At 43.5% G+C, this 1,153,433-nt stretch overlaps 2 protein-coding genes, 2 non-coding genes and 2 pseudogenes across 5 annotated transcripts; 3 read left to right on the forward strand and 3 right to left on the reverse strand.

Moving 5' to 3' along the window:
* Positions 1–59,719: 59,719 nt before the first annotated feature.
* On the forward strand, positions 59,720–796,773 carry LOC126199424 (uncharacterized; the record flags this gene model as incomplete). Its single annotated transcript, XM_049936342.1, has 27 exons — positions 59,720–59,855; positions 133,950–134,160; positions 200,245–200,410; positions 218,166–218,474; positions 230,669–231,130; positions 247,567–247,977; positions 260,823–264,604; positions 264,773–264,990; positions 348,168–348,233; positions 432,116–432,181; positions 440,845–440,916; positions 674,760–674,896; positions 695,066–695,209; positions 698,010–698,102; positions 716,338–716,517; positions 721,767–721,847; positions 722,070–722,222; positions 724,589–724,826; positions 730,684–730,860; positions 732,434–732,628; positions 736,338–736,540; positions 738,960–739,226; positions 749,254–749,472; positions 754,101–754,283; positions 754,460–754,565; positions 761,551–761,676; positions 793,441–796,773. Coding segments are annotated over 27 exons (8,514 nt in total), but the record flags the coding sequence as incomplete, so codon positions are not given.
* On the reverse strand, positions 285,160–285,276 carry LOC126199836 (5S ribosomal RNA; annotated as a pseudogene).
* LOC126199856 (5S ribosomal RNA) lies at positions 677,834–677,951 on the reverse strand (annotated as a pseudogene).
* A 92,776-nt stretch (positions 796,774–889,549) lies between the features above and the next one.
* Positions 889,550–926,341, reverse strand: LOC126198909 (nuclear transcription factor Y subunit alpha). 2 transcript variants are annotated; one of them, XM_049935537.1, is made up of 8 exons: positions 926,203–926,341; positions 925,584–925,698; positions 925,338–925,496; positions 924,344–924,476; positions 919,771–919,955; positions 907,786–907,962; positions 902,463–902,554; positions 889,550–892,216 (listed from the first exon to the last, which is right to left on the reverse strand). In XM_049935537.1, the coding sequence occupies exons 2-8, from the start codon at positions 925,659–925,661 to the stop codon at positions 892,036–892,038; spliced, it is 1,005 nt and encodes a 334-aa protein (XP_049791494.1). In that variant the 5' UTR covers positions 925,662–925,698; positions 926,203–926,341; the 3' UTR covers positions 889,550–892,035. The 2 variants fall into 2 exon arrangements, with proteins under 2 accessions (XP_049791494.1, XP_049791495.1); XM_049935538.1 differs by lacking the exon at positions 926,203–926,341 and adding an exon at positions 925,820–926,154.
* A 210,334-nt stretch (positions 926,342–1,136,675) lies between these two features.
* Positions 1,136,676–1,136,750, forward strand: Trnat-ugu (transfer RNA threonine (anticodon UGU)). Its single transcript has one exon. It is a non-coding gene; the product is annotated as a tRNA-Thr (tRNA).
* Positions 1,136,751–1,137,975: 1,225 nt separating this feature from the next.
* On the forward strand, positions 1,137,976–1,138,050 carry Trnat-ugu (transfer RNA threonine (anticodon UGU)). Its single transcript has one exon. It is a non-coding gene; the product is annotated as a tRNA-Thr (tRNA).
* The last annotated feature ends 15,383 nt before the right edge of the window (positions 1,138,051–1,153,433 follow it).

Genomic DNA, 1,153,433 nt, shown 5'->3' on the forward strand with positions numbered 1-1,153,433 from the left:
CCCCAGTGGAGGAAAAGGGAAGGGGACCCTACCTCCCCGGAGCCGGCTTAATCATTGTGTATGCTTCCACAGTCAAAGGCACAGTTTAACATTACACTGTGTGGCCAAATTACTATAAATTAATTGCATCATTGCATATTCTGCAAAATGGCGAAATATACACTGCTGGCCATTAAAATTGCTACACCACGTAGATGACGTGCTACAGACGCCAAATTTAACCGACAGGAAGAAGATGCTGTGATATACAAACGATTAGCTATTCAGAGCATTCAGACAAGGTTGGCGCCGGTGGCGACACCTACAACGTGCTGACTGCAGGGAAGTTTGCAACCGATTTCTCATACACAAACAGTAGTTGACCGGCGTTTCCTGGTGAAACGCTGTTGTGATGCCTCGTGTAAGGAGGAGAAATGCGTACCATCACGTTTCCGCCTTCGATAAAGGTCGGATTGTTGCCTACCGCGATTGCGGTTTATCGTATCGCGACATTGCTGCTCGCGTTGGTCGAGATCCAATGACTGTTAGCAGAATATGGAATCGGTGGGTTCAGGAGGGTAATACGGAACGCCGTGCTGGATCCCAGAGGCCTCGTATCACTAGCAGTCGAGATGACAGGCTTCTTATCCGCGTGGCTGTAACGGATCGTGCAGCCACGTCTCGATCCCTGAGTCAACAGATGGGGACGTTTGCAAGATCACAACCATCTGCATGGACAGTTCGACGAAGTTTGCAGTAGCATGGACTATCAGCTTGGAGATCATGGCTGCGGTTACCCTTGACACTGCATCACAGACAGGAGCGCCTGCGATGGTGTACTCAACGACGAACCTGGGTGCACGAATGGCAAAACGTCATTTTTTCAGATGAATCCAGACTCTGTTTACAGCATCATGATGGTGTTTGGTGACATCGCGGTGAATGCACATTGGAAGCGTGTATTCGTCATCGTCATACTGGCGTGTCACTCGGCTTGATGGTATGGGGTGCCATTGGTTACACGTCTCGGTCACCTCTTGTTCGCACTGACGGCAATTTGAGCAGTGGACGTTACATTTCAGATGTGTTACGCCCCTTGGCTGTACCCTTCATTTGATCCCTGCGAAACCCTACATTTCAGCAGGATAATGCACGATCGCATGTTGCAGTTCCTGTACGGGCCTTTCTGGATACGGAGAATGTTCGACTGCTGCCCTGGCCAGCACGTCCTCCCGATCTGTCACCAATTGAAAACATATGGTCAATGGTGGCCGAGCAACTGGCTCGTCATAATACGCCAGTCACTACTCCTAATGAACTGTGGTATCGTGTTGAAGCTGCGTGGGCAGCTGTACCTGTACACGCCATCCAAGCTCTGTTTTACTCAATGCCCAGGCGTGTCAGGGCCGTTATTACGGCCAGAGGTAGTTGTTCTGTGTACTGATTTCTCAGCATCTACGCACCCAGATTGCGTGAAAATGTAATCACATGTCAGTTCTAGTATAATATATTTGTCCAATGAATATTCGTTAATCATCTGCATTTCTTCTTGGTATAGCTATTTTTATGGCCAGTAGTGTATTAGTCCATACACTCCTCCAGGCGAAATGTGTGACAGGGTGCTATCCTACTTAAAAATGATAGCCGATATTACCGTAATTAATGGTCCAAAATGATTCCTGGAGTTTCATATATAACTAACACATGCAAAGTATTCGTCATTTCCTGTAAGCGTTTCATCTTCCATTGCTATTTACAGTTTTAGCCGATTTTTCCGCAAATACCCACCCTAAGTACGAGACTGTGGAATCACCAAAGTGCAGCAAATAAGATAGTGCTACGAGCAACTTTGCACTGCATTATTGATATGTGATGTCACTGTGTGTTCGAAAATAAAGGCATTACCACTCCTCCTCTCATGGCTCTTTACATGTTTTGATTGATTTTCCGCCAAATACCCACGTTTCCATTCTAAGATACACGTAAATAGACGATTTTATACGTTTAATAATTATCGGAGCGCGTTATCTTAATTACATCTATTTCCTGTGTTGAAGAAGTTTCTACAATGCGTTGTGTAACAATAGATACAGACCTGCGTGTATCTTCTGCAAGCACACAGACGTATTACCACATCCGCTATTGTAATTTGCAATTCTTTACAATTTTGTCAGTTTTCTCTCAGTATTCCAAAGACTTACTTAAGTAATAGACGGAACAGTCAGCACACAAACTACTGCTGTGTACCGAGTATGCGATTAATTGGAATCGCGCGCGCTGGCTCCTGCAGCTGCTATTGTCTAGCGTATGGTATATGATTAACAACGTCCGCACCTGCGGCCGCACCGTTTCTGACAGGATCTGAGTCACCTTGACCAATAGCAACAGCCACAACGGTCCATGCACTGATAATATTACTGGATAGAGAGAGAAGGAAGAGAGAGAGCGCGAGAGAGGGAAATACACTCCGCATAGTGGTCGGTACTCCTCAACTCGCGGAATAGAAAACGCGCCTTGACCATCAGATGGAGGGACCGAATTCGGCCCCCTCTCCCTCCCCCCCTCCCCCCCGCCGGGCCCACCGAAAGCCTGTGTGTGTGTGTGTGTGTGTGCTATAATGAATGATGAGGCAACTCCCAGTGAACAGCAAACGCCACACTCACTCACGAAAGCTTACGTTCCACAGTGGCGGTAGACACTTGTCACAAACAGTGCTTTCTCTGCACTGTCCCTCCCCCTAGCGGCATTTGCTTCAGCCACACCACGCATCCCCATTTAAAGTTCACCTAGTTAAAATGTGTGCGCTATAGTTATTGGTCCGGCCGTTGTGGCCGAGCGGTTCTAGGTGCTTCAGTCCGGAACAACGCTGCTGCTGCTACGGTCGCAGGTTCGAATCCTGCCTCGGGCATGGATGTGTGTGATGTCCTTGGGTTAAGTTAGGTTTAAGTAGTTCTAAGTCTAGGGGACTGATGTCCTCTGATGTTGTCCCATAGTGCTTAGAGCCATTTGAACCATTTTTTTATAGTTATTGTTTATAAATGACTTGACTGCTGGACTTCTTACTTCTAAAGTGGCAGACACTGCAAGACTTCAGACTGTTAACGTTTTGTGTCTGACCACTTTAATAACATCAATAATAATAATAATTCTGTGTACAGCGCTAAAGTGTTGTGTTGCCAATTAGTTCACATACCTGTTTCAAAATAAGTAACGAAGCAATTTCTGGCCTATTGCAGGAACTATCTGCAACTTCCAGAAGACATTTTCATGAGATATTTAGCTTTTGTAACGTATGTCTTACATTTACTTTCATAGGTGTGCCATTCAAAGTACAAAGTACACTCCTGGAAATTGAAATAAGAACACCGTGAATTCATTGTCCCAGGAAGGGGAAACTTTATTGACACATTCCTGGGGTCAGATATATCACATGATCACACTGACAGAACCACAGGCACATAGACACAGGCAACAGAGCATGCACAATGTCGGCACTAGTACAGTGTATATCCACCTCTCGCAGCAATGCAGGCTGCTATTCTCCCATGGAGACGATCGTAGAGATGCTGGATGTAGTCCTGTGGAACGGCTTGCCATGCCATTTCCACCTGGCACCTCAGTTGGACCAGCGTTCGTGCTGGACGTGCAGACCGCGTGAGACGACGCTTCATCCAGTCCCAAACATGCTCAATGGGGGACAGATCCGGAGATCTTGCTGGCCAGGGTAGTTGACTTACACCTTCTAGAGCACGTTGGGTGGCACGGGATACATGCGGACGTGCATTGTCCTGTTGGAACAGCAAGTTCCCTTGCCGGTCTAGGAATGGTAGAACGATGGGTTCGATGACGGTTTGGATGTACCGTGCACTATTCAGTGTCCCCTCGACGATCACCAGTGGTGTACGGCCAGTGTAGGAGATCGCTCCCCACACCATGATGCCGGGTGTTGGCCCTGTGTGCCTCGGTCGTATGCAGTCCTGATTGTGGCGCTCACCTGCACGGCGCCAAACACGCATACGACCATCATTGGCACCAAGGCAGAAGCGACTCTCATCGCTGAAGACGACACGTCTCCATTCTTCCCTCCATTTACGCCTGTCGCGACACCACTGGAGGCGGGCTGCACGATGTTGGGGCGTGAGCGGAAGACGGCCTAACGGTGTGCGGGACCGTAGCCCAGCTTCATGGAGACGGTTGCGAATGGTCCTCGCCGATACCCCAGGAGCAACAGTGTCCCTAATTTGCTGGGAAGTGGCGGTGCGGTCCCCTACGGCACTGCGTAGGATCCTACGGTCTTGGCGTGCATCCGTGCGTCGCTGCGGTCCGGTCCCAGGTCGACGGGCACGTGCACCTTCCGCCGACCACTGGCGACAACATCGATGTACTGTGGAGACCTCACGCCCCACGTGTTGAGCAATTCGGCGGTACGTCCACCCGGCCTCCCGCATGCCCACTATACGCCCTCGCTCAAAGTCCGTCAACTGCACATACGGTTCACGTCCACGCTGTCGCGGCATGCTACCAGTGTTAAAGACTGCGATGGAGCTCCGTATACCACGGCAAACTGGCTGACACTGACGGCGGCGGTGCACAAATGCTGCGCAGCTAGCGCCATTCGACGGCCAACACCGCGGTTCCTGGTGTGTCCGCTGTGCCGTGCGTGTGATCATTGCTTGTACAGCCCTCTCGCAGTGTCCGGAGCAAGTATGGTGGGTCTGACACACCGGTGTCAATGTGTTCTTTTTTACATTTCCAGGAGTGTATGTGTGTAATCGATGGTCTATGCGAGTTGCCTGTGACCTCCACCGAATGATGTCATGCGTTAAAGCTACTAAATAGTAATTATCGATAACTTATATAATTAGTATTAAAATCTCACAAAATTGTGATAATAGTAACGATGTTTTAAAAGTAAATTAGTTTCATAACTGAAACACAATCACACCGTTTTGGTTTTTCACCCCTTAGAAAATCTCATTTTATCCCTCAAGGGGTAATTACCAACAGGTTGGGAACCACTGTACTAGACGGACCTGCAGAGGGTAAAAACGGAGGGAAAGACAGAGGGTGGCACCACATCTCAAATGTTTATATTTTCCCACACTCCTTGTTTCTCTGCCAAACGTAGATTCTCAGAAATTTCTTCCTCATATTGACACCTATGTTTGATACTAGTAGAATTCTCTGGCCCAGGAATCTTTTTTTGCTAGTACTGGTCTGCTTTTTACGTCCCTCTTGCTCCGTCCATCATGGGTTATCTTGCTACCTAGGTAGCAGAATTTCTTAACTCCGCCTAGTTCGTGATCACCAATCCTGATATTAAGTTTCTCGTTTCTCATTTCCGCTACTTCTCGTTACTTTAGCCTTTCTTCGATTTCTCTCAATCCATATCCTGTACTCATTAGACTGTTCATTCCATTCATCTTATCCGGTAATTCCTCTTGCTTTCACTAAGGATAACAGTGTCATCAACGTATCTTAATAGCAATATCTTTTCACTTTGAATTTTAATCCCGCTCTAGAAACTCTCTTTATTGCTTCTTTGTAGTGTAGATTTAACAGCAGGGGTGAAAGACCGCTGTCCTATACCTTTTATAATTCGTGCACTTCGTTCTTGGTGTTCCACTTCGAATCCGCCCAGCGGATTAACGACGTGGGCCGATGTGCCGGCCAGCGTGGATGTGGTTTTTAGGCGGTTTTCCACATCCCCACAGGTGAATACCGGGCTGGTCCCCATGTTCCGCTTCAGTTACACGGCTCGCAGGCGTCTGAACACATTCGCACTATTCCATGGATTACACTAGACACAGACAGTTGGGGTACACTAATTCCGTCCCGGGGGGGGGGGGGGGTACGGGGTGGCGGCAGGAAGGGCATCCGGCCGCCCCTTAAACATTAGCATGCCAAATCAGATCAACGATGGCTGACCGTGCGTAACTGCGGGACAAGGCTCAAGCGATAGATAGACAGATAGTTCTTGGTATTCCACTCTTATTGTTCCCTTTTGGTTCTAGTACCCGTCTTTCCCTATAGCTTATCCTTGCTTTTCATAGAATTTCGAACATCTGGCACCATTTGACATTGTCGAACTCTTTTTCACAAGTCCTATGAATGTGTCTTGATTTTTCTTTAGTATTGCTTCGATTATCAACCAGAATGTTAGAACAGCCTCTCTGCCGCCTTTACCTTCCCGAAAGCCAAACTGACAGTCATGTAACAGACGGTAAATTTTTATTTTCCATTCTTCTGTATATTATTCTCGTGAGCAACTTGTATTCATTAATCTTTAAGTTGATTATGCCATAATTTTGGCACTTGTCGGCTCTTGCAATCTTCGGAATCGTGTAGATCATGTTCTTCCGAACATATGGCGGTATATCGCCAGTCTTATAATTCACCAACGGGGATAATCGTTTTACTGCTACTTCCCCCAATGATTCCGAGGGAAAGTTATCCATCCGTTCTGTCTTCACTGATTTTAATTCTTCCACAGCTCTTCTAATTTCAGTTCCTAATACTAGATCCCCTGTGTCTTCCCTACCGACTCCTGTATCTTCATGTCATCAGATAGACTATGTGATCAAAAGTATCCGGACACCCCCAAAAACAATTTTTCAAAAAATGGTTCAAATGGCTCTGAGCACTATGGGACTTAACATCTATGGTCATCAGTCCCCTAGAACTTAGAACTACTTAAACCTAACTAACCTAAGGACATCACACAACACCCAGTCAAACAATTTTTCATATTAGTTGCATTGTGCTACCACCTACTGCTAGGTACTGCATATCAGCGACCTCAGTACTCATTATACATTTTGAGAGAGCAGAATGGGGCGCTCCGCGGAACCCACGGACTTCGAACGTGGTCAGGTGATTGGGTGTCACTTGTGTCATACGTCTCTACGCGAGATGTCCACACTCCTAAACATTCCTAGGTCCACTGTTTCCGATGTGATAGTGAAGTGGAAACTTGAAGGGACACGTACAGCACAAAAGCGTACAGGCCGACCTCGTCTGTTGACAGACAGAGATCGCCGACATTTGAAGAGGGTCGTAATGTCTAATAAGCAGACATCTATCCAAACCATCACACAGGAATTCCGAACTGCAGCAGGATCCACTGCAAGTACTGTGACAGTTAGGCGGGAGGTGAGACAACTTGAATTTCATGGTCGAGCGGCTGCTCATAAGCCGCACATCACGCCGGTAAATGCCAAACGACGCCTCGCTTGGTGTAAGGAGCGTAAACATTAGACGATTGAACAGTGGAAAAACGTTGTGTGGAGTGACGAATCACGATATACAATATGGCGATCCTGTGGCAGGATGTGGATATGGCGAATACCCGGTAAACGTCATCTGTCAGCGTGTGTAGTGCCAACAGTGAAACTCGGAGGCGGGTGGTATTATGGCGTGGTCGTGTTTATCATGGAGGGGGCTTGCACCGACTGTTGTTTTGTGTGGCACCATCACAAAACAGGCTTACATTGATGTTTTAAGCACCTCCTTGCTTCCCACTGTTGAAAAGCGATTCGGCGATGGCGACTGCATCTTTCAACACGACCGAGCACCTGTTCATATTGTACAGCCACTGGCCGAGTGGTTAGACGGCAATAACATCTCTGTAATGGACTGGCCTGTACAGAGTTCTGACCTGAGTCCTACAGAACACCTTTGGGATGTTTTGGAACGCCGACGTCGTGCCAGGCCTCGCCGACCGACATCGATACCTCTCCTCGGTGCAGTGCTCCGTGAAGAATAGGCTGCCATTCCCCAAGAGACCTTCCAGCACCTGACTGAACGTATGCCTGCGAGAGTGGAAGCTGTCATGAAAGCAAGGGTGGGCCAACACCATATTGAATTCTAGCATTACCGATGAAGGGCGCCACGAACTTGTAAGTCATTTTCAGCCAGGTGTCCGGATACTTTTGATCACATAGTGTAAATGCTGCCCCACATAGAAGCCCTCACTGTACTCATTCCACCTATTCACTCCCTCCTCCGCATTTAACAGTGCAATTCCCATTGCACTCTTAATGTTGCAGTCGTTGTTTGTAATTTCATCGAAGGTTGCTTTTAGTTGTCTATATAGTTTGTCAGTCCTTCCAACAATCATTTCTCCTTCGATTTCTTCACATTTTTCCTGCAGCCATTCCGACTTAGTTTCCCTGAACTTCCTATTTATTTCATTTCTTAGTGGCCTTATTTTTGTATTCCTAAATTTCTATGAACGTTTCTGTACCTCCTTTTTTTTTATCAACTGAAGTATTTCTTCTGTTATCCATGGTTTCTTCGTAGTTATCTTCCTTGTACCTACGTTTTCTCCAATTGACCCCCCCCCAACCCATTTTTTTATCTCCATTCCTCTTCTACTAAAGTTTCTACTGAGCTAATAATTATCGCACTACCTATGGCCTCAGAGATCTTCAAGCGGAATCTTTTAATTCTTTAGTATTTTCGTATCCCAGTTGTTTGCGCATCGTCATCATTAGTAAATTGTGATTTGATTCCTCGAATCACTCCATTACACTCTGGGCCTCGTGATATGGCGCATTATCTTGCTGAAAAATACCACTACCGTCGGGAAACATGATGGTCATGAAGGAGTGTACGTGGTCTGCACCTGTGTACGACACTCCTCGGACGTCATGACGCCATGCACGAACTCCTCTAGACCCTTAGATGCACACGTGAATGTTCCCAGGAACATAATGGAGACACGGCCAGCTTATCTCTGTCCCGGAGTACAAGTATCGAGGAGCTGTACCCCTGGAAGACGAAGGATTCGCGTCCTCCCATCGGCCTGATGAAGAAGGTATCGGAATTCATCAGACCATGCAACGCTTTGCCACTGCACCAGCGTCCTGTGTCGATGGTCACGTACTCATTTCTGTCGTAGTTGCCGATGCCGTGGTGTTAACATTGGCACACGCGTGGGTCGTCGGCTGCAGAGGGCCATCATTAAGAGTGAAACTTCCTGGCAGATTAAAACTGTGCGCCCGACCGAGACTCAAACTCGGGACCTTTGCCTTTCGCGGGCAAGTGCTCTACCATCTTAGCTACCGAAGCACGACTCACGCCCGGTACTCACAGCCTTACTTCTGCCAGTATCTCGTCTCCTACCTTCCAAACTTTACAGAAGCTCTCCTGCGAAACTTGCAGAACTAGCACTCCTGAAAGAATGGATACTGCGGAGACACGGCTAAGCCACAGCCTGGGGGATGATTCCAGAATGAGATTTTCACTCTGCAGCGGAGTGTGCGATGATATGAAACTTCCTGGCAGATTAAAACTGTGTGCCCGACCGAGACTCGAACTCGGGACCTTTGCCTTTCGCGGGCAAGTGCTCTACCAACTGAGCTACCGAAGCACGACTCACGCCCGGTACTCACAGCTTTACTTCTGCCAGTACCTCGTCTCCTACCTTCCAAACTGTGGTTAAGCCGTGTCTCCGCAGTATCCATTCTTTCAGTAGTTCTGCAAGTTTCGCAGGAGAGCTTCTGTAAAGTTTGGAAGGTAGGAGACGAGATACTGGCAGAAGTAAGGCTGTGAGTACCGGGCGTGAGTCGTGCTTCGGTAGCTCAGATGGTAGAGCACTTTCCCGCGAAAGGCAAAGGTCCCGAGTTCGAATCTCGGTCGGGCGCACAGTTTTAATCTGCCAGGAAGTCTCATATCAGCGCACACTCCGCTGCAGAGTGAAAATCTCATTCTGGGATCATTAAGAGTGTTCGGTGCACTGTGTGTTCAGACACACTTGTACTCTGCCCAGCATTTAAGTCTGATGTTAGTTCGCCACAATTCTCCGCCTCCTCTGTTTTACAAGTGCCTAGCCTACGATGTCCGACATCTGTAATGAGGGATGGCCGCCAACCCCACGAGGGCTGGACGTGCTTTCAGCTCGGTTTCGCCACGTTTTGAAGACACTCACCACAGCACTCCTCGAACACCCCACAAGTAGTGCTGTTTCCGAAATGCTCGTGTCGAGCCTCTAGGTCATCACAATCTGCCCCCTCGGTCAAACTCACACAGGTCGCGCGCCTACCCTATTCTACACACAGACTGCACGCTCACTGATACTACATGCACCGTGCGTGTGTCTGACTAGCAGTCATTCCTCGCCAAGTGGTGCTGCTATAGCATGGACACGTTTATAACAATAGTAGGTCGGTGGTCATAATGTTCTAGCTGATCAATGTGTGCTTTCTCTATCTCTTCATCTAGCGCTTGGGACGGCGGCATGTATATCTGAACTATTGTTGCCGGTGTTGGTTAGCTGTCGATTCTGATGAGAACAACCTTGTCACTGAACTGTTCTCACTATCTCACTCTCTGCCTTACCTTCTTATTCATAACCAACCCTACTCCCGTTATACCATTTTCTGCTGCTGCTGATATTACCTTGCCGGCCGGAGTGGCCGAGCGGTTCTAGGCGCTTCAGTCTGGAACCGCGTGACCGCTTCGGTCGCCGGTTCGAATCCTGCCTCGGGCATATATGTTGTGATGTCCCTAGGTTAGTTAGGTTTAAGTAGTTCTGAGTTCTAGGGGACTGTGAACCGTGAATTTACTTTCGATTTTTTTTAAGAATTTACTTTATTTACTAGCTATTCATCAAGAACATTAACACATTAAATCACACTAGGTGAGCGTGGAAGTAGTTGCCAGGAAGTAACTGATGGAAAATGAAATTACTATTAACAAATGTGAATTTTATTCCTAAAAGCTTTTTCAAAAAACAGATTTAAAATTATAAGCAGAAAAGCACCCTCGAAATATCAAGTTACAATTTTATTTAGAGGCAAAAAGAACAATATTAACAGTAGGAGCCTTCAGGCTGAGAAGCTTGCTTGCCTGCTCCCTTTCAACACGGCCGTAGTCATGACCGCTCACAACAACCTCTGAAACGGGTGCAAATCTGCAACATACCAGATTACTTTAAACTAAAAAATTTTTAACAACTCACACAAAGACGTGAACTATGCAGCTCGTAAGAGGGATGGAAATGGTACAACACTCAAATTATTTGCCGACGAAAGTGGAATTAGTTTTTTTTAAAAGGACTCTTACGGTGGAAGGGTGGCAACCTTATACTCTAAAATGACTATATGAATAATACCCATAAAATGCAGACTTACATAAAATGTACAACATGATCTACATTACACATATACCGCCTCGCAAGATGATAGGCAAGATAAAAACATATATCAAGAATGCGGCCTTTAAGCAATAAATTCGTTAACACCGAATCCGACAAACATGACAGAGGCAACTATTAACGTATGGCAGATTGACAGGGGGGGGGGGGGGCGGTTACTAAACAACCCGAACGCAGATTTCTCTAAGCCTCCCCAATTCCACAAGGGAAAAACGGACCACCCAATTCACAAATAACCACCTTCCCGCGGGTGGGCAAACGGAGAAGAATCGTGGGACGATCCCAAAACAAAGCGGCTGGTGACCTCACCAAGAAAACAAGTACAATTTAACAAGTAAATGAAACAACATATCTTCAATCACTTCTAATAAACTGTGATTTCTGGCGAAGACCTGGAGCAGCTCCCCCAACGCTCTCCCGAACCGTCTGCTGCCAGCCGCTTCAACGGACGCAGGAAGGCGCGCCGATCTCGCGTCTCACGGCGTCGCAGCTCGCCAGCCCCATGTCGTGGTTTCACTCCTGTTGCTCCAGTGTCAACCGCGAAGCCACTACCCCCTTCTATACGGCCCACTGGACTCACGTGGGGACCTCACATGCGCCGACGCTCAAGGCGGACAAGTCATCTCGTGTCTCAGTGCGCGACCGACCAACCGACCGATCCAACCGCCAATGACCGTTGCCCGATCAACTCGAGCAGACTGGCGGCCTAACGCGCAGACTCAGATGCAGGAACTCAGCCCTGACCGGGTGACCACTAACTGAGTTCTGTTACTGGTGGAGTGGCAAGACTCTCATTTTCTGGCCTTATAGTTTGATCCAAACGACAGACATACTAGCACTCCGACGACAGACAGACACTAACTGCCGCACAAATGCAAACGAGAGACAGACCAGCAAATGGTGACGCGAGATTGACCTAGCCTGACTCCGACTGACCCCCTGCCGAGCTAATAGCGCCCCTTAAATGCACGTGAACAGGCAACCTTTCCGCTTTCCCACCAGAGGAAAACACCAAAGCTGCGATTGCCACAGCGGCGCCACCGCCAGAAACGGAGGGCGACTGCTACACCCCACGCGCTGCGGCGCGCTCTTCAAAACAGCAATTTTTTACCACGGCTCAGACTGATGACCTCAGATGTTCCCATAGTGCTTAGAGCCGTTTGAACCATTTTTTTAATACTATCTTGTACTCTTCTGACCAGAAATGCTTGTCTCCTTTCCGTTTCACTTGACTGAAGGCCACTATCTACCATGTTAAAACTCCTGCCATTCCACGACAGACTCCTAGAACGATATCCTTTCGTTGGTTATTCAATATTTTTCTCATGGTCACCTCCCCCTTGGCAGTCCCTTCCTGGAAATTCTAATAGGAGACCATTATGGAATCTTAGTCAATACAGAGATCATCATGACACTTTTTCAGTTACAAGACACATGTTATGTGTATTTATTGCAGTGGTTTTCATTGCCTTCTTCATCTTCATGCAGTTGATCATTGCCGATTCTTGCGCCTTTTAGGGGAAGAGACTGCCCTGGACCTCTGTCCTTCCCTCTACTCTCCTTGAAAAGGCTGTTGGCAGAAACAGAATGGCTTCTTATGCCGGAATTCTTCGGCCGCAATTGCTAATGATTTTTATTCCAAATATATCCAACAAATAATTGTGGATACAGGGTGCAAGTGCTATTCTGGGCTAAAGAGAATCACATCTACATCTACATATATACTCCGCTAGCCACCAAACGGTGTGTGGCGGAGGGCACAATTCGCGCCAAAGTCATATTCCCCCCCCCCCCCCTCCCTCTGTTCCACTCCCGGGTCGCGCGAGGGAGAAACGACTGTCTGAACGCCTCAGTACGAGCTCTTATTTCCCTTATCTTTGAAAGTTGGTGGTAATAATACATGCTCTACATCCTCGGTGAATATTGGATTTCGGAAATTAGTGAGCAGCCCCTTCTGTTTAGCGCGTCGTTTATCTGCAAGTGTGTCCCACTTCAAACTTTCTATGAGATCTGTAACGCTCTCGCGATGGCTAAATGTACCAGTCACGAATCTTGCCGCTCTTCTTTGGACCTTCTCAATCTCTTGAATCAGACCCAACTGGTAAGGGTCCCATACAGACGAACAATACTCCAAGACTGGACGAACTAACGTATTGTAAGCTACTTCCTTTGTTGAAGGACTGCATCGCTTCAGGATTCTACCAATAAACCGCAATCTAGAGTTCGCCTTACCCGTTACTTGTGTAATCTGATCATTCCATTTGCGATCATTTCGAACAGTCACACCCAGATACTTGACTGATGTTACCGCTTCCAAAGACTGATCATTTATTTTGTACTCATAAATGGGGATTTTCGCCTTGTTATACGCAGTAGGTTACACTTACTAATATTGAGAGATAACTGCCAGTCATTACACCACGCATTTATTTTCTGCAAATCCTCATTGATTTGTTCACAACTTTCGTGTGATACTACTTTCCTGTAGACTACAGCATCACTGGCAAACAGTCTAAGGCCGCCGTCAATACCATCAACCAGATCGTTTATGTAAATCGTAAAAAGCAGAGAACCTATTACGCTGCCCTGGAGCACACCTGAAGTTACTCTTGTTTTTGTGAAGTCACCCCGTTCAGGACGACTTACTGCTCCCTGTCTGTTAGAAAACTTTCTATCCAATCTCATATGTCATTGGATAGACCGTAAGCGCGCACTTTTTGCAGCAAGCGACGGTGCGGAACTGAGTCGAACGCCTTTCTAAAATCGAGAAATATGGCATCAACCTGGGAGCCGGTATCTAGTGCCTGTTGTATGTCATGCACAAAGAGGGCCAGCTGTGTCTCGCATGACCGCTGTTTCCTAAAACCGTGCTTGTTTCTGCAGATGAGCTTCTCAGAGTCTAGAAAGGTCATTATGTCTGAACACAAAATATGTTCCATGATTCTACAACAAATCGACGTCACTGAAATTGGCCGGTAATCATGTGCTTCCAATTTTCTTCCCTTTTTATAGATTGCTATGAGCTGGGCCTTCTTACAGTCCCATGGAACTTTCCGCCGTTCCAATGATCTCTGATAGATGACGGATAAGAATGGTGCTATATTTGTAGCATAGTCAACATAAAATCTTACGGGGATACCGTCTGGGCCAGATGCCTTTCTGGCGTCTAAGGATCTTAACTGTTTTACAATCCCAGATGCACTAAACACTATGTCAGCCATCCTTTCCTTTGTTGGATAATTGAAAGGGGGAATGGTGCTGCAGTCCTCTATTGTTAACGAGTTTTTGAAAGCTAGGTTTAGAAATTCGGCCTTCTGTTTATCATCATCAGTTACATTACCCGTACTGTAAGCAAGAAAAGGTATTTAATTATTTGTAGCGTTCATAGATTTTACGTATGATCAGAATTTTTGGGGGTTATTTTTAGAATGTGCAGATAATATATTGCTTCCAAATTCGTTAAAAGAGTCTCTCATTGGCCTTCTGACAACTGGTTTCATTTCGCATAATTTCTGTTTGTCAGTGGGGCAGTGACTACGTTTAAAACGACTGTGCAAAATTCTCTGCTTTCTCAGCAACTTCCTGATACGGTTGCTGTACTGAGGTGGATCCTTTCCCTCGCCTATACTTTTGCTAGGCTCATACTTCTCTAACACATGGTGGTCAATACCTTTAAATTCCGACCAAAGATGCTCAATATCTTGCTGTCCCGCGGTGAATTCTTGGAGCTGACTATGAAGATATTCATTAATGCACTTTTATTTGCTTTCCTAAACAAGAAAACACTATACTTTTTTTGGTTTGTTTGTTTGCAACTTCCACTGACATAGAAGCCACAACGACATTATGGTCGCTAATACCTTCTTCTAAGTTAACTTTCTCAAAAAGATCAGGTCTGTTTGTCGCCAAGATATCTAATATGTTCCCATCTCGAGTTGGTTTTCTAACCAATTGCTCAAGGTTGTATGTTGAGAGCGCTCCTAGGATAACTTCACACGAATCTTTGCTTCTGCCCCTTGTGATAAACGTGTAATTTTCCCAGTCAATGGATGCTAGATTAAAGTCTCCACATATAACTAATGGATAATTTGGGTATTTACTTCCTATGTGCTCAAGACTTTCCCTGAAACGTTCTGAGACGTTTGTTGCGGATGCTGGTGGTCTATAAAAACATCCTAATACAATCGCACAGGGGAGGACGGCATGGCAGATCGATTCTAACCAGTGACAAGACTGATGATTAATAAAAGTTCTCTCTTCCAATTCTGTTTAACTTTTTAGTACTAGTGTTACTCGAAAGAAAAGAGAAAACATATCAGTCCAGTCAGGAGTAAGACTTTTGAAGGATAGGTAACATCTAAACTGAGATGGTTGCCCATCCTGCTCTTTGGCTTAAAGTGCGTGGAATTGGAATCTGCTTCAAATCCGACTGTAGCATCACGTTCGCACTGTAGCTGTCATCATTTACTCAGTAAAGCGCGTCACGTACAACGCTTATGTAGGCCTGTGTGCGTTCATCGAATTAATCACTCTCACTAATTAATGCTGGAGCGCGTTACAGGTCGCTGCCGTCAACCATAAATATTTGGCTGAGCTGAAACTATGCCGCGCGCCTGCCGCCTTGCTGCTCGTTGCGACTCACTTTGCTGTTTCTGGATCACGCATTAATAATTCCACGGAATTATGCAATGAAGCCGCGCCATATGAGGTTGATGTTGTTTTAATATTTCAGCGCGAACTAATGCCGCGCCACAGTTTCAATTTGCGCCACGTGGGTTAAACATGAAGCGTAGGCCTGCTACGTCGTGATGGACTGCGTATGAATAGGCTGCAGCTATTCAGATATTCACTGTCCATTCCAGAGTAACGTCGAAGCGTTACACCTCTCCCTGAGACACTTACCTATGCTGAACTCTAGTTCAGATCCGATTTTAAATTGTCGTTGGAAATTTACATCTTATAATGCAGGTGTCGATATAATTTTCGACGCATCTAGCACCATACCAGTCTTCTAACACCATCCACCATTCAGGAGAGAATCGAACTCCCTCGATTGAGCATAGTGTGAATAATCTGTGCTCCGCTTCAAGGAAAGCTAATTTTTCACGCATCCCGATGTTTTTGACGCCATGTCCCTTGAACTATGAGTCGTAGACATAATTTTGCAGCTACATTTGGCGGTATAAGTTGGTACTGCACGTAAAATGTGTTGCGAATAGGATTAGTTAGTCGTACATTACTAATGAAACAAAACGTCATGTCTGATGCTCAAATTTTACTGCATGATCAGTGGAAATACAATAAGCGGTAAATTTTTCCCTTTAATTATTTTGCGCGATGCAAGCGCGAAAAAGTTTCGGAAAGATCGTGTGTTGGTGTTTCTTTACGTACTTGCGAATTAAATTTGAGTTTCAAAAGTTCGCCTTCTGCAAAAACAATCTATTTCTTTCATCGCAATGTATCGAATGATCTTTAGACATATATGTGTCATCTTTTGTGGTTTTCGATTTGTGTCGATTGCATCAGGGGACGTCTATTAATTAAGCGATTTCAAAATGTGATTGTGTGGGGAGTTTATAAACTTCCAGCATGCTGGAGTAACTTGGGTCAGCAACTTCTATTAATCAGTAGAACGAAAAACCAGTCCAAATTGTAAATATTTTATTTTTCATTGGATGACTAGTTTCAGACCGAGACCCATTTTCAAATCAACACAAAAAAAAATCGCAAATAGCATTTCAGAAGATGTCAAAAAGTGTGTAATGTACATTTACAGTGCACACAGAGAGTTAGTTATATGCACGATAAATGTACAGTCGTGGACAAAACGAGCGAGACCACTCGCCTTTTCGTTATGCTGATCCGCACAGCTTTAAAGTCTGCTACACAGCATAACAGGCAAGGCGACGAAGTGCTACCAACATACTATGCAAGTTCGCTCAGCTGATGTGCTGAGATAGCTAGCACTGGAGAAACTCGCGCTTAGAAGACGCCACAGCACCGTCTGCCACCACTTCGTGGAAACGAAATACCTCAAGTATAAGCCAATGTGTTGTATTTAGATATCTGTGACTATGACTTGGATCTAAAGTGTGGTTATGGATAGTGTATATGCTCAGATTGCGAATCTAACATCATGGATAAAGACAAGGGGAAATGAATTAGGCGTCCATCCTCTTCCGTAACATCAAATATATTTTAGTTATTCTTTCTTAAATGAGCTGCGCATAAAATCATTCACCAGAAGTGAATAACTTTTTAGTAAGACCAGATGATATTAACAGCCTACCGGCGCGGGTTAGCCGTTTGGTCAACGGCGTCATATCGCGGACCGCGCGCCTCCTTGCGCCATCAGTTCAAATCCTTCCCCGGGCATGGATGTGTGTTAGGTTAGATAGGTTGAAGTAGTTCTAGATCTAGGGGACAAATGACCTAAGCAGTTTGGTGGCATAGTTGTTAGAGCCATTTTTTGACCTTTCGCATAAATTTTCTTTATATAAACGGCCGTGTCTTTAGATTGCGTTGACATAGTTCACTTTTTTACACCACCAAGTGACCGTATACCACAGGAAGCGCGATACATTTCCGCTTATTATGTCCACCCGTACTCGAGGTAAACAAGTTTTAAGGGTTGGGTAGACAGACGGTCAAGAAAGTGAGACTAGTAGGGTTCCATTTTTACCGATTTAGGTGACGAAATCGTAACAACGAAAATAGCTACCACAGTTACGGAAGATGAGGGCCGCATAATAATTTCCCCTACTCTTTATTCGAAATGTTCCAGATGCAGTGGATACATCAGCATATTAATCGTAACTACGCTTTCGATCCAAATCACGTTTACAGGAATGCAAATAAAATCCATTTGCCTATACACGTGGTAAGTCAGATCCCACTATTAATGCCACCGCGTTTTAGATGTGCGAGCTTTCGCATTGCTAGCTACCTTAAGGAACACTTTGGCTAATGAACGTTTTCTGGCTGGGGCACGACTATTGGAGACTTCGAAACATTGTGGAATACGTTTGCAGCTACGTCGCCGTTATTTCTTGGGGTGGTGCAGAATTATCCTACTAAATTTACTCGCTAATAACAGTTTTTTGTTATTTCGATAAACATCCCGAATCATTGCCACATAATCGGTGACATAAAGGTAAACAATTCATGTTTTTGAGTCCGGAAAGCTCTATGCAACAGAAACTGCGGATTATTTTGCCATTTTCATTGCGAAATTGCCGGCTTATTCATGTCTGGGGTAATAATATAGGGCTGTTTGCCTGGGTTGTCTGCTAGCGTAGTGAAAGGTGTTTGCTACTGCAAGGGAGGTCTGGTTTGTTTTCGGTTCTAATCTCAATGGATGCAGATAGACTATCATTAAAGGAATTTTAAGAAATTCTCGCGCCCCCAGTACGTTTTATTGGTACCTTTATTCTTTACCTGCGCCCTGTGGATGTCGATATGAAACAATTGTTGAATTTCATACTTGTTACTAACTATTTTTTCCGCTTCTGTCAATAACTGAGTTGACTTAAGTGTGGCACTGAATGATTTTTAACTGAATTTCGTTATGAATCTTCACGCATTGCTAAATTCTCACACTTTCATGGTCGGTAAGCAATGGAAATCCAGTATGACTGGTCTGAACGTTGACACAGACCATTTCGCGGCCGACTGCGCATAATATTTTGCTAATTCGTAACGATCTGGGTACTTTGTCTTACTAAAACAGTTATGTTATCTCGATAAGCCGAAATTCATTTTTATTGGTACAGCTCATACTAATTAGCGTTTCTTCTTTCATTTATACCTTATATTTAGGTGTGGTTAACACACTAATCAGCATTAATATAGTCTTACACGTGATTGAAAACAGTCTGACAAATTTCGGATAGTTTTTCAATTTCACGCATGTGCATTGTATGTTGGTAGCACTTGGTCGCCTTGCCTGTTATGCTGTATAGCAGACTTTAAAGCTGTGCGGATCAGCATCACGAAAAGGCGAGGGGTCTCGCTCGTTTTGTCCACGACTGTACATTACACATCTTCCGTAATGCCATTTGCGATTTTGTTATGTTGATTTTAAAATGGTGTCGTCTTCTCACATAGGTGGGAGAGGGAGAAAAGGGGTTACTGGTCAGTCTGCGCTTCCGAGCGGTACAGAGCAGAAGGCAGAAGGACAATTCACAGAAGGCATGTGACTGTTTTCTTCTATCTGAACCAATACTGGTACAGGCATTTATTAGAATTGCAGGTGGTGAGACTTGTTAGGGAACTCGTTGTGGAGACTCTTGGACAAACAGGGTTTTGAAATAGTTGTTTATTCCAGACAGAACTTACTAATACACTGGAGGCTAGCTCTAGTGTTAGAAAAAACATAAACAATACTGTCACAACAGAAGCCAGTGCAGAAATCCCAGGAGTGGATGGTAACCACAGTAGCAAACACTAGCACCATCTTAAGGCAACAACTTAGTTACAAAACAAAACATACTGACTGTGACGCTGTTCACTGAGGCACTCCAAGTGAGAGAGAGAGCAGACTTACGCGGAGCTGGACCGAGGCTGGAGTCGACGGACGCGGATTCGGCGCCCAGATCGTCTGACTGAGAACTCCGCCAAAATGCGGAATCTAGGGGTTTTAAAGAGTCGCGTGGGGGCACTGTTTTTCCCACTTAAAGCCACCCAGCCAATCCCGCAGGTCGCTTGCAGGCGCCTGCCAATCACGGTTTAGTTAGGCTCCTAAGGTGGGGATGTTAATGCAGTTGCACTAAGTCCGTATTTGATATCAACATTGTTCAGCTGAAAGCTTAATGTAACTACTCTGCCAAATAAGGCTTGCAACATTATTGTTATACGTCATTTAGCCACGCCCCTCGGGCTCCCCGGAGTAGGGACTGCTAGGTCAACAGTTTTTGGCGTTTTCGCTCTCTTTCTGACCCTTGTGAGCCTACTGACGTTGCTGTTCTCAGGGCTGGTTTATACGCTAGTACGTGCCTGTTGGTTACAAAGTTGTTCGGTGGCAACATACCACAGACGACATATGAAGTTACATGTTAATTTCTTGAAGAGTAACTAACGCCCTGGGACCGCTTCTGGGGGCGTCTGCATTTTCGCAAGGCTCTCCCCTTACGGTTTACTTCTCCCCTAGTTTCGTCTGCCCTCAGCATCATCTTCGCTTCCGCGTCTTCGAGCTCCTGTCCTCCTTTCTCACAGCTTCAAGATAACACTACAGCATCAAGGAATAATCAATATATTACAATGGGTCTCTGCTCAAAACTAGTTATCGAATGAAAAATAAAATATTTGAAACTTGGACTGGTTTCTTGTGCTATTAAATCTCATTTAAACGGAGAGGGACAACGAAAGTTTCATGTCAACTTCTTAATTCAGAGCCGGCCGCGGTGGCCGTGCGGTTCTGGCGCTGCAGTCCGGAACCGCGGGACTGCTACGGTCGCAGGTTCGAATCCTGCCTCGGGCATGGGTGTGTGTGATGTCCTTAGGTTGGTTAGGTTTAAGTAGTTCTAAGTTCTAGGGGACTTATGACCTAAGATGTTGTCCCATAGCGCTCAGAGCCATTTGAACCAATCTTAATTCAGAGAATATACACACATCAAAAAAAGTTTTGCATCACTCCAGTTCACAGAACTCCTGAAGATAGACGTTGACTGTGGATATTGTATCACAGAACCAGTCCCTTTGACTGATCAGAGATGCCACTAAACCCGCCCAATGATGTAAACAGCCGTGGATGAGCAGCGCCTATTACACGGAGGGGGTCCGACAGCCGATCAGTTCCATTAATTCCACCAGGACGGAGGTACACGGCTCGTGTTGTCTGTAGTTCAGCAATGCCTAGACGGTCAGTACCGCGGTTCGATCACGTCCGCATTCTTACTTTGTGCCAGGAAGGGTTCTTAAAAAGGGAAGTGTCCAGGCGTCTCGGAGTGAACCAAAGCGATGTTAGGACATGTAGGAGATACAGAGAGACAGGAACTGTCGATGGGCATGCCTCGCTCAGGCCGCCTAAGGGCTACTGCTGCAGTGGATGACCGCCACCTACGGATTATGGCTCGGAGGAACCCTGACAACAGCGCCACCGTGTTGAATAATGCTTTTCGTGCAGCCACAGGACGTCATGTTACGACTCAAACTGTGCGCAATAGACTGCATGATACGCAACTTCACTTCCGACGTCCATGGCGAGGTCCATCTTTGCGACCACGACACCATGCAACGCGGTATCGATGGGCCCAACAACATGCGGAATGGACCGCTCAGGATTGTCATCACGTTCTCTTCACCGATGAGTGTCGCATATGCCTTCAACCAGACAATCGTCGGAGACGTGTTTTGAGGCAACCCGGTCAGGATGAACGCCTTAGACACACTGTCCAGCGAGTGGAGCATGGTGGATGTTAGGTTCCCTGCTGTTTTGGGGTGACATTATATGGGGCCGGCGTACGCCGCTGTTGGTCATGGAAGGCGCCTGAACGGCTGTACGATACGTGAATGCCATCCTTCGACGGATAGTGCGACCATATCGGCAGCATATTGGCGGGTCATTCGTCTTCGTGAACGACAATTCGCACCCCGATCGTGCACATCTTGTGAATGACTTCCTTCAGGATAGCGACATCGCTCGACTAGAGTGGCCAGCATGTTCTCCAGCCATGAACCCTATCGAACATGCCTGGGATAGATTGAAAAGGGCTGTTTATGACGACTTGACCGACCAACCACTCTGAGGAATCTACGCCGAATCGCCGTTGGTACAATATTATTCCACGACGAGTACAGGCATGCATCAATGCAAGAGGACGTGCTACTGGATATTAGAGGTACCGGTGTGTACAGCAATCTGGACCGCCACCAGTGAAGATCTCGCTGTATGGTGGTACAACATTCAATGTGTGGTTTTCATGAGCAATAAAAAGGGTGGAAATGGTGTCTATGTTGATCTCTATTCCAATTTTCTGTACAGGTTCTGGAAGTCTCGAAGCCGAGGTGACGTAAAACTTTTTTTGATGTCTGTACATTATTATAACGGATAAAATTTAATTTCATAAAATTACTCCCTAGCACAGGCAATATTACAGTACCAATCAGTCTTCATGGTCTCCCTAAACTGAATGCTTTCACGCCAGCAAGAAGTTAATTATTTGTGGAAGGAAGCTAAGCTGAAGTTCACCGAGAAGAATGCTCTTAGTGATCATGTCAGTAAAGAGATTAGAAAGCTACGCAGTCATATGGATTAAGGGAATTACAGACCGATTTTGTCTTCCATCTGCAAAGTAAGGTAAAATTTAATGACATTTAACTTATACAGAGTGTTCCAGAAATGTTGCGACATACTTCGAGACGTTGTAGAGCATATGTTGAGGAACAAATCGAGGGTAGAAACAGGTGTCCGGAAACCTCATCCAATGATGCTATAGAACGTCGAAGCTGCCTGCCACTTTCATAGGTAGATGGTTCGCACCTCCACAGCGATTCTCTCCAGAGTGTAAATTTGTAGCAAGTTTTGGTAGAAATCGGTCCAGTGGTTTAGGAGGACACGTGGAACAAACGTACATAATACATATACAGGATGAACATTAATAAATCGAACAAACTACAAGGAAGGATTCCTGACCGGAAGTGGACGAAAAAAAGTGCTATGAACATGTGTCTGGAAATGGATGGTGTGCGTGAAATCACAACAAACCTTCCCGGAAAACACCACACAGCTGCATAGCATTCACGTCACAATAGACGTTCAGACTGGCCCCTATGTGATGCAGTGCACGCGTTCACACGTCGCATCGTGGATTGCTGCACTCCCTCTCGGACGTTCAGGCCTCTCTCCGATTAGCGTCACAGGCGTCGTGAAATCGCTGTTGAAGAGCTTGCACATCAAGAACTGGTTCAGCATACACAACACTTTTCAGATGCCTCCAGAGGTAAAAATCCAGGGGGCTTAAGTGTAGTGTTGGCTGAAGGGCCAACACCGTGTTACTATAGAAGGCCGCAATGCACGCGTTTTAGCTCACGCAGGCTGGCGTGAGGAGGGAAGGACTATACCGACGTGAGGTCTGGAACGTGACAAGGAATTAGAATTCAGAAAGCGGACGTAATTAGTTCCATACTTAACTTTAATCCATTATGATGAACGTCGCTCTTGACGGTACATGATTCACAATAATATCTGTTCAGAAGACATAGTAACTGAATATGGCGCCTTGCTTGGTCGTAGAAAATGACGTAGCTGAAGGCTATGCTAAACTGTCGTCTCTGCAAATGAGAGCGGATGTAAACAGTGAACCATCGCTATCAAAGTCGGCTGTCCAACTGGGGCGAGTGCTAGGGAATCTCTCTAGACTAGACCTGCCGTGTGGCGGCGCTCGGTCTGCAATCACTGATAGTGGCGACATGCGGGTCCGACGTATACTAACGGACCGCGGGCGATTTAAAGGCTACCACCCAGCAAGTGTGGTGTCTGGCGGTGACACCACATTAAGTCCGGTGATCTAGCAGGCCTCGCTACAAGACCTCCGCATCCTATGTAATGTCCAGGGAAGATGCTGGTGAGGTGTCGGCGAACTGTAATGCGCAAGTGGGTTGGTGCTCCGTCTTGCAGAAACCACATAACCTGCATGTTTTCAAACAGCCCAGGTGGAGTTTTCCACAGGAAGTTCAGATACCTTCCTCCATCGAGGCGCAGTGGAATAATAAACGGTCCAAGTACGTGGTCGCCAAGAATACCTTGCCTCACATTGATGCTGAACCGATGCTGATTAGACGTCTCAACCATTTGCTGAGGATTGTCTATAGCCCACAAATGACGATTGAGATCATTGATGATGCCAGTCTGGTAAGGGTTGCTTCGTCGGTAAAGACGGTTGATGACGGAAATCCCATAATCGTGACGGTCTTGTACAACTACCATCGACAAAATCCTTCCTGTAGACGGAAATTCGCTGCTACAGGTGATAGGGGTAGTAGCGATTATCATGCAGGATACACATAATCGTGCTTTGGCTTCCACCACGTTGGCGGGCCACTTGTGCGGAGCTTGTAGTAGGGTTCGTCTCAGTATCCTGTAGGACCCGGTCCACTAAATCTGGTATAAGCAGAGTCCACCGCGTCCCTGTACGTTCGTCTGCCTGAAAGGACCCATGTTGACACAAACGCTCAAAACGGTCTTGAAATATTGTATGATGTGGTTGGTGTCTGTGAGAGTACTGCCTCTCAACCGTTTCCATCCGCTTGGCCGAACACTAACCCCCATCTCGGCTTGTCCCTGACATGGATAGCGGACCATTTCGCTGCTTACAACACGGTGCGTCAATCACACAGTCTCCAACACCCAAGGAACACACGGCATGTGGTGTTGGGAACTTTTATTCGTTAGCGCCATATACCGTGGCAACGATCCATTTCCGGACACAGGTTCATAGGACCATTTTCCTCAATTTCCATCCCTGCAGTTTGTCGATTTTATTAATTTTCGCCCTGTATACAGACACACATCCGTACATACATACGTACATCCATTTGTATAATATGTATGCAAAACCGTATACAGTATATTCTTCCTTTTGTAAACACTATGAATTCATTATCCTGAAGCGTTAAGATATCTAGATTAAACGGTTCTCTTCTGTGTTAAAGATCTGTGTGAATGAAGAGACTTTCATTCGCCTTTCATGCAGTTGTGCAATATTACTGACAGTCTGAGTCTCCGCAGACGAGAAATTCACGCTAAAGAAAAGCCGTCTGCGTAGGTAGAAAATGTCAGGGCTGTCGGGGACCGCATTCATGGCATAAACGGCAACGTATATAAAAGTTTCTTAACCTCTGAAGACGACTGGAAGTGATTTATAAGAAACGGGAGTATGGGGTAGCACATAAATTACGTAAGTTTGAAACGGAGAAAAGTAAATCTGAATTTTCCTCGCCTGGTGCTCACACAGTGTGAATTGGAAATTCTTTCCTCATATATTAGACTACCTGCGTGTCCCTTGAAAAGAGCAGACCTTCCTTTAATAAGAATCCTCTCTCTCTCTCTCTCTCTCTCTCTCTCTCTCTCTCTCTCTCTCTCACACACACACACACACACACACACACACTCACACACATTTTGGAAATGCTACGAACGAAAAAGGCCATTTCTCGCATGACGTCTCCTGACGAGGGGGCAATATACAGGAGAAGGCTCTGGAATGTGCTGCAAAACATTCGTCGTTTGTCTTTGTGCTCCCTGTGACACAAAGCTTAAGTGCTGAATACACGAAAAATTCGTTAAAATGGTACGATATCTGATAAAGCAATACGAAAAGCCAAAGATGCACACATTTCGCTTCTGAATCAAAGACAGCGCCTCCTGAAAACAGAAGGTATCATAATAAAAAAATGGTTCAAATGGCTCTGAGCACTATGGGACTTAACATCCATGGTCATCAGTCCCCTAGAACTTAGAACTACTTAAACCTAACTAACCTAAGGACATAACACAACACCCAGCCATCACGAGGCGGAGAAAATCCCTGACCCCGCCGGGAATCGAACCCGGGAACCCGGGCGTGGGAAGCGAGAACGCTACCGCACGACCACGGGATGCGGGCTATCATAATAAGACGCATGGTACGTTTCACATAGCCATTCTACTGACTGCACAGATTCACCGACAGAAGAAATGAGTAAATCATTTGATGAAAATTCGAAATCTGCTTTTTTGGACTACTGATGAGATGATTAACAGCAACCTGTCATATGTGTGTTTCGTAACGCATTTTATTTCCTTTAACCACTTTCGACTACTTTCAAATTAATTAATCTGCGAGAAGTATTCATTCATTTTCTATGAGGCTGTAGAAAGTAAATAAGAGCTCATGGTGTTTGTTGCAGCAAACTCCTTCATTCGTTTGATTGATTTGGCCATAAAATTCATCACAGAGTACGTACTGTACGCAGGTTTATACACGTATTAACTTCAGCAGTGCTACCAACAAGCAGAAACATAATGTATACGAAAGTTAGAAACCTCACTTGTGTTGCAGATAAGTCGATTACTTATTTGCAACTACGTCTATACTTTTCAAACGACTTTGCCTTTCGTGACGGACGACGCTTTGAGCAGCACTACAATTTCCAGTTCCACTCCCGCAGGATGCTCGGGATGAAATATGGTCGGCAAGCGTACGTTGTTGTTGTTGTTAGTGTCTTCAGTCAGGACACTGACTATCAACTCAGGCTAGTCAAAACTCTTCAGCTGTGTGTAACTAAGGCGGCCTACATCCCGTTTGAACCTGCTTACCGTAGCGAAGCCTTGGTCTCCCTATACAGCTTTAACCGCCCACACTTTCCTCCACTACCAAACCGACGACACTTTGATGCATCCACACGTGTCCTGCCAACTTTCTCACTGCTTTAGTCAAGATGTGTCATCAGTTAATTCCCCCCCCCCCCCTCCACTTCGGTTCAGTACCTCTACATTGCCGGCCGCGGTGGTCTCGCGGTTCTAGGCGCGCAGTCAGGAACCGTGCGACTGCTACGGTCGCAGGTTCGAATCCTGCCTCGGGCATGGATGTGTGTGATGTCCTTAGGTTAGTTAGGTTTAAGTAGTTCTAAGTTCTAGGGGACTGATGACCACAGCAGTTGAGTCCCATAGTGCTCAGAGCCATTTGAACCATTTTTGAACCTCTACATTGGTTATCTGATCTAATAATCTAATCTTCACCGTTATCCTGGTGTGTCCACATTTCAAAAGCTAGTGTTCTTTTCTACTGGGAACTTTTTAACTTTCACTTGTCACTTCCGTACAAAGCTGCGCACCAGATAAATATGTTATGAAAAGCCTTCATGACAAATACCGGGTGTAATGGGTATAAGTGGAGATATTTTTGTGTGTGGTACCTTAATACACTCCTGGAAATGGAAAAAAGAACACATTGACACCGGTGTGTCAGACCCACCGTACTTGCTCCGGACACTGCGAGAGGGCTGTACAAGCAATGATCACACGCACGGCACAGCCGACACACCAGGAACCGCGGTGTTGGCCGTCGAATGGCGCTAGCTGCGCAGCATTTGTGCACCGCCGCCGTCAGTGTCAGCCAGTTTGCCGTGGCATACGGAGCTCCATCGCAGTCTTTAACACTGGTAGCATGCCGCGACAGCGTGGACGTGAACCGTATGTGCAGTTGACGGACTTTGAGCGAGGGCGTATAGTGGGCATGCGGGAGGCCGGGTGGACGTACCGCCGAATTGCTCAACACGTGGGGCGTGAGGTCTCCACAGTACATCGATGTTGTCGCCAGTGGTCGGCGGAAGGTGCACGTGCCCGTCGACCTGGGACCGGACCGCAGCGACGCACGGATGCACGCCAAGACCGTAGGATCCTACGCAGTGCCGTAGGGGACCGCACCGCCACTTCCCAGCAAATTAGGGACACTGTTGCTCCTGGGGTATCGGCGAGGACCATTCGCAACCGTCTCCATGAAGCTGGGCTACGGTCCCGCACACCGTTAGGCCGTCTTCCGCTCACGCCCCAACATCGTGCAGCCCGCCTCCAGTGGTGTCGCGACAGGCGTGAATGGAGGGACGAATGGAGACGTGTCGTCTTCAGCGATGAGAGTCGCTTCTGGCTTGGTGCCAATGATGGTCGTATGCGTGTTTGGCGCCGTGCAGGTGAGCGCCACAATCAGGACTGCATACGACCGAGGCACACAGGGCCAACACCCGGCATCATGGTGTGGGGAGCGATCTCCTACACTGGCCGTACACCACTGGTGATCGTCGAGGGGACACTGAATAGTGCACGGTACATCCAAACCGTCATCGAACCCATCGTTCTACCATTCCTAGACCGGCAAGGGAACTTGCTGTTCCAACAGGACAATGCACGTCCGCATGTATCCCGTGCCACCCAACGTGCTCTAGAAGGTGTAAGTCAACTACCCTGGCCAGCAGGATCTCCGGATCTGTCCCCCATTGAGCATGTTTGGGACTGGATGAAGCGTCGTCTCACGCGGTCTGCACGTCCAGCACGAACGTTGGTCCAACTGAGGCGCCAGGTGGAAATGGCATGGCAAGCCGTTCCACAGGACTACATCCAGCATCTCTACGATCGTCTCCATGGGAGAATAGCAGCCTGCATTGCTGCGAAAGGTGGATATACACTGTACTAGTGCCGACATTGTGCATGCTCTGTTGCCTGTGTCTATGTGCCTGTGGTTCTGTCAGTGTGATAATGTGATGTATCTGACCCCAGGAATGTGTCAATAAAGTTTCCCCTTCCTGGGACAATGAATTCACGGTGTTCTTATTTCAATTTCCAGGAGTGTATGTACGCATGTCGGTGTGCTCGGTGCTCTTTCTGTGTGTCGAACAGTCTTCACGCACACGCGTCACAAAATTTACGAGCTGATATTTCTGCACAGTTGTATTGCACTTCTAAGTGGCCTATGCCTGTCAGTGTAGACTAACAGTTTTGTGTTTGCGTCTCCACACTTCAGCACTTGACCTGTTGTACAGGGGAAAATAAGCGTTAATAAGGTAATAACCAACTTGAAAATATACGTCTTGTAATGGCTATAATTATTAGCCTGCAAATGATGTAAATACTGATGTAACGTTGTCGAGCACACCGCCCTCAGTTATCAGTAGAAATATCTACACTTACGCCCTTGCCGGCCGCGGTGGCCGTGCGGTTCTGGCGCTGCAGTCCGGAACCGCGGGACTGCTACGGTCGCAGGTTCGAATCCTGCCTCGGGCATGGGTGTATGTGATGTCCTTAGGTTAGTTAGGTTTAAGTAGTTCTAAGTTCTAGGGGACTTATGACCTAAGATGTTGAGTCCCATAGTGCTCAGAGCCACTTACGCCCTTTACACCCTGTAGGATATTGGATGTTAGCGAACATATATTTTCAGTAAAACTTTTCTTGCTATTGCCATTTCTACGTCGACAATCTTCATTTATTTTTCTGCTCTAATAGGTCATTACATTGCTTTTAGTGTCTCATTTTCTGATCTAATTCCGTGAGCTTTACCTGATTTAATTCGACTGTATTCACTTATTACAGTTCTTTGATTGATATTCATCTCCTAGTCTCTTTTCAATAGACTGTCTATTCCGTTCAAGTGCTCTTCCAAGTCATTTACCACCTCTGACAGAACTACGAAGTCTTCGGAAACTTCAGCGTTTTTATTTCGTCTCCCTGCACATCAAATGCCTTTCCAAATTTCTAAATTTTTTTCTCTTACTGCTTTTTCAGTACACAGATTGAACAGCATCGGGAATTGCCTCAACCTCTTCTGACTCACTTCTCGACTAGTGCTTATAGTACATGTTCTTCAGCTCTTATACTTGCAGTCTGGTTTCTGTAAAGCAGCTGATAACCTTGCCATCGTATTTTCTCCCTGCCTCTTGATCTGTGACAAAATCAGTACGAATGCAGAGCAGATGCTGTAAACATGATTTGTCTTTCTTCAGTCAAATTTTCTAAGATACACTGACCACTTGACCACTTGCTTCATGGCGTGTGGGGTCGCCTTAGGAACGCTTGGCATCAGCGATTCTGCGTGGCATGGATTTTACAAGTCTGAGCTAGGTTCCCGTAGGTATGCGTCACCAGATGTCAATAGGTCACGTGACTTCCGTACATAATGGGCTCGTGGCTTGTGAGCGTAGAGCTGACACGCAATAGCGTCCCAAATATGTTCCGTTGACTTGAGAATAGCTGAATTTGTTGGCCAAGATATCAACGTGATTTCCAAATCACGCTCCTGAAACCACCGTAGTACGAGTTTGGCCTTGTGACTCCCACAGTCATCCTGCTGGAAGACATGGAGCATGAAGTAGCTGTGAGATGTGAACACCGGGATGGAGATCAACAGCAAACAAGAAAAGCATCGTATCGCTTTTAGGAGTGAGTCCACCTACCCAGATATACAGAAGACAAAATGGATATACACAGTATACAGCACACATACATCGAATTTTTCACTGCACATTTATGAAATTTTGCTACTTATTTTATAAAATGACTTTTATTGTTTTTCCTAAGTCATTGCAGTGGCATTGTTGTGAGCGTGCTTATATAACTTTACGTACAAAGATCTCAACGCTGACTGTTATCAGTATGTAGAGGGTATAACGGTATAAGTGCAGATATGCCAGTTGCTGACTGAAAACTGTGCCGAACAATGTTACATCAGTATTTACGTCATCTGCAGACTAACAATTGTAGTTACTACCAGTCATATGGTTTTAGGTTGGGTAGTACCTCTAAATACATGTCGCAAGAGCACGCCATTAATACTCATTTTCCCCTGGGAAGCAGGTACGGTGTTGAAGTGTGGACACATGGACGCTAAACAGTTAGTTTATTCTGACAGGCGTAGTCCACTTAGTGGTGCAGTTACGACCGTGCAGAAAATAGCAGGCAGCAAATTGTGACGTCTTTGTGGGCAGGCTGTTCGATGCAGAGAAAAAACAACCAACAAGATCACGTGTGTACATACGAGGGTTGCCCAGAAAGTAAGGCACCGCATTTTTTCCTTCTACAAATCATTAAGAACATAATTAGAATTACACACATGAAAGAATGGTGTTTCATCTACACACCCTATTTTGTTTTTCGTGATGTACTTTATTATTTTCACTCGCATGTATAGGTACCGCGTCAGCAGCGGCGGTGTGTGTTTCCGCGCCCTCGGGTTGAGCAGAGTTGGTGCCCTAGACGGGCGTCAGGCGTGAGGCCCGTATTGCGCCCTCAGGCAGTAGGGTTTATATGAGCGGCGCGGATCGCGTTCCAGCCCTCGGCGACGTATTGCGTATAGCGAGACGCCAGGCGCCAGCGGCACACGAGGGCCCTCCTCCCCCCCTCCCCCCCGCCCCTTCTCCCTCCCCCTGGCACGTCCAACCCTTGCCTGCACCACGAGTCACACGAAGCGACCGCCCTGCTCTCGCGCCACCTGCGATCGGACCCACGTTCTGGGCGAACGGGCGAATCGCGTTCGTCAACACGACACCTCGCTGCCTGTAATTGCAATCGGAGTAGACTCCTATCCTACAAGTGGTCCTCAAATAGTGGGCCTAATACCGACAAACTTTCCATTTACGTAGCACTATCCTTGTGTTTCTCTTATTCCAAATTGCATCGCTATTAACCTTTGATTCCTTCCTGTACGAGCTTTTCTGTGGCTTTTTGGATATTGTAGGACGCGTCTGTTCGTCGCTGAACACATTTTGTGTTTTGCGATGGACATTGAAGCGCCAGAGAAACTGGTGTACGCATGCGTATTCAGATACAGGGATACGTAAACAGGCAGAATAAGGCGCTGCGGTCGGAAGCGTCAATGTGAGACAATAAGTGACTGGCGCAGTTGTTAGATCGATTACTGCTGCTACAATGGCAGGTTATCAAGATTTAAGTGAGTTAGAACGTGGTGGTGTAGTCGGACCACGAGCGATGGGACACAGCATCTCCGTGGTAGCGATGAAGCGGGGATATTCCCGTACGATGAGAGTGATGGCTAGGTCATGATGAAAGAAGAGGGGGGGGGAGGAGATAGAGAGGGGGAAGCACGAGAAGACTCAGTTAGGCGGAGTAGGAAATCGACAGAGAAAGGGAAGAGGTTAATGTGAATGGTGAGAGGAGGGGGCAGGAGATGTAGAGAGAGAGGGTGAGGAGGAGATTGATTTAACAGTAGTGAGAAGGTGAACTTAGAGAAGGGAAGAGGAGATGGGCTTAGAGGCGGGATGGAGGTGATGAACAAATAGGTGGAGATCAGATGGAGAGGGAGCAGCAGCAAATGAACAGAGAGAGGAGGGAACAGCAGATAGAAGGGAGAAGGACCGGAAGAGATGGACATAAGGGGAAGGAAAAAGTTTACTAACAGAAGATTGGAATAACTACGTACGCGGGGAATGCCGGATACTCAGATAAAAAAAAGTGTCTGATAATTATTTCCTGCCCTGATCCACTCGCGAATGGAGCGCTCGGAAAACGACTGTCAACGTGCCCCTACATGCTACCGTACGAGCCCTGGTTTCTCTTATCTTGTCTTGGCGGTCCTTGCCCGACATGTACGTCGGTGGCAGTGTTCTCCTTCTGCAGTCTGTCGCAAATGGCAGTTTTTTGAACTTTCTCAAGATTGTTTCCGGAAAAGAACGTCACGATATCGCTGCGGCCGGAAAAAGATCCTGCAATAACGGGACCAACGACAAATGAAGAGGTGTGCCGTTTAACGTGACAGAAGTGCAACCCTTCCGCAAATTGCTCCAGATTTCAATTCTGGGCCGTCAACAAGTGTCAGCGTGCGAAACATTCAGCGAAACATCATCGATATTGGGTTTCGGAGGCGAAGGCCCACTTGTGTACCCTTGATTACTGCACGACACAAAGCTTTAGGCATTCCTTTGGACCGTCAGTACTGACATTCGACTGTTGATGACTGGAAACATGTTGCCTGCTCAGGCAAGCCTTGTTTCAAATTGTATCGGGCGGGTATGGAGACAACCTCATGAAGCCATGCACCCTACATGCCAGCAGGGGACTGTTGAAGCTGGTGGAGGTTCTGTAATGGTGTGGGGCATGTGCAGTTGGAGTGATATGGGACCCCTGGTACGTCTAGATAGGACTCTGACAGGGGACACGTAAGTAAGCATACTGTCTGGTCACCTGCATACATTCATGTCCACTGTGCATTCCGACAGACTTGGTTAATTCCAACAGGACAATGCGACACCCCACACGTCCAGAATTGCTACAGAGTGGCTCCAGGAACACTCATGTGAGTTTAAACATTTCCGCTGACCACCAAACTGCCCAGACATGAACATTATTGAGCATATCTCGGATGCTTTGCAACATGCAGTTCAGTTCCTCGTACCCTTACGGATTTATGGACATCTCTGCACTGCAAGACTCATGGTGTCACTTCCCTGCAGCACTACTTCAGACATTAGTCGAGTGCATGCCACGTTTTGTTGCGTCAGTTCTGCGAGCTCGCGGGATCCCTACATGGCATTAGGCAGGTTCACCAGTTTCTTTAGCTCTCCACTGTCCTAAGCAGAAGAACCAAGCCCATGTCCCAGCCGTGGGACAAATTTAATTCTTTGTTTCAGCTTCCTCCCTTATCGAAGATAGTGTTCAAATCCGTATGTCTTCAGAAAAATGTAATTCCATCAGGTCGATGATGGTTTGTATCGCCATGACAAAGCAGCCTGTCGCAAACGAGTGTGTGTAAGGCAATAATGATATGTGGTCAGTAATAGTTCTGAAATGGCCTGAACTGATCAGAGTTCCTATCTCAACCCAGTGGACCCCTCTGGTCTGAGGTAAAACATTGACTTCCCTCCAGACCCCAACACCCAACATCAGTACGTTCTCCGGTTTCGGCTCTTGAGGAAGAATGGGCTGCCATTCCTCCACATGCATTCAGACTCCTCATTGAAAGGGTCCCCAGCAGAGCTGGTGCCGTCATAAAGGCGAAGGATGGACACCCAATATGAATGTCCAATAACATGTGTCCGGATACTTGGGATCAGTGTATGTTCACAGGTGACGAGCGTGCGAGGTTTGGTCTGAGCCCGAAGGCGTTCGCCCGTAAGGAAGGCGGAGCTGCCGGTTGCTCGCGACGCCGGAGGCGGCCATGTGGTGGGTTGGCCGGCCGCCGGCGGAATCGATAGGCGAGGAGGCCCGAGGCGCGGCTCCAGCTCCAGCCCCCTGCTCTCACCGAGACTTTTTGCTCGCGGCGCTGAGCGGCGAGGCCACGCACGGAGACGGGACCCTTCGCGAAACCGCTGGCATGGCCGTAGCTTCCGGAGCTCCTATATAGAAGGCTGAATCGTCCGCCACGTTTTCCGCATATACGAGGATTCGGCAGTGTTTAGCTTGCTGGTGGCTAAGCTATTCCCTAAGGTCCATAAAGAGGCTGTCCCGTTGAGGCCTATTGTTTCTAATATTGGTACTCCGACATATCGTGTAGCTAAACATCTTGCTAGTTTGTTGAGCCCACTAGTAGGTAGGTGTGAACACCACATCGAGAACTCTGCAGATTTCTTACGTCGATTGCAGGGATTGCGTTTGAATGGCTCTGATATTTTAGCCCGTTTTGATGTGGTTTCTCTTTTCACTCGCGTTCCTCTCTCTTATTCGTTTCAGCTAATTGAGGTTAGGTTTGGTGTCGAGTTGACAAATTTGTTTCGACATGTGCTGACTTCCACTTACTTTTTATTCAATGGTCAGTACTACGAACAGACTGATGGTGTTGCAATGGGAAGCCCGTTGGCACCTGTTGGGGCCAATTTGTTTATGGAGGACTGAGAGGAACGTGCATTAGAGTCAGCGACCTTGAAACCTGCGTGTTTTTTCAGATATGTAGACGATACTTTTGTTGTGTGGCCTCATGGTAGTGAGAATTTAAACCAGTTTTTGGAACACCTGAATTCAATCCACCCGAATATTCAGTTCACTATGGAGGTGGAAAAGAATGGATGCCTTCCCTTCCTTGATGTGTTGGTCAGAAGGAAGACTGATGGTACGCTGGGACATTCTGTTAATGGGAAGCCTACTCACACTGACTTGTATCTGCGAGCTGATAGTTGTCACCATCGCCGGCCGGGGTGGCCCAGCTTTTCTAGGCGCTACAGTCTGGAGCTGCGCGATTGCTACGGTCGCAGGTTCGAATCCTGCCTCGGGCATGGATGTGTGTGATGTCCTTAGGTTACTTAGGTTTAAGTAGTTCTACGTTCTAGAGGACTGATGACCTCAGAAGTTAAGTCCGATAGTGCTCAGAGCCATTTGAACCAACTGAAGTTGTCACCATCCAGCTCAGCGTGAAGGAGTACTTCGTACCTTGGTTCACAGGGCCCAAGTTATCTCAGACCCTGAAAGTTTGGCAGCTGAGCTATCACATCTCGAAGTCACCTTTCGTCAGAATGGTTGTAGTGAGAGGCAGATCAAACGCGCGTTCCGCTATCAGCCTTCTGTGCAACGGGTGAGTGGCGATAGCAACGAAGTGGCACCTAAGTCTACGGCCTTTTTGCCTTACGAAGGAAGCATTTCCGACAGGATTGGCCGTATTTTGCGGAAATATGATGTGAAATGTGTTTCTCGACCACCTTCTAAGATTAAGGCCCTGTTAGCGTCCGTAAAAGATGACCTTGCTTTGTGTAAGGCTGGTGTCTGTCGTATTCCTTGCAGTTGTGGCATGCCATATATTGGTCAGACAATCAGGACTGTGGAAGACGGGTGTATTGAACATAAGCGTCACACACGCTTACAACAGCCGAGCAAATCTGCTATTGTAGAACATTGCCTTGACACCGGTCATCTTATGGAATATAACAACACGGAGATTCTGGCTTGCACGTCCAGCTATTGGGGTTGTGTTATTAAGGAAGCTGTTGAAATCAAACTATCAAGCAACCTTATAAACAGAGATGGTGGATTTTGTTTAAATGCTGCTTGGAATCCGGCTCTGCCTCTCATCAATAAACAGAGGGACAGAATTAGTGCTACTTCACCTGTTGATTAATAGCCACTATCGATATGTCTGATGTTGGTTTTCTTTGGTCGTGTGTTGACTCTGCCGTTACTTGTTCTGTGTGTGGTATGTTCCTTGTTTCTCCTCTGTGAACCGAGGTATTAAATTCCCTTGCACATTGCTTCCTCCTTGCATTTGTGCTTTGGCAGGGTGTGCTCCTGTCGAAATATCGGCAGTGGTCGACGACGTCACCCGGCAGCAAACCTGTAAGTTATTTGAACATTCAGTTCGCCGGGAAAGTGTAATCTGTCTTATTCGCGCAACATCTTACTACTTACAATATATTTGATACTGCATGTATGAAGTCATGGAACAGTAGCTACCGTTTATAGTGATATATGCACTGAAGCACCAAAGAAACGTACACTCCTGGAAATGGAAAAAAGAACACATTGACACCGGTGTGTCAGACCCACCATACTTGCTCCGGACACTGCGAGAGGGCTGTACAAGCAATGATCACACGCACGGCACAGCGGACACACCAGGAACCGCGGTGTTGGCCGTCGAATGGCGCTAGCTGCGCAGCATTTGTGCACCGCCGCCGTCAGTGTCAGCCAGTTTGCCGTGGCATACGGAGCTCCATCGCAGTCTTTAACACTGGTAGCATGCCGCGACAGCGTGGACGTGAACCGTATGTGCAGTTGACGGACTTTGAGCGAGGGCGTATAGTGGGCATGCGGGAGGCCGGGTGGACGTACCGCCGAATTGCTCAACACGTGGGGCGTGAGGTCTCCACAGTACATCGATGTTGTCGCCAGTGGTCGGCGGAAGGTGCACGTGCCCGTCGACCTGGGACCGGACCGCAGCGACACACGGATGCACGCCAAGACCGTAGGATCCTACGCAGTGCCGTAGGGGACCGCACCGCTACTTCCCAGCAAATTAGGGACACTGTTGCTCCTGGGGTATCGGCGAGGACCATTCGCAACCGTCTCCATGAAGCTGGGCTACGGTCCCGCACACCGTTAGGCCGTCTTCCGCTCACGCCCCAACATCGTGCAGCCCGCCTCCAGTGGTGTCGCGACAGGCGTGAATGGAGGGACGAATGGAGACGTGTCGTCTTCAGCGATGAGAGTCGCTTCTGCCTTGGTGCCAATGATGGTCGTAAGCGTGTTTGGCGCCGTGCAGGTGAGCGCCACAATCAGGACTGCATACGACCGAGGCACACAGGGCCAACACCCGGCATCATGGTGTGGGGAGCGATCTCCTACACTGGCCGTACACCACTGGTGATCGTCGAGGGGACACTGAATAGTGCACGGTACATCCAAACCGTCATCGAACCCATCGTTCTACCATTCCTAGACCGGCAAGGGAACTTGCTGTTCCAACAGGACAATGCACGTCCGCATGTATCCCGTGCCACCCAACGTGCTCTAGAAGGTGTAAGTCAACTACCCTGGCCAGCAAGATCTCCGGATCTGTCCCCCATTGAGCATGTTTGGGACTGGATGAAGCGTCGTCTCACGCGGTCTGCCCGTCCAGCACGAACGCTGGTCCAACTGAGGTGCCAGGTGGAAATGGCATGGCAAGCCGTTCCACAGGACTACATCCAGCATCTCTACGATCGTCTCCATGGGAGAATAGCAGCCTGCATTGCTGCGAAAGGTGGATATACACTGTACTAGTGCCGACATTGTGCATGCTCTGTTGCCTGTGTCTATGTGCCTGTGGTTCTGTCAGTGTGATCATGTGATGTATCTGACCCCAGGAATGTGTCAATAAAGTTTCCCCTTCCTGGGACAATGAATTCACGTTCTTATTTCAATTTCCAGGAGTGTATATAGGCGTGCGTATTCGAATACAGAGATATGTAAACAGACAGAATACGGCGCTACAGTCTGCAACGCCCATATAAGACAAGTATCTAGCGCACTTGTTAGATCGGTTACTACAGCTACAGAGGCAGGTTATCAAGATTTAATCGAGTTTGAACGTGGTGTTATAATTGGCGGAGGAGCGATGGGACACAGCATCTCCGAGTTAGCGCTGAAGTGGGGATTTTCCCGTATGACTGTTTCACGAGTGGACTGTCAACATCAGGAATCCTGTAAAACATCAAGTCTCCCACATCGCTGCGGCCGTAAGAAGATCCTGCAAGAACGAGACCAACGACGACTGAAGAGAATCGTTCAACGTAACAGAAGTGCACCCCTTTCGAAAATTGTTGCAGATTTCAGTGCAGGGCCATCAACAAGTGTCTGCGTGCGAACCATTCAACGAAACATCGTCGATACGGGCTTTTGGAGCCGAAGGCCCACTCCTCTACCCTTGGTGACTGCACGAAACGAAGCTTTACGCCTCGCCCTGGGCCTGATCCGACTAGTCTCGCTTCAGATTGTAACGAGCCGATGGTCGTGTTCGGGTACAACCTCGTGGATCCATGGACCCTGCATGTCAGCAGGGGACTGTTCAAGCTGGTGGAGTCTCTGTAATGGCGTGGGGCGTGTGCCGTTGATGGAATATGGGATTCCTGATACCTCCAGAGAGGTGACACGTACGTAAGCATCTTGTCTGATCACCTGCATTCACTCATGTCCGTTGTGCATTACGAAAGAGTAGGGTAATTTCGGCAGGAGAATGCGTTATCGCACACGTTCAGAATTACTATAGAGTCGTTCCAGGAACACACTTCTGAGTTTAAACACTTTCGCTGGCTACCAAACTCCCCAGACATCAATATTATTCAGCATATCTGGGACGACTTACAACGTACTGCTCAGAAGAGATCCCCACCACCTCGTACTCTTAGAGATTTATAGACAGCCTTACCAGACTGATAGTGTCACTCCCCTCCAGCACTACATCAGACTTTAGTCGTGTCCCTGGCACGTCGTTATCGGCACTTCTGCGTGCTCACTGGGGCCCTACAAGATATTAGACGGGTCTACTAGTTTCTTTGGCTCTTCAGTGTAAAACGACCTTTCCAAAATGTAACAGAAAAACTGAAAGATGATAGGAGGGCTGTTCGGAAAGTAAGTTTCCATCGCACGCAAAATGGAAACCACTGTGAAAATCAAAAGTGTTTTTTTTAAAACAGTTAGCTTCACTTTCCAGCTACTTCTCTACGTAGTCGCCGCTGCGACTTAGACGTTTTTCATAGCGTTGTACCAACTTTACCATACCGTCGCCATAGAAGGCAGTCACCTGTGCTTTCCACCAATTCTTTATGCTGATGTAAAGCTCGTCGGCTGTACCAAAATGTTGTCTTCATAGCCAGCGGTTAATGTGAATAGACATGAAACTCAGGGGCGTTTACGACCTGTACTGTGGGTGATTACACAGTTCCCATCCAAAACGCTGCAGGGGCATCTTTATTGCCTCTGCAGAGTGCGGCCGAGAATTATTATGAAGAAGGAACCGTATGACAGTTACGTCATGTGGGCTGCATGACATTAGGTGAAATATCTCAACAGGCCCTCTTACTTGGCGGGACACGCTATTTTGAACGCCTCTTTTCCTGCTCACTGTACACTCAGAACTGAAAATAGCGACGTGATGCGATCGACAGCTGTACTGGAGACACTGCTCAACACATCTGTGCAAAGCTTCATCGCATTCTTACAGTCGTTTCTATTTCGTGACCGATCGAAGAAGTCGGAACCAGTGTCTTCAAATATGGGTGTTATGCAGTAAAAAAATGGTTCAAATGGTTCTGAGCACTATGCGACTTAACTTCTGAGGTCATCAGTCGCCTAGAACTTAGAACTAATTAAACGTAACTAACCTAAGGACATCACACACATCCATGCCCGAGGCAAGATTCGAACCTGCGACCGTGGCGGTCACGCGGTTCCAGACTGAAGCGTCTAAACCGCACGGCCACGCCGGCCGGCCAGTAAAAACCTGAGCCTATTCATTAATTTTTGCCTGTTTATACGCACTTGTAAAAGCGGTGTTTATTTTTTAACCACAAGTGGGTACTTTAAGAAATGCGGCATTTTATTGAACTGATGGGGGTAAAGTACAATTTCATGTTAGCCTGACAACAAATTTTCATTACTCGTTGCGTCTATCATTTAACGAGTACTCATTTTGTTGCTTGTTGGGTTGAAAGTTAAATTGCTAGTGCAGGTTCCATCAGAATCACAGATCCACTATAAAAATACCTTACTTATCACCCGGCCTACTGTACCCATGTAAGAAATGGGGTTAAGTATTATTCAGTTTGTGTATATACGCTTACGATAACGGCGTATAAATACTTGACTAATGTTCCTCTGCACTTTATGAATTGTGAAAATATCTCGGTAATTGATAAATTTTGAGACGAACTGCTTCAGTACAGTTTTCCACGGGGGAAAGAAACGCAATTGCATACAATTTGTTTCATGTTTGTAACTGGCATTATTAACGTGTATTTTACTATGCATAATTGGGCGCCAGGTCCTGGCTCACAATTGCCTCTCCGGAAGTTTAAGGCCCATCTTTGTCTTCATTCGGTGTGGCTTGGGAATCTAAACACGCGAAAACCATTTTTGCAATTGTTAGTGCATTTCACAGCTGAGTGGCCAACCACATTTACAACGAATTCTTCAATACACTTAATTAGAAATCTTCACTCACATCGTGACTTGTGTACACAAGTAGAACATCCTACACTTTGGGGGAAACGTGAAGGACTGTTCAGCTCGGATTACAGAGGTCTTAGTAGCTTCTATGACGTCACAAGCCGGTGTCTCAGCATGCTGACAAAAGTAAGGCACTACTCGGCTTCCTCGAAGCAAAATCTTTGAATGTTCGATGAAATATGCTGTCTGAATGCAAAAGGAAACAATGTTGTACTCTTTTTATTTTCTGCAATAAGTATATATTTCACGAATTTGTGCTTATTTAACCCGTATGTGTTGGATTCACCAAATGCACTTGTCAAACACATAAATGTGTCAGGAAGAGAACACCATACCACCGAAGTAGTTGTCGTCATGGAGTGCCTCGCTTGCGTGCAGCAGCTATACAGATTCGTCACCAGGTGGAACAGACATACGCTGACGGAAAAAAAAAATCGCAACACCAAGGAGGAGTTGTGCAACATCAGCGAAAGTTGGTAGACGTGTTTCTACATCTTAAAGATGCTTCTTCAAATTTCGTAAAAGCAGCGTACGAGTTGCGCTAGTAGATCCACTACGACAATGCAAATCAGGTTTGTTTTAAAAAATACACGCTGTACCGGTCGTGACCGTCAGTTTCTTGAGATTGGACGTGGTGAGCTGTTGTTAGTCTAGGATGCCTTTAACGCGACAAAGGCGCCATTATCTACAGCTCACTGAGTTTGAACGAGGTCGTGAAAAAGGGTGCGAGAAGCTGAATGTTCCTTTTGTGACACTGCAGTACGACTTGGCAGGAATTTAGCCACTGTACATGATTGCTGACAGGGGTGGTCACAAGGATGAACGGTCGCAAAAAAACACCGGTCTCCGGGCGACTACGTGCCACTACAGAGACAGAAGACCATTGTGTTCGGCGTATGGCTCTGGCGGATCGTACTGGATTTGCAGCAGCAATATGAACAGCAGTTGCCTCCACAGTGACATAATGAACTGTTACAAATAGGTAACTTGAAGGACAGCACCGAGTCAGACGCCCTCTAGCGCGCATTCCACTGGCTCCGAACCACCGCCTTTTATGACTACAGAGGTGGAGATAAGTTGTGTTTTTTTGGTGAAAGTTAGTTCTACGTCGGTGCCGTGATGGCCGTGTGTTGGTCAGACGGAGGCCAGCTGAGGACCTGCTAGAGCACACTGAACCTACACCTGGCGTTTTTTCTGAGAGTGCGACTTAGTGTGACGGCAGGAGCAGTCTCGTCGTTATCCCACGCACCCTCACTGCAAATTTGTTCGTCAGTCTCGAGATTCGATCTCTTGTGCTGCCACCGAGCGAGGTGGCGCAGTGGTTAGACACTGGACTCGCATTCGGAAGGACGACGGTTCAATCCCGCGTCCGGCCATCCAGATTTAGGTTTTCCGTGATTTCCCTAAATCACTCCAGGTAAATGCCGGGATGGTTCCTCTGCAAGGGCACGGCCGACTTCCTTCCCCATCCTTCCCTAATCCGATGAGACCGATGACCACGCTGTCTGGCCTCCTTCCCCAAACCAACCAACCAATCTTGTGCTGCCATTCATGAAGAGCATTTCCAACAGGATAACGCTCGCCCATATACCGCTGCTGTAACCCAACATGCTCTACAGAATGTCGACATGTTGGCTTGGCTTGCTCGATTACGAGATGCAACTCCAGGCATGGAACTCCATCCCACAAACTGACATCCGGTACGTATACGACACAATGCTAGCAAATTTGTATGCTTGCATTCGACACTCTGGCGGTTACACCAGTTATTAAAAGTACCAGAATTTCACATATTCAATGGCTATCTCGTGCTTACATTAACGTGTGATCTTGCAGTGTTAATCACTTACATACGCCATGTGATCAAAAGTATCCGGACACCTGGATGAAAATGACTTACAAGTTCTTGGCGCCCTCAATCGGTAATGATGGAATTCAGTATTGTGTTGGCCCACCCTTAGCTTTTAAGACAGCTTCCACTCTCGCAGGTATACGTTCAAACAGGTGCTGGAAGGTTTCTTGGCGTATGGCAGCCCATTCTTCACGGAGTGCTGCACTGAGGAGAGGTATCGATGTCGATCGGTGAGGCCTGGCACGATGTCAGCGTTCCAAAACATCCCAAAGGTGTTCTATAGGATTCAGGCGAGGTCAGTCCATCACAGGGATGTTATTGTCGTGTAACAACACCGCCACAGGCCGTGCATTATGAACAGGTGCTCCATCGTGTTTAAAGATGCAATCGCCATCCCCGAATTGCTCTTCAACAGTGGGAAGCAAGAAGGTGCTTAAAACATCAGTGTAGGCCTGTGCTGTGATAGTGCCACACGGCACAACAAGGGGTGCAAGCCCCCTCCATGATAAACACGACCACACCATAACAACACCGCCTCTGAATTTTACTGTTGGCACTACACCCGCTAGCAGATGACGTTCACCGGGCATTCGCCATACCCACACCCTGCCATCGGATCGCCATATTGTGTGCCGTGGTTCGTCACACAACGTTTTTCCACTGTTAAATTGTCCAATGTTTACGCTTCTTACACCAGGCCAGGCGTCGTTTGGCATTTACCGGTGTGATGTGTAGCTTATGAGCAGCCGCTCGACCATGAAATCCAACTTTCCTCACCTCCCGCCTAACTGTCATAATACTTGAAGTGGATCCTGATGCAGTTTGGAATTCCTGTTTGATGGTCTGGATAGATGTCTGCCTATTACACATTACGACCCTCTTCAACTGTCGGCGGTCTCTTGTCAGTCAACAGACGAGGTCGGCCTGTACGCTTTTGTGCTGTACGTGTCCCTTCACATTCCCACTATCACATCGGAAACAGTGGACCTGGGGATGTTTAGGAGTGTGGAAGTCTCGCGTACAGACGTATCACACAAGTGACACCCAATCACCTGATCACGTTCGAAGTTCGTGACTTCCGCGGAGCGCCCCATCCTGCTGTCTCACGATGTCTAATGACTACTGATTTCGCTGATATGGAGTACATGGCAGTAGGTGGCACCACGATGCACCTAATATGAAAAACGTATTTCTTGGGGGTGTCCGGATACTTTTGATCGCAAATTGTATGTTACCTAGACAAATGTATTCCCGAAATTTCATTACGCTACATTATGTATTTGTTTATATATCTTTGTGTTGCGATTTTTGTTTCGTCAGTGTATATCTCAGCACGGATTAACAAAAGTTTACAAGGATTCTGTATTCCGATATAATTGTCGTAAAGGAGTATGATTATAATATAGTTGTTTACTTGACATCGCACTTGTGAAGCCACAGTCGCAGTACATAAAATTTTTCTTTAAAAAAAAAATGGGCTTACATTACCGGCTTCAACTACGTCGTCATTTTCAAATGTAAAACATCAGTTGGAAAATATGTAATGGGAATTGTGAGCATACATCTGACAATTACGAAAAATAATAAGACCAGGCAACCGACACAATAATGGCAGAACCAAGTCACTACAAGTGATGCTCATGCTTGCCCAACCGTTCATTCCATCTCCTAATGTAGACTATATAAGAACTACACCAGGGCAACAGTTGCCAAAGATTCTTGCAGTATGTCCTACTCTGACACAACGATCGTATGGCTGATATAAATTCACAATTTCCAAAGAGCTTATAAAGCAAAAGAGTTTACAAACTTTCCCGACAGGAGAAGAATCTTTACCAAATTGTATCATTATGTCATAAATAAATCCAGAAACAAATTTAATAATTAGCGTTAGATTGGGCAATTAATAATATGCATTTTAAGTATGCCAGAAATTTTGTAATTTCAATTATTTTTAAAAGAAGAGTAATTTTAACTGTTAGTACATATCGATTGTAACACATTAATTTCTTTTTTATATATTAGAGCCTGAAATATAATACATCGTATACAAAAACATGTGAATTCTTTTAGTGAAACAGCTGAGATAATTTTAAGCTATGCAAGAATTGATAATATGCGTGGTATCGGTTATTTATATAAGAAAAGTAATGTTAGACGAGGATGATTCATTGTAAATTGCATGTTAAAAAAAGCGCGAGTATGTTCGCACGCCAAAAGTTTTGGAAATTTTTTGAAGGTGCTGAGGAACGTAGAAGGAGGCAGGTGGTACCCCACTATTTAGTCAGATTCTTTTAATAATAGGAACATAAATGATAATGGCCAACCTTTAGCAAAAGGAGGAATTTCAACCAATGACGATGGGCCACCAATAGTACCCAAAAGAGTTTAGCCAGTAACGACCATTCTTTTGCATCAGCGCGGGAATCTTAGCCTATGACGATGGCCCACCAGTGGTAGCCACAATAATTTTAGCCGATACTCCCACTTCTCCACCACAAACGCGGTAAAAGTTCCCTTTATAAGAGAAAGCTTGCAGACGTACATAAACATGAACATATTTTTGTGCCCCCATAGCAGCATTTTTCCGCTGGTTTACATATGTTCCGGGAAGAGACAGCGAGTTCGGGCACGAACGATTGGACACAACTGGAGTCCTTTCGGTAATTGCAATTCAGTTAAGTGCCCAGACCCCCTCGAGGTACTTTATCCGACCATTTATAGGCTGTATTTTGGGATCAAAACTTCGCGGGTCTGATCGGTTCCCGTTCCTGCACAACGATGTCTGCCAACCTACTCAGTGACCTAATACCATGCAGATCTGTGCATAAAAAACAAGATTGTGCTCTTTCATAACGTAAATTGTTGTATGAAACCATGGGGCTTTCCTGTGACGCCACACGTTGTGTGCATCTTAGTAAAATCATCCATCCTCATTGTGGGTTGCCTCAATGTCGCAGCTGTTGTGTTATACTAAGTTTGACCATATCCAAATTCTAAAATGGCGCCACACTTTTGACGAACATTTAACTCTTTCTAACTGCCATTGTGAAACAAGGCAGCAAAGTCACAGTACTAGCTCCTCATAAGCCACATGATTCTCCAGCCGCTCCTGAGTAACGCTTGAGGTGGGGTAAAGAGCGACTCAGCTGGGCAGTGGATGGCTGGAAACAAATGGTTTGGAGTAATGAACAGTGCTGTGCCGTTTGGCAATACCATGGAAGTGGATTGGTTTGAGGAATGCCGGAGAACGTTAATTGCCATCAAGCGTAGTGGTAACAATGAAATACAGAGGAGGTAATTGATGTGTCGGCAGCGGGGCCAACACCTTGTAGATCGAAGTGGCTGAAAGTGCACGCTAAACTAACGCAGACGAGCGTGAAGTACTGGAACATGAGACTTATTAATGAATAAGAAGAAAAGTACGTAGCTGGAATAATATACTTAACTTTATTCTCTTGTTGGAATACATCTCTTGAATAGTAGTAAGCTATAAGCACTGATACAAATGGCGCCTTGCTAGGTAGTAGCTATGGAATAAGCTGAAGGCTATTCTATCAGTCTCTCGGCAAATGAGAGGAAGACTTGGTAGGTCTGGTCGCAAGCTATGTCGTCCGTACAACTGGGGCGAGGTCTAGTCCGTGTCTTCTGACCTGCCATGTGGTGGCGCTAGGTTTGCGATTACACAGTGGCGACACGCGGGTCCGACATGTACTACAGGACCGCGGCCGATTTAAGTTACCACCTAGCAAGTGTGGTGTCTAGCGGTGACACCACAGTAATATTACGATTTGGGGATGTTTTTGTGGTTAGAGCGTGGTTGTCTTAGTTTACTTAAGAAAACTGTAAATGCGGAATAATATTGAACACATTTTACGGTATTCTGCACTGCGTACAGTAGAGCAATAGTTCGGAGACGATGACTGGACCAGCATGACAATGCACATTATCATAAACAGCAACTGTGATGCAATGTTTCGAATACAGTAACATTCCTGAAATCAACTGGCCCGAAAGAATGCTTTGGAGGTTATATGAAACGTCCCCTTTTGAACAATTATACAAGACTGTCCTTATACTGACACACAATATTTTTTAGCGCAACGCAATCTGACTTTCACTAATCTCTACAAGAGAATGGCCCTGACTAACATTAACCTGTACTTTTCACAAATCACTTACCTCACAAAAATCTTGGTTACTCCCACTACTGCAATACAGCGAGCGCCACTACTGCCAGCTAAATAAAAGATTCAAACTATGGAAGGCACTAACTACTGATAGGGATAGTTAGCAAATGAAAGATATTAATAGAGAACAAACAATGTATTTACCTTGATATCATCATATATATGTATATATAGAGCAGTTCATGACAAATTTCAAAACTCCGCCATCTCTCTCCCCACATCCACCACTGCTGGCGGCTCACCTCCAACTGCGCAACGCTACGCGCTGTTCACAGCCAGCTGCCTAACACTACAATGGTTGAGTATTACAACAATGCAAAGCAGCCACAGACTGCACACAGCACAGCCAGTGATTTTCATACAGAGGTGGCGTTACCAAAAAAAACCTAAACAGCCTACTTACAGTAACATTCCTGAAATCAACTGGCCCGCTCAATGTCCCGACCTGAACGCAATCGAACATCTTCAGACTGAGTTAGAACGTTGACTTCCCTCCAGACCCCCAGTATACAATGTCACTAACTTCTCTGGTTTCGTCTATGGAGGAGATTCCTTCACAGACACTTCAGACACCTCAGTGAAAGTGTACAAAGAAGAGTTGAAACCGCGATATAGGTGAAGGGTGGACACAGCACATTTTCTACTAATAGAAGTCCCTACAATTTTGATCAGATAGAATATATGGTGACACTGATTTTTGTGGCGTTAAATGAACGCAGCCTAACCGAGCTCCCTCCTGTCAGTACTTGGGATTTACGTGTAGGAACAACAGTTGGATGTACAAGGAAGAGGTGGCGGGAACAAGTTAAAGAAGACCTTCAAAAGAAAGGAGAAACCTGAGGTCTACATCTACATCTACAAGATTACTCTGCAATTCACATTTAAGTGCTTGGCAGAGGGTTCATCGAACCACAATCATACTATCTCCCTACCATTCCACTCCCGAACAGCACGCGGGAAAAACGAACACCTAAACCTTTCTGTTGGAACTCTGATTTCTCTTATTTTATTTTGATGATCATACCTACCTATGTAGGTTGGGCTCAACAAAATATTTTCGCATTCGGAAGAGAAAGTTGGTGACTGAAATTTCGTAAATAGATCTCGCCGCGACGAAAAACGTCTTTGCTTCAATGACTTCCATCCCAACTCGCGTATCATATGTGCCACACTCTCTCCCCTATTACGTGATAATACAAAACGAGCTGCCCTTTTTGCACCCTTTCGATGTCCCCCGTCAATCCCACCTGGTAAGGGTCCCACACCGCGCAGCAATATTCTAACAGAGGACGAACGAGTGTAGTGTAAGCTGTCTCTTTAGTGGACTTGTTGCATCTTCTAAGTGTCCTGACAATGAAACGCAACCTTTGGCTCGCCTTCCCCACAATATTATCTATGTGGTCTTTCCAACTGAAGTTGTTCGTAATTTTTACACCCAGGTACTTAGTTGAATTGACAGCCTTGAGAATTGTACTATTTATCGAGCAATCGAATTCCAACGGATTTCTTTTGGAACTCATGTGGATCACCTCACACTTTTCGTTATTTAGCGTCAACTGCCACCTGCCACACCATACAGCAATCTTTTCTAAATCGCTTTGCAAGTGATACTGGTCTTCGGATGACCTTACTAGACGGTAAATTACAGCATCATCTGCGAACAACCTAAGATAACTGCTCAGATTGTCACCCAGGTCATTTACATAGATCAGGAACAGCAGAGGTCCCAGGACGCTTCCCTGGGGAACACTTGATATCACTTCAGTTTTACTCGATGATTTGCCGTCTATTACTACAAACTGCGACCTTCCTGGCAGGAAATCACGAATCCAGTCGCGCAGCTGAGACGATACCCCATAGACCCGCAGCTTGATTAGAAGTCGCTTGTGAGGAACGGTGTCAAAAGCTTTCCGGAAATCTAGAAATACGGAATCAACTTGAGATCCCCTGTCGATAGCGGCCATTACTTCGTGCGAATAAAGAGCTAGCTGCGTTGCACAAGAACGATGTTTTCTGAAACCGTGCTGATTACGTATCAATAGATCGTTCCCTTCGAGGTGATTCATAATGTTTGAATACAGTATATGCTCCAAAACCCTACTGCAAACCGACGTCAGAAAAGAAAACTACATAGGCATAAGCAGATGGGGGCAAGTCGTTCGTAAACTTCATGTCCGGCTTACCGGAAAGACTTCCTCTTCAGTGTGATTTTGCGACTGTAATTGGAGCTGCTGAGCGCCTGCGCCTTGTAGACGGAGCTTTGGATGTTATAGTTGCAACAGCTGGGATTGGAGTCCGGTGGTGCTGTAAATACACCCGGCATGCCAGACTTGCGGGCACGCGCCTCGTTCCACTGCCGTTGGCGTCCTTGACGCTCGGTCAGTCGTTGTGGTGGCAGGGGCAGGGGGTGGGGGATCGCTGCATCGATTGCACCCCCTATCACCCCTCCCGCCGTCGCGGAAGCCGAATGCCGGCGGAAGCAGCGCACACAGACTTACGACGTCCGGTGTGGCCCCTACCCTCTACCCCAATCCCGTTCCCACACCACCACCACGCGTATTCCTCCCACTTGAAACCGCAGGCAGAGTGGCGCCTGAAGACGACCGCTACGCTGCCTGCCGAAACTTTGGACCGCAGTCTCTCTTTGCTGCTCGGAGGCATGAAGTGGACACGGACGAATCTCATCACTAGTCCGGTAATCTGTTTGCGTCTCACCACGAACGTAGGCCACCAGTACCGTCCAGGGAAGACGTCAGGTTAATTATTGAAGTTCCACCGACGTCCAAACGTTTAACTATAGCCCATTACCTGAGCTGGAACATACTGACAGAGAGATAGACTGTGCGGTCTCCGTGTAGGAACGACCCTTTCACCCCGTAACGTCCCTTTCGTCTCTCCTCGAGGCATCCGGGACGACGTGCAAAGTCTTATAGCATCAGGCAGAATCAGAATTGAGAGGTAGTTAGGCGTCAGACAGGGGCAGCCGATTCGGCTGATGTCTGGCAGGTCGCTTGTGTGGTATCACGTATCGATACCACCCCACGCATGTCACAGTTGCCAAAGGAATTGCAAGTTTCCGTCAGACGCCGATAGCCGTCATGCGGGATCCGTCGGGTACAACGGAGCATGCCCGCTGAGACACGCCTCCAGTGGCTCCGGACTAGAGCTGTTGATAAAATGTCGATATAGCGATATATTGTCCGCAGCTTGTGGTCTTGCGGTAGCGTTCTCGCTTCCCGCGCAGGGGGTTCCGGTTCGATTCCTGGCGGGGTAAGGGATTTTTTCTATCTCGAGATGACTGGGTGATCTTGTGTCGTCTTCATCATCATCATTCATCCCCATTACGGTCGGAGGAAGGCAATGGCAAACCACATCCACTAGGACCTTGCGTAGTACAGCGGTGTGGGTCTCCCGCATCGTCCCCTACACTCCTCGAAGTATGGGACCTCCTCCTCAGCGGTATATTTTCCAAAAAATATCGATATACCCCGGTGACAACATATTTTCTCTGGTATATCGATATGGAAACGGCTATATAGAGATAAGGCCCCTCTACGCCCGCACCAACATGGTGACCAGACCAAAAGTTCTACTGTCACCTCCATCAACATGTTAGTGGGAGATCGGCCATAGATCATCTCACTGTGTGGGAGGTGTGTGGAGCTTATCTGCATGAAGTGTACGGTACGGCTTCCCTGCGTGGTGCCAGTTATTTGGCAAGTGTGTTCCAGCTGGATAACCAGTAATGGCGTCTGATGAATAGTGGCTCACCTGTACCGTTGTGTTTGCGTGTACTTGGCCACAGATGTTAGGTCCTTACATATAGAGTACCGATACTTTCATTTTCTATTCTTTTTTCGAAATTTTCGGTTAATATTTGAAAGTGCTCTATTGAAATTGAAGTAGAACGTAATTGTACTTTCACTGTGTGGAAGAGTCTTACTGCTTTTTGAGCTTTCATCACGTCTAGTCTTTCTTTTTGAGTGTGTGAAGTAAGTCTATGTGGCACGAAGAAGTCCGATCGCACTTGGGGGGTGGGGGGTGGGGGTGGCGGAGTGAGTGGAATAACAAGATTTCCGATGTGAAGAAATAGCACACCAGTTGCGTTAAAAAAACAGTTTTTAACGCAACTAGTGTGCTATTTCTTCACATCAGCGTTTTTCGAAAACAGTTGCTGAAAATGATGAATAAACATCTAAACGACAAGTTTGGTCTTTGCCGTGGGCGGAGACGGTTGGGTGGTTGGTTGATATGGAGGAGGGCTCCGAACAGCGATGTCACCGGTCCCATCGGATAAGGGAAGGACGTGGAAGGAAGTCGGCCGCATCCTTTCAAAGGAATTATCACGGCATTTAAGGAACTCACGCTAAACCTAAACTGGACGGTCGGACGTGGGTTTGAACCGTCGCCCTTCCGAATGCGAATCCAGTGTGCGAACCACTGCGCCACCTCGTTCGGCGGGAGCAGATATGTGAGCGGAAATGCTGACGTAATCAGCGCATGGCGCTACCAGCAGAAACAGCAACGCTTAACTTCACCGCGCTATTTTGACACTACAACTGCTAGGTCGCTGGTGTTTGAAGAAATGAAAAAAGCAGCGAAGTCGACATGAAGTCTCCCGGACAAATCCGGTATGGACGAAACCGCACGACGGACCCATCGGATACCTTTTATTGTGCTATTTACATGTAGTTACCATTGTTAGCAAAGTGGTTATCGGCAAGCCGCCAAGGATGAACGTGCATCGTTTTCATTTCAATTCTTGCTCTAGGGGGATAAGCAGGTTGCTAGCTTCTTGATGTACAGAATATTTAGTAATGAAAGAATACTTAAATATACATTTGTAAAATTGGCAGTATATTTACGATGTGCAGCCGATATTTTTATACGCCGTTATAACGATATTTCTCTCGTCGATATATCGACACTATTTCTTGATATGTATGAAGGGCTGGTAATAATATTGTTTCAAATATCTATATATCGTATTCCCGATATTTTTAAAATATCAGCATTCCTACCTACTCTGGACTACAAGCACCCTCTGCCACCGCAGTATAGGAGTACCGACGAGAGCCAGCTGGCCTACTTAGAGCGTATTCACTACGATGCCATCGTTCTTGCTCGATACAGCCGGCCTCATCCTTCTTGACATTGTGATAGCTGGGCTCGGTTTCTTGCTGCATTATTTCTAATGAGGCTTCGTATGCTTTAAAAAATACAAGTTAAGTAAATCTTCTGTTTACTGTGTAACTTGTTCACTAGTCATTTCCGCTGCTATCCAGCTTTCCTACGACAACAGTTGTAGCACCACTCTGTTGCCCAGTTTTCATTACCACTGTGTACGAAGTCGTACATAACAGCTTGTGTACCACCTCATATGAAAGGATCAGAGTTATTTGGCGTCACTACCCCCCCCCCCCCCCCGCCTACCTTTCCCTGTTTTCCAGGAAGCCACCACAGATTTCATGATGCAGAGGGTTCATCTAACCACCTTCACAATTCTCTGTTATTCCAATCACGTATAGCGCGCGGAAAGAATGAACACCCATGTCTTCCCGTACGAGCTCTGATTTCCCTTATTTTATCGTGGTGACCCTTTCTCCCTATGTAGTTCGGTGTCAACAAAATATTTTCGCATTCAGAGGAGAAAGTTGGTGATTGGAATTTTGTGAGAAGATTCTGTCGCAACGAAAAACGCCTTTCTTTTAATGATGTCCAGCCCAAATCCTATATCATTACTGTGACACTCTCTCTCATATTTTGCGATAATAGAAAACGTGCTGCCCTTCTTTGAACTTTTTTTATGTACTCCGTCAGACCTATCTGGTAAGGATCCCACACAGCGCAGTCTCCTCAGTAGATCTGTTACATTTTCTAACTGTGCTGCCAATAAAACGCAGTCTTTGGTTAGCCTTCCCCACAACATTTTCTGTGTGTTCCTTCCAATTTAAGTTAATCGTAATTGTAATACCTAAGTATTTAGCTAAATTTACGGCTTTTAGATTAGACTCATTTATCGTGTAACCGAAGTTTAAAAACGACAGCGTTATTTGCAAACAACCGAAGACGGCTGCTCAGATTATCTCCCAACTCGTTTATATAGATAAGGAACAGCAGAGGGCCTGTAACACTACCTTGGGGAACGCCTGAAACCACTCCTGTTTTACTGGATGACTTTCCGTCAATTACTACGAACTGACCTCTCTGACAGGAAATCACAAATCCAGTCACATAACTGAGACGATATTTCGTAAGTCCGTAATTTCATTACGAGTCACTTCTGTGGTACAGTGTCAAAAGCCTCCCAGAAATCCAGAAATACGGAATCGATCTGAAATCCCTTGTCAATAGCACTCAAAACTTCGTGTGAATAATGAGCTAGTTGTGTTTCACTGCAACGATGTTTTCTAAAGCCATGTTGACTGTGTGTCAATACACCGTTTTCTTCGAGGTAAATCATAATGTTCGAACACAAGATATGTACCAAAATCCTGCTGCATATCGACGTTAACGATATGGGCCTGTAATGTAGTGGATTATTCCTACTACCTTTCTTGAATATTGGTGTGACCTGTACAACTTTCCAGTCTTTGGGTACGGATCTTTCGACGAGCGAACGGTTGTATATGATTGTTAAGTATGGAGCTAATGCATCAGCATACTCCGAAAGGAACCTAATTGGTATACTCTGGACCAGAAGACTTGCTTTCATTAAGTGTTTTGTATCTCGCCTGGATAGGCGGCGCGTGGATCTGCTCCTGAAACTTGACGGGTAGGCCGAATGTAGGAAGCTAGGAGGAGCAGGTAGGGTAAAACACGTGATACTGCAATTGAAAGTGGTTTTACTATGTACTTAAATTTGTTTGAGATGAGCACGTAGGCGCGAAGCTGTACATCAAGTTACAAAGTCACAAGTAGTGGCTCGCCAACTATGAAATAGAAACAATGTTGCTTGGTCGTCTGCTCGGCATCAAATGGACTCAATCTGGAGCGGAGCTCGCAGAGCTACAATGCGCCGGCTAGAGGGCGCTGTCGTCGGTGTCGTAATGCCAACCTAAGAACTTTTACCTACGCCGCGGCATCGTAGCTATCGATACCACAAAGTGATTTAAGTTTCTTCACTACCCCGATTGAAAATGAGCATTTTTCATCGCTGTACACGGGGTCCGAAAACGTATATTCTTCAGAGAAGAGACACCGTTACGACTCCCCCCTATGTACCCACAAGTCTAGCACCGTTGAATGAAAGGGGTACTTATCGACCGATCAGCGCATCTGGCTAACAAGGGAACCTCCCCATCGCACCCCCCTCAGATTTAGTTATAAGTTGGCACAGTGGATAGGCCTTGAAAAACTGAACACATATCAATCGAGAAAACAGGAAGAAGTTGTGTGAAACTATGAAAAAATAAGCAAAATATACAAACTGAGTAGTCCATGTGCAAGATAGGCAACAGCAAGGATAATGTGAACGTAAGTGTGCTATGGTCTCGTGGTTAGCGTGAGCAGCTGCGGAACGAGAGATCCTTGGTTCAAGTCCTCCCTCGAGTGAGAAATTTTACTTTCTTTATTTTCACATAGTTATGATCTGTCCGTTCGTTCATTGACGTCTCTGTTCACTGTAATAAGTTCAGTGTCTGTGTTTTGCGACCGCACGGCAAAACCGTGCGATTAGTAGACGAAAGGACGTGCCTCTCCAATGGGAACCGAAAACATTTGATCGCAAGGTCATAGGTCAACCGATTCTTCCACAGGAAAACACGTTTGATATATTCTATACGACACTGGTGACGGCATGTGCGTCACAAGACGGGAATATGTTGTCGACCCACCAAACTTGTACACTTGGCGAATGGGTAAAAAGATTCTTCTACCTTGCCCGATTTAGGTTTTCTTGTAGATGTGATAATCACTCCCAAAAAAAGTGATACAACATGAGTTTGTCACCTAAACTGAAAACAAAAAAATTAAACTTTTTACTCGAGGGAAGACTTGAACCTAGGACCTCTCATTCCGCAGCTGCTCACGCTAACCACGGGACCACGGCGCTCCTAACTTCTTATTATCTTTGATGTTGACTATCTTGCACATGGACTACTCAGTTTGTATATTTTGCTTATTTTTTCATAGTTCCACACAACATCCTCCTGTTTTCTCGACTGATCTGTGTTCAGTTTTTCAAGGCCTATCCACTGTGCCAACTTATAACTAAATCTGAGGGGGGGTGCGATGGGGAGGTTCCCTTGTAAGTAGCTGAGGGCCTGTTTTCGATTATTGCAGGCTTTCTATATTTTTTGTTTAATGTGTATTTTTCTCCGTATCGAAATTGACGGGAACAGAATAGTTAACAAGATCGACTTCTTTTGCAACAACGACACAAATATCTTCGAATGTATCAGAGCTGGTGCCAGGCTGCGCACTCTTCATTGCTGAAATTGTGCGACAGAAAAATTACAGTAAACAATCTAATATTACCGCAGAAACAAAAATGCGATTTACTACAAATTACGTACTGCAGAAGTAATATATTGCTTACGAGAGATCACTATATTGTTTCACAAAACGTATTTCATTCTGCGGATATACGATAAAAATTCACTGCAACTGCGCTGCAAATTCACAAAGGACTAACGGGAGAGAAAGCGGAGGAGGAGATTTGTGTCCAACGCCCCATCGACATCGAGGTTATTCGAGATGAAGCACAAGCCCGGATTAGGGAAGCATGAGGAAGAACATCGCCCGTGCGCATTCGAAGCAACGATTCCGGCATTTGCCTTAAGCGATTTAGGGAAATCACGGAAAACCTCGATAAGGATGGATGGACGTGGGTTTGAGCCGTTGTCTTTCCGAATGCGAGTTCAGTGTATTAACCACTACGCCATCCAGTCCGGTGATGATGCAAGAAACCTTTTTCCGATTATCATGTATACCGTTACTGCTGTAAATTGGCAATCTGGGTACAGTGACGAACGTGCAACATAAGCTCGTGTGCTTTGGAATAAACAAAGCGAGGCGCCATCATCTATCCGTGGTTTCCTTGTGACGAATTCCTTTCAGTTCGAGTCGGAGTTGTTTTCATACAAAGTGGATTGAAATTTTAAGTCTTCACTACTTTCAATTGTTTGAAAAATTTATTTGCGTAAGCTTTTGTTTTCGCTTATTGATTTATTTTCTTTTAACCTGTTATACCCACCAATTTCGATACGAAGAAAGATACATATGAAAATACTGCATGTAGGAATGGAAAACAGGTCCTTCGCTTCATAGGTAGATGAGTTAGTCCGTCGATCAGGGCCAGCGTCATTTTCGTTGAAACTCGATAATCTTATGATAATTAAAAATACTCAGTTTTTAATTATTGAGTCAGTGCGTGACGTGCACTTTAGTGGTTGTTTTCTCAAAAGCAAAAATACAGGGTGTCCAAAAAAAACGACAATATTTAGGGACAGGTTCCTTATAGAGAAAGATGTAAAAAAATACAGTAAACATAGGCTCTAAAATGCGTACCTTAAGATGTATGAGCACTTGTTCATCTTCGGTACTATGAGACAGATCTCTTCTACTGTAAGGACTTTGCTTTCCATATTTCGGGAGGAGGAAGTATTGACCGAAACAAGAAAAAATGTCTAGTAAACCTGTGTCTAAAATACATACTTTAATAGCTGTGAGTGTGAAACAAATCTCTTCTACTGAACAAGGGACCATAGCTCTTGAAGTATGCAATTTAGAGCCCATGTTTTATAGACGTTTTTTCCTCGTTCTGGTCCGCACTGTCTCCTCCAAAAATATGAAAAGGAAAGAGCTTCCAGTAGAACAGATGCGTTTCATAGTATCGAAGATGAACAGACAAATTGTTTATGATATGTAGTAATACACTGAAAAGTCATGTGTCGTGTCGGACCGCCTTTTACCCGGCGTAACGCAGTAGTTCGAAGTGTCATCGACTTAACACGTCGTTGGAAGCCCTCTGCAGAAATTCTGAGCCATACTGCCTCTGTAACCGTCCGTAATTGCAAAAGCGTTGCCGGTGCAGGACTTTGTGCACGAACCGACCTCTCGACTACGCCCCATAATTGTTCGATGGCATTCATGTCGCGCAATCCTGGTGGCCAAATCATTCACTGGAACTGTCCAGAATGTTCCTCCAACCAATCGCGAACAACTGTGGCCCGGTGACATGGCGCCTTGTCATCCACAAAAATTCAGTGGTTGTTTGCGAACATGAAATCCATGGAAATGGAAATGAGCATTTTGGCGTCATTGGCCGGGAGGCCCCTTGCGGGGCAGGTCCGGCCGCCTTGATGCAGGTCTTATTACATTCGACGCCACATTGGGCGATCTGCGTGCCGGATGGGGATGAAATGATGATGAAGACAACACAATATCCAGTCCCTGAGCGGATAAAATCTCCGACCCATCCGGGCATCGAACCCGGGCAAGTAGAACGGCAATCCGTCACGCTGACCACTTTTTTTTTTAATTTTCACTCGAGAAGACTTGAACCAAGGACCTCTTTTTTTTTTTTTTTTTTTTTTTAGGAGGTGGGGGAGGGCGGGGAAGGCAGAGCGATCAGGGGTCGTAACCCGAGGCCTGGTCGCAGTGTCCCCCTCGTCCATCAAGGAATCAGGGATGGGAAGGGGAAATCTTTTGTGGGAATTATTATTTATTTATTTATTTTTATTTACTGTTTTAATACATTCTTAATGTGGTTTTACTTTATACCACAACAAAAATAAATGTATCTAGCACCGCATCGTGCTCTGAGAAAAAGAAAACAATATCTCGGCACGTTCCTACACCGAGGTAATGTATATGGGGAAAACGAAAAAAAAAGTGCTTCATACAGGATGCAGAAGGGTGTGTCGCTACTCTCCTTACGCTTCATCATCCAGGTACGTCTTCACGTATATCATGTTGTTCCACCGAGAATCGAACTTAGTCATGTCAGCTCACTCAATGGGTATCTTCTCCTACCTGTTGATGATCCAGCTGCGTGGAGGGTCGCGTAGGGCACTCCCTCAGTAATTAGAAAAATACTGTCTGTATTTTGGGTTCCGTACGATCTTGCAATGACGTTCTTGTAGGTAGTTCCAAAAGTCTAATACATATTTAGGTCCATCGTGAAATAAGTAGTGTACCGCATGCGCACGGATCCACGTGACAGCGTTGGTCTTGGCACGCGGGAAATACTGTTGATCCGGAAATAGTAGAAACCGAGGTGTAATCTGTTCCGGAGTCACTCGTAGAAAATACGACAAAATTTGTCACACCAAGCGCCATACGTCTTCTGCCGCGCCACATGTGGGACGGTGTTCGTCCGTGTCTGGTATCCCGCAGTCTACGCAGAGAGGCGATTCCGCCATGTTTATCTTGTGGAGGCGTGATCGGGTGATCTGTTTACCATTGACTGTGATGTACCATGTGGATCGGACGGCTGTGTCCAGTGGAATCGCGTGAATCGTCTTCCACACCACCTACCAATTAACCTGAGGGCTTTGGGTCTCCACGATGGCCACTCAGCTGTCGGTGCGGACATAAAATCCATGAATAGCCGCAAGTGGCCTTCAAGTAGCCGAAGATAACCATTTCCAGTCAGTGACACAGTCCATTCCATGTAAACACACTCGTTTGACGAGGGACGGTTACCCAGTCGTCTACAATCCAACCGATGTGATCACGAGCCCAGGAAGGGCGCTGCAGGCGATGTCAAGGTGTTAGCAAAGGTAGTCGCGTTGGTCGTCTGCTACTACAGCTCATTAACGCCATATTTTGCGCACTGTCCTAACGGATACATTCGTCGTACGTCCGATATCGATTTCTGCGGCTATTTCACACAGTGTTGCATGTCTGTTAGCACTGACAACTCTACGCACACCACTGCTCTCGGTCGTTAAGTGAAGGCCGTCAGCTACTGCGTTGTCTGTTGTGAAGGGTAACGCCTGAATATGGTATTTTCGGCACACTCTGGACGTTGTGGATCTCGGAATATTAAATTTCCTAACGATTTCCAAAATGGAATGTCCCATACGGTCAGCTCCAACTACCATTCCGCGTTCGAAGACTGTCAGTTCCCCCTGTGCGGCCATAGTCGCATTGGAACCTGTCAACACGCATCACCCAAGTACAAATGAGAGCTCTGCCGATGTACTGCCCTTTTATACCTTGTGTGGACGATGCAACCGCCATCTGTTGGTAGTCTGCACAACCACTCATGCACCGCGGTGGATGAGGAAGACACTCAAAATGCAGGTCTGTGATTGTTGCAACTGTTGTATGGGCAGTGTGGGGCCTTGCATTGACATGTTGCAAAAGGAAAGCTGCTGACAGCAGTCCACGTCGCTTTGATTTGATTGCAGACCGCAGATCATTTTTTTACGAGATCTGTGTATGATGCACTGGTGACAGTGGTCCTCTAGGCATGTAACGCTCCAAAATGACGCCTTTTTCGTCCCAAAACCTTCCCTGCTGATGGTTCTGTTCGAAACTTCTTTGGTTTCGGTGATGAGGAACGGCGTTTCCGGTTGGTGGAACTGAACCCAGGTTTCGTCCCCAGTAACGATTCTTGCAAGGAAGCCATCACCTTCCCGTTCAAAGCGCCGAAGAAGTTCTTCACAAGCATCAACGCGTCGTTCTCTCATTTCAGGAGTCAGCTGCCACACCCATCTTGCAGACACTTTGTGAAACTGGAGCACGTCATGCACAATGTGGTGTACTGACCCATGACTAATCTGTAAACATGATGCAGTGTCATTCAGTGTCACTCGGCGGTTTTCCTTCACTATGGCTTCAACTGCTGCAATGGTCTGTGGAGTCACAACTCGTTGTGCCTGACCTGGACGAGGAGCATCTTCCACTGAAGTCACACCATTTGCGAAATCCCTACTCCACTCGTAGACTTGCTGCTATGACAAACATGCATCACCGTACTGAATCTTCATTCGTCGATGTATTTCAATAGGTTTCACACCTTCAATACGCAAAAACCGAATAACAGAATGCTGTTCTTCCCTGGTGCAAGTCGCAAGGAGGGGGGGGGGGCATGTTTATACTGATACTGCGACGGTATGTTCTGCACTATGCTGCCACCTACAGACCACTCTGCACGCTGTTTGTAGCACGCTTACCAACTTACAGGATAACGGCGCGAAATTTCGGTTTGTTATTACAAATTTAGGGTTTTCATTTGACTCACCCTCGTAGTTCCTTAGAGTAGCCTTCGCGCATAGGCTGAAAAACCCAACATTAATCCATGGTGTGTGCCGGTGAGGCGCGGAAGGCAGCTGCTGAGCGACCAGCAGGCGTCGTGACGCTGAGGTGAGGTGAGGTGTCGTCTGTTGCAGGCCGGCGGCGGGGGCGGGCCGGCGCGGCGCGCGGGCGGCGGCAGCGGGGGCGGCGGGGGCGGCGGCGGGGGCGGCGGCCAGCAGCTGCGCTCGCCCGCCGTCAAGCGGCCCGCGTCGGCGCCGGTGGCCCTGCAGGGCTGGCTGCACAAGCAGGGCTCGGAGGGCCTGATGCTGTGGCGGCGGCGCTGGTTCGTGCTCGCCGAGTACTGCCTCTTCTACTACAAGGGTGAGTAGCGCTCCACTCTGCTCCACTGTGTCACCACGTCCTTAGCCTCCCCGTATCACGCGGTCCATCGTTACCTCCCTAAAGCTGATGCATGTGCTGCCGTCTAGCACATCGTCCATTACCTGCGAGGCTCGTTCAATAAATAATGCCCCACATTTTTTTTCTCAGAACATATTTATTGTTAAGAGTCAGAATTTGGTGACAATATACATCAACATGTTGTTGTTGTTGTTGTGGTCTTCAGTCCTGAGACTGGTTTGATGCAGCTCTCCATGCTACTCTGTCCTGTGCAAGCTGCTTCATCTCCCAGTACCTACTGAAACCTACATCCTTCTGAATCTGCTTAGTGTATTCATCTCTTGGTCTCCCTCTACGATTTTTACCCTCCACGCTGCCCTCCAATGCTAAATTTGTGATCCCTTGATGTCTCAGAACATGTCCTACCAACCGATCCCTTCTGCTAGTCAAGTTGTGCCACAAACTTCTCTTCTCCCCAATTCTATTCAATACCTCCTCATTAGTTACGTGATCTACCTACCTAATCTTCAACATTCTTCTGTAGCACCACATTTCGAAAGCTTCTATTCTCTTCTTGTCCAAACTAGTTATCGTCCATGTTTCACTTCCATACATGGCTACACTCCATACAAATACTTTCAGAAACGACTTCCTGACACTTAAATCTATACCCGATGTTAACAAATTTCTCTTCTTCAGTAACGCTTTCCTTGCCATTGCCAGTCTACATTTTATATCCTCTCTACTTCGACCATCATCAGTTACTTTGCTCCCCAAATAGCAAAACTCCTTTACTACTTTAAGTGTCTCATTTCCTAATCTAATTCCCTCAGCCTCACTTGACTTAATTCGACTATATTCCATTACCCTCGTTTTGCTTTTGTTGATGTTCACCTTATATCCTCCTTTCAAGACACTGTCCATTCCGTTCAACTGCTCTTCCATTTCCTGTTTTTCTACGTAGTCTCCATCACGTTCTATCGCCGTACGCCAACGTGGAAAAGCATCTATTCTCTGCTGGTAAAAGCTCTTGTCCTGTACGAATAGCGACTCTGCGGCTGCTCCCGGCGGAGGTTCGAGTCCTCCCTGGAGCATGGGTGTGTGTGTTTGTGTTTAGCATAATTTAGGTTAAGTAGTATGTAGGCGTAGGGGCTGATGACCTTAGCAGTTAAGTCCCTTAAGATTTCACACACATTTGACCATTATTTTGTAGGAATAGCCATGTTTTCACTGCATGACTGACACTGTCGTCGTCTTCAAAGTGTGTTCCCCGTAGAGAAGCTTTAAACGCCCCAAAGGGATGGAAGTCTGAGAAAGCCAGGTCTTTGAATCTTGTGGTCCACTGTGAGCATTAGTGGAACCCATCGTGAGCACCTCTTTGAACACCCGAGAGTCTCGATCATTGCAGACACACTTGCAATGCTGACCGACAACTGCAGAGCCAGTTGTCGAGTTGTGATGCGCCGGTCGGCTCGAATAATGGCAACCGCACGATTCAGCACGTCCGGAGCGGTGGCTGTGACAGGACGTCCCGAGCGTGGCTGATCATGGAGCTCTGTTTCTGCATTTCCTGAGGCTGTAACTTTCTTTTCCCGCTACCCACCTGTAATCCTATCAACTGCAGCGTCGCCATACACTGCACACAAACGTTTATGGATGGTCACCACTGTTTCTTTTTTTGCACACAAGAAATCAATAACAGCCACGCTGCTTGTAAAGTGAGTCGTATGTAGACGCCGTTTTGACCCTGTACTACGGCGCTGCCGTCTGCTGGAACGGTTCGAAACTTCACCGGCGCACAGAACGAAAGTCAAATGTGAAGCAGCACGTATGTCTATGCATATTGATGCATATTTTTAAAAAAATTGGGGCATTACTTATTGAACGACCCTCGTAAAACCTCCTTCTGTCTCGGCTACTCTTCCATTCCACATACTCATAAGATTATTTTTATAAGCTCCTCCTTCTTTCTTAATTTGCGGGGATGCTCGTAAGAATAAGTGCCAGTGAAATCAAAACGAGACAGACGGAATAAAGTAAGTAAAATGTTTATTATCTCAAACGTAATCGCCATAACTGGTAATATATTTATGGCACTGTCAGACGAGACGGTCAGAGCCTTCATAGAAAAATGTTTCCGCTTGCCTAGGCAACCACGACTGTATGCAGGGGTGCACCTGTTCGTCCGAAGCAAATCGGCGACCACGAATCTCTTTCGTCAGGGCTCCGAAGGTATGGAAATCGCATGGAGAAATATTGGAACTGTGTGGAGGATGTGTAAGGGCTTCCCAGCGAAACTTCTGCAGGGTAGTCCAAAGAACTTTGGCAACTTGTGGATCCTTTCACGCTGCAGAAGTGTCGCTGGGAAACCTCTGAACATTCTCCATAGTCCTCCATACAGTCCAGATCTCTCCTCGTGCCATTTCCATATTTTTGGAGCCCTAAAGAAAGACGTTCGTGACAGTCGATTTGCTTCAACGAAGAAGTGCTCGCCGGGAAGGCACTGACCCTCTTGTCTCACAGTGGCACAAATGTGTTAACAGTTATGGCGATTAATTTTGAAATAATAACACTTTATTTATATTTTTTTCATCTGTATCATTTTTCATTTGACTGCCCCATATAATACCAAGGTTTCAGAAGACGACTATCTCGAAACTCCAGAACTGGTATATCCGTGCACAGAACGTCTCTCCATCTTTCGATTCATAATGCATTCTGTGGCGTAATTGTAGAGCCCATCATTAGGGTATAGCCGTGTCTGAGCATGTACACAAATCATCGCTCCATATATTGACACATTGAGTTAGTTGCTACCTGCAGATAGACAACCCAATGAGCAGATTTCCAAACCGTCCTACTGTCGCTGCGCATCACCGGACGGACGGCCGCTGTGGCCGAGTGGCTCTAGTCGCTTCAGTCCGCAACCGCGCTGCTGCTAAGGTCGCTGGTTCGAAACCTGCTTCGGGCATGGATGTGTGTAATGTCCTTAGGTTAGTTAGGTTTAAGTCGTTCTAAGTCTAGGGGACTGATGACCTCAGGTGTTAAGTTCCATAGTGCTTGGAGCCATTTGAACCATCCCCAGACGACTTCCGCACATCATCAGTGAAATGCATACACTTTCTGATGTTTGTCGCATCACAAACGAAGCTCATATTGAGCGCCTGTAATGTGAGGTAAGAACTTGGGAAGATGCTCTATCTACTGACACGTTTGTATCTTTTGTGTGCCTCATAGCTTTCGTGCAGTCATCTTCTGGAACCCCGGAGGTACTGAAGAGTAATGCTGTTGTATGTGCTATTCATCCCTTCTCTCTATTACACTCAGTAGATGTGTCTACTCTCCCACGCTCCTCAGTACCACCTCACTTCTCACCTTATCCATTAGCAATACATTGTACAGGATGATTTTTCCACCGTGTACAAACTCTAGGGACTGATCGACGAGAGGATACGGATCAGAAAAGGTCTAATGATCTTATGTCCTGAAATGCATGATTTACGTGCTAGAGACCATTTATTTAATCATACTTCGTAATAGAGACTGCGGTCTAATACGGACTGTACCATGCAGCCTGGTTTTCTCCTGGAGGGTGGTAGTACTCATCATACGTCATGCCTTAGCGCCCTCGCCTGCGATGGTAATTGGTAATCCTGTGTCCGATTCACTTCTCTTGCGGTCTCACCTTGTAGTGGGTGTGATACAGCGTTGTACACAGCGGTTTCGTATTCGAATGGAGAGCCTACCGACATGGTCTTAACTTACGGAAAGGCAAATGGCAACGGGTGATGGATAGCAAGGTTGTGCCAGGAGACATATTCCCGCCGACAACAACCACAACACTCAATGTTTGCAACAGTGTTTCGCCGTTTGTCTGAGACAGGGTCGTTTCAGTAAACAATAAATCATGAAGCGCGCACCCGAAATGATCGACACCAGACTTGGAGGAAAATGCGATTAACACTGTGGAAGGCGACCGCCGTGCCATTACCAGGCAGTTGGCCCGCCAGTAACAGGGTAAGCCAGAGTACCGTGTGGAACATTCTCCATAACAATTGTTGCTACCCTCATCACTTACAGCGTGTGCAGGCCTAGCGACAGACTCCCCACATCGGGAGCAGTTTTGTCACTGGTTTCTTCATCAGGCAACCACGATTCCGGGATTTGTGTCGTCCATCCTATTCACAGATGAGGCCATCTTTAGTAGTGGTATCTTCTACTTTCATAACAGTTATCTGGGGGAAGGTACGTTGAACCCCCATCATATGGTGACAGCGAATCATCACGATTGGTGCAGCCGGAATGTGTGGGCCCGGATAATTGGCGACCGTATTTTGGACCAGTCTTCCTTCCACGTCGCCTAACAGGCCGGAACTGGCGGTGTTTCATGCGGGTGATCTTCCCTGCTGGAAGAAGTGCCATTGATGATTCGAAGGGTTACGTGGCTGCTACATGACGGTGCTCCAGACCACGTCGCCGTTATCGTTCGGACGCATCTCAATCGTGTCTTCGTGGACGAGAGGGTACAGTTGCATTCCTTCTCCTCCCAAGCGACGTTACGTTGTTACTGGAGTCTTAGTATGTGGTGTCGGTGTGTGTTTGTTTTACGATTGTCACTGCCTGTTGTGTTGTTTGTGACTGTGTTGTGGCATACAGTGTCATGCGTTGTTGATTTGTGTCCGGTACGTGATAATCCCTTCTGCGTCATGTTCACTTAGTGTGCTGGTTCCTTCCTCGGTTTCGGAATCTGTGGTCATGCTTGTGTCCTCCCATGTGGTTTGTTGTGTTGCTTGTGATTGTCTACGCCTCCTTCCATATGGGTTTTGGCGCTTGTATTCTTCATGCTGTGTGTTCGATACAATATCGGCTACGCTATTTATTTCGTTCCAGTCATCGGGATTACGTATTATTCTGGCGATGTCATTGTCGTTCTGTATAGGTCTCACTTGTGCTAGCGTGTTGCACAGCAGTGTGACAAAAAAATGGCTCTGAGCACTATGGGACTGCTGAGGTCATTAGTCCCCTAGAACTTAGAACTAGTTAAACTTAACTAACCTAAGGACATCACAAACAACCATGCCCGAGGCAGGATTCGAACCTGCGACCGTAGCGGTCTTGCGGTTCCAGACTGCAGCGCCTTTAACCGCACGGCCACTTCGGTCGGCGGCAGTCTGACACGTTCTGGTGTCCCAGTTTCTCCGCATACGCATACTTCATCGTTAGTCAGTCCCATACGGTTTAAATGTACCGGATACGGCCCGTGGCCTGTCAGGAAATGGACCATCCCCCATGCTTGGGTCGACATGTTTCAGTTTTAATCTTTCGCGTACGTCAGGAAAGAATGAGTGTACTCGACGACACTTGTCGGACGCATCCCACTCTCTCTGCCATGTTTGACTCCGCCATTGTGTCATTTGCGTTTTGTTCATAATGCTGGTTCCTCTAATTTCTGTGACTTTATCGACCCTGTCCCCCTTAAGCCAGTTGTGCAGCTCTATATCGTATTGTTATGTCTACAGGGCAGGTCCCCATCATAACGCAAAATGCCTCTAGTGATGTGGTATTGAAAGCTCCGCTCATTCTCAGGAATACACTACGTTGACCTCGTCTTGCAATTGTCTTATTAGTCTGTATGTTCAGTCTGTGAGCCCACGTACTTACGGCGAAGCATGCGATGGATTCAAATATCGCAATGTGGTAGGTCCTTATCGTCTTAATAGGTAATTTGTACTGAGTTGTGTTAAGTCTCGCTAGTTTGTGCATAATTTTGGAGGCTTTGTCAGTTGTCAATTTGATATGATACTTTAAAGTCTGTTTTTCGTCAAGATACAGTCCTAGATAACCTGTGGCTTGCTTACTCCGTATGCTTGTATTGTCTAACTTTAGGACTGGATTCCTCTGTAGTGTCCCTCTGAGCAGTAAATATGCAGTTTTGTTGGGAACGATTTTTAATTTATTTTCTTTACACCAATTGTTAATTTTCTGAAGCAGTTGCGTGCCTTATGTCTCTAGTGCTGCTCTCGAGTTGGCTGACAGCACAACGAGCAGGTCATCTGCGTACGCCACCACACCTCTTACCCTGTCGTCAGTGTCCAGGGTGTTCAGCAAGGGCTTGATTGCGATATTCCAGAATATTGGTCCTCGGATCGAGCCCTGTGGGCATCCCTTTATTATTCTCTTTACAACGTTCCGTGTACCAGCCCTCCATTCCGCCACTCTGCCTCTGCAGTAGCCGGAAAGGCTGTTGTAGAGGGAAGCTGATAGCCTTGTTTCCCTTAACCTGGCGAAGAGGGACGGCCACCACAGATTGTCAAAAGCCCCGGCTATGTCGTTTAGTATGGCGGCCACGTATTTCCCGCTGATGCTATTTGTAACTGTCAGTGCTTGGTTGACGGCGTCTTCTATTGGTCCACCTTCCCTGAAGCCGAATTGACGGGGCGTTAGCCCGAGGAGGCTTCTGTGCGATTGTAAGCGGTCAGATAAGAGCCTTTCCTGTGTCTTGGCGTGAGTGAAAGAGGCAGATCGGTCGGTATGTTTTGGGGTCTGTTGGCTCTTTATCTTGTGATTTCCTGACTATTACTACATTAGCAGTTCTCCAGACGTTTGGAATTCTGCCTGTTAGTAGTGCCTCGTTGAACATATTAGTAAGAAAAGGTATGATTTGTATTACTGTGTGTTTTAATGTTTTTGAAAGTATTTTGTCTGGGCCGGGTGCTTTTCGGTTTTTAAGCCTGGTGATTGCCGTTGCGACTTCGTCTTGTGAGAATGGTATGGTTACACCGGGACTGTTGAATGGTTGCCTCATGCTCTCTCTTAGGCCAGCGTGGTGTCGCTCGCCTTGTGTGGGGTCATTATCTGGGAGGAGCCTGTTCAGCAGATATTCTGCTGTGCTTCTCCATCCTCTGGTCACTGTGCCGTCAGCTTGTTATAGTGGTGACAGAACTGTCGGTGTCTTCACTCGTTTTGTTTCTATTTTGAAAGGTTGTCTCCAGATGTCGTTCTGTAGCTGGGTTTTGACGAAATTGCCATGTTGTCTTTAGTTGTTTTTGGTATTTCTGTTTAGCGTCACGATACAGGTCAGCCGGCCGCTGTGGTCGAGCAGTTCTAGGCGCTTCAGTCTGGAACCGCCCCAGAGTCTAGTTCTTATAATCGGACAATCTCTCAGACGCGCCATTCTGTTATCTTGAGGCTACTTCGGCTGCAACCAAGAAACTAGAGATTTAGAGACGTCTAATGAAATTAACTTATCGAAATACAAGGAAATTGAGTGTTATTTGTGTACAATTGTGGCACTGAACCATCGCCAATTACAGGAATTCCTCACATGTTTGGATACGGAGTATGGTGATTCGTACATTTTACAGACGTAAGTTGGCTCAGTCGAGGCCAGTTGTTAAAAAGATTTCGTACCATAACTAATGAAATAAAATGTCCACGATATCAAAAGCAGAATCTGTGCCAGAATTTGACAATGCCAACTGAACGCTAGATTTAGCATTTTTGATAGGTTCCACTGCTCATGTAGGTGACTTAAACAGACGTCTTCAAGGTAGAAACGTATTTATCAGTGCAATATTTCAAACAATAAACGCGTAACAAACGAAACTGAAAAAAAGGCAAGCACAAGTAAATGCAAACATTTTGTTTTCATTTCATCACATTGGCCAAAAATAATGCTATAGATGGGACGAAACATGCAGACATAGTTATCGATGTGACGGAAGAATTTGAAAGCTAATTTCATGATTTTCGAAAAAATAATCAAAATTTATGTATTTATGCGGCACCTTTTACAAATAACGTATAAACGTTGCCGAAAGATTTTCGCATGGAATGCTTTGAGTTGCGGTCCGACATACATCTAAAAGAAAAATTTGCTGATGTACTTTTGTTAGGCTGTAACGCATCGTACCCACTCAGGGACAAACACCTCTTGCTGCACAGTCGTGCGTTACATATGTCATCTTTGTTTGGAAGTACGTACGTTTGTGGACAGTGTCAAGAGTGAAGCACACAAAGGGTAAAAATAGAACTAAAATCAACACCTTGAAAACATCCTGAGAATTGGAACCACGTTGATCGAACCTGATGTGATTAGTTTCCCCAAATTCAAAGTAAAATATCACGTAAATTCTACGATTTGTGATTACTTATAGAATGACGCACTTACACGTGTTAACTATATATCTTCCTCACAGCTGTTATTGTTAGTGTTGAGAATATTATGTGCGGCCCAGAAATACTCTTCTCCTTCTAGTGTGGTCCAGGTAAGCTAAAAGGATGGATACTCCTGGTCTACATGTTTTGACATGGCTGTCGCCCAATGGTGCGCTTTGGAGCTACGCCACAGAGCGGATGACGATCGGAAGCTTGCAGAGACACTCTGTCGACTGATATCTGTCTGTTTTCAGTATGTCTCGCAGTTTTCCCACGGTCATCTACTGAAACCTGGCGGTACTTATAGATAACTCTGTACTGTTCTACAAAAGTTGTTCAAGAATCTCATTAAGTGGACAAGATGCGTAAGAAACACGCCTAGATTACGTAAATTTTGGGGAAAAATGTGCAGAGTGATCCTTTGTGTAATATTATCGCATTCCAGTAATATGGAGGCTTGAAATGGCTGTAAAATGTCCTGAAGAATATAGATAAAGTCCTCACCGTGTGCACAAAATTAGCTGATGTTTTGCCGACAGCCATAATTGTCTACGAGAGACGTTAACAATAAAAATAAGAGTGGATATAGCAATCGACGAATTACCCAGCAGGACACAGGGTTTTCGATTTTGTTAATTCACTAAATATGTCAGCATTTACGTATCTCTTTCCTACTCACAACGATAAAACGTGCTTCTCTTCACTGAAAGTAAAGTACCCTCCGTTAAAGTCCATCAGTTCTAATTCCCCGACATTACACGAAAGTAAAAACGCCCACATGGAGTAACATTTTAAAAAGCGAGTAGCAGCCTGACAACTCAGTCATCTCTCAAATGCAACACAACGTTTACGGGGAACGGAAAACGATTGTGGGAGCTGAAATCCAGCGGACAAATCGCTATTTACGAAAAAACTGTATTGGAGCGTTTACATGATCAGCCAGAACGGATTCGCGTAATCGGATTATGGGAAACCAGAGCCAGAAGTACATGTTAACGGAAAGAATAGTACGTGTCACGTCGCAAATAACGATATGTAACAAACTGTGACATGACAAAAAAAGTCCTGCCACAAAGTAAATGTTATCAGTTGCCACCAATAGCTCACATTCTTGTGCCATCCGAAACCTGTTCGCGTCAGTGAACTGAGCATCTATCTAATCTATCTGTATAAGGTGCAAAACAAATTGCCAGTCGCCACGATATTATACATGAAGCTCAATATTCAAAGAATGTTATATGATGCTGTGTCTACGTCTACATACACACTCTGCAAGCCACCATATGGTGGATGGCGGAGAATACCTTCTACCAGTACTAGTCATTTCCTCTCCTGTAGCCTTCCCTCCAGCGATTCCCATTTCAGTTCTCATAATATTCGCGTTCTAATCGAAACAACCGGTAACAAACAAACCTACCGGCTCGCCTCTGAATTGCCTCGAGGACTTCCTTTAATCCGGTCTGGATGGGATCCCAAACACTGTAATAGCGCTCAAGAATGGGTCTCACTAATCTATACGCCGTCTTCTTTATAGATGAGCTACACAATTCTCCCAATACACCGAAGTCGCCCTTATGTGTTTGTTCCTTTTCCAATCGCTCTGCATCGTTACACCTGGAAATGTAATCGACGTACTTGTGTCAAACAGCACAATATCAATGCTGTTCTCGGACGTTACAAGATTGTTTTTCCTAGCTATATGAATTAACTTAGATGTATCTACATTTACAGCAAGCTGCCATTCATAACACCAACTAGAAATTTGTCTAAATCTTCTTTTATCCTCCTACAGTAACTCTACTTCGAAACTTCCTCGTACATCACAGCTTCGTCAGCAAACAATCGCAGATAGGTGCTCACCCTGGGCAGCAGATCGTTTATGGACAAAGAGAATAGCAGCCACCCCAGCACACTTCTCGGGGGCACTCTTGGTGACGTCATCGGCTCTGGTGAACACTCGCCGTCGAGAACAGCATACTGGGTTCTATCATATAAGAAGTCTTCCAGCCACGCACAGATCTACGAACCGTATCCGTATGCTCGTACCTTCGCTAATAGTCTGCTGTGGGTTACCGTGTCAGGCCTACCGCTGTGGCCGAGCGGTTCTAGGCGCTTCAGTCCGGAACCGCGCTGCTGCTACGGTCGCTGGTTCCAACCCTGCCTCGGCCATAGATGTGTGTGATGTCCTTAGTTAGGTTTAAGTAGTTCTAAGTCTAGGGGACTGATGACCTCAGATGTTAAGTCCCATAGTGCTTAGAGCCATTTGAACCATTTGATTACCGTGTCAAACGCTGTCCGGAAATCTAGGAATATGGAATCTGTCTGTTGCGTTTCATCTATGGTTCGCACGATGTAGTGTGAGAAAAGGACAAGCTGAGCTTCGCACGTGCAATGCTTTCTAAATCCGTTGTGATTTTCGGAGTTCGAAGTGGAATTACACCCTCGCCAATGTGATTCCAGGCCGAAGACGTGTCTGGAGACGCCCCAGACAGGGGTCGGATATCAACGTCACTGTCACTTGATATGAGGGAACAAAAAAATGGTTCAAATGGCTCTGAGCACTATGGGACTTAACATCGGAGGACATGAGTCCCCTAGAACTTAGAACTACTTAAACCCAACCAATCTAAGGACATGACACACATCCATGCCCGAGGCAGGATTCGAACCTGCGACCGTAGCGGTCGCGCGGTTCCAAACTAAAGCGCCTAGAACCGCTCGGCGGTCGCGCGGTCGGCTGTGAGGGAACAAAGAACATTAAACTGCACATACGTCCTCAGACATAACGCATATTGTGTTACGGGTCCTATGTTTTCTGGATCAGTTCAGAATTGTTAAGATCTTGCCACAACTAGGGCTACGAAATTAATGATCGTAAAATGCATGAAAAAATGAAATTTTGCCCGGTTCCTTTTAACAGATACTACTAACATTTACAGTCTGTATAATGCCAGCTCAGTTTCATTAAAATATGTCTCTCCACCATATTTCATACATCATGGAACGTCACTAAAAATCATCAGCTCATTACATAGCCTCTGCTACTCTCAGCTTCATTAATTTATACTATCGGAAAAGGTAGTAGCAATACAAATTACGAGAAAAAGCTCGGTATATGTTATTACTTAAAAATAGCCAGATTCTCTGAAAATTAATTAATACCTTGTTAATGAGATACAAAGCAAAATTCGTTACATCTACAGAGCAACATCAATTGTGAATGAGCAGTGGAGGGGGAGGTCATATTTTTTGCGGCATTATATAGAAAAATCGCAGATTAAGTTTAATTGAAATGGCCTTCTCGTGTTTTACAATTATAACTTCATTTTTAACATGAAACGCAGGTTCCTGTCTGTACAGATGATGCACAAAAATCTGTCTGTCGCGGATCGGGCGCATGGCACGCATCACCTCTGTCTGTGACTTCAAGATGTGATTCAAGTTCATACCAGTCAGATGCGTATCGCATATTTCATGAAGTAAAATAACAGGCAGCTGTCAGTTATCATCATCATCTCGGACAGTTTCCAGTCTCTGGCCGGGTCTGTATGTATGGAACATTGGCCTCTCCATCGTGTTCTGCCCTGCCACCATCTCTCCGTTTTCACCTTGGTCCAGTCTTCTCGTTTCTTCTGGACGCATTCCTCTACTCCTTTCCCCACCTATCTCTCGGTCTTCCTCTTGGTCTCTTTCCTTCCAGTTTCATCTCGTGTATCCTTCTGGGTACCCTCTTATCCTCCTTTGTCTTAACGTGTCCGTAACATCTCAGCCTTGATTTCTCTGTCTCCTCCTGTAATGGTTCCATCTTCATTAACTCTCTGATCCTCTCATTTCTTAACCCGTCTATCTCAGTCACTCCAATACTGTGTCTCAAGAATTTCATCTCACTACCTTGTACTTTGCTTTCTTCCTTTCATAACCCAGGTTTCTGATGCATATGTCAGGATTGGGACATAGTATGACCGGTATATAACCTCTTTACTGATTTGGGGTACCTCCTTGCTCCATATCAGGCTTCTGACACTCTTCCGAAATGCTTCTGCTTTTCTCCCCCGCTCGTTTATTTCTCTGTCGTTTTTTCCATCTTCCTGTATTAGGCTTCCTGTATCAGACAGCTGTCAGTAAGACAGCCGGCCGGAGTGGCCGTGCGGTTCTAGGCGCTACAGTCTGGAACCGAGCGACCGCTACGGTCGCAGGTTCGAATCCTGCCTCGGGCATGGATGTGTGTGAAGTCCTTAGGTTAGTTAGGTTTAATTAGTTCTAAGTTCTAGGCGAGTGATGACCTCAGAAGTTAAGTCGCATAGTGCTCAGAGCCATTTGAACCATTTGTCAGTAAGACAAACTAATATTTCAAAATTGTTTAGGCTTTCGTGGCCACTTGTTGACAAACTGCCTATTGGCTTCTGTCTCGGGTTCTCTTATGATTTTACTGCCGTTTCGCCAGCACTAGTCGCTGGCATTGTCAAAGCTTCACCTTCCATTGCCGGTGGTGAGCTGGAGGGTGAAGTTTTGACAATGCCAGCCACTCGTGCTGGCGAAACGTCAGTAAAATCATCAGATTAACGTCGGCCGAAGAACTCGAGACAGACGCCGACAGACAGTTTGTCACACCACTATTTGTATAAAACATTCTCAGACTTTAGGCTAAACCCCCGAGCTTTCGGCGATTACCTCCGTCGTCTTTGTCAGGACCAACTGACTATGAAAACTGCGGCTGTGGTGGTCCTATATAACGCACAGACGTCTTGTGATTGGTCGGTAATTAGGTAATGTTGTCGCAGATGGTGTCAACGTCTGTACTGGTGGGGTCACTGCTCTCGTAGTCTCGTAAACATTGCGACGAATATCTCTGGCCCTTCTCTGCATCGAAAGCTCGCATCCTGGCACCGCTAAGATTATATTCGCTGTCGCGGTTGAGATTATTCTCACAAATTCTTATTTATTTAATCTCTTTAATTACAGAATCATTCTTATCTATGTAATCTCTTTAATTACAGAATCCAATATGTAGAAGCCTGGGATAAAACTTTTGTTTCGTCAGTCAATATTTTGTGTTCGTTTGCAAGGCTGTGCTAGGTAACTGCTGTTTCTCCAGTTCTCAATTTTTAATATGCCACTGATGTTGTGCACAGCGCTTGGAAACGGTGCGGATGGACTGACCAATATAGTTGATTCCGCTCTCACAAGGAATAAGCCGGCCGCTGTGGCCGAGCGGTTCTAGGCGCTACAGTCTGGAACCGCGCGACTGCTACGGTCGCAGGTTCGAATCCTGCCTCGAGTATGGATGTGTGTGATGTACTTAGGTTAGTTAGGTTTAAGTAGTTCTAAGTTCTAGGGGAGTGGTGACCTCAGATGTGAAGTCCCATAGTGCTCAGAGCCATCTGAATCATTTGAATGTTATAAATTCCAGGGGTCCTGAGGCGGAGACTGTCCTTAACAGGTATTGGCATCTCGTTTATCTTCTTAGGAGGTCAGAAAACAGGTCTTATACATCGTCTTCCCGGGACTGCCTGTTTTGTGGATGTAGCGACGCAGAACGGAAAGAATACAATCATCACGTGAATCTTCTACATTTTCACGTTTCCTGTTTTGGAGAACGCAGAATTCATATCATGCGAACCATTGCTGTTTTTCTGGAACACTTACGTCAGATGATTGATTTCCGCTTCCAAATGATCGTCGTCATAAATAGTTTTTACTCTCAGCAGTAATGTACATTACTGGCCATTAAAATTGCTACACCACGAAGATGTGCTACAGACGCAAAATTTAACCATCAGGAAGAAGATGCTCTGATATGCAAATGATTAGCTTTTCAGAGCATTCACACAAGGTTGGCGACGGTTGCGATACCTACAACATGCAGACATGGGGAAAGTTTCCAACCGATTTCTCATACACAAACAGCAGTTGACCGGCGTTGCCTGGTCAAACGTTGTTGTGATGCCTCGTGTAAGGAGGAGAAATGCGTACCATCACGTTTCCGACTTTGATAAAGGTCGGATTGTAGCCTATCGCGATTTCGGTTTATCGTATCGCGACATTGCTGCTCGCGTTGGTCGTGATCCAATGACTGTTAGCAGAATATGGAATCGGCGGGTTCAGGAGGGTAATACGGAACGCCGTGCTGGATCCCAACGGCCTCGTATCACTAGCAGTCGAGATGACAGGCATCTTATCCGCATGGCTGTCATGGATCGTGCAGCCACGTATCGATCCCTGAGTCAACAGATGGGGACGTTTGCAAGACAACAACCATTTGCACGAACAGTTTGACGACGTTTGCAGCAGCATGGACTATCAGCTCGGAGACCGTGGCTGCGGTTACACTTGACGCTGCATCACAGGCAGGAGCGTCTGCGATGGTGTAGTCAACGACGAACCTGGGTGCACGAATGGCAAAACGTCATTTTTTCAGATGAATCATGATGGTCGCATCTGTGTCTGGCGACATCGCGGTTAACGCACATTGGAAGCGTGTATTCGTCATCGCCATACTGGCGTATCACCCGGCGTGATTGTATGGCCTGCCGCCATTTGTTACACATCTCGGTCACCTCTTGTTCGCATTGACGGCAATTTGAACAGTGGACGTTACATTTCAGATGTGTTACGGCCCGTGGCTCTATCCTTCATTCGATCCCTGCGAAACCGTACATTTCAGCAGGATAATGCACGACTGCATGTTGCAGCTCCTGTACGGGCCTTTCTGGATTCAGAAAATGTTGGACTGCTGCCCTGGCCAGCACATTCTCCAGATCTCTCGCCAACTGAAAACGTCTGGTCAATGGTGGCCGAGCAACTGGCTCGTCACAATTACGCCAGTCACTACTCTTGATGAACTGTGGTATCTTGTTGAAGCTGCATCGGCAGCTGTACCTGTACACGCCATCCAAGCTCTGTTTGACTCAATGCCCAGGCATATCAAGGCCGTTATTACGGCCAGAGGTGGTTCTTCTGGGTACTGATTCCTCAGGATCTATGGACCCAAATTGCGTGAAAATGTAATCACATGTCAGTTCTAGTATAATATATGTGTCCAATGAATACCCGTTTATTATCTGCATTTCTTCTTGGTGTAGCAATTTTAATGGCCAGTAGTGTATTTAAAACTGCTCTCTTGTGGACTGGAGACGAAAACACTGAGCGCTAAGGTGTAAATTAATCTGCACTGGTTCGCGATATAATAAGTGGCCGAGACGAGACGTACAGTCAACTTTCGTTACACCGAAACATCTGAAAATGGCACCTCCTCTCTTTCTCTGTGTCGGCAGTGAACCGCATGTTTGGGTTCAAATGGCTCTGACCGCTACGGGACTTAACATCTGAGGTCATTAGTCCCCTAGAACTTAGAACTACTTCACCCTAACTAACCTAAGGACATCACACACATCCATGCCCAAGCAGGATTCGAACCTGCGACCGTAGCGGTCGCGCCGTTCCAGACTGAAGCGCCTAGAACCTCTCGGCCACACCGGCCGGTGGATGTTTGGGTGTACGGTGTTCATACGTTCAGGGAAGTTATTCAAGTCTGCAGTTGCTGAGCACACCCTTACAAAAAAACAGAAACTACTGTTTGACGAAATAAAAGTTTTGTTCCAGGCTTCTAAATAATGGGGATCTGTGGCTGGCTGGCTGGTTCAAATGGCTCTGAGCACTATGGGACTCAACTGCTGAGGTCATTAGTCCCATAGAACTTAGAACTAGTTAAACCTAACTAACCTAAGGACATCACAAACATCCATGCCCGAGGCAGGATTCGAACCTGCAACCGTAGCGGTCTTGCGGTTCCAGACTGCAGCGCCTTTAACCGCACGGCCATTTCGGCCGGCGGGATCTGTGTTTAAGAGGCTGTAGAAATAAGAATGTATTAGAAGAACTTCTACAGTGATAGCAGATATACACTGACGTGACAAAACTATTGATATAGCGATATGCACGTATGCAGATGGCCGTAGTATCGCGTATACAAGGTGTGACAGGGCAGTGCATTGGCGGAGCTGTCATTTGTACTCAGCTGTTAAATTAAATAAACAACAAGTTTACTGTTACCAGTCACCGTTTTCTTTATGTCCACGACGCGTTTCGAAGGTTTAAACCTCCGTCATCGGGTGGATTTACATTACTTAGTATTGCATTTGTGTGTGTGCTGTGTTACGATTTTTGGAGGAATTTGTGGCACTGCCTAGTGGAGAAACAAGACATAATTTCAGAATATGGTTTAGGATTAATTTTTACAAAAAAATAAACTGATATCTAATGGTAAACCTAAAATAAGTAAACTGGAGTACCTCCAGTGGTCTCAGGTTCCTTTTGCTGTCGTAACACATCACATGTATACTGCCACATTTGTAAACAAATATGGCGTCTGGAATCAGCTGGGTGCAAGGTTCGTATAGCAGAAGAGCAGACATAATCGCAAAGTGCAAAGAATATACATCGTAACAACATTATTACGGAATAATTGTTTAAAGCATTTGGAGGTGTTTGTTTTTGAGGTGTCGAATATATGTGTGTGTACTTCAGGTGGTATATAAATCCAATTTTGACAAGTTAAAACAGCTAAACATTCGTCGTCGTTTACACAATCAGGTGTAATCCAATTTTGACAAGTTAAAACAGCTAAACATTCGTCGTCGTTTACACACTCAGGTGTGTGGCTTAAACTTCATACTTGTTAATAACAGTTAAGTGAAATGTTACAGACTTGAATTACAATGATCATATTGGCTACAGCACAACTTCGTCATACAGGTGTGTACAAAAATTAATGTTTGGACTGTGACTGCTTCTATTCAAGTTGCGCCATCAATTTCTCTTCTCCCCAGTTCTATTCAGTACCTCTTAATTAGTTACGTGATCTACCTATCTAGTCTTCAGCATTCTTCTGTAGCACCACATTTCGAAAGCTTCTATTCTCTTCTTGTCTAAACTATTTATCATCCATGTTTAATTTCCATACGTGGCTACACTCCACACAAATACTTTCAGAAAAAGACTTCCTGACACTTAAACCTATACTCGATGTTAACAAATTTCTCTTCTTCCTTGTCATTGCCAGCCTACATTTTATATCCTCTCTACTTCGACCATCATCAGTTATTTTGCTCCCCAAATAGCAAAACTCCTTTACTACTTCCAGTGTCTCATTTCCTAATCTAATTCCCTCAGCATCACCCGACTTAATTCCACTACATTCCATTACCCTCGTTTTGCTTTTGTTGATGTTCATCTTATACCCTCCTTTCAAGACACTGTCCATTCCGTTCGACTGCTCTTCGAAGTCCTTTGCTGTCTCTGATAGAATTACAATGTCATCGACGAACCTCAAAGTTTTTATTTCTTCTCCATGGATTTTAATACCTACTCCGAATTTTTCTTTTGTTTCCTTTACTGCTTGCTCAATATACAGATTAAATAACATCGGGGAGAGGCTACAACCCTGTCTCACTCCCTTCCCGACCACTGCTTCCCTTTCATACCCCTCGACTCTTATAACTGCCATCTGCTTTCTGTACAAATTGTAAATAGCCTTTCGCTCCCTGTATTTTACCCCTGCCACCTTCAGAATTTGAAAGAGAGTATTCCAATCAACATTGTCAAAAGCTTTCTCTAAGTCTACAAATTCTAGAAACGTAGGTTTGCCTTTCCTTAATCTTTCTTCTAAGATAAGTCGTAAGGTCAGTATTGCCTCACGTGTTCCAACATTTCTACGGAATTCAAACTGATCTTCCCCTAGGTCGGCTTCTACCAGTTTTTCCATTCGTCTGTAAGGAATTCGCGTTAGTATTTTGCAGTCGTGACTTTTTATACTGATAGTTCGGTAATTTTCACATCTGTCAACACCTGCTTTTTTGGGATTGCAATTATTATATTGTTCTTGAAGTCTGAGGGTATTTCGTCTGTCTCATCATCTTGCTCACCAATGGTAGAGCCGGCCGGAGTGGCCGAGCGGTTCTAGGCGCTATAGTCTGGAACCGCGCGACCGCTACGGTCGCAGGTTCGAATCCTGCCTCGGGCATGGATGTGTGTGATGTCCTTAGGTTAGTTAGGTTTAAGTAGTTCTCAGCTCTCGGGGACTGATGACCTCAGATGTTAAGTCGCATAGTGCTCAGAGCCATTTTTTGAACCAATGGTAGAGTTTTGTCAGGGCTGGCTCTCCCAAGGCTCCTGGGGCCTTGTTTCGACTTCGGTCTTTCAGAGCTCTGTCGAACTCTTCACGCAGTATCATATCTCCCATTTCATCATCATCTACATCCTCTTCCATTTCCATAATATTGTCCTCAAGTACATCGCCCTTGTATAGACCTTCTGTATACTCCTTCCACCTTTCTGCTTTGATTTCTTTGCTTTGAACTGGGTTTCCATCTGAGCTCTTGATATTCATGCTAGTGGTTCTCTTTCCTCCAAAGGTCTCTTTAATTTTCCTGTAGGTAGTATCTATCTTACCCCTAGTGAGATACGCCTCTACATCCATACATTTGTCTTTTAGCCATCCCTGCTTAGCCATTTTGCACTTCCTGTCGATCTCATTTTTGAGACGTTTGTAATCCTTTTCGCCTGTTTCGTTTCCTGCATTTTTATATTTTCTTCTTTCATCAATTAAATTCAATGTCTCTTCTGTTACCCAAGGATTTCTACTAGCCCTCGTCTTCTTACACACTTGATCCTCTGCTGCTTTCACTATTTCATCTCTGGAAGCTACCTATTCTTCTTCTACTGTATTTCTTTTACTCGTTCTTGTCAATCGTTCCCTAATGCTCTCCCTGAAACTCTCTACAACTTCTTGTTCTTTCAGTTTAATTCCCACCAAAGTATGTCCGACACGGTATTAAGAGGTATCCCATGACTTTTATCACCTTAGTGCAATTTTAGCGGTGCTTGGAAGCGAGCTTGGATGCGTGGCAAAGGAAGAGATATTCGTCGAAAGGTTTACGCGACTACGGAATTGGTGGCGTCAGCAGCGCAGTCGTTGACACCGTTTGCGGCATCATTACGTAATTACCGACCAATCAGAAGTCGTCTAATGGCTATATCAGATCGCCGCAGCAGTAGTTTAGACAGTCAGTTACTTCTGACGAAGATGATGGCGGAATCGTCGAATACTGGAGGTAATGACGCGGCGAGAAGTCCGAGAACGTTGTACAGTCAGTTCCACATGAAAGTGTACGCCGTATTTTTAAATGTAACGTCCACAGCGACATCTCTGGTAGTGGTCTAGAATCTGTACTCAATGCGCTTTTGCACATTGTGTAGATTAACAGTGTGAGAGTTGACTGTTTTCCGTACGCATTCAGTGAAGCAACTGGCTCAAGACGACTCGCGGGCAGTCAGCTGCGACTGGTCCATCAGGGCATGAACAATGGGTTATTATACCATTCAAAGAGAAAAATAATTAGAGTACTGTCTCCAATAACACAGGGTCTGTAAAAATTAAAAACGACGTCTCACAACTGGACATAAAGTGATTCTTGTACATCTAAAAGCAGCCACCTCACGGAATATGATGGACGTAGGTCTGCTATCCCACACCGCCACGCCGTCTCTGCTCCATCTGCGAATGGTGCGTGGGCAGAACTACTGTCCGTGGGGCTCTGCATGAGCTCGAATGTCTTATTTTCTCGTCAGAGGTCATTTAGCGAGATGTTTGCGAGAGAAGTTTTGAAATTTGTTTAAGTTCTATGGGACCAAATTTCTGAGGTCATCGGTCCCTAGACTTACACACTACTAAATGTAACTTAAACTAACTTACGCTAAGGACAACACAGAAGCCCATGCCCAAGGGAGGAACCTCCGAAGAGGGAAGCCGCCGAACCGTGGAAAGTTTGCGGGAGAAAGTAGTAACTGAAGTTAAAATGTTCTGGGTTATTAGGCCGCCTCATATTTCTACTAAAATGATCGACGTTTCGACCCCTCTGTTGGGATCTTCCTCAGGATCTTCTGGTGTCCATTACTGCTAGAACATTCTAGCAGTAGTGGACACCAGAAAATCCTGAGGAAGATCCCAGCAGAGGGGTCGAAACGTAGATCATTTTAGTAGAAATATGACGAGACAATTATCGCAGTTAGCTGCCATTGCCAACTTCGGAATTTTGTGAATGATATTTTTCCACAAATCTGATGGCATGTCTCCGGTCTCACTGATTCTCTACACCAACTTGAAAAGTCGTTGGTTGCTATTTCTCGCAACGATTTTAAAACTTTCGACGGACTATTTTTTATGCCTTCTGCCATATCTTATCGCTAAATTTTCACAGCTCTCTCAAGCTCTGACTGTAAACCTGGATCACCTACATCTTCTTAATAGACTTCTATTTCTTGTTCTACCAGAACATCAACAGCTCTCCAAAAGTGTCAACATTTTGTCTTCTGAGTTTACCCCGCTTTCCCGCCAATGCGGTGAACATCAAGTGAGAGCGGCGGACCTTCAGGGAACCATCTGCGCCGTCTTGTGATCAAATTAACTATTTCTCTCTCCCCGTCGTTTCACTCGCTACAGAAACGGTCATATAGCAATACGGTACATGTGAGTCGGTTCAGATGAATATCCTTCGGCTTCTAAGCCACAATAGTGTAAAGATTAACATTAGCACGTGTTAATAGTGCACTGTCTGCATCTGTAGGAGTGGTTAGCTCGGCTGAATGCCACACGGAGGACGCGGGTTCGATTCTTGGTACTACCAGCGATTTTTCTTTAGCGGCAGGCCTTGAACGGGCTGCACTCAGCCTCGCGATTCCAACCGACACGGAGAGGTCCCCATCACTGCGATCGAGTTCTTGAAAGTGTATATACGATGACGTAGGTTAAGATCCCGTGTATAACACCCTGGTCGGTCCTCGTTTGCGAGTAATCGACGGGGAATAAACATCGGTATTTTGTGTGATACTTAATAGCGCTGAAAAAGTTGCATCACGTAGTGTGGTTGTCTGGTGTAGTGGATAGGCTAATTGCTCCGTATGCAAGAGGTTGTGGGTTCGAATGCCATCAGCGCTGGCACGATAGCTCAGCGTATTCGATCAGAAGGTTAGCTGGCCTTTGTAATAAAAAACTGAGTGAACGGATGAACGATGAAATTGAACGGGTCTCTGAAGACGTTCTCCCGGAACAAATGCAACGTACACTAACGAACAAAATTATATCAACAAAAAAATCGGGTGATCAACATGTTTTTTAATTATCTCTTATAATATTAAGTTATATGAAAATTCCGATCTATCATTTAAAAAAACAAAATAAGAAATAATCTATTTATATTTATGCGATGGTGAGATAAATGTATTTTTGTTACCAGATGTGCATTTTTCTCTTTTGCACGGTAATCTTCGTACAAGTATGCAAGACATAACGTAAATACCTACTGCACAGCATAACGCAGATGAAAATTTAAGTGAAAGACTGGTTTATAAGTAAAACGAAATTCAAGCAAAATGAGAAATAGAAATAATGAATACAATAACGTGGACGACAAAGCAGCGTGATAAAGCAAATGAAATTAGATCGAAATTGATACATAAAATTAATTAAAAACGCGTTAACAAAAATTTCAAGTGGAGAAGAAATGGAGTAAAGAAAAATGAGAGCAAATGAAGAATTTGATATTATAGTTAAAATTATGTGACAAAGGAATATAATTAAAAATTACATTTAAATCACTTAACTGAATAAAAATGATGATCAAACTCATTTCAATAAAAATTTAAAAATTAAATATTATGTTCGTGCATCTGCGAGATTCGAACCTGCACTACCCTGTGTACGAAGCTGCTAGCCTAGCCTAGCCTAGCCATTACTCCACGCAACACGGACAAGGTATTGCAACTTAGTTAATGCTGTTGAGTGTCACGCAAAATTGCGAATTTTTTTCGTCAGCTACTCGTAAACGAGAGCCCACGAGGGTGAATGGCTGCAGGGTGTGTTACCTGGAATCTTACCCTACATCACCGTGTAGACAGTTTCCAAAGCTCGATCGCACCGCTGGGGACCTCTCCTTGTGAGGAGCTGTTTATTAGCAGTAGCGGCTACAGGTCACGAAAACTGACTGCGACTGGGAGAGCTGTGTCCTGACTCCACGCCCGCCACACCGTATCCAATTACGCCCTTGGAAGAGGATGATACGGCGGTCGGTCGATACCATAGGCCCTCCAGGGCTTGTGGACGGAGTTAACATCTTTTTTCCGTTTTTTAAATAGAGGACTACACAAGGCATTTCAGGGAATTGGCGAGCAATCGCTGAAAACAGTAGCTATCATGAAATACCGTGGAGTAATCATCCGGAGCGACAAAAGTTTAACAACAACAGAAAAGAAGTAGTAGGAAAAGCAGATGGCAGACAGATTCATTGGGAGATTATGAAGAAAATGTAATTCATCTACAAATGGGATTGTTTACAAAACTTTTATGTGGTGTCTGTTCTTTCGGACACCACACATACAATTAAGCCAACGACGATCATTCATCACTTTAGTACCAATGCACACAATGCTCCAACTCTTACAGGAATCAGCAATCTGCCGCTAGTGTGAGGATAAAGGGTGAAGGTGCACACAACATCAGTAACATCTCGACAAGTTGAGAATTTCGTTCTAATGGATGGCGTGCTAGAGTAGTCCCTCCAGTTACAGTAACCATTCTGTACGCATGGCAAAGCGGACAGCGTACCTGCCTAGTAAGCAGGAGAAACAGGTTCGAATCCCGGTCCAGCACAAATTTTCAAGTTTCCCTATTGATGTAAACGAATACTTACTATGCAGACGGTACCTAACGGGAGGTGTACGGCGTCACGCTGTGCTTATCGTTGAAATTCGTGACACTACGATTCAAGAAGCATCAGCTAACGTAGTAATTGTTTCTACAGATCTCTTGCAAAATTATCAAGACGAGAAAATCAGAAAAATTAGATGTCACAACGACGATCGTTCTTCCAAAGCAGCCTTCGTGACAGGAACATTGATTTATATATCGTATGGCGTACATTAAGAGCTTTTGAACCACAAAAATAGCTATACATGTACAAAGCTTACTAACCCACTACGGGCTAACACATCACTACAGCCGGCCGCGGTGGCCGTGCGGTTCTAGGCACTCCAGTCCGGAGCTGCGCTGCTGCTACGGTCGCAGGTTCGAATCCTGCCTCGGGCATGGGTGTGTGTGATGTCCTTAGGTTAGTTAGGTTTAACTAGTTCTAAGTTCTAGGGGACTGATGACCACAGCAGTTGAGTCCCATAGTGCTCAGAGCTATTTGAACCATTTGAACATCACTACAGCTGTGCAGCGTAATACACTGTAAGACCCAAAGAAACTGGTACACCAGCGTAATATCGTGTAGGGCCCCCGCGAGCACCCAGAAGTGTCGCAATACGACTTGGCATGGACTCGACTAATGTCTGAAGTAGTGCTGAAAGGAACTGACACTACCAATCCTCGAAGGCTGTCCATAAATCCATAAGAGTACGACATGGAGATCTCCTCTGAACAGCACGTTGCAAGGCATCCCAGATATGCTCGGTAATGCTCATGTGTGGGGAGTATGGTGGCGAGCAGCAGTGTTTAACTCAGAACAGTGTTCCTTGGGCCACTCTGTGGCATTTCTGGACGTGTGGGGTGTCACATTCTCCTGCTGGAATTTCCCAAGTCCGTCGGGATGCACAATGGACATGAATGGATGCAGGTGATCAGAAAGGATGCTTATGTACGTGTCACTTGTCAGAGTCTTATCTAGGCGTATCAGGGGTCCCATATGACTCACGCTGCACACTACCCACACGATTACAGAGCCTCGACCAGCTTCAACAAAAAATGGTTCAAATGGCTCTGAGCACTATGGGACTCAACTGCTGAGGTCATTAGTCCCCTAGAACTTAGAACTAGTTAAACCTAACTAACCTAAGGACATCACAAACATCCATGCCCGAGAAAGGATTCGAACCTGCGACCGTAGCGGTCTTGCGGTTCCAGACTGCAGCGCCTTTAACCGCACGGCCACTTCGGCCGGCCCAGCTTCAACAGTCCCCTACTGACATGCAGAGTGCATGGATTTATGAGGCTGTCTCCATACCCGTTCACGTCCATTCACTCGATACAGTTTGAAACGAGACTCGTCCGACCAGGTAACATGAGAGTCGCTTCTGCCTTGGTGCCAATGATGGTCGTATGCGTGTTTGGCGCCGCACGGTGAGCGCCACAATCAGGACTGCATACGACCGAGGCACACAGGGCCAACACCCGGCATCATGGTGTGGGGAGCGATCTCCTACACTGGCCGTACACCACTGGTGATCGTCGAGGGGACACTGAATAGTGCACGGTACATCCAAACCGTCATCGAACCCATCGTTCTACCATTCCTAGACCGGCAAGGGAACTTGCTGTTCCAACAGGACAATGCACGTCCGCATGTATCCCGTGCCACCCAACGTGCTCTAGAAGGTGTAAGTCAACTACCCTGGCCAGCAAGGTCTCCGGATCTGTCCCCCATTGAGCATGTTTGGGACTGGATGAAGCGTCGTCTCACGCGTCTGCACGTCCAGCACGAACGCTGGTCCAACTGAGGCGCCAGGTGGAAATGGCATGGCAAGCCGTTCCACAGGACAACATCCAGCATCTCTACAATCGTCTCCATGGGAGAATAGCAGCCTGCATTGCTGCGAAAGGTGGATATACACTGTACTAGTGCCGACATTGTGCATGCTCTGTTGCCTGTGTCTATGTGCCTGTGGTTCTGTCGGTGTGATCATGTGATGTATCTGACCCCAGGAATGTGTCAATAAGGTTTCCCCTTCCTGGGACAATGAATTCACGGTGTTCTTATTTCAATTTCCAGGAGTGTATTTCCAGTCGTCAACAGTCCACTGTCGGTTTTGACGGGTCCAGTCGAGGCGCATAGCTTTGTGTCGTGCAGTCATCAACTGTACACGAGTGAGTCTTCGGCTCCGAAAGCCCATGTAGAAGATGATTCGTTGAATGGTTCGCAGGCTGACACCTGTTGATGGCCCAGCAATGAAGTCTGCAGCAATGTGCTGAATGGTAGCTCTTCTGTCATGTTGAACGATCCTCTTCACTCGTTGTCGGTCCCGTTCTTGCAGGATCTTTCTCCGGCCGCAGTGATGTCGGAGATTCGATGTTTCACCGGATTCCTGATATTCTCGGTACATTCGTGAAATGGTCGAAAATCCCCATTTCTTTGCTACCTCGGAGATGCTGTGTCAAATCGCTCGTGCGCCGACTATAACACCACGTTCAAACTCACTTAAATCTTGATAATCTAACAACTGCGTCAGACACTTGTTGTCTTATATAGGCGTTAGCGACCGCAGCGTCGTATTCTGGCTGTTTACATATTTCTATATTTGAATACGCATGCCTATACCAGCTGCTTTGGCGCTTCAGTGTATGATAGAAATGACAATAGTTGAAGGAATATACCAAGGCCGTTTAAATAGTTTGTCACTCGACCCGCCACTGTCGGGGTATCCTCGAAAGGACTCTTCTAGGCACGACATTGTTTCTCGTTCTGCATTATAGTCACAAGATGGCGAAGACGATTTCGCCCACTTCTAGAGTGCGTCTCCACATCTTCGATGGCCCTCTTCGGATGCGATCCATAGTAGTCGAAATCGATCGTAGTTGGGTAAAGCCTGAAATATTCTGCTGGACGCAAAGCAGTTTCGTTCCCAGCAGCGTTTTCATTCGTGGATGGCTTGTATTTATCTTCTGCAAGAATTATAGCGGTGATAAGAATGGGATATCTTGATCTCAATTTTTGTTTTGTTTTGTTTTGCTTCACGTGGAATACATCATCGAATATTGGAAAATCAGGGTTATCAACAGTCTTTGGAAATTCACGTAGTAGCGCACTCTTCCATATCACATCAAGAGGTGGAATGTAACCAGTACATGGGCGTAGATCGAACTGACCCTCTAACGATGCGTACGGATTCGTTAAGCAGTACGTTTATGGTTTTCACATCTGGAATATTAAGTTCGACAGGCGGTAGTATGCCGCTGTTGGGCTGAACAATTCGAGTGCCGATATTCGAAGAGTATCCTCTGACAGTTACCAGTTAGTGCCATAGAGTTTGTGAAGGCCGTTATTTTTGCTTTTGAACTCAGCAGATATTCGTGTCAAGCGGTCCTTAAAGGAAAGTGTCTTGTTGCGATTCCAAGGAATCCTGGATGCACGTTAAGACGATTTTTGTTTCCCTCCAACATCAAATTCCAGTATGAAAAGAGCAGGAAGCTTGGGTGCGGGGGGGGGGGGGGGAGAGGGGGGGGAAGTGAGTAGTACCACAACTAGCCTCCTTCGCACACCGTAAGGTGACTTGCGGAGAATAGATATACAAGGTCCAGTGTCATTTAAAGTGGCCACTGCGTATGTTCGACGTCACCGTGCAATAACAACCCAAAGAACTTGCAGTGCAGGTTATATAAAGGATGCAGAAAAGCAGTGCAGCCGTTGCGGATATGAAGCGATTTACATGACGTCCAAAAGGGCACGATCGTTGACTTTCGGCCCAAGGGTGGAAGTATTTCCGAAATGGCTACGTTTGTCAACCGTTGGCGTGCCGCTGTGGTTAAAGCGTTCCGTGCATGGCAAAAAGGCGCTATCCGAAACCAGCTCCTGGGCAACTATGCTGCAGCGTTGATCACAGGCGACATGGATGAACGACAGCTGTGCAGACGTGTTCGGGCGAACAGGTGTGCAGCTGTTGAGCACCTGATGGCGCAAGTGATGCAAGGGGCTACCGACAGTGCCGCCGCTACGGCCGTTCGGCGAACGACGCTGCGTATGGGCCTCTGTAGCAGGTGCCTGCTTCGTGCGTCCATGCTGGCTACTGTTCATCGGCGACGAAGGCTGGAATTTGCACGCCATTACCGCAGCTGAACATCCACTGAGTGATGACCAGTGACCTTTTTAGATGACTCACGTTTTATGCTCCATTTGCGTGAAACGTCTGGCCGTATGCAAAATTGCTAAGCGGGTCTAAGGCTTCCATTCAGTCCCTTGTTGACCAGTGTCGTGTGGCAGTTGAAGATAGCAAAACGATAGCCGAAGTTTTAAATATGTGAACAAACACCATATCCATATAAGTAAATCGTTCTGGCAATACCGGCCATGACCTTCCTCTTCTGTGCGGATGCACACATATTCCCCGAACTCTTACGGGACTTGGTACGAATGTCTTCCACGAGTAATGTGTGTGTTGGATAGGGACACTACGAATGTAGTGTGTGGACATACAAGGTGAGAATGTGGGTCTCGCGGGAGGCGTGCGCGAGATAGTCCCTGCAGGCGCGCTATTCTCTGTGCCCTCGGTGGCTCAGATGCATAGGGCGTCTGCCATGTAAGCAGGAGAGCCCTGGTTCGGGTCCCGGTCGGGGCACGCATTTTCACCTGTCCCCGTTGATATATATCAACGCCCGTCTACAGCTGAAGGTACTAATATAATTCTAATTTCCAAGTTTTAAATGTCGCGTTCAAGAAATCGTTCACGCAGAACAACCGTATAAACAAACCGTCATTTGACCATCGGACAGACTCCCCTATGGGCGGCATAGAAATAAGCATACCTTGCTTAGAGAAGTAACTTCAAGATTTGAAAACAAATAAATCACCAGGTTGGGATGGAATCCCAGTTACATTTTACCAAGTATACTCAATGTCATTGGCCCATTACCTAGCTTGCATTAATCGTGAATCTCTCGCCCAGCACAAAGTCCCAAGCGGCTGGAGGAAAGCGAAAGTGACTCCAGTATACGAGAAAGATAAAAGAACGGACCCGCTAAATTACACACCAATATCCCTGACTTCTGTTTGCTGCAGAATTCTTGAACACATTCTAAGTTCGAATATAATAAACTTTCTTGAGGCTGAGTAGCTTATGTTCATGAATCAACGTGGTTTTAGAAAGGATCGCTCGTGCGAATCTCAGATTGCCCTTTTCTCATATGATATACTGAGAAGTAAGGGCGAAGGGAACGGGCAGATTCCTTATTTCTAGATTTCCGGAAAGCATTTGGCACGGTGACCCATTGCCGACTGTTAACGAAGGAACGAGCAAATGGAATGAGTCGCTCGAATCCAGTATGTTATCCTCGACGGCGAGTGTTCATCAGAGACAAGGATATCGTCAGGAGTGCCCCAGGGATGTGTGATAGGACCTTTGTTGTTCCCTGTATACATAAATGATTAGGCAGCTAGGGTGGACAGCAATTTGCTGTTGTTTTTTTATGTTGCTGTGGTGTACGGTAAGGTCTCGAAATTGAGTGTCTGTAGGAGGAGACAGGATGACTTAGACAACGTTTGTGGTTGGTGTGACGAATGGCAGCTAGCTCTAGATGAGGAAAAACGTAAGTTAAAGGTGATGAGTAGGAAAAATAAATCCGCAGTGCTCGGAAACAGCATTAGTAGTGGCCTGCTTGACATCGTCAAGTCGTTTAAATATCTGGGCGTAATGTTGGACAGCGATATGAACGTGAGGACTGTGGTAGGGGAGGCGAATGGTCAACTTCGATTTATTGGGAGAATTTAAGAAAAGATTGGTTCACCTGTAAAGGAGACCGCATATAGGACGTTGGTGCGACCTGTTCTTGAGTACTGCTTGAATGTTTGGGAGCCGTACCATGTCGGACTGACGGAAGACATCAAAGCAATTCACAGGACGGCTACTAGATTTGTTCCCGGTAGGTCCGAACAAAACTTAAGTGTCACGGAGATGCTTCGGGAACTCAAATGAGAATGCCTGGGGAGAAGGCAGCGTGCCTTTCGGGAAACACTACAGAGAAAATTTAGAGAGCCTGCATTTGAAACTGACTGTCGAACGATTCTGCGGCCGCCAACATATATCGCGCGTAAGAAGATAAGATGCGACAAATTAGGGCTCATACGGAAGCGTATAGACGTTCGTTTTTCCCTCGCTCTATTTGCGAGTGGAACAGGAGACGAAATGACATGTACTGGTGTGGGGTACTCTCCACCGCGCACCTTACGGTGGCTTGCGGATTATCTATGTAGACATAGGTGTAGAAACGTCCTCCAACAATAGTGGAAATGGTCAGGCCGGATAAGGGAGAGGTATGGTTGGGGAAAGTTTCCGTGGCAATCCCTAAGTGGTTTCGTCATAGTAGAAGGCACACTCGAGCAACACGACGACGAAGCTATGGTTGTTTTGGTTGCGTATGAAGTATGCCCTTCTGACTTCAGAATGCGCTAGGGGTTTATGTGAAGTTGAGGGACTGGGGTTGTGTGCGTGTTTTCTGTGTGTAAGCTTGTGTTTGGTGTTTCGTGTATATGTTATTGGTCCATAAAGACGCGTGTAAGGGTTAATTTCGGGCGTTTGTGAGAAGTTTCTGGTGGTTCGTCTCCTAAATTTTGAATGATAAAGTGTGGCGAAGTTCGTGTTGTTTCGTAAAATTTTGTGGATTTGCCTTGAATAAGTGTGTAAATGGTGGGTTGGTCCAGGAAGCCTCTTACGTGTGTGTTCGGGACGCATCTGCCAGTGCCTGAGATGACACGGAAAACTTTGTTATGGAGACGCTGCAGTCGGGACAGTGCTGTGTCTGACGCCATAGACCATTCCTCCGAGCCACAAGGGGTGACTAGAACTAAGAGCTGGCGCCAGAGGAGGAGTTTGCACTGAATGGTTGAAATGGCTCTGAGCACTATGGGACTTAACATCTGAGGTCATCAGTCCCCTAGAACTTAGAACTACTTAAACCTAACTATAGCCTAAGGACATCACACACATCCGTGCCCGAGGCAGCAGCAGCGCGGTTCCGGACTGAAGCGCCTAGAACCGCTCAGCCACGGCGGCCGTCACTGAATGGTTATCCCGTCGCCTTTCAGCAGGGAATATAACATACAGAAGAGGGCGCAGCCTCTTATTTGCTGCGGTGGTGAGGTGCCTGTTCCATGTTGGGCTTCGATCTATTTCGAGCCCCAGGTAAATAACTGAATTTCTCGAAGTTAACTCACTGCCGTCAGAGGTGAGTTGACGATGAGGGATCTTGATTTTAGGCGTGAAATAGATCGCCTGGCACTTGGCAGGATTGATCATTATTTTCCAGCGGTTGCACCACTGCGTTATCTTATCGAGATGTTGCTGGAGGACGCCGGCCGTTGTGGTCGAGCGGTTCTAGGCGCTTCCGTCCGGAACCGCGTGACCGCTACGGTCGCAGGTTCGAATCCTGCCTCGGGCGTGGATGTGTGAGATGCCCTTAAGGCTTAAGTAGTTCTAAGTTCTAGGGGAGTGATGACCTCAGATGTCAAGTCCCATAGTGCTCAGAGCCATTTCTGACGCATCTGTTGCTGGAGGTGGCAGTGTACAAGGAGAAGGCTGCAACTGCTTCTGTGTATGGCGGTGTCATCCGCATAGAGAGCAATCTCTCCGCCAGTCTGCTTAGGGATGTCATTCGTATGTATGGTATAAAGGGCAGGACCTGAAACCGAACCTTGTGGGACTGGGCACGACCTGAAACCAAACCTTGCGGGACTCCAGCCGCAATCTGTCGTATCTAACTGGACTCTTCTCCGTTCATTACGAATAACTGAAGTCCTGTGAGGAAGGAGTGAATGAGCCAGATTTTATGAAATGGGCACCCTGTCTGATGTAGTTTGTAGATTAGGCCATCGTGCCAGATGAGGCCAAATGCTTTTTCTATGTTCTGGAACACCGCTCCTGTTTCTTCTCTCCTTGCCCTGGCCAGACAAATGTTTTCTACCAAGGGAAGGGATTGTTGGATAGTGAAATACTCAGCGCGGAATCCAAACTGTTCAGGCCTAAGGATATTGTTTTCAGTAAGTAACTGACGGAGGGTGGAAAGTATTATTAATTCTAGGATTTTACTCAGGCCAGTTAGGAGAGAATTGGGCCTGTAGCTTTCGGGGCAGGTTTTTTATTGGGTTTGGATCGGGTAGTGACCTTTGCAGTTTTCCACGCTGAGGGAAAGTTTGAAGCAGGCATTATAAACGCTTGCTAGGTAGGATATGGCGGGAGGGGGAAGGTGTTTTAGGAGTGCGAAGGTGTTTAGGGTGCGAAAGCGGTCGGGGCCAGGAGCTTTGTGGTTATCCTGCCGCTTGATGAGTGCGCTTATTGTCGTCTCGCAAGTATGATTCTATCCTTGGGACCATGTCCATCCTTACGTGCAGTTTGTTTTTCCTCGGCACGATGGCATCTACCCGCGACTTGTCACGCAGTGTACGTGCGTGGTTCGAAAAGCACCAGCATGAGTTTATCGTACTTCTCTGGCCACCGCACTTCGCAGATTTAATCCCAATCAAGACTCTGTGGGGCTCCTGGATCGGTCTGTTCGCGGCACCGATCCTCAACCGCGAAACCTAGCCCGGCTGGCAACGGCACGTGGGTCGGCATAGCTCCACGTCACCTTCCAGAACGTCACCGACTCTCTTCCTGCACGTCTGGTAACAGGTCCGCGCTGCAGAATGTGGTTATTCAGGCTTTTACAGGTGGTGACATTAATGAGACTGGGCAGATGTAGAGCCAGGGAAAGACGCGTTATTGGGCTACTGAGAGGACCGCGCGGGTGTTCGTCCCGGTTGTTGTCATTTGTCCAGAGTTAACCAGGCTCTCGTAACGCAGAACTGCAGCCTTTTGACGGAAACCCTCCTTCGAGCTAAGAGATTATTCGAGCGAGAGTCGAGCGTCTCCCGGCAGCGCCCGCTAAAAGCCGTTGTCGCGCCGGCGGCCTCGCCTAATTGCCGAGAGCTCTTTGAGGCGCCTCTCCGGACGCAACGCAAAGCCGGCGTCGCAAGCAGCAACAGCAACTCCACTCGCTTGCCTCGCCTCGCCGTCTCCTTTGCTCTGACGCTGCAGACGTCTGGAGTGTCGAAGCGCTGCCGCCGCCGCTACCGCCCTCACCTTTTCATTATACATTGCCCGTCACAAACTGAGGCGCTGTGTTCTGCTGTGTCTCACTTTTCTCCTAATTGACTTGTGATCTCTTGCCTGCGTTCCTTAGCCTCTACCTTGGCTTCTCGTCAGCGCATAACTGATTTTCCTTTCTCTCTCTCTTTTCTATGTCTTTCGACTTTCTCTTTGTTTCATCCCATTATGTCCGACGTCGCACAGCGAAGTACCTCCGTTAGCATTTTACAGACCAATGCCATGTCTAGTGTTGTCAGTCATGATAGTCCTACTATGCACACTTAAAAATTCCTTGTCCAATTAACTACTCGTTTCCATTTAAACAACTGCCGTGAACCTCACGATGGTTTGCAGAGTATAGACGTAGATGTAGATAGCTACAGTACTCAACACAATTAGAGGGACACGTTTCTTGAAACCCCGTCATTTTCTCTCATCTCGACGCAGAAGTTCGAAGTTCCTCCGGAATTGTGCAAATGCGTGGAGGCCACCGACATCACCCTCGGGTTGGGAGACGGTTCAAACAGCAAAGTGTCACACATGCAAAAAAAGGTCAGAGCTCAGGAGCACGATTGCTGATATTTTTAAAAATATCGGAAATTCGATACATCGATATTCAAAAGGATATCATTATCGGTCTTCGATACATCGAAGAAAACTTTCCTTATATCGACACGAAAATACAGGGTGGTCCATTCATCGTGACCGGGCCAAATATATCACGAAATAAGCGTCAAACGCCGGCCTCTGTGGCCGAGCGGTTCTAGGCACTTCAGTCCGGAACCGCGCGACTGCTACGGTCGCAGGTTCGAGACCTGCCTCGGGCATGGATGTGTGTGATGTCCTTAGGTTAGTTAGGTTTAAGTAGTTCTAAGTTCTAGGGGACTGATGACCTCAGATGTTAAGTCCCATAGCGCTCAGAGCCCATAAGCGTCAAACGAAAAAACTACAAAGAACGAAACTTGTCTAGCTTGAAGGGGGAAATCAGATGGCGCTATGGTTGGCCCGCTAGATGGCGCTGCCATAGGTCAAACGGATATCAAATGCGTTTTTAAAAATAGTAACCCCCATTTTTTATTACATATTCGTGTAGCACGTTAATAAATATAAATGTTTTAGTTGGGCCATTTTTTTCTCTTTGTGATAGATGGCGCTGTAATAGTCACTAACGTATAAGTACGTGGTATCACGTAACATTCCGCCAGTGTTAAAATGGACCGTTTACCAATTGCGGGAAAGGTCGGTATCGTGTTGATGTATGGCTATTGTGATCAAAATGCCCAACGGGCGTGTGCTACGCTACGGAGACTACTTAGAAAAAGAGTACACGGACAAAACATGTTGATGTACATTGTCACTAAATTCTGACTCTTAACAACAAATATGTTCTGAGGAAAAAAAAGTGGATCATTACTTACTGAACGATCCTCGCATATAAACATGTTTTGAAGTTCCCACACTGTTAAGCAGGTGGCACAGAGAATTGTACCAAACTTGTGTGTGTGGGGGGGTGGGGGGGGGGGTGAGAGGAACCCTTTGCTACTTTATTCTCGTATGTGTCAATGTCAACTTTCCATGTGGTGCGCACGATGTCCACACAGAAGGGCTGGATCGTCCGAGTAGGTGTGAACAGTGTCAGAGGTTCTCAACTAAGTTGTCCAGAACATAGAACTGCAAACCGTTGCTTTCGAGCGCAAAATGTGTGAAAACGAAAGCCGCAAGGGAAGGAATGTTTTCATTAACGCCCTCAGTCTTTTTCATGTTGATTCTGAGCAGCGGGGTATCAGAACTGTTCTTGTCCTCCATCCACAAAAAAAAAAAAAAAAAACCGCTTGATTTCAACGCTTGGTGTTGCGGTTCTGACATCCGTCGCAGGTGTGGCAAGAGAAGGAGTGAGATGTGGGTAAGGGGAGACATAACAACCTTCCAATGGTGTAACACGACTACGGTAGCGTTGGGCATATGTGGTGCCACCGTGAAACATTGAACCTCACCCGAACTTCTGGCTATGACTTCTTTTTTCCAGTTGTCGGCAGCTTAGTGACTGCACCAATGCCGGGCCCGAGGGTGAGGTTTCAGGGCGGCCCTGTTTTGCACAATTTCAGATGAAGGTTGTAGGCACCTGCCAGCCAAATTTCGACCTTCTAACTTCTGTAGCGCAATGGGAGAAAATCACGAAGTTTCAAAGAAGTGACCCTTTAATTTTGTTGCCCAGTGTAGTTCTACGGTATTTCGAAAGCAGACATCATCATTCGTAAGACAATACGTGAACGCTGTTGTGTTTTTATACGCTCACAGATTATCCTGCATGTGATGTCAAAGTGTTTTGTAATTCTAATAATGTGATCGCACGGTGTATTTTTATGTCAGCTTATTTTCAAAATATTTTCGAGTATAACACTCAGTGCTTAGTCTGCATACAGTGGCAGTTGTTCAGTGAAATGACCACAACAGTCCTCCACTGTAAGATGTCATTTACTGCATATACACTGAAGAGCCAAAAAACTGGTACACCTGCCTAATATCGTGTAGGGCCCCCGCCAGCACAAAAAGTGCCGCAACACGACGTGGCATGGAGTCGGCTAATGTCTGAAGTAGTGCTGGAGGGATTTCAAATTGGTTCAAATGGCTCTGAGCACTATGGGACTTAACATCTGAGGTCATCAGTCCCGTAGAACTACTTAAACCTAACTAACCTAAGAACATCACACACATCCATGCCCGAGGCAGGATTCGAATCTGCGACCGTAGCGGTCGCGCGGTTCCAAACTGAAGCGCCTGGAACCGCTCGGCTACTGCGGCCGGCACGCTGGAGGGAATTGACACTATGAACCCTGCAGGGCTGTCCATGAATGCGTTAGAGTACGTGGGGGTCGAGATTTCTTCTGAGCAGTACGTTCAAAGGCATCCCAGATATGCTCAATAATGTTCATGTCTGGGGAGTTTGGTAGCCAACGGAAGTATTTAGACTCAGAAGAGTGTTCATGGGGCCACTCTGTAGCAATTCTGGACATGTGGGGTGTCGCATTGTCCTGCTGGAATTGCCCAAGTACGTCGGAGTGCACAGTGGACATGAATGTATGCAGGTGTCACCTATCACAGTCGTACCAAGACATACCCCTCCAGCTGCACACGACCCACACCATTACAGAGCCTCCACCAGCTTGCACAGCCCGCTGCTGACAAGCAGGGATAGGGTATTCATGAGGTTGTCTCCACAGCCGTACACGTCCATCTGCTCGATTCAATTTGAAACGAGACTCGTCCGACCAGGCAGCATGTTTCCAGTCGTCAACAGTCCAATGTCGGTGTTAACGGACCCACGCGAGGCGTAAATCTTTGTGTTGTGCAGTTATCAAGGGTACACGAGTGGGCCTTCGGTTCCCATCTCGATGATGTCCCGTTGAATGGTTCGCACGCCCACACTTGTTGATGGCCCAGCACTGAAATCTGCAACAATTTGCGGAAGTGTTGCACTTCTGTCACGTTGAGCGCTTCTCTTCAGTAGTCGTTCGTTCCGTTCTTGCAGGATCCTTTTCCGGCCGCAGCGATGCCTGGGATTTGATTCCTGATATTCACGGTACGATCGTGAAATGGTCGTACGGAAAAATTCCCACTTCATCGCTACCTCGGATATGCTGTGTCCCCTCGCTCGTGTGTCGACTATAACACCACGTTCAAACTCACTTAAATCCTGATAACGTGCTGTTGTAGCAGCAGTAACAGATTTAACAACTGTTATGTAGACGTTGCCGACCGCAGCGCCTTATTCTGCCGGTTTACATATCCCTGTACTTGAATACGCATGCCTATACCAGTTTCTTTGGCACTTCGGTGTATGAAACTTACCTTTGATGTCTACCAAGTAATTAGGAATGCTGTGATTTACACATATTGCTGAAGGAATATTGGTTTACCACGATGGTGAAATGTTACTCTGTTGGAAGCGTTATGCAGGTAACCAAAACGTCAGCGACATAGTAAAATTTATTTGGTTCTTACCTCTTATTATTTTTCATGAATTAAACAAAAAACCAACTCTTTGACCGAATTTGGGTCTTTAGGACACGTAAGTTGGAATAACTGCAATCTATGCATCAAAAGAACATCGTTTTTTTACCACTGAAAAATGGAAATGAAATAATTGCTGATAATGAAATTTTCTCAGGTTATCGGCAAAGTTTCGGCACCGCGTTGCCGCAACATTTCGGGGTGTTTGCTACTCCGCATCTTCAGGCGAAGCACCTGAAGATGACGAGTAGGAAACTCGTCGAAACGTTGCGCCACGACTCAGCGGATATCCCGAGAAGATTTTATCAATAGAATTCTCCAGAAATCCTACATTCCCAATAAGTTGATTGTCTAAGTAGAGTGAGCGAGAGACACAGCAAGTAAATGAGAGCTAGAACGCTTCTAAAACCATTGTTCTGTTCACCCTTACCTCTATGTGCTACAGTTAGTGACTGCCAATAGCTATAGTAATATATTACTGTAAAATTTTATATACACGGAATGCGTGCCTATTAGCATTCAGAAATGCTAATTTGTAATTGATATGTGCAGATACTCAGGGATAAAAGGATTTTGGCGTTTCAGAGAATAGCTTCGGAAGACTACCTTTTTATTCGGGGCTACTCTAACTCTTAAATAATTCTGTGCAAATGAGATTTTCACATCACATCACACCACAAACAGAAAGTTCCCGCATGCTAAAAGCAACACACAGTGCACTGTTCGGATGAAATCAAAATGGAAGACCAGAGATATCAACGTCACAGAACACAAAGCGCTGATACTTTTCTCATTTAACCGGGTTTGACAGCTGAACCTTTTGACATTGCGGGGTGTTCGGCAATATCTGTACTTCAAAGCGACGTATACAAAGCAACTACTGTCGCATTTTTACCAACATGGCTTCATGTATTCGAGAAATGTGTTGTAATATTACGAGTATTGCCCATAAAGTAATGCACCGCACTTTTTTTTCTCAGCCGAAAACAATGCTACGAATGGGAAAAGTAACGTACGTATTATTTGAAGTCTCCAGAGTGAGCGCGCCAAGTTTCCGTCACTTCCGACAGACAGCGTAGCTGCAGGACAGTTTCAAAATGACGCCCGTGGGTGATGTACGTTACAAGCAACGTGCCGCCATTGAATTTCTCACTGCAGAGGAAGAAACAGTGGGGAATATTGACAAACGTTTGTGCAAAGTCTATAGAGCATATGCTGTCGACAGAAGTACAGCTAGTCGCTGGGCACGGAGGTCATTAGAGGGCGGTTCGGCGGAGCTCCACGATTTGCAGCGGTCGGGGAGACCATCCACGGCTGTCACACCTGACACGTTGTAGCGAGCTGATGTTGTGGTTCGCGAAGACAGACACATTACGACTAGACAGTTGGCGCTGCATGTGTCAATCAGCAAAGGAAGTGTGGATGCAATTATCCGCACTCTTGGATATTCAAAAGTGTGTGCAAGATGGGTCCCGTGGTGTCTAAAGGTGGATTACAAATCGCAAAGAAAAAAAAAAATTGTCTTGATTTGTTTCAACGTTTTGAAGTTGCGTAGGAGGCCTTTTTGTCCCGGATTGGGAAAGGTGATAAAACCTGTGTTCACTATTTGAGCCTGAAACAAAACGACAGTCGATGGAATGGCACTATTGCCATTCCCCACAGAAGAAAAAATCCAAAGCAACTGCTTCCGCCGGTAAGGTCATGATCACCGTGTTCTGGGACTGTGAAGTGTGATTCTCATTGATGTGATGCTAAGAGGAGACACCAATAATTCAGAAGCATATGTCAACAGACTAACAAAGCTCAAGACGCACATCCGGCGACTTCGGCGCCACTGCAACGCAGGAGATGTTTTGCTGCCACGCTCGGCCCCACGCAAGTCTGTGGACTGCTGAACACAACGCAAAACAGAGTTCAACAGTGTTACCCCATCCACCCAACAGGCCATGAAAGGATGCCACTCATGGAAGACATTTTGAAGACGATTCACACTGGTTCCGCCACCAGGACAAGGGTTGGTACCGACTGGGCATACACGACCTTGTTTCGCGCTGGAGGGAGGCTATAGAATGGGATGGATGTACGTGGGAAAATAGGGTGTGTAGATGAAACACCATTCTTCCGTGTGTGTAATTCTCATTGCGCTCAATAAAGAAATGATGAAGAAAAAAATGCGGTGTATTACTTTCTGGGCAACCCTCGTACTTAGAGTTGCCTGCGTAATCCAGTGGGGATTTACAGTCGTCTCTCTTTCCTAGACTATTTCACGAAGATCATCGCAGCAGTTCCGCCTCTGCCGGCCGTTGTGGCCGAGCGGTTCTAGGCGCTTCAGTCTGCAACCGCGCGACCGCTACGGTCACGGGCTCGAATCCTGCCTCGGGCATGGATGTGTGTGATGTCCTTAGGTTAGTTAGGTTTAAGTAGTTCTAAGTTCTAAGGGACTGATGACCTCACCAGGAAAGTACTTGGGCTCGAACAAACACAAATACACCAAAATCGTGTGAGAAATAATGTAAAGGTCTCACTAGTGATACTCCCGCATCTGCAAAACTCTGCACTTGTCCGTAAGAGGCCTCTTTGTATGCCATGCCGCATTGCACACTGACCTGCCAGTAGGGACCAGTAGGGACGGTGCAGTGTGCCTCTGAAGTTGCGTTTTGTGACATTATTTGTGTATTAAAGCGTCAGATGGCTCGGCGATTGGTAATCAATCCTGCTAATGTATTGCGATTGGTTGAGATGAAGTTACGAAGAACCCTTCTTTGTGAAGATGGTATTGGTGTAGAAGACGAATCATTCGCATGTTTTCTGGTATCTATTATAGTGCAGAAATATGAGCATAAGTTAGAAACAGATACTGTTGTAACACAAACACATAATGATGATGATAGGGATGATAATGACGAACAACTCATTGCAAACGGTAGTGCTACGGAAAGTGCGAGAAGAGGCGATGGAAGCAGAGACAGTGAATACCAACCGTCTGCCAAGAAGAAGGTTAAAGTTGCAAGTATCGTCACGGTGTTTGATGACAACACACTGAAGAACATGTACGATGATTATTACGTAAGAGGTTTCGACACATACGACAAGCTTCTGAAAAGATACCCTAAACTGAAGTCTAAAAGCAATATTAAAAACATACTGGATTACGTGGCAAAGAAATGAGAAGGAAATACGGTTTTCAAAGGAAATCGTACACTGCTGTTCAAGACCATCAAGGAGCGTGTAATGGCGAAATTCGATGAAGCGCGAGAATGCGGTTCCGCCGTTCATTATTGGCATTTACAACATTGGGCATTGGACGTAGCCAGAAATCTCGGGTGTACAAACTTTACAGCTTCACTAGGATTTATTACTAATTTGAAAAAGGAGTTTAGGATAACATCACGCCGTATCACTATGCTCCAAGCACGAAAAGATAAGGATGACGAAGAAGAGCTGATTGAAAGAGCTCAAACGTTTATTGCTGACGTCAATGAGCATATCACGAGAGAAAACATCGATATTAGTTCTACATGGAACTGTGATCAGAGTCAGTTCAGCTATGAACTTTCTTGCGACAGAACACTATCCATGAAAGGAGAGAGAAACACTGTCGCGATGTTGCAATCAGTTAACTGTGCAACACATAGTTACACGATCGATGTTGCTATATCAATGGACGGACGATTGGCAGACAAACTCTATATTTGCTTCCAAGAATCCAATGGAAAGTTTGGACCCCGCGTGTCAAGGGAAATAGAAAGGCGGTGCCCTCCAAGTGTCGTCGTCGATGCAAGTGTGAGTGGGAAGATGACGAAACAACATCTGAAGACGTTTCCTCTGTCAGTTTTGAATCCACATTTGTCGGGAAAGTCATTAGTACTTTGTGACTCCTGGTCTGGACATAAGGATGAAAGAGTACTACTGGAAGCATCCGGTGGAAAACATGTAGATTTAAAAATCATTCCGCCTAAAACTACAAAATATGCACAACCTCTGGATGTGTATTTCTTCAGACTTAATTAAACTACGTTCCAGTAATATGCAGCCGAAATTGCACGACAGATTCCTTATCATGAATATGCATTCTGTCATTTACAATCAGTTATCTGCGGGAGTATACAGACCCATGCTTCGTTACGCGTGGCAGAACGCTGGCTACGATATTGGTGAACCAGTGAACAACTTCAAAAGTGTCATTGACGTGGCGTTCAACACAGATATTACAGAATGTGCAAATACGCCATGCGATCAACTTGCATTTCTTCGCTGTGCGTTTTGCAGTCATCCGTATTGCTAGGAGCATTTTATTGACATTCCGCATTTATATTTATAGTTAAGATTGCTGCATTGCGTATGGCGTCTACAATTACATCTACAGTGATATCTAGAGCATGACTGCAGAGTTTTGCAGAAAAACGACACCCACCAGCACATTCAGAGGTACTTAATGGTCCTGTAACCGAACGTTCATACAGATCTGTTTGTTCGAGCCCAAGTACTTTCCTGGTCAGATGTTAAGTCCCATAGTGCTCAGAGCCATTTGAGCCAAGTTCCGCCGCTGTGGAAGCAGAAGCTGCAGCAGGTCGTCCACCCCCGCGCACACTCAAGAGTAAGCTCGTTCCGCGATGTGGCCGAGTCGCAGTAGGGCACGGCGCGACGTTTGCATTAAGGCTTAAGTGGCTGACAGTGCTGAGTTCACGTCTGGCTTAGCTCGCACACAGCTCTCCCGGCCGTTAGCAACTGCTTTCGGAAGAGACGCCACTACTGCAGAACGGTCAAAATGAAGCTGTCCCAAAAAACATTTCATAATCGAGGTATGGGTAACCCATCTTACATCATCCGTCCCTGTCCTTTGGGGGTTACGTTGCCGAGCTTGTACTCCAGCAAGAAAAACTCCCTGGCAGTCCTGAAGCGTCAGCCCACGTCCTTACCAGACTGTTTCACACGCTGACCTTCCGGTCTTTTTTTTCTTTTTTTTGAGCCATCAGTCCTCTGACTGGTTTGATGTCACCCGTCACGAGTTCCTCTCCTGTGCCAATCTCTTCATCTCAGAGTAGCACTTGCAACCTACATCCTCAATTATCTGCCGGATGTATTTCAGTCTCCGTTTTCCTCAACAGTTTTTGCCCTCTACGGCTCCCTCTAGTACCATGGAAGTCATTCCCTCATGTCTTAACAGATGTCGTATCACCCTGTCCCTTCTCCTTATCAGTGTTTTCCACATATTCCTTTCCTCTCCGATTCTGCGCAGAATCTCCTCATTCCTCACCTTATTAGTCCACCTAATTTTCAACATCCGTCTGTAGCACCACATCTCAAATGATTCGATTCTCTTCTGTTGCTGTTTTCCCACAGTTCCTGTTTCACTACCATGCAATGCTGTGCTCCAAACGTATATTCTCAGAAATTTCTTCCTCAGATTAAGCCCTATGTTTGATACTAGTAGACTTCAATTGGCCAGGAATGCCTTGTTTGCCAGTGCTAGTCTGCTTTTGATGTCCTTCTTCCTCCGTCCGTCATGGGTTATTTTGCTACGTAGGTAGCAGAATTCCTTAACTTCATCTACATCGTGACGATCAGTCCGGATGTTAAGTTTCTGGCTTTCCTCTTTTCTGCTACTTCTCTTTACTTTCATCGATTTACTCTCAACCCACATTCCGTACTCAGTAGACTATTCATTCCATTCAGCAGATCATGTAGTTCTTGCTCACTTTCACTCGGGATAGCAATGTCATCAGCGAATCGTATCATCGATACCCTTGCACCTTGAATTTAAATTTAAATCCTGAACCTTTCTTTTATTTTCAACTTTGCTTTCTCGATGTACAGATTGAACAGAAAGGGTGAAAGATTACATCCCTGTCTCACATCTTTTTTAATCCGAACACTTCGTCCACTCTTATTATTCCCTCTTGGTTCTTGTACATATTGTATATTACCCGTCTCTCCCTATAGCTTACCCCTGTTTTTCTAGGTCGACAAATCCTTTGAATGTGTCTTGATTTTTCTTTAGTCTTGCTTCCATTATCAGCCGCAAAATCAGAATTGCCTCTCTGGTGTCTTTTCCTTTTCTAAAGCCAAACTGATCGTCATCTAGCACATCCTCAGTTTTCTTTTCCATTCTCCTCTATATTATTCTTGTCAGCAACTTGGATGCATGAGCTGTTAAGCTGATTGTGCGATAATTCTGCTCTTCCAGTCTTCGGAATTGTGTGGATGATATTTTTCCGAAAGTCAGACGGTATACTGCCAGACTCATATATTATAAATACCAATGTGAATACTCGTTTTGTTGCCACGTCCCGAAATGATTTTAGAAATTCTGATACAGTCTTATGTATCGCTTCTATCTTATTTAATCTTAATTCCTCCAACGCTCTTTTGTATTTCTATTCTAATGCCTTGTCCCCTATCTCCTCTAAGTCTGTACCTGCCTCTTCTTCTATAACGTGAGATAAAACTTCCCCCTCATAGAGGCCTTCAGTGTACTGTTTCCATTTATCTGCTCTCTCATCTTCATTTAACAGTGTAATTCCCTTTGTACTCTTAATGTTACCACCCTTGCTTTTAACTTCACCAAAGGTTGTTTTGGCTTTCCAATATGCTGAGTCAGTCCTTCCGACAAACGTTTTTTTTCCCGACTTGTATTTCTGTGTTCCTGTGTTTCACTGAATATTTTTGTATTCCTTCTTTCATCGATCAGCTCAAGTATTTCTTTTGTTACCCGTGGTTTCTTTACAGTTACGTACTTTGTTCCTATGTTTTTGTTTCCAGCATCTGTGATTGTTCTTTTTAGAGATGTCGACTCTTCATCAACTGTACTGCCTACTGCAGTATTCTTTATTGTTGTATCTACAGCCTTAGAGAACTTCAAGCGTATCTCGTCATTCCTTTGTACTTCCATATCCCACTTCTTTGCGTATTGATTCTTCCTGACTGATCTCTTAAACTTCAACCTACTCTTCATCACTCTTACATTGTGATATTAGCCTATATCTGCTCCTGGGTACGACTTACACTGCAGTATCTGATTTCGGAATCTCTGTCTGACCGTGATCAAATCTAATTGAAATCTTCCCGTATCACGCGGCTTTTTCTAAATATACCTCCTCCACATGTGGTTGTTGAACAGAGTATTCTCTATTAGTAGTTGAAATTTATTACAGAACTCAAATAGTATTTCTCCTCTCTCATTCCCTTTCCCTAGCCCATTTTTCGCACTTTTGATACAAAACTTTTATACGCCGATTTTCTTATTGACTGGATATACTACAGTCCTTTTTGCCTTTCAGCGTGTTCATGGATATTGACCTTTTTCATTTATGTATGCTACAGACAAAACAACATGACTAGCATGTGGACCATGCTGCGTGCGTTTTAACAGAATTAACGTTAGAATTTTACGCCCGTCCATTTCCTACACAGGATGACTTACGAGCTAGATACAGCCGACAACTGCCGCTGGAACACGATGCGATCGCGTATACCACGTTGGGGCACACGTACCGTCTGTACAAGTCACATCGTTTCTGAGCGCCTTGAACACGCACGCTCAACGTTGACCTTCAAAAGTACGCTCTGTGTGCCGACAGGTTTAGGTGGAAAAACTCGACGCGCTGTCGGGCGTGGCTGCACCAGGAGGGGGCGGGATGGGGGAGGCGTTAATTATTGGAGCGTGCCCGCGGGACGCTACAGCTACAAGGCCCCTCAATTAGGCCGGCGACTGCCAACCTCTTGCTCCTGTGTGCACGGCGGCCGCGTGTGGGGGCGGACGGGTGATGTGCGCTGTCCGACCGGTGGGCTGCCAGCGTACCGAGAATGCAGAGTCGCAAAAGGCCACGACGTGCGTCACGTTTTCTCTCCTCCGGACGCGGCATATTGCCTTTTGCAATTAAAGTGCACGCACACGAAGCTACATGCGTACGAGGAACAAGTACAAAGACTGTATGGCGGTCGATTACTGCATAGTGCCTCACGTTTTTTACAGGTCTTAATACGTGGAAGAAAACAATCCTTTTAGGTAATCCTTCAGGCTTTGCTGGCGATCTGTTGACATGTAGGATAATCGTGATCTCTGCCGGATGTTCGCGTCGTTCTCCCACGGTATTTCGACGCCGAAACTCGCTGTTTTTTTTTTCTTTTTTTCCAGGTGCTCCTCGAGAATATTTCTTGGTGCGTGCATGTTTGCATGGTTGGGTTTAAGCCCATATTTACTGAAGGTCCGGTGGACTTTTCCTAATGCCTTCTTTGTAAGTTAGGGGGTGCGAAGTGAGATGTTTACCTATATGTGTGTGTGTTTTTGTTAGTGTGTAATTGTGCTGTGTTGAATGTGTTATATGTTGTAACGGCGACCGGAACGGTCGCGGAGTAGTAGTGACGGAACACAACGGGAGAGGACGGACACGAACAATGAAGGACCTTACGACACAACAAGAACAGACAACCACGTCCACTGGAATAGACTGAGACTATACGTCCTGAGTCGCAACGCGATGTCAGACTGCTGGCAGAGCTTTTTTTTTTTTTTTTCCTTTATTGAATTTCAATTTCCCCCCCCCCCCCCCCCCCCCCCGACGGTGGTGGGCTGGCAGCAGCTTATTACGCTGCTCTGCAGCCTACAGACTTTTTAAAACGTAAGAGGAAGTTAAGAAAAGCAGGCGATAAAACGGTGACTTAAATTGTAAAGCGGCGGAAAATTGGGGAAAGTTAAAACATAAAGCAAAGGGTTGGCAAAGCTAATAAAATACACAGGAAGCAGACAGGTAACACAGTAGACAGACAATTAAAAAACATGGCGACAGTCTGGTTTCTGTTCGCAAGAGATATAAAATCACACCCAGCGACAGTATGATGTCCATTCGCAACACTTCGGAAAAGACACACAAAACTGAACACTCACTGTAAACACTGCACTAAAATGTCGGCACAAAGAGGACACACCATAGCCTAGGGCAGATGCGGGGGTGGACCTGGACAGATGAGGGGGAAAAAGAGGAGGGAGGAGAGGAAAAACGAAAGGGGGGGGGGACCAAAGGAGGGAGAGGACTCATAAAGGGGGGGAGGGGCAGGGCAGACAGGAGAGGGAATGGGGAAAGGCAGAGGAGGGAAATGCAAAAGGACTCGGGCGAGAGGAGGGGGGCAGGGAGAGGGTAGGTGAGGAAAAAAGAGGATGGGGGAGAGGGAGCCCAGGAAAAGGACGGAGGAAAGGAGGGGGGGTGAGGATCAGAGTTGATAGGAGGGATAAATGGAGGGAAAGAGGGCATCATCCAGGAGGGGGAGTTGATGGAAGCCACCTTGGGAGAGGAGATGAAGGGTGTAGAGATGGAGGGTAGGGGGGACACAACAGTGAAGGCGTGGCAGGGGGCGGGGATGGGAGAGGAGAGGAGCAACCAGGGGGTGAGGGGGATCAAGGCGGTGGGAGGTGTAGAGTATGTGGATACAGTCGAGGAATGGGAGCAAATGGGGGAAAGGCATGAGGTCATAGAGGATCTGCGTGGGGGGTGGGAGGCGGATACGAAAGGCGAGGCGGAGGGCATGACGCTCAAGGATCTGGAGGGACTTATAGAATTTGGGGGGGGGGGGGCTGGCTGAGCGTGAGGCAGGCGCTTAAGTGTGCTAACGGGAGCTTCGCTATTGGCCGCTGGGACCAAAGCGGGCCAGGAGGCGCGCGCCGCCACAGCTTACAGCGCGATGGTGCAGAGACCTCTGTGAGTCTTCGACGTCCATGACGTCTGGGGCGGATTCAAATTCCGCAGCACGCGGTACCAGAGTATATGGTGTGTTTAATGTGATATATGGTGCTCTGAAATGGCAAGTAGTTATGTTCTTTGGGTGTTTGTAATTTACAAGAAGGGGATCTGTACCTAGTGATGAGGTGGAATGATGAGTTTTCTGTTTTGGTGTAAAGTGATTGCGTTCTGTTCTGAATGATGATGGTGATGGTTGGCATGTTTGTGTCGTTGTGTATATGTGTGTTGGGGACAGACCGAGGTCCGTCAGTAATAATCATTAAAGCTCTATTTTGTAGAACTCGTACTTTGTGAAGGTGAGTGTCTGCGGCCGTGCCTGAGATCTCACATCCATAAAGTATAGCCGGAAGTACCACCATCTTCCAGGTTAATAGCTTTGCATTGGTGGTTGGGCTATTGCCGTTGAACAAAGCATACAACTGATAAATTGTAGCTGAATCCCAGTAATGTGCTGTTTCCAAAGTAACTTGTGATGAAATTTCAGCCTGAGTAGCTTACCGTGTCACACCAGGGGAAGTCCCGCCCTTCTGTGAGAGTTGGCGATTGGGAGGTCTGCTTCTCGTAGTGAACACAATTCCATTGCATTTACCGGAGTTAATTTATATCTTCTAAATGTTGCACCATTGAGTAATTTTCCCACGGTGCCGATGGAATCGCACGACGATTTAATTGGAGTTTTGGTGGCGAGTGTAGACAGCAGTGTCATCTGCGAAGAGAGCAAGATGAGCGTTGTCACGCTTTGTTAAGTCGTTAGTGTAAATACTGTAGAGTATGGGGCCCAGTACTGATCCTTGCGGGATCCCTGCCTCTGTTTGCTCAATGCTACTGTCACATTTGTCTAGCCTAACAAAGGAGTTCCTATTAACTAAAAATAAAGCTATCATCTTAATGATGTGGAGGGGGCACCCATACTGCTGGAGATTGAATAGAATGCCGCCGTGCCGCACACGGTCAAAGGCCTCTTCGATGTCCAAAAAATACTGCGCCGGTGCTGTGCCCCTCTGTCCTGCAGATCTGCTCAACCACCCGGGTGGCCTGGGTGCGACGTCCAGCACGAAAGCCGAATTTATTGAGGAAGGGGTGCAGTGAGGTAAGGATTAAGCGTTCCAGGATTTTACCTACGAAGCTTAGGAGAGATATAGGTTTGTGGTTTTGAGGGAATAAGGGAGTTTTGTTGGGTGGATCCAGTATTTGTGCCTGGATGGTGCTGGGCGCTCGCTACGCTACGCTACGCAAATGCACGGAGCTTCGTACTCCGGTGTGTTGTAGGGTGAGCGGATCACGCCTTTCCTACTTCTGCCTGGGGGAGTTAGTCCTCTAGGCGGAATCTTCCTCACGTTGCGTTTGTCCTTTTGTTCATCTTTCTCATGTTGCGGCGTGCCTTCACTCCACCAGCAGGTCTGGCCACCTGGTGGTCGGGCGCCAGTGCACTTGGTGTCCCAAGTTGCGAATAAGCTCGTTCTCCGACATCCGGACGGCCGCGTAAAAACGATGTGCCGCCTGCCGGAATCGGTGCTTGAGCAGCGGGACTCCTGCTACTCTGTGGAGTTCTCCGGTGCTGAAATCTCGTGGCAGGTGAAGCGCTAACCTAAGCGCCTCGTTCTGGACCGTCTGCAGCTTGGCGATGGACGAGTCGGCAGCGTTGCCCCACACCACAGCAGCGTACTCTAACACACGCCTGATGAGTGTTAGGTACAGGGTTATGCCACAGTGTGGGGGCAGGGTCGTCTCTGGGTTGAGTACGGAGTACAACAAGCGCAATCTGCCAAGCGCTTTACCCCTTACTTCCCTGATGTGCGACTTCCACGTCAGGCGCCGGTCCATAGTGACGCCTAGGTAGCGTCCGGTGTTCGACCGTGGGATGGGGCCTCCCATGATGCTGAGTGGCTGGATGTCGGCACGAATCTTCTTTCTGGCGAAGATCACCGCCTTACTTTTGGCTGCGTTGAACTTGAGCCGCCATTTGGTGGCCCAAGCCCCAAGGTCGTCGCAAGCCGATTGCAGGCGGTGACGCATCAGCCTGGCGTTGATGCTTCTGCCGTAGAGCGCCGTATCGTCCGCGTAGAGCGCGACGTGCACGGCCTGCCTCCTATGCTGGGCGCTCCGTAATCGGTCCGCACCGCGTCGAGTGTTCCGTCAGCGGTTCGCGCCCGCCACGCGCCATTCAAATCGTCCTCGCGAAATGAAAACACCGTCACACAGTCAGTCGCAGAAATCAGAAACACACCACCCACAACTCCAGCAGAACTAACCTCCCCCACCGGAATTAAAAACATCATTAGGAAAAGAAAAGGAAACTCGGCATCCGGACTAGACAAGATCCACTCACACCCATCTAAAGCAACTGCCCAGAAAACCACTAGTGCTTATCACACGCTTCATAAACAGTTGCACGATGCACTGCCATTTCCCGGACATGTGGAAAGAGACGAAAATCATCACAATACCCAAAGCAGGAAAATACCAAAAAATACCGACAATCCATCGACCCATAAGCAAGCTCAAAACGATGGGCAATATCTACGAGCGAATCTTACTACAAAGAACTGAAAGACCGCTTCATGAAGACCGAACCATTAGAGCAGAGCAATTCGGTTTCCAAAAAAGAGGGTCTGCGGAGCTTCAAGTACTGAGACTGACAGAGCACATTGCAAAAAACATGAATTTTTCAAACTCGATGGCTACGGGGTCCCTCGACTGGGAGAAGGCGTACGACAAGGTGTGGCACGGAAATCTGGTCCACAAGCTAAAAGAGAAAACCAAAATACCCGACAGGTACGTCAAGATAGCTGACAATTTCCTAACGAAGCGTACTGTCGTAGTAGTAGTGGATGGGAAAAAGTCTTCCAAGAGGATAATGCAAGCGGGCATACCCCAAGGGTCTGTCATCTCCCCAACAGTATTAAATATTTATGCAAATGACATACCACTTGCACCACAGGTGGACATCGCCCAGTTCGCCGACGATACCGCTTTCTTCGGCAGCGGGAGGCGGCATGAAACAAACATTCGGCGTGTACAGTGGCAACTGGACTTAGTCGAAACGTGGTGCAAGGATAACAAAATGACGCTGAACGCCACAAAAACCTCGGCACTGTATTTTACGAGGAAACGCCCGGTCCTAGAAGAACGAGTAACGCTAAATGCACAAGAGCTGCCATGGAGACAGGAAGTCAAATTTTTAGGAGTGCACCTGGACAGCTGATTACTTTTCGGCCTTCACATCAACGAAAAAAGAAACAAAGGACTTGCAATAGCCAAAGCTTTAATACCTTTTTCCATAAGTAGAGACCTATCCATAGAAACGAAAAGAACATTATATAAAACTACGGTGCTACCAGTGACGACCTACGGTTGCACATCGTGGGGAACCGCATGTATAAGTCACATAAAGAAATTACGAGTAATACAAAATAAAGTCCTGAAATGGATATTAGATGCACCGCCATGGACGCGAATAGCAGAGCTACATGAAGCCCTACAGATGGACACCATTCATGAAACTATTAAGAAGTTCCCCACCACTACCTACACAAAACTCCACCTCGTCAGAGAAAATATCAGACACCTGGCAAACGTAGGAACGACACACCCACAAACCTGGCAGAAACGTAAGGTGCCAAGATTGCTAATAGAAGATAGCCGGTAGGCTAAAGAGCAACGACCAAACAAACGAGAACCAACCACCAAAGAACAGACAACATAACAGCTTAGAAGAGTAAAAGACCCAGGGAAACTTAGGCGATGACGCCCTTCAAAGTGAATAAAGAGATCAAAAACAGAAAAACCATACACACACATGACAAAAATACACGTCAAACTGGCAGATAAGCTAGTGGCACTGTCAACAACAATGATATACAAAAAAAAAAAAAAAGTCCGGTCGTCGGTGTTCCGCCTGCCGTCCACGCCAGGCACGACCGTCCTCTGGGGTCGTGGATCGTTATCTGAGATGTGTCAAAGCCGATGTGTAATGTCTCGTGCTCTGTCACGTGGCTGTTTGCTCGGCCTCCACACAAGTAGTGCCTTAGCGAACCATCAAAACGGCGTCTCCGCAAGAAATTCATTACAAGAACGCGCTTTAATTGAATTCTTGGTTTCAAAGAAAACCGAGATGCACATCCATAAACGCTTGTGTCAAGTGTATGGTAATGTGGCAGTTGACAGGAGTACTATTGCGCGAAGGTTAAAGAGAGTTAAAGCGTCGGGAAGTGCGGAAACTGAGCTCTACGATCGGCCACACTCGGGACGTCCTATCACAGCCACTGCTCCCGGATGTCATTATTCGTGCAGAGACACGCATCACAACTCAGTAATTGGCACTGCAGCTATCGCTGACCACTGGAAGTGCGAGTTCAAAGAGTCTCGGACATTCACAGATGTGCTTATATAGGTTCCACGAATGCTCACAACAGACCACAAGGTTTAAATAAAAGCCATTCCATCGGAAATGTCGGAGCAGTTTCAGGTGGGTGGAGAGCCCTTTCTGTAGCGCATCGCTACAGACAACGACACATGGGTGCAGCCGAGGCAAAAAGACAGTCAGTGCGGTGTCACCGCCCACAGGCACCGAAAATGAATAAATTTGTGGCAGCTCCCTCTGCTGGCAAATTCATTACGACACTCTTCTGGGATAGTGATAATGTCACTCTCGTGGATGTGTTTCTGAAACGGTGAACTATCAGTGAAGAGGCAAACTCAAGAACCGTCTTCGACGTGCCCTCGCTCCGACTGGAATCCAAAAGAAAACTCTCTCCAGCACGACAATGCGCACCCACACACGAGTCTTAGAATGCGGAAACACAACGCCAAACTGGGTTCTAGGTCACTGTGCCAGTCAACCTGCAGCCCAGACCTGGCACCGTTGGACTTCAATCTGTGCGCTTAAGGATATTCCAAGCGAGACACACTTTGTAAGACGATGAGAGTGTTCTTGCAGTGAAAATATGGCTACGAGCACAGGTCAAGAGGTTTTACCAACATAGACGACATGCTCTTACACAACTCAGGTGTAAAGACATGATGGAATGTGGGAAAATAATAGATGTAAAAGACTGATATTGCCACCCAATTCTAACTCGTAATAATAAGTGTGTTCTGAGGTAAAAATTGTGGGGCCTCATCTACTGACAGACTCTCGTATGTGTAAAGCTTTCCAGGTGGTTTCGTCGCATTCACTGGAAGCAATGTCGTCTGAGAGGGACATTGTTGCATACGTTGAGTATTAAATATGTAATTTCCTTCTTGTGGTTTTAAATAGAGAGGAAGGCTAGTGGTGTATCTAGGATCATTGACGCATAGGGAAAACTTCGTGTTTTCACTTCTTTTCTCCTTCTGGATTAGCGGTTTGAAATCCTGTGTCTGTACATAAACCGCACGCTCTTTCACAAAGATAATATACAAACAACATCTACGTTAATTGTTCTACGGAAGCAACAGAAATTAACCTGTTATAAACCATTCACAGGGAACGGAGTTAAATCTGTTGTCATACAAGCAAGACATCGATAAAAAAACAAAGGCGCTTTTCGTTGCTGCAGAGTCTTGTCACGAAATTTCAATCACCAGTTTTCTCCTCCGAATGCGAAAATGATTTGTTGACGCCGCCCTGCGTAGGGAGAAACTATCATCATAATAAAATAAGGGAAATCAGAGCTCACACGGAAAGATATAGATGTTCGTTTTTTCCGCGCGCTGAACGAGATTGGAATAACAGAGAATTATAGTGAAGATGGTTCGATGAACCCTCTGCTAGTCACCTAAATGTGATTTGTAGAGTATCGTATCCATGTAGATGTAGATGAAGACTAGAAATATTGTTCTACAGTATTTCCAGAGAAATAATACTCAACAAACATATCATCATCATCGTCCTCGGCAGATAAAGGCTTCCTGAAGACTTTTTTACACATTGCTGTCTTTTTCTGTATGGAACTGTTTTGCTTTGCATCTTTTATGAGAATGTCATCGACCCGCTTTCAGTAGGCCATCGTCATGCCATATACCGGGTGATCAAAAAGGCGGTATAAATTTGAAAACTGAATAAATCACGGAATAGTGTAGCTAGAGAGCTACAAATTGACACACATGCTTGGAATGACATGGGGTTTTATTAGAACCAAAAAACTACAAACGTTCAAAAAATGTCCGACAGATGGCGCTTCATCTGATCAGAACAGCAATAATTAGTGTAACAAAATAAGGCAAAGCAAAGATGATGTTCTTTACAGGGAATGCTCAATATGTCCACCATCATTCCTCAACAATAGCTTTAGTCGAGGAATAATGTTGTGAACAGCACTGTAAAGCATGTCCGGAGTTATGGTGAGGCATTGGCGTCGGATGTTGTCTTTCAGCATCCCTAGAGATGTCGGTCGATCACGATACACTTGCGACTTCAGGTAACCCCAAAGCCAATTAATCGCACGGACTGAGGTCTGGGGACCTGGGAGCCCAAGCATGACGAAAGTGGCGGCTGAGCACACGATCATCACCAAACGACGCGCGCAAGCGATCTTTCACGCGTCTAGCAATACTTTTTTTTTGGTTCTAATAAAACCCCATGTCATCCCAAGCATGTGTGTCAATTTTTACCTCTCTGTTTACATTATTCCGTGGTTTATTTTCAAATTTACACTGACTTTTTGATCACCCAGTATATATATATATATATATATATATATATATATATATATATATATATATATATATATATATATATGAAGATGGTATCTGTTCTTTCGGACATGTCCTGACCATGCAGCTCGCTAGAATGGATACAGGCGTTGATGTAAGTCAACAGGGACAGTTGAAAATGTGTGCCCCGACCGGGACTCGAACCCGGGATCTCCTGTTTATGTGGCAGACACACTATCCGTCTGAGCCACCGAGGACACAGAGGATAGTGCGACTGCAGGAACTTATTCATGGCACGCCTCCCGTGAGACCCACATTCCCAACTATATTCGATGCACCAAGCTTTCTAGGCCCACCTATCATCCATTAATCTGGCTACATGTCCTAATCATCTGCATTTAATATTTATAACAGTCACAAGTATGTCCTGCACTGCAGTTAGTCTTTTGATGCACATAATGAAAAATCATATTGACCTTTGCTCATCACAAACGGTGTTCATATTAAGCATCTGTGACGTCAATTAAAAACTTGGAGAGATGCCCTATCCAGTCACGTCACTTTTTTGTGTGTACTTTGTACGAGGGTCATTTTTAAAGTAAGAACCGATCGCGCATCGTGTCCGCGCATCCTATCATGTGACGTCCGTTCACGGTCGCCACTTTTGGCCAGTCTCTCACAACGCAACCATTACGCTTCATGTATCTGCCGGTGATGGTCGTACGGCTATACTGCTTCGTTCGTCGCCGTATCAGTCAGTAATTATAAACTCAGGCCCGCGGCACAGGCAGAAGAGGGCGCGGCGAGGTTCAGCTGCGTTAACGGAGCTCCAGCAGCTGGGTCGCCTGCAGTTGGGCCGCCTCGCCTTACCCAGCGCTACCGCAGTACAGGAGCACGGAGTACTGCGCTACGCTACGACGCGGTACTCTGGCAGCAGAGAGACATAAAGCGCGCGGAGACCCGGAGCGTTGCAGCGTGAATATGAATAATTCAGAGCGGCGGTGGTCGCGCGTCGCCGTGGCGCAGCGGCTCGTCTGCTGATTCAGTTTCGCGGTTTCCTCTACGCGCCGCTCTCTCCTGGAACGCACAGACGGCGGCGTCGCGCGTATTTGCGCAGGCCGCGAAACGGCAGTTCAACTGGTGCAGCATAACAGGAAAACCCGAACAGATTCAGCTCATCCCCTACTGGAGAGAACGTGATGCCGTTGAAGCATCTACACGGACGGGAAAAAATGTCAACATCAAAAAGTAATCAAAGTAGAGTAATGATATTTTGGTGATACGTTTGCCTAAGTAACATACTTAGGCGTTAAACAGTCTAGCATTGCAAGGTGATGTAATATCGAGATAAGTCATTGCAAGTGTGACACGTTGGTACATTAATAACCGGTGTAAGCCCTAGAATGTTGAATACAAGTATGCAACCGTGCATGCATAGTGTCGTACAGGTGCAGGATGTCAATTTATAGGATGGAATTTCATGCGCACTTGATCGGCCAATACAGGCATGGTTAATGCCCGTTGTGGATCACTCGAGAGCTGTCGTCCAATGATGTCTCATATGTGCTCCATTGGAGGCAGATCTAGTGATTGAACAGGCTAAGGCAACATGCCGACACACATTGGTATAGAACAGTGATATGTGGAGAGCATTATCCTGTTGGAAATCATCCCCTCGGCGTTATCTTGCTGGAAAGCGCCCCCCGGTATGCAACTCATGAACTGGTCGAATCACAACACTGATGTACAAATTCTCAGTTAGGGGGCGTGGGATAACCAAGACCTTTTGCTGTCATACGAAATCGCACCCCAGACCTTAACTCCAGGTGTAGGTTCAGTGTGTCTAGCTGCAGACAGGTTGGTTGCAGGCCCTCATTTGGTCTCCTTCCAACCATCACATGACCATAAAGGGCACCGAGACGGAACCGATTTTCACTAGAAAACGCAACAGACCTCCACTTTGCCTTGCAATGAACTCTCGCTTGACACGACTGAAGTTGCAAACGGCGGTGATTTGGGGTCAGTGGAATGCACGCTACAGGTCATCTGGCTCGGAGCTGCCCTCGGAGTAACTGGTTTGTAGCAGTTCGTTGTGTCACTGTGGTGCCAACCGCTGCTCAGATTGCTGTTGCAGGTGCAGTACCATGAGTCAGAGCAATAGGCCGAACACGATCGTCGATCCTTCCGTAGTGGTACGTGGCCGTCCAGAGCCCGGCCTTCTTGCGACCGTACACTCTCGTGACCACTTGTGCCAGCAATCATGTACAGTGGCTATGTTTCTGCAAGTCTTTCTGGTACAACCCCGAAGGACATTCAGCTTCTTGTACCCCTGTTACCCGACCCCGTTCAAACTTAGGGAGGAGTGATAATGGCTTCTTTGTCGCCTTCAAGGTATTCTTGACTAACATCATCTTATCTCGCCCCGTCTCAGAGGTAACTAACCCTCACGACTGTTACAGCATGTATTTAAAGCAAACCTGATTTGCATCGTCGTAGTGGCACTCCTAGCGCCACTCGTATACGACTGTCACGAAATTTGTACAGACATCATCTTTCAGAAGTAGAAACGCACCCACCAATTTTCGCTTATATCGCACAACTTCATCTCGGTGTTGCGATTTATTTCCCGTCAATCTACATTACTAAATGGCTGTAGTCACCCAATGCCACTTGCAGGTTGGCTGTCTAACACCTCCTAGGGCGCGACAAAATTTTTAATATTTAGCTTTTCATATAATCATTGACCGAATTTAAAAATGTAAACTGCTGTCGTGATTTACTCAAAATAGGTTCAATCTTACATTAAGGCATTAATACGTGGGGGAGTTGGAAAATAAGTTTCCCCTGTCGACTGTGGTCAGAATGGTGTGTGAAAGGAAAAAAAAAAGAGAATGAGACATTGAAGATAAGACATATCTTTATTTTTCTACATAATTTCCAAGTACATTGAGACATTAGTCATACCGCTTTATAAGCTTCAAAAAGCCTTCCAGGAAAAAATCAGGGCGTTACATACGGAAGAAGCGTTGAACGGCTTGTTTGACGTCAGCATTGCTGCCAAAGCGCCTTCCGCCGAGAGTCTTCTTCAAAGCAGGAAACAGATGGAAGTCACTCGGTGCGAGATCCAGACAGTAAGGCGGATGGTGTAGGCGCTCCCAACCAAGAGTTGCAACATGGTTTTGCGTTGCCGTCGCCGTGCGTGGTCTCGCACTGTCATCCAACAGCAGAACGCCAGATCTGAGAAGGCCAGGCCGCTTTTTCCGAATCTCCTCTTTCAATTTCGACAGAGTGGCACAGTACCGCTCAGCACTGATTGTTGCACCCTCCAGAAAGTCCAGCAGCAAAACTCCTTTGGCGTCCCAGGTGATAATGCATGTTTCCACTCCATGAATGCGACCTTCGATTCGGGCGTGTAATGGTGGATCCACGTTTTATCCCCCGTCACAATCCGAAACAGAAGGTCATTACCAGATTTATGGTAACGCACGAACTTTTCCAGTCTGAACGCCATGCGTTGTTCCATGTGTGTAGGGGTCAATTGGCGGGACACCCATCGTGCTGACACCTTCCTGTATCGAAGAACGTCGTGGATGATCTTGTGAGCTCGTTCATGTCCGATTCCAAGGTATGCCGCTCCTCCACCGATGGTGATGCGCCGGTTCGCTTTAATCATGTCATCCACCTTCCTGACATTTGCATCTGTAGTGGCCGTGCGCGTCCGTCCAGGTCTCGGTATGTCGTGCACTTGTTGACGTCCATCACAGAATCGCTGACACCATCTCCGCACCATTTGCATCGACATCACACCTGACCCATACACCTCAGCAAGGCGGTTATGAATTTCTGCGCCTGACACTCCACGTGCCCATTCATAGCGGATAACAGCTCTCACTTCCGCCTTTGACCATGACTCCAAAACGCACCTTCTCTCCACAGCTCCGGGAAAAGACTGAGCGGCTGGCCTCCGCTTTGCGCAGGCACTGCGTCAGAGCCATCTGCTTGATCGCGGTCGACCTCTACCCAATGGCGTATCGGTGTCTTGCACGTGCGCGTTCACCTGCCGTGTCGTCTTTCGCCCATATCACACAACTCTGCCCACAGTCGACAGGGGAAACTTATTTTCCAACTCCCCCTCGTACAATAAGTCAGGTATTTAAATTAGAAACTTGTACATGTCTTGAGACAGCGTAAATGCATCGGGCGTGACGTGTTAATTTATAGCTTCTTTACTACTGACTGTATTCGTAGCACATTTTGCAGATGGCATCCACAGATACCACCGAATGCTCCTGCAAAATAATGTCCTTCTACGACAGAAAGTTCAGGAGATACGAGGTCATAAACATTCAGATGCAGATGCATTCTGAAAATACGGGAGTTTGATTCTTTAAGCAGTTCTGGTATTGAAGAACAGACATTTGAACGTATGTATAAAGTTGGAAGACGAAAGCTTTTATATTATCACAATCATCGTCAGACACTGAAGGGAACGTCTTGTTGATATAATCAACCTTCTCTGCCCGTCGCTGTCTTTATCATTTTGTTGCAGTTCCTGCAGTTCATTCCCCTGACAACACTTCCTACCGTCGATGTTACCGACCTGCTTCTTTATTTATTTATGTATTTTCTTACCAGGATTTTTCCTTCTAAGATGTTTTCTATGGGGCTGTTACTGAGCCGTGCGTGGCTCGTGTTCGCGCCATCATGTATTTTACACCTTGTTTTTAACGTGCTTCTCCCTCACTACGTTAATTTAAATTACTACTGTCACTGAGTTGCTGCTTTGCCTGACCGTGAGCGGCGTTAGCAGCGCGTATCGATATATTCCCTCTTGTAGTATCTTTGCTCGACTGCTATTACTTCCCGGTCGTTGTCTGTCGTAAGCCAGTTCGGGCTGCCAGTCAATTGGAACGCCTCTGGAGCGCAGTCAGGACCTGCCAGTCGGGGAGTTGCAATGTTTCACCAGTGCAGTCGGGTTGGAGCAGCACTGAGGTATGCTTTGACACAGCTCGCCCGACCATTGCCCCCACGCATCACTTGAGCCGGGCCACGGTCTTGGTGGATCGTCGGTCGGTCGTCCTATAGGACGACGCGTTTTGGCTCGCCGATCGTTCATGAGTCGGCTGTGTGTGTGTGTGCATCGACTCCCGATTTGTCTTCGTGCATGCTTAGTTATTGTTGAGTATCTTTCAGTTCTTCGTGCAAGTGTTGTCAAGTTGTGTGTGTAGTTGGTGTTATTTCCTTTGACAAGTTATTTTAAATGTTGTCGGCGTACTGCCTCTGAGAGGTCGGTCGTCTCATCGGGCGACGTGTAACTCGTTCTCCGAGCGCTTCTGGGCCCCTTCTGTTACCATCTTGTGGAACTTAGGTCGGTCCTTTCCTGGTGCAGGGATGTCGTTTAGTCAGTGGGCGTGTTTCCTCTGCATGGTCGGGTCCGAGCCAGTATTTCCACCGTCGTGTGTCTGGAAGTGAGTGGGAGACGTACCAGCAGAGCAGTCGCGACGCAGCAGCAGTCGCGGACAGACCAGCAGGCAGACGGTCGGTTGCTGCGGACCAGTGAAGATATCTCCGCGCGGTGCAGTCGGTAGGGTCCGCTGGTGGTCCCTGCGCAGTGTCGGAGCATGTGTGGAGCTGTCCGATCGCTACGAGCTTCGTGGTTCACCGACCCAGGACGTCAAAGTGGAGTAGTGGTTTCAAGTACCCAAGAAACCTCCATTCAAAAAAATGGTTCAAATGGCTCTGAGCACTATGGGACTTAACATCTGAGGTCATCAGTCCCCTAGAACTTAGAACTACTTAAACCTACCTAACCTAAGGACATCACACACCTCCATGCTCAAGGCAGGAGTCGAACCTGCGACTGTAGCGGTAGCGCGGTTCCAGACTGAAGCGCCCAGAACTGCTCAGCCACACCGGCCAGCCTACGTCCATTCACGTTGTGGTTCGTTTCGGTGGTTCGCTGGCTGTTGGGGAGGTTTTCCTGTGAGAAACGCTGAGTGTTTGTATTGCTGAAATTTAGCTGCCATGCGGTGAAATTAACTGTATTGGTTGACTACTCTGCCTTGTGGCCGTTAGTGTTCCGGTTACCTGCCCTGGCCGCTAACGTAATTTCAGGCAGTGTTCTTTCCTCACCCGTTGTCGCTGTCCAACGCGGTGTGTAGTTTTGACAGCTTAATACATATACATATTTGACTGTGGATAATCGCGCCCGTAACATTTTGTGTTTGAATTCTCATGTACGATTGGTGCCAAGCAAGTCGTTTGTCGGTCGGTCCGTGGCTGTCCCTTGATTGGGTTCCGACGGATCAAGTGTAGTTGGGCTCACCACCTGTCTCACCCAAGTGAACCAGGGCAGACCGACCCACAGGAGGCTTCTAAGTGCTGTTGTCTTTACTGTCTTTCTCACCGGTGTTTAATTGTCTGTTTATAATCTGTCATAGCCAGTGATAAAAGAAAAATTCTTGGTTTTACTGCGTTTTATGTAAGTAAATTTGAATTCCAGCAAGTGGATATTTGCTGAAAGGTCATTGCCGTTGTGTTGTCTTTTCTTTTAGTGCAGTTTCAGCTACTTAAAACTTAAGGCTTATGGTTGTATATATTTTTTTTTAATTTTGGATAATTAATTGTGGGCCTTCAGCCTTGGAACCTTATTCTTAAAATTACCTTTCAAGCTTAAACATTGCGGCCTTCTGCCTTTGAAAGGTTATGGTAATTTATTTTAAAATATTGAAAATTTTATTGTGGGCCTTCAGCCGTTTGTATTGTACCTTTTTTTTATGTTTGTCTATCCACCCTTGCCTTCAGGCTTTCAGCCTAGCTGATATACACATATTTTAATTATTATATTTGCAATTTTAAATGAATTTTATCTTGTTGCTTTTAAGATTTGCCCGCATCTCGTGGTCGTGCGGTAGCGTTCTCGCTTCCCACGCCCGGGTTCCCGGGTTCGATTCCCGGCGGGGTCAGAGATTTTCTCTGCCTCGTGATGGCTGGGTGTTGTGTGCTGTCCTTAGGTTAGTTAGATTTAAGTAGTTCTAAGTTCTAGGGGACTGATGACCATAGATGTTAAGTCCCATAGTGCTCAGAGCTATTTGAACCATTTTTTTTTTTAAGATTTCTTGTTTGGAGGCCTTCAGCCGTAAAAGAATTGCATTTCGAAACTCGTAGTTGTAAAAATTCGGCTATGTGCCGGTTTGGTTGTAAATGTATTATTAAATTGCAATTTTAAGGTGAAACTGCCCCAACCTTATTTGGCCCTTTCCACAGCCCTAATCACCTGTTCTGCCCAGCGGGTTTAGCTGACGTATCGGTTACGTCGAATGAGATGTTAAATTAATTTAGTTTGTCTTGTGTCTGTCATGTTAGTCTCATTTTCGCTCGTGGTCTACTGGCTAGCGTTGCTGCTTCTGGGTCATGATGTCCCGGGTTCGATTCCTGGCCGGGTTGGAGATTTTCTCTGACCAGGGAGTGGGTGTTTGTGTTGTCCTCATCATTTCACCATCATCATCGTCATTCGTGACAGTGGTTAGATTGGACTGTGTAAAAATTGGGCTTTTGTACGAGCACTGATGACCACGTTGTTGAGCGCCCTACAAACCAAACACCATCATCAATATCATTTTATCTTGAAACGCTTTTAGTTTTTGTTCGTTAGACTTTCATTCAGTTTTTGTGGCTCTTCTCGATATACACATTTGTACTTATTTTACTTTTTTAACTGTAGAGAGGTCATACCTTCTAACAGGATGTCTAGAACCTGTATACGTGCTCTACCCCCCAGGCCAGGAATGTTGAGGTAGCTGCTGCACACGCGTCTTTCTGGGGCGACGCGCATGCGCCCTCGGTGCCTGGCGAGCAGAATGTCAGCTAACCGTGCTGGACTGGAAAAAGCGAACGACCTTTTGCAAATACGTGCAAAATCTTCCACACCGGCAGGCCGGCGAAATTGCACAACGGGCCGTACTTTTTACGCTCGCTGGCGACTGGCCTCAAACGTGCATAGCACAGTGCTGCGTAGAAACACCAGCATCGACTATTAACAGCGGTTTAAAATTTGTTCTAGTTAGTAACAATGTTTTTTAGTTCTGGTATTACGCTAGATATGCGTATTTATAATTACACCAGTAACCCCGTCGCCGTGAATCTGTAAAGCTAATGTGTAAAACAGCTTAGTTTTAATAAGTCACTTTTCAGGCACTCTCAATGTTCATAACGCCATAAGTCGTCAAACGGGAATCGTGCAATGGCATAATGTTGCAGATATATTCATTGGTATAAATCGATACTGTCTATAAACTGTGTTAGAAGTAAGAAAGTAAAATTCGTAAATTAAAACATTATGCTTGGATGCTAGCTGTATAGAATGAACAGCGAAAATTTAGTGAAAGCTTTTTTGCTTTCATTATTTTGTAAGGAGCGCCAGCGAGAAGTATCGAAAAAGTTCCACGAGGTTGTGTGTTAAGTTTTTTGGAAGTCGCTAAGTACTGTCATTCCCAAATGCGGCGTGAATATAGTTTGGATAATTTGCGCCGTGAGTTAGGCGGCCTCTAGGCATAGACACAGTTACTAATTTTAAGACTTGTGTTAAACATAATTACGTACTTCTTAATGAGTAGATTATGACATTTTAAATTTCTAAATTGGGCCAATAATTATACGACATTTTTATTCCCCTAGAAGCCGTTACATAGGCAAAACGTAGCGAGATGTCGCAGTCGTTAGCACACTGAAGTTGCATTCGGGAGGTTCAAAGCCGCGTCCGGCCATCCTGATTTAGGTTTTGCGGGATTTCCCTAAACCGCTTCAGGCAAATGCTGGGATGGTTCTTTTGAAAGGTCACAGCCGACTTCCTTCCCAAATCCTATGCGACCGATGACCTCGCTGTTTGGTCCCCTCTCCCCAGCCAACCAATAGGCAACATACACCTGTGACCGAGTGATCTATTCAGCTGTTCAGTAATATAGATGGGTCTCTTTTTGATTATTTTTTTTAAGTAAGTTCACTGGGACGAGATGACATACAGTAATGTCAGTGAGTGTACTCGCAGAAATAATGAACACCCATTTAACGGTTATGGCATGACAAATGACAATTTCTATCGCGAGTATTCCCCTTAACCAACAGGCTATGTGGACACACTTCCACGCCTGACCCAAACTGTCCACTGATGGTGCATGCATGTAATTCAGAGCAAACAAACGGAGTTTCTCCTTTCCGGAATAGGAGACGTCAGGGGAACGAATATTATGTGGCTCCGTCTTTTACCCTGCCGCAATATACCACGTGATGCTCCATTTATCTTGACCTCGGCAAATAACATTTAGTTCAGATACAAAACAATAAAACTGGAAAACGGCAAGATTTGCCACCAAGAGCTGCTGATAAAAATTCTACTACATAACCCGTTTCGGTCAACAGACTACCATCATCAATAAAATTCTTCAGGGTATCAGACCGCATCGTCATAATTTAAAATGCGCCAACGTTTCGGCCAGCGTTGCAGCTAGCCTTCATTATGACGATGCGGTCTGATACCCTGAAGAATTTTATTGAAGAAGACAACGGCCGCGGAAGCCTACGCTTACAGACTACCATCAGGTATCCTGTGTAGCAATGGAAACAACTTAGGACAAGTATTACAGGGTGAAATATCAATATACCGACAACTAGTGTACATGCTTACAAAAAAACTCGCATAATAGGACTTCACATACACTCATAAAATACACCCATGCTCATAAATTAGGAATAATTTCAGAATGTGGCGCCACAGCTAATAGCATAGCATGATGAGCTCGGATTAAATAGGATGTAGACAGGAATGCAGCCATTCTTCCCTACTGTTCAATCTGTACATCGAAGAAGCAATAGCAAAAATAAAAGATAGGTTCATGAATGAATTAAAATTTAGGATGGAAGAATATCAGTGATAAGATTCACTGACGACATTGCTATCCTCAGTTAAAGTGATGACAAATTACAAGGTGTACTGAACGAAATGAATTCAGCACACTGAGACTGGACTGAGAGTAAGGGAAACTAATGACGAGTAGCAGAAACGAGAATAGTGATAAACTTAAGATCAAAAGTGATTTAGAAAGCAATGTATGACGGACGAAGGAAAGAGGACATATAAACCAGAAAAAAATGGCTCTGAGCACTAAGAACTACTTAAACCTAACTAACCTAAGGACATCACACACATCCATGCCCGAGGCAGGGTTCGAACCTGCGATCGTAGCGGTCTTGCGGTTCCAGACTGTAGCGCCTAGAACCGCTCGGCCACTCCGGCCGGCTAAACCATACAGCCTAAGAGGAAATTCCTGGGCAAAGGTGGTCTACTAGTACTAAACATTAACCTTAATTTGAGGAACAAATTTCTGAGAAGGTACGTCTGGAGCACACTATTCTATGGAGTGAACCATGGACTATGGGGGAACCGGAACAGAAGGTAATCGAAGAGTATCATATTTTGTGCTATAGAACGCTGATATAAATTGGGTGGACTGATAAGGTAAGAAATGAAATGGTTTTCCGCAGAATCGACGAGAATAGAAATATGTAGAGAACATTGACAACAAAGAGGGACAGGACGATAGTACATGGGCTAAAACACTAGGGAAAAAGTTCAATGGTACCAGATGGAACTGTAGAGGGTAGAAACTGTACAGGTAGACAGATATTAGGATGTATACTCAAAAAAGAGGATGCTACTCTTTGATAAAGATGTTGACACAGGAGAGTAAATAATGGCGGTCACATAAAACCAGCTAACTGATGAGATCCCTTCTTCTCAAAAAAATGACTGTAAGCACACATTTTGTATCCGGCTGTCTGCAACTAATCGGTAATGTAATGAAGCATTCCGCTTCACGAAACTTGTTTGCGTGCGATCTCTGGTGATCTTGATTGTGCGTAGTGCTAACATTTTGATGAATTAGAGTCGACGTTTGCTCGCGTGAACAGAATTGCAGTAATGACACCATCGTTTTGAAACACGTGAGCTTCTCGCCCGTGTTCAGAGGCGAGTGTCGGAACGCTGCTGGTCACGCGAGGAAATTGTTCCAGTACGAAGCACTCTCAGTTCTTATCGCACGAGGTTGAGCGTAATTAGGATAGCACAGTACTTGCTGGCGATTTTCGCGCCATTTCTTATTAGGTCTGTAGCTGAAGTACGCGGGAGAGATGTTTTCATATTACCCACCCTTACTTCCTGTTTTGTATCGGCTGAAAGTCAACGGTGCCGCGCGGGAGTAGCAGAGCGGTCTGGGGCGCTGCAGTCTTGGATTGTGTGGCTGATGCCGGCGGAGGTTAGAGTCCTCCCTCGGGCATGGCTGTGTGTGTTTGTTCTTAGGATAATTTAGGTTAAGTAGTGTGCAAGCTTAGGGACTGACGACCTTAGCAGTTAAGTCCCATAAGATTTCACACACAAAGTCAACGGTTTACGATTTACATAAGAATCAGATCACATTTCGTACGGACAAAAACAAAAATGAACTAAAAGTGGTCATGTCAAATTATCTGTTCACTCGTTTGAATGCTCTAGTGTTAAATGAGACCGGCCGGAGTGGCCGAGCGGTTCTAGGCGTTACAGTCTGGAACCGCGCGACCGCTACGGTCGCAGGTTCGAATCCTGCCTCCGGCATGGATGTGTGTGATGTCCTTAGGTTAGTTAGGTTTAAGTAGTTCTAAGTTCTAGGGGACTGATGACCTCAGAAATTAAGTCCCATAGTGCTCAGAGCCTTTTTTGTTAAATGAAATTTGACAATGTCCCACCTGCAGAAGTGGGAGGCTGAAAAGGGATTCACGGCTGCGCAACAAAATACGAAGATGTCACGACGAACGCTCGGAATTAGTGATATGAATGATTAAAACTGAAATATACAGAGTGGCTAGGGGGGGAGGGGGGGGGGAGGAGGGTTCCGCACCGGGTGCCGGCAGCAGTGAGGCACCGAAGGCTGAGCGCTCCATCCATCACCAAGCTGATCACAGATTTGTCCTCAAAGCTTCTATGTTCCTAATTTAATTTTACATATAAACATGGACAACACACTCAGGTAATGTAGGCGATACGCATGGTCGTCCGCAGAACTTTATCCAAGAAGATGTTCAGATGTATGTGAAATCTTATGGGACTTAACTGCTAAGGTCATCAGTCCCTAAGCTTACACACTACTTAACCTAAATTAGCCTAAGGACAAACAAACACACCCATGCCCGAGGGAGGTCTCGAACCTCCGCCGGGACCAGCCGCACAGTGCATGACTGCAGCACCTCAGACCGCTCGGCTAACCCCGCGCGGCGATATCCAAGAGGGGGCAAGATACTAAAGTTGCTATTTATTACGTAACTCATTTGGTGAGTCTGAGAACGAATAGAACCCTGGAAAATAAATCTGACAATGATGATACTAAACTTATTTTATTTGGTGACTATACACTCTCCGTTTATAGATATGTTATTAAGACACCAAAGCAGGGACGAGTTGTAAAACGCGTGTCTGGAAACCGAGACATTGGGGATCGAATCCCAACCGGAACGCAGAAATTTGTATTCAACGCTTTATCCCTTAACAATTTCAGTCTAGCATGAGATCATCATCTGGTCCACTGTACCAAAGAAGAACAAAAACACAAATAAAAATGCGTGTAATTCTCAAAATGTAACACGTCTGTAACATACCGGGTGATCAAACAGTCAGTATAAATTTGAAAACTTAATAAACCACGGAATAATGTAGATAGAGAGTGAAAAATTGACACACATGATTGGAATGACATGGGGTTTTATTAGAACCAAAAACAAACAAAGTTCACGAAATGTCCGAGAGATGGCGCAGGACAGCAAAACGTCAGTGACTAACTGCCACCGTGACGGGTGAGAGGTACGCCGATATGTTACAGAATCGCATCATCCCCAGCCTGGCTGATAAACACCTGCTGGAACGTACGATGTTTATGCAGAATGGCGCTCCACCCCATATTGCTGGACGCGTGAAGATCTCTTGCTCGCGTCGTTTGGTGATGATCGTGTGCTCAGCCGCCACTTTCGTCATGCTTGGGCTCCCAGGTCCCCAGACCTCAGTCAGTGCGATTATTGGCTTTGGGGTTACCTGAAGTCGCAAGTGTATCGTGATCGACCGACATCCGACGCCAATGCCTCACCATAACTCCGGACATGCTTTACAGTGCTGTTCACAACATTATTCCTCGACTAAAGCTATTGTTGAGGAGTGATGGTGGACATATCGAGCATTTCCTAAAAATAACATAATCTTTGCTTAGTCTTACTTTGTTATGCTAATTATTGCTGTTCTGATCAGTTGAAGTGCCATCTGTCGGACATTTTTTGAACTTTTGTATTTTTTTGGTTCTAATAAAACCCCCTGTCACTCCAAACATGTGTGTCAATTTGTACCTCTCTATCTACATTATTCCGTGATTTATTCAGTTTTCAAATTTATACTGACTTTTTGATCACCCGGTATATGTCAAAAATGGTTCAAATGGCTCCGAGCACCATGAGACTTAACTTCTGCGGTCATCAGTCCCCTAGAACGTAGAACTACTTAAACCTAACTAACCTAAGGACATCACACACATCCATGCCCGAGGCAGGATTCGAACCTGCGACCGTAGCGGTATATGTCCATTTAACCTCATAGACAAACGTCTACTATTAGTGATGGAACGATGTCTATCTAATAACTGTTATTTCAGTTACGCAAATGTGTAGCAGAGACTTTTCTGTAAATACTTTTTTACAGTGACATAAGATGTAAAGAATTTAATGTCATTTCACGTAACAGCTGCGTACATTAATGTTACGCACCTTGTTATATATGTCTTTTGTTCTTATTCGGTACAGTGCTTCAGACGATTGTCTGATCCTAGACAGCAATAGATCGTCTGTAATAAATAGACTGATACAGTTGTGTATTGCATATATTGTTGTTAACAGTCATTAAAGATGTAAAAGACCACCTTCATGAAATACTTTTATGTTTCATATGTTGCAGTGTTGTATGTGTGATAATAAAGGAATATTCCACAAAATGCGACTTTGTCTAAATTCTAAAACAAAACTACAGTATCCCAGTAGATTGTGTTTTCACATTGTTGCCACCTTTGGCGATTTAATTCCAGCGACCCTTTGAGTTTCAATACCAAGTACACTCATTTCGCGGCAAAGTCGATATCCTAGAAGTTAGTTTTTCACTTCCAGCCATGAATTATCAGAAGTGAAATATTTGTACTGCTCTTCGTACCAACAATCAGAAAATATGTGAAGTTAAAGTATTCACTAAATTTGCGTAACTTATATTACCGTTAGTCACAACTATTGAACATTGATTTTCGTTAACAAGAACGGTGTTTACGTTCTCAACACAGTGCTTTTTTACTTATAGTTTCCCTTTCTCTTCTGTGGTTGGTATTTTCTTCAGCCAATACATCTAACTCGTGATTGTAAAAGAATAGTAAAGTTAATTATTCTTTAATCAACACATGAGCCACTTCGCAAATGGAGGTACTAATTCCGTTTACGCCCTCCAACGAAAATAAACACTGGTGTGGCTAGTGTCGCTCTAATGTAGCTGCGGAATGTGGTCGTGGGAAGAGAGATGTTTGCACACACTCAACAAATTTCTGGATTGTTGGTTGTAATAACACTGGTACAGGGTGTAATCGATATACGTGCAGACGTTTCTGTACGCTGAAGAGCCAAAGAAACTGCTACACCTGCCTAATATCACTTAGGGCACCCGCGAGCACGCACAAGTGCCGTAACACGATGTGACATGGATTCGATTAATATCTGAAATAGTGCTGGAGGGAACGAATCCTGCAGGGCTGTCCATAAATCCGTAAGAGTACGAAGGGGTGGAGACCTCTTCAGAATAGCACATTGCAAGGTATCTTAGATATGCTCCGTAATGTTCATGTCTGAGGAGTTTGGCGGCCAGCGGAAGTGTTAAAACTCCGAAGAGGCACTCTGTAGCAATTCTGGGCTTGTCGGGTGTCGCAACGTCCTGCTGGAATTGTGCAAATCCACCGGAATCCATAATGGGCATGAATGTATGCAGGTGACCAGACAGGATGCTTACATATGTGTCACCTGTCAGAGCCGTATATAGACGTATCAGTGGTCCCATAGCATTCCAACTGCACACGCTCCACCAGATTGAACAGTCCTCTGCTGACATGCAGGATCAATGGATTCATGAGGTTGTCTCCATACCCGTACACGTCCATACGCTCGATACAGCTTGAAAGGAGACTCGTCCGACTAGACAACATGTTTTCAGTCATCAACAGTCCAATGTCGGTGTTGACGGGCCAAGGCGAGGCGTAGAGCTTTGCGTCGTGCAGTCATCAAGGGTACACGAGAGGGAATTCAGCTTCGAAAGCCCATATCGATAATATTTTGCTGAGTGGTTCGGACGCTGACACTTGTTGATGGCCCAGCACTGAAATCTGCAGCAATTTACGGAAGGGTTGCACATGTGTCATGTTGAAAGATTCTCTTCAGTCGTCGTTGCTCCCGGTCTTGCAAGATCTTTTTATGGCAGTAGCTATGTCGGAGATTTGATGTTTTATGAGGTTCCTGATATTCATGGTACAATCGTGAAATGGTCGTACGGGAAAATCCCCACTTGATCGCTACCTCGGAGATGCTGTGTTCCATCGCTCGTGCACCGACTATAACACCACGTTCAAACTCACTTCAGCCTTGATAACTTGCCATTGTAGCAGCAGTAACCGATCTAACATGTGCGCCAAACACTTGTTGTCTCATATGGGCGTTGCCGACCGCAGTGCCGTATTTTGCCTGTTTACGTATCTCTGTATTTGAATACGCATGTCTGTACCATTTTCTTTGGCGCTTCAGTGTATGTGATGCATGTATACATCAGTGTGTTTGTTGCTTTTTCTCTGCGTCTAACAGTCTTCCCGAAAGCTCGTCACATATTTTACTATCAGATACTTTCTGCATGGTCGTAACTGCACCACTAAGTGGGCAACCCCTGTCAGTGTAGACTACCCGTTTAACGTCCATGCGTCCACCCCTCAAAACCTAACCTACCGCCCAGGGGAAAGTAAGCATTAATTGCTCGTTTCTGCTATGTATACTTGGAGGTACTGATCAACATAAATACGTACTACTCCCAAGCACAACAATTATTGGTCTGCAAATGAAGCAGATGCTGATGTAATGTTGTTAAGTACACCATCCTCAGACACGAATAGAAATATCTGCACTTACACACTGTACAGACATGGCTCGGGATAAATATTTATGTGAACGTCTTTCTCACTGGTCTGCACCCGATAAAGCACTTTTGCCTTGGGAAAGGGATGACCAGGGTGGGGCCATCCACTTCAGCTGTGCAGAAAGAGAGAGCAGTTGCGGTGCGTGTTGTGGTAAATAAATAAATGTCGTGTGACTAGGGCCTCCTGTCTGGTAGACTGTTCACCGGGTGCAAGTTTTTCGATTTAACACCACTACTTGCGCGTCGATAGGGATGAAATGATGATGATTAGGACGACACAACAACCAGTCCCTGAGGAGAGAAAAATCTCCGACCCAGCCGGGAATCGAACCCGGGCCCGTGGTATTGACATTCTATCGCGCTGACCACTTGTTTTTTCTTTATTAAACAATCATAGAAGCACATAAGCACAAAGACAAAATAATGAAGTACTGTAACTGTGTCAAAACGAATTCTATCCTACAGTAGACTGAAGAACACATTTCATTAGGAAGTTAAGTCCTGTAGTGCTCAGATCCATTTGAACCATTTCAATATACTTAGTGCCATTTTTAAGCTTACAAAACATAACAAAAATTTTAAACTGACAATAGCATCTTCAGTCAAGATAGAAACATAGAACCAAAACACAAACATGTTGTTGTTGTAGTCTTCAGTCCTGAGACTGGTTTGATGCAGCTCTCCATGCTACTCTATCCTGTGCAAGCTTCTTCATCTCCCAGTACCTACTGCAACCTACATCCTTCTGAATCTGCTTAGTGTATTGATCCCTTGGTCTCCCTCTACGATTTTTACCCTCCACGCTGCCCTCCAATGCTAAATTTGTGATCCCTTGATGCCTCAAAACATGTCCTACCAACCGATCCCTTCTTCTAGTCAAGTTGTGCCACAAACTTCTCTTCTCCCCAATCCTATTCAATACCTCCTCATTAGTTACGTGATCTACCCACGTTATCTTCAGCATTCTTCTGTAGCACCACATTTCGAAAGCTTCTATTCTCTTCTTGTCCAAACTGGTTATCGTCCATGTTTCACTTCCATACATGGCTACACTCCATACAAATACTTTCAGAAACGACTTCCTGACACTTAAATCTATACTCGATATTAACAAATTTCTCTTCTTCAGAAACGATTTCCTTGCCATTGCCAGTCTACATTTTATATCCTCTCTACTTCGACCATCATCAGTTATTTTACTCCCCAAATAGCAAAACTCCTTTACTACTTTAAGTGTCTCACTTCCTAATCTAATCCCCTCAGCGTCACCCGATTTAATTAGACTGCATTCCATTATCCTCGTTTTGCTTTTGTTGATGTTCATCTTATATCCTCCTTTCAAGACACTGTCCATTCCGTTCAACTGCTCTTCCAAGTCCTTTGCTGTCTCTGACAGAATTACAATGTCATCGGCGAACCTCAAAGTTTTTACTTCTTCTCCATGAATTTTAATACCTACTCCGAGTTTTTCTTTTGTTTCCTTTACTGCTTGCTCAATATACAGATTGAATAACATCGGGGAGAGGCTACAACCCTGTCTCACTCCTTTCCCAACCACTGCTTCCCTTTCATGCCCCTCGACTCTTATAACTGCCATCTGGTTTCTGTACAAGTTGTAAATAGCCTTTCGCTCCCTGTATTTTACCCCTGCCACCTTCAGAATTTGAAAGAGAGTATTCCAGTTAACGTTGTCAAAAGCTTTCTCTAAGTCTACAAATGCTAGAAACGTAGGTTTGCCTTTTCTTAATCTTTCTTCTAAGATAAGTCGTAAGGTTAGTATTGCCTCACGTGTTCCAACATTTCTACGGAATCCAAACTGATCTTCCCCGAGGTCCGCTTCTACCAGTTTTTCCATTCGTCTGTAAAGAATTCGCGTTAGTATTTTGCAGCTGTGACTTATTAAACTGATAGTTCGGTAGTTTTCACATCTGTCAACACCTGCTTTCTTTGGTATTGGAATTATTATATTCTTCTTGAAGTCTGTGGGTATTTCGCCTGTCTCATACATCTTGCTCACCAGATGGTAGAGTTTTGTCATGACTGGCTCTCCCAAGGCCATCAGTAGTTCTAATGGAATGTTGTCTACTCCCGGGGCCTTGTTTCGACTCAGGTCTTTCAGTGCTCTGTCAAACTCTTCACGCAGTATCTTATCTCCCATTTCATCTTCATCTACATCCTCTTCCATTTCCATAATATTGTCCTCAAGTACTTCGCCCTTGTATAAACCCTCTATATACTCCTTCCACCTTGTTTGGGCGGTTGTGAATCAATTGAAGTGCAATTCTAGTTAAGACAGTCAATTATAATTCTCTTTAACACAAACATATTAAAGAGAATTATAATTGACTGTCTTAACTAGAATTGCACTTCAATTGATTCACAACCGCCCAAACTCTTCACAGAAAGTAATTTGGAGAATACAGACGAATAACAAAGACATGCACAGGCAACATAAACTAAGGAAAACATCAAATGAAGTTAATAACACGGTTCAAAAGTCGGGAGCAGTCTGGGGAACAGGTGTAACCCCTTATTCGTTGTATATTTTGTCCACTACATCGTCGTGCATGTGATTTGTGTCCTTACCGACGTCGAGAATTACCCTACGCCTTGTTTTTCAAAAATTATCTCCAACATGTTACCAAACATCGTCCTGAAAATTGGGTAACGTTTCATCTTCCAAGGTGCCGTTCTCATATAAGCCTCGAAACTAATGAGATTATCTTCACTATTGTGGATGATGGTATATGTCACACTCTGTCCTAACAGCCACATCACGGTGTTGTTCTTGGTAGCGGGAAATGTTTCGTGTCCGGCCAGAGCATGATGTCGGTGCAGTGGCTGGCTGGTGTGTTGCGGGTAATCAGGCCCAGCCTCTGCTGCACCCATTTCCAGTTAATGAGATGACCGCCACAAGTGAAGCAATGGCGTAAGGTGTCGACCAGACCACAACGGACGCATTTATCACTGTCACATAAGCCGATTTTATGCAACCTTTCCACTCAGCTACCGGGGGTGGATCGTGGTGTGGTAAGGTGCAGATTAGATTAGATTAGATTAGATCAGATCAGATTAGATTAGTTCTTGTTCCATAGATCATCAATACGACACTTCGTAATGATGAACGTGTCAGGTTAATAAAAGGTGTTTATACAAGATATTAAATCAAACAAAATGTTACATGACACTTAATATTTTTAATTTTTGTTTTTGTGGGGGTTGGGGAAATTACCCACTTACTACATCCAAAAATTCATCTAATGAAGTAGCAGGAGTTGCCATTAAGAAATTCTTCTAATTTCCTTTTAAATGCTATATGGCTATCTCATCAAACCAGTCTCAGGACTGAAGACCACAACAACAACATGGCTATCTGTCCGACTTTTGATGCTATTAGGTAAGTGACCAAAGACTTTTGTGGCAGCATAATTTACCCCCTTCTGAGCCAAAGTTAGATTTAACCTTGACTAGTGAAGATCATCCTTTCTCCTAGTGTTGTAGCCATGTACACTGCTATTACTTTTGAATTCGTTCGGATTGTTAATAACAAATTTCATAAGTGAATATATATATTGTGAGGCTACAGTGAAGATTTCTAGCTCTTTAAATAAATGTCTGCAGGAGGATGTTGGATGAGCTCCAGCAATTATTCTGATTGCACGCTTTTGTGCAATGAACACTCTTTTACTCAATGATGAGTTACCGCAGATTATGACGCCATACGAAAGCAGAGAATGAAAATAGACGTCGTAAGCTAATTTACTCAGATGTATATCGCCAAAATTTGCAATGACCCTAATAGCATAAGTAGCTGAACTCAAACGTTTCAGCAGATCCTCAGTGTGTTTTTTTCCAGTTCAACCCCTCATCAATGCATACACCTAGAAATTTTGAATATTCTACCTTAGCTACCGATTGAAGGCTATATTTATCAATGGATTCATTCCATTTACTGTGTGGAACTGTATATACTGTGTTTTGTCAAAGTTTAATGAGAGCCCATTTGCAGAGAACCAATGATTTTCTGAAAAACATCGTTTACAATTTCACCATTTAATTCCTGTCTGTTGGGTGTGATAGCTATACTTGTATCATCGGCAAAAAGTACCAGCTTTGCATCTTCGTGAATATAGAATGGCAAGTCATTAATATATATTAAGAACAGCATAGGACCCAAGACCGAACCTTGCGGCACCCCATCCTTGATTGCTTCCCAGTTTGAGAAATCACCAGTTTTTTTGCATATTATGTGAACTGCTTACTTCAACTTTCTGCACTCTTCCAGTTAGGTATGATTTAAACCATTTGAGCACTGTCCCATTCATACCACAGTACTTCAGCTTATCTAGAAGTATTCCGCGATTTACACAATCAAAAGTCTTGATAGATCACAAAAATCCCAACGATTGACTTCCGGTTACTCAGAGCATTTAATATTTCATTAGTGAAAGTATATGTGGTGTCACCGCCAGACACCACGCTTGCTAGGTGCTGGCCTTTAAATCGGCCGCGGTCCGTTAGTATACGTTGGACCCGCGTGTCGCCACTATCAGTGATTGCAGACCGAGCGCCGCCACACGGCAGGTCTAGAGAGACTACCTAGCACTCGCCCCAGTTGTACAGCCGACTTTGCTAGCGATGGTTCACTGACTACATACGCTCTCAGTTGCAGAGACGATAGTTTAGCATAGCCTTCAGCTACGTTATTTGCTACGACCTAGCAAGGCGCCATATTCAGTTACTATGTCTTCTGAACAGATAATATTATGACTCATGTACCGTCAAGAACGACGTTCATCATTAATGGATTAAAGTTAAGTGTCAAACTAATTACGTCCGCTTTCTGAATCCTAATTCCTTGTCATGTTGCAGACCTCAAGTCAGTATAGTCCTTGCCTCCTCACGCCAGTCTGCGTGAGCTAAAACGCGTGCATTTCGGCCTCCTCTAGTAACACGGTGTTGGCTCTTCTGCCAACACAACAGTATATATAGCATTTTCCGTTGAGAAACCCTCCCGGAAACCAAACTGACATTTTGTTAAAACTTTATTTTTACAAAGGTGTGAAGCTACTCTACAATGCATTACTTTTTCAAGAATTTTGGATAAGGCAGTCAGAAGAGAGATTGGGCGGTAGTTGTTGACCTCAGACGTATCCCCTTTTTTATTCAGTGCTTTAACAATGGCATACTTCAGTCTATCTGGGAAAATACCCTGCTTCAGAGAGCTATTACATATGTGGCTAAGAATCCCACTTATTTCTTGGGAACAAGCTTTTATTATCCTGCTGGAAATGAAATTTGTAAAGTGAGAAATGCTTGTGTGTGTGTTACGGCCTCCGCAGTGTGTGCAGCATTGTGACAGAAGTGGGGTGTGGCGTGTTGCAGGCCCCCAGGAGGACAAGCTGCTGGGTTCGATCCTGCTGCCGTCGTACAAGGTGTCTCCGTGCTCGGCGGACGACAAGGTGTACCGGAAGTTCTCGTTCAAGGCGGAGCACGCCAACATGCGGACGTACTACTTCGCAGCCGACTCGCGGGAGCTGATGGTGCAGTGGATGAACGCGCTCAGCCTCGCCTCGATCCTGCAGGACACCTCCAGGTATGCCGACGCAGCGTGGCGGCGGCACGTGGCTAGATTAAAACACCACTGTGACTGACGTTCCGTAACACATCGCTCCACGAAGCAACTGTCCGAATGGGGCGGGAGTCATTAGATGTGATGCACATGTACAGACAACAAGTGATTACAATTTCAGAAAAATTAGATGATTTATTCGAGAGAAAGAACTTCACAAATTGAGCCCCTCTGGCCGTTATGAAAGCAGTGATTCGATTTCGAATTAATTAACAGAGTTGTTGGATGTGCTCCTGAGGGTTATAGTGTCTTAGATCGCCAGAATCCCGAGCTGGTTTGAGGGCCCTACCGTGGTCGCCAGGGGGAAGGGATTTTTGTTCTGTCCCAAGATGAAGCGCCAGGTTCTCACTAACCCTCGTAAATGGGTAGTGGATATACTGCCGATATGAGACCCAAGCGACGAAAGCGGCCGCATGGAGAGCCGAGCGCAGAATTTGCATACAGGGATATCATATAAGTCTTCTAGGTACGGTGCCGCATCATCTGTTAAAATAACTACCACGGGATCTTAATCGCACTTAAGCTAGCCATCTTCTGTGTCTACTGGCGTTGCTGTTGTTGTTCTTGTGGTCTTCAGTCCTGAGACTGGTTTGATGCAGCTCTCCATGCTACTCTATCCTGTGCAAGCTTCTTCATCTCCCAGTACCTACTGCAGCCTACATGCTTCTGAATCTGCTTAGTGTATTCATCTCTTGGCTTCCCTCTACGATTTTTACCCTCCACGCTGCCCTCCAATACTAAATTGGTGATCCCTTGATGCCTCAGAACATGTCCTACCAACCGATCCCTTCTTCTAGTCAAGTTGTGCCACAAACTCCACTTCTCCCCAATTCTATTCAATACATCCTCATTAGTTATGTGATCTACCCATCCAATCTTCAGCATTCTTCTATAGCACCACATTTCGAAAGCTTCTATTCTCTTCTTGTCCAAACTATTTATCGCCCATGTTTCACTTCCATACATGGTTACACTCCATACAAATACTTTCAGAAACGATTTCCTGACACTTAAATCAATACTCGATGTAAATTTCTCTTCTTCAGAAACGCTTCCCTCGCCATTGCCAGTCTACATTTTATATCCTCTCTACTTCGACCATCATCAGTTATTTTGCTCCCCAGATACAAAACTCCTTTACTACTTTAAGTGTCTCATTTCCTAATCTCATTCGCTCAGCTTCATCCGACTTGATTCGACTACATTCCATTATCCTCGTTTTGCTTTTGTTGATGTTCATTTTATACCCTCCTTTCAAGACACTGTCCATTCCGTTCAACTGCTCTTCTCAGTCCTTTGCTGTCTCTGACAGAATTACAATGTCATCGGTGAACCTCAAAGTTTTTATTTCTTCTCCATGGATTTTAATACCTACTGCGAATTTTTCTTTTGTTTCCTTTACTGCCTGCTCAATATACAGATTGAATAGCATCGGGGAGAGGCTACAACCCTGTCTCACTCCCTTCCCAACCACTGCTTCCCTTTCATGTCCCTCGACTCTTATAACTGCCATCTGGTTTCTGTACAAATTGTAAATAGCCTTTCGCTCCCTTTATTTTACCCCTGCCACTTTCAGAATTTGAAAGAGTATTCCAGACAACATTGTCAAAAGCTTTCTCTAAGTCTACAAATGCTAGAAACGCAGGTTTGCATTTCCTTAATCTGTCTTCTAAGATTAGTCGTAGGGTCAGTATTGCTTCACGTGTTCCAACATTTCCACGGAATCCAAACTGATCTTCCCCGATGTCGGCTTCTACCAGTTTTTCCATTCGTCTGTAAAGAATTCGCGTTAGTATTTTGCAGCCGTGACTTATTAAACTGATAGTTCGGTAATTTTCACATCTGTCAACACCTGCTTTCTTTGGGATTGGAATTGTTATATTCTTCTTGAAGTCTGATTGAATTTCGCCGGTTTCATACATCTTGCTCACCAGATGGTAGAGTTTTGTCAGTATTCTTTTTATTTATTTATATTTTTTTATAAAGGGTCTTCTATACAGGATGAAAAAAAATTCACGCACTCGGACTTTGCAGCGCAGTACGTCATACACTAGCAATACAAAAATGTCTGTCGTAAAATTTCGTCCTGTGCATATTTCCGGCAGTAAATGGACGTTAAAGATTGGCTATATGGCAACACTGTAATCACAAGTACGGTAATACCTCTGTCAGCATGTACAGGAGATGCTGTGCAGTTGATAAAGTGGATAGTGTTTTGGGTTAGCATGCAGGAGGTTGAGGGTTCGATTCTGGGTCGAGGCGTATGTGTTTTTTATCTGCCAGTTTCATTCTGCTATATTATATTGTAGTACAACCGTTTCTTACGCCTCATGTTTCTGACATTTAGATGTTTAGAAATTATTTGCAAAAGTACGTCGTTGGCCTTTCTGGTGCCGTAAGGTCATAACGAATGTAAAGCATCCGAACGCAGCAAGAATAGTAGTTGGTACTAATCGATGGGTCCACTGGAATCTAGCAGATGCAGTGGTGTGAAACAATTTCCGTCCGCCACGTGCAAAGGTCCGTTTAAAAGCGTGTCAGTGAAAACGATTGTACTTCCATTTCCATGTTCGTAGTATGTAAGCGCAAATGTTTTATAGAAGAGCCGCTGTAATCGTTGTTCGACGACAGCAGATGCCGTACCACGCGGACTACATTTAGCAAATAAAAATACATTCGCCTCGACTCAGAATCGAACCCACGACCTCCTGCATGCTAACTCAAAACACCATCCACTGCACCAACAGCACAGCACTGCTCATATGTGCTCTGCATTCCTGTTCTGTACATGACATTACGCTTCAATTGGAAAGCGTAACACCTCTTGAATCTTGAGGTCTCTGTGGAGGATGGGCTGTGTGAGGCTCCACGAAGAACAAGATACACGCTCGTAATTACACACCCCCTCAAACAGCTCGTTGGGAGATAGATGATCTTTGAGAGTGTAAGTTTCAGTGATGGAAAGCAGACGTGAGATCTCGTTAGGCAAGGGGTAATGTTGTATCTGTACTAGTGTTTTAGCTGCACACAGAAGAGGGCAGTGAGAACCATCATACAGTAGCCATGTTACCCTTCGTACCACCAAACGCACGGCTTCCAGTAGCAGAGGATCATCACCAGCAGGAAATGAAGGGAGGCTTTGTGGAAGGATGTCTTGTCCCATGAGGCGGTCGCCAGTGATCCCCGCTCACACATTGAGGCTGAACCGATGCTGATAATTCTGTTTCCCATACTCCACAGGTGGGTACTGTGAAGGTTGATAACACCGCCTCTTACAAAGATAGTCTCATCTGTGAATAGGATGTCTGACAGAAACCCCAGCACCGTGGTGGCCGGTTTTACGAATCAGGGCCAGAAATGTCGCCACAGAAGCAAGTATCAAGGCCAGCACTCCTTTTAAGTGATACGGGTAGTGGCAGTTGTGGAGAATGTTTTACATCAATGGTCGTCAAACTTCGTTGCTCAAGAGGAAATACTGACACTGTGGAAGTGATGATGTTTGGTTTGTCGTGCGCTCAACTGCGCTGTCATCAGCACCCGTACAAAGTTCGAATTTTTTACATCAGTTTTTTTACACAGTCCAATCTAGCCACTGTCACGAATGATGATGAAATAATAAGGACAACACAAACACCCAATCCCAGGGCAGAGAAAATCCCCAACCCGGCCGGGAATCGAACCCAGGACCCCGTGATCCAGAGGCAGGAACGCTAGCCACTAGACCAGGAGCTGCGTACACATTGTGGAGAGGCACCTTTGGCCACATATGTACTGGACTCTATTATTAACAGATAAACTACATAAATTAGTATGTCATGAACCCCTAACAGACTAGCTAAGGTAATGGCGTGGTAAGTTGACCGGCAGCCTCGAAATAGATATCGTTGCATATTGGCTCAATTCGGAACACTTTGCGACGACTATGATCTGTTTCAGATCGCTCCCAACCTCTGCAGCCTAACAGATGTAACATTGTAGTTGCGTATTTTATCTAAATTCAGCAACTGTAGCTTTTTACCACTAAATAATCAGCAACCAGTAGCATGAAAAACATTTAAATTCGTAACCGGCTTAAGGCACTTAGTGTCCTTCTTCAGACAGTTATAACGATCGCATTATATGCGTCAACAATAAGGTGCATGCAGCGTATTGCTATGGCGTGTGGTTCATAGTGCCTCTACGTAAATGGTATAAAGAAGCCAGTCAACAAGAAAGATATCGTGCCAGAACTGGCATGATGTCTGCGCTTGTTGTTTGGCAACTTTATACCATTTTTGTACACGCACTATGAACCACACGACCACAGCAATATGCTAGAGGAGGAGGAGGAGGAGATTAGAGTTTAACGTCCCGTCGACGACGAGGTCGTTAGATCGGAGCACGAGCTGAGATTAGGGGAGGATGCAGAAGGAAATCAGCCGTGCCCTTTCAAAGAAACGACCCAGCATTTGCATGAACCTATTTAGGGATATCACAGAAAATCAAAATCAGGATGATCAGACGCCGGTTTGAACCGTCGTTCTTCCGAATGGAAGTCCAGTGTGCTAAGGACCGCGCCACCTCGCTTGGTAGCACTATGCTGCATGCATCTTGTTGATGACACTCGGAAATAATGCGATAGCTATGACCTTCTGAAGAAGGGGCCTGAAACCGGTTAAGAAAATTAAAGTTGTTTAAATGTAACTGATTCCCGAATATTTCGAGACACACACTGTAGCTGCGTGGTGGAGAGTTCTTGATTTCAGTACGTGTGCGAATGACTGATTAATTTTACTGTTTGTACTTCTTGTTAAATGCGCTATTGAATATGTGATGCTATCACAAACGTGTGCTCAATTATTTAAATTACAATTTTCTTCTATACACAGCATTGTATTGCTATTCCTTGCTATACACAAATATCACATTTGAAGATGTTGTTTGTAATGCTCATTCACGAATCCACGTTACTCCTATGTCACAATTTATGCTATAGCAGCTGATCGGTACGAGCTGCGAAGGCCCCTAAGTTGTCAGTACTGGAAGATTATCAAGAAAACATTGCCACTGTACACCTTCTGCTCATGGTCAAATTCACCAACGCCAGTTGAAATTAAGAACATCTTAAAATAGTACTCTGTGAGCATTTTTGTCAGTTACTGAGTAGGAAAGCTACACCCCTAAGAAGCGGTTAACGTTAGTTAACGTTTTTTGGTTCAGCTGTTACTTCCTAGATGCATATTATTATGAAACACGGCTGAGAACCGCAGGCCGCACGAATACTTTATTCGCGCCGCAGTTTGACGATCGCTGTTGTTCACGGTCTTCTGCCCTACCACATGCTGACGGACTGCCTGCCTGGAGCTGGAGCTCGTACTGGCACCACTGTCGCAACTTTTATCTCCACCTTCGAGTCATTGCAACACCCTTGGAACGCATTTATGGCCATATGTCCGGATCATCTTTGCTGCTCCTAGCTCCTCATCGTTTCCTGCAGTTTGTGACCATTTAGCGAGATCATAATGTATACAATAACATAACTTTTATTACAACCTTAATCGTTAAATAATAATAATAATAATAATAATATTATCAACAATATGGGAATTGTGAGTCCGCCTTGATGCAAAACACTTTTGTCATTTATTTATTCCCCTAACTATTTTCAGTGACAAATATCGCTTACGTATGTCAATTGTATAACGCTGACGTACGTAATTTCACATTTTTATATTTATTTACTAACAGCCGCTCACACAGTTGCAGATGACATGATGTATGCCGAGAAAAGCGGCAACAGAAAAACACAGAAAATATGCCGCAGACTGCGACAACAATTTAAAACCATATTGTAACGTATAATAAATACGGTATTATGAAAGTATTCACAGAAAACAATATTTAAAAAACAAACAGTACACATATAATAATGTTTTACAATGTTTTATAACTATGCTATTTTCTGCATGTCTTATAATTAATGAAACCACTCATGATAGCGATATTTGTCACTGAAACTAGTTTGAGGAATAAATAAATAACTAAGAAAAGTGTTTTGCTTCAAGGCGGACCCACGCTGTATGCAAACACGGACCAATGGAAGAGTTCCAAGATAATAATACCTTGTGGCTCATACCTTGTTATAATTACACTCCTGGAAATGGAAAAAAGAACACATTGACACCGGTGTGTCAGATCCACCATACTTGCTCCGGACACTGCGAGAGGGCTGTACAAGCAATGATCACACGCACGGCACAGCGGACACACCAGGAACCGCGGTGTTGGCCGTCGAATGGCGCTAGCTGCGCAGCATTTGTGCACCGCCGCCGTCAGTGTCAGCCAGTTTGCCGTGGCATACGAAGCTCCATCGCAGTCTCTAACACTGGTAGCATGCCGCGACAGCGTGGACGTGAACCGTATGTGCAGTTGACGGACTTTGAGCGAGGGCGTATAGTGGGCATGCGGGAGGCCGGGTGGACGTACCGCCGAATTGCTCAACACGTGGGGCGTGAGGTCTCCACAGTACATCGATGTTGTCGCCAGTGGTCGGCGGAAGGTGCACGTGCCCGTCGACCTGGGACCGGACCGCAGCGACGCACGGATGCACGCCAAGACCGTAGGATCCTACGCAGTGCCGTAGGGGACCGCACCGCCACTTCCCAGCAAATTAGGGACACTGTTGCTCCTGGGGTATCGGCGAGGACCATTCGCAACCGTCTCCATGAAGCTGGGCTACGGTCCCGCACACCGTTAGGCCGTCTTCCGCTCACGCCCCAACATCGTGCAGCCCGCCTCCAGTGGTGTCGCGACAGGCGTGAATGGAGGGACGAATGGAGACGTGTCGTCTTCAGCGATGAGAGTCGCTTCTGCCTTGGTGCCAATGATGGTCGTATGCGTGTTTGGCGCCGTGCAGGTGAGCGCCACAATCAGGACTGCATACGACCGAGGCACACAGGGCCAACACCCGGCATCATGGTGTGGGGAGCGATCTCCTACACTGGCCGTACACCACTGGTGATCGTCGAGGGGACACTGAATAGTGCACGGTACATCCAAACCGTCATCGAACCCATCGTTCTACCATTCCTAGACCGGCAAGGGAACTTGCTGTTCCAACAGGACAATGCACGTCCGCATGTATCCCGTGCCACCCAACGTGCTCTAGAAGGTGTACGTCAACTACCCTGGCCAGCAAGATCTCCGGATCTGTCCCCCATTGAGCATGTTTGGGACTGGATGAAGCGTCGTCTCACGCGGTCTGCACGTCCAGCACGAACGCTGGTCCAACTGAGGCGCCAGGTGGAAATGGCATGGCAAGCCGTTCCACAGGACTACATCCAGCATCTCTACGATCGTCTCCATGGGAGAATAGCAGCCTGCATTGCTGCGAAAGGTGGATATACACTGTACTAGTGCCGACATTGTGCATGCTCTGTTGCCTGTGTCTATGTGCCTGTGGTTCTGTCAGTGTGATCATGTGATGTATCTGACCCCAGGAATGTGTCAATAAAGTTTCCCCTTCCTGGGACAATGAATTCACGGTGTTCCTATTTCAATTTCCAGGAGTGTATTTTCACCTGACGCCCTTTCGGTAACAGGTGTGTCAGTTTAAATCATTGCGTCACCGGTAATGGAACCCAGTTCCATCGCGTACAAAGCGTGAACACTACCGTTTTGCTACTGAATGGAATAATTATATATCTGACGCTAGTAAAATGAGAAGAAGCCGAAGGAAGGCAGCTGGTGTCTATGGTAGAATAGGGAGGGGTAAGGAGGGTGACAAATGATGTGTCGGTTGTGTGGAAAAAATGTTCTGGAAGCAGTGCTGGCTGGAGCAGAGCTGAGAGGCTGTCAGGATGGCAGCTCTCTCCTCAGCACATTCTGGAAACGAACGTTATAGGAGTCCAGGCAGGGACCAGTAATTTGGAGCGCTCATTGGCGCGAGCGAGAAATAACTAACGGAACTGCCTGCGTGCGGCTATTAAGTCTGGCTAAAAGGCAGGCATGTTGAAACAGATGCGGGGAGAGCAGTGGACCTCACGAAGTGGAGGAGTCAGCTGGCAGCTCTCGCGGTTTTGGAACGGGAGTAATGAGGCCCCTGGGACCCAAATGTGGTTGTGGAGGTGCGGCGTATATGAAGTCGGGAGTGGGTGATATTCAGTGATCAATAAATTTGGTGGAGGAAGCCAGAAAGGACCCATACTTAGCATTGCATCTGGAAAAATATAGTCGATGAGAAGTAAAACACAAACTTCTGCATTCACAATTATAGCTCGCTGGAAACCTATAATCAACTATACCAACAACTAATGCACAGCTCGATTTTCAAGGAAGGAAGGAGAGAAGAAGGTGTTAATTTTAGAGGAGGAATAAGCAGTTTTAAGAGTTAAGATGTATCACGTAAACTGCATAACGACATTCGCTGCTTATACACACTAACATGGTGACCAAAGACAGTAACAGTGTGTCTGACATTCCAAAGACAATGTGAGTTTCGACGTCTCGAAAACAAATGAAACGATTTATAAATTATTGCAACCCAATTTCATATTGATGCATATAAGTTGTCTCTATTGCTTATTACAAAGTACGCAGCTAGCCTATTCGCACTGCTGATAAGAATGTTTAGGTTGAGCAGCAGTCGATTATGACATAGCTCCGGTATGCATAATATACTTGCCAGCTCTATGGACCTTTCAGATTAATATTTTTCCGCTTCTAAAGTGTCCGCATGACTCATTAAAATACACACAGCTTGCAGACTTATCATAATCGCAAGATTTGTACGAAAACTCGAGCAAAATGAAATTGTATTGTATGTAAGATTTCGCACACTCTGCAAGCGCAATAAACCTTTAAATTAAATAGTTCAACAACTAAATTTTCTGTGTTACTTATTAAAATACATGCAGCTACTGATAAAATGTTTTAGGTATATATCACACTTTGAATTTACAATGAAAAAGAACACGCAAAATCCTCACTAAATTCAGTTTCTAGTTCTGTGTCAACGCATTAGTTTTCGAAACAAAAGCACTACATACTCGTACAGACATTATGTCTTGTGGTTTGACGATCTCTTGCGTACACTAGATCCATGAAAGTGTTTTTTTAGGGAAATATGGGCTGCAGATACACAGATCTGAGTCGCTGAGTCTTGATATCTCGCTAAAGAACAGTAGCGTCCAGAGAGAGTTTTACTGAATTTTTGGAGTTAAATGAGATCTCACAATTTTATGCTCCACCATGCAGTGTAGAGGGGAATTGCTCCATGTGTCAGCACAAGCATATAATACGACATGTTACATTTGATTTCTCTCGTTTTTGAGTTAAGTTGAGGCGCAATTTCTCGTATCTTCATCTTCATCTTTTTCGCTCCCCTCCCATACTGGAGATAAAAAAATGTTAGGTGATGACTGTACACATAATCATACTGAATACACTTTGCGTGTTTGGATACTGTTGCAATCTAATATTTCATTTTATTTAATTGCTGATACTTTTAGAATATTGTGGCATTCGACAAGCATTATACATGAGGTAAAGTAATTAATTTTAGCCTTACAATGGCTTTCATTTCATTTGCAATAATTATTCCTATCGACTACATTTTTCTAGTGATACATTATTTTCACTCCCACCGCCCCCCCCCCCCTCTTGCTGGCACATACTATAGATTTCAGTCAGACTTTTCTTTTTTTGTTTCCTTTATTGTATTTAGATTCCCCCAAAACGGTGCCTTTTTAGAACTGTAACATGGAGAAAAGTTGTGAAAGTGAGAATATAAAAACAAAGGGTTGGTGATGCTGAGTAAAACACATAGTAATTAGGCAAGCACAATTAATAAACACTACGACAGTCTGGTTTCTGTTCGCAAGAGATAAAAAACACACCTAGCGACAGTTTGGTGTCTGTTCGCAACACTTAAAAAAGGGTACGCAGAACACTGTACAGATTTATAGAGGGATATATATGGAATATAACCGGCTGCAAACACTGTGATAAGCGCACTTTTTGCATTACTGTTGCAGTGTGCAGACATTTTAGAGTATTATGACTTTTGACAAACACCACAGATGTGGTAAATAAATAATTTAAGGGCCTATTGTGTCTTAAAATAAGTCTCGTCTATAGATCGAACTTTAAATGTTTTTACCCCTGCAGATACCTGTTCATGAAGCGATACAGAGTTCGAACATTTGACAATTTTAACAGAGCCGCTATCTATTGTTGACAGTCAGCGACTGGGATATACAACAGCAGATGATTTTATTTCGCGTTTTCGGGAGTTACAGAATGATATTTATAATAAAATTGCTGTAAGACAGCTACATGTTACCAATTCGTTATTTATATTTTAGAAGCAAATGTTAATTTTTCATTATTAATACATAGTTTATTTACTCGTTCTTATATTGGTTAGCAAATGGTATATAGCTTCGAATGAAATTCACTGATGTGAGAACGAATGCGGATCCTATAGGTCTCTCGCAAACTGGATCCCCCCCATCCTTTGGTTTCCCCCATCCTCTCCCGCCCTAGCCCACTGCCCTGCCTGTACCACAGTGTCCTGCCTGGTCTCCATCTCCACACGCTCCATACCCACGCCCAAGGTGGCTTCCGCCAACTCCCCCTCCCAGATGATGCTCTAGTGCCTTCCGTCTACCCCTCCTACCAGATCTAATCCCTCCTTCTCCCCCCCCCCCTCCTTAGGGCTCCCTCACCCCTTTCCCTTCCTCCCTTTTCCCCTGCTGAACACCTTCTTTACCCTTTTCACCCCATCCCCCCTGGGCTTCCAGCACCTTTCCTTCTCCCCTAAACTTCCCCCCTCCTACCCCCCCTCCTGGTTTCCCCCTACCATCACTCCCCCCTTTTTCTTCCCCCCTCCTCCCGTCACCTAATGATAGGTCCCCTTCGGTGCAGTGATTTTTAATATGTTTACGTTGTGGTGTCTGTGTTACTCCAGTGCTGTATGCAGTGCGACGTTCCACCAGCACCAGCAGTGTCCCAGCGTCATTCATTTGTGTTCCCACTGTGGTGTTTCTTTGTTTTCATGTAGACTCACAGTGTTCATTCTCTGCATGTGTGTACGGCTCTCGCCTATGTTATTTTTAAATCTACCGTTTCTACTCATGTTTTTGTTCTTGTTAATACATCACTTTATACCATTCTATGTTACGCGTTATTTTCTCATTTGCCTATGTTTTCTTTGTAACTCTCTTGGCTGAAGAGTGGCATACTGTGCTGCTGCCAACCCGCCCCTCTTTGGGGAGTGAAATAACAATGAAGAAAAAGAAATCACTGATGTCACTGTACAGATTTGTTGGAAGTCATCGTATGTAATTCAGGTACATTAACATATTTTTGTAAACATTTCAGATACCTTTCAACGCAGCGTAGGTGGTACTTACTCCAGTTGGCTTTTATATTGAACAGAGACCATTTGGGGCTACCCTGTAATTGGCTCTTACTTTTTAATACTACTCAAAAAGAAGGAACAGATTTCAAACATTTATTGCTTCCAAACTACAAAAGACAGAAAAGTACGACATTTCTGAACAGAGAAAAGTTCAAATTTTTATGTATACAATGTGAGCAGCATGTGTTACGCGACAAATATCAAATCGGTGGCTCGTTTCCTGCCACACACGAAGCAGCTGGTCTCTCGTTATCGAATTCACAGCTTCAAGAATGCGATGTCGCAGACTTTCAAGAGCGCCAGGCATAGAGGGAATAAAAACGCGGTCTTTTGCGTAACCCTACAGGGAGGACGAGCCTGCGAGAGCGAAACAACACGACTAGTACAGCACTCCCATTGACAGGCAAATAAAATATTTATGACGAAAAGAGGCTTTTGAAGCATGTAATTTGAGTTATGAATGTAACAAGTGTGATATTTGCTGTTCAAAACAGAGCAGATTTGAAGACCGAACTGCAGACAAGAGATGACCTGGAATTTCCCAGGATGGAGACGGGGAGGGGAAATTAAGCTCTTGGAAAGTACGCGTAAAATGTGTGATGGTATTCATGGAGGTGAATAAGTGAGGCAGAACGGAAATACTGCAGCGCCTGCAGAACAGAATGCAGCGCCAGGATTTACGAGGGACTGACGTGCACGAACGTTGCGAGCCGGATGATTGATGACGGTGGCAATAAATGACGGCCTTCCACGACTGTTTCAGTACTCGCCATCTTCTGCACTAGAATTAATCCTCCGTATTCATTAGGCCGCCCAGTTCCTTGCTCGTGTCTACCTCTCGCTCCAACTCAGTGATTTCTTTCTGTATTGCATGTTGCAGATGCTAATCGTGTGGTTTACTTTGGAAAGTACCCTTCCTATCGAGAGAATCCTACATTCATCCAAGTTTTTGTTCATATACATAGTTTTATCTCTCTTTTTATGTAGTTGCTTACGTCTTCATATTCCGTGAGAGGTGTTTTATCATGCACAGCTAATCTTTCTGTTCGTTGACTCCAAGATACTATCACAGGCAATTAAGAAATCGGATGTTGCATGCTACTGCACTCTTCACAGAATTGAACTAGACTGATCCAGAAGAGTTGTATTCATCTGGTGTAAAAGCGACTGAGAGGTGAACGTGGGATGGGTATTTGTGAATTCTAACCTTGTCATGGTGACTGACAGCTGAAGTTCACAATCGTCGTGCCGCAGCGAAATAAGTGAGATGGTGTTTTGATGAGCTTCTGCCGTAAAATTCAAACAGCAAACTCCTGAGCTAGAAAGTTATACTGAAAAAAAATTACAAAAGATGAATAATTCTGAAGCTATTTAGCTACAAGAAACGTAAGTGAAATAAGTAAGGGAACATATTCTATAAAAAATATCAGACTCCAAGAAATGGAAACCATGTTGCTGTGTACAGAAAGATTGAATCATGGAAGCCCGATGATCTAACAGTCATTTTCTTTAATAAAACGATACGAATCCAGGTATTCTGCGTTACAGACGTTAGTAATATCAAGAAAAGTCCAGGAAACACCAGTAGAACCAAATCATTGTAAGAATCCAAGATGTAGGATTGAACGTACATGGTTTTACGACGACGTTTATTAGTTCTTGTAACATCAAACACAATTTGTCTATTACGAATATTTGTTACGTTCGTGTCCTTAACCCACGCAGTACCAGTGCAATTACCATAACGCGCATTACCGTGGGGGGGGGGGGGGGGTCGGGAGGTGCTTTACGTCCACCCTAAAAAAAGGTTTAAAAATTCATTAACTGTTGTTGACTTACATCAACAATATACCTTTCAAAGAGTTAGGGTCCAGAACCTGAAAATATCTTTGAGCACACTTTTAGTAATGTCAACACACTTTTAGTAACGTGTACTACCAAGCTGGAGGTACTTTATGACTATCACAAACAAACTTAAAAAATGCAAATTTCTTTAATTTTTATTCACAATATAAGTTTCGAAGAGATACTGATGTGTAAGTAAGGTCCTGAACCTGAAATTATTGAATATGACATTCATTTTGTAAAGTGCTATCTACTACAAAGATTTAAATTTTTGGGTTAAGCTTAACTAAAAAATTTGAAACATTTATGAAATGTAGTAGAAGAATTCATTAAAAACAATAAATATTTTTTTCAACAATATATTGAGAAAACGAGCACAAAGTACCCCTCCCTTGTTATTGTGAGGGTTAATGTACTGAAGGGGCTGCAGTGGCATTATGGCTCAATTGTTCAACGGTGTTAGAAGTGAATATCTCAGGACAAAATAATAGCCACCCCCTTAAAATAGCACAGCGATCACTTTGGACTGCTGTGGGAAGTGTATGTGGTATGGGTTCAGGGCGCTCAAGTGGCTGTCCACGGCTGACGTAAATCGTGGTAGTGAACTTGCCTGTATGTGCCAGTAGGCATGGTGATTGCCCCTGAAACAACCTGTTTTCGATTATACCCACTGTGTTGATCTCCAGTTTAACCTTACTGTGAAAATCGCTAAAAACAACCGGTTTCTGAAATGGCAGATTTTCAGTTCTTTGTTGCTATTATTTCCGGTAGTAAACGTAGGGGTCGAAAAAAAATTCTAAGAATATATCAGACTTTCGCCAGAACCTTATGTCCACCTATTTTGTAGCCAGTATATCCACCTCTGGCACGGATTACAGCGGCGACTCGTAGTGACATGGAAGCAATGAGGCCTTGATAGGTCGCTGATGGAAGCTGGCGCCACATCTGCACACACAAGCCACTCAATTCCCGTAAATTCACGGGTAAGGGCGACGTGCTCTGACGCGCCGTTCAATGACATCCCAAATGTGTTGGCTTGGGTTCAGATCGGGCGAGGTAGGAGGGCCAGCACATCAGCTGGAACACGCCATTATCTTCCTCGAACCACTCCATCACACTCATGGCCTTCTGACATGGTGCGTAATCTTGCTGGAAAATGCCGCTGCAATCAGGAGACATGATCGTCATGAAGGAGTGTACGTGATCTATAACCAGTGGACGATCCTCCTTGACCCTCATGATGCCTTGCACGAGCTTCACTGGAGCTATGGATGCCCACCTGAATATTCCACAAATGCAGCCGCCGTCAGCTTGTTTCCGTCCCGCAATACAGGTGTCAAGGAGATGTTCCCCTGGGAGACGACGGACTCTCGTCCTCCCATCGGCATGATGAAGTAGGTATCGGGATTCATCAGACCGTGCAACGCTCAGCCACTGCGCCAATGCCCAGTACCGATGGTCACGTGCCAATTTCAGTCGTAGTTGCCGATGTTGTTAACATTGGCACTTGCATGGGTCGTCGGCTGCGAAGGCCTGTCGTTAGGAGTATTCAGTGCACTGTGACTTCAGACACACTTGTACTCTGCCCAGCATTAAAGTCTGATGTTAGTTCCGCCTGTCCTGTTTTACCAGTGCCCAGCCTACGACGTCCGACATCTGTAATGTGAGTGACCACCCAACACCACGATCTCTGGACGTGACTTCACCATGGTTTTGCCACTTATTGAAGACACTCAACACAGCACTTCTCGAACACCCGACAAGCCATGCTGTTTCCGAAATGCTCGTGCCGAGCCTCAAGGTCATCATAATTTGCCGTCGGTCAAACTCAAATTGAGGGCGCGCCTTCGCCATTGTACACACGGATAGTATGCTCAGTGATACCACACGCACCGTGCGTGTGTCTGACTAGCAGTCATTCCTCGCCAGGTGACGCTGCTATCGTCCGGACTGGTTTGTGTCGACAGCAGGTCGGTGGTCATAATATCTGGCTGATCAGTGTACTTTTCAAGACACCCAGAGTCAAAAAATCAAATAAAATTCATAAATAGAAGAAACTTCGTCCCTCTACTGTTCCCTGCTTTTCACAAAAAGTAACGAGGAGCTGAGTACTACAAAAAATCACCAGTATGCTCCTACTGACTCCGATATTTGGAATGTTTGCTCAATAAACATGTCGTAGTCGAGAACCATACCACTATTTCGGCATTACGAATACTCGGTGAAAAAGGCTGAAAACTGAGGTTGGAGAAATCTGCTTTTCGTATTAAGTTGTCCGATTCCAAGGGCTGCAAGCAGATAAAAGCGTATTATGTAGACACAGGCAACAGATCAGCTACATCCTGTTTTTATTGTAAAATGTGAAATTATTGTTAAGTTTCTAATTTATTATTGTTGCCTTAATTTTCTTTCTCTTTTTCATTTCACAGACATGACAGTCAAATGATAAGATCTGTCTAAGAAAATTTAGCGTTCTTTTTCTTTAATTATTTTGAATGAAAAACCCGTTTCGTAATCAAATATATTTATTTGGTTTTAACAGCAGTATTAATGTAATTGATTTTTTGCTGACAAAACTGAAAAGGCTCTCAAAAAATTCAGCACCAGAATTGAGGTAATAAACAAAGTAGAACATTTACCAGGAACAATTACACGATAATAGTTAAAATTTCGGTAAGGGATTAATTCAATGGCCAATATGTGTTGTCCAGTCTGTTGTTAAATACTCGTCCTATAACGTGTTGATCTATAAAATGACTGCTTTCACCAGAAACAATATCACTCAAAGTTAATAATAGTCTTGTCGACGTTGTTATTGAAACAGGACTGATCGCTTTTTGCATTTTGTGTAACAACCCATATTTTATGAATTAGCAGTACTCGTTTAAAAAAGTTGTATTTAAAAATAAAAAATTTAGTATCGCTGCTGTTTTAAGCTGATATACCTGCTTTTTTACTCGTGCATGAGTAAAAAATAAAAAAATATTGTTATAAGCGAGACCAAACAAACACTGAAAAATACCGGTTGTTCGGAACTAAAATACTGGTATCGGTCGACGGAGAGACGTGACAAATGGCAGAGGAGCTGTGGTATCTGGACGCGCCCACGACCACACCAGGGATGAAGTTGCCCCACTTGTCGATGTATCAGGGAGTGGTGTAGCAGCTGCAGCCAAGCAGTAGGACGTGTCAACAGTGGTAGTTAAGAGGTCCTAACCGACAAGGACTGGAGAGCAGTGCCACGCATTGTCGCTGGCAAGGAGAAGATACAGGTCGTAGGTTTCCTAATCGGCGCGCACACACACCGCTGCTGTGTGAAAATTCTTGTTAGACTAGCAGTTGGTTCACATCTGACTGTGACTGCAAGCTGTCTGATTTTTCCAGCCAATACTACGAAGGGAACGCCGTCGATGAACACCTGACGGTGGCTCCCTCGCAGCCAGCCATTGCTCACAGCGGCAGATAAACCTACATGTTTTCGAATGACCAAACAGCACAATAGAACATTGGTTCCCAACCTTTCTTAGACCTAACTAACCTGTAGAATGAAACACCTTTACTTTTTAAATGATGAAAGACAAATGATATTTAGTTTTTGTGTGTTTGTGTGAGTGTGTATATGTTTGTGCGTGTTATGATGAATGACGGAGGAATTCGTGGCGTATCGCAAGTGCTATCCAAAACTCCTTCTCAGATAAGAAACCTAATTAAACCACAGTAATCGTAGACACTGGTTACAAAACGTACTTCTCCTGCATTACTCTTCTCCACTGTGACACTTGCTTGACTTGCACACTGCAACCCCATTTAAAATCAATCAGATTCACAAATGTTCACTAAACTTACTGTTTGTAAATCACTTGATTGCTTTATTCCTTACTTCTGAACTGGCAGAAACTGGATGACTTCAGGCTTGTAATGCTTTGTGCCTAACCACTCTACTAATAATAACAACAACACTGTGTGTAGCAGCCCTTATGGAGTTACTGCTGTGCCGTGCTCTCAATTAATTCGTTTATCTGTCTTGAAGCGAGTAATGAAGCAATTTATGGACTACTGCAGTTACTCTCAGCAACTGGGACAAGACATTTCCTTGAGATATTTAGCACGTTTTACCTATATGCCTCTCTGTTATAATCAGCGATGTACGAGACAAAGCACAACGTATATGTGTAGTGGGTGGACTATGTGAGGAACTTGTAATCTCCATATTGATGTTGATAACTGGAAAAAAGTAATTATTGATAACGTATATCATCAATATTTCAGTCTTACAAAATTGTGACAATAATAATGATCTTTTGAATGATTTAGTTTCGTTACTGGAACAGAATCGAATTGTTTACTTTTTACCCCTCAAAAAACTTCATTTTACTCCTCAGGAGGACTTACCCTCAGGTTGGAAACAACTGAACTATATTGCAGCGAATAGCGTGGTATGAAACGTCGCGATTTCATCAAGGGACACAAGGTATCGAGTGCACCGAGGATCCAGTGAGACAGTGTGTGGAGAGGGTAATTCTGCCCGATGTGATGCTTTGCGTGCGTCCTTCGTGCGATGTCACGGTTCCAGTCATACAGATTACCGTAACATGAACCACGATGTTTGTTTGTTTCTGATGGCCTCAGCTGGTCATGAATACTTCAGTAAGTGTTGCTGGGTGTTAGCGTTATGTCTCCTGCGGTGAATTAATTTTTATTCGGTTTGCTTACTTGTCAAGGCATTTGAAACTGATGAAGAGAAATAGTGTGAAGTGGACCTCAGCAATATGGGAGATACCTAAAACCATTCACATAAATAACATAGAGCACAGTTTCTTCCAAATCGGCGTAAACGCAAGCTGTATGTCGATTCTGTTTTTCAAGACAGCCACATTTTCATTTGCTAATTAGCATTTTGCAACGAACTGAGGTAGAGCATTACAGATGCTTCATCTTCATGCTATGTTCTAGAATCTCATGAAGAGAAAAGTCACAAGAGACATGCAGTAACCTCGAATTTGAAAATGTTGACCCAGGAATCTACCACAGATTCGTTGAAGTGTATCCGTCTTGTATTCCCGCCAGACAACGATACTGATATGGGCTCTGTGGTTGTGTATACTCCGTGCCTGTATCGCGCCATCTAGGTAGTATCCGTCCCACCCACCAGTACCATAACAGACGCGTGAACTGCGACGAGCCAGTGCAGTTAAAAACCCGGCCGTCGTGGCGGTCTGGTCAGATCGCTTAATAATTAGCACGACAACTGTCTACCAGTAACTACACTGCTTGTGTACTTGAGTTTCGCATTGTATGTTATTCACCTTTTTATCTTAGCTCAAGAAAACCTCGGCATTCTCACACTTTCTTTGAAAGTACGAGATCTGCACAGGGATACACTATCGCTGCGCAAAACCTGCAAAGTTCGCTACGGACAGTGTTTGCTGTTCCTGCTGAGAAACAAAGCTCTCCTCAAATCCGCTTAGAGTGCCGTACAGGCACCACACAGCCGACCGGCTGGGATGGGATTCTCACGTAAATAGTTGACTTATCTCCTCGTAGCATCGTCCATGTGCAGAGTCTGTAAACAAGTTGTGTATGTCGGCAGTTCACAACATCGTGCACGTAAATTTGCCATGAAATGATTTGTCGCTGGAGTAAAGTAACCGACTCGTGTTCAGATAATCGCTCTGTCGTTCATACTTTGGATTTCTGCGAACCTTCTCAGACGGGTGCTTGCATGGCTCCAGCTCGGGCCCCTGCGCTTCAGGCAACCTGCGGTACTTACGCGTACCGCGGCGTCGGAGCCCTCCAGGCGCCTCTTACGTAGTAACCCGACGGCAGTGAGCAGCTGCCGAAACACAGGCACTCTGCTAACGATAACGTCTCGTTTTTTTTTTTTTTTTTTTTTCAGGAATGTTGTGGCTTCTGGGTTATTTGTCAATAAAGAAGGCGATCTTGGCATACATGCAAGCGGACCCGAAGCATTAAGAAATATTGCAAATTTTACATACAAAAGTAGTTTCTTAAGTCACTATGATACCATGGCAATAATAAGCTTAGCCAGAGTTATGGGATATAAGCGAGCAACGACTAGGTTAGAAGCTATGTTAGCAGCAGTGGACACCAGGTGCTCTCAAACCACAAAAAAGAACAGAGTAATGCTGATATTATACAACACAGGGTGAACTGTAGCTCCACTGATAAGTTTTCAGATGCTGTTCAATGACATTTTACAAGTTGTTTGGTGTAAGGAACCCGTGGCTTCGAGTGAATCGCTACGAAGTAATAATCTAATTTTTATTTATGCATTCCGTTAATCCAGTTATTTTTGTTTCTGTGAAAACACTTTCGCAATTGAGAAAAAACTAGAAATATTGTACCATGAAAGCATACAGCACAAAAGACAGTGTGTGGAATAACAACCGCGGCCATTCATAATAGAAAGTAATTTAATGCACGACCGGTCTCGGGCTTGTGCCCATCTTCAGGTCGTTTACATTCATATAAATGCTTTCATGTCCATTGTGCTCCGGTGTTGGAAATTGACATACGGCCCGGAGAGCTGTGTGCTGACCACGTGCCCCTCCAATTCGTATCCAGTGAGGCCTATGAGCTGAGGATGACACGGCGGCCGTTCAGTACCGTTGGGCCTTCATGACCTGTTCGGGAGGAGTTTAGTTTTTTTATATTCATTGTGGGAGATCACTATTTAAATAAAAAAACAACTGATAAAACTGGAACTTTTTAAGCGGTATGTGTTATAAAATATTATAGTACAGTTCTTACATATAGCTTGAGTATCCATGTCGTTTTCACATTACGTTTATCACAGTTTTTACAAAAATATCTCTATGTGTACACGTTAACTGTATATTATTCACATGGTAAGACTGGTCTTCCACATTACACCTCTTTTACACTAGATGTTAGGAACTTGACAAGTACCTGCACTCACAACATCCAACTTGTTTACATACCAAAACACAGGTTATAGTCAAAGAGCTAGGATTTAACAAGTGCATCAGTGTTACACACACACACACAAATACATACATTAACACAACAGGTATTACAGATTGTAAAGTCTCGCGGTTCTAGGCGCTCAGTCCGGAACCGCGCTACTGCTACGGTCGCAGGTTCGAATCCTGCCTCGGGCATGGATGTGTGTGATGTCCTTAGGTTAGTTAGGTTTAAGTAGTTCTAAGTTCTAGGGGACTGATGACCACAGATGTTAAGTCCCATAGTGCTCAGAGCCATTTGAACCATTTGAACACATTGTAAAAATGAAATCTTTACACCATTACGGAACCCCACACTGCCATTTGTCATTTGTAATACGTAGAATGGTTATGTTGAAATTTATAGTTAATTATCATTCCCATTCTTTTTTAGGTAGTAAGCTGCAGTTTCTGTTTTTTTTTAACTTCATTAGAGATGTATAAAAGTGACTTGCTTATCATGTCTTCTAGTTCATTGAACTGTGCTGCTGTAATCAGTGGCTTTTCTAGGGTACCTGACTACAATTATCCATTGCTCATCGCAGTGTTCTCTCGGAAAATGGTACAGATTGGCTTGAATCCACCGACAGCAGCAATTCCTGCCCGGTTTCAAACCGAAATGACGAGGCATGACACTCTTCGCTTAGGATATTTTTCTGATCACTGTTCTTACGCCGTGTTCCATGGCTGCCAGTGGCACACCATTCCTTATAGACACAACTATTGTAGATGTCCGTAACTGTTGCGTGTTTATCACCTCAATTACGGAGTTATGGGGTGTTACTAAAAATTACGTAAGTAACAATTTTATAATTTGGTGTTTTTCAAAAATCGAGAAAGTACTGTTTACTTTCAGCTGATCATATGCTACTAAAATGTTTTATAGACTGTAATGATTTTCTTACTGAGTACGCAGTAAACCTATCTACGAATGTATTCGTCACCATGCTTGCTAAAAGCGCGTTTACACCGAATTCGAAACGTGGTGTGAAACATTGTTCGGGTCTAGTACGGGACTACCGATGTTCGCAACAATTTTTCATTATCTTGGCAACACAAAACCAGCGTTCAAGGGTTGTGTCGGTACAGACCGAAGAAACAACGCGCATGATCTGCAGATTCTCATGTCTCATTCATTGGAAGTGCAGTGACAGTGATCTGAAGAATTGTTTTTTACTGAAAGTGATAATTTTGACTAATTTTAATTTGCAAATAAAAATAAATATTTCGGCAATTAAACGTATTTTTTAGGATCCGAAAAGTCTGAAATATTGTATTTAAAGACCTAACCCAAGATTCTTATTTTTAAAATTTTTTCTTTTTGGGAAGATAGGACGGAGGATCACCTCTCCATATTTGCCGTGTGATTACTAATAGCCTCTTCTTAATGTTAGAAGGGACAAATGGAGCAACTTCATCCAGTGGCGCGTCCAATCACGACAGCTCCTTTTCGCTATTTTGTCACGTCTTGGCGTCAAGAAATCGTACTGTAGTGATTTCACACAACCGGCTGACGCATACACAAGACTTCACTGCGACGGCTTACGTCTGAGCTGGAGGGTCAAACAGTCGTCCCATAACAGTTCTACACCGTCCACAGCGTTCCAAAGCGAAAAGTGTGCTTTTATAAAGATGGGCACCAAAAGTTTGCTCGGTTAGCTTACAGCCTGAGAAGCTTAAGGATTCTTGTACGTTTGCGTTATAGTGGAATAGCACTGAAAGATAACGTGCGAATTCTGACAGCCGTTGCCGGAACATCTGTCTAGCGGAAATAACGTCCGACAATGTACTGCGTAGCTTCAGGTTTTTGAACTGAATACGACAGACCAAGAAAAGCCAAGAGACAGGGAGTTCCACGACGGAAAACATAATAACTGTTTATATAGGTGAGCTTATTTTCTGTATCTACATCTACATCGATACTCTGCAAATCACATTTAAGTGCCTGGCAGAGGGTTCATCTAACCACCTTCACAATTCTCTGTTATTCCAATCACGTATAGCGCGAGGAAAGAATGAACACCTACATCTTTCCTTACAAGATCAGATTTCCCTTATTTTATCGTGGTGATCGTTCCTCCCTATGTAGATCGGTGTCAACAAAATATTTTCGCATTCGGAGGAGAAAGTTGTTGATTGGAATTTCGTGAGAAGATTCCGTCGCAACGAAAAACAACTTTCTTGATTTCCAGCCCAAATCCTGTATCATTATGTGACACTCACTCCCATATTTCGAGATAATACAAAACGTGCTTCCTTTCTTTGAACTTCTTCGATGTACTCCGTCAGTCCTATCTGGTAAGGATTCCACACCACGCAGCAGTATTCTAAAAGAGGACGGACAAGCGTAGTGTAGGCATTCTCCTTAGTAAGTCTGTTACATTTTCTAAGTGTCCTGCCAATAAAACGCAGTCTTTAGTTAGTCGCCGGCCGAAGTGGCCGTGCGGTTCTAGGTGCTGCAGTCTGGAACCGCGAGGCCGCTACGGTCGCAGGTTCGAATCCTGCCTCGGGCATGGTTGTGTTTGATGCCCTTAGGTTTAACTAGTTCTAAGTTCTAGGGGGACTATTGACCTCAGAAGTTGAGTCCCGTAGTGCTCAGAGCCATTTTCTTTGGTTAGTCTTCTCCACAACATTTTCTATGTGTTCCTTCCAATTTAAGTTGTTCGTAATTGTAATACCTAGGTATTTAGTTGAATTTACGACTTTTACATTAGACTGATTTATCGTGTAACCGAAGTTTAACGAGTTCCTTTTAGCACTCATGTGGATGACCTCATAGTTTTCGTCATTTAGGGTCAACTGCCAATTTTCGCACTATTTAGGTCTCTTTTCTAAATCGTTTTGCAGTTTGCTTTGATCTTCTGATGACTTTATTAGTCGATAAACGACAGCGTCATCTGCAAACAACCGAAGACGGCTGCCCAGATTGTCTCCCAAATCGTTTATGTAGATAAGGAACAACAAAGGGTCTATAACACTACCTTGGGGAACGCCAGAAATCACTTCTGTTTTTCTCGATGACTTTCCGTCAGTTACTACTAACTATGACCTCTCTGACAGGAAATCACAAATCCAGTCACATAACTGAGACGATATTCTATAAGCAAGCAATTTCACTACAAGCCGCTTGTATGGTGCAGTGTCAAAAGCCTTCCGGAAATCCAGAAATACGGAATCGATCTGCATTCTGTAGTGAAAAATCATGGAAATATCACATAATTTAACCAGGAATAATTGCAAATATAGGTTTGCGCACAGTACTGCAACATTTGAATCTTGCATGCTGCTACGAGGCTACGAACTTAAAGCCCCCATCCTACAGTGGCAGTGTGATTTCTGTTGAGCGTCTGGTTTAGTCCGCACGAAGCACCGAGCGTAATAGAGCAGGCCTGATGACCAGCTAATTTTTTTAAAGCGTTTTCCTTTTTTTTAACATACGTCCTGAAGATATTTTTGTGAATGCCCATAGGCGACCACTTCCCAATTGTAAACTTGCTTCGAGATACAGTGTGTGATGGTACTGTGGATAGTTTTCGCCTTAGAAGTGAGGCTTTGCGCTCCCTACTTCAGTTGAAAGCGATCTTGACTGTAAAAGACACCTGCCGGTGGAGGCACAGTGGCGTCGAGTGTGGCGATTTTCTAACATTCATGACGTCATAAGAAAGGCGACTTGGTCGTTTAGTACGAACCGATACATCTCTCTGCAGTGTTTGCAGTTTACAGATTTAAATGTTTCCCTTCGCAGTGGTGATATTCAAAACAGATTTCGTGGGGAAATGTTCAGTGAGTTTACTATATTTTCCAAGAGTGTCCCTTACTAAATGGATCCAAGGAACTTATGCTTGCTACTAGAGAATCAATTCTTGAAAAAGTTTCAGTGATGCAGGTGATGTGTAGTGCCATGATTCTTCAATGCACAAGAAACAGAACGCCTGTGAAAGAATCGCTACTCATAGTTTGTGGATGCCAATTAACAAGGAAAGCTTTCCGTAACAGAACCAGTAACACGGGATTGCTATGCAGACAAAGGTTTTGAGATTAGACATTGCACCCTTCAAAAACATGGAAGACCCCAGATTGAAAAAGAAAGTAATTAAAGATCTGTAAAACAGCATACTCCAAGAACAATTAAAGAAGACACATGTACGAGGATTGCCCAGATAGTAATGCATCACATTTTTTTCTTGATCAGTCCCTCATTGAACATAATGAGAAGTTCACACACGAAATAATAATGTTTTATCTGCACTTATTATTTTTCCATATAATCTTCATTCCGTTCTATGGCATTCCTCCAGCGCGAAACAAGAGCGTGTATGCCGTGACCTGGTGGCGGAGCCAGTGCTTCGCTGTGTGAATCACCTCCTCATCGTCCTCAAAATGACTTGCACGACTGGCGTCCTTTAATGGCCCAAACAAGTTTAAGTTCGAGAGGACTAGGTCAGGGGTGTCAGGTGTGACAACCGTGGATGGTCTCCCCGACCGCTGCAAATTGTGGAGCTCCGCCGAACCGCCTTCTGATGACCGCACCCTCCATGCCCAGCGACTAACTGTACTTCTGTCGACAGCAGAAGCTCCATAGACTTCGCACAAGCCTTTGTGAATATTCCCCACAGTTTCCTTCTCTGCAGTGGGAAATTCAATAACGGCACGTTGACTGTAACATACATCACATACAGCAACTGTCCTGCAGCTACGCTATCTGTCGGAAGTGACGGAAACTTGGCGTGCTCACTCAGGAGACTTCAGATAATACATATATAACGTTTCGCATTCGTAGCGTTGTTTCCGGCTGAGAAGAAAACCACGGGCAACCCAGGTATCTCTGTATATTTATCAAGCACATGGTAACCGTACGAAACAGGACTATCACCGGCTACAAACCTAACATCAGAATTATCTTATCCAGTTTAGTGCGGACTCCGTGCCCTGCTGCAGATTGGCATTTTCCCCGTAATGAATGGTTGCCAGCGGTGAAAGAACCGACATATCCGCATACTCTACACCTCCCACCGCCTTGATCCCCCTTACGCCCTAGTTGCTAAGTTGCTCCTCTTCTCTGATGTCCCGACCCTCTGCCACGCCTTCACTGTTGTGTCCCCCCTACCCTCCATCTCTACACCCTTCATCTCCTTTCCCAAGGTGGCTCCCATCAACTCCCCCTCCCGGATGATGCCCTCTCTCCCTCCATTTATCCCTCCTATCAACTCTGATCCTCACCCCCCCCCCCCTCGTTTCCTCTTCCTGGGCTCCCTCTGCCCCCTCCCCTTCCATCCTATTTTCTTCCCACCTAACCTCTCCCTACCTCCCTTCTTCCCCCCCCCCCCACCAAGTCCTTTTGTATTCCCCTCCTCTGCCTTTCCCCACTCCCTGTCAGGTCTGCCCAGCACCCCCCCCCCCCGCCTCTTATGGGTCCTCATCCTCCATCACCTCCTTTCCCCCCTTCCCCCCCTTCGTTTTTCCTCTCCTTCCCCCCTTTTTATTTCCCATCATCTGTCCAGATAGCCCCCACCTGCCCTCAGCTGTGGTATGTCATATTTGCCACCATTTTAGTGCAGTGTTCACTGTTGTTCGTCTTTCCAAGGTGTTGCGAACAGAAATCATGCTGTCGCTGGGTGTGAATTTTATGTCTCTTGCGAACAGAAACCAGACTGTCGCCGTGTTTTTTAATTGTCTGTCTATTATTTTACCTGTCTGCTTCATATGTATTGTATTAGCATCATCATCCCTTTGTTGTCTGTTTTACGTTCCACGATTTTTCCGCCATGTTACCATTTAAGTCTCCAATTTATTATTTATTTGAAAAAAGAGACAGCATTGGTCGTATATTTTTTTATACTATTGCAAAATCGATTTTCTGAGTGACCATCTTCAGTGCTATATTGTATAACTTAAATTGGGATGCACTGTTGTCACTATGCTTACGGCGATCACATAGACTCTATGTGATCGCCGTAAGCATAGTGACAACAGTGCATCCCAATTTAAGTTATACAATATAGCACTGAAGATGGTCACTCAGTGACAGAAAATCGATTTTGCAATAGTATAAAAAAATATACGACCAATGCTGTCTCTTTTTTCAAGTATACCTGTTAACTGGTCGTGGTGCACAAGACAACATGGAGTCGCCAATCAATTATTATTTATTATTTATTACCTCCATTTTTTAAAACAAGTTCTGTAGGCTGAAGAGCGACATACTAAGCTGTTGCCAGCCCGCCCACTTCGGGGGGAATCGAAACTCAATAAGGAAAAAAAACGATAAAAAATAATAGTGGCAATGTGGGACTGATCCTAAAACCTTCCTGTAAATCGTGGGAATGAAATCGACGGGTTCTCAGCTACAAAGTAACAGAATTGCAATTAAAGTTTTATTCGAAGATCTATAGAGCTGTTGCGCCACTTGGTCTGTTAGAATCACTTCCGCTTTGTAGGATCGCGATACCGTGAAGGTAGAGACATCTGTCGTTCATGCTTAACAATCGAGCTGCCTCACGTGTGGCATTGCGAATGTTAGCCAATCAGCACACCCGATGCTGGTCTGTCCCGAAACGCATCTGCGGGAGAGAGTGGACGCAGGAGAGGGCAAGCGCTCCACCGCGTCACGCCTCGCAGGCTACTGTGTATACCTCTCCTTTGGCGCTGACGCGGGTTACCGCCAAAGTTGAACTCGCCAATCTTTGTTGCGCTGCAAAGTTTCTCCGCTGTATGATGCATTTCATAAGTTTTGCCATCACGGGATTCGGTTGAAAACTCTTAGAAGGAACCTCCAACTTGGGGAAAAAATCCTTTCTTTGTAATATGGCGACAGCATATTGTTAAGGCGAAGGCCACAATACAAAAACTAAAACTCATTCATTGAAATTGGATGTGGAGTGTACTCAATAAAGTTGGAATGTTGCTTTCTAATAGGCACACACTCAATATGGATTTAGAAACCATCGTTCTTGTGAAACACAACTAGCTCTTTATTTACATGAAGTGTTGAGTGCTATTGACAAGGGATTTCAGATTGACTCAGTATTTCTGGATTTGCGGGAGGCTTTTGACAGTGTACCACGCAAGCGGCTTGTAGTGAAAGTGCGTGCGTATGGAACGTGGTCACGGTTGTGTTACTGGATTCGTGATTTCCTGTCAGAGAGGCCACAGTTCGTAGTAATTGACGGAAAGTCAGCGAGTAAAACAGAAGTGATTTCTGGCGTTCCCCAAGGTAGTGTTATAGGCCCCTTGCTGTTGCTCATCTATATAAACAATTTGGGAGATAATCTGAGCAGCCGTCTTAGGTTGTTTGCAGATGACGCTGTCGTTTATCGACTAATAAAGTCATCAGAAGGTCAAAACAAATTGTAAAACGATTTAGAAATCTGTATGGTGCGAAAATTGGCAATTGGCCCTAACTAATGAAAAGTGTGAGGTCATCCACATGAGTGCTAAAAGGAATCCGTTAAGCTTCGGTTACACGATAAATCAGTCAAATCTGAAAGCCGTAAATTCAACTACATACCTAGGAATTACAATTACGAACATCTTAAATTGGAAGGAAAACATAGAAAATGTTGTGGGGAAGGCCAACCAAAGACCGTTTTATTGACAGGACACTTTGAGACTGCCTACACTATACTTATCCGTGCTCTTTTAGAATACTGCTGCGCGGTGTGGGATCCTTACTAGATAGGACTGACGGAGTACATCGAAAAAGTTCAAAGAAGGGCAGCACATTTTGTATTATCGCGAAATAGGGGAGAGAGTGTCACAGAAATAATACAGCATTTAGAGTGGACATCATTAAAACAAAGGCGTTTTTCGTTGCGACGAAATCTTTTCACGAAATTGCAAACTTTCTTCTCCGAATGCGAAAATGTTTTGTTGACACCGACCTACACAGGGAGAAACGATCACCATGATAAAATAAGGGAAATCAGAGCTCGTACGGAAAGCTACAGGTGTTCGCTCTTTTCGCGCGCTATACGAGACTGGAATAATAGAGAACTGTGAAGATGGTTCGATGAACCCTCTGCCAGGCACTTAAATGTGATTTGCAGAGTATCCATGTAGACGCGGATTGCGTGGCTCCTGGGCACCTGATTCGTTGGTAAAGCTCTCAGAAGAGGTGCTACAAAACTTCTCCACCTAAGGAGAACCGCTTCACTTGGCTCGGAGCATCCAGCAGAACTCACCCTATCCATCCTCTCTCACTGTTATCGACGACACAAACAGGGCACGTTACCGTACTCTACACATTCTCACACGTGCGCTCTGCACACATTCTCAGACAGCCACGCGAAGTAATTAAGCTTCAGGTATAACAATTGTAATTCATAATTGGCGGGAGGTACAAATTAAAAAGGATCTTATCAGCTTTGGAAGTCGATATCGAGTGGGACATCCCAGATGATTATACATTATCCTCATACATCGCAGCATAAAAAAGAGATGTATTCAAATTTTGGGAAAACATTTTTGAAATGTTTATATAGAAAAAATTTATTTTTTATACTTTGGCAACAACACCGTCTATGGATCACAAAAAGAAATCGAGAACAAGCTTGATGCTGTTAATTAATGTAGCATAACTGCACAACGAGCTCTGGGTGAAATGTTCACAAAAAATCCCTATTGTATTTTCTTTCTCAATCATATGGGAACAGTCTGTTTGGTCATGGACGGCAGCGAGGAATAAAAACTGCAGAGCGAGATCGAGGCTTCACTACAGTAAGCAGGTTCAAATTGATGAAGGTTCAATAGCTGCGCAAAGACGGAGAGGCTTGCTGCGGTTAGACTGACTTCAGTAGCTGCATGAAAATAGTCGTCTGACTGGAGAGTTCAACAACAACAATAAAATAATACCAGACGTGTCGGAAAAACCATTTAAATCGAACTGAGATACCAGAATAAGTAAAAGCAGAAGTCCACAGGTATCAAATGAAAACGATCATTCAGAAAACAGGTTATGAGATCAATAGTAAATAGGCACGTTAGGCTAAATTCAGAAGTAGATCGTGATGTTTTTCCAACACATTCCAACATCGAACACACATATGCTAGAGCACAGCGTGATTTGTGATGTAAATTGCTCTTCAAAATAACTGTTTTATTCATATGAGTTATTTAGTCTCTGACACATTACACCTATACAGTTTCTGGGAACTTGTGCAATCCATAAGTTCGAAAAGTGTACCTTTCATCTGCTAGTGCGAAGTAAAAATTGTACTGGCGCAAACTTTCATTATTTAAAACGAAGGCAACATGTCCGTTTATGTCTGTTCTTATCGGAGTTTTTGATGTTTGGTATTTTATGGCCATCCTGGCTTCGTTCTAAGGAATGAAAATTTGTGGCAATACAGCTCAAACTCCTTCCGCCTCGCAGTAATATTAGAAAATACCTTACTGGAGAAACAAACAGGGTTCAGCAAGGGTAGGCCCTTTTCAGACAATACATTTATCAACAGACAAATAAGTGAAAAGCATCTAGAATTTCATCTGCTGTTTATTGACTACGTGAAAGCTTTTGACAACGTAGACAGAACGTTCTGAGAAATACTAGACATGACAGGCAAACCACACTACTCAGTAAGAGTAATCCACAAAATGTACTGTGCCTGTTTAATGTATGAGACCGGAGAACGAAGAACAGTGCCTCCAACGCATTTACCATGTGTCGGACGTACGGGCGTGACCCTGCCTTGTATCCGCTGGTCTGTGCTACACAGGCTTGCAAGTTTACTAGGTGTTACGATTTTAACATATGACGTGAGCACATAGTTGCTTCGATTTGTTTTACCACATATGCCGAGAGCAGTCAATTTTGCCGAAGCCCTAATCATAGCACCGAAAAACCAATTACCACTATCGTACGGGTCATTACACGAACAGCGCGTCATGAATAAATAAAGCAATAAAATCAACTCTGTAACCAAGATTGCTGTTTTCACCACGTCTGTATACTGGTTCTTGTACCAACAGGCCCCGATATGGGCATCCTCTTACGGTAAGTATTAGCATTTAACTTAGCTTGTAGACTTATCGTTTGTTTAAAAATAAAAAATGAAAAAAGAAAGACGAATGAAATTATAGCAAAGGTACTTAAATGATATTCTCAGAAGAAAAAATGGTGGACATATGTTGTAGGTCACCTATGCTTTATTGCAACGAAAGCTTGAACAATAACAGCTGGAAATGAACGAAGAATACAGGCTGTGAAAATGGGGTTCTTAAGTTGAGCAACTGGCTATGGCCTATTTGACGTGGTAGCGAGTACAACTGTCAGAGAAGAACTAAGTCCTAAGAGTTCTTGAACGGATCAAGGAGTGTACAAATAAATGGTGGGATCATGTCACAATAATGAATAAAAATAGACTGTCTAAAATGCTCATGAATTATCGACCAGTAGGGGAAAGCTCAGTGGGTAGAACAGAGAAAGGTGGAGAGATGAAATAGTAAGTAACTAACTGCTGTGTTGGCAGAAGAGCCAACACCGTGTTGCTAGAGGAGGCCGAAATGCACGCGTTTAATTACACGTAGACTGGCGTGAGGTCTGGAACATTACAAGGAAATGAGAACTTAGAAAAACGGACGCAGTTACTGTAATACTTAACTTTAATCCATAATTGTAGAACATCGCTCTTGATGATACATGCTTCACAATATAGATATCAATTGAATACGGCGCCTTGCTAGGTCGTAGCAAATGACGTAGCTGAAGGCTATGCTAACTATCGTCTCGGCAAATGAGAGCGTAATTTGTCAGTGAAGCATGGCTAGCAACGTCGGCTGTACAACGGGGGCGAGTGCTAGTAAGTCTCTCTAGACCTGCCGTGTGGCGGCGCTCGGTCTGCGATCACTGACAGTGGCGACACGCGGGTCCGACGTATACTAATGGACCGCGGCCGATTTAAAGGCTACCACCTAGCAAGTGTGGTGTCTGGCGGTGACACCACACTAACCACGAACAATAGAGGCACTGGAGAATGGGAAGTGACAGGCATAACACTCGAAGAAATAAAAATAATAATAGCGAAAAAGAATAAAAAAAAGAAGAAATTCCTTCGACTAAAACAGACGCCCTCTTTGGCGTGATTGCCTCGCCGCATGTCATATCGATATTGAGGAGTATTTAAGGGCCAGAGCTGGAGGCAAAGCTGCCTGTAAAATGATTGACCTGGTTTCTCAGAGCATTACGCTGTCTTGCCACTAGTTTGACGTAATGTGAACCTAGTCAGTATGGAATATGACTCGTGGCTGCCACCGAGAGGTAATAGTCCACCTGAGGACACAACACAGCACTTCCAGCGATTGCCGCATTTGTGCTGGCGTACCAGAGAAGTCAGTTCTGGAGCCTATCCTGTACAACCTGTCCTCTGCCGACTCACAGAGGACGGTCCACGTACAGATAGCGCTGCAAGAAAATAATACAGCGCTGGTCGCACTGGACAAGAGTCTAACGTGGTGTCAGGACATCGCCGACATCAGCAGAAAGTCTACTAGAAGACTGATCACATTTTACCTGGTGATGAATTCAGACTGTACACCTCGGTGTGGTGCTGCTCTGCCTTGCGCTTGAGTATACTACGGCATTATGCGATAACGCTGCTAAAAAGCATCTCGAGCGGCTACGAACTGTGCAGAATGGAGCTCCAAGAACAGCGCTACACGATCCCCCGACAGAGACTGCACACCAAACTGCTGGCGATCAACGGCTCCGTGAAAGTTTCCGCGAGACTGTGTGATCTTTTACAGAAAAGTGAAGATGCAGGGATCAACGCAATGGCCGGATCTGCTACTTGGCCAAGTCAGTTAACACCGCATTGCGTTTCCTACCCCTTCTTCACTAATTAATTACTTACGGTGACGTAAGGTACATTCTTACCGCGACACATTACTGCATCGGATATGCTAACAGCACAAGTTGTTCCTCGCGAGTTGTTGCACGTGGAGGGCTAAGGTGACCAACTCTTAGCGAGAAGCTCTAACACACCTGCAATTACCTAATTCGCTATCTAGATGTTTGCTTACCTCGTGATATGTAATGTTGTCTCGATGTACCGATTGGTCTTCTTCTCTACCGGTCGTGGCTTCACAAGAACGTACACTCGACAGTGAATGGAATGGCGAATGAAACATCTCAACACTACTTTAATGCTTGTTCTTTGATAGACAAATTAAGGAAAAACAGCCTTTAGAGCCAGTCCAACAATAATAGTTCAATGTAAGTTCGCCGATTCTAAACTTCATTTATTGAGCACCATTTAAAGTTCGTAAAGTTATTTCCATAGTATTTACGTGACAATTCGAGAACAGTCACATAAAAGAACTTTTAAAGCACACATACTGTTTGCATGAAAGCTGGTTTCCAACTGCTTAGTAAACATTTCCCGAGGCAGACTAATACTTTATCTTAATTTGAACAATATAAAGCCGGCCACTGTGGCCGAGCGGTTCTAGACACTTCAGTCCGGAACCGCGCTGCTGCTACGGTCGCAGGTTCGAATCCTGCATCGGGCATGGATTTGTGTTGTCCTTAGGTTAGTCAGGTTTAAGCAGTTCATGGTGTGGGTTCCTGTTGTCATGTCCTAGTTCATGAACCACGGGCAACGTATGAGTGGCCAAGTAAGTGGTCCTGACAGTCAGGATACCAGTTACTTTGGAATAAGGCTGGGCATCTCGGACATATTCTGAGTCGTGGTCACCTTTGTGCTCAGACGGCAAAGACTACCAAATCCACCGGTTAGTCCCTCAACCGTTAGGGGTAAAACCCAATGGGACCCGGGGCAAGTAAGGCTAGCAACCTGCTTCCCTGGTACTCTAAATATGATGCTGGCAACAATCAGAGCAAAATGCCTCGGACCTTTGGAGGTGACGGAGTCCCACCTCTAACTGACAAACCAGGGACTCTTAAGATACGACTTGGCAAACAAATGGTAATGAGATGGGGAGCTATTAATATCAATGGGGGCTACTCTGGGAAGAAGGTAGAGCTAGCAGAGGCTGCAAGTAAGATAGGGCTGGACGTTTTAGCTGTTAGTGACATTCGGGTAAGGGGTGAGAAAGAAGAGGAAGTGGGAGAATACAAGGTTTACCTATCAGGAGTCAAAGCAGGAATAGCACAATGGGGTGTATGGCTTTGCATCAGGAAAGAAATGGAATCCAGCGTAGTTGTAGTAAGATACGTAAACGAACGACTGATGTGGATAGATTTGACAGTGTCTAACAAGAAAATTAGGATTGTGTCAGTATATTCGCATTGTGAAGGGACAGATCAAGATAAGATGGATAGTTTTTATGACGCACTCAGTGACATAGTTGTTAGAATAAAGGACAAGGACAGTGTTCTGCTCATGGGTGATTTTAATGCCAGGATTGGAAATCGAACAGAAGGGTATGAAAAGGTTATGGGTAAATTTGGAGAGGATATGGAGGCCAACAGGAACGGGAAACAACTCTTGGATTTCTGTGCCAGTATGGGCTTAGTACTCACAAACTCCTTTTTTAAACATAAGAACATTCACCGGTATACTTGGGAAGGCAGGGGAACCAGATCTGTCATTGACTATATAATAACAGATCAGGAATTCAGGAAGGCTGTGAGGGACACACGGGTATTCAGGGGAATCTTTGATGACACTGATCACTATTTAATCTGCAGTAAAATTGGTATTGTGAGGCCGAAAGTGCAGCAGGTCAGGTCCATATGTAGGAGGATAAGAGTGAAGAAACTTCAGGATAAGAAATCAGGCACAAGTACATAACAGTGATCTCAGAAAGGTACCAGTTAGTTGAATGTAGACAATTACAGTCATTGCAAAAGGAATGGATAAGGTACAGGGAGACAGTACTAGAAGTGGCTAAAGAATGTCTTGGAACAGTAGTTTGTAAAGGTAGGATGAAGCAAACAGCTTAGTGGAATGACACAGTCAAGGCAGCCTGTAAAAGGAAAAAGATGGCGTATCAAAAATGGCTACATACTAGAACTCAGGTACATAGAGAAAGGTATGTTGAAGAAAGAAACAAAGCCAAACAGATAATTGCAGCATCCAAGAAGAAATCTTGGGAAGACTTTGGAAACAGGTTGGAGACTTTGGGTCAAGCTGCTGGAAAACCATTCTGAAGTGTAATTAGCAGTCTTCGAAAGGGAGGTAAGAAGGAAATGACAAGTATTATGGACAGGTCAGGAAAACTGCTGGTGAACCCTGTTGATGCCTTGGACAGATGGAGGGAATATTTTGAAGAATTGCTCAATGTAGGTGAAAATGCGATGAGTAATGTTTCAGATTTCGATGTACAATGGGATAGGAATGATGATGGAAATAGAATCACATTTGAGGAAGTGGAGAAAATGGTCAATATATTGCAGTGCAATAAAGCGGCTGGGGTGGATGAAATTAAGTCGGAACTCATCAAATACAGTGGAATGTCAGGTCTTAAATGGCTACACAGGATAATTGAAATGGCGTGGGAGTCGGGACAGGTTCCATCAGACTGGACGAAAGCAGTAATCACACCAGTCTTTAAACATGGAAACAGAAAAGATTGTAACAACTAAGAGGTATCTCTTTAATCAGCGTTGTGGGTAAAATCTTCTCAGGTATTGTTGAAAGGAAAGTGCGAGTACTAGTTGAGGACAAATTGGATGAAAATCAGTGTGGGTTTAGGCCTCTTAGAGGTTGTCAGGACCAGATCTTTAGCTTACGGCAAATAATGAAGTGTTACGAGTGGAACAGGGAATTGTATCTATGCTTTATAGATCTAGAAAAGGCATATGACCGGGTTCCTAGAAGGAAGTTATTGTCTGTTCTACGAGATTATGGAATAGGAGGCAAACTTTTGCAAGCAATTAAAGCTCTTTACATAGATAGTCAGGCAGCAGTTAGAGTTGACGGTAAATTGAGTTCATGGTTCAGAGTAGTTTCAGGGGTAAGACAAGGCTGCAATCTGTCTCCACTGTTGTTCATATTATTTATGGATCATATGTTGAAAACAATAAACTGGCTGGGTGAGATTAAGATATGTGAACACAAAATAAGCAGTCTCGCATATGCAGATGACTTAGTTGTGATGGCAGATTCGATTGAAAGTTTGCAAAGTAATATTTCAGAGCTAGATCAGAAATGTAAGGACTATGGTATGAAGATTAACATCTCCAAAACGAAAGTAATGGCAGTGGGAAAGAGATATAAAAGGACTGAGTGCCAAATAGGAGGAACAAAGTTAGATCATGTGGACGGTTTCTAGTACTTAGGATGCATATTCTCACAGGATGGCAACATAGTGAAAGAACTGGAAGCGAGGTGTAGCAAAGCTAATGCAGTGAGCGCTCAGCTACGATCTACTCTCTTCTGCAAGAAGGAAGTCAGTACCAAGACTAAGTTATCTGTGCACCGTTCAATCTTTCGACCAACTTTGTTGTATGGGAGCAAAAGCTGGGTGGATTCAGGTTACCTTATCAATAAGGTTGAGGTTACGGATATGAAAGTAGCTAGGATGATTGCAGGTACTAGTAGATGGGAACAATGGCAGGTGGGTGTCCATAATGAGGAAATCAAAGAAAAACTGGGAATGAACTCTATAGATGTAGCAGTCAGGACGAACAGGCTTAGATGGTGGGGTCATCCTACACGCATGGGAGAAGCAAGGTTACCCAAGAGACTCATGGGTTCAGCAGTAGAGGGTAGGAGGAGTCGGGGTAGACCAAGGAGAAGATACCTGGATTCGGTTAAGAATGATTTTGAAGTAATAGGCTTAACATCAGAAGAGGCATCAATGTTAGCACTGAATGGGGATCATGGAGGAATTTTATAAGGCGGACTATGCTCCAGACTGAACGCTAAAAGGCATAATCAGTCTTAAATGATGATGATGATGATGATGAAGCAGTTCTAAGTCTAGGGGACTGATGACCCCCAGATGTTAAGTCCTATAGTGCTTAGAGCCATTTGAACAATATAAAATATTCACTCGCAGTGATTACATATTATGAGCGTGAGTCCTAATTGGAAACTTCCTTGTTTCGCACCTGCCTGCACAGGGCACGTTTCTGGTTGGTTGGTTAATCGGCCAATGACTGATAATCATAAATAAAATTCTAATTAAGAGGCGAGTTTCAAATTGCTGCAATCATGGTTGAGAAGCGGTCAGCTAGTTAGAGTCGTATATAAACTTTTATAAACAATTGGTCCTAATAAACAAGGCTATTCGTTTGCCTCCCCGCTTCGCAAAGTGAATCACCCGCATTACCTAAACGTTCCTGTTAGCAGCTTCTTTCTCAGCTCCTTGATGGCGTATAGCAGTGTGAGGCTTTATACACGGTATAACGAAAGCTAGTAAAATATGGGTCGATATGAGCCATAAATGCCAGAACCAAAAAAACTGGATCAGCAAGAAGACAAATTAAAAGTGAATAATAACTCGAGAAAATGTAACAAGAATTGGAGGTTTAAACTGCATAAAACGAAAGGAAAGAAAAAAATCCCAATAAAGATCCGTCGTCATTGAGAGGCATGCAAGAGTCGATACTCGGGTTAAAATTCTGAACCCGCACGCGACCGTGTCATAACCTGCTGTATCACAGCAACCGATAGCTCGCTTCAGCTAACAACGATAATTAGACCGCCAGGCTGAAAGAAACCTCGCTGTAAACGTTCTACGCTGACTGAACACCCTCAAAAAAGGGGATACATATTTGCTTTGATGTCGGCAGAGGAATGTGCGTGGATGGATGGAAGCCAGAAACGAGATGGGAAGACGAGAGAGAGAGAGAGAGAGAGAGAGAGAGAGAGAGAGAGAGAGATCGGACATTCGACATTGATAGCAGTCCACAATAAGGGGCGCCGTCTGTTGGCAAACAGTGCACCACAGCTGTTGACACTTTTGACCGACGGACGCTAAAAAATTCGCAGGTATAAAACGCAGCAGTTGCATCTCTGCAAGTCATAAACATTGCTCATGTAATAAGATTGCATAAATTTCTATTTCACTGTTAAAAATGATAGTGAATACCATACACGATGTCAACTTCTGACGGTGCTGTTTCATACAGTTACTTGACTGACTTTAAAAAAGTTGCAATAGATAATCGACCTTTCTGTTTCAGAAAATGTAATTTCAATTCACGACTTCCAAGCTATTGTGCCTATAGTAACTTTAGTCTATGTGTAGCCATATCTTTCTTTCTTGTATTGTTACGAGCAATACACAAACATTATAAAACTCTTTGAGGTACATGGTGTTTCAAAAAGAATATACATATTTCGAACACATGTATTTGTTAAACCATAAGTCATAGAGCTATGAAACTTGGAACATACATTTAAGAACCTCTCTAGTTCAGATTGCAGATGTTCAATATATTCTCCACCAGCGACACGAGTAATATCACATCGGTACTGAAATTCCTCTCATACTAGGGTAAGCGTGTCGATCGTCAGTGATGTTACGGCAGCACGGATCCGGTTCTTCGACTCTTCTAGGTTCTGTGGTAGTGTTGGTGCATAAACGTTGTACTTAATGAAAACCCACAGGGCATCAAACCTGGTGATCGTAGAGGCCAGCTGAGAAATGCCGCCGGCATCTGGTGGCCAAGTGGTTCTAGGCGCTTCAGTCTGCAACCGCGCGACCGCTACGGTCACGGGCTCGAATCCTGCCTCGGGCATGGATGTGTGTGATGTCCTTAGGTTGGTTAGGTTTAAGTAGTTCTAAGTTCTAGGGGACTGATGACCTGAGATGTTAAGTCCCATAGTGCTCAGAGCCATTTGAACCATTTGAGAAATGTCACGTCGGCCGCTGTTTGGCAACCAGCTGCTCGGTAGACTTTCATTCAGATACACACACACTTGGCGACTGCGTCCCGTCTTGCTGCAAAAACCAAGTTGTCCCCGGAAACACTCAGTTTCGTAACATATCCAGATACTGCTGACGGTTAACCGTGTTTCCATCAGAGAAGGATAGGTCGTAAACAGGTGAGGGGAGGAAACACACTGACTTTGTGTGAAACACAATTTTACGGTAAGCGTGTTTACCTTAATTGATCCCCGTCACACTTTTAAAAGTGTTAGACTGTCCTCAACTCTACATGTCTCCATGCCGAAAGACACTTCCGGAAGACCGTTAATGGCTCTCGAACACCAAAGCAGTCACTAGCGGAAAACATTTCCGTCGCCAGTGTTCACACGAAGGAGAACTAGCAGTGGCAACGACTAGTTCCGCTTGATCAGTGTGTGTCCCATTTCCCTCTTTTCACGCTTGGAAAAGTCTCCGTTACGTCTTATATAGAGAGAGAGACAGACAGATAGACAGAAAATGCATTACACGTAGGGATGATTAGCGATTGAGAGGTGAAGTGCAATTTTCTGATGCATAAAATCAAAAGTCATGAAGGTAAATTATTTTTCATGTATTACTAGTATTATCACTATCTCATAAGACTGTAATGCTGATTGTAAAAGTTAGCAATAATTGCATGCTTTCCCACACTACAATTGACGTGTGAAACATGTGCTGAGGGTTACAGTTTGCGTGACCTATATATGGCCGGCCGGGGTGGCCAAGTGGCTCTAGGCGCTACAGTCCGGAAACGCGCGACCGCTACGGTCACAGGTTCGAATCCTGCCTCGGGCATGGGTGTGTGTGATGTCCTTAGGTTAGTTAGGTTTAATTAGTTCTAAGTTCTAGGGGACTGATGACCTCAGAAGTTAAGTCCCATTGTGCTCAGAGCCATTTGAACCATTTTGAACCTATATTTGAACAACAGCTTCCTCACATAGTACCTCCTCTAAGCAGATACTGTGCTTTGCACTTTTGCCATGTGTCTATAGTAAAACTGAGACATGCAGATATTGCTTTATTATTCGTTTCACGTCAATAAACGAACTAATTGCACAACTCAACAGGAATTCTGTAGGGCGTACACAGTATTTTTATTATTATTGTTATTCCTTACTTTCTCAGAGGTTAAGTCTGGTTAAAAATGAAAAGTGACGCGGACCTTGATCAGGCGTCACTTCCTTTTAACTGTATGGTATGTGTTATATTGCATTTAGGAACTTTCGGGTAATTGAACATGTATCAATAATTACTGATTTCTGTAGTTGTATATATACGTTTGGATGTAGCTCTATTGCATTGATGTACTGGTGGATATTGTGTGGTATGACTCCTGTAGTTGATAGTATAATTGGTATGATGTCAACTTTATCCTGATGCCACATGTCTTTGACTTCCTCAGCCAGTTGGATGTATTTTTCAATTTTTTCTCCTGTTTTCTTTTGTATATTTGTTGTATTGGGTATGGATATTTCGATTAGTTGTGTTAATTTCTTCTTTTTATTGGTGAGTATGATGTCAGGTTTGTTATGTGGCGTTGTTTTATCTGTTATAATGGTTCTGTTCCAGTATAATTTGTATTCATCATTCTCCAGTACATTTTGTGGTGCATACTTGTATCTAGGAACTTGTTGTTTTAAAAGTTTATGTTGTAAGGCAAGCTGTTGATGTATTATTTTTGCGACATTGTCATGTCTTCTGGGGTATTCTGTATTTGCTAGTATTGTACATCCGCTTGTGATGTGATCTACTGTTTCTATTTGTTGTTTACAAAGTCTGCATTTATCTGTTGTGGTATTGGGATCTTTAATAATATGCTTGCTGTAATACCTGGTGTTTATTGTTTGATCCTGTATTGCAATCATGAATCCTTCTGTCTCACTGTATATATTGCCTTTTCTTAGCCATGTGTTGGATGCGTCTTGATCGATGTGTGGCTGTGTTAGATGATACGGGTGCTTGCCATGAAGTGTTTTCTTTTTCCAATTTACTTTCTTCGTATCTGTTGATGTTATGTGGTCTAAAGGGTTGTAGAGGTGGTTATGAAATTGTAGTGGTGTAGCCGATGTATTTATATGAGTGATTGCTTTGTGTATTTTGCTAGTTTCTGCTCGTTCTATAAAGAATTTTCTTAAATTGTCTACCTGTCCATAATGTAGGTTTTTTATATCGATAAATCCCCTTCCTCCTTCCTTTCTGCTTAATGTGAATCTTTCTGTTGCTGAATGTATGTGATGTATTCTATATTTATGGCATTGTGATCGTGTAAGTGTATTGAGTGCTTCTAGGTCTGTGTTACTCCATTTCACTACTCCAAATGAGTAGGTCAATATTGGTATGGCATAAGTATTTATAGCTTTGGTCTTGTTTCTTGCTGTCAATTCTGTTTTCAGTATTTTTGTTAGTCTTTGTCTATATTTTTCTTTTAGTTCTTCTTTAATATTTGTATTATCTATTCCTATTTTTTGTCTGTATCCTAGATATTTATAGGCATCCGTTTTTTCCATCGCTTCTATGCAGTCGCTGTGGTTATCCAATATGTAGTCTTCTTGTTTAGTGTGTTTTCCCTTGACTATGCTATTTTTCTTACATTTGTCTGTTCCAAAAGCCATACTTATATCATTGCTGAATACTTCTGTTATCTTTAGTAATTGGTTGAGTTGTTGATTTGTTGCTGCCAGTAGTTTTAGATCATCCATGTATAGCAAATGTGTGATTTTGTGTGGGTATGTTCCAGTAATATTGTATCCATAATTTGTATTATTTAGCATGTTGGATAGTGGGTTCAGAGCAAGGCAGAACCAGAAAGGACTTAATGAGCCTCCTTGGTATATTCCACGCTTAATCTGTATTGGCTGTGATGTGATATTATTTGAATTTGTTTGGATATTAAGTGTGGTTTTCCAATTTTTCATTACTATGTTTAGGAACTGTATCAATTTAGGATCTACTTTGTATATTTCCAATATTTGTAGTAACCATGAGTGGGGTACACTATCAAAAGCTTTTTGGTAATCAATGTATGCGTAGTGTAGCGACCTTTGTTTAGTTTTAGCTTGCTATGTCACCTCTGCATCTATTATCAGTTGCTCTTTACATCCTCGTGCTCCTTTGCAACAGCCTTTTTGTTCTTCATTTATAATTTTGTTCTGTGTTGTATGTGTCATTAATTTCTGTTTAATGATTGAAGTTAATATTTTGTATATTGTTGGTAGGCATGTTATGGGGCGATATTTAGCTGGGTTCGCTGTGTCTGCTTGATCTTTAGGTTTCAGATAAGTTATTCCATGTGTAAGTGTATCAGGGAATGTGTATGGGTCTGCAATGTAACTGTTAAATAATTTAGTTAGATGTGAATGTGTTGAGGTGAACTTCTTTAACCAGAAATTTGCTATTTTATCATTTCCAGCGGCTATCCAATTGTGAGTAGAATTAATTGCTTGGGTGACTTCATGTTGCAAAATTATCACTTCAGGCATTTGTGGTATCATCTTGTATGTGTCTGTTTCTGCTTGTATCCACCGTGCATGCCTGTTATGTTGTACCGGGTTAGACCATATGTTGCTCCAGAAGTGTTCCATGTCTGTTATGTTTGGTGGATTGTTTATTTTAATGTGTGTGTTATCTATTGTCTGGTAAAATTTCTTTTGGTTTGTGTTGAATGTTTGGTTTTGTTTCCTTCTATTTTCACTTTTTTTGTATCTTCTGAGTCGTTTGGCTAATGCTTGTAATTTCTGCTTCTTTTCGTCTAATTGCTCTGTCGCTTCTTGTTGTGAGATTTTACCTAACCTTTTTCGTTTTTTTCCCGAGATTTCATTTCTTATAAATTGTGTTAGCTGTCCGATGTCTTTTCTCAGTTTTTCTATTCTGATCTGTAGCCTGTGTTGCCATGCTGGTTTTGTGGGTTTCTTCTGTGTGTTATTATTATTATTATTATTATTATTATTAGTAGTAGTAGTAGTAGTAGTAGTGGTAGTAGTACCAGTAGTTAGATACAAAGCAGTGGCAGCGAATAGGGTTCAAATTTCTGACAGTTCAGACATAAGGCGTCCAGCGATCAAGCGATTTACAGACAGTAGGTTTAATTATCGTGCACACACTTTAGTTTAGTTGATCTTAAAGAGCGTGCAGGGTGTGGATCAAACGGATATACACAGGGCGAGAAGTGGTGTTTTGTTAAAACTGCCTGTTCTACGTGTGGATAAATTTCTTTTTCTACAAGGAGTAGTAGGTAACACTCGTGATGCACTGAGAATGGCGCCATCATTCCGAAAAGAATAGGTTGTCAGAAATAAACAGTACCAATTATCTCAGTGAGTCATCAATTCGTGGTATCATCAGTCGTGTGACTAGGGCCTTCTGTGTGGTAGACCGTTCGCCGGGTGCAAGTCTTTCGATTTGACGCCACTTCAACGACTTGCGCGTCGATGGGGATGAAATGACCACTCAGCTGCCGGGGGTGGACAGTTCGTGGTTTAGTAACACATGTACGAAAACTAAATATCATTTATCAATAGTTATCTTAGAAATGAAAGTCTTTAAAGAAAATTATTTTTCATTATAAATATTAATTGTGATTGTGGGGGCCGGAGTACCGGGGGAGAGGTGGTGCAATCCGTTTTTCATTCAAGGGTAGTAGCCTCAGAAAAGTTGAGAACCACTGTTCTGGACTCTTCCTTCACGGTTTCGCGAATCCTTCAGGAACACTGTTGTTAAGTAACACAGAAATACTTATCCGTTAGTGACTTCGAAATCTAGGTTTAGTACTGGATGAACAAACTGGACTCAAAATACTGCATCTGTGAAATGACAAGTATACGGGGTGAACTAGAGGTCCTCCTAAAAACTCCGAGAGGTTCTTGAGCGATACCTCCTGAGTATTTTCGTTACAGACTCGCCTTCATGGTAAAGTTTTGCAGCTTCCTACGGAACCACGATAGTACCCTGGCGTGCACCCCTTTGTCCGAAGCAAATTGACGGAGCAAATGCACTATAGGACTTAACATCTGAGGTCATCAGTCCCCTAAACTTAGAAATATTTAAACCTAACTAACCTAAGGACATCACACACATCCATGCCCGAGGCAGGATTCGAACCTGCGACCGTAGCAGCCGCGTAGTTCCGGACTGAAGCGCCTGGAACCGCTGGGCAGCAACTGACGACCAGTAATGTCTTTCTTCAGGGCTTCAAAAATATAGAAATCACAGGGGGAGAGATCAAGACTGTATCGAGAATGTGTAATATCTTCCCAGCGAATCTTTCGGGTCGTAGTCGCAACAACCTTGGCAACATGCTACTACTGGTAAGATTCGAACCAGCGACTTAAAATTACCAAACCATTATGCTAGCCACACAGCTACCAACAATAAAGTTCTTTTATTGGAAATCTAATCTTCAAAGGCGATTTTTTCGAATCTTCTTCAGAATAGCGTCGTATTGCTTTATGAAACCGACCTTCAAACCGTGGGCTAGTGTGAAAGATGCCCTTGAGAGAAACCGTGAGAGAGTTGTGCCGGAACACAACGCTGTTAGGCGGTCGTGACCCCGTAGTATGCCAACCAGTGTCAGCGGACCACTTGGCACGGGGGCAACTCGAACTCACTATTGAGATGCGGCCAGCGCACCGCCCTCGCCGCAGCCACATTCGAGGTTACTGGGCCGCCGCCTATGAAGCATTTTCCGATGGCATCCAGCTACCTCAGAAATCATGATGGAGAAGACACGTCCACTCACTGAACAACGGAGCACACGATGTCCAGAGATATCAGCAACATTTCGTGTTAAGAAACAGCTCATTTGGCATTACTGGTCCATATCAGTTACAACAAAACACGTATCATTCCATACGTTACTCATCATATTTCTACAAATAATAAAAAACGACAGAAAAGTGGAGCACCTAAAAGACATGAAACTTCCTGGCAGATTAAAATTGTGTATCAGACCGAGACTCGAGCTCGGGACCTTTACCAGCTGAGCTACCCAAGCACGACTTACGCCCTGTCGTCACAGCTTTACTTCTGCCAGTATCTCGTCTCCTACCAAACTTCACAGAAGCTCTCCTGTGAATCTTGCAGAACCAGCACTCCTGGAAGAAAGGATACTGCGGAGACATGGCTTAGCCCCAAGCTAGGGGATGTTTCCAGAACGAAATTTTCACTCTGCAGCGCAGTGTGCGCTTATATGAAACTGTCCAGCACACAGTTTTAATCTGCCAGAAAGTTTCATATCAGCGCACACTCCGCTGCAGAGTGAAAATCTCATTCTGGAAACATCCCCTAGGCTGTGGCTAAGCCATGTCTCTGCAGTATCCTTTCTTCCAGGAGTGCTAGTTCTACGAGGTTCGCTGGAGAGCTTCTGTGAAGTTTGCAAGGAAGGAGACGAGATACTGGCAGAAGTAAAGCTGCGACGAAGGGGCGTGAATCGTGCTTGGGTAGCTCAGATGGTAGAGCACTTGCCCGCGAAGGCAAAGATCCCGAGTTCGAGTCTCGGTCCGGCACACAGTTTTAATCTGCCAGGAAGTTTTATACCAGCGCACACTCCGCTGCAGAGTGAAAATCTCATTCTGGACCTAGAAGACATGGTCGGACGTCATTGTAACTTAGTACACGTGTACAACATCGGCGGGCGCGTGAATGATTAAGAGTTGAACCTCTCTGTGACGGGTAGAACGGCCACTAGAGTACGTTAGTTTGCTCATGTGTAGTGTTGTTACCAGGCCTGGAGGTCCACAGAAGATGCGTGAACAGAGTCAGATGCTGAGTGATCGCTGTGAAGGATTCGGATGCGCCGCGTACTCGTGTGGAATAGCGTTATCACCACCTGACAGCTTGAAAGGAGACTCGTTGTGGGTCTCCAGTTGACGTCTGGTCCAATCGTGCAGTATCCAGATCTGAGGAGCATTCAGATGTGACTGCAGTCCGATGCTGGACTGCGTGTTCGAGGCACACTTGTCGTCGAGGTTCCGGTTGACCACGAATGGTCACCACAACAGACAACCGCCGTATTGCGCACCAGCCACACATCGTAAACCATCCGGAGATGCTATGCCATCAGAGAACAAGCAGTGGACTACTTATAAAATTATGACCCACACTCCATCACTGATTGGAGGCCATCAGCAGCAGTCCAGTGCAGCTGATCCCACTGCAGCTACAATTAATGGTTGCATTAGGGACAATACGGAGACTTGGGAGCGTGAACTGCTGATGAATGACGTCGCTTTGTGTTCAGCAGTGACCTGCGGATCTGCAGTATCCCAGTTGACCACCGTCAGCGAGTACGGTGGCGACATGGGGAAAGATCTGACTCGTCCATTGTTTCGAAGTGGCATACTAGTGTCGCTCCTGGAGTCATGGTGTGGCCATCCTTCAGGTATGACTTCAGTCACGGCTGGTGGTGACTGAGAGAACTACGATGGCACCAATGGTGCGTCACGAACGTCCTGCGTCTCGTGGACCGTGGTGCCGTTTCTCAACGGGACAGTGCTCTTCCTGAGGTGGCCTGCGACTCTATGAACTGTCTGCGTGATGCTGAAGTAGTCCTGTGTTGTGCACGATCCCCAGGTCTCCCGCCGACAGAACGTGGGTGGGACCAGCCTCAGCGTCTACTTCGTGTCAGTGCTAGTGTCAGGGACCAGTTACAACTGCAGCGGGCCATCTACGGCCGTCTTGCCACAGGAGAGTTTACGAAGGGTTTATAAAACTCCTCCCAACCGAGTCAGTCCAAAGATCCGGGACAGACGGTGTGCAACGTCATACTGATAAATGGGCTCGTACTAAAAGGTTCTTCGTGAATTTGACTTAATTTTGTAATTACTGAACTAACCCGTGTAGTTTCCTTTAGGATCCTCCTTCACTTATAGGTGCTTCTCTCTTTTATGAGGCAGTGAACTGAAGAGCCTTACACTACTGGCCATTAAAACTGCTACACCACGAAGATGACGTGCTACAAACGCGAAATTTAACCGACAGAAAGAATATGCTCTGATATGCAAATGACTAGTTTTTCAGAGCATACAGACAAGGTTGGTGCCGGTGGCGACACCTACAACGCGCTGACATGAGGAAAGTTTCCAACCGATTTCTCATACACAAACAGCAGTTGACCGGCGTTGCCTTGTGAAACGTTGTTGTGATGCCTCGTGTAAGGAGGAGAAATGCGTACCATCACGTTTCCGACTTTGATAAAGGTCGGATTGTAGCCTATCCCAATTGCGGTTTATCGTATCGCGACACTGCTGCTCGCGTTGGTCGAGATCCAATGACTGTTTAGCAGAATATAGAATCGGTGGGTTCAAGAGGGTAATACGGAACGCCGTGCTCCATCCCAACGGCCTCGTATCACTAGCAGTCGAGATGACAGGCATCTTATCCGCATGGCTGTAATGGATCGTGCAGCCACGACTCGATCCTCGAGTCAACAGATGGGGACGTTTGCAAGACAACAACCATCTGCACGAACAGTTCGACGACATTTGCAGCAGCATGGACTATCAGCTCGGAGACCGTGGCTGCGGTTACCCTTGACGCTGCATCGCACACAGGAGCGCCTGCGATGGTGTACTCAGCGACGAACCTGGGAGCACGAATGGCAAAACGTCATTTTTTTGGATGAATCTAGGTTCTGTTTACAGCATCATGATGGTCCCATCCGTGTTTGGCGACCTCGCGGTGAACGCACATTGCAAGCGTGTATTCGTCAACGCCATACTGGCGTATCACCCGGCGTGATGGTATGGGGTGCCATTGGTTACACGTCTCGGTCACCTCTTGTTCACATTGACGGCACTTTGAACAGTGGACGTTACATTTCAGATGTGTTACGACCCGTCGCTCTACCCTTCATTCGATCGCTGCGAAACCCTACATTTCAGCAGGATAATGCACGACCACGTGTTGCAGGTCCTGTACTGGCCTTTCTGGATACAGAAAATGTTCGACTGCGGCCCTAGCCAGTACATTCTCCAGATCTCTCACCAATTGAAAACGTCTGGTCAATGGTGGCCGAACAACTGGCTCGTCACAATTACGCCAGTCACTACTCTTGATGAACTGTGGTATCATGTTGAAGCTGCATGGACAGCTGTACCTGTACATGCCATCCAAGCTCTGTTTGACTGAATGCCCAGGCGTATAAATGCCGTTATTACGGCCAGAGGCGGTCGTTCTGGGTACTAATTTCTCAGGATCTATGCACCCAAATTGCGTGAAAATGTAATCACGTGTCAGTTCTAGTATAATATGTTTGTCCAACGAATACCCGTTCATCATCTGCATTTCTTCTTGGTTTAGCAATTTTAATGGCCAGTTGTGTAGTTACCTATCCTGTGGTGATTAAGGTTCGATTGTATAAAGGTCGATGACTAGAGAGTAGTTTTGATCTTAGTTCAGAAAATGAGCCCTGTTCACGAACTCGCTGAGTTGTACTAAACTCAAATGAACTGAACGAGGTTCAGGATTGATCTACGTTAGCACTAGACACTCTTGGCAACACCTCTAAACCATCTATCGACACAGTTATCGCGCTTGCATACACACCTCCGAATGGCAGACACTCAGATCGGTACCAACGTTGTATGTCGAGAGAGTATCAACCAAAACTACGATTTAGTTCGTTCTATGTGCTGTCGTTCAGCAGAGCGGTAGTAAACGTTAGTTAAAAGTAACACCAGAACTACGACAGCAGGAAAAGTGTATCTGTGTAATAGAAATATGAAAGACTTCTAGGTGAGTCTCTACCAAAATACCCGGGTTCAAATCCCATTCATTACAATTATTTTTTACCTCTTTATGCGTCAAATTGTTATATGGGGTACCATTTTCCTGACACGTAAAAGGACTTTCCTGTCTTTGTAGAAATGTTCTTTGGCAGTCTGCTTCCGCTTTGTTTCTTTAAAAGTAGCAAACCTATATACTACATTTGTATAGATTGGTGCGATGTATTGTCGGACACGTGCGACACAACATACACTACTCACATGCAACCATTATTGTCAGACCTTTGTTGCTGAATTAATGACACTATGTGTGTGTGTGTGTGGGGGGGGGGGCGACGGGTGGGAGGCGTGTTTGCATTAATTTTATCATCAGTACTATTAGCTTTATTATTGTTACTTACGCACATGTGATGCAATTGCTTCTTTATTTTTATGTTCTGATTCTATGTTCTGTGAAACTACTGCTTAGGCAGAGCTGTCATCAATCCGAACAATGGTGACCACAACAGTGCCTTACTGGGCGTGGCCCTTTTTCAGATAATACAACCTTGCCTCCCTGACATCTCTGAGCAGACTGACCGACACAGTGAAATGGCTCGAATCACTATGGGACTTAAGGAAGTGATATCCCCGATGTTATTCAATCCGTTTATTGAGCAAGCAGTAAAGGAAACAAAAGAAAAATTTGGAGTAGGAATTAAGTCCACCGAGAAGAAATAAAAACTCTGATATTTGCCGATGACATTGTAATTCTGCCAGAGACAGCAAATGACTTATAAGAGCAGTGAACGGAATGGACAGTGTCTTGAAAGGAGGATATAAGATGGACATCAACAAAAGCAAAATGAGGACAATAGAATTCAATCGAATTAAATCAGGTGATGCCGCGGGAATTAGATTAGGAAATGAGACACTTAACGTAGTAGATGAGTTTTGCTGTTCGGAAAGCAAAATAAATGATGATGGTCGAAGTAGGGAGGATATAAAAATGTAGGCTGGCAATGGCAAGAAAAGCGTTTCTGAATAAGAGAAATTTGTTAACAGCGAGTACAGATTTAGGTGTCAGAAAGTCCTTTCTGAAAGTATTTGTATGGAGTGTAGCCTTGTTTAGAAGTGGACGATAAACAGTGTAGGCAAGAAGAGAATAGAGGCTTTGGAAATGTGGTGTTACAGAAGAATACCGAAGATTAGATGAGCAGTTTATGTAACTAATGAGGAGGTACTGAACGGAATTGCGGAGAAGAGAAATTTATGGCGCAGCCTGACTAGAAGAAGGGATCGTTTGGTAGGACACATTCTGAGGCATCAAGGGGTCACCAATTTGGTAGTGGAGGGGAGCGTGGGGAGTAAAAATCGTGGAGGGAGACCAAGAGATGAATACATTAAGCAGATTCAGATGTTACTCTGAGGTGAAGAGGCTTGACAAGATAGGGTAGCATGGAGAGCTGCATCAAACAAATCTTTAGACTGAAGACCACGACAGCAACAAGTAGCGCCACTATAAGAATGCAAATCAGGTCTACTTTAAATACACGTTGTAACGGTCGCGTGCGTTAGTTACCTCTGAGATTGGACGTAGTGCGTTGGTGGTAGCCAAGGATGGCTTAAGGCCAATGTCTGCACCTCACTGAGTTTGAACGAGGTCGTCTAATAGGTCCACGAGAAGATGCATGTTCCTTCTGTGATACTGCAGAGAGATTTCGCAAGAATGTAGTCATTGTACACTACTGGCCATTAAAATTGCTACACCAAGAAGAAATGCAGGTGATAAACGGGTATTCATTGGAGCCAGTTCCTCGGCCGCGATTGACCAGACGTTTTCAGTTGGTGAGATATCTGGAATATGTGCTGGCCAGGGCAGCAGGCGAACATTTTCTGTATCCAGAAAGGCCCATACAGGCCCTGCAACATGCGGTCGTGCATTATCCTGCTGAAATGTAGGGTTTCGCAGAGATCGAATGAAGGGTAGAGCGACGGGTCGTAGCACATCTGAAATGTAACGTCCACTGTTCAAAGTGCCGTCAATACGAACAAGAGGTGTCCGTAACGTGTAACCAATGGCACCCCATACCATCACGCCGGTAATACGCCAGTATGGCGATGACGAGTACACACTTCCAATGTGCGTTCACCGCGATGTCGCCAAACACGGATGCGACCATCATGATGCTGTAAACAGAAGCTGGATTCATCCAAAAAAAATGACGTTTTGCCATTCGTGCACCCAGGTTCGTCGTTGAGTACACCATCGCAGGCGCTGCTGTCTGTGATGTAGCGTCAAGGGTAACCGCAGCCACGGTCTCCGAGCTGATAGTCCATGCTGCTGCAAACGCCGTCGAACTCTTCGTGCAGATGGTTGTTGTCTTGCAAACGTCCCCATCTGTTGACTCAAGGATCGAGACGTGGCTGCACGATCCGTTACAGCCATACGGATAAGATGCCTGTCACCTCGACTACTAGTGATTCGAGGCCGTTGGGGTCCAGCACGGCGTTCCGTATTACCCTCCTGAACCCACCGATTCCATATTCTGCTAACAGCCATTGGAACTCGACCAACGCGAGCAGCAATGTCGCGATACGATAAACCGCAGTCGCGATAGGGTACAATCCGAAGTTTATCAAAGTCGGAAACGTGATGGTACGCATTTCTCCTCCTTACACGAGGCATCAAAACAACGTTTCACCAGGCAACGCCGGTCAACTGCTGTTTGTGTATGAGAAATCGGTTGGAAAGTTTCCTCGTGTCAGCACGTTGTAGGTGTCGCCACCGCCGCCAAACTTGTGAGAATGCTCTGAAAAGCTAATCATCCATATTGCAGCATCTTCTTCCTGTCGGTTAAATTTCGCGTCTGTAGCACGTCATCTTCGTGGTGCAGCAATTTTAATGGCCAGTAGTGTATGTGATCGCCGTCAGCGTTCCTCACGGGAATATACGGTCGCAAGAAGACCCTGTTACGGATGGCCATATGGAGTACCAAGAGCAAAGACGATCGATCGTGTTCGGCGTATGGCTCTGCCACATCTTACTGCATCTGCAACAGCAATTTGAGCAGTAGTTGGCACCAAAGCGACACAACGAACTGTTACAAATCGTTTACTTCAAAAAAATGAAATGAAATGTCGTGTGACAAGGGCCTCCTGTCGGGTAGACCGTTCGCCGGGTGCAAGTCTTTCGATTTGACGCCACTTCGGCGACTTGCGCGTCGATGGGGATGAAATGATGATGATTAGGACAACACAACACCAAGTCCCTGAGCGGAGAAAATCTCCGACCCAGCCGGAAATCGAACCCGGGCCCTTTGGATTGACAGTCTGTCGCGCTGACCATTCAGCTACCGGGGGCGGACGTTTACTTCAAAGACAGCATCGATCAAGGCGCCCTGTAGCGTGCATTCCACTGACCGCAAAACACCGCCATTTGCAACTTCAGTGGTGTCAAGCGAGAGCACACTGGAGGGCAGGGTTGAGGTCTGTTGTGTTTTCTGGTGAAAGTTAGTTCTGTCTACGTGCTAGTGATGGTCGTCTGTTTGTTAGAAGGAGCCAGCAACCAGCCTGTCTGCATGTTATACATACTGGACCTACACCTAGAGTTATCGTCTGGGGTGTGTTGTCTTATGACAGCGGAGCACTCTCGTGGTTATCCCACGCACTCTGACTGCAGGTCTATACGTCAGTCTAGAGATACGACTTGTTGTGCTGCCATTCATGAGCCGCACTGCAGAGGATGTTTCCCAGCAGTACAGGGTGTTACAAAAAGGTACGGCCAAACTTTCAGGAAACATTCCTCACACTCAAAGAAAGAAAATATGTTATGCGGACATGTGTCCGGAAACGCTTACTTTCCATGTTAGAGCTCATTTTATTACTTATCTTCGGGCCGACCATGGTGGTCTCGCGGTTCTAGGCGCGCAGTCCGGAACCGTGCGACTGCTACGGTCGCAGGTTCGAATCCTGCCTCGGGCATGGCTGTGTGTGTTGTCCTTAGGTTAGGTTTAAGTAGTTCTAAGTTCCAGGGGACTGATGACCACAGCAGTTGAGTCCCATAGTGCTCAGAGCCATTTCAACCATTTTTTGAACTTCTCTTCGAATCACATTAATCATGGAATGGAAACACACAGCAACAGAACGTACCAGCGTGACTTCAAATACTTTGTTACAGGAAATGTTCAAAATGTCCTCCGTTAGCGAGGATACATGCATCCACTCTCCGTCGCATGGAATCCCTGATGCGCTGATGCAGGCCCGGAGAATGGCTTATTGTATCACAGCCGTCTACAATACGAGCACGAAGAGTCTCTACATTTGGTACCGGGGTTGCACAGACAAGAGCTTTCAAATGCCCCCATAAATGAAAGTCAAGAGGGTTAAGGTCAGGAGAGCGTGGAGGCCATGGAATTGGTCCGCCTCTACCAATCCATCGGTCACAGAATCTGTTGTTGAGAAGCGTGCGAACGCTTCGACTGAAATGTGCAGGAGCTCCATCGCGCATGAACCACATGTTGTGTCGTACTTGCAAAAGCACATGTTCCAGCAGCACAGGTAGAGTATCCCGTATGAAATCATGATAACTTGTTCCATTGAGCGTAGGTGGACGAAACTAAGATGAGCTCTAACATGGAAATTAAGCGTTTCCGGACACATGTCCACATAACATCTTTTCTTTATTTGTGTGTGAGGAATGTTTCCGGAAAGTTTGGCCGTACCTTTTTGTAACACCCTGTAAATCGGTCACCCACATACAACTGTTGTAACCCAACATGCTTTGTGGAGTGTCGACATGTTACCTTGGCCTGCTCAACCACCAGATCTGTCTCCAGTCGATAACATATGTGACACCATCGGACGACAACTCTTGCGTCATCCACTAACAGAAGTTACCGTCCGTGTATTAACGATCCAAGTGAGACAGGCGTTGAATTCCATCCCACAAACTGACATCCGGCACTTGCATAACGCAATGTGTACACTTTTGCGTGGTTACACCGGTTATTAATGCACTAGCATTTCACAGCTTCAATAGTCTATCTCACGCTTGCATTAATCTATGATCTTGCAATATTAAATCACTTAAATACGTCACCTAGACAAATGTATATCCTAAATTTAATTACTTTACAATAATAATTTTCGATTTTTTTTCGTCAGTGTATATTTATCTTGTGCGTGCCTTGAAGTTTTCGCACAGCCATCTTCTGAATCCGCGGAGGTACTTAGAATCGTAAGTGATGCAAAATATGAAGAATGCCTAGCTGGATGTAAGAGGGGTCCTGATGGCCCTGATTTTGCCAGGTTAAATAAATAAAAAATTATGTAAACGAACATGTCCTTTCATATGCTAAGATGGTATCTGTTCTTTCGGACATGTCCGAAAGAACAGATACCATCGGTGACCAAGCACCTCGTTAGAATGAAATTACAATGAAACGAACACCCTTAGCCTGTAAGCAGCCAAGGGTGTTCGTTTCATTGTAATGTCTTTTTATGTTGGTCGTACGTAAAATCTATGAACGCTACAAATAATTCAATGTCTTCTCTTGCTGACAGTACGGGTGATGTAACTGATGATGATAAACAGAAGGCCGAAATTCTAAACCTAGCTTTCAAAAACACGTTCACGGTAGAGAACTGCAGCACCATTCCCACTTTCAGTTATCGAACAAACGAAAGGATGGCTGACATAATGTTTAGTGTATCTGGGATTGTAAAACAGTTAAGATCCTTAGATGCCAGGAAGGCATCTGGCCCAGACGGTATCCCCGTAAGATTTTATGTTGACTATGCTACAAATATAGCACCATTCTTATCCATAATCTATCAGAGATCATTGGAACGACGGAAAGTTCCACGGGACTGGAAGAAGGCCCACGTCATAGCAATCTATAAAAAGGGTAGAAAATCAAATGCACACAATTACCGGCCAATTTCACTGACATCGATTTGTATTAGACATGACCTTTCTAGACTTTGGAAAGCTCATGTGCAGAAACCAGCTCGGTTTTAGGAAACAGCGGTAATGCGAGACACAGCTGGCCCTCTTTGTGCATGATATACAACAGGCTCTAGATACCGGCTCCCAGGTTGATGCCATATTTCTCGACTCTTTCGAAAGTCGTTCGACTCAGTTCCGCACTGTCGCTTGCTACGTAAAGTGCGCGCTTACGGTCTATCCGATGACGTATGCGGTTGGATAGAAAGTTTTCTAACAGACAGGGAGCAGTATGTCGTCCTGAACGGGGTGACTTCAACAGAAACAAGCGTAACTTCGGGTGTGCCCCAGGACAGCGTTGTAGGTCCTCTGCTTTTTACGATTTACATAAACGATATGGTTGATGGTATTGACAGCGGCCTTAGACTGTTTGCCGGTGATGGTGTAGTCTACAGGAAAATAGTATCACACGAAAGATGTGAACAAATCAATGAGGATTTGCAGAAAATAAATGCGTGGTGTAATGACTGGCAGTTATCTCTCCATATTAGTAAGTGTAACCTACTGCGTATAACAAGGCGAAAATCCCCATTAATGTACGAGTACAGAATAAATGCCAGTATTTGGAAGCGGTAACATCCGTCAAGTATCTGGGTGTGACTATTCGAAATGATCTCAAATGGGACGATCAGATTACACAAGTAACGGGTAAGGCGAACTCTAGATCGGGGTTTATTGGTAGAATCCTGAAGCGATGCAGTCCTTCAACAAAGGAAGTAGCTTACAATACGTTAGTTCGTCCAGTCTTGGAGTATTGTTCGTCTGTATGGGAGCCTTACCAGTTGGGTCTGATTCAAGAGATCGAGAAGGTCCAAAGAAGAGCGGCAAGATTCGTGACTGGTACATTTAGCCATTGCGAGAGCGTTACAAATGTCATAGAAAGTTTGAAGTGGGACACACTTGCAGATAGACGGCGTGCTAAACAGAAGGGGCTGCTCACTAAGTTACGAAATCCCATCTTCACCGAGGATGTAGAGCATATATTATTACCACCAACTTTCAAATCGCGCGCAATGATCACCATTCAAAGATAAGAGAAATAAGAGCTCATACTGAGGCGTTCAGACAGTTGTTTTTACCTCGCGCGATCCGCGAGTGGAACACAAGGGGGGAAATATGACTTTGGCGCGAATTGTGCCCTCCGCCACACACCGCTTGCTGGCTAGCGGAGTGTAGGTACTACTACCATTAGCGGTAAGAAATCTCGTACGGGTTACTGATCACTTAACGACAACACATTGCACGTGTCTAGGTACTCTAGATTGCGGTGTGGGCCTCCGTGTGGAGTGAACACTGTGCGCGGACCATAGAGACCTAGGCGGGGTGTGGCGGGATGTGACCTTTTTATCCGGCCGCCGGCGCGTGTATCGAGTTCCCGTCACGTCGTCACTCGGCGAGCGGATAAGCGCGCTCCTCCACGCCTCGCCGTACGCCTCCCCCCCCTCCCCCCCATTCCCCCCACACACACTCGTACTCTTGCTCCCTCCCACCCTGCCACCCCACAGCCGCGCCGGAACGTTGGACTGCGCCGCTGAGTGCAACTCGTAACTCGCGGGCGAAAGTAGGCCCCGAGTGTCAACTGTCACACGCACCTGCCGCCCTGCCTTGTTTCCAGATACCGGCGCGCGCGCTCCGCCGGGGAATGCAATACCGCTAGAATTTGCCTCTCGGCTAAAAACTCGCTACAATGGACGTTCGGCTCCGCACGCCGGGGAAACGAGGAGCCTTGTACCCGCTCTGCGCGTTTCCGAATGTTTTCCTCTGTTTCCAACACTTAAAGGCCTGAACTTAGTGCAATCGGCAAAATGCTCCGTATGTTTCCAGTCTGGACTGTGTGTCGATACTGAGTAAAGAGTCATCTCGCATTCTACACTTCTTGCTCTTGCTTACATAAAACTTAATTGCCTCTCAGATATCACAACAAATTATCCTGAATAATTGGCAACCACCAGCAAACAGCCCCGGTATAGGGAACAAATAAATGTTTATTAAATACAGTTTATACAAAACTATTCTCCACAATGACACAAAAGAAAGAACGGTTTTTCAATCTGTGAAACGAAATGGATTCTAGCCATTCAGTAAATGAAACAAAATGAATGATACGATAAGATGATTGTTCCTACCTGCAACTGTCGAATACATTTCTTGTAAAATAAATGATGGTTCGTAAATAACGGAGCCGTTTACACTTCCAGAACCACAAACTAAATAAATAAGTTCCGTGGTAATTGAAAGAGTTACCCACACTTCAGTGAACACAATCTTAAAGTCAGAAGAGCTTTACGTTAAAAACAGTGAATTAAATTTCTATAGTCACGCGCTCTCTTAACGAGCAGAGTCTTGAAATCGTAATACCTTTAGGTTAAAACGGAAATGTAAGTTCTCACTTCAGTTTTAAAACCAAAGCCCCAATCAAAGCTGCAGTCAAAACAGATAAACACTTAACAATTCTTACAGCATACTTCACAGAAAAAATGTTGACAGCCAACAGTAATGAAATATCCAAGTCTAAAAAGGATAGAAACTTCCAGTCTGACACTGTCTTGTTGGGTACAAGAACAACAGTGCAATTATACAACGTGTCATTGACCACTTAAGATTCGCAGCTGAGGAGGTGGCTTGCTGTCCAGAGGTCGATGGCCAAGTCCTTGACGCAGCGTAACGGAGACTTTCAGGTTGCTGGCTGACGGAACCTCTCCAGAGGGTCGTGCAATGGCCTAAATAGCCGCCTCATGGACACATAAGTGCGGGGCAATTTTTGCCAGATGACATCGCAGATTTGTGAAGAGGTGGTTTTGCTTAGGACCTCTACTATCGCCACGTACACCACATGGTGACCTGGTCGAAGTGCTTTGACGCCTTCTACTGGCCGAGGAGTTCCGGGGTTGCAAAGTTCCATGTGGTGTCTGCATTCTAGGGGCTGAGATCACTGCAACCTGCACAACAAATAAATTGTGCGCGGTGCCGTCGACGGCTGATCTCAGGGGCACAATGGCGCTACATTTACACACTGTCACCATCAGTATAGTCACCGCTCTTAAACAAGTGCTCTCCGAGTTGCTCCCACTGCTGAAAGGTGTCCTCGAAGTCTGTCACGCTCCTTCTGCTATTCACGCTGGATCTCCGTAATGGTTGCAATATGGCGACCTCTGAGCTGTATCTTCAGTTACTGGAAGGTGATAAAGTCCGCAGGAGGCAAATATCGCGAAAAGTGTGGGACCAGAAGTACAATAATCTTTCTTCCGGTGAGAAACTGGCGTGTGAAGAGAGCGTGGTCACAGGGAACATAGTCTTCGCAGAGCAGACAGGTTTTGTGCGCCATCAGAAGTATGAAATAAGTCTGCTATTAATTAGGTGGACCTGAAACATAAGTAACATTTAACCACAACACCTTTGTCATAGGGAACGATACTGTGAAATTATCATGTAAAATTGAACCTCGTTATGCAGTAAGAATCTACATCACTGCATTTGATTGCTGTGAAGCCTTTATCTATACAGAACGTTAAAATCTTAACGTCTTATGTGGTGTCACCGCCAGACACCACACTTGCTAGGTGGTAGCTTAAATCGGCCGCGGTCCATTAGTACATGTCGGACCCGCGTGTCGCCACTGTCAGGATCGCAGACCGAGCGCCACCACAAGGCAGGTCTCGAGAGACGGACTAGCACTCGCCCCAGTTGTACGACGACGTTGCTAGCGACTACACTGACGAAGCCTTTCTCTCATTTGCCGAGAGACAGTTAGAATAGCCTTCAGCTAAGTTAATGGCTACGACCTAGCAAGGCGCCATTAACCATTTGTAACGTTGCATGTACCTCAAGATAGTCTCACTTGTATCATCCAGAATGCTGTATACCAAAGGACAATATAAAAGTTAAGTGTTCTAGTAGCTACGTTCTTTTCTTTATCACATTCATTACGAATCCTGTTCCAGACTTAACGCCAGACGGCGTGAGTTGACGCGTGCCCTTTCGGCTACTTCACTGTGGACTGGCTGCCTTAACAGTCCACTACATCTTATATGTTGGATTAGGGTTGGCGTTGACTAACTACCTGCATAACGAACTTGACAAGTGAAAATCTTGTCTTATTAATCTTAGTTATTCTGCTGTTATTCTGAAACATACATTGCTCAAGTATGAGGTGCAACCAGTAAGTGATGAATGCATCAGAACGCACCTTGATGACGTTAACGAAATAATAACATCTATGCATGAATACTGTACATTATTATCTGTATATATAGCCTCCAAACTAATTATCAACTCTGAGACAAAAATCTCCACAACTCAACGTCTTAAAGGTGAAAATACTTAGCTTTCAATCTTGTACACAGCACTTGGTAGCACTGTGTCCGAGAAACAACTGTTTGCTTAGACGACAAATATACACGACACGTATACACCAGGTATGTTACTTGTATTTGAGGCTCTACTAATTAACAGCAGACTTATTTCATGCTAGTTATATTTGATAATGGTGACTGAGCTTCACCGAAACTAGTCATGGAAATTTTCCGTAATTTACTATGACTATAGCGTGACTACTGTACTGAAGTCAAATAAATTTGAAAAAAAACTTACATTTAGTCGCACTCCTTAAGGCAGTCATGTCCAATTACTAAATTACGTGACTGTTTCCATCATTGTTACAAGGATTCGCAAAATGTACCACATTATCCATATTTCATTAACTAATGCATCAGGACAGTTTCATCAGAAATGGTGCTTGACGTAACTTCCACATTGATTCCTCGTTAAACTGCAGGTTGACCTGCTACTAGATGGGTGAGCTCACTATCAGACCGAAGTAAGACAAGCGTACACCACCTAAAATTGAAGCATTCTTGTGATGCTGATGTGGATACATCAGATTTCCTGTCTTCCTCCCTCCAGGGCAGTCGATAGAGCTGGTGGCGACCGGTGAGAAGAAGGAGGTGCCACAGCGGCCGTTGCTTACACTTCTCTGTCTGCCAACGCCACGTTCCACGTCGCTACGTTACCTTTATTGTTACGGAACTGCCTCCATTTTTAGTATGACGGCGATATTTTAATCCGTTTAATTTAAACAGTTGAGGACGTCTTTCTGCAACAGAGTATCAACGGGGAGTGGTGGTGGGGAGTGGAGACAGTGTACGAGGAAAAGGGGAAGGGGGGGGGGGCTAGGAGGGGCCACTCGTCCACCAGTTCAAAGTCTAGAGGGGAGGGGTGGCCAGATATGGTTTACGTACCCCCTCTTTAATTGTTAGAGATCTACATGATCTGCAGGCAGAGCTAATTCCTAAGTGATTTTAGAGGAAATCAGAATGTCCTCCCAGGTACATGAAGTCTTTCAAAATTACAATATTATGAAAAGGATAGATTGCTAGTCGCAGATAGACATAACAAAAAGACTCCTAAACAACTAATATTTAGGTGAAAAGGCCTTCTTTTGAACTAGACAACATACACACACACATTCACGCAAACGCAGCTCACACGCATATGACCACTGTCGAAAATTAAAAGAACGGAATAGAAAAATCATAGAACGAAATTAATACAAATAATAGAAATAGGAATTAATAGGACGAAATTAATAGAATGAAACTGTTTCCAAGAAGAGGGACCTTTAAATTTAGGACCGTATTTATTACTCTGAATACGAATCAGTTCTATCTCTTTGTACAGCTAAATAGCACTGTCTGCCTAACCCACCTTCCCACACTATAGGCATACGTGCCTGCTTAACAGTTTTGTTGAAAGACGTACGCATGATTTACACGAGACCACATCAATGAATAGGTTTGCTTGCGTGGAATGGATTATGATTAAGATGTCCTCAGCTGTTGTGGAGCCGTTCAGACTGAACAAGGAACAACTGAAATGCAGTACCACAAAACTTTCATAGAACGAAATTAATACAAATAATAGAAATAGGAATTAATAGAACGAAATTAATAGAATGAAACTGTTTCCAAGAAGAGGGACCTATAAATTTAGGACCGTATTTATTACTCTGAATACAAATCAGTTCTATCTCTTTGTACAGCTACATAGAACTGTCTGCCTAACCCACCTTCCCACACTATAGTCATACGTGCCTGCTTAACAGTTTTGTTGAAAGACGTACGCATAATTTACACGAGACCACATCAATGAATAGGTTTGCTTGCGTGGAATGGATTATGATTAAGATGTACCCGGTCCTCAGCTGTTCTGGAGCCGTTCGGACTGAACAAGGAACAACTGAAATGCAGTACCACAAAACTTTTTGGCAATCTACTCGCGGAAATAAAGTACCTTACAGGCACCGCTACTTACTTCAAGTCCATGTTAAACTGTTGTACTTTAAGAACCTGTTATCAACAGTAGCTAATTTAATTCTACTTCATCATATAGATAGGAAAAACTTCCGTATTTTGCTACTGGATATTTAATGTTATTTGTGTCTTAACACCCATGATTGACCTGTTCACGCTAGACGTCAGCAGCGACCTATAACACAAAGAAAATTAGTTATTGCTGGTAAACCTTTCGGGGTATAAGATAGTGGTCCACAAAGCTCTTCTTTCGTAACGTTTCGTCCAGAACTGTGCTGTACATCTTCAGACGCGATGCTCCTCCGTTGAGTCTTCCTGCCTTGCAATGTCATCCGGTCATGAAAGCCTTCGTTCTGGCATCAGAAAATTATTTAATTATACATTTTAATAAGAGATTTTTAGCCCCTCCACTCCCTTTACCACAATAAAAAACACCAAGTTTAAAAATATTGTTAATTTATCCAACTCTTACACAGTTATTGCGTGAGTATTGTAGATCATAAGTCTTCAGCTATTAAAAGCATGAATTGTCAAGAATGCTAACTTCTATCTGTTAATCTCACAACAGGAACTACTTTTCTAAAAACTACATGACAGTTGCCTCCTGCCAAAACGTTACACACATTCCGAGCGAACAAGAACAGGGATATATACGTGTCTGTACAAAGATATGTTTACCTGATCGATATGTTCGATATTATTGACCAAATAATTACAGTTTGATTAATATTTATGAAAACAAAAAGAAATACAGTGTTCTGTTGATTATAATACTAAATCTAAACATGCTCTACTTCACAAATGAATAAAACTGTGCATTACATTATAAATACAAAAATAATTCTGTATCTCATGAAGTAGTTAATCTTGTATCAGCTTTGTGCTTCATCAATACACATTCACGTCAAAATTATAGAAAACATAATTTGCAATTTCGACCCCATTGGATTATGTTATGAACTGTAATGTGGCCTCAGATTCTCTAACTAAAGACGGAAAAATAATGTACTGTACAGTTCCATTACCATTTCTAATGATTCTTGGCAGCTCGTTTGAATTATCTATTTACAAATCCATGCACCTTTTTTTTTCATTTTTATTCATTCTTATGTCTCTTCCATGTTCCATGATTCTTCTGTATGAACTAGATGCATGCAGTTTGTAGGTCACATTTCAATACTTAATTGGAGATAACCTGTTGCACATTGCACGTGGTATTGCTGACGGGCTGTAGCGCTGTCTGGGGGATTATTGGAGCTTTAGAGGATGGAGGGAGCATGTGTGTGTGTGTGTGTGTGTGTGTGTGTGTGTGTGTGTGTGTGTGTTTGTTTCTCTTATCGTAATTTATGAATTAGCGAGAATGTTGTCCTTCTGCCGTTGCTTTTTTTTTTCATACAGCATATTTTCATTCTTTTATTTATATCGTTCTGTATGAAATATTCTTCCCGCAAAGTGAGCATTCCCTCCTTTTTTGTTATGACAAGACTGCAATGTCAGTTTTCACCACAATGTGGCGGTGGTTTTCTTTTAGTAGATAAGCTGCATATGTAGAGTGGGTAAATTCACTCTTCGTAGACCTTATACATTCTTCGTAATTGAGATTATAATTTCTTGTAAGCATTCCAATATATTTAGAGTTGCAGCCATTATATGGCAGTCCATATGTTCCTGAACTGTTGTATTTATTTTTCTCTCCTGTCACACGTTTTATTACTTTTGTATTTGTTATTTATCTTGATGGGTATATTAATTTTATGTTTTTTGAAGATGTTACTAATCTAATGTGTGGGCTGGTTCTGGTGTGCCATTTTGTCTTTGTAATAAGGGACGAATTTGTGGTATGAGTGTTGATTCTACTGTTAAGTGTTCCTATATCTGGACTGTGTTTAATTTTCCTGTATTCTGTATGTATTTCATTTTAATAGTGTTGCGTAGCTTGTGTCCTGTCCTGCTGTTGTATTAATTGTTTTGTGCTCTGTTGAGGATCATGTTTAGTTCTTCTTCCTTCTTCTTTCTGCTTAGAGACGTTTTTCACAGTCTGTATATCACGTATGTGATGGCTGCCAATTTCTGTGAATGTGGGCGGTTGGCTTTCTTGTGTGTTATGGTGTCTGTTGTTGTTTCCTTTCTGCAAAATCAGAATCTCTTACTGTTGTTATATTCTGATTCTATTTACACAGTGAATTAAATGTTGTGCTGTATGTTATTTATCTGCTTGTGTAAACTGTTTATATGTTCTTGTGGTTCGTCTATGAGGCATATGATATCGTAACACATGGATCCATCGAAAGAACATAAAAATTAAGTGTAAAAAAAGCAGGACCGTTTACTTGTAAACAGATAATTGAAACGAGGTGCCAAGAATCACTAAAGATCTCCTATCAAAACATGCATAATTAAATGATTTTCATTGTATCACAGACCACTGATGGTGGGTAACAAGAATAGGCGAAACATGTGTTAAGACACAAGTAAAGTGAGATATTCAGTTATAAAAGACACAGTTTTTCTTATTTGTATGATGAAGCATAAATGAGGTAGCAAGTGAGAAAAAAATGGTTGCAGGTGTTAGCACTTTTACAATAACCTATTTCTTGGATAGAAGTAACGAGTCAATTACGTACGTGTAAATGACTGAGCTGTATCCAAATAACACAGTTTTTAATGAGTATGTGTAGAGTTGTTGACATAACACATTCCACATGTATCACGTAAGTGATGGACCTAGCTGATTACGTTAAAGCCCCTGATTACGTTAAAGCCTGTTTTACTCTCAGGTAAACATTCAGCACACTTCAGGAATACGTCTATCAGACCGCCTTTCAAAACAGAACCAGCTTTAACACACAAAGCTTTCCGCATCACAGTTTAATTAGGTTGTTAAATAACAACATTAATGAAACTTCCTGGCAGATTAAAACTGTGTGCCCGACCGAGACTCGAACTCGGTACCTTTGCCTTTCGCGGGCAAGTGCTCTACCATTTGAGCTACCGAAGCACGACTCACGCCCGGTCCTCACAGCTTTACTTCTGGCAGTAGAGCACTTGCCCGCGAAAGGCAAAGGTCCCGAGTTCGAGTCTCGGTCGGGCACACAGTTTTAATCTGCCAGGAAGTTTCATATCAGCGCACACTCCGCTGCAGAGTGAAAATCTCATTCTGGAAACAACATTAATAGTCATACTGATAATAAAATCCAAGAGATGATAATATATCTAAGGCAGAGACGAGTTTAGTACGTCGTTTATTATCAGTGCAATAACTAACAGTAATTAGTTCTAATCATACAATGTCATACTCATTTTATAATAATCACTTTGTGGTGATTTAAAATCTAAAAATAGTTTAGTCATTTTAGGTGACATGTGCAACTGTGACAGCAAATTGATTTTTATCGCGAATTAATACTGTTTTGAATAGGAGTAGCAAATAAAATGTCTTAATAATCACAATACATGTGTATACTGTGTTACTTCTGAAACTCGTTGGTGGAAACTAGTAGGTGGAAGTTATTCGTGACAAAACCTGGTATGTAAGTCTGAGTAAGAGGAGATTCTGACTTCCAATACATGTTATTGAACCTGAAGATTTTTTTAGAAGACAAGCCAAGAACGAAAACTTGAATCTCACGAAGAAAACTGATAAAATAAGAAGAAATAAAAATATCGAGGTGGAAAGGGACGGGTAACTTCAAGCCAGTTTCGTGTAGTGACCGAAAATGTCTTTTATGTTACATCAGAACCAGCTTCTATTACGTGGAATTTTTGGGATATGGTTTACAAAGCAGTTTTCGTCTGAAACTGTCGCTTTGGGATAGATCGACTGCTCGCAATCGATCTCGTTTTCATCAAAATCGCAGATTGCTGAATAGAATTAGACCAGCAATCCTCCCAATTACTGATTCTTTAAAGATTCAGACTCAGGCGCTTTGAAATTATGTGTAAAGGTTGTTGTAAGTCTCTATGTGCTCCCATTACCACACATTGCATGGGTATAGTCTGCGTTATTTGAACTCCGTTTAAAGAAAAGCTATATTTTTGCGCGTCTCAATGTTTGTGAGGTCATATCTCGTGACACATTTATCGTGTAGTGATGTAATCCTGCAGGTACATTCAGTGATGTATGTCGATACTACCTGCAAAATATGTTGCTAACAGATTTAGTAGTACAGAAAAACTGAAAGAACATGCTTGATGCTGAAGTTTTACAGCATACACAGCGAAAATGTACAGAGCGTTACATTTGCAGTTACGTGTAAAGTTTATTGGAAGTCGCTAAGTGATCTAATTCTCAGATTCTGGGTGAGTAAAATGTGGGTAATCCGGGCGCCGTGAGTTTCATTGCTTTGAGACATGTACACAGTGTCTAACTTCAGTGCTGGACGTATAGTGTTAAACTTTTAACGTAAGAATATATCTGCCGATGAGTAGATAACGACAGCATTTAAATTTTAAGGTCGGTCGATAATTGTACGAAACATTGAAAGTCAAAATTTTGTTGGCCCTGGAAGCCATTACGAGGAGCGTTTGAAAAGTCCGTGCAAAGTCCGAGAGATGGCACCACCAACGCGTATCGAGGTCATGTTTAGATAGTAGTATCTTTGGAAAGAAGACACACCAAGTTTCAGCCATATTTGTCTATTTATTTGTGTTTGGAATTCGTGTGAATCAAGTAAGTCGAGTGATTGCCAAGAAATATACGAAAAAGAATTTCGTGTAGTGATAAATATTAATTTATGAAATGCAAAACGCCTCAGGAGACTAAACAGAAGCTTGATCAACATTACGGTGACTCTGCACCTTCGATTAGAACAGTTGATAAGTGGTTTCAAAATTTTTGGAGTGGCCATATGGACACAAGTGATGCTGAACATTCTGGACGCCCTGTGGAGGTTATGACTCCAGAAATCATTGATAAAATCAATGATATGGTGATGGATGACAGAAGACTTAAGGTGCGTGAGATTGCTAGTCCTGTGGGCATCTCGAATGAATGGGTACATAATATTTTGCATAAACATTTGGAAATGAGAAAGCTATCCGCAAGATGGGTTCCGCAATTGCTCACGCTTGACCAAAAACGCAATTGTATGAAGTGTTGCAAGCATGGCTTGCAGCTGTTCAGGAAGAATCCGCAGGACTTCAAGCATCGTTTCGTCACTGTTGATGAAAAACGGATACATTTACTCCTGAGACCAAGTAACAATCTAAACAATGGGTTACCAAGGCAGAAACTGCACCAGAAACGGCGAAGACCATTCCGTCGGCCAGAAAGGTTATGGCGACTGTCTTTTGGGATTCGTAAGGGAGAAGCCTCATCGACTATCTGGAAAAGAGTAAAAGTATTACTTGTGAATATTATTCATCGTTATTGGACCGTTTGAAAAACGAGCTGCAAGAAAAACGCCGGCGATTAGACCGCAAAAAAAAAGGTCCTTTTCCATCACGACAATGCACCAGCACAAACCTCAGCAGTTGTGGTCCAAAATTAATGGAAATTGGATTCCAATTTTTTCACATCCTCCCTATTCTCCAGTCTTGGCTCCCTCGGACTACCACTTGTTCCCCAATTTGAGGAAATGGCTGACAGGACAAAGATTTTATTCAAACGAGGAGGTGAATGCAGCAACTAATAGCTATTTTGCAGACTTGGACAATACCTGTTATTCGGAAGGGATCATCAAATTAGAACAGTGTTGGACGAAGTGTATAAGTCTAAAAGGAGACTATGTCGAAAACTAAAAAAGGTTTACCCCAAACACGTAAGTAGTTTTTATTTTTGCACAGACTTTTCAAACGCTCCTCGTAGATAGGCAACCCGCGGTGGAAACTTGGTGACCGTTCTAGACGTTCAGCTATTTCACAGCGTCTAGCGTGATAAAGGGCGCTGATGTGTCGCTACTCTTAACAAATAATCTGCAGCAGCGTCACCAGCGGCGTGTGACGTGTGAGTGTGGCGCGCTCTCTGCAGGAACTTCCGTCTGTCCCGCAGGCCCAGCGTCTCGTCGGCCTCGTCGCAGGTGAACGCCAGCGCCAGCGCCGACGACAGTGACAGCGGCTTCCACGGCTACCGCGTGGGGGTGGCGCCGGGGGCAGGTGTGCGCTCCAAGTCGCCCTCCGCCGCGGCCGCCGCCGCCCGCTCCAAGTCCCCCGCCGCCCCCGTGACGTCACGCATCCCGTCTCCGCTGCCGGCGCTCACCGCCGCCAACGCCGCAGCCGCCGCCGCCGCAGCCGCCGCCGCCGCAGCCGCCTCCGCATCCGCCGCCGCGCCCGCCCCCTCGGCGGCGGCCGGTCCGCAGGCGGCCGTCCTGACAGTGCCGCCACCCCCGCTGTACGCCAACGCCCCGCCCAAACCACGCCGCGTCTCCCCGGAGCCTGCCAGCCTGCATCACCACCACCATCACCATCACCACCACCAACACCAGCAGCACACGCCGCACCACCACCAGCACCATCCCCACCAGCAGTCTCCGCATAAGCCGGAAGAGGTAAGCTCTTCCCATTTTTGTATTGTTCTGCTGTCTATTCCTTTCAAAAACTGGATAGGTGAAATAAAACTAGCCTGGAAACTTTTCGTGCACCTTGAGGTAGGTAATTCAACTTACATCATCCATATCCATGGAAAACAATGTATGCTGGGTTGCCCGTCTTTAGGCTCATGAAGTATTTTCCTGGGCAGTTTTATTTTTCCATTCTGTAGTCGAGAACTTATACCGTTCAACGAAATTAAAGGATCACTTTTTCGAAATCCCGTAATGTTTCTCATTCCGACACAGTTTCAGATATGGCCCAAAGGTGCATACAACTTTCCTTTGTAATGATATAAAAGTGTGGCGCCTTGCGACGTCTTTCTCTGGCTCGACAATGCTTCGATCACAAAGGTGCCGACACTTGCAAGAAAGGGGCAACTCTCAAAAACTCGTATGAGCTGTAAGGTGGGTTAATGATGTCACACAGACATCAAATTTCACCACAATTCTTCCCAACGCCACCGTGATGGGAAGGTCGCCACACCCCTTCTTCCCCACATTTACCTATTTTCTGGACGGCTCTGCGATGGAGGTCAGAACCCCAACACCCAGCGTTGAAATCACGCCGTTTTCTTCCCGATAACACTTTTCAGTCACGCCGCTACTCGGAATAGACACGAAAAGGCCTCAAGGAATTAGATTAGGAAATGAGACACTTAAAGTAGTAATGGAGTTTTGCTATTTGAGGAGCAAAATAGCTGATGATGGTCGAAGTAGAGAGGATATAAAATGTAGACTGACAATGGCAAGGAAAGCGTTTCTGAAGAAGAGAAATTTGTTAACATCGAGTATAGATTTAAGCGTCAGGAAGTCGTTTCTCAAAGTATTTGTATGAAGTGTAGCCATGTATGGAGTGGAACGATAAATAGTTTGGACAAGAAGAGAATAGAAGCTTTCGAAATTTGGTGCTATAGAAGAATGCTGAAGATTAGATGGGTAGATCACATAACTAATGAGGAATATATTGAATAGAATTGGGGAGAAGAGGAGTTTGTGGCACAACTTGACAAGAAGAAGGGACCGGTTCGTAGGACATGTTCTGAGGCATCAAGGGATTACAAATTTAGCATTGGAGGGCAGCGTGGACGGTAAACATCATAGAGGGAGACCAAGAGATGAATACACTAAGCAGATTCAGAAGGATGTAGGTTGCAGTAAGTACTGGGAGATGAAGAAGCTTGCACAGGATAGAGTAGCATGGAGAGAGGCACCAAACCAGTCTCAGGACTGAAGACCACAACAACAACAACAACAACAAGGCCTCAGGGTGTGACATAAAGAGCGTCAATGAAACCACTCCTTCCTTTGAGGCTTTCGTTTACACACATTTCGCGGTCTAGAGCTACAGTGTGAAGTGTCCTCTGTGCGATGTGCAACGGAGCGATGTTCTTGATTGCCTCTGATATCGCTAACACCCCTCGATCGATTCAACACTTCTCTAGCAATACAGTGGAGCTGCAACCCCACAGAATGTCATCTGACCCCTTTGGAGTGTATCTCGACCGCAATTTGTGCTACGGTATACAGGATGGAACAGTTAGCGACCGTTCGAGACCATTCGACGAAGCGGTTCTAGGCGCTACAGTCTGGAACCGCGTGACCGCTACGGTCGCAGGTTCGAATCCTGCCTCGGGCATGGATGTGTGTGATGTCCCTAGGTTAGTTAGGTTTAAGTAGTTCTAAGTTCTAGGGGACTGATGACCTTAGAAGTTAAGTCCCATAGTGGTCAGAGCCATTTGAATCATTCAACGAAGTCTGAACGGGAAAGCAGACAAACCCCATATAGCGTGTGTCGAAGGGGTTGCCTAACTCTGAGCGCTAGAGCAGCCGTGAGGCTAAATTTGTGCCGAAGTTTGTGACCGGTACATTTGTAACGTGCTCAACAACGGTTCCCCCCGAGAGGTGGGGGGTGGGGGGAGGGGTCTTAGAGTGACCCTTTGCCACTTTATTCATGCACATGTTCTCATTTTTACACCCCCCCCCCCCCCCCAAAGCAACTGCGTTCGCACCACAGGAGGACGCGAAACAGATGAGTGGTGGAAAAGCAGAAATGCGCGTTGCTGCTTCGAACCGCGTTTAGATTTCGTCGAATGGTCCTGAACGGCCCCCAGTGGTTCCACTCTACATGCCAGAGCAAAAATTACGGTCACAGTACACACCAAAGGGACCAGACCACGTATAATGTGGTTTGAGCCGCACGATGTCCTTGGAAGTAGTGCTGAAACAACGAGGCCCATGGGGTGTCAGCAGAGTCTAAGTCGTACAGTACGTCTTCCTGCTGCTCATTGCACTGCGAACTGTCGTGTTCTACCGCGAAATATTTGGGAATTAACGCCCCAAGGGAAGAGGCGGTTTCATTGACGCTCTTTATGTCATCCCAAGAGGCTTTTTCGTGTAGGTTCTAACTGGTGTTGTGTCTAATTTGTCATTCTCGGCCACCCATAAGAAAGCCACCGGATATCAACGCTCGGTGTTGCGTTTCTGACCTCCATCGCAGAGGCGCTAAAAGGGTCTATGAAACGTAGGTAAGAGTAGGTTTGACGACTTTCCCGTCGTGGGACATGTCCACGTTGGCGGCAGATTTGTGGTAAGGTTCAGTGCCAATGAGACATCATTAATCCACCTTAGAGCTTACATGAACTTGTTTCTTATGTGTCTTTACCTTGGTGTTTGAAGCATCACCGAGCCAGATGGTTACGTCCCAGGGCTCGCGCTTTTGCACCACTACAGAGGAAAGTTGTAGGGACCTTCGAGCCAGATTTCAAAGTTATGTTTGAGATGGGAGACAGTTACGAAGTTTCTAAAAGTGATTCATTAATTTTGCTGCACAGTGTAATTTCAGCAGTACATTAAATTTTCTTTAGGATCATGAGTCTTCTGACAGCCTTTATGTGGCCTGTCGTGACTTTCCCTCTTGTAGCAATCTCTTCAATTCCGAGAACCAATAATCAATTATTTGTTGGATATATTGCACTATTTGTTTTCACTTTCAGTTTTTACTCTCTATAGCTGTCTGCTGTACCGTGTAGAGGATTCGCTGATGTCTTAACACGTGTCCTATCATCCTGTCCCTTCTTCTTGTCTATGTTTTCCACATATTTCCTTCCGCACCTATTGTGCGGAGAACCTCCTAATTCCTTACCTTATCAGTCCACTTAGTTTTCAACATTCTTCTACGGCACCACATCTCAAACGCTTCGAATTTCATCTTTTCGTATTTCCCCACTTCCAAACAATTCTGTGCAACTGACGTACATTTTCAGAAATTTCCTCCTCAAATTAAGGTCTATGTTTGATACTAGAAGACTTTTCTTCGAAAGGAATACCCTTTTTGACTGTGCCAGTCTACTTGTTACGTTCACCTGCTTCGTCCGTCATACGAGGCCTGTCTAAATAGTATCCGACCTTTGGCCACAAAAAATATTTCCAATACCTGGCGGGGTTGGGACCCTAATCTCCACCAAAGTAGGCCCCTTGTGCTTGCACACACTTAGCCCACCGATCCTTCCACTGCTGGACTTCTTTTGGAATGGTGTTCAGCTCCGTCATCGTGTTCCGCATTATCTCTTGTCTACTCTCAAAACGGGATCCTTTCAGTGGCGTCTTCAATTTTGTAGACTACCAGAAGTCGCAAGGAGCCATGTCTGGAGAGTAGGGAATTTGGCGAACGGATGTAATTCCACGTTTGGCCAAGAAATTTAGGATCAAGTGGGATGAATGTGCGAGGACGTTGTCGTGATGCAGTTCCCAGTTTTTTGCCGTCCACATGTCTGGTCTTTTGCGCCGAACTGCGTCACGGAGTCGCCGGAGAACATCTTGATAGTATTCCTTTGTCACTGTTTGTCCTTCCGGTGCGTATTGGTGATGCACAATTCCACGGATATCAAAGAAGAGAGTCAGCATCACCTTGATTTTGCTTCGTACCTGCCGCACTTTGTTCGGCCTTGGAGATTCGGGATGCTTCAATTGCGACGACTGTCTTTTTGTTTCTGGGTGTACCCGTACACTCATGACTGATCTCCAGTTATCACAGTGTTCAGGAAACCAGGATCAGTGATGGTGGTGTCCAGAAGGTCCTGTGCAACGTCGAAACGAAGGTATTTTTGTTCCGGAGACAACAACTTGGGCACGAATTTAGCAGCCACTGGGTGCATGTTCAAATCGTCTTGCGAAATTGCACGTGCAGACTCTTTACTCGCTCGAACCTCTCGGGCAATCTCCCGCACGGTCAAACGACCATCTGCCATCGCCAAATTTTGCACCCTCTCAACAACAGCTGCACTCCGAGCAGTTTGGGGCCTGCCAGAACGCCGGTCAGTCTCCGCTAATGTGCGGACATTTTTGAATGGGTTGAACCACTCCTTAATTTGTGTTACACCCATCGCATCTTCTCCAAACACCTGCTGAATCTTACGAATTGTTTCGCTGTGAGAATCACAAAAGCTTTTGACAAAATTTGATGCAGTATCTTTGCTCAGCATGTTCAGTCAGCTTGAGAGAATCGATAATCCGACGAACACGTTGAGTAGCACCTCACTCAGCGACCGACAGGCAGCGACTGACGCGCTGGAAGGTTGGGACAAAATTCACGCATGAGCATAAAGGTCTCTTCCTTTACTGTGTGCAGTGGCACCGCACTATCTTCTATTTTTCGCGGGAAAATCAAAGGTCGGATACTTTTTAGACAGACCTTTTACCTTATTTTCTTCCAAAGTAGCAGAATTCCTTCACTTGGTCTACTTCATGGTTCACAATTTTAATGGTAAATTTCTCGCTTATCTCATTTCTACTACGCCTTATCACTTTCGCCTTTCTTTGGTTTACTCAGGATCCGTATGTAATTATACGGGATGTATCAAAAAGAATCATCCAATTAAAAAAAATCATTACTATTATGTTGTTTGAGATATGTGCGTTAACAACAAAAGAATCATCTAATTTAAAAAAATCATAACTATTATGTTATTTGAGATATGTGCGTGAACAACATACTGGTGGAAAGAACAAACTCTCTAGTTTTACATGGTTCCTGCTAGGTAGCAGCAATGTCGAGGCCAACGAGAAATTTCTCGTTGGCCTCGCACCAATGTGCACCTACGTCAGTTCTCGTAAAAATGGTGTCGAGACAATAGAAAGCGTTTTGTGTTCTATGTTTTGCGCAGTGCGGGTCACTAATAACTGTTTAGCGTGACTTTCGTACTAGGTTTGATGTGGATCCTCCTATAGCACAGAGCATTAGACGATGGCATGAACAATTCTGAAAAACAGGTCGTTTGTGTAAAGGTAAATCGCCGGGCCGTCCCCGAGTGTGTGACACAGACGTCGAACTTGTCCGCCATAGTTTCACAAAGAGTCCGCAGAAATCCGTTCGCTGTGCGGCTGGAGACTAATTCGAACGACTTCTTTTGCCAACAGCATCGAGCACAGCCACACTGGCATCTGCAAGTGCGGGAATCTTTAAATCAAAGTATTGAACACTGATAAAAAGGTGTGGAAAGAAACGTTTTGAATTTCTCGTCCATCAAAAAATAAAATTCATTGTTTATGTTTATTAGTTTCAGAAACATGTGGAAAAAACTTTTTGAATTTCCCGTTCATCAAAAAACAAAATTCATTGTTTATCATTAATTAAAACTTCCGCGCTGAATTGCCGTGGTCCATATATAAAACTTCTTCCTGACGTTTCGTTGCCTACTGCGGCCAACATCTTCCGAGGTGAGTCGGCGACTGGCTGCTGGGCGCCGGAGGTCCCGCTTATATAGAGCGCTTAGATGGCGCCACCACTCATCACGTGCTTTCGACTTTAAAACTATCTCTGGCTAGTGCCATATCTCTCGATTACAGGTAATCGATTGTCACTTCGTTGGTGCAAAGTCGACCGCCATATCTTGTCTAGTTTTAATCATTCTTCCTTTTTTATTAAAATTATTTTCTTGCTTGTAGATCTCTATAGCTTCTCTATACATGCGGGTATCATAATGTGAGGTCCTAGCTATCACGTTTGTCTCACAAATTTTTGTTTCATGATCACCGTCTTTGAAAACGTGTTCCGCTACATCTGATTTGCCAATACGTCCCAATCCATAGTTCCTTTTGTGTTCCGTTAGGCAGGTATTAACACTCTTTTTAGTTGTTCCAATATAGACCATGCCACAGCTACACGGAATTTTATACACACCTGGGGTAGCTAAGGGGTGCCACACTAGCCAGAGATAGTTTTAAAGTCGAAAGCACGTGATGAGTGGTGGCGCCATCTAAGCGCTCTATATAAGCGGGACCTCCAGCGCCTAGCAGCCAGTCGCCGACTCACCTCGGAAGATGTTGCCCGCAGTAGGCAACGAAACGTCAGGAAGGACAAGAAGTTTTATAGTTTTATATATGGACCACGGCAATTCAGCCTGGAAGTTTTAATTAATGAAGACGCTGGCCGTGAAAGCTTACATGTTATGATTCATTGTTGTGCCAGGTCGGTTGATTCTTTTTTATACACCCTGTATATTAGGTATTACGACGGTAAACAGAAAAGCAATACACACATTTTCATAAATAATTTTAATTCAGGATGAATGTTTCTCACTGGAGCGGAGAAACGTGTCTTTCCAATTGAACTATCGAGGCTTCACCCACGATCCGTCGCCTAATTTCCAAATTTCACAAGAGCGATGCTCCACACCTTCTTGTATACTGAATGTTCCATGTAATCGTTTTTTTTTTTTTTTCCTGTACCTTACAAAGTGATAACTGAAAGAAAAATTGACTTAGACAGGTTAACTTAAGGAACATTACTCTTTCTGTGCAGTTATGTAATTAGTTCGTTTAGTTATTTGTCTAGAGAGTTACAGCAATGAGTCACAATTTTTTAAATAAAACATTTTTTTCTGTCTGGCAGCTGATGTGTTGAAACCAACTGCGAAAATATCAATTTATATCGCATTTCTGTCCATTTTAGTGAAGGAGCAGGAAACGTTCAGAGTTTTAGTGGTGGATGCAACATGTTGTACGTTATTATTTGTGTTCAGACGGGAACGGAATATGCACTAAAGTGAGGCATTCATACGAGTGCCCATTCTTCTAAGTGCACAACTCAGTGAGCGTTCTTAACAACCTGCGGGCGAGATGTAAAATTGCTGGTGTCGTGGAGTAGCAAGCTTCCTTGATGCGGTGTTTGCAGTGATATCTCCACGCAAAGAAATCTACTGTCGTTAAGTCGGACAACAGCGCGGGTCATTTCTGAGGACCACGGAGGCCTAACCATTTTCCAGGAAAGTTGTTCTTCATTTCTTGCCCAACTTCAGACTCAGAATGAGCTTAGTGACCAACGAGTTACATCACATACGCCTTTAATGTCTAGACTACACATTCAAGGAGAACATGTAAATTATAGACTTCTAATCAAACTGAGTGCCTGTGGAGTATCGCCTCAATTGTGCAATTGTGAGTTCCTGTTCGTAGTAAGTGGCTGAAAGACGTCGAGCAAAACAGAAGTGGGCGTTCCCTAAGGACGTGTTATAGGACCTAGTCTGTTTTCCATCTATATAAACAACGTAAGAGATAACCTGAGCAGCCTTCTTAGATTTTTTGCAGGTAATGCTGTCATTTACCGTCTTATAAAGTCATCGGATGATCAAAGCCAATTGCTAAATGATTTACACAAGATATCTGTATGGTGCGAAAATTCGCAGTTGACTCTAATTAATGAGCAGTGTGAAGTCGTCCACATGAGTGTCAAAAGGTGATCACTAAATTTCGATTACACGATAAATCATACAAATCTAAAGACTGTAAACTGTACTAAATACTTAGGGACTGCAATCACGAATAACTTAAATTGAAACGATCACATAGACAATGTTGTGGGCAAAGCAAACCAAAGCCGGCGCTTATTGGCAGAATACTTATAAAGTGCAACAGGCCTACTAAAGAGACTGCTTACATCACGTTGGTCCTCCCTCTTCTGCATTATTGCTGTGCGTTGTGGAATCCGAATCACATGGGACAGGCGGAGGATATCGAGAAAGTTCAAAAAGGGCAGGTCATTTTATATTAATGTGAAACAGAGCAGATAGTGCCACGGACATGGTACGTGAATTGTGGTGGCAGTCATTAAAACAAAGGCGTTCTTCATTGCGACAGGATCTTGTCGTGAACTGTCTGTCACCAACTTTCTACTCCGATTGCGATAATATGTTGCTGGCGCCCACCTTCATAAAGAGAAATGATCATCATAATAAAATAAAAGAAATCAGAGCTCGCACAGAAAGGTTTTCCGAGCTCGCCGTTCGAGAGCGGAACGGTAGAAAGATAGCTTGAAGATCGTTCGGTTAACTCTCTTCCAGGCATTTAATTCTGAATTGCAAAGTAAACATGTACAAGTAGATGTAGATAAAAGATAAATACATCTCACTTGTTAGAGTACCTGTGAAGTAGTGTCGACATGATTTCGTCTCTAATGACTTCACACCACGCATTATTGGACCACCTCGTTCGACTACTGACATGACGCTCTCACCTAAGATTTTCCATCGCCCAGTAATACAGATTATGGCGGTCCACTGCAACATTGTTTCCGAATGTGCAACTTTATATGTCGCCGCCATGTCGTTCAGTAGACATATTGAGTTGGGCATTCAGGAAATGGACATTATTTGAATACCTCTGTTAGATGAACATTCCGCCACTAGAACATACATTGAACGCAGGCGATTATGTACAGCGCATTGAACTGACCCAAAAGCTTTCCATGTTTCTAGCTCCCTAACAGAAATTGGCATAAATTTGTTTTAAATTGATTTGTACACAATTGGTTTAAATGCAGTGGCTGTTCAAACATAAACATTCCATTGGCTGTTAAAAATAAACAAACGACGCTTGTGTAGTTAGGAAAGGACACTGTGAACGTGACGTTGCGTCAGCCAGCTGTCAGTTGCTTTCGTTAGTGTGTATAAAGCGAGTGACTAAAATGGTCCACGTTATTGCGCCTCGTGCCAGATGCGGTGCGTGTTGTGCCATTCGCTTCCTTCACGTGGAAGGCGTCAATGCCGCAGACATTCGTATGGCGATGGGGTTGCGAGTGACGGTGCTGTGAGGGAGCGGTGCAGAAAAGTCAAGGCTAGCATCACAGGCGTGCATGCTGAAGGTGTTCGAGGAAGACATTAATGTGTGATGAATGGACTTCCACAGTATCGTGACGAAACTGAGCGTAAGAGACGTCGGATCTCAGTTTCTGTACTTTCTGAAGATGTACCTCCTTAACAATATCTGTTTTGTGCACGTTGGGTACCAAAACGTCTAACCGATATTCGCTCGTGACATTCCTTCACCGCCACCGAGAAAAGAGGAAAGAATTTCTGAACAGAATCGTGACCAGGGACAAGCTGCGGGCCCAGGAAGTGAGCTCTGAAACTAAGAAACAGCACTCATGCTCCCAATACACACCCCAAAAACTTGAAGCACACGCTGTGAATCCGCAAAAGGGTGGTTACAGTTTTTTGAGGTCACAAAGGAATTTTGACAACAGATTTCATGATAGTAGCGCGTGAGAACACTGTGCAGTGACAGATTTATTGTGAGGCTCTAACAAAGCTCCGAAGGTCAGTCCAAAGTAAATGACGCGAGACAACTACCGAGGGCATCATTCTCCTTCACGACAATGCGCGACCCCATACCACGAATGGACCTACGTAAAAACTCAGACTTTTTGGCTGGGAGATATTTCAGCATTCTCCATATAGTCCAGACTTGGCACGAAGAAGAGTCTGTCATTTCTGTCCCAAGATGAAGGTCTGGCTCGCGAGTCAGACTTCATGACCGACGAATAGCTGAAGGGCGCTGTCAGTAACTGGCTGAAGTCAAAACTTCATCTCTGATGAAAGGATAAATAAGCAGATGTCACGATACGACAAATATTTGAATTTGGGTGGCGACTATGTAGAGACGCAGTGTCAGCATGTAAGTACACGTAGTTTATAAGCCGGCCGCTGAGGCCGAATGGTTCTAGGCGCTTCAGACTGGAACCGCACGACTACTACGGTCGCAGGTTCGAATCCTGCGTCGGGCATGGATGTGTGTGATGTCCTTAGGTTAGTTAGGTTTAAGTACTTCTAAGTTCTAGGGGACTGATGACCTCATAAGTTAAGTCCCATAGTGCTCAGAGCCATTTGAACCATTTTTTTGTAGTTTATAAAAAAGTTTTCTATTTTTTTACAGTAGCCAGTCGGAGATTAATTTATGAATAGTCGTCGTACATTGATACGTACGTGATACCTGATAAAAACACTGTTCCATAATAAACTTATGACTCGTTGCTGTAACTCTCTGCCAGATAGCAACCATAAATACACTCCTGGAAATGGAAAAAAGAACACATTGACACCGGTGTGTCAGACCCACCATACTTGCTCCGGACACTGCGAGAGGGCTGTACAAGCAATGATCACACGCACGGCACAGCGGACACACCAGGAACCGCGGTGTTGGCCGTCGAATGGCGCTAGCTGCGCAGCATTTGTGCACCGCCGCCGTCAGTGTCAGCCAGTTTGCCGTGGCATACGGAGCTCCATCGCAGTCTTTAACACTGGTAGCATGCCGCGACAGCGTGGACGTGAACCGTATGTGCAGTTGACGGACTTTGAGCGAGGGCGTATAGTGGGCATGCGGGAGGCCGGGTGGACGTACCGCCGAATTGCTCAACACGTGGGGCGTGAGGTCTCCACAGTACATCGATGTTGTCGCCAGTGGTCGGCGGAAGGTGCACGTGCCCGTCGACCTGGGACCGGACCGCAGCGACGCACGGATGCACGCCAAGACCGTAGGATCCTACGCAGTGCCGTAGGGGACCGCACCGCCACTTCCCAGCAAATTAGGGACACTGTTGCTCCTGGGGTATCGGCGAGGACCATTCGCAACCATCTCCATGAAGCTGGGCTACGGTCCCGCACACCGTTAGGCCGTCTTCCGCTCACGCCCCAACATCGTGCAGCCCGCCTCCAGTGGTGTCGCGACAGGCGTGAATGGAGGGACGAATGGAGACGTGTCGTCTTCAGCGATGAGGGTAGCTTCTGCCTTGGTGCCAATGATGGTCGTATGCGTGTTTGGCGCCGTGCAGGTGAGCGCCACAATCAGGACTGCATACGACCGAGGCACACAGGGCCAACACTCGGCATCATGGTGTGGGGAGCGATCTCCTACACTGGCCGTACACCACTGGTGATCGTCGAGGGGACACTGAATAGTGCACGGTACATCCAAACCGTCATCGAACCCATCGTTCTACCATTCCTAGACCGGCAAGGGAACTTGCTGTTCCAACAGGACAATGCACATCCGCATGTATCCTGTGCCACCCAACGTGCTCTAGAAGGTGTAAGTCAACTACCCTGGCCAGCAAGATCTCCGGATCTGTCCCCCATTGAGCATGTTTGGGACTGGATGAAGCGTCGTCTCACGCGGTCTGCACGTCCAGCACGAACGCTGGTCCAACTGAGGCGCCAGGTGGAAATGGCATGGCAAGCCGTTCCACAGGACTACATCCAGCATCTCTACGATCGTCTCCATGGGAGAATAGCAGCCTGCATTGCTGCGAAAGTTGGATATACACTGTACTAGTGCCGACATTGTGCATGCTCTGTTGCCTGTGTCTATGTGCCTGTGGTTCTGTCAGTGTGATCATGTGATGTATCTGACCCCAGGAATGTGTCAATAAAGTTTCCCCCTCCTGGGACAATGAATTCACGGTGTTCTTATTTCAATTTCCAGGAGTGTATGTTCATAAGTCTGCAAAAAGAGTTACGTTTCATCCGTTAACTTATCCCAGTAAATGTTGCTTCCCCTTATAACTTCGTAATTTACAGAAGAAAAAACGTTATCTTAAAATTTCTTTATAACTGGATTGACTTGGTGTGGTTCATTTTTCTCTCCACTCTCTTTTCCAATGGGCTCTGCCAACGAGTGACAATTTCTTAACTAATTCGCTCTGCTAACGTTATAATTAAGCCTAATACGACGAGAAAGAATGTGAGTTCTTGAACGAACAACTAATATACATTCCGCCAGCCTCTTTTCAATTTGCACTTGTCTTCCATGGTACGTTTCCTCAGAGAGAAAACATTTACGACGATATGGCGGCGTACTCCAAACTAGGCATCCCTACTTTTTGCAGAATCCTGAATCAGACTAGATGAATCTGTTTTTTTGCCAGGCAACTGTTGCTATCTTAGTTCTTTGTCTGTTTCAGTGCCTTCAGCTGGCAATATTTAAAGCAATGATATGTGATACTAAAAAGAAGCGGGAAGTCTTGATATCTGCTCTGAACTCATAATGTAGTTAAATGAAGTTGCACGAAACCAAAGGGCAACAGAATATTTTCCCACGTATGTCAGCGGGTGTAAAATACGAAGACACATTTAATCCATTACAATCCATACTCAATGTGAAAGCTCATTGCACTTGAAAAAGATTACAGCCATGTACCTGCCCTGAACAGGGTGGAAGGTGCACATCGGAATCACCTGTACAAGAAGTTAAATACACGCCAGTGGTTGTTCTAAATGCAGCAAACCAAACGAACTGTGTAACTCGAAAATTTATATAATTTGCGGCCATCCTTCATGAACTTCTAATTTGTTCTTATTTTTCTTAGATTAACAATAGTCCAGAGCTGCTTTGCACATTTCATACACTTAATTGTAATTATTATTATTCTGTTATTTGCGTATGGCCCTGGTGTCTCACACGGTGCTTTTAGACTCGTTTTCCTGGTGTCCATATGGGTCTCATTCTCTCTTTTGTCTTTCTTCAGCTCTCCCGATCCTGCTTTTCTTTTTGTGACTTCATTTTCCAGTTCCAGTCTGATCCATTTAATCCAACAAACCATTTTACAGTTCGACAACCCAAGAGCTTATCTTCTGACTGGACACATTCCTGTCTACCATTTCCACTGCTTCTATCTGGGCTTTCTTATCATAGTTCTTATATTTCCGGTGTGTGAGGTAATCTTTTGTGTCAGCCTCACTGTTTGTAGTCATTGAAAATGGCGTATAATAATAGTAATTATTATTATTATTATTATTATTATTATTATTATTATTACTATATACGTCTCGGCATCTTACACCAATGAAAATCTTTTGAAGTTTGCATATCATGATCCCTTTCTTCGCCATCCTTTCTTCTTGTTCATCGGCAAATTAATCTGTTAAGAGCCCTGTAGTTTTAAAGTTCCGAACACCCAATAGCTTCATGGCGTCGTTTAACTTGTCACTTTACTTCATGCAAATTTATCCATTCATTCAAGATATTTTGTACATTTCACAGTTAAACACCGTTTACTTTCACTCATTTTGGGTTATACTATTGCACTGAAGATAGTAGTCGAGCAGCATGGAGTATGTAGACTCATACCAGTAGCGTCGTCATTGGAACACGACCATTGATACGGAATTGCTACGTGCTTGCGCAGAGCCAGCTATGACACCGCAAACAGGATACCAGTGCAAGCCCGTTATATAATCAGCTTCATTTGTACAGTGTTCTGTTCACCGCATATCTGGTGTTTAATGATGTAAAACAAAAGAATTTCCTGGTTAACTAGCACAAGATACCACAATGTGACCTGCCATGAACTGAATTTTGAAATTATTCTGTTCATTTTTAATAAGCTTTTCTTCCGTTTTTGGCTTTCACGTATTATCTCCTGTTTACTGTGCTAATTTAGGAAAGGTTTATGTTGCCTTTTAATAAAATTTTAATAATTAATGAGAGCCGTTGGAGCATTCAACTTAACAGTGCCGACGAAGCTTCCATTCTTACTTAGAGTTATTGTCATCATCGTAGCTACGCTTCGAACGTGTTAACGGTTTGTTACATAGTGTGTTAGCTAAATACTGAAATGAATTTTCACAAAGCTTCATCAGAACGAATTTTCTTAAAGCTGCATCAGGATCTCTGCTGGCCGAGTAAGAGGGCCTGTTCTTAGAGCCACTCTTATAGACAGAGTTCGACTAAAATGAACAGCACGGTAAAAATATGGGTTGAAGTTCTATTATTTAGAGACAACGTCCCTCGACCATTAACTCAATGGCACTTGTTTGAATCATATCAGCAGTTGTCCCTAGAAACAAACGTTCTGCTTGCAGTTGACAGGGCTGAAAGAAGTCTGATGAACGTTACCGTGCCACCCACATGTGAACAAAAATTCTTGTTGAAGACTCCTCACAGCTGCGGCGTTGGTATTCACACCAGACCGTGCGTAACTCATTCAGTTGTTACCATTATCATGTTGGCGTGGGGAAGTATCGTCCGAAATAGCGCTACGCGTACCAAGGATTCAGCATTTCCGTTCGGAAGTTATCGACCGACCACTCATTCTGCCGTATCGAACAGTTATCCAGCGACAGCTACCTGTTCTTACGCTGGAGACAATGGCTTGGTGTAAAACAGTTGAAGACAATGGGAACTCAAGACCATCGTTGTAAAATGGTTCCATTCCCGGAATGGAAAATGTGCTGTGCGTACTGTAAGACCTTCAGTACACACACCATCAGATTATTTGACTTGTCGCTCTAACGAAGTAGGCGAGTGTCAGCAATATGTCTCGTGGTCTCATCGTGGTGTGTTTACTTAGGTCAGACGATAGAAATGCCACTTGCACACTTAGAGTAGCAGATTGACGGTGACCAACTTTAAACAGAACTTGATTAATTTTCACACACATTTATTAAAGTAATAACAAGCATTAAAATTACTTAACTTGGTTCTGGATGCTATTTACAATTGACAATCTGAAGTTCCTGTGGTATTGGTACGTTAATCTTATTCTCAAATATATCTCTGATACTTGACGAAAGTGTCTATACATTTATCTTCATGGCTATGTACAGGAATATGGTAATCTTATTAGGCGCAGACTGAAACTTGACTATAGACTGGTACAGACAAATGTAGAACTCTTACAGACTGGTACAGGCTAATGCAGACTGGTACAGACTGGTACAGATAAATGCAGACTGACTAATCGGAGGTCTGTACACACGTTATAATACCTCGCGCGTTCATGTATCACTGCGCGAGTGTGATCCGCGAGGAGAAAAGGTTCTACGTTAGCAGCAATCTCATTGGCTGCATTAAATATTAATACGCGGTTCGGCGGAAGCAGAATTTGGTCCGTCTCTATGGCAGCGCCATCTCGTAGTGCGGAGACGAACGAGCGCTGCGCCTGCGCTGTTGTCCTTAGCGGGGCGCGCTCTAGTGGGAAAGTTGTGTACGCTCTGATTGCGCGGAACTATGTACACAACAGAAAAATTCTATGCAGAGAGTTTGAAGACATAATTCAGCGGAGTTTGAAGAAGATAATGCAGCGTGACGAAAAATACTAAAAAGTAAACGCTGATAAAGTGGAAAACTGAAGTAGGTTTGTGCGGAACTATAAACGCCATTAAAACCTTTACGAACGAATACAATGTGTAGTTCTTAGTATTAGAACGACGCAATTCTCTCATGGTATGTCACACTTAAAGTTTAAACTGGGAGCGTACTCGGGAAAAAACTAGGCAAATACGGTCTTCTGTGAACAATGCAGCTATTATCTTGAGGCACTGTTCAAGTATGCACCAAATGATTACATTCTTTGCCTATCCCTCTTGGCGTGGCACCTCGTACTGTATTGACAAGAAGTTCGTCTTGATTATAGTTACTGTGTTCACTTACGAGTGTTTCTTGAGTATTTTCGTCAGTCTGGTAGCCTTAGCCAGTTTGATGAAAGGAAGACATTAATAAAAATCAAGAGCTACGCGAGTCATTGCAAGCTTCAGCGCGAGAACACGAGAGAAACGATCATCGGAATGAAGTACGAGAAATGAGTTGTGCATCAGTAAATGGGTTGTAAGATTACTCAAGAACTATATCACCCTTCCTGGCACTTACCTCGCGCAATGAATTAAAACTTGAGATAAAAACGAATCAGTGCCGCAACTGTTTGTCACACACCATTTGTGAATGCATAGCACGCGAGCAAACTGTCAGTACTTTATGGTGTGTCGGCAGTGATCTACTGGATGCGTGCTCAAACGCCAATGGAAAGCTCTGCGCTAAAACACATAATGTGTACCCGCAGGAAACGGGATGAACTATTTTCTGAGCGCCGGCTGGAGTGGCCGAGCGGTTCTAGGCGCTACAGTCTGGAACTGCACGACCGCTACGGTCGCAGGTTCGAATCCTGCTTCGGGCATGGATGTGTGTGTGATGTCCTTAGGTTAATTAGGTTTAAGTAGTTCTAAGTTCTAGGGGACTGATGACCAAAGAAGTTAAGTCCCATAGTGCTCAGAGTCATTTTTTTTTATTTTCTGAGCACAGAGCATGGACTGACAGTACGACAAAGAAAGACGAAAGTAACGAGGGCTAGCACAAATGATCCTAGCGATAAATTTAACATCAACAATGTGGACAATGTAGCAGACGCAGTGAAGGAAATCCGCTACTTTGGAAGGAAGATAATGCACGAAGGACGATGCGAGGGAGACATCGGAAACAGAACGTTTCAGGCAGACTGAGCACTCCTCACCAAGAGCAGCTTACTGGTGTCAAACGTAGGCGTCAATGTAAGAAATCAATATATGAGACTGGGCGTTTGGAACACAGCACAACACGGGACGCTGTGGAAAAACCGAAAAGGAAGAGAACTGAAGCCTTTGAGATGTGGTGTTTCACACGGAAGCTGAAAATTAATGAAATGAGAAGTTCCTCCGCATAATCGGCGAGGAAAGAAACATACGGAAAACACAAACCAAAGGAAGTGACAGGATGATAGGGCGTATGTTAAGGGTCCTTTCTCCTCAGTCAGCCTATAATACAAGTGATTTTCTCATTTTTGTGTAAAAACCAATGAAGCAATCAACGTAAATCTTTTCGCGCATTATTTATGGATTGTTGCATAACATTTTCTGATTTTTAAAGAACTCCAGTCTTCATCAAGGCCTCCATCCGAGGAGTTAAAGTTGCTCTGTCCAAAATGAGGTGTGTCCATAACTGAAGTCTGTGGTCTGCTAATCGTATCTGAAATCGAAATTCAAATAATTTCCTCAATCTATAGGGTATTGCACACGAAGCAGTGGTAGCTGTAGTTCCTCGAAATCTGACAAAATTATAAAATGGGGGCAGCAATCGCCGACATAGTGTAACTGAGGCGAAATAAGGGGAACCAGCTCGCATTTGCCGAGGTAGATAGAAAACCGCCTTAAAGACCACCCACAGGCTGGCCGACACACTGGACCCGGGCGGATTCGTGGTGGGGATCGGCACGCCTTCCCGCTCGGGAAGTAGCGTGTTAGACAGCGTGTCTAGCCGGGCGGGCCGAGCTTAAGTGTGTGAGTGAGGCCCGCGCCTGGTGCAGAGTGGGCAGAGACGCCTCGCCTCTGAGAGTGACCGTCTGCCGCGTGGCGGGTGTCAGCAGGCAGCGTACGAGTCGCGTGTGGCGCGGCCGCAGGAGCCGTACCGGCCGCCGCCGCCGCCCATCGGCGCGCGCGCCAGCCACGTGGTGACGGAGCAGCAGCGGCGCACGCCCGACGCCTACAGCCGCTCGCAGCCGCCGCCGCCGCCGCCGCCGCAGCCCGCGCGGGCCCCCGCGACAGCGGCGCACCGCGACTACGAGGACGTGTACGACCCGCGATACCGGCCCGCCGCGCACCCTGCCTACCTCAAGGTAAACACGCCGCACCTCCCCTCTCTCGACCCCCCCCCCCTCTATCTCTCTCTCTGATACACACACACACACACACACACACGCACACAAAGAGGACACCCATTTAAAGTACAGCATATGTCAAAAGTATTCCGCTTACTAAATGAAGGTCATAAAACTGATACGTCGCCGGCCGCGGTGGTCTCGCGGTTCTAGGCGCGCAGTCCGGAACCGTGCGACTGCTACGGTCGCAGGTTCAAATCCTGCCTCGGGCATGGGTGTGTGTGATGTCCTTAGGTTAGTTAGGTTTAAGTAGTTCTAAGTTCTAGGGGACTGATGACCACAGCAGTTGAGTCCCATAGTGCTCAGAGCCATTTGAACCATTTTTGAACTGATACGTCGGAAGAACTGGAGGTATATTCACGAGACAAAGTATTAAAAGAGAAACTGGAAAGTGAATCACTGAATTTCATCTGATGGTTCGACCAGTATAGATAAATAGTGATACATGGAAATAAATAGCTTTGTAAATACACAGGGTGAACATTAATAAAGGAGACAAACTTCAGGACGGATTCGTGACTAGAAATAGAGGGAAAAAAATCCTATGAACATGTGTTCGGAAATGCATCGTTGCCACGGCAGATGGCGCTGACGAATGAAAGTTCCTCTGACCATGTGCTGTGTGTTGCCCCCGGAGCGTACTGTAAGCAACAGAAAGGTTCGTCGGTAAAGTGGGCTCAGAGCATACATTTCAAAATATTGATGGTTTGGTGGAAAAACCATCAACAAAATCATTCCCATAATGGGAAATCCGCTTCTGATAATCCTCGCACTCGTTTCAGGTGGCAGGGCTAATATCGGTTGCTCTGCACGATACACATAATCGTATTTGGGTTTACACCATATTAGCGGGCCACTTGCCTGGAGCTTCTACTAGGGTTCGGCTCAAAATCCTGTAGAATCCGGTCCTCCAAATCTGGTGTACGCACACTCCGCCGCTACTCAGCACGTTCCTCGTGGTCACACAAGTGCACAAAAAGGAGTTGAAATCTTGTGTGATGTGGCTGGTGTCTGTGAGGGTACTTGTTTTGCCTCACCCGTGCTGCCTCTCGACCGTTTCCACCTGGTTGGCCATGCACAAACACCATCTCGGCTTGTTCCCGACATGAATACCAGACCATTCAGCTGCTTACAGTGCGCTGCGTCAATCACACGGCCTGCAACATACAAGGAACTCACTGCACGTTGTCACAGGAACTTTCGTTCGTCAGTGCCATCTACCGTGCCAACGATACATTTCCGGTTCCATGTTCATAAGACCTTTCTTCCTCCATTTCTAGTCAGGAATCCGTCCTGCAGTTTGTCAATTTTATTACTGTTCACACTGTTTGTAAGCAAATAATGATACAGAACATTAAGAAATATATCTTCTGTACGGAAGAATAGTACGAAAAAGAGTAGCACGAATGAATAGTCAGGAGACATGTCGACAATATGTAATATATCTTAGTAGCTTTTGCTTGTATGTTTGCTGTTTTCATTCTGTGCTGTGCACAAAAATTTTGTGTGGTATTTAGCATGTGTGAAGCCAAAAGCGTAAGTGGAAATTCCCTACATTAAGATCGATGATCAATTAGAAATTACATTTGTTTTTATATATTAGAGTAAGGACAATAGAACAATGCGTTATCCCACAATCGAAAACTTCAGCAAACATGGCATAGCACACAAAACACTGACTTGAAGATGGGAATAATTTTCCGAAACGTGTCGTGTGAAACGTAAATGTAATCAATATCGTGACAGGTACTACAGAAGATCTTTTCATAAACGAACCCAGTGTCAGGGATACAGGACTGTGGGTGTTGTTGTTCCGGTGACAGGCGGAAGCGCCTCCCCCGGCGCCCCCCGCCGCCGCCACCGCCCCCGCGGGCGGGCTGCCGCGCGACGTGCTGCCGCCGCCGGCCATGTACCGCACGGCGCCGCCCAGCCGCCAGCAGCCGCCGCCCCCGCGGCCGCACAGCGCCGACCTGCTCCACCTGGACCCGCGCCGCACCTACCCGCCCCCGCCCGCCCACGCGCCTGTGAGTATCGCAGCCCGGCGCGCCGTCGGCACCTTCTCCACACCACACTCGCAAAAGTTCCGCTTGATCGGCAGCGCCGAAAAATCCTAATTAATTGCTCGAAATCAGTTTCCCACCACGTGCTCACTTGCGAAAATTTTCGTGTTCAGATTTAAGGCAGCAGGGAATGAAAGAAACTATTTAAAACTAAAAGTTAAAGAAAAAGATATCTTCATCGAAAAATACACTGACGGAAATGGAAACTGTTTCACAGTGAAACACCAGCGCACTATTTATCGAACTTGGCGAAGTTATTCGTGACATACACAGGTCGTTTAGGCTTCCTTTCCGTTCTGAACTGATGTCCATCATCCACAAGAGATCTACCTATATATATAGAGTGAAGCGAAATTCGTGCATTCGGGCTTCGCAGCGCGACTTCTCACATGCCAGCGATAAAAAAATGTCTGTCGCAAAATTTCATCCGGAGAGTGCATCCGGCAGAAAAAGGACGTTAAAGAGTGGCAATCTGGCAACACTGTAACCACATGTACGGTAACTACCTTTGTCAGGACGTGTTAGTTGTGCGGCATAGTTGGTGCAGAGCATACAATTTTGGGTTCGCATGCAGGAGGTCGTGGGTACGATCCTAGGTTGGGGCGCAATTTTTATTTGCTAATTTCATTCTGACATTTCATACTGTAATACACGCCGTTTCTTACGTCACATGTGTCCTAAATTTACAACATTTTCTAATTCTGAACGTAACAAGTACGTGGTTAAGACAAATAAGAAATAGAAACTGAAGTTGAAGCAAATGACGTGTCATAGGACAGAATTACTGTTCCATGTAATGCGCATTACCTCTCTGACAGATATTGTTGTGCACGATTCATACCGACGTTGCTAATTGTGAAATGTTCTCTTTCCAATTACACTGTGTGTCCCTAACGGTAACAGACGTTATGTTTCCACAATCCCACCGATAGAATAATAATAATAATAATAATAATAAGGCGTTGAAATACGTACTAAACAGTATGCGGTTACCAGGCTCAGTGTTCAAAGGCATGGCACCATGGTGATAACACATACAAATAGTAACCGGGTTTGAATATTATTCGCAGAGTACATTGGTAGTCCTATTGGTAACGTAAGGCCATAACGAAATGTACGGACCTGAACGAGGCAAGAATAATAGTTGCTACTAATCTCTGGGAACCAGTGGAGGAGGATACAAAGAAAACAGGTTTCGCATCAACTGGATGAGGTACTTGTGAAATTCCATGACATGAAAAGGGCTTTTTTCGAAGCTGACCAATCTTCCATTTTTTACGATTGTAGTATGTAAGTGCACGTGTTTTCTAGAGGACCCGCTGCAGTCACTGTTGACGATTAAGATGCCAGATACCATACCACCTGCACTATATTTACCAAATAAAAAACATAGGCCTCAATCCAGGATCGAACCATCCACCTGCTGCATGATAACCCAAAACGCTATTCACTGCACCAACTGTACAGCACAAAGACTGGGTGCTGACAGAGGCAGCTACCGTACATGTGGTTACAGTGTTGCCAGATTGTCACTCTGTAACGTCCTTTTTCTGCCGGCTTCTTTTGACACCTCTGCAATGTAGGTCAAAACCGCGATATCCAGCGTTGAAATCACGCGGCTTTCTTAGCAATCTTGTCGTGCTCTCCTGATGTCATCCAAAATATGACGAGAGTTTCTACGATGACATACTACAAGTTTTAACTCATCCCGAATATGCTCGGCAGACTTCATGACTGTAGGGTCAACAGGGTATTTCATTCTGTTCATTCCTGCCTCCTAAAAACAACTTTTGTCGAGGTAGGCGCGTTGTCCTCGTGCATTATTGTCTTGAAAACCGAACCCATCGCCGAAATATGAATTGTAGGGCTGGACTATACACTGCCCGTTGAGAAGTAAATGAATATCCACTGCTGGAAGTTAATATAAGCTGTGCCCACCCTTCGCCTTCTTGACGGCTTAACCTCTCCAGGGGACACCTTTAGTCTGTGGAGGATTAGCACCAGATTCTTTCTCAAGAGGCGAAAACGGAGAATGTAATAATGTAAGACGCTACGTTCTGGAGGGAATTCGAGGTTCTAGCCCATCTCAAAGATGTACGATTGCTTTCAGATAGGGACTCTCGGCCAATCCTTTTCAGGAACGTTATTGTTATTTGTGACAGGGTGCATTCCCATGCTGGTACAAACAGTCATCGTGTCTGAACTGTTCCTCAGTTTTACGCAGTACACAACTGGTGTTAAATATACCCTATCCTTAAGCACAATATGGGGACTACACACTAACCATGAAAAACACCACCTCCTGCGTATTTCACTGCCGGCATTGCACAGGATGGCAGCTAACGTCCTCCAGGTATTCGCCAAAGCTACAACCTTACGTCGGATTTCAACAGGGTATGACGTCATTCGTCACTCTAAATCACTCGTTTCCAGTCGTCCACCGCCCAGTGCCGTCGCTCTTTGCACTCCGTCAATCGTCCCTTAGCACTGACTACAGAAATGCCTGGCTAATGAGGAGCATCGCAACCATCCTAGCACGTTGTTTCTAACTCCCTACGCACAGTCATTGTTCCATCTGGACTGCTGGTGGCACTATGGAACTCGCGAATGATTCCTTCCGCCGATTTCATGTGGTTCTTTATAACCATCCTCCGCAGAGCTCCACAGCCCATTTCCGTCAGTTAATGAGGTCTGGCTGGTCTTAGTGTAGCTATGGTTGGTCACATAACTAACATTCGACTTGGGCAGCTTTAGAACGACTAAAATGTCCCTGATCGATCTTGTAGTCAGATAACGTACAGTGACTAGTCCACGTTCCACAATTAGTAGTCCACTTCCGAAGTTACGGAGAGTAGTCCACTTCCCAAGTTATGGAGCCCTCTGGTGTTACTCCTGTACTGACAACACAATAATCCCTACCGCCTTTTATGCTGGTGAGATAGGCTCTCGTGACATCTGCTGGTCAGTTCCGCATTACATAGGAGTGTCGGAACGCTTTTTATCAGGTACTGTAGGTTGGAGGATTTTGCAATGTTTGTAGAGTCCTTCCAATGGCGCAATTCCTACAGGTCCCAGAGGAGAACATCTAGTAGGGCGTTCAGATGTCACAGGTAGGAACGTCAGCGAGCATGAACGTTAGGGCTGGACGTGTGCTCTCCTAGCGAAACTGTTAAGATGACTACTCTCAATAATGCTGACATAAATTTTTTAATAGCTGCACCTGTTTCGACCGATTAGCCGTAGATATTCATTGGTTGCTTCGAAGCGTGCTGGACGTTAACGTTCACATGTGGCCGCTACTAGTGGACTCAATGCTCTAATAGTACCGTCATGGAAATACCGACTCCTAGCATGTTGTGACACATTCATCATACTATCAATATTTAATGACGAATCAGTTGAAACTGGAATACGCACTAAACGTTTCATGTCAGCATTGACTGCAACAAACTTTATACCGTATGGGCAAAATGAAACTGATTCAGTAAATATTTCACGCATCTTAAGGTAGGCAACGCAACTTACATTTTCTGCCCCAACTGCATATGATGTACTCGAATTTTGGAATGACTATCGAAAGGTGTGTGAAACATTTTCCAGGCCAGTTTACGACCCTGCATATAAAATAATGTGCAGAATGGTGCTCTTTGCCAATAACATTGGAAATATGAACAGTGCCATTACGTACACATTGTACTATAGGTTCAGCATTTCTGAACGGGTTGCACTGACATTTCTCTGTATCTTCTTTGATTTGTCCCCCATCGATATATTCCTCCCGTTACAGTCTATTTAATTCATTTCATACTAAATTACCGGGTCGTGGTGGACGACCTAGAAAATATTTCCTCTTATGGTTAAGTGGGTCTCTCCTACACTTTCGAGTAATTCTTCATTACGAACGACATCTCAATACGCCCATGGCGAGCGAAGTGAAGTAAAAGTAACACCCCGGATTCGTTCTCGGGACGACGGTGTTTCAGATTCCCATCTGACCATCCGCATCAAAATTTGAAATGGTTTCTCTAAACCGATTAAGGTCAACGCGATGTTAGTACATCTGAAACGGGACATGGCCGATCTCCTTCTGTAGTCCCAGCTTGTCTTGCGTCTCTAATGATCCCGTCACCGACGGGACGCTGAAGCCCTATCCTCCTTTCTTCCTTCTGTGCTTGTATGTTTCATTTGCTTTTCACAACTTATGATCACAGTCACTATTAAATTATGAATGTATATTTCATATATTTATGTTTATATTTTATTTATAAAAATGCCTGCCAGTAGCAAAGTATTTATTTCCTTGTTATTATTTATTTATATTTTAGTTTATTTATAAGTAAGTCTAACAGTAGCAGAGTTACTGTCCTCGACGGAAAAAATATTTTGCTTGCATTCCGTATTAAATTATGAAGAATCAAAGACATGTACCTTTTGAGTGACAACACTGTTACACGCTTAATCAAATAATCTGATATATAAAAATGCCGCTGTTCCATTTCCTCCTGTGCCTGTCGCTATTTAAAGCTTGCTAGTTTCGATAAATCGACGACAATAACTACACAGTTACTTTCGCTGAAACTCTCCCGATGCGCGGAACAAATAAAACTTTAAAAGTAAAAGATGAAAACAGGGTTCTAAAGAATAAAGAAATGTTCGAAATTAAGAAAGTAAGCTGCGTCAGTTTGATAGAGCGTAAGGCAATGTAATATATAGTCAATTACCTTGAGAAGAGTAGTTGCACCGACTTTATATCTTAACTGATGGCACCCTTGAGTGTGACACTTAAGGTACTGTGAAGAGAATGGAGCAGCACTCTCCCTACACAGAACATTCCGCATCTACTATGGGAGCGACGTCGTTTACTGCTGAAGACATGCTACTACAAGACAAGTCTTGTGGTGTCGAGTGTAATCGGACAGGGTGGTGGAAGGGGGTGGGGTGGGGGAGCGGGAAGGGGTGGGGAGCGGCGGGGGGAGGGAGGGTGATGACGACATAATTGCCTATTCCACTAGCATAGCAACACCTTCTCTACTGTTTGTCACGAGGAAACGGCGTGTGGGATTGTGCGTCCAGTTGAAGGTAGTGGCCGTATAGGCAAGCGCATCATCGTGATAAAAACTGGTTCCGGCTGCACATAAAAAAAATCGATAAATAAATGTACGTCCGTTGTCACTTCGTCAGCTAAACCAAAAGTCGTCTGTGGAGCAGGACGTCTTCCACCCCTCAGCCACCCCCCCTCCATCCCCTTCCTCACACATGTGTTGGTTCAGATATGCTTTTGTGTCTACTGCTGTGAAGAGGGGTCAGTGGTGCATTCATTCCAGCTTTTCATACATAACACCTTCACAATGAGTACCGAAGACAAATCAAATGCCGGTCGGAGTGGTCGAGCGGTTCTAGGCGCTACAGTCTGGAACCGCGCGACCGCTACGGTCGCAGGTTCGAATCCTGCCTCGGGCATGGATGTGCGTGATGTCCTTAGTTTAGTTAGATTTAAGTAGTTCTAAGTTCTAGGGGACTGATGACCTCAGATGTTAAGTCCCATAGTGCTCAGAGCCATTTGAACTATTTTTTAACAAATCAAAGTTTAATGTTACGGCGGAGACTGCACGTAGCAAGAAGCATGATTGGTATGGGGTGGTGAAGCTTACTGGACATTGTTGAAGTTTCGAGAACATACCTTCACCGAGGAGTCAAGCAATATATTGGTCTCTCCTACGTATTTCTCGCGAAGAGACCATGAGGATAAAATCAGAGAGATTAGAGCCCACACAGAGGCACATCGACAATCCTTCTTTCCACGAACAATACGAGACTGGAATAGAAGGGAGAACCGATAGAGGTACTCAGGGTACCCTACGCCACACACCGTCAGGTGGCTTGCGGATTATAGATGTAGATGTAGATGTAGACATGCCTTTTGATGTCTTTTGTAGCGTTCTCTTTTACTTTGCATCAACCACTACACAATCTGATACCGCAAAGCACTCTTGCACATTCGATGGTGACACTCTACGACTGGGAACAGCAGTAGCCACAAAACGTACCTGGGGCTGGTGGCGGTTCTATGCGTTCGAGCATTTAACGACGAATATTGGATATCGATGGCCACGGTATCTTCTGGTCGTACTTTGGCCGAGCGTCACAGATGCCGAATAACTGATGCTAAATAATCGCCAACTTCTTTTCTTTTGAGATTAGGAATAAATCTGGCTCCGACTGCAAAAAAAAAATGTTCAGTTTCTCAATCCTATAGCATCACTCAGGAGCCTCTTCAGTGGCCAGCAGCATATCACGATTGAGGTTATCTTCCATCGACCACTAAGGGAGCAGGTCCAAATATGTCGAAGTGTATAATCGAATCACATATAAAGTTAGGTTCATGGCTAGTCATACATAGTTGTATCAATTCAGCATCAATTTAAGTAAGGCGGATCACATAATGGATACTGATAGACAGCAAGTTTAGTCAGGACCATTTGTCGTTAATTCTCAATACTATTTCGCCGTTCAGCGCGAAACCAATGTGACTCGTTTCCCCAACAACTTCCCTTTCCCAGCTAAGATTCTGGATACACTACTGTCGTTAGGTACTATACTTCTCATTTTGACTCTTTTAAAACACGTAGATCATTACACAATTAGATAAAAATGGAATGTTGAATGAGTGAAAAGGAACGAGTCCCAACAATGTCCGGTTACGAGGATGGGCTTTAGTACCCGAAAGTGATTCGTATTCCCAACCCAGCCCAAGTATAGATACGGGAGAGAGGTGAGGCCCACACTCCGTCCACAGGGGCGCTGTCACCGCCGCGGGTGTGACGCGCGGATCCGAGACTGTGTAGACACAGTGGCCCGTACTTGCCGGTCAGTCACTCTCTAGTCTATGAAGCCTTCAGTGTGCGCCATTGACCTTGCCTATTTTATGTTTTTGATTCGCGTTGCTCTCGGTATACGCTTAAGACTACTTCGTTACACTCTGAATTTGTTTTCGGTTAACCATTCTCTTCACCGACCTTTTCTTTATTTTTGGCTTCGGGCAGCAAATACCATACATCCGACGGTAGTTACAAAAGTGCCATGTTAACGTAATTAGCATTTCTACAGCAGAACAATAAAAAGAGTTCAATGTATCGACGTAAGTTCTGAAAGTAAAATAAAAATACTAAAAGACGAACACCAAACACCTAGTAGCAGCTACAACAATCATCAGATTGTGAAATACAAAGATAAACTAGTCATAAAAATTAAAAAACACAAAATTACGGACAAGGTTCGACCCGGGCCTGTTCCAGAAGAGAATGACATCCACAGCAACTTATAATCGAAAACTCGATAACGGTATCGTCTAAAGAGATCAGTTCTTAATACAAAGTAAAACCAAAAACTGACGTTCCGGTTTTCGACCCGGGCTATTTCCATGAGGAGACAAGATTATACAACTTGTAGGTCAAAGCTAAATAATACCTATAGAATACCTCTATATATACCTATATAATACCTATATACAGGGTAACAATAATTGAACTATATGAAAAGAAACGTAAATTAGTTACAAACTACGGCATACACACACTTTATTCAACATGTAAACATCTCTGCAGATATTGGGATTTAGGTTATGAGATGTTCGATATGCCTGCCATCATTCACGGTCATGTGGCGCATATGAATAGCGAAATTGTGGCTGACCCGCTGACGTGTCGAAACATCGATGCTGTCGATGACCTTCTGAATGGGCATTTCCAGTTCAGCAATGGTTTTGAGGTTATTGCTTTATACCTTGTCCTTAATGTAGACCCACAAAAAGACGTCGCATGTGTTGAGATCCGGATAATATGGCGGCCAATCGAGGCCCATGCCAGTGGCCTCAAGGTGTCCCAAAGCCAGAATGCGGCCCCAAAAGTGCTCCTTCAGGACATCAAACACTCTCCTGGTCCAATGGGGTTGACATCCGTCTTGCATGAACCTTATCTTGTCGAAATGAGGGTCACTCTGGATAATGGGGATGAAATCATCTTCCGAAACCTTCACGTACCGTTCGGTAGTCATCGTGCCATCAAGAAATATCGCACCGATTATTCCGTGACTGAACATTGCGCACCACGCAGTCACCCGTTGAGGGTGAAGAGACTTCTCGATTCAAATGGTTCTAAGCACTATGGGACTTAACATATGACGTCATCAGTTCCCTAGACTTAGAGCTACTTAAACCTAACTAACCTAAGGACATCACAAACATCCATGCCCGTAGCAGGATTCGAACCTGTGACCGTAGCAGCAGCGCGGTTCGAGACTGAAGCGCCTAGACTTCTCGATCGCGAAATGCGGATTCTCAGTCCCCCAAAAGCACCAATTTTGCTTACTGACGAACCCATTCAAACGAAAGTGGAATTCGTCGCTAAATCAAACCATGCAAGTGCATACTAATTCCCATCATTCCCCGCGGCTAACAGTCCATTTTGAACTTCCTAACGCACAAACCTTTCAGAAGTAACGATGATTTTATTTCATGCAGTTCAATAATTGTCACTCTGTACTTCGAAACCCTAATGTAAAGCAGGTGCACTTCAAGAGAGAGAGTAGCACATCGCAGCCGATATTTTGTACGAAACCACCCGTGCAGCCGAGCTATACGCCAATATGACGTGTGACGGAGCCGCCACCACCGTTGTATCTTGATCACAGTGTCCAGAAGCGATAAATTTCATCCAGTATAGGTGGTCGTGACAACAACCGTGTCCCAGCTTCATGCAGGTGAGAGAGGTCACATGACATCTACTAAGCTTCACAGAGGTGAACCATGCCCGCAAACAGACGTTCGGTTGTGTGGCCCCCATGTGCTTGCCCTTATGGTACTAGGATACTTACCGGTCACAATTCCAGTCGCATTAAGCAGCTTTCTTGAGCGTCGAGTTGTGATTCGTATAAGGGACAGGGGGTTTTGAGCGGAACTTTCCTTCCGCAATATCACTCGCAGCGAGTGATATTGCCTCGACGCCATTCTACCCAAAGTAAGCGGATGCCAAAGTCCAATGTCCGCGCATCTATGATGGCCTCGATTACATCCAAGATATATCCGTTGGTCTTTTTATCAAACGTCGAATGTTGCCGTTTCTGCAACACACTATGCGAATCCAAGAGGATCAACACGAACCGGAAAGTCTGTGTCCAATAATAAATAGACTTCCTGATGTCCAGTAACTCCACCGTATAGGCAGACGTTTCCGGCGGCAGTGCAAACATTTGGTATGTGTCGCTAAAGGGGCACATCCCCCTCACTTTTAAAGCCATCCGCATTGACGTAACCAAGGCCAACGTCGGGTAAGGAAGTGCTCGAGGTCGTGATTAATGTTCTCTGCGGTCTGAAATCGGATGGCAAGTACGACACCGGGGCTGGGGTGAACGGAGTACCAAACGGGGACCAAAAGCAAAGGAGTTTCGAGTCTTATACGACTAGCGGTAAAAGATATCGCCATTCCTCATAGCTGCGAATTAGTAAGGGAGTTCGGTTCGCCCTTCACCTGTAAGGTTCCTTCGTAAGCCCCCAGAATTGAACCACCGCACTGAGAGAGGCACAGTCACATGTGACGAATTCCGCTGTTATCGACCTCACGAACCGCCTGTTTCTTTGCGTTACTGCCAGTGTCAGCGATCGTAAGCTGTGTTCTACCTGCGCAGAAGTCCTTCCCCGGTAGCTGAGTGGTCAGCGTGACAGAGTGTCAATCCTAAGGGCCCGGGTTCGATTCCCGGCTGGGTCGGAGATTTTCTCCGCTCAGGGACCGGGTGTTGTGTTGTCATAATCATCATCATTTCGTCGAAAGACTTGCACCCGGCGAACGGTCTACCCGACGGGAGGCCCTCGTCATACGACCTGCGTAGAGCAGGATAGAAAATGGTCAAAATAAAACTGGCCAATATAGTGCATCTTAAGACTGGCCCAACTTGCATCATCGGCCTTACGTGTGGATGATGCAAGTTGGGTTGCGGGTGACGTTCATTGGAGTGCTTGTGCTAAGATGCATTGTCCGGGCGAGTTTTATTTTTGCCGTCGTGTAGTTCCCAGAGATGACCGGATTTGCCCGCCTCTAGTTCGCTGACGGCGCGCAGCAGCAGCAGCAGCAGCCGGTAGCGGCCCCGGAGGGCTCAGAGGGTGCGGGCACGCTGCCGCAGGTGGCGCTGTACCTGCCGCACTCGCTGCCGCACGCCCACGCCCACGCGCACGCCCACGCGGGCGGCCGCCACCACCTGCCGCGGCCCAAGTCCAGCATGGACGTGGCGCCCGCCGCCGCGCCCGCCCCCGACTACTGGTCGGAGGAGGCGTATGCCGACAAGATGCGGCGCCAGCTGGCGGCGCAGCAGCGCTTCCTGCGCTCGGCCAGCGCGCGCCTGCCCGCCCGCGGCTCGGGGGCCGCCACCCAGCAGGAGGCGCTGGCGGCGGGGGCGGCGCCGCCCCCGGAGCACCGCCACACGCTACCCGCGGTCGCCAAGCCCGCCGCCGCCGCCTCCGTCGCGGCACAGCATCACCCGACGACGCCCCATCGTTCGCAGCAGGTTTGTAGCCACTCGTTTTGCAATCCAAACGTAAAAAATGGCGAACCACTTACAAAATTACATGTGGCAATTGCCCGAAATTTTACATCGGCCAAACAGGAAGAGCCTTACTAACAAGACACAAGGAACATATCCCTACTAAAGTTGGAGATGGCACGCGTGGTTCGACATTCGCTAAACACTTAGTGCAAACGGCTCACGCACCCAATCCTCCTTATACTACTCAGCTCTTGCATTGCGAAGTGAAGGGTGCGAAGTTGGATATTTTGGAACCAATGCAAAATTTTTAAACACTTACTATATGACAAGAATTACCTTCTTAACGACCAGCCGCAGCTGCGAAACAAAAACTTTTTTGAGGGTTTTCAACCGTTGTTCCGTGCCATGGGGTTTTTTTAGGCTAGGCAGTAGGTGTCCTGATGAACACTCACCAGTCGACGTGCAGGCAGGGAAATCAGGACGCGCTCAGTGTAAAGACACTTCAGCTATCAAGATATTAGCAGTAAATTTTCAGAGTATTCGGAATAAAGTTCCTGAATTTACTGCCCTCCAGGAAGCGCGTGGCGCGCAAATTATTCTCGGAACTGAGACATGGCTCAACCCTGAGATAGGAAGTTCTGAAATATTTAGTGAAGGTTGGAACGTGTATCGGAAAGACAGATTAGACACCGTAGGAGGTGGTGGCTTCATTGTAGTTGACAAAAATATTGTGTCTACTGAGGTCGAAGTAGAGTGTGATTGTGACGTTATCTGGACACGTTTAACACGGCTAGGGGAAATAAAGTTAATTATGGGGTGTTATTACCGGCCACCAGGTTCCACCGTGGCAGTTCTAGAATCATTCAAAGGGAGTCTACATTCTGTATCGCAGAAGTACCCGGATCATGTTATATTAGTCGAAGGCGACTTCAACCTACCTAGATGTCTATGGGCTCATTACAGGTGGTACAGACAAGCCGTCGTGTGAATTACTTTTGAACACATTATCTGAAAACTGTCTTGAGCAGCTAAATCGATAGCCAACGCGTAATGAGAATATTTTAGATCTGGTAGCCACGAACAGACCAGACCTCATCGACGGTGTCGGTGCTGGGATAGGGATTCGTCATCATGACGTCATTACGACTATGGTTACGAAAATTAAAAAGTCGGTCAAGAAGGCTTGGAGAGTATTCTTACTAGAAAGAGCAGATAAACAGTCGTTAGCAACCTCCTTAGTAAATGAATCGACTTCATTTACTTCCGGTACGATGGACGTGGAAGAATTATGGGCAAATTTTAAACACATTGTAAATCACGCATTGGACAAGCATGTGCCGAAAAAGTGGGTTACGGACGGAAAAGAAGGCTAGTAGAGTATTCTTACTAGAAAGAGCAGATAAGCAGTTGTTAGCAACCCCCTTAGTAAATGAATCGACTTCATTTACTTCCCGTACGATGGACGTGGAAGAATTATGGGCAAATTTTAAACACATTGCAAATCACGCTTTGCAGAAGTATGTGCCGAAAAAGTGGGTTACGGACGGAAAAGACCCACCGTGGTTTAACAGCGCAATTCGGAGAATGCTCAGGAAGCAAAGGCAGTTGCACTCGCGCTGCAAGAAAGATCGGGAGAATGAGGACAGGCAAAAGTTAGTAGAGATTCGTGCTGCTGTAAAAAGAGCGATGCGCGAAACATTCAACCACTACCACCGTCATACCTTAGCAAAAGATCTTGCTGAAAACCCAAGGAAATTCTGGTCTTACGTAAAATCGGTAAGCGGGTCGAAGGCTCCCATCCAGTCACTCACTGATCAATCTGACCTGGCAACGGAAGACAGCAAAACGAAAACTGAAATTTTAAATTTAGCATTTGAGAAGTATTTCACGCAGGAGGATCGTACAAACATACCGCCGTTTGAGTCTCGTACAGATTCCCGTATGGAGGACACAGTGATAGCCATCGCTGGGGTTGTGAAGCAGCTGAATGGGTTGAAAATAAATAAATCGCCAGGTCCTGACGGGATTCCAATTCGGTTTTACAGAGAGTACTCTACTGCATTGGCTCCAACGTAAAGTCCCGAGCGACTGGAAAAAAACGCAGGTGACGCCTGTATATAAGAAGGGTAGAAGGACGGATCCTCAAAATTACAGACCAATATCCTTAACATCGGTTTGTTGCAGGATTCTCGAATATATTCTCAGTTCGAATATAATGAATTTATGATGACTGGGTGTTGTGTGATGTCCTTAGGTTAGTTAGGTTTAAGTAGTTCTAAGTTGTAGGGGACTGATGACCATAGATGTCCCATAGTGCTCAGAGCCATTTGAACCATTTTTTTATAATGAATTTCCTTGAGACAGAGAAGTTGTCCATGCATCAGCACGGCTTTAGAAAGCATCGCTCCTGCGAAACACAACTCGCCTTTTTTTCACATGATATCTTGCGTACCGTGGATGAAGGGTATCAGACGGATGCCATATCCCTTGACTTCCGGAAAGCGTTTGACTCGGTGCCCCACTGAAAACTCCTAACTAAGGTACGAGCATATGGGATTGTTTCCCAAGTATGTGAGTGGCTCGTAGACTTCTTAAGTAATAGAACCCAGTACGTTGTCCTCGATGGTGAGTGTTCATCGGAGGTGAGGGAATCATCTGGAGTGCCCCAGGGAAGTGTAGTAGGTCCGCTGTTGTTTTCTATCTACATAAATGATCTTCTGGATAGGGTGGATAGCAATGTGCGGCTGTTTGCTGATGATGCTGTGGTGTACGGGAAGATGTCGTCGTTGAGTGACTGTAGGAGGTTACAAGATGACTTTGACAGGATTTGTGATTGGTGTAAAGAATGGCAGCTAACTCTAAATATAGATAAATGTAAATTAATTCAGATGAATAGGAAAAAGAATCCTGTAATGTTTGAATACTCCATTAGTAGTGTAGTGCTTGACACAGTCACGTCGATCAAATATTTGGGCGTAACATTGCAGAGCGATATGAAGTGGGACAAGCATATAATGGCAGTTGTGGGGAAGGCGAATAGTCGTCTTCGGTTCATTGGTAGAATTTTGGGAAGATGTGGTTCATCTGTAAAGGAGACCGCTTATAAAACACTAACACGACCTATTCTTTAGTACTGATCGAGAGTTTGGTATCCCTATCAGGTCGGATTGAGGGAAGACATAGAAGCAATTCAATGGCGTTCTTTTCGTGAATCGCTACTGAGGAAATTTAGAGGCCCAGCATTTGAGGCTGACCGCAGTACAATTACACTGCCGCCAATTTACATTTCGCGGAAAGACTACAAAGATAAGATAAGAGAGATTCGGGCTCGTACAGAGGCATATAGGCAGTCATTTTTCCCTCGTTCTGTTCGGAGTGGAACAGGGAGAGAAGATGCTAGTTGTGGCACGAGGTACCCTCCGCCACGCACCGTATGGTGGACTGCGGAGTATGTATGTAGATGTAGATGTAGGTAGTAATCATTATACCCTTGCCAACGTGTTTTCAGCACTCCCGTTTGCTGAATAGCTGGGATTATCTTAACCTGTATTTCAAACCCGTAGTTATCCTCATGAAGTTCGATGATTAGCCCGAATATGCTAGGTCGGCTTAAAATAGTAAACGCATTGCTCCCATCACTTTTGATATCCAACAAGACAGTCGATATATCTTTGTTCCTTACAGGATAACGCATACGTCAATTTCTTTAGCCGCACCTGGTTATTCATAAAATTTTAAGTTTAGGAGTACATGTTGGTACCAGCGTTAACAAGTACGAATGCACACTATCGCGAATGCACTCTCGAGGCTATAGCCAGTACGACATCCGTTGCTGCCGTACAGGGGTCGCGAAGTAGGGCCGAGGCTGTTTACTAGATAAGTTATTGCAATATGACGATGTATTACTATATCACAGTTTTTAGTTCTTGACGTTGTCCATTATGGACAAATCGTAGTTCCTTTTATTCTGAAGCAGGTTGGGTTATCCCACCGGAAACGTAGGTAAATCTAGGTAGACATTGCATTCAGGCTGTTGTTAATTTAAAATTAACTGTCCTCTTTGTGTGCTATCATTTTCCAAAATCTCGTTTCGATATCTCGTACGGTTTACGAGGTATGGGGGACGTTGTGAATATTTCATTCGAACGCGTGTGTGGTCGAGAGTGAACGCGCTACATCAAATCCTTTTTCTGGAGACTGGTTCAAATGGTTCAAACGGCTCTGAGCACTATGGGACTCAACTGCTGTGGTTATCAGTCCCCTAGAACTTAGAACTACTTAAACCTAACTAACCTAAGGACATCACACACATCCATGCCCGAGGCAGGATTCGAACCTGCGACCGTAGCAGTCCCACGGTTCCGGACTGCGCGCCTAGAACCGCGAGACCACCGCGGCCGGCTCTGGAGACTGGAGGCAGATACTGATGCCCTCCTAAGCTTAAATAAGAATTCAAAATTTTAGCTACATTTCATACAGTGCAATACGTAGTCTAATATGCACCAAACGCAAATTGATAACGACTCCCATTTTTCATTGCAATGTTTTCGGATTTTGTGCTTTAATGTGAAATATCACAATAACTACGACCATTAACGATATGACGGTTCTTCACCATAAAACTGACAAATAAAGCTACAAGTAAAATAGAAAGCTTTTTTTATCGAATAGATCTGTGAAATCGTTTGAGAAATAATGTAGGGCGTGCGCCTCGATCCTGTCAGTGCAGCACTTCGTCAGCTCTGGCTTTTCTCTGTACTTGGTGGTGACCGAACATCTCTCCAAGTTTCGATTCGTAAAATGCGCCTTGGCGTGGATGCAGATGGCAGCATTAGGGGCCAGGCGTGTCAGAGCAAGGTGTTAATGGAGCGGTGCGTCTGTTTTGTAACCTCGAATTCGCTAAATGTGAGTTGATGTTCAGCGATGATTCGGGTACAAAAGCCAGACAAAACAATCCACGGGTGGCACGATATATTCCGTGAGTCCGGCTGCTCATGTGGTGGGAAGGAACCAGGACTACTCGGTGGGAGAGAAGGTGGAGCGTTTGAGGGAAAAATTCGTTTAGAGCGCTAAGAAATCGACTGCGCGTGCGAGCCGAGAACTGCACACACCGCAGTCAACTATCCGGTGCATTCTGCGCAGACACCTCTGTGTAAAACCGTACCGCCTGCATTTGCTACACGCGCTGATTCCTCGGTATAACAGGCTTCGTGCTGACTCCTGTAGTAACTTGCAGATGCTACTGGAGGATGGCGGTTTTTCACAGACGTTAGTTTTCAGTGACGAAGTCACGTTTCATGCAGCTGGAAAGTTAAAATGTCACAACGTTTCGTGTGTGGGCACAGAAAACCACACGAGATTGTGCAACTCCTTCGCACGTCTTCAAAGGTTTATGGACCATTTTTCTTTACGGCGAAAACTGTGACTTGTTTCGTGTATCTGGACTCTTCTTCTTCTTCTTCGGTTATCAACCCACAGGTTGGTTGGCAGCAGCACGCCATTCCGTTCTTTTGTCAACTTTCTTCTTCATATCTGCATAGGTCTGGCACCCGATGTCATTTATTACTTGTTGAATGTAGCTTAATCTAGGTCGTCCTCGGCGAGTTCTTCCTTCAATGATTCCTTCTAATATTCTCTTAATGAAATTGTTATGCCGTAAAATGTGACCTATGAAGGTTATTCTTCTTTTCTGTATATTTCGCCAAAGAGATCTGTTTTCTTTCACTCTTCTGAGGACATCTTCGTTTGTAGCCTTGTCTCGCCAGCTGATTTTTTCCATTCTCCGGTAGCACCACATTTCGAATGCCTCTAATCTTCTCTTTTCTTCTTTTCCACTAGTCCAAGTTTCACATCCGTAAAGGGCTGTACTCCACACATAGGTTTTCATGACTCTCTTTCTTACGTCTAAACTAACATTTCTACTCGTCAGTAAGTTTCTTTTTCCATTGAATGCTATTTTGGCAAGTTGTATTCTGTTTTTAATGTCACTTTTGCTCCTTCCATCTGCTGTTATTTTGCTACCTAAGTAGTTAAATTCTGTAACCTGCCCTAGTTTCTCTCCCTTTATTGTTATTCGTATGGGTTCATTGTAGTTCAGGGCGCCACTCACCATCACTTTAGTCTTTTTCTTATTTATTTTCATTCCATACTGTTCTTTTAAGGTGTTTTCCATTTCATTGAGTGCGGCTTCTAAATCTTCTTTCCTTTCTGTAATTATGGCGATATCATCTGCATATCGCAACATATCTATTTTCATTCCGTTAAGTTTTATTCCTACTTCAATATTCTCTCTTATTTTATCTATTGCTTCTTGGATATATGCGTTGAAAATTACTGGAGATAGTGGGCATCCCTGTCTCACTCCTTTCCTTATTCTTGCTGTTTCTTCTTTGTTTTCCTTCTTAACTAAGGCTGTTTCATTTTGGTATATTTTAAAGATTATCCTTCTGTCATTATATTTCAGACCAGCCTTCTTCAGAATTCTAAACATTTCTGGCCATACAACATTGTCAAATGCCTTTTCGAGGTCTACGAAGGCTATAAATACTTGTTTGTTTTTGGAAATTTGTTTCTCAATTATTAGTCTTAAAGATAAGATTGCTTCCCTCGTCCCTACACCGCTTCTAAAACCGAATTGGTCTTCACTTAGAGTGCTATTCAATTGGTTTTCAACTCTTTTCAAAATTATTCTTATTAGAATTTTTGATGCGTGTGAAAGAAGACTGAGTGTTCGATGGTTTTCACAGTCCATAGTAGATGCTTTCTTAGGTATGGGGAATATGATGCATTTCTGATAGTCTTCAGGAACTTCGCCTGTTTTGTATATTTTCTGTATGAGTTGCAGTAATGTAGCTTTCATTTTGTCTCCTGATTTCTTAATTAGTTCAGAAGGTATATCATCAACACCTGCCGCTTTCTTATCTGGTAGTTCTTTTAGTGCTTTTTCAAATTCATCTTTCAGAATTGTGTCCCCTAGTTCTTCTTTCTCTACTTCTTCGCTTAATTCTATCATATTATCTGTTAGAGGGTCTCCTTGATATAGCTCTTCAATGTATTCTTGCCATCTCTTCAGCGTGTCATATCCAAATAGTACCTTGCCCTCTTTGTTCTTTATAGTTCCTGAAGATTTTACTTTCCGTTTAGCAAAGTTTTGTTTTATTGTTCTGTAGGCCAAGTCAGTTTTTCCTTTAACCATGTTTTCCTCCACCTCTTTACAAATGCTGTTGAGGTAATTTTCTTTTGCTTTCCTAGATTCTCTGTTTATTTGGTTTCTAAGCTTTCTATATTTGTTTTCGCTTTGCTCGTCAGAGGCATTTTTGTATAGTCTTCTTTCTTCCATTAGACAAATTATTTCAGGTGTTATCCACTCTTTCCTGTTTACAGGTTTGGCTTTCCCAATAAATTCTTCTGCTGCTTTATGTATGCCTTCTTTGATTTGTTTCCACTCCTCGTTAGTACTCCCGGGAATAATGTTTGATGCCATCTCATCAGTTTTCCGTGCATAAGGGATCACTAGTTCTTCAGACTTTAGGTTATCTCTGTTCCATACTTTGTTCGTTTTTCTCTCTAATCGCTTGAGTTTGAGTAAGCATTTCATCATTACAAGGTTGTGATCACTATTAATATCCGCAGACGGGTAGCTTCTGCAATCCTTGATTTGGTTTTTAAAACGCGATTTTACTAATATATAGTCGATTTGGTGTCTTCTAGTATCTCCTGGGGCTTTCCACGTGTACCTTCTTCTTTTATGGTGGTTGAAAAGGGAGTTCGCTATGACCAACTTGTTTTTGGCACAAAATTCAATTAGCCGGCTTCCTCTTTCGTTCCTATCTCCTAGACCATATTTCCCTACAATTCCGTCAACTTTCTCTTCTCCAACACTAGCATTCCAATCTCCCATTATAATTAAGTTCTCTTCACCTTTAACATAATTTATAACTTTGTTGATGTCTTCATACACTGTTTCTATTACATCGTCTTCTTCTGCCGATGTCGGCATATAGACTTGTACTATTACCGTGTTCTTTGGTTTGGTTCCAATTTTGACTAGTATTATCCTAGAGTTAAATTGCACATATCCTGTGACTAGATTCCCGAGTTTTCCTTTTAGAATTATTCCAACTCCACCGATTCCAGTTGTTCCTTGGTTAGTACCTGTATGAATGATACGGTAATTTCCTGATCTGAAGTCTCCTGGTTCAGGCCATCGCATCTCAGATATTCCTATTATGTCTGTTCCCATTCTGTCCATCTCTAGTTTGAGGTTCTCTAATTTCCCGCATTGGAGGAGTGTTCTTACATTCCATGTTGCTATTTTTAGTGTATTCTTCAACTTTGCCTGACCTTCCATTGTCCCCACCCGGAGATCCGATTGGGGGACTATTACTCCGGATTTATGTTTAACAGAAGATTCTGGCATGGTGCGCTACTGATTCTTGGGATATCTTGAGTGATCTTTAATGGAGTGGTATCTGGACGTACTGTAGGAAAAGCTTTTGTCGCAATTACAGCAGTACAGTTTAAGGTGTGTTTCTTTGTATCTGTGTATCTGTCTGTGGCATCCTAGTTCCCAAACGAAACGTCTGATTTTAATGCAGTTTTTTTTTATTTGAAAACTGGTTTAATCGGCATTGTTCGTAGCTCTATTCCATGAAAGTCTGTTCAGCCGTTTAAAATATCATCAGCTAAACTGCGTAAGAATGTTTTTTGCCAGCGCATTCTCTTGGTATACGCTACGTAATACATAAGAGCTACGTCAAGTTACGTAGTACCAGATTGTACAGGTCAAAAGTATCTAAATAAAAGCCTGTGAGAACATATGTTTATCTTTTACGGTTGACCAACAATGATGATTTTTGTCTTTTGTAGTAGCCAGTTTCAGCACCTGCAAAGCGGAAAAACTGTAAAAGGTACAAAAATAATATGTATTTGCCGTCTTCAGTTTAATATAAGTACTAGTACTGTGACTCAAGCGTTGTCGCGTCGGGAGACCGCTAAGTAAATAAAATAAAAACAAAATACATAATAGAAATGATGAAATATGAAATTTAAATCCAAGCAAGCTACCTGAGCAACGTAGGTTAATATCAAACTAACAATATCAGATCGTTGAGTCTAAGTCTTAATTAATTTACTCCGAAAAATTCGCAGTGTGGACACAACCTCACGCTTCTGCCCGTTCGGGTCGCCGCACTCGGTCAAGCCGCGCTCGCCGTTTAATGAAGCGTGCCTCGTTACGCTACAATCAAACCACAGATGGGTATAGGCCTCGTAAGACAAATTGATGCATGAAACTAGGTTCCTACGTAATTATGTAAAAATATGATATAAAATAAACAGGTAACTCTGTTCTTTAACAACTTTAGCCCAATTAAATATCGATTGGTTTTCATGTTGTACGTAATAAATAATTATAACTTCATTACCTATTTTGTGGTGGGACGTGGGACGCGCAGGTCTGGATGAGATGGTGCCAAACAGAAGAGCCTTATACCTAGCATAATGAAAGCATACTGTTCTAGAAAGGAAAGCTGCTGATCAGATTTTTTTTTATTTATTTAGCAGCCCCCGACACAAAGACGCTTGGACCAAAATATTACTACTTATATCAAAGGGAAAATGCATATTATTTTTTTAAACTGAAAGGGGAAATATGTATTATTTTTTTTTTACTTTCTAGAGTTTTCTATGTTAAGATTTTTAAAATTTTTTATTTACATTGCAATAGATGTACTCCAACAAGCGTTCTTTCAGATGTTCTTGATTACCTCAATCTCGAACTACCTCAGCGTTGCGTTGGACGGGCTTCCCATCTCGACTCTCCACTTTCTTCGTGGCCGCCACGGTCACCTGACTGAACTCTTAAGTTTTTTTTTTTCTTCTGATATGACGTCAAACATCGTGTGTTCCTGCCTAGACAACTGCTTAAATTGGAAGTGTTGCTAGGAAGGGTAGTTAATGCGGTCACTGATATCGACGATGACGTGTTGAAACGTATGTAGCAAGAGCCTGAACGTCTTATTCACGTTTTCTGCGTCACAAAAAATGGTTCAGATGGCTCTGAGCACTATGGGACTTAACATCTGAGCTCATCAGTCCGCTACACTTAGAACTACTTAAACCGAACTAACCGAAGGACATCACACACATCCATGCCCGAGGCGGGATTCGAACCTGCGACCGTAGCAGCAGCGTGGTTCCGGACTGAAACGTCTAGAACCGCTCCGTCACAGCGGTCGGCTGCTGCGTCACAAGCGGTCCCATATTGAACACCTGTAATGTGAGGTAAAACTTCAAGAGATGTCCCATCCACTCGTATATGTTTTGTTCTGGTCCTGTAGTATTCGCGCAGTTGTCTTCTGAAAAACACGAAGGTACTTACGAATAATCCTATACTAATCGTATGCCCGAGGTGCGACCCTAATAACATGTAACATCGCCTGTAGAAAGAGAGTGCCCAAGTTTTTGCAGGGACGCCATACGTAGCCGAACCAGTCATTGATGAACAGATCCATACAGCTACCAAATTATGAGATGATTACTGGTACGTTTGACCTACTGTTCCAAATAGTTTGTACAAGAACGAGTGATATAAAGGGTCAGTCGCTGTGTGTTAAAATGTTTCAGAATTCGTCAAATCAGAGAAGTATGCGTGGCTCTCAGACAACACAGCTGGTGTTGCCTTGGAAGACCAAAGACTCCACAGCTTGCTCACTACAAATATGTACAAGAAAGGCTAAATCATGGTTACCGAGAACGTTAAAAGAGTCATCCTGGTTTATGTACATGACAGCCTGAAGCAACTAGTCCAAATTATAGTGCGACAGACATCCTCAAAACATCACAGAACCATCTCCGTCCACACAGTGCGGATCAAGCGCCCTATTCGGCTATCGATGCTCTCGTCAGCTTGCATCATTTGAAAAGAGGCGCGGTGGCGATTTTCAGACGACACTAGATGTCTTCACTCAGCTACTATTTTGTTTGGCCTATAGAAGACGTACAGCTTAAGGTGCCACTGTAAGCACCACGCTTTTGCGAGGTTCTCGACTCCAAATATCCGTCGCATGCCGTTAGCAATGCAAGGTTCTCTCGGGAATCTGGTTGAAATGGACATGAGTTAGTCGACAGCGGAAATTCTTGTCAAGTTTAAAACCGATTCCCATCGATTAGAGCCTGACGATCGTCTCCGAAAAAGTTCAAATGGCTCTGAGCACTATGGGACTTAACTTCTGACGTCATCAGTCCCTAAGAAGTTAGAACTACTTAAACCTAACTAACCTAAGGACATCACACACATCCATGACCGAGGCAGAATTTGAACCTGCGACCGTAGCGGTTCCAGACTGTAGCGGCTCTACGCGCTACAGTCTGGAACCGCGCGACCGCTACAGTCGCGGGTTCGAATCCTGCCTCGGTCATGGATGTGTGTGATGTCCTTAGGTTAGTTAGGTTTAAGCAGTTCTAAGTTCTAGGGGACTGACGCACTCAGAAATTAAGTCCCATAGTGCTCAGGGCCATTTGAACCATTTGAACCAGACTGTAGCGCCTAGAACCGCTCGGCCACAGGGGCCGGCGATCATCTCCGATTCCTGTCGGTTAGCAAATTTTACGAGCACTGCTCTTACGCCGTGTTATATGCCAGCGTGTGTTACACCATTCCGCGTAGACATTTTGGACAGTCCGCACTGATATACAAACGAATCGGACAACTTGACTCATTGAATTACCACGTTCTGTCACGGCCGGCCGTGGTGGCATAGCGGGTCTAGGCGCTTTAGTCTGGAACTGCGTGACCGCTACGGTCGCATGTTCGAATCCTGCCTCGGACATGGATGTGTGTGATGTCCTTAGTTTAGTGAGGCTTAAGTAGTTCTAAGTTCTAGGGGACTGATGACCTCAGATTATAAGTCCCATAGCGCTAAGAGCCATTTCTGTCATGTCTCATGTCGACTATTATTACTGGGCGGATTGCGTACAACAGACTGGCGCATACCGCTTCACTGCCATTAGCTGCGGAATTGACGGACCACCTGGTATCATCTACAGCGCTCTAAAGCGACCAATGGGCCCTTTTAAGGAAGTTACTAATATTTCATTTAGCATTTATATAGGTTGTTGGTACACCAATACCGCTGGATGTAAACGTGCGTCCCAAGTTAAAAGAGGATAAATTTTTGTTATGAAACATATGTATCTTAACCCATTGTTTATGAGTTATACGCCGGCCGTTGTGGCCGAGAGGTTCTAGGCGCTTCAGCCCGGAACCGCACTGCTGCTACGGTCGCAGGTCCGAATCCTGCTTTGGGCATGGATGTGTGTGATGTCCTTAGGTTAGTTAAGTTGTTCTAAGTTCTAACGGACTGATGACCTCAGATGTTAAGTCCCATAGTGCTTAGAGCCATTTGAGCCAATATGAGTTATACGGCTTGAGATGTAGTGCTAATGGTACATAGCACACCAGACCAAGCCATACCTATTATTATGCATCTAAGCCTTCACTGTGTGCACCCAGTTATGTCATTCTTTAATTTATGTGAGTACGAGGCCGCAATTCCTTGGAGTCACACACAACACAAATAAATTCCTGTCGCAATGTGCCGTGCGTATACCAGCAGCGTAATCATGTTCCAAGGTGTCTCCCAATATATGAAGTCCTGCGGACAGCAAGATAGCGCCGCGTCTTGTAGACTACTGTGATGTGCCGTCTTGCTCTGTGGAAAGCAAATACTGTTACGCGATAACTTGTGCCGGCTAGCCAGCGACACTTTGGTACTCCGCAGCGGATGCACGGTAAGGAATTCACTTCATTCAACGGTGGTTCAAAAATGGCTCTGAGCACTATGGGACTTAACTTCTTAGGTCATCAGTCCCCTAGAACTCAGAACTACTTAAACCTAACTAATCTAAGGACATCACACACATCCATGCCCGAGGCAGGATTCGAACCTGCGACCGTAGCGGTCGCGCGGTTCCAGACTGTAGCGCCTAGAACCGCTCGGCCACCACCGCCGGCCTCAACGGTGGTGCAATGAGTTCCTGAGCGACACAGAGTTAGCTCAACTTCGGAAACAAATATACCCAATCAGGAGTGAACTTGCCCTTACAGACCTTACGGTCCGAACGAGAAAGGTTGCGCAATGGTAAGATATAACTGAGGGGATCACAGATCAAATCCGTCCTGCCATCCACATTTAACTTTCTCGCGATTTCCCTAAATTTCTTACATTTGTGTCCTTAAAGGACCACTTTTTCATGTACCTCTCTCCTATTTTCCTGACATCCCAGAAGCTCTCTCCCGTAACTTTCCTAACTAGTACTCGAGGAAGAAGGAAAATTATAGAGAAATGGAATAACTGTAGCCTAGGAGGTTGTTCCCAGAATGAATCTTTCGGTCTGCACGTGAAATGTGCTCTGTCTTCAAAGTTCTTGGCAGATTAAAACTTTATATAGTCCGGGACTTTTCTCGGTTGGCTATATATTTTTTTCTCAAGTTTAGACAATACCAGCAGTTGATGGTTGAAGTGATCACTGTAGCAAATATCTACTAATACTAGTATTGCTGGCCCATGTTTTGAACACAACCGAGGTAGATTCTTCCTGTACGTCGGTCAGGGGCCTGAAGATGGTGAAGTAAAACGCTGAAACTGGTTACCAAATAAAATAAGGTTGAAAATGACGGCTGAAAGGTATTTAATTTGACATCCTCTGTCTACCTTAAGGGCCATTAAATATGTTCCGAGCCAGTTTTGTTTTACCTGTCCTCCACAAATGTTCAGTTTTCGACAAAATTTGGTTACTTTCAGTTTCCTTTTACATAACACAATTATAGAACAGTTAATATATACTGAAGAGCCAAATAAACTGGTACATGTGCCTCATATCGTGTAGTGCCCCAGAGAGCATGCAGAAGTGCCGCAACACGACGTGGTATGTCTCGACTGATATCTGAAGTAATGCTGGAGGGAACTGACACCATGAATCCTCCAGGGCTGTCCATAAATCCGTAAGAGTACGAAGGGGTGGAGATCTCTTCTGAACAGCAAGTCGCAAGGTATCCCAGATATGCTCAACAATGTTCATGTCTGGGGAGTTTGGTGGCCAGTAGAAGTTTTTGAATTCAGAAGAGTGATCCTGGAGCCACTCTGTAGCAATTTTGGACATGTGGTGTGTCGCATTGTTCTGCTGGAAATGATAAAGTCCATCGAAATGCACAATGGTCATGAATGGATACAGCCGATCAGACAGGATGCTTACGTACGTGTCACACATCAGAGTCGTATATAGACGTATCGGGGATCCCATATCACTGCTACTGCACAGGCCACACACCATTACAGAGCCCCCACCAGGTTGAACAGTCCCCTGCTGACATGCAGGGTCCATGGATTCATGAGGTTGTTTCCATACCCGTACACGTCCATCCGCTCCATACAATTTGTATCGAAAAATGGCTCAAATGGCTCGGAGCACTATGGGACTTAACATCTGAGGTCATTAGTCCCCTAGGCATACAACTACTTCAACCTAACTAAGGACATCACACACATCTATGCGCGAAGCAGGATTCGAACCTGCGACCTAGCGGTCGCGCGGTTCCGGACTGAAGCGCCGCTCGTCCGATCAGGCAACGTGTTTCCAGTCATCAACAGTCCAAGTCGGTGTTGACGGGCCCAGACGTATAGCTTCGTGTCTGCAATCATTAAGGTATACGAGTGGGGCTTCGGCTCCGAAAGCCCATATCGATCATGTTTCGTTGAATGATTCGCACGCTGACGCTTGTTGATGGCCCACCTCTAAAGTCTGCAGCAATTTGCGGAGGGGCTGCGCTTCTGCCTTGTTGAACGATTCTCTTCAGTCGTCGTTGCTCCTGATCTTGCAGGATATTTTTCCGGTCGGAGCGATGTCGGAGATTTGATGTTCTACCGGATTCCTGACATTCACGGTACACTCGTAAAATGGTCGTACGGGAAAATCCCCACTTCATCGCTACCTCGGAATGCTTTGTCTTATCGCTAGTGCGCCGACTATAACACCATGTTCAGTCTTACATAAATCTTGATAACCTGCCATTGTAGCAGCAGTAACCGATCTAACAATTGCGCCAGATACACGTTGTCTTATATAGGCGTTGCCGACCGCGGCGCTGTATTCTGCCTATTTACGTATCTCCGAATACGCATCCCTATACCAGTTTCTTTGGCGCTTCAGTGTAAATGCTGCCGCATTCGCACAGGACACCATTCACTTTTGGCACTTAAAGACATATATCGTCTTTAACGGGGTGCAACATATCTCGTATTTTAGACGCAGGCTGGAACACCGATCTCAGTTCACAACCCTGCAGCACGCGTTCTACCTGGCTGGTCGTTGCGTCACCGTAGATGTTGTATTCTGAGGAGGAAGATGGTGAACGTGTGGATCCTCGGATCCTCTATGACCTCATTCCTTTCCCCCATCTACTCCTATTCCTCGACCATATCCGCATACTCTGCACCTCCCGCCACCTTGATCGCCTCACCCCCTGGTTGCTCCACTCTTCTCCCGTCCCCACCCTCTGCCTGGCCTTCCCTGTAGTGTCCCCCCTACCCTCCATCTCTACACCCTTCATCTCCTTTCCCAAGGTGGCTTCCATCAGCTCCCCCTCCTGGATGATGCCCTCTCTCCCTCCATTTATCCCTCCTATCAACTCTGATCCTCACCCCCCCCCCTCCTTTCCTCCAACCTTTCCCTGGGCTCCCTCTCCCCCCCTTCCATCCTGTTTTCTTCCCACCTAACCTCTCCCTACCTCCATTCTCCACCCCCGTCCCCGAGTCCTTTTGTATTCCCCTCGGCTGCCTTCCCCACTCCCTGTCGCATCTGCCCAGCATCCCCCACCCCTCTTATGGGTCCTCATCCTCCATTGGCTCCTTTCCCCCCTCGCCCTTCGCTTTTCCTTTTCCTTCCCCCCTTTTTTATTTTCCCATCATCTGTCCAGTTTCCCCCCAACTGCTCTCGGCTGTGGTATGTCATCTTTGCCAACTTTTTAGTGCAGTGTTCCAGTGAATGTTCAGTGTTGTTCGTCTTTCCACAGTGTTGTGAACAGAAATCATGCTGTCGCTGGGTGTGAATTTTATGTCTTTTGCAAACAGAAACCAGACTGTCGCTGTGATTTTTAATTGTATGTCTATTATTTTACCTGTCTGCTTCATATGTATTTTATTAGCATCATCATCCCTTTGTTCTATGTTTAAAGTTCCACGATTTTTTTCGACATGTTACCATTTAAGTCTGATTTTATCGCCTGTTTTTATTATTTATTATCCATCTTTTTAAAACAATGTCTGTAGGCTGAAGAGCGGCATACTAAGCTGCTGCCAGCCCGCCCCCTTCGGGAGGAATCGAAATTGAATGAAAAAAAAAGTGAACGTAGAGTGAGAGCCCACTAGCTGCGCTGACCGGCGGCGCCCCTGTTGCAGCGCGAGGAGTCGATGAAGCGGCTGCTGGAGTGGAAGCAGCGCATGCTGCAGTCGCCGCTGACGCGCAAGCCGGGCCCGGCCCCCGGCTCGCTGCCCACCTCCGCGTCGTCGTGCCGCGGCCTGGCCCGCGCCGGGGGCAGCGCCGCCGCCGCCGCCGCGGGCGCCCGCCGCGCCTCACACCTCGACGAGAGCGCCGCCGCGCGCATGCGCAGCCGCTCGCACGACGGGAGGCGGCCCTCCGCGCCAGCTGCCGCCTCCCTGCCGCGCTACAACAGCTTCTCCTCCGACGACGAGGGTGAGTACCACCGGCTTTTGGCGGGATGGCAAGCGGGCCCGCACCGCTGCCCACTTCCCGTCGAGCTGGCGGGCCCGACATCACACGTCGCAACTTGCGACGTCTCTCGATCACTCGTAATTATTCCCATCAGCCCCTTCCTATTTGCGAGGTGCTTTCAACACGTAATGCAACACATTTTTCTCTCGACCAGTCTTGGTAAAAAAAAAAATCATTTCGTTCGTGACACCATCGTCATCCCATATGTCTACTCCAGTTAAATGTCAGTACTACGAGGGTCGCTCCAAAAGAAATGCACACTATTTTTGTAAAAATACAGTTTTCTTTCTGCATGTGTGAAAGTTTTACAGTGTGTAGATACATCCTTCCCGCTTGTTTTCAAACTTAGTTCAACCTGTTCCCGTGAGTGGCGCCGTCACAGCATGTCCTCAAGATAGCTACTACACTTGACGTTAGTCAGAAGCAACGTGCTGTCATAGAATTCCTGTGCTGTGAAATCGAGACAGTGGGAAACATCTGCAAGAGGTTGAGAAAGGTGTACGGAGATGCTGCTGTCGATCGCAGTACAGTTAGTCGGTGGGCAAGCAGGTTACGTGATGAAAGCGGGCACGGCAATATTGAGGATTGTCCTCGCAGTGGCAGGCCTCATACTGCACACACTCCAGACAATGTGCAGAGAGTTAACGAATTGGTGACTGCTGACAGACGCATCACGGTGAACGAATTGTCACGCTACGTTGGGATGGGGGAAGGAAGGGTTTGCAGAATACTGAAAGTGTTGGCGTTAAAAAAGGTTTGTGCCAGGTGGGTTCCCAGGATGTTGACAGTGGCTCAAAAAGAAACAGGAAACACTGTATGCAGCGAACTTTTGGAATAGTACGAGAATGGTGGAGATTAATTTCTTGGAAAAATTGTGACAGGTGAAGAAACATGGCTCCATCATTTTCCGCCAGAGACGAAGAGGCAATCAATGGAGTGGCATCGTGCAAATTCACCCACGAAAAAAAAAAAAAATAATGAAAACCACACCTCCTGCTCGAAAAATTAAGGCTACGGTGTTTTTCGATTCCGAAGGACTCTTGCTTGTGGACATCATGCCAAGTGGAACCACCATAAATTCTGATGCATACGTGACGACCCTGAAGAAACTTCAAGGTCGACTGAGTCGTGTTCGACCACATCGGCAAAAGCAGGATGTTTTGCTGTTTGCACGAAAATGCACGGCCACATGTCAGTCAAAAAACCGTGGAAGCGATCACAAAACTCGGATGGACAACGCTGAAACACCCGCCTTACAGTGCTGACCTGGCTCCATGTGACTATCATCTCTTTGGGAAACTGAAAAACTCTCTTCGTGGCACAAGGTTTGAAGATGACGATTCTCTTGTGCACGCTGCCAAACAGTGGCTCCAACAAGTTGGTCCGGAATTTTACCGTGCGGGTATACAGGCGCTGGTTCCAAGATGGCGTAAGGCAGTTGAGAGGGATGGAAATTATGTGGAGAAATGAAAATATTGCTCCTAAAGGATGTACTTACACACTGTAAAAGTTTCAAACATGTAGATTAGATGATGGATTAAAAAAAAAACTGTGCATTTCTTTTGAGGTGACCCTCGTATAACCAGTCTTCAGAATGGCGTCTGCAACTGAAGAGCGTTCCAAACAAAAGGCAGTTTGTGATTTTTTATTCTGAAAAGAAGACCATCACAAATATTAACAAGCATGTACAATAGGTCTACCGGCAGTGGATAAACGCACGGTAAGTCCTTGGGCGAACGTCTTTCGTCAGCAGTACAAGGAGAACTAAATCTGACTGATCTCCCATATGTAGACCTGCCGTACACGGCTGTGACGCCTGCAGTGCTACAGCGTGCGAGGTAACCGGCAAATAACAATCGAGCAACTCACTGCTCCACTTCACACCTCTCTTGGTAGTGCTCACATACTTGTTCACCAGGCAGGGTATTCAAAATTTTGTGCCCGCTGGTTTTCTCCCAGCCTGACTAAAGAGCATAAAGTGGAAAGAAGAAACGTCTGCACCGAACTTCTTGCTCGTTATTACGCTGATGGTGACAATTTATTGTTATACATTATCACAGTCGATGAAACACGGATTCACTGTTTTGAACCTGAAATGAAACGGCAATCCATAGAGTGGCATCACACAACGTCTCCTTCGAAGTCCAAAACAGTACTCTCAGCCGCTAAAGAGAGTGAAAGGGTTATTCTGGTTCGGTGGCTCAAATGGCTCTGAGCACTATGGGACTTAACATCTATGGTCATCAGTCCCCTAGAACTTAGAACTACTTAAACCTAACTAACCTAAGGACATCACACAACACCCAGTCATCACGAGGCAGAGAAAATCCCTGACCCCGCCGGGAATCGAACCCAGGAACCCGGGCGTGGGAAGCGAGAACGCTGCCGCACGACCACGAGCTGCGGACTTCTGGTTCGGTGTACTCCCTCATCGTCAAATGATCAACTCCGAAGGGTATTGCGAGACTCTTTGGAAACTGAAGAAACGATTACAGTGTGTTCTTAGCCACATAAATGCGAACGCACTTCTACGTCTCCACAGTAACACAAGGCCACATACAAATCTGCACCCCCGAGAGAAGATCACAGATCTGAGATGTAATGTTCTTACTCTTCTGCCCTCCAGCCTGGATCTCACACACTCTGACTTCCATCCGCCGGCCGTATGGCCGTGCGGTTCTAGGCGCTGCAGTCTGGAACCGCGAGACCGCTACGGTCGCAGGTTCGAATCCTGCCTCGGGCATGGATGTGAGTGATGTCCTTAGGTTAGTTAGGTTTAACTAGTTCTAAGTTCTAGGGGACTAATGACCTCAGAAGTTGAGTCCCATAGTGCTCAGAGCCATTTTGACTTCCATCTCTTTGGCCCATTGAAGGATGAAGTCGGCGGGAAACACTACAGCAATGACGGGGAAATCATTCATGCAGCAGGAAGCTGGAAGAGAGGCATACCAGTGGAGTGGCGTACAGGTTCTCACATTACGGTGCTATAAGGCCATAGAACACAAGGATAGTACATTGAAGAATGCGATTTTATAGCCAATGAACTGGGAGACAACATGGTGAATTTAGAACATGTATAAACCATTCTGCTTTGAGAAAAAAAAGTTGTATTACTTATTGAAAGACCCTCGTACAATCACAGATGGGCTCGATACGGGATACAGCATCGTTCAAGTCGGCCTCTTGGAGATGGACAATGTTACCACCAACTCATCGCGAATCACCAGTACATCCAGTCCACTATATGAAAAACTGGTCTCATGTGCTCGATTTTGAGTCTCACAACTATAATTCTCAGAAAATGTATGATGGTAGTAAATATTCTCTCATAGACAACTGAAGAAGACACTCCTACCAACTAGTGTGTAGCAACATAATTTGTTCAGAAGACGATGGCGGCGGGTCGTGACAGGCGTCTATCAAATACTGAAAGCGGTGACGGAGTCGTCCTGACTCGCGATCGATCAGCCACTACTCAAAACACCCGGGGATTGTTTATAACTGGATCTAACGATCGCACACCTCATTCCGTGGCAATCCAGACAGGCTTGATAAGATTGGTGACAGCTGACCAGGTTCCACACAAGGTTCCTCCAACCGTCATGAGTGAATCCAGAAGGGGATATCTTCTTGGAATTCAGGAAGCCAGCGGAGTGCTGCACACGAACCAACAGATGATGTTCCTACCCCATCATCCAGTGAGGTACGATGTTACAAGAATCAGAATCCAGTCCGCCTATATCAACATCCCTCACATGACCATACTTCCCACACCTGGATCAATAGTTGTTGTTAAGTGGTGTGCTTCGTCTTATGTTGTTTTCGCTGCGTTTTTACCCTGCTCATCACACGACCAGCTCAAATATAATATTTTGATGGCAGCAAAACAGCCACTGAACTCTCAAACCCTTGGCAAAGTTCGCCTCCATGATGAGCCGCGTTACACCCCAATGGTTGGGTGTTAGTACATCCGTATCCATATGATCTGATTCATCTTGCTTGCCAACTGGGCAAAATTCGGGTAACCTGTGTTGGGTATTATCGTGTGGGTGCTGTATACATGCGATAAAATTGGGAACCTGCTACAGTTGGTCTGCTGCAGTTTCTCAAGATCCTATACCCCAAGCTTGGGCGCCTGTTCGTCCGTCTATGCCATCCCACAGTCGACCTGTACCTCGAGAAAAACGGTGGCCCACTCAACATATGCTAATTCTGTCAAAATAGTATGTGACGGTGCGACACATCAAAATGATTCTAATGGCTCTGAGCACTATGGGACTTAACATCTGAGGTAATCAGGCCCCTAGAACTTAGAACATCGAACACATCCATGCCCGAGGCAGAATTCGAACCTATGACCGTAGCGGTCGCGCGGTTCCAGACTGAAGCATCTAGAACCGCTCGGCCACACCGGCCGGCAAGGTATTCGGCAGGTTTCCCGTGATTCTCAGGCTTATGCCAGAACGGTATGCCTCTCCCATTTATTCCTAATTGGGCTATCCCCGATTTGCCCCACTGTCAGATTGTCTGATATTTGGCTGAACAGAACTGCGACTCTCCAGTGAGCCGCATCTCAAACAAGCCGCCCCTCTCCTAGGAGTGGCGAATGAGAACAGTACAAAAAATTACTAAATAACCAATAAATAGCAACTAAAAGCTCTAGTTAGCATGTGCCAAGATGTAAATACGCTTATACAGAAAGACTGTATTTTCATTACTTGTACATGTCAAATAAGTTTATCTTCACACTTAAGGGTCTTTGGAATGTAAACATGTCAATGTTAAACTTTTAACTGATGATGTTGTGGTTATTACTGTCCTCTGTGCGAGACAAATAAATTTCCAGCAAAAATGAAAGTACACACATCAATGAAATGATTTAAACGTACACCTATATCTATTTCTGCCACTTGATGTAGGCACTGAAACAAAGGAATCATTCGTTACATGATTATATTTCAGTCTATAACCTCAGCGGAAATCCCAGCAAATAATCCGCAACAGACTTGAGATTAATGTGACGTGCATGTAACTGTAACGCACCTTATGACTGCAGTATTCTGCCGAAACGCGTCAAGCAGACTTCGTCTAATACGTAAGGAGGCCACTACAGACATATTCAGGAGGAGCCCAAGGGATACGCGCCAACATTGTGGACGACGACCAGAGATCTCGTCTATCTACAGTCGTGGACAAAACGAGCGAGACCCCTCGCCTTTTCGTTATGCTGATCCGCACAGCTTTAAAGTCTGCTATACAGCATAACAGGCAAGGCGATGAAGTGCTACCAACTTACAATGCAAGTTCGCTCAGCTGATGTGCTGCGATAACTACGAAAACGCCACAGCATCGTCTGCCACCACTTCGAGGCAAACGAAATACCTCAAGTATAAGCCAATGTGTTGTATTTAGATATCTGTGACTATGACTTGGATCTAAAGTGTGGTTATGGATAGTACGTATGCTCAGATTGCGAATCTAGCATCATGAATAAAGACAAAGGAAATGAATTAGGCGTCCTTCCTCCTCCGTAACATCAAATATATTTTAGTTATTCTTTCTTAAATGAACTGCGCAGAAAATCATTCACCAGAAGTCAATAACTTTTTAGTAACACCAGATGATATTAACAGCTTGCCGGCGCGGGTTAGCCGTGCGCTCAATAGCCTCATATAGCGGACCGCGCGGCTCCTTGCGCCGTCAGTTCGAACCCTTCCCCGGGCATGGATGTGTGTTAGGTTAGATAGGTTGAAGTACTTCTAGATCTAGGGGACAAATGACCTAAGCAGTTTGGTGGCATAGTTGTTAGAGCCATTTTTTGACCTTTCGCATAAATTTTCTTTATATAAACGGCCGTGTCTTTAGATTGCGTTGATGTAACTCACTTTTTTACACCACAAAGGGACCGTATACTGCAGGAAGTTCGATACATTTCCGCTTATTATGTCCACCCGTTCTCGAGGTAAACGGGTTTTAAGGGTTGGGTAGACAGATAGGTCGTCAAGAAAGTGAGACTAGTAGGGTTCCATTTTTACCGATTTACGTGACGAAATCCTAACAACGAAAATAGCTACCACAGTTACTGAAGATGATGACCGCATAATAATTTCCCCTACTCTTTATTCGAAATGTTCCAGTTGCAGTCGATACATCAGCATATTAATCGTAACTACGCTTTCCATCCAAATCACGTTTACAGGAATGCAAATAAAATCCATTTGCCTATACACGTGGTAAGTCAGATCCCACTATTAATGCCACCACGTTTTAGATATGCGAGCATTCCCATTACTAGCTACCTTAAGGAACACTTCGGCTAATGAACGTTTTCTCGCTGGGGTACGTCTAATGGAGAATTCGAAACATTATAGAATACGTTTGGCAGCTACGTCGCCGTTTATTTCCTGGGGTGGTACAGAATAATCCTACTAAATTTACTCGCTAATAACAGTTTTTTGTTATTTTGATAAACATCCCGAATGATTGTCATATAAGCGGTGACATAAACGTAGACAATTCATGTTTTTGAGTCCAGAAAGCTCTATGCAACAGAAACTGCAGATCATTTTGCCATTTTCATTGCGAAATTTCCGGCTTATTGATGTCTGTGGTAATAATAGAGGGCTGTTTGCCTGGGTTGTCTGCTAACGTAGTGAAAGGTGTTTGCTACTGCAAGGGAGGTCTGGTTTGTTTTCGGTTCTAATCTCGATGGAGGCTGATAGACTATCAGTAAAGCTATTTTAAGAAATTCTCGAACCTCTAATACGTTTTATTGCTACCTTTATTCTGTACCGGCGCCCTGTGGATGTCGATATGAAACTTTTGTAGAATTTCATACTTGTTACTGCCTACTTTTACCGCTTCTGTCAATAATTGAATTGACTTAAGTGTGGCACTGAATGCGTTTTAACTGAATTTCGTTATGAATCCTAACGCATCGCTAAATTTGCACACTTTCATGGTAGGTCAGCAACGGTAAGCCGGTATGACTGGTCTGAAAGTTGACACAGACCATGTCGCGGCCGAGTGCGTATAATATTTTGCTAATTCGTAACGATCTGGGGTACTTTGTCTTGTTAAAACAGTTATGTTATCTCAATAAGCTGAAATTCATTTTTATTAGTACAGTTCATACTAATTGGCGTTTCTTCTTTCATTTATATCTTATATTTAGGTGATGTGGTTAACACACTAATCAGCATTAATATAGTCTTACACATGATTGAAAACAGTCTGACAAATTTCGGATAGTTTTTCATTTTCACGCCTGTGCATAGCATGTTGGTAGCACTTGGTCGCCTTGCCTGTTATGCTTTGTAGCAGACTTTAAAGCTGTGCGAATAAGCATAACGAAAAGGCGAGGGGTCTCGCTCGTTTTGTAAGCGGCTCGTCGGCGGCAGCGTCAATTACTTCAACTTCCACACCGTGAAAAAATGATGGCCTCCTTGCAAGCACACTTAATGTCAATGCAGCGGCGCTGACTCCCAGAACGGAGGACTCATATTCGAATCTCTCAAGCATAGCTATTTGTTGAGGAACGTTATTGTTCTTTATCCCCAACTGATTCCGCCCTCGCACCTTACGCTTGAGCTGGATTTTCGATGTCTCTACCCACTGCCACACTTGCGGTTATACTCTGCTCGTGCTTCAAAGCTTTAAACCTAATTGTTGTATCCAGTGCCTCGTGCAGAACTATTCTTCTTTTACTTCCCCGTTTGGTGGTTTCTGCGACTGTGGTGTAAACACAGACCATAGATCCGTAAATGCACCGAGCCGCGAATTATTGCTTGTCGTTCAAGGCATTTCGAGGAACGTTATTTCGAAAATTTCGAGCAGATTTGGCCAGTCTATGAAATATTATTATAAAATGGTGTGAAATTGTATGCTTCCAGCTGGCCGTTCTGTCCGAGCGGTTCTAGGCACTTCAGTCTGGAACCGCGCGACTGCTACGGTCGCAGGCTCGTATCCTGCCTCGGGCATGGATGTGTGTGATGTCCTTAGGTTAGTTAGGTTTAAGTAGTTCTAAGTTCTAGGGGACGTATGACCTAAGATATTAAGTCCCATAGTGCTTAGAGCCATTTGAACCATTTGTACGCCTCCATCGAAAGTGCATTATGATTTATTGAGGATCATGATACCTGACGTGCGAAATGCAGTTGGTTTACTCAAACTGTAAAATCACCTGTACCATTAGTGTGCGAATGAATTAAGGATAGGACCTGCTCTAAGCCTACAAATGTAGCGTTTCGTTCACTGATAGGCAATGACTTCTGTTAGTAGTTTTTGATTGCAGAACAGCTAAGACATTGCAACAATTGCTCGAGTTTACACACAGTACCACGTATCTCGCCCCTAAATAGACGTCTAAAGTGTTTGTTGTGTGCCTTTACGTAACTGATTCCTTAGTTATAATTATTTCCTAGGTATTAATGCAAATCACTCATTGTGATCAGCCGTAAGACCTCGATTTAATCAGTGTATCATTGTCTCATGTCTTGATTCGTGGCTACGGTGACGACTAAGAACTGCCAAATAACCAGAGTTATGTTACTGGTTCTCGTTTTGTATCGTCTTACTGAGGTTAGGACCTCCTGTTGCCTGTTTTAAAATTTCATTTTAGAAAAGCTCAACTTTCTGCAAAACACCATGATTAAAAAGAAAAACAGTAATTTGCAGAACAGGAAGTTATTCTAAAAAGCAAATATTTGATCGTTCAACGCAGTTTTACTCCCTAATCCACAAAATGCGATTAATGACCAACGATTTATTTTCTCGATACTGTTGTTGCACAAACAAACACAGAAGTTTGTCACTTGTTGAGTCTGCAGAGCATCTAGTTACGTTTTTAAAAAATGGACATTGTCGCTTACAAGAACCTCAGACGTAAGATTATGCGTATAACTGGAACTAAACTTTCCCGCAAACTTTGACATCTTTCCTGTGGGAAATTTGTGTGTTCAGTCGTAAGTGCCAATGAGTGTTGTAAGTTACTCCGTAGAGTGTATTTGCATGAAAAGGAGCGAGAGTGAAGTTAGGAGCCGGTACGTAAACCCATCCATTCCCCTGAAAAAGCAGCACGGAGACCACGAAGAACTATCCACCATAAACAGTGCCGCTTGCCTCCATTCTACAGTGAACAGCTGGGAGGTCAGAATTGTTAAGCTGGGGCATTGCTGCAAGGTTTCAAGAAAAGAAACTCCAGGCTCCTCCCTCCAACTGTGGGTTAAGATTTCTTCCATCATAGGCTGGAATTCAGTACCGTGCACGGACGTTGGCGTAACCCCGCGACGTTGAAATTTTATCCCATCGCGTGTGTTTGTATCCGCTATCTTTCGGTCGAGTCCCTACCCCCACACTTGCGTGCATCGTCGACTTCCCAAACTTTTTATTGTTCTACACATGTCTCAGAAAGAGGTCGAGTCCCTACCCCCACACTTGCGTGCATCGTCGACTTCCCAAACTTTTTATTGTTCTACACATGTCTCAGAAAGAGCCTGTTTATTGTTAACCCATGTGCCCGACGAAAATAAAATCCCGCCAGTAAATGTACCTTGTAGAATGTCTTTATCTGATTTTACAGTATAATTACTTCTTAATATTTAAGTTTAATCTTATTATTATGACTAACTTTTTTGAGTTTATTTATTGTTGTACTTCATTTGAAAGTTAAGACAGTTTATGTTATTACATGTTATTTAAACGGTGATGGGACTAATTGAAGGTGTGGTTTTTTTTAACAATACTTGTGGCTAACCAGACGCATGCTTTCGACCTTGTAAATTAGTTTGGCTATAATACTATTATTTTGTTTGAAATTAATACACCTTTTTTACTAACAGAGGGCTTCGATAACTAATCGTAATGGTCGTGCTATGTCGTCTCTGAAATGTCATCGAGGATGACGGAACTGTTTTGTTCTTTCGTTACTAAAGTCAAAGTCTAGCGTTCGTATGTATATTTCATCGAATGGAGAAGTCAGTACAACGAAAACGAGTTGCAAATTTTACTTTTTTTTATTCACTTGATGACTAGTTTCGGGCCGAGATCCATTTTCAAATCATCGTAACATAGTCCAGCATGCCGGCAGTTAGTGAATGAAGAAGTCGTTAAGTCAGTGTCCCATTAGCCGGAAAAAAACCGAGAAGTCCGTGGCGATTAAACACCGGGTCTGATATTTCCTTAGAAAATAACTCAGGATTCGCTACCCTTTTCACATGAAGTATGCTGCTAGGGTTGAGGTGAGTGGCGCATGGATTAAGACGCTGGACTCTTATTCAGGACGGGTAACAGTCAAATCCCCGTGAGACTGCCCGTATTTCGACTCTGTCCGTCTTATTAGACTACTGTAAGTGTATGCTGGGATGATTCTTCCAATATTGCGACGTGCAACTGCCTTGCTCATTCTCACCCAATCAGCTAAGTACCTCGATGTTACGTCTAAACTTTCTTTTTACATCAGGATCCTTTTTCCGCTGAATCAGTCTACACAAAAGCCGTGATAATGAGCTCCAATAATCGAACAAGATTTCCTAGATTTTAACCTTCTTTAAGCTCAATATCCACGTAGTCGCAGCTTAAATGCCTGTAGGAGTTTTTGCAATTTGTTCTGAGAACTTTGCGTTCCTGAGAATACCCCTGATCAGTGAAAACCGAGCGAGTTGTCGCAGTGGTCAGCACACTGCCCTCGCATTCGTGAGGACTACTGTTCGAATCCGCGTCCGGCCATCCACAGATTTTCTGTGATTTTCCTATATCCCTCCAAGCACATGCTGGGATAATTCCTCTGAAAGGGCACGACCGATTTCCTTTTCCATCCTTGACGCAAATCCGACTCTGATGCCATCATTGTCGCCGGGACGTTAAACCCAATCTTCCTACTTTCCTTCCTTCTCATGAGTCAAAATTCAGTGACCTACGAGCAAAGACTCTAAAACATACTGGTTCATAAATACAGTATTTAGTTTCTGATTGTTGAGTTTAATTTTATCCATGGCCACACGGAAGAGAGACAATTTAGCAGTTTGAGAAAAAAAGTCGGCTGAACCACACGTAATATTAATCACCTCAAAATCCTATTACTTTAAAAACATCTACGTTTCGCATATTTGCTCAATCTGATCGCAGAGTGTTTTAGGTGCTTCGGTCGTGTTACGTACAATCACGGACCAGCCTTCAGAAATCGTGTGTAGAAGTTAAAATCTAGACGCCTGCTTGGGTTTGCACTTTGTTGAAATTTATGCTAGCAGATTAATGGTTTGGAATGGATCTGTACTCATTGACGAGCTCTTCTTTTTCCGCAAGCTGAAGTATAGGTTTGTTCACTAGTATCTATACGGATTCAGGGGAAGACTGCGCGAAATACACAGAAAATAAAACCCACTTCGTTAGATAGAGTCTCAAAGTTTTGAACTCACATTAGAGGTGCTCAGTAAGAACGCGGCATATGTCAAAGCGGGAGTATGAGCACGTGTGTGCAATTCATTGGAGTCACTGATGCTGCTATCACAACAGCCTGCGTGGGATGTTGATCCGTTGATGCGCAAATCTGCAGGTGCCTACTAGTGAGTTCGGCAACACCATTGCGCTTATTACGAATCTAAACGTGGACAACGCTCTATCCACCGGTATGTGTCATTTATATGTACGTCTTGCAGTTTTCGTGCAGTTGGCTTCGGAAATCCTGAAGGTACTCATCAATAACTTTGCTGTGAAATTTAAAACTTCACCGGCGTACACATTGTTCCATAAAATTTCACCACAACTGCCGGATGTCTGCAACTTCCTGCCACGATATTTCGGCGCAGAGTTTTCTGTGAGCTCTGAGCTCAGAAAGTTTCCGACAGTATTCACTTTAAGATGGCCAGAAGACTCTGCGCCGAAATATCGTGGCCGGAACTTGTAGACATCCGGCAGTTCTGGCGAAATTCTCTAGAACTATGAATAACCACGTTGAAGAAATTTATATGGGTTATTTTTCTGTCTTAGTTGCACTCGATCATCTCCAGATATACGTTGTTGTGTAAGAATCTGTTCGTCAATGTACAGGAACTATGTATCACAGGGCAGTATTCTGATGTGTAGTTCCCGTATAGATATGACGCGTTGATTACGTAATTACATAGATATGAAGATGCTCGAGTGCGATCTAAACAACGTAAAAATGTGCAACTGAGACGGAAAAATAAAAGAGACAACTTAAACAAAAATAAATCCAGTTGCTGAAATCTCGCGCGAGGAATATGTCGTATGTAGTGACTAACTCCGTTTTGTTGCCGGCGTCGAGGAATGCCCAATAGTGCAGTCGGTAATAACACAGCATACAAATGGGCCAGATTAGAGTCCCAGTGCATCACACAGTTATCATTTGAAAAGGTGTTCTTCCTTCTGAGTACTGCAGAAGAAGGTACGTACTAGAACGTCTGTGATGGAGATCTTCTGCAGTGAAGGTAAGTGCGCTTATTTTTTTCTTGCATGGCTGTAGTGGTACTCGGGTCCTGTTGGTACCTTCCTGCCTGCCTGACAGAACTAATCACTAATAACGTCTGAGCGGGAGCTCGTGGCCGACTGCTGTGCATGTGGCGGGGCGTGGGCCGCACGCCGCGCAGTACCGTACTAACCCCGGTCGCTCCTAACACCGGCGCCAGGCCGGATGCGGTGGTCGGCGGGTTAGCTGGGTCGGGTCGCGTCGGGTCCGAACGCTGGCCGCGACGGGTGGAGGGTCTGTTTTGAAACCGCGGGTGCCAAGTTGTCCTCTGCCCACGCAGAGCCGGGGGACGTCCGCAGGGCGAGAAAGCGCGTGCGCCGGCCCTCGCAGGCAGGAAGGTCCCGCTCGGCCAGGGCGCGCCACGGCACAGCCGCCGCCGCCCCCGCACCCGCACCCGCCTCCGCCCCCGCCTGCGCCTCCGGCTCGGGGGTCTACGAGGACGCGAGCGGCGCCGCGAGTAGGAGCGGAGACCGGCGCGGCATCCCGCCGGACGCGTCCTACGACGACGAAGAGTACCGCGGTCGCGGGCACCGGTACTGTGGCGACGCGGCTGCCGAGCGCGCCCGCTCCCCGGACAGCTACCACAGCCACCAGCACCGGCGCTACCAGAGCAGCAGCAGCGGCGAGGCGCGCGCCAGGAACAGCGAGACAGTCGCCGTCGAGGTCCACGCCACTCCCGGTGCACGCGGCCGGCAGACCTCTGCCGCGGCTCCGGAAGCGAAGCCGTCTCGCGACGAGCGGTACTCGTGCGAGAAACACTCGGACAGTGGTTACGACACGATGCACCGAGCCGGCAAAGTGGCGGAGCTGGAGGCGACGGAGTCCCTGCAGGGCGGCGCAGCCGGGCCGAGCGAGTACGGACGACACCGCCTGGCCTACACCGTGCGCACCTCTCGCAGCCACCTGTCGGAGGCCGAGGAGTCGGCAGAGATGCCGGACAAGCTCTGGGACGACGAAGCCGGCGGTCGGCGGCCGTCCGCCAGCGTGGGAATCCCCAAGAGGAAGAACTCGGTGCAGAACCGACTCCGAGCGTCGGAGTGGATGCCGGGGAAGGAGGAGGACGCGGTGCAGATGCGAGAACCTCTCGAACCGTCGCCGCCAGTGTACCAGCCGACGGAGGCACACGTGTCCAGTCTGAGGAACGAAGAGAGCGGCAACAGCAGCGCCGATAACCCCGTCGGATTCGCTTCCTCGTCCGTTTCGTCCAGCCTGAGACGTCGGATCGAAGATCTGCGGGCGTTCGCACTGGGCGACACTGACGGCAGACGCGGGGCGAATACCGATTCCGAGAACGTGAGAGAACTGCTCGACGGGTACGAGAAGAATAAGGGCAAGAAAACGGAGACGGGGCGCCAGCGGCACGCGGAGGACGGCGGCGAACGACTGCGTGGCAACCGACGACGCGTCTTCAGCGATACGGAGACTCTGCTCTACGACACGGGCAGTGACCTCGACGTGGAGGTTCGCGCCACGCTGAAGCCGTCGGCGCCGTCAGTCGAGCCGAAGCAGTGCGCGTCCCCCGATCCGCCGCAGCCTGTCGCCACGGTGAGTGACAGAGAGGAGGCCGCGCCGCTACCGGCCGCTACTCCGGCCAGCGAGGACGAGGAGGTGGCGGCGGCGCTGGGGAAACGGGACAAGTTCGTGAGCTCGTGTCGCGACCTGGGCAGTCGCAGACCGGGCGCGGGCCGCACGCGGGGGCGCAAGTCGCTCTCCGTGTCGACGGCCGCGACCGACAGTGGCACGTCGGCTGCGGAGGCGGGCAGTGGCACCGAGGACCTCGAGGTCATCGTCACCCCGGGCTACCTCAGGCTCAGCATGGCCGAGTCGATGGTGGCGCACGAAGACTCCGACTCGCCCACCTGCACGCCAGTCGCGACGCCCGCCCTCGGCGGCAGTTCCACCGGCACCGTCACCAATGCCGACGGCGATTCCAATGCCAGCTTTCTGGCGCACATCGAGGAGCACTACATGCCGATGACGCCGTCGAGAAAGGCCGTGTTGGCACCACCGTCCATTGCCGACTCCTTCTGCATCGGCGGGTCTGCGGCACACAGTGCACTCGTGGAGAACATACTGGCCGGTGACCTGGAGGAGAGCTCGTACGTCGAGATGACAGAGAACGGTTTCGTGCGCTCCTTGCTCGCACCGACTACGGACAATGTCTCTGCTGCTGCGTCTAAGCTGGAACTGAAGAGGCTCAACTCTGGCGACTCCACTGCTACTTATGCCATTCCTGACAGTCCACGCTACTGCGAAGTCGGTTCCGTTTTCAAGAAGGCGGTAGACGGCGTCGGTAGTGGTGTCGGTGTGACAACTTCTCATTATGAACTACTGTACAATCCTTCTTCCCATTATGAGCCAGTATACATGGAAGTCAGTCCACTAACGCTGAAATCTCGCGAGAAGGTCGTCAGCAAAGACGATCCCACCAAGACGAACCCGGACAAGCGCAGTGTGATGTCACTGCCAGGGAAAAACAACCCTACTTTGCACAGAACTACACGCACGAGTCTCCCGGATATACTGAGCTCTTCGACAGGGTCGCAGCCGGCTCGAGAGCAGGGCAAGGCCGACCGGGACAGTTCCGATGCCGACGACGAAGCGTCCAAGGATCTGGAGTCGGTGGACACACCGCGGCACCCGCGCTTCAGTCTGTCCGATACGTTCCGGCCGGCCTCCTACTACCTGGGTGCCACGAGCAGTGGGCTCACCGTCGCCACCGCTGACAATCACGACTCCTCTGACAGTGACCTAGTACCACCGCCACCTATTCCGACCAGTCCACCACCACTCGACGACTTCGACAATTCTCTGGAGACGCAGGACTCGTCGTCACTAGAAGCCAGGCTGCGCAACGATGCCATTACTAATGCCGAAGCAGATTCGGATGCTTCTAGGCTGTGGGAATCGGCAGGTAGTGAACGCTCCAAGAGGCGACCTCTGTCAGGAGCGCGGCTCATCCCTGGGCTGGATGTGGGGAGTGACCTGGACTCTATAGGTAGCAGGAGTGGCCTGGCGCTGCATCTCGATGACGGCGGTAGCGTCGACTTCGATCGCTACTTGGAGGACTTCCACAGTAGTGAACCATTCCACTTGTCTGCCTACGCCAAAGACACGTACTACTCGCCTTTCTCGAAAGATACCGGCTACAGCTACAACGAAAACTGCCAGTCACCACCCGATAAGCTATCGGAGAAGGCAGATCCCTCTACAAAACGGGTTAAGAAGAATTTGTCAACTACTCTGGAGGCTTTGGCGAAACGAGAAACGGCAGGCGGTAGCCACGACGACGTCCATTACGAGAATGTGCAGCCACTGAAGGGAGGCGAGTGTCCGATAGGCACAGACGCGACAGGTGCGCCATATTATTACTCCGACCTGCTGAGGACGGACGACGACGGGAGCTTCGCCAGTTCGGCGTCCGAGAAGAGCCTGTCCAGTCTACGCGGCCGGGTGCCGCCACTCAACAACCAGCGGGCGGACGCGTCCGACTCCGCGGCAGCGTTGCTGAAGAGGAACGACATCGGCCGCAAAGTGAACCCGATACACCAGCACCGGACGTTCCACTCGCCCCACCACGCCGTGCAGTGCCCGCCTCCACTGCCCTCGACTCTTCCACCCGCGATGCCCACTAGCGAGGAACAGAAGCGCCGTCTGGCGGCCGAACTCGCGAAGGGTGCGAACGTGGACGCCAGAAATCTGTTCGAAGCGGACACCTTGAGGCGGAGGCCTGCGAAACAGTCTCCGGTGCCCGCGGCGGGGAGCGTCGTCAACCTGTACCCGCACGGTCTGCGCGATAAGTCGCGCTCTCTGGAAGGACTGGTAGACGACGCCGGCAGCAGATCGCCGACGGAGAGGCAGCCGGAACCGCACCGGCAGCAGGAGCAGCACCGCCGAGAGCAGCAGCCGGTCGACCACTGGGAGGAAGACGCCCTGTGGCGAGAGAGCTTGCGCCGCGTCAGCCTGAGGCACACCCGGTCCCTGGAGAACCTCGACGGCGGAGGTGCCCGCAGGCGGGCCCAGCTCTCTCGCGGAGCCACGTACGTGAACGACAGCGTGGCCGCGCGCCTCGAACCGCGCCGCCGGAGCCAGCACCAGCTGCGCTACGCCGACGCCGCCGCCGAGAACGGCGCGGAGAGCACGGCCCCTCGTCTCCGCGGAGGGCCGGACGGCTACTTGTGGGAGGCGGAGGGCGCCACCCCGCGCCTCCCACCCGGCTCGCCGGCGCCGGCCCCGTCTCCGCTGCCCGGCGCCCCCGCTGCCGCGGCCGCCGGCGCCGGAAACTCCCTCCCGAGCACGGCGTCGACTTTTTTAGACGACGCCCGCCTCCTGTCGCCTCCTCCGCCGCCTCCGCCCCCGCCAGCCACGACGCAGTCTTCCGCCTCCAGCACGCCGTTCGAGCTGGACCGCGAGAAGCTGCGCCAGTGGGACCTCATGTCGAGCGCGCCGCTGCCGCCCGCGTCCGACGACCAGCAGCAGGCGGGGGCGGCGGCGGCGGCCCAGGGGCGACCGGAGGCGGCATCTGGCGCTGCGCCCCCGCCCCCGCCTCCACCCCCGACTGCCGACTCGCCGGCCCCGGACAGAGTCGCGTCTCCTTGCTCCCCAGGTGAGTAACGTCCGTGCTAGCTCCTCTTTTACAGCAGTCCTGTGCGCGGAATGCTACTTCACCAGGTAAGAATTGCCATATTCGGACGCCACTTCCTCAACATTCGTTATAACCTTTGAACTCTAAAGTTTGCGAAAGGCATTTGTCACTGTACCACTCTGACAGCTGATAGAAAAAGTGCGAGTAAGCACACTTCAGCAAGTACGTAAATATTCACATAATTTTTTACTTATAATATCCTTTACGACATCGTAGATAGCGAATGCTCATCAGCCAGGAAAGTAACATTGGGTAGCGTACGCAAACGTGATAAAACCGTTATAGATTCTCATTGTACAGGGTTATTCACAAGTACCTTCAGAGTTTCAGAAGGCGTGTTAATAATTTACGAGCATGAGTTGTTGAAGTGCTGGATTGGGAATAGTCTAACCTGTTGAATCCTGCATAGTTGTCAAAGGGGGTGTCTAGGAAACTTGCTTCTCGAATCGCTAGACGACAATTAAGGCAAATCGTATTGATCTAGTATTTGCACTACGTGCTGAAATGATGGATCGGACTGTTTCAAAATCTGTTCTCTAAGTCTGACATCAGTTACACTTTACACGATAGAATCACGCAACAAAACATCTGAATATAAAGCACCCCAAGCACATTTGAATTTGCATTTCGTCGTCATACACTGGAAATCTGTCATCCCATCCTCGTCGCCAATGTTGAATCCTGCCTAATACATAACAATACTTAACTTTGTTTTAAACAGACGTGTCGCAAGCAAAATGTTACAGACAAAACGAACAATGTTCTTCACTATATACAATTCCTAAGTCGCTGGTCCTGAATTGCCTAATCTGGATGCTGCTGTAGAAGTGGGCCGCGACCAGTCGGCACGGCGCTTGTGTCCTCTTCACATAGAGGCCGCTACCGTCGGGTTGTCGCTCTGGAGAGAGGTCGATCAGCGTGCCATTGGCTGACGCCTTCTTCGCAGCCCTCTCTGCTCTCTCCTTTCCGGCTGGCGTGCCGGCTCTTCACTTTACGCCGCAACATAACCTATCAGCGCCTGCCATTGTGGCTGTTACTGATATAAGTATATTCTTTTTAATTTCTGAGGGCACTTCGCCTGTATTATATTAGGGTATGCAGATGATCTAAACATCATTAGCGATAGGAAAGAATCTGTAACACCAAATGCGAATGCGTTAATCAAGGCTAGTGAACATGTAGGTCTAAGGATAAGTGAAGACAAAACTAAATACCTGGTTACTACTAGAATGCCAGCAGCAGTAGATCAGGAAATGTTAAGAGTTGGAGACTTGCAGTTTGAAAAAGTGAACACATTTAAGTGGACATCACTTCGAGAAATGAGATTGAATCCGAACTGAAGAAGAGATTACGGGCGGGAAATGCATGCTACTTCTCACTGAATAGATTACTTTCATCACGGATATTGTCTAGGAATTTAAAGGTTAGAATATACAAAACTATTATTCTACCAGTTATGCTGTATGGATGTTAGGCTTGGTCTCTCACTGTGCAAAATGAAAAGCCGTTTCGAGTATTTGAAAACAAAATTTTGAGGAAAATTTTCGGAGCAAAAAGGGATGACATTAGCAGAGTGTGGCGAAAACTGCATAACGAAGATGTTCACGAACTCTATTCAAGCCCTGACATAATCAGTATTATTAAATCACGTAGGCTGCGATGGACGGGTCATGTAGCTCGAATGGATGAGGGCAGGGCAGCGCGCAGAGTACTGGTAGGGCACCTAGAAGGAAAACGTCCTGTGGGGAGACCGAGGCGTAGATGGGAGGACAATGCGAAGGCTGATTTGAGGAGCCTAGGTATTGAAGGTCAATGGAAGGAAATAGCCCAAGGCAGGGACAGATGGCGAAAATACGTTGCTGCGGTAATGGACTCTCGAGTCTGGTATGACCAGTGTGTAAGTACTTCGCGTGTCGCACATACTACATGGAATACTCTTGTCTTGGTTGGCTCTGCCAAGGATCGTAATAGTTCTGACAGACTGTTGCCCACTCCAGGCACCTTACTTCGACACACGGCTTTCAGTGATCTATCACCTCCCTCTCGCACGATCGTATCTCCCCAACTCATCTTCATCTACTCATCTTCATCTACTCTCTCTTCAATTCATAATAATGTCTTCAAGTAACTTTCCTTTATATACCATTAATAAGTTCACTGGACGAAATATTTATCACGACACTGAACAGTTGTGGTCTCTTTGGAGCATTGTAGATGGTGTAGGACTCGTATCACCTCCTCATACCTTCCTTCAGTGCTGATGTATGCGAATACAGTCAAGTGATGTTGGCTGTACGTAATCAGCGCAGTAAGATGGATGGCTGTGGAGACGTAAGAGAATGGACGAAATGAGCTCTCGTGTTTAGACGCATCCGCGACCACATCGTAAATGAAGTTACCCGCCTTCTTGGTTTATCACTGATGACTCTCCAACGTGTTCACAACAATAGTGTACCACTGAAGGCCTGAAAGGCGTCATAATAACACTGGTGGTAAAAGATTGTAACTGGCAGGCACCGGATACGAGTGTCACGCCTGGTCGGTGCCAGCCGGTTTTAAACCAGACAGGTATCGCTCCTGTCACTAAACGCTAGCTGATCTCAAGCAGTTTCCTAGCGAAAATTGCGATGGGTATCTAGTAAAAGTGCGTAGCTCTCAGGGGCATTTATGCTGCACGTCTTCAACGGGCCAAACAATGCTGAAACAAGACAATAGCCGACTGGAGGAGAATAGTATGATCTGACGAAATTTTTCCTCTTCCCAAGACGTCGAGCATACTGACGGTCCAATGAGCCGCTTACTGCGCAGTGTGTGTGTGTGCGTGTGAATGTGGGAGAGACGTTGGCGTGGGTGACGGGTTATGGATAGGGGGCAAGAAGGTTGGTAAGATTTATGTTTAACGTCCCGTCGATTACTAGGTCATTAGAGACGTTGTGCATGTGACTTCTTGGGTGCGTCTTTCGGCCATGACTTGCACCCATACACCGTTACCGTAAGCATGAATCAGTGTGTTTATTTCAACATTCTCGGGGGCCACGCGTCTCCTTTTTTTTTACATCTTCATGAAGAGCATGCTGTGGGCACTTTCATCTTCCAAGACGACAACAGCCATCTTCACACAACTGCACGCGTACGTTACTAACTTGAGGAATTCTCGAGTATCCTACCGCACCTCGAGTGGGTCACTGAGTTAGCCGATCCCGTAGGAAACGTCTAGGCTCTTTAGATCAGTTTGTTAATCGTACCAATCAATATCTCCGCAGTTTGGTGCCTTTACGTGATCCAATCATGAGCTGCACTTGGCATACCTGAAGAAACCAGTGAACGTCGTTCTTCGTCGAATTGACGCCATAATCAGGACTACAGGCGATGTTGCGCCATATGAGGGTAGTATCCCCTGCGGATAAATAATTTTGTGTCCAGTCTGCTCATGTATTCGTTCCACCTTTAAGCCATCAACTCTCTGCCCAGCTCTGACTTGTCATCTGAGCTTCTGATATTCACAGAGTTGCTCCTCTCTTCTCCCAAAAGTTCTTTAATTTTCCTAAATGGACCTTTCTTGACTTCATATGTATTTCCACAACTTTTCTCCCCTAGTCTTTGCTGTTATGCCATTTTATACTTTCTTTCAGTCTCATTTTTTAGACATCTGTGTTCTCTTTTGCAGCCTTCATTTTGTGTTTTTTTTTCTTTCATGAATCAAATTTAATATTTCGTGTGTTATTCGAGGTTTCCCAGTGAGTCTTATCTTTTTGCATAGCTGTTCGTCTGGTACCTTCGTTTGCTTACATTCCGAAACTCCCCAGTCCTCTAATGCTCTCCTTCAAGCTCTCAACACCCTCTAATTGTTTCATCTTATCCAGATCCTATCTCCTTAGTTTTCAAACTTTTTGCTAATTCATCACTTCATAACCAATAAAATATGGTCAGAGTACATATCTGCTCCTGAAATTATTTCAAATTTAAATTCCGGTTCCGTAAACCGCTGTCTTATAATTATACAGCCTAAGTTTCGATACCTCTAGGTCTTTTTCGTGTTTTCAGTCTTATGATGTAAAAACCAAGTATTGGCAAATATTAAATTTGAATCTGCGCAGATTTCTACCAGGCGGCTTCCTGTTTCAATTCTCTTCCTCCAGGCAGTCTACCCCAAGTATTTTTCGTTCTATCGGCTTTTGTTTCCCCCCCTCTGATTCCAGACCTACATCAAAATTAAAACTTTGTCTTGTTTAATGCATTGATCAATTTCTTATACTTAATCACGCTTTTTTCAAGTCGTTACATCATCTACGGAGAAAGTAGAGGTGGATGTTTGTGTTATTCCAGTGGGTTTTGGATTTTTATTTGTCTTAGGTATCATAATCGGTCACTATCATATTCCCTGGTTGACGGTACTGTTCCCTTGCTTTCAGCCGAGCCACAGGATCAACACAGCGTGGCATGTTTGCTAACGTTACAAGGTCTGAGCAGTCACCCATCCAGAGAGTTCACCTTGCAGCCAGCAAAGATGCTGCTGCCCCTCTTTAGGAACCATACACAACATTGTCTGATACTCGGGAAATCGGCACAGGAAAGCAGGTGCAAGACTCCCGTATCGCCATTCTGGGCAAGGACCTACTGAAGGTGGTTTGCCTTTGTCTTCCTCCGAACGGTTATGAAGCTTGAGGTGTGCGTCTGTGTAGTGCGGATTACTGTGACAAGCGCGAGCTGGGTTTGTGTGGATATGGGTGAAGGTAAGGGAGGGGGTGAAACACGGTAACGGCACATTGCCTGCTCCTCCCAAATAGCACCAAAGCGGCCGCCGAGCTTAACTTCCCCTTCCGATGGAAGGATCGCCACGAACAGTGTCACACGCCCTTACTTCATGAGACACTCCGGAGCGATTTCAAATTCAATCCACGACATTGGCGCAAAGACTGGTTAACTGGAACCGTACGCCACCAGCTATCCTGCACTCCTTGCTGGGCAGATACTGGCCGTGAAAATTCCGTCCACCACCAGGATTCGAAGCAGCTTATCTCCGAGTCGAGAGCACCACAGAGGTATGTTTTTAGCAACCTCGGCCACAGAAGCAGTTCCAGAAGCTGTACCTCAGTCTGAACTCTCCATAGATACCGCTTCGTTGCGGTTGCACTTACAGTATGGCTATCTGTATCGTCGACACGCGTAGAACATCCTATTGCTGTCCGGTTCACGTTTCTTGGGAAGGTAGTAGCAGTAATTTCAAAGAATTTACAAACAGGAAATGAACCGAACATAGTCGTGCTCTAGCGAGTCCATGTGTCGCCCGTTTACGTATCGTCAGCTTCTGCAGTTTGCTCTGTGACACTTCTCAGACTGAAATACGGAGCAGTATACGAACTAAATGTGCGCTGTAAACCGACCAAGAGGCAGACGGACTTTCCTGCCCACTAGTGCACTGCGTCCTTTGCTGACGCTCGCCCACTTGCTGCTTCCGGTGTCCTCCCGCACCGCGCCGGAGTACGGTTTCAGATCCTGTTTTGGCCTGGCACGTGCGTGGGAGAGCGCTGTAGCCGCTGCTTAATGCTTGCTCTGGCCCGGCCACGTATCCTCGCAGAGTGGCCGCTGAACTTGCTCACCACAGTTAATATTCGCAATAAACTCCGATAGGAGCGCATGCGCCGGATTGGGCGCCAGTAATAATTTGTTATAGCAGAGAGCTGCCACGGAGAGTTCGTACCATTCCACATCTGCCGCCTGTTCCGGGAGTGCCATATACATCACTGTATCCAGATCAGGGGCGGTTCGAGAAAATTTCTTCACACAAACAAATTAGCACTTGCCCAGTCTCCTCTCTCCCACCCTCCTATCCTCATCGTCTGCCTCAGACATTAGATAACTTTCCTTGGGTTCTCGGTAAGAAATTTAATACGAGGCCCCACATTTTTTTTAAAAAAAAAGCCATTAATATACATAGACGAACGTCGTTGCTGGTGCTTCACATTTGATGTTTGTTCTGTGCGCCGGTGAAGTTTCGAACCGCTCTGGCAGATCGCAGAGCCGTAGTACAGAGTCAAAATGGCGTCTACATATGACTCACATTACAAGCAGCGTGCTGTTACTGAATTCTTGTGTGCAGAAAAAGAAACCGTGGAGAACATCGGTAAACGTGTGTGTCCAGTGTATGGCGATGCTGCAGTTAATAGTACAGTTGGGCGATGGGTAAAGGGAGTTACAGCCTCAGGAAATGCAGAATCGGAGCTCCATGATCAGCCACTGCACCAGACACGCTAAATCGTGCGGACGCCATTATTCGTGCCGACCGGCGCATCACAACTCGACGATTGGCTCTACAGTTATCGGTCAGCATTGGAAGTGTGTCTGCAATGATGAAGATTCTCGGATATTCAAAGAGGTGCTCACGATGGGTTCCACGAATGCTCACAGCGGACCACAAGATTCAAAGAAAGGCCATTTTATTTGAATTGTTGCAGCGTTTTGAGACCGACGGAGAGGCCTTTCTGTCACGGATCGTTACGGGGGACGAAAGCTGGGTGCACCATTTTGCGCCGGAAACATAAAGGCATTCCCTGGAGTAGCATCATCCTCATTCACCACAAAAGAAGAAATTCAAGACAACCCACTCTGCCGGCAAAGTCATGGCAACAGTCTTCTGGGATTGTGATGGCGTCACTCTCGTCGATGTGATGCCAAGACGGTCAACCATCAATTCAGAGGCATACGTGAAGACTCTGAATAAACTCAAGAACCGTTTCCGGCGTGTTCGATCGGACAAGAATCCAGCAGAAATCTTGCTCCAACACGAAGATGCAAGCCCACACACAAGTCTCAGAACCCGCGAACATATGACCAAATTGATTTGGACAACATTGCTTCATCCACCCTACAGTCCGGTCCTGGCACCCTCGGACTTCCATCTCTTTCGGCCGCTTCAAGATTCTCTACGGGGAACACACTTTGAAGATGACGAGGGTGTCAGTCATGCAGTCAAAACATGGCTACGCCTACAGGACAAGAGCTTTTACCAGCAGGGAATACATGCTCTTCCATAACATTGGCGTACGGTCATAGTACGTGATGGAGACTACGTCGAAACATAGGACATGGACAAGACATGTTGATGTATATTGTCACCAAATTATGGCCCTTAACATTAAGTATGTTCTGAGAGAAAAATGTGGGGCATTACTTATTGAACGATCCTCCTAAATCCATATCTAATGATCATGGAAATGGATCGCTGTATCTTTAAAGGTACTGAGGTTGGACAAAAATACGGAAATATTGCGGGAATTGCATGCTGGAACGCAAATGCAGATGCCAGCCAATCCTGCAAGTTGCGCTGTTGTATTTGACAACGAGCACCGCCTGTGCAATGTCGTGGCCAGCCCAGTGTTGCGAGAGCATTATGTCGGAGCCAGTTTTTGTTGCTTGTATGTCAGGTTCTTCCGTGAGTGAGACAGCCCAAGTGTTTGGTGTTCAGACAGCCACCGTATTTAAAATTTATACGGCACACAGGGAAATGGGAAAAACATGATGTGCTAAGTCATAACGCAGAGGAAGGTGTGTCTTGAGTGATCGTGATGGACGGTCATGGAAGAGATTTGTGTCGAAAAATCGGATGACGACAAGTAGAGTCCGCAGCTCGTGGTCTCGCGGTCTCGCTTCCCGAGCACGTGGTCCCGGGTTCGATTCCTGGCGGGATCAGGGATTTTCACCTGCCTCGAGATGACTGGGTGTTTGTGTTGTCCTCATCATTTCATCATCATTCATGAAAGTGGCGAGGTTGGACTGAGCAAAGGTTGGGAATTAGTACGGGCGCTGATACCCGCACAGTTGAGCGCCCTACAAACCAAACATCATCCTCATCACGACAAGTAAAAAAGTCACTGCAGAACTAAACGTCGCTTCGAGAATCCCGTCAGCACCAAAAACAACACGAAGCGAGCTGCAGAAGGAAGGAGTTATGAAAGAGCGAACTGGAATTCCAAGACCACTCATCGGTAATGCAAGTACCTGTAACCAGAAAATGTTGTGCCGATACCGTACAGTCTAAACTATGGAGCAATGGTAGAACGGAATTTGGTCATTTGAGTCTTGTTTCACACTGTTTACAGCTTATGGCCGAGTTTACGTCACCGAGTTTACACGGCGGTGATGGTTTGGGCAGCAGAGTAACCATGGGTACCATTCCATGGTACAATGTTTGCTCCCCAGTGATGATACTTGTTCCATGATGACAGTGCCCCTGTTCACACATCTCTCATCGTCCAGGACTGCTTTTGTGAATACAAGGACGAATTTTCGAATCTCTCTTGAACACCACAGTCACCAGATCTCAATATTATTGGGTGTTTGTGGAATACTGTGGAGAGATAGGTGCGTGATTGCTATCCATCTCCAGCATAGTTAGGTAACTTGGTATAAGATTCCTTTGAAAACCTTACAGGACCTGTATTTGACCATTCCTAGCTGACAGGAACTATTTTGAACGCCAAAAGGTTTCTTTCACCGTACTAGGCATTGTAATGTGTTACGTTTTTGGTGTTTCCATGGTACTGTCCAAGCCTTGTGTATACTATACAAGCATTCCTCTATTTGCAATGTAAAGGTCTGAAATGTACACTTAATACCTATTTGAATTGGGCACAAATTTCGCCATGACCTCTCGTGCTTGTCGCAACGTTGGACAACATGCTACATGCACAGTGGAGCGCCAGCATATTTTTTGCTGCTAATATGATACGTCTAATGCGCCAACCATCATTATCAGGATTTCCTTCCAGCGAGCCGGGTAGGAACTTTGTGAACGGTAAGCCTCCATTGGTTCCTGTCTTGATATACACTCCTGGAAATTGAAATAAGAACACCGTGAATTCATTGTCCCAGGAAGGGGAAACTTTATTGACACATTCCTGGGGTCAGATACATCACATGATCACACTGACAGAACCACAGGCACATAGACACAGGCAACAGAGCATGCACAATGTCGGCACTAGTACAGTGTATATCCACCTTTCGCAGCAATGCAGGCTGCTATTCTCCCATGGAGACGATCGTAGAGATGCTGGATGTAGTCCTGTGGAACGGCTTGCCATGCCATTTCCACCTGGCGCCTCAGTTGGACCAGCGTTCGTGCTGGACGTGCAGACCGCGTGAGACGACGCTTCATCCAGTCCCAAACATGCTCAATGGGGGACAGATCCGGAGATCTTGCTGGCCAGGGTAGTTGACTTACACCTTCTAGAGCACGTTGGGTGCCACGGGATACATGCGGACGTGCATTGTGCTGTTGGAACAGCAAGTTCCCTTGCCGGTCTAGGAATGGTAGAACGATGGGTTCGATGACGGTTTGGATGTACCGTGCACTATTCAGTGTCCCCTCGACGATCACCAGTGGTGTACGGCCAGTGTAGGAGATCGCTCCCCACACCATGATGCCGGGTGTTGGCCCTGTGTGCCTCGGTCGTATGCAGTCCTGATTGTGGCGCTCACCTGCACGGCGCCAAACACGCATACGACCATCATTGGCACCAAGGCAGAAGCGACTCTCATCGCTGAAGACGACACGTCTCCATTCGTCCCTCCATTCACGCCTGTCGCGACACCACTGGAGGCGGGCTGCACGATGTTGGGGCGTGAGCGGAAGCCGGCCTAACGGTGTGCGGGACCGTAGCCCAGCTTCATGGAGACGGTTGCGAATGGTCCTCGCCGATACCCCAGGAGCAACAGTGTCCCTAATTTGCTGGGAAGTGGCGGTGCGGTCCCCTACGGCACTGCGTACGATCCTACGGTCTTGGCGTGCATCCGTGCGTCGCTGCGGTCCGGTCCCAGGTCGACGGGCACGTGCACCTTCCGCCGACCACTGGCGACAACATCGATGTACTGTGGAGACCTCACGCCCCACGTGTTGAGCAATTCGGCGGTACGTCCACCCGGCCTCCCGCATGCCCACTATACGCCCTCGCTCAAAGTCCGTCAACTGCACATACGGTTCACATCCACGCTGTCGCGGCATGCTACCAGTGTTAAAGACTGCGATGGAGCTCCGTATGCCACGGCAAACTGGCTGACACTGACGGCGGCGGTGCACAAATGCTGCGCAGCTAGCGCCATTCGACGGCCAACACCGCGGTTCCTGGTGTGTCCGCTGTGCCGTGCGTGTGATCATTGCTTGTACAGCCCTCTCGCAGTGTCCGGAGCAAGTATGGTGGGTCTGACACACCGGTGTCAATGTGTTCTTTTTTCCATTTCCAGGAGTGATCTTTTCGCTCTCCACTACATCCCATGTTACTCCTCTCCTCTTGAGACCTTCCTTAACCTGATCTTTCCATCTCTTTCTAGGTCGCCCAATTGGTCTTCTTCCTGGTACCTCCATCTCCAAATACTGGCGTGGAGTTTTGAGTCGGGAGCATTCGCTTCACATCTAACCCCTTCAATTTCAAAGCACTCATCCTCTCCTCTGTAGTCAATGTCATCTGCGGGTCTCTCCTTACATAATCATTCCTGACTCTGTCTCTCCTAGTTTTTTGTATAGCTGACCTAAGGAACTTCATTTCACTTGCTTGTATTTGACCTCTACTCTCTTATTTATGACACAGGCCTCTACACTATACATCATGATTGGCAGGAGATAAGTTTTGTACACGGTCTGTTTATCTCTTTGAGGGACTTCCTTGTCCCAGATTAGATTTCGTACTTGGTGGAAGAAGCTAGATCCTTTTGTTATTCTGTTTAAGACTTCTAGTTTGGAACTTCCATCGCGTGATATGATGCTACCCAGATAATTGAAGCTTTTCACACATTCTGCCTTCTCCCCCTCCAGTATGAGGTGACAAGGTGTGGGTGTCCTGCTCATCTTCATTGCCACTGTCTTGTTCCTACTCACAGATAACTCGATTTTTTATAATTTTGTGTTCCAATAATCTAGTCTCCTCTGAACCTCCATTTCCGTCTCTCTCCAAATGGCGATGTCATCAGCAAAAACAAAAACGTTGAGATCTTCATTTTCTTTTTCCTTGATTTCTTTCGTAATTCTGTCCATAAGCGTAATGAAGAGTAAAGGGAAGAGAGAACTGCCTTGCTGAACACCTCTCTTTGTCTTAAACCATTTTGATCTTCCACCTCCTACTTGTACACTGCTCTCACAACCATCGTACAGCATCTGGACTTTTTTAATTAAAGAATCAGGAACATTATGTTTTTCTCAAGCATTCCCATATTTTATCCCTTGGTACACTGTCATATGCTTTTTCCAAATCCACGAATGCTACTATCAAGTCCTTTCCTTTTTCCCAATATTTCTCCATTAACTGACGGAGGGAGAAAATGAGATCTATTGTTCCCCTATTACTTCTGAACCCATACTGTTGTTCCTGTAATTGGTGTTCTAGAATTTTCTGCAGTCTTTTTTCTATGACCTTCTCCATTATCTTAAGGCAGTGTGATTCCTCGGTAGTTGGTGCATTTCTTTCTACTACCTTTCTTGAACAATGGTATTATAATTCCTTCTTTCCATTCATCCGGCACTTTTTTTTCTTTCCATATCATCCCCAGCACCCGGTGTAACCACTGTATTCCATGGATTCCCGCGGTTTTAATTGTATCCCCTGTCAGCTCATCTACTCCAGCCGCCTTCCCACTTTTCATCTGTTTCAGGGAACTCTCAGTTTCTAACCCAGAGATTGGATCCTGCTCTTTCTCTAATTCAATGACTTCGGAGTCAGTTTCTTGTGCACCTTCCCCATTCAGTACGATTTCAAAATAATTCTTCATCTCTTCTCTGATACCTTCCATGTCCCTGATAATATCCCCATCCTCTGTTTCAATCGCTATTATGTCTTGTCTATCAGATCTTTTACTTTTCATTAACCCATATAGCAGCTTTTGGTTTCCTTTGCTATCCTGCTGTAGTTTCTAGGTGAATATTTCCCAACTCTTCTACTTTTCTTCTTTCACAGTTCTCTTTGCTTGGAGTTGCTTTTGTCGGTATTCCTCTCCAATGTTGTCACCTTGTGTTCATCTTTTGGTACCAGCCCCTGCTACTGATTTCTTTTGTCAAACTCCATGTCTTTCTTTGCCATATTTAGTTGCACCTTATACTCTATCGTTCCACTAACTGGTTTCTTTGTCTTTCACTTTACCCTTTGTTTTGCCGCTTATCTACACAGCACTGTTAACTATTGACGTTTTAAATAGGTTCCACACTTCCCCTACACTACCCCTTTCCGTTTTTGGCAATTTTTGTGCTACTAGATTTTGGAAACTTTTCTTATATTCGTCTTCTTTCAACTTCCACTCCTTAATTTTTGGCATTCTTTGTACAGCATTCAAACTTTCCATCTTAAAATTTAGATCAGCTACTAGTAACCTGTGGTCGCTATCCAAGTGCTCACTTGGTATGACTTTAGTGTCCCTTACTTTTCCTTCAGTTAATTTGTCCTTTAATATATATATATAACTGTCTTAGATTTGCCATCCCAGCAATATCTACTAATCGTATGACTATTTTCTTTATTGAAGAATGTGTTCTTCACTGCCAACATGGTCCACAATGGACAGTCGAGCACAGCCCCCGCATTGACCTCCAAGCTCTCTAGACCTCAGTCCTCTAGATTCCTCTGTCTGAGGTCGTAAATATTCCCATTGATACGGTTGAAGAAGTGGGGCAGCGAATTGTACAGTCTTGTAGAGATTCACGAGATGATAAGGGGCTATTTGAAAGAATTCGTAACTGACTGCAGGAAAGAGTGCAGTACTGCCTCCAAATGTGAGGCCTAGCGTGGAACACGTCCTTTAACAGGTACGGATGTAGAGTAATTTGTAACGTGTAACGTTCTGGAGTGGTATCGCGTTTCTTGTTGACGTAAGCCCTGGATGGAATTCGAAGGCAGAGGGGCCGTAATCGGAAAGATTTTCTTTTTAGACACATTTGTACCAGCTGCTAATCACACAGCTATTATACATGACGTAGACGGCTGTTTTGCGGGTCGATGTTTACCATAACATACTTGGCTCTGTGATAGTGTACTTTTTTACCCGCGCCTGATTTCGCTACTAATTATGATGCATCCAGTATACAAATTTCGCACTCTCAGCTTGGTGCCCAAAGCGGCCGGTGCGAGACCGGGTTCATCGACCTATCCGGTGTCTGACTGGGTGTCCCATGACTGTTGTTGGCGCAGTAAGAGATTCAGCTTATATCTGAGAGGACAGCTGTTCAGTGTCCGTCTAGCATTCGAAATCGAGATTAGTGACTTCCATAAATCACTTAGAGCAAATATTGTGACGATTCCCTTGAAAGCCAAACGTCCGATTTCCTTTCCGATCCTTCCACAATCATAGCTTGTGCCCCGTCTCCAATGACTACGCCATCGATGGAGCGTTATATACTTCCTCCCTTTTCAAAACTGTTACATGTCCTTGTGGTGGAAGACAGCCTTTTCCAAAAATAAATCCTCGTCCTCTACACTCCGCAGTGAACTGTGGCGTTAACCACTGTTTCAGCACGTCGAGATAAAGATGTCCTCTGTCACTTCTTTGAGGCTAAACACATATCGTCACGAAAAAAAACAATAATCGTGTACTTTTGGGTTAAAACGTTCAGTCTTAATCACAGCGCCGCCATCTCCGACGCCCCCATCGGTACTTTATTCCTACCGACTTATCCGGATAAAAATGATGTGAGAAGAGTGGCCCATTCGGCATGTTGCTGGGCCCATCTGTACCGTGCTGCATGGTGTCGCACTTGAAGATGGACCTCGCCATGGACGTCAGGAATGAAGTTGCGCATCATGCAGCCTATTGCGCACAGTTTGAGTCGTAATACGACGTCCTGTGGCTGCACGGAAAGCATTATTCAACATGGTGGCGGCGTTGTTGTCAGGGTTCCACCGAGCCATAATCCGCAGGTAGCGGTCATTCACGGCAGTAGTAGCCCTTGGGCGGCCTGAGCGAGGCATGTCATCAACAGTTACTGTCTCTCTGTATTTCCTCCATGTCCGAACAACATCGCTTTGGTTCACTCCGAAACACCTGGACACTTTCCGTGGAGCCCTTCCTGGCACAAAGTAACAATGCGGACGCGATCGAACCGCGGTATTGGCGATCTAGGCATGGTTGAACTATAGACAACACGAGCCGTGTACCTCCTTCCTGGTGAAATGACTGGAGCAAATCGGCTGTCGAAGCCCCTCTGTCTAATAGGCGCTGCCCATGCATGGTTGTTTACATCTTTGAGCGGGTTTAGTGACATCTCTGAATAGTCAAAGAGACTGTGTCTGTGATACAATATCCACAGTCAACGTCTATTTCAGAAGTTCTAGGAACCGTGGTGACGCAAAACTTTTTTTTTTATGTATGTATAACAATGAAATTGCGGGAAGACATTTGACTAAGTAATATATTTAAGTGGTTAACATTGTAGGACCAAAGGTCAATGTAAGCGCGAGATAAGCCATTGCAACTGTGAAATTCTGGTAGATTAATAACCGGTGTAATCACGAGAATGCTACCACACGCATGAAAACGTACATGCATTGTGTTCTACAGGTGCCGGATGCCAGCTTCTGGGATGGAGTTCCATGCCTGTTGCACTTCGTCGGTCAGTATAGGGACGGTAAATGCTGTTTGTCGTCCGATGATGTCCCGTATCTGCTCGGTTGGCGAAAGAACTGGTGATCGAGCAGGCAAATGGAACGTGTCGACACTCTGTAGAGCATGTTTGGTTACAACAGCGGTATATGGGTGAGCTTTACTGTTGGAAAGCGCACCCAGGAATGTTCTTCATGAATGACTCCACAAAAGGTCGAATCACCCGATTAAAGTACAAATTTGCACTCAGGGTGCTTGGAAGAACCACGAGAGTGCTCCTGCTGTCACATCAAATCGCACCCCAGGTGTAAATCCAGAGTGTCAAATACGCAGACAGGTTCCCAGAATGAGATTTTCACTCTGCAGCGGAGTGTGCACTGATATGAAACTTCCTGCCAGATTAAAACTGTGTACCGGACCGAGACTCGAACTCGGGACCTTTGCCTTTCGCGAGCAAGTGCTCTACCATCTGAGCTACCCAAGCACGACTCACGCCCCGTCCTCACAGGTTTACTTCTGCCAGTACCTCGTCTCCTACTTTCCAAACTTTACAGAAGCTCTCCTGCGAACCTGCAGAACTAGCACTCCCGACAGAAAGGACATTGCGGAGACATAGCTTAGCCACAGCCTGGGGGATGTTTCCAGAATCAGATTTCCACTCTGCAGCGGAGTGTGCGCTGATATGAAACTTCCTGACGGATTAAAACTGTGTGCTCGACCGAGACTCGAACTCGGGACCTTTGCCTTTCGCAGGCAAGTGCTCTACCATCTGAGCTACCGAAGCACGACTCACGCCCGGTCCTCACAGCTTTACTTCTGCCAGTATATCATATCAGCGCACACTCCGCTGCAGAGTGAAAATCTCATTCTGGAAACATCCCCCAGGCTGTGGCTAAGCCATGTCTCCGCAGTATCCTTTCTTTCAGTATTGCTAGTTCTGTAAGTTTCGCAGGAGAGCTTCTGTAAAGTTTGGAAGGTAGGAGACGAGATACTGGAAGAAGTAAAGCTGTGAGGACGGGGCGTGAGTCGTGCTTGGGTAGCTCAGTTGGTAGAGCACTTGCCCGCGAAAGGCAAAGGTTTCGAGTTCGAGTCTCGGTCCGGCACGCAGTTTTAATCTACCAAGAAGTTTTTGATGCACATTCTTTGCTCCATTTTTTATAATAATCTGTCAAAAACAAACGAAATATGCTGTGCAGTTGAAACTGTAAACATATGTTAGGGAGATGTGTAACAACACAACAAAAAATCGATAATCGAATGTACGTTTCGCGAGCAATTTTAAAAGTCATCTTACTTTTTGAACAGCCCTCGAACAAAAAAAAGAAGAAGAAGAAGGAGAAGGAGGTTACTTCTCGACGAGAGAGTAAATGGTGCAGGAGCGTCGGCGACAGTAGCGGTGGTGGCGAGTCGGAGCGCCACACAGCGCCGGCCACCTGGCCCTAATGGCCCCGGATACTGCCGCCCCCGCAGCCCGCGTTCCTCGTAAAACTGGCGCCGTAACGGCGTGGCGCGTCCCGCATACTGCACGCCGCGGCGGGCCGGCCTTGGGCGGTGCGCGGCTCCCGCAGGCGGCGCATAGCCTGTCCCGGCTCTTCGTCTGGGACTGCGCTCGGTGCACGCCACAGCCGGCGCCGTGTACGCCGCGCTGCGTTCGAAACTACTTCGCAACAATAAAATAATGCAAACTGACGGGCAAAAAAATCGCAACAGCAAAAAGGCGTTGTGCTACATACACAACTGGCCATTAAAATTGCTGCACCACGAAGATGATGTGCTACAGACGCGAAATTCAACCGACAGTAAGATGATGCTGTGATATGCAAATGATTAGCTTTTCAGAGCATTCGCACAAGGTTGGCGCCGGTGGCGAGACCTACAACGTGCTGAAATGAGGAAAGTTTTCAACCGATTACTCATACACAAACAGCAGTTGACCGGCGTTGCCTGGTGAAACGTTGTTGTGATGCCTCGTGTAAGGAGGATAAATGCGTACCATCATGTTTTCGACTTTGATAAAGGTCGCATTGTAGCCTATCGCGATTGCGGTTTATCGTATTGCGACATTGCTGCTCGCGTTGGTCGAGATCCAATGACTGTTAACAGAATATGGAATCGGTGGGTTCAGGAGGGTAATAAGGAACGTCGTGCTGGATCCCAACGGCCTCGTATCACTAGCAGTCGAGATGACAGGCATCTTATCCGGATGGCTGTAACGGATCGTGCAGCCACGAGTCGATCCCTAACAGATGGGGACGTTGGCAAGACAACAACCATCTGCACGAACAGTTCGACGACGTTTGCAGCAGCATGGACTATCAGCTCGGAGACCGCTGTATCACAGAGAGGAGCGCCTGCGATGGTGTACTCAACGACGAACCTGGGTGCACGAATGGCAAAACGCCATTTTTTCGGATGAATCCAGGTTGTGTTTACAGCAACATGATGGTCGCATTCGTGTTTGGCGACATCGCGGTGAACGCACGTTGGAAGCGTGTATTCGCCATCCCCATACTGGCGTATCATCCGGCGTGATGGTACGGGGTGCCATTGCTTACACGTCTCGGTCACCTCTTGTTCGCATTGATGGCACTTTGAACAGTGGACGTTACATTTCAGTTGTGTTACGACCCGTGGCTCTACCCTTCATTCGATTCCTGCGAAACCCTACACTTCAGCAGGATAATGCACGACCGCATCTAGCAGGTCCAGTACGGGCCTTTCTGTATACAGAAAATGTTCGACTGCAGCCCTGGCCAGCACATTCTCCAGATCTCTCACCAGTTGCAAACAGCTGGTCAATGGTAGCCGAGCAACTGGCTCGTCACAATTCGCCAGTCACTACTCTTGATGAACCGTGGTATCGTGTTGAAGGTGCATTGGGCAGCTGTACCTGTACACGCCATCCAAGCTCTGTTTGACTCAATGCCCAGGCGTATCAAGACCGTTATTACGCCCAGAGGTGGTGGTTCTCGGTACTGATTTCTCAGGATCTGTCCACTCAAATTGCGTGAAAATGTAATCCCATGTCAGTTCTGGTATAATATGTTTGTCCAATGAATACCCGTTCATCATCTGCATTTCTTCTTGGTGTAGTAATTTTAGTGGCCAGTAGGCGTGTTTCTACGTCTGAAAGACGATGTCTGTTCAAACTGCCCGCCAGTCTCATAAGAGTGACAAAGAAGCCATTGTCAACACCTACTGAGGTCCTGTAACACGGCTCCGAGAAACTGGATCCTCCTTCTGCAATACTGCACAAGGGCTTGGCAGGAATGTAGCCAGTGTACATGGCTGCTTGCAGCGGTGGTCACGAGAATGTATGGTCGCAAGAAGACTGGGCCCCGGACGGCCACGTGGCTCTACCGAGATGGACGACTATCGTGTTCGGCATATGGAACTCCCGTATCGTACAGCATCAGCAGCTGCAATCTGAGGAGCACAACGAATGTTAGAAATCGATTACACCAAGGACGGCTCCGAGCCATATCCTTTGTAACGTACATTTCACAGACCACAAACCACCGCCATTTGCGACTTCAGTGGTTTCAACAGAAAACTCATTGGATGGCAGGGTGGAAGTCCGTTGTGTTTTCTGATGAAAGATGATTCTGCCTCGGTGCCAGTGATGGCCGTGCGTGAAACAAGTGCTCTACCAACTGTGCTACCCAAGCACGACTCAAGCCCGGTCCTCACAGCTTTAACCCGCCAGTACCTCATCTCCTACCTTCCAAACTTCACACAAGCTCTCCTGCGAACCTTACAGAACTAGCACTTCTGGAAGAAAGGATATTGCGGAGACATGGCTTAGCCACAGCCTGGGGGGATGTTTCTAGAATGAAATTTCCACTCTACAGCGGAGCGTGCGCTGATATGAAACTTCCTGGCAGATTAAAACTGTGTGCCGGACCGAGACTCGAACTCGGGACCTTTGCCTTTCGCGGGCAAGTGCTCTACCAACTGTGCTTCCCAAGCGCACACTCCGCTGTAGAGTGAATTTCATTCGAGAAATTTGCATCAAATTTTGTGTCAAAAAAAAAAAAAAAAAAAGATTCAAGTGCTCTAAACCACTTGAAATGTTGACAGTGGCATACGGTGAGTCTGCTCTAAGTAAAACGAAAAATGTTCTTCCAAGATGGCCGAGAAGGTGCAAATGACGAACCTCGCTCTGGACGCCCCAGCACATCAATTTCGAAGCTGTGAAGAAAATTGCTTTGAAAACTCGTCGAATTACCGTAAGAGTAGTTGCTTACCATGTTGGCATATCGGTCGGCTCGTGTCATGTAATTTTTTCGGCTGTTTTGAGCATGAGGCGTCTGTCAGCGAAGTTTGTTCCAGAACTTCCCAACTTTGATCAGAAGAACCGTTGCATGAGCTCTTGAATGACGTCAAAGACGATCCTGATTTGCTTGAAAGGGTCATAAGTGGCGACGAAACATGGGTTTACGGTTATGACGTCGAAACGAAAGCCCAGTCGTCCCAATGGAAGCATCCCGGAGAGCCAAGACCGAAAAAAAGCAGGACAAGTTAGATCAAATGTCAAAGTTTTGCTCACTATTCGCTTCAGTTACCGTGGCGTGTTGCATCATGAATGTTTGGCTTAAGGTCGTACGGTCAGTTAGGAGTATTACCTCGACGTTATGCGCCGTTTGCGAGAAGCAATGCGCAAAAAACGTCCGGAATGGTGGAAAAACAATTCATGGCTTTTGCATCATGACAGTGCACCTGTTCATTCATCGTTGCTTGTGAAAGATTTTTTGGCCAAAAACAACACCGCCATCATGTCTCAGCCACCACATTCACTGGATTTGGCCCCCTGCGACCTTTTCCTGTTCTCAAAACTGAAAAGACATATGAAAAGACGAAGATTTTCAACGGCTGAGGAAATAATAACTGCATCGCTGGAATGACTCAAGGCTCTAGCAAAAAGTACTTCTGAGAAGTGCATCGAAGATTGGAAGAAGCGTTGGCTTAAGTGCATTGTATCTGAGGGGGATTACTTTGACGGGGACGAGATGAACATTGATGAATAAATAAATATTTTTTCATAAAAATATAAAGTCATCTTACTTTTTGAACATACCTCGTTGGTGGCCGAGCGCTTCTAGGCGCCACAGTCTGGAATCGCGCGAACGTTACGGTCGCAGGTTCGAATCCTGCCTCGGCCATGGATGTGTGTGTGTGATGTCCTTAGTCAGGTTTAGGTAGTTGTAAGTTCTAGCGGACTGATGACCTCAGATGTTAAGTTCCATAGTGCTCAGAGCCATTTTTGAACCATTTGAATATATACCGGGTGATCAAAAAGTCAGTGTAAATTTGAAAACTGAATAAATCACCGAATAATGTAGATAAAAAAAGCACTCCGTCTTCCGGCCACAAGTGGCCCATCGGCACTATCCGATCGCCGTGTCATGCTCCGTTGAGGATGTGGATAGGAGGGGCATGTGGTCAGCACACCGCTCTCCCGGTCGTTATGATGGTTTTCTTTGACCGGAGCCGCTACTATTCGGTCGAGTAGTTCCTCAATTGCCATCACGAGGCTGAGTACACCCCGAAAAATGGCAACAGCGCATGGTGGCTGTATGGTCACCCATCCAAGTGCCAGCCACGCCCGACAGCGCTTAACTTCGGTGATCTCACGGGAACCGGTGTATCCACTGCGGCAAGGCCGTTGCCTAATAATGTAGATAGAGAGGTACAAATTGACACACATGCTTGGAATGACATGGGATTTTATTGGAACCAAAAAACAAAAACAAAAAAAAATACAAACGTTCAAAAAAAAATGTACGACAGATGGCGCTTCATCTGATCAGAATAGCAATAATTAGCATAACAAAGTAAGACAAAGCATGTTCTTTACAGCAAATGCTCAATATGTCCACCATCATTCCTCAACAATAGCTGTAGTTTAGGAATAATGTTGTGAACAGCACTGTAAAGCATGTCCGGAGTTATGGAGAGGCACTGACGTCGGTTGTTGTCTTTCAGCATCCCTAGAGATGTCGGTCGATCACGGTACACTTGCGACTTCAGGTAACCCCAAAGCCAATGATCGCACGGACTGAGGTCTGGGGACCTGCGAGGCCAAGCATGACAAAAGTGGCGGCTGAGCACACGATCATCATCAAACGACGCGCGCAAGAGATCTTTCACGCGTCTAGCAATACTTTGTTTTTTGGTTCTAATAAAACCCCATGTCATTCGAAGCATATGTGTCAATTTGTACCTCCCTATCAACAGTATTCCGTGGTTTATTAAGTTTTCAAATTTATACTGACATTTTGATCACCCGGTATATACACTCCTGGAAATGGAAAAAAGAACACATTGACACCGGTGTGTCAGACCCACCATACTTGCTCCGGACACTGCGAGAGGGCTGTACAAGCAATCATCACACGCACGGCACAGCGGACACACCAGGAACCGCGGTGTTGGCCGTCGAATGGCGCTAGCTGCGCAGCATTTGTGCACCGCCGCCGTCAGTGTCAGCCAGTTTGCCGTGGCATACGGAGCTCCATCGCAGTCTTTAACACTGGTAGCATGCCGCGACAGCGTGGACGTGAACCGTATGTGCAGTTGACGGACTTTGAGCGAGGGCGTATAGTGGGCATGCGGGAGGCCGGGTGGACGTACCGCCGAATTGCTCAACACGTGGGGCGTGAGGTCTCCACAGTACATCGATGTTGTCGCCAGTGGTCGGCGGAAGGTGCACGTGCCCGTCAACCTGGGACCGGACCGCAGCGACGCACGGATGCACGCCAAGACCGTAGGATCGTACGCAGTGCCGTAGGGGACCGCACCGCCACTTCCCAGCAAATTAGGGACACTGTTGCTCCTGGGGTATCGGCGAGGACCATTCGCAACCGTCTCCATGAAGCTGGGCTACGGTCCCGCACACCGTTAGGCCGGCTTCCGCTCACGCCCCAACATCGTGCAGCCCGCCTCCAGTGGTGTCGCGACAGGCGTGAATGGAGGGACGAATGGAGACGTGTCGTCTTCAGCGATGAGAGTCGCTTCTGCCTTGGTGCCAATGATGGTCGTATGCGTGTTTGGCGCCGTGCAGGTGAGCGCCACAATCAGGACTGCATACGACCGAGGCACACAGGGCCAACACCCGGCATCATGGTGTGGGGAGCGATCTCCTACACTGGCCGTACACCACTGGTGATCGTCGAGGGGACACTGAATAGTGCACGGTACATCCAAACCGTCATCGAACCCATCGTTCTACCATTCCTCGACCGGCAAGGGAACTTGCTGTTCCAACAGGACAATGCACGTCCGCATGTATCCCGTGGCACCCAACGTGCTCTAGAAGGTGTAAGTCAACTACCCTGGCCAGCAAGATCTCCGGATCTGTCCCCCATTGAGCATGTTTGGGACTGGATGAAGCGTCGTCTCACGCGGTCTGCACGTCCAGCACGAACGCTGGTCCAACTGAGGCGCCAGGTGGAAATGGCATGGCAAGCCGTTCCACAGGACTACATCCAGAATCTCTACGATCGTCTCCATGGGAGAATAGCAGCCTGCATTGCTGCGAAATGTGGATATACACTGTACTAGTGCCGACAATGTGCATGCTCTGTTGCCTGTGTCTATGTGCCTGTGGTTCTGTCAGTGTCATCATGTGATGTATCTGACCCCAGGAATGTGTCAATAAAGTTTCCCCTTCCTGGGACAATGAATTCACGGTGTTCTTATTTCAATTTCCAGGAGTATATATATATATATATATATATATATATATATATATATATGTGTGTGTGTGTGTGTGTGTGTGTGTGTGTGTGTGTGTGTGTGTGTGTGTGGCAGAGAGAGAGAGAGAGAGAGAGAGAGAGAGAGAGAGAGAGAGAGAGAGAGTCGTGTGCACCACAAGAAAGAGTTGTGCGATATAAACGACAGCTGGTAGGCGTATTTCTACGTCTGAAAGATCGCTTCTATTCAAATAAGTGGCGCTCGTTGCGCCATTATAAGGGTTCAAATCAGGTTTGCTTTAAATACACATTATAACGGTCGCTTGCGTTAGTTACCTCTAAGAGTGAATGTGTTGAGTTGATATTAATAATCCGTTTAAAGCGACAAGGACGTCATGATTAACCACCTCACTGATTTTGAACGAGGTCGTGTAATAGCGCCACGAGAAACTGGATGTTTCTCCTGCGATACTGCAGAAAGACTTAGCAGGATGTACAGGTAGCCACTGTACATGATTGCTGATAGCGGTGATCATGAGCACTACCGAGGGGAAGACCTCCGTGTCGGCGTATGGCTCTGGCGCATCGTAGTGCATCTACAGCATCAATATGAGTAGCAGCTGGCACTACAGTGATACAAGACATGTTACAAATCGGTTACTTCAATGCCAGCTCCGAGCCAGACGCCCAGTTACGTTCATTCCACAGACCTCAAACAACAACCTTTTGCGACTTCAGTGGTATCAAGCGAGTGCTCATTGGAGGGCACGGTGGAGATCTGATGTGTTTTCTGATGAAAAATGTTTACAAGGATGCCAACTGAGGGTCTGCAACCAACCTGTCTGAGGGCTAGACACACTGAATCTGCACCTGTAGTTATGGTCTGGGGTGCGATTTCGTATGACACCAGAAGCACTCTTTGTGATTATCGTACGCATCCTGATTGCAATCTGTTGATTCGACCTGTTATGCTGCCATTCGTGAACAGAATTCCAGGAGGTGTTTTCCAACAGGGTAACGCTTGGCAACTACCGCTGCTGTAATCCAGCAAGCTCTACAGAGTGTCAACGTGCCTTTGCCTGCTCGATCACCAGATCTTCTCTAATCGAGCACATGTGGGAAATCATCGGACGACAACTCCAGCGTCATCGACAAACAGCATTAACCGTCCCTGTATAGATCGACCAAGTGCAACAGGCATGGAATTCCATGCCAGAAACTGCCATCCGATACCTGTACAACACAATGCGTGCACGTTTGCAAGCTTCCATCCAACCTTCTGGCGGGTATACCGGTGGCTAATGTACCTGCGTTTCACATTTGCAACGGATTTTGTCGTGCTTGCATTAACCTCTGATCTTGCAATGTTAAACAGTTAAAAACTTTATCTAGAAAAATATATTCCAGAAATTTCATTACTCTACATGTTGCGATTTTTCTGTCAGTGTGTATGCCTCTACAATTTTTAGCCTCAACATTTCCCTGTAGTGCCGTAGGAACTATTCCCCGATGTCTTAATAGATGACCTATCACCCTGTCCCTTCTTATTGAGTGTTTTACATACTTTCGTTTCTTCGCCGATTCTGCGGAGAACTTCCTGCTTGCTTATCTTATCAGTCCACCTGCTTTTAAACATCCTTCCACAGCACCGCATCGCCAACGCTTTTTACCCTTCTTTTTCATTTTTACCACCGTCCATGATTCAGTGCAATAGAAAACTGTGCTCCAAATTTCCATTTTCAGAAATTTCTTCCTCAAGTTAACGCCAATGTTTGATTCAACAGATTTGTTTGGGGGAATGCCTCATTTGCCTCTGCTAATCTGTTTTTTTATTCTTCCTAGCTTCGTCCGTCATGTGTTATTTTGCTTCCAAAGTAGCAGAATTCCTTCACTTCGTCCAGTTCGTGACAATCAATTTGAATCTTAAGTTTATCAGCCCGCATCTCGTGGTCGTGCGGTAGCGTTCTCGCTTCCCACGCCCAGGTTCCCGGGTTCGATTCCCGGCGGGGTTAGGGATTTTCTCTGCCTCGTGATGGCTGGGTGTTGTGTGCTGTCCTTAGGTTAGTTAGGTTTAAGTAGTTCTAAGTTCTAGGGGACTGATGACCATAGATGTTAAGTCCCATAGTGCTCAGAGCCATTTCTTTAAGTTTATCACTTATCTCATTTCTGCTATTCCTTATTTTTACGGTTTACTCTCAATCTGTAGTGTGCAGCTCTTTCATTCCACTCAGCATGTTCTGTAAATTGTGCTCGGAAAATGTTTGGAAATTTGTGGTAAGTTCCTATGGGACCAAACTGCTGAGGTCATCGGTTCCTAGGCTTACACACTACTTAATCTAATCTAACTAACCTACGTTAAAGACAACGCACATACCCATGTCCGAGGGAGGACTCAACTTCCGACGGCAGCAAGCCACGCGAACCGTGGCAAGGCGCCCTAGGCCGCGCGGCTCGTAGTCGCTTTTCCTGGTGGTAGCAATGTCATCAGCGAATCTTATCGCCGATAGTCTTTCGCCCTGTATTTCAATCATAATCCTGAACGTTCTTCTTATTTCCATCATTCCTTCTTGTTCGTATAGATTGAACAGTATGGGGCCAATATTGCATCCCTTTGTTTACTTCCTTGTCAACCCGGATAATTTATTCTTGATCATCTGTTCCTATTGGACCCCCCGCTTCTTGTGCGTTTATATATTAGCTCTCTTTCCCTAAGCCTTATTTTTCTCAGAATTCCTAACAATTTGCAGCATTGTGTAATGCCGAACAATTTTTCCAGATCTATAAATCCTAGAATGTGTCTTGATTTTTCTAAAGTCTCGCTTACATTATCGGCCGCAACGTCAGAGCAACCTAAACTCATCGATAAAATATTAGTCAATCCTTCAGCGAGCATACTGGTATGTTGTAGCGCTATACATGGCATTGAATGGGTTCCCGTGACACTCAAAGTGTGATGTACATCATGACAGTAAGGTGGTTCAAATGGTTCAAATGGCTCTGAGCACTATGGGACTCAACATCTTAGGTCATCAGTCCCCTAGAACTTAGAACTACTTAAACCTAACTAACCTAAGGACATCACACACATCCATGCCCGAGGCAGGATTCGAACCTGCGACCGTAGCAGCCGAGCGGTTCCGGACTGCAGCGCCTAGAACCGCATGACCACCGCGGCCGGCCAGTAAGGTGGTGCATATCTGATGTCGACTGTGTGGAATCAACGTAGTAAGATGGGGCGCCGTGGAGACGTGATAGAAAACAGGGAGCGGATCCTGTGTTCGGTTCTGGCATGCAGTGAGGTGGGCGGAGGGGGTGGGGGTTACAATTTGTTGACGTCTCCGTCTCTCTAGGCGAGGGAAAGTTATGTTTAAACTTTCACTCACTTGCAAACCACTTGCAATTTTAACTTGTCGCAGATGCACGCGATTGTAATTCATTGTCCACACATCATGCGTATAGAGTATGTAAACGAGGGCTGTGTTGCTGCCGGCCGCGGTGGTCTAGCGGTTCTGGCGCTGCAGTCCGGAACCGCGGGACTGCTACGGTCGCAGGTTCGAATCCTGCCTCGGGCATGGGTGTGTGTGATGTCCTTAGGTTAGTTAGGTTTAAGTAGTTCTAAGTTCTAGGGGACTTATGACCTAAGATGTTGAGTCCCATAGTGCTCAGAGCCATTTGAACCATTTGAGCTGTGTTGCTTTTTACGTAGTATCTGCCTGTTACTAATTTTTCTCAGTGGAGGGTCTTTCCCCTTCTATCTTGTTTTACTAAATAATGTTTTGCCGTTTTTGCTATGGAATCGGGGACGGGACCGTGTTGGGTTTGTTCTTAACAGCAGACAGATCAGGCTGTGAACGTGCACCTTGAACTGGCTGAAATATTACCAGTAAGGCTGCAAGCCCACTCATGTGCGCAATATCTTGTGTGAAAGGTTCTTATACGTTCTACAAATCCTAGCCGTTTTCGAGATTTTTAGTTTCATGCTACTTTATTCTCTGAAAGTTAGCTATGAAATTTGGAAACAGTATTAGAAACGCATCTCCTAGTTTTCTTTAAGATGGGGTGGAGAGGGAGGATGGAGACTTATGATTCCCCCCTTGTAACCACACCTGACAGAATAACGGAACGGATCTATCTGGTTTGGACGCGCCCGAGACCACAACGTGAATGAAATTGTGTGATCTGCTACTAAATCAACGCGGCGTAAGAAGAACGACCCTAACCGACGGTAACCGGAGACAAGTATTACGCCTGGTCAATGAAAGTCGGCTTCAAAGCCGACAAGAGTTGTTAATTTCTTTGAATGCGGGTCCTTCTCAATCAGTTTCCGAGCGAATATTGCGAAGGAAACGGTATGCAGTAAACGTTTAGAGCTGGGTGTCATGCAAATGGCCATTCATCAGAGCGGCATATAAAGCTGCACACGGGTAAAACAATGCAGAAAGTTGACTAGCGAACTGGAGGCGTGATCCGGTGAATCGCGCGTTTGCCTCTTTCAAACGGTGCACGGCGTCGAAAGCGTGTAGCCGGCCGGAGTGTCCGTGCGGTTCTGGTCGCTACAGTCTGGAGCCGAGCGACCGCTACGGCCGCAGGTTCGAATCCTGCCTCGGGCATGGATGTGTGTGATGTCCTTAAGTTAGTTAGGTTTAATTAGTTCTAAGTTCTAGGCGACTGATTACCTCAGAAGTTAAGTCGCATAGTGCTCAGAGCCATTTGAACCATTTGAAAGCGTGTACGGCTCAGTGTGTTTATCGTACTATGACTACGGGCCAGAAATTCAGGTTACCGTGGCGTGATCCAGGATGTTTAACTCAACATTCTCGGTGCCGTTTCTTCTACGTCTCCATGATGAGTATGCTGTGGACACTCCCGTCTTCCAAGATGACAACAGCCGTGATGATGGAGCGGACGCTTATACTTCTGGTTGACGATCACTCAGGCACCTTATCGCATCTCCACGTCCGGCGAAATGGAGCATTCAACATTCATTCGGACTGGTATAGAATAATACCTTGACGTACCAGTCCTTGCTGTGGGGCACTATTATGCTAAGAAACAAATTTTCACTGCAAATTCAGTGTGAAAATCGCCATAGTAATTGTGGAGAAGAAGGCGTGGTAAAACGGCCAGGGCGGGAAAAGAAGCCATTGCATATTTTTTTATCCTCAGTAGTTCTGCTGCCTGCCAACAAGTGGTCAAACTAGTTCCAGAGTACATCATCACGCTTCTCATTGAGTTTGAAAAAGGAAACCTGTTTCGTTACCGTTTAGTAAAAACTTTTCTGATTTTCAGTCGTCTGATGTGAAGTAAGTCATTAATATTTTTCTTGTTGACTCAGTTATACTTAGAGGAATAACAATGATGAAGCAACATCTTTTGGCCGAAAAATGTAGTTCTTTAAGTAGTTTCATCTGTGGTTCAAATGGCTCTGAGCACTGAGGTCATCAGTCCCCTAGAACTTAGAACTACTTAAACCTAACTAACCTAAGGACATCACACAGATCCATGCCCGAGGCAGGATTCGAACCTGCGACCGTAGCGGTCGCGCGGTTCCAGGCTGTAGCGCTTAGAACCGCTCGGCCACTCAGCCGGCAGTTTCATCTGTGAAGCGCTAATGCCACCATGGCGTCCGATCGGGAGAAGTGGCCACTCTACTCGTCGGTAAAACTGGCCATGATGTTTACCCCAATAAGAGTGAAGTTACGTCTGTATATCATTCATAATACTACAGATCAGACTGACTTCTAAACCGGGTCACATATAAAGCTGTCATCCGACATCCTGTCTCTTTGCGGCGATTTTGAATTAATTAATTTACATCATTCAAAGCTGTCTCTGTTCTGTTATAATTGGCCTAATACAAAAAGGAGATTGAAAGTGGTCTGCTCTAACTACCTGGTATTGTTCCAGATACTAGGGCATCAAGATGCCTAGAAAATATGTCCGGAAACCAGAACAGCAAACATGAGACGCTGTTGCGATGTCACTGGCCACATTACCTCCCTAGATGGGGAAAAGTAGCCACCATGTATGAGTTCGGAAAATGGTTCCTATATATTATTTTCTTTTTACACTTAAAAATGTTTGGAGTGGAATTTTCAGACATGTGAACTGAAAACGTGTAGGTGGCAGACTTATACCAATAGCAAAGGTTTGGTAAAAATTCGGTTTCCCTTAGAATAATCCCACTTTACTCCACCTTCCACTACTGCTGTCTCAAAAAGAATCTGTCAGTTCGGTACCGGTAATGGCTGTCATTTCGATAAATAAACAGCTGGTTGCTGTTACTACAGTTTTACAAAACATGTCAGTCACTTCATCTCTAATCATACCTGAAGTCCACTTCATGATATCTGGTATGAACGAGATATATTTACTACCCAACAGCACAGTATTGGACGCTTAAATAGCGTAACTACTATTTGTAGAATAGGATCCAAAGAACAGGGCAAGCAACTTCACAGCCTCAGCAGACACTTCAGTCATCTGCGTAACGAAAAGACTCAACATATCAGTTTCCTGGCAGTCATGTACTAATAATAGGTCGAAATCATTTCTATCATAATTTGGAGCATATCGCGTAATGTTTGTTCTATTCTGATGGATTTTCGTTTTGCCTGTTATCGTTCAGTATCCAACACATCAGCTCCTGTTCGCTATCGTAGTCGCCACGGCCATTTTCCGGCTGCAGGCGGAAGTGGATTTTTATTCACTCAGAAGATGTAATCGTTGATGGGCAGGTGTTTCCCTAATCCTCCTAAATGGGTGGTAGTCGGAGTCGAATAGGATGATTTTAAGGGTAATTTCTCCACCATGGCCTGTCTTTTCCGAAAACAGGTGCAGAAAAAGTACTAACGTTGCTGCCAGAAAAAAGCATCTTACAGGTGACCTTCTACTGGGAGCAGCAAATGGCCGATGAAAATGAGTACATTCTGCTCATCAGTGCGGTGCTGTTAGCAAATTGGAATAACAGAAGAGATGGGCAAGACACAATGAACAGCGGTGCACTTCGCTTCAGGATCGTTGAGAGCTTTACGAAGGTGGTCAACTAACTTCATTGACAGATGCTACAAGAGAGGCGGTGTGCATCACGAACAGGTTTACTGTTTACATTTCGAGTGGGTACGTTCCGACAAGAGACGAGCAACATATTAAGTCCTCCCGCGTACGTCTAACGAAATGCTCACTACGAGAAAAATCAAAGAAATTTGAGCTTAACGAAGGTCTATCGACAACCATTCTTCCGACGCGGCCTTCGCGAATGGAACAGGGAACGGGGGAACAGGTATCGTTACCAGTGGTACCTCCGCCACATGCCTTAACGTAACTTATGGAATATAGATGTAGATTCTGATTGCCTGGCAATCCTAAATATTATATGATTTCGTGGAGCGTTTTGGGAGTCGCCAGTAGCTTTCGTGGGGTTAGAAGTGGTGTGCGCTGTAGGATGAAGCTAGTGTTTTCTACGTGTATTTCAGAGATCGGGAGAAGGCGATCCATCGTAATGAATGGAGTTATTTCTTACAGCGAGAGTTTCCAGGAGTTTTCGCGGGTGTGGGCTTCGTGTTGAAGCAGAAATTGGAAACTTGTTGAAGATAATATGGGTCCAAACTTCTGAGGTCATCGGTCACTAAGCTTACAAACTACTTAGTCTAATTTACACTAACTCACGCTAAGGACAACACACACACCTATGCCGGAGGGAAGACTCGAACCTCCGACGGGGGGAACCGCGTCAGTAGACAGAGACCTCATATTACTCTAAGGGCCAAATTGCTCACTGGACCGTGGTGTTTGGTGAACGAGACGGCGAGTTTTCACTGGCACCAATAAGTTATATTCGTTTCCGTGGAAATGTGAGTGTCGTAGTTTTCTACAACCCTTTCCCTGGTAACTTTGAACCATATTCCTGTTCTCGTTATGAAAATTAACAGCAGAAGATTCTATGAATCAATTGGAGACAGTCCAGTACACGGGCCGTTTCTCGGTATCGAAAAGCTGTGGGATTGCAAGAGGACTTTGATTATTGACTTTGGAGTAGCGTGAAATTTAAGTCCCTGTGTCGTGGGTCAGAGCAAGGCTGAGGACCCAGCAGCTGAGCAGAGAATTAACCCAGGACCGACAAGAAACGTTTCCTATTGAACGTGTGGAGCAGTAGGTCGCGTCCTTTGTCTCGGACGCCGCGAGTTCTGGCCGGCGCCGCGATGCAACGTGAGATACGAGGCACAGTTCGTCCGAGCGTTTGAAGCGATGTGTGGCTTCCGGAGCAGTGAAAAGAAAACCTGCCGCGCGGTGATGGTCGGAGCTTATCGTTACTCTCCCGAATCGAACGAGATGTGTGAGAGGCGGCGGCATCAGAAGGGTGAGGGATGGCTGCGACATCGGGGGCAGACAGCAAGCAGTTAGCTGGCGGGCAGGTCGATGCGCGGGGTGACTCAGCAGCCGCCCCTGCGTCTGGAGAGCGGCGTCGCCCCCGCGGCTCCGCCCCCACATCAGCGCCGCTGCCGCCACTTTGCGCGCTCAGCCAAGTGCCTGGCGTCGTCCCCACCCAAACAAGCCTCGTACGTGTCTCTCCGCGTCTGATTACTTCCGCACGCGCATCCGGCCCACGTCTTTAACTACAAATGACCGTATGAACGTGTAGACAAATGAGAGCGGCAGTTTCTTTTCCGGGGCACTTGGTGGGAAAACATTAGTTTTGCATTGCTGGCGTTTCACAGAGAAATGTTGCGCAGTAATTAAGCTGTATTTGAAAGGACGGCTGTACATAAATCCAAACGAAATACCCTGATGAACCGAAATATTATCAGCACATTCCACAGCGACATGCTACCTCGTGGCACTGTGGGAACATAACACTGTAAGGAGTACGCGGTGACCCGAAAGTCCGTTAACATTTGAGAATTCAATACTTCACGGAATAATGTAAATAGAGATGTAAAAATTGACGAATATGCTTGAAATGACATGGTTTTATGGAAACCAAAAAAGGTGCACTAAAGACCAACAGAATGCGCTTTCTATGTAACGTCCCCTTAGAAAAATTTATGAATGATTGAGCTGGTAAACCCCTCACGTTATTTGATTTTCAAACAGCTGAGCAAAACTGAACGTACTCAAACATTTCTCTCTTTACTTATTCTGATCATCACTAAGCTGACACACAATATTTTTAGCGCAACGCAATCTGACTTTTAATAATCCCTACAAAAGAATGGCCCTGACTAACAATAACCTATACCTTTCATGAATCACTTACCTCACAAAAATCTTCGTTACTCGAACTACTCCAATACAGCGAGCGCCAATACTGCCAGATAAATAAAAGATTCTAACTACTGAAGTCACTAACTACTGATAGGCATAGTTAGCAAATGAAAGATTTTGACAGAGAACAAAGAATGTATTTACCTTAATAGTGTTCAAAAGTCATTATATCAGTTCATGACATCCAGTCTTACAAATTTACTCTCTCTGATGGACACACATCCAGATCATCCGCTCTCAAAACTCCGCCATTTCACTCCCCACATCCACCACTGCTGGCGGCTCACCTCCAACTGCGCAACGCTACGCGCTGTTAACAGCCAACTGCCCAACACTACAATAGCAAATTCCAACAATGCAAACCAGCCACAGACTGCACACAGCACAGTCAGTGATTTTCATACAGAGCGCTACGTGGCGTTACCAATATAAAAATCTAAACAGCCTACTTACATCTACGATACAAAAGCGATGATTAGCGTAACAATTTACAACAAATGCTCAGCATGTCGGCCGTCGTTCGTCAACAATGCCTGTAGTCGAGGGGCAATGTTGTGAACAGCACTGTACAGCACATCAGTATTTATGATGAAAAACTGACGTCAGATATGGTCTTTTAGCATTCCTAATGAGGTCAGACGATCGACTTGCGACTTCATGTAACCTCACAACCTATCATCACGTTCATTGAGGTCTGGGAAACCGGGAGGCCAAGAATGACGGGCGTGGTGGCTCAGCACCCGAGCCTCACCAAATGATGTGCGCCAGAGGTCTGTCATACGTGCGGCAATATCGGGTGGTGCGCCATCCTGCATAAAAGTCTTTCAGTCCCGCTCGCAGTTTGAAAAGCAGCGCCTCGCATTTCCTCGAACAAGAAGGGTTCGATCACGATGGGTGTGGTAGATCCACACCACACTGTGGCTCTATCGACATGCAGTGGGGTTTCCACGATAGTTCTTGCATTATCGCTAGCCTAGATTCTGCAGTTGTGAGAGCTCACAGACCGTCGAAGTGTGACATGGGGTCGTCCTTTCACAACATGTAATACAACCTGTCGTCATCTTTCCCAGTTTTCCGATGCTCTCTGCTTCACAGAATCTTGGCTAACAGTGCACGATGATGCTGGATTTTGTGCGTATAGCGTTGGAGAGTACGCCTTAGTTTTCTCGTAATAGTAGTGAGTGGAATGCCGGTGCGACGTACGACTTCACGAACGCTGACTTCGCCATGCAGAGATGGACCAGCTGAAGTCTCCATTTCTTTCTGAACTGTCCGAGCAGCATAGGACTTGGGCTGGTCGCCCACCGCAGGGCCCATCGTCTAAACAACCCGTGGCTCCGAACTTCGCGATCATTTTCTTCGCAGCGACACTTGTCACAGGACGTATGCCTGTTCTAATACCCTTCTTATGGCGATAGGATCGCAAAGCTGAAGTAGTGGATTCTCCATTCTGTTAGTAAAACTTCACTAACAGTACTTTTTCTGATAAAGTTAACATGCCGTATAATTGGCTCTGAGCACTATGGGACTCAACTGCTGAGGTCATTAGTCCCCTAGAACTTAGAACTAGTTAAACCTAACTAACCTAAGGACATCACAAACATCCATGGCCGAGGCAGAATTCGAACCTGCGACCGTAGCGGTCTTGCGGTTCCAGACTGCAGCGCCTTTAACCGCACGGCCACTTCGGCCGGCTGCCGTATAATTGCTGGTGCATTTGACTCCCTCTGTCACAATAGCCCATTGTACACACTATTCTCACACTGTGTCACTGACGTGTTGCTGTTGAGCGCCTTCTGTTGACGAGTAGTTGCAGTCTGTTCTGATTTCAATAAAAACCCCATGTCATTTCAGGAAGCGTGTTAAGTTTTACCTCTCTACATACAGGGTATTTCCGTAAGAAAAAAAAAATGTAACAGGACATAGGGAATGCTCCACTGAATTATTGGAGATAGCGAATCTGGGGTCGGAGAAGCCAGCTTGAAGTAAACTTGTCTACCGGTTTGTCTAGTTTATTTACAACTAACAGGCGCACAAGTTTACACGTTCTGTGCTGTTTATTTAAATGTACCGGTACATTCTTTATTTCCTGCAAGCAAACGAGCAGGACGAGCCTGATTATTAGGAAGTCAAGACGCATGTTTGTTACTTGTCCATAAGGTGGCTCTGTTTTGTCGTATTTACATTGTCCCATGACAGAACGTGCTATGAACCAACGACAGACTCAGTGCTATCAGAGACATACAGTACTAAACGACGGAGGAGTACCGGTACAGTTTCGCAGAACTCACTGACTTGTACCTTGTGTATGGGAAGGCTCTACAGGGAACGATTTCCTAACAGGCGTCATCCGTCATGACGAGTGTTTATTTCTGTCGATCGATGAATGCGAGGATGTTGCAGCGTATGCCACTAAAGGTACTCGTCGTTTTGCACATACTAGAGTGTGGCAAGTACTCCACATTACACGAATATCACCCACAACGAGTCCATGCAGTGCTTCTGACTGATTATGCACCAAGGGTTGCATTGTGTCAGTGGTTACACCAACTGTGGATTTATTGACCAGATTTCCTCCAAATCCTGCTGTTTAGTGACGACGTGTCATTTAATCGTGATGGTAATTTCGAACAGCAGGAATAGCCATGTGCTGGATGAGGAAAACCCTCAAGCTGTAGTAGAGTCACACCATCAAATACGTTTTGCTGTGAATATCTGGGCCGGCATTGTAAGTGACAATCTCTAGGACCATAGGACCATATCTTCTACCTGGCCGTCTGAAAGACCACCTGTACTAGATGCATGTGCGAAAGAGTTCTACCTGAGTTGTTGGAGGACGTGGCGTTGGCTGTTCGTGAGAGGATGTGGATACAACATGGCGGTGCATCGCCTCACTTCAGTGTGGATGTCTGCAACCATCTCACTGCTGTTTTCCCTTGTCGCTGGATTGGAAGGGGAGGTACTCTTCCGTGGCCTGAGAGGTCATCTGAGTGAATCCCCTTGATTATTTCCTATGGGTATATCTAAAGTCACTTGTGTATGAGACCCCAGTGGATACGGAGATGGAATTAGTTGCCAGAATTGTAGCTGCCCGTGATGTGATTCGAAACACACCAGAGATATTTCCCAGGGTTCATTAGAATATTGTTCGCCAATGTCACAGTATTGTGATTTTGCTCTTATTATCTCCTTAAGTTGGCTTCTCCGACCCCAGATTCCCGACCTTAAATTGTCCAATTGGGCTTCCTCTATGCCCTGTTAAATTTTTGCACGATGTTACAGAAACACCCTGTATATGATTCCTTGAATTCGTGCATTTCAAATATTAACAGACTTCAGAATGAGATTTTCACTCTGCAGCGGAGTGTGCGCTAATATGAAACTTCCTGGCAGATTAAATCTGTGCCGGACCGGGACTCGAACTCGAGACCTTTGCCTTTCACGGGCAAGTGCTTCATATCAGCGCACACTCCGCTGCAGAGTGAAAATCTCATTCTAGAAACATCCTCCAGGCTGTGGCTAAGCCATGTCCCCGTAATATCCTTTCTTTCAAGATTGATAGTTCTGCAAGTGTTCGCAGAGGAGCTTGTATAAAGTTTGGAAGGTAGGGGACGAGGTACTGGCAGAAGTAAAACTGTGAGGACGGGGCGTGAGTCATGCTTGGGTAGCTCAGTGGTAGAGCACTTGCCCGCGAAAGGCAAAGGTCCCGAGTTCGAGTCTCGGTCCGACACACAGTTTTAATTTGCCAAGAAGTTTCATGGAATGGAGAAACATTCCAGCGACGATAAGGGACGATAATGGGAAAAATCCACTAACAGAAGCGATTTCGCTACGGGTCGGAGCCAGGGAACGAGCACTTCGGAAACAGCGAATCTGGTTGGTTATTTGCTTGCTGTTGACGTGAGCATTTCTGAAAAATAGTTTATGGGCGGTGAATCACGAATAGGTGACAAGGTGTTGGACGTGGGCGCCTCACCACAAAAGGTGGGGGTCGGAGGCTTGGCTACTCTCTACAGTAGGGCAGGCGGCGATCTGTGACAGGTCTGACGACACAAAGCGATGCAGGAGCAGGCACAAGCGGACATTTTTCAATACGGGGTTGCACAGGAGACGAGGGCCGGCCGCTGTGGCCGAGCGTTTCTAGGCGCTTCAGTCTGGAACCGCGCTGCTGCTACGGTCGCAGGTTCGAATCCTGCCTCGGGCATGGATGTGTGTGATGTCCTTAGGTTAGTTAGGTTTAAGTAGTTCTGAGTTCTAGGGAACTGATGACCTCAGATGTTAAGTGCCATAGTGCTCAGAGCCATTTGAACAGGAGACGACCCCTATGCATCGTCAGTAACCACTGCAGTAGGTATGGGATAACTGAGACCGGACCAGGGCTCAGTGGTAAAATGTCGCCCGAACTGATAAATGACGTATCCTGTTACACCAGGTTGACGGTCGTGTCGGGAGACGCCATCATCCTGACCAACGGCCGCTCAGATCGTGGACTGAGCCACGAACGCAGACCAATGAAAGCGGTATTGTGCTGCCGGAGACATTCACCTGGGCTCCCGTGGGACCTGTGGTGGTAATGTAAGGCAACTTAACAGCTGTGGACTACGTGATAATTATTGAGAACCACCTGCATACCGACAGCGATAGCATCTTCCAGCTCTATAATTCTCCGAGTCACTAAGCCACTTGCTAAGCCAGAGGGGATAGCGTAGTCCAGCAGGATAATTTTACTTCCGCTAGGCAGGAATATTTTGAAGAACGTCGTAGTGAACCCTCGTTGACGTCTAGTCTGCCGTATTCGCCTAATCGAAACGTGACGGATCAGTTCTGGAACGCTATCGTGAGAAAGTTCTGCGTCCAAAAACTACCGGCCCGTAGTTCAAGGGAACCGCATGACCTGTCCTGAGACATCTGGCGCCACATACCTGCACGCAGAGTGGCTAGGGTATTACTTTGCGAAGCTGCACCATCAAGCTACTAAGCAGGTGGTGATAATGTTTTGGCTGCCAGTGTATGGACGCAAAGGGACTACAGTGTATTTTTCACTCTTTGGCTCAAATGGCTCTGAGCACTATGGGACTTAACATCTCAGGTCATCAGTCCCCTCGAACTTAGAACTACGTAAACCTAACTAACCAAAGGACATCACACACATCCATGCCCGAGGCAGGATTCGAACCTGCGACCGTAGCAATCGCGCGGTTCCAGACTGAAGCGCCTAGAACCGCTCGGTCACCAGCGGCCGGCTTTCACTCTTTAGTGGTGCACTAAAAGAGATTTTAGTACAATTGTGTGGCCAGAATTGAAGGACACTTGAATACATTAAAGTGTGTTATGTAGTTTAATGAATAAGGTACAACTTAATAAGTAACAAAATTCCCGTAACGATTTTCTATGTGCCCACCGAGACGGAAGAGAAACGGAAATTATAAGGGGAGTTCAAGAAGTCCCTCCGCAGTACCGTATGATTGTTAGCCGCGCGTGCCGTATGCCACAGTGAATATGCCGAAATGAAACTCAGTGAAATACAAGTTATTAATTTATTGAATATTCATTTTTACTTACATATTTCCACATTAAATGTTGAAAGTGTCCCCTCTGTTGTTGAATACACAATTCAATTCGTCTAATCATGTTTCCGAACACAAGCTGTAACATTTCTTCTTATAACAGAAGCAGTGATACTGGATATTGCAGTTTTCAATTCATCGATGGACTTTGGACCGTTTTTATAGACAGTTGCTTTCGCTGCACCCCAGAAGGAAAAGTCAGGTGTTGTTAGGTCAGGCGATCGTGGAGGCTAAAGTCTCTGTGAAATAATGCGATCACCAAAAACATCAGCAAGCAGTGACATTGAAACGCGAGCTGTATGCGCGGTTGCACCATCTTCTTCAAAATAACCGTTCAGTATTTTACTTAACACAAGTTCTCCTATGAATTGGTACAGAATATCACTGCAGTATCGTTGTGCGTTTATTGTTTCGTTGACAAACCCAGACAGACGAACAATCATACGGCACTGCGGAGAGACTTTTTGAACATCCCGTATAATATCATTAGTTAGGTGTGGAATATATTTGTATGATTTTGATTTTAATGTAACTCCTCTCAGTTTGTAATTACTAATTTCCATCAAGACAGCAGTCACCGTTTGGTAATTTTCGTTGTATGGAGAAGAACACAATAATCACAAGCAGCTGCTGAGAGATAGCTGCCTAGTAGGACCAACCCTTAGGGCTAGCTTATAAATGTTATACCATGCGAGGTGGCAAAATGGTAAGATATTCGACTTGTCTTCGGGAGGATGTCTAATAAACTCCGTTCTGCTATCTACATTTAGCTTTCGCGTGATTTCCCTAAATTTCCTTTGAAATGAAATCGGTCGATTTCCTTCCCCCTTCATCCCTCGTCCTAGCTCTAACGACCTCGTTGCCAAGGTGACGCTAAACTCTAACCTTACTTCTTCTTTTGTAGAAGTAACTTAGTCTTGTTTAGGAACGTCAGTGTGAAATAGGAAATAGCGTCAAGCTCAAGAGTACGTTCGAAATTTTCAGGCAAACAGATCTAAGCTATAGGGAAAAACGGGCAACGCGCATCTTGTACAAGAACCGATAGGGGAAAAATAACAACGGACTACCAAGAACGAAGTGCTTGGATTAGAAAAGGCATAAGACAGGGATGTAGTCTTTCGCTCCTACTTTTCAATACGTACATCGAAGAAGTACTGACAAAAATACAAGAAAGGTTCAAGAATAGGATTAAAATTCATCAGTGATATCAATCATAAGATTCACTGATAACATTGGTATCCTCAGTGAAGCTGAGGAAGAACTGCAGGACCTGCTGAGTGGAATGAACAGTCTAATGAGCACAAGATACAGATTGAAAGTAAACCGAAGTAAGACAAAAGCACTGAGCGGTAGCAGAAATGAGATTAGCGACAAACTTATCAAAATTGGGGGCCACGACGCAGACGGGGTGAAGGAATTCTGCCACTTTGAAATAAAAATAACGCATCCGCAGGGAAAAAATTTTTACTAGTATTAAGCATTCACCTTAACATGAGTAAGAAATTTCTCAGAATATATGTTTGGAGCCCGGCTTTGTATGGTAGTGAATAATGGACTGTGTGAAAAGCGGAAGAAACTAGAACCGTTTGAGATTTTGTGCTATAGAAGAATGTTGAAAGTTAGGCAGACTGACTGATAAGATAAGGGATTAGGAGGTTCTTCGCAGAATTGGAGAAGGAAGGAACATTTGGAAGGAAACTGAAAAGAGGAAGGGACGCCATTAAAGTATATTTGTTAAGGCACCAGAGAATTATTTCCATGGCGCTCGAGGGAGCTGTAGAGGGTAAAAACTTAAGGAGAGGGCAGGGATTCGTGCGCTGTCATCTACGCTATGGGAGCAACTGACACTAATTTTATCTGGCGCGCGGCTTGAATTTACACGCGCTAGCGTAAGTGCTAAATTACTCGGAAATGGTGCAACGTGTCAAAATTTTTACTTAACAATTATTTGTCGACTCAACTTACCTTGCAAAACCTTTGCAAGCTTTTCAGACTGTTTCTGACCATCCTATATATATCTCGTCTTGTATGATCCCTACTGTGAGGAATGAGAAAAGGCAGAGAAGACTGCGTCATCTACGATTAGCTGGTCTGTTTCTCGTATAGTAATAATATCTATGGACTCAGTATAGCATACTGTGAAGGTTGCCGACATCAAACCGAAACAGTCACGTGATGTTGGCAAGAAGCTGTTGTTTACATTTTGCACGAAGACCGAAACCTTATTATTACTTACATTAAATGTATTCGCATTTGTGAATATGAACAATCCTCAGTTGTGTAATAGCATGACAACAATTAAAATCTGTGTCCGACCGAGACTCGAACCCGCCGAGATTTCTCGCTTATCGCGAGCTGTCGCCTTACCTCTTTTTTTTCGTTGTATTGGGTCGTAGCGGACGTCACATGATATCCGTTTAAGTTCGTTGTTGATCCTTTCACTCAGTTTTTTGATTACAGAGACCAGCCAGCTCTCTGACCGAACACGCTGAGCTACCGTGGCTGCCCATTAGGCTATCCGAGCACGATTCATGGCCACTTCCATATGTCGTCGACCATGTGTCTACATGCATACGTGTCCGAAGGAACATTGCATCGTACTCGTATTTCTGAATGACACAGACTGTGCAATATTGTATCAGTATTACGTGTTTTGTCCTACTTTCACACATTTATCTACTAGTAACAAACGGTGCTAAATTGCTATTGCTGAGGATCCAAATCCAAAACCAGTCAAGAAAATAAAAGTTACTTTCCTTTGCCACGTACTACAAATGTGAAATTAAATTATAATTATCATACTGGTAATAGACAGTTTACGTGTCGATAGATATTGGGACACAGTCTAATGTAGGCAAATAATTGTAGGGCTACTTTAGTGTAACTATATGATTCTATATTTATGAAACCATTGCTAGATAAATTCGGTAGCGTGGGAAGGTGGAACCAACCAGTCAGTTGAATTTATACGCACTTCGAACAATTTTCACCTGCGAATAAAACATCTTTATGTGTGTAAGTCTGAATCATTTCCCTCGTGTTATTCAGTTCTCCTATCAGCTGTGCTTATTTTGCAGTAGTCATAAAGTTCCTATGATATGGTATCATGATTATGTGCTTCTTTATTTTAGTTGCACTAAGATGAACGTACACAAAATGCATTATACCAGAAAATTAAAGAATGGAGAATTTCGTCCATAAACTATTTCAGAGTGTGAGAAATCGATAATTTCCTGCTTGCCATAGCTGCAAATTCGACGTTTTTCGGGACAGTTTCATTTTGGCACCTTAGGAAGCCACATCGCAGCATAATGTTTTCAAACAGAGACTCAGCGATACAATCAACTGCCGTATAAAACCTAAAAATAGCGTTGGGTATCCATTCTTTTCCTGTAACAAAGAAGCAGTGGTAACTGAACCTTGGCACTTTCGTTTCTCTGTTCATTGCAGGTATCGAATGCAACTTGTTGAGATGCGTATGAAATGCGTGCACAAAATCTACGGTACTTTTGTACGAGATAGGTATGTATTGACGATGTTATGACATTTAAAATTTGTAGAACGCTTACGGAAAACCGTTAACTCTCATCGTAGCCTCGTGCCTTTTGTATTCAATTTATTTTGGCGAAAAACTTCCTGTTCTGCACATTTGCTCACTCCATCTACGTTCCTGTTCTATGCGATTTCTAGATGGTCCTATAAACTGCGGCCAGAAAATGTAATGTCAGAGAGAACAGAACGTCTTTGTAAGCTCTTTGTCTTTTTGTTTTGAATAAAGTTTGTTTTGAACTAACAGTGTTGCCACAATCTAGACAACGTCTCTGTCTCTCTCGCAAATAGATGTAATTTTATAGTTTATACAAGCGGGTTAAAGCGCTGTGTGTGTGGTGCAGAAGTGTATGATTCCCACTTCTTGATTATGCCCTTGTGGCTAAACCTTTGGCTTTTACAATAGCCTGCTGTGCAGTTAATTGCATACTTTTCACGCATTGGTGAGTCGTAATCAGTTTCATCGTCAGCGACACCTTTAACTGAATCATGTATAAATAGAGATAAATGTGGACAGACTTCCTGCGTCAATATGAGCCCACAAACGTCCAAAGTAAGCAATGACACAAACTGTCGTAAAATTAACACTAAAGGCACTACTCTCAAGTATTTCCTATTTTCTTGTCATCGAGCGAATAACCAGCGTCACATTATATTAAGAAGATGAGCCTGAAATGGCTCGAAAACCAATTTATGGAATTTAGCACGTGTTGCGTATGTGAGTGGTCACAATTGTCTGTATTTATATTCATTTAATTTAAGCTTTATTTTGAACTGAATCGTTAACGTGCTTACTTCTTGCGGTGTTTACCGCAGTCGGTTTATTTCCACGATCCGCGTGATAGGATCTAACGTATGCATCTGAGTTAATAAATCTTGTTATATTTGCACGGAATGCGGTCCGTTTACGTTTTAACAATGAAAGAATTGCTGCCGTCTCAGCCATAGTACCTAATTCTTACAATTGTCGCTCTTAGATTATTTGTTATCTACTAACTACGTGAAGGAACTATTATTGCCAACAATGAGCGCTGCAGTCACACACTTATATGTCTACATGTATTTATATATGCAGGCTAATAAGTAACCAGTCTCTGTGCAAAAGAGGTACAGCGAAAGTTGAGACTTACCCGTTTTCTGGAAATGCCCAGCTGAGCCGAGAGCAGTGAGACGTAATTGTAGTTTTCGACATTGAAGTCTCTCGAAAATCTCCGTGGATTTAAATTCTCTTCCCGTTCCTCTTTTGTAACCGGGCTTCGACACCAAATTTAAGATTCACGGACTACTACAATCAACATTAGCATTACTCATAGAGTAAATATCTCTGGAGTGAGCATTGCGTTCTGCGGAAGTTGTCAACAATAAACCAGGATTGTCACGTGTTTTCGGGACTTCGCTGTGCGTGTGCGCTTTCTGCAGCGTTTGAAGTTTATAATATCAAGAGTTTTTGTTGTGTTTCACCGTTTGTTGATAGTGTAATAGCGATGGTGAATTACTGTTGTTGCTACCCTTAAATCGCAAGTCGAAAGAAATAACCGTAGTCTACAGCGTTCAAACTGAAAATTGGGTTGCGATACTGAATTCGGCAAAGCGGATCGCAAACAGGGCGTCGTTGTGCAAAATCTGAATCTATACAATCAGTAAATGGGAGACTAAACTAAGTAAAGATGCTTTGGCTATGTACACTTAGTCGTGTTGTAGGTTTAATTTCAGGAACTTCTGATAAAGCAAAAAAAATCTGTTCGAGTAGCAACAGTCGTGATTTAGACGGCCCGCAACTTGAAGGTTCCGGATTTGCCCTTGTAGCACGCAGGATTTTTCGACTTTTTTAAATAAAACAAAAGCTAACATGTGACAGACAAGTGAATATTGTTCCGGAATTATTCTCTCTTAACTCTGTGTTCTTTGCCAAAAATTGTGGCCTATATGGACCTTTTATAAAATTCAGTACCTTTTTGTATTGGACGTAAGACGGCCGTTTGTTTCAGCTTCCGATAGGCCATAAATAAAAGAAAAGTATATTTAAAAAATTAGTGCATTACTAAAAGTCACATATATTAAAGGTTTACTTTTAAGTATAACAAGCGTACCGATTGAGGTATTTGTCGTACCTGTAAACAAGCTTCTCCGTACCCTCTTCATAAAGTGTTGTCGCCATCGAACTGTGACCGCAATCGAGATCTGTTATTCGTTTCCCTCAAGCAGAAGGGAACACGAATGAGCATGGTTTTAGAAACCATCGCTCGTTTCAAACTCAGCTTGCCTTTTTGTCACATGATATACTGATAACTAAGTGTTGTGTCTAGGAATCCTGCATACTGGGTTCGCTAGACACACAATCAAACAACTCATATTAATGAGTTTTATTACAAAAGACTACAATTACCTAACTTTGGTATGAGTCCCAAGCAAAGGGCGACATACAAAATAATCAGTCTCCTTCAGAACACGCAAACCCAAGTCTGTGCTACATAGAGAGTACTAATGAACAGCTACTACGATGCTTCTGCTAACCAAGTGGCTAACGTTGAAGTTGCTATCGAAGTGGGCTCCCGCCATTCGGGCGCGGCGCTTATTTCGCCTTCAGCTAGGTCCCGCTGCTGTCGCGTTGTCGTCCTGGAGTGAGGTCCGGTAAGATGCGATTGGCTGACTTCTTCTCTTAGCCTTCTTTTCCCTGTTGTTCCCGACTGGAGTGCCGGCGCTGACTTTACCCCGTAACACTATGGATGAAGGGCAACAGGCAGATTTCTTGTTTCTAGATTTGCAGAAAGCATATGATACGTCTGTCCTATTGCAGACAGTTAATGAGGGCTGTTAATGAGTCTTGGTGACCTGAGCATTCTTACTTGCAAATGCTAAAAATGCGACAGTAGTTACGCAAATGTTTTCACAAGTTATTAACAGGTACCACAAACACCACATTTTAGCAGAAGTCACTGAAAATTTCGGTGGCCACCATCAAATGCGAGAGTAGGAAAAACGGATGGTAATAAGAATTAGGTAGAATACGAGCAATAGACTTACATTTAAATCGAGCAGTTCACACGGAGATTCGTAAGCAGTAACAAATACGCATGAGTCCACAGAGTACCGTGCAACGAAACCATTTTATATTTCATATGAAACAAAAACAAATACAGAACCATTTACGTCACCCTATATTAAGGATGAGACGAAAAATTAAGCAAAATGCGAGCAAAGTACTTACGTTGTAATTCAAAAAGACATACGCACAAGAAAGCCATAATCAGAAACATAACTTCCACTTCATAACAGCCACACGGTCGAAATTGCACATAGGATTTCACAGATAAATACATTTTACCATCAGACTGCCAGACCCACCCATAAAGTAAAATAAAAAATATTGTCATCCAGCACTCGTATTTTGGAAAGCAATAATATGGATTTCCAAGGCATATTTCTCGTATTCGAAGTTCACTGCCACGCCACGTGGAACTCTGATGTCGTTCTCCGTTTCCGTGTCATAATAAGGTCCCCAGCAAACGATCAAACGTTTTGTCAATCTTACCTATACTGACCGAATATTTGATCGTGCAAGGTGCTGTTTGATGTGTTTATCAAGCATAGATCGTGTCTGATGTGTTTGGGAGAAATCTTGATTGTCAGAAAGTTTGACTAGATGACGCACGTTGTTTGCATCGATGTTTCGCCTCATATGAATAATGAATGAAAAATCGTTTTATTATACTGTATCTCACTGTGTGGCGAGTTTCTACAACTATGAAAACTACGATCAAGGATAAAATCGAAATAGGGCTGACAATTACGAAAGTGGTAGAGGTATCACGTCTTTCCCAGCCATATATTACGCAGGAAAAGGTTATGAACAAAATGAATATTTTACGCAAGACATACAAGAGGGAGTGCAGTGAAATAAAAGAAATGGAAGTTCCTCGGTTCTCCTATGGATGATGAGGGCTATATTTTCCCACATTGGGATATTTTAATGAGCTGTCATTAGAGGACCAACAAGAGGAGAATAAATTATCGCATACGTCTTCGTTTTCACTGAGGGGAAAGTAACTCTAAACAAGTTATCAAACGTTTCGTTGTCCATTCGCAGAAAAGTTGGTGTAATCACCAAGTTTGAGTCTAACATTTCCATTAAAAGATTTTCATGTGTATATTTTCCTTTTATTTTAAAGAATCACCTGTCCAAGTGTCATGTTTTCTTCTTCTTGTTGTTCTTCTTCAAACACTGTGCCTGAGCCAATGCTACAAATGCTTTATCTACATTTGTAGCTATTTCCACTAGTGCCAAAATACGTCATAGACGAAACGCGTCTGCTTCAAAAGTAAGGTTAAACTGACAAACTTTCTTGCTACGTATACGGCTTGTTTGACCCAGCCTAGCGAGTTTGAGAGATAAGTTTTCTCTTGTACCAGGTCCTTAAAAAGTTTCATTGTCCATTCGAAGAGAGTTAATGTAATCATCGGGTTATGATAGTAGTATTTATCTTACCAGATTTTCATGGGTAAATCTCTCACTTAAACCATTGCCTTCACCAAGGCCTTGTTTACTTCTAACCCCTTCCTGGGTTAAGTTACCAGTGAGACGCCAGCTGAACCTGCTGGGCAGAATAGGTAATAGGATTGTGGAAAGGGCCAAGGGTTGAGGTCAGTTTCTTCTTCCAATTGTCATTTATTGAAATTTAATAACCTTTACAACCAAAGCGGCACATAGCCGAATCTTTACCGAATGCAAATCTTTCACGGCTGAAGACCTCCAACAAGAATTCTTAACAAGATAAAAATCCATCTAAGATAGCAATAAAATAATTCAAAAACAACATACGCAAGGTGCAATACAAGTGGCTGCGGGCCACAATTAAATTTAAAAACTTCAGAATATATTACCATAGACCTTTAAAGGCAGAAAGATGGCCAGCATGTTAAACAACAAGAAATCTTAAAAATCAACAAGATAAAAATCCAATTAAGATAGCAATAAATTTAAAGAAGTAACATATGCAAGGTGCAATACCAATGGCTGAGGGCCACAAGTAAACTTCAAAATTTTAAAATACATTACCATAATCTTTAAAGGCAGAAGGCCAGAGTGTTTAAGCATGAGAGATAAATTTAAAAATTAATTTTGCAAAATTTTAAGAAAACCAACAAATAACCATAAGCCTAAAATTTAAAATAGCTGACAACAGATAATAAAACACGGGTGGTACTCAGAAAGCCTCCAGGGAGGTCGGTGTGCCCTCTTTCACTTAGGCGAGACAGGTGGTGAGCCCAACTACACTTGATCCATCGGAAGCCAACCAGGGGGCAGCCACGGACGACTGACACAACGACTTGCTTCCCGTCAATCAGTACATGAGATCTCAAACCGGCAATGTTACAAACGTGATAACCCACAATGGAGTACGTATTAGCTGTCAAAATTACACACCATGTTGGACAGCGACAACAGGTGAGGAAAGGACGCCGCCTGAAATTACGTTAGTGGCCAGGGCAGGTAACCGGAACACTAACGGCCACTAGACAGAAAATTCCGCTGGTACACTTGAATTTGAAATACGGTAATAGTTAACTTCTCTCAAAAGAACAATGCCTGAATTTACGTCAGCGCCCAGGGCAGGTAACCAGAACACTAACGGTCGCAAGACAGAAAAGTCCACTGGTGCACTCAAATCGTAGTCGACCAAAATAGCTAACTGCACCGCATGGCGACTAAATCTCAGCAGTAGAACCACTCGGTGTTGCCCACCGGAAAACCTCCCCAACAGCAAACCACCGAAGCGAACCGCCACAACATGAATGGACGTGGCTTGGGTAGTTGAAACCACTACTCAACTTTGACGTCCTGGGTCGGTGAACCACAAAGCTCGTAGCGATCGGGCAGCTCCACACGCGCTCCGACACTGCACAGGGGCTGCCAGCGGACGCAGCCGACTTCACCCAACACCGACTCAAAGGAAGACCTCGGCGCTTGTTCGTGACGTCACGTCAGCTAGGCACGGCGAACGCCAGGTCTGTTGCAGGCATACTCATAATGGTGGTGTCTCCATCTCTGACACAGGAAAATGTGAAACAATTGGCGGTAGTTGACCGACACACATTGAGAGATTTCTGCAATCAATTAATTGTGCAATTCATTACACTTCTTAACAAATAGTGTACTCCTGAATTTAAATTTCCACCTGTTTTAAGGATTGACATAAAAAAACAACTTCATGGTCCAGCAGCAACAGAATTCGTGCTTCTTTATGTTATTTGTAAATCTGAGGAGTTAGGTTTGTACTGGGTTGCTTTTACAAAAACTGAACATATTGGTGCTCTTCTTTGGGTATCTTGGTTGACTATGGGGTAAGGAGCACTGAATATTAATGAAATATCTTGCGATTGTACACGCTGGGGGAGGGGGTGGGGGACAGAAGAAGAGGCAAAAGAGAGATACTTGTTTTATCAAATAAAAATTTTTTATCTTACCAAGTTTCTCCTTTAAGTTGCAAGAGGGGAATATTTATCTTTTCTAATGTGCATGTTTAAAAAACTTTAAGCTCAGCAGTATTTTCGATGTATGGAGCTATTTTGTTTCCTGTTTAGAATTCCTTTCGTTGAAAACGACTGTTATCTAATGACTGGCAACAGTTGGACATTTACACATGTAAATTAATTCACATTTCCAGTGACGATGTCAAACGAAAGTAAATAAATACATAAAAGAAACGAGTTAATTGTAAGGGGGTTGGGGTAAGTTTCGATAACAAAATGGATCAAGTAAATATAGTTACTTGAACGTAAAATTTCCCAAGCGTGCAATGGGGCAAAGCATCTTCCATATTGATCTACGTTTGTTTCGACAGGATTCAGTAATTGAGAACTATGATCTTCATTTGTAGCTATACGATAGTAAGAAAATCTTTCCTCTAAATAAAACTGCAGAATGCAAAACAATACCAAACATTTTGTCCAAAAATAAGAGATTTATAGAGATAAGCACGCCCAGGCGTTTCTGCCTGCAACAGACCTGGCGTTCTCCGTGCGTAGCTGACGTGACGTCACCAATAAGCGCCGAGGCCTTCCTTTGAGTCGGTGTTGCTTCACCACGCGAAGATAACTTCTCTCGTCCGCAACAACCGACCGACTCCCTCCAGACCCCCTTGTCGGAAACTATATGCACCAAACCAAAAGTGGTACACGGCGTGAATATCGAGACACATCACTACTGCCGCACGTAGAAGGAAGAAGAACCACGACGTAACCGCGACAAGGGCGGGAAACCAAACACAGATGGACAGCGAAGTTCACGAAAACGCGTAGGTGGGAGAAAACGCGGCTCACCTTCGTCTACTTTAAACACAGTGCTAGAGTCAATGCCGGGACTGCTTTGTCTGCATTTGTGGCCATTCTCAGTACTGTCAAAATACCAAGAAATACGAATAGCGTACTGGATTCCGTAGAAATGTTGGAACACGTGACGCAATACTGACCCTACGACTTATCTTAGAAGCTAGATTAAGGAAAGGCAAACCTACGTTTCTAGCATTTGTAGACTTAGAGAAAGCTTTTGACAATGTTCACTGGAATACTCTCTTTCAAATTCTGAAGATGGCAGGGGTAAAATATAGGGAGCGAAAGGCTATTTACAATTTGTACAGAAACCAGATGGCAATTATAAGAGTCGGTGGTGGTGGTGGTTAGTGTTTAACGTCCCGTCGACAACGAGGTCATTAGAGACGGAGCGCAAGCTCGGGTTAGGGAAGGATTGGGAAGGAAATCGGCCGTGCCCTTTCAAAGGAACCATCCCGGCATTTGCCTGAAACGATTTAGGGAAATCACGGAAAACCTAAATCAGGATGGCCGGAGACGGGATTGAACCGTCGTCCTCCCGAATGCGAGTCCAGTGTGCTAACCACTGCGCCACCTCGCTCGGTTTATAAGAGTCGAGGGGCATGAAAGGGAAGCAGTGGTTGGGAAGGGAGTGAGACAGGGTTGCAGCCTTTCCCCGACGTTATTCAATCTGTATATTGAGCAAGCAGTTAAGTAGACACAAAAAAAAAAAATTCGGAGTAGGTATTAAAATCCATGGAGAAGAAATAAAAACTTTGAGGTTTGCCCATGACATTGTAATTCTGTCAGAGACAGCAGAGGACTTGGAAGAGCAGTTGAACGGAATGGATAGTGTCTTGAAAGGAGGATATAAGATGAACATCAACAAAAACAAAACGAGGCTAATGGAATATAGTCGAATTAAGTCGGGTGATGCTGAGGGAATTAGATTAGGACTTAAAGTAGTAAAGGAGATTTGCTATTTGGGGAGCAAAATAACTGATGATGGTCGAAGTAGAGAGGATATAAAATGTAGACCGGCAATGGCAAAGAAAGCGTTTCTGAAGAAGATAAATTTGTTAACATCGAGTATAGATTTAAGTGTCAGGAAGTCGTTTCTGAAAGTATTTGTATGGAATTTAGCCATGTATGGAAGTAAACATAGTAAAAATAATTTGTACAAGAAGAGAATAGAAGCTTTCGAAATGTGGTGCTACAGAAGAATGCTGAAGATTAGATGGGTAGATCACATAACTAATGAGGAGGTATTGAATAGGATTGGGGAGAAAAGAAGTTTGTGACACAACTTGACTAGAAGAAGGGATCGGTTGGTAGGACAAGTTCTGAGGCATCAAGGGATCACCAATTTAGTATTGGAGGGCAGCGTGGAGGGTAAAAATCGTAGGGGGAGACCAAGAGATGAATACAATAAGCAGATTCAAAAGGACGTAGGTTGCAGTAGGTACTGGGAGATGAAGAAGCTTGCACAGGATAGAGTAGCATGGAGAGCTGCATCAAACCAGTCTCAGGACTGAAGACCACAACAACAACAACACGAAAAGCGTCTGCCTCAAAGCAAGGTTTGTACGTGTACGGACTCGTTTGACAATTTCGCAGCTAGACAACGTTTGACAAACATGTTTGCTCGTTTACAGGAGCCCTGCTACGGGCTTTGCGCTTCTGGTATTTTGGTGTTTCGTGACGCAAACTGCTGGAGCGTTGCAGTCGTGCTCGAGCACAGCCCCAGCCTGCATCAACAGGCCTCTAGCGGGACCGTTCCTGACCGAGTCACGTCAGTAATAGGTCTGAGCCGTGCCGCCCGCCAGGTGGCCGCTTTCGCCGTCTCGCCGGCAGGTGGCAGCGCGCTCGTCAATTTCGCAGTTTGTGTTCCGCCAGGCCGGGCGCTTTCGTTTTGTTTTTGCGCTGCCGCTCACCTCTCTGCCCCCTCCCCCGCGGCCAACTCGCCGCGTGCTATCCGTGCCGAGCCGCGCGCATGCGCAATGAGCGGCGAGTCCGCCAAGCCGGTCGGCCGCTATACTTAGCGGCGCGCCTGCCCGGCGGCTCGCGAGTGCAGCCCAGCCGCCGCCGCAGCCGCCCCGCGCCGCCAGTTTGCGAGTTCGCGCAGTGCGTGGTGCGTGCGCCGGTGCGTGTGTGTGCGTGTGCGCGAGTGCGTCGGAGGCGTCGCGCGGTGCCCCGGGCAGACGGACGGCCAGAGACATGGGGGGCCGGGCCGCCTCGCTCCTCTGCTGCTGGTCCCGTGAGTACACTCCTGCTCCAACCGACCGCTAACCAGACCTAACCGAAACTGCATTCAAACGGAACGTTGGAGACTTAACACCGCGTTTCACACCCACGTGTGTAGCGGATCAACTCTGCGCCATACGTTTCAGCCGACTCGACTGGCAAATTAAAGACCCGAAACGCTGCGCAGAACTTAGCGCGCGTAATTTCTGTGACCGGTGATTGCGTCTGCGTGCTCCCACGCACTGTGCAGTCTCTTAATTTATGATGTCGAAGATCCCGGTGCAAATTGTACCCTCTCCACTCGGTTACGCAAGGTTTTTGCCACGAAGGCCTCCAACAGATATCAACAGTGGTTGTCTTTATTGTTCTGCTTGTAATAATACATTGTGTATCACGATATTTGCCACAGAGGGAGCAGTGGCGCAGTGGTTGGACTACAGCATCGTAATATAGGCTGCCTCTGTGGCCCCTACCGTAGGATGCCATGGTGTTTTTAAAACATTTCAACTCAGTATTGTAAGAGTTCTTCTACTTAGGTCACTGCCGATTCCTTCCTGGATCGTAGTCCAATCGATTCCAACTCTGATGATATCGACTTAAAATCCGTAAATTTTATTCTTTTCCCAATAACGACTCTGAAATCGGGACTATTGGTATTAATCAATTGCCCTTCTGTATTCGTGAAAATCAGATCTTATACACAGACAAAAAGTGTTTTTTGCGTTGTGTATAAGTCGTATACTTGCTTTTACATCCCTTGCGGCAGGTTTCACAAATTCTCGAGTAGAAGAGAGGTATTTCGAGAGCTTAAAAAAGACAGGAGGAAAATGAACATTTACAATTTCACTGAAATCGAGGTTTTTGAAGACTTCTGCCAGCTGGTGTGGCCGAGCAGTTCTAGGCGCTTCAGTCTGGAACCGCACGACTGCTACGGTCGCAGTTTCGAATCCTGCCTCGGGCATGGATGTGTGTGATGTCCTTAGGTTAGTTACGTTTAAGTAGTTCTAAGTTCTAGGGGGACTGATGACCTCAGATGTTAAGTCCCATAGTGCTCAGAGCCATTTCAACCATTTGAAGACTATTTGTGCTAGCTCAGTTGCAAAAGGGTGGTTTTGTATGTTGAAAGGAAGCAGCCTAGCATTCGGAAGTAAATAAGTAATCCGAGGATTTATCGTCATTAGAGATGGAGCACGAGTTCGGATATCGGAGGTATACCGTCAGTGCTCTTTCCGAGGAACCGCCATGGTCTACCTTATGCGCTTTAGACAATTTATTTATTTATTTATTGCTTTCTGAAATCCTCTAGTGCGTCTAAACCAGAGAAACTACGGAGAGACTAAATGGAAATGGTCACGTCACTATGCGTTTAAACAAGAGCGTCACCTCTCTCGGTAGCGTTCAACTAAGGTGACTGACAGACATCACGGAAAACGTAAAAATGGAGGGGTGGGGGTGGGTGGGGGATGGAGTGAATTTGAAATTCTCTAAACACGACTTTTGCTCCTTAAACACGTTCACAGGCAAGCCATCACTTTGAAAAGACTGCGAAAATTTCGATACATATGGGCGTTTTGGGTAAAGAACGACGCGCGCCATAGATTACTGAGAGGCCATCATTCACTTCCACGGAATCCTTTCGCTGCCCGCCATAACCGCCTCCGCTCTGCCCGTAAAGCAGTGTTCTCGCGCTCTGTAAATACCCACTTTACTCGTGAACACAGCCGCCAGCTCGTATTCGTACGCACAACGCAGCGGGCGGAGAAGGCGTAACAGCCTCGCGCCGCTGTGCGTGCGGTGGTAGCACCCGGGACTCATCAACAGGTGTTTCGCGGGCTGCACGCACCTCACCTCAGAGGTAAACAAACAGCAGGCGCCTGTCGCCAGGGCGCACCGCACCGCGGCGCTGGCGTCGGGCGCGGCTGATAAGGGGAATCGCAGGCACTGGCTGACTGGAGAAACGCCACGAGTGTGTGGTGGGCTGTCTGTGAACGAGACAGCGCAGTGATACGGAACACGTTGGCCTCTCTGGTAGGATTCCATTGCGACATGCTCTGCTATCACTGTGGACTCCTTTGCTCTTAAGAGGTTATCGTCGGTATTAACACCTAGTGTGGTGTCACCGCCAGACACCACACTTGCTAGGTCGTAGCCTTTAAATCGGCCGCGGTCCGTTAGTATACGTCGGACCCGCGTGTCGCCACTGTCAGTGATCGCAGACCGAGCGCCGCCACACGGCAGGTCTAGAGAGACTTACTAGCACTCGCCCAGTTGTACAGCCGACTTTGCTAGCGATGCTACACTGACAAATACGCTCTCATTTGCCGAGACGATAGTTAGCATAGCCTTCAGCTGCGTCATTTTGATGTGGTGGCAGAAGTGCCAACACCGTGTTGCTAGAGGAGGCCGAAATGCACGCGTTTAATTACACGCAGACTGGCGTGAGGTCTGGAACAGGACAATGTCTTGAGAATTGCAAATAAAGTACGTAGATGATGTAATACTTGACTTTAATCCATAATTGGTGTACATCGCTCTTGACGGTACAGGTTTTATAATAAGCTCAATATAACTGGTAATGGCGCCTTGCTAGGTCGTAGCAAATGGCGTAGCTGAAGGCTATGCTAACTATCGTCTCGGCAAATGAGAGCGTAATTTGTCAGTGAACTACTGCTATGAACGTCGGCTGTACAACTGGGGCGAGTGCTAGTAAGTCTCTCTAGACCTGCCGTGTGGTGGCGCTCGGTCTGCGATCACTGACAGTGGCGACACGCGGGTCCGACGTATACTAATGGACCGCGGCCGATTTAAAGGCTACCACCTAGCAAGTGTGGTGTCTGGCGGTGACACCACACATTTGCTACGACCTAGCAAGGCGCCATTACCAATTTATATTGAGCTTCTTATTACTGTACCGTCAGACCGATGTTCTACAGTTATGGATTAAAGTTAAGTATTCCAAGAACTACGTTCTTTTCTTATTAGACTCAACTCCTTTAATTGTTCCAGACCTCACGCCAGTCTGCGTGTAATTAAACGCGTGCATTTCGGCCTCCTCTAGCAATACGGTGTTGGCTCTTCTGCCAACACAGCACCTAGTCCATTGGCCAAATAGCGCAATAGAAACGCTGCTTTACCAGCAGTACAGATGTGAAAAGTAATGACCATGTCCTCGTTCCAGCTCCTTTCATGTTATTTATTTATTTATTTATTTTTCAATCGTCAGTGTTATAACTGGTTTCGCGCAGTCCATTATCAGTTTCTCTCTTGTGGCAACCTCTTCATCTCAGAGTACAGGTTACACCCTATTTTCTCAACTATTTGTTGTGTCCATATCAATCTCAGTCTTCCTCTACAGTTTGTACCTTCTTTCTAGTACCATGGAAGTTATTCTCTGATATCTCAATATTAGGTCTACAACTTTGCTTCGCCGTTTCGCAATAAGTGGCAATAGAAGCAACTCGTGGTGGAGGTGGTAGGTATTAGCGTCATACGATAAGTTTAGATATTTGTAAACATAATACCATGTATATATTGGTCGATTTGGGATTGCATTCTTGGCTGAATACGTCAACTTATGAGTTCAAATTCAAGTCATTTCGCTTTCCTGCTTTAGCACGATCTGCGCCTGAGGCTAATAAAATGCTGCGTATAACCTCTGGTGAGGTGCCTGTTAGTGTAAGAACGTGCAGAAAATTGTTTCAGCGCTTTTAGAACGGCGAATTTGAAGTCAAAGACCGTCGTGGCGGTGGGAGAAAGAAGGTTCTTTAAGCTACTGAAATTGATGGAAACGTCACAGGAGATCGTTATTGAAAGCGGGTGATGCGTTTGAGCTGAGCACTGAAAGACTAACGGCCACAGTTCAGTGGTAGACATGAAAAGGTGGTTCTGGGCCGCGACGATGACGCGAAACCCGTCGAAACATACTTGGAAACGTTGAAATGGGAAGTCCTACCCTACCAACCGTATTCTCTACACATTTCTTGCCCTACCATCTTTTTCGATCAATGGAACACGGGCTGGCTGACCAGCACTTCCCGTCATATGAACAAGAGCAAAATTTTATCGATCCATGGATCTGCTCAGAAGACGCCCAGTTATTCTGCCCCAGGATTCGTTTGAATATCCGGGCATAACGTTCCGAAGCGATATGAAATGAAATGGAATGAGCGTGTAAGAACTGTGGTGGGAAAGGCGAGTGGTCGACTTCGGTGTATTGGGGAAATTTCAGGAAAGTGTGGTTCATCTGTGAAGGAGACCGCATACAGGGCGCTAGTGCGACCTATTCTTGAGTGCTGCTCGAGTGCTTGGGATCCGCACCAGGTCGGACAAAGAAGACATCGAAGCAATTCAGAGGCGAGCTGCTAGATTTGAAAGCGGCAGGTTCGATCAGCATGCAGCTGTTACGGATGTGCTTCGGGAGCTGAAGTGTAAGTTCCTGGAGGGAAGAAGACATTCGTTTCGAAGAACACTACTGAGAAAGTTTAGAGAACCGGCATTTAAAGCTAACTGTAGAACGATCCACATGCCGCCAACATACATTTCGAGTAGCGGCCACGAAGATAAGATATGAGAAATTAGGGCTCATACGGAGGCATGTAGATAGTCGTTTTCCCTTCGCTCTACCTGCAACTTAAACGCGAAAGGAAATGACTATTTGTGATATAGGGTATCCTCCGGTACACACCGTACCGTGGCTTGCAGGGTTTGTATGTATATATAGATGTATGCCTCCCGAAAGATGAGAGAAAGTAGTGGGCCAGCACTCACTAATACTTTGAATCTTAATTTTTTTTTTGTAAGTTTTTGACAAGGAAAGCTCCAACTTCTAGAAGAATCGGCGGAGGCTAAGTTGTAGACATAATACATGCCGTACCAATTTGTCCAGTCTCCTTGTCGGTGTTTTCGATATGTTATTTTCTTCGTCGCTTCTGTGGGGAACCTCTTCATTTCCTATCTCACCAGTCCCCCCAATTTTCAACACAACATCCTTCAATAGCACTAGATGTCAAAGGCTTCGATTCTCGACTTCTCCGATTTTCTCACAGTGATTCAATACCATGCAATACTGTGCTCCGAGTATACTTTCTCAGAACTTTATTCCTCAAATTAAGGTCGCCGTTTTGTGCTAGCAGACTTCTTTTGGCAACGAATACAGTCTTTGCCTATGCTGGTCTGCTTTTTATTTCGTCGTTGTTCTGTTCGTCGCGTGTTACTTTGCTACCAAAGTTGCAAAATTCCATAACATCTTCTGCTTCGTGGTCCTCAGTTTTAATGTGAAGGTTATCGGTAATGTCATTTCTGCTGCTTCTGATTATCGTGTGTAAGTGCTTTCATAATTCCTAACTGACAAAAGTGGTGTTTGTAATTTAACATCTAATCAGACATCAAGCGTTGCTGTATGCATTCCCTGTAGTAACAGAAGTGCAGAAAGTGAGCCTGGCGACACAGATTACAACTCAGGTAAGATTCCTGATCGACTGGATAAAAGGGGAAAAAATTCTAACAGAAATGAAGATGGTAAATATCATGTCGCTAGACGGAATGGTGTAATTGGGAGCCGGCCGGAGTGTTCCATTGCAGCTGGTCGCACTTCCATAGAGCAAGGTTGCCTCTTACCCTATCAAGGCGTAAAGCCCCGTTTCCCCGAGCAATGAAAATGTCGCACGCGTCTCTCCAGTGCTGGCTTGAGGGGGGGATACCTTCCTGGTTCATTGTCATTCATCTCGCCTGACAGCCAGAAAAAATTAAAAGACGTTTGGCTTATTGGCCTCATAGACCTCCCCCCCCCCCTCGTCACCACCACATCCCCCCTCCCACTACCAGCAACGTCCTAGAGCTTCAGCAACTGCCACCAGGTGGCTCTGCTTTCATTCTGCTTTCGATCGTTCGGCAAGACATATCTTCAACTGCTCTCTCGTGAACGTGTATAGTTAATGTCTTGGGAGCAATATGAGCTTTCAGAATGAGATTTTCACTCTGCAGCGGAGTGTGCCCTGATATGAAACTTCCTGGCAGATTCAAACTGAGTGCCCGACCGAGACTCGAACTCGGGACCTATGCCTTTCGCGGGCAAGTGCTCTACCAACTGAGCTACTGAAGCACGACTCACGCCCGGTCCTCACAGCTTTACTTCTGCCAGTATCTCGTCTCCTACCTTCCAAACTTTAGAGAAGCTCTCCTGCGAAACTTGCAGAACTAGCACTCCTGAAAGAAAGGTCCCGAGTTCGAGTCTCGGTCGGGCACATAGTTTTAACCTGCCAGTAAGTTTCATATCAGCGCACACTCCGCTGCAGAGTGAAAACCTCATTCTGGAAACATCCCCCAGGCTGTGGCTAAGCCATGTCTCCGCAGTATCCTCTCTTTCAGGAGTGCTAGTTCTGCAAGGCTCGCAGGAGAGCTTCTGTAAAGTTTGGAAGGTAGGAGACGAGATACTGGCAGAAGTAAAGCTGTGAGGACCGGGCGTCAGTCGTGCTTCGGTAGCTCAGCTGGTAGAGCACTTGCCCGCGAAAGGCAAAGGTCCCGAGTTCGAGTCTCGGTCGGGCACACAGTTTTAATCTGCCAGGAAGTTTAATATGAGCTTTATCTTCAACCAGATAAATAAAAACTATGTATAGTGCCAAAATGTTCTTAAATTTTGTGACAGTAATCTTATTCGAGCCTCCAGGAGTTCCTTATAATATAGGCCGTTGAAGATCCGCAATTCACAGCATCATGATACGAGGGCCACTCCAAAAGAAATGCACACTATTTTTGTTAAATTCCATCTTTTGTTCTACATGTTTGAAAGTTTTACAGTGTGTAGATACATCCTTTGGGAACAACATTTTCATTTCTCCACATAATGTCAATCCCTCTCAACTCTCTTACGCCATCTTGGAACCAGCGCCTGAATACCCGCACGGTAAAATTCTGGACCAACCTGTTGGAGCCACTGTTTGGCAGCGAGTACAAGGGAGTCATCATCTTCAAACCTTGTTCCACGAAGAGAGTCTTTCAGTTTCCCAAAGAGATGATAGTCACATGAAGCCAGGTCAGGACTTTAAGGCGGGTGTTTCAGTGTTGTCCATCCGAGTTTTGTGATGGCTTCCATGGTTTTTTGACTGGCATGTGGCCGTGCATTGTCGTGCAACAGCAAAACATCCTGCTTTTGCCGATGTGGTCGAACACGACTCAGTCGAGCTTGAAGTTTCTTCAGTGTCGTCACATACGCATCAGAATTTATGGTGGTTCCACTTGGCATGATGTCCACAAGCAAGAGTCCCTTCGAATCGAAAAACACCGTAGCCATAACTTTTCCAGCAGAAGATGACCCTCGTATTTACAGATGACGCGGATATCGGAAGAGTTGATACAGTCATTGTTGTGTCTGTTCGCTAGACAACCAGTCAAAAATCTCGTATTAATGACTTTTATTACAACAAGACAAGTACAAATACTTAACTTTGATCCGAGAATTCTTGTAGTCCTTTATACGTGATCTTCCACAAGCGCAATTACACAGATGTGTCGCAAGCAAAGAGCTATATACCAAATAATCAGACTTCTTCAGAATAGGTTAGGTTAGTGTTGTTTTAACGTCTCGTCGACAACGAGGTCATTAGAGACGGAGCGCAAGCTCGGGTTAGGGAAGGATGGGGAAGGAAATCGGCCGTGCCCTTTCAAAGGAACCATCCCGGCATTTGCCTGAAACGATTTAGGGAAATCACGGAAAACCTAAATCAGGATGGCCGGAGACGGGATTGAACCGTCGTCCTCCCGAATGCGAGTCCAGTGTGCTAACCACTGCGCCACCTCGCTCGGTCTTCAGAATAGACAAACACAAGTAACACTTCTGCTTCTAGCGACCACTGCTAACAAAAGTCTGTCAGCTGAACTGCAGTGAATGCTGATAGCAAACTGAGCTACGTAGAGATTGCTAATGAAGAGGCTACGATGCGTCGGCTAACGAAGTGGCTAACGTTGAAGCTGCTATCGAAGTGGGCTGCCACCAGTCGGTCGCGGCGCTTATGTCGTCGTCACCTAGGGGCTGCTGTTGTCGCGTTGTCGTCCTGGAAGGAGGTCGGTCAGCATGCGAATGGCTGACCTCTTGTCACAGCCCTCTCTTCTGTCGTTCCCGACTCGCGTGCGGCACCGACTTTACGCCGTGACAGTCACTACCTGCAATACGCACTGTGATCAGCTAACGCCCAAGCAATCATGGAGGCAAGGCGTCAGAATCACATGAGTGTCAGTGGGCAGGAATTGCTGGCGACAGACTCTGAGAGCCATACACTTTACCAAATAGATTAGCACGTGCTGTGCGTCACGAATTTCTAGGCGATAAATCACCAGCGCTACCAGAGAACGGTAACCTCGCAAAAAACACAGCGACTGCTGTTTGTGCACGACGGGGCACCTCACCATTTCCTACGGATAGTGCGACGCTACGTGTCTGCAACGTTTCAGGGCGACGGTCTGGTCGAGGAGGTTCGGTGGCTTGGCCGCCTCGTTCATTGGGCCTGGATTTCTGGCTACGGGGACGTTTAAAGTCACCGGTGTACACTCAACCCCATCTGCAAAGTGTAGACGTTCCAAGAGCGTGGACCAATGTACGTGACTCAATGCGAATGTACCGGGTGATCAAAAAGTCAGTATCAATTTGAAAACTTAATAAAGCACGGAATAATGTAGATAGAGTGGTAAAAACTGACACACATGCTTGGAATGACATGGGGTTTTATTAGAACAAAAAAAAAAAGTATTGCTAGACGCGTGAAAGATCTCTTGCGCGCGTCGTTTGGTGATGATCGTGTGCTCAGCCGCCACTTTGGTTATGCTTGGCCTCTCAGGTCCCCAGACCTCAGTCCGAGCGATTATTGGCTTTGAGGTTACCTGAAGTCGCAAGTGTATCGTGATCGACCGACATCTCTAGGGATGCTGAAAGACAACATTCGACGCCAATGCCTCACCATAACTGCGGACATGCTTTACAGTGCTGTTCACAACATTATTCCTCGACTACAGCTATTGTTGAGGAATGATGGTGGACATATTGAGCATTTCCTGTAAAGAACACCATCTTTGCTTTGTCTTACTTTGTTATGCTAATTATTGCTATTCTGATCAGATGAAGCGCCATCGGTCTGACATTTTGTGAACTTTTGTATTTTTTGGTTGTAATAAAACCCCATGTCATTACAAGCATGTGTGTGTCAATTTGTACCTCTCAATCTATATTATTCCGTGATTTATTCAGTTTTCAAATTTATACTGACTTTTTGGTCACCCGGTATTTGAAAGAGTGTGTGGGTCACTGCGAAGGTCTTCTGCATGATGTGTCAGGGGGTGTGGCGTGGTGACCACATGCACCGCATCCTGCCCTACACTGTCTCCACCGAGCGAGGTGGCGCAGTGGTTAGCACACTGGACTCGCATTCGGGAGGACGACGGTTCAATCCCGTCTCCGGCCATCCTGATTTAGGTTTTCCGTGATTTCCCTAAATCGTTTCAGGCAAATGCCGGGATGGTTCCTTTGAAAGGGCACGGCCGATTTCCTTCCCAATCCTTCCCTAACCCGAGCTTGCGCTCCGTCTCTGGTTGGCTCTGAGCACTATGGGACTCAACTGCTGAGGTCATTAGTCCCCTAGAACTTAGAACTACTTAAACCTAACTAACCTAAGGACATCACAAACATCCATGCCCGAGGCAGGATTCGAACCTGCGACCGTAGCGGTCTTGCGGTTCCAGACTGCAGCGCCTTTAACCGCACGGCCACTTCGGCCGGCGCTCCGTCTCTAATGACCTCGTTGTCGACGGGACGTTAAACACTAACCACCACCACCACCCACCACTGTCTCCTTCTACGAAACAGAACGATGGGAATGAGAGGACGAATTGATTCACATCTCAATAGATACTGGTTTCCAGGCACATCATTACAGTAACTTCCTTTCTAGTTTTGATTATTATTACCTCCCATTTTTTAAACATCCTGTATTTGCGACAGTGTGCTCTTATCGTTCACGTTTCTTTCAAGTCTCGAGTTACTTATTCCAGTTGACGCCATCTCGGATACAGTGCCAGTAGAACGTCAGGTCGCGCGTGTCGAAACACTTAACTGCTGTCCAGGGCGATGGTGAGGCAATGCATGGGTAAGTTTTCGTTGCCTGTGGAAAGCAGTTTGAGATACCGCTAACTGATAGGCGAAGCGTTTGTGCGGTGACCGTGTACCTTTCACTGTACCGATCGAAGGAGGGATAAAACCGTTTATCGCCCAGTCGACGGCCTAGTAAAAGCTCGAAGTGGAAAATAATTTGGGAGTTGTCGTCATTTTGTGGTAAGTACCACCGGCACTCGCCGTCATTGCTTCAGGAAACTCACAGAGAACGTAAACTTGTACGGTCGGACTGCGACGTGAAGATCGCACTTGCAGATGCGAGTCCATAGTCTTACCGACTGTGCAGCCCCTTCATTTGGTTTCGATCGGAGCGTTCGATTTTGGCGAGTGTCGGGTGACCGGCACGTGTTCGCAGCCTTGTGAAGCCAGTGGATGACTGCCAGCAGGATCCGCTCCCCGTGAAAAGGCCCGGGCACCTGCTTCCCTGCTTACCACTCTCGCAGCTCTGCCTCACCAGCACGTCCTCACACTTGTCGGGTGTTTACCAACTCGGAATAGTAGCTCCAGACCTTTTCTTGTCTTCCTAAACATTTGCATTCATAGGCGTTCCAAAAAAGCTCTACATTGCAACGATCAGAATGTTTCTTTAGTAGCGACACATTGTTTCACAGACGATAAGACTTTATATGGGTTACCAAATACTTACGATGATCTCTAACAACTGCCTTAGCGTTGCTAAGTGCCTAGAAACCATACTTATATGCACCACCATTCAGCACAACAGTTCGCAAGTCAACATCGTATTTCTCATAATGAACGATAAAGTGATGTTTTAACAATGCTAGTCGCGTAACATGTTAGTCTTCAGCATTATTACAAGAAAATACACTACTGGCCATTAAAATTGCTACACCACGAAGATGACGTGCTACAGACGCGAAATTTAACCGACAGGAAGAAGATGCTGTGATGTGCAAATGATTAGCTTTTCAGAGCATTCACAAAAGGTTGGCGCCGGTGGCGACACCTACAACGTGCTGACATGAGGAAAGTTTCCAACCGATTTCTCATACACAAACAGCAGTTGACCGGCGTTGCCTGGTGAAACATTGTTGTGATGCCTCGTGTAAGGAGCAGAAATGCGTACCATCACGTTTCCGACTTTGATAAAGGTCGGATTGTAGCCTATCGCGATTGCGGTTTGTCGTATTGCGACATTGCTGCTCGCGTTAGCAGAATATGGAATCGATGGGTTCAGGAGGGTAATACGGAACGCCGTGCTTGATCCCAACGGCCTCGTATCACTAGCAGTCGAGATGACAGGCATCTTATCCGCATGGCTGTAACTGATCGTGCAGTCACGTCTCGATCACTGAGTCAACAGATGGGGACGGTTGCAAAACAACAACCATCTGCACGAACAGTTCGACGACGTTTGCAGCAGCATGGACTATCAACTCGGAGACCATGGCTGCGGTTACCCTTGACGCTGCATCACAGACAGGAGCGCCTGCGATGGTGTACTCAACGACGAACCTGGGAGCACGAATGGCAAAACGTCATTTTTTCGGATGAGTCCAGCTTCTGTTTACAGCATCATGATGGTCGCATCCGTGTTTGGCGACAACGCGGTGAACACACAATGGAAGCGTGTATTCGTCATCGTCATACTGGCGTATCACCCGACGTGATGGGATGGTATGGTTACACGTCTCGGTCACCCCTTGTTCGCATAAACGGCACTTTGAACAGTGGACGTTACATTTCAGATGTGTTACGACCCGTGGCTCTACCCTTCATTCGATCCCTATGAAACCCTACATTTCGGCAGGATAATGCACGACAGCATGTTGCAGGTCCAGTACGGACCTTTCTGAATACAGAAAATGTTCGACTGCTGACATGGCCAGCATATTCTCCAGATCTTTCACCAATTGAAAACGTCTGGTCAATGGTGGCCGAGCAAGTTGCTCGTCACAATACGCCAGTCACTACTCTTGATGAACTGTGGTATCGTGTTGAAGGTGCGTGGGCAGCTGTACCTGTACACGCCATCCAAGCTTTGTTTGACTCGATGCCCAGGCGTATCAAGGCCGTTATTACGGCCAGAGGTGGTTGTTCTAGGTACTGATTTCTCAGGATCTATGTACCCAAATTTCGTGAAAATGTAATCACATGTCAGTTCTAGTATAATATATTTGTTCAATGAATACCCGTTTATCATCTGCATTTCTTCTTGGTGTAGCACTTTTAATAGCCAGTAGTTTAATGGGTAATTTTTGTTTTGTTGGCTCTAGACCCGTGGTCCAAGGCATATTTCCAATCCTGACGTTCTGTCTTCCGATGCCGGAAACATCATCAGAGGCAATAAACATGCAGGTATCACTTTCAAACTTTAACGAGTTCAGGAAGCCCAATTCTTCATACGTATCCATGCACGGGTCGGTTCGTGAATTCACCACACCACTGCCAAGCAAAGAGCTTCCCGTGGAAGAGATTTATTGCAGAGGATCGAAGATGAGGAACTGCTCATAGCTCTTAACGTTTGCTTTGTAGTGCCCATATTTACTAGACTCTTTTGCTTCGAGTGATTCCTGTCATACGCGTGAATGTTGACCATTCCTCCTGGGACGTCCTGTATCTCTATCTCTCCAACCCCTCTAAACTCTTTCGACACATTACAGTCTTCGGAAATATGCATTGGTGTTGGTCCCGTATGTTTCTAACGTCATGGAATGTAGTCGAATTAACTCAGGTGACGCTGTGGGAATTAGATTAAGATATGAGACATTTAAAGTAGTATATGAGTTTTGCTAATTGGGGAGCAAAATAAATGATGATGGTCGAAGTAGAGAGGATATAAAATGTGGACTAGAAATGGCAAGGATAGCGTTTCTGAAGAAGAGAAATTTGTGAACATCAAATATAGAGTCTTTTCTGAAAGTATTTGTTTTGAGTGTAGCCCTGTACGGAAGCGAAACATGGACGATAAATAGTTTAGACAAGAAGAGAATAGAAGCTTTCGAAATGTGGTACTACAGAAGAATGCTGAAGATTAGATGGGTAGATTACGTAACTAATGAGGAGGTACTGAACAGAATTGGGGAGAACAGGAATTTGTGGTACAACTTGACTAGATGAAGGGATCGGTTGACACGACACGTTCTGAGGCATCAAGGGGTCACCAATTTAGTACTGGAGGGAAGCATGGGGGTTAAAAATCGTAGCGGGAGACCAAGAGATGAATACACTAAGCAGATTCAGAAGGATGTAGGTTGCAGTAGTTACTCGGAGATGAAGAAGCTTGCACAGGATAGAGTAGCATGGAGAGCTGCATCAAACCAGTCTCCGGACTGAAGACCACAACAACAACATACACATATTTCATCAGGCTGTCGTGTCGTTCTGTTGTTATTTGTTTGAAACTAGAAAAAGGCTTCATTGATCCAACTGTTACCGATTCGCCTAGCAACACACGTACTCCTCACGCCTGTGATTCATAAGGTGTAGTTCGTCAATTTTTATATGAAGAACAGAAAGTAAGTAGAAATCATAAAGTTATACCTTTAGAAGTATGGTAGTAGCAGCCTTAAAAAAGAATTGTATGTGACGAAAACATCATAAAAACTTTCCCATCCACTCAGCACAATTCTACATGCACCTGTATATCAAATTATGAGGAAGTCCTGATCCTACATAATACTTGAAAGTTTCCAGTAACTCGCATCTACATGCTCCAAAACAAAGAGGGATCGACAGCAAAATACAGAAATGAAACTTGTATAATTGTACAGCGCTAAGAGTTAAACTGAAACTGAAGTGGCGAAAGCTTCGCAAATTTGTGGGTCCTCTCTCATGTCACAGTGTTCTATCCTCAACTTCATTAAACCGACTCCTGGCGTTCTGAGCCAATAGCAAGATATCTCCCAATTTCTTTTGCTGATAAAGAGCTCCGTCGTCCTGCATACCTTTGAGGAGATGATTTCAAATAAAAAAAGTAACGGTTATGAACTGGACTTCTCTGGCTCGCTAGTTCAACCGGAGCGACACGTTTTGCAACGCTAGATTCGCGCCTGACCACAAAGATTCGCATCAGCGGCTGCTCTCCTTGCCGCTCTCCGCGAAGAATTGGTTCCCGTTACCGAGAAATCACCAGGTCCGGATGGAATCCCAGTTCCGTTTTACAAAGAGTGCTCTACGCCATTGTCCCCTTGCTTAATTTGCGTTTATCGTGAATCTCTCGCCCAGCGCAAAATTCCAAGCGACTAGAAAAGAGTGCAGGTGACTCCAATAGAAGAACGAACCCGCAAAATTACAGACTACTCCCTAACTTCCGTTTCCTGCAGAATCCTTCAACACATTCTCAGTTCGAATATAATAAACTTTCTTGAGATAGAGAAGCTTACGTCCACGAATCACCATGGTTTTAGAAAACATTGCTCGTGCGAAAGTCAGCTTGCCGTTTTCTCACATGATATACTGCGTACTAGGGATGAAGGGCAACATGCAAATTCCGCATTCCTAGGTTTCCGGAAAGCGTTTGATACGGTGCCCCATTGCAGGCTGTTAATGAAGGTACGATCATACGGAATAAGTTCATAGATGTGTGAGTGGCTCGAAGTCTTCTTAAATAACAGAACCCAGTACGTTGTCCTCGACTCGAATGTTCGTCAGGCAGAAGGGTATCGTCAGCACTGCCCCAGTGAAGTGTGACAGGACCACTGGTGATTTCTGTATACGGGATGTTCAAAAAGTCTCTATGATTGTTAGCCGCTCGTGCCGTATGCCACAGTGAATATAGCGAAATGAAACTCACTGAAATACAAGTTATTAACTTATTGAATATTCATTTTTACTTACAGATTTTCACATTAAATGTTGAAAGTGTCCCTCTTGCTGTTGAATACACAGTTCAATTCGTCTAATCATGTTTCCAAACACAAGCTGTAACATTTCTTCTGTAACAGAAGCAGTGAAAGTGGATATTGCAGTTTTCAATTCATCAGTGAAAAACGTTTCAATAAGAATATCCCTTCCATTTCGTTGAACGAAATTTTTGAACCATTGACAATAATGCAGTCTCTTGCCGTGATCAGTATTTTTCAGTTCATGGACATTTTATCGGAAATATCGAGTAGATTATCCTCAGACAAAACGCTAGGACGACCACTTCTCGGTGCATCTGTCACTGAACCCGTACTTCGCAATTTGTTAATCAAATCTCGCACACTATCGCGATGTGGGAGTGTTGTCTCCCGGAAAACTGAATTAAATGTTTGACGAACTAAAACTGTGTATTTACCGCCAGCTTTGAACACCGACACCGGCCAGAGTGGCCGAGCGGTTCTAGGCGCTTCAGTCTGGAAGCGCGCGACCGCTACGGTCACAGATTCGAATCCTGCCTCGGGCATGGATGTGTGTGATGTCCTTAGGTTAGTTAGATTTAAGTAGTTCTAAGAGACTGATGACCTCAGAAGTTAAGTCCCATAGTGCTCAGAGTCAATTGAACCATTTTTGAACTTGTTCGACTAAAAACACACGTCCTTCAATGGCTAGCATTTTGACAGTGACAAAAACGAAACAAACGAACAAAGGAAATAAACGTAAACGTTCACGCCAACACGTAACGACACACACCAACAATACTACTGACGCTGGCTGAGATAAATGAAACAGTGGAATGTTGGGAGAGTCCACTTGAAGGGAATTAACCCAGGCAGGCGAACAATCATACGGCACGCGCGGCTAACAGTCATACGGCACTGCGGAGAGACTTTTTGAACACCCCGTACATGAATGTTTTGGCATTCAGGGTGGGTAGTAATCTGCGGTTGTCTGCTGATGATGCCGTGGTGCACGATAAGATTGTCGAAGTTGAGTGGCAGTAGGAACATACAAGACGACTTAGACCAAATTTACAGTTGGTGTGATGTATGGCAGCTAGCCATAAATGTCGAAAAAATGTAAGTTAATGGGGATGAGTAGGGAGATCAAACCTGTAATGCTCGGATATAATATTACTAGTGTCCTGCTTGAGACAGTGAAGTCGTTTAAGTATCGGAGCATAACGTTGCAGAGCGATGTGGAGTGGAACAAGCATGTCTGAACTGTGGTAGGGAGAGCGAATGCTCGACTTCGCTTAGTTGGGAGAATTTTAGGAAAGAGTGGTTCACCTGTAAAGCACACCGCATGTACTACGCTGGTGAGGCCTATTCTTCTCGAGTGTTTGGTATCCGGTCCATGTCGGATTGAAGGAAGACGTCGAAGCAATCCATTGACGGACTGCTAGATTTGTCACCGGTAGGTTGAGATGCTTCGGGAACTCAAACGGTGAACCACGGAGAGAAGGCGAGGTTCTTTCCGAAAAACACTATCCAGAAAATTTAGAGAATCGACATTTGAAGCTGACTGCCGAACTATTCTACTGCCACCAACATACATCGCGTGTAAGGACCACGAAGATAAGATACGAGAAATTAGAGCTCATAGCGTAGCGTACGGACAGTCGTTTTTCCATCACTATTTGCGAGTGGAACAAGAAAGGAAATGAGTAGTAGTGGGACAGGCTACCCTCCGTTACGTACCGCACGATCGCTTGTGGAGAGATCTATGTAGACGTAGAAAACCGTTGGTGCCTCGTCCACCAGAGGTCGCTGCGCAGGTGAAGGACGAATCACCCTGGTGCTGCTCAACGCTGCATGACCTGGTCCTCTGGACACACGTGGACGGCAGTTTTAGGCTTTCATCTTCACCCCATAGGAATCGCAGATTTCTTGGACTATCCCAAAGCCTATTTTTCAGCGGCTCCGAGCACGTGTTGTTATAATCATCTCAATGAGGGTCATTCACGCCGATTACAGGTTCAAATGTGTGTGAAATCTTATGAGACAACTGCGAAGGTCATCAGTCCCTAAGTTTACACACTACTTAACCTAAAGTATCCTAAGGACACACACACACACACACACACACACCCATGCCCGAGGGAGGACTCGAACCTCCGCCGGGAGCAGCCGCACAGTCCAAGACTGCAGCGCCTGGACCGCTCGGCTAATCCCGCGCGGCCCGATTACAAGTACCCCGTGTGAGCGTCATGTATTGGACACTCATCCTTGCTTGATTTCCACCAGTCGCTCACCGGCAGGGACGGCGAGATACCGTCGAATGCCGGAGCAGCGTCGCTAGTCTGTACGAACTCTTGCCATTGATGAAAGCAACAGTACGAATTCACTCACTAGGAGATCTGGTGAGCGGTGTGACTTGGGTGCGGGAGACTCTGCCGGTAAGAGTTCTGAAAGCGACGGAGAAAAAAATACTCCCATAATACGTCGTTCAGAACGGCAACACGTTTTTTTATCCACGATGGTTTGAGAACATCTCTATTGTTTTCGTAAATATCACTCAAGAATAAACTGCCACCACCTACACTTTTCGATGAACGATTTAGTTATTTTGCCGTAAGAAGTTTCGAGTCTGCGCCAGTCGTCAGATATCACCGAGGATTTCTTGCACAAATTTCCCATTATGATTGTCGAATAATGTAAGAGGATATTCACGATTTTCTCGTTTGTAAAGTCTTATCCATTCCATACAAGGAATGAAATTAAGTATAAAGCAATTCTTAATTTAAATTTTAAAACTGAACAGTTCAGCAAAGCTGGTATTTATAAACTGAATTGGTCTGTGCGCTTTAAATTTTATTTTGGTGAAAGTGATAGGAATTTCAACAAGATACAAAGAATTCATAGATGCAGTCAAAGCTAAAAATCTTAGATAAAAACTTTTGCTGCTCACATGGCCCGACATGACAACACAGAGAATAGCATTCAAGAAAACTCAAACAGGCTCCCTTTTTATGAAAAAGGAGTATAGATGAATTTTTTGGAAGATATAGAAATACACAGCTACGTTCACAACAAACCGGATTGTAACCTGAATGAACAACTACAGCCAAGAAACCAACTGCACCTAAAAATTTTTCCAACTTCTGTAATGCAGTACAAATGGACGTAATAAGTATACTACCATAGTTAGCTAGTTAGTAAAAGAAAAAAGTCAGTTTACATTGCCACTAGTTTTAAGAACTTGAATGTATAACATGCATCACGATGTGCATTAAGAAAAAAACATGCTTGCAGTAATGTACATAATAGCTGTAGAAGCAAGCTGCAGCTGCATCAACTTGTTCTTTGGTAGTACCAATCGAGTCACTGGAGGACGTGGAAGCAGATGTAAGCACGCGTGTCCGCCATCTTATCCTTATTAAAGCTCGTGCCGAGCATGTTCTACCTCAATGATGCAGACCTCTATGGTGTAATACATAAGGAGAAACCTGTCCTTAAGTAAGTAAAATGTAAAGAGCGTTCAATAAATAATCCAACACATTTTTTTCCTGAAATCAAGTTGGTTTTACTCAGATTTCCGATACCCCATATTATTCCCCATTCTTTTGACTACAAACTTCTATTTTTCAACGTAATCTTCGTTCAGTGAGACGGCCTTACGCCCGTTTACTGGGAGTACCAGTATGCCTGCATGCTACCACTCTACTGGCCGACGTCTGAGTCAACGTCATGCAGCTTAAAAACTTACCCATCATACACGTACTGCTTCCCTTGGAGTGCATCTTTCATTGGGCCAAACAGACGGAAGTCGGAAGGCACGAGATCTGGGCTGTAAGGTGGATGAAAAACAACAGACCAGCCGGCCGTTGTGGACGAGCGGTTCTAGCGCTTCAGTCTGGAACCGCGCGACCGCTACGGTTTTTCTTCTGTTGTTGTTCATCTTATAACGTGTTTGCAAGACACTACCCATTTGGAGCAACTACACTCAAGCGCCAAAGAAACTCTTATAGGCATGCGTATTCAAATACAGACACATGTAAACAGGCAGAATACGGCACTGCGGTCAGCAAAGCCTATATAAGACAACTGCCTGACGCAGATGTTAGATCGGTTACTGCTGCTAAAATGGCAGGTTCTCAAGATTTAAGTGAGTCTGAACTTAGTGTTATAGTCGGCGCACGAGCGGTGGGACACTACATGTCCGTACGACCGTTTCACGAGTGTGCCATGAATATCAGACATCCGGAAAACATCAAATTTCCGACATCGCTGCGGCCGGGAAAATATGCTGCAAAAACTTGACTAACAACGACTGAAGAGAATCGTTCAACCTGACAGAAGTGCAACCCTTCCACAAAGTGCTACACATTTCAATGCTGAGCCATCAATAAGTGTCAGCGTGCGAACCATTCAACGAAACATCGTCGATATGGACTTTCGGAGACGATGGACCACTCGTGTACCCTTGATGACTGTACGACACGAAGCTTTACGCCTCACCTGGGCCCGTCAGCACTGACACTGGACTGTTGATGACTGGAAACATGTTGCCTGGTCCGAAGAGTCTCGTTTCAAATTGTATCCAGCGGATGGACGTGTATGGTTATAGAGACAACCTCATGAATCCCTGAACCCTGCATGTCAGCAGAGGACTGTTCAAGCTGGTGGGGGCTCTGTAATGATGTGGGGCGTGTGCAATTGGAGTGATATGGGACTCTTGATAACGGTTTGATACGACTCTGACAGGAAACACGTTCGTAAGCATCCTGTCTGATCACCTGCATCCATGTACGCCCATAGTGCATTCCGAAGGGCTTGGGCAATTCCAGCAGGACAATGCGACACCCCCACACGTCCAGAATTGCTACAGAGTAGCTTGAGGAACACTCTTCTGAGTTTAAGCACTTCCGCTGGCCACCAGACTTCCCAGACATGAACTTTGTTGAGAATATCTGGGATGCCTTGCAACGTGCTGTTCAGAAGAGATCTAGCCCCCCCCCCCTCGTACTCTTACGGGTACATGTAGAGCCCTACAGGTTTGGTAGTGTCACTTCCCTCCAACACCACTTCAGACATTAGTCGAGTCCATGGCACGTCGTGTTGTCACACTTCTGCGTGGGCCCTATACGGTATTAGGCAGGTGTACCAGTTTCTTTGGCTCTTCTACACGTCAACTTGAGTATTCGTTTCGTTTGCAATTGCTCCAATTATTTTAAAATTTGCGGAGCAATTTTCTCTGTCCCTTCCGTCTCATTTGATCACAAGTCTACTAAAACTCTGTTATGGATCTCCATATCGTCTCCCATTTCTTCTATCGCATCATCCGACAAGTCTTAATCATTGCAGGGATCTTGAATGTACTCTTTCCACCTATCTGCATTAGATAATAGACTTCCCATTGTACTCTTAATTTTGACGCCCTAGCTTTTAATTTCACGGACTTGAAATCAGTCATTTCGACAGTGAATTGTTTTTCGATGTTTTCATTTTTTTCCTGTAGCCAATACGATTCCATGCACATCCTATTTATTTCATTCGTAAACGAATTAGGAAGTCTCTTAGGAGCTAAGAAAGCAAGTACTGAACGCTGAGATCGCGTCAACTGTTTTCATCTTGGCTATTTTCCCATCAGATTGTGGGGCGGCGGAGGAGTAGTGAGAAAATAAGTTCGTTTATACTGGAAATTATTGTTTGTTTGCATAAAAGCCTGCTTGCTGTTTGTTGTTAATGCTGTCTTTCGCCGTTCTCAACACTGGCTCTCTATTTACTTTGTAGACCCCCAGAAAGCGATTTGACAAAACCTGAAGCCTGTAAATAGAGTTCCTAGTGCCCACTTCCTTGAGATTACAATTATAGCTGCAGCTTGTAGCTCTGTAGAGTCAGGAAGTTGTTCGGGATTTCTAATCAAAGACGACTTTCCAAAATAGTTGAGTATATTCTCAAAATCACAAATATACACACAAATATCCCTCCAACCTAACTAACAGAACAGTTCAGAGTCTATTGCGCCAATGCAACCATAAATGTCCGAAATAATTGTTGAAATGAATGCTCGCCATAATTTGATGAAATATCTCATCAAACGCCACGCTATATTAGTAGTAGAATATCTGTCCCGCGACGGCACGTGAAAATACGACAATACGCACACTGAGGCTAGATAATGAAAATCATTCCCGAATTAACACTTTACTTGAAACGCTTTACTGGTTACGCGCATCTCGAGTAACAGAATACGGCACCCGAGGCTGTTAGTAGCACTGATACTGGCGCGGCGCGATTCCCGACACAGATGGCGTGTCATTCAGCGTCTGGAGAGAACTGGGGCCTTTTTTCCTCGCACAGCGCTCTTATATATATATCCGCGGTGCGGACCGCTGAGGAAATGCTCGATCAAATCGGCTGGCTCGACTAGCCGCTAGGCTAGTAACGCACCACTTCAAGTTACATAATAAATTTTAGCTTCTCTTGCTGAAGGCCGATGAAGCTCCTAATTTAACTGTGCATTCAGCACGCAGGGAAGTATTGATAATAAATTTTTGACGTGGCTAACTTTAATAACTTAGGCGAGAGAATTAATTTAATTGCACTGCACGCAGCAGATGGGCTCTGAACTGTCCCTTCTGAGATCCGCTATTGCTACAATTTAATAGATATTTGAAAGAAACTTTTTACAGCTTCATCATCATAGCGGACCTCCAACCTATTAAAATCTAAACATCCTATTATGATTTATAAGCTCACTTAATCTATCTTGCTTCCTCTAGTTTTGAGATGAAAACCACAAAATCATGAATTTACACTAACATCTTAATTTGTGAAATCCAAAGTACTATTTTTATTAAATCATTATGAAAGCTGAATCTAAATACAAATTTTGCAGTCTCTAGCTCTTTTCTGTGCCGCCAATTATTTTTATAGAAAAACGTCCAAATAAAGGAAACGGCTGAAGTTATCAAGTTGATATTTAACACACATTAGTTTATCATTATTCCAGACATACTAGGAAAGTTTTATGTCATTTGCTTGATTTTTAAGGTATTGCGCAACATCTATGACGTCAGAGCTAGCAGACTGACTAACACACAATGGAAACTGATGTGAATTTGCTGCAGCGTGAGTAGGCTGCTTCCCTACAAGATGACATGTGAAGGTACCGTAGTTCAACCTTAAGCTATGTCTAGAAAGAGCTACTGATCTCAAAACTGGTATATTTAAATGATTTCTGGATCCTTACCAACGCCGGTTTCTAACAATACTTCATTTTCTTATGAGGACTACATTAATGAAAGAAATGAATGATCAAATGTTGCATGTTGTCAGTCAAATTACCATTTTCCCCAACATTTTACGTTTCCAACTAGCACGAACTAAGATGCGGGTTCGATTGTCACTGCAACGGCTGCTTTCTGTCATTTGCTTACGTTCAGACACGTAGCGACGTTGTGAGAACATGCTGCCTAATTTCAGTACGCAAATAGTTCTCCAGTCCGCATTTGGTGATTTATTCTCCGTGATTGTGCTACTAAAAGCAGATGATACATAGAAAACTGTTCAAGTGTCATAGTTGGTAGTACGAGCAAACGTGAAATTTTCAAGGAAAACACTGCAAGTTTTCGCTGTCAGCAAACCAACCTTCCCTGTCCGCAGCGGACGGTTGAACTCCCACAATACATAAACACTCTCTGCACTTCATGTGCTGTCATCTGCTAGCATAGTCTTCAACCAAAATTGAAATATTCATTTTTACAGTATCTTCATCGTTATTATGCCTCATAGTGGTATTATTTGTAAAATCTTTCTCACATCTCTCTCTTAGATGAAGGCTACGTATTTTTTTCTATAATTCTACAAATTTCACAAGTTTCGCAATATTGAACACATCGCTTTTTGAGTTAACATTGCTTTCTGAATTTTTTTTTCGATTAGTGGAAAGCAGTTACAAAATTTTTATTTATTGACTGCATGAGTAAATATTTACTTTCGTTCTGATCGGGGAAATTACAGCCATGAAAATAACGGCTTTGGGAGCAAACGTAATTTTCTCAATGCTTTTATACCGCAGCTCTTTTTTCCTGCAAGTGCGGACATTCGTTTATTGGCTGCTGTGAAAAATGTGCTGTGATTGAGAGAGGTGTGTAATTTCCCTGCGGTCTGTGATCCTCGTGGCTGACCCTAGTCAGAGGAAATTGCGGTGCACTTAATTAGATGCTCTGAGCACGGCCCCACTTTATGGAAGAGGACTTACTACTTCTGTGCCATCCCTGGGGAAGTGATTAATTTCTCTCCCGCTAATAAGGTTGAGCACATTCGTTGAAATCCAAGGTAGCAACTTTTACCCTGTTGAGAAATCGTTTTAATGTGAGCTCTTTGGTTTCCTGTGGAATGGAGGCCATCGACCTACACGACATTCACGCAAAAAGTTTAAAAAATGGTGCCTTTACTGTTTGGATTTCGACACAAATGCCCTTGCATTTCTGATAGTATGTGTAGATTTTCACACTAGAATTGCCATGTTGTTGTTTTGTTGATAAACGTTACCACTTTGGTAACATAGTTCAAAGGACGGATGAAGACAACGGCATGCCACCCCGAACAGGACTGTATCTGGTAAATCACTGTGGCGTTCCAACAAACATTCGGGTTGGTGAGAGCTTCACTTTACAGTTTAGTGTAGAATCAGAACAACGACGAGATTTGTGTTCTATCGGATACACTCTGCGATCAACAGTATCTAGACACCGCTATGCACGCGGGATTGACCAATAGACGTTAGGCGGACTCGCCAGTATAAAAGGAAGCGTGGAGTACTGTGTTGTCCCCTATTTCCAAAAGAGGAAAAAACCCAACGTTGCCAGACAGCTGTCGCTCGATTAGTCTGTTGCCCACACTCGGCAAAATATTGGAACGTTGCTATATCGTCTCAAAAACTATCTGGAAGAAAATAAGATCATCCGCCACGAATAGTTTGGCTTCCAGCCACGGTTATCGGCGGAGCTTCAGCTGCTTCAGGTCACAGAGTCCATACAGCTCAACCTGAATAGACGGAACTCCACAGTTGGAGTTTTCCTAGATATCGACAAGGCATATGATCGGGTGTGGCCGGCAGCTGTGGCTGAGCTATTCTAGGCTCTTCATTCCGGAACCGCGTGACCGCTACGCTCGCAGGTTCGAATCCTGCCTCGGGCATGGATGTGTGTGATGTCCTTAGGTTAGGTTTAAGTAGTTCTAAGTCTAGGGGACTGATGACCTCAGATGTTAAGTCCCATCGTCGTCAGAGCCATTTGAACCCTTTGATCGGGTGTGTCGTGAGAAGCTTATAGTCAAACTAGACGATCAAACCCGTCTCCCCTACTTTACATCAAGCTGATTGATAGCTTTCTGCAGGACAGGCGCCTGTTTGTACAAATAGATGGGAAGAAATCATCACTGAAAACTGTCTCAGCTGGCATCCCACAGGGAGCGGTGATAGCGCTATGCCTGTTTAATTTGTATATTAACAACATTCCCACCATTCAGCTCGTCACCGGCAGTCTGTACGCCGATGACACGGCCTTCCTAGCCTCTGCAAGGAACATCGAACAACTTGTCAACAGGATGCAGCGACAACTTGTCGAAGGTGGGCCAGGACTAGAGAAATACACGAGCTGACTGCAGAAAAATACGTCGCTGGGAAGATAAAAGACCAGGCAACTCGTCTTTTTCACAAATTAGACGAGTATCGGGGAAATGTCCGCCAACTTGCGAATGTATGCCAGGCCCTACTACAACGTTGGCACAAATACAAGGTGCCTCGAGCCATTAATTGCAGCCCCACAGGACCGTCAAAGATGATGCAGTCTTCAGTTATTCGATATTTTACATGTAAATAGTTACTGTCACCCACTCGTACAACTACCAAACCAACACCTTCAAAGGACTCAAGAACACATGAGATGTTTCTGAAACGTCTTGGCAGATCAAAGTTGTGTGCTGGACCGAGACTCGAATCACGGATGTTTGACAGTCGCGAGGAGTGCTCTTAACGACTGAGCGACCCAGACAATGCTCACGACCCGCCTTCAGTTCTTTACTTCCGCCCATATGTCATCTGCTACCTTCGAAACTTCACAGAATTTCTCCTGCATACCTCGCGGGACTAGCTCACTCTTCAGTGGAGTTCGTGTGTGTGTGTGTGTTCAAATGGTTCAAATGGCTCTGACTACTATGGGACTCAACTGCTGAGGTCATTAGTCCCCTAGAACTTAGAACTAGTTAAACCTAACTAACCTAAGGACATCACAAACATCCATGCCCGAGGCAGGAGTGTGTGTGTGTGTGTGTGTGTGTGTGTGTGTGTGTGTGATTCTTCAGTGGAGTTCGTGTGTGCGTGCGTGCGTGTGTGTGTGTGTGTGTGTGTGTGTGTGTGTGTGTGTCTGTGTTGGTGGGTGGGTGGGTGTGTGTGTGTGATTTAAAAAAAAAAAAGAAAAGAAAATAAGTAACCTGATGGGGGATTAAAATTGTATGCCAGACTTACACTCAAACACGGAACGTTTACTCTCGCAGGGACGAGAGAAAATAGTTTTGAAGAAGTGAAAAAATGTCGTCCTGGTACGCTTCATGTCTTATTTCTAAAAATTCTCTTTTCACTGGAAAATAAGTCGTATCAGACAAAGCTACAGCTGAGTGGGTCGTCACTGTTACGAGTAAATTAAGTTGAAGAAGCTCTGAAGACGCATCAATTTGCTGTAAACAACATCATTGAGCTCAAAATGAGTTTAAAAAGCACGTGAGTGGAATGTTCATTGTGACATCAATGGTCTTAAAATAATAAAGCCGGACGCGAAACGGCGCCTGGGATGCGGGCAAGCCGACGAACCGTTGGAATGTGCTGTGCTGTGCAAGGTAGTGATATGACGCCTGTAAATCTCATAATTCGACACTTTCAACTGTCGTAAATCTCGCAATTCGCCAATTTCAGCTGTCGTAAGTCTCATAAATCGATAATGTCATACATCAAGTATTAATAAAAAACGACAATCTGCTTTTAATTGTAAATAAAATGATGGCCCTTTCACTTAATGCCGTTGATAAAGGTAACGACTAACATTACTGGTAGCTGACGATGTCTGCGTATATTCTGCAAAGAAAAATACAATCACAGTGTCTATTAGCGCCGGCCGCTGTGGCAGAGCGGTTCTAGGCGCTTCCGACCAGAACCGCGCTGCTGCTACGGTCGCAGGTTCGAATCCTGCCTCGGGCATGGATGTGTGTGATGTCCTTAGGTTAGTTAGGTTTAAGTAGTTCTAAGTCTAGGGGACTGATGACCTTAAATATTAAATCCCATAGTGCTTAGAGCCATTTTTCTCTCGTAGCAAACTCTCGCTAACTGTCTTTTAACGGAAATCTATTAATATTAACTGGAATACACAGTGCTTGGTGCAAAAGTGTAAGACGTCAGTTGTGAGCGACATCAGAGCATAGACTGACACACATTTTTTAACACTCTTTTCTTTTTGTTCCACGGTAGTGGGTTGTAGTCCCCGGGTTGGTGCCAATTATTTAGCGCCTCCAACTCCTTCGCAGTCGTCATCCGTGTACTTCTTTCCGTGAACATCAAAGCTGGGAGGCCTCTCGGAAGCTCATCATTGACGAGAATATGAAACAGATTTTCGCAAAACCATTAACACACTACTGGCCGATAAATTGCTACACCACGAAGATGACGTGCTACACACGCGAAATTTGACCGACAGGAAGAAGATGCCGTGATATGCAAATGATTAGCTTTTCAGAGCATTCACACAAGGTTGGCGCCGGTGGCGACACCTACAACGTGCTGACATGAGGAAAGTTTCCAACCGATTTCTCATACACAAATAGCAGTTGACCGGCGTTGCCTGGTGAAACGTTGTTGTGATGCCTCGTGTAAGGAGCAGAAATGCGTACCATCACGTTTCCGACTTTGATAAAGGTCGGATTGTAGCCTATCGCGATTGCAGTTTATCTTATCCCGACGTTGCTGCTCGCGTTGGTCGAGATCCAATGACTGTTAGCAGAATATGGAATCGGTGGGTTTAGGAGGAAAATACGGAACACCGTGCTGAATCCCAACGTCTCGATCCCTGTGTCAGCAGATGGGGACGTTTACAAGACAACAACCATCTGCACGAACAGTTCAACGACGTTTGCAGCAGCATGGACTATCAGCTCGGAGACCATGGCTGCGGCTATCCTTGACGCTGCATCACACACTGGAGCGCCTACGATGGTGTACTCAACGACGAACCTGCGTGCACTAATGGCAAAACGTCGTTTTTTCGGGTGAATCCAGGTTCTGTTTAAAGCATCATGATGGTCGCATCCGTGTTTGACGACATCGCGGTGAACGCACATTGGAAGCGTGTATTCGTCATCGCCACGTAATTGGTACGGGGTGCCATTGGTTACACGTTTCGGTCACTTCTTCTTCACAATGATGGCACTCTGAACAGTGGACGTTACATTTCAGATGTGTTAAGACCCGTGGCTCTACTCTTCATTCCATCCCTGCGAAACCCTACATTTCAGCAGGATAATGCACGACCGCATGTTGCAGGTCCTGTACGGGCCTTTCTGGATACAGAAAATGTTCGACTGCTGCCCTGGCCAGCACATTCTCCAGATCTCTCACCAACTGAAAACGTCTGGTCAATGGTGGCCGAGCAACTGGCTCGTCACAATACGCCAGTCACTACTCTCGATGAACTGTGGTATCGTGTTGAAGCTGCATGGGCAGCTGTACCTGTACACGCCATCCAAGCTCTGTTTGACTCAATGCCCAGGCGTATCAAGGCCGTTATTACGACCAGAGCTGGTTGTTCTGGGTACTGATTTCTCAGGATGTATGCACCCAAATTGTGTGAAAATGTAATCACATGTCAGTTCTAGCATTATATATTTGTCCAGTGAATACCCGTTTATCATCTGCATTTCTTCTTGGTGTAGCAATTTTAATGGCCAGTAGTGTAGAAAGTTTTCCTCCCCAACTGCCGCCCTTCTCCTATGACTTGGCAAATGTTAGTAATTCATTATCCTACCTTACGTTTGGGAATAATGTTTCATGGGCGAATAAAAAACTGATGTTGATTTTTCTCTCTTTTCTCTTTATATCTTGCTGTTCAGAGGAGCAACACTGTGGCACGACCTTGCACTGTGAAACACTTTCGGAAAATGGAATACAGTATCTACGTGCATTCGAACGTCTAGTCTCGCTAACTTGAACAAGTGGTGACCTGATAGGAGTGTCCAAGCTGCAGGGGATAGCTTTTATGTCCTCTGACTGCGAACGAGGTTGCCGCATAGTGTTCCCGACACTCGCTCTTCCCATCCCACACAGCTGAAACCAGAAATACATGGGTGTTTATTGGCCAGCTTTTCTCGCTAGTCGCTCGCTTACTCGCTGCTGCGTCCTAGAAAACCGGCTGCCACCGTTTTGCAACGACCACTGTTACCGCAAACGAGGTGTATTTTATACGAACTATGCTAGAGTTAATACATAAGCTGAAAATAACGAAAAAATATACGAGTGTATGGATTTATACCATGTCCCCACTTTACATACGAGTCTGAACCTATGCAAGAGGATCACTGACGAAACTGCCAATATTAATATGGCTAACTTCAAAATTAAGGATTTCTCTATTATTGGTTACATTTTAAATTTATAATGTGATCGTAATATAAGCTCACCACGGAAAGTATTTGCCACCCCCCCCCCCCAAAAAAAATAGCTTAACGCTGCCTACAACTTTGATAATGACCTCAGTCCTACGAGGAAGAAAATGGTTCAAATAGCTTTGAGCACTATGGGACTCAACATCTGAGGTCATCAGTCCCCTAGAACTTAGAGCTACTTAAACCTAGTTAACCTAAGGACATCCCACACATCCATGCCCGAGGCAGTATTCGAACCTGCGACGGTAGCGGTCGCGCGGTTCCAGACTGAAGCGCCTAGAACCGCACGGCCACACCGGCCGGGTAGGAGGAAGACAGTCCACAAGTTGCATCAGGTATGCCAAGTCCACCTGAAGCCGCTCGTAGACCTCCCAAATTGCGGACTTCTTAGGCTGTTATGTTTCACAGTTACTTTCATTTATCCCAAGACGCGATTAAAACCGGGTGTTCGTGGGAGACATTGCATCCGTCAGACGAGTGACGTGTAGAGCAACTTTCTGAACAAGCCTCTCCTCATCGTAGAATACAGAAGTGTGCACACAACACTCATCTTGAAGATGTAGAAGAAAGGACACCACTCTGTCACCGTGAATGTTGAAATAAACATCCTGGGTCATGTTCACGGCTACCAGAGTAAGCACGCCCGAGTCTTTTCCTCCTCCTCCTCCTCCTCCTCTTCTTCTTCTTCTTTTTCTTTTTCTTGTTCTTCGGACGACTAGGGTTGCCACTGTTTGTCTGCCTCATTCCGTGGATGTATTGGACCAACTGCCATCCCATCTCTTGGGTAGTCCTCTGGCTAGCCGTTTCCTTTGCTGTCGTCCATGTTTACAAATTTTAGCTACTTTTGTGGGGGTCCATGCTTTCCTCATGATCCGTCAAATGTGTTTTTGTCTTCATGCATTTACTGATATCTTGTATTCTACACTGTTCCCTTGTTCTTTTTTCCCATATGGTTGCTCCTTAGATCTGTCTTAATACCTTCATTTTCACAGCCATTAACTTTTGTATGATCTTTTTCGTTTCTGATCTATTTTGTGCTGAAAATGTCAAAACAGTACGCACCACTGTTTTATATCTTTTATTTTCCAAACAGTTGTCATAAATTTGTTTCTCCTTGTAGTATTTTGCAGGCATTCAGCTATCCTTGCTGGATTTGTCACTTGATTTTTCACTTCCGTGGTTAAGTTTTTATACCTGGCCATAACAGTGTCTAGATGTTCATCACATGTTCAGCTGACAAACTATCTACTTCTAATTTACGTCGTATAGGTGCTTTTTATATTACCATACTCTTAGTTTTCTTAGATGAGATTTCCGTGTTATATTGCGTAGCTTTTTTATTAAATTGGTGAAGTAACATTTGTAAGCTGCGTGGGATTAGCCGAGCGGTCTAAGGCGCTGCAGTCATGGACTGCGGCTGGTCCCGGCGGAGGTTCGAGTCCTCCCTAGGGCATGGGTGTGTGTGTTTGTCCTTAGGATAATTTAGGTTAAGTGGTGTGTAAGCTTAGGGACTGATGACCTTACCAGTTAAGTCCCATAAGATTTCACACACATTTGAACATTTTAACCTTTGTAAATTATCCTCATTCTTTTGTACCAGTACAACACCATCAGCGTAACATATATTATTGACCACTTTATTTCCCATTTCATAGTCTGGTTTCTTTATGCGTCTTCAGCGATGCGGTCCAGCATGAGTTTGAACAGGAGTGTACTTAAAGAGTCTATCTATCTATCGCTTGAACCTTGTCCCGCAGGGTCAGCCATCGTTAGTTGTATTTGGCATGTTAATGTTCAGTGGGTAGCCGGATGCTCTTCCTGCCGCCACCCCGTACGCCCCCGGGACGGAATTAGTCTACCCCAACTGTTTGCGTCGAGTGTAATCCATGGAATAGTGCGAAAGTGTTCAGATGTCTGCGAGCCGTGTAGCTGAGGCGGAACATGGGGACCAGCCCGGTATTCACCTAGCGGGATGTGGAAAACCACCTAAAAACCACATCCAGGCTGGCCGGCACATCGGCCCTCGTCGTTAATGCGCCTGGCGGATTCGATCCGGGGCCGGCGCGCCTACCTGAGTCCAGGAAGCAGCGCGTTAGCGCTCTCGGCTACCCTGGCGGGTAGTGTGCTCAAAGAGTCTCCTTGCGTAATTCGTTTAACTACTATAATTTCAACTGTCAATCCTTCGTGTGCTTCAATTCTCATTTTATTACCTGTATATACAGTATGAAAATTAATAAAACAAATTCCAGGCACTGACTCCTGACTGGAAATCGAGGAAAACAAGTAGTATGAATATGTGTCTGGCAATGAATCGTTACCACGGTAGATGGCGCTGACAAATAAGCTCCTCTGACCACGTGTCGTGTATTCCTTGGGTATTGCAGGCTGTATGATTGACGCAGCGTACTATAAGCAGCAGTATGGTCCGATATTTATGTCGGCAACAAGCCGACATGGTGTTTGTGTACGGGCAAGCAGATGGAAACGGTCGAGAGGCTGCACGGCTACACCAAAAGAAGTACTGTCACAGACACCAGCCATATCGCACAATATTTCAAGCCCGTTTTGAGCGTTTGTGTCATCGTGGGTCCTTTCAGGCAGACGAACGTGCAGGGAAGCGGCGGACTGTGCGTACACCAGATCTGCAGGACCGGATTCTACAGGATATTGAGACGAACCCTAGTACAAGCACCAGACAAGTGGTCCCCCAACAGGGTGTAAGCCAAAGTACGATTATGTGTACCCTGCATGAGACTCGCTACTATCCCAACCATATGCAATCCCATGGAGGCCACACTGAACATCTGTTGTTACTTGGATGCGATGCAGCTCTGTACTGTATTCCAGGATGATTTGTTGTCATTGCACGCACACCGTCCATTTCCGGACACATGTTCGTAGGACCATGTTCCCTACATTTACAGTCGGGAATTCGTCCATGCAGTTTGTCAGTTTTATTCACCCTGTACACTCAAGTCAGGCAAAATTCATGGTACGAGAAACAAAGCCAAAACACCCTCCCCACTATACCCTCTCATTGGCCGTAGTAGCAGTCGACGCCTTGCATCATTTGAAAAGGCGCAGAAGCACTCGTCGGATCACGCTACACGTCTCCAGTGAGCCAATGGCAACTCCCTTTGTTTGCCCCACTGAAGAACTACAGTTCAATGTGTTGCGGTGAGCAATTGCCTTTTCCGAGGTATCCGACTGCAATTCTCTATTGCATGTGGAAATCATTCTAATGCTTGCTCGGTAATTGGTCGAGATGGACCTGTATTCACTGACAGCGGCAATCGCTGTCAGATTTGAAACTCACTGTGACTGTCAAGGCGCCAACACGTCTCAGATTACTGTCGGTTGGGGTAGATCACATAACTAATGACGAGGTATTGAACAGAATTGGGGAGGAGAGAATTTGTGGCACAACTTGACAAGAAGAAGGGATCGGTTGGTAGGAAATGTTCTGAGGCATCAAGGGATCAGCAATTTGGTACTGGAGGGCAGCGTAGAGGGTAAAAATCGTAGAGGGAGACCAAGAGATGAATACACTAAGCAGCTTCAGAAGGATGTAGATTGCAGTAAGTACTGGGACATGAAGAAGCTTGCACAGGATGGAGTAGCATAGAGAGCTGCATCAACCCAGTCTCTGGACTGAAGACCGCAACAACAACTGGGTATTCTTACGACCACTCTTCATACACCATGTTGCCCGGCTGCCTTGATATGGCAACAAATCAGACAGCTTCATTCACGGTGCTATCATGGGTGGATCCAAACACCATAGCTCGTTTCTGCCATTCTCTCACATCTTCATGGGAACCAATGTTACTGAAAGGATTGCTTATGACGCAGTGTCGCACACACACACACACACACACACACACACACACACACACACACACACACACACACACACACCACCTCACGTAAGTCATCGGGTGGGGGTCACTGAACGCTTGGTATCAGTTCAACACCAAATTCAGCGCTCGAAAGCGACCAGAGCGTCTGGTGACGTTTTAACTGCCAAAGAATTTTTGTTTCGTGAGGCGAACTTTGTAGCGTCGCTTATCCATGCGAATAACGCATCTGGAAGTTCCAAGTCAAATAATTCTCTATTGCTCGCTCGTTAATGTATGAAAACTTTGTGGAGGCTGCGAGTGACTCGACAGTATCGGGATTCCAGAGGTGTCAGTGTAGGAAATACTACTGTACGTCCCTGTTTAATGTTGCGACGCCGCTGTGCTTCATATTCCTGAAAGCAACGTTATTCTACTCTAACAGGACTACTTTCTGTTTTCAGGACAACGAGAGGAAAGGAAGACACTCCCAGAAGAGAATGGATTCCTTACCGCAGACAATAATCAGAGTAGGTGTTGAATGATCCTATTTCAAAGTAACACGACTAACAAAAAGTATGTGTTGTGTCTGGAAACTAACCCTAACCTTTACATTGCCTCATACATAAACGCAAGCGTCATTGTATTCCATACTAAGAGTTATGGATTTGTATTTTGTTCATGTCTTCGGAGATACATTTAATCAAAATCATTTTACATCTTGTCGATAACCTATTGGTAGCAGCTGTGCTAGAGATTTTTCTGTCAGTAATTTACTGACTTCACAATCATTGCAGAGTCTTAACTCATCAAATCTATTTTCACTGGAATTTATGTTGTTTCGTGGGAAATGATTACATAACCTCTGATAAGCAATGATGATGGACGACAATAAGTTACTCTGAAATGGGGATACTAATTTGCGCGAAGATATAACTTTTTGGTAGCAAGTGACAGAAGACGAAAGATGACCGCCCTAAATAACACGAGCATTCCGTCGCATAACGGGAAACTCCGGGCCAGAATTGTGTGAAACGTCAAGTCCACCTGCGTAGTACTTATAAACACCTCAATTCGTCGGCGGTGCGCAGCATACCAGAGGTGAAAGCAAAAGATTACATCCGATTTCCACCTCAAATGTAGTACATTTTTCGATAGCTTTTGCGAAAGACTTAATTGCACATCTCAGAAAGCACTGACTATTTCGAGAGCTCCAAGTGCTTTGTAAAGGTACGGCGTTCATTTAAAAAGAAATGTAGCTCCTGATTACTCCATTGATAGAAATTCACGACTATTAACATTAGAAGGAGGTGCTCGTTCTTTTGCATCCGATCCCTTATTCAAAAACTTGACTATCTTGAAGATTTAGTACAATACAAAGTGCATTTCAGTGAAAGCTCTAGTGAAAAAAGAAAGAGGGGAGACATGCAGACCGTTTATCCGTCTTGACCGATGTCTTCATTGTGCAAAAAAGACTTTTTACGAGATTTGGAACGAAGGGAGAATGTCAGGGAAGATTTTCTTTTACCGATAGGTCCATTCATGTAAAAAGTGTTTGGCTTCTGTGTTAACAGCTGTGCACTGAGACCCAGAGAACTGCTTACAATACAGCTCATAGCACTCGTAGGCTGCCAAGTGCCGTTTTTAAATGCGCGCAACTTACTAAACAAGATACAAGGTGCCCGACAAAAAAGGACTGGGACTGCTGGATTTTAAAACTATGACATCAAAGCAAAGATGCAACAAACGGTACGTTCATTGAGAAAGCAGTTTCGAAGTAGTAGTTACAAAAACTGCTATCAGATGGAGCTGTAATTGCAATATCTATTGCCTATCGCCCGGAGCGATTGTTCCACCATGAAACGTGCAAGGAGGTTAGCGTACCAAAGTCGCCAGTTCATACCCGTACTCGCTGTGCGCGTAGGGATGACTTTGCGAACCAGATTGTCGCAGCTACTCATAAGGAAGGATTTGATGTTGGCTGTAATTGGTACACAGACGAATCACACTTCCCTGAATGTACTCCACAGAACAACGCGTTTTTTTTTTCTTTTCTTTTTGAATATCAAGGGTTAGAAGACACTATTACGGCAACAAGTCGACGCTTTCAACATGATTTAGTGTTACGAAACGACCCAGTGGAGAAACCATTCGCCAGATTTTCGCCGAGTTCGGGCGGGCTGTCAGTGGCTGATGCTGTAGTGGGGATTATTCGCCCCAGGCCAAGCGTAGCTACCACTGAGAATGTCGCCGCAATTTTCTGGCCTTATACACCAACATCCGATGAAATACGTCTGCAGAGACTGGTTTGGAGCGTTCTAGCCCGCATGCAACACTGAGAAACAGTTTACACACGCTTCCATTCAAAACACAATGTCGCCAATTGATACTTGTAGCCGCTGTGCGCGAGGGGATGACTTTGGGAACCAGATTCTCACAGCTACTGATTAGGAAGGTTTTGATGTTGTCTGTAACTGGTACACATATGATACACTCTTCTACCTGAATGTGATCTTGAATAAACAAAACTCGCGTTTTTGCGGTTCGAAACGTCAACATTTGTATCAATAGAAACTACTGCATTCTGCCGAAGTTACTGTTTGGGCTGCGGTACGCGGGGGAGACATTATCGGACGTCTTTTTCATGCGAGAATTGAGAACAAGTGAATGTTGCGTTGCAGTTATGCAACAATCTGTGACCACATAGCCGGCGGTACAGGATCGACTTCGCGCTGAGTGGTTCATGCTACATGCGACCCGAATACATCGTAGCGAACAAGCGTTTCGCTTTTCTCGGTGAATTTTTAGGAAGTAGACTCATTTCGTGGCATTGTATGAAATTTAGTAGCGCAAGCATGGATTTGTCTCGATATTCACCCGATCTGGCTCACTGGGGGATACATCGAAATACACTGTCTGCCAGAAATATCCCGCTGCTCTGCACAAACGTGAATCGTTCTTTCGTTGAGACACCACAGGACGTGACAGCAAATTTCTTTATTTGTTTCCACCACCTCTCTTGCGAGGAGTGGTCATTTTGAAGAGATTGTTTTGCGAAGACTGCTCCCAGAAGGTGAGATTGTTTATGCATGCTGGTACGAACTGCCATCTGCTAGCAGATTTTGCAATTACTATTTCGAACTTATGTATATAATTCTTGCTAAACTAAAACTAAACTCCTCCCGAACAGGCCATGAAGGCCGAACGGAACCGACCGGCCGCCGTGTCATCCTCACCCCACAGGCGTCACTGGATGCGGATATGGAGGGGCATGTGCTCAACACACCGTTCTCCCGGCCGTATGTCAGTTTCCGAGACTGAAGCCGCCACTTCTCAATCAAGTAGCTCCTCAGTTTGCCTCACAAGGGCTGAGTGCACCTCGCTTGCCAACAGCGCTCGGCAGACCGGATGGTCACCCATCCAAGTGCTAGCCCAGGCCGACAGCGCTTAACTTCGGTGATCTGTGTGACCACTGCGGCAAGGCCGTTGGCATATAATTCTTGCTGCTGTCACACAATAAACGTACCGTTTGTTGCAGTCTTCTATGGATGTTTGTTTCTGTTGTGTTCTCCAACAGTTTATTGAACGTAACTTCTCCTACAATGTAATAGCTGGCTGTACAATAGATGTAGACGTCCGTCGATCTAGCCGGAGATGTGGTTCCTCTCGGTCGGCTGGTACTTCGATCGGCGGTGGAGCACAGCGGCTTCGGTAATATCTTCTCGGAGACTCTGCTATAGCGGTTTCCATTAGCAGCGGACGAAGACTGGTCTGCCTTCGACCGGCCGGGCCTATATAGTGAGCTGGAGCCAATAGAAACCCGGCGTAGGAATCCGTGGCCGGATACGTCGCGGCGACCCGTGCAAGGAAAGGTTCCTATTAATCGACTGGAATCTTCGGCGTGTTTACCTGATGTCTTCGCCTGTTCGGCTGTTGGTTTGTTTCCCTCATAGCTTGGCTGTTATGCGGTGCTGCGTGCCATTTAGGGGAACCAGATGGCAGACAATACAGTTTCCATGTTTTTTTTTTTTTTTTGTTTTAAAATGAAGAGTCCCTGTGATGGACATCCAGTTAATGGATCGTCCTTGCACAAGTAAATGTGTCTACACTGGTGAAGCCAAGTCTGTGGCCGTAGCGGGTCCGCCGGTGGTTAGCGCAGTACGAGAGCCAGTAAGCGATGCAGCAGGAGGCCCTAAAACGCCCAACACGTTGCTAAGCAACGCCGCCCGTACTGTTAAGCCTTTTCTGCACCGAGCGAACACCAGCGAAGAGCTTTCTCTGCTGTAAACGGCAGCCACTTCCAGCGAACAGCACCCGGTCGTGTCTGCAGGTTCTCACTCGTGCCATCAAAGGAAGGTCGCATCCTCACCGCTTCGGCGCTCAGCTCTGTCTTAAGAGCACAGAAACCAATTGTTTCTGCAGTCTATAGTTTCGTACCCATCTACTACGTCGCTGGAAAGATAAAACTGCCCAGGAAAATATTTCATGCACCATAAGATAGGGCCGGCTGGAGTGGCCCAGCGGTTCTACGCGCTACAGTCTGGAACCGCGCGACCGCTACGGTCGCAGGTTCGAATCCTGCCTCGGGCATGGACTTGTGTGCTGTCCTTAGGTTAGGTAGGTTTAAGTAGTTCTGTTCTAGAGGACCTTAGAAGTTAAGTCCCATAGTGCTCAGAGCCATTTGAACCATAAGATAGGCAGCCCCATTTACATCACCCGCACCTAGAGCAGATGATGTAAGTTTGGTTGCCTATGTTAAGGTGGATTCAATACACTCCAAGACAGAAAGAAAAGAGGCATCGGGAAGGAATTAGCCGAAGGAGACGCAAATCAGCACATCCGATGTAAATATACAGACAAACAAATGTTTACAATTTCAGAAAAATTGGATTATTTATTCAGGAGAAAGAACTCTACAAATTGAGAAAGTCAGAAACGCGTTGGTCCACCTCTGGCCCTTATGCAAGCAGTTCTTCGGCTTGGCATTGATTGATGGAATTGTTGGATGTCCTCCTAAGTGGTATCGTACCAAACACTGTCCAACTGACGCTTTGGATCATTAAAATCCGTTGCTGGGTGGACGGTTCTGCCCATAACGGAGCTTACGAGCGCTCAAGGCCGGGGTTATCAACGTGCGCATAATGCTTCGAACTTTGTCAATTGGGGAGAGGTCCATCGATCTTTCTGGCCGAGGTGCTAATGGCATTAGCACAGAAAAGGTGCAACAGTTTTACTGTTTTGCAAGCCTTGCAGCAGAGAAAATGATAGAAACAATATAGAAGAAATAGCTCTTTCATTTACAGCAAGGAAAGCATGTATCATTCTGCTGGGTACAGTGGCACGTGGGAATCCGGGGAAATGAGCAAGCATACAAAGCAGCCAAGAGGCTTGCAGGGAACCTGACGTTACACAATGTGGCGTTCCCCTGTAGTCTGTCATTTCGCTGTTGATTCGGAGAGCCACACAACTCTGGAAGGAGGAGTGGCTGGTGGCGAGCGACAGAAAGCTGCGGCCAGTGAAGTAAACCTCCGGTCGAGGTATTATTGCTGCCGCCACACCAGCGGGTTGAAGCAGTGACCCCCACCTCCTATTACAACACTGGCCGCTAACACATCGCCCCTTAGTCTGGTAGGCGGACACCCCACTCTGTGGCTCCTGTGGTCTGTAAATCGTGGTACGCCACATTTAATCAGTCAGTTTTATACTGGGTGGTTATAATTAAAACTGCAGCTATTCACAGACATCCAGTGTAGCTATCGTATGGCAGCAAAACTTGGAAGATATTCTAATTGGATCATGCAGAACCGATATACACTGGAAAAGAATTAGTTCCAATTTTGCCTACCAGTTGCAAATCTGGCGCTGAGAATGCAAGAAAGGTGTATAGAAATATTTCCATAAGTAATGGCACACGAACGGGATGTGGGCAGTGAGAAAGTCATGATGTTGATTTTATTACTAACTGCCACTTGCACAGTTTGTTAAATGTGAGCACTGGAGACGTCGACCTAATGCTGCAACCCTAAAATATCAATAGTTGTTCGCAGCAGTAATTACTGCCGTTCACATAAAACAGTTTTACTAACACCTCATGCTCTCTCTTCTCGACATCCGTACCGTTCACTTACGTTATTATTTGTCAAATGACAGTGTGGTTGTCATTCAAACAGTGTACAGCGCCAGATTTGCATCTGGTGGCCAAAATTGGAACTATGTTTTTCCAGTGTAAATCGGTTCCACATTAACCGATTAGCATATGTAGCAAGTTCTGCTGTCATTACACTCCACGCCGAAACTCCGTTAGTAACTGTACTTTAATCATAACCATTCAGTATACTGATTGAAGGACGTATTCAAATGTAAGTGGCGACCAGCGCTTTATTTTAGTTGACGACAAAGCGAGGGCGCCAAAACTACTAAAATTTTGTCTAGTGTCTGCCCATTAGTCTAGGCTTCTGGGTAGTAGTTTTAGTGTGTTGCAGAGTGACAGATCCACATTTATATGTTGTACTGTCTTAGACCTTTCAGTTGAGCATCCGTCTTTTTTATCGTAGATTTTACTATTTTTATCTTAGAATGAAGTGTGAAGAAAGGCAGACTTACATTTGTAGCTTTAGAGAAAGCTGTTGACAATGTCGACTGGAACATAATGTCTTTGGAATTCCGAAGATTGCAGAAGTAAAATACAGGGAGCTAAAGGTTATCCACGATGGGACTTCAAAAAGTAAGTTACACATTGTTATGGCACGCCAAGTAACTTTATTGAATACCGCATTCAACTTAAAAATTATAGAGAGATAAGACACCATTTTTGAACATAGTCACCAAGTCTCTTTAAACAACTATCGGAACGTTCTAGCAATCTTCCTCGACTATAGCACCCACTCCTTCGTCTCGGAGCCATTCGAGAACAGCTGTGTGGACGTCCCTATCGTTAGAAAATCTGTGACTCAGTTCCACAATTTATAGACATAATCGTTTGTGATTTCGATGTCGATGGCTTCCTTTGGCATCGTCCAAAGCTTCGCTGCTAGCGCTGCACCGCCACTGCACGAAGGAGAATACACAGCGAGCAAAGGATGGCTCCGCCCAGGCAGACAACATCGACGCAGTATCTCGTAAAATGTACTGTCATTATGGACCTTGTGAATGTTGTACATCAAAAGAAGAGTTTCGTAAATGGGGGCATCGCATGATGCTTTAACACTCAAGGACGGTTGTAAATATTGGGCACACTCCTGTCGCTAAGGATTTTATAAAGTTATGTAAACCTTTATGTTGTTCTCGTAATGAAGTGAATTAATATTTCGTATGAAATTACAATGAAATCCGGACCATTAGCTGTTTAGAGGCGTTGATATATATCAACGGGGACAGTTGAAAACGTGTGCCTCGACCGGGACTCGAACCCGGGAGCTCCTGCTTACATGGCACACGCTCTATCCGACTGAGCCGTCGAGGACTCAGTGCGACTGCAGGGACATCTCTGGCACGCTCCCCGTGAGATCCACACTCTCAACTAACTGTCCACACACTACATTTGTACTGCCCCTGCTCACTATACTCCTTGCTCGCGGCAGTCAATCTACCGATTCCCGTAAGAGTTTGAGCAATGTGAGTACATCTGCACTGAAGAAGGTCATTGGCCGGTAAGCCGACGGTATCTGTTCTTCGGACATGTCGGAAAGAACAGATACCATCTTCATATATTCATATAATATTTCGTACGTCGTAGTTCTCATCAACAGTCATGACAAGACGATTGCAGTTTCGTCAGGTCATAACATTTTCCTTCCCGGTGAGCATCCCCACGTAAAATTGTTGACGCCGTTTCAGTACCGCTGGACGCAACATTGCATTTGGTCCATATACCGCCAGAATTGCTCGGTGAATATGGGTGCAATTCAGTCCTTTTTCCCCACAAGAATCGTACTGTGCACGTACTTCAGCTTTGGTGTACTTTTTCAGTTACAGCGCCATTTAACTCCCAAAGTGTGGTGCATCTCTTACCCGTACTGCAGCATAACTGTCACTGAAGAAAACCCAGAACATTTACTCTCCTTTGACAATGCGCCAGTCTCGTCGCTTATGGTCTCAGGGTGGGACGACATGTGTAACTTACTTTCTAAAGCCCCCTACTACAACTTGTACAGAAACCAGTCTGGAGCTAGAAGATGCGAAGGACACGAAAGGCAAGCAGTAGTTGTGGAGGGAGTGAGACGATATAGATTGTCGCCGATATTATGCGGACTGTACACTTGAGTCAGCTTCGAAGCTGTGGTGATGACACATTTTTCCTTCTTACACGAGGCTTGAACTACACAAGCAAACTACGAGGGTGAGTCAATAAGTCATAAACTGGTATAGAGACATAGGAGCTGCATTACCAGCCTGAAATTTATTGTCCTTGCCGACATGCTCCCCCTTGTAACACTTACCCCTTCGTTCGACAAGGCGTCAAAAACCTGCAGCATAGAATTCTTGTGGCAGTTTTCGCATCTAACGAGTGACCTCCCGGGGTATAACAAGGTTATATGTATGTTGTGATTGTTCCTTCGAACTTGTCCGAAAGAACAGACACTATTTTCATCCTGCAGCCAATATGAATCAAGACACGAAGGAATTAACGACATATTTATATCAATGGAGCAGCATTTAAAATTTGTCCCAGACTGGCATTCGAATCCTATTATCCTATTTACCAGGCATTTGTGCTGACCACTACGCCATCCGAACGCAGTGGTCACCACAACCGCACCCACTACCCTAGCACACCTCCTGTCAGGCCCAAAGTCCCAACTCAGGTCGCACACTACCGATGTCGTGGCCCTGGTCATTACTCTCATTACTCGCGGCATCTCGCCGATTTCTGTAACATATCAAGCATAGTGTGCATCTGCACTGAACGTGTCGTTGCCCGTCATCGAGTTAGTTATATACATGTGGTGTCTGTTCTTTCGGACATGCCCGAAAGAACATTGACGGCATAGTGATCAATGAAACTGCTTAGTAAGAAGGGGACTTTGGTTCGAATCCCGGTCTGGCACAAATTTTCAACTCACCCCATTGATATATATCAATGCCCATTGGCACCTGATGTCTTTAATTCCGCTGTGTGATAACAAGTTTATTTGTTCCCTTAAATTGCTACAGCCCACAAGACACTTGTGTGCTGGGGGCAGCAAAATACTCCTATACGGAGAAACAATGTAAACATAAGTTAAATTAATATTTTAGGTATGTAATTTATGTATTTATTTCTGTATCTATCTATCTTATAAATTCGACTAAACCAGTCAATGTAGCGTATCTCTCGCATGATTAATCATCAAGATGTAATGGTGTAGGCGATGGGCGGAGTTTACAGTATATACCTCGTCCGAAGCTGCCTGATTCAGCAGTGACTATCCTACTTCTACGGACTTCGCTCCGGCTGCTGCCACCGGCAGCCATAATAGGTGTAAAACATCGTACTTTGTAGCCTATATTTTAGACGTTGTTTAGCCATATTTTCATCTCTCTCTGCTGAATTCGTACTATTTTTGCATTGCAGCGGTGAAAAGCCTGAAGATGGTCTGAGGAAAAAGCCGAAACCTGTTGACAACAAATAAAAAAATCTGAAAACGCGATCGAGAATTTTTATTTGATGTTTATGACAAACAATGTGCCATCACTGGATAGCAAGAGCAGTCAGGACACCCCTTGCTTGTGATTTTTTTTTGTTTTGTCCTCTGCTGAATTCCTGTATCTAATTCAACACAAATTTCCGTCCGCCCCCGGTAGCTGAGTGGTCAGCGCGGCAGAATGTCAATCCTAAGGGCCTGGATTCGATTCCCGGCAGGGTCGGAGATTTTCTCCGCTCAGGGACTGGGTGTTGTGTTGTACTCATCATCACCATTTCATCCCCATCGACGCGCAAGTAGCCGAAGTGGCGTCAGATCGAAAGACTTGCACCCGGCGAACGGTCTACCTGACGGGAGACCCTAGTCACACGACATTTACATTTTTATTTAACACAAATTTCCGTAGAAAACAGTTCTAACCACATACTGGACGAATTACGCTATGAACATGTTCTGCAGACAGTTCCACGGCTCACAAAAGTCGCGTTGTTCTAATCAGGCACACATCATAGTACACCTGCCTGCCGTCTTGGTCTGACAGCAGATCATTCACCAATGGCTGCGGAAAACTACGTATCGCCTACCTACCACGCGAAGTGTGCTGCCACCGTGTATGTGCATACAGGCGCGAAATTTAAAACGGTGTGCGGTATTCTGGCGTTTGCGACGTATTTACTGACTCACCCTCGTACATTCAAATGTGATCTGTGAATCGGAAGGCTGCTGTGCAGTATTTCCTTATAAGCAAAATGCAGATGGCTATTATTATTCTTTGTGCGGTAGCGCCGAAACGATCATTATTTGCATGCCGCCGGATGTAGTAGTCCTCGTGGTAATTTGACGTTACTATCATGCCTTCTCCTTCAAGAAGTTGCAACTTTAATGGCCAGCACTGTACTTGACGTCGTTTGCCTTGATAAATCACCACTGTTACTCTTGAAGACTGCGTATGCCACTAATAATTGAAATTAACTGCGAGTGGAAGGTGTAAGTAGTACAGTAGTACTTAAAGAGAAACTCTAAAGCAAAGTATTTTCCCCCGTACTTGGCACATGAAGTGGTTCATTTTGCTTACGCAAAAGGAGGAACTGTTATGGTTATGGAGCAAGGGGTGATGGTGAGGCAGAGTGGTATCAGGAACCCTGGACTGATCTTCGTGATGCTTTACCATTCATATTACTATTTCAGCCAATGATTTAACTTTATAGGGCGAAATAAGTAAAGCATAACACTACATAGCACTTAATCTTCTGATGTGAAAAAGTTTGAATGTGTAATCTGTTGTTCCTCTCATGTTACGGGAGAAACGTACGGGTTGATACAAATGATTTGGGAGAGAACATTGTAAGACTTATAGCAAGACACCGTGGAAACATTCTCTCAAAGTACTTGGAAGTTTTTCACTTGCACCGATACTCTAAATTCGCATTCCGCAGCGTAACCAATATACTTGATAATCGCGTTTTGATGTACGTGTTCCAAAATAGCATTATTTATTAATGTTTGACTGCCCTTTATTTGCAGTGTAGTGGAGTGCACTTTCTATTTACCTGTTTCAATATCTTTCGGTGTAGGTTTTCTGTGCCATGCTACAAAACTCAATATCTCCCTTTCGCTGCTTCCTTATTCAGCAACATGGAGTATGTACCAACTTCGGTCGCTGGCTGGTGGAAAGTAAACACTACTCTGATCGAAGCGGCAATTTCATGCCCCATTTATGTGCTACCTCTCAGGTAAGGTAAACGGAAGGCGACCTGAACTTCCACTCAAAGTCAAACAAAGGAAGCTCTTTTTTATTCTTCTATGCGTATTTTCCTCCGTTCTCGTTAGATAAATAGGAGAGTGAACACGATGTTTCGTACCGAGTAGGAACACTAAAGTTCTCATAGGCTAATAAATGTTGGTAAATGACGAATAAGACGAGAATGCCGCGAAATGACTAATAAGGCTCTCTCGTGATACCAACAGTGAATTCGGTAGCAGTCTTTCATGTATCTGCTTGCGCCTCTCGCGTTTCCTTGAAAGCTCGTCAGCAGCATTCGATAAATCGAACGTAATGTGTCCTCTTCTTCTCGTCTCCGACTTCTTAGAAGCGAGTGACTGAGTTGCGTGAGTCGTATCTGGGAGGAACCGGACAGAAGCTGTCGGCCAGACGCACGGGTTTAGAATTTCCGCAGCGCCCTTAAATCTTCTCCGGCCAATCAGTCCAGTCAGTCGTCGCCCATGTAAATTAGTGATACAACTCTAATGTCAACGGGATATTACATTCAAACATTCCTTCTCTCTGAACAGCACGGTAACTGCACATTAACGAAACAAACATCTCGCAGGCGCTTCTCCGAATGGACTCGTGCTGTGAATATCGACTAAATTAATAACCGGAAGTTTAGCGTTAATAACGACTAACCTTTCTCTTTTGTGTGTGCCTGTCGACACTTCTGCTATTCGGTAAGCCGTCTCCAGCCCTCCTGATTACACTGAAGAGCCAGAGAAACTGGTACACCTGCTTAATATCGTGTACGGCCCCCGCGAGCACGCAGAAGTGGCTCAGCACGTCGCGGCATGGACTCGACTAATGTCTGAAAGTAGTGCTGAATCCTGCAGGGCTGTCCATAAATTCGTAAGGGTACGAGGTGGTGGAGATCCCTTCTGAACAGCACGTTGAAAGGCATCCCAGATATGCCCTGGGGACTCTGGTGGCCAGCGGAAGTGTTTAAACAAAGAAGAGCGTTCCTGGATCCACTCTGTAGCAATTCTGGACGAGCAGGGTGCCGCATTGTCCTGCTGGAATTGCCCACTTCCGTCTGAGTGCACAATGGACATGAATGGATGCAGGTGATCAGACAGGATTCTTACGTACGTGTCACCTGTCAGAGTCGCATCTAGACGTCTCAGGGGCCTATATCACTCCAGCTGCGCACGCCCCACACCATTACAGCGCCTCCACCACCCTGCTGACATGCACTTTCCATAGATTCTTGAGGTTGTCTCCATATCCGTACACGTGCATCCGCTCGATGCAGTTTGAAACGAGACTCGTCCGACCGAGCAACATACACTCCTGGAAATGGAAAAAAGAACACATTGACACCGGTGTGTCAGACCCACCATACTTGCTCCGGACACTGCGAGAGGGCTGTACAAGCAATGATCACACGCACGGCACTGCGGACACACCAGGAACCGCGGTGTTGGCCGTCGAATGGCGCTAGCTGCGCAGCATTTGTGCACCGCCGCCGTCAGTGTCAGCCAGTTTGCCGTGGCATACGGAGCTCCATCGCAGTCTTTAACACTGGTAGCATGCCGCGACAGCGTGGACGTGAACCGTATGTGCAGTTGACGGACTTTGAGCGAGGGCGTATAGTGGGCATGCGGGAGGCCGGGTGGACGTACCGCCGAATTGCTCAACACGTGGGGCGTGAGGTACATCGATGTTGTCGCCAGTGGTCGGCGGAAGGTGCACGTGCCCGTCGACCTGGGACCGGACCGCAGCGACGCACGGATGCACGCCAAGACCGTTGGATCCTACGCAGTGCCGTAGGGGACCGCACCGCCACTTCCCAGCAAATTAGGGACACTGTTGCTCCTGGGGTATCGGCGAGGACCATTCGCAACCGTCTCCATGAAGCTGGGCTACGGTCCCGCACATCGTTAGGCCGTATTCCGCTCACGCCCCAACATCGTGCAGCCCGCCTCCAGTGGTGTCGCGACAGGCGTGAATGGAGGGACGAATGGAGACGTGTCGTCTTCAGCGATGAGAGTCGCTTCTGCCTTGGTGCCAATGATGGTCGTATGCGTGTTTGGCGCCGTGCAGGTGAGCGCCACAATCAGGACTGCATACGACCGAGGCACACAGGGCCAACACCCGGCATCATGGTGTGGGGAGCGATGTCCTACACTGGCCGTACACCACTGGTGATCGTCGAGGGGACACTGAATAGTGCACGGTACATCCAAACCGTCATCGAACCCATCGTCCTACCATTCCTTGACCGGCAAGGGAACTTGCTGTTCCAACAGGACAATGCACGTCCGCATGTATCCCGTGCCACCCAACGTGCTCTAGAAGGTGTAAGTCAACTACCCTGGCCAGCAAGATCTCCGGATCTGTCCCCCATAGAGCATGTTTGGGACTGGATGAAGCGTCGTCTCACGCGGTCTGCACGTCCAGCACGAACGCTGGTCCAACTGAGGCGCCAGGTGGAAATGGCATGGCAAGCCGTTCCACAGGACTACATCGAGCATCTCTACGATCGTCTCCATGGGAGAATAGCAGCCTGCATTGCTGCGAAAGGTGGATATACACTGTACTAGTGCCGACATTGTGCATGCTCTGTTGCCTGTGTCTATGTGCCTGTGGTTCTGTCAGTGTGATCATGTGATGTATCTGACCCCAGGAATGTGTCAATAAAGTTTCCCCTTCCTGGGACAATGAATTCACGGTGTTCTTATTTCAATTTCCAGGAGTGTATTTCCACTCTCCAACAGTCCAGTGTCGGTGTTGACGGAACCAGGCGAGGCGTAAAGCTGTGTGTCGTGCAGTCATAGAGTGTACACGAGTGGGCATTCGACTCCGAAAGCCCATATCGTTTCGTTGAATGGCGCGCCCGCTGACCCTTGTCGATGGCCCAGCACTGAAATCTGCAGCAATTTGCGGAAGGGTTTCATTTCTGTCGGTTTGAACGATTCTCTCCAGTCGTCGTTGGTCCCGTTCTTACAGGATCTTTTTGCGGCCGCAGCGATGTTGGAGACTTCATGTTTTACCGGATTCCTGACATTCACGGAACACTAGTGAAATGATCGTGCGGGAAAATCCCCTCTTCAGAATTACCTCGGAGATGCTGTGTCCCAACGCTCGTGCGCCGACTATAACACTAAGTTCAAACTCAGTTAACCTGCCATTGTAGGAGCAGTAATTGATGTAAGAACTGCGCCTGACTCTTATCTTATATAGGTGTTGCCGACCACAGCGCCGTATTGTGCCTGTTTACATATCTCTGTATTTGAATACGCGTGCCTAGACAAGTTTCTTTGGCGCTCAGTGTAGTTAATTTGACTAGCACGGAGAGCTACGTAAAAGCAGGCTTCGGACCGAAGACTACTACAGTCACAGTAGCAAACACGTACGGCGAGAGGTTGTTACGAGCCTCTGGAAGAGTCCGTCTAAAAGGGAGACAGCAAAGACATCGTCGCTGGCAGAACGTCGCCCCCTTCCTCAAGAGAGCATAAGGATGTGTGGCGCAGACAGTTCGTTAGTGCTCGCACTGTGCACAAGCGAGCGCGGCGCGGCGGTGTAACGAACAGCTGGTAACGCCTCGCCCGGGCTCCGGGCTACGGGTCTGCACTTGTCGTTGCGGTACCTGCTGGCGTCCCTGATCTTTAGCCGCCGCTCTCCTTTCTCCCTGCCACGCGGCATCCTGCGGGGACAATAGCCTGCGTCGCGGGCCATTCTGCCGGCCAGGCCGCCTCCAGGAACATGTGAGGCTCTTCTAATGAACAACGCGCTTGTTCGCTTATTGTTGCAACGGTATAAAGGCGGCGGTTTTAAGTCCCGTCGACTTCGAGATAGTTAGAGATGGAGTGTGTTGTGATGCCACTAGGAGGTGAAGCCGAAAGGCACGCGTTTAAGCTCACGCAGGCTGGCGTGAGGTCTGGAACAGTTAAAGGATTTGAGTCTAGCAAATAAAGTACGTAGCTGTTGGAATACTTAACTTTAATCCATAATTGGTGAACATCGGTCTGACGGTACATGCATCACAAGATAAATAGCAATTGATAATGGCGCCTTGCTAGGTCGTAGCAAATGACGTAGCTGAAGGCTATGCTAACTATCGTCTCGGCAAATGAGAGCGTAATTTGTCAGTGAACCATCGCTAGCAAAGTCGGCTGTACAACTGGGGCGAGTGCTAGAACGTCTCTCTAGACCTGCCGTGTGGCGGCGCTCGGTCTGCAATCACTGACAGTGGCGACACGCGGGTCCGACGTATACTAACGGACCGCGGCCGATTTAAAGGCTACCACCTAGCAAGTGTGGTGTCTGGCGGTGACACCACAGAGTGCTCAGTCTGATGGTCCCAGAGCGGGAGGGAGGGGGGGGGGGATGCGACCGTGGCTTCATCGATGGAATCACTCTAGCATTCATTTGTAGTTACTAAGAAAAAAATGTAAAACATGCTAGAATTTAGGTTCTGCGTCTCTCCCATGAGCCTATTCTCGAAACCTGCGATTGCTCGCATCCAATTGCCACGCGATGACTCCCGCGATAAATTTTTTTCTAATAAAGATAACTCTTAGGTCTCTTAGCTTTACGTTCCATACACAAATACATATATCAAATAAATTACTTCTTTCCTCTTAGCAATACTTTATAAATACTCGTAAATATAAAACGACACATTGTATTTGTATGTTAACCGGGGACCTAGAAACGACGAAGAGCCTCCGTCCCCGCCGCAGCCGCAGTGGTCCACAACTCCACGGCGACTACCGCAGTCCTCTTCAGCCCTCCGCCGTCCCACGCCGAACCCAGGGTTATTGTGCGGTTCGGCCCCCGGTGGACCCCCCAGGGAACGTCTCACACCAGACGAGTGTAGTCCCTATGTTTGCGTGGTAGAGTAATGGTGGTGTACGCGTACGTGGAGAACTTGTTTGCGCAGCAATCGCCGACATAGTGTAACTGAGTCGGAATAAAGGGAACCAGCCCGCATTCGCCGAGGCAGATGGAAAACCGCCTAAAAACCATCCACAGACTGGCCGGTTCACCGGAACTCGACACAAGTCCGCCGGGCTGATTCGTGCCGGGGACCAGGCGCTCCTTCTCACGCCCGAACCGACACATGCACTGATCAGTCAAAACGTTATGACTACTGCCCACCGCGAAGTTCACTGCCGCCTGGCGGCTTGGGGAGCACGTGACGCATAGCAAAAGTGTGTAAGCGGAGCAAACCCGAACGGGGGATCACCCCAGGGAAGATATGGGCTGCAAATGAGGAAACCCATTGAAATAAGCGCCTTCGACAGATTTTAATTACGCAGAGCCTGTGATCGAGTATCCCGAAAACGGCGAAGCTGGGAAAATGTTCACATCCTACTGTCTTGAGCATCTACGGAAAGAGTTACCAGGACAGTGAACCTACCACTAGCCGCTAGGTGGTTCGACGTAGACACTTCACAGAACGTGGGGTTCGGAGGCTTGTCACCTCTGTAAAGCAGCGTAGATGATCTGTGGCATCTGTGCCTAAAGAGGACAATGGTGGTGATCGCACAAGTGTTGCGGAGCACATCGTACATTGTTGAACATGGAGCTCCGCAGCAGACCACCACTATGCGTCACATGTTGATCCGATGACATCGTCAGTTGCGGCGCCAGTGGGCATAGGACCATCGGGATTCGACTATCGATCAATGGAAATGTGTCAGCTCTTCGAGTGAATCACATTTTCGCTACACTAGGTCGATGGTCGTATCCGCAAACACCGTCATCGAGGTGAAGGCGGCTCGAAGCGTGCAGCACGCAACGGCCGTAGGCTGGTCGAAGCAATATTGTGCTATGCCAGACATCACCCTGCGCTTGCTTGGGACCTGTGTAGACACGCTGACAGCTGCGAACCACCTGCATCCCATTTGTGCTTGACATCTTTACCAACGGTGACGTCATCTTCCAGCAATATAACTGCCGTGTCACGGAGCCACAACCGTGCTAGTGGTTGGAGGACCATTATAGTGAACAACAGTAGATGTCTCGGCGATCAAGTTCCTCTGAGGTAAATCCTACGGAAACCGTCAGTTCCGCTATCGGGTACCATCGTCGCGCACGCGAATCAGTCGCCCATTACTTATGCGAATTAAAAGACCTGTGCGTAGACATCTAATGCGACATACCTCCACAAACCTACCAACAAACTGTCAGGTCCCTGATACGGAGAATCAGTGGTGTGTTTCGTTCCAGAGACGGACAAACAAGCTGTTAAGCAGGCGGTAATAATGTTATGGCTCATCAGTGCATTCAGGGTTTAATGGATATAAGTGCTCTTGGTGACTGAGGACGGTGTACAGAATAATTGTACACCAGTATTTCCTACATTTGCATACTGATAATGATATCCATTAAGAGTAGTATGTTTTTAGGTTCATTAGTACCTCCAAGTGTGCATGCAGAAACGAGGCATTAATGCCTATTTTTCCCTGGGTGGCCGGTCAGTCGTTGAAGCAAGGACACGTGGACGCAGAGCAGTTACTGAATACTGGCAGGCACTGTCCTACTTACAAGGGAACCTCCCCATCGCACCCCCCTCACATTTAGTTATAAGTTGGCACAGTGGATAGGCCTTGAAAAACTGAACACAGATCGATCGAGAAAACAGGAAGATGTTGTGTGGAACTATGAAAAAATAAGCACAATATACAAACTGAGTAGTCCATGCGCAAGATAGGCAATATCAAGGAGAGTGTGAGCTCAGGAGCGCCGTGGTCCTGTGGTTAGCGTGACCAGCTGCGGTACGAGAAGTCCTTGGTTCAAGTCTTCCCTCGAATGAAAAGTTTATCTTCTTATTTTCAGTTTATGTGACAAACTCTTATGTTTTCATCACTTTTTTGGGAGGGATTATCACATCCACAAGAAAACCTAAATCGGGCAAGGTAGAAGAATCTTTTTACCCATTCGCCGAGTGTGTGCTAGTTGTGTCGACAACATATTCCTGTCATGTGACGCACATAGTGTCACCAGTGTCGTATAGAATATATCAGACGTGTTTTCCTGTGGAGGAATCGGTTGACCTATGCCCTTGCGATCAAATGTTTTCGGTTCCCATTGGAGAGGCACGTCCTTTCGTCAACTAATCGCACGGTTTTGCGGTGCGGTCGCAAAACACAGACACTAAACTTACTACAGTAAACAGAGACGTCAATGAACGAACGGACAGATCATAACTTCGTGAAAATAAAATTTTCAGTCGAGGGAAGATTTGAACTAAAGACCTCTTGTTCCGCAGCTGCTCACGCTAACCACGGGACCACGGCTCTCCTGAGCTCAGTTTCCTTAATATTGCCTATCTTTCGCATGGACTACTCAGTTTGTATATTTTGTTCATTTTTTCATAGTTCCACACAACTTCTTCCTGTTTTCTCGATTGATCTGTGTTCAGTTTTTCAAGGCCTATCCACTGTGCCAACTTATAACTAAATCTGAGGGGGGTGCGATGGGGATGTTCCCTTGTTAGTGGTGCAGTTACAGCCATGCAGGAAAAATCAGGTTGCAAAATTTGTGATGCGTTTGTGGGAAGATTGTTCGATGCAGAACAAAAACAGGTAACACACTGATGCGTACACATATTAAAGTGCCATATATAAAAATATCTGCGCTCATACCCGTCACACCTCCGCAAGTTTCTTAACTTAAAAATATTTTAATATGCCACGGCTACACACAATTTATTATTATATTCGCATCTCTCCTCACAGCATTTCGCAATAGTCATAATAAATGAATAACTAAGGTTAACTTCACTTCCGGTTTGGTAATCTAACAAGTGAGTCAAATCCAGCTTCGTGTGACGTACACACAAGGCAAGTAACAACACTCGTTGTTGTTTGCTCTTTACAAGCACAAGTGGAACAGAGATAGCAACAATGCTGCGTGTATCTGTTTTTCCTTTAGGACAGTAATGACATCTAAGATTTTCTCTTGATTCATTTATCTTTCTGCTATACGTAGGTTGTGGATATCTACTACACCTTTAATTTTCTCCTTAAAGGGGTGCCATATTGTAGGAATTGACGTGTGTTTGTAAGCACCATTCTCAGTTCTGCAAGGGATCTTCTCCTTGGCATTGTAATTTGTATTCATCTTGTATATTGATTGACCATGCACTGCTCCGATATTCGGCAGGATGAAAAACTGCGTAATAAACAAGTGGTCGGTTATTCTTGCATCAGAATATTCCTATTTCAGACATCTATACGAGACTGTAGAATGAAGTCTCTTCAGGTTTATCCGCTTTGCCACTGTCAGCGTCTACACTGTCGTCATAATCCGTGTTGGATACCATTCATAGATTCTTTCATACAAGAATTGACATCGTCAAGTATGTGGAGAACGCGATATTTATTTTCAATGTGAAATTTATTTTTCTAGATCGCATATTTATAAAATGATACGGCTGGTTTTGATTGATCAAGTAATCATCTTCAGATCGTTAAACTATCGTTTTAGTGACAAACACGTCATATGTGGTACGATCATGTTCCGAGTTATTAAATTCATTCATTCAATGTAGCGACATATTAATGATCTGAAGGTGATTACTTGATCAATCGAGATCGGTCGTATGATTTCATAAATCTGCAATCCAGACAAATAAATTATTCTTTTTCGCCGGCCGGTTTGGCCGAGCAGTTCTAGGCGCTTCAGTCTGGAACCGCGCGACCTCTACGGTCGCAGGTTCGAATCCTGCCTCGGGCATGGTTGTGTGTGATGTCCTTAGGTTAGTTAGGTTTAAGTAGTTCTAAGTTCTAGGGGACTGATGACCGCAGGTGGTAAGTCCCCTAGTGCTCAGAGACATTTGAACCATTTGAATTCATTTTTTGTTTCCTGTTTGGAACTTATGACGAAAGAAGGCAATTGTTACCTGGCTGCCGGCCGCGGTGGTCTAGCGGTTCTAGGCGCTCAGTCCGTAGCCGCGCGACTGCTACGGTCGCAGGTTCGAATCCTGCCTCGGGCATGGATGTGTGTGATGTCCTTAGGTTAGTTAGGTTTAAGTAGTTCTAAGTTCTAGGGGACTGATGACCATAGATGTTGTCCCATAGTGCTCAGAGCCATTTGAACTAGTTTTGTTACCTGGCTTCTCTACAAATGCAAAATTGCTGGCCTACCATTTTAAGCACTGCGCCACATCGCACGGCTTTCTGTTGGTCACTGCACAGTGTATTCATCTAACAACGCCAAGCGCCGAGTGCATATCGTCTTGGTTGAAATGTCGACTCTCCGGATTTACTAGGGCGTGTTAGCTTTGCGCAAAAACGCACAGTGGCAAACCTCTCTTACATTATGTTTTGGTGTTCCCTGACGAACGTTGTGTGTTCGAAACTTCTACGTCGCAATGGGCAACAGTTAGGGTGTTTTGAAGAAGTGGGAAGCCCTTTAATTCTGTTGAAGTGAGTACGCGTCTACTACTTTTGTTTTCCACAAAGAGAAATGCTAGCGACATGCAGAGAAATCAGGCTTTTTCTTCCTTTTGAAGTAAGTGTACTACTTCCGAGACTTTAACTAGGGAAGTGGTGCGCGATACATACCTTTTCCAGAATACTAAAGGACGATTTCGTATATGTCGTGAAAACAACTCGTCCAATAACTCTTAAGACCAATATCAATATGAGAGTCTGTTTCCCAGACTGGCGACCACCCTTCAGTTCTTCGCTACTGGTGATTCGTACAGGAGCTTGATGTAGGTCCTGCTCCTTCACAGTGCACTTTTCACCAGTATGTCTCTTAGTACCTGACGCTTGCGACGATTTGGTGAATTCATAAAGACAGTGTAAAGTAACAATGAAAATTTTATGCTGCTATCTCACCGTGCACTGAAAGAATTATGAAATTCATAAATTTCATTTACATACGACGAGAGTTATGGAACGTGAACAGTAATTTAGGAATGCAAAGACGGTAATTAAAAAAGAGGACAGTTGACGTATTGCTCCCCACGAACACGGAAAAACAGATGATGAAACTTAAAGAAAGCTGAGAATTCTTAAGAATTTTTAGAATACGCTTATGGGTCAACGTGAACAAATACAATGTATTGTAAATGCATAGACAGGATGACCTTCATTATATGATTAAACTATTGCAGGGGCAATTACCTCCATGAAATATGTAGGAGTAGGCGCTCGGACGGATCTGAAGTGGAACGAGTACACAAAATTAATGGCGGGCAAAGCAGATGTCTGACTGAGATTCATTGGAAGAATCGTCAGAAAATGTAGTCCGTCGACAAAGGAAGTATCTTACAAAACACTCGTTCGAGCAGTATTTGAATATTGCTCGTCAGTATGAAATCCGTACCGTACACGACTGATAGAGGAAACGGAGAAGATCCAAAGAAATACAGTGCGTTTTGTTTACAAGTTCATTTAGTAATCGCGAAAGCGTCATGAAGATGCTCATTAAACTCCAGTGTCAAAACCGCAAGAGAGGCAGTCTGCATCACAGTTTGCTCTACTGTTAAAGTTCCGAGAGCGTAGGTTCCTAGAAGAGTCAACCAATGTATTGGTTCCTACTACCACTGTTGTTGTTGTTGTGGTCTTCAGTCCTGAGACTGGTTTGATGCAACTCTCCATGCTACTCTATCCTGTGCAAGCTTCTTCATCTCCCAGTAACTACTGCAACCTACATCTTTCTGAATCTGCTTAGTGTATTCATCTCTTGGTCTCCATCTACGATTTTTACCCTCCACGCTGCCCTCCAATACTAAATTGCTGATCCCTTGATGCCTCAGAACATGTCCTACCAACCGATCCCTTCTTCTAAAGTTGTGCCACAAACTTCTCTTCTCCCCAGTCGTATTCAGGACCTCCTCATTAGTTATGTGATCTACCACTCGCGAAAAAGACCGTCAAAATAAAATTAGAGAGAGACAAGACCATGCGGAGTCTTCCCAGCAACCGTTCTTACAGAGAACCATATGCGACTGGAACATGAAAAGCGAACAGTGACACTGGTATACAAATTGCCGTCCACCACACACCGTTAGACGGCATGCGGACTGTAGATGTACCAGGGCGCTAGCAGGGGTTTCTTGTTTTCATGTAGCTCTCTTTGAGTGCAGTACATTACTTTCTGTGTCCCATAGTTCTGCCCGTTGGTGGGCGTATCAAATGGTTCAAATGGCTCTGAGCACTATGGGACTTAACATCTGAGGTCATCAGTCCCCTAGAACTTAGAACTACTTAAACTTAACTAACCTAAGAACGTCACACACATCAATGCCCGAGGCAGGATTCGAACCTGCGACCGTAGCGGTCGCGCGGTTCCATACTGAAGCGCCTAGAACCGCTCGGCCACTTCGGCCGGCGGTGGGCGTATCATAAGAAGTTAATAATGCTCTCATTTAACCGTTTGCACATTTTTGTAGATTACAAAGAAACTGAGTGCCTCTGCGACCACACTTCGTCTTTCAAACTGAAGCGAGGGAATGTTGTTTCACTGCTCAGATTACGTGACTTGCCACTGCACAGCTGCGAGCGTGAGAAACAGGAATCAAGGCTGGGAGTAAGACGGAAGTACACTACTGGCCATTAAAATTGCTACACCAAGAAGAAATGCGGATGATAAACGGGTATTCGTTGGACAAATGTATTATACTAGAACTGACATGTGATTACATTTTCATAAAATTTGGGTGCATAGATCCTGAGAAATCAGTACCCAGAACAATCACCTCTGGCCGTAATAACGGCCTTGATACGCCTGGGTATTGAGTCAAACAGAGCTTGGATGGCGTGTAAAGGTGCAGCTGCCCATGCAGCTTCAACACGATACCACAGTTCATCGAGAGTAGTGACTGGCGTATTGTGACGAGCCAGTTGCTCGGCCACCATTGACCAGACGTTTTCAGTTGGTGAGAGATCTGGAGAATGTTCTGGCCAGGGCAGCAGTCGAACATTTTCTGTATCCAGAAAGGCCCGTACAGGACATGCAACATGCGGTCGTGCATTATCCTGCTGAAATGTAGGGTTTCGCAGGGATCGAATGAAGGGTAAAGCCACGGGTCGTAACACATCTGAAATGTAACGTCCAATTTTCAAAGTGCCGTTAATGCGAACAAGAGGTGACCGAGAGGTGTAACCAGTGGCACCCCATACCATCACGCCGAGTGATATGCCAGTATGGCGATGACGAATACACGCTTCCAATTTGCGTTCACCGCGATGTCGCCAAACACGGATGCGATCATCATGATGCTGTAAACAGAACCTGGATTCATCCGAAAAAATGACGTTTTGCCATTCGTGCACACCCAGGTTCCTCGTTGAGTACACCATCGCAGGCGCTCCTGTCTGTGATGCAGCGTCAAGGGTAACCGCAGCCGTGGTTTCCGAGCTGATAGTCCATGCTGCTGGAAACGTCGTCGACCTGTTCGTGCAGATGGTTGTCGTCTTGCAAACGTCCCCATCTGTTGAACCAGGAATCGAGACGTGGCTGCACGATCCGTTACAGCCATGCGGATAAGTTGCCTCTCATCTCGACTGCTAGTGATACGGGGCCGTTGGGATCGAGCACGGCGTTCCGTATTACCCTCCTGAACCCACCGATTCCATATTCTGCTATCAGTCATTGGATCGCGACCAACGCGAGCAGCAATGTCGCGGTACGATAAACCGCAATCGCGATAGGCTACAATCCGACCTTTATCAAAGTCGGAAACGTGATGGTACGCATTTGTCAGACTTCCACGAGGCATGACAACAACGTTTCACCAGGCCACGCCGGTCAACTGCTGTTTGTGTATGATAAATCGGCTGTAAAGTTTCCTCGTGTCAGCACATTGTAGGTGTCGCCACCGGCGCTAAACTTGTATGAATGCTCTGAAAAGATAATCATTTGCATATCACAGCATCTTCTTCCTGTCGGTTATATTTCGCGTCTGTAGCACGTCATCTTCGTGGTGTAGCAATTTTAATGGCCAGTAGTGTATTTAGAGAATATGCGAAATATGTACGAGCCTCGCTGCAACCTACGGTCGCAGGTTCGAATCCTGCCTCGGGCATGGATGTGTGTCCTTAGGTTAGTTAGGTTTAAGTAGTTCTAAGTTCTAGGGGACTGATGACCACAGATGTTAAGTCCCATAGTGCTCAGAACCATTTGAACCTTGCTGCAGCTCAACAGCAACACTTTTGCCATTCCTCGGCAACTAGCTGCTTTAGCTTGCTGCAGCGACAACATCGTCCGGCCATATTGCAACATAGCCGCATATCGCAGCCTTATTGAAGGCAACGCTATTGCTGCCACACATTGACGTAAAATATGCGGCGCGTGAACGCAGTTTAGAACCAGCTGGTTGCCCAGAAGGCCGCTATAAAGGCTCGTGTTGAGTCAGGTCGGGCCGGCCACCTGGGAACTCCACGGAAGTGACGCAACCCTGGCATTCCAGGCGCGCCCAGCAATAACCAGCTCAGCCGGACACGCGCTGCTGCCGCGGCCACCTCGTTAGGGCTTTGGTGGCGGAGGAGGGTGTGGGGGAGGCAAGTGACTCACACAGGTGTTCCAGTCACATACCGCGGTGAATTCACTTGCTACTAGGCCAGACAAACATTCAGCCTCTAGAGAGTTTAGGGCTGTTATCAACAATAGTCTGCAGTCCAAGAACATGTAAAAAGTGAGTAGGAGGGTCACATGGTGAGTCTCCAGGTGCGTCCCATTTTAAATCAAATGAAATAGATACATTCTAAGGCAAAAAAAGATGAACCACGAAGAAATTATCAGAATAGGTCGGACATCAGTAGATGTTATGTACGTTTACAAACAAACATATATTTACAATTTCAGGAAAATTAGATGATTTATTCAAGAGAAAATAGATTCACAAACTGAGCTAGTGTGTAACGCGTTGATCCATATCTGGCCATTATACAAGCAGTTATTCCCCTCGGAATTGAATAACAGGGTTGTTGGATGTCTTCCTGACGGATGTTATTGTTGTGGTCTTCAGTCCTGAGACTGGTTTGATGCAGCTCTCAATGCTACTCTATCCTGTGCAAGCTTCTTCATCTCCCAGTACCTACTGCAACCTACATGTTTCTGAATCTGCTTACTGTATTCGTCTCTTCGTCTCCCTCTACGATTTTTACCCTCCACGCTGCCCTCCAATACTAAACAGGTGTTCCCTTCATGCCTCAGAACATGTCCTAGAAACCGATCCCTTCTTCTAGTCAAGTTGTGCCACAAACTCCTCTTCTCCCCGATTCTATTCAATACCTCCTCATTAGTTATGTGATGTACCCACCTAATCTTCAGCATTCTTCCGTAGCACCACATTTCGAAAGCTTCTATTCTCTACTTGTCCAAACTACACTCCTGGAAATTGAAATAAGAACACCGTGAATTCATTGTCCCAGGAAGGGGAAACTTTATTGACACATTCCTGGGGTCAGATACATCACATGATCACACTGACAGAACCACAGGCACATAGACACAGGCAACAGAGCATGCACAATGTCGGCACTAGTACAGTGTATATCCACCTTTCGCAGCAATGCAGGCTGCTATTCTCCCATGGAGACGATCGTAGAGATGCTGGATGTAGTCCTGTGGAACGGCTTGCCATGCCATTTCCACCTGGCGCTTCAGTTGGACCAGCGTTCGTGCTGGACGTGCAGACCGCGTGAAACGACGCTTCATCCAGTCCCAAACATGCTCAATGGGGGACAGATCCGGAGATCGTGCTGGCCAGGGTAGTTGACTTACACCTTCTAGAGCACGTTGGGTGGCACGGGATACATGCGGACGTGCATTGTCCTGTTGGAACAGCAAGTTCCCTTGCCGGTCTAGGAATGGTAGAACGATGGGTTCGATGACGGTTTGGATGTACCGTGCACTATTCAGTGTCCCCTCACCAGTGGTGTACGGCCAGTGTAGGAGATCGCTCCCCACACCATGATGCCGGGTGTTGGCCCTGTGTGCCTCGGTCGTATGCAGTCCTGATTGTGGCGCTCACCTGCACGGCGCCAAACACGCATACGACCATCATTGGCACCAAGGCAGAAGCGACTCTCATCGCTGAAGACGACACGTCTCCATTCGTCCCTCCATTCACGCCTGTCGCGACACCACTGGAGGCGGGCTGCACGATGTTGGGGCGTGAGCGGAAGACGGCCTAACGGTGTGCGGGACCGTAGCCCAGCTTCATGGAGACGGTTGCGAATGGTCCTCGCCGATACCCCAGGAGCAACAGTGTCCCTAATTTGCTGGGAAGTGGCGGTGCGGTCCCCTACGGCACTGCGTAGGATCCTACGGTCTTGGCGTGCATCCGTGCGTCGCTGCGGTCCGGTCCCAGGTCGACGGGCACGTGCACCTTCCGCCGACCACTGGCGACAACATCGATGTACTGTGGAGACCTCACGCCCCACGTGTTGAGCAATTCGGCGGTACGTCCACCCGGCCTCCCGCATGCCCACTATACGCCCTCGCTCAAAGTCCGTCAACTGCACATACGGTTCACGTCCACGCTGTCGCGGCCTGCTACCAGTGTTAAAGACTGCGATGGAGCTCCGTATGCCACGGCAAACTGGCTGACACTGACGGCGGCGGTGCACAAATGCTGCGCAGCTAGCGCCATTCGACGGCCAACACCGCGGTTGCTGGTGTGTCCGCTGTGCCGTGCGTGTGATCATTGCTTGTACAGCCCTCTCGCAGTGTCCGGAGCAAGTATGGTGGGTCTGACACACCGGTGTCAATGTGTTCTTCTTTCCATTTCCAGGAGTGTAATTATCATCCACGTTTCACTTCCATACATGGCTACACTCCATACAAACACTTTCAGAAACGACTTCCTGACACTTAAATCTATACTCGATGTTAACAAATTTCTCTTCTTCAGAAACGCTTTCCTTGCCATTGCCAGTCTACATTTTTTATCATCTCTGCTTCGACCATCATCCGTTATTTTGCTCCCCAAATAGCAAAACTCATTTACTACTTTAAGTGTCTCATTTCCTAATCTAATACCCTCAGCAACACCCGATTTAATTCGACTACATTCCACTATCCTCGTTTGCTTTTGTTGATGTTCATCTTACATCCTCCTTTCAAGACACTGTCCATTCCGTTCAACTGCTCTTCCAAGTCCTTTGCTGTCTCTGACAGAATTACAATGTCATCGGCGAACCTCAAAGTTTTTATTTCTTCTCCATGGATTTTAATACCTACTCCGAATTTTTCTTTTGTTTCCTTTACTACTTGCTCAATATACAGATTGAATAACATCGGGGAGAGGCTACAACCCTGTCTCACTCCCTTCCCAACCATTGCTTCCCTTTCATGTCCCTCGACTCTTATAATTGCCATCTGGTTTCTGTACAAATTGTAAATAGCCTTTCGCTCCCTGTATTTTACCCCCGCCACCTTCAGAATTTGATAGAGAGTATTCCAGTCAACATTGTCAAAAGCTTTCTCTAAGTCTACAAATGCTAGAAACGTAGGTTTGGCTTTCCTTACTCTATCTTCTAAGAGAAGTCGTAGCGTCAGTATTACCTCACGTGTTCCAGTATCTCTACGGAATCCAAACTGATCTTACTCAAGGTCGGCTTCTACCAGTTTTTCCATTGGTCTGTAAAGAATTCGTGTAAGTATTTTGCAGTTGTGACTTGTTAAGCTGATAGTTCGGTAATTTTCACATCTGCTTTCTTTGGGATTGGAATTATTGTTCTCTTCTTGAAGTCTGAGGGTATTTCACCTGTCTCATACATCTTGGTCATGAGATGGTAGAGTTTTGTCAGGGCTGGCTCTCCCAAGGCTTTCAGTGGTTCTAATGGAATGTTGTCTACTCCCAGGGCGTAGTTTCGACTTGCTGAGGGATATGGTGCCAAATTCTGTCCAATAGGTGCGTTAGATCAACGTTATCCCCAGCTGGTTGAAGGACCCTGCCCATAATGCTCCAAACTTCCTGAACTGGGGAGAGATCCGCCGACCTTGCCGGCCAAGGTAGTGTTGGCAAGCGCGAAGACAATCAGGAGAAACTCTCGCCGTGTACACAAAGGGCATTTCCTTGCTGAAACGTAAACCCAGGATGACTTGCCACGAAGTGCAAAAAAACGAGACGTAGAATATCGTCGGCTTAGCACTCTGCTGGAAGGATGTCATGGATGACAACCAAAGGGGTTCTACTATGAAATGAAATGAATGGTTATCGAGCCCCATGACGGGCGAAAGTCAGGTAGGCATCCTGCTGCTGTTTGGGGCGCCTCCAGACATGTCTTCGGCCTGGAATCTCATCGACTACAGTAGAAGTGTCTTCACTGATGAGTCGCGCTTCGAACTGAGACCCGACGACCAGCAAAGACGGGTCTGGAGACGCCCTGAACAGTGGTGGGATACCAACTGGAGTATCGCCCGCCGTACAGTCCGATAACCAAGAGTGATGGTCTGGAGTGCCATTTCGTTTCATAGCAGGATCCCTTTGGTTGTCATCCGCGACATTTTTATACCACAGCGGTACGTCGACAGCATTCTCAAGATAAATCCCACTCGCTCACGGAGAGAGTTTCCACTTCTTGTCTTTGTGCTTGCCATACTCAGTCTTGAGCGGTAAAGTCGCCGGGTATCTCCCCAATTGATACTGGTTGGAACATTAAGGGCAGGGTCCTCCAACCAGCTCGGGAATCTGACGATCTAATGCACCAACTGCACAAAATTTATCACCCTTAGGAGGACATGCAACAACTCTGACAAACAATGCCGCCGGCCGAAGTGGCCGTGCGGTTAAAGGCGCTGCAGTCTGGAACCGCAAGACCGCTACGGTCGCAGGTTCGAATCCTGCCTCGGGCATGGATGTTTGTGATGTCCTTAGGTTAGTTAGGTTTAACTAGTTCTAAGTTCTAGGGGACTAATGACCTCAGCAGTTGAGTCCCATAGTGCTCAGAGCCATTTGAACCATTTGAACAAACAATGCCGAGCCGAAAAACTGATTGCATAAGGGCCAGAGGTGGACCAACGCGTTATTGACTTGCTCAATTTGTGATGCTCTCTTTCTCTCGCATAATTCATTCAATTTTTCTCAAAGCGTAATCAGTTTTTTCTCTATATATGTACAGCACATTCGGATAATTCCTTCGCAGTGCGTCTTTTTCTTTCTTTTTTCGAGTATACAGGGTGTTTCAAAAAGAATGTACGTATTTCTAATGCATATAATTATTAAACTTTAAGACATACGAATATGAAACATTACACACATACAAAATTGTTGAGGCTTTCGTGGCCACTTGTTGACAAACTGCCTATTGGCTTCTGTCTCGGGTTCTTCGGCCGATGTTCATCTAATGATTTTTCTGACGTTTCGCCAGCACGAGTGGCTGGCATTGTCAAAGCTTCACCCTCCATTGCCGGTGGTGAACTGGAGCCGATCTCGCGGGCACGGACTATATGTACCTGGCGCGCCACCGTCCGAGGGCTTCTCCGCGGTCATTTCCGGTGCGGTTCTCCTCTTGCTACCTGCGACGGTCGTTCGCTGCAGTACGGGAAGCCAGGATCCGTTTACCTTAAGGCTTTCCTCTTTCTTGTTCAAACTGTTCGCGTGTTTTTGTATTTCTACAGCTTCTCTGAACAAGCGCGTGTGATAGTGCTTCTCTACAGCCAGAACTTCCGTGTCGGTGAATTTTATTACGTGGTCGGTCACAAGGGACGGCGAAAACCTGGGACACAGCGTGTATCGAAAACCGACACACACGGACCGATACCTGCACAAACTGTCAAACCACCATCCGAGCCAGAAAAGAGGCATGATTAGTACGCTCGTAACGAGAGCAGGACGAATATGTGAGCCGCAACACCTCAAACAAGAAATGCAACACCTGGAAACTGTCCTGAGGAGCAATGGGTACTCCACAAATTATATTAGAAGTGTAACAGAGCAAACACTCAGCGAAGTAAGGAACCAGAAAAAGAAATGTCGGGTACGGCCTTTCTGCCATACATTCCCAGAGTGACGGACAGAATCGGCCGTATATTGCGCAAACATGGCGTAAAGACGATTTTCAAACCGACAAGGAAGATCAAAGAGTGTCTTAGATCGGCGAAGGAGAAAAGAGACCCACTTGCAATGTCGGGAATATACCGTATACCTTGCACATGCGGAAAAGTTTATGTCGGAATGAGTGGACGATCCATTAACACCAGGATCAAAGAGCATAAGCGACATTGCAGGTTGGGGCAGGTGGAGAAATCGGCCGTGGCAGAACACGCACTGAATGAGACCAACCACGTAATAAAATTCGCCGACGCGGAAGTTCTGGCTGTAGAGAAGCACTATCACACGCGCTTGTTCAGAGAAGCTGTAGAAATACAAAAACACGCGAACAGTTTGAACAAGAAAGAGGAAAGCCTTAAGGTCAACGGATCCTGGCTTCCCGTACTGCAGCGAACGACCGTCGCAGGTAGCAAGAGGAGAACCGCACCGGAAATGACCGCGGAGAAGCCCTCGGACGTTGGCGCACCAGGTACATATAGTCTGCGCCCGCGAGCTCGGCTCCAGTTCACCACCGGCAATGGAGGGTGAAGCTTTGACAATGCCAGCCACTCGTGCTGGCGAAACGTCAGAAAAATCATTAGATGAACGTCGGCCGAAGATCCCGAGACAGAAGCCAATAGGCAGTTTGTCATTACACACATATTTACGAACCTCTCAAGTTCAGATTACAGATATTCAATATGTCCTCCATCAGCGACACGAACAATATCACATCGATAGTCAAATTCTACACCTGCATCTACATCCATACTCCGCAAGCCACCTGACGGTGCGTGGTGGAGGGTACCTTGAGTACCTCTATCGGTTCTCCCTTCTATTCCAGTCTCGTATTGTTCGTGGAAAGAAAGATTGTCGGTATGCTTCTGTGTGGGCTCTAATCTCTCTGATTTTATCCTCATGGTCTCTTCGCGAGATATACGTAGGAGGGATCAATATACTGCTTGACTCCTCGGTGAAGGTATGTTCTCGAAACTTCCACAAAAGCCCGCACCGACCTACTGAGCGTCTCTCTTGCAGAGTCTTCCACTGGAGTTTATCTATCATCTCCATAAAACTTTCGCGATTACTAAATGATCCTGTAACGAAGCGCGCTGTTCTCCGTAGGATCTTCTCTATCTCTTCTGTCAACCCTATCTGGTACGGATCCCACACCGGTGAGCAGTATTCAAGCAGTGGGCGAACAAGCGTACTGTAACCTACTTCCTTTGTTTTCAGACTCCATTTCCTTGGGATTTTTCCAATGAATCTCACTCTGGCATCTGCTTTACCGTCGATTAATTTTATAAGGTCATTCCATTTCAAATCACTCCTAATGCCTACTTCCAGATAATTTGTGGAATTAACTGCTGCAAATTGCTGACCTGCTATATAGTAGCTACACGCTAAAGGATCTTTCTTCCTATGTATTGGCAACACATTACACTTGTCTACATTGAGATTCAATTGCCATTGCCTGCACCACACACAATTGTTCTGATAGTCCACATGCTCTTACTTTGTTCATTAAACGACTGTGGTGAACTGTATCAAACGCCTTGCGGAAGTCAAGAAACACGGCATCTACCTGGAAACCCGTGTCTGTGGCCCTCTCATTCTCGTGGACGAATAGCGGGAGCTGGGTTGCACACACGATCCTATTTTTCGAAACCCATGCTGAATCCTTCAGAGTAGATTTCTGGTCTCCAGAAAAGTCATTATACTCAAACATAATACGTGTTCTGAAATTCTACAACATACTTGGGCAAGCATGTCCTTCGTCATTGACGCTATGGAATTACGGATCCGGTTCTTCAACTCTTCCAGGTTCCGTGGGAGTGGTGATACATAAACTCGTCTTTAACCAAACCCTACAGGAAGAAGTCAGAGGGTGTCAAACCCGGTGACCTTGGAGCCCAGCTGAGGCATGCTAAGTCGCCAGCTCCTTGACGACCAATCCAACGGTTCGGTAGAGTTTCATACAGATACTCACGCACTTGGCGACTCCCGTGAGGGGGTGCCCCGTCTTGTTAAAAAATGAAGTTGTCTTCGTGCATCCTCTGAAACAACCAGTTTTGTAACATAACAAGATACTGCTGACCTTTACCCGTGTTTCGATCAAAGAAGAATGGGCCGTAAACAGATGATCGGGATATCGCACAAAACACATTGACTTTGGGCGAATCTCCTACATGTTCAATGGCTGCATGTGGGTTCTGTAAGCTCCAGATTCGAACATTGTGTTTGTTTACCTGACCACTAACATGGAAAATCGCTTCATCACTGAACACGATGCGTTTTGTGAAAGTGTTGTCATTGTAAATAGCATTAAGAATGCCACACGTTTGCGTTTGTCGTCAGGACGCAGAGTTTGTAACAGCATATACCTTGTACGGCTTCATAACCAACCGACGTCTCAAAACATGCCAAATTGTTGTTCTGGGCAGTTGTAACTCCCGACTGGCACAACTTGTTGATTTTGAAGGACTTCATTGGAAAGCAGTTTGAATTCGCTCAACATTTCCTTCAGGAACACGAGGGCGGTCAGGACTCTTTCCTTTACATACAGATCCTGTATCTAGAAACTGTCGATACCATCTGCGAACGGTCCACGCATTCGGAGGATCAATTTCGTACCCCAGCCTGAAACGTCTTTGCACTGTAATCACGGAATTGCACTTCCCAAACTCGAGAACACAAAATGATTTCTGCTGCGGAGTAGCCATTTTAAACGTATGACGGTTACCAAGCAAAACAGAAGACAACTGACATCTAGCGGCTATTAATATAAACTAGACTATGTATTCATTTCTCCAATAGCCGAGCCGAGGCGCAGCGATCGATTCTTTGGACAAAATAATACTTTGTAATACGCATATTCTTTTTGAAACGCCCTGTGTATTTCTTTGGAGACAGACTTCCTGCCCCAGTGGTTAGCGTCGCTCGGCTGCTGATGCGAGGGTACTGGCTTGGGCGACTTGTTGCAGTGAGTCGACTTCTGTTATAAACGAGTCAGCCCCTAACGACGTTGCGGAAATTGCGGGAAAACTGTGCCGAGTTTGGCTTCACAAAACTCTCGATAAATTACTTCCGCTACCCCGTATTCATATCGGCCTGCGGTGAGCCTAATCGCTGCACGCGTGTCATAATTAGGTAACTTCTGCAGCGCAAGGATACGCATTTAATTAACCCCGCCGTAATCTAGGACTAATATAATCAACGAGGCAATCAGATTCTATAGCTGACGAGATTAACTATGCAAATATCGAGGCAAGGCAGAACATAATCGTCGTCGACAAATTCAAATAACCCTTCCTAAATACTTACGCAGTAGTTTGACTGCGCTTTTAACCACAAGGCTGAAAATAGCAATGCAGTTTGCTAGAAATGACACTCAGCAAAGTAAACAAAGAAATCAATCACTTCTCGTGGTAGGAATTAAATCCCACCCACACGCGCAACCGTGGCAGTCGTTTCTTCATTTATACACACACTCTCTCACAGATATTATCATAAACATGTCAACAGCCAAACAACATATCTATTCCATAGGTGCATGTGTGGATAAGTTATAACGTAAACTTTCAATTGCTTTAATGAATACAAGCGATTGTAAATCGTGTTGCATATTATAGCAAACGATTGTAATGTTCAGTTATTTTTAATTTAGTAACAATTAGCACAGAGGAACAGAAATGTGAATCGGAAATTAAATGTCAGAGTGACATGGCTTTTAATTTTCATTCCATTAAATTAGTCTTTGCAGTGATACCGAGTGGTTCAGATTTGTAGCAGTCACTTAAACCGTAACTTGGCTTACTGGACATAGTCGCAGCATTATCAGATTCGTAGTGTTCAGTCATATGCGGTTCCTTTCTCCGACCTAGCAGCTGCAAAATTCATCGTCCTCCTTACTTCTATTAAGGCCTCCTTGCGTGTCGCCCTAACGAATGTCTTCAGAAGATAGCTAGCCCGTCTGAATTTCCTTAGCCGACATTTCATCACAGCGCAAAGACCTTGTCGCACGTCGGTAGCGTTTATGTTCTGGAGAGTGATGCCTTTTTCGACAAGCAGCGCCTTTCGAGCTCCTCGGGCAACTGGACTAATGGCATTCCATTCCGTCAGTGCTTGACCGCTGTATTCAAGACATACATGTCTGAACCCTCAGAGTTTTCCCTTTGAATCACATATTGCCTTGTGACAGCCAGAGCGAGAGCACCAGCAGCAGCGAGTACTGTTTGTATAAAGCGTTTATTTTGCATTTTGTTTACGACCTTCCACTAAGGAAGGGATTCTATTTGTGTTTATCTGCTCTGCATAGAAACTAACAGTTCTTGATCGTTAGGAGAGAAATTTATTTTGTACTTATTTGCTGCGCTTAGCATTTAAATAGTTTTTCTGGGAAAACCTAGCGTAGTTTTCGCGTCTCGTATTTCAGTGAGTGTTTCTTGATTATCAGAGTAGCTCATCAGAAGATTATCTTGGGAATTTGTCACCGTATAGAGTAGGGTAAACATAGTCATGTGTAGGGACTGTGGTTGTTGTGAGCGGACGCAAGGAGAATTGGCCACTCTTCGGGGGCAGGTGGAGGCTTTGTCTGTTAGGCTCATCGAGCTCGAGGCGCAGGCGTCGGCTCGTAGTGGCGTTGGGGCAACTGTGGTGAGACCTATGCCTACTTCGGTGGCCTTGGAATCACATGGAACCCCTGATGTCGCTGCGTCTTCCGGCAGTGAGCATCTTACCGGTCAGCCATCACTCCAGGGTGAATGGCGGACAGTGGTGGGCTCGCGCGTGCCTGGCCGAAAGGCGAAGGTGGGATCTGGCCGCGTGGCAGCTGCCTTACCCCTTTCCAACAGGTACGGGGTGCTTCCTAGTGGTGATGACATCGTTTCCGAGCCACCACAGGATGCCTCGCCTGTTGGGCCAGTGGCCGATTCTCCGGCAAGGTCCCGACAGTCACAGAGGGCGGGCCTATTAGTTATAGGGAGCTCCAACGTTAGGCGGGTTATGGAGCCCCTCAGGAAAATAGCGGATAGGTCGGGGAAGAATGCCAGTGTGCACTCGGTGTGCTTGCCGGGGGGTCTCGTCCGTAATGTGGAGGAGGCCCTTCCGGCAGCTATTGAACGCACTGGGTGTGACCGGCTGCAGATAGTAGCACATGTCGGAACGAATAACGCCTGCCGCTTGGGTTCTGAGGCCATCCTTGGTTCCTTCCGGCGGCTGGCTGATTTGGTGAAGACAACCAGCATCGCACGCGGAGTGCAAGCTGAGCTTAATATCTGCAGCATAGTGCCCAGAGTCGATCGCGGTCCTCTGGTTTGGAGCCGTGTGGAGGGTCTAAACCAGAGGCTCAGACGACTCTGCGACTATAATGGTTGCAAATTCATCGACCTCCGTTATTGGGTGGAGAACTGTAGGGCCCCCCTAGACAGGTCAGGCGTGCACTACACACCGGAAGCAGCTACTAGGGTAGCAGAGTACGTGTGGCGTGCACACGGGGGTTTTTTAGGTTAGAGGGACCCCCCCTTGGGCGAAACGATAAAATACCTGACGGCTTACCAGAGAGAACATCAGCATCGTTGATAAAGAACGTCCGTCCTCAGAGACCAAAAACAGGAAAAGTTAACCTAATATTGGTAAACTGCAGGAGTATCCAGGGCAAGGTTCCTGAATTAGTATCGCTTATTGAAGGAAATAGTGCGCATATAGTATTAGGAACGGAAAGTTGGTTAAAACCGGAAGTGAACAGTAACGAAATCCTAGACACAGAATGGAATATATACCGCAAGGATAGGATAAACGCCAATGGTGGAGGAGTATTTATAGCAGTAAAGAATTCAATAATATCCAGTGAAGTTATTAGCGAATGCGAATGTGAAATAATCTGGGTTAAGTATCAAAGGTGGGTCAGATATGATAGTCGGATGCTTCTATAGACCACCTGCATCAGCAACCGTAGTAGTTGAGCGCCTCAGAGAGAACCTGCAGAACGTCGTGAAGAAGTTTCGTGATCATACTATTGTAATAGGGGGAGACTTCAATCTACCAGGTATAGAATGGGATAGTCACACAATCAGAACTGGAGCCAGGGACAGAGACTCTTGTGACATTATCCTGACTGCCTTGTCCGAGAATTACTTCGAGCAGATAGTTAGAGAACCAACTCGTGAAGCTAACGTTTTAGACCTCATAGCAACAAATAGACCGGAACTTTTCGACTCCGTGAATGTAGAAGAGGGTATCAGTGATCATAAGTCAGTGGTTGCATCAATGACTACAAGTGTAATAAGAAATGCCAAGAAAGGAAGGAAAATATATTTGCTTAACAAGAGTGATAGGGCACAAATCGCAGAATATCTGAGTGACCACCATCAAACGTTCATTTCTGAGGAAGAGGATGTGGAACAAAAATGGAAAAAATTCAGAAACATCGTCCAGTACGCCTTAGATAAGTTCGTACCGACTAAGGTCCAAAGCGAGGGGAAAGATCCACCGTGGTATAACAATCATGTACGAAAGGTACTACGGAAACAAAGAAAGCTTCATCATAGGTTTAAGAGTAGTCGAATCATAGCTGATAAGGAAAAGCTGAACGAAGCGAAAAAGAGCGTAAAGAGAGCAATGAGAGAAGCATTCAACGAATTCGAACATAAAACATTGGCAAACAATCTAAACAAGAACCCTAAAAAGTTTTGGTCATGTGTAAAATCGGTAAGCGGATCTAAATCCCCTATTCAGTCACTCGTTGACCACGATGGCACCGAAACAGAGGACGACCGAAGAAAGGCAGAAATACTGAATTCAGTGTTCCGAAACTGTTTCACTGCGGAAAATCGTAACACGGTCCCTGACTTCAGCCGTCGCACGGACGCCAAAATGGAAAATATTGAAATAAACGATATCGGAATTGAAAAACAACTGCTATCACTTAGTAGCGGAAAAGCATCCGGACCAGACGAGATACCCGTAAGATTCTACAGTGATTATACTAAAGAACTTGCCCCCTTTCTATCAGCAATTTATCGTAGATCTCTGGAAGAACGTAAAGTACCTAGCGACTGGAAGAAAGCGCAGGTCGTTCCCATTTTCAAGAAGGGTCATAAATCAGATGCGAATAATTATAGGCTTATTTCGCTTACGTCAATCTGTTGTAGAATAATGGAACATGTTTTATGTTCTCGTATTATGACGTTCTTAGATAATACAAATCTCCTTCATCATAACCAACATGGATTCCGCAAACAGAGATCATGTGAAACTCAGCTCGCCCTATTTGTCCAAGAAATTCACAGTGCCGTAGACACTGGCGAGCAGATTGATGCCGTATTCCTGGACTTCAGGAAGGCATTTGATACGGTTCCGCACTTACGTTTAGTGAAAAAAAATACGAGCTTACGGAATATCGGACCAGGTTTGTGATTGGATTCAGGATTTCCTAGAAGAAAGAACACAACATGTCATTCTTAACGGTTCAAAATCTGCAGATGTAGAGGTAATTTCGGGAGTACCGCAAGGAAGCGTGATAGGACCTTTATTGTTTACAATATACATAAATGACTTAGTTGACAACATCGGTAGCTCCGTGAGGCTATTTGCAGATGACACGGTTGTCTACAAGAAAGTAGCAACATCAGAAGACTCGTACGTACTCCAGGAAGACCTGCAGAGGATTAATGAATGGTGCGACAGCTGGCAGCTTTCCCTAAACGTAGATAAATGTAATATAATGCGCATACATAGGGGCAGAAATCCATTCCAGTACGATTATGCCATAGGTGGTAAATCATTGGAAGCGGTAACGACCGTAAAATACTTAGGAGTTACTATCCGGAGCGATCTGAAGTGGAATGATCACATAAAACAAATAGTGGGAAAAGCAGGCGCCAGGTTGAGATTCATAGAAAGAATTCTAAGAAAATGTGACTCATCGACGAAAGAAGTAGCTTACAAAACGCTTGTTCGTTCGATTCTTGAGTATTGCTCATCAGTATGGGACCCTTACCAGGTTGGATTAATAGAAGAGATAGACATGATCCAGCGAAAAGCAGCGCGATTCGTCATGGGGACATTTAGTCAGCGCGAGAGCGTTACGGAGATGCTGAACAAGCTCCAGTGGCGGACACTTCAAGAAAGGCGTTACGCAATACGGAGAGGTTTATTATCGAAATTACGAGAGAGCACATTCCGGGAAGAGATGGGCAACATATTACTACCGCCCACATATATCTCGCGTAATGATCACAACGAAAAGATCCGAGAAATTGGAGCAAATACGGAGACTTACAAGCAGTCGTTCTTCCCACGCACAATTCGTGAATGGAACAGGGAAGGGGGGATCAGATAGTGGTACAATAAGTACCCTCCGCCACACACCGTAAGGTGGCTCGCGGAGTATAGATGTAGATGTAGATGTAGATTGACAATGGCTAACAATTTCGACACTCCAATTTTTGTATTAAAAATATACTAGCATTAAACCTGATTTCTTAGGAACAGAGACTGCAAAACTACTATCTTCTGATTAATTGTTATCAGGGATTTTATATATAACTAATCCCAAAAAAACACAAAATGTCGGTGATTGTTCAGAGATATTTTATGAGTACAATTATATGTGTGGTGTCTGTTGTTTCGAACATATCCGAGAAGAGACACTAACGATTGTTGTATGTTCTTTCGGACATATCCGAAACAATAGGCACCAACGATCGACTTAAATCAGAATTTCCGTGACGTTCACAGATATTTTATGAGTATTGAAGCGCCAAACAAAGTGGTATAGGCATGTGTATTCCAATGCAGGGATATGTAAACTGGCAGAATACAAGCGTCTGGCGCAGTTGTTAGATCGGTTACTGCCGCTACAATGGCAGGTTATCAAGATTTAAGTGAGTTTGAACGTGGCGTTATAGTCGGCGCACGAGCGATGGGACACAGAATCTCCGGGGTAGCGATGAAATGGGGATTTTTCCGTACGACCATTTCACGAGTGTAAAGTGAATATCAGGAATCCGGTAAAACATCAAATCTCCGACATCGCTGTGGCCGCAAAAAGATACTGCAAGTACGGGACCAACGACGACTGAAGAGAATCGACCGGCCGGGGTGGCCGAGTGGTTCTAGGTGCTACTGTCTGGAACCGCGCGACCGCTACGTTCGCAGGTTCGAATCCTGCCTCGGGCATGGATGTGTGTGATGTCCTTAGGTTAGTTAGGTTTAAGTAGTTCTAAGTTCTACGGGACTGATGACCTCAGAAGTTAAGTCCCATAGTGCTCAGAGCCATTTGAACCATTTTTGAAGGGAATCGTTCAACGTGACAAAAGTGTAACCCTTACGCAAATTGCTGCAGATAACAATGCTGGGCCATCAACAAGTGTCAGTGTGCGAACCATTCAACGAAACATCATCGATATGGGCTTACGGAGCCGAAGGCATACTCCTGTACCCTTTCTGACTGCACGACACAAAGCTTTACGCCTCGCTTAGGCCTGTCAACACCGACACTGGACTGCTGATGACTGGAAACATGTTGCTTGCTCGGACGAGTCTCGTTTCAAATTTCATCGAGGAGATGGACGTGTATGGGTATGGAGACAAGCTCATGTATCCATGGACCCTGCATGTCAGCAGGGGACTGTTCAAGCTGGTGGAGACGCTGTAATGGTGTGGGGCTTGTGCAGTTGGAGTGATATGGGACCCCTGATACGTCTAGATACGACTCTGACATGTGAACCGTACGTAAGCACCTTGTCTGATCACCTGCATCCATTCATGTCCATTGCCCATTCCGACGGACGTGGCCAATTCCAGGAGGACAATGCGACACCCCACACGTCCAGAATTGCTAGAGAGTGGTTCCAGGAACAATCTTCTGGCGCTGTCCGCAGAGATGGACGTTATTGAGCGTATCTGGGATGCCTTGCAACGTGCTGTTCAGAAGAGATATGCACCCCCTCGTAATTACGCACAGCCCTGCAGGATTCATGGTGTCAGTTCCCTCCAGCACTACTTCAGACATTAGTCGAGTCCCTGCCGCGTCGTGTTGCGGCACTTCTGCATGGTCGTTGGGGCCGTACACGATATTAGACAGGTGTTTCTTTGGCTCTCATTGTATATATGTGATGTCTGTTCTTTCTAATGTACCGGAATGAACAGACACCAACGACCTATTTAAGAAGTTGTTGTATTCGTAACTTAAAGGAAATTTGACTTATGTGCTTTGCGCGTTCAAATAGTTCGATAACAAATGATCTGGGTCACGTCAGCGGTGAGCAGCTCCTCGGAATTTGAGTCGGACGAGAAACGTGTCTGGATGGCCGAAGCGGTCAAGGAAACCGTTTGCGAGATGTGGATATCCAGGCTCGATTCCCAGGTCGGTCATGAATTCTCAAGTGCAGCTGTTGAATTATCTCCACGCCCAAGGCACCTAATACATACAAATTCTCTTTTAGTTATTTTGTGACTGTTTTGCTGTAAGGGACACGTGGTCTTCGGTGTATCGTTGGAGAATAATACCACTTCGTTTGAGCTCTCGGACGCATTATGTTTGCATCCGTAACACATTGAAAGCACCTACACGGCAGTGCAAATGTCAATGATGCACGCTGCATCTCTGTTTCGAAACAAACGTATTCCGTTCACTGGCTATTCTTGCTGATGACAACAGTAAAACCTGCTTTAACCTTCGGCCTTTACACATATTTTCAAAAGGTGGGTCTATGAGGGATCAGACGAAATTTGAGACTAGGTTGAGGATTTCTTGCTAAGAAGGAGGCAACGCGTTATTTTGGATGGAGAGTCCTTGATAGATGTAGAAGCGCCCCATGGAAGTGTCCAGGATCCTTATGGTTCATGCTGTATGTTACTGACCTTGTAGACAGCATTAATAGTAACCTCAGACTTTTCGCAGATGTTGCAGTTATTTGCAATGAAGTATTGTTTAAAAGAAGCGATACCAATATTCAGTCACATCTTGAAAAGATTGTAATGGCTTTGAGAGATTGGCAACGTGCTTTAAATGTCCAGAAATTGTGCAGTTCATAAAAAGAAAAAGCACTATGATATCAGTGAGCCAGAACTGAAATCGGCCAGTTAAGTACAAGTATTTGTTGTTAACAATTTGTACGGATATGAAATGGAACGATGACATAGACTCAGTCGTGTATAAAGCAGGTGACAGAATGCAAAGAGGAGACAAAATGTCATGGGACAGCGAAACGCACATATACAAACGGCGGTATTATCGCGTGAACAAAGTAAAAAAGGGCAGCGCATTTATGGAGCTGTCATAGTGAGGTTATTCATGTGATTATGGCAGCATGACGTTAATTAACAAACTTTGAATGCGGTATGGCAGTTGGAGCTATACACATAGAAGATACCATTTCGGATCGTTAGGGAATACAGTATTCCGAGACCCACAGTGTCGAAAGTGTGCCGTGAATACCACATTTCAGGCATTACTTGTCAGCACAGACAATGCAGTGGCCGACGGCCTTCACTTAATTACCGAGAGCAGCGGCGTATGCGAAGAGTTGTCAGTGCTAGCAGATGAGCAACACTGCGTGAAATAGCCGCAGAAGTCAATGTGGGACGTACGACGAACATATTCGTTAACGACAGTGCGGTGAAATTCGGCGTTGATGAAACTGACCAAAAAATTTCAATTTTCGAGTTATTTTTTATTTGTTGGTACAACTCATGGACAATAAGTTCCCAGAGTTTCAATGTTGAAATCTCATCCGAAGTGTCTGAAAATTAATTAAAAGTGTGATACGGCCTCCCTGCCACACCCAAGTTTTGAAGCAGCACTTCAGTACCAGATCAGAGAACAACGATTCTATGTATTACTTCCAACCAAACGTGTGCGGGGTACGTGTAGAAGGCCGTGATACATACTCTTTGGTTTCATAGATCATCTTTCACTCTGTTCCGTTTCTTATAAAAAAATAACAAACTAGCTGCATCGTTTATGACGAAGCAATTCTTTTTTTGCCTTGTGATACTGACGGAGATTTATACAAATGTTCGATTCTTTCTTCGTTCATTTATGCCACGATCACAAAGAGTGCATAAAAAACTGGATAAACTGCGTTTGAATAAGTTAGTGAATGGAAGACGTGAGAAAAAACAACAAACCAGCAATGAGGCAACGTCCGAAGTAAGAACATCTACTTAAAATGTGAACTCGTCTCCTAGCAGCTTCAAGCGAAAAATTGGTGAGGTGAATGCTGCAGACTACAGTGATGAATCTCAGTACACTGAATTTAGATTAATTGACTTTGTATTATTGACTGCAGCAGTGAAATTTTCTTGTGTTTGTAAGACGTGTGGTAGTGATAACATTCAGATTATAGATGATGTTAAGGGAGTAGGCTTGGCAGGCAATCTGCATATTGTGTGGAAAAAGTGCGATGCTGATAGTTCATTCAAAATGATGAAGGTATTAGAAAGAATGGGCATCAAGATAGGAAATTTTTCTCAAGACATCCTGAGAAAAATAGATTTACAGCGCGTCGCTGCAGATGAGAAGTCAGTTGAAGACCTGGTAAAGGAAAGAAGACAGACAACAAGAAACCAGAAGAGAAGCCTTGAAGGGAAAGACGACCCAGAGTACAAATGTGGTGCCTTCTGAAGAAGTGACATAAGGTAAAAAGTGAGGTTGAACTTTAAATTGCGTTTCCTGAAAAGTTTGTTTTTTAAAGGTTATGTACCTTTTCCTCAGATTCTATGAATGCTAGAAGTATGAAATTTTGTACACCTATTTCTGTAATCCTAATAAACGTTGTCTCAAGATCAAATTTCGAAATTCTCATTGCAAAAATGGTTCAAATGGCTCTGAGCACTATGGGACTCAACTGCTGAGGTCATTAGTCCCCTAGAACTTAGAACTAATTAAACCTAACTAACCTAAGGACATCACAAACATCCATGCCCGAGGCAGGATTCGAACCGGCGACCGTAGCGGTCTTGCGGTTCCAGACTGCAGCGCCTTTAACCGCACGGCCACTTCGGCCGGCCTTCTCATTGCAATGTGAGATATGGGGCAAAGTGCTTGGAATTTTGCAGGAATTTAAAATTGTACTTGTGGAATTATAATTAAAAAATTATGAAAATTCTCCTATTTGACCTTATTGAGATTACTCCTATTTGACCTTATTGAGATTACTTAGAAATCACTCGTGGGCTCACCCTGGAATGTTTTGCATTTTGCATATTTGGACAAACTGGGGACATTGAACGGATACAAAGAAGAGCATACAAATGGTCACAGGTTTTATTCGATCAAATTTTGGGCATGCATCCGGGATATTATTAATTCGTGTTCCGTTATTTCGGTTTACAATCTCATAGCCATTCTGAAAGTAAGGCGCTTGCTAGAATTTCAGCTCGCTTTACAGAATACTATGTGTCAAAAATTAGGTTATAGAACGAGAATGATTAGGTCTTTCGTATACTTTTACTTCTAACCAGCATAATGGATACATATTCCTTTGTACTTCTTTCCCTTCGGCATTTGTGCTATGAATCTCTTAGATCACGAAGCGCGACTATCTATATTCCTTTATCAGCAACAATACTTTCTCTTCAGACCACTCCATCGCCCGCGCAACAACAACAAACGTAGACGAGCTAGTAGAGAAAGATTTCTGTGTTGCTAGTACCGAAATGGAGCGCTTACTTTGTTGGTTCGCTGAAAGAGCGACAGCCACCGGAACACGAGCGAACAGGCGCGAATGCGAACGGAAGATGTAAACAGTAATGAAATCCTAAACTCAGATTGGAATGTATACCGCAGAGACAGGCTGGACAGTGAAGGGGGAGGCGTGTTTATAGCGATAAGAAGTGCAATAGTATCGAAGGAAATTGAAGGAGATGGGAAATGTGAAATAATTTGGGTGAAGGTCACGGTTAAAGCACGCTCAGACATGGTAATTGGATGTCTCTATAGGCCACCTGGCTCTGCAACTGTTGTGGCTGAGCACCTGAAGGATAATTTGGAAAATATTTCCAGTAGATGTTATAGTTCTGGGTGGAGATTTTAATTTGCCGGATATAGATTGGGAGACTCTAACGTTCATAACGGGTGGCAGCGACAAAGAATCCAGTGAAATTTTTTTAAGTGCTTTATCTGAAAACTGGCTTGAGCAGTTAAACAGAGAACCGACTCGTGGCGATAACACATTAGGCCTTCTGGTAACAAACAGACCCGAACTATTTGAAACAGTTAACGCAAAACAGAGAATCAGCGATCATAAAGCGGTTACTGCATCGATGATTTCAGCCGTAAATAGAAATATTAAAAAAGGCAGGAAGATTTTTCTGTTTAGCAAAAGTGACAAAAAGCAGATTTCAGAGTACTTGATGGCTCAACACAAAAGTTTGTCTCAAGTACAGGTAGCGTTGAGGATCAGTGGACAAAGTTCAAACCATCGTACAATATGCGTTAGATGAGTATGTGACAAGCAAGATCGTAAGAGATGGAAAAGAGCCACCGTGGTACAACAACCGAGTTAGAAAACTGCTGCGGAAGCAAAGGGAACTTCACAGCAAACATAAACATAGCCAAAGCCATAGAGACAAACAAAAATTACGCGAAGCGAAATGTAGTGTGAGGAGGGCTATGCGAGAGGCGTTCAACGAATTCGAAAAAAGTTCTATGTACTGACTTGGCAGAAAATCCTAAGAAATTTTGGTCTTATGTCAAAGCGGTAGGTGGATCAAAACAAAATGTCCAGACACTCTGTGACCAAAATGGTACTGAAACAGAGGATGACAGACTAAAGGCCGAAATACTAAATGTCTTTTTCCAAAGCTGTTTCACAGGGAAGACTGCACTGTAGTGCCTTCTCTAGATTGTCGCACAGATGACAAGGGGTAGATATCGAAATAGACGACAGAGGGATAGAGAAACAATTAAAATCGCTCAAAATAGGAAAGGCCGCTGGACCTGATGGGATACCAGTTCGATTTTACACAGAGTACGCGAAGGAACTTGCCCCCCTTCTTGCAGCGGTGTACCGTAGGTCTCTAGAAGAGCGTAGCGTTCCAAAGGATTTGAAAAGGGCACAGGTCATCCCCGTTTTCAAGAAGGGACGTCGAACAGATGTGCAGAACTATAGTGTTGTGGATTGGCAGGAGAGCCAATCCACGAATTTTAGAGGAAGCCGAAAGGCACACGTTTAAGCTCACGCAGGCTGGCGTGAGGTCTGGAACAGGACAAGGAATTTAGACTTCAGAAAAAAAGGAGGTAACAGGTGGAATACTTAACTTTAATGAATTAATGTTGAACGTAGCTCTTGTCTGTACATTATTTACAATATCAATAGTAACTGATAATGGCGCCTTGCTAGGTCGTAGCAAATGACGTAGCTAAAGGCTATGCTAACTATCGTCTCGGCAAATGAGAGCGTATTTTGTCAGTGAACCATCGCTAGCAAAGTCGGTTGTACAACTGGGGCGAGTGCTAGGAAGTCTCTCTAGACCTGCCGTGTGGCGGCGCTCGGTCTGCAATCTCTGATAGTGGCGACACGCGGATCCGACGTATACTAACGGACCGCCGATTTAAAGGCTATCACCTAGCAAGTGTGGTGTCTGGCGGTGACACCACATATAGACATATATCTCTAACGTCGATCAGTTGTAGAATTTTGGAACACGTATTATGTTCGAGTATAATGACTTTTCTGGAGACTAGAAATCTACTCTGTAGGAATCCGCATGGGTTTCGAAAGAGACGATCGTGTGAAACCCAGCTCGCGCTATTAGTCAACGAGACTCAGAGGGCCATAGACACGGGTTCCCAGGTAGATGCCGTGTTTCTTGACTTCCGCAAGACGTTCGATACAGTTCCCCACAGTCGTTATATGAACAAAGCAAGAGCCTATGGACTATCAGACCAATTGTGTGAGTGGATTGAAGAGTTCCTAGATAACAGAACGCAGGATGTCATTCTCAATGGAGAGAAGTCTTCCGAAGTAAGAGTGTTTTCAGGTGTGCCGCAGGGGAGTGTCGTAGGACCGTTGCTATTCACAATATACATAAATGACCTTGTGGATGACATCGGAAGTTCACTGAGGCTTTTTGCGAATGATGCTGTGGTATATCGAGAGGTTGTAACAAAGGAAAATTGTACTGAAATGCAGGAGGATCTGCAGCGAATTGACGCATGGTGCAGGGAATGGCAACTCAATCTCAATGTAGACAAGTGTAATGCGCTGCGAATACATAGAAAGAAAGATCCCATATCATTTAGCTACAACATAGGAGGTCAGCAACTGGAAGCAGTTAATTCCATACAGTACACTTGTTCGCCCACTGCTTGAATACTGCTCAGCAGTGTGGGATCCGTACCAGATAGGGTTGATAGAAGAGATCGAGAAGATCCAACGGAGAGCAGCGCGCTTCGTTACAGGATCATTTAGTAATCGCGAAAGCGTTACGGAGATGATAGATAAACTCCAATGGAAGACTCTGCAGGAGAGACGCTCAGTAGCTCGGTACGGGCTTTTGTTGAATTTTCGAGAACATACCTTCACCGAGGAGTCAAGCAGTATATTGCTTCCTCGCGAAGAGACCATGAGGAAAAAATCAGAGAGATTAGAGCCCACACAGAAGGATACCGACAAACCTTCTTTCCAGGAACAATACGAGACTGGAATAGAAGGGAGAACCGATAGAGGTACTCAAGGTACCCTCCGCCACACACCGTCAGGTGGCTTGCGGAGTATGGATGTAGATGTAGACGTAGAACACGACCGAGTGCCGTTTGCTGACGGGCGCCCGGCCTTTGCACCACACACAGTGCTCGTGCTCGTTCGCTTGTGTTCGCTGCGATGTAAACAGGGTCTGGCGGCCGGCGGTAAACGCGTCGGCTCACTGGAAGCGCGGAGGGACGCCAGAGAGCGTCGGAGGCTGCGAGGGCTTCGGCGCTGGCGCCGCCAATCTGGCAGCGTGGATTTGCATAGGGCTGTGTGGTGATTGCGCCATCAGCCGGCCCTCATTTCCCCCGGGCGGATGATTGCCGAGCCGTCCACCTCTCGCCGCCATCACCTGCTGCCTCCCAGGTAGCCTCCCTCGCTTTCTTCCGCCGAGGAAGCCACCCGACGCAATCTGCGAAAGAGGTAATTAAACCTCTGACCAATGTTACCGTCCAGATGTAACGGTTCACTCCCATATAGAAATGGATAAAACAGAAACAAAAAAAATCAGCGATTGTATTAAGGGGATAGACAAGCGTGACGCTTTATTTTGGAACTCATATTCACGATTTTTTTAAAATAAAATAAATAAATTACAAAACTGACTTTAAACCATTATCTTACACCCTTAAGATCATAGCATTCTTTTTTTTTTAGTAAAAAACTTGCACTCGAGATCGACGAACTCCCTTCGCAGAGTGCGAGGGCGGTCAGTGGGAGCTCTGAATGCCACTGTCTTCAGCCTAGAACAAAATTTTAAAAACGGCTTTGAAGCTGATGCCGTTGTCTAACTTAGAACGTAGGGATATTTTTAAAAAATGTTTTTTTTAAATGGCGCCACTTTGAAATAAAATAATGTTGTTATAAAAGCATGCAACAAATATCAAAGTTAAAATATAACGCAAAACTCCTGCGGGCTCCAGTAGAAAAAATGCCGACTCACCTGCGGGCTCCAGTAGAAAAAATGCCGACTCACAAGCTACAAAATGGTATTATGTAATTGCATGTCTATTTTATGAGTTATGTAGAGCTGCCGCCAACTATAAAAGTGTTGTTTCGATAAAACAAGCGTTTATAGGCTCAACTTGTGTTTTTTAATATTGAAGTTGAACAAACCTTGAATTGACAACATCAGAAGCGTCAATTTGGCTTTTTCTCGCCGATGTCGATGATGATGATGATGATGATGATGATGATGATGATGATGCTGATCGTTTATGGGGAGCTCAACATCGTGGTTATCAACACGCGAACAACTTCGAAATCTTTTCATTTCCAGTCTCGGCACTTCCCGAATGAAGATGATGAGATGCAGAGGACAACACAGACACCCAGTCCCCGGGCGGAGAAAATCCCCTACCAGGCGGGAATCGAACCCGGTTCCCCGCGATCCAGAGGCAGCAACGCTAGCCGCTGGACCACGAGCTGCGGATACCGATTTCGAGCCGCTCTCATTTTGACGAAATGATATCGATTAACTGGCTTCCGATTACCAATCGAGGCGTTTTTTGCACCATTGGGATTTCTTATCAAACCTTTTCTACTTTTACCATTTTCAAGCACTCACGTTTTACTCCGTACGAAAAGCAAGCAGAATGACAAGATAAGCAGACGCGAGACAACAACGTGCTTTCAGACTGTTTACCGTAACTGAATCACGTTACGAAGAGGAATATTGTTGAAAATAGTATATCAGATGATACTATTACCCTCTGTGATACTACCCGAAATTAACAGGGCCCATACTCCGTCTGCAACTATTATTGTATTACATCTGTCGCATTCGAGCACTCGGGTGCGCCAAATCCCCATGCAGAAAATCAGGGTTTTAACATATTTTAACATTTTTGGCGCATTTTATATGAGTGAATCTTAATACTAGACTGTCTAAGGAACATTTTAAGTCAAAAAAATTAGACTAAAATAATTTCTAGCCTGGTGTGATCCCTTAATAAGGTTTTCTGCCTCCTCAAAGCCTTCACGTAGCGAAAAAATCTCACCCAAAGCTTCAAAGTTCTACCTGAGAAGAAAGTTGTACCTCGCATTTACTAGGGTGGTTCCATAAATAATGCCCCATGTTTTAATATATACAGGAAAATCTCCTTTCAGATGCTGCAAATTTGATGTTTCTTCTGCATGTGTGCAAAATTTCAAAAAATGGTTCAAATGGCTCTGAGTACTATGGGACTCAACTGCTGAGGTCATTAGTCCCCTAGAACTTAGAACTAGTTAAACCTAACTAACCTAAGGACATCACAAACATCCATGCCCAAGGCAGGATTCGAACCTGCGACCGTAGCGGTCTTGCGGTTCCAGACTGCAGCGCCTTTAACCGCACGGCCACTTCGGCCGGCTGCAAAATTTCAATCAAGTTCTACAGATGGCAGAGATATACTATACCATCTAAATGCTGTGTACGGAAGGCACTGGTTATAAGCAACGTGTTGCAATTTAATTCTTGATTACCGAAAAACAAGCCGTATTGAATACCGGTAAATGATTATGTGGCAGTGCTTGGTAATGATGCAGCTGATAGCTGTACCATAGGACGATGGGAAAAATACACTCCTAGAAATGGAAAAAAGAACACATTGACACCGGTGTGTCAGACCCACCATACTTGCTCCGGACACTGCGAGAGGGCTGTACAAGCAATGATCACACGCACGGCACAGCGGACACACCAGGAAGCGCGGTGTTGGCCGTCGAATGGCGCTAGCTGCGCAGCATTTGTGCACCGCCGCCGTCAGTGTCAGCCGGTTTGCCGTGGCATACGGAGCTCCATCGCAGTCTTTAACACTGGTAGCATGCCGCGACAGCGTGGACGTGAACCGTATGTGCAGTTGACGGACTTTGAGCGAGGGCGTATAGTGGGCATGCGGGAGGCCGGGTGGACGTACCGCCGAATTGCTCAACACGTGGGGCGTGAGGTCTCCACAGTACATCGATGTTGTCGCCAGTGGTCGGCGGAAGGTGCACGTGCCCGTCGACCTGGGACCGGACCGCAGCGACGCACGGATGCACGCCAAGACCGTAGGATCCTACGCAGTGCCGTAGGGGACCGCACCGCCACTTCCCAGCAAATTAGGGACACTGTTGCTCCTGGGGTATCGGCGAGGACCATTCGCAACCGTCTCCATGAAGCTGGGCTACGGTCCCGCACACCGTTAGGCCGTCTTCCGCTCACGCCCCAACATCGTGCAGCCCGCCTCCAGTGGTGTCGCGACAGGCGTGAATGGAGGGACGAATGGAGACGTGTCGTCTTCAGCGATGAGAGTCGCTTCTGCCTTGGTGCCAATGATGGTCGTATGCGTGTTTGGCGCCGTGCAGGTGAGCGCCACAATCAGGACTGCATACGACCGAGGCACACAGGGCCAACACCCGGCATCATGGTGTGGGGAGCGATCTCCTACACTGGCCGTACACCACTGGTGATCGTCGAGGGGACACTGAATAGTGCACGGTACATCCAAACCGTCATCGAACCCATCGTTCTACCATGCCTAGACCGGCAAGGGAACTTGCTGTTCCAACAGGACAATGCACGTCCGCATGTATCCCGTGCCACCCAACGTGCTCTAGAAGGTGTAAGTCAACTACCCTGGCCAGCAAGATCTCCGGATCTGTCCCCCATTGAGCATGTTTGGGACTGGATGAAGCGTCGTCTCACGCGATCTGCACGTCCAGCACGAACGCTGGTCCAACTGAGGCGCCAGGTGGAAATGGCATGGCAAGCCGTTCCACAGGACTGCATCCAGCATCTCTACGATCGTCTCCATGGGAGAATAGCAGCCTGCATTGCTGCGAAAGGTGGATATACACTGTACTAGTGCCGACATTGTGCATGCTCTGTTGCCTGTGTCTACGTGCCTGTGGTTCTGTCAGTGTGATCATGTGATGTATCTGACCCCAGGAATGTGTCAATAAAGTTTCCCCTTCCTGGGACAATGAATTCACGGTGTTCTTATTTCAATTTCCAGGAGTGTATTAAAGCGCCACGGAGCACAGGAAATGAGCTATATGATCGGCCACTTTTGGAAATTCTTGTCGCAACCACTACTCCCCGCATGACCAGTCGCATGACTTCCATTAATTCTGCAGAACGGCGCACCACAACTCGACCATTGGGTATTTGTTTTCTGGAAATTGTCTTAAATGATTAATTATATCATTTTATGCTCCTAACATGCCGTTTTTCCACTTGAATTTCACTATTCTTCTATAAAAACGGAAATGAAATCCAAATAATTTGAAAGTTCTCTAAAACACTCCATTCGAGTCACGTGATGCCTGTGACGTCACTTGCTAGCTCGCTGCTCCTACTGTCGTAATGCTAATCCACAGTGATGTTTTGGTAGTTACGTTTCGGAAAATGGGTTACAAATGGTGTGTAGTAGCATACTGTACAATGACGTCTATAAAAACCCCTGAAAAGTTGTTTTTCAGTGTTCCAGGGAATGAGAAGGTGCGTAAAATGTGGTTGCACTGTACCTGCGAATTGACACCACGTCGACGCACAAGTTCACTAACAACATTAAAAATGTCTTGAACTGTGAAGTTAACATTAGTTTACCGCCGAGGTGTGGTCTCCCACTGTTACAACAAAGCATAGCGTCCGTCAAGGAAATTAAACTGCTAGTGAAAATTATCGTTTTACCCATCAACACGTAGCTCAGTTGTTAGAGTGGCAGCAAGGCTTCCACTATCAGCGTTAAAAAAATTCCTTCTACTGTTACTTGAATTTTGTAATTGCGTTTTTCGTCACGAAATAGGTATACTGTTTGCAGAAAAAGTACGCAAAAACCTCGTAACATCGGCTACCGCTCCTATAACACACATATAGCTTCGTCCTACTCCTAGTCTGTGACGTCAACAGAGCATCAATAAGTAAAAGAACTTTCTCGATAATGTGACCAGATCTTGATATTTAATGATTTTTAATTAAATTTAATTACATTAATTACATTTAATTACATAAAAATAACAGATATTTTATGAGAATATTGATCGTAAATGCTGTTTAAATGTTGTAATCAGTCAGAATAACAACAATCCGAACAATATCTTTAAGATAGTAAAATAGCCCTTTGGTTCTGCAGCTGTCAGTAAGCATTGGCAGACTCTTGAATATTCAAAGGTTTGCTCAAGATGGTTTCCACGAATTCCCTTTTTCAAAGAAAATCCATTCCATCTGAGCTGTTGGAGCAGTTTGGGGTCTACAGAGAGGTCTTAGGTCTTTCTGACACAGATCCTTGTAGGTGACGAAACCTGTGTACATCACTGGAGTAGCAGTACACGCAGTTGGCATAAGATGAGACAAAAATGGTTCAAATGGCTCTGAGCACTATGGGACTTAACATCTATGGTCATCAGTCCCCTAGAACTTAGAACTACTTAAACCTAACTAACCTAAGGACAGCACACAACACCCAGCCATCACGAGGCAGAGAAAATCCCTGACCCCGCCGGGAATCGAACCCGGGAACCCGGGCGTGGGAAGCTAGAACGCTACCGCACGACCACGAGATGCGGGCAAGATGAGACATTTAAAGCAGCCCCTCTGCTAGCAAAATCATAATGTCAGTCGTTTTGGGACTTTGATGGTGTTGGTCACGTGGATATGTTGCCAAGAGAGTCAACCGTTGATTCAGGGGCACATGTGAAGGTTCTGAACGAACTCAGTAACCGTTCCCACGTGATCGATTTGACGAGAATTAAAAAGAAATATTGCTCGAAGACGACAATGAACGCCCACTCAAAGGTCTCAGAAACCGGGAACATATCGCCAAATCGGGTTGGTCGTCACTGCCTCATCCATCTTATAACCTAGACCTGCCGCCTTCTGACCTCCACGTATTTGGGACATTTCATGATTCTGTGCTTGGGAAATACTTTGAAGATAACAAGAGCGTAATTCACATAGTGGAAACATGGCTGCGAGCACATGACAAGAGCTATTACCAAAGAGGAATACGTCCTCTTACACAACGCTGGCTTAAGGCCATTGAACGTGATGGAAACTGTACGGGACAATTGTACATCTGACAGAAATATCGACTAATATTGTCATCAAATTCTGAGAGAGAACTTTTGAGCCATAATTTATTGAACGATCCTCGTACATATATTACTGTCCTTTGCCCATACCAATATTTCTACCAATATTTCTCTTTTTGTCAGAAAGCAGTAATAGACATGAAAGTAACTGTAGGGCCGAAAATAAAGACTTCATGGGGTTAGCAGTCAGATACATGGACAGTCACGAAGTCAGCAATCCACCAGTGCATATTAAACGTCTTGTAGGTAATGCCGTGGAACTGAAGACTAAATTGAAGATGTATCAATTGTCGCAACATCTGGTGCTGTAGCAGGTCTTGTAATGGACTTACGAATTTAAAGAAACAAAACTTCCTGGCAGATTAAAACTGTGTGCCCGACCGAGACTGGAACTCGGGACCTTTGCCTTTCGCGGGCAAGTGCTCTACCAACTGAGCTACCGAAGCACGACTCACTCCCGGTACTCACAGCTTTACTTCTGCCAGTACCTCGTCTCCTACCTTCCAAACTTTACAGAAGCTCTCCTGCGAACCTTGCAGAACTAGCACTCCCGAAAGAAAGGATATTGTGGAGACATGGCTTAGCCACAGCCTGGGAGATGTTTCCAGAATGAGATTTTCACTCTGCAGCGGAGTGTGCGCTGATATGAAACTTCCTGGCAGATTAAAACTGTGTGCCCGCGAAAGGCGAAGGTCCCGAGTTCGAGTCTCGGCCGGGCACACAGTTTTAATCTGCCAGGAAGTTTCATATCAGCGCACACTCCGCTGTAGAGTGAAAATCTCATTCTGTTAAAGTAACAATTTTGATAAAAAATACACAAGTGATAAGAAAAATAAAAATATAAAAATAATTTTAAACTAAAATCTGACACAAATATAATTGAACCACGAATTTAAATTATAAAAGCATCCCATGGCAAAAGAGAATGCCTCAGCCCCCCTCCCCCCCACCCCTGTCACTGGAGGCAGCAGACGAATCATGGCACATAGTGCAGCAGTCCACCCCGTATTGTAGTGGCGGCCAATGGACTGTCCTTTCCAGTCTGTCACGTTAGGTGACAGTGGGGCGACTAAGAAAATCTTTCGAAAACTAAACGTGCCAGAGTATTCTTCTCACAAGGAGAACTCCTGCCGAGAGTGAAAAACAACCTCATAAAGAAACGAATATTTCATGAAAACGATACATAATACAAAATATATGTAAGGATCTACGAATAGCAGCTCCGCTGCATCTTCAGACTCCAGAGTGTGGGTGCTAATGTGTGCTGCCGGTTCGCCTACTTCCTTCATCGCCTGCTGAAACGTCGTCTCCTGCTTGCCTATTGGTCTATTTTGTACTATGCCGGCCATCACAGCAGCAAAACCATGCGGACGGCATGCCCAAACGTCAAAATGATACCCTTGGATGTGCAAATGGTTAGCTGTCCGCTGTAACTGCGTAAACTGGATAGGAGTAACGCCATTTACATTCCATGTAGAGGATGAATCAGCTGCCCCTACCGATGTAGTTTTATGGAACCCTCACTACGCCTTTATCAGTATTGGTTTCCAGACAGGCGACAGGGACATAATGTAAGTTCCCTCTCATAGCTTTGGACAACTGTTAGCAAACGGAATCATAAGTGAGGGTTAGCCATGCGTTACACAGTGTTTTTGGACCAAGATGTACCTCACTTCTGCCATACTTATTCTGGCGTCTTTAGTCTTTATTTGTGCAATTACCGGTGAAGTCATACAGGTTTTGCATGTGTCTGTACGTTTATGCCTTTTATAGTACTTTTTCTTCCGCAAATGGTTCAGAAACGTTGCCTTATATAGTGTGTTTCGTCGTTGGAAACTTGGAGTGGCAGTTATGGCTGAAACAACCGGTGTTCGGTTATATCTTTTTTTTTTCACGTCAGTTTAACCTGACTTTTAAAACCAATCAAAACATCTTGTTCGTGAAGTAACAAATTTTCAGTTTTTTTTACGCCTGTTATTTCTTGTAATAAACGTAGAAATCGAACAAAGACCGAAAAATTTTGGCTCCCTCGGTTTAACACGCAAATTTTACTAATAAAAATTACTCGTGCTTTAAGAAAAAGTTAATTTAAGAACGCAAAAATTAGCACTGCTGGTATGGCTAATTGATATTCCGGGTTTTTCCCGGTTATTAGTAAAAAATAAAAAACAGCTGTTATAACCGAGACCAAATAAAAAACGCAAAACACGGATTACTCAGAACTAAAATACCGGTGTCAGTTTTAACCGGTCGGTACTTTCCAACCCTATCAGAAACAAAAGTAAATTTATTCCATTTATAGTACTCAGCCTTTCGTAAACGGTTCGGAAACGTTGCCTTATACAGTATTTTTCACGGTCGGAAACAACGAAATTAACACGAGATATCAAGATGGGAAGTGTGGAAGTAACAGCCTTCCGGTATGTAACCCAGTGAATAGATTAATACATAACTTGCTGCATTAATGTGCGAAAGTGGTTTCATAAACAAAACCTGTTCAATAGGTCTCTGATATATACTTTACCAGTTATTCTCCGACATTCTGACAATGTGCTTCACATCTCCAAAACAATAAGGCCAAGAACACTGTTCTGTTAAATAGGATTGCGTAAAACGGCGTCGGTTGAGAAATTAACTTACAGTGACATCCCAAACCTGGGTGACTACACCGCTAACTACACGAAGAAAAACTGAAGACATTTGGGTAAGTATGGTAGGAGTAAGCTATATCTAGGTCCTAAAATACCGTTTCCTAACAGTCGGCCAAACCTCAGTTCTTGGTTCGAGCCCACAGACGGGTCCAAAGACCAGCGTGGCCGTTATACGCCCTGCATGCGCTAAGATCTGAGACACGCTATCCAGTCGAATCGTCCCTAGGCGCAAACATGAGGTTTGCACCACTGACACCAGGTCACACAACCTGTTAATTTCCTGTATTGAATATTTGCACCGACAACGATACTGCACCTCTAAAAGTGACGTCTTCCTCCTCGATGTGTCATCTAACACGCAACTTCTTCAATGGAAGGCACAGATGAACCCAACCCGGTGCCAACTCAGGGTAGAAGGTAGCTTCGGATATCTTCCACATTCCAGCGACTTGATAAGCTGTCTTTTAAAATTCTGCCCAATCAAACTGCAACACAGAGGGTGATGAAACAAATAATGAAGATTTACTTACGATGGAAGTAACATGGAATGGAGAGCAAGAAAAAGAACGAAGAATTAAGAGACCAAACACATCATCTTAGAAGTGCTAAAGAAGAGAAGGATAAATTGATTACGTCATATGGCGAGAATGATGAAGTGCCTAGAATGTCATTCTGCAGAGCAATAGAAGGAACAATAGGGAAAGGAAGACGCAGAATTAGGAGGTGAGATAACATCAGAGGGGCCAGAGCTAGACAAACACGGTAGAAATAAATGGAAGAGGCTTGTAGAACAGGAGGATTTTCAATAAGGCCCTTTCCACACGTTAAGTAAAACCAAACTAAACAACAAAATACTGTCACAAACAGGCCGTGAAGTGAGTACTTATTGTAGTTTCATCCAAAGGTCGCGTTGCCATACTAAATTCAGTTGCACATATCGATAGACGTAAGCGAGGTCTCGTGGCAATCCAGAAGACCACGCCTCAATCTCCGCATAGCGGCTCCATCACGCTGAGGACAATACAATGTCGAGAATACAAGAGCGCAGCCCAGTTCGTGAATTCATCTGAAGGAGTCAACATCATAGAGTAGGACCAACGAGTTGTAAAAGTTTGTGATGCAATATACTATTGTTAATGTTGAATTCTGGACTGCAGGAGAATAGTTTGTTAATAAGTGCACAGAGTGATGCTTTGCTGATTGTAAATTATCCATTAACGCTGTGGAAAATAACTGTGTTAAAGCTGCGTAAATCTTTTATTCATTTATGTATCAAAGTGAACTAATATTTCATTGTTCTAGTTTGATGAGTCTTCTCCCAGAGCAATCAAAGAACCCACAGTTATGGCTGGACGAAACTAGTTTCGTATGGTTGCAACACTTGCTACGTGTTTAGAGTATAGTAGGACGAATATATGAATCAGTTTGTGACTTGGGGTACACAGGGTAAGAAATGTAGTACACAGAACTGCTGGCTCTGGAACGAACTAAGGAGGATGAGCATCAAGTCGAACTCAGCTTTAATAGCACACACAAGTACTTCATCGCATGCTGCTTCAACTGTATGCCAGGGTTTATCAGTCGTAGCGCCAGTCTCTCGGCATCCTACGCAGCCCACGACAAAATGTTTTCACTGGGCAAAAACTATGGATAACTTACTTGACAGGGCAACTATCGAACATCTTCTGTAGCGAGGTCGGTCAGTATAGCTCGGTAACATGTGGTGATACGTTATGTCGTTGAAAGATTACATCAGGGAGACCTCGGAGATACGACATAGCCATCGATCTCGTCAGAAATGTAGCGTCCATTGTGATGCTGTATGCGGGACTGGGACTCGTCTGGGGCCACTCTTCTGTCAAGTGTTGTGGGCGAGTCACTCGACACTCCTCTCTCGGCTGTCTCGTCGGGGAAACCGAACAACAGTAATCCTGCTGGCAGTCCGTGGAGCTGCACACGTCAACGCACTGTCCGTATGCTATGGCTGATTCGACCAACTCGGGTAGAAATACCATGTAACGATAAACCGCTGTGTCAATAGGACATGGTTGTGCACTTGTCGAGTTCCATTACGGGCGACATGGAGGCGTTCCTCTTTCTTACACGAGGCACAACACTATGTTCTGGAAAACAACCACCAAACAAAGCAATTTCCGAATGATAAACCACTGCGTGATCTTACGTTGTTGTTGTTGTGGTCTTCAGTCCTGAGACTGGTTTGATGCAGCTCTCCATGCTACCCTATCCTGTGCAAGTTTCTTCATCTCCTAGTACCTACTGCAACCTACATCCTTCTGAATCTGCTTAGTGTATTCATCTCTTGGTCTCCCTCTACGATTTTTACCCTCCACGCTGCCCTCAAATGCTAAATTTGTGATCCCCTGATGCCTCAGAACATGTCCTACCAACCGCTTCCTTCTTCTTGTCAAGTTGTGCCACAAACTCCTCTTCTCCCCAATTCTGTTCAATACCTCCTCATTAGTTATGTGATATACCCATCTAATCTTCAGCATTCTTCTGTAGCACCACATTTCGAAAGCTTCTATTCTCTTTCTGTCCAAACTATTTATCGTCCATGTTTCACTTCCATACATGGTTACACTCCATACAAATATTTTCAGAAACGACTTCCTGACACTTAAATCTATACTCGATGTTAACAAATTTCTCTTCTTCAGAAACGCTTTCCTTGCCATTGCCAGTATACATTTTATATCTTCTCTACTTCGACCATCATCAATTATTTTGCTCCCCAAATAGCAAAACTCCTTTACTATTTTAACTGTCTCATTTCCTAATCTAATTCCCTCGGCATCACCCAACTTAATTCGACTACATTCCATTATCCTGGTTTTGCTTTTGTTGGTGTTCATCTTATATCCTCCTTTCAAGGCACTGTCCCTTCAACTGCTCTTCCAAGTGCTTTGCTGTCTCTGACAGAATTACAATGTCATCGGAGAACCTCAAAGTTTTTATTTCTTCTCCATGGATTTTAATACCTACTCCGATTTTTCTTTTGTTTCCTTTACTACTTCCTCAATATACAGATTGAATAACATCGGGGAGAGGCTACAACCCTGTCTCACTCGATTCCCAACCATTGCTTCCCTTTCATGTCCCTCGACTCTTATAATTGCCATCTGGTTTCTGTACAAATTGTAAATAGCCTTTCGCTCCCTGTATTTTACCCCCGCCACCTTTAGAATTTGAAAGAGAGTATTCCAGTCAACATTGTCAAAAGCTTTCTCTAAGTCTACAAATGCTAGAAACGTAGGTTTGCCTTTCCTTAATCTTTCTTCTAAGATAAGTCGTAAGGTCAGTATTGCCTCACGTGTTCCAATATTTCTACGGAATCCAAACTGATCTTCCCCGATGTTGGCTTCTACCAGTTTTTCCATTCGTCTGTAAAGAAGTCGTGTTAGTATGTTGCAGCTGTGACTTATTAAACTGATAGTTCGGTAATTTTCACATCTGTCAATACCTGCTTTCTTTGGGATTGAAATTATTATATTCTTCTTGAAGTCTGAGGGTATTTCGCCTGTCTCATACATCTTTCTCACCAGACCAGTTTTGTTAGGACTAGCTCTTCCAAGGCCGTCAGTAGTTCTAATGGAATGTTGTCTACTCCCGGGGCCTTCTTTCGGCTCAGGTCTTTCAAACTCTTCACGCAGTATCGTATCTCCCATTTCATCTTCATCTACATTCTCTTCGATTTCTATAATATTGTCCTCAAGTACATCGCCCTTGTATAGACCTTCTATGTACTCCTTCCATCTTTCTGCATTCCCTTCTTTGGTTATAACTGGGTTTCCATCTGAGCTCTTGATATTCATACAAGTGGTTCTCTTTTCTCCAAAGGTCTCTTTAATTTTCCTGTAAGCAGTATCTATCTTACCCCTAGTGAGATAAGCCTCTACATCCATACATTTGGCCTCTAGCCATCCCTGCTTAGCCATTTTGCACTTCCTGTCGATCTCATTTCTGAGACGTTTGTATTCCTTTTTGCCTGCTTCATTTACTGCATTTTTATATTTTCTCCTTTCATCGATTAAATTCAATATTTCTTCTGTTACCCAAGGATTTCTACTAGCCCTTGTCTTTTTACCTACTTGATCCTCTGCTGCCTTCGCTACTTCATCCCTCAGAGCTACCCATTCTTCTGATCTTACGTTATGCAGCGTAATTCAGTTGCTCCTACCGATGTAATTTTGTGCAGGCGGCAGTACTCAGACAGGCTACAGCAACATAGTCGAGGTTTGGCCGACTGTTAGGAAATGGTATTTTAGGACCTAGACATAGCTTACTTCTACCATACTTACCCAAATGTCTTAGTTTTTCTATGTGTGATTAGCGGTGTAATCACACAGGTTTGGGATGTCACTGTAAGTTAATTCCGTTTATAGTCAGGACACACTCCCAGCGTGATCTGCGGACGGAACAGGTGCGTGCTGGGCGCAACAAGCAGCTGGGATAGTCTACATGGACAAAAGCCCCATGCCCGCCCATTGGCAGTCAGTTCACTATCCTAACTGATGGTGTCAATGTGGCTGATAGTCGAAACTTTGGATACTGAGATCCGACCGTACACACTTGAACTATTTTCTCATCATCTACGCCCGGAGAAACTGAAGAGTTACTTTAGCCATTTCTGTATAGAAACTGGTCCCACGATTCGAGGGCTTCCTCGATGGCGGAAACTGGAGAAATACGGTAGAGCGTGTGTGTGTGTGTGTGTGTGTGTGTGTGTGTGTTTGTGTGTGTGTGTATGTGAGAGAGAGAGAGAGAGAGAGAGAGAGAGAGACAGACAGACAGAGAGGGAGTGTGTACAGTACAGTGAAATTAGAATTACTTCTGCAAAGCGTCAACTCAAAAAAAAAACATACACACACCGTTACGGTATTTACTTCCCGGATACATGTCGCAGTGTGTCACGTCTAGATGGTATTGAGGGACGCAGAGGAATGTGCATGTACTGTGCAGAGCTGAATAGCTCGTGTGACGGAGCGACTATGCAGATGATGCGCTTGGCTGCTTTTATGGCTGCAGGGGGAATGTAGGGGGAGGGTCATAGACGGCGAGAGACGGGTTAAGCTGGGGGGGGGGGGGAGGGGGGGAGGGGGGGAGTACGGCGGCAGACACTAGGAGCCACAGCTCGGGGCAGGGCAGCCGGCTGCAATATGGACGACCCGGGGGGATGCGCCAGGGCTGCCTCTGCTTGTAGAGTCTCCGCCATCCATAATAGACGGCGGTCGGTCCCTGCCCTACTAGCCCGTGACACGTGCCAGCTTAGCGTGCAGACCACGAACTAAGGCAGACCTCTCCAGCGGCACAGCTCCACTGCTCACCGGCAGATTCTTCTAATGGATTTAGGGACATCGTACTGCATCGCACGCTGATGGGTGCTACCTTCGTACTGTATAAGAAAAAATAACTTTCACCCCAACTTCACTTCAAGCTTTAGGCATCTTTTTTTCTCTGTTATGCTACCTATCGCTTCCTCAGTCTTCCTTGGCTCCTTCTCCCAGCTCCATTACGTCTTCTTATCTGGAGAGGCAGTCCTCCTCCGTTCATACTTTCGAGGTGTTAGCTCCAGTTTCTCCTGATTTCTTGCATTTTATTGACTGTATTAAATATATTCAGTTCTTTACTATCTTCCGAATTCCGAAATCTGTCAGGGCTCATGCATCCCCATACTGCTCTTAGAAACCTCCCTCTTTTGTATGTATGCTACTTCCCTGGTGTTTATTTTAAAACCACCGATTCACTTCCATGAACAAGCACTGGGATTCCCAGTGTCCTATAACACTTCAGCCTCATGCCTCTCCTCGTTTTATTTTTTAGACATCTTTTCATTGGTTCACATATATACCCAAACTTTGATAAATACATCTTCGTCATATTCAGATGTGATGTCGCAACCTACATAGTTAAATATTAGACCTGTTCTGTTCTTGTGTTATTAATCACTGTGCTTGTCCATAGAGGGTGTTTTCCTAAAAGCTGCTGATTTCGTCTTCTTTTCTGAAATCGTCAAATATTGCTCTTCACAAACCTTAGCCGGTGAATACGTTCCTGTTTGTAGGTAATCTTCATTCTCGGCCAGCAATGTGGCGCCTCCTGCATATGAAAGCAATTCAAGCAAAAATTAGTGTTAATCTTATTTCCCCCTAAAAATGTCCTTTCATTCTCAGATTGCATCATCGAAATCAAAGTTAAGAAGCGTTGGTGAAAACCTGTACGTCTTCATCATTTGTTTTTAGTTATAGGCAGTGGCATAGTATCATTCATATTCAAAAGTAGCCTCTTACGATTGGCTTTGCCTATGTATGTATCCAGCACATATATTGCACACATCTCCTCCTTCCATCTCTCCCTCTCCCTCTCCCTCTCCAATTTTCCTTTTCCATCTGTACACTACCCCTCACTATTTTTCAACTAAATCTTACCCCTCCTCATCCTCCCCCTTCTCTCTGACATCTCCTCCTTCCCTCTCTTTGTCTATACCCTCCTTCACCCTGTCTCTATCCATCTTCTTCTCCTTCCTCTCTGTTTGTTCATCAACTCCTCCCCTTCTCTCTTTGTTCATCTCATCCTTCCACCTTTACCTGTCCATCTTCCCCACTCTCTGCTCAGCCATGCCCATTTGCACATATAGCCCCTTGAATGCATTCTGATACATCCCGCACAACATGCCTGTCATGCAGAGAAGCCTAGATGTGAAGTGCTACCCAACATTTTCACCTCAAATCCACCCCTATTGGAGCTATGTGGTTCTAACACTGACAGTATTTCTTTTAAGACTATAAGTAGTAAGTTTACCAAATTTGGCTGAAACCAACCCAGTAATTTAAAAGGGAATGTAGATCAGACACACATATCCACTTTTAGATGTGGTTGTGTACACACTCTTAAAAGTGTTTATTATATGTTGTGAATCCCCTCTTTTTCTCATAATTCTCCACTGTTTCTATATCTATATTTACAGCTACATAGATACTCCGCAAACCACCATTCAGTATGTGGTGGAGGGTACCCTGTACCATTACTGGTCATTTCCTTTCCTGTTCCAGTCGAAAAAAGAGCAAGGGAAAGACGACTTTATATGCCTCCATATGAGCCCTAATTCCTCATATCTTATCTTTTGTGGTCGTTACATCCAATGTATGCTGGCAGCAGTAGAATCATGTGTAATTCAGCTTCAAATGCCAGTTCTCTAAATTATCTCAGTAATTTTTCTAGAAAAGAGAGCTGCCTTCCCTGCACCCTGCAGTGATTCCCATTCGAGTTTCCAAAGCATCTGTGTAATACGTGTTGTTTGAACCTACCAGTAACAAATCTAGCAGCCCACTTTTGAATTGCTTTAATGTCTTCCTTCAACCCGACCTGGTATGGATCCCAAACACTTGAGCAGTACCCAAGAATAGGTCGCAGCAGCGTCCTATATGTGGTCTCCTTTAGAGGTGAACCACTCTTTCCTAAAATTCTCCCAATAAACCAAAGTCGACCATTCGCCTTCCCTACCACATACTCATTCGTATCACTTTGCAAGATTACGCCCTAATATTTAAACGACTTGACTGTGTCAAGCAGGACACTAGTAATACTGTACGTGAACGTTACTGGTTTGTTGCTCCTACTCATCCGCATTAACTTACATTTTTTCACATTGAGATAGCTGCCATTCACCTCGCCATCAATAAATTTTGCCTAAGATACCTTGTACCTTCCCACAGACACTCAACTTCGGCACCACAGCATCATCAGCAAACAACCACATTTTGCTGCCCACCCTGTCTGCCAAATCATTTATGTATACGGGGAACAACAGCGGTTCTATCACATTTCCGTGGGGCATCCCTGATGATAAACTTGTCTCTGATGAACACTCGCTGTCGAGGACAACATACTGGATTGTATTACTTGTGAAGTCTTCGAGCCACTCACGATCTGTGTGCTTATTCCATATGCTCGTACCTTCGTTAACATACAATGGGGCAGCGTGTCAAATGCTCTCCGGAAATCTAGAAATATGAAATCTGCCTTTTGCTCTTCATCCATAGTTCGCAGTGTATCATGTCAGAAAAGGGGAAGCTGAGTTACGCACGAGCGATGCTTTCTAAAACCGTTCAAAAATGTTCAAAATGTGTGTGAAATCTTATGGGACTTAACTGCTAAGGTCATCAGTCCCTAAGCTTATACACTACTTAACCTAAATTATCCTAAGAACAAACACAGACACCCATGCCCCAGGGAGGACTCGAACCTCCGCCGGGACCAGCCGCACAGTCCATGACTGCAGCGCCCTAGACCGCTCGGCCAATCCCGCGCGGCTTTCTCAAACCGTTCTGTTTCCCTTTATCAACATTATCGTATTTCGTAATGAAATCAATAAATGCTAAATGTGTTTCCGTATTACACTCTCTCTGTTTTTCGATTATTTGTTTGATTAAAAAATTTCATCTCTTGTCCCATTTGTTCTCCACTCGGCTATAACCTTTAATCTCTTTCCGTATTATTCTTCCTTGTATGTACTTTACGTAATGGAAATCGACAAGTGAAACTGTGGCTCAATGCAACTCTTCATTTACGCTACTGACTCACTCTGTTATGATTACAGTTAGTGTAAAGCACTGTCAACGCAAACCGCGTTGCAGACGACAGTTTTAGATAACTGGGGACTGCTCATAGGTTGCAACATAACGTTGAAGAGTGACGCGACGATCCCTTTGGCTTCGCGTGCTCCACTATTTCGCAAAAAGAATAATTTGGGCAACAGGCATTAAATTTCTTACGTGTTAGGTCCGGTAGCTGTGCCTTACCTTCAATGCAAGACCGTATGTTGCCCGTGCTGTCTTGACCTATCACGGTACAGTTGCCGTGTCCAGAATGCTTTCCAGATCTCTCATCGACTTAAAATACGTGGTTTGCCAAGAGGTTGGCACGCCGCCATAGGCCATCTGCTGCGAGTGATAAGTCTGGCGTAGAATTGAGGCAGCATGGAATGACGAACCCGTATCTGTCACCCAAGATCAGTTCGACACGATATCCAGCCTGGCCAAAACCATAGCTCCTGGCAAATGCGCCACCTATGTGTACTACTCAAAAATTTAGCACTCACTATGTTGTATACGCACAACAGGTAAACTTTCGTTGTTTTCTGTCCTTTCTGGAGTTGGAATTTTGGTAGTTTGCTAAGGGCAATTGAGATTCTAGCTGAATGTGAAATAGCGCCACGGTTTCGGAAGTCGACATTAATGAGCAGGAGGAAGATGCCAGCCTCACATTACACCCGTATCACCATAGAATGACAGCTTAGGAGAAGAATAAATTAGTGGCTTCGTGTGGTCCACCGGCCCTATCACAAAGTTGTTAGCAAATCAAATGTTTTTTATTCCAGTGTTTGATCACAATATCAGTTCTTTTGACGATGACCGGTTTCAGTGAGTAATGACCACCCTCAGATCGTTTCTACACCATGTCCTAAAGTAATAAGACTGTAATGGTGTAGAAAAGATCTGAGGGTGGTCATTACTGACTGAAACCGGTCATCGTCAAAAGAACTGTGATCAAAGACTGGAATAAAAAACATTTGACAGTATTGGATCACTGTTTGTATACGCGACTACGTCGCACCTGGTTGTTAGCAAATGTTCCTCGTTCTTTATTTCGATTCTTGTGCTTATAGTTCCAAAAAACGAAAAGATAAAGGACGGATAAACACAATGTAGTAAGTATCTACGCCTTGTGTACAGTGGCAATGACTCACACTGGACAGAAGCAAATCGAGAATAATTAATGAAACACTGCTTGAAGGGAGAAATCGTACAACATTTTGGTGTCAAAACAGAAGAAAGAACTCAATTAAAAGCCTTGTTGAAACGAGTTTGGGCTTAACAAGTAAGGCGTTTCGTATGAAGGCGATCTGCAAATCCCATGTGCTTCTTTTGTAAGTTAAATATTGAATTTAGGGGTAAATGCACGGTGGAGACCATTTCAAACGTCCGCATCGTTTGCGAATTGGCACACTCGTGCAAATGAGCACGTGGACTCTTCGTGCGTCTAACTGTTCGTTCCTGACCGAAAACTCTACTGACGCACGCTGAACGCGTTCGTAATAGCTTGCTGCGTCTCGCCTACAGGTTACATACAGTTCCATCAACGAGTGCAGAGCCACGCCTCGCTTTCAACAGCGAGCGAGACTTGCAGTCCACGCGTTCATCGTCACAGCTTGTTGAGTGCGGAGTACTCGACGAACAGATGAATAAATGCGCCGTCACATATCGACACTGCGCATTGTACCTCACGTGTGAAGTGACCAATAACAGCGTAGGCGCACACGAATCGGCGTGTTATTGGAACTTTTACGTTCCGACTATGGTTGACAATAACGAGCTCTGACCGCACGGTCATTCGTTTCTCGTCCCCTGTTACCGGCGTGACACTGACGACGTATGCTGGAAACGAAGACGATTATGGCGGAACGCCTCGCCGACGACTGTGTTATCAGAGGCGGAGCACAAGCGCGATCGGGGAAAGATGGGCAAGGAAATCGACTGTGACATTTCAAAGTAATCAAACCTCCATTCGCCTCAAGCCCACAGGAACTAGGACACTACGAGAAACCTAAAACCGGACGTCCAGGCGGGGACTTGAACCACTGTGTACTCGGATACGATCCCATCGTCTTACCACTGCGCACCGTTACTCGGAGACTTGAACAGGTCTGCAGTACGAAGTGAACCAGACAGCCGTCCACGCCTGAGTGAACAAAGGGACCGAATGACTAGCTGCAACGAAATACACTGCTGGCCGTTGAAATTAGAACAACAGGCGGAACAGCAAATAAAGACATTTTACCTCTTGTGTGTATACAGAATAGTAGCAAACTGTTTAATGAACAATATATTCAGATAACTCATTCAGCTGCTGATGAGTGGCAACCTAACGATGCCGACAGATTAAATAGCCTGTCAGCGCAAGTGCAAATGAGGTGTGTGTGGTTTGAGGTTTTCGGGCGCTAAACAGCGTGGTCATTAGCGCCCAAAGTGCAAATGAGGCAACAAGATGACTGAAGCACAGCCACCACCCACGCAGATAGATGTGGAGATGGGGTCTGAACGCGACAAGCACAGTCGGCGGTACCGTGTGTCTACCTCATCCTGCTTGCTGCACTCTACTGGCACTCGGCCGACCAGTGTTAAGGTCCGACTACGTCACAGAAGCAGGACGCGATCAGATGTTTCTCTGACCATGCCGACAAGTGTGCTCGCTCTTCAGTGTGGCATCCATTCTTAATCATGCTGCTTGTGAGTGTAATTTTTACAAGTATTTTTCTTTACACAGTACGTGAAATCTGTAGACAGGAGATGGAGAAAAGTGTGGAACCATCAAAAACATAAAACTCTACCGTGCCTAATTGTTGTTGTTGTTGTTGTTGTTGTTGCTGTTGTGGTCTTCAGTCCTGAGACTGGTTTGATGGAGCTCTCCATGCTACTCTATCCTGTGCAAGCTTCTTCATCTCCCAGTACCTACTGCTACCTACATCCTTCTGAATCTGCCTAGTGTATTGATCTCTTGGTCTCCCTCTACGATTTTTACCCTCCACGCTGCCCTCCAGTACTAAATTGGTGATCCCTTGATGCCTCAGAACATGTCCTACCAACCGATCCCTTCTTCTAGTCAAGTTGTGCCACAAACTCCTCTTCTCCCCATTTCTATTCGATACCTCCTCATTAGTTATGTGATCCATCCATCTAATCTTCAGCATTCTTCTCTAGCACCACATTTCGAAAGCTTCTATTCTCTTCTTGTCTAATTATTTATCGTCCACGTTTCACTTCCATACATGGCTACACTCCATACAAATACTTTCAGAAACGACTTCCTAACACTTAAATCAACACTCGATGTTAACAAATTTCTCTTCTTCAGAAACGCTTTCCTTGCCATTGCCAGTCTACATTTTCTATCCTCTCTACTTCGACCATCATCAGTTATTTTGCTCCCCAAATAGCAAAACTCCTAATACGGTGTAGGAAAATCGTTGGCATTCACTTTACGCACAATCTCAAACCATTTCTAAATTTTTTTCTCCCTGACACTACCCCCGACAACAATTAACGAAAAAGAGAGTATCGCTTACTGCATTTCCGCTGTTCGTGCAGTAAAACTTACTTCTTAACTACTAACTCTATAGACAACACATTTTGCGCACAATATCCACATACATCGCCGAATGTAGCTCCGAATTTACACAGTCGGAGAAGGATGCGACACTGTCTAGAACTGTGTTCAGTGGCACGTTGGTATAATGTATGTATACTGAGGGGCTGTAGTGTTAGTGACTCACTTATCACTACCATGGGCCGTCAGATGGCGCTCAGGAGGTTCGTTTACGCAGTCTCTGTTTTTTCTTTGCGGACCGCACCTGTGCAGAGTTTAGAGGTAAACAGTGATTGCAACATTCGTTCGACGTACTTCTCTCCAACAGCTTGAGTCATTTGAATAGGTTCCCGTTGTGAGCGTGCGGGAAGGTGTATGGACGAATCGATGCACTGCTGCACATTTTGCGCGCAGTGTGATGTGTCATTGCTTTCAGCAGTGGTCTGTGTAACATCCTCATACTTGTAGACCAGATCCCAGATGACTGCGTATTACAGACGCACGTCAAGATCGAAGCACTGTTCACGTGGTTATAGCCGACCCATCGTCAGTTAGAGAAGAAATTCGGGCACATCTTGTACCTGCTGTTTCACCGAGGACCATGGGGAACCGCCTGCTTGCAGCAGAACGAAGATCACGTATGCATCTGGCCAGGCAGTCACCGACACCACGACATCGACGAGCACGGCTACTCTGATGGTGTGAAAGAGTTGACTACAGAATGGAATGGTGCCCTGCCGTGTGTAGTGAAGTGAGCAGGTTCTGCCTGTATGCAATTGATGAACGTACACGTGTACTGCGTATGCCTGCTGAGCGCCCTATTCGTGAGCGCACTCGCCCAAGACACACCAGATAGCACTCCGAGCTTCACATCGCAAAGGATGTTACCCGCGTCATAGTGTCGTCTCTTCGATAGGAAGGAGGTGTGCTTTTCCAGCAGAACAATGCACGTCCATATATGCTAGGCAACGTACTCTTCGTAGTGTACAACGACTGCACGGGCTAGCAAGAACACCAGATCCCTCGTCAACTGAACAAGTATGGGACACGATGAAGCAGGAAGTCATCCCTTCTCCATAACCTGTGAGTATTGCCGAATTGCAACAAAAGGTGCAAGCTGCTTGGGGTAATCTAACTCAGGATGCCGTTCCGCAGCGTTCATCATCGTTTGCATGCCAGAACACACGCCTGTGTTGCCGCCAGTACGCTGTGTATTGCTCCGACTGTTTCGCCATACTTTACTGCGACGCGTGTGTTTCATTTGGTCTGAATTTGTTGTGGTGTACGCGTACAGTGATGAACTACCTTTCATATCACTTGTGCATAAAATGACGTTTAACTTGTGGATGTTGCATTTTTTCCGGCAGAGTATAATTTATCATTGTACGGCAGTTAGTTCAAGAGATATAATGTCATAAATACTCAGATGAGTGAGAAATGAGGTGCGTGAAAAACTAGCTCTTCTTGAAGTGGTGCCCAAACTACTGCGAGCATATTTATCCTGTGTCTGAAAATGAATTTAGTCATCAAACGTTTGTAGCTGCTTAAATTAAATTTTCCCTGAGACATTTAAGTCTCTATTTTATCCAGCATAACGTTGGAACCTGAAGAAGTGAATTAAAATTTGTGCTGCGGTGGGGACTCGAAGCCCAGTCTTCTTGCTTAGTTGGCAAATACGCTGACCATTATACCACCATAGCATTATGGTCAACATAGTTGCACGAACGGCACGAGTCAAGTACCCTCCCCTTATATTGTCATATATCCGACATTGGAATAGCACCCCAGCATTGGACGTAATGGGGAAGTGCTGTACTACATGTGACAGTATTGATCTTAAATTAAATTACATTCAGTGCTGGGGTGCTATTCCAATGTCGGAGGGCCCTGGTAATAGTGATAGTATAAGGGAAGATGTGAATTGGAGTTTGTCTTGGGGAGGGTATTTGACTTGGGTAGTTCGTGCAGCTATGTTGACCGTAACATTGCGGTGGTGTAATGGTCAGCATATCTGACTAGGAAGTAAGAAGACCCGGGTTCGAGTCTCGACCCCAGCTCAAATTTTAATTCGCTTCTTCAGCTTCCAACGTTATAGTTTATAGCTGCGTTGTACGTGAAATTTCGCTTATTTAAAGAACAGGGGATGGATCGTTACTAGTTTTTACTAACCACCACGATATTTGGTACTGACGTCAGTGGCAGGTCGCAACCACACGATAGCAGTTACCACACCGCTGGTTGGACACATGTCTGCTGCAATGGTTAAGCTTGTATTGCCGTATACTTTCGCCTGTGTCAAGTTCTGCTGATATTTATCATACAGCCGGTGTATTATGAACAGTCATCAAACTAACCTTGAGGTAGGTCGGATACTATCTTCACTGCTGACGACGAACACTTATTTTGCTAGTCTATTATCATTTACTTGTAAGTAGTGCTGAACTACAACCTCGCGATTTAAATTACATGAATTTCTGTTTCACTGCAGGGGAAAATAGCACTAAAAATGCGAAGCCAGTCTGCGGTGAATAAAGTCGAAAGTCGAACAACGCATCCATGTACCACTAGTCGGTTGATTTGGTTATTGTCTTTGACGTTCTATTACGCCATCAGCAACAGGTTGTCTATTGATGGGCACCGACTGTGACGTTCCAAACGTCAATACGCGCGTACAGTTAATTCAAGTTGCTGTTGCTGTTGCGCAGGTAAGTGCAACGGCAGTGGCCCGCTGCGTAAATCTCCTCACCCACTCGCCAATCTGCAGCCGCAAACTCACTCGCTGTGACGACACGCGGCGGATGATTTGTCTGCATGTCGTGACGAGCCGGTCCCCTAGTTGTACGCTCTGCAACTACGCCACGGCGCGATTCACGTATCGAAACTCGCTGAGACGCTCTGACCAGTGATGTGCGTCATTTTTACGAAGTTGTCTTCTCAATACCTGGAGGTACTAATGAAGTATAAACGTCTATTTCTTTACACAATTAGATAAATTAAGAGTAAAGAACAGTTGTCCGGCTCAAACACAACAGAGTACAAAGAACGCATATCTTGATATACAGGGCGCAAAAGAATTAAATGATTATTTATTGGAAACTCCGTAATTCCCACCGGTTGTGACGCTTAATTTTTAAATTTTGCCCCAAGTTGTGTACAACCTACCTCTGTTATGATGCAAAAGTTTCGACACATCAGAAAAGAAAAGCCACAGGTCACCAGTTCGTGTAACGTGTAAGGAGGGTTAATGACGCCACACGGGTACCAAACGTCATCACAATTCTGCCAAACACCGCCGTGGACCTGTCAAATGATGGGAGGCCGTCACGGCCCCACTTTCCCACATTTCACTCCCTATTTTGATGCGCCGCCCGATGTGGCCGTGCGGTTCTAGGAGCTTCAGTCTGGAACCGCGTGACCGCTGCGGTCGCAGGTTCGAATCCTGCCTCGGGCATGGATGTGTGTGATGTACTAGGGGACTGATGACCACAGGTGTTAAGTCCCATAGTGCTCAGAGCCATTTGAACCATTTTGAACCTATTTTGATGCCTCTACGATGGAGTTTAGAATCGCAACTTTCAGCGCTGAATTCACGTAGTTCTCCTATGAGTGGACTAGGAAAACATTCCGGACTCACCACCGCTCAAAGTCGCGGGAAGGGGGGGGGGGCATTAAAGGATGTCAATGAAACCACCCTGTTCCCTGGGGCACTGGTTCCCACACATTTCGCGGTCGAAAACGATCATGTTGGATGATGAAGCAGCCTCACAGCGTCCCTAGAGAAAGTCTGAAACGCCAAAGGCTGTCAGCAGAGTCAAAGATCGTGAAGAGTGTCTTACTGTTGGTCATCGCACCGCGGAGTGTCGTCCTCGCCTGCAAAATGTGTGGAAATCAACGGCCCAGGGAAAGGGGTGGTTCCATTCAGGTCGTTTATGCCACCCCCTGAGGTCTTTTCGTGTCTATTCTGAGCGGCGGTGTCTGTAATGTTTTCTTCTGCGACTCATAAGAAAACCACGTGATTTCAATGCTGGCGTGGCGGTTCTAACCTCCACCGGAGAAGCGTCAAAAGTGGGGTGAAATGTGGGTAAGAAGGGCTGTGACGACCTTCCCACCGTGTGACATATCGACGGTGGCGTTTCACAGGACTGCGGTGCCAGTGTGACACCATTAACCCACCTTACACGTCACGTGGACTTGTGAACTGTGACTTTGTCTTCGCACGTCTTGACACCTTGCTTTTAGAAGTGCCGTCGAGCACGAGGGGTCGTCGCAGGGCGCCACACATTGTTACCGTTACAGAGAACGGTTGTACGCACCTTTGAGCCAAGTTTCAAACTTAAAATGGGTGAGAATTACGGTTTTTCGAAAATGCGATCCTTTAATTCTGTTCCGCAGTGTAGTTATTGGGCGAGATGGAGTAACAGAATACTCTCGGTGTCCAAGTAGGGTGAGCGCATCGGCATTTTCGACAGATCCATTTCTCTTGAACTTGATTCCTTTTGCTACTAATATCATTTCTGGTCTACATCCCTCAGTACTGTGACTTGGATTAGATTATGAAAGTGAATGTCTTGGTCACATAGTATTTTACTGAAATTTTACTACTGGTTTCGTCTTTGTAGCATGAATCCATGTGGAGCACGTCTTGGTCTCACCGCGGACTTCCAGTACTCAGCCACACACAATTGATATCATCAAAGTGTACGGGCCTGAAGATGGCGTTGACGCAACGTCGAAACTAGTAGCCAAATAAATATGAAATCTTAAGTACAGCTGGAGGAGTTTCATTTTTAATAAAGATATTAAGGAGTCGTCCGATGGGGTCAGACGTCGTTTATTGCGCCATTTCGGAGACCGTTGCTTACGCGTGTGCGTTTCCGTATCCGAATGTGGGCGAATGTGGTCTGTCACCACTGTAGTTGGACGCGAAGGCAGCCGTTGGCACTATTCGACTGTCGATGACCATTCGCTCACCCGACCTCTGTATTGGTGGTATCGGTCGGTGCTGAACGGTGGTGGAAGACGCTGCCGTCACCATGCTCGTGTCGTCATCCGCCGTCGTCGGCTTTTCGACTGGCCTGACCAGCTGTTGGGCGCTGTCAGTGTTCAGTGGGGCGTCCTTCCGGAACACATTTGCATGTGTGAGAGGGAGAGGCGCCGCCACAGGTGTTGCTACAGATTCACTTGTCGGTACTTGTACAATTGGAGACACACTGAGCGAACGTGGCCTTCTTGACCACAACCTGAGCAAGTTTTCGGCTGACCGTCATAAATGACTATCGCTCTGCACTTTCCAGTTGTGACATAATACGACACATGTTTTGACAGCTCGATCTGTATTTGTCGCACAGCATTAAGTACCGGGTACGTGGTAAAGGTTGTTCATTTTTCTGCTATGTGACTAAGTACCCGACCATAGGGTTGTAGCGCGTTAACCACGATTTCAGCCGAAACCTCCAATGGTAGCTCAAATACTCTCACAGGTCTCAATCCAAGTCATCTGTGATCAGTAGCTACCGTTCCGACATGTCCGTCTGAATGTTTAAATTTAAGTCCGTCTTTATGGTCGCGTACGATCTTGTTACACACCGTGTCGTGTTGCCTGGAACCACGCGACCGCTACTATCGCATGTTCGAATCCTGCCTCGGGCATGGATGTGTGTGATGTCCTGAGGTTGGTTATATTTAAGTAGTTCTAAGTTCTAGGGGACTGATGACCTCAGATGGTAAGTCCCATAGTACTATTTGAACACTGTGTCGTTGATCAGTTTGACGTAGACCACACTGCATGTGATAGAGAAGTGGATGCCAACCATATATTGTGGTTCAGTTTTAATTTCTTCACATATAAATCGTTTTACTTCAAATGCCTTCGGTCGAGCAAATTCATTATTAAAGCTGATCTTGATAGTAGATTGTCGGTACGAAAGTGCAAACACTAGCGAAGGCTAACACGAAGTAAACAACCGCTTACGCCGAAGCTCCGTGGCAGCGCGGCAGGGACGTAAACAGACGTCCGAGCCGCACGACTGCCTAAAGCAAACTACACTTACCGGCGAGAAGGACTAACAGAAAACTCGGTGTCCAAGTAGGGTGAGCCCATCGGCATTTTCTCCAGATCCACTCGTCTTGAACTTGATTCCTTTTACTACTAATCTCATTTCTGGACTACATCCCGAATAACTGCCGGCCGCGGTGGTCTCGCGGTTCTAGGCGCGCAGTCCGGAACCGTGCGACTGCAACGGTCGCAGGTTCGAATCCTGCCTCGGGCATTGATGTGTGTGATGTCCTTAGGTTAGCTAGGTTTAAGTTCTAGGGGACTGATAACCACAGCAGTTGAGTCCCATAGTGCTCAGAGCCATTTGAACCGAATAACTATGATTTGGATTAGATTACGAAAGTGAATGTCTTGCTCACATAGTACTTTACTAAAATTTTACTATCTGTTTCGTCTTTGCAACCATCATCGTAGTGAAATTGCGTGCTTATGGAATATCGTTCAGTTATGTGACTGGATTTGCGATTTCCTGTCAGAGAGGTCACAGTTCGTAGTAATTGACGGAAAGTCATGGAGTAAAACAGAAGTGATTTCAGGCAGTGTTGTAGGCCCTTTGCTGTTCCTTATCTATATAAACGATTTGGGAGACAATCTGAGCAGCATCTTAGGTTCTTTGCAGATGACGGTGTCGTTTATCGATTAATAAAGTCATCAGATCAAAACAAACTGCAAAACGATTTAGAAAAAATATCTGAATGGTGCGAAAAGTGGCAGTTTACCCTAAATAACGAAAAGTGTGAGGTCATCCACATTAGTGCTAAAAGGAATCCGTTAAACTTCGGTTACGCGATAAATCAGTCTAATCTAAAAGCCGTAAATTCAACTAAATACCTAGGTATTACAACTTAAACTGGAAAGAACACATAGAAAATGTTGTGGGGAAGGCTAACCAAAGACTGCGTTTTATTGGCAGGACACTTAGAAAATGTAACAGATCTACTAAGGAGAATGCCTACACTACGCTTGTCCGTCCTCTTTTAGAATACTGCTGCGCGGTGTGGGATCCTTACCGGATAGGACTGACGGAGTACATCGAAAAAGTTCAAAGAAAGACATCACATTTTGTATTATCGCGAAATACGGGAGACAGTGTCACAGAAACGATACAGGATTTGGGCTGGAAATCATTAAAAGAAAGGCGTTTTTCATTGCGACGGAATCTTGTCACGAAATTCCAATCACCAACTTTCTCCTCCGAATGCGAAAATATTTTGTTGACACCGACCTACTTAGGGAGGAACGATCACCACGATAAAATAAGGGAAATCAGAGCTCGTACGCAAAGATATAGGTGTTCATTCTTTCCGCGCACTATACGAGATTAGAATAATAAAGAATTGCGAAGATGGTTCAATGAACCCTCTGCCAGGCACTTAAATGTGATTTGCAGAGTATCCATGTACATGTAGATGTAGATAAGATCTAACGATTGCAGTATGAAATATATTCGCAATTGCGAATATGGACAACCATCAGCTGTATAATGGAATGAAGACAACGAAAATTTGTGCCGGGTGACGGACCGGGACTCGAAACTCGCATTTTTTTTTTTTCGATTTTGTTCGTTGCATTTGTTCGGTGCGTATGTCCCATGATACCCGTTCAAGTTCAGTGCTGAGCCGTTGACTCAGTTTTTTATTACAGAGGGTAGCTAAGCAGCTGGCGGCTGTGGCCGAGCGGTTCTAGGCGCTTCAGTCCGAAACCGCGCTGCTGCTACAGTCGCAGGTTCGAATCCCGCCTAGGCATGGATGTGTGTGATGTCCTTAGGTTAGTTAGGTTTAAGTAGTTCTAAGTTCTAGGGGACTGATGACTTCAGATGTTAAGTCCCATAGTGCTTAGAGCCAATTGATTTTTTTGGTAGCTAACTCTCTGACCGAACACGCTGATCTACCGTGCCGGCGAACTATTAGGCTAACCGAGCACGACTCGCGGCCACACCTAAACTTCCATATGTCTTCAACCACGTGTCTAAAGCACCCTGTACGGGAATATACACAATGGATACACAAGAATTTGTAGACACAGGGATGACGACATATGGAACTTTCGAGTCTGGCCGGGGGTCATGCACGGATGGCCTAACGTTAAGGCGACCGCTCGCGGAAGGCGGGGGTTAGACTGCCGGTCCAGCACAAATCTTTTCAGTGTCGTCATTTCATTATACATTTAATGTACCTCATAACAGCTTTAGTCGCCGCACTGGCTGTTACTTTGAATATCCGCATTGCATCGTAATTCGGAATAACAATATCGTATCGTAATGATTACAGCAGTAATAGGCAGGCACACAGTCAATGTACTGATGAAAAGTGATTCCCGTCTTCTTCTTTGCAGACATGATCATATCTAGTGAATACAGCAATGACACGGAGGTGTGTAGACAGTGTATTGACTACACAACTGCATGTCGCTGCTGTAAAGCTATATCTGTTAATAAATTTTAGTGAAGTAGCCCGTGACCAAGACACTGAAATTTATAATATAATCCGATAGAAAGGTGACAGGTCTCGACAGTACATCCAAGCAGTCTCATTTCGCGTACAGTGACTCTATCGAGATAGTCAGAATGCGTTTTCTGTCTTCCACGCGCTCTTGAAAGTCTAAATATAGTTGCCCAAGTCTACTCCGAGACGAGCGAAAGTTTATCGAGACTTTAGATTCTCTCGAAGTTTAATCGTTTCGTTAATAATAAATTACCCTGTTGCTTGTTCCCAGACATCTGCTTTCTCGAGAAGGCTGTGTAGCCTTCGCAGGTAAGTTAGTTGAGCGAGGCGCGAAACAAGAGTTCGCCGGGATGGTTGTTACGTCATTGGTAGAGTTCACGAACACAGGAATAGCTGGCAGCCGTCGTCTGTTTTCAAGATACATTGTGGCTACTGTGATGCAACTTTCATAGTGACGGTGGGTTCGACCGCAGCTGAATTCTTCTCTTCGTATTTGTAAGACTGATTGGTTCTTTGCCAGCTGATTCACTTAGACGAAATGAATGGCGACGAAGATGCAATGGCATGAAATGATAGACCGTATTTTACGGACTATAAAATGCAATTTTTTTTGTCGTCATCGTTGTCCTCTTCATATATAGTCTTCGCTGCCATCGAGGTCGTTACTTCTTGAGAGATTTAACAATAATGTCTTCTCTCACTCTAGACCACGACGCTTTTATCCACTGGCATACGTGTTTGATTGTAGGTCATTTTAAAACTCCCTAAGGCGTGAACTCATGTTTGGTTTCATCGATCATCCATTTGTTCCTTTACTCTGCAATATACACTTTAAATGGTGCATTTATCGAGACATCAAGAGGTTCCAATTGTGAAGTAAGTCCTGCCGGAATAACAGCAAGCTGTGTATTTCCTCTCACAAAATTTTCAAATGACAACTAAGCTGATCTAGCACAAGAAGAGTTCTTCAACAAAGCACCTTTTCTCTTCTCCCACACCCTGTTAATCCATAATTCCATACCAGCCTCGTCCATCAACTCCTTGTCATATACGTGAACGAAAACACCTGGTGGTATTTCAGAAGGTTTGGCATTGTTTTGCACTTGAAAATGATCATTAGATTAAGTTTAGTACCGTTAGCACAATGCATTTTTTCATGTCCATTTGTTTTTATAGTTACAATTTTAGCACCTTTTGTGGCAACAATTCTGTTACTCGGCACACCAAATGTCAGAGAACTTTCGTCCATATTCGCTATCTGCCTTAGTTGCACACTAGTTTTCTTTCGGTGTTGAATAATAAGGCAGTGGGAAACGTTTTCTGTGCATACTCTTGTTCCATTTTCTGCGACAGTTTGGTTTTGGTTCGCATGCTAAATCCATGACGCTTCATAAACCTGTAGCATCAACCAACTCCACCCTTGAAACCAGATAAGTTTCCACTGTAGCGCTAGCTTAAGCGTCGTAAGAGTGGAACTGCCAAACTGCTGTCACGTCATAACCAACACTTAATTTCAACATCTTGACACCATTTACTGTCTCCTTAAAGCAGTGACAGTTACAAAACAGTCCACTAACGACGCAGTATGGACGTCACATCAATCTAGACGTACTTGAAACTGCCGATTAAGGGGCTCCGGAAAGGCTCAAAATCATGAAAAGTTCAATTTTTACTTTTTTGCGTTTTCTGAATCTGCAGACTATTACCTTTTAATAGATATATAATTTATTCAGTTCCGAAGACTACAACTATTATTAAATTTTTTTTGAAATGTGTTCTACATGGGCGTGACCCACTGTGGCGCTGTTAAACTGCTGTCAAATGGTGTTATTATTAACGTCCGTGTTCATCAGGTACATTTTAGTGATGTGAGATAAAGTATGTGCTGTGGCTAACCTGTGATGGTTCAATATATATCGCTGGTGTGATTGTCGATTGTTTCATGTTTATTTACTCTGTCGTTATCTCGAAAATATTCGTAATTAATTCTGTTTCTTGAGTCTCTGTTTTGTTGAAGTATAATAATGAGTAAAAGTAAAGTTATTAGAAATCCTCTGAAGGCTTTTAAGAAAAGGAGAAATGTTGGAAAGCCAAAGGTATGTGTTATTACTGTAAACAATAAAGACGATAACCAAGTGAGTGAACCTAACCTCTCAAGTACACCTGCCCATAGCAGTCAAAGTGGGAAAGAAAATACTTCACAGAAGAAGCTTGGTTCAATGAGTGAAAACTATGAATGTTTTATGGGCGAATCGGATGTGAATGAAATATTTGATATGTCGGTTCTCAAAGGAATTTTTTCAAACTGTGTAAAATGTATTCATTGTAGTGAAGTTGGTCTGGAACTCTCCATAATAAAGCACGTAGGACTTGCTAGTGACTGTATTTGTTGGAATAGAAACACTTCACTTTGGTGTGTATGATGCTGTTGCGACTTTCAATGATGGCAACATTGTAAGGTGCAAGGTGTTTAGAAATATGGGAATGAAGATAGGTTCTAACATGGTACGAGCGATGCTTGCTTTAGACAAGGAACGCCTTCGGGCTGCAGACAGGGTTGTAAAGAGTCTAGAAATACAAGCAAGAGTAAACAGGAGGAGGAACAAGAGGAAGCTGGAGGAGGAGTTTGCAGAGGATGAAGATAATCCATCCTATGGACCTGGAATGCACTAAAAAGTTAATCCAATCTTTGTCGCTCGATTCCCAAAACTTTTATTTTCTCATACTAATTACATGTTTTCTAAGGATCTTCCAAACATATTTGTTTCAACCTTTCAGTAAATGTTACACAGTACCTTCTGCATAATTTAACACAGCCTTTTTCCAAAAAACTGTATATTTTTGAATATATAAATAAAAAATTGCAAAAAATGTTGTGAATCTTCATTACAATTGAAAAAAAATCATCTTTAATAACTGAACTAAAATTTTGTAAAATCCCTGTGTTAAGTTGTAGCCCATATTCCAATAAATAATCTGTAAAAAGTTCAACTTCCTACCTCAAATACTTTGTGAGGAAAGATGTAATTTATAAGCGTTATTTTAACATTGCAAGTATAGGGCGTTCCGGAGCCCCTTAAGCCTAAACAGTCTGTCGTAAATAAATATTGCTTACTATAAGCAGCTATTTGATGTATCTATTCTAACAATTATTTTTGTATTAGTACCAATATCATTTTGACGGCGTTCTTGAATCCATTTCAATACGTCATATTCTAGTGTTGGTCATTTTGCATTCAGTCCTATACACATTTAGACTTCATCATTTTTTTCAGTTCTTCTTTACTAGCCTGCCAATCACGAATGATTTTTTCTGTTGTTGGAGGGCCGAAATGTCGCCCTGCTGCTCTGTTTCCATGTTTTTTTTCCATTACGAAACTATCTACTAACAAAAATATTGTACTGTCACCGATAACACAGATCACTTTGAATTCAGTTTCACTGGCACCGTAGGCTGCAATGACAAATCATAGGCTACGCAGTGTTCTGGGTTTGTGATGGCGGGGCAGTAGGGAGACAGTGAATCGCCGCAACTCGTGTTCGTCGCATCGGTGCACTGCTGCTGCCAGTTGAATCCAATGTTGCCACATAGTTAGTTAGTTAGTTTGTTAGTCTGATACGTGTTCCATTGATCAGTCTCAAGGTAACCGTTATGATGTGGAACGTGTCAAGTGCATAAGAAATGCACACATGAATCTACATCTACATCTACATCCATACTCCGCAAGACACCTGACGGTGTGTGACGGAGGGTACCTTGAGTACCTCTATAGGTTCTCCCTTCTATTCCAGTCTCGTATTGTTCGTGGAAAGAAAGATTGTCGATATGCTTCTGTGTGGGCTCTAATCTCTCTTGATTTTATCCTCATGGTCTCTTCGCGAGATATACGTAGGAGGGAGCAATATACTGCTTGACTCTTCGGTGAAGGTATGTTCTCGAAACTTCAAAAAAACCCGTACCGAGCTACTGAGCGTCTCTCCTGCAGAGTCTTCCACTGGAGTTTATCTATCATCTCCGTAATGCTTTCGCGATTACTAAATGATCCTGTAACGAAGCGCGCTGCTCTCCGTTGGATCTTCTCTCTCTCTTCTATCAACCCTATCTGGTACGGATCCCACACTGCTGAGCAGTATTCAAGCAGTGGGCGAACAAGCGTACTGTAACCTACTTCCTTTGTTTTCAGATTGCATTTCCTTAGGATTATTCCAATGAATCTCAGTCTGGCATCTGCTTTACCGACGATCAACTTCATATGATCATTCCATTTTAAATCACTCCTAATGCGTACTACTAGATAAATAGGGAATTAACTCGCTTCCAGTTGCTGGCCTGCTATTTTGTAGCTAAATGATAAGGGATCTTTCTTTCTGTGTATTCGCAGCACATTACACTTGTCTACATTGAGATTCAATTGCCATTCCCTGCACCATGCGTCAATTCGGTGCAGATCCTCCTGTATTTCAGTACAATTTTCCATTGTTACAACCTCTCGATATACCACGGCGTCATCCGCAAAAAGCCTCAGTGAACTTCCGATGTCATCCACAAGGTCATTTATGTATATTGTGAATAGCAACGGTCCTACGACACTCCCCTGCGGCACACCTGAAATCACTCTTACTTCGGAAGACTTCTCTCTATTGAGAATGACATGCTGCGTTCTGTTATCCAGGAACTCTTCAATCCAATCACACAATTGATCTTACTTTGTTCATTAAACGACTGTGGGGAACTGTATCGAACGCCTTGCGGAAGTCAAGATACACGGCATCTACCTGGGAACCCGTGTCTATGGCCGAGTCTCGTGGACGAATAGCACGAGCTGGGTTTCACACGATCGTCTTTTTCGAAACCCATGCTGATTCCTACAGAGTAGATTTCTAGTCTCCAGAAAAGTCATTATACTCGAACATAATACGTGTTCCAAAATTCTACAACTGATAGACGTTAGAGATATAGGTCTATAGTTCTGCACATCTGTTCGACGTCTCTTCCTGAAAACGGGAATGACCTGTGCCCTTTTCCAATCGTTTGGAACGCTACGCTCTTCTAGAGACCCACGGAACACCGCTGCAAGAAGGGGGACAAGTTCCTTCGCGTACTCTGTGTAAAATCGAACTGGTATTCCATCAGGTCCAGCGGCCTTCCCTCTTTTGGGCGATTTTAATTGTTTCTCTATCCCTCTGTCGTCTATTTCGATATCTACCATTTTGTCATCTGTGCGACAATCTAGAGAAGGAACTACAGTGCATTCTTCCTCTGTAAAACAGCTTTGGAAAAAGACATTTAGTATTTTGGCCTTTAGTCTGTCATCCTCTGTTTCAGTACCATTTTGGTCACAGAGTGTCTGGACATTTTGTTTTGATCCACCTACCGCTTTGACATAAGACCAAAATTTCTTAGGATTTTCTGCCAAGTCAGTACATAGAACTTTACTTTCGAATTCATTGAACGCCTCTCGCATAGCCCTCCTCACACTACATTTCGCTTCACGTAATTTTTGTTTGTCTGCAAGGCTTTGGCTATGTTTATGTTTGCTGTGAAGTTCCCTTTGCTTCCGCAGCAGTTTTCTAACTCGGTTGTTGTACCACGGTGGCTATTTTCCATCTCTTACCATCAAGGGTTTTTCTAAGCTTAAAATTTTTATTATGTACCCCATTCACTTAAATGGCAAAAAATGCATATATTATACCCATAGATTTATTTATTCCTATTAAAGAATTCATCTAGGTGTTGTCAAGGAGATACGATTTCTATTTATTTTTGAAACTATTATTGCTGTCTGTCAGACATTTTATTTTACCTAGTAATTTACCGGAAAGTTTTTTCAACAACATGTTTTACCCCTTTCTGTGCCAAAGATAGGTTAAGTAGAGGATAGTGTAACTCTTTCCTTCTTCTGGTATTGTAATCATGAATGTCACTAGTCCATGTTGTTGAGAACAAATTTCATTACTGAGTAATTGTACTGTGAGGTTGTAAAAATTCCTAAGCTTTTATACAGATGCCTACAAGATGTGCGACTGTGAGCCCCACACATTATTCTAACCACTTTCTTTTGAGCAGTGAATAATTTGTGCCTAAGTGATGAGTTACCCCAAAATATTATTCTGTATGCTATCAGAGAGTGAAAGTATGCAAACTATGTTAGCTAGCTAATTTTTATATCCTCAAAATTAGGAGTTATTCTGATTGCAGGAGTTGCTGAACCTAGTCGCTTTAGGAGATCTAAAAACTGTATTTTCCAATTATGATTCTCATCTATATCTACACCCAAAAACTTAGTATACTCAAATGATTCAAATGGCTCTGAGCACTATGGGACTTAACTTCTGACGTCATCAGTCCCCTAGAGCTTAGAATTACTTAAACCTAACTAACCTAAGGACATCACACACATCCATGCCCGAGGCGGGATTCGAAACTGCGACCGTAGCGGTCGCGCGGTTCCAGACTGAACTAGTATACTCCACCCTTGCTACTGACTTCTATTGACGTTATACTTATTGAAGTAGAAAATTTTTTTTCTTTCAAAGTTCACTGCAAGCCCATTCGCAGAAAACCAACCAATAACTTCGCCAAAGACATTATTTGTATCATTTTCTATTGGAGTTTCATTTACTGGATTAATAATGAAGCTTATATCATCAGCAAACAGTGTCAGTTTAGCCTCTTGTTTCAGATAAGAAAGGAGGTCGTTAACACATATCAAGAACAGAAGGGGACCCTTGATCGAACCCTGTGGAACAAGTAATGTAATATCACCCCAGTTGGATGAAATGGGAAACTTCCTTAAATCACTTAAACCATATAAAGAAACATTTTGCTTCCTGTTCTGTAGATATGACTTACACCACTCGTATGCTGTTCCATTTATACCATAGAATTGTAATTCCTGTAACATAATGTCATTTTTCACACAATCACTCGCTTTGGATAAGTCACAGGAAATTCCTACTGGTGACATTTTACTATTAAAAGACTCTATTATGTTGGCAGTGAAATTGTATATTGCTGTTTCAGTAGAGCACCAATTTTGAAATCCAGACTGATTTATTAAGTATGCCTTTACCGTTGTGATTTCTAACCACTCTTGAGGACATTACTTTCTCGAAGATTTTTGAAAATGCTGTAAGCAAGGATACTGGCCGGTAATTATTGACATCTGTGGCGTCCCCTTTTTTGTAGAGAGGCTGGACTATGGCATATTTTAACCTATCTGGGGAAATACCTTGAGTTAGAGCTGCATTACAGATGGACTCAGAACATCAGCTGTAACTGCTCCACATTGTTTTAATATCTTGTTAGAGATAGGTTTCCCGCGGCATCGAATATAGGGCCATTTTTAAGACGGGCGGGAATTTTATATCAAACACTGGACATTTTTGTATTAATTTCGAGTATAAGACACACATGAATTCTGGAGCCAATTTTTCGAAGAAAAAAGTGCGTCTTATAGTCCGTAAAATATCGTAAGTTAAAACAGTTCAGAAGTGCAGAACGCACAATCCAGATAATACATCGTGAGAAATGAAAATTTGTGCTAGGCAAACGGCTGCCCAAGCCACTCTGTCCCCAGATTCGTTTTACCAGTGATGCTACTCCCACACGCGCCACCGGAGGGCCTTTGGTTGTACTGTACGGAAACAACGGGTGGGAACATCAGTGACAACGAATAAGTCGGGTCTGGGAGCGTGCTGAGATGGTCTAATGGTTAAGGCCGCTACTCGGTAAGCAGGGCGGTCTCCCACAACTTTTTATTTGTCACGACAGATTCACATCCGTGCTTACCTTGCTTCCCGTCTACTGCGTATGGTAAGACGCTGTTATGGTGGTGTCAGAAGTAAAGTACGTTAAACCGCAAAGAGAAGAATTATTCGGCTTCGGATTATCATGAGTAATTATCAGTTAGGATTCAGTAGTTTTCACGGAGCTATAAAACGACATCAACATCAGTGACACTGTTTGAAGTAAGGGTTAAAAATGTTGTTTCTGTTTCTTTCAGGACAGCGAGACAAAAAGAAACCTTTGCTGGAAGAGAACGGCTTCACCCCTGCAGATACGAGCTACAGTAGGTTATCGTGTGATTTTTTTAAATAACTAACAGGACTAACTCTTACTTTGTTTGTGCTCCTCTAACAGACAATAACTGGACGCACTTGCTAATCTTGTATCTCATATCTCCGTAGTTTTTCGGTAATATTAGCGCACGTTCTGTGACATCAGCCTGTAGTGGAATTTCTGGAGCTTACGTTCTGTAGAAATTGATCTTCAAGAGGGAAACATAGAGTTCACACAAACCTTATACCGTACATTAGGTACATGAGAGTATACAAGTGATCAGGATTACAGACTGACGCCGCATTCCTTGACTTCTTGGAGACGTTCGAAACAGTTCCTCGCTGTTGCCCAATGAAACACGTAAGAGCCTTCTGAATATAACTCCAGATTTGTGACTGGGTTGAAGACTTACTAGCAAATAAAACACAACATGTTGTTCACAACTAAAGGAAATCTTCGAACATAAAGTATGTTCGGGCGTATAGCAAACTTGTGCTATGCAATATTCAATCAGTACTTGCAGGAACATAGACATATTGAAAACTTAAACACACAGTATTAATATTCCACAGTATTATGTATTTTACAGTTCGTTATGAACTGGCTTTCGGCAGATGCCGGAGGATGCCCAAGAAAGCCGAAAGCCGGTTCATAATGAACTATAAAATAAATATTATCGTGGATCATCAACACTGTTTTGTATACACTGAAGAGCCAAAGAAACTGATATACCTGCCTAATATCCTGTAGCGCTTCCGCGAAAACGCGGAAGTGCCGCAACACGACGCGTTATAGACTCGACTAATGTCTGACGTAGTGCTGGAGAGAATTGACGTCATGAATCATGCAGGGCTCTCCATGAATCCGTAAGAATACGAGGGGCTGGAGATCTCTTCTGAACAGCAGTTTGCAAGGCATCCCAGCTATGCTCAATAATGTTCATGTCTGGGGAGTCTGGTAGCCAGCGGAAGTGTTTAAAAGCAGAAGAGTGTTCCTGGAGCCACTCTTAGCAATTCTGGACGTGTAGGGTGTCGCATTGTCCTGCTGGAATTGCCCAAGTCCGTCGGAATGAATGAAGGATGTGAATGGATGACTGAGATCAGACAGGATGCTGACGTACGTGCCACCTGTCGGTCATATACAGACGTATCAGGGGTCTCATATCACTCTCAGCTGCACACGCCCCACACCATTACATAGCCTCCACCAGCTTGAACAGTCCCCAGCTGACATGCAGGGTCCATGGTTTCATGAGGTTGTCCCCACATCCGTACTCGTCCATCCGCTGATACAATTTGAAACGAGACTCATCCGACCAGGCAACGTGTTTCCAGTCCAATGTCGGTGTTGACGGGCCCAGGCGAGGCGTAAAGCTTTGTGTCGTACAGTCATCAAGGCACACGAGTGGGCCTTCGGCTCCGAAAGCCCTTATCGATCATGTTTCGTTGAGTGGTTCGCACGCTGACACTTGCTGATGGCCCAGCATTTGTAGCAATATGCGGAAGGATTGCATTTCTGTCACGTTGATCTATCCTCTTCAATCGTCGTTGGTCCCGTTCTTGCATGACCTTTCCCCAACCGCAGCGATGTCGGAGATTTGATGTTGTACCGGATTGCTGATATTCACGGTACACTCGTGAAATGGTCGTACGGGATGCTGCTTCGGAGATGCTGTGTCCCATCGCTCGCGCACCGACTGTAACACCACTTTCAAACTGATTTAGATTTTGATAACCTGCGATTGTTGCAGCAGTAAACCATCTAACAACTGCGCCAGACACTTGTCTTGTGTAGGCGTTGCCGACCGCCCTTGGCGCTTCAGTGTTTATCCGTATTTCCTTTGTGTCTGTGTATTTAAATTATTCACATTCGTTATAAATAAACGGAGACTCGTTAATGTTTTATTGCGCGATTGCCAAACAACCACTGAAAATAGTACCATTCACGAAATGCCTGGGTGTGTGCGAACGGAAGCCAGGAGAAAGCTTGCAGAACTGTCGATCGACCGATACTTTCTATACTGGTCAGAATGGGATCTTACCACGTAAGATTAATAGGGGAATTGCAATAGAACCAAAAAAGAGCACCACATTTTGTGACAGGTTAATTCATTAAGAGACAAAGCGTCACATAGTTTTTCGTCCAACTCAAATGGTAAAAGAGAGGTGGTCTGTATTGCCGTCTAGTTTTCCTGTTACAATTACGAGGGCGTATCTTCCTAAAAGAGTCAGTCACTATACTCGTATGGCGTCAATAGCCTAAAAGTATCACCGCAGATATTGCGAAAATGGAAAGTGTTGTTGATGTGTCGTTTTCACAGGACGGATTGATAGTCAGGGGCTTGCATTGTTAGCCAATAAACAGAATGTAATAATGCTTAGTAAGTGTATTTTTGTGCAAACATAAACTTTCTTAAATGGAACAACGCCTATTGATATTAACAGTCAAAAATTAAGGTAAATTAGAAAGTCTGTAATGTTTGTTGCAGGATTATAGTGCGATTCGTTTACGAGATATCGTATTTTGAAAAGTTTCCACACCGACAGTTATTTGTGCCATTCAACCTGGTTAGTTGCTTGACACGATATTATGCTTGCTTACAGTATGCTTGTGTCTTCCGTAAGTGCACTGCGACTTGTTTGTCACTTAGTGTGTGAAAACTCCAAGCAAAAGGTCGTGAGCGGATAATCGTATTTATCAATGCAGAAAAAGCCGAAATGCTCATGGTGTCTCGAGAATGTAGAAAGGATGCAGTTCTTTCTTGTAGAGTGTGTGCGCCAAGATACCCCAATAGAGATCAACCATGTCGGCAGTTATTCATCAACTTCAGCCAGTTACGTGAAAGTCGTACTGTAACCCCTAGACAGTGGAACAGAAGTAAACAAGTGACGAGAGAAGAGGGGGAAAATAATGTTCTTGCTGCTGTTGTTGATCTGCACGTTAGCTCCCGAGCAATCGCACGAGGAAGTGGCATGAGTCAGGCAGGTGTCCCACGCATTCCCCATTGATATGGATTCCATGCCTGTCACACTTATTTCCGTCAAGAGCTCCATGGAAATGATTATGGGAATCGTGTTAACTTCTGTACATGGGCATTAAGACAGGCTACTCCAGATGTACCATGTATCTTGTCTTTTTGATAAGACCGCATTTACCAGTCATGACCACGTCAACCGCCGAAAGCTGCACTGTTGGTCTCTTGACAGTCCCCGTTGGTTTCGTCAGGTGGAACGTCAGCGTCGTTGGGGTGTATGTGTATGGTGTGGGATAGTGAACCATCAGCTCATAGGCCTGTTTTTCATAGACGGAACACTGAACGCACACAAGTATCGCAGCCTACTAACGGACCATCTTCCACAGATGCTAGAAGACCTTCTGCAGACTAGGAGGAACCTGTGGTACCAACATGATGGCTGTCCAGCCCATAGTGCACGTAGCACTACAGCGTGCCTACACGAATTCTTTCTAAATCGTTGGATTGCACACAGAGGATTTTTACCCTGACCGGAATCTTCCGCGGATTTGACGTCTGTAGACTTTTTTTCTGTAGGGAAAACTGAAAGACGTCGTCTAGAAGAACATACCAAATACACCCGATGATATAGAATGAAATACTCTCTGATGTCTCTGCAGAAATGTTGTCACATGTGCACCAGTCTTTCCACCCTAGACTGGGAGCGCGTGCCGTCGCTGCCGGTGGTCATGTTGAACACAACTTGTGATGGTCAGTTGTCTCGTTACTGGTCACGATCCACATGACTAGTGTATGCACTTGTTTTGTACTTTGTGTGCTACCACAGGTATTGTGCAAGTGTCGGTGTGGGGACTCCTCAAAATAGCCGCACGGGGTAGCCGCGCCGTCTAGGGCGCATTGTTACGGCCCGCGCGGCTCCCCACGTCGGAGGTTCGAGTCCTCAAAAAAAGAAGAAGAAGGCTATGGGACTTAACATCTGAGGTCATCAGTCCCCTAGACTTAAAACTACTGAAACCAAACTAACCTAAGGACATCACACACATCCATACCCGAGGCAGGATTCGAACCTGCGACGGTAGCAGCAGCGCAGTTCCGGACTGAAGTGCCTAGAACCGCTCGGCCATAGCAGCCGGCGTTTGAGTCCTCCCTCCGGCATGGGTGTACGTGTTGTCCTTAGTCTTAGTTTAAGTTAGATTAAGTGGTGCGTGAGCTTAGGGACCGATGACCTCAGCAGTTCGGTCCCGTAAGACCTTACCACAAATTTCCAACTTTCCCCAAAATACGATATCTCACAACGACCTCGCACTAGAATCCTACAGGAAACACAACTGACATTCTAATTTACTATACTTTTAGTATGGTAATGTTCCTTTTAAAAAGCGTGTGTTTGCACAAAAAATACACTTTTATGTATTATTACAATCCGTTTATTGACTAACATTATGGCCCCTGACTACCAATCCATTCTGTAGAAACACCACATCAATAGCACTTCCCTTTCCGCAGCATTTTCGGTACACTTTTTAGGTGGTTCACCATGTATACGCAAACCTTTTTCGTGAATAAGTCTGTCTAGTAGTTTCTTTGATTAGCCTTCGCATACAGGCAGAAAAAAGCGGCCGTGGCCTTTACTTGATATGTATAGACACTAGAACGAGAAATGTCTTACAGCATCAATCGCCATTACATCGTTCAGCTTTCGTGAGGCAAAGCAAGTAGTGAAGTACTCAACCCTAAAAATAATTTATAACATGCCCAGTGATGTGAATAATCTAACAAATGTAGAATTAACCTCTAACGCAAGCTGCAAGAATATCTAGTTCCAATTGTTTTTTCTCCATAGAAGAATGTATGAATGTGTATGACATTATATATATAAAGCTCATTCTGGAAGACATTTGAATATTCAGCATGTCAGCATGTTGACACATGCTTCAATGGGAACGAATACTATAACTGTACACTGACACACCACTATGATATATGGAAATTACTGTATAGTATATGCAAATACCTAATTAACTAACTATCTAACGAAAAATGTAGAATGTGCGGTCAGCGTGTTGGATATCTGGTGGTGGGAGATGTATTCATGTGGGACACAGTGGAACTTCTTTATTATATTTTTACTTAAACTGAAAGAACTGAGAACTTCTTAATATATTTAATTCTGAAACTGCTGAGTGAAATTGAACGTACTGTCACCTTGCTTGTCTTTATCATTTCACATCTGAGCTGCAGAATTATTCCTGACAAACACAGCTCAAAGTTATTCTATTCATTTATGACCCACAATATACAACGATGCGCAATCTGACTGCTCAAATAATTAACGCGAAGGAATGGCCCTGAATTACAAGAAATCCTAACAATAACCCAAGCATTTCATAAGTCACTTACCTCCCAGAAAATCTTCATTACACGAACTACAGCGATAAAGCAAACACGAATACAGCCAGCTAGATAAAAGATTCAAACTACTGTAGGCTCTAACAACTAACAGGCATGTGGTTAGCAAAGGAAAGATTTTGTTGCAAAGCAAACAATGTATTTAGCAAATGTTACCTTAATAATGTGACATCCAGTTCAAAAAATATATATAATCGTCCCTGACATCCAGTTCCAACAACATTATATAATCATCAATAATATTACACTTAAATCTCCATTACGGACACACGTCCAGGCCGTCCGCTCGCGCTAACACTTCAGACCTCTAACCTCCATCACTGCTGGTCATTCACCTCCAACTGCGAGTCCGACCAGCCACAGAGAGTCCCTTACAGAGGGCGCACAGAGCTGTCAGTTATAAATGCAGTCTATCGCGCTGCCAAAATACGGACACATAAACAGGCTACTTACAACAGGAGTCTTCTCGTAACACTAGTTGCGACAGAGCCGCTGCAATTTTTCCTCAGTGATCTAGGAATATACACTACTGGCCATTAAAATTGCTACACCAAGAAGAAATGCAGATGAATGGGTATTCATTGGACAGATATATTATACTAGAACTGACATGTGATTACATTTTCACGCAATTTGGGTGCATAGAGCCTGAGAAATCAGAATCCAGAACAACCATCTCTGCCCGTAATAACGGCCTTGATACGCCTTGGCGTTGAGTCAGAGCTCGGATGGCGTGTACAGGCACAGCTGCCCATGCAGCTTCAACACGATACCACAGTTCATCAAGAGTAGTGACTGGCTTATTGTGACGAGCCACTTGCTCGGCCACCATTGATCAGACGTTTTCAATTGGTGAGAGATCTGGAGAATGTGCCGGCCAGGTCAGCAGTAGAACATTTTCTGTATTCAGAAAGGCCTGTACAGGACCTGCAACATGCTGTCGTGCGTTATCCTGCTGAAATGTAGGGTTTCGCAGGGATGGAATGAAGGGTAGAGCCACGGGTCGTAACACATCTGAAATGTAACGTCCACTGTTCAAAGTGCCGTCAATGCGAGCAAGAGGTGACCGAGACGTGTAACCAGAGGCATCCCATATCATCACGCTGGGTGATACGCCACTATGGCCATGACGAATACACGCTTCCAATGTGCGTTCACCGCGATGTCGCCAAACACGGATGCGACGATCACGATGCTGTAAACAGAACCTGGATTCATCCGAAAAAATGACGTTTTGCCATTCGTGCACCCAGGTTCGTCGTTGAGTACACCATCGCAGGCGATCCTGTCCGTGATGCAGCGTCAAGAGTAACCGCAGCCATGGTCTCCGAGCTGATAGTCCCTGGTGCTGCAAACGTAGTCGAACTGTTCGTGCAGATGGTTGTTGTCTTGCAAACGTCCCCATCTGTTGGCTCAGGGATCGAGACGCGGCTGCACGATCCGTTACAGCCATGCGGATAAGATGCCTGTCATCTCGACTGCTAGTGATACGAGGCCGTTGGGATCCAGCACGGCGTTCCGTATTACCCTCCTGAACCCACCGATTCCATATTCTGCTAACAGTCATTGGATCTTGACCAACGCGAGCAGCAATGTCAAGATACGATAAACCGCAATCGCGATAGGGTACAATCCGACCTTTCTCAAAGTCGGAAACGTGATGGTACGCATTTCTCCTCCTTACACGAGGCATCAGAACAACGTTTCACCAGGTCAACTGCTGTTTGTATATGAGAAATCGGTTGGAAACTTTCCTCATGTCAGCACGTTGTATGTGTCGCCACCGGCGCCAACCTTGTGTGAATGCTCTGAAAAGCTAATCATTTGCATATCGCAGCATCTTCTTCCTGTCGGTTAAATTTCGCGTCTGTAGGACGTTGCGTAGCAATTTTAATGGCCAGTAGTGTATTTATATATTTTCCCCAGTTACGGATAAAAAGAAATGTATATAGGTTATTAATTTCAGTCCGTAATGGCCGTCTCCCGACCTGAGTGCATGCTATTTGCTTATCATATCGAGTCGGGATATGTAAAAACGCTACTCTCACAATAATGATGCAAATAAACTTCGTCGTATACACTTAAAATATAGGTACCTCATGTACAGTTGTAATAGACATGCTAACTGTATAAAGAAACTTACTGACTAACAAATTTCTTCATCGAGTTAGCAACTCTGCATGTAGTACTTGACGAAGCTTATTTAGATCATTGTTGTGACTGTACCGTTATTACAAATGCGTGTGTGAATTCCTAAGGGACCAACTGCTGAGGTCCCTAGACTTACACACTACTTTAATTTATGCTAAGAACAACACACACACCCATGCCCCAGGGAGGACACGAAACTGCGGCGGGAGGGGCTGCGCAGTTCGTGACACGACGCCTCCAATCGCGCGGCCCGTTCTTACATATGCCGCAACAATAGGACTAGCAAATTGTGTCTAGTCAGGTTTGAAGTTGGCCACTACGGGATGAAATTAATATCCTGGTATACATAAAGAAATTGTTGTCCATAACTGGAGCAAAAAAAAAAGATTTTCAAATGGTTCCAATGGCTCTGAGCACTATGGGACTTAAGGTCCGAGGTGATCAGTCCCCATACTTAGAACTACTTAAATCTAACTAACCTAAGAATTCGAACCTGCGACCGTAATAGCAGTGTGGTACTGGACTGAAACGCCAAGAAGTGCTCGGTCATAGCGGCCGGAAACGTGGTGATATTAAACTGTAGGTCACGATCTCACTTTCTTCGGCAGTCCAATATCGATGACCGAGTGAGATGGCGCAATGGTTAGCACACTGGACTCGTATTCGGGAGGATAATGGTTCAAACCCACGCCCGCCATCCTGATTTACGTTTTCTATGATTTCCCTAAACCGCTTAAGGCTAATGCCGGGATGGTTCCTTTGACAGGGCTCGGCCTACTTCCTTCCCGATCCTTCCCTGTAACGATGGGACAGATAACTTCGCTGTTTTGGCCCCTGCCCCCAAATCAACCAACCAATCCACTGTCGAGACTGCAGTACGTTCGTGACTCATGTCTGATCGAGTTAACCTGCCTTAGTAAGGCTTAGCATACTCATTAGACCATCTCGTGGCCTTACAGCAGTATTTTGGATTACTAAAAGAAAATATTTCTGCTTAGATCTAATAGAGCAGTCGCACTTGCTGCTAGTCTCTCACACTCAACTTCAGCATTCTGTAGCCGTATATCCGGAAGTCCACATTTTGTCTGCCGACACTCTGCTCTGCGAAAATGTTAAAGACATTACTTCTGTTTTTACAGGACAGCGAGACAACAAGAAACCTGTGATAGAAGAGAACGGCTTCACCCCTGCAGACACAAGCACAAGCTACAGTAGGTGACACTGTGAATGTTTTGTGACTAACTCGACTAACGACTTTATTGTTGCTATTCTAACACAGAATAACAGCGCTACATTTGTATGTCCTTTTGTAAATAATAGCGTACGTCGCGTACCGCAATATACAAATAAGTTTTCTTCGTTGACCGGCAAAAACACGTGGCACTGAAATATGTGCTACATTGTGCCAATAATGTACTTCTACACGCTCCCTGGAGAACATCGGAGAAAATTTGACTTAAAGAGGGAGAGATAGTCTGAAATAGGTATGCGAGTACGTGCTGCACGCCAACCCTCGTGTTCATTTAGACGACGTGTTCTAAATAGTGTAGTCCACTTTCCTAGTTCTGTTGTGATGAACATGTCCTTGGAGATCATGATTTGCACGTGATTCCGTTTACAAGCTGCACTTTACGTGTCTCAACCGTACATTAACATCTTTGATAACGTTTCCTGGATGTACTATGTCGTTAAAGTCCGCCCGCGTAATCCTCTTTCAGAAATTTATTTCAGTTCGTAATCAAGTGAAAAGTTTGCAAGAGATATCATGTGTAACTCATGAGTCGGAAATGCCAAACAAATAAGTAATTACTAAACTGAACAACTGGGCGACATCTGTCAAAACCTCAGTGGGACAAAGCTAGGACTTTGAAATAAGATACATAGTACTCTGTTCTGTTAGTGCGCGAATGGCGTTCCATGGCCTACATGTCTCTAATTACCGTCCTTTGATCACTTTTAGTAATTTTATTGTGTTTGCTTTTTTCTATCAGCCTGAATAACACCATCAGAGACCCGTATTTAGCCTTTGTATTTCTTTCTTGCACTCGAGAGCCGACGTAGTTGTAAATCTAAATGTTGTCCTTATTGCGATAATGGTCGAACGTATTCGCCTCGGACAGTATATTCACATTAGTTGCGGCGGTGCATTGTCCACTGTCCCTCCCTAACCGCAAATATATCAGTGGTCATGCGTTACGATGCCTCTTTGTCCACAAACAGGCCATAATTAATTTTAGTTATTTATTATCTCATTCCGCTGTTATAAAGCGTGTATCTTTGAAAGATAGAGTAAGTGAGAAAAAAAGAAAGAAGAAAACGGGCTCAGTTTCAGTATCTTATTAGAAGATAGTTGAATGCCGGCCGGAGTGGCCGAGCGGTTTTAGGCGCTACAGTCTGGAGCCGCGCGACCGCTACGTTCGCAGGTTCGAATCTTGCCTCGGGCATGGATGTGTGTGTTGTCCTTAGGTTAATTAGGTTTAAGTAGTTCTAAGTTCTAGGGGACTGATGACCACAGCAGTTAAGTCCCATAGTGCTCAGAGCCATTTGAACCAAGATAGTTGAATAACACTACTACTATTACATGTCATACAACATGCCACAGGTGAACGCCGTACTACAGTTTAAGATAGAAACATGTCAAAGGCTCACGGTAGGTCACTGTGGTTCATTCAACTGGAGCAGATAGATTGAGTGTCAAAATTGCTTGTAAGAACAAAACAAATATATAGTGCCAGACCAAAGAATGTATTTGTCAAAGATATTCCAAGTTACAATCAAACACTCGAAACATCGTAACCAGATAATCATGGTTTACAACTGATCATTGTGACAAACATATACAGCATTGAAATTACGTGTTTTTTTTTACTGTATAACCATAAATAAGATTCACATGTGAGTATTATCGGTATGTCAAGCTTCCTAAACAACAGAGGAATTAATTTTTAGATGTATATGGAACATCAAAATGTATTAAATACAAAAACGAAGTGAATGCTTGAAGACTAAATAATGTACGTAAAATACAGAGTATATCATGTCATAATGGCCCAGAGCCAGGGTTTTGTTTACTGTATGTGACAATATCAAAAAAATATGAATAACAAAATAAACAGGTCAAAGCCACCTGAATAAAATTCTTTAATGAGTAATGGGTACAAAGTAACTACACATTATACAAGATCCGTAAATGTGCATGTCAGGACAGTGTTACACCATAATACAAGAGTTGACAATTTTAAAAGCAGAAATTCTAGTTAAGTGTACGACAGACTTAAACAGAGAATCTGGGTAAATGTTTGAATAAAGCAGGACATTATTCATACAAAACTTTCAACAATGCACATACATTAATACTCTTACATTTATGATCTCAAAGAACAATTATTCACTTAAGGAAGTAGCTCTTAAGTTATGCTTCTTAGAGCCGATGTTTGCAGGCCCTTGTTTTTCATGTTTCGGTCCATACTATCCCCTCAGAAAGTTTGTCTGTGGAGTTCCGGTTCACGCTGTATAATGAGAAGAGGGTAGCACTCCGTTTATTAGCAGACCTGCCCTCAGTTTAAAGCGATGATGAGATGCATGTGGCACCTGTTCTACGATTTTGTGCTCTGTCTGACCTTTTACCTTAGCTGTTAGGCAGAAGATTTTAGTATGTGTTTAGAAGATGCTTGGCCGACCCTGTTACTATACCAGGATGAAAAATGCGCCTATAGTAGCAAAAAAAAAAAAAAAAAAAAAAAAAGGCGAATATGTCCGGGGCACAGTTGGGCTTGTACGAGAAGGTAACTAGCTTTCCGACTTATCTGTCAGCTTCGAAGACATTTAAATCAAAAGATCTTGACATATTCGCTTTTATTTACTTGTTAGTTTTCGGTTCAAATGGTTCAAATGGCTCTGAGCACTATGGGACTCAACTGCTGAGGTCATTAGTCCCCTAGAACTTAGAACTAGTTAAACCTAACTAACCTAAGGACATCACAAACATCCATGCCCGAGGCAGGATTCGAACCTGCGACCGTAGCGGTCTTGCGGTTCCAGACTGCAGCGCCTTTAACCGCACGGCCACTTCGGCCGGCGTTAGTTTTCGGACCCATGTCGTTTAACATAATGCACCCTGTCGAGTGGAGTAACATTATACATGATATCATGTCGTATCACATGACACATGACACATGCCATCGTGTCATCCAGCTTGTCATTTGTCATGTCGTGCAATAGGACACAACGTGTCATTAAAGTTTAGGATTCGTGTATCCCGTTCTGGGCTACTTCTTATTATAAATACCCCCCTACTCTCGGATATTTCCTACTGTAGGTGCATCCCACTCTCTAGAAGCACATGAATTTGCGTTTGTCTGGTCTTATACCCGTTATCGTACATGTAATAGCGAGTGTGTCTAAGAGAGCTTGCTGCGCTTCAGAAGTATCATTAACTCGTAATAAAACGCGAATGTGTCAACATTTTTTGATTTAAATGTCTTTGAAGCTGCCAGGCAAGCCGAAAGACTAGTTCCTTTCTCTTACATCCCTAACTCCGCCCAGCACATATTCCACTTTGTACGTTAGGACATTTTTCGTTCTCATTCCCAGGTTTTACTCCACCATAATTTCGACATTAGAGCGCCATAGTTTGGCAACTGACGTAGATTTTTGTTGTCTCGGGAGACGACTGATCCGGTATAGGTTTTGTTCTTGTCTTTTGAGCGGTGTTGCTTGTATCGTGGCGACGGATGAAGCTTTCGTAAAACAACAGAGCCACCTTTAATTGTATGTATTTGTCTGCCTTCTTACGAAATTTCAACCGACTCGTAAAAGTTATAAGGGTAGCGCGTAAAGAAATTGACAGAAAAGTGCTTTTTGCACGCAAAATCCGAAAAAAGCTAGTGTTTTGAAAGCGAGTTTTCAATTTTGTTGTAAGTGCGTCTTTTATTTATTTGATTCAGTTTAAACCGTTTCCGCGCATTCATGTAAGAAGGAATTTTACATGCTACATTTTGCTCGACTTTAAACCATCGTATTTCGACAACGGATAAAGATTATTGGATTAAAAACAACATTTTTGACTTCATCAGGTTTAAAGTCTAGAAGTGGCGCGTTTGAAAACCTTCTCATAAAAACGCGTTTTCTGCATTTCGAATCCAAACGAACCAAGATTTTTCAAAAGGTTAAAACTTCCCCAAGACCAGTGTCCGCTACAGCAGTTGACCAAATTTGAACATCGGTCTTGATCTAGCTCGCAGCTCTTTAAGGGTGATTATTTTTGCACGCTAAATTTCAAAGGTACTCATAGAAACGGTGCCATTAGCTGATCATTAAGATCTTTTGCAAAAAGAATTCATTGGTTTCCACAATTTGCCTGGCACCAGCTCCCGTTCATCGTTAAAAACTTGTTTAATATACTGAAACATAGCTTCAGTAAGACAGGTGTTCGAGTGGCTATAGAAATGGCCGCTGGTCCGGGCTAAACCGAAAACTTTTCACCCCGCGTTCCTAGCTCAAATAGGAACCGAGCACCGAGACTCCCACCCCCATCAAACCACGATTCTGCGCGTGGCTCATATTTGTTACAGTAGTGATCTGCGAACCGTCTTTCCGGATATCCTTCTCCGTGGCTTTTCTCGTCTGATAACAAAACTTTAGTAGTCCGTCTTGAATCAGATTCCACATTTTTGTCGCTAACAGTGACCAGGCGATTTGTGTTAATATGAGGGGAAGTGCGAGAGAGAGGGAATATGGATTAACATAGCTTTTTAGCACATCAGTACTTTATATGTTTTAACCCTATTCATCTCGTCTGGTAGCCACGACGTTGCACGCCCTAAACGAACGGCAACAACAACAACAACTACTACTACTACTACTACTACTACTACCACCATCACTGGTTGCTTAAAAAAAAATTACTTGTATCATCAGAATGAGATTTTCACTCTGCAGCGGAGTGTGCGCTGATATGAAACTTCCTGGCAGATTAAAACTGTGTGCCCGACCGAGACTCGAACTCGGGACCTTTGCCTTTCGCGGGCAAGTGCTCTACCAACTGAGCTACCGAAGCACGACTCACGCCCGGTACCCACAGCTTTACTTCTGCCAGTATCTCGTCTCCTACCTTCCAAACTTTACAGAAGCTCTCCTGCGAACCTGGAGAACTAGCACTCCTGAAAGAAAGGATATAGCGGAGACATGGCTTAGCCACAGCCTGGGGGATGTTTCCAGAATGAGATTTTCACTCTGCAGGAGAGCTTCTGTAAAGTTTGGAAGGTAGGAGACGAGATACTGGCAGAAGTAAAGCTGTGGGTACCGGGCGTGAGTCGTGCTTCGGTAGCTCAGTTAGTAGAGCACTTGCCCGCGAAAGGCAAAGGTCCCGAGTTCGAGTCTCGGTCGGGCACACAGTTTTAATCTGCCAGGAAGTTTCACTTGTATCATCGTTTGTTCCAATGAAATAGAAGAGGTGAAAAATCTATAATTCGATAAACATTGCTAGTAACATTCTGCAGCTTTCCTAGATACAAATAGCATTTTTTCTGGTAATGAGAAAAGATATCGGCACAATATTTTTTATCATGGGTTGCGCTTCGATGTATACTGAAGAGCCAAAGAAACTGGCACACTGTCTAATATCATGTAGAACCACCGCGAGCACGCAGAAGTGCCGCAACACGACGTGACATGGAGACTAATGTGTGAAGCGATGTCACAGGGAACTGATACCATGAATCCTGCAGCGCTGTCACAAATCCGTAAGAGAACGAGGAGGGTGGAGAACTCTCCTGAACAGCACGTTGCAAGGCATCGCAGATATGATCAGTACTGTTCATGAGTGGGGAGTTTAGTGGCCAGTGAAAGTGTTTAAACTCAGAAGAGTGTTCCTGGAGCCACTCTGTAGCAAATCTGGACGTGTGGGGTGTCGCATTGTCCATCTGGAATTGCCGAAGTCCCGCGGAATGCACAACGGACATGAATGGATGCAGGTGATCAGACAGGATGCTTACGCACGTATCACCTGTTATAGTCATATATAGATGCATCAGGGGTCCCAAATCACTCCTACTGTACGCCTACCACACCATTAGAGTGCTTCCACCAGCTTGAACAGGCCCCTTCTGTCATGCAGGGTTCATGGTTTCATGAGGTTGTCTCCATACCCCTACACGTCCATCAGCTCGATGCAATTTGAAACGAGACTCATCCGACCAGACAGCATGTTTCCTGTCATCAACAGTCGAATGTCGGTATTCAAGGGCCCAGGCGAAGCGTAAAGCTTTACTCGTATGTAGTGGAGTCGTCAAGGGTACACGAGTGGGCCTTCGGCTCCGAAAGCCCATATCGATGATGTTTCCGTGAATGGTTCGCACGCTGACACTTATCGATGGCCCAACACTGAAATCTGCAGAAATTTGGGGAAGGGTTGCACTTCTGTCACGTTGAATTCTCTTCATTCGTTGTTGGTCCCGTTCTTGTAGCATCTTTTTCCGGCCGCAACGATGTCGGAGATTTGATGTCTTACCGGATTGCTGATATTCACGGTACACTCGTGAAATAGTCGTACAGAAAAATTCCCACTTCATTGCTACCTCGGAGATGCTGTGTCCGATAGCTCGTGCGCTTACTATAACACCACGTTCAGGCTCAATTAAATCTTGATAACCTGCCGCTGAAGCAGTATTAGCGCCAGACACTTGTCTTATATTGGAGTTGCCGACCGCAGCGCCGCATTGTGCCTGTTTACATATCTCTGTATTTGATTACGCATGCCTATACCATTTTCTTTGGCACTTCAGTGTAAATAGTTTTGTAAACCACGAGTGACTGGCTTTGGGAGAGCAATGCAAGAAAAAAATTTAAATACTATGATAGTACTTCCGCTATTAAAATAATGCCATTTACTTCTGTGAAAACAGCTTCGTGCTACTGCCGTAATTTTTATAAATAATCCATAATTATTTCCCATGGCACACAGGGACAGTATAATTCATACTTTAATGAATTAAATGTCCATGGGCTTTGAAAACCCCGCTTATGTAACTTTCGTTCCGAAACACGTGTACGAAGTAAAAACCGCAAGGCTGACATTCAGCGGACGTATATTCATAAAGTAAACGTTGATAGTGACTTCTTCTTGTTTCCTTTTCTGCTGTGTAATGCGATACGCGCAAGTCAGAGAACTACAAATTATGGAAATTGTCACAGCAAATTAAGTACGCAACCATATATCCTTCCGGTCGTGCTCTTAAATCCTTCTTGGTCAGGGATAAAATATTACGCTGCAATTTATCCGTCTGTGCAGTTTAGTTTGTTGGCTTCTGGAGCCAGCCCTTTGTAGTGTGCACCGCATAACCGCAAAGGTCAGCCAGTGTGTGTGTGTGTGTGTGTGTGTGTGTGTGTGTGTGTGTGTCTATCGTCGCCTGCAAGGGGTTGTGGCCTCACGGAAAATATTTGTACACATTGAAAGGTAAAAAAACAGGAGCATATGGCGTTCTCCTTTGCATAGCGGATGAGCTCTTCGTCGTAATTTATTCGCAACATTTATCCTAGGCAACAGATGAACACCACTTCCTTTATGGGCTCGACATGAATTTGTAGTTTATTCCGCGCTCAGCGTTGCGTCGTCGTTACACAGGACTGCAGTGAATGTAATTAATTTCAACGTTGGTTACCACCAGAGCTGGCGCAGAGAGTATCAAACACTGCTGCGCACATTGTAGCACACAAAGACAGCGTCCTGCTGGGTGCTTGTCGGTGTAATAAACACAAACTGCTGCCTACCGGACCGATCTCCCGACACCGCAGTGTCGCTAAACATTGTCTGGACTGACACTGATTCCGCGTTGATATACTCTCGAATTATTTTCAGCCTAGAGTCAACCAAAAGCAACTGTGACCTGAGCAAGCAAGCGGTCTGTGTGTGTGTGTGTGTGTGAGAGAGAGAGAGAGAGAAAGAGAGAGAGAAACAAAGAAAGACCCTGCGGCACTGCTTCCAATGTAGATAACAAATGGAGCATAGACTTGATACTGGTCTTATCGCAGATTCGGTGTAGAGCCAGATGTGTTGAGGAGTGAAGTCAACTAGGCTTCCGAAAATATGGTTAAAAAGAAAACTAGTGGACATGATGGAATTCCAGCATAATAGTTCATAGTTGTTGGAAAGAATGCAGTGAATGTACTGCATTCAACATGTCCGAAAATATGGAGCACGCAACAGTGACCAGAAGACTGGAAAAGACCAGTATTCATCACGATCCAAAGAAGGGAATTTCTAAAGAATGCCTACATCATCACCGAGCGAGGTGGCGCAGTGGTTAGCACACTGGACTCGCATTCGGGAGGACGACGGTTCAATCCCGTCTCCGGCCATCCTGATTTAGGTTTTCCGTGATTTCCCTAAATCGCTTCAGGCAAATACCGGGATGGTTCCTTTGAAAGGGTACGGCCGATTTCCTTCCCCATCCTTCCCTCACCCGAGCTTGTGCTCCGTCTCTAATGACCTCGTTGTCGACGGGACGTTAAACACTAATCTCCTCCTCCTCCTACTACATCATCGAAAAGTCGCACATATCTCACATGCTAGAAAAGTCATGCTGAAAACCGTACAAAATAAACTTCGCCAGTATGTAGAGCGAGAATTACCCGAAGAACAAGCTGTATTTCGTAAAGAAAGAGAAACCAGAGCTCAAATTGCCAACAATCGGTGGATCATGGGAAAGGCAAGAGAATTCCAGAAAGAGGTGTATCTCTGCTTTGTTGATTATGCCAAAGCCTTTGACTGTGTCGATCCAGTAGTGTATTTCCGTTCCTTCGTTCTTGGACATCCCTGAAGAAAAACGTAAAATACAAATCAAGATGTCAGCAGTTTTACACCTCGAGCCTCCCGGATACGAGTCCAGCGGATTGACCACTGCGCTACCCAGCCCAGCCCAGCCCAGCCCGGCGCCACAGATTTTGAGAGGCGGCGGAGTGAGACGCGAGGTTGTTGGGTTGGGGAAGCGGCCGGTCTCGGCGAGACGCTGCTGTTCTCGATTGGCCTCCTCCGAGCAGAGGTCGATTGGCAAAGCGCGCGAGCAGCCGGTGCGCTTGTTTGCGCGCCGCACAATCGATACAGCTGTTATTCCAGGAGGCGACCGCCCCGATCGGGCAGCGGCCTGTTGACCGTCGCCTCCGTCTCAGATACGTGCCCGGCCCGCGCCGCTTTCCTGCCACTCCTACGACGTGTCGTCGCAGAAAACCGAGGCATCCGCAACCACTCGACGTTACCGCTGTCTGGTAGACTTCCCTTTTCGGAAGCTTCAATATGAGGACACTCCGTGAAGAAAGCTACACATAAAGGATTACTCAGCTGCACCTACCGATATTGTTTTATGCAACCCGCACTACGTCTGTATCAGGAACGGTATCCAAACAGGCGACGGCCACGTAATCGATATAAGAGTTTTTGTTGACTGTTTGCAAACTGAATCACACTGTAGAAAGTACAGGTGAGGACTGACCATGAGTTACTCGGTATTTTTGAAGCAGGATGTACCTTACGTCTGCCATACTAATCCAAGTTTTTCTAATCTTTCTCTGTGTACTTGTCTACAGTAACCGTATTCCGTTTATAGTCTTAATTTGTGTGGCGATAGTGTCCGTAGTTGCTTTATAATTCTTGAGGGTATTTTTGTTCTGCCGTTGCAACTACAAAAAAAAATGGCTCCGAGCACTATGGGACTCAACTTCTGAGCTCATTAGTCCCCTAGAACTTAGAACTAGTTAAACCTAACTAACCTAAGGACATCACACACATCCATGCCCGAGGCAGGATTCGAACCTGCGACCGTAGCGGTCTCGCGGTTCCAGACTGCAGCGCCTAGAACCGCACGGCCACTTCGGCCGGGCCGGCCGAAGTGGCCGCGCGGTTCTGGCGCTGCAGTCTGGAACCGCGAGACCGCTACGGTCGCAGGTTCGAATCCTGCCTCGGGCATGGATGTGTGTGATGTCCTTAGGTTAGTTAGGTTTAACTAGTTCTTAGTTCTAGGGGACTAATGACCTGAGCAGTTGAGTCCCATAGTGCTCAGAGCCATTTGAACCATTTGAACTTCGGCCGGCGCAACTACAAAAATGCGTGATTTCTTCACCAAACGCGTTTCGCTTTATTGAGGTAAAGCATCAGTAGTAGTCTGTAATTAAGTTATTTACATTTTTGTTTTGTTTCAGATCGAAAAATAGTTCGTTAAGAATAGGTTGATTTGTACTTACGGTGATTTTTCGCCTGATTTCTTGCTTACATCGGGAAATGCCGTCTGCAGAAACACAGAAAAACAAAGATGTGCTAGAACTGAACCAATAAAGATAAATCGTACTAAGAGCTCGCCTTTCTCAATCTCATAGTTAATTAAACGCGAGCAAGCAATGCAGCGACAACATTACCTGAATATATCCACACTTTTCAAATCAATCTTTACTAAATCATGTTTCGAAAAATCAACATCCTCTGCATTTGCTTCTCTGTCTTCTGCCAGTTATTTGCAGGCAGCTCAGTAGTGCGGCCAACACTCTGCTGCAGCACGTACGTCTCACTGAAGCTACACTGTCAGCGGCAATGCTACCGATGTCCAAATATCAGATTGCTCGTACTCAGAACCTCACTGGCCTAACATACCGGCTATTGAAGACTTCTGTTTGAAAAATATCCATTGTACTAATAAGAAGTATGAGAGATCGAATAAAAAGAGAACTCACATCACTTTTATTGAATACGAATGAACTAGGAAGCTTACAACGTTTGATGTTATTTTACACATTCGATTCGTTAAAGAACCGCGAGTAAACGTGTGTGGGGGAGGGGCGGGGCGAGGGGGGACAAATCGGTTGGACGAGGCATTTGTAAGCTACCTCTGTCGTTCACGAATTACGCTTCCTTTGCGTTCTGACAGTTAGTGTGTCCGGCACATACCTTTCCTACAACTACATTTATACAGTTATTCCACGTCAAATAACTTCGAGCGCATACCACCAGATAGAAGAACTTTCTCAATGAGTAATCGCAATCGGTGTGTTCGACCAAGAGTGGGTCCTTCCGCAAATTCACACGGTGTACACTACATCTCAAAAACACATGAAACTCTGCTGCGGGCAAATGTGTCGGTATAAGAAAGGCCTTTCTGGGCTCAGTTTTCTGTCTCAGAGTATTTTATTTGTTTCAGTGCCATGTCTGTATTACTCTCAGCACGTTAAACCTAAAAAGAATATATTTCTGGCAACAGGGATGTTAACCTTCCTTATGCTTCCACCGCTACATCGAAGAGTTTCAGCAGAGCTTCGCAGCCAACGACCGGCATTGAGAACACTTGTCACGTCCTCTCTTTCAATGAGACATTGCGCAAAAGTTTCAAACTGAATACAGCAAGGCATCCTCGTAACAAAAATATCTTTCACCACCAAGATTAGAAGCGATTAGCACCACCTCATTTACGGAGATTGACGAATAGAGGTAATAATGAAAGATTTCTGGTCCACCACAGCCGTCTTACATCCACGCTCGACACTTCCCATCAATTCATGTACAACGTGGGTAAAATAGAAGTTGCCCGGAACTGATTAATGCACATTTAAGTTAGGTAACCCACCTTCGACACATGGCACATGATGTAATATGGATTGCCTATCTTAAAGTGCACAAAGTATTTCTGAGCTAGTCTTATTTTGCCCACCCTGTTCAACAGAGCTTTGTTTACCGGATGTTTTTTCGCTCTGGTCGTCCGCTGTGGCTGAGCGGTTCTAGACGCTTCAGTCTGGAACCGCGTGACCGCTACGGTCGCAGGTTCGAATCCTGCCTCGGGCATGGATGTGTGTGATATCCTTAGGTTAGTTAGGTTTAAGTAGTTCTAAGGGACTGATGACCTCAGATGTTAAGTCCCATAGTGCTGAGAGCCATTTTTTATTCTCTCTCTCCACATATCTATGCACCTCTCGGATTTTTCCGCAAAGTGAGGTAACAAATTAAGCCCTCACTAAAAGGCGCGAATATTGCTCTATCCTGCTTATCACACAGTCTGAGAGAAAAATAAAAAACTACACACCACCAAGGAATTATCCGAATAGAACGGAAATCAGTAGATATGATGTATATGGACAAACAAATGCGTACAGTTTCAGATAAACTGGATGATTTATTTAAGACAAAGTACAGTTCCAAAAACATTGGATAATTTATTCTAGAGAAAGAGCGTTACAAATTAAGCAAGTCAATAACGCGTTGGTCCACCTATGGCCCTTATACAAGCAGTTATTCCGCTTGGCACCAATGAATAGTTGTTGGTTGCCCTCCTGAGATATACCGTGCCAAATTCTGTCCAATTGCCGCGTTAAGATTGTCAAAATCCCGAGCTGGTTGGAGGGTCCTGTCCATATTATTCCAAACGTTCTCAATTGAGGAGAGATCTTGCGGGCAAAGATAGGGTTTGACATGCACGAAGACAAGCCGTAGAAACTCTCGCCGTGTGCGGACGGGCATTATCTTGCTGAAATGTAAGCCCAGGATGCCTTTCTATGAAGGGCAACAAAACGGGACGTAGATTATTGTCGACGTACCGCTGTGCTGGAAAGGTGCCGCGGATGACATCCAAAGACGACCTGCTGTGAAAAGAAATGCCACCCCAGGCCTACCACCGTCTGGGTCGTCTCTGGACCCGTCTTGCTGGTCATCGAGGCTCACTTCGAAGTGGGACTCATAAATGAAGACAATTCTGCTCCAGCCAATGAAATTCTAGGCCGAAGACTTGTTCGAATGTGCCGCGGACAGCAGTGGGCTGCCAAACTGACTGCCTCCCGCCGTACAGCCTGGACAACTAGGAGGGATGGTCCAGGGAGCCATCTCTTTTCATAGCGGTATCCCTTTGGCTGTCATTTGCCGCACCCTTATAGCACAGTGATATGTCGACGATATTCTACGCCCCGTTTTGTTTCCCTTCATGACAAGCCATCCTGGGCTTACACTTCAGCAAGATAACGCCCGTCCGCACACGGCGGGAGTTCTGTTGCTTGTCTCCGTGCTAACCAAATCCTACTGTGGCCAGCAAGGTCGCCGCATCTCCGCCCAACGGAGAATGTATGGAGCATTATGGGCAGGGGCTTTCAACTATCGGGGGATCTAGCGCGTATTTTGGACAAAATTTGGCACGATGTCCCCTCAGTAGGACATCCAATAACGCTATACATCAACGCCAAACGGAATAACTACTTGCTTTAGGCCAGAGATGGACCAACGCGTTATTGACCTACTCAGTTTGTGACGCTCTTTCTCCTGAATAAGTAATCCAATTTCTCCGAAATTGTAATCATTTGTTTGGCTGTACATGCACGTCACATCTACCGATTTCCGCACCTTTCGGATAATTCCTTCGTAGTGTGTCGCCACGTTTTTTTGTGCTTATTGTGTATTTGTGGTGGAATCAAAGTACCGGATGATCAAAAAGTCAGTATAAATTTGAAAATTGAATAAATCACGGAATAATGTAGATAGAGAGGTACAAATTGACACACATGCTTGCAATGACATGGGGTTTTATTAGAACCAAAAAATACAAAAGTTCAAAAAATGTCCGACAGATGGCGCTTCATCTGATCAGAATAGCAATAATTAGTATAACAAAGTAAGACAAAGCATAGATGATGTTCTTTACAAGAAATGCTCAGTATGTCCTCCATCATTACTCAACAATAGCTGTAGTCGAGGAATACTGTTGTGACCAGCACTGTAAAGCATGTCCGGAGTTATGGTGAGGCATTGGCGTCGGATGTTGTCTTCAGCATCCCTAGAGATGTCGGTCGATCACGATACACTTACGACTTCAGGTAACCCCAAAGCCAATAATCGCACGGACTGAGGTCTGGGGACCTGGGAGGCCAAGCATGACGAAAGTGGCGGCTGAACTCACGATCATCACCAAACGACGCGCGCCAGAGATCTTTCACGCCTATAGCAATATGAGGTGGTTCTAATAAAACCCCATGTCATTCCAAGCATGTGTGTCAATTTTTACCTCTCTATCTACATTATTCCGTGGCTTGTTAAGGCCGGGCCGGCCGAAGTGGCCGTGCGGTTAAAGGCGCTGCAGTCTGCAACCGCAAGACCGCTACGGTCGCAGGTTCGAATCCTGCCTCGGGCATGGATGTTTGTGATGTCCTTAGGTTAGTTAGGTTTAACTAGTTCTAAGTTCTAGGGGACTAATGACCTCAGCAGTTGAGTCCCATAGTGCTCAGAACCATTTGAACCATTTTTTGTTAAGGCCGGCCGTGGTGGCCGTGCGGTTCTAGGCGCTGCAGTCCGGAACCGCGGGACTGCTACGGTCGCAGGTTCGAATCCTGCCTCGGGCATGGATGTGTGTGATATCCGTAGGTTACTTAGGTTTAAGTACTTCTAAGTTCTAGGGGACTGATGACCTAAGATGTTAAGTCCCATAGTGCTCAGAGCCATTTGAACCAATTTTTGGCTTGTTAAGTTTTCAAATTTATACTGACTTTTTGATCACCCAGTAAATTTAGTAGAATCAAGCTGTCTCTGATTCAGCATTAAAGGACCAATTCTCGTTTCCTGCACCTCTCGTTGTCCATCTCTTGTCATCGCGGCTTCTTCGTCTCCATCCGCACTTCTCTCTGCTGCTGTACCTATCGGTCTTTCTGTTAGTGGCGACGGCAGAACATTTTAAGCCCACTAGGCCAATTACGGCGAACGTAAAATCCTCGGCGCTGTTCGAGTAATAAGAATTTCCGGGGCAATCGTGTCGTTTGCTTTAAAGCAGACTACAAGCGGACGTATCAGGTTCATTAGTGACAGCGCAGCTCAAAACGGATTTCGGCCTTAAATGCGTTTCTCGGCTCTCGGCTCTCGGCGTTGCTAGCCGGCCAGCAGTGCACCGTGCGGTCCTAGCCGCTCCTCGCTGCCTCTCGCTAAACAAAAAGTCGCCCCGGACCACAGAACTGCGGAGCCCATTAGCCAGAGATAACGAAGCCGCTCGCCGCCCGCGCCCTTCTCGCCGGCCACGGCGAGTTTTCGGCCCTTTGTCGCCACCCGTATGGGACAGCAGAATCCGCTCTTAGAGGTGATCGCAGTTGACTGTCGAAGCCAGACAGGCTCGGTTCCCATCGACAGTCGTCCAATAATTAATATGGTTACAAGACGTCAACAACGTTTGTTTACAACATTTCCGAATACTCTTACTACCCGACGACGCTATTATTGCACTTGGCTTCCCGTGGCCGTTACCGGAAACAGGCGGGGACGTTATTGTGAAGAAGTACAGTGGTGACTAAGGAAATCGCATCGCACTGTGAATGCTTTCCGGACAGCTCCGCATCTACTATAAACGGGATCAGCGTGTTCTCGTCTAATAACACGATAAAATATCAGGATATGCCCATCGATGCGCCCTCAGTCCCAGGTGCAATAGTATTGTGGATGACTAATACACATGATAAGAGGATATACTCCTTCATGTGAATATAGAACCTGGAACACGTGTTGTAACGAAACAGCAGTCTTCAGCAGCTTTTGTAGATCTAACTGCTGCTCACAATATACTATAGCTGGACAGGCTAATAGTAAAGCTAAAGCAAACTGTACATTGCTGGATACTAACAACACGGTTGTCTAACGCATTGAAAAACCAATATTTCCGAGTCTGGCTTCAGGACTGATGTGTGGAGCTTTCGACACAATGAAATTAAACTATAACCAGTTTGTAGTTGCCACATACTTCTTTATTACTAACATATTGCTCTTAACAAATTAACAGTAGCAATGATTATAGAGACCGAGCGAGGTGGTGCAGTGGTTACCACACTGGTCTTGCATTCGGGAGGACGACGGTTCAATCCCGCGTCCGGCCATTCTGATTTAGGTTTTCCGTGATTTCCCTAAATCGCTCCAGGCAGATGCCGGGATGGTTACTTTGAAAGGGCACGGCCGACTTTCTTCCCCGTCCTTCCCCAATCCAATGAGACCGATGACATAGCTGTTTGGTCTCTTCCCCCAAACAACCCAAGCCACCCCAATGATTACAGAAAGTTTCAAAATTTGCTTAACCAACCTTCATTAAGTAAAACATTATTCATAAAACCATTATTAATAAAATATATCTGCCATAACTAAACCTCACAAGCTTCGTAACTTACATTGAAACTATTTTTCATATAATTCACATCAAAACTCTAAAACTACTTCCACAACTAAGGGGGTGCATTAAGTCCAACAAATATAGGTCTTTCAAAATTTGCTTAGCCAACTTTCATTAATTAAAACAATATTCAGAAAACCACTATTAATCAAATATCAAACATGCTTCAACTAACATAGAAACTGGTTTTCATGTAACTCGGGACCCAGCTAAGAACATTAAAGTCCAATAAGCTCAGATCTTTCCAAAACTGGTCTTAAAATTTCTGACAATTAACAGGATTATAATACATTCAATATAATAATAACATAGGAAATCGTCTTAACATGGGACCGCCTCAAGTTTACGATAAATTGGTGATGGACGCGAGCAAACCGAAAGATTCTAACAGACACAGGAGATGCACGGACCAGAAAGTGAAATAAAAATATACTCAACTTTGATCTACAAGTAAGGTTGCGGAAAACCACAACGCTCCACCGGCAAGATGGAATTGCCACACGTTAACAACGCAACCATAGACACCGTTCCAGGTCCTTAACTTTCACTCTTCCATCGTGATACCCCGATCGAATCTTGCTCGCGTCGACCACCGCCAATTATCTGAAACATAAACACATCAGCGGCAGACAACATTCTGACGTAACAGATACACAAGGCTATTAACCCAAATAGTTATCAATAAAACTTTAATTCTACGCGGCACAAATGAAATTTAAGCAGACTTAACATACGTGACAGTGGCTCTTGAGATTTGATTAGACAACCTATAAAACAAAAAATAAGATAATAAAATAGAAAAGTAACTAGGGAGAATTTTTTGGCGCGCTTCTGAACGCCAGGCACAAACTTACACACTACTTGGTACGCATTAAACACGGCTTCATGTCTATTGGTTGTGCATCACTAGCACTCCCTTAAATGCCGTCAACATATCAGGCAGCAAGATCAAAGGTCACTGAAACAGCCGGCCAGTGTGGCACTATCGGACGTAACATGTGAGGTCATCAGTCCCCTAGAACTTAGAACTACTTAAACCTAACTAACCTAAGGACATCACACACATCGATGCCCGAGGTAGGATTCGAACCTGCGACCGTAGCAGCAGCGCGATTCCGGACTGAAGCGCCTAGAACCGCTCGGCCACAGCGGCCGGCTCTTCGAGGTAATCCATAATGTTCGAACACTATATATGTTCCAGAATCCTGCTTGGTATTGACGTTAACGAAATGGACCTGTAATTTAGTGGATTACTCCTACTACCGTTCTTGAATGTTGGCATGACCTGTGCAACTTTTGCCGGCTGGTGTAGCCGAGCGGTTCTAGGCGCTTCAGTCTGGAACCGCGCGGCGGCATGGATGTGTGTGATGTCCTTAGGTTAGTTAGGTTTAAGTAACTCTAAGTTCTAGGGGACTGATGACCTCAGATGTTAAGTCCCATAGTGCTCACGGCCATTTTTGCTTGACTACTCCGAGGATATTTACTTGTACGTTACTAATGTTGGCAGCTGTTCTTTATTCGAATTCTGAAATATTTACTTCGTCTTCTTTGGTGAAGGAATTTCGGAAAGCTGTGATTAGTAACTCTGCTTTGGTAACACGGTCGTCGATAGTATCTCAATTGCTGTCGTGGAGATAAGGCATTGATTGTGTCTCGCCACTAGCATACTTCACATACGACCACAATCTCTCTGGATTTTCTGGCAGGTTTCGAGGCAAAGTTTCGCTTTGAAGTCCGCGCTAAATTTCGAGCTTCTGTAAAAGATTGCCAATGTTTCGGATTTTGCGTCTGCTTAAATTTGGCATGTTTGTTTCGTTGTTGCTGCAGCAGTGTTCTAACTCGTTTTGTGTACCAAGGAGGATCAGCTCCGTCGTTTGTTAATTTATTTGGTATAAATCTCTCAATTCCTGACGATACTATTTCTTTGAATTCAAGCCACAACTGGTGCACATTAATATTTTCAATTTGGAATAAGTGGAGACTGTCTGTCAGGAAGGCGTCAAATCTGGAAGTGATACGATGAACCCTCTGCCAAGCACGCGAGTGTGAATTCCAGGGTAGACATGTAGTTGCTGATGTATCGGAACTGTGGACGCGAATGGCAACTGTGCCGGCGACACTGTAAGCTGCCGATCGGTGGGCCGAGCGTAACGAGTCGAATGGCGCTCCTATTTCGAAGCCGCCCCCGCCGCCCACCCAGGCGTGCAGTGCTGGGCAAGGTCGCGCGCACGTTAGCGCGGCCGCCCGCTCTTCCGTTCATTACACACGCCGTGCGAAGCGCGCGCCGGCGCGAGCCGTGTAACCAGTCACAGCTATTATTACACCTCCCCCCCCTCCCCCCTCCTCCCTACCGCGGGCCGCCAACGCAGTGCAAGTGCAAGAGCAAGTGCCGCCCTGTTATACCCACCCATACCCATTATAGAAATAAAAGTTGTCGCCGAAGTTGCTAACACAAGTAAATCACAACTGTCTCCAACCAGTGATACTGCTTCCAATTCTGGTTGGGATACAATTTTCATCAGAATTTGCCCCGAGGGGGGGCTTGCAATTAGGATTATTGAATCGCTCACCAGTTAATCTCTAAACTTCTCCGTTCTGTCCCATGCGTTTGAGGACACGTTATACTTCATGGTGATCCGATCGTCGAAAGGTAACGTTTATCTTCTTGGCCTACGCACGTTGCCTCTTTGCTGTAACCGGTTTCTTCATCTTCTCCCTTACTTTCATTTCCATGAAACACCTGTAATCAACTCAAACACAGCGTAACTACACTGAAGAGCCAAAGAAACTGTTTTTTTTTTTTTTTTTATCAACAGTCTACTGACTGGTTTGATGCGGCCCGCCACGAATTCCTTTCCTGTGCTAACCTCTTCATCTCAGAGTAGCACTTGCAACCTACGTCCTCAATTATTTGCTTGACGTATTCCAATCTCTGTCTTCCTCTACAGTTTTTGCCCTCTACAGCTCCCTCTAGTACCATGGAAGTCTTTCCCTCATGTCTTAGCAGATGTCCTATCATCCTGTCCCTTCTCCTTATCAGTGTTTTCCACATATTCCTTTCCTCTCCGATACTGCGTAGAACCTCCTCATTCCTTACCTTATCAGTCCACCTAATTTTCAACATTCGTCTATAGCACCACATCTCAAATGCTTCGATTCTCTTCTGTTCCGGTTTTCCCACAGTCCATGTTTCACTACCATACAATGCTGTACTCCAGACGTACATCCTCAGAAATTTCTTCCTCAAATTAAGGCCGGTATTTGATATTAGTAGACTTCTCTTGGCCAGAAATGCCTTTTTTGCCATAGCGAGTCTGCTTTTGATGTCCTCCTTGCTCCGTCCGTCATTGGTTATTTTACTGCCTAGGTAGCCGAATTCCTTAACTTCATTGACTTCGTGACCATCAATCCTGATGTTAAGTTTCTCGCTGTTCTCATTTCTACTACTTCTCATTACCTTCGTCTTTCTCCGATTTACTATCAAACCGTACTGTGTACTCATTAGACTGTTCATTCAATTCAGCAGATCATTTAATTCTTCTTCACTTTCACTCAGGATAGCAAAGTCATCAGCGAATCGTATCATTGATATCCTTTCACCTTGTATTTTAATTCCATTCCTGAACCTTTCTTTTATTTCCATCTTTGCTTCCTCGATGTACAGATTGAAGAGTAGGGGCGAAAGGCTACAGCCTTGTCTTACACCCTTGTTAATACGAGCACTTCGTTCCTGATCGTCCACTCTTATTATTCCCTCTTGGTTGTTGTATATATTGTATATGACCCGTCTCTCCCTATAGCTTACCCCTACTTTTTTCAGAATCTCGAACAGCTTGCACCATTTTATACTGTCGAACGCTTTTTCCAGGTCGACAAATCCTATGAAAGTGTCTTGATTTTTCTTTAGCCTTGCTTCCATTATTAGCCGTAACGTCAGAATTGCCTCTCTCGTCCCTTTACTTTTCCTAAAGCCAAACTGATCGTCACCTAGCGCATTCTAAATTTTCTTTTCCATTCTTCTGTATATTATTCTTGTAAGCAGCTTCGATGCATGAGCAGTTAAGCTGATTGTGCGATAATTCTCGCACTTGTCAGCCCTTGGAACTGGTACACCTGCCAAATATCGTGTAGGGCCCCCGCGAGAACGCAGAAGTATCGCAACAAGACGTGGCATGGGTTTGACTAACGTCTCAAGTAGTGCTGGAGGGAACTGACACCATCAGTTCTACAGGGCTGTCTACAAGAGTAGGAGGGCGTGGGGCTCTCTTCTGAACAGCTCGTTGCAAGGCATCCCAGATATCCTCAATGTCCGTATATGGAGAGTTTGGTGTCTAGCGGAAGGGTTTAAACTCAGAAGACTGTTCTTGGAGCCACTCTATAGCAATTCTGGGCGTGTAGGGTGTCACATTGTCCTGCCGGAATTGCTCAAACCCGTCAGACTGCACAAATGGACATGAATGGATGCAGATGACCAGACAGAATGCTTACGTGCGTGTCACCTGTCAGAGTCGTATCTAGACGTGTCAGGGGTCCCATATCACTTCAGCTGTCCACGTCCCACACCATAACAGAGCCTCCACCAGCTTGAACAGTTTCCATTGATTCATGAGGTTGTCTTCATACCAGTAAACGTCCATACGCACGACACAATTGGAAACGATACTCGTCCGACCAGGTTACATGTCACTAGTCATCAACAGTCCAATGCCGGTGTTGACGGACCCAGGCAAGGCGTAAAGCTTTGTGTCGTGCAGTCATCGAGGGTACACGAGTGGGCTCCTGCTCCGAAAGCGACCGTTGCGGCCGCGCAGTTCCAGACTGAAGCGCCTAGAACCGCTCGGCTACACCAGCCGGCAAAAGTCGCTCAGGTCATGCCTAATATTCAAGAACGGTAGTAGGAGTAATCCACTAAATTACAGGTCCATATCGTTAACGTCAATACGAAGCAGGATTCTGAAACATACACTCCTGGAAATTGAAATAAGAACACCGTGAATTCATTGTCCCAGGAAGGGGAAACTTTATTGACACATTCCTGGGGTCAGATACATCACATGATCACACTGACAGAACCACAGGCACATAGACACAGGCAACAGAGCATGCACAATGTCGGCACTAGTACAGTGTATATCCACCTTTCACAGCAATGCAGGCTGCTATTCTCCCATGGAGACGATCGTAGAGATGCTGGATGTAGTCCTGTGGAACGGCTTGCCATGCCATTTCCACCTGGCGCCTCAGTTGGACCAGCGTTCGTGCTGGACGTGCAGACCGCGTGAGACGACGCTTCATCCAGTCCCAAACATGCTCAATGGGGGACAGATCCGGAGATCTTGCTGGCCAGGGTAGTTTACTTACACCTTCTAGAGCACGTTGGGTGGCACGGGATACATGCGGACGTGCATTGTCCTGTTGGAACAGCAAGTTCCCTTGCCGGTCTAGGAATGGTAGAACGATGGGTTCGATGACGGTTTGGATGTACCGTGCACTATTCAGTGTCCCCTCGACGATCATCAGTGGTGTACGGCCAGTGTAGGAGATCGCTCCCCACACCATGATGCCGGGTGTTGGCCCTGTGTGCCTCGGTCGTATGCAGTCCTGATTGTGGCGCTCACCTGCACGGCGCCAAACACGCATACGACCATCATTGGCACCAAGGCAGAAGCGACTCTCATCGCTGAAGACGACACGTCTCCATTCGTCCCTCCATTCACGCCTGTCGCGACACCACTGGAGGCGGGCTGCACGATGTTGGGGCGTGAGCGGAAGACGGCCTAACGGTGTGCGGGACCGTAGCCCAGCTTCATGGAGACGGTTGCGAATGGTCCTCGCCGATACCCCAGGAGCAACAGTGTCCCTAATTTGCTGGGAAGTGGCGGTGCGGTCCCCTACGGCACTGCGTAGGATCCTACGGTCTTGGCGTGCATCCGTGCGTCGCTGCGGTCCGGTCCCAGGTCGACTGGCACGTGCACCTTCCGCCGACCACTGGCGACAACATCGATGTACTGTGGAGACCTCACGCCCCACGTGTTGAGCAATTCGGCGGTACGTCCACCCGGCCTCCCGCATGCCCACTATACGCCCTCGCTGAAAGTCCGTCAACTGCACATACGGTTCACGTCCACGCTGTCGCGGCATGCTACCAGTGTTAAAGACTGCGATGGAGCTCCGTATGCCACGGCAAACTGGCTGACACTGACGGCGGCGGTGCACAAATGCTGCGCAGCTAGCGCCATTCGACGGCCAACACCGCGGTTCCTGGTGTGTCCGCTGTGCCGTGCGTGTGATCATTGCTTGTACAGCCCTCTCGCAGTGTCCGGAGCAAGTATGGTGGGTCTGACACACCGGTGTCAATGTGTTCTTTTTTCCATTTCCAGGAGTGTATATTGTGTTCGAACATTATGGATTACCTCGAAGAGCCGGCCGCTGTGGCCGAGCGGTTCTAGGCGCTTCAGTCCTGAACAGCGCCGCTGCTACGGTCGCAGGTTCGAATCCTGCCTCGGCCATCGATGTGTGTGATGTCTTTAGGTTAGTCAGGGGACTGATGACCTCACAAGTTACATCCCATAGTGCTTAGAGCCATTCGAACCATTTGATTACCTACAAGAAAACGGTTTATTGGCACACAGTCAGTCTGTGACTGACTGCCCCTCCGGTCCGCGGCGGTGATCTACAGTGAATGACTTTAATATTCGGACACTATGATATGTTAACCTTGTAGCATCATAACTTTATTCGTAACAGAACAAACAAAACATATAACCAAGTATTATATTCCAAGATGTGACTTGTAAATAATAGCGTAAGCTTTATACGATAACGTATAGAAGTTCTTTTATAATATTATTTAAATACAACTCGGTCGTATATTCACGTTACTTTAATATTCCGACACTTTGCAGAACTAATCATTTCAAGACAAGATTTTGCGGAACATGTTTCAATATCTTGTCGGGTAGCCATTCTGTTTTACCACTCCTTTCAACGCTGCGGCATACTGTAAATGATCTTTTTTTAAATGCTGCGCATTTAGACTGCCCCATTCTTCTTTTAATTGACGCTTGAGAGTTTCCTTGGACGATACTGGTGTTTTTCTAACACGTCGCTCCAGTTCTCCCCACACATTCTGAATGGGTTCGAGATCTGATTGAGGTGTGGTTGTAACACTTTGGGGCAATTGTACAACAAATATTCCTACACAATGCAAGCCTTATGTTTCGGGTCATTGTCCTGGTAAAACTTGAACGTGTTTGATATCCCCATGGATTCAGCACTTTTCCGTAAACTGTTCTTTAATATGTTCAAACAGACATATTTATCCATAATACTGTCGATGAACACCAATTCGCCCTGTCCAAATATCGATATACATCCCCACCTCCATGCTTTACATTGGGTTTAATATTTGTGACTGTAAATTCTTCGTTCTTCTACCGCCACACCATGCTTCGTCCACACGATCCAAAAACGTTAAATTTACTTCTCTCGGCAAAAGTGGCGTCGTTCCACCATATTTCATCCTTCGTAATAAACTCCCTGGCAAAGTAGTCTACAATCTCGTCCTCCAGTTCTCTTCATTCACATACGGTTTCTTCCTGGCCACCCTTCCATTGTAGCCACTTTCATTTAATGCTTTGCGAATGTCTACCAAAGCCACTAAATTGCGAATGAATGTAATATTTATGACTGTGGTGACCTAGTCGCTACGATGAATTGCAGCCTTCAAAAATTGGGCTATACGCAATGTCGTGCGAACCTTACGTAGCGCAAGCCGATCTCTGTGATTCTAATAACTGTATGCGTGACGATGAATCGCGTCTTCTGCGGAAGGATCCATTAGTGTTTGGTTAGTTCTGTGTATGACGTGCGTATAACGTAAACATCGTTGTGTGTGTGTGTGTACTTTTTGGTGTTGTTCAAAATGGCTCTGAGCACTATGGGACTCAACTTCTGAGGTCATTAGTCCCCTAGAACTTAGAACAAGTTAAACCTAACTAACCTAAGGACATAACACACATCCATGCCCGAGGCAGGATTCGAACCTGCGACCGTAGCGGTTTCGCGGTTCCAGACTGCAGCGCCTAGAACCACACGGCCACTTCGTCCGGCTTCTCGGTGTTGTTGTGTGATTAATACGGAAAGAAAGAAAGCCAGACAAGGAACTGGAAGCGATCAGCGGGCCGCGGTGGCCGACAGGTTCTAGGCGCTTCAGTCCGGAACCATGCGACTGCTACGGTCGCAGGTTCGAATCCCGCCACGGGCATGGATGTGTGTGATCTCCATAGGTTAGTAAGGTTTAAGTAGTTCTAAGTTCTAGGGGACTGATGAGCTCAGATATTAAGTCCCACAGTGCTCAGAGCCATTTTGAAGCGAACAGACCAATTGTTGTGGCAGTCTGGCAACGGCGAATGGTCGAGGCGTGTTGTTGAACGCTTTGCTTGGAGGGAACCAGCTCCATTGGGCGAAGTGTGAGCTGTCAAGTAATTCTAATCGGACTATAGTGGTGGTTCGTGGTTGACACCACCATCTGGCGACCGCCGCCAGCAAAGCGTCTGCCGGTAAGCATAGCCAGGAGGAAGCAACATATATGCACGCCCTCTTTTTTCGCTCTGCTGGAGAGGCCTGCGTCTAGCCAGACATTACGCAACCTCCTCCACACGATCGATTTAGCCCCTGGGAATCCATTACGCACATCAGTAGAACCGGCCTCCCCCGCGAATTATACATGGGAGGAGGCAATACATTCGTTGAGTCTACTAGGAACGTACGCTCTCGGAATTTTAACAGTAGACCACTGCGTGTGATCCACGCCTCTCTCGTAACGTCTGCTATTAGAGGTGGATGAGAAGCTCTGTAAAGCTTTCGCGCTTACTAAACGAAACATGGCGGAAGGTACTGCACTTGTTTGCACTTTCTGTATTTCTTCTACGGTAAATTTGGTAAGTGTGCAGTACTGGCGATTAATACTCAAGAATCGACCGAGGATGGGTTTTGTAAGCTACTTCCTTCGTGAGTGCACTAAATTTTCTGATAGAAGTTTTCGTATGATTAATTTTATGTGCTCTGTCTACTTTAAATCTCCCCGTACCCACACTCCGCAATGTTTAATGGATACCGCTGCTTCCAGTGATCGTTCAGTAATAGCGTAAAGCCGTAAACACACAATAAGGGGCGTTGCCGCCTGCCTATGCGCAGTACGTTACTTCTCTTTGTGTTAAGACTCGCCTACCTATTCCTCTACCAACAGTCGATCCTCTACAGGTTTTCCGTATTTCACTACAACACTCTAGCGTTACGTATGCAACAGCATCATCCGTGAAAAGTCATGTTGACGCTTCCTGCGTTATCCATTAGGTTATTTGTACGAGTTATGAGCAGTATTGCCGGCCGGGATGGCCGAGCGGTTCTAGGAGCTACAGTCTGGAACCGCGCGACCGCTACGGTCGTAGGCTCGAATCCTGCCTCGGGCATGGGTGTGTGTGATGTCCTTAGTTAGGTTTAAGTAGTTCTAAGTTCTAGGGGATTGATGACCTCAGAAGTTAAGTACCATAGTGCTCAGTGCCATTTGAACCATTTAAACAGTATTACATACAGGGTGGTCAGAAATTCTCGTTACAAATTTCTAGGACATGTAGAGGGTAGTGATTACAGAACATTTTGAATAGGAATCCATGTCCGGAATCGTATCGTTTCCGTTTCACGACAGTTTCAGTTCAGATGTGTACCTCGTCAACGTCTGCTTAGGGCAAGAGAAACGTCTCAGAGTTCCCTGTCTTGGTATACAACAGGGTAGACACGATGACGTGTACTACGTCAGACGATCCCCAGAACTAATGAAGAGGTATTGAATAGAATTGGGGAGAAGAGGAGTTTGTGGCACAACTTGACTAGAAGAAGGGATTGGTTAGTAGGACATGTTCTGAGGCATCAAGGGATCACCAATTTAGTATTGGAGGGCAGCGTGGAGGGTAAAAATCGTAGAAGGAGACCAAGAGATGAATACACTAAGCAGATTCAGAAGGATGGAGGCTGCAGTACGTACTGGGAGATGAAGCAGCTATCACAGGATAGAGTAGCATGGAGAGCTGCAGCAAACCAATCTCAGGACTGAAGACCACAACAACAACAACACTTCTGTGAGACCGAGTCAATACCTGTGCATCACCGATAGAGGAAACATTGTGCAGTACACGTTTGCGGAATACACAGACATGCTCCTTGTGTATGGCGAAGCTGGAGGTAACGGAAGAGCTGCTAGTCGGCTGTATCATGAACGTTTTCCACACGGTCACACTCCATCGCACAAACTGTTTGCCCAGGTTACGCAACGGCTACGAGGAACAAGTACCTTCACCGTGAGGAGGCCGGCCGAAGTGGCCGCGCGGTTCTGGCGCTGCAGTCTGGAGCCGCGAGACCGCTACGGTCGCAGGTTCGAATCCTGCCTCGGGCATGGATGTGTGTGGTGTCCTTAGGTTAGTTAGGTTTAACTAGTTCTAAGTTCTAGGGGACTAATGACCTCAGCAGTTGAGTCCCATAGTGCTCAGAGCCATTTGAACCATTTTTGAACCGTGAGGAGGCAGGACTGCGGTGCTCCACGGCGACGCAGCACTCCCGAATTTGAAGAAGGTGTACTGCGTAGCATTGAAGATAGCCCGTCAACGATTTCACCGACAATTGCACGTGCAATGGCTGTTAGTCACAGTAGCCGTCTTGGACGTCCTGCATGAGCAACAATTACATCCGTACCACTTACAAAGGGTACACGCTATGGGTCCAGCAGACTTTCCACAACGCGTTGCCTTCTGCACATGGTCCGTGCACCGTTGCATCGACGCGCCCCTGTTTCCACGTCGAGTTCTCTTCACAGATGAATGTAGGTTCACAGGGGATTGTGTTCTGAAAGCTCGAAATAGCCATGTCTGGGCGGACGGAAACCCTCATGCCACGCATGTTCAGAGATTTCAAGACAGGTTTGGAATTAACGTGTGGGCAGGTATTCTGGACGTCCATGTGATTGGACCATACCTCCTTCCATCCAAGCCCACGGGTCCCACATACTTAGTCTTCCTACGACACGTACTGGACCCGTTCTTGGAAGCTGTGCCATTAAATGTCCGTCAGGAAATGTGGTTTCAGCATGATGGAGCACCACCTCACTTTTCACTGGCTGTCCGGAGACATCTCAACAGACGGTATGGTGAAAGATGGATAGGCCGTGATGGTCCAAGAGCGTGGCCGCCACGATCGCCGGATTTAACCCCTATGGACTGCTTCTTGTGGGGTCTTATGAAGAGCCTAATGTATGAGACACGAGTTCTGGCCGTTGCACACGACATGAAGAGACACCAGGTGGGATTGAGAGAGTGTACCAGAACATGCTTCGGAGGTACAATGTGTGTAACAAAGTTGGTGATCGCCACATGGAGCCGCTGTTGTAATGCATCGGTACGTTGCGGCTGGTGCCGTAGATGCTGTGTTCTTGTTGTTGTCGACTAATGTAAACCATAAGGTGTAAGTTGTAATGAAAATGCATAAGTAATAAACCGAACGAGTCAGTGTTCTTTTAAAATGGATTGCAACAATTGTAGTGGGTCACACCTAAGTACATTCCTCACGTGGGTGTCGATGAGATAATCATTTGTATTGAAATTGTCGTAGAATGGAAACGATACGTTTCCGGACACGGGTTCCTTTTCAAAATGTTATGTACCCACTACCCTCTACATGTCCTAGAAGTTTGTAACGGGGATTTCCGACCACCCCGTATAAATAAAACTGTAACTGTTCGTTTGTTCAGAATCGTGTGTCTCTGAAAGTGCTTCAGCGATCGAAAAGTTCTCGACCGATTTTTATATCTTCTCCTCTGCCCTCTCGCCATCTCCTCCTCTTTTCTTCGCACCTGCGCTTCTCTGTCCATCGCAACTTTCCCCCTATCTCTGAACTTGGGCGTTGTTGATTGTTACTGCAAACTGGGATTCTGTAGCAGTATTCTAATAATAATCAGATAAGCCATCAATACAGTTTTCCTGTCTGCTAACAACGTTTCACTGTTATATATTTACATATTATATCTACAGAACAGCAACTGCTTCCAGCCAAGCAAATCGAGGGCGAATAAAGTCAAATAAGAGTATTAATCTCCATCGCACCTTAACTTAAAACAGGCATCTCCTGAGATTTCCCGTGCCGTCCCGTACTGTGATGCCCCTATGAGTGCCGAACACATCTACCACGAGTTACGTTCGGACGGAAATGGCCTCACCTTCCGCGCCACGTTTTCCCCTTCTCCGGTGAATACACTTTCTCGAGTACGCGAACAGATCTGTGGAAGGTCCCCAGGCAGAGAGCTACGCTCCTAATGCACAGTTAATGACAGGCGTCGTTTGCCGAGCAGACTGGATGGAGGAAGCGAGAGAGGCCGACTGTCTGAGAGACTGTAAACCTGCGAGGTCGCTTTCAGAACTGAGAGGCGAATCTGAGGTCCTTTTGTCGGCCGGGCCCTTCAACAGTCGTTAACAGCCGCCCTGCGGCAAGGGGGAACGCCCTTGCCGAAGACCTCTGTGTAGACGAAATCCGTTTGGAAGCAGGCTACACTTCCGTTTCCTGCGCTATTGTCAAGAACGGAAAGGTACGCTACTATAGCTTATATCCGTAAGCGGGATCCTATCTGCTGCTGGAGAAAACGACGAGATTAAAGCAAACATTTAATTCCTGTTATATATCAGACATCGCTGCAAAAAATTCGAAACGTATACAACCTAAAAAAAATGGCTCTGAGCACTATGGGACTTAACACGTGAGGTCATCAGTCCCCTAGAAGTTAGAACTACCTAAACCTAACTAACCTAAGGACATCACACATATCCATGCCCGAGGCAGGATTCGAACCTGCGACCGTAGCGGTCATGCGGTTCCAGACTGAAGCGCCTAGAAACGCACGGCCACACCGGCCGGCTATACAACCTATTCTGTCTTTATGGTGACGAGCACGAGCAGTGTTTTGCAAGGGGCATTTAAGGTTTCCTTGAGACTTCAGTTTCTTCCGATGTATGCAATGTTCAAATAACTTACGCGAATGCGGGTGTGTGACGCCGTCCACAACCGCTGATATTTCGACAGGGGCACATTCTGCCATTTTCAAGGCAAAATTGCAGCAAGTAAGCGCTGTACAAGGGAATTTTCAAACCGCGGTTTGCAGAGAAACTCCGGAAAGGTAACACACAATATACTCAAATTAACAATCTTCGTGTGAGGCAGCATTAACTCTATCTCTGTTTTTTGAGAAAGGAGAGAGCAGGATTGCGTGCAGAATTCAAAGAAAAACCACCGTCTCAATTTATAAGGTTACTTGCTAATTTAATTTCAACTGCTTCCTTAACAACACTATCCCAATAGCTGGAAGTGCGTGCCAGAATCTCCGTGTTGCTATATTCCATTGGATGACCGGTGCCAAGACAATGTTTTGCAACAGCTCGCGTGTGTGACGCTTATGTTCATTATACCGGTCCTCCAAAGTCGTGGTGGTCCGGCATATGACATGCCAAAGCTGCAAGGAATATGATTGAGCCGGCTGTTGTGGCCAAGCGGTTCTAGGCACTTCAGTCCGGAACCGCGCTGCTGTTACGGTTGCAGGTTCGAAGCCTGCCCCTGGCATGAATGTTTGTGATGTCCTTAGGTTAGTTAGGTTTAAGTAGTTGCAAGTATAGGGGGCTGATGACCTCGGATGTTAAGTCCCATAGTGCTTAGAGCCATTTGAACCATTTTGAATATGGTAGAGACCCACCTTACCCCAACCACGATCATCCTTTAGCGAATCGAAACGGACCCTGATACTAGATGCGGGTCGATAAACACATTTCACATCATATTTGCGCAAAATACGACCAATCCGGTCCGAAATGCTCCCTTCCTAAGGCAAAAAGGACGTAGATTTTGGCGCTAGTGTTCGCAGTGTGTGTGTGTGTGTGTGTGTGTGAGAGAGAGGGAGAGAGAGAGAGAGAGAGAGAGAGAGAGAGCATGTGTGTTGTGGATTGGCACGACAGCCAACTCACTATGAGAGGAAGCCGAAAGGCACGCGTTTTAGCTCACGCAGGCTGGCGTGAGGTCTGGAACAGGTCAAGGAAATGAGACTAGCAAAAAAGGACGTAGCTATGGAATACTTAACTTTAATCCGCAAATGGTGAACATTGCTCTTGACGGTACATATTTTACAGCATCAATAGTAACTGGTAATGGCGCTTTGCTAGGTCGTAGCAAATGACGTAGCTGAAGGCTATGCTAACTATCGTCTCGGCAAATGAGAGCGTAATTTGTCAGTGAACCATCGCTAGCAAAGTCGGCTGTACAACTGGGGCGAGTGCTAGGAAGTCTCACTAGACCTGCCGTGTGGCGGCGCTCGGTCTGCAATCACTGATAGTGGCGACACGCGGGTCCGACGTATACTAACGGACCGCGGCCGATTTAAAGGCTACCACCTAGCAAGTGTGGTGTCTGGCGGTGACACCACAATATGTATGTGTGTGTGTGTGTGTGTGTGTGTGTGTGTGTGTGTGTACGTGTTGGCTTTCCTGAGCTTCTTTGCAAGGCGAGATTTTAAAGTCCCTTGCACAGCACTTACTTGCTGCTGTTATGCCTGGAAATTGGCTGGGCATGCTCCTTCACAAATATCGGCGGTCAGCCGGCTGTATTCTCGTAAGTTATTTGATCAAGGTTTTCTTTATTATCCGAACGTGTTTGGCTTTTGTCAGGCTCTCCACGGTGGCCTTACAGTAGACCGGAAGCGAGTTCTCAAAAGAATGAAAACACATTTACGCATTTACGTCATTATACAGTTGCAACGGTTAGCAGCAGCTAGCTCGTTGGACCTGTTGACGTTACAGGCTGTTTGACACCTAATACTGTTCTTAATGCCCGTGTTTATGACTTACGTCATTAATTAGCTGTCGTTTTAGTCTATGATGTTTCCTGTTGAAGAGGCCGACTCCATTCCATTAGCCATCTCCATGCGACAGGTAACTTGTTCCAGTTTACTATTGTGAAACATTCGTATGAACCAATGCACCTTAGCTCTTCCTGAGTGTAACACAATGGTAAGCAACTGAACAAGTGAAACCTTAAAAAGTGAAATTATCCTAATTTTCTGTTCTGATTTTGCTTGAGAGCTATTTTCTTCTGGTTTGTGGACTCTGAAGACAACTTTTCGTCTTTCAAGAGTGTTGGCAACTTCGCGTGTGGGTATCTCGTCATAATTCATTGGGTGCTATCTACATTGTTCTGAGAGATCTGATGCGTGTTATATTTTTTTGTTTAGTCTCTTGTACGTGTGTTATTTAGCTCTTTTTGATATAATACACCGCTTCAGACAGCTATGATCTTTCCCACGGCAAGCTGATTTGCAAAAGCTATTGACATTAGTGGAGAATGTACCTGTTGATTCTACCCCCCGCTCTACATAATCATTTTGTATCAGTTGAATGATAAGTAATGTAAGCACATCGACACGCTTTTAATATTATGGAGTTCTTCTTTTCGGCGGGGCTGTAGAAGATAGTGCATTTTTTCCTGATAGCGGTTATTTTGAACTTGTATCGCTGTATTTGACACTGGAAAATTTCATATGCCTTGTGTGCGTTGTAGTTGTCAACTATCTGACAGTGCAAATATTAATATGAGACGTGTAGTGACACCTAATATTGGTTTAATTCCGTTCCATGCAGATTACAGAATTATTACTGACTGTCGTAACGGTACACTGCATAAAATCAGTCGTGTCTTTAAAGATATCGTTTACATACTTTGTCCCACTGTTCCTCATGAGTGCAACCTTAAAGGGGGATTTCTCGTCGCTTCTGTTAGCTCAACTAAACCCACATTATGCCGATAATATTGCAATATAATGATGAGCGTTTCCTGCTTGTGGAAACAAACATTGAAGGGCAGTGTTTTGGCTGCAGGCTATTAATCTTTCGTGTAATACCATCAACATGGGTGTTGATAATAAACGCTACCTGTTATTGTTGGAAACACATTAGCGCATTGAATTATTGTACACATTCACTTACTGGTAAGTTTGTGTTTCCCCTCCCCCCTTCTCTTCTCTCTCTCTCTCTCTCTCTCTCTCTCTCCCTCTCTCCCCCTCTCTCTCTCTTTCTCTCTCTCTCCCTCCCCCTACAAACACACACACACTTACACTCACACACACACACACACACACACACACACAAACGGGCGCGCTCACATACACGTAAGCGTACAAATGGACACGAATCTAACACCACCTAGCAAAGAGCGTAGCACCGCTTCTGCTAGTCGGTTTGTAGTCTCTTAACCTTCAGTTTCTTTCCTCTCAAATGAATCTTCTTTCTTGTCTGGTACTTAGCAGAATTTTCTTTGTACCACGCTATCCGTAGGTATATATGGCAGAGCCGTTTACGCTAGAGCACTAGAGAAGAGCGATCTGTAGCCACGTCAACGTTAATGCTTACCAGTATCTCTTCCGCCATTACTACGAGACTTTCTTGAATAAATGCACCTTCAGTAAAATAAGATGAAAACGAGCCATCAGAATTAGCAAAACGATGCAAACCCTTCCGTGCGACCCTGGAAATAGAAGCCATCGTGTGGATGCTGGTACGGTACTAGTCGCTTCGCCCACCATCTCATCGTGCACTTTACGACGGGACGATGTGCAGTTTGCTCTCGCTGCCTCTCATATCTGTCTCTCTGTTTGCCTCTGACGGTTCCGCGCTTCCAATAAGCTTGTACGGACTGCCCTGCTCTATACCAATAGAGTCGGGATGGCAGATATCGGCCTTCTGTGGGCAGTACAGGACACAATATTGTGGGAGGACATACACATTAAAATCCGCACAATCTCACTTCATATTTACCTGACTGGAGGCAGTGGATCATTTTCTATAGCTCCTGAAGTTTTCATGGTGAGTCTTTTGAATGGAGGCAGAATATTACAGACGTTCCAAAGGATGTAGTAGTCGGACCAATCCTGTTCCCGTATTCATGGCGAGTCACCTAAGCCATAACACCTCTTTTATTTCGTGAACAGTTCCTGATATCGAAACGAGGTTTCCGCCAAATGATAGTACGTTAAGGGGCATGTACTTTGATATGTAATAAAGAATCTGAACTCTTGTATCGATCGATATACTGAAGCAAGTACGACATTTTTCTTAATAGAATAATATACTGTTTTTAACGGTCCGAAAGCTCTTGAAAATACGATTACAGTGATGTAATGCTTATTACGAGAGTCACTCCAAAAGAAGAAATGCACACTGTTTTTTTTTTTTTAAATCCATCTTTTATTCTACATGTTTGAAAGTTTTACAATGTGTAGATACATCCTTTAGGAACAATATTTTCATTTCTACACATAATTTCTATCAACTGCCTTACGACATCTTGGAACCAGCGCCTGTATACCTGCACGGTAAAATTCTGGGCCAAGCTGTTGGAGCCACTGTTTGGCAGCGTGTACAAGGGAGTCATCATCTTCAAACCTTGCCAGGTTAGGACTGTAAGGCGGGTGTTTCAGTGTTGTCCATCCGAGTTTTGTGATCGCTTTCATGGTTTTTTGACTGACATGTAGCAGTGCATTGTCGTGCAACAGCAAAACATCCTGCTTTTGCCGATGTGGTCGAACACGACTCAGTCGAGCTTGAAGTTTCTTCAGTGTCGTCACATATGCATCAGAATTTATGGTGGTTCCATTTGGCAAGATGTCCACAAGCAAGAGTCCTTCGGAATCGAAATACCCACAACTTTTCCAGCAGAAGGTGTGGTTTTGAAATTTTTTTTCTTGGGTGAATTTGCATGATGCCACTCCATTGATTGCCTCTTCGTCTCTGGTGAAAAATGATGGAGCCATGTTTCATCACCTGTCACAATTCTTCCAAGAGATTCATCTCCACCATTCTCGTACTCTTCCAAAAGTTCGCTGCTTACCGTTTTTCTTGTTTCTTTGTGAGCCACTGTCAACATCCTGGGAATCCACCTGGTACAAACCTTTTTTAACGCCAACACTTTCAGTATTTTGTCATCCCAATGTAGCGTGACAATTCGTTCACTGTGATGTGTCTGTCAGCAGTCACCAACTCGTTAATTCCCTGCACATTGGAGTGTGTGCAGTACGAGGCCTGCCGCTGCGAGGACAATCACCACTATTGCCGTGCCGCTTTCATCACGTAACCTGCTTGATCACCGACTAACTGTACTGCAATCGATAGCAGCATTTCCATACACCTTTTTCAACCTCTTGTGGATGTTTCTCACTGTCTCGTTTTCACAGCACAGGAATTCTATGACAGCACGTTGCTTCTGACGAACGTCAAGTATAGCAGCCACCTTGAAGACATGCTGTGACGGCGCCACTGACGGGAACAGGTTAAACTAAGTTTGAAAACAAGTGGGAAGGATGTATCTACACACTGTAAAACTTTCACACATGCAGAATGAAAACTTTGTTATTACAAAAATAGTGTGCATTTCTTTTGGAGTGACCCACGTAATTTTGAGCTTGAAATTCTTCGCATAATAATCCGATAAATATTCTAAAGTTGAAAAGCCCGTCGGCCGAAATCGCCAATTGTGTTCTGTACACGCTCATGTCATTGTATTCAAGCCTTTCAACTGTCTACTCCTCGGCATAGCCGAACTAGGAGGAATCGTGTTATCTACCGTTTGCTTCAGCATTTCTTGCGTGCAGACATGTACACCAATGGGGAGAAGTCAGACATGCTACTTTTATACGGCTAATGTCCAACAGATGCTGTCGAAATAGTAATGGAAAGCTGTCTGACGAAACTCTAGTCGTTTCCACAACCTGGAAAAGTACGCACGTTTGAAATAGTGTATGCCGTAGTTTCATACATAGCTGACTCTGTATCAACGTCGTATAGGAAATGAGCTTTTATGTTAGTAGCGTAGGCCTGTCTTGCTAAGACGTGATATGAGAGCTCCGCGTGGTGGTGGGAACACCGCCGTAACCGACCCTTGCTGCACTGTTTTAAAATTTTAGTGCATTTCTCGGAATCTTTTGCGAAAGATTTCAACGTAAACACTAACAAGCTAGAGCTACTGAATACAGTTATCAAAATTATTCGGTTCCTTTTAAAAAATACTTGTTTCAGTATCTTGGCTGATACCAGAGTTCATAGCATTACCCACACATAATATTACGTGCCCCGCAGCATACAATCAACTGCTGAAAACCTCATTTCGATATGTGGAACTGTGGAGAAAATAAAAGGATTATCACGTCTTTCGTGACTCACCCTGTATATTACCATCTACATTACGCTGATGAAACAGAAACCGTGATTTCTGCTGACGATTTGCTAACTAGATTTCCAGCTACCTTGACACTGTGGGTTTGTTAACGTGACTGAAAGTTCGTTATCCGAGTGAATTTGTCATGTGTAATACGGAACAGTGCGATCATCACGACACTGGTGTTTAGTTGCACATGGTGAAACTGTAATGTTCCTGTGATAACTTCCATGAGCCTGTAGTGTTCGAAAACTAGTTAATGATGCGATAAATTGTATTAAATTTAAAAAATCTGTGTAAGTGCGAGTAGGGCTCCCTCATCGTGGGTTCCGCACAAACTTAACTATTTATATAGACAGTCGTGGGTTCCGCACAAAATCATTTATATAGACAGTTCATCCATCAATGGAATCGAGAGTTTCGACGATTTTTTACTGTTATCGATATACATACTGGCAAGATACCAGTCACAGGGAGTTAAAGAATTTTTAGAATGACAAAAAAAATTTCCGTATAAAACAATTACAAATCAATTTTTCCTTTACTTCTACTCTGAAACCTTACTTCTTGCCAAATTTGATGATTCTAGGTCAACGGGAAGTACTCTATGGGTTTTAATGAGTGACTTTGCTAGTATCAAAATATGTGACATAAATACCTGCATCTTGCGATGTCATTGACTTAAAACCTCATATTTACTACGCCGCCTACCAACTATATATATATATATATAGTTGTCCGAGAGAACAGACACCATATATATATATATATATATATATATATATATATATATATATATATACATATATATATATATATATATATATATATATATATATATATATATATAGGGTGTTTCAAAAATGACCGGTATATTTGAAACGGCAATAAAAACTAAACGAGCAGCGATAGAAATACACCGTTTGTTGCAATATTCTTGGGACAACAGTACATTTTCAGGCGGACAAGCTTTCGAAATTACAGTAGTTACAATTTTCAACAACAGATGGCGCTGCAAGTGATGTGAAAGATATAGAAGACAACGCAGTCTGTGGGTGCGCCATTCTGTACGTCGTCTTTCTGCTGTAAGCGTGTGCTGTTCACAACGTGCAAGTGTGCTGTAGACAACATGGTTTATTCCTTAGAACAGAGGATTTTTCTGGTGTTGGAATTCCACCGCCTAGAACACAGTGTTGTTGCAACAAGACGAAGTTTTCAACGGAGGTTTAATGTAACCAAAGGACCGAAAAGCGATACAATAAAGGATCTGTTTGAAAAATTTCAACGGACTGGGAACGTGACGGATGAACGTGCTGGAAAGGTAGGGCGACCGCGTACGGCAACCACAGAGGGCAACGCGCAGCTAGTGCAGCAGGTGATCCAACAGCGGCCTCGGGTTTCCGTTCGCCGTGTTGCAGCTGCGGTCCAAATGACGCCAACGTCCACGTATCGTCTCATGCGCCAGAGTTTACACCTCTATCCATACAAAATTCAAATGCGGCAACCCCTCAGCGCCGCCACCATTGCTGCACGAGAGATATTCGCTAACGATATAGTGCACAGGATTGATGACGGCGATATGCATGTGGGCAGCATTTGGTTTACTGACGAAGCTTATTTTTACCTGGACGGCTTCGTCAATAAACAGAACTGGCGCATATGGGGAACCGAAAAGCCCCATGTTGCAGTCCCATCGTCCCTGCATCCTCAAAAAGGACTGTCTGGGCCGCCATTTCTTCCAAAGGAATCATTGGCCCATTTTTCAGATCCGAAACGATTACTGCATCACGCTATCTGGACATTCTTCGTGAATTTGTGGCGGTACAAACTGCCTTAGATGACACTGCGAACACCTCGTGGTTTATGCAAGATGGTGCCCGGCCACATCGCACGGCCGACGTCTTTAATTTCCTGAATGAATATTTCGATGATCGTGTGATTACTTTGGGCTATCCGAAACATACAGGAGGCGGCGTGGATTGGCCTCCCTATTCGCCAGACATGAACCCCTGTGACTTCTTTGTGTGGGGACACTTGAAAGACCAGGTGTACCGCCAGAATCCAGAAACAATTGAACAGCTGAAGCAGTACATCTCATCTGCATGTGAAGCCATTCCGCCAGACACGTTGTCAAAGGTTTCGGGTAATTTCATTCAGAGACTACGCCATATTATTGCTACGCATGGTGGATATGTGGAAAATATCGTACTATAGAGTTTCCCAGACCGCACCGCCATCTGTTGTTGAAAATTGTAACTACTGTAATTTCGAAAGTTTGTCTGCCTGAAAATGTACTGTTGTCCCAAGCATATAGCAACAAACGGTGTATTTCTATCGCTGCGCGTTTAGTTTTTATTGCCGTTTCATATATATATATATATATATATATATATATATATATAAGGCTCACCGGCGATTTGACCATCTTCCGTGCGGATGCACACACATTGCCTGAACTCTTACGGGAATGGGTAAAGCCGCGAGTAATAAGTGTGGGACAATAATTTGGAAATGTGGGTCTCACGGGAGGCGTGCCAGAGATAAGTCCTTGCAGTCGCCCTATCTTCTGTGTCCTCGGTGGCTCAGATGGATAGAGCGTCTGCCATGTAAGCAGGAGATCCCGGGTTCGAGTCCCGGTCGGGGCACACATTTTCTGATGGTGAAAGACTCCCACTCATTTAACACGTCAACAAACTTTCTTGTGGCTTAGCAGCTTATCTCCACCAATCATCATGGTTTTAAAACTTCCTGGCAGACTAAAACTGTGTGCCGGACCGAGACTCGGGACCTTTGCCTTTCTCAGGCAAGTGCTCTATTATCTGAGCTACCCAAGCACAACTCACGCCCCGTCCTCGCAGCTTTAATTCCGCCTTCCAAACTGTGAAGTTTGAAAGATAGGAGACGAGGTACTGCCAAGGTAGGAGACGAGGTACTGACGGAATTAAAGCTGTCAGAACGGGGCATGAGTCGCACTTGGGTAGCTCAGATGGTAGAACACTTGCCCGCGAAAGGGAAAGCTCCCGAGTTCGTGTTTAATCTGCCAGAAAGTTTCATATCAGCGCTCAGTCTGCTGCAGAGTGAAACATCGCATTCCAATATGGTTTTAGGAAGCATCGCTCGTGCGAACTCAGCTTGCTCTTTCCTCACATGATATAGTGCGAACTATGGATGAAGGGCAACTGGCAGAGTCCAGATTTCTAGATTTCCGGAAAGCATTTCACACGGTGCCCCATTGCAGGATGTTAACGAAGGTACTAGCATATGGAATATGTTCACAGATATGTGAGTAGCTCGAAGAATTCTTAAATAATAGAACCCAATATCTTGTCCTCGACGGCGAGTGTTCATCAGAGACAAGGGTATCATTACGGATGCCCCAGACAAGTGTGATAGAACCGCTGTTATTCTCTATATACATAAATGTTGTTCAAAATGTTCAAATGTATGTGAAATCTTATGGGACTTAACTGCTAAGGTCATCAGTCCCTAAGCTGACACACTACTTAAGCTAAATTATCCTAAGGACAAACACACTCACACTCATGCCCGAGGGACGACTCGAACCTCCGCCGGAATCAGCCGCGCAGTCCATGACTGCAGCGCCCTAGACTGCTCGGCTAATCCCGCGCGACTATACATAAATGATGATTTGGTGGGCAGGGTGGGCAGCAGTCTGCTGTTGTTTGCTGATGATGCCGTGGTGTACCGTAAGGTGTCGAAGTTGAGTGACTGTACGAAGATGGAAGATGACTCAGACAAAATTCCCAGTTGGTGCGATGAATGGCAGCGGGCCCTAACTGTGGAAAAGGGTAGGTTAATGCGGATGAGTAGGAAGATGAAACCTGTAATGTTCAGTTACAGTATTTCTGTTGTCCGGTTTCACACAATCAAGTCGTTTAAATATCTGGGTGCAATGTTGCAAAGCCATAAGAGGTGGAATGAGCATGTGAAAACTGTGGTAGGAAAGGCAAATGGTCGAGTTCGGTTTATTGCGAGAATTTTGGGAAAGAGTGGTTCACCTGTAAAGGAGACCGCATATAGGAGTCTGGTGCGACCTATTCTCGAGTACTGCTCGAGTGTTTGGAATCCGCACCAGGTTGGATTGAAGGAAGACATCGAAGTAATTCAGAGGAAGGCTGCTCGATTTGTTACCGGTAGCTTCCAACAAAACGTAATAAGTGTTACGGAACTAAAATGGGAATCCCTGGAGGGAAGGCGGCGTTGTTTTCGGGAAACTATCGAGAAAATTTAGAGAACCAGCATTTGAAGATGACTGCCGAAAGATTGTTAAATGTTAAATTTGTGTGAAATCTTAAGGGACTTAACTGCTAAGGTCATCAGTCCCTAAGCTTACACACTACTTAACCTAAATTATCCTGAGGACAAACACACCCACCCATGCCCGACGGAGGACTCGAACCTCCGCCGGGACCAGCCGGACAGTCCATGGCTGCAGCGCATTAGACCGCTCGGCTAATCACGCGCGGCTAAAAATGTTCAAATGTGTGTGAAATCTTATGAGACTTAACTGCTAAGGTCATCAGTTCCTAAGCTTACACACTACTTAATCTAAATTATCCTAATGACAAACACACACACCCATGCCCGACGGAGGACTCGAACCTCCGCCGGGATCAGCCACGCAGTCCATGATTGCAGCGCATCAGACCGCTCGGCTGATCATGCGCGGCTAAAAATGTTAAATGTGTGTGAATTCTTAAGGGACTTAACTGCTAAGGTCATCAGTCCCTAAGCTTACACACTACTTAACCTAAATTATCCTAAGGACAAACACACACACCCGTGCCCGAGGGAGGACTCGAACCTCCGCCGGGATCAGTCACGCAGTCCATGACTGCAGCGCATTAGACCGGTCGGCTAATCATGCGCGGCTAAAAATGTTCAAATGTGTGTGAAATCTTATGGGACTTAACTGCTAAAGTCATCAGTTCCTAAACTTACACACTACTTAACCTAAATTATCCTAAGGACAAACACACACATCCATGCCCGTGGGAGGACTCGAACCTCCGCCGGGATCAGCCGTGCAGTCCATGACTGCAGCGCATTAGACCGCTCGGCTAACCCCGCGCGGCGCCGAAAGATGCTGCTCCCCCAAACGTACGTCACGCTTAAGCACCTAGAAGATAAGACACGAGAAATTTGGGCTCATACGTAGGCGTACAGAGAGTCGTTTTCCGTTCGCTCTATTTGCGAGTGGAACAGGACGAGAAATGAATGAAGATACCCTCTGCCTTGCATCTTACGGTGGCTTGCGGAGTATCTATGTAGATGTGATAGATACTACATAGCCTTAAAACGTGTTGTGTACATAGTTCCGCGTAGTCAGGGCGTACACAACTTTCCCACTAGAGCGCGCCCCGCTAAGCACAACAGCGCAGGTGCAGCGCTCGTCCGTCTCCGCACTACGAGATGGCGCTGCCCTAGAGACGGACCAAATACTGCTTCCGCCGATCCGCGTATTAATATGTAACGCAGCCAATGAGATTGCTGCTAACGTACAACCTTTCTTATCGCGGATCAGACTCACGCAGTGATACCTGAACGCGCGAGGTATTATAACGAGTGTACAGACCTCCAATTAGTCAGTCTGCATTAGTCTACATTAGTCTGTACCAGTCTATAGTCATATCATATTCCTGTACACAGCCATGAAGATAAATGTATAGACACTTCAAGTATCAGAGATATCTGAGAATAAGATTAACGTACCAAGAGCAAAGGAACTTCAGATTGTCAATTTTGGTCACCGTCAATCGGCTATTCTAAGTGTGCAAGTGGCATTTCTATCGTCTGACCTAACGGCAGAAGATAAACACGTCACGATAAGGTCACGAGACATATTGCTGTCACTCGCCTACTTCGTTAGAGCGACAAGTCAAATAATCTGATGGTGTGTGTACCGAAGGTCTTTCAGTACGCACACCACAAAACGTGTATATTTATTTTGAAACACCACGTATTAACGGCGCCGCGAACCGAAAACCACGGCCGTAGAGCACCGATTCGCCTGCGTCCGTTGCATCTGAGATCTGGCCGGAGGAGGCACTGCGCAGAACCAGCTGCGTTTATGTCGCCACATACCTCCTAGCGCGCGTCCTTTTGTGCAAAAGTTATTCGCACAAAAAAAGGGGGAACAATGAAACTGGTACGGTTGCCGCGACAGGAAACATCCCGGGCCCGAAATATTGTCAGCCGCTGGCGCGCGGCGCGGAGGTATGTGGTGGCAGGAACGCCCGCGGGCCTTTACCGCGGCTGCTGCTGTGTGCTGCGTGCAGCGGAAGTCAATTGTGTCAGACAGGCAGCGGCGGCGCCTGCAATAGCTATGGCTGGCTGGCTGGCTGGCTGGCTGGCTGGATGGATGGATGGATGGGTGGAACGACGCCCGAGACGACCCGGCGGATTCGGGGCCCCGGCTCCAACATCGGAGCGGCTGCGCTGCCAATAAAGTACGCAGCTGCCTGCCTACGACGGCGTACGGGTTGTCGGTATGCGGCGCTGCAGCGCAGCCAGTTTGCTGCACATCGTTATCCCACCGGCGGAAGCGGCAGCATACTTCTCTGCAGCGTAATAACTCGTGCCATATCGATGCCGCATGTCAACCTAATCCATTCATCCTCTGAGTCTCAACAGTGTGAAAAACAAAATGAGTCAGGACAAGTACGAGTAGCACTCGCGCACCGAGGGATCCGCACAAACTCGCTTATGTATATACGTAATTCACATGCTCTTTGGAACATAATTGTATAATTTTCCACACAGTTAATCTTTATTACCGTAATAACCAATGAATACAAGAAGAAATTGCCAACAAGTGAAAAATTAATTGTTTTAAGGAGGTAGTTTCGCGTTATATACTTGTTTTCACTGTCAGTGATCTACACAATATGGTCACCATGAAAAAAATCAATCTCTTACAATCGCGTAGCACAATGCCGAGTGTTGCCTTGAACGCTGTAAGTGATTAATACAATGCACTACATTCGTGGCAGTACCTCAGCGTACCAGTAGGAGTCTCTGTCTTGCAATAGCGTCGGTGCTTTCATGCCAAATGCACTGGGAATTCAAAACAAATTAATAAAATCGTGCTTTCAGCTAGAAACCACTGGCACTCGAAAAGTTACCTATCGTAAAATAGGAATTACTTTGACCATTTAGAAAATATTTCTCATAATTACAACCAAATTTATACAGGGTGAACAGTAATAAAACTGACAAACTGCAGGGACGGTTTCCTTACTGGAAATGCAGGAAGAAAAGTCCTACGAACATGCGTCCGGAAATGTATGTCTGCGAAGATAGGTGGCGCTCACGAATGACGGTTCCCCTGATCACGCGCTGTGTGTTCGACGTGTGTTGCAGGCTGTGTAATTGACGCAGCGTACTCTAAGCAGCAAAATAATCCTGTATTCGTATCGGGAACAAGTCGAGATGGTGTTTGTGTACGGCCAAGCAGATGGAAACGGCCGAGAGGCAGCACGGCTATGCCAAAGCAAGATTCCTCACAGACACCAACCACATCACACAACATTTAAAGCCTTTTGGGCGTTTGTGTGGTTATGGATCCTTTCAGACCGACGAACGTGCAGGGAGGCGGCAGACTGTGCGTACACTATATTTTGAGGACCGGGTTGTACAGGATATTGAGACGAACCCTAGTACAAGCTCAAGGCAAGTGGCCCGCCATCATGGTGTAATCCATTGCATGATTATGTGTAACCGCAATGACAACCGCAGCTATCCCCATCACCTGCAATCCCGTGGAGGCCACTTTGAACGTGTGTTGTGACTTGGATGGGACGCATCTCTGCACTGTGTTCCGGGACGATTTGAAATTGGCTAATGGAAAATTGGATCTGGGAGTCGAAGTAAGCATTGTAAGTGTCGTGATTAAACCCAGACCTTTCTTGAGTTAATCATGGAAAGCGGCCGTATGTCAATATTGATAGTCATACCTCCGACGCATCGAAATGTTACGTTTGCTTCTATTAGAAAACATGCTGTCTATTATTTAACAAAGTGAAAATTACCTTGGGTCTGTAAGATTAAGGTTTAACCTCGCATTACGTTGCCATTACTGACAAAGCACAAGCTCGGATTGTGGAAGGAATTCGGCCATATCCTGTACGATAGAACCATCCCCGAATTTGCCCAGTGCTTCACCACTACGTATCCTCGACCAGCTGGAACAGTATTGTGCCTATCGAATACTTCTAGTGGGTGGGCAAAATACAGTAAAACTGATCTGGACAATATTTCGTGCTGCTTAAGATAGGCACCCCAACTTATGTCATCTGCCACGACTGCGGATAAGGTAAGTTTGGTTGCCTATCTTAAGGCGCGTTAAAGATTTTTCCGGACCAATTTTATTTTGCGTACCCCGTATAGTTGTGCCACGTAATGCCTTCGGATGACGGCGATAAATTCTGAAGATAATTTTGTCGTTTCGAATTCCTCCTTTTGTTAATCTGTCTGCAGCGCTGTGAAACTGAATTTTTACGTTAATCTGGATTTTGGGAATGTCTTCTGTATCTCATACAGACAATTGAGGTTTCAAAAACACAGAATTCCTTACAATTTTTTTTAATTCGGAATATTTTTTTCTAATTTCTTGAACTTCTTTTCGATTCATCAACCTCTGAAGAGTACGTTTGCTCTTAACAAAATTTTCAAGAGTTTTATCATGTTTGTATTCGATTCTATCAGAAAAAACTCTCTAATTTCCTTTTTTTAATGCTAAATGTGATGCTACGTTGTGCGTATCCGAAGACTGAACGTTTTAACCGTGGAAGCTGGGAAATTTAGGTGTGTGTGTTTCCAAAACCTTTCGAGGATTCATATTTTCGTCCATTAGTAAAAACTATTTCGACAAAAGTGCAACGTCATAGAGCTTCTAGCTTAAGTTTTTATTCTTTATTCATGAGTTAGATTCCTGTTTAAACGAGAAAAGTCATTAGTAGCGAAGGAACTGCTCGGTTTCGTCACAAAGAAGGAAAAACTTGCAGTGCTATTGTTGAATAAATTATATGAACAACTGCCATAATTGACTAGGAAATCCGAAAGAAACTTAAATAACCGTCTCTGGTACTAACGAATGGCAGCGTCGTTGTTGAATAACTCAGTGGAAGATTTAAATTTTACCCTATCCTCCGTTAGCAAATGCCCTGTTTCGTTGAATTTCACATAAGATTCCTTCTTGTTAGTTACTTCTTGTTTCGTTTTCTGGGTCACTAAAGTGAAACTGATCATTGAAAGAAAGCATTGTGTCACTATTATTTGGACAGACAGCTCGCACAATGTAAATAGGTTACATCTATCTGGGAATGATGTTACGACTGGAAAGCTAAAGTCATTGACTGTGTGGCTGGTCCCGGCGGAGGTTCGAGTCCTCCCTCGGGCACGGATGTGTGTGTTTGTCCTTAGGATAATTTAGGTTAAGTAGTGTGTAAGCTTAGGTACTGATGACCTTAGCAGTTAAGTCCCATAAGATTTCACACACATTTGAACATTTGAACACTTTGGAAAGCTAAACTCAAACTTACCTAGTAAATTCTGAAATATTCTTTCGACGAACACCATTAACGTCCGAGTTACTATCATATTAGGGTAACTGATGAGGAGCAAATGGTGGTCGGCGCAAGTGAGAAAGGAATATTACAAATAGAATTATCGAGACTATACACCGACTACTTGTGATCTGTTCGTCTTAATACTGACAATAAACATTTGCGCTGTGTTATCTGGCCTTTCTCGCCGCTTCAGACCGATCCAGGTAATACATTCGATTAGCATTCGACGGTTCAAATCTCCGTCTTTGCATTCAGATTTAGGTTTTTCGTTGTTCGCCTAATCTGCTTCGGGTGAATACCGAGATGATTCTTTTCAAAAGGACACCGCCGATTCACACTCCCGTATTTACGTTTTCTAAGTTTGTGTTACGTCAACAGCGGCGTGGGCGTCGACGGGACGTTAATCTCTAATCTGCATTCCTTCCTTTTTCTACAGTTGAAATACCATTAAATCCTACCGTAAATAAGAAAATGAAACATATTTGCGTTCCTCCTAATATAAAAATGTCGAGTGATAGTATTTACACGTTAAGCTTGTCCTTTTAAGTCCTCGGCCCCGCCCCCTCCACACACACACACACACATTCCTTTCAGCCAGTTGTGTGTAGTGATTTCCAGCAGGATAGTTAACACTCTGTACTCGCACTGTGTTTCTACTTTTCACGTGAGAGCGACGTTAACCGGATTGACAAAGCGGGCGTACAGAGTCCACGCCAGCAAGTTACGGTCCTCGCGCGACGAGCTAATTACACAGCTGTTTGCAAGACCCTCGTCAGTGTTTGAGTTTGGTAATGAAGTTGACTCATTTTGAGGACACACAGATCCCAACAGAAAAGGAAGGCGCCCTCAACTCAGCCAGTGTCTGAAGCTATTAGTAAGAGCAGTTTATCCACTTGGTTTGGACATCATTAGCAAAGATTTTGCCTCAGTTACCATCCCTCTACCGTTATGTATGAATTTGCTAGTGAGACAGAAACCGTTTTTTTCTGTCAAGTACATTCGCGTAAAACAAGTTTTACTGCACATTATAACGTCTGCTTCTTTTACTTTCAAAAAAAATGGTAGGTAAATAGCGGCAATCGATGCTCTCGGTCGACGTACCGTTGCACGTCTTCAAACCCCTAGGACACTTCAGGAGCTCCGACAGGCACTGGTGCAAGAATGGGAGGCTATACCCCAGCAGCTGCTCGACTACCTGATCCAGAGTATGCCAACCCGTTGTGCAGCCTGTGTACGTGTGCATGGTGATCACATCCCATATTGATGTCGGGGTACATGCGCAGGAAATAGTGGCGTTTTGTAGCACATGTGTTTCGGAACGGTTTTCTCAACTTGATCACCAATACTGTGGACTTGCACATCTGTGCCGTGTGTGTTTCCTATGTACCTATGCTATTAGCGCCAGTTTTGTGTAGTGCCACGTTGTGTGGCACCACAATCTGCAGTTATCCTCAATTTATGAGAATGAGTGTACTTTATCGTCGTGACGAAGTATGTGACTCATATTACGTATTAAATAGTTCATGGATGGCGCCAGATATCACCAAGCTAGATGATTGGGGTGATTTGACAATCCGCAACGGATGTGGAGAGTAATGATTCTCTGTGTCACTTCATATAGATTTTTAATTGTAAGTACAATAAGATAAGATACTGAATTGCTGTTATTAACAATGTACAAGTATCTAAACCAACATAACACGCGCTACGGTCGCAGGTTCGAGTCCTGCCTCGGGCATGGATGTTTGTGATGTCCTTAGGTTAGTTAGGTTTAACTAGTTCTAAGTTCTAGGGGACTAATGACCTCAGCAGTTGAGTCTCATAGTGCTCAGAGCCATTTGAACCAACATAACACGGAGAAAGTTACGTACGTTAAGTATTCTAACCGTAGTACTCGTACTGTAAGGCGTCAATGGTTGGTACATAATCACGAGAAGTCGGGACCTGTTCCGTACCCGTTGAATCGTATTTTGCGCTGCTTTCATGTAAGCAGTTTCCAAATAATTCCTAAAAAAGCGCATTTTTCATAATGACTTCATCATTAATAAGGTTGCAGCCAACATTTTTCTGATGACGAAAGCTGTGCAGCTCTTGTATGAGGTCGAGGAACCTGCCCTTGTCACCCTTACGCAGCGACATCACAGCAGTCTTAAAAGTCGGCAACCGATGTCTTGTTGTAAGTAAATTAGCAGTCATACTCGATCTTTCCGTGGCAGCCTTTCTTTTCGACGAAATGTGTTCCACAAACCTAATTTCCACTCTCCTCCCAGTTTTGCCAGCGTAAAAGACCCCACTGTCTGAGCAGTCAGTTTTATGAACTCCAGAAGCATGGAATAAATTTTTTATGTCTACAGTATTTTCCTCAAGACGTATTATCAGTGTACCATGGCGTAGTGGTAAATGCACTGCGATCGCATTCCTTGGGTCCTACAAGTAACTCCCAGTTACTCATGCGAACGCAAATGATTCCTTCAACCATTGCACAGCGATTATTCACTTGCTTACCTTCCTGAATACTAGTTGGCTCCGTGCCCAACGACCACTGCATCATGAGCTTTGTTTATGTTTCTTTCTTCTTCCTCACTTTTTCACGCCTCTCGGGGTGGCCAGTGATGAGTTGCCTGGGGCGCACTTAGCCCTGACCAACGAGGACTGCTAGACTCTTCGGTTCCGTATGGCAACTCAGTCTCCCTAAACAACTAGCGCCTTGGAGAACAGAGTGGTTACTAACGTGGACGTGGATTACTTATGAATGTGTTGGCCTTCCCCAAAACACCAATTTAATTGAAAATACATATCTAGAAAAAGAAAACACACTCGAAAACTGTCGTAATTTCGAATTACATTCATTGCATTCCCGTCCCCGCCCCCCCCCCCCCCAAAAACTAAGCATGTAATGTTTTGTATACTAAGGGAAGGAATTATGGCTGCCCTTAAAAAACAGACGACATAATACGTATTTTAGCAGAGAGGTTCGCGTAGTGTAAACAGCTACATCGTAGGTAATGCTCTTCATAAATCGACTAGCGAAAAAAAAAAAAGAAAATGTCGTTCAGCGGTCCTCTCCCCTTTCACAAAAAGCTATCTTTTTCATGAATATGAGTGTAGATACAGTATTCCTTAACAACGTAACGTATGACAGTGAATATATGGGAAGTACGCCTTTGTAGGAGGCTGGGCATGATATAATGTCGGACGGAGTCTGTCGAGATGGGGAAAAAAAGCGACTCGGCCTCGTAAACGTCGGAACGAATAGCGTGCCGTTCTTTTCGCCACGTTGTAAGAGGTTAGTATCGCCATCGTATCTCTTAAAGACCTCGTGCCGTACGTTTTCAGCGTCCGGAACCTAGTCACATAAAGATGCTGCTTTGCATTTCGCATTAACAGTTGTTCTCTGTGAATTCAGAGTTCTTGCACATTACTTAATCTCATCAGATGCCAATCATATAACTAGAATTTCACACGTGAAATTTTACAAATCAATTTTTTCATGTCTCTTATTTTTCCGTAGGGTAAATTACGTCCCATACATAGAAACGACGTCCATTTAAGAACTCCTAGACCATATTGTGATAGCACTGATAACAGATGAAAACTTTAGAAAAATTACTTTTCTCCGCACTCGATACTATTTCTTCTTGAAATAGGAGTGAAAAAATCATTGGATGATCAATATCGTTCAGGGTATGCTCCAAAACTGTTACATTCTTTTTGGCAGTGTTTAATGACTCGTGTCCGCTGCTCATAGTCTCGTGGTAGCGTTCTCGCTTCCCGAGCATGGGGCCCCGGGTTCGATTCCCGGCGGGGTCAGGGATTTTTCCTACCTCGAGATGACTGGGTGTTGTAGTGTCGTCTTCATCATCATCGTTCATCCCCATTACGGTCGGAGGAAGGCAATGGCAAACCACCTCCACTAGGACCTTGTCTAGTGCGGCGGTGCGGGTCTCCGGCATCGTTCCCCTACGCTCTGTTACGGAGTATGGGACTTCATCATCATCATGATGCGTATGGTGTGTGTTATCGTAGGGTTCTTTCGGAATCGATCAACCAACCTGCTCTACACGTGTGTGCATATCAGATATGTCTCCAGTTGTGTCCTATTTACTTGAGGCAGGGAAAATATGTCTGAGGCGCCAGAAATTCGCGGAAAACTTCTTTCCCCCAAGCAGTCATAACGTTCTAGATAATAATATGATCTGGAGCCATACAACACTGGTCCGTCATTCTACGCGTGGGTCTGCTCGCTCTCTGTAAACGAGGGAGGCCTGCACTCTTTTGCATGTAAACAGGACTATCTGCTGTGAAAGGAACTGTCGATTAATGGAAACTTGGAAGGGGAGAATTCTGGAGCGTGTTAAGTGCAAATTCCCGTGCGAATGACATCGTGGCGTGGTCTATTCTACCCTTACAGTAATTTCAATTGTTTTTCAAAATCAAAATGGTTCAAATGGCTCTGAGCACTATGCGACTTAACTTCTGAGGTCATCAGTCGCCTAGAACTTAGAACTAATTAAACCTAACTAACCTAAGGACATCACACACATCCATGCCCGAGGCAGGATTCGAACCTGCGACCGTAGCGATCGCTCGGTTCCAGACTGTAGCGCCTAGAACCGCACGACCACACGGGCCGGTTTTTTCAAAATCAGGAATGCTTATTTGTGTATCACCCATTCGTGACTTTGTATGGCTGTCAAACTTAGGTACGATAACAGGACGCTAATGCGTGAAAGAGTTTTGAAATGCGCGATTTAATATTTTGAATTCCTCTCTGTTTTGTAGACTTGCCCACGAGAGACTAGAGGGAAGGTGTCAATATGTTCATTGACATTTCGTAAGAACAGAAGTTTCAAAGTGCGGAAATGTGTAGACTTCCACCATTGGCTTCTTACAATTTGGCAAGTTGCGATTAAGTTTTACCTGACTCTTTCTCCACATTCTCTTTCCCGAGGAGAGGGTAAGGGTTTCCTTTTCCGCAACTTTCTCCAAATGTTGTTATTAACCAAACCAAGGCGGGTCTTTGCTGTCTTCCATCAGCTTCTTGGTACGTATTTGTCTACACAGTGCAATGTATGGTGGTTTGTGCGCCTTGACCACAACTCTTCGGCGTTCGTCAGATTCTAAAGGTTAAAAACGGTGTTAATGACCATCAGTTCTACGAAACACACTCTTCTTATTAATCGAACCTATAACAGCGTAATATTTCTTTCACGACGCTTTCGAAAAATTGTGTCTTTTTGTAGCCGAAAGGTCTAGAATACTTCTCTCATCTGTGGACTGCAGACTAATCATTACGGCAGTCGTCTTGTACCCGTTTGTTTTTTCCGCCGGTAATGTATGTGTAGTTTTCCCAAATGATGAAGGGCAAGTACCTACTTAATGTACGGTAAAGGTCTTTCCGTGCTATCGGATTCAGGACGTCTTTGAACGACTCTGTGATTGGCTGAGTGAATTTGGAGTCTAGGGATTGTGCGTGTGTATTGTGTATTGGACTGGGGACCTAGAATCGATGGAGAGGCTTCAGTGGTTCACAAACCCACAACAGACCACAGTAGTCCACCCACCTCACCGCCGCCCCACACCGAACCCAGGGTTATTGTGCGGTTCGGCTTCCAGTGGAGCTCCCGGGAACGTCTCATACTAAACGAGTGTAACCGCAAAGTTTGCGTGGTAGAGTAATGATGGTGTACGCGTACGTGGAGACAGTGTTTGTGCCGGCCGCTGGTGGCCGAGCGGTTCTGGCGCTACAGTCTGGAACCGCGCGACCGCTACGGTCGCAGGTTCGAATCCTGCCTCGGGCATTGATGTGTGTGATGTCCTTAGGTTAGTTAGGTTTAAGTAGTTCTAGGGGACTTATGACCTCAGCAGTTGAGTCCCATAGTGCTCAGAGCCATTTTTTAGACAGTGTTTGCGCAGCAATCGCCGACATGGTGTAACTGAGACGGAATAAGGGGAACCAGCCCGCATTTGCCGAGGCAGATGGAAAACCGCCTTCACCCACAGGCTGGCCGGCAGACCAGACCTCGCCACTAATCCACCGGGCGGATTCGTGCCGGGGACCGTCACGCCTAACCTCTCGGGAAGCAGCGCGTTAGACCGCGCGGCTAGCCGGGCGGGCTGAGTCTAGGGTTACTAATCTAAATCCACCACCGCCACTACCGACCCTTACTCCTGTCCACGTGAGATCAGTCGGTCTCATGTGGAAAAACAGACTCATGGAACCCTTCCCGATTTCAAACTCGTCACTTCCAGTTTGGACTCCCGGGTCACCGCTCCAGCAGCCGAGAGTTTAAATTCTTGTGTGGCCACGCAGATTTAAGTTTGCTCTGGTATTCCCTAAAACCTGTTAACGTAAATGCTGACATATTTCCTTCCCTATCTTCCATATCACGTGCCCGTTACTCGGTTACAATTGTCCCATTGTCGTCAGTACAATAAACCTAATCTTCCTTTCTTTCTCCAGACTTTCGAGTCCAACCAATCAAGTTCAGGTACCCTGACTCAACCAGAGTAACACTGGGTCCAGTGGATGACAACCGCTTGAGCACTCATTTCACAAGCGACTGTCTGCGCGTCCTTGTCGCACAGGGAACTCCGGTGATGTTGGCGCCACTGCTTGTTACCTGCTGGCGAGTCGGTCACGGTGGTTGCAGTGCGTTTAGCACCGCTTAGCCTCGTTATTCGGCCGATATTAACCGGTGCAGTCACGTCACGTTAACTGGTGCAGTCACGTCACGCTCTTAGATCCTCGTGCCCTCCAAAAGTGTCGACAGCTGTAAACAAGTGCGGTGTGGTCGGCGAGACGGACAGAGGTGACGTGGTTCGGTGGCGCATTATTTGTGTGGATACCGAAACTAGAGTTTCCCATTCATCTTCTTACGGCGGGTCCTCGCTCGATCATTACCGGAAATTGTACCGTATATCAGTAACTTCTCCGTTTGTCGTAATCTGGCAGTCCAGTGATCAGTGCCCATAATATTAACCTGTAATGTTAACATAAAGATGTCTCGTTTCGAAATCTTGATCGTCTTGAACAGTTACGAATGTCCGAATTTTCTGGGAAACCCCATTTGAAACTTGGGGGCAGCTTTACTTCTGCCAGTATCTCGTCTCCTACCTTCCAAACTTTACAGAAGCTCTCCTGCGAACCTTGCAGAACTAGCACTCCTGAAAGAAAGGATACTGCGGAGACATGGCTTAGCCACAGCCTGTGGGATGTTTCCAGAATGAGATTTTCACTCTGCAGCGGAGTGTGCGCTGATACGAAACTTCCTGGCAGATTAAAACTGTGTGCCCGATCGAGACTCGAATTCGGGACCTTTGCCTTTCGCGGGCAAGTGCTCTACCATCTATGAGGACCGGGGGTGATTCGTGCTTCGGTAGCTCAGATGGTAGAGCACTTGCCCGCGAAAGGCAAAGGTCCCGAGTTCGAGTCTCGGTCGGGCACACAGTTTTAATCTGCCAGGAAGTTTCATATCAGCGCACACTCCGCTGCAGAGTGAAAATCACATTCTGGAAACCCCATTTATTCGACAAGTGGCATTAAACGAGTAAATCAATAAGTTAACCCCGTGGATATAAGCGCTAGTTCAGTGAAGATCAGTGGAAGCTGTCATATTTGAAAGTAAGAATAAACCCTACACCGTAATAAGCGGAATCGCAACTCGATCCATCGGTTGCACGATTACCACTCGCAGAGAGGTGTAACTACCTAACTATTACCTCGAGGTACGTAAGCTTGCCACCTGATCGACCAGGAGTCTTCTAGACATTCGCCACGTGTCGACAATCACAAACAAAACAATGGTCCTTCAGTAATCAGGTATGGCAACGGCCTGATATCGTTGCAACCAAGCTCCAATCTCGATGTGCACACTGATCTTACTCATGTTGCGTTGCTCAACTACTCCATGTACAACGATAGAAAAAATATCACAACACCATAAAATAATTCATGTAGAATAATAAAATTTCGGGAATACATTTGGCTACGTAACCTATTTAAGTGGTTAACACTGCAATATCACAGGATCATGTAAGCCCGAGATATGCCATTACAAATGTGAAATGCTGGTGCCAGCCTTTAGTGGCCGAGTGGCTCTAGGCGCTTCAGTCTGGAACCGCGCGACTGCTACGGTGGCAGGTTCGAATCCTGCCTCGGGCATGGATGTGTGTGATGTCCTTAGGTTAGTTAGGTTTAAGTAGTTCTAAGTTCTAGGGCACTGATTGTTCAAATGGCTCTGAGCACTATGGGACTTAACTACTGAGGTCATCAGTCCCCTAGAACTTAGAACTGCTTAAACGTAACTAACCTAAGGACATCACACACATCCATGCCCGAGGCAGGATTCGAACCTGCCACCGTAGCGGTCGCGCGGTTCCAGACTGTAGCGCCCAAAACCGCTCGGCCACTCCGGCCGGCTAGGGGGCTGATGACCTCAGTTAAGCCCCATGCTGCTCAGAGGCTTTTGAAATGCTGGTACATTAATAACAGGTGTAACAGCCAAAATGTTGAATGCAAGGACGAAAAACGGAAATGCATTGTGTCGCACAGGTATCGGATGTTAGTTTGTGGATGGAGTTCCAAGCCTGTTGCACTTGGTCGACCAATACAGGAGAGGTTAATGCTGGTTGTCGGTGACGCTGGAGTTATCGTCCAATGATGTCCTAAACGTGCTCGATTGGAGACAGGAATGGTGATTGAGCAGGCCAAAGCAACATGAAGACACACCATAGACCATGTAGGCTTACAACAGCGGTATCTGAGCGAGCGCTATCCTGTTGGAAGACACCCCCTGGAATGCTGTTCGTGAATGGCACCACAACAGGTCGAATCACCAGACTGACGCACAAATTTGCAGTCAGGGTGCGTGGGATAGCCACAAGAGTGCCCCTGCTGTCATACTAAATCGCACCCCAGACCATAGCTCCAGGTGTAAGTTCAGTGTGTCTAGCACGAAGATAGGTTTATTGCGGGCCCTCGACTGGCCTTCTTCTAACTAACACACGGCCATCATCGGCATGGAGACAGAACCAGCTTTCATCAGAAAATACAACAGACCTCCACCGTGCCCAGCAATGAGCACTCATTTCACAAGCGACTCTCTGCGCGTCCTTGCCGCACAGGGAACTCCGGTGATGTTGGCGCCACTGCTTGTTACCTGTTGGCGAGTCGGTCACGGTGGTTGCAATGCGTTTAGCACCGCTTAGCCTCGTTATTCGGGCAGTGGTCTGGGGTCAGAGGAATGCACGTTAAAGGGCGTCTGGCTCAGAGCAGTCCTCGAAGTAACCGATTTGTAGCAGCTCTATTTGTTTCACTAAGGTGCCAACTACTGCACAAATTGCTGACGCAGATGCACTACGATGTGCAGTGTCTAATGCCGAATACAATAGTCTTCCCTCTAGGTAGCGCCACTTGGGCGGGAGCCCGGTTGTTCTTGCGACCGTTTATTTTCGTGACAACGGCCGCCACTAATCGTGTACAGTGGCTACGTTCCTGCCAAGTCTTGCTCTAATGTCCCAAAAGGAACATCCAGCTTCTCGTAGCCCTATTACACGACCTCATTCAAAGTCAGCGATATGCTGATAATGGCATCTTAGTCGCCACAAAGGCATTCACCACCTCCAATCTCAAAGGTAAATAACGCCCACGATTGCTGTAGCGAGTATACAGGGTGGTCCATTGATCGTGACCGAGCCAAATATCTCACGAAATAAGCGTCAAACGAAAAAACTACAAAGAACGAAACTTGTCTAGCTTGAAGGGGAAAACCAGATGGCGCTATGGTTGGCCCGCCAGACGGCGCTGCCATAGGTCAAACAGATATCAACTGCGTTTCTTTAAAATAGGAACCCCCATTTTTTATTACATATTCGTGTAGTACGTAAAGAAATGTGAATGTTTTAGTTGGACCACGTTTTTCGCTTTGTGATAGATGGCGCTGTAATAGTCACAAACATATGGCTCACAATTTTATACGAACAGTTGGTAACAGGTAGGTTTTTTATATTAAAATACAGAACGTAGCTACGTTTGAACATTTTATTTCGGTTGTTCCAATGTGATACATGTACCTTTGTGAACTTATCATTTCTGAGAACGCATGCTGTTACAGCTTGATTACGTGTAAATACAACATTAAAGCAATAAATGCTCAAAATGATGTCCATGAACCTCAATGCATTTCGCAATACGTGTAACGACATTCCTCTCAACAGCGAGTAGTTCGCCTTCCGTAATGTTCGCACATGCATTAACAATGTGCTGACGCATGTTGTCAGTGGATCACGATAGCAAATATCCTTCAACTTTCCCCACAGAAGGAAATCCGGGGACGACAGATCCGGTGAACGTGCGGGCCATGGTATGGTGCTTCGACGACGAATCCACCTGTCATGAAATATGCTATTCAGTACCGCTTCAACCGCACGCGAGCTATGTGCCGGACATCCATCACGTTGGAAGTACATCGCTATTCTGTCATGCAGTGAAACATCTTGTAGTAACATCGGTAGAACATTACGTAGGAAATCAGCATACATTGCACCATTTAGATTGCCATCGATAAAATGGGGGCCAATTATCCTTCCTCCCATAATGCCGCACCATACATTAACACGCCAAGGTTGCTGATGTTCGACTTGTCGGAGCCATCGTGGATTTTCTGTTGCCCAATAGTGCATGTTATGTCGGTTTACGTTACCGCTGTTGGTGAATGAGGCTTCGTCGCTAAATAGGACGCTTGCAAAACATCTGTTATCGTCCCGTAATTTCTCTTGTGTCCAGTGGCAGAACTGTACACGACGTTCAAAGTCGTCGCCATGCAAATTCCTGGTGCATAGAAATATGGTACGGGTGCAATCGATGTTGATGTAGCATTCTCAACACCGACGTTTTTGAGATTCTCGATTCTCGCGCAATTAGTCTGCTACTGATGTGCGGATTAGCCGCGACAGCAGCTAAAACAACTTGGGCATCATCTTTTGTTGCAGGTCGTGGTTGACGTTTCACATGTGGCTGAACACTTCCTGTTTCCTTAAATAACTATCCGGAGAACGGTCCGCACACTTGTATTATGTCGTCCATGATACCAAGCAGCATAAATAGCACACGCCCGTTGGGCATTTTGATTACAATAGCCTTACATCAACATGATATCGACCTTTTGCGCAATTGGTAAACTGTCCATTTTAACACGGGTAATGTATCACGAAGCAAATACCGTCCGCACTGGCGGAATGTTACGTGTTACCACGTACTTATACGTTTGTGACTATTACAGCGCCATCTATCACAAAGCGAAAAAAGTGGTCCAACTAAAACATTCATATTTCTTTACATACTACACGAATATGTAACAAAAAATGGGGGTTCATATTTAAAAAACGCAGTTGACCTATGGCATCGCCATCTAGCGGGCCAACCATAGCACCATCTGATTTCCCCCTTGAAGCTGGACAAGTTTGGTTCTTTTTTCGTGAGATATTTGGCCCGGTTACTATCAATGGACCACCCTGTATAAAGCAAATCTGTTTTGCGTCGTAATAGTGCCGCTGCTAGGGCCTCTCTTATGTGTCTGACGCTAAGTCTGAGTAGACATTATCTTTCAGATATAGAAACACGCCTACCAACTTTTGTTTATATCGCTCAGCTCCTCCTTGGTGTTGCGATTTTTTTCCGTCAGTATATTACTCGGCACGTTTCTTCTGCGAGCTTCAGTAGCGTCGCCTGGTTATTCGTGCACAGGAAGCTTTGGTCTGACTCACGCCGTCGTGAAACGGAGCCCTGTGTTATATTCCCCCTCCGCCCATCACTTCGGAATTATAATGTTTCTGCGTTTCCGTCGGTCACGGCGCCCCAGCCGCTGCGATCCTTGAGGTACTTTACGATCCACAGCTGTAGTTTCCCTTCCAAGATATTCCCCCGCATGTTTTCTGATGTCCTGTAACCAAGTTCCAGTGTCCCTGTCCTTTATTATCTCTTGTAATCCAGCAGAGAACTTCTGCGGTCCATCCACCAGTCTCCCGCCTGACACCACACTCCTCCCACTTCGTTTTCATTTTCATTACAGTCTTAATCAAGTCTTCCATTCCACTGTTACCTGATCACTTTGAGAGCCTTCTTTTCTCTCATATCCATTCCCAGTATGCACATCTTCATTGCACACTGAGAAACCTTTATTTCTTTAATGGTTTTCGTGCTTAAAGTCCGTGGCCCACTCCTTTAAGACAAAACTACATACACGGACTGGTTGCAAGATTACGTTTTAAACACAGCCAAAGCTTCATTTTGAAAACTCTGTTTAATACACGGTAAAAAATTCCACGTCATTTTCACTCTTTTCTTTGTGTCATTTCGTATCATTCCAACCGCTGCTATCAAATGTCGTAATTACGAAACCTAATCAACTGGGTCTATAATTTCGTGGTTCATTTGCACAATTTGTACATGTAGGACGTACCTTATTTCAGTCTTTTTTTTTAATCTTCGCATTGACCAACTAGCAACTTATAACAACTTCAATACCTCTTCTTTCTTTGTATTTTGCTTTTTTTCGAGTACTCCTTCATCTTCTGCCTCTGTTGTCTTTTCCTTTCTTATGTCCATGTTCTTCCCCATTTCTTATTTCTTCTGCTGTGGAAGTCTTCTAAATTTAGTTTTTTTATTCTTCAAAAGGTTTATTCCCGTTATTCTCGATTCCTCGATGTTGTGTCTCATTTTTTCTTTTCTGGTTTCTGTCATCCATGCGATTTCTTTTTCCAGGAGTATTTGTTTCAGCATTCTGTACTTATTCTTTTGATAGAGGTGTCGAAAGAAGGTTAATCTTCGCTTTGCTATCATTTCTGATATAGTCTCTATATTTTCGTAGATCTCCTCGTTGTTTCTCATTTTGCAATGATATGTTAGTCGTATCGTACCTGTTATTTTTACAATGTCTTTGACGTATGTGTCATTCTCTCCAGCTTATTGTTCATCGCTAAGCATTCACATGACTACAAACAGTTCTGGTCTTATACTGTGGTGTAATGTATTAGTTTTGTTATTCTAGATGTACGTTTCTTGTCGTAGATTTATTTTTCAAGCAGTATGCTCTTACCAATTTATTAACTTTTGCATCTAGTGCAAATTTTGTAATCCATTCTGGTTTATAGTTTCTCCCAGATATTCAAATTTACTAATTCGCTCTATTTTACCTTTAGGGTTTCTGTGTACTTTGGTGAAATTTTTATGCTTGTCATTTATTTAGTTTTTTCTGTTGAACTTTTGAGACCACTTCTAGTCCCTACTTTTCCAGAAGATTTGTTTGTGTAACTGCTTCTCTAAAATATTTCAAAATCGCCTGCAAAAGCCAGGCAGTGTACCATAATTCCAGTGTAGCCTGATTACAATTATTTTGAAGGCTACTGTTACATTTACTATTCAGCTAGTTGAATTTCATCTCTCTTAGTGGTAAATAGTGTATTGTCATCAGCAAAGCAAAGGCTGTTTTGTATATTCCATCGATACGCAGTTCTTCCTCTCTTGTCCATTTTCGACACCTGAATAAATTGCTCTACAGGAGCTTTGGTGATATCGTATCTCCTTCCTCCGTTCTCTTACAATTCTCGATTTCCTTCTATTCTGATGAAATCTAATTCAAGCTGTAACATACATTAATAGATTGTTCAGTATGCTAACGGAGGTTGATTCGATGCCTTGTCTTTAAAGGGCTGTTACTACGTCGATGAAACTGAGTGGATAAGTTTCTTAAAATCTATAAATAATGTGAAAACTGTTGATCCTCATTTCTTCCTTTCCACAACTTTCCTCCACACATTTTAATGTTTATTAATTGGTTCAAATGGCTGTGAGCAATATGGGACTTAACATCTGAAGCCATCTGTCCCCTAGAACTTAGAACTACTTAAACCTAACTAACCTAACGACATCACACACGTCCATGCCCGAGACAGGATTCGAACCTGCGACCGTAGCGGTCGCGCGGTTCCAAACTGAAGCGCCTACAAACGCTCGGCCACACAGCGGCCGCCGTTTATTAATTAGGGTGTTTCCGTACAGTTGGTGGGATAGTGAATATTTCGCGCGCTATTGAGAGGAATCTGATAGGTGTATAGCTTATGCCTCACGTGTCTCATGCGAAATAAAAAAAAGTATTTTCCACGTGTGTGTGTGTGTGTGTGTGTGTGTGTGGAGAGAGAGAGAGAGAGTTATCTTTCATTAAGGGCAGCGTTTTACCTATAACAAGATTAGTCAACAGTAATACGTACCAAATAGCACGTATTCCACTGTGATGCACGAGGGATTTCAAAAAGTAAGCTACACATTATAGCAAGACAAGTAATTTTTGTTGAATGCTGCACTCCACATCAGTGACTCAGATACATGACACTATTTGCAACGTAGTCGCGAAATCACTGTAAGCAACGGTCGAAATGTCCTACAATAAATCAATTCCTCGACTACAGAAATACGCCCCCTGGTCACGGAGACATTCGAGAACCGCCGTGTGGGTGTCCCCGTCGTTGGAAAATCTCTTCCCCCCCCCCCCTCTCCCCAGATGTTCATCGTTGATTGCCTGGACATTGTCGTTTGTGACTGACGTTGATTGCATTCTTTCCCGAAATAGCATCAAACACTCCTGTGGGTCATAGGTCACCTACGATTGGATGCAATGTTGCATTTGTTTCATACACCACCAGAATTTCACGGTGTGTAATTTAGGCTTTTGCCAACAAGAGTCGTGCAATAATGTGGGAATTGTGGATCCGCCATGATGCAAAACACTTTTCTTATTTATGTATTTAATCCGCAAAATAGTTTCAGCGACAAAAATCAGCATCATCAGTGAATTCTTTAATTTTGAAACATGCAGAAATAGCCAGTGACAGCTGTTGTGTAAGAGCACAACATCACGTGAACACCCTAACTTTTGACACCATGCGGATTTACTGGTTATTTTTCTTTGAATTCTGTTAGACGTAATGCAGATGCGGTAATCTGAAATACACGGCAGTAAATCTACCGCACTGTGCTACGTTGCTCCTCTAGACTCGGTGAAACTTGGTGTGACGTAATTGCCTTACAGGCCAAATACATACTGCTGTGATAAACAATGTGCACAGGTCGCAGTGTGCACTGCTAGCCCTTACCAGCCATCTCCCTTCCCAAGGTAGCTTCCATCAACTTCGCCTCCCAGATGAAGCCCTCTCTCCCTCCATTTATCCCTCCTATCAACTGTGATCCTCACCTACCCCTCCCTCCCTCTGTCCTTTTCCCAGGCTCCCTCTCCCGTCTTTCCATCCCGTTTTTCCCCACCCACCCTCTCTCTGACTCCCTTCTGTCCCTTGAGTCCTTTTGACTACCCCTCCGCTGCCTTACCCACTCCTTCTCACGTCCGTCCTGCCACCCTTTTTCTATGTCCTCTCCCTCCATCGGCTCCCCCCTTTTTTTCTTTCCTCGCCTCCCCCATTTTTTCTCCCTCATCAATCCGGGTCCTCCGCCCGCCCCCCACTGCCGCCATGTCGCCTCTATAGTGCTGTTTTAAGTGAATGCGTCGTGCGTTCCCTGTCAGTGTTGTGAACAGCCACCACACTGTCGCTAGTTGTGTTTCTTATCTCGTCCGAACGGAAACCAGACTGTCGCCTTGTTGTTTTAACTGAGCCTGTCTACTTACTATGTGTCTTCAACCGCATCGTCAACATCGTGTTTTTATATTTTAAATTCCACAACTTTCTGCCATTTTACAGTTTCTTACAATGTCACCGTTTTATCACCTGTTTTATGTTTGTTTATATTCTCATTATGTTTTTTTAACTTTTCTGTAGGCTGTAGAGCGGCCTATTACGCTGCTGCCAGCCCACCCCCTCCCCTCTCCTCAGGGGCGGGAATCGAAAGAAAAAAAAATCTGTCGATCTTATGGTCGGCCAGGCTCATCTGAATTGTAGGCCTACATTGTATGTATATCTGAACATTCACGAAAAGTTGTCTCACTCGTTTCTCTGATATTTACTGTGTGCTTTTGGGTCTTATGGCTCTCAGCGCCTCACTTGTATTCTAATCAATTTCCGGAAACGGCAGTTTGTGTTTGGAGCTGGTTGTGTACTGCGCAGGAATCGGCTTTCCTGTGCAGTTTCAACATGAACACTGTTGAAGCTATCTGAAGCACTAGCAGAAAAGAAAATTACCACCAAAAGTTAGCCGCAGAGGAAGTAAAGCCTCCCAGACCAGACCCGTTGTGTGAGAAAGTTACGAAATCAAATAGGCGTTACTACAAGCGAACATTTACAGAGAAGTGTATAATAACCACGTAAGTTGTTGTTTGGTGCAACGTAGGAATGCCTGATTTTCAGCCCGGAACTTTATTTGTTAACTAATACACGAATTAATCCGAAAAAAGCACGAAAACTCCAGCTTACACAAAAATGCGGAACGAAGAGTAGCGAAAGCTTAAACATTCTTTCGTTCGAGCCATAAATTGTACTTAATTACACTATATGATCAAAAGTATCCGGACACCCCCAAAAACATAACGATTTTCATATTAGGTGCATTGGGCCGACACCTACTGCCAAGTACTCCATATCAGGGACCTCAGTAGTCATTAGACATCATGAGAGAGCGGAATGGGGCTCTCTGCTAAACTCACGGACTTCGAACGTGATCAGGTGATAGGGTGTCACTTGTCATACGTCTGTACGCGAGACTTCCACACTCCGAAACATCCCTAGGTCCACTGTTTCCGATGTAATAGCGAAATGGAAACGTGATGGGACACGTACAGCACAAAAGCGTACAGGCTGTCCTCGTCTGTTGACTGGCAGAGACCGCCGACAGTTGAAGAGGATTGTAATGTGTAATAGGCAGACATCTACCCAGACCATCACACAGGAATTCCAAACTGCATGAGGATCCACTGCAAGTACTATGAAAATTACGCGGGATGTGAGAAAACTTGGGTTTCGTGGTCGAGAGGCTGCTAATAATCCACACATCACGCCGGTAAATGCCAAATGACTCCTCACTTGGTGTAAAAAGCGTCAACATTGGACGACTGAACAGTGGAAAAACGGTGAATCTAGTGACGAATCACGGTACACAATGTGGCGATCGCATGGCAGGGTGTGGGTATGGCGAAAGCCCGGTGAACGTCTTCTGCCAGCGTGTGTAGTGCCAACAGTAAAATACGGAGGCGATGGTTTTCTGGTGTGGTCTTGTTAATCATGGAGGGGGCTTTCACCCCTTGTTGTTTTGCGTGGCACTATCACGGCACAGGCCTACATTGATGTTTTAAGCACCTTCTTGCTTCCCACTGTTGAAGAGCAATTCGGGGATGGCGATTGCATCTTTCAACACAATCGAGCACCTCTTCATGCACGGCCTGTGGCGGAGTGGTTACACGACAATAACAACCCTGTAATGGACTGGCGTGGACAGAGTCCTGACCTGAATCCTATAGAGCACCTTTGGGATGTTTTGTAACGCCGACTTCAAGCCAGGCCTCACCGACCGACATTGATACCTCTCCTCAGTGCAGCATGAAGAATGGGCTGCCATTCCCCAAGAAACCTTCCAGCACATCATTGAACGTATCCCTGCGAGAGTAGAAGTTCTCATCAAGGCGTGACAGGAGCATTTCTGAATTTGCCTGGTCTTAGCCTTATTTGGACAGTATTGTTTGTTCTGAAAGCTAATGGAACCCCTTGCTTTATCGCGATATTTCCAGTTCTGTGTGATATTTTGTTATTGTATGTTAGTGTGTAGCATCTGTTTTTCTTTCCCTATGTGGTGTGGTGTGCTCTGCTATGTTCTCTGTGTGTTCTGCCTCTGGGTTTTCAGATCCTTTGGTTGTGCTCTGTGAGTGGGTGGCCACTATTTAACGTTTCGTACAAACACTGACCATTGGAAGAATTTCGAGGTAAAATAAGAGTCGTACAGTTCCGGTTTCTTCAGCTTTGAAGTACGTCTACAGCAGCTTCGGCGTTTCACTCGCAGACTGTGATGCACCTGTTATTTGTACAGCAACAGAACTGTGTGTGTAGGAAGCTCGGAACATGCGCTCCCTTCTGACATTGCGCCACTGTTGTTTCACGTTTGACTTAGCTTGAGACAACATGTGTAACTTATCTTCTGACGTCCCCACGTATCTATCTTCACTTTCCCTGGGTCATTACCCACTGATTGGCACGAATAGTTTTTTAGTCATTCCACAGCCAATTATTTCACGGTCGATGATCATGGCCTTGATTTGAACGAGTCGTTTCGGATGAAACGGAAATTCAAGACTCTTAGTACGTTTACCTGTGCCGGTACTTACAGTCGTCTAAAACCAGTTTATCTCTGACACTTGTAACGTAGCACATGCGTTACGTTGTACTATGTAAACATACCCAGTCTATTTTGCAATTTTATGTAAAGGCTTCAATAGTAATTTTAATAATAACGTAAGGGCTTCAATCACATTTAAACCAAAGTAATTCACGGCACCCATAAGGCGATGTGAATTAATATGTTTTCGTTATTAATCAAAGTAAACGTAAATGAGAGTATGCAGAAGGCAGTGGGCAGGCATACGTCGAACGATCGGTATAGAAGGCTCTGAGTCATCTCAAGAGAGATGGCGCACTGACTGACGTGACCGCATGTACGTAAATGGGAGTCCCATTTGCGCGGGAAAATCATAGGTTTCTAGTACTTCCTAGAACAATTTCAGCGTATTAATACCGCGCCGGTATCAGAAAGCGGGATTGTGAATGCTGAGGGAACCCTCCCCGCCCCCGCCCTCCCCCCGCCCCCCTTGTGTAGAAGTTCAATGACGTTATTGCGAGATATCAGTGTCGAGAGAACATAGTATGTAATTTAAAAAAGTTCAGATGTGTGTGAAATCTTATGGGACTTAACTGCTAAGGTCATCTGTCCCTCAGCTTACACACTACTTAACCTAAATTATCCTAAGGACAAACACACACATCCATGCCCGAGGGAGGACTCGAACTTCCGCCGGGACCATCCGCACAGTCCATGTAATCTAAAGCACGTAATTGAGGAAACAATCTCCTCTCTTACATACTATTTTCATCCATTAGTTTATAAAATGAGTAACGACTCATCGGCTCGGAGGTACGAATAAAGTGGAGGGGAGCGCTAGTTTTGGCGTTGGCGCTTTCGCTCTAGAGAGCCGCTCTGGGTCCTTCATGATAGACAGGCCCAGTATCTAACCGCTCCGATGAAATGCTTTCGGTCAGGAAGTACTTGTGTTCAGGCGAGCGAGTGTTTGTTATAATTGCATCATTAGAAGTCCTGCGTGGCAGTGCAAAATTAATTGTTTAACTCTGAGTGAAACCAGTATCTAAATTCTATGAACGTAAACAGAAGACAGATTGTTCTACAAGGGCCTCTAACGTATATTACTTTGTTCTGAAGGATGGAGCATGATCCATAGTGCAGATAATTTGTGAACACAAATAAAAGGCGTGTCATCATAAGGCCCGTAAGAGAAAGCGTTAGTGTGACACTCTGTTTTTTTGTTTTGTAATATCTTGGTGTCATCCTGGATCGTACACTATGCTTCAAACAACACCTTCTTGACTTAGCTCAAAAGTTGAGCCGGCCGAAGTGGCCGTGCGGTTCTAGGCGCTACAGTCTGGAGCCGAACGACCGCTACGGTCGCAGGTTCGAATCCTGCCTCCGGCATGGATGTGTGTGATGTCCTTAGGTTAGTTAGGTTTAATTAGTTCTAAGTTCTAGGCGACTGATGACCTCAGATGTTAAGTCGCATAGCGCTCAGAGCCATTTGAACCATCAAAAGTTGAGGACTCGAAACAACATCCTCCATAAGCTATGCGTAACTACCTGGGGATCTTCAGCAACCACCCTGCGATCTTCAGCTCTGGGCTTGGTGTACTCAAGTGCTGAGTATTGTGCACCCGTTTGGACGAACAGTCATCAAAATAGGCTTGTTGATACCCAGCTGAATACGACAATGCGCATAATATCTGGCACAATCAGATCTACTCCGGTTTATTGGCTTCCCCTGTTAACCGGTATAATGCCTCCTGATCTACGCAGATGTACTGCCCTTATGAGAGAATTCCACAAGATTTCCAGGAATTCTAACCTACCCGTACATAGCGACCTGCCACTTTTGAAACTGAAATCACACCATCCAACTCTGTGCGATGCTGCTGACATGGTTGCTAAGGATTTCAAACCTCTTGAAGAATGGAAAGGTCGGTGGGAAGCAGTGACAGATGTGCACCTGCATAATATCTTCTCAGGTGCTAAACTTCCAAGTGGATTCGACCTACCACGCAAGACCTGGACTACTCTCAACAGATGCTCTCTTTAAGTAGAAGAAGCTACCTGATCATACCAGAATGTTCACCACATTGTCACTGAATGCAGGATTCGAGCCTATCACGGCGCCAAAGAGGACTTCCTGCTAGCAACTCCAGATGCAGTGCGCTGCATTGAAGGACTGAATATTCAGTTGTAAAGACAAACTTAAGTTTCTTGTGTGTCAATATGTACATATGTATATGTAATTTAATTTCATGATACGCTAAATATTAATAAATAATCTGTTTTTTGTGTGCTCTCGGATTAACTACAGGTGCCAAACATTACTGTAATAGCAATCCCTTGCAGTTGTAACATGTACTGTATTGGGGGTCACTGCGCCTCTGAATTATATTTTGTGTATTACGGTAGGTCCGTATTATTATTTGCTGAAACACCCTTTTTCATTACAATATTACTTGGTTCATTTGTTGCTTCCCAAGATTGCTTACAGTGAGTAGCGTTGAGAGCGAGAATCAGGGCTATCTTCGAGAGCCACACATATTCGATAAATATAAAGGTCGTGGTCTGTGATGCTTACGACACGTAACAAACGTTAGGTGGACGTTGGCCCGCTGCGCGCCCAATTTAATACAATCTATGTGGCACGAAGGCTCTCAAGTGACCAACCACTGACGCCGATACATTAATAATAGTATGCCACTCACGTTATATCACGTTCCAGCATTCGGTTTGGTCATAATGGTAGTCAGGTGGCGTAAATCTCAGAGTAACAAACTGCACTACCGACTCATCAAGATATCGCATCGAGTTAGAGGACTAAAATAAAGCCGTGACGTGTCTCTTACAGGGTTATTCAGTTAGAAGCACTGTTGTCTAAAGGATCGTTGAACGGGCTGCACTCCCTGAGCATCGCTAGACGTGTAGGCGGAAACGTCGGTTGTGACGTAGCTAGACATAACACTTCGCGCAACATCCTGTTTAGAATCAATATGCCGCGCTGACTCCTGCATATAGTCCGCCGGGCCAGCTCGCAAATCCCCGCCAGTGAGACACGTAATACGCACCCAGCTCACCTCTAACACAACACGCGGCTAAATGTAGTATCTGGTGCGGAACTTACGTTTGGCGCACAGCAGTAATAAATTCTTTTGTTTTAGAATAATAGTGCTCAACGTCATACAATTAAGGATATGCCGGCAGCTGTAGCAATACAATGAAAAATATGATAACCGTCAATTGCAGACGCTGCTGGTCAAGGTAAGAACCTGTATCAGGGCTCCCACTAGCGCTCGCGCACTATTTCCGGCGCAAAGTTAGATAATGAAATGAATGATACAGCCTGTTCGATCCCTACGCACATGAATACCTCCAAGCTTATATTTTATTTGTATAATTCATTAAAAATAACAATAGAAGTTTGTGATGTTAACAGAAAAAAGTTTTGTCGATTTGTTTGCCGCGTAATTAACATTAAGGTATAGTTAAATGTCTGCAGCGCGAGTTATGGCGACGAATCTCGGTAGAAAGTTAACTCTAGGCACCACCAACTTTAAGGTAGTCAGAAATAAAGATTAGTTACAGTCCAGTAAATGAAGAAACTGGAAAACGTTCAGCCACCGTAAAATCTTGCAATAAAATAAATTGAAAAAATACTGATGAGGCTATAACAATGACGAAACTTCATATCTTAAGCATAAATAACCCAGATCCAATTACAGCGTGCCCAAGAGCCAAGACGATGATGGGTGCAAACACGAAAAAATTAAAAAATTAAAAATGACTGCATTTCTTGACATTTATTTTCCATTCATGGACAGTAAAACTGGCTCTTTACAGCACTACTAAAGTTGCACAATACAATTTCGAAAACATGTATTTAAGAAATATAGTATTTAAAATTATAAACAGCCGACCAGTTGCAATGGATAAAGAATTCTTTACCTAGGTTTCAACAAATTTAAATTTGTCTTCTTCAGAAGGTGGCAATTTTACATTAGTATGGACTGATGTATCATCGCCGTTTTTACAAATGTCTGCATAGATCCATTTGTCAAAATTAAAATATAGCCCTAAAAATAGGGTTTGTCACGTAAATATAAATTAGTACATGGATGTTGCAGAGCTCACAACCGTGATTTAGATTTTAGATGTTGCAGAGCTCACAACCGACGTCGGTTGTGAGCTCTGCAACATCCATGTACTAATTTATATTTACGTGACAAACCCTATTTTAGGGCTATATTTTAATTTTGACAAATGGATCTATGCAGACATTTGTAAAAACGGCGATGATACATCAGTCCATACTAATGTAAAATTGCCACCTTCTGAAGAAGACAAATTTAAATTTGTTGAAACCTAGGTAAAGAATTCTTTATCCATTGCAACTGGTCGGCTGTTTATAATTTTATTACGTGGAACCGTTGCTGTTGTGCAGCTATGTTTAAAATATAGTATTTAGTGTAAATCAATTGTTCTATCAACCTCCGCTGAGAACGACAAAATGTCAAAAATAAATCAGATGTAATAAAAGACATTATTTGTTATGGTAACTGCTTTCGCAGATAAGCAGAAAAATCTATTAGGCGACGACACGCTGGATGAAAATCAGCAATGAAGGAATATTTTGACATGCACGCCGGAAGCCGTGCATAAATTTAAACTGAAAAAAAAAACGCATTATGGAACTCCTGAAACAACTTACTTCAGCCACATTTGCATTTTGAATCACTGGATACGTTGGGGAGAGACAAATCAGTCAACTGGCATACTGCGCATTTTTGATCGATAATGTCCACCGGAATAATGTTCTGGGACAATTCATCTTTGAGAAAGAAAGTATTGTTTAAAAAAGTACTGTAAGAATAAGTAGCCGCTCGGGATTAGCCGAGCGGTCTGAGGGCGCTGCAGTCATGGACTGTGCGGCTGGTCCCGGCGGAGGTTCGAGTCTTCCCTCGGGCATGGGTGTGTATGTTTGTCCTTAGGATAATTTAGGTTAAGTAGTGTGTAAGCTTAGGGACTGATGACCTTAGCAGTTAAGTCCCACAGGATTAAAAAAAAAAAGTGATGCTCACTCGCATCATCTTGTGGACATCTCTTTAAGTAGTTGTGCTTTTTGACTCACAGTTATTCCCTAATGAATTTGTGCAGATAATTCATTACAATTCAAAGGAAACAGTGATGTTCAAATGTGTGTAAATTCCTATGGGACCACACTGCTGAGGTCATCGGTCCCTAGACTTACACACTACTTAAACTAACTTATGCTAACAAGGGAACCTCCCCATCGCACCCCCCTCAGATTTAGTTATAAGTTGGCACAGTGGATAGACCTTGAAAAATTGAACACAGATCAATCGAGAAAATAGGAAGAAGTTGTGTGGAACTATGAAAAAAATTAGTGAAATATACAAACTGAGTAGTCCATGCCAAGATACGCAACATCAAGGACACTCCGAGTCTAGGTGCGCCGTGGTCCCGTGGTTAGCGAGAGCAGCTACGGAACGAGAGGTCCTAGGTTCAAGTCTTCCTTCGAGGGAAAAGTTTAATTTTTTATTTTCAGTTTATTTGACAAACTCTTATGTTTTCATCACTATTTTGGGAGTGATTATCACATCTACAAAATGGTTCAAATGGCTCTGAGCACTATGGGACTCAACTGCTGAGGTCATTAGTCCCCTAGAACTTAGAACTAGTTAAACCTAACTAACCTAAGGACATCACAAACATCCATGCCCGAGGCAGGATTCGAACCTGCGACCGTAGCGGTCTTGCGGTTCCAGACTGCAGCGCCTTTAACCGCACGGCCACTTCGGCCGGCTCACATCTACAAGAAAACATAAATCGCGCAAGGTAGAAGAATCTTTTTACCCATTCGCTAAGTGTACAAGTTAGGTGGGTCGACAACATATTCCTGTCATGTGACGCACATGCCGTCACCAGTGTCGTATAGAATATATCAGACGTGTTTTCCCGTGGAGGAATCGGTTGACCTATGACCTTGCGATCAAATGTTTTCGGTTCCCATTGGAGAGGCACGTCCTTTCGTCTACTAATCGCACGGTTTTGCGGTGCGGTCGCAAAACACACACACTAAACTTATTGCAGTGAACAGAAACGTCAATGAACGAACGGACAGATCATAAGTTTGCGAAAATAAAGAAAGTAAAATTTTCAGTCGAGGGAAGATTTGAACCAAGGACCTCTCGTCCCGCAGCTACTCACGCGAACCACGGGACCACGGCGCTGCTGAACTTGCACTGTCCTTGATGTTGCCTATCTTTCAAATGGACTACCCAGTTTGTATATTTTACTAATTTTTTTCACGGTTCCACACAACTTCTTCCTGTTTTCTCGATTGATCTGTGTTCAGTTTTTCAAGGCCTATCCACTGTGCCAACTTATAACTAAATCTGAGGGGGGTGCGATGGGGAGGTTCCCTTGTAAGAACAACACACACATAAACACCCATACCCGAGGGAGACCTCGAACCTCTGGCGGCAGGGGCAGCGCAATCCGGGACATGGTCCCTCAAACCGCGCGGCCACTCCCCGCGGCTGTAATGTATATAATTAAAATACCAGCAGAAAAAAAATGACATTCAATACTCAGCAATAAGTAGGTCTTTAGGACAAAAAGGGATGCGCAACGCTGACACCAAAATTTTTGATCAGATAACCCTGGATATAAAATGTCTGACAGACAGCAAAGTTAAATTTGCACGTAAACTGAAAAAGTTTATCTTCGACAACTCCTTCTGTTTCCTAGAAGTGTGTTAAAGGTGATGGGTGGCAATTAGTAATTCACAATTTTATTTAAACACAGTAGCAGATGGTCACGATGTACCCATGTTTACATATGAATGTGTAATGTGAATGTAAAATGATTCTATAGATCTTAAAATTAAATTTTCCCCGCAATATTAAGTCTCATCTTTATCTACGATAGCGATGCAAGCTGAAGAAGTGAATTAAAATCTGTGCTGTGGCTGGGACTCGAACCCGGGTCTTGTTGCTTACTAGACTTACTGACCATTACACCACCAAAGCACTATGGTCAATATTACTGGACGAACTACACAAATCGATGCCTTCCCAATTACTACAAGGATGTGCAGGAAAGCAATGCTGTCAAACTTATTATGTGAAAACTATTAAAGCTTTTTAAATGAAACAAACGTTATTAACATACTACATCTTTATTCTTCATGTCTTTATGTTTATTCCTAAATAGAGTCACCCTAGCAACGAACCCATTTCCCTCAACGAGAGAGCAGTTTGTTGATACCGCCACTGTAGAGTCTTTGACTTTCTAGACGGAGCCACAACCTCACCTCTACTTGCACCGCTTCTTCAGTATCGAAGTGAAGTCCTCCAATGTGTTCTTTAAATTTTGGAAACAGATGAAAATCGGATGGCACCAAGTCAGGACTGCGTGGATGATGATGGATGACAGTGAACCCAAGGCGTCAGATTTTTGTAGATGTCACCGCGCTCCTGTGTGTTCTGACATTGTCGGGCTGAAGGAGACGGAGCTCCATGTGTGGACGAACTCTTCTGCGGTTAGAAATTCGATTACAGCACGCTGTGTCTTCTTCTTCTTCTTCTTATACTTCTTCTTCTTCTTGCGTTACGGCCTCTGTAGCTCCTTCGTGGATTGCATTTTCCTCTTCTTCTCCCAGAACCTCTTCATTCTTTCCCTTCTTCTCTTCCACTCTTCTTCCGAGATTTTCAGTGTCCGCTTCTCCTGTCGGCTCCACTGGTGACACTCTAATCTTTTCCTGTATTCTTCTCTGTCACTGATCTCCGGCATATTGGTCGGTGCATATTTGTTCCTCCAATTTTCCTTTCCTTCGACATTGATCCCCAATTCCAACCAGTCCGTCCGAAGTTCAACAACCCACTTGGTTCCTGTCTTTCCCCTTGTCCTCCCTGTTGTTTCCCACACTCTCTTCGTCATTCTGTCCATACTCATCCTAACTACATGTCCAGCAAACCTTGCCCTTTTGAGTCTGATTTCCCCGGATGTCGTTCTCATGTTCCGCCACAATTCTTCCCCAGGTCTTCGCATCAACCTCTCTCCACCTCTTTTAGGACCCAGTATTTTTCACAATATTTTTCTCTCTTCTTCTTCTAGTTGTTCTGCCCCATTTCTTCCTAGTGTCATCGTCTCAGCAGCATATAATACTGCGTTCCTCACCGTTGCCTTGTAGTGGCTTAACTTTGCCTCTGTGGATATTGTGGTGTGCGTACTGTAAGACCTTCGGTACACACACCATCAGATTATTTGACTTGTCGCTCTAACGAAGTAGGCGAGTGTCAGCAATATGTCTCATGGTCTTATCGTGGCGTGTTTATCTTCTGCCGTTAGGTCAGACGATAGAAATGCCACTTGCACGCTTAGAGTAGCAGACTGACGGTGACCAACTTTAAACAAAACTTGATCAATTTTCACACACATTTATTAAAATAATAAAAAGCATAAAATTACTTAACTTGGTTCTGGATGCTATTTATAATTGACAATCATAAGTTCCTTTGTTCTTATTCTCACATATCTCTGATACTGGACAAAGTGTCTATACATTTCTCTTCATGGCTATGTACAGGAATATGATAAACTTATTAGGCGTAGACTGAAACTTGACTATAGACTGGTACAGACTAATGCAGACTGGTACAGACTAATGCAGACAAAAGCAGACTGATGCAGACTGACTAATCGGAAGTCTGTACACTCGTTATAATACGTCGCGCGTTCAGGTATCACTGCGCGAGTGTGATTCGCGAGGAGAAACGGTTCTACGTTAGCAGCAATCTCATTGGCTGCATTACATATTAATACGCGGATCCGCGGAAGCAGAATTTGGTCCGTCTCTAAGACAGCGCCATCTCGTAGTGCGGAGACGGACAAGCGCTGCGCCTGCGCTGTTGTGCTTAGCGGGGCGCGCTCTAGTGGGAAAGTTGTGTACGCGCTGACTACGCGGAACTATGTACACAACAGATATAGTCTTTCCATTGTATATCGCTCTCGTCATGCAGAAGGCTGACCTCATCTTCTTTATCCTCTCTGTTATTCCCTCCTTGCTCCTGTTCCTTCCTGTGATGAATTCTCCCAGGTATTTAAATTTGTCCACCATTTGCACAGTGCCGTCTGGTGTTTTCTTACATATCGCCATGTTGCACGCTACAGCTCGGAGCCCTCTCCCAGCAGAGGTTTGCAAACTACGTTAGCGAGAGGGAAAGTCGACCGAGTAATACGCATACCGGCCGGTGTGGCCGAGCGGTTCTAGGCGCTTCAGTCTGGAACCGCGCGACCGCTGCGGTCGCAGGTTCGAATCCTGCCTCGGGCATGGAAAAGTGTGACGTCCTTAGATTAGTTAGGTTTAAGTAGTTCTAAGTTCTAGGGGACTGATGACGTCAGCAGTTAAGTCCCATATTGCTCAGAGCCATTTGAACCATTTAATACGCATATGTAATACCTCAACCGATACAGAGAACGAAATAAAAAATTCTGGGGCACTGGTTTCCAACACGTCCTCGTACTAGAGCACTCACCTCAACGTCATCCGCAAAAAATCTAAATCAGAAAGCCCCGGCGTGGATTTGAACACCTCTCCCTGACAGCTGCGCCATGTCTCACTGCTAGCCTTTTGAGATCGATGGAATTGCGAAAGTTGGGACAGTGCTAGATCTATCGAACTTCTGGGAGCAGCGCTGGTGCAAGTCGTCTCGTCCCCGGCGCCCTGCCGGGAAAGCCACTCCCTATAGACCGCGATGTCGACGGGGCGTTAAACACAGAAGTGGCCGCCGCCGCCTCCTTTACCACCAGCGAGCCGTGAAAGGCGCGTGGCCCTCCATTACAGGGCTGCAGGTCGCATAACTCAGCTCGTTCCTAACTGCCCAATTCCGGGCCGATCCGGACCGCAGATTTACGGGCCTCGGCGGGCCGCCGCGCGGTCGTTTGTGATTGATCGGCGGGGGCGGAGCGGGCGAGAGGTGGGTAGCAGCACACGGCCGCGCGTAACGACAAGACGTGCGGTTGGTTGTGCTGCCATCCGTCTCGCTGGATGGCCACTGCTGGCGCACAGGAGGAACCTCCAGCGAGTCCAGGGCGTAGCTGGGTCACGAGCTGACGAGTCCCAGTGTTACGACCACTCCCTAGATGCAGGACTAAAGCTCGTGTCTCAAGAAATGTGTGGACTAATTTTACACAGAGTACGCGAAGGAACTTGCCCCCGTTCTTGCAGCGGTGTACCGTAGGTCTCTAGAAGAGCGTAGCGTTCCAAAGGATTGGAAAAGGCCACAGGTCATCCCCGTTTTCAAGAAGGGACGTCGAACGTCGAACAGATGTGCAGAACTATAGACCTATACCTCTAACGTCGATCAGTTGTAGAATTTTGGAACACGTATTATGTTAGAGTATAATGACTTTTCTGGAGACTAGAAATCTACTCTGTAGGAATCAGCATGGGTTTCGAAAAAGACGGTCGTGTGAAATCCAGCTCACGCTATTCGTCCACGAGACTCAGAGGGCCATAGACACGGGCTCACAGGTAGATGCCGTGTTTCTTGACTTCCGCAAGGCGTTCGATACAGTTCACCACAGTCGTTTAATGAACAAAGTAAGAGCATATGGACTATCAGACCAATTGTGTGATTGGATTGAAGAGTTCCTAGGTAATAGAACGCAGCATGTCACTCTCAATGGAGAGAAGTCTTCCGAAGTAAGAGTGATTTCAGGTGTGCCGCAGGGGAGTGTCGTAGGACCGTTGCTATTCACAATATACATAAATGACCTTGTGGATGACATCAGAAGTTCGCTGAGGCTTTTTGCAGATGATGCTGTGGTGTATCGAGAGGTTGTAACAACGAGAAATTGTACTGAAATGCAGGAGGATCTGCAGCGAATTTACGCATGGTGCAGGGAATCGCAATTGAATCTCAATGTACACAAGTGTAATGTGCTGCGAATACATAGAAAGATAGATCCCTTATCATTTAGCTACAAAATAGCAGGTCAGCAACTGGAAACAGTTAATTCCATAAATTATCTGGGAGTACGCATTAGGAGTGATTTAAAATGGAATGATCATGTAAAGTTGATCGTCGGTAAAGCAGATGCCAGACTGGGATTCATTGGAAGAATCCTAAGGAAATGCAATCCGAAAACAAAGGAAGTAGGTTACAGTACACTTGTTCGCCCACTGCTTGAATACTGTTCAGCAGTATGGGATCCGTACCAGATAGGGTTGATAGAAGAGATAGAGAAGATACAACGGAGAGCACCGCGCTTCGTTACAGGATCATTTAGTAATCGCGAAAGCGTTACGGAGATGATAGATAAACTCCAGTGGAAGACGCTCGGTACGGGCTTTTGTGGAAGTTTCGAGAACATACCTTCACCGTGGAGTCAAGCAGTATATTGCTCCCTCCTACGTATATCTCGCGAAGAGACCATGAGGATAAAATCAGAGAGATTAGAGCCCACACAGAGGCATACCGACAATCCTTCTTTCCACGAACAATACGAGACTGGAATAGAAGGGACAACCGATAGAGGTACTCAAGGTACCCTCCACCACACACCGTCAGGTGGCTTGCGGAGTTTGGATGTAGATGTAGATGTATAACAAAATTGACGACCTGTTACGTGACGATCAACTGAGTTTGCTGCAGAATTATTGAACTGAGTTAGAATTTTCTAAATTTCCTTGAGGCTGAAAAGCTCGTGCTCACGAATCAGTTCGGTTTTAGAACGCATCCCTCGTACGAAACTCAGCTTGCCGTGTTGTCACATGATATACTGCGAACTACGGGAACAGGCAGATTCCATATTTCTAGATTTCCGGAAAGCATTTGAAACGGTGCCCAGCTGCAGACTGTTAACTAAGGTTATTGTATAGTTCGCCAGACATGTGAGTGGCTCGAAGACGTCTTACGTAACAGAGCACAGTATGTTGTCTTCGGCGGTGAGCGTTCATCAGAGACAGAGGTATCACCAGGAATGGCTCACAAGGGGAGACCACGACGTTTGGAACGCGGATTTAATTCAATCTTGGTACACTCGTAGTACTTTATTAGGGCAACAAAATGTGTAAGCAGTAGCGCGTACTTCTCAAGCGTTATTGAGAAAATCGCTAGATAATTTCGGTCGTCAAATATACACCTGTGCGTGGCCATTTTTACTGTGCCGCCGAGTGGTTAGCGTTCAAGCCCCGTAATCGCTGGATCGAGTCCCGTTCGTCAGTTTCTTTTATTTTCAACACAGTCATTTTCTATACTATTTATATTACAATTGATATAATGGGAAAAATACGTGTAATCGGATGAACTTTTATTAAATTTACAATGTTGTTTGGCAGTCTACAAATTGTTATTATCACAAATAATATAATATTCATAACTATCGACTAGTAAACGACCAAACGCATTTTGTGATACTAAAAATGTAAGCTTGTCCGTGTCTTCAAAATTGTTCGTATTTAATCGGAAGAGAACGACAAATTGCTTCTCGTGAAGACGCTATTAAAATACAGTCGATACTAAATGACCAACTATCAGCGCCGATATTTAAGGACATACTGCGTTATGCATGGTTCGCTTCCAAATTATTGCCTGAAAGAGAGGTTTTTGAAAATGTTAATGAGGTTTGTTTTTCCATGGAAAACCTCGAAACATCTTGCGTATGCGGAAACATAGCATTTATTCAATGCAGCTGGTGCCGTTTAACTTCATGTTTTCCATGTTTTTACGAAAAATACCATCCTGTAACTTGTAATGTCGAAAGCGACGATTAGTTATATGTTTCGAAAGCCGTCTGTGCCGATCAAAACTTGGTCACAAGTCGTTTCGAGTTCCTTCCAGGTATGAGGGATTTCTCAAATCGCGGACAAGGATACACCTTCTGTATCACTTTATGCTTTTGGTAGTTTACTAGTCAATAGTTATGAATATTATATTATTTATGATAACAAAAATTTGTACACTGCCAAATAACATTGTAAATTTAATAAAAATTCATCCGATTACACGCATTTTTCCCACTATATCAAATGTAATATAAATAGTGAGGAAAATGACTGTGTTGAAAATTAAAAATACTGACGAATGGGACTCGATCCAGCAACCCAGTGATAACGGGGCTTGAACGCTAACCACTCCGTTGCCGCCTGTACGTAGTAGAAATGGCCACGCACAGGTGTATACTTGACGACCGAAATTATCTTGCGATTTTCTCAATAACGCTTGAGAAGTACGCGCTACTGCTTACACATTTTGTTGCCCTAATAAAGTACTACGAGTGTACCAAGATTGAATTAAATCCGCGTTCCAAAGGTCGTGGCCTCCCCTTGTCAGTTAAGTGTGATAGAACTCTTCCGTTCGAACAGGCCAAGGTACCGACCGACCGTTGTATTATTCTCAGCTGATAGGCGTCACGGGATGCGGATATGGAGGGCATGTGGTCAACACACCACTCTTCCGGCCGTTGTCAGCTTTTGTGACCGTACCCGCTACTTCCCAATCAAGTACAGTGAAGAGCCAAAGAAACTGGTACACCTGCATAGTATCGTGTAGGGCCCCCACGAGCACGCAGAAATGTCGCAACACGACGTGGCATGGTCTCGACAAAGGTCTGAAATAGTGCTGGAGGAAACTGACACCATGAATCCTGCAGTGCTAACCATAAATCCGTATGAATACAAGGGACTGGAGATCTCCTCTGAACAGCACGTTGCAAGGCATCCCAGATATGCTCAGTAATGTTCATGTCTGGGGATTTTGGTGGCCAACGGAAGTGTTTAAACTCCAAAGAGTGTTCCTGGATCCACTCTGTAACAGTTCTGCACGTGTGGGGTGTCGCATTGTCCTGCTGGAATTTTCAAAGTCCGTCGTAATGCACAATGGACATGAATTGATGCAGGTGATCAGACAGGATGCTTACGTACGTGTCACCTGTCAGACTCGTATCTAGATGTATCAGGGGTCCCATACCACTCCAACTGCACGCGCCCGACACCATTACAAAGCTTTCACCAGCTTGAACAGTCCCCTGGTGACACGCAGTGTCCATTGATTCACGATGTTGTCTTCATACCCGTACACGCCCATCCCTTCGATACAATTTGAAACGGGTCTCGTCCGACCAGGAAACATGTTTCCAGTCATGGAAAGTCCAATGTCGGTGTTGACGGGCCAAAGCGAGGCATGTATCTTTATGTCGTGCAGTCTTCGGCTCCGAAAGCCCATATCGATTATGTTCGCACGCTGACACTTGTCGATGGCCCAGCACTGAAATCTGCAGCAATTTGGGAAGGGTTGCACTTTTGTCACGTTGAACGATTCTCTCCGGTCGTCTTTGGTCCCGTTTTTCCGTTTTTTGCAGGATCTTTTTCCGGCCACAACAATGTCGGAGATTTGATGTTTTATCGGATTCCTGACATGCATGGTACACTCATGAAATGGTCGTACCTGAAAATCCGCACTTCATCGCTTCCTCGGAGATGCTGTGTTATATCGCTCGTGCGCCGACTGTAACATCACGTTCCAACTCAGTTATATCTTGATAACCTGCTGATGTAGCAACAGCAACCTATCTAACAACTGCGCCAGACCTTTGCAGTCTTATATAGGCGTTGCCGATCGCAGCGCCGCATTTTGCCTGTTTACACATCTCTGGATTTGAATAGCAGCGCGGAGTGGCCGCGCGGTTTGCGGCGCCATGTCACGGTTTGCACGGTCCCTTCCGCCGAGGTTCGATTTCTCCCTCGGGCATGGGTGTGTGCGTTGTTCTTAGCATAAGTTACTTTAAGTAGTGTGAAAGTTTAGGGACCGATGACCTCAGTAGTCTGATCCCTTTGGAATTCACACACATTTGAACATTTGTACAATTTTTATTTGAATATGAATGCCCATACCAGTTTCTTTATCGCTTCAGTGTAGTTCCTCAACTGGCCTCACAAGGGCTGAGTGCACCCCGCTTGCCAACAGCGCTCGGTAAACCTGATCGGTCACCCATCCTAGCTCTAGCCATGCCCGACAGTGATCTGACGGGAACCAGTGTTACCACATACGCCGAGGCTCTTGGCTAAGTGTGGTAGAATCGTTGTTACTTCCTTAAATAATCTGGTGGACAAAGTGGACAGCAATTCGCGTTTGTGTGTGGTGTATAGGTTGGTTGGTTGGTTGGTTGGTTGGTTTGGGGAAGGAGACCAGACAGCGAGGTCATCGGTCTCATCGGATTAGGGAAGGACGGGGAAGGAAGTCGGCCGTGCCCTTTTTGAAAGGAACCATCCCGGTTGGTTGGTTGGTTGTTTTGGGGAAGACCAGACAGCGAGGTCATCGGTCTCATCGGATTAGGGAAGGACAGGGAAGGAAGTCGGCCGTGCCCTTTGAAAGGAACCATCCCGGCATTTGCCTGGAGCGATTTAGGGAAATCACGGAAAACCTAAATCAGGATGGCCGGACGCGGGATTGAACCGTCGTCCTCCCGAATGCGAGTCCAGTGTCTAACCACTGCGCCACCTCGCTCGGTGGTGTATAGGTGTCGAAGTTGAGTGATCGTTGGAGGATACAAGATGACGTAGACAAAATTTCTAGTTGGTGTGGTGACTCGCAGCTAGCTCTAAATTAAGAAAAACGTAAGTTAGTGGGGATGAGAAGGAAGAACAAACCCGTAAGGTGTTCTGCTTGTCACGTCGTTTAAATATCTGGGCGTGACCCTGCAAAGTGATATGAAATGGAACGAGCAGTGAGGATTGTGAGAGGGAAGGCGAACTGTCGACTTTAGTTTACTGGGAGAATTTTTGGAAAGAGTGGTTCATCTGTAAAAGGCGACCGCATGTAGGACGCAAGTGCGACATGTTCTTGAGTCTGGGATCCGCGCTAGTTGGGATTAAAGGAGGACATCAAAGCAATTCAGATGCAGGCTACTAGATCAGTTACGGGACAACACGCAAGCATTCAAGCATTACGGAAATGCTTAGGGAACTCAAATACTAATTCCTGGAGACGTTCTTTTTGAGGAACAGTATAGAGAAAATTTAGAGAACCAGCATTTGAAACTGACTTCAGAACGATTCTGCTCTCACCGCCATTTCGCGTAACGACCACGAAGGTAAGACATGAGAAATTAGGGCTCACACGGAGGCATATAGAGAGTCGCTTCTCCCCCCGGCCTATTTGCTAGTGGAACAGGAAAGGAAATGACTAATAGTTGTAGAGGATATCCTCCACCACGCACCTTACGGTAGCTTGCGGAGTATGTGCGTAGATGTAAATGTAGCTATCGCAACGGTAACGACACCAGAGAGGCAATTTTGCCGTAGCACATGATAATGGAGGCAAGACACAAGAGAACCTCAAGACACGTATAAAGTAGTGACCGGGCCAAATATCTCACGAAATAAGCATCAAACGAAAAAAATTCAAAGAACGCAACTCGTCTAGCTCGAGGGGGTAAACCAGATGGCGCTATGGTTGGCCCGCTAGATGGCGCTACCATAGGTCAAACGGATATCAACTGCGTTTTTTTAAATAGGAACCCCCGTTTTTTATTACATATTCGTGTAGTACCTAAAGAAATATGAATGTTTTAGTTGGACCACTTTTTTCGCTTTCTGATACATGGCGTTGTAATAGTCACAAACGTATAAGTAAGTGGTATAACGTAACATTCCGCCAGTGCGGACGGTATTTGCTTCGTGATACATTACCCGTGTTAAAATGGACCGTTCACCAAATGCGGAAAAGGTCGATATCGTGTTGATGTATGGCTATTGTGATCAAAATGCCCAACGGGCGTGTGCTTTGTATGCTACTCGGTATCCTGGACGTCTTCATCCAAGTGTCCGGACCGTTCTCCGGATAGTTACGTTATTTAAGGAAACAGGAAGTGTTCAGCCACATGTGAAACGTCAACCACGACCTGCAACAAATGATGATGATGTCCAAGTAGGTGTTTTAGGTACTGTCGCGGCTAATCCGCACATCAGTAGCAGACTAATTGAACGAGAATCGGGAATCTCAAAAACGTCGGTGTTGAGAATGCTACATCAACATCGATTGCACCGTACCACATTTCTATGCACCAGGAATTGCATGGCGACGACTTTGAACGTCGTGTACAGTTCTGCCACTGGACACAAGAGAAGTTACGTGACGACGACAGATGTTTTGCATGCGTTCTATTTAGCGACGAAGCGTCATTCACCAACAGCGGTAACCTAAATCGACATAATATGCACTATTGGGCAACGGAAAACCCACGATGGCTGCGACGACTGGAACATCAGCGACCTTGACGTGTTAATGTATGGTGTGCCATTATGGGAGGAAGGATAATTGGCCCCCATTTTATCGATGGCAATCTAAATGGTGCAATGTATGCTGATTTCCTACGTAATGTTCTACCGATGTTACTACAAGATGTTTCACTGCATGACAGAATGGCGATGTACTTCCAACATGATGGATGTCCGACACATAGCTCGCGTGCGGTTGAAGCGGTATTGAATAGCATATTTCATGACAGGTGGATTGGTCGTCGAAGCACCGTACCATGGTCCGCACGTTCACCGGATCTGACGTCCCCGGATTTCTTTCTGTGGGGAAAGTTGAAGGATATTTGCCATCGTGATCCACCGACAACGCCTGACAACATGCGTCAGCGCACTGTCAATGCATGTGCGAACATTACGGATGGCGAACTACTCGCTGTTGAGAGGAATGTCGTTGCACGTATTGCCAAATGCATTGAGGTTGACGTACATCATTTTGAGCATTTATTGCATTAATGTGGTATTTACAGGTAATCACGCTGTAACAGCATGCGTTCTCAGAAATGATAAGTTCACAAAGGTACATGTATCACATTGGAACAACCGAAATAAAATGTTCAAACCTACCTAAGTTCTGTATTTTAATTTAAAAAAAACTACCTGTTACCAACTGTTCGTCTATAATTGTGAGTGATATGTTTGTGACTATTACAGCGCCATCCGTCACAAAGCGAAAAAAGTGGTCCAACTAAAATATTCATATTTCTTTACGTACTACACGAATATGTAATAAAAAATGGGGGTTCCTATTAAAAAAAATCGCAGTTGATATCCGTTTGACGTATGGCAGCACCATCTAGCGGGCCAAGTGTAGCGCCATCTGCTTTCCCCCTTGAAGCTAAACAAGTTTCGTTCTTTGTAGTTTTTTCGTTTGACGCTTATTTCGTGAGATATCTGGCCCGGTCACGATCAATGGACCACCATGTATAGTTGTCGACCCAGAAAAAAAGCGTTCCACAATGTAAAATTATGCAAAATTTTCGGAATTCATAGGCAAATTGACGTAAGCTACAGCGAAAGCCAGGTAATGTACGACATGTGTGACAACTAAGAAAGAACAATAAGAAAGAAGATCAAGAACAAAGTGGTCGTATTAATGCGAGTGTAAGGATTTCAGCTGTTCTCTCCTAATGTACTTGGAACATTCATGTGGAAATGATTGTACGAAATTGACCAACTCTTTATATCTACACTGTAATAAAGTGAACTACCATTTTGTATGCTATAGTTCTGCTTAGTCCCCTCCTTGACGTCAAATATTTAAAACTTTGACTCGTTTGTGATTTCACGTTTGAAACTGTGTTATACGTGGAAGTTCGGTTCTCGAAAGAATCTGTGGGGGGGGGGGGGGGTGAGGAGAGGAGGGGAGGGGTGAAAAGGGTTCTTAGTGGTAGTTATATAACGTGCGAATGAAACAAAGGCGTTACAAGTTCTGTATACGGTGCGGACACCTCTCCAAGTAGAGCAGCGCGTACAGACAGACAAAGCGTTCTCTACGTTGTAATGCGACATCCGCGGCTCTCTCACTACACAAAAGAACACCGGAATAAAGCGGACTGGTCGAAACAGCGGAGTCGTCTGCAGTCGAAAGAAAGCGCCTTCATCCCGTTCCGCTGTTACACGAGCTCCTCACCAACTTCTTGTGTTGTATTTCAGTGTGGTTGAAATTTGAGAATGTCGAGACTTTCATGTCGCGTTTTGCACGCTAAGAGTGATCTACAGACTAATTAAATTCCTTACTCCTATTGAAGCCACTATGATTGTAATAAATACCAAGACTGCAGGTATAGTGGCACTCTGACGCACGTACAGACAATGAGAAGTGGGTTGAGCACTGGATTCCTATATTTTAACCAAATTCAGAAGATTTTCAAAATAACACACCTAAGTTCGGGACGTAAGAGTAAAAATCAGAACACGGTGGAATTACTATCAATATAGGCTTAATAATAATTTATTTTCACGTAATATACCGTACCAACTGACGAGACGTTGACAGCGGTATTGTATGTACAGAAAGGACGAAAATACACACACAAATATCAGATATCTTGCGTTGAAGATAATGCTTTAGACTCACTGATGCTTGAGTAGTATTTCTTAGTGGTATGTATTTGCTCCTGCATTAAGTGGCAAATTGTAGAAGTCCAAAAAGTCTGAATCACTGAAAACACTCTTTGGATAGATCATTAGAAACTGGAATCGCTAGTAAGAATTCAACTAGTTTCACAAATAAGTACTTAAAATTTTATATCTTGAAGTGTTAACTGGAAGGCAGCTTAATTTCTGTTGGATTCCATGTGAATTCCTGTGGCAATACGTCCTCCATGACCAACGCTAAATTTCGCACCATAAACTGTACACTCGACATTCTCGCCATGTTGTTTAATGAATGGGGATTCTTGGCGCATCTTACAGTTTAATTTGAATTTACCTTTTCCAGAGATTAATAACACATACAACAGTAACATAAAGTTATGTGCCTGTGTAGAGCGAACTTGTGATGGAGTCATAGGCAACTGTCGTGAGGTTGTGCTGGTGCTCTAGCTCCTACTAGCGATTATGCGGAGTTTGAGGGGTGTCAGGAGATTGCCTGCCTGCAGGCGTCTGAGACTCCAACTGTACAGGTACATTTTTAAAACGTTCAACAAAGATTGGCGAGTGGCACACAGGGTGTTGCGGAACTGGGTGGTCCTTAGAGGGATGTTTTGCGTTTTATTTACCCATGTATGAATCTCGCAGCCCCCTCCGCTGGCCCAATCATGATGACACCAAAGGAAGATGTGAAATGGAGGGGCTTAAAAATCATAAACACCCTTTGCTGCTTCGGATAACGTTCAGATTCCATCGAATGGTTATGAACAGTCCATAGTGGTTCCACCATGTGCACCAGAGCAAAAATCGCTGTCCAACTATGCTCCAAAGGGGTCAGAAAGAGTTGAATAAGGCTCCAGGCCCATGATAGCCTTAGAGGGTTGAATAATCCGGGGGGGGGGGGGTTTCTGCAGTGTCAAGAAGATCGTCCTGCAGCTGATCGCACGGGGGGGGGGGTGTCCCTTTCGACAACAAAATATGCGGGAATCAACGCCCCAGGGAAAGAGGTGGTTACACTCATGTTCTCTGACACCCCTTCAGCCCTTTTCGTGTCTGCTCTGAGCGGCGCTGTGTCCCGAATATTTCTGCTAGTGATAAGAAATGCGAGTAATTTCAACGCTGGGCTTCACAGTTCTGACCTCCACCGCAGAGGCGTCAAAAGAAGAGGTGGAATTTGGGTAAGAGGGGGTGTGACGACTTTCCGATTGTGTGACGCGTCCACGTTGGCATTGGGCAGAACTGTGAAGAAATTTGGTGCCAGTGTGACATCATTAACCCAGCTTCATCTACATACATACTCCGCAATCCCCCATACGGTGCGTGGCGGAGGGTACCTCGTACCACAACTAGCATCTTCTCTCCCTGTTCCACTCCCAAACAGAACGAAGGAAAAATGACTGCCTATATGCCTCTGTACGAGCCCTAATCTCTCTTAGCTTGTCGTTGCCGTCTTTCCGCGAAATGTAAGTTGGCGGCAGCGAAATTGTACTGCAGTCAGCCTCAAATGCTGGTTCTCTAAATTTCCTCAGTAGCGATTCACGAAAAGAACGCCTCCTTTCTTCTGGAGACTTCCACCCGAGTTCCTGGAGCATTTCCGTAACAGTCGCGTGATGATCAAACCTACCAGTAACAAATCTAGCAGCCCGCCTCTGAATTGCTCCTATGTCCTCCCTCAATCCGACCTCATAGGGATCCCAAACGCTCGAGCAGTACTCAACAATAGGTCTCCCTTACAGATGAGCCACATTTTCCCAAAATTCTACCTATGAGCCGAAGACGACTATCGGCCTTCCCCACAACTGCCATTACATGCTTGTTCCACTTCATATCGCTCTGCAATGTTACGCCCAAATATTTAATCGACTTGGCTGTGTCAAGCGCTACACTACTAATGGAGTATTCAAACATTACAGGATTCTTTTTCCTATTCATATGCATTAATTTACATTTATCTATATTTAGAGTTAGCTGCCATTCTTTACACCAATCACAAATCCTGTCCAAGTCATCTTGTATCCTCCTACAGTCACTTAACGACGACACCTTCCCGTACACCACAACATCATCAGCAAACAGCCGCACATTGCTATCCAACCTATCCAAAAGATCATTTATGTAGATAGAAAACAACAGCGGACCGATCACACTTCCCTGGGGCACTCCAGATGATACCCTCACCTCCGATGAACACTCACCATACTGGGTTCTATTACTTAAGAAGTATTCGAGCCACTCACATACTGGGGAGTCTGCAGTGGGGCACCGAGTCAAACGCTTTCCGGAAGTCAAGGAATATGGCATCCGTCTGATAACCTTCATCCATGGTTCGCAAGATATCATGTGAAAAAGGGGCGAGTTGCGTTTCGCAGGAGCGATGCTTTCTAAAGCCGTGCTGATGCATGGACAGCAACTTACATTCGAACTGAGAATATGTTCGAGAATCCTGCAACAAACCGATGTTAAGGATATTGGTCTGTAATTTTGAGGATCCGTCCTTCTACCCTTCTTATATACAGGCGTCACCTGCTCTGTTTTCCAGGCGCTCGGGACTTTACGTTGGGCAAGAGATTCGCGATAAATGCAAGCTAAGTAAGGAGCCAGTGCAGTACAGTACTCTCTGTAAAACCGAATTGGAATCCCATCGGGACCTCACATGACTTTCTGAGCTCTGGCCTCTGTTCCGCATGGTCGACACTTTGCTGTCTGAATAGTCGCCGAATTTAAGGGTGAAGTCGTAGGGTGCCGCGCTCTTGCACCATTACAGAGGAAGGCTGTAGGCACCTTGACTCAAATTCCGAACTTCTACGTCGTAATGTGAGACAATCACGGGGTTTTGTGTTGCACAGTGTATATAGAATTTTTTTTTCTTTTGTTGTCGATGTAAGGAATCTGCTCCGTAGAGTTCAGAAACTCAGGATGTATCAGCAGTATTGTTACAAACAATCTACTAGTGGTAGATTAAAATTGAGAGACAGACCGGTATTCGAACCCAGAACCGTTACTCTCATGTGTAGTACAGCCACAGTTTAGACAGCTCCTATCGGTCTGCCCCCATCACCTCACGGACAGACAGCCAGGTCGGCTGTGACCCGATGTAACGAGCCAGCTCATAACTGCGCTCGGCGTGAGATGGATTTGGCAGCTCCCGTCACCGTGGCAGCCGCCTAATCAAAGCCCGGGACACGTTTCGGCGCGTCACAGACGTTTAGGCCGATGATGGAAATCCCCGCCTGCACGATTCCGGGGCACGACGCCCATTTGCAGCTGTCACACGCCTCTGCCGAAAACTGACAGTGGATGTTGCGCGTCGCTTTCCCGAACGGGAATGAAAGTGTTGCCGCATTCACAAACAGCCTCATGAAACTGAAACTGAAATTTTATCTTTGTCATGCAGCTTTCCTCATTCTAGTACCTTCATAAGCAAGACTTCGAGTGATATATGATTGTAATTCGCCGCTTTTTTCCCACTGAATATGCGGCACGAACCTAAAAAAGAGAATAGCATCACAGTTTCATGTAACCTTGTAGTTCTCTTACACTCGGTGAATACCGTACCACAGTTTTCTCATTATGTATTATTCATACAGGGCCGGCCGGGGTGGCCGAGCGGTTCTAGGCGCCACAGTGTGGAACCGCGCGACCGATACGGTCGCAGGTTCGAATACTGCCTCCGACATGGATGTGTGTGATGTCCTTAGGTTAGTTAGATTTAAGTAGTTTTATGTTCTAGGGGACTGATGACCTCAGAAGTTAAGTCCCATAGTGCTCAGAGCCATTTGAACTATTTTAATTCACACAGGACTATTGAACTCCCCCTGCCGATGCCGTTTTATGCAAACCGCCTAAACAGCCACGAGCGAGATATTAATACTCTCTCGCTCGCTACGAGCAAACCACTAGTGCAACGGAAAAAATGAACAGGACCGTTTTTTGCAGGAAATTTAATGTAGTTAAATTTAGTACTGGCATACATTTTCGCTGAGACCATAGTTTTCGAGTTATTCAAGAAAAACGAACAAAAGTGAGCTTGAAACTCGTCCCCACTCCAACACACAGCTGCCACCGGTCAGGATTTCTAATATATTCTAGTCTAGCGGTGCCCTGCTTGCAGGGAAGTACACAGCAGTGCGTTGTATGGGGCACGAGCATTCGACAAATTACTTTGTATATTGTGATTTAATCTTGTCTTGACGATGCATCGTTCATCTCATCCCTCACATACCTGGCAATAGTTTAGGAAGAGTACTTGTACAGCTGGTATAGGAAACATGTAATAATCTTTTTATCGACGTCTGAAGATGATAACCATACTTACCGAAATCGGCAACCGACAATAAAGGTTGTTTAAAAGCGATCTTGGCTAAGTAGTTCACCTTCTCTCAAATATGAGTTAGGTTTAGACCAGTGTTCAGAACTTTTAGCTCAGTGCCACGCTTGCCTTCTCATTATCACACTAAAGCTGTTTATTTGCACATACGATGTGAACATTAACAAAACCGACAAACCGCACGGACGGATTCCTGACTGGTAATACAGCAAAAAAGTTTTTACGAACATGTGTCTCGAAATCCATCGTTGCCACAGTAGATGGTGCTGACGAATGACGCTTCCTCTGACCGCGTGCCGTATGTTCCTTGTCTCTTGTAGGCTGTGTGATCGACGCAGCGTACTGTAAGCACCAGGATGGTCCGGTTATTGATGTCGGGAACAAACTGAGACGGCGTCTGTGTATGGCCGAGCAGACGAAAACGGTCGAGAGGCAGCACGGCTATACGAAAACAAGGACCCTCACAGTCACCAACCACGGCCGCGCGGGATTAGCCGAGCGGTCTCAGGCGCTGCAGTCATGGACTGTGCGGCTGGTCCCGGCGGAGGTTCGAGTCCTCCCTCGGGCATGGGTGTGCGTGTTTGTCCTTAGGATAATTTAGGTTAAGTAGTGTGTAAGCTTCGGGACTGATGACCTTAGCAGTTGAGAGTCCCATAAGATTTCACACACATTTCACCAACCACGTCACGCAATATTTGAAGCCCTTTTTGGGCTTTTGCATGATCATGGGTCCTTTCAGACCGACGAACGTGCAGGAAGGCGGTGTGCTTACGTACACTAGATTTGGAAGACCGAGTTCTACAGGATACTGAGACGCACCGCAGTACGAGCTCCAGACAAGTGACCGCTAACATGGTGTAATCCAAAGTACGATTCTGCATCACAGCCGCTACCATCCCAATCATGTGGGACCCCATGGGACCGAGCGAGATGGCGAAGTGGTTAGCACAATGGACTCGCATTCGGGAGGCCGACGGTTCAAACCCGCGTCCGGTCATCCTGATTTAGGTTTTCCATGATTTCCCTAAATCGCTTCGGGAAAATGCCGGGATGGTTCCATTGAAAGGGCACGGCTGACCTCCTTCCCCATCATACGCTAATCCGATGGGACCGATGACCTCGCTGTCTGGTCCCCTCCCCCGAACCAACCAACCACCTAGTCCCTCGGAGCCCACTCTGAAAGTCTGTTGTGACGTGGATGCGATGCAGCTCTGAAGTGCGTTCAGGGACGATTTGTTGTCGTTGCACGCACACTGTCCATTTCTGGATATCTGTTCATAAGACCTTTTATCCTTCGTTTGCAATCAGGAATCCGTGCCTGCAGTTTGTCAGTTTTATTGATGATCGTCCTGTATATGATTTTAATAAATGATCGTTAATTGTTACTCGTTTGGTGGGCAACACTGTTTTTCTGTTTTAATTTGCCCTATGATAAGACAGTTGCTGCGTGGAAGTTCCCCACAGCAATAGAACACCTGTCTGCGGCATGGGCGGTTGGCTTTCTGCTAGCTTTATGGTGGCCGCCACAGCTGTTTGGTGAATATGACAGAAACTATCCCAAGAAAGCATAATTACAAAGTTGTAAGACTCAGTTTTCAATTAGAAAACTAGGAATACACTACAAGGCCGTACGTATCGCTCGCGCAGCGATCGCGACATTTAGATTACATTAAATAACAGCATACGCCGAGACGTTTGAGCCATCATTTCTTCCCGTTCTCCGTACGTGAATGGAACGGAAAACTGCCTTAATAACTGGTAAAGTGGGAAGTACCCTGTGCCATGTGCTTCACAGTGGATGTAGATGTAGCCTGGTTTTTATGCCGACATCTAAGGTCAATATTTCGTGTTTAACATCTATGTTAACCGCCTCCGTAGCCAAATGGTTTTCGCACGATAGCTCAGCGTGTTCTGTCAGGGGACTGGTCGCTCTCTCTAATTAAAAAGCCGGCCGAAGTGGCCGTGCGGTTAAAGGCGCTGCAGTCTGGAACCGCAAGACCGCTACGGTCGCAGGTTCGAATCCTGCCTCGGGCATGGATGTTTGTGATGTCCTTAGGTTAGTTAGGTTTAACTGGTTCTAAGTTCTAGGGGACTAATAACCTCAGCAGTTGAGTCCCATAGTGCTCAGAGCCATTTTTTTCTAATTAAAAAAAAAAAAAAGAAAAAAATCTGCTATTCGGACAGATCCCCTGACGACAAGCCAGTGAAGAAACAAAGCCAGCCTCTGTGCCCGAGCGGTTCTAGGCGCTGCAGTCTGGAACCGCGCGACCGCTACGGTCGCAGGTTCGAATCCTGCCTCGGGCATGGATGTGTGTGATGTCCTTAGGTTGGCTAGGTTTAAGTAGTTCTAAGTTCCAGGGGACTGATGACCTCAGATGTGTCTCTCACGGACAAAATTTCCATGTTGAGACTACAATTATAGATATTTAAATATTAATACCGCAGTCTTTTAAACATTGTGTCGCCGTTGTAAGCAAAGTAAACATCTGCCACGGACTAGGCCTCAGGCCCCTTCCGACTGTTCCACTGCTGCAACAAGGCAGTACGAGGAGCCATTTGAACCATTTTTTGAAGAAACAACTCGAAAGTACGAAAGTGAAAGAAAAAGAAATTGTTAGCGTCGCTGCCTCCGGTGCGGAAAGAACTGCGTTCGAGTCCAGGTAGCACCTCGGATTTTGTTCTGAGTTAGGTAGGGCGGTAGGGGTTCCGTTCAACCATTGCGAGGCCAAATGAGGGCTACTTGGATACAGAAACTGCGGCATCATCAGTATTCGTCTGCTGGCAATAACGGCTGGAGGGACTGGGAACATGCTGGTCACGTGTCCCACGATCACAGATCGCTCCTCGTACTGCCTTGTTGCAGCAGTGGAACAGTCGGAAGGGACTTGAGGCCTAGTCCGTGAGAGATGTTTACTTTACTTACAGCTGCGTCACAGTGTTTAAAAGACTGCGGTAATAATATTTCAATATCTATAATTGCAGTCTCAAAATGGAAATTTTGTGAATATCAGTGATCGTGGAGCATCTGTGGATGTTCTCCCTTCAAGTGCTCCCAAGTCAGCTCATGGAGTACTCCGTTGTACTGCTGGAAGCTGTCGATGACAACAGGGACGAGGTGGAGGAGGAGTCGTGTGCTGGGGTGTGGCCCTGTAACGGCGGGCTGGTCGGCTCCCAGCCTGCAGCCTCCAGCCGAAGCCGCAGCCAGCCGCAGCCGACGTCGAAGGCCGCGCCGCGCACGAATCTGTCCGTGTCCCGGTCCCGTCCCCACGCCTGCCAACCGCGCGCGCTGCATTCTTCCCCCGCCCCCCTCCTCCCCACCCCTCCACACCCACATCCACCCACGCGCCGCTCGCGGCGGTCTGTCCCGGACGTGCGAGGTCAAAAGACTCTTACGCTGCATTCCTGTCTCGCACCGATCACAAAATAATGTTGGCTCTCAGCTGTTCGAACAATGCGTTTAGGGCCCAACGTGAAACTTGTTGCTCATCCTGCATGGGTCCTCACAGAAAACTATAGGGCGTCTCGAAATAATGTATAAAAACATGACATTTCTTTATTTTTTTTAAATTTCTTTCGCTCCTAGCTGCCCAGCTATTCATTTACTAAACATATCAGAATTCCGTATAATACAGGGTGGCGCACGAAATGTGTTTTGTTTCTTTCACAATTTACGACGCGCATTAGATATCCCGCTGGGATCTATACAGCAGTACCAGCAGAGCTTGGAAAAACAAATGAGTTACGAAATGACGTGTAATTCACGATACTGCCGCTAGGAGACTAGTAAGCAGCAATGGCTGACAATGGAAGACTGACGACACAGCAACGATCGGCAATTGTGTTACTTTTTCATGAAACGAAGAGCCTTGTTTTGAGTAAGAGGCGTTTTCGACAACAGTTTAACACACGATGGGTCCCTTGCAAGAAGACCATCCACAGGTTGTACGATAAATTTGTACAGGAAGGAAAAGTATTGGAAGCGAAGCGACCTCGGCCTAAGCCTGTTTGTTCGCGGGAGAATATTGAATCGGTACGAGTTGCTGTACAGAGAAGTTCCGGAAAATCGTGTAGAAAGGCAGCAGTGCAACTGGGAATATCCAGACGCTCCGTTCAACGCATTCTTAAAAGTGCCCTCCATATGTACCCATACAAGATGACCTGTGCACAGAAGCTCACTGAAGAACACAAGCAGCAGAGACTACTGTTTGCTCAGTGGGCGGAGGAGGAGGATAGGGAAGAAACTCTCAACAACGTTTGGTTTTCAGACGAGGCACATTTTCATTTGGACGGTGTGGTTAACAAACAAAATGTACGCTTTTGGGCCACTGAAAACCCACAAGTGCTTCATGAACGACAACATTATGCTTCGAGGATTACAGCGTGGCCAGCAATTTCCAGTCACGGACTTATTGGACACTTTTTCTTTGAAGAAACTGTGAACAGCGAGCGTTATTTGAGCATGCTTCGCAGTAGCTTCATTCCACAGCTTCTTGCTACTGCCTTGCCCTTCAACACGCAGTGGTTCATGCAAGATGGAGCAAGGCCACATACTGCAAACACATTTCGACATGCGGATCATTTCACTCAGTTTTCCAGGTCGCTTCAATGACAAAATTGGCACCCCAACAGTCCAGACCTCAATCCATGTGACTTTTTTCTTTGGGGATACCTAAAGGAAAAAATTTTCCCGAAATGTCCACGTGATTTAATGGAGCTCAGCGAAATTACGGAAGACATGTGCCGTAGGGTAATCACTAACTTCAGTGTTCGTTTGAAGGAAGATAGGAAACGAAATGGTGGACATATTGACCATGTGCTGAGTTAGAACAAATCTCCATGGACGGCTCTTCATTGTAGTATATGTTCCTTTCAGATTGTATTGACACTCCGTATTTCTTAACTACGTATCCATACATATCATAAAATAGATTTACGTCCGTGTGTATGTAGCCTACACACTGATAAGCCAAGACACTATGACCACTGCCCACCGCGACGTTGGATGCCGCCTCGTGGCGCCGTGGGCACGTGACGCAATAACAAAAGTATGTAAGCGGAGCAGACAACGACTGGGCATCACCCTAGCGAAGAAAAAAAATGTTCAGATGTGTGTGAAATCTTATGGGACTTAACTGCTAAGGTCATCAGTCCCTAAGCTTACACACTACTTAACCTAAACTATCCTAAGGACAAACACACACCCATGCACGCGGGAGGACTCGAACCTCCGCCGGGACCAGCCGCACAGTCCATGACTGCAGCGCCTAGCGAAGATATGGCCTCCAAATGGCGAAATCCACTGAGATAAGAGACTCTAACAAAGGCGCATTAGTACACTACTGGCCATTAAAATTGCTGCACCACGAAGATGACATGCTACAGACACGAAATTTAACCGACAGGAAGAAGATGGTGTGATATGCAAATGATTAGCTTTTCAGAGCATTCACACAAGGTTGGCGCCGGTGGCGACACCTACAACGTGCTGACATGAGGAAATTTTCCAACCGATTTCTTATAAAAAAACAGCAGTTGACCGGCGTTGCATGGTGAAACGTTGTTGTGATGCCTCGTGTAAGGAGGAGAAATGCGTACCATCACGTTTCCGACTTTGAAAAGGTCGGATTGTGGCCTATCGCGATTGCGGTTTATCGTATCGCGACATTGCTGCTCGCGTTGGTCGAGATCCAATGACTGTTAGCAGAATATGGAATCGGTGGGTTCAGGAGGGTAATACGGAACGCCGTGCTGGATCCCAACGGCCTCGTATCACTACCAGTCGAGATGACAGGCATCTTATCCGCAAGGCTGTAACGGATCGTGCAGCCACGTCTCGATCCCTGAGTCAACAGATGGGGACGTTTGCAAGACAACAACCATCTGCACGAACAGTTCGACGTCGTTTGCATTAGCGTCGACTATCAGCTCGGAGACCGTGGCTACGGTTACCCTTGACGGTGCATCATAAACAGGAGCACCTGCGATGTTGTACTCAACGACGCACCTGGGTGCACGAATGGCAAAACATCATTTTTTCTGGTGAATCCAGGTTCTGTTTACAGCATCATGATGGTCGCATCCGTGTTTGGCGACATCGCGGTGAACGCATATTGGAAGCGTGTATTCGTCATCGCCATACTGGCGTATCACCCGGCGTGATGGTATGGGGTGCCATTGGTTACACGTCTCGGTCACCTCTTGTTCGCATTGACGGCACTTTGAACAATGGACGTTACATTTCAGGTGTGTTACGACCCGTGGCTCTACCCTTCACTCGATCCCTGCGAAACCCTACATTTCAGCAGGATAATGCACGACCGCATGTTGCAGGTCCTGTACGGGCCTTTCTGGATACAGAAAATGTTCGACTGCCGCCCTGGCCAGCACATTCTCCAGATCTCTCACCAATTGAAAACGTCTGGTCAATGGTGGCCGAGCAACTGGCTCGTCACAATACGCCAGTCACTACTCCTAACGAATTGTGGTATCGCGTTGAAGCTGCGTGCGCAGCTGTACCTGTACACGCCATCCAAGCTCTGTTTGACTCAATCCCCAGGCGTATCAAGGCCATTATTACGGCCAGAGGTGGTTGTTCTGGGTACTGATTTCTCAGGATCTATGCACCCAAATTGCTTGAAAATGTAATCACATATCAGTTCTAGTATAATATATTTATCATCTGCATTTCTTCTTGGTGTAGCAATCTTAATGGCGGGTAGTGTATTACGCAGAGACCTTGATCGGGGGCCGGCCGGAGTGGCCGAGCGGTTAAAGGCGCTACAGTCTGGAACCGCACGACCGCTACGGTCGCAGGTTCGAATCCTGCCTCGGGCATGGATGTGTGTGATGTCCTTAGGTTAGTTAGGTTTAAGTAGTTCTAAGTTCTAGGGGACTTATGACCACAGCAATTGAGTCCCATAGTGCTCAGAGCCATTTGAACCATTTTTGAACTTTGATCGGGTATCTAGAAAACGGCGAAACTGGTCGAATGTTCACGTGCTACTGTCGTGAGCATCTGCAGAAAGAGGTAGAAGGACAGTGAAACTATCACTAGGCGCTAAATGGTTGGAAGTCCACGACTCTTCACAGAACATGGGTTTAGGATGCTTTTGTGCTCTGTAAGGTGGCTTCTTCTATATTCGTGTCAGAGGTACACTAAAATGAACACATATACAATACATACGAAGAAAACTATACAGTATTCACCCAGAATTGGGGAACTTTGATAGCATTGGGTGCTGCAGACGTTAAGTCCGTGCCACAGCTGGTTGGGTGTAAGTTACATTTGAAGAGATGCCGGGATCTCTGCAATTCACCGCATTCGCACAGTAGTGGTCGAAACCGGTCACCTTGTTAAATAAATCGTGATCAAGACTGTTTTTAATAGTAATTCCATTTAAGGAGATTGTCCCTCACTCTTGCGACTTCGGTTCAAGGACTTCCAGATGACCCATTTCTCCGTGTGTCCAGGCGGCAGGGATTCTTGTGGTGTCATCTAGCCACAGTGTGAGCATTAACCTGAGGCTGTTCGCTGATGACGCTGTGGTGTACGGTGTTAATTGAGTGACTGTAGGAGGATACAAAATGACTGAAACAAAGTTCCTATTTGGTGTGATGAATTACAGCTTGCTCTAAATGTAGAGAAATGTATGCTAATGCAGATGAGTAGGAAAAACAATCCTGTAACGTTCGAATACCTTACTAATGGTGTGCTGTTTCTGACAGCCACATCCATTAAATATCTAGGCGGATGCAAGAACCATGTCCTGCCTTTCTGATATCCAGGAGACCATCATAAATCGCGACGACTTCAGTGAAATTATTGGGTTTTTGAATAAAAGTGTCATTTCTGCTCTCCTCATTGCGTGTACCTTTCAGTTAGCTTCTGAACTCAACAGTTGCAGTTCTATGTGTGGGCCAAGTTTCTAGAGCTATGTTGCAGCAGCATATAATGCCAAAGTTAGTTTTGAACTTACGTTTTGCTCACTAGTGTATAATGTAGCGTCCATTAACAGGCACGAAGATGTGCCATTGTTCGAACACGAGGTTGGCGGTAAAGCACTGGAAACAATAACATGCCTAACATATCAAATAGCATACATTTGAAGAGACCTGAAGCGGAAGGATGTGCGAAAACAAGTTGTAGGATTGATTGCAAGAATTATAAGGAAATATAATTGAGTCACGAATGAGCTACCTCTCAAAAATCAGATTTATTCTTGACTGCTGCCTCTTACGGGGAAAGATTAACAGAGAATATAAGGAGCATCCAAAAAAGAAGGCGGTCTGTTTAGTATGCGCTAACCATTAAGGATATGCTAATTCAGCTTCAGCGCTATAGAAAAGAAGAACAGGAAGAAACATATTATTACTTACTTCCACGTATATCTCACGAAATGGCCATCACGATTAGAGAACTTCAGGTGCAAATGGCTGCTTTCGGTTGTAGTTCTGTACGCGCTCCCTTGGCTAGTGGAACAGGAGAGGTGAAAATGATAGTGATAGACGAATAACTTCCCGCCACACACGGCAGGCTGGTTTGCATCGTATAATGGTACACTCCTCAACATACATTACACGCCTCTCAGCAGATCCCGGTTCTCACGTTCTGCGTTTTACGGTCGACGAGAACTTCTAATTGCACACTGTTACGACGCCGTTAATTACGAGAAAGGAGCAAACCTCACTGCGCTGCAACTTATCTAATGCCAGTTGTCAGCAGAACGGCACAAGCTGCATTCACACTCCACGAGCTTCACGTCAGTTGTGCCACGATTTCATAATACTTCAAGCCACCGTCACAGAGACTCCAACTTTGAAGCGATGATTCACAACCTTTCCGAGTTCGTAATCTCTGAACGAGATCAAAAGTTAGCTAATACGCCCAAGAATGCTTAGCACCAGAATAACTTTTAGACTGAAAAAAAAATCTTGAACACTCCTATTAAAAAGAAAAGATGAGAAATAATACTTAGTTATGATTCAAACAAATAAAACTCGCCCGGTTTTTAGTTGTTTTTTTCCAAGCAATTTTAGAAGGCCGTCGATTTCGTTTCCTTTGCTACCCTAGCAGAAAACCCACTTTCACATTCGTAAGTTGCGACTCACGGGATCAGTGTTCTTAAAGCTTGGGTGACAACAGTGGTAACTGCGTTTCGCCAAAATCTTGTCAGTGCCGTCGTATCATAACCTCTTTACAGTATGTTATCTTTGCATAGTGGAGGAAATTGCACTTTGGCTGGATTTCGCCATCTGAAAATATTTCTTCATGGTCTTAAAACCAAGGAATTTACCGTTGACTTTCCAATAAGGAAAATGGTTGCCAATAGACTTCATGACTAGCTGCTGACTTACTTTATCTGTAACTCAAATGGTTCAAATGGCTCTGAGCACTATGGGACTTAACTGCTGTGGTCATTAGTCCCCTAGAACTTAGAACTACTTAAACCTAACTAACCTAAGGACACCACACACATCCATGCCCGAGGCAGGATTGGAACCTGCGACCGTAGCGGTCGCGCGATTCCAGACTGTAGCGCCTAGAACCGCTCGGACACTCCGGCCGGCATCTGTAACTCAGAATTTTTCAATTCTGCTGCCTTTCATTATTAACAGTTATGAGTACATCGAGACGTCAGCTTCAGATCTGCATTGGTGGAACTAAAAGTTTACGGAGAAAGCTGGAGTTTTTATTTTGCACAGTTAAAATGGTCGTAACATTTTCTTGCTAATTAGGATTAAGCGTATTCACTTCTCCAAAGGGTGAACACTAATGAAACAAACTGCAGCGACGATTCTTGACTGGAAAAGGAGGAAAAAAGATGGTATGAACATGTGTCCGGAGATGTATCGCTGCCACGGTAGGCGGCGCTGACGAACGACACGTCCTCTGACAGCGCGCCGTGTGTTCCTTGAGTGTTGTAGGTTATGCGATTGAGGCAGCGTACTGCAAGCAGCAGAATGGTCCGATATTCATGTCGCCAACAAGCAAAGATGGTTCCAGAATGAGATTTTCACTCTGCAGCGGTGTGTGCGCTGATATGAAACTTCCTGGGAGAATAAAATTGTGTGCCGGACCGAGACTCGAACTCGGGACCTTAGTCTTTCGCGGGCAAGCGTTCTATCATCTGAGCTACCCAAGCACGACTCACGACCCGTCCCCACAGCTCAATTCTGCCAGTACCTCGTCTCCTACCTTCGAAACTTCACAGAAGCTCTTCTGTGAACCTTACAGAACTAGCACTCATGGAAGAAAGGATATTGCGGAGACATGGCTTAGCCACAGCCTGGGTAATGTTTCCAGAACGAGATTTTCACTCTGCAGCGGAGTGTACACTGATATGGGTAGCTCAGATGGTAGAGCACTTGTCCGTGAAAGGCAAAGGTCCCGAGTTCGAGTCTCGGTCCGGCACACAGTTTTAAACTGCCAGGAAGTTTCAAAAAATGGTTCAAATGCCTCTGAGCACTATGGGACTTAACTTCTGAGGTCATCAGTCCCCTAGAACTTAGAGCTACTTAAATCTAACTAGCCTAAGGACGCCACACACATCCATGCCCGAGGCAGGATTCGAACCTGCGACCGTAGTGGTCGCCCGTTTCCAGACTGTAGCGCCTAGAACCGCTCGGCCATTCCGGCCGGCACGAAGTTTCAAGCCGAGATGTTGTTTGTGTACGGTCAAGCAGATGGAAACGATCGAGAGGCAGCGCGACTATACCAAAACAAGTACAAACACAAACACCAAGCACATCGCACAACACCTGAAGCTCTTTTGGGCGTTTGTGTGATCGTGCGTCCTCTCAGACAGACGAACGTGCAGGGAGGCGTCGGATTGTGCGTACACCAGGTTTGGAGTTTATACTAGGGTTGCCTCAAAATCCTGTAGAAGGCGGTCCTCGAAACCTGGTGTAGGCACAGCCCGCCGCCTCCCTGCACGTTCGTCTGTCTGAAAGGGCGCACGATCACACAAAGACCCAAAAGGGCTTCAAATTTTGTGGTTGGTGTTTGTGAGGGTATATTTCTTCTGGTATAGCCGTGCTGCATCTCGACCGTTTCCATCTGCTTGGCCGTTCCACAACAACATCTCGGCTTGTTGACGACATGAATACCGGACCATTCTGCTGCTTGCAGTACGCTGCCTCAATCGCATAACCTACAATGCACAAGGAACACACGGCGCGCTGTCAGAGGACGTGTCATTCGTCAGCGCCATTTACCATGGCAACGATGCATGTCTGGACACACATTCATATCATCTTTTTTTCCTTCATTTCCAGTCAGGAATCCGTCCCTGTGATTTGTCGGTTTTATTAATGTTCACACTGTATATTACCTCTCATTCTGCCTGCATCGACGAGAAAACGGCCTACAGACGAAACAATAAGTGAGAAATCAGGCGGTAACTGCACCGAATGAGTTTCATTCTCTGCTCCAAGGCATACAGCGGGCTTTTGAGATCCGGCTCATTAAAGCGTCTCGTCTGTTTTCCGTGAATATCCGTCAGAGATGACACTGGGACATTGCGGTTTCCAGATGGGAGAGTATTACCAGATCCGGCATTTACCGTACAACCAAGGGCAATCTCGCGAGAAGGTTGGTACCGACCGGGGGATTTGAGCAATTTTTTTATTTTTGAGTATGCATTCGCAATCGCGTACTACAACAAGAAGTTCAAATTTTGTGGTAATTTGAGGTCATCGCTGATTTGCAGTCGAATTTCAAATAAAGTGGTTCATACACTCATTTCTCAAGCTTTGGCTTCCACCGCTCGCATTACCCAGTAATAATTTAGCAATTATTTCTTATTTATCTAATAAACTAAGGACGCGCAGCGCCTTCGCGCAGGTAGCTCAAGGTATCTGCAACTGGACGACGTGTCTGCTGCAGCGGTAATTTTTTTGTGGACCACTGTATAGAGTTATGATTTAAACCAAGGGAAGAACGTTAGATAACTCAGCATCATCGCTTTCATATAACTTAAACGATTTAAGCAGCACCGCCAGGAAATATCTCAGGGGGCACGAAAGATACCTGTTCCATATGTAAATGGCGGTATGTGTGACTTGGCAATGAAAGGAGCTACGAGCTGCCACACTGCCCAGTCTGCTTGATTGCAGCGTCAGTTCGCCGTGGGCTACTTTTTTTGTATGATTTTTTCCCACGTTCCCCTTCACACCCGTTAAACATTAACTTATGACGTTAAACATTACCTTATTGGCTTAATATCTGCTATGCCTTGTACCCCAGGACATTTAGCAAGTCAGCGGTAGCTCATGCCGGCCTCCAGTCAGCGGTAGCTGGCGCCAGCTGGGAGCTGCAGTCGGGCAACCTTACAGCTATCCCCTGTACCCACATACCTTCCCCCTTTTGGGATCCTTCCTACCTAATCGCCCATCCATTGTCACTATTGACAATACCAATTCCCACACCTTACATCCCACTGCAGGAGTGACTCAAGGCTCTGTGCTCACTCCATCTCCTCTTCACTGGTGGTATGCCCAAACCATCCTCACAAGTCCACCTCCCTCAGTGTGCTAATGATATCGCTTTCCCTGCCCTCTATCCTACACTCCAGAAATCACGACGATCCCTCCAAGGCCACCTCAATCAGTTTACCTCCTGGTGTGACCAACAGCTCCTCAAGATCAATCCCTCCAAATCCCAGACAATAATTATAGGGCGAACCACCTGCACCTTCTGCCACATGACTTTCGCCGTGCCATTTAGGACCGTCCTACCCATTTAACTAACACACTAAAATATCTTGGACTCGACTGGCAACTAACGTGGAAATCTCAACTACTAACCATCCAACAGAAAGCTCACAATAGACTAAAATTACTAACCGGCCGAACGTGGTAAACTTGTTCGACAGAGCAGATTGTTAAACGGCGATCTTGTCGAACAAGTTTACCGATTTTTTCAATGTTTGCATCAGTTTTTGCTGACAATGGTCTGCCAGTGCGAGTGTCATCACTGGTGTCTTCGCGGCCATCTTTAAATCGTTTAAACCACTCAAACACTTGTGTTCGCGATAAACAATCATCGCCGTACACTTGTTGTAACATTACAAACGTTTCACTTGCAGATTTTCCTAGTTTGAAACAAAATTTGATGTTAACACGCTGTTCTTTCTGTACACTCAACATTTTCCGACGCACAGACAAAACGTCAACTACTTAAAACAGACGCCACTGGCAGACTGAGTGCAGGAGGCAGATGAAACTCGAGCAGTAGGCGGAGCGAGAGTCACGTGACAGGCCACGCGACTTTCAGCCTTATTGCATTCGTTTTATTGTTTCACCACTACTAGTCCGGTTTTTTTCTAGCCACACCTCGTATATCGAGCAAGCAGTAAGGGAAACAAAAGAAAAATTTGGAGTAGGAATTAAAGTCTAAGGAGAAGAAATAAAAACTTAGAGGTTTGCCAAATACATTGTAATTTGGTCAGAGACAGCAAAGGACTTGGAAGAGCAGCTGAGTAGAATGGACAGTGTCTTGAAAGGAGGATATGAGATGGACATCAACAAAAGCAAAACGAGGATAATGGAATGTAGCCGAATTAAATCAGGTGATGCTGAGGGAGCTAGAGTAGAAAACGAGACACATAAAGTAGTAAACGAGTATTGCTATTTGGGAAGCAAAATAACGGATGATGGTCGAAGTAGGGAGGATATAAAATGTAGACTGTCAAAAGCGAGAAAAGCTTTTCTGAAGAAGAGAAATTTGTTAACATCGAGTATAGATTTAAGTGTTAGGAAGTCCTTTTTGAAAGTATTTCCATGGAGTATAGCCATGTATGGAAGTGGATCATGGACGAGCAATAGTTTAGGCAGGAAGAGAATAGAAGCTTTTGAGATGTGGTGCCACAGAAGAATGCTGAAAATTAGATGTGTAGATCACGTAACTAATGAGGAGGTACCGAACAGAATTGGGGAGAGGAGACACTTGGGGTACTACCTGATTAGAAGAAGGGATCGCTTGGTAGGACACATTCTGAGTCATGAAGGGATCACCAATTTAGCCGGCCGTTATGGCCGAGCGGTTCTAGGCGCTTCAGTCCGAAACCGCGCTGCTGCTACGGTTGCAGGTTCGAATCCTGCGTCGGGCATGGATCTGTGTGATGTCATTGGATTACTTAGGTTTAGGTAGTTCTACGGGACTAATGACCTCATATGTTAAGTCCCATAGTGCTTAGAGCCATTTGAACCATTTGATCACCAATTTAGTACTGGAGGGAAGTGTCGGGGCTAAAAACGGTAGAGGGAGACCAAGAGATGAATACAGTAAGCAGATTCAGAAGGATGTAGTTGCAGTAACTACTCGGAGACGAAGAGGCTTGTACAGGATACAGTAGCATGGAAAGCTGCATGAAACCAGTCTTTGAACTGAAGAACATAACAACAACAACAACAACAAGAACATTTCGCTTGGATGAAGACCCAAGAACTTTATCCCTGACGGTCCATACACATCCCCCTCCCCTCCCGCCTGTATTGAGCGTGGGTATGAAATAACAACATAGAAAAAAAAAATACCTTCAATGTGAATGAGCCTGTCCATCAATGACAGTGTCAAAGTCCCTGCAGTTGTTCCTCAGATTTCCCCTCGCATTTTGACTATGAAACGTCCCCTTAGAAAAATTATAAATGACTGTGCTTAAACTAAGAAACAATATTTTTAGCGCAACGCAATCTGACTTTCAAAAATCCCTACAAAAGAATGGCTCTGACTAACAATAACCTATACCTTTCATGAATCACTTACCTCACAAAAATCTTCGTTACTCGAACTACTGCAATACAGCGAGCGCCAATACTGCCAGCTAAGTAAGATTCTAACTACTGAAGGCACTAACTACTGATAGACATAGCAAATGAAAGATTTTGATAGAGAACAAACAATGTATTGCCGCCAGCAGTGGTGGATGTGGGGAGAGAGATGCCGTAGTTTTGAGAGCGGAAGATCTGGACGTGTGTCCATCAGAGAGAGTAAATTTGTAATACTGTTTCATGATATACAGTATTACAAATTTACTCTCTCTGATGGACACACGTCCAGATCTTCCGCTCTCAAAACTACGGCATCTCTCTCCCCACATCCACCACTGCTGGCGGCTCACCTCCACCTGTGCAACGCTACGCGCTGTTCACATCCAACTGCCCAACACTACAATATCAAATATTCCAACAATGCAAACCAACCACAGTCAGTGATTTTCATACAGAGCGCTACGTGGCGTTACCAACATAAAAACCTAACCAGCCTACTTACAACGGAAAACGTTGTGGGGACCTTAATGTGTATACGACTGTCTACATTTACTACCGTCTAACTAGATAAAGACTCCATTTAAAAAAAAAATAGTCTGTTGTCTGAACAATACTCGATCCGTTTCTTGTTTTTATCCTTCTAAAAATTTTAACCCATAGGGAGTGGTTACCGGCAGGTTTCGAACCAGTGTTCCAGAGACACGAGGCAGAGTGATGCCGCGCGCTTGGGTTCTGAGACGTGGTGAGGCGCGCGGCTGGTGGGATGTGTTTAGAGCGGCGGTGCAGGTAACGCAGCGCCTGCTCGGTGCACTCAGCTAATAAGCCCGGGGCCTGCTCATCACAGGCGGCGCTTAGCCTGGTCGGGAGGGTAATATCAGCTGCAAACAGCCGCCAGCCGCCAGCCGCAGGGCGGCAAACACGCCACACCGGCGCGCGCGCTCACACACACGTCGGCGACGCTCTGCTCCGGGACAGATTAAACGTCCCGGACACTGTAACCGCGACCACACAGTCCAGCTGCTCAGCTAGCTTCTCACTGTACCAGAGTTATACGAACATCTGGCCGAGATGCCCACCTATAACAGAATAAAAGAGCTCCGGAATTTTCGCGTTTATCCATGCATATACGAGGGTGAGTCAAATGAAAACCTTAAATTTGCAATGTTGTTGTTGTTGTGGTCTTCAGTCCTGAGACTGGTTTGATGCAGCTCTCCATGCTACTCTATCCTGTGCAAGCTTCTTCATCTCCCAGTACCTACTGCAACCTACATCCTTCTGAATCTGCTTAGTGTATTCATCTCTTGGTCTCCCTCTACGATTTTTACCCTCCACACTGCCCTTCAATGCTAAATTTATGATCCCTTGATGCCTCAAAACATGTCCTAGTCAAGTTGTGCCACAAACTTCTCTTCTCCCCAATCCTATTCAATACCTCTTCATTAGTTATGTGATCTACCCATCTAATCTTCAGCATTCTTCTGTAGCACCACATTTCGAAAGCTTCTATTCTCTTCTTGTCCAAACTGGTTATCGTCCATGTTTCACTTCCATACATGGCTACACTCCATACAAATACTTTCAGAAACGACTTCCTGACACTTAAATCTATACTCGATGTTAACAAATTTCTCTTCTTCAGAAACGATTTCCTTGCCATTGCCAGTCTACATTTTCTATCCTCTCTACTTCGACCATCATCAGTTATTTTACTCCCTAAATAGCAAAACTCCTTTACTACTTTAAGTGTCTCATTTCCTAATCTAATCCCCTCAACATCACCCGAATTAATTTGACTACATTCCATTATCCTCGTTTTGCTTTTGTTGATGTTCATCTTATATCCTCCTTTCAAGACACTGTCCATTCCGTTCAACTGCTCTTCCAAGTCCTTTGCTATCTGACAGAATTCCAATGTCATCGGCGAACCTCAAAGTTTTTATTTCTTCTCCTTGGATTTTAATACCTAATCCGAATTTTTCTTTTGTTTCCTTTACTGCTTGCTTAATATACAGATTGAATAACATCGGGGATAGGCTACTACTCTGTCTCACTCCCTTCCCAACCACTGCTTCCCTTTCATGCCCCTCGCCTCTTATAACTGCCATCTGGTTTCTGTAAAAATTTTAAATGGCCTTTCGCTCCCTGTATTTTACCCCTGCCACCTTCAGAATTTGAAAGAGATTATTCCAGTCAACATTGTCAAAAGCTTTCTCTAAGTCTACAAATGCTAGAAATGTAGGTTTGCCTTTTCTTAATCTTTCTTCTAAGATAAGTCGTAAGGTTAGTATTGCCTCTCGTGTTCCAACATTTCTACGGAATCCAAACTGATCTTCCCCGAGGTCCGCTTCTACCAGTTTTTCCATTCGTCTGTAAAGAATTCGCGTTAGTATTTTGCAGCCGTGACTTATTAAACTGATAGTTCGGTAATTTTCACATCTGTCAACACCTGCTTTCTTTTGGATTGGAATTATTATATTCTTCTTGAAGTCTGATGGTATTTCGCCTCTCTCATGGATCTTGCTCACCAGATGGTAGCCGGCCGAAGTGGCCGTGCGGTTAAAGGCGCTGCAGTCTGGAACCGCAAGACCGCTACGGTCGCAGGTTCGAATCCTGCCTCGGGCATGGATGTTTGTGATGTCCTTAGGTTAGTTAGGTTTAACTAGTTCTAAGTTCTAGGGGACTAATGACCTCAGCAGTTGAGTCCCATAGTGCTCAGAGCCATTTGAGCCAGATGGTAGAGTTTTGTCAGGACTGGCTCTCCGAAGGCTGTCAGTAGTTCTAATGGAATGTTGTCTACTCCCGGGGCCTTATTTCGACTCAGGTCTTTCAGTGCTCTGTCAAACTCTTCACGCAGTATCTTATCTCCCACTTCATCTTCATCTACATCCTCTTCCATTTCCATAATACTGTCCTCAAGTACATCGCCCTTGTATAAACCCTCTATATACTCCTTCCACCTTTCTGCCTTCCCTTCTTTGCTTAGAACTGGGTTGCCATCTGAGCTCTTGATATTCATACAAGTGGTTCTCTTCTCTCCAAAGGTCTCTTTAATTTTCCTGTAGGCAGTAACTATCTTACCCCTAGTGAGACAAGCCTCTACATCCTTACATTTGTCCTCTAGCCATCCCTGCTTAGTCATTTTGCACTTCCTGTCGATCTCATTTTTGAGACGTTTGTATTCCTTTTTGCCTGCTTCATTTATTGCATTCTTATATTTTCTCCTTTCATCAATTAAATTCAATATTTCTTCTGTTACCCAAGGATTTCTATTAGCCTTTGTCTTTTTACCTACTTGATCCTCTGCTGCCTTCACTACTTCATCCCTCAGAGCTACCCATTCTTCTTCTATTGTATTTCTTTCCCCCATTCCTGTCAAATGTTCCCTTATGCTCTCCCTGAAACTCTCTACAACCTCTTTTTGCAGTTTCTTCAGTTTCAATCTGCAGTTCATAACCAATAGATTGTGGTCAGAATCCACATCTTCCCCTGGAAATGTCTTACAATTTAAAACCTGGTTCCTAAATCTCTGTCTTACCATTATATAATCTATCTGATACCTATTAGTATCTCCAGGATTCTTCCAGGTATACAACCTTCTTTTATGATTCTTGAACCAAGTGTTAGCTATGATTAAGTTATGCTCTGTGCAAAATTCTACAAGGCGGCTTCCTCTTTCATTTGTTCCCCCCAATCCATATTCACCTACTATGTTTCCTTCTCTCCCTTTTCCTACTGACGAATTCCAGTCACCCATGACTATTAAATTTTCGTCTCCCTTCACTACCTGAATAATTTCTTTTATCTCGTCATACATTTCATCAATTTCTTCATCATCTGCAGAGCTAGTTGGCATATAAACTTGTACTACTGTAGTAGGCATGGGCTTTGTGTCTATCTTGGCCACAATAATGCGTTCACTATGCTGTTTGTAGTAGCTAATCCGCACTCCTATTTTTTTATTCATTATTAAACCTACTCCTGCATTACCCCTATTTGATTTTGTATTTATAACCCTGTAATCACCTGACCAAAAGTCTTGTTCCTCCTGCCACCGAACTTCAATAATTCCCACTATATCTAACTTTAACCTATCCATTTCCCTTTTTAAATTTTCTAACCTACCTGCCCGATTAAGGGATCTGACATTCCACGCTCCGATCCGTAGAATGCCAGTTTTCTTTCTCCTGATAACGACGTCCTCTTGAGTAGTCCCCGCCTGGAGATCCGAATGGGGGACTATTTTACCTCCGGAATATTTTACCCAAGAGGACGCCATCATCATTTAATCATACAGTAAAGCTGCATGTCCTCGGGAAAAATTACGGCTGTAGTTTCCCCTTGCTTTCAGCTGTTCGCAGTACCAGCACAGCAAGGCCGTTTTGGTTAATGTTACAAGGCCAGTTCAGTCAATCATCCAGACTATTGCCCCTGCAACTACTGAAAAGGCTGCTGCCCCTCTTCAGGAACCACATGTTTGTCTGGCCTCTCAACAGATACCCCTCCGTTGTGGTTGCACCTACGGTACGGCCATCTGTATCGCTGAGGCACGCAAGTCTCCCCACCAACTGCAAGGTCCATGGTTCATGGGGGAATTTGCAATAACAAATCGAAATTCGACGCCGTTATCCTGTAAGTTGGTAAGCGTGCTACATACAGCGTGCAGAATGGTCTGTAGGTGGCAGCATAGTGCAGATGCACACATACCGTCGCAGTATCAGTATAAAGATGGCCGCCCCACTTGCGACTTGCACCAGGGAAGAACAGCGTTCTGTTATTCGGTTTTTGCGTAGTGAAGGTGTGAAACCTATTGAAATTCTTCGACGAATGAAGGTTCAGTACGGTGATGCATGTTTGTCACAGCAGCAAGTCTACGAATGGAGTAGGAAGTTCGCAAATAGTGTGACTTCAGTGGAAGATGCTCCTCGTCCAGGTCAGCCACAACGAGTTCTGACTCGACAGAACATTGCATCAGTTGTAGCCATAGTGAAGGAAAACCGCCGAGTGACACTGAATGACATTGCAGCATGTTTACAGATTAGTCATGGGACAGCACACCACATTGTGCATGATGTGCTCCAGTTTCACAAAGTGTCTGCAAGATGGGTGCCACGGCAGCTAACTCCTGAAATGAGAGAACGACGTGTTGATGCTTGTGAAGAACTTCTTCGGCGCTTTGAACGAGAAGGTGATGGCTTCCTTGCAAGAATCGTTACTGGGGACGAAACCTGGGTTCACTTCCACCAACCGGAAACAAAGAGACCGGAGCAATGAATGGCGCCATTCCTGATTACCAAAACCATCAACAGGGACGTTATGGTGACTCTCTTTTGGGACGAAAAAGGCGTCATTTTGGAGCATTACATGCCTAGAGGGACCACTCTCACCAGTGCATCATACACACATCGCCTAAAAAAATCATCTGCGGCCTGCAATCAAATCAAAGCGACGTGGATTGCTGTCAGCAGGTGTCCTTTTGCAACATGACAATGCAAGGCCCCACACTGCCCGTACAACAGTTGCAACAATCACAGACCTGCATTTTGAGTGTCTTCCTCATCCACCATACTCACCAGACCTTGCCCCAAGTCATTTCCATATGTCTGGACCACTCAAAGACGCAATGGCAGGAAAGAAGTTCCGTTCTGATGAAGAGGTACGCTACGCAGTGGATGAGTGGTTGCGCGGACTACCAAAAGAATTTTTTTCTAAAGGAATTTGTGCACTTTGTAAGCGTTGAAGGACTTGCATTAAGCGTGGATGAGATTAGGTTGAAAGGCGATACAGCTTTGTACCACTTCTGCACAATAAATAATATTTAAAAAATATTTAAGGTTTCCATTTGACTCACCCTCGTAAGTCCAATAAATTCTGCACAATTGTCACTGACACTCTGTCTTTCCTCACAGTTCGTGAAAATAATTACCGATCTGGAGAGCTGGAGGGGCTAAGCGACCGTTAAAACATTTTTTGCCCAAGACGTACCACAACGGTTCTACAATATTCCCATCGGCGAAGGCCGGAAAAGTCGTATTGTTTCATTTTTATGTACTCTTATAATAAATCAGCCTTAGACATTTAAAAAACACGTCCCTGTAGCCGTGAAACATTATTACGCCAGGCCATGTAAGTTTTATTGAATGCTGCACTAGACATCAAAGTGACACATACATGACACTATTTTTCAACACAGTCACTATGTCCCTCTAAACAGCGGTCGTGACATTCTGCCAATCGTTCTGTTCCTCGACATCAGAATATCGGTCATTAGTCACGGAGCAGTTCAACAAGACCTCTCTGAACGTCCCTCCCGCCCAGATGTTCTTTCAGATTGCCAAAACGAGTGCCCGGGCACTATCGCCGGTGGTCGATGTCGATGACCTCCGACTAGCATCAGCCACGTCTCTGGGACCTTGGTCAAATTGTTGACGCCATTTCACTTCAGCTGGACGTGACATTCCATTTGACCTATGTATCGCGAGAATTTCACGGTGAAGCTATATGTACTTTAGACGTTTTGCCAACAAGAGTCGTACAGCTCCGCGTAAACTTTGGACAACGTTTTCAGTTGCTGCGCCATTTCACTCCCACACTGTGATGCAACTGTCATCCGCTCCGCAGCAGAGGTGTCTCTACAACAAATCCGGAACATGCACTCTCTTCTGACAATGCGACACTCTTTTTGGTCAATTGTCTCAGCGGGAGAAGAAGCGTGTAGCGCTTTCTGAACGCCCTACGTAATCCTTGAAAAAACGTGGTCAAATGAACTGTTTTTCTAAATCTGGCCGAGCAAGGTGGTCCAATAGTTAAGACAAAGTCGACTCGCATTCTGGAGGACCAGTTATTCGATTCCCTGTGTTTCTCCTAAACGGCTTGAGATAAATGCTGGGACTGTCCCTTTGCACGGTCAGTTTCCCCCTGCGCTCTTCTCCAATGCGGGTTCGTGCACCGGCTCTTATAACCTTGTTGTTGACGGGAAGTTGAACTTAATCTTCCTATCTTTCATTCTACTATGCCTTACAGTAAGACAGAAACAATCTGAATTGTGTATTTTCAACATTGCAGCCCAGTCAGCAATCGTGATAATCCAATATATAAGAAACTATCAGCCTCGATTGCGGTAATGAAACCTACCTTTACCTAGGTTTCAGCCCAAATAATTGAGCCTTCTTCAGAAGATATACATGAAACTATAACTTGTCTAGGGGGCATGGTTCACGTGAGCTCCCGAGGCCCACCGCACGGCGTCCATGGAGACGAGGCGCACGCCAGAGCTTAAGTTAATTCGTGGTGTTGACTTAGTACTTATGTACCGCATTTTTAAAATGTGACTACGCCTATTCAATCTGTTTTAGTTTTATTTCTAGACCATGCCCTCTTAGACAAATTATAGATTCAGGTATATCTTCTGAAGAAGGCTCAATTATTTGGACTGAAACCTAGGTAAAGGTTGCTTTCATTACCGCAATCGAGGCTGATAGTTTCTTATATATTAATCTGAATTGTGCTCCTGTTCCGAAGAGTCTCAATGAGGATCTGCCGAACGATAGCACAAGATTTTTCTCCGCGTACGCATGAAAGGATGCACACGAATTTCTTGAACTCTTGGGGACTAGGTGGATTGTCTGCCGCGATTAATGGTTATAATGGCAGGAGCACTACGAATGTTGTGTGTTGACTATAAGCTGAGAATGTGGGTCTCACGGGAAGCGTGCCGGCGATAAGTTACTGCAGTCTGTACCCTCGGTAGAACGTCAACTTCTCTCTCTGTTGTGTTTAGAAGACAAAGCTTTCCCATGAACACTCGTTGTAGATGATGGTTCAAATGGCTCTGAGCACTATGGGACTCAACATCTTAGGTCATAAGTCCCCTAGAACTTAGAACTACTTAAACCTAACTAACCTAAGGACATCACACACACCCATGCCCGAGGCAGGATTCGAACCTGCGACCGTAGCAGTCCCGCGGTTCCGGACTGCAGCGCCAGAACCACTAGACCACCGCGGCCGGCCGTTGTAGATGATGCTTGTAAACATGCGGTAATTGTCGTCGACGAGTTTACGAAGTGCTTTATCTTCCCTGATCAAAGTCTATAGAGGAGGACATGACGTTAGAGGAGGGCAATAAAATACGATTTTGATAGACCGACGGCTGGGAATCTTACCAAGGTGTTACAGGACTAGGGGAGAGAAAGAACACTGTAACTTAAATCCTTCCGGCTGTACTACCGTGCTTAAATAAACTGACGTTCTGGCCGAGTTGCATCGGCCTTCCTCAGGGCAAATGCGAATTGGCTGGAGAGTGGGAACTTCAGTATATCGCTTTTCTAGTGCTGTCACAGGACACCGACGTCACGTCTATGAGATTTTGCTGGCCCTAAAATAACTCTGGTGGGCCTTCGGATAGAGAAGGGGGGGGGGGGGTATGAATCCGGCTCTTTGTGGGTTGTACGGCCTGCTTGTGATTGGTAAACAGCTACGAATCAGCGACAGGCTCCAGTGGTCGGGTTTTCTCGCCACTAGTAGCGGAAGACCGAGAAATAAGTGCTCGAATTAAAAAGGATGTAAGACAGGGATGGCCGGCCGAGGCGACCGAGCAGTTCTACGGTCGCAGGTTCGAATCCTGCCTCGGGCATGGATGTGTGTGGTGTCCTTAGGTTAGTTAGGTTTAAGTCAGGGGCGGGCAAACGTTGCACGCGGCTCATGAGCGCACAGCGCTGCACGTGTGCTGCTCGCGTGCAATCGTCGACTGGGGCAGCGGCGACAGCCGGCAGGTTGCGGCGGTGTAGTGCCAGGCTAAGCTGCGGACGTTGATCCGTAGCGATCACTACGTAGTGAACGTTGTATTTCAACAACCGGAAAATGCAGAGTGAAACAAGGAAACGGAGAAGTGGAGACTTGCTATCTTTTAAAAAGTAATAGGAGAATCATTTTTTCTCTGTGCAAAAACGTGAAAATTCGAAATGTTTAATATGTGGCAGTATTCTCGCTGGTCAGTGGAAGTTTAGTATTGAAGGCCATTACAATAAATTTCACAAGGACGAGTACAATATATTGTCGGATTCTGAGCGGATGGGGAAATTGACTGAACTTAAGAAGAGCGATCTGACGATACTAGATGAATCTGTCGTAGTTGCTGTGGTCACGAGAAATCTGCGACTTCATTTCGTCATGTCTCTCATGTAACTGATTTTACATTTTATGGAGCACTGTTTTCAATTTTTCAGGACGACAACAATAATAGCCCAGCGGTACGTGCAAGTTATAAGATTGCGCTTAATATAGCGAGAGCTGGAAAACCATTTGCTGATTTAGTAAGTGTCGGTTAACAGCAAACATCAGTGATGAAAATTTAAGTAACTGTTTGTTTTCGTCTGTATGTAGAAATTTTGTTCCACTCCACCTATGATAATTAAATAAATCGTATCGTAGGTAATAGGTACTCTTTCAATACACGACATCTTTCAAGCACTCCTAATCTTATTCCTTCATGCAATAAAGCAAGCTAGTAGTGGTGGGCAGGAAATCGCGTATCTGTTAGAAATCACAGTGACTGAGAAGTCACAGATATCACAGTAGCAACTTTACAGAATCTAACTGCGATTTCAGTCACAGTTAGCAGTCGCAATAAGTATTTCACATTCAAAGACGTGAGCCATCTGTTGGTCGAATTTAGCACTGCTTTCTGCGATTTCAGTGACAAGTCGCAACTAAGAGTCGCAAGTAGCATCTAAAAAGCGCGGTTAACAGTGGCATCTGTTGGCCAAAGTTCGTACTACGTCCATCTCTGCGATACGGTATCGAGTCTAACTGCGATTTCCGTGACAAGTCGCAACTAAGAGTCGCAAGTAGCAACTAGAAAGCGCGGTTAACAGTGCCATCTGTGGGTCAAAGTTCGTACTACGCCCATCTCTGCGATACACTATTGAGTCCAACTGCGATTTCCGTGACAAATCGCAACTAAGAGTCGCAAGTAGCAACTAGAAAGCGCGGTTAACAGTGCCATCTGTGGGTCAAAGTCATCTCTGCGATACACTATTGGGTCCAACTGCGATTTCCGTGACAAATCACAACTAAGAGTCGCAAGTAGCAACTAAAAAGCGCAGTTAGCACTCCCATCTGTTGAGCAAAGTTCATACTACGCTATTCGCTACCGAGTCAAACTGCGATTTCTGTGACAAATCGCAACTAAGAGTCGCAAGTAGCAACTAAAAAGCTCAGTTAACATACTTTTCCTAGTGCCATCTGTTGACCGACGTACGTACTTCGTTATGAGAGCCTTGTGCCTCACGAGATCGATGTGCTGTGTGTGCATATGAATGGCTTATTTCAATAGTGGTACAAGTCCATTTTTGTTCATTTTGAGATACAGAGTCGTAAAGTTAAATGAGCGCTGAAAAATCTGCAGTTGAGATACCAGAAATATTCAAGCATATGGCTTCTTGCTAGAGATGAATCTTTATTTATGTTTGTTTGGATCACTAATTTCAGAAGCATCATAGACAGAAAAGTGGAGGTAATGGACTTGTACCACTATTGAAATAGGCCTTTCATATTATATGACGACATGCACATTCAGCATCAGTTATGGTTGGTCAAATACTGCTGTGACTCTGAATGTATTATATTAATAAGAAGCAACATTGCCCTTTTCTCCTGAAAATATCAAGTAACGTAACAAATGTGTTTGATCTGCTTCCAATATGACAGTTTTGGTTAATACTCCACATGCCTACAGGACTTTGCAATGTTAACACAGCAGAACTCAGACATATGTATAAGTGTAGAGAAATGAAAACAGTCATATGAATGCCTCACTTTTGTTCCGACACAGTTCAAGACTCGGGAGAAAAGTTTTACACCTGGTGTTCTACATGGAAACTTCACACACAAGAACTTTTTGCCGACACTACTACCACCTACATAAGTAAGCTTTTCCTGTGTTACTTTCAAGTAATGCACTTAAGCTATTCCTGATTTAACTGGAAGATCTGTACTTCACACTTTCATATCAACAGCCTCAAAATGCATATTGTAGACTTCGGGATATGTTACAGGCCAGTGTCACACCAAGATTGTGGAGAAAGGGGGGGGGGGGGCGGCATGTCGCTCTCCAACAAGTGTTTACCAATAAGTAAGTGGCGGAAAATTATGGGTATAGGACGGCTTAAACATGTGGAAAATGAGATTTTTATTATTCACTCACTGTATTTGACATTTATTATTCCTTTAAAATCGCACAACAACTTCAATAAAACACAGTTTAATCATTCACACACTTATTTCACAATTATTTCACTTTTAAACTGCAAATCCTCTAAGAGCTGTCTTGAATCTTCACGAGTCTCTCCCAACAGCCTTGATGTGGATACACTCCTGGAAATTGAAATAAGAACACCGTGAATTCATTGTCCCAGGAAGGGGAAACTTTATTGACACATTCCTGGGGTCAGATACATCACATGATCACACTGACAGAACCACAGGCACATAGACACAGGCAACAGAGCATGCACAATGTCGGCACTAGTACAGTGTATATCCACCTTTCGCAGCAATGCAGGCTGCTATTCTCCCATGGAGACGATCGTAGAGATGCTGGATGTAGTCCTGTGGAACGGCTTGCCATGCCATTTCCACCTGGCGCCTCAGTTGGACCAGCGTTCGTGCTGGACGTGTAGACCGCGTGAGACGACGCTTCATCCAGTCCCAAACATGCTCAATGGGGGACAGATCCGGAGATCTTGCTGGCCAGGGTAGTTGACTTACACCTTCTAGAGCACGTTGGGTGGCACGGGATACATGCGGACGTGCATTGTCCTGTTGGAACAGCAAGTTCCCTTGCCGGTCTAGGAATGGTAGAACGATCGGTTCGATGACGGTTTGGATGTACCGTGCACTATTCAGTGTCCCCTCGACGATCACCAGTGGTGTACGGCCAGTGTAGGAGATCGCTCCCCACACCATGATGCCGGGTGTTGGCCCTGTGTGCCTCGGTCGTATGCAGTCCTGATTGTGGCGCTCACCTGCACGGCGCCAAACACGCATACGACCATCATTGGCACCAAGGCAGAAGCGACTCTCATCGCTGAAGACGACACGTCTCCATTCGTCCCTCCATTCACGCCTGTCGCGACACCACTGAAGGCGGGCTGCACGATGTTGGGGCGTGAGCGGAAGACGGCCTAACGGTGTGCGGGACCGTAGCCCAGCTTCATGGAGACGGTTGCGAATGGTCCTCGCCGATACCCCAGGAGCAACAGTGTCCCTAATTTGCTGGGAAGTGGCGGTGCGGTCCCCTACGGCACTGCGTAGGATCCTACGGTCTTGGCGTGCATCCGTGCGTCGCTGCGGTCCGGTCCCAGGTCGACGGGCACGTGCACCTTCCGCCGACCACTGGCGACAACATCGATGTACTGTGGAGACCTCACGCCCCACGTGTTGAGCAATTCGGCGGTACATCCACCCGGCCTCCCGCATGCCCTCTATACGCCCTCGCTCAAAGTCTGTCAACTGCACATACGGTTCACGTCCACGTGGTCGCGGCATGCTACCAGTGTTAAAGACTGCGATGGAGCTCCGTATGCCACGGCAAACTGGCTGACACTGACGGCGGCGGTGCACAAATGCTGCGCAGCTAGCGCCATTCGACGGCCAACACCGCGGGTCCTGGTGTGTCCGCTGTGCCGTGCGTGTGATCATTGCTTGTACAGCCCTCTCTCAGTGTCCGGAGCAAGTATGGTGGGTCTGACACACCGGTGTCAACGTGTTCTTTTTTCCATTTCCAGGAGTGTAGATACGTACAGTAACCAGTAATCAGAGTCAGAACTGTGTCTGCAAAAACACAAGGATTATTAAACAATTTTTGCTGTCATTAATTACTAGCAATATAATTGACAGAGTAGATTGCTAATATTTGCTATAATGAATATCACATTTGCAAGAACGATCTCACTGAAGTAATTAAGTCCATCGAAACGCTTAGAAACTAACCTCTCGTCTGACGAAAATGGTCTAAAGACGCAGTGGCAATTTCTTCAGATCTGTTGACAATGATATTTTGAGTTATCACTTTACTGAGTGACTGAAATGTAGTTCAGGTACCTGTGAACATAACAATATGTTAGAATTCATTTTCTAAATACGAACTATTACGGTACTGTACAGCTACTTACATATTAATTACACTATTAATATTTTCACAGTTGTTTCTTTAATACAAAATTAAAGCCAACGGAAGAAAAAACGTAAAACATACTTGCCAATGACAGGTTTGTTGCGATGCAATTTTCTGTGTTTACGGATGTAACTTTTTCATACAGTGGTAAGTCGCAGAAATCGCAGGAGTCACAGAAATCGCAGAAATAGCAGAAGTCGCAGAAGTAGCAGAAATCGCAGAAGTCACAGAAGTAGCAGAAATCGCAGAAGTCACAGAAGTAGCAGAAGTAGCAGAAGTCGCAGAAGTAGCAGAAGTCGCAGAAATCGCGGAAGTAGCAGAAATCGCAGAAATAGCAGTGGCGGAGGGATACACGACCTATGTTCCTTAACTGCGACAAATCGCAGTTAAGAATAACAGATACTGAAAAGTAGCATTCACAGAAATCACTGATATCGGAAAATCGCAGTTTAGCCCATCACTACAAGCTAGGAAACAAAACGCATTGCAGAGGAAGGAGCGGACAGAAGGTATGGTGGGGAGGGGAGATAAGCGGGTGGCCAACTTGCCCCTGTGTGCCAGCAGAACACCTGTTAACTGCACGCGTGCAAGTGCACCGCACACGTGCACGATTCCTGCCCGACCCTGGTTTAAGTAGTTCTAAGTTCTAGGGGACTGATGACCTCAGAAGTTAAGTCCCATAGTGCTCAGAGTCATTTTTTTAAGACAGGGATGCAGTCTTTCACCCACACTGCTCAGTTCATTCATTGAGGAAGCAGTGACGGAAATAATAGAAAGGTTCAAAATGGGGTTAAACTTTAGAGTGAAAGGATGTCAATGATAAGATTTTCTGGCAACATTGCTATCGTAGTGGAAAGTGAAGAAGAATTATAGAATCTCTTGAATGGAACTAACAGAGTAATGAGTACAGAATTTGGATTGAGAATAAGCTGTAAAAAGACGAAAGTAATGAGTAGTAGCAGAAATGAGAATAGCGAGAAACTTAATATCAAAATTCCTTGATTGGTTTGTTAATTTACAGGAGACGACCAACCAGCGTCGTCATGAGCTCCATCGGATTAGGGTAGTACGGGGAAGGAAGTCGGCCGTGCCCTTACAGAGGAATCACCCCGGCATTTGCTTGAAGCGATTTAGAGAAATCACGGAAAACCTAAATCAGGATGGTCGGACGCAGGTTTGAACTGTCGTCCTCCCGAATGCGAGTCCAGTGTGTTACCCACAGTGCCACCTCGCTGTATACAAAATTTGTGATAACGAAGAAGTTATGGAATTATTCTACTTCGGAAGGAAAATTATCCATAACGAACGAAGCAACGGGCCAACGGCCTTGCCGCAGTGGTAACACCGGTTCCCTTCAGATCATCGAAGTTAAGAGCTGTCGGGCTGGGCTAGCACTTGGATGGGTGACCATCCCGTCTGCCGAGCGCTATTGGCAAGTGGGGTGCACTCAGCCATTGTGAGACCAACTGAAAAGCTATTTGAGTGAGAAGTAGCGGCTCCGGTCTAGGAAACTGACATACGGCCGGGAGAGCGGTGTGCTGACCACATGCCCCTCCATATCCGCATCAACGCTTGGGGGCTGAGGATGACACGGCGGCCGGTCGGTACCGCTGGGTCCGCCAGGGCCTGTGGACGGAGTTAACGATTTTACGGACGAAGCAACGAGAGCATAAAAAAGGAGACTCGCACAGGAAAAGAGGGCATTCCTGGCCAAGAGATATCTACTGGTACGATATGTAGGACTTGATTTGAAGAAGAAATTTCTTAGAATGTACGTCTGGGAAAAGCTTTGTATGGTAGTGGATCGTTGGCAGTGGTAAAACCGGAACAGAAGTGAATCGAAGCGTTTGAGATGTGGTGCTACAGAAGAAGTTTCAAAATTAGGTGTACTGGTTAGGTAAGGAATGACGAGGTTCTGCGCAGAATCGGAAAAGAAAGTAACACTGGAAGGAGGGTCAGGATGGTGGGACATGTATTACGACATCAGGGAGTAACCTCTGTGGCACTACATGGACCTGCAGAACGTAAAAATCGTGTGGAGAGACAGAACTTCGGATACATCCAACAAATAACTGATGAAGTTGGGTGTAATTGCTACTCTGAAATGAATAGGTTGCCACGGGAGAGGAATTCGTGGCGGGTCTCATCAAGCCAGTCAGATGATGGATGACAAAAAAAAAGAAAAGTGTTCAAATGGTCGCGACAGTGTGTGGTGCGTGTCGTGCCATCAACATCACCCGCGCATCATTGCACAGACATCGCTTTCAGCCAGGACGCCCAGAAGCCGTATCCATCTGCCCTGTCGGCTTGCTTCAGAATTGCCATTGGCTTTCTCGCTTTGCGCGTGCACATTCACGGCTGTCCTCCAAGTGTTCGTGCGTCCTGAATCTTGATAGCCTGCTCATGACGTTCGTTTATTTTAGTACTTTAAATATTTCATAAGATGATCCGGTAGGACACCCAAAAGGATTTTCACGAGGTTGACATCGGCCGCGGAAGCCTATACATTTATAAAAGAACAGTGTCTTTGCTTTGAGGAAGGAAACGACACGACGAAACGACATTTCGCAGTGAGGTGTTCATATTGTTCACAATGAGCGAGGTGCCACCGCGGTTAAGTACCGAACGCTCATGCGCTAAAAACCAGTTTCAAATCCCCCGCCCAACCGTTTTCCTTCATGGTTCCCGCAGTTTTTGTAAATCACTAAAGACGAATGGCAGGATTATTCTTTTGAAGAGGACACGGTCTATTTCCGTCCAATATAATTCCGTAATCGGTCATCTACTATCGAAACAACGTTAATCGCGACACCTAGCAACAAAACATTCGACGCAAACCTGAATTTATATCAGATGAATGCCATGTCTTTCTTATTCGTAAGACATATTTGTAACAACAGCACCCTACTGGTTGTTGCCTACTAATCAAGATGAGCGTATGGCATTGGTGGCCGGGGCGGTTCGGCCGCCGCGCCACAAGTTCTTTAACACCACTACGGCGACTTGCGAGTGAATGAGGATGAAATGCTCATGAAAGACACACAACACTCAGTCATCTCGAGGCAGAGAAAATCCCTGACCCCGCCGGGAATAGAACCCGGGACCCCGAGAACGCTACCGTAAGACCACGAGCCGCGGACATTGTCGCCTACTGATTCCATACATATCATACAATCCTTCTGAAATTATAATTTAGAATTCCTCTAAGAAATCCATATTTCGAATGTTAAAACCAGTGTAATTCATCACGTCATATTTTGCTACCATACTCTGAGGAATGAAATAACTAAACACTATGATATGATAACAGGTTTCATGAGGGACCTACTCATTTGGATGATTACAAAATTGTGTCACGTATTAACAAACGAAGCTGTTTTGCAATATTGAAGTTCAACTAAACAACCCTTATGAAAAAAAAATTATTCATCATACGCTAATGGACGAAAATCATGTTCTCCACATATTAATTTAACCGAAAAGCGACATCTGAATTAACATCACTAAAGTATAGGTAACAATAGTAAATTCTGCATAAGTTCGGAAACATTGCAGACTTGCAAAATCTAATGCCAGTTTTGGAATAAGCACGAAAATTCCTTTAAGATGGGGCACTTTGCATAGCAATTGGACGTCATTTTAAATTCAGTAAAAATTTTATTCATTATTCATTGCCTGTGCCAAAATGTTGTCTTGATAGCCAGCGGTTCATGTGAGCAGAGATGAAAGAGGGAGACAGTTACGGGCTGTATTGTGGGTAATCAAACATTTCCAATTGAAAACGATGCAAGAGCATCTTCATTGCCCCTGCAGAATGCGGCTGACCATTGTCTTGAAGCTGGCCGGGGTGACCGAGCGGTTCAAGACGTTACAGTCTGGAACCGCGCGACCGCTACGGTCCAATGTTCGAATCCTGCCTCGGGCATGAATGTGTGTGACGTCCTTAGGTTACGTTCGTTTAAGTAGCTCTAAGTTCTAGGGGACTGATCACCTCAGAAGTTAAGTAGCATAGTGCTCAGAGACATTTGAACCATTTGAACAATTGTCTTTAAGAAGAAAACGCATGACAGTTCTGTAATGTTGGCTGCATAGCTTCAGGCGAAATTTCTCACCAAGCCCTCGTACTTTGCGGGGGACACTGTTGTTCTAGGTATCTTTATGTGCTCCCTGTGTACTCAGAACTAAAAAGAACGACGTAACGCGATCGACAGGCATACTAGAGACACTGCCACACACACCTATGCAAAACGTCATCGGATTTTCACTGTGGTTTCCATTTCGCGACCGATCGTTCCTTACTTTCCGAATTACCCTCGTATATTACACTACTGGCAATTAAAATTGCTACACCAGGAAGAAGATGATGTGATATGCAAATGATTAGCTTTCCAGAGCATTCACACAAGGTTGGCGCCGGTGGCGACATCTACAACGTGCTGACATGAGGAAAGTTTCCAACCGATTTCTCATCCACAAACAGCAGTTGACCGGCATTGCCTGGTGAAACGTTGTTGTGATCTCTCGTGTAAGGAGGAGAAATGCGTCTCATCACGTTTCCGACTTTGATAAAGGTCGGATTGTAGTCTATCGCGATTGCAGTTTATCGCGTCGCGACATTGCTCCTCGTGTTGGTCGAGATCCAATTACTCTTAGCAGAATATGGAATCGGTGGGTTCAGGAGGGTAATATGGAACGCCGTGCTGATTCCCAAAGGCCTCGTATCACTAGGAGCGGAGATGACAGCCATCTTATCTGCATGGCTGTAACGGATCGTGCAGCCATGCCTCGATCCGTGATTCAACAGACGGGGACATCTGCAAGACAACAAACATCTGCACGAACAGTCCGACGACGTTTGTAGCAGCATGGACTATCAGCTCGGAGACCATGACTGCGGTTACCCCTGACGCTGCATCACAGACAGGAGCGCCTGCGATGGTGTACTCAACGACGAACCTGGGTGCACGAATGGCAAAACCATTTTTTCAGATGAATCCAGGTTCTGTTTACAGCATCATGATGGTCGCATCCGTGTTTGGCGACATCGCGGTGAACGCACTTTGGAAGCGTGTATTCGTCTTCGCCATACTGGCGTATCACCCGGCGTGATGGTACGGGGTGCCATTGGTTGCACGTCTCGGTCACCTCTTGTTCGCATTGACGGCACTTTGAACAGTGGACGTTACATTTCAGATGTGTTACGACCAGTGGCTCTACCCTTTATTTCGATCCCTGCGAAACCGTGCATTTCAGCAGGATAATGCACGACCGCATGTTGCAGGTCCTGTACGTATACAGAAAATGTTCGACTGCCGCCCTGGCCAGCACATTCTCCAGATCTCTCACCAACTGAAAACGTCTGGTCAGTGGTGGCCGAGGAACTGGGTCGTCACAATACGCCAGTCACTACTCTTGATGAACTGTGGTATCGTGTTGAAGCTGCATGGGCAGCTGTACCTGTACACGCCATTCAAGCTCTGTTTGACTCATTGCCCAGGCGTATCAAGGCCGTTATTACGGCCAGAGGCGGTTGTTCTGGTTACTGATTTCTCAGGATCTATGCACCTAAATTGCGTGAAAATGTAATCATATGTCAGTTCTAGTATAATGTATTTGTCCAATGAATACCCGTTTTTCATCTGCATTTCTTCGTTTTGTAGCAATGGCCAGTAGTGTGAGTTCAACAAGCGAGGTGGCACAATGGTTAGCATACTGGACTCGCATTCGGGAGGACGACGGTTCAACCCCGCGTCCGTCCAATCTGATTTATGTTTCCTGAGATTTACCTAAATCGCTTCAGGCAAATGCTGGGATGGTTCTCTTGGAAGGACATGGCCGACTTCCTTCCCCATCCATCCCTAATCAGATGAGATCGATAACCTCGCTGTTTGGTCTCTTCCAGGAAATCAACCCAACCCCATCTTCCACGAAATCAACGCAACCCCAACTCTATATTAAGTTCATATTTGTACTTCTATTTTGTGACCCTACATTCTTGAAACTGGTGCGGTGAGGAAAGTCTATGAAAAAACTCAAAACACACGCGAAATAGTAGTGCAAAAGTGAACTAATGTCATGGTAGACCGTGTGGACCTGCAATGTTCCTAATTTCTGTGAGTGCCATCCAAATGTACGTTGGCAACAGTGCAAAAACATGGCCGATGTCAGCTGTTACTATGAGTTTCTTTTGTGTGTTATTTACTTACTAAATATAATGCTACGAAGAAATGTTGTGACTTGTCAGGGTTTACGTGGCGCATAGAAAAATTTGATGTATAAATGAAATCTGGGGTCCTGGAATTGACTGCTGTTGTTGTTGTTGTGGTCTTCAGTCCTGAGACCGGTTTGGTGAAGCTCTCCATGCTACTCTATCCTGTTCAAGCTTCTTCATCTCCCAGTACCTACTGCAACCTACATCCTTCTGAATCTGCTTAGTGTATACATCTCTTGGTCTCCCTCTACGATTTTTACCCTCCAATGCCCCCCAATGCTAAATTGGTGATCCCCTTATGCCTCAGAACATGTCCTACCAACCGATCCCTTCTTCTAGTCAAGTTGTGCCACAAACTCTTCTTCTCCCCAATCCTATTCAATACCTCCTCATTATTTATGTGATGCGGTTCTAGGCGCTTCAGTCTGGAACCGCGCGACCGCTACGGTCGCAGGTTCGAATCCTGCCTAGGGCATGGATGTGTGTGATGTTCTTAGGTTAGTTAGGTTTAAGCAGTTCTAAGTTCTAGGGGTCTGATGACCTCAGATGTTAAGTCCCATAGTGCTCAGAGCCATTTGAACCATTAGTTATGTGATCTACCTATCTAATCTTCAGCATTCTTCTGTAGTACCACGTTTCGAAAGCTTCTATTCTCTTCTTGTCTAAACTATTTATCGTCCACGTTTCACTTCCATACGCGGCTGCACTCCATACAAATACTTTCAGAAACGACTTCCTGACACTTAAATCTATACTCGATGTTAAAAAAATTCCTCTTCTTCAGAAACGCTTTCCTCCCCATTTCCAAACTACGTTTTATATCCTGTCTACTTCCACCATCATCAGTTATTTTGCTCCCCAAATAGCAAAACTCCTTTATTACTTTAAGTATCTCATTTCCTAATCTAATTCCCTCAACATCACCCGACTTAATTCGGCTACATTCCATTATCCTCGTTTTGCTTTTGTTGATGTTCATCTTATATCCTCCTTTCAAGACACTGTCTATTCCGTTGAACTGCTCCTCCAAGTCCTTTGCTGTCTCTGACAGAATTCCAATGTCATCGGCAAACCTCAAAGTTTTTATTTCTTCTCCTTGGATTTTAATACCTACTCCGAATTTTTCTTTTGTTTCCTTTACTGCTTGCTTAATATACAGATTGAATAACATCGGGGATAGGCTACAATTCTGTCTCACTCCCTTCCCAGCCACTCATGCCCCTCGCCTCTTATAACTGCCATCTGGTTTCTGTAAAAATTGTAAATGGCCTTTCGCTCCCTGTATTTTACCCCTACCACCTTCAGAATTTGAAAGAGATTATTCCAGTCAACATTGTCAAAAGCTTTCTCTAAGTCTACAAATTCTAGAAACGAAGGTTTGCCTTTCCTTAATCTATCTTCTAAAATAAGTCGTAGGGTCAGTATTGCCTCACGTGTTCCAACATTTCTACGGAATCCAAACTGATCTTCCCCGAGGTCGGCTTCTACCAGTTTTTCCATTCGTCTGTAAAGAATTCGCGTTAGTATTTTGCAGCCGTGACTTATTAAATCTGATAGTTCGGTAATTTTCACATCTGTCAACACCTGCTTTCTTTGGGATTGGAATTATTATATTCTTCTTGAAGTCTGATGGTATTTCACCTGTCTCATGCATCTTGCTCACCAGATGGTAGAGTTTTGTCAGGACTGGCTCTCCGAAGGCTGTCAGTAGTTCTAATGGAATGTTGTCTACTCGGCCTTGTTTCGACTGAGGTCTTTCAGTGCTCTGTCAAACACTTCACGCAGTGTCATATCTCCCATTTCATCCTCATCTACATTCTCTTCCATTTCCATAATATTGTCCTCAAGTACATTGCCCTTGTATAGACCCTCTATAGACTCCTTCCAGCTTTCTCCTTTCCCTTCTTTGCTTAGAACTCGGTTTCCATCTGAGCTCTTGATATTCATACAAGTGGCTCTCTTTTGTCGAAAGGTCTCTTTAATTTTCCTGTAGGCAGTGTCTATCTTACCCCTAGTGACGGCAGCCATCAAAATTCGTCACATGACATTGGGGAAATTCGCAAGCTGGATGTGTATGAGGGGCGATGAAAAAGTTTCGGTTTGAGGACGTTGGTGCAGCCGTACCGCGACTGCGAGGAGGGTATACAAGCACCGACATGTAAAGAAGCGATTAGTGTGCCATTCGTGACTTTCCGACGTGCTTGCGGTAAATGCGGAAACGGGTACTGCAGAGACGTAATTACCAAATGCGTTCAGACACGACCAATGTCCTGTAATTTTTTCTATTTGTTGGATGCCGAAGGCCAAACACCGATAAACATCCTTCGGAGAATGAAGAATATGTGTGGGGCAGTCTCCGTCGGAAACCACTGTGGTGAAATTGTGCGCAAAGTTCCAAGAGGTGGTGCTGCTTCATGATAACGCACGTCCCCATATTGCAAGTATCGTAATGCAGAACTCACTCCAGCTCAAGTGGGAGACACTCTAGCATCCAGCCAGTGGTGAACTCTGCCCCCGAAATCATCACACCTTCTGGTCGACTATTCCTGTCGGAATGGGATGTGCAGCAGCAGTTACCGACATCTTCACGCAGCAGGACACGGTGTCTTAGCAAAGGGGAATCTTCAACCTGATGGATAGGTGGGATGATTGCCTTAATGGCCACATATATATCCTGGACTGTACGGCCTTAAGAAATATATATAACAAAAGACATAAAAATAAGAGACATTCAATCCAAAATTAAAGTCATAACAACGAACGAAAACGCTTTGATCGTACCTTATAACATGACCGAAAGCGTGCTTGGACTTTATTTTTATCGACATCAAGCGGGGAAAATGTCACGGCGTTAGGAGTGCTCCATCTGTGATAATCTCGTTGTCGGTGGGACGTTAAATCATATCCTTTCGATAACACTCTTCACTTCCAGTGAAGCACACAAGTACTTCGTTACTCGGCTAAACCACAGGCTATTTATGAAACTTCCTGGCTGATTAAAACTGTGTGCCGGAGCGAGACTCGAACTGGGGACCTTTGCCTTTCGCGGGCAAGTGCTCTACCATATGAGCTACCCAATCACGACTCACGCCCCGTCCTCACAGCTTTACTTCTGCCAGTATATCATATCAGCGCACACTCCGCTGCAGAGTGAAAATCTAGTTCTGGAAACATCCCCCAGGCTGTGGCTAAGCCATGTCCCCGCAATATCCTTTCTTTCAGGAGTGCTAGTTCTGCAAGGTTCGCAGGAGAGTTTCTGTAAAGTCTGGAAGGTGGGAGACGACGTACTGGCAGAAATAAAGCTGTGAGGACGGGGCGTGAGTCGTGCTTGGGTAGCTCAGATGGTAGAGCACTTGCTCACGAAAGGCAAAGGTCCCGAGTTCGAGTCTCGATCCGGCACACAGTTTTAATCTGCAGGAAGTTTCATATCAGCGCACACTCCGCTGCATTCTGGCACAGGCTATTGTTAGGAGAGATTGGGAGTCAGTGCAAATTGGCAAGTGATCGTAAAGGTTTTACAGACAAGCCTATAAAGGAAGGATACGTCGGGAAAGTTTGTCGAAGAGTGTCGTCGACCTGTGTCGCGGCAGACGGCGTGTGTGGACGGTCGCCAACATCCGGGATGTGCCAGTTGGCTGCCCGCCTTTCTCTGCTCCTGACCTCTGTGCGCTCCCAGGAGGGCCGCGTCTGCAGTTCTTAACACCCCACAGCTCGAGGAGCTCCTCCATTCGAAAATGACTCGTTTATATTCATCCCAACACGATTACGGTAGGCGGTACACCTTCATGATCAAAGCACGAGTTCTTTGTTTTGCGCAAAGAGAGAGAGAGAGAGAGAGAGAGAGAGAGAATGGTCAGCGTTTCAGCAACACATGACTGTTCGACGTATCAAACCCCATCCTCGGTCTGAAACTCAACCTTTTCGTCTCCATACAAAATGAAATAATATGGTACATGTTCACACCCACTCTCAGTATCTTCATGTCTTCAGAGGCGTCGCCGGCCGCTGTGGCCGAGCGGTTCTAGGCACTTCAGACCGGAACCGCGCTGCTGCCTCGGGCATGGATGTGTGTGTGATGTCCTTAGGTTAGTTAGGTTTAAGTAGTTATAAGTTCTAGGGGACTGATGTCCTCAGATGTTAAGTCCCATAGTGCTCAGAGACATTTGAAGTCTATTGTAGGCTACGGTAGGTTTATAACTCTACACGCACGTATTGACTTTTGCCAAGTCACGAGTGTCGTCCCTATTCAGCACCTATAATGTGAGTTAAAAACGTGTAGAGATGGTCTGTTCACTGATGTGCGTCCGTTTTCTGTATGCTCCGAGGTCTTCACTCAGCTATTTTCTGAAACCAGGGAGGTACTTATTAATAACTGTGTGTTTAAATACGCTTGACCCGTCTTTGGGTGGGAGCGGATACAAATTGTTATCTGATCTTCTAATCCACTTCGGTTCGTTCCTCTGTCCCAGTCTATCTGAAGTAGGTGCTCAGTTTGTGATGACCTCGGCGTCGTCATTGCTTTAATGGCTACCCAGGTTTGTCCCCCTTCTTTTTCCTTCCTTCCTTACATTGTTCTAAGTGTCTTCAGCAAGAGAGAAGCTATTTTCGTCGCTATAGTCGCTGACTGAGAATAAGGCGGCCATTTACACCTGTTTTCCTACGACTGTTCTTTCGACAGTCTTTCTAAACGCCCCTCCCCTCATTTCTCCCAATGAAACTAAATGGTACAACGAAGCGTTTCCCTCACTTGATGGTCCTTCTGACGAGTCAGACAACTTTTTCAGGCCTGCGAAATTAAAACCGTGGCCCGTAACACAACTTTCTTAAATTGCAAATGAAATCCAGTAAACAGGCTCCTAAAGCCGCGTTCTTTTTATTTCTTTTTTCGAACCCGGACAGAACTGCTACGAAGCTCTGTTTACCTCGTTACGCCAAGGCCCTGCAGCAATGCCGTAACACGCCCACCGGGACGGGACCCTTTGTGAACCCGCTCGCCACTTACTACCAGCCGCGGCGTTATTGGAAATGTGACAAAAGGGAGGCTGTTTACGTCGCCGCCAGGCACAAGATAAATCCGCGGTCCCCCGTCTGGAAACTCCATTTCACGCTCTCCGCCACTTTCCCAAGAATGCGAACAGTTCCCAACTAGCGCAATTTTCCGCATTTTTCACTCCCGAGATTTTCTCACGACTTATGTAACTTTCTGGCAATTCCCTCGTTCCGTTGACGTGCCTCTGATAACCAGAGTGAAATAGAAATCTGTGATATATGCGAGAGGCTGCTTGAGTTGTTTGATAAGTCCGATAAATTTAAGTCATATGCTTGGTTTCCCAGCCATTGCGAAATTACAGAAAAGACATGTTTTCCTCCGCAAACGTGTTATTTATTAGAAATAAACACTTTACTTAATTTGAAACTAGTTGTTATCCGTTGCTTCGCTCGTTTATCACTAGTTATGTTATGGTGGAAGATGGTAACTACGCTAGTAGTTTTACGAGACGTCTATGCATGTAGTGGTGTGGACATATATGTATAAAAAATGTATCCAATGCTGGTATGTAGGTACATAATGAACATCGTTCTATTATTTTCCTATATGTCGAATCTGAAAGCATACATTACATTTTCTAATTATATTTTTAAAAATGCAACGATTCATTACTTTCGTGCGGAAGTAGAGCTTTAAGGGGTTTCTCTGGCTCGCCTGGTTCAAATAGTGCAAATGGCTCTGAGCTCTATGGGACTTGACTTCTGTGGTCATCTGTCCCCTAGAACTTAGAACTAACCTAAGGACATCACACACATCCATGCCCGAGGCAGGATTCGAACCTGCGACCGTAGTCACCTAGTCCTGGATGTGAGATTTTGCCATTAGAGCAACAAAAAATGGCTCTGAGCACTATGAGACTTGACTGCTGATGTCATAAGTCGCCTAGAACTTGTTGTTGTTGTTGTGCTCTTCAGTCCTGAGACTGGTTTGATGCAGCTCTCCATGCTACTCTATCCTGTGCAAGCTTCTTCATATCCCAGTACTTACTGCAACCTACATCCTTCTGAATCTGCTTAGTGTATTCATCTCTTGGTCTCCCTCTACGATTTTTACCCTCCACGCTGCCCTCCAATGCTAAATTTGTGATCCCTTGATGCCTCAGAACATGTCCTACCAACCGGTCCCTTCTTCTTGTCAAGTTGTGCCACAAACTCCTCTTCTCCCCAATTCTACTCAATACCTCCTTATTAGTTATGTGATCTACCCATCTAATCTTCAGCATTCTTCTGTAGCACCACATTTCGAAAGCTTCTATTCCCTTCTTGTCCAAACTATTTATCGTCCATGTTTCACTTCCATACATGGCTACACTCCATACGAATACTTTCAGAAACGACATCCTGACACTTAAATTCCTAGAACTTGGAACTACTTAAACCTAACTAACCTAAGGACATCACACACACCCATGCCCGAGGCAGTATTCGAACCTGCGACCGTAGCGGTCGCGCGGTTCCAGACTGTAGCCCCTAGAACCGCTCGGCCACTCCGGCCGGCCACTAGAGCAACACATACCAAACGTTTCTCTCTCCCATTTTAATGCGTTATGGCGCCTAAATTTTTGATCCATCCCCCGGTTACAACTCATTCATGATTAACATAGTCAGTTATTAGATCATAATGAACTACAGCCTCACCAAAATCCTCCCAAGTTCCGCATGTAGAGGTACGATTCTCTGTTTGTCGTACAGATTATAAATGACACAGTCGTTGTGTGCGTTAAGCGTCTTGGAAACTCTAAGGAACCCACGACGTTCGGCGTCTAAAATGCGACGGGCTCGTGACTGTTCAAATGTATCTGAAGCTCTTAAGGCCTCCCAACGTTCTGCATCCACGTTCCGCCACGCATGAGGTTGCTCTGTTGGATTCGAGTAATTTTCGCAGCTTGATCTCTCTTAGAACTATGCGGTAAATCAGACTTACTTTGCGATGCTTATAGTAATAGTTTTAAATATGGTTCTCGGGCTTACCGGAAACTGGAAATTTGTGGTAAACTCCTATGGGGACCAAACTGCTGAGGTCATCGTTCCCTAGGCTTACACACTACTTAACCTAATTTAAACTTACGCTAAGGACAAAACACACACTCATGCCCGAGGGAGGACTCGAACCTCCGACGGGGGGAGCCGTACGAACCGTGGTAAGGCACCCCAGACCGTACGGCTGTCCCGCGCGACTCGGGCTTACCGTCCGATTTCATCGTTGTATCCACATAAAAACTCCCCAGTTATGCCAGGTGGCGTAGGAACACAATATCGCGCGCACGATAAGATTGGAATTGCACTGCCACGGAATAATCTATAGACTCTTAAGAGTCACCGACCATCGCGCCATTGTCACCTGCATACCGCTCACGCATACCATATTGAAGAATGTTAATAATGCTCAAAAAGATACAACTTTCTAAAATAGCCTATGGCATTCCTCATGGTTCAAGCTGTCTCCATAGCAAATACCATCGGAATGTGTTCGGCGGTAAAGTTGTGAAAACGTAACAGAGTGAGTCATTTTCGCAATTTATAATAGTGGTATTAGTATGGATTAAAGACGTTGAGAATTGAATATGCATTTTATTGATTACGTTCGATCGTATTACGTATAATATATCAACCAACAACGAATTTTCGAAAATCTGATAAAGTTCAAATGTGAAGGAGTAAATAGCTTTTTCAAAGAGTAATTATTGTTCCATATTTACGTTATGTTCTTCAAGTCAATAAATATGTTGTGTTACATACTTTCTAAAGTAGCCGATGTTCTTGCTCGGTATTCAAGATATCTCCATATCAAATTTTATCAAAATCGGTCAAGCGGTTTGGCCGTGAAAGTGTAACAGACGGAGTTAGTTTCGCATATTAGTACGGATTAGATAATTACCCGCCATTGCTACTGTCAAGCGATACCAGAGAAATTTTTTTTTACGTACTTAACAGTGCGTAACAGTGTCGAAAGAACAACACGCAGTTCTGTTCGTGTTAACAATGCAGCACGACTATGGTAGATATGTCCTAAGCAATCAGAGATGTGATGTTCTGTATGTAATGCGAGGATCGTGCAACTCATATGCGGCTTACGCCACCGTTCCGGTGGTCATATCTGTGACTGTTGCGCCCATACATCTACATCTACATGGTTACTCTGCAATTCACACTTAAATACCTGGCAGAGGGTTCATCGAACCATTTTCATACTACTTCTCCACCATTCCACTCTCAAATGGCGCGTGGGAAAAAGGAACACCTAAATCTTTCTCTTCGTTCATTATGATGATCATTTTTCCCTACGTAGGTGGGTATCAACAAAATATTTACGCATTCGGAAGAGAAAGTTGATGATTTAAATTTCGTAAATAGATCTCGCCGCAAAGAAAACCGCCTTTGTTTCAGTGACTGCCACCCCCAACTCGCGTAACACTCTCACCCCTATTGCGCGATAACATGAAACGAGCTGCCCTTCCTTGCACTTTTTCGATGTCCTCCGTCAATCCTAGCTGGTAAGGATCCCATACCGCGCAGCAATATTTCAGCAGAGGATGGACAAGTGTAATGTAGACTGTCTCTTTAGTGGGTTTGTCGCATCTTCTACGTGTTCTGCCAACAAAGCACAGTCTTTGTTTCGCTTTCTCCACAATATTATCTATGTGGTCTTTTCAATTTAAGTTGCTCGTTATTGTAATTACTAGGTATTTAGTCGAATTTACAGACCTTAGATTTGTGCGATTTATCGTATACCCAAAATTTATCGAATTTCTTTTATTACTCATGTGGATGACCTCGTACTTTTCTTTGTTTAGTGCCAATTGTCTCTTTTCGCACCATACAGAAAGTCTCTGTAGATCATTTTGTAATTGGAATTGATCGTCTGATTATTTTACTAGACGGTAAATTACAGCGTTATCTGCAAACAATCTAAGGGGGCTACTCAGATTATCAGCTAGGTCATTTATAAATCAGGAACAGCAGAGGGCCTATGACACTACCTTGCGGAACGCCAGATATCACTTCTGTTCTACTCGATGATTTACCGTCTATCACTACGAACTGTGACCTCTCTGAGAGGAAATCACGAATCCAGTCACCCCCCATGGTTGTACAGTATTCTTTTTAGGAACGCCATTGCTTGTTGTTCTTTCCACTGTACTGTATGGGTCAAGACGTGTTGTAAGCGTAGAATAAAATTTTTATGCGATGTGTCTTGAAAGTGCCCAAGGCGCAAATCAAACGAAATGATGTGTTCTGTAATTCCCGTTTAAACGACATTATCTCTTCCGTATGTTATCCTCAATAAGATTTCTGACAGTTACAGTTCAGAACACTGCGCCTTCCTTCCGTGATTCGGTTGTGTTATCTCCCGCCTATCGGTAAACTCTAATGCTCTTTACTGGCATTTGCGAGAAATCCATAAACAGTTTGCATTGACTCATAAACCGGCCAGAAGGTAAACCAGTCAGCAGGTCAAAATGGACGTAAGTTGCAACAATTACGTAGCGATACCCTCTGCCAGGCACTTAAATGTGGTTTGCAGAGCATTCATGTAGATGTAGATGAAGGACAGAGGAGCTCGGAACCTTTATCCAGCCAGTCTTTTCGAACTAATGATCACTACAACAACAGCAACTACAACAATTGCTTCTCTACCTTTTGTTGTAAGACTGAATAGTTTACACCGGGAAACGTAAGGAAAGGCAAGAGAATGGGGAAATACCAAAGGAAATAGTACAGTGGTCGAAACACTAGGCTGATATTCAGTCAGTGGTAACAATGGACTGGTTCAAATGGTTCAACTGGCTCTGAGCACTATAGTACTTGACAAACTGCCTATTGGCTTCTGTCTCGGGTTCTGCGGCCGACGTTCATCTAGATGAACGTCGGCCGAAGAACCCGAGACAGAAGCCAATAGGCAGTTTGTCAACAAGTGGCCACGAAAGCCTCAACAATTTTGTACTATAGTACTTACCTTCTGAGGTCATCAGTCCCCTAGAACTTAGAACTACTTAAACCTAACTAACCTAAGGACATCACACACAACCATGCCCGAGGCTGGATTCGAACCTGCGACTGTAGCGGTCGCGCGGTTCCAGACTGTAGTGCCTAGAACCGCTCGGCCGCCCTATCCGGCACTGGACTGGTATTCGGGATAAGTCTGCAGTTTACGTTAGGCAGTTCTGACGCCTGCCGATACGTGTCCTTAAACTGGGCTCGGCAGCTTGTTTCCTACGCCCCTAAAGCCCTCTACGTGGAGCACCGTAGCCCACAGGTAAAAGCGTGCGCCCACCGCCGGGACAGCAGACCGGCCGGCATTACTCGGCGGCCCGCGTGTGATTCCTGGGCGCGCGCCAGGCCGCTCCATTGTTAGAGCCGCGTCCTTATCTCCGGCCGCTTCTGAAGAAGTCGATACTGCACTGCGCCGGAACGCCTCCACTTACCGCAGAACCGCCAAGTGGACCGCACGGCCCAGACGAGCTTTTTCTTTCATACGCGGTCATCGTTTTTCAGTGCAAGCGACCGATTCTTCCTGTAGCACAGCCGCACGCCAAGTGGCAGAAGCTACCACCACATCAGATTGGAACATCCTAGCTCTACCTCGAACGCTTCTTTTAAGGAAGCGATGAATTAAATTGAATTCTCTGAATATTTTGGCATACAAATCGATGAAAAAAATAGCAAATAATTATTTCATAAAAAATTCAATGAAAAAACACTAGCATGACTGTGCGGGCCAAGTTTCTCTTCAGCCTGATTGTCTTCTGATTTACTGCAAAATGTCTGATGTTGTCAGGCACAGAAATGTATAAAACATTGTTCTTGTTTTACTTTTATTTGACAGAAATGCTAGCAAAGTGCTACACTGTTTACAACTGATATTATATGGCAAAAACAGTAATAGTCACGACAAATTTCTAACTTTCGCAATACGGAGATGTGCTGCACACTGCTTCACTTTTTGTGAAAGCGTTTGAAATAATCCTTTCGCTTTGCAAAAGAAGAGCTACCGTTTACATTTTATGTACTTTTAGTTCTTGTAAGGCAGTTCTCGTTGTGACGTGTTCGTGGTGAGCCATTGCGTCACCGGTTCAGAACCGCGTTCGGCCATCCTGATTTAGGTTCAAATGGCTCTGAGCACTATGAGACTTAACAGCTATGGCCATCAGTCCCCTAGAACTTAGAACTACTTAAACCTAACTAACCTAAGGACATCACACAACACCCAGTCATCACGAGGCAGAGAAAATCCCTGACCCCGCCGGGAATCGAACCCGGGAACCAGGGCGCGGGAAACGAGAACGCTACCGCACGACCACGAGCTGCGGACCCTGATTTAGGCTTTCCGTGGTTTCCCTCAATCGCTCCAGGCAAATGCCGGGATGGTTCCTTTGAAAGGGCACCGCCGACTTCCTTCCCCGTCCTTCCCTAATCCGATGAGACCGATGACCTCGTAGTTTGGTCTCTTCCCCCAAACAACCCAACCCAACCCATTGTGTAGCTTCTCCAGACCTGGTTTTTGATGAATGTCTTGCCTTTCTTGAGGTTCCTGCCTCATCCTCTGACAATGGCTTGCACTCTTCCGCTCTCCCCTTTATCTCTACTTAAACCAAAAGAGCCAGAAAAAAAATTTAAGGAGATCCATAACGCTCTTTCTCGCAGGCAGTATGATGTTCATTACAGTGTTGTCTCTACAGAAACCATCATTTTACACTTGAAACATATACTGTGTGCCATAATCGCTGACAAATCACCAGGGCTCAGATCAGAACGAAACTGACTTCCTGTTAGAGTTTCGTATAAAAAAAGCTAATGTGCATGACAGTTGTCCTATAAAAAATTACAAAAAGCACTGGCAGAGAAGACAACAGTATTTATTCAAGGCTGAAGTTACGAGGTAAACATCGAACCCGCTCAGTCGTTCTAGGACAAACTTAACAAAAAAATTATGATGCGTGCTGAAAAGTAATGCCTCCTATTTCCTTATGTGAAATCTCTTAAACATTTCTAAATAGAACGAACGTAATAAATTCTTCACGTCTACATATTTATTGGCAGAACGCATTTTTCCCAACGAGAGAGCGGTTTGTGGATGCGGTCCCTGTAGAGTCTTTGAATTTGTTGACGGAGCGACAACCTCACCTCTTTCTGCCCCGGTTTATCACTATCAAACTGAAGTCCTCGGAGGTGCTGTTTCAATTTCGGAAACAGATGAAAATCCGATGAGACCAAGTCAGGACTGTATGGAGGCTGATCGACGGCAGTGGACCCACATCTTGTGGAACTGTCCCAATTTGGCATCCCTGAGGGGGTCTTTTCACCTTCCTGTCGCACTACCTTTGGTGTAAGGTGACAATGCCTCAACACCTGATCTAACTTTTATTCAACAGGGTTTTTTTTATCATTCAGTCTTGCCTTGACTCCTACGTCCTCACTCTACCTGTATTCCAACTTTTCCTCGCTCCTTCTTGTGCTGTCTGTTGACTTGGTGTTCATCTTTTCACCAACTGTGTGCTTCTCTTGCGTTGTGTGTTTAGGCTGTAGATTTTAGTTCAAATGGTTCAAATGGCTTTGAGCACTATGGGACTTAACATCTGAGGTCATGAGTCCCGTAGAACTTAGAACTGCTTAAACCTGACTAACCTAAGGACATCACACACATCCATGCCCGAGGCAGGATTCGAACCTGCGACCGTAGCGGTCGCGCGGTTCCAGACTGAAGCGCCTAGAACCGCTCGGCCACATCGACCGGCGAGATTTTAGTGTGTTGCAGAGTAGCTGGCTCATACTATTTTACTCTTGCGATCAGCCAGTCCAGAACGTCTGCTATATGGTTTGAACACCTTCTACAGCTTTTTCCTTTCAGTTCATGTTTCGAATTTTGACTTGCTACTTTTTTTCGTCATTTCTGTTACACACATAGTTTCACGCGTTTTGTTCCTTCTCCAGGTTTCGGATGATGGAACTCTGTGACTAAGGAAAATGAGACTGATACCCTTGTAGTTTACTCCCTTCAGTCTTCAAACTAACCAACGAAGACGTCGGATTGTTGTAGATGTTGCAGCCCTCCTATGTGGTCTGGCGTTATCCTGCTGAAAGACAGGGTGCTCTAAGTGTTGACGCGCTCTTCGAATTCCACACCCGATTACATCACTCTGTTCCGCACGCACCGACATAGTTTCGTTACACACCGCTCTGTTACACGCCGCGATTCGGAGCCCTCTAGCGGCAGAGTGATACAACTTGCGACACTGGGGCGAGAAAGCTGACCGAATAATTTCCATGACATATAATACCTCAACCGATATTGAGAACAGAATAAAAAATTCGGAGGCAGTTCTTTTCAGCACGTCCTCGTAATATGCGTAAACACCGTATCACTAATGACTGTATACTCCTTTCCGACCAACCATATTCAGGAGTTCGGCGAAACAGCTGAATTCAACATAATTACGAGCTGCTGATCTGGAGACGGCACGGTGCTTTCATCTTGATGAAACTCAATTACATGCTCCGCGATATGTTGGCGCCAAGTGGCAACATAAACAGGAGAATGAGGTGCCGCAGACGGTGCACAGTCGTTGCAGGTCTGTTGGAGGCAAGGCGAATGACTCAGTCCGGCAGAAAAGAATTGAAAGGCAAATTACTTTATGGTAATCCTGGCAAATCGAAACAACTTTTGTCTCCGCATATCATCATTCATTGTCGAGGTCGTTAAACGGCTACAAGAGGGTGGTACGCGGCCGCTTCGGATCTGTCTGGTGGAAGGTATTGTTGTTGCCACAACTGGAACGGTTAGCGGAGGAGAGGGAATAGCGGGTGGTACGCGGCCGCTTCGGATCTGTCTGGTGGAAGGTATTGTTGTTGCCACAACTGGAACGCTTAGCGGAGGAGAGGGAATAGCGTACAGCAGCTAGTGATCGATTGAAGTGGCAATGGTCCGTGTTAAGGGTGATTCCATGCACGGCCAGTACTGGCTTCATTGAAAGTGAGGTTATGATGGAGCGTCAGTCTTTAAGTCGGAATATAGTACCATCGTTAAAGAATCAGCAATCTTTCTTCTGCTACAGCTTGTATGCCGCATTGTGTGCAGGGTCAAGTACGGATTTGACATGGTTAAGTGAAGGGGTGGCCGGATGGCCTTCCTGCCGCCACCCCATACCCCCCGGGACGGAATTGTGTACCCCAGCTGTCTGCGTCCAGTGTAAATCGTGAAATAGTGTGAATGTGTATCAAATGTCTGCGAGTCGTGTAACGGAGGCGGGACGTGGGGACCAGCCCCGTATTCATCTAGTAGGATGCGGTAAACCGCCTAAAAACCACATCCAGGCTGGCCGGCACACCGGCCCTCGTCGTTAATCCGCCGGGTGGATTCGATCAGGGACCGGCGCGCCTACCCGAGTCCAGGAAGCAGCGCGTTAGCGCTTTTTTTTTTTTTTTAGTCATCTGCAAGTCTTTTTTTATATAAATTGACCTTCCGCGTGTTTTATTTTTCCTACTAAAAGAAATAAAACAAAATCATAGCCAACCCTACTTGGCACCGCCACTTGTGTCCCTGCCAAACAAAAATGAACGAACTCATACCTCTTCAGGCGTTGCCTTCCTAACTGTACGTAACCACCCCCCAACTAAAATGTGAAGAAACTACACTATACGGGACTAACGTGTGTGCATCAACCCACAAAAACAGGAGGGAATGGAGGGGAGAAGGGTATTTCTAGTAGGGTGCGGAAGGTATTTTTTTATATTTGTATTTTTTAATTTTTTTTAATTTTTTTATTTTTTTTAATTTTTTTAAAATTTTTATGTTTTCTATTTATATAGATATGAATGTGCGAACAGTCATAGTTAATCGAGCCTGGAAAACTAAAACAGAATGAAGACACCATCGGAGATAGTAAACATAAATAACATGAAAATAAAGCTACCACTTCGTAGTTAGGCTTCTCAGTGACTGCGCCCACTGATAAAGATTGTTCAATATATGATCATTTGCAGTTCGTTCTGACCTCATCTGCCACTGCCTGGTACATTCCAGCTACACGGCGGGCTGTGAATGGCACTACATAGATAGTTTGCGAAGCATTGTCGATATCTGGTATGCCCGGAAATAGCATGATGTCTTTCTTGCAAACAGAGCCAGAAGTCAAGTAAATTCGTGTGTCCGTCACGACAGAGGTAATGGACCGCATGTCCACGTATCCAGGTGACGGAGTTGGTTCGAGTCTTGGGGTAAAATGTCTCATGCGGAAACAATAACGTGCGTGCAGATATATGCTCCGGCCTAACTCGCAAGAGTTAAGCCAGCATCTGCCGCACTAGGTGCCAAACCGGTTCCGCCTCTCCACAGCTGAGGCGGTGCTCGTCAGAATCTACCGTATTGCAACCCACACAGTTGGGAGATTCTGTCATGTGGATATTGTAGAGACGTTCTTCCGTCACCAGCTTCCCATTAACGACTACGTACCATTGGGAAACGACATCGGAATCAAGCATGGCATCGTGTACAGACTTCCACACCACACGCCACCGTACGTCAGGATATTTTAGTTCGACCACATTTAGGGGGAGGCGTTGCAGCATGTCGTGATATAGGCGTCGAGCTGTGGTCATTTGTGGTGTCGTGAGCACTACACTGCAATAACTTTGTTCTAAATAGAAACGTCCTATATAAAAGAGGGGCGCTGGGATGTCCTGTAGTGGCACCGGCGCTCGTAGTGAAGCAGGTCGTAGCGCCGTCAGAAGCAGACTCGTGAGGCTCGTAGGACAACGGCGCAGCAGACATAAATGTGAGCTAACATAGAGGGCAATGGCCCTATCATGGACATTAACTAGGCCGAGACCACCTTTTTCCTTGGGGAGGGTAAGAGATACGTATCTGATCTTCAGTAACATACGAGCGGTGACGAAGTACCCCAGCTCTGCCATAATGCTACGAGCCATAGATTTCGGAATGGGTAGCGTTTGGGCGACATGCGGTATGCGGGACGCAAGGTATATATTGGCATAATACGCCCGCTGAACGATGTTGAGGGATCGCAAGCGCTGATTTGCAATTCCGGCCCTAATTTGGTTAAGAAGACGTCGATAATTGAGCGTCGTCGTGCGTCGCATGTCGTTCATGAAATCTAAGCCCAAACAGCGGACAGTATCACTGAAGCGTAAGGGGGCAATGTGTTCCTGCGGTAGACCAATCCCGATGCTCAAGGCGACAGACTTGTCAACGTTGATTTGGCTACCAGAAGCTGTATCGTAGGTTGCAATCCAGTCCAAAGCCGCGGCCATATCGTTGGCTCCACGTATGACGATCATCAAATCATCCGCATATGCGGTGCAGCGATAGATGGAGCCGCCAAACTGTATTCCAGTGAGCCTGTCTCGGAGACCACACAACAAAGGTTCTAAGGCCAATGCAAATAACAATGTTGATAATGGACATCCCTGTCGTACTGATCGGCGGATCGGCATGGGTGCCGTCAGTCTTCCATTAACAAGAACTCGAGAAGTAGCCCCATGCAGAAGGCGTGTCAACACTGTGATAAAGGGGTCGGGGTATTCCATGCGCCGTAGAACGGCCGTGAGGAAAGTGTGGCCCACACAGTCAAAAGCCCGGCTAAAGTTGATAGACGCGAGGGCTGCCGGCAAACGTCTCACCCGTGCAAGGGAGATGAGATCTCTGTAACGACATAACGCAGTTCTGATGTTGTTGGGTCCCCCCAAGGACGTCTGATCGCCGGACAAGACGTGCCATAGTGTGCCGCGAATACGTTCTGATAGCAGCCTCGAAAAGATCTTGAAGTCGCTGTTCAATAACGTCAAGGGGCGATAATCGCGGACATGTTTCCGTCCCTTCGGCTTATGGATGGGGACAATCAGTCCTTCCAAGAACGGTGCAGGCAACGATATACCCGGGGACATCAATTCCTGACAAATTTGAACCCAACACGGTACCAACAGTTGTTTAAATGCTTGATAGAACTCTAATGGTAATCCATCGATTCCTGGTGATTTAAGGGGGGGGCACCTTTACCAATGGCGTCCAGCACTTCCTCTTCTGTCACTTCTCCCAGTAAAGTCGGTACCATGTCTGGTGGAACTGTACCGTGGACATGTGCTGAAACGGTGTCTACCGTCGTCATATCAGGGAGCACTGCTGAATAAAGTTGAGCGTAATGCCCATCTTCTGCTATATCTGCTTGTTCTGCCACGTGTCGACCGTCGTCGGTTATCATGTCGGTTACCAGTGCCCTACGGCGCCTTCTGCGTTCTAGGAGTACGTGGTGCATAGATGGCCTTTCTGATTGTATCATGTCTGGAGCACGCGACCGTATAACAACGCCTTGTAAATGATGGCGTGCTAAGGAGACGAGCTGCGCTTTCGCGCGATTGACTATGACCTGCCTGTCAGGTGAGGGCTCCATAGCAAGACATTCCCGCAGGACGGTGTAATAAAAGTTTTCTGTGCTCCTCCTCCATGCCGCCGCTTCCCGACCATAAGCCATGAAGGTGCGCCTAAGAGCAGGCTTCGCACATTCAATCCACCAACTGAGGGTCGATCGGTAACGACCACGACGCTGTAAGGACGCGTTCCACGACTCTTCGATAGCACATGCCGCCTCGTCCAAATGGGCGACGTTCAGTTTCCAGGGGGGCCTACTGCGCCACACACGTGCAGGTTGGAGGGCAATGGTGCAAATATAGGCTGTGTGGTCGGTGAATGCAGTGGGCCAGAGCTCTGCTCCTCTCGTCGCCGTCGAAAGGGTGCCTGTGACGTAAATCCTGTCTAACCGACTTGATGAATGACTTGTATAATGGGTGTAACCAGGAGCTGGACCATGGATGTGGCACCACGTGTCGATCAGGTGGAGGTCACGCACTAGCATTTCCAATTCCGCACACGGGACGTGATGTGGCTGCTGATCAGACGGAGATAATGTACAGTTAAAATCTCCTCCGATCACCATATCGTCTATGCGGCCCATAAATAGACGCGTAATATCTTCCGAAAAAAAGCGGGCCCGATCTCTCCGCCTCCCTGATCCTAAAGGGGCATATACATTGATTAGTCGGACACCGTTGACAGTTACTGCCATGGCTCTTGCACTCGGTAACTACAGTACGTCCGTAGCCGCCAAGCCGTCCCGTAGCAGGATAGCCACGCCAAAATCGGTAGAAGAGGCGTGGGAGATGTGGGCGGTATATCCGTAGAAGTCAGGGAAACTAGCGACACATACTTCCTGTAAGAGGGCCACGTCGATGTCCGCCGCATCGAGCATGCGTTGTAGCATTGTCAGTTTGTGTGGTGCCCTTATCGCGTTGATACTGATTGTGGCAAGGCGAAAGGTGTGCCGCCTAGCCTCTTCACCTAGGGTAGACGCCATGGCAATCAAAAATAACCGCAAGAGATGCCGGACGCACCAAACCCGTTACTAATTATGAGTCTTTCACGCTAGGAGTGGCATCCTCAATGCCACCCCCTGTCACCTGTGCCCTCTCCAGGAAGTTCCTCAACATCGTCCGACCACAGTGGGTGCAACACGGTGCCGTGTAGCTGATCGGCACCTAAATCTCTCTCACGTACGTCGTCTTTGGTAGAGGTAGACGGAGCGCCATCCATCGACGCGACCTGCTGCATCTGTGGTGCAAGAAGTAACTGGGCACTCGTAGTATGGGCAAGTGAACCGTCTACACCACTTAGATCCTCAGCAGGCGCAGCATCCATGCCGTCTGATGAGATGTCACCTTCTTGACCGGCCGTGTGTAGGAGGCAATCGTCAGAAAGGGTCCGCCGACGTTGCTTGCGTCGTCGAGGCGAACGTTGCTTTCGAACGTCGACATCCGTATACGAATGTGGGAGGCAATCCAGCGTCGTACCACCTTCGCTAGGAAAGCCGCGGTCGGGACAATGTTCGCGTCCACGTCCATCGCGTTCTGAATGTTATGTTGCGTCTGGATTCCGTGGGACTGTTGCTGCTGTTGTTGCTGTGGAGGGGGCGACATATGGGTTGGCATAGGGGGTCCTTCCTCTTCCACCCTTGGTACTTCTGGCGTCGATGGATGTGTCTGATCGCCCGTTGCGTCCTCATCTATGGTGCGCATCGTCGTCTGAGCGTACGTGAGGGGCAGGATTGTCGTCCCCGTCGGGGAAACGGAGTCTCCCACTGGCATCTGCGTAATTCTACGTTGTAAGCAGCTCGATCGAACATGGCCTTCCTGCTCACATCCGGAACAGGTACGCGGTTGACCGTCGTACATGATGATTGCACGACAGCCACTGATGTTCAAATGGGACGGCACATGTTTCTTGAGCTCAAGTTTAATTTGGCGCACACCACTGTAGACCTTGTACGTCGAGAAAGTTTGCCACTTTTCTGCAATGTGGCTGATAACATTGCCATATGGTCGGAAGGCGTCCTTGACAACTTCCTCTGGGACCTCGAAGGGGAGCTCAAAAACCCGTACAGTCCTTAGGCCCATGCCTGCATGATCCACCGTCACTGCACCGATATGCCCGTCAGAATGTTTGAATCTGAGAGAGTTCGAGTATTTAGAAACCACTGTCGCGCAGACCTCTGCACTGGTCATTTTAACATAAACCACGCTCGCCGTTATAGAAAAATGTATTCCGACGACAGTCGCCGGATCTAAACGTAGATCGTCGCGTATAAACTGTTCTATTTCATAGGCTCGAGGACGCGCGTGATCTGGTTGAAAAGTAATTTTGATCGTATCGTGGCGCCATGTGTGTGCCATAGTCGCACTGAACTTGGAACAAATACAACTCGCGCCGCGCGAAGGTAAACACAAGCAAGCGCTGACGGTCGCGCACGGCGGGGCGCACCGGACGTCCTCGCCCCACCGCAGCCGAAAGCAGACAGAATCGGCTATCCTGGCGGGTGTTAAAGAATCAGCAATATGGTAGATATTATTAATGAGCACAGCAAAATTCACAGTGGACGTGCTTCACAAAGGACGTACTGTAAACTGGGAGAATAGAAATACTATCGTCCAAAAATTTCAAAACATCGCCATTCGTTTTCCCAAGAAAATATATACACGCACAGACACGTCAATCAGTATTTAGAGGGCAGCACATAGCGTGTTTTTCCTTCATCCTCTATCTCTACCCCTGCGTGTTGTTACGTAGGAACCAATCGAGGCATGTAATGAAGCTCGTATACCATAAAAACTTTATTTCCCTAACAAAACACTGTTGCAATCAAAAATTGATTAGATGCAGCTCTCAGCGCTATTTTAATTTGTGCATGCTTTCTCATCTCTACGTAATTACTACAGCCTACCGGCCTGCTCGAACTCTGTAACTTCTATCCGCTGGTCGAAAACGCAACACTCGAATTCGGCAACTCTTGCCAAAGCTCCTCCTGAGCGGCACGCGTGAACTCGCAACTTCTACCTGCTCGTGGCAGCTCAAACTCGGCAAGCTTCCTGCTGACACTGGCATTTTGGACTGGAATCTGTTTTAAAAAAAAAAGCCAACATCTGATTTTCCGTATCATTATCGTCTTTTGTAGTTGTCACCTTCATCGCGAATTTTGCTAGCTTCCGCATACTCTACAAACGAGCGTGAGTAATATAGTTCCGAATAAACTTAACACCCTTCCTCGTTAATGTGTTCACGGTTGTCGGATGGCAATCTGCTTCTTTGCGTATGAGCTCTGAATGTCTTTCATCCAAAGCATCGCCGTTTGTTTTAAAAGAATCTAATGACAAAAATGGTGCAAATGGCTCTGAGCACTATGGGACTGAACTTCTGAGCTCATCAGTACCCCAGAACTTCGAACTACTTAAACCTAACTAACCTAAGGACATCACACACATCCATGCCCGAGGCAGGATTCGAACCTGCGACTACACTCTCGACAAACACCTTTAGAAAAGACTTCCTAAACGTTAAACTTGTATCAGATGTCAACAAATACCTCGCTTTCAGAAACGCTTTTCTTGCTATTCGCCGTCTGCGTTTTATATCCACTCTACTGTGGCCACTATCAGTCAATTTGCAGGCCAGACAACAAAATTCAAATGCTGCTTTTAGTGTTTCATTTCCTAATATAAATCGCTAAGCATCGCCGGATTTAATTCGACTACATTCTTTGTTTTAAATTAGTCGATATCCACCTTCTAACCTCTTTTCAAGATACTAGCCGTTCCGTTTAACTATTTTTCAGAGCACTTGGCCGTCTTTCACAAAATTAAAACGTCGTAAGCACTCACTCCGTCTTCAGGCCACGAGTGGCCTATCGGGACCATCCGACCGCCGAGTCATCCTGAGTGGAGGATGCGGATAGGAGGGGCGTGGGGTCAGCACACCCCTCTCCCGGTCGTTATGATGGTATTCTTGACCGGAGCCACTACTATTCGGTCGAGTAGCTCCTCAATTGACATCACGAGGCTGAGTGCACCCCGAAATATGGCAACAGCTCATGGCGGCCTGGATGGTCACCCATCCAAGTGCCGACCACGCCCGACAGCGCTGAACTTCGGTGATCTGACGGGAACCGGTGATCCACTGCGGCAAGGCCGCTGCCTAAAATGTCGTAAGCAGACCTGAAAATTCTTACTTCCTGTGTGTGAACTTCAATTCCTGTACTTCTTGTTCAATGCAGAGGTTGAATAACGTCGGCGAAAACTACAACTCTGACTGACTCTCTTTTCAACCACTGCTTCCGTGTCATGTCCGTCTCTTATAACTGTAGTCTGTGATACCTCACTACAAAGGTTGGGATAACTTTAAGAAAAAACACATAGAAGGTGGACCCACATATTTTGTCATTCGTTGCTTCGTGGAATACACTTTATTTAACAACAATTTAAAAACCTTGTTAAAAGAATAACAACGCTCACAATAATTTAAAGTATTTCAACAGGATCAATTCATTCACAATAACCTTGAACCATTAAGGTACAATTTGTACCATTAAGAACAGGGCTTGAAACCAGGAACATACAGTACCCAAAACAAGTAAGAAGGCACAACTAGGTGCTGTTGCAAGCTGGTCCAAAAAACTGAATTTTATCAGTAAAATTAATTACAAATGACTGATACTAAGTGTTTAACAATTCCCAAGCATGGATAACACGTTAAACAAATAGAAAAGACTGTGGCTGTTAGAAAGCCCTTAACAATTTATAAGCGTTAATAAAATCCCTTAAGCAATAAAATACAGACTCCCCAAAATACAGTACAAGCAAAGCTCGGAAGGCATACAATATAAATATGACACCCAACTGGTACACGACCAGCAGAAGCATTGACAATGACTCTTGAATAAATATACAGTCTCGCAAAATACGAGATTAAAGCTGGCAAATACAGCAGGCGGCTATCACAGCCAACAGGCAACGAGCAGGCAAGATTTACAATGAATGGCGTTAGCTAATGGCTGTGGATAAAAAGGAAACACTCAACAGTTCATACACATAAGTAAACGATTTTGAAACTTAACACGCTCCGGAAGCAGTAATAAGGGAGGAAAGGCTTAAACGAGTAGTTAGGGAGCAGGTATAGAGACGAGGAACTTCGGACTTGCAGAACACACTTCAAAGCCTATGTGCTTACTGAATTCGCAATACTGGATAGATCAAGAGTTCCCAATTAACTGACGACGCTCCACCGCGGCACGTATCAAACGATCAAAGTTTACTTGACTCGAGCAAACACGAGGCGGCTGGCAATGGCGGCAGGCTGCGTGCCAACCCAGACGTCGTGCGACGACGGAAGTGTCGCCGAAGCAGAAAGAAATCCCGTCTCTGCTCCGGGCCCAGGAAACAGGAACGCGTCGTCCACTGCCAAGACTACCCTGCCAACACACATCGGAAGGGAATAGGAATCTGCCCAGATAAGGCTACAGACGAGAATGTCTAAGATGTAAGCAATATTGAGTTATTGCGGAAGCGACTAGACACACATTTTACAAGCTTAACACTCGTTGAAATTACTTGAAAATTACTGGGCGAAATATCAGCGCCTGCAAATCCAGTTATTATGCGCATACTCATCTATAAAAGGGTGCTAAGCCTCTTCGAGACAGACTACGTTACGATTTCAGTTTCATCAACTGGATTTGTAATAGAGAATGCTTGTACACTTGCACGAAACATGGCCTGGAACAACACTGACGTGGCTTTACGATAACAAGTACAAAAAATAAATAAATAAATATAACTCCAGTCATGTGTGAAGCAGCAGTGACTTCCAGGAGTCCAAGTAGGTGTGTTATTGCCTCCAACCGTACAGACAGTCTTCTGCCTCTACATCTACATGGATATTCTGCAAATCACATTTAAGTGTCTGGCAGAGGGTTCACCGAACCACCTTCACAATTCTCTATTATACCAATCTCGTACAGCGCGCCGAAAGAACGAACACCTCTAGGTCTATCCTTCCGTACGAGCTCTGATTTCCCTTATTTTATCATTGTGATCGTTTCTCCCTATGTAGGTCGGCGTCAACAATATAATTTCGCATTCGGAGGAGGAAGTTGGTGATTGGAATTTCGTGAGAAGATTGCTCCGCAACGAAAAACGCCTTTCCAGAATGAGATTTTTCACTTTGCAGTGGAGTGTGCGCTGGTATGAAACTTCCTGCAGATTAAAACTCTGTGAGACTCGAATTTGGGACCTTTGCCTTTCGCGCGCAAGTGCTCTTATCATCTGAGCTACCCAAGCACGACTCACGCGAAAGGCAAAGGTCCCGAGTTCGAGTCTCGGACCGGCACACAGTTTTAATCTGCTAGGAAGTTTCAAGTTTCAAAAACGCCTTTCTTTTAATGATGTCCATCTCAGATCCTGCATCATTTCAGTGACGCTCTCTCCCATATTTCGCGAGGTGGTGTAAAATTTAAGCTTGCAGAGTTGGCCGGCGACCAGACTGCATGCGGCGTCCGCTGTTCTTCCCGCAACTCGCCGCTTCAGACCTTAATCCAGCCAGCGAAGCTTGCCTCCGACCGATTTAACCACTCGCCGATTCTCGAGGCCCGTACCGGACAGCAGGAGTCCCCCAAAACCAACAACTTGCCGGCCACGCGCCCTCCATCTGTCAGTACCAGGGGCCGCCGGAAACCAACAGCACACGCCTCGACCAAAGGCTCTAGCTCCCGACGTATGATCAGGATCGATATCGACAATCCAAGCAGTTAGTGGCGCCAGCGGAACGCCATGCCCGCCAGAATTACAGCCGCCACGGCTCAGCCTGGTTACTGTACAAGTTGTAAATAAGCTTTCGCTCCCTGTGTTTTGTCCTTTCTACTTTCAGAATTCCTAAGAGTGTAGTCCAGTGGTCATTGTCTCTAAATCTACAGTGATATAAACGTAGGTTTGCCGTTCTTCAACCACCTTTCAGTGTAAGTGTTAGGGTGAGTACCGCCTAGTGTGTCCCTACATTTCTCCGAAGTCTAAAATGATCTTCCCCGATGGCGGCTGCTACCAGTTCTTCCATTCTTCTGTAACAGATACTTCGCGAAGTGTGAGGGCGGCTCGTGGGAGCTATGAAGGCCACAGCTATCAACCAAGAACAAAATTTCAAAAACTGCTTTAAAACTGATGATATTGAGTAACGTAGTATGTAGGGACAGAAAAAAACGCAGACTCACAAGTTACAAGAAAGTGTGATGTTACTGCATGTATGTTTCATGAGTTATACCCCGCCAACTTGAAAAATGTTGCTTTGAAAAATTTGCATTTAAAATTCCAACTTGCTTTTCTTCATACTGAAACTGAATTTACGAATAATCAGCAATTCCAACACCGTACAGTTGGCTTTTTTTTTATCGAAACTCTCATTTTGACGAAATTATATCGTATTAACTGGCGCCGGCCGGAGTGGCCGTGCGGTTCTAGGCGCTACAGTCCGGAGCCGAGCGACCGCTAAGGTCGCAGGTTCGAATCTTGCCTTGGGAATGGATGTGTGTGATGTCCTTAGGTTAGTTAGGTTTCATTAGTTCTAAGTTCTAGGCGACTGATGACCTCAGAAGTTAAGTCGCATAGTGCTCAGAGTCATTTGAACCATTTTATTAACTGGCTTTCGCTTACCCATCGAAGCGTTTTTTGCACGACTAAGATTACTGTCCGAGCCTTTTGTATCCGTATAAACAGGTTTCTATTGCATTTTCAAGCACTCACGTTTTACTTCGTGTAAACAATAAGCGAAATGACAAGTTAAGCTGACGCAAGACTTCAATGTTTTCAGACTGTTTACCATAAACAAATCATGTTACGAAGAGAAATCTTGTTCAGAGAACTGTTTTAGTTTATACTAATTCCCTCTGTGATAATATGCGAAACTAATTGGACGCCTACACCGTCGGTAACTACACTCCTGGAAATGGAAAAAAGAACACATTGACACCGGTGTGTCAGACCCACCATACTTGCTCCGGACACTGCGAGAGGGCTGTACAAGCAATGATCACACGCACGGCACAGCGGACACACCAGGAACCGCGGTGTTGGCCGTCGAATGGCGCTAGCTGCGCAGCATTTGTGCACCGCCGCCGTCAGTGTCAGCCAGTTTGCCGTGGCATACGGAGCTCCATCGCAGTCTTTAACACTGGTAGCATGCCGCGACAGCGTGGACGTGAACCGTATGTGCAGTTGACGGACTTTGAGCGAGGGCGTATAGTGGGCATGCGGGAGGCCGGGTGGACGTACCGCCGAATTGCTCAACACGTGGGGCGTGAGGTCTCCACAGTACATCGATGTTGTCGCCAGTGGTCGGCGAAAGATGCACGTGCCCGTCGACCTGGGACCAGACCGCAGCGACGCACGGATGCACGCCAAGACCGTAGGATCCTACGCAGTGCCGTAGGGGACCGCACCGCCACTTCCCAGCAAATTAGGGACACTGTTGCTCCTGGGGTATCGGCGAGGACCATTCGCAACCGTCTCCATGAAGCTGGGCTACGGTCCCGCACACCGTTAGGCCGTCTTCCGCTCACGCCCCAACATCGTGCAGCCCGCCTCCAGTGGTGTCGCGACAGGCGTGAATGGAGGGACGAATGGAGACGTGTCGTCTTCAGCGATGAGAGTCGCTTCTGCCTTGGTGTCAATGATGGTCGTATGCGTGTTTGGCGCCGTGCAGGTGAGCGCCACAATCAGGACTGCATACGACCGAGGCACACAGGGCTAACACCCGGCATCATGGTGTGGGGAGCGATCTCCTACACTGGCCGTACACCACTGGTGATCGTCGAGGGGACACTGAATAGTGCACGGTACATCCAAACCGTCATCGAACCGATCGTTCTACCATTCCTAGACCGGCAAGGGAACTTGCTGTTCCAACAGGACAATGCACGTCCGCATGTATCCCGTGCCACCCAACGTGCTCTAGAAGGTGTAAGTCAACTACCCTGGCCAGCAAGATCTCCGGATCTGTCCCCCATTGAGCATGTTTGGGACTGGATGAAGCGTCGTCTCACGCGGTCTGCACGTCCAGCACGAACGCTGGTCCAACTGAGGCGCCAGGTGGAAACGGCATGGCAAGCCGTTCCACAGGACTACATCCATCATCTCTACGATCGTCTCCATGGGAGAATAGCAGCCTGCATTGCTGCGAAAGGTGGATATACACTGTACTAGTGCCGACATTGTGCATGCTCTGTTGCCTGTGTCTATGTGCCTGTGGTTCTGTCAGTGTGATCATGTGATGTATCTGACCCCAGGAATGTGTCAATAAAGTTTCCCCTTCCTGGGACAATGAATTCACCGTGTTCTTATTTCAATTTCCAGGAGTGTATTACGGTATTACATCGGTTACATTCGAGTGCTCGGATGCGACAGACCACCATGCAGTAAATCGCGGTTTTAACAGATTTTAACATTCATTGCACACTTCATATGAATGAATCTTGAAAACAGGCTCTGTAAGGCACATTTTAAGACAGTAAAAAAATTTGGCTCGACAAAATTTCTACCCTGAGCTATTCCCCGAAACTGCTGCTTAGGTAATATTCGCACTTGTCTCCACCTGCCAGTCTTCGGAACTGCAGTTATTACATTCTTCCTGAACTCTGAGCGTATTTCGCCTGCCTCATATATACTGCACAACAGGCGGAATAATTTTGTGACGGCTGGCTCTTTCCAAGAATCTCAGTAATTCTGAGGGAATGTCATTTACTGCAGTCTTTCAACACTTTATCAAATTCTTTTTCCAATATCATGTCTGCCGTCTCATCTTCTCTTACTTCCAATTTTCTTTCGACAATATTGTCCCCAAGTACATTTCCCTTATGCAGACGCTCTTTAGATGTCTTCTACCTTTCAGCTTTTCCCTTTTTTGCTTACAAGGGAACCTTTCCATCGCACCCCTCTCAGTTAGTTATAAGTTGGCACAGTGGATACGCCTTGAAAAACTGAACACAGACCAATCGAGAAAACAGGAAGAAGTTGTGTGGAACTACGAAAAAAATAAGCAAAATATACAAGCTGAGTAGTCCATGCGCTAGATAGGCAACATCAAGGATACTATGAGATGAGGAGCGCCGTGGTCCCGTGGTCAGCGTGAGCAGCTGCGGAACGAGTGGTCCTTGGTTCAAATCTTCCGTCGAGTGACAAGTTTAATTTTCTATTTTCAAACAATTATCAAAGTTCAGGCAATCACACATAATCAACTTCGCTCTCCAAAATTCCAGGACATGTTCAGATTTGCTTGGACATATGCAGGATTTGACGGTCTACACACGGAAAAATTTGAAACGTTAAAAACATATGTTTTGACAGTGCACAGGGAAAACTGTGCGACTGTGAAACTGTTGCATTCATTTGTAGTAGTTTGTGACAAACTCTTATGTTTTCATCACTCTTTTGGGAGTGAATATCACATCCACAAGAAAACCTAAATCGGGCAAGGTAGAAGAATCTTTTTACCCATTCGCCAAGTGTACAAGTTAGGTGGGCGACAACATATTCCTGTCATGTGATGCACATGCCGTCACCAGTGTCGTATAGAATATATCAGACGTGTTTTCCTATGACCTTGCGATCAAATGTTTTCGGTTCCCATTGGAGAGGCAAGTCCTTTCGTCTACTAATCGCACGGTTTTGCGTTGCGGTCGCAAAACACAGACACTAAACTTATTACAGTGAACAGAGACGTCAATGAACGAACGGACAGATCATAACTTTGAGAAAATAAAGAAAACTTTTCACTCGAGGGAAGACTTGAACCAAGGACCTGTCATTCCGCAGCTGCTCAGGCTAACCACGGGACCACGGCGCTCTTGAGCTTACACTATACTTGATATTGCCTATCTTGCTCATGGACTACTCAGTTTGTATATTTTGCAACTTCTTACTGTTTTCTCGATTGGTCTGTGTTCAGTTTCTCAAGGCCTATCCACTGTGCCAAGTTTTAACTAAATATGAGAGGGTGCGATGGGGAGGTTCCCTTGTTAGATTGGGTTGGCCGTCTGAGCTCCTAACATTCATGCAGTTGCTTATCTTTTCTGCAAACTTCTCTTTAATTTTCGTATTGGCGGCATCTATATTTACCCTAGTTACGCTTGTTACCGAACTATCAGTTTAATAAGTCACAGCTGCAAAATACTAACGCGAATTCTTTACAGACGAATGGAAAAACTGGTAGAAGCGGACCTCGGGGAAGATCAGTTTGGATTCCGTAGAAATGTTGGAACACGTGAGGCAATACTAACCTTACGACTTATCTTAGAAGAAAGATTAAGAAAAGGCAAACCTACGTTTCTAGCATTTGTAGACTTAGAGAAAGCTTTTGACAACGTTAACTGGAATACTCTCTTTCAAATTCTGAAGGTAGCAGGGGTAAAATACAGGGAGCGAAAGGCTATTTACAATTTGTACAGAAACCAGATGGCAGTTATAAGAGTCGAGGGGCATGAAAGGGAAGCAGTGGTTGGGAAAGGAGTGAGACAGGGTTGTAGCCTCTCCCCGATGTTATTCAATCTGTATATTGAGCAAGCAGTAAAGGAAACAAAAGAAAAATTCGGAGTAGGTATTAAAATTCATGGAGAAGAAGTAAAAACTTTGAGGTTTGCCGATGACATTGTAATTCTGTCAGAGACAGCAAAGGACTTGGAAGAGCAGTTGAACGGAATGGACAGTGTCTTGAAAGGAGGATATAAGATGAACATCAACAAAAGCAAAACGAGGATAATGGAATGTAGTCAAATTAAATCGGGTGATGCTGAGGGGATTAGATTAGGAAATGAGACACTTAAAGTAGTAAAGGAGTTTTGCTATTTAGGGAGTAAAATAACTGATGATGGTCGAAGTAGAGAGGATATAAAATGTAGACTGGCAATGGCAAGGAAATCGTTTCTGAAGAAGAGAAATTTGTTAACATCGAGTATAGATTTAAGTGTCAGGAAGTCGTTTCTGAAAGTATTTGTATGGAGTGTAGCCATGTATGGAAGTGAAACATGGACGATAACCAGTTTGGACAAGAAGAGAATAGAAGCTTTCGAAATGTGGTGCTGCAGAAGAATGCTGAAGATAAGGTGGGTAGATCACGTAACTAATGAGGAGGTATTGAATAGGATTGGGGAGAAGAGAAGTTTGTGGCACAACTTGACTAGAAGAAGGGATCGGTTGGTAGGACATGTTTTGAGGCATCAAGGGATCACAAATTTAGCATTGGAGGGCAGCGTGGAGGGTAAAAATCGTAGAGGGAGACCAAGAGATCAATACACTAAGCAGAATCAGAAGGATGTAGGTTGCAGTAGGTACTGGGAGATGAAGAAGCTTGCACAGGATAGAGTAGCATGGAGAGCTGCATCAAACCAGTCTCAGGACTGAAGACCACAACAACAACAACAACGCTTGCTTCTACAGCCTCGTTATTTGCCTTCTAGCATCCATTTATAACCCTTAGTTATATGCATTCCGCTGTTTTATTCGAACCAAATCAGTAAGTGCGCCGCGAAAAGAGCAAATGGAGAAATGACTGTGGCAGCGAATGGCGGCGACCACGCTTCGGCGGTTTTTGTGGCGCGCGAACAGAGCGGAAGGCGGGCGGGCGAGCGGCGGAACGAGATTTCGCACCTGCCAGTGTTTACGGGGTGTTGCAGGTGCGGCCCCGGTAAATCACGTTAGCGCTTCCGCCACCCGACCCCACTCCACCCCAAACAACTTCCTCCCGCCCCCCGTCGATCTGGCAGCAAGTTAGTGCGCCTGGGAAGGCCATTAGCGCCGGGCACCGACATTCCCTCCCCCCACAGCCGCTGCAGCGCATCGGATTCGCGCAAACAGTGTCGTCGTTTGGCCGGCGGACTGTTGCGTTAACTGCTGCATGCCTCATTCTCGGAGAGGACTGTTCTACTAAGGTTTTCATATGTGCCGTTGATTTGTTATAGCGAGTCAGCGCCACGAATTTAAAAATGTTGCCCAGAAAGTAATGCACCGCACTTTTTTTCTTCTCAGCCGAAAACAATGCTACGAATACGAAACGTAACGTGCGTATTATTTGAAGTCTCCAGAGTGCGCGCCAACTTTCCGTCACTTCCGACAGATAGCGTAGCTGTAGCACAGTTTCAAAATGGCGTCTGTAGGTGATGTACGTCGCACGTGCCGTCGATCAGTTTCTCACTGCAGAGAAGGAAACTGTAGGGAATATTCACAAAAGCATGTGCAAAGTCTAGAGCATCTGCTGCCGACAGAAGTGCAGTTATGTATGAAGTCTTCACGGGTTGTCAGCCGAATTTCGGAACGCTGTGTTTAGTAACTCTGCTGTAGCAGCACTGTCGTCGATATCATTTAATTATCGCGCAGAGAAGGCATTGATTGTATCTTGCCGCTAGCATACTTTACATACTGCCAAAATCTCTGTGGGTTTTCTGCCGGGTTTCGAGAGAAATTGTGGAAACTTTTATAATTATCAGAATGAGATTTTCACTCTGCAGCGGAGTGTGCGCTGATATGAAACTTCCTGGCAGATTAAAACTGTGTGCTGGACCGAGACTCGAACCTGGGATCTTTATAACCGTATCACATTGAAGTCTGCGCTAAATTTCGAGCTTCTGTAGAAGATCGACAATTTTGAGGATTTTGCGTGCGTTTAAATTTGGCATGCTACTACAAAAAGAACGCTGAGAAAACGGCGAGAATAACCTATGGACAACGGATAGGAGATGAGGGAGGGGGGGAGGGGGGGAGCGGCGAGACACTGATCACTTCCAGAATGAGATTTTCACTCTGCAGCGGAGTGTGCGCTGATCTGAAACTTCCTGGCAGATTAAAACTGTGTGCCCGACCGAGACTCGAGACTCCAGTCTCGGTCGGGCACACAGTTTTAATCTGCCAGGAAGTTTCACACTGATCACTGTTGTAGAAGACGTCTTGCAGCCAGTAGAGGGTCAGATTCGATCTGATATGACTTGGGACCTGGCTGCCACGAGCACATACTGCGGCGAACTGTACAAAAGGGCAGCGGACATTGTTAATCACGAGAGTATTGGTTGGCGGAAGGAGGAGGGCGTGTAGCAGAACGGAGTCTTGATCCCGGTGCCTTGCACTGGTCATCCTTCATGGGGTGACGTGAGCATAATGAAAACCGGCACCTGTATTTTATTTCTGAGTAACCCGAGTTTTTCGGTATCTGTTGGTCTCGGTTATAGCAGTTCATTTAATTTTTTACTAATAACCAGGTAAAAAATCGAAACGTCAATTAGCCATAGCAGCAGCACTAAATTTTTCCGTTTTTAAGTAAACCTGTTTCGAAGAACGAGTGATTTTTATTAGTAAAATGTGCATTGCTTTGGAATGTTGCGTTGCTATAGAAAATGGTAAAAGTGATCAGGGCTATTGTATTAATAATGTCGACAGAAACGAACAACAAAACGTGAAATCAGAATTGGTACAGCATTGCTGAGTCGATAGCGTACCTGTTACCACGTGGTGTGGCCTGTTAGATGGTACCGTAAGCGTATACATACAGTGGGCAAGACTCGCCCCATCTGGTCTGTATGGTCATTGCCCACTGTCATCGTCGGACATCAATTGGGTTACAGAATGCCTCCATCACAGGTCTGGAAGTTTTTTACGAAGTGTGGTGTCAATGAAGTACAACGCTCCGTTTACTTCAAAAGGTTGAAAATGGGAGGAACCATAACAAATTTGTGACATACCATTTAGAGTAAACTTAACAGTTCAACCAAGTTTACAGAAAAACAGAAACCACCTGATCTGCTGTCATTGTGTACATAACACGCCTGTATCTGCTTGTAGCCCTGGAAAACGGACAAATTAAGCGAGAAACCAGTTTTCACTATTTAGCACTGACTATTCGTAATAACGAAAAAGTGGTGTGTTCACTGATTACAACATGGTTTTTGAACGGAGTTTAAAAAATATATATTCAGGAGGAGAATACTGGCGCTTTTTTGTAGTAGTCAACCATTAACAATTATTGAGAAAAGCAGCGAACGCTGGACGGATTAAGATTTCTTTTATTTGTCTATTTACTATTTTAATTATATGTGTCTTAAAACTGAGATAGTTAATTTTTTAAAACCTTTTTTCGATTTCTCTGCAAGTGGCAAGATTGGATTGAGTAAAGATTGCGAATTTGTACGGGCGCTGATGACTGCGCAGTTGAGCGCCCCACAAACAAAACATCATCATGTTCCATTTCTAAGTTTATTACAGGAAATAATAGGAATGAAAAACTTCAGAAAGCGGTCATTTTCAGGGGTCTTGATAGTTCCTTAATATGGCGTTGAAAGAAAAGGTCGGTATAACCGAAAACCCGTTATTTCAGCGATAACCGCCATCCCTAGGGCGACAGCAAGAATGGACGACAGCAACCGACAACGGCCAGCTGCCCTCGGGTTTTCAAAATTATTATCTCTGGTGGTATCCTGTTATCGAACACAGTTTGTGATCGCTCAATAACGATGACAGTCATTTTTTTTTTATAAATCTTCAAATGTGTAAAGTTTCAAGTAAATGCAAAAGACTAACAAAGTTTTCTTTTATGTTCTGGTTTCAGACATGTTGCATTTATTCACTGTGAACACGTAATATTCAAATTGTCATACATGACGAGATGTGACAGACTGAATACCCTCACTTCATCTATTCTTCAAACGTCGAATATATTTTTGTCTCAACAGAAAGTTGTGGACAATGCAGTCTCAGTGTGACGGATTCTAGCCTCACCTACAGCTTCACTGATTTGTTTCACTGCATACTAATTTAGTATGCTAAGGTACAGTATTAACACCACAGTCTCTAATCTGGCTTTGTAAATTAGTTCACGGACCAGGACTTCAATTCCAATGCGATAATGCGTGGTACAGCACTTTTGATATGTAAACCGACGTAAAGGTAGAGGACTGCTTTCCTTACCAGTGGCGTTGTTGGACAATACGTAATTATGTAACGCGATACTGCCATATCTCACAGTTTAAATCCAGTTTCAACTTGCTTTCTGGCCTTTCCCACATCTTCTGCAAGTGTAAGTTTCCGTGGCGTATCACAATACAACATTTACCAAAGCAATAACAAAACACCGTCTCCAGTATGGTTGTAACAGGTGTGCGCCCCATCAGTCGCAGGTCGCGTAAGTCATTAATGTTCATGGTGCAGAATTTTCACTTTTAATATCAATATTTGATGCAATTATTACAGGACTAAGTAAAACATATTTTCAATTTAAAAAGAAAAAAAGGATTCGTTTTCATGAAACAAATACGCCAAAACTTTATGGTGGCTGTATATGAAATACTCCCCCGCAAATTTACTCGTATATCTTCGTGTCAAACAATTCCAGGCCATTTTATTATTATTTGTAATACACTCGGCACAAATGTAATAGTTGCTGAAACGAACAGTTGTACTAACGCAAGCAATTTCTACGCTTTATAACCTTCACAGTTCAACATTCCTGATGGAATAGCTCCACATTCCGTGGCCTGTACTGGTGTGGACTGTTCGAGCATAGTTCACGAATTGACACACGGCTTCGGTATGCCGTTACGTCGACGACACATTTCCATAGCTCAGTATGCTTTTGAGGAGATGAAATCTGGTTGACAGTAAACGAAATGTATTTTCCGTGACATGCTTCACCCCATTTGAAGAGCGATCACCAGTTACCTTACAGTTTATTCTTCGTCACCAGTTTAATATAGGTCTCAAATTCTCGAAATATTTTGTTGATAGTTTTTCACTATAAGTAATCATTACATCTCGTATATTCGAAGTGATAAACAGCCTGTCATTCTCCAGAGCCAAAATAATTTTCTGGAATCTGTCCGTCGGACGTAAAAATTCTCTGACATCTTCGTATCGAGCTTTCAGTAAATGTCATGAATCGAAGTAATATGTGCAAACGAGGGGCAGTAACACTGTGAGAGATAATAAGAGAGTCACATTTTTTTGTGGGCGACGCAGTACGTAATGCAAAGACAAAACGTAATTTATTATCAGCCATTTGACATCCATTGCTACAAGATTAAAAAATGAACCAACATTACTGACGAGAAAAGTAGAGGTAAGAAAATAAACGGTGATCTGGTAGATGAAGACAAAGAAATGAACATTTATGTAAGTATAAATGTGACAGGAAGCGTTTTGTTGATTTACGCACGCGGCAGAAAATAACAACGGCTAAAGCCAACCGTGCAGTTTATTGTTTATTTCTGTTGGAACGAGCGTTGAGCAACGAATCTATTGCACACATGTCGTGGCACGCAGCTGCTTCTGTTAGCAAAGCGTTCCACGTGTCCACACACAGTTCGTCAGAACACGTGTTATTGTATCTTTCGTCACCGGCCAGTAACAGCACAGAATAGAAGTGTCATCAGTAATTTATCACTACCCAGCCTTCGTAAAACAAACAGCTCTCTCCACCTCGAGTGACACACTTTTGTCTTCAGGAAAATAATATAGGATGCTAGTACCGCATAGCTGATACTAGGGGTTCAGTATTTTACTCTTTCTAGTAAAAAATAAACTTAAGAATATTTTCGAAAATATACGGCTCGAGGTCGTTATGTTTTTAGTTTACTGTTAGTTACACTATCTTTATCATTTCTGTGTGACGTACATGTTTCGCGTTAATCTCTTCTGTTTCAAAATATGCCGCACATGTTCATTCATCGAAATCTTCATTGGCAGGAATCCGTATTGATTTTCTCGAACGTTTCCTGTCTATTCGATTTGTCGTTTTTCTTCTGATGACAAAGCTAAGGTGCTCCGTTGAACACGCGTAAATGAATCTCAGAAACACGCCAAGAAAAAGATTATAATTTGAAACAAAATAAATGTTCAAATGTGTGTGAAATCTTACGGGACTTAACTGCTGATGTCATCAGTCCCTAAGCTTACACACTACTTAACCTAAATTATCGTAAGGGCACACACACACACACACACACACACACACACACACACACCCATGCCCGAGGGATGACTCGAACCTCCGCCGGGACCTACCGCACAGTCCATGACTGCAGCGCCTTAGACGGATTTTTTTTTAAAATCGCATTTTGCTCTACATTGGTCGATGAATTTGTTCGTCGCGGACGTCCGATGACAGTCGATCAGGTTCTTTATTGATCCGTTCACTCAGTTTTTTATTACAGAGGGTAGCTAACCCTCTGACCAAGTACGCTGAGCTACAGTGCCGGCTCTTTTTTTTTCGGTTTCGTTTGTTGTATCTGTTCGGGGCGGACGTCGCAAGACACCCGTTTCAGTTCGTGGTTGGCCCATTAACTCAGTTTTTTTTTAATTACAGAGAGCAGCTAACCCTCTGACCGAACACGCTGACTTACCGTGCCGGCACTCGGCTAATCCCGCGCGGCTAATTTGAAACCCTGTTTACGCTGCCGCTATCATACATGACTAGGTACGATTCTACCATGATGATCTCTTTGAAGGAACCAGTCCGGCATTCGTCGAAAATTATTTGGAACCATGGTAAATCTGTGTTAAGCTGAGCTGCTGGCTGATCTCCAAGCGTTTATCGTACTGCTCCTATCCATACCAGTTTAACGAGATATTCATGCACTTTCTGTCTTATAAGCCTTTACGTTAACTAAAGTAGCCCTCTACCATTAATTTGATTTGAACACCACAGTTGCTTTACTCGGCATCGTTCTTTTGTAAGAATTATGGTTCAAATGGCTCTGAGCACTATGGGACTTAACATCTGTGGTCATCAGTCCCCTAGAACTTAGAACTACTTAAACCTAACTAACCTAAGGACATCACACACATCCATGCCCGAGGCAGGATTCGAACCTGCGACCGTAGCAGTCGCGCGGTTCCGGACTGAGCGCCTAGAACCGCTAGACCACTGCGGCCGGCGAAGAATTATGTCCGTGACATCTTTTAGATCTGACTTATTAATACAGTAAAAGAGGACCTACAATCTAACTCTGAATGCGAACAGTGATACATGATGCCACAATGTGACAATCGTGTTGAAAACAAGATCAGACCGCACTCCGAGCAAGTTAGAGCAATGGAAAAGGAACTGAGCTCGTATTCGGGAGCAATGTGGTTCGAATCCCAGTTGAAGCATTCACATTCAAGTTTTCCGTGATCTCCCTAAACAACTTCATCGAAGGCTGGGATAGTTCTTTCATAAAACGGCAGTCTTTGTTGTAACTTCCTGGCAGATTAAAACTGTGTGTCAGACCAAGACTCGAACTCGGGACCTTTGCCTTTCGCGGGCAAGTGCTCTACCAACTGAGCTACCCAAGCACGACTCACGCCCCGTCCTCACAGCTCTAATTCCGCCAGTACCTCGCCTCCTACCTTCCAAACTTTACAGAAGCTCTCCTGCGAACCTTGCAGAACTAGCATTCCTGAAAGACAGGATATTGCGGAGACATGGCTTAGCCACCGCCTGGGGGATGTTTCCAGAATGAGATTTTCACTCTGCAGCGGAGTGTGCGCTGATATGAAACTTCCTGGCAGATTAAAACTTTGTGCCGGACCGAGACTCGAGCTGGGGACCTTTGCCTTTCGCGGGCAAGTGCTCTACCAACTGAGATACCCAAGCACGACTCAGAACCTGTAGTCAGTCTCTGATTACCTAAGGCCCAGCCGTATTTCTCACAACTCACCGGTAATCAGGACTTCTCTTGCAAGCGATAAGGTCGCCTAGCAACTGGCTAAGGGAGATGGGTATGCCTTAACAAATCTTCCAGCAAATGGGAGATTAAAGGATCAATCATATCGTTCTTGGAAGCCATTTACTGGCGACTGTTGGGCGTGGCAGGTTGTTCGTTGGTACAATGTGAGCAATCTCAAGAAGGAGACAGTATGTGTCTCATTTGTCCGGCCATGGCGGCACACCTATGTTGGATCAAATGGTTCAAATGGCTCTGAGCACTATGGGACTTAACTGCTGAGGTCATCAGTCCCCTAGAACTTAGAACTACTTAAACCTAACCAACCTAAGGACATCACACACGTCCATGCCCGAGGCAGGATTCGAACCTGCGACCGTAGCGGTCACGCGGTTCCAGACTGTAGCGCCTAGAACCGCTCGGACACCCCGGCCGGCACCTATGTTCGAACCCTATGCCGTGTCTGAACAGTTGTACACAAGGTGTTCCTAAATTTCAGTTTAAAAATTTCTTTGGCTTGTGAAGGGGACCGAATGGGGATCATTTACAATAGGACGTCCTGTCTACAAAAGTTTCCACTTCCGTGCTACAGGAGGAAACATGTAAAACTACAACGTCTTTTGGTTTCCCATATCTACTGTCTGAATTAAATAGTGTAATTTATTGTTGCCTTGCTGAACATTATAAGTTGAAAAATTCGGTTATGTAAACTTAAGCAGAATTACCAAAGTCGGAATTAAAAAAAATGGATATTGATAAATAATTAAACCTAAAGCAACTGCAGTAGTAACATGCAAAATGAAAACATATATCTGTAACCAGTCTACCTCTTACCAATAAAAATTGTGCACATGTTATGTGAAATTTTCTATTCTGGTTACTCTATGTTATTTCATCCCACGAATATCGGTGGGAAGAGCTTCTGCTGAAATAAATGGCAAGCGTTTACAAAAATAAATTAAAATAAAATAAAATCACGAGAAGATCCATCCAACATTTTTGTACCAGTGTTTATCCGACAATTTATACAGGTGTAGCCTCTCAGCTGCACCACTGCTAGTGGTCTGTCTTTTCCTGCGGTTCACAGCTGTCATGCTTCTGTCTCCCTCGTCTCCCAGACGTTAAGTAATGAAGGAAATCCCTGCCATAGTCGCAGACCGGCGAACAAAATCAGTTCCGAGCCCCCACAGGCCGTCAAGTAATTTGTGGAAACTCTCCTTGGGGGCGCACTATTGATCAAGACAACAAGCGCCGCATCCATTTTGCTGCGAACTCGTAGCTGGCAACTCTTTTGTTACGGTTCGGCCTGTTCATTCCTTCTCGCAAAGCTGACTAGTCGGTTCGACACTTTCCATTCAACAGACGAGCCCTTTTTCTTTTGCCTCAAAGTTCTACCAGCACGGACTCACTTCATCTAAACTTTTGCGATACAAATAGTGTACCTGTGTAAAACTTGTAGAATTGTGTTGACTTTGCCTTGTGTTAACGACCGATAAGAATGCTTTCTTAACAGCTGAGAAGTCAATACGGAGATGTTAAACTCTTGAGGACGGCTTGTACACATGCTGGTGGAAGAATAAAAATTGCTCCGTTTTATTTGTCGGTGAGGAGAAGGGAAGTGAGGACCGAGGGGTGGAGGTTGGGGGTGGGGGTGGTTCAAATGGCTCTGAGCACTATGGGACTTAACACCTGAGGTCATCAGTCCCCTAGACTTAGAACTACTTAAACCTAACTAACCTAAGGACATCACACACATCCATGTCCGAGGCAGGATTCGAACCTGCGACCGTAGCAGCAGCGCGGTCCCGGACTGAAGCGCCTAGAACCGCTCGGCCACAGCGGCCGGCGGGTGGGGGTGGAAGGAGGACTTCAGCCCACAATTTGTGATCATCAGTCTGTGCACCATGTAACACGCCCTCTTATGTTATAATGTTTTGCTATTGTTGTCGTTAGGAAAATATTTTTTAATCAGTCGGTCGTCGAAATTTTGAAATAAAAGTTATTGTGGATGTCGCGTAATAAATATTTCGCGTGAAACACTTGCGACACAGGCAAAGATCAATTGTGAAAACTAAGCCACTGAATATTACGAATAATGTTATTAAAGAATACGGCTGACTGCCTACATCAAATAAGAGGGCACGTACATTCGCGAATGAGTGGTAAAAAAAAAAAGTGTTAATAGTGTGTAGGAAATATAGTTTCGCTTGTACACACTCAAATGTATGCGAACATACGAACGGGATAGAGGCACCTACATTTTGAGTCTAATCATCCCCCGTGGTCTGGATAAAAATAATTACAGTTAAATGCATTTATTTATTGATCTTAGAACGTAAATGTGCGGATTTCGAAATTACGAAATTAAATGAAAAGAAAGACTGCAGGTTCTGAATGTCGCGGCAGATATACTGAAATTGACGGTAGCGGCCACGGAAGGAAAAAGATGAACACGTTCACGTACCTCTATTGTTGAGCAGCGTCACCGTGAAGATCGTCGCCTCCGTCTAAATTCTCTGCATACAATTAAAATAATGGTAATAATTTTCCAGAATTTCATGATGTGGGACCCATAGTATCACAGAAGACGAAATCGCTCTGCTTCAAAATCACTTTCATTTTTTAACCCAATTTTATCAGTAAGAAATGGCACAAGACGTTTTAACACTAGGACAGGATAACAGCGAAAGGTAACTTATTCTAAAACTAATAAACGAAGAGCGTAAAGCTTGTTTTGTTCAGCAAATGCTTTACGCATTAATCTCTGGTAGTTGAACTAGTGTCTATATATTCATAAAAATAATATAATTCCATTACAACCAACGGAGCATTCGAAATCTCTCCCCTTTCCGCAGTATGTTATGGCTTCAGGGCATCTGATACTGCTGACATTGATACGAGCATCGAATGGGGGCGTCGTGCTCTGCGCAGACATGGTGACAGCGGAGAGGAGCATGCTAGCTGTGGGCTCCGGGTTCCGCCATCCACCTTACTTCCATGACATACCCACACGCACCCATACAAAGATAACAGTGGATAGAGCACCTTTCCAAGTTTGTAGCTCACATTGCAGGGTCTCAGCAAGAGCGCCATTTGCAGTACGGGAAACGTCAGTGCGGAGTTCAAACTCTTGTTACACACGTCCAAACACGTCTTACTCGGTATCAGGTACTGGATCACTCATCCTTTCTTTCAACTCTTCCAAATTAAGTGGCAGTAGAGGCAGAAAAACACGATCCATGACATTACCTCGTAATAAGATATCACATGGTCGGGTGGCCGTGGGGGCCACTGGAGAAGCGAGAGTGGCTATGAGAAGCACGTTCACCCTATAATAGTGAGGCAGTCAGGTAACCACGAAAGTCTGGAACAAAGACTGGTGGAGAAGTGTTTTGTTGCAGAATGAAGCATCCAATGACTTGCTGTAATTGTGCAGGAAACCATTGCTGAAGCATGCCCACGCAGAAAAAAATCAGTCGCAGTATTCTCCACAAAGAAAAATGATCCGTGAACTTTTGAAAAGCACATGGCACAAACGACTTTCGGTGACTCACGAATGTGTTCGACAGCCTCGTCTGGATGGTCTGTGTCCAAAACACGCACGTTATGACGATTCACGTTTCCAGACACATGCTTTTTCACTGAAAACCAGTTTCTGTGAAAAACCGTCTTTCTCCAGTAGCTACTGCAAGTCACTCAAAAAAGTCATAACGAAGCTCCTTGTCCCACCAGTCAGCGCATGTAACGTCTGCAACCGGTATTACGGTTTTACACGCAGACGTTTGCATAGAATGTGCACGACTGCGGCGTCTGCATTTCTCTACTAGCACGTACCGTCGGCTCCTTACGAATGATTCCAGCACAGTCTGCGCCTCCTCTGCTGACAGTCCCGGCCCGACCTTTTGCTTCACACCACGTGAGAAGACAGTGCCACGGAATGTGTTGTACCGCCTGTGGACTGTTTTGCCTGACGGAACTTTTACCTGATATTTAGAACGAAATAGTCGCTAAACCGTCACGCCTGACTCACACTTAGCGAATTCTACGACACAAATCGCACGCATCGCTCTATTATACTCCACGGTCTGAAATGCCTGCCCCCCCCCCCCCCCGCCCCCCTAGTGGTGCGCTCTGCAGTTATGTCGTGGCTTGGAAAAACTTCCAGAGTTGCTCTATCTACGATTGTGTGTCATTTTCTCGTATATCTTGCAGTTTTCGCGCAGTTAATATCTGAAATCCCAGAGGTACCTACAAATAACTATTAATATGTGAATCGTGCAACTAGTATCACCCGAAACTGTGAGCTGTTGTTACAATTAGGCTATGTACGAAAAATTAATGTACAGTATATATAAATGCACTGATGAACGGAAACATATTCAGGATACCTAACCATATATGGCCGCCCCATTAACCTCACCCCCACCCTCAAGTACCTTGGTGTCACCCTCGACCGCCGCCTTTCCTGGACCCCCATATCTGGACAGTCCAAGCCAAGGCATGTACCCGACTCCGTCTCCTTGAACACCTATCCGGCTGAACGTGGGGCTTGGACCCCTCGACTATCGTCCGCACTTATCAGTCCCTTATCCACCCCATCCTCAGCTTTCCCCATCCTGCCTGGATACCCGCCCCTCCCACTTACTATAAGTCTGTCCAGATCCTTGAACGCCACGCGCTCCACCTCGCCTATCACATCCGCCTCCCGTCCCCCACGAGAATCCTTTACAACTTGATTCCCTTCCTGCACCTTCTCCTTTTCCTCGAATGGATACGAATCCTTTACACCTCCCGCAGGGTCGATACTCCACACCCACTTGTCTCTCCCATCCTAACCCATCCCAGCCCATTGTCACGCCTGTATTCTTGCATCCCACCTGCTTTCCATCTTCACACGCTCTGTACCCTTGACCAAGGTGGCTTCTGCCAACTCCCCCTCCCTGATGATGCCCTTGTTCCCTCCATCTACCCCTCTTACCAGATCTAACCCCTCTCCCTCTCCCCCCTCTTCCTCCTGGGCTCCCTCTCTTCCCCCTCACATTCCTTTCTCCCCCTCCCCTCTCCCTTGTCTCCCTCTTCCACCCCTCCCAGGGCTTCCAACCCCTACGCCCTCCCTTCTTTCTCCCACTAGCTCCTTCCTCCCTCCTTCCCCCCCACCCCCACCTCTCCCCTACACCCTGTGGCAGCCCCCCCCCCTTCACCAATGTGTTGGTGTCTGTTTCGCAGATGATGGTCACCACAGTGGTTCTGTGCGTCAGTGTTCCTTCGCTTTGTGCAACAGTGTTTTCATCAGTGTCCTTCTACGTTCGTGTATCCAACTGGATTTCTACGTTTGTTTTAACTGCTGACCTCCTTTGTGTACACAGTGCCTTCAGTCGAACAGCTCCACATCCATCATGTTACGTTTATCTACATATTTTATCAGGCATTTTTTTCTGTACTTTGTCTTATTGTATCTAACGTTGTACCTATTGGCCGAAGAGCGCGCGTATGTAGGCCGCTGCCGGCCCGCCTCGTATGAGGAATGAAATTACACTAAGGAAAAAAAAGGAAAGAAAAATTCCGAAACATAATGACCATCTGCTCAATAGATTATTTGTCCGTCTTTGGAATGGAATACATCACTGACACTGCCAATTAGGGTTCCGACAGTTTGCTGCTAGGTTTGCGGAGATATGTGGCATTAGATGTCACGCACAGGTCGTGTAACTCATGTAAATAACAGATCGTTGATTTGCGTACGCGTTGATGGCACCCGATAGCGACCCAGATAGGTTCCACAGGGTTTACATCAGGCAAAATTGGAATTTAGTCGCGGACATATTGCTGGAAGATGACATCGACGTCGGGGAAGACATGAAGCTTCATGGGATGCAGATGTTTCGCAGCTGTCCTCGTGTCTTCGATTACTACCACAGATCCCATGCAAGCGCAGGAGATTGTCTCCCATAGCATACCACTGCTTCCACCAGCCTGTGTCGGTGGTGCGCTGCACGTTTCAAGCCGCCGTTCACTTCGATGACGGCGTTTGTGGAGACGACCTAGTGTAGCAAAATGTGATTCACGCGACGAGCCGAGACGTTTCCACTGATCGACGGTCGAATCCTGATGGTCCCATTCCCACTGCAGTCGTAATTGACGATGTTGTTGGGTCAACATGTGAACACATAGGGGTGGTCTGTTACAGAGTTACGTGTTCAACAACTTACGATGAATGCTCTGCTCCGAAACACTTGTCAGTGCACCAGCATTGTACTTTTGCGGGCCGGCCGCGGTGGTCTAGCGGTTCTGGCGCTGCAGTCCGGAACCGCGGGACTGCTGCGGTCGCAGGTTCGAATCCTGCCTCGGGCATGGGTGTGTGTGATATCCTTAGGTTAGTTAGGTTTAAGTAGTTCTAAGTTCTAGGGGACTTATGACCTAAGATGTTGAGTCCCATAGTGCTCAGAGCCATTTGAACCATTTTTGAACTTTTGCGGCGGAGATGCCACAGATCACCATCTATCCAACTATAGCGAGCAGACAAGCTTCTGAATCCGACGTACTGTAAACAGTCGTGGACTTCCAACCATTTAGCGGTTAGCGGTCGTTTCGCTGTCCTTCTACCTCTTTCCGTAGATGTTCGCGACAGTAGCACGTGAACACCGACCAGCTTCGCCGTTTTCGAGACACTCGTTGACAGTCTCTGCGTAATGATAAATTGTCATTTGTCACAGTCCCTTATCTCAGTGGATTTCCCCATTTGCGCCCGTATTTTTGCTAGGGTGATCCTCCGTTCGTGTCTGCCCAGCCGGCATCCAACGTCGCGACGGGCACTGGTCATAATGTTTTGGCTGATCAGTATACAGAGGGTGTTAGGGAGATAAGTGCAGATACTTTTATATGTAGTGGCTTATTATGTGCATACATCAGTGTGTTGGTTTTTTTTTCTCCTCTGAATCCAACAGTCGTCTTCCCACAAATGTGTTCTTGTCCATACTAGTTATCGTCCATGTTTCACTTCCGTACATGGCTACACTCCATACAAATACTTTCAGAAACGACTTCCTGACACTTAAATCTATACTCGATGTACGTCATATATATTATGAATGCGAAAATTTGTTTGTGTGTTAGTGTGTCTGTTACTCCTTCACAGTGAAAGGACTGGACGGATAAGGATGAAATTTTGAGTGGGGGTAGCTGATACACTGAATTAACACTTAGGCTATCTTACATATACCTTCCCATCAAAGGTATGGATGTGAATAAAAGTGAAGCAGCGACGCGCGAATACCGTACTTCATTCATTCAGTATTCGAAAATGAGAACACTTAGCGTCTTGCAAGAAGCTTTACAGGTAGTTTCAAGCCTTCACGAAACTTTTTATCGCTGATTTCTCCTACAAAATGATGAAAGAAAATAAGTTTATCGCTAAGTACATTTCCGCTGTTCATGCAGTAAAACTGCAGAATGAAGCATCACGTTTTGACTTACAACTATTTTACTACGAACTGTATTCGCGACACTTATAGACCGAGATGCCTCAAAAACTGTCGTATCATCTACGACGTTTTAATTTATTACTTCTTTATTACTAACTCTATTCTCAACAAATTTGACAGACGGTATCCACATATGCCGCTGAATTAAAAAAAAGTACCATTGTACGACCTATAGTTTAGGAGATATAGCGTCAGATCTTGACATGTGAGAGAAACTGCGGCATCATGTATGACCTTTTAATTAACTACTTCTTTACAAATACCTCTACTTACAACACATTTCGCAGAAAGAGGACAAACGTACCACTGGATGTATCTGCAACATTATATCATTGTATGACATATAGTTCAGAAGCTGCGTGAAAACGAAATTGCAGGGCGAAATTCGGTGGAGATACAGGTGAATTATGTGTTAAATACGTGTGAAACACTGGGTCACAGTTATTGAACTGTATAAAATAAAATCGTCATACTTTTTGAACGTTTTGCGGTAGGACGTTCAAACTGCACTGTTAGCCGTGGAGCATGATGGGACTTAGTGTGCACTACATGGTGTGGTTTAGGGGACGAAGCCGACTTTCATTTGGAGGAGTCCGTCAATAAGCAAAATTAGCTCATTTGGGGGACTGAGAATTCCCATTTCGCGATCGAGAAGTCTCTTCTTCCTCAACGGGTGACTGTGTGGTGTGCAATGTCGAGTCACGGAATAATCCCTGCACTATTGCTTCATGACACAGTGACTACCGAACGGTAAGTGACGGTTTTGGAAGATGATTTCATCCCCATTATCCAAAGTGACCCTGATTTCGACAAGATGTGGTTCATGCAAGAAGGAGCTTGACCCCATCGACGCAGGAGAGTGTTTGATGTCCTGGAGGGGCGCTTTAGGGACCGCATTCTAGCTCTGGGGTATCCAGAGGCTACTGACATGGGCCTCGATTGGCCGCCATATTCTCCGGATCTGAACATATGTGACTCCGTTTTGTGGGGCTATATTAAAGACAAGGTATACAGCAATAACCCCGAAACCTTTGCTGAGCTGGAAACAGCCTTTCAATAGGTTACCAGCAGCATCGATGTTCCTACACGTCAGCGGGTCATGCAGAATTTCTCTATTCGTCTGCGCCACGTCATCGCCAATGATGGCAGGCATATCGAACATGTGATAAACTACATCCGAATGTCTATAGTGACGTTTACGTGTTGAATAAAGCGTTAACTCGCCGTAGTTTGTAACTAATGTACGTTTTTTTCCATGTAGTTCGATAATTGTCACCTTGAATGTTTGACCTGTGCGACTGCGGACAAAGCCACAGGTGGAAAGCACATCCCAAACCCCTCAACGATTTCAACCAAATTTGGTACACATTGTAGTTACGATCTGGAAAGAAATACTGTGGGGCTAAGAACCACCAGCCTTCTACTGGGGTGGGGGTGGTAACATGGAAAAACAAGAGAGAGGGGAGGAGATGGACAGACAGAGAGGGAAAAGAAGAGACACAAGTAGGTTCAAATGGTTCAAATGGCTCTGAGCACTATGCGACTAAACTTCTGAGGTCATCAGTCGCCTAGAACTTAGAACTAATTAAATCTAACTAACCTAAGGACATCACACACATCCATGCCCGAGGCAGGATCCGAATCTGCGACCGTAGCGGTCGCTCGGTTCGAGACTGTAGCGCCTAGAACCGGACACAAGTAGGTGGGAGGACAGTGAGAGGGGGGATGAGGACTTGAACAGAGGGAGTGGAGGAGGAAAAAGACAGTGAAAGGGAAGAGGAGGAGATGGACAGGAAGAGAGGATAGAAAGGAGATGGAAAGAGAGTGTGGTTAGGAGGAGATGGGCAGAGAGAGTGGGTGGAGAAGATGGATAGGGAGGGGAACGGAGAAGATTGACAGAGAGAAGTGGAAGGATGAGATGGGCTAAAACAAGAGTGGAATAAATACGGGCATTTTTTTATAAATAAATGTTTAAGCGCGGGCACACCTTTTGATTATCAGAAATTTTCGTAGAAAATGCTCCTGGTTACCTTTAAGCACTACCGGTCCTTGTGATATAACTGATCACTACATTAGCGACAGAGGCAGCAACATGGCGGTGCGCAAGGTCGGTAAGACTTGGGATCGCGGGCTTGTCTCGGCAGCCGCCGGCAGCCGGGTCGCCTTATCTCGCTATCGGCGAGAGCCGGCGCGGCGGTGCATGCCGGGCGCGCTCGCTGCGTTATTCATGGCAGTGTACCGCGGCTCTGCACGGCGCGGCGCGGCTAAAGGTCGCGCCGTGCAAACACTCGAGCGCGCCCCAGAGCAGCGCAGGCAGGGCACACCGCCGAACTGTGTGACCCGGGCTGCGTCGCTCGGGTAGCTAGGCTCTAGTCACAGGAACAGGCGCCGCCTGCCGCACGCTGCGTAGCTTCACACAGCTCTGGCTCAGTGGTACCGGCAGCCGGTACCGCTGCAAGGTATGGCGTCTCGAATTCAGACTGCGAAAGGCCTGGTCAGATTACAGGCTTCGCTATTTTTCGAACAATGAGCCGAGCATTTGCCTGAAGTGACTGAGAGACGGACTCGGGGGTTTCCACTCCCTCTCCCGCATACTAGTGTTAGGAAAAAAACAGACAAGTGTGAGTACGAGTCGCACTCTGCGGGTCCAGTGCGAACTTGACCGCTACGCTTCCAACAACATGCGCGCCCAACACGTCCCTGAATGTCTTGCATGATAACAGGATTTTCCAAAGCTCACGCCTCAGGTCCTACAGGTGATAGAAAGGTAGGGTCAACTGTTCTGGAGAGCCCCTGGGCTAGGGACTATTTGCATATCCAACAGAAGGATTGTCTTAGTTTCACTATCCTACAGTACAGGTCCCAAGTATGAATATTACTTACTTGCTCCAGCTTAGGCAAATGGAGCAAATCGGTTTTCTCTTTTCGTATTGCCGGCCGAAGTGGCCGTGCGGTTAAAGGCGCTGCAGTCTGGAACCGCAAGACCGCTACGGTCGCAGGTTCGAATCCTGCCTCGGGCATGGATGTTTGTGATGTCCTTAGGTTAGTTAGGTTTAACTAGTTCTAAGTTCTAGGGGACTAATGACCTCAGCAGTTGAGTCCCATAGTGCTCAGAGCCATTTGAACCATTTCTATTCGTATTAGATGTGTCCTTAAGGAGCATAAGGAGGCATCACTAGTTCATGGGCGGTTCCTCGAAAAACCCCACAAAAGGGTTTCTTTATTATATGAATTTTATCCATAGTGGATGCTGTCGAACTCCGTGACTGTTCCTTCATCGGGTGTAGTAAAATATCCACTACCAGTCACAATAAAAGGTTATTTATTTGTCACACGACCTGTTTCGGGCTTGCGCCCAACCTCAGGTGTTTATACATTCATTTACATGTTTATACTGTTGGAGATCACAGTATAAATACAAAAAAATTATTTGCTGGTGACTACACAGATACAAGTGGGACAATTGTAAGTGGTAAGGCAGCATTTTACGAAAATATATCTGTACTTACATAAAGATGAAGCACCATTATTACAGTTACGCTGTGGTGACAGTTTTGCCACTTAGTTACACGCTTATAGTCATTTTCACGTGCATATTTCAGTTTTGCCAAGTATAGCTTCATATTTCACTATTATGAGGTGCACTCGTGAAATACACTATGTTTACATACAAACATGTGGGCTGTGGTCAAAGAACTTAGATGTAGCAGATGTAAAGATATTGCTCATACAGAAAATTGTAGGTTATGGTCAGAGAACTTAGCCACAGGAAGTGCAAGGGTGTTGCATATATAGAAATTTAAACAGCTATTATAGACTGCGACGGTTTTTGATACACATTTTGAAATTTTTTGATTCACATTTTTGTCGGAGAACTTAGAAAAAGGAAGTACGATTGTGTTATATATATGAAATTACTCAAAGCTATTACAAATTAAAAATGACAGCTAGAACTGTTTTGAGCCACACTCTTGTCAGAGAATTTAGATCTAGGAGGTACAATAATGTTACACACATGAAATTTTGAAAGCTATTACGAATTATACAATGACAGTTTCAGCTTGTGTTTACAATATGACTATTACAAATTACGATAATGACACTTGGACTGTTGTATGACTGCTACATCGAATTTCCATAGAGTATTACTTTGTTATTGTATCAGAGGATAATTAGTTTCTGTTTTTGAACATTTCATGAAATATGTGAAGATTGCATTTGTTTGTAAGCTCCACTTGTTCGTTGAGAATAAGGTCTGGTGAGTTAGAGCTGTGCATATAAACTTCTAGCTCTTCAAGCAAATTCATTTTCTTTCCTTTGTTCACAGTGTGCAGTATTTGTAGGTTTTCTGTAATGGCCGTGGCTTAGTGGCCATGGTCTTTTACCTGCATTGCAAAGGTGGATTTATCAAAATTATTTAGCCGGAAGGCATCCATATGCTCACGGTATCTTATAGTGAAACTCCTTCCAGATTGGCCTATGTAGAACTGTGGGCAATTGTCACATAAAAGTTTGTATATAGCTGATTTGTGGTGGCATTGGTTGTTTGTCTTACTGTTGTGGATGATGTGCTGTTGTAGCTTCTTAGTGCTGAAAGAAATTTGAATACCATCGCCAGCGGTCCAAAACCCAGCCGAGGATTTCAAGGCGGCTATGTACAGAAAATGGCTGGAATTTACACGATATATTCCTAAGATCCTGATCTCGAACAAATTCGAAAACTTTTTTTTATCCGTTTCCAACAAACAGAGATTCAAAGTTACCCTATTTCTACTCGTAAAATCCGGTATGGGGTGAAAGCTAAATAATAAATAACCGCAGAAAATTGCTCAGATTTTAATAGTATAATATCTAAGCATTTATTTAGAAGACACATCTCCCCATTTTCAAAAATCTTTATCCGTTATCGACAAACAACCCAAAACCCTGGCACGGGTTCCGAGACGGCCATACACAACAAACGGATGTAATTTTTACGATGAATTCCTTACATCCCGATCTCGAACTACTGTGGAAATGCTCTTCATATCTTTATCTTTTTCCGAAATACAGAGGTACACGTAAAATACGCACGTAAAGTCCGCCGTGAGGCGAAAACGTAGTTTATAAAGTGACGTAGCACGGGGAAATATCCTGTGAAGTTTCTCCATTGTTATATGGGAACCTGATCTAATAGTACTGAAGCACACGCAAAAAAATTTTACACCTGAAATCTGGTCTCAGGTGTAAAATTAGTTTAGCGTTATTCCAATTTCACATAAGAAGACTATCTAATTTTTTTATATGAGTAACATGCCCTGCTGCTGCAGGAAATAGAAGGAATCCAGCGGTCACATGCTCCTATCGGAACACAAAAATGCGAATATGTTCCTGTTTATTTAAAAGACTCTGACTGAAAAGTGGGGCACCAGCTACTTCATTCTACCTTCCTCAGGACCATAAAAAATGTCCTAAAAACTTTGGCATGCGAACATATTCGTGCTTCTTTATGGTGAGAGAGATGAAAGTGGCAGTGGCAAAGGGATGGGAAAGTATTAAATACTGGAAGGCAGTAGACAGCGGCTGTGCTATAGAAAGAGAGAAAGGAGAGAATGACACTGTCAAAGACCGACACGGTCGCCGTGGAACATAAATGACGGTGAGAGTACGGTGCTAGAAAAAGACTGAACGAGACAGTGCAGGGAGGGTGTGGGGGAGTGAGGTGGTGGGGGAGGAATGCAGGGGAACAGGAGTGGGTGAGAGCCAGTGATAATGAGTGACGGAGTATATGACAGTGACAACGAGAACGAGAGAGATAGTCAGTGGGAAGAGACAGCATCAGTAGGAATGAAGGAATGAGGTGTTAGCAGCAAGGGAGAGCAAGAGGAAGACAGTGGACATTGGCAGTGACAGGGACAGTAGTAGTAGGGTCGCTGTCACACAGGAGACAGTGACAGAGAAACGCAAAGAGCTTATGACAGTGACCTGGGCTGAATGAGTGAGTGGGAAATAGCAACTGGGAGTGGATATGTATGACTGACTTACAGCGGCGGACTAGTGGCTGTGAGTGAGTTAGGGCAGTTTGTGCGAGTTTGAGGTGAGTAGCATGTTAAAATAAAAGAAGCGCGAATATGTTCGCATGGCAAAATTTTTGGGAAAATTTTTAAAGGTGCGGAGGAATGTTGAATGAGGCAGCTTGTACCCCGCTTTTCAGTCAGAGTCTTTTGAGTAGTCAGGAAGATATTTGCATTTTTTGTGTTCCGACAGGAGCATTTTTCTGCTGCTTGCATAAACAGAGAATACCAAAATTCCAAAATCAAACGGTGTTATACTAATGGGGGATTTTAATGCACAAATAGGGAGGGAAAAATCGTTTCAAAAAATTGTAGGATATTATGCAGCCCATAAAAGAACAAACAAAAGTGGCACAAAACTAATCAGTCTTCGTAGAACATTTCAGTTGAAGGTAATGTCAACCTTCTTCAAAACATTACCAAGAAAGGCAAGAACATGGATCTCACCGAATCCAGTGCTAGGGGATTCAAACGTGATCGCGATAACTGATCTTGAATACTCACGTCGAGCATCATTGGTGAAAAATATTGACCTTGTATACTGATGTCACTTACATTTTCCAGGTCTCGTATGCGTATATGACCAGCGTTGGACACACAACTGGTGATATCACTAGGTTATATCTCGGGTAAGAACAACGAACTATAGAAAGTTAGTAGAAATAACACCATGGTATAGCCTAGGTAAAAGCAAGGTGTAAAATAAAACGTTAGGATAGTACAACTATGCATCAGCAAATAGTGCTACAAATCTGAAAGTTTGAAAGACGTAAACATCACTGAAGGTACAAATCAAAAAGAAGTTATCTAAATTGATCAGAGTCAACCATTCCGATTAGGATTTTCAGTGGTTTTCCTTCTGTTGCAAGGCGAATGCCGGAACACGAAGTTCCACCAACCAACAGCGGAAGAATAAGGAGAAAAGAAGGAATAAGTCCAAATAATTTCCCCGCCTGAAAAAGTGTGCCAGCATCCTCAGCAGTGGGCGCCCCTGCTTCAGGGTTGGTCCAGTAATTTAAAAAAAAAAAAGCTGTAGAATCTAATTGCCATATCCGTCGCATTCGCTGAAAGACTTCTGAACCTTCCCCAATCTGCTGCTGATGTCTGCATCTACGTTTCGCTTAATTACAGACAAGGCTGCGGAGCTATGAAAATCGGTCAACATCTTGTAGTATCTTGTAGATCCTTCCACTGCAGTGTGACAGATACAGTACCAATCTTTATGCATATTGTATTTGTCTTATTGCCAACAGATTTGATCATTCCACCCAAGCCCGGGTTCCCGGGTTCGATTCCCGGCGGGGTCAGGGATTTTCTCTGCCTCGTGATGGCTGGGTGTTGTGTGCTGTCCTTAGGTTAGTTAGGTTTAAGTAGTTCTAAGTTCTAGGGGACTTATGACCACAGCAGTTGAGTCCCATAGAGCTCAGAGCCATTTGAACCATTTGAACCATTCCACCCAAATTAATTGTCACTAGTGATAACGATAAGAACGATGTCATTAGTAAAATGCAGATCTGAGGGGGAGACTGCGCATTCCAACGCATATCCATGTTGGAGTTGTCCATAGTTTTCAGATTTTCAGACTAAGATGACAAAGAAATGTGATCAATAGCATCCTTGTTTGACGTCTGTTAGAACACTACAGAAATGGATGTCCCCATCTTCTGTTCTGACACATCAACTCGAGCGTATATGCAAGTTTCTGAAGACATCAATGACGAAAGGAAGGTTAGTGTTTAACGTTCCATCGACAATGAGGTCATTAGAGGTGGAGCACAAGCTCGGATTGTTTCAAGGATGGGAAAGGAAACCGGCCGTGCTCTTTCAAATGAACCGTTCCTGCATGTACCTGGAACGATTTAGGGAAATCGCGGAAAACTTTAATCTGGAAGGCCGGACGGGGATTTGAACCGTCGTCCTCCCGAATACGAGACCAGTGTGCTGAGAAATATGCCACCTCGCTCGGTAACATTAATCAGATGGTTAGGAATTCCGTACTGGCTTACGATGTTCCACAATGTTATCGGTATATACTGTCAAGAACTTACGTTTATCTGTTTGAATAAATATTCCTTTTACTTATTATCATTTTGTAAATTACTGAAACACTGTGAGGGGTCCACTTGTACGTGGAGCCCGATTTTGTAAGATATCTCATGAAAAATGACCTGAAACGGTTGTCATATGTAGAAGAAATTGTATCTTTGACACCACTGAACCAAAGATGTTGCCTGCGTGGCAGAATCGATTGTAAGTGGGTGCGCGAGGAGCGCAGTAACAGTTGCCGTTGCATTCTGTTAAAAGTAGGATGTAAGGCTTAAAGCTGGTGGATAGCTGTGAGAATTTAGTTGTTGGTCTATGGACGCAGCGTAATAGATTTTTTTTTTTTAATGAAGTGATGAATGATATTGTTTGTGCTCACACAGAGCCAGTAAATGTTAGCTCGTAATTATTTCTATAAAAGTGTAAAGTGTGTATTATTAATTTGTAAGGCTACAAGATTATCAAGAATTGAAGTAATACTGATCGTTAACAAATACTGACCATTGTTCATCGCAATCAGAGAAGAGTGATGAATTGATACTGGAACTCAAAGGGAAAGCAACTCGAACAAATTTGTAAGGTGATGAAATTTTGTATATTTAGTTTTAAGTAAGCAGCAACGCAATATGTGGATTTCGCTGCATTTTACAGTACTGAACCTTGAATGTAGGAAGAAGCCCACTGATTTTGAGGTTAATGTAAAATGTTTATTATCAGATTTTGTGAAGATGAAACTTTATTTTGAATACAATTTTCAAACTGAAGCATTCGGTTTTAGGTTTTGGTCGAGATCCAATGACTGTTAGCAGAATATGGAATCGGTGGGTTCAGGAGGGTAATACGGTACGCCGTGCTGGATCCCAACGGCCTCGTATCACTAGCAGTCGAGATGACAGGCATTTTATCCACACGGCTGTAACGGATCGTGCAGCCACGTCTCGATCCCTGAGACAACAGATGGGGACGTTTGCAAGATAACAACCATCTGCACAAACAGTTCGACGACGTTTGCAGCAGTATGGACTATCAGCTCGGAGACCACGGCTGCGGTTACCCTTGACGCTGCATCACAGACAGGAGCGCCTGCGATGGTGTACTCAACGACGAACCTGGGTGCACGAATGGCAAAACGTCATTTTTTCGGATGAATCCAGGTTCTGTTTACAGCATCGTGATGGTCGCATCCGTATTTGGCGACATCGCGGTGACCGCACATTGGAAGCGTGTTCGTCATTGCCATACTGGCGTATCACCCAGAGTGATGGTATGGGGTGCCATTGGTTACACGTCTCGGTCACCTCTTGTTCGCATTGACGGCACTTTGAACAGTGGACGTTACATTTCTGATGTGTTACGACCCCAGGCTCTACCCTTCACTCGATCCCTGCAAAACCCTACATTTCAGCAGGATAATGCACGACCGCATGTTGCAGGTCCTGTACGGGCCTTTCTGGATACAGAAAATGTTCGACTGCTGCCCTGGCCAGCACATTCTCCAGATCTCTCACCAATTGAAAACGTCTAGTCAATAGTGGCCGAGCAACTGGCTCGTCACAATACGCCAGTCACTACTCTTGATGAACTGTGGTATCGTGTTGAAGCTGCATGGGCTGCTGTACCTTTACACGCCATCCAAGCTCTGTTTGACTCAATGCCCAGGCGTATCAGGGCCGTTATTACGGCCAGAGGTGGTTTGTTCTGGGTACTGATTTCTCAGGATCTATGCACCCAAATTGCGTGAAAATATAGTATAATATATTTGTCCAATGAATACCCGTTTATCATCTGCATTTCTTCTTAGTGTAGCAATTTTAATGGCCAGTAGTGTATTAATGTGCCAGAAACGGAAAAGTTTGTAACAGTTTCAGTGCGAGCAACATTACACAGTTTTTAAAGAACGTTACAACACCTTATCTGAAGCAACGTGTAGATCAGTGGGAAAGGAGACGTTGAGAGGCCTACAGTCCTGAAACGTAACAGATCAGACACGGTGCAGGTTGAAAACAACCCGACCGCCCAGGGTCGTCGGCCGGAGCTGCCCGCAGACGCTTCCACACACGCAGCCGGGCGGCGCACGGGCCCCGGCGCCGCGACGCTGCCCAGGCTGTGGCGCCGACGCCGACGCCGAGCGACGCCCACGCGTCGGCGGGACCCGCCGGCGCCGGCCCGGCCTCGCTGCCGCTCCCCCTCCCCCCCTCCCCATTCCATTCACTTTCCCCCACGCCTCCCTCGCTGGCCACGCGGCCCAGCTCAGCCCTGCCGCCGCCCCATAATTCTGCCCCAACCACCCCTTCCACTTTTTATCTCGGTGGATGGCCGGCCAAACTGTCTGGGAGACGCGAGATGTGGCTCCCCCCCCCCTACCCCCAGCGGCTGGAGAAAGAGTATCGCGACGTACTCACCGAGCTGGGCCTGTCCGCAGCTCGTGGTCTTGCTGTAGCGTCCTCGCCTCACGCGCACGGGGTCCCGGGTTCGATTCCCGGCGGGATCAGGGATTTTCTCTGCCTCGAGTTTACTGGGTGTTGTGTGTCTTTCATCGTCATTTCATCATCATTGACTCGCAAGTCTCCGGAGTGGCGTCAGCTAAAAAGGACTTGGAATTTCGGCGGCCGAACACCCCGCATGCCGTACGATCATGTCATTTCACCGAGCTGTGCCGGCGCTGGGATTGTTGATAGCTGCCAGGAATAAAGGCAATCGATTCGTCTACCATTGTGCTCCACGAGATTTCGGTGTGCGATGGAAGGTATTTTTGGTACCACTGCCGGTCACTCCCTTTCCCTTCGATAAGGATAGAAGCTAAAGTAACGATTTAAAATTCGTGCCACGCCCGGGATTTGTATCCTGAGGCCTAGACAGGATTTCCCCATTACGTACAAAAGCTGGGGTGCTATTCCAGTGTTGGTGACCCACTCCAGTACTGACGACTTCAGAAGGACAAAATGGGCTGAAGGTGTGAAGTTTCTGCTAGGGTTGTTCGTGCAGCTATGACAACCATAATGCTACGATAAGCCGACACGGTAGCTCAGCGCCTTCGGTCAGAGGGTTGACTGCCCTCTGTAATAAAAAAAAACTGAGTTAATCGATCAAAAACGAACTTTAAAAGGGTGTCTTACGACGTCCGCCCCGAGCAGATGCAACGAACGAAAGCGAACAAACATGAGATTGAAAACAGAACAAAAAAAGATGGTGTAGTTATTAGCACATCTGCCTAGTAAGCCAGAGACCAGGCTTCAACTCCCGTCCGTGACACAGATTTTAATTCATTACCTCAGCTTCTATCCTGATCGAAGATAAAGCCGAGACTCATATGTCCCCCGGAAAATTTAATTCCGGCAGATAAATGGAGTCCCTTTTCCGCTTCACTCGTCAATGGTGCGTGCAAAGAACAGCTGTTGGTATAGGACCGTGTACATTGGCAATAAAAGTTGCATATTGCTGACAATGATGAAAGGCAACATTGCGGCCTCACGAACTGCAGATACATGTTATTAACATGTCGTGTTACGAACCTTCCCAAGAACGCCACGTACCCCGAGGAGCGCGTGAGTGGCCACGCAATGCCGGAAACAAAGGATGAGTCGAGAAGTAATAGTGAAAATTAAATCAGATGAAAGATTCGATATCTTTAAGTGAAGAACCAAAAGCTGCTCTGTCAGAAATTCGCTTATCAGTTTTATTTCGAAATATCTAAGATTCAACCCCGAATTCAAGGATCCAAATAATTACAAAAAAAATGTGTGTAAAATCTTATGGGACTTAACTGCTAAGGTCATCAGTCCCTAAGCTTACACACTACTTAATCTAAATTATCCTAAGGACAAACACACACCCATGCCCGAGGGAGGACTCGAACTTCCACCGGGACCAGCCGCACAGTTCATGACCAAATAATTACAGAAAAAAAAGTAAACCTTTCAATAATAACTCCCTTCGTACAGAGCAACCGCAGTCTGTAAACAGATTTCGGCTGCCGTCATTCTGAAAGCAATTAATAATTCGTTCAGTATGGCGGCTGCCGTTAAAACGATTCAAGTTCAAACGGAGCAACTTATTGGTCCTGAGACGTGCACGAATACAGGAAAGACCGCCGTTCAAACGGCCGAGGCTACTCCACGTTAGGAAACCTGTGGTGTAAAAAGAAAGTGGCGAGTTCTATGGCCCAGCAGGCGACAGCTAGCCGCTTGACCAACCGACAAGTTGGCACCGGAACTATTTTTTTTTTTTTTTTTTTCAGTGGAGGCTGCCCTCGGTTAAGAGAAACCTTATACGTTACTAATTTAAGAAAATATTTCTTTGTTTATTTTCGGAGTCGCGAATCTTTTACTTACCAGAGTTAGGATTACTACCACCTTACCCTAGAATCCATTCAAATCACTAGCTCCCTGCATATCGGTCGTAGTCATGCCTTCACAACGGTTTGATACTGAGTAGAACATTAATATGACATCCCGAAGGCCTATCAATATTTACCTCGCCCGCTATCTGGAGCAAGTTCTTTTCATTCAGACCGCCTGGGATATGAGAACTGTATGCCAGTTTAGGCGAATTAGATCAATGTACAACATGGGCAACTTTTTTGAACAGCAATGCTTGCGGCAATACATTTCCGGGCCAGAAGTGTTTAAAAGGTGAAACACTTCTGCTACAAGATGGACGGACGCAGCCTAATGGAAGTGAGTGTTCTGCATCACATAAAGAATAAAGTTGGGAAGAACAACAGAAACCGGGCTTTGTGGATGAGATCTTTTTTAAGTAAGCGGAATGCTTCAGGAAATTTAACTCGTGAATTGATGCTGTTTACATACCTGTTCCATAGTTTTACCAGAACGTCGAAACACGATTGCGATTATCCCGTGCGAGCAATTTGTCCGCGAAATACTAAAACCGATACAAATATGAGAGAGCGTTGTTTTCGCTGAGACACGTGACTGCAGCGCTATCGGCGAGAGAAGTAGGAAACTAAGGTGAGAGCGAGAACGAAGCATTTACAGACAAGGACATAATAGATATTGCACTATAGTACGAAATATTTCCCACCATTGGTGAACAACAAAAGGAAACCACTCGGCAGTATGCCAGAAAATACCTACAGTACCTTGTAACACGAACAGTATTGCCCAAACGGACAGAAAAATTGCCGCCCATTACAGCCACGTTGCAGCAGTGTTGACAGCAACGCTAGTGAAGCGCAGTATTGCCTTAAAATATGGCCCGTCTAAACGAATCTTAAGGCTCCGTATCAGATCGAGTTTGTCCAAAATTCACGTCATGATCATATCGCGAGATGGACGTCGTGGAAAATAATAAAGTGCCAGACAAAAAACGTTAAGCGCCCAGAAGACACTGTCGGATGTCAGTGTAACTTCGTACAAGTAAACACCAACAGCGCGTATGTAAGTAATTAGAGTGCCAGTTCTCTGTGACAGAACAGCCATCAGAACGTATTATTGTTGTTTGTGTTTAGTGTTGTTGCAAGGGCTGGTAGGCTACACACTAAAGCGCCAAAGGAACTGATACAGGCGCACGTATTCAAATACAATGTGAAGAGTAGAAGACGGCGCTGCGGTCGGCAACGCCTATATAAGAAAAGAAGTGGCTGGCGCATTTGTTAGATCGGTTACTCTTGCTACAACGGCAGGTTATCAAGTTTTAAGTGAGTCTGAACGCGGTGTTACAATTGGCGCACGAGTGATGGGACATTTCAGCTCTAAGGTACTGATGAAGAGGAGATTTTCCTGTACTACCATTTCACGAGTATACCGTGAATATCAAGAATCCAATAAAACATCAAATCTCCGACATCGCTGCGGCCGGAAAAAAATCCTGCAAGAACGGGAGCAACGACGACTGAAGAGAATCGTTCAACGTGACAGAAGTGCAACCCTTTCGAAAATTGCTGCAGATTTCAATGCTGGGCCATCAACAAGTGTCAGCGTGCGAACTATTCAACAATACATGATCGATGTGGGCTTTCGGAGCTGAGGACTCACTCGTATACCCTTGATGAGTGCACGACACAAAACTGGAACCAGTCAACACCGATATTGGAATGCTGATAACTGGAAACATATTGCCTGGTCGGACGACTCTCGTTTCAAATTGTATCGAGCAGACAGCTGCATGTCGGCAGGGGACTGTTCAAACTGGTGGGGCTATGTAAAGGTGTGAGGCTTGTGCAGTTGGGAGTAATATGGGATCCCTGATACGTCTAGATGCGACTCTGACAGGTGACCTGTACGTAAGCATCCTGTCTGACCACGTGCATCCATTCGAGTCCATTGTTCATTCCAACGGACTCGATTCCAGCAGGACAATGCGACACTCCACACCTCCAGAACTGCTACGGAGTGCCCCAGGAACACTCTTCTGAGTTTAAACACTTGCGCTGGCCACCAAACTTCGCAAACATGAACATTATTAAGCATATCTGGTATGCGTTGCAGCGTGCTGTTCAGAAGAGATCTGGACCCCCTCCTACTGTTACTGATTTATGGACAGCCCTGCAGGATCTATGGTGTCAGTTCCCTGCAGCACTACTTCAGACATTAGTCGAGTCCATGCTACGTCGTGTTGCGGCACTTTTGTGTTCCCGCGGGGGCGTACACGACATTGGGCACTTGCACCAGTTTCTTTGTCTCTCCTGTGTATAAGGGGCTGTCAGTTGTTGAGTGAGAGCTTGAAGAATGCGGAGATGCTGTGTGCTCGTGTGGGACAACGTGAACGGCCCCTGACAGAGTTTGAAAGTGGTCTCATTGCGGGTGTAGATTTGCCCCGCTGGTCGAACGGTACAATAACCAGACTTGTGGGACATTCGGATGTGACAGTGGCCCGGTGATGGACTGCGTGGAGGGCGAGGGCAGGGATAACCGTCGTCCGCTTTCCGGTCGGCAACGTCTGACCATCAAGAAGGACGGTCATCTTATTGTGCATGAAGCGCATCGTACCCCTTCACATGTGTGCCTGTTATCCGAGAACCTGCAATGGACTCCCCCCAACATTCTGTGTCACCCCGCACCATTAATCGTGGACTAGCAGCACCCAGACTAGGAAATTATTGTCCCGTGTTCAGCGATGTATCGCGGTTCTGCGCTGTCCCCGCGACCATCGTCGATGAATAGTGTGGCGACCTGAAGAGAGGTTTCTTTCTTGAGATGTTTTGGAGAGGCACAGCGGTATCTCTTCTGGCATCGTGGTATGATGTAGGTCACAGCTGGTAGTGACTGAGGGAATTCCGATAACACAGTGGTACGTGACAGACATCCTGCGTCTTCATGCAAAAGTACCGTGGTGACATTTTTCAGCAGGACAGTGGTCGTCCATATACGGCACGTGTGTCTGTGAACTGTCTGCGTGATGCTGAGGTACTCCCACGGCCAGGAAGATCCCCTGATCTGTCCCCAGTATAAAATGTGTGAAACCCGCTCGGACGTCAAACCCGACCCAGTGCGTTGCTTCAACAGATGATACAACCGCTTCATGACTCTCTACCCAATTCCCAACCGAATTACTGCAAGCATCCAGGCCAGAGGTGGCACACTGAGAAGTGGCCTCATACTGACAAGTTATTTAACTCGTTTATGTAATCACTGAAATAACGTCACGTACTTTCGGAACCTGTGAAGTTCCATTTGGTTTCCTCCTCTCCTCCTGGATGCGTCAACGTTTTTGTCAGGCATCGTATGTTGCCCGACTTCTGTTGGTACGTACGCTTTTGGAATTTTATCAGTAAACCAGTCTGTGATGCAGAAACCTTCCCTTGTAGGTACAATGTTGCCATGTAGTATCATTAATTTCACCGGTCAAAAGAAATACCACCGTCATTAGTCTTGAAGCAGCTTCGTGTTGTTGTTTTATACACTGGGTATGGTACTGGATGTGGGAAGAATCTGCGTCTAGTAACTCCTGCCGCAAAAACGTATGCGTGCCGTGAAGGTGACGTGGAAACCGTCTGTGGCGCTTTGTGCCTTGTTCCGAGCGGTCCCAGTGCTTCGTTGCGACTCCAATCCGGCAATTTTGCGGAACAGCCAACACGAGACCTTGCTGTCGATCATACCTGGCACTCGCGATTTTATCTGAGCGGACGAGAAGCTTAGAAACCTTGGATGACAGGGCTGCTCGTAGTACTTCATCCCGTAACACGCCTGGCAGCCATAAAATGCATTTCTTAAAAAAAACGACTTTTTTGCAGTTATGTTCCAAGATTCACCGCTTCCCCGAAGAGAATCGTCGTCCCAACGTCTTCCACGAATGCAACACAATAATAATTTAGATAGATGGAGAAATGTCATCTGACTGAGAATGTAAAACGATTACGGTGCTCCACTGTACACTGGATTGATGTACGAGGGTTGCGCGGAAAGTACTGCACCGCATTCTTTTTCTCAGCCGAAAATGAATGCGAAACGTTACGTTCGTATTATCTGAAGTCTCCAGAGTGGGTGCGTCAAGTTTCCGTCACTTCCGACAGATAGCGTAGCTGCAGGACAGTTTCAAAATGACGTATGTAGGTGATGTACGGTACAAGCAACGTGCAGTCATTGAATTTCTCTCTGCAGGGAAAGAAACTGTGTGGAATATTCACAAACGATTGAGCAAAGTCTATGGGGTATCTGCTGTCGACAGAAGGACAGTTAGTCAATGGGCACGGAGGGTGAGGTCACCAGCAGGCGGTTCGGCGGAGTTCCACGATTTGGAGCGGTCGGGGAGACCATCGACGGCTGTCATACCCAGTATTTTGAAGAATTTGATGTTGTCATTCCACTTTTTTGGGATGCCATTCGTGGAAGACATTTCGAGTACGACAAGGAGGTAGGTGATTCACACAGTGATGCACTGGCTCCGCCACCAGGACGAGGATTGGTGCCGACAGGGCATAAACGCCCTTCTTTCGCGCCGGAGGAAGCCCATAGAGCGGGATGAAGATTACGTGGAAAAACACAGTGTGTAGATAAAACACCATTCTTTCGCGTGTGTAATTCTCATTATGTTCAATAAAAATTTATTCAAGAATAAAAATGCGGTGGACAACCCTCTTATCTTCGCCCACTGTAATAGTGTAAATATAACTGCGTCTCTCGTGCTCACCGCCACACAAATTTACCTGGTTTCTGCGGTAGGTAAGTGTGCTCGACGAGGACGGTGGATCTGAACACATCGTGTCGATGTTGTGGCACCAAAGGCGCAATGTTGTCCCCACGGGACACCTCTCGGTTACGTTATTGCCACTGGCCTACCGTTAAAGGGGCTTCTCCTATGCGAGTTAGACAGCGTCAGAGCCGAGTACGTAAAGCGAGCTACTTTCTGAGCCTTGTAAACTTGTAAACACTGCACAACACCAGGCTTAACGAGCAACGCACTTTTGACCGCTGGCAGACTAGTAACTCCACCCACGATTCTTTAAAGAATCAAACAACCATCTAAAAATAATCTTCAAGCGTCTGAGCATTTATCTTTTACCATGCTGGGACTATTTGGATTTTTGTAACCGTGTGGAACATCATTAGCGATAGGAAAGAATCTGTAAGAGCAAATGCGAATGCGTTAATCAAGGCTTGTGAAGATGTAGGTCTAAGGATAAGTGAAGACAAAACTAAGTACCTGGTTACTACTAGAACGCCAACAGCACTAGATCAGGAAATGTTAAGAGTTGGAGACATGTAGTTTGAAAAAGTGAACACATTTATGTATCTAGACGTGGACATCACTTCGAGAAATGGGATTGAATCCGAACTGAGGAAGATATAACGGGCGGGAAATGCATGCTACTTCTCACTGAATAGATTACTTTCATCACGGATATTGTCTAGGAATTTAAAGATTAGAATATACAAAACTATTATTCTACCAGTTATGCTGTATGGGTGTGAGACTTGGTCTCTCACTGTGCAAAATGTAAAGCCGTTTCGACTACTTAAAAAATAATTTTGAGGAAAATTTTCGGAGCAAAAAGGGATGACATGAGCGGAGAGTGGCGAAAACTGCGTAACGAAGAGGTTCACGAACTTTATTCAAGCCCTGACATAATCAGTATTATTAAATCACGTAGGCCGCGATGGGCGGGTCACGTAGCTCGAACGGATGAGGGCAGGGCAGCGCGCAGAATACTGGTAGGGCACCTAGAAGGAAAACGTCCTGTGGGGAGACCGAGGCGTAGATGGGAGGACTATGTGAAGGCTGATTTGAGGAGCCTAGGTATTGAAGGTGAATGGAAGGAAATAGCCCAAGGCAGGGACAGATAGCGAAAATACGTTGCTCCGGTAATGGACTCTCGAGTCCGGTATGACCAGTGTGTGTGTGTGTGTGTGTGTGTGTGTGTGTGTGTGTGTGGAACACGAATCATGTTCTTTGTAACACATTCAAAAAGATATGGAGATCTTCCTTGTCAGAGATTTCTGCTTTGACCTTTTTATAGATTTCTTACCCTGAACTATATCTTCTACAATGCTATAATTTTACAGGTACACTCAGTGATTTATGTGGCTACTCTCGGCAAAATGTCTTGCAAATAGAGTTAGTGGTAAAGAAGAAATAATTTAAAACGCCGCACGTGATGCTGATTTTTGCTGCATGAGCATCGAAAATGTTGTGAGTTAAAAACCTTTTTTTTTTCCTGTCATTATCTTCTGTGGAGTGTCACCGAGAAATTTTTTTGCAAAGGCTTGAAATTGCGTGTCAAGTTTTTTGGAAGTTGGTAAGTGCTTTTTTCTTCAAATACTGGATCAATATAGCATGGCAAATTTGCGCTTAAGATCGTATCTCTACGTGGTAGATTACGACAGCATTTTAAATTTTCAAATTCACTCAGTAATTATACAAAGTAGTGAAATTAAATTTTCGTTGTCGCTGAAACCGTTAGAAAGGACATCATCGACTGGGACCAGGTTATCGCTCTACCCGTCGAGGATTAAAGGTTGACACGCACGCTTGAGATGACTTGCGGTTTTATTGAAACAAAGAAGTGCACAAAGTGAGCAACGGGTGGGGCTTCATATAATGCTGAAACAGTAATTAGCATAGACCGAACAATGGATTTTTAGCAAAGATGATGTTCTCTACAACAAATGCTCAGCATGTCGGCTGTCATTCATCAACATACCTAATGTCATCAGGAGGTATGGTGAGGAATTATCGTCGGATGTTGTTTTCTAGAATACCAAATGAGGTTGGACGATCGCTATGAACTTGCGACTTCAGATAACCACACAACCAATAATCACACGGGTTGAGTTCTGGGGAGCTGGGTGGCCAAGCATGACAATCGTTGCGACGCAGCACGCGATAGTCACCAAACGATGCACGCAAGAGATCTCTCACACGTGTAGCAATATGGCATAGATGCTGTATCTTGCAGCAGGTGTTTATCAGCAGAGCTAGGGAGGATGCGATTCCGTAACATATAGGCGTACCTCTCGCACCCGTCACGCTAACAGTTTGAAAAGCAGCACCCCATTTGTCGTCGAAGAAAAAGGGTTCGATCACGATGAATGTGGTAAATCTATAACACACCGTCACTTTCTTGTTATGCAATCGAGCTTTCACGACAGTTCTCTCTCGTTTAGTATTTTGTCCATCTCAGCAACTGCAGTATTATATAATGAAATAATAAGCAACCATACGCAAGAAATTTAATTCCTTGGCCGGTTTCGGGCAATTAGTGCCCTTCTTCAGAAGGTTATGCCGCGCGGGATTAGCCGGGCGGTCTCAGGCGCTGTAGTCATGGACTGTGCGGCTGGTACCGGCGGAGGTTCGAGTTCTCCCTCGGGCATGGGGTGTGTGTTTGTCCTTAGGATAATTTAGGTTAAGTAGTGTGTAAGCTTAGGGACTGATGACCTTAGCAGTTAAGTCCCATAAGATTTCACACACAGTTGAACAGTCAGAAGGTTATGTCTGTCGCATTATTTGCTACTGTCAATAATAAAGTAAATAGAGTCCATTGACTCAGTATTGTGTTACTACTGTTCCTGTATATATTTTTTAGGACCATGGCATTGTCCCCTAAGCACTTTATTATTGACACTTGCAAATAATACGATAGGCATAACCTTCTGAAGAAGGGCACTAAATGCCCGAAACCGGTAAAGAAATCAAATTTCTTCTATGTAACTGGTTGCTTATTATTTCATTATATAATTCTTCTCCCCGCAGCTCATTTTATACACGACTCTCACGCGGCGTCACTGACGTGTTGCTGTCCGCACTCGTTTTCGGTTTCAATAAAACCCCATGTCATTTTGGGCATGCGTGTCAATTTTTATCTCTCTACCTACATTATACCGTGAATTAGTGCATTTCCAAATGTTAACGCACTTTAGAGTCAACCTGTAGATTGTCCGACACAATATAGTTAGGCTGCTACTTATATTCTTAAGATTATCAAGGCATTCACACAGAAGAAATTACCTAACGTCAAAATGAGGTGACGAACGGCAGGTGTGTAAAAATTTAATGCTTCGGAGTAACTAAAAATGATATACAGGCATAAAAATAGGAGTGGCAACTGAGCATGTGCATTTTGCTGGGAGAAGATGCGAAAACTTCGCAGCGCAAAATTAGATAATAATTCTGTAGTGAAACAGTAAAATTTCACAGGAAACCACTAGAAACATAAGCAAGGACTAATATTACACTTCATAAAGTGGAGGAAATAATCGGAGACTAACCAGAAATCTGCGTAAGACAAATGCTAGGTTTCTCGTTCCATTCAGCCAAATTCCTTCTTCTTGGCTGCTCTCCCTGCCTTATCTGACTGTTTGGCAAGCAACCAACTCTCGCAGCTTGAAGACAAAACACTTTTAATTACGGCCTGCGTCGTTTTCCCGTTCTCCCCCTCCCCACCGCCCCTTCCACCCGCCGGTGGCGGCCATCTTTTTAGTTTACTTGACCTTAATTTATTTCCTCACCTGCGTTAGTCTGACAGCTGCGTTCTAGCAAAGTGTGCGCCAAGCAGTCTCACCCGTGACTTACTAGTAAAGCGAAACTACGATATTGCTTGTCTCAGAGATGTTTTGTTGTTCATGTACTCTCTCTCTCTCTCTCTCTCCTTTTCATTTCCAGCGCCCATCACTATTCCTGCGATTAATTCTGTTTCTGGAGTCCGCTTATAAAGCGAATTTGCCTATTTTGGATTTCGCAATAATTTTATTTATGTAGCCTAATATTAGTTCTGATATCACACCGTCATTCGTTCTAAGAGAGAAGGAAAAATAGCGGTCCAGTAACTCGTGTTGGATTTCTTCCTTTCTTTAGTCGTATCAGAAGTGACATACGTGGACAAATTAATCAAGTGACAGTTTATAAAGAAAGAAGTTAAAAGCAGAAGTATATAAAGTACTACACAGAACATAAACGGACAGTATCAAGCATTTACACTACTTACAATGTTTGTACAAGTTGTGACCAGTATTTGACTATACTGATAGCATTGCTTTTAGCCAGCGTCAGTTCCAACTCTGTACAGGAATCCGGACAAAGATGGCTTTTCGTGAGCTGACCAGAAGTCAGAAGCTGACATTCGCACGGATAGTCTCCGTTATTAACGCTGTCCTTGGAACATGCAGCGCCTGTGCGCAGTCTGTTCACGGACTTCTAAAAAAATGGCTCTGAGCACTATGGGACTCAACTGCTTTGGTCATCAGTCCCCTAGAACTTAGAACTACTTAAACCTAACTAACCTAAGGACATCACACACATTCATGCCCGAGGCAGGATTCGAACCTGCGACCGTAGCAGTCGCACGGTTCCGGACTGCGCGCCTAGAACCGCGAGACCACCGCGGCCGGCTCACGGACTTCTACTGATACGTTCTGGATGATCACATTACCTCTGTTTGTATAGTTCAGATGTGGTTTTTCTTAGGTCTGATTGATATGGCGCAGGAGACTGTAAGGAACTCTCCCTGAGCTTCAGACTAGGTGGTGGTAGCTGATGTTCTTGAAGGGGATCGGCTGAGACGTGACAGACCTTTTGCCTTTCTACATTAGCAGCCACTTCGCGTCTGATAACCGGCGGAACTACGTCTGCAAGTGAATACAATTTCTGTGTAGCTGTTGGTTTCAAACAGCCTGCGATCAGTCTGCATTTTCATTCATGCAATATCGACTTCTCTTGTACGAGCGGATCTGTACCACACTCAGCAGCAGAGTTGCAGGGTGTTGTACTTATCTGACACCACATTCGTTTTTCAACATCATGTAATTGTAGAGGCTCTTTATGTAATTCATCAGTATTTTCAGAACTCTAACGTCGATTCTTCTGTGAGTTCCCGTTCCTGGATACCTACAGCCATGCTCATCAGAAAAAAAAGAGTGTTTAAAGATCGGTGACCATTATGCGCCAGATAGTTGCTCTATTGACTCGGAGCAGCAGTACCTGAACTGGTCAGTTATACACTACCGCTGCTTTGTAAGGTTTCAGTTTGAATTTACCCACAGCTCTGGGAAGAGATGCTACTGACACCTCAGTCTGATGTACTAAATAGTGAAACGGATTTCTCGGACTGCTTTCCGAGATCGCTCCTAATTAGTACACATTTATTCTTGGTTGAAAACTGTCGGATACACGCTGTAAAGGCTGAGCAACGGGCCGCACCGCCATGCGGTGATCGCAGCCTTTCTATTGACGAGTTGTTTGCTTCGCAACACCGGAGTATGTGGAACACCCTGTATAGTAAATAATAATAATAAAAGTGACCACGTTGTGCGTGATTATGTTGGGAAACTGATAACTCTCAGCTGCTATCATTTGGCATCACCCTAGATTTTCCTCTGTGTCGCTGGAAAGCCATAGAACACTCACAAACCGCAGTCACCTATCCAGAATGCTTGCGATGAAGTTAGTCGGCAGCTCAATAACGAACATCCCTAACATCGGTTTGCTGTATATTCCTTGCACATATTCTCAGTTCGAATGGAGTACGGGTTTAGAAAGCATCGCTTGTGCCAAATTCAGCTTGCCCTTTCCTCACATGATGTACTGTGACCTGTGGGTGAAGGGCAATATGCAGGTTTCCAGACAGCATTTGACATGGTGTCCCACTGCAGAAGATACGACCATGTGGAATAGGTTCCCATATTTGTGAGTGGCTCGAAGACTTCTTAAGTAATAAACGGCAGTACATTGTCCTCAACGGCAAGTGTTCGTCAGAGACAAGGTTATCGTCGGGGATGCTGCAAAGAGGTGTGATAGGACCGCTATTATTTTCTATCTACATAGATGATATGGGGGAGAGGGTGGACAGCAATCTGCGGTTGTTTCCTGAAGATGTCGTGGTGTATGGGATGCTGTAGAAGTGGAGTGACTGTAGAAGGATACAAGATCAACAAAAAATTGGACGTGTTTTATACACAGCAGTAAAATCAACAAAACAATGTAGAACATCATAATCAGAAACATTACTTAAAAATAGCTTAGGACACAGAGAAAAACGCTCTTGAAAATGAGAATCGTTTCCCTAAACGCGACGTGTAAAATATAAATAAAAGAAAATTGTGACTGGCAGCAGAAAAGTTATTTATAACATTTGTTGTTTTCACAATCGTAATCTTTCACAAACTATTTACAATGGATCAAATCTATAGCGACCTCGTCGTCACCAGTACTTTAAGTCAGAATCTTCCGCTTTTCTTTCTGAAACAAAGTCTGTGTTTCGTAGTCAGCAGGCAATACCATCTCCGTCTGCACTTGCACATCATGTCTATGCCTCCGAACCTGGCCGTTGGTCCATATTGCAGAACCTCCTTTCGCCGTCGTTTCCCAATGCCCTGCTTCAGATTCTCCACAGCAAACATCAACAACCACAATCGTCTTCACATCTCGCAAACAATTGCAGCCTGCACTTTAAATTTTAAAAAAAAGAAAACATGCACCACGAATGAATTATTCGAATGGGAGGGAAATCGGTAGATGTGATGTACCTGTAGAGTCAAACAAACGATTTCAGTTTCGGAAAAAATGGACGATTTATTCAAGAGAAAGTGTTTCACAAATTGAGAACGTGAACAACGTATTTGTCCTCTGGCCCCTTTGGTTACAGCACAATACATCGATGATATTCTACGCCCTGTTCTGTTGTCCTTCAGTGGCAAGCCATGGTGGGCTTACATTTCAGCAAGATAGTGAATGACCGCGCACAGCGGGCGTTTCTGCAGCTTTTCTTCGTGCTTGCCAAACCCTGCCCTGGCCAGCAAGGTCGCCAGAACTGTTCCAAATTAAGAACATTTGGAGCATTACGGGCAGCGCCCTCCAACCAGCTCGAGATTTGAACCATCTATCGCGCCAGTTGGGCAGAATCTGGCACCATATCCCTCATAACGACATTCAGCAAATCTGTCAGTCAATACCTAGCCGAATAAATGCTAGGATAAGGGCCAGAGATGGACCAACGCGTTATTGACTTGCTTAATTTGTGAAGCTGTTTCCCTTGTATGAATGATTCAATTTTTATTCTGAAGTTGTAATCATCCGTTCGTCTGTACATCACACCCACCGATTTGTGTCGCATTTGGACAATTCCTTGGTGGTGCGTTGTTTTTTTTTCTGTCTTAGAATGTATTTGAGAGAAATTCATCAAATAAATTGTGTCATTAAACGCAAAACCACAATGATTTTTAGTTATTTATCAATCTGAAATCTTGTACTTGACCTATTTTTTATAGCTACCGCTACTGCTTGTTTATTTTTAAAATCACTTGTCTAAATAGCCGGTGATTCCTACCGCTGCATTCCGTCTCTCACCCCTTTTGAGCGAGAGTAATGAAACGACGACAAAGAAAAGACATCTGGTTACTGAGTAGCACGGACTGTAATACAGACAAACGTTACGTCTGATGCGAGACTACGTCACTCGACTGTCTTATAAACGAGTGTTAACACGGTAAACGACTGATTAGGCCAAGCTAATGCAGGATGTGAAAAACTTGTCCACTGTTGCCGCTGCGATGTAAATGTTTTGCCTAATTTAATCACTCTCCGCGTATTCTGGTACGTTCGACGATCTTTGGTAAACCTGGTCAAGAGCCGTTCTGTCTCAACGACCGTCCGCCAGTGTAGAATAAATACTCGTACTGCACCGGCTTCTCAGCGCCAGAGGTCGATTTACTGCGAGCAGCCTCGGGCAACTGCTGAACTTTCGCGCAAACTTTAAATGTAGCTACGATACTTCGAGAGTAATTAAGTGGAGAAGCAAAATGGGCTCATAGCAGGGGGCTACTTCGCGAAGTACCCCTCGCTGATCCTCTGCCCGTTCTGAAGCCAATCAAGGAATCGTGGCAATACTTTGGAAAATGGAGGTGACTTCGTTTCAAAAGCATTATCTTTCTCAGAGGCGTAACGTTTAGTGTGATGTGGCAGCAGAAAATTACAAAGGTGAAAGAGGAAGGTGGAGAAGCTCGCAAAGCCTCCAAGCCACTTAGTTTCAATATAATTACCACAGCAGGGGAGTTTCGGTTCTTTCTCCTCTGTCGTCTTGCACGACCAGAGCTTTCCATTGGAATTATCTTAGGAAGAGATACGTTAGAGGCCTTCTGGTACTGAATGCACTCGTTCTGTCTGTTATGCTATAGTTGACACAATGCTAGCCTTCCCGTTGTCTAAATAGCCGGTGATTCCTACCGCTGCATTCCGTCTCTCACCCCTTTTTAGCGAGAGTAATGAAACGACAACAAAAACATCTGGTTACTGAGTAGCACGGACTGCAATCCGATGTCAGAATTAAACAATTACTTAACACAATTATTTCCTATTAAGTCTCTTAATTTCATAGCTAACTCCAGCTACAGCGGCAAACTCGTCTCGGCGTAGAATTATGCCATTGTACAATCAATCAGATGTTAAGCAATGTATTTGTACACACAAACTCCGCGAGCCACCGTATGGTGCGTGGCGGAGGGTACCCTGTACCATAATAGTCATTTCGTTTCTTATTCCATTCGAAAATAGATTGAGGGAAAAATGACTGTCTGTATGTCTCCGTATGAGCCCTAATTTTTCGTATCTTACCTTCGTGGTCCTTACACGAAATGCATGTTGGCGACAGTATAATCGTTCTGCAGTCCGCTTCAAATGCTGGTTCTTTAAATTTTCCCAATAAATTTTCTCTAAAAGAACTTCGCCTTGCTTCCAGGTATTCCCATTTGAGTTCCCGAAGCATTTCCGTAACACTTGCGTGTTGTTCGAGTCTACCGGTAACAGATGTAGCATTCTGCTTCGATGTCTTCCTTTCAGTCCACCTGGACTGTCCACTGCATTATGCAAAAAATAATGAGACAAATTAAAAAATAAATAATTTATTAAGAATGTTTCGAATGCCATACCATGGTACTGACTGTTTCTGAGTTCCGATAAAAAGGTTTCTACAAGTTGATTCTTGCAAAGAAGCAGCAGCAGGCAGCCACTGTTAATAATGCTATTTTTCTCTATTTACACAAATAGCGCCGTTACCGGTTACGAACCGAGAGGTTCATCTTCAGACGGCTGTTCACCTTTATATTACATTTCTACATCTACATTATCACTCTGCAATTCACTATTAAGTTCCTGGCAGAGGGTTCATCGAACCACCTTCAAGCTATTTCTTTACAGTTCCACTCTCGAATAGCACGCGGGAGGAACAAACACTTACATCTTTCTGTGCGAGCTCTGACTTCTCTTATTTTATTATGATGATCATTCCTCCCTTTGTAGGTGAGCGCCAACAAAATATTTTCACACGCCGAGGACAAAGCTTGTAACTGAAATTTCGTGAGAACGACCTGCCACAACGAAAACTGCCTTTGCTTCAATGATTGCCACGCTGATTCTTGTATCATATGAGCGGCGCTCTCTTCCCTATTTCGCGATAATACAAAACGAGCTGTCCTTCTTTGAACCTTTTCGATGTCATCCGTCAATCCGGTCACAGAGACCGGACGAGCGTAGTTAAGTCTCTTTAATAGACCTGTTGCATTTTCTAAGTGTTCTGCCAATAAACCGCAGTCTCTGACTCAATTTCCCCACAACATTATCTATGTGATCATACCAATTTAAGTTATTCGAAATTGTAATCGCTAAGTATTTAGTTTAATTTACAGCCTTCATATATGTGTGTTTTATCTTGTAACCGAAATTTAGAGGCTTCTTGTTAGTACTCATTCGGATGACTTCAGACTTTTAATTACTTTGTGTTTTATTGCCACTTTTCGCACCATGTAGATATCTTGTCTAAATTGTTTCGCAATTTGCTTTGATCATCTGATGACTTTATAAGACAGTAAATGACAGCATCTACTCAGATTATCTCTTAAACCATTTATGTACATCAGGAACTACAGAGGGCCTGTATCATTTCCTTGGGGAAGTGATGTTACTTCTGTTTAACTCGATGACTTTCCTTTAGTTACTACGAACTGTGACTTGCCTGACAGGAAATCACGAATCCAGTCGGACAACTGAGACGATACTCCGTAGGCACGTAATTTGATTAGACGTAGCTTGTGAGGAACGATGTCAAAAGTGTTCTGGAAATCTGAAAATATGGAATTAATTTGGCATCCCCTGTCAATAGCACTCACTAATTCACGAGAACGATATTTATTATTGTTTACATTAGCTGTCGGTTGTTTTTTTCTTTGGAACATATAATCAAAGCAACAACAAATGTAGTACTAATGTAAAAAGCCATCTGAAAATGATCGTGCCGATTCAAAGCCGATAATGGCACTATTTGTGTAAATAAAGAACATTATTAAGAGTGACTGTTAGCTGTTTTCTTCTTTTCGAGAATGACTTGTATTTTGTACACAGCCAGGATCTCATAAACGCCAGTTTTCGGCAAAAAAATATTGTTCGAAGTTCCATTGATGCTAAGGCTTTACGTTTGTGATAACGGAAGTACAAGTATTCTTTTTCCATTTACTGTTGTGTGATAATTTAAACTGCGGCATGTGATGCATGTAACGATACCTTACTGCTACCGTATTATTTTTTAATGACTTGAATCCTACACTGTACAATAGGAACCACGTCTCCACAAAACATTCATGCAACATCAATAAGAGTTCTGCAAGTATTTTTACAACAGTTTGTATATCACTACGACTCGAGATTTCGTAGGCGAATGTCGCGATGGAAACCTAGACGTATGCATGCTTCTTTTCACATATCCTGCACTGTAGGTTTCACCAGGATTATGAGTCTCGCACCGGATTCTAACTGCGTTTATCTGATAAACTTCGACATTTGCATTAAATCGACACGTATTTGAAATCACGAAATTGAGGTTTGATTCAGTTTATGTTCGCATTGGCATAAAACGGATACTGACTTGTCTACGTAGCTCACTTAAAAATTTGTCTTGGCGGTTTCAGGATGAATTGAAATTGTGTACAACATAAACAGCAGTGTGTAACATAATCTAAAAGTGAGAATATTTCACGCGTTAGTGCAACACAATCTCTTGCGTCTGAGCATCTTTCATTTCAGATGCTATGTATACTGCAGTTACTAAGAACGAACGCGAATACATAGATTTCAAAATTTAAAGTAACTGGAGTCGTGGTAAACATGTTCTTCGCGTTTTTCTGTTGTTTTGTTCCAATTTGAACACCTGGAGTAGCTAAGTCACTCCGGGGCCAGGCTGGGTTCTGAAGACGTATTGAGGCACCCCGTAAAAATGAATTAAGGAATAAAGAGATGTTAGAAAGAATAGGGAAATGAAAAAGTTTGTGACACATTCACCATTAAAAGTACAGGTGGGCTTGTCGTACTGGTATCTGGAAAAGTTACCTCAGTAACGGTAAGAGGAGAAGAGAATAGAAATTGTAGGGGTAAGTAAAGATGAGAATATGTGAAACATTGAACACCATTGGTGCGCGGTAGTCGAGAGATGCCTCAGATCAATAGGGAGACTAGCAAGTAGAGGCAGTAATATTTATAAACTGCGTTTAAACGTTTGCGTTGACTGCCTTAAAACCACAGCGAGATTCGTCCTTTATTCTGGTCAGAGATGGTGTTCCTGCTCCAGTGGTGGTTCGTTTCAAACGATTCAACATAGCTGATACCGAGGCGGAACGGCACGCCTGCCGTTTGGAGCACATTTTTGAGGTCTCAACGGTGAAAAAAAAATTAGAAAAATTAGGAACTGCTTATTGAAACATTTTTGTAATACAATTTACAAACGAAAATAGCATAAAATAACATATTTCGTTCGTTGTATCAGGAAACTAGGAATATATCTAAAGTCCGTTCCGCTAGCACACGGGGCAAAATGGACCTTTGTTTTTTCAATGACCACATCTTAGAGATAAGCGGGGCTTCATCGTCCTGACTATCTGTGCCAGCACACAAGTTATGAGCCCACTGTTTGCGCTTCTGACAAGGGAACCTCCCCATCGCACCCCCCTCAGATTTAGTTATAAGTTGGCACAGTGGATAGGCCTTGATAAACTGAGCACAGATCAATTGAGAAAACAGGAAGAAGTTGTGTGGAACTGTGAAAAAATAAGCAAAATATACAAACTGAGTAGTCCACGGGTTGCATAGGCAACATCATGGACAAAATGAGCTCAGGAGCGTCGTGGTCCCATGGTAGCGTGAGCAGCTGCTGAACGAGAGGTCCTTGGTTCAAGTATTCCCTCGAGTGAAAATTTTATTTTCTTTATTTTTGCATAGTTACTATCTGTCCGTTCGTTCATTGACGTCTTTGTTCACTGTAATAAGTTTAATGTCTGTGTTTTGCGACCGCATCGCAAAACCGTGCGATTAGTAGACGAAAGGACGTGCCTCTCCAATGGGAACCGAAAACATTTGATCGCAAGGTCATAGGTCAACCGATTCCTCCACGGGAAAACACATCTGATATATTCTATACGACACTGGTGACGGCATGTGCGTCACATGACAGGAATATGTTGTCGACCCACCTAACTTGTACACTTGGCGAAGGGGTAAAAAGATTCTTCTACCTTGCCCGATTTAGGTTTTCTTGTGGATGCGATAATCACTCCCAAAAAAGTGATGAAAACATAAGAATTTGTCACATAAACTGAAAATAAAAAATTAAAGTTTTCACTCGACGGTAGACTTGAACCTAGGACCTTTCGTTCCGCCGCTGCTCACGTTACCACGAGACCACGGCGCTCCTGCGTTCTCGGTCTCCTTGACATTGCATATCTTCCCATGAACTACTCAGTTTGAATATTTTGCTTATTTTTTCACAGTTCCACACAACTTCTTCCTGTTTTCTCAATTGATTTGTTTTCAGTTTTTCAAGGTCTATCCACTGTGCCAACTTATAACTAAATCTGAGGGGGGTGCGATGGGGAGGTTCCCTTGTGAGATGCAATGCAGGCCTCAGCTGAAGTGGAGTATAATTCCCTGCAATCCATACGTGACACATCTTCGTCGTCTTCAGATGTTTCATTATTTTCTTTTTATTTTGTCTTCCTCTTGTTTAACTGAAGACCTTATGTTTTCACCGTCACTTCTCGAGCTGGCAGCTCCACTCTCTTCAGCTTCTTTAGCTAACAGGGATGTTTTGACAGCTTTTTGTAGCGCATTCATATAGGAAGATGAAGTGAGAATAGCGGTTTTACATCTCTTACTTGTCACTCGTTTCGGCCCTGGTGTATGGGTACTGGTGTAACATTTGCCGGGCTAAAAGTGGTTGACGCAGTGGAGTTATTGATGAATGCGTTTTTCATGGACTGATTTTGTCTCTGTGCTTTCCGTCGGCAGCTCGTGATCTAGTGGCTTGCGTTGGTGCCTCCGGATCACGGGTTCCTGAGTTCGATTCCTGGCCGGGTCGGGGATTTTCTCCGCCCGGGGACCAAGTGTTTACGTTGTCCTCATAATTTCACCCTCATTCGAGAACAGTGGCATGATCGCATAATCAAATTTGATCATCATCATCTTCGTTCTCCGTACGCAATGATGTGTCATCCGCAAACTAGAAAAACGAAACGTTCGATAGAATCCGTCAAATGAAGAATAAAAGGCGATCGGGACGGAATGGATATTATCAGCAGACCATTCCTCCCCAAACCATATCTACTGAGAAAATATTCAGTGACCATCGTAAACAATTTTTTTCCAACTGAATTGTATACAAAGATAGCTACTGACATGCTGATTTAGGTGGGCTAAACGTTGATAGCAAAAAAAAAAAAAAAAAAAAAAAAACTATGACAGACTTGTCTTAGCTGGAAACAGCCGTGTAAGTTGTTAGAGAACAGCGAATTTGCTCACTCTTACGGGCAGACCACAGCAGCAACCTTACAAAACCAAAATAGTCATTCGTCTGGTAAACAATGTCAGTCTCGGCGCACTCAAGCGCCCCTAGATGCAATTGGACCACCGAGGCAGTTCTGCCGCGGTAGTCCATTCCACCTCGGTCTCCTCTACACCATATGCTAAGGAATAAGTGGATCCTCTTTACTCGTTTATGATTAGCTTCTCCGATCTTGCAAGACGTCGTTACAACCGAGCCAGAAGCGCGGGGAGAAAGTGCTGTGGGTCTGAGCATGATTGTGGGTTGTCAGTCCACCGCCGTCGAGTGGTGAGGAAACAGATTCCAGTCAGCTGAGAAGCAGCTGAGTAAATAAATCAATCTAGAGTCCGCACAGTGCTAGAACTGAATCTCGTGGGCCACATTATAATACCGACCGGAATGCGTTGCCGAACGCTGGCGCAAAACTGGTTTCTGGCCGAGGGCCAGCCGCCTGACCGGTGAAGTATGCGACTGTAGCGTTTGTTTCTCACCACAGCCCCAGTTTTCAGGCTCTTTTCGCCTTCCTTTACTAGGTTTACAATACCCGTTTATCTGGTCTGTAAGCAACTGGTTAAGCTATTCCAGTCGGTGTCGGGTAAATTTGCACATTCACAGGACGAACGCGAGTGACACTGCTCTGCGACACGTGTGAGGTTACGGAGGAAAATTAGCCATTAATTGGCAAAGATTAGTAGTGGCTCTGTATGATTTTTAATCAGAAACACTTTAAATTTCAAAGACGAATGCGGCTCTTAATGTTCGAGTACGAAACAACTGTTTCTGATTCTTATTAGACACATGAAATGACAAAGAAGATGTTGTTGTTGTTGTGGTCTTCAGTCCTGAGACTGGTTTGATGCAGCTCTCCATGCTACTCTATCCTGTGCAAGCTTCTTCATCTCCCAGTACCTACTGCAACCTACATCCTTCTGAATCTGCTTAGTGTATTCATCTCTTGGTCTCCCTCTACGATTTTTACCCTCCACGCTGCCCTCCAATGCTAAATTTGTGATCCCTTGATGCCTCAAAACATGTCCTATCAACCGATCCCTTCTTCTTGTCAAGTTGTGCCACAAACTTCTCTTCTCCCCAATCCTACTATTCAATACCTCCCCATTAGTTACGCGATCTACCCACCTTATCTTCAGCATTCTTCTGTAGCACCACATTTCGAAAGCTTCTATTCTCTTCTTGTCCAAACTAGTTATCGTCCATGTTTCACTTCCATACATGGCTACATCCATACAAATACTTTCAGAAACGACTTCCTGACACTTAAATCTATACTCGACGTTAACAAATTTCTCTTCTTCAGAAACGATTTCCTTGCCATTGCCAGTCTACATTTTATATCCTCTCTACTTCGACCATCATCAGTTATTTTACTCCCTAAATAGCAAAACTCCTTTACTACTTTAAGTGTCTCATTTCCTAATCTAATTCCCTCAGCATCACCCGATTTAATTTGACTACATTCCATTATCCTCGTTTTGCTTTTGTTGATGTTCATCTTATATCCTCCTTTCAAGACACTGTCCATTCCGTTCAACTGCTCTTCCAAGTCCTTTGCTGTCTCTGACAGAATTACAATGTCATCGGCGAACCTCAAAGTTTTTACTACTTCTCCATGAATTTTAATACCTACTCCGAATTTTTCTTTTGCTTCCTTTACTGCTTACTCAATATACAGATTGAATAACATCGGGGAGAGGCTACAACCCTGTCTCACTCCTTTCCCAACCACTGCTTCCCTTTCATGCCCCTCGACTCTTATAACTGCCATCTGGTTTCTGTACAAATTGTAAATAGCCTTTCGCTCCCTGTATTTTACCCCTACCACCTTCAGAATTTGAAAGAGAGTATTCCAGTTAACATTGTCAAAAGCTTTCTCTAAGTCTACAAATGCTAGAAACGTAGGTTTGCATTTCCTTAGCCTTTCTTCTAAGATAAGTCGTAAGGTTAGTATTGCCTCACGTGTTCCAACATTTCTGCGGAATCCAAACTGATCTTCCCTGAGGTCCGCTTCTACCAGTTTTTCCATTCGTCTGTAAAGAATTCGCGTTAGTATTTTGCAGCTGTGACTTATTAAACTGATAGTTAGGTAATTTACACATCTGTCAACACCTGCTTTCTTTGGGATTGGAATTATTATATTCTTCTTGAAGTCTGAGGGTATTTCGCCTGTCTCATACATCTTGCTCACCAGATGGTAGAGTTTTGTCATGACTGGCTCTCCCAAGGCCATCAGTAGTTCTAATGGAATGTTGTCTACTCCCGGGGCCTTCTTTCGACTCAAGTCTTACAGTGCTCTGTCAAACTGTTCACGCAGTATCTTATCTCCCATTTCGTCTTCATCTACATCCTCTTCCATTTCCATAATATTGTCCTCAAGCACATCGCCCTTGTATAAACCCTCTATATACTCCTTCCACCTTTCTGCCTTCCCTTCTTTGCTTAGAACTGGGTTTCCATCTGAGTTCTTGATATTCATACAAGTGGTTCTCTTCTCTCCAAAGGTCTCTTTAATTTACCTGTAGGCAGTATCTATCTTACCCCTAGTGAGACAAGCCTCTACATCCTTACATTTGTCCTCTAGCCATCCCTGCTTAGCCATTTTGCACTTCCTGTCGATCTCATTTTTGAGACGTTTGTATTCCTTTTTGCCAAAGATGATACCCAATTCAAATACTGATCAACTGTAAAAACTTGGAAAATGATATTTTTCATCGTTTTATGTCACTTGTACTCTTTACACAAAAACATCCCGACTCCACTCTGTTCAAAACTAACCAAAATTGGCTTAGTTCCATAACTCCATAACCCTCATAGTTATACTCAACAATACATTATGGAATCAGAATATATTAAATTCTCGCAAATTTTTAAGCTGTCATGTACTTAGCCAAGTGTTTGAAAAGTTACTTGCTCTGAACAGAGTAGAGCAAAACTACCTAAATCGAAACAGCGCTCTCCCAAAACTCAGCCGCGCGGGATTAGCCCAGCTGTGTAAGGCGCTATAGTAATGGACTGTGCGGCTGGTCCCGGCGGTGGATCGAGTCCTCCCTCGGGCATGGGTGTGTGTGTTTGTCCTTAGGATAATTTAGGTTAAGTAGTGTGTAAGCTTAGCGACTGATGACCTTAGCAGTTAAGTCCTATAAGATTTCACACACATTTGAACTTTTTTTTTTCTCCCATAACTCAATAATAACACCATCCTGTTCTAAAAGTCTCTTAGCAAATTCTTTTACATTAAAGGTTACTCATAGAATTGCAAATCGATTAATTTAATTTTGGATACTTTTTTAGTTAATGTAAAACAAATAAAGTACTTTAACATAAGAATATTTTTTGTGATGTGAGGTTTTGCTAGCGTATATGCTGTTTGAAGGGTGTCCAGCCGGATACGATCGTCGAATGCCGACGATATTTCAGCGAATAACCGTTCTGGTATCATCAGGTGGTGCTGATGCAGTTGTCTGCTGCCTCTCTGCCGATTGTATTTATCCCTCGCGGGTCCATGTGGTGCGAAAAGCAGTGACTGTGGTACTGTGGGGGAGAGGGGGGGAGGGCGGCGGTGCAGTACGCCTTCTGCGGCCGTGGCGGAATGATATTTTTACTTCTGTAAAACTTAGGGCAACTAAATTAGAGAATTTTGCTGCTGTAAGCTCAAACTAAATTGCCACACATGTAATAGGGGAAAAAAAGTAACTACATGCACTAGGTTCAGAAGGTTATTGTATCCATCAAGAAGTTGTCGAAGAGACAGTCAGTGTACTCTCCAAGAAAACGGTCATAAGAGGCATCAACTTTACTCCTTCCGTCCCTTTTCCGTTAAGATTTACTATGTATTGAACAAATGCGTTGTGCTGTTTTATTTCTTTTTTGTGTTGTTTCACGGGATCTTAAGTACACTACTGGCCATTAAAATTGCTACACCACAAAGATGACGTACTACAGACGCGAAATTTAACCGACAGGAAGAAGATGCAGTGATATGCAAATGATTAGTTTTTCAGAACATTCACACAAGGCTGGCGCCGGAGGCGACATCTACAACGTGCTGACATGAGGAAAGTTTCCGACAGATTTCTCATACACAAACAGAAGTTGACCGGCGTTACCTGGTGAAACGTTCTTGTGATGCCTTTGATAAAGGTCGGAATGTAGCCTATCGCGATTGCGGTTTGTCGTATCGCGACATTGCTGCCCGCGTTGGTCCAGATCCAATGACTGTTAGCAGAATATGGAATCGGTGGGTACAGGATGGTAATACGGAACGCCGTGCTGGATCCCAATGGCCTCGTATCACTAGCAGTCGAGATGACAGGCATCTCATCCGCATGGCTGTAACGGATTGTGCTGCCACGTCTCGATTTCTGAGCCAACAGATGGGGACGTTTGCAAGACAACAACCATCTGCACGAACAGTTCGACGACGTTTGCAGCAGCACGGACTATCAGCTCGGAGACCACGGCTGCGGTTACCCTTGACGCTGCATCACAGACAGGAGCGCCTGCGATGGTGTACTCAACGACGAACCTGGGTGCACGAATGGCAAGTCATTTTTTCGGATGAATCCAGGTTTGTTTACAGCATCATGACGGTCTCATCCGTGTTTGTCGACATCGCGGTGAACGCACATTGGAAGCGTGTATTCGTCATCGCCATACTGGCGTATCACACGGCGTGATGGTATGGGGTGCCATTGGTTACACGTCTCGGTCACCTCTTGTTCGCAATGACGGCACTTTGAACAGTGGCCGTTACATTTCATATGTGTTACGACCCGTGGCTCTACCCTTCATTCGATCCCTGCGAAACCCTACATTTCAGCAGGATAATGCACGACCGCATGTTGCAGGTCCTGTACGGGCCTTTTTGGATACAGAAAATGTTCGTCTGCTGCCCTGGCCAGCACATTCTCCTGATCTCTCACCGATTGAAAACGTCTACTCAATGGTGGCCGAGCAACTGGCTCGTCACAATAGCCAGTCACTACTCTTTGTGAACTGTGGTATCGTGTTGAAGCTGCATGGGCAGCTGTACCTGTACACGCCATCCAAGCTCTGTTTGACTCAATGCCCAGGTGTATCAAGGACGTTATTACGGCCAGAGGTGGTTGTTCTGGGTACTGATTTCCCAGGATCTATGCAACCAAATTGCGTGAATATGTAATCACATGTCAGTTCTAGTATAATATATTTGTCCAGTGAATACCCGTTTATCATCTGCATTTCTTCTTGGTGTACCAATTTTAATGGGCAGTAGTGTAATAACAGTGATACTCGGCCTAGAGTTGCTTCTAAGACGAAGATCATATGTAAAAAAAAACTAATGAATAAAATCTTTGTCTTGCCCGTAATGATGGTTAAATCCTATATGCGTATGTGTACCTGATCATGCAGAACACGAACGTTGACATCAGTTAAAGAGCGACCAGTTTGTGGTGTGCGGCGGCGGTAATTCTCGGAAGGAGCGAGACCGAAACAAACGTAGAGAGCTACGGCCGCGGAAGACCCTCGCAAGTGGAACAGCGCGTTGACCTTCTGGACAATGGACGGCGCGACGCGGTTGGCGCGCCTCCCGCGTTGGAAGCCTTCCAGGGGCGGCCCTGGCGCGGGCCGGGAGTCGCGCGCATCACCGCACAGGCACGCCGCATGCAGCCGGCCCGCACAGCGCCGACAGCTCCCGACCAGCAACTCCAGCCAGGAGGCGCGACAACCAGCTCATCGTGCGCCACTACCCCGGCCTCGGTCACTTCTGCGACTTCCTGTAGCGTGGATTAGACAAGGATTTGGATGCACCGGGTCAGTGGGGTCCAGTGTGGGCTGTAATTACCGTATCGCAGCAAAACGTGGTAGATAACATAATGCCTTAATGCGAAACCGATTTCCAATGGAAAAAAATTAATTCCAATTTTGGTCACCAGGCGCAAATCTAGCGCTGTACAATGTAAGTAGTGAGGCAACAGGGGTGCGGGTGCATTTTGTTAGTGTAGGTTGCCTACATCAGGGGCAGGTATGCGCGCAGGGGCAAAACTATTGTTCTCCTCTGATTGACAGATCAGAAATGGTTCAAATGGTTCAAATGGCTCTGAGCGCTATGGGACTTAACATCTGAGGTCATCAGTTCCCTAGAACCTAGAACTACTTAAACCTAACTAACCTAAGGACATCACACACATCCACACCCGAGGCAGAATTCGAACCCGCCACCGTAGTGGTCACGCGGTTCCAGACTAAGCACCTAGAACCGCTCGACCACTCCGGCCGGCCTGTGTCGATTGACAGATCATTGACCTATTGTTTTGCTAAGATCCTTCCTTTTGATTGACAAGTCCTTAACCTATTGTTCACCTCACCCCCACCTCTGAGGAAACTCCAACCCACCCCTCCCTCCTCACTGATACAGTTACACTTTCAGAGCTGAGTTATTCACATAGCCCCCTCTCATTCTTATCAGTTTGACTGACTTCTTAAGTAAACTGATCAATTAATTAACCCCTCCCCCTCTAACAAATCCCCCCATCCCCCTCTCTGCACCCCTCCACTACCTGGAAATTGGTGGCTCTGTGGTGGAGAGGAAGGATCTTAGCAGAACAATAGGTTAATGACCTGTCAATCAAAGGAGAACAATAGGTTTGACCCTGAGCTCATACCTGCCCCTGATGTAGGCAACCCACTTTAACAAAATGCACCAGCACCCCTGTTGTCCCACTACTTTTGTATGACGGCAAGAGATCCACGCTTTCGTTCGACAAGCCGGAATGTGAGTGAACAGTACGGATATCGAGAAGAGAAACTGTGCCCTATTAGAGTGTTTTATGTGAGTGGCAGCAATTACAGGTCTGCATTAAGAGAGGATCACTGACTGAAAGGTCTAAGGAGAGGCCTGATGCTTTAAAGATGATGATAATGAAATCCGAAAACATGAGGGAGCTTTGAGTGGCACCTGAAAGAGGAAGGCGTACTATCCCGTTGGAAGTTATTGGCGAGGTTGTTGTTGCTGTAACTGACCAAGCAGCATGTGTCCCGGGTACTGCTGGTGCTTCTGCAGTATCACGAGAATCGTCCATTCCATAGTCAACAGTAGGGAAAGTTTAGCGGCCTGTTTTACACTGGTACTCATACAAGATCAAGCCGTTTCAGCAACTGAAACGTCATAATGCACAGCAGCCTTCTGCTTTTGCTCTTTGCTTTCTGGCATTGATCCAAGTTGATGACGTGTCGGCAGGCAGTATTCTATGAAGTAACGAGACATTCTTTACACTACGTGGTACAGTGAATACACAGGACTGCCGAATTTGGGGTACTGTTAAACAGCGTATTGTGCATGAAGAGTCACTGCACTTGCCGTATGTGAATGTGTTGTGTGGACTCACAAGCACCTTTATTCTCGGTCCATTCTCCTTTGAAGATAATACACCCAGAGGGCCTGTCACGTGTACCGTGACGTCTGCACTTTATCAGTAAGTCACTGTACAGCATGCGATTCCTGCTTTGGAAGAGCACAACTGTTTGGAAACCAATGTTTTCAGGGAAGTTGGGGCAACACCTCATTTCGCTCACCCAGTGAAAGATCCACTTAATGCAATCTTCCATGGACGTGTTTTCCAGATAAGTTCAAATGCCTCTGAGCACTATGGGACTCAACTGCTGAGGTCATCAGTCCCCTAGAACTTAGAACTACTTAAACCTAACTAACCTAAGGACATCACACACATCCATGCCCGAGGCAGGATTCGAACCGGCGACCGTAGCGGTCGCGCGGTTCCAGACTGTAGCGCCTAGCCTACATTTTATATCCTCTCTACTTCGACCATCATCAGTCTATGGAGAAGAAATAAAAACTTTGAGGTTCGCCGATGACATTGTAATTCTGTCAGAGACAGCAAAGGACTTGGAAGAGCAGCTGAACGGAATGGACAGTGTCTTGAAAGGAGGGTATAAAATGAACATCAACAAAAGCAAAACAACGATAATGGAATGTAGTGGAATTAAGTCGGGTGATGCTGAGGGAATTAGACTAGGAAATGAGACACTTAAAGTAGTTAAGGAGTTTTGCTATGTGGGAAGCAAAATAACTGATGATGGCCGAAGTAGAGAGGATATAAAATGTAGACTGTCAATGGCAAGGAAAGCGTTTCTGAAGAAGAGAAATTTGTTAACATCGAGTATAGATTTAAGTGTCAGGGAATCGTTTCTGAAAGTATTTGTATGGAGTGTAGCCATGTATGGAAGTGAAACATGGACGATAAATAGTTTATACAAGAAGAGAATAGAAGCTTTCGAAATGTGGTGCTACAGAAGAATGCTGAAGATTAGATGGGTGGATCACATTCAGAAGGATTTAGGTTGCAGTAGGTACTGGGAGATAAAGAGGCTTGCACAGGATAGAGTAGCATGGAGAGCTGCATCAAAGCAGTCTCAGGACTGAAGACAACAACAACAACAACAACAACAACAATCTTTAGCTGGTACAGGGCATTAGCAAATATGCGCGGGGAACGTGGGTGCGAAGAACTGAAGGATATAGGTCACAGGAAAGCGTGAAGGAGCCCCCTGTTAAGGAGTGGGTGACAGCGGTGATCGTGTCAGTGACGAGCCACGGTATTTGCCAGACGTCGCCCTCGCGCCGGCCTACCACACTGCGACCAGATGTTGAGCTGTGCCTGTGCAGCGCGAGCGGACCACTGGAGACTGGGACAGGGACAGGTGCCGTCACGGCCCGTTCTGGCGCCGACGGCCTATTTCCAGTGTTGTTTGGAGAAGGCGAGCGGTGGTCGGGCGCACTCCGCGTAAAAGACGTGGCGGGTGCACCACGGGCACGTTCTCGCACCTGCGCAACAGGCGCATCTTCACTGTCAGGAGGAGTCTCGGCTAATAGAGAGACCCGGGAGGCAGGGGGAGGGGGAACCGGGACTACAGACGTGAACGTCTAAATTATGCTTAATTCAAAGGGAAGAAAAACAATTTGAAGAGAAATACAGGGTGATTCAAAAAGAATACCACAACTTTAGGAATTTAAAACTCTGCAACGACAAAAGGCAGAGCTAAGCACTATCTGTCGGCGAATTAAGGGAGCTATAAAGTTTCATTTAGTTGTACATTTGTTCGCTTGAGGCGCTGTTGACTAGGCGTCAGCGTCAGTTGATGCTAAGATGGCGACCGCTCAACAGAAAGCTTTTTGTGTTATTGAGTACGGCAGAAGTGAATCGACGACAGTTGTTCAGCGTGCATTTCGAACGAAGTATGGTGTTAAACCTCCTGATAGGTGGTGTATTAAACGTTGGTATAAACCTGAACGTCCTGAACGTCAACTACCCGAGGCGATGGATCGGCCGCCAGGCAGCCCGTGACAGAGCACTTCATCACTGGCCTCCAAGAAGCCCTGATCTTACCCCCTACGATTTTTTCTTATGGGGGTATGTTAAGGATATGGTGTTTCGACCACCTCTCCCAGCCACCATTGATGATTTGAAACGAGAAATAACAGCAGCTATCCAAACTGTTACGCCTGATATGCTACAGAGAGTGTGGAACGAGTTGGAGTATCGGGTTGTTATTGCTCGAGTGTCTGGAGGGGGCCATATTGAACATCTCTGAACTTGTTTTTGAGCGAAAAAAAACCTTTTTAAATACTCTTTGTAATGATGTATAACAGAAGGTTATATTATGTTTCTTTCATTAAATACACATTTTTAAAGTTGTGGTATTCTTTTTGAATCACCCTGTATAAACAAATAACGTGGAAAAATATATACCGGGTGATCAAAAAGTCAGTATAAATTTGAAAACTTAATAAACCACGGAATAATGTAGATAGAGAGGTAAAAATTGACACACATGCTTACAATCACATGGGATTTTATTAGAACCAAAAAAAAAAGAAAACGAAAATGTGCGACAGATGGCGCTGGACAGCAAAACGTCAGTGACTGCGCATGACAATCGTGTATAAAAGGAGCTGTAATGAGAGAGAGAATCAGATGCGCCAGCAATCGCAGCGTGTTGACGTTGCCTGAAAAGGCGCTTTTAGTGAAGCTGCATTATCAGAATGGGGAATGTGCTGGTTTAGCGTTACGATCCTATCGCCATAGGAAGGGGATTCGAGCGCGTAAAGGTCCGTTGACAAATGCAGCTGTGGCGAGAATGATTTCGAAGTTCGAAGCCACGGGTTGTTTAGGCGATAGACCCCGTAGTGGCCGACTGAGCACAAGGCGTAATGCTGCTGAGACAGTTCAGGAAGAAATGGAGACTGTAGCGGGTTCGTCTGTGCACGGTGAAGTCAACGCTCGTGCAGTCGCACGTCGCACCGGCATTCCGTACACTACTGTTTGGTTGGCACTGAGGCGTACCCTCCGATGCTATCCGTAGAAAATCCATCGGCATCATGAACTGTTACCTGGCGATTTAGTGAAGCGGAGGGCATTTGCGGCGTGGGCGTTTCAAAAGATGGCGGAAGATGACGATTGGTTGAGTAACGTGTTGTGGACCGACGAAGCTCATTTCACGCTCAGAGGGTGTGTCAACACCCACAACTGCAGTATTTGGGCTACCGAAAATCCTAGAACTGGCGTGGAAACTCCACTGCACGACGAGAGAGTCACGGTATGGGTTGATTTGCCACATCTACCGTTATCAGCCTTTTTTCTTCGAGGAAATGCGTGATTCTGGTTTTGTAACTGCTGCCGTGACGGGTGAGAAGTGCGCCGATATGTCACAGAATCGCATCATCCCCAGCCAGGATGATAAACACCTGCTGGAACGTACGATGTTTATGCAGGATGGCGCTCCAACCCATATTGCTAGACGCGCGAAAGATCTCCTGCGCGCGTCGTTTGGTGATGATCGTGTGCTCAGCCGCCACTTTCGTCGTGCTTGGCCTCCCAGGTCCCCAGACCTCAGTCCGTGCGGTTATTGGCTTTGGGGTTACCTGAAGTCGCAAGTGTATCGTGATCGACCGACATCTCTAGAGATGCTGAAACACAACATCCGACGTCAATGCCTCACCATAACTCCGGACATGCTTTACAGTGCTGTTCACAACATTATTCCTCAGCTATTGTTGAGGAATGATGGTGGAAATATTGAGCATTTCCTGTAAAGAACATCATCTTTGCTTTGTCTTACTTTGTTATGCTAATTATTGCTATTCTGATGAGATGAAGCGCCATCTGTCGGATATTTTTTGAAGTTTGGAATTTTTTGGTTCTAATAAAACCCCATGTCATTCCAAGCATGTGTGTCAATTTGTACCTCTCTATCTACATTATTCCGTGATTTATTCAGCTTTCAAATTTATACTGACTTTTTGATCACCCGGCATTATTTTTCACGTCAAAATCCCTTTTCCTTAACACAAACTAAACGTACAAGAATGAATGATGTCTCGTTAGAACGGTTCTCTACAGGCTCTGACACTGCATACCTTGTAGTGGACTGACAGTGCAGCCAGTCCACAGTGACGGGTAGCCGAAAGGGCACACGTACACACACGCCGACTGGCGCGAAGTCTGGAACAGGATACGTGATGAATGTGATAAAGAAAAGAACGTAGCTACTAGAACACTTTTATATCGTCCTTTGGTATACAGCATTGTTGATGATACAAGTGAGACTCTTTAGATTCATGAAGTAACTAATGGCGCCTTGCTAGGTCGTAGCCATGGACTTAACTGAAGGCTATTCTGTCTCTCGGCAATTGAGAGAAAGGCTTCGTACGTGTAGTCGCTAGCAATGTCGTCCGTACAACTGGGGCGAGTGCTAGTCAGTCTCTCGAGACCTGCCTTGTGGTGGCGCTCGGTCTGCGATCCTGACAGTGGCGACACGCGGGTCCGACATGTACTAATGGACCGCGGCCGATTTAAGCTACCGCCTAGCAAGTGTGGTGTCTAGCGGTGACACCACATACCTGTTTTGCACTAATACTTACTATTTGTGAAAAATTGAATATGAAAGATACTTTTCATTGTGAAAGGCAACAGGGCATCATACATGCCCAGCTTCATACCAATATCTTACGAAGCTAACCTAACTTATTAATCACGAATAAGAGACTCTCTCTTCAAACAATCTTATTACAAATATCATTTTATTTGTTTTAAATCACTTATTAAGTGGATAATTTGTAAACAGCGTTGTCATAGACAGCAACGTGACCACTGCGGTAGTCAGTTATCTCTGCTCGTCGTACAAGTCTAAACGAATATACTTTCCGAAACGACAGACATATTTGTCATTGTCGCCAAATACCTTTATCCCAACGGCTACAGTTACTCCAAATACTGCCATTATTTACAGCTTGAAAAGTGCTAAAGTTTCGCACGGGCCCCCTGTTGACAATGAACGCTCAGCTGATTGACACTGGGAAAACTGTTGTAATACCACGAATAGACTTGACACCACCTGATAACAAGCATGTCTTTTCAGTTGATAACACGACAGCTGCCTAATAAAATTGGCGATCGTTATAAAGAAGCCGCAGGGACAAACGCTTCAAAGAGCAGGATTGTATTTACCAAATCTCGTCTTTACTCATGGACAATTGAAGGGCTTATTTAAATAGTGGTACAAGTCCATTTTTGTTCATCGTGAGATACAGAGTCCTAAAGTTAAATGAGCGCTGAAAAATCTGCAGTTGACATACCAGAAATATTCAAACATATGGCTTCTTGCTAGAGATGAACCTTTCTTTCTGTTTGTTTGGATCATTAATTGCAGAAGCTTTATAAGCAGAAAAGTGAAGGTAATGGACTTATACCACTATTGAAATAAGCCCTTCAATTGTATGAAGCCTTTTCGAGGGTAACTAAATCGACGAACATTTTTGTATCCCTTGAAGAGAATGAAAAATAAAATTTACACGAAGATTACATTGTTACATATTGTTTATACCGAGGTGTTTTACTGCACTGTAAAGAATTTTGTTCACAACTATGTCCATGAAAATATATATGTATATAAGGATATATCATAGATTCATGATTATTATTTCGCGTCGTTCTTTTCATTTTTAAAGATATTTTCTGTTCATTCCCACAACCATACCATACTTTCATGATTATTATTTGACGTCGTTCGGTTCATTTTTAAAGATTTTTCTCTCCATTCCCACAACTACCCTATCCCAACGACTACACTTATTCCAAATAATGTCATAAGTTAAAACTATAAAAGTGTGAAAGTTTCGCATGGGTCCCTTGGCATTTCATAATCCTTATAAGATTACCAACACGTGAAAATACACAAAGGCATTAACATTTTACCATGTTAACTTTTATGTATAAGGTGACCAAAATAAAAATGACGCGAAATACATTTACTAGTATTAACGAAATAACTTATCCTAATTCGTGAATAGGTTAATCGTTCTGTAAAGAAGACACTTAAAATGACAGCTGCTAGTTCCAGAGACTCAAAACCATGAGTATGGGTCATTTCTGTGGGTGTTACGAAGGGAAAGACTCCACTTGGTGTCCCACACCTGGGCTGTAACGTCGATGCGGACGTGTGTTTATTTCTTGTTAGACTGAGACATTGCAATAACAGTGAAAAGTCAGTCAGTGCCTGTATCCGTTTTGAGTTTCCAGTCTCTCTTAACTTTTTTGCTCTTTAACATCCAATAACTCATTTTCCATTCTTATGGAAACTGGAAATATTCTTCCAAACTTCCGAATGTACTTTTTGTTTCTATTACATCTGCAATATTAATTCTTGCCAAATATTTAATTGATTCTTCGATTGATTGGTTACCTTTTATACGATAGTAAAAATGATTAAAATTTCGTTTGGGGAGTCTTCTACCAATCCTCATTGCATAAATAGAGAATCTAGCTCACCTTTTTCATTTCTTATGTTCTTCCGGTGCCATGGGACCCAAGATTCTTCTCAGAATTCTCCTCCGCTTCTCTGTAATTTCTGCTGTTTCAGACGCCATTCAGAACACATTATGCGTGCGCTTCACCTTGGTTTCTGTGCGCCCTAGTTCTGAATGGGCTGAGGTCTGAAGAAGACTCCTAGTCGGTTGTGTTAATCAGACAATTCTGTGTCAGTAGCATTGCAGTAGCCATATTTTAGTGATTTCGTTTCCTGATAGGTACACAGTTTGTCCCAGTTCCGCTAGGACTATATCAAAAATAAAAGTCACGGATTATGTTCGCAAAATCGCTATATTTATTCAAAACAGTCTTTCCCTGGACTAAAACAAAGCTGAAATCGTTTTAAGAGCGTTTTGAAATAGTCACTGTAGCCGTTTTTCCGAGTTTCATTTAGTGCTGCAGTACAGTTTTCTTGGATCTCCTTAACTGCGTCATAACGGTGTCCTTTTATTGCCAACTCGAATTTGGGGAGCATCTAGAAGTCGTCTGGGAACAAATCCGGCGAATACAGTGGGTCATCAGGGGCTCTGAGCCATTTGATGGCCAAAAACTCGTGCACAATCTTTGCTGTCTGGGCTGGGATGTCGTTATAGAGGAGCAACCAGAAATCTGTCTGTTAATATTCGAGTCGAATTCAACGAATTCTTGCCCACAAACGCTGGGGGACTCAAAAACTTGATGTTGCTTCACTGCTCGACTGCTATTTTCCGACGAGTGTCAGACACATACTATTACATTCGCAGCCACGATGCCTGCTGCAGCAATGACTTTCTACACAGCTGTTTTTGAAACTTCGAGTGTTGTAACGCCACAGTTCGCCACGAGATAGCATTGCAGTCTGGAATTTCACACAAGTGGTGCTAACGGAACTGGGGAACACTGTGTTTACAGTGACAGAAAGCATGATTCTTCTTCGTTTCCTCCTCTTCCTCCTCCTCCACCTCCTCTGCACGGTAGGCGGGCAGCAGCGTGCTCTAATGGAATAGCAATGAACTTGCCTCACACGTAGAGTGATAAAATGTGTGTTACTGACATGGGTCTGGAAATGCTTTATTTCCACGTGTAACGAAATCGCCGTAATGTCGAATTCGTTAAAGAATGATGAATAATAAATTTTATCTTTTTGCTTTTAAGTTAATTTTCTTTCGTGCGAACTTTGTTGTAGAACCGTTCTCTTATTTTCGTGTGGTAATAAAAAATTTTACTTTCTTAAGAATTACGTACATTTAAAGAAAAATATTACGTGCACTCATATTAACTGGATAATAATATTTAGTTGAGAATTGAGTCCTTTAGATCATTCGGCCTTGGCATACACTTTCCTGATGCAGTGGGTTTTTTGTTAAATATTTTTACTGAATTTTATCCCGGCAATAGCCATAGAACACAAGATTATCTCTATCAGCAGAAAATGTTGTAATTATTGCCAAGCCGACATTTATCACTGATCAAACCTACTTCACTATGCATTTGAGTTATTTTAAAGAACCAAACTGTTTAAATTTCAATGTTAACTAACATTAACTATCCGCCTACGAATGCACAAACGTATAATTAATTCAAATTTTATCATCCACAGGATCACTGAAAAAAAAAAACAATTTCTTAATTCACGATTGATTTTTATGCATCTGTTCCCGATTTACGGGTTTGATAATTTTTTAAATGTGCCGCCTCTTCAGATCTGCGATTGTTGATCGCGGCACAGCCCAGCAACACCGCTAAAAAAATGCTGAAAAATTCTTAAAGAAATTTTATAGATGACGTGGGCAAGCTAATTTACATAAATAATTCACACTTTTGATAAATACTGATATATTTAGCTCAAACAACAATTCAACTCACATTAATTCGTAACACATCGTCTAATGGCGGCTAAGTCCAGACGGAGACAAAAGACTTCTACACATTCGTTAAAAGCTTCTTCACAGCGTCCAACCTCAATCGCGTCTCATCAGACAAGACCAAAGAATACATAATGTTTAGTCCTTATATAGCATTTCCCGACTATTAACATTTCTTTGTAAATTGATTTCTGGCAAAATGCGATATCTCTGATACAGCAAATACTGACACATTTTACATTCACAAAATAAATACAGAAAAATTCCTATCCTAAATACAGAGAAATATTACAATAAAAATATAAGGAGAATAATTAATACCACATTAAGTAATATTTTTGTTCAATAATTACGATATATACAACTTGCCCAGAGCGGCGTATATGGTACAAATAAACTGTGAAAATGCCAGGGAACGTTACATTGCCCCCTGGCAGCATTTGGCAAAGAGTTTTTACACTTTGACACAATGGTGCCAGTAACGTTCTTTACACTTCTGTATGTTTTACGGAATGGCTCTTTTATTTAGTCCCAGGGTTATATAAGTTCATGGCTCCCCCATTTGGGCGTAGGCAAACAGGAAACCTGGGCAAAACTGTGCCGGAGCCCAGCCATCCCAGTTGGTTCATAGTTACGATGTATATACAACTTGCCCAGAGCGGCGTATATGGCACAAATAAACTGTGAAAATGCCAGGGAACGTTACATTGCCCCCTGGCAGCATTTGGCAAAGAGTTTTTTACACTTTGACACAATGGTGCCAGTAACGTTCTTTATACTTCTGTATGTTTTACGGAATGGCTCTTTTATTTAGTCCCAGGGTTATATAAGTTCATGGCTCCCCCATTTGGGCGTAGGCAAACAGGAAACCTGGGCAAAACTGTGCCGGAGCCCAGCCATCCCAGTTGGTTTATAGTCAATATTGTCTTTTTAACAGTTATTCATTTGAATTAAATTAGCAGTTTGTCACAAACGGGGTTACACAATTACACAATATCACAGTCACATACAGTTCAATGGAAGGTTTTTTGTGTGTGATACTATTATTCTTGTGATACACTACAAAGTCACTTGTCCTAGGATATATCACTCACGGACATACATAGTAAATGTTCAATGTTTATCGAAATGAAGTCATTAACATGTTATTCAGTTTATGTGAACATTTCAAAAAAAAGTCAATAATATTGTGTTTGGTGAACGGTGCGGAGTGATTGTTGGGCGGCGCTCGGCGCGGCGCGGTTGAGTGGCGCTCGGCGCGGCGCGCTGACTCCGTGTAGGTCACCGCCCCCGGCGTTGACAGCTACGGCGCGGAGGGGCGTGGCTGTCTGTCTGCTACGGGCTGCTGCGACCGCTGCATAGCTGGTGTAGCCGGATGCGCGTTGGATATCAGCTCGCCCGTGCGACATCTTCTTGCGGTGCTCCAGGAAACATGCAACAAGTTCACAAACAGTGTACTATCCTTATAGGCATTTTTCCTGCTGTGGGAAAGAACGCACACAGTTAGTGGTAGTTATTACTCAGTAGGCCTTCACTAGTCTGGTTTGCACAATGTTTCGTTGTCACAGTAACACTTTTATGGGCACACAATATTCTTCACCATGTCATGACTTGTCATTAGTCACACGCAAGTTTTCACCTTAGGACAAAATCAAAATGTATTTCTGTAGTCAATGCGCTTTCCTAGCGTCCCTTGACACACAAAGAGTTAAAGTTTGACACTAACTTGATCACCTTCCGTTATCGGTTCACTGTTCGTGTCGTGCTAGTTCCTTGTCCACTTGCACACACGGTGATGATACAGTTTTTTATTACTTATACACAACTACTCCGTGACGTATTGCTGCAGGTTTAACAGTCACTGTCTGTCTCTGCCGCACAATACTGCACTTTTGTTAAAGTTCCTTTATTTCTGTTTACAATTTCCGCTGCTCAATTTTGTTTGTAACAGCACATTCGTAACTCTTTACCAAGGTGTGAGATTTGCGTACATGGTAACAATTACTCAAAATTCGTATTAGTTTGCCCATAGTCATCTATATTCGTGTTCGATTAGATTTTATTTGTGCATTCCAGCCGGATTCAGGCATATTGTTCAATAACTCCTTTGTACTCATGTCACACTTTACTATTAACGTCCTACGTAACTACAGTGTAGTCTCTGTAGGCAAAAATTTACTTGGACTGTATCTGGCTAGCTCCTTTTAACTGATTGAATATGCACATGCTTCAATTGAAGCTTCTTTGTGCGTAACTTTGCGTTACATTAATTTACAACAAGGTTGCCTCCCGTGGTGCCCTCGGGTCACTACTGGGTGCATTATTTTCTCTGATAATATTGGTGAGATAATAAAGTTCTCAGGGCCTCATATTACTGATATTATTCTGGGTTCGGATCTGTCAATCTGACAGCTACACATATACATACATACACATAATAGAAAAGATTGTGCCAAGAAATATTTCAAATTTGACACACATATTGGAAATTATGTAATACACTAACTAATCCTTACTAAAATGTTCTTCTTGACTGAACTTTGTCACAGCTTAACACTACAAATAATTGCACTAATCAGATTATCTGTGCAAACATTTAGAGCATGTTTTAGATAATACAAATTAAAAGAGTACATAACACAAATATCCATACACATGAGAAAGTCAATCATATTCTTATAACTAAACACTTCTACACTAGTACACATTATCTCTAAAGATCACACATCATTAATGTTCATTTTACAAAAGAGTGGTGTCCACATAGGACTATTAGTCTTTTACTGTAGGAATGCTTTTAATCCTTACGCGGATACAGTCCCCGTACTCTCCCTGAGTGGGGATCAGCTAAGAGATAGCTACACTCATGTGGCACACTTACTACTCTAAAAGGTCCATTGTACACCAATTGCCACTTGCTATTCTGTTTCAAGGATGCCGAGGACTTAGGATGATTGCGTAAGAGTACCAAGTCCCCAACACTAAATTTTTGGTTATTCGTCACATGTCGGTTATATTTTTCTTTCCTTTTCTGAGCGCACCTGGTAAGGTTGCACCCTGCTTTTCTTATCTTCTCTTCCTTAGGCTCAGGAATGACTGGGACCTTAGGCAAAGGTGCCAGCCACTCGTTCAGAACTCTATTATTATTCATTAATATCTCGTTTGGTGGATACCCCGTAGAAGCATGCGGGGTTGCGTTGTGAATTTCTACAAACTTAGGTATCAGATCTGGCCATCTTGTGTGTTTATATGCAATGTATAACCTGAAAAATTTATTTAACTCTCCAAATGTTCTCTCTACTAAACTTGCTTGTGGGTGAAAGCGGGAAATTAGTATATGCTTTATATTTTGTTCATGTAAATAGTTTTTCCAGGTATGGCCTGTAAAATAGGAAGCATTATCCGATATTATCGCTTCTGGCTTACCCACTTGTGTAAAATATTCTTTCCCTAACCATTTAACTATTCCACGAGCAGTGGCTGATTTAAGGCAGTATATTTTTAAATATTTAGAGAAAAGGTCATACACCGCTAAAATGTACTTCAATCCACCCCTGGCTCGTGGGTAGGGTCCTGCTATGTCTATAGATACTAACTGAAGTGGTCGATGAGGCACTAAAGGATGCAGCTCAAACCTTGTGGACTTATTTTGAAACTTAGCTTTTTGGCACAGAGGACAAGTCCTGATAATGGTGCGAGTCTGCTGGCTTATCCCCTTAAAATAACAGAATTTGAATAAAATCCTTATTGTTTTGCCTATCCCAGGGTGACCCCATGCCAAATGCGTGTGCCACACTACAGCTGGGATAGCCTGTTGTGGTATACACACGACTCCATGGTCATTTGACAGACCTGTTTTATAATATAGGATATTATCTACTAATTTGAAATTCTGAACACTTTTAAGATTGGTTCCTTCTTTAATTTTGTTAATGATATCTCGCCAAGTCGGATCAGTTTCCTGCAATATAGACATATTCTTACACATATGTAAAAAGTCCCTCCTATGTACCTTATCTTGTACTAAGAGTATTCGATATTCCTCCGATTGTTCCAAAATATTTGATATTGAGGATTGCCCTAATGGGAGCCTCGACAAGGCGTCTGCTACAACGTTATCTTGTCCTTTTAGGTACATGATTTTAATTTTATATTCCTGTAATGCTAACCTCCATCTTAGCAAGCGGGTATGGTATAATTTGCAAGTCATAAGATAGCTCAAAGCCTGGTGGTCACTGAATACTTTGACTTCTTTACCATAGATGTAATAATTAAATTTCTTTACCGCCCAAACCACTGCAAGAGCCTCTAATTCGGTAGCGGAATATGCTCTCTCGCAGCTGTTTAGTGTGCGGCTGGCAAATCCGATTACATTGATTGTTGTGAGGTCGTTGCTCCTGTCCCACTGAAATAAACACGCGCCCAGACCGTATGAACACGAATCTGTCGCTATACAAAAATCTTTTGTCATGTCTGGGTGTCGCAGTATGTTTGCATTCACCAAGGCATTTTTGATAGCGTCAAATGCGCGCTGACATTCTTCTGTCCACACCCAGTGCGCATTTTTACGCAACAGCTCAATAAAGATTCGTTATTCATTAATTGGTTTGGGACAAACCGTCTAAAAAAAGATGCTAGACCTATAAATGCTTTGAGCTGTTTCTTAGTTCTCGGACTAGGAAACCCACGAATTGCATCAAGTTTTTTGCTGTCAGGTTTGATGCCTTGTGGTGTTATTATGTGACCTAGAAATTTAATCTGATTACGTCCAAATTTGGATTTATCAAGATTTGCTGTTACCCCCGCTTGCTTAAACCTTTCTAAGACTTTACTCAGTAGTTCTATGTGCTCCTCCCAGGTGGCAGTGGCAATCACTAGATCGTCTACATACACTGTTACCCTTTGCAGCAAATCCGGACCCAAAACCGCGTCAAGGGCTGTTATGAAAACTCCTGCACTTACATTTAGGCCGAAGGGTAGTACCCTAAATTGGTAGCTCCTTCCTCCAAATATAAATGCAGTATATTTCCTCGACTCGGGTGTGAGCAGGATTTGCCAGAAAGAACTTCTCATATCAATAGATGTCAAATATTGCACTCCATGGAATTTTTGAATTTGCTCATCAAGGTTTTCCGGATGAGTCCTGACAGGTACAATAATTTCATTTATATCTCTTGCATCTAGTACTAACCGTACCTGTCCGTCAGCTTTTGCTACCGCCACCAAAGGACTACTATAAGGGGACAAAGACGGTTCTATTATTCCCCACTTGATCAGTTTTCTTATTTCTTTAGCTACTATTTCCTTCTTGGACCAAGGAATGGAGTATGAGGCTCGACAGTAAGTTTTGTGAGGCTTTACCTCGATCTTGTACTGATATCCCTTAACAAATCTGTATAATTAAATAATAACTGGTACCAAATCCTGCTGTTGCATAGAATTCAAATTTTCGGACTGTGACACTTTGTTCACTAATGCGTCCATATTCGCTTTTGATTGATCACCTTGTACGTCAGGATAATAGAGATTCTGTCCTAGACAATGATTGTCTAAATGTAGTATCGACTGATTCCTACATTTTATATTAATAGCATTACAATTAGGTACAGGTACCTCTTCAGATCTGAGCATGGACAATTCTATTCTCCTACCAGCATTCATCAAACTTAATTTTCCCCGAGAAAGGTCGATTATTGCGTCCCTTTCTCTTAAAAAATCTACCCCCAAAATGCAGGCTACCTTTAAACCCTTTACTACCAGGAATGAGCTCGCTATGGCTTCTTCCCCTATATACATCTCTACCTGCACTTGGAGTTTAATTATTTGTCGCTGTGCACTTATGGCTCCAGTGACTTTACAATTATTCACGGGAAAAGTCAGCATACGCCTTTCCTTCCCCAGTACTTTGAATAAGTCCATACTCATAACACTGACAGTAGCACCTGTATCTACAACCGCTTGCACATCAATATTATTAATTTTGATCTCTATTATCGCCTGTACTTTGTCTTTGTGTTCCTTTATGCACGTGGATGGTTCAGTTATTAGTTCGTCTCCCATCTGTACCCCGTCATTATATCTAAGGATACAGATTTTGTTCGGTGTTTTGTTCTGTGTCGGGCTGCTCTCACTCCAAACCTCAGCCGACGATGGAGAGCGTATCTCGGCTGCATCTAGTTTGTTGAATTATTGCTAGTGGATGGGCGTGGCTGCTCTGTGTCACTGACCTCCACTATGTGCACGTTGTGTTGCGTCGGCCGCCACGGTTGCGCAATTGGCGCATTTTGTGGTGGCGGTCGGTTATTGTCATATCTATCACTGTTTTGCCGGTCCGGACTGGGCCTCAGGTTCTGTGGCCAAGTTCGGTTTGCATCATTATAAGTATTAGTGTTGTACGGCCCCCTGGCATTTTTCCATCTATGATTGCTTGGTGGGCTTGTTTCATACCGGTCATCGAACCTCCTCTTTCGGTCATTATTCACCGGCGGACTATTGCCATTCCGGTCTCTACCCCTATTTCCGTTTTGTGCATACTCTTGTCTCCTATTATTACCTCCGCCGTTTCCATTACTTGGTGGAGGCGTGTTATTTCTACCATTTCTATAACCGTTTCCGTTATTTCTAGCCTGTTCAGAGGCTGCCTTAACGTCCTCCTGAATCAGGTCAATTGAGTCCAGAACAGACAAGAAATATTCCATATCATTTTCAGGCACGTGTATAAGCTTTTCCTTTACATGTATCGGCAAGTGTGATTTCAAAAGTCTGATCAAATCCCGGGATGAAATCTGTTCGTCCCAGTAACGGGTCTTGTTAATGTACTTCTCAAAATATTTTCGCAAATTTCCTAGTCGTGGAGAATACGGCTCTGGATTATATACCTCCTTCCGTAATCTCTCTTGAATACATGTTGACCAATATTTGGCCAAGAATGCCCTTTCGAATTGCTCATATGTATCACAACTGTCAGCTGCTTCGGTTGCCCATAATGCAGCATCTCCTTGTATGTATGACATAACAAACTGTATTTTCTGGGTATGACTCCAAACGCTAGGCAAAATGTTTCTAAATCCCTTGATAAACACTACAGGGTGAACAGATTTCTTCTCCGTTGTAAAGATCTGAAACTGTCGGTTCCTAATCAGACTTTCTTCAATCACTACTTTGGAATGACATTTATTTGTTCCGCTTACATTGGTTGCCTGTTCTGTCTCGCAGTCGCAATTTTTTACTGCAGTATTTATAGGCCTATCATTGTTGGACCTAGCTGGCGTGACATACGCCTGCGCATCGTCATGCCGCAAGCTCAGCTCCATTTCGGCAAGACGGCGGTCCACACTCCGCTGCCACAGCGGAATGTCCTTTTGCACTATCTTTTTAAGATTTTGCACATCCGCATTTGAGCCTACATCTCTGGCCTCAATTGCGGCGTGCACTTTCTGATCTATTTCTTTTATGACTTCACGTTCTACTTTGTGCACTTGTTCGGTCACTTTGTCCTCAATTACTTGAGTTGTGTCAAGTTCTAGTTGTTCGACCCTATTAGTCAAGACACTGATCTCCTCTACGATATTGGCATTAGCCACTTGAATACTGTCTACTCTTTCGCTTAATTCTTGCACCGTTTTGGGTATGGTTTCATATTTTTGTTTCAAACTAACAATCTCACTTTGCATAACTTCTAAAGTTTGCATCAACTGTAAGTCCCTCTCATGCAGGCGTCGGTCACGCTCTGCTTGTTTAGCTTCACGTTCTCTATCGCGCTCTGCTTCTTTGGCATCACGTTCTTTATCGCGCTCTGCTTCTTTGGCATCACGTTCTTTATCGCGCTCTGCTTGTTTACTTGCAAATTCAACTTGGAAATTGAGCATACGCTCGAACATAACTCTTAATGATTGCACTTCTGACATCATACCACTCTCTGGTCCGTGTCCAGTGCTTGCTGATTGCACAGAATTTCCGCTCTCAACTGAATCACTGGGTGGCAGTGGCAACATTTCTTGCCCTTCTGCCCCCAGATTTTCACATAGTACTTCCTGAACTACGTCACTAACATTACTTTGTGTCCCACTTTCCAACTCGGTATCACTACTTACTGACTGTTGCTCATTATCCATATTGATATCTTTCTGACTACGCAGTCTAACCATAGTAAACACAAGAAATAAAATCTGAACTAAATATCCTAACACTCAGGTTTCACTGACATAACCACACAAGAAATGGACATTAACTAATACACACTTACTATATACTACAATGACTAACTACCTAAATGTCCTGTTATTTTAAAACAAAGTACTAACAACAAGCACACCACTAATGATCCGAGAACACTGCACTGAGGCTACTTTACTACCCACAGGACAACTACACTGTAGCTTTACCTTTTGGTGATCTATCTTGGGTGCAGCTGCCCCCTGATATTGTGGTAGGTAATTAATTTTTCGAAATAATGAGCTCTCTTCTTCAGCTTGCCTCTGGATACATAGTGTTCTCATGCAAAAAATCATACACAGGTATTACCACACAATATTGGTTATGAAATACATACAATACATAGAAAAATTATTAAATGTTCTCCAACAAAGTTCGACTATATTAATTCCCTAGTTATCTCACGGGTATTTAGTGGCCACTGCATATCGAGCCCCACGTTGGGCGCCAATTGTAACGAAATCGCCGTAATGTCGAATTCGTTAAAGAATGATGAATAATAAATTTTATCTTTTTGCTTTTAAGTTAATTTTCTTTCGTGCGAACTTTGTTGTAGAACCGTTCTCTTATTTTCGTGTGGTAATAAAAAATTTTACTTTCTTAAGAATTACGTACATTTAAAGAAAAATATTACGTGCACTCATATTAACTGGATAATAATATTTAGTTGAGAATTGAGTCCTTTAGATCATTCGGCCTTGGCATACACTTTCCTGATGCAGTGGGTTTTTTGTTAAATATTTTTACTGAATTTTATCCCGGCAATAGCCATAGAACACAAGATTATCTCTATCAGCAGAAAATGTTGTAATTATTGCCAAGCCGACATTTATCACTGATCAAACCTACTTCACTATGCATTTGAGTTATTTTAAAGAACCAAACTGTTTAAATTTCAATGTTAACTAACATTAACTATCCGCCTACGAATGCACAAACGTATAATTAATTCAAATTTTATCATCCACAGGATCACTGAAAAAAAAAAACAATTTCTTAATTCACGATTGATTTTTATGCATCTGTTCCCGATTTACGGGTTTGATAATTTTTTAAATGTGCCGCCTCTTCAGATCTGCGATTGTTGATCGCGGCACAGCCCAGCAACACCGCTAAAAAAATGCTGAAAAATTCTTAAAGAAATTTTATAGATGACGTGGGCAAGCTAATTTACATAAATAATTCACACTTTTGATAAATACTGATATATTTAGCTCAAACAACAATTCAACTCACATTAATTCGTAACACATCGTCTAATGGCGGCTAAGTCCAGACGGAGACAAAAGACTTCTACACATTCGTTAAAAGCTTCTTCACAGCGTCCAACCTCAATCGCGTCTCATCAGACAAGACCAAAGAATACATAATGTTTAGTCCTTATATAGCATTTCCCGACTATTAACATTTCTTTGTAAATTGATTTCTGGCAAAATGCGATATCTCTGATACAGCAAATACTGACACATTTTACATTCACAAAATAAATACAGAAAAATTCCTATCCTAAATACAGAGAAATATTACAATAAAAATATAAGGAGAATAATTAATACCACATTAAGTAATATTTTTGTTCAATAATTACGATATATACAACTTGCCCAGAGCGGCGTATATGGTACAAATAAACTGTGAAAATGCCAGGGAACGTTACACACGTTAGAGCTCATTTTCTACTTCTCTTCGTTATCATATTAATCATGTTAAACATACAGTAACAGAACGTACCAGCATCACATGAAACGTTTTCTTACTTGAAATGTTCAAATTCAAGAGAAATGAACGAAAGAGGGTGGAAGGACGGTTAGAGTTTAACGTCCCGTTGATAGTAAGGTCATGAGACACGGAGCACAAACTCAGATTACGAAAGGATGGGGAATGAAATGGCTCTTGCCATTTTCAAAGGAACCATCCCATCATTAGAGAAATCGCGGAAAACCTAACGCTGGATGGCCGGACGGGTAACTGAACTGTCGTCCTCCAGGTTCCTTGACCTCCCCGCTTTCCGGACCTAAACGCACTACGCTTTTATTTGCGGGGGCATTTGCAAGGTCTTCTGTACGTTACCCCGGTACAAGATGTCCAGAGTTTTCGTACCCGTATTGTGGAAGGCTGTGAAACAGTGCGAAGTTCTTGAAGGGTACATCAACGCACCAGCGATTCCATGCGACGGCAGATTGGTGCGTGTATCCTTGCTAACGGAGGGCATTTTAACCGTTTCATTTAGTAAAGTGTTCCATACTGTGCTGATTCGTTCTTTTCCTATCTGTTTTCCCTGATTAATGTGTTGGAGAGTTGCAGAAACTGAACTCTAACATGCAAATGAAGCGTCCACATAACATATTTTTTCCGCTATGTATGAGGAATGTTTCCTGAAAGCATAGCCATACCTTTCTGTCAGCCTGTATACATCAGCATAAAGGTTAAGTCGTTCGATTGCTGTGCTGTATGACTTTGGTGTTATTCGAGGTATTCTTTTATTAGCAGTATCGTTAATCAATCGGTACACCAGTACATATACATAAGTACTCCGCAAGTCACCGTAAGGTGTATGGCGGAGGGTACCTTGCACCACTATTAGCCATCACCTTTCCTGTACCATTCCCAGATGGAGCAAGGGAAAAGCGACTGCCTGTATGCATTCGTACAAGCCCTAAGTTTTTTGTCTTCGCGATCCTACACGAAATGTGCATTGGGAGCAGTAGAATCGTTCTTCAGTCAGCTTCAAATGCCGGTTCTCTAAATTGTCTCAACAACTTAGAGGACCGACGTTTGAAGCTGACTGCAGAACGATTCTATTGCCACCAATGCACAGTTCGTGTAGGACCGCGAAGACTAGAAACTTAGGACTTGTACGAAGGCATTCAGGCAGTCGTCTTCCATCCAAAGATTGCCATTTGAGTTCACGAAGAATATCCGCAACTCCGTGGAGGTATGTACCGGCTATGCAACTAATTGAAAGCAGTTTGTTTATTGCCATATGCGTTTCGGGGAAACATCGTCAGTGGTCTGAAATACATGTTTCCTTTTATACATACAATAAATGTATTATGTGGTAGATATAATATGCTGCTATATTACATTATGTCGTTTTTTTATCTTCTTTTTTGGGTTAGAATCAACTAACCTAAAAAACAAGAGATAAACAAAAGAAAAAAGTGAAATATCGCCACTTCTGTTTACACAGGACATGAACATGTAATCAAGGAATAAACAGCTGGAAACCAGAGCCTTCTAGATTGAATACTTCCAGAGATATAGTAAACTAAGTCAATCTAGAACGATTGTATTTTATTACGTTTTCACTGTTAACTTGGAAACGATGAAAAGTACATTTCCAATTTGAATTATTTGATAAATAATACATCAAATTCTTCAGGATAAATCAAACTTTAGTATGAGATGTTGTTGTTGTGGTCTTCAGTCCTGAGACTGGTTTGATGCAGCTCTCCATACTACTCTATCCTGTGCAAGCTTCTTCATCTCCCAGTACCTACTGCAACCTACATCCTTCTGACTCTGCTTAGTGTATTCATCTCTTGGTCTCCCTCTACGATTTTTACCCTCCACGCTGCCCTCCAATGCTAAATTTGTGATCCCTTGATGCCTCAAAACATGTCCTACCAACCGATCCCTTCTTCTAGTCAAGTTGTGCCACAAACTTCTCTTCTCCCCAATCCTATTCAATACCTCCTCATTAGTTACGAGATCTACCCACCTTATCTTCAGCATTCTTCTGTAGCACCACATTTCGAAAGCTTCTATTCTCTTCTTGTCCAAACTGGTTATCGTCCATGTTTCACTTCCATACATGGCTACACTCCATACAAATACTTTCAGAAACGACTTCCTGACACTTAAATCCATACTCGATGTTAACAAATTTCTCTTCTTCAGAAACGATTTCCTTGCCATTGCCAGTCTACATTTTATATCCTCTCTACTTCGACCATCATCACTTATTTTACTCCCTAAATAGCAAAACTCCTTTACTACTCTAAGTGTCTCATTTCCTAATCTAATTCCCTCAGCATCACCCGATTTAATTTGACTACATTCCATTATCCTCGTTTTGCTTTTGTTGATGTTCATCTTATATCCTCCTTTCAAGACACTGTCCATTCCGTTCAACTGCTCTTCCAAGTCCTTTGCTGTCTCTGAAAGAATTACAATGTCATCGGCGAACCTCAAAGTTTTTATTTCTTCTCCATGAATTTTAATACCTACTCCGAATTTTTCCTTTGTTTCCTTTACTGCTTGCTCAATATACAGATTGAATAACATCGGGGAGAGGCTACAACCCTGTCTCACTCCTTTCCCAACCACTGCTTCCCTTTCATGCCCCTCGCCTCTTATAACTGCCATCTGGTTTCTGTACGAATTGTAAATAGCCTTTCGCTCCCTGTATTTTACCCCTGCCACCTTCAGAATTTGAAAGAGAGTATTCCAGTTAACGTTGTCAAAAGCTTTCTCTAAGTCTACAAATGCTAGAAACGTAGGTTTGCCTTTTCTTAATCTTTCTTCTAAGAGAAGTCGTAAGGTTAGTATTGCCTCACGTGTTCCAACATTTCTACGGAATCCAAACTGATCTTCACCGAGGTCGGCTTCTACCAGTTTTTCCATTCGTCTGTAAAGAATTCGCGTTAGTATTTTGCAGCTGTGACTTATTAAACTGATAGTTCGGTAATTTTCACATCTGTCAACACCTGCTTTCTTTGGGATTGGAATTATTATATTCTTCTTGAAGTCTGTGGGTATTTCCCCTGTCTCACACATCTTGCTCACCAGATGGTAGAGTTTTGTCATGACTGGCTCTCCCAAGGCCATCAGTAGTTCTAATGGAATGTTGTTTACTCCCGGGGCCTTGTTTCGACTCAGGTCTTTCAGTGCTCTGTCAAACTCTTCACGCAGTATCTTATCTCCCATTTCATCTTCATCTACATCCTCTTCCATTTCCATAATATTGTCCTCAAGTACATCGCCCTTGTATAGACCCTCTATATACTCCTTCCACCTTTCTGCCTTCCGTTCTTTGCTTAGAACTGGGTTGCCATCTGAGCTCTTGATATTCATACAAGTGGTTCTCTTCTCTCCAAAGGTCTCTTTAATTTTCCTGTAGGCAGTATCTATCTTACCCCTAGTGAGACAAGCCTCTACATCCTTACATTTGTCCTCTAGCCATCCCTGCTTAGCCATTTTGCACTTTCTGTCGATCTCATTTTTGAGACGTTTGTATTCCCTTTTGCCTGCTTCATTTACTGCATTTTTATATTTTCTCCTTTCATCAATTAAATTCAATATTTCTTCTGTTACCCAAGGATTTCTATTAGCCCTCGTCTTTTTACCTACTTGATCCTCTGCTGCCTTCACTACTTCATCCCTCAGAGCTACCCATTCTTCTTCTACTGTATTTCTTTCCCCCATTCCTGTCAATTGTGCCCTTATGCTCTCCCTGAAACTCTCTACAACCTCTGGTTCTTTCAGTTTATCCAGGTCCCATCTCCTTAAATTCCCACCTTTTTGCAGTTTCTTCAGTTTCAATCTGCAGTTCATAACCAATAGATTGTGGTCAGAATCCACATCTGCCCCTGGAAATGTCTTACAGTTTAAAACCTGGTTCCTAAATCTCTGTCTTACCATTATATAATCTATCTGATACCTTTTAGTATCTCCAGGATTCTTCCAGGTATACAACCTTCTTTTATGATTCTTGAACCAAGTGTTAGCTATGATTAAGTTATGCTCTGTGCAAAATTCTACAAGGCGGCTTCCTCTTTCATTTGTTCCCCCCAATCCATATTCACCTACTATGTTTCCTTCTCTCCCTTTTCCTACTGACGAATTCCAGTCACCCATGACTATTAAATTTTCGTCTCCCTTCACTACCTGAATAATTTTTTTTATCTCGTCATAGATTTCATCAATTTCTTCATCATCTGCAGAGCTAGTTGGCATATAAACTTGTACTACTGTAGTAGGCATGGGCTTTGTGTCTATCTTGGCCACAATAATGCGTTCACTATGCTGTTTGTAGTAGCTAACCCGCACTCCTATTTTTTTATTCATTATTAAACCTACTCCTGCATTACCCCTATTTGATTTTGTATTTATAACCCTGTAATCACCTGACCAAAAGTCTTGTTCCTCCTGCCACCGAACTTCACTAATTCCCACTATATCTAACTTTAACCTATCCATTTCCCTTTTTAAATTTTCTAACCTACCTGCCCGATTAAGGGATCTGACATTCCACGCTCCGATCCGTAGAATGCCAGTTTTCTTTCTCCTGATAACGACGTCCTCTTGAGTAGTCACCGCCCGGAGATCCGAATGGGGGACTATTTTACCTCCGGAATATTTTATCCAAGAGGACGCCATCATCATTTAATCATACAGTAAAGCTGCATGTCCTCGGGAAAAATTACGGCTGTAGTTTCGCCTTGCTTTCAGCCGTTCGCAGTACCAGCACTGCAAGGCCGTTTTGGTTAATGTTACAAGGCCAGATCAGTCAATCATCCAGACTGTTGCCCCTGCAACTATTGAAAAGGCTGCTGCCCCTCTTCAGGAACCACATGTTTGTCTGGCCTCTCAACAGATACCCCTCCGTTGTGGTTGCACCTACGGTACGGCCATCTGTATCGCTGAGGCACGCAAGCCTCCCCACGGCAAGGTCCATGGTTCATGGGGGAAGTAGTATGAGATAATAATCATAAAATGTCACTTTTAGACCAGACACTGAAAGTGACTGTAAACTGCGTGGCAGAGGTTGCTTTTTATTGGATTAAATTTATAGATTCCTTCCCATCCTATTAAAGGAAGGACCTTGGAAAGAATGACAGTTTAATGCTTCTCTAGACAGACTGTTTTGGGCGGCACGTGTAGCAGCCTGAAGAAATTTTGTAAATTGCTATACAAAAACTGATCCTCGGAACTTTCGAAGTTGAGTGTCGCCCAGTGCCATTCATCTTTCTTCAAGTATAACCCAGTTCCGATTTTTCAGTTCAGTGATAATCGTTCACGGGCCGTTCACATATATGACCATTCGTGTTGCCCTTCTTCGTGTACGCGGGATGTCGTTGTTAGTTCTGCTGTAACGCATACTTCCCAAGCAGTGCAAAGGCTGGAACGAGTACTCTAGAACTGGTCCTACTATAGTCTCGTGTGCCATTTCACTACTTCCAACCATCCAACAAATTTAAGTGTCCCGTTTGCATTACCTATTGCAGATTTTACTTATTCATCTCATTTGATAACACTTCTTAGTTTAAATGGCTCTGAGCACTATGCGACTTAACTTCTGAGGCCATCAGTCGCCTAGAACTAATTAAACCTAACTAACCTAAGGACATCACACATATCCATGCCCGAGGCAGGATTCGAACCTGCGACCGTAGCGGTCACGCGGTTCCAGACAAGCGCTTAGAACCGCACGGCCACACCGGCCGGCTCTTAGTTTAACTTGTAAACGTTTCAACTGCATTCCGTGCTCCAGATGTTGGCATTAATCGAGTAGTCGGATACTATAGTACCTTCGTTATAGGGTTGATTGCTGGATTTGTGTGGTCTTGTTAGATATTAATGGCAGCTAAAGGATGCCTAGGATACTTCTGGAAAATTCGAGAAAAATACTGTCTTCATCGTGTTTTGATACACTTCCAAAATGCCCGCGCTCCAGGATTGCTTGTGATACTCTCTGTCACTTCATTTCGCTCATAAAGATAACAAAACGCTTGTTGTAAGCTAATTTAATGAAAGGGTCACGTCCAGATGAATGTACGAAATAGAGCTAATTAAAAGTTGCAACCGCGTTCGGCGTCTACAGCGGTTGCTCGCTTTCCTCGGTAATCCCCCACTTCGGGCCGTCCCCCCGCCGCTCTAATTGGCCAGAACACTGGGACCGCATCATCGATTGGAGGCCGTCCCTTCCTCGAGCAACCGTAGCGGTGCGCACCGACACCCCCTGGACCACTCCAGAAGGATTCACCCGTGCAGGCTCTCGGCAGATCTGCGCTGCTCCGCACCACAAACGGCTGGTGTAGGCCAGCACGGCGCGTGTGTATTATGCTGCCAGCGAACAGGAGTGGGGTACAAACCCAGATTTAGGCCTTTTTCCGCGTTTTTCCTAAATCAGTTAAGGCACATTTAGGGATGAGTGTTTTGAAAGAGGGATAAGACCGATTTTCCTTCCCAATTCTCCCGAAGCAGAGCTTGTGCCTCGTCTCCCCTACGTCGTCAGCGTAGCATTAGACATAAGTCGCGAAAGTGCGACAGTTTTTCTCCAACTTCGTTACTGCAGCGCTGTCAAGCAGATAGCATGTTTAAACACACCAAGAATCTGTGTCTTGTGTACATAAGGGGAGCGTGTAGGGGGAGGGGGAGGAGGGGGGAGGGAAGCACATTTAAAATTTGTTCGTGGGAGCTTATTGTGGCTATATGAATTGTAGTAGAAATCAGAAATATAATCCGAAAATATCCTTCTTTCGGTTTACAAAGATGCTAGAAGTACGAGGGTCGCTCTATAAGTAATGCCGCACTTTTTTTTTAAGCCATTAACATAAACAGACAAACGTCCTTGTTGGTGCTTCAAAAAAAAAAATGTTCAAATGTGTGTGAAATCTTATGGGACTTAACAGCTAAGGTCATCAGTCCCTAAGCTTACACACTACTTAACCTAAATTATCCTAAGGACAAACACGTACACCCATGCCCGAGGGAGGACTCGAACCTCCGCCGGGACCAGCCGCACAGTCCATGACTGCAGCGGCCTGGACCGCTCGGCTAATCCCGCGCGGCGGTGCTTCACATTTGATGTTTGTTCTGTGCGCCGGTGAAGTTTCGAACCGTTCTGGCAGATGGCAGAGCCGTAGTACAGCGTCAAAATGGCGTCTACATGTGACTCACATTACAAACAGCGTGCTGTTATTGAAGTCTTGTGCGCAGAAAAAGAAACCGTGGTGAACGTCCATGAACGTTTGCGTGCAGTGTATGGCGATGTTGCAGTTGATACGAGTACAGTTGGGCGACGGGTAAAGAAAGTTACAGCCTCAGGAGATGCAGAAACAGAGCTGCATGATCAGCCACGCTCGGGACGTCCAGTCACAGCCACTGCTCCAGACATGCTGAATTTTGCGGATGCCATTATTTGTGCCGACCGGCGCATCGCGACAATTGGCTCTACAGTTGTCGGACAGCATTGGAGGTGCGTCTGCAATGATCGAGACTCTCGGATATTCAAAGAGGTGTTCACGATGGGTTCCGCGAATACTCATAGCAGCCCACAAGATTCAAAGAAAGGCCATTTCATCTGAATTGTTGGAGCGTTTTGAGACCGACGGAGAGGCCTTTCTGTCACGGATCGTTACCGGGGACGAAAGTTTGGTGCACAACTTTGTGCTGGAAACAAAAAGGCAGTCCATGGATTGGCATCATCCTCACTCACCAGAAAAGAAGAAATTCAATACAACCCCCGCCGCCGGAAAAGTCATGGTGTCAGTCTTCTGGGATTGTGATGACGTCAGTCTCGATGTGATGCCAAGAGGGTCAACCATCAATTCAGAGGCATACGTGAAGACTCTGAATAAACTCACGAACCGTTTCTGACGTGTTCCATCGGACAAGAATCCAACAGAAATCTTGCCCCAACACGAAAATGCACGTCCACACACACAAGTCTGAGAATCCGGAAACACATCGCCAAATTGGGTTGGGCATCGTTGCCGCAACCACCCTACAGTCCAGACCTGGCACCCTCGGACTTCCATCTCTTTGGACTGCTTAAAGATTCTCTACGGGGAACACACTTTGAAGATGACGAGAGTGTCAGTCATGCAGTGAAAATATGGCTACGCCTACAGGACGATAGCTTTTACCAGCAGAGAATACATGCTCTTCCACAACGTTGGCATACGGCCATAGAACGTGATGGAGACTACGTAGAAAAATAGGACATGGACAAGATATGTTGGTGAATCTGACTCTTACCAATAAATATGTTCTGAGAAAAAAAAATGTGGGGCATTACTTATTGGGCCCGCATCTCGTGGTCGTGCGGTAGCGTTCTCGCTTCCCACGCCCGGGTTCCCGGGTTCGATTCCCGGCGGGGTCAGGGATTTTCTCTGCCTCGTGATGACTGGGTGTTGTGTGATGTCCTTAGGTTAGTTAGGTTTAAGTAGTTCTAAGTTCTAGGGGACTTATGACCACAGCAGTTGAGTCCCATAGTGCTCAGAGCCATTTGAACCATTTGAACCATTACTTATTGAGCAACCGTCGTAAGTGAATAATGTTACAAATAACAGATGCTCCATTTGGGTTGGGTAGTGGCACTTTCCAGTCATGCGAGATGCAGTTTAACATTTCCATTCAGTCGTAATGTCTTCAGAATTCCGTTGTTAATAAGACTGGAAAGTTTTTACCAACCTTTCAAGATTTCACTACTGTATGAGTTTCTGAACGTTTCCCGAATGCTGAGAAACATGTCAGTTGACAACTTTTTCAATATTTGGTTTCGTTCTTCGGTATCACACGTATACATATAGGGCGTAACTGAATTCCATTTACATACTATGCGGACAAGTTCCTTACACCAAAACAAGAAAAGAAGATCTAGTAAACATGCGTTCTAAAATTCATATCTTACGGGCCATGAGCACTTATTCAACAGTAAAGATGTGTTTCACAGTAGCGAAGAGGAGCAATTGTGTTCTGGCGCTGCAGTCCGGAACCGCAGGACTGCTACGGTCGCAGGTTCGAATCCTGCCTCGGGCATGGGTGTGTGTGATGTCCTTAGGTTAGTTAGGTTTAAGTAGTTCTAAGTTCTAGGGGACTTATGACCTAAGATGTTGAGTCCCATAGTGCTCAGAGCCATTTTTAGGAGCAATTGTTCATGGCTCTTAACGTGTGTATTTTAGAGCCCAGCCGTATGGGATGGCCGCGCGGTTTGAGGCGCCATGTCACGGATTGCGCGGCCGCTCCCGCCGGAGGTTCGAGCCCTCCCTCGGGCATGGGTGTGTGTGTTCTTCTTAGCATAAGTTAGTTTACGTAGTGTGTAAGTCCAGGGACCGATGACCTCAGCAGTTCGGTCAAATGGTTGAAATGGCTCTGAGCACTATGGGACTTAACTGCTGTGGTCATCAGTCCCCTAGAACTTATAACTACTTAAACTTAACTAACCTAAGGACATCACACACATCCACGCCAGAGGCAGGATTCGAACCTGCGACCGGAGCGGTCACGCAGTTCCAGACTGAAGCGCCTAGAACCGCGCGGCCACATCGGCCGGCAGCAGTTATGTCCCTTAGGAATTCACACACATTTGAACACACATTTAGAGCCCATGTTTACTGGACATTTGTTTCTTGATTTGATCCATGCTATCTCCTCCCAAAATATGGAAAGCGAAGAGCTTGCAGTAGAAGAGATATGTTTCAAAGCGTCGAAGACCAACAAGAGATTATAGCTCTCAAGCTAAGCATTTTAGAGTCCATGCTTACCAGACATAATTTTCTTTTTGAAGTAAGGAACCTGTCTGTAAAGGGAATTTACTTATACCATGTATGTTTTTGTGGTTATGTACTAGACTGAATAAGGAAAATCGTAGCTCCTTTCCCAAGTCAGTGCATATGGCCGTGTGCAAAAGCCCAAGGAATTTTTAAAATTTCAAGATCGTAACAAATTTCATGAACGCAACGAAACGTTTTGATTTGCGTTACATTATATGCACATAAAAGAAGAGAGAGTTATCAATTATGTATTGGTAGTATAACAGTGTTTTGTGGTACAATATCCATGCCGTGTGCTTGTTTCCACTCCCCAGGAGCGGGAAATGGCTTATTAATATGAGAATGGATGATCTGCAATGGGAAACACAGAGCAAAATTTGAACGCGATATACGGTTTCTTAGTGCAAGCATCCAAGGGCCACTTTAATATTGTTGTTGTTACCATTGTAAGCTACATTCTTGTAATGTGTCCTTCAGGCACATTTTGCTTCAAGTAGATTACAAAATGGAACTACACAAGGCAGCGACGAATGATAACACAAATTTTCTTTGCAAGGATTACGTGAAGCAGGGTTGTCTGTGGCATGAACGAATAGACTCGCTGCGTGTAGCCTACATGCATCTGAGCCTCATTACTGTAATATTCGCGCAAACTAAGTTGACTCTTGGCGTGGTGCCTTTATGGTCGCTCGCAGCAGCCACAGCGCCGAGTGTCAACTTAGTTTGTGCGTTTAGTATTCCTCCCTTTACACTCTCCCTAGCCACACTTCAACCCAGTAACCAAATTGGCGATTGCTCCATGCCTGAGGATGTGTGCTGTCAACTGACCCTTTCGCTTAGATAAGTTTTGCCTTATGTTTCATTTCTCTCCAATTTGGCTCAGTGCCTGATACGTCTGTGGTCGTGGTGGGGTAGGAGACTAGTTCTGTTTAGCTAAAATCGTGATTTTTTTCCTTGGGAAGGAGGGGGGAGGGGAAGGGGGGGAGGGATGGCAGCTGCCCTGTCATGTCCCTCACTTGATGTACCCTTATCGGTTGCAGTGGACTCACAAGGACACGACTGATTTCCTTCCTCCATCTTTGTCCAACCCTAGTTTGTGCTCCACCTCCTGAAACCCTAATCTCGCTTTTACATTTGACGGATGTACTCCTTTTCTCATCTCTGTGTTTCCCGCTAAAGAAGGTGTCGACGACGGCTCTGTACAATCACTCCCTCTTACCTTATCAAGAACAACCAAAAGAAAGTGCACGCCTTGTGCTATCCATTCTGCCACTAGACAATCTTTTATAGAACCAGATGATCTGCTGCATATATTCTGTGCTGATTACAAATACACGTCAGTCAGTACGTTTAGTTCCAGGCGCATGTTTGTTACACAACACACTTTCTTTTTTCTATGTTCTGTTTGTGCTAGTGAGATTTTAGCAGCTGCGTGGGTTTTGTTCACAGCATCCGGTTCGGGGTCCGTGATGGGCCGTGAGGTGGGCCCGCCCCCGCCGCCGCCGCCGCGCGCCGCCTCCGCCATGTCGCTGCACCTACAGCCGCCCCCGGACAAGCCCGACCGCCAGGCCGGCGTCGCCGCACCAGTAAGTTACCTTCACGTTTGTGCTTTTAGACGTAGCCTAACATTCGTTAAGTAGTGAAATGGTATATTGTCTCAACGACAGTGTTTCACTGCAACACAGTGTTGGTGTAACATCTTGTGAGTACAGCTCACACATCAAGCTCCTTCACGTTACATATTTTATACTTATATTGGGTAGTAAGTGAAATACTGCGAACTGGATGGGGAGCAGTCGACATCTGGGGCAAGTACAGTTTTAACTTATATACACTACTGGCCATTAAAATTGGTACACCACGAAGATGACGTGCTACAGACGCGAAATTTAACCGACAGGAAGAAGATGCTGTGATATGCAAATGATTAGCTTTTCAGAGCATTAACACAAGGTTGGCGCCGGTGGCGGCACCTACAACGTGCTGACATGAGGAAAGCTTCCAGCCGATTTCTCATATACAAACAGCAGTTGACCGGCGTTGCCTGGTGAAACGTTGTTGGATGCTTCGTGTAAGGAGGAGAAATGCGTACCATCACATTTCCGACATTGATAAAAGTCGGATTGTAGCCTATCGCGATTGCGGTTTACCGTATCGCGACATTGCTGCTCGCGTTGGTCCAGATCCAGTGACTGTTAGCAGAATATGGAATCGGTGGGTTCAGGAGGGTAATACGGAACGCAGTGCTGGATCCCAACGGCCTCGTGTCACTAGAAGTCGCGATGACAGGCATCTTATCCGCATGGCTGTAACGGATCGTGCAGCCACGTCTCGATCCCTGAGTCAACATATGGGGACGTTTGCTAGACAACAACCATCTGCAAGAACAGTTCGACGACGTTTGCAGCAGTACGCACTACCAGCTCGGAGACCATGGCTGCGGTTACACTTGACGCTGCATCACAGACAGGAGCGCCCGCGATGGTGTACTCAACGACGAACCTGGGTGCACGAAAGGCAAAACGTCATTTTTTCGGATGAATTCAGGTTCTGTTTACAGCATCATGATGGTCGCATCCGTGTCTGGCGACATCGCGATAAACGCACATTGGAAGCGTGTATTCCTCATCGTCATAGTTGCGTATCACCCGGCGTGATGGTATGGGGTGCCATTGGTTACACGTCTCGGTCACCTCTTGTTCGCATTGACGACACTTTGAACAGTGGACGTTACGTTACAGATGTGTTACAACCCGTGTCTCTACCCTTCATTCGATCCCTGCGAAACCCTACATTTCACCAGGATAATGCACGACCGCATGTTGCAGGTCCTGTACGGGCCTTTCTGGACATAGAAAATGTGCGACTGCTGCTCTGGCGAGCACATTCTCCAGATCTCTCACCAATTGAAAACGTCTGGTCAATGGTGGCCGAGCAACTCTCTCGTCACAAGACGCCAGTCACTACTCTTGATGAACTGTGGTATCGTGTTGGAGCTGCAAGGGCAGCTGTACCTGTACACGCCATCCAATCTCTGTTTGACTCAATGGCCAGGCGTGTCAAAGCCGCTATTACGGCCAGAGGTGGTTGTTCTGGGTACTGATTTCTCTGGATCTATGCTCCCAGATTTCTTGAAAATGTAATCACGTGTCAGTTCTAGTATAACATATTTGTCCAATGAATACCTGTTTATCATCTGCATTTCTTCTTGGCGTAGCAATTTTAATGGCCAGTAGGGTATTTAGCAATAATAATAACGCTGTAAAACAATCATATCCGCCTGTTTGAAAGCGCTTATCTCCGACTCTACCACAGGAAGTTTCGGGGGTTTTCACAGATAACTTGATCGTAGCTTGGGGCAAAGTGTAGGCTTTATTTCATCAATATTGGATGACGGGGAAAAAATGTACCGGAATTTAAAATTTTAACTAAAATCGTCTGTTCCCCTTAATAGTTCAGATGTTTAATCTTCACGACTTTGTACACAAAAGGACCAATGAATGACGCTGTTGGTTTCGTAATGCATCCAAGAACCAATAGCCGGCTCTGTTAGGTGTTTCTTTTTTTATGCAGTAACAGATGTACTTCTGGAAGTTTACGTCAGTGACAGAATTAAGCGCCGCAGCCCTATCTGTACGGATAGGTACAGGTCTTGCTGAACAACTGGTGCGGGAAGCACGTATATTTTATTAACTGGCACACCGCCATATTTGAAGTTATATAAGAACACTGCGAGTTGCAATCTTACTAGGCACTCGATTATGTAAAGAATTTATATTTATGAAAGTAAGTAGAATTATTTAACTGTAGGCTTATTCGTTGAATATATCTGATTTAACTAACTGTGTAAACTTTTTTATGTTTAGTAGACAGTCACCTCTGTGCGGCGTATTGACATGGCTGGCAAATTATTCTAACATTGAGATTTAGATTTTGAGTCCGCACCTACCGCAGCAGTCTTTGGAAACGATTTAAATACGAAGTCCGATTATTTGAATCACATTTCACGGTCAACTACGAATAACATTGCATTTACTAAAAAGCCATTGTCAAGCGTCTAATACCAAATAATTAAACGTCCACGTTCCAGATAAGCAAATATTAATTACAACTAATCACTATCATACATATATAATAATTAATATTTTATTTATTTTATTTACTTGGCTAAGATACATGAAGTTACTGATTTCGCTTAGTGCATTCAAAACCTGGCGACATTGGTTTTCTGCTTTCGATAGGTTTTATTTCTATTCTGTGCTAGAAAAAACGAATCTATCTAGTTTGCTTTGCGATTCGGATTCCTAAAACTAAAAACTCGGCCCGAACCGGCCGTGAAGACCAACCCCACCGACCGGCCGCCGTGTCATCCTCAACCCACAGGCGCCACTGGATGCGGTATGGAGGGGCGTGTGGTCAGCGCACCGCTCTCCCGGTCGTATGTCGGTTTCCGAGACCGGAGCCGCTACTTCTCAATCAAGCAGCTGCTCAGTTTGCCTCACAAGGGCTGAGTGCACCCCGTTTGTCAACGGCACTCGGCAGACCGGATGGTCACCCACCCAAGTGCTAGCCCAGCCCGACAGCGCTTAACTTCGGTGATCTGACGGGAACCGGTGTTACAACGGCGACAAGGCCGTTGGCGATTTGAGTGCCTACTAATTATATTTTGAAGTCGTTTTGTTTACGTATACGAATGTCGAGAAAACAGTCGTGTGTTTCTGAATACTACAGAAAAAAAGATTGTGGACAATGCAGTCTCAAGAAACCAAAGAAGATACTGAGGCGAGACTTTTTGCGGCTCGAGAAAATCAGGACTTAACTCGCTCTTTCGAAACTTGTTCCGAAAACGAGGCGCTACAAATCGTAGTCATAGATACTTCGTGCTACCCGCGCAAAGCTGGGGCAGGCGGCTAGCTCATCTGTAAAGTGTAAACGAGGAAACCACACAGCTTGCAGTGGCCTCTTGAAAGATCTTTTTAGTTCATACCTTCTCTTCCCAGTTCATTTCTTCCCAGTTCATTTTCTGCTTACTATTCAACAGAACAAAGCTGTGCTCAACCCGAAAGTGGGGTTGAACGCTACGCATGGTCCTTCAGTCTTTCAAGTGACTGACCCTGTCACTTATAGACGAACACTGAACTACGGTGCTGATCGGCAAATTTTCACATTAACAAATCGTTGCCAGAGCCGAAAGAAGCGAAAAACTCTAGCACTGTCCGCGGATCGTACGTTCAGACCTCTGGATTAGAAGTTTGGCACTTAACCACTGAGACGTCCGCTCCTGGTAGCTCAGTGGTCAGCGCGACGTAATGTCATACCTAACGGCCTGGATTCGATTCCCGGCTGGGTCAGAGATTTTCTCCGGTCAGGGGCTGGGCGTTATGCTGTCCTTATCATCACCATTTCATCGACACTCAAGTCGCCGACGTGCCGTCAACTCGAAAGACTTGCACCAGGCGAACGGTCTAACTGACGGCAGGCCCTAGCCACACGGCATTTCCATTTCAACCAGCAAGCCACATTCTTAATAGTCTTTAGTGCTGCTGATGATGTTTGGTTTGTGGGGCGCTCAGCTGCTCGGTCATCAGCGCCCGTAAAAAGTCACAATTTTTACACAGTCCAATTTTTGTACACAGTCCAATCTGGCCACTGTCACGAATGATGATGATGATGATGATGATGATGATGATGATGATGATGGTGAAATGATGAGGACAACACAAACACCCAGTCCCCAGGCAGAAAAAATCCCCAACCCGGCCGGGAATCGAACCTGGGACTCGGTGATCCAGAGGCAATGCAAGACACAAAAATGCAGTCTCCAGTCACATTAATGTTACCATCTGTCAAAGCCTGAATAAGCACCTTTCACAGCGGACACCGCTGCAAGACGAGGTTCTGAAAGGTACTGACAAAAGGGTATGGAGGCATGCTGACTCCGCTACAGCGGCCATCTGCTTTACTTCCATACAAATTCCAGCCTTCGTCGCCGACGAACAGCAGTTAGTACGGGTGCTTGAACCAGGCACCTGCCGCGGAAGCCCGTACGCAGCAACGTTTGCTGAATGGTCGTTAAGGAGACACTGCTGGTAGCCTCTCGGTTCATCTTAACGGTCGGTTGCTCAACGGTTACACATCTGTTCGCCCCTACACATTTCCGCAACCTGCCATCTATAACCCGTGTTGAACCACTGTTACCTTGGCACCGGTTTTGGACAACGCCATTTTACGATGCACATTATGCTCGTACTTTAACCACGGCGGCGCGCTACCAGTTAACAAACATAGCCGTTTCGTAAATGATTCCACCTTCGGCCAGAAAGCCACTGGACATTCCCTTTTTGACGTCAGATAAATCGCTACGTTTCCGCTTTACGACCATGACTGCACCCTGTATCCGCGTCTCCACGATACGCTTTATGTACCCTCCACTGCTAGTGCTGCAACCTTTCGTCTGTGTTTGTTGCATGTCGACGTCGAACACACATGGTGGTCACATTACTGTGACTGGACTGTGTAATCTCTCCATAGACTTGGCCTCCTTGTCTAGTGTTAAGATGAGAAATTTAGTTATCATAAAAAAATTGTCTACATTTAAGGATTCAAAATACACTGCTGACCATTAAAATTGTTACACCAAGAAGAAATACAGATGATAAACGGGTAGTCACTGGACAAATATATTATACTAGAACTGACATGTGATTACATTTTCACGCAATTTGGGTGCATAGATCCAGAGAAATCAGTACCCAGAACAACCACTTCTGGCCGGAGTAACGGCCTTGATACGCCTGGGAATTGAGTCAAACAGAGCTTGGATGGCGTGTACAGGTACAGCTGCGCATGCAGCTTCAACACGATACCACAATTCATCAAGAGTAGTAACTGGCGTATTGTGACGAGCCAGTTGCTCGTCCACCATTGACCAGACGTTTTCAATTGGTGAGAGATCTGGAGAATGTGCTGGCCAGGGCAGCAGTCGAACATTTTATGTATCCAGAAAGGTCCGTATTGGACCTGCTACATGCGGTCGTGCATTATCCAGCTGAAATGTAGGATTTCGCAGGGATCGAATGGAGGGTAGAGCCACGGGACGTAACACATCTGAAATGTAACGTCCACTGTTCAAAGTGCCGTCAATGCGAACAAGAGGTGACCGAGACGTGTAACCAATGGCACCCCATACCATCACTCTGGGTGATACGCAGTATGGCGATGACGAATACAGGCTTCCAATGTACGTTCACCGCGATGTCGCCAAACACGGATACGACCATCATGATGCAGTAAACAGAACCTGGATTCATCCGAAAAAACGACTTTTTGCCATTCTTGCACCCAGGTTCGTCGTTGAGTACGCCATCGCAGGCCCTCCTGTCTGTGATGCAGCGTCAAGGGTAACCGCAGCCATGGTCTCCGAACTGATAGTCCATGCTGCTGCAAACGTCATCGAACTATTCGTGTAGATGGTTGTTGTCTTGCAATCGTCCCCATCTGTTGACTCAGGGATCGAGACGTGGCTGTGCAGCCATGCGGATAAGATGCCTGTCATCTCGACTGCTAGTGATACGAGGCCGTTGGGATCCAGCACGGCGTTCAGTATTACCCTCCTGAACCCACCGATTCCATATTCTGCTAACAGTCACTGGATCATCCACAGTGAGCAGCAATGTCGCGATAAGATAAACCGCAATCGCGATAGGCTACAATCCGACCTTTATCAAAGTCGGAAACGTAATGGTACGCATTTCACTTGGTTACACGAGGCATCACATCAACGTTTCACCAGCAACACCGGTCAACTGCTGTTTGTGTATGAGAAATCGGTTGGAAACTTTCCTCATGTCAGCACGTTGTAGGTGTCGCCACCGGCGCCAACCTTGTGTGAATGCTCTGAAAAGCTAATCATTTGCACATCACAGCATCTTCCTGTCGGTTAAATTTGTCGTCTGTAGCACGTCATCTTCGTGGCGTAGCAATTTTAATGGCCAGTAGTGTACCTTTTAGGCGTATGGCAGGTATCAATATTCACTGTAGAGGAATCCTCTGTTCTTGTAACATGTAAATGTTGCTCTTTCACAAACACATGGTGGCTGTGCAGGTATTAAGCTACCTTTAGGACAACCACAGAATTTGGTATATCTGTTCTCTTTTCCGAAGTATCACAAGTTATGCTACTTTTACTATAACTAGGGAGAGAAAAAAAGTTTTATTGTATAACCAATTTAATTGCTGTTGTTGGCAGATTTTGGTGTTATTTACTGCCAGCTTGTTTCTGTTTTCGGTTATTTATTTTCGACCTGTTCAGTCACTTTTTTATGATATGTTGATTTTTATTTAGTATATAAAATTTACACTGCACTAGCTTACAAGAAAGAAGAAAGACACTTATGTTAAAAAATAACACTTTAAGACAAGTAGGTTTTCAGGGAAACATTGGCATTTACAAATGCCAGCATTTCCTTGATTTACACGTTGTCTTTAAAGAGATCGTGCCGCCGACATGTCAACACTTCACACTGCAGTTAGAAAATAACCTCTCTCTGTCTGCAATGGAATACGGAATCCGAACAGACTTAACTGCCACGACACCAAACTGCCCGTTAACAGCTCCTGTTGCCTCCAGACATTTGACTACGTCAGCATTTCCTGATAGCAGCACTTGCTTTTCATCAAAATTTTGAAGAGATTTATTATACACCTTTTCATAGTACCTGCCCCAACGGCCTTGTCGCAGTGGTAACACCGGTTTTCGTCAGATCACCGAAGTTAAGCGCTGTCGGGCTTGGCTAGTACTTCAATGGGTCACCATTCGCGTCTACCGAGAGCTGATGGTAAGCAGGGTGAACTTAGCCCTTGTGAGGCCAATTGAGGAGCTACTTGACTGAGAAGTAGTGGCACTGGTCACGAAAACTGACAACGGCCTGGAGAGCGGCGTGCTGACCACATGCTCCGTATCCGCATCTTGTGATGCCTAAGGGCTGAGGTTGACACGGCGGTCGGTCGGCACTGTTGGATCTTCAAGGCGTTCGGGCGTTGTTTTCTTTTTTCGTAGTATATGCACAGCTGAGACCACTCATCCCAGATACAGACTGCAAGACACTTGCCATGTCTGCATCAGTGAGGTTCAAGCTTATTGTCCATGGTCTAAAACAGGAATCTAAGGATTTGAAGACCGATTTGTTTGGATATGTGGCCATGAGAGCTGTCAACTTCGTTCAAAGATGCATTCCAGTGCGCTTCAATCCCTCCTTAATTTCTGCAAGAAGCACTTGCCTCTTACCTTTTTTAAAATCTTATTTGCTACATCACCAAAAATTCCTTATCCCCCATTCTGAAACAGTCTTCAAGCTGTTTCAACTTTGTATAAAGTTCGTGTGAAGTGGGATACCTTGAAGCCTCTAAGATGATAGTCATATGAATTGAGACCCTGTCATATTCCTTAACGAACACGGCCTCCACGAGAAAGCAGTTCATTCCGTCATCCGACAGTGAATCGACTCATCGCTATCTGTGTTAGACAGCTGTCGCATGTCATCACTGCAGAAGAATTCAATCATTTCTTCAAAATATTGCTTTTGTCGTCAAGTTCCGTCCTGATTAATCAAGTGAATAAATCTTGTTAACTCAAGTTCGTGTGTGTCTCTGTATATTTATTACTGAAATGATGGGTACTGCCTATAAACTGGTGACATCGAAATTACAAGAAAGAGCAGAGACCTCGAGCAATGTGCTGAGTGATACAGTGACTTCGCGTCGCGAAGTTAAGCGAATCCAGATAGAAGAACAGCTTTTACACATACGAGAGGACTACAGAAGCAGATCAGGAATCTACAAAATCGAATTGCAAAACGGGTCGAAATTAATTTATATTGACAAATGTTGAATACGACAGACAGTTTGGCCACTGCGTCTGGTTTCCACACCGAAGATGAAAACACATATACCGAAGTAGCTGCCGGAGGAGCATGAACTGTGGTTTCAAGTGTCCTCGATTTGGCTTTTACGCAGAACAGCGTTACTAGCGACTATACAAAGTTTGTTGTGGCGGTTAACAATTTGAACGCCCAAGCGGTTGAAACGGTGTCGGAAGTTGTTATGAAACGCCCCTCACAACAACAGTACCTTCACTTGAAGGACACTGTAGTCAGACGGATGTGTAAATCGTTCGACCAGCAAATGCAGCCGGCCGGGGTGGCCGAGCGATTCTAGGCGCTACAGTGTGGAACTGCGCGACCGCTACGGTCGCAGGTTCGAATCCTGCCTCGGGCATGATTGTGTGTGATGTCCTTAGGTTAGTTAGGTTTAAGTAGTTCTAAGTTCTAGGGGACTGATGACCTCAGAAGTTACGTCCCATAGTGCTCAGAGCCATTTGAACCATTTTGAGCCAGCAAATGCAACAAGTGCTTCATTTCGAGCTTATCTGCGATAGAACGCCATCTGAATTCTGGCAACATCTGAAGAGCATCGTGGAAGAGGAAGCAGTCTCAGATGAAACAGTATGGCAAGTATGCCTAACGCAACTTCGCTTTCAGTAAAATGGAGTTGTTGTATGGGAAGAAAGACGTTAATTCCGTGCTGCCACAAGGGCGATTCTAGAAGTCGGTCAGTGAGGGGTGGGGGTGGAATATAGCTTAACAAACAGATAGTTGGGGTCCTCCACCGACAAATTGGTAAAATTTGGTGTTGCTTCAAGTAGTTTTTGGTAACTGTTTTGGAGTTCAGGGTAAAAAATGTATATTAATAAACAATAAGACGCCCATATTAAGTTAAATGATATTTATTGGTTTAGAGTCTTTAGACAGTAAGCAATTTGCCGCTCTTATTCTTTTATTAAAATGTGTTTGAAATACTTTGCAACCTATATTGCTACATAATTACAAAAAAAAAAAAGATTGAATATGTTGGAGTAATATATTCGCTGATTTCTGATTTTATCCAGTGTAATATGATACCCCATTTGGGGGGGGGGTCAATAGCCCCCATAGCCTCCCCCCCCCCCCCCCTCGCCTGTGTACTGGCAGTAGCAGCAAAGTGCACGCTACAATGGGGCAGGCGATTGCCTCGGCGGTGACACAGGCAGCTAGCGATGTCAACGCTGGGGAGCCAAAGAAACTGGTACACCTGCCCAATATCGTGTAGGGCCTCCGCGAACAAACTGAAGTGCCGCAGCAAGACGTGGTATGGACTCGACTAATGTCTGAAATACTGCTGGAGGGAACAGACACCATGAGGACTGTCCATAAATCCGTAAGAGTACGAAGGGGTGGAGATTTCTGAACAGCACGTTGTAAGACATCCCAGATATGCCCAATAATGTTCATGTCTGGGGAGTTTGGTGGCCAGCGGAAGTGCTTAAACTCGGAAGGGTGTTCTTGGAGTCACTCTAGCAATTCTGGACGTATGGGGTGTCGCATTGTCCTGCTGGAATTGCCTAAGTGCGTCGGAATGCACAATGGACATCAATGGATGCTGGTGATAAGTCAGGATGCTTACGTACGTGTCACCTGTCAAAGTCGTATCTAGACGTATCAGTTCAGCTGCACACGCCCACACCGTTACAGAGACTCCACCAGCTTGAACAGTCCCCTGCTGACGTGCAGGGTCCATGGATTCATGAGTCTGTCTCCATACCCGTACACGTCCATCCGCTCGATACAATTTAAAACGAGACTCGTCCGACCAGGCAACATGTTTCCAGTCATCAACAGTCCAATGTCGGTGTTGACGGCCCCTGGTGAGGTGTAAGGATTTGTGTCGTGCAGTTAACAAGGGTACACCAGTGCGCCTTCGGCTCCGAAAGCCCATATCGATGATGTTTCGTTGAATGATTCGCACGCTGACACTTGTTGATGGCCCTGCATTGAAATCTGTAGCAATTTGCGTAAGGGTTGCACTTCAGACACGTTGAACGATTTTCTTCAGTCGTCGTTGGTCCCGTTCTTGCAGAATATTTTTCCGGCCACAGCAATGTCGGAGATTTGATGTTTTACAGGATTCCTGATATTCACAGTACACTCGTGAAATGGTCATACAGGAAAATCCTCACTTCATCGCTATCTCAGTGATGCTGCGACTCATCGCTCGTGCACCGACTATAACACCACGTTCAAACTCACTTAAATCTTGATAACCTGCCATTGTGGCAGCAGAAACCTATCTAAAAAGTGCGCCAGATACTTATTGTGTTGTATAGACGTTGCCGACGTATTCTGCCTGTTTACACGTCTCTGTATTTGAATGCGCATGCCCATACCACTTTGCCGCCTCAATGTATGTAGCACGACCAACAGACGAACACCAGCGAGCAGCTCTGAAGTCTAAAATACCAGATGGACGCAGTGCAGAAGTAAACATTGGCACTGGCGATGGACAAGAAGACTCGCGCATGGCAAGGTAAAGAAGAGGGCTATCTATCCGACCAGTAGAATCAAAAATATGGCCGTAGTACGAGGATAGAATCGCCGTGTGTGTTGGTACCACAAGCGTTTTGGCGATCAAGCCACAAGACGTAAGTCTCGCTGCGCATTGCCAAATGGCCTCGGCAGTCTGCAGTAGGCTCAACAGGCCGCAATACTCCACAAGAGCGCCAAAGTGTGGATGAGGGAGCTGCCGCTACTTTTGCAGACACCGGCGGTGACGTGTCAGTAGTAGGCAAGACCCAGCACTCAAGATCGGCACAGTTACTCGTGACAAATCGGCCGTGTTCACCCACGCAGCGAAGTAAACAAGGCTTCTCATATACACGCCTTTTGTATGTGAAAGGCAGGAAGACAAATCGGTGCCATCTTATCGATTCGGGCTCGAGCGTAAGTGCACTGCCGTTCGGCCAAAGTAAGACTGCAGCGGCGGATGTAGCTCTCCACCTTAAGACAGCTAACAATTCGTCCACCACAACATATGTTGAGTGTGAAGCGACAGTGGATCAGGGTGTCAGTAAAAAGTTCAAGTGGAGGTTCATACTGGCAGATGTTAGTGGACCGATGTTAGGTACAAATTTCATACACCACCAGGGACTGGAAATAAAGATAAGTACGGAACGAATTAAGATGGATAGTGAAGTGGTAACTGGTACTGTAGGCAGAAGAGCTAAACTGTCGTCGCCTTACCTGGTACTTTGGTTCGTCCGGAAGCTAGACAAGAGTTTGTCGACCAGTTACAGAAAGTACTGCATACATAACATTAGAACGACGGACACCCGGCCAGCTGGTCTCTCGAGGGCCACAAACACCCAACCGTTCAACCGTTTTTCTATAGTGAAAGCAGAATTTAAAGAGATGTTACAAGTGGACGTCTTAAGAAGGTCTGATAGCCCATGGGCTAAAAAAAAAAAAAAAAAATACGGCAACTGGAGGCCCTGTAGCGATTACTGTGTTCTACTAAGTGCATAAACAATCCGCAACTGCTATCCCATTCCTATCCTAAGCGATTTCATAAACGTTTTAAAAATGGTTCAAATGACTCTGAGCACTATGGGACTTAACTTCTGAGGTCATCAGTCCCCTAGAACTTAGAACTACTTAAACCTAACTAACCTAAGGACATCACACACATCCATGCCCGAGGCAGGATTCGAACCTGCGACCGTAGCGGTCGCGCGGTTCCAGACTGTAGCGCCTAGAACCGCTCGGCCACCCCGGCCGGCACAAACGTTTTAGCCAGAGCTACAATCTTCAGCGTGGTGGACTGCATGAAGACTTATAACCAGATTCCGGTTCCAGAAGAAGATATTCTCAAGCCGCTGTGATAACGCCTCTTGGTCTCTTTGAATACCTTTGCATGCCATTTGGTTTAAAGAACGCAGCTCAGTCATGGCAGAGGTTTGTAGACGAAGTCCAAAGGGGGCTTGGATATCTGCTTCGTCTATCTCAACAATAGGTTGATATTTTCAAAGATAGCTGTGCGGATGCACATCAGCAATCTAAAGTTGGCAGAAATGTACACAAGGCAGTGGGAGAATTTCCTAAAAAAATGGTTCAAATGGCTCTGAGCACTATGGGACTCAACTGCTGTGGTCATCAGTCCCCTAGAACTTAGAAGTACTTAAACCTAACTAACCTAAGGACATCACACACATCCATGCCCGAGGCAGGATTCGAACCTGCGACCGTAGCGGTTGCGCGGTTCCAGACTGTAGCGCCTAGAACCGCTCGGCCACCCCGGCCGGCACAAACGTTTTAGCCAGAGCTACAATCTTCAGCGTGGTGGACTGCATGAAGACTTATAACCAGATTCCGGTTCCAGAAGAAGATATTCTCAAGCCGCTGTGATAACGCCTCTTGGTCTCTTTGAATACCTTTGCATGCCATTTGGTTTAAAGAACGCAGCTCAGTCATGGCAGAGGTTTGTAGACGAAGTCCAAAGGGGGCTTGGATATCTGCTTCCTCTATCTCAACAATAGGTTGATATTTTCAAAGATAGCTGTGCGGATGCACATCAGCAATCTAAAGTTGGCAGAAATGTACACAAGGCAGTGGGAGAATTTCCTAAAAAAAAATGGTTCAAATGGCTCTGAGCACTATGGGACTTAACTGCTGTGGTCATCAGTCCCCTAGAACTTAGAACTACTTAAACCTAACTAACCTAAAGACATTACACACATCCATGCCCGAGGCAGGATTCGAACCTGCGACCGTAGCGGTTGCGCGGTTCCAGACTGTAGCGCCTAGAACCGCTCGGCCACCCCGGCCGGCACAAACGTTTTAGCCAGAGTTACAATCTTCAGCGTGGTAGACTGCATGAAGACTTATAACCAGATTCCGGTTCCAGAAGAAGATATTCTCAAGCCGCTGTGATAACGCCTCTTGGTCTCTTTGAATACCTTTGCATGCCATTTGGTTTAAAGAACGCAGCTCAGTCATGGCAGAGGTTTGTAGACGAAGTCCAAAGGGGGCTTGGATATCTGCTTCCTCTATCTCAACAATAGGTTGATATTTTCAAAGATAGCTGTGCGGATGCACATCAGCAATCTAAAGTTGGCAGAAATGTACACAAGGCAGTGGGAGAATTTCCTAAAAAAAAAAAAATGGTTCAAATGGCTCTGAGCACTATGGGACTCAACTGCTGTGGTCATCAGTCCCCTAGAACTTAGAACTAATTAAACCTAACTAACCTAAGGACATTACACACATCCATGCCCGAGGCAGGATTCGAACCTGCGACCGAAGCAGTCGCACGTTTCCGGACTGCGCGCCTAGAACCGCGAGACCAACGCGGCCGGCGAATTTCCTAAAAGAACAAGATGTTTCTGTCATGGTCACATAAAGCTTGTCGGCCCGCTTCCATCGTTATAGTTATGTTTAGAGCTATAGATAGATATACATGTTGTGCCGAGGGAACGCCAATCAGAGATGTATCAGCAGGAACGACAGCAGGGGCGTTCCTAGAAACACGGGTTTCCCGTTTCGGCTGTTCGGCTCACTTCACCAATGAGCAGGGCGGTAGTTTGGGTCGACACTGTTTGTTGAAGTTCCTAGGTTGAATGGGTTCCAGACCAGCTGCCATCCCGGAAGCAGTGGGAGGGTACAGCGCTGGCACAGAACGTTGAAAGCCGTTTGCTGCGACTTCACACTGCCTTTAAGTCAGATGTTGGGGCGTCTGACGCAGAGATGTTACATCCGCTGTCGGGTTTTTTTCCGGAGAAACCAATGCAATTGGAACCAGATCTACCAAATACGCTGCGTTAGATCAAGCTCCAAATCTGCGCCCTCCACCGATGTCCTATCATGGAGAACAGAAAATGCTCATCCACAAGGACCTTCTGAAATGTCTGAAAGAACAGATGCCATCTTCATATCGTAAAGGCTAACCTGCTGATGACCTTCTTCAGTGCGGATGCACACGAATTGCCTGAACTCTTATGGGACTCGGTGGATTGTCTGCCGTGAGGAATGGGTATAATGGCAGGGGCACTACGAATGTAGTGTGTGGACTATTAAGTTCGAGAATGTGGCTCTCACGGGGAGCGTGTCGACCCCAAGTCCCTGCAGTCGCACTATTCTCTGTGCCCTCGGTGGCTCGGATAGAGCATCTGCCATGTAAGCAGGAAAGCCCGGGTTCGAGTCCCGGTCCGGGCACACATTTTCAACTGTCCCCGTTGATGTGTATCAACGCCTGTCAGCAGCTGATGGTATTAATTTCATTCTAGAAAAGCAGTCACTTTCGCCACTGTTTTTAGGATACAATGAACCTGTTCTCACTCGACATTTCGCGAGAATACTGGAGCAAGCATCGATAGCGGTGCGCTGCTGCAAACTTTGAACGTATTGTGAAATGACTACACGACCAAAAAACGTATAGCGTGCCAAATTGCGACTCAATAAATAGTTATGTAGATTTTTATATATGAATACAGAAACTCTTCCAACGGCTTTTGAAAACAATTATGTTTATATTAAATAATATGTTCCTACGTTTGTACATGAGTTTACACTGTGCCACATACTACTCCACCGTGTTTGAGGTTCTTTTATCCATACGAAAAGTGCTAAAATGTTTCGTCTAATTGAAATTTAAATCGAGTAATATATTTCCATGTTCAATAATTGCACTTTCGTTACAGAATTACATAATAACGGTAATGAAACAGCGTTCAACCTCGAGTACCTTCTAGTCTATGTACCTTATTCGACTACCACAATGTTGCTGCACACAGTATTGTTAAATCGCTAAGACTGGCAGCGAGCGGACACAAAACAGCTCCAGTCTCATTTCTTAACGGCAACCACACACGCAACTGCTTCCTTAAGACAGGCATGCTGCGTAAGCGTCAATGCACAAATTCCTGGCGCCTACGCATTGTTCAAGCATGCCTGTACAAGCATTAGTTTGTTTATCAGAAAATGTTGAACTCAGACGATGATGCGCTGGCTTTGGGAACCTTTTTGTTTGTGTTATGAAAAAAAAAAAAAGAAACATGGAATGTGATATCTCACAGCATTGTTGAGTTTCTTCTCTCTTTCCACATGTAATATTGTGTTCTTTGAATTGACCTGCAATACAGTACAACCTTTGTACAGAACGTAATTTAACAGAACCGAATCAAAATTAAATCAAATACTTGCACAAGCCTCCCAATTCTTGGTATTCACGTTCAAGCGTACCCGCGCTTCAACGATTGCACAAGCATGCATATCGAAATTTGATCAAGTATCAAACTACTTGTACAATACTGATACTTCCGCAAATTTACCGTACGTACTCTCAGGTATCTCGGACAAACGTGCTTGTCAATCATGCAGCTACTTGTGAGGCCGCCTTTACACGAAAAATGATTTTTTTTACTTCTTTGTGCACCACTCTCAGCCCTGACGGAAAAGTCGTTATCTAATTTCAACATTCACCACTAATTAGTTATCAGCAGTCACTGACACCCTTATATCTACGACGTTTTTTACCCGGGAACAGGGAAAAATGGTATTTCCCGCAATCAGTTAAAAACAGCCAGTTTCGTGTTATGCCGTTATGCGTTATTTCGTCATAAACTGCCTTCGCGTCCTTCGTTGCATTGCGGTTTAAACGAAATTCACTTGTTTCTAACGATAACTTGTTCAGAAAGTAGGGTTGTAAGGATGTCTGGTGCCTAAGAACATTGTTACGGCAAATTTGACACTCTTGTAGGAAAGGGGAATACAGTAGCGTAGAAAACAAGCCGTGGCTGAAGCTAACAAGACAAGGGTTTGAGTGCTTTCTATCATATTGAATGATTACTAGAGGATCGCATGAACATGAAGTGCGCAATTCCCTATCTACCAAGCACGGACGTCTCCTCTCCCGCTTTTGAGAAACATGAGTTCATCAAAATCCACAGAATGATTACCCTTGTATGATTGATGGTGGTTAGTTAATGTTATGTCACGCAGAGACGAGGTGGTGTAGAATGTCTGAAGATGCTCCAACAAACAACCAAACTGTTGAAACTGTAACTGACCTATTTAATTTTCGGGAGTTCTCCTATGCTAGATAATCGTCGTAAGTGTTTATTGACGACTGTAGAATAAATTGCGTTCAGTTGACTTGAGGTTTTCTCAGGTTGAGCATAACATCAGAATTGAAAATCGGATTGATGTAACGGTGCCTTCACCTTGATTTAATCATTCGGCTGGAAAGACATGTGGCGTGGATTTCACTTTAAAACTGTAGTTGCCGAAGTGGTGTCCAATTGAAAGACTTGCAACGGGCCGCTGAGTCAAATGAAATCGGTACACCGTTTTCTCACCAGCAGAGGAAAAATGTAGGCCACTTATATTGGAAGACACCCAAAAGGCCTCAAAAATCCACGCAAGACAATAGAATTGGAACAGCTTTTGAAAGGGCGTTGCACTATAATGTTTGACCAACACCACACACTAAACAATCTGGCTACTCAAAACAGTTTTTTTAGAATATTATGAACCAACATGAAGGGACCCCTTTCTTTTCACCAGTTTTTCAGTATGCTGGTAGGAAGAATTTTGCTTTAGATTAAGATGTGAAGAATGTTGTATGCAAATAGTCAAAGACATTGCTGGAAGGGTTGTGTGCGCTACACATACTGAAGTGATATTCCACATCATGAAATGCTAATGGAAATTAGCTGCGAAAATAGTCGGATACATGTGAAAGTGAATTTGAATGAACATGCACTAGGCTGTATGTAAGAATGTTATAACAGTACTTCAGTTTTTGAATCTGACTGAGCTGATAAATTTTGTTGAGTAAGCAAAATTAGTTAACAGTTTAATGATACTTACTTACAGTATTTATGAAGTTTCTGTGTGCTTTGACTCGTTCATCATTTCTTAAGTTTTCCTTCAAGACTGGATTAACAGAATATAATAAATGAATTGAGCCTAAAAATATAATTGGCTGAAGTTATGATATATGAGCAGCATACTGTAGATGTAGCTCCTTTTGCTGTTGATGATTTATAAAAGGTTGGTAATATCAGCTAGAGCCAGCATACTGAGAAAAAATCAAATATAAGAAATCTTACTATGTTGAGGTGCAGAAAGTTTAGTAGACACCAATAACTTCATACAACTCTTCATTTCTTCGATGTTGACCATTTTTCCTGACAATTCTCATACTGAAATTTATTTCAGAATTAGAAATAATTGCCATGTGGTTTTGCGTCCGCCTTAACTTATCCGAAAAAATTCTGTTTCAATACTTTATTATAGCCTTAACATAAAAGAGGATATACAGGGTGTCTGTCCGAAGAGTCGTCAGGTGCACTTTCTGTGGTGTTTCGGCAGATTTTTGCAATTTTATTTTCGCTGTGTGTAGCTGGAGTCTCCTCAACAAACACTGCTGATCACATCTTTTATACGATGCCCAGTGTCGACATAAAGCATCGTTTTTTCTCATTATGAACAAAATGATTTTTAAAGTGGAAAATTATGTGCCCATTTGATAGAGTGCTCAGAAATTAATCTAGTCCCAAATTAATCTTATGTGATGTTTGTTTTATCAATATACACTCCTGGAAATTGAAATAAGAACACCGTGAATTCATTGTCCCAGGAAGGGGAAACTTTATTGACACATTCCTGGGGTCAGATACATCACATGATCACACTGACAGAACCACAGGCACATAGACACAGGCAACAGAGCATGCACAATGTCGGCACTAGTACAGTGTATATCCACCTTTCGCAGCAATGCAGGCTACTATTATCCCATGGAGACGATCGTAGAGATGCTGGATGTAGTCCTGTGGAACGGCTTGCCATGCCATTTCCACCTGGCGCCTCAGTTGGACCAGCGTTCGTGCTGGACGTGCAGACCGCGTGAGACGACGCTTCATCCAGTCCCAAACATGCTCAATGGGGGACAGATCCGGAGATCTTGCTGGCCAGGGTACTTGACTTACACCTTCTAGAGCACGTTGGGTGGCACGGGATACATGCGGACATGCATTGTCCTGTTGGAACAGCACGTTCCCTTGCCGGTCTAGGAATGGTAGAACGATAGGTTCGATGATGGTTTGGATGTACCGTGCACTATTCAGTGTCCCCTCGACAATCACCAGTGGTGTACGGCCAGTGTAGGAGATCGCTCCCCACACCATGATGCCGGGTGTTGGCCCTGTGTGCCTCGGTCGTATGCAGTCCTGATTGTGGCGCTCACCTGCATGGCGCCAAACACGCATACGACCATCATTGGCACCAAGGCAGAAGCGACTCTCATCGCTGAAGACGACACGTCTCCATTCGTCCTTCCATTCACACCTGTCGCGACACCACTGGAGGCGGGCTGCACGATGTTGGGGCGTGAGCGGAAGACGGCCTAACGGTGTGCGGGACCGTAGCCCAGCTTCATGGAGACGGTTGCGAATGGTCCTCGCCAATACCCCAGGAGCAACAGTGTCCCTAATTTGCTGGGAAGTGGCGGTGCGGTCCCCTACGGCACTGCGTAGGGTCCTACGGTCTTGGCGTGCATCCGTGCGTCGCTGCGGTCCGGTCCCAGGTCGACGGGCACGTGCACCTTCCGCCGACCACTGGCGACAACATCGATGTACTGTGGAGACCTCACGCCCCACGTGTTGAGCAATTCGGCGGTACGTCCACCCGGCCTCCCGCATGCCCACTATACGCCCTCGCTCAAAGTCCGTCAACTGCACATACGGTTCACGTCCACGCTGTCGCGGCATGCTACCAGTGTTAAAGACTGCGATGGAGCTCCGTATGCCACGGCAAACTGGCTGACACTGACGGCGGCGGTGCACAAATGCTGCGCAGCTAGCGCCATTCGACGGCCAACACCGCGGTTCCTGGTGTGTCGGCTGTGCCGTGCGTGTGATCATTGCTTGTACAGCCCTCTCGCAGTGTCCGGAGCAAGTATGGTGGGTCTGACACACCGGTGTCAATGTGTTCTTTTTTCCATTTCCAGGAGTGTATGTTAACAGGGACAGTAAAACACGAAGTACTTCAGGAGTGACTGGGCAGTGCTGCTTCTAAACTGGGCGGTAGCGGTCAGCACATGCAAGGGCACTGTTATCACTGCTGGAGTATTGGCAAGTCTTTGTGTTTTACTGGTCCTATTAATACATACTGATAAAACAAATATCGCACTAGACTAATCCGCGACCACTCTATCAAATAGGCTTGTAAAATTCCGCTTTAAAAAGTATTTTGTTTGTAAAGGGGAAACAAATTGTTGCTTGTGATGATGCTGGGCATCACATGAGTGGTATTTGTTTCAGCTGACTCCAATTGCACATTGAACTGGAACTATCAGTATCAGCTGAAACACCAGACAAAATATGACTGACAACTCTTAGGAGGAACATCATTCATTTAAAGTTTAATATTGCTCCTCACAGAGTGGTGTAGTATACTTTTTATGGAAATTTGTTTCCACAGAACCCTGGGCCTTAGGTATTTCAGACAGATTGTATTTCTTGATAGTATACCCTGTCTGCCTTGACACACAAAAGAAAAGTTTCCCACAGGAACTAGACTGACAGATGATTACTTCTAAAACATGTCTTACACACCTAGTTCATTTGACCAGAATACTGGTGTTATTTTGAAAGTGAATTAGCTCTACACTACTTTTTATAATTGTTCAAGGGATTTTTTTTCTTATTAGCAGCATTACTGAAAACAAATTTCTTGTTTCATCTTAAATGTAAACTGCCACATTATATTTACATTTGGGCAGTACAAATTCCGATCTGCCTTTTATAAGTTCATAGTAATCAGTGCCCACAATAAAGTACCAAGGGGACACTTTAGAAGAAAAGAATTTTGTATTGTGTACACCAGGAAGAAGCTGGGCTGCATGTGTCAGCTGGTGAACTGCTGGGAAGGACTCATGAAGAACTTGTGTTGCTGCTCATTCAGCTGAGGCGTCAGAGTGCAGCTGTGTGCAAAGCTATGGAAACATGCCACATGGAAATCGAGGCTCAGGTTTGTCATGTGGACATTTCTCTGGTGATGGTCTGCAATGACTTGTTTTTCTCATTGGGCTGCACATTCTTCTGCCTCAGATCCAAACCTCCTTTCTGCTGACTTCCAGGTCTCGAGATATTATACACATAAATGAATGTGCCATTATAGATTTAACACCTGATGTGATTGCTTTATTGATTGTGCCAAATAGTCCAGTTTTAATTCCCATAGTGTCAGATTTTACTTTCTGCCTGATACAACTACATTTGTCTATCCTTGTGCTCTTTGATTATTGTGTGGTATGTGAAAAATAGAGGCTCAGGTATGTGTTGTGGGCATTGCCTGGTGATGGTCAGAAATGGCTTGTTTCTCATAATCTTCTGCTTCTGAAGCCTTCTTTCTGTTGACTTTTCCAAGTCTTGTGACTTCTGTAAAACTGATTAACATATACTTACAGATTTAATGTATGAAACATGGTTGTTATTTTACTTGTGCTGTCAAACGTGCTCTGTCAAATTATCTTCACTGTTTTCTTTCTGAGGTGATTGCATCTGTCTATTCTAAAATTATTTTCCTCTAAGCCCCTATAATAATGCCCAGTGCTACAGTAATGTATTCTACAAAGACTTCTGCTTACTGTTGTTATAGTCATCTTTCTTCTAGGTGTGTTACCCACTGAGTAACTATTCTATAAAAACTAAAAACATTTACATATAGAAAATGGGATTACTTGATTTGTTATGTGTAAAACTAAAACTGTATTAAATTTATCACTAAGTTAAAATAATATTACATATCAAGATTAAGAAATGTGCAGTTAAGTATGAGTCAAAAAAATTTTTCTGAGATGTATAAAGTATTCTGTTTTCTTATCATGTACTGAAAGCTGTGCCATGTTTTTCAAACATGCAAAAACAAAATTTCATCCTAATGCCTTCATGCTTGAGCCTAAGGTCCTACCTGAGACACCTGTATTTGGTTAGAATTAAAGCAACGTAGTCCTACTAAAATATTAATGTGTTTCATTACAATATTGGAAACTGATTAAAGACAACCACTCACTGAAAAGGGGAGGAACTGAGCAATTGAAAGATGTCTATACCAAAAATCAAGCTTTTTTTTTCCTCAGCAAAGGGCAAACACAAAAGCTGTGCTGTAAAGTTCAAATTCTTGCCTTTATAGTTACAGATTACTCGATACCTACTCCGTGTGGTAAGTTGTTATCTTCCCTCATTCTTCTTTTTGGTGTTCAACCCTAAGGTTGGTTTACAGCAGTACACCATTTCTCTCCTCTGCCTGTCTTTCCTTTCATTTCATTGTACATAGCACCACCTACACCACACATAATCTTCTGCATATATAACATCCTTGGTCGTCCCTGGCGATTTCTTCCCTCAGTAACTCCTGCTATTGTTCCATTGCCCTACAGATTTGTCTCATCTTGTTTCTATGTGCATTCAGACACATGTGGTTTTCTGCTCTCTTCTCAGTATCTCTTCATTGGCAGCTGTGTCTCTCCAGCTCATCTTCATCATCCTTCTGTAGCACCAAATCTCTATGGCCTCTAGCTCTCTTCTCTTTTGTTTTCCTGTTCTCAAGTTTCACACCATTATAGGGCTACAATCCAAACAGATGCTTTCATGATCAGTTTCCTTATGTCCAGACTGGTGTTCTTGCAGTTGAGTAAGTTTTTTCTCAAATGAAATGCAATTTTGACTAGCTGTATAGTCTGCTCACAATTTTTTTGGCTTCTAGCAACCCTTGCACTCCTGCTTCCCAAACAGATAAATTTCTCTATAACTTCCAACTCTTCTCTTCCGATTCTTAGAGGTTCATATTCTTCTTCGTTACCACATACCAACACTGTAGTCTTTCTCTTTTTTATTCTCATATCTTACTGATTACTGAAGGTCCTTTCCATTGTGGTGAAGACTTTTTCTAGTTTTTCTTTCATTTCCATGACTGTACCAAGTAGCATGTCTGTCTTCTGTCTGTTAATTTTGACCCCACCTGAGTTGTTTAATGAACTTTGTCTATAGCTTCCTGGAGGTAAGCATTGAATAAAAGTGGAGAGACAGCACAGCCTTGTCTTATCCTTATGTAATTTTTGCTTCTTGTTCCTTCCTCATCAAAGTCACTTCATTCTTATAGAAGCTAAGTATCTCCCACATGTCTTTGTATTTTATTTTTGCTTTCTTAAGCATTCTGAATGTCACTTGCCAAGTAATATAATCAAATTCCTTTTCAGATCTAAAAAGACAACATAAATTGGTTTATTTTCCTGTAACTGCTTTTCAATAAGAATTCTCAGTGGAAAAAACGCCTCTCTTGTTCCTAATACCCTCGTGAATCCTCTCAAAATTACTATGTGACTTTGTTTCCTTCCATTACAGTGATGTACCATCCTCATTCTTATTTTCACTTTCAACAAAAGGAACAAATGCTAATAATTGTTTTATACATTTGTCTGCATGCCAATAAAAAAGTTTTTTCACCCTGTGCCAATTTCTATTCAAAAATTTCAACCACTGGTACAACGTGTAAGATTTGTTTCTATTTATGTGCTGTTGTCTGTATATATTATTTTACCAGTTTATACTTATTTTTATAACTAACAAAATTATCATTTGCATGTAAATTCTGACCTGCATAACACTTAACACCTGTTACCACCAGAAAAATTAGCATGAAAATGACTTTGTATCAAACACATATAATTTACTTTTTCTTTATTCTGAAAGAAAAACTGTTTTCATTCCATCTCATATGGAATATCTGTTATTGTTTATTTGATTAAAAGTCTTGCATTTTTGTTCAGGCCAGGTTTGTGGAGCTGGAAACACCCAAGAGGCTGGAGCATTTAAAGAAGTTGGAGGATTTAAAAAGGCACCTACTAGACCTTGAGAAACAGGTTAGTGAAGATGGTGTAACTTAATAGAAAATGTGCTGAACAATTAATACTCTGTCCCATTCATTCTAAATCAGCACTTCTCTTGGAAAAAAACACACACAAACAAACAATAAAGAGAAATAGAAGATACCACAAGTTTCAAATATTGTTATTCCTGATACTGGCCACCCACTAAGAAGCGAATAACAAGAAATAGTAAGTTTCACCATAAGGAAAAGAATATTAAATTGAATTAAGTGTATAGTAATTCTCAACAGGAGTTCGTTTTCCTTAATTATTACATTCTGTGTTGTCCTTGCAACTTTTTCGTGTTTAGTCAGAGATGTTAACACCACTCTATGTTACGTGTCAGCTCAAAGCAGAAGCAGAGCGATAGCAGTAGATTAACTGTCAGCAGTTCAGAGGTACAGTGAATCATGGCCACTTACAACAGTGGCAACAAATGATAAAGAGTCTCATGTACCTTCTGTGCACCTGGGAGTCTTATTTAAGATGAAGACACCATCCCAAGCAGCAGTGAGGCCACAAGGAGCAGCCACACATAGACTGTTGCTCACATTGCCAGGTCTCTGAGATTGCACAGTTCTTGGCTTCTTCTAACAATTTTCAGAGATGGTGGAACCAATCAGTCTCACTCGTGGCGCTACGGCAAAGTTCACAGTTGTAGCATTGCCCCTCAAAATTACTGTGGACCTAGATTAGAGATGTAACACAGCAGAAGTGGCTGAAGTATCACTTATTGTGTGTGGAATTCATACAAGGGGTTTATAGAAAGATGACTTTCCGCACAGCCATGATGAACAGGCTGCAGAAGGCACCAAAGTACTCATGTCAGACACCAAGAAATGCCACAAATATATAGGGATATCAAGATATGAATGATAAATTGTAGAAGTATTCACAAAGCATTGTTGAAAAGCTGTGAAGCACATACGATGCATGGCATCACAAGTTGCCTTTTGCCACAAATTCTTTTTGAGTAAATGTAAATTTTTACCAAGAAGCTAGGCTCCATGGAATAAGAGGTGCTACATTTGTAGCAATACATAAGAACCTTAAACCAGCTGAAATAGAAACTGAAACTACACACAAAATAGCTTTGACACAAATAACAATCATAAATGGGATAAAAGTACGTAGCTCCTTGTAAGATAACAGGTGACAGTGTCACATAATAACACAGATAGCATAGCTGTGGCACTGTTGTCTGCTGAACATATATACTGTGGGGAATTTTAACAAGAATTTTCCAACAAATGGTGAGGAAACTGATTTAGAAATACAGGGTGTATCAAAAAGAATCACCGGATTTTAAAAAATCGTGACTATTATGTTATTTGAGATATGTGCTTAAACAACATACTGTTGGAAAGAGAACCTGTTGAATTATATGTGTTTCCTGATAGATAACAGCAGTGTGCGCCCACTTCAGTTGTAGTAAAAATGATGCCGAGACAACAGAAAGTGTTTTGTGTTCTCTGTTCTGCACAGTTCATGTCAGTAGTAACTGTTCAGTGTGATTTTCATACTGGGTATGTTGTGGATCCTCCTACAGCACAGAGCATTAGACAATGACGTGAACAGTTCTGAAAACAAGTTGTTTGTGTAAAGGCAAATCGCTGGGCTGTCCCCAAGTGTCTGACACAGATGTCGAATGCATCCGCCATAGTTTCACAAGTAGTCTGCAGAAATCCATTTGCCATGCAGCTCGACAGTTCAACATGCCGCCAATGTCTGTCTGGCGTGTGTTGCGTCAACGTTTACCAATGAAACTATACAAAATTCAGCTATTGCTAACTCTTTGTGAAGGCAAAAAACAAGAACGTGTGGAGTTCTGCAATTTTGTTTTTGACAAGATGGAGGATGACAGTTTTCTTCCACACTTAGTGTTCAGTGACGAGGCACATTCCATTTAAATGGAAAGGTGAACCATCATAATGTGAGAATATGGGGTATGGAACGACCAGATGGAATTGTATGACATGAGAGAGACTCTCCAGAATTTAATGTGTTTTGTGCAGTTTCACAGGAAAAGAGGTATGGTCCATTTTTCTTTGCCGAGAACACTGTTACAGAAGTACATATCTCAATATGCTTGAGAATTTTTTTTGCCCACAGCTGGATACTGATATAAAAGACTTCATTTACGAACAGGATGGGGCACCACCACACTGGCATCTGGAAGTGATTCAGCCTTACAATACTGGCCCTAATGTCATCAGACCTGACTATACATGATTATTTCTTGTGGGGGTTTATAAAATACTTTGTTTATGTGTCTTCGTTACCAACAAAAATGAATGAACTGAGACATCGTGTAACAGCAGCTGTGGCAACTTTAACTCAAGACATGCTCCCTGCTGTGTGGGAATAATTTTGAATACCACATTGACATGTGCCATGCATCTCAAGGGGGGGGGGGGCATATTGAACACCTTTGAAAAGGTATGGAAAGAAAGCTTTTTGATTTTCCTGTTCATCAAAAAACAAAATTCATGGTATATGTTTATTAGTTTCAGAAATATAGACGGGCCAAATCAGATGATTCCTTTTTATACCCCCTGTATAAGTGCCACAACAAGTCATCCACCAAGACACAGTGAAGGTTTTGCATTAATCCTCATAAGATTTGAATGTACATTTATTGAATGAAAAGATGGAAGTTAATATTATAAAAATAAGCATTTAAATAACACATTGTGGAAAAGGCAGGAGTAAATATAGTAAGACCTTTGACCAGTGTGTGTGGATTCCAGTGATGAAACAGTCTAAAAAATAAGTGAATTTTATAACAATTAAAATTTTAGTATTTGCAATATATAATTTTCAATGGACATAATTTAAATTTTAAGCATAAGTGACTGTTCATGACTAGATGTGGTTGGCCACAGATGGGCTTTTGATTAAGGTAGTTGGCCATGTGACTCATTGAGGTGAGAGAGTATAGAGGTCGTTTTGGAGTCTTTTACCAATGGACACCGATTTGGTAAGATCGTTTAGGCAGAAAAGTGCCACTCGTGTGTGTGTGTGTGTGTGTGTGTGTGTGTGTGTGTGTGTGTGTGTGTGTGTGAGGGAGAAGGGCAGGAGGTGTGGGGGTGCACTCACTCCAAATCATGCATTTTGGAAGTTAGTGCTTTAACATTCAGACTAAGAGATATTTAAGTGTTTCATTCAATGATATAATTTGCCAGCAAACTGCTCTACATGCACTGTTACATACAGGACCAATTTAATTTGTTCTTGGTATGACATTGAATTGATTCAAGCCTCATTATATCAAAGATCTCATCTTCATTTTATATTTTGCATTGAGCCAGCCCACAAAATATGAATTATTGTGAATAGCTGAAGTGTTTCAAAGGTTCGCTCTCTCCTTTGGTGGGAAAGTGGCCTTGATTCCTCTGTCTTATTGCAGTATGTGCATATGTGAACATTTGATGTAATGGTGAGCTACAGACTTCACAGTGTATGCCTAGTTCATCCTACCACATTTCGTACCACCGTGTGTTTTGTGAATTTGGGACACCTTTGGTCCATGTGAGCTTCACAGAGCTGCTGTGTTCATGCTGCTGCCACCCCACGCAGATGTTGTAGTGAGACGCTGCTGATAACACTGGTGCCAGTCAATGTCACTGTTCTCGGTTTTTGCACCACACGTGCACATGCAGTGATCAAACTATGGCATCAGCTGAGTGTATCATGCCATCACCTGAGCATCTCTAGTCCTCCACCTGAGTGGTTCCATGCCACTGGCTGAATGCCTCCTTTCTGTTGCCTGAGAGTCTGCACGCCATCACTTGGGATACTGCGGCAATGGCGTGGAGATGCTCAGACGATGTAGTTTTTGTGTCATCGTTTTCTCAGTATCAGGCCGATACAGTATCTGTGTCATTACCTGCTCCACGCGTGACAGTAGTAATCGTCACAGTACCAGTGTCCCAGCAGATGCAAGATAAGTACAGGCATCAATTGCATATATCGTTATTAGTTGTCATCCATGGAAAACGAGATATAGAAACCTCCAAATGAGTGTGGATCAGAGGATGTTAGGAGTGATTGTAGTAGCCCTAGCATACCAAAGGAGTGTGGTTGGGTGCCAGTAAGTGAACTCCCGCAATCATTGAATGCATTGAGTGAGAAATTAGTTGAAAGCTTAGATTTAAAATTGGAAAATGTAAAAACTGAAACAGATGGAAGTGATGAAAAGTTGAAAAGGGAAGTAGAAATTATTCAAGGAAAGATAGACAACCAGAAGGAAACCATAAGTAATGTAGCAACTGGGCAGGCAGGTATGATGATAGGGTGTCCCATGGGGATTGGTAGTAATATAAAGTCATTCAGTGGTGAAAATAGGTACCATGCAGTAGACTTCTTGGCTAGATGCCAAGTTAGCTTTACATAAGGGATGAGTGAGGATGCAAAAGTAAAGTTGGTAAAGAGACAGCTAGAGAGACCAGCTCAGACTTGAGCTAACAATCATACTGAGGAATTTGTAGACTATAAGGAATGTGAAGCAGTGTTCTTGCATAAATGTTGGAGGCAGTTAACATTGCAAAGTGACTCCATAAATGGGCCAAATTACAGAAGTGGTGGAGAAACTGTGAGAGAATTATCTGTGAGGGAACTCAGAAAATTAATACATTTAGACAGCATTGGGCTACTAACAAAAAACATCAAAAAGAAGGTTGTCAGAAAACTTCCAATGGTATCTAATACACAGTCCTTCTGATTCATTGGAAGAGTTTTTGAATTTTGTTGAGAAAATGGATGGGGCACTGTTTATAAACCAAAATTGGTAGAACACAAGGAAGATAGCAGAAATCATAATAAGGATAACAATTATGAGAATAATTTCAATGATAATGGGAACAGGTGGTCAAGTAATAGAAATAGGAAGAGTGACTACAACAGGGACTGGAGGAACAGATAGAAGGATTGAAAATGAACATTGACAAGGGAGTCCACAAGGTGCAGAATTTCAAAGGAGGCAGATGGAAAACTAGATGGAGCCTAATTTAAGGTCCGCATGGGGGCTCGGATTTATGCTATGAATAAGACCTGGGAAGGGTACAATAAACATGAGAGGGAAAGGAGGGAGAGTAGGTTCAGTGACGTGAGTGACAGAAGGCAATTATTTGATAGAGATGAGATGGTGGATCATAGAGGGGATGAGAATAGCATTGGTTTGACTACATTGGAAGAGACAGTGGGACTGTAAATTGGAGCTGAGCCTGTTAGAAACCTATTAAGCAAAAGTATTGCTTACAGTGTTGATGGAGAAGATCTCAATGGTTCTTTGCTTGTTTCAAATGAGTTTGTCACGAAGGGGGCATGTGGTGTTGTATGTGGCAATGGTCCAATAAGTGTGAAAGAAGTGAATGTGCCAGTATCGAAGGTAGGGCAAGGTGATATTAGTTGTGTTAATAATTACTTGGAAAAGGTAGGATATGGTGAGGAAGATATTAGATGTAAATAAAGTGAAAACATTTGTATTCAGGGAATGTGGAAGACATGTGGTCCTAAGTAGGTATATTAACAATGAATGGATGGGGAAGGATGAGCATGAGTAATCACATGGATAATTGGGTGCCATACACAAAGGTGCATCAGATGTTGGTGCCAGAGGTATGGGAGCAGTTAAAATTCGAAGTGGCTAGGAAGATAGAGCAATTAAATGATAAGAATGCGAGTGAAATATTTAGTGATTTATTTAAAAATGACATGGAGATTGAAAATGGAAGTGGGTGTTGGGATTTGTGTATTGTGGATAAAGAAGGGAGGGAGGAAACTGAGGCTGATTTAATGAGGAAACTGAGTTAAAAGAAGTAAAAGTACAGAAGTTGCAATCTATTGTCAAGGTAATAGTGGGAAATGTTGAAGGTGATGCACTGCTGGATACTGGCTCAAATATATCAGCTGTGTCAGAATCCATTTGGCAATGATTAAGACATAGGAATCTAGTAGAGCTAACTGTAACTGGGTAAAGATCAGGCCTGCAACTGGGGCATGCAGTAAGCCCACCAGAAAGGAAATCATCTTAGTGTTTATGATAAATAATCATTGCTTTAGTGTGTGCTGTTATATCATTTCATGATTATCAGTGAACATTATTTAAGATAATGTCTTCATGAAGTCAGGTCTCTTGTATGATAACAGATGACAGTGTCACATAATAATACAGATATCACAGCTGTGGAACTGTCGTCTGCTGAACATGTGTACTATGGGGAATTTTACTAAGAATTTTCCCACAAGACGAGAGGAAACTTATTTGGAAATATAAGAGCCAAGAAGTCATCCACCAAAAGACAATTAAGATTCTGCATTAATCCTTATAAGACTTGACTGTATGTTTATTGAATGAAAAGTTGGATGTTGTTATTGTAAAAATAAGGCATTTGAATAATGCAATGTGGAAATGGCAGGAGTAAATATAGTAAGACTTTTGACTACTTTGTGTGGATTTTGGTGATGTAACAATCTACAGTCTATAAAATAACTGAATTTTATAACAGTTATAAATGAAATGAAAGAAAATTTTAATATTTGTAGAAAAATAATTTTCAGCAGATATAATTTAATTGTTAAGCATAAATGACTGTGTGTTATGAAATGCAGTTTGTCAAGGATGGACTTTTGACTAAGGTAGCTGGTCACGTGAATCACTGAGATGAGAGCATGCAGAGGTGTTGTCACTGTCTTTTACCAGTGGACACCAGTTTGATAAGATTGTTTCGGCAACAAAGTGCCACTCGTGTGTGTGTGTGTGTGTGTGTGTGTGTGTGTGTGTGTGTGTGTGTGTGTGTGTGTGTGTGTGTGCGCGCCGAGTAAGGCATTTTGGGAGTCAGTGTTTTAACATTCAAAGTTAGAGATATTTGAGTGTTTCGCTCAGGTGTTCTGAGATATCAATAACTGTTTTCTTTTGTGCACAATATAATGGGGTTAGGGTCCTCTCCCCACTCCACATGTATAATTTGCCTCCAAACTGTTCTACATGCACTGATAGACAGGTTACCAATTATAATTTGTTTTTGGTATTACATCAAACTGATTGCAGATTGCTGACAAATTTTGTAACCTTTTAAATGTAAATGTGCTTAAGATCTTTTTTTTTCCATCCACAAGTGCAATTTCATTTGGGATCTGTGGAAGGTACATTAGCATATCTGTCCTTATTTCATAAATATTTATTGTGTATTCTTGTTTTCTGGTATGTCCCACATCCTCGCTGTGGATCAGTTGGAACAAAAAGTACGTCTAATCTTATTTTATCTTCATGATGTTGAAGAACTCATCTTTAGTTTTATATTTTATATCGGTGTAGTCTGTGTTTGGCTAGCACCTGAAATATGAACTGTTGTGAATAAATGTGGTGTTTCAAAATTGTGGTTTATATTCATGAAACCTGGTCTGATTCAAGGCTGTTTAAATATATCACTTAATGTATTTTGTCTTTTTGATTGATTGACTGAATTTCATTGGCTGCATTTTTAAAATGTGCATGTAAGGTCATAGTTACAATGGTGGACAACCGCTTTCTACAGTAGATGAGCCATCCACTAACATTTAGGTTGTTCACTCACCTCTTTTGTGGGAAATTAACACCAGTTCCTGTCTTATTGCAGTTTGGTAGGCACAACAGGTATTTATTAGTGCTCGCTGCTCCCCTGATATGTTGCATCCTCCTGTCAGTCATTTGACTCGGCAACAGAAGTATAATATCAGAGAAACCTACATGTCCAAATGGCACTGTAATGTTCAGAGGAGAATTTAATCATTTTGTAATTGATTAGAAAAATTACAACTTTATAAGTGGCAACAAGAGAAAACTTCAGCAGAACATTTGTAAAAGCTTTCTCAAAAAATTGCTTTAAACTGATAGTTTTGCATCTTCTTAATGATAGAAAAACACTAGACTTAGTGAAATCAAATAGATCCTACATCTTTGAGGATGCTTACACAGAACTGCTATCAGTGATGACGATGCAGTTGTAGCAACGTTGGGCACCAAGGTACAAAGAGCTACAAAGGTAAGCAGGAAATTCAGCAGGTTTCTGCATCTACACTCATAGTCCGCAAACACCTATGAAATGGACAACGGGGTATTTCTCATGATACCTATGTTCCATTAACATGTGGAGTGTGTGGAAAATGAAATTCTTAAATACCTCTGTGCACACTACAAAAAGTCCAACCTGCTTGTGTAATGTACACTAGCTTGTGAAGGCAGGGAGGTGATCCAGGCCTCAATCGAATCCATGTGGCAGATTGAAGACCACGAGTATGGGTTTTAGGTGGTTTCCCACACTTATTTAGACAAACAGTGGGCTGGTCCTTCTAAATTCTACCTAAAAGAATATAATACATAAACAATTAAAATATAACACACACAATTAACTTTTCACAATTCACAGACTTTGGTGTGCAAAACTTCATTCCCATAGACTACCTTGACAACTGTGGCATCAGGATGGGCGTATGACCACAAAGTTAAAAAAAAAAAAAAAAAAAAAAAAAAAAAAAAACCATATCATGAAAACAAGGATCTCATACTATTGTCCAGTTAGAATTACTTGATAATTGACATTGCACGCATTGGAGCTGGTTTCCTCGAATCGTAGCGCTCAATGCCATGCCCAAACCATTGCCACACTATCACAACAATTGGTCAGTTCACTTCCAGTTCCTTGTTTCTCATTCTTTCTTTATGCGTTTGGCTTCTGAATCATGAGTCTGGCATTTTTATTTCATATTTCACCACACATGATAAACACAACAAAACAAAACGCGCGCGCGCGCGCACACACACACACACACACACACACACACACACACTTCTGAATCATGAGTCTGGCATTTTTATTTCATATTTCACCACACATGATAAACACAACAAAACAAAACGCGCGCGCGCGCGCACACACACACACACACACACACACACACACACACCGTCATGCTAGTGAAACACATACATTTCATATACATAGGTAGCAAAACATTACTAGATACTTCTGCACAGTATGTGATTCATCACATACACAGTTGTAATCACAGAGATTGTCTTACATTAAATAAGTTTCGCATGACATTGTCTGGAGCCGAATTTTTGAAGGCGGCAATTTATCGTTACGGCTAGCTCACCACATTCATAACTATAACTACTTAACCCAGTATTGTGGCATATCACAATGATTAGCATATAAACCTGACATGTAGAAGGTCATATGTTCGAATTTCATCAAATATAGTGAAATTTTTTTATTTCTCTATTGAATCAAAATAGTTTGATTATTATTTTTATTCAGATAATTGGTTTACATGTCATTTTTTAAATTCTGATTCTTTACCATGTCATTTTCACCATTGTATTGTCTCTTTAATTTGCCCTTATTTCTCTTCCTTTCATTCTTTTTTTGTTTGGTATCTTCCTGTTGCCTATAATCTGCAGCGAAGTGCGATTAAGAATTGTTCATCAGTTAGTAATGCAGCAGCTTGTGTAACCAGTGTGAGGCTAGGTTCTGGTTAAGAATGATAGCGAGAAATTACATTTTGCTTTTAGCACTTAAACTGAAGTTTTTGTGTCTTGAATTTCCCAGTAGAGTTTAGGTTTGAATGCAGTGAACAAAATGATTGTGCAGATTATTGCACTCCCTCTTCTCTGACACACTGCACATCACAAAATTGTGGTTGGCTTAGCTACATACTGCAGTTCAGTCATTAGTCATTTGGTCACTTAAAATCAGCCATCGACAGAGCATCTCGCATCTCCGACATACCTTGCAGTGGCTGCTTCCAACATTACTGTGCATTACACGTTAACAGCATTTGTGAAGTGACCTGCTGTGTTTGTGTGTCACCTGTAAATGAATTGTAGCTGGCAGCTGATGTGACAATAGCGTAGTGACAAGTTACAAATGTCAACCATCAAGTAATTTTAATTGGACTATAGACAGAATACACATTAGGCAAAAGAAGAAAGACATTGTAATACATGTAATCTTGTTTTCATTACACATTTTCAATAAGATGGATAACAATGTGATTACCTCCTTTCTGAGGCAAGTGTGAAAATCATTTGATTCAGGCAGTGAACATGCAAAAGGACAGTGGCCCAAGGTCAGACAAATAGCCAACCCAGTTTTATAAATGTATCAATTTAGCAGGGTAAATAAATAAGGTAGAGTTCTTTCTTGGTTTACAGACAATATTAGGAGCCTTGTTAAGAAACAGCAAACAGCAATGAAGTGCAAATCTGCAGATAGGCAGATGTTCATTGAATATATGTTCAGATATCAGGAGGACAATGCATGAAGTCTTCAGTAACTATCATTGTAGTGGACTGTTAAGGCAGCCAGTCCAGTGAAGTAGCCGAAAGGGCACGCGTCAACTCACGCCATCTGGCGTTAAGTCTGGAACAGGATTCATAATGAATGTGATAAAGAAAAGAACGTAGCTACTAGAACACTTAACTTTTATATTGTCCTTTGGTATACAGCATTCTGGATGATACAAGTGGGACTCTATCTTGAGGTACATGCAACGTTACAAATGGTTAATGGCGCCTTGCTAGGTCGTAGCCATTAACTTAGCTGAAGGCTATTCTAACTGTCTCTCGGCAAATGAGAGAAAGGCTTCGTACGTGTAGTCGCTAGCAATGTCGTCGTACAACTGGGGCGAGTGCTAGTCCGTCTCTCGAGACCTGCCTTGCGGTGGCGCTCGGTCTGCGATCCTGACAGTGGCGACACGCGGGTCCGACATGTACTAATGGACCGCGGCCGATTTAAGCTACCACCTAGCAAGTGTGGTGTCTGGCGGTGACACCACATTCCTCCCCCGCAAATCGGCGGACGGTCGTGTGATAAGGCTTCAGCCCGCCATGGGGAGGACCCCATGTTGACGTATGCGATGAGGTGGGGAGCCTAACAACAGGCGAGGCTGTGCCACCCGCACCCTGCCATTTGGTCCGAGGGGAGCTAGGAAACGCCTGAAAACCTAGTCCAGGGTGCACGTCAACATGCGGTGTATGCGCCCGTAATGAGACAGGAGGGGCCGAAGGGTCGACCTCCATGTGGTCGGGGCACCCGACGAGCGAAGACGACATCTGGTCCGGAGCTGGCAAGAGTTCCATGGCGGAGGACAGCTGGTCATGGGAAGCGATCGGCGGCGCGTGACCCAGGGAGGCGCTGGGCGGCTGCAGCGAAGCGTCCACTGCGGGCGGCGCCGGCGGGAGAACAGGCGGCGGCGGCGGCGGCGGCATGTCGCCATGAGGCAATAGGGAAGGCAGCGTCGGTAACACCTGGGGATGAGGCGAGCCAGTAGATGGGTCCCCAGGGCGCTGACCAGACGGCACCGTCGCTGAAAGCAGACGGGGAGCGGCAGAACCCAGGCGACGACAGAGTCGCAGCTGATTGAGATGCCGACGCACCTCACCAGAGGCCCCCAAAACCAAATACATCGCGCGGCCGAGGCAGCGAAGAATGCGCCCTGCGAGCCAACGCCGTGAACCGCGATAGTTGCGATAAAATACAACGTCGCCAGGAGCAAAAGCAGGAGTCTGCCGCGGCACAGGAACCTGATGCGGCGGATGCAGCAAAGACATCAAGGGTCGATGAGGACGACCGTGGAGCAACTCAGCCGGCGAGCGACCATCGCGGGGCTGAGAGCGATATGAGGACAAAAAGAGCAATAAAGCGTCCTCCCGAGAATGCGACTCTTGCAGCTTCAACATCTGTGACTTGAAAGTCCGGACCAACCGTTCAGCGGCACCGTTTGACTGAGGCGAAAACGGCGCGGATGTCAGATGTTGAATACCATTGGCCTTGCAGAATGACTGAAATTCTGCGGACATGAATTGTGGGCCATTGTCGGAAACAATAGTCTGCGGAAGACCTTCAATGCAAAAAATAGCAGACAACGCTTGGATTGTGGCAGAAGACGTCGTGGAAGACATCCGGACAACAAATGGAAAATTACTGGAGGAATCGACAACAACCAACCATCGAGCATTCCAGAAGGGACCAGCAAAATCGATATGTAAGCGTTGCCAAGGGGAAGTGGCTTTCGGCCATGCAAAGAATTTCCGTGGCGGTGCGGATTGTTGTTCGGCACACGCCATGCAAGAAGAGCACATATTCGTAATCGCAGCACCGATTCCGAACCATGTACAGTGCTGACGAGCAAGTTGTTTCGTGCGCACTATACCCCAATGTCCTTGGTGAAGGAGCCGTAAGACAGAGGACTGTAACGAACGTGGGACCACTACTCTGGACTGATCATTATCAGAACGCAACAACAAAACACCACGTCGTACAAAAAGGCTACCCTTGTGAGCAAAAAATCGGCGAACCAACGGATCCTCGATCCGTGACTTTGACAAGGGCCATTGTGTAGCAACAAAATGCAAAACAGTAGCAAGGGCAGAGTCAGAAGCTGTGGCTGTAGCCACACGACGAAAATCAATCGGAAACGATTCGACCACGTCATCGGTTTCCGCATCAATGAACATGCAAGCAAGTTCGGAAGAATCGAATGCTTTATCCGCAGCAACAGGCAAACGGGACAACGCATCAGCGTCGCTGTGCGTAGCAGTGGACCGATACAAGATATCGTAGTGGTTGGCGACCTCAACACGCAATGCGTGGGGAACATTGCGCGCTCTGAAAAATTGCGGTTGCGCGTTGACGTTCAGTTCCAAATGAGCTTCATAGTTCTTAGCGCAACCAAGGCCCGGTGCAAAAATGTCTGCAAATTCTTCACATAGACTAGAAACACTGGCTGAAGGCACAGTCTGATTCACTGATAGGACCTGATTGACGATAGACAAGTTAAACAACTGAAATAAATCTAAACCAAACAAGTTCACTGCCGAAGAAGAACGAAGAACATAAAAAGACACAAGTTTTGTTTGTCCCTTGTATGTGGCAAGAAGAGTGCACTGTCCTAATACAGGGATAGCTTGTCCGAAATAACTCGTGAGCTGAACATTTGCGGCACGCAATGGAGGTGCGCCCAGTTGTTTGTACGTGGCGTGATTGAGCAATGAAACTGCAGCTCCGGTATCGAGCTGGAACGGTATCACTTGTCCGGCAAAGTCCAAATCTACAAAAAGTTTATTGTCCTGCTGACGACAAGAGCGACTGTTTTGTGCAACATGAACAGACACTGGTACAGAATCACGTGCGACGGGACGGGACTTCCGTCGACGTCGACGCACACTTTTTGTGGGACGAACACAGTCACTGTTAGCGAGAGGAACACTGGGCGGAGTGGAATTAACTACATGAATGTCCATGGGCGAAGGTTCACGAGCCCGATTGTCCTTGGTTCGATTCCGGCGCGAAGCAAAGGGCCTGGAATGGCTGTGAGTGTCTGATCTGAGCTTTTTCTGGCAAACACTTTGAACATGCCCTTTCTTATGACAACAGTAAAAGCAAATAGCTTGGCATGATGGGCAATTGTCACGCGAATGTCTAGTTGCACACCGCGGGCATGATTTCACTGCATTTGCCTGCCTACGTGGCACACGTGTGTGAGAGCTAGGCCGCAGCTGCGCAGACGTGCGCGAGGGCCGTTTAGCGGTCCGTACAGCGCGCCCGGCGGGCCGGTTAATGAGACACACGGCTGGCGAAGCTTCAAATGATTCCTGAGCAAAGTCAAGTGTGTCTTGCCTATCCAATATGTCTATCACTTGTTGAAGGGAGGGATTTACTAGTTTCAAAATCTGTTCCCTTATACGAACATCTGAAACGTTCTGTGCAATTGCATCACGCACCATTGTATCTGAATAAGGGAGTCCACATTGACACTCAAACGCACAATCCCTTGTAAGTCCTTGCAACGTTGCAACCCACTCCCTATTAGTCTGACCGGCCGTACGTTTTGTACGAAAGAACGTATACCGTTTTGCAACATTGACTGTTTCCTTGAAATAGGCATCTAACGCCGACAAAATTTCTTCGTAGGATAGAGTTGCTACGTCGCACCGGGGAAACAATTTCACTATCACACGGTAGGTGGACACACCTACACACGAAAGCAAAAACGGCTGACGCTCATTACCTTGAATTCTGTAGGCGGCGAGATGAAATCCAAATTGTCGAGACCATTCCGGCCATGTTTCAATAGCTGCATCAAAGCTGCGAAATGAAGGTGCAACGGCATGTTGTGGCTGCGGTAGCGGTGAAGCGGCGGCGGCCACATCGGTTGGCAGTGCACGTTGACCCTGGACGAGCTGTCCAAGGGCATCCAATAACGCCTGCGTCTGCTGATTCTGCAAGCGATAAAATTCGGACAGTACATCTGGAGAATGTGGCGAAGCTATGACACAAGCAAATTAATACAATACGAACACTAAAGTCCCTTTTTAGACTCGTCGCCAATGTAGTGGACTGTTAAGGCAGCCAGTCCACAGTGAAGTAGCCGAAAGGGCACGCGTCAACTCACGCCGTCTGGCGTTAAGTCTGGAACAGGATTCGTAATGAATGTGATAAAGAAAAGAACGTAGCCACTAGAACACTTAACTTTTATATTGTCCTTTGGTATACAGCATTCTGGATGATACAAGTGAGACTCTATCTTGAGGTACATGCAACGTTACAAATGGTTAATGGCGCCTTGCTAGGTCATAGCCATTAACTTAGCTGAAGGCTATTCTAACTGTCTCTCGGCAAATGAGAGAAAGGCTTCGTACGTGTAGTCGCTAGCAATGTCGTCGTACAGCTGGGGCGAGTGCTAGTCCGTCTCTCGAGACCTGCCTTGTGGTGGCGCTTGGTCTGCGATCCTGACAGTGGCAACACGCGGGTCCGACATGTACTAATGGACCGCGGCCGATTTAAGCTACCACCTAGCAAGTGTGGTGTCTGGCGGTGACACCACAATCATAGCAATAACAGGACCTGTCTCAAAACTCTTAAGAAATTTTGTTCATGCATTAAGATTGTCAGTGACACTAAATCAGTGTTCACACACTTGTAAATGAGACAGAAATCAAAATAGAAAATAACAAAAATTCTATTTTCAAACCTCTTTTCACAAATGAAACTCCAGGAATACTGCCATCATTTAAGAGCTGTAACATGGTTAAGATGAGTGACATAGTAATTGCCAAAACTATAGGGCCTCACAGTCCAGTGGAGCCCCAGTGAGGTCTGTTTCCAAGTAAATTGCTGGCAATACCTTGAGCAGACATATGTTTCCAATAACTGGAAAAGACCACAGCTCAAACCCACCTGCAAACCAAAGTAGAACTTATCAACAGAATTACAATCCTGTATCACTTACAACTATTTGTACCAGAATATTAGAACAAACTCAGCGGTGAAGTGTTATGACCTCCCTGGAACAAAATAATCTTCTCAAAGGAAATCAGCATTGCCAGTGGCCTTGCCACTGTGGTAACACTGGTTCCCACCAGATCACTGAAGTGAAGTGCTGTCAGGCTTGGGCAGCTCTTGGATGGGTAACCATCTGGGTCTGTCAAGTGCTGTCGACAAGCAAAGTGCACACAGTCCTTGTGAAACCAATTGAGGAGCTACTTGTCTGAGAAGTAGCAGCTCCAGTCATGAAAACTGACAATGGTGGTGAGCGCATTGTTCTGACCACATGCCCCTCCATATCCACATCAAGTGACACCTATAAGCTGAGGATGACACAGTGGTCCGTCGGCACTGTTGGGCCTTTTGAGGCCTTTTCAGACATAGTTAGTTAGTTTGTTACAGAAATCAATGTGGTTTGCGAAAACATTAATGATACAGAACTTAACTCTCACTCCTCAGCCTTGAAATACTTAGTGCCATGGATAGGGATATCAGTTTCATTTTGTATATCTAGATTTTCAAAAGACTTTTTATTCAGTACTACATTGATGCTTTCTATAAAGAAAATAAGTTTCTGTGGGATATCTAACCAGATTTGTTATTGGATAAAAAATTTCATTGCAGGTAGAATTTAGTACATTACCTCGGATGAAGAGTCACGCAGAGATACGAAACTGAACTCTGGTATGCTCCAGAGGAGTCTGGTAGGATAAATGCTGTTCCTGCTATACATTAGTGATTTAGCAGATGATATCTCCTTGCAGTCTCAGTTTTTGTGAATATGTTGAATTTATCTATGCAGGAATTCTAGCTGGATCTCAACTAAATATTGGCCTTGTGCAAAACTTGGCAACTTTCTCTTAATATAGAAGTGCAAAGTTGTGCTCTTTCCAAAACATAAAAGTGTGTTACTCTTTACTACCAGAGTGAGTCACAACTTGAGATTCTTTTTTCATGCAAATTTTGGGAACAACAGAAGTATGAAATGGAGTGATCATACAAGTAAATAAAATGGGAGGCTACAGTCAGTAGATAGCATATTGGGAAGCGTCAAGCATATAAAAAGGCAGATGGTGCAGGTAGTCATAGAATTGTGTAACTATTAAGAAAGTGTAACTCAAATGTTAGGAAATCTTAAATGACAGACACTTGAGGAAAGATTGCATGTATCTCATGGTCACCTACTTAGAAAACTTCAAGAACCATGAAAATTCTTCAGACCCCACCCCTCCTTCCATGTATTTATCAGTTATAGTAAATAAATGGGAAGTCTTAATGCTGTACTTGATACAATAAAAAGTACCATCTGGCTTCCACTTCAATGTTCCTTGGAGTAAAGATGTAGATTTAGATTCTTATACTGAGTTACTGTGATACTGGTGTGCTCTTATCTCACTGTCAGTGCTAACTTATTGAACTTAGTTGCCATTAGCTGTAATTTTCCTGTTAAAATTAATGTTGTTTGTTTCTAAAAGGAACTTGTTTGTTTCTAAAAGGAACTGTTAATGCTGTTTTATTTTCTGCCAAAAAAATTACTGTTTTCCAGCTTCTATATCACAATATGTTTTTCGCTTTGAAATTGATTTGAACTGATAAGGTCTCTCTCTCTCTCTCTCTCTCTCTCTCTCTCTCTCTCTCTCTCCATCCCTCCCTCCCCCCTCTCACCTCCCTCCCCTTCCCCCCCTCCCCCCTCCCCCATCCCCCTTCCCCCTCTCTCTATTCCTGTTTTTTTGCTATCAACTTTACATATCCATAGCATTTCCAGCTGTTATTTATTTACTCCAGTAAAAGTAAATTTCCTTATGCTGTATTTTTTAATTTTGTTGTGATGTTTATCTCATGTATCTAAAATCAATTTCAAGACAGCATTTTATCATCTTCATGTGTGGTAGCTGTTAGGTGTGCTTCAGGAATCAAACACCTATAACTATCATTGTTCCATAGAGGGAGACATCTATAGTGCAAATGCCATACACTATGATAATTTGTGTTGAATACTCTATTCCCCACATCAATTTTTCTTTCGACACGTAAGGAAATAGACAGTGACTGAAATAGTTAATAAAAGCAGGCTTTCACACTAAAAATAAGAAATATGCTTAGATACTTTAGTATCCCTCAGCTGATTTTTATAATGGTCTGATGTTTCAAAAACCATCAATTTTATCCCTAAACAGGGGACAAGCAACTATTCTAAACTAATAATAGGTATGCTAACTTAAGATGATGGATGTACCACTTTCTTTAAATTCCATGTCATTACTTCATTGATGCTGTACTACCCTGTGGCAAATTGGTAGTGTGGAAGTGAGGATGAGAGTAGGGAGAGCATGAAAGCTGGATCAGTATTACTTTGTTTAAGTAAAATGAATGCAGAATAATAAGGCATTTCCCTTCAGTAGATTGCACAGTACATTTATGGTGAAACAAGCACCATGTTTCTTGCTGTTATGCTGTGGAGGATATTCATCAAAAGAACAATGTTGCTCTTGTAGCCTGCTTGTTTGTGCCGCTTCTTTGATAGAAATAACTTTGTACCAAGAAAATGTTACATTTTTACATGCAAGCCATTGCAAGAATTGGGAAGTTTCGTAAGTGGCACTACTATTGAGCCCATCTCTTTTCACTGCTTCATTTGGAATAATGCTTGTGAATGAATGTTTGAAAAAGGTTTTACTTTTAGAATAGATTATTTTAATAGGGAAAGGACCTCTGAGCATTTAGAATATCTTAAAAAATTATGCTTGCTTTACACTGTAAAACTTTCATGTTTGATTACTACTGACTTATATTAAAAAATATATGTATATCGAGTAATACTAGCATGGAATTTTAGCTGAGATTACATTGTCTCTGCAATTTATTTATGCTGAGTACCTATAGTGCATGCGTGAGTAATAGTGCACATTTTTTCACAGTATGAAAGGGGAAAGCCTCTTGTGAATCTCGTCGATAATATGGTAAAGCTCGGGTCACTGTATAGAGGACCCAGTGCTAGGGAGAGACTGGAATTTAATCAGAAAGTCCAAGAGAAACGCCTATTAGCAGAGGAGCGACGTGACTGGGACCGACTCAGTCCTGACCGAACTCAACTTCAGGTAAGTGTTCACTTCTCTGTTCATCCTCAACCAAAGATTTCCTGGAAACTACTATGATCTTGTAATACCAAACAGCAGCTTATGACAGTTTACAATCAAATTCATGGCAGATCATGTAGTTAGATGTGCAACAATGAAATAGAAGGCTCTCAAATGCTAATTAACTCTATATATGTACATTATATGTATTGTATTCATTGACTAGATAGGGAGTTGACTGCAAGTTGCCAATCAATTGAAGAACAATATTGTTGAATTTAAGTTTTAAGAAGATTCATATTATGTGATTTCCTTTTCAAGTTCATATTATTGTAAGCATTCAGAAATTGCGAACATTGTTTGACTTACTGCTTTTCTCCCGTGCTCCCCTGTTGCAACCAGAGGCCACCTATAATGACTGACATGGCTTGTGCACACAGCACAGCATCTGCTGCACTGTCTGCCACAGTCCTCATCTTTTAAGTGCTGTGCAGCGGGCACTCACTCTCGTCAGCAGCTGCTTGTATCAGTACCTGGATTGTTTCTATGTTTGTGTCTAAGTTCTCAGCTGTTGTTCACTTGTATGTGGAAGAAGAATAAACTTTGGTTCATTGTGACTATGCTTTTGTTTCTGTCTTATATTATGACACAGTTGACAATGAGTGTGGTGTTCACTTCCGTGTGCTCAGTCTGTCGGTTGTTCCTTCTGTTCTTCTGGCCACAGAGCCAGTCCTCAAGCAGCAGGAGGCTCTTATGATTGCCATCGTGAGATTGTCGGCCACATTAACTATGCGAGCACCCGCACCTTATGAGACTGATGCAAACGTGTGTCAGGCTTTGTTCCTTTCTTCGATTTCTCCTCAGATCTACCAGTTGTTGTGCCAGTTAGCCCCACACCGGGAACCTATATCACTTTTATTCAACAAAATGTGTAGGTTGTTCTCAAATTATCACTATAACTGTGCATATGGCATTGCGGCTTGTGTAGAACCCCACTAGTCCTACCAGGCTTGGACAACCAAATCCACAGCCTCAGTTGCAAATGTCAGTTTGTTATCAATGCTTATCACGATTCCTATGCTGATTCTATGGTTTGTGACACAGTCATTCTGTTGGCTCTGAACAAGGAGCTGTGTCAACACACACAACAGTGCGAAGATCCATCTTTGCCTGAAGTGTTAGATATTGCTCAATCTTTTGAAGTATGTCATCCTGCAGATGATCAGATTGAGATCTGGTAATACTTCACTGTGGTGGCTCCTGTTCCTGGTTGTTGGGCGTCAGTCGGTTCTAGGGGGGAGAACGGTGTGACAGTTGTACAACTCGGGTGTCATCTCCACGTATGACGGTGTTGTACCACAGTGCAACAACAATCACCACCATGAAACCACAGCAATGGCACTGCTCTGCACTCCCCTCTTGGCCATACTGCCTTGCGCACCCTGAGCGCCGGGCAACTTGCGACAACTGTAGACAAAAAGAACATACAGGGCCTGTGTGTCATTCGCAGCCTCCTCCTGCTGTCATGATCATGGATGTTAATTGTGTGTCACCAGCACTTAAAAATCGTAACAAATTGTTTATTGAATGCGAGTGGTGACAATATGGCCAGACTACAAGTGGACACGGGTGAAGCCATGATTTAATGAACTCACAAACTTACGAGGATTTGGGATCTCTGGTGTTGCCTCCTGTTATTTGATGTTTGGTGAGTTACAACAAGCAGCATATTCCAGTTTTGGGGCTGTTTATGGCTTCCACTATGCATAAAGATGTGGTATGCTGACACTGCAAATTTGTCGGTGTGGCTGCTTTCAATGCTTTTGGTTTTTCCATTGATATGGCGCACCTCATTTATGCCAGGTCTCTTACCAGCAGTTAGATTCTCATTTCTGAGTTCTTGTCTCTTTTCCCAGTGGGTCAGGTAGTGCCACTAATTTTGCGGCACACATTACTGTAAAACCTATAGTGCAACCACATTTTTTTTCTTTCGAGTATGCGATATTCCATTGCCTCTGAGTGATCAAGTGAAAGCAGAATTACACAGGCTGATGTTGTTGGGGGTCATACAGCTTATTACATTGGGTGAGATAGATGGAACTGAGCGACTGCTACGCTCGCAGGTTCGAATCCTGCCTCGGGCATGGATGTGTGTGATGTCCTTAGGTTAGTTAGGTTTAATTAGTTCTAAGTTCTAGGTGACTGATGACCTCAGAAGTTAATTCGCATAGTGCTCAGAGCCATTTGAACCATTTGAGTGATCGAGCCCACTTGTGATTTTTAAAAAGCTACTGGCCAGCTTCGCCTCTATGGTGACTCAAAAGTTTCAGTTATACTCAATCTATCATTGACACCTAAAGGCCCCATCTGGTTATTGGCTAAACTTCCCAGGAGCCAGTTTTTCTCCAAAATTGATTTATCTGCAGACTATTTACAGGTTCCAACAGATGGGGATTCTAAATGGCTCATTGTGATTAACACGCCCTTCATGTTGCACCAATATTACTGCCTCCCACTTGATGTGGCTAGTTCCCTGGCAGTATTTCAGCATATGTGGAACAATTGATGGTGTCTGTTCTGGGCTGCATCAACTATATTAATGAAATCGTGATGAGTACATCAACAGAAGGGAATGCACCTTGTTCATGGTCTTACAGACTGCAGGGTTGAAATGCAGCTCGGTCATGTCACACTTCTTTCAGCCATCCATTGTGTATTTGAGGATTGAAGTTTCTCAGGATAATGTGAAGTCTTTACTTCATCATGCCACTGCTGTCATGGCTCTGCATCACCCTATAGATGTCAAGGAACTCTTAAGAATTTCTAGGTAAAACTGCTTATTATCACATATTCATTCTGAGTGCAGCCATTTTGGTCCAATCCCTTCCATGAGTTGCTACACAAGAACATACCTCTTCAGTGGATACCAGCCTGCAAGAGTGCGTTCTTGCTTTTGGAATATAAAGTACATTTGGTTCCTTGTTTGGCTATTTTCCCTCCTGGCCATCGCCTGGTTTTGGTTATGGACACTTCTCAGTATGGACTCGGGGTACATCGGTATGCAGATGATTCTGAACATCCAACAGCTTACACATCAAAAACACTCAACTCCACTCATTACGGACCATAAATTCTTGGTTTCATTGTTTGATCTGTCTGCTTTGTTGCCCGACAAAACAGCACATCACCTCCAATGTTGGGACTTGTTTCTGTTTCACTACAACTATGAATACATTTTCAGCCTACTGCACAGCATGTCAATGCTGATGTGCTGTTCCAGATTTCAATGGGGCTGGATACTACTTTTAATCAGAATGAATCCTTTGTTTTCTCGTAGATTTTGAGTTTCAATGTATAGTGGAAGGGTCCAGATTGCAGTGTCTGTCCCTACTGATCTGGCATTGTGTCAAGCTGTTCACCTCTTTTGACATGGTTGCTGGACAAGCCTCTGGGCATGGCTTTTGATCCTTTGCATAACTATTTTGCCTCCTATCACTGCCTTTCGGTATTTCATGGTGTTGTTCTCTTAGCTAGGGTTGTGATCCTAGCTATCCTGTACTCTTAGTGTGATTGTGGCTTTCCTACGGTGGGATGTGCTTCAGCTCCTAAATCAGGGACATTGGGGGAAGGGAGGGTCTCACATAAACAGTTATTGCCCTGTGGCACGTATTTTGGCCCAGAATTAACAGTGACATTGTGTGTCTTGTTGCAGTCTGCTCTCAGAATGCTACCCAACAGGCAGCACCTCAGGTGATGCTTTCTCTGTGGCCCACCCACACCACAGCTTCCACAGGAATGCAGTCATGTTGATTTGTAGGACCTTTCCTACATTCTTACTGGTTGTTGGTTGTGATTGTTCCGCTAAATTTCCATATGTTACCCTGTCCTTTGATGTCAGCTGTAGATACGATTCAGGTCCACTCCATAGTATTTTCTATTGAACGATTGCCTTATATGGTTGTGGTAGATAAACCTCCACTGTTTGTGTCTTAGACCTTTCACAATTTCTGTACCTGTCAAGGTATTCCCCACGTGAATACTCGTGCTTTTCACCCCCAATCGAACAGTGAGGTGGAACGTCTCATTCACCCATTCAGTGTTCAAATGAAGAAGTACGTTGTGGAGTTCTCCACAGATGATGCCTGAACACACTTCTTGAGTTCCTATAGGTTTGTACCAGTGGGGGATCAGAATCTGGCCAGAATGCTCCAGTGTTGCCAGCCACATACGATCCTGCACCTGCTCATGCTGCCCCACTGACACCCATTCATTCATTGTGGCTCACTCCTGGCTCTGCAGTCTGGTCTCAGGATTTTGGCCACTGACCAAAGTCGAGTCCAGCCACAATGCACAGCTGCTGGGGCCATGGCATCTGTATGGTGTGCACCAGTTATAGCTTGGTGGTGCACCATCATGACCAGATGTATCCATGTGCCATGTTGAGAGCTGCGGATCCACTGCCACCACCTCTGCCTCTTCCCTCAGCACTTGTCCCAGTCTTGTGGGTCTTCCCTGCTGTTGGGGGGCGGAGGAGGGGGGGGGGAGGCAGCAGGCCTGCCTCCCTTGTAGGTGTTGCCACCTCCTGCCTCTCCTATCGGGTCCAGTCCCCTGGCACCTGCTTTTGGGCCTTCCCGTGATGCTTTGCTGCCACTGGCTGTTCAAGCACCTCGGGACCTCCCACACAACCGCCCCTGAGTGGCCAGTACCTCCACTGTTGGCACAGTTCCACCACTTTGTGGTACCTTTCCCCGAGGGGGGAGGGGGTGCTATAACCCTGTATGTAATGCCTGAATGGGTACCACAGTACCAGGCCACCAGTGCATTACCCTTCGAATATTTTACCAACAGCATCTGCGTAGATTGTCCATCAGAGGCCACCTGGAGTGTGCCACATGACTTGTGCACATGGCATTGCTTCCACTTTGTATTTACTGGAGCCCTCCTCTTTATAAGCACAGTGCAGCAGGCACTCACTCTCATATTATTTTCGTACTTATGGTCAGCAGCTGCTCACATCAGTACGTAGATTGTTTCTATGTTTGTGTCCATGTTCTCATTTGTTGTTCCTTTCTATATGGAAGAAGAATAAACAAGAATTTCAAACAATTCTGAATGATACTAGTTAATTAGCAATTTTTTATGTTACATTCAGAATCAGAAGTGTTTTAATTGATATGTAATGTTATTTCTTGGTGAACAGTGACATAAGATTTGTGGAAATACATTTTTTGTAGCACCCTGACTTTGTTATTCTATTTATTTCAAAACAGGCTAAAGTACAGCAGTTATATCGCTTGGACCGGTTGCTGCAAGAGGAATCCAGCACATTGCAGAGTCTTCAACAGGATAAGGTGATATTTTAGTGGTTGGAACTGTTACAGTCAAAGTTTTCTTGTAGAAGTACGCAAATCATTGCCCTAAACAGGAGTTATTACTTTGTTATGCATTTTTTTCACAATTAATATTTTTGTATTTTCACTAATATTCCAGTTTGACTATTCATAATTTTTTCTTGTGAAATTAAAAAGAAAGTCATTTATATTTTATTGCCAATAAAGAACTGAAATGTGCAGGAACTGCTAGAGAGAGCCCTAGCTGGTCTTCGGCACAAGCTTCAGAACAACAGTCATTTCTCACCAGTTGAAGTGGAGCACTTCCGTAAGCAACAACGAGCACTGGAAAGAGAGCTGAGCCGTGTTCGCCTCTTACTTGCACACAATTCCAAGGTAAATAGATTTGAGAAATGCATTTTAGTGATAGCAAAATCTGTGGAATAGGTTTGATTTTAAAAATGGCTGGTCATTGAGGCCCATTCGAAGTGGGTCTCATCACTGAAGATAATGATATTCCAACCAAAGACATCTCTGGAGATGCCCCAGACAGCTGTCATTTACCAACCTGACTGTTGCCCACCATACAGCCCGACAAACGGGAGTGATGGTTTAGGGTGCCTTTTCATTTCATAGCAGCATCCCTTTTGTTGCTGTCTGTGGCATCTTTACAGCACACAGGTACATCGACAATGTTCTTCGTCCTGTTTTGTTGCCCTTCATGGCGAGCCATTGTGGGGCTACATTTCAGCAATATAATGCCCACTCCCATGTAGCAAGAGTTTCTACAGCTTGTCTTCATGCTTGACAAACCCTACTTTGGCCATAATGTCACCAGATATCTCTCCAATTGTGAATGTTTGGAGCATTATGAGCAGAGCCCTCCAACTCACCATCTCAAAGTACATTTTACAACTGTTGCAGTAATTTTTTAGCAGATTATTTGCAAGCATAACACATTATGTTAGAAGCACGTATGACAACTAACAAGAATACTGTAGAAGGGTTTGGTATTCTATTTGCATACTGCTAGGTACAAGATGTGAATTAATATTACTCTGAATTCCCATCACATGATGTGACGTTGGTTGAAATTCAAAAACCATTATATGTTAAATAATGACACACTGACAGCGAAAATGTTTTTATTTTAGCTATTATATTAATTGTTTGAAAATTGTTAACTCATGGCAATGGTTAAATTTATAGTATTCTGAACCTCTATCTGAATACTAATCATTTTCAGAAGGACAATTTTTTAAAACATTTTTAGTGTGTTAAAACTTTTATTTATTTAACTGGGATAAAACAACTCATGTGTCTAGGTCTCTCATGCATTGACCATTCACAATGACAAGCAGAACAATAATTGAATTTTAATCTCTTATGTTTAACTATTTATAGACACACATATAAAACTTTGCAAATTCTTCGTTGATTCGGGTGAAGTTGACAGTCTTTTCCCAAGCAGTTCTTTTACAAAAAAAAGTATTCATGAATGCAGCAAAAATGTGATCTAATGAATCCAGCAAAATTGTGACAAAATGGATTCAGCAATAATTGTCTTATAACAGTCTGACAGTTTAGTGGGGAAATCATTGTTACAAGTGTCTGTATGTTAAATTTTGAATTTGTGATGTGGGTTGTGGTTTTGTCTGTTACATCATACAGTTGAGATCATAAGAGTTGTCACTGTGAAAATGCTGCAGGTGTACAAATGAAAATTGGGTGAATTAAGGAAATGTATCCTGTATATTTTTGGACTATGTCTCACAGAAATTCTAAAAGGAAAACTAAGAATTAACAAGGCTAGCTGAGTGTATAAAATTTCCAAAGGAACCATGATAAACAGGATTCACAGTCATCATGTTAAAACACAAGGCAGTCAGCCAGTTTTTAGTGCTAAAGAAGAAGTGTGTATGTTTCTTCAGACGTTCATAAAGCAAATTTGTGATCACATTTTTTTTGTCCTTAATCTTTCTTTGTATGTTACTTCGATATTAGTATTAAAATTTAATTGTTATGCAGGTACATTTTTCAGTTATTGATAAAGTATTCAGAATAATTAAAGTCACCCTAGAGTCATAAACAATCCACAATTATCGCATAAAAGATAATTGGTCAGCCTCACCCCCAGGTGGGGTGAAATTGACCAACACAGCTTTTTCTTTTTCTAATTTTATGATCTGTTAGAGCAAGAGGTAATAAAGACCAAAAATTTTATGACTACAGCTCATTGCTGATGCTCTGAAAAAAAGTAATAATAATTTTATTGGATTCTGAAGTATTTAAGGTCCATAATCAGTCAGTTTCACCCCCTTTTGAAGGTTCTTTTAAAGTAAACTATTTGGTTGGTAAGACTTTTATGTTTTGGATAAAACTTATTTAAGAGAAAGAAATGTATTTTATGCATCCCCTTTGTTTTTTCTGGTAGTTTTTGAGTCATTAATATCAGTTGAAAATCCTTGTAGAACAGTTAATTTTGCACTTTTTCTTCTGTTTACCATTTTTAGCAGTCTCTTAATCAGTTTTAACTATGTTAATACCACTGTTCCAACCAGTCACTTAAATGGTTGGAATTAGGTTTCTTTGGTATATTTTTCAATCATATAACTTTTATTTTGATGCATTCTATATTATAACATTGCACACACACTAATGCATAGTGGAACAACTACATAAATAAATAAAGTATCATTCATAAAACTGATGTAACCTGCTTCCGACATAACATGAGATATGATTAAAAAATATCATTGCAGAAACTTGAAGAAACAGTAGCAGAGAATGCACGCCTGGAACAGGAACTTGTAATTTTACGCCAAAAACTGCAACAGCCAATAACAGAACCAGGTGGTGGGACAGCTGCACTGGAGGCAGAGTTGAGAAGAGTGCAGAGGCTGGTGGGAGACCTCACGAGGCAACGCAAGCAGCTCAGCCTGCAAGTGCAGCAGCTGACCCAGCAAAGGCCTGGACCTGCAGGTGTCACTGGTAGCAGAGGTGGGTCCTCATTTAGTGTGTGGCAGAACTCCTTTGCACATGAACTAATTTATTCATTACTATCCTCCCATTGTTCAGTGACCTTCATTGTTCACAATTATTCTTCATTCTGTGGCTGATGTGACAGTACTCTCATAAATTCCATTTACATCTTCATCTGTACTCTGTTATGCACTGACTGTGTCGAGTATTGTAATACTGCACCAATGTAATCTTCTTTCCACCATAATCTATTCACAAATTGAGCTTGGGAAAATTGCTCTTGGTACACTGTTATATAAGGCTGAACAGCTCTAAATTTATAATTGTGGTCATTTTGTAGGATACAGTGGGAATAAATAATGTGTTTCTTCAGTAGTCTTGAAATGTCTATTCTCGGAATTTAAGAATAGATCTTTCTGTGAAGTACATCATCATTCTTGTTTTGTTTCCCACTTGATTTTGTCAGTTCTTTGGTGGCACTTTTGTACTAAAGAAAAAAATCCGTGTCAAATGATACAGCTCTTGTCTGAATCATCTCAGTCACTCATTAATTCAAGTATGTAAGGTTAACTGATGTACAGTTTAAACTCAGTGACTGGTTGGAAGAGGACTTTATGTGTAGCTTTCATAATGATGAATTACATTTTCTTAGGGGTTTTCAAAAAATTTGATTCTGACACCTGCCTTCACTGCAACCCCATCAATTTAGTCATTTAATGCAAAATATTTAATCCATTATTCGAAAATATTGACTGATGCCACAGATAGTTTGGTAATGAAACAATGGAAAATTGGGGTAGGAATATAAACAATATCACGAAAAAGATAGACTGCTACTCACATTATAGATTACACATTGAGTTGTAGACAGGCACAATGAAAAGGCTGTTATATATTGAGCTTTCAGCCAAAGCCTTCAGCAGAAAAGAAGATACACACTGATTCGTAAAAGCAAGCACACCTCACACACTCATGACCACCATCCTGACCACTCTGGCCAGAGAAAATGTGTGTGTTTTCTTTTCTGAAGGAGGCTTTGGCTAAAAGCTCAATGTGTAACGTATTTAATTGTGTACCTCTGTAACTCAACATGTTATCTTTATAGTGAGTAGCAATCTACCCTTTTCATAATTTTGTTGGTAGTTTAGTAATAATAAATTGAAGTTTGTTTCTTGTGTTTGTGCACTTTGTTATGTTTGTGAATATTGAAAGGTGTAAAGGTTACCACTCACCATGTGTCGAAATGCTGAGTGGTCGATAGGCGTGTTAAACAGGATTGCAAATATTGCTGGGGTCAAGGAGGGTTTGGGACAGGTGTGGAGGTGGCTGTGGGTCAGAGGTTAGCAGAGACTGATGCCAAGAGGATTGTGAGATTGAAGAATTTGTTGTAAAGCAACTAACCTTACACAAAAGACACACACACACACACACACACACACACACACACACACACACACACACACAGCTTAAGTATCCTTGTCAAGTATAGTTTTGGTGGTGAAACTGTACTGGGATGAGATGTTGTGTCTGGTGGACTGGATGAAAGGGAAACACAGGTGGGGAGAGAAGAAGAAGATGACTGAAGGCTGTAAAGGGGAGGCCGCAAGAGAATGCGATAGGTATGTGGCACCACAGCTTTTTCCTGGCACAGGTAGGGAGAACTCCATGTGGCATACAATGAATTAGATGAGTGGATTGGGGGAGCAAGATACAACAGACTGAATGTAAACAGATATGGTCAAGTGGAGGGGTTTGGGGACAGGTGTGGAGTTGCTCTGTATTTAGAGGTTACCAGAGACTGAAGCCAGGAGGATTGGGGGATTGAAGAATTTGTTGTAATGACCAGGTACATAGTTTGGAGACTGTAGTCTTGATGGGTGGGCAGATCAGGTGACACAGGTTTTGACACGTGAAGCAGCCACTGTGGTCAAACATGTCCAGCAGTGTGTTCTGTTGTGACTGGTGTACAGGTGCATATTAAATAAACAGGGTCCCAAGCAGACAAGAACAATGTACCCTTTATTAGGAGTGGCATAACACTGAAAACATATGCAATGTCAACATGATCTGGTTACCATTGATTCAGTATGCACTCAATTGGATGTGCTACTGGGTGTGGCCAGTGTACAGCCCTGAGGGTACATTGAGCGAATGCTGAGTGGTGACCATGTGCTCTGATTGATGAGCTGGTGTGCAGCCTCCTTGGGGACAAATGGTTGACCCATCTCAATGGTAGCTGAAGATCCTACATCCTCTTTCCCTTTAGGGAAAAGGTGACAAAGTTATTGTAATGGTTATGTTATCCCTGGGCTGATACTGGGGTGTCCCCAGGTGTGGGGAGCTCATGGTGGCTGTGACCTGGTCCCTGGTATGTGTAAGCAAGCATAGAAGGAAGAGGACCGAGTACCAGAAGAATACATTGTGTGCAAAGTTGACAGAGTTCGCATAGGCGCATGGAGAGAAGAGGCTTAGAATTGAGACTTGAGTAGGGGATGAGGTACAAAGGTTCCTGTAGAAGGGTGGAGAGGCTGGCAGAGCCCAGGAGAGAAGTCAAGATCTGGAGCCATTCCAGAAACAGAGAACTGAGGCAGTGTCATCTAGAGGTGACTGACACTGGAGATGCTCCACAGACATGGCTGGGCACCTCCTGTTCCACAGTGAGATCATCTGATGATACTTGGCCCTGTGTCTTCATGTGGTGCCACTGGCTCAAAGGAGTCCTGGAGAGACAAGCAGGCAGAGACAGTGCGTGGTGTGGCTTCTTGCACGTTTACCCATGCCTGCCATGGACTTTGCAACACAACTAGAATGAGGAGTGACACATTGGAGTGTACAACAAACATACTGTAACAAGTGTCAGATGTTAGGGCACCATGAATGTAGAAAGAATACTGAGAAGCACTGTCTCCCCGGGGTGGGGGACAGTAAAACATCTGTGCAAATTGTCTGAAACCCTCAATGCTAATGACAGAAAATGCAACATTGCAAACCTAGAACCTTGCTGCCCCATTGGTGCATCTTGGGTAGTACCACCCCAGTGAGGAAGGCTGGCAATGGTTGCTTCATTTAAGACTCAAAGAGGAAGGGCAACATGGGGCATGACTGGAGAAGGGCAGCAGCTGGGTGGGTGTCACAGGAGTGTAGACTTTACCCCTGTCACCATTTTGTTGTGACCAGTATACAGGTAGATGTTGAATAAACTGGCTCCTAAGCAGACAAGAACAATGTACTCATTGCTAGGAGTAGCATGACACTGAAAACTCACTAGACTTTTTGAGGGTTCTGTTGTCAGTTACAAGAAGAGATAACATTTTGGTAGCAACGTCCATTAATCCATGAGTGTCTGGACTGACATGGAAGAGCTACCGTTAGCTCAGCATGTGTACCACTGGATGGGCCACTGGGTTTGGCCAGCATACAGCCCAGGGTGTACACTGAGTGAACTCTTGTGTGGTGAGTGTGTGTCCGAAGGATGAGATGCTGGGCATGGCCACTGTAGAGCCCAGAGTATATGTCACACAAATCCTGCCTGCAAATTGTTGAGCAGTGTCTTAATCATGCAGATGGAAGGATTTCTATGAGCAGCAAGTGATGTGGTTACAGTGCCATGGTCTTATGAAGTGTGATATATTGTTATTTTTATTGTATTTTATGGTTTTATTTACAAGATTAGCAAGTATTCTTGATTTTCAAATGGTGTATTGAAATGTCCATTGAAACTAAACTCACCTTGTGAATGTTTTGTCATGTGGTAATATGTTGGTGAAGATTTGTGGCAGATTTTGTGTTGCATTCTCTTGAGTCCGTTGAAAGTTGCCATGTTTGTTTGCAGATTTATTCACCAATCTCCATAGTGCCCCTCCAACTTCATGTTGACATAGCATACCTGAACCTTTTTGTAGTAATTAGAATGACTACAAAGAGTAATATTTATGTTCGAGTCTCGCCTAATTATTTGTTAGAGATGGGCACTCATTTACTTCTTCCTTGAATTCAACTTTTACTCTTACTATCAAGTTGTAATACATAATATTCACAATTATAAGTTCCCTTCATCTTTATCAGAGCAAGAACAAAATTGGAGTCACTAACATTACATTTAACTACAGAGAGAATAGAAATGAGAGATAATGCAATGATAATGTTCAATTTTCGTATGCAAGGAGCAATGTCTTTGACTCCTAGACACAGCACAGTATATGACACAGTTATTTTCATAGTAAAATATGATATTACAGTGCTGTGCTAGTGGTGAGACTGGCATCTCATGTTATGGCTTCAGGAGATAACAGGGATAACAAACCAGAATGTTTTGGACATACACATGTAAGATGTGCAGGTCAGCACTGGCTTGTCACCGTGTGGGCTGATTCTGGCAGGCAACTAGAGTCTGAAAACATGCCAATTATAGGTATATGTCGGGTTGCCAAAGTGGTTGATGAATGGCCATAGACATCGGGTGCTCTATCACTGGATGGTCAACTCTTTCTTGGTCACAGTTTGACATTGGCATTCATATGAGTGGACATTTGGTGGTCATGCACATTTAAGAAGCTGTACTAAAGTTACAGCACAGCTGGTCTACAGTGTTACTGCTTTCACAACTAGCTCCTGTTGCTTTCATAGCTGGCTCCTGTCTCTGATAAAGAAGGTTTTTGTTTGTGACAGCACTGCAGTAGTATGTGCTGGGGGAGGAATGGGGATGCATAATGCAGGTCTTGTATGTGGATCTCCCACATGCTTCTGGCAAAGTGTTTGGGGAATAGGTCAGGTAAGGTTGGATGGATGGTAGTATACCACTCTGGGAGAGGTGGGAATGATTATGGGCAGGATATTTTGTCTGGGCATGCAGATGGGCAGTGGAAGACCTGGCTAAGGATGTTGTTGAATTATTACTGGTTCAAATGGCTCTGAGCACTATGGGACTCAACTGCTGAGGTCATTAGTCCCCTAGAACTTAGAACTAGTTAAACCTAACTAACCTAAGGACATCACAAACATCCATGCCCGAGGCAGGATTCGAACCTGCGACCGTAGAATTATTACTGTCCAGAGTGGTATTAGGTAATGAACAGGGTTCTCCTATATAGCTGGCTCGTGGGGCTGGTTGGGGGATTACAGGCATGTGTGGAAATGGGATAGGAGCACTCTGTTTGTGGACTAGGTTTGGAGGTTGCTACCTACCTGCAAAGGCACCAGTAAAACATTCAGCATACTTGGCAAGGAACTGCTCATCATTGTAGATACATTGTTTGTGGGTGGCCAGTTGTTTACTTGAGATAGCAGCTGTCAAAATGGATGCTCTGTTTCTGGTTGGTGGGCTAAAGGGCAGAGAATTTTGCTGAGCCATTGGAGGGGTAAGGGTCAGTGTCCAAGATGGTAGCAGGCTGAGCGGATGACAATTTGATGGTGGTGCAAGAGAGAATGTCAGTGCTGGGTTGGAATGAGGGTAGATTGTTTTGACTCAGGGTCCTGATAAGTTTAATTTAGTTTTTGGTATATTCCATGGATAATATTAAATGTGACTTCTCACTATGATGTAAAATGAGTCAGTTTTATAATTATGGCATTTTTTTCCAGTGAAAGGTATTTCAACATACTGACCATTTACCTGATTGTCTTAAGCTACATTTTTTTAAAAAAATGCTGTGACTTATATTTAACTATGGTCAATTTCTCTTTCTCAAGCACACACGTGCACACACACACGTGCACACACACACACACACACACACACACACACACACACACACACACACACAATTAGTCCTTTAGCTCATTAGCTCATGAGGAGAATTTGCCTTGATTTGAAGTAAAATGTTCCTATAATGTTTCAATAAAGCTGAAATGGATGATTCTCTTTGGTTCTTTATAGGAAGCAGCTCCACCCCCAGTAGAAAACGGCACCATAGCACATGGTTAGTGACAGACCTCGACACACTGGAGACGCAAGACCTCGGTGTGGAAGCCGCTGTGAGCCCAGCAAGTAGCCAGGCAACAACAGCCACCTCACCAGCCTCAACACTACGCTCGCCATTGTACGCGACCAGAGGTAATAAGGCATGCCAAGAGATACTTTATATTAAGGGAAGGACGCTTTTTTACTTCTTTCTTACTTTTCACACATAATAAATAGAAAATGGGAATATAAGGCCATATGAGATCTTTAAAGCAATGTAATTAGCTACGAACTGAACTTTCAAGAACCATAAAGTGCAGTGAACAAACTACAGATGTAGAAGATAGAGATTCAATGTATCTATTTTTCATACTTATGATTGCCAACCATAATCACATGTTTTTGGTTTAAGTGATTAGGAAAAAAGCATTCCACTCTTGCCTTTTGTTATCAGTTATCCGCCTGCTTCTTGATTGTTTTCTTAACTTTGGTGGGCTCTCTTGTAATTCCCTACCCACAGCCCCTGTCAACTGCAGGCAACTAGCCATTTATTCTGCTTGCATCTTTGGAAGCTGTCCCCATTCACATATTTCTCTACTTCTGTAAACCTACTTCTCATGTCTTTGTGCTCTTGCCGTCTAAGACAACTACTTGATCCAGGAGAAAGCCTTGAACATTCTCTTCAGTTTCTATGCTTGGTAATTTTTTTGCCATTGAGATTCTTTCACTTTTCTATTTTCACTAATATAACAAAGATCATTACCAACAGCACTTACAAAACGGTTATTGGAAACACACTGTCATCATATTTGGAAAGGCTTTTTATCTTAAAATGATGTTTCCTGCAATCAGATTAATGATTCTGTGATTGCATTTTTTCTGAATTTGCAAGAGAGGACAGTAAAATTTTGTTTTGTTGTGTAATTATCTGAATAATTTCAGTGATTTCTGCAAATCTCTCTGTGTCTGCTGCAATCCTTTGCCGAATGTTTATTAGTGGCAAATGTGATTCAGGATGAATTAACTTCAATTTTGAGGTTTCTGAGACTTCACCCCTCCTCTGTCTCTCCTGGCAGCATTATAGAGCTGCTTCCTGCATTAGTTAAATCATGATCTAGTGACAACATTGTGCAAAATTACTATGCAAAGCCTTTGTTTATGTCAAGGAATTTGTCACATCACATCTTCACTGAACATGCACAAACTGAGTTACTTTTCTATGAGCATAAACTTTATGAACTCCTTACATTATTAAGTAATGAAATTATCTGAGTCCACACACACAGATGTATGTGTGTGTGTGTGTGTGTGTGTATGTGTGTGTGTGTGTGTGAATGTGTATGGGCACATGCGTGCGTGTGAGAGCATCGGTGTAAATTTGCATCCATAAAGAAATTATTTAAGACAAAATAAAATTATAGTCTTAATTCAGAAATATAAATTTGCTGAGAAGTCTACCAAATAAAATTCAAGATGGACAAAAACGTGTAAAAAGAAGTACAATGAACAGGAAAAGAGTTTCTGGGAGGAAGGAGTCCAAACAGTGCTAAATAAATTGTTAGTTGGGTACAATGAATAACTAAAAAATATATTTATTTGATGCCATTAAATTTAGCTACAACTGTCTCTTTTTCAGTATTTGTTTATGAAAATAAATACATAAGATGCAATGTGTAAACAATCATTGGAACACTGTCATGCATTTTGTTTCTTTGTGTTTTAACAGAAGCTGGTAGTGGAATGGAAGTGGAAAATGAGGTTCCCCCACCACTCCCTGCCCCTCCAGAGATTCCACCTGAGTACCCGCCTCCACCTCCGCCACCACCTCCACCATCAGAAGAGGCTTTACTTGGTCCAGGAGAACAGTATTGTCCACATGTTGATATAAATGAGGCTGATGATCGTATGAAAAGATTTTATGGTATGTATGCCAAAATAGGACAAATCCTTTTCCACATCTTCATAGTTTTAATTAAGATCTCACACTAGATGACCAATTGAGGTAAAGAAAAGTTTCAGAGTTAAAAAGTTAACTCTTTGCACTCCATATGGCAGACAAAGGGCAGCTCCATGCAATCTTATTTAAATCGCTGCTGCTTGGGCGGCAAGTGTGCCACAGAGAATTGTGCCATCTCTTTGTGGAAACAATGAGGCCACTGACCAACAGGTAGGGCACACATGCAAACAAAAAGTGCACTTTCATTCAAATATATTTCCAAAACATTACAGTACAAAACTTCTCAATCTATGAGATTTTTTGAAATGGTCATCAGGATGGAGAGCTGGGTTTTGTGTACATGTTTCACAGTGATACACAGTTTCATGCCTGCCACCTTTCTTCTTTCTGTCTGAACACATTGTATATTGCTTATGCTTGTTCCCAGGAAGCTTGTTGATAATTTGCAAATGTTCATTCAAGCGTTCCTCGTCATCAGAAGTTGAACGACATCCTTGTATCTGCCGTGGATTTCTTGCTTCACCAACTAAGACTATTATAACACTTATATAGAATACTTTGTGAGACAGTATTTTCAAGTTGTTTTTCTGGCAGAAGTTGTTTTTGTATAGCAAATAGCTATTTACAAGTCCTACCTCCATGGCCAAAAGTACAGTTTTCGCCATCACTTCAGACTTATCATTAGAAAACCATAATTGGAAATAAAATGGTCAGATCGATCAACTCCGCCCATCTTCAAAGTATAATCAACAGTCACATTTGGTTTCAGTCTTTCTTCCCTTTCCTTTCTGTTTCTCCATTCTATCAGTGAAACTGAGTTATTTAGCCATGCCAGAATCATCATTTTTTTTTATTGTGGAGGCATTTTATTTCATGGCTTTTTCAGGCATAGAACTCAGTTCTTGATTGCAGTTGAAGGTTTTTGCGATTGGCCTGGATCGTTCCTATGAGAAGCACATTCTGTTTCAACAGTTCATCAGCTACAGCAGCACCTGTATAAAGATGGTCAATGTACAAATGATACCCTGATTGCCCTGTAGCATTCCTGATATTAGCCAGCAATTGAAGAACAATTCTCTCAGAAAAAATACGAGTCTGGATGACTCAAGGACTCTGTTGTTACAGTGCCAAAATTGGGTATCAAACTGCAAATATAACCATTTAATGAATCCAAAACCACATAAACTCTTGAGTCCACATTTTGTAGGATTTTTTAGGATTGTACATTTTGAATAACACAAAACCCTTGAATGATACTGCACATTCATCAGCAGCTGGATACCTATATGGTCAATAAATTTTGAGAAACTTGCGAGACAAGTAATTCAAAACATTGACCACTTTACTCAGATTTGACTGAACCTGACTGATGTGAGTGGCACTCTCTGGATTAGAAACATGGAGTGCCCAGAAAAATTGCTTAAATCGTCTGCGAGTTAAACAGTCTGAAAAGAAGTCAGATGATTGTGACCATTCTCTTGACAAAAATGTCTTGCAAGTTCTTACACTTTTGTAATGCCATATTCAGTAGCAAACTATGGAAGCATTTCATTTCTTGAAACTTTCTGGCAGACACTCCGCTGCAGAGTGAAAATTCTCATTCTGGATTTCATTTCTTCCTTGGTAACATTTTTCCAGTCCCACCACACAGAATGTTGTGGAAGTGGTGTCTCTACATATTTTTGCTTGAGCATACCTGTTTGTTTCGGCTGCTGTTTGTTGAAATAGGTCATCTGTGAAAATAAACTGAAAGAAAGCAGCTGGCAATGATGGAACATTACCAGTTTCAGTGATAAAACCACACTTTAATTCATCTAAAGGAAAATCTGTAAAGTCAAAGTTATTTTCACTCCACATTTGCGTTGAATGTTGTGCTGAATCACTAGAAACATGCACATGCACATTTTCTTGGTTTTTGTTGTCATCTGCACTAAAATTATTTAGAAATGAACCAATTTCATCATCAAAACCACTCTCACTATCGCTGTCACTTAAAGATTCCTCTAAAACCTGTAAATCCTCTTTCTCAGAAAGAACTGAATGTGAGGAATTTGCCATTGCACGCATGCAAACTTGAACATAATAATTCCAAAATTCCTTTTACACAACTGCAACAGCTTGACACCAAGTTAACACAGTTTCCCCTATACAGAAGCACCAAGCAGCATTGATGCCTAATACTATCAGATTCGAGAACTGAGCATGTGAGAGCTGCAAAAAATGATGTCGAATGAGGTTTGACATCAGAGTGGAAAACACATTTACAATGTTGAGTGCCTTTTGATGCTGGAGTAGAAAGCGTTAAATGTAGTCAACAACACTTTCTGAAATAAAAACGCCAAACACCAGTATCACAAATACACCAAACTAAGTATCAAACATTGAATTTATGAGAAATGAAACTCAGTATTTATTAGATAAATGGGGGAAAAGTAATAAAACATTGAAACAAGTAAATACTTTAGGATTACAGGGGACCACTCACTGAAAAGCAGCATTGAGCTGTCAATAGGCACACACAGAAGAAAGAAAACTTGCTAGCTTTTAGAGTTATCTTTTGATGAGCTAGAGTGAAACACACACACCCACCCACCCACCCACCGACACACACACACACACACACACACACACACACACACACACACACACACGCACACACACCTATGCCTCTACCTGTCACAAGGTTTGTTTATAATGAGCAATAGTAGCAGTGGAAAACAAGAGGAAAAAAACTAGAAGTAAGTCTGGCATCATAAATGAGGATGTAAAAAAGAAGTTGAGCAGATTCAGATTATGAGGCATGAGGCACCATGCAAGAAATATGCGATGGTAGGGCGAAGATATTTGCAGGATAGACAGATGATTTGGAGATACAGTGGCTCAGTTCAAAATTTCACCTATTGATAATCAGCATTCTTGTATGAATTGTTATTAATGGATATGTAAAGAAGAACAAAATTATTTTGCTCCTGGCAAATCAGATTGTTTTTAATAAATAGATGAAAATTTTGTTAGCTAAAATAATATTCAGATCAGCTGCATCTAATATTATCTGAAGAGTAGAATCCTTACAGTGACCATGTTCATTTGTTACCAAGGCCCCTGACAATTTCGTTATGATGGTGGTTGGAAGGAACAAGTCTGTTAAAAACAAAGATGAGAAAGGTAATTTCATTGTTCTCATTGCAAATAATACTGTGTTTATAAAACAACATGTGAATTAACCTAGTTTAACTTACGTACTGTCAGTAGCGTATTGGAACTGAATTTTTGCAACTACTAGGATTTTTGAACAATGATATTCAACCATTCCAAATTACTGGCTTAAAATAAGGAATTATGATATCAGTTAAGTAATTTTATCTCTCGCATAGAAAGTTCCATGGTATTACCACCAAAAAAGTTACATTTGTTCTTGAAACACATTTCATAATACAACAATGAATTTGCCCAATTATTTACTTTGAATACCTGTTGTAATTGCAATAAAGGTGAACCTAATATTCAGGATTTGGGAATACAGTGAAAGATAGATGCCTGTACCGATGATGTTCATGAGGAATTCATTTAACCTCTTTAATATATCTCCTTGTATTTAATAACATTACTGTAGTCTTGTACTCCAATGCCATTTAATTACATGTCATATAAATTTTTTGTTTTATCTTTGTAGGTATCATACCAAAAGAGAAACAACAAGAAATAAAGACTGTAAGGATTGTTAAGCGTGAATCAGAACGACGACAGAGGGACCGTGATAGAAGTGGTAATATTGGTATTCCTCTGACAAATGGTGGAATTACTACTGGTAAACGTGCTCCTGCAGCTGATGGCTCTGAAACAGCCAACAGCATATCTGAGACACAAGGATTTCAGGTAGTGTAATATGCTGTTTTCGAAATACCTCAGCCACAGTTTAAGCTGCTGACCAGTAGGCCTTTATTAGCATTTTCCTTTTCAATAGCTAAGTTCCACTTCTCCAATGCTACATATTTCATGAAACTCAGTAGCTTTGTCATAGCAACACATTTAAATTAGAGTCAAATAGCTCAATTGGCAGAATGTCTAGCTTTAGTTGAAACCAAGAACAAATCAAACAACATTTGAAAAAGAGACTGAAGGACAAAATGAAAGGTAGTGTGAAATGTTGCAAGTGAAGGAACAGACTCAAAAGAGACAACAAGAAGCTATTAATTTTCTTAAAATCATAGTACGATTAATCTAGTAAGAGTATCTTACATTAGATAAATTATCATTGTGAGTCAAAGATCTATTAAAAGTACTTATTCCCCCCCCCCTCCTCTCTCTCTCTCTCTCTCTCTCTCTCTCTCTCTCTCTCTCTCTCTCTCTCTCTCTCTCTCTCTCTGTGTGTGTGTGTGTGTGTGTGTGTGTGTGTGTGTGTGTGTGTGTGTGTGTGCACGTGCACACAGTTAGCAAAATTGAGATGAAATTAGCAGTGAATTTAGACATTTTAGGTTACGATATGTTTAATGATAACTGATATGAATGTCAAATGAAATTTATGAAGAAATCTGACCAGTAATTTTGGAGGATTGCACCTCTATCATCCTGTGGATTTATTTAAAAATTAACATAACATGAGTGGTGTGTATGTGTGATTTTCTGGACCTGCTTGTGTGACTTCACATTCCTCCTAATGATTATTCTGCTCATCATTCCAGCTGTCCTATATGCATCTCTATATTAGAACCCTCATAACCAGTATCCACTCTTTGTATGCGTGGAAAAACGTAGATGGTTACTTAAGACTAATGCGTAACTCAACTTTCAAAATTTTACTGACCCATAAAATTCTTTTCATACGAGTGACATGCCCTGCTGTGGCAGGGAAAATAAGGGGTACAGTGGAAAAATGCTTCTATTGGAGCACAAAAAAGGTGAATATGCTCCTGTTTAAAAGACTCTGACTGAAAAGTGGGGTACCAGCTGCTTCATTCTGTCTTCCCCAGCACCTTTAAAAATTTTCCCATAAAATTTGGCTTGTGATCATGGTAGTGGTGAACTCAGTTGACAGCGACAGAACAGTGCTCGGCAGAGAGTGGAGGAGACAATGCTAGTGAGAAAGGAATAAAGAGAAGAAGGAAGTGGAAGTGGGTGTAAGCCATTGATAATGAGAGACAAAGTCAATGAAAATGAATAAGAGTGAGAAGAGACTGCAGCAGTGGAAAGGAATGAATGAGATAGCAGCAGTAAGAGGGAGCCAGATGGAGGCAGTGACAGTGAGAGCAGACAGTATTAGAAGGATAGGAGACAATTAAGAGAGACAAATAGATAATGACAAGGAGCTTGGTTGCATGAGTGAGTGTGAGTGGGAAACTGGGAGTGGATGGTAATGAGTGACTTACAGTGATGGACTTGTGTGTGTGAATGGGTTATAGTTACTGGGAGTGAGAAGTGAGTTTTATGTTAAGAAGAGCTTGAATATGTTAGCATGCCAAATTTTTTGAGAAAATTTTTAAAGGCACTGAGGAAGGTAGAACGAGGTAGTTGGTATCCCACTTTTCAGTCTTTTAAACAAGCACTTCAATATTATACTATTCCATAACTCCAAATCATTCTGTTAAACTGTTGAATGGAATGTACATCCTTTATTTTTTTTCCCATATCCCAATCACTCCTATCTGTGGAATATACAGTATATGAATCATCCAGTGTAATGCAAAACACACATGCACCCACCCAGCCGTACATATGTGTGCTCATGCGCCCACACACACACACACACAAAACTATCCTCTCAGACACACCATCGGTGTTTGTATGTTTACTGAAAAAGAACACTTGAGAAGATGAGCTATAAAGTTAAACTACTTGTTTTATACCCACTACTGCTCAGAACCCTTCCGCTTGGTGTTTGTCTTTTTTGCCTTATACCGTTGTTTGGATTCTTTTTAACATTTTCTTATGTAATCACCTTTTGAAGTAACTTTATAAAACTGAAATTTTTGTCTTATTGGGCAGAAAAAAATATATTTTGAGTCCATATTTTCTGTTGGTCAACAGGAAAAATGCAGTACCCTGAATCATTTCTCTTATGATGTGGAGGTCACCAAAGTGATGTCAAATAAAAAGATTTGCACTAGGTGACCAACCAACCCCAGATGGGACCTACTGCCCAATAATGCCATATGATCATTTCATTTTCATTTCTCAGATAGTTTTGAAACTATGAAACACTGTTTAGAGATACATTATTGTTGTTGAGGTGGAAATGACTTTTGCTTTCAAGATTTCATATTAATATTTGCATTATTTTGTTCATTATCTATTGTAGAAACAACAGCTCGGTCCAGTGGAGGAAGAAATAGGTGAAACATCTCGTCCATTTAGCGAGACATTGCTGTCGGCCTCAGTAGATGATGATGAAGAAGATGATGACCCAGCAATAGATCTCCAGTTTCAAAGATCTCTGTCTCTGCCACGAGGTTTTGGCAAGAGAGAAAGACTGACAGGTGCACCCCCTCCACCACCTATACGATCCGCTTCTCCTAGAGGAGATGGAATGGGTACTGGTGCTAATGGTAGACAACAGCGTGTCAGGGTATGTCTACTCATTATATTTTGTTGCATCTTAGCATGATCATTGCTGCATGTTCTTATCCATTACTACATCTTTGTCTTGCAACTACTGTCTGGTGAATTTCCTATCCTAGATAGTTTATGTTATACTACCCTAATTAGCTGGAAGTGTTGTAAAAACTACTGTTCAATTTTCAACAATTTAATTCCTCAGCTATTAAAATCAGGTAATACTTTTTTGCTTTAAGTGGCAGTAACATTCTCTGCTACATAAGTTGTACCTGGATATTTTTTCTATTATGATAATGTACAATCCTGTGTCATTAATTATTTTGAATGAAAGAACTTAAGTCGTTGGCAAGCTTTTTGCTATGATTTTCTTCTACGGCTTCCTCCTTTAAACGTGTCATTTCAGTTCCTCTTTTTACTAGACAATCTTCCATTAATTCACTAATTTCTTAATTGTCAAAAGATTAAGAATCAAGTGTATACTGGATTTTTGATAGAGAATGAATGCTACCTAACAAGAGTATTGTTTGCGACAGTCTGTCTTGAAACCTTTTACAGTACTGTGCTCTTGTATTCTGAAAGTGTGTAAAATACATACTGCAGCCTATTTCTACACTGCTGGCAGGAAATGTTTCTGCTAGTATTGTGAATTTAGTGTATTATGATGATACACGAACTGAAATCTTATGTCCTTCTCTTTCCTTGTGATCTGTTTATGAGTATAGTGATGACATTTATACAAGTGTTCCAACACAATTTCTTAGGCCACCAGTATACAGCCACATCAGTTTTCTATATCGGTTATGGAGTACAATGGCAGAGTGCTGGATTTCTAGTTGTGACTGGGGAGGTTAAATGGTCAGTCTCTATAATCAAAATAAGCTATCTTTAATTTTAGTATACTAGTGTGTATGTTACTAGAGTTAAACCCTTCAGATTTAATTGTTAATGCTTTTATGTCATGTTAAATTCATAATTTAGTGATTGAGCAGATACTTAGAACTGGAAGAAATTAAAAAGTAAAAGGCCCCTTTCTTTTAATCTGTTTTATGTAGCATTTCACACAAATGGGCACTCATTAATGGAGACCTTTTTGATTTAGATTTCTCTTGTCTCACAAGATCATTACAGGCAATCTAAACAAAATTTTCATTCATTTTGTCTAAATTTCATTTCTCATTCTTATCTTATTTTTCTCTCTCATTCTTCCACCCTTTGCATAATAACTTATTAACCTGTACATTTCTTGTTAGACTTTTTACTGCTCTATTTTACTCTATCCTCAATAGTTCATATCTTTTGTATCATGTCTCCTCAGCTTCAGTTAGATTTTTTCATGATGTCTATTTAAATGTTGTCAGCATTAATAATGAGAAGCATTTCAGCAAATTGCTTATCATCAACAGTCTTTGAATTCAAATTACACACATAAAAGGACCACCATTTGATAGTTATCAGTCATGATGAAATTGAGGTGAATCTAAAAAACTACTAGTAAACATTTGAAAAAGAACATTAGATCTCAGTGTTTTAGGGTCTCAGCATCTTGTGGATGGCACAGAATGAAGAAAAGTGGATGATAGGATGGCATAGAATGGAAGAAAAATGGGAGAATGGGATAAGGATTTATGACATCTACATCTATCCTCAGCAAACCATTGTGAAATATATGACAAACCAATGTGAAATATATGATTTCCATTGAATCACATATTAATGTTTCTCCCTGTTCCACTTTTACCAAGTGAGGCAGTGCAGTGGTTAGCACACTGGACTCACATCAGGGAGGACATCAGTTAAAACCATTTACACCCATCCTGATTTAGGTTTTCTGTGATTTCTGTAAATTGCTCCAGGAAAATACCGGGATGGTTCCTTTGAAAGGGCATGACTGCTTTCCTTCCCCATCCTTTCCTAATCTGAGCTTGTGCTGCTTCTCAAAGGCCTGATTACTGACAGGATGTTAAACATTAATCTTCCATTCTTTTTGTTCCATTTTTATTTGAAGTGTTGGAAGAATGATTGCTGACCTGTCTTTGCATACAACATAGTTGTCTAATCTTGTCTTCTAGATCCTAGGGTAGTATACATAGGGGGTTTAGCACTTCCACAGATTTTTCGCTTAATACTGGTTCCTGAAATTTCATAAGTACGCTTTCACCAGATGAGAGGGGCATTCAGTAAGTAATGCAGCACAATTTCCAGTTGAAAAATGCAGAATTTCTTGTGGGACATCATGAAGTATTCCCATTTCAGCCCCTGTAGTTTCATGAAGTTCCAGATGATAGCAGCACTATACATGGCCTTCATAATGACATCTGTAATGGAGGTATTTCCAAGCATGAAGTATGTGATTTCCATTGAATCACATATTAAGGTTTTTTCCTGTTCCGCTTGTACCAAGTGAGGCAATGTAGTGGTTAACACACTGGACTCACTTTCCCCGAGAGGAGCTCACAAAACTTCATTGGACTTTTCTTCCTTATCTACTTCTGAGTTTCTTTTGGCAGAAAACCAGAGCATTGCAGACATTCATAGGGTGTTTCAGAACGTTAATGGAGACTGGCAGTGAACACAAGCACAGTGAGTCATTGGGCAAGGAGTCTGTTATCACTGGAGTGAGTTTGTGCAAACCTATCCAGTCTCCTGCATGCTGGCCGACTGCACACATCTCTGACTACTGCAGTGTAGGACTGTGCAGGCATGCTCATTCGATGTGATCAATGGATCACAGTCAAACACCTCGCAGCTCAATTGGATGTCTCTGTTGGTAGCGCTGACACTCAAAAATAGTTCAAATGGCTCTGAGCACTATGGGACTTAACTTCTGAGGTCATCAGTCCCCTAGAAATTAGAACTACTTAAACCTAACTAACCTAAAGACATCACACACATCCATCCCGTGGCAGGATTCGAACCTGCGGCCATAGCGGTCGCGCAGTTCCAGACTGTAGTGCCTAGAACCACTTGGCCACCCCAGCCGGCTGCTGACACACTCTTCCACTTGTTTGGATATATGAAGGAATGTGGCCGCTGGATTCCTCAAAGATCAACAAAGGAACATCTGTGTGGAATTGCTTGCGTGTTACGAGGCTGAATGTGACAAATTTTTGTCAAAAATTATTACAGATGGTGAAACATTGGTTCATCACTTTGAACCAGAAATACAATGGCAATTCATGGAGTGGCACCACACTACCTTTTCTCTGAAGAAAAACTTCAAAGCCACACCTTTAGCCAGAAAAGACAATGGTTACAGTCTCCTTGGGCTTTGAAGGGGTTATTCTGTTTCATGTCCTCCCTCATAGTGCAACCATCAACTTTCAAGTGTATTTTGCTTCCCTCGGGAAACTGAAGAAATAACTTCAGCATGTCCATCACCACAAAAATGCAAACAAACTTCTCCTTCTCCATGACAACACAAGGCTTCACACAAGTTTGCGCACCCGATAGGAGCTCACAAAACTTCATTGGACTTTTCTTCCTCATCTGCCTTACAGCCAGATGAAGGATGCATTCCATGGGAAGCAGTATGTGGATGATGGGGAGGTTACTGGTGAAGCATTGGCTCCAACACTGACCGTGCAGGCCCTCCCAGTAAGGTGGCACAAGCTATCATATTGACCAGAGAATATGTTGATAAATAGGCTTTCGTAGCCAAAAGAGTGGGGAGTAATATGGTTTATTGGAATCCTGAAAAAAACCAACCTGCTTTCAGAAAAAAAGTGTGATGCATTACTTATAGAATGCCCCTCATAGTTGGTATCTGCCATCAAGTGCCTGTCAGTTCAGGTTTCGCAATATTTACATGATGCTTACTCATTGGCCCAGCAAATCTACAAACATTTCATTTATACTACTCTTCTTTGCATAAATTCAGTACCCAATTTGTACTTTTTGTATGGGTGTTACACACTGGAACAAAATTCTAGGATGGGTCACACAATTTTACACTTCTGAACACTTAAAGCAAGTCGCCAATCTTTGTGCCACTTTTAAATCTTATCAGGATCTGGCTAAATATTTGTACACCTTTTCTCAGACAGTAATTTATTACTTATAACTGCATCATCTGTGAAAATTCAAGTTTACTTTAAATATTGTCTGCAAGGTCATTAATGTACAACACATTTCTGTGGGGCACACATGAAGTTACTTCTACATCTGTTGATGACTCTCCCTCCAAGATAACATGCAGTGTCCTCCCTACCAAGAGATCCCCAATACAGTCAAAACTTTGCCAGGTACCCTCTACAATTGTAGATTCATTAATAAGCATTGGTGTGATATGGAATCAGATACTTTTTGGGAGTCAAGAAATACCAAATCTCCCTATATCTACATCTACATCTATGTACATACTCCAAAAGACATAGTATGGTGCATGGTGGAGGGTACCCTGTACCACTACTAGTTGTTTCCTAGCAAGGAAAAAATGACTGTCTATATGCCTCTGTAAAAGCCCAAATATATTGTATCTTATCTTCATGGTCCGTATGCAAAATACATGTTGGCAGCAGTAGAATCGATCTGCAGTCAGCTTCAAATGCTGGTTCTCTAAATTTTCTCAATAGTGTTCCTTGAAAAGAACTTTGTCTTCCCTCGAGGGATTCCCATTTGATCTCCTCTTTAACACTTGCATGTTGTTCAGACCTAATCTTTACATGCATGTTCCATTTTATTCCATTTCATACTGCTTTGCAACATTTCACCCAGATATTTAAACAATGTGACAGAGTCAAGCAGGATACTACTAAAGCTGTATCTGAACATTACAGATTTTTTTCCCACTAATCCATATTAACTTACATTTTTCTGTAGTTAGAGTTAGCTACCATTCATAACACTAACTAGAACCTTTGTCTAAGTCATCTCGTATCCTCCTACAGTATCTCAACTTCAACACTGTCCCATACACCACAAAATAATCAGAAAACAACCACAGATTGCTACCCACCCTGTCAGCCAGATCGTATATGTATATTTATAATAATAGTAGTCCCACCACACTTCCTGTGGCACTCCTGACAATACCCTTGTCTCTGATAAACACTCACTGATGAGGACAATGTACCAGGTTCTCCTTAAGAAGTCTTTGAGCCACTCGCATATATGGGAACCTGTTCTCTATGCTCGTACCTCTGTCAGCAGTCTGCAGTGGGGCACTGTGTCAAATGCTTTCCGGAAATCTAGAAACATAGTATCTGCCTGTTGCACTTCATCCATGGTTTGCAGTATATCATGTGAGAAAAGGGCAAACTGAGTTGATGACTCTCTATCCAAGATAACATGTAGTGCTGATTTGTGGACATAAGCTTCTCGGTCTCAAGAAAATTTATTATGTTCGAACTGAGAATATGTCCATGGATTCTGCAGCAAACTGATATTAGGGATATTGGTGTGTAGTTTTGTGGCTCTGTTCTTTTGCCCTTTCTGTGTACAAGAGTCAACTGGGAATCCATCAGGACCTGGCAACTTATTTGTTTTCAACTCTGTCAGTTGTGTCTCTATGCCAGGAATGCTTATTACTATAGCTTCAATATGGGATTCAGTTCCGTGGTCAAATGATGGTATCTATGTATGGTTGTCCTGTGTGAATGATTTTTTAAATGCAAAATTTAAAACTTCAGCTTTTGTTTTGCTGTCTTCAACTGCCACACCAGACTGGTCAGTGAGTGACTGGAGGGAAGCCTTAGACCCACTTAGCGATTTTTCATATGATCAAAACTGTGCCTGGTTCTCTGCCAGATCTTCTGCTAAGATATGATGGTGGTAGTTGATCTTTTCACACTTACACAAATCTCTACTAATCTTTGCTTGTCATCATTTGTGCATTCTCTTTTGAAACAGGAGTGTAACAGCTTCTGCTTCCTCATCAGTTTACGAATATCATTGTTAAATCATGGTGGACCTTCTCTGTCCGTAATCCACTTACTAGGCACATAATTCTCCTGACCACAATTTACAGTCTCTGCTTATATTTTGCCTATAATCCCTCTATGTCCATCTTACTGGAACTAAATGATGACAATTCACTGTCTAAATGAGATGTTAGCAACTGCTTATGAGTCCTTTTTAGAAGAAACATTCTCCCAGCCTACTTGACTGATTTATGATCTCATAACAAACAATGGAAAATCCAGGATGAAATGTAACAATATTCTGATAAGGAAAATTGCTGCTCACCATATAGCAGAGATGCTGAGTTGCAGATAGGCACAACAAAAAGACTCTCACAGTTAAAGCTCTCAGCCATTAAGGTCTTAGTCAACAATAGGACACACACACATTCACACACACACACACACACACACACACACACACACACACACACACGCACATTCAAGCAAACACCACTCGCACACACGACTGCAGTCTCAGGCAGCTGAAACCACATTGCAAGCAGTAGCACCAGTGCATGATGGAAGTGGTGACTGGGTGGGGGTAAGGGGGAGGCTGGGGGGGGAGGGGGAAGGGTAGTATGGTGGGGGTGGTGGACAGTGAAGTGCTGCGGGTTAGACAGAGGGCAGGAGAGAGGTGGGGGAGGGATTGGGGGGGGGAGGGGGAGGCAGTAGCAGAAAAGGAGAGAAATATAAAGACTGGGCGTGATGGTGAAGTGACTGCTGTATGGTGCTGGATTGGGAACAGGGAAAGGGTTGGATGGGTGAGGGCAGTGACTAATGAAGGTTGAGGCCAGGAGGGTTACGGGAATGAAGGATGCATTGCAGGGAAAGTTCCCACCTGTGAAATTCAGAAAAACTCATGTTGTTGGGAAGGGTCCATATGGCACAGGATGTGAAGCAGTCATTGAAATGAAGGATATCATGTTTGGCAGCATGTTCAGCAACAGGGTGGTCTACTTGTTTCTTGGCCACAGTTTGTCGGTGGCCATTTATGTGGACAGACAGCTTCTTGGTTATCATGCCTGCATAGAATGCAGCACAGTGGTTACTGCTTAGCTTGTAGATCACATGACTGGTTTCACAGGTAGCCCTGCTTTTGATGGGATAGGTAATATGAGTGACTGGACTGGGGGGGGGGGGAGGGGGAGGATTTATGGGACAGATCTTGCATCTAGGTCTATTACAGGTGTGTGATCCATGAGGTAAGGGACTGGGAGCAGGGGTTGTGTAAGGATGAACTATGGATGGCGGAATACCACTGTGGGAGGAGGGGGAAGGATAGTGGGCAGGAAATTTCTCATTTCAGGACACGATGAGAGGTAATCGAAACCCTGGTGGAAAATGTAATTTAGCTGCTCCAGTCCTGGGTGTTACTGAATTATGAGGGAAAATACTCCTCTGTGGCTGGACAGTGGGACTTTGGGAGGTGATGGAAGACTGGAAAGATAAGGCATGGGATATATGTTTTTGTACAAGGTTGGGAGGATAATTACGGTCAGTGAATGCTTCAGTGAGACCCTCGGTATATTTTGAAAGGTACTGCTCATCACTGCAGATGCGATGACCATGGGTGGCTGGGCTGAATGGAAGGGACTTCTTGGTATGGAATGGGTGGCAGCTGTCAAAGTAAAGGTATTCCTGGTGGTTAGTAGGTTTGATATGGACAGAGGTACTGATTTAGCCATCTTTGAGTTGGAGATCAACATCTAGGAAGTTGGCTTGTTGTTTTGAGTAGGACCAGGTGAAGCAAATGAGGGAGAAGGGCCGTAGTCAACAATTTACACACACACACACACACACACACACACACACACACACACACACACACACACACACACACACACCAATCACACACATGATTGCAGTCTCCGGCAACTGAAACCACACTGTGAGCAACAGCACAGTGCCTTACACCCTGAGGCAGCAGCCTGAGGGTGACTGACCATAGCCAAAACTGCACTCAGCTATCCCGAACTGCGGCCAGCTCCTTCTACATCTGCACACAGCATGCATACATCCTACCCACCCTAGCAAGACTAAATGAAGAAGTAAACTATAAAAGCAGACAGAAACCCAGATATGCAGTATGCTAACTTCCTGATGAGTCACCAATGGGCACTGATGCCTTAATGACGTATGTAGCCGGTTGTTCAGAAGAAATGAAAATTGCACTACTGATGTAAAATATACTGTGAAGAAGACAAAGGAAAAGATAAACATGTATCTTGCTGCTCTGGAGATGTGTATCAGCCAAGAGGTGGGGCCTGACTGACAAGCTTACTAAATGAACAGGCACTTATCTTCAAAACAAAACAAATGAGCAACTACTATGCTACAGATTGAATGAATTTACACTTACAAAATGCAGGATTAGACTTCTTAAAGATAGAAACACATATAAAATTTAAAAAATATTCTACAAGAAAAACACGGGAAAAGACAAACACGTAACTTGCCTGTCTCGAGGTGTGTATCACCTAAGTGCTGTGGCCCTAATCGCCTTGATCCATGCCTTTTGGAATGTAATATGAGAAAAGTGCGTGTCATATGGCTGAATTTTTTGTAATATGTGTTGGTTATTGTTTGAGTTACCTCATTGTGTTTGAGCTCAGAATACATTATAGGAGTATACAACAAATGACTGTCAAACACATGGATGGTAGTTTTGTAGATCACTTCTGCTACTTTTCTTGTAGACAGGTTTGACCTGTGCTTTCTTAGAACCCACTAAGCACAGTTTTGTGTTCAACTGATCTGCAGTATATTATGGCGAAAAGAGGGGGTAATTCAGACATAAATGTTGTGCTATATCCAATAGGGATTACATTGGCCATAGGAATTTTGTTCAGATTTAGTGATTTCAGTCATCTCTCAGTACCATTGACTAATGTGTATAGTGAGAGTTGGGCAGAAGCAGACTAATTATAGAGCACAAACATCAGTAGAGACCACTGAGGACTGAATGGAAGCAGAGTGCTTAATTGTGACCTCCATCATATCTGGTAACAATCTTTAATCAATCCCCTTTAATTCTGAAGTTACTTACTTCACCTGTAGTGCATAGACTTATTCTATCATTTGACGCACAGATCATTTGCATGTTGAGGAACCAATTCCTGTATTTATCCTCTTTCATTGTTTTCCTCAAATTTTTGCATTGAGTAGAATTACGATGTAGCACTCCCAATTGTTTTTGATATTTCTGTTAAATGTGTATTTTGATAAGACTGTAATAGATGTTGCATTATTATGAATGGCTTTCTGAAAATTTCACAAATATTTCTGACAACATGGCATCTTTATTGCTACTTCAAGAAAACTACACCATGAGCAAAGGAATAAACAAAACAATGTGCATGAGGATAGACTGATACTCACCACACAGAGGTGGCGATGAGTGGCAGGCAGATCCAACTGCCTCTTCCCATTCTCTGCTCCCACTCCAGCCTCACACATGCATACTGTTCACCCAGCTCACCTGCATGCTCCTCTCTCTGGCCCTCTCCTCTCCCCCCCCCCCCCTCCCCAATTCCCTCTTCCAGTACAGCTCTCCTGATGCTGCAGGTATCAGCACCCCATGCTGACCCAACCACATCTCTGTACACTACCACAGGCAGTCTCACGGCACCTTCCCCCACCCCTACCCTGCTATGCTTTTACCCTGCTATTCTTTCCGTTCCTTGCCCCCATGCCTCTTTCACTGTATCCCCACTGCCCACTCCAGCCAAGACTGCTACTCACTGAAGTAGTTCTACAGCAAGCACCTTGAGATGTCAGTGGTCATGTATGTATGTGTGTGTGTGTGTCTGTGTGTGTGTGCGTGTGTGTGTTTGTGTGTGAGAGTTGTGCATTTATGAATGTGCGTTTCTTCATTTGATAGAGGACTTTGTCTGAAAGCTGCATAATGTCCAACAGTCCACTTTTAAATATGCCACCCAATGCCTCCTCTGTGTGTTAAGTAGCAGTCTATCCTAATTAATATTGTTATTGTTCATCTGTTGAATTTCACAGTGCATGTGAAACTCAAGCAGGTAAATATTTTCCTGTTTTCAAAACTCTGCTTCAAATTGTGTGTATGCTTTCACCTCGAGCTTACCTAGCACGCTGTCCCTCGACCTGCATGGCACCTGCCTATAGTTCAAGGATGGCGAGTACACCAGTGTGAGCAGCAGCCCTAGTCCAAGCCCAAGCCCTTCGCAGCTATCACCGGTGTTCAAGAGCCAAGCTGCACGTGCCATCGTGCAGGAAGTGTCCCAGTCACCACGCAAGAGGGCTGTTCCCAAAGAGAAGAGGCGTCACCACACAGTCTCCAGCAGCAAGCCACTGCTTGATATGGAAGCGTCTGCATCACGAATGGTAAAAAGAGTGCATGCTCACATTTATTCCAGTTTCCCTGCTATCTGTGCACCTTGCTTTAGCATTAGTGTATAAATGTTACCATTACTTTTTAAGCTGAGTTAGCATTTTTTAAAAGAATGCTGTTCACATAAAAATCCAAAAATCCTTTTTATTCTATTTTAAAAAGCTGATATTGACATTATAAGTCACTTCAATAAATGGCTTTCCCAGTTTTGTTTAGCTTTAGAACTTTCTTATTACAGTTTTTTAATATTGTTCTGTGCAATACAAAGAGAGACACTGAATACTGAGACTATCTAACTCAAGATTTTGCATTTGAATATGTTAATAAAGCCAATCATAAAACATTCAAGATAAGTGTATAAAACAAAAATTTGAAACACAGGTTTTTAATAAAAGTAATAGACAGCAAAAGCCACATATAGTAAAAGAGAAGATATTGAGAATCAAGTTCTGGCATGCAGAACAGAGTGAATGCTAACTTCTGTTTTCAGTTCTGTCTGTTCTCCTCCATAAGTTGAGAGAGCGGCCAGATGTATAGATTAGTGGATGCTAATTTTTTGGCTATATCCACAAAAATTTTTTTGGTTACCTTTTTAAATTTATGGAAAGAATAGCAAATTCATAAGTTATAAGTACAGAAAGTTCTGCTTGAGAATTATGAATTATTTAAGAATAAAGGAGATGACTCACCAAAAGGCAGAAGCGGTGCTTTGTCAGTAAGCTACACAAGCAGGAGGTATAGAGCTTTGCTAGCTTTCAGAATGCACTTCATTTTTCAAGCTTGTAGGGAAAATACATACATACACACACACACACACACACACACACACACACACACACACACACACACACACACACACACACACACACACACGTTCCTGTCTCTGTACATTGTGCTCAGGCGACTGCCAGCTCTTTCTTGGCCGACTGTGAGTGTACTGGGGTGAGGTGCCGGAGGGGGACAGCAAATTACCTTAGGTTTAGGCCAGGAAGATTAGGGGAACGAAGGATGTGCTGTAAGGATAGCCCCCATTTACACAGCTCAGAAAATCTGGTGGTGGTGGGGAGGATCCAGATGGCACGGGTTGTGAAGCAGCCAGTGAAAACTCACTTGTTGTGTTCTGCCGCCTGTTGTGCCACTGGTCCACCTTGTTTTTGGTAGTAACCATTCATTCTAGTTTACTGCTGGTCAGTTGTTATACCAATGTAAAATGCTATGCAGTGGTTGAGCAGAGCTGGTATATAACATGGCTACTTTCACAGGTGGCCTGTCCTCTGATGATGTAGGATAAGCCTGTGATGGGACTGTAATAGGGGTGGATTGGGCAGATCTTGCATCTGCGTCTTAAACAGCCATGAGGTTGGGGGTGGGAGTGGCAGAAGGATGGACTAGGGTGTTGTAGATGGTGGGTGGGTGACAGGCCACCACTCTGCAAGGCGTTGGAAGTATCTTGGGTAGGATGTCCCTCATTTCAGGGCATAATGATGGATAATCAAAACCCTGAAGGATGTGGTTCAATCATTCCAGTCTGGAGTGACTAGGAGGCCACTTCTTTGTGGTTAGTTCTTGGGATGTCTGTGAGGATCAGGTGCGTTTGATATGGCATAGGAGATCTGTTTGTGAATTAGGTCTGGAGGGTATTGCCTGTCTGTGAAGGCCTTTGTGAGGCCTTCAGCATACTCGGTGAGGGAGTTCTCATTACTGCAGATGCATGGGGGGGGGGGGGGGGGATTTTTTGGTGGGAAGGGGTGGTAGCTGTCAACAGGAAGGTACTGTTGGTGATTGGTGGGTTTGACGTGAACCAAGGTGAGGATAGAGCCATCTGAGAGAAAGAGATTGACGTCTTGGAAGGTAGCACAATGGGTAGAGGAGGATTGGGTGAACTTGGTGGGAGAAAAGGTGTTGAGACTGTGGAGGAAAGAGGGTAAGTTGTCCTGGCCTTGGGTCCAGATCTCATAAAGATGTCATCAATAAGCCTGAAGCAGAACAAGGGTTTGGGGTTTCAGGAAGCTAGGAATGTTTCCTCCAGGTTGTCCATGCAGAGGTTGGCATAGGAGAGTGCCATGCAAGTGCCCATGGCTGTGTCACAAACTTTTTGTATACCTTCATTTCAAATGTGTGGTAGTTATGGGTTAGGATGTAGTTGGTAAGGTGTACAAGAAATGAAGCAGCATGTCTGGAATCTGCAGGGCTTTGGGAGAGGTAGTGTACAAACGTGGCAGGCCATAGGCATGAGGGATGTTGGTGTATAGGAAGGTTGCATCATAAGTGATGAGTAGGGATCCAGAAGGTACGGATGTAGGGATGGTGGAGAGCCAGTGCAGGAAGAGGTGGTATCTTTAATGTGGGAGGCTGGATTTTTGACAGTTGGTTGGAGATATTAATCAACAAGGACTGAGATTCTTTCAGTCGGGGCACTGTAACCAGCCACAATGTGGCGCCCAGGATTGTTAGGTTTGTGGATTTTCGGAGCATATAGAAGGTGTGTATGTGGGCTAATTCTGGGACGGGCCTAAGGATTTCAGCAGGGATTGGAGATTATGTTGGACTTCTGGGCTTCGTCACAACCCATGCCATCTGGATCCTCCCCACCACCACCAGATTTTCAGAGCTACGCAGATGGGAGCTATCCTTACAGCATATTCTTTGTTCCCATAATCTTCCTGGCCTAAACCTAAGGTAACTTGCTGTCCCCCACCACCTACCCCACCTCACCCCAGTATACTCACAGTGCGCCAGGGAAGAGGTAGCAGTCGACTGAGTACAGTGTAGGGAGGGTGTGTGTGTGTGTGTGTGTGTGTGTGTGTGTGTGTGTGTGTGTGTGTGTGTGTGCGCATGTTTTTCCTACAAGCTTGAAAAAGGAAGTACATTCCAAAAGCTACCAAAGCTCCGTATCTCCTATTTGTATACCTATCGATGATACAGTGCTTCTGTCTTTTGGTGAGTTGTCTCTTTTATTCCTAAAAAATCCAGAAGTTAGTGTCTAGTTCCTCAATTTAAACAGACAGCTCTCTAACTATAGAAAGAGGTGATTAGAAGAGATACAACCCAGTAACAGGTCTGAGACACTAAATACAAGTGGAAATTGCACTGTTATGTTCCATAATGATACACGAGACAGCACCTCCAGAACACCAGTCAGTCATAACACCAGGGTGTGACAGGGACAATGCAGTCCAAAAATAATTAATATGCATACATCACGTATAATATGCTCATAGTCAGAATGCATTAATTGGTGGACAGGTAAAATACTTTTAAATTTTACCTGCCTTCCACTTTGTACAGTCATAAGTTGTCCTAGCACTGCAACACGGCAAAGGCAGAAATTTCTCTCGTGTTTGAGTCACATTGATTAATGATTAATGTTTGCCAATAACCAGACCAGAAAGCAGTGTAAAACTCTTATAAACAAATATTGAAGATCTTTGTAAAGAATGAATGAGTAATCAGCAAAGGAATAAAAGATACAAGAAAGTGACAGAAGTGTAAGACATGTAACTCTCAGGTTGGAATGGAATGTGCAGATCTGTTTATTGTCGTAAATAATGTTCTGAATGTAGATGAATATATGATTACTATCAAAATGAAATGAATTATGACTTGTATTTATTTCTTCCTTGTTCCAGTTATTCAGTGACAGCTAAATTTTATATTTTACTTTGATTCCAAGTTAAATTCAAAAGCACAATATTTATCTGTTTTGTTGTGTTATCGGTATTTGTCCAGTTTCTGTTGTGACTCATTGGAGCATTTTTAACTGTCAGTTATCAGTTTTCACTCTTGAATTTTGTGATCATATTTCTTCTGGCCATTATTTTCTCCATTCTGTCAGTTTTTGTCTCAGTCCTCACTCTCCACTACCTAAAACATTGTGTGGTATCCTGTTGCAATGTATTGAGCACAACATAATGATACACTGTCATCTCCCATTTACACGTAGTTCTCTCTCACTTCACTCATCTTAGTTTAATGATAACGTTAATTTTTCTTTCAGCAGATTGATGACACTGTTACATTGTGAGACACTCTTTAGGAAAATTAGCATCTGACAAATTACAGTCTGATCAGAAATGATAAACATAATTCTTAAATAACTCAAATTTGTTGTGAAAACTACCTGATATGTGTTTCCCTGTGCTATTCTATAAATATCGCAACTGCAGGGATTGCTGTAATGCTTACAATATCATTTACACAGACTATGAAAGTAATCAAAGCTAGTAATATTCTGTCTCTTTCAATGACTGTGGATTTCGAGCAACTACATTAAGTTTATATATTTCTGACTTTGTAGCTAAGTTAACAATTTCCTTTTTCACACACAAATTTCACTCTCTAAACTTTTGAAAAACATATTGTTTTCATAGTCTGAAATTATCCGCATCAGAAAATGTTGATTTCCATGGTGGAATAGTGTATTATGGAAATCTCTGTAATGAAAGTTTTTAGGTTATATTAATTCAAAGTCAGATTTAAACAAATACATAACATAAAAACGTTAACAAAACCCAGATTATAATCTGTTGGTTGTTTCCTGCATAAAAACTTTTAAAATTACAGATGGTAATAAACTTTAGGTGAAACTAAATGTTACCCAAAACATTCATCTATTTTTTAGGGATCTGCACGGTCGCGAGATGATCTGGATATGGAACGAGCACTCCGCCCACGTATTAATGCACCTGATGTTGTCAGGTCAACAATGAGTCACAAGGACTTTAAATACAATGAAAACACCATTGATAGTATACTTGGTACACCAAGCAAGATTATTATCCCAGAACGCTACATTCCTGAGCAGGTAATGTCACAACACAAGTTAAAAATCTGTATTCCTTGTTTTTCCATTTTGTTATCTTACATAATAGCATTTCAAGTTTTATGTGCATCAGTTAATTTTAAAATGCCAGCATCATAAATTCTCATGAAGAATGCCCTCAGAATCAAATAGAAATTCCATGTTTTTATGTTACTTAGGCACCTGAACTTTCTGCAGAAGAGCAGTTGCATCGCCTTAAGAAGGCAGAAGCAATTCGAAAGATGCTTTCCGAAACAAGTGCAATTAGTGCTTCTGAGGGCATTGGTAAGTATTATATTCACTTATATTTGTACAATATATGAATTGTAATTATATCTTAACTTGTTGTAGTGTACCTCTTGTGCTACAAATGATATATGGGCTAATAGAGTATAATTTACAATCTAATTGTTTGATTTTCATGGGACATGGAGGAAAAAAAGAAAAGTATTTGAATTTAGTAACTATAATTTATCGCTGGAGTTTCTAGATATTTCCAATTTGTTATCATATGTCTATAAGCAGCCTGTGAAACTTTTTTATCATTCAGAGTACAGATATCACTGTTACAATACCTTAATTACTGAAAAATAAATTATTGCTTCAGAAATAGTTGTTGCGGGTTTTTTCATAATTGATATGCCATTCTCAATTGTTGATGAGATTGCAGGAATTTGAATACAAAGAACTTAAAACTGTGTTGTATGGGGAAGTCTGGAGACGTTATTCTATCAGGCAGTGAATTTAAAATGTCTGAGGTGATAATAGTGAGAAGATGATTATGGTGTGTCTTTCAGGATGAAACTCATAGGCCTCCCCTTGTAATCAGAGAAAAAATGAGTGGGGTTTTTATTTTAACTTATCCATGCATGCCTCTTTGTGGTTATGTGAGACTTGTATGTGCTGTTTCAAACTTCGAGACAGAATTGCTGGCCAGTACTTACCTTATGGAGGAGATGAAATATTTTGTACTGGTGACAGCGCCACATAAAATTAAGTTAAACTATCCTAGTTTTTGAATCCAGTACTTCCATTCTGAGAGCGTGAGAAGGTGTTATAGGATAGGTTAAAAAGGAAGTCTAGGTCACTTAAGCCCTAAGATGACGTAGAGTCATCTGTTGTAAGGATGAGGGGGAGAGTTTCTCTCGTAACTGGAATAAAATTATAACTGCATCTTTTTACCAACCTCCCAACTCAAATGATACAATTAATGAAAGGTTCAAAGAAAACTGAATCCAACATCAAAGTGCCCGACTCATGAATTATTTACCCTCTATGTGTTGGTGAAAATGCATGTTGAAATTCGGAGGTATGTGTAAAACATCATCTTAAATTGTGCTAAACGCAGTCTCTGAAAATTATTTCCAGCAGTTAATACTAAATGGTTGTGAAAACACACTTGATCTCTCAGCAACAAATAATCCTGAGCTAATAGCAAGCATCAAAGTGGATACAGGGATTACCGTATTTACTCGAATCTAAGCCGCACTTTTTCCGGTTTTTGTAATCCAAAAAACCGCCTGCGGCTTAGAATCGAGTGCAAAGTAAGCGGAAGTTCTGAAAAATGTTGGTAGGTGCCGCCACAACTAACTTCTGCCGTCGAATATGTGTAGCGCTACAACAGGCATGCTTTGTTTGCAGGCACAAAGATGAATACCGGCGCCAAAACCTCTTCGTCAGTAAATAAATTAAAAAAAAAGGTGGAAGACGAGCTTTTTTCTCTGCCCCGAGTTTCGACCACTGCATTTTCATACATTATCCAACGAAGTAAATACAAATTCCGTATTGTTCATCTTCGAATGTAGCAGCATTTCTATGTACTATGTACTATGGAAAACCGACTGGCAAGGCTGTGTGGGATGTTTGTCAATATGGCCAACTCTGCGTTCTGAATTTTTTCCTACCTGTGAGAAGAGATTGTTGCTAATAGGAACTTTTATGAATTGTAAATCACATGCAGTATTCTCTTCACCATAAGAATAATACGAATATAAACATTTTGCCATGTATTCTTTCGTGTTTGCTGCTGTCTCATTTAAATCCTGTCTGCCTAATAAACTACGAAACTAGAGTGAAACAACAGCAAACGCGGAAGAATACACGTATCATGTGATGTTTATATGCGTATTATTTTTATGCCTAATAGTGATACAGTCAGAAATGAAGCGCGGAAATTGACTAGATTTTTAAATCTAAGATGACTCTAATTTCTGTGCAGAATGTAATGTTCTAAAGAGGTGTCTGCAATGATTTTCAAACGGAGAAAAATTTTCGCTAAACTCTCGTTCAGAACATCTTCTATCATACGCAGTATATTATTTGGTTCTTGTTGATCATTATCAAAGAAAGCAGCAGTGTAAGTAACAACAAATAGCAGTCTCTTGCCATTCTTTCGCTAATGAGACAATTCCTCTCTCTTTTTTTTTTAATTGTAAGCAGCGGTAGCGCGCACAAAAGCAAGCCATGCCGCGAGCGGCAACAGGCCGTAAACACTCATTATCAGAATGCGACAAACAATGTATGACACAGTACAGTAATGCATTTTCAGTTTAGACTGACGTAAACACCAATAACAAAGAGAAGGGCACTTATCAGATCAAAGAAAAATAAGCAATCAATACAAACAAGACGAAGCACGTGAAAAAGGTAGGGTACCCGTATAAATACGGACGGAGCGCCTGACGCATAGCAATGGCTACCCGGTAAAGCTAAACTGCTAAGCTTACGACTCGAACCAAACTACTGTAGCTCCATCGTCATTCATTCGACCTAAATTGTGTCTCATACTACAATGGACCAACTTTGTTTCGATTAGGAGGTGCGGCCTAAAACTTTTCTCTCCCCTTGAATTTCGAGTCTCAAATTTCAGGAGCGGCTTAGATTCGGGAAAATTTTTTTCCATGATTTCGAATCTCATTTTTCAGGTGCGGCTTGGATTCTAGTGCGGCCTAGATTCGAGTAAATACGCTAGTGAAGACAGGGTTGTCATAGCAAGACTGAATTTACCAAAAATAAATGAAAAATATATCTATTCAAAAAAGAAGATAAAAATTCGCTTGTCATCTATCTGAAGACAATCTCCACTCCTTCCAAATAAACAATGTAAGTGTAGACCAAATGTGGCCTGAATTCCGAGAAACACTGTCGACAGCTATTGAGAGATTTATATGAAATAAATTAACAAACGACAGAGCTGATCCCCCATGGTACAGTCAATGTGTTCTCTGTGCAATAGCAGTGGAAATAGTATTGATGACAGAGCCACTAAAGCAAAGATATTAAACACAGTCTTTTGAAATTCCTTCACCGAAGAAAACAAAGTAAATATTCCAGAATTTGAGTCAAGAACAACTGCCTGCATGAGTAACTTAGAAGTAGACACCCTGAGAGTAGTGAAGCAACTTAACTCAGTTAATAAGAGCAAGTCTTCCAGTCCAGATTGTCTGTCAGTTAGGTTCCTTTCAGAGTATACTGATGCAATAGCTCCATACTTAACAGTCATATACAATTGCTTGCTCGAGGAAAGATTCATACCCAAAGACTGGAAAGTTACATGGGTCACACCAATATTCAAGAATGTCAATAGGAGTAATCCACTAAATTACAGGCCCATATCATTAATATCGATAAGCAGCAGGATTGTGTAACATATATTGTTTTAGCACATTATGAATTACCTTGAAGTCAACTCAGATTTAGATATCGTTCTTGTGAAATGCAACTAGCTCTTTCCTCAGATGAAGTACTGAGTGCTATCAGCAAGGGATTTCAGATTGATTGCGTATTTCTCAAAAGCCAGAAGGCTTTTGATACTGAACCTCACACATGGCTTATAATCAGATTGCTTACTTATGGAATATTGTCTCAGTTACGCTACTGGATTTGTGATTTCCTGTCAGAGAGGTCACTGTTTGTAGTAACCGACGGAAAGCCATCAAGTAAAACAGAAGTGATTTCTGGCATTCCCCAGGATAGCGTTATATAAATGATTTAGGAGACAATTTGAGCAGTAGTATTAGGTTGTCTGCAGATGATGCTGTTGTTTACTGCCTAGTTAAATCATCAGAAGATAAAAAAACATTGCAAAACGTTTTAGAAAAGTTATCTTTATGGTGCAAAAATTGACAATTGACCCTAAATTATAAAAAATTTGAAGTCATTCACATGAGTGCTAAAAGGAGTTCATTAAACTTTGGTTGCACGATAATTCAATCCATTCTGGAGGCCATAAATTCATCTAAATACCTATGAATTATAATTACAAACAACTTAAAGTAGAAAGAACACCTAGAAAATGTTGTGGGGAAGATGAACTGAAGAATTTGTTTTATTAGATGAACACTTAGAAGCTACAACAGATCTATGGAAGAGACTGCTTACATTACACTTGTCTGTTCTCTTTTGAAGTATTGCTGTGTGGTGTGGGATCCTTACTAGATTGGAGTAAATTGAGAAAGTTCAAAGAAGGGAAGCACATTTTGTATTATCATGAAATAGGCAAGAAAGTGGCACTGGCATGATACAGGATATGGAGTGGGCATCACTAAAACAAAGGCATTTCTCCTCATGGTGGGATCTTTTCACAAGATTTCAATCACTAACATTCTCCTCCCAATGCAAAAGTATTTTGTTGATGCTGCCCTACATAGGAAGAAAAGATCATCATAATAAAATAGGGGAAATCACGGCTCACACAGAAAGATATAGGTGTTCATGTTTTCCACGCACTGTTCGAGAGTGGAATAATTGAGAATTCTTGTGACAATGGTTCAATGAATCTTCTACCAGCCACTTAAATGTGATTTCCAGAGTAGCCTTGTTGATGTACAGTTTTATTGAGTGAATTTTTCTTTTGATACCATTCCCATCTTGGTCATGTTGTCTGTGAATCATAATAAAAAAAAATCGGGTCTCATCACCTGTAATCACACTGTCCAAGAAATCATAACATAACTGTATAGATAAAAAAATCTACTCACCAAGTGGCAGCAGGAGAAAACACTTATAAAAGTTAAGGAAATGAGCAAGCTTTCAGAACCAGTGTCTCCTTCTTCTGGCAGAAGGGCTGAAGGGTAAGGAAGAGAGAGCTGAGTGAAAAGGTCTGGTAAGGTTTAGGAAATGGGGAGAGTTACAAAAAAGTTGCTCAGAACCCAGGTCAGGGTGACTTACCAGATGGGATGTGAAGGAAAGACTGATTTTTGGGTACTACACCGGACAAGATTTGAAAAACAGACAGAGATTACTGACAAAACATTGTGAAAGAGTTAATAAGAGTGGAAAGCTAACTGCATTATTTGCGGGCAGAGTTCTGAGAAACTGATGTCAGGGGAGAATCCAGATGGAACATGTGCTGAAACAGTACTGACATCACGACTGTCATGTTGTAGAGCATGCTCTGGAACAGGATATTGTGTGTTGCCAGTATACACCCTCTGTCTGTTCCCATTCATCCTAACTGACAACTTGGTCACAGTCACACCAATGTAGAAAACCAAACAGTGTTTACCTAACAGCTGGTACATGACATGTCATTTTACAGGTGGCTTACCCTTTGATAATACATGTTTTGCCAGTTACAGGTCTGGTATAGTTGGTGGTAGGAGGGTGTATAGAGCAAGTCTTACAGCAGGGAGAGTGGCCACAGCAGTAGCACCCATTGAGTAGGAAAATGTGTGCAGAAGGAGCATAACATCTGACCAGGGTATTTCAGAGAGTGGAGGGGCAGGGGGCGAAAAGTTACCATATTCTAGGTGTCGTGGGCAAAATGTCTGACAGAACTGACCTCATTTCAGGGCACGATTTTAGGAAGTCATTACATTCTATACAGGTGTCCTGAATGGAATTTGTATTCCATCTTCACCTTTTTCCAACCCTGGTGGTTTTGTGAGGTGTGCATCTCCTAAAGCTTGCTGCAACATCAAAAATGTAGTAGTTGCAGATTTGCAAAGCCACATTTGCTGGCATATTGCTCCCAGTATGCTTTATCTTAAGCACACCGCACACTGCAAAATGGGTCCAGTTTTTATCAATCATGATGGAACAAAAGCATGAGCGCAACTAATTGTGGGTGCAGTTTAAAGATTAACTTCACTGATCAGGCCCAGAGACTGAGAGTGCCGTGTCCAGTAGGTACACCAAGATAAATTTTGTCATGTTATATTGCAAAGGTGAATGAAAACACCACTGACAGTTGCTAAAACTTGATTTTAACTGACCACTCCACTAATAGTGAGTACAATTTTTTCAAATAATCTTTATACTAATCTCAAATTTCCAATACAGTTTATAATCATAGTTCAATTTCTAAAATGTGTTGGTTGTACCTGAAGATGCAGCTGTAAGTGTGGTCAATTAAAACTAAATTTTACCAGCAGTGTTTTTGTTCATCATGATTTTCAGCAGCTGCAGATGCCCTGCATATAAAATTGTCTGCACTACTGCAAAGAGTACTTCTGCAATAAAATAGAATTAAGAGAACTATTTAATTTCAAAGTGGAGGTTAGCACTGTTATTTAAATATATGTCAATAAACACTGACAAATATTTCATCTTTGAGAAATTGTATACATAAGTGCAACAATATGGAAAGGACAGATTGTTACTCACCACTTAGAGGAGGAGCTGGATCACAGACAGGCAAAGTGACAAAGAATGATAGAAATATTTCAGCTTTTGAACAAAGTCATTCATCAGAAGTAGAAAACACACACTCATTCACACAAGCACAACACACATAGATGGTCACTGGAAATGACAGTGTGTGTGAGTTGTGCATGTGTGAACATGTGTGCATTTTTCATTTTTGATGAAGGACTTCATCTGAAAGCAAAATATTTATAGCATGCTTTTTTACTGTGCCCATCTGTGGCTCAGCACCTCTAGTGTGTGCTGAGTGGCAATCTGTCCTTCCCATATTGTTGTTATTCCATCCTGTACATAAATGCGAAGTATTTTAGCAATCAGATTTTCAATAAAACAATGTAAAATCCGGGATGGAATAATGACAATATTATGGAAAGGATAGATTGTTACTCCCCATATAACAGAGATTTGAGTCGCAGATAGATTCAACAAATAAACTTCAAACAAGTAAGCTTTCAGCCAAAAGGCTCTCTTCCGAATTAGACACACACACACACACACACACACACACACACACACACACACACACACATGACTTAGTGTCAGATTTTCCATAAAAATATTCTGCCAAAGGCTTCATGCATATAACCAAATGACGGCATCTCTCATTGGTGGCTTTTTTTCCCAGAGGAGGAACATCAAACAGCAACACTGAAGAAAAAGGTTGCTGCAGAGAAACGACAACGGGAACATCTTCTGCAGCTGAATCAGCTCCTAGCGCGGCAAGTCATGGAGAAGAGTAAAGTTGTGGCAGGTCAGTAAATTTTATGCTTGGAAGCATCTGTCTTGTGCATGTAATTAAAAATTTTTTTTGATGCCTGTTTGTGTAATGCACTGAGTAACACATATGCTTTACTATTTTTTTTTTTAAGTTACTTCTCTTTGTGATAAAATGAAGACTGCAACCTCAACATCTGTATTAGGTGGCTTGCGCACAGCTTTGTCACAGCTGTATGCTTTTGCCACAACTGAATGAGAGTACTGAAACTAAATTACCTAAAATTATTATTTTGATTACATTGAGCATAAGAAGAATTATGCTTTTTCAAAATTACAAAGCATGTGAAAAATGAAAGGTGAAATATTTTGACAGTTTTCAATTTACAAACACTTCTCCTTCATTATCCTACAGAACAAAGCAAGAAACCTATAGAAATGACAAAGGAAATAACAGGACTTGAAAACTTTAAATCGAGAGTAATCAATATAGTGTAGTATTCATCGGAATTCTAAAAAAAAGTGCCTATGTGTTATCACACACACTTGTTGTGCATATTTTTGTTGGAGTCCCACTTCATTGTACTTTTTACATTATTCTTGTTCTAAAATTTTTGTGATTTGCTATTGCATTTGTTATTTCTTCAATTTTAGAAACTGATCTTAACACATTGCATACGGCTCGTGTAGATTTACGGGTTTCTGTGTCTGACTGTTGTGGACGGATCATGTAAATTTACGTTTTTCATTTTGTGCAAGTTTTCTGAGACCTATTGCTCATACCAGGGACTATTTAAATTTAACAAACGGTTCAGTACAGTGAGCAGCATTATGAACTTTTTTATCTTTTGTTTTACCACCAACAATCAGTTCCACGAAATAGTCAATACTGTGTTCCAAGTGATTCAGATGATGTTAGTGATAGTGGAAGTGAAGAAGAGAACAACAGGTCTATAATCAACCAAAGTGAGATAATTGTACATGATTTAGATGATGAAGCCTCAGACGGTGAAAGTTGGCTGAAGAAGGATAAGATCATTATTTTAGAAACATTTCATTGCAGGTGTAAAAACCTTCTCAGTGAAATCAATAGTATTATAAGCACTGTGGAGTTATTTCTAGGGGATGAATTCTTTGATCAGAAGTTGACACAATCAAATTTTTATTACAAATAAAACAAAACTCATTATAAAGAATCTCCCAAGTCTCCCAAATTTACCAATATCACTGCTACTCAACAGAAAAAATTTCTGGGCATAATTATCTTGACGAGGAAAATAAAAAAAAAGATTATTTGAAGGACTATTGTTCCCCTAACAGAGACTGATTTTTTTGCAAGCTAATGAGCATAAATTGATTTGAGCAGATATGGAAATTGTGACATTTCAATGACAATTCCTTACAGAATAGTTAGGAAAGTAGACACTACAAAATTTAACCTGTACCAAAGTACCTCCTAGATAACTTTCAGACCGCCTACAAACCTGAACAGGAGCTTTCTCTTGATGAAGCAATGATACCACCAAGAGGACAGTTTCATTTCCTGACATATAATCCTGGATTACCTATCAAATACAGTTTGCTTATTCATATGTAAATCTCCAGTCCAGAAATATAAGCCTAAAGACACTATTCTCTCTGCATTTTCATGTCACCTTGGCATGTGGCACCATGTTTATCAAGACAATTATTACATCAGTACAGCTATTGCGAAAACACGTCTGGAAAGGAAAACAAGAGTTTGTGGCACAGTACAAATCAGCAGAGGTATCTGTCTACAAACAGAAGCCGAATCTAATGAAAGGTGACACTACATTTCAAAGACAAGGTGACATTTTGCTGCAGGTGTAGAAAGATAAAAGGGAAATGAGAATGATAACAACAATTCACAATGCATCCACGGTAGTGACAGAAGAAAAAAAGAAAGAAACACGACAAGGACAAATCATGCAGAAACTAAAATGTATTGTGATGTACAATAATTTTATGAAAGGCGTGGAAAGAACTGATCAATATATTTCGTACTGTGGGATAATGCGGAAAACCAATAAATGGACACAGAAAGTAGTTTTGTTTCTAATAAATTGTGCTTTGTTTAACGCATACAAAGTGCACAGAAACCTAAATCTAGACATATAAAAAAAATGTAAAACTTTGCTAAAAGAAGTTGCAAGACCCTGGACAAGTGATCAAGTTGGTGCAGCAGCTGTGGAAAAACTGAAGCAATCCAACAAACAAAATGAGCTCCTGCTAAGGATCCATCTGGTTGATTGTCAAGGAACATGAAAGACTATTGTGGGAAGCATAAAAAAGAAATATCCAGCACAACCTTGCAGAGTTTGCACAGCCTATCCTATAAGAAGTGGAACAAGATACTACTGCCAGTTTTGTGTGCCATTACATAAAGGCCTGTTTTTCCAGAGTTATCACACCCTTCAAGAATATTTGAACGTAATACAAACATGTCTACCAAGTTTCATCATCATCAGTATCATCATCATCGAACACCAGCAAACACAGCTACATTCAAATAAGGAAGACATGTTCATTTTGCACACATCTTATGAAAATTGCCGAGAACTGCAACCATGGTGCAGCAGCCGATATGCAGTGCGTTAAAAGCAATGGCATGTTGAGCAGTACAGAAATAATAATATAACTTCAATCATTAATGGAAGATATCAATAGAACAAGGTGTGAAAATTAATTATAAAAACTTAAATAATGAATCATCAATACATTAGAAAGAAAATAATGCAAATTAACAATGAAGTCATAAAGTAATTTATTCACTTTTCTATTTAGGACAGCAGAACTAAATGAATGCACTGACAGGAAAAGAAGGAAACATAAAAATTAAAAAGACTCATATTGATTGTGGTTAAATTAAGCAATCTTTTTTTATAATTTAAGCTTAGGTTTGTATGAAGCAAAAAATTTACAATAGTTGTTATCTACAGATTTTGATTTATGACAGTGAACATGGACGTTTAATGCAAATGGCTATTCAAATACTGATGGCTGATCAGCAGGCAATGGGGAACGCATGTTGTGAGCTGTCAAGTAATATACTTCTCTTCCAGTTGGATAAAAAAAAAAAAAATCAAGAAAATAGATATGGTGTACAAGCACCGAAGATGGAGGATGAGTGACAGAGGTGCTCTTGCAGTGAAAAATCTGAGGAATTTGAGTTAAGGAAACACATACCTCATCACCAGATTTTTCATCTTGCAATTTCCTCTTATACTCATATTCGTGGCAGTGAAGCATTTTGAGTCCAATGCTGTTGTTGTAGCAATACTAGACAGGTACAGTGGAGATCAAGAGTTACACTTCAGTGATGAAATCAACTGATTAAAATTTATTAGACACAATACACTGGTGTAAAATAACTACAGCAGAAAAAAAGCATGTTTGACCAAGTAAAAATAGTGTTTTATTGCAGGCCAATAACTTTTCATTTTTCTCTCTTCTGGCCAACAAAATAAGAAAGGGGACTCATTCGTATAACTTAATGTGCAAATGAGAGTGTAGAGTGCACTCGTACTTCACAACAAACACCACTGATCAAGTAAACTAGCCAGCCTGAATGCAGCTTTTAGTTGGTTTTCCTTACTAAAACACCAAATGTCAAACTTGTTCCCATTTTATACAATGGAAACACAACATACAAATAGTTAACATATGAACACACTCAGAAAGAAAGTTCTGTGATTCACAGACAAATTTCTTCCTTTAGGCTAACTGATCTAATTACTATTGGAAGAGGATTTCACTGTATAAATAAAATAGAATAATTGCCAAATCATGACCATATCTTGTCATAGGAACCAACACTGCAGATTAAGAAGAATAAAGAAGTTAAAAGAAAAAAACTTTACAAATTAAGAAATAAAGTTTGACTGTTGATAATTTGCTGATTGGCAAACACCTCCAACTTCTTTTTGTCATTTCTGTTGGCTTCACAAGAACAAGAATAAGTTGCTGTGCATATTTTACTGCAGGCTCAATTGCAGTGGAAATTGCTTCCTTTGTTGTACTGATAGCTATTTTCTTAACATTTTAAATGCTGGTTGGTAAGATTTATTTATGTTTCCTTCTTCCAATGTCTCAAATAGTATAATTACTCTGCTTGTGGATGGAAAATATGACCTGTGACATTTCAGGCTGATTAAGTAATCTTTTATATGGCCAAATCTTGTTGTATAATCATACTACCATAGTGTACTATGTAGTAAATGGACTGCAAATTTGTATGTTTGCTTAATTTTTAGATTAGTTTTCGGCAGTGAAGATTAGTTTCAGTACTTTCTACGGTGACAAGCTTATGTGTTTGCTGCTATGCCATAATACTGGAATAAAACAGAGGCTTGATTGTACTTACTACTATATTTCAGTTTGTGTAATTTGTTTTCTAAATTTAGTTTTTTTTATATATTGATTGTGTTTTGTTGTGAGCATGTTTTTGTACATTTATGTGTAGCATAGCATATTGTCCTTAGGTTCAACTTGTGCACCCACCATGGAATGATTACACTGCTTGGCAATTCCTCAGGTTTGTTATTTTTATTTCCGTTTTTTATTCATAACTTTTATTTCCAAATGGCAGTCTTAACCAAAAGAATATAAACGTCATTTATTTGTTTGATAAAACATGCTGCAAATTTCACCCTTAGATGTTGCTTACTAAACAGACAGTTGCATGCTTTGTCATCCAGCCTATGTTACATATATAATATTCTTTGTCTTCTATGTGCATTACTAATCTGTTACACCAACAATTTCTCAGTTGTTTTAAAGATGGGAATCGCAAGTATGTATCTAGCATCAGTCACTAGATTTGATATTATGTGATGATCTGATGTCTCTCTCTCTCTCTCTCTCTCTCTCTCTCTCTCTCTCTCTGCCTCTCTGCCGCCCTCCCTCCCTCCCTCTCTCTCCCTGCTCTCCGTCTCCCCCCTCCTCCCCCGCCCCCCAGACACACACACACACACACACACTGACATCAAGGCCTGAAGCTTTTAGTAAGACAGAGTTTTGAGGCTTCAGTTGAGTAATCAGTAAGTCAAGACTTCCCTGAGAGGCTATCACTAGTACTTACCTAGAGTGTGAATCATTTTCGTTGGTGTGCGTTTCATCCATTTGTCTCCGTGAACAGTGAATCTGAAGTTCTTGATAATGGAATTGCATTGGAATAGGAGGCTGTAGGCATATTAATTAAAAAACATGGATACATACCATTGTCATTTATGGGTAGCTATTCCTACAATATTTACAGTCTTAATGATGCCAGATAGGTTAATCACCAACACAGTCTCAAAATATATACACTATAATAATTGGTCACTGTTTATTTACATGTAAGTACACAGTTGAAACATCAGTAGACTTCTTAATTTGCTCACACACTGTTGTCTTTAGATATCCTAGGTCTTGACAATTCCAATATCAGAGATCTTGACAATTCCTCTAGTGTCCCTCCACACTCTACTTCATATAGGGTTATTATCAACATAATCTGTGCCCTTATGAATTCACAGTCCGACTCCAACTCTTATTGCTTCTTGATTCCATTGCCTATCTCCCAGTTCATATCTGGCTATTTATAATCTCTTCCTTTGGCGGTAAGCATCACGTCATGGTTTTTAGCCCTTTACAAGAGAATGCTCGATTGATTGATGATAAAAAAGAGAGAAATTATAAAGATAACTAGCCCAGGTCACCAGGACCATTTACTTCATGCAGCCAATGTTTTGTATCCTTTTGTTTTGTGGAAACCCAAAGTACTAATTTTTGGTATCATAATGATATTTGTAATTTCATACTTGTCAAAAATTCTCCAGTTCCTAAGAGAACTGCCATCTATAATTTATGTAACAAATGTTCGAACTTATAATACTTCCTTTAAAAATCAAAATATGGGAAATCTAAGAACATTTTGGACTTCAGTATTATTACAACAGAATCTTAAAATATTACAAGGTATAAAAATGGTTGGTGTACTGAAATCATGCCACAATTCAGGAATAACTTTTGAATTATGGAAATTTAAGCTGTATTAATCACTTTCTCCAAATCATGAACAATTATTCCACGTAGCTAACCAAGTTGTTGGTTCTTAGGTTTCAATCCTGAGACGTGCTTTTTTGCATGCTAACAAAATAACAGTATCTTCAAATTCTAATACATCTTGAATTAATTAACTTCGAGTGAAAACAATTATATCACAATGCTCTTGGTAGGAGACAGTTTACCTGTAATAGTGAGAATATGAAATCCTTTACCAAATGTAAAAGTTGATAAATAATGAGATAACAAGTGGTGACTGTAGCATGTTAAATGGTTGGATTAAACATGCTTTGTTTTGAGCCTGGTATCCAATTAAGGAAGACTGTCCTGTGAATGAACAGGATGGCCTCAGTACCATCCATTAACAACAAAAACCAAATATTAGCTTTTTAACTCCAGTGTGGCAGGGAAGGAGGTGGGCTGTTAAAAGTCAAATTCAATACAACTAATTTTTTCTAACTGTTCAAAAATATATTATGTTAAAAACAGGCATAATTTAAAAAGTAAGTAAGGTAAATGATAATCTTTGAAGCACTAGTAGAATATGAGGAAACTTGAGAAATTTTAATGATAAACAAGGTCTGCTACTCACATAATTTGTTCTTGAGTGCTTCTGTGTTGACATAAAAGCTCAATTTACATATTGGACAGTAATGTAGAGAGGTTAAATTTGGTCACTGAGCTGTTGAACCACATTGTTGATTGATGTAGGCTACTAAATAGGAGTATGAGGGTGGTGCATAAGTCGTAGCATTTTTGTTTCAGATGTTAGTATTCTGGTTACTATGGATCTATTTATCAATTGTCATTTTTTATTTGTGGTTCACTGTTGCTATTTGAGTTTACTTATTGTTATTTTGTCATTTGGAGATAGCGAGTGGAGCTGTGAATGCTAGAAAATTCACTGCCAAGCGGAGAAATTGGATCATTTCCGACATATTCTTCTGTCTGAGTTCAGTAGAGGGGTGACAGCAGCAGAAGCTGCCAGAAACATTTGCTCCATGTATGGGGATAATATCATTGGACGGAGCATGGCAGGAAGAAGCATTATTTCATTTTAAGGAAGACATTTTTGACGTTAGTGACTCTCCATATTCAGAAAGACCTTTGGGTTTGATGAAGATCTTAATAGACACACTAATCCACAGTGATTCACATCATTGTAGTCAAGACATGACAAATGTGATGAACTGTGATCATTCCAACATCAAGTGATGTTAGCAGGCAATGGGGAAGGCTCAGCAATTGAATGTAAGGGTACTGCACAGACTAAGCCAAAATCACAAAAATCAGTGAGTGACCATATGTGCATCTCTACTTGCTTGTTATCAATTTGCTCATGAACAACACTGAACTTTCCTATCCTGTATCATTACTGGTGATGAGAAATTGTTTCTTGTGGAAAAGAAAGGAATTCCCCATACAAAGAGCTGCATGCATTCACAAAAGATTATTTTATGCATCTGGTTGAACAGTGGCAGTGTGGTGTACTACAAATTGCTCCCATGAGCTGTAACCATCACTGCTGATATTTATTGTCAACAAAAGAGGTGTCTTGTGGAGCCAGTCCAAGAATAATGACCAGAAAGACTTTGTGAAGTGATGCTATTACATGATAACACCGGCCTGCATTCTGAAAGTCTTGACAAGAAACACTATGCAGGAGCTGGGTTGGGAAGTCATTCCACACCCATTTTATCAAAACTAAGTGATTTTTAAAGTGGCAGAATCGAGAACTTACCCCAGCATTTGAAGACTTGTAAATAGTGAAGGAGAATATATTATTGATGACTAAAGTTGCTGTTGTGTTTATTAACCTATGAAAATACACTAAGAACTTATGCTCCAACCTAATAATTAAAAGATGCCATGTAAAATTATTTTTAAAAAGCTAGGGGTATATTCCAAGCAAGGGATCTATAGTTATTTTGTCATTATTTTATTTTTTGAGCAATTTGGATGGTAGCACAAATTACTTTGCTATGTATGCAGATAAATTTTTAATTGATTGAATGCTATTAACATCTGTAAATAGCCATTTGTTTTGGGGCTTCCCAGTACAGTGTCCTAATTCATAACTCATACTGTTGTAATTTTCTCCCAAGATAGCAAAGTCAGTTCACAAGTGTCTTCCTTATTACAAAGCACACATTTGCACAGTGTATACATAGCAATTCGATGCAGATGCTTAGCAGACAAGTGTGTCTTTTAATTAGTCATAGTGTTGCCAATGTTTTCATCTGTGAGCATTGAGAAAAAAAAACTTTTCTGTTGTGTAACAGGTCTCTCCATTTCTTAATTTCTCTCAGTAGTGTAAGATATTCTACACAATCTTTAAAAAAAAACCTCCATTAATTAGTTTCTTATAAATTAACATGATAGTTTTAGATGTTTTGTTCTTTGTATTGAAGTACTTTTCTGAGCTAGTTGGTTTGTCATTTCATTATTGTAATTTCAGCATTGGATGGTATCTATTAGAAGGTCATTTAATTTACCTTCTTTTAAACCACTACTTACACTATATGCAGACAGAATGGGCACACAGATTCCTCCCTGGAGAGGGAAGAGCTGGCAGTAGGTTTAAAATGTCTTTGGGAGTGGCAATCTCATTGTAATAATAGTCTATGTATGCATGTGGTTGGTTATCTGCATAAGTGCACTGGAAAGAAAGGAAGGAAGTAACTGGCTTACACTGTACATGATTTGAAGATGGCTCACATTGTTGGAGATTTGTAAAAAGATACGGGTTATGATCATATGTCGTACATCTACATTTATATTCTGTAAACTTAGCTCATACCACATGTTAAGGTTTCTTCCTGTTTAAATTACATTTGGAGCACAGAAAGAATCACCTCTTAAAAGCCCCACTGTATACTGTAATCAGTCTAATCTTATGTACATAATCTTTGTAGAAGCAGCACTTAGAAGGCTGGAGTACATTTCTAGATTTTTCTCATAATACAGATTCTTTGCAGGAGCAACACTTAGGAGGCTGAAGTACATTCCTAGATTTTTATTGTAATACAGATTCTCAAATCTTTGTAAGCTGACTTCCCCAGAGTATTTGACATCTGTCTTCAGGTGTCTGGCAGATCAAGTTTTTCAGCATCTCTGTGCTGCTTCCCCATGGGACAAACTTGTGACCATTCATGGTGCCCGTCTATGTTACATTCAATATCCCATGTTAGACATACTTGGTGTTGGTACCACACACTTGTGTGCAATATTCCAAGATGTCCTTTCTAGATTGACTGCCTCTGGACCATGAACCAAGGGGTCTTGCCACTTGCTTTACCTACAAGTAAGCCCATGCAATTATTCCATTTCAGTTCCATATAAACTGCTACCCTAGGTATTTGTCCAATCAGACTGATTCTAGTTATGACTGATATTGTAGTCACAGAACACAATTTTTTTTTATTTTGTGAAGTGCACAGTTTTACATTCCTGAACATTTAAAGCAAGTTGCCAACCTTTGCATCACTTTGTAACTTTATCAAGATCTGACTGAATATTTGTACAGGATTTTTCAGACAGTACTTCATTATACATATGTGCATCATCTGAAAAATGTCTGAGGGTGCTATTAAAATTGTCTTCTGGGTCATTGATATACAAAATGAACAGCATGGGTCCCAATTCACTCCCTTGCAGCATGGAAAGATAACATGCTGTATGCTGCCTACTACAAAATTCTCAATGCAGTCACAGTTTGTGTTTATTATCACGTATAATCATACTTTTGTAAATAAGCATTAATTTGGTGCTGAGAAAAACACTGCAGTTACCAGATTACCTTGATCTATGGGTTTAAAGATGTCATGTCACAAAAGCATAAGTTGAGTTTCATGTGATCAATGTTTTCTTTCATCTCCTACAGCTGTCATTATCTGGATTGGATAGAGAACTGCTTAAACAAAAACTGTCTTGGTGCTGTACTCCACACACAGTTAGCCATCTAGGTAGCAGTCTCTGATGCGTTGTGTACACCTTACCTATGTATGGGGACCCTGTGGCATAAGTCCAGGGTGTCATACCCTGGCTTGTCACAGAACCTACAAAGTCTGTGGTTTAGTTCTTTCAATTGACTCAAAACCAGGGGCCACAAACAGTCCTGAGGATAATGCTGTAAATTGTGAACTTCATTGAAACTCTGTAAGTCTCATCTTCCCAGCCCACTCTATCACTCACTTGAATGATCCGAGTATGACCTCAGAGCCCAGATGACAGGCAACATTTGTTCCAACATGTGCCACAACCTGAAGTTGGTTACCTCCTGTTCCATTAATGGCTGCTGCAACAACCTCTTCAACATGTGAAAGAAGCCCCCTGTGTTTGTGTTCCCTTGACACAGACACAGAACACAGTAGGTTTCCCATCCAGTGAAGTGAGTCCCACTGGCTCAGTTTTAGTTTCAGTGGAATACAGCACCTTGAGTTTTTTGGTTGACCTGTCACTGTCACTCCACTTACAGTGAAATGAACAAGCAGTGATAGATCCTGTGCTTCCTGCAGAACAAACAGCATCCATTTGTGATGATAGTTCTTGAGATACCTTCAGTACTCCTGGTACATGACTCCCAGTAAACCTCCTAATACATCACTCCGCAGTAGCTTCCAGTCACTTGACAGCAATCAGAGCAATTTCCAGCTTCCTATGAATAGTAACCAACTCATTCCATACCTGAGAATGGCATTTATAAAGGGACCACATTTTGACTAGTGCAATATTTATCTTAGTACTAAAGAAGTAACTTCAAATTACTTCATTTTTTATGTTCCCTGGTCATTCCTTAGTTGTTCTTACATTCTTGGAGATATGCTATGTCTATGCATCTAAATGAAAGGCTTTTTTGTTTTGTGTCATATGTTTTCCCTTGTTTTTATGTATGAAGCATCTTCAGTGGTCTGTAATTCATGTTTTTTATGTATATAATAACTGCATTATATGATTCTAGGTATTTTACTATATTATAGTTTTTTGTTGTTCTCTTATTTTTAGATGAGAAATAACTTTTTGGAGCACAGGTTTTTTAAGGTTAAATTAGTATTTGGTTCTACTTCTGTTGTTGTGGTCTTATTGTTCCATACATGCCATCCTGGAGGTGTACTTGGGTTACATGCATACACTGGGACATCCAATTTTTGGTGTTTGGGAACTCATTTCAGTTCAGTTCATTTTCACTTTCTCTCTATGATGAAAATAAGACCTCCTGATGTACCCAGACCAACTAAGTCCAACTTCAGGATCAAACATATCAAATGATGAGATCACAAAATCATAAGTAGAACCTTAGGAAACTTGCACTCCCAAAAAGTTGTTTCTCACCTAACAATAAGAGAATAACAAAAACCTATAATATAGTAATGTATCTGGCATAATTGTACAAAATATTTGTACAACACAGTTATTATATACATAAAATGAATACATATTATGGGCCACTGATGGTGATTTGTAAATAAAAAGAAACAAAATGCATACAACACAAAGCAAACAGCCATCCATTTAGTTGCATAGACAAACCTCATGGCCAATACTTTAAATTAGCCTTGATGATTAAGATCTAAAGCTACAACACCCATGAATGTGATTTGTGTAAGTAACAAGAGAAAAATATTCAATAAAATTACAGTTTCCTAGAAATTAACTTTGTGTCTTGAACTTTTATCAAGGTTATTCTCAGTAGAAGACTTCACAACACTATCAAAAACAGTACTAATGTGCAACTAATGTCAACAGTGTACAGTGTTGTTGAAGGGGGAAACTAAGTGGCAGTAATAGTACACATAAAACTAATACTAAGCTGCAGTTGTCTTCATGAAAGCTAAATTTAGGTCACGATTGCAAAATTTGAAACACTGACTCTGAAGAGCTGAAATATTGTATTAATCACATAAATATTGACACTGCAAAAAGGGAAAAGATGTTGCTGAAAATGTTTGCAGTACACCACTTTAATTAACAATTTACTACAAAACGCAATATACACAGCACTTGTAAGCATCCAAAAGTTCTCAAAATTTACCTTCTGTCAAAAAAATTCACATCAAAATCAAGGGGTGATGTACGTTCACTCATGACATACACGATTTCAGAGAGTGGATTTCCATGTAGTTGCACCGGTCCGCTTGAAGAGGCCACCTGGGTCAGCCCCCTGATATGCAGTGGTGAGCTGCCAAAGAAGCAGCATTATTTAAGTGAATGCAAATGAGTGCTCAGCCTATTCTTTACACTGTATTACTGTTGTCCAGTCAATGTGTTCAGTGCTAAGCACAACCTGTATCTTACATGTTGCTCTATAAAGTACTATGTTTCATAAATTGTGTTTGTTCTTTCTATAACAGGGAGAACTGATTGAAACAGGATACTAGTTCCAAAATTTCTAAGGGATGCAAAAGTAGTTTACAACTGATAATATAAAACAAAATTTTCTCAGCATTCACAACCGATCAAAAATACACTGTATGCCAGGATGCACACAGCCTTGACACAATCAATGAACGACTATGGCAAAGCAACATGAGCATTGAAATTGGTCACTGCTCAGTCAGGCTCCAACTGCTGCCTGTGAGAACCAGGAAAGCAGCAAGTTACTTATTTAGGTCTCTCTTCATACTGTTATAGTTTAATTCTCAGATTATTTGTGTTTTTTACAGGTTAATAGTTGGAGCCTTGCATTTTAGTAATTGTGAAGTGTAGTTTCATGTAGTAAGCAGCAAAGTAGTCATTTGTTTATTTTGAATGGCCAGGGATCATTGGTCACTGCTCGGTCGTACTCCAGCTGCCAACTGTAACACAGGAGAAGAGTAGGAAGTTACCTATATAGTTTTTTCTGTGCACTTTCACAGTTTAATTCTTAAATTATTTGCTTGTTTTTGTGTTAAGAAGATTAGTTCCACATTTCACTAGCTGTAAATTATGTATTCACACAGTCATTTCTTTTAAATAGTCAATTACACAGCTCAGTAAGGCACGAGCGTCTGTTGGTGACACACCAGGAGAGGAGCAAGTTACATATTTAGTTTTTTATGTGTGTTTTTATAGTTAACTCTTAAGTTAGTAGTACTAGGATGAATAGGACACACGCATGCTGTGTACAGATGCTGGAGGAGCTGGCCACAGTATGCGAACAACTGGAGACTGTTTTTGTTCATGGTAAACCATCTTCAGTCTGCAGCCTCATGTAATAGCAGTGGTGGAGAATCTGGCATGCCGCACAGGGCACTTCAGGTGTTGCTTGTTTCACCCACAACTTCTGCTGTTGAGGCACCCTGCAGTATACTTGCCGTCATTGCACAGTAATTGGTGGGTTGTAATGCATTTATATCACTTGAGGTACAGAATCAATGTGGAAGATGGCCATCTGGCATCGCCCATTCACATCCTTCAACAGGGTCCAGGAAGTCATAAGAGGTGGGCCTGGAAGTGGGGGACGGGGTGTTGCTAGTTATTGGGAGCTTCAGTGTTTAGGCACATCACAGAGACCCTTAGGGGAATAACATTCCAGAGCTGGAAAGAAATCCAATGTACATTCAGTATGTATACCAGGGCACCTCATCTGAGATATAAAGAAGCCCTGCCTACAGCTATCAAGTGTGAAGGGTGCTGTCATCTGCGAGCTGTGACTCATATCAACACCAGTGACTTCTGTTGCTTGGATGCTGAGGTCATTCTTAGTTTGTATAAGCAACTGGCAGAAGCAGTGAAGACTGCTGGCCTCACGTGTGGGATAGAAGCAGAGCTCGCAATTTCCAGTATCATACCCAGAGGTTACTGGGGTCCTTTGGTTTGGATATGAATGGATGTTTTCAGACAAATCTCTGTCGATTCTATGACAGTCCTGGATGCAGACTTCTGGACCTGCATTATGTGGTGGAGGACTGTAGGACTCCCCATATGAATGGATGTTTTCAGACAAATCTCCGTCGATTCTATGACAGTCCTGAATGCAGACTTCTGGACCTGCATTATGTGGTGGAGGACTGTAGGACTCCCCTTGATAAGTCAGGCGTGCACTACAGAAAGGAAGCAGCTAATTGGGTAGCAGAATACTTGTGAAATACAGTTGAGTGATTTTTATGGTAGGCAGTAGTTTCAGCTCTTCCCATGAATGCTGACCAGTTGATAGGCACAGAATGAAATCAAACTATGTACAAAATAAAAACACTTTTACTGTCAACATTTTCACTGTAAGTTGTGGAATTATTTGTAACAAATTTCCTGAATTTACAGTCCTCCAGGAAAGTTGTCATGCTCAGATTGTTCTTGGAGCAAATGTTGAAAGCTCTGAAATATTTAGTGAGGCATGGAACATATATCAAAAAGACAGATTAGACACAATAGGAGGGTGAGTGTCCACTGCATTGAACAAAAATGTTGTGTCTATCAAGGTCAAAATTGAATTTAATAGTGAAGTTATCTGAGTGTGAATAATAAGCATAGGGGAAATCAAGATAGTTATTAGATTTTTTTATCAGCCACCCGATTCTGCCTTGACAGATCCATAATCATTCAAAGGAAGTCTCTGTTTGGAATTGCATAAATACACAGATAATGCAGTAATAGTTGAAGGTAACTGTAACTTACCAAATATAGACTAGGGCGTCAATGGATTTATTGCACTTAGTGCAGAGAGAGACAGTCTTGTAAAGTAGTTTTGAAGACTTTTTTTCTGAAAACTGTTTTGAGCAGCTAGTTTGACAGCCCACATGAACTGGAAATATTTTAGACCTTGTAGCTACAAAGAGGCCTGACCTTATCAACAGTGACAGTACAGACAGGGATTAGTGATCATGATGTCATCGTAGTGGCAATAGTTACTTAAGTTAATAAATCTGTCAAGAAGGCTAGGAGAGAGTTTTTGCCAGGGAGAGCAGATAAGCACTTGTTAGCATTCTACTTAGACAATGAATGGGTGTGTTTTAGTTACAATATGATGGACATAGAGGAATTATGGGCAAAGTTTAGACAGATTGTAAATCACGCCCTAGAGAAGTGCACGCTGAGTAAGAGGATAAGGATGGAAAACATCCACCATAGTCTAATAACAATATTCGGAAATGGCTGAGGAAGCAGAGACTGTTGCATTCTTGTTTCAAAAAAGAATGAGCACTTAACAACAGGCAAAAAGTAGTATAAATTTGTGCATCTATAAAAAGATTGATGCGCAAAGTGTACAACTTCCACCATCATACCTTACCAACAGATCTTACCAAAGATCTGAGAAAATTTCTAAGCCAGATGGATGGAGAGAATATGGTCAGCTGATAACTAGATGGGAGGATGGAGTTATAGAAGACCTTCAGAAGATGGGCAACAGGAACTACAAAATGCTACCGAGGGACTGGAATATGGAATAAATGGAAGGAGATAGTTGAAGAGGCCAGGACTTGTCATGAGTTGTAGAGCCGCAAAAGAAGAAGAAGAAGAAGGTATACAGAAGTGACCTATGCTTCTTTCTAGTTGCTTGGCACTTTGTGCTGAGTGAGATGATCATGATAAATGCAAGCTAAGTAAGGGACTAATGGTACAGAGTATCCAGTCTCTTGCTGACAAGTCGTGGCAGTAGAAGACAGCAAAAGAACAGCTGAAGTTTTAAATTTTGCGTTTAAGAAATCATTCACACCGGAGGTTCCTGCAAAAACACTATTATTTGACAGTCACACAGTATGGATGACATACCTGTAGTAGTAGGCATTCATGGCATAGAGAAGCAGCTGAAAGAATTGGAGGTAAATAAGATCAGGTCTGGATGGAGTCACAACTCGGTTTTACAGAGAGTACTCTGCAGGATTGGCCCCTTACTTAGCTAGCATTTATTGTGAATATCTTCTTCTTCTGTGGCTCTACAACTCATGTTGAGTCTTGGCCTCTTCAACTATCTTCTTCCATCTATCCTGGTCCCTTGCTACCATTTTCCAGTTCCCGTTGCCCATCTTCTGAAGATCTATAACTCTGTCCTCCCATCTAGTTTTCAGTCGACCACATTCTCTCTGTCCCCTGGCTTTCCCCGTAAAATCTCTTTTGATATTTCTGTCTCATTCATCCATGCCATATGTCAAACCCACCTCAGCCTAGATGACTTCACAATTCTTATAACAGCCTGGTCTTCATAGATGGCGTACAACTCCTGGTTGTATCTCCTCCTCAATCTTTACCTATAGGAACATGGGGCCAGTGATTCTCCTGAGTATCCTTCTCCTGAATGTGTCCAGCAAGTCACCATCCTTTGCTGTCAGAGCCCAGGTTTTAGAGGAGTAAGCACTGGTCTAGTCAGTTTTTTATAAATGGTTAGTTTTGTGGTCCTAGTCAGGAGCCTTGGCTTTGTTAAGGTGAAATAAACTTCATTGGCTGCAACTAGTCTCTGCTTTATTTCATGTGAGATATTATTTAGGCTGCTTACAATCGAACCAAGATACTTAAAATGCTTGACACTTTCAAAGGTATAACTACCCATAATTATTTTGGCTGCCATGTTCTCCCTGTGTGCTTTCCCAGCAGCTAGTATTTAGTTTTCTGTTCATTGATATTTAGTCCTATATTTGCTGGCCTGTACAAGTGCAGTGAATGTCTCTTCCATTGCCGTGAGAGTTGTTGCTACTATGTTGATGTCATCCATATAGGCCAGTATCTGCACAAATTTATGAAAAATTGTTCCCCTATTCAAGTTATTTGCTTCTATCATCACCTGCTCCCAAGCGGTGCTGAATAGAAGGACGCTAGTGCATCACCTTGCGATACTCAGTCTTTAATTTCCAAAGTATTGGACAACATTCCTCCAGTTTTTATGCAATGTTGGGTTTCTCTCATTGTCATCCTTACTACCCTTTTCAGCTTTTTGGAATACCCAGTTCACCTAGAGCTTGGTAAAGTTACTCTCTGTGTATACTACCATACGCTTTTTTAAAATATCTGGTCGATAGTGGACTTCCATGGATAAATCCACATTGGTATGGGCTAGTTTCCCTCCGTGTTATTGGAAGGAGTTGGTTGTACAGCATGTTAGAGAGGATGTTATATCCCAGATTAAGCAGTGTGATCCCTTTACAGTTACCACATTCCATCTGGTCTCCTTTCTTATATACAGGGCATATAGTTCCCTCTTTCCATGTTTGAGACATTTCCTCTTCTTCCCGTAATAGATTAACAGTTTCAGGATGTTCATTTCCAATTCAGAGCATCCTTACCTGAAAAGTTCTTCCAGAATGCCATACATTCCTGCCGCCCTGTTGTTCTTTAATTTCCTCATTGCAGTTCTCACCTCTTCTAAATTAGGTGGGTCCACTCTGTTATCTGGATTCTCTTTCTCCTGTATTTCTGGTCTTGGATTAAAGAGTTTATCAAAGTAGTGATGCCACTTTTTTTTTTGGGGGGGGGGGGGGGGGGGGACAAAACTACTTAGGTCATTGGTCGCTAAGCCTACACACTACTTAATCTAACTTAAACTAACTTACACTAAGGATAACACACACACCCATGCCCGAGGGTGGATTCAAACCTCCGACGGGGGCAGCTGCATGGACCGTGAGAAGGTGCCTTAGACTGCGCGGCTACCCCGCGTGGTGATGCCACCTCTCACATACCTCCTTCTCTTCACTTATGATTTCACTATTCTCATCTTTTATTAAATTTGTTCTGCCTTTGAAAAGTTTCCGTACCTTCTATAGGCAGGAGTAAATTTTAGTGCCAGGTGAATAAACCTGCCTATGAAACTTCATTGCCTCAGAAGCTCCATTCCTTCAGTATTTGCCTTGATCTACTCCCTCTTTTTCCTTTGATTAGTCCCTTTTTCAATTCTCCTTTTTTCTTTATATTTTTCCATTATCTTCCTGGTACAATGTTATGGTAATGTCCTTCTTTGTGCTTTATTGTTTCATTTATTACTGTTTCACATTTGTTATTGAACCAAAAGGTTATTGTTTGCCTTATGCTGTTCCCAAGTATCTCACTTGTTGCTGTGTGCACTGTTTTTTTCATCTTTCCCCAGTGATCTTCAATGTTATATTCTCCACCGTTTTCAAGGGCCTGAATTATTCTCTCCTGGTATCATTCCCTTGCTTGCTCTGATTCTAAAGTTGTCATGTTATATTTATTTGCCTTGGGACAGGTTCTGTTCACTGCATTAGATATTCTTGCCCTCACCCGTGTCCAAACTAGGAAGTAATCCATGTCCCTATTTGTAACTCTTAAACTCCTTACATTCAGTAGGTCTGACATGTGTCTTGCATCAGTTAGTACATGGTCAGTCCAATTTATTGTATTCCATCTTGTGCTGTCCATGGTCCCTTATGTATTTCCTTGTGTAGGAACAGTGTTTCCTTATGTGGGAACACTGTAGAGCAGGCTGTTCCAACTGAGCTCCAGGGAGCTGGAGCGCTCACTGCGACAGCTCGGAGCCCGCGTGGAGGGGGAAAGCGAACTCACTGCCCTCTGGCCGCATGCAACCGCAACTGACGCTATAACCCGTGTTCAATGACAGCTATGACTAGTCACGGGAGCCCTGTACATCTATTGGAGGATACCTTTCTATTCATTGAGAGGGATGGTCGCCCGCAGTGTATGGAAGTCATAAAGTATTTAATTCTGTGAAGAGGTACAATATACAACAACATTATACACGTCATCACGCAGTGCACTACGATCAGGTAGAATGTGTTGCACGCAGAGAACTGGTAGCCAAGCTTAAGAATGACATACCAAGAGACGTACGTTTAAAAACGGTTTCGTAATACGGAGGGTATCAAAACATGCAACATAGTTCATGTTCTGTAATGCGTTTATAATTTTCAGATGAATGATAGCGGAGAAAACACTACTGAATCTGCAATTCGAGCAAGCTACAAGGGTCGCTCACATCATTGCGATGAGTGGCAAGCCGTTTTCGGTGGGACCACTCGTAAAATCGTGCATGGTAGCAGTTGCAGAATGTTTGTTTCCAAGAGAGGTGCAGGCAATCGAAGGGGTTTGCCTGTCGAAGCAAACAATGTCTCGTCGAATCTTGGACATAGCAGCGGATTTAAAGATACAGCTCAGGAAAAAAGGCGGAGAGCTTTGTTGCATTTTCGTTAGCGCTTGACAAAAGCACCGACGTAGCGGACTGTGCTCAGCTTGCAGTCTTTGTGCGTGGTGTTGACATGGAGCTGCAAGTAACTGAAGAACTCTTGGATGTGGTACCACTCGATTACACCGAAACAAGACGTGACATTTTTGAAGCTGTTTGTGAATCAGTGGACAATATGAATTTGACGTGGGATAAGCTCCATTCTGTAGCGACAGACGGTGCACCACAAATGGTCGGGAGTCACCACGGTTTTGCTTCTCGTTTGAAAAATAAACTCAGGGACGAATTCGGGAAAGACATTTTGACTCTTCATTGTTATATTCACCAAGAGGCACTGTGTGCTGAATCAGTAGAGCTAGGTGGCGTAATGAAAGATGTTGTGAAGTGTGTAAATTTTGTGTGGCGTCACGGTATGAATCATCGCCAATTCAAAGGATTCCTGGAAGATATGGAAGCGGAGTATGGGGATATACCTTACCACAGTACAGTTCGTTGGCTGACTCGGGGAAAAGTTCTTGATGTTTTCTTTGCCATTCATGAGGAAATATTCCTTTTTCTCGAAATGGAAGGGGAAGAAATGCGTTGTCTGAAAGATATAAAATGGATATCAGACCTGACGTTCCTAGCTGACATAACAATGCATCTGAATAATTTAAATCTGTCATTGCAGGGCAAAGGGCAGCTAATCGTTGACATGCACGACCAGATCAAAGAGTTCATGGAAAAGTTACGTTTATTTTAGAGGCAGATGAGTATTGGACATTTAACGTTCTTCAATCGTCTTGCTTCTTTAAAACTACCTGAAGGTACTACTTTCGGCGATTACCAAGGAAAGTTAAAACAGTTCATCACGTCGTTTGAAACACGATTCCCTCACTAGTTTGGAAATGGAACTTAAGGTGTTCAGCACTTCTTTTTCAGTTTCCTCTGATGACTTGTCATCATCACTTCAATTGGAGATTATTGATTTGCAAAATTTCAACTTTGTTGAAAGATAGGTAACAACACGTTGGATTTGTCATGATGGTATCGTCATGTGCATGTTTGGATCTACGTATTGTTGTGAGCAGCTTTTCTCAGCAATGAAAAGAGGAAAAAGTAAGAAACGATCGTTTCTTCAGGATGCAACAATGAAGGCCATCCTCCGCATTAACGGTGCGAACACTTTGACGCCTGATATTTCCGATCTTGTAATGAAAATAAAATGTCAAGCTACAGAGGTCCAATAAATTTAGCACGCAATTTCTCGTAAAACAGTTGTTTCTTATTTATTTCCTGAACATCGTATTTCCTGGTGTAGCATGCCACCACGTCTTAGCAGCTAAGAGTATGAGGTTGTCGATCTTGTAAGACGCAGCTGGCACATCAAAACGCTTGCCGGCATGCCGGCCCACTTGACAGGGCACAGCGAGCGACACGGCTCCCTGGAGCAGGGAGCGCTCCGCGGCTCACAACGGAGCCGACGAGCTGGAACAGCCTGCTGTAGAGCCTACCACCATGTTTCTAGGAGCCAACCACAATGTTTCTAGATGTTGCAAATAGTATCAACCTTGTTCCGTTGTCATTACTTATGGCATGTTTACTACAGATACCGATTATTGGTCTGCAGATCTGTTGTCTTCCCACCTGGACATTTAGGTCTCCAGCTGCTATTTTTATATCATGGCCTGGGCATTCATCATATGCTCTTTCCAGAAATTCATAGAAAGGTTCTCTCTCCTCATCCTCTGATTCTTCAGTTGGTGCATTCACATTAGTTATGGAATAATTGAAGAATTTCCCTTTCATCCTAAGTGTTGATGGTTTTGGGTTTACAGGATTAAATCCTATTACTTACTGCTTTAGTTGGTGATGCACCACAAATCCAGTCCCGAATTCATGGCTCCTTTCGCTACAGCTATAAAATAGGTTTGCTTCTTTCTTTTCTGGATTTCCACTCCCGGTCTATCTTACTTCTTGTAATGCTATGATGCTCTGCTTCAGTTTATTATTTGCTCTAGCATCACTTTTAAGTGCTCCTGGGCGGTATAGTGATCTCCCATTCCAAGTACCAATGAATAAATCCAATTTACACTTTATATAATTTTCTTGCTTTTCTTGTCTCCATTGTTTGGTTGCCCATCCCCAATAACATTGTTCATGCCATGTCTGTCATTCTTTATCCATATTGCTTTTCTTTGTTGAAGTTTCGTAACAGAAATTCTGTTTATAAGAAGAGTAAAAAAATGACCCAGAAAATAACAGCCAATCTCCATACCATCACTTTGCTGTATAATTCTTGAACTTATTCTTAGTTTGAATATAATATGTTTCTTTAAGATGGAAATGCTACTGTCCAGATATCAACACAAATTTAGAAAGTATCACTTGTGTGAAACTCATCTTGCCATTTTCTCACATGATATCCTGAAAAACATGGATGAATGGCCTTTGACAGATTCCATATTTCTCCACTTCCAGAAAGTAAAATGTGAGTAAATGCAGATGAGTAGTAGGAAATACAAACCTGTAATTTTTTGATACAACATTAGTAGCATTCTGGTTGATGCAATTACATTGTTTAAATGCCTTGGTGTAACGCTGCAGTGTGTTGTAATATGGAATGAGCATGTGAGGTTTGTAGTATGACTGACTTGATTGGGAGACTTTTGCAAAAGTGTGGTTCATCAGTAAAGGAGAGTGCGTATAGGACACTAGTTTGTCCCTGTTCTTGAATACTGCTCAAGTGTTTGGGATCCACACCAGGTTGGATTAAAGGAAGACATCGAAACAAATTTTTTTTTTGGGGGGGGGGGGGGGGCGGCTGCTGATGTGTTACTGCTAAGTTCAAACAACAAGCAAGAGTTATGGAGATGCTTGAGGAACTCATTGAGAATCCCTTGAGGGAAGACAACGTGCTTTTCCCAAATCACTATAGAGAAATTTTGGAGAACTAGCATTTGAAGTTGACTGCAGAATAATTCTTCAGCCACCAATGTATATTACGTGTAAGGGCCACAAAGACAAGACAAGAGAAATTAGGGCTTGTATGCAGTCATATAGACACTCATTTTGCCCATGCTATATTTGTTAGTGGAACAGGAAAGGAAATGAATAGTAGTGATACAAGGTACCCTCCACCGTGCTTGTGGAGTATGTATGTAGATGCAAATGTGTTAGAACCTAGAATTTTGAGTTGGTTCTACCTGATATGTGGGATCTCACACAGAGGAAAAATCAGGATTTGGCAAACATTTTTTTACTTTGGTAAATTTGACACCTTCTATGCTATTGTGCCAAAGGTGAAGAATTTACTGTTAGTTTATCCAATTCAAATAGTGAAAATCATCAGACACCAATAAAGTATGTCTTCTGCTTGTGGTGGCTAACAATGCCAAAAATATTGAATTACCTTTTAACATGAAAAGTTGATACAGTGTCCTGAATTTCAGCCTCAAAGTCGCTATAATATTCAACTAGATTATGGCAGAAGGAAAACATTTGTCTATACACTCTTACACATGCAGTTCCAACTCTTTCTATTACAGTACTGCCAGTATAAATAAGGAATTTCTGATGAGTACTAGGTTGCATTATGTCCATGGTGATAGCTCTTGACATTTGATGTCTCAGGTTACTTGGTGTGGTTGATTAATGGTGTACTTCCAGATGTTCAGCCAAATTGTTTCCACTTTACGCACAATATACCAGTGACTACTCAGTTGTCTTCTTCAGATGTACTTGTCACCTTCACTTCAAGCAGACTGTGAACTACTGTTAGTCTCGCACTGCCATTTATAGTTAGGTTTGGATCCCTGTGCTCCTCAATAATCTTTTGTTTTTCAGAGCCCAGACTGATTTCCCATGAGACACACATTCTCTCAGTGTTCCCAGATATGATGGATGTGATGCTTGATGAGTTCTTAATAAATTGAATGCTGTACCACAAGCCTTGTTTGAATCGAAACGTTCATCCCTGTTTATCAGATCTTCCAATGCCTTTATTTCAGCAGACTCTTAATTATGTTGTTCCAGAAACTCAGTATTTGAACAATGATACTGGTCTCATCATATTTCAGTTCATGAATATATTTGAGACAGTGCTTGGCAACAGCTGATTTTCGTGGTTGTTTTAGTCAGGTGTGTTGCTAATGTTCCTTGCATCTCTCCTTGAGTTCTGATAGTCTGCCCACATGTAATATGAGGGCTATTCAAAAAATATCCAACCTGTTTTTTATTGTTCAACTGACAATCACACTGGGATGCACACAATCTATGTTTGTAGACATACATAGTGTGCATGCCTGATTCTTTTCACGACTGTGGAAACAACCAGTCACTGGTTAGCCATTGACAAATAAATGAGTGTAAGTGGTAGTCGTATTTTGTGTTGTGAGCAAAATGACAGAGAAAGTGGATCAACAATATTGCATAAGATTCTCAAGTTGAAACTGTAGTGGACTGACAAGGCAGCCAGTCCACCGTAACGGGTAGCCGAAAGGGCACACGTACACACACGCCGACTGGCGCGAAGTCTGGAACAGGATACGTGATGAATGTGATAAAGAAAAGAACGTAGCTACTAGAACACTTAACTTTTATATCGTCCTTTGGTATACAGCATTCTTGATGATACAAGTGAGACTCTTTAGATTCATGAAGTAACTAATGGCGCCTTGCTAGGTCGTAGCCATGGACTTAGCTGAAGGCTATTCTAACTGTCTCTCGGCAAATGAGAGAAAGGCTTCGTCAGTGTAGTCGCTAGGAACGTCGTCGTACAACTGGGGCGAGTGCTCGTACGTCTCTCTAGACCTGCCATGTGGTGGCGCTCGATCTGCAATCCTGACAGTGGCGACACGCGGGTCCGACATGTACTAATGGACCGCGGCCGATTTAAGCTACCACCTAGCAAGTGTGGTGTCTGGCGGTGACACCACAGAAACAATCCACAAGATTCAACAAGTGTTTGGAGATGAAGCAATGAGTATCTCTGAGAAAGGAGTAGGAGTTGTAGAAACACTTCAAAAATGGTCACTCATTAATGAAGAGTGAAGTGTGTTGAGGTAGGCCCTCAACATTCGCAAATGAGGTTGCTATTGACCATGTAAGGACCCTGGTGATGCAGGATATATGAATTGTGATCAAAGAACTTGCAGACAGGGTTTTAAATGAGTATTGGACCTATTCATTCCATTTTAACAGAACATTTGGACGTTAAGAGGATCTCGGCAAAATTTGTGCCAAAGATAGTTACAGCTGAGTAGAAGCAACCTCAATTGGAGGTCATGCAAGACATGCTGGATACTGTGGACAGTAATCCCAACTTTCTTAACACAGTGATCACTGATGATGAGTCCTAGGTTTATGGGTATGACCCAAAAACAAAGTTCCAGTTGTCACATTGCAAGCATCCATTATTCCCAAGACCCAAAAAAGTGAGGCGATCTGCAGCAATGTGAAAATCATGCTGACCTTCTTTTTACTCCAATGGCACGATCCATCATGAGTGCAGCCCAGAAGTTATTAATGTTAATAAGTAGTATTACCAAAATGTTCTTTGTTGCCTTTGTGAAACAGTGAGATGCAAACAGCAGTAGAAAATTGTCATCTTCACAGCAATAGCAACCCGTTCATTATTCACAATTAATTCAGAGTTTTTTGGCCAAACACAATATGTCTGTGGTTTGTCAGCCTCCATATGGCTTTTCTCTAACCTGAAAAAGACTCTGAAAGGGACCAGATTTGAAAACAGGGGAAACAATATTCAGAATTTGACAGAGCAGCTGCACACAATACCATATTGGGCTTTCCAGTGATGCTTCCAGCAGTGGCAGCAGCATTGGGAGAGGTGTGTAGAAGCTGTAGGAGACTACTTCACAGGCAACTGGTGTCAAACTATTTTATCTGATTAAAGATTGATTTTATAAATAAAAGTCAGATACATTTTGAACAGCCCTTGTACATGCCACATTTGCATGGAATGCAGTACATACCTGACTTTTGGAGACCTCGACTGTCTTTAAAATTACAGGAGCAAAATATGCAGCCTACTCTGTTTCATTAGGAGTCCACTGATCTTCCTGGGTATGGGGTAGCATAAGATGGCTGAGTGATTCTTGGGTTCTGTACCTCTGTCTCAGTTTCAACCTCTTTCTCGCATGTTCTTGAGTTTGACTGCAATACCAGCTCAATTTGGCAGTCAGAGTACCCATTCCTTCAGAACATTATTCATAGATGTTGCAATTCTTCAACAAAACTCTCCTTGTCTGAAAGTGTTAGAGCTCAATGGACCAGAGCCTTCAGCACCAAATTTCTTTGTGATCGATGATCATGGCTCAAGATGTGCAGATAGTGTTTAGTGTGGAAAGGTTTGGGTTAGTACTCAGACCAGATATTAGTACTCAGACCAGATATTATTTCAGGGACCTAAAGTTTCAGTCACCCCCTGTCCTTTATGCATTTGTTCCTTTCAGTTTTTCAGGAGTATCAAGGTGCTACCACCGTTTATATTGATGGATATGCTTTTACATCTTCCACTGGCCAGGAAGAAATTTTTTGGGTTAAATATGTAGTGTTTATATGGCAGAACTGATAACCATTAACAGAACCCTGTATCTTATTAAACAGACCTTCCTCAACTGTATTTTAATTTGTAGTGACTCAGTGAGTAGTCTCTAGGCTATTGATCAACATTTTTCTTGTCACCCTGTAATATCTGCTACTCATGATCCTCTCTTTGACATTAGTCTCATCGCTTGCTCATTTGTCTTTATCTATGCTATAAATCTAGTACATGAGTGGTAACTGTACAGATGTAGTAGCCATAAAACACAGAGAAAGACAAGTGAGCTCAGAAGTAACTGTATACATCAGGTCTAGTGGTCTAGCGGTGAAACACATGCCTGGAACCCAAAAGATTGCAGTATCAGATTGTGGTCTGCATTTTAACGTAGCCTTCACCTCTCAGTGATGTGAGGAGTCACCAGAAATATCACGCGGTTCGGGTTCCATGATAAACTGTAGATCCCCTTTCCTTGGTAGGACTACTGGAATAGGTTAAGGATGTGCAAGTTGCCAAAGTTCGTTCAGTTGAAAGCCTTACACCAGGCCACTGAGCCAAATGAAATTACTAATATGAGTAATTGTCCAGAATAACTGTGTGAATCAGACTGCATCCATGAAGCAAACAAAGTTCTGTTTTTAATAAACTGTAGCGAAATCAGCAATTCAGTTGCCAGGTAGCAAATCGCCAATAGACCTGTATCCAAGATAAAATGAGTTTTCTGGTGGAAAGTATTAATACCAACCGGAAATAATTAGTGAAGCTGAGATCTTTCCTGATGTGCGTTTCATATGAACTATCTCTCTTTCCACATAGTATCTATGTGGTGGCTCAGAAGAGAAGCGAATCTGCTTTCCACAGATTTCATAAAGTATATTCAAGTTTAAAAGTGATTTTATCTCCAATGTTATGCACTAAGAGTGAACATCTTCCACAGATATACAGAAAAGTATGTTATATATATTTTAATAGAAATCACCCAGCTAGCACACTGTTTACTACAACTTCTTAAGAATATTGTGCTGCTACTGCCACAACATAGGTTATATTTCTAGTCAGATCTCTTGAATCCAATTTTTTATTTACTTACATGAAAAATAACAAGAAGCTATGCTGTTGTCTGGTAAAGAAGGCTGTAGTTGACCAGACATAAGTAGAATGACATTCTCAACTCAAAATTAATTACATCCACTGTCACAGCAAACCCAAAAATCCTGTGCTCATTTCTCTGCAAATAATTTTTTTTTTCAAAATAGCAGGCTGCAATCTGAATAATGAACAAAATATTTTATACCTCTAAATCAAAGAACATTATACATTTTTAGTTGCTGATGCCACATAATTAAACTGTCTCTGATTCTCTTCTCTCTCCCTCTCAAGTTTTCATCGGTAGCAGCCAGATGATACTCAAGCCATGTATTTGGATCATCTGCATCTCTTTCAGAGAAATACATGTAGATTACAACTGAACTTACAAACCCTCAACAGAAAAAGCCTATATTTAGAAATGATACCATACAGTGTCTGAAGTCATGTGAGTGTCACAGAGGACAATCTGCCTGACAGTTTGGCTAGAGGAATGATTACTTGTCCAATATTCACTTTGATGATCCTGGGTACAGATTTGCAGTTTCTGACAGTGCCCCTACTCACTCAGAGATGGAACAGCATCTGGTGGACTATGCCCCCTCTAACAAACTCCACACTATAAACAATGCCATAGCTGCAAGGCATTCCTTCTCTTGTTCCCCCTGGGTAGACTCTACCATTGTATGTCAGCTCCACACGAGTCATGTCAGATTAATTCATAGTTTCATCATAGATGTAATGAGCCACCTCCACATTGTGGAGGCAGTAGATATCCTGACAGAATGCCCGCCCCCCCCTCCCATATCTTTCTGGCGCTCCATACTAAGCACAGTCTTCCAGATTGTTTGCCTCTAGTGCTGGGAGACAGTGTAAGAACAGTTGAACCGATTCTTCATTCCCTCCAAAAAGTGGTTTTTGTTCTCAGATCTGACACTTCAAACTGCTTTTGTGGCAGAGTGACTGTTTAGCTGAATTTTTGGTTCTGTGTAGCCTTACTGCATCTTTCTCTCATCCTGTGTAATTCCTATACCCTTATCACTGACTTTTTAATTATCTTTATTGCTTGCTTGTAAGCAATCTCTGCTTCTTGGTTTGGGTTTGAAATTTTGACCACAGGGTACCCTGTCTGTTTTCTGGGCACATTACAGAAACTTCATAGCAGTCAACACTACAGTGTCCCAAAATGGCACTGTATTGGTACATTTTGTAGAACCTGTCTTCATTCATCTTGCATGTAGGGAAGTCCAAGGCAATGCCCTTACTGCTGAAAGTCAGTACTGGGAATGATTTTTCTAACAGAAGTCATCCATTATGGTGGCTGTTTGCATCTGTAGATTGGCAGGAAATTGTTTTGTTACAACCAAGAAGTGAAGGACCTGGGAGGCATTGTGCACATCCAAGTTCAATGATGAAATGCTAGTACATTTTCCAGAGAATTCCATTGCAAGCGCATGTGTTGTTACAGATGCAGTGAAAGCATCATAGAGTAGTGTATGTCGACTGCTCCACCAGAAGCATTTTCTTCTGTATCATCCAAGATGGGTCCATAGTTTCAGATAGGTCAACTTTGCTCCATGATTAAAAGAATCCTAACAGCTTGATCATATTCTATTTCCAAGTGCAGTTTTCTGTAAATGTCTTGTCTGGCATTTTAAACAACCATCTCATTGGGCCATATCTCCTAACTCATTAGTTCATTGGATACATTAGCTACCTGTTCCTGCAAATGTTTCACTTGAGCTTTTGGAACATGTGCCCATAGATAGACTTATTTGGTAGAATTAAAGATACCTGTCACATCATTTGAAACATGGCAGATATTTGAAAGTGTACAACAGACTGTGGTATGCTGATGTTATGTGCGCATTGAGGTTGGTAGGCATAAGTTTGAACAGCTTTTGTGAACAGTATAATTGTTGTTATGATCAATATGACTAATTTAAACCTGGTATTTAAATCTTATTTTTGTACTACTGTAGCATAATATGTAAGTAACTTTAAAGTACTTTAATGTTAGTGGTCATCAGCACCATCATAATCATCTTCTTCTTCTTCTTCTTCTTCTTGCACATTTTCCAGCCTCTGGCTGGGTCTGCTTAAAACATAATCCTCTCCATCATTTCCTGTTTTCCCTCCGTCTTTCTCTCTCCACTCTGTCTCAGTCGTCTCCCCTCTTCACCATCCATTGCTTCACTCCAGCGACTCATCTATTTCTTGATCTTTCCCTAAGTCTCTTGCCTGCTGTTGTCATTCCACAGTCCTGTCGCAGTATCCTGCCAATGCCAATTCTTTTAATGTGCCTATATTGTCTTAATCTTTTGTATAGCCTCTTGCATGATCCTTTCATTCACTATTTCTCTCGCTCTCTCATTTGTTACTCTATCTGTTCTAGTAAGTCCTATTATGCTTCTTTGAAATTTTGTCTCACAAACCTGTAACCTACTCACCCACTTTTCCTTCATTACCCAAGTTTCTGATGCAAGAATAATATACTGGGTATAAGATTTACTTATTTTTTGGTGGTACATCTGTGCTCCAGGCTCTGTACAAAATCATGAGCTTGCTTCCACCTTCTGTTTATCTCCTGATAATTGCTGCCACTGTCTTCTGTTATGCTCCCCAGGTACTTTTAATGTTCCACTTTCTTTAGTACTTGCCCTCAGGTACTCATACCTGTTGCTTTCATATTATCATCTCTTGTTCATGCTGCCACCACTGTTGTTTAATCTATAATGGTGATGAAAAATTGAGGGGGCAGTAAACTTCCTTTGCTTCAGCTAATTTTTCTGTTTAAACAAGCCTGTCTTCTCTCCACCTATTTTTAGACAACTCACACTACCTTGATACATTTTCTTTATTATTCTCATACTCAGTTTTCCAGTTTCCCTTTTCTGAACGGTTCCCCATATCTTGCTCTTTTTCACACTATCATACACCTTCTCGACATCCAGGACCACATTTACTAAATTCTCTTGGAGCTGCCATACACTAAAATCTAGATCCACTGTCGACCTTCCTGGTCTAGACCCATACTGTTTCTCTCTTTCCTCTTCCTACTATGTTTTGTACTTTCTTTTTCAGAGTCTTCTCAGATACCTTGGCAGCATGGCACATCAAAGTGCACGAGAGCAATATGAAAAGGACAGATTGCTACTCACTACATACCAGAGATGCCCATCAAAAGAGACTGATTGATATTGTTAGCTATTATACTAAGACCTTCGTCAGACATAGAGAAAATCCACACACGTTTATAAATCACCAACCTGTGTACATTTGTGGGAAAAAGTGTGAACACAAGGGCGTCAAAACAAAAACAATTTAACTAACAGACAGGTGCACTGCAGCTTTTAAATATGTAGTCTCTGATATTCATTGCAAGTTTCCCATTAAATTCATTAGTCTGTTTCACTTCCTCACTTGCATATTTTTTGGATTAAGAGAAGAACAGCGCAACCCGTCTTTTCTCCTGTCAATAAAAACTGTCATTGTAAATGGATAGAGGTGATAATGTTGGCACATTAGACCTTGACACAGAGGAATGGCTTTAGTATCAGTTCACTTATGAATTCTACCATTATATTTGTTTCTTCTCTGTGCATTTTGATTCAGTAATTTAAGTGATGGAAAAGTTAAGTGTATGTGTGTGTGTGTGTGTGTGTGTGTGTGTGTTTGAAAAGCAGGATGAAACATATCTCTAATTGACAAATTTAGTAAATGTGGCAGAAGTCTTCTGAACAATGAATAGTGTGTAAGAAGGGTCAGTATTTTGTAACATAGGTCTGTGGACTCCAAATTAACCTTGCAAATTAGGAAGACAAGGAGCAGAGAAGTGGAAAGCTGCCAAACACAAAGATGGATTTCTCAGTCTTTATGTGAACAATAAGGGGCATGAAAAGAGAAGGAGAAGATTACCGTAGAAAAAAGGAAGAAACCAGATAAACACAATTAAAAACACAAAAGGAAAAAGGAAGTAGCTTGAGAAAGGAAAATGGAAGGGAAACAGTAAATTATGAATGTAAGTGTTTTTAGAGGAGATGCTGGTGTAAATTGCAGTACTTAAGTGCAGTCTAAACAGTTTAATGGATATTAATTGAAGTATTGTGAGAAATCTCCATAGACAATTTTGATGAATTGGACTGAGAAATGCAGGTACGTGACAGAGAAAATTTACATTTATAAAGTTTGAATTGTCGGATGGAGAATCCAGATGACCTGAGGAGCGAAACATACAGTTACACCTATATCATCAACTGCACAATGTCCTACTTGATGTGTACATTGTTAATTTGCACCCATTCCTCCTTATCAATGACCTGAAAGTACCACCCCAGTAATCTGTATAAAGAGAAATAACAGTTGCAGGGACAGAGGGATATTAACCTGCCTCCCTTTGGATTGGGAGGGGTGGAGGACTCCAGGGTAATGCTTTTTATCTTCCTCATTTTTCCTCCTCATGCCTTTTCTTTTTACCTTTGTGATAAAGAACTCTTATTGCTCAGAATTCATTGTGTACACTTCAATATTGCTCTTCATCTGATCAGTATCCCAAATGCCACCATGCAGAAATCTGCTCATCACAAAAGGAGTACTTGTATGTTAGGACATGTCAGTTTATTTTAACTGAAACATCCAAGAACTAAGTGTTTCATTTGATATGACCACAAAACAATTAATTCAAATCATGAAGAACTGAAATTGGTATGTAGTTCCTAGAAGGCCCTAATGCAGAAAGAAACAGATGGCTCGTAAACTGTATTTACTGGGGAAAAGCCATTTTTTTTTTCTTTAAATACATAGGTCACAAGTGAAACATGAGATATAATCTTTCGCTCTTCTTTCATATTGTGTTAATTATGTTATGGTTAACAAATATAGAACTTCTCATCAAAACCAACACTTTGGTGTAACAAATAGACCAATAAACTGGGAATACACTAAATGTGTGAAATACAAAGAAAATCATTATCTGTGTCATATACTACTAAATTATGTATTTTCTTTATCTGTTCTAATATATATTTTGTTGTTTACAGTAAAAGCTCTTGCTACCCTGCCATTAAAAACTGAGTCAAGTTTTGATGAAGATGACTTGTCTCCAGTCCAGCCTCTTCCGCTATTTCAACAGCGAGAGAATTATTTCTCTTAGTGGATGATTAACATTCCATACTTTCAACAGATACAGACTATCTTTTTATGTCTTCCTTAAACTGGCCCCACAAATAACTTGTCTGATACATATTCATCCTTTAGTGGTGGCCTTTTGTGTCGTGTTGTGAAATATACTGGGACATTATTTATAATTTAATCATAAGGAAATGCAGTGGACATTCCATGAATATTTAACAAGTGCTTTTAAAGTGTGAATAATAGGTGCCACACTTAAAAATGTATATGTGAGGCCAAAGAAACATAAAGCAAGCAAGTGAGTCAGTGTTTTACTACTGTATAAACCTGGAGGATATTGAATTTGTTCTCCTTACACAAAAGTACAGCTATATATTTCCTTAATGCATTTGTTTTTGTTATATAGACCTGATATTTTCATTTGCGTTGTGCAATTTGCTGCATGAAACGTTACTTTCTTTGATTTTGTTGCCTATTAACAAATCCCAAAATAAAGTGCCAATGATTTACATTAATGATAAGTATAGGCAACAGCCATGCATCTGTATGCCTCCAGCAAGTAGCCTAATCGGCCAGTGACAGTTCCAGAATTACATCTGTATATGGTTTAGAGTGTTAAACAGGGTTTTCATGTAGGGATATAAAAACTGAGAGTTCTGAAAATTTCATGTACTATAGATCTGAGCACATGATGAAGTTCTCACAACAGGCTGTTATGGTACATTAGTTGTATATGATAAAAATGCACTTTTTAGAAATACTTTTCATTTTTATTTTCTGTCATAAAATTTACTGACTATGATAGAATTCTAAGTTAATGACAATTGCAATTATTACTCAGCAGTCGTACCAATACTCAATAATGTTGTCTTTGAGGTTAATGGACAGTTTATTCGGAAACTGTAAGAACCAGAAACTACTGAAGGTTAGACGTTAAAAAGACCTACTTTTATTGAACTACCAGAGTGGCAGGTGCAATTAACTGTTTTCTGCAGATCATATATTCTTGCTATTCAAGAGTTGTTTAAGAGTGCATCGTAGTAATGAATTGTCAAAAACACTGATTTTCATTACCTAGGCCTCTCACATTGGTCTGAACTGTTTCATGTTAAAACTGTAACAAACCAACCAGTGTCTGACAGCATCTTTCACACCAAAAACAAGTTATGTACTTTCAAAGGTTCTTGCTATTTTTGTTGTGACTTCATTGAACTTTGGTTTCAAATATTATTTATTTTAAAGTAAAATTCAAAGCCAAGAGCATGTTTGCAAAAGTTTGTATCAAGAAAGGAAAGTATAGCAGACTTCAGTATTTTGCTCCTCGGGTAAGGTTTCAGTCAGTTAGCTGAATATCTTCTCTCCTTAAATTAATTGTGCTACTTGAAACAAGGAGAGTATTCTATGTTTGTTAAAAAGAAAAAGCCTGCAACAAATTTTTTTTCTTTGTTACCACGTACCAGATTGACATTCATGTCATTCTAGAGGATTAAACTGCAAATATTGAAATTTTTAGCATTGTCTTGTTTGTAGTCTAATGTTAAGCATCCAAATACAAGATGTCCTATAACATTGTTTAGAAATAGAAATTTTTGTGGTACACTATTTGCAACAGTTGTTAACCATTTTCTATGGTAACCAGACTTGTTCAGAGGTAACAAAAAGGGGAACAGAAAGTGTGGAATAAGAGTTGAAACAAATGCAGTATTTGTGGGAACCTTTCAAATTACAAAACTAAATTTTGGATGAATTTGAAATAGTATCCGAGAGCCCTATTTCAGTTGTTTGTTGCATAGTTTTAAATTCAGTCTTTCATTTATATGGAAAAATAAGCATTATCAACAAGAGTGAAAGTCTGATGACAGTTTTGAAATATATAATATTTATTGTGTGCTTATAAGTAAAGACAATTCAGGACATTTGAATATCTTGCCAAACTTTTTAGTATATGCACCTGCCAGTCTCTAGTAAGTAATGTTTATACATAAGGCTTTGTGAAACCTATGAATGGGGCATTTAACATGCAGGATATGGCTGGATAGCAATTAAAACTGGCAGAAGAAATTGAAAGGTTCAATATAATTATTACTTTTTAATATTCATAAGTTATAACCATAATGAATAATTTTTGTCACATTCATAATTTTCCTACATACATTATTGATGGAAAAGTTGATGAAGGTTTCCAATTTGCATTAAACTGATAGCATGATTATGAAATATATAAATGTATATTTTAGAACCATTACATAGGTCTAAAACAGCCTTATTATAGAAGAAGATTGCTCAATGAATATAGTACTTCAACTGTGCTCAGAAATTTGATGAAATTCATAAATGTCTTTGATGAAAATGTTGCATATGTACTGTTTGAGCCCAAAGAACAAATGTTCTCTTACTTGTAGTCAGAATTGCTTCAAAAAACTCAACTCCAGTACAGTTTTCACTTTTTAAATATGCATACTTGGTAATTTTATTAAGCCCTGAAACTGCTTCTCTCATGTAGTTAACAAGTTAGTGTTTTCTTGGTTAAGATTTCCTTTTATTTACCTGTTTATACTCTTCAATCTGCTCAAAATGTACAGCATACTTAATTATTGTACAATAACTTCCATTATATATTTATACATTTATATGCCCAAAGCTTTTAAGAAATGTGTGAAATAAAAATGAGAGTAACTGGGTGGAATGGCATTAGATAATCTTGCAGCACATACTACAGTATTGAAAAACAGTGCAAATCGTGCGAGCTCACAAAGACCACAGTAACATGGTCAGATTCCTTTCGGCCTATAGTACCGAAGATACTTTTTGTAACTAACTACTATGTTTGTTTAAGTGTTGTATAAATTAATGTACTGTGCATATTACTGTATTTAAATTTTATATTAACTTGTTCATATATACATAGAAGTAAAATAAATTTGTTAATAATTCCATAACCATATATGAAATGAGGAATACATAGATTTTCTCTTACTGTTTTTAAATTTCCTCTGTATGTGTGCATGTATATGTAAATATAGATATACATATATATTTTTTATAGACTAGACTTTCTGTTTGTGAAATGATTTATGAGCAGTTAAAGCTGACTAATCACTGATACTCTTGTTCTCCAGAATTTTATGCATGAGAGATATTAAAATTGTTAATAAACAAGTCTCAGATAGCCACTGCTGACAGTTACTGTAATTTCCATGTGTTATTGATAGGAAAATGAAATGGAGAGAATATTTTTTCATTAAAACACAAAAATTTTCCACAAGTTTATTTCTTTTAACTGACCTTCCAAAAAGTAACAATTTTCTTATTTTGAAGGACAGATAATGTGTTCAATGGGATGTGTATAGATACTTGAAACTGATCCCTTCCCCTACAGTTCTGCTAAAATAAATAAATACTTTTATGCTATCCAGCTGATGCCACATAATACAGGGTGTGGTGTGGGAACCTCCTTATTTTAAACATGCAGCACACAGTGGCTATTGCTCGTTGTTGCATGGGTTTCAGCACAACCAAAAGTGCAGCGATTATTATTATTATTATTATTCTTGTGTCAGAAACATACAGGTACATGTACATACATTTTACACAGTTATGATTAAATTGCTGTTGACCAAAACTTGGCCACTTCCAGTGCATTTTCTGTTGCTCTTTGAAGGTTGTCATGCTCATTGAGGGACCGATGACCGTAGCAGTCTGGTCCCTTTAATCCCACAAACCAACCAACCATGCTCATTGAAGCTCGTCATCTGTCCAGGAGATTGGACACAATCAACACCGAAGCATATGCCACACTGTCTGTTCTTCTCCACAGTCACACCGAATATCATTTGGATCAGTGTATCCCTATTTTGCCAGGTTAACTTCCACTCCAGATCTCAGTCTATTCAGAGACTTCCAAGTTGTCCATTCCCTGTCATGGCCTGGAGGTAAAGCTTCTCTTTACCAACCGGAGGGAAGGTAGGTCGTAGCCCTCCATAGTTCTAACCTAGCTTTTTAAGCATTGGTTCTAAGTTACTTTGATGTCCTAAGGAAACCCTTGGTTGACTTCAATCATTACGGATGTGGTTCATGCCCATACAGATGATGAGTAATTTACTGTTCCACTGCCATTCTTTCCTTGTTTGCAACTATCTCTCTTCAAACAGGTGGTGGTGCTATTCAACTGGAGTGGATTTCAAGCAACCTGTTATAATTCTGGAGGTTTTGTTGAGAGCTACATCCACTTGTCTGGCATGAGTTGAATTATACCAAACAGGACACGCATACTCTGCCATAGAATAGCATAGTGCCATTGCAGATGCTCAGATTGTTTCAGGTCGACTACCCTGCTTTGATCCAGCCAGTTTTCGTAGGAGATTGTTACTGGTGGAGACTTTTTATTTGCATTTCATGCAGTGCTTTTTGAAAGTGAGAGATCTGTCAAGTGTTACTCCTAGGTATTTTGGAGTCTCTTAGTGTTCCAGTTCAACCCCCGACCATACTATTTTCAACTTGCAAGTGGCCTCCTTGTTTCTAAAATGAAAAGCACACACTTGAGTCTTTGAAGGATACGGTTTAGGCTGGTTTGTATTGTAGTAACTAGACAGATCTTCAAGGGCATTGTGAGGTTTTTCTCCACTGATTCAAAATCTGTGCTCTGGGTGGCTAGAACAAAGTCGTCAGCATATAAGAAGCTCCTTGTGCTTGGGGCTATACGTTGGTCATTCGTCTATGTATTAAACAGAGCTGCAGTCAAAAACACTTCCATGCAGGAGGCCATTCTACTGTAGTCTCCATCAACTATGCTGTCCTTGAAAGTTGATGAAGAACCTACGATTCTGCAGAAGGAAGGCGATGAGTCTGGTTAGACCTAAATCTTTGCTCAAATTGTAGACCATAGTAGCTGGTGATTGACCATATCATATGCCACTTATAAGTTGACAAATTCCACTCCTGTCACCTTCCGAGCTTCAAAGACATCTTCTATAAACTATGTGAGATTTAGCAATTGTCCAGTACAGCTTTTACCTGGACGAAATCCCGATTGCTGTGGTATAAGTGAGTGGTTAATTGATTCAAAATCAGTCTTTCCAGCAATTTGTAAAGATGACAAAATAGTGCAACTGGTTTAAAATTCTATGGATCATTTCCTTCTTTTCCAGATTTCAGCGAAGTAATCACTTGACTCTTCCACCATATCTATGAAATTTTGTTTCTGGTTACACAGTTATCGAAAAGTTGGAGAATCCATTTCTTTGTATTTAAGCCGAAGTGTTTGATTTACTCGGTTCGTATATCATCAAAGCCAGCTGATTTGCCATTTTTACTTTGTTTTATAGTCTTCTGTAGTTCTTCCATGCTGAATGATGATGAAAGGTTATTGCTCTTCTCTTTGCAGTTTCGGTTTTTGTGATTTGTGTGTTGGCTTCCTATTCATCAGTAACTGATATGCTATTTGATTGGCTGTGATATTACGATGTGTAATGGTCTTAAGTCGGATCATTGTTTAGGCGTCTTGGAAGTCTCCAAGCTTTATGACTGTCTCTCTTCAGATCCAAGTTTTCTATATTTTTATTCACTTATCCCATTTTGTCTCCCTTATAGAGGAAATAAGCTTGTTCCCTGCTTCCACAATTGCTTCACTGAAAGGGTTTTCTTCAAATATGTAGTGGTATTTCGCTAGTAGGATGGCTTGGTCTGGAGTAAGCCCAGGGATATAAGATGTTCGACAGCTGTGAGGAATAGACATTCTCGAACATCTCTTTACAGCTGCCATGAAAGTGTCATAGCATTCAGGTATTGGTTCTATATAAGATACTTTAATGTCCAGCAATTCTGCAAATCTTTCTTGACTAATCAGCCTTCTTAAAATTAAACCTTCTCCAAAAAAATACCTTCTGTGGTCTTATAATTGACACATTATTGGTCTATGCTGCGAGTTGAGTATTAGCGAGCAGACAGATTTTACACACTGTTGGCTGGTACTGGTGCTACCAAAAATTAGGTCATGATTGTAAGCTCACCTCCACCTGCCACTGTTAAAAGATCCAGGCAGTTTTGCATCACTGATTAAAATCAGGTGACTTGTTTCTTCCCACACTTGTACTGCTGTCCCATTGTCATCTTCATGATCATAGCCCCAAATGGTACTATGGCTGCTGAAATCGCCGATCACAATCTGCACATGTGTATTTAGAAAATTGGGTGGTTTGTTAACAGTGAATTCAGCACCAGTTGGTTTATAAAGCAATGTAATGGTGCAATTAACTGTTTCTAGAGTAAGAATTTCAATGTTGTTTTCCTCTGTGAATGCTGTTAATAAGGTCTGGATATCTGGATGAACAAAGATGGCACTTCTGTATTTATCATGTGGTCTTTCGATGGCGAGATGCATTCTGTCTATTTTTGGTCTGCACATGTCACAACTTGTGTCTCCTGGATGCACAGTATATGGCACTGGTGCTGACTGCATAGTTCTCATAGCAGTTCTTCTTTGGCTGTGGTTATGCCTTCTATGTTAATAGATATAATCGTTAACTGTGGCCCTGGAAAGGGCTCAGGTATGTATGTTTCTGGTGTGAAAGGATCAGCCATCAGATTATTCTGAATCTTACACTGACGTTGCGATCATGCAGTGGGCAAGAGAGGATCATGTGTTCGCCATTGTGGCCTACTTTTTGAATGAACGTTCAGTCATCAATACTCAGGATGCATTCAGGAAACAGTTCAACATTGTGCCTGGAGGTCATGTTCCTGATTGTTATGCTGGTAGACACCTTTACGGATACTGGAAGTGCGCAGAAAAAGAAACCAGGACCTTCAAGAACCACCAGAATGCCTGAAAACATTGAGAGGATAAAGATATCGATTTTGAATTGCCCCGAGCAATGTGTACGCAAACATGCAGCTGCTCTTGCAATTTCTGAACGCACAGTGAGACAAATTCTTCATGAAGAGATGAAATTTCATCTGTATAAACTGTCAGTGGTGCACACACTTCATCCATGTCATGTTGTTTCACGAAAAAATGCGTGCAAAGCCTTGATTGATGAGCTGCCTCATGATGCCTTAGTGTTCTTCAGCGACATTTTCATTTCTCTGGCTGCATGAATAAACAAAATATGTGGTACTGGAGTGGCACAAACCCGCAAGAACTTCATGAGCAGCCCGTGCATACAGAACATGTGACTGTTTGGTGTGCACTATCTAAAGTTGGCATTATTGGCCCAAGGTTTTTTGAAGAGAACGATAAGGCAGCAATGGTCACTTCTGAACATTATGTTTCCAGAACTTGAATAAATGGATGTGAGTGATGTCTGGTTCCAACAAGATGCGCCAGAGCACACAACATCGATGACCATGTTGAGCAAACACTTCCCCGATCATCTCATCTCTTTTGAGGGGTCATCTCCAGTGGCCAGCACACTCGCCAGATTTAGCGCCATGCGACTTTTTCTCATGGGGCTATCTCAAATCCATGATGTATACCAGTTGTCCACAGAGCCTGGCTAAGCTATGGAACAATATTCGTGTTGCTATTGCCAACACCAACAGAGACATGTTGGAAAAAGTGGACCAAAACTGTAGATGTTACTTTTTGTAAAGAAAAAAATTAAATTGATGTCTCAATACTTTGTTATTTATGACTATTTTAAATAAGGAAGTTCCCACACCACACCCTTTAGTTAATAATAAATATGTCATCCAGTATGGTGATGGCCAAATCCCAAGAAAGCGGAAAAAGCAGAAAGAAAATCATTCATAGTACTAAAATTGACAGTGTATCATGTGATTTAAAGAGACACTGCATTACAACTTTTGACCAAAAATGCCTTAAACTTCAGTATCAGAATGACAAAAGCATTAAGATTATCTCATAACATAGGAGGATAATAGCTGGAATTAAAAGTTTCATTGTCATTTCTTAGGATATTATATAGTTTGAAATCTTAGACAAGTACAGATAAAGTACAGAGACAGACACAATGTGTACAAAATTCACATACATGATAAAGCAATAAAAATTCCCAGTTTCTTCCTTCCTGTTGGATTGGAGCTTGTTGAGTATCTTCTCTCCTGAGCACCTTACCACATTCTGAACCCTAGACAAGGAGACAACAAAATTATTTTTGTGTCTTGTATTGTGACTGCATAAATCAAAGTTCAGATGAAACTGATTTTCTAACTATCAGCAAAAAAATATTAAGTAACAAGTGTTTTGAGAAGAGAATGTAATAAGGCTAAGATCATTAAGAATGCTTATGCAACATGTACAATTAGATTCTTTAGACAATATTCTTACCACTCAACTGTATTTACTTTATATGTGCTGCCCCAGAAGATAATTCCACAAGACAACAGTGAGTGAAAGTCTGCTAAATAAGACCACACTCTTGTCTTTTGGTCAACAGAATGAGAGTTGCTTCTAAGAACAAAACACACTGAAATCAGCTTGTTTAGCTTATCTGTCTGTTGACTCAATTTTAACTTGTTATCAAAATGGACAACAAGGAATTTTTCATAGTGTGCTTCATTAACACCTGTTTCTGGTGCTAACAGGTAATTATTACTTGTTTGAAATTCTTTAATAAAAGCTTTTCTGATGTTAACTGTTGTTGTTTTTGTGGTCTTCAGTCCTGAGACTGGTTTGATGCAGCTCTCCATGCTGCTCTATCCTGTGCAAGCTTGTTCATTTCCCAGTACCTACTGCAAACTACATCCTTCTGAATCTGCTTAGTGTATTCATCTCTTGGTCTTCCTCTACTATTTTTACCCTCCACGCTGCCCTCCAATACTAAACTGGTAATCCCTTGATGCCTCAGAACATGTCCTACCAACCGATTCCTTCTTCTAGTCAAGTTGTGCCACAAACTTCTCTTCTCCCTAATCCTATTCAATACTTCCTCATTAGTTATGTGATCTACCCATCTAATCTTCAGCATTCTTCTGTAGCACCACATTTCGAAAGCTTCTATTCTCTTCTTGTCCAAACTATTTATTGTCCATGTTTCACTTCCATACATGGCTACACTCCATACAAATACTTTCAGAAACGACTTCCTGACACTTAAATCTATACTCGATGTTAACAAATTTCTCTTCTTCAGAAATGCTTTACTTGCCATTGCCAGTCTACATTTTATGTCCTCTCACTTCGACCATCATTAGTTATTTTGCTCCTTTACTACTTTAAATGTCTCATTGCCTAATCTAATTCCCTCAGCATCACCCGACTTAATTCGTCTACATTCCATTATCCTTGTTTTGCTTTTGTTGATGTTCATCTTATATCCTCCTTTCAAGACACTATCCATTCCGTTCAATTGCTCTTCCAAGTCATTTGCTGCCTCTGACAGAATAACAATGTCATCGGCGAACCTTAAAGTTTTTATTTCTTCTCCATGGATTTTAATACCTACTCCGAATTTTTCTTTTGTTTCCTTTACTGCTTGCTCAATATGCAGATTGAACAACATCGGAGAGAGGCTACAACCCTCTCTCACTCCCTTCCCAACCACTGCTTCCCTTTGATGTCACTGGACTCTTATAACTGCCATCTGGTTTCTGTACAAATTGTAAATAGCTTTTCGCTCCCTGTATTTTATCCCTGTCACCGTCAGAATTTGAAAGAGAGTATACCAGTCAACATTGTCAAAAGCTTCCTCTAAGTCTACAAATGCTAGGAATGTAGGTTTGCCTTTCCTTAATCTAGCTTCTAAGATAAGTCGTAGGGTCAGTATTGCCTCATGTGTTCCAACATTTCTAAGGAATCTAAACTGATCTTCCCCGAGGTCAGCTTCTACCAGTTTTTCCATTCGTCTGTAAGGAATTCGCATTAGTAGTTTGCAGCTGTGACTTATTAAACTGATAGTTCGGTAATTTTCACATCTGTCAACACCCGCTTTCTTTGGGATTGGAATTATTATATTCTTCTTGAAGTCTGAGGGTATTTTGCCTGTCTCATACATCTTGCTCACCAGATGGTAGAGTTTTGTCAGGACTGGTTCTCCCAACGCTGTCAGTAGTTGTAATGGAATGTTGTCTACTCCTGGAGCTTTGTTGCGACTCAGGTCTTTCAGTGTTCTGTCAAATTCTTCACGCAGTATCATATCTCCCATTTCATCTTCATGTACATCCTCTTCCATTTCCATAATATTGTCCTCAAGAACATCGCCATTGTATAGACCCTCTATGTACTCCTTCCACCTTTCTGCTTTCCCTTCTTTGCTTATAACTGGGTTTCCATCTGAGTTCTTGATATTCATACAAGTGGCTCTCTTTTCTCCAAACGTCTCTTTAATTTTCCTGTAGGCAGTATCTATCTTCCCCTAGCGAGATAAGCCTCTACATCCTTACATTTGTCCTCTAGCCATCCCTGCTTAGCCATTTTGCACCTCCTGTCAATCTCATTTTTGAGAAGTTTGTATTCCTTTTTGCCTGATGCATTTACAGCATTTTTATATTTTCTCCTTTCATAAATTAAATTCAATATTTCTTCTGTTACCCAAGGATTTCTACTAGCCCTCGTCTTTTTACCTACTTGATCCTCTGCTGCCTTCACCACTTCATCCCTCAAAGCTACCCATTCTTCTTCTACTGTATTTCTTTCCCCCGTTCTTGTCAATTGTTCCCTTATGCTCTCCCTGAAACTCTTTACAACCTCTGGTTCTTTCAGTTTATCCAGGTCCCATCTCCTTAAATTCCCACCTTTTTGCAGTTTCTTCAGTTTTAATCTACAGTTCATAACCAATAGATTGTGGTCAGAGTCCACATCTGCCCCTGGAAATGTCTTACAATTTAAGACCTGGTTCCTAAATCTCTGTCTTACCATTATATAATCTATCTGAAGCCTGTCAGTATCTCCTGGCTTCTCCCGTGTATACAATCTCCTTTTATGATTCTTGAACCAAGTGTTAGCTATGATTAGGTTGTGCTCTGTGCAAAATTCTACCAGGCGGCCTCCTCTTTCATTTCTTCCCCCCAATACATATTCACCTACTATGTTTCCTTCTCTCCCTTTTCCTACTGATGAATTCCAGTCACCCATGACTATTAAATTTTCGTCTCCCTTCACTACCTGAATAATTTCTTTTATCTCATCATACATTTCATCAATTTCTTCATCATCTGCAGAGCTAGTTGGCATATAAACTTGTACTACTGTAGTAGGCGTGGGCTTTGTGTCTATCTTGGCCACAATAATGCGTTCACTATGCTGTTGGTAGTAGCTTACCCGAACTCCTATTTTTTTATTCATTATTAAACCTACTGCTGCATTACCCCTATTTGATTTTGTATTTATAACCCTGTATTCACCTGACCAAAAGTCTTGTTCCTCCTGCCACCGAACTTCACTAATTCCCACTATATCTAACTTTAACCTATCCATTTCCCTTTTTAAATTTTCTAACCTACCTGCCCGATTAAGGGATCTGACATTCCACGCTCCGATCCGTAGAACGCCAGTTTTCTTTCTCCTGATAACGACGTCCCCTTGAGTAGCCCCTGCCCGGAGATCCGAATGGGGGACTATTTTACCTCCGGAATATTTTACCCAAGAGGACATCATCATCATTTAATGATACACTAAAGCTGCATGCCCACGGGAAAAATTACGGCTGTAGTTTCCCCTTGCTTTCAGCCATTCGCAGTACCAGCACAGCAAGGCCATTTTGGTTAGTGTTACAAGGCCAGATCAGTCAATCATCCAGACTGTTGCCCCTGCAACTACTGAAAAGGCTGCTGCCCTTCTTCAGGAACCACACGTTTGTCTGGCCTCTCAACAGATACCCTTTCGTTGTGGTTGCACCTACGGTACGGCCATCTGTATCACTGAGGCACGCAAGCCTCACCACCAACGGCAAGGTCCATGGTTCATGGGGGGGGGGGGGATTCAAAAGTTCACATTTATAAATTGCAATGTTCTCTTTATTACACAAAGATCCTTGTAAATGACAAAATGAGTTTGGCACGGCAAATAATTCATTGGCATACAAATACTTATCTTAATGAATTGGAGGTGACAATGTTTGTTGATGAAATCAACACCTCATTCTTATTTGATACAAGTGTCCTGGGGTTGCTTCAGGATTATCTGTATTCTAATGTAAATCACATATTTTCTCTTTTTGAAATAACGTCTCAACACACAAATTTTTAAATCTTCCTCATTTATCCAAAAGTAGTCTTGTAACACATTGAACTACATTGAGACCCAACATATACTGAATTAAACAGTCGCAGGCACACTTTTATAAATTTTTGACAATGAGTATGGTGTTTAATTCCTTAAAAAAACTTATGATATAATCAAAATTTTATAATCCAAGAAATTTCACTACAAAATTCACTTAAAATTTGCTCATAAATTTTTCTCCCTTTCTTCTTTCTATTTATTCTCTCTTTTAAAAGAAATCACAAAACCTTCCACATTTACCTTTCACTTCTGTTAAATAACAGTTTTCTTACTTAGTTAGGGCTTTAACATTCACCCACCAGAACTGGAACATTAATTAGAATAATCACCCTTTCAGTAAATAGAACTGTTTGAAACTGATATATGTTTACAAAAATTATGGAAATTAAATGACTTACAAAAGAATGTTATCCATTTTTAACTTCTTCATTAATGGAAGAATGAATATAAATAACAGAAAAACTACAGAGACATGGTCATAATTAAAAAGTACCAATGCAATGCTGTGAAGAAATATAGGGATTGAAAGACTAACTATGAAAAATGAAATATACACATTCTGTAAATATCGGTCTATTACAGAGCAATATACAGACATATTCTAATTATTATACTCAAGTACTATAAAATAAATACAAAGGAAGAGCAGGTCACTCAGATCCCATTCAGATGTACTTAGTTTTTAACCTTTCTCAACCTATACCTATCTCCACGCTGAACAAGGAACTAGTTGCTCCAAAATCTAGGACAATGTCGTGTACTTATATATATATCAACAGCATTAAGTGTCTCACCTTCTAAAGGTAAGTAATAGTCACCAATTCCATCTCATTACTTTATAATTATTATTCCATATTTCAATTAAATTTTCTTTCAGTCATGCTTTTGTTGTAGTTGTTGATTTCTTGACTTTTCTGTTAACAAGCTTGGGTCATAAATATGAAATCCTGAATCAGATAAAAATCTGAAGAAGTTTTTATAAAATACGTACTATGAAATGAAAATATGATGACCGTTAGCAGATGATCGATGATGAACAGCAAAGGAAAAATTTGTTTCCTCAATTAATCTTAATTAAATAATTAGCTTTGACCACTCATGAATAGTCCATTCCTGTAGTATTTTGGCCCATTGAAGTCTTTTGTTTTTCACTGCTCATGTGGTCTGGCATTTCCTTGGATGAGAAGCATTTAATCCAACTCAGAACAATCTCTTCATTATGATTATGAGTCTACAGATTTTTGAGGCAAATTTTTACAAGTTCCTACTTTGTTCTAGGGAAAATTTTCCTTCTTTGTCCACACTTCCCTAGTGATTACTCCTTGTACTTACCATTATGTCCAAAGAAATTTTGATTCTGCTCGGAGTCTTTTAAAAAATGTAAATAAGTTATACAGAACTGCAACCAGTTACTTTTTTTTTAATAATAATGCTTTATTCCATGAACCGGTTTTCGAACCCTTTCAGGTTCATCTTCAGATGGTTTCAGGAAGATCCGGGAAGTTACATCATTACTGGTAGTAGCATAATGCTGGGTGCTGGTTCTATGGCAGAAAGATGGGTCACACTTTAATGTATCACCATGACTATAGCTTATCTGTCGATATGGATGTAAATTTAGTTTTTACTTACTGCGACAGTATAGGAAGCTTTTTTCATATTTTGTTACTACATATACTTCATTGAAAAGCAATGAAACACTAGCAAATTTTGGGATAAAACTCTGGTCTTACTCATAATCACAGAATGAGGAACACCAAATCAGCTTCCTCTGTTCACATGTAACAAATTTATCAGCTACCAAAATGAAAAAATTAAGAAATAAAATGATAACATAGTCAGGAAATTCTTACAACATATCTGAAGTTAAAATATTATGCTTTGTTTACAGCACTGTCTGCACTTTTTAAATTGAAAATCAATAGTGTATAAAACGGTCCAGCTATCAGTTGTATAGTACCTTTATTGAAAGAGAAGTGCAGAGATTTTTCAAAGAAAGAAGTAATACAGTGTAAAAGCAAGAAAGTAAAATTTCTGCTATTGCCTGTCTGTAAGAGAACTGTCTAGTACTGGCTATTAATATAGAGTGTTTCCACACTTTTACCTTTATGGTGGTTTGAACTCTGCTCTCACTTTCAATTAGGTGTCTGTTGAAGAACAGCAGCCCATTCTTCCTCAAGAGTCGAAACCAGAGAAGGTAGTGAGGTTGGATGCTGTGGTCTGGAGGAAAGTCACATTCTAGCTCATCATTAGGACTCTCAGCAGGCCAGTCCATTTGAGGAATGTTAATGTCCACAGAACATTGCCGCAGAGATGCATATGACAGAGTGCGCTGTCATACAGGTACAATCATCATATCCAAACTGTTCCTCTGTTGTATTCAGTACACAATGCTGTAAAATGTGTTCATTTCCTTCTTCATTTAACATTTTCTTAAGTACAATACAGGAACCACATCCTAATCTCAAAAAACACTCACATGCTGTAACACCACCTCCTCTGTGTCTCACTATTGACGCTACAGTGCATACGGCGAGAGAAGAGCTCTCACAGTTGATGCGGCTTCGGCACATGTGCTTCGTGCATCTGCAACGGCCAGTCAGATTGTGAGCTATTGTTTCCATTACTGCAGCAACACCCCCATGTTGCCGTATTGCTGGGCGACTGCTGCCGGCTCGCTGCCCGTCCGTGTTGAATACTGGCAACAGCACTGCCAGCTGTCAGAGCTCTTCCCTCGATGTACATAGTATACATGTGATGGCAGGTTAACATACTTCAGGTGTTTGCCAAACCAAAATGGTTCCATAGTATTGGCACATTGACTCATTTCCAGTCATCCGCTGTCCAGTGGCATTGCTCCTTACACCACTTCGACATTGATTACCATTTTGGTTCCAGAAATGTGTGGTTTACAAGGAGTTACTCGACTATTATACCCCATTGTTTTTAACTCCACATGCACAGTAATTGTGCTAGCTGGACTGCTGGTAGAACTTTGGAACTCACAAAGAATGGCTTCCTCTGATTTTTTGATCTACCTGGTATCGGTTTAGCTGTAGTTGTTCCTTCGTGTTTCCATTTCACAACCATATCACCAACAGTTAAACTGGGCAGCTTTAGAATGTTTGAAATGTTACTGTTGGATTTGTTACTCAGGTAACATCCAATGACTAGCCCATTTTCGAAGTCAGAGAGCTCTGCTGGGTGGCCACCGTTCTGCTGTTACAGTTTCTCTACTGATTTATTTTTATTTATTTAGATCCCATAAATCCAATACAGTGAGACATTTGCATTGATGTAAGATGTGTCAAGAGTATTACAAATTACACAAAAGGAACACATAAAAAACCCTCTTGCAAAAGGAGATATAGGTATAAGACAAAATACACTTTAATGGTTATAGACATACACTTAAAGCAGTTAAAATAAAGGTAGGTCTTAATAGCTACATAAAAGACATAGTAATGTTAACAATAATGCCAACTATCATAATGCATAAGAGTACATCACATTTAATTAAAAGAAAAAGTCAATTAGAGTTAATGCAATTGAAATATTCTTCAACCAAATTAAAGGAATTATCTATTAGATAGTGTTTGAGCTGCTATTTAAATTTGGGAAGCTCATGGACAAATGATTTCAGTGATGGTGGGAGAGTGCTGGACACCTTGCAGCTCATGTAATGCACTCCTTTCTGTACACAGGATGGCCACAAGTTTCTCCTAGTGAAATTCCCTGATATTTCACTGATTTCCAGACAAGTTTTAGCATTTTTCCCTAACAAATTTTGAGATCTCAATGGTAAGTAAAGACATAAGTTGACAAAAAATGTAAGGACTTCTGTATTTTTCCCCCATGTGAGCAAATATCTTAAGTATTAAAATCAACATATTTTGTAATGAACTGTTTTTAGATGGAGAAAGCAAGCCAAATGGTATATGTGTTTCATTAAGACCACTGCTGTGATTTTATTCCAACAAAATGAAACACATTTGATGACAAATTCCTTGGAGTTGCAATACCTTCACTGATTTCAGAAGTAACCTCAGAAAAAAGTAGGCCTCTTGAAAGAAGTGTATAAGGCCGGGAAGAGTTGTGTAAACCAACACTATAGGTGACCACCAATAAAATGTTAGTTCTACTATGTTCATTATAGTTGGTTATTACCCACTGTGTTATGTTTATTATTTTACAGGTATTGTGTGAATTTTCTTTTGAGAAGTGTATGAGTAGATAGTGTACAAACTGCCAGCAACTGCCACAATTTTCTTCTTCTTATCGTTCATACTTTCTAATATATAAATTAGTTTCGAAGTGGCAAAATGTACTAGAATAAATAAAATGTCTATACAACACCACACTGTACAATCTACTTGTGGTGAGACAGCCACAATTCCTGAAATCCATTGCCCGTGGCCTCTAGCCTGGCAACAAGCACTGAAGTCCTGGGTGCTTGGAGAAACCAAAAAAATCCACCACATTATGCCACACACAAACAGAGCCAGCCTGCAGGCAGATCGATGAGACTAGATCCGACGGGCAGGGCTTAACACCATTAGTGGGAAATGATGGGTTTCAGATCAGCAGGCCCAATTTGTTACAGATACCCGCAGAAATAATGTGCAGTTTTGGCCCATTGTGGAAGTCCACTCCTGTGGGCAGCTATTCCCATGTCACAGACACAATGTTGACGAAATGAGACCACGGTGATCAATCTGTGCAGCAGATAAATTGCGCAAATACTCACGGAGCCACAGACAGGCACGTAGAAAAGACAGTCACACTCTCACGACTAAATTGTCGGCCATAGATTTTTCCAGAAAATGAGAGCACATACACACATTCACGAAACCACTCAGACACAACTCATGCACACATGATCACTGTCTCCAGCCGCTGCACCAACAATTTCTGAGAATCAGATCCAAACAAACCATTCCTCACACCCTCTGCCTCTCGTCGGCAGCTGCTAGGCTAGTGTTAAGAAGTGGTGGCATCGATGACTGCGAGCTGAGGGGAGTGGTAGGAAGGGGAGAAGCAGTAAGAATGAGGGAGTAGGAAGTGGTACACGTACACAGCTGCATCCAGCCAGCAACAATGCGTGACATCTCAGTGAACAAACCATTTCATCTACTGAGGCAAAAACATGATTTTTCCAGTGTTTCTTTTTTCAAATTTCCCTGATTTTTCTTGATTTCCCTGACACATCTGAAATTTCCTGATATTTCCCTGATTTCCAGAAGTTGTGGCAACTGTGGTACAATACTAAGGTTTTTTAATTCATAATGGAGGTCCACTTCCTCCTGGCAATGTGGGTATGGTATGAATCATTAGTTTTGTATAGTTCCTCATTTTTACTATTGAAACTTAACAGGGAGTAGATATATTGCCAAGCAGTTGTCAGTATCCCTAATTTTTAAAAAGGTTTCTACATGAAAGTCTAGGCTTGACTGCACTCATTCTCCTAATAAATCTCTTCTGGACAATGAATTATTATTATTATTATTAATTTTTTTTTTTTTTTTTTTTTTTTTTTTTTTTTTTTTTTGGAAAAGTGGCTGGTAACCCTAGAAAACTATGCCATACAACAAAGTGCACGGAGGTAACTAAAATAAGCCATTTTTGTGGTGTCTCAGTCACAAGCAGTGGAAATAATACAAATAGAAAATGTTGCTAAACTGAGTTTTTTGAGAAGTTGTAAAATATGTTCAGACCATATTAGATTGCTGTCAATGTGTACACCCAGAAACTTGGGTGACTCAACTTGTAGTAACTCACTATCACTACATTTAATACTTAATCGATCCTCAACTTTTTTGCTTGCTTGGAAATGAATTAACTGGGTCTTGTTAACATTTAGCGATAATACAGAACTCCCTGCCTCTTCCTTTACTCTCCCTATTGCGACATCAAAAATGGCTCTGAGCACTATGGGACTTAACTTCTGAGGTCATCAGTCCCCTAGAACTTAGAACTACTTAAACCTAACTAACCTAAGGACATCACACACATCCATGCCCAAGGCAGGATTCGAACCTGCGATCGTAGTGGTCGCATGGTTCCAGACTGTAGCGCCTAGAACCGATCGGCCACCCCAGCCGGCTTATTGCGACATCCAGTGGTCAGTTCTGCGTTAAATAGGGGTGTCCAGATACTTTTGATCAGATAGTGTAGGTATTAGTGAGAAGTAAGCCATCGATGCGAAGTGCAATACCAATGGAACACCAGTGTTGACAATTGGCATACAATGACCTGCTTATGCATTATGGTGGTACCTGCCTGATAACCAATATTTATTACCTGTTCCTATCTCACCATATTAGGTACTGTTGGAGTGGCTACTTTTTGAAGTAATATAGTGTTAAAACCTCAATCCAAATAATATTGATTAAAACTTTGTTTTATATATCAAAAATATTTGTTCTCTTTATTCTCTGGCTACATCAAAGTAGGATCATAAGGTTCATATTAGGACATGTCAATTAAGTCATTGATGGACATGTCAATTAAAACATTTGTCAAGTGGTTTAGGTTTTGCCGTGCGGCATTATGAGTCAAATAATCTCACATTGTGTGCTGTGATCTTGTGTTCTGTGTTTGGTTGGCTGTTTACGTTGGAAGCTTTCCAAGTTTTTTTTTTTTTTTTTTTTTTTTTTTTTTTTTAAAAAGACATGTCACTGTCTGTGTCTGTATCCTGTGTGGATTTTAGTATACCTTTTGGTTTTCTTCACTTATATTAGTGCTGAAGGTGTCTGAAGTTTCTAGAGATTGGTATCTAGTAAGTACAGATTTATTGATTTCATCCATCATAAATGCTGGTTTTCTAAACCCTCCAACTATGTCTACAATGATTTAAACAACAAAATGCTGCACCAGTTTCATTTTTCATGTATAACACAGGGAGTATGGGAATTTATTTCCAGTTTCAAGTGTTGTGGTAGTTTACATTTGTATTGTGATGACTGCAGGTTATTTTAAGGATGCCACACCCTCGCTGCTGAGGACTAAATCCTTCTGAGACTGGGGTTAGTTAATGCTGCTAGTGCACCATTTATTTTTTTCATGGGGGTGTCCTGCCTACTTGTGTTGGTAGTGTTGTCCTGGCTCAAGCCATTATGTTCTCAGTCTTTGCCTAATTCTATGTGGTGGAATTCCTCATTCTGGTATTCGCCTTACAGCTAGGGGAAACCACCAAAACCACAGTCGGGTTGGCGCTGGATTTTCTACTCATGGCAAATTTCTCTTTTGTCTTGTAGTTGTTACTGTGTTTCAGATAGATAGTCAGATCTCTTGTGAATTTCTAATGTTGGAGTTCTATTCTGTTGATTATTCTAATGGTATATGGATTGTATTTCGTTGGTTATTGAATTTGAATCTGGGTTCTAGGTTATTCCTACAATTGGGATATCCTGTACTGGTTGAGTATGTATTTAGATCGCAATTTAGTTTCTTGGTTAGCTCTATTCCTAAGCTCAGGTACGTGGGAAGAATGGTCAGGGCAGCTGTGGTGGATCGTTGTACTTCATTTCACTGATCTGTGGGGATGGAGGGAGTTTTGTGTAACACTTCACTTCACTGAATTCTTCTCTAACTTTTTCAATTAGCTCCATATTACTGGGGAATGTCCTTTGAACTGAGTGTGTGATGAAGTATGGTGAAGGGGGGGGGGGGGTAAGGGTGTCTGTATTGAGTTATTTTGAAGTCATAGATTGGCCTACAGATCAGGTCTTTCATAATCCCTTCTCTACCTACTCTGTTCAGTCCATACTTGGCAAATACTGGTGTTATCTTATCCAGGTTAGGTCAGGTATTAGTGGCCTCACAGACTAGTTTGTTCATTTTTGTGTAGAGTAGATTTCCTGCTAGTCTTAAGTTTCAGTGGTCGAATGCAACAATTCTATCATATTGAGCTGTAGAAGCTGTCCTCAAGCAGGCATCAAATTCAAGGATTGGTGTTATGAAAGTTCTGTAAGTGTGTAGCACTGCATCTGGGCTAGCACCCCCAAATTTAAAACTGATTAATTTCACCAGGTTCATCCTTCATTTGGACTTTTTTATTATCTCGTCTGTGTGATTTTTCCATGACTGTAGAGTCGAGGGTCATCCCTAAGTGTATGGCACTCTGGACAGGGTTCATACTCTTCTGCCATGTAATTATGGAGAGGTCATCCAGTTTTAGACTGGCACTTTGTGCTAAATTCCGATGTCTGAATAGCAGCAGCTGGCTTTTTTATGGATTGGGTTTGATGCGCCACTGGGCCATCCATTGTTCTAGTTGGGGGATGTATGACACCATTATGCTTTTAGCTTCCTTTTCCAAATGTGCTGTGCACCAGTAAGTGGTGTCACTGGCATAGAGGACGAAATGTTTGTTCCACCAGTTAGGGTGTAGGATGTCTGTCATGTATAGTAGAGTGTGGGTGAGAGAATTGTGCCTGTCACTACTCCTGCTACGAGGCAGAATTTGTTGAAAAGTTTGTCTCCACTCGATACCTTCACTGTTCTGTTGGTTATTATAGAGTTTGTGAGGTGTACAAAGTGTGGAGGGAAATTCTGAATGGCCATTTTGAATGTTAGTCAATGGTGCCACACCTTGTCAAATGCTCATTCGATATCCAGGAATAGTGCCATATGCAGTCACCTCTATTTCGAGCTTCTGATGTGGTGCTGATAAGTCTAATGATAAGATCCATTGTAGTGTGCTCTTGTCTGGATACTGCTTGCTCAGGTGGGAGAATTTTTAATTTGTTGATAAATTGTGGATCCTGTTGTTTATGATTGTTTCAAATGTCTTGCCTATTACTGGGAGGAGCGAAATTGGGCGGTATGAGGTGGGCAAAGTCAATGGCTTACCAGGTTTGTGAAACATGATAATGGTCACCTCTTTCCACTATTTTGGCACTATTCCTAGATTAAGCACAGCACTGAAGAGGCAGTGTAAGGTTGGAAGGAGTGGAGTAGCCGAGAGTATTTTCCTGGTGATTTATCCCTGCCAGGTGCTGCAGTCTGTTTGCCAGACAAGAGTATGAACACAATTCCCTCTTCAGTGATTGGCACCAGGAGCTCTGCTTGTTCTTTTGTGAGAGATGTTTGGCTGTTGAGGATGCTGTCAAGATGTTCTTCAATTTTTCTAGCAAATGTGTCATTGTACAGAGGATCAGTGGAGTGACTATGGACCTCCTTCAGGACCTCACTGAACACTTGCTTCTTTTGGTGGATGTCGACTGTAATGCCTTGCGGGATGACGAGAGCAGCGCTGGGGAAGTTGCTGACAGGAGCTCCTGTTATTTGTTTGAATGTACTCCAGAATTTTGCTGGCTCTCCGGGGTTTAGTTTGTCACATTCCCTTTGCCAGCAGTCTGCCCTCCAGCATTTCAGATTTCCTTTAATAGATGAGTTGAACCTATACCACTCATTCTTTAAGGTAGCATCACCCATCCTTTTAAACTGCCTCAGTAATTGTCTCTTTAGTTTGATAGTGGATAAGATGTTTCGCGGTATTAACTCTCTTTTGTTCCTGTTTGTTTTGGTGGGGACAACTTCCTCGATAGCCAGCTCATTTGCAGAAACCATTTGGTCTTTAAAGTGTTCTAAGTCATCCACTGAATTGATGTTAATGGTTGGGAATTTTCTCTCTAGGATATTGGCGAATTTTTCCCACTTCTTATAGATTTTGAATTTTTTGGAGCCGAGAGCCACAGCGTCGAATAAAAGGGGAATATGGTCACACCCTATGCTTGGACCAACTCTGCAGGCAGTGCAGTAATTCACCAGTGTTTCACTGCAAAAGATGTGATCCAATACGGAGGAACTGACATGACTGACAAAAGTGGGAGAGTCATTATGCAGCCACGCTAATGGTGTCGTCAGTGAGTTCTTCCAGAGCCCTGCCTTTTGTTGTTGTGATTCTGTCGCCTAAGGCATGACTTCTGGCATTGAAGTCGCCCATTATGATGCATCTGACATGGGATATTATATGGCTATGAGTTCCGTGAGAGAAGGCCATTTGGGGGTCAATATAAGGTCGCTATAGTTATTGTTTCATGTTTTGGCGTGTCTATTTATATGGCCACAGTGTGAGGGTAGTTGAAGTGCTGTGGTAGATCGAGACATAACACTGGAATATCCTTGTGGTGAAAGATTGCCGCTCCTCCGAGGCTCAGACTGGTCTGCTGCGATCTGTGGCATATTGTGTTTTTTAGTTGTTGGATATGCTGACCTGCTCTAACCTCTATGATTCCTAGGATGTCGACCCATTCTTTGTCCACCAGACTCTATATCAGAGGTTGTTTCCTATTGAACTCATAAGCTTTTATGAGCACAATGGTGACTGGTGACGTCCTGATGCTAGCTGTCATCTTGGTGCCCAGTTCCTAGACTGGGGGGACTGTGGGCATTATGCTTGGTTTGAATTTGGTGAATAGCATGTGGGATTTGTTCTTGGTGACACAAATGACCATATTTCTTCTGAAGAATCCCTCAGTAACTGAGGTCACGGCTTTTGTGATTAGCTCTCATCTGTCTGGAAGGATGTTGTGGAGAGCAGTTGTGATTGCTCGGACCGTGTCCTCCTCGTGGATAGGTTCTTCAATGAAGACTTCTGTGGATTTGGACTTTGGTGCTTCTGCCTTGGAGGTATCAACACATTTGATTGGTTCTGCAGTTTCTAGTGTCAGTGGCTGCTTTAGACTTGGGGGCACGAGTGGAAGACTGGTAGGTGTTTGTCACCGCAGTTGTCGCACCTTTCTTCCTCAGCTTGGCATTCTTTGGCTAACTGGGGTCTGTTGCATTCGCTGCATTTTAGTTGGTTGTTGCAAGCGTCTGTGGGATGGCCAAACTCATAGCAATGAGTGCATTGGGTGGGTTGAGCTGCTCTCAGTCTTGATGGTTCTACTGTGTATACATAGTAGTTAAAGCTGAAGTGGTGGAGGAGCAGATCGTCATGGGTGTATTGATTGTGTGTAAATACACAGATCATACTTGTTGGCTTGTTATCACTATGGCCAATGACTCTGATCACTTTGATAACTGAATATCCTTGGAGGTTTATTTCTTCCACGACTTTGGCACCCAAAACATCATCTTCAACGATTCTGATGATGACGGTTAGGATTGGAGACCTTGGTTTCCTAGGTGGTCTTGGCTAGTTGGGTGTTTGTGGAGGCAGCAGCCTTATATACGTCCCTGGAAAGCTATTTATGAGGAACTTCTGCTCCATGTATCCCTTGAGGTTGGCGCAAGCGCTTTTTATAATTGCCTCACTCCTTCGCGTCATGATGATGTCAGTTATCTCTCGGCCCAGAGCCGTCATTTTCAGCTCAAATGCTACTTTGGTTCTGGAGGTACCATTTGGAAGTTCGTAGAACATTACGTTCATGGGTTCACGGTTGGGGTTTTGGGTTGGGATTGTTTTGTGTTGGTTGGAGTTTGTGGTCTGTTGCTGGTTTTTCCCGTCTGTGGGAGTTCGATACAGCTTTTCACTGGAGACAGTGTAGGCATGTTTTCTGATGGATGGGTGAAGTCCCTGCTGGCAACTTTGGTGTATGATGCTCTTCTTACACCAGGTATGGGGGTGCTACGTCCTCAACTTCATCCCTCTCATTAGTGGCGAAGTTGGGATTGCCGATGGTTTTGGCTTGGGTTGTCGGGGCCAGAGTTTAGGCACCCTTGGGTTTGGAAGGCTCTTTGGTCTTGTAGGACATGTCTTCAGTGTAGGGACATGTATCTGGATGATGGATGCAGTTACACTTGACTGCGGAGAATAGGCCTGTACCCAACTGTGTGCCTTTGCTTCGACGAATGCGGGCCTGTCTGGCCGCAGTCAGAGCCCTGGCTCATCAGGCTCCCAATCTATCAGTCCCTGATCTGGCTGTTCAGATATCTCACCTACTTCTATTTTGTCCTAATGTTGACAGCTTTGCTTTTCGGAACTTGTAGCCAGGGATGACACGTGAGACAATTTGCATTTTAGAGTTCACAGCAGTGGTTGCACGGCAGGGGGTAAGGGGAGTAGCGGCAGCTGTGAATTGGCGATGTGTGCCCTCACATGGCGACACTGCAAATGGTAGTTGCAGAAACAGCCACAGCTCGCAAAGGCAGTGACGGCAGCACCCTCTGGCAGGCAGGCAGGCAGGCAGGAACTGCAGCGGCGGCAGCTGGAGCGATGGCATGGCAGCACACACCCCCTAGCGGTCGTTTCGGAACTACCTACATAGATGCAGGGGGTTGACGACGATCAGTGGAGCACACAGCCTTCACCCTCATGCCATCACAACAACTGCTTCTCTTGGCCAGTTTTTTTTTTTTTTCACCGCTACTAGAAAATATAAACCTTGGAATTTTTACAGACTAATGGTAGAAAATAGAATTTTTTATGTATCACTTTACAGGTATTTTGCCTCCTTTCTGCATGGTGAAGGAGGCACAATACCTGTAACTACCTTCACAAGAAAATAGTATTTTCTGAAATTAGCCACTCATAATCACCATTCGCTTCCAACTGGAGACTGTGATGTATTTGTGGAGGAGATCTGATTGTCCTCTCAGGTAACGTCCCAATCATCTACAACAGCAGTTTCAGTTGCATATGACATGGGATTCTAAGCAATGAAGGAAAGACTGAAAGGTATAAGAAAGTATAGGGAAATAATATTGAAGATAATATTATTGAAAGAGATGAGAAAATAGAAGAAGATTAGGTGGGAGACATGATACTGTGAGAAGAATTTGACAGGGCACTGAAATACCTAAGGCAAAACAAGGTCCCTTGAGTAGTCAACATTCTGTCAGAATTATTGAGAGCCTTGGGAGAGCCAGCCACGTCAAAACTATTCCACATGCTGTGAAATATACATGAGACAGGAGAAATACACTCGGACTTCAAGAATAATGTAATAATTCCTATTCCAAGGAATGCAGGTGTTGACAGGTGTGAATATTATTGAACTGTCAGTTCGACAAGTCATAGTTGCAAAGTACTGACATAAATTATTTACAGAGGAATGGAAAAACTCGTAAAAACCAACCTCGGGTAAGTTCGGTCTTGGAACATGTGAGACAGTGCTAACCTTATGACTTGTCTTAGATGATATACTGAACAAAACCTATGTTTACAGCAATTGTGGACTTAAAGGAAGCTTTTAACAATGTATGGACTGAATAATGTCAGAGAGAGATTAAAACCCTGTCTCTCTCACTTCTCAACCGCTGCCTTCCTTTCATGTCCCTTGGCTCTTGCAACTGCAGTCTTATTTCTGTTGAATTTGTAGATAACTTTTCACTCCATGTTTTACCTCTGTTACCTTTAGAATTCGAAAGAGTATATTCCGGACAACACTGCAATTTCTCTAAATATACAAATGCTATAAATGCAGACCTTTTGTTGACAAAACGGGATTAGTCACTTTTTCCCTTAGAACTATTCAGAAAACATCTTGATTTCATAAATCAATTACCTTTAGACTTAGTTGAGTCATTTAGAACCTTAAAGCAAGGTAAAGATCCTGTTCATACTTACTGAGAATCCTTTGTGGAGTGAACAGTGCCACCTGACTGGGAAAGAGTGCAGGTTTCTCCTGTTTACAAGAAGGGTAAAAGTGTAGATATCTATCACCAATGTCTCTTTGCTGGAAAATCCTTGAGCATCTTCTTCTCACAAACAATCAGTACAGGTAAAGGAATAATAACTTATGTGAAACGTGGCTTGCTTTCTCACACTTACACAGCAGAGCCCCTCTTCCTAGATTTCTGAAAGGCCTTTGACACTGTACCACATAATAAATCCGTAACTGAGACATGATCTTGCAAATATGTGATTAGCTCAAAGAATTTTAATTTAATATTACCTAGCCCATTATACTGGATGCATGCAAAACCTTACACATGCACGATTTGCTGCAAGCATGTGGTCTGAGGCTTGGCTTGTCTTGTAATGTCTCAGTTTTGCTCTGTCCTTCTTGGAACTACTCAGTACTGCACATCATTTCGCTAAGCGTTGTGATGTGACACTGTTCCTACCAGCATTTGGTCCACCATTTTGCAGTTGGCTCGACTTTCATCAGTTCCACAGAATCACAGTGTCAGTGCTGTTCCTCCTTCACTATTTATTCATGGTGTAAAGGAGGTTCAGGGGTCCAGTGGCTGTTCACACAAAAAGAGGCAATCTTTAAAAATGAATGAGTATTACAGAAGAGTAGAATGAGAAGCGAAGAATGAGAATTCTCAATAAGTGCCAATCTTACATCTGTTTTTGTGCTAATTTCAGGACCATTTGCAATTTCAGGTGAAGGGGCCCCTCTACATGTTCACATGTAACTGATCGATCTGCAGTGCAATTCCCATTTAAAAGACAAATACTGTTATGATAAATCGATCCATGAATTCCTTGTTGTTTTCCTCAATAAGATTTTGCACATCTTCATAATGATGTAGCAAACATGACACATTTTGAGCAACATATGTGCATGAAAGTCTTTTTTTGATTACAAAACTAACTGAATCATATTTACATAGTATCCTGAGTGACAAAAATCTGTGGCACTGTCTTTGTCTGCCTGTATGCTGCCACTTTGTACCATATATAAATTTTATAATGTCTTTAATATGTCAAAAATAATTAAATAATACTGAAAAATTTTTGTTTGTGATCTACACTGCTGGCCACCGTAAATGCAACACCCTGAAGGAAGCATTCGAATCAAGTGAAAATTACACCATGAGTTTGCAGCGATGAGATATGCAACTGATTAGAATTTCAGCGCAGACGCTCATCACGCGCGCCTGTGGCGCCACCTCATAGCGCCATTTAAGGCTTGGCGATTTCGACGAGTGTACGTTCGGCACGTGTGTTTACCTTGTGGTTGTTTCACAAGACGATCAGTTATGCCTCGTAGACAACAGCGAACATCTTTTGATCAAGTATCCGAGTTCGACAGAGGAAGGATAGTGGCTTACCGAGATTGTGGATTACCATACAGAAAAATCGCTAGTCGTGTTGGACGAAACCAAACAACTGTAATGCGGATATGTGAACGTTGGATGCAGGAGGGTACGACGGACCGACGTGGTCGGTCGCATTCACCTCGGTGCACCACTGCACGTGCTGATAGGCAAATTGTGCGCATGGCAGTGACGGATCGCTCAGTGACATCCCGAACCGTAGCACAGCACATTGCGTCTGTAACGCATCATCCAGTGTCTGCGCGTACCATTCGACGCCGTTTACAGCAGAGTGGTCTGTCCGCAAGACGTCCATTGCTTCGTCTACCATTGACGCAGAACCACAGACGTCTCCGTCGCCAATGGTGTGATGACAGACGGATGTGGACGGCAGAATGGAATGACGTTGTCTTTACTGACGAGGCACGCTTCTGTCTGCAGCACCACGATGGTCGGATTCGAGTGTGGAGACACCGTGGAGAGAGGATGCTGGACAGCTGCATTATGCACCGCCACACTGCTCTTGCACCGGGTATTATGGTATGGGGCGGTATTGGATATTACTCTCGCACGCCTCTAGTACGCATTGCCGGTACTTTAAATAGCCGGCGCTACATATCCGAGGTGCTGGAGCCAGTTGTCCTTCCTTACCTTCAGGGCTCGGCCACAGCCATATTTCAACAGGATAATGCGCGACCACACGTGGCACGCATTGTCCAAAGGTTCTTCGTCAATAACCAGATTGAATTGCTTCCCTGGCCGGCTCGCTCTCCGCATCTTTCGCCGATAGAAAACATGTGGTCCAAGGTTGCTCAACGAGTGACCCAGATTACATCCCCAGCTGCCACACCAGATGATCTTTGGCAACGTGTGGAAGCTGCTTGGGCTGCTGTACCCCAGGAACACATCCAACGTCTCTTTGACTCAATGCCGAGACGTGTGGCAGCGGTGATCTCCAACAATGGCGGCTACTCTGGCTACTGATTCTGGCAGGAACCACTTGTCACAGACGTCTGTAAACGTAATCATTTGATACTTGGTCAACATGTTATCTACAAAATAAATTTTGTTGTGCTACCTCTTGTCTTTCTTGGTGTTGCATTTACGGTGGCCAGCAGTGTATGTTGTTATGAAATGTTGAACTAAGCTGCATGCAAGATGTTCATTGTGCGATTGCACTGCCATCTAAATGCGGTATGTTCGCAGTTTCATCCTTCTTCGGAATCAGACAATGTGGCGTGACAGTGGGGGAAGTGTGCAGCAGGCAACGGAACTCCACATGCTAGTGAGAATTCTGCATGCATGCAGATATCTAGGCCATCCTTGGGACAAATGCAACATAATGTCTACAACAAAAATAAGTGGTGTAATTGATTCCATTACAAGTTATATTCTGGAGACCATCATATCACCAAAATTTAGGAAGAAACTAAAGACCAATATAAAGTGGCATCAACATCTATAATTAATAACACACAAGGTGGATGGAAGAACTATTTGATGGAAATGGCTTGGGAAGTGCAATCAATCTGTAATGAAAATTGTACAAAGGATTAGTGCCACTAATTTTAGAAGGCTGCTCCAGCATTCAGAGTCCTTACTAAGCAGGCATGACAGGAGGCATCAAATTAACTTGAAAATGCACAGATAGTATAAAGGGTGAACACTAATAAAACTGACATACTTCAGGAACAGATTCCTGCCTATAAATGGAGGAAAAAAGGTCCTATGATCAAGTATCCCAAATGCATCGTTATGACTGTCAAGGATGCTGATGAAGGACAGTTCCTCTGGGCACATACTGTGTGTTCCTTGTGTGTTTCAGGTTGTATAGTTGATGCATTATACTCTAAGCAGCAGAATGGTCTAGTATTCATGTCAGGAACAAGCCAAGATGGTGTTTGTGTACAGCCAAGCAGATGGAAATGGCCAAGAGGTACCACAGCTATGTCAAAACAAGTACCCTTACAGACAACAATCACATCATGCAACATTTCAAGGCCTTTTTGGGCATTTGCATGATCATGGCTCCTTCCAGACAGATGAACATGCAGGGAGGTGGTGGACTATGCGTACGCCAGATGTGGAACTTGTAGTAGGGTTGATTCATCTCCTCCAAATCTGGTGTATGTACAGTCCACTGTCACCCTGCATGTTCTTCTGTCTGAAGGAATCCATGATCTCACAGAAATATGATCATATGGGGTATCAAGTGAAATTTGTGACTGTGTTGAGGACCTTTAGGTAGGGAGGACGCAGCATGTTAAATTAGATGGAGAGTCATTGTCAAATGTAGTAGTAGCTTTGGGTGTGCACCAGGGAAGTGTGTTGGGACCCTTGCTGTTCAAGTCATATATTAATGACATTGCAACCATCATTAATAGTAACATCAGGCATTGCACTGTGTGTCTATGAGGGTACTTATTTTTGCATAGCCTTGCTGCCTCTCGACCAATTCCATCTGCTTGTTCCTCACATGAATGCCAGACCATACTGCTGCTTACAGTATGCTGCGTCAGTCACACAACTTGCAACACACAAGGAACACATGGCACGTAGTCAGAGGAACTGTAATTCATCAGTTCCATCTCCCATGGCAATGATGCATAGGATCTTTTTTCCTCCATTTACAGTCAGGAATCCATCCCTGCAGTTTGTTGATTTTATTAATGTTCACCCTGTGTATATAAAGCTCTGGTAAAATGTAAATAATTTAGGAGTAAAAGATACCATTCACTGAATAGCAGAAGCATTGAATTGTTGACAGGAACACACAAAAGAAAATAATAACTTGCTAGCTTTAGGACTGAACACCCACCCACCTACACACACACCTGGGGTTAATAGATATTGAGGCCAGGAGGGTTATGGGAGCAAAGAATGTGTTGGAAGGATAACTCCTATATGGGCGAGGGTATCTGTGTGGTCTGAGGCGCCTTGCCACAGTTCACGGGGCTCCCCCCATTGGAGGTTCGAGTCCTTCCTCCAGCATGGCTGTGTGCGTGTTGTCCTTAGCGTAGGTTACTTTAAGTTAGATTAAGTAGTATGTAAGCCTATGGATCAATGACCTCAGCAGATTGGTCCCATAGGAATTTACCACAAATTTCAATTTCCATCTGGGTACTTCAATAAAGTTGGTGGTGATGGTGGTGGAGGAAAGAGGCAATGAGGGGGTGAGGATCCAAGTGACCCACACTGTGAAGCAGGTATTGAAACTGAGAATGTTGTGCTCAGCTGCATGTTGTGCCACTAGGTAGTCAACTTTGCTGTTGGCCACAGTTTGTCAGTGGTTATTTATTCTGGTGGACAGCTAGTTGGATATGATCCCTGTGGCAAGGAGTTGGGAGTGGAAGTGGCATATGGATAGACCAGGATGTTGGTAGGTCAGAAAGAGGGTTGGGAAGGATCCTGGGTAAGATGTTCCTCAGTCCCTCAGTTCAAGGCATGACGATAGACAACCAAAGACCCAGTGAAGTATATGATTCAGTTGTTTCAGTCCATAGTGATACTGAGTGATGATGGGGGTGCACCTTTGTAGCTGATTCTTGTGGGGGGGGATCAGGGATGTATGAGGATATTGCAGGAAATGTATCTGTGGACTGAGTTTGGGAGGTTGTGCCTGTCTGTAAAGGCGCTCATGAGATATTCAGCATATTGGGCAAGAGAATTCTCTTCACTGCAGGTGCCCTGTCCACAGGTGGATGGAGCCATCAGAGAGGTGGTCAACTTCCATCAGGGTAGCACATTGAGGAGAACCAGGTGAAGTGGATGGGAGAGAAGATGTTGATGTTGTGGGTGTCTTGGTCCTGAGTACAGATCATGAAGATATCAGTGAATGTGAATCAGACAAGGAGTTTGTTGTTTTGGAAGGCTAGGAAGTTTTCCTATAAATGATCCATGAAAAGCTTGGTGTGGGAAAGTACCATGAAGGTTCCCACGGTTGTGCTGCAGGTTTGTTTATATATCTTCCTCTTAAAGGAGAAGTATTTGAGCGTCGGGATATAGTCGGTAAGGTGTATGACAAATGAGATAGTGGTTTTGCAGTCTGAAGGATATTGGGAGAGACAGTGTTTGATAGTTGCAATGCCATGGCATGAGAGGGTGTATAGGGTGGTGGAATCAACAGTGAACAGGAAGTTGGTGAAGGAAGTGGATAGTGGCTTTGATGTGAGAGGCTAGGTTTCAGGCAACTAGGTGGAGGTGTCGGTTGACAAGAGCAGAATTTTTTTCTGTGAGAACAACCAATAAAAATGAGGTGTCCAGGATTGTTGTGTTTATGGATTTTGGGGAGCATGTAAAAGGTGGGTGTGCGGGATGTTGTTGCTGTGAAGAGGGAAATGGACTCAGAGGAGAGGTTCTGGGGTGGGCCTTAGGATTTCAGCAGGGATTGGAGGTTATGTTGGACTTCTGTGATGATGGTGTGAACTGGGAGAGTAAAAGTTCAATGTTGGCATTTAGGATGGCTATGGGTGGAAGGATTTGTGGCAAAGAAAGTTCCACAGTAGGGATCAGGGGAGGGAGAATAAGTCTTTGACAACTTCAGCACGGTTAAAGTTGGGTGTGAGGCTAGAGATGAAGTCTTTGGATAGGTGTGAAATTTCTGTGGGATTGAGGTTTTTGATGGAAAGGTTAGAGACAGTTTTTTTTATTTGTTTGGTTTCTGGAGTCCATGGAGTGCTGGAAAGGAGTTTTGGAGGATGTGGCAGCTAGGCAGGGTCTGGGTGCTATGAGTTGTTGACTAGGTTTTATTTGTTTTGTTTTAGGGTGCAACAACAATTGGAGTCATAGGCACTCAAAGACAGAGAGGAGTTAAAAAACAACTACACATCAATCCCAATCGATGTAAGAGAAGACAGTTAAAAACAGGGACTTGGACAAAGAGCTATAAAACACCATAGAGAAACAGAAGTCCAGAATTAAAAATTAAGTGACAATTGCCATATTGCTATGACAAATAAAAAGTAAAATCCGATCGACAGCCCGCGCTTCATTCGCTAAAACAGCTGATAACTCAGACGGCAAACTCAAGCAGGAACATAAACAGTTGAAAGATGGGCATTCCATCAGGAAATGGTGGGCAGTTAAAACTTGGACACAATGTGCACAAAGTGGTGGGGGAGCACCACTTAACAAATGGTGATGGCTAAAATGGCAGTGCCCTATATGCAACCTAGTTAAAATGACCTCCTCCTGGCAAGAGGGACAAGGGGAGGTCATCTGAGCTGCTGGGAGAGGCTTAATAATCTGAACCATATTCCCATGAATGGAGGAACAATGGCAATGGCAAAGTGACACCATCTCCTGACAGATGGCAACACAGAGATCACCGGAGGGAATACAGGAACTAGTGGATGAAGTATGAGGACTGCAGCATTGGCAGCAGTGGGGTCAGCAGACTTGTTTCCTGGCAGACTGACATGACCAGGGATCCACATAAACATCACTGTGTCTCCATCAACAGTGAGCAAGTGACAGTTTCCCTGGACCCATTGCACTAAGGGATGTGCTGTGTACAGCACACAGAGACTTTGAAGGGTACTGAGAGAGTCTGAGCAGAGGACACAATTGAAAAGCCTGTGTTGCTGGATGTACTCCACGGCCTGATACAGGGTGAAGAGCTCGGCTGTAAATACTGAGCAGTGTGGCAGAAGCCGATACCGATAAACATCGGCACCGATGACAAAGGCACACCCGACACCACAGTCAGTCCGAGGGCCACCAGCGTACACAAAGGTACTATTGTGAAGTTCCATGTGAAGTCGTGAAACTGAAGGCAATAGAGCAAGGATTGAGTAGTGTCCTTAGGAAGCAAATGAAGGCAAAGTTGAGCATGGGCCACTGCATAAAGCCAAAGTGGTGAAGGGTTCACATCCACTGGGAAAGTTGCAGGAAGCGAGAAGTTAAGCTGCCAGACCAAGTACCGATAGTGAATTCCAGGAGGTAACAGAGAAGAGGCATGTGCCCCATACTTGCAATCAGAGGAGTCATCAAAGAAGGAGGCACAAGATGGGTGACCTTGTATGGCAGAAAAACAGAAAGCATACCTGCTGAGGAGAAAGTCACAGAGGTAGGACAGTGGAACTTCAGCAGCTTTGGCATACAGACTCTCAACTGGGCTAGTGTGAAAGGCACCAGTGGTCAAATGGATGCCATGAAGGTGGATGGTGTTGAGACGGCATAAGAGGGACGGACATACAGATGCTTAGAGCACCTGCAGTACAGTTTCAAAAAGAAACGAAGCTACTGTCAATGTTCCAGAATGATCAAGACATTGCTGAAGATGCTGCTCAATGAGACAGGTTCATGCAGAACTGCAATAGACAGCAAAGTCGCCAACGAAAAGCAAGCCAGAGGTGCCCGGTGGAAGACAGACCATTATAGGATTAATGGCGATAGCAAAGAGTATGACACTCAGGATGGAGCTCTGAGGCATACCGTTTTCCTGGACAAACTTCAGAATGGCACACTCGAAATATACGCTATGCAATGGTTAGTAAATTGCAAGACTTGAGCCACCGTACCAGCCGGGAATGATTCATATGTTCCATCACTATGCAAACACAGATGGTGAGAGAGACAGGGTGGTATCTAGAAGGAAGGAGTTTGTCCTTACTGGGCTTATGTGTTGGTGTGATGGTGACTTCATGCCAACATCTGGGAAACGAGCCCTCTGCCCAGATGTGGCTGTAGATATTAAGCAGAAAGTGCTTGCTGCAAGAGAAAGGTGCTGCAACATCTGAATGTGGACAGTGTCTGGTCCTGGGCAGAGGATCAGGATGAACTGAGAGCATGATCTAGCTCCCTCATAGCAAAGGCAGCATTGTAGCACTCACGATTCTGAGAAGAGAAGGGTATTGCCCAAGCCTCTTCCAGTTGTTCCCGATGGATGAAGACAGGGTGATAGTGAGAAGAGCTCAAAATTTCTGTCTATAATGAATGCAGTTTGCCATTGTAGGATGATGGTAAAAATGACGAGAGCACATCTCCGTGCACAAATTACATCGTGGCTAGCCTCAGTCCAACAGGAGATGGCAACATGGCTTGGTGAAAAGTAAGCACGAGGAATGGAACATTCTGCAGTGGTAAGGATAATGTTTGTAAGATATTACACCTGGTCATCACAACTGGGGAAATCTTGTTCTTCAAAGGTCACGAGGGCAGAGTAAAGCCGCCAGTCAGCCTAAGTAAGCTGCCATTTGGGTGTGCACACAGGTGGGGTAGGAATCAGCAAATGGATAGCACATGGGAAATGGTCACTCGAGAAGGTGTCAGAAAGAACTGACCACTCAAGATGAAGGCCAAGCTGGGCAGTGCAGAAGGATAGGTCCAAACGGGAATAGGTGTGCAATGAGTAAGAAATGAATGTGGGTGCTCCTTTGTTATGGCAGAAGAGGTTAAGTTGATTAAGAAGTTCAGCCAAGTGGGCACCTATCGAACAGATTCTGGGAGAACCCCAAAGTGGATGATTTGCATTAAACTCACTGAGTGGCAGAAATGGGTGAGATAGCTGCCCATAAAGTTGGAGGAAGTCTGCACTGGTGACATCAAATGACGGAGGGATATAAATGTTACAAAGGGAAAAAGTCAGTCGAGGAAGAAAAACGCAAGCTGCAACAGGTTGACAATGGATAGTCAGGGAGATGGGTTGACTATTAACATCATTCCATATGAGCCGCATGACTCCCCCATGAGATGGAATGCTGACCTCAGGGGGAAGGTCAAAACGGGCTGGGAAAAAAATGCCAAAGCTCAAAGCAGTCGTGAGGATGAATTTTGTTTCCAGAAGGCAGAGTACAAGGGGACACTGTGATTCTAAAAGCAGCCATAAACCCTCTTTGTAGGATTGAAGACTGTGAATGTTCCATTGGAGGAGAGTCATGATGAGGAAAAAATGAAGAGGTGTCACCTTGGTGGCTGACGAGTGCCAGCCTGTGATGACTTGCTGCTACAGGGCACAGAAGCAGGAAGATCCTGCTCCATGAGGTCCACAGGAGCATCGGATTTCTTGTGTCTCAGTCGATGGAGTCCAACTCAGAAAAATGGTTGATGGTGTGCACCAGTGACACGGAGGCCCGCCTGGCGAAGGTACCACGTGGCGACACCGTCGAAGAGGATCTTCGAGTCAGCAAAGGAGAAGACTGTTTGCCTTTGTTGGACTTCTTCTATCCTTTCTAGTTAGCAGAGGAAGACTCAGATGTTGGTTGGCTGGAGGGACATGGGAAGTCTCCACAGGAGTACTCCTTCTGTCCTTTCCGGCCTGCTGTTTGTGTAGTTGGTGGTTTCACCCCTTGAGGCAAGCGTTTGATGCCTGTTGCACAGCTGGACGAGGGGACGGCGATGCTACCTTGACACTGGGCGATTTCACAATCTCAAAGTTGAATTTGAGGCAACATGTCTGCGTTGCCATGTCTTTCATGCAGCAAAATGCAGCAAGAACAGAACTATAAGCACCACATGATAGAATGCAGGGTTTGCAACTAGCTAATAACTTGACTGGGTAAGGCACTTTGTCCTTTACCCGGATCTCCTGGACAGCCCGCTCATCTAGATACATGGCACAATCTCGAAAGGAGGTGGCATGGCTGCCATTGCAGTTGATATATTGGGGACAGGGAGGCAGACAATCACCCCTGTCTGCATCACTACTACAGGTTACACATTTGGCTGGGTGTCGACAAGATGTTCTAGTATGGTTGAAACGATGACACTGGTTGCAGCACATTGGGTTTGGAATGTACAGTCGGACTGTGATAATTTCATAGCCTACTTTGATCTTGGACAGATGCACCACTCTGTCAAAGGTGAGAAAAAGAGTGCATGTGGGTACTAAGGAGGAATGTACCTTTCTCATCACCTGATGGATGGCAATGACTCCCTCATCAGAGAGGTATGATTGGATTTCAGTCAGACCGTCTAGCAGCCTAGTGTACATAACACCACGAGAAGAATTCAAAGCTCTATAAGCCTTGACACAAACAGGATAGCCATGGAGAAGCATGGCGGTAGGCAGTTGTGCTTGAAAATCAGAAGTAGTCTCCAAAACCCAAGTGCCATTCCCTAAACGAGAGCAGATTTCACAGAGCTGGCAATTGCAATACCTTTCTGAATAATAAACGGATTTACTGTTGCGAAGGACTGACTGTCTTCAATACATGAAACCACAAGGAACCATTGTGCAGCTGGAAGGGTCTTTGAATCATTAGCCACATTCCATTTACATTTCATAGACGTTGATTATGACAGTCATTGGCTCATTGCGAGAAAATCCCCCATGATTGCCAGCGTCTCCGACAGCATGCTCCTTGAAACCGGGGGCCTCCTTCACAAGGGGTTGCACTCACCTTAGGTGATTGTTCACACCTCAGGTCACACCTCCTGAACACCTGACAGAGGGACCAATCAGCAATTTGGGAAGGCAGCAGCTCAGGCAATCAACCCCACCTTGGGCCTGGCCTGTACCAGGGGGTATGTATGAACCCTACCTGTCGACCCGGGGCTGGAAATTACACATTACCCAGTCACCTGTTATGTGTCAGACGTGCGGGCTAGCCTTCAGGAGCACACAGGGCGGAAGAAGAAAAAGAGGAATCTCAAACGCTGAAGCAGACGAAGAATAGGAGAAGGGAAACAAAGAACGGAAAATGGAACGAAAAACAGTGGTGAGATTGTTCTTACGTCAGCGATGGACAATGCAGAACATTCCCAATAACACTCCAGACATGTTCCCCAAGGGAGGGGAAAAATAATAGCAAGAGGAGAGACATGCAGCATGGAAGGGAAAGGTGCTGCAAAGGCTGGGGCCCTGTGGTAGCCATGCATGAACCCACTGAAGAGTGGCGAGCCCCCTGGGGGTGGGGGATTGACTAGGGATTCATTGCGAGTAGGATAGGTGCTGATGGGTGATAGTGCTGCAAAGAGGGAGTAGAACTTTGACAGGTTGTACTATTTATGGAGGTGGTGTCTGAAATGCTCTTTCAGAGGGCAAGAATTTCAGTTTTGGAGAAGTGGAGTATGTAGCTAGATTACACCGTAACAGAATCTTGCACAGGGAGCTGAAGTGATTCTGGGATGTCTGTGCCTTGGTGATGTTTTTCTGCAGTACCAGATTTGTGAGGGATAGGAACTGGTGGAATCTGAAAGGGTGAAGGTCATTGTGAAAAGAGGGATAGGATCCAGAGGAGAGAATTTTTATGATTGGGCCATTGTAGGGGGGATTCCATTTCTGTGGCATAATACACACACCAGGTGTAGAAATATGAAATCAGATGGTGCTAGCCATCAGTGTAGGGCCCGTGAGACTGCATCTGCAGCACCGTCTGCTTCCTGTAACGGCTGACAATGAATGTCAACACACAGTAACCCAACTTACATATGTCGGTATCTGTTTCAAATCTGTTAATGTGTCGAGTTTTGTGCCTACGAACTACAATTTGTGGACAGCATTGGTTTTCTGTTATCATTTGAAGAAAACTGCTGCAGAATTGCATCAAATCCTTGTTGAAGCTTTTGGCAGACATGCTCTTGGGAAAATACAAGAGTTTTGAGTGGATCAAAAAATTTAAAAGTGGTTAGTTTGACATGAGAAATGACAAGCACAGGAAACAACCGAAAAAGTTTGAAGACAACAAATTGCAGGCCTTTTGGAAGAAGATGATTCTCAAACTCAACAGGAACTCACAGAACAGTTGAATGTGATACAGAAAGCTGTTTCTCTTTGGTTGAAAGCTACGGGAAAGGTGTAAAAAGTGGGAAAATGGGGAATGTGATACAGAAAGCTGTTTCTCTTTGGTTGAAAGCTATGGGAAAGGTGTAAAAAGTGGGAAAATGGGTACTGCATGAACTGAAAGAAAGACAGCAAGCAAATCGAAAGACCACTTGTGAAATGGTGCTCGCCAGATACAAAAGAAAGTCATTTCTTCATCTATCAGTGACAGGTGATGAAAAATGGATGTATTTTGAGAGTCCTAAGCATCAGAAATCCTGGTTGAATCCAAGCTAACCATCGACATCCACTGCAAGACCAAATCACTTTGTAAAGAAGACAATGCTCTGTGTTTGGTAGGATCATAAGGGTTTCATCTGTTATGAGCTGCTAAAACCTGGTGAAACCATTAACACTGATTGCTACCAACAGCAAATGATCAATTTAAATTGATAATTATGTGAAAAATGACCAGAATAAGGTCAGGGGAACGATCCAGGCATTGAGTTGTCAAATACTAGGGCAGGTGGCTTATTCTACAGACTTGGCTTTATCCAATTATCATCTATATGCTTCACTGGGACACGCACTTGCAGAACAGCACTTCAATTCACATGAAAATGTACGAAAATGGTGCAATGAATGGTTCATTTCAAGAGAAGAACTGTTTTTTTGACATTGCATTCACAGCCTGCCGGAGATTTGGGAGAAATGTATTAATAACAATGGAGATTATTTTGAATAAAATATTGTTTATCAGTTTCAAACAACAGATGTGTAAATATTGCAACAAAATTCTGGTTTCATACTTCTGCACCTGGTACATCAACAAAACAGTTTTTAAAAATATAAAGTAACTGGATGTGTGTGTGTGTGTGTGTGTGTGTGGTGTTATCTACAGTGTACTTTCAAAAACGGATTATTTTCATTGATTTTGTTGATATATACCATGGAGTGGTGGGGGAAATGTCCAGTGAGGATGAGCACCATGACACTCATGCCAGGTTATGGCTCCCAAGCCTTCTCGGCTGCCACCACTCTAAGGGACACACAAGTGCAGTATATGTAGTCTTCCTCACATGCACACAACATTCTCCCAGAACATTCCCAATAAATAGTAGGCTGCCAATTACCATTACTATACTGCCCTCATATTCTCATTCTATGTTATGTAGTTTCCCAGTATTACACACATATATTTAATCAATGTGACTACCCACCTATATAGCCAAGTACATTATAGTGTCCACTTCTGGGACACGGGGAAGTGTACTGGTTCCAAACTAAATAGCCCTGACAGATTAACGATGGGGTCTCATGACTCAACCAGCGTGAATGCGGATTTTAACCAGTTTTCCATATCCAATGAGATAAATACATGGCTGTTCAATAGCCCCATCTCAGTTATATGATTTGCAACACTTTGAAATAGTTCTCACATTTGATCATGTAAAATACACTAGATGCAGATAGAAGGGGTACATGAATTCCTCCCCACGGGGAGCTGACAGTAACTTTTAAAAAATGCCTGTGGGAATGGTTTCAGATAAAGCATGTTTTAAACAGAATTTGAAAGGCTTTTTGATAGGCAACTCCTTCTACTCGTAGATGAATATCTTAACGGAGACTGTTAGACCAGCTTAAGTAAAAATGTCTGTTAGATTTCAGTTTTAACAGCACTTGGTCACAACAGTCAAGATTAGGTATTTTGTGTATGATAAATTTATTAATAGTGCATAACAATGTTTCATTCTGACAGCGTATTTATTTTGTAAATATTAGCAGTTCCAGATTACTGTAATATATTCACATATTTTGACAATGTCCTGACAAGTAATCAGGGTAGTGAGTGCTATACTCAAATATCTTACATTTTTTATGTTATACTTTCTGACATGTTCCACACCCTCGAAAATCATCTCATTTTTTTGGATCTATGGAACAAAAACTGAATCTAATCTAATCTTTGCTTTCTATACTATCTCTGTTCTTCTTCATTATGAATGGATTTGGCAGGATGTTGAGATGAATAGTGGTGAAGCGTTTGTGTGAGGTTGCAGAAAGCAGACCTACTGTTTGAATTGCCTGTTCAAACAGTATTACTACAATGTGTGAAAAGTTTCAGAATACAAACTTTTAAAAGTTCAGATACTTTACTTCATTTTGTAATTTCAGAATTACTACATTCCCACAGTCTTTTTATCATTTAATTTCCTACGTACTATGCCAGCCTGCGGGCATTATCATGTTTGTATTAACAATCTTCCTTCCTAGTTAACTAAAAACTTCAAAATAATGACTAACATATGGTCTGAGGACAACTCATTGAAAATGCAGTATCGAAAAGCCACATTACAACTTGCATACAGAAGCACAAAATACAAGACGCTGTCTATAGTCATTTTGTGAAATCTGTTATTAAAGCATGCACACAACTACTGTACAGTAGATAAAATTATCTAACAGGTGGCTGTGAATGGCTGATCACTGGAAAGAAAGAGTGAGCCAGTCATTCTGAAAACACATTGATATCTTCTACCTAATAACCTACATAGAAATGCAGGTGCAACATAGAATCTTGATATGATTGTCACCTAAAATTAAGATTAGATCATCTGAAAAGCTGGTTGCCATCCATGATTCTTGATACAAAACACATTCTGTTAGAATGTGGTGTACTGATATCTGTACACTGGTTGAGCCTCTTGCTGGAGGAGGAATCTGTGCCTAATAGGTCCATGCTCTTCTGGAGATGTGTTAAAATTACTTCCTGCTGCTTTAGTGCTAGAAGGAGAAACACCGTATCATTTGTTTTAGCCAATCTATCTCTCACCGATGTATGATCATAACAGGGAGGTGACCACAAGCTAAGAAACATGTTAAATGTTATATGTGTCTGTTGGCAGCAGAAGGGCCCAGGGCAAGTTGTTACACAGGACTACTTGTAACATGTGAATTTTGAATTAACTACCTGTAACAATGCACTTTCCTTCCAGGACAGGCTATCATAATTACAAAGACTGTGAGAGCAAATGTTGTTTCCCTGTCTGTTTGTAATTTTTTCCTCTTTGGGTATTTTTTAATAACAATGTAGCCTTTCTGTACATCAGTGCAAGTGCTGTACCATGCGGGTATCATAACTTCACATGAGTAATAAAATGTTTAAAGTTTTCCTACAATTGAAAACTGATACTTATCTGTAACTGGAATTGAAATGTTGATATATGGGACAATTTGCAATAATTTCCTTGGGGCTAGCTGTTACAATGTAACAACCTGCCCCATGTCATGATCAGTTTCTTATTATGCATTTTCCTTGTCAATGCAACATGGGAAATAACAAAAAGGAAATAAACAGAGGCGCAATGCGAAAAGAAATATATAGCAAAATAATAATATCAGAGAAGGAAAGTTGCTACTCACCATATAGCGGAGATGCTGAGTCACGATGGACACAGCAAAAAGATTCACACAGTTATAGCTTTCGACCATTAAAGGCCTTTGTCAGTAGTAACCACACATACACACACACACACACACACACACACACACACACACACACACACTCAGGCAAACACAACTTGCACACACGTCTGCAGTCTCAGAGAGCTGAAACCACTGAGTTGTCCTCTTCATTCTCTCCTGGACTGGGGTGTGCCAACAATTTTTGAGTGCACATTACCATGAAACCTTCTGCTAAGTCCCATTTTTTCCAGGCCCGTCTGATTCCAGTGACATTCATGGAAAAAATCAATGATGAATTAGATGCCTCACGGAATCCAGCATTATATGGCCTATCACATCAAGTGAATGGTCTACCCCCTTAGTTATAGTAAAGAAACTGTCAGGCCAGTTATGCCTCTGCAGAAATTTTGAAGTTTCTGTGAACATACAATCACATACCCAATATTAAGCTTGGAAGAACTCTTCACAGAGTAGTCAGGTGGTCAATATTTCTCTAAAACAGATGCTGGATGCCTATTTACAACTCCCTTCAGATACAGAGTTGCAACTTATTTGAACTGTCAATACCCTTTCAGACTGTACCAGTACTTGTGGTTGCCTTTTGGAGTTGCCAGCGCTCCAGCTATTTTTCAATGTTTTTTAGAACAACTCGCAGCATTTGTACCAGGTTGTGCAAATTATTTTGGATGGCATTGTAGTTTCCAGTGCTTCCACTGAGAAACACTTACAAAATCTCCATACTCTTTTCCTGTCCTCCAAGCGGTCAGGCTCAAGTGTAATTTAGTAAAAAATGTCCATTTTTCAACCTTCTATCACTTATCTAGCATTTGAAGTTTCTTGTGAGGGTCTCAAATACCTTCATCAACATGTTTCTGCTATTGTGTCACTTCCATGCCCTACGTCAGTCAAAGAACTTAGGGTTATTCTAAGCAACGTCGCCTACTACCGTAAATTTTTGCCTGGGGCAGCGACAGTCATGCAGCCTTTACACGCATTGCTGCGCAAAGGGATCCAGTCTTGTGAAACCACATTTTTCCACCCTTAAGGCCACGATGCAGTCCATGCCCTACTTAGTGACATACTAACTAGGCCTCCACTTGGTCCTTGTGATAGACACTTGACAGTACTGTCTCATAGATATCCTGATGGTTTTGAGTGGCCTATTGCTTCTGCCTCAAAAATGCTGACTCCTGCTCAAATTAGGTACACTCAGATATAAAAGGAACCTTTGGCCATTGTACGAGGGTAAGTCAATTATTATCCGCAAAGAAGTTACCAATTTTATTGTGATCAAATTGGAAACTTACAAGAACAACACTTTTCGACATAGTCTCCTTGCGTTTCAATGCACTTGGTCCATTGTTGTACAAGCTTCTTGATGCCCTCATAAAAGAAGGTTCTTGGTTGAGCTGCGAGCCAGGAATGCACCGCTTATTTCACTGCTTTGTCTGAGGCAAATCGACAGCCCCAAGTGATAGTCAGAAGGGCAAGATCAGGCCTATATGGAGGATGATCCAGTACTTCAAATTTGAGTTTCTGGAGCGTTTCAGCAGTGTGGGCAGCAGTATGTGGACGGGCATTGTCGTGCAACAACACAACATCTTTTGACAGCAATCCTCGGCATTTGCTTCAAACTGCAGGCTTTAGCCTGGCGGTAAGCATCTCACTGTAACATACACTGTTTATTGTTGTGCCCTTTTCCCCATAAAGTTCCAGTACTGAACACTGTGCATCCCAAAAAACCATAAGCATCAGTATTCCTGTGGACTGTTGGGTCTTGATCTTTTTCTTGCACAGCGAATTTGAATGTTTTCATTCCATACTCTGCTGTTTACTCTCCGGCTTGTAATGATGGATCCATGTTTCGTCACCTGTAATGATCCTGTCTAAGAAGTTGTCCCCTTGTTTACCACAGTGATCCAAATGTTTTTTGCACATGTCCAAGCACATTTGTTTATGCAACTATGTGAGTTGTTTTGAGACCCATCTTGCACAAACTTTATGAAACCCAAGTCTGTTGTGGATGATTTCATAGGCAGAACCGTGACTAATTTACAGACAGTCTGCCACTTCATCAATAGTTAATCGTTCTGTCTAAGACAATCATTTCACATGAACGCTCAATGGTTTCTTCATCTGTGACGGTAAACAGTCATCTGGCTCCTTCATCATGCATAACACTTGTGCAAGCATTTCAGAATTTTTCAATCCATTCACAGACACTCCTTTGTGGCAAAACACTGTTCCCATACTGTACCAAAAGTCTTGAATGAATTTCACCCCTTGATACACCTTCTGGCCACAAAAACAGATCACTGAACATTGCTCTTCTTTGATGCAAATAGACAGCGGAGCAGCCATGATTAACAGCATGGCAATGATAACGAAACTAATGTAGTAGCTTGAAAATTGCAAACATATAACAACAAATAAACAAACCATGCATCATCAACATAAAATGACAGTACTACCAAAATGAAGAAAAATATAACTAAATTTCTGATAATAATTGACTTACACTCATATATGCTGTGAAGAAATTTCACGTTTTTCTCTTTGGTACCAAATTCCAAATGGTCACCGATGACAAACCATTGGTTTCCTTATTCAGTTCTTCTGCATGGTTACCAGATAAAGTGGCACATTGCATTCAATGTTAGGCTCTTTTCCTTTCGCATTACAACTAGGAGATTCATTTCCACCCTACAAACCAACACGTAAATGCCAATACTTTGTCCCACCTGCTGCCTGGTCCAGACCCAGGATTTGATCAGGAGGAATTGCTTTGTTTCCACATTGATGTCACTGCACAGCATACAGTTGATGGTTTTGCTGTAACTAGCACATGGATTGTGAAGGCTTAGCTTCAGATCCTGTTCTGCAGAAGGTCATAACATTCATATGACATGGCTGGTCCTCTCCTGTGTCTGATCCCCTCCATAATTGTTACATATTTCAACATCCATTCTCTGTTGTGGATGGTGTCCTGCTATTACACACAGATCACATGGCCCCTTGGGTAGTGACTCCCTCAGTGTTTTGTTTGTAGGTTCTCTATTTATTACATGCAGATCATTGGGGTGTATCATCACAAAAGCATTGTCCATCAACATGTGTTTTGGCCTGGCTTTGACGGTGACGTTTCTTGCCTGGTTGCATCCTGTTCACAGTGGGTGATGTACCAAGCAGTTTCCCAGGCAATGTCGTCTCCTTGGTCAATGCCGTTGCATGCATGGGGCCCTTTACAAGTGGATTTTGCTGGCCCCTTTCTCAATGCTTATTGGCTGTTGGTCATTGATGCATGTTCTCATTTCCTGTGTGTCGTTCATTGTGTTTTCACATCCAAAACTGCCACCGGTGCAGCCTTGTCCAAAATTTGTTCACTTGTAGGCCTGCCCATGACATTAGTGTCTAATAATGGTCCACAGTTTTCATCGTAAGAGTTTGTGGCATTTTGCAATTCCCGTGGTATCCATCACATCCTCACCCCGCCATCCACAATCTAACAGTGAGGCTGAACACCTAGTGCGAACGTTCAAACCTGACAAAGTATGTTACAAGTCTTCATTCAACATTGCCTTTCTCTCCTTGTACTGTTTCACACCTTTCACCAAGAAGAGCCAAGCGGAACTCCTCCACGGGTGCCACCCGAGAATGCTGCTACACCTTCTGCAGCCTCCACTTGGCCATCAACCCATGCAGGTGCCATGTCTCTTGTGGCCGGGTGTGGCTGTCTGGGTGCACGGTTTCGGATATCATCCTAAATGGATCACAGCTGTCGACACCAGATGCCATGGGCGGTGTCTCTGTGACATCTGCACAGAGGACGGCCTCTGCTCAAGGCACTGTGACCATCTTTGCCTTTGTGTGGATTGCTGGACGCTGCCTGATGTCACACCATCGCCTACTAGCACATTCACATTGGGTGTCACATCACCTCCTGCTGCCGGTTCTCCATTCCTAGACGGGTGAGAGCATCCATTCTCAATGGCTAAACCAGCAGTTTCTCTATTGCTTCCGAGACCATTGTCAGGGATTCTGTCACCCATTCCTGAGCAACAAATGATGCCAGTATCATCAGCACTGCGAGTACCATCTCCAGATCTGATGCCCGAAGTTGACATGGAAACAGCCCCAGCATCACTGGTGTTGTCATATGGTCTGACATGGGAAGATGGGTGCAGAATGTGTCTGTGCCCCAAGCACTTGGACTGTACTCTCCCACTGCAGCATGCCACCTTAGCTAGGGTCCAGCGGAGGACAGCATGAGGAGGACAGCATGAATAGCAGTCACACTTAAAACAGATTCAGATCACTAAGAGATACAATTCTCCTTCTGAAATTGCTCTTACAAAGCATTGCTGATGCAGTATCTGATTATATGGAAAAGAAGAACCATATGAGTAGGGGTAGACACCACCAGACACTCCTTTTGTGGAGCTTTCTGATGATTTTATAACTCCAAGTAGTGTCAGATACCCTACTGAGAACAAGTAATACACCTAAGAGCTTTTATTTGCAGAGGAAACATTGATGCATTGCTACCTCTAAGAGTGTAGTTTTCAAGGGTTGAACAATACCTTCTGAACCTGCAGTGGAAGCGATCATGTACCTTCCGTGATCCTAGGACCCAGGTTAGGCATTGGCTGACCATGTGTTCTAGTAGCTTTCCTACAGAGCCAGTGAGGGCCATATCAAAGTAATTACTAACTGAGGTCTAATCCTTCTCTGAGTATTTGCTTTCCAGAAGAAAAGTTTGGAATATGATTAAATTAAATTCAGAGTTGAGGGTTGGTCAAAGTAGAAAATCACTGTGTTGTTCAAGGAAAGCTATCAAGGCGATTGGGTACAGTATGCTCCACACGGAGAGGAGAATGATTGTGCAGTCTGGAAGGGTGATAGATTTGTGTGCACTTATCTCGAGAAGAGGTCCAGCTTTAGTTGTGTTGGGACAAATTGCCTGATGTTCTATTAGTTTTTTAAAAATATTCTCATTTGCTTTTGCCGAGAAGCTGAATAGTTGAACTAATGAGATCTGATGCTTCCAGAAGTAGTCAAGTTTTGGGGTTTTAGAGAAAATTATGACTTTCTTCCAGGAGGATTGAAAAGAAAATCACGACATACTATGCAGCCATTTTCAGAAATTTCAGACTACTGAGAAATGGTGAACTGTTCAATACTGAATGAGCATTCTAAACTGCTAAAAATCATGTGAACTTTCAAACTGTTTCTTGACTGGTTAAAGCTGCAGTTCTTTGGATCATAGGTTGTGATTTCTAGGCTTATGATGTGTAGTAGTGAGAGAACATGCTGCATGAATGAACATAATAATATAAAATTTTGACCACATATTTGTGTTTTTTTTACTGTTTATTAGGACAAATTTGGTAGTAATGTTCACTGCTAAAGTGATAAGAATTTGTCTTATTTAGTGGACCTGAGAGAATGAACCCTCGTTTTGGTTGTCAAAAAGCAAAATTTAAGCATCCTGCTGGTACATACAGTGCAGTCTGTCTTTTAAACAGCTTTTCCAAGTCATACCACATTATAGGCCTATGTTACCACAGAGCATGCAGTGATTGCAAAGAATGACACTACACTGCCACAACACATATGTCACATATCCTTTTACTGAGCATATGGTATGCATTCAGTCACCTTTTCTTCTTGGAAGGCAGAAGACTAACACATTATTGCAGTGTTGACTCACTTGGCTCAAGCAACACTTGGGCCACAAGCTTCAATACCATATAACATAGTGAGAACTGACTAAAGCTGATTAGTGGAAATCCCAATGAGTAATTTTAAAAGTTTAAGATGTTATCTAAATTTAATAATTATTTAGGAATAAAAGTGATGACTCACATTGGCACAGCTCAGAAAAGCTGGTGGTGGTGGTGGGGAGAATCCAGATCACCTGGGTTGTGAAGCATCTATTGAAATCCTGCATGTTGTGCAGAGCTTTACTTTGCAAGCTTTCAGAAAAGTAAAGCATTGTACATTTTGTGTGTGTATCTGTCAACAGCGCAGCACTTCTGCCTTTAGGTGGATTGTTTCCTTTACTCCTAAATAATTCATTATTCTCAACCAGAACTTTCCGTACATTATTATACCACCTAGTGTCTCCCTTCCATCCAAGCCTTGTGTCGTCTATCCTTTGTTACTATATCCTTATCCTAGCTGCCCTCTATTGTCCGTCTGTTTGTTTCTCTTATATTCCATCCCTCTCGCCTTTATAACACAATCCATAAAAGCCGCAACACACGTGGTTGCACGCGACTTATGTTACACCCTGTAGTCATGGTCGCATCCATTACAACAGCCACGCATGCAACTCCACATGCCATGTGACTCCCTATAACAGCATAACACACTTATAGCAGCTCAGAATCCTCCCCTGTCTCACATATCACTCCCAATCTGCCTGTCCTTGTTTCCTTTTTATCTCTGATACGTGACGACAAATGACATGTTATCGAATTTATTTCATGTTTGTGGTGATATATCACATGTGATCAGATATATCTGTCACAACACTACCCCAACACAATTCTTTTTACTCCTGACATCCATCAACATTATTCAACACTCCCTGCAACCACCTGCAACCTTTACCTGCCACTTTCAACACAAACTTCATACCTCAGTGCCAAGCCCCCCCCCCCCCCCACTCCCAACGCAATCGATCCCTGCTCTATTTATCTGCAACAGTTCATTAAAGTTTTCCTGTCCCTGTCCCATATCCTGTTCCTTAAATACTGCCTAACCCATTGAATCCCCCTCATGGCCTAACCGCAAAGATCGCTATTTCTGGATCCCAACCCTCCTTCCACAATGACCTTCACCTTTCAGATTCCACCAGTCACTTTCTCTCAAAAACCTTGTTCTACAAAAATGCATTTCCATAGCACAGGTATCCCTGAACCACCTACACTCCCTCCGCAAAGTACTGCTACTATGCAACTCCCACTGCCTACACTTCATCACCCAAATTGAAATCCTGCCACTCTAACACTTAGAACATTCCAAACACCACCTCCACAAGTTATCCAGCTAGCTGAAATCCTACTCTCGTCTTGGGGCACCACTATCCAACCCCAACCCTAACCCCAGTGATCCTCCTTGTCAACCCCTCCTAGCACCCAGATCCTGCCTTAGCTGACCTTTCCAACCTACCATGTCCTCCAAAACCACCTACCAACACTGCACAAAATCCAGAGCCAAAACCGTCTCAGAACACTGTTGTTAACCTCTCTGCCAAAATCCTCAGCCCCACAGAAGTTTCAGTTCTATCCAAAGGCCTCACATTCAGACTGACTCCCGGGTTTAACAATGTCGGACTTGTGAAACAGCTACTCTCCCCCTCCCACTCCTTACAGTAGAAACACTTCTTTGCCACCAACCCCTCCAACAAAAGCCAGTCCAATCCTAACACTGAACCCTGCCTCTTCCAATTTGTACCACCATCCAACCATGGCCCTCCCATACTACTGCCAAGCCATTCTCTAGTCGCCTTCCAGGAATTCCTAACTTCCAACCTCGTCTCACCAACCTTCCCCAGCTCCCTCCCTAAGAACAACAACCTTACAGCAAAAGAGAGGATTGCCCTGCACAACCAGACAAAGGTTCCACCACTGCTGTGATGAACCGGAGTGACTAGCTGGTGGAAGACCTCTGCCAGCTGTCCGACACTTCCACCTACATGCTCTGCCAAAGTGACCCCATACCTGAAGTCCACCATAACCTCCAATGTAAGTCTGCAGGCTTTCGTGGCCATTGTCACTGAAGTTAAAATCTTCTGGCTTATTAGGCCACATCATGTTTCTTCTAAAATGTTTGACATTTTGACCCCTCTGCTGGGATCTTCCTCAGGATCTTTTGGCGTCCGCTACTGCTAGAACATTGTGAGAGACGAGTGTAACATCCACTTATAAAGGGGTACTAACACTGAACCCTGCCTGTTCCAATTTGTACCACCATCCAACCATGACCCTCTTAAATGGAATTCACCCCAAAATCAAATGCACCTTAGTGAGGTCAGTCTCCGGTTCCTAGATGTGTTGGTATACAGAAGATCTGGTAAGACTCTAGGTCACAGAGTGTACAGAAAGCCGACTGACACAAACAGGTATTTAGATGCCACTTCGCACCATCACCCAGCCCAGAAGCAAGCAGTACTCAACACTTTGTCTTCACGTGCCTTCCGTATCAGCGATGACGACAACTTGGAATTGGAGTTGAATTTTTTAAAGAGGACATTGAAGGCAAATGGGTATGATAGTTATTCAATCGACAGGGCTTTTAGGCGGAATATTTATACCGCTAATAAGAATGACGAGGAATAGCCTTCTCACTCCGTCAGGTTACCGTTCGTTTCTGGGGTCACTGACCACATAAGCAGAATTTTAAAGAAAAATGGTATTCAGACATCTTTCTTTAGTCAAAACAAAATAAAAGACTTTTTCCAATGGAAAACAGATGCAGCTGATTACCTCCACAATGCAGGCGTCTATCAAGTGTCATGTGGCTGCGGCAAAGTGTATATAGGCAAAACGGGAAGAACTGTTAAAGAACATATTAAGGAACATGAACAGCACATGCGGCTAAAACAAAGTGCAAAATCGGCAGTAGCGGAACATCACGAGAACTGGGGCTATAATATCGATTTTAATAACGTCTATGTACTGGCTAAAGAAACAAACATTTATAGAAGAACGGTCCGAGAAGTGGTTGAAATTTCTAAGAATGCATCTAATTTCAATAGAGGACGGCTATAGGCTTCCGGCATTGTTGCTCCCCACCATCAAGGAAGTAAATACACAGCCGCGGTGTGTGAGCAGCATAAACAACGCGCTGCAAGTCACCTCATCAGACAATAATATTTTGGGTAGACATTCCCCCTCTCTTGCTCTGTCCATTTCAAATCTAGCCACTGGTGACGACCAACCAATAGCGGTAGCAAGCATTTCAACCAATAACCCTTCTCCAGCATAAGTGTAGAATAGTGCCTTTCTATCCAATGATAATGGACCGCCAATGGTATCCACAAAATGGTTCTGAGCACTATGCGACTTAACTTCTGAGGTCATCAGTTGCCTAGAACTTAGAACTAATTAAACCTAACTAACCTAAGGACATCACACACATCCATGCCCGACACAGGATTCGAACTGGTATCCACAGAAGATAAGCTACCAATGCTCCTTCTTCTGCATCAAAGTGGGAATATTAGCCTATGACTATGGCCCACCAGTGGTAGCCATATGAATTTTAACCAATGCTATCACTTCAGCATGAATGCCTGAAAATTCCCCCTTTATAAGTGCATGCAACACTCGTCTCTGACAGTGTTCTAGCAGTAGTGGACACCAAAAGATCCTGAGGAAGATCCGAGCAGAGGGGTCGAAACGTTGAACATTTTAGAAGAAACATGATGCGGTCTAATAACCCAGAAGATTTTAACTTCAGTAGCCTCCAGTCTCTGCTGAAATCCTTAGGTCCTTCCCAGAACCTCTCCCTTGAATCCATCTCCCTGCTAACCCCAGCAAAAGCCTGCACACCCACCTTCTCCATGCTCCCCAAAATTCACAAGCCTAACAATTATTGGCACCACATTGTGGCTGGTTACAGTGCCCCCACCAAAAGAATCTTGGCCTTTGTTGACCAACACCTGCAACCAATTGTCCAAAACCTAGCCCACCACATTAAAGATATCAACTACTGTAGATTCACTCTCCTTATAAACAAAAATCCCTCATGCCCATGGCCTTGCATGATGAACACTACCTCTCCCAACACCCTGCAGATTCAAAACCCACCACTTCATTCCTCATACATCTAACCAATTACAACCTACCCCATAACTACTTCACCTTTGAGGGTATACAGAAAAAATTCGTGGCACAGTCATGGGCACCCACATGGCACCCTCCTGCCAACTTCTTCATGGGCTGTCTAGAGGAAACATTCCTAACTTCCCAAAACCCCAAAACTCCTGGTGTGTTTCAGGGTTATCTATCTTTTTTATAATTTGGATCCTTGGCCAGGTCACCTTATCTTCATTCCTCCACAATCTCAACACCTTCTCTTCCACACACTTCACCCGGTCATCCTCTGCCCATCGTGGCACCTTCCTAGATGTTGATCTCCTCCTCTCAGATGGCTCCATCCACACCTCAGTTCACAATCAAATCCACCAGTCACCAACAGTACCTGCACTTTGACAGCTGCCACCACTTCCACACCAAAAAATCTTCCCATACAACCTGGCCGCCTGTGGCAGATGCATCTGCAGTGATGAGAACTCCCTCACTCATTATGCTGAAGGCCTCAATAAATCCCTCCCACATAACCTGGCCACCTGTGGTAGATGCACCTGCAGCGATAACTCCCTCACACAGTATGCTGAAGGCCTCACAAAGGCCTTGCAGGCAGGCAATATCCCCCAGACCTACTACACAAACAGATCTCCTGTGCCATATCCCAACACACACCTAATCCTCACACCCATCCCAAGAACTAACCACAAAGAAGTACCCCCCCCCTCCCCGCCCTTGTCACCCCACCCAATACCACCTGGAGCTGGAACAACTGAACCACGTCCTTCATCAGGGCTTTGCTTATCTATCATCATGCCCTGAAATGAGGGACATCCTACCCAAGATACTTCCATCCCTCCCAGAGTGGCGTGCCACTGCTCACCCAACCTCCACAACATCCTGGTGCATCCCAACATCACTCCCACACCCAATCCCCTGTCACAGGGATCATACCCTTGTGGAAGACCCAGATGCATGCCTGCCCTATTTACCAAACCAGCACCTCCTAATCAAGTCCCATCAAAGGCTTATCCTACCCCATCAGAGGCCGGACCACCTGTGAAAGCAGCTATGTTATATACCAGCTTTACTGCAACCGACAACCAACCAGCTGTCAACCAGAATGAATGACCAACGTCAAACTGTTGCCAAAAAGCAAGGTGGACCACCCAGTGGCACAACAGGCAGCAGAGCACAACATACAAGATTTCAATGGCTGATTCTCAACCCTTGCCATCTGTATCCTCCTCACCAACACCACCAACACCAGTTTTTCTGAGCTGTGCAGGTGGGAGTTATTCTTACAGCACATCCTTCACTCCCGTAACCCCCCCCCCCCCGGCCTAAACCTAAGGTAACTCGCTGTCCCTCCACCCCCCTCCCCCCCACACACCAAAGAGAGAGAGTGTGTATGTGTGTGTGTGTGTGTCTGTGTGTGAGTGTGTGTCTGTGTGTGTGCGTTTCTCCTACAGATTGAGAAAGGAATTCCATTCCAAAAGCTAGCAAAGTAAGGCCCTGTACCTTTGTCAACAACACAGCACTTCTGTCTTTATGTAAGTTGTCTCCTTTATTCCTGAATAATTTGTTATTCTAAACCAGAACTTTTCGTACATTATTACCTATATTTAATGATACACATACAAAATACTAAATAACTAATGACAAAATAGAAAATGTAAGATCTTTATTAAGATATCTAATTAAAAGAATATACAAAAGCCAATAAGAAGTGATGGACAGCTCAACCAATGGAGTGTTGTCTTCCTCCTAAGTGGTAAGTGATGCTGACATGGAAACAACACGGCACAACAGTAATGACTGGCAAATGGAGATGACAATGCTTATCAGTGCAGCTAGTTACTTGTGAATTGTGGTTTACTTGTCTCATGATGTACATAATCTAAACCATTTGACGCAGGTACAGGAGGCATGTCAAAATTGCAGTAAAATTTCACCACGAACACAAAGCAGCTGATGTTAACAAACAGCATAATAATAATAATAATAATAATAACAATACAATTTTGTTATATATACATACAGAAAAATTTAACACTTTATTGCCCCTTTCTCAAATTATCATTTTATCCTCTATGAATTCTTCTATTGAGTAGTAGCATTTCTTCCACAGAATCTGCTGTAGACTTGTTTGTAGAATTTCTGGCACATCAAACGTGTTTCTGCCCATTAACTTGTCATCCCCATATGCGGTGTAGTCTGTGCATATAATTTCAACTGGTATGTGGGTAGCAAAAAATTATTTTTATTTCTCATTTTATATGTGTGGTTAAAATGACTCTTCTCAAAATCATTTTTGTCTGCTGTAAGAAGATTATTATTTCATAAATGTATACAGAGGCAACAGTTAGGATTTTTAGTTTCTGAAATAATAGGTGACAAGACTCTTTTTGCTGCACAGTACATATGTATCTGACAGTTTTCTTTCGCAGTTTCGATATTCAAGATACAGTACTTGAACTTCCCCAGGAAATTACCTCATATCTAATAACAGATTCAAAATAACTATGATAAGCACTTTTTGTGTACTCAAGTCAATGGAATTTGCTGGTACTTGCATCGCAGAAACAAAACTGCATAGTTTATTTTGATAGAAAGTCAATATGTGTATTCCAGATTAAGTTCTTGTCCACATTTAGTCCCAGGAACTTGACTGTGTCAACTTCTTTCATAAGCTGATTGTTATGTTGTACTGTAAGTTATACACATTTTGGATTTTTGGTTTTGAAACATGTCATAAGGTGTTTTGCAATGTTCAGTTTTAACCCATTTAACTGGAACCAGTTTTCTATGATATCCAATGTGCATATGATGGAGCTTGGAATTTTTCTGTATTGCCATCTTCAAAACAGAAGTATTGTTTGCAAACAGAACTGATAGGGAATTTATATTTGTGGGTAAGACAATTATGTAGAAGAGGAACAGGATTGGTCACAAAATGGAGCTTTGGGGCACACCTTGTGATACTGTACTACATTTAGAATAATAACTCACTGCATCTGAGGTAGGGTGACCAACTCTCCCGTATTTCCCGGGATCTCCCGTTTTTAGAGACATTTTTTCGTAATCTCCCGGCTCCCGTATTTTCAGGGCCGTTTATCTCCCGTTTTAACTTTATTTTTCTTATCACGTACCGGTACGTAAAAGTATTTTTCAATCATTTAAATTTTGCACTCACTGACAGGATTCGTTCGTAGACAGCAGAGACAACTGATTCTATATCGACCTTCGTCCATAGATGTCGACATTAAGTCAATCGTATATCTTTGGAATGATCGACCGACGCTTGGCGGTTGGATGTAGCTTTGTTTCTGTGCCAGTGCTTACTGTGAATCATTAACTTGTTCAAGATTTTATGATGGGCAGCGAAGACGAAGCTAAAACGAAACCAAAAAAGAAAACAAAGTATATGTGTACATATCTTACGAAATGGGAAGCTTTATATTCCTGGATTGGATAAGCACGGTCAAATGCTTATAAAGCAAACTGCTCAATTTGCAAACAGGAGTTTAGATTAGATTAGATTAGATTTACTTTCATTCCAATTGATCCGTAGTGAAGAGGCCCTCCAGGATGTGGAACATGTCAGAAAAACAACAATACATGACAAATATTTACAACTAAAACAAAGAAGCTAATGTACCATTCCACAGGTCCCAAGTGGAATGATCATCATTTTTTAATGAACACTAAGAGTCATTTTACAAATACTAATGCACTGAATTTAAAATAAAAAAGTTTTTTATTTATTTATAAGGTAATAAACATGTAATACAACTACTGTAATACTTATTTACAATGAACACATTACTGCACTGAAATGGTGCAGAAGTTAGATTATACTTACACACACACACACACAAAAATTTTCAATGAACACATTACTGCATTGAAATTGTGCAGAAATTATGTTGTACTTATATACAAATCAGTTGGTTTTACTAAGAAATTCATCAAAGGAGTAGAAGGAGTTGGTCAGCTTCGCGCATGCTGCAGAAAGGCTTTTAAAAAATTGGGAGCCTATAAAAAGCTATTTTAAAAGGATTCATGAATCAGACTGTCCTAAAGTTCTGAAAAAGTATTTTTGCAAAATAAAATACAGAGGTAGCAACTATTGTTCAAGCTTATATTAGTTTTTTTGCGAATATTGGAAATGTTTACATTCCAGAAGCAGAGTATTTGGAGAATTACGACCCTAGTATTATGGAATCTCATAAAGCTGTAAACTTACTAATTAGTACAATTAGACAAAGAAAGAAAGATAGGTTTTTTGGTAATGGTACTCATAAATTATTAGCCTCTGTTCTTGATTTAAATTTGAAATCTAGTAGTGAGAACAACTTCATTGAATTCTATGATTGTTTATATTCTTACTTACTTAGGTAGTACATTTGAAAATAGTTGGGTAAGCTGATTTGTTTTGTTATGAGTATACCAGGATGTAATGCTCACACTGAGAGAGTATTTTCTCTTATGAATAATAAGTGGACTGATGTAAGGAACAGAAGTAGCACAAATTTAATCAAATCTGAACTACAAGTTGCCATGAATTTTCCTTATTCGTGTAGTGAATTCTTTGAATTTGCTAAAAATGATGTAAAACTACTGACTGAAGCAAAATCTGTTTCAAAATATGTATAAGTAATTGTGATGTGTAAATAAATAGTATTCTTTTACAAATACTGCTTTGATTTTTGGCGAAATTTTGCCATGCTATTGATCTCCCTTATTTTTGGTCAAGGATATAACAATCTCCCTTATTTTCGTTTAGAAAAGTTGGTCACCCTAATCTGAGGTGATAGTGGCCCATTGTTTTCTGTTGTGTAAGTGTGATGTGAGCCAATTTAGAGTGTTGTCCTTAATCCCATATTTGTCTAATTTGTAGATAAGCAAGTCATGATTCACAGAGTCAAATGCTTTTGTGAGATCAGAGAAGATATCTGCAACTTTACTCCTCTGATCCCATGGTTTGCATTTTTTTTTCAATAAAGTTATTCACTGCATCCAGAGTGTTTTTGCTGTTTGAAATCAAGATTGGTTATTTATAATAATATCAATTTTTAAATTAAAATTTTTGACCTGGTTTGCAGCCATTTCTGTAACATTTTTGAAAGGACTGGAAGAATAGAAACAGGGCAATAGTTTCCCATGTCTTCCCTCGACCCTTTCTTGAGCAGAGGTCTGACTTTGGCATACTTCAAAACAGAGGGAAAGCATCCCTGTTCAAAAGATTGGTTGAATATTTTAGTTAAAAGAAGTGCAATTATGTCACACACTGTTTTAATCACTTTAGTGGGTATTCCATACCACCCAGCAGAGTTTTATTTTTTAATGATAATATAACATTTTCAACATCCCTTACTGTGACTTTTTAAAATCGGCGAGACTCAGCTTCTTGGAGGAGTCCAAAGGGATTTACTTCACACTGATAATCTGCTACATCAACACCTGACTTTGCCACATTTATGAAGAATTCATTTAAACACACTGATATCTGTATTGGGTTTACAATGAAGCTATCATCTACTGTAATCATAGATATTTCATTACTACTCACTCTAAGACCTAACACTGATTTGCCAGCAGACCAACTACTTTTGTTTTACTTTTATGTTGTACAATGAAATTATTGTTTCCCATATGTTTGGCTGCATTCACAACTTTTTTAAATATAGCTTTATAATGACGAATATAGTAAAATGTCTGATTTTATTATATTTCAGTTCATTGGTTCATTGTGGCGTTTCCTCTTCCTGGCCCTAGAAATTTTTATACCATGAGTTATCCATTTAAGTTTATTAATCGTTTTGTTACATGTGGTTCTAAGTGGAAAGCTACTTAAAGAGTTGTTAAGATTACTATTATTCAAAATACAGCTCTTGTAAGACCATTCACCTCTCTTAACTTATTTCTAAATGTATCTGTTTTTTTTTTTTCATTTATGTTCCTTTTCATATGGCTTTTGTTACGTGAAACAACTTCGTTAATTTTTCGTTGTTCAATGGCTACTGCAGAGTGGTTGGAGATTCCTAAATCTATGCAAAATTTATAAACATCTTCATATACATTACATAATTTGTTAGAATATTATCAATACAAAGTAGCTGACTGTGCATTTACTCTAGTGGGCTGTATGAAGTTTATTTTGAAGCCAAAGTTCTTTATTACATCAATAAATTTGGATGTGGCATTGCTTTCTGAGCTTTTCAAGCATGCAATTTCACCAGAAAAGCTTCAATTGTAGCTTTCTCTGGTATTATAGAAAGTACTATGATGTTTAGGCCCCTCAACTCGATATAGCAGCTTTCAAATATGCACTTTTCATTCAAATTATTAAAATGGTTACTTATTTTATATCAGAATGAGTAAGGGATATTCCATGTAAAGTAGGACACACTTATGATTTTTAAAAGTTTAAAATTTTGTACTTCATAGAATGTGTAACTAATATCACTAATAAAAAATTCCCAATTTGAACCAATATTGTAAAAACAGAAAATCAAACGTGCAACATGATTCAAGAAATCTGAGCCACATATATTTTTTTAATGTCAAAAGAACATGATGCCCTTAACAGCAGCAGAAAGACAGAAAAGGAGGTAGGAAAAGTTAAAGAGTGAAGAAAAATATGAAGAATTTAAGAAGAATAATCTGGAAGAAGCTAGAAAAAGTCAACAGAAGCATTAAAAAAAATCTGCATTTGAGTCTACTTAAAAAATTACTTATTAGAAGAAAGAAGAGCTAAAACTAGGGAGAGAGTTAGAAAACATAGCGTAATGTAAGATGCAAAATCTGCAACATAGTAAAGCTGGTTTATCACTGTATAAGTCATGTAGGGCTCTAGGAAAAGCCACAGATCGAGCTGACTGCTTCTTGCCATCGTCACCACGACTTAAAAGTCATAGTTGTTCTTGAGCTGTTCAATGACCTCCAGAATGAGATTTTCACTCTGCAGCAGAGTGTGCACGGATATGAAACTTCCTAGCAGATTAAAACTGTGTTCCGGACAGAGACTCGGTATGGCACACGGTTTTAATCTGCGAGGAAGTGTTCAGTGACTTGTGTGGAAATTCATCAGATGGGAAGTCTGAAAGAGCCAGTCATGGCAATAGTCCACAAAATAGAGACCTTAGTTCTGAAACTAGACTTGGTAACTGGTTTCTACTGTTGTGATGTCAGTTGCCAGTCACCAGCCATGGAGGACACAATACTGATTAGAGAAAATAATGAGAAAAGGACAGTTTACGTTCATCACTTAGTCATATCCATCATGGAAACATATGAGGTATTCAAACAGGAACAACCTGAAGTTCAAATTGGGAAATCTAAGTTTGCAGAAGTATGGCCACCACATGTTCAATTAAGCAGCAAACTACCTCATAGTATATGTTCGTGTAAATATCACGAAAATTTCATAAATGATATCAGCAGCCTTCATAGGAAATAATATCCCACCTTTCGGCAACGAATTTGTATCAGCTAACATATGCCAGCCACCCAGTGAGCTTTGTTGGTGGAATGAATATAAATTGTCAAAATGGTAGCAGTTTCAAAATAGCCTATAAAAGTTATGAGCTAGAAAGTGAAAATTTATCATGGTATATTAGGAAGATGGAAGAAAACAATTTTGAAATTATTAAAGTCAAAGAAGAAGACTCTATAGCTGATATACTGAAATACAAAATTTCCATTTCCTCACTTTATTGTTCATTGCTATACAAAGAGAGCTCAGTCTGCATCTAATTATCAGTAAAAGAAAATGGTTCTGAGCCAAGATTCTAATGAGTTTGCATTGCTACATATTGATTTTGCTGAAAAATACATTTCTGTTTATCAAAATGAGGTGAAAAGTGCACATTGAGCACAAGCACTAGTTAGTATTTTCACTGTGTCACTGTGGCATTCAATTCTCATCACACAATTGTTGTTGTTTCAGACAGATTAACCCATTCCAAGAATACTGTAATTGCATACATTAGCAAGGTACTGTCCACTATACATGAAAATTTGAAGGTAGTTTCAGTATGGTCAAATGGATCTGCTTCAAATTCAAAAACAAATATATTACTGCCAATGCATCTCAACATCAATCGTTTCTCAATGTGGAAATCTAATAGATATTTTTTGCTACATACCACGGTAAAGGAGCTGTAGATGGAATTGGTGCACACATGAAAAAGACACTGTGGAATGCAATAAAAAAGTGGAAATTCAAAGATGATGCATTAACTTTTGCTCAGGCAGCTGCAAGTGGCACAACTATGGAGGTTTTTCATATGTCCACTGATGACATTCAAGGAATCAATGTGAAACTTAATCTGGCCAAATATTTTCTTCAGCGCCATCAGTACGAAACATAAAAAGCATTTACTGCTTTCACTACACAGAAGGAGTACTAGAAATATATCAGCTGTCTCCAAAGAATTTCACTGCTGCAGGTCATCATACTGAAGGAATTATAGAAAGTGTGAAAATTGGAGACTGGTACAAAGTGGAATATGATGGAAAATTCTGCGCTGGAGAAGTACATGCAATTTTTCGAAATTCTTGCTAATCAGTGCCATGGAGCAGGCTGGTCACAACTGGAAATGGCCTGCAAAATGTTATGAAATTCCATTCACACAGAACAAAATTATAAAGAAAATTAATATACTTGATGTTGTAAGTGCAAGGTGATATTTCCAGTCCTCTGACTTCACATAGCATTTACAGTTTATTTTGCATGATTTCATGCTCTTACAATTTTTCACAATGTTTAAAAAGTGAAATGTTAATGTTAAGTTTATCTTATTTGATAAATAACATTTATATGCTCGCAAGAAAAAGTTTTCCAAGAATAAGTAGCACATAACGTAAGCCACATAACATTGAGCCGTGCCCTTTTTTTCAGTATATTACAATATTACAATATGATCCTGCCCCACGAACCATGGACCTTGCCGCTGGTGGGGAGGCTTGTGTGCCTCAGCGATACAGATGGCCGTACCGTAGGTGTAACCACAACAGAGGGGTATCTGTTGAGAGAACAGACAAACGTGTGGTTCCTGAAGAGGGGCAGCAGCCTCTTCAGTAGTTCCAGGGGCAACAGTCTGGATGACTGACTGATCTGGCCTTGTAACACTAACCAAAACGGCCTTGCTGTGCTGGTGCTGCGAACGGCTGAAAGCAAGGGGAAACTACAGCCATAATTTTTCCCGAGGGCATGCAGCTTTACTGTATGGTTAAATGATGATGGCGTCCTCTTGGGTGAAATATTCTGGAGTTAAAATAGTCCCCCATTCGGATCTCCGGGCGGGGACTACTCAAGAGGACGTCGTTATCAGGAGAAAGAAAACTGGTGTACTACGGATCGGAGCGTGGAATGTCAGATCCCTTAACCGTTCAGGTAGGTTAGAAAATTTAAAAAGGGAAATGGATAGGTTAAACTTAGATATGGTGGGAATTAGTGAAGTTCAGTGGCAGGAGGAACAAGACTTTTGGTCAGATGAATACAGGGTTATAAATACAAAATCAAATAGGGGTAACGCAGGAGTAGATTTAATAATGAATGAAAAAATAGGAGTGCGGGTAAGCTACTACAAACAGCATAGTGAACGCATTATTGTGGCCATGATAGACACGAAGCCCATGCCTACTACAGTAGTACAAGTTTATATGCCAACTGGGTCTGCAGATGATGAAGAAATTGATGAAATGTATGATGAGATAACAGAAATTATTCAGGTAGTGAAGGGAGACGAAAATTTAATAGTCATGGGCGACTGGAATTCGAGAGTAGGAAAAGGGTGAGAAGGAAACTTAGTGGGTGAATATGGATTGGGGGAGAGAAATGAAAGAGGAAGCTGTCTGGTAGAATTTTGCACAGAGCATAACTTAATCATAGGTAACACTTGGTTCAAGAATCACAAAAGAAGGTTGTATACATGGAAGAATCCTGGAGATACTAGAAGGTATCAGGTATCAGGAACTGTAGATTAAAACTGAAGAAACTGCAAAAAGGTGGGAATTTAAGGAGATGGGACCTGGATAAACTGACTAAACCAGAGGTTGTACAAATTTCAGGGAGAGCATAAGGGAACAATTGACAGGAATGGGAGAAAGAAATACAGTAGAAGAAGAATGGGTAGCTCTGAGGGATGAAGTAGTGAAGGCAGCAGAGGATCAAGTAGGTAAAAATACAAGGACTAGTAGAAATCCTTGGGTAACAGAAGAAATACTGAATTTAATTGATGAAAGGAGAAAATATAAAAACGCAGTAAATGCAGTAGGCAAAAAGGAATACAAACGTCTCAAAAATGATATTGACAGGAAGTGCAAAATGGCTAAGCAGGGATGACTAGAGGACAAATGTAAGGATGTAGAGGCTTATCTCACTAGGGGTAAGATAGATACTGCCTACAGGAAAATTAAAAAGACCTTTGGAGAGAAGAGATCTACTTGTATGAATATCAAGAGCTCAGATGGAAACCCAGTTCTAAGCAAAGAAGGGAAAGCGGAAAGGTGGAAGGAGTACGAGGGCGGTTCAGAAAGTAACCTCCGATTGGTCACAGTGCAGGTTGTGGGGGGAGTAGCGACGCCATCTGTGCGTTCATGCAATCAACAGGTCAGTTGGCATCAAGCCGTGGTCGAGTGAACGTCGTACCTGCGCTAGTTTAGTTTTTGTGGCAGTTTGAAATGTGTGCTGCAATAGAAAACCCCGCCAAATGTGAAGTGCGTGCTGTCATAAGGTTTTTTACAGCCAAAGAATATTCTGCAGCAGCTATTCATCGTGAGCTTTGTGCCTTGTACGGACCAAGAGTTATGAGTGAGGGAGTTGTCCGTGAATGGGTACGTTTATTTAAAAGTGGACGAGAAAACGTTCATGATGAAGAGAGGAGTGGTAGACCATCATTGGTGACTGACGAACTCGTTCAGACAGTTGATGCAAAAGTTCGTGAAAATCGACGTTTCTCAATGTCGGAGTTGTCTACTGGTTTTCCACAGATTTCTAAGACTCTCTTGTACGAGATAGTGACAGCAAGATTGGGTTACCGTAAGTTCTGTGCACGATGGGTGCCCAAAATTCTTACCGACCACCACAAAACTCAAAGAATGGCCTCTGCATTAGACTTTCTGTCACGTTATGAGGACGAAGGAGAACCATTGTTAAACAGAATCGTGACCGGTGACGAAACCTGGATTAAGTACGTGAACCCTGAGACAAAAGAACAATCAAAGATGTGGGCACATTCAAATTCGCCTACCAACCAAGAAAAGCCTTGCAAGATTTTTCTGCCAGAAAACTGATGGCAACGGTGTTTTGGGATGCCAAAAGGGTGTTGTTGGTTGAATTCATGGAACGTGGTACGACCATTAATCAAGACGTGTACTGTGAAACAATAAAAAAGTTACGACGGGCTATACAGAACAAACGCCGTGGTATGCTGACTTCCGGTATCGTTTTTTTGCACGATAACGCCTGTCCTCACTCTGCTCGCAGAACAACGGCCCTTCTTGAGTCCTTCAAGTGGGACGTTATCAACCATCCACCTTACAGCCCAGACCTGGCGCCAAGTGATTATCACCTCTTCATGCATTTGAAGAAATGGCTCGGTTCACAGCGGTTTGATGACGACGAAGAGCTCAAAGATGCGGTCACAGGCTGGCTCCAGGCACAAGCGGGTGATTTTTATGCAGAAGGAATTTCAAAGCTTGTGAAGAGATACGATAAGTGCCTCAATCGCTATGGAGACTATGTAGAAAAATAGTGCAAAGATGTAGTTGTAAGATGTATATATTAAAATATTTTTATTTAACTTGATGTATTTTTTTAAATCAACCAGATGTTACTTTCTGAACGGCCCGCGTATATAGGGGGTCTACACAAGGGCGATGTAATTGAGGACAATATTATGGAAATTGAAGAGGATGTAGATGAAGATGAAATGGGAGACACGATACTGCGTGAAGAGTTTGACAGAGCACTAAAAGACCTGAGTCGAAACAAGGCCCCGGGAGTAGACAACATTCCATTGGAACTACTGACGGCCTTGGGAGAGCCAGTCCTGACAAAACTCTACCATCTGGTGAGTAAGATGTATGAGACAGGCGAAATTCCCTCAGGCTTCAAGAATATAACAATTCCAATCCCAAAGAAAGCGGGTGTTGACAGATGTGAAAATTACTGAACTATCAGTTTAATAAGTCACTGCTGCAAAATACTAACGCAAATTCTTTACAGACGAATGGAAAAACTGGTAGAAGCCGACCTCGGGGAACAACAGTTTCTATTCCCCTGAAATGTTGGAACACGTGTGGCAATACTGACCCTAAGACTTATCTTAGAAAATAGATTAAAGAAAGGCAAATCTACGTTTCTAGCATTTGTAGACTTAGAGAAAGCTTTTGACAATGTTGACTGGAATACTCTCTTTCAAATTCTAAAGATGGCAGGGGTAAAATACTGGGAGCGAAAGGCTATTTACAATTTGTACAGAAAGCAGATGGCAGCCATAAGAGTCGAGGGGCATTTAAAGGGAAGCAGCGGTTGGGAAGGGAGTGAGAAAGGGTTGTAGCCTGTCCCCGATGTTATTCAATCTGTATATTGAGCAAGCAGTAAAGGAAACAAAAGAAAAATTCGGAGTAGGTATTAAAACCCATGGAGAAGAAATAAAAACGTTGAGGTTCGCCAATGACATTGTAATTCTGTCAGAGACAGGAAAGGATTTGGAAGGGCAATTGAACGGAATGGACAGTGTCTTGAAAGGAGGATATAAGATGAACATCAACAAAAGCAAAACAAGGATAATGGAATGTAGTCGAATTAAGTCCGGTGATGCTGAGGGAATTAGATTAGAAAATGAGACACTTAAAGTAGTAAAGGAGTTTTGCTATTTGGGAGAAAAATAACTGATGATGGTCGAAGTAGAGAGGATATAAAATGTAGACTGGCAATGGCATGTAAAGCATTTCTGAAGAAGAGAAATTTGTTAACATCGAGTATAGATTTAATTGTCAGGAAGTCGTTTCTGAAAGTATTTGTATGGAGTGTAGCCATGTATGGAAGTGGAACATGGACGATAAATAGTTTGGACAAGAAGAGAATAGAAGCTTTTGAAATGTGGTGCTACAGAAGAATGCTGAAGATTAGATGGGTAGATCACGTAACTAATGAGGAGGTATTGAATAGAATTGGGGAGAAGAGGAGTTTGTGGCACAACTTGACAAGAAGAAGGGATTGGTTGGGAGGACATGTTCTGAGGCATTAAGGGATCGCAAGTTTAGCATTGGAGGGCAGCGTGGAGGGTAAAAATCGTAGAGGGAGACCGAGAGATGAATACGCCAAGCAGATTCAGAAGGATGTAGGTTGCAGTAAGTAATGGGAGATGAAACAGCTTGCACAGTCTGATAGAGTAGCATGGAGAGCTGCATCAAACCAGTCTCAGGACTGAAGACAACAACAACAATATTTTACATGGTGTAACTATTTTTTAAAATTTGCAACTTTGTCATTTGAATGCCAACGTGACACATTTTCTGTGATAAAAATCACATCCACACTCTTAATTGTATGATGACATTTTTGACTTAAAATGAACATTAGTAATAGGATGTCTCAAATTTGTAACGCGAGTCACAAGATAAATTACATTATTGTTCTTTAATTTGAATGCTCTTCCCTGTTTAAAAATTAATTCCAGATCTTTGCCTGAATAACAAAATACATAATGATGATCTACCAAAGGAAATATAGGTTTATGGATTGATAAAAGGTCAACATAATAAAACACAGACTTCAAAATGTAACATGAGTCACCATGGAATCTCCCAGGAAGTATGCAAGAGCCTTCATGTTATTTCTCTTGTCTACAGACACTGTTGGCTAATTCGTAATCTTCGATTTTATCAAGAATTTTAATATTTTCAGATGTAAGGCAATGTTCATTGTGGCGAATAACTTTGATATTTCTACATTCAGACAGAGTATTTTTTGTTTGAAAAGTCAGCACTTAAGACCATTTACATCCAAGTGCATTATGTAGGGACATTCTTTCTTATTTATGGTCTCAAGCTCACTCTTTCTTGGGTTCCGTTTCAGACTTGCCATTTTCGTTACCAAACGCTGTTTCTCATACCCATCATTTCTTATAAGTTTGCCCTACTTTTTATAATTTTACATGTGTCAGCGAACATTTTACTATGAATTTCATAGCGGTATCCTATCCTATTTAAATGAAGATCGTCTTTACCAAAAATTTACTGCTTAGGAATTTATTCGGATTTATGAAAACAATTGCTAGTTTTCGTTTAAATCACGGTTTATTCTCTTCTCTCGATATATCGATCACTGACTGATCTGTAGACAATACCACTCACCACTATTCTAGACGTATTGTAGATGTTACTGGCAGATCGAATTAAATATCTTGTTTCACTTACAATTTCCTCTTTACTGCTGCTTCTAAGAGAATTCGTAATTCTTCCGAGACGCCTCTTCACCTGATGGGGTCTTGATTTCTGGACTAACGTATATTGTGGAATTTGGCACTAACACATTTTTTTAACAGAGAATCGCCTATGATAAGGAATTCAATTTTTTCGCTCTGTTTTTCATCACTGAGACGTTTCGAATTCATTTTACTATGTTAAACTCGTCAACTTGTATTTATTTTCTATTATTGATAGCCGCAGGAGTTTTTTCCGTAGGTGCAACTGCATCGTATCATTCCGCCCGTTTTTGTTATTTTCGTCTATCGTCTCTGCAGTTTCGCAAAAACATTTTTTCTGCACTGACAATTCTGCTTTTTAAGTGCCAATGTCGCTATAAAGCACTTTAATAATTTCTTCCTGCAAACTTACTGTGGAAAGCAGTTTTGTGTTTCCGCCCTGCTAAGTGCAAACAGTCGAGACATGACCAGTGAATATCGTCGCTAATAAATTTTAGGCATATTCTCGCGCATCTTTCATGCAGCCACATGTTGCATTTCACACTTAGAATTCCTTTTAAAATGCGTTTCTGACACTTTTTACACGTGCACTATTTAACTTTTGCCTATTTACGAGCGTTGTGCCATTGAAGTTCCCAGTGGCCGCCATTTTGCCACCGTCTTCGTAGTATAGCACGAAGAAACCCAACAGGGGCATAATTCATAGCTACAGTTAAATTTTACTGCATGTCTTGAAGGCCAAATCTATTTTCTGAACTGGAAGAGATCCTTTCATTATTTCATTTTAATGACTATTGCCGTCACATTGCTGCCATTTCTTCATGAAAAATAATTGAAGATGGAAAGAGATAATGACCTGTCAGTGTAAGAAACTTGTTGATATAAGTATTTATACTCCTACTGCTGGCGCAATCACACATAATGTTACAGTATCCTTTGTATCCATGTGATAAAGTTGACAGACACTGTTTTAATGCACTGTTGTTGAATATTTTTATTTTTTTTTTTTCATAAGTAGGCCTATAGGTATTTTTTTAGTTTCATTTGCGGCGAGCGCGCAGTACATTTTGTCTGCTGTGTATTGTAGACTGGCCACTGTTGCACCTGCAAGGGCTGGTTGGATGACATTTTCCCTCAAAAACTACTTACCATTTGGCACCTTCCCTCTTTTTCACTCATACACTTTTACCCACGCCAGTTTTCGCACTTGGGCACCCCCCTAATAGCTTGGCATTCCAACAGGCCACTACAAGTTGTGATACATCCTGTTTAGATATGTTACGGCTGTGGCGTCTGATGCCCCTCTCAATTTGGTACCTCGTTGCAGTGTGTGCCTAAACTGGCTCTGCTGCCTCCCGCACACACCAAAGATGTTGAATGGATGAGCTCCACATTACTGTGTAGATGGTGCCCTTTTTATTAACAATAATTGTTGTTTTTAATTGTGTTTTCTTGTTTCATTGGAAGAAGTTTGTAAGAAAGTAATATACCCATGTTGATTAGCTCTACTGAGTTGTATGTAACATAGGTCAAGAAAATACATTTAAAAAAAACTGGAGTATGAGGGCGGTCTGAAAAATTCTGGACCCAATAGAGAAAATGATTTAAAGAACGTTTATTTTTCAACATAATGTACTTTAATATTAATACATTTCATCCAGCAGTGTTCCAACACCATTACCCCCTTTTTGTAGTGTTCCTCCAGAAGTGGTGCAAAGTAAGTATCTAGGGCTGCAGTAGTTTCTTGACTGGACAAAAAGTGCTGACCAGCGAAAAATTTCTCGAGTTTTGAGAATAGTTGGAAGTCTGAGGGAGCCAAATCTGGGGAATAGGGTGGATGTTCCAGTACTTCATAACACAAATCCCTTAATTTCCCCAGTACCAAGACACTTTTGTGTGTAGGTTCATTGTTCTGATGGAAGACTTTTTTCTTTCTTTAAGTGGGGCCCATTTTCACGAGTGCTTGCATCCAGCTACATTAGAAATGTAAGTAGTACCCTCCAGTTATGCTTTTGCCCTTTTCAGGACAGTCAATCAACAAAATTCCTTTCACATCCTAAAACAGCGATGTCACAACCATTCCACCGATGGCAACGTCCTTGCCTTCTTTGCAGCTGAAGAACCATCTTCTATCCACTGCATAGACTGCTGTTCTGGATTTGTGTGTGTGGTGGTGAATCCATGTTTCATCCACAGTTACATATCAAAACAAAAAGTCACATCTGTTTTTTCTAAAAATGCACCAAGCACTTTTTGGCAAATACGACTGCATTTGTCATTCACAGTGAGTGCATGCACAATGTCCAATTCCTGGTGCAAGATGTGACCAATACATCCCTTTGATATACCTAAAGCATTAGCAACTTGACGCACCTTTATATGCCAATCTTCCAAAATTGTACCGTGCACCCTGTCGATAACTTCCAGAGTGTTTGCACTTGTTGTTCATCCTTCAGGTGGATCATTGTTGAGCTTTCACGGCCATGTTTAAACTCGGTTGCCCATTTCTTCATGGTGGAAACTAAAAGTGAAGAGCTGCCGTACACATTTACAAAGCCACAAATGAATTTCGATCAGTGTTGAATCTTGTTTTATTAAGAATTTAAATCACTGCACAATACTCGATTTTTTTTTTTTTCATTTTCAACATCACACACGCTCCAACCAACTATCTACAGTCAACTGCTGCCTGGAATAACTTCCAAACTTAAACATTCAATTCTCTAGACCTGGCTATTTTACAAAACAGTCATCTTAGGAACTGCAGGTGTTAAACTGTCAAAGGTGAAAAAGCTAATGTTACAGTCGTAGTTAGAACTGAAAACTGAAAAAGTAATAGTCCTTTCAAAAATCAGGAGGAAATTTTGTATAGTGCCACTCATTGCAGTTGTTGGTGTTATGGATTTTGTGAATCATGCAGTTATTTTGATGGAAACAATTTTACATTTGAATATCAGTTACGATGGAGTATACATAGAATCAGATAATCCCTTTATTCACTTTGCTGCAACTTAATTTTTCTAATAAAGCATTGATTTTCTGTTTTGATATAGCATTAACTGTCATGAGAGATACAGTAAAAATATTTTTAAGAGCTAGAATATTTTTCTTGGTGTATTTGTGTGTAATACACGTAGCAGGATCAGTACTTTCTGAAATATTGAAGCTGACATTCAACGTTGGTTTCAGATATATTTGTCTCATCTAGTTAAACAGGCTGTGGTACACAGAGACATAGTCTTCCAAAATTAATCACTTGATTTATTAAAGCTCATGATGAACTCCTGGTAGACCCTGTGTTATAGCACTACAAATATTTTTAAAAACTCAGCTTTGTAGCAACTTAAAAAACAACAGGTGGTAGCAGTGGAGCTTTCTCTCTCTGAAACAACCATATTATTGTACACAATGATGATTATGAAACTTGCAATTCCCTATACAACTATCGGACAGTGTTAAGACGATGTTTAGTGTAAAATTCGTATCAACTACAATTAGTGCAAGCTCTTTGTATTGGTGATAAAAGATAAACAGAAACGTGTTGACACCAGTAATACTCTACTGGAGGCTGTAGAAAGGTATAACTACTAGACTATGAAGGAAGGAAGTTGGAGACTGCTAAACATGCTTTGCATGAATGTCTTTCCTATGATATTAAATGTGATGTTTGCCATAGAGCACAGAAAGTCAGGAAACTGACATTACTTGAAATTATGGCTATCAGGAAATACCAATCACAGAATCCTAACTTAACTCTTAACAATTAAATACAGTCCCATAATTAACCCTTGCTGAAGTCACTGCAGCCAGTTAATATTTTTCTCACTATATGATAATATGCTTGTTGTAAATATTATAACTGTTCCCCACCCACATGCCACTGACTCCTTCCTTTCCTCCATTCCACTCCCCTATATTTCTAGTTCATCACAGAATCAGAATCACACTCCCAGCAATTTAATCCAAATAACATGGTAGTCACTTCTGTACTGTCTTGGCCTTTAGATCCTTACATTTTAATCTCTGGATATAATGTAATGTTTGCTTGTTGATGACTTTTCTGTCTATTTCATAATGCTTTTGTTTTTTGATATAACTATATTAGCTAAAAGTTTTTGTTAATGTATGGACTTTTAGTTTAGTCAAAGTTGTCTGAGTACGGCCTAAAAAGCTGAAAGCTTGTTCACAACAAACTATAAAATAAATATTATTGTGGAACATCAGTACTAGTGTATTCCAGTTTTTAATGTGTTTATATTCCTCCAAGTACCTATGAAATATTACTTAAAAAACAATGAATTTCATTTTCCTTTCAGAGTTTGTTCATTTTATGACAACCAGTGTTCCAATTGCTATTACTTTGTTCACAGATTTTTTTTTTCCCCCAGGGGGGGGGGGGGGGCAGTCTTTTTGATGACATTTTGTATTCTGCAATATTGCTTGCAGTGCATGTTTGACTCTTGATTGAAGCTACTCCTGCATTAAAGTTCTCTCTTCCTGGCAGAAGGCATATTGATCCCAGAGATAAGCCACCCTTTCTCTTCACATCTACAGTCATTGTTCGTGACTCACTGTGAAGAACAATATGAATCATAGTGCTATAAGAATATTTTTGAACACGATAACATTTATCACTATTGTGTCCTTGGTAAACTTCCTCCCACTATTCATCCTGTAAATTCTGTTTAAATAGTGTAATCAAATAGTACTTTTTTCCCATCTTAACTAAACCTCATTGATGTATTTGCTTCCTTGCTGCCATTTCATCATTATAATCAGATACACAATTTATGATGGAGGCTAAAATCGACTTAGGCTTTACAGATAAACATGTGCCTTCAATCAGAAATATATGAGATGAAATCAGTAACAGTACTGAAATGACAGACAACCAATTTCCAGCCATTTCTGCTAAGTGTTGTCAGTACCCTTTGTATTTTCTTTATGAAATACAGCACTCAGAGAGTTGTTCAAAGCAGTACTCACTCAGGTCTATGACCTGAAACTTTATTCCATTTATTTTTTTATATAGGCACTCCCCCTTTCCTTTTAAAAGGCTTGAACTTACAAATTTTTACAAACATTAACTAAATTGTGTTAACAATGGTAGCTTAGAAACTGGCTGAATAGTTTGCTAAATGGGAGCATTTAAGGAAGAAATGTTGTGCAAAAATGGTAATTTCATATTAAGTTAATGGATAGTTTTGTGTTTTTCATAAGGTCCTAACTCAACAACAATGCATCAGACTAATTCATTCGAGTTTAGGTACAAAATCACCTTCAGAAAATCTGTTTGAAATTGGTCTGCAAGATTTTTTTGTGATCATGATTTTACCAATTTCATGAGATTTTACCAATTTCATGATGGTTGGTCAAAAGAAGTAGTCTATAGCTACATCCCTGCTCTGCAAAACTTTGAGAAGAAAACAGCAGAGGCTACTTAGCAGGATACAACATATAGTATTAGGGTTCTGCCCATTCCAACTGTGAATGGAGTGTGGGCAGAATGTCTGGTTGGATGGCCCTGAGCATGCTGCTATTAGTCTAATTTTGTCTTCATGGTCCCTGCAGATGTGATATGTAGCTTCTTCACATAATATTGGTTCTCACACCCAAACATCCAAATGTCACACACTGAGATCTGTACCAAACGTATGTTGATGGGGAATAAACCAAACTCCGATTACGTTTGTGTTATGTGTTGCCATCTAGCAGAATGGGCATAAATGTTAGTTAAAAATAGCTCCAGAACCCGGGAAGGGCATGTATATGAGCAAATCATATGTATAGCTTCCTTGGGTGAGTTGGTAGAGTATTAGGCTGTGTTCACAGTAGCACTGACAACAGTTGTCACACACCATCACCAGAGGTCACCCGATATCGGCCAAATAGTGTGTCTGATTTCCCTCGTCAGTCTTTGGCAGGATTAAGGAGGTGATGTTATATTAGGTTAGAATCTATTCTAAGTATTAAGTAAGTTAGATTTTTACCTCTTAGGGTGGATACCGTGATGCTTCTGAGCTTGGATACGAGTGCTGCACAGCGGCTTCTGCCATTAACAAGATGCCAAATGTGAATGAGCTTTACTGTCTTGTAAAGAACATGGTAAATACTATACACTCTGCCCTCAATCATCAGAATAACCAGACAAGTTTTATGAATATATAAGATGACTGGAGAAATGTTATGTTACATTCTCAAGATAACTCGTGGTGACCTTGAAAAGCAAGTTATAAATACTCTGTTTCACCATATTTATTTAAATCAGTGCAAACGTACAGCAATTAACCTTCAGTGACTGTCATTTAGCACATGAGTGAAAGACAAGCATAAAAGGTAGCATAAGATACTCTGATAACCTAAAGCACATAAAAGTGGAAATACATACCATACACCACATTTGTGAAACCCCTCTGTGGGCCATGGGGGATGTCCTTCCCACTAAATGTAATTCTTTACAGTGTTTAAGGAAATATGTGTTACCAATTCTATATGCTCCTGGCACCAGTGGCAGTCTGCTGCACCAGCTGTAGTTTTGTTTGTTGTGAAGTAGAGACTTCAGGACTGTGGGTAGTACATATCCCACCAAACAACAAAATTTTAGTTGTTCTTGGGAAGTATGGTTACCATCAAAGTAGTTACTGGAAGGGTCTTGGGAAGTATACTTGCCACAAAATTAATCTGTCATTTGTGGTTCTTGGGGAGCATATGTACCACCAACTTAGGGATATCCCAAACTTTTGCAAATACATCTTCACACCTCTGCCTATACCTGACATCTTGTGGCAGTACACTCCACCTCGTGTATGAAAACTGCTTTTTGTTGTGGGGTCACTGCTGTTGTCGGAACACGTTGCTTCACTTCTGCAATATACATCATAGTGACCTTTATCGGCTCGTACCTTATTGTGTTATAAAGTTTCTAGGATTGTTTTCACATTGTGGTAAGTAAACATATAACAAGCATTTTTAAATAAAGTAAAACAGAAAACACTTTTCATTATTTTTTACAAATAATGGTAACACATAACAGCTCATGAAAGGGAAGTGGGAAATACATTTACTGTTATAGGTTTAACACTTTGGCGTCCGCACATCTCATACAAATGTATTCGATTGGTGCTGGCAGCGCTAATTGGGGTTATTGGCATGTTGCCAGCCGTTCTTGACATTATCGGGGGATTATAAATTGTTAAGTTTTACTGATCTCATCGTTAATTCTCATAAGTTCTCAACCCTGTTCCCCTACATCCAAGAAATTTCGAAGATATACATATGTAAATAAATACAAAATGTGTTTGTTTCATACATTTGTTTATTTGCATTGTCTTTGGTTCAAAAAATGGCTCTGAGCACTATGGGACTTAACATCTATGGTCATCAGTCCCCTAGAACTTAGAACTACTTGAACCTAACTAACCTAAGGACAGCACACAACACCCAGCCATCACGAGGCAGAGAAAATCCCTGACCCCGCCGGGAATCGAACCCAGGCGTGGGAAGCGAGAACGCTACCGCACGACCACGAGATGCGGGCCATTGTCTTTGGTACTTACTATTACTCTTTCATATGATATGCAGCAAAACAGTCTCCAAGATGTAACGCAACTCCACAAAACTTGCACATTAAGTTTGTTGTTCTTTTTATGTTTTTGGAACATACATGGCAGTTTATTCATTTTTCTTTATTCGTTTTGGAAATAAGTATTAATTGGTGTTGCCTTTATGTGACCGGAAAGTCTGTCAACCAGATCATGATGAGACGTACGCGTAGTGGCAACCTCCAAGTTTTGCTCAGAAGTAGGTACATGGTCTTTTATCCATGAATCAGACACTTTCAATTAAAAATCATGAAATCGGAGACTCTTGTGTTCTGTATTGAAATATTGACATGTACGGAATGTATTAAACAATGCACAGTTAAAGAGGTACATGCAAACCTTTTTTAACTATTTTATAGTTTCTCTCTATATATAGGGTAATAACTCAAATATTGGTCGGCCCAATCCATTCCGTTCATGTATTTCTACATCTACATATATACTCCACTAGCCACCAAGCAGTGGTTGGTGCAGGGCACTATTTGCGCCAAAGTAATATTTCCTCCCCTCTGTTCCACTCGCGTATCGCACGAGGGAAAAATGACTGTCTAAACAGCTCAGTACGAGCCCTAATTTCCATTATCTTTGAATGGTGATTGTTGCGCGATATGAAAGTTGGTGGTAATAATATATACTCTACATCCTCGGCGAAGATCTGATTTTGGAATTTAGTGAGCAGCCCCTTACATTTAGCATGTCGTCTATCTGCAAGTGTGTCCCACTTCAGACTTTCTATGAGATTTGTATTACCAGTCACGAATCTTGCCACTCTTCTTTGGACCTTCTCAATCTCTTGAATCAGACCCAACTGGTAAGGGGTCCATACAGATGAACAATACTCTAAGACTGGACGAACTAAAGTATTGTAAGCAATTTCCATTGTTGAAGGACTGCATCGCTTCAGGATCCTACCAATAAACCGCAATATAGAGTTCGCCTTACCCATTACTTGTGTAATCTGATCATTCCATTTGAGATCATTTCGAACAGTCACACCCAGATACTTGACGGATGTTACCGCTTCCAAAGACTGGGCATTTATTTTGTATTTGTAAATTAATGGGGATTTTCGCTTTGTTATACACTTACTAATATTGAGAGATAACTGCCAGTCATTACACCACACATTTATTTTCTGCAAATCCTCATTGATGTGTTCACAACTTTCATATGATATTACTTTCCTGTAGATTACAGCATCATCGACAAACAGTCTAATGCCGCTGTCAATACCATCAACCAGATTGTCTATGTAAATCTTAAAAATCAGTGGATCTATTACGCTGCCCTGGGGCACACCTGATGTTATGCTTGTTTCTGTTGAAGTCTCCCCATTCAGGACGACATACTGCTCTCTATCTGTTAGAAAACTTTCTATCCAACTGCATAAGTCATCGGATAGACCGTAAGTGCGCACTTTTTGCTTTTTGGAGCAAGCGACAGTGCGGAACTGAGTCAAATGCCTTTTGATAGTCAAGGAATATGGCATCAAACTGGGACCTGGTATCTAGAGCCTGTTGTATATCATGCACAAAAAGGGCCACCTGTGTCTTGCATGGCCGCTGTTTTCTAAAACCATGCTGGTTTCTGCAGATGAGCTGGTCAGGGTCTAGAAAGGCCATTATGTCTGAACACAAAATACACTCCTGGAAATTGAAATAAGAACACCGTGAATTCATTGTCCCAGGAAGGGGAAACTTTATTGACACATTCCTGGGGTCAGATACATCACATGATCACACTGACAGAACCACAGGCACATAGACACAGGCAACAGAGCATGCACAATGTCGGCACTAGTACAGTGTATATCCACCTTTCGCAGCAATGCAGGCTGCTATTCTCCCATGGAGACGATCGTAGAGATGCTGCATGTAGTCCTGTGGAACGGCTTGCCATGCCATTTCCACCTGGCGCCTCAGTTGGACCAGCGTTCGTGCTGGACGTGCAGACCGCGTGAGACGACGCTTCATCCAGTCCCAAACATGCTCAATGGGGGACAGATCCGGAGATCTTGCTGGCCAGGGTAGTTGACTTACACCTTCTGGAGCACGTTCGGTGGCACGGGATACATGCGGACGTGCATTGTCCTGTTGGAACAGCAAGTTCCCTTGCCGGTCTAGGAATGGTAGAACGATGGGTTCTGTTGTGTCGATTCCCTAAGGTCTCGACACAATGAGTGGCTAGGTGCACGCGAAACTAACGCAGACGGGCGTAAATTCTGAAACAGGAGACTGGATGAAAACTATAAAGAAAAGAAGAGAGATTTTAATATACTTAACTTTAATGTAGTCTTGTTCTTGTTGAAATACATCTCTTGCATAGTAGTAAGCAATTAGCAATGATACACATGGCGCCTTGCTAGGTAGTAGCGATGGACTAGCTGAAGGCTATTTAATCTGTCTCTCGGCAAATGAGAGGAATACTTGGTAGGTCTAGTCGCAAGCTATGTCGTCCGTACAACTGGGGCGAGGTCAAGTCCGTGTCTTCTGACCTGCCATGTGGTGGCGCTAGGTTTGCGATTACATAGTGGCGACACGCGGGTCCGACATGTACTACAGGACCGCGGCCGATTTAAGTTACCACCTAGCAAGTGTGGTGTCTAGCGGTGACACCACAGGTTCGATGACGGTTTGGATGTACCGTGCACTATTCAGTGTCCCCTCGACGATCACCAGTGGTGTACGGCCAGTGTAGGAGATCGCTCCCCACACCATGATGCCGGGTGTTGGCCCTGTGTGCCTCGGTCGTATGCAGTCCTGATTGTGGCGCTCACCTGCACGGCGCCAAACACGCATACGACCATCATTGGCACCAAGGCAGAAGCGACTCTCATCGCTGAAGACGACACGTCTCCATTCGTCCCTCCATTCACGCCTGTCGCGACACCACTGGAGGCGGGCTGCACGATGTTGGGGCGTGAGCGGAAGACGGCCTAACGGTGTGCGGGACCGTAGCCCAGCTTCATGGAGACGGTTGCGAATGGTCCTCGCCGATACCCCAGGAGCAACAGTGTCCCTAATTTGCTGGGAAGTGGCAGTGCGGTCCCCTACGGCACTGCGTAGGATCCTACGGTCTTGGCGTGCATCTGTGCGTCGCTGCGGTCCGGTCCCAGGTCGACGGGCACGTGCACCTTCCGCCGACCACTGGCGACAACATCGATGTACTGTGGAGACCTCACGCCCCACGTGTTGAGTAATTCGGCGGTACGTCCACCTGGCCTCTCGCATGCCCACTATACGCCCTCGCTCAAAGTCCGTCAACTGCACATACGGTTCACGTCCACGCTGTCGCGGCATGCTACCAGTGTTAAAGACTGCGATGGAGCTCCGTATGCCACGGCAAACTGGCTGACACTGACGGCGGCGGTGCACAAATGCTGCGCAGCTAGCGCCATTCGACGGCCAACACCGCGGTTCCTGGTGTGTCCGCTGTGCCGTGCGTGTGATCATTGCTTGTACAGCCCTCTCGCAGTGTCCGGAGCAAGTATGGTGGGTCTGACACACCGGTGTCAATGTGTTCTTTTTTCCATTTCCAGGAGTGTATGTTCCATGAATCTACAACAGATCGATGTCAGTGAAATTGGCTGGTAATTATGTGCAGAGAATTGCTATGACATGGGCCTTCTTCCAGTCCCGTGGAACTTTTCGCTGTTCCAATGATATCTGATAGATGATGGATAAGCATCGTGCTATATTTATAGCATAGTCAACATAAAATCTTACGGGGATACAATCTGGGCCAGATGCCTTCCTGGCGTCTAAGGAGCTTAACTGTTTTACAATCACTAAACACTATGTCAGCCATCCTTGCATTTGTTCGATACTTGAAAGGGGGAACGGTGCTGCAGTCCTCTACCGTAAAGGAGTTTTTGAAAGCTAGGTTTAGAATTTCAGCTTTCTGTTTATCATCATCCGTTACATTACCCGTACTGTCAGCAAAAGAAGATATTGAATTATTTGTAGTGTTCTTAGATTTTACGTACAACCAAAATTTTTTGGGGTTTTTTGAATCTGCAGATAAAATATTGCTTTCAAATTCATTAAAAGAAACTCTCATTGACTTAGGCTCATATTTCTCTAGCACTTGGTGGACAATACCTTTAAATTCCGACCAAAGATACTCAATATCTTTGTGTCCCGCGGTGAATGCTTGGAGCTGACTATGAAGATATTCATTAATGACACTTTTATTTGCTTTCTCAAGCAAGAAAACTCTACACTGTTTTTATCTCGAGTTGGTTTTCTATCCAATTGCTCAAGGTTGTATGTTGAGAGCGCTCCTAGAATAACTTCACCTGAGTCTTTGCTTCTGCCCCCTGTGATAAACTTGTAATTTCTCCAATCAATGTATGCCAGATTAAAGTCTCCACCTATAACTAATGGATAATTTGGACATTTATTTCCTATCTACTCGAGACTTTCCCTGAAACATTCTGCAACGTTTGTTGCAGATGCTGGTGGTCTACAAAAACATCCTAATACAATGGTCACTCCTTGTCTGATTGACAGCTTTATCCAGACTGTGTTTAAGCAACTTTTAACTGCAATGAACATACCACCTTCCATAGCGTCAGTCCTCCTTCCTAAACATTGTCCAACCTGAGTTCAAAATTTCACTGCTATTTCTGTCTGGTTTCAACCAGCTTTCGGTACCCTAATACAATATTGGCATTACTACTGGTGTCCATTAATTTCCATGCATATGTTACACCTCTTTGCCACCTATCAGCATCTCTGGCGCCTTGGGTATTTTTGACCACATCCGCAGTGGTTCGGTCCTCGAGTTTAAAAGGACAGAGCAAGTGCTGTAGTGGTAGTCACCTCAGCTCTGAAGGTGGCTGGACGGTGTTCAGCCGAAACATTAGAAGAAGAAACTGAATTTATGTGGCTGCATGCCCGAAATTTTATGGAACAGTCTTTACGCCGTGAAAACATGAAGATGCACATCAAGTTCCTCTTTGGGGAGGAGATGGTTTTAAATATTCACTGCTTGGACAAGTTAAGACACCTGAGAGTGAGGTTACTGAGCTCTTTGAGCTTTTTATTAAGATGTCATGACCATGGGATAGTGCCAAAGTTTGCCAAGTTAGTACATTTTGTAAAGTCGACTGCCATGAATAAGATTTTAAGGAAAGCTGGTGCTGCTATTGTTCAGGAGAGAATCCGTTTTACCCACTGAAAATTGGACCTGGTTTTGGAATAACTTTATCACCTACATCTCAAGATATCTGTGGAGTTACCCTACAATTCATGGAAATGGGTTGATGGTATAATGTGGGCCAAGTCAGACTGGGTTCATGAGGTAGCCTCATCAAGACAGACAACAAAGTTTAGCTGGCTTGAGACATCTTCACAGCAAGAAACTGTTATTTGACATTCCATTATTAATATGATGGATAAAGATTTGGATGACACTACGATGATGGTTTTAAGAAAAAGACCGAACTTTGCACCCACACCAAAGGTTTTACCAAAACCGGTTTTCATCAGTGCCATTGAAGAAGCTGTTCGTCCTCTTTTTGCAGAATCAGCAGAAGAAGTAAGACACAAAACTTGTTGAGCAGTTATGAAGCTCGCCCACAAAGGAGTAACATATCTGTGGCAGAGAGGGCTGCACTATGTAAGCTTCGCCAGGATTCTGAGATGGTTGTTCTTTCGGCTGATAAAGGTAATGCTAGTGTCTTAAAGTCTTGTGACGACTATCATGAAAAAAAGAACAGTTTACTCAGTGACAGCACATACTGGAAGATCAGTAAAGACCCCACCAACAAGGTGATAAGGAAGACTGCTTCGCTTCTGAATGCCTCCCCCCCTCCCACCAGAAGTTATGTGAAGATTGAAACCAAGTGGTGCCGTTCCTCCAAGGCTTTATGGACTTCCAAAGATCCACAAAAATGGTGTTCCTCTACGTCTGATAGTGAGTAACATAGGCTCTCCAACCTATGATTGTGCCAAACACTTAGCATCATTATTAAGGCCTCTGGGGGGAAAATGCGCTCATCACATACGTAACTCTGTGGACTTAATTGGCAAACTGAAATCACTCATACTGAAAAATTTTGATATGTTAGTCAGTTTCGATGTAGTGTCGTTGTTCACAACAGTTCCTCTTTCAGAATCATTGTCCCTCATTGGAAAGACTTTCGATAAAAAGATTTCAATCTCTGTTTTGACTGCGACATATTTTTTATTCAATAATGAATTTTATTAACAGACTGATGGTGTCGCCATGGGTAGTCCTTTATTACCATGGTGGCCAATTTTTTTATGGAGAACTTCTATGAGGAAGTGCTGGAATACGCTAGCTTGAAACCAACAGTGTTTTGGAGGTATGTTGATGACACATTTGTAGTGTGGCCCCATGGTGAAGACAAGCTACAAACATTTTTAAATCATCTGAATTCTATCCACAGACAAAGTCAGTTCACGATGGAAATTGAAAAAGATGGATGCCTTCCATTTTTGGATGTGTTGGTACGGCGCAAAGATGATGGCACTTTGGGACATGCAGTGTATCGAAAACTGACCCATATGGATTTATATTTACGAGCAAATAGTTGCCACCATCCTTCGCAGACGATGAGTGTACTCAGAACTCTAGTACACAGAGCACACGTCATTGCTGACATGAGCAGTCTGGAGGACGAGCTTCTAAACCTGAGAAGAGTTTTTGAAGCCAACGGGTACTCTACACAGCAGATATGTAAGGCACTACAAATGAAATCAACAGTGGGCACAAGAAAAGCGGAAGAAGACACGGAAAGTTTTAAATTCATGGCTTTCCTACTATATGTGGGAAGCCTTTCGTCAGAAATAGGACGGATCCTCAGGAAACACAAAGTGTAAGTGATTTATCGCCCTCCACCAAGGCTGCAGCACTCCTGGGTTCCATTAAAAGATGATTTGGTTCGGAAGCCTGGGGTATATAAGATCCCCTGTGAGTGCGGCCATTCATACAACGGACAGACGACACGTATAGTCCAAGAGAGATGCACAGAGCACCGCAGGTACACCTGTCGCTTACAACCTAATAAATCTGCGGTGGCAGAGCACTGTATTGACAATGGAAACTCTATGATGTACAATAATGAAGAAATTTTATCCTCGACTTCATCTTTCTGGGACTCAGTAATGAAAGAAGCAATTGAAATTCGGTTGGCGATGAATTTAATTAATAGAGATAGCAGCTTCAGCCTGGACAAATCATGGAATCCAGCAATTTCTGTAATTTCTGTGACACATCGATGTCACCGTGTGGATCAACTGTGCAGCCATATATTTAATTTCCATGCATATGTTACACCTCTTTGCCGCCTATCAACATCTCTGGCACCTTGTGTATCTTTGGCCACATCTGCAGTGGTTCTGTACTCAAATTTAAAAGGACGGAGCAAGTGCTGGAGCCTATGTCACCTCGGCTCACTCTGAAGATGGCCGGACAGTATTCAGCTGAAATATTAGAAGAAGAAACTGAATTTATGCGGCTGCACGCCCGAAATTTCATGGAACTGCTCAAATATTAACTTAATGTCAAAAAGCAGCCGAAGCCAACCCAAACATTTGCACATCGCACGATGTCTATAATGAAAAACAGATTTCACTCTAGATGTCCTGCACAGTGTTTGTTGTATGAATAGAAATGGCAGTGGAAGAGTGGAAAGTTAATGTCTGTGAAGGAGAAGTACAAGCACATTACAACGCATGTGATGGAGACCTTCAAACACCACCACCAGGAAGGTCTATATGTTAACAATGTAGGCATCAAATTGTGGGCAAAAGCAGACGTGAGGAAGTTAAATTTCCCAAGATCTGACAACAGTGACAGTTTGGTCTTGCACTATAACTGTGAAAACAATATTGTAAGCCATAAAGTCATTCTTTTGTTACAGTGAAAATATACCACAACAGAAACGACATCCACAAAACGGTAGAGGACTAGCAACAAGCAACTCCTGCGCTCATGACAGCCTACACAGATGCAAATATCTACAAACCGACGAAGGTGGATTCGACAAGGAGAGTCTGTGGGCTGCACCCTTACAACTTGAGGTTCTAAGGATATTCTACGGGTTGTACAATTTGTTCATGCAAGAATCCATATGTACACAGTTATTCCATTGCTTTCATAGACAGGCAAACTTGCTCCAAAGCTGTTGTCCTTCAAGAGCCTCTTTCTTTGAATAGTCATACACGTCACTCCATGTTTCCAGCATCGAATTTAGTAGTCTACTCTCACTACTCCGGCAAAATGGCCAAAGAACTGATTAGGACATTTCTACAAGAAGTGGCAGTGGAACAGATCAGTCGAGAGAAACTTCTGCCAATAATGGATTCTTACAGGCCCCACAAAGACGCTAGTATTCTTCATGGTGTGCCTGTACAAAATAATGTACCAGAATACAAAAATCACCATTCACATAATTCCAGCAAACACAACCTCCATTTGTCAACCCTTTGATCTTCATTTCTTTAGAATGTACAAGCATGTGATCTGTAAAATATCCAATGAAGCTCTAGTTCTTTGGAAGAGATTAGTCTGCAACATTGGAATAATCTGCTTGAACTGCAGTCCCTCGCATACTATCAGTTGTGTTCTCCTCATTTTTATGATTCTAACCGTCACAGGTGAATAATGGCTAAACTCGTTGATAAACCCAGACCCTTTGAAACTTCAACGCAGTTCTGTTTTGGACACAATCTTTCATTCAATATTCTACAGGGTGGACACGCAAATGTGGGATTTGTCAAATGTGCTTTGTGTATGGAAGTAATTTGCTTCATATGCAACCATTATTGTGACGCCTTTCTTCCTGAATGAATGACACTGTGCGTGGGAGGGGCTCATGTTTACATTGATTTTTTAACTTCATATGCTTAATCTTGTTATTCTGTTTACTATTACAACTATTAGTTTTATTATATATATAATTATTACTTACACACAAGTGATGCAACTGTTTGTTTATTTTTATGTACTGATTATGTGTTCTGGGAAACTGCAAATGCACTTTATAAATTTACTGCTTTCAAAGAAAAAGCAGACTGCCAAGAGAACATATCTATAAACTCCAATAAGTCTTAACATGTCAGGAAAATGCTCTATGCTATTTAATATGTCTGCTTGTGTCTGTATGTGTGGATGGATATGTGTGTGTGTGCGAGTGTATACCTGTCCTTTTTTCCCCCTAAGGTAAGTCTTTCCGCTCCCGGGATTGGAATGACTCCTTACCCTCTCCCTTAAAACCCACATCCTTTCATCTTTCCCTCTCCTTCCCTGACGAAAGCTAGAATTTTGTGTGTATATTTGTGTTTTTTTTGTGTGTCTATCGACCTGCCAGCGCTTTTGTTTGGTAAGTCTCATCATCTTTCTTTTTAGATATATTTTTTCCACATGGAATGTTTCCCTCTGTTATATATATATATATACGATGTGACTTACCAACTTACCAAATGAAAGTCCTGGCAGGTCGACAGACACACAAACAAACACAAACATACACACAAAATTCAAGCTTTCACAACAAACTGTTGCCTCATCAGGAAAGAGGGAAGGAGAGGGAAAGACGAAAGGATGTGGGTTTTAAGGGAGAGGGTAAGGAGTCATTCCAATCCCGGGAGCGGAAAGACTTACCTTAGGGGGGAAAAAGGACGGGTATACACTCGCGCACACACACACACATATCCATCCACACATATACAGACACAAGCAGACACATTTAAAGACAAAGAGTTTGGGCAGAGATGTCGGTTGAGGCAGAAGTGCAGAGGCAATAATGTTGTTGAATGACAGGTGAGGTGTGAGTGGCGGCAACTTGAAATTAGCAGAGATTGAGGCCTGGTGGATAACGGGAAGAGAGGATATATTGAAGAGCAAGTTCCCATCTCCGGAGTTCGGATAGGTTGGTGTTAGTGGGAAGTATCCAGATAACCCGGACGGTGTAACACTGTGCCAAGATGTGCTGGCCGTGCACCAAGGCATGTTTAGCCACAGGGTGATCCTTATTACCAACAAACACTGTCTGCCTGTGTCCATTCATGCGAATGGACAGTTTGTTGCTGGTCATTCCCACATAGAATGCGTCACAGTGTAGGCAGGTCAGTTGGTAGATCACGTGGGTGCTTTCACACGTGGCTCTGCCTTTGATCGTGTACACCTTCCGGGTTACAGGACTGGAGTAGGTGGTGGTGGGAGGGTGCATGGGACAGGTTTTACACCGGGGGCGGTTACAAGGGTAGGAGCCAGAGGGTGGGGAAGGTGGTTTGGGGATTTCATAGGGATGAACTAAGAGGTTACGAAGGTTAGGTGGACGGCGGAAAGACACTCTTGGTGGAGTGGGGAGGATTTCATGAAGGATGGATCTCATTTCAGGGCAGGATTTGAGGAAGTCGTATCCCTGCTGGAGGGCCACATTCAGAATCTGATCCAGTCCCGGAAAGTATCCTGTCACAAGTGGGGCACTTTTGTGGTTCTTCTGTGGGAGGTTCTGGGTTTGAGAGGATGCGGAAGTGGCTCTGGTTATTTGTTTCTCTACCAGGTCGGGAGGGTAGTTGCGGGATGCAAAAGCTGTTGTCAGGTTGTTGGTGTAATGCTTCAGGGATTCCGGACTGGAGCAGATTCGTTTGCCACGAAGACCTAGGCTGTAGGGAAGGGACCGTTTGATGTGGAATGGGTGGCAGCTGTCGTAATGGAGGTACTGTTGCTTGTTGGTGGGTTTGATGTGGACGGACGTGTGAAGCTGGCCATTGGACAGGTGGAGGTCAACATCAAGGAAAGTGGCATGGGATTTGGAGTAGGACCAGGTGAATCTGATGGAACCAAAGGAGTTGAGGTTGGAGAGGAAATTCTGGAGTTCTTCTTCACTGTGAGTCCAGATCATGAAGATGTCATCAATAAAACTGTACCAAACTTTGGGTTGGCAGGCCTGGGTAACCAAGAAGGCTTCCTCTAAGCGACCCATGAATAGGTTGGCATACGAAGGAGCCATCCTGGTACCCATGGCTGTTCCCTTTAATTGTTGGTATGTCTGGCCTTCAAAAATGAAGAAGTTGTGGGTCAGGATGAAGCTGGCTAAGGTAATGAGGAAAGAGGTTTTAGGTAGGGTGGCAGGTGATCGGCGTGAAAGGAAGTGCTCCATCGCAGCGAGGCCCTGGACGTGCGGGATATTTGTGTATAAGGAAGTGGCATCAATGGTTACAAGGATGGTTTCTGGGGGTAACGGATTGGCTAAGGATTCCAGGCGTTTGAGAAAGTGGTTGGTGTCTTTGATGAAGGATGGGAGACTGCACGTAATGGGTTGAAGGTTTTGATCTACATAGGCAGAGATACGTTCTGTGGGGGCTTGGTAACCAGCTACAATGGAGCGGCCGGGATGATTGGGTTTGTGAATTTTAGGAAGAAGGTAGAAGGTAGGGGTGCGGGGTGTCGGTGGGGTCAGGAGGTTGATGGAGTCAGGTGAAAGGTTTTGTAGGGGGCCTAAGGTTCTGAGGATTCCTTGAAGCTCCGCCTGGACATCAGGAATGGGATTACCTTGGCAAACTTTGTATGTGGTGTTGTCTGAAAGCTGACGCAGTCCCTCAGCCACATACTCCCGACGATCAAGTACCACGGTCGTGGAACCCTTGTCCGCCGGAAGAATGACGATGGACCGGTCAGCCTTCAGATCACGAATAGCCTGGGCATCAGCAGTGGTGATATTGGGAGTAGGATTAAGGTTTTTTAAGAAGGATTGAGAGGCAAGGCTGGAAGTCAGAAATTCCTGGAAGGTTTGGAGAGGGTGATTTTGAGGAAGAGGAGGTGGGTCCTGCTGTGACGGAGGACGGAACTGTTCCAGGCAGGGTTCAATTTGGATAGTGTCTTGGGGAGTTGGGTCATTAGGGGTAGGATTAGGATCATTTTTCTTCGTGGCAAAGTGATACTTCCAGCAGAGAGTACGAGTGTAGGACAGTAAATATTTGACGAGGGCTGTTTGGTTGAATCTGGGAGTGGGGCTGAAGGTGAGGCCTTTGGATAGGACAGAGGTTTCGGATTGGGAGAGAGGTTTGGAGGAAAGGTTAACTACTGAATTAGCATGTTGTGGTGCCAGATTGTGTTGATTGGAATTTTGAGGTTTTGGAGGGAGTGGAGCTGGAAGTGGGAGACCGAGTAGATGGGAGAGACTGGGTTTGTGTGCAATGAGAGGTGGTTGAGGTTTGCTGGAAAGGTTGTGAAGGGTGAGTGAGTTGCCTTTCCGGAGGTGGGAAACCAGGAGATTGGATAGTTTTTTGAGGTGAAGGGTGGCATGCTGTTCTAATTTGCGGTTGGCCTGTAGGAGGATGCTCTGAATAGCCGGTGTGGATGTGGGAGAGGAAAGATTGAGACGCTTGTGTCTGTATATGTGTGGATGGATATGTGTGTGTGTGCGAGTGTATACCCATCCTTTTTTCCCCCTAAGGTAAGTCTTTCCGCTCCCGGGATTGGAATGACTCCTTACCCTCTCCCTTAAAACCCACATCCTTTTGTCTTTCCCTCTCCTTCCCTCTTTCCTGATGAGGCAACAGTTTGTTGCGAAAGCTTGAATTTTGTGTGTGTGTTTGTGTGTCTATCGACCTACCAGCACTTTCATTTGGTAAGTCACATCATCTTTGTTTTCAGATATATTTTTCCTACGTGGAATGTTTCCTTATATATATACCCCCATTCCGCTGGATGACAGCAGATAGTACAAACTAAATCGATGTTTTGGTTGATACTCTATCCACATGCAACGTTTGGTACAGATCTGAGTGTCTGACATCTGGAAGTTTGGGTGTCAGAATTTTGTAAATAAACTTCCGGGGAATAAATTCCAGCTATCTCCAAGAATGCGGCACAGCTATCTCCAAGAATGCAGCAATTCTGGTCTTTCATGGATTAAGACCTGTAAGTCTATGGAGAGCAACACAGCACCACATGCTCTCACAGAACTATCATTTCTGCGCTCCAGTTTGTAAAGCTGCACAACAATTTGACAAACTTACACAATTGCCTTGATGCAGTCTTGCGCTGTTGAAAGTTGATTCTACTGGCCAATTTGAAGGTACTGGCGATTGGCCCATGTAACCAACCCAAGAATATGTAGCTTTCAATCCACAGTGTGTTAAAACTTTGGTTACGGCGCATGACACTACACAAATAGAAATGATGAAACAACGGCAATGAATCCGCTAGCATGCATAAATGTTAGGTCCTGTTATAGTTGGCATAAAAAGTGAATAAGCCTTTTTTAAAGTTTATTACCTGTTTCTCCACTTCAAGGGGTATTACTGGGAGATTTTAACTGATATCTTCCAATATTTTATCAGTCGGACCTTTTTTTTCGTAACTCAGAACTCTAATTTTCAGTTTCAACCCAATATTATGAGAGTATGAAGAAATTATTTTTGTGAATATTTCCTAGCTTTATTTTGTAAATCATTGGATACCCTTGATTAATCATATAATTAAGATCATAATATCAAAAGGTGGCATCCATATTCATATTATGGACATAAAAAGGCTGTTTTGGTACCAAAGTAACACATACCACAAGAAGATGATGATCATTCTTGACATACTATTCGTACTTCTTGTCAAATTTGGTTCTTACAGCATGACCCTATTTTCAAACTAACCAAATCAGTTATACGAACACTGTCACGTTTTGAACCTTGCTCCCTCTTGGAAAATTCCTGTGGATGCCCACAAGTATAGATAATATAAAAGGTTCCTAAGTTCTCCTAACACCAGCCTTTGAAGCTCTAGAAACACATCCTGTTGAGTACACTTGCAACAGGCAACTGACATGCAGTTTTTTTAAATGTTAATTTGACACTACAGTAATAGTATGTGTGTTCAGAGATCAAAAAGACATGTCTTCAGAGTGGAGATTCGCAGCAAACATGCTCTGCAAGCAGCAAGTACTATACCACCACCACCTCCACCAGCCCTGAGACTGGTTCGATGCAGCTCTCCATGCTACTCTATCCTGTGCAAGCTTCATGTCCCAGTACCTACTGCAGCCTACATCCTTCTGAATCTGCTTAGTGTATTCATCTCTTGGTCTCCCTCTACGATTTTTACCCTCCACCCTGCCCTCCAGTACTAAATTGGTGATCCCTTGATGCCTCATAACATGTCCTACCAACTGATCCCTTCTTCTAGTCAAGTTGTGCCATGAACTCCTCTTCTCCCCAATTCTATTCAATACCTCCTCATTAGTTATGTGATCTACCCATCTAATCTTCAGCATTCTTCTGTAGCACCACATTTCGAAAGCTTCTATTCTCTTCTTGTCTAAAGTATTTATCGTCCATGTTTCACTTCCATACATGGCTACACTCCAAACAAATACTTTCAGAAACGACTTCCTGACATTTAAATCTATACTCAATGTTAACAAATTTCTCTTCTTCAGAAACGCTTTCCTCGCCATTACCAGTCTACATTTTATATCCTCTCTACTTCGACCATCATCAGTTATTTTGCTCCCCAAATAGCAAAACTCCTTTACTACTTTGAGTGCCTCATTTCCTAATCCAATTCCCTGAGCATCACCCGATTTAATTTGACTACATTCCATTATCCTTGTTTTGCTTTTGTTGATGTTCATCTTATATCCTCCTTTCAAGACACTGTCGATTCCATTCAACTGCTCTTCCAAGTCCTTTCCTGTCTCTGACAGAATAACAATGTCATCGGCAAACCTCAACATTTTTATTTCTTCTCCATGGATTTTAATACCTACTCCGAATTTTTCTTTTGTTTCCTTTACTGCTTGCTCAATATACAGATTGAATAACATCGGGGAGAGGCTACAACCCTTTCTCACTCCCTTCCCAACTGCTGCTTCCCTCTAAATGCCCCTCGACTCTTATAACTGCCATCTGCTTTCTGTACAAATTGTAAATAGCCTTTCGATCCCTGTGTTTTACCCCTGCCACCTTCAGAATTTGAAGGAGTATTCCAGTCAACATTGTCAAAAGCTTTCTAGAAACATAGGTTTGCCTTTCCTTAATCTTTCTTCCAAGATAAGTCGTAGGGTCAGTATTGCCTCACGAGTTCCAACATTTCTACGGAATACAAACTGATCTTCCCCGAGGTTGGCTTCTACCAGTTTTTCCATTCGTCTGTAAAGAATTTGCATTAGTATTTTGCAGCTGTGACTTATTAAACTGATAGTTCGGTAATTTTTACATCTGTCGACACCTGCTTTCTTTGGGGTTGCAATTATTATATTCTTCAAGTCTGAGGGAATTTCGCCTGTCTCATACATCTTGCTCACCAGATGGTAGAGTTTTGTCAGGGCTGGCTCTCCCAAGACTATCAGTATTTCTAATGGAATGTTGTCTACTCCCAGGGCCTTGTTTCGTTTAAGGTCTTTCAGTGCTCTGTTTAACTCTTCACGCAGTATCGTATCTCCCATTTCATCTTCATCTACATCCTCTCCCAGTTCCATAATATTGTCCTCAAGAACATCACCCCTGTATAGACCCTCTATATACTCCTTCCACCTTTCTGCTTTCCCTTCTTTGCTTAGAACTGGGTTTCCATCTGAGCTCTTGATATTCATACAAGTGGTTCTCTTTTTCTCCAAAGGTCTTTTTAATTTTCCTGTAGGCAGTATCTATCTTACCCCTAGTGAGATAAGCCTCTACATCCTTACATTTGTCCTCTAGTCATCCCTGCTTAGCCATTTTGCACTTTCTGTCGATCTCATTTTTGAGACGTTTGTATTCCTTTTTGCCTGCTTCATTTACTGCATTTTTTATTTTCTCCTTTCATCAATTAAAGTATACAATTCATTTTCTCGGATGGCACAATTTTTATAACTGTCTAGTTTTCCCTTTAACCTCTATGGTTAGTGTTCTGACAGTGGAAAATGTTACTATATTGTATGGTCTGAACAGAAAAGACAGACACATGGAAAGAGCTGAAAGGAAAAATAACATAGGCTAAAATTAAGCAAATTAGTAAATGGACTGGCGAGATTTGGAGTTGTGTGAAGTAAGAAGCCGCTAGTTTAAACAATCACTGTAATATTTTACGAACGAAGGCTGGTATACAATGTTCAATGGAATTAAATTTCCACATTTTGCGCACTATCCTTCGGGTTATTGGAATAGTTTTTGAGAAAACTGCAATTAACAAACTTGAAATCCAAGAATGGACTGTCTTTAGAAGTCACATCATGCAAGGAAGATTTCTTGAGTAAACCACATTACAAATATGATGATGCACTGAAATCCTGCAAGTGCAAGATCTGCACTCAGATCAAAGTAAAATTGACTGCTGGGCTTGCACAGTTGAGTAAGGAAGAGGATAGTGGTATCAGTCCCCATTACCAATGCATGCTGTACAGTTGTGACTGCAAAACCTATCCAAAATATTTGTATTCACATGCTCCCATAAACAACAAGCAGTCAATCACTTTGGTATGATTTAATATAATATGCAACACGACATCCAGTAGTAAAAACAACCCTTGATCAGAAATGTATACATTTCCTTGGTGACATGTGTACTAAAGAATTAAAGTAGTGAACTAGTGTGTTAAATTTAACAGCAAAAACAATCAATTTTTGACAATATAATGTAATTGGATACATAAAAATCTACTACATAAAATAAGGTTCTAATTGGGCAAGCTTTCAGGGCCAGCGGCTGCTCCTTCACGCAGAAGGGTTGAAGGGGAAGGGAAAAGACTGCACACATCTAGGAAAAGGAGTAGATTTCAGAAAAGTAACCAGAACCTGTCCTCCAAGTCTCCCATAACCCATGTTTCTGGATGGCTTTTCCGAAATCTACTCCTTTTCCTAGACCTCTCCAGTCTTTTTCCTTCACCCCTCTTCCCCTTCAACCCTTCTACCTGAAGAAGGAACCACTGGCTCTGAAAGCTTGCCCAATTATAACCTCACTTTGTGTGTGTGCTCTGCCACCGCTTGATGAGTAGCTTCTTATGTATCCAATTACATTAAAAATGTTAAATTTGATACTTGTAAAGCCAAATACTAGCACAATGTTTGACTTTTCCAGGCCTCTAAACACGTCTGCAAAACAGAACACAGTAAATCTTAAACAAAACATTCATCTTCATTACAGTAACATGTATACCAAAGTATTTGTACTAGACCTCCCCTTTGCTGTGTTCTCTTGCAGTGCAACCCTTTTTTTCTTTTCTTGTACAGTGTATGAGCAAAAACATATTTTGCACTAAACTTGGAATGAGCATTAGCTTCTAACATAGTATCACTGCCTTGAGGTGTACCGCCTAAACATTTTCTGATGTAGAAATGTTACATTTGTATAGTTCCCCCCCCCCCCCTCCCCCCAATTGAGTAAGAAATTTATCACACACTAAATTTTGTTCCCTAGCAAAGTACTAAATATCAAAGGGAAGCAGAGACACACCACAATATTCCAAATAACTTCCGGGAATTCAGCCAGGTAACACTTTCAGCAACCGCCGATATTTCGGCAGGAGAACACCCCGCCATTTTCAAGGCAAACTGCAACGTACAGGCGGCGTACATGCAAATTTAATACCTCGGTTCTCCGACAGAAGCAGGAAAGATAACACACACACACACACACACACACACACACACACACACACACTGAACACTAGTGCCACCAAAGATGACCAAAGTCAGAGCTATCGATAGTTAGACTATGAATTCGCAGTTGAGGCAGCATTGACTCTGTTCCTCTGTTTTTTGACAAGGGAGAGAGCCGGATTCCAAACAGAGTTTAAACAGAAACCTCCATCCCTGTTAACGAGGTTGCTCGCTAATTTAATCTCAACTGCCTCCCTAATGACACTGTCCCAATAGCTGGACGTGCATGCCAATATCTCGGTGTTATTATATAACATGGGGTGACCAGTATCCAAGCAATGTTCGGCAATTGCAGATCTATTTGGCTGCTGTAATCGTGTGTGCCGTTTATGCTCAGTACATCTGTCCTCCACGGTCCTGATAGTTTGACCAATATATGCCATGCCGCAGCTACAAGGAATACGATATACACCCGCCTTACGCAGTCCAAGATCATCCTTAACGGAACTCAAAAGTGCTCTAATTTTAGATGGAGGTCGGAAAACACATTTCACATCGTATTTCCGTAAAATACGACCGATCTTATTGGACGTGTTTCCTACGTAAGGCAAGAAGGCAGTAGACTTAGGTGTTAACTCAGAATTATCATCAATTACCCGATGTACAGTTGGTCGATAGCGCAACGCACATTCAATCTGTCCATCACTATAACCAGGACATAATCAAGAGGCTTAACACCTATAGTGCCGTTCCCCCTAGGTTATATGGCCTTCCAAAGGTTCATAAGGAAGGGGTTCCTTTCTGTCCTATAGTGAGTAACATCGGCGCTCCGACATATCGTGTATCCAAGCATCTTGCTTCTCTGTTGAGTCCACAAGTAGGACGGTGTGAACATCATATCAGGAACTCAGCTGATTTTTTACGTCGTTTGGAGGGACTGTGGCTGAATGACTCTGATATTTTAGTGAGTTTCGATGTGGTCTCTCTCTTCACTCGTGTTCCTCTGTCTGATTCGTTGCGGTTAATTGAAGCCAGGTTTGCTGCTGATTTAACTAATCTCTTTAGGCATGTGTTGACATCCACTTACTTTTTATTTAATGACCAGTATTACGAGCAGACAGATGGAGTTGCGATGGGTAGTCCGTTGTCTCCTGTGATCGCAAATTTATTTATGGAAGACTTCGAGGAACGTGCATTGGAGTCGGCGCCTTTAAAACCCACCTGTTTCTTTAGATACGTTGACGATACCTTCGTTGTTTGGCCTCACGGTAGGGAGAATTTGAATGTCCTTCTAGAACATCTGAACTCGATCCACCCGAACATTCGTTTTACGATGGAGGTGGAAGAGGATGGTTGCCTTCCCTTTCTCGACGTGTTGGTTAGGAGGAAGGATGATGGATCATTGGGACATGCAGCCTACAGGAAACGTACTCACACCGACTTGTACCTACAAGCTAATAGTTGTCACCATTCGGCTCAGCGTGAAGGGGTACTTCGTACCTTGGTACACAGGGCACATGTCGTTTCTGACGCTGAGACTTTGCCAGCTGAGCTGTCCCATCTTGAAGTTACATTTCGTCAAATTGGTTATAGTGATAGACAGATTTAACGTGCGTTGCGCTATCGACCAACTGTACATCGGGTGATTGATGATAATTCTGAGTTAACACCTAAGTCTACTGCCTTCTTGCCTTACGTAGGAAACACGTCCAATAAGATCGGTCGTATTTTACGGAAATACGATGTGAAATGTGTTTTCCGACCTCCATCTAAAATTAGAGCACTTTTGAGTTCCGTTGAGGATGATCTTGGACTGCGTAAGGCAGGTGTATATCGTATTCCTTGTAGCTGCGGCATGGCATATATTGGTCAAACTATCAGGACCGTGGAGGACAGATGCACTGAGCATAAACGGCACACACGATTACAGCAGCCAAATAGATCTGCAATTGCCGAACATTGCTTGGATACTGGTCACCCCATGTTATATAATAACACCGAGATATTGGCATGCACGTCCAGCTATTGGGACAGTGTCATTAGGGAGGCAGTTGAGATTAAATTAGCGAGCAACCTCGTTAACAGGGATGGAGGTTTCTGTTTAAACTCTGTTTGGAATCCGTCAAAAAACAGAGGAACAGAGTCAATGCTGCTTCACCTGCGAATTCATAGTCTCACTATCGATAGCTCTGACTTTGGTCATCTTTGGTGGCACTAGTGTTCAGTGTGTGTGTGTGTGTGTGTGTGTGTGTGTGTGTGTGTGTGTGTGTGTGTTATCTTTCCTGCTTCTGTCGGAGAACCGAGGTATTAAATTTGCATGTACGCCGCCTGTCTGTTGCAGTTTGCCTTGAAAATGGCGGGGTGTTCTCCTGCCGAAATATCGGCGGTCGCTGAAAGTGTTACCTGGCTGAATTCCCGGAAGTTATTTGAAAGTTGTATACGCCAGGAGAAACTCAGGTCTCACATCACAATATGCTCTTTAGTTCCACTTTCATGTCCATTAGGAACAAAAGCAAGAAAATTCATGGTTCCCATACACTTCACAAGGCATAGTTTACTTTGAAGAGAAATGGTTGTTGAGGGGTTGTGGTGTGCTAAGTAAACAGTGTAAAAAGACAATTTTAACTTACAATTAATCAGTTCTGTATTTCACAGTGCTAAATACACAAAACACATCCAATGTCAGTAGCACAAACAGCTGCAACTTTCATATCAGTGGTAAAGGGAACAACTTTGTGAAAATCATATACCAAATACAGTGCCGAACTGTCAGCTTAGAGTAATTGTCCATGAAAAGGATAGGTTAAAACTAACAATGTATAATAGAAGTCATCACACCCATTTCAACGTACGGAACAAATATATCGTATACCAAAAATTTCAAAATAGTTTAAACAAAGCAATGTTATTACAAATTTGGTTCAAGGAAATGCAATTGCAGCAGCAACATCAACAAAGTTGTTTAATGTCATTATTTTGCAAACCAAAATATTGGTGTTCTGTTATTTGTATGTACATTAGTTTTGCTAATGAACAGCATCTTCGTTATACTCCAAATAAATTGCCATGCAGGTATTTGGAATGTTACTAGTTTGCTCATTTCCAACAAAAACTTACAAAAAATATATGTAATTCTTGAAGGCAATGTACAAGATCGGTAACAGGGAAGACTTATAAAACAAATTACATAGAATTTAAAATACTTATGACTTGCGTCAGAATTTTCTTAGTCCACAATGTGATAGTAAGATACAATTCCGTAGACTCGACAGAGAGAGTGTTTCATAATGCTTCATAAATATTCAATTTAATATATTAACAATCATGACTGGTAGATACGATAATTTACCAAAACAATGATGCCAAATCACTGGGATGTGGTGTTTTCTGCAAAGTAACCACAATTCTTCAACTTGCCACCTTCTCAGCAAAAGTTCACAACTATTTAAGAGTCCTGGACGCAGAGTTAGTTTCACATAGTGAAAGAAAGACTCGTGAATAACTGGCTTGAGGAGGGAGGAAGAGAGGAAAACTTTACAAATATGAATAAGCAGTTGTCACTTAAGTAAAATTTCAAGTGCACCTAGTACATAATGGGTAAGATTATAGAATGAGGAAAGCATAGGTAATTACTCCACTAGTCAAATACAGAAAATCTCGCAGGAAACAAATACAAAAGGCACAGACAAGACAGTTGTCTAACAAGGGTGGCTTTCTTTTCAGGGTGGCAGTATGATCAACTTGTGCTTCTTGAAAACTTATTAGCAATTTCATCTCGTCAAACATAATTAACTGGACATTGTAACTGATTTCCCAAGTATTCCGTCCAGACAATATTCAACCATCTTCTCAACAAATCAGAATGATATGCTAACCTCTTTCTTATTCAAAGATTTAATTTCCTCTCCATCAACAATGAAAAACTAATATCCACATTTCAACACTCAGATTCGGAACAGTATTCAGTAATTTCCTTAACTTGCATATTATTCCAAGGAATCCACACAACTTCTGTGTTTTCGATTCATTCCACATGTGTCCTATTACCTTCCATAACGTGTTTCAATTGACTACACTGCGAAGAAAGCTACAGGTGGTGAGAGTTTTAATCATTACCATCATAGAAAGTGACCAAGAAAATTGTTACAAAACGCTATCGATAAACAGACATGTAAGACCAACAATGTATCTCAAGCTTTCAAACAAAATTTATTCATAGAAAATATCATACTCTTATTACGCCTCATTTTATTTTTATTCGTGTTCACCTGTCCTTACAGTCCCATCATTTACTTCTCAGTTAAATTCTGTTTCTATCTTCACAGCCTTACATCAATTTTATTTCATTAACCAATGTTAATATGGGCTTTGCTTCTGACCCTCACTTGTACTCTCCATTCTGCCTATAGGCAACTACTAGCTCAGAAATTGATGTTATAGCCACACTGCTACATTATCTTTGATCAAGCCCAACAGCTCTCTGTGACTGCCACCCACACACAAAATGTTTAGTGTGGTCACATTCCCAGAAATGCTCATTATATAAATTAAATTAAAAAGGAAGCTTTTAACTTTCTGCACTGATCATTATTTACAACCTCTTCTGTAAGGCACAAAGCTATCGTGCCTTCCTGAAGTGGGAAGAATGTCTTAATATTTTACCTTTTTTTACAAATTATAAATAAATCATATTGCTGTGGATGAATTTTGTTACAACTGATTACTACTGACACTTCAAAGTTGATGTAAAGGAACATTTAAAATATGTACATTTAAAAACTCATGTATAAAACTATTAAGTACACTGTCATTTTTTTCTTCACAGTCACAGACTGTGGTATATGCTAATTACATCAAGTAACAAATATACATTTGTACTTTCAAAATTGAAACATCTCTGTTGGAAGGCAGTGGTAAAAACGAAAGTCCAACACTTAGCAGGCAGAGACAAATGACACTCCTTTTGAGATGCTATTAGTTTCACGAACTGAGTTCTTTTGAGTGGTGAACAACATTCAGCAATTTGGCTGGGCGATGATGATTCAACATTCTGTAACACTCACTTATTGCAGCACTTCTCAAAACTACTCTACATTTAATGGTCAATATGGATACCAACTTTTATGTTTATTGCGACTTCTCGGAACGAAATATCTGGAAAATACTTTTATCCACATATATCAAACTTTAATCTTGAGGAAAACAATTACCAGCACAGATGGGTTATTCAGTAAATGAAATCACTAAAATAAACTACTGTAAATTAAATCACTGACAACTTCATAGAACAATTTGCAATGTAATTTTTTTTTTTTTTTTTACAGATAAGCAACTGACTTGTGAAAGCTGAAATCCCAAGACAATGATATTTATAAATATGATTCCACAGTTGCAAATAGTAGAAAAATAAACAGTTAAAATTTAAATATTGTTCACATAAATTACTGGATAAAATCATTTTCATTTTGTTCACTGCATTTGAAATTTCTTTCTATGCTGTTTTCATACTATTCCTTTAACATTTTGATCTTAACAAAAGTAACATAGACTACTTGTAACAGCAATTATAAAAACTTTTTACTATAATTACAGGAATAAAGATTTTATACACATTACAAAACATATTTTTCATAAAACCTTATGTACACCAAAAATTACAACGAGAAAAAAAACAGGCATTCTACATTACTCAACAATGTTCCATAGAGCCAGAATTAATACATTATGTACTCTCAAACTCCAAATAACTGCTACTACATGACAAGGACATAGTCACAAGTCTAACAGCTTCTTATAGAAGATAATTTCACAATGTAAATTCATGATTAAATATTAGTTTCACAACTCGAATGACACCACTGCCAACCTTCAACAAGCAAACAATTAGTCAATTCATTCCAATGCCAATGATTCACAGCTGACATGTGGCAGGTTGGAACTTTAAAGACAACTGATTGTCGCCTAAAAATAATTCCTCGTTTAAAAAGAAATTGAGCTTCTCAGCTTTCATACTGTGATCACAATATACCATCACTTTTCCCATCAAATACAGTGCAGTACAAGCAGAGCACCTATCAGTCTCTTCAAATCTGAGCAATCCCTTAACTCATTACATTCTTGGTCATCTCTCTCATTTATAGTAGTTTCACTCTTCTGATAAGCCCTGGGTATCAGAAACTGGAGTACATAACTGATGAGCAGAAAATTTGAAATACTTGCCAAGTCGAACATCTCTCCAGATATGTGCAGTTAACAACAGTCATTTAAATGGTGATAATTAATCATGTGATCAGAGAAAGCAAATCTTAGAACTCTTGTTTTGAATGTCTGCCCTCACTCTATATGTGGCCAATCAGTGTTTCTTTTCATTCCATATACGAAATGCACATAAGATGGACAAGAGACCTGTCCTAATTATGTATCAGTTAAAACAGTTTTAGTTTGGCTAAGCAGACCATGTAACTGCTGGAAGCAATAACTTTTGATCAACAGTGACTGCTAATTAATTACAAGTTTTATTTGTGCAAATAATTGCATAGACCTTTTAATTACAATCGGCATGCATGAGTACATTTAAACAAGGAACCTGAAACAGTATCCTTAGTTGGTTCACAGATAATTGGTTCTATTGCAGTGTTTAGCAACAACTGACAGTGGAAAGGGTGTGCTAATATTGAATTTTGAGTCACAGGGATACAACATGTGACGAAATGCTGGCATGGCAAGAGTGTTTCACAATGTGACTGCCATTATTTTAACTTATTGTCTTTAGTTTCATGAAAGAAAAGCTACCTGACCAGTAACACATAACCCATAATTGATTTCACCTTTTTAAAATAAAAAGGCAAGAATTATCTTGGAAGTAGACATTCCAGAATATAATAAAATAGAAAAAATACAATGACGAGCACTTGTCAACACTTTTAGACCATAATTGTGTGTTTTCACCCAGTGAGGACTTATCTGATTACAACAACAAAAAGTTTAATTTTTTTATGTGGTCTATTTCCAGAGACTCCATGTGCACACTTCCCAATCACACATATTTAAATTAATCAATGAAATACTATAAAAATGATTCTACAAGCTAAATTACACATGTTACAAACACAAATATTTACATTTACTCTAGCATACAGCAATGAAATGCTGAATGCTAAACATTTAGTCCACTCCTCCAAAATTATGCTAATACAATTCACTCTCTTGAAATTGTTCTACATATTTTGGAGGATTCATTTAACACACATGACATAACAAATTTTTAACAGTCTTGAAAATCAAGAATAAAAACTACACAAAATATGCATAAATACTGTTAAACTGCCTAAGCAGTAGAGAGAATCACTGTCATTTGTAGTCTTCTCAAATAAAGAGAAGACTAAGAGTGTCTAAAAACTGTCCTGCAAAGATAAACCTATTGCTGATGACATAATAAACCCAGTCAGTCACTGCCATTATTTACAAAGAGGTTTCTTGGATAGACATGATTAATATTAATCATTCTCCATGGAGACAGGCTGCAGTATTCACTGCTCCCTCTTGAACAATCATATTACAAAAACACCAAGTTGTCACTGAATTTACCAGACTGTCATAAATAGCTGCATCTCACCTGTGAGACACCACACAACTCTTAACACTGTTTAAGAATACCACTGCCTTTACATCTCAGTTGTGATCACTGAGCTAGCAAAAATTTCACAAATCTTCATTTCATTGTTGCACAAAATTTTACACACATGAAGACACGAATTACATTGAGTGCATTCGCCTTCACACATCTTGTGCAACACTAGTAGCCCTATGACAAGTCAAACATATTCCATTCACCACCTGCCTTCTGACAGTCTGATGGCCTCACCTCAATGACAAGTGTTGATCCCAGGTTATCTGCATCCACTTGTGAACTAGTTGATGTTACAGGAACACTGTTGATGTTTGTTCTTGCTTCCACTTGCAGATTGTTATTCTGTTGAAGTTCCCTACAAAATATTAATGTTTGTTAAATAGCTTCAAACATTTATCTACAGAGATGATTATGTAAAAAAACATATGACAAGCACTATCAGAGGAGAGGCTAAAAACATTGGGAAAAGTGAGCAAACACACGTGAAATGTTACAATAAAACAATGGATCCATTATGTGACACCAGATAAACTTTCATTAGGTTACAAACATAACAAAACAGTAAATTTTTCAGTATTTGTTCTCGGGATGACTACATCCATTAATTTATGACATATGAAATAATTTCACTGCCAAACACAATGAACAATCAAAGTCAAATACAGGGGTAGGATGAAGCCCTCGAATAATAATAATAATAATAATAACAATAATAAACACTGGTGGAAACAAAATCCCTACACCAAGAAGGAGTAATGTGAGATAGATAAAAGTTAGTAGGTGTGATCCTAAATCTTAAAGATGACTTGTATTTAAATTTAGCACCACTTGCAGTGCCACTATTTAGATGTAAATCAGATCTGCTTTAAATACATACTGTAATGGTCATAAGTGTTAGTTAATCCTGAGACTGGACATAGAGTGTTGATGTTAGTTAAGAATGACTTCAATATGACAAAGATGCCATAATCAACAGATCACCGTGTTTGAACGAGGTAATATAATTGGGCTACGAGAAGCTGGATGTTCCTTCCACAATATTGCAGAAAGACTTGGCAGGAATGTAGCCACTGAACATGATTGCTGGCAGTATTGGTCATAGGAAGATATGGTCGCATTAAGACTGTGCTCTGGCCGGCAACGTGACGCTACCGAGGGGGAAGACCGTCATGTGCGGAAAATGGCTGTGGTGAATCATTGCATTTGGAGCAACAATTTGAGTGGCAGCAGACATCACAGTAGCACAAAAACTGTTACAAATTAATTAATTCAAGGACAGCTCCGAGCCAGAGACTTGGTAGCACACATTCCACTGACGCTAAACCCACCGTTTGGGTCTTCAGTGGTGTCAAATAAGAGTTCATTGGAGGGGGGAGTGAAGCAACATCGCTGTGGCAGGACAAAGACCCTGCAAGAACGGGACCGACACTGACTGAAGGGAATTCTTCAACGTGACAGAAACGCAACCCTTCCACAAACTGCTGCATATTTCAATGCTGGGCAATCAGCAAGTGTCAGTGTGCGAACCATTCAACGAATCATCATAGATATGGGCTTTCGGAGCCAAAGGCCCACTCATATACCCTTGATGACTGCACGCCACACAGCTTTACGCCTCTCCTAGGCCTGTCAACACTGACATTGCACTGTCGATTATAGGAACATGTTGCCTGGTGGGACGATTGTATCAAGAGGATGGACGTGTACGGATATAGAGACAACATCATGAATCCATGGACCCTGCATGACAGCAGGGGACTGTTCAAGCTGGTGGAGGCTTTGTAATGGTGTGGGGCATGTGCAGTTGGGGTGATATGGGACCCCCAATACAGGTACAATTCTGACAGGCGACACATACATAAGCATCTTGTCTCATCACCTGTATCCATTCTTGTCCATTGTGTATTCCGACAGACCTGGGCAATTCCAGCAGGTCAATTCGACACTCACAAGTCCAGAATTACAACAGAGTGACTCCAGGGAACACTCTTCTGAGTTGCAACGTGATCTTCAAAAGAGATCTCCACCCCCTTGTACTCTTATGGAATTATGACAGATTTGTAAGATCAATGGTGTCAGTTTCCTCCAGTACTACTTCAGACATTAGTCTGTGTGTGTGTGTGTGTGATTTTTTTTTTGTGGTTTTAGGGCGCACAACGTCAACGGTCATTAGCGCCCAGACTACTGTAGGAATGCACCGCGAGTCACAAGTTTAAAACAGCAACGAAACGGAAAACACGATGAAAGACATACTGACAGGCATAGGATTAAAAAAGAAAACAGCATAATCAAATGTCCTTTGAGAGGGTTGTCAAATTGATAAAATGAAGAACGCGAGCAGGTGCTAGTGGGTCATCCGCTAAAATGGCTTCTACAGTACATGGCAGGCCAAGATCGAGACGCAGGGTGTTAAAATCCGGACACGACGTTAAAATGTGGCGGACCGTCAGCAATTGCCCACATGGGCAGAACGGCGCCGGCGCCGGCGCAGCCGTCAGCAGATGGCGATGGCTGAACCGGCAGTGGCCAATTCGCAACCGGGCCAAAACTACCCCCTCCCGCCGAGAAGGGCGTGAGGAGGACGTCCAAGCCACGGGGAGAGCTTTCAAGGCCCGAAGCTTGTTGTCTGGAAGTGCAGCCCAATCGGCATGCCACAGCGATACAATGCGCCGACAAATTACCCTGCTACAATCTGACGAAGGGACACAACAAGAAGCTGTCCGAGGCTGGAGGACCGCAGCCTTGGCCGCGGCATCTGCAGCTTCATTCCCAGGGATACCGACATGGCCAGGAACCCACATAAAGCTAACCGGAGAACCGACGTCCACCAGCTGCTGAAGAGAGCGTTGGATCCGGTGCACGAAAGGGTGAATCGGGTACGGATCACCGAGGCTCTGGATAGCGCTCAGGGAATCGGAGCAGATGACATATGCAGAATGTCGGTGGCGGCAGATGTAAAGGACAGCCTGGTAGAGGGCAAAGAGCTCAGCTGTGAAGACCGAACAATGGCCATGGAGCCGATATTGGAAACTTTGTGCCCCAACAATAAAAGAACACCCGACCCCGTCATTGGTCTTAGAGCCATCTGTATAAATGAAGGTCATATTAATGAACTTCGAACGAAGTTCGACAAAACGGGAGTGGTAGACTGAACCGGGGATAACCTCCTTCGGGAGCGAGCAGAGGTCAAGGTGGACGCGAACCTGAGCCTGGAGCCAAGGTGGCGTGTGGCTCTCGCCCACTCGAAAGGTGGCAGGGAGTGAAAAATTAAGGTGTTGAAGGAGGCGACGAAAGCGAACTCCAGGGGGTAGCAGGGCGGAGACATACAACCCGTATTGACTGTCGAGAGAGTCATCAAAAAAGGAACGATAAGACGGGTGGTCGGGCATTGCCAGTAGCCGACAGGCATACCGACAAAGCAGTATATCGCGCCGGTAGGTGAGTGGCAACTCACCAGCGTCAGCATGAAGACTCTCGACGGGACTAGTATAAAACGCTCCGATCGCAAGTCGTAAACCCCGATGTTGTATGGAGTTGAGGCGGCGTAAGATGGATGGCCGTGCAGATGAGTATACGAAGCTCCCATAATCCAGCTTGGAGCGGACGATCGACCGATATAGGCGAAGTAGGACGGTTCGATCCGCTCCCCACGACATACCACTGAGAACACGGAGGACATTGAGAGAACGGGTACAACGGGCAGCCAAATAAGACACATGTGGAGACCAACTAAGTTTCCTGTCAAATGTAAGACCTAAAAATTTTGTTGTCTCCACGAATGGGAGAGCAACGGGACCGAGTCGTAAGGACGGTGGGAGAAACTCTTTGTAGCGCCAGAAGTTAATACAGACCGTCTTCTCGGCAGAAAAACAGAAGCCATTGGCGACACTCCAGGAGTAAAGACGGTCAAGAGAACGCTGAAGACAGCGCTCCAGGAAACACGTACGCTGCGCGCTGCAATAGATGGTAAAATCGTCCACGAAAAGGGAGCCTGATACATCTGCTGGGAGGCAATCCATTATTGGATTGATCGCTATGGCGAAGAGAGCGACGCTCAAAACTGAGCCCTGTGGCACCCCATTCTCCTGGCGAAAGGTGTCTGACAGGACAGAACCCACACATACCCTGAACTGTCGATCCATTAAAAAGGAACGAATAAAAAGAGGGAGGCGACCGCGAAGGCCCCATGTATGCATGGTGCGGAGAATGCCCGCCCTCCAACAGGTGTCGTAAACCTTCTCCAAATCAAAGAACACAGCTGCGGTCGGGCGCTTCCGCAAGAAGTTATTCATAATGAAGGTCGACAAGGTAACCAGATGGTCAACAGCAGACCGGCGCCTACAAAATCCACATTGTACATTGGTAAGGAGGTGTCGAGACTCGAGCAGCCATAGCAATCGAGAGTTAACCATTCACTCCATCACTTTACAGACACAGCTGGTAAGCGAGATGGGTCGATAACTGGAAGGCAAGTGCTTGTCCTTCCCCGGCTTAGGAATCGGGACAACAATAGACTCGCGCCAGCATGCGGGAACATGTCCCTCAATCCAGATGCGATTGTAAGTACGAAGAAGAAAACCTTTACCCGCAGGAGAAAGGTTCTTCAGCATCTGAATATGAATAGAATCAGGCCCTGGAGCGGAGGACCGTGATCGGCCAAGTGCGTTTTCGAGTTCCCGCATGGTGAATGGGGCATTATAACTTTCACGATTCGAGGAGCGGAAGTTAGGTGGCCCAGCCTCCTCTGCCTGTTTGCGGGGGAGGAAGGCAGGGTGGTAATGAGCGGAGCTCGAAACCTCTGCGAAAAAGCAGCCGAAGGCATTGGAGACAGCCTCAGGGGCCACAAGGACGTCATTCGCGACCGTCAAGCCAGAAACTGGTGAGTGGACCTTAGTGCCAGATAGCCGGCGCAGGCTACCCCAGACAACAGAAGAAGGAGTAAAACTGTTGAAGGTGTTTGTGAAAGCAGCCCAGCTGGCTTTCTTGCTTTCTTTAATAATACGACGACACTGTGCACGTAATCGTTTATAATTGATACAATTCGCCACTGTAGGGTGGCGTTTAAAGGTGCATAAAGCACGTCGACGAGCACGTAAAGCGTCTCTACATGCTGCGGTCCACCAGGGGACCGGTACGCGACGTGGAGAAGAAGTAGGGTGAGGGATGGAATATTCAGCAGCAGTGAGAATGACTTCCGTGAGGTGTGCGACCTGACTATCGCAGCTTGGGAATGTTTGATCCTGAAAGGTCGCCCTGGAAGAGAAGAGCCCCCAGTCTGCTTTGGAGATGTTCCAACTAGATGAGCACGGAGAGGGGGTATGCTGCAGGAGATGGATAACACACGGGAAGTGGTCGCTCGAATATGTATCAGAAAGTGCATACCACTCGAACCGGCGTGCAAGTTGGGGAGTACATATAGAGAGATCTAAATGGGAATAGGTGTGAGATGTGTATTGAGGCAGACAAGATTGAGCTGGTTGAAAAGGTCTGCTAACAGGGAGCCCCTCGGGCAGGATGCTGGAGAGCCCCAAAGGGGATGGTGGGCATTGAAGTCTCCAGTTAACAAAAACGGTGCAGGTAGCTGAGCAATAAGTTGCATCATGTCTGCCCTGGTAACGGCAGACGACGATGGAGTGTAAACGGTACAAATGGAAAATGTAAAAGTGGGGAGAGTAACGCGGATGGCAACTGCCTGCAGGCCGGTGTGCAACGTGATGGGATCGTAGTAAATATCATCCCGGACCAGCAACATAACCCCTCCATGAGCTGGGATACCTACCACAGGGGGTAGGTCAAAACGCACAGAGGTGTAGTGTGCCAAGGCAATTTGATCGCATGGGCGTAGCTTCGTTTCCTGGAGGGCTACGACGAGCAGACGGTGCAAGCGGAGCAGCAACTTCAAGTCCTCTCGGTTGGAGCGAATGCTGCGAATATTCCAGTGAATAAGTGCCATCGTAAGAAAAAAAAAAAGGGAAGATGAAAGAAGGGGTCACCTCGAAGGCCGCTGAGGGCCTGGCTTCGAGCGAGCACTGCCGCCGCTATCAGTAGGCGGACAGTCAGCGTCCATTGGGTCTATAGGTTCATCGGCCATCTTGGGAAGATGGCCGGGAGGGGGAGCTTCCTCCGCCGGTGAACGGCCAGATGTTCGGCTACCAGCGGTGCGGCCAGGCGAAACGGATGACGGCCTGGGGCGGCAACCGCTGGGTGGCGCAGGAGAAGAAATGCGCCGTGGCGGAGAAGGAGAACTGTGCTTCCTATTAGCCTTCTTGGAAGGTCGTTTGGTGGAAGTACTGGTCGATGGCTGGGAGGTTGAGGTACGTAGGAAGTCTGCACGGGACGGTTCCTTCTTGAAGGCTCGTGCATCTGACTTCTGGGTCTTCGTCTTAGCAGAAGCTGATGAAGGGGCTGGTGTCTGTGGGGTGATGGGAGGAAGAGGAGACGTCGACCGCGCGATCTTAGCACTGGCCGAACGGACGACCATGGTGCTGAAGGTCAGATCGCAGGTCTGGGTTGCCACCTCCCTGGTAGTCCGAGGAGAGGCGAGGACAGTACTGTATTTCCCCGCTGGGAGCAGCGTGGGCTTCCTACTAGCCAATAGCCTGCGAGCAGCCGAGGTGGACACTTTCTCTTTGACCCGAATTTCTTGGATACAGCGTTCTTCCTTATAGACAGGACAGTCGCGGGAGGATGCGGCATGGTCACCCTGACAGTTCACACAACGAGGAGACGGAGGTGGACAGTCACCCTCATGGGCATCCCTGCCACAAGTGACACATTTAGCCGCATTGGAACAAGACTGGCGAGTGTGATTGAAACGCTGATACTGGTAGCAGCGCGTAGGTGTCGGGACATAGGGGCGAACAGAAATAACCTCGTAGCCCGCTTTGATGCGCGATGGCAGCTGAATACTATCGAAGGTCAAGAAAAGTGTCCGGGTCGGTACAAGGTCATTGTTGACCTTTTTCATGACCCTGTGGACAGCCGTCACGCCCTGCTCAGCGAGGAAAGATTGAATCTCCTCGTCAGTCAAGCCGTTGAGGGATCTAGTATAGACCACACCACGAGACGAGTTCAAAGTTCGGTGAGCCTCCACCCGGACAGGGAATGTGTACAGGAGTGTGGCCCGAAGCAGTTTTTGTGCCTGAAAGGCGCTCTCAGTTTCGAGTAATAAGGTACCGTTACGCAACCTGGTACAAGATTTGACAGATCCGGCTATGGCATCGACGCCCTTCTGGATAACGAAAGGGTTGACAGAGGAAAAATCCTTTCCGTCCTCAGATCGAGAAACGACGAGGAACTGTGGGGCAGGCGGTAGTACTTTTGTCACTGGTAGCTGGTCACGTTTCCGTTTTTGGGCAGAAGTCGAGAGAGATGGATTGAAATCCATTGCGGAGGAATCCCCCATGATTGCCAGCGTCTCCGATGGCGCGCTCCTTCCTTGTGGGGACCCTCTCAGAGGGCACTCCCGCCTTAGGTGAATGTTTACACCTCAAGTCACACCTCCCGAGAAACAGACGGAGGGACCAATCGGCATGGTCAGAAGGTATCAGCTCAGGCAATCACCCCTCCCCGGGCCTGGCCTGTACCACGGGGTACGCGCGTGCCTTACATGTCTACCCAGGGCGGGGAATTACGCGTTACCCCGTCACCGGCTACGCGTGCGAACGCGTGGGTCGGCCTTCAGGCGCGCACAGGGAGGAAGGAAGAAGAGGAAAAAGGAGAGAGAGAGAGAGAGAGAGAGAGAGAGAGAGAGAGAGAGGGAGAGAGAGAGAGAGAGAGAGAGAGAGAGGACAGTGTCTCAAACGCCGAGGCGGAGACCAGAGAAGGCAAGGAGAAGAAGGCAATGAGAAGGCAAGGAGAATAAGGCAATGAGAAGGCAAGGAGAATAAGGCAATGAGAAGGCAAGGAGAATAAGGCAATGAGAAGGCAAGGAGAATAAGGCAATGAGAAGGCAAGGAGAAGAAGGCAATGAGAAGGCAAGGAGATTATGCAGGAGAAAGAGTAAGGAAGACAGTGAGGTGGAGAAGAGCAAAGAAAGGAACCAACCAAAGGAAGGAAGAAACGAGAAGTGAAAAAGCAAAATGACCGCAAATAGAGGTCGTGGAACCGCCCGTCTCCGGACGCAGGCGCTAACTACCCCCGTGAGGGGGAGGGACTCCTTTTAGTCGCCTCTTACAACAGGCAGGAATACCTCGGGCCTATTCTTACCCCGGACCCGCAGGGGGGGTGAGTGAGTGAGTGAGTGAGTGAGTGAGTGAGTGAGTGAGAGAGAGAGAGAGAGAGAGAGGGGGGGGGGGGGGGGGAGATCAAATTGCAGAAGTTTGTTGTTGGAATAGCTGGAATTTTTCCTCCCTTCTGGAATTTATTACAGTTACAAAATCAGACTCCGTCACAGCAGCTGAGAGGGCATCAGAAAAAGAACTGAACAGATTTGTGGTTCAATTCCCATGCCACTGCGGACTGCGCAACATAGTTCAGATCGCACGTAAATCTGTTGACACCCTGATAACTAGTTGGAGTTCACATGTCAGGAGAAGGCAAGGGCACCTCCAACATCATGCCTAGTAAGCATCACATCGAATAGCAAAGTTTGAATTTTTGAAACCTTTTTAATTAAGACTCAGTATTAACAGGATAACATTTACACAACTAAAATGTATAGAGCCCATAATTTTGGGATGGAACTCTGAAGATGATGACTGCCAGTCTCCAATGAACATTACACATTTAGATAAACACTTAGAAAATAGTCTGTGGAAACCGATATTAATGTTCATATGATTTATCAGTTAAGTCACTTTCTCATACCAAATTTTTTAAACTGATGTGCAATATGTATGACCTCGACATCCTCTGTAGGTAATGCATTTGGTGAAAATGGATCCAAATAGACACACACTACATCCATGTATTATAATAAGTGTGACAACCTTAATGGGGGAGGGGGGTGGGACAACAACTTTCCATCCCCTGCAACAATAACACACAAAAATAAGAAGCTTTTTGCTGATAGCAATTTAGAACAGAAATTAAAGGGATAAAATATAGACTAACATAGCACTGCTTCTTATTTTTGATGACTACAAAAGTGTCCTAAAAATAATAATAATAATAATAATAATAATAATAATAATAATAATAATAATAAGTAGTTCAGATCGCACGTAAATCTGTTGACACCCTGATAACTAGTTGGAGTTCACATGTCAGGAGAAGGCAAGGGCACCTCCAACATCATGCCTAGTAAGCATCGAGCAGATCTGGAATCTGAAAATGATTCTCCAGATGAGAAACACCCGAAACACAGTGGTTACTTTTGTAGATTTTAAAAAGGCCTACGACTCAATAGACAGAGTAGCGCTCTGCAAGACGCTGGAAGAATTCAGCATTGACAGAAAGACAAGAGCAATCATTCGGGAAACATTAACTGACACAATCTCCAAGGTTAAATTTATGGGGGATATCTCGGAACCATTTGAAATCCAAACTGGAGTGCGACAGGGTGACGGACTTTCACCATTACTCTTTAATATCATTCTTGAAAAAATTATCAGGACATGGGAAAAAGAAGTCAAAGGAATCCAAATTGGCATTAGAAAAGATAATAGATTCAATGTGAAGTGTTTAGCTTTTGCAGATGACCTTGCAATCCTCACAAATAATAGAAAAGAAGCTACTAACGCCATAGAGAATTTACACGAAATTGCACAAAGAACCGGCCTGCAAATCTCATATGAGAAAACCCAGTACATAGAAAGAGTGCCACAAGACAAATTGCCTATTGTGACAACCCATGGGAAAATTGTACAAGTACCACATTTTAAGTACCTGGGAGAAATCATCCAGCCATCAGGGATCACCTAAAGGCCAATGAGGAAAGAATAAAAAAACTACAGAAAGCATATAAACTCACGTGGAACTATTATAACAAAAAGTCCATATCCATTAACGCAAAATTGAGGCACTACAACACCGTCGTACTTCCGGAGGCACTGTATGCATCTGAAACAACACAAATAGGTGGGCAAACTAAAATCAAAGAAATAGAGAAACAAGAAAGGAAAATTCTCAGGAAAATTTTTGGCCCGATACAAGAGCAAGGAATCTGGAAGAAGAGACCAACATCAGAATTATATAAATACACAGACAAGATTACAGATACAATAAGGAAAAGAAGAATGCAGTTCTACGGACATATCCACAGGATGAATGAAAACAGAATTTCAAAGCGAATTCTCAAAGTCATCAACTCAGGCAGGGGAAAAACAAAATGGATAAAAGAAGTTGAAGAGGACCTCAGACAAGCACACATAACAGTAAATTATGCAGAAAATAGAACTGAATTCAGGAACATCATCAAAAAACATAAATTTGACACCACAACACAGAAGAGAACAGGATGCAAATGGACAGCGGAGCGAAAGAAACAACACAGTGAACACATGAAGAAAATTTGGGCTCAGAAAAAACATAAACAATCATCATAAAGGAATTCAAGTTCAAACGCTCTCTTAAATGGGAATAATCGAAAATGAAAATAATAATAATAATAATAATAATAATAATAATAAGTAGAAGAAGAAGAAGAATGTACAACTTACAGTTTCTTCTTCACTGAGCCTGAATGAAACCTGCCCCCTTCTCCTCTGATGCGGTTCATTGCGTGACGATGCCTTGATTCATGTAGGTATTTCTGTAAGAGAAATTACAACAGAGTTTTAGTAAGGATTATTTTGTCACATAAAGAAATTGTTGCTTGGTAGCAGTGAATTGTTAATGTTAGTAGAACAACTCCAACACTTTTGAAGATAAGCAGAAGTATTTTGCAGGCAAGTTGGTAACTATCAGATTGTAAACATTACAACCATAATGGCAATTCCTGGGTGGAATAATATGTAAAATAAGGAAAAGGCTACCATTCACCTACAGCATACTGAGTAGTATAGATAATTTTTAACAGAAAACAGGCATTTGCTCTAAGTTTTGAACTCTAGCTCTTTTTCTAATAAAAGTCCCCCCCCCCCCCCCCCCCCCGGACCCCCACTTACACACACAAATGTACACTCCTGCAATCACAAGCTGATGAGATTTTAAATATGAACTCGCATTTATTGGTGCACTGAAGGAAGTGCAATTGAGAACAGAGTGAGACAGGGTGGTGTCCTACCCTCCATGTAGTTAGATATGTATAGAGCAGGCATGAAAGGAAACTTTAAGGGAGAAAACAAAAACTTTTAGGTTTACCAAGGAATCTGCAATTCTGTCAAATTGTAAAGGACATGTTAAATAAGCTGAGTGAAATTTAGAGCTTCTTGAAAACTGGTTATAAGATGAACATGTATAAAAGTCACACAATGATAAAGAACAGTAGTGTAAGTCAGGTGGTACTGTGGCTTTAGATTAAGAAATGAGATAATGCAGTCAATGAGTTTTGCTATTTGAGAAACAAAATGAATGCCTATGTCCATGATAAAGATATAAATTTTAGACTGGAAATAGCAAGAAAATCTCATCTGAAAAAGAGAAATATGTTGACATTTAACATCATTTGAAGTGTTAGACCAGACCACTGATGACAATGACCATCATAATTATCATTTGAAAGTGAAACATTTTTTGTACTTTATGTATGATATATGGACATAAGATGCACCAAAATACTCTGACTGCATCGGCTGTTTTCAGCCGGGCGATTGTTTTCCAATAATCAACTGAATCTATTCTTTTCATTTGACTGTTCCCATCACTAGTTTTGACATTGATTTTCTAATAAAAATGTATGCGCATTCTTCACATTTAACCCATTAACTGCTCTGGACATGCTTACGAGTGCACCTTTGTACCTGTCCCTGTGTGCTCTTAACGTGTTTACGCACTCCACCAGCCATTCTACCTGGTACCCTCAACGTGTCTATGCGTAAACACGTTGAGAGTACCAGGTAGAAGGGCTGGTGGAGCGCTTAAACACATTAAGAGCACAGAGCGACAGGTACAAGGGCGCACTCGTAAGCACGTCCAGAGCATTTAAAGGGTTAACCTATAAAGAAACAGTGTATTTTGCACTGATGTTGAGATCACCCCAAAGAAATAAAAATCCACCCAACAAGGGTCTCGAACCTTCAACCCTGGGATTAAAAGTCTCATGCTCAACCGACTGAGCTAGCCAGGCACACCGACAGCAATTACTGTGAGTACATACAGCTAGTCTATGATGATGAGGTCCCGTAGGGGATGATGTGGGAGACCTGCACCACTGACTAATCTATACTTATAGCAGAAGCGGCAATGGCTGAAAACAGACCCATGTCCCATGCTTGATGATGCTCTGCCAGCCTAACTTTTTCATGATTTTACATAAGACACTAGTGCAAAAGTTGTGGCAGGTAGTTTGCAGTACAGTAACTACTACTTACTGGACACCCTAAGAACATACTTGGTAGAAAAAGACAACTAAATCCACGTAGCAATCCTGATTTTAAATTGTGTATCTCTAGCAATAATTAGCTTTAAAACTTAAGTACGTTATATTTTAGTTACAATGCAGTTTTCACGTTTCTTATTTCCGGAACAAAAATTTGGGTTGTTTCCGAAAATGAGGAGACTATAAATGCATTTGCCATCGATAACTGCATTTTCCATTGCCAAATAACTAAACTGTTTGCAGAAAAATTATGGAAAAACACCAGTAACTTAAGCTAACATTCCTGTAACACATGTTAGCTGCACCATACTTCTAGCCAGTGATGTCACAAGAGCTTCAGCCAGTGTTTCTGACCACATGCCCGAATCTTTTAATGATTTTTAAGCTTTAGTTACATGAAAATACTTTGTGAGAATATTGACCAAAAATGCTATTTGAATTGTATAATTGTTCAGAACAACAACAATTCGGAACATATTTCTAACTTACAAAAACGGCCTACTGTAGGCCACCATTCTCTCCTCCCCCCCCCCTCCCCCTTCCCCAAATCATTGCTTGATGTCACTGAAGTTACTTTTCTTTAAAAAAGTTACAAATATTTTACAACTTGAACTGAAATGCATACTTTTAACACTCCAACACAGTTTTACATCATCACTTACTTATGACTTCCTGTGCATTTTGAATTAAGACCAATTTAGTCAAAAATTCCTTGGGTATCAATGAGTTGCCTCAAAAAAGGCAGTTCAAGTTGTAGAATATTTGTAAGTTTTTTAAAAAAAGTGACTTTACTGTCGCTGAGCAAACCCTCCATAAAATGATGATGTTTGATGCCTCCAGAATCAAAAGGCTGTAATATTGATGCTAAGAGTGAAAAAGTAATTTAAATTGCAAATCACAGTGACCCTGGAAAACAGTTAATTTCCATGTAATACCATATAGTGTTTGTCATCAGTGTAGACTGTGTGTAGTAGAATACATTATTGATCTGCCATCATTATGTGGGATAGATTCTTATTGGCATGACCAAGTATCATAAATATGTAACAGAATTTAGTATAGTTACATGAAATGATGTTTCTTTCAAATATTTATAAGTAAATCTAACCTAACAGCGAGTTTGCAGAGTAACAGGCCTTCTGTCTACAATTCCCTTATTTGAAACGAGCTAATTTAATTTGAGTGCTGGTACTAACATATTGAAATAAAATTGTTTATACTTTATATTATTGTGTGTTGTTGATTTGGTGTGCTATACTTCAGTGATGTTTCAATTTTTGTTTTTTGATAAGTAGTGTAAGTTTTATTTTTCTATTCTGATTAATTCATCTAAAAATAAATTTGTCTACATAAACATCAGTGTGCTGCAGTGTCTATGTCTTACGTCATTTCAAAGACACAGAAAAACTACTTTTCATCATATTACGAATGTTCTGTCTAAATTACTGAGCAAAGTGATTCAAGTATTCTAATTTCAGTAATTGCAAGGAATGTCTGCATCTGCAGGCATGATACACAATTACATAATAAAGTTGTATAGGCAGTTTTAAATTATGTATGCCACTCCTGCAATCCATGATATTGCAGTGAAGTTTATATAACTGGACTGGCAATGATTTGTATGTGTTCCCATTTTGATTTGGCATACAGGCTGATAGCCTTTCTTCCGAAATACATAGGTATGTGATCATATAATCAAGTGATTTAACCGATCAGAGTTTGGGGACATTATATACTCTTACTTGATAAATGTACCTTATATAACAGCCAACCATTCGTAAAATAATTAGATATTTAACAGGCCCGTGAGTAGGTGAGCATTAATTTTAGTCTTTCAGAGTTTTTCTCAGAGGCTACAATGAAGGCAAAGCACTTTTACTGTTTGTAGCAGACCATAATTGTAATTGTCATAACTAGGGACCAGAAAAAATTCGCATTTTGTGATAATGCGAAATGGATGCAAATTCTCCCTAAAAATACAAAACCATGAAATTACCTAATAGACACTATTTCATAGCAAATTGTGTTCAGAGAAAATACGTTATCAGTGATAGTTTGAAACAGTTTTGCTTCTGGCATATTAATATAAAAAAACATAACCCATTTTCAGTTACTAGTAGTGTACGTCATCTGGCAAAGTCAATTTGGAAAGATAATGTGCATCAAACCTGTGTGCAAAATAAAAAGCACATGAACACGACGATGTACCAATGCATTCTATGCTCTGGTGCCATGCCAGTTGTGGGCAGTTGAGTGGTCTATTTAAGGTAGAAACTGAGTAATGCAATGTGGTACCCAGCCTTGGGACATAGCATTTTATAAGAAAGAAACGCATATGTTGTTTGTTAGCTGAAGTTCGAAAGTTGCATAATGTGGACACTTTGAATGTGGATGTTCTGAACGGTAGTTATGTCTAATACTGCTAGAGGTCGGGCCTGAACTGTCTTGTTAACAATATACTGCTAACCTCAACAAGCAATTGCGCACTAGCCGTTCCCAAATGCCTTGTGCATTGCTCATTTTCTTTTCTTATTTGAAATGAGTGAAGCAATTAATCCTGGTTCATTAAAGGTTTCTATTACAACCCTTACAACACCAGAAGATACTGGTGGCAATCCCTGTGACAATTTGTCAGTTACACTTCCACAAAATATAGGTTTAGGTTTCTGCCCTAAGAGAAGGAGACGGGGCTTGTTTCCCTGCGCCACTCCTCTCCCCTCAGGTGGTCAAAATTCTAGTTTGTCTACGCTCTGGGCCAGCTGCAACTCTGTAGTGTCTGCACTCTGTGTTATAGTGATAGGAAAACAAAATGTGTCTCCCCTAGCGTTCGAATTTTATTACTTTCGGTTCTAATTCTACACTAATCACCTTGTCACGGCTATGAATGCCCATGAAATGTAGAAATTAATATACTACAGATTTAGTAAATCATTGAATTGAGTGGGAAAAGATAAAGAATGAGTAGAAAACACCTTAAATTGGAGACACATTCAGCTCACCAGCGAGCGGAAAAATGGTGCTGCTTTTCAACAGAACCATCATTTGTTGGAAACTTAAACAAACAAAGAAGACAATGGCCATTTTGGACAAAAAATCTGTTGAAGTTTCTGCAAAAGAAAACAGTCCAGTTGAAAAGTTCCCTATCAGTACTTTTCTTAAGAGTTAATTTCTAAGAGATAAGGCTTTGTTTGCATTCACTCATGAAGTGTGACATCCTTTTAAATTTGTGCATTTAATATCTCTCTCTCTCTCTCTCTCTCTCTCTCTCTCACACACACACACACACACACACACACACACACACACACACACACAAAAGAATAAGAAGAAGAAGGAGAAGAAGAAGCAAATTTTAACAAAAGTAGATGCAAATTTTGCAAAATGTATGAGAAATTTGTAACAAATAAATGCACATTTTACCAAAAATATCTGCTACATTTTCTGTTCCCTCACGACACATTAACAGCACAACAATGAGAATAACCCATATCAATTCTACTTACAGGTCGCTCTTTTGGTATTCTTCCTTCTGCTTCTAATTTTGCTCGGGCTTGACGGCGTTTCAGTATACGTCTATACTGCTTTGCATTTACATACAAAGGTTCTTCTTCAAGAAATTCTGCACCACCTGGAAGGGGTACTCGTTGAAACTGGTGCACACCACTTGCACCCGGCACCATCTGTTTGGAGACAGAACAGAAACCGAAATAATATTTAATGATTTATAAATTCACAAATTAATTTGTTTCTATAGCATCCTCAGTTTTGTTTGCATTTTAAAAATTCAAAATTATTGCCTTAACATAATTTAGAAATTGTTGGTCACAGGTAATAAACAGAAAGCTAGGGCTACATAGATATAAAATGCGGTCACTCTGATCTTTGGAGAAAATTACTCACTTCAATATCTAAATAAATCACAAAATTCAAATCATTGTACAGTTTTATTTCAGTTGGGCAGATGACCAGTTTCTCATAATCCTGCTTCCTTATTGTATGAGATGCTTGCCAGTTATGACATGCACACAACCAACTGATATCAACACGAGCTGGTGGCTTCCAGTACAATGGAAACTTATGAAAGGCCTGTAACATTTCCTGTTCTATGACTAACGCTTGCTGATGGCCTGCCTGTGCAGTGGGACAACTGCTGACAATCCTATCATACCTATGTTTCTTCTGTATACCGAGTTCTTATCCTTTGTACTTTCAGGCATTTTTGCAGAACTGCTACTACTTTTAACATTAAAGTTTGTTTCTGTGTGTCATTAAACACACTTGGATTCATAAGTTAACTACTGTATTACATTTTCTTAAATCACTTTAATGAAATTGTCATACGTAATTTGCAAATGCATGAACAATTTGGCTATGAAACTTCCTGACAGATTAAAACTGTGTGCTGGACCGAGACTCCAACTCGGGACCTTTGCCTTTCACGGGCAAGTGCTCTACCAACTGAGCTACCCAAGCACAAATCACGCCTCGTCCTCACAGCTTTACCTCTGCCAGTACCTCGTCTCCTACTTTCCAAACTTTACAGAAGCTCTCTTGCGAACCTAGCAGGTCCTGAGTTCGAGTCTCGGTCCGGCACACAGTTTTAATCTGCCAGGAAGTTTCATATCAGCACACACTCCGCTGCAGAGTGAAAATCTCATTCTGGAATTTGGCTATGCTTCTTAACAGTTAATTAATGTATGTAAATATTTACTTCTTAAATATCTGTAACTGACACTCCACTAGCACCAAGATTTGCAACTTTTTCACATTATTTAATTATCACATATTACTAAATTATGATTTAATTTCCTACTTAGCTAAAGACTACATGTCCCCCTCGTCACTGCCATATAAGATAAGGCTTACTTGTTTTTTCATTTGCATATCATAGGTTAATGTCACACTACTAGTTTTTGTACAGTTCCATTCCTCTTAAAAGGATGTCGTTCACCATCATTATCACTACAAATACCAGCAATTATCACCGCTGGCAGTTTCCTGTTCAATTAACCAACTGTTCAATCCACTGATATCTTAGTGTTAATTACTGTGCTAACTAAAACGCCTTAACACAAGAACGATGAAAAGGAATCATAAGATAATCCTTGTCCTTGACCATGTGGTGGGTATACCGCAGCATATGAACTGCAAATTTAGTTATCTGAGTGTCCAGTGGCTGGTGCTAGTCGCCTGTTTCCATGGAATTTAGGATTCAGTCTCCATCATAGAGTGTTTGTGCTTTCATTTGAAATCAGACCTAGCAACTGTTTATTTGCAACAGTTTTGTTAACTTCAGTTCAGTCTCTGCAATGTGAGTGCCACCGTGCACCTAGGCATGTAAGTTTTGTTCAATTTTATATGCTTATAATTTCTTACACATATTCTCAATATTTATTCTTATTTTCAGTTTGAAATTTTTGTTTTATGGAGAGATTTATTTCCAGGGAAAAATGAGTTGATATGGGAATCTAATGATTACTCTGATATAGAAGAGGAAATTATTGAAAGTGAATATTAAGAATTGCAGGTGGGAGGTGACGGTCAGGAAACTCCTGTACAGGATGTCACAGCAAGTACCTGAACATTTTATACTGGAAAAGACAATGAAACTATTTGAATTAGCCACCTCCTAACCACCAGAAAATAAGCGTCAAACTTTATCAGCATTTTACATAGGCCAAACGGGACTGCCAAGAATGCACGTGCACATTAAATGCATTTTATCTGTTTATCACTGAAAACATGACAGAAGACATTGTAGCTCATACCAACAGATGGATTTGAAAAAGTAGCTATTTTCGAGCTTGATGATGTACAAATACGACAGTAAAAGAAATTCATGCTCTATTTGGGGCATTGTTTTTAACTGGCACAAAAAGGGAAATCATGCAAACTGCAGTGAACTGCGGGCATCCGACAGCACTGGTATGACTATCTTACTACCGCTTTTCAGTTACAAACGTTTGCATTTTCTTCTCCGAGTATTTGTTTCACAATATAGAACCATAATACTCACTATCATGTCAGCAAATTGGTTGCGATTGATGAAATACTGCATGCTTTTGTTGGCCTTTTGTGGGTTTGTACAATACATTCCAAATAAGTTTGAAATGTGTGATCTTAAAATATACACCATTAGTGATGCAAAAACATGTTACACCCTAAATTTTGAAGTATATTGTGGCAAGCAGTTAGCTGGGACACACCTAAAATCAAATAAACCTCAAGATGTTATCAAAAGACATAAATCCTATTGAGAGCACAAATAGGAATATCACGACTGACAACTATTACACCATCTATGGACTAGATCAGAATCTACCGGAGAAATAGTTGACAACCATCAGCACTTTGCGGGAGGGGGGAAGAGGGGGGGAGGGGGGGAGGGGGGAACTGTGGAATGACATTGAAAATGTGAAGTTTGTAGTAACTTTGGACTATAACAGAATCAAGGGAGAGATGGATACTGTGGATCAGAGGTGCCACTCACATTATTCTATCAACTTCCTGATATCACACGACTCGGTTTGAATACCATCTTTAGCCACAAAAATCCAAATAAAAATAGATGACAGATGTTTCCAAAAAGCTACTGAGCAGTCCTATGTAGCTCATCTGGAACAAATATTGAACTAAGGAAACTTACAGAAGATACACAAATATTTCTAGAAAAGTTCAGAAAAGGGGAGCTAGTCTATGATGAACCTAAACCTGGAACATGTCACATATGCAGACAATTCAGAAATGTCAGGACAAAGACATTGTGCAACAGATGTGGAAACAACATCTGCCAAGAAACATTCTCTTCAGAATTGTGTGTTTCTCCTGTGACGCTGATGATCAGTAGAGGAAAATTTGTTCTGATTGAAGATGTTATTTACATAAATTATTTTAATTAACTTTTTTACTATTTTTATTTCAAATAAATAATTAACACAATGACAAGCTGTTTAGTTTCAGTTTTTACCGTCTCACTTGTCTAAAAATGATAATTATGTGAAGACTGAATTGTGGTGTAAATACCACCACACAGTTGCTCACACCCACATCCACCAAAGGGTTAAGATTGTGTGTGTGTGTGTGTGTGTGTGTGTGTGTGTGTGTGTGTGTGTGTGTGTGTGTAGGGGGAAAGGGGGGGGTGAATGGGGGAGAGTGATGTACTGTCACACAGTATCTCCAGTTATCTGAACTTCTCAAACACCCATGCTGTGTTTTCAACGATGACTATTCCTGCACCCAAATGATGTTAAACTTGAGTTTCTGAGAAGTCTCAGTTTTAGAAGTGACTACCCCCATGATAGCAACACCAGTTCATTATTGAGATTTAACTGTTTCCTGTAGAATGAAATCTTAGGCAAGGTATTTTTTTCCCCTCTGAGTAGTAAAGGCATCCAGTCTTAAGTGTATTTTATATTGTCTCTCTTACACAAAAACTATGAATTTGGTGCGAATGGAGTGGTCTAAAGTTATGGTGATTCTCGTGTACTACTGTGATGGTGTTATCCCAATGCATTACGTTCCTCCACAGCAGACCGTCAATGCACAGTATTACTGTTTGTTTTTGGAGCATCACCTGTGACCGGCTTTGCGAAAGAAGCGGCGACACTTTCTGCACAATCCACCCATCATTTTTCACAACAATGCGCAGGCGCTTACAATACAAGCTGTAGCTGCTCTGTTCGGTCGACGGGACTGTGAAGTACTGTACCATCCACCATATTCCCCCGACTTAAGTCCTTGTGACTTTGATTTGATTCCGAAGATGAAGGAACCACTTCATGGCTTTCGCTTCAGAACTGTTCCAGAGATTCGACAGGCAGTAGAACTCTCCATTTGCACCATCAACAGAACAGGCTCTGCTAATGGTATACTATGCCTTCCACATAGTTGGTAATGGGTTCAACACAATGCTGATGACTACTTTGAAGGACAATAACAGGTACAAACACTTAACTCTTTTGTATCAGTTGTGAATAAATAGTTGCTACTATTTAAGTTCCAACCCTCATATTTTATTACGTATCCTCACTAATTTTCTTCTAGTCAAATATTTTATCATAAATTACAATTAAGAGCTCCGTTCATTATACGCAGCATTATTGCTGGACAAAAATGTATTTTGACAATGTAGCCAGGAAAACGACAGCACATTATTTGCTGCCATCTTGATGAGTAGTTACTTTGAAAAATCGCAAATGACTGAAAGAAGAATACTCAGGATTGCCTATAAAGAAAACAAAATGATTCTAACACTTTGCAAAGTAGGAGCTCAAATACAAAAGGTGCAATATCATTACAAGGAATGTCTGGAATGTTTTAATCATTTTCACCTCCCAATAGGTATAAGGAAACACTGATAATTACAAAGCACATGAATACATTCATCAAAAGTATCATATTTCATCATTTATTCAAATGTGAAACATCTTGAGTATTTTTCCACTGCTGCACTACTGTAAATGGAAGCCTTCAAGAAAATACACTGATTCAGCACAGAATATTATGTTAAGATATACAGACCGTAAAGCAAATTTGAAGAGTATAATTGCAAGCCAGTCTCTCTTCCAAAATGTCAAATATTCCAAAAGCACAATTTTGTATTCTTGAGACCAAAGAAACATCTGTGTTGCAAATGTAAAGCATTTAATTTGCTGACTGAGAACAAGAAGCTGTTTAAGTAACATCATGACAAACATTTGCAAAGAAGTTGCTAGCACAACAAAGCAAATGATGTGGCTATATATTTTGATCTGCATTCTAATGGAATGCGTAGCCAAATATGATACCTCAGGAAACTGGCAATATATAATTTGACCATATATAATACCATACATATACCATATAACATGTGGTTCCTGAAGAGGGGCAGCAGCCTTTTCAGTAATTGCAGGGGCAACAGTCTGGATGACTGACTGATCTGGCCTTGTAACACTAACCAAAATGGCCTTGCTGTTCTGGTACTGCGAACGGCTGAAAGCAAGGGGAAACTACAGCCGTAATTTTTCCCGAGGGCATGCAGCTTTACTGTATGGGTAAAATCTTCCGGAGGTAAAATAGTCCCCCATTCGGATCTCCGGGCGGGGACTACTCAAGAGGACGTCGTTATCAGGAGAAATAAAACTGGCGTTCTACGGATCGGAGCGTGGAATGTCAGATCCCTTAATCGGACAGGTAGGTTAGAAAATTTAAAAAGGGAAATGGATAGGTTAAAGTTAGATATAGAGGGAATTAGTAAAGTTCAGTGGCAGGAGGAACAAGACTTATGGTCAGGTGAATACATGGTTATAAATACAAAATCAAATAGGGGTAATGCAGGAGTAGGCTTAATAATGAATAAAAAAATAGGAGTACGGGTAAGCTACTACAAACAGTACAGTGAACGCATTATTGTGGCCAACAGACACGAAGCCCACAACTACTACAGTAGTACAAGTTTATATGCCAACTAGCTCTGCAGATGATGATGAAATTGATGAAATGTATGATGAGATAAAAGAAATTATTCAGGTAATGAAGGGATACGAAAATTTAACAGTCATGGGTGACGAATCCGAGATTACGAAAAGGGAGAGAAGGAAACATAGTAGGTGAATATGGATTGGGGCTAAGAAATGAAAGAGGAAGCCGTCTGGTAGAATTTTGCACAGAGCATAACTTAATCATACCTAACACTTGCTTCAAGAATTATGAAAGAAGGTTGTATACATGGAAGAACCCTGGAGATACTAAAAGGTATCAGATAGATTATATAATGGTAAGACAGATTTAGGAACCAGGTTTTAAATTTTAAGACATTTCCAGGGGTAGATGTGGACACTGACCACAATCTATTGGTTATGAACTGTACATTAAATCTAAAGAAACTGCAAAAAGGTGGGAATTTAAGGAGATGGGACCTGGATAAACTGACTAAACCAGAGGTTGTACAGAGTTTCAGGGAGAGCATAAGCGAACAATTGACAGGAACGGAGGAAAAAAATACAGTAGAAGAAGAATGGGTAGCTTTGAGGGATGAAATAGTGAAGGCAGCAGAGGATCAAATAGGTAAAAAGACGAGGGCTAGTAGAAACCCTTGGGTAACAGAAGAAATATTGAATTTAATTGATGAAAGGAGAAAATATAAAAATGCAGTAAATGAAGCAGGCAAAAAGGAATACAAACGTCTCAAAAATGATATTGACAGGAAGTGCAAAATAGCTAAGCAGGAATGGTTAGAGGTCTAATGTAAGGATGTGGGGGCTTATCTCACTAGGGGTAAGATAGATACTGCCTACAGGAAAATTAAAGAGACCTTTGGAGACAGGAGAACCACTTGCATGAATATCAAGAGCTTTGATGGGAACCCAGTTCTAAGCAAAGAAGGGAAAGCAGAAAGGTGGAAGGAGTATATAGAGGGTCTATACAAGGGCGATGTATTTGAAGACAATATTACGGAAATTGAAGAGGATGTAGATGAAGATGAAATGTGAGATATGATACTGCGTGAAGAGTTTGACAGAGCGCTCAAAGACCTGTGCGAAACAAGGCCACCATAGTAGACAAAGTTCCATTAGAACTACTGACAGCCTTGGGAGAGCCAGTCCTGACAAAACTCTACCATCTGGTGAGCAAGAAGTGAGACAGGCGAAATTCCCTCAGACTTTAAGAATATAATAATTCCAATCCCAAAGAAAGCAGGTGTCGACAGATGTGAAAATTACAGATCTATCACTTTAGTAAGTCACAGCTGCAAAATACCAACGCAAATTCTTTACAGACGAATGGAAAAACTGGTAGAAGCCGACCTCAGGGAAGATCAGTTTGGATTCCGTACAAATGTTGGAACACGTGAGGCAATACTGACCCTACGACTTATCTTAGAAGAAAGATTAAGGAAAGGCAAACCTACGTTTCTAGCATTTGTAGACTTAGAGAAAGCATTTGACAATGTTGACTGGAATACTCTCTTTCAAATTCTGAAGGTGGCAGGGGTAAAATACAGGGAGCAAAAGGCTATTTACAATTTGTACAGAAAGCAGATGGGAGTTATAATAGTCGAGGGGCGTGAAAGGGAAGCAGCGGTTGGGAAGGGAGTGAGACAGGGTTGTAGCCTATCCCCGATGTTATTCAATCTGTATATTGAGCAAGCAATAAAGGAAACATAAGAAAAGTTCGGAGTAGGTATTAAAATCCATGGAGAAGAAATAAAAACTTTGAGGTTCGCCGATGACATTGTAATTCTGTCAGACAGCAAAGGACTCGGAAGAGCAGTTGAACGGAATCGACAGTGTCTTGAAAGGAGGGTATAAGATGAACATCAAAAAAGCAAAACGAGGATAATGAAATGTAATCAAATTAAGTCAGGTGATGCTGAGGGAATTAGATTAGGAAATGAGACACTCAAAGTAGTAAAGGAGTTTTGCTATTTGGGGAGCAAAATAACTGATGATGGTCGAAGTAGAGAGGATATAAAATGTAGACTGGCAATGGCAAGGAAAGCGTTTCTGAAGAAGATAAATTTGTTAACATCGAGTATAGATTTGAATGTCAGGAAGTCATTTCTGAAATTATTTGTTTGGAGTGTAGCCATGTATGGAAGTGAAACGTGGACGATAAATAGTTTGGACAAGAAGAGAATAGAAGCTTTCGAAATGTGGTGCTACAGAATAATGCTGAAGATTAGATGGGTAGATCACATAACTAATGAGGAGGTATTGAATAGAATTAGGGAGTAGAGGAGCTTGTGGTACAACTTGACTAGAAGAAGGGATCAGTCGGTAGGACATGTCCTGTGACATCAAGGTATCACCAATTTAGTGTTGGAGGGCAGCGTGGAGGGTAAAAATCGTAGAGGGAGTCCAAGAGATGAATACACTAAGCAGATTCAGAAGGATGTAGGCTGCAGTAGGTACTGAGAGATGAAGAAGCTTGCACAGGATAGAGTAGCATGGAGAGCTGCATCAAACCAGTCTCAGGACTGAAGACCACAACAACAACAACAACAATATATACAATCTAGGAAATCAAGACGGCACTTATTTGTGGAATGAGACTCTGTAAAAGAGAATCACTTGACATTGTCACCTGTCTATGATAATATCATGGCGCTACCACAAATTACAGAACTGAAGATGATGACACATGGATGTGAAGATCAGCAGAAGAACTCTTAATGTTTTTGTTCATATGTATCACTAGGTCTATCTGAACTTACAGTCAACTCATCATAAACTTATGGTCAGCTGATCACTCATTTTTTTTAAAAAAATAGACCACGTGGAAATGGAGTGCGACTCTTATTCATTCCAAGGTAGAGAAGAAATGTCAATATGTGCCAGTAATCCACCTAAATGATGGGCACTAATCATTGAGAGTTGCAGGAGGAATGCTTGTCTTTCATCATCCACAATATGATGTAAACCTATTTTCTAAGCTTCGAAATTGACCAGAAAGACATCCCTAAAATCACAACATACAGTGCTTGTCTACTCCACTATGAAAGAAACAAACTTTTTCAGTGTCCTAAAAGAAAGAATTTGAAGGAGTCTTTAGTGAAATAACCTTAAAATTTATCTATTCCCAAGGTATACATGGAAAAGCTTCTGATAGCAGCTGGTAAACTTGTTTATTCCAAAACAATAAAATTAGAACTGGCACCAGATACATGTGATTTACTTTCATGTATGTATGCAAAAACACAGTACTTTTTGGTAATACCAGAACAACAAATGTGCAGCTACGATTATGCACGTATGATTATGAACCTCATATCCTAACAATATAGTACATGAAAATTAAATTCCTAAATTACTACAGTTGATTTTGAAGACTCTGTGAAACATTTAATTACCTATATCTTAAAACTAGTATGATACGAATTCGTTGTTTTGGTATAAAAGGGACAATAGATTACACTAAAGGTACCTCCCATTGCTAGAGCAAACAGTTATGTGCACTTGTAGCAATGTCTTAAAAATTAAATGTGTAACCTGTAAGAGGAAACAGTTCACTAAATATTTGTACAATGAAGTAAACAGCCTTAAGTTCTGATTGACGAAGACTTGCTGGTGCTGTGGGGGCTATACTATTCATTTATCTGCTCTGAGAACCCCTCATTCAGGCACCTGGCAAGTTAAAGAAATTACGACTGAACCTCACACAATTAGTTTCTGTGGACATGCGGAGCAACCACCCATGCCTACATAAACTGTCAGGCCTCTTTATTATTATTATTATTATTATTATTATTATTATACCACTGAAGTACTGTTATGAGTGTCAAGTTGGTCCACCAGCACAGCACCACAGGCTGAATGACAAAGCATAAGGAAATTTTCGATGTTTTGACTGAAATTCTTGGCAGTGATTCTTCAGTTGAATGAAGCCCACTCTCCAAAGGTGTATGTTAACTGATTAGTACTTCCTGACATTCAAAGGAAGGGTTGGACTGCGAACTGAACCCAGACCAGGTCCATGCCGTGACCAAAGACAAAAAGTGGCATTTAATGAGGCAAGAAAATCATAATTAGTTTTAAATCTTCCACTTACTACAAATACGTAACCATAAATGATTAACAGTTTTAACAATTTACTCAATAGTGGTCACACCTGCACAACAGGGTTGAGTTAATACTATTTTCCACACCACCACATGATAGATTCTTGTTCTCATATTTATACTGATTTAAAGCTTGTATTCCGTGTTCTCTCTCACTCATTATGGTACACCCAAAAAAAACTACAGTAACAAGTGTGCAATACTTAAGATACCTGAGCATCACACCCAATGAGAGTCGATGAAGGAAATTCTCAAAACAGACATTTTGGAAGGAAAAATAAAATTGTGTAATAAAACAACTTCCTTATGCAAGCACCCACAATAAATCTGCACCCTTGGGAAGAAAAAGCACATCCCGAGAACTGAATCATGGACAGCAACAAAGTAGTTCACAAAGCCACCTTGCAATCCACCCCTTTACAGTCACAATTAGTATGTCAATATTTACCCAAAACAGTTACACACTGTATGTATCTTCTTGCACACAGCTCTCCCTTATCAAATGTGTAATTTTATCCAATCCCTTTTGAGCATATTTCCCAGTGCAAAATCATCCCAAAAATCTTCATACATTTCACAAAACCTGACACCAGCCTTCGTCATTTCCTCACATTCTTTCCCCCAAAACACAGTCTAGAATTCCCCTTACTCTCATCACTTCTCCCGCTCAAGTTATATCTGGCATTGCTTCATTTGTTTATTTTACTGCCTCAATATAACTTCATTTAGATACACATTTGGGCTTTTTGCTCCTTGTGTAATACACCTAACGTTTAATCAAACAAACTGAAGTCTACATCACAGCCAGCGGCATTCACAGTGGTGCTTATCCCTATTGCTCATAGATTGGCAGTGCATCAGTTTTGTGTAGGAATACGATGAATCTCCAACATAATCAATGAGAGGAGAGAACAGAAGCAATGTATTTCTAGTGCCAAAATTGAAGCCATTGTTTTGTCTGCTATTTTTTGGTGTATAAGTGAGTTTTTAGAGAAATACTTTGTGATTACAGCAGCAGTTGCCATAAAGTGGACTGATTTAAGTGGTTAGTTCTGCACTGTGATGTCGTCTGTTGGTGCATGTCTCATGGATGAATTGCAGAGGCATGAAAATGTATCAAATGTGATGGTGAAATGAGAATCAAAGGTTTGTGTGGATGGAATCCTCTGGAAGTGAAACGAAAGCTGCCACTTTAAGTGGATCAATGTTTTTCAATTCAATCATGGGAGAAAGTAGGTGAGGTGGACCAATGTTCATTCATAATAGAGTTGGACATTCCTTTTATTAATAAACATTGATCCACATACCTTCTTCCATGATTTAATTAAAAAATAATGATCCACTAACTGTGCTTATGCAGATCGACTGCACACAAACACGGAACAGAGAAATATTTTAGTGTCTTTTTAAATATATCAGAAGTGGTGACATGGGCTTTGGTTTGTAGTTACTAGCACAGTTTAAATAGATGCAACTCTACCAAGGAGCAATTCAATTTATAATCTTCATTTACAGCAATGCTTCACCCTTTCTTCCGAGTACAATACTTTGAACATACCTGCCTGCTGCTCTCGCATTGGCTGCATAACGGAACGGCTGAAACTCTTTCTTCTGTTCCCATCATACCTCATGGCAACATTCCTGTACAGAACACTTAAGCACACCACTAGTCCCATTCTAGACTTTTACCAGTCATACATGTTCCCTATATCATGAATTCTCCTTGGCATTGTTCCCTTAAGCTTAGCCATCTCAAAATCTCAATGAAATTTGTTCACCTACTCTTAAGCTTGTCTATGCTCTAATCTGCCTATGAGATTGGTGCCTATGCCCCTTTCCATTTCTGCCAGCACCTCTCCAGATACATCACTTTCTGTAAGTAAGAGTGTTTAATACCAAAAGCTTCTACCTACTCCAAAGTTAACATACAAGAAAATGAAGTGATACTGACCATTACAATATTACTCCCATTGACACCCACAGCCTGGGGAACAGCTGTGGCAGCAGGGCTGGCACTTGCGGTGTTGATCTGCTGTTGCGTTGCTGCTGTGACAACCGGGGCTGGAGCTGCTGCTGTTACAGCAGCAGGGCCTGTGCCTCCTGCCAGCTGCACCAGATTTCCATTCAAGTTGATCACTGTTGGCATATTTACAATATTTCATTCCTAACAGAAATGAAAGCAAACTGTGACTAACACTTCCCCTGTTTACCTTGATATGAAATGAAACATACATTCAAGACCAGCCAATAATTACATAACTGAAATGGTAATATCAACTGTTAGTAAGTTTTAGCACATGAATGGCAAAGAATTCTGTGGACAATAGTGGCAAAAATTCACGACGACTCTAGAAATAAGGAACTAACAGTCTACAGTAATTTAAAGCCTGGTGTACACAGGTGTGAACACACGTGAATGAGAACTCGCTGGTTTAAGCAGTAGATAAATGCATGCAATCTTGGATTCAGTTGTGTTCAGTTCACATCTGCTAGTGTTCCGTTGGTTTTTGGCTTTTTAGCAAATCATCAAAGGAAGTTCATATCCTCTCTGATTCGGCACTAGTAGTACAGAAAGATTTTGTCTGCCATCTTTTTTACTTCTGCTGTTGGACACCGAGTTGGGTGAACAATGGAAATTTCTGAAGAGAATGTAGTTATGCTGGCTGAAGAATATAAATATCAATGGTGCTTCTGGGATCCAAGAGATCCATGGCGTAAATGTCAAAGGGAAAGAAATAGGATTAGTAGAAAATTGCGAAAGCACTCAAAGATCTAACTGGGACCATGAGAAAGAAACTCATTACATGATCACATCGGATGAGAACTGAGCAAGTAATCAAAAGCTCTGTGTTTCTTTTCATTAAAAAATTAAAGACAATGGCAGTTTTATTGAAAGTAAACAAGTGTGAATATGACTGGCAGAGGCACTGAGTTGCAAAAGGCACACATAAATATAATGTTTTCATTCTCCTGTACCTGTCTCTTGAGGACGCAACATCTTTACTATCTGGTGAGTTATCTCTTTTATACCAAAACTATTTACAACAATTTTTAATACATATTCAAGTGTATGTATTTAAGACGATTAAAATTAAAATATATGAAAGACTATCACTTTCATTGATTATAATCATGATAGCTCTAATTACGTGCCTGATGTTATCACTGCTATGTTACAAACTTTTATTGACAATACATAAAAATAATTTACCTGGGACAATGCTATCTTCCCTCTAACAAGCTACATAAGCAGATTTGGGATTACGGAAGCATCTCTAATATGGTGCCAATGATGTCACTATATACACACGGCAACTAACACGACAATACGTATAAATAAGACAATAACATCTCCCTCCTAAAATACAATCAAACTAACGGGACGACCGCAGGAACTGGGGGGTTTCAGGGAGGGGACAAGCTAAATATAACAGTAAAAAGAACACACCATGACCCAAAACACATAAAAAAACGAAAATAATAAAAATAAAATAAAATCTACTGGAATCTGACACTTCCCTTGACTTATACAGCTCAACCACAGCTATTGATACGAAGGAACCAACACCTACAATACGAAAAACAAGACCGAAACCACAACACCACACACACAGTGCCATCAAACACAACAAGACGACATCTACAAACACAACCGACTCAAACTCCGCACCTTAATGACATCACACACCATAACACCCTTAAACCATGGGTCAAAGCAGACAGATGGAATCTGACACTTCTGTTGACCCGCAGATTTTATCAACTAGCCCATGTGACAGGTAATACGTAATTTCATTAATCATTATTGTTCCTTATGCCAAGAATTTATCTCAGGCAAAAAAGGTGGCAGGGCTTATCGGCCCACTACCCTCCGCCTCCTATAATACGGCAAAGAACTACCCGTAGCCTGGTCAACTGCCCCGTCATAGACTTGTGCCACCGATCTTCTACGTACTTAAACAAAATCCTTGAAATGCCTCACGTGTCACTGCAGATATCAGAAACTACCCAACATGTAGCAGCTATTTAAATGCGAAACAATCATTAATGTGACTACCTCTAGATGCTAATAACCAGAGTGCAAACATCACCCTTTCTTCAGGTTATATTTGTCATTGATAATTAGTGTACTTCCGAAATTTTGAATTTCCTTCCCAACTGTAATGAGAAGCTAGAGAAAAGTGTCAACCAATATGTGCAATGTTTTAGAATAATGCTGAGTAAAGTTGGTGCTGCAATTCATAGTTAAGCGCACTGCATCTATGTACATACTCCGCAAGAACCTTACAGTGCACGACGGGCGGAGGGCGGGGGGTACTAGTAGCATTTCCTTTTCTGTTCCACTAACAGACCTACTGAAGGAAAAACAACCACCTATAAACATCGATAAAAGCTCTGCATTCTCTCACCTTATCTTCATGGTTCTTACACTAAATGTGGCAGTAGAATCTATTTGCAGTCAGCCTCAAATACCATTTCTGTAATTTTCCACAATAGTGACTTACAGAAAGAGCATCAGAAGCATTTCCATAATACTTGTGTGCTGATCATATGTGTGGAGAGAGAACACGTTTTAGACATTTATCGACGAAAACTTGTGTGACACCCACTCTAATGCAGTCAACCTGCAAGTATTCACCTGCACAATGCTGCTATCCATAGCGATTTACAAATAAAGAATCACTCTATAACAAAATCTAACAGATCTTTCAGCAAAGAGTTCAACAAAAAATTTGATTGGGAGCATGTTTCCTACAAACAGCAGACTCAGACTATAAAATGGAAGACACATTTCACCACACAGAATTGTGTGTTTGCCTGAAAATAAATGGAGGCCTTGAACATGCCCTTGTGAGCAACAGACTGGTTAAAATAAAGTTGGTGATGTTCCTTCCATGAACTTAGCGATTACCCAGTCTTACAGTTTAGTTGTGCAGTACATAGATTCTGAGGAAAGTTTGGTATGAGTCATCGGCTTTGACCAGTGACTAATGCCGTAAACAATATGGCAAATAATATGATGTTATTGGCGATTTTTTTTTCTAACGGGATAAGCTACAGATGAGTGTCACCTCAACCATGATTTTAGTATCACATTTGTTGTCTTCTCCAACTCACAACCAAACTGTCACTTCCCAACTTAACCTTGACCTTGGGCAAAGCTACACAATAATCTGTCACCACAAACAGTCCCCTCCCCCTCCCCCCTTGTTGCCATTGCTATCAGAAAGGTGATGTGGGACCAGACATTAAAATTACATCACTGGCCAAAGCTGACTCTTGCTGAGCATTCCTCCTGATCCCAAAGTATTACATATACACAAAACATGAAACAAGACAGCTAATAGGTGGGCACCTATACACAAAAGTACTAGTATTTGATGAATTGCAACAGAAAGATCAACATTACTTATATCTTGTGGGCAAGTTACATTACTTCCGTACATCTTCATCTTCAGAATTCAGCCTTTCCAAATGGAACCATTAATGCATATGTCTTGAGCATGTTTGTGAAGCACAACAACCTACATATCAAAGGCTGAATGGAGATATAAAATCAGTCTATCCCAATGCAAGAAACAGCTCTTATGAGAACAAAATCTTGCTAATTTCAATTTGCTTAGGGAAAGAGTGTAAGAAAGGAAGATTATGGTTTAATATCCTATAAATATCAAAAGCTGTCAGATGTAATATGGATGGAAAGTGATCCATTCCTTTTCAAAGGTATTATCCCAGAATTTACCTTAAGCAGTTCATGGAAACCATAAACAAACAAAATAACATTAAGTAGGCTATTCCATAATAATCCTTTTTTTTTCTTCACAAGAGCTTGCTACATGACTACAGCTGATATTTTAGGAAATAACTCTTCCAAAACTTTTGTATAACTATTTATTTAGTCACAACTAGTTTCAAGGCTACAGCCTCTTTACTACGTACTCATGCTCATTGACGTAAGACATTACTTATCATTTGCCATGAACAGGAGGAATCAGTTCACATCGAACATGTTGTCTCACTGGTCAATGGACATAAAAAAAATCCAATCCATGCACACACTACCTCTTTCGGAATTCACTGAGGGAGCACAGGTGTTAAATTTTTTTAAGAACTCTGCTATCAGAAAGGAGTACACGGAGCTGACAAAGCAAGCTTCTCCCTGCACATGGACCACCACAGGCAGATGTGCAGTACACAGAGTGAACTGCTTTCTACACAGTGTTGATACCACATGTGGTTGTACCAAATAACTACAAAAGTAGAAGTGACACGCAGAAGTAATTAAGGCCTCAATTTCTATTGCCCCAAACTTTTATCAACTTCTATAAATTCATATCCATGACTCAAAGTGATGACAGTATGTTCAATAAATCATACTACTGGATGATATGTAGTATTTAATAGCCATTGCAATGCCTAATTTATTTACAACAGACTCACACGTTGATAAAGTGATAAAATTGCCATAGTATACTACTGACAGGTTGAAGTGTCGTTTCAATTGACATTTAACTTAAACTCACCAGTTGGCTGAGTTGTTTGTTGAACGCCACCATCAATCTGCACTGGTTGATAAATAAAAGTTTGTCCATCTGAAGTCTGAATGATCTGTGCCTGTTGTGGCTGCTGTATGACAATTTGTTGTCCTGCACCACCCTACAAATTTCAAACATACATGCATAAAAACAATATTTGAAAAAATGGAATAAGTATAGGGTGTAAGAGTATTTCAGGTGCTTGGGAAAGTTACGATATATGAAGTACACAATTTGTACATCAAAGTATAACTTTCTTCATGTCAACAGCATTTATTAAGACAATACTTAAAAAGTGGTACTTAACGAAAATTAAATTATACGACTGGAGGAAATATTACACAGTTCCACTAGTACAAAAGCATAAACCTATTTGTAAAGCAGATCAGTGACTTGTTCAACAATTCAAAAAACTATCATTATCTCACTATTCCTCAGCTTTAAAATAGACTATAGATTGTGTGTTACTGTGCAAAATGCTAATTTTTAATCAACAGGAGGTATAAGCTATTTGGCAAAAAGACACACTGTAAAAAAACTTAGCAAATGGATAGAATTATGATTAAAACAGCAGCTATGAATAGAAATTAGGCCTACTATAAAAAATATGCACATGAGGGCCATATCCTGTGGCAAAAAATAAGGAAATCCAATCAGTTGTATCATCTAGACTAAATTACAAAACTCCTCTGCATAATTTATAAGCTTATACAGGTGCATGGAATAGTTTCAATCATAAAAATAAGTTTTCTAATTAATTCCATTTATTTGTTTACATACCATGTTCACTACTATATCAGACTGAAAACTAGCAACTATACACTAAAATATTCAAGAAATGTTCCACTTTTATGTGTTAATGATTTTTGACAGCTACCCCAAAAGCAAAATGTATCCATTACAACATCTTACTGGTAACATAGACTAATAAAAGTTCTTCTGAATGTGAAACATATTTGTGAACTAAAAATGGGAATATTACCTGTAAGCTGGAAACTGGTAAAACTTGAATTGGCTGCAATGTCTGTCCACCCTGTGTTGCCACTTGAATGGTTTGTGGGCTCTGTGGAACTGCATGAACCATAATCTGTTGCCCATTAGAACCTTGTATTACTTGTCCTGCTTGGTTAACCTGTACAACCTTTAAAAAGATAAGACGATTTGTAAGCTATATGACCGATATCTACACATACATCAAAACAAAGAATCTTCAACACAAAACTAATACCTGAACTTGTTGTCCCGCTGCACCTGCAGGCACGGCCTGCATAACAGTAACTTGGCCATCTCCTAGCTGTTGTTCCATTGCAAGCTTTCAGCTGCAATATTAACGACGTCGCTATCTGCAACAAAATGCAGTAAAAAAGTGAGGTTATGTCATCTCTCATAAAAGTTCTTTTAAATAGCTTATGTAATTAAAATAATCATCACTGGTGACAACTAAGCAGTTATAGATTAAATTACCTCAAACATTCGGAAAGTTCGTAGTAGCGTTTTACTTTTCCAGGACTCGGGCATAAAGGCGAGAAGCGCCTTATGCTACGAATTTCACCACAGCCGTAATTCCGACTTTCGTATAATGATCGCGCCATCATATCGCACACAGCAAAATTTAAAAAAATACCAAAATTGCACTCAACACAAAAATATTCCATAATGTAGAACATGAATTGAAACGCGCATCCTGAGCAAAATTACACATAACAAATATGGCCTCCCATCTTGTTTCATGCAAACGGGGCAATGTATGACCAAATTCCACGCAAAAATCCACAGAAAAATCAAATTTCGGCGACACCTCTACGTACACAGCTTCACCAGAGAACTCAGATAATTTGTGAACTTACATTGGATATTTTCGACAGCACTTTCCCAATGATTGGTCGGCAAATTGTACACCAATAGACGGCGAATCACCAGCCAGTCCCGGCCACACAACAGCGAGCTAAGCTGTGTATTGGTGCTGTCGACCACCCAACTACCACTCCCTGCCCAGCTACCGACGCGCCAACGCGGTCGATGCCCTGCTTACAGGATGCGACAAAATTGAATACCTTTTGCAATGAAATTTCTGATTTATTTGCCGTAATAAAGCTTACGACGCACCAAAACTTAAGAAAAAGTTGTTGCGTAATGAAAAATGGCGACGATCGATATTTGATAAGAAAGCACACGTAAACGTACACTGTACATTGTTCGTTTTAGACCACTTGTGTATTTCTAAAGGCAAAGTGTGGTTTGTCCTCTCATCTTGCATAGTGTAAAGCAAAAGATGTTTGAAACCAATAAATGAAAAATAAAATAAATGAAAAGAATGAATGAAAGACTGATCAATGTTCCGCTCACGTCGTATATTATCACTGTCATCTATAGTATTTTCATGCCTATTAGGAGATAAACATTGAGCATCTACCTGTAATTTATTCTTTGATGGCGAAGATCAGATCCACTATCACATTTACAAGTAAAGAAGGTGTTCTCAGCGGTAGTCCTATTGACTGATCATACAAGTAGGGTATTGAAAATTGTTAGCCAGCGTACATAGATAGCTGTTGTGATTGGTTGCTTCGTTATCAATATTTTTTTCTGAGTAGTTGATATATTGCTTGTGTTCGTAGTAAAAGAACTACATCTAGCTTCACGTTTTTTTTTCCAATCATATGTCGTGCTAATTGTGATGAAACGACGACCTAAGCATCTTTCTAGTACTTCAGCAAATTAGTCTTATACCTGAACCTTTGTAACAATCAAAATATTCTTTTCTTGAATTAAACTCGAGGGACATAGACAAAATTTGATAGCATTTCGCACCTGACCTGGTACATTAAAACCTTTCCAACAACGAATAAACACTTCGAAATGAGCAGCTGCGGCCGTAGCACAGATTAAGTGAATGTGTATATTAAAACTTGAAGTCCCCAGAAAACCAATATTTGTACTTTTGTTATACGATATGAAGGTGCGTTGTACTTTGCGTTTTGTGTGGGATCTAAAATGCAACTGAAGTAACTTAAGAAGAGCATGAACATGTAATCTTGTTATGAAACATGTTAAGTGGCAGTGACTGAAAAGGAATTCCATGAATGGCAGTCCTAATGATAGATTCCTCTATGGCTTCCGCGAAGGCCGACAGAAAGGAACGATGTTCACATCCACCGCACGTCATTTATTTGCTGCCATTGAGCATGAATGTCTTATATTAAACTCCACGCTGTCTCAGACAACTGTCATCGCCGGCGCCTACAACATTCTTGAACGATGACTGTTTAGTTTCGTAACGTTTCAACCACAATTTTTGTAACTCTTGTGGCTTTCCTGAACAGAACTGACTTCCTATTATTTTGCTCGGTGACGCCGGGCGGTAAAATCGACAGAGTTGCATCGTTTTAGACCAAGAAATGAAAGAGGCATCAATAACAGCAATGCTCTAGATCTGCACTGGTGCCATACTAAGCCCAGCTGAAGAGCCAAACGATAAGAACCATCTGTGTGTATTTTCAGTCGTGCAAGTCAGATTCCAAGCAATACTTGTCATTCGAAGCTCATTTTAGCAGCTGTTTTCGCTAAGACTCTCGCTGTGGAGTTTGACAGCACCGAAGTGTCATTTCAGAAATAAATTAAAAAAAAAATGGCTCAAATGGCTCTGACCAATATGGGACTTAACTTCTGAGGTCATCAGTTCCCTAGAACTTAGAACTAATTAAACCTAACTAACCTAAGGACATCACACACATCCATGCCCGAGGCAGGATTCGAACCTGCGACCGTAGTGGTCGCGCGGTTCCAGACTGTAGCGCCTAGAAATAAAACCATAAGAAATTGAATACTGGGTGTTATACAAACAACATGTCAATTTGCTTTTGAATTTGAAAGATACAGAGAAACACTGATAATTTTCATTTAACTGAGTTCCTATGTCAATTTACTGTCGTTGCCGTTGGAAAGAGGTAAGGACGAAGAACGAAACTCACAACCATTTCAGTTGTTCTTTTCGAGCCATCAGAATGCGAGGTGAATTGACGTCATAAAACTCGCAACTCAGCTCTTACAATGTTTGTTATCTCAAAGAGTCAAATTTCCTTACCTCAAGTAAGATCATCAGTTAAAAAGAATGCACTGCTCCGTCGACCACAGCTAAATTCTTTCGCTAAAACTTAATATCTAACGTAAGGACTATTCAGTTAACAGTGAGCCCACCCATGGAAGGGCAACATATGGGAAATTCGCATCACTGTTAATTCTTCTAACGAACTGTTATCATGCTATAAGCAGAGTAAAATTATCATTGACAAGTGATGTCTGGAGAACTACTTTTGTCTATGCACACTGCTTACTATTAGTTGGGTTAATCATACTAGTAATAGGAGTGACGCGTTGCCTCACTGTTCACTTAGCCATTGCCTTAGGGTCGTTTGACACTTGTGTGCTTTTCACGTCAACACGGATGCCACCCGTACAAATGATTCGCAGTAAATTATACGCATGATCGTTCTTTTACAGTCGCCTGAAGAAAAGAAGGAATAGGATGCAGTGTCGTCGTCCAGTCAACATGAGTAGATGCCATCTTGGGACATTCTTTACACTTTTTTGAGAACTTGAGAAATAATGGTGATCAATTTTTCAACTATTTCAGGACGAATATACAAACGTTTGACAAACTGCATGTACGAATAAAAAGATTCAATCCAAAGCCGCAACACTTATTTCACAGACTGTATCAAACCTATGCACATGTTGGCAGTCGCACACAGGGGAAATGAAAAATTTAAACTTTATTGTTACTTCTGTTCCTTTTTCAAATAACTTTAATATTATGTTGTATTATGTCTTTGAAAGTTATTTAACAACCAAGACGTATGTACACCACTGGCCATTAAAATTGCTACACCATGAAGATGACGTGCTACAGACACGAAATTTAACCGACAGGAAGAAGATGCTGTGATATGCAAATGATTAGTTTTTCAGAGCATTCACACAAGGTTGGCGCTGGTGGCGACACCTACAACATGCTGACATGAGGAAAGTTTCCAACCGATTTCTCATACACAAATATCAGTTGACCGGCGTTGCCTGGTGAAACGTTGTTGTGATGCCTCGTGTAAGGAGGAGGAATGCGTACCATCACGTTTCCGACTTTGATAAAGGTCGCGATTGCGGTTTATCGTATCGCGACATTGCTGCTCGTGTTGGTTGAGATCCAATGACTGTTAGCAGAATATGGAATCGGTGGGTTCAGTAGGGTAATACGGAACGCCGTGCTGGATCCCAATGGCCTCGTATCACTAGCAGTCAAGATGACAGGCATCTTATCCGCATGGCTGTAACGGATTATCCAGCCACGTCTCGATCCCTGAGGCAACAGATGGGGACGTTTACAAGACAAAAACTATCTGCACGAACAGTTCGACGACGTTTGCAGCAACATGAACAATCCGCTCGGAGACCGTGGCTGCGGTTACCCTTGACGCTGCATCACAGACAGGAGCGCCTGCGATGGTGTACTCAACCACGAACCTGGGTGCACAAGTGGCAAAATGTCATTTTTTTTTGGATGAATCCAGGTTGTGTTTACAGCATCATGATGGTCGCATTCGTGTTTGGCGACATCGCGGTGAACGCACATTGGAGGCGTGTATTCGTCATCGCTCTACTGGCGATCACCCGGTGTGATGGTACGGGGTGCCACTGGTTACACGTCTCGGTCACCTCTTGTTCGCACTTTGAACATTGGACGTTACATTTCAGATGTGTTACGACCCGTGGCTCTACCCTTCATCTGATCCTTGCGAAACCCTACATTTCAGTTCTAGTATAATATATTTGTCCAATGAATACCCGTTAATCATCTGCATTTTTTCTTGGTGTAGCAGTTTTAATGGCCAGTAGTGTATTATATTTTAATAGACAAAAATATTAAATGAAAAACAACGGTTAAGAACGAGCTTTAAATATTTAGTTTATAAATCGAATAAATTTAGTAATGAGGTTTTGGAGTGGTCTGGGACAGCGGGAGACGTGCAAAATGTCACTAAGAAATCTTGGCGACGGGACTGTAATGTGTGGTAGTGGCTACCCTGTGCTGAATGGTGTCCATCGAACGTGCTGGGATAAGTACCCACACTTGCATTTACTACGATTTTTTTTTTTAATTTCATAAACTATTTGTAAAACCTTTCAGCTGGAATTTCATTACTTCATCGTAATCAAAAGCGCCGTAAGGACGGAATTATCCCTCTGCAAAGGTAGGTACGTCGATTTGGCATTTGCTTCAAGGGACCAATTAGTTCTAGTTCAACTGGATCTGGTTCGATTACTTTCGTTTTAAGTAATGTTGGAATTAAAAATGTTTTAGCAACCAACATGATAAAAACAGGTAACAACAAGACGCACAATTTCACACGAATAACACAGATGCATTGGAGACTACAGATAAAAACATCAAATGCCCCGCAGCTACTATTCCATTAATCGCTTCGATTTGCCGTCACCGGCAGCCGATTGCGCAGTGGGGTGGCGCCAGGCAAATATGAAACGTCTCCTGACAACCGTTTTTGCCCGGCAGGTGGACAAGTGCGAAACAGGTTGACTATTTATGGCCAACTGTCAAGGGGAGGGTGGCAGTGTAGCAGCACGTGTGTGCGCCGTACTCTCCGTATTACATTATTTAAGTTGCTAGAACTGGGTGGTGAACCGCCAGGGTAGCCGAGAGCGGTGACGCGCTGCTATCTGGACTCGGGTAGGCGCGCCGCCCCCGGATTAACGACGTGGGCCGGTGTGTCGGCCAGCCTAGATGTGGTTTTTAGGCGGTTTTCCACATCCCGCTAGGTAAATACTGCGCTGGTCCCCACGTTCCCCCTTAGTTACACGTGTCGCAGACATTTGAAAGACGTCCGCACTATTTCACGATTTACACTGGACGCAGACAATTGGGGTACACTGATTCCGTGCTTGGGGGGGGGGGGGTACTGGGTGGCGGCAGGAAAGGCATCTGGCCATCCCTAAAACTAACATTGCCACATCCGTTGTAACCACGCCGACCCTGTGACCGCTGCGGGACTATGGCAAAAGTGAAAGAAAGAAAGGTGACTTGTAGCAGGGGTAATTATTCGATTCCGATTTCAATGCGGAGACTACAATTTATGTTTGATTAACTGCGAGGGCGAGATTCAGCGGGATTTTCGGAAGATGTTCCGAACCGCAAAGGAGGCTTTTGTCGGCAACCGTAAGGGGATGATGGTTGGACTTAATCACAAATTTGATCGCTGAGTGGTACCTGAGACGACTTTCAATGTTCGTTGGGTACTATGCTGGTGTTCTGGGGATGCATTTTAGAGTTTTAGTATTAAAAAAAGTATTCGCCTTTAAAACTGATGCCTTTTATATGCGTTAGAACCGATAACATTTTATTTTCAATTCTAGTGTCGATACCTCAAAAACACAGGTTTGAAAGTACCCAAAAGCTTTGTGGGATGATGAAAATCGGTGTGTTTATTTAAAATAAGGGGATAAAAAGCAGCCGTTCGGCGGTAGATAAGTCAGGAGAATATGAGAAATGAGACATTAATTCCATGTAAGCTCCCTCAAATGATAAATTGGCATTCTAATGATGAAGAATGATGCGATGTTTTCGACTGTTTTTCCTTGATCAAAATACTCTGTTGTGTATAATTTGTGTGTCATTTAGTATATTCTTCAATCCTCAAAAGCAAAGGTCACTACGTTTTCAGTGTACCAGTAATCAAATAAACAAGCGTTCGTTTTCTTGGAATAGGATTTCAAACCACCTCGATATATCGGGACTGTCATCGTTATGGACCTTCATGTCCGGACATCCCGATAACACCCTAATTTTGTCCCGATTCTGCAAAATACTGTTGCAAGCTTGTCTCAAGTACTGAATTAACGCCATCTGTTAGCGCAACAAGTAAATGCAGCCTAATTTGTTTAATTTATGTCAACAAGTTTATGTTAAAGGTCATCTCACAGATGGCGTTGCATGCTGCGTATCCTGTATCGACGATGAAAGCACGTCCTACATATAGAGCCATCATTCGAGAAAATACTCGACTTCTCCAGAAAGTGTTTACTGCGGCTATACTCGGCGTGAAGTGCATAGTAACGTGTACTTCGATGACTAAAGTGTTATTCTCATTTAATAAACGTATCATGTGAAAATACCTGAGGATGGAAAGAGAAAATGTCACTTTTCGTATGATTTCACAAAAGAGTGTTATTTTGTCAAGAAAGATCGTACGGATAAGGAAGCGTAGTGTGAGACTTGTAGGTGTCTCATCTCATCTCAGTAACTCACGGAAGTAAGGCAGATGAGATGCATCACATTTCCACGAAGAATCATTTAAACACACTATGTGATCAAAAGTATCCGGACAGCCTCAAAAAATACGTTTTCATGTTAGGTGCATTGTGCTGCCACCTACTGCCAGGTACTCCATGTCAGCACCCTCAGTAGTCATTAGACATCGTGAGAGAGCAGAATGGGGCGCTCCGCGGAACTCACGGACTTCGAACGTGGTCAGGTGATTGGGTGTCACTTGTGTCATACATCCGTACGCGAGCTTTCCACACTCCTAAACGTCCCTAGGTCCACTGTTTCCGATGTGATAATGGAGTGGAAACGTGAAGGGACACTTACAGTACAAAAGCGTACAGGCCGACCTCGTCTGTTGACTGACAGAGAGCGCCGACAGTTGAAGAGGGTCGTAATGTGTAATAGGCAGATGTCTATCAAGACCATCAAACAGGAATTCCAAACTACATCAGGATCCACTGCAAGTATTATGACAGTTAGGCGGGAGATGAGAAAACTTGGAGTTCATTGTCGAGTAGCTGCCCATAAGCCACACATCACGCCGGTAAATGCCAAACGACTCCTCGCTTTGTTTAAGGAGCGTAAACATTGACCGACTGAACAGTGGGAAAACGTTGTGTGGAGTGGTGAATCACGGTACACAACGTGTCGATCCCATGGCAGGATGTGGGTATGGCGAATGCCCGGTGAATGTCATCTGCCGGCGTGTGTAGTGCCCACAGTAGAATTCGGAGGCGGTGATATTATGGTGCGGTCGTGTTTTTCATGGAGGGAGCTTGCATCCCTTGTTGTTTTGCGTGGCACTATCACAGCACAGGCCTACATTGATGTTTTAAGCGCCTTCTTGCTTTCCACTGTTGAAGAGCAATTCGGGGATTGCGATTGCATCTTTTAACGTGATCGAGCATCTGTTCATAATGCACGGCCTGTGGCGGAATGGTTACACAATAACATCCCTGTAATGGACTGGCCTGCACAGAGTCCTGACCTGAATCCTACAGAACCCCTTTGGGATGTTTTGGAACGCCGACTTCGTGCCAGGCCTCAACTACCGACATCGATACCTCTCCTCAGTGCAGCACTTCGTGACGAATTGGCTGCCATTCCCCAAGAAACCATCCTGCGCCTGATTGAACGTATGCCTGTCAGAGTGGAAGCTGTCATCAAGGCTAAGGGTGAGCCCACACCATACTGAATTCCAGCATTACCAATGGAGGGCGCCACGAACTTGTAAGTCGTTTTCAGACAGGTGGCCGGATAATTTTGATCACATAGTGTAGATTCGCGATAGCACCGACGTCAAAGCCTATTTCTACATTACGTTAAGGACAAAGAAGCTGAAAGAGTTCTGTTTATAAGTTGATGTCAATTATCAGACTCTTCTATCTCACTCAAAAACAAGCTGGCTGTCGTTAATGCCGGTAACTGAGACAATTCTTAAGCTCTGGATTCCATTAAAACAATTTTTCGATACCGAAGGCAGGCCACCAAAAATAATTTCGGATTTTTTCAGTAGTCTGATTAGTGAAATTTACTTCATGTTTCTGCAGTCAAACTTGGCTCTGTTACATATATAAAGCGTGGGGAAGAATAAAGTCTCGAAATTTAAATAAGAGGTATATTAATCGACAATAAAAGATGTCTGAATGAAAGGAAGATGCATTTGAGCAAACTAAAGGATGGGAACCCTAACCAAGAAATAATTAATTTGATTTCGAAATTTGAGGAAAAGTCAAAGGCTTTCTATACCATAGCATTTGACTACTCGCAGAAATGGACTGTCCCTTTTAATAAATATCAGGTATTTGTTGGATGACGCTATCTGAAACTCCAGAGTGGGTGATAATTGAAAACATTATTACATACTTGGATAAAAATGGTTTGCAGGTTTCAGACGACAGTTGTTTTCAGGAATATAGGTATCTAAAGAGCTTCTTAGAACCTGAGCGTGACTCGAGGAATGGAGGTCTAAATATTCCATGGAAGATTGGTGGATTTAATTTCTTAAGGAAACTGAAAATCTTGAACGCAAATGCCAACTGCTAAACTTATGCGGACTTTTTTTTTTTTTTTCTAATCGCGCACACAACGCCACTGCGGAAAGAGTATTTTCGCTGATGTCAGCCCAGTGGACTGATGAAAGAAATCGACTGCGGTCAGGGACTGTGAAATCAATCTTACGGTGCCAGTTTAACTGCAAGCTGACTTTCATGGACTTTTGTAACACATAAAAGGGGAAAAAGTTATGGAAAAAGGTGAACTCTTCTGAAAAACATGGTGTACTGACTACTTCTGACGCAGCAAGTTCCATGTAATGGCATTCTAAATAAAATGTAATTATATTATTTACATTTTTACTACATTTCTACACCCCCATCTCAGAGCGTCCCGACGAGGTCCCTGCTAGATGGGGCAACCCTATCTTGGAACCCTCAAACAGTTAACTATTACTTAGTTTCCGGTCCGCGCATAATGTATCAAAGGACTTATCTTCTGCTACGATCTTGTACACGGATTCTCCATATCCTTGGTCTACTTTTTTTAAGAATTTCCTTACAGAAGCCTGTTTTCGAGCTTCGTCAAAGTGTGTTGTGTCAGTCGGGAACAGGTCGTCTTCACTGCTAAATATTCACGCTAACCCGAAACTCTCTCTTCGATATGCCTAGGCCTTTTTCACGTTCTACCATTTCTGTCGTAGCACAAACAGCTCTGTGCCATGGGCGATGGTTACTGTTGGTCGTCCACAACACCTATGCACCTTGTCCGATTTCATTACCGTAAAAATATTTGTTTTCTAAATTAAACAATGAAAAATCCAGGATGGAATGTAAAAATGTGAAACGGAAAGTTGCTACTCACCATATAGCGGAAATGCTGAGTCGCAGATAGGTACAACAAAAAGATTGTCACAAATATAGCTTTCGGTCAGCAAGACCTTCGTCAAAATTAGATGACAAACACACACATACAAAAATACTCCAACGCAACTCACTCATATATGACTGCAGTCTCAGGCATCTGAGGCCCCAGTTGCCGGAGACTGCAATCGTATGTGTGAGTTGCGTATGCGTGAGTTCGTATGTGTGTGTTTGTCGTCTAATTTGACGAAGGCCTTAATGGCCGAAAGCTATATTTGTGACAGTCGTTTTGTTGTGCCTATCTGCGATTCAGCATCTCTGCTATATGGTGAGTAGCAACTTTCCTCTACACAATATTTTTTTTAATTTGCTGTCTGCTAAATCTGTCATTAGAGTTACTTTTTTTTATATCTGCATTAAATTTCGTATGGAGAAAAATAAATTTCGCCTTTTCAGGTCGCACCATTGTCACGCTGCAACATTTCTCACTCGATTTGCTTAAAATGTCTGATTTTTCCTACGTGTGATATGATAACTTCTTAGCTTCGTAACGAACACCTTAGTTTGTCGTTGTTCACGGTGGTCAGTGTGAAATTTCACCATTAGTGGAGCAACTGTACTACATCCTGCTCGTATACAGGGTGAGGTATCAAGACAGGCTACCTAAATAACTCAGCGACTTTTAGTGATAGAAGAAATCTTTCAAACAAAAGCTGCTTAACCCGAAGGCAGATAGAGGAGATATGGTGGTCACCTTTGTTATTTTAAATGAATTGGCATGTTATATTATTTACCTTTTAACACTACGCCCCCCCCCCCACCCCCCATGAACCATGGACCTTGCCGTTGGTGGGAAGGCTTGCGTGCCTCAGCGATACAGATAGCCGTACGTAGGTGAAACCGCAATGGAGGGGTATCTGTTGAGATGCCAGACAAACGTGTGGTTCCGGAAGAGGGGCAGCAGCCTTTTGAGCTGTTGCAGGGGCAACAGCCTGGATGATTGATCTGGCCCTGTAACATTAACCAAAACGGCCTTGCTGTGCTAGTACTGCGAACGCCTGACAGCAAGGGGAAACTGCAGCCGAGATTTTTGCCGAGAGTATGCAAATTTACTGTATGGTTAAATGATGATGCCGTCCTCTTGGGCAAAATATTCCGGAGGTAAAATAGTCCCCCATTTGGGCCTCCGGGCGGGGACTACTCAGGAGGGCGTCGTTCTCTGGAGAGAGAAAACTGTCGTTCTACGGATCGGAGCGAGGAATGTCAGATCCCTTAATCGGGAAGGTAGAAAATTTAAAAAGGGAAATGGATAGGTTAAAGTTAGACATAGTGGGACTTAGTTAAGTTCGGTGGGAGGAGGAACAAGACTTTTGGTTAGGTGAGTACAGGGTTATACATACAAAATCAGATAGGGGTAATGCAAGAGTAAGTTTAATAATGAATAAAAATCGGAGCGCGGATAAGCTACTACGAACAGTATAGTGAACGCATTATAGTAGCCAAGATAGACACGAAGCCCCCGCCTACCACAGAAGTACAAGTTTATATGCCAACTAGTTCCGCAGATGATGAAGAGACTGAACAAATATTTGATACGATACAAGAAATTATTGAGATCGTTAAGGGAGACGAAAATTTAATAGTCATGGTGGGACTGGAATTTGATAGTAGGGGAAGAAAGAGAAGGAAAAGTAGTAGGTGAATATGGACTGGGGGAAGGAATGAAAGAGGAAGCCGCCTGATAAAATTTTGTGCAGAGCATAATTTAATTATAGCTAACACTTGGTTTAAGAATCACGAAAGAAGGTTGTATATGTGGAAGAGGCCTGGAAACACTGCCAGATTTCAGATAGATTATATAATGGTAAGACAGAGATTTAGGAACCAGGTTTTAAATCGTAAGACATTTCCAGGGGCAGATGTGGGCTCTGACCACAATCTGTTGGTTATGAACTGTAGATGAAAACTGAAGAAACTGCAAAAAGGTAGGAATTTAAGGAGATGGGACCTGGATAAACTGAAAGAACCAGAGGTTGTAGAGAGTTTCAGAGAGAGCATTAGGGAACGATTGACAAGAACAGGGGAAAGAAATACAGTTGAAGAAGAATGGGTAGCTCTGAGAGATGATATAGTGAAGGCAGCATAGGATCAAGTAGGTAAAAAGACAAGGGCTAGTAGAAATCCTTGGGTAACAGAAGAAATATTGAATTCAATTGATGAAAGGAGAAAATATAAAAACGCAGTAAATGAAGCAGGCAAAAGGGAATACAAACGTCTGAGAAATGAGATCGACAGGAAGTGCAAAATGGCTAAGCAAGGATGGCTAGAGGACAAATGTAAGCTCCAACTGTGGGGAAAGAAGGTTCTCAAACATATCGAGATATGTGCTTCCTGTAATAGTGTTCCTGGCAAAGAAAAGTGGACCATACACCTTTTCCCTTGAAACTGCACACAACACACTAAATTTTGGAGAGTCCCTCTCATCTCGTACAACTTCATGTGGTTGTTCCATACAACATATTCTCACATTATGACGGTTCATCTTTCCATTCAAATGGAATGTTACCTCGTCAATAAACACTATGCGTGGAAGAAAACTGTTATCCTCCATCTTGCTAAGAACGAAATTACGTAACCCCGCACATTTTCGTTCGTCACTTTCACGAAGAGCTCGCAGCAGCTGAATTTTATATAGTTTCATGTGCAAACGTCGATGCAGCACACGCCAGACGGACATCGAGGGCATGTTGAGCTTCGAACTGCACAGCGATCGGTCTTCTGCGGACTCGTGAAACTATGGCGAATGCTTTCGACGTCTGTGTCAGACACTCGGGGACAGGCCGGCGATATGCCTTTACACAAACAACCTTTTTCTCGGAATTGTTCATGCCATCGCCTAATGCTCTGTGCTGTAGGAGGATCCACACCATACCTAGTACGAAAGTCACGCTGAACAGTTATTACTAATCCACACTGCGCAAAACGTAGAACACAAAACGCTTTCTGTTGTCCCGACACCATTTTTACTAGAACTAAAGTGGGGGCACACTGCTGCTGCCTAGCGGGAACCACGTAAAACTCGAGAGTTTGCTCTTTCCAACGTTGTTCACGTACATGTCTCGAATAACATAATAGTTATGATTTTTTTAAAAATCATACATCATCTTTTTGATACACCCTGTATTGCCCAAGTGTGTGGGATCCGTGCCAAATACGACTAACAGGGGATATTGCGCGTATTAAGACACGAAAAGCCGCAAGTTTGTTGGACACGTGTTAAGAGTGTCGCACAGAATCTGAAAGAACTGATCGATACACTCGTGAAGACAATCGTAAAATATTTCGAGAACAGCTTTACAAAGTTTCAAGAACCGGTTACAAATTATGACTCTAAGAATCTACTACAATACCTACGTATCCCTACGTAAGGATAAGATTAGATTAATTACAGCACGCAAAGTGGCATTTAAACAGTCATTGTCCCCACGCTCCATACGCGAGTGTAACGGAAAAACGTCCTAATAAGTACTAAAATAGGGCGTACCCTCTGCCATGGACGTCACTCTGGTTTTGGGAGTATAGATGTTGATGTAGAACGAAGTTTACACAGTTCACAGACAGGGGACGCATATTACTTTTCTCTCTTAGGTGACAGAAAGGGCATTCGACTGCAAAGTTGAATAAAATAAATCGGCAAAACCTAGCTACAGCGGATCCCACCCTAAACGGGATAAACGCAAAGAAGTGAAGTACCGGTACACGTATTTCATTCGCAAATGTCGTACTGAAAAAGTGACTGTCACTACGTTTTAGCCCATACACTACTTCGTACGAAATGCAACTAAACGTACGAAAAAGTCCTTAAACTTAGAAAGATACTGAAATCCAGGGGCCATATTCCAACTTCACGCGCAGAGCTCGGCCAAGTAGGGCTGCCTGCTGTGACGTCACAGGGGAGATTCGGGGACACACCGTCTATGTGGGCTTTCCGACCCTGGTGTTCGGGTCCCTTTTATAAGTGGCAGGTAGCGCGGGACTTCCCGACCAAGCAGTTGTGCACCGTGGATTTTCCGACCAGAGCCTCTTCAACAGCCTATTAGCGGCAGCCATTCACCAGCAGCGTTGTCACTGTCAATAAGGCTGTGCCCTCGCTGACATCCTTCGTTTCTGTATAGTTTCGTAGTTAATTGATTACTACACATTGTGAGTAATGGAAATAATTACAACAATGAGAGGGCAGCCGTGGTTATCTCTACCGCGTGCACCCAAAATTTAATAATTATACAAACTGGTTGTGCGTGAATTGAGAACGGAGTTAAGTGCCGAAGTCGTTTACTAATTGCGAATGTCAGAATCACGGTTGAACACAACAATCTTGCCCACATGACGAAGCAGATGAGTAGATTAAGAAACGAATGCTTAACTGCAGGAAAAGAGTCCATGAGAAAATGCGGCGTCTGTTTCCTAAATTTTTAAAGAGTTATTTCAAGATCTGGAAAATAAAGATTTAGATTTTAGTCGTAGATGTGCCAGATTAAGAGAACTTCGAGACTACACTATGTAAAGCAAGAAGGGAATCTACTGGGACGACCCAGAGTCCTGACTCTACTTCGGACATTCGACTGTACGAAGACATTTTGAAATTAACTGAGGGTATTTTTCTTTTCTTTTTTTTTTTTTTTTTAGAAAATTGGCTATGGGTCAGCTCCTGTCAAAAAAACCTCGGTGTTCGGTTGTGAGAAAGCGGAGAAAATCCTGTCTAAAAGTGGAACATTATTATGAACTGAGGTCTGATAGTTTTTCGGAACATTTCAAACAACTGTACACAAGACACGTTGACATCGGAAGCACAGAAGAAGAAAAGAAAGGATTTCCTGTTTTATTTTTACTGCTCCCAGAAAAAAAAAGAAAGACATTTTCTGAACTGAAATATAATGCCTGGGTGGTCACCGAAAACTACAGTGCTATACTTTGAAATGATTATAATTAAATCTATGAAAACAATGTTCCCCGAAACAACCTTTCCAGCAGAAATTTTCACTGCAGCCAATGTCTGTGGAAGAAATTCGAAGAGGTACCGACGCTGTTTCTTTTTTACAGCCCCCGCCCCTCTTCTGTCCTTTCTGCTCATCAATATTTGCCTGTTCGTTGTGGCTTCTTATTCCTTTAAACGAAAGTTTCTATTCTTCAAGAAAATTAATTCGTTGATTATCAGATAGAGAAATTGCAATAAATATACATACTTGCTTCTTCATAAACTTAATTGTTTGTTGATAAAAGAAACAGCTCCTTCTTCAGTTAAATAAATGCAATTAGTAAAATAAGTTCTTCCTCTTAAAATAATTAGCTCTTCATAAGAATTATTTTATTTCGCTTCTGTTTTTTAAAAGGAGAAAATAAAATAGAAGATGTTACAATACTTTCAGAAAACCTGACAGAAGCAGTTATTAAAATAAACCTTCTGGAAAAAAACAGCAAACAGAACTGGTCTCAACAGCACCTACAAGAAAGAAAGAGAGAGAGAGAGAGAGAAGAGAGCGAACCAGTCGCGTTCCGGTTTTTTATGTCGTTAGACAAACGAACGGCCGACGGCCTTGCCGCAGTGGTAACACCGGTTCCCGTCAGATCATGGAAGTTAAGCGCTGTCGGGCTGGGCTAGCACTTGGAGGGGTGACCTTCCGGTTGACAAGCGGGGTGCACTCAGCCCTTGTGAGACAAACTGAGGAGCTGCTTGCTTGAGAAGTGGCGGCTCCGGTGTCGGAAACTGACACACGGCCGGGAGAGCGGTGTGCTGACCACATGCCCCTCCATATCCGCGTCCAGTGACGCCTATGGGCTGAGGATGACAGGGCGGCCGGTCGGTATCGTTGGGCCTTCATGCCCTGTTCGGGAAGAGTTTAGTTTCAGTTTTAGACAAACGAACGTCCCTACTATATTTTGTTTTACAGAGTTTTCTTTGCACATTTTAACTCATACACACTTCTTCACAAAATAATTCACGAATAATTAAAAACGCACCATCTCATCAGTACATCGTTTCTTTCAATTGATATACAAATTTATTTATATATGTAAAATTATTTATGATATTTTCAGGAGTTAATTAGAATTGGGGCAACTTTTTTATATATTTATAAGGTAACATTTCAGCAGCTGGCCACAGCACTGGAGTCAGCGTGGCTCCACGTCCTTGCCGTTATCTTCCACAGCCTCGTTTAATCTCATTCTGCAAAAGTTTCAAGAATCGGCTTTAAATGTTTACTCTAGGGATAACTACAACCCCATACATATAGCTCACACAGGGATCGTGGCTACGTGGGGTTTCCTATAGTGGGGTTTCCTACAAGGGTGCAGCAGGTAGCGAAGCTGTCCAGAGCAACCGGTTCCCTAACGAGGTGTTTGCCAACTGAGCCTCCCCCACTGCTTGTCTACCCCAGTCCCTCACCCTCAGTGCAGGTGTTGTCACCGTTTCTCAGACAGTGTCGTCATCGATCAACATCAATAATTTCGCAAAGTTAACTTGCCGGTTCTGGAGTTTCGTCATATATGTCATACGAAACTAATTATTTGTATTTGGCGGATCTCGTTCACAAAAGTACGCTTTCAACGGTATTTCTAAAGTTCTAATACACAATCTGCTGTTTATTGAATTTTTAACTCAAAAAACTGAAATTTTACTCGGTAAATTTCTTACATAACATGGTCACTCGTCCTGTGAAGCTTCCAGAATTTTTGGTGCGGAAGACGGAATAAGGACTCAGACAGATGGTTGCCCACTTTCCTGTCAGAGACTTTTAAACACGATCATATTTGCTTTTATTGTGCTCCAACAGGAGCATTTTTCAGCTGATTGTTATATAGTTCATTTTGTAAAGATGAAATTCCAATTAGATGAAATTTGGTAGAGTCATCTATATTAAGCAACCAATTTTATCATCTGTAGACATCCAGAACAACATTCTAGCTATCGAGACTTTATACGCCGCATCTAACCATAGGGAAATATTCTGTAATTTCTTTGCCGGCCGGAGTGGCCGAGCGGTTCTAGGCGCTACAGTCTGAAACCGTGCTACTGCTACGGTCGCAGGTTCGAATCCTGCCTCGGGCATGGATGTGTGTGATGTCCTTAGGTTAGTTACGTTTAAGTAGTTCTAAGTTCTAGGGGACTGATGCCCTCAGAAGTTGAGTCCCTTAGTGCTCAGAGCCATTTGAACCTTTTTTTTTTGTAATTTCTTTCAGATGAACACGACCATTGTCGCGTAGATATCTAATTACTAACTGTAAACCCAGCGTTTCCCCGATATTTATTCATGCCAGTTTTATGTCAGTTCATCCCCTCTTCCCTCATCTCTCTTGTCCATTTAGTCCTATCCCGTCACTCTATCCACCTCCTCCTGCAGCCCATACGTCTCTCTTTCCATCTCCTCCCTCTGCCCCCCCCCCTCTCTCTCTCACACAACACTTCCTCCTCCTCTCCATCCTCCTCTCCTTCTCCATCCATCTTCCCGTCTCTGTCCACCTCCTCCTCTGCTTTTTCTAATAGTAAATCAAATTCACAATAACACCCCTAATTTATGTATTTATTACAGTGTTCCATTAGTCATGCATCGCCTTTCCCCTTTCTCTGTTTACCTGCTGCTCCCTCTCTCTTTTAATCTGCTTCTCTCACTTCTCTGGATGCACCTCCTGCCCCTCCCCGCCCCCATCACGTTCTCCTCTCTCCGTATATATCCTCATCCGCCTCCGTCATGCCATCTCCTCTTTCTCCGTCTATGAAAAAATACGTATATCTGCCAACATTCATGTTGATTGACGAGACGATGTTGAATTTATTTAAAGGTAGGCCAACCATCCGCCATCTAGCGTACGTTGGCTTGTGTAAATGCATTCTCCACGAAAACATACATACATGAGCCAACTCCCAAGCTGATCAGTCAAATGGTGTGTAATTCTGTTGTAACGCACCCTCCGCCATATACCGTATGAAATTTCACGTAGACGGTGAGGTTCCCCTTGTTTTGAAGATTAAATGTACAAAATTTCATCGAGATCGGAGCTTTTGTGTGGCTTTTGTTGAAATCCGTACCCCCATGCACTGAACGGAGTTTTATGTAGACAGTGACCTTCCTCTTGGTTTGGGAAATAGGGATTCATTTTTATACACCCCACTTGCTCTATGCCGACTTAGTTGCGAAACATGTAATCATTTCTGTCGTATAAGGGGCAACGTAGCTATTAAATAATAGTAACGAGACTACGAGAGTAGTCACTTTCAGTATTATGTAAAATAATTTTATACCTTGTAAATTATCACGACACAAAATGAAGATGATAAGCAAGGTGTGACTTCCTTCCGTTTGCGTTCTCGTAGAAATCCTGTGTGGTGAGAAGGGTGGGAGGGGGCAGCAAGGGGAGCCTCGATTTGTTTTGCCGGCCCGGGCCTCTGACCGGTTTACTGTGCCACTGCTCGTAGGAAACAACACGGTAGGAAACCCCACGACACCGGGACCGTGAGGGTACAATTAGAATAATTACTGCACGCACAGTGGCAGTGAAACAATCATTCTTCCCGCACTCCACACATGCATGGAACGAGAAGAAACCCTAATTACTGGTACAATACAATGGGACGTACCCTCTGCCATGCCCCTCACGGTGGTTTAAAGAGTATAGACGTAGAGGTCCGCGCTGCTAAAGGCAGTTATGAAATGTGTGAATTCCTAAGGGACCAAACTGCTGAGGCCATTGGTCCCTAGACTTACAAAAATGGTTCAAATGGCTCTGAGCACTATGGGACTCAACTGCTGAGGTTATTAGTCCCCTAGAACTTAGAACTAGTTAAACCTAAAGACATCACAAACATCCATGCCCGAGGCAGGATTCGAACCTGCGACCGTAGCGGTCTTGCGGTTCCAGACTGCAGCGCCTTTAACCGCACGGCCACTTCGGCCGGCCCTAGACTTACACACACGCTACTTTAACTAACTTGGTTCAAATGGCTCTGAGCACTATGGGACTTAACTTCTGAGATCATCAGTCCCCTGGAACTTAGAACTACTTAAACCTAACTGACCTAAGGACATCACACACATCCATGCCCGAGGCAGGATTCGAACCTGCGACCGTAGCGGTCGCGCGGTTCCAGACTGTAGCGCCTAGAACCGCTCGGCCACCCCGGCTCGCTTATGCTAAGAACAACACACACACCCATGCCCGAGGGAGGGGCCGCGCAGTCCGTAACATAGCGCTCAGACCGCGCGGTCCCTCCGCACGGCAAAGCTGGTTATTTAGACTTTTGACAGTAATGTGAGTGGGCAGCGCATAATCGGTTTGTCTTGACTCAGCAATCATTTTCAAGTGTCCCGTCTGTGAGATACTCTCACGTTCTGTTTCCGGAATATTATTTGTCATCACAGGTGGGGGCTTGTGCTGCCCCACCAGCTGTGGTGTCATACGTCAGCTGCAAGATTACAAAGCCGGCCGTGCGCTCACCGCGTCTCAGACCTGTAGCTATGCCACTCGCCGACGCGAGCGCTCAACACACACATGCTCAGCGGAGTTGCAGAAGACACAAGTCCTAAGGCTGTCTGTTGTAATTAACTAGGTACATTTTTGAATGGCGGAACTTATTTCAGTAAATCATTCTTAACTTCAACTTTTGTAGTCTTGTCTTCCTCAGTTGCGTGTAATACTACGGTATAGTGATAAGTTTTACTTTTGGAGCGTCTAACTACAACTGAATGAAACATAATTTTCATGCCATACGCGTTTCGCCTGTATCTTTAGAAAACCAACAGCCACAGACACAATAATAAATTTCACATCTAATCACCCCCACAACCAGAAGCTTGCAGCAGTAAGACATATGTTTTGTAGATTAAACAGGATCCCACTCAACAAGAGGAACTATGAAAAAGAAATGAGTACAATCATACAAATGGGCATGACACACAAAACATCAAAAAAATAAAAACACAAATACAAAATAAACACAACACATCCAGGATACAAGCTAACTTACAAGCTGCAAACTCACACACACACTCAGCAAACACACACAATGACAAAATCACACAGAAAAGAACCAGATGATACACTATGACTTATACACATAATCTAACACACAGAATGGCAAACATACAAACGAGACACTGCTTCCAAATAGCATATAAGACCGTGCAAAACCTCCAATTACACTTAAGCCGACCGACTACCAAGAGCCATCATAAATTCCAGGGACCATGAATATATAAACTTGAATGTCAAAGTTGCGATGCAGTATACATAGGCATGACATGCAGGAATTTTAAAACACGGTACAAAAAACATATCAAGTATTAGAAGTAGGAAACAAACCATTCCACATTTACGAACATTTAAAACACCGTAATGACCACCCTACAAATATGGAACAAGAAATGAAAATAATGAGAATAAACAACAATGATAAATACCTTACACAAATGCAAGAGAAGTTCCACATCCACAAAGCCATCGCTGAAAATAAACATGTGATAAATGAGTAAACACACATCAGTAGAGACTCCCTGCTACACTTAACAAAGCGAATGATAAAATAAAAATCATCTCTCTTGCACATGCAGTCACAAAAAAAAATCCCCCTCCCTACCTCCCTCCCCCACCCCTTCACCTCTGGTCTCTCAATAACTCTCTCTCTCTCTCTCTCACACACACACACACAGAATAACAATAAAAAAAGCTCACCAAAACAAATACTATTTCACACACACACACACATATATACAGCCACATGCATACACAAACAGATCACAGATATCTCAAAAATCACACACAAAAGTGATCTTTGGCAGCAACATCCGACAGTCGGCAACACATACCAAAACACTGCTTCAAAACAAGCGTTCAGTTCCTTGTGCTGTGAAATGTGGAAAATAAAAATCCCAAGCGACAATTACAAGAAGGAGAACAGAAAAAAATGGAACAGAAACATAACTTCTAGAAATTCGTCCACGCAACCTGTAAGTAGAATTTAAAACATCAGTACGTCATAGAAAAAACCAACAACCAGAACTGTGTATAACCTTTAAGTACATTGCCCCAAAATGTAAACTAAATAGTAATAGTATGTACGTATCCCAAGCCACTGAAGATGCCTTGCAGAGAATAAAGATGAAACGCGTATGGCACGAAAATAGTCTTTCATTCAGTTGTAGTTAGATGGTCCAAAAGCAAAAATTACCTATATGCCGCAATTCTAAGTTGCCCAACTACGTTGAGAACAAACAAGAGAAATCCGTTATTTCATCTCTTTTCATATGCAGAAATTACTCGTCAATAGGCACTTAAGACTTTACTTACATGATCACAAGGGATTTCGAAGGGGAGCCGTAATACTCTTATGATGTGCAACATTACGCTAGCATATCGCACCCGGGAAAGAAACGTAACACAAGTTTAAAACCGGCATTTTTAATTTACGACACTGAAAAACACATCGAAATACTCTAAGTTGTGCAAAAAATATAATGGAACAGTGTTGCCAGATTGCCACTCTTTAACGTTCTTTTTCTGCCGGATGTACTCGCCGGACTGTTTTGTGAAAGACATTTTTTTGTCGGTAGCATGTGAGGATTCGCGCTGCGAAGCTCGATTGCGCGAATTTCGCTTTACCCTGTATTTCGATGTTTGGCGGACTTCGCTTAATACTTTGAATGGCCACATTTTATGCGGAATAAGTGACATAGACATTTATCATAGGGGTAATGCGTATAAAAAGCACTTTATGGCTATAATATGAATAACAGTTTTACGTTTTAATAGTATTAAGAGTTTGAAAGAGAGACTATGATAGATAATCAGTACATACTGTATATTATATAAGTAAGTGTACAATCTGCGTGCCACTAAAACTCAGAAACGAGTTCCGGTACGATCATTGGGTGTATGGTAGTCCTCTGTTCCCCATCCATGAAGAAGCTTCCCGTTTTTACCGGAAGGGCGTGCTTTTGAAGATATAAGGACAGGGAAGTTACTCCCTCTAGAAATTTCTAGAACATTCGAGGGTATTCGACAACATTTCAGAACATTCGGAGTATTCGAGAGCATTCCACAACATTCCGGAATGTTCCACAATGATCTGGTATGTTCTACAACGTTCGGGAATAGTCTGTGATATTCAAGAATATTGCAGAATGTTTGGATACATCCCGGAAAATCCCCAGATCATTTTGGAACATTCCAGACCACTCTCGAATGTTGTGGAATGTTCTGGAGCATTGTGGCCCATTCGTAACCTCTTTGGTATATTCTGGAACTCGGCACTGGTGGGGCTACCCATTGATAGGGATGTATAAGGCAAGACTCGTCGTGGGTTCGAACGTCAGTTTCTAATCAGTGACGAAGGGAAGAACGGACAAAGTAGTTTAGTGAGTGAATAAAAACAAACAGTGAAGTGTGTGTAGTGAAAATGACAGTGAGTGACTATAAATCGAAAATAAAGTGTGTAAAGCGTACATAGTGTATTAGTTAATAAAAAGTTGATTTGATTTATATTTTAGACAATGCCTAGAAGTAAAAGAGGAGGAGATCTTGCCAGTTGTGAAGCAAAACAAAAAGAACAGCGAGAAAACGCAACAAACGAGGAAGGCGAAGCGGACGAAAAGCGCGAAGTACGTTTACGATCTCAACGAACGAAAATGAGCACCATGTGAAGCAGAGAAATCGAAGAACAAAGAGACGAATGGCTTGAAGAATCAAGAATTGTGACACAATCTTATAATAAAATACTGCGAACTCAAGACAGCCATGAAAATATCATCCTACGACAAACGCGGACGAGGACAAGTAAACAGTACAGCCTAACAAATGAAGCATTCCACTGCGACCTGACGAAAGAATGTAACAAACACAAACAGGTCCTTATAGTAAAAGTGGATAAAATCTGCCAGTCTTGCACCGAGAAAATTCAGTGGAGAAACACCAGAATTCTATTCATGAATGGAAAAATTCGATTACCACCACTAGACACTTTCGCTGGAATTTTTACATTGCTTGACCCAGGAAATTCCAGAATCAAAACACAAACAATACAGAAGCGTACAATGACTACTTCCAAATGACTTCTTTCGGTGTCACTTCAATCAACACTAACAGAGATGAAATCGATTATGTTTTTTGCATACAAGGAAACATCTATCACAACATTGGAGCATTACTACCACTGCCCAACGAAGACTATAAATTTCTGCAAGTATATTTCATCGGAAATGAAGGAACAGAAATTGATCAACGATGCACAAATATCAATGAACTGAGGCAAGAAGTAGTCTGAGATGTACCGAGGATCTTAACACGAATACAATCAACTGATTCACATATACAAAACAGCGCTAGAGCGAATGATTTCTGATGACAATAAAGTTATAATTCGAGCCGACAAACTACTACATGGAAAACAGGAAAATCGATTTAATGCACCACAGATAGACGAAGTCACCATCATAATTGTGGACAGTGAAAACACAAACCATGGCATAATTACGCAAGGAAGAAGAAAAGGACTACAACGCACTGCAGAGGCACGCCGTTCATATGATGCATTCCAATATCCATTAATATTTCTGCAGTGGGGGAGACGGATATCATTTTAATGTGAAAGAAATCCAACCTGACACAGGCGTAGAAACAAACAAAAAAGTCACTTCAAAGGAGTTCTATGCTTACCGCTTAATGATCGGAAACAAATATAGAATCACATTCTCAACACTCGCCGAATATTCCAACTATTCCTGGTAGGTATGCGTGCAAAAATAGAAGCGGAACGGATGCTTCGCATAAGACTGAATCAGAGGAAACTACTCACGGAAGAATGCATCCACCTCCGAGACGCAGTCATAAATGACGACAACATTGACGACATTGGAACAATGGTAGTCTTACCCTCATCTAGCATTGGATGTCCGAGACACATGCACGAATACACTCGTTGTTGTTGTTGTGGTCTTCAGTCCTGAGACTGGTTTGATGCAGCTCTCCATGCTACTCTAACCTGTGCAAGCTTCTTCATCTCCCAGTACCTACTGCAACCTACATCCTTCTGAATCTGTTTAGTGTATTCATCTCTTGGTCTCCCTCTACGATTTTTACCCTCCACGCTGCCCTCCAATACTAAATTGGTGATCCCTTGATGCCTCAGAACATGTCCTACCAACCGATCCCATCTTCTGGTCAAGTTGTGCCACAAACTTCTCTTCTCCCCAATCCTATTCAATACCTCCTCATTAGTTATGTGATCTACCCATCTAATCTTCAGCATTCTTCTGTAGCATCCCATTTCGAAAGCTTCTATTATCTTCTTGTACAAACTATTTATCGTCCATGTTTCACTTCCATACATGGCTACACTCCATACAAATATTTTCAGAAATGACTTCCTGACACTTAAATCTATACTCGATGTTAACAAATTTCTCTTCTTCAGAAATGCTCTCCTTGCCATTGCCAGTCTACATTTTATATCCTCTCTACTTCGACCATCATCAGTTAATTTGCTCCCCAAATAGCAAAACTACAAATACTACTTTAAGTGTCTCATTTCCTAATCTAATTCCCTCAGCATTACTCGACTTAATTCGACTACATTCCATTATTCTCGTTTTGCTTTTGTTGATGTTCATCTTATATCCTCCTTTCAAGACACAATCCATTCCGTTCAACTGCTCTTCCAAGTCCTTTGCTGTCTCTGACAGAATTACAATGTCATTGGCGAACCTCAAAGTTTTTATTTCTTCTCCATGGATTTTAATACCTACTCCGAATATTTCTTTTGTTTCCTTCACTGCTTGAGCAATATACAGATTGAATAACATCGGGGAGAGACTACAACCCTGTCTCACTCCCTTCCCAACCACTGCTTCCCTTTCATGTCTCTCGACTCTTATAACTGCCATCTGGTTTCTGTACAAATTGTAAATAGCCTTTCGCTCCCTGTATTTTACCCCTGCCGCGTTCAGAATTTGAAAGAGAGTATTCCAGTCAACATTATCAAAAGCTTTCTCTAAGTCTACAAACGCTAGAAACGTAGGTTTACCTTTCCTTAATCTTTCTTCTAAGATAAGTCGTAAGGTCAGTATTGCCTCACGTGTTGCAATATTTCTACGGAATCAAAACTGATCTTCCCCAAGGTTGGCTTCTACTAGTTTTTCCATTCGTCTGTAAAGATTTCGCGTTAGTATTTTGCAGCTGTGACTTATTACACTGATAGTTCGGTAATTTTCACATCTGTGAACACCTGCTTTTTTTGGGATTGGAGTGGGAATTTCACCTGCCTCATACATCTTGCTAACCAGATGGTAGAGTTTTGTCAGGACTGTCTCTCCCAAGGCTGACAGTAGTTCCAATGGAATGTTGTCTACTCCGGGGGCCTTGTTCCGACTCAGGTCTTTCAGCGCTCTGTCAAACTCTTCGTGCATTATCGTATCTCCCATTTCATCTTCATCTACATCCTCTTCCATTTCCATAATATTGTCCTCAAGTACGTCGCCCTTGTATAGACCCTCTATATACTCCTTCCACATTTCTGCTTTCCCTTCTTTGCTCAGAACTGGGTTTCCATCTGAGCTCTTTATGTTCATACAAGTGGTTCTCTTATCTCCAAAGGTCTCTTTAATTCTCCTGTAGGCAGTATCTATCTTACCCCTAGTGAGATAAGCCTCTACATCCTTACATTGTCCTCTAGCCATCCCTGCTTAACCATTTTCCACTTCCTGTCGATCTCATTTTTCAGATGTTTGTATTCCTTTTTGCCTACTTCATTTACTGCATTTTTATATTTACTCCTTTCATCAATTAAATTCAATATTTCTTCTGTTACCCAAGGATTTCTACTAGCCCTCGTCTTTTTACCTACTTGATCCTCTGCTGCCTTCACTACTTCATCCCTCAGAGCTACTCATTCTTCTTCTACTGTATTTCTTTCCCCCATTTGTGACAATTGATCCCTTATGCTCTCCCTGAAACTCTGTACAGCCTCTGGTTTAATCAGTTTGTCGAGACCCCATCTCCTTATATTCCCAACTTTTTGCAGTTTCTTCAGTTTTAATCTACAGCTCATAACCAATACATTGTCGTCAGAGTCCACATCTGCCCATGGAAATGTCTTACAATTTAATACCTGGTTCCTAAATCTCTGTCTTATCATTATATAATCTATCTGATACTTTCTAGTATTTCCAGGATTCTTCCATGTGTACAACCTTCTCTTATGATTCTGGAACCAAGTGTTACCTATGATTAAGTTATGCTCTGTGCAAAATTCTACCAGACGGCTTCCTCTTTCATTTCTTTCCCCCAATCCATATTCACCTACTATGTTTCCTTCTCTCCCTTTTCCTACTCTTAAATTCCAGTCACCCATGACTATTAAATTTTCGTCACTCTTCACTATCTGAATAATTTATTTTATTTCATCAAACATTTCTTCAATTTCTTCATCTGGAGAGCTAGTTGGCATATAAACTTGTACTACTGTAGTAGGTGTGGGCTTCGTATCTATCTTGGACACAATAATGCGTTCACTATGCTGTTTGTAGTAGCTTACCCGCACTCCTATTTTTTTATTCATTACTAAACCTACTCCTGCATTACCCCTATTTGATTTTGTTGTTATAACCCTGTAGTCACCTGACCAGAAGTCTTGTTCCTCCTGCCACCGAACTTCACTGATTCCCACTATATCTAACTTTAACCAATCCATTTCCCTTTTTAAATTTTCTAACCGACCTGCCCGATTAAGGGATTTGACATTCCACGCTCCGATCCGTAGAACGCCAGTTTTCTTTCTCCTGATAACGACATCCTCTTTAGTAGTCCCCGCCCGGAGATCCGAATGAGGCACTATTTTACCTCCGGAATATTTTACCCAAGAGGACGCCATCATCATTTAATCATACAGTAAAGCTGCATGCCCTCAGGAAAAATTACGGCCGTAGTTTCCCCTTGCTTTCAGCCGTTCGCAGTACCAGCACAGCAAGGCCGTTTTGGTTAATTTTACAAGGGCAGATCAGTTAATCATCCAGACTGCTGCCCTTGCAACTACTGAAAAGGCTGCTGCCCCTCTTCAGGAACCACACGTTTGTCTGGCCTCTCAACAGATAACCCTCCGTTGTGGTTGCACCTACGGTACGGCTATCTGTATCGCTGAGGCACGCAAGCCTCCCCACCAACGGCAAGGTCCATGGTTCATGGGGGGAGGACGAATACACTCAAGATGCCATTATTTGCATAAGAAAATATGGACGGCCTGATCTTTTCATAACATTCACGCGAAACTCGTCGTGGCCATAAATCAAAGAACAATCAAGGTACGGACAGGCCCCCATGCATCGACACGACATAATACTGCGAGTTTCCCGACAAAAACAAATGAGATTTACTGAAATTACCAAACGCCACATGTCTGGAATCGCTAGAGGCTGGATGTACACAATCGTATGCAAATAGGAGAATTGCCTCACTCGCGCAATCTAATATGGCTACACGACAAAATTCATCCAAGCTGAATTTCCTAATCCACAAGAAGATCCAGAATTGTACAACATAGTAGTGAAAAGCTCGAATCACGGACCATGCGGGCCATTAAACCCCAATTCGCCATAGATGAGTAATGGAAAATGTACAATAAGCTGCCCAAAACCATAGTTGGATGACACAGAAACCTTGTTGATGCCTATCCCAAATATAGAAGACGATCACCCACAAACGGTGACCTCACAACTAAAATACGAATACAAGGCAGCGATGAACTGGAAATAGATAACCAATGGGTAGTCTCACATAACGTACTACTTTCCAAAATGTTCCAAGCACACATAAACGTAGAATTCTACAATTCAGTGCAATCCATCAAACATGGTGTAAGTATGTGATGAAGAGAGGCAGTCACACGGCAATATTTCAGATAGCCAAAGACGGCGGACAACAAAACAGAAACGACGAGATCCTCATGCACCAAATTTTCCCAGACACGAACGCGAACTAACAGTGCAACATATAGCAGTACTTTTGGAGACTGGACACAGAGTTCACTTCACAAAAGACACCGTCAGAACACAACATCAGTAGCTTTATACCAGCTGTGCCAAAAGGATCCACGCGCAAAATCATTAGAGGAAAGGTGCCTAATATGAGACACATTTTTGTACACCCATTTGAAAGACCTAAAAGTAAGTGCAATTGTATTTTTTATGATGGTTATAATATCTTGCATTATTTAATTTTATCACACAATTATCGTATTTGAAATAATAAACAATCTTTCAGAGTAGTTATTAAATCTTCACAAACAAGGCATTTCGTAGAAATGAGGTCAAGGTTTCCTAATATGAGACAGTAATAATATTTTGCTTTAATTATTTTATTACAGAATAGTGACATATGAATATACAGTTTTTACATGTTCATTCATTTCTGTTCTCCTTCACTCATTTCACACTATTCAGATTTATATTTACGACATCCGGGGCAAACAAAATTGTCTTCTGTGACACCGCAATCTTCATGAGCCCATTCGTGCACTGTGCCCATTTCTCCCCGTGTTTGTCTTCAGAAAAGCGCCCAGTACAGAACAGACACTCTGCGTCATCGTCATCACTGCTGTCTGAATCCCCACTGTCATCAAGATGGACATCGGATGCCGAGTCACTAGACGGTTCTTCTGCTTTAGGTCTACGATTTGAAGATTTTCCACTCTTCTCTCCAAATAACTTTCTGGCTGCTTTATTAGCTTCAGCCTCTGATTTCTTCTGTTTAGATTCTTGCAATTGCTTCACATAAGGAGTTGAAGTTAGTAACGCACCAGAGCACGAACGCGATGTTTCACCTATTTGACTATCTCCAGGTGGTTTTGTGATGTGTGGGAGAGGGCTGATGTCTGCCGGGCTGACAGATTGACCATCAAAATCAGTAGCTTCATTTTCGTTTTTGGTATCTCTTTCTTGAAGAGTGTCAGCATGGCGATGAATTGAGAATTCATGTTCCCTAAAGATGTTTTTGTTGCATGGGATGACACCTGTTTTTCTGAAGGCATTCACAGATTCTTCCATTACTCAAAGAATCACGCTGCCCCAAGTAACGTGGCTATTAATAATGGGGTGATAACACGACCTGGGTTACTTGCCAACCACGTTTCTATCTGTTGGGCATAGTAGGTTTTCAAAGGCCCCATAAACCCGACGTTATTTTATGCGTTGAGTGAGGTGGCAAACATACAATATGAACATTGTTTTTACGTGCTTTATCTAACACATCGGGATTCTTTGTATGGGAATAATGCCCATCAAGAATCAAAATGACAAGGTCATTTGAAGATGGCTTTACATGACTCACAAAATGATCAAACCACTGAGTAAAAATGTGAGCTTCTATCCAACCACTTGGATGACAAGCTGACATTGATCCTGCAGGTGCACCGTCCATCAATTCCTGCTTCATATTCTTCCTGGGGAAGACAATTAGTGGTGGAACATAAGTGCCAGCTGCGTTCATACACGTTACAACTGTGATGAGATTTCTCCTTTCTGCTGAAGTCAAGGCAGCAACTTGCCTCTTCCCTTTCGTAGCAATAACCTTGCTGTGTTTGTGCTGCACAGACGTCATCCCATTTTCGTTAACACTGAAGACTCGATGCAGGTTATGGTTCACTTTAGATAGCACAGATTCGTAAATAAATAAAAAAAATTCCCCACATTTTCTGAAGTGAAAGCTTTCACTCTTGCTGTTGAAAGACCCTGAGGAATTCTCATTGATAAAATGGGATTTCTCTTAAGGAAAGCTCGGAGCCATTTATTTCCTGCTGAAGCCTTTTCTGAATTGAAGGAATTCTTCAGCCTATTCCTGACAGCTAACTGGAAGGTCATGCTTCGTATGTCCTTACATTTAAGAGCATAACAAATAGTGAGAGAACGAGTTCCCCCAATATGCGATAGGTATCGTAATATGCGACACTGTCGCGTATTTGGATCCCCATACTATCGCGTATTAGGAATTTCGCCATCTTACTCAAAGAATCACGCACTTGCTAACAACGTTCGTTGCAAAATGAACCTAACTGTTAATAATTACAGGTAATACCGTCTCAAATAACAACAATAAAAGAGTGCAGTAATATCCACTCACCTTTAAGCTGAAATATTGTCTTAACACCGATGTCGCAAAAACTCCAAACACAGGAAGTTTTGTATCAACCTCTACGTACTGTGTCCGGCTCAGCTATGGCGTCATACTCGCTCTGTCGTCGTCTGGCACGCAGTAGACGTGTTTAAGAAACTCTCCACCAGAATGTAACCCCTAACAGGAGCACAGTTGGGGTGTCTCATATTAGGGAACTATCGCATAATAGGCACCTTTCCTCTACTATGTGTCGACGTCCCTGCCTATTATACGAGGCACATAACAAGAAAAATATTTCAAATCGAAAACAAGGAAATCCAGTAGAAGATCGTCCAGGAATCATGAAAATAGCGTACTAGGCCGAGTACACACCACTCATACGAGCAACGCCGAATATTTCTATCTCCAGATGTTGCTACACGAAATACAGGAACGAACAAGTTGTACAGATCTCAAGACTGTTGCAGTTCCTTATGCCAGACATAAAGGGAAGCATCCTAACGCTTAGGACTACTGGAAAACAACTACTGGGAATTAATACTACAAAAGCCTTACTCACTTACCTGGACAAATTCGCCTCAATTGTAAAAACGTATTACCCATCGAATCTAAAACAGTTACGGGACTCCTTCGATGAGATTCAAAATGGTTCAACTGGCTCTGAGCACTATGGGACTTAACAACTGAGGTGATCAGTCCCCTAGAACTTAGAACTACTTAAACCTAAGTAACCTAAGGACATCACACACATCCATGCCCGAGGATTCGAACCTGCGACCGTAGCGGTCGCGCGGTTCCAGACTGAAGTGCCTAGAACCGCTCGGTCACAACGGCCGGCCCTTCGAAGAGAGTACGAGTGGTGACATACTGTACCAAATCGACAAGCTCATCCTGAATTGACCATCGAATTCAACGACGTCGTCTTCAATAAAACACTCATTCGCGTAGAAGGTAAATGTTTAGCAATAAACAACCAGACCTTAGTGCAACTTGGGATGCAAGCACCACGAAAATATGCTATCAGTGTAGTAAACTTCGAAATTACGAAGGCAGAAAGCTACAACATCAACGAACTACTTCAAACAAATTGCTCACGAGAAACCACTCCTCAGTGACAATCAAATGGAAATTTACAACGTTATCATTGGACTCCTGAACACAGTCATAGAGGGATATGTCGAGGGAAACCAAGAGGAAGACCACGACTGAGGTACATGGATCAAATCGTGAAAGACGTGGGATGTAACACCTATAAAGAAATGAAGAGAAAGGCTGAAAGACGAACAGAATGGAGACAAGCTGCCATTGTAGCTGTTGCAAACCAATCCTTGGATCATGGACCGGATCAACAACAACACTGGCGTAATTATTTACTTGGACGCACCAGGCGGCACCGAGAAAACATTTCTAATAAATCTATTGCTGGCGGAAGTACATGCTGAACAACACATCGCAGTTGCACTGGCATCATCGGGCACTGCAGCCACACTTATGAAAGGAGGATGAACTGCCCTTTCCGCCCTGCAACTATCTTTGAATATGCCTGAAGAAAAATTCCCGGTGTGTAAAATCTCACGAACATGTGGATGGGGTGAACTTCTAAAGCAAGGTAAAATTATCTTCTGGGACGAACGTACAATGGCACATAAAAATCACTCAAAGCCACGGACAGAACATTACAAGGCTTGCAAGGTCTGAAGTGATGAGAGGAGTTCTACTCATACTCTCCGGAGATTTTCGCCAAACACATCCAGTTACCCCCAAGTCAACACTAGCAAATGAGATCGATGCATGCTTTAAAAAATCACATCTCTGGCCACATGTACAAACGCTCCGACCAACAAAAAAATATGAGAGCTGAGCCATCAAAAGAGGAAGGAACAGCACATTTTGTTCAACAGCCTTTATAAATAGGCGAATCACATATCTCACTGACCAGACGAACGGCCTCATTAAACTGAACCGTGATTTCAGCAACACAGTCACTGCTGAAAACGAACTCAACGACCAAATTTATACAAATATTGTTCAAGACTATACCAATCCGGACTGGTTATTTGAAAGGGCAATTTTGGTAACTAAAAGTAGTATCGTCGACAATATCAACTTTAAAGCTCAAAAGATATTCCTGGTGAAGAGAGACCATGTAAATCGATCGACACAATGGTAAACGTTGAAGAAAGTTTGAACTTCCCTCCAGAACTTCTAAACTCTTTGCAAGTACCAGTAGTGCCATTACACCACATTCGACTTAAAATTGGATCTCTAATCGTACTAATCTGAAATCTAAACTCACCAAACTATGTAATGGAACAAAGATGATAGGCAAACAGCTGTAGAATAACATCATCGAAGCCGAACTGGAAAGAACGAAAGTACGAAAGACTATTTATCCCCAGAATACCACTGATGTCTACTTAAAAGCCATTCCAATTTAAAAGACTGCAATTTCCAGTGAAATTAGTCTCCATGGATTTTAATACCTACTTCGAATTTTTCTTTTGTTTCCTTTACTGCTTGCTCAATATACAGATTGAATAACATCGGGGAGAGGCTACAACCCTGTCTCACTCCCTTCCCAACCACTGCTTCCCTTTCATGTCCCTCGACTCTTATAACTGCCATCTGGTTTCTGTACAAATTGTAAACAGCCTTTCGCTCCCTGTATTTTACCCCTGCCACCTTCAGAATTTGAAAGAGAGTATTCCAGTCAACATTGTCAAAAGCTTTCTCTAAGTCTACAAATGATAGAAACGTAGGTTTACCTTTCCTTAATCTTTCTTCTAAGATTCACGTGTTCCAATATTTCTACGGAATCAAAACTGATCTTCCCCAAGGTTGGCTTCTACTAGTTTTTCCATTCGTCTGTAAAGAATTCGCGTTAGTATTTTGCAGCTGTGGCTTATTGAACTGATTGTTCGGTAATTTTCACATCTGTCAACACCTGCTTTCTTTGGGATTGGAATTATTATATTCTTCTTGAAGTCTGAGGGTATTTCGCCTGTCTCATACATCTTGCTCACCAGATGGTAGAGTTTGTCAGGACTGGCTCTCCCAAGGACGTCAGAAGTTCTAATGGAATTTTGTCTACTCCCGATGCCTTATTTCGACTCGGGTCTTTCAGTGCTCTGTCAAACTCTTCACGCAGTATTGTATCTCCCATTTCGTCTTCATCTACATTCTCTTCCATTTCCAGAATATTGTCCTCAAGTACGTCGCCCTTGTATAGACCCTCTATATACTCCTTCCGCATTTCTGCTTTCCCTTCTTTGCTTAGAACTGGGTTTCCATCTGAGCTCTTGATATTCATACAAGTGGTTCTCTTTTCTCCAAAGGTCTCTTTAATTTTCCTGTAGGCAGTATCTATCTTACCCCTAGTGAGATAAGCCTCTACATCCTTACATTGTCCTCTAGCCATCCCTGCTTAGCCATTTTGCACTTCCCGTCGATCTCATTTTTCAGACGTTTGTATTCCTTTTTGCCTGCTTCATTCACTGCATTTTTATATTTTCTCCTTTCATCAATTAAATTCAATATTTCTTCTGTTACCCAAGGATTTCTACTAGCCCTCGTCTTTTTACCTACTTGATCATCTGCTGCCTTCACTACTTCATCCCTCAGAGCTACCCATTCTTCTTCTACTGTATTTCTTTCCTCCATTTGTGACAATTGTTCCCTTATGCTCTCCCTGAAACTCTGTACAACCGCTGGTTTAATCAGTTTGTCCAGATCCCATGTCCTTAAATTCCCACCTTTTTGCAGTTTCTTCAGTTTTAATCTACAGCTCATAACCAATAGATTGTGGTCAGAGTCCACATCTGCCCCTGGAAATGTCTTACAGTTTAATACCTGGTTCCTAAATCTCTGTCTTATCATTATATAATCTATCTGATACCTTCTAGTATTTCCAGGATTCTTCCATGTGTACAACCTTCTCTTATGATTCTGGAACCAAGTGTTAGCTATGATTAAGTTATGCTCTGTGCAAAATTCTACAAGGCGGCTTCCTCTTTCATTTCTTTCCCCCAATCCATATTCACCTACTATGTTTCCTTCTCTCCCTTTTCCTTCTCTTGAATTCCAGTCACCCATGACTATTTAATTTTCGTCACCCTTCACTACCTGAATAATTTCTTTTATTTCATCATACATTTCATCAATTTCTTCATCATCTGCAAAGCTAGTTGGCATATAAACTTGTAGTATTGTAGTAGGTGTGGGCTTTGTGTCTATCTTGGACACAATAATGCGTTCACTATGCTGTTTGTAGTAGCTTTTCCCGCACTCCTATTTTTTTATTCATTACTAAACCTACTCCTGCATTACCCCTATTTGATTTTTTTGTTATAACCCTGTAGTCACCTGACCAGAAGTCTTGTTCCTCCTGCCACCGAACTTCACTGATTCCCACTATATCTAACTTTAACCAATCCATTTCCCTTTTTAAATTTTCTAACCGACCTGCCCGATTAAGGGATCTGACATTCCACGCTCCGATCCGCAGAACGTGAGTTTTCTTTCTCCTGATAACGACGTCCTCTTGAGTAGTCCCCGGCCGGAGATCCGAATGGGGGACTATTTTGCCGCCGGAATATTTTACCCAAGAGGGCGCCATCATCATTTAAAGATACAGTAAAGCTTCATCCCCTCGGGAAAAATTACGGCTGTAGTTTCCCCTTGCTTTCAGCCGTTCGCAGTACCAGCACAGCAAGGCTGTTCTGGTTATTGTTACAAGGCCATATCAGTCAATCATCCAGACTGTTGCCCCTGCAACTACTGAAAAGGCTGCTGCCCCTCTTCAGGAACCACACGTTTGTCTGGCCTCTCAACAGATACCCCTCCGTTGTGGTTGCACCTACGGTACGGCCATCTGTATCGCTGAGGCACGCAAGCCTCCCCACCAACGGCAAGGTCCATGGTTCATGGGGGGAAAGGTGATTTGAACCAGCAAACCGCCCACCAGAGCGTTGTTTCACCATGTATCAGCATTACCCTTAATTTAAGAGCATGAGTGTGTAAGTAGACTGTTTCGGTTTTTATGTTGATAACACTTCTTAGCGCTCTGTAGAGTACGTTCAGTTCTGCTCAGCTGTTTGAAAATCAAATAACGTAGAGGTTTATCAGTACAGTAATTCATTAATTTTTCTAAGGGGACGTTTCATATCCTTAATTTATGAGCATGAGTGTCGAATAGCTACCGTCCGCCTGCCGAACAGATTGGTAACTTGCTTGCCTCCCATGCAGCGGGCTCAGGTTCGGTTCCCGAGTGGGTTAGAAATTTTGTCCGCCCGTGGACTGGGTCTTGTGTTGTCATCATCATCATAATCATCGACGCGCAAGCCGCCCAATGCTGCCTCACATGTAATAAGACTTGCAACAAGGCGGCCGAACTTCCTGCGGCCTCCCGGCCAACAATGCCATACGATCATTTTATTTCAGCTACCATTCACATAAAGAGAACAGCTAGTGCGACTAAAATAGAATGCCTACGAGATTTTATATATGTATTTTACATAAACATACACCGAGGTGACAGAAGTCATGGTATACGGCCTAACATCATGTCGGACCACATTTTGTCCGGCGTACTGCAGCGGCTCGACGTGGTATGGGCTCAAAAAGTCTCCTGCGGAAACACTGAAGCATGCAGCCTTTATAGCCGCCTCTAATCGCGAAAATGTTGCCAGTGCAGGACTTCGTGCATGTACTGAGCTCTCGATTACATTCCATAAAAGTTCGATGGAATTCGTGTCGCCCGATCTGGGTGGCCAAATCATTCGCTCGAACTGTCCAGAACGTTCTTCAGACAATTCGCAAACAATTGTGGTCCAGTGACATGGTGCATTGTCATCCATAAAAATTCCATCATTGTTTGGGAACATGGAGTCAATGAATGATTGCAAATGGTCTCCAGGTAGCCGAACATCCAGGGAACCCACTCCATTCCATGTAAACACAGCCTACGCCGTTACGGAGCCAGTACCGGCTTACACAGTGCCATGTTGACAACTTGGGTCCATGGCTTCGTGGGGTCTGCTTTACTCTCGAACCCTACCATCAGCTCTAACCAACGGAAATCGAGGTTCATGAGACCAGGCCACGGTTTTACAGTCGTCTATGGTCCAACCGATGTGGTCACGAGCCCAGACAGGCGCCGCAGACGATGTTGTACTGTTAGCTAAGGCACTCGCGTCCGTGGTCTGCCATGGTCCATTAGCGCCAGATTTCGCCGCACTGTCCTAATGGCTATGTTCATCGTACGCTCCATATCGATTTCTGCGATTATTTCACGCTGTTTTGCTCGTCTATTACCACTGACAACTCTACGCAACCGCCGCTGCTCTCGGTCGTTAAGTGAAGGACGTCGGCAGTTCCGTTGTCCATGGTGAGAGGTAATGCCTGAAATTTGGTATTCTCGGCACACTTATGACATTTCGGATATCGGAATACTGAATTCCCTAACGATTTCCGCGTTCAAAGTCTGTTAATTCCCGTCTTGCTACCATAACCACGTCGGAAACCTATTCACACGAATCACCTCGGTAGAAATGACGGCTTATTTATTTTTATGTATTTATTTATTGTCCCGTGGGACCAAATTAAGGAGAAGTCACCATGGTCATGGAACGAGTCAATACATGAAATTATAACACGATATTAGAAACAGATAAAATGAAATATAAAAAAAAACATATTCAGGTGACAAGTCGTAAGTTTAAATGAAGAAAATCAACAATGCAACACTGGAATTTGCTTAATTTTTTAGCTCTTCCAGGAGCTCCTCGACAGAATAGAAGGAGTGAGCCATGAGGAAACTCTTCAGTTTAGACTTAAAAGAGTTTGGGCTACTGCTAAGATTTTTGAGTTCTTGTGGTAGCTTATTGAAAATGGATGCAGCAGAATACTGCACTCCTTTCTGCACAAAAGTCTACATGCAGATTTGATTTCTGCCTAGTATTAACTGAGTGAAAGCTGCTAACTCTTGGGAATAGGCTAATATTACTAAAAACAAACGACATTAAAGAAAATATACACTGCGAGGCCAATGTCAGAATTCCCAGATTTTTGAATAGGGGTCGACAAGAGGTTCTCGAACTTACACCACATATAGCTCGAACAGCCCGTTTTTGAGCCAAAAATACCCTTTTTGAATCAGAACAATTACCCCAAAAAATAATACCATACGACATAAGCGTATGAAAATATGCGAAGTAGACTACTTTTCGTGTTGAAGTGTCACTTATTTCAGATACTGTTCTAATGGTAAATAAAGCAGCATTTAGCTTCTGAACAAGATCCTGGACATGGGCTTTCCACAACAGCTTACTATCTATCCGAACGCCAAGGAACTTGAACTGTTCCGTCTCGCTTATAATATGCCTATTCTGTCTGATCAAAATATCGCTTCTTGTTGAATTGTGAGTTAGAAAGTGTGAAAACTGAGTCTTACTGTGATTTAGCATCAAATTGTTTTCCACAAGCCACGAACTAATTTCATGAACTGCATTATTTGTTACTGTTTCAATATTACACACAAGATCCTTCACTATCAAGCTGGTGTCATCAGCAAACAGAAATATTTTATTCCTATAGGTGCTCCACCAATGCACTGCTCTTTTTTCCCTTGTGTACGCTATACTACAGCCATCTGTGTTTGTGCATACAGCTATTGTGGTGTCACCGCCAGACACCACACTTGCTAGGTGGTAGCCTTTAAATCGGCCGCGGTCCGTCAGTATACGTCGGACCCGCGTGTCGCCACTATCAGTGATTGCAGACCGAGCGCCGACACACGGCAGGTCTAGTGTAGAGAGACTGCCTAGCACTCGCCCCAGCCGACTTTGCTAGCGATGGTTCACTGTCTCTACATACGCTCTCATTTGCAGAGACGACAGTTTAGCATAGCCTTTAGCTACGTCATTTGCTACGACCTAGCAAGGCGCTATATTCAATTTCTGTAATTACTTCAAGAATATATTCTGAGCAGATAATATTGTGAATCATGTACTGTCAAGAGCGACGTTCATCATTAATGGGTTAAAGTTAAGTATCAAACTAATTACGTCCGCTTTCTGAATTCTCATTCCTTGCCATGTTCCATATCTCACGCCAGTATAGTTCTTCTCTCCTCGCGCAAGCCTGCGTGAGCTAAAACGCGTGCATTTCGGCCTCCACTAATAACATGGTGTTGGCTCTTCTGCCAACACAAAAGCTATCACATGATTTTTTTGTCACGTCAGTGTAGTCATGTTTGCAAGAAGTGTGGACACATAGGGTGGAACATATCGTGGGGTACAACGTTATACGGGCCCGCATCTCGTGGTCGTGCGGTAGCGTTCTCGTTTCCCACGCCCGGGTTCCCGGGTTCGATTCCCGGCGGGGTCAGGGATTTTCTCTGCCTCGTGATGGCTGGGTGTTGTGTGCTGTCCTTAGGTTAGTTAGGTTTAAGTAGTTCTAAGTTCTAGGGGACTTATGACCACAGCAGTTGAGTCCCATAGTGCTCAGAGCCATTTGAACCATTTTTACAACGTTATACTCACAAGGGAACCTCCCCATCGCACCCCCCCTCAGATTTAGTTATAAGTTGGCACAATGGATAGGCCTTGAAAAACTGAACACAGATCAATCAAGAAAACAGGAAGAAGTTGTGTGGAACTATGAAAAGATGAGCAAAATATATAAACTGAGTAGTCTATGTGCAAGATAGGCAACATCAAGGACAGTGTGAGATCAGGAGCGCCGTGGTCTCGTGGTTAGCGTGAGCAGCTGTGGAACGAGAGGTCCTTGGTTCAAGTCCTCACTCGAGTGAATAGTTAAATTTCTTTATTTTCGCAGTTATGATCTGTCCGTTCGTTCATTGACGTCTCTGTTCACTGTAATAAGTTTAGTATCTGTGTTTTGCGACCGCACCGCAAAGCCGTGCGATTAGTAGACGAAAGGACGTGCCTCTCCAATGGGAACAGAAAACATTTGATCGCAAGGTCATAGGTCAACCGAGTCCTCCACAGGAAAACACGTCTGATATATACTATACGACACTGGTGACGGCATGTGCGTCACATGACAGGAATATGTTGTCGACCCACCTAACTTGTACACTTGGCGAATGGGTAAAAAGATTCTTCTACCTTGCCCGATTTAGGTTTTCTTGTGGATGTGATAATCACTCCCAAAAAAGTGATGAAAACATAAGAGTTTGTCACATAAACTGCAACAAATGAATGCAACAGTTTCACAGTCGGTCAGTTTTCTCTGTGCTCTGTCAAAACATACGTTTTTAACGTTTTCAAATTTTTCCGTGTGTAGACCGTCAAATCCTGCATATGTCCAAGCAAATCTGAACATGTCCTGGAATTTTGGAGAGCGAAGCTGATTGTGTGTGTGTGTGCCTGAACTTCGATAATTGTCTGAAAATAAAAAATTAAAATTTTCACTCGAGGGAAGATTCGAACCAAGCACCTCTAGCACCACAGCTGCTCACGCTAACCGCAAGACCACGGCGCTATTGAGCAGGGGTTCTCCATAATGTTGCATATCTTGAGCATGGACTACTCAATTTGTATATTTTGCTTATTTTTTTCATGGTTCCACACAACTTCTTCCTTTTTTCTCGATTGATGTATGTTCAGTTTTTCAAGGCCTATCCACTGTGCCAACTTATAACTAAATCTGAGGGGGGGGGGGGGGTGCGATGGGGAGGTTCCCTTGTCAGTATAAGACCTGAAAGCGGTACCGCTATGTTATTCAGGGACAGAATTATACCTAGAAGTGTTAAAAAATTGAAGAGTGGATGAGAAATTTCTGTCGAAACAGACAGCTCAGCCCATCAGTGTCTACGCTGCATCCGGTCAGCAAGCCAGACTGGATAGAACTACCTTCTTTCAGAAATGTATAGCCGAGTCAGTCAATTCCGCGAAAGAGATCACCGTCCTTGCTGGTGATTTCAAATTTGTTCTTTCCACCGCCAGTAAAACGTCCAGTCTTAACATATGTCTGGAACTGGGATACTTAGTGAAAGAACTGCACCTCGTCGACACCTGGAACAGCCAGGCAAAGGGAATTCAGATTTCACTTATATTACTAGCCATTCCATGAGTAGGACAGACCAAATCTATGACTCTAATAGCCTGAAAAACTGCGTTCTCAGCGCCGAAACTTGTCCACTCAGTTTTTCTGACCATTTGACCAGATGTGGGTAACGTTAACACACCAAGGCAAAGGACATTTAGCGATAGGGGTGTCTGGAAATTCAATATCTCACATCTGATGGAGATCGAGCAGATGTTACAGCGATGTTGAGAAATGTGCTTTAGGAACATACGGTGCTACAGACTTAAGCTGGAATGGTGGGTCACACTCATAAAAACAAAAACACGATAGAAATATCGTTCTCCAGCGAGATGTCGGATGTCGTTGTGAAAACTCCACAATACTTCTTCGGCGTAAATCACAGACATCTTCAGGTGCGGCGAACACATTGCCTATGATCTTTGTTACAGGCCTACGCCTCTAAAAAGAAACAGTGGGAAAGACATACAATGGAATTCTACTTCCACTGTTCGAGATAACAATACACAGATACCGCCAATGTGTCGCAGCATAAAAATAAAATGGATCAAGCCAAAAATAACTGCTCTGAAATACCAGTAAACAGAATGAGCTAAAATAAGATCGAGAGACAACAGCGGCGTTGAGGATAAAGAGTACGCCGACTGCACGTAGGTTCTCTCCGAAATGATGATGGTAGACAACTTATCCACTAACAGGACATCATGAGGTTTTCACATGATTATTTCACGCGACTATATGTTGAAGGGAGCACATGTGAGACATTTTTAAATTCCATTGAACCGACTGTGACAAACAGAAAATGGAGAACTTGAAACTCAAATCACTGACGAGGAACTGTTCGAAGCGTTGGAAGGAAGTCCGAAGAATAAATTGTTTGGATCTGATTGGTTGCCACTAGAGTTTTACTTTAAGTGTTGGAATTTAATAGGCAGTGCGTTGACCGCAGTGTTCGACGAAATACGTAAGTGTGCCAATACCACCTGTGAGTTTTTAGAAGAGCTCATAGAGTTGGTTCCTAAAAACGGCTGCAGTAATGATTTGCAAAACAAGCATCCTATATCGCTTTTCAACGTTTCTACAAGCTATTTGCTAGGGTATTGCTTCAACGGCTGAACACCATTGCTGATCGCCTCACCGGCCAAAATCAGACGTGTACCGTCCCTAGGAGGACAATACAGCAAGCGCTGGAGGAATACCAACCAGGATGTGACGGCTATCGCTTCGATATCCAATGCGGGGTGGCCATTATACCGTTAGACATGAATAAAGCATTTGACAGTGTCCGTTATAACTATCTGCTACGTCTCATGTCGAAAATAGGAGTGAAGCCACTTTTTGTAAATATTATCAGGAGATTATACACTCATGTAACTTGAATAGTTCTTGCTATGGACAATGTACAGCGAGAATTCCAATCCTAGCGTCGATACGATAAGGTTACTCCTCTCGATGTGCTATTCTTGATACCAATCGAGCCTTTTCTAAAATCACTGTTTGTCAAGCTCCCTGGAATTGAAATCGGAGGCAAAAAATACGTATGCAGATGTTACGCTGATGACTTCTCCGTGTACGTGACTGATCCAACCGATCTAAAATCAGTGTAAGTAAATTTAGCATTTTGCATTTGGGCGGAGGGATAGGATTTGTGGGAACTGGTCGAGTAGCGCCAGCAGACAACATCAAAATTCTGGCTATACGTTATAGCATACGCCCTACCAAGGCAACAGCCTGGAACTGGAAAATCAAGCTAAACAGTCCCCGACCGGTAGTAAGAGAGATTTCCACTCGTTCTCTAGATGTAATACAAAAAGTCATTCTGATAGCTCTTGCTGTACTTCCTAACGTGCACTACATCGCAAGTATTTTCCTCTTGCCACCAACAATAGGAATGCGCATTGAATCTGCTTTTGTGTGGTTTGAGGTGTAATATGCGTTATTTGCGAGAATGACCTATGAAGCACTGAGTACGCACACGCTGGCGAAAGATGGTCGTGTCGTTTATAAACATTATAACTAGTGGAAAAAAATCTACTCTGCACATTCCGATCTGTGTTGTGTGTAGATGTTGCGTATGCAGTGACGAACAGAGCAGGGGCAATTGCCAGCGTGGTGAGAGTGGTAGCACCTCCGGACGTGGGCGTTTATGCCTTGGTGACGCCCCTTGAAGGTGTCATGAACACCTCAGAGAAAACGGAAATACTACAGTGTAAATGCTCAAGATTAATGAAGATTGTATATCTTAGACCTTAACGTCGAATTCAGCGTTGTCGGACGTATTGATCGATGTGTTTGAGTTTGTGAGATACTGATATTTGGATCTGTCTCCACAAATGAAGGTTATGGTTGAAGACGTGTTCGTCATTCAGTAGTGTTAGACACTCTGTTACAGCGTCATCGCGCCTGTATACGAAGTGGAGTCGGAGCGCACACGGTCGTGGTACGGAGTAGACGGACCACGAGAACAAAATTAAAAGACGACCCTGTTGGAAGAAGAGCAGTCAAAGGTTACTGAGACCGCGTCACACTGACAGATCTCCCACGCAGTGTTCCCTGCTCATGGTGTTACAGCCAAGTCGGTACGCACACAAAGGAGGAAACACGACATTTGGCGAACCTACTGAAGAAGGAGAAAATTGTGGTGCTGGACATGATTGTTTCGGTAAACTTTTTTGGAATCATTTCGATGAAATACTTGGTTGCCTGGGGCAACTCAAGAATCGATATCGGCACTCACAAGAGTGAGCAATCTAACGAAAACAAGTTCATAATATTCTACATGACAAAAATAGAAGAAGAAATTTTCTCAACTAGAAGACAAATGATCGCGGTTGTCTAACTGAGATAACTGTTGTGTGTGTTTTGAAAGCATTATTCAAATGATGCCCACTTACGTACCGACTACGGCACGGAAGAGAAACGACGGCATAGCAGCAGGCAGACCCGTGACAACGGTTCAGTACAACGCACCGACTACGGCGGCGCGAAGTCTTTGCGGTACGTGACTCCAGCGGTTCATCGGAAGAGCAGCAGCCGCCCGCCACAGATTCTCAACACGACTCAACAGCTTCGCATGTGCAGTCGACAGCAGCCTCATCAGTTAGCTGTGCTACGCATCGGGTGAGCTGTGATTCTGTGCGTTTAGCACGGTTCTTTTATTATTGTATTGTTGTGTGTACGGGAACTTCAGGGGTTAGTTATCGACGTAAGCGAGTGGAGAAAATCGTTGAACACTTAATTTAACTAATTAGTTGGGAATATAATTAGTAGTGTGTGCTTGTGCGGCCTAGAAAAATGTCAGCGGAAGCAACGGTATGGTTTTTGTGAAACAGGACAGTGAAGCTGTGGAGGAAAACAGGAATGCATTTTACAAGAAATCAGAAGAAATGTTAAGAAACTAAGCCCTTTTGAAAGTACTTGGTGATGATTTTAAATGTAGTAGTGCACAGCTCTGAAACTGAGATTTGCTATTTGGGGAGCAAAATAACTGATGATGGTCGAAGTAGAGAGGATATAAAATGTAGACTGGCAATGGCAAGGAAAGCGTTTCTGAAGAAGAGAAATTTGTTAACATCGAGTATAGATTTAAGTGTCAGGAAGTCGTTTCTGAAAGTATTTGTATAGAGTGTAGCCATGTATGGAAGTGAAACGTGGACGATAAATAGTTTGGACAAGAACAGAGTAGAAGCTTTCTAAATATGTTGCTACAGAAGAATGCCGAAGATTAGGTGGGTAGATCACATAACTAATGAGAAGGTATTGAACAGAATTGGAGAGATGAGAAATTTGTGGCACAACTTGACTAGAAGAAGGGATCGGTTGGTAGGGCATATTCTGAGGCATCAGGGATCACCAATTTGGTATTGGAGGGCTGCGTGGAGGGTAAAAATCGTAGAGGGAGACCAAGAGATGAATACACTAAATAGATTCAGAAGGATGTTGGTTGCAGTAGGTACTGGGAGATTAAGAAACTTACACAGGATAGAGTAGCATGGAGAGCTGCATCAAACCAGTCTCAGGACCGAAGACAACAACAACAACAAAAATGGTTCAAATGGCTCTGAGCACTATGGGACTTAACTTCTGAGGTCATGAGTCCCCTAGAACTTAGAACTACTTAAACCTAACTAACCTAAGGACATCACACACAGGATTCGAACCTGCGACCGTAGCGGTCGCGCGGTTCCAGACTGTAGCGCCTAGAACCAACAACAACAACAATAGGTTAAGGTGCTATACAGTTAGCCGAATGCACATATTACTCAAATATTTTGAGATGTTTTCAGTTATTCATAAATGCATTCATTCATTATTTCTACACTCTTGGATTATGCACTACAATGTTATGGCCTCTTCTGTTAGGCCAGCTATGTTACAACAATGACCACACTTACGTTGTCCGCCTGTGTTTTCATCGTCGCTGTCTGAAGATTCGGAACACTAATCAGTTTCGGCATTCCCCATAACTGCTGCATGAGCACAGCTTCAGAATCACTATTATCACGAGAGTCACTTGCGTCACTTTCACGATAGAGTTGTTCTGCAAATGTTTCCCGTATACTATGTTCTGTTATTTTTGGATAAATGTGGTTCACACTCAGTGACCGAACAGTTACACAGTGAGCACTCCAGGGTCAGAGTGACCCTTCAAAGAAACGTTTTCTGTCAAACTAATTAAACAAAAAAGTCTCACAATTTTGAGCGTCCGTTCTCTACCAGGTCTCACTCAATGCTGGGTGTCAACGGGCTCTGTCAGACTGGCCCTGGTGTACCCTTGTAGGGTCAAAACAGGATCGGAAGCTATTATTAAGGTTCAAGGGAATGATACTTTTAAGAAGTTAGAAGAAAGTATCAACTTAAAATTAGAAGCTACCTCTTCCAAATTGGTAGCGATTAAATCACTGGTAGAAGCGCTTGAAGAGAAGTAACGCACAGGGAAATATAATTACTGTTAAGGAGAAAGAATTAAATGACTTCTCTAGCAAAGTACAAACCGAAATTAATGTGTGGTTTAGTGCGGAATGAAGTATGTGGTCATTTGAAAGGTTTTCATAACAAAGTACGTACAAATCTTACACAGCCAAATCTCAGGTACAAAGGAGCGGGTCGCAATGTTAGAACTGGGAAAATTATTAAATGAAATTTTCAGTCCCCTAACAACCTTGACTAGTTTGGAAGAGGTTCAGGAGTTGTACGCCAAGAAGTATAGGATATGGTGTAATCTACTAGTTTTAAACCCAGATACTGCAGGCCACAGAATGGAAACACAGAAATTGGGGAAGCTTTAAAAAATGGAAAACAGAATTTAGAATTAATAAGACTAATAATAATGTTCGTGTACCTCGTGAGAATATTTAAAAGAGAAAAGGAATAAAATTTTCTAAACAGTTTGCAAAGTTCAAACAGGATGGGGAGGTGCATCCAGTACATTTTTAAGGATGTTCTCGTGATTTAGGGTAGAAGAGTCAATACTAAAATTCTTTAGATGCCAGCAGTAATAGACAATGGGATGAGAAGCAAGTTACAAAAGTCAGCCCGGAGCAGACCATGTAAGTTTGATAATAGGGCAGATATACCTATATTAAGCGTAGATGACTTTGTCTTAGTAAACGATGTCCATCATAGTTCTAACATAAAGAAAGAGACGAATAAGTTCGTTCCACGGTATTGTGAACTTTTTAAGGTGGCTGGAATATCACTGTCTAAGGCACTATTCCTGGATGACTCAGATACAGGCCATGAGTATGCAATGTAGATACGGTTAAGAAATAAGACTACCATGAGAATTTGCACACTTCGCAAATTCGACGGAACAGCGCCCTTCGGAAGTCCGAGTTAATGCCTCCGGTATTTCTTCTTTTGTTTCTTCAAAGCCAATTCCTTCCCCTTACAATGTGCTGTATTTTGTACCTCTTACTATCGTACCTAATGTAATAACTAAATTTTATCTCTGTTTGTGAAAGCAAGAATGTAGCATTAAAATTTGCTTTGCGGAGAACTGGAATTATCAATTTTTTAAAAGCATTAATAATATATAGTACGTTTCTTCTATGGAAAGATACATACGTATGTTATCTATGAATACTGCTATGTGCAGCCGGCCGTGGTGGCCGAGCGGTTCTAGGCGCTTCAGTCCGGAATCGCGCGACTGCTACGGTCGCAGGTTCGAATCCTGCCTCGGGCATGGATGTGTGTGATATCCTTAGGTTAGTTAGGTTTAAGTAGTTCTAACTTCTAGGAGACTGATGACCTCCGATGTTAAGTCCCATAGTGCTCAGAGCCATTTGAACCATTTGCTACGTGTAACTTAAACGGTGGGTTCTCTGTGGATAGTTGTTAGAGAGGACTATAGACAGAATGACTTGGGACGACATGACTTGGGCAAATGGACGTAATTTTCGCGCCATACACGGTTTGTGTATGACGTCAGAACGCTGCATGTTAGGAATGTCATACGTCGTGGGGGAAGATAACGGGGGAAGCTCGAGCGTGCAGCGGAGCAGTCTGAAATATGATGTGCTGACATGAGCGTAGTGAGTAGAAGATAGCAGTGTCATCTAGCGAGAAATCGCTTAACTGATAGTGCAGATGAGCGACCAATAATGCAACATCAATTTTATCAGATTTAAATAGAGAGAAGGTGCTGTACCAGGAACGGGAGTAGCTGACACGAAAATTACGTTATGTCTAAATGTTCAAATGTGTGTGAAATCTTATGGAGCTTAACTGATAGGGTCATCAGTCCCTAAGCTTACACACTACTTAAACGTAAGTTATCCTAAGGACAAACACACACGCCCATGCCCAAGGGAGGACTGGCAAAGTGAGTGGGATGTAAGTGATAAGGGACGTAGACTGCACGACTTCCTCCCTGACATAAGGGAGCGGTTGAGAATGAGACATATCGATCTCAGCCGCGGTATGGTACATTCTTAACCGGGCACGGACCTTATCCCACGCACTTAAACCGAGTGAGTCTGAGGCAGACTCCTGCATGCACATGCGGGGGAGAAGGTTCCCCAGAACACACTGTCTTTTTCTGCGGGCAATACGCGAGCAATAGACACACACTACACTTAGATTACACAGATACAGACATAGATATATACACAGCTATAAGAGACGAAGAACAATGGGCACAATTAAACACACAGACAAACACACTGACAATCAGTATTTCAAAAACAACACATGAAGAGTATATGCGGACATGACATCACAGACATGCCTATGTGCAGCGTAACAGAAATCTCCAGAGGATGGACAGCGATACCCACAGTGACAACGAAAATAGTGACAATGAGGAGGAACAGGAGGAGGAAGCTGACATGTGACAGTAAATAAGCAAATTGCTGGCAATCTAGCCAAGAAAACACCAAATGCTGTGCATGGATGGGCACCTAAAGTAGTTAATACATAGGATTAGTAACAAATAGGATAAGGAACATTATTTCTCTACTAATAACCATTTGTGTGTGTGTGTGTGTGTGTGTGTGTGTGTGTGTGTGTGTGTGTGTGTGTGTGTGTGTGAGACTGGCGGTCAACGGCTCGAAGAAACCATTCCGAGGTATTCACACTCGGTGATGGTACTAACAAATCTCTCATCTATCCTATCTTCTTTTTATATTCTTCTTAAAAAACAACAAAATTTTATTTATATTTTGACCTTAAATTATTGTTATTTTGAAAAGTATCATTCTATGTAAATGTTGTAGATAAATCAAAAGGAAAGAAAACTGTAAAAAGATGAAAAACGAAAATTGTATGATGTACGACCTGTTTTAAACATCAGGTAACAGGTCTATAATTTGGCAATAAATAAATAAATAAATAAATCTTCGAAAAGACAAACTTGGGCCCGTTACTAGGCTGCGACTGTTTCCATTCAGCGATGGTATTTTTTTGGTTGGAACAAAGTTGGTAAAGCACTTCCACGCGAGGCAAAGGGCCCGAGTTCGAGTATCGGTCCGACACACGTTTTAATCTGCGTGGAACGTTTCATATCGGCGCACACTCCTCTGCAGGGTAAAAATTTCATTCTGCAAATATTCCCCATGCTGTGGCTAAGCCATGTCTCAGCAATACCCTTTCTTCCAGGACTATTAGTTCCGCAAGTTTGACAGGACTATAGCTTATTTACATCCATATCGACAGATAAGCTATAGTCATGGCGATACATTAAAGTGTGACCCATCTTTCTGCCATAGAACCAGCACCCAGCATTATGCTACTACCAGTAATGATGTAACTTCCCGGATCCTCCCGAAACCATCTGAAGATGAACCTGAAAAGTTTCGAAAACCGGTTCATTTAATAAAGCATTATTAAAGAAAAAAAGTGACTGGTTGCAGCTGTGTATAACTTATTTACAAATAGTCATACCTCCCTCAAGATTCATACATTTTCTTTACATCTTGCTTCACAGAAAAATGCAGTGTCCATTTCTATATGAAACATTACAAATGCCTGAAAACATACAAATAAATTCCACTTACTAATCAATCTGATTCTACCCAGAGTACTTTTTTCACTTCAAGTTCAGCCATACTGCAATCCATTGCATTGCACATTATTATATCTGGTACAGGTATGTATGAAAATCCACTTTTTAGCATGTGTGTGGTAAGCTCTTGTCATTCAGTTCAGATTGCTGCCTCACTGTTACAATTAAATTTTTCGTGAGTTATTACAAAGTTATAAATTTTAACAAAAGAATCAGTGAAACGAAACAGTTTATAACAAATAACGAACAACAAACAACTGATATCAGCCACGAAAACCACGATCAAATGAAGCATGGAGATGTGCGCATGGCCGTTTATTGGGAGGAAATGAGATCGGGCGTCACGTGATCAACAACGGACGGATGACGTCAGCCGTCAAAACTTTCTTCCGAGTGAACTTAACACTGGCGTGATGTGGCGGAACGTGACGGAACTGGCAGTAGCTTGGTTAGTCATCGGAGCTGCGTTCACCGTCCATGGGATGACAACATGGCCTGTCAAGCAAGTTCTGTTTATTTCCGCTTCCGGTTGCTTGTTGTGAGAGGGGGGAGTCGTTTCTCCTCTTCTCACTCCTGTTTCTATTTCTGTTTGCGTCGTTCCTTCTGCGTCGTTTTGTGCCATCTTCTTTTCTGTGTGGTTCTGTTACGTTTTTATTAGTTTCACCACTTCTCCTTCCAGGAGTTTTTCCGGCCACGTCATCTTCTTCAAATTCTTCATTATTGTGGCCATATTGTCCGTAGTTGCTTTACAAGCCCTGAGGGTACTTTTGTTCTGTCGTTACAACTACAACAAAATGCATGTTTTTTCTCACCAGACATGTTTCACTTTACTAAAATAAAGCATCATTAGTGGTGGTTATTTGTGCTTTTTTTGTCTACATCGGCAAATGGCGTCTAATAGCACGTATTTGGTTTCTTTCTGCTTTAGACACTCCTACTTGCGGTCTCATTTTTCGCTGCTTTGCAGAACTATCCATTTTTTTACGTTTTACGCAGCATACTTTTCCGTACACCACTGTTTACTGTTTATTTATCTTGTTGTTTTTTCCTCTTCATATTCTGCACGCAGGGCATCTTTGTTGTTTGAACTTTCCGTGTCTGTTGTCTGACATTCCGTCTCGTCTTCGACTGGTCTAGTTCGTTGACTGCATCGGCACTCGTGCCGGTCTCAGGTGAAGGTCATTTTTCTGTCCTCTCTAATCCGCCTTTTTTCACTTGTCGGGGCGGCGACGGCTTTTGCCCACAAACGAAAGGCCAGTCAAAGAAAAGATGGAATGCCAGACAACAGAGACCGAAATTTCGAACAACAGTAAAAGGTGCAGCAAAAGGTGCAAGCATCGGTGCGGGCGCGGCTGTGGTGCGCCCGTCCACATACAACGGTCTTACCTGCGCAGATATCTGCGCAAATGTCCGTGCTTGCAATGGATCGCTGCCAACGTGGTATTTTCACACGGTACAAGTTCTAATCTACTGTTCGACCGTCATATGTCGCAGCAGAAAAGAAATTTCAGTGGCAAGCGACTACACTGCTGTACAGTTAACCTCGAAATTTATTTCATTTATTCGGAAATGGAGGAAACTATATTACGGTCTGTGTTCGCAACTTGTGTTGCTGAGGAAATGCAAACAAAGTGCGAGAAACAGAAAGACTCATCAAAATGTACTACACAGTGTCTGCTTAAACGAAGGCGTTATCGCACGTAAATTTACTTCACGAGTTGCAGGGCGGACTCGACGACTGGCGTGATTATTTGAGAATTTTTTTTTCTTTATTGAGTTTCGATTCCCCCCTAAGGGGGCGGGCTGGCAGCAGCTTAGTATGCCGCTCTTCAGCCTACAGGATTTGTTTTCAAAAGATGAAGATAGTAATTAATAAAAACAACCGATAAAATCGGAGACTTAAATTGTAACATGGCGGATAATTGTGGAACTTAAAACATAGAGCAAAGGGTTGATGATGTTAATAAAATATATATGAAGCAGATAGGTAAAATAATAGACAGACAATTAAAAAACATGGCGACAGTCTGGTTTCTGTTCGCAAGAGACATAAAATTGACACCCAGCGACAGCAAAACTTTGGAAAGACGAACAACACTGAACATTCACTTGAACACTGCACTAAAAAGTTGGCACAAATATGGCATACCACAGCCGAGGGCAGACAGGGGGAATTATTTGAGGATGGCTTCAGAAACTTTTAACTCCTAATATATAAAACTTATATTAGGAGAACAGTTTCGGCACGTGAGTGACGTTACGATTCCTGGTGATAGGAGCTATAAGAGTTTACAATTTGCTACTGCAATTTCTAATACAAGCAATGAGCGAAAACATACCCACCATACGTAAAGCTATTTATACTGAGGTGAAAAAAATTGTGAGATAGCGATATGCACATATGCAGATGGCGGTAGTATCGCGCACACAAGGTATAAAACTGCAGTACGTAGCTGGAGCTGTCATTTGAACTCAGGTGATTCAAGTGAAAAAGTTTCCGACGTGATTATCACCGCACGACGGGAATTGACAAAACTTTCAGCGTGGAATGGTCGTTGGAGCCATACACCGGAGACATTCCATTCGGGAAATCTTTAGTAAATTCAGTATTCCGAGATCCATAGTGTCAAGAGAATACCAAATTTCAGGCATCATCTCTCACGGGTGCAGCCCCGGATCCTCCCGCGGTCAGAAAAATGTTACCGAATCCTCCCAAGCCCGCAAGGGTCTGAAAAACGATGGGACCGAATCCTCCCGTCTGAAGCAGGTAGCACTTCTAAACAAATGAATACTCAAAGCAGGCAAGGGAAAGCATATGAAGTCGCAGCAGATGTAAAATTTTTTCGAGTGTATTGTGAATTCAATAAAGAGAAGACCAATGGAATGTAATGGCCATTAACTTGCGAGGTGCCGGGGCTAGCAGTGTATTTAACACTAAATTCTTCTAGAATCTTCGTATATAAATGATGCTCTAAGCCCCCCCCCCCCCTATTCTAACTCCGACTTTTGCTGTTGCACATGGATTAAAAAGAAACGCAAACTGACTGTAATCGACCCTGCAAATGGAGTAGAAAAGAGTTTGGCACCTGCAATAATTTAACTTGATAGATAAGTTAAATAAAGGAAAGTCTCATTAACGTAGTAAGAAATGAGGGGGTTGCTCTACCGATTAACAGAATGAAAGTTCTGTCCAAAATAACAATATGATTTATTATGACTAAACTCTAAATAATAAACAAAACACATGAAACATTTACAATACATCAAATTGGCTCAAATTGGATACTCAAATAAATGCTGTGAAGGTGAAGTTGTCCCTAAACTAGATTGTTACATTTATGGCGAAGTGGTATGTGAAACCAATTCCTTGAAACTCAAATCTTAAGAGAAACACACAGCCAACCCGACATTAATTGCTGCTACAGTAGTGAGAACTTAGGCAATGAACACCCATGACAGAACAAAGTTAGAAAAAGACGAACAGGCGCACTCTGCTGACCTCTGATTATCACCTAGGAAAATCTCTAATCCGCCGGTGCTGCGGACATACATTACCGAACTGTCTTCTTAATTGCAAGAACACGATCTGGCGTACCGGAGACGATGGCTGGTTGCTTCGATGTCCCATTGTGGTGATGATAATGTCGCGAGTATAGCCCGAAACAAATTATCCTGGTCTGGTTGTTCCAGACTAAAGACTTCCTAGCAATACAATTGTGCCTCTGAGGGAGACGAAGAAGGCTCCCCACACAATCACTGACGGTACAGTGATTGATTTTAACAAGTTAAGTCACACAGTAACTCCGATACAGTCAACTTCAGCCAAAACTGCTTAAGACAGACAACATAGGCCGCTTGTACACAGAACGCTCAATTGCCAACTGTACTCGGAAAGTTATGTTGAAGTCGAAACTTCAGCAACTTCGTCAAAGAGTTACAATTAAATAAAAGTATATTAGACACCCAATGGAATGCAGGCTGTCCAGAGCAGCGAGAGCTCAGTCTTGTAACCTACTCCGACCGAAAGGCGAGAGCCGACTCCTGAAGAGCACCCGTACAAACCGAACACAGAACATTCCCACCCCCATGACACTGACCGTGGTTAAACGTTCCAATCAGCAACTCGAAAACCGGCGGAAAATTCCACTCTATTCCCGAAGCACTACCATTCCACCAACGGAGATTCTTGGCGCCAATTTCTGCGCCAATTTTGCTACGTCACGGAGCTATGCCCGGAGCAAGCCAATCACAGTTACGATTTTGCAGAAAACGCGGGAATTTGCCTGCCAAGACTGCCTGGGAACACAAGTCATTCCCACGCCTCGCTGTTAGCCCGCCAGAAAGTGTTTTCGCTAAGTTTCTGCGAAGTAACGGAATCTCTAGCCCAGCTGCTCCTTCAGGTCCCTGCGGGCGTGTCGCCACCGCTCTTATGACAATGTCGGCGTCTGGAAAGCATCCACTAGACTCCCCCACACCTTTCGGCTTAACCCTCTCAAGCTCAGCAGAACCCGCCTGTCACCGGACCACCCGGGTGACGAGAGACGCTGCGTGGGAAGTTCACGTGTGAAGGAATAGCAACTTTTCACCGGCTGTGGTTTCCACATTCCGTGTGTTGATAACGTCATGAACATATGGAGCATTCGTAGGCAGTTTTGGCAGAATTTTGCGCCTAGTTTTGTAAATAGATTTGCGAAACTTGTTGACATCTCTCGTAGTTATATCTTGTGAATATTCTCCTTTTAACTTCTGGTAAATTATTTTTGACAGTCTCTCACAAATATCTTCTATGGATTTTCTGTTTAGGACAGAAATGATTTCTTGCCTCTGAATTTTGTTATGAGGTATTTCTTCATGATTGTGCTCTTCTTGACACTCCACGACATCCAGTTCCTCAATAGAAATAGTTTTAAGAAAACTTCTGCAGCCATTAATGTTGCACGTCCATTGCGCTAGACCACCTTTCAGCAGTTGTTGAAAACCGAAGGTGTTACCTTTCAAAACCAACATTTTCCTTCCCTTCCTACTTACTGAAACTGTAAGCTCGTCTGAGGACACGTTCACTCTACAACAGCGAACTGCGAAGTGGCTGCAGGCAGCTGTGGTCATTAGTGCGCAGAATGCTTTGTCGCATTGGGAGTATTCGGTCCTGTTACCTGCTTACCTACCTGGTTTCGGGAGGACTTGGGGCTGCACCCTCTCTCACCACGGGTAATGCAGAGGCCTTCACTTAACGACCGAGAGCAGCGGCGTTTATGCAGAGTTGTCCGTGCTAACAAACAAGCAACAGTGCTTGAAATAACCGCAGAAACCAACTTGGGACGTGTGACGAATGTCTCCGTTATAACGGTGTGACGAAATTTGTCGTTGCTATAGCAGCATATCCTCCGCCGAGTGCCTTTGCTATCAGCACGACATCGCCTGCAGTGCCTCTCCTGGGCTAATGACCATATGTGTTGGACCCTACACGACTGGAAAAGCTGTGGCCTGGTCAAAAAGTTCAATTCCTAAGGGACTAAACTGCTGAGGTCATCGGTCCCTAGACTTACACACTACTTAAACTAACTTATGTTAAGAACAACACACGCCCATGCCCGACGGAGGCCTCGAACCTCCGGCGGGAGGGACTGCGCAATCGGTGATATGGTGCCTCTAACCGCGCGGCCACTCCGCGCGGCGTGTCCTGGTCCAGTGTCTCCCGATTTCATTTGGTAAGAGCTGATGGTAGGGTTTGTTTGTGACGCAGGCGGCGCGAAGCCGGGGACCCACGTTGTCAACAAGGCCCTGTGCAAGCTGGTGGTGGCTCCATAATGGCATGGGCTGTATTTACTTGGAATGGACTGGGTCCTCTGGTGCAACGGCACCAATCATTCACTGGAAAAGGTTATGTTCGGCTACTTGGAGACCATTTGCAGTCATTCATGGACTTCATGTTGCCAAACAACGACGGAATTTTTTGGACGACAGTGTCTCATGTCACTGGGCCACAACTATTCGCGACTGGTTTGAAGAACAGTCTGGACTATTCGAGCGAATAATTTGGCCATCCAGAGCGACTGATGTGAATCCCATCGAACATTTATGGGTCGTCATCGAGAGGTCAGTTCGTGCACAAAATCCTGCACCGGCAACACTTTCGCAGTTGTTATGAACGGCTATAGAGGCAACATGTCTCATTATCTTTGTAGGCGAGTTCCAACGACTTGTTGGGTCTATACCATGGCGAGCTGCCGTACTACATCAGGCAAAAAAAGGTCCAACAAGATATTAGGAGGTATCCCATCTGCCAAGTTACAGAGAATATTTTTTATAAATTAGACGTTTTTGAGACACAGCATATTCTTAGAAGATATATACGTAGCCAATGAGTTATTGTTCAGTTTCAAAATTGTTAAGGCTTTCGTGGCCACTTGTTGACAAACTGCCTATTGGCTTCTGTCTCGGGTTCTTCGGCCGACGTTCATCTAATAATTTTACTGACGTTTCGCCAACACGAGTGGCTGGCATTGTCAAAGCTTCACCCTCCATTGCCCGTGGTGAAGGTGGAGCAGAGCTCGCGGCCGCAGACTATAATTATGTACCTGGCACGCCAATGTCCGAGGGCTTCTCTGCGGTCATTTCCGGTGCGGTTCTCCTCTTGCTACCTGCGACGATCGTTCGCTGCAGTACGGGGAGCCAGGATCCGTTTACCTTAAGGCTTTCCTCTTTCTTGTTGAAACTGTTCTCATGTTTTTGTATTTCTGCAGCTTCTCTGAACAAGCGCGTGTGATCGTACTTCTCTACAGCCAGAACTTCCGTGTTGGCGAATTTTATTACATGGTCGGTCTCACTCAGCGCGTGCTCTGCCACGGCCGATTTCTCCACCTGCCCCAACCTGCAATGTGGCTTATGTTGTTTGATACTGGTGTTGATCGATCGTCCAGTCATTCCGACATAAACTTTTCCTCATGTGCATGGTATACGGTATATTCCCGACATTGCAAGTGGGTCCCTTTTTTCCTTTGCCGATCTGACACTCTTTGATCTTCCTGGTCGGTTTGAAAATCGTCTTTACGCCTTGTTTGCGCAATATACGGTCCATTCTGTCCGTCACTCTGGGAATGTATGGCAGAAAGGCCGTACCCGACATTTCTTTTTCTGATTCCTTACTTCGCCGAGAGTTTGGCTCTGATACACTTCTAATATAATTTGTGGAATACCCACTGCCCCTCAGAATACTTTCCAGGTGTTGCATTTAGCGTCTGAGGTGCTGCAGCTCACATATTCGTCCTGCTAGCGTTACGAGCGTATTAATCATGCCTCTTTTCTGGCTCGGGTGATGGTTTGATAGTTTGTGCAGGTATCGGTCCGTGTGTGTCGGTTTTCAATACACGCTGTATCCCAGATTTTCGCCATCCCTTGTGACCAGAACATCTAGAAATGGCAGTTTTTTTGTCCTTTTCTACTTCCATGGTAAATTTTATTTTGGCATGGAGGCTGTTCAAGTGTCTTAGGAAGTCACCGAGCTGTTCTTCACCATGGCTCCATACAACGAAAGTGTCATCGACGTATCTGTATCACACCTTAGGTTTGCAAGTCGCCAAGTCCAGTGCCTGTGCTTCCAATTGTTCCATGAAGTTGGCCACCACTTGACTAAGAGGACTACCCATGGTGACGCCTTCCAGCTGTTCGTAGAAATCACCATTCCACGTGAAACAGCCCATGGTGAGACATGCATGGAAGAGCTTTTCGGTGTCTTGCGGGAAAATGGAACCGATGTGCTCCAGAGCGCCACTGAGTAGCACTTTCGTAAACAAAGAAACAAAATCGAAGCTGACCAGGATGTCGTTTGGTGCAAGTGTCAGTTTCTTCAGCTTCTCAAAGAAATGTCCTGCGTCCTTTATGTATGTGTCGGTGTTCCCCACGTGTGGCTGGAGCAGAGAGGCCAAGTGTTTTGCCAGTTTATACGTCGGTGAGCCAAGAGCGCTAACAATCGGTCCTAGTGGAACGTTGTTCTTATGGATCTTGGGTAATCCATACAGCCGAGGTGGTAGGGCTTCTGTGTTGTGCAGGTTTCCACCGGCAGAGTAGACGCCTTGATTAATCGATTCGTGTTCCGTGTGATCCGCGTCTTCTCTGCCGGCGGACATACAGAGAATTGTATAGTTCATTCATAGTTTACAATACAAAGAGGAAGTAGGTGATCTGCTGCCTATGTCTACAAAATATACATTCACCTGTTTGTGGCCCTTGGAAACTGACAAACTAACACGAAAAACAGCGTTATTCAACCTCAGTTTTCTCCCTTTAGCACTGACTATTCGTAAACTCAGGGAGCCAAAATTTTTCAATCTTTGTTCGATTTCCTTGTTTATTACAAGAAAAAATAGGTACAAAAAACCGAAAACTGACGGTTACTTTGAGTGGTTTTGACGGTCAGATTGAAATAGCACTGAAAGAAATCGATATAACCAAAACCGGTTGTTTTAGCGAGAACCATCACCCCTATTGTACGCTTTTACATTCCTGATGCCGCATCGTGAATGCTGAATCGTCACGTTGCTGACTGACCCGTCTCTGTTTCGAAATTTCCTTGTACCATTATTTGGTTTTGCTGATCTCTCAATTTCATCGGCGGTGTCTACTTTTATGAACAGTGATTTAATCACGAAATCGAGTTGAAATCCGTTTATGTGCTCCAGAGAACTTTTATATCATCGACGAGTGCCCTTTCAGAAGACCTGTTGTCGCGTATGTGCGTCCGTTACGACGGCTTGATCAAGCTGAAATTCATTTCAGCTGTGAGAAAGACATCAGGCGTGGCGGTCGTATTCGTCATTGCGTGGCTGTGTCGTGAGTAATTCAGTTTTAACATGGAAGCTGAAACCGAGTCAGGTCGGCTTACACGTAGTGACCGTCGTTCCTACATTAAAATCGAATCCGTATGTAGAAAAAACACAATGGAAATTTACAATAATTTGAGAGAGTTTTGTTGCTATAGTGTAGTTGATAGTAGAACAATATCACGGTGGTCTGTTCGTTTTCCTGAAGGTCCAGTAAGTAGTGAGACCAGCCCAGACAATGGAAGATCATCAAGTGCAACAAATTGCACCTATCAGGTTATTGTTAATAACGTATTGAGGGAGGATCGACGAAACACATGTGAGCAAATCGCATATGAGGCCCGAATGTCTGACACTTAAGTTTACAGAATCATAACTGAAAAGGTAAAGATGAGAAAAGTTTCAGCCAGATGGATTCTGCATGATCTCACTGAAGAGCTGAAAGCAAATCCCAAAAGAATCGCAAAAGAACAGCTTCGGCGTTATCGAACAGGTGGTGAACATTTCTGAAAAAGATTCTTGCACTTGATGAAACCTGGATACGAAATTTGTCGGAACTGACGTCTCAGCCGTCACAATGGAAAAGTTGCAATTATCCAGGACAGGAAATGTTCCGCCACCAGCAATCAAAGGTGAAACTAACGATGATCTTCGCGTATGATACGAATGGCGTCGTACTTACAAACAGCGTACCCCAGGAACGTCTGTAAAGTGCGCGTATTACAGGCTGTTTCTGCAAAATGTTTTGCGCCAGAAAATTAGTCAAGGATGGCTTGCAGCCGGTGTCCTCATTTTGCACACTAATACAAGACCGCATATTGCCCTACCAGTGAAAGAAACGCTCGACAGATATGGATGGAAACACTTTCCTGCCCACCATACAGTCCTGATATAAACCCACCAGACTTTGATTTGTTTTCCAAATTGAAGGAACAGCTCCGTGCAAAAGGTTTTGATCAGTTGATGAAGCTTCCACTGACGTGACCCTAGTAATCAGACAGATCAACAATAAAGGTGTCCTATACGGAATACAGAAGTTACCAAAAAAGTTTGGAAGCTGTCATAAGCGGGAATGCAGATTATATCGGAGGCCTGTAAAAGTATTTTTTAAAGAAAATTATTCTCTTAAATTCTATCTTGCAGTATGTAGATCTTTTGAAGTCACCCTCTTATTATCCGCTTATCAATTTCGAATGCGGCTGGTCTTTCGAGGTTCCGGTGAAACGTACATTCCACCGTGTTAGATCGATTATGTGAAGCCATGAGATAAAAAAAAATTTAAAAAAAAAGCGGCAAGGAAACTGGTATAGACATAGTGTCCAAATACAAAGATGTGTAAACAGGGAGAATATGGCGCTGCGGTCGGCAACGCTTACATAAGACGTGTCTGGCGCACTTGTTCGATCGATTACTGCTGCTAAAGTGGCAGGTTATCAAGATGTGAGTGAGTTTCGACTTGGCGTTATAGTCGGTGCATGAGTGATGGGATACAGCATCTTCGAGGTAGCGATGAAGTGGGGATTTTCCCGTACGACCGTTTCACGAGTGTACCGTGAATCTCAGGAATCCAGTAAAACATCGAATGTCCGCCATCGCTGCGTCCGGAAAAGGATCATGCGGGAACGGAACCAACGACGACTGAAGATAATCGTTCAACGCAGTGCAACCCTTCTGGAAATTGCTGCAGATTTCAGTGCTGGGCTGTCAACAAGTGTCAGCGTGCGAACCATTCAACGAAACATCATCGATATGGACTTTCGGAACCGAAGGCCCACTCGTGTACCTTCGATGGCTGTACAACGTAAAGCTTTGCGCCTCGCCTGGACCCGTCAACACCGACATTAGACATGTCGCCTGGTCGGACGAGTCTCGTTTCAAATTGTATCGACCGGTTGGACGTGTGCGGGTATAGAGACAACCTCATAAATCCATGGACCATGCATGTCAGTACGGGACTGTTCAAAATGGTGGAGGCTCTGTAATGGTATGGGGCGTGTGCAATCGGAAAGATATGGGAGACCTAATACGTCTAGATACAGGTGACACGTAAGTAAGCATCCTATCTGCTCACCTGCATCAGTTCATGTCCATTGTGCATTCCGCGGACTTGGGCAATTCCAGTAGGACAATGCGACACCCCACACTTCAAGAATTGCTACAGAGTGGCTCCAGGGACACTCTTCTGAGTTTAAACACTTCCGCTGGCTAGCCAACTCCCCAGACATGAACATTATTGAGCATATCTGGGATGCCTTGCAACATGCTGTTTAGAAGAGATATCCACCTCCTCGAACTCCTACAGATTTATGGACAGATCTGCAGGATTCATAGTGTCAGTTCCCTCCAGCACTACTTCAGACATTAGTCTAGTCCTTGGCACGTCGTGTTTCAAAATGGCTCTGAGCACTATGGGACTTAACATCTGAGGTCATCAGTCCCCTAGACTTAGAACTACTTAAACATAACTAACCTAAGGACTTCACACACATCCATGCCCGAGGCAGGATTCGAACCTGCGACCGTAGCGGTTGCTCGGCTCCAGACTGTAGCGCCTAGAACCGCACGGCCACTCCGGCCGGCGTCGTGTTTCGGCCCACTCGTGTGCTCGCGGGGGCCCTACACGATATTAGGCAGGTGCACCAGTTTCCTTGGCTCCTCAGTGTAGATTTTAGTACTCACCAGGCGACGTCAGCGGCAGCTCACATGCATAGCAGCATGGCCCACACAGCGGCTGACCGCGGCGTGAGGGTTGTCGGCCGGCCACAGCGGGATGCCCTCTCTACCCGTGACACACACTGAGCAACGGCGCGCGCTCTTCGTTTTCAGGCGGCCGGCTACCCACTCGCCTCCTGCGCCGTTGCAACAGCTATTGCTCGAAACTGTCGAACCCTACGTGTGGACGACTGATTGCTTCGTAGGTCGCACGTGTGTAAGCAAATCGCAGCGATCGCATGAAAATCGCTATCAAACGGATGGATGGCATGCGATTCGTGCATGCAGTATGGTTGCATGGTTGGTTAGTAGCGGGGGCCGAGTAGACTTCACACTACTTTTTGCAGTCTTGATGTCACCAGTGGGCTTTCGCCTATCGACGTGTGCGAGCGAGTGTGGACAACCCCTGCGTGAACTGTGTGCATTTAACTTGTTCAACTAACTAGTATTGTGTGTGCCGTACGCAGCATGCTGTTTCAAAGCAATAGTGCAATGAAAAGATTAAGGATTAGTGTAACGGATAATGACGTGGTTTAATGAGTAACAGCATGTACGTTTGCAACCCACTGCATGCTAATTTTGTTTTACCCCAAAGAAAGCACGTGCTGACAGATGTGAAAATTACCGAACTATCAGTTTAATAAGTCACAGCTGCAAAATACTAACGCGAATTCTTTACAGATGACTGGAAAAACTGGTAGAAGCCGACCTCGGGGAAGATCAGTTTGGATTCCGTAGAAATGTTGGAACACGTGAGGCAATACTAACCTTACGACTTATCTTAGAAGAAACATTAAGGAAAGGCAAACCTACGTTTCTAGCATTTGTAGACTTAGAGGAAGCTTTTGACAATGTTGACTGGAATACTCTCTTTCAAATTCTGAAGGTGGCAGGGGTAAAATACAGGGAGCGAAAGGCTATTTACAATTTCTCCAGAAACCAGATGGCAGTTATAAGAGTCGAGGGGCATGAAAGGGAAGCAGTGGTTGGAACGGAGTCAGACAGGGTTGTAGCCTCTCCCCGATGTTATTCAATCTGTATATTGACCAAGCAGTAAAGTAAACAAAAGAAAAATTCGGAGTTGGAATTAAAATCTATGGAGAAGAAATAAAAACTTTGAGGCTCGCCGATGACATTGTAATTATGTCATAGACAGCAAAGGACTTGGAAGAGCAGTTGAACGGAATGGACAGTGTCTTGAAAGGAGGATATAATATGAACATCAACAAAAGCAAAACGAGGATAAAGGAATGTAGTCGAAGTAAGTCGGATGATGCTAAGGGAATTAGATTAGGAAATGAGACACTTAAAGCAGTAAAGGACTTTTGCTATTTGATGGTCGTAGTAGAGAAGATATAAAATGTAGACTGGCAATGGCAAGGAAAGCGTTTCTAAAGAAGAGAAATTTGTTAACATCGAGTATAGATTTAAGTGTCAGGAAGTCGTTTCTGAAAGTATTTGTAAGGAGTGTAGCCATGTATGGAAGTGAAACATGTCCGATAAATAGTTTGGACAAGAAGAGAATAGAAGCTTTCGAAATGTGATGCTACAGAAGAATGCTGAAGATTAGATGGGTAGATCACATAACTGAGGAGGTATTGAAAAGAATTGCGGAGGAGTTTGTGGCACAACTTGACAAGAAGAAGGGACCGGTTGGTAGGACATGTTCTGAGGCATCAAGGGATCACAAATTTAGCATTGGAGGGCAGCGTGGTGGGTAAAAATCGTAGAGGAAGACCAAAAGATGTATACACTAAGCAGATTCAGAAGGATTTAGGTTGCAGTAAGTACTGGGAGATGAAGAAGCTTGCACAGAATAGAGTAGCATGGGGAGCTGCATCAAACCAGTCTCAGGACTGAAGACCACAACAACAACAACAGTGTTAACACAATCTGGGACTTTGTTATGAATGTAATACAAATGTGTTCTTTTTTTTAACAGTTCTGTCTGATTAGAGGTCAAAGGATGAAATAAATTTTGGGATGTTTATTTCCGAAATATGGAGCGAATTCAGAGTGTGCGGTTAGGTAGGAACCTAAGAGAATAGCTTAAACTGCTGCGAGTGAAATTATGAGCAGTAACATTCATATTTTTTGTTGTCATAAATATTTCACACGTTGCGCAATCACAAACAAATTGCTGTGAAGAGTTCTCGCGACAAAGGTGAGATTCTCCTCGCACTGACACACCCAGAAACATATGGCGATCGACAAATCGATAGCTTCGTTTCTGGCCGCCTTCACAGCACCACTGCGTCACGATAAGGCCAGTTCCTACAATAAGTAGTGTGAAACATATTCAGCTATTATCAGCGGAGTGTGTCAATACGAGGTGTGGCTAGAAAACCCGACTAGTACTGGTGAAACAATAAAACGAATGCTATAAGGCTGAAAGTCGCGTGGCCTGTCACGTGACTCTCGCTCCGCCTACTGCTCGAGTTTCATCTGCCTCCTGCACTCAGTCTGCCCGTGGCGTCTGTTTTAAGTAGTTGACGTTTTGTCTGTGCGTCGGAAAATGTTGAGTGTACAGAAAGAACGGCGTGTTAACATCAAATTTTGTTTCAAACTAGGAAAATCTGCAAGTGAAACGTTTGTAATGTTACAACAAGTGTACGGCGATGATTGTTTATCGCGAACACAAGTGTTTGAGTGGTTTAAACGATTTAAAGATGGCCGCGAAGACACCAGTGATGACACTCGCACTGGCAGACCATTGTCAGCAAAAACTGATGCAAACATTGAAAAAATCGGTAAACTTGTTCGACAAGATCGCCGTTTAACAATCAGAGCAGTGTCTGAGTTAACAGGAGTTGACAAGGAAAGTGTTAGGCAGATTCTTCATGAAAGTTTCAACATGAACAAAGTGTGTTCAAAAATGGTTCCAAAGTGTCTCACAATTGAACAGAAGGAACGCCGAAGAATGATTTGTTCTGACATCCTGGAAAACATTGAAAGTGATCCCACCTTCTTACAAAATGTTATTACTTGCGATGAATCGTGATTTTTTACTTACGATCCCGAAACTAAACGCCAATCGATGCATTGGAAAACTCCTGGTTCTCCACGACAAAAAAAAAAAAAGCACGAATGTCAAAATCGAAATTCAAGGCAATGATGATTGTTTTTTTTTGACATCAAAGGGATTGTGCACATTGATTGGGTACCAGAGGGACAAACAGTGAATCAGCATTACTACATTAGCGTCCTGGCTACCCTACGTGAGCGAGTACGGAGAAAACGGAACGATTTGTGGAGAAAAAAGTCATGGATCCTTCACCAAGACAATGCCCCAGCTCACAGTGCGTTGTCAGTGAAGACGTTTTTGGCAAAACACAACATTCCCATCATAGATCATCCACCCTACTCACCTGATTTGGCCCCCTGTGACTTTTTTCTTTTCCCTAAAGTCAAGTCAGCTTTGAAAGGAACTAGATTTGAGACTGTTGAAGCAGTAAAAGAAAAAGCGACGGAAGTAATGTATGGACTTACCGAAAATGATCTGCAGCATTGCTATGAACAGTGGAAAATTCGTATGGAGCGGTGTAGAGACCGAGGAGGAGAGTACATTGAAGGAGATAACATGAAATTGTAAATAATTGTAAATAAATGTTTTTTCCAGCATCAGTCCGGTTTTTTTCTAGCCGCACCTCGTATTGCTGCGACCCGTTTCTTTCTTCGTTACTCGTAATTGTGTAGTCTTGTTTCGTTGAGGAAGGCCGGCCGAAGTGGCCGTGCGGTTAAAGGCGCTGCAGTCTGGAACCGCAAGACCGCTACGGTCGCAGGTTCGAATCCTGCCTCGGGCATGGATGTTTGTGGTGTCCTTAGGTTAGTTAGGTTTAACTAGTTCTAAGTTCTAGGGGACTAATGACCTCAGCAGTTGAGTCCCATAGTGCTCAGAGCCATTTTTTCGTTGAGGAAGAAATTTACGTTCGTATTTATAGTTATCCAGGGACTACAAGGTACTATGGGAAGAGAAATGGAAACCAGAGTTACCATTTTTCTTAAGAAGTAATACAAAATACGTTCTCCAATATTGCAGTGGTCAGCTTTGGTTCAAATGGCTCTGAGCACTATGGGACTCAACTGCTGAGGTCATTAGTCCCCTAGAACTAAGAACTACTTAAACCTAACTAACCTAAGGACATCACACACATCCATGCCCGAGGCAGGATTCGAACCTGCGACCGTAGCGGTGTCGCGGTTCCAGACTGCAGCGCCAGAACCGCGCGGCCACTTCGGCCGGCAGTGGTCAGCTTTATGAAGCTTTTGAAATAGAAGTACCATTAGTGGGGAGTTCATAGTAATATTCGCAATACAATGCGCTCTATTTTATGATTCAGAGTTATTTACGGAATAATTATACGCATTCGCGATTTGAGGCGCCATGTCACGGATTACGCGGCCCCTCTCGCTGTAGGTTTGAGTCCTCCCTCGAGCATGGGTGTGTGTGTGTGTGTGTGTGTGTGTTCTTAGCAAAAATTAGTTTAAGTTAGTTTAAGTAGTGTGTAAGTCTAGGGACCGCTGCGATTTCTAGAGAACGTTTCAGCTTTTCCTGTGGCCCACTTGGGCGAAATATTGTAGGAACTTAGAATCTCCTCGTATTTACATAGCTTGAGCCAAATCGGTGAACACCGTCCCTCGCCCCCCTCTTTTTAGATTTGTATGTCTGGTTGGTGTTTAATCATCGCGTGTTTCACAGTTCAGATTTTCGCCGGTGCTTTCGTCTGCAACAGTCAAATAAATCAACAATAAATGTCCAGTTTCATTAAGTCTGGAACAATTGTTGACAAAATTGGATGATACTTAACAGTTCTGCAAAATAAAAGCCTGAAAATTAACATTGAAGTAGACATTGCGTACACTTTGTAAATGTAAGCTATCAAGCCAACAAAACAGTAATATTTGTGCTTTAAATAAAAAGCGCCTTTTCTTACTGCACTCTATTTTAGCACATGCTGAAGATCGCACTATGAGAGGAAACGCAGATGCCAACGAAAACCGTGAAAAACTGTAAGTAATCAGTTATTCACATAAAAAACGAGACATGAACTGTTTTATAATCCACTAGTAACATATATGAAAACAAAACTGCATCATTTTGCCGGCCGGAGTGGCCGCGCGGTTCTGGGCGCTACAGTCTGGAACCGAGCGACCGCTACGGTCGCAGGTTCGAATCCTGCCTCGGGCATGGATGTGTGTGATGTCCTTAGGTTAGTTACGTTTAATTAGTTCTAAGTTCTAGGCGACTGATGACCTCAGACGTTAAGTCGCAAGTACTCAGAGCCATTTAAGAGCCAAACTGCATCATTCTAGGCCCCACTGATGATGTCTTAAAGAGAACAGGTGAAACGCATCTGGGAGAAATAAAATATAGTGCAGCAAGAAAAGGCGGTTTTTGTTTATAAAATAAATATTTCTGAGCTTGTTGCGGAGAATGGCCACACATACAAACTTGTTCAACAAAACGGTGTTTGCGATCCAAAACGACCACAAAACACAAATTTAAAAACGCTGAAATTTCGATATGACAGTCATAATTTTCTATTGCAGAACCACTTGGGAACGAAAAAATTTTGTGGTAAGGTCTTATGGGACCAAGCTGCTGAGGTCATCGGTACCTCAGCTTACACATTACTTAATTAACTTAAACTAACTTACACTAAGGACAAGACACACACCCATCCCCTAGGGAGGACTCGAACCTCCGACGGGGGGAGCCGCGCGGATCGTGACAAGGCGCCTCAGACCGCTCGGCACTTGGGAACGGTCTAGAAGCCTGAACAAATAAAAGTAATGCAGCAATAGTGGAAAATGTCATCTTCTGTTAATAAATTCATGGCTGTGGTACTCACTACAGGAAAATAAGCTTTCATAATAGATTGTCCCGTATAATCGCTTTTTTTACGACCATCTATAATCTTTTCACTTATGAGGGTAGTAATTGGAACTAAACTAAAATTAATTAATTTTACGTTTATAAATTGGTATTTTCAACTGTATTCAAATTTTATAATCGATTGTTTAACACCGTTAGCAACAAAATAAAATGAAAAAATTATGGTAGCAGTGGGGATCGAACCTGGGTCAACGAATTACCAGTTTTTTTAGCAGTTAATAATTTCATATAATAACATTTTAGAACAGAAAACAAACACATTTTAAAAATATTTATGCAGGGTGATTCACGAAGATACACAAATATTTTAATATGTTATTCTTCAAGTAAGACTAAAGAAAAAAGTTCATGTAAACATAGGTCAGCAAATGTTTAGTTACAGAGTTATAGCTAATAAAAGATTTTGCCTGAAATTTAGCAACATCGCTAATATGAAGCCATCGCAAAACTGTACGAAGTTTAAGTTAAGCACGATTTCCATTTACAGAGATTGCATTTCGTACGCAAGAACCGACAAATCAAAGGAAGTAGCTATTTTATTAATAGGCTTTAAAAATGCTTTCGATAGGGTCAGTTATAAATATCTGGAAAGAGCCATGGTTAAAATGGGCTATGGCACAAAGTTCACGAATGCAGTTCAGAATATTTTGGGCAATGCCGTGTCACAAGTCATTATTAATGACAGATAAAATAAGAAAATCCCCATCAACAGATCAGTCAGACAAGGTTGTCCATTATCTATGGCGTTAATGCAGTAGCTTTAGATCCTCTCCTCCGTACCATATCTTGCGAGTGTCAAGGGATATCAATAGGATGAACGGCTCGTATGCAAGGCTAAGATGTTTCCGTGGGAAATTCAAGAGATGTTGACATCTTACGTAACATCCTCCGACGGGACGAAAAAGCTACAAGTGCAGTTATTAACCCCAAAAAGACTGCGTCCTTGCCAATTGCAAATAATAAGTGGAATATACACTTTGTGATCAAAAGTATCCGGACACCCCCAAAAACATACGTTTTTCAGATTAGATGCATTGTACCGCCACCTACTGCCAGGTACTCCACATCAGCGACCTCAGTAGTCATTAAACATCGTGAGAGAGCAGAAAGGGGCGCTCCGCGGAACTCACGGACTTCGTGCGTGGTCAGGTGATTCGGTGTCATTTGTGTCACACGTCTGTACGTGGGATTTCCTCACTCCTAAACATCCCTAGGTCCACTGTTTCCTGTGTGACAGTGAAATGGAAACGTGAAGGGACACGTACAGCATTAAAGCGTACAGGCCAACGTCGTCTGTTGAGTGACAGAGAGCGCCGACAGTTGAAGAGGGTCATAATGTGTAATAGGCAGACGTCTATCCTGACCATCACACAGGAGTTCCAAACTGTATCAGGATCAACTGCAAGTACTGTGACAGGTGGGAGTGAGAAAACTTGGATTTCATGGTCGAGTGGCTGCTCAAAAGCCACACATCACGCCGGTAAATGCCAAACGACGCCTCGCTTGATGTAAGGAGCGTAAATAGTGAGCGACTGAACAGTGGAAAAACATTGTGTGGTTTCGAATCACGGTGCACAATGTGTTGATCCGATGGCGGGGTTGGGTATGGCGAATGCCCGGTGAACGTCATCTGCAAGCATGTGTAGTGCCAACAGTAAAATTCGGAGGCGGTGGTGTTACAGTGTGGTCGTGTTCTTCATGGAGGGGGCTAGCACCCCTTGTTGTTTTGCGTGGCACTATCACAGCACAGGCCTAGATTGATGTTTTAAACACCTTCAACACGATCGAGCACCTGTTCATAATACATGGCCTGTGGCGGAGTGTTACACGACAATAACATCCCAGTAATAGATTGGCCTGCACAGAGTCCTGACCTTAATCCTATAGAAAACCTTTGGGATGTTTCGGAACGCCGACTTCTTGCCAGGCTCACCGACCGACACCGATACCTCTCCTCAGTGCAGCAGTCCGTGAAGAATGGGCTGCCATTCCCCAAGAAACCTTCCAGCACATGATTGAACGTATGCCTGCGAGAGCAGAAGCTGTCATCAAGGCTAAGGATGGGCTAAGATTATATTGAATTCCAACATTGCCGGTGGAGAGTGCCACGAATTTTTAAGTCATTTTCAGCCAGGTCTCCGGATACATTTGATCACATAGTGTGCAGTGGAACTGGTTTACTGCCAAAGATCAACACCAAGCTTTAGGTGCCGTTATGGCAAATACCCCACAAAGAATGGAGCGTCTCAATTGGCGCACGGCACTGCATAAAATAAAAAGTCAAGCTGTGAACACACAAATACTCGGAAAAGCGTATCACTTAGCTCACGTCCTCCCGCTGGCCAAGAACGTAAGGAGGGCTATACTGCAAGCGATATACTGGTTTGTATGGAGGGGTGAAATCTTTAAGCTTTCTCTGTAGACCTCCATCCTTATCTTAAATGAGGGTGAACTGGGACTAATTGACTTGCACGCAAAATGCGCGGCATTATTCGACAACGGAACTAAGCGTTTAATAGAAAAGCGACTACACTCACCGACTGTTGTACTGTTTCACAAGTATCGCTCGACATCAGAGCTGGCGCCGGTTAATATTGTCACAACCATTAAATTTAGTTCGAAATTTTGTCTCAATGAAAGGTACATACTGAAAGACATCCTAAAGCAAGAAAAAATTCGTAACTTGGTCATAGCTCTCCAAGGAATACCTGCCGGCCGCGGTGGTCGTGCGGTTCTAGGCGCTCCAGTCCGGAGCAGCGCTGCTGCTACGGTCGCAGGTTCGAATCCTGCCTCGGGCATGGATGTGTGTGATGTCCTTAGGTTAGTTAGGTTTAAGTAGTTCTAAGTTCTAGGGGACTGATGACCACAGCAGTTGAGTCCCACAGTGCCCAGAGCCATTTGAACCATTCCAAGGAATACCAGTTCCTAATAAATGGGATTTGCGATTACCGCAACAGAATTGGAAAATCGTGTAGGAAAATTTAGCGACGGAAATAAATACCACAAGGCGCCAGATATCACAAGGCGCCAGATCGACTCGCCCAAAGTGATAATCCGGACAACAGCGGCCAACTCCAAATTTTGCTCCACCCATTTAAAACCGTCAGCCTCATGTGGAAATTCTAATTCAGGGAACACAATCGAACATCGTTTTCACTGCCCAAACTTAGTCCGAATATGACATGCTCTAAGGATCATGATTCGACTGTTCAATGGAACAAACACGTACAATATGTAGGCTTCTAACACCATGATACCCGAAGGGAAACCGTTTTCCAAAGCAAAGCGACACGCAACAACGTGAATGATAGCGCACACAATTCATTAATTTTTGAGTTAAATTAACGAACAGCTTACAATATGTGGCATACTTATTGGATGAACAAGAGAAAATTAGTCGCAGTCCTAAATATTGGATTACGTACGCGAGTTTTCTTAAGGTTCCAATATCTACAGCTCATGATAATATTTTGACATAAAACCTTACGTACAAAAAAAAAAAAAAATGTAATGTCAATTCTACAAAAGTATCATCTAAGAAATAACTCAATGGGCAATTTGTTGCATATTACCTTACCAAAGATTGAAATGTGGTTGCGTAGTAGAGTATAGAGAGTGAGTCACGAAGATATGCAAATATCTTACATTATTCTACAAGTAAAACTAAAGAAAACAGTTCATATAAACATAGGTCCGCGAATGTTTAGTTACGGAGTTACGGCTAGTAAAAGATTTCGCCTGAAATTTAGCAACTTCTCTAATATGAAGCCATCGCAAAACTGTACGAGGTTAAAGTAAAGCACGATTTGCATTTATTTTGTTGTGATTGAGCTGGTGAATCTAATAAAACATGTCCCAGACGTGTATCTCTTAAATTCCAGACAATTGCACAAAGTTTTCAACAGAAGTTGCAGAGAATTTAATTTTGGAAAAATGATGTTAGTAACGTTAACTGAAACCGTATGAATGTGTCAGATAATCTACTTCTATTAATACCATAGACACGTGAATTCATGTTAAACCAGAAAAAACAAAGCTCAGTGTTAAGGCAGTTGCACAGTGTACATGCAATTTCACAATGCCTTTACAATATTCGTTAACTGCAGCCGTAGCATTACTATCACATTTGGCATAAATAAACACCATATCGGCGTATTCCTCTGTCGTAAATTTGAAAGGCATCCCTATTTCATAAACAATGTACAAACTACAACAGTTGCTATCCGGTTTCACTTAAATACACTGTTGTTATTATGTTCTTTCACTGAACGATACAGAGAACTAACTCGTTTCAAGGTTAGGAAACGACTGAAACAACTCACTGCTGACTGGGTGATGTCATTTTCTTTGAATAGGATTGTAAAGTGAGTGGTGATGTCGGTTTTGATTTTATTCTCTTCGATGGTTTTCTGACCGTTATGTTTTTTTCATTCTCTTAAAAAGCAGTTCCTGCCTCTTTTCTGTTCGCATTGCCACCTACCGGTTGACGCCTCATAAGGGAACATTCAGTTTTCTTTCGGAGGTCACATTGCGAGTTTTGCCTTGATTTGTCTCAACTTCGGTAGTAAGTTCGGTTGAACTGTTATTTTACTAACGAGGTCTCGCAGGCAACTGTGGTAGAATTGTGAGATTGATCAAAGCCGGTGGGCTTTCTCGGAACTGTAGTTGACGAACGAATTTCTAACAGCAGGCTTAGCACGCGTGCGCCATCATTTCAACATGCTTTTAGCATGGCACTGCTTTCTGAAAACCTCTTGCCATATGGCTAATAGATGACCATTCGATCCTCCAAATGACTAATATTAAGCTTCCAAATGCCTTTCTTATGGCGAAAATGTATTTTCGGAAATTTCATTTGGCAGATGTAATTGCAGTGATCCAAGAATATCACCGGTTTTGTTATAGATTTAGCTGTTTGAGCTAAAATTGAGGATGACACATATATCCTATCAAATCTGCTATGTCCATTAGTACAAAAATAAGTGTACTCTGTGTTGTCGGTGGTTCAAAATTCACCAAGTATCTTCAAAATGGTAACGGTCAACCAGTGCTTTAAGTTCACTACATTTCTTTGGAAGAGGTTTCTGATCATCATTACTAATTACACAAGTAAAATTGGTACCGATAACAAGTTTATTATTATTTCTACGGAATCACTGGCAAAGTTCTTGAGCAAAGAAACGGCTTCTGCCAGCTTTGTTTTCACTACAGGCTGGAGCATAAACGTTAACAAGAGTTACATCTTAACAAGAGTTACATCATAAATGGAGCAAGCTATTCCACATCCACTCGGTAAAAATTCTACATTCTCTATTTCACTGTCACGTTGTATTATGATGATAGTACCAGTTTGAGTCTCTGATTCGGTTTAGAAATCATTGTGAAGTCGATAATCTGATTAACCGCTTCACTTCATGCACTAAAGCTATATCACATTTAACCTTGCTAAGAAGTTGTTAAGGGAAACTATCTTAGTAATACTGGATACCTTATTTATGTTAAGAGTGAGAATTTTCCAGAGGGTATGACGTGCGCCATATATTGTCTTTTGACATCTACATCATCTGTCCACTCCATTGGCTTTATACTGCCTTCCTCACTGTAAGCGTATGACTGAATAGCGTCGATATCAGATGCTTTGTAACGTGATCATGTCATTTTCATTTTTATGTGTTATCAATGTGCACGTCAGAGAGAGAGCAAGTTATGCTACTCTTAAACAAGCTTTACTCTTGTTGTGGCACAATCTTTGCCTCAGTGGAGTCTGGTACAGTCTTAGTTGAAGTGTGGTATGTGATGGTTTTTCAGACAAGAGCGATCTTGATTTGCTCATTGGCTCCCTTCATGATATGCAAAGCAGAGGCTTGCTCCTGTAGCATATCAGGCGTAACAGTTTGGATAGCTGCTGTTATTTCTCGTTTCAAATCATCAATGGTGGCTGGGAGAGGTGGCCGAAACACCATATCCTTAACATACCCCCATAAGAAAAAATCGCAGGGGGTAAGATCAGGGCTTCTTGGAGGCCAGTGATGAAGTGCTCTGTCACGGGCTGCCTGGCGGCCGATCCATCGCCTCGGGTAGTTGACCGATTTCAGACGATAAGGTTTCATAACTAACCTTTTTTGTAGGACTCTCCATACAGTTGATTGTGGAATTTGCAGCTCTCTGCTAGCTCTGCGAGTCGATTTTCCTGGGCTGCGAACAAATGCTTGCTGGATGCGTGCTACATTTTCATCACTCGTTCTCGGCCGTCCAGAACTTTTCCCTTTGCACAAACACCCATTCTCTGTAAACTGTTTATACCAACGTTTAATACACCACCTTCGAAATGCACGCTGAACAACTGTCGTCGATTCACTTCTGCCATACTCAATAACGCAAAAAGCTTTCCGTTCAGCGGTCGCCATCTTAGCATCAACTGACGCTGACGCCTAGTCAACAGCGCCTCAAGCGAACAAATGAACAACTAAATGAAACTTTATAGCTCCCTTAATTCGCCGACAGATAGTGCTTAGCTCTGCCTTTTGTCGTTGCAGAGTTTTAAATTCCTAAAGTTGTGGTATTCTTTTTGAATCACCCTGTATATTGAAAGGCGACAATAACACAAACTTTGAGTAATTATTTAAAAAAGAAGTTTGAGGCAAGACTGCAGCATGGCCCAGCTAGTTTGTCAGACTGATTATTGTCAACTAGTTAACCTGTATGTATGTATGTATGTATTTATTGAACCGGGGACCTAGAAACGACGAGGGGCTTCGTCCCACCGTAGCCCTCAGTGGCTCACAACCCCACAACAGGCCACAGCAGTCCACCCACTCCACCGCCGCCCCACACCGAACCCAGGATTTTTGTGCGGTTCGGCCCCCAGTGGACCCCCCCCCCCCCCCCTGGAACGACTCATACCAGACGAGTGTAACCCCAAATGTTTGCCTGGTAGAATAATTATGGTGTATGCGTACGTGGAAACGATGTTTGCTCAGCATAGCTGACACAGTGTAACTGAGGCGGAGTAAGGGTAACCAGCCCGCATTCGTCAAGGTAGATGGAAAACCGCCTTAGAAACCATCCACAGGCTGGCCGGCACGCCGGACCACGACACTAATCCGTCGGGTGCATTCGTGCCGGGGCCGGCACGCCTTCCCGCTGCGGAAGCGAAGCGTTAGATCGCGCGGCTAGCCGAGCGGGCTGGTTCACTTGCTCAGAGCTGAGAGAAAGACCACCCTACTCCCCTAAGTAATGCATTAACATATCAACTGATTAAGCCGTTTGGTTTTTATAGAAATTCTCTGTTAACATTGTCCCCTTTTAAAATCATTGTTCACTTTATTAAGCAAGGTACTGTCCAGACCAATGTTATGTGTGAAGATCAAGTGAAATTTTACTCCGTCTTTTTGAATACCTACTTCATTCCAAAATCATTATCGTGAAATATCACTTCATATGAATAGTTACTCTCGTCATCCCACTCTTTAGAGAAGGTCTATCATTATGCATTAATACAATGCACCATGTTGTAAGCAGCGGTTTGAATATTGCTTGAAAATTTTATTTAAAAATAGAAATGTAGGTTAGCCGCTGCCTGCTTGCTGTCTTCTGTTGTGCTTTCGAGAAATCTGCAACAATGTTGTCAATATGCGAGGTAAATGGAGAATTCGGGACAGATAGTTGTTTTACTCCAGTTGCACGTTTAATACAAAGACAAGCTGTATTCAGAACAGTTAAAATTCAGTTTAAATTAGTTTCTGTTTAGTCAAAGGCCAGCATACGAGTTTAAGTTGGATAACAGTTTATGGGTACTAGTTTTGGTATAACATAGACTTTTAATAGAGCAGGAGTTAAATTTGGGCTAATCTTCATGTAGGAACACATAGTGGGGAACTTACAGCTTGGGCAGGTTTTGTAGCATATCAGCCTTCAGATTTGTTTTTCCTTTAACCTGATGGAGATCTTGATTCTTTCGTTTGCCTGATCACGTTCTTTCTTTTGCTGATGTGCAAATAAATCTGCGAAAACATGTTTTGTAGTGCTTTCTCTGCGATAACTGGAAACCAGTCCTGAGTGCTGAAATGATTGTCGGCTGCACAACGATCAACCGAGAGAAGGGAAGCAGCCATCTGTTTTTGATTGCACATGCTCTGATGTGACGTCATCGCTTCCGGTACCGCCGGTCCTACGCTGCTCACAGCACCAGGAGGCAAATTTTTTTTTTCTCGAAAATTGCTTGTAGCGTACAGTGCAAGCATAGAGTAAGAGGGGTTTCACAGCTACTGAAGGGTGGCAAGCCACTCTCTCACTTTAACTACTCTGTTGGTCGGATTAATATTCATATTTCACGTCATGGTATTCGTGTTGCCCAATACTACATTTGGTGTGTCTGGTTTATGACTTTTTACTGCATGTGTAGCCTGTAGAGAACTTGTACCCGAGGGGCCTTAGTGGAGGTGATGGAGAACATGGAGAAAGATGGATTGTGGGCCATAAATGTTGTGTCCAGGGACCTGGCTGTGCGAGTGATTCGGGGAAGCAGCGCTCTGTGAATTGCACCTGCAGAGCGACCTCGGGCTGTGGCCCTCCACTCTTCCCACTTAGGGTCGGAGCATGAGGGCGCCGGCTCGGAAAACATTTTTCCCGGACTAGGCGACAGTCCGTTGAGAAGGCAGCCAGATGACTGAAAGTGGGTGGATGGACTCGTCTAAGAGAGACGGCCGTAATCTGAGCTTTTGAGCAAATGGTGGGGTCGTCATAAAATTATAAGCATTCTCATATTAGAAGTTGGGAGGATACGATCAGAGTGGCTGGTGCAAGTGTTTAGTGGAGGCAATACTGCAACTCCCCTGACGCCAGGAAGTCAGCAGGTTCTTTTAGCGAGCGGAAAAAAGGATATATTTCACAGGCACCTCTTTCTGGGAAGCTTAACAGCGTTATTTCAGAAACTGGAAATCATCAGCCTGGAAAGATTAGATCTCTGTGTAAATGGACTGTGGTGCCATCTAGTTGGACGTTTTTGCCGAAAAAACCGCTCGGGGTTTTAACATCTGAGGTCATCAGTCCCCTAGAACTTACAACTACTTAAACCTAACTAACCTTAGGACATCACACACATCCATGCCCGAGGCAGGATTTGAACCTGCGACTGTAGCGGTCGTGCGGTTCCGGACTGAAGCGCCTAGAACTGCTCGGCCACACGGCCGGCACGTTTTTGCCGAAAGATGGCCATGCTTACCGTGAGAACGACGCCTAACTAGTCTAGACTCTTCTTTTTTTCAGACAAGAGCGATTTTGATTTGCTCATTGGCTCCCTTCATGAAATGCAAAGCAGAGGCTTGCTCCTCCAGCGTGGGAACCCCGGTGCTGTGTCAGTATTGGCTACCAGGCCAGCTGAACAGTCAAGAGGGGAGATTCAATGAATGGAGGATAATTCAGTTAGTTTGTACAACGTGGAGGCGGGTTTTTGCTGCTAATTCGACTCCTGTACGTGGCTTGGTGGAAAGTGATAGTGATCCTTTGCGTTCTTCGTCTTCTGGTCCTCTCCTCGTGGAGAACTTCAGGTCTTTCCATAGTGAGTAAGACTTTTGGTATGCAACTTGCGGTGGACTGAGAGCCAACTGTACCGACTGTGTAGCTGCTTATCACCTCGGGCGTATCGTGAGTCACGAGGGTGAACTAATTCGTCCTGACTCAGCTGCCTGACGCTTGAAAATTGGAGCACGCACCGTCGTGCTTGTGAGTCAGACTGGATGGCCAGACCAGAATGCAAATTATCTGACTTCAATCTTTGTGAGCCTGTCTTTCTAACGTCAAAGCGCAGTAAAACTTAAAATTTCTCGAAAACAATTTCTCCTTATTGCATCAAAGGAGACTGGTGGCCTCCACTTTTTAGACCACAGTTCAACAAGTGCAGTGCTTTTGGCTCCAAGAACACCACGAACGCACAGTTTTTCCAAATTGATCCACCAGCGGAAAGACACCGTCCACTCGTGCACTGTCGTCAGAAACATACCGCTTGGAATATGGTGTAGGCCCTGAATTCTCTTTAATAAGTTATGACAAGCCAAACTCTGCTACGGTTCACTCCTTGATGCTATCCGTACCTAGTAACATATTACTTGGTCCTGGGAGGCTTGTGATGATGTGTCGCCTCTGATATCTTGCTTTACGTATTACATTTTCTGGTGCTGTAATAGAACAATAGAAAACTTCTAATTATAAGCATAAGTTCAGAATACCTGCAATCTAAATAAAGGAATTTTATACCATAGCTGAATGTTGACATGAAAATATCGTACATCACTATTATAACGAACGTGGCTGAACACATCTGAACCACCAGTGTCATCTGAATTACTGCTTTCAGTATGGTCGTTTGGATAGCAGTAATCTTCGTCCGCAGCTTCTTCTTCTAGGTCCTCTACATCTAGATCACATTCTGATCCAGACATACTATCTGGAACCAACAGAGCGAACAATTCTACATCGGTAAGCGACGCTGATCTGTGAGCCATGATTACTGCGCTGTGACAAGTTGACAAATGATAACACTACTGGAAGCGCAGAGGGAAACAAAGGACGAAAATAAACTACACGAGTTTTTGTTGCGAATACTACTGCAGTTTAAAGAATAACTGTAACAGATTTAATCTCAACCAGAAGAAGAAGCACGTGTTGTAACAAATTTTATTATAATAAACAATACAGCTTCGGCAGTTCTAGATGTACTGGTTAAATATACTGGTTAACAACGTCCTAACGAATTTAAAAAAAAAAAAAATTACATTTGGTACGGAAGATTGTGACAGGTAATCTCGAAGAGTCACTGAAGCTCATAGCAATACAACAAAAACTGCAGTCAAAATAATGTTTTGAAAATGCGTAGCGGTCATTTTGACTGCACTGGCGGTTCTAATGTTAAACTTGATGAACACAGAATTCTGAATGAAATCCGCTTGAAAACCTAATATATCATATTCTACAATTCCGAGTTCTTCGGTGATCCACTCGTGAATTTCAAAAATACACTGTTCGGTTGCATGGGGGCTTATTTATAAAAAAGAATGCAAATAATTTTAATTTTTTTGCTTTAGTAGCTGTCTGTTCGATTACGAAGTCTCGTAAACGGTTGGCCCTGACTATTATTACGCTATCTGACTGCATAGAACAACAACAAAGACTGAAATGAAAATTTTCATTAACACAATTAATTAAGTCCCCAGCAACTATAAAACCTACGAAACCAAAGCACAAGTATAACTGTTCTGTGTGTGGAAGTATGACTCAACGTACGCATCAGGCACGGTTCTTCTTCAACAACACAAGAAATTTTAAATATCATTTATACTGAATTAATTAAAGGAAATAGAAATACCATAATTACTCAAGAAAACCAGAATTACACTCTAATCCCAGAACACAAGCCAGATGCTTTGTTGACTGAAGCTGTAATGAAGCATTATTTACGACATTAAATAATGAAAAATAAATCAAGTTTCGTTACCTTCATATATTGACCAAAATCACTCTAATCATTACAATATATCTCCACACCGACTCGCTATTACCACATCTCAACAAGAACTTTTCAGTATCACATCTCAGCAAGCACTCCCTACTAGCACATCTCAAAAAACACTCTCTGCTACGAGTTCTTAACAAGCACTGCCTACCACGACATCTCAAGAATCACTGCCAGTGGAGGCGGCGGAACAATACTCTCTAGCGCGATCTCTGGCGCTGTGGCTCAGTGTAGCCACCTTTCACGGTATTTACTCTGTGGATCATAGTTTTCTTCAAAAGTTTTAAAGAAACTGAAAGTGCGACCGGCTGCCCGCGGGGACCCGCATTGCTGCTGGTAACAGGCCCCTACTTGCTTGCTGTGCAGGAACGGGTTTGATGCTGCAAATACATGGCCACACAATTTAGAGTGGAACTGATACTAAATTATGCATATTTTTCCGATGTGATCTGAAGCTCACTTGTACTTCTGTTAGCATGTGTAAATTGCGTTGTGCCTCCTATCTCTTCAATTAAACGACTGTAAATTTGCGAATCTTTATAAGTTGCACATAAGCAACGGTAGGGAACTGAGAGATAGCGCTGGAAGGTGCATACCAATAATATCATCTACAGAAATTCTAACCTTCTCAACAACAAGTCTATGAAATTCAAGTGCACCAGGCTTCGCGCGACCTCGATCAAAACTAAACTTCAAAGTGTCTCTTCCTGAAATCGATGACATCTACAAATAATATACCTTAACAAAATCAACTGTGCAGAAGCCAAATACTGAGCGACCAGTAGAACAAACTTGTCTTACCTTCTGCAGTGCACACTTTAAAGCGTCAACACGACCATTCGCGAGGAGGCTACGCGCCAGACTAACTACAGGATACGATCCTTCTACACCGAAAGCTGAGAAGCTGACTGTTCGGTTACGGAAGCTGTCATCGATATCTGAAGTGTGGTATTTCAGTAAGGGTTTCTTTATTGCCCTGGTGAAATATTGCGCAGCGTTTGATTGCAGCGATAGATGCTTGAGAACAAGTAATATTTTGTTCCACAGGTAAAGTTATTTCAATAATATAAAAAAAACCTGTTTTGGAAGTTCGAAATTTTGATGCTCGTTGGTCCTCAGATCTAAAACTCGATGAACGACAAAGGTTTTGAAATGACAGAGTATTAATATCTAACTCACCGCAGTAGTTTTTAATATAATAAACCTTTTCAAATATACGTGTTATGCTTCTCATGTTGACATTGTTTTGGTATTTGTAACTGATTAATCACAAGTAAAAAATATAAAATCTTCCTTTTTGCAAGAACCAGACATTATGGACAGAATTGGATGTCATTTATTATAAAAGCTAATAAAATATTTCATGCTTATTGCTGAGAAATTGTCAGAAAACTAAATATCGTCAAATGCAAAAACGGTAACCATCTCATAACTATGAGAAATTTCGTAGAAACTGATTAATTGCACTTCTCATTGTGTAATACTCAGTGCCTGATTTGTAAAAAACAAGGATCCGATACAGTATTTTTGTAATGTAGACTTCTTAAAAGGTTATTTTATCACTTTTCTGAGCATTTAAAAAGTGTGAATGACGTCTACTGGTAAAAAATAGAACTCCCATGTGTACCAACAATCAGTTATAACATGTTTTATTAATTAAGTTAAATAGTATTTGTCAGTTTATGATTTGTTACAAAAGTGAAATTACACTACTGTGAACACACGGAAATTTGATAAATAAAATACTGAAAAAGGGAAAAACCATACATGTTTCAGTTTATAATTTATAAAACTATCCGAAGCCCTGAAAGGTTTTCGTTATACGTCCCTCGCTTCTCTCTTTCCTTGCTGTTGGTGTCTAAAGCGGTGTGCGGTCTACGAAGCAGCAAGATTCCATGTACTTTGAAGGGTCAAAACGATACAGTAGTGGGTTGGTAAGCTACAGAAAAAGTAGTGAAGAGCAGATTTTATTAACGGAGACGCTCTACCTTCAGTAATGATCTTATTCATTGGGCAAAACCCTCTCTCACATTCACTGTATGACGCTGGGAATGTGTCTATGGTAGTTGTCAACCGAAGCAAATTTGTGGGATTCTTTGTTTTACTTTCATAATTTCCACCAAAATTCTCACAATTGTCGAAACATACTCATGTTTGTTCAACCGAAACCGAATGGCATGTGATTTAACCTCCTTTTCCTCAAAGGTACTGTCTTTAATGTCTTTGGCCACGTGCTTTTGTTAACTATAAGGGCTGAATTGGCCAAAACTGCATCTTCCCCATTAGCATTATCTCTTCAATCGCTTATGAAAGGTCGTCATAAAAGTCAACATGATTAATGGGCAAATCTTTAGTTTTTTTCAAACAGATTGATTTCCATAAATCTTCTGTTGTTGACAGATGTCACAGCGTGCCCATAAAACGTCGCTGGACTACCTTTCCGAGCAATAAATGTGTCAACAAACATCTTAAGTTTATTAGCCCGAAATGAGTGTCCATCTCGGTGTTGCAGTTCTTCGCTAACTTCCGAGAGTTCTTGAAGTGCGTCACACAATAACGCCAATTCTAAAACAAAGCATGTCGGTGGTAGTTACCAGAGTAGGGCTTACCTCTTGTATCTGTCCGAAGCATCACGAGTTCGGTTCCTATAGCTGCTACAAAATGGTTTGCAAGAACCTCGTACTTCACCGAGACTGGACGAAAACTGGACGAAACCCATTTTGTGTCTAACACCCTTCCAGTTGTCAACAGCCGAACACCAAGTCTGCAAACAAATGCAACTCTCGGCTGTTCTTTGGTGAGGCGTGGTATATAACAATGTTTTTTAATGAATACTTTCGTCTACTACTTGTTATCTTCTTTCCTATGTCACTTAGAAAAGCTCAAGCCTATGATTACAGCAGTGCCAAATAGGAATAGACGGAAACTTGTCTTTAAAAAGAGCCCAACTCCAGATTTTCGCCCAGTCATCGCTACAGCTCCGTCACACGCCACAGAAATTAGTCTACCTCTTAAAAATTTTCCATCTAATTTGTAGCCTTCAAGACACTGAAACACAGGATGAAAAATTCCAAGAGTGTCACACTTTGGAATTCAACTTGGTCCAAAAATAAATTTACGGAGGATTCCATATTCACGAGTTCAGTTCCTATAGCTGCTACAAAATGGTTTGCAAGAACCTCGTACTTCACCGAGACTGGACGAAAACTGGACGAAACCCATTTTGTGTCTAACACCCTTCCAGTTGTCAACAGCCGAACACCAAGTCTGCAAACAAATGCAACTCTCGGCTGTTCTTTGGTGAGGCGTGGTATATAACAATGTTTTTTAATGAATACTTTCGTCTACTACTTGTTATCTTCTTTCCTATGTCACTTAGAAAAGCTCAAGCCTATGATTACAGCAGTGCCAAATAGGAATAGACGGAAACTTGTCTTTAAAAAGAGCCCAACTCCAGATTTTCGCCCAGTCATCGCTACAGCTCCGTCACACGCCACAGAAATTAGTCTACCTCTTAAAAATTTTCCATCTAATTTGTAGCCTTCAAGACACTGAAACACAGGATGAAAAATTCCAAGAGTGTCACACTTTGGAATTCAACATGGTCCAAAAATAAATTTATGGAGGATTCCATATTCACGAGTTCGGTTCCTATAGCTGCTACAAAATGGTTTGCAAGAACCTCGTACTTCACCGAGACTGGACGAAAACTGGACGAAACCCATTTTGTGTCTAACACCCTTCCAGTTGTCAACAGCCGAACACCAAGTCTGCAAACAAATGCAACTCTCGGCTGTTCTTTGGTGAGGCGTGGTATATAACAATGTTTTTTAATGAATACTTTCGTCTACTACTTGTTATCTTCTTTCCTATGTCACTTAGAAAAGCTCAAGCCTATGATTACAGCAGTGCCAAATAGGAATAGACGGAAACTTGTCTTTAAAAAGAGCCCAACTCCAGATTTTCGCCCAGTCATCGCTACAGCTCCGTCACACGCCACAGAAATTAGTCTACCTCTTAAAAATTTTCCATCTAATTTGTAGCCTTCAAGACACTGAAACACAGGATGAAAAATTCCAAGAGTGTCACACTTTGGAATTCAACTTGGTCCAAAAATAAATTTACGGAGGATTCCATATTCACGAGTTCAGTTCCTATAGCTGCTACAAAATGGTTTGCAAGAACCTCGTACTTCACCGAGACTGGACGAAAACTGGACGAAACCCATTTTGTGTCTAACACCCTTCCAGTTGTCAACAGCCGAACACCAAGTCTGCAAACAAATGCAACTCTCGGCTGTTCTTTGGTGAGGCGTGGTATATAACAATGTTTTTTAATGAATACTTTCGTCTACTACTTGTTATCTTCTTTCCTATGTCACTTAGAAAAGCTCAAGCCTATGATTACAGCAGTGCCAAATAGGAATAGACGGAAACTTGTCTTTAAAAAGAGCCCAACTCCAGATTTTCGCCCAGTCATCGCTACAGCTCCGTCACACGCCACAGAAATTAGTCTACCTCTTAAAAATTTTCCATCTAATTTGTAGCCTTCAAGACACTGAAACACAGGATGAAAAATTCCAAGAGTGTCACACTTTGGAATTCAACTTGGTCCAAAAATAAATTTACGGAGGATTCCATATTCAATGTTGTTAGGCGAACTCTACTGTGTAAACTTGTCGTCCGTTTGTTCTAATTCCTCTATAATAAGTTTTTTATTTCTGTCTGATATCGTTAATGATATTCACACACGCCTTATTCTAATGTAGAATTGGCCCACATATAGTCCATTGAGCTCTTGAACATCTATTTCTGATTGAAAGTTGTTAAAAGTTTGGTTCTCTTTTGCAAACATAAAGGTAGTGTGAAAGATTATTGCTGCAACTTCTTTCGGTTTTGATGTGGTTTCCAAGCAAACGTTTTCTGGTGTTTCTTATTGGGGCTCTGCTAAAATTTTCACAGCTGTTCCGTGCGCAGCACTATCCTTATGATCGATTTTTTTTTCAACGCTGTTTGTTGCTAGGTTCGAATTTTCTCAAGAGTAGTAATATGTTATCCAGTCCATTGCTTAGATATTTTCATACCAGTTTTTTTCGAACGCTTAGAGATCCAATTTTTTGGTGAACCTCAACCCATCATGTATTTTACAAAACACGCTTTTTTGTTCAACAGCACAACAAAGGGGTCTTTGTTTATCACCTTTGACGCCCTCAACAGAAGAAGAAGAAGTGACGCTGGATGAAGCAGGCAATGGTGACACCGTTTGAATTGTTTCCATTGGCTGCGGCGAGCATTTTTCAGTTTTTCGTCGAGTTTTTGTTTTTTTTTTAGATTTTTTACCGAAATGTTTTTGTTCTTGTTGTCTTCAGTCCTGAGACTAGTTTGATGCAGCTCTCCATGCTACTCTATCCTGTGCAAGCTTCTTCATCTCCCAGTACCTACTGCAACCTACACCCTTCTGAATCTGTTTAGTGTATCCATCTCTTGATCTCCCTCAACGGTTTTTACCCTCCACGCTGCCCTCCAATACTAAACTGGTGATCCCTTGATGCCTCAGAATATGTCCTACCAACCGATCCCTTCTTCTAGTCTAGTTGTGCCACAAATTTCTCTTCTCTCCAATTCTATTCAATACCTCCTTCGTAGTTATGTGATCCACCCATCTAATCTTCAGCATTCTTCTGTAGCACCACATTTCGAAAGCTTCTATTCTCTTCTGGTCTAAACTATGTTTCTGGGTGTGTCAGTGCGAGGAGGATCTCACCTTTGTCGCGAGAACACTTCACAGCAATTTGTTTGTGATTGCGCAACGTGTGAAATATTTGTGACAACAAAGAATATGAATGTTACTGCTCATCATTTCACTCGCAGCAGTTTAAGCTATTCTCTTAGGTTCCTGCCCAACCGCACACTCTGAATTCGCTATATATTTCGGAAATAAACATCCCAAAATTTATTTCATCCTTTGATCTCTAATCAGACAGAACTGTTAAAAAAAAAGAACACATTTGTATTACATTCATAACAAAGTCCCAGATTGTGTTAATACTGTTGTTGTTGTTGTGGTCTTCAGTCGCGAGACTGGTTTGATGCAGCTCTCCATGCTACTCTATTCTGTGCAAGTTTCTTCATCTCCCAGTACTTACTGCAACCTACATTCTTCTGAATCTGCTTAGTGTATTCATCTCTTGGTCTCCATCTACGATTTTTGCCCTCCACGCTGCCCTCCAATGCTAAATTTGTGATCCCTTGATGCCTCAGAACATGTCCTACCAACCAGTCCCTTCTTCTTGTCAAGTTGTGCCACAAACTCCTCCCCAATTCTACTCAATACCTCCTCATTAGTTATGTGATCTACCCATCTTGAAGTCTGAGGGTATTTCGCCTGTCTCATACATCTTGCTCACCAGATGGTAGTGTTTTGTCAGGACTGGCTCTCCTAAGGCCGACCGTAGTTCTAATGGAATGTTGTCTACTCCCGGGGCCTTGTTTCGACTTAGGTGTTTCAGTGCTCTGTCAAACTCTTCACGCAGTATCATATCTCCCATTTCATCTTCTTCTACCTACTCTTCCAATTCCATAATATTGTCCTCAAGAACATCGCCCTTGCATAGACCCTCTATATACTTCTTCCACCTTTCTGCTTTCCCTTCTTTGCTTAGAACCGGGTTTCCATCTGAGCTCTTGGTATTCATACAAGTGGCTCTCTTTTCTCCAAAGGTCTCTTTAATTTTCCTGTAGGTAGTATCTATCTTACCTCTAGTGAGATAAGCCTCTACATCCTTATATTTGTCGTCTAGCCATCCCTGCTTAGCCATTGTGCACTGCCTGTCGATCTCATTTTTTAGACGTTTGTATTCCTTTTTGCCTTACTGCATTATTGTATTTTCTCCTTTCATCATTTATATTCAATATCTGCTCTGTTACCCAAAGATTTCTATTAGCCCTCGTCTTTTTACCTATTTGATCCTCTGCTGCTTTCACTATTTCATCTCTCAAAGCTACCCATTCTTCTTCTACTGTATTTCTTTCCCCCACTCTTGTCAATCGATCCCTAATGCTCTGCCTGAAAGTCTCTACAACCTCTGATTCTTTCAATTTATCCAGGTCCCATCTCCTTAAATTCCCACCTTTTTGCAGTTTCTTCAGTTTTAATCTGCAGTTCATAACCAATAGATTGTGGTCAGAGTTCATGTCTGTCCCTGGAAATGTCTTACAATTTAAAACCTAGTTCCTAAATCTTTGTCGTACCATTATACAATCTATCTGACACCTTCCAGTATCTCCAGGCTTCTTCCATGTATAGAACCTTCATTTATGATTCTTGAACCAAGTGTTAGCTATGATTAAGTTATGCTCTGTGCAAAATTCTTCCTCTTTCATTCCTTAACCCCATTCTATATTCACCTACTACGTTTCCTTCTCTTCCTTTTCCTACTATCGAATTTCAGTTACCCATGACTATTAAATTTTCGTCTCCCTTCACCATCTGAATAATTTCTTTTATCTCATCATACATTTTATCAATCTCTTCGTCATCTGCGGAGCTAGTTGGCATATAAAGTTATACTACTGTGGTAGGCATGGGCTTCGTATCTATGTTGGCCACAATAATGCGTTCACTATGCTGTTTGTAGTATCGTACCCGCATTCCTACTTTTTTATTCATTATTAAACCTACTCATGCATTACCCCTATTTGATTTTGTATTTATAACCATGTGTTTACCTGACCAGATGTTTTGTTCATCCTGCACCGAACTTCACTAATTCCCACTATATCTAACTTTAACGTATCCATTTCCCTTTCTAAATTTTCTACCTACCTGTCCGATTAAAGGATCCGACATTCCACGCTCCGACCCGTAGAACGCCAGTTCTCTTTCTCCTGATAACAACGTCCTCTTAAATTGTCCCCGCTCGGAGATCCGAATGGGGGACTATTTTACCTCCGGAATATTTTACCCAAGAGGACGCCATCATCATTTAACCATACAGTAAAGCTGCATGCCCTCGGGAAAAATTACGACTTTAGTTTCGCCTTGCTTTCAGCCGTTCGCAGTACCACAACAGCAAGGCCGTTTTGGTTAGTGTTACAGGGCCAGATCAGTCAATCATCCAGACTGTTGCCCCTGCAACTACTGAAAAGGCTGCTGCCCCTCTTCAGGAACCAAACGTTTGTCTGGCCTCTCAACAGATACCCCTCCGTTGTGGTTGCTCCTACGGTACGGCTATCTGTATCGCTGAGGCACGCAAGCCTCTCCACCAACGGCATGGTCCATGGTTCGGGGGGGGGGGGGGGTTTACCGAAATAACTAGTTATTTTCTGCATTGTACATCACGAACAAAAATTCACAGACTTTGATTTTAGAACGTGAGAGCTGAGCTCGCTCAATGAAACAGCGACATGTAGAGCGGACACTTGACATACCAAACTGAGTCGAATCGAATAAACTGACTGAAGTGACACACGGCAGTATGGTGAAGCTCGTGCAGAGCGGTGGACCAGGCAGGGAGGAGGAAGAAGAGTCAGCTGATGCAGCCACCTCTACTGACCACTACTCCATACGTCTAGATAAAGCACAGTCTAGACTCGCACAAAGTAGGCATAGTTTTGCATCTCTTCAGCCGCAGCAAGAGTTCTGCCGTACCACATCTCAAAATGTGAATTCTGATTATTATTATTTTTTTTTTCGTCAGAGGTACCGGTACGTCGTGGTAGTGCATACCGTCGCAATGTTAGTACTAGTACAACACGTCGTTCGTTTTTTAAAAATTAATGCTCGATTTTAGCTATAAAGTAGAAAAGCTGTAACTGACAGCTCCACATCGCATAGTGTGTAATGACAGACACTCGTTGTTTACCCTCCGTGACTTGGATGTTGCTTTCAAAACTCAGCGCGACAGAGAAAGAAGCGTGTGCAGCCTATACGTATGAATGATATAAGGTGGCACTGGCGTCTCCCTAGTGGTGTCAGGAGTACTGGTTAATGGTAATGTATTAGATGAGACTGGCCTACGTGTTAAATTTCTACCGTCATCGAGTGGCGTCTATATTTTCTTCACGAGTGAAGGCATATGATGTAAAAGCTCTAGTTCCACTCTTCGTGGCTGGTAGGTGGCGGACAGCGCCGACTACTTAACCCAGCTGTTAGCTACCGCCCTCCAACAACTGCTTGGTTGTTGCGACAGCGCTCACCGAAAACGGATTACAAGGGTTCACTTGCTTTGTACACTCTTTGCTGACGATACAGATGACAATAGGATCTGGGAATCAGTTGGGTTCATATCATTAATCAAACAAGAGAATCCTTCAAGCTATTCAGCTCCTGTTCAAAGTAGTAAGGAGCATCAGTAACAAAGGTAATTTAAATAAAATTCTGTTAGATGTTTGTCTACGACGAACAGCATCGTCGTTTGAAGATACATCTGCAGTTCTTTATTTTTTATTTTATTTTTTTAGTCGGGTTTCCGAAGGTGCCTTCACAGCCAAGTATCATTTAGACAGAACACAACAGTATACATACAAAAACCAGATTGGCGTATTACAGCCACGTATAAGGACATATCAGTATTCTGACACATACATATATAAGGTACATAGTGACATATATTTAGAGGCTGAAGGAACTGCAAAAAGGTGGGAATTTAAGGAGATGGGAACTGGATAAACTGACACACCAGAGGTTGTACAGAGTTTCAGGGAGAGCATAAGGGAACAATTGACAGGAATGGGGGAAAGAAATACAGTAGAAGAAGAATGGGTAGCTTTGAAAGATGAAGTAGTGAAGGCAGCAGAGGATCTAGTAGGTAAAAAGACGAGGGCTAGTAGAAATCCTTGGGTAACAGAAGAAATATTGAATTCAATTGATGAATGAAGAAAATATAAAAATGCAGTAAATGAAGCAGGCAAAAAGGAATACAAACGTCTCAAAAATGAGATCGACAGGAAGTGCAAAATAGCTAAGCAGGGATGGCTAGACGACAAATGTAAGGATGTAGAGGCTTATCTCACTAGGGGTAAGATAGATACTGCCTACAGGAAAATTAAAGAGACCTTTGGAGAAAAGAGAACCACATGTATGAGCATCAAGAGCTCAGATGGAAACCCAGTTCTAAGCAAAGAAGGGAAAGCAGAAAGGTGGAAGGAGTACATAGAGGGTCTATACAAGGGCGATGTACTTGAGGAGAATATTATGGAAATGGAAGAGGATGTAGATGAAGATGAAGTGGGAGATACGATACTGCGTGAGGAGTTTGACAGAGCACTGAAAGACCTGAGTCGAAACAAGGCCCCGGGAGTAGACAACATTCCATTAGAACTACTGTCGGTCTTGGGAGAGCCAGTCCTGACAAAACTCAACCATCTGGTGAGCAAGATGTATGAGACAGGCGAAATACCCTCAGACTTGAAGAAGAATATAATAATTCCAATTCCAAAGAAAACACGTGCTGACAGATGTGAAAATTACCGAACTACCAGTTTAAAAGTCACGCATGCAAAATACTAACGCGAATTCCTTACAGACGAATGGAAAAAATTGGTAGAAATATTGGAACACGTGAGGCAATACTGACCTTACGACTTATCTTAGAAGCTAGATTAAGGAAAGGCAAACCTACGTTTCTTGCATTTGTAGACTTAGAGAAAGCTTCCGACAATGTTGACTGGAATACTGTCTTTCAAATTCTGAAGGTGGCAGGGGTAAAATACAGGGAGCGAAAGGCTATTTACAATTTCTACAGAAACCAAATGGCAATTATAAGAGTCGAGGGACATGAAAGAAAAGCAGTGGTTGGGAAGGGAGTGAGACAGGGTAGTAGCCTATCCCCGAAGTTATTCAATCTGTATATTGAGCAAGCAGTGAAGGAAACAAAAGAGAAATTCGGAGTAGGTATTAAAATCCGTGGAGAAGAAATGAAAACTTTGAGGTTCGCCGATGGCATTGTAATTCTGTCAGAGACAGCAAAGGACTTTGAAGAGCAGTTGAACAGAATGGATAGTGTCTTGAAAGGAGGATATAAGATGAACAGCAACAAAAGCAAAACGAGGATAATGGTATGTAGTCGAATTAAGTCGGGTGATGCTGAGGGAATTAGATTAGGAAGTGAGACACTTAAAGCAGTAAAGGACTTTTGCTATTTGATGGTCGAAGTAGAGAAGATATAAAATGTAGACTGGCAATGGCAAGGAAAGCGTTTCCAAAGAAGAGAAATTTGTTAACATCGAGTATAGATTTAAGTGTCAGGAAGTCGTTTCTGAAAGTATTTGTATGGAGCGTAGCCATGTATGGAATTGAAACGTGGACGATAACTAGTTTGCAGAAGAAGAGAATAGAAACTTTCGAAATGTGGTGCTACAGAAGAATGCTGAAGATTAGATGGGTAGATCACATAACTAATGAGGAAGTATTGAATAGGATTGGGGAGAAGAGAAGTTTGTGGCACAACTTGACCAGAATAAGGGATCGGTTGGTAGGACATGTTCTGAGGCATCAAGGGATCACCAATTTAGTATTGGAGGGCAGCATGGAGGGTAAAAATCGTAGAGGGAGACCAAGAGATGAATACACTAAGCAGATTCAGAAGGATGTAGGTTGCAGTAGTACTGAGAGATGAAGAAGCTTGCACAGATTAGAGTAGCATGGAGAGCTGCATCAAACCAGTCTCAGGACTGAAGACCACAACAACAACATTTAGAGGCTGAGCGTTCCATATTCTGCTGGGTAGCACGTATCAGTTAATTCAGCATTAGTCGTTCTCTGGCATTTTAATTACCAAGAGCATTAGATTAGAAGCGCTGGGAGCTATATTTTGATGTTGGCACTGTTGACAAACTCGTACAGTAATTTATATGTTGCTATATTGTTGGGTGCTAACAACGTTTGTAAGCTGCTTGGGAAGTGATGACCAAGAGCTCGAATAATTATTTGCGGGGATGTTTATGTGAAGCATGTTCCGAGGACATTGTAGGAATGTATGGTTAGGATCTTCTCTCTCTCCGCAAAAACATAGATTGGTGGCGCTGAGTTTGAGCAGATGGAGGTGTTTGTTGAACTTCCAATGATTAAATTTCAGCCGTGCTTAATTGTCAGGAAGCTTTTTGATGTTTGTGTCTTATTATACCATGGTACTCTTGGAATCGTGGGATTGCACAGTGACTACGTTTGGTTTTAGCTGTTCCCGACCATTCCTCTTGCTAGTCCGATGACAACCACTTTCTGAGCATGGGTACCATACATGTGAGAAGGAGTTTATCGTATTTAAGAGCTCCATGTAGAGATGCTTGTTTTACTATGAACCTAATGTTCATTTCCAGGCATCGCAGAGTGGCTTTCCATACATATCGTCGGTATTGTGATAGTTCCGCTGCATCCGAAACACAATGTCGACAATTGCAGCCTCTGTGGGGTTGGTACAAACAGCTATTATGATGGTGTCGAACCAGTTGTAGGGCTGACATACTATCAGGGACTGTGATTGGCTGGTTGATTCGTGGGAAGGGACCAAACGGCGAGGTCATCGGTCCCGTTGGGTTAGGGAAGGATGGGGAAGGAAGTCGGCCGGGCCTTTTCAAAGGAACCACCCCAGAATTTGCCTGAAGCGATTTAGAGAAATCACGGAAAACCTAAATCAGGGACTATGGTTACTGAGTCTGCTGTGGTCGTCTGTACGGATAGCAGAGCTTCCAAAATGGCAATCAGCTCAGGCGTAATACGATACTATTTAGTGGAGTGTGGAACTAGCTTGTATAGGTCCTGTCATTTGCTTCGGGGTAGCCAATAGGAACCGTCAGTGCTGTTAGTAGACTTGAACCTGCTGTGTCTAGACAAGACAGTCTAGACACAAGGGAGGTAGCCGAAAGGGCACGCGTCAACTCAAGCCGTCTTGCGTTAAGTCTGAAACAGGATACGTGATGAAAGCTATAAAGAAAAGAACGGAGCTTCTCGTATACTTTAATTCTTTGTGGTACATTTCTCTTGATAATACAAGTGAGACTCTCTCCAGATATGGTTAATGGCGCCTTGCTAGGTCGTAGCCATGGACTTAGCTGAAGGCTATTCTGTCTCTCGGCAAATGAGAGAAAGGTTTCGTACGTGTAGTCGCTAGCAATGTCGTCCGTACAACTGGGGCGAGTGCTCGTACGTCTCTCGAGACCTGCCGTGTGGTGGCGCTCGGTTTACGATCACACAGTGGCGACACGCGGGTCCGACATGTACTAATGGACCGCGGCCGATTTAAGCTACCACCTAGCAAGTGTGGTGTCTAGCGGTGACACCACAGAACCCATCCGTATGCACGATGCACTCATCGTGATAATGAGACAGGAATTCCACTGCCGTAGCATTAGTTGGGTCCTGGCTTTGAAACATTAAACTGGTCCTGGCATCAATCTGCAGAGTGGAAATTTCGTATCGCGTGTTGTAATGTGATTTAAGACGAACAAAAACCACAACCCCACTAATATCGAAACTGATCTACACATCCTAAAACACAGCAACAGTTTATACCGAAAACTAACAACAGAAGAAAATTATTATACGTATACAAAGGGCTTTAGTGGAAGGAGAAAACGTAATAAACGAAAACACAACACTCTTTGCCGCTGTTTAAGACAATTGACACAGGACACATATAAATAAGGAACTGAAATCATCAAAATTCCCGCTACAGTTTTCATAACCTTTTCGGAATATGCGATACATTTCTCGCGACACGCGCGAACAGCAAGATGGCTTAATGTTGTTTTGGATCACGAACAATGTGCGACAGTTATCTTTTTCTGTGTCTAAAAGTAGCTGGAAGCGTTCCAACAAACGTGAGTAAATAACAGACTACGTAACAACATAGTAAAAACCGAAACTGTATCCATAGCACTACCGCAATCGCATTATATAACGCTGACATAAGTAAGGTCACGTTTCTGTAATTTTTTTTTTGTTTGTTTGTTAACAGCCACTCATACAGTTGCAGATGACATGTTGTGTACCGAGAAAAATGGAAAAAAATTAATGCAGAAAAGTAGCTGGAAACAGCGGCAACAATCATAATATCCTGCTGTGGCGTATAGTAAATAAGGTTTTATGAAATAATCCACAGAAAACAATATTTGGAACCAAGCAGCTACGCATGTAATAATGTTTTACATGTTTTATAAGCATGCTATTTCTGCATGTTTTAGAATCAAAGCACCCACTGATGATAGCGATATTTGTCGCTGAAACTAGTTTGGGATTAAATAAAAAATAACAAAAATGTCTTGCTTCAAGGCGAACCCACAGTCCCATATTGTTGTTTTTCCACAACTTGTGCCTTAATGCCTGCGTCTTCGTATATTCAGCATATTTATCCAGTATTGTCCTCTCACACAGTGGAAATGTTAATTGACGGATGTTTTTTTTCGTCAAGAGGCCCATTTCGTCGAGAAAGAGTGGCAGGAAGAATTTCTTGCAGAGAAATGCACGTGGTCCATTCGCATCAACCAGTGAGGCGTTGGTTTAAAACTGAGTGCTGTTTAAACATTTCTGATAGGAGTAGGATATGAACAATTGTGTCTTCATTTCTGAAAAAATTCCAGCACTGCCGTCTCATACGCTTGTCCGCAAGCCGTTGTTGTCTATAGCGCCACGTTTGCCTCCCACTCCGAGTCTGATAGCAGCCAGAGAACCGTGCTGCTGTTACCGCTGGTCTAGACCACTGACCTCTTCAGGACACTAAACACGTTCTGCTGACTCACTCTTATGAAGCGAAGTGCGGGATAGTAGTTCAGATTTCCACCCCTGGCGCATTGTTTTTAATGACGGCACAGTCAGCTCCACAGGACCTAAGTTAAAATGGCGGGAATATTTGGAAATGCAAGGTGGAAACGTCCTAGTCCATACTGCATCTATAGATGCGTAATCCTACAGACCAGTGCAATTGTCACTTTTCAGTGCGGGCACTTTTCTCTTGAAATCTTTTATATGTCTTTGTTTTGACACGAAACTTGATGATTTTAATGCCAAACTTACTGATTTGCTGTAAGTATGCACTACAGGGTATGTCCACTTCCTCTATGACTGTTTTAGACACTTGTCCTTCTTCATTTCGGTTGATCTCCATCCTGATGTTTCATACCTTCATCTTGAATCTTTCTGCCTCACTTTTCGCTGTGCTAAACTTGCATTTTGAGAACACTGTGTGCTCATTGTAAGCATCAAGATAGTCTTAGGCGCATTCGTCTGTTCCCTGATAGTTCCCTAAATATTCAGTTTGTACACACTTTCCTATAGGTGGTTTCACAACCCTTTTTCTATTTCGCTTGTGTTTTCTCAGTGACAAAGCGAATAAAGTGATTTTTGTTTTTTTCTTAGCGAAGTTGACTTAGCATTTGTTTTCTGTACAAACGATCCCACTTTGCTTATAATACTTGAACAACTGACTTTGATGTCTTTTTAAACTATTCCGAGGAGGTGTGTTCGTCTCTGTTTCGCTGTAAGTTGCTAACGACAGCACGTCCCTATATACAGCTATGTCTTCTGCTAACAGCCGCATAATGACAGAGACGTTTCCCTTCCCTGAAAGCCTTCTCATTTGAGTTATCAGAGCGTTCCTGTTACACTTTCTTGTGGGTGTGACGACCTGCTATGATCCTCGAAACCTGTCTCTAAATTTGTTCAAAAAATGCTATCAGTCCTACTCGATAACGACACCAAATCTGCGGATGAGTATTCCAGAAATGGACGTAACATTTTACGTTTTCTGAGAGCTTTTATTGCAAAAACATTAACGAGTCGTTATATCACTGCACTGCTCTGGGGTAATTATTGTTATACGTTTGTAGGTAACTATTAAGAGTAATAACACGTCAGGGCATATAAAGGGATGCATGTATTTACCTATAACACTGTGGCATAGGGCAGTGGTACGGTGCACTGGCAAGAGAGCCACTATGTGTATTGCACGCTCTTGTGAATCGCTAGACCACTGGAACCCTCCCAGCTTCGGCATACCTCTTCCATCTGGCAAATGGGATTGCATTTTGCCACTGAACTGTACTATCTGTAAAGAATTTCGCCGAAAATGCAGCGATTTATTTTCGTCTGGCTTGTCAACTATTTGTAACTTCCAGAGGAGTGTCATGAGTGGCGAATTTTGAGTAAACCTACACATTTCTCTCGTTGCTATGTTAAAATTGCTTGTTTTTCCAAAACACAGCGGAGTTTACACAGTCTCCCTAACACGTTATGCAACTGCAGTTGCAGAAGAAATCTGTAAAAGTCGTTTATTACGTAGGTTGGAACTTAAATAATGGCAACACTGCTGTGGAGACACTATGCAATGGCATCTACTATTGTCGCTGATTAGCACGCATTGTTGACATACCTACCTTACCTCCGAGCAAATGGACTCGCCCGTCCCACGTCACCAGCGTGCGCACAATCGAGGAAAACACAGTGACTTGGCGCTGCAGTCATGGACTGTGCGGCTGGTCCCGGCGGAGGTTCGAGACCTCCCTAGGGCATGGGTGTGTGTGTTTGTCCTTAGGATAATTTAGGTTAAGTAGTGTGTAAGCTTAGGGACTGATGACCTTAGCAGTTAAGTCACATAATATTTCACACACATTTGAACATCTTTGAACAGTCACTTGTGAGCGTTGGGTCTAACGCAACGGTATTACTATGGTTCAAATGGCTCTGAACACTATGGGACTTAAATTCTGAGGTCATCAGCCCCTTAGAACTTAGAACTACGTAAACCTAACTAACCTAAGGACAGCACACACTTCCATGCCCGAGGCAGGATTCGAACCTGCGAGCGTAGCGGTCGCGCCGTTCCAGACTGCAGCGCCTGGAACCACTCGACCACCCCGGCCGGCCGGTGTCACTATGTTCTAGAAACAGGAACAACGGAGTTGGATCAAGATTGAATGTGCCAGAGGTCGTACAGCACGACAGTGTCGGCAAGGCCTTCAACAGGCGTGCGGGGAATCGGCATTGCCGTACAGAACAGTGGCATGTTGGGTAAAAGCTTTCAACGAAGGTCGGCAAACTGTGGCAGACATCCATCGGGCGGGTCATCCTTGCGTTTCTGAAGAAGAAGTGCATGCTGTTGCTGCATCAGTGTCCGCATCTCGAGCGTTCTCGCTTCCCACGCCCGGGTTCCCGGGTTAGATTCCCGGCGGGGTCAGGGATTTTCTCTGCCTCGTGATGACTGGGTGTTGTGTGCTGTCCTTAGGTTAGTTAGGTTTAAGTAGTTCTAAGTTCTAGGGGACTGATGATCATAGATGTTAAATCCCATAGTGCTCAGAGCCATTTGAACCATTTTTTTGCTGCATTAGTGGACAATGATCGACGCCATTCGATTCGTGAGCTCGCCCACGAAACCGGATTAGCGCATACGACTGTGCTTCGCATCCTGAAGGAAGGCCCGGGCATGCGAAAAATTGCATCACGATGGGTTCCACATGACTTGACGGAAATGCAGAAACGAATGCGTTACGACGGTGATCAGACGCACTTGGAGCGCTATGAGCGCGAAGGAGAGGCTTTCTTACGCCAATATCGTAACACTGGATGAGACATGGGCCACATCGTACGAGCCCAAACTGAAACGCCAATCCAACGAATGGCGTCAGTATGGGTCGCCGCGAAAGTCGAAATTGCGACAGAGCCCCAGTATGGAGGAAGTTATGGTGATTTTCGCGTACGACTGTGATGGTGTTATCCTAACGCATTACGTTCCTCCACGGTAGGCAGTCAGTGCACCGTATTACTATTCGTTTCTGGAGCATCACCTGCGACCAGCTTTGCGAAAGAAGCGGCGACACTCCGCGCAACCCACCCCATCAGTTTGCAAGACAATGCGCGGGCGCATACAGCGCAAGCTGTGGCTGCTCTGTTCGGTCGATGGGACTGGTAGGTACTGTACCATACACCATACTCCCCGGACTTAAGTCCTTGTGACTTTGATTTGATTCCGAAGATGAAGAAATCACTTTGGCATTCGCTTCAGAACTGTTCCAGAGATTCGACATGCAGTAGACAGCTCCATTCGCACCATCAACAGAACAGGCTCTGCTAACAGTATAGTACGCCTTCCACATCGCTGGCAATGGGTTCTACACAACGCTGGTGACTACTTTGAAGGACAGTAACAGGTGCAAACATGTAACTCCTTTGTGTCGATTGTGAATAAATAGTTGTCATTATTTAAGTTCCAACACTCGTAAGTGAAGAACTAAGGAAAAGTAACTTCAATAGCTTATGAAAAAGCACATTCTCGGTAGAAAATAAACGTAGAATGACTTCTATTATGTTGTTCTAAGACCCACAGCATTTCTAATTTCACCACCTGTCAATGGCCCTTAAAAATTGCATTCTTTCATAGAAAAAGACTGTAGTTAGTGAAATAACAAGGCAGATAATGACGTGTTGCATAACCACCATATCGCAAAATACTCTCGTCTTTGCTTGCTGTCATTTGCCAAAATCTAATTTCAGTTTCTCAAGCCGTTTATGAAATATAAAGAATGTTGTATATATTTCACTCTGACTTTATCCCTGGCGCGGCGCGATCGTACATGAGTTGCTGTGTTAGACCAATTTTTTCGAGATTGGTGGCAGATAGAGACATTTACCCCAGTCTAAAGAAAAACTCAATATGTTGGAACAAATTATGCAATATCCACCAAACGCAAAATCATAGCGACCTCTATTTTTCATTGCTAACGTTTTAGAATTTCACGCAGTGTCTTACTTCCGCGTAAATGTCACAATAACAATGACCATTAACGAAATGATGGGCTCGTCATCATGAACCGGACATATAAAGCTATGAGTAAAACAAAAATGAGTTTGTGTTACCGAATAGCTTCTGTCAAATCGCTTGAGAAAGATTGCACGGCGTGCGACTCGACCCTATTGTCGCCAAATGGCCGAAAGGTTTCAGACGCTGCCGGCCTCCCCTTCAGAACAAACTAACGAATTCGCCCAGCGCTGTGGACGAAAACTGGGCACTGAGCATCAGCGACCGTATCCTGTGAGGGCTATGCAACATCTTGGATTTTTATTAGTAGGACAATTATGATGTCCGCCATCTTGGGTTTTAGAATACCCCATCATTTTAGACAGCCCAGTTGGGCTATTTTGAATTTCCCACCATTATTTTGAAATTCCTCCCATTTTATACACAGGGCAATTGGCCTACCCTTCTCCGCCGTCTCTTATGTTGCCATCGATGATGTCATGATAGGTAAGGCAATTGACTCATCTACACAACACTTTAGCGTGGGCCTGGGGTCGTTATAAGTACATCTTTTCTAATTAGTTTTAGCTTCGTTGGAAAACACTTTACTGCTGATAAAAAGGTTTGTATCCGCATTTGCATTTTTATTTTTATTTTATTCATGTCTTTTAATTGTTGGTTTAGTCACATGAAGAAAATTCGTGCACAATAAATAATTTAGGATGAAGAGCGCATTAAAAAATTCACCACATCATTTGTAAACATTATGTTGCATTAACAATGGTAAACACATTTTGCAAAGCTCACTATATAAACAAGTCTCTTACACTGTACAGGTGCAATATCGGAAACTTACAGCGGTATTTTACAGGCAGTGTACCCATTTTCTCTTTTTCACTTTTCCTACAAACAAACCGCAACGAATCCAGATTCATGTCTGTCTGAAAACTAAGGTTTTTTCGTATATTTTCACTCCATAAATAAAAAATTATGTCGCTACTTACTATATAACGGTAATTCTGTTCAAAATGTACACAAAAAATTTGATGAAAACTACAACAAAGATCAACCAGTCTTCTGTTCCACAACACATGGAACTTACAGCTGGCAACATGGCTGTAAGAAAAGTTTAGTTCACACTGACCTCACTAAATATTTTATAGTACAAGACTTGCGAATTGTATAGTAGCTGTACAAATTAGGTAGCGGCACAAAATAGACATGCAAGCCATATGTGACACCCTCTGTACATTATTGGACATAGTTAGCTTGTCTTCTGCAGTTAAATGATGTTACTGTGAACTTAATAGGCCTAATTTCGTTAAAGTAACTGTTACTTAAAACGGTCCTTCCCGCCGGAGGTTCGAGTCCTCCCTCGAGCATGGGTGTGTGTGTTGTTCTTAGCATAAGTTAGGTTAAGTAGTGTGTAAGTCTAGGGACCGATGACCTAATCAGGTTGGTCCCTTAGGAATTCACACACATAGGAACATATGTTACTTGAAATATGTTTACATTTTAAAGAACTGAATAAAGAGTACCCACTGATGATCATACAAAAGTCCTGAAACATAGTTGGGTTTACATTAAAAAACCAGTTGTTTGCATAACAGGTGGACATGAAATCCAGTAACTGATTCTACAAACACGGCTGCTGCAGGAGCTTTAAAAGCAAACGGCGAATACTAAGGCAGAGACCTAGGTGGTACACTGGGACACTTCTTTGCAGGCATGCATTGTGGCAGTGCTGTCTTTGTATACGTTTGTAGCCCCATAGCACTGGTGTTTCCTGCACCCAAGTAATTAGTTCGCCTGTGTCAATTTAAATGAAAAAAGCGCCTTACACTCAATGAAGAGCACAAGCAGTGGCGCAGCGAGTTGTTTGAGAACTGCTCGCATTGCGTGAACACCACTATTCACTCTCACAGGCCATTACAAAAATTATTTTAGGGTTGAACAATGGATGGAAAACTCAGGATGTAATATAGAGGAGATGTTATCAGGATAGGCACAACAAAAACACTGTCAAACAAGTAAGCTTTCGGCCAAAAGGCCTTCTTCTGAAGTAAACACACACACACACATATTGATGCAAACGCTGCTCACACACACGTTTGACCACTGTCTCTGGCTGCCAAGACCAGACTCAACATCTTTCATGATATTGTCATTACATTAGGGTTCACACTTCGGCAGGGAAACGTGGAGGCGCATACCAGAGTTACCACCTCCCGCCCAGAACACTTGCGTAATTTTAACATCTCATTTAACTCGCTCAAACTCGCGAACTATTCATTGTACAAAAAAGACGGAACAGATGTCAGTGTCTTCTGGAAGACCTGCGCTATGTTTTCATCTTAGTTTCATTTGCGGTAGCCAATTTTTAAGACGACATACGAAAATTTTACGAAAATGCTTTTCCTGGCGACGTTACGAAATTTTTTGTTGTTGTTGACTTTAGGTGAAATCATTATGCAAGCGAAATCTTAATAATAGATCATATTATCATCTACTCTAAACCGGAACTCTGTCGGAGATCTCTAGGCTGCGATCACTGCGGTCGTTTCTGAAGCAGTTGAAAACAAATAAGTCACCCGCTTCGGATGGAATCTCAGTTCGGTTTTTCAAAGAGTACTGTACGGCATTGGCCCCTTACCTAGATTGCATTTATCGCGAATACCTCGTCCAGCGCAAAGTCCCGAGCGATTGGAGAGAAGCATAGGTGACTTCTGTGTACAAGAAGGGCAAAAGAACGGACCCGCAAAATTACATACCAATATCCCTAACATAGGTTTGCCGCAGAATCCTTGAACATATTCTCAGTTCGAATACAACACATTTTCGTGAGACCGAGAAGCTTATGTCCACGAATCAGCATGGTTTTAGAAAGCATCGATCGTGTGAAATTCAGCTTGCTCTTTTCTCAGATGATACACTGCGAACTATGGATGAAGGGCAACAGGGAGATTCCATATGTCTAGATTTCCGGAAAGAGTTTGACGCAGTGTCCCGTTGCAGGCTGTTATAGAACGTACGAGCCTGTTTAATAGGTTCCCAGATCTGTGAGTGGCTCGAAGAGTTCGTAAGTAAAGAACCCAGAATGTTGTTCTCGACGGTGAGTGTTCGTCAGAGACAAGGGTATCGTCAAGAGCGCCGCAGAGAAGTGTGATAGGATCGCTGTTGTTATCTATGAACATAAATGATTCGGTAGACAGGGTTCGCAGGAATCTGCGATTGTTTGCTGATGATGCTGTGGTGCACGGTAAAGTGGCGAGCTTGAGTGACTGTTGGAGAATACATGATGACCTAGACAAAACTTGTAGTTGGTGTGATGAATGGCAACTAGCTCCAAACGTAGAATCATATAAATTAATGCGGATGAGTAGGAAGATCAAACCTGTAATGTTGGGATACAGTATTACTAGTATCATGTTTGACAGAGTGAAGTCTTTTATATACCTGGTCATAATGCTGCAAAGCGACACGACCCAGGACGAGCATGTGGGAACTGTAGTAAGGAAGATAAATGGTCGACTTCGGGCTATTGGGAGAATTTTAGGAAAGAGTGGTTCACCTGTAAAGGAGACCGCATATAGGGCGCCGGTGCGACTCATTCGTGAGTACTGCTCGAGTGTTTGGGATCCGTACCAGGTCCGATTGAAACAAGACATCGAAATAATTAAGAGGCGGGCTGCTAGATTTTTTACCAGTAGGTTCGAATAACACGCAAGTGTTACGGATATGCATCGGGAAGTCAAATGAGAATCCTTGGAGAGAAGGCGACGTTCTGTTCGATGAACTCTATATAGAAAATTTAGAGAATCAACATCTCATGCTGATTGTAGAACGATTCTGCTGCCTCTAACATACATTGCGCGTAAGGACCACGAAGATACGAGAAAGTGGGGCTGATACGACGGCATATAGATAGTCGTTTTTCCGTCGTTCTGTTTGCGAATGGAGCAGGAAAGGAAATGACTAGCAGTGTTAGGGGTGCCAGCTATCACGCGCCGTAAAATTGATTGCGGAATACCGATGTAGGTGAAGGTGTAATGGATTCCGCCAACGAATGACATCGGTCGAAGACGGCCGATGTTTTCAAATCAGTACGCAACAATGAGCAGAGTCACACTGTAACCGATCTCATCGTCCGAAAGTATAGACTTCGGACAAAAATCGGTGAAATTTGAATCAGTTTGTTTTGTTCGGCCAAATCGTCTGATGTTCTCACATATAGGTTGTGAAAAACTGCTAAGGTCAATCCAATAAAGAGTGAGTTTGTGGCTTCCTGAGGATAAAAATATCGTAATTGGGATATCGTTCAGAATCTATGGACTGAAATCGCAGGTTTATTGGAAACCACAAGTGGGAAAAATCTTTATCGGAAATTTTCGGTGTAAATTCAGTCTCAAAAAATAATTTGTTACAGTGAGAACGATGGCGTATCTTACGCTTAAAGTTTCTGTGGTGGACCCCTTTTGGGTTGTGATGGTGGACATCAGCTGTCTGATGTTATTATTACTACTTATTGGCGTTTTTATGCTAGTAGGATGGTAATCCTGTTACATGAAATGGTTTGTAAATTTGGTGTAATGTGTTTCCACTTTTCAGTGCTTTAGATATTCAGCGTATCTTATTGTACACTTTATGTTTATCTTTCAGACGTACGCTGTATGACAGTCATCGACGGTTAATTGACATATGTCTGCACAACTTCAGATAAACTCAGTAAAACATAGTGTTGGTAATCTTGCTTTTCAGGGTCACCACTAATCGTTGCGAGTATATAAAGCTGAAGACTCATACGTAAAACACATTCGGATAACGAAACTTAATTTCGAATTCTTGAAGAGGTGTGATTCGAGCTCTATTAAAAATTGCGATACACATATTAAAGATGCAGTTTCAGCTCAAGTAAAACTAAAAGTGACACTTCGGTATTTCACATATGGCGATTACGTCTTTCCAATATTTAGGCCCATACCACATATTGAAAAGTACAGTTGAAACATCCCCTTAGAAAAATTATAAATGACAGTGCTGGAAAACCTCTACGTTATTTGATTTTCAAACAGCTGAGCAAAACTGAACATACTCAGACATTTCTCTCTTTGCTTACTCTGATCAACACTAAACTGACACACAATATTTTTAGTGCAACGCAATTTGACTTTCAATAAATCCTACAAAAGAATGGCCCTGACTAACAATAACCTATACCTTTCATGAATCACTTACCTCACAAAAATCTTCATTACTTGAACTACTGCAATACAGCAAGCGCCAATACTGCCAGCTAAATAAAAGATTCTAACCACTGGAGGCACTAACTACTGATAGGCATAGTTAGCAAATGAAAGATTTTGATAGAGAACAAACAATGTATTTACCTTAATAGTGTTGAAAAATCATAATATACTTAGCAGTTCATGACATCCAGTCTTACAAATTTCAAAACTCCGCCATTTCTCTCCCTACATCCACCACTGCTGGGGGCTCACCTCCAACTGCGCAATGCTATGGGCTGTTCACATCCAACTACCCAACACTACAATAGCGAATATTCCAACAATGCCAACCAGCCACAGACTGCACACAGCACAGTCTGTGATTTTCATACAGAGTGTTACCAACATAAAAACCTAAACAGCCTACTTACACAGTTTCAAAGTTTTTGTGTGATATATTGAACTCTATTTATGATACACTAAAGGCTTACCTGAAAGCCAATATCTTCGCTCTTAAACCCCAATATAATAATATTAAAATTATTCTGTATCGCATTTTGGAGCTATGCTTTGCGGGAGTGCACTAAACGCCACTGTGATATAGTTGATTTCCGTTATTAAAACCTACACTCAATCTGAAATAATACTGCCAGAAGAAACCTTGTTACTTCCTTTCTCAAGCCTGCTGGGCTAGTGTTGAAAGAGAATCGAAGGTTTCAGTACTAGAATCTATCTGAAAATACTGCCAGTACTGCATTAATTTTCACAACTTTTAGAATAAAGTGAAACCACAAATCTACCTTTAATTAATTAAAGAATATCAGTTTGTTCACAAACAAATTTTATCCCTATATTATATAATAGGAACATCATCTGGGTCTGTAGACAGAAAACTTTTCTATTAGTACATCTATTAAATTTTATTTTAACCAATGCTGCAGTGTAGCTAGAAACTAGATATTAAACAAAATGAGCAAATATATACTTAAAGTAAGGCATGAAACGTCATTCACTAGCCACATGGCATTTCATAAGGCAGTAAAATGTCTTTCAACTAGAAAGACATTAGTCATAATCCGGTGTATAGACATATAGTATTTGTCATCATTTTATAGGCATTACAGTAAATATCAGAAAGTATGAGCTCCAAAGCGTAATCATATGTTTTCAAGTTTGAGTGTGTCGTATTTGCGATGCTTTCTACAAAGAAATGTCAATAGCGAGGTTAATGGCCTCTTGTTCTCCACCTAATCACTTTTTTTTTTTTTTTTTTTTTAGGCGACTTTTGCGCAGCTGGGCGCCCACAGTGCGTTATGTCAAGGTCACTTACCTTCCTTACCGAAACATTTATGATAGCAGTTTCTGCTACAGTAACAGTTTGATACCAATAAAATTTCACAGGTCGAAAATTTATATTACAAATATGTAGAAATGAAATCTCATGAATAGCAGTGTTGTGATTCTCACATTCATGCATGTCTGAAAGTACAATTCTTGGTTTCCAACATCCATTTCACAAATCAGAGTCCTTACCGACTACTCATCATTCATATACATAGAAACACGTAATCACATTCCTCATATAGCATCATCTTATTGATCATAAACATATCTCAACAGCATAATACGCATCATTGTCATAATAATATTATCATAGCACAGCAATCAAATCTCAAAATCGTCGAAGCTTCTTCCAATGATCTCAAAACCTTTAAAAAAAATGCTCTCTGCTTGATTCAATAAAGTTGTCTACCTCAAACGTACTTCAAAAATCATGATGCCATACAAAATACATCATTCAAAGCTCTCATAGTATCACAATGGTTCCAAAAAAAAAAAAAAAAATGAGCAGTACACAAAGTACAGACAAAATACAATTTCATAAGTGTGAAGTTATCCAGCTGTGTAATTGTGTAAACATGTGTCATTGAGGTAGTAAAAACAATTGTTTGTTTCTCTCAGTTAAATGATCAGATAGCTGTGTAATTTTGTGTTAGAGAAATATGGTACCGATGTGTAAAGTTGTATAAGCAAATACCATATTAGCTAGGGCTCCTAGCGCTTGCCACACGCTTAGTACACAAACCAGGCGTGTACCCCCTGAGGATAATTGTAATTATACCCTCAGGTGTTACAATTACAGCAATGGAATGAAATGTATCACCGTTCTTTGTATCTTTGTAATTCAAAAATCTTTAAAAATAAATGTTTTAAGTACAAAATTAATCACTCAAACACATGTACTGTAGTGCTAAACTGTGCATCTTTTGTAAGATAATCTCTGTCATTACTTAAGGGTAAAAAGTGTGCCAAGTGTCGTAATTATCGTCGTCCATAAGCAAAGTTCTGCAGAACTCAATGTACTTACCTCGTAATAAACAAAAGTGAAATGCTATGCGTATACATATCGTAGTTATTACGCTTATTGCCGTGATGAAGAAAGTACTATACTGTAATGTGTTGTTGTGCTACGGAAAAGGCTGTTTCATTGTAGCTATACCACAAAAGTAACTACTAAAACATGTTTTACTTTCCAGAAGAATTCAGAAAAACTGTGCAGATATAAAACAGATACAGTGCAAGAGCAATAATATAAATTGTGTCACTCATTAGTAGCATCGTGATATAATCGTGTAGCTGCCAAATAAACTAACTATTGTATCATCTGGTATCTCTCAGAAAGTACTTTAAATCCAGAATGTATTTTCAAGTAAACCAAAATGTTGCATTAAAATCTCATTAGCAGTACCAGTATATGTTCTAAGTATGTAAGCCTTATAGTCGTTATGTAATCGTGCAACGAACAAGTAAGAATCTACACACAGTAGCACTCTGTTCACTATAACAATGCATTCGTAATTACTGTCTAAATAAGTTGCCTAGGTTCTTGACTGGATAGTTAACTTCAAACATTGTTGCATGTTAACAGTTTCTAAGTGTGACAAAGCGTACTAGTAACGTGAAGTGAAAAATTTTATGGTAAAGACTAACTTAAAAAGCAGATTATCTCTCAATAAACGGTTTTACATGTGAAATGTGGTGTAAACCTTTACTATTACTAGTACGCAGTTTCAACTTGAACGCAATTATCATGCGGTATGCGTCGGTAAAGAATACTGGAATTTTTCTCAAGGTTAGCGTCTATGTTATTTTTCTCTGAGCCAGCCGGCGCACTTAGCTGCCTGCGGTGCGAGTCATTGTCTGTTACCAATATTGTCGCACGTCATTACTGGGATTTGGAGATCTAACTTCTACAAATTCTCCTTGAGGAGAGAGCCCTGCCCTGATTGAATCCCGCCAGTTCTGTTAAAACTCTGGTCTGTTGTTAAGATTATATCGTCTGTCGTCATGTCGGTAGTTTCTGAAATTTCTTTCTTGTCGCTCACGTAGTGGAGAACTTCTCCCTGAGTGCATGGTGGACCGTTGTGTCTGAAGTTATTCTGTTCCCTTGATAATAATTATTTTGTTTCCCATATTGTCAGTTTCTCTGAGTGTCTCTGGCATAGTCATTACCGTGGAGAGGTGATCTTTCCCTGTAATTATTACTACTCTGCCAACGGTTGTCATACGGGTGGTGTCTGTTTTGGTCACGATTTGCGTTGCAAGAATAGCCTTGTCGTGTCCAGTTATTATTTCTGTCATCACGGAATTGTGACGGATGTGACCTGTAATTGTTGTGTTCCTGTTTTCGCGTCCCGCGATTGTGTGTCAATTTCCAATTCTTCTAATAGTCCCTGAAAGGCTCCAATGTCGTTTTTGCAAAGTCCTGCCAAAGTAATATGTCGTAAATGTTCAGGCAGTTTGATTAAGCAAAAGCGGATGAGTTCTGAGGGGCTGTATGGGTTTGACAGATACTGATTCTTATGCAACATGTCTTCAAAATATTTGACGAGACTGGAAAATTCAGATTGTTCGAAATGTTTCATCATTATGATGCTATGTTTTACGCGATCTTGAGTAGCTTGAGACCAATATGCTGAGAGTAAGGCATGATAAAATTCTCCTTCACGGTGACAATCGTGAATGACCGATCGCATTCTTACAGCTGGTTCTTTCTCCAAGTAGCCACACATAAATTCTAATCTGTGCTCCAATGATCAGTTGGGAGGAAAACAATGAGAGAATTGATGAAGCCATGCTTGTGGATGAAGCTAATATCTTCGCTCTTAAACCCCAATATAATAATATTAAAATTATTCTGTATCGAATTTTGGAGCTATGCTTTGCGAGAGTGCACTAAACGCCACTGTGATATACACTCCTGGAAATTGAAATAAGAACACCGTGAATTCATTGTCCCAGGAAGGGGAAACTTTATTGACACATTCCTGGGGTCAGATACATCACATGATCACACTGACAGAACCACAGGCACATAGACACAGGCAACAGAGCATGCACAATGTCGGCACTAGTACAGTGTATATCCACCTTTCGCAGCAATGCAGGCTGCTATTCTCCCATGGAGACGATCGTAGAGATGCTGGATGTAGTCCTGTGGAACGGCTTGCCATGCCATTTCCACCTGGCGCCTCAGTTGGACCAGCGTTCGTGCTGGACGTGCAGACCGCGTGAGACGACGCTTCATCCAGTCCCAAACATGCTCAATGGGGGACAGATCCGGAGATCTTGCTGGCCAGGGTAGTTGACTTACACCTTCTAGAGCACGTTGGGTGGCACGGGATACATGCGGACGTGCATTGTCCTGTTGGAACAGCAAGTTCCCTTGCCGGTCTAGGAATGGTAGAACGATGGGTTCGATGGCGGTTTGGATGTACCGTGCACTATTCAGTGTCCCCTCGACGATCACCAGTGGTGTACGGCCAGTGCAGGAGATCGCTCCCCACACCATGATGCCGGGTGTTGGCCCTGTGTGCCTCGGTCGTATGCAGTCCTGATTGTGGTGCTCACCTGCACGGCGCCAAACACGCATACGACCATTATTGGCACCAAGGCAGAAGCGACTCTCATCGCTGAAGACGACACGTCTCCATTCGTCCCTCCATTCACATCTGTCGCGACACCACTGGAGGCGGGCTGCACGATGTTGGGGCGTGAACGGAAGACGGCCTAACGGTGTGCGGGACCGTAGCCCAGCTTCATGGAGACGGTTGCGAATGGTCCTCGCCGATACCCCAGGAGCAACAGTGTCCCTAATTTGCTGGGAAGTGGCGGTGCGGTCCCCTACGGCACTGCGTAGGATCCTACGGTCTTGGCGTGCATCCGTGCGTCGCTGCGGTCCGGTCCCAGGTCGAAGGGCACGTGCACCTTCCGCCGACCACTGGCGACAACATCGATGTACTGTGGAGACCTCACGCCCCACGTGTTGAGCAATTCGGCGGTACGTCCACCCGGCCTCCCGCATGCCCACTATACGCCCTCGCTCAAAGTTCGTCAACTGCACATACGGTTTACGTCCACGCTGTCGCGGCATGCTGCCAGTGTTAAAGACTGCGATGGAGCTCCGTATGCCACGGCAAACTGGCTGACACTGACGGCGGCGGTGCACAAATGCTGCGCAGCTAGCGCCATTCGACGGCCAACACCGCGGTTCCTGGTGTGTCCGCTGTGCCGTGCGTGTGATCATTGCTTGTACAGCCCTCTCGCAGTGTCCGGAGCAAGTATGGTGGGTCTGACACACCGGTGTCAATGTGTCCTTTTTTCCATTTCCAGGAGTGTAGTTGATTTCCTTTATTAAAACCTACACTCAATCTGAAACAATACTTGCATGGGGGCTTAATTAAAATATAAAATGCAAATAATTTTTAATTTTTTGATTTAGTAGCTGTATGTCCGATTACGAAGTCTCGTAACGGTTGGCCCTGACTAGTATTATTACGCAATCTGACTTCATAGAACAACAAAGAAAGAAATGGAAATTTTCATTAACACAATTAATTAATTAAGTCCCGAGCAACTATAAAACCTACGAAACCAAAGCACAAGTGTAACTGTTCTGTGTGTGGAAGTATGACTCAACGTACGCATCTGGCACGGTTCTTCTTCAACAACACAAGAAATTTTAAATATCATTTATACTGAATTAATTAAAGAAAATATAAATACCATAATTACTCAAGAAAACCAGAATTACACTCTAATACAAGAACACAAGCCAGATGCTTTGTTGACTGAACCTGTAATGACGCATTATTCAGGACATTGAAATAATGAGAAAGAAAAGAAAAGTAGTTTGTTACCTTAATTTGTATTGATGAAAAGCACTCTAGACATTACAATCTCTCCACACCGACTCGCTACTATCACATCTCAACAAGAACTTTTCAGTATCACATCTCAGCAAGCACTGCCTACTAGCTCATCTCAACAAACACTCCTCACTACGACATCTCAGCACAGACTACCACGAGTTCTCCCAAAGCACTGCCCACTACGAGTTCTCAATAATCACTGCCCGTGGAGGCGGCGGAACAATACTCTCTAGCGCGATCTCTGGCGCTGTGGCTCAGTGTAGCCACCTTTCATATGCCCTTCCTCCACAGGCTAGAATTTGATGGTATTTTTGCCAGCATTGGTGGTGAAAATACCACCAAATTCGTCAAAAAAATACAGACAAAAATAAAAGATAATATTAATGCGTAAATATCATATAACTAGATAAAATTTTGGCTTTGCACTGACCTTTCAATAACCTAATATATAAAATACAGAAAGCAATACAAATTCTTTCATACATGTGCCTTTACATAATAGTTTACACAAGTATTATGTGGTTAAACAATTCAATCAATAGCGTCAGCAATGACGAATATGTGCAGGTAAGAGTCTCATAACTTTTCACAAACAGTAATACACAAAAAAATCAGTTTATACAAATATTCACATAAACGCTTTCCATAGCTCAAGAATAAGCAGTTGACAGTTCCAGCAGTAGCACCCAGCAATGGTCAACAGGTGCAAATACCAACAAGTAACATTATTTCAATAGAAGCAGTCCATCAGTGGCATCCAGTAATGTTGAATAGGTGCAGACACGAACAAGTAACACCATTTCAGTATAAGCAGTTCCATTAGTGGCACCAGCAATGTTGAGCAGGTGCACACAGCATCTTTTCAGTAGAAGCAGTCCATCAGTGGCACCCAGCAATGTTGAGCAGGTGCCGACACCAACAAGTGACATCATTTCGGTAGAAGCAGTCCATCAGTGGCACCCAGTAATGTTGAATAGGTGCAGACACCAACAAGTAACACCATTTCAGTATAAGCAGTTCCATTAGTGGCACCAGCAATGTTGAACAGGTGCAGACACCAACAAGTAACACCATTTCAGTATAAGCAGTTCCATTAGTGGCACCAGCAATGTTGAGCAGGTGCAGACATCAACAAGTAACACCATTTCAGTATAAGCAGTTCCATTAGTGGCACCAGCAATGTTGAACAGGTGCAGACACCCACAAGTAACATCTTTTCAGTAGAAGCAGTCCATCAGTGGCACCCAGTAATGTTGAATAGGTGCAGACACCAACAAGTAACACCATTTCAGTATAAGCAGTTCCATTAGTGGCACCAGCAATGTTGAACAGGTGCAGACACCCACAAGTAACACCTTTTCAGTAGAAGCAGTCCATCAGTGGCACCCAGCAATTTTGAACAGGTGCTGACCGCAGTTCATAATATTCACTTTCACTAATCACACTGTTCATCAGCAGAATTAAACATGACTAAATGTCACACACCATGTTGAAAAGTGCAGCACCATCACTAATCAGACAGTTCAGGCATGAACAATAGTTTGAATACACATACAATGCTTTTACACTAAACATACAAATCATAATAAACACACAAATGATATCAGATAATTGTCATATTAAATATTACAGTACACAATAACAGTAAACCTATAATATTTATGGGTGTCAGTGCAAGCCACAACAAACAAGTAAAATAATATTTAGGAGATAGGTTGGGATCACTTCTCTGGGATTATAAAAGGAAAACACACAAAACACACTCACTCATCTTTCATCCACATTTAGTGCTACTGTGTAACTGAATAGTGTTAACTGTGTAAATGCAATTCTGTCAAAATTTTATGTTCATCATGTGTATCAAGGAGTAGTGGCAGCAATGTATAACAGTCAATAATAGTTAGTCAGCGTCATAGTCATCATGTCAAGACCAATGTTTGCCAAGCCAGTTCAAATTGTACGGTTGCTGAACAACTGTCAGTGAGCCAAGATATGTAATTACTTCCTCTCTTAAAAAAAAAAGTATATACTGCTTATTGATTTAACAAAGTGTGTGTGTAGACAATCTTCTTTGTACTTGAGTGTTTTAGTCTGCCATCTTCATCCTCCTTGTTCCATATAGACCAACAAAAAAAAAAAAAATATGCTCCTCACTTACTTCACCTCTTATCCACCAAACTCCAATAATCATCAGCATCGCATAATCTCAATACTATAATAATACCTCATACGTCGATACATATAAACCTTATCATCAATAATACCTCTTGTCCACGAAAACTCCAATAATCATCAACTTCACATAATCTCAATACCTCAATAATACGTCGATACATATAAACCTCAGCACCAATATCATTTCACTTGCATAACAACTCTTTCCTCTAGTCAGTCTCCTCGAACAAGTGCAGACAAAATCCTAATGCAAACCTCAATTCATCATCTCATACAATCCGAAGACACAATGTCAACACACAACCTCTCGTGTAATCCATCTGATCCAAATCTGCTACTCATTATAAATTATAAGATACATTTTGTTTACCTTGTCCATCATTAAATAAAAGAAATGCGTACATGACCTCTAACAGACTTAGTTCGAATAACTCTCAGTAATTAATTACGATTACGGAGTGTGAATGATCATAATATTTCACAGTGTGTACACCACTTCAAGAATCATGGCAGAAGCAAACACGTGGAGTATTTCTTGTGTCAAGTGTCACTTCCTATTTCAATTTCTCACGAATAATGCAGTGTAATAACTGTCAATGGTCTAAACCTGGTGTTGGTATGTCACGTCGTTAGCTTCCTTCCTATTAGCATAAATTTATACAGCTTCCTAAAAACCTCCAGCTCATGTGACTTCTATGCAGTTTCTTGTACCAATGTCGTTCGTAGAATTATAGCAGTTCATTTTCTTATCTTAAAAATATAAGGCACTGAGCGTAAGCAAAACATGCAATAGCGCGTAAATATACCAGTAGAGAACAGAATGTCAACAAGTGGATGCAGCACAATCCTTACAACGAGGCTCTGCCAAGCGAACAATCTATAATTAATACCATAGTGTGACCTAAACTCTATGTTTGTACACAGTATATCAGCATTTCTATATACCAACTTATAGTTATGACAACAAAAGGAAATGTGTTAATATGCAATCCATACGCAAAGCAGCAAATATGTATCTTACATAATAAACAGGTCATTATCATCATATCAGCATAAGCAAATAAATGTTCATATGTAACCTTAATAAGTAAATATGAAGGCGCAAGCAGATAAATCACAAACTATAACTTACATACATAACCACAGTCAGCACAATTAATCAGTTGACAATTACAATTTAAATAAATAAGCACAGCAGGCACATAATAAAAAAAATATGACATCAGTGAAAGAGCATTGCATCCAAGCGATGCATAATATATACAAATAACAACCCTGTTCATTAATCAATCATCGTCAAAATCAGTTAATGTGCGTAAGCACGTCGCTTCACAAGTAAATTCATAGAACACGAAATTTAGCACAAAGTATGAGTCACGTAATCGCAAGCAGCAAATTACGTCTAAAGTACGTACCTAAGTGGAAATATGTTACCTGAAAAATAAACTCAATTAATCGTTACCTTTTTTGTTTATTACTTTCTTCTTCGAAATGACATTCTTCCTGAAATTTTCTCAATAGCAAGTCGTCTTAACGTCGGACACGCACAGAATTTACCTGAAGTTCTTAAATATTTTATAGAACCATATCCTGAAAAATACTGAACGTTAATAACATAATTTATAAAGTCACCATAGCTTATACAGAATTTAATCGGAGAAATTAGACTGTGTATTTGTTTACGGCTGCCAGTGCATTCACACTGAGCGCTCGATCAGCTGTTGGCGCGTGACGTAGGAAGTAATTGTTTGCGGTCAACGACCGCCTTGTGCGGCGCGCAGACTGACTGTTGCTTTGAGTATGTGCCGCCGCCGGAACACGGCGCGGTATCCTTGCATTCTCCGTGTGTTTACGTACAACTGTTGGTTTCTCAGAAGTATGTCATTCCACAAAAATTTTAACGTTAGATATGTGATGTATTCCCTTAGAGCGCCGAGATTTAAGAGTTTCTACTTCAACAGTGTTATCATGAATAATTTTGCGAACTCTATATGGACCGTTACAAAGCAGAAAAAATTTGCGACACAAGCCTTTTCCTTTGTGAGACAAACGGTGGGACTTAATTAATACCTTTTGACCAACTGACAAAATTTTTAAACGACCAGGACGTTTAGCTGATTTCTCTCTTCTAGCGGCCGCAGACGCAATATTTCGTAGAGCCAGGTTGACAACTTCAGAATGCCGCAGTTTCCGTGAAGGCGGAAATGGAACTATTTCAGGAATGCGATTTGTTGGTACTTTATTTTTTAATATCAATAGAGGCGGTAAAGAAGTTGAATCATTAGGAAGTTCATTCAGAATGTTTTGAAAAATATGAAGATACTGATCCCAAGTTCTGTGATTCTGATGACAATAAAGACGGCACAATTTATTGATTTCCTTCATCCATCTCGCTGAAGCATTAGATTGAGGGTGAAAAAGTGAAATAAAAATTGGTTTAATCTTACGACGCCGTAGAGTACGAAGCCAAATTTTAGAGCGAAACTGTGATCCATTATCTAATATAACCTTATCAACATGACCAACTTCTTTAAGAAAATGTTTGATGAAAGCATTAGATACTGAACGAGCTGTTGCTTTGCGTAAAGGTGTAAAACACACATATTTTGATGTCAATTCCACTGCTACGAAAATGTACGCAAAACCATTAGTAGAACGAACCACTGGACCGAACAAATCGACTGCAGCCATGTCCTTTAATTTCGCTGGAATGATAGGAAACAACGGTGCTCTGTGAGAAACAGTTGGCGGCTTAGCCTGTTGACATAATTTGCATTTGGCAAGAACAGATCGAATACGTTTTTCCATATTACTTAAGTAGCAATTTTCTCGTAATTTATGAAAGCATTTTCTGGGACCAAAGTGCGCATAACTAAAATGTGTGTACCAAATCAATTTATTGACCCACTCATCAGGAATACAAACTAACCAAACAGAGTTGTCGACCGATTTTCGTTTGAAAAGAATGTCATTGCGAACTAAATAATACTGTCTGATCGCTACGCTTTCCTTTCTCCTCCACTTCTCCTTAATGTCCTTCCAGATTGGATCCTTGTTTTGCTCCTTAGCGATGTCCTGGAACAAAGACGAAATAAAATTCTCAAACGCAACACCTTGAATGTACATCAAACAATAATGGTTTTCTTTGCAGTCCTCTTCAGCACTTTGTTTCAAACCCATAGGTGCACGTGATAAAGCATCAGCAACAATATTTGAAGATCCCTGTATGTAAACAATACTAAAATCAAATTCCTGTAGGTACAACGCCCATCGTGACAATCTGCCATGAGTTAATTTTGTCGACATAAGAAATTCCAAAGCTCGATGATCAGTGTAAACCTTAGTATGTCTACCGAACAAAAATGTGCGAAATTTTGTGAAAGCCCAAACAACAGCCAAAGCTTCAAGTTCCGTAATCGAATAATTCTTTTCTGATTTAGAGAGAACACGACTTCCAAAGGCAATAGTTTTCTGTACTACAACGCCGTCTTCTTCTATCTCTTGAAATAAGTGTGCACCTAGGCCTTTGTATGATGAGTCCGTCGCCAAACAAAAATCTTTAGATAGATCCCGATGTGAAAGAAGTGGAGCAGCAACTAAAGCATCACGAAGTTGTTCAAATTCTGACTGAGCTTCCTCATCCCAACACCAATTAGATTTCTTTCCAGATAGTTCACATAAACGAGGTGTGGCCAAATTGTCCAATCTAACAAAGCGTCTAAGAAAATTACAGACACCAAGGAAACTACGAACATCACGTTTTGTGGTAGGTACAGCATAATTACGAATAGCGTCTAATTTCTCTGGATCAGGAAGAATACCTTCTGTAGAAATAATGTGACCGAGAAATTTCACCTGAGAACGACCAAACTCAGATTTTTCCAAGTTCACTGTCATGCCAACTCTTGCAAAAATACGTAATAATGAATCCAAAATTTTGTTATGCTCACTCCAAGAACGTTTAGAAATAAGAATATCGTCAACATATGAAGTAATATTGTCACGAAGATAAACAGGTAAAATTTCATTTAAGCTACGGATGAATGCTGCTGAAGATACAGTAAGTCCAAACGGTAATTTCCGAAACTGGTAACAGTTACCAAAGGCTAAAAAGGCAGTATATTTTCTACAATCATGGTGGAGTTCTATTTGCCAAAAACTTGCGCGCATATCAATCGTGGATAAAACTTTAATTCCATGGAAATGTTGAAGAAGTTCATCTAAATTTTGTGGACGGTTAGTTTCAGGAATAATAATATTATTTATCTGTCTGGAATCCAGAACCAAACGAATTGACCCATCCTTTTTAAGAACAACGTCTAATGGGCTGGTATAAGGGCTGACTGCTGGCTCAATAATGCCCTGATCTAACATGTATTGAAGTTCATTCTTAACCTTGTCTCTGTAAGCCAAAGGAATAGCGTACGTTTTCCCGCGAAATGGTGTGTGTTCTTTTACTTTAAATAAATATTGTAAGCCTTGTATAGTTCCTGTGTGATGACTAAACACTGTAGCATGTGAAGTCAAAATGTGGTGCAACTCTTCTCTTGCAACGTCATCTGGTACTTCAGCTTTCTTAACCTTTTCATTAATTAATTCTTCGCTATTAATTACATCATCCATCGCGTCTCTGTATCTATTGTCATTGTCATGAATAAACACATTGTCGTCATAATGCTCAAAGAAAACATCAGAAGTAAGAAACCTTAAACATTTTGTATCTGATTCAGATCTTGCTAAACACTCGAAAAATTTCAAACATTTCGGCATTCCGGCAACAGTCAAATTCACACTTCCTTCTTTAAAGTTCAAAATTGCCTTATGTGTGTTAAGAAACTCCATACCTAATATAATCTGTGTACTGAGTAATGGAACAATAATAAAATTAGCAGACAATTCGTATCCTTGACAAATGAAATTTAGGTTGGTCTGTTGTTTAACTTCCACACCTTTTCCAGAAATCGCTCCTCGAATTGTAGTTTTAGAAATAGGTAACACAGGACAGGCAATAGTTCTTTCACATATACGAAAAACTGATTCACTAATGACGTTCAATGGGCTCCCAGAATCTAAAACTGCAGTGAACTTATTCTTACCCACACATACTTCAATAACAGGATGTAAAAATGCGTCTACATTATTTTCCTTTTCGCCTAGCAAAATGTCTCTCGTATCTTCCAGGCGTACGTAGTGTAAAGTTGTAGTGTCATTACTTTCTGAACCGTCTATATTGCTGCCAGAAGCCGAAGCTGCAAGTCATGGTCGATTGTTTGCGTCACGTCTTTGATTATTCCCGTCATTTCGCGGATCAATTTCTACTATTTCCACTTGTCTCTCTGAATTTCTGTCACGCGGAGGATGCCAATTAGGTCCTTCCTGTCTTTTAGATGCAAATTCTTGGTTGTGTCTGTTATTAAAATTTCTGTTTTCCTGTCTGTCTGCATAACTACTTCTTGTATAATTTCGACTGTCACTTCTGAAATTATTGTTAGACCTACTACCTTGGTTATTTCTGTAGTAAGAGTTTCTATTATTGTATGAATAATTTCTGTCTTGATGATACCGATTACTGTTTCCGTATGATTGATCATTCCGGTAAGAATTACCGTTATTATAATTGTCTGTGTAATTTCTGTTAGAACGTCTGTTATTGTCATAAGGCTGGTATCTATTGTCCTGTCTGTTACGTCTGTCATTCTCAAAATTACCCATATAACGCCCGTTCCGATCACTATCCCTTTTCTCTGAAAATCTATCGTAATTACTGTTACTGAAAAAATTACAAGAAGTCCCGTCGTCGTTGTCATACTCAAGTTCTTGTAACAAAGTCTTAAAAGTCTCAATGTCGTCTTTACATCTTCCGGCTAAAGCAATTTGTCTTATAGATTGTGGCAGCTTAGTTAAACAAATGCGAATTAATTCAGTCGGGCTATAAGGGTTGGACAGGAACTGATTCTTTCGAATCATGTCTTCAAAATATTCTGCTGGCGTGCGGAACTCAGACTGTTTGAAATTACGCTGCATAATAAGACTGTGTTTGACTCTGTCTTGCGTGTTTTCGGACCAATATGCCGATAGAAATGCATGATAAAAATCATTCAGATTATTACAATCTCTAATGAGTGCACGCATCCGCGTCGCCGGTTCGTTTTCTAAATATCCACACATAAATTCCAGTTTGTGACTTAGTGGCCAATTTGGTGGGAGTGCATACATAAATTGATCTAACCATGCACATGGATGTATGTCATTCTTAGAATTGCGGAAGATCTTAAATTTCCGAACAGTCAAAAAGTGTTTATAGTCAAAGTTTTCGCCTCGTGGCAACAAAGACCTACCGCGTCTGTCCCAGTTTGAATGTCGATTATTGTCAAGTTCGCGCGCCTGGTGCTCTCTTGTTGCGTCCCGTAAATGAAACAAATTATTTTCTTCAAAGCCCTCTGCTATCTGTGATTCTAAATTTCTTTTGATGTCTTTTCCTACGATTTCGCCTTCAATTTGTTTGACTTGCTTCCGTAATGCCTCAACTTCCCTATTAACGCGTTCATTAAATTTTCCCTGATTTTCAACATGTTTATTTATGTTCTGGTACTCTTCAGTTTCCGCAAATGGCAATGGAGCTGTATCATCCGAATATCTGTCCCCATGTAAACTAAGATTTGTCAATTTATCAGAAATCTCCTCAACTCTTTCCGATAAGTCACCTATTTTTTCTTTCTGTTTACTTACGTCTTCCGTAAGTGTCGCGACTCGGGTTTCAGTGTTGACACATTTGGTAGTTAACTGTTCATATTGTTGTGTTAGATTATTTATTCTGTCATTTGGTACGGATTCCTCGATTCTCTCAAATATTTCTTCCTTATCGTGTGCACGTTGTAAATTTAACTCTGAAAATTTTTTGTACTATCACGCGATCTCTTTCTTCCTGTTCTCTATCCTGTTCCCTTTGTCTAATCTCTACTGCAATTAATCTATTATTGTGAGCATTCAAAATCGGTTGTACTTCCTCTCTAATTTCTTTCTTTAATTCATCTTTCATGTTTTTGAAACATGTCCCTATTCGTGAATCTAACCGTGTTTCCATTGTTTTTAATTCAGATCCTAACTGTGATCCCAGTGAGTCAAAACGTGTTTCCATTGTTCCCATATCAGTTTTAATTGTTCCTATTTGTGATCCCAACTGTGATCCCAGTGAATCTAACCGTGTTTCCATTGTTCCCCTATCTGTTTCTAACCGTGTTGCCAAAGTTCCCATCTCTGTTTTAATTGTTCCCATCTCTGTTTTAATTGTTCCCATCTCAGTTTTTAATTCAGATCCCAAATTTAATATTATACCCATCAACTGCTCCATATGAACTAGTTCCAAATTCCTTTCGCCCCTAACATTTCCCACAAAACCAGCTTCCTTCGTCATAGCTGTAAGGCTATCTGTATTCAATACTATTCCAGAATCTTCTGTCGTTAAACTCGAATTCTGAAAATTTTCTGATTGAGAAAAATTTTGAAATGGTTCCGGACTATTTTCCCGACTTATTACATTGTTTTCCACTTCATTATTCAACATACTGTTCTCCTGTGTTGGCGAGCTCGCCATGTCAACAATTTCGTCATTCTGACTATCCATCATTTTTGCCTTTTTCATCGATCGCGTAATCATTTACAAATACAAAACTCGTCACTGTACGAAAATTACCCACAATGCCTCCTTATTTCCAACAATACCATTCACACGAAATGTTTCCCTCAAACACGATTAATCGAACAATTGAAATAATTGCACTAAATTGTCAAACCCATAGACAAAACAACAGCAATGAAATTTTGCAAAAAAAAAAAATACCATTAGAAGAATGACAATTACCAAATCTACACATGCAATATAGACTACAATTACTAAACTACAAATTACTACAACAATCCTACTGTCTACTATTTGTACAATCAGAAAAATTCCAAGGGACGATCCGAAGCAGCGGTCGCCACGTGCATGGGGGCTTAATTAAAATATAAAATGCAAATAATTTTTAATTTTTTGATTTAGTAGCTGTATGTCCGATTACGAAGTCTCGTAACGGTTGGCCCTGACTAGTATTATTACGCAATCTGACTGCATAGAACAACAACAAAGAAAGAAATGGAAATTTTCATTAACACAATTAATTAAGTCCCCAGCAACTATAAAACCTACGAAACCAAAGCACAAGTGTAACTGTTCTGTGTGTGGAAGTATGACTCAACGTACGCATCTGGCACGGTTCTTCTTCAACAACACAAGAAATTTTAAATATCATTTATACTGAATTAATTAAAGAAAATAGAAATACCATAATTACTCAAGAAAACCAGAATTACACTCTAATACAAGAACACAAGCCAGATGCTTTGTTGACTGAACCTGTAATGACGCATTATTCAGGACATTGAAATAATGAGAAAGAAAAGAAAAGTAGTTTGTTACCTTAATTTATATTGATGAAAAGCACTCTAGACATTACAATCTCTCCACACCGACTCGCTACTATCACATCTCAACAAGAACTTTTCAGTATCACATCTCAGCAAGCACTGCCTACTAGCTCATCTCAACAAACACTCCTCACTACGACATCTCAGCACAGACTACCACGAGTTCTCCCAAAGCACTGCCCACTACGAGTTCTCAATAATCACTGCCCGTGGAGGCGGCGGAACAATACTCTCTAGCGCGATCTCTGGCGCTGTGGCTCAGTGTAGCCACCTTTCATACTGCCAGCAGAAACCTTGTTACTTCCTTTCTCAAACCCGCTGGGCTAGTGTTGAAAGAGAATTGAAGGTTTCAGTACTAGAATCTATCTGAAAATACTGCCAGTACTACATTAATTTCTACAATTTTTAGAATAAAGTGAAACCACAAATCTACCTTTAATTAATTAAAGAATGTCAGTTTGTTCACAAACAAATTTTATCCGTATATCATATAATAGGAACATCATCGGCTTTCACCACGTACGTTAACCATTATGTGCTTATAACAGCATTTTACACGTTTACACATGGAAATCGCACGCCCTACCACTGTAGCACGATAAACAATGCTCGGAACAGCGTGTCTTGGAGAGATCCTTGATGCATCGTTTCATTGAAACTATATATTTTCGCAATATTCGGTGTAATATAAAACACAACACGTTAGATTCACAGCCTCTTCCGACGCTAATCGCTGTAGGGAGAAGGGAAATGGCGTCACAAATTTAAAGCGTTATTAACTTTTCTAGCATGGCGTTTTTCTCTTCATCTAATATATTAGTCAAACTTGTCTAGTGACTCCAATAACTGATGACAGTACTCGTCATGTTATTTTCGAGACAGATATAGTTCACTCAAATACATTCGGCATCTTTTTAATAGAAAACGCCACATTGCAGTACTCGTCTCCAAGCACACAAGCGTCGAGGTATCCATCCAACCCTTGGAGATTAAAATCTAACATCCTTTTTGCTGGTGCCACTGTGAATGCAGACAACTCCAGATAATATGAGTTACACTGATGTGACAAAAATCATAGAATAACTATACTCACATATACAGACGGCGATAGTGTCGTATATATAAAGTATAAAAGTACAGTGCATTGTCAGAGCTATCATTTGTACTTAGGTGAGTCAAGTGAAAAGGTTTACGACTTGATTTTGGCCGTCCGACGGGAATTAACAGACTTTGAACACGGAGTTGTAGTTGGACCTAGACATATGTGACATTCCATTTGGGAAATTGGTAGGGAATTCAGTAGTCCAAGACAAGATCCATAGTGCCAAGAGTGTACCGAGAATATCACATTTCAGGAATTACCTTTCTCCACGAACAACACAGTGGCCGACAGCCTTTACTTAGCGACCGAGAGCAGCAGCGTTTGCATAGAGTTGTCAGTGCTAACAGACAAGCAACACTCCATGAAATAAGCACGAAAATCAATGTGGGCTAAATTGAGCGTTAATGAGATGTGGCAGCACGAGCGCCTTTGCTAACAAAAATGGTTCAAATGGCTTTGAGCACTATGGGACTTAACATCTGAGGTCATCAGTCCCCTAGAACTTAGAACTACTTAAACCTAACTAACCTAAGGACATCACACACATCCATGCCCGAGGCAGGATTCGAACCTGCGAGCGTAGCGGTCGCGCGGTTCCGGACTGAAGCGCCTAGAACCGCTCGGCCACACCGCTTTGCTAACAGCACGACATCGTCTGCAGCGCACCTTCCTGAGCTCGTGACCATTTTAGTTGATACTAGACAACTGGAAAACCATGGAGCCCGCATCTCGTGGTCGTGCGGTAGCGTTCTCGCTTCCCACGCCCGGGTTCCCGGGTTCGATTCCCGGCGGGGTCAGGGATTTTCTCTGCCTCGTGATGGCTGGGTGTTGTGTGCTGTCCTTAGGTTAGTTAGGTTTAAGTAGTTCTAAGTTCTAGGGGACTGATGACCATAGATGTTAAGTCCCATAGTGCTCAGAGCCATTTTTTTTTGAAAACCATGGCCTGGTCAGAAGAGTCCAGATTTCAGTTGGTGAGAGCTGATGGATCTCGGCTGTCAACAAGACACTGTGTAAGCTGGAGGTGGCTCCATAATGGTGTGGGCAGTGTCTACATGGAATGGACTGTTTCGTCGACCTAGTTGAACTGATTATTGACTGGAAATGGTTATGATCGGTTTCATGGAATGCTTGTTCCCGAACAACGTTGCATTTTTATGAATGACAGTGCGGCATGACACAGATCCACGAATGTCCGCGATTGGTTTGAAAAACATCCTGGACAGTTCGAGCGAATGCTTTAGCCACCCACACCGCTGACATGGGACGCAATCGAGAGTCAGTTCGTTCAGAAACTCCAGTACCGGCAGCACGTTCGCGGTTATGAGCGATTAAAGAGGCAGCATGCCTCAATATTTGTGCAGGAGACTTCCAACGACTTGTTGAGTCCATGCGTTGTCGAGTTTCTATTAGGAGGTATCACATGGCTTTTATCACCTCTGTGTAAATGTGACGCATGATGCTGACGGGCTAACGCGTCAGAACTTCATCGGTTTCCCGTTCGGTATGATTGAGAGAAACAGCGCTAGGTTTATGATTAGCCTGCTATTACATTTTATGATCGAACCTTCTACTCATTTACAGCATAAAAATTGTTATGCCTGTTAATCGAGGTGAGAACTTACCGGTTTTGAAGAAAGAAAAGTAGTCATAACTAAGCGCATTACATCAGTATGGCAACAATTAGTGCAAACACTGAGAGGAATTTCTTTTGTGCGAGTGCGTCGACTACAATTCTTTTTTTATTACTACGGGCTGCGTTGCCTTTACTGAGTATGTAGATCTTCGACTTTGTGGCTATACTGGTGGACATTTGAGTTTGCAAACCAGTCATCCGGACTGTTTATCAAGGTTTGCCTGAGGCAGTTTATATTGGAGGAACATGATTTTCTAAATCTTGTACTTACAGGAAAATCTTAGTACTACAAATTATACACTGCCCTACGAAGTTCCGTGACAAGCGACCTCTTTATTTGCTAGTATTGACTCTGTTCGCCCAGTCGAATATGTCGCCAGGAAATCCATGATTCCATCCACAAATAATAAAAAAACTTAATATTTTGTAAGTATTTCTAACAATTATACAGGAATCTAAAAGATTAAACACCGAGCGAGGTGGCGCAGTGGTTAGCACACTGGACTCGCATTCGGGAGGACGACGGTTCAATCCCGTCTCCGGCCATCCTGATTTAGGTTTTCCGTGATTTCCCTAAATCGCTTCAGGCAAATGCCGGGATGGTTCCTTTGAAAGGGCACGGCCGATTTCCTTCCCCATCCTTCCCTCACCCGAGCTTGCGCTCCGTCTCTAATGACCTCGTTGTCGACGGGACGTTAAACACTAATATCCTCCTCCTCTAAAAGATTAAACTGTCTTTTTATTTGACTATCAATTCCACTTCTAAATCATAGACGTCTTATAAACGGAATGAAATGCTAATTGAAATCTTTGTTTCTGCTCACATATAATTGCATAAGGTGGGTGTGAGCTTCCGCCTCTCTCACAGTACAGTTCCTACCCTCAAAACGTGTTCAGTGCGCATTCATTTTCGTGGTTTCTCATCTCCCTAGTATTGAATCTATGGGTCGCTTGACTGCTGATGTCCTGATTCTTCTCGTGGCCAACTTTGGCGATCAAGTGAGCTGTGAGCTGCAGGCTCGGCACTGCAGTTGTGTTTGTTTAATGCTGTGTTTCATATCGGTGGCAAATAATTTGTAGCAATGGGTATCATTCATACACCTCTCATGTCGGTGCGTACCACATGATCTGGCACAATAAGGATTACTCGTTCACTCTGATTACTCTCGGAGCAGTAACTGGTGCCAGTAGCTATTTCGGTAGAAGTCGAAAGACTATTTCGTAATGTCTTTATTTTAATTCTTCATATTTTGTTTGTTTCTTTCTTTCGTGTTCCAGAGGCCAGGGATGCCCCAGCCTAGTTACGCTCTTGTTCACGCGTGAGGCACGAAACCCATTCAGCCAGTCCTATGAGAGGTGTAACCGTAGTAAACACCCGCGGTCTCCAGTCCTTCACCTCCACACTACCACACCGCTGTAGCTTCAGGCAGCTTGCTGTCGAGTGAAATCGTTCATTACGGGCTTTGATTTTGCTTGTTTGTATTCCCTACAGTTAGAGGGTTAATATTTTATCTGTTAATACACTGTTCGTTGTGTGATACTGAACTATGTCAGAGGCAATTTCGCCAAATGCTACCCCTGGCCGGGGGATTACAGTACTTGGTCAGTCGAGATAAATGGTTTGCGCGTTATTTGCGTGCACAATCAGTAATTGAGGTTGATAATGCTCCCAACCATTCTCTTGTTGTTGCGAAGACGCCTACCACGGTAAAGGGAAGGGATAATTGATTTCAGCGTTAAAACGTAGGATTTGAAATGGTGGATCTAATGGATTTAATATCGCTCCATGTGGCACAATTCCCATACAAACGAGCTGGCAAAAACACACCGGTGTACAATCATTAGGCTGTCCCCTCGTCACTGTGAAACAAGAAACGGTGCAAAAAAATTTTATTTGCAGCCATGAAGTTTAATTTTATTTGTGTTTGGCACACGTTATACACAGGCGTGTACGAATCGGTTGAACAAGCGCCTTGAAAGCCACTTCTTTCGTCGACGAGTTACATTTCCTCAAGACTCTCTCTGTGAATCTCATTCTGGCATCTGCTTTCCCCAATATTTGTTTTATGTGGTCATTCCACTTCAGGTCGCTCTGGACAGTCACTCCTAGGTTTTTTATAGCAGATACTCAGGCGGGAACCGGCGGTGGGAGGGCATTTGATAGTGCGGGCAAACCCATTGTTCTGCTCAAGGTCAGCCCTAAGCTTATTGTTCTCTTTTGACTGACAGGCGCATACCCTATAGTTCTACGCCACTTTTTCAATCAAATTGAGATCAAATTAATTAAATTGTGACACCTGATTGATTTATGACCCCATCTCCTTAACCTATTTTTCTGCTAAGTGGTTTGCGACCTCGTGGGAATAATCCATCCTTCCAAGAAAGCCTTCCCATACCTCCCCCTCCTCCTCCTCCTCCTCCTCCTCCACCACCCCTCTGAAAACTCCTCTCGCTGATACAAGCACACTTTCATGCCTGAGATACTCGAATGTCCCCCTCCCACTCTATCAATCTGATTGGCTAATTAATTAAATAGATCAATTAATTAACCGCTCCCCCTCTGGGAACCCTCCCCCCTGCAAGCCCTCCCCATCCCCTTCCTCACCTGGCAATTGGCGGGAAAAAGACTCAGTTGACTTTCTATTTCATGGGGAATCGATTGCAGTGTATGGAATATTGTGTAAGCCGGCCGGAGTAGCCGAGCGGTTAAAGGCGCTACAGTCTGGAACCGCACGACCGCTACGGTCGCAGGTTCGAATCCTGCCTCGGGCATGGATGTGTGTGATGTCCTTAGGTTAGATAGGTTTAAGTAGTTCTGAGTTCTAGGGGACTTATGACCACAGTAGTTGAGTCCCATAGTGCTCAGAGCCATTTGAACCATTTTTGAATATTGTGTAAACAATTTTTGGTAGACAAGGCAATGTGTGGGATAGTGTTTATTTAAACAATTTATTGGACGCTAGGCAATGTTTGGAATATAGTTTATTTATTTTTTAATGAATTTGCACGGGAAATTGACTGCTATGTGAGGAATACTGTTTATTTAAACATTTTTAGGGTGGCAAGGAAGTATAGAATACTTAAACAACTGCCATTTTTTTTTTTCAGTTGCGCTAGTTATACCATCAACATAACTCACCACAGATAATTACACTGTTAAAAAATATTTCGATAGCTAATTACGCGCCGTCTGCCAACAGCCGAACCAGCCGCCTCGCCTATTCCCATTCCCGCACGCACAGGTCCTGTGACGGCTGTTGGCTGTTGGCTGTTGGCTGCCGCCTCATGCACCTGCACCGCGAGGACCAGATGTTGGCGCTAATCCCTGAACAAAGGCGGCGCAACCCTTTGATATTTGATACCTGAGAAATTCCAGTGGAAACATATGCTTCTCTCTCTCAAGTGGACATGTCTTATCACGTGCCACTTGGGCCTGTATGCAGTGTCGGTTGCGGGCAGACCAAACTGCAATGGTGGATGCTAGGTTTGGTATATTCAGTGGGACTCGATCATGCAATTTTTTCCCCCTTGCCTACTGTCGGTGGATACTGGCACAGTTAGATCGTTTGGTAGGAAGTCCATTACGTTGCAGACAGCTGGAAATTTGAAATATCAGCTGAGTTGCACGCTATGTGCTTAAACAATCAGTGAAGGGGTTTCACTGCTGTGTGTGCTTGCAACACCACTATCAGAAAGAATAAATTGATCAGTCGAGATTTGATGTTGCGATTGGGGTTTTAAAGAACTATAGAATTACTAAATTGGTTCTCTCAGGTGCACCAGTATGAAGAATGAGCAGGAGGAGGAGGAGGAGGAGGAAGGAGGGTCTACCAAGCGATGGGACAGTAACAACTACGAATACCGCTGCCATCTTGCCACTACAAGACAGAGTCTACTGGACTGAACTGAGAGGCAGTGAACACTACACACTTGAACCTCATTCCATTCTATAGTAGTAGCTGTCATCGCTAGACATCGGGGATCGCTGAAACACTCGTACATCCCATGTGCGCATGTACCATTGATGACATGCAGTGACCCAGGCCAGAGAGAAACACAGTGCTACTTGTCACAGTGTATTCACATTTCAACGCTCATACCAGGTCAGCAGCCAGACTCCGCATTGTATTACCAACCGAGGAACTGCAATGTACAACTACAGAATGGATCATGTTTGAGCCTGTTCAAGATTTTTAGGTGTTTTAAACCCTAATGAACAGTATTTACAACGTGCTTCTCTGTACTCTACACCAGTCACAACCATGCGGTGTCAGCTAACAAATACCTTACAGAAAAGTAGCTGTTTGGTTTTTTAACAACATTCTATTGTATGACTGTTGAGGTAATAATGATACATGGGATTGTAACGGGGTACGACTTAATGGTAGCCTGACGATGCATTTTAGAGAGAGAGAGAGATGTTGCTGCAGGTCATTTATCATCAAGATAGATTGTGTTACAAGTTTGTTATCTTGGGAAATGTCTTGGAGCGGCAAATATCGGCTTAATACCAGGTTCCCTTGCCGAATCATTCTCTAAATTCGGTGGTAAGCGTGATTTTATTACGAGTTTACACCACTGGTGACGTGCATCCATACTTTCAGTCTGTTAATACACACCCTGCGATCATCATTTATATTCAGTGCCGTGGTATTTGTGTGGAAGACCACATAATTCGTAAGCAATACCATACCTCAATCTACAAAGCAAGTATAATTTTTAGCATAGCAATTCAATAGTGCTTTAAATCCCCAGTCGCAACATCAAACTCCTGTTTGATCAATTTATTGTTTCTGATCGGGGTATTGCGAGCACGTACACCAATCCCATGCCTTCATAGCTTGTTTAAGGACATAGCGTGCAACTGAAGTGAAATCTGAAATTTTCAACTGACTCCAACGAAATTGACTTACTACCAAATGACCTAATTGTCCCAGCATCCACCGATAGGTGGCAAGGCAAAAAGAATCCAGTAGGGATTAGAAACTGGGTGGTTGGAGGATCGAATCCCGCCAAATATTCCAATCCTAGTATCCACCAATAGGAGGCAAGAAAAAACTGTCCCACACAAAGGATATGGATTTAATTAATTAGTCAATCAATCTGATAATGCGAGAGAATATTTCCAAGGCATCCAAAGCTGGGACTCGCCAAATAAACGCTGCTTTGATTGCGGTTTGGTCTGACTATGACTGATAGCATGTGGCAGTGGCTGGCGACAGGACCCGACCACTCGAGAGACAGGGAGACAGAGAGAGAGCATGTCTTTCGATAGGAATTTCTTGGGTATCAAATATCAAAAGATTGCCACCATCTGACACTTTGTTCAGGGATTAGTGCAACAGTTGGTCTACATGGTGCATGTGGCGGCAGGCTCTGTGGCAGCTGATAGTGGTTGTGGGAGCCGCGCATGTGTGAATATGCGAGGCGGTTGACCAAGCTGGTGGTAGACGGCGTGTGCTTCACGATTGAAAGATCTTTAACAGTGTATTTATGAATGGTAAGACATGTTGATGGTATTACTTGCACAATCGGAATAAAAAAGCGCCGAAATTGTTTAAATATCCCGTACTACCTTGCCACCCTCAAAATATTTAAACTAACAGTATTACACACACTGCAGGCAATTTCCCAACAAATTCTTTAAATAAATAAATAAACTACATTACAAACACTGCCTTGTACAACGCAGACACTATATCGTGGCAGTTTTAGGTGGGAAGTGGTTTGAACTATGGTTGTGTAAGATACCAGTAGAGATCGGGCCTAAACTACCACTGCGAACTGCAGCAATCAGCTAGATTTTAATCACCACCAAATGCTTTGTGCACTGCAATTTATTTTGTGTTATGGATTGCTTGTTTTCTTATTTTGAAATGAGTGGATAAACTAATCCTGGTGCATAAAGGGATACGAATGCGTCTCTCACCACAAAAAAAGTAATCACTATGATCATTATATAAGTTCTGCTTTTGTTGATGCACAGAGTGCGGACATTAGGATGGCAGCTGTTCGAGAGGGAGGCGGGGCTTATTCCTCCGCACCGCTCCCCGCTCCACACATAGTCATAGTTCTCGTTTATTTACGGTCGCGGCTGACTATCATGATATACTGTCTGTATAATATCCCATATTTTGTTTAAACAAACAATATTCCACACATTGCCTTTGAAGTGGCGGCAGAAGTGCCAACACCGTGTTGTTTGAGGAAGTCGAAATGCACGCTATAAGCTCACGCCGGATGGCGTGAGGTCTGAAACAGGATACTTAATGAATGCTATAAAGAAAAGTACGTAGCTGCTGGAATACTTAACTTTAATCAACAATTGGTGAACATTGGTCTTGATACTGTACATGCTTCATTAGATACATAGCAAAGGATAAATGGCGCCTTGCTAGGTCGTAGCAATTGACTTAGCTGAAGGCTATGCTAACTATCGTCTCGGCAAATGAGAGCGTAATTCTCAGTGAACCTTTCCTAGCAACGTCGGCTGTACAACTGGGGCGAGTGCTAGTAAGTCTCTCGAGACCTGCCGTGTGGTGGCGCTCGGTCTGCGATCACTGACAGTGGCGACACGCGGGTCCGACATGTACTAATGGACCGCGGCCGATTTAAAGCTACCACCTAGCAAGTGTGGTGTCTGGCGGTGACACCACAGCCTTCTCCACCAGAAATTGTTTAAACAATAATTCATACACTGCAATCAATTCCCTGCCAAGCAGCCAATCAATTTAGTCTTTTTCCTACCATTTCTAGATGGGGGAGGGGTGGGGAGGGCTGGGGGGTTTCCCAGATAAGAAGGGGTTAATTTATTTATCGATTTAATTAATTAAACAATCAAATTGATAGAGTGGGAGGGCGCTATTCGAGTAACTCATGCCCGATAGTGTGCTTGCTTCAGTGAGTGGAGTTCCCAGAGGGGTGGCATAGGAAGAGGGAGAGGACTGGCAGGAGCGGAAGGAGTGGGGAGGCTTTCTTGGAAGGACGGATTTTCCCCAGGATGTCGCAAACCACTTAGCATAACAATAGGTTGAGGGGAGGGGGTCATAATGAGCTGTCACAATTTAATTAATTTGATCTCAATTTGATACCAAAAGTGGCGTAGAACAATAGGTTAAGGACCTGTCAGGTTAAGGGCTGACATGGAGCAGAACAATGGGTTTGCCGCTGAATTTATGCTTTCTCCTGATGTAGGCAATGTGCACTAGCAAAATGGGCCCATTGCTGATACTGTTTGCAGCAGTTTCTCATCATTGGTGCAGGTGTACACTAGAGGCTTTCTTATCCTGTATATGTTACATTTATCTAAATTCAGTATGAACTGCCAGAGTGTGCACCATTCATCAGTCCTCTGCAGGCCATTCTGTAAATCGATACTGACGAGTCATTTGTACTTTACTATAGAACAGGGGTCTCCAAACTATGGCCCTTGGGCCAACAGCGGCCTGCAAACACCAACTAGTGGTAATGGCTTAGACATATCTGGCCCATTGTAATTTCTTTTGTTGCAGTCGAACCTATCTAGCACCTCCCATAACGAGTAATTGGCATGAGCAGGACAAAATGTAAGAAACTGACTTGCTTATTATAGGATGTTTCGCATAAAGAATCTGTTTAGTGTTATTTTTGTAGTCTTGAAGAACCTTTTCAGAAACCATCATCTGGCCTGGATCGGTCTCTCTGGCAATTATAAATTACCACTAACTCACGTGTTCTCCCATAAGCTATTGCCCCTACAAAGTAGAAGCTCTGACAGAGCTGTATTCACTCAGCTATGAGGAGCCTTGCACCACAATTACCTCCTGCATAAAAAAGTGCATGCAGAATTACGTGGCCGTGGCCGGTAGAAGCACAATAGCCAGGAAACATGTATCGTTCAGAAAGTGGTAGTGGTGGGGGTTACGGGCAGGTGCTGTTGGGGAAATGCTAAGTGCTGGGGAGCAAGTGCCATTCTAAACTGAAGTGCACACAAATATTTTTTGTAAATATTAAGTGGAGCCAATCAACGTCCACACTTGCGTGATGATCATTCAAAAAGATCTACTTTCACCTCTGCTTTGGTCAGTATCTACAAGGAATACATCTGAAAATGCAACAAAAGCAGTGACTTATTTTATTTGGCTTGTCAACCATTTGTAACATTCAGAGAACCGTCATGAGTGGCGAACTTTGAGTAAAACCTGCATTTCTCTTGTTGCCATGTTAAAATTTGCTTCTTTTGCCGAAACACAGCGGAGTTTATGCAATGTCACCTCACAATGTCATCTCACTAACGTGTTGTACAGATGCAGAGCGGGAAATATCTGAGACAGTGGTTTTTAAGTTTATTGAGTAACTGAGAAAAAGTAAGGTTAATAGCTTATAAAAAGAACATCCTCGGTACAAAAATAAACGTGTAATGTCTTCACTTATACTTTTGCAAAACCCAAACATTTCTCGTTTCATCAGCTATCAATGGCCCTTAAAAACAACATTTTTTTATCGAAATTGTCTGTACTTAGTGGAATAATACAGTTGATAATGAAGTTTTGCATAATAACCATATGGCGAAATACTCTCTTAGTGTGCTATCAGTTGCCAAAATCTCATTTCGTTATATCGAACCATTTATCAGATAGGACGAACATTGTGAAAATTTCATTATGGCTTTACTGCTGGCACGCGCGATCGCAGATGAGTGTGCATCAGATTAATTTTCTCGAGATTGGTTACAGGTAGAGACCTCCACCCAAGTCCAAAGAAAACTTCAGTATCTTAGCAAAATTTCATACAGAACAAAAAGTATGTAATATTCACCGAACGCAAGATCAGAACGGCCTCTATTTTTCAATGCATACTTTTTCAAAACTCATGCACTGTCTTACTTGACTTCAAATATCGCAATAACTATGACCATTAGCAAAATGATGGACATCTCATCGTGAAGTTGACGTAAAAAGCTGTAAGTATTCTAATAACGAAACTTTTTATCAAATAGTTTCTGTGAAATCGTTTGAGAAAGACTGCAAGCCGATTGCCTCGATTCTGTCATCATAGCGCGTCGCTGACTGGTAGATATCGGGCAAACAATGTCGGCCTCCCCTTCGTAACAAACGAATGAACTCGTCCAGCGTTTTGGACGAAAACTGGTAACGATTCTGCGCGCACTTTACAACTCAAGCTTCCGTGTCGCTGCAAATTCTGTGCAACGATGTTGCAAGATATTTTCTTCGCTGGCGCATTGTAAAAAATGGTTCAAATGCCTCTGAGCACTATGGGACTTAACTTCTAAGGTCATCAGTCCCCTGGAGCTTAGAACTACTTAAACCTAACTAACCTAAGGACATCACACACATCCATGCCCGAGGCAGGATTCGAACCTGCGACCGTAGCGGTCGCGCGGTTCCAGACTGTAGCGCCTTTAACCGCTTGGCCACTCCGGCCGGCGCTGGCGCATTGTAGCCTGTTCCCTTGCAGTATTTATCTATGAATTACATTTCTGATTTGACTTCATTCAATAACACGAATTCATTAAAGGTGCCTATAAGGCAGTATCTCTGCATGCTACTAATTTAATTAACGCTGAAGCTATGTCTCGTTTTCGACAGATTTTGAAGCACAGGCATAAAAAAAATCTTTACGTAATTTTCTTGTAAAATAGGATGTGTTGCACTATAAAAAATTACAGTACTGTTTTATAAATCTGTTCTGCTTGGATTCCTATGGGAAAAAGCTATTCACTTAATATGTGTTATTTACGAGTAAGATTCAACAATGAAGTATGTTCATTAAGCAAAGTAAAACTGCACGGGGTCAAATTTACAAATAAGTCATACAAAATATGTACAACAATCAGTTTTTTATGACTGACTAAGATACACGGGCTGACATATAGAATGTAATTGAACATTTTTATCTTAATTAATTTTATGAGATTCTCAGAAAATTTACCATGTGTAAGTGACATCCAAAGGCAATACACATAATGAAATTAAGCAATGCGATTAAAGAGGTTTGTGTGGCTGTAACTTTCCATTTATACTTGTTTGCAGTTGTGGATCAAATGTACTAGTGGAAATTACGGGCAGCGACATCAGATGCTCATCAGTTACTTCAGATTTGATTAGATTAGTTTTTCGTTCCATATATCCGTACTGAGGAGATCCTCGTGGATGTGGAACATGTCAATATATTTTTTTATGCTGAAATAACAATACTAACAGTATGAATATATACAATACATCATTTGTTTCTACAAAAAAAAATTAGTCAGTGGAGTAGAAGGAGTTGGCCACTAATAAGTCTTTCAGGCTCCTTTTAAGCTGATCTTTATCTGTAACTAAGTTTTTTATGTTTGCTGGCAAATTATTGAAGATGAGTGTTCCTGAGTAGTGGACCCCTTTTTGAACTAAAGTAAGTGCTTTTAAGTCCATGTGCAGATCATTTTTGTTCCTGGAATTGTATGTATGAACTGAGCTGTTTGTTGGAAAAAGAGATATATTATTTAGGACAAATTTCATTAAGGAGTAAATATACTGAGAGGCAGTAGTTAGTATACCCAGTTGTTTGAAGAGGTTTCTACATGACTTCCGTGAATTTACTCCACAAATAATACGTATTACACGCTTTTGGACTCTGAAAACTTTTGCTTGACTTGAAGAGGTACCCCAAAATATTATACCGTATGACATTATGGAATGAAAGTAGGCAAATTATGCAAGCTTTTTCATTTTTATGTCGCCTATGTCAGCTAACACTCGAATTGCAAATACAGATTTGTTAAGGCGTTTCTACAGTTCTGTGGTGTGCCCCTCCCAACTGAATTTATTATCAAGTTGTAATCCCAGGAATTTAAGACTGTCAACCTCTTCTATCTGCTCTTCTTCATACTTTATGCATATGCTGGGTGGAAACCTCTTACAGGTTCTGAATTTCATATAGCGAGTCTTTTCGAAGCTTAATGTCAGTGAGTTGGCTTTAAATCATTTATTAATATCCATGAAAATATCATTAGCAGATCTTTCTAGAACTACACTCGACATACTACTTATTGCAATACTTGTGTCATCTGCAAACAAAACGAACTCTGCTTCTGGCAGTGTAACTGATGAGAGATCATTAATGTACACAAGAAAAATCAATGGCTCTAAGATGGATCCTTGTGGGACACCACATGTAATTTTCCCCCTCTCTGATGATGACGACTTAATTCACTAGTCCCTTGCACTGACACCCTTTGTTTCCTGTTAGCGAGGTATGACTTGAACCATTTTGCAGCACTGCCCGTGACACCATAGAATTCAAACTTATTTAAAAGAATGTTGTGTTTCACATAATCAAATGCCTTTGACAAATCACAGAAAATACCTGCTGCTTGTAATCCATCAGCTCTCACCAACTGAAATCTGGGCTCTTCTGACCAGGCCATGGTTTTCCAGTTGTCTAGTATCAACTAAAATGGTCACGAGCTCAGAAGGTGCGCTGCAGACGATGTCGTGCTGTTAGCAAAGCGGTGTGGCTGTGCGGTTCTAGGCACTTCAGTCCGGAACCGCGTGACTGCTACGGTCGCAGGTTCGAATCCTGCCTCGGGCATGGATGTGTGTGATGTCCTTAGGTTAGTTAGGTTTAAGTAGTTCTAAGTTCTAGGGGACTGATGACCTCAGATGTTGAGTCCCATAGTGCTCAAAGCCATTTGAACCATTTTTTTGTAATTTGTTATTTAATGAATTAAGTACATTTTCACTGTAGTTGTAAATAGCCTTCTCGATATCAGAACCGTTCAGAAATACAAACTGTGTTCTTGATGATATGTTATTTGTGGTCAGATGGTTGAGAAGCAGCCTGTACTTTACTTTTTCTAAAATTTTTGAGAATGCTGGCAAAAGTGAAATCGGTGTGTAGTTTGATGGTATCTCTTTATCCCCTTTCTTGAATAGAGGCTTAACATCTTCATATTTTAGCCAGTCAGGAAATGTCCCAGTTATAATTGACTGGTTACACAATTAACTTAGAATTGTACTAAACTCACAAGAACATGCCTTAATTATCTTTGCTGATATTTCATCATAACCACTAGAATGCTTTGTTTTTAAAGATTTTATTATGGAAGTTATTTCTTTTGGTGAAGTGAGTGACATATTCATATACCTGAAGCTAGATTTCGTAGATTTCGTTTTGGAGGACGTTCTTTCAGAGAGATATGTAATGCCGAAAGCGGAAAAAAGCCAAGAGCAAACTTATGCAACTCATCAGTGTGAGTGGTAGACTTTCATGCAACTCCAGCAATAATGAATTTACATATTTATCTTTATAAAAATCGCTGCATTACAGATCAAGCATTTTAATTTTAAGTTCTGGGGCAAGAATTTTTATATCGGGGCTAAAAGGATTTTGAAAGATCTTGAAATTGCGTCAAAATCTGAAAAAAAAAGAGTCGAGGTTATTTCTAAAGCACTCAAAGTTTTAATTCCGAAATCTACCGGTAATGGAATCTGTAAATGATGACTGAATGTTTGAGATGTATTAAAATGCGTGAAACATTTTTTGTTCAACTGAGACAAACAATTTTTTCTCGAAAGTATTTAATATGAGAGTACAACTCACGCGGTATCTGTTTCCTTCTTGTAATCAGATAAGTTCGTTCATATGTTTAGTTAAACCGATATACATAAATAACTTCCTTAAGCCAGAGGACGATTCCTTTCATTCAAGGAAATTTCGATTGTTCGGAGCTCAAAAAATCGCGTCAGAGCTTTTCCACAGCTAAGCAGGCACACTGCTGCTAAATATGGTAAGTCATTATCGTCAATTTCTTCAATAAACTCGTGGAATTGACATGATTGAGAGCATGTGATCTTATACAATTAACAACTGACATGACTGGCCTTAAAACTTGTGATACATCCAAACATATTCTGCACAAAGACTCTTGATAAATGATACGATGTATGGTTAACGGTTTTGATCCACCATCATTTTCTACTGCCTTTGCCACCGGAGCAACGTCATGTTTATTTTTACCACACATGTTTTTGTCCCTATCAGTTATGATACAACTTAAATTTTCTATTGAAGATCGTTTTTCTGAAGAGCATTTTCCACCCTTTAAAAATTTTTCTCCCATGGCCGTGGCGTGAATGCTGAGAACGTCAAGAAGCTCTTCACACATATCACAATTTTTTTTTATCCACCGAATAAAATTTAACACCTATGCAGAAGGCTATCTGAAACATCCCTTGACTCGTCCAGAGCCATGGAGAACCATTCTAAGTATCGATTTTTCTCAGACAATCGAGTTAATATATTTTCAGTAATATCATTTACTCCTCGAGTCACAGTGTTCGCTGACAAACTGATATTTTTAAATAAATTAGGTTTTTCTAGACACATTTGTTCAACTGCTGCGATCAGGCAGTCTTTTAGTAAGTGACCGTCAGTAACTGGTTGCCCATTTTTTGTTATTGAGTGAGCCACATGGAAACTAGCGCTTCTTGTTCAGCATTTACTTTCTTAAATCGCATTTACTGAGATTTCAAACCGCGTTTCAAAGACGCTTATGTATCTAACCGTTGGCTTCCAGTAAATTTGGAATAACTCTGAGAATGTTTGGTCTCATAATGACATGTTATATCGTATTCTTTGAGAATAGTACTGTTCAGTTGCAAGTTATACACATTGCCTCATGACGTGACTCAGTCACGCAATATTGAAGTCCTCACTGTTCTTTAAAATTTCTGCACACACTATCTTCCGTTTCTTTTCCACATCTACACAAATCCACACAAAAGAGTTGAAACTGCAAATATAAATTACGCCAATTAATAGTATTCAGAGTGACGGTTCTGAGTCAAGAATTCCATTGGATTTATCTTTAATGCAATTTTAATTAAATTAAATACTGACTGTTAAACGTAGAATATCTTCACTAAGAAACTGTAGTCACGAAACACTCTAGTACCACTACGTTTTACTTTTCAGATCGCAGCTACTCACAAGATGGTGCTGTACTGCTACACTTCTCTACTCGCTGGAAGACGTCTCTACTACACGTTTAGCATTGTTCGAAATAGTGGTAACAACATGTATAACACAGCACGCGCGTCGGCTATCACCGCGGCAGTGAAACGATCTGGACGCTTGTCTGTTAAGTGCCAATAGAAACTGCGGAGTGAAGTGTATCCCCCGTACCATGTGACATAGAAATTTCAATCACGGTGTAGTCTTGAAACGGAAATATGTGCGTAATTGAACAGTACAGTGTATTGGTGTGACGAACTACAGCGGTCAAACTTTTCTTGAGTCATGTCAGCGTTGACTGTGTAAGTAGGCTGTTTAGTTTTTTTTATTGGTAACGCCACGTAGTGCTCTGTATGAAAATCACTGACTGTGCTGTGTGCAGTCTGAGGCTGGTCGGCATTGTTGCAATAGTCGCTGTTGTAGTGTTGGGCAGTTGGCTGTTAACAGCGCGTAGCGTTGCGCAGTTGGAGGTGAGCCGCCAGCAGTGGTGGATGTGGGGAGAGAGATGGCGGAATTTTGAGAGTGGACGATCTGGACGTATGTCCATCAGAAAGAGTAAATTTGTAATATTGGATATCATGGACTGATATATATATTATGACTTTTGAACACTATTAAGGTAAATACATTGTTTGTTCTCTATCAAAATCTTTCTTTTGCTAACTATGCCTATCAGTAGTTAGTGCCTTCAGTAGTTTGAATGTTTTATTTAGCTGGCAGTAGTGGCGCTCGTTGTATTGAGTAGTTCGAGTAACGAAGATTTTTGTGAGGTAAGTGATTTGTGAAATGTATAGGTTAATGTTAGTCAGGGCCATTCTTTTGTAGGGATTATTGAAAGTCAGATTGCGTTGCGCTAAAAAATATTGTGGGTCAGTTTAAGTACAGTCATGTATAATTTTTCTAAGGGGACGTTTCAACTGCAGAGAACGAAGAGGTAACCACAGTTGCTGCCGCGCGGGGAGATATGTTGCGGTTGGGAGATGTACTGGAGTGCTGATACCACATTCAGTTCGGGGTACATTCTGAACACTTGTTGTGATGTTGATGACGCACAAAATTGACAAGGTCTCGTGAAAGCGCGTTACAACGACCAGCACGAGTGGTACGAGGCATGTTCAGAAGGTAAGTGTGCTGTGGCCATAACGGGCTGTGGTTGTTACGTTTTTTTGAGGTTTGGCAACACTGAGTGGTAGAGGAGCAGCCCTGACCAGAGCGAGCCTTGCAGGAACACGGTAATTCGTGAACTCACGTAGTAGTGTACAGTTGCGTGAAAGATGTCTGTAAGAAATCCCGCCAAGTGCGAGCCACATGCTGTGATCAGCTACCTACTTGTGGGAAAAATAACACCTACCGAAATTTTTTCGCGTGTCAGATTGCTTGCGGCGAAGGTGTTACGAACGTAACGAGTGTGTTTAAGTGGTGTAGGGAGTTACGTGGATGCACAACAAATGTTCATGACGAACAGAGGAGTGGAAGACCTTTCATTTTGACTGACGAGTTGGTGCAAAAAATCGAGGAAACTGTTCGTGAAGACCTCCGGTTGACAGTGAATGAAACTTCTGTGACGTTTCCGCAACTCTGCAGAACTGTCCTATACGAGGTTCTCAAAGAAGCTCTGGGATACCGGAAACTGCGCACTGTATGACTACCAAAACAGCTGACAGAGCAGCACTAGAACAATCGCGTCAATAGTGCTCGCGAGTTTCTTGAGCGACTCGAACTGGAAGGTGAGGATTTCTTGAGTTCGAGTGTGACTAAAGAAGACGCTTGGGTGTCCCACTACACGTCTGAGACAAAAGATAGTCGTCGCAGTGGGCTCACGCCAATTCTCCATCTGCCAAAAAATTCAAAACCACAACGTCGGGAAAACATCGTGACCTCAGTGTTTTGGGACCGATAAGGAATTATTTTGATCGAATTTTAGTCTCACGTGGGGATCATAAATGTACACCGATATTCTGAGATCCTAAAAAAAATCCAAAGGAGCATTCAAAAGAAAGGAGGGTGAATGGTGACGAGAGGGAGTGTGCTCGTTGTGCGACAGCGCCCGTTCTCACACACTCGGCTTTAAATCCTCAGCTATCTGAAGTCGCGTCTCGTGACGTCATGCCATCAGGTATCTTGCGCTGCCACTACATGTCACACGGAACTTGGCGTCTTTATACTGTGACGGCACGTACGAGCGGACAAAAGCCGAGTGCAAACTCCCTTGTTTTACTTCTGGCACAGAGGCAAAAACGTAAGATCAAATTGCGGAAAATACAGTAGTAATCATGTTTTGAACTACTGTATGCTTATTGGACCAATAATGCACCTCTCTAGTTTTATTTACACTAACATTATAGGGAGTTCGTTACAGAGAAAGTAACAGATATTTATACAGGTAGCCCTACATATTTCTGGTTTGAAGCTCGTTCAGGAGACAAATCACTGAACTAACAACAACATAGACTTCAAATTTAGATATTTTAAGATTTGTTTTCCATATAAAGTGCAAGAAGTTAAACAAACAGACATTACGCCAGATGAGATTTAATTGCAGAATAAATATTAATGTCTGAGTTTAGATAATAAATCTCATTTACGCTATGTCATAACTCCACAGACTTTAAAGTATTGTCGAGGCGATTTGTTCAGAAAAATTTCTTCAAGCGAACGCTTGTTGAGAGTAAACAGTGCTACAGCAACCAACTACAAACGCGAGAAAAAATGAATACGTGCTCACAATCTATCAACGCCAACGGGATCTTGATAAAACTGAGATTGAAACTTTTTGTCACCATCAGTGACTGGGGGATACAACCTTCAAGAAGTCTGGTAGTTGTATGCTCGAAATTTTAGAGCTGTAGTCCATCAAAAAATCTGTACGTTCCCATACTTGCTGGAATAAATGACATTTACACAAACAAACAAATATAGTCACCTAAATCACTATGAGCAAAGCGAAAAAGCAAACAAATATCATGACAGGCATCCCTCACGTAAGTAATCTAATACCATACATAAAAATTCAAAGGTTGGATTGTATCTACAGAAAGATATGCTGGTCAACTTCAAAAGCATTTTTTCCTGTGCTAATGCTCACTAATTTCTTCGCTGAATGGTGAAACGAACATACGAAATGTCTGCAGATTAATCTGATTTTAATCTGCTAGGAAGTTTCATTTCAGCGCACACCCACTACAGAGTGAAAATTCATTTTGAATTGTTATTGATGTGCATAAGTCATTTCACATATCTACATCAAATTTTAATTTGTTTCATGCGAGCCATAATTGAAAATAAAATATTTTTCATTAGAAAATTATGGTTCAGTATTTCTTTATTACAATGTCCACATGACAAAAATACAGAAATTAAATAGAAGCAAAAAGTACATAAAGGAAATCATACAGAGCCAGTCCACAAGGTCCCCTTGTCAGATAAAAACTCATACATACGCTCACAGCCGTAAAATCTATACAAGTTGCTCTTTGACCAGAGTACAAATACATACCGAGAGCGATAAGAAATCCGACAATAACTTAATACATTCAGTCGTTTTCAAAAGCCTGGAAAAGAACAACTCGCTAAGCGTGCCATCTAGTGGCAGCCCTAGCTACTACATGCGCAAACAAAAGTTAACACTCGACGCTGTGGCTGATGGGAGCATCCGTGAGGGCCTTTCCCATTTACAGTCGCTCCCTTCAGCCAACGCACCGTGTGTCAATTTTGAGTGGATATTACTGGGTGGCGTGACGTCGCGAGCCGCGACCCCAGAAATGAAATGAAATGATCGTGGGACATTGTTGGATGGATGGCCCCAACTGGAGAAGTTCGGCCGCCGGGTTGCAAGTCTTATTGCAGGCGACGCCACACTGGGCGACCTCCGTGACGGTGATGATGCGGACAACACAACACCGAGTCTACGGGATGAGAAAATCTCCAACCCAACCGGGAATCGAAACCGGGCCCTCTGCATGGTAGGCAAACACGTTACCACACAGTTAACCAGGCGGACGCGACCCCAGGGAGCCCAAGATTTAACGCCGAGTTCCTCACACAGCCTTAGCCACAGAGGCGTTCTTGGACCCATTTGACTGTTTTGAACCTCTCCCCGTATTCTCCTGACGTGGTGCCTTCAGATTATCACCGTTTCATCTCCATGAACACATATGTGGGTGGAATTAGTTATCAGCTGACGAGCAGGCACAGAAGGTGGTTCTGAGGTGGGCGAAGGAGATGGCGAGAGAGTCCTTCGAAAAGGGCTTGTGCCACGGTTCACCACACACAATGAACGGAATGGCGATTATATGGAAAAATAGTCAAAAATGTGTCAACAATATCCTGTAATTTTTTCAGATACAGTTTTTCTAGACCAATATAAAAATCTAGTACACATACTTTCTGAACATACTCGTATTTATTTGTAGCAATGTATGTGAAACGAAATTAAGGCCACAGCTCAAGGTCAAACAATAAGCAGTTCATTGCGTAATGATTACTGCAGTGACACTCAGTGTAAGCTCGCAAAGTTTGGCAGGAGGGGTAAGCGTCACTAAACCTTCTGAATTGCACTACGGTATTAGGCCTCAACAAAGACTGTAGCTAGATCTTGGCTCTTGGGATTTAGTGGAACAGGCAGTATGGCCCTCAGGCTAAAATGTTCGGAGACCCCTGCTATAGACAAATGCATCATCTGCGAGCAGTCTTAAAAGAGCATCCGACGCCTTCTACTTTAAATACATTGTAAACAGAAGCAGCTCTATCTCACTTCCTTGGGGTACTCAAAAAATTATTTTTATATCTGTCGATTTTGTTCCGTTAAGAGCGACGAGTTAAGTTGTATCTGGATAAGTCTTGAATCCAGTCGCAAATCGGTTCCGATACTCGATTTTACATCTGTATTTTGGGTGGCACGGATTAGCGAAATTCAGATGTTTACCTTCTGACAGCTGTCACTGCTGCGTGCTCTTGCTACATTTCACAGTTTTCTGCTTCCTGGGGACGGATGCATTTTTGCTGCCCGCCGGGCGCTTCGTCGCACACTGTTGCTAAGCGACAGTCTGCACTGCTGCAGATACCCTTGTACTGTCGAGAACTGCGTCACGTTGCGATAGGTTGCTTACTCTAACAGGATACGCGGAAAATAAAAGATGCACGATTAAGGAAACTATCCTATCGACGATAGTAGAAACGTTTCAGTCTGGGAGACCCTGAGGATAAGGTGGTTCTGGAAGTAGATTAAAGATATAGAGAAAAATGAGGAAATATTGAAATGGGAAACAAAATTTAGTGAAGTTGATAATCAAGACAAGTCTTTCGCTACGTTGGAATAATGTTAACAATGTTTTGGAAATCATTCTGACGTAAAGATGGGCGAGTGATTTATCTCTTTTACCCAGGCCAAAGATCAATCTGCATTAGGATACGAACATCAGACAAAGGAATATTTACGGCGATAAAGACTAAATGTGAGCAAGTGTTGTGACCACGGCTATGACGGTCACGAGTAGTGTATACAATGGCGTGAAAAGTGACAAACTGCAGTTAGTCTTCAAAGATGCTGTAGGATCTAATCAAGAAACAGTCCTTTATTTCTAAACAGTTGAGAACATTTACTAAAATTGACCACAGCATTCTACGATGGTAAAATTTAAAAACTTGTTCTGTGAGCGCTGTCAATGGGTAATGCTAAAAACACCAAATCCAATGCACTGGGCTGCCAGACAAGAAGCCACCAATACCAGAGGTTTCCAAATTTTTTGTATCCATGGCTCTCTTGACCTGAATAAAAACACCTCCGGCTTCTTTCGCACTTTATATACGACCTGAAGTGTTGGGTAAATAAATTTAAGTTTCGAAAAAAGTTAACTAAGGGCATATCAAATTTTAATAAACTTTTAATGTCATTACATCTTATTATTGGAACAAAATCAACGGCAAGGATAAGCTTGCTTCTTCAAATCTCGGCACAAGATAGGAAATTGGTAGTCTCATCTCTTTCTCCACATTCTATCGCGATCAATATTTCCTGTTGATGACTACTTCACAAACGCAGGCTGTTGCAAAAGGTATCAAAACTCAAAGGGCCTCGTTAAGTACTTATGCTCCTGCTTCATCAACCCCCCAAAACTCAAAACAATGGCGAGGAAATTACCTTAATTTCAATGTACGGTCTGAAAAAGTATCAATAAGTTGCTCTTGTTTTTCAGTGATAAGTGTTGATGGAAGTTCTCTACTGAAAGGATTTTTGCTCCAGTTATGTTGATCGACTTCTTCTAGAAAGTAGTTCAGCAAGCAACCACTGAGTTCTGTTAAAGGATCCACAAACACAGACTTCAATTATTCACTGAAGCGAACCTCATTGTCTTCTAAAACCATGTGAAGAACGGGAAAAATGTACTGTATACCTTTTACACAAGGGAAAATTCAGGACTGAATAATGATAATATTATGGAAAGGACAGGTTGCTACTATCCATATAGTGGAGAAGAGTCGCAGACAGGCACATCAAGCAGATTGCAAAGAAATATAATTTCAGCCAAAAGACCTTCTTCTGAAGTGGACAACACACACAAACACAAATTCACGCAGACACACCTCACATACACATGACCACTGTCTATGGCCCCCGAGGCGTGTGAATGTTGTCTACTTCAGAAAAAGGTCTTTCGGCCGGAATCTTGCTTGTTTAGCAGTCTTTATGTTGTGCCTGTCTGCGACTCATTTCCATTATACACTCAGGTGACAAAAGTCATGGGACACTTCCCAGTATCATGTCTGACCTCCTTTTGCCTGGCATGGTGCAGCAAGTCGACGTAGCATGGACTGAACAAGTCGTTGGAAGTCCTGTGCACAACTATTGAGCAAAGCTGTCTCTATAGCCGTCCATAATTGCGGAAGTGTTGCCGGTGCAGGATTGTGTGCACGAACTGACCTCTGGATGATGTCCCATAAATGTTCGATGGAATTCATGCCGGACGAGCTGGGTGGCCAAATCATTCGCTCGAATTGTCCAGAATATTCTTCAACTCATGCTCATAAATTAAGGATAATTGCAGAATGTGGTGCCACACAACGTGGCACTACACAAAACTAGCGCTAATAGCATAGGCACATAGGGAACACACACGACACAGATCTGTAAGTGCATGGTATTGGTGGTTCAAATGGCTCTGAGCACTATGGGACTCAACTGCTGTGGTCATAAGTCCCCTAGAACTTAGAACTACTTAAACCTAACTAACCTAAGGACAGCACACAACACCCAGCCATCACGAGGCAGAGAAAATCCCTGACCCCGCCGGGAATCGAACCCGGGAACATGGTATTGGTGATAGTGTTTCCTGCGCTTGTACCCCGACATCAATATGGGATATGATCACCATGCACACGTACACAGGCCGCACAATGGGTTGGCATACTCTGGATCAGGTGGTCGAGCAGCTGCTGGGGTATAGCCTCCCATTCTTGCACCAGTGCCTGTCGGAGCTCCTGAAGTGTCCTAGGGGTTTGAAGACGTGCAGCGATACGTCGACCGAGAGCATCCCAGACGTGCTCGATGCGGTTTAGGTCTGGAGAACAGGCAGGCTACTCCATTCGCCTGATATCTTCTGTTTCAAGGTACTACTCCACGATGGCAGCTCGGTGGGGTCGTGCGTTACCATCCATCAGGAGGAAGGTGGGACCCACTGCACCCCTGAAATGGCGGATATACTGGTGCAAAATGACGTCCCGATTCACTTGAACTGCTACAGATCCTCTGTCAAAGAGATGCAGGGGTGTAGGTGCACCAATCATAATCCCACCCCACACCATAAAACCACCACCTCCATACAGATCCCTTTCAAGGACGTTAAGGGATTGGTATCTGGTTCCCCGTTCACGCCAGATGAAAACCGGCGAGAATCAGTGTTCAGACCATACCTCGACTCGTCCGTGAATATAACCTGGGACCACTGTTCCAATGACCACGTACTGTGTTCTTGACACCAGGATTTACGGGCTCTCCTGTGACCAGGGGTCAGTGGAATACATCTTGCAGGTCTCTGGAAGAATAAACCGTGTCTGTTCAGTCGTCTGCAGACTGTGTCCGGAGACAACTGTTACTCGCTGCACCGTACTCTGACATGCAGCAACACACCTCTGTTTATGTGGACTGCTGCCAGCGCCACCATGCGACGACTGCAGGTCAGATGCATCGCATGGTTATACCCCGAGGTGATTTAAACCCGCAAACCGCCCACCAGAGCGTTGTTTCACCATGTATCAGCATTATCCTTAATTTATGAGCATGAGTGTAGTTGCGAACAATTGTGGCCTGGGGACAGGCGCATTGTCATCGACAAAGATACCATCTTTGTTTGGCAACATGAAGCGTACCAGTGGCTGCAGATGGTCTCCAAGTAGTCAAACATAACCATTTCCAGTCAATGGTCGGTTCACTTGGACCAGAGGACCCAGCCCATTCCATGTAAATGCACCCCTCACCGTTATGGAGCCACCACCAGCTTCCACAGTGCGTTGTCAACAGCCTGGATCCATGGCTTCGTGGGGTCTGTATCGCACTCGAATTCTACTATCAGCTCTTACCAACTGAAAGAGGGACTCATCTGACCAGGCCACGGTTTCCCAGTTGTCTTGGGTGCGACCCATATGGTTACAAGCCCAGGAGAGGCGCTGCAGGTGATGTCGTGCTGTTAGGAAAGGCACTCGCGTCAGTTGTCTGCTGCTATACTCCATTAACGTAAAATTTCACTGCACTGTCCTAACGGATAAGTTCGTTATACGTCCCACATTGATTTCTTGTCGGTCAGCACTGACAACGGTACACAAAAGCCGCTGCTCTCGGTCGTTAAGTGAAGGCTGTTGGCCACTGCAGTATTCGTGGTGAAACGTAACGCCTGAAATTTGGTATTCTCAGCACACTCTTGACACTGTGGATCTCTCGCTACTGAATTCTCTAACGGTTTCCGAAATGGTATGTGCCATACGTCAAGCAGCAACTACCATTCCGCGTTCAAAGTCTGTTAATTCCTTTCGCGCGGCCGTAAGTACGTCGTAAATCTTTTCACATGAATCACCTGTGTGCAAATTGCAGCCCTGTCCACGCTTGTCCTCTTGTACCTTGTATACGTGATCCTACCGCCTTCTGTACGTGGGAATATTGCTGTTTCATAACTTTCGTCACATCAGTGCATGGTATGTAGCAATATGTCCTTTTCATAATACACTACAAGCCATTTAAATTGCTACACGAAGAAGAAATGCAGACGAGAAACGGGTATTCATTGGACAAATATATTATACTAGAACTGACATGTGATTACATTTTCACGCAATGTGGGTGCATAGATCCTGAGAAATCAATACCCAGAACAACCGCCTCTGGCCGTAATTACGGGCTTGATATGACTGGGCATTGAGTCAAACAGTGTTGGATGGCGTGTACAGGTACAGCTGCCCATGCAGCTTCAACACGATACCACAGTTCATCAAGAGTAGTGACCGGCGTATTGTGACGAGCCAGTTGCTCGGCCACCATTGACCAGACGTTTTCAATTGGTGAGAGATCTGGAGAATGTGCTGGCCAGGCCAGCAGTCGAACATTTTCTGTATCCAGGAAGGCCCGTACAGGACCTGCAACTTGCGGTCGTGCATTATCCTGCTGAAATGTAGGGTTTCGCAGGGATCGAATGAAGGGTAGAGCCACGGGTCGTAGCACATCTGAAATGTAACGTCCACTGCCCAAAGTGCCGTCAATGCGAACAAGAAGTGACCGAGGCCTGTAACCAATGGCACGTCATACCATCACAGCGGGTGATACGCCAGTATGGCGATGACGAATACACGCTTCCAATGCGCCTTCACCGCGATGTCGCCAAACACGGATGCGACCATCATGATGCTATAAACAGAACCTGGATTCATCAGAAAAAATGACTTTTGCAATTCGTGCACCCAGGTTCGTCTTTGAGTACATCATCGCAGGCGCTCCTGTCTGTGATGCAGCGTCAAAGGTAACCGCAGCCGTGGTCTCCGAACTGATAATCCATGCTGCTGCAAACGTCGTGCAGATGGTTGTTGTCTTGCAAACGTCCCCATCTGTTGACTCATGGATCGAGACGTGGCTGCACGATCCGTTACGTCCATGCGGATAAGATGCCTGCCATCTCGACTGCTAGTGATACGAGGCTGTTGGGATCCAGCACGGCGTTCCGTATTACCCTCCTGAACCCACCGGTTCCATATTCTGCTAACAGTCATTGGATCTCGACCAACGCGAGCAACAATGTCGCGATACGATAAACCGCGATCGCGATAGGCTACAATCCGACCTTTATCATAGTCGGAAACGTGATGGTACGCATTTCTCCTCCTTACACGAAGCATCACAATAACGTTTCACCAGGCAACGCCGGTCAACGGCTGTCTGTGTGTGAGAAATCGGTTGGAAACTTTCCTCATGTCAGCACGTTGTAGGTGTCGCCACCGGCGCCAATCTTGTGTGAATGCTCTGAAAAGCTAATCATTTGCATATCACAGCATCTTCTTCCTGTCGGTTAAATTTGGCGTCTGTAGCACGTCATCTTCGTGGTGTAGCAATTTTAATGGAAAGTAGTGTATTATATTGCATATCTTTATCATCAAACTTTCCTTCCACAATGCTAGTTTCTTTTTGAAGACTGAAATTTTGTCTGGCAGTTGCCAAACTTTGGGCTTCATTACCTTGAAGGAATACTTCAGTGAGTTGAGTTTCTCAAAGATGACACAGTGATACGCCAGCTACAATTCGCAGTAACTGTCTACGGACTGCGTGAACATTCTCTTGAACTAAGATAACAATTAAGTTGATTCCTGAGTTCAGACAGCCCTTTCATGACACTCGTGCACGAAAGCCAGCGGATAATTAGTGAGGGATGTGTACTCAGCCACCATATAAACGAGCTTCTGTTGTAAGCACTGAAACGGTACAGTAGTTTCCGCTCTATAAGCAGCAGGTTTCGCTGCTCGCTCGCACCGGGAAATAGAAACAGAGGCGGCTCCGCAGCCAATTTTATTACACGACGCGGCCGGCCGCGGGTGCAACAGGACCCATGTGGACGGGTGGAAAGAAATGTGTCAGGCTTCATAATACATATTTATATGTGTCGTGTATTATGCATTTCTTGTACATGGATGTGAATCTGCACATAAACTTTCCTAATCCTCCTCACACCTTTCCGTAAAGCGTGGCCAAATCTTTGTTGGGAAGTAGTTCTGTAGTACAGTAGTGCCAACCTTACTCCTGGCTAGGGGATCAGAGAGACAGCACAGGCAGGTAAAAGTCAAAGACTTTCCAGTGTCACAAGATTTTGGGTGGAGAGGTTGGTCACGGCCAAGTGGTTCGACCACCCCCTCCACCGGGGCCCAGGAAGACCTCCGGGTGCCCGCCATATTCTAGAGTGTTACAGAAGACGGGTAAGTGAGCAGACGTGCCCTCAGTGCGTCTGTCTCAATGTTCACGCATGGAAGAGAGGTATTTGAATATTTGTACTAATTCTTTATTTCCAGCTTCGGATTGTGTAAGGAAATGAATGATCTCGTTAATTTAGGAAATTTAACCCCCTGTGTTGATGTATCTGGTCCCCAGTTTGCCTGTTATCCTCCTCACGTAGTGGATGTCCCATGTAAAATATTGGGAGGCTTCCGTGGTATACATTTGGCCAACGCAGTTCCGTTTTGCCCCGTAAAAAGTGCGTGCAGATTCCTATCTAATATACCCGAGCTATAAGTTGTAAAATTGTAATATCTGTAAACTGGAACAATTGTTGCAATCGCTGTAAAATCGAGTGATAATATTTAAAATAAATACGTAATCAATTGTCATCAATCTTTAACATACCCTAAAAATCACAAAGAAGTCAAGTTAAAGGAATTCATTTAAAATAAAAGCTAGAGAATGCAGGGACCCACACATCAGCGTGTGAGCCCTCCAGCCCCTTGCCTAGTATCGCACAGAAAGGGCACGCTCTCTAGGTAGCGCTCTCAAGCTCCCCTCCCCAGTTATCCGTTGCGCAATGTTGATTCAGGGCTTGACGACATCAACTTTCATCTGGCGTCCCTAGGCAAGGAGGTTAGACGGAAAACTTTCAGCACCTCGACTTAAGTGGCCGACTTTTAATGAAGTTTGGTTCAAAAATGGTTCAAATGGCTCTGAGCACTATGGGACTGAACATCTTAGGTCATCAGTCCCCTAGAACTTAGAACTAGTTAAACCTAACTAACCTAAGGACATCACACATATCCATGCCCGAGGCAGGATTCGAACCTGCGACCGTAGCAGTCGCGCGGTTCCGGACTGCGCGCCTAGAACCGCGAGACCACCGCGGGCGGCTTAATGAAGTTTACCATTTCGGTTACTGATTAGACAACACCGTGAAGGACAGAGCCCGTGCTTTTTTAATGCCAGCAATTCTTGGTGAATAAAACAGTGAGTGCAAACACTGCCAAGGACCACATTACGGTTCTGAGGGGTGTGTCAGCCATACTACGACCTGCGTCCGTACAGACGCCTACACAATTTTAGCTGTTAATGTTGTTTTCTACCATAAAACAGTGTAGTATTTCAAAGACGTTATAAATTGCACTTAACAAGTTAAATGTGGATTAGTGCGGTTGTCTGTAGCTTCATCCTATTAAATAGCGAAACCAACATTACCTTTGAATTTTTCAACCAACTATCATTCTTTTCGTGAGCCATATCGTGTATTCGATGACTACGTGGATAATGAAAGTTAAGTACTTCTCTGAAATTATCTATTCATTCTTGTTTTGTCTTGTAGTGGCGTATTAGATTGTGAGGTGGCGGCCTGTTTCTGATGTTCTCCTCATGTTTAATCCTATTCGCTTACTGAATTTGTGTGCAAGAGTCTCTTGCTTCATTTACATTCCGATTCGGTTTTTATTTGTCGACTTCTCATTTGTTTTTCGCGCTGATTACACAAATGGTTACGGGCGCAGCTTGTAGAAATGTAAATAATTCGTCACCCTGTACCTAATGTAACATTTCATTTTTATAGTAGTTTCTCTCTTTAATGTAACTGGTTTTGGTCAAGGGAACTCCTCTTCCCTGGGGACTGAATCAGGTGGAACATTTCGCACGCCTTTCAGGAGCTGCCTATCATACAAAGTGCAGATTTCACGTTAGCTGACCGCACGGACAAGCAAGCCTTTCGGGGATTCTCCTGCAGGTTCCTCGAACAATGGGCGGTGGAATAGTCGACTAGCGTCCTCTGTAGCAGAACGGGAAACCGGTGGTGGAAGGGGGAGAACCCCGCTTCTTGCCACGCCGTCCGCTTGCCGTTATACAGCTATGTTTTGGACTCCAGACACGAGCTGCGAATGTGTCACACGTCATCTGCGAAATTCTGCCTTTTCTATGGGAACACTCTGCGAAGCTCTACGAAATTTCTAAAATTTCCAACAATTAAGTCTGACTGTGGGAACGGGGCGTTACTCTGTTCTCATTTACATAAATGCGAATGTCATTGGTGGGCAGATATTTTAGATGATAGTGCGAGCTAGTCAACGGTCTTCTTCGGGCATTGGTCAGAAAGACGGTGCCGGGTGCCTTTTCAAGGTTTGAAAGAATCGTTAGCGCTATGATTTCACCAGGAACAAGTCCCGACCACTCACCCCCGGTTTTGCCGGTCTTTGTTCGGCGCCTGGCCATCGTTTCAGCTGATCCACGTGGTTTACCGCGTTCGGCTGCACTTGGAGTGAATGTTAAATTAATTTCTTGCTAGGTCACAAATTTTGCCAGATAGTTAAAAGACACGTTACAAAAAACGCGCACAATTAGCCTCAGCTGTGCCAGGTACTACCACAGCAAACATAAGAGAAAACAATTTAGCACTGAATTCTTTAAAAACGAGAACTCAGTATTCGGATGAACAGCCTATGAAGCAACATACTTTTATGTGAGAAAAAGCACCCAAAGCTAAAACAGGAAAAACCTACCCTCACAGAATAATTTGCTTGGATAAAGAGGAACCACAGTATACTTGACACTTTAAGTTTCAGAACTCAGACAGTACATGTGAAACAAGCACCATTGTTCACTATACTTCCAGAGGGCATCAAAATTTCTTCGTTCTTGCTAGATACAAGTTATTTTTGCGTGTTATTCACTGAATAGCTTTGCCGAAACGTTTAGGGGTGGAAGAAGAACTAGCACAGCATGAAGGACGTTTTACAGCCGTGAAACACTGCAGCATTTATTTCTTCCATAACTGCTCTGTGACAAACATACACATCATCATTATTATTTTTAAAAAATGGGTTTCAATGACACTTTTTCGTTAAAAACGGACAGGACAAAGAATAACGACAGCATGTAGGACACTAATCACAGAAACAGCCACAATTGTTTATAACCTCGTTTATAATGCGCAGGTATGGCATTGGAAGAATTTATAACTTAAAATTCACCCATTACCCATGAAAATACTAACGAAGTATGTCATATAAGCAAATATCTTACTGCTTTCATTAGGCGTTTCTACTTTATGGCATTCTTATATTCTTTAATTTTCGTGAGCTACTATGAGGATCTTCATAAACAAAACGACTCTGACTTATTTCTATATAACGTTGAATTTAGACAACAGTTATTCGACTGCATCCGTGGCTTCACTACCGACATGACATATTCAAGACCATTGTTTTCGCATTGTATGTTTGCTCTGCTGTTTCCCTCAAATAAACGTATTATAGTAAGTGAATTAGTTAATGAAAATCTGTCCTTATTGGCCTTAAATAACATCACGTTATTTTTTGTTTTCTGTTGCTAGCGATGCTTTCAATTCTCTATAAATATTTTTATTTCTGTAATAAAGCAGATTCATATTATATTACTATCCAGAAAAACTTAAATTTCTTATCATTACTGAATTTCATCACAGTGTAACATGTGTTGGACTGTGACGATAACAACTTTGATGTAGCCTACAGTGTGCACAACTGGCAGCTGCTAAGGGGAAGGCCTTACACTATGGATAAGCATGGAGGGTTTTTTTTTTTTTTGTGGTTTTAGGGCGCACAACGTCAACGGTCATTAGCGCCCAGACTACTTTAGGAATGCACCGCGAGTCACAAGTTTAAAACAGCAACGAAACGGAAAACACGATGAAAGACATACTGACAGGCATAGGATTAAAAAAGAAAACAGCATAATCAAATGTCCTTTGAGAGGGTTGTCAAATTGATAAAATGAAGAACGCGAGCAGCTGCTCGTGGGTCATCCGCTAAAATGGCTTCTACAGTACATGGCAGGCCAAGATCGAGACGCAGGGTGTTAAAATCCGGACACGACGTTAAAATGTGGCGGACCGTCAGCAATTGCCCACATGGGCAGAACGGCGCCGGCGCAGCCGTCAGCAGATGGCGATGGCTGAACCGGCAGTGGCCAATTCGCAACCGGGCCAAAACTACCCCCTCCCGCCGAGAAGGGCGTAAGAAGGACGTCCAAGCCACGGGAAGAGCTTTCAAGGCCCGAAGCTTGTTGTCTGGAAGTGCAGCCCAATCGGCATGCCACAGCGATACAATGCGCCGACAAATTACCCTGCTACAATCTGACGAAGGGACACAACAAGAAGCTGTCCGAGGCTGGAGGACCGCAGCCTTGGCCGCGGCATCTGCAGCTTCGTTCCCATGGATACCGACATGGCCAGGAACCCACATAAAGCTAACCGGAGAACCGACGTCCACCAGCTGCTGAAGAGAGCGTTGGATCCGGTGCACGAAAGGGTGAACCGGGTACGGATCACCGAGGCTCTGGATAGCGCTCAGGGAATCGGAGCAGATGACATATGCAGAATGTCGGTGGCGGCAGATGTAAAGGACAGCCTGGTAGAGGGCAAAGAGCTCAGCTGTGAAGACCGAACAATGGCCATGGAGCCGATATTGGAAACTTTGTGCCCCGACAATAAAAGAACACCCGACCCCGTCATTGGTCTTAGAGCCATCTGTATAAATGAAGGTCATATTAATGAACTTCGAACGAAGTTCGACAAAACGGGAGTGGTAGACTGAACCGGGGGTAACCTCCTTCGGGAGCGAGCAGAGGTCAAGGTGGACGCGAACCTGAGCCTGGAGCCAAGATGGCGTGTGGCTCTCGCCCACTCGAAAGGTGGCAGGGAGTGAAAAATTAAGGTGTTGAAGGAGGCGACGAAAGCGAACTCCAGGGGGTAGCAGGGCGGAGACATACAACCCGTATTGACTGTCGAGAGAGTCATCAAAAAAGGAACGATAAGACGGGTGGTCGGGCATTGCCAGTAGCCACAGGCATACCGACAAAGCAGTATATCGCGCCGGTAGGTGAGTGGCAACTCACCAGCGTCAGCATGAAGACTCTCGACGGGACTAGTATAAAACGCTCCGATCGCAAGTCGTAAACCCCGATGTTGTATGGAGTTGAGGCGGCGTAAGATGGATGGCCGTGCAGATGAGTATACGAAGCTCCCATAATCCAGCTTGGAGCGGACGATCGACCGATATAGGCGAAGTAGGACGGTTCGATCCGCTCCCCACGACATACCACTGAGAACACGGAGGACATTGAGAGAACGGGTACAACGGGCAGCCAAATAAGACACATGTGGAGACCAACTAAGTTTCCTGTCAAATGTAAGACCTAAAAATTTTGTTGTCTCCACGAATGGGAGAGCAACGGGACCGAGTCGTAAGGACGGTGGGAGAAACTCTTTGTAGCGCCAGAAGTTAATACAGACCGTCTTCTCGGCAGAAAAACGGAAGCCATTGGCGACACTCCAGGAGTAAAGACGGTCAAGAGAACGCTGAAGACAGCGCTCCAGGAAACACGTACGCTGCGCGCTGCAATAGATGGTAAAATCGTCCACGAAAAGGGAGCCTGATACATCAGCTGGGAGGCAATCCATTATTGGATTGATCGCTATGGCGAAGAGAGCGACGCTCAAAACTGAGCCCTGTGGCACCCCATTCTCCTGGCGAAAGGTGTCTGACAGGACAGAACCCACACGTACCCTGAACTGTCGATCCATTAAAAAGGAACGAATAAAAAGAGGGAGGCGACCGCGAAGGCCCCATGTATGCATGGTGCGGAGAATGCCCGCCCTCCAACAGGTGTCGTAAGCCTTCTCCAAATCAAAGAACACAGCCGCGGTCGGGCGCTTCCGCAAGAAGTTATTCATAATGAAGGTCGACAAGGTAACCAGATGGTCAACAGCAGACCGGCGCCTACGAAATCCACATTGTACATTGGTAAGGAGGCGTCGAGACTCGAGCAGCCAAACCAATCGAGAGTTAACCATTCGCTCCATCACTTTACAGACACAGCTGGTAAGTGAGATGGGTCGATAACTGGAAGGCAAGTGCTTGTCCTTCCCCGGCTTAGGAATCGGGACAACAATAGACTCGCGCCAGCATGCGGGAACATGTCCCTCAATCCAGATGCGATTGTAAGTACGAAGAAGAAAACCTTTACCCGCAGGAGAAAGGTTCTTCAGCATCTGAATATGAATAGAATCAGGCCCTGGAGCGGAGGACCGTGCTCGGCCAAGTGCGTTTTCGAGTTCCCGCATGGTGAATGGGGCATTATAACTTTCACGATTCGAGGAGCGGAAGTTAGGTGGCCTAGCCTCCTCGGCCTGTTTGCGGGGGAGGAAGGCAGGATGGTAATGAGCGGAGCTCGAAACCTCTGCGAAAAAGCGGCCGAAGGCATTGGAGACAGCCTCAGGGGCCACAAGGACGTCATTCGCGACCGTCAAGCCAGAAACTGGTGAGTGGACCTTAGTGCCAGATAGCCGGCGCAGGCTACCCCAGACAACAGAAGAAGGAGTAAAACTGTTGAAGGTGCTTGTGAAAGCAGCCCAGCTGGCTTTCTTGCTTTCTTTAATAATACGACGACACTGTGCACGTAATCGTTTATAAATGATACAATTCGCCACTGTAGGGTGGCGTTTAAAGGTGCGTAAAGCACGTCGACGAGCACGTAAAGCGTCTCTACATGCTGCGGTCCACCAGGGGACCGGTACGCGACGTGGAGAAGAAGTAGGGTGAGGGATGGAATATTCAGCAGCAGTGAGAATGACTTCCGTGAGGTGTGCGAACTGACCATCGCAGCTTGGGAATGTTTGATCCTGAAAGGTCGCCCTGGAAGAGAAGAGCCCCCAGTCTGCTTTGGAGATGTTCCAACTAAATGAGCATGGAGAGGGGGTATGCTGCAGGAGATGGATAACACACGGGAAGTGGTCGCTCGAATATGTATCAGAAAGTGCATACCACTCAAACCGGCGTGCAAGTTGGGGTGTACATATAGAGAGATCTAAATGGGAATAGGTGTGAGATGTGTCCGAAAGAAAAGTAGGGGCGCCAGTATTGAGGCAGACAAGATTGAGCTGGTTGAAAAGGTCTGCTAACAGGGAGCCCCTCGGGCAGGATGCTGGAGAGCCCCAAAGGGGATGGTGGGCATTGAAGTCTCCAGTTAACAAAAATGGTGCAGGTAGCTGAGCAATAAGTTGCATCATGTCTGCCCTGGTAACGGCAGACGACGATGGAGTGTAAACGGTACAAATGGAAAATGTAAAAGTGGGGAGAGTAATGCGGATGGCAACTGCCTGCAGGCCGGTGTGCAACGTGATGGGATCGTAGTAAATATCATTCCGGACCAGCAACATAACCCCTCCATGACCTGGGATACCTACCACAGGGTGTAGGTCTAAACGCACAGAGGTGTAGTGTGCCAAGGCAATTTGATCGCATGGGCGTAGCTTCGTTTCCTGGAGGGCTACGACGAGCGGACGGTGCAAGCGGAGCAGCAACTTTAAGTCCTCTCGGTTGGAGCGAATGCTGCGAATATTCCAGTGAATAAGTGCCATCGTAAGAAAAAAAAAAGGGAAGATGAAAGAAGGGGTCACCTCGAAGGCCGCTGAGGGCCTGGCTTCGAGCGAGCACTGCCGCCGCTATCAGTAGGCGGACAGTCAGCGTCCATTGGGTCTATAGGTTCATCGGCCATCTTGGGAAGATGGCCGGGAGGGGGAGCTTCCTCCGCCGGTGAACGGCCAGATGTTCGGCTACCAGCGGTGCGGCCAGGCGAAACGGATGACGGCCTGGGGCGGCAACCGCTGGGTGGCGCAGGAGAAGAAATGCGCCGTGGCGGAGAAGGAGAACTGTGCTTCCTATTAGCCTTCTTGGAAGGTCGTTTGGTGGAAGTACCGGTCGAAGGCTGGGAGTTCGAGGTACGTAGGAAGTCTGCACGGGACGGTTCCTTCTTGAAGGCCCGTGCATCTGACTTCTGGGTCTTCGTCTTAGCAGAAGCTGATGAAGGGGCTGGTGTCTGTGGGGTGATGGGAGGAAGAGGAGACGTCGACCGCGCGATCTTAGCACTGGCCGAACGGACGACCGTGGTGCTGAAGGTCAGATCGCATGTCTGGGTTGCCACCTCCCTGGTAGTCTGAGGAGAGGCGAGGACAGTACTGTATTTCCCCGCTGGGAGCAGCGTGGGCTTCCTACTAGCCAATAGCTTGCGAGCAGCCGAGGTGGACACTTTCTCTTTGACCCGAATTTCTTGGATACAGCGTTCTTCCTTATAGACAGGACAGTCGCGGGAGGATGCGGCATGGTCACCCTGACAGTTCACACAATGAGGAGACGGAGGTGGACAGTCACCCTCATGGGCATCCCTGCCACAAGTGACACATTTAGCCGCATTGGAACAAGACTGGCGAGTGTGATTGAAACGCTGACACTGGTAGCAGCGCGTAGGTGTCGGGACATAGGGGCGAACAGAAATAAACTCGTAGCCCGCTTTGATGCGCGATGGCAGCTGAACACTATCGAAGGTCAAGAAAAGTGTCCGGGTCGGTACTAGGTCATTGTTGACCTTTTTCATGACCCTATGGACAGCCGTCACGCCCTGCTCAGCGAGGAAAGATTGAATCTCCTCGTCAGTCAAGCCGTCGAGGGATCTAGTATAGACCACACCACGAGACGAATTCAAAGTTCGGTGAGCGGACAGGGAATGTGTACAGGAGTGTGGCCCGAAGCAATTTTTGTGCCTGAAAGGCGCTCTCAGTTTCGAGTAATAAGGTACCGTTACGCAACCTGGTACAAGATTTGACAGATCCGGCTATGGCATCTACGCCCTTCTGGATAACGAAAGGGTTGACAGAGGAAAAATCCTTTCCGTCCTCAGATCGAGAAACGACGAGGAACTGTGGGGCAGGCGGTAGTACTTTTGTCACTGGTAGCTGGTCACGTTTCCGTTTTTGTGCAGAAGTCGAGAGAGATGGAGTGAAATCCTTTGCGGAGGAATCCCCCATGATTGCCAGCATCTCCGATGGCGCGCTCCTTCCTTGTGGGGACCCTCTCAGAGGGCACTCGCGCCTTAGGTGAATGTTTACACCTCAGGTCACACCTCCCGAGAAACAGACGGAGGGACCAATCGTCATGGTCAGAAGGTATCAGCTCAGGCAATCACCCCTCCCCGGGCCTGGCCTTTACCAGGGGGTACGCGCGTGCCTTACATGTCTACCCAGGGCGGGGAATTACGCGTTGCCCCGTCACCGGCTACGCGTGCGAACGCGTGGGTCGGCCTTCAGGCGCGCACAGGGAGGAAGGAAGAAGAGGAAAAAGGAGAGAGGGAGAGAGAGAGAGAGAGAGAGAGAGAGAGAGAGAGGACAGTGTCTCAAACGCCGAGGCGGAGACCAGAGAAGGCAAGGAGAAGAAGGCAATGAGAAGGCAAGGAGAAGAAGGCAATGAGAAGGCAAGGAGAAGAAGGCAATGAGAAGGCAAGGAGAAGAAGGCAATGAGAAGGCAAGGAGATTATGCAGGGGAAAGAGTAAGGAAGACAGTGAGGTGGAGAAGAGTAAAGAAAGGAACCAACCAAAGGAAGGAAGAAACGAGAAGTGAAAAAGCAAAATGACCGCAAATAGAGGTCGTGGAACCGTCCGTCTCCGGACGCAGGCGCTAACTACCCCCTTGAGGGGGAGGGACTCCTTTTAGTCGCCTCTTACGACAGGCAGGAATACCTCGGGCCTATTCTTACCCCGGACCCGCAGGGGGATGGAGGGGGTGAATGGGCGGGACTTGTTCCGGGTGAAATCCTAGAGCTAAGGTATGAAGCGAGGCTATCAAAATTTAGAAAGGCATTTCTCTTTTGGATTCTCATGAGGATGCTCACTCTGTTTCGGACTCTGCACTTGCATATGCTTTCCTTGTCTTCAGCTAAGTTTTGGAAGTTCTACTTTGAACTTATTGGCATCTGACAGTTGTGAAGATGATGAGATCCATCACTCGCGACCTCACCACACCGGCCCATCCAGCAGCAGTTAGCAGGCACAGCAGCACGGCACACGGTCTGCAGCCATCTAAACCACAGCCGCAGTAAGCACATACCTGCAGTGCGCCCTCACAACTTCGGTGATCGTGCCATAGTGAACGGAGAGGAATTCATTCCCGTTTTTCCACTTTCATTTCTCATAATTTGGTCTACATGCTTCACACACTAGTATGAACGTTTTCTGCAATCGAAGTCCTGTTTCAAAACGGATGTTTTTCTGTAAGCACTCATCTTTCTCTTCAGCATAGAGTTAATTCACTGGAGTTCACCTGCCTCCTGATGATTCTTTCTGTTCCCTCCCTAATTTACTGATATGTACTGTACTAATTCATGCTCTTCATTTTTATAAAATTATGAAGTTTTACAATCACATGTAATATATGCGTCTGGGCGCCTTATCAACCACAATTGTCCAGCGTCATGCTGGTGGCAATAGTAATAAGCATTCATTTTTATCATCATTTTGTATTTTATTTATGTGAAATTCATTCTCAATTTGTTAATATGTTTTGCGTAAATTGCATATTGTTACAGTATACCTTATGTATACAAGACCAAACTCTACCGTTCAGCAACCCTTAAAGTAAATTGTTGTTGTTGTTGTGCTCTTCAGTCTAAAGACTGGTTTGATGCAGCTCTCCATGTTACTCTATACTGTGCAAGCCTCTTTCATATCCGAGCAACTATTGCAACCGATATCCTTCTGTATCAGCTTAGTGAATTCATCTCTTGGTCTCCCTCTACGATTTTTACCCCGCCACGCTTCCCTCCGGTACTAAATTGGTGATCCCTTGACGCCTCAGAATCTATTGTACCAACCGATATCTTCTTCTAGTCAGGTTGTACCACAAATTTCTTTTCTCCCCAGTTCTATTCAGTACCTCCTCATTAGTTATGTGATCTACCCATCTAATCTGCAGCATTCTTCTGTTGCACCACATTTTAAAAGCTTCTGTTCTCTTCTTGGCTAAACACTTTATCGTCCATGTTTCACTTCCATACTTCATACAAATACTTCCAGAAAGAACTTTCTGACACTTAAATCTATACTCTATGTTAACAAATTTCTCTTCTTCAGAAACGCATTTCTTGCCATTGCCAGTCTACATTTTATATGCTCCCTACTTCGACCCAAATAGAAAAACTCGTTTACTACTTGTATCATCCGTTATTTTTCTTCTCAAATAGCAAACCTCGTTTACTACCTTAAGAGCCTCATTTCCTAATCGAATTCCCTCAGCATCATCTGATTTAATTCGACTATATTCCATTATCCTCGTTTTGATTTTGTTGATGTTCATCTTATATCCTCCTTTCAAGACATTGTCCATCCCGTTGAACTCCTCTTCCAAGTCCTTTACTGTCTCTGATAGAACTACAGTGTCATGAGCAAACCCCAAATTTTTTGTGATTCTTCAGTTTCTCCCGGCGTATTTGTTGCTCGAACAGTCCACGGGTACACTGCCCGTTCATAGTGCCCGTTGGACACTATGAACCGGCAGTATACCCGTGGACTGTTCGAGCTCAAAGTTTTTATTTCTTCTTCCTTCACTTTAATTCCTACTACAAATTTTTCTTTTATTTCCTTTACTGCTTGCTCAATTTACAGATTGAATAACATCGAGGATAGGTTACAACCCTGTCTCACTCCCTTCCCAACCACTGCTTCCCTTTTGTGCCCCTCGACACTTGTAACTACAGTTTGGTTTATGTACAAATTGTAAATAGCCTTTCGCTCCCTGTATCTTACCCCTGCTACCTTTACGATTTGAAAGAGAGTGTTCCAGTCAACATTGTCAAAAGCTTCCATTCCTCTAAGTCTACAAATACTATAAACGTAGGTTTACCTTCCCTTAACCTGTCTTCTATGAGAAGTCGTAGGACCGGTACTGTCTCCCGTGTTCCTTCATTTCTCCGGAATCCAAACTGATGTTCCCCGAGGTCGTGTAATATTATTGGATTTCAAATACTTTGAAAATGAGATATTTGTCATAAAAGAAAGGAATAGCCATCGGGCTGTCGTTCGTAAAGATATTAAAAATCTCAGCGCATGTTTAAAGAGACGAAATACTTTATAATGTGCCCCTACAAGACGCGCGTCCAGCGTTATAAACACTATGATCCGCTGGTCGCAGATATTTAAATCATTGCCACAGCGCTGGATAGCAATAAGCTGCGAAACATTTGAAAGAACAATCCATCATTTGTTAAGAGATGTTCTAGAGACTTCATTACCTTTTGACGTTTGGTCGCCGACTTGTTAAGACGTGTTGTGTAGCACCGCTACAAGTTATATTTTATTTAGTGCCAAAAACCATGTAATCACCAAACAAAACGCTTCGGTAAACCGTGTGACGCTAAAAAGTACTTACTCGGTCGCTAGAACATTTAATTTTTAAGAAATCTCGGACAGACAAAAGCAGCGATTGTTGAACTGCTCCACGTATGAGAGAAACATAAAAGTGTAAGTTTTGTATTCACTGTATATTTCTTAATGTCTATTAGTTTAATGCCTTCTTCTTTGAGAATATATTGATGTTTCACTTGACAGAGAATCTCTGGTTATTCTTTTCTTTAAACTCACCATGATTTTTCAATGTATGTAAGCTTTGTTACAGGTTCGCTCTTCATCGCGGTATCTCGATTGTATTCCGGAGGACATTTATGTGTTCAATTTCCAGTCTGATAAATTTTTATAAAATTTCACTGTTTTGCATTCATTTCCATTTTTTTATTGTATGAAGATTGTAACTGTTCCGAAAGAACAGATACCAATGATGACCATGCAGCTTCTCTAGAAAGAAATGATAATTAATCGAAACCCTCAGCTGCCAACATGTGTTTTTGATATACCTCAATGGCGACAGCTGAAAATGTGTGCGCCGACCATGTAAGCAAGAGATCCCGGGTTCGAGTCCCGGTCGGGGCATACATTTTCAGCGGTCCCCATTGAGGTATATCAACAACACCTGTTGGCAGCTGAGGGTTTAGATTAATTATGATTTCTTTCTAGAGAAACTGCATTGGTATCTGTTCTTTCGGAACAGTTACTATCTTCATATAGTTAAAGGCTACCCAGCCATTGACCTTCTTTTGTACGAATGCGCCCACTTTGCCCGAACTGTTACGGGAATCGTCACCTTAGTTGGCGCGAGTAATGAGTGAATGGGCAAATATACTTTAGGAATATTACGAATGTACGTTGTGGACAGTTGGGAATGTGGGTCTCACGGGAAGCGTGCAAGGGATAAGTCCCTGCAGTCGTCCTACACTCTGTGCGCTCGGTAGCTCAGATGTCGGCACGGTAGCTCAGCGTGTTCGGTCAGAGGATTAGATGCCCTCTGTAATAGAAAAACTGAGTTATTCGCTCTACGATGAAATTGAACAAGCGTCATGGGACGTCCGCCCCGAAGAAATAGAACGAACAAAATGATCAAAATGAGATCTCAAAAAGAAGATGGATAGAGCGTCTGCCATGTAAGCCGGAGATCCCGGGTTCGAGTCCCAGTCGGGGCACACACTTTCAGCTGTCCCATCGAGGTATATCAACAACACCTGTTGGTAGCTGATTGTTTCGATTAATTATGATTACTTTTTTTATTATTCAAATAGGCCCCTTATGTATTTTCATCGAAGATTCTGATTGCGTGAAGGCAATCCAGTCCATAGCTCAGTCACGAAGCCACCTTCGCGTAATCAAACCTTACGTCTCCTGAAAACAATCGAGAACCGACGCATCGGCGATCATCCAATAATTTTTCTCTCTTTCCAAGTCGTACCAAAAGCGGCAAATCAGAACTGCCGTGAGTACGCAATATAGTGTTATAGGCTGCATTCTTTATCTTGTCGGCAAACATTGCCAGAAATTATCATCATTACTGTTATATTTGATTAAATGTGTGTGAATAGCAAAATCTATAACACTATAGATGTGGCGCGCGAACAGGGACTTGACTAAAAAACTAATCTGTTCTTTTTATTTTTCACGCAACCAATTGGGGGAGATTTGGAAGCGAGTCGCAGAAAAACCAGTAAAAGGAAAAAAAATCACAATACGCAACCAAACAGCTGTAAATTGCAGCGCTCAAGATAACAAAAGTGAGTACGACTTTTCATTACGATTGAAGCTTTGCGTATCAAGTATTCAATCGGCTAATGAGAATTCGTTCTCTACGCTTTATTCCTTTTCCTTTCGCTCTCTAAATTCCAAGTTTCCGTTTCCTTTTCCAGTTAGAACAGTCTCTTTCACACCATTTCGCTTAAAATAGTTAGAAATAATTTTGTAAAAATTCTCATTGTTGTAAACTTTGGTGAATCATAATGGCTATTTGCACCAGTTTCAGTGCTGCATAAATGCATTTCATTCATTTTGTCTCTCCGGTTGCCATATTGCCATCTTCGTGTGTTAGAGTTTCAACTGTCACTACGTGGAAGCAATATCTGGGAAATCAGGACGCGAAAACTTTGGCGCGCCTGACAAGTGAAAACCATAATTATAAAATATCTTCTCTGTCTCGTGTGGTGTAACTACGCTACATCTAAGATGGCAGATGAGCAACTCAGATAACTTAGATCGCGTACGGGTGTACACAAACCTGAATCTCGTAGTGAAGGACTAACGGACGATGAAGTGGTACGCGATGTGTCGGCGCCACAGTCCGCATCGCAATCGCGTGAATGCTCGCTGACAGATGTGTTAAAATTGTTCGCTGACATGAAAACGAATTTTGAAACACACACATCTTGACACTCGAATGGGACAGTTAGCGAACAAAGGTGACAATCTTTAGGCTCACATGGTAATCTTGGAAGTCAAATAGCGGATGTCGATGGCAGGTTGCAGGAGCAAGACAGGACAGTTGACACGAAATTAAACAATTTAGAATTGAGAATAGAAGATACTCAAGTGTGCATGACTAATATTAATTCCGTTATCACCGACATCCAAACCCAAATCAGAAGTTCGAATGATACCATGGAAGAGAAAACTAAAGCCATTACCACTGCGTACGCAAGCGAGCTAAGCGCAAGCGTGAATGCCAAAATTGATAGTGTTCTTCCCATGGTGGAATACGCCGATGCCAACATTGGTAGAAAGTTCTCAGATTTGCAGATCCAAGTAGACGTATGTAAATCAACCGCGAGTGACTCTTTGAAGCATTACAGTGATGTTTCAAAGAGAGTAAGTCAACTGACAGACGGTGTCAATAACATTGGCGAACGAGTTGAAAACCTTGCCCAGTGTATATCAGATGTCAATATTGACAAAAGGATCAAAGATGTCACCGCAGGCATGAGCACTACACTTAATAGGGAATTTGAAGAGTGGATACAAAAATGTTCAAATGTGTGTGAAATCTTATGGGACTTAACTGCTAAGGTCATCAGTCCCTAAGCTTACACGCTACTTAACCTAAATTATCCTAAGGACGAACAAACACACACCCATGTCCGAGGGAGGACTCGAACCTCCGCCGGGACCAGCCGCACAGTCGATGACTGCAGTGCCCAGACCGCTCGGCTAATCCCGCGCGGCAGAGTGGATGCAATCTAAAGAACAGTACATAGAGAGTAAGGTACAATCCGAACTGGAAAGCGCAGTTAAATCTGCCACAGTAGAAATTTTGACTGCTCCCGGAACTTCTGGTGACACTCTAACCACTGAACTAGGCGAAATCAGACGAGCATTCAGCCATGATCTTCCGGAATGGAAGCAACAGCTGACCAACGACATCGATCAGCTTAAGAAACAAGTTATCGAATTGCAAGGCGATAATCAAAGCGACTATTCGCTCCCGCCAGAACCAGATTCTCGGCAATATCCGGAATATCATCATCAATTATCATCAACAGCAAATAATATGGGTGACAAAACTTCAACGTCACGTAGTCACACTGATAAGCTGACACTTGTCGAACTAATTCGAGATGAGAGTGTTTTGAAACATAGAGTTTTCCAGCCATTTATACCTGAAAAACGAGATATACATCCCATGGTATTTCTAAAATCATTCTCAGGTGTCTTTCCCGAATCATGGACTGACAAACAGAGAATACAGTTCACATTAGGGTATGTACACGGAGAAGGATCAATCTGGGTACAGAAATAATAGACAAATGTCGCACCTATGCAGATTTCGAAAGACATTTTTTGAATAAATTCTGGAGTTCAGGAATTCAACAAAGACTTTCAACGCCAAAGGCGCAGGTCTGAGGCGTTATTTCGAAAAATACCTATGTAAAATTCAGTATTTGGACACGCCCCTTTCAACCGAAGATGTCATCATGATCTTAAAGTCATAACTTCCAGTGTCGATAAGGGAAACATTAGTCAATGTAAGCGAAGATGACCAAGAAGCTTTCCTTTCTTGAATATGACATATGAGGACGTGCGTGCGAGTGCGCGGAATAACTACAATAATGGACCGCCAGCTCCGCGACAGCACGTAGTAAACAGTGTCAACGGAATGTCATATCAACATAACACCCGACCACCAAACGTACAGCCTTACAGTAATCATAATTTCAGTCGCCGCAACGGAAAACCATATGCCAAACAGCCAAATCAAAATAGATACAATCCTATTCATCAAAACACGCAGTGACAATACAGTAAGATAATTCACCGTTAAATCACAACGGTAATTACCAGTAGCAGAAAACAGGAAACACAATGGCAATCACCACGAGGGAAGAAAATGGAATAATTATAACTGGCCACAACAGTTAAATCAGCAAAGTAACTTCACTCCCTCACACCAAATGAATTTTTCACAACCTCATAATGCGACATTTCCGCACCAACCTAATCAACAGCTGAGGAACAATGATCAAAACAATCCGTCACATGCTTTTCCGAACACCGCCAGTTAAGAATAACCAAGAAAACCCTACCATTTTCTACACACAGGCGAATCAAGCAACGAACGCGATGCCAAATAACCCGCAATTAAGTGACTCACAGTTCGTATGGAATTGTTGTTGTTGTTGTGGTCTTCAGTCCTGAAACTGGTTTGATGCAGCTCTCCATGCTACACTATCCTGTGCAAGCTTCTTCATCTCCCAGTATGTACTGCATCCCACATCCTTCTGAATCTGCTTAGTGTATTCATCTCTTGGACTCCCTCTACGATTTTTACCCTCCACGCTGCCCTCCAATGCTAAATTTGTGATCCCTTGATGCCTCAGAACATGTCCTACCAACCGGTCCCTTCTTCTAGTCAAGTTGTGCCACAAACTTCTCTTCTCCCCAATTTTATTCAATACCTCCTCCATAGTTACGTGATCTATCCATCTAATCTTCAGCATTCTTCTGTAGCACCACATTTCAAAAGCTTCTATTCTCTTCTTGTCCAAACTATTTATCGTCCATGTTTCACTTCCATACATGGCTACACCCCATGCAAATACTTTCAGAAACGACTTCCTGACACTTAAATCTATACTCGATGTTAACAAATTTCTCTTCTTCAGAAACGCTTTCCTTGCCACTGCCAGTCTACATTTTATATCCTCTCTACTTCGACCATCATCAGTTATTTTGCTCCCCAAATAGCAAAACCCCTTTACTACTTTGTCTTATTTCCTAATCAAATTCCCTCAGCATCACCCGGCTTAATTCGACTACATTCCATTATTCTCGTTTTGCTTTTGTTGATGTTCATCTTATATCCATCTTTCAAGACACTGTCCATTCCGTCCAACTGCTCTTCCAAGTCCTTTGCTGTCTCTGACAGAATTACAATGTCATCGGCGAACCTTAAAGTTTTTATTTCTTCTCCATGGATTTTAATACCTGCGTATGGAATACGAACGCAAATTTCCAGCCAAATATGACACAGAATACTAATCAGTTAAAAATGACTGAAAGTTCATTTCCACTCAAGATGGAAAACCAGTAGCAGCTTCTTTATGCCTCCATGGGGAATCTGCAGAACATTTGGGGGGCACCTTCAATAAAGGACATATCACCGTAATTAGATACGAAGAAGGCAGTGACTTACGGGACGACCTATTAGATGAAAAGAAAACATACGCCACTGACGACCTGTGGGGGAGCCAAGTCCAGGCGTCAACTCTGATTCATACCTCTGATATACCTATCATTGCCATTATCGACACAGCTGCAAACATCAATGTTTTGTCTATGTGTGTATACAAAAAGGTGTGCTCTGTAACAAAAATCCTTCACTCCCTGTACAAGGATGTACTGTATCCGCAGCAGTGGGCTCCCTGGTACAGAAAGTTAGCCTGCAAGTACAAGCACCGATACAATTTGTATCCGACTGTATACAGTGCACATTTTTAGTAGTTAAGAACTTGTCTGTTCCATGCTTGTCAGGAATGAACTTTCTAAAAAAAAAATTGTGCCGTTATCGATCTAGCTGAAGGTAAATGTACGCTAAGACTCAACGATAGGACATTAATCATACATCTAATGAGAACAAAAGTCAGGATAACCAACCTTGAGCGCAAAGTGAAAATACGCAGACTCTCTGACAGGCAACATTACTATCGTGCGATTGACGAGTCTAGCGACGTCAATAATGACCCTGACTTGTTACCAACCGCCGACGAGCTACGCACGAAAACTTTGGAAACAGACGGACTCAACGACCGACAGAAACATGAACTGCATGATTTACTATCAAAATTTGTGAACATTATTTCCCGAAAACCAGGTATCATAGCTAATCACGAATTTGACATGAAGGTGAAATCCCATGTTACTTTTTGTAAAACAACCTATTCTGTTCCGCAGGCCCGTAAGGAAGCAGTCAAAAAAGAAATTCGTAAAATGCTTTAATAGAACCATCTGACTCTCCGTACAGTAGTCCTTTGTTGTCCATTTTCAAACACGATGGAAGCATCAGACTTGTCTTGGACGCGAGGAAATCAATAAGATCATGATACCAGTATGCACACGACCTGAAGCCCTGGTCGAACAATTGCAAAGATTCCATGGTGTGAAATTTCTATCCTCCATTGACCTCCGCGATAGCTATTGGCAGGTGAAACTCTCATCATCATCCAGGAAGTGCACAGCGTTCATCTTTGCTGGTCGCTTTTATCATTTTCGAGTGCTACCTTTTGGTCTTAACATTAGTTCTGGTGTTTTCATTGCAGACCTTGGTCATGTGCTAGGTCCGGAGTTACTTGACCAAATAACCGTCTACGTTGATGATTTACTGATAGCAATGGCTTCATGGGAAGAACATGTAACTCTTCTACAACAGATCTTTCAAAGATTCTCTGATTTCGGGGTTACCGCCAATGTACAAAAATCCAAATTCGCCAAGAGAGAAGTAAAGTTTTTAGGACATCCAATTCCTTTGGTAGGAATCTCTCCTGATACCAGCAAGTAAACGCCTATAAAAAGTTTTCCTGTACCTTGCACTAAAAGGCAATTAAATGGTTTCATCGCATTAACCTCATTCTTTCAACTCTTCATTCCAAATCAATCAATGAACCATCCAGCGTTGTTGAATTTACTCAAGAAAAACGTCCACTGGATGTGGACGTCTGAATGTCAAAATGCCTTTCAGAAAATCAAAGAAGCTCTTCTAACGAGTAACATTTTAAGCCATCCGAACACGAATTTAGATTTCTGCATTTCTTGCAATGCATCATTTCAAGGATTAGGTGCCTGTTTATTTCAAATAGAAAAAACTTGTGGCAGGATGAAATCAAAATAATCAGTTTTGGCAGTCGAGATCTAACCGAGTGTGAGAGATCATATTCGGTGACTGAATTAGAAGGATTAGGTGTTGTGTGGGCTTTTTGCCGTTTTAATTACTATATTTATGGACGTAAAATCAAGGTATACTCAGATCATCAAGCACTAAACTTTTTACTCTCTTGCAAACTTTATCATCTTAGGCTTATCCAGATGGTGTCTGTTTTTACAAGAGTATGATTTTGAAATTATTTACGTAAAAGGCAAGAATAACATTATTGCTGATGCATTGCCACCTATACCGGAAGGATTGCCGGAGCCTACTGAATTAATAGAACAGATTTCTAATCACAAGATACTTCTCATGAAAGATCCTCTGCATCGAAGTTACTTTCTTCGTCTTTGCCGTAAAATGAACACTCTTCAAGACACAGATCGCAATTGGTTAAAAATGAAACAGCTTCTTCAAAATAATCCTGATCACTTGTTGTTGAAATTTTATAAAATACACCCTGAAGTCCATCGAACTTCTCCTTTGACAGAGAGCTGGCGTGTCTGTATTCCTAAAGATTATGTTGAACATCTCATCTGGTACACTCACCTTTCCTGGGGTCATTATGCCCCGGAGAAATGTAAACGCATGTAACGCATATTGTTATGTACCTAATCTTCACAAGAAAGTTCGCAAGCTGTTAAGAAATTGCTCCATTTGTCAAAAGCCGAAACCTTTCAATCTACCAAATGCCTTACCTTTAAACCCGATACTTACTGAAAGGCCAAACCACATAGTCAATTTAGATTATGCAGGTCCATTTCCCCAGGGAAGAGGAGGTGTGAAGTATCTGGTCGTATTGTTAGATTTCCACAGATCAGACGAATTGAAAAGGACTCTTTTCCTAGCTTTGACAAATCTGAAGCCATGTTATCCGATAACGCATCAACTTTTGTAGGGAAATGGTGGAGAAATTTTCTTGCGACCAACAACATCAGGATAATTTTGATATCCCGATATAGACCGCAGAGTAATCCCATAGAGAGAATCTTCAAAGAGTTCACTGTTTCATACGAACTTATATTCCAAACCAGCAGACTCGCTGGATTGATTTCGTCACAGCCTTTGAAGAGATTGTCGATAACCTACCTCACACATCAACAGGTTTCACGCCATCTAAACTAGTTTCTAAACGACTAGAAAGAAATGAATGGGTAGATCCTATTCCGAAAGTAACACTAGACGACAAGTTAAGGCAAGCTCTCATATCTTTAACCACTCATGCCAACCTAAGACAAACGGCGCAAGACAAGCACATTAGCAAAGTTTTATCGTATCGTATAAATGAACGAGTGCTATTAAAGACCCACTTCAAACCATCTTTGATTCACGCAAATACACTCCTGGAAATGGAAAAAAGAACACATTGACACCGGTGTGTCAGACCCACCATACTTGCTCCGAACACTGCGAGAGGGCTGTACAAGCAATGATCACACGCACGGCACAGCGGACACACCAGGAACCGCGGTGTTGGCCGTCGAATGGCGCTAGCTGCGCAGCATTTGTGCACCGCCGCCGTCAGTGTCAGCCAGTTTGCCGTGGCATACGGAGCTCCATCGCAGTCTTTAACACTGGTAGCATGCCGCGACAGCGTGGACGTGAACCGTATGTGCAGTTGACGGACTTTGAGCGAGGGCATATAGTGGGCAGGCGGGAGGCCGGGTGGACGTACCGCCGAATTACTCAACACGTGGGGCGTGAGGTCTCCACAGTACATCGATGTTGTCGCCAGTGGTCGGCGGAAGGTGCACGTGCCCGTCGACCTGGGACCGGACCGCAGCGACGCACGGATGCACGCCAAGACCGTAGGATCCTACGCAGTGCCGTAGGGGACCGCACCGCCACTTCCCAGCAAATTAGGGACACTGTTGCTCCTGGGGTATCGGCGAGGACCATTCGCAACCGTCTCCATGAAGCTGGGCTACGGTCCCGCACACCGTTAGGCCGTCTTCCGCTCACGCCCCAACATCGTGCAGCCCGCCTCCAGTGGTGTCGCGACAGGCGTGAATGGAGGGACGAATGGAGACGTGTCGTCTTCAGCGCTGAGAGTCGCTTCTGCCTTGGTGCCAATAATGGTCGTATGCGTGTTTGGCGCCGTGCAGGTGAGCGCCACAATCAGGACTGCATACGACCGAGGCACACAGGGCCAACACCCGGCATCATGGTGTGGGGAGCGATCTCCTACACTGGCCGTGCACCACTGGTGATCGTCGAGGGGACACTGAATAGTGCACGGTACATCCAAACCGTCATCGAACCCATCGTTCTACCATTCCTAGACCGGCACGGGAACTTGCTGTTCCAACAGGACAATGCACGTCCGCATGTATCCCGTGCCACCCAACGTGCTCTAGAAGGTGTAAGTCAACTACCCTGGCCAGCAAGATCTCCGGATCTGTCCCCCATTGAGCATGTTTGGGACTGGATGAAGCGTCGTCTCACGCGGTCTGCACGTCCAGCACGAACGCTGGTCCAACTGAGGCGCCAGGTGGAAATGGCATGGCAAGCCGTTCCACAGGACTACATCCAGCATCTCTACGATCGTCTCCATGGGAGAATAGCAGCCTGCATTGCTGCGAAAGGTGGATATACACTGTACTAGTGCCGACATTGTGCATGCTCTGTTGCCTGTGTCTATGTGCCTGTGGTTCTGTCAGTGTGATCATGTGATGTATCTGACCCCAGGAATGTGTCAATAAAGTTTCCCCATCCTGGGACAATGGATTCACGGTGTTCTTATTTCAATTTCCAGGAGTGTAGAAGCACTTATATGAAGGACCATTTATCATCCTATGAAAGCCGCACATTGGTTGCTGTATATTAGCTGATCCTGTATCTGGACGAATAAAAGGGTTGTATCACCATGCAGACTTGAAGAAATACCGAGCAAATCCTTGAAGATGTCTGCAAAGTTAAGCTGCTATTGTCATACTACGTTACCAAAGATACATAATTAAGAATAATGCACAGGATTAATACCCTGTCAACATGCCTCAGCAAGAGAGTTAACTTACGTGAGCACATTTGTTATAGAAGAGTTTTAAGTTAATTGAGCCATGAAGGGCCGCAGCCAAAGAGCTGACAAATAAATAATATAGTAGGAACGTGCTACGTGCCATCTGCTACAACTAGTTTTAAGTATAGCAAAGCTCTTTCCTCATGAATGAGACAAATTAAATTGATCATTCGGGCCAGAATGACTGCTCATAAATGACAATTGATTATGGTTGATTACTCTAACGAGGTTAATGTTATGTTATGGATAAGGCGTGTTTGACAACAACTTCTATAACACCACCTGTGAAACGCAGCAAACAACGGCAGTAACTTAGCATGTAAGAATCAAGTAAGTCGATAACGATCTAGTCAACAGGAAAGAAATGTGCAGCTTCATTATTTTTGTTACCGCACGGTAAAAACCGTAAGCGTTCATAAAAATTTTCTACAGCGCGGCGCAGCTGACATACTTAGGGAGACCAGTTGCGAGTAAACTAATTTAGTGCTAGAACTATCTATGTCAAATCTTCGAGATAAGCGAGTGTTTTAAGAAACGAATTTTACGAATACACAGAACAGGAGACTGCCAACAGACTCTGTTCACTGCTAATGCATGCTTTAAGTAATTTTAGGTATGTATAGAGAAATGCCTAGATAGCTGGATCAGACGATACTGAAACTACTGTATCGATTTAATTATACTAACTATTTGTCATGAAAAACTAAGGTGGTAATGAATAATTTATGTGAAGCTCATCATTTCATACGTCATTGACACGGTATCTTCAAATTTCTTCACTCTATTAAATTCTATTGCGTTTTCCTCCAATCAGCATCCCTACCTTACCCAATAGAGAAGCGAATTTTACGGGCTGATTGAGTGCTTGATACGTACGGACTACGTATCGATGGTCGTGACACTTTAATTGTTGACAGGCTGTGCTTATTTTCCGCGAACCGCGAATTCAATTAAGATTGCATGATAGGGAACGCCAAGCTTCCCAATTTCCCTGGTGGAAACTTGAACGTGAACTGTTCATCACGTCAATAAAGCCACGTTGACTACGTCTTCAAACTAACGACGTAATTAACAGAGAGAAAATAAAAGAGCTGAACCTGAGAAAAGAGTAACTATTGTAAAAAGAAAAGAGTAACAAGGTTTCGAATTGGGTGTAAACCTAAAGTGCCTTTGGAAACACAAACTCTAAATCAGACATTTTTTTTTTTCGTCAGGCCTTGTAGTCACAGACTATTTTTCCTTTATAAATAATATTCAGATCTAATACGTATACGAAATGTTAACTGTACTCTGCAGGAATAATGCAGCCAGCAATTAATAGACGCGTATATGCTGCTGCATGTGAATCGACTATAGACAAGCAATTAAAGGACACGTATAAAAATGTAGCGTGTGAACCTTAACATGACGACCAAATACATGTGCACACGAATTGATATAACGCACTGGTGATAACTCCATGGGCACGTGTTGAATTCCGCGTGTGAAGTAAAGTTACAAGTACTTGTACCGCGAAACCACGATGTGAAAGCCGAACAGTGCAAGTGAATAAGTTTTGTACTTACCTCAACCGGCACTGTACACCCTTCTAAGGAAATATTCTTCAACAGAGACGCGGAAGTTGCCGTGTCTGGCTGCTCCCGCACTCCCGGGTCGATGAAAGTGCGTAAAACTTACAGCACAGCTGGTAGGAACCAAATGCTCTGCTTCTCGCAGGATACTGCAGCCAGCGTTGTCGAACAGTCAAGTTATTATCACGTGACTATGACAAACGGACCGAACACTGCGTACACTGTACGCTCAACACCCCACATTCCTTTGCACAACGAGCGCGGGCGCCGAATGTGTTTGAAATACTATCAAAAGTATGATAAAACAATGAGTTACGCATTCATTACCTTATGAAATTATAAAGACACTAATCAGAAAAATCTTAAGCTCGACTTTGACAATTGCTACCGTATTTATAGACCAGACCAAGTAATGACGAAACGTGTTTACAAAAAGTAAAAGAAGAAAGTTGAATCAATACGAAAGCTAAGCACTCATAAAAGAATGAGACTTTATGTACATAAAAAAAGAAAAAAAGTTGCTAGTCTTACTTAATCCAATATCCTTTTAGACTAAGTTATTAGTAAGTAAGCACATTCTAATACAGATTTTCTCTATATTTTTCATGTATGGGAAAATGAATGGAAGCTCGAACATGTGTCAAGTGAAATAGAGACCGCCACCAAACGGCTCAACACGTTGCAGAACCAGTCCTCCATTTCCTGATCCACGACGTATTCCCAACGGACCATCACGTCCAGACAACCACTTCAACCACCACAATGAAAGTGATGCCCTAATTTTCCTCCATTGTGAAAGTGCAATCAATTTCCCCACTCATGTGCAGTGGTATCAATTTTTACCCGAATTTCTGCCACTCCCAGTGCAAGTTATACCTACCCAAGTGTAGGTCATGCAAGCTATAAATCAGTAAAGTGCTACGTGTTTACCGCAATAAATCTTCGTCGAAACCACGACAAAAATGTTCCTGTAAAAGTGAATGACTGTAGAACAAGAATGCAAATCTCTGTAAGAGCGCACAATGCACCAAGACTTCCTGTGAAGTCGAATAATTTATTTCTTTATTATTTTTCATATTTTTTATGCCCTGTATAATGTACCTATGTATGTGTATCTATGTCCTAGTTTCACTGTCTCTTACTGAGTGTACGAATATATTTACCTTTGTTCTTTATGTCAACTACTTCATTTAATGTCATATGTGAGACTTATTGTAAAGAATTTCAACGAATAATCCTAACTTGTTTCACGAAAGCAATAATATTACGACTACGCGTGAGTTGCGATGATCCTCGCGGAGTCACCGCTCCTCACGAGGGAAGCAATGTAATATTATTGAATTCCAGATACTTTGCACATATTTATCATAAAAGAAAGGAACAGCGATCGGGCTGTCGTTCGTAAAGATATTAAAAATCTCAGCGCATGTGTAAAGAGACGAAATACTTTATAATGTGCGCCTACACCAAGACACGCGTCCAGCGTTAACGTATTTCAAATAAACATTATGACCCGCTGGGCGCAGATATTTAAATCATTACCACAGCGCTCGATAGCAGAAAGCTGCGAAACATTTGAAAGAACAATCCATCATTTGTTAAGAGATGTTCTAGAGACTTCATTACCTTTTGACGTTTGGTCGCCGACTTGTTAAGACGTGTTGTGTAGCACCGCTACAAGTTATATTTTATTTAGTGCCAAAAACCATGTAATCACCAAGCAAAACGCTTCGGTAAACCGTGTGACGCTTAAAAGTACTTACGCGCCCGCTAGAACATTTAATTTTTAAGAAATCTCGGACAGACAAAAGCAGCGATTGTTGAACAGCTCCATGTATGAGAGAAACATAAAAATATAAGTTTTGTATTCACTGTATATTTGTTAATATCTATTAGTTTAACGCCTTCTTCTTTGAGAATATATCGAGCTTCACTTTACAGAAAATTTCTGGTTATTCTTTTCTTTAAACTCTCCATGATTTTTCAATGTATACAGGGTGGTCCATTGATAGTGACCGGGCCAAATATCTCACGAAATAAGCATCAAACGAAAAAACTACAAAGAACGAAACTCGTCTAGCTTGAAGGGGGAAACCAGATGGCGCTATGGTTGGCCCGCTACATGGTGCTGCCAATGGTCAAACGGATATCAACTGCGTTTTTTAAAAATAGAAACCCCTATTTTTTTATTACATATTCGTGTAGTACGTAAAGAAATATGAATGTTTTAGTTGGATCACTTTTTTCGCTTTGTGATAGATGGCGCTGTAATAGTTACAAGCGTATAAGTACGTGGTATCACGTAACATTCCGACAGTGCGGACGGTATTTGCTTCGTGATACATTATCCGTGTAAAATGGACCGTTTACCAATTGCGGAAAATTTCGATATCGTGTTGATGTATGGATATTGTGATCAAAATGTCCAACGGGCGTGTGCTATGTATGCTGCTCGGTATCCTGAACGACATCATCCAAGTGTCCGGAGCGTTCGCCGGATAGTTACGTTATTTAAGGAAACAAGAAGTATTCAGCCACATGTGAAACGTCAACCACGACCTGCAAACAAATGATGATGCCCAAGTAGGTGTTTTAGCTGCTGTCGCGGCGCTTTGTATTGTATCAAAATATGTGGTGTGTGCTAGAAATCTTTTCTGTTACATATCTAAAGTGTTCACCGAGAAAAAAATTACTTGTTCAACTATAAGAATGCAGTGAGAATGGATTCACGTCTGTTGGACAAATGCAATGAAAACAAACACTCCAAGCCGACATTTCACGTAAGTCACATCGAATGAAAATCTGTAACGCAATCATATGTGTGACGTGCTTATAATTATGTATTATTTATATTTTAGGACAATTACTATGTAAAAAAAGGCGTAATGAAAGCATGAAAACTGTCTGAAGACGAATCATAACGATTCTCAACCGGTAACGGTACCCTTTGAATAAAGGAACTGAAAATAAATTTGTGGTTGGTTGCTGTCTCAACACCATGAACATTTGTCTTCAAATAACAGCCACTGTCTCCAACCATGTCATCATATGACAAAATTGTATATGGCACAAGTTTATTGATTATAAAATAGAATAGACAATACTTGTTAAGCATGACGACCAAATAAATCATGAACTGTTGGCAACACAAATAGACGCAACGAAATAGTTTACCGCCCTGGGTGGTGAGTGGAGGGCAAAGACTAACGTTAGACTGATGAAACTATTTACTCATGCTCAAAACATGGATAACGCTATCTGAAATTCTCTAATGCTGAATAGACTTCGATGGATTTATTCCACACAGAAGGTATACTACGTTTGTGTATCTGAGGACAAGCAGTGAGACCATTATTCTGTTTGCCCTGACAAGCCGGAGGAGCAATATTATACCCTTTTCTCTATGTGTAGCGCTGTCTCAAGTGACGGTCATGGTTCAAGCGTCTACAGAGCAATGATGTCCGGCGCCTGCAATTCGTTATCGCGGGCACGAAATATGCAAAGTGCGGCTGGCGATCTGCTAGACGGATCGCAATCTCTCTCTAACAGAGCCCTGAAACCTCGTCATATTGCAGCGTGACATTCCCGTCTTCTGGGCATACCATGAGCAATTTGACTCACTTATACAGCAGTGCACACAAGGGGATCAAACGTCAAGGCGCCAGACCCGTCACGAATAAGACTGTCCTCGGCACAGCGAGTTGTCCGAGATGACTGAGGTCTAAACTACTGGTACAGCTAAGATCTGACAGCAGGCTCTCCAGTCAAAACCAATGCCAGTATGAAGTCACACTCAGGACAAGTGTCCCAAGTGCAGCCCATTCATAACAAGAGTCAAGACCAGAATACTCTACAGAGTTTGAATCAGAAGACCACTTCTAGACCAGAGTCTGAATTGGAAGACCAGACTGGGGTCTGAATCAAAAGACGATTCCAGACTGGAGTCTGAATCGGAAGACCAAGTCTCTCCCCTCCTTACTTTCCACCAAGCCTCAGTAAAATTCACCAAAGCACTCCCCAATCGCCCCCACAAGGGTTCCATGATAATTACAAGACTCCACGAGCTACATGTCTCCCCTTTAACTCATCTGCTCTATCCCTCGGCCATTCCTAATCAAAGTTAACAATATTCTTCTCTTTTCTGGAGTAGTGGCCAATCCCTGACTCACAAATTCCTGCACAGAGAGGAGAAGAAGTTGTGTTCCTGACTTGTTTTTTTTCCCCATGGGCACTTTAAACAGCGTGTTTTGAGTTTCCGTTTAGTTCTAAAGTAGGCAACACATTTATCATGGAGATCATTATCTGGACAGCCGGAATATTATAGCGTGCCCAACCAGGGTCTCAGTTAAACTAAGAGAAGTTCCTTTGTGTCCCAATACAAACATCAGAGCCGCGATAAATGTTGTGTTCCTTCTAAAATTGATTTGAAGGCTTGAAGCTTCCCAAAAAACTCTGCAGCTGACAGCTCCCTCGATAACGTCCGGCCCACAGAGAACATGGAAACTCGCTAATTTTTATGTCCGCCGTCCCTATTCACAAAGCGCATTTACGACACTGCCAAAATACGTTGTCCCACCGACCAAGATTTCCCTCGCCCCCCTCTCACTTCCACGGCTAGAAGCGCCTAACGGGTAGGTCGAGGTAGCAAATTTTTCTGCCTCTTCGCCCAGACACATTGTCTGCACACTGGTGTGAGAAATTCTTGGGACCAGCATTCTGTCCCATGTAAATGCTTCAAGATGTTCCTTTCCCTAATAGCTGCATGTGGCTTCCGCAACCCAAACGTCCACTGCGAGATTTACTGTTAAATGACCAAACTGCCTACTTGTTCTCAACTCTAGAAAAGTACTATTCGAAGGAGTGCCCCATAAAAATCCTGCAAGCATTAACAATGTACATGCACCCATCAGTGCCTGCTCAAGCTGATAACTTCCTGCCATCACACAAGAGTAAAATGAACATTAAAGAGTAGTGTTGAATATGGGAAATAGTGAGAGAGTGTCTTGTCCTCTCCCAACTTCATAGGAGCAATCTATCTTTATACTTTATCCGGGGTGACAGAATCAGCATCAATCTAATCTGCATACCCACAGAAAACCTTACAGCAAGTAGACATGTTCAGAACACACACTACTTCTGGCAAGGTGTCATTTCACTTTTTATGATATTATTCAGCTTTTAATTAAATAGTTTTTAGAGTTTTATTCTGGACGTAAGATGTTTGTTTTACTAGTTAAAGGTCTCGAAGAAACAGTTTCGTTTTGTATTTAATTAAAATGTTTACTGAAGGCACAAAAGTCATGCGATATCTCCTAATATCGTATCGAACCTTCTTTTGCCCAGCATAGTGCAGCAACTCGAAGTGGCATGGACTCAACAAGTCGTTGGAAGACCCGTGCAGAAATAGTGAGCCATGCTGCCTTCATATTCGTCCATAATTGCAGAAGTGTTCCTGGTGCAGAAGTTTGTGCACGAACTAACATCACGATTATGTCTCATAGATGTTCAGAGGGATTTATGATGGGCAATGTGGGTGGCTCGGATTGTCCAGAATGTTCTTCAAACTAATTGTGAACAATAGTGGTCTGGTGACATGACGCATTGTCATCCATAAAAATTCAATCTTTGTTTGGGAACATGAAGTCCAGGAACGGCTGCAAATAGTCTCTAAGTAGCTGAGCATAACCATTTCCAGTCAATGATCGCTTCAGTTGGAGCAGAGGACCCAGCCCATTCCATGTAAATGCATCCCTCACCGTTACTGAGCCACCACCAGCTTCCACTGTGCCTTGATGACAATTTGGGGCCTGCTGGAGTGGCCGAGCGGTTCTAGGCGCTTCAGTCTGGAATCGCGCGACCGCTACGGTCACAGATTCGAATTCTGCCTCGGGCATGGATATGTGTGCTGTCCTTAGGTTAGTTAGGTTTAAGTAGTTCTAAGTTCTAGGGGACTGATGACCTCAGCTTTTAAGTCCCATAGTGCTCAGAGCCATTTGAACCATTTGACAACTTGGGTCCACGGATTCGTGGGGTTTGGGCCACACTCGAATCATATCATCAGCTCTTACAAACTGAAATCGGACCAGACTGTGGTTTTCCATTCCTCTAGGGTCCAACCGATATGGTCACGAGCCCAGGAGACGTCGTGCTGTATGCAAAAGCACTCGCGTCTGTCGTCTGCTGCCATAGTCGATTAACGTAAAATGCATACATTCGTCGTACGTCCTACGTTGATTTCTGCGGTTATTTCAAGCAATGTTGCTTCTCTGTCAGGGGCGATTCTAGAAGTCAGTCAAATGGAGGGGGGGGGGATAATGGGGGAGGGTGAAGTGGAAAATCGCTTAACGAAAGGAGAGTTGGGGGTCCTCTACCGACAATCTGGTAAAATTTAGTGTTGCTTAAAATAGTTTTTGGTAACTGTTTTGGAGTTCAGGGTACAAAATGTGATTTAATAATCAATAAGACGCCTACTTTAAGTTAAATGATATTTATTGGTTTATGTAGTAAGCTATTTGCCACTCTTATTCTTTTGTTAAAATGTGTTTGAAATACATTGTAACCTATATTGCTACATAGTTATTAAAAAAATGGTTGAATCTGTTGGAGTCATATATTCGCTGATTTCTGAAGTCATTTTATCCAGTGTAATATGATACTCCATGGGGGGGAGGGGGGGGGCTATAGCCGTTGGCCACTTTGTTGTCCGTGGTGATAGATAATACCTGAAATTTGGTATTCTTGGCACACTCTTGACACTGTGGGCCTCGGCTTATTGAATTCCTTGACGATTTCCGATATGGGATATTTCATGGGTCTAGCTGTAACTACCATTTCGCCTCCGAAGTCTGTTGATTCCCGTCGTGCGCCATAATCACGTCGGAAACCTTTTCACATGAATCATCTGAGTACAAATGACAGCTCCATCAATGCACTGCTCTTGTATACCTTGAGTACACGATACTACGGCTATCTGTATTTGCGCATATCGCTATGCCGTGACTTATGTCATCGCATTGACTGGAATACTCTCTTTCAAATTCTGAAGGTGGCAGGGGTAAAATACAGGGAGCGAAAGGCTATTTACAATTTGTACAGAAACCAGTTGATAGTTATAAGAGTCGAGGTGCATGAAGGGGAAGCAGTGGTTGGGAAGGGAGTGAGACAGGGTTGTAGCCTCTCCCCGATGTTATTCAATCTGTATATTGAGCAAGCAGTAAAGGAAACAAAAGAAAAATTTGGACTAGGAATTAAAATCCATGGAGGAGAAATTAAAACTTTGAGGTTCGCCGATGACATTGTAATTCTGTCAGAGACAGCAAAGGACCTGGAAGAGCAGTTGAACGGAATGGATAGTGTCTTGAAAGGAGGGTATAAGATGAACATCAACAAAAGCAAAACGAGCATAATGGAATTTAGTCGAATTAAATTGGGTGATGCTCAGGGTATTAGATTAGGAAATGAGACGCTTAAAGTAGTAAATGTGTTTTGCTGTTTGGGGAGCAAAATAACTGATGATGGTCGAAGTAGAGAGGATATAAAATGTAGACTGGCAATGGCAAGGAAGGCGTTTTTCAAGAAGAGAAATTTGTTAACATGGAGTATAGATTTAGGTGTCGGGAAGTCTTTTCTGAATGTATTTGTATGGAGTGTAGCCATGTATGGAACAATAAATAGTTTAGACAAAAAGAGAATAGAAGCTTTCGGAATGTGGTGCTACAGAAGGATGCTGAAGATTAGATGGGTAGATCACATAACTAATGAGGAGCTATTGAATAGAATTGGGGAGAAGAGAAGTTTGTGGCACAACTTGACTAGAAGAAGGGATCGGTTGGTAGGACATATTCTGAGGCATCAAGGGATCACCAATTTAGTTTTGGAGGGCAGCACGGAGGGCAAAAATCGTAGAGGGAGACCAAGAGATGAATACACTAAATAGATTCAGGAGGATGTAGGTTGCAGTAGGTACTGGGAGATGAAGAAGCTTGCACGGCATAGAGTAGCATGGAGAGCTGCATCAAACCAGTCTCAGGACTGAAGACCACGACAACAATGTCATCGCAGTGTATGTTCAGCTGTCCGCAGTATTTGTTAGTGATGAATAACTGTTTCATGTCTGGATAAATCGGTGAGATATTTTGTTTCACTGAAGTATAGACTCTTCTTAAAAATTTTTTACTTTGACTAAAGTGAAGGTGAGTGGCCGGAGTAATGGTGTAGTGCATCTTGTGTATGTGTATGTGAGAGTAAAGTGCGGGAGATGGCTGTGAAAGACAATATGTGGGCGACGTTTTGTTGAGTAGGGAGTGCGATGGAGTGTGGGGTGGGCTTGCAGGAGGGGGCACGTTGCCCTCTTCATGTACTTGTAAGAGGACCCCGTATCTGTATACTCGTGAACCTCACCCCACCACTGCCTTCATAGCTGTCAATGCTAACGTATTTTTAAACAGGCTTTCTTGGCAAACAGGCCGGCGGGACTCTTCAGTGGCAAGGCGGAAATATGTTAGTTAACTAGCCATTGCTTGTGAAAACTGTATCTAACGCCGTTGACCATCCAAAAGGTGGCGACTCTGTGTATGACGGAAGAGTAGCGTGATTTTTGATACACAGTTGACTACTCGTGACAAAGGAGTAACGTCTCTGAATTTTGTCTTATCACGAGTAGTTGTTTTCGTTTATATGTCAACCCCAAAACTGCACATGTTCTGAGAGCTGTATGCACTGAAGTTTGGCACCTGTGCAGTGGCAGTGAGATGTCTAACCTTTCTACAAAAACAACAGAATCTAAAAACAAGCAAAACAGAGTTAAATTTTGACCAAAACAACCGTGGAAAAATATCTTCATTCATCTGCTACAGAAAATATGAGCATGACTTTATAAGTCTGGTAAATTTACAAGAAAGAACAACACATTTTGTTGCCCTTTCGTGGTTGGTAAGCTTGATTATTCCAATGTTGTTATAAAGAATTTCAACAATGTACAGTGTACATTGTCGACAGCCGTCTGAACCGGGAAGTGTGTGCACTTCTATTGAAAATGGAGGAAATAGAGTTTCGTGACATTAGTAAATATTTTCAATAAAAGAGTTGGGCTGCCGTATAAATCAAAACAGAAATGGATGAAGTTCATGCAGACTGTGCACCATTATTGAACACCGTTTACTTTTGGATTGATGAGTTTAAACGTGGTCGGACAAGCACCGAAGACGAAGCGCGGTCCGGTCGTCGAGTTGAGGTCACCACAAAGGAAACAACTGACAAAATCCATGACACGGTTACACAAGACGGCCGAATAAAAAGTTCGTGTGATTGCTGAGGCTGTAGGTTTCTCAACTGAGGAATGTGTAATATCCTGCACGCAGGACCGGCTACGAAGAAGCTGTGTGCAAGGTGAGTGCCATAATCGCACATGGTCGACCAAAAGAGCATCTGGCACTTCATTTCCACACGATGCCTGGCGATGTTTAATCGCAATATTCAGGGCTTTTAGCGCCGATTATGACTGTTGATGGCATCTGGAGCCATCATTACACCCCAGAGTCAATACGTCACTCAGAACAATGGACGGAAGCTGGTGGCAGGCACCAAGCAAGCAAAGACGATTTTGTCCGCTGTTAGGGTGATGTCCACTGTTTTTTGGTATTCCTAAGGAATAATCCTCAGATATAACTTGGAAAAAGGCATAGCCATAACTGGACCCTATTACACTTTTTTTCCGACTCGTTTGCAACTTGCACTGGCTGAAGAAAGATACGCAAAATAATTGTTGTTTCACCAGGATAATGCACCATCCCCATATCAGCGATAACAATGGCGAAAGTGCACTAACAGTTCTTTGAATTGGTTCCTCATCCATTCTGTTGACCAGACGTAGCGCCAAGTGACTTCTTTCCTGTTTGGAAGTGATACTTGCAGTCAACGAGTATTTTATAGAGTTTGAGAGAACCTATTTTTGCCTTGGGATGAAAAAGCCGGTGGATCTCTGGGACAACTGTGTACCCCTCAAAGGAGACCGTGTTGATAATTAAGGTGTTTACGACACAAAACAAACACTTTATTCTTGCTTTTTTCTAGACTTATCAAACCTGTCTCGTATGTACTTACAGATATGCCGAACAGTATTTAGAAGGCAGTAAAAGCGCTTTTTGTTATGTTCTTTTCTTTAATACCAAGCCCTGGTTAAACCTTCGAAGCCGGCCGCTGGTGGCCGAGCGGTTCTGGCGCTACAGTCTGGAACTCCGCGACCGCTACGGTCGCAGGTTCGAATCCTGCCTCGGGCATGGATGTTTGTGTTGTCCTTAGGTTAGTTAGGTTTAAGTAGTTCTAAGTTCTAGGGGACTTATGACCTCAGCAGTTGAGCCCCATAGTGCTCAGAACCATTTGAACCATTTTTTTAAACCTTCGAAATGTGACACGAGAGGAAAGCAAACGACAAAATAAAGATTAAGAAGACGTGAACACATCTGTTACAGTGAAAGAGCGAGTTCGGCGGGAATAGGTTAACTCCCAACGTTAGCGCAGTCCCCTGTTTCTGCACGTGTGCGGCCTCTGACGTCAACGACTTGCTCAAATACCAAAACTCATCTACTACTTTTAGTGTATCATTTCCCAATCCAGTTCCGTCAGCATTGCGTCATTTGCTTCGACTACATTCCATTACCCTTGTTTTGGGTTTATACATGTTAATATTATAATTTAATTTCAAGATACGGCTATTCCTTAACCGTCTCTGACTGGGTTACAATATCACCGGCAAACCGTAAAGTTTCTATTTCTTCTCCCTAAACTCTAATTCTGTTTTCAAATTTCTCTCTGGTTTCCTTCACAGCTCCCTCAATGTACAGATTGGATATTGGGGATATGCTACAACCCTGAGTCACACCTTTCTCAACTATGTGTTCCGTTTCATGTTCTTCGACTCTTATAAGTGCAATCTGGTTACTACACAAGTTGCGAATAGCCTTTGGGTTCCTGCATTTTATCCCTGGTACCTTCAAAATCTTGAAGGTTTGGCTTTCTTCAAACTATGTTCTAACATAACTCATAGAAACAGTACTGCCTCGTGTATTCCTACATTTCTTCGGAAACTAAACTGACTGTACCCATGGTTGGGCTCTACCGCTATCTCTTTTCTTCTATAAATGAATCGTCTTAGTATTTGGCAACCATAATTTATTAAACTGGTGGGGTCTTGCCCACTCGTCGCTAATAGGATGCCTGGGGATGCAGCATTCTCGGAATGCTGTACAACAATTCAAACAAATAACATTGATAGCTTTATTTCTATAAAGCAATTTGACAATACTTAACTTGGGAAATTTACGAATAGTAGTCGAAGGGCGACTTGCAATATAATTTAAAGTCTTTGATATGTAAAGTGTTCAGGCAAGTTTCACACGTCACTGACAACTAACGTCCGCGATGCCGTGCCGACTTGAGCCCCAAGGGTGGCAGGAGCGGCTTTTATATTCACTTCTTCTAGTTGTCGCTCTTGGCGCAGCGCGGTTCAATTCCGCGCACCATTGCTCGGCATTTCCTCACCACCTTCTCTATTCCTGCGTTCAGCATCTTCGTTCCGGCGCTTGTGGTTACTACAGCACAAAACTGATAGTTCTGTCACCTCCTGCTTTCTTTGGAATTAGAATTATTACATTCCTCCTGAAATCTGCGGTTATTTCGGCTGTCTCATACTTCTTGCACACCAGATGGTATAGTTTTGTCATCGCTGGCTCTCCAAACGCTATCAATAGTTCTGACAGAAGGTCATCTACTCCAGGAGCCTCGATATTCTGACCACATGCCCCTCCATATCCTCCCCCAGTGACGCCTATGGGTGAGGATCACACGGCGACAGGTCGGTATCGTTGGACCTTCAAGGCCAGTTCGGGCGGAGTTTCTTTAGTTTTCGACTTTCAGTTCTCTGTCAAATTTTTCTCATACTGTCATATCTTCCATCTCCTATTCATCTGCATCATCTTCCCTCTGTATAATATTGCTTTCAAGTTCATCTCCCTTGCTTAGACCCTCTATATACTCATTCCACCTTTCAGCTTTCCCTTCTTTGCTTTGGAATAGTTTGCCATCTTAGCTCTTGATATTCAGCTCCTTCTCGTTTCTCCAAAGCTCTCTTTTTTCGTACAGGCAGCATCTGTCTCTCACCTAGTAATTAGTGTTCTATAGCCTTGTATTTGTCCACTAGACATTCCTGATTAGCCATTTTGCGATTTACGAGGTAGTGGTCAGTAAGAGACGTAACAGGATAGCTTAAATTAATGTGAGTGGAACTATCAATTTGGTGTTTAAATTCACTGATATCAAAACCATCTCGGTCGAAGGATTAGCCCCGGTTCTACAGAAAAAGTATGGTGCCAAAAAACGAACCAAAAAAAACTGCGTGGTCCGACAGGACCCATACGCAAATAATGATAATAATAGTAACAGAGATAATTGTGTACCCTGCTGTTTAAATGCCAAGAATTTCTATTTTCTTACGTATTGGTACGGTTCAATCTTTCCTGGCTCCTGTACTGAAATGATAAAAGAGAAAAAATGAAATGAGAAGAATTCGTTTATTGCGTCGGGATCTTCCACCGCGTCCAAGTGCGCACAACCAGGCGCTTCTGCAATAGTCTGCGGGTACCTTAGCGGGGATTCCACAATCGGCCGTCTCTACGTAGTGTAGAGAAGTGTCGCTAGATAGCAGCAGTTGCCGGCAGTGCAACACGTTGGTATCAATCTGTCACATACAGAGAGCAGGCGCGATCCGCTGAACTAGAGGGCCGACAGAACGGCCGTCTCGCCACTTCCTCTTGCGTTTTTCTGGCCGTCTGGCCCACCACAGCAAAGCGGACGTCACGGACAGCCTGAATTTCAGTTACTGCCAGTGCATCACCAACAACATTTAATAATCATTTGCTTGTACAGGTCCTTGTTTAGCGATTTAAGCCCATCAAAAACTGATACATCCGTACAAATTACAAAAATGGATGCACATACGTATATAATCGAGCATGTGTGTATGTTCCACATCCTTTCCTAAACTACTAAGATCAATTTCAACCAAACTTGGTACACCTGGAAAGAATCACCCACCCATCAAAGTATTTGAGAATAAGAGTACTTACAGACTTACAACAAAGTTAACAAAACTTTTTCTAGCTGAAACCTTCTACAGAATGATGAAAGAAGAAAAAAAAATCGTCTCTTATTACATTTTCGCTGTTCATGCAGTAAAACTACCACGTGAAGCACGACGTTGTAATTTACTGCTTCTTTGCTACTAATTTTATTCGTGACACATTTTGCAGACAGTATTCAGATATATCACTAAATGTAGGAGAAAAATTACATCATTGTGCGACACTTTATTCAGGAGATATGACGTCATAAACACCGAGATGCGTGAGAAACTGCCGCATCATGCATGACGTTTTAATTTATTATTTCTTTACTGCTTACTCTATTGACATTCCACAGACAGTAGGCATATATACTACTGGATGCACCTGCACAATTACATCATTATAGAGCTCGTAGTTCAGGAGATACGACGTCATAGAAAACAGAAACTGCAGAGCGAAAATCGCTAGACATGCAGGTGAAATAAGAGCACAAATATGCGTGAAGTATGTTAAGTGTGGGCGAAATATATTTCACATGTGCGTATGCAGCAAAGCCACGGGTTAAAAGCTCATAATGAACTCCTGGAGCGATTTCAATCAAGTTTGATACCCATATTTGTTTCTGTCTGGAAATAAATGCTGTAGGGACGAGAACCGCCAGCCTCTTTCGCTGTAAGCAACGAGGGGGAAGGAGGAGATATCACAGATAGGAGGAGGAAGAGATGGAGAGAGATAAGGGAGGGGTAAATGGACAGAGAAAGGAGGGGAGGAAAAAATGGACAGAGAGAGGGGAGGAGGAGACTGACAAGAGAGAGGAAGGAGAAGAAGGAATTAAGAGGAGGAGGAGGAGGAGATGGACAGAGGGAGGAGGAGCAGATGGGCAGAGGGAGGGGAAGGAAGGGACTAACAGAGAGATGGACATGAAGAGATGATCATAGAGAGAGAAGCAGGAGGAGATTGTCAAAGAGTGGGGAGAGGAGGAGGTGGGCAATGAGAAGAACTGGTTCAGATGGACAGAGAGAGGGAAGGGTGGAGGTGATGGACAGAGACAGGAGGGACTGATAGAAGGATGAAGGAGGAGAGGTGGATAAAGAGAGAAGGGATGGACAGAGAGTAGGATAGGAGCAGGTGAACAGAAAGGGGAGAGAGAGAGGAAGCAAGAAGAAATGGATAGGGAGAGGGGAAAGGAGGGAATGGACAGTGAGAAGAGGGAGGAGATGGGATAAAAGAAGGTTCGAATGAATCAATAACATGGCAACATGAGGTTTCTCTCTTAGTGTGTATATATAGTACACAAAATTACAAATTTTGATGGCTGTGAAACATTCTCATGAGACGTAGATGGGTGACATGAGCTCTCAGAGTAACTTTCTTCACAAACTGTAAATAATAAATTGAGTTAGGTATTTTACAGTTATTACTTCCAATACTTTGCTGCAAAACTTCAGTATATACACAAACACTCTGTAATGAAATCAACTGATTGTGCATGCTGCTCCCAAATGGAGCACCATACAACTAACACACTGTTTGTATGGCTGACAGACAGCAGCCCGACAACTGCTCTATAAAGAAGTTACCACCAATTCAGCAGTGGCAGCCATTTTGGACCCAAGAGGCTCTAACACCACTAGGGACAAAACTGTTAAACTCTCATTTATGAAGATGTGAACAGGACTACATGTGCATGTGGTATCCTAGTTCATGCAGTTAACAACCAACTACACATTTTAATTGTTTCCTTGTTTCTGCTGGGAACATAAACTGACAAAACGATGTCTTTTGTATGTCTGTCACTGAAACCAGGGCATTTTATTTTTTCTTATAATACAGGTGAAACTTCCTCTCTGTTATTTTGTGATAACTAGTACTTGTTCCAGATACCTCATCACTATATATAATGCCCATTCAGTTTTTTTAGGAAGGTGTTTAGGAATTGCAGACCACATTAACACAGAGGTGCATTATTTTCCTTACAGTTTCCATACAGTTCAGTAATGTATCTGGGTTCTACCCTACCATTTTCTCGTTACCTTTTCCAGAATACCTTGGTACAATATTTTCCTACCACCTTTTATTAAATACAGTTGATCAATATTTTGTTCTTGAAATTTTCCCAGTGTAAAAAGTTTTCCATGAAGTTTTGGGATTGCACCTGGATAATGTTGACTCACTGCTTCAATATCTTGGCTGACAATCATTCAGCCATCTTCAGATGAGTGTTGTGTGCTGGAGGCTACTAGCTAATGTCACTACCATTGTACCAAAAATGGTGTGAAGACACATGCACAAAGACAGGCACTACATAGGTGACCTCTGTCAAGTAACAAATATTCTTCAAATACTGTTCCATCTATGGTGTGCAGGCACATGTGTAAATGATAACTACATGCACACTCTCTGTTGGAATGCACACTAACAGAGTTAAAATTCAGATGTCAAAATTAATAGAATTAAATGTCACTAGAAGTGTCATAGGTCATAAAATGTGTTCTTTCAGAAGAAATTAAGGAAATCAGTGGGTTTCATACCTTATCCAGTTGAAAGCCACCATCACAATTAATAAGATTTTGCACAAAATGTATTTCCACTGATTCCATAATAACTGAATCCCAGAAAGATCTCATCGAGGGCAAGATTTTTGTGCAGAGAAATCCCTGGAATGTCCTGTGGAAATACAGTCTCCATTATGGCTGACTCACTGGGCTGCAAAAGGTGAGTGTGGTGATCATGTTCAATGCATCTTCCACACACTATGTATGTTATCTGACCAATGTAGGCTTTGCACACTCACAAAGTATTCTGTAAATTCCAGCCTTCTGCAATCCCAGATCATTCTTTGCCAAACCAAGAAGAGCACAAGTCTTTATAGGTAGGCAAAAGATTACTTTGACATAATGTTTTCTTAAGATTCCGGCTAATTTTGATGAAGTATTGCTGACATACGGAACGAACACCCTGAACTTAAACTGCTCCTTTTCCTCTTGCTCTTGTGGGTGGTCACATTTTTGCTTCCATGAAGCTGTGCTTGTCTAATGAGGAGACTGCCTATTATCTTTGAACACTGATTGTAGGTGTTCCAGTTCTTTTGCAAGGCTGGCTCCAATGTTCGTAGGATGCCCATAGTTTGTGATGGGTGGTGGCAGCTAGACACCTGAAAATACAGTCCTGTATATGTGGGCTTATGGTACACGAAATGCCCCAATGATCCATCCACTTTCCGTCTGACCAAGATGTCCAGAAATGGCAGACAGCAGCCCTTCTCCACTTTCATCATAAATTTGATATTCTTGAGGATATAATTTGGATGATTCAAAAAGAAAGACAGTTCATCTTCACCGTGGGGTCAACTACAAAAATATCATCCACATATCACCAGAAGACATTTGGTTTAAGTTCTGCTGATCAAGTCTGTGGTGTCACCGCCAGACACCACACTTGCTAGGTAGTAGCTTTTAAATCGGCCGCGGTCTGGTAGTATACGTCGGACCCGCGTGTCGCCACTGTCAGTGATAGCAGACCGAGCGCCACCACACGGCAGGTCTAGAGAGACGTTCTGGCACTCGCCCCAGTTGTACAGCCGACGTTCATAGCAATGGTTCACTGACAAATACGCTCTCATTTGCCGAGATGATAGTTAGCATAGCCTTCAGCTACATTTGCTACGACCTAGCAAGGCGCCGTATTCAATTGATATTGAGATTCTATTAATGTAGCATCAAGAGCGATGTTCTACAAATGTGGATTAAAGTTAAGTATTCCAGAAGCTACGTACTTTTCTTTATAGCATTCATTACGTATCCTGTTTCAGACCTCACGCCAGCCTGTGTGAGTTTAAGCGCATGCCTTTCGGCTTCCTCTCATTGTGTCTAGGCTGTCTTGTCTAGACACAACAAAGTCCCCTCCCCTCAAAGTTTTCCACAAAAAAGTTTGCTACCAGAGGGGAGACAGGACTACCCATGGCAACAACATCAATTTGCTCAAAATATTCAATGTAGAATAGAAACTAGGTTGAAGAAAGGGCATGATGAAATAGTGCTGTTATATCAACTTTGAACTTACTGCTGATGAGTGATAATAAATGCTTGAGAGGGACACTAGTGGAAGTGAGAAAACATCAAAGTGTACTAATAAGTCTGACTCATTGGGTCAGAGTGCCTCCAGTCTATTAATAAAGTCACCAGAGCTGCAAATATGATGTGAACACTTCCCCACAAAAGTTCTCAATAAAGATGCAAGATGCCTAGCTAAGCCATATGTTGGTGTACTGATGTTGCTCACAAGAAGTCGTAATGGAAGACCTTCCTTGTGTATTTTTGGAAGACCATATAACCATGGTGGAACAGAGCTGTGAGGTCTTAGTTGTTTTGCAACTTCTTGTGGAAAGGAAGAAGAATTAGCAATGTTTTCCTTTCTACTCTCCCTGTGGGGTCTTTATCGATCCTGCAGTATGTTGGTTCACTGAAAAAGCTATAAATTCTATGATCACAGCTCTTATGTGGCAACAACACAGTGCTGTTTCCCTGATCCATTGGAACAACCACCATGTGTGGAGCTTCTCATAGCTTTCATAGTGCAGCTCTTTCCATCGAGAAAATGTCACTGAGATGGAAGTCTCATAAGTGCACAGCATGTTTCATATCTGATTTCTTCAGCAGCGTCAGTGGTAAGAGGTCTAACAGCTTCTTCAAAGCACTTAAAATCAGTTAAAGGCAAGGTTCTAGCATTGACAGCATCATATTGTCCAAAACCTTATTCATAAAATTGACCACCGAGCATCTGAAAGAACAGAAACCATATCCATATAAGTATATAGTTCTGGCAATAGTGGCCATGACATTCCTCTTCTGTGTTGATGCACACATATTACCTGAACTCTTGCGGGGCTTGGTAAGAATGTCCATGAGTAATGAGTGTGTTGGGTAGGGACACTCCGAATGTAGTGTGTGGACATATAAGGCGAGAATGTTGGTCTCGCATGAGGCATGTGTGAGATAGTCCCAGCAGTCACACTATCCTCTGTGCCCTCGGTGGCTCAGATGGATAGAGCGTGTGGCATGTAAGCAGGAGATCCAGGGTTGGAGTCCAGTTCGGGGCACACATTTTCACCTGTCCCCGTTGGTATATATCAATGCCCGTCAGCAGCTGAAGGTATTAATATATAATTCTAAAACAAGAAAAAGTTGTCTAGTGAACAAGAACTCTAAAATGCATAACTTAAGGGTTTTGCACACTTGTTGAGCAGAAGAAATATGTTTCACATTAGCAAATATGAACAAATACTCATAGATCTTAAAGTATGCACTTTAGAGTCCATGTTTACTAGACATTTTTTCTTGTTTGGTCTATATTATTGCCTCTCAAAATATGGAAATCAAAGAGGTTACAGTAAAAGAGGTCTACTATCAGAGGTAATTTTGCTTATAAATTTTGACTCAGTCACTTCTAGATCAGGGTTCCTTACCTCAGGTTGATACATTTACCCTTTCCCATTATCCATGAAAGTTTGTAATATCATCACAGAATAACTCTGTGTGGTTTTTGCATCTCATACATCAATGTATTTACTCACTGACTAGAACACAACTGAAGGAATTGTTTGAAGAAAGTAGTGTTCTGAATAGCTTTTATTTTTTATGACGAATGTTGTCTCTTCCTAGAGAAAAGACAGCAAGATACAGGAAAGGACACCAGTTGCACTCAGTGTGTATGCCTGGGGGCCACATTCAACATGTTGGTGAGGTTATTTCAGCAGACATTACAGGAACAGGGTGCAACCAGCTGCAGACTGTGGCACATGTGGGAACATATGATGCCTGTTGTCTGGGCTCTGAGGCCATACTTGGATCATTCCAGTGACTGGCAGAGAAGTTTGAGAAGAGCAGCCGTATGCGTGGAGTTTCAGTGAAGCTCACAACTTGCAGCATTGTCCACAGAAATGGCCCTTTGGTTTGAGTTGAATGGGAGGACTGAATCAGAGTCTCCGGAGGATCTATGACACGCTAGGCTGTGACTTCCTGGACTTGTGCCATAGGGTTGAGAGCTGTAGGGTCCCCCTACACAGGTCAGGTGTGCACTACACATCAGAGGCTGCTAGTTAGGTAGCTAAGTGTGGAATGCACAGAAGGGTTTTTAGTTTAGGTGACTTGCCATCCAATCCAGATAACAAGAATTGTAGGAAACCCAGAAATAGCAGTTTAAGATTGGAAGAAATGCCTCCCACAGGTGAGAGTAATAAAATCCTAGTGGTTAACTGCTGAAGCATTCACAACAAAGTGTAAGAATTTGAAGTGCTCCTGAAAAGCAGTGAAAGTCACATAATATTAGGTATGGTTGAAACCTGAAATTGACTAATGTGAGATTATTGGAGAAAATTTAAATATGGATTACTAAAGGAATTAGAAAAAGTGCTCAAACTTGTAAATACCTAAACTCCATTAAAAAGGACAATAGTGATCCAGTTTTTTTGAAGGTACTTAACACTGGCAAACGCAGTGCTGTTTCCCTGATCCGTTGGAACAACCACCATGCGTGGGTCTTCTTGTAGCTTTCATGGTGCAGCTCTTTCCATTGAGAAAATGTTACTGAGATGGAAGTCTCATAAGTGCATAGCATGTTTCATATCTGATTTCTTCAGCAGCATCAGTGGTAAGATGTCTAACAGCTTCTTCAAAGCACTTAAAATCAGTTAAAGGCAAGGTTCTAGCAGTAGGCATGAAGTTCAAGCCTTCCCCAAGCACTGACAGCATCATATTGTCCAAAACCTTATCCATAAAATTGACCACTGAGCATCCGAAAGAACAGACACCATATCCATATAAATATATAGTTCTAAAAACAAGATGGTGTGACTTACCAAACGAAAGCGCTGACAGGTTATAGACACACAAACATACACACAAAATCCAAGCTTTCGCAACCAACGGTTGCTTCATCAGGAAAGAGGGAAGGAGAGGGAAAGACGAAAGGATGTGGGTTTTAGGGGAGAGGGTAAGGAGTCATTCCAATCCCGGGAGCGGAAAGACTTACCTTAGGGGGAAAAAAGGACAGGTATACACTCGCACACACACACACACACACACACACACACACATATCCATCCACACATACACAGACACAAGCAGACATTTATAACGCAAAGAGTTTGGGCAGAGATGTCAGTTGAGGCGGAAGTACAGAGGCAAAGATGTTGTTGAAAACCAGGTGAGATATGAGCAGCAGCAACTTGAAATTAGTGGAGGTTGAGGCCTGGTGGATAACGAGAAGAGAGGAAATACTGAAGGGCAAGTTCCCATCTTCAGAGTTCTGACAGGTTGGTGTTAGTGGGAAGTATCCAGATAACCCGGACGGTGTAACACTGTGCCAAGATGTGCTGGCCATGCACCAAGGCATGTTTAGCCACAGGGTGATCCTCATTAGCAACAAACACTGTCTGCCTGTGTCCATTCATGTGAGTGGACAGTTTGTTGCTGGTCATTCCCACATAGAAAGCTTCACAGTGTAGGCAGGACAGTTGGTAAATCACTTGGGTGCTTTCACATGTGGTTCTGCCTTTGATCGTGTACACCTTCCGGGTTACAGGACTGGAGTAGGTGGTGGTGGGAGGGTGCATGGGACAGGTTTTACACCGGGGATGGTTACATGGGTAGGAGCCGGAAGGTAGGGAATGTGGTTTGGGGATTTCATAGGGATGAACTAAGAGGTACAAAGGTTAGGTGGACGGCGGAAAGACACTCTTGGTGGAGTGGGGAGGATTTCATGAAGGATGGATCTCATTTCAGGGCAGGATTTGAGGAAGTCATATCCCTAGTGGAGAGCCACATTCAGAGTCTGATCCAGTCCCGGAAAGTATCCTGTCACAAGTGGGGCACTTTTGGGGTTCTTGTGTGGGAGGTTCTGGGTTTGAAGGGATGAGGAAGTGGCTCTGGTTATTTGCTTCTGTACCAGGTCGGGAGGATAGTTGCGGGATGCAAAAGCTGTTTTCAGTTTGTTGGTGTAATGGTTCAGGGATTCTGGACTGGAGCAGATTCGTTTGCCACAAAGACCTAGGCTGTAGGGAAGGGACCATTTGATGTGGAATGGATGGCAGCTGTCATAATAGAGGTACTGTTGCTTGTTGGTGGGTTTGATGTGGATGGACGTGTGACGCTGGCCATTGGACAGATGGAGGTCAATGTCAAGGAAAGTGGCATGGGATTTGGAGTAGGACCAGGCGAATCTGATGGAACCAAAGGAGTTGTGGTTGGAGAGGAAATTCTGGAGTTCTTCTTCACTGTGAGTCCAGATCACGAAGATGTCATCAATAAATCTGTACCAAACTTTGGGTTGGCAGGCGTGGAAACCAAGAAGGCTTCCTCTAAGCAACCCATGAATAGGTTGGTGTACGAGGGAGCCATCCTGGTACCCATGGCTGTTCCCTTTAGTTGTTGGTATGTCTGGCCTTCGAAAGTGAAGAAGTTGTGGGTCAGGATGAAGGAAGGTAATGAGGAAAGAGGTTTTAGGTAGGGTGGCAGGTGATCGGCGTGAAAGGAAGTGCTCCATCGCAGCGAGGCCCTGGATGTGCGGAATATTTGTGTATAAGGAAGTGGCATCAATGGTTACAAGGATGGTTGCCGGGGGTAACAGATTGGGTAAGGATTCCAGGCGTTCGAGAAAGTGGTTGGTGTCTTTGATGAAGGATGGGAGACTGCATGTAATGGGTTGAAGGTGTTGATCTACGTAGGCAGAGATACGTTCTGTGGGGGCTTGGTAACCAGCTACAATGAGGCGGCCGGGATGATTGGGTTTGTGAATTTTAGGAAGAATGTAAAAGGTAGGGCTGCGGGGTGTTGGTGGGGCCAGGAGGTTGATGGAGTCAGGTGAAAGGATTTGTAGGGGGCCTAAGGTTCTGAGGATTCCTTGAAGCTCCGCCTGGATATCAGGAATGGGATTACCTTGGCAAACTTTGTATGTAGTGTTGTCTGAAAACTGATGCAGTCCCTCAGCCACATACTCCAGACGATCAAGTACCACGGTCGTGGAACCCTTGTCCGCCAGAAGAATGACGATGGATCGGTCAGCCTTCAGATCATGGATAGCCTGGGCTTCAGCAGTGGTGGTGTTGGGAGTAGGATTAAGGTTTTTTTTAAGAAGGATTGTGAGGCAAGGCTGGAAGTCAGAAATTCCTGGAAGGCTTGGAGAGGCTGATTTTGAGGAAGAGGAGGTGGGGTCCGCTGCGACGGAGGACGGAACTGTTCCATGCAGGGTTCAATTTGGATAGTGTCTTGGGGAGTTGGATCATTAGGAGTAGGATTAGGATCATTTTTCTTCGTGGCAAAGTGATATTTCCAGCAGAGAGTACGAGTGTAGGACAGTAAATCTTTGATGAGGGCTGTCTGGCTGAATCTGGGAGTGGGGCTGTAAGTGAGGCCTTTGGATAGGACAGAGGTTTCGGATTGGGAGAGAGGTTTGGAGGAAAGGTTAACTACTGAATTAGGGTGTTGTGGTTCCAGATTGTGTTGATTGGAATTTTGAGGTTTTTGCGGGAGTGGAGCTGGAAGTGGGAGATTGAGTAGATGGGAGAGACTGGGTCTGTGTGCAATGAGAGGAGGTTGAGGTTTGCTGGAAAGGTTGTGAAGGGTGAGTGAGTTGCCTTTCTGGAGGTGGGAAACCAGGAGATTGGATAGTTTTTTGAGGTGAAGGGTGGCATGCTGTTCTAATTTGTGGTTGGCCTGTAGGAGGATGCTCTGAACAGCTGGTGTGGATGTGGGAGAGGAAAGATTGAGGACTTTTATTAAGGATAGGAGTTGACGGGTGTGTTCATTGGCTGAGTTGATGTGTAGGTGAAGGATTAGGTGGGTGAGGGCAATGGATTGTTCAGTTTGGAAATCGTATATGGACTGATGGAAAGAAGGGTTGCCAGAGATGGGAACTTTAAGTGTGAGGCCTTTTGGGGCAATGCCAAATGTCAGACAAGCCTGAGAAAATAAAATATGGGAGCGTAATCTGGCTAGGGCGAAGGCATGTTTGCAGAGGGAATGTAAATAAAACTTATTGGGGTCGTTGTGGGGGTGGTGTGAGGGTGACATGGTATTAGAAAGTGGAAAGTGTAACATGAATGAAAATGAAAATAAAAATATATGGGGAAAGATAAAGGTGAACTAGAAAGCAACTGGAGATCGGGTGTGACAATAGGCGAAAAAGTGTTGGTTAAAACTGGGCTATGTTGATCCTGTGGTGAACTTGGGTTGGTAGACAACAATGTGCATAAAGGTTAGGTGGTTGTGTTGCCGCCAAAACACGTTAAATGGTGGAGAAATTCGGGAAAATTTCCAAAAAACTGCGTGTAAATGTTTTAAAAGGAGTGGTTTTGTGGTGGCAGATTATGAAAATGAGGCTAACAATTGTCTGATGAGGAAATAATGACGTTAAAACCTGTGGGAAGCGACTAAAAATGATCAGTGATGTGGGAAAAACGGAAATGGAATTAAAGCGAAAGATATTAGAACTAGCCAAAATGGTTGTTTAATGGGTGAAAGGAACTGTTTGTGAACTGGAAACGGTGGATTTATTAGCAGCGGAAAAAAATTTTTTTTTGCTTATGGTTTGGAAGTGGGTTACGTATTATTGAGTATATATAGGCGGGATAAAATTGTATGGTGGATTACGGTAAAAAGGAGAAGTTGAACACAAAGTGAATCTACTTGCAAAAACAGAAAGAAAAAATAAGATGACAGAAAAGATTTCGAAATGCGACGGTGACAATAACAAACGTAATTGTTGGGTTCAAATTATTGATATGAATATAATAGAGGGAAACATTCCACGTGGGAAAAATATATCTAAAAACAAAGATGATTTAACTTACCAAACGAAAGCGCTGGCAGGTTGATAGACACACAAAGAAACACAAACATACACACAAAATTCAAGCTTTCGCAACCAATGGTTGCTTGATCAGGAAAAGGGAAGGAGAGGGAAAGACGAAAGGATGTGGGTTTTAGGGGAGAGGGTAAGAAGTCATTCCAATCCCGGGAGCAGAAAGACTTACCTTAGGGGGAAAAAAAGACAGGTATACACTCGCACACACACACACACACACACACACACACACACACACACACACACACACACACACATCCATCAACACATACACAGACACAAGCAGACATTTGTAAACACAAAGAGTTTGGGCAGAGATGTCAGTTGAGGCGGAAGTACAGAGGCAATGTTGTTGAAAGACAAGTGAGATATGAGCGGTGGCAACTTGAAATTAGCGGAGATTGAGGCCTGACAGATAACGAGAAGAGAGGATATACTGAAGGGCAAGTTCCCATCTCCGGAGTTCTGACAGGCTGGTGTTAGTGGGATGTATCCAAATAACCCAGATGGTGTAACACTGTGCCAAGATGTACTGGCCGTGCACCAAGGCATGTTTAACCACAGGGTGATCCTCAGTAGCAACAAACACTGTCTGCCTGTGTCCATTGATGCGAGTGGACAGTTTGTTGCTGGTTATTCCCACATAGAAAGCTTCACAGTGTAAGCAGGTCAGTTGGTAAATCACATGGTTGCTTTCACACGTGGCTCTGCCTTTGATCGTGTACACCTTCCGGGTTACAGGACTGGAGTAGGTGGTGGTGGAAGGGTGCATGGGACAGGTTTTACACTGGGGGCAGTTACAAGGGTAGGAGCCAGAGGGTAGGGAATGTGGTTTGGGGATTTCATAGCGATGAACTAAGAGGTTACGAAGGTTAGGAGTACGGCGGAAAGACACTCTTGGTGGAGTGGGGAGGATTTCATGAAGGATGGATCCGATATCAGGGCAGGATTTGAGTGGAGAGCCACATTCAGAGTCTGATCCAGTCCCGGAAAGTATCCTGTCACAAGTGGGGCACTTTTGGGGTTCTTGTGTGGGAAGTTCTGGGTTTGAGGGGATGAGGAAGTGTTAAAACAATTAATTCTGACAATAGCGGCCATGACCTTCCTCTTCTATGTGGATGCACACATATTACCCGAACTCTTACGGGGATTGGTAAGAATGTCCATGAGTAATGAGTGTGTTGGGTAGGGACACTCCGAATGTAGTGTGTGGACATATAAGGCGAGAATGTTGGTCTCGCGTGAGGCATGTGTGAGATAGTCCCTGCAGTCACACTATCCTCTGTGCCCTCGGTGGCTCAATTGGATAGAGCGTGTGGCATGTAAGCAGGAGATCCAGGGTTGGAGTCCAGTTCGGGGCACACATTTTCACCTGTCCCCGTTGGTATATATCAATGCCCGTCAGCAGCTGAAGGTATTAATATATAATTCTAAAACAAGAAAAAGTTGTCTAGTGAACAAGAACTCTAAAATGCATAACTTAAGGGTTTTGCACACTTGTTGAGCAGAAGAAATATATTTCACATTAGCAAATATGAACAAATACTCATAGATCTTAAAGTATGCACTTTAGAGTCCATGTTTACTGGACATTTTTCTTGTTTGGTCTATATTATTGCCTCTCAAAATATGGAAATCAAAGGGGTTACAGTAAAAGAGGTCTACTATCAGAGGTAATTTTGCTTATAAATTTTGACTCAGTCACTTCTAGGTCAGGGTTCCTTACCTCAGGTTGATACATTTATCCTTTCCCATTATCCATGAAAGTTTGTAATATCATCACAGAATAACTCTGTGTGCTTTTTTACATCTCATACATCAATGTATTTACTCAGTGAAGCTCACAACTTGCAGCATTGTCCCCAGAAATGGCCCTTTGGTTTGAGTTGAATGGGAGGACTGAATCAGAGTCTCCGGAGGATCTATGACACGCTAGGCTGTGACTTCCTGGACTTGTGCCATAGGGTTGAGAGCTGTAGGGTCCCCCTACACAGGTCAGGTGTGCACTACACATCAGAGGCTGCTAGTTAGGTAGCTAAGTGTGGAATGCACAGAAGGGTTTCTATTTTAGGTGACTTGCCATCCAATCCAGATAACAAGACTTGTAGGAAACCCAGAAATAGCAGTTTAAGATTGGAAGAAATGCCTCCCACAGGTGAGAGTATTAAAATCCTAGTGGTTAACTGCTGAAGCATTCACAACAAAGTGTAAGAATTTGAAGTGCTCCTGAAAAGCAGTGAAAGTCACATAATATTAGGTATGGTTGAAACCTGAAATTGACTAATGTCAGATATTGGGGAAAATTTAAATATGGATTACTAAAGGAATTAGAAAAAGTGCTCAAACTTGTAAATACCTAAACTCCATTAAAAAGGACAATAATGATCCAGTTTTTTTGAAGGTACTCAACTCTGCCAAAAAATCAGCCAATGATAGGTTCATAAATTTAGCCAATAATAAAAGTAAAGCTACATGGGTTGTAGTGAAACAAGAAACAGGAACTGTGAAGCAGAGAGGTACAAACACACAAATCAGGAACAAGGAAAACTTAGAAAGTAACCCGAAAGAATTAGCAAATTATGTTAATACCTACTTTAGCACCATTGCAATGAACTTAGAGAAAATGTTTCCAAATGGTGCAAATCAGCCAATACAGAAGCATGCAGCAAACTTAATGATATTGCTTCCAACTACTGAGGAGGAAGTATGCAATGTTGTAAGGCAATTAAAGAACAAATACTCGGCAGCTTTAGATGAAATCCCAATGTGTGTGCTGCAGAAATGAATAAACAGTATCAAAGCTCCACTAACCGAAATCATAAGTGAATCCTTCAAAACTAGTTGCTTCCCTGACTATCTGAAGCATGCCAAAATTTTACCAGTTCACAAGAAAGGTGACATAGAAAACGTTGAGAACTGCAGACCAATAGCCCTAGTGTCATGCTTTTCCAAAGTGATAGAAACAATAATGAAAAACAGGCTTTTGAGCTATCTAAATAAATTCAACCTCCTCTGCAATGACCAGCATGGTTTCAGGACTGGTAGAGGTACAGAATCTGCAACAGCACAATTTACAAAAACAGTTTTAGAAGCACTAGATGAGAACGGCTATGTAACTGGCCTTTTCCTAGACCTGTCTAAGGCATTTGATACAGTTGACCACCAGAAGCTGTTGCATAAATTAGAGGCACTAGGAGTAAGGGGAGTGGTTCTGAAATGGCTTCGTTCATATCTAGAAATCAGAGTACAGTCAGTAGAGATCACACATGTTTCCAGTGGATCAAAGTACATTGAGAAACATATATCTGATCCACAATATATCAATATTTTGGTCCCACAAGGAAGTGTACAAAGCCCTGTATTATTTCTGGGGTATATAAATGATTTCCCACAACATATCAGCCATGGAGAGAAGATATTGTTTGCGGATGACAGCAACATAGTAATCACCAGTAAGACACCAGCACAAATGTTGGAAAATTCTACTGAAGTGCTGAGGGATGTTCACAAATGATCTCAGGAAAACAAAGTAGCTCTCAATGCAAAGAAAACAAATACAATATGCTTTAGAATGAACAGAAAACAGAGTCCCTTAAATTTAAAACTAGATAACATCTCCATAGATGATGTACATACAACAAAATTCATAGTGTTGCACATTGACAGCCAAATGAAGTGGAATGAACATGCTATGAAACTCGAAAAAGATATCCACAACATGTTATGCACTTAGAGTCCTTGTATCCACATGCAGTAGTGAATGTTTGAGAACTGCATACTTTAGTTATGTTCATTCAGTAATCAGTTATGGTATTATTTTCAGGGGAAACAGTGCTCAGAATTTACAAACAGTATTTAAAATGCAAAAGAGAGCAGTAAGAATTATAACAAAAAGCAGTGAGCGGGCCCACTCCAGAGAACTTTTCGAAATGTTAGAAATTATAACTGTTCCTTGTGAATTTATATTCCAAACCATAGTGTACAACAAGAAAAATATAGAAAATTATAGCACAAAGAGCAGTTTTCATAACTATAGTACAAGAACAAGTCACTGTCTTCACCTAGACAGGAAGAATAAACGTAAGACTCAAGGTGGAAAACTGTATAATAAACTGCTACAGAAAATAAAAGAAGCAGATAACATGTACCGCTTAGGAAAAATCTTAAATTGTTTTTGCCAGAACACTGCTTTTACACTATAAGTGAGTTCCTTAGTACAAAATGATTGTAAATAGCTTTTTTTCACAATATTTTGATAAGGAGCAAAAATGATTGTAAGTAACTTATATGTCATAATGTTTAACTAGATGTAACAGCAAACTGTATAAATATATGAATGTACGCAACTGACAACATCCACACATTTTAAAATCTCCAGGGATGGCTAAATAAATAAATAAAGATCAGGAAGATAGGGTAATGGGAAATGGAAATAGCATACTTGTCACAGTAGACAAGAAATTCAGATCCACCAAGACAGAAACTGAAGGTGCATGTTAAATTGTGCAAGATTCAGTATCAGGGGTGGGCAGAAAATGGTAATTGGATCCTTCTATCACCCACAAGATTCATCTCCTGATGTAACCAAAAACTTTAGAGAAAACCTCAGTTTGCTCATATAGAAGTCCACCAATCATACTGTAATCATCAGTGGAGGCTTTAATCATCCAAAAATCAATTCGAAGATTAAAGTTTTGTTAGTGATGGGCATCACAAGACAACCTGTGAAACTTTACTAAATGCCTTCTTTGAAAACTATTTAGACCATATTATTTGGAACCCCACTTACAATGGAAATATATTGGCTCTAATGGCAAAAAATAAACCTTACTTCTTTGAGGATGCTCATATCACACTTGGTATCAATGACCAGAATTCAGTTGTGGCAACAATGATTACCAAAGTACAATGAACAACTAAAACAATCAGTAAGATCAGTAAACTAGATAAAAAAAGCAATAGTGTCATACCTCAGTGAGGAACTTGAAATTTTCAGCACATATCAGGACCATGTAGAGGAACTCTGGCTCAAGTTTAAAAGAATAGTTGACCATGCACTGGATAGATATGTACTTAGTAGAACAGTTCATTATGGTAGGGAACCTCCACGGTATACAGTCACTGTAAAGAAACTTCTAAAGAAACAAAGACTGCTGCATAACAGATGTAAAACAAACCATAGGGCTATAGACAGAGGGATGGTGAATGAAACATATTTGGCTGTCAAGAGAGCAATATGTGAAGCCTTCAATACTGTCAAGTGATCTTTCACAGAACCCAAAGAAATTCTGGTCATATGTAAAGGCTGTTAGTAGCATCAAAGTTAGTGCCCAGTCCCTAGAAAATGAGACAGGAGCTGAAATTGAGGGTAGCAAAGCAAAAGCTGAAATGCTTAACCCTGTTTTCAAATGTTCTTTTACAAAGGAAAACCCAGGAAAACTGCCCCAGTTTAATCATTGTACCACTGATAAGGTGAGTGAAATCAGTAATAATGTCAGTGGCATTGAAAAACAGCTGAAACTGTTAAAACTGAACAGAGCTTCAGGGGCTGATGGAATATCTACCAGGTTCTATACTGAATTTACAGCTAAATCAGTCCTTTTCTAACCATAATTTACCATGGATCCCTCAAACAAGAAACTGTGCCCAGTAATTAGAAGAAAAAGGTTACACAACTATAGGGAGGGTAGTAGAAATGTTCTGCCCTCCAGGACCCTTGACTCTGATTTGTTGTAGAATCTTAGAACATATTCTGAGATCTAACGGAGGATATTTTGAACATTTCCTGTAACAAAGTGTTTGAAGTCACGCTGGTACATTCTGTTGCTGTGTGTTTCCATTCCATGATTAACGTGGTTTGAAGAGAAGTAATAAAATGAGCTCTAACATGGAAAGTAAGCGTTTCTGGATACATGTCCACATAACATATTTTCTTTCTTTGTGTGTGAGGAATCTTTCCTGAAAGTTTGCCCATACCTTTTTGTAACACCCTGTACGTATATATTCACTTATGAAATTTGTTATTAACAGTCCGAATGAATTCAAAAGTAATAGCAGTACACATGGCTACAACACTAGGAGAAAGGATGAACTTCACTACTCAAGGTTAAATCTAACTTGGGCTCCAAAGGGGGTAAATTATGCTGCCACTTACCTAATAGCATCAAAAGTCTGACAAATAGCCATACAGCATGGCAACTCCTTCTACTCATTAGATGAATTTTTGGATATAGTAAGTGGGTAATTTACCCAAGCCCCACAAAAAAAATGTAATGTAATATTTTGTGTAATGTAATATCTTGTATAGACACCTTTTATTAACCTGACTCGTTCCACATCATTACGAAGTGTCATACTCATGATCTATGGAACAAGTACTAATCTAATCTAATCTAATCTAATCTCTAGAACAAATGCATTACCTCATAACTGCCTGCTGTGCTTTCACAGGAATTTCAAAAGCATATAATCTGCAGAGCCTGTTGCAAGAAACGGTCTGCATATTTAAAAATCTGTTCCTGAATTCAAGAGTCAGTGACATTGTGCATGATGGAATCATCAATCATTGCCTCATTGTAGTATATGTCAAAATCACATTTGAATCTACACTGTCTGATAAGGCCTTTAATTCAGTCACCCACTGCTGGTATGTTTGTCCTTGTTGCTTACGCAACCTAAGGAATTTGTAATGGACAGTTGCCTCTTGAACCCTGTCCTCATAATGATTTGTAAGTGCATGCAACAGGTCCTCATACTGTACCACCTCAGGGCGAGATGTGGAAAACAACTTTTCGCACAGGCTATAAACAATCACTCCTGCCATGACCAAGAAATAGGAAAGTTTGTCAGTACCTTGTGATGTGTTGTGATGTGTGCATTTAATTGTGTGAGGTACTCTGTTCATCTCTCCCTCATGTTGTCAAACTCACAAAATGGTGGTACATACACAAATGGTGCAGCATGTGGCACTGCTGTTGGGTGAAATCATTTGTATTGTGATGGGGCACTTCATCACTTCAAGCAGTAATGCCATTTGTTGGCTCTGAAACTAAAAAAACTGAGTTAATTCACTTGCAGGCAATGCAGCAGGTGATTGCACCTGAGTAGCCTAAGTGACATGAAAAAAAAACAACAAAAATAAGCACAGGGAAAGTAAAAAATAGCACAGAGCGAAAAAAGATGTGCAAAGGCAGCAATCACAAACCAAGAACATAAAGAACACAGGCAACACAAATGCTTGGGATGCAAAAGTTAAACAAATGATAGAAACAACCAATCAAAAAGAAGACAGAACTGGAAGAAGTCAAATCGAAGAATTGAAGGTAGCCCCACATAGGCAGAATTACTCATCATCAGGTATGTAGTGCATTACTTCATACACAACTGTATGGAGGTGTGGGCTACAGCTTCATGTGGTAACTGTCATTGTAGGAAAGCTGAACAGGAGCAGAAATGATTAACAAACAAGTTAATACAGTAAACATCAGACTTACTTCATTTATATTCCTCCAAGTGTACAAAGACTTATTATAAATAATGCAGTAAGAAATAGAGTCCAGCTCTGAATGTCAACAAAGATGAGGCTTTCTGTACTAAAGCACGAATAATGAAGTAAGAGATGCTACTAGGCAGCGTCTGTGTAGCGTCATGTAGAGCAGTGGCTCCAAGTGCAAGTGGGCTGAATTGCTGCTGCCGGCCATCCAATATTGTGGCAGCATAAGGCACTCATAGTCCAGAGCTGCTGGAGGCAAGGCTCAGTGGGCATGCACCATTGGTTCCACCAGATCCTTTGTGACTGCTATCGGTGTCTGACAGAAACTTGCACTTCCGTTGCCAGCTTTGACACCGGTGTTGGTGATATCTATATGTGATACCGCATAATGAGGCAGTTGGTTACTTCCCCATCCACTTGCACCATTGCAGTGGAACTTGTCAAGGCTGCGTTAACAACCAAAATATATTTGGATGGTGTGCCAAGCAGTTTTGTATCTTTTGAGATCTCTTCCATAATCTATCGAAGTCCTGCTCGAAGTCAACTTAGATATTGTTGAGTTCTATATTACATTTGTATACCTTTTTTTCTGTATTTGTCTCAGCATGAATGTCTGGTCTGTAGCTGACTGACCAGGCATAAAACCACACTCATAATCACCTAATATGTCTTCCATGTATGGGACTGGAAATTAATGAATTGAAAACTAAATATATGAAACTCCATAGACCAGAGTATAGTAACCTGCATAACTGGTCAGCAACAGTTTCTTTGTGGCCATTTATGCAGACAGACAGCTTGTTGCTTGTCATGTCGACATAGAACGACACATAGTGATTGCAACTTAGCTTGTAGATCACATGACTGGGTTCACAAGTAGCCCTGCCTTTCATGGAATAGGTGATACTTGTGACTGGACTGGAGTAGGTGGTGGTGGGGGGATGTATGGGACTGGTCTTGCACCTAGGTCTGTGGCCAAGAAACAGCTGAACTGCCCAGGTGTTGAGCACACTGCCTATCACAACATTCTTCACTTTAATGACTGCTTCACAGCTTGTGCCATCTGGATCATTCCTATGAACATTGGCTTTTCTGAACTGTGCAGGTGGGAACTTTTCCTGCAGTTTATCCTATATTTCCTTAAACCTCCTGACCTCAGCCTTCTTTAGTCATTGTCCTTCACCCATAAGCACACCCACAGTCTCTCTACTTCTCTTCTTTTCTGCCCCCACTTGGCCCTCAGTTTAACCTCCAGACTGCACCTTTCTGTGCTACCCTCTCTCCACCTTGTCCCTGCATGCTTTCACAAACAGGACTTTTCTGTCTCTCACCCATACCCTGTTCTTTTTCCCCCTCCCTGCCCCAGCCGCCCCCTTACCTCCACTACCCAGAATACTTCTCCCATCATGTGCAGTTGTTTACAGTCTGACCTTGGCAGTGACAAACAGTGGTCATGTGTGTGTGTGTGTGTGTGTGTGTGTGTGTGTGTGTGTGAGCTGTTTTTGCATGAATGTGTATGTGTGTGTGTGTAAGTTGTCTATTTCAGAAGACCTTCTAGCTGAAAGCTAACATGTTTAGTGGTCTTCTTGTTGTGACTGTTTGCAACTCAGCATCTCTACTATATCATTATTCCATCCTACATTTTCCATTGTTTGATTTAAAAATAATCTAATTAAACAGCCTGATGTGGACCTACGATCTACGGAATCACCAGCCTAATCTGCATCAACAAAAACATCTAAGACATTAATATTTTCAACACTTTCATATGTTAACTTCAAATCTTTAGTTTGATAAAAATATTTAAGTATTTGCAAAGCATTCTTAAAGTGAGTAATATTATAACAATTTTGAAATCTACTCAAATAGTTCACACTGTAGGCCCCTAACTTATATCTGGCCATGTTCCTGAACTAATGTACAGGAGAGCACCTATCAGGTTCCTGTACTTAGTATAATGACCTTCATATTATGCTGCTTCTAGTTTCAAACTTACTTCCATAGGAGTACTGTACAACTTTGAATGTTTAGTCCGACATTTGTTAGCTAGAGATTTGATGTAGCTTTCCTTACTCAGAGTCATTACATTCCTTGCATGATTATAATTAATATTCATCTCAAGATAACTTTTTGCTTCACCTAAGTCATTCATCTAAATTTTGTGGATAACATATTTTTGATTTCTTTTATTCTCCTTTTACTTTTACAACAAATTAGCAAATCATCAACAGACACAGTTATACAGATCAAATGATTTGTAGTCATCAGTAGATATAGGCAAAACTCATACTTACTTCTTTTAGAACCTTGATCTTTTTCAAAACTCATCCAAACAATCATACCATGCTGTGGGACTTTCCCTCAAGCTGTATAATGCCGTAAACAACTTAAAAACTCTGTTCCATCCTTGCATCCAGGAGGTTGCTTCACATAAATTTCTGAGAAAACCTTATCATTAAGAAATGCAATCTGCACATCCATTTGTTCTGCAGTCACATCCATTTGTTCTGTAGTTAAGTCCTTTTGACAATGGAGTGACAACAAAGCTTTCAGTCTTTGTATCATAGCGAATGGTGAATAAATATCATCCACAATTTCTCTTTGTTCAAAGCTCCTTCCAACTAATCTTGCTTTACAAGTGTTTTCTTGTAAAAATCCACTTTATACATCAAAAACATTCACATTCACTGATTTCATTACTAGTTTCCAGGTTTTATTTATATGTAAACTTTTGATTTCAATATCAGTTGTTCACTCCCAACTTTCTGGCTTGTCACTATTCATCGCCTACTTAAAATTTTCTGCACTATAGGAGTTTACATAAATGAAGTTATTTGTGATATAATCATCAAATCTGTCAGGCATTCCACGTTCTGTAGTTGACTCAGTCAACCCTCCTATTTTTGTTTATGATTGGTTGGACACCCTATGATATCCCTTTACTCCATTTGGTTATTTACTGATTCACTGTCTATGCTTTTGTACCCAGAATCACTAAAATGTTCACTCCCTGAATGAGAATCCTTAATATCAACACTGTACCCCATTAAAATTCCCATATCTGCTTTATGATCCCACTATGACTTTCTCTGCTGTTTTGGCATGCGTACTCCCATATTACTTTAAATGTTTAACATTACATTTATTCCCAAAACAATGTCTCATAAGGAGTATTAGCTAAAGCTCTATTTTTAAGGTATGCAGCTGCACAAACTACTTCAGGCAAAATCCCCTATCTACTCTTGCTCCAGCTAACAGGCATCTTAACATATCCATAATTGACCTGTTGTATCTTTCAGCTGTACCATTTAATACATGTGCATAAGGAGGGCATGCATTTAAAACAATTCCTTTCTGTGTTATAAATTGATATGAATTTAAGTATTCTTTCCAATTCTCACTTCTCAGTTTCTTAATAGTTTTACCAGTTAAATTTCAATAGCTGTGGCAGAATGACCTCATCTCTCCCTGCACTGTTGCTCCTTGATAGAGCTTAGTATTGGTTCCCAGACCTTACTGAGTTGGTAACCAAGTTCCCTGTTGATAAGGTTCTCTGTTAGGTGAATTTCTATGGCCTCTTTGAAGATTCAGTCCCATTAGTTATCTGTGGAGGCCAGTACTTCAGTCTTGTCATAATTCACTGAGTGTACAGTGCTCATGCAGTGTTATGCTAGGGCAGACTGGATTAATTGGCCTATGTGGGTATAGCATTGGTGTCCTTTGCATCAGTCTTTCATCATGTGAACTAATTGGCTAATACAGTATTTGGCATAGCTGCAGAGAATTTCGTTTATGCCTGCTTTCTTGATGCTGACATCATCTTTCACCATTCCTAGTAAGGAGCGCATCTTAGTTGGTGGTCGGAAGACTGTGTCAGTCTCATGTTGCTCAATAGTAGCCCTATTCTGGATGACACATTGCCTACAAAAGGTAGAAATGGCAGGCCTATTTTATCTTCTTTTGTTTGTTCTTCATCTTGGACCCTACAATGCTTATGTTGTCAGAAGACCCTTTGGATTTGGTGGTTGCCACATCCACTCTTGTGGAACACAGTCTCTAAATATTTGAGTTCCATTGATAGGGTCTGTTCATCTGAGATCATATCTGCTCTGTGAACCAAGGTGTTTAACAATCCATTTAACTAAGACAGATGGTGGCAGCTGGAAGCATATAGGTACAGGTCAGTGTGTGTGGCTTTGCAGTACACACTGTGACCTAGCGAGCCATCTGACTGTGCCGCACCAAGACATCAAGAAAGAGATCAAATGGCTCTGAGCACTATGGGACTTAACATCTTAGGTCATCAGTCCCCTAGAACTTAGAACTACTTAAACCTAACTAACCTAAGGACATCACACACATCCATGCCCGAGGCAGGATTCAAACCTGCAACCATAGCAGTCGCGCGGTTCCGGACTGAGTGCCTAGAACCGCGAGACCTCCGCGGCCGGCAAGAAAGAGTAATTGTCCACTTTTTCATAGTGAATTGTATCTCATTATGGATGGAATTTAGGTAATGTAGAAATATTCATAGTTGATCTTTCCCATGTGGCCAGATTACAAATGTCTCATCCATATATTGGAAGAAACATACAGCTTCAGTTCCGTGGTTTCTTCTTCAAAACTCTCCATGACCAGGTTGGCTACCTCCGAAGAAAGAGGGCCTACAGGCCACTCCATTGGTCTGCTCATAGTATTGGCCATTGAAGACAAAGTAGGTCGATGTTAACACATGCATGAAAAGTTATGTCAGCTCTGCCATGAATTTCTCACTGATTAAGTTGATAGAATCTTCCAGGGGGACTTTTGTAAATAGTGACATGACATTAAAACTGACCATGATGTTGGATTCTTGTAAAGTTAGCTCCTCCAGACAGTCAACGAAGTCCATTGAATTCCTGATGTGGTGCACACATTTGCCCACAAAGGGTTGTAGCAAGCCTGCCAGATGCTGTGCCAGGGGGTACATCGGTGCCCCTATGTTACTAACCATCGATCGCATCCCATCTTTGTGTGTCTTTGGAAGGCCATATGTCCTAGGTATTACTGCTGAGCATTGGCAAAGTCTCTTGATGTTGTTATCTTTGAGCACGCTATTTTCAGCAAGTTGGAGGTGCTTTATTGTATCTTCTTAATTGGGCCTGTTTTAATTTTCCGATATGCAGGATCGTCTAGTAATTGCAGCACCTACTGTTCATAGTCGTGTCTCTCAAGAATGACAGTAGAGTAACAGACAATATCATCAACAGGGACACTGGTTACGAAGTCAATAAGGCCTGGAAACCAATATTAAGCTCTGTCAAGAGAAACAGTGCAGGCAGACATCAGATCATTCTGCCACGGCCTCCGAAGAGATACTGGTGACCCCCGCCCACCACCAAACATACTGTGCACTGTTGGCACACAGAATCACACCTGGACCTGGAAGGGATAAATACTAGCAGTAGAGAACAGACAGATAAGATATCGTGAGCATTTGATGATCATATCTGGCTGTACACCTGATAACTCTTCAAACAGCATATATTCCAGGGAAGCCTCAGATCACATAAGTTCATTAATGATAAGTGCTCGATATAGGATACCCTACACTTTAACAAATTGACCTCTAAAACCTGTAATACAAATGTGAGTCAAATTATAAAAGAAGTTAAATCGACATGAAATTATAAAAAGAAGTGAAACTGATGCTTAGGGACTGAAAACTTAAATGAATGTGTGCAACCAGATGTAAAATTAAAGGAGTCAGGATATAAATTAAACAAGAGAGCATCTAGAAGGGCCTTGAGGTGTTTCCTGACAAAATGTAGAAGCATAACCAGGACTGAAATAGAATTCAGCATGTTAATTGAGCCTGGTGTTGTGATAAGTGCAAAATAATGGCTGATGACTAGGGTATGGGAGATAGGGAGACTTTTCCAAGAGGATATCACGTGCTCAGAAGGGACAGAGGTTGTAAGAGGTGTAGGGTATTCATTTTAGTGAATGAAGTATAAGTTTAATAGGCATACTAGGGTGGGAAATGAAGAATGGAATGGGTTTATAGTTGAGGGATTGTTGGACTATGGGAACCTGGCTCAAAAGAAGTAGCAGATAAGTTGATATGATAAGTAGGCTATGAGCAGTTTGTTATGGAAAATGCAAGATATGATAATTAGTACATAATTAAGGGGATAAGTGACTGTAAGGCTCTAGTATTGAAGTACACTTAATAGTGCACAAGTCAGACAAAAAACAAAGAACACTTAGGGTATATCACAAATCAAATGGGGGAGAAATAGAAAAATATGTGCTGAGATGTTCAAACAAAAAAGATGTTGTCACACTGTGGTCAGAACTGATGCAGATTATAGCAGAATGTGATGCAAACTGTGTTCCATGCAGAGTCATAAAGCAATCATCAGATCTAGTTGTGTCACACTAGAGCAGTGAGAATAATAAAAAGTTTGGCAAAAAAACAGAGGAATAAAATTGGGAAGGGAAAGGTTGCAAACATTTCTGGAAGTCCTAAAAAAGAAGTTAAACCAAATGAAGTGAGAAGCAAAAGAATGCTTCCCAGTAAAGGTGATTGTAGGGTGGAAAGGTTACCAAGAGAAGTGGAGATACATGGTTGGGCATGTAGGAAGCCATAAAGGAACGTTAATGACAATACTGATCATTCAGGCAGTGAAAAAATAGCATCAAGATATGCAGAAAAAGTAGAACTATTTAACCAGGAAAGAAATAGGGGCAAGAAAGGTAGCAAGGGTGGACAGAATATGTGGGTTGGAGCATTGAGCTGTAGATTCTTATTTGACATTTGTATAAATAACAGTGTGCTCCAGGGTGAATGGAAAGAAATGGCATTATATACAAGGGAGAAAGGAGCAATGGACAAATGCAAAAAAGTAAGTAAAACTATTTGAAAAAACTGATAAATATAGAAGAGAATGTTTGCAGAAACTAAGATGTCGGTGTAACAGTAGATTTGTTTCCATTTGAGATTCACAGCTAGCTGACTTCCATCTGGATGTATCAGAAATGGATGATAGGATAGGGCATCTTGACTATACAGACACTGATCTGTCCAAAGTTTTCAGTCTTGTGAATCATTGATACTGGAAACAAAACTGCAAGGGCTGGAAGTTGATGAAAGAGCAGTGTGGTGAGGGTCAGAATATCTGAAAAACAGAAAACAGAGTGTGAAGGTGAAAGATTTCATGTCAAAGTTAGCAGTTATAGAGAGAGGTATCCCACAAGGCAGTAAATTAGGATGATTGCTGTTTGTGATTTATGTCTACAGTATTTGGGAAGGCATTAACTCATAATTAAGGCTTTTTACTGATGACACAGTAGTTTACAGGGAATTAAAAGGTCATAGAAGACTGTGGTATTCTGCAGAAAGATCTAAAAGTCATCAAAAACTAGATAGATAAAGAAGATCTTGTCAGATACAGAGAACAGTTAGCTAATAACGTTCTCAAACAGCAGGATCAGTGTAAGATATGAGTAAAAGTTGTAACCTGATGACATCACTGAATAACAAAGCTGATACCTGCCTATGACAATGAGTGTGGAGAAACTACACTGGGAACTACATATAGGTGGGGCAGTAAACAAGGCTTATAGGTCTCTGCATATGTTAATGACAATGCTGAAGAGGGTGAAGAAAGGTGCAAAGGAGAAATTCTACATATTGCTTGTAAAAACCCCCTTCTGTCTGCAGGGATATGGAATATGCAGCAAAGATATATGTCAAAACAGGTAGGCAAATGGCTCTGAGCACTATGGGACTCAACTGCCGAGGTCATTAGTCCCCTAGAACTTAGAACTAGTTAAACCTAACTAACCTAAGGACATCACAAACATCCATGCCCGAGGCAGGATTCGAACCTGCGACCGTAGCGGTCTTGCGGTTCCAGACTGCAGCGCCTTTAACCGCACGGCCACTTCGGCCGGCTCAAAACAGGTAGGAGGGGTGCTATTGGGGGAGGGGGAAGGTGACAGATCCCCACATATATTGTCATTGGAGTGTCAATTCTGTCAAATCCTTCATATCTTGTTGATCAGTTTCTTGGTGAAATAGCTAAAAAAATTTCTGAACTCAAAAAAGATATACACAGCATGGTTGTTACAGTTAGGTGGCTCCTTTAGGTGGCTCCTCCCAAATATATTAGCATTGTAAATTATCCACTGACCAAGTCTAGTTTCACATTTGTATGCCATATACCTTCACACTTCTATCTCCAAGCATAATCCTGATAACATCATCTCAGTGAAGTGATACAATAATCAATGAACTCAGTGAAGACCTGACATGGTGGCAATATATCATAATAAGCACAGTGCGCATGTTTTTGTAATATAGGAAGTCAACACCATGATCAAAATCTCCTGTGAGTAAGTCTCATGTAACAATTACACTTAGTTGTTTTATATTTGCTTAGTGAGTATCAACTTTACTCGCAAGAACTATGTGGATGTATTACAAGTTTGCTAGCACTCCCATGAATAAATTATGTAGGTGTTACCATTGCTATTTTCAGGACCAGTTTGTCAATTTTGGCATGTGGTTTGACTATAATATATAAAATATTAAGAGGATTGCAATCATGGTAATTGGGGTGGGTCCAGTTTGCTGTCTTAGAAGGGCAGCCAAGAATAAAATGGGAGACTGAAGCTAACGAGTAGTCATGGGAATGATTAAGAAACTGAACTGTGAAAGCTTTACACAGAAAAGGGACTACGAATGTAGTGGTGTGGACATGTTGGGAATGTGGATCTCACGGGGAGCGTGCAAGGGATAAGTCCCTGCAGACGCACTATCCTCTGTGCCCGCGATGGCTCAGTTGGATAGAGCGTCTGCCATGTAAGCAGGAGATCCCGGGTTCGAGTCCCTGTCGGGGCACACATTTTCAACATGTCCCCAATGAAGTACATCAACGCCTGTTTGCAGCTAGGGTGTCCATTTAATTATCATTTCATTTCTAGCAAAGCTGCATGGTCATCCACGGTAACTGTTCCTTCTGGAACAGATACTACCGTCATATATAGTTAAAAAATATGGCTTCCCGGCCATTGACCTTCTTGTGCGAACGCACACGCTATGCCCGAACTCGTACGGGACTTCGTAGATTAATCTGCCACGAGTACTGAGTATGATGGGCAAACATCTATTAGGCGCACTACGAATGTAGTGGTGTGGACATGTTGGGAATGTGGATCTCACGGGGAGCGTGCAAGGGATAAGTCCCTGCAGACGCACTATCCTCTGTGCCCGCGGTGGCTCAGTTGGATAGAGCGTCTGCCATGTAAGCAGGAGATCCCGGGTTCGAGTCCCTGTCGGGGCACACATTTTCAACATGTCCCCAATGAAGTACATCAACGCCTGTTTGCAGCTAGGGTGTCCATTTAATTATCATTTCATTTCTAGCTGTTCCTTCTGGAACAGATACTACCGTCATATATAGTTAAAAAATATGGCTTCCCGGCCATTGACCTTCTTGTGCGAACGCACACGCTATGCCCGAACTCGTACGGGACTTCGTAGATTAATCTGCCACGAGTACTGAGTATGATGGGCAAACATCTATTAGGCGCACTACGAATGTAGTGGTGTGGACATGTTGGGAATGTGGATCTCACGGGGAGCGTGCAAGGGATAAGTCCCTGCAGACGCACTATCCTCTGTGCCCGCGGTGGCTCAGTTGGATAGAGCGTCTGCCATGTAAGCAGGAGATCCCGGGTTCGAGTCCCTGTCGGGGCACACATTTTCAACATGTCCCCAATGAAGGACATCAACGCCTGTTTGCAGCTAGGGTGTCCATTTAATTATCATTTCATTTCTAGCAAAGCTGCATGGTCATCCACGGTAACTGTTCCTTCTGGAACAGATACTACCGTCATATATAGTTAAAAAATATGGCTTCCCGGCCATTGACCTTCTTGTGCGAACGCACACGCTATGCCCGAACTCGTACGGGACTTCGTAGATTAATCTGCAACGAGTACTGAGTATGATGGGCAAACATCTATTAGGCGCACTACGAATGTAGTGGTGTGGACATGTTGGGAATGTGGATCTCACGGGGAGCGTGCAAGGGATAAGTCCCTGCAGACGCACTATCCTCTGTGCCCGCGGTGGCTCGGTTGGATAGAGCGTCTGCCATGTAAGCAGGAGATCCCGGGTTCGAGTCCCGGTCGGGGCACACATTTTCAACATGTCCCCAATGAAGTACATCAACGCCTGTTTGCAAATATGCTGTGACTTACCATGACTTACCAAATGGGAAAGCGCTGGTAGATAGACACAATAAAAAACACACAAACACACACACAAATTTCAAGCTTTTGCAACCCAAGGTTGCTTCATCAGGAAAGAGGGAAGGAGAGGGAAAGACGAAAGGATGTGGGTTTTAAGGGAGAGGGTCATTCCAATCCCGGGACTGGAAAGACTTACCTTAGGGGGGAAAAAGGACAGGTATAGACTCACACACACACACACACACACATATCCATCCGCACATATACAGACACAGGCAGGCATATGTAAATGCAAAGAGGTTGAGCAGAGATGTCAGTCGAGGCGGAAGTACAGAGGCAAAGATGTTGTTGAATGAGAGGTGAGGTATGAGGGGCGGCAACTTGAAATTAGCGGAGGTTGAGGCCTGGTGGGTAATTTGGAAGAGAGAATATACAAGGTGCATTCAAGTTCTAAGGCCTCCCATTTTTTTTCTAATTAACTACTCACCCGAAATCGATGAAACTGGTGTTACTTCTCGACGTAATCGCCCTGCAGACGTACACATTTTTCACAACGCTGACACCATGATTCCATGGCAGCGGCGAAGGCTTCTTTAGGAGTCTGTTTTGACCACTGGAAAATCGCTGAGGCAATAGCAGCATGGCTGGTGAATGTGCGGCCACAGAGAGTGTCATTGATTGTTGGAAAAAGCCAAAAGTCACTAGGAGCCAGGTCAGGTTAGTAGGGAGCATGAGGAATCACTTCAAAGTTATCACAAAGAAACTGTTGCGTAATGTTAGCTCGATGTGCGGGTGCGTTGTCTTGGTGAAACAGCACACGCGCAGCCCTTCCTGGACTTTTTTGTTGCAGTGCAGGAAGGAATTTGTTCTTCAAAACATTTTTGTAGGATGCACCTGTTACCGTAGTGTCCTTTGGAACGCAATGGGTAAGGATTATGCCCTCGCTGTCCCAGAACATGTCAGAGGGGAAAGTCATGAACACAACATGAGAGCTATGGGTAATATAGACATACCATGCCCCAGATTAGCGAGAACAGGAAATTCCCATAAAGTAAACCCACTCAAAATGTTGAAAAACTACCAATTCATGTTCAGTCTGTGGATATAAAACTTTTTAAAATTAAGTGGTACAACTGGCTGTCAGATCATCCATTTTATGACAGTAAAGAATTCTTTGAGATACCTGAAGACGATATTAGCATTTAAATATTTTCTGTAGTTAAACATATTATTGTGTGCTATGGTTAAGTAGTATGAAATTACATAGTGTATACAATACACATTACACCATGTACGGGGTGTAATATACTATATTATATTATATTATAGCATAGTTTATTGCATTAACTTTTAGAAACTATCCTTGTGTAATTTGGTACACTACCATGCTTAAAATGTGTACTATGATGTATTGACATTAGTTTATTTTATTATTATGTATGTACTACTACGTCCTGTATGACGAAGCCAGTATTGTTGTAAAATGATCTGTGGTGAATAAAATTCTTGATTCACAATGTTTGAGTTATCATATGGGTACATTTATCATCTGAATTCACTTCAAAGCTGTGTTTGGTAGACACAGCTGTTGTAAACACTTGCTGGTATTGTTTCATGCATGAAGGCACTATTGGCACAATGCAACAATTCTTATTTTCACCACCAGTACTGTCACTAGGCATTTTCACTGTGAGCAATTTTACAAATGTCTCAAAATTATGAACAAACTTTTTGGTGCTGTAAGTACCTGTTGAAGTGAATCAGCAGTACTTTCTTCTACTCCAAGAGAACACTTCTTAATAGCAGCTTCTTGAAGGTCACATGTTTCCATGTCACACTCACAGGCTTTATTTATTGTACCTACTCTTGCTAAACACGACATGTGAGCCCACACTTGTGTTGCCACACACAGCCTGATACCTTATTTATTTATTTATTTATTTGTCTATATAAATCTCTTTTTAAGTACATATATTGTACACAGGATATTGGACAGAAAACCATTTCAGCTATTGGATTTTCAAATGTCAAACATACATTTTATAAATTTTTATGACAAATTGGATCTATACAGTTAATAATTACAAATTTTTGAAATACTGTATATTTATAACTTATTTCTACAATTAAAGATACAAATTACATTTTTCTTCCATATGATACTGTGAGATTGAATAGTAGCAGTTTTTCAGAAGGTAGGATGTCTCAGACTTTTTAAAGCTTTGTAGTTCAGTAAGAGATTTTATATGTCTTGGTAATCTGTTGTAAAGTTTTGTTCCTGCATGATATACACCTTTTTGGCGTAATGTGGTGTTACAATGATTAACATGTATGTCACTGTCTGTTCGGGTACTGTAATCATGGACACTCTTGTTTTGAGGAAAAAGGTTTTCTTTTCTCAGTATGCTTTTTTTGACATGCGTGACTACTTCCAGTATATAAATGCAGGGAAGGGGTAGGATCTTTAGATCTTTAAAGAAAGTTTTGCATGATTTTCTGCTGCTCCCTTGTTTCATTATTCTTATAATTGCCTTTTGCTTCCCGAAAACTGTTATTTCCCCAGAAAATGATACCGTACTTCAGTATTGAATGTACATGAGCAAAGTATACAGCTGTTTCTGCACTAGTACTGTTGCAGAGAATTCTTACCACATAGCTCATTTTTGCTAGTTTTGAATTTAGGGCTGTGATATCAGTGTTCCATTTAAGATTTTCCTGGATATGAATCCCAAGAAATTTAGTTTCATTGACAGCACTAATGTTTTGGTTATCTATACGTATTACAGGTTGTGCCGGATTTTTATTTTGATCAGTGTGGAAATTCATGAGTACCATTTTTTAGGGATTAACTATTAGCCTGTTTCTGGTAAACCATTCAGATACTCCTTTTGTAATATCTTTTGCAGATGCAGTAAGATTTTCTTCATTATTCCCTTCAATCAATAGACTGGTGTCATCTGCAAACAGTACTGGTTTAGAATCCCTAGCGTGTGATGGGAAATCATTAATGTAGACCAAAAAAAAAAGGGACCTAAAATGGAGCCCTGTGGAACACCATGACTTAGTCCACATAGTTCTGAAAGGTGTTCCTGGAGTTCATTTACTTCCATGTACTCTGATGCCTGGTGTAATCCAGTTTTTGAATCTATCTGTGCTTTTGGAAATAACTTTCCTTTGTGGAAGAGCTATGTCCAAATTATGCTTGAAAATGTTCAAAAAATGTTCCATCTTTTCGTTAGTATTAGAGGTATCATATACTTATCTCCAAGATTGTTCACTGATTAGGTACTGGAAGTATTCAATATTTTTCCCACTATAAATCCTTTTATGGATACTGGTCGAAATGTGATTTACAGGTATGGTCAGTAATTGCGAAAGGTGGTCACTATAGCCGGTATCAAAGTTTTCTGATGTACACTTGTCCATGTTTACACATACCTGATCAAGGAGAGTGACACTAGTTTTTGTTACATGTGTTGGAGAGCTAACAGTAAGACAAAGATTGTAGGCTTTTATAATATTAAAAACGTTTCCCTGTGACGGTTATGGCTCAGAAAGTCAATATTAAAATCACCACATAGTACCACAGTTTTCCCAGTTGTCTTAAGTTTGCCTAAAGCAAGGTCCAATTTTTTGAAAAAAAAAAAAAAACACTTATGTTGCTAACAGGAGATCTATACACACATAAAATAATAGTGTTTTCAGACAACACTTTTGTTGTAACATACATATAAAAGTTTAAATATATTTCTGATGTCTACAGAACAATATACAACTACATCTATATGTGACAACATCTTGCCACCTTTCCATGATCCTTAAAATGGCTACTGTAAGATGTGTTGTCATCTACTTTACACAATTTGCTTACAACTCACTTCTGCTAAATAAACATTTTGTTTAATTTGGGTCCACTACCTCAGAAGAGAATTCTTTAAGACAACAGGGAGTGAAAACATGACAAACTCTGTTTAGTTTAACATATGAGAGATGCCTCTAAGGCAAAATGAGCTGAACTGATTTTCCTGACTGGTTTATCTGTATGTTGAATCCATTTTAACTTTATATCTAATGGGTCCCCAAGTAATTTTACAAGGTGTCTTTCATTTAACATATGGCCATTAATATCTGTTTATAATGCTGACAGGTAATGACTGCTTTTTCAAATTGGAGTAATATGAGCCTTTGTTGGATGAAGACTAAAACTGTTGGCTTCCAACCACATGTGGATACATTCAGCTATCATTTGGGCTTTGTCTCCTAAGGTTGAGTTTGGACCCTTGATTTGTTTGTGTCATCAGCAAATATTGCAGTTTTAAACTGCCCTTTAAAGTCATTGGAAGATTATTTATGTAAGTTAAGAGCAAGAGTGCGCCCATTATTCATCCTCATGTGTGAGGGACTCCTTGTTATGTTTCCCCAATCTGAGGTTAGTTTCATGCCTCTGATACAGTCTGTCAGTGGGACATTCTGCTTTATGTTATAATGCTACGACTCTATCCATCTATGAGGAATGCCATCAATGCCATAACATTTTAGTCTGATATCCAGAATTTTGTGATCCACATAATCAGAGTATTTGGCAAAGTAACAAAATAGGATAATTTTCCTTGTTTAGCTTTGCCAGGACTTCATTTGTAAAGCCCTGTTCTACTTTTTCTATGGAGAATCCTTTACAAAAGTTAAACTGAGTTCTGAATCAACAACTGCTGATAATACAAATAATTCAATGTAATACAATAAGCCACTTTATCACACATTTTGAAAATAGTGGAGAGAATGAGATAGATCAGTAATTAGAGATTGTTAGTTGATCTCCAGTTTTATAGATGGGTGTTTCTTTATCATATTTAAGTCTGCCGGGAAATATGTTTTATTTTTTGTCTTATTTTGAACCAGTACATAAGTTACACTTTTTTAATAACAAGATTAGAGGAATTTACAATTTTGGTGGTAATAGAGTTCCAAACCTTTGACCACATCTTGTCCTCCAAATTAGGTGCTGTTCTCTGTTCCTAGCACAAACTGCTGTAATCTCTGGTATTAACCACCTCTTATCCTTGGTTCTGATTGGTTTTGCTCTGCTTGTTTTAGGGGAAACCAAGAAACAATGTGTGCATGAACATGTTTAAGGAAGAGCTAAATGTTTCCTTTATGCTGCCTATTTTATAAATTTCTCCCTAGTGTTCTTCCCATAATATCTCCTAAACACTGTGATGAAGTCATTGCTTATGACTCTCTGACACAACACTTTCCTTCTATGATCTGTACATGCAGGGTCAGCATATATTACTGTTAACATTTGCCCACTGAGGTCCAATAAACCATTGACAATTGATTTTACTGCTAAACCATGGCAGGTTGCTGGCTCTCAAAACAAATAGACATTGGCTGTTGCACTATGTCTTTCAAACCTTGCAGGGAATTTTACTGTGGACAATAATCCAAGGATGGGCATCACAAACTGTAGTTGCTCTCAGTCAGTACTATGTGACAGAAAATGAACATTAAAGTCTCCACTTAAGTTTGCATACCTTATAAAATGTTGATAGCTACTTTACAAAGGTCAAAATACTTCATGCTGGTGGCCTATAAACTTTAAGTATCACAAGCTGGTCTGTTTCCTAATCCACTGTTGTGGAACAGCATTCAAAAATATGTTCAGCAGAACATTCTTTTATGCAGAGGACTTCTGTCAAAAGCTAAATGTGTAACAGTCTTTTCATTGTGCCTTCACCAGTTGTTGTGAGCAGCAATCTATCCTTTCCTAATATTGTGGATATTCCAACTTGGAGCTTATATCATTTGAATTTGTTCAAGAGACTATACATTAAGCTGCAGGACCTGGGAGTTAACTCAGTTTCTTGCATGTATATCCACTCCCTCTGCCTTCTTATTTAGTTCTACAGTGGTACAGTATTAGCTTGTATCTGTCAAGATGAATATTCCCATCTAAGAGACTTCCATGTGATATTCTGACAAATGCAACAAATCTGTCAAAATTTTGTCTATCCTTTCATTTTCCTATATGGATACGAGAAGTTCATCCCGCTTTGTACTATATCTGAACCATAATTTCTTCTAAATGCAGTGATGCTCTCAATCTTCACTGTTCCATTTGAAGATAAAACAACAGTATTTTGTGTATACTGTCTGCATTCCTAAGAGAATAGTCATAGCTATAATAGCACCATAGACATGTTTCATGGTAGAACATATTTTCAAAAAATAGTGATATACTTTTGTTGATCTCTTCCTGAAGGACAAAATATCTCGTCAATACTGATGCATATTTGTTTCAATTATGTAATAATACAACTGCAAACTTGTTTTAGATAAAAATACCATTTGACAATATTTTGTCATTTAAATTTTATATGATCTGATTTGTGAACTGAAAAATGATGTGGTCTTGTGGAGAGAAGATAGATATCTATAGGAATCTATGCAAGAGGGATCAAGCTTCTAAAAGTGCCAGTTTTGAGATAACTGATTCAGTGAGTCTGGAAAAATATCTTACCTAAACAATGAAACTTGACAGAAAGGGTACAAAGTTACTGTATTTCAAATGAGTGATACTTAATGCTTTACCTTAAGTACTGGTGACTTTTTAGGGAAGTTGCAATCAATTTAGAGTCCCCAAAATCATAAGGTAAAGCCAGACTATCCCTCTAACTTCCTTATTTTGATCGTGGGGCTACATTAATTGAGGAAACCAGTTTTAACAATGAAAAAGTGTAGTGACGGAAAAAAGTACGTATAAGGTATATGTTGAGAGTAAAGAATTAGTTATATAATATAATTACCACTTTTTTCCAATAAAATTTTGTTAATAATACTGATAAAAAGTAAAGTAAAGTGGGTTAAAATATTTTAAGACCAGTTTTGCACAAATTATCACTTTCATTTTCATCAATAGCTCATACCGTACTGCTTGTAGACCAATATTGCAATGCTATATTGTTGAGCTCAACCTCACTGTTGAAAACTTTTTGTAGAAACTAGCAATACAACCCTTTCCAGCCATTCTGGTCTCCTTACTAAAATTATGAGGAAGATTATTCTTCTCAGCTAGTTCCAATGCTGCGCATTGCATATCATTACCTGACATGCCAAAAACTCTTGTCTCCAACAACAGGATAAGGTAGTATATTTCCTTTGTTTTAAGTTAAAAATGGACTGAAATCCTCCAAATACATTCTTGTTTTCAGCAGTATGTAGATTTTTTTCAAAACTTTTCAAAACTATCATCTTAAGTGTATTCCTTGGAACTTGATAGCTGCTTGCAGTAGTTTTGAAACCCATGCTGTCCTTTACTGACTGTGTTGCTGTCAGAGTGTCATATAGATGCCATGACTGACTCTCTCCTTCTTCCTTCAATGTGTACACAGTTAATGTACAGAAAAAAATAAATTATTTTTGTATTTAATAATAATAATTATTATTATTGGGTAATTATTACATTGATCAGTAATTACTAATATTTATTATTCATCATTTATTGTAGCTACATTCAATAATTCTTCACAAAAAGGAAAGGATTATTTTAGGAAAGCTGTACTGGCTACAGACTGGCCATTGTGTCCACCTACACACCATTCTATAAAAGTCATTATCAGTTGGCAATGGCCTCCAATGAAGTATTCATGTATGTGCAAATTTGTCACTAACAACACACTCAATTAACACAGTTATTTTATAAAAATCTAATTTGTTGTGTAAATTTGTAATAATTACACATTGTGAGCACAGAACTTAATGAGAATATCTCAACACATTCAAAGAAAATGCAATATCCTGGCCTTTCAAATAATGATTATGTGTTACTGAGGGGGTTCTGAGTAACACATTTACTTAGCTGTCATGTGATTGCAACACTGCACAGATGCACACATTCAAATGACTGTTATGCCAATACTGGCCATTGTACCTGCCCTTCCCATACGTTTAAGGCAGATTGGTTTGATATCTAGAATGTAAATGTATGCACAGATTATTAATTAATTTGTTTATTTAATAAGCAGCATACAATGTACATCTATGGAACATGTCCAAGTATATATCTGCTTTATTAATTTTACAATAAAATATATTACTTTTACTGATTCAGACTGCAAATTTGCTTAGATAACTAATAAACTTCAACCACAATTCTTCTGTAAATTTACAAAATCAGTACATAATTTTAGATACAGTAAGCCGAACAGGTTTAATGAAATGTACAAATTCTAAGTACATAAATGAAAGAAAATTTAATTGGAATAATTATACACCATGATTACATCATTTTACATGTAAAGTATAAGACAGTCAAATAGGACATACATACACTAGATCAACTTTTGTTTACATTTATACAAAAATTTAAATGCAATAGTACTGTCCCAAAGTTACAACATTTACAAGTAGATACAATAATGCTGTTAAGAATTTATCTCATTTTACATTTCCTTTTTCTCTCTTCCTGTGTACATTTTTTATACTCTGCCTATTTACTTATTTTCACGTGAAAGAAATTCTCTGACTGAATATAAAGGGGTTTCTAATAGTAGCTGTTCGATCAAATGTTTGAAGTTAACTTTCGGTTTGGCATTAGCGATGTGTCATGTAAACAGTTGTATAATTGTACTTTCATGTATCCACTACTTCTCTTATGTTAACTTGTATTATTATATATATTGATTTTCTGCAGTTTATAATGTGATGGTGATGGTTTATGTCTTGAAATTTGTTGAATTTTTCTTTATGATACCAAGTGAGAAGCAAAATTTTGTATACATGCAACTGTACAAAGTTAGAATCTTATATTTTTTGAACTGCAACTGTCTCTTGCCCCTCCATGAACCATGGACCTTGCCATTGGTGGGAAGGCTTGCGTGCCTCAGTGATACAGATAGCCATACTGTAGGTGCAGCCACAACGGAGGGGTATCTGTTGAGAGGCCAGACAAACGTGTGGTTCCGGAAGAGGGGCAGCAGCCTTTTCAGTAGTTGCAGGGGCAACAGTCTGGATGATTGACTGATCTGGCCTTGTAACACTAACCAAAATGGCCTTGCTGTGCTGGTACTGTGAATGGCTGAAAGCAAGGGGAAACTATGGCTATAATTTTTCCCGAGGGCATGCAGCTTTACTGTATCGTTAAATGATGATGGCATCTTCTTGGGTAAAATATTCCAGAGGTAAAATAGTCCCCCATTCAGATCTCTGGGTGGGGACTACTCAAGAGGACGTCGTTATCAGAAGAAAGAAAACTGGCATTCTACGGATCGGAGCACGGAATGTCAGACCCCTTAATCGGACAGGTGGGTTAGAAAATTTAAAAAAGGCAATGGATAGGTTAAATTTAGATAGAGTGGGAATTATTGAAGTTCGGTGGCAAGAGGAACAAGACTTTTGGTCAGGCGAATACAGGGTTATAAATACAAAATCAAATAGAGCTAGTGCAGGAGTAGGTTTAATAATGAATAAAAAAATAGGAGTGTGAGTAAGCTACTACAAACAGCATAGTGAATGCATTATTGTAGCCAAGATAGACACGAAGCCCACGCCCACTATAGTGGTACAAGTTTATATGCCAACTAGCTCTGCAGATGATAAAGAAATTGAAGAAATGCATGATGAAATAAAAGAAATTATTCAGATAGTGAAGGGAGACGAAAATTTAATAGTCGTGGGTGACTGTAATTTGGTAGTAGGAAAAGGAAGAGAAGGAAACGTAGTAGGTGAATATGGATTGGGAGTAAGAAATGAAAGAGGAAGCTTCCTGGTAGAATTTTGCACAGAGCACAACTTAATCAAAAGCTAACACTTGGTTCAAGAATCATAAAAGAAGGTTGTATACATGGAAGAAGCCTGGAGATACTGACAGGTTTTGGATAGATTATATAATGGTAAGACAGAGATTTACGAACCAAGTTTTAAATTGTAAGACATTTCCAGGGGCAGATGTAGACACTGTCCACAATCTATTGGTTATGAACTGTAGATTAAGACTGAAGAAAATGCAAAAAGGTGGGAATTTAAGGAGATGGGACCTGGATAAACTGACTAAACCAGAGGTTGTACAGAGTTTCAGGGAGAGCATAAGGGAACAATTGACAGGAATGGGCGAAAGAAATATAGTAGAAGAAGAATGGGTAGCTTTGAGGTATGAAGTAGTGAAGGCAGCAGAGGATCAAGTAGGTGAAAAGACAAGGGCTAGTAGAAATCCTTCGGTAATAAAAGAAATATTGAATTTAATTGATGAAAGGAGAAAATATAAAAATGCAGTAAATGAAGCAGCCAAAAAGGAATACAAACGTCTCAAAAATGAGATCGTCAGGAAGTGCAAAATGGCTAAGCAGGGATGGCTAGAGGACAAATGTAAGGATGTAGAGGCTTATCTCACTAGGGGAAGCAGAAAGGTGGAAGGAGTATATAGAGGGTCTAAATCCTTTACAGACGAATGGAAAAACTAGAAGACGCCAACCTCGGGGAAGATCAATTTGGATTCCGTAGAAATATTGGAAGACGTGAGGCAATACTGACCCTATGACTTATCTTAGAAGCTAGATTAAGGAAATGCAAACCTATGTTTCTAGAATTTGTAGACTTAGAGAAAGCTTTTGACAATGTTGACTGGAATACTCTCTTTCAAATTCTGAAGGTGGCAGGGGTAAAATACAGGGAGCGAAAGGATATTTACAATTTGTACAGAAACCAGATGACAGTTATAAGAGTCGAGGGACATGAAAGGGAAGCAGTGGTTGGGAAGGGAGTGAGTCAGGGTTGTAGCCTCTCCCCAATGTTATTCAATCTGTATATTGAGCAAGCAGTAAAGGAAACGAAAGAAAAATTTGGAGTAGGTATTAAAATCCATGGAGAAGAAATAAAAACTTTGAGGTCCACCGATTACACTGTAATTCTGTCAGAGACAGCAAAGGACATAGAAGAGAAGTTGAACGGAATGGACAGTGTGTTGAAAGGAGGATATAAGATGAACATCAACAAAAGCAAAACGAGGATAATGGAATGTAGTCGAATTAAGTCGGGTGATACTGAGGGAATTAGATTAGGAAATGAGACACTGAAAGTAGTAAAGGAGTTTTGCTATTTGGGGAACAAAATAACTGATGGTGGTCGAAGTAGGGAGGATATAAAATGTAGACTGGCAATGGCAAGGAAAGTGTTTCTGAAGTAGAGAAATTTGTTAAAATTGGATATAGATTTAAGTGTCAGGAAGTCATTTCTGAAAGTATTTGTATGGAGTGTAGCCATGTATGGAAGTGAAACATGGACGATAAATAGTTTGGACAAGAAGAGAATAGAAGCTTTCAAAATGTGGTGCTACAGAAACATGCTGAAGATTAGATGGGTAGATCACGTAACTAATAAGGAGGTATTGAATAGGATTGGAGAGAAGTGAAGTTTGTGGCACAACTTGACTAGAAGAAGGGATCGGTTGGTAGGACATGTTCTGAGGCATCAAGGGATTACCAATTTCGTATTGGAGGGCAGTGTGGAGGGTAAAAATCGTAGAGGGAGACCAAGAGATGAATACACTAAGCAGATTCAGAAGGATGTAGGTTGCAGTAGGAACTGGGAGATGAAGAAGCTTGCACAGGATGGAGTAGCATGGAGAGCTGCATCAAACCAGTCTCAGGACTGAAGACGACAACAACACACTGTCTCTTGTTATAATGTTTCCTATTATTTTGATTGCTCTCTTTTGTAATTTGAATATTTTAATTGCATGTCAAGTGGCCCCAAATTTCTATACTGTAGCTCATTTTAGCATTGAAAAATATAGTATGAAAAATACACCATCTGTGGATCATTTCCAGTGAGTAATGGCTTAATTTGTCTGAGAGGAAAAATAGCACTGCTAAGTTTATTGCTTATGTTGGCAATATGATTTTTCCATCTCAACAACTGTCTACAGTGACTCACAAAAATTTTGTACTTTCAACTGCTCTTATATCTAGCCCTTGCAGTTTGGTTGATTCATTTGCTTTTCTTCTGTTGTTTCTAAACAACATTGCATCAGTTTTCCGACTGAGAATTAGTCTATTCACTTCAGCTCAGTGAGTGGTCATTTTGACCCTTAGCATTTTTTTGTCACAGACTGTCCCAGTGCAGTCTGACAGACCATTACATCTGAATTGCCATAAATGTCATAAGCAAATCCCAAATAGTAAGAAGGTCTGGATTATTACCTACTTGGGCAAGTGGTCGCACTATCAGCAAGAAAATGATGTTGTGCTGCTAAACACAAGATTGCTCAAGAAGAGGCTATGATGACCAGCAATATTTGTTTTGACCAAATATGTTTCTAGCAGAATGTTTAGCTAAGAATTCAGTCTCTACACTCCTGTCCTCATCACTCTCATCACTTCTTTTATTCAGTGAATCTGCAGGTGGCAAAACATATTCGTCTCTGTTTTCACACTGTTCCGATTCTGAATTAAGTTCACTTTCAGTTTCATTGTCACTATCAGATATGATATCACTTCCTCAATCAACCTCAAACCATTTTAAAACAACACCCTCAAAGTTATGGTCAGTAACGAGAATAGTAGATGAAGACCTGGTTATTGAATCCATAATGCAAAGTACCAAGTGCTGTCTCAGAGACTGCTAGCAAGGAAGAAGCAGTAGTAGTACTGATCCATGTCACGTTCAAGTCGCTGCTGACAAAGGAAACCATGGCAGCTTTGAGAAAGAACAACTAGACTATGCTGTAATCACCTTCTCCACCCCTATAAATTTTAGCAACAGAGTAACAATAAATGCTAGGGGTCTGTGAGACTGCACCTGGGATGTTAAGGGTTAACTGTCTGATTACTTTTAATTATGGCCTCCTGTATGCTTTGTCTCAAGGTTATGCTCATTGTGTCATCTGTAAAGAGTATCATTACAGTTTTTATGTTAGAAGGTAAATCATATGCATAATAAACTGTTGGATTACTTTTAGTTATGGCCTCCTGTAAGCTTTGTCTCATGGTTACAGTCATTGTGTCATTTGAAAAACATATCATTTCACTTTTAGTGTTAGAAGATAAATCATTTATGTAATAAGAAAAAGGAGGGTTAGTAGAATGCTAACCTGTGGCACATCTTGTTCTATGTCTTCTAGTTCTGATAGGTGTTTCCCTTGTTTGTGTGACACATCCACTGTTTGTTTCCTGTTTGGTAGTAATGACTTTATGATACTAAGGGCTGTTCCACTTATTCCATACTGGTGTCACTCAATTACTAAAATTTGATGGTCAGCATGATCAAAGGTTTAGACAAGTTACCAACAGGGATTTGGTCCTGATCTATGCCTGCTGAGATTACATTAATAAGTTCAAATGCAGCGGACACTGTAGATTTTCCCGTCTGGAACCCAAACTGCCTACTGTTCATGATACAGTTCTATCACAAAATGCCATTAACCTTACAAATATCATTCTTTCTAGAATCTTTGACAAAATGGGCAAGAGGCTAACTGGTCTGAAATAATATGGGCACTTGGAATCATCTTCCTTCAAGAGCGGCAATACTCTGGCAATCTTCTCTCTATCTGGGATGTTTCCTTTTGTGTTAGCGGTTAGATTCAAAATTTTATTTGAGAGACCCTTTATGTCTGCAGAGGTTTTATTATTTTTAGTTTCTCTATTATTTTTCTGATCTCATGTTCAGTTGCAGGGTACAAGCAACATGAGTTTCTGTGTGACTTTTGTTTATTCTTGAGTAGTTTTTGGGCTTGCAGGCAATCACTATTCTTACTGTGTGTAAGCTTTTGCCAGATGCTGGTAAAATATTGGTTGAAATTGTTACTAATGACTATCGGATCTTCTGTTGCAGCATTATTGATTTTTAAGTTTAATCTTTTATTGTAATTCTCTGACAACTTTCCTGTTACTCTGTTTGTGTGTCTTCTATATGTTTCAGACTTTGTTGGGAGTTTATGCAATAACATTTCCATTATAAAATTGTTTTGCAGCTGTTAATGTTTTACTGTAAATATTTTTATAGTTTCTGTAATATTCAACAAAATGAGCAGCCCTACATGGAGCATTCCAAATTGTATGAAGAAATTTCAGGTTTTTACAGGACACTGATAACCCTTTGTTAGCCATGACATATTTCCTCTCTTTTTCCTTTCTGGTTTAGTTTAGCTTGGCAAACACTCTTCAATAATTTTTAAATATATATCTAGGAAACTTATGTTTATCATTAACGCTATCAGACAGGTACATTTGTGTCCAATTTTCATTTTGTAGTTTTATCTTTAGATCTGTTATGTCAGAACTGCTAATATCTCTGTAAGAGGTAAGCTTGAGAATATCCAAGTAGCCCTACTTCTTTCATTATTATTGTCTGGGAATTATGATCTGATATTCATGTCTTTTACAAGGCTCTTATGTTTACTAGACTGGATATTTGTAAGCATGTAATCAATGGCAGTTTGAGTGTTCATACATATTCTGGTGTAATTTTGAATTGTGTTATGCAAACCATAAGCTGTATGTAAACTTTCAGATAGGAAGTCCTCCCATAGAATAAACTTGTTCTTCCTAAACTGTGACAGAAGCCTACCAAGTTTTTTTAAGAGCACACTGAAATCATCAGTGCAAAATCTGTATACAAATGAAGCATGGATGTGTATTATCACTACTGACAGTAATAGACATATGGTGAACCAGCTTTGCTGTTGCACCCATGCACTATGTCCAAGGAAAATGCTTTTTGACGGGAATGTGATGGGAATTGATGAGAGTTGTTTTCTCAGTGACATACATTTATTCTGCCATACCTTGCAGGATGTTACAAATAATCTCTTATCTTTAATCTCCATACTGGGATGTTGTGCTGGTTGCACAGCGTGATCATTGATCATGCAGGGTACACACTTTGGTGATAAGCACATTGTGTGCCAGTGTTAACTGTGTGAAACAAGGTTTCATGTCTCTGAATGGTCAGTTTCTGGCATGAACCCTGGAGCATCATGTCTTTCACAGACAAATGAAAGAAATTGTGGAATGAACGAATCAGCAAAACTTAAGACGAGTTTGTGGGGACTCACGTTAACTCGACCCTCGTGGTCCATGTCGAGAAGGACTGGAAGTGTGTGTCATGTTGCATTGTCCAGCTCACACTGACTGCCTGCTTTGTCTCATGTGGGCTGATGTGCATTGCATCACTGCCAAAATTTGGTGTAATGGTAAATCAGCATGCTTGGGCTGGTGAATGCCGGGCACTGTTTGCTTGTGTCGGCTGTGACCACAGTTCCACTGTTCATGAATTTCTGCAGTACAGCTGCCACACAGCTCCCCCTTTTAAGAGTGGAGCTCCATAGCTTTGA

This window comes from Schistocerca nitens, chromosome 8, assembly GCF_023898315.1.
Source record: "Schistocerca nitens isolate TAMUIC-IGC-003100 chromosome 8, iqSchNite1.1, whole genome shotgun sequence".
Taxonomy (NCBI): Eukaryota; Metazoa; Arthropoda; class Insecta; order Orthoptera; family Acrididae; genus Schistocerca; species Schistocerca nitens.

Excerpts from the sequence above, each read along its gene's own strand:
- LOC126198909 (XM_049935537.1), bottom strand. The coding sequence starts at position 925,661 with ATGGAACAACAGCTAGGAGATGGCCAAGTTACTGTTATGCAGGCCGTG. Across the intron at positions 925,497-925,583 it reads CAGCGGGACAACAAGTTCAG|GTTGTACAGGTTAACCAAGC; the intron begins GTATTAGTTTTG and ends ATCTTTTTAAAG. Across the intron at positions 892,217-902,462 it reads GGCTCAGTGAAGAAGAAACT|GGAACTTCAACAGAATAACA; the intron begins GTAAGTTGTACA and ends AATATTTTGTAG.